This window comes from Lathamus discolor, chromosome 5 (genome assembly GCF_037157495.1).
Source record: "Lathamus discolor isolate bLatDis1 chromosome 5, bLatDis1.hap1, whole genome shotgun sequence".
Classification (NCBI taxonomy): Eukaryota; Metazoa; Chordata; class Aves; order Psittaciformes; family Psittacidae; genus Lathamus; species Lathamus discolor.
This window is the reverse complement of record NC_088888.1, coordinates 15,657,437-16,810,436: the sequence shown is the minus strand read 5'-3', so window position 1 is coordinate 16,810,436 and position 1,153,000 is coordinate 15,657,437. Positions and strand designations below refer to the sequence as shown.

At 42.9% G+C, this 1,153,000-nt stretch overlaps 29 protein-coding genes and 3 long non-coding RNA genes across 37 annotated transcripts; 27 read left to right on the top strand and 5 right to left on the bottom strand.

Annotated features, from left to right (window-relative positions):
• Window positions 1-70,441: 70,441 nt before the first annotated feature.
• LOC136014833 (uncharacterized) lies at window positions 70,442-73,803 on the bottom strand. The gene is made up of 2 exons (XR_010612896.1): window positions 73,458-73,803; window positions 70,442-72,879 (listed from the first exon to the last, which is right to left on the bottom strand). It is a non-coding gene; the product is annotated as an uncharacterized LOC136014833 (long non-coding RNA).
• Window positions 73,804-139,746: 65,943 nt separating this feature from the next.
• LOC136014830 (uncharacterized) lies at window positions 139,747-245,183 on the bottom strand. 3 transcript variants are annotated; one of them, XR_010612892.1, is made up of 6 exons: window positions 244,978-245,183; window positions 146,590-146,770; window positions 145,679-145,810; window positions 145,450-145,498; window positions 140,119-140,272; window positions 139,747-139,818 (listed from the first exon to the last, which is right to left on the bottom strand). It is a non-coding gene; the product is annotated as an uncharacterized LOC136014830 (long non-coding RNA). The 3 variants fall into 3 exon arrangements; XR_010612891.1 differs by lacking the exon at window positions 244,978-245,183 and adding an exon at window positions 190,708-190,776; XR_010612893.1 differs by lacking the exon at window positions 244,978-245,183 and adding an exon at window positions 164,823-164,901.
• Window positions 245,184-307,236: 62,053 nt separating this feature from the next.
• ZFP36L2 (ZFP36 ring finger protein like 2) lies at window positions 307,237-321,113 on the bottom strand. 2 transcript variants are annotated; one of them, XR_010612890.1, is made up of 3 exons: window positions 320,844-321,113; window positions 315,015-320,338; window positions 307,237-314,456 (listed from the first exon to the last, which is right to left on the bottom strand). XR_010612890.1 is itself a non-coding variant. In XM_065679896.1 (2 exons), the coding sequence occupies exons 1-2, from the start codon at window positions 320,892-320,894 to the stop codon at window positions 318,935-318,937; spliced, it is 1,455 nt and encodes a 484-aa protein (XP_065535968.1). In that variant the 5' UTR covers window positions 320,895-321,113; the 3' UTR covers window positions 307,237-318,934. The 2 variants fall into 2 exon arrangements, 1 of the variants encoding a protein (XP_065535968.1); XM_065679896.1 differs by having other exon boundaries at window positions 307,237-320,338.
• Window positions 321,114-444,788: 123,675 nt separating this feature from the next.
• LOC136014241 (uncharacterized) lies at window positions 444,789-450,297 on the bottom strand. Of its 3 annotated transcripts, XR_010612562.1 has the most exons (4): window positions 450,111-450,297; window positions 449,522-449,603; window positions 448,697-448,846; window positions 444,791-448,270 (listed from the first exon to the last, which is right to left on the bottom strand). It is a non-coding gene; the product is annotated as an uncharacterized LOC136014241 (long non-coding RNA). The 3 variants fall into 3 exon arrangements; XR_010612560.1 differs by having other exon boundaries at window positions 444,789-448,270; window positions 448,697-449,603; XR_010612561.1 differs by having other exon boundaries at window positions 444,789-448,270; window positions 448,697-449,603; window positions 450,115-450,297.
• Window positions 450,298-460,973: 10,676 nt separating this feature from the next.
• On the top strand, window positions 460,974-466,317 carry LOC136014744 (SUN domain-containing protein 3-like). The gene is made up of 9 exons (XM_065679709.1): window positions 460,974-461,101; window positions 461,462-461,552; window positions 461,936-462,024; window positions 463,005-463,176; window positions 463,548-463,632; window positions 464,010-464,125; window positions 464,714-464,881; window positions 465,393-465,479; window positions 466,183-466,317. The coding sequence occupies exons 1-9, from the start codon at window positions 460,974-460,976 to the stop codon at window positions 466,315-466,317; spliced, it is 1,071 nt and encodes a 356-aa protein (XP_065535781.1).
• A 4,143-nt stretch (window positions 466,318-470,460) lies between these two features.
• Window positions 470,461-475,797, top strand: LOC136014743 (SUN domain-containing protein 3-like). The gene is made up of 9 exons (XM_065679708.1): window positions 470,461-470,588; window positions 470,949-471,039; window positions 471,423-471,511; window positions 472,490-472,661; window positions 473,033-473,117; window positions 473,495-473,610; window positions 474,194-474,361; window positions 474,873-474,959; window positions 475,663-475,797. Exons 1-9 carry the CDS (start codon window positions 470,461-470,463, stop codon window positions 475,795-475,797), a joined length of 1,071 nt encoding a protein of 356 aa, XP_065535780.1.
• A 4,142-nt stretch (window positions 475,798-479,939) lies between these two features.
• On the top strand, window positions 479,940-485,276 carry LOC136014742 (SUN domain-containing protein 3-like). Its single transcript, XM_065679706.1, has 9 exons — window positions 479,940-480,067; window positions 480,428-480,518; window positions 480,902-480,990; window positions 481,969-482,140; window positions 482,512-482,596; window positions 482,974-483,089; window positions 483,673-483,840; window positions 484,352-484,438; window positions 485,142-485,276. The coding sequence occupies exons 1-9, from the start codon at window positions 479,940-479,942 to the stop codon at window positions 485,274-485,276; spliced, it is 1,071 nt and encodes a 356-aa protein (XP_065535778.1).
• Window positions 485,277-489,418: 4,142 nt separating this feature from the next.
• LOC136014741 (SUN domain-containing protein 3-like) lies at window positions 489,419-494,741 on the top strand. The gene is made up of 9 exons (XM_065679705.1): window positions 489,419-489,546; window positions 489,907-489,997; window positions 490,381-490,469; window positions 491,448-491,619; window positions 491,991-492,075; window positions 492,452-492,567; window positions 493,138-493,305; window positions 493,817-493,903; window positions 494,607-494,741. Exons 1-9 carry the CDS (start codon window positions 489,419-489,421, stop codon window positions 494,739-494,741), a joined length of 1,071 nt encoding a protein of 356 aa, XP_065535777.1.
• Window positions 494,742-498,884: 4,143 nt separating this feature from the next.
• LOC136014736 (SUN domain-containing protein 3-like) lies at window positions 498,885-504,206 on the top strand. The gene is made up of 9 exons (XM_065679697.1): window positions 498,885-499,012; window positions 499,373-499,463; window positions 499,847-499,935; window positions 500,914-501,085; window positions 501,457-501,541; window positions 501,918-502,033; window positions 502,603-502,770; window positions 503,282-503,368; window positions 504,072-504,206. The coding sequence occupies exons 1-9, from the start codon at window positions 498,885-498,887 to the stop codon at window positions 504,204-504,206; spliced, it is 1,071 nt and encodes a 356-aa protein (XP_065535769.1).
• A 4,143-nt stretch (window positions 504,207-508,349) lies between these two features.
• LOC136014732 (SUN domain-containing protein 3-like) lies at window positions 508,350-513,686 on the top strand. The gene is made up of 9 exons (XM_065679693.1): window positions 508,350-508,477; window positions 508,838-508,928; window positions 509,312-509,400; window positions 510,379-510,550; window positions 510,922-511,006; window positions 511,384-511,499; window positions 512,083-512,250; window positions 512,762-512,848; window positions 513,552-513,686. The coding sequence occupies exons 1-9, from the start codon at window positions 508,350-508,352 to the stop codon at window positions 513,684-513,686; spliced, it is 1,071 nt and encodes a 356-aa protein (XP_065535765.1).
• Window positions 513,687-517,829: 4,143 nt separating this feature from the next.
• Window positions 517,830-523,166, top strand: LOC136014731 (SUN domain-containing protein 3-like). The gene is made up of 9 exons (XM_065679692.1): window positions 517,830-517,957; window positions 518,318-518,408; window positions 518,792-518,880; window positions 519,859-520,030; window positions 520,402-520,486; window positions 520,864-520,979; window positions 521,563-521,730; window positions 522,242-522,328; window positions 523,032-523,166. The coding sequence occupies exons 1-9, from the start codon at window positions 517,830-517,832 to the stop codon at window positions 523,164-523,166; spliced, it is 1,071 nt and encodes a 356-aa protein (XP_065535764.1).
• A 4,143-nt stretch (window positions 523,167-527,309) lies between these two features.
• On the top strand, window positions 527,310-532,646 carry LOC136014730 (SUN domain-containing protein 3-like). The gene is made up of 9 exons (XM_065679690.1): window positions 527,310-527,437; window positions 527,798-527,888; window positions 528,272-528,360; window positions 529,339-529,510; window positions 529,882-529,966; window positions 530,344-530,459; window positions 531,043-531,210; window positions 531,722-531,808; window positions 532,512-532,646. The coding sequence occupies exons 1-9, from the start codon at window positions 527,310-527,312 to the stop codon at window positions 532,644-532,646; spliced, it is 1,071 nt and encodes a 356-aa protein (XP_065535762.1).
• A 4,143-nt stretch (window positions 532,647-536,789) lies between these two features.
• Window positions 536,790-542,126, top strand: LOC136014726 (SUN domain-containing protein 3-like). The gene is made up of 9 exons (XM_065679682.1): window positions 536,790-536,917; window positions 537,278-537,336; window positions 537,752-537,851; window positions 538,819-538,990; window positions 539,362-539,446; window positions 539,824-539,939; window positions 540,523-540,690; window positions 541,202-541,288; window positions 541,992-542,126. Exons 1-9 carry the CDS (start codon window positions 536,790-536,792, stop codon window positions 542,124-542,126), a joined length of 1,050 nt encoding a protein of 349 aa, XP_065535754.1.
• A 4,143-nt stretch (window positions 542,127-546,269) lies between these two features.
• On the top strand, window positions 546,270-551,606 carry LOC136014725 (SUN domain-containing protein 3-like). Its single transcript, XM_065679681.1, has 9 exons — window positions 546,270-546,397; window positions 546,758-546,848; window positions 547,232-547,320; window positions 548,299-548,470; window positions 548,842-548,926; window positions 549,304-549,419; window positions 550,003-550,170; window positions 550,682-550,768; window positions 551,472-551,606. The coding sequence occupies exons 1-9, from the start codon at window positions 546,270-546,272 to the stop codon at window positions 551,604-551,606; spliced, it is 1,071 nt and encodes a 356-aa protein (XP_065535753.1).
• Window positions 551,607-555,740: 4,134 nt separating this feature from the next.
• Window positions 555,741-561,077, top strand: LOC136014724 (SUN domain-containing protein 3-like). Its single transcript, XM_065679680.1, has 9 exons — window positions 555,741-555,868; window positions 556,229-556,319; window positions 556,703-556,791; window positions 557,770-557,941; window positions 558,313-558,397; window positions 558,775-558,890; window positions 559,474-559,641; window positions 560,153-560,239; window positions 560,943-561,077. Exons 1-9 carry the CDS (start codon window positions 555,741-555,743, stop codon window positions 561,075-561,077), a joined length of 1,071 nt encoding a protein of 356 aa, XP_065535752.1.
• Window positions 561,078-565,221: 4,144 nt separating this feature from the next.
• Window positions 565,222-570,557, top strand: LOC136014723 (SUN domain-containing protein 3-like). Its single transcript, XM_065679678.1, has 9 exons — window positions 565,222-565,349; window positions 565,710-565,800; window positions 566,184-566,272; window positions 567,251-567,422; window positions 567,794-567,878; window positions 568,255-568,370; window positions 568,954-569,121; window positions 569,633-569,719; window positions 570,423-570,557. Exons 1-9 carry the CDS (start codon window positions 565,222-565,224, stop codon window positions 570,555-570,557), a joined length of 1,071 nt encoding a protein of 356 aa, XP_065535750.1.
• A 4,144-nt stretch (window positions 570,558-574,701) lies between these two features.
• Window positions 574,702-580,042, top strand: LOC136014720 (SUN domain-containing protein 3-like). The gene is made up of 9 exons (XM_065679669.1): window positions 574,702-574,829; window positions 575,190-575,280; window positions 575,664-575,752; window positions 576,731-576,902; window positions 577,274-577,358; window positions 577,735-577,850; window positions 578,439-578,606; window positions 579,118-579,204; window positions 579,908-580,042. Exons 1-9 carry the CDS (start codon window positions 574,702-574,704, stop codon window positions 580,040-580,042), a joined length of 1,071 nt encoding a protein of 356 aa, XP_065535741.1.
• Window positions 580,043-584,677: 4,635 nt separating this feature from the next.
• LOC136014719 (SUN domain-containing protein 3-like) lies at window positions 584,678-589,516 on the top strand. Its single transcript, XM_065679668.1, has 8 exons — window positions 584,678-584,764; window positions 585,148-585,236; window positions 586,215-586,386; window positions 586,758-586,842; window positions 587,219-587,334; window positions 587,913-588,080; window positions 588,592-588,678; window positions 589,382-589,516. Exons 1-8 carry the CDS (start codon window positions 584,678-584,680, stop codon window positions 589,514-589,516), a joined length of 939 nt encoding a protein of 312 aa, XP_065535740.1.
• A 4,144-nt stretch (window positions 589,517-593,660) lies between these two features.
• Window positions 593,661-598,996, top strand: LOC136014718 (SUN domain-containing protein 3-like). The gene is made up of 9 exons (XM_065679667.1): window positions 593,661-593,788; window positions 594,149-594,239; window positions 594,623-594,711; window positions 595,690-595,861; window positions 596,233-596,317; window positions 596,694-596,809; window positions 597,393-597,560; window positions 598,072-598,158; window positions 598,862-598,996. The coding sequence occupies exons 1-9, from the start codon at window positions 593,661-593,663 to the stop codon at window positions 598,994-598,996; spliced, it is 1,071 nt and encodes a 356-aa protein (XP_065535739.1).
• A 4,143-nt stretch (window positions 598,997-603,139) lies between these two features.
• On the top strand, window positions 603,140-608,481 carry LOC136014716 (SUN domain-containing protein 3-like). Its single transcript, XM_065679666.1, has 9 exons — window positions 603,140-603,267; window positions 603,628-603,718; window positions 604,102-604,190; window positions 605,169-605,340; window positions 605,712-605,796; window positions 606,174-606,289; window positions 606,878-607,045; window positions 607,557-607,643; window positions 608,347-608,481. Exons 1-9 carry the CDS (start codon window positions 603,140-603,142, stop codon window positions 608,479-608,481), a joined length of 1,071 nt encoding a protein of 356 aa, XP_065535738.1.
• Window positions 608,482-612,624: 4,143 nt separating this feature from the next.
• LOC136014715 (SUN domain-containing protein 3-like) lies at window positions 612,625-617,961 on the top strand. Its single transcript, XM_065679665.1, has 9 exons — window positions 612,625-612,752; window positions 613,113-613,203; window positions 613,587-613,675; window positions 614,654-614,825; window positions 615,197-615,281; window positions 615,659-615,774; window positions 616,358-616,525; window positions 617,037-617,123; window positions 617,827-617,961. Exons 1-9 carry the CDS (start codon window positions 612,625-612,627, stop codon window positions 617,959-617,961), a joined length of 1,071 nt encoding a protein of 356 aa, XP_065535737.1.
• Window positions 617,962-622,105: 4,144 nt separating this feature from the next.
• On the top strand, window positions 622,106-627,442 carry LOC136014708 (SUN domain-containing protein 3-like). Its single transcript, XM_065679642.1, has 9 exons — window positions 622,106-622,233; window positions 622,594-622,684; window positions 623,068-623,156; window positions 624,135-624,306; window positions 624,678-624,762; window positions 625,140-625,255; window positions 625,839-626,006; window positions 626,518-626,604; window positions 627,308-627,442. Exons 1-9 carry the CDS (start codon window positions 622,106-622,108, stop codon window positions 627,440-627,442), a joined length of 1,071 nt encoding a protein of 356 aa, XP_065535714.1.
• Window positions 627,443-631,584: 4,142 nt separating this feature from the next.
• Window positions 631,585-636,916, top strand: LOC136014707 (SUN domain-containing protein 3-like). Its single transcript, XM_065679641.1, has 9 exons — window positions 631,585-631,712; window positions 632,073-632,163; window positions 632,547-632,635; window positions 633,614-633,785; window positions 634,157-634,241; window positions 634,619-634,734; window positions 635,313-635,480; window positions 635,992-636,078; window positions 636,782-636,916. Exons 1-9 carry the CDS (start codon window positions 631,585-631,587, stop codon window positions 636,914-636,916), a joined length of 1,071 nt encoding a protein of 356 aa, XP_065535713.1.
• A 4,142-nt stretch (window positions 636,917-641,058) lies between these two features.
• Window positions 641,059-646,395, top strand: LOC136014706 (SUN domain-containing protein 3-like). Its single transcript, XM_065679640.1, has 9 exons — window positions 641,059-641,186; window positions 641,547-641,637; window positions 642,021-642,109; window positions 643,088-643,259; window positions 643,631-643,715; window positions 644,093-644,208; window positions 644,792-644,959; window positions 645,471-645,557; window positions 646,261-646,395. The coding sequence occupies exons 1-9, from the start codon at window positions 641,059-641,061 to the stop codon at window positions 646,393-646,395; spliced, it is 1,071 nt and encodes a 356-aa protein (XP_065535712.1).
• A 4,143-nt stretch (window positions 646,396-650,538) lies between these two features.
• Window positions 650,539-655,875, top strand: LOC136014703 (SUN domain-containing protein 3-like). Its single transcript, XM_065679632.1, has 9 exons — window positions 650,539-650,666; window positions 651,027-651,117; window positions 651,501-651,589; window positions 652,568-652,739; window positions 653,111-653,195; window positions 653,573-653,688; window positions 654,272-654,439; window positions 654,951-655,037; window positions 655,741-655,875. The coding sequence occupies exons 1-9, from the start codon at window positions 650,539-650,541 to the stop codon at window positions 655,873-655,875; spliced, it is 1,071 nt and encodes a 356-aa protein (XP_065535704.1).
• A 4,100-nt stretch (window positions 655,876-659,975) lies between these two features.
• LOC136014702 (SUN domain-containing protein 3-like) lies at window positions 659,976-665,302 on the top strand. Its single transcript, XM_065679631.1, has 9 exons — window positions 659,976-660,103; window positions 660,464-660,554; window positions 660,938-661,026; window positions 662,005-662,176; window positions 662,548-662,632; window positions 663,010-663,125; window positions 663,699-663,866; window positions 664,378-664,464; window positions 665,168-665,302. The coding sequence occupies exons 1-9, from the start codon at window positions 659,976-659,978 to the stop codon at window positions 665,300-665,302; spliced, it is 1,071 nt and encodes a 356-aa protein (XP_065535703.1).
• A 4,142-nt stretch (window positions 665,303-669,444) lies between these two features.
• Window positions 669,445-674,781, top strand: LOC136014701 (SUN domain-containing protein 3-like). The gene is made up of 9 exons (XM_065679630.1): window positions 669,445-669,572; window positions 669,933-670,023; window positions 670,407-670,495; window positions 671,474-671,645; window positions 672,017-672,101; window positions 672,479-672,594; window positions 673,178-673,345; window positions 673,857-673,943; window positions 674,647-674,781. The coding sequence occupies exons 1-9, from the start codon at window positions 669,445-669,447 to the stop codon at window positions 674,779-674,781; spliced, it is 1,071 nt and encodes a 356-aa protein (XP_065535702.1).
• A 4,100-nt stretch (window positions 674,782-678,881) lies between these two features.
• LOC136014700 (SUN domain-containing protein 3-like) lies at window positions 678,882-684,218 on the top strand. Its single transcript, XM_065679629.1, has 9 exons — window positions 678,882-679,009; window positions 679,370-679,460; window positions 679,844-679,932; window positions 680,911-681,082; window positions 681,454-681,538; window positions 681,916-682,031; window positions 682,615-682,782; window positions 683,294-683,380; window positions 684,084-684,218. The coding sequence occupies exons 1-9, from the start codon at window positions 678,882-678,884 to the stop codon at window positions 684,216-684,218; spliced, it is 1,071 nt and encodes a 356-aa protein (XP_065535701.1).
• Window positions 684,219-688,318: 4,100 nt separating this feature from the next.
• Window positions 688,319-693,655, top strand: LOC136014699 (SUN domain-containing protein 3-like). Its single transcript, XM_065679628.1, has 9 exons — window positions 688,319-688,446; window positions 688,807-688,897; window positions 689,281-689,369; window positions 690,348-690,519; window positions 690,891-690,975; window positions 691,353-691,468; window positions 692,052-692,219; window positions 692,731-692,817; window positions 693,521-693,655. The coding sequence occupies exons 1-9, from the start codon at window positions 688,319-688,321 to the stop codon at window positions 693,653-693,655; spliced, it is 1,071 nt and encodes a 356-aa protein (XP_065535700.1).
• A 4,135-nt stretch (window positions 693,656-697,790) lies between these two features.
• On the top strand, window positions 697,791-703,090 carry LOC136014698 (SUN domain-containing protein 3-like). Its single transcript, XM_065679626.1, has 9 exons — window positions 697,791-697,918; window positions 698,279-698,369; window positions 698,753-698,841; window positions 699,820-699,991; window positions 700,363-700,447; window positions 700,825-700,940; window positions 701,514-701,681; window positions 702,193-702,279; window positions 702,956-703,090. The coding sequence occupies exons 1-9, from the start codon at window positions 697,791-697,793 to the stop codon at window positions 703,088-703,090; spliced, it is 1,071 nt and encodes a 356-aa protein (XP_065535698.1).
• An 18,860-nt stretch (window positions 703,091-721,950) lies between these two features.
• Window positions 721,951-750,419, top strand: KCTD3 (potassium channel tetramerization domain containing 3). The gene is made up of 18 exons (XM_065679871.1): window positions 721,951-722,441; window positions 728,052-728,105; window positions 729,345-729,390; window positions 730,064-730,137; window positions 730,808-730,866; window positions 731,044-731,124; window positions 731,981-732,124; window positions 734,261-734,351; window positions 736,077-736,267; window positions 740,120-740,235; window positions 743,113-743,200; window positions 743,350-743,466; window positions 744,725-744,895; window positions 746,077-746,232; window positions 747,150-747,246; window positions 748,487-748,671; window positions 748,772-748,910; window positions 749,233-750,419. The coding sequence occupies exons 1-18, from the start codon at window positions 722,368-722,370 to the stop codon at window positions 749,813-749,815; spliced, it is 2,466 nt and encodes an 821-aa protein (XP_065535943.1). The 5' UTR covers window positions 721,951-722,367; the 3' UTR covers window positions 749,816-750,419.
• Window positions 750,420-750,807: 388 nt separating this feature from the next.
• Window positions 750,808-1,130,915, bottom strand: USH2A (usherin). Its single transcript, XM_065679870.1, has 72 exons — window positions 1,130,823-1,130,915; window positions 1,129,462-1,130,141; window positions 1,123,963-1,124,128; window positions 1,100,004-1,100,139; window positions 1,098,800-1,098,863; window positions 1,096,270-1,096,564; window positions 1,095,653-1,095,837; window positions 1,091,327-1,091,548; window positions 1,089,773-1,089,866; window positions 1,079,210-1,079,405; window positions 1,078,298-1,078,428; window positions 1,067,461-1,067,656; window positions 1,063,562-1,064,203; window positions 1,057,733-1,057,916; window positions 1,052,458-1,052,621; window positions 1,048,053-1,048,211; window positions 1,043,197-1,043,691; window positions 1,040,668-1,040,940; window positions 1,039,010-1,039,167; window positions 1,037,631-1,037,775; window positions 1,027,581-1,027,811; window positions 999,018-999,148; window positions 992,897-993,023; window positions 992,428-992,538; window positions 990,807-990,980; window positions 990,204-990,334; window positions 984,287-984,560; window positions 981,151-981,354; window positions 980,923-981,003; window positions 978,044-978,229; window positions 967,466-967,579; window positions 964,926-965,087; window positions 944,079-944,238; window positions 943,421-943,592; window positions 938,941-939,088; window positions 933,980-934,131; window positions 930,041-930,203; window positions 912,746-912,925; window positions 890,733-890,883; window positions 890,429-890,571; window positions 881,581-882,209; window positions 871,463-871,797; window positions 868,215-868,337; window positions 865,420-865,583; window positions 862,761-862,970; window positions 861,171-861,373; window positions 859,306-859,418; window positions 852,851-853,049; window positions 844,362-844,530; window positions 837,698-837,919; window positions 832,290-832,513; window positions 829,777-829,987; window positions 829,189-829,386; window positions 828,332-828,486; window positions 826,319-826,517; window positions 818,494-818,601; window positions 817,781-817,964; window positions 817,178-817,335; window positions 809,848-810,006; window positions 809,071-809,233; window positions 802,513-802,867; window positions 778,332-778,559; window positions 776,007-777,523; window positions 774,657-774,978; window positions 765,470-765,679; window positions 763,452-763,690; window positions 760,735-760,952; window positions 758,625-758,801; window positions 757,203-757,286; window positions 755,334-755,578; window positions 753,332-753,565; window positions 750,808-751,389 (listed from the first exon to the last, which is right to left on the bottom strand). The coding sequence occupies exons 2-72, from the start codon at window positions 1,129,980-1,129,982 to the stop codon at window positions 751,300-751,302; spliced, it is 15,666 nt and encodes a 5,221-aa protein (XP_065535942.1). The 5' UTR covers window positions 1,129,983-1,130,141; window positions 1,130,823-1,130,915; the 3' UTR covers window positions 750,808-751,299.
• Between the last annotated feature and the right edge of the window lie 22,085 nt (window positions 1,130,916-1,153,000).

The window sequence follows — 1,153,000 nt, the reverse complement described above, 5'->3', positions numbered from 1 at the left end:
AAAGCTACAGCCTTCCTGAGAAATAACTGGTTGATTTGTCTTGAAGCAGCTACCATGAAAGGCACTGGGCAGATACACAGCTACTCATGAGGAACTGGGGACATAATCGTTGATAGTTTTAACCACAGTGTAAAAGTTTGGAGTGATGAATGCAGAGGTGCTAAGCTAAAGTCTCTACACTACTTGTCTATTTTTATCAGTAAGTTTTCTAAGTCTTTGAAAGGGCTTGTCTTAACTGGTGATGCTAATGATCTGGTTTGTGTCAAACAAGCTGGAGGCATTCAGAAAAGTTACTTTCCTGCGCTACTTTGTCTCTAAATGTGCTAGGTGCTGAACCACAATGCCTCTCTGTGAATGCAGTTCCCCTTTTTCGAAAAAGCTGGATCAGCAGAAATAAATATGCCTATTTAAAAACAAATTTGTTAAGTTTTCAGGATCCATTGAGTACAGTAGGAATCCACCTTTTAGTACCAATGAGCTCTGGCTTGGGTGCTGAGTGCTGGATCACAACCTCATTTTCACAGTGCTTTCCTTTCTCTCACATTGCACAGTGCAAGACACAAGAGGTCAGTTGCACAGGCATCTCCAGGTACATGCCTGGTCAGTAATGATTTGAACTGTGGGCATCACAGCCTGAATAGAAGTACAGTTCACTAAGCTGTGCATCCACTACTGTTTCAGTCTGTCTTTCGAGGAATAGTGAAGAGGAAAGTTAACAGTTGTCAGCCTTCTCTCTTAAAGGCTGATCTACTCGCAGCCCACTGTGCTACTGTTTTTCATAAGCTAAAGCAATTCTCAAATGCTCTATTTTGTTTTTCTGATAAAAATATGGTTAAGAGCATTATCTTTTAACACCTGGCATATTCAGTGGACAAATTCCAAATATACTGGAATTGTTTTGTTTGTTGTACTTTTGGGATAGGGAGAATTGTATTAATCAGCTTTTACATCAACAGAATTTCCCACATCTTCTGGAACCACTCAGTAAGTGTGGGTACATGGGTTGATATCCATGCTACTGCTATTGTTGTTCAGGTTTTCTGTGATTCTGTACTCATAACTGAATGGCACATGCCTAGAGAAGGAGCAGAAGATATTGAACATGCCATGGCTCACAAGTTTTCATTTTATTTTTCTGATGACTTTTTCCTTGCCATGCTGCATGCCGAATTGTGCCATTGGCTTTTTTTGTTCATAAGGTATTATCTCGTATTAGTTAATCAGGTCCTTAAGGACTCAGATTTACTCAAAATGCAAAGCAGACACTACACTGACAGCCAAATACACTGTCTCAGCAAAGTAGCAAATAAACAGAACCCATTTGTCTTCAGGTTAATTTGGAAGATGAGGATGTATAGCAAAAAACAAGTACTATTACATGCTCTTGGGAAAATTAAGTTACATTAAACCAATTCCATCTGCAGCTCTGGAACTTGGGAGCAGTCACAGAAATGGCCAAGTAGCTTCCAGCTGAGTAAGAACACATTTTATAGAGCAACTTGCTTTAATAAAACATTGTTCTCTGTTATTATTGAAACAAATATATTTTTAAGCAGCACAAAATCATAAAAAAGCCTATGGAAAGTTTAAACCTCAAGCAGAATAACTTTTTTTTTTTGCTGTCAGAATTTACCAGCAGTGCCCACAATGGCCCTTAAAAGGAGTATCTGTATGGCTCATGCTGAAGCATCACAAATGAAGCAAAATACCAAGAATTCTTTCAGGCTGACTAGGACACCTGCTCTTTCTACCTCTTTGCACATCTCTGAATATAGTCTAAATATTGAATGAATGGAATTTAGACTGCAGCTAAGACATAAAGTTAAGAGCAAATGAAAAAGATGTGATTGAAAGAATGCTCTCTACTTTTCAGAGTGGCAAAAGACATGTAGCTTCTTCTTAAAAGAGATTAAAATCCATATTTGCAGATGATTAAATAACTGTAAATGGAGATGAAGAAAAAACACTAGTATTAACATGAGCATGGGAAACTGTTAATGAAAAGTTCATCTACAGTGAAATTAACCGTTTCTGCTCTATTTCTATAAGAAACATAAATGAAAATGTGTTTTTAAAAAACTCCAAAAAATCTTTTGCAAAGAAGATTGCAAGCATATGAGATATGGACATTGACCTAATCCAAAGACACTTCTAAACACCTGCAATGGCTATTCTCATTAGCTGGATGAGATGAAGTTTATCAAGAAGTTCACATTAGCAGTCCTATCACAGTGACATGTATGTTGCACAGGTAAGAGCTGGCCTAAATACTTCAGTTTTGTGAAAGGCATATTTTTTAAACCTTCTTAATGTTGGATGAAATAATAACTGGTTCCAGCCCGGGTGGCTCTGGTGTCATGGACGCATTTAAAACACTGGTTTAACCTGTACATCACATGTTCATTTTTCCATTTTCCATGTCCTTGTTCTATAGGACATATGAGGTTAAGACCTCAGTTTTTTCTAGTCCCGTTCAGTCTGAATTTACAGCTTCGGGAGAGCAATATCTTGATGTCTTCTTTCCATGACCTGCTGTCTCTGCCCACATTTTTCTTTAAATAGCAAGGGGTCTTCCCTGTGCTTTGCATGGATCTTGGTACACTGGTAATTCTTAACATTTTTAAGCCTACCTGCCTCTTTCCCCCCCAAGTCAACTACAGAAATGACAGCATGACTCTTCTGCAGAGAAGCCGCATAGAGCTACGAGACACACTGATGACAGGAGGTACTTTGACCAAAGCACAGCCTTCGACTGCTGCTGCCAGCATCTTATCACAATGATAAGGTGCTGCTCCTTTCATAGGTGCTTCAAAGCATTTGGGTTCCTGTGTCAGATAAGAAAATGAATAACCCTTATTTCTCCTTCAGGGTAGGTGCAATGCTACAATTGCATAAATAGTATATTGTAGCTGTACTAGCCCAGTCTAGGGCCTCCTTCTCAGATTACATGAACAGAAGAGGGTTGGGTCTGGCTGATAATTTAGGAAATGGATGAGAGGGGAAACCCCCAGCATGGCAGGAACTGGTGTTAGTGAAATGATAGCTGGAAATCTGAGTCGTTGTTGAAGTAACGTCCAAACAGAGGACACATGCCACTGCAGAAAGAGCCAGCTTTTGGATACACGCAGACCTAAAAAATGTTTAACTTTGAAAAAGTTAAGAATCCCTCTACACATTTTTCAAGTATGAGGTCGACATCCCAGGTGGCTTTAAATGTGGTAACTACATTTTGCCAGACTCCAGTAATTTTAACTGGACTTTAGCATATTCTTTGCTTTTCTGCCTTCTGCAGTGGTGAAGTACTCCGCACCGGTGAAATACTCTGCACCTTAAGCAGTATTAACTAATAATTCTCTGTATTCACTAACCGTATAGCTAATGAGTGCTTTAAAAGTAATTCCTGACTTAAGGTTTATTATCATGCAGAAAGTTTGGAAAGTCTGCTAAAGGAAAGGAAACAGAATCCAAGGTCTCTCAGATTTGTTGAAATGCCATAAAGGAATGGTGTCTGGAATAGGTGGATGGTCTGATTATGTGCATAGTATGATCCCAAGTCAGGAGGAACAGAGAGAAAACTGAGCTCACCTGGCTTCCTAAGACTAATCTCTTTGTTGTTGGTTGTTTGTTTTTTTTCAACGCAGCTCTTGCTTTTATTAGCTGAATGAAATCATACTTGGGGAGAGCTTGTCCTTTAGGTCCAAGCTTCAGTCACAAGACTGCCTTTCTTTCTTGCCATAGAGGGTTTTGCATTTCAGGAGTTGATGAAATAATCCCTGTAATATGGTCAACAGGACTCAGTTCAGCTGAATATAATAACTTTACCCAAGATTTCAAGTAAACACTGAGAACTTCAAGTGAAAAGCTCAGGTTCAGGGGAAGATATTCACTGCAGATTTTAAAGAATGAAAACAACAGCTGAGTCAAACTATTCCAAAGCCAGAACATTTCATGTATGCTCATCTTAATAAATGGAAAAATGTGTAAATCTGCTCCTTCTAGAGCATTATAAAATGGCATTACATAGGAGATTGATTTCAGAGCTCCCAGGGGTACACTCTCTTTTTCTGATGCACATGTCTAAGCACCATTAATGCTACTACCAGTGGGACAATATACATGTCAGTATAAAGTACATTATCAGGAACTCCTGAATTACAACTCCCTAATTAGTGTCCCTGTGTCAATTATCCCATTCAGGATGTCAAATATTTCACAAGAATTAAATTTCAAAATACACAGACTCTGTTTGATATATAAAAACCCCAAAGCCTGCTCCACATATATCAAAGTTATTATATCACATACTGCACGTAAAAGATTAAACACTTTCACGTGCCTCTAAAATTTTAAAGCTACCATGCTTTTGATAGCATTGAATTTGGTGCTGCAGTTGCATCCATATAGTTTTACTTGTGGGGATACTTATTGTGCACAACAGGAGATACGGAGGTTTCACATTTTCAGCCAGCATTTTAATTTCTAAAACAATTACAACATTGTAATTCAATACAGAAACAGAACCTCTCTGACCCCTGAATCCAAAACTGAAGGGTAGGGGAAAGAAGGAGAGGAAGAAAAAAGGGCTCCACAATGCTGACATCAGAGAAATCTTTTCTTCATTGTGTATTCTTCACTGCCAGGGAGTAAAGAATGTTTGTGTGCGCAGACAGGATGCAAGCGTATCCAGTTGGAAGTGTTTTGGCTTTCAAATTAAATCAAGCTTTCCCCCAGAAATCTATCCTTCTTGATATACATTAATATCCAAGTTATAAAACAAACTTGGCTTTCATCTCTTGGACAGGTAGATCTCCAGGTGAGCAAAATAACTGTGGGCTTATTCCACAAGGCAGAGGCATACACCTAAACTAAAATCTTGGTGTAGTCCTCAAAGTGAAGTGTTTCCAGAACAAAGCCAAACTGGCGACTCAAGATCTAAATTATTTTACACCCAGGACAGCTTTAATGCTTCACAAACTAAACTATTTTAAAGTTTAATGTTTGGCTTAACTTGTTAACCTTTCCCTTCCTTATCACTTCTTCACTGACACTTTCCCACAGATGTTTTGATCAAAATGCGGTTACATGAAAACTCTCTAAAGTGAAAATTTACTGACTGAAATGAGGACAAAGAATCACAATTGACTAGTAAAGAAAATGCACAGAAAGCAACTTTAAAGTTTATAATGGTAAATATTGTGTCAGAAACTCAGCCCTCACAATGACTCTTGTCTATCTTAAATAGAAACAAGTACTAGCAAGCCTAATCTGCTCACATTTTGTCATTAGACCACACAATAGACTACTCTTGAGCAAGCAACAACCCCCAAATTAGTCCCAGAAATAATTAAGGAAGTCATTTGATATATCAAAGGGAAGAGGATCATGTTTGGCTACAAAGAGACAAAGTATAGCAAATAAGTTGTCTATTACAAAAAAAAAAAATAATATCCAGAGTCCCAGTCGTGAGCTTCTTGTGCTTCATTTGTGCTGAAATAGGGAAATGGAGTGGGCTGGAAGCAAAAGATTAGGAAGAACCAAGTTTTATTAAAATACAAAGGTCTAAACTAGTGCTTTTTAAGATCTCAGCCACCCTTGAGAAGGGAGCAGGGGGAGGTGGTGGAAGGGAGAAATAGAAAGTCTGAATGAAACTACACTGCCTGGAGCCACTTTGCATATCCATAAACTTAATTTTTCCATGTCATTTCAAGGATATTTTCAAAGTCTTGCAGTGAAGCTCCAGCCCTTGATACTCTCCATAAGTGGAAACTCCTTTTAACCCACCCCTGTGGGAGCTGTGGACCACTAAAGACAGGGAATCTTTTATCAGACACATGCAGAGTGAAAAGTGCAGTGGGGCTCCTCACTGTGCTCTCTTCTGAAAGCAAACCCTGAACACAACTCCAATACAAATACAAACAACAACCATTGACAGCAAAATCTTTTTCCATAAAAAAGGATCCCTTTTTCAAGTTACCCTTTTCTTACATTCATTATTTCACACCAACTCTATTAATAAAAGCCAGATATCATTTTCACCCATACCATCCTTTTTAGTGGTGCCTAGATTCATTGATTCATCTGTGTATACTAGTCTTTAATAAACCAAGGTCAATCTAATTTCCTCCTCCCAGTGCTCTCTCCTCCACAACTTCTTTTTCACATGTTTCAGCTTTACTTTGAAGTGACTTCCTTGCCTGGCATGCTTAAATTCAGAAACATAGTGCCTGTCATTAGGACTTCAGTTCATGCCCTGACTAGTCACAGCAGAAGGAGAATTAGACTATAATCTCCTAAACAATGTAGAATCTGTAAATCAAAACCAACCAGCTCTTTCTGGGTACAGAACTGGGTACAGGAGTATGAAAATCCAGGCAACTTTTCTAAGGTAAAGTCAACCTCAGCATATGGATTTGTTCAGCTTGGATTTTTTTTTTTCTTCTTCCTCTCCTCTGCCTTTCACTGCCCAAAAGAAAGTTTTCAAAAAACTGTTTTTATTGCATCCTGAATAACAGCAACTTCTGCTGGACCAGAGGACAAAATAGGCACACGCAGACATAAGCTTACAGTACAGCAGTACAGAGATGAAAAACAACCTACATTCAGTACTACCCCACCTAGCCTTCTTGATGGTAAGGACGTTTGCATTTTTTTGCTCTAAATCTAAAAACAAACAACAGTGGCTAATCTAATCAAAGGAGTTTTAGCATGCTGCAAAAAAAGATTTATAATGCATCAAAACATTACTACAGTTATTTCACTGAAGAAATACAAAGTACCCATAGCTACAGAGAGAAAATATTCAGAAAGAATCAGAGGAATGGAGTTGCGCCTAATGGAGCAACATAAAGTTTCTGGGCATGGAGCTGTAATTTCCATAACACAGTGCATGACAGGTTTCTACTTGCAGAAATTAAGCTCTGTCATGCCGACTGGTAGGTCATCATGCACACAGTGTATCTGGGATAGCCCAAGTCCCACTGGAAGTCACTGATTCTTCATATTGTAAGTTACTTGAAACCTCACAGATGTATGGGGGGCTCTTCCAGCAACACAAGTGGGCCTAAATATAATCATCCAAAGAAATGTCCATAAGACCAAATTTTTCCTTCTCTGTCCTAATGAAAAATGACAAATTGAGAGTTTTAAAGCAGAAATCTTTCTCTCTACTGCTCTTTGGTGTCTGGCAGGTTCATAATATTTTCTGGGGTTTGTTTCTGAACAGCTTCAATTATCTGGGAAAGCTGACCACATAAACCCAATACAATGCTTCCTCTTGGTGACATTTCTGAAGGTGAAAGTTTACAACTATCATAAACAAAAAATGTGTAATCCTAACTCTTCCGTCCAACTCAACTTTTCATGCCAGCGTGGACCAGTGTGGAAAAAGAAGGCCTCCAGAGTATCAGCTTTAGTAGATGGGAACACACAGGATAGTGTGAAACAGTTGGAAGGCCAGGTTTAAACATGTAACCTGAAACACTGGAAACAAGAACTCACAGTGGAGCTTAGCAACAAAATCAACAATATAGACAGCGCACGACATGTGATCACTAAAGCAGAAACAAGGTTGCTTAAATATAGCCTCTGTAGGTACTAGAATATTTCTGAGAAGTACACATCAAGCACAAGACAGATGCTACTAATAAGTAGAGCTTTAGACATTTATTTTTGTATTTAAATATCTAGCTATATTTATCTGAAAGACTTAACTATACCATTCTTGACAGAAAGTTATGCTAGTTACTTACTGCTGTCTAGACAAAAATATTTAAAACTGGCAAAGATAAAACCTTTGTAAGTGAACACGGAAAAGGGCTTTAAGAGTCCATGAGAAGGGCAGTATCTCTGCATTTGAGTACCCAGAGCTCTGGCTTTAAGAGCTTAATCTGTTGGGGAATGTAGCATATTAATTATTTTGTAAACGGTTTTCTAATGCTTGTTCTTGAACCTAAACTGTTTGGGTTTGAAGGGAGAGGTAAGTTGTGAAAACTCTAGAAAGCTGGAAAAATCCATCAGTTTGACAGGCAGGAGTGATGTCTGACAATCATCTGACACCTCTGGCATTGTGACCACAGTGTGGTGAACCACTTCAAGCTAAGACATAAAGATATGAATCATCTACAGTGAGTAAGCTGTCCCACTTCCAAATCTTCTGAACAACTCCCCCTCCCCCCCCCCCCAAAAAAAAAAAAAAAAACCCTAATATTAAACCCAGACCATCTCGGCAGTCACCCGAAGTGTTTGGACAGCTTTAAATGATCCTGTGATCTCAGTGAAGAAAATGTTCTTCAAATGAGTTACATATTTCACTTCTATTTTTAGAGGCCTGCTACACAGAGAATTCTCAATCTCTGATACAGTAATTTGGTAGCATGTGGTACATAAAGCTGGAAGAAGACAGCATACAGAAGAGTTACCACAGACTTCAAGAAGCAAAAAGGTATGAAGAGTTTCACAAGTTTCCCTGGTTATTCAGGAAAAAAAAAAAATAAATATATAGATATATATATTGGATAAGGCAAATAGTTCTGCCCCACTACACCCAATAAGCATTCCATTAGCAGCCTAAACAAACTACAGACTGAACACAGTGCTCAAATAATGTTTCAGGACATCAAGTTCCTATCAAAAAAGAGAGCTTTGGATCAGCAGAGGAATGAAACTGATACAGTGAATTCCTTGATCACCCCATTTGCATCACACAAAAGATGCCCTGGAGGGCTGATAGAAGACAAAGTCCAGGTCATAAAAAGTTAATGGACTGGCTTTATACAACTCATTTCTCCCATGACACAATGGACAGTACCAAAGTACACATTACTCTGCATGGGTCTCTTACAGCCATAAGTTCTTGTAGCCACAGCTGCAGCCCTTAAACACAGGAGTATACATAAAGGTGGTGTGAGTCATTCACCTTTCTCTTCCCAAAACTTTCCATGGGCCACTGAGTAACAATGAATTTTACTGAATACTCATCCTTATGTAGATCAAATCACTTTGGAAGTTACAATTGATTTTATTATACTAATCTGAACTACTGATCTCAAAATACTTTCAGGTATAAGTCAATATAAGTTTAACAAAACAATTCATACAGCAAGAATGGTAAGCAATAAACAAATCCAGTTTTTGTACATGTGTAAGTATTGCTTTTGTTGACCAAGGGTTTTTCCTATGACTTAATAAATCTCCTCATAGAACTAGGTGCTATTTGAGATAAGCAGAGTTGCAAAACCTGTTCCTGTCTTGATATAAAATTATAGGAAGTAGAGCTGGAAAGGACTTTAAAAGGTCATCTTCACCATCTCCCCAAGCTTCACTACGCTTATGTTTAGAAGGATTTTCCTAGTAACTGTTCTGACTCTCTCCTGGTGTAATTTAGCTTGTCCTTTCTTATTACGTTTGTTATGAACAAAAAGGACATATTACTTCCCTTCCTCTTTACAACAGTGTGGATTTTTTACATCTTAATTATTGGCCTGACCCTTACATCTTCTTTTTGAGTGCTTGATAAATCCAATTTTTCAAGTTCTCCTTGGCTACACTGCTCCAAGATGGGTCCTTACCAGTATAAAACACTAGAAGACTATTTCTGTAGGCTGCTTTCCAGTTTTCATATACATACTAGCTGGTCTCTTAGCTTTTTAATAATTCATCAACTCATATTTAAATTTCTTCACTTTCATTCCCAGATATTTTCCAGGGAACTGCTGTCTGTTGTGTTACCCCATGCTGTATTTGTGCAAGTGATTATTTCTGCTTAACACTTTGCATTTGTCCCTATTGAACTTAATCCTATATTTTTCAGATGATCTCTTCAATTTGTCAGATAATTTGGGATTCTAATTCAGCTTTCCACGTGTTCAGAATCCCTTTCCCCCCATCTCCTGTCATAGGCAAATTTACTGCATGGAATATTATTCCCCCATTCAGATCATTCATGAGAAGATTTAACAATATTTAATCAAGAACAAATCCCTGTAGAAAATTCTCGGTATATTTCAATCAAGCAGTAAAATTAGGTAATTATTCTATGAGTTTCACTTTTCATTTAGCTTTGCTTTAATTTAGCTTTTACTCTCAAGACTACATTTTCTTATCTTTGCAATAAGAATATCATGCTAGAGTGCCAAAACTTATGTAACATTGGAGCAGAAAGCTTTACCCCTGTATCTGTAGACCTCCTAACCTCATCATAGCATGAAATTAGTTTGCTTTTGACAAACTATTAGCTACTCCCTCTCTCCATCTTATCTTCACTTGCTCATGAATGTCTAGGTCAGAAACAGACCATTTTTTTCTGAGCTATCCTGGTGATTTTATCAAGCATGAAACTGACAATCAACTACCCGCATGCAATAACATGCAAATTAACTTCATCCAAAAAATTAAAAAGACTTTTGAATTCTTTTTCATCAAAACGTTTTCAAATGCTCACTATTAAAGGGGGCAGCATAGAATTATAGAATAGTTAGGGTTGGAGAGGACATTAAAATACTCTAGTTCCAAACCCCCTGCCATGGGCAGGGACACCTCACACTAAACCGTGTTATCCAAGGCTCTGTCCAACCTGGCCTTCAACACTGCTAGGGATGGAGCATTCACAATTTCCCTGGGCAACATATTCCACTGCCTCACTACCCTTAAAGTAAAGAACTTCTTCCTTATATCCAATCTAAATTTCCCCTGCTTAAGTTTTAACCCATTACCTCTTGTCCTATCACTACAGTCCCTAACGAAGAGTCCCTCCCCAGCATCCTTATAAGCCCCCTTTAGATACTGGAAGGCTGCTATGAGGTCTCCACACAGCCTTCTCTTGTCTAGGCTGAACAGCATCAACTTTCTCAGCCTGTCTTCATATGGGAGGTGCTCCAGTCACTTGCTCATCTTCATGGCCTTCTGCACTTGTTCCAACAGTTGCATGTCCTTTTTGTGTTGAGGACACCAGAACAGTATACAATACTCCAAATGAGGTCTCACAAGAGTATCTGTGGGAGGTCTTGAGTAAGCACAGAACAGTGCATCTCACATATGATGTATCTCATTGATCAGCGCTAGTAGAAACATCTTTCTATGCTGATTTATGTCTCAATGCAGCATTCATTAGAATAAAGGCCCCCATGAAGTATATGGATATCATATTGTAGTGAATCAATTATGCTCATTCAGATCACATTCAAAGCACTTATGAGATATTGCTGACTCTTCAATCACCTGCTTTTGTCAAGGCCCGGCACACAGTCTTTGGTGCATTCTTGATTCACTCCAGTCATGCCCAGATCTATCATAATTTTCACATGGATATCTGTTGAATAGCCAGCACTATCTGTACATGGGCATAAATGAGAAGATACATGGTCTCTTTGGAGGAATACATGTTCTGTGCACCAGTCAGATGATAGAGGCTATCTAAATACACATCTGTCAAATTGAAATGGAGTTAAAAATGAAGTGGCACAACACCCCTGACCAGACTTACTCCTAAAATATATAATCTATTTTTTATATGAAGTCAAGTTCTGTGGAAGACCAGAAGGCATTCAAAAGTAAGAATCCAACAGAATTACCCTTGAAAATAATCCTGTTATTAGTCTATGTGAAACAAAATAAAATGCACATTATATCAGAACAAACAACTCTTGCTTCTACTCTGTACATAACAAGTAAAACATATCTCCCACTAATCCTACCAAGTCACTATAGTCACTTTGTGTCTAGGTGTGAGGTTTGTCTGCATAAACAGGAAGGAGGGGGAAATGTAAAAATGTACTGTTTGTAAGTCACATGAGAATAAAATCAATATGCAGATCAGTTCTTCTAAGAATCAGTTCTATTGAATCAAGAACACTACTGAATTCTCCTGTTCACAGAAGACTTTGTACAAAACTTACTTCTGGAGGAGCACCTTCAATTTTGAGAGTACACTAAGAAAAATTGTAAAGTAGAATTTCACTACTTGTTTGGGGACAAATTTTTTCAAATTAATCTAATTTCAAATTGAGTTATTCCAGATTTATATCAAATAGTTAAAGTAAAAAAAAAAAAATCTTGGCATTCATAAGTAGCACATGATGCCTTTGCTGGCTTTTCACTTCTGATGTTACTTTACGATGTCACTGCAAGGAATTAGGTACTTATGGAGATCTCCCCTTGCACATTCCTCCAGAGTTTCAATTGCTCGATTTCTTTTGCCCAATAATCTCATTAATTAAGGATTAAAAATACTTTATGTACAACTATAACCCTTTCCTCCTGAAAGCGCAGGAGTAGGAAAAGATAAAAGGAAACAAGAAGCAGAGTAAGAGAAAACATGCTTCAGGCTGAAGTCAGAGACCAAACACATCCACCTGCAGGACTGTTCTATAGTACACATATGGATTTCTAAATTCAATAAACATCAAACTGGAGACATAAATCCCTCAAACCACAAATGAAAACTACTGAGCTCATTAAGATATGTTCAAGTTACACATAGCCTTCAGGACTGTCAACTGTTCCATTCCAGAGCAGAAGGAGTTATCCTGTCAGGAACAGTAATGGCACAAAAGGAAAATAATCTCAGGACCTGAAAAGGTCCTGGTAAAAAGGGAAAATAATCTACCAGTCCTGGGGATAAGAGACAAATATCTTTCCATGTAGCTGTGTTTAATCAATAATAACAAGGCAAATATTCCAGTTTTTGTCTCATGAAAATTATCAACCACCAAAACTAGAAAACTGTAACCAGGTGATTTATTACCATTTCTTTGGTCTTTTTTTCCCTATTGCTGATGAAATGCAGTGGCCTGCATGAAGCTCCTGAAGATACCATCCTCCTGACGATTAATGAAAAAGAACTGTCAGATAAGAAAATTGCATACCTGCTTCTTACCCAGTAACTGTCTACAGCTATAGTGAAATAGGGCAATTGCTTTCTTCCCTTGCCCCCACCCCACGTCAAACTAATCCATGAAGGCAATTTCCTGAAATGGCACTTTTAGCTAATGGAAAAGCATATCATAGGACACAGAGAGAAACTATATATGGTAAGAGGGCTAAATTCCCCAGCTCTGGACTCCTATAGCCTGTTGTTAATTTAGTCACTCTGAGGAAATGGTGGTATGATTATAATTATTTCTCAGTTCCTTCAAAGGAAGTGCTAGATGGTATACTTTAAATAGAGGGTAAGAATATCATCTTCGTAGTATTTTCATCATGTATTTTTAAGCACAGCATTAAATCAGTGCATTCCAGTGCTGCATCCTACCATGAGGAAGCCAAGTGTACTGTCTACCTGATGAATTTTAAGCTGGCAGAGATTTATAGTGCATGCAATTGATGAAATTTATCCCAATTTAGGTACCACTGGTTCCTGCTAGATCCCAAATAGTTGTAACAAGGAAAAATGCAGCAATCAGAAAAACATAAGAACTTTCTAAAAGACTGATGAAATGGGGTTCTTTCCAGTGATTTCAGCAGGAAATGGGGAAGGATGTAGGTGACATAATGGAACAATGACATTTCACATACTCATGTGAAACAAAATCATTAACAGGAGAAAATTTCAAATGGCTCACCAGGAGCAAAAAGGAAGAACCACATAAAACAGGGCTACAATGAACTTCAGGTCATGACATACATTTGACCCATCCTACATCAAAAGACAGTTAAATTCGTTACTTGCAGCCCCACCTAATGTTCTTCCTCCTCTCAGCAGGATATGAACCAAATAATATGCATTTTAAGTGTACCTCTATTGAAAGCTTTCAGCCACACTGGAACATTTTAAACACCTTTCTTTTTAAACAAAATAAAATATTAAATATATAGGCAAAAAGACTCCTAATGTAGGTGAGGACAGGTCTATATCAATTCAATTGATCGCATGTTCAAAACACAGCCAGCAGTCACAGTGTCAGAAATGCACCAAACTCAAGTCCTATGTGGTTTATAGATATTTTTTCCCCACTATAGAAAGAGCTGTGAACAGGCCATACAAGTCTTGACCAACAACAAAACATGATGCAACAAGGAGGCTATACTTTTGTTTCTGCATATACCTTGAGCTGTTCAAATTCAGCTATAGTGATAGCATAGCATGATGTGTCACAGGCACCCACACAGCAGAAGATTTTATTCCCTTCAGTGTATATGTGCTTCATAAGCATAAATCGTTTTGCCAACTGTACTATGCAGACACCTACAAAACACAAGGTGAAAACAATACACAAAGCACACTCAGATGCCTATGCTTTGCCTGTCTTCCAGTGAGGCAACCTGAGTCCTCTCCATGATGAGTCTCTGAGTCACATCTAGAATCTTCCACTTATTCTAAAATATTATACCTTACCCTTAGCCAAATATCTTCAAGTATCTTTAGTCCAGAGGATGAATTGCAAATCCTGAAAGATTAAAGTTACTATTAGGATTTGTGGGGCTTCTTATTTCTTCCTGTAAGGAAGTGGCTTATTCCTCCTTTTGCTCATGTAGATTTGCTTCTTCGTGTGGAGATGGATAAGGTGGAAGAAGATGGTATTAGAGAGTCAAATGTTTTGATTGTAGCTTGTGCAGCCAGGTCCACTCACAGGAATCCAGAGCAGCCAATCTTGAAAGGAAAATGAGCACATCCTTCAAAACCAAACACTTGGCATCAGATATGCAGTTCAAGCTATCAGCCATTAGTTCCAGCCTTAATAAACTAATCTAGAAAACATCTTGCTTTCTCATAGTTGTTTCTTCTCTAGGTCTCTTCAGTTAAATAGTTGTAACAAGTAGTGGGACGTAAGTGTGGATTCATCATAGCTTTAGGAGACAGGAATTTCTAAACCCCCAAATTTGGTAACTGATACTATATTTTTCTACAAGGTATGTCTTACAGTTCTACAAACATCACATACCTTACTAAAATAACAGACAGACCCTATGCTCAAGAGTCATCATGTGAGTAACAGATGCATTATTGAAGTAATTCTTTTTTCACATCTATGCCAGAACAACCACCGTTAGAATAATTAGATTCTTTTGTTGGCCAAAGATGTCTGAGGTATCCGTCTCTCCAATTGCTGGCCTTTCGTGAAGATGAGTTGCTGTCTTTTAAAACTTTTAAGAGCTACAGGCTGACTCTCAGGACAAATAGTTCCTTTCTCAGATCAGAATGAAAACCTGTTGCATTCAATTACATTTGCTGTTGCTATGCCAACATGCTTCTTTGCTCACACTTGCACTCTGAATGGCATGCCTAATAAAAAAAATCTGGACTTTCCATTTTAGCCATCTCAAATGTACATCTGGTCTATATCCCAGATTGTAGGTTCCTTTAGGAAATATTTTAACTCCAGTTAAAAATACAGTTCTTAATCATTTAAATGTGACTAGGCATCATCTCCCAGCAGGACTGCACTTTAAGTACTTTGATAGAAAACCGCTATTCAGATTTTCTGATATTACAGATCAGCAAGAAGAGCATGAAGTTGTTTCCATACACAGGGTGCCTCTGGAACTTCGTTTTTGTTTTTTTTTTTTTTGTTTTTCTTTTTGGAAGTGGGGAATGAAAAAAATAAATAAATTTTTATTTAACGAAAGATCTATAGACAAAGATGAGCTATGTAGGGAGCATGGATTCTCCAAGGGTACATTGTTTCTGTATAAAAATGTCTGAAGTAGTCTTGGACCACTGCTTGAACAGTTGTACAGCTAATATTCATCATGACACCAGGACAGCCTTTAACAGCATCTTACTGCAGAAGCAGCCTTCATTCTTCTGTTCTTGATTCATGCCTGGTGTAGAGAGCAGGGCTAAGTCACAGGAATATTCTCCCTGCTGCCTAGGGCATTGCAGTGAGGAGGGGAGGCACTTCGCTTTGTGCCTCATCAAACTTTACCCCAACCAAAGAACACAAAGTGCAGGTTTTGAAGATGCTGTAAAGTTTGCCCTCACAGCTGGAGGCAGAGTGAAGCAGTAGCAGCCAGCAATAAAGGACAGGCAAGAAGAAAACAAAAAGTGCTTGGAGAGATACAGCCGCAGCACAAAGAGTTCATTCTGTGCTTCTATTTAGCAGTCCACAAGTCTCCTACTGGGGAAAAGAAACCATTAAAATCTTCATTAGAAAGAATATCACCTTGGGTACTTATAACTGCTTGTAAAGACTTGCAATAAATAATGTCTCCGATGTATTCCAATAAGTCCCCACCTACTCCCTGTCCTCTTTCAGTCTGTTAGCAGACCAAACATCCTGCAGCAAGTGCCAGTGCTGCTCTGTGGCAGTGGGATGTTCGGTTTACAAGGAGGTTTCTCTTACATGCACAGCTAGGATTGATATACAGTTTGAGCTTTTGTAGCTGAATCCACAGGGTATTTAATTTTGGATTATCCAGAGGAAGAAAGTTATAACAAAAATAAAGCTGAATGTACTCAATGCAGTTTGTTCAGCACTGCCAGAGGTTTTAAGAAGAATGAGACAACATTAGAAGCCCTGGTTATGCACACAGTACTCAGCCACCACTCCAGCTGCATGACTGCATTAACTTCTCTGGCATGTAACATGAAATTCTCTACCTAGTTTTCCTTTAGAGTTTGGTTGTTTGGCTTGTATCTTTTCTAGAATTTGCTTGTAATACAGCTCTTCATTCACCATTTGAAATACAGAGCAGATTGTACAAACTGCATATTGAGGCTACATATTTCTACGTATTTTACAGCATGAAAGACAAACATAGATGAAGACCAGGCACGTAGCTCTACTTTCTCATTTCTTACTGGAATTAGATGCCTTCAGTATTTTGATTTGGGTCTTTTTTTTTTTTTGTTTTTTAAGACAGACTCCCAACCAAACACACTCCCCATATCCACCTAGATCCCACTGTAGGGCACATGGCCTGCTGAAACATGACCTTTCCAAAGATTCACAGCACACCTTCCTCCTGCTCAAGCACACATCACCAAGATGCCATAGATGCTGCGCCTGCCACTAGGTACAGGTCCAGGGCTATATCTATGAGCTAAAGTATATAATCACACATCTGCCATACTGCTGCAGCTAATTCTGCCATTAACAGATGCACACTTCCTTAGCAAATGGTGCCAGAGCACACAAGAAAAATGTAACACTACAGACTTGTGAACCAGAACACAAACAGCTTGACAAATTTCTCATCTCCTATTAATTATGTCACCCTGCAATTAGGGAAGTATTCCTACAAGTGAGCCTTCATTTGCATGAGGACTCAGAGTCAAGATCATTCACAGAGATGAAAAATAACTTTATTATCTCTAAAGAAAAAGAGAATTTTCCAAAGACTTTCAAATTAATCATAATGTCACACTTGACATGCTCGTTTTCAGAAAATTAAGTTTAACCGCTTGCTAGACTCTACAAACCTGATGGGCACCAAAAGACTACCTTAACTCTAAAGACAGCTGGAGGACAGTGAGCTGCTCAATGAAATTAAATCCGTAGCGAGCCTGAACCTAAAGCACTTTGTCACGAAATTTCTCTGCATTTGATGTCTCGGTCTTCCTAAATTCAGAAGATTGGAAACAGCAAAAAAAAAAAAAAAAAAAAGAATTAAAGGAGACAGTAGTTCTCATGAAGCATATCTTTTTGTTGGTTTCCTAGAAGTACACCAGCAGTCTGGAGTTCTTTGAATTATGGCTGTGAGTTAGGCCACCCAAATACATCATGTAGTCTCGATAGAAAATGAACCAACCAAAAAGAAAATATTAAGCCCCTCTTCCATTCTTGGCTAGTCAACAGAGACTAAATTGTAGCAATAATTCTTTTTCAAAGCTGTTCTCAATTCCCCATTTTACAACGTCATTGCTCGGCATTGTTAACATTAAGGAAATATTGATATGGTAAGACATATTTCTATGTGTTCAGTCACTTACAATATTAGTACAGGGAATAAAGAAAAGACCTGCCAAAGTATGGAACAGTGAAACATGTACGGAGCAGGAAGTGAGCATGTTCTTCCTTTACCCATGTTGCATGGTAGATTCTGGAGACACATTTCCTTAGGGTGCTTTGGACAGAAAAGGAAGCAGTTTACAACCATTATCATTTTACTTAGTGTGCCTTGCACTCGGGCATGCTTAGTCATAACTGTTGACTTGACAAAATTTCTTATTTTCATTGAAACAAGAACTGCTTTCAACATTACAAAACACAATTTTACCCAATTTTCTTTCACAGCCCTGAATAAGAGCACAATGTCCTTAGCACACATACAAAAAGAATTGCAATTACGTGGCAATGTGGCACCAATTAGGAGAAAGAAGTAAAATTCATTTTACTTTCATAACAAAATTGTGCTGTTAAGGTTTTAGCTTGCATGGGGTGGGGGAGGATGAATTGATAAGTTGGTTCTTTTTGTCTCTTTCTTATAGAAGGAATTACTCTAAAGATGGTTTTCTGACTTCGTTTTTAATGAATACTTTATAAACAAGAGAAAATATTTTTTCATGTTCAAAATGCAGGAAGATTTAGTCTGAGTTAAGAGTTATAAAAATGTCAAACTGAACAGACTGGAAAGAGAATACTTTCCTTTATTTAATCACCATCTGATAGAACACAATTCCTTTAAGAGACTTTAATTCTGGTGCTTTGTCCTCTCCACATGCATAGGTGATGTCAGTCAGCCAAGGAACAATTGGAGTATAATAATTACCCTTAACATATGTTAATTGATCTCTGTGTCTAAGAAAGTAAGGACTATACACTTCTGGTACATAGAAACCAGAGTCAACATTATATAATACTGTAATGAATAAAATCAAAGCATTTCTGTTCACAGTGTGTTTCTGTAAGTTGCTATTTATAACCTGTCCTTAAGGTGCTACAAACTCACTTTCCAGCCGCCTTGCCATTATTTTAAAAAAGAAGGTTGACTGCACGCAGGTATTCTCACTCTCCAGTAATGATAAACATCAAGAGCTGAAGTCTTGTGAATACTCAAAACCAAGGTGAGACACTTGGGCAAACTGCAGAAAAGGAAAGAAAAAAAATGGCTTTGGCAGTACACATAAATGCAGTTCTCTGTATTAAACACAACATATTTCTGGATATGTGGAAGAGAGGAGAGGAGAGAAGAGGGAGGAGGAGTAGCAGTATTACATAAAATAGGTAAAGCAGGCCTTCAAGTAGAGGAACTCGATCACAGGTCACTGTGACCCACATTAAAATTCTTTGTCAACACTGGACAAGCGGGCTTACAATTTTGCTACATTGAACGGATATTCAAATGAACAGATAAATTAGGATGAATTTATTAGTGTTTATAAACTTCCTACTTTTCCAAACACAAAAATATGAATGTACAACTGCAATAATCCCACAGCATTCACGGATTTAACAACTTATATAATAGGGGTTATATAGTAGATATCCGACACTTCTGTGTGTCACAGGACTCACTGGCTACAGATAGCAGTCTTCTCTGTGTTTTCAATAGATATCCTCTATTACACTTTCTGAAGTTACTTGAAATAATTTCATATTCTCATTTCCTCCTAGGTAAATCACTCTAGTGTTTTTCCTGCTGGACTTTATTGTCTTTTTCTGTATTGTGTTTAGATTGAGGTCAATGGTTCTGGTCTCTGTTTCCTCCCCAGCTATCCCAGCCCACCACCTCTTTTCCAGGCAGGAAAACCCAAGTGATGGTCAGCAGCAAAGTGAAGGTCAGAGATTTCCCTGGCTGGCCTTCATCGCCTTCCTGCAGCAGCCTGAGTCAGCAGCGCTCCTCAGAGATCAGATAAGCTCGGTCTCTTGAAGGAACCCAAAGGAATAAAGCTTCATGACTGATATCTCCTTCCTGAGAAATCCAGACATTTCTAATCCAGTTCTTAACCCTAACAGAAGGCTCTTCGCAATGTGTTAAGCACTTTCTGTTAAATCTGGCTCATGTCCTACTCCAGGTGTCTGTCAAACTACTGAAGCAGGCCTAAACAGAAATCCCCACCCATTTAACTTTAGCTGAATGTCTATTTAGATAGAAGCAAGTAGAATTTTATGCACTTCTAGTAATGTTTTTAATATTTTAGCACATCCTAAAAGCTTCTGAGTCAATCCACATTTCACAACAGTTCCTGTTATCAAAATCAGTGATTCTTAGAAGCACTTTTTAATTAACACTCCCTCCTTACCACACACATAAAATACTGTGCTAGAATAGAACAATAGCAGATTAGGCATGTGAGTCTCACTTAAGGGGCTTGAGTCCTCTTTGAGAAGTACAGATGGGTCTGTCTGTGGCTAAGAGCTTCACACATATTGGTAGATTAAGCAATTTCAGATGCCTTTCCTGTTAAAGTAGTGGAGCAGCCCTGAAGCCCTTATGTGGTTCTAGTCTGGGTCAGCTAGCATTTGGGAGAGTGCCAGGTTACAGCTAATTCATAGCCACATTTTACGAATTAGTATAGGCCAGAGACTGCTCTCAAAAGTTAATTTGGGGGTTTCAAGTGTAGTTCAATAGTATGAACACAGGTCCTTCCAGTTGCAAATACATTTAGAGCTAAATTCAATAACGTGTCAGTGAGGGCGAGGTACAGACATTCTTTCATGCCCAGCAATTCTGTTCCACAGTCCAAGACAACAAAGCAAAAAAAAAAAAAGAAAGTATATGAGATTACACAAAGAAGGTTTGTCTTATTCCGGGAACTTGCTGTTCTTGGAGACAAAAAAACCCACAAATTCTGCTAATGACAAAGCATACCATATTCCTACATTATAGAGTTGCTCTTGTAAAATGGAAACACAGGCTCACAGCTGATAAATAGCCAGAGAGAGTATTCACCAAGCTGATTATAAATATGTGTTCAGATAGCTTAGAGACTTTGAGGGTTGAAATCATGAGATGCTCTACATGGAAATGTGGTTATTTAAATATCTTGTTTGCCACCGGGAGTTCAGCCATTATTCAGAGAGAGGAAGCATATTCATTCCTGAGTGCTCTAGACTTGGGACAGGTATGAAAAACTTTCTGCACAAATGAAGCCTCTGCCACAGCCTCAAAACAGACTGTACCTGAAGGAATGGAGGCTGGAAGGTAGCTGGGTTCATGGGCAGCAGTGATCATTGAAGTCCATCACTCCCTTCTTGAGAATCACTTACGTAGGTTTAGAGTTTTGTATGACTGCAATAGATACAGCTGACAGCATGAGAACAATTAGATTAACATATAAACAGTTGTGGAGGCTATAATGCTATTAAAATGAATGTTCAAGGAAACTGCAGCCATTTTTACAGCTGTTTTGGAAAGTCTCTCTTTGGCAAAACACATTGGGATTGTCATTCTAAATGCCTGTGCTTCCCATGCTGGTTTCCTGAGGAAGAAGTTGCGGATAGACCTGTTTACTTACTACATATTTTTCACCCCTCTTAGCTGTAGCTGTGGATTCCCCAGCCTTGTGAAAGTAGTCATTAGTTGCCTGGTTTGGACAGGAGAAATCTGTAAAGAAACTGGCTCTCGTCCAGAGGGTTCATGGAATTTTCTTCCAACCTTGTGTAAGAGCTTAATAAAATCAATTTTAATTTTCTGTAGGATTTGTTATAAGGCTATAGGTGTTTTCTGATAATAAAGAGCAAAATAACTGAAATTGTGTTTGTTGCCCTGAAATAAACCATACCAAATGAAGTGCAGATGGACTTGCTAAGGTGATCTTCCCTCTAAGTGGAGCAAGACCACAAGGATCAGATCCCATCATCTTAAACGAGAACCAAACGAAATCAGTGTCACCTATATCCACATGCCCTGGGGCTATTTTGAAGGCAAGGTCCTTGGTTGTGCCAGCCTAAAGCTGCAATAAACCCCCACAAAAACAATGGACAATTGCAGCATTTATGACCTTCTGTCTCTCAAGTGTTGACTGTTTTTTCTTTGGGAAACAGAAAATAACCTGTTCTTATGTGTTTTTAAAACATTCCATTGCAAATGCCTCCCCCTTTGGAGAAAGGCATAAAGAACAAACACCTAACGGATTTTACCCATGTTATTTAATATGCTGTTAGAAGAGGACTAGATGCTACAGCAAAAAGCGTATTATGAAGCCAGCATAACAATATAAGACATAGTAAAATACTACATCTTCAGGAGACATTTATACACTTTGCACTGAACATGTGAATCTTAACAAAATACTACCTTATGTAGACTGCAAGTCATATTTATAGAAGTTATGTCCCTGACAACAGTATCCATCATTTTCTGAACTGAAGGCTGCAGTTCTGTGATGATTTTCAGCCACACCCATAATGTTGACAGTCGGTCACCCGCACAAAGTGCTGCATCCAGCACAACCACCTGAACACTATTGTTCTGATCACTGATTTTGGAGTTGCCCTCTATTATTACATACTGACTGGGCAAGAGTGACCTAGAGTGTTATTTCTCATTTGAGCTGTCTGGAAGGACTTACCCATTCTTAATAATCATCCATTCTGACTAAATTACAGCCCATTCCCTTGTGTTAGGATATCAGTAGTTATAAAAAATTTGTGAAGAAGCTTGCCCACCTTCTCAAGAATCCAGAACGACAAGCTGACATCAACCTGACACTGCTTCCTGTGGTACGCTCACACGCTGCTTGATACCAGATTTGATTTAGGATCCTGTTCTTCAGCACAAATCAAGGACTGGGCCTTGTACACCTCATGCACTACCTTGCTTGACAGCTTACCATGACCTAGCATGACAGCTGTGATCATCGGATCAAAAGGGAGGATCACAGGAGTGGGTGGAAAGGAAATCAGACATTCCTGGCAGCTGGCCTGCAGCTCTGAATCTTCCTTTCACCAAACATCAGACTGACAAGAGATCTACACTTACTGAAGAGGGAAGTATGGGCTTCCACTTCTCAATCACTCTTAGTGCAGCATACAAATGGTTTCTTTTCCCTGAAGCAAATAAAAGAGAAAAGGCAAAGGGAAAAACATGTGTTCGTCCAGTGGGGTGAAAAAAAATGGCCAGAGAAGGCTGCTCCTCCCTGGTTCACTACTGTCATATTTGTTAGTGATAGTAGATTAGGCAGGCAGGGAATGATGGTCCTTGGAAAACAAAACAGAAAAGTGTTTACCATATAAACAGCAAACTAGAGTTACAAAACACAGAGAAATTTTAACTTGTTTTTGAGGGGCACAGCACATAGCTCAGCAGGACTGCCACTACCTCCAAGAACAATGAACCAAATTTTTCCTCATAAAGCCATCTGAACCCAATGAAATTCTACAGTGTTTAGTCCTATAAACACTTCTCTTAGAAATGTGGAAGAGGTTCTGCTTGCTTGATTAAGATTACACCTTTTTTTAGAGCAGATGTAAGAGAAAGTAAAAAAAAGAGGAACAGCCACCAACAGTAGTTGTGAAATAACACAATCTACAACCCCATTGATTTGAAAACAAATAAGTAAGATTTAGTGGCCGTGTCCACCATGGTAAAGACCCAAAAACTTGAGAATTTCCCCTTCTGCTGAGCCTGCCAATAATTTCAGACTGGTATTGTGAAATCCTCCAGCTATTCGCTCCAGCTGAGCCTGCTTAATTAGAATTCCTCAGCACTTGGACATATTTCCTTAACAGCAAATGATACAAATAATCACCTCAGGAGACAGCGGAATGTATAACATAGACCCTTCTTTAAAAAAAAATAAATATTATTATCATATAAACAAAAGCAACAGTAACAGCTCCCCAACAAGTTCCTTTCAAAACAAACATGACCAAAACCATCCCCAAGTTCCTGAGGTTGTACACACTGGCAGCTTAAAACCTTCTTTAACTCCATTGCCAAAACTCTTTCAAGTGAGCAAACACACCAAGACGTTTCAAGCACCATGGCAATGTTGTCTCGGAGCATTGTTAACTCCTACCAAAAGGCTGTGGGAAGCACAGTAAAATGATAGAAGGTTTTGCTTATTAATCTGTGATGAAAACCAGGCTTCTGCTGATGGAGGGGGCAGGGTAAAGATAGGCTTGTCTGTTTAATGCTTGGCCCAGATATACTTTCATCTTGAAAAAAAACACCCAAGCAGTTGAGCACACTGTCTTTCTGTAGGTTGCCAGCATTCACAAAGCACACATTATGTAATGTGCTCCTATCAGGAATCCAAGCTCAAAAACATTTCATGAAGTCCCATGCTGTTCTTACTGGAGGAATTGCTTCTGATAATGAAAAGTCTGTATCACCCTGGTTCAGCTGTCTCAACCCTCTCCAATGGCAGCACTTTGTGCTTTCCCTCAATCTCTTCTCTCTCCCTCCATCACCACGATGTCTGCTTATTCCTTAAGGAAACTGTTCTCTTCCCTAAAACCCTTCACTGCCTTTTACTTAAGGCAAATGAAAATAAAGGAGGACACATGAGGCTTTGCCCCTCCTGTGCCTCTGAAACAGACTCGGTTTCCTCATTTTTGGGGAAATTTTCATTTCTTTGCTAAGAGCAAAAGAAACACTGGATTTATGATGAAAGTATATTCATCACATTGCAGTATTGACAGAATAGCTCTCTTGGTTTGATTCTGAGAGTAAAGGCCTCAATTTAGAGCAATCTACCTCCCAGAAATGTGCCTACTCCTGATGGAATCATTTGAAGCACTTTTCAGGAAAATACTGCAACTTTTCAGAGAAGTAATTATTGAATTAATTCTTGAGTGAGGAATTTCATTTGCAGCCACTCTGCCACTTTGATACAATGAAAATCTATCATGGACATAGATAATAGCATGTAATTACTTCAGATATCTAAATTAGAGGGCATAAAGAGGAAATAATGCAGGATATCTCTCACTTTCAATCTGTATTCAAAGCTTTTATACCACTACTTGAATGTGTAAATATTAATATATATCAGCATGTAAATAACAACATCAGCTTCTTTGGTAAAATGTATTGGAAGAAATAAAAATTAAAAAATAAAAGTGCAATAAGACTCAGAATTGGTAGAAAATGCCCTGATAAAAATCACATCAAAATACAGGGTTAAACTAAGCAGTATTAAACTGTGCTTTTTTCTAATGCTGTTTCCAGCGTAGTTGCTAGCATAGTTAACAAACAGCTCATTCTTTAAAAAGGATTGAGGTTTGACTAATATCATTGTGTCTAAGTAAATAGGAAATTAAGGCCAAAGTTTCTTTTGGAGGTTTGATCCATGACAGGCAGTTAAAGGATTCCCATTTCTTACAGCAGATTTCAACACAGATGCTTGGAGCTAGCATATCTGGGAAAGTTGTGCTTAATGTTAGAGTAATGATTTACAGTGTACTGGAAAAGCAGACTGATAGGAATCTTCAGAGCACAATTAGATAGATTGACAGATAAAATATCCATATATAAATCTCAATGTATTTCATTACATGTGTTGAAATAAAGGAGATGAAAGATGAAGAATATAAAAGCTATTCCTAAAACAGCAACAGAAAGTTTTATTCTTCTTTCAGACACAGTTAAATTTTAAATAAATTAATTATTTTAAATTTATAAGGATTTTTCCTTCAAGTATTTTATCTTATATATTTCAGGGATTCTATTTGTTTATTTGTCCCTACTAGCTTCCTTTAAAATTTAAAATGATGATTACTAGAAAGAAGGGAATAGAATGTTGCCAGGCTTTCCATATACATGGAGGAAATCCACCTTTCATTTCAAAAAAAGGAAGGCTTAATATCACTATTATTAAATACAGAGGGATAAGCCTTGATTAAGGTTCTTTTCACTGAATTTTAGCAACTTCAAACATCAGTTAATTCTTGCAGTGAAGATAACAGAGTTTAATATATACCTCTCTGAGGCTCAGAAATGTTGACCATCTTCACAAGTCACTGACAGAATCAGCAACAGAACTCAGGTGCTGCAGGTTCAAATTCCTAGTTGTAAGAAATACCTTGAAAATGAGAGTAAACACTACAACTGCTCCATCCCTGGCAGTGTTCAAGACCAGGCTGGTGACGTGGTTTAGGGTGAGGCGCCCCTCCCTGTGGCAGAGGGGTTGGAACTGGATGATCTTAAGGTCCTTTGCAACCCTAACTATTCTATGATTCTATGAGTTCCCAGTGAAATCCAGGCGATATTGCCTAACCAACTGTAGGACACAATAGTGTACAAAACCTGCTTCAGTTTTTACAACTATGAAATAGGGCTAATGATACCAATCTCTTTTTAATCTGCTTTGATTTTTTTTCAGATCAAACCAGCACGGAGATGTACTGATGTTGGATCTGTGCTTACAGAAATCAAGCATAGCTTTCAGATTCAAACATGGTTCATAGACTATGTCATCCCAATCCAGAGCTCTGAGAAAAATAAATAGAAAACAAAGCAAGTGTCAGCTTGCTGCTTCATGCAAAAGCTTTGTGAATGAAACATGCAAAAGCAGCAGCTGCATAAGCAAAGAATAGAAGTTCTAATTTGTATAGCTTTCAGTCATTGACTAACACAACAGAAGCAAAATAAAATATTTGTTGCTGCAAGGGTTCATATAATTTGGTTTATTTTCCTCCTCCAGTGGATTAAACTTCAAAATCTTAATGACTCATTTATGTTGCACATGCTTTGCAAACTAATGCCAACTGCCTATGAATCTACACAAAATAGCAATTTTCTAAAGAGTTTGTTGGCTTTTCAAGGCAAACCCCCCCCACAAACACAGTTCATGTATATGCTGAAAAGCACCAGCACATTCTTCAAGTCCTAAATACAGTTCTGGAGTATATTTGGAACAAATTATTGATTAGCTGCAAGAGTTATAATACAACGTAAGCTAATATTACAAAACTTGCCTGGTATGCTTGAATTAGCATATAATAATGTACCTGGGCCTGGTGTTATTGACTCCACTACCAAACAGAAGTCACTTCAGTATTGATATGGATTGAGAAGAGAATGAGACCACCCATGCTTTTAAAGTATTGCTATGGAAAACAGAAATTAACCCATTTAAATGCTGACATGAGCAAGAAAGCAAGTTATGACCATATAGACCAGAATGAAAAGAATAGTATCCTTTGAAATGAACCGTTCCCAGTAAACCACTTTCCGACTGGTACTGCCAACTTGAGCATAAAGATATAAGAACCTGGATAATGTTAAAAATCATTACTGAAGGAAGAGAATTTACTTTAGTGTCTAATCTTCAAAACATGACTGCAACATATTTGTAAGGTCCAACTTTCATTTAAAAAATACAGACGACTTGCCTTACAGCCAAAATATAGAATGGGTTCAGAAACGCTGGGTGACTGGAATGCACTGCTGTGAAAATATTTTCACCAGTTTGTTTCACTCAAGTTTCTCAGCGCCATCAGTTAAGGCTGACTGCAAGGATTTTCATCAGAACAGGGCACAGCAAACACTCTTTCCCTGTCAAAGTTTCAATCCCTCTTTCTGAAACAGAAGATGTACACTAGAATGTCTTCTAAACTGAAGCTTCTGCACACTCAGAACTATCACAAAATCTGTGACCCATTCCACCTTACTAGTTAAACACATACATTTTGTGCAACTATTCAATGAATTATAAGGTCCTGTTGTGTTTGCACTTAATGTTGAATAGAGAAGAATTCTTTTTCATTCAGGACCATACTTTCATTAAACTCTTCTACATTTCTCAGAAACATATGCCAAAAAGCATTTCAGTGGTATATGTCTGTTCCCTTTTCTTTGAATCCCACTCTGGTTTAGAGTGTGAGAAGGTACTTGAAGTAGTAGAGTTTACATTTGTTAGAATTATATGGCTGGTCTTTGTCGGCAAGATTCATCCAATCTCCTCTTACCTGTGTAAAACTCTGGTATCTCCTCTAAACCTCATCTCGGATTCCTGCACACTATTCAACAGAGAAAATTAGGGACTACAAGAGAGCAATTACCCTATCTAATTTTAGGTGATTTACACAGTTCAGATTAATCACCCCCTGGATGCAGGCTTTTTTCTTTTAATGGTTTGAAAGAAAAGAGAAGGCAGAGGGAGGAAAAAAGTATATGACTTGTGCATCTACAGCCAAATTTAGTGTAAGTCAAATCCATCTTACCTTTACTGATTGGCATCCATTTTGGATCCGGCTACCATGGACTTTCATTGGCCATGGTGAGGAAACCCACACTAAATTTCCACCCATTAGTAAGAAAGAACTTATGGATGCCAGTGATTTCTATTGAAAACATTACCAATAGCAGTCCCTACGGCACAATGATTCATGAAATCACATTGGTTTTGGCATCTCAAATAAAGGAAGATCTCTAGTCTCCAAAATAAACACTGAAGAAGTGCAATATTAGAGAAGTTTATAAAAGTCCAAGTAGTTAATAATAAACAGGACAAAAGCAACATGTCCATATGCTGGCAGAACAATGCCTCATGAATCATGCACCTACAGCGAACAAATATTTGTTGGAGGGGTTCACTGGGGGATTTTGATGTGTCATACTACATTCATAGGATGACATCTGAGACGAGAAGATGAGCAATGAAAGAATAAATGCTTTGGATTACAGTAACAGCCATTTTCTAACCTTTGGCTGAATCTGCTCCAACACCTTCCAGAAGTACTCATGCCTAGTGCCAGTCCCATCACAGAGTATACAGGATTCATCACCTGTAAAACCAATGAACAGGCACAGTACCTCAGGTAAGTGGAAGGGCAGCACAGATCTCAGAGTACGTTTTGAGTGGGAATTATTGTATCTTTAGGATGGTAAAAGGAAACAGTTGTTACAGTGCCTGAGAAAATCACAAATGATGCAGGAGGAGCTCCAGTTAAGACAAAGGAAAGGCTACAAACTCCTTACCAGTGTTGTGGACTCACTTTGCCTTCCAGGGTGTGTCTACACTGAGGCACCCACTTCTGGCAACTGCAAGATAGGTACATTGAACAGAGTGATTTGAATCTCTTTCTTAGGTGTCTTAGCTAAGCCTCCACTGAAAACATGGAGAAAAAGAGACCAAAATCAATTCTGTGTTACAGTATAACAGTTCTTCCTAAAGGATGTGGGGGAAGATAAACTTATGCTTTCCACAGATAACTACTGAACAGAAAAGAGCCATGGCCACTAGAAGACTACACAAACAGCTGCATCCATCTGGAAGAAGACATCCTCATGTGTGACCAGAATCAGATGAAAAAGCTCAAGGAATGAAGAACAGACACCTAGCAGTGATTGTAGGTAGCTGATTCTAACAGACTGCAACAGAGCTGCTAAGATCAATACAACTTTGTGTTGCATGCACATATGCATATTGAGATAGTGCAGACAGAACATTCTAATGGTCCAATTTTATACAGTTCCCATACAACCCTACATGGAATACTACAGTCAGCTGAACAGCAGATTACCAGAATCATATGATGAAATCTAGGGAAGGTTGAGCTGAGAAATGCTTTGTAATAGATTACTATTCCATTTTCTGTATAAACACATTTATGAAAACACATACAAACACATGAAAGACAAATGAGAAACTTCTATATTTTTCTGTATGAATTCCCTCGAGGCTCCATTTGCCAGGAAAGTGCAGAGACACCAGAGCTCCTGGAAGAAGGCGCAGGACTAGCCCAAGGACTCCACAAATAAAGCTGCATTAACCAGGTATTCTGCAGTTTCTTCAGGCAAATAAGGAACTTCACAGCTCTGGATTTTTTATTTTTTTTTTTTAATGGTTTGAATTCAATTTTTCATTGTTTTGGATCTTGTGAGTAGGAATTTCTCCGAACTCTCTTTCGTCCCCTGTTCTATGCGGGGAAGAAAGCATTAGAAAAGACAAGAAGCCCCGCAGAGACATCAGAAGCAGTGGGCGGAAATCTGCCAAACAGTCCCTGTTTTCAGCACATCAGCTGACTGCACCTGAAGAACTGACTTATCCAGTGCAGAGATTTAGAGACTCTGCGTTATAACTGTTGGCACAGCAAAATACCTTGTGCTGTCCACTTCATTTTCTGCAAAGACATATTTCTGCAAAAGCAAAGAGATTCATTTAGCTCTTGTCCACCTCCATGGCTCTACTGTTTGCAGGAATTACTGCTTGCCTGCAGATGTCTCTAATTACTGAGCAGAGAGAAACGAATTCTTCTAATTGCTGAGTGGTATGAGTTTCCCAAAATAGTTGCCCTTCTTCCTTTTTGAAGAAAAAACTTTTCCCTGACTCCCCGCCCCCTTCCTGCTGGCAGACATGAGAAGAGAGCTGTTTGTTTTCACAGCAAATGGGAGGCTGGGGCAGTGACAAGGCTGATCTCACAGTTTCCAGCTGTAATATTGGATATCTTTACAGCTGCACACATCCAGAACTCAGAAACTAAACTAGTCCAGTAAGAGCAATACCAGCAAAAACCCCAAAGGTCTGAGAGGCAGCAGCACTGTTCTTGACATGAAAGCAAATATTCCAGCTAAGAGACAAGCATTATTCAGGCCAAAACTGCTGAATGCTGCATGTGAGCCCCTACATTCACATGCAGGGTCATGGGGGATTTTCAAGTGTTGAAGGTCCCAGGTTTTATAGCAAAACTAGACAAAGCTGGGCAGTTTTAGGTCACCTGAAACTGTCCCTGTAGGGTTTAGGAAAATAACTTCAAGGTCCACTTAGAAAGAAGAAAAAAAATGAACCATCGTTTAAAACCTTTGCTTATCTCCCACTAACAGTGACAACCGTGCATCAGTCATCGTGACAATGCCAGTTTGCTGCTTTGAAGTGCATGTCATTTTAACATACAGAATTCTTGTCTTCAGATTTATGTTAACAACATTACTGTTATTAAGTATTTACATTGATCACTTTCAGACATTACAGGGTTTTTCTCTACCTAGTTTCTCCTTTTTTCTAACTAGACTGTGAGAAGCAGCACAGAAATCCATTTCAAGAGGAATTCAAGCAAGACTGATAGGATTTGCAAATGTCAACAGTTAACTCTTTATAGTAACATTTTTAAGAATCCTAAAAAAAGTCTGATCTTTTTTTGAACTCAAAACTTCTCCAAATGAAAGAGACAAAGTTTGAGGGGGAAACGGACTGAATATATCTCTCATTATTGGAATGTTTTTTGCCTGGATTATCCAAAAATGTTCAACTAAAAGACCAGAGGTAAACAGTTGATGTGAAACTCCCAGCCCTGGCATTAATTTCATTATCTTTGCAGTCTTTATTAACAGGCAAGAGGATTAAGTGATTTATTTTGATAGAAACTCTTCCACTGCGGACGGACTTTCAAACTGAGTTTCACCAAGTAGCACATGCTGCTGGAGACTGGGACATCCTTCCTTCTGCTTTCAGCCCAGCTATCCCGGGCCCATAAAAAGCCCTGCTGTTATACCACAAGGTATCAGGCAAACCTGAGTTATGTCCATTATTTCTTAGAGACCACCTGGACAGAGCTAGTGTGTGTGTCCAAAACCTGCTGAAAAGAAGGTTCATATATTAAGAACTAGACCACTGCTGTTGAGCTGGTGACCTTGGTATTTCTAGCCCTGGCATTAACTTCTCTGGAGTCTTTATTTACCAAGCACTTCAAGTCAGTGGGAACTATTTCCACCCATACCTTGCAAATGAAATTACAATAGGAAGCATTTGCATTTCTTTCAAAGCTCAGAAACCTTATTTCAATTTGAGTTTTGGAAAAGACTTGGGAAGTACCAGTTACTCCAGCTTGTTCATTCCAGAACAAGCACAGAGAGAAGAAAAATAAGGCTTTTCACCTTTTGTTGCAAGAGAGCAAACCAGACCCAAAGTAGAAGCAAAGACAAACAGAGTTACACAGTAAACTGGCCTTGGATGTGGCTTTGCAAGAGGTTACAGTGCACTTCTCGCTCCCTCTCAACCAGCCCCATTCTGACACCATAAAATAGAGCAACTTGGGGTGATTCTGAATTAGGCCAGTTGGAGGTAGCTTCTCTATAACTACACACTACTTGAGAATGATGTTACAGAGTCTGTACACTTCGATGCTCTTTAGGGCAAACCATAGCATATCACTGCCAAAGGTGCTCATTCCTCCACTTCCTGCCAGCAGTGACTGCTTTTGGGCAATTCCGAATTATCTTTTTGCTCTTCCAGTGGAGCAACATGGAGACAATGTAGGATGAACCATGTGCTCAGATATTGACCAAAGATTTTATTAATCTCCACAGTTTGCTCAGAGACCCCTCAGACCTAGAAGCATGGCAGCCAAAGGACTTTTGCTCATAGGGCTGTGCCAGGCAGCCTTGCATGCATTACCAGAGTTGTTCCAGTTGTGCTCCAGTTAAGAACAAGGAATTTGGTATATTTTCACAGTAGGACAGAGAACTGGACAGACTGCAGCTAACAGACAGTGCTTACGTTCATCACATAATGCTGAACATTAAAGAGTGCTATTATTTAATATGTGTGCTTGCTCTGTAGAAAATACTTCTACGGCATAATATTAATATCAAATGATTTCTACACTAAGTGTTTACTTATAGATTCTCTAGCATGATTCAATAAATTGTTTACTCAGCCCCCAGGCGCTGCTATCCTTCCAAGTAAGCATTTGGTTATCTCTTTGGATATTTACAGTTGATAATTTCTAATTAAAATTTATTATGAGTTCAATGTGCCATAGTTATTTTACAGTGTTATACCAAATATGGGATTTCAAGAAGATGATGAAAAGGAAAAAAAATCAGTTGATTTTGTTCACATTCAGTCTATCCCAGTATGGTCACATGTGAGGGTACTAAGGATTGCTAATGTAAGGGGTTTCATAGCTAACCTTTGTCTTATCCCTCTCTTTGGGCCCCAGTCCTCTACACAAAACAATCCCCCAGCCTGACAGAAAGTTCCCTTATGAATACAAATGCCTGTGGACAACTTTTTATTTTGCAGCTGTATAACATTATAGATTATTATCCGTGAAAGAGTTCTGCTTCCCTCAAACTGGAATTAAAGTGCATTAGGAAACCAAGAGAAATGTTGTTCTTGCACGTCACAGTCAGGCAGCTTTAGAAAACCCCCAGAAGGAGAAAAACATTTGCTTTTTCCCTGTACTACTAGTGTCATCTGATTGACTGTTAATTGTACTGCTGAGGTTTTAAAGGCTTCTATCCAGATAAGTGCTGGCCAAAAAAACCCCAGCTCTTGTACATCAAAGCACAAGTACTTTCAAGAGTAACCTGGTAACACAGAAAAGACTTGAAAATCCTCAAAATCCAGCCACCTATGGAGCAACCACGTGAAAATATGTCAAAGAATCACTGTTGTAAACGCTGAAGACAACTGCTACCTAGCTGTAAATACAAAATACCATTTAACTGCAATTTTCAAAAATTCTTCCTGCTTTCAGTCATTATATGTCTGTCCCTCTGATGGAGATGGGAATTCTTTCAGTTTTCAAGCCTGTGCTCTCCTTTCATTGCAATGAGGACCTGATTCAGAGATTTAAAGTGTGTTCTGCAATGCATAATTAATCTGGCTTCATAGAGACCTGGACAAAGGACCCCATTCAATCTTCAGCTCCTTCCTCCTGAGATATTGTTATTTCTAAAAACTCCTGCCAGCTGGGTAGGAGGGAAATCTCAGCACTGTGGGAGAATGAACAAACTACAGACCTCCGAGGGATTTGAAGTAACTATCTGACTAAACTGGATTAGAAAGTAAGGAAGGGGAGGAGCAGGAGAGCTTATTCTGAAGTCTACAAAAGCTGATAAAAAATTCTTAGAAGATTTTCATATGGTGAAAGGGGAGAGAAATATGCAAGCCTTTATAACAAAACAGAAGGAATTTTAAAACATGAATGAGCCAATACACTTGGAGATGTTTGAAGGGATTACTGCTGGTATTATTTCAGGAAAACTGTTGTGTCTGCCTTAGAGCTTTGAAACGGCATTCCTTCGTGAAATCTGTGCTGCCCTGCAAACCAGAATAGTCATACTTTCCTTCCAGGTATTTGATACATCTCCCGTTTGAACCTATAATGAACTCTAACCAGAAGTTGCTTTAAATTCCCTCCTAAACATGTCACAGTTAAGAGCCTCTGCCCTGCAGGATTTCAAAAGGCTATGGAAAAACAAATTCAGTCTTGTTTGGAGAGCCAGCACCCTGCTCTCATTCCCTGCGAGCTCATTCTCCGATGTGTGGCGGTGATGCTGCCCAGATCACCTGGCCACCTCTCACACACTGCTCTGTATTTTTAGCAGCCATGCGCATACTTAGGGATATTGCCCCATTGCCATGGGCTTTCTGGAAGAGCAAGTGGAAAAAAATCACATTGCCTGTTGAGCAAGTGGGTGCCCTGGGAAAAAGATGTTGTGGGCTCTCTGCCTCCTCTGCCCCATTCTGCCGGCCCCCACTGACACAAACCTGCTGCTCCCAGGCTCCCTGCTCCTGCAGCACTGATGCTGCAGTGGAATGAAGTTATGTGGGTATAGCCCTGGACAATATGTGACTCCCTAGATTTAGAAATATTTTCAGAAGCCAGATCTTTTACTCACCCCAATCTTATTTGGATGATGGGCATCCCTTATGAAATCAACAATGATGGGCATCAGGAGTGGCCAGGACTGGCTAGTCTTAGGTTTTTACCTTTTACAGGAAGAAACTATATAAACACCTCAAGAAAGGCCAGCACCCTCATTTATAGTCCTTCTGCTGGCACTGCTGGAAATTTAAAGGGCAAGAACCACAATAAGATCCAGATAATGGGCCCAGTTTCCTCTCCTTCCCCTTGCCCATGCCTGCCCATTGCGGAGGTAAGGCTGCATGGGATGCTGAGCTGCTCAGGCTGCTGCTGGTAGGACCTACTGCCAGGGCAAACAGTTAAAAGCACACACACAATACACTGAAGTTCTCCATGGTAAAAAGGAATTAAAATATACACTAAAAGTTGATCTACTTGGGACTTGCGTGTTATTATGGAGTGAAAACTGGGCTAGGTCTGGCATGAGACCAGCATGCATGATGAATCACAGAATCACAGACACCCTACTGGACAGTGCGTCTGTGTAAAGATGGGCACACAACGATTACAACCTATCAGAGCAATCCCAATCAAGCATCCCATTTGTGCTCTGACCTCATCATAATTTGCCATTTCCAGAGCTATTATCACAAGAATGATTTTCTATAACTTCCCTTTGCCCTGGGAGGGAAGTGCATGGAAGGGAAAGGGGGTGTAGGAAATAAAAAGGGAGAGAGGGAAGAAAATAAGATTCAGCAAAAGCTTTCAGACCAGCAGAGGCTTTTAAGGGTGGCATTTCATAAAGAAACACTTGCATGTAACTTAGCAACAGAAACAACAACAAAAGTACTGGTAGGTCATATTCCAGACAAACAGAGCAATGTTTAAAACATTAAGCTGTTATACAAAATCCATATAGCTCATTTCTAGTTCCTTTAATTCCTGGGATGCAGGAAAAGCAAGCCAACACCACCACACTTTCTTTCATAATCAACATAATGATCCATGTGTGACATTTATCCAAAGTCATTGGATGTTGTCAAATCCATGTTGAGGCGTCACAACAAAAAATCATCACTTACAGCAGCAGTATAGCAGCTCTGGATAACCCTGTGGCATTTCCCGAAAGGGACACTAAACATTTCACATCTGTGAGGGAGAAAACCTGGTAGAGGAAAACAAAATCAGTGTCATAACACTCAGCTAAACAGATCCTAATTAATGCCGACACACAAGTAAAACCTCTGACTTTTCCTAACTGAAGGAAAATCTCTACCATCACTTAGTGGATCTACCAGTGCAGTAAGAGTATTAGACACGTCCTTTCTATTGAGAACACCTATTTCAAGGCACCCTACCTAAAGCTGGTGCAGAGACTGTAAAGAGCAAAGAACATACAGTCTAACCCAAGTCAGCAAAAATCAGTGTGAAACCCCATCCCCACAATCCAGACTTGGCATTGTGTTGCTGTAAGCATGAGACTGCACAAATAACCTTCTGGCAGATGACACTTTTGCCACAGGCTTCTTAGACACTGAACTGTGCCATGGTCAGGACCTTTCCTAGCAATGCAGCCTTCCTCAAGTCTACCTTTGTCCCATCTCTTCCCTGCCACCCACGGCGCTGGCACTGCATGAGGAGACGCATCTTGGCTGTGCGGGAGTCCTGCAGCCTACCCAGGGCAGGAACAGAGTCAGAGCAGCCATTACAGGGGCACAGGCAAAACCCCTGTCTGCCACTTTAGGGAAGAAAAAAATCACTTCTTCTCTCTGCAAGGATGATGGGAGCCTGGCAGCTGCACTACGCAGGTGATGGAGGAACTGGGGAGCCTGAAAAAGCTGCAGGTAAGGTTTCTGCAGAGGGTCTAAGGCTCACTTCTGCTGCAAGGAAGTAAAAAGGAAAGGAAAACAGCAGAGACCAGGGTTTGCTGCTCCTACTGCTGTATAAGGGATGGAGAGGGCATGGAGCAGAGCTGTCTGCCTCCTGAGGAGACAGGTTCTTGCCACCAGCCCTGCCACTGCACGGGGAGGGAGTGGGGCACAGCTCAAAACTTTCATTCGTATATCCCTAAGAACATCACAAGAATGAGGATTTGTCCCATATTACAGAAAGTGTCAGAGAAGAACCTGAAAGTTTTGGACACAACTTCTTCATCCACATGCACTTGAGTAAAACTGGGAGGCAAAACCGACACATTGCTGCTCAGCTTGCACTCTTACCTGCTCCCAGACCTAGAGCTCAGCACGCCCCTTGTCCTAATATGCTCCAAATCTAGAGATCAGCCCGTATCCTGTGCTACCTGCTCCCAAAGCTAGGGCTGAGCCCACACCCCCACTCTTCCAGCTGATCTGCTCTCAGTTGGTCTTTACCTGCTCCACGTTGTAAGCACACACTCTCATCTGCGCTTACATACCAAACCCGATAGCTGAAGCAGATAAGTCACACTACCACAACACAATCTGACTCACTTTGAATGACATGAGTGAACCGCCCCAGCCCCGCCCCATGGGGCCAGCAGTGCTGTAAACATGGTGACTGCCTCCACCACCCCTGGCCACAGCTGGCTATCCCAAAGGCTCTCATCCAGCTGCATTTTCCCCCACAGCACTAACACTTTAAAATCCCACCCTACATAAACATAAGGGGAAATTCTAAGTTTGTTTTCACTCTGTGTCAGCTGCCAGATTGAGAATCTGCAAAAAACTCCAAAAAGGCACTGAGTGAATGTCAGAATTGGAAGCAGGGCTCTTCAGTAACAAAGTTCATCTGCTATGGACATCAGCGCTACTCCTTGGAATCTACAGTCTGCCTTGTCCCACAGAAAAAGGTCATTAACTTTCTCAATGCTTGCTCCATCTTTTAGAAGTATACTCAACTCTGAGACTCTTGAGTTGAGTTCCTTGGTTTTCCCCTCCTCCCTCAAAATCTTCAATTGACAGTAATCCCTAGGATAAACTAAAAGTACAACTCAAAAGGACCCAAGATCAAGGAAAAAATGAGGACCAAAACAAAGACCAAATTTTCCTGACACTCTGATATCGCCTTTGATTTACACAGGAAAACAGTAAGAAATGTAACCATTCCATTCTGAAAAAGAGGCAGCAGCTTGTCTGCCACACAGATCTGAACAGCCAAAAAAAGGTCTATAGAGGGACTCCCACAGCATGAAATGCAGACCTGGTTATAGTCCCCAACTATATCCTCAGGCATACACTATTGAGCATACTTTTTGTGTAGCCCTTATGGTTTTAACTGTCTCCTTCACAAATTACAAACTGAACTGTCCCACCTACACCATCTTGTCCTAATCTCCCTATTGAAATGGAATCCTGAAGAACTTCAAGTCTAGGAAACACAGTTATTCAGTGTTTTCAAGTGGGTTTAACACTGTTCATCAAAATCCCTAAATGTTGCTTAAATGGAATACCAAAAAAATGAATATCAGACTTCTCATTCAGCTACACCATTTAATTGCGCACAAGAAATAAAGCTCTACAGAAAGCCAAACAAGAAGATAGTGGTGTAAACATAACATTAGTTCCACTTTTGTGCAAAGGCATCCTTAAAACTTTGTCCTTTTCACAGGTGTATTCTTGCCCAGTATTATAGTAATGGCATGTAGATACAGAAGAAATATTTTGGCTTGTCAGCTTCAAGAAAGATGACGTCACAGAGACTGTCAAGAGAGCACAGACCCAAGACTCTGTGCCACACTGAGGTCAGGTTTCCATTTGCTTGGCTCTATTAGCCTAAGCAGAACAACCTGGAGCAGCAATGATTCGTGCTCAGTCTAGGATGTCCCACATAGCCCATGACACATCAAAACCAAAGTAAAACATAGTAAGCCCTTCTATTATCAGAAGTGCATCTCTAAAAACTTTAGAGGAAGCATTTTAAATTACACAAGGAGAGGAGATAGAATCCAGTGCCAACTAATCTCTTCGTTCAAACATTGAACAAACATTAACATCATCCAAATTCCCAGGACACATTCTTCAGACTACATCAATACATTACATCTACCTATATTTTGGCATGGATTACTGATAGATGACAGCCCTAAAATGCAGGATAGACCTTGTCTGCTTATGCTGTAAAAATACTGTGAAACCCATGAGAGTATGGGTCTCTGGGCAGAGACATCCCCTGCCCTGCTGCTATCCAGGTACCCTGCAGTCACTGCATCCTTGGTGAGCAGCTGATTCCAAGATCACCTCAGTTAAAACATGCTTTCATGGGCTGCTCAATGCACTTATGCAAAGTACTGTATGAATCCATGGTTAAATCACCACAGCTACACAGGCATCAACCTTTCTCCAAGCCATTTGTGGCACCTACAGCCACAGAGACGGCAACCAAAATGCTTAAAGAAAAGCTGTAATGTAAATGGTGCCAATTGATGCTATTCCACAGATGCAGAAACTAAGTGGCACTTTAAAAATGCCTTTTTCTAGCAGATATTGTTTTATCCAACTAACAGGTTTTATTTCAAATGCTGACTTGTAATCAGTGCTAAAAGCATACATCTTCCCCATTTCTTCACTAAGTCTGAGCTGAGGTACCAGAGCTACGAGAAACACCACCTCTGGTGCTACAAAGCCACAGCACAAGTCTCCTCCCAGGAGACCAGAATCAGCTTTATGGATGCCATGAAATAGCTAATTACAAGAGGAAGGGAGGTGTTTTTCTCAGACATTGAAAGAAAAAAAAAAAAAAAAAAAAGAAAAACAAGGAACAAAACAACCCCTCCCCAACAAGTTTGTGAAGATTATGAAGGTTTTGGGGGTCAGAAAGTCATGTAATGAATGGCACTTTAAAATAAAAAGCCATCTACATGATATTTTGAGTGCCTTGGTAGGTTTAATTCCCTTTTCAAGCATCCTTAAAAAGTGAATTAGGAAATGGAGATTAGAGTGCTGTTGGCATAGGAAGAAACAAGAAAACAAAACAAAATCAACCACTCATCTGCTATTGAAACATCTAATCTAAACCCTTTTATGGTTTAAAAATAGAAACTACTTATAAAACAATGTGTGCTTTAATCAGCATGCAAGAAACAAGCCAATAATTAAAAGTTCAAAATAAAGGTTTAAACTCATAGTTTTGTAACTGCAGTTATAGCCAGATTACAAAATTCCTTTCACACAATGCACATAGCATCCTTTGAGACTTAATGAAATTCTGCAGCTGGGTTAGTATGAATCTGAGTTCTTTCTGTTCTGAGTTATTTACTTCTGCAAGAAAATTCCCCATGGCAACTGGCCAAAGCCACTTGTCTCCTTAGTGTGTGAAATGTGAGCAGATACAAACTTGATGCCATATTTCATGCCCTCACCTTCCCTTGCATCTGCATTCCTAACTGTAAATTAAGGGGTGGCACTGACTGATCGGCGGCAGCAAGAAGCAGCTTATTCTGAAAGATGGGAAGAGAAGGAGGGGAAAAAAAGCACTGCAATGCTTCAAGGCAGTTTCTGAAACTAGAGTGGGATTCTTCACACCCATAATCAAAACAAGCTGAGATCAACCAGCAGCAGCTGACTCCCTTCTAAAAATGTGCCATTTATTCCTTTTACTGACCTTTTAAACATGCATTTATCCTCTAAACAGAAATCAGAGGAAATGTGTCAATATTTGATAATGCGTGTCTATACTTGCAGCAGTGCCCTTGTCATTTGTGGTCTCTTTTCAGGAATGCAAGTTGGTTTCTTTCTGTGTGGAGGGTCCATGAAAATATGGAATCCTTCTGTAGCACTGTCTGCCAAAGCCAGTTATGAAAGAAGCAATTTGGAACATGGAGCCTCAAACTGAGCTTCAGAAAACAAGAGGCACCTAGAAAATGATGTGCAACTCTCCGAGACTGTCAAAACCAAAGTTCCCCATAAGACTTCAGTCAGCCAAGGGTGAAGGCAGTGACCTTGGACAGATGTTTACCCTTCTTGGAGCTGATCGGCATAATGCATCTGCTATTTTAGCTAAGGGATATCATCAGTGCACTCACTTCCTTTTGCATCCTGGTTTTCCTTCCAGTTCCTGAATGCAGTTGTGTGTGATTGTGACACCGGCAAAACTCAAGACATTACTTAACAAGGTTCCTTTCCTGAGAAAGCCTGAAAGAGTCTCAAAATATTGCTGTCAGCTTCTGAGTCCACTCTGCAACATGCCATGGTTAGGGGCCTATGTCCAGCTATTGTGTTCCATACACTATTTACACAAGTTCAGGCTTCGGTCTGCTCTGGGGAGAATCCTGTGATTCCTTCTGGAATATGCTGTAGAGATACCCTTCCAATTTTATTTGTAGACCCCAAAAATGTAAATGCCATGGGGTGCAATAACATCTGAATTAATTTCACTTAAAATGGGGGGGTCTTATTTGAAGTTTCAAGCAATGAGACTGAAAAATTCAGACAATCCAGCTACAGTTTGCTTCTTGCTATTTTTGATTAAGAAACAAGCAAGATCAAAGGCTTTTGCTGAGTCCTGTGTGCTCTCCATGGACTGCAGAGTGAAGAGGACTCTTCCTGTCAGTGGGACCTCACAGCGGTAGCTGTGCTCACACCCCTACTCCCCACCGGAGCTGGGGCTTTGTTCAGAATGGCTGCAAGGGGAGAGGCATTCCAGGGCAGGGAAGCTGAGCTGGGTAAGTACACAGCTGTGCACATCCACAGATCCCAACGTGCAAAACACTCCCCAGGCTAGCCCAAGCAAGTAGGAACAGATTAGTCTGTACAAAAATCATGCCAGAAAAGCTATCACTGTAACCAGCTTTACTCAGAATGTTTGCAAAGCAAATCCTCGTTTAAATAGATGGAAAAAAAGGCTGGAAGTTATAAACGGAAACTCAGGAAGCTGTTACCAACAGAAGGAATCAACAGGACAAACTGAAGAGTCCCCTCTGCCTGTGCTAAGGCCTGCTGCAGAAAACCTCCCTCTAACATCTGGGTGACAGCTACTGGGTCTGTGAGATGTAGCAAGCAGACATTAGTGAGATTAAAGCCTGCTTGACCAGGCTTTGTGACAGAAACAGAAATGCAAATGTCAAAGAGTGAAAGGCAAACTACAGCTCCCAGAATGATTTTTGTCATTTCAATAGTTTTCTGGAAAACACAAAAACAAGTGATGTAAGCATGTTAAGAGGATCAAACTGTAAGTTCTTCTGGTACAGCCAGAGAAGGTACAGTCCCTTAGGCTTCTAGGAGGATACTGCTGAAGTAACTGCTCACCAGTGAGAAGAAGGGTTAACTATCAACTGACAAATGAAAGCAAGAGATTTTAAGACTGTTCAGAGAGGAAGCTTTATGTGCAGTTTCATTCTGGAGAGGGAATGGAGATGGGTGAAGGAGAAGGCTTTTATAGCACCTCCTGAAAGAGGTGGGAAGGAGGAAGGAGAGGGGAAAGATTACTTGCCTTTCTCTCTGGGAAGCAAAGCAGCAATGAAAAGGGTTGGAAGCGTAGAAACAGCACAACACAGGATATTTGGTCCTGGCTATCTGAAGTTCCACATCACCCCACACAGCAGCTCTGCAGAAGTTGTCGCACACCATTTTGGTGTTGCCAGCAGTGCATTAAGGGTGTGCCACAAGATGTGTTTAATCTGAGGGGAGAGGAAGGACTTCTGCATTTTGTGTAGCCCGGTAAACATGCTGTGCAGGGAGATGGCTACCCATCTGGTCCTTCCTATTCTGTTTCATTCAAATGGCCAGATAATTTAAGCAATTCAAATGTTGGTGTGTGCCAGCGCAGCTCATTTTGACTGAAACTGGTAAGTGTGAATAGTATCAAGAGAAGCACAGCTGGCAGCACAGTGTAGTTTGTAGCCTTCAGTAGGGCTTAGTCATTACAACTGATGCAGGGTGCAGAGGTGTTAAAACTCTTCAGCCACTTCAGTTGCTGCCATGAAAAGATTTGTGGGGCTATTCAGGGGTTATTTTAGCAAATATCACCCAGCCACACTGACTTCAGATCTGCACATCAGCTGAAACCAAGCAGAGCACTATATAACTGCTGCTGGCTCTGAAACATTTCAAACCCAGACCCTGCTGCTTCCTTGGCAGGAAAGAGATTGCATTAGTTACTTCATCACTTTACACCTAAGAAGGCCTTAACTGGCCAAGTGGGACCTGATTCTGATCCTTCGCAACAGCAAAAAGGGCAGAAGAGAGTAAAAAGAACCTGATGGGAAGCTGGGGAATAAGAGCAGAGGGTTATGTATGCAAAGGAGTCCTGTATCAGTGACTATGCAGCATCTCTTGAAGGAACAGTTCAGAAAAGGACAGGCTCATAGGAATGTACATGATCTCACAAGTGATCTGCAATAGTGAAAGAACATTCTGAAAGAAAAAAAAGAAAAAAAAAGTTTATTATTTAGGCATAAGCAAAAATGTTTCTCCTAAATATTTATTAATGTGTACAGAATCACACGTAATGGCTTGCGCAAATAAGACAGAGACCAATGAGCACCCTGTACAACTGAATGTTTGACAACAAGTGTAAAAGGAAAGACACCCTAAAAGAAGCAAGATGACCCATAAACACGTATGCTTGTGCACACACATTTTTCAGGAGAAGGACCAAGGACAATGGTACCTCCCTCCACTGCTCCCCCCACCCAGGTAATCCCAAAGATTGTTCTCCCTCACAAACCCTTTACTGAAGTTAATAAATTTCTGAGATTTAAGGGAAAATACAGCATAACAATCTCATTCTGGGAATGTTCTTATTCTGAATAAAAGGATTTTCATATAGTTAAAGTCTGGCTGAAATTTCCCCTACAAGAGATGATTTCAAATGATTTATCAGAAGTTTTCTTCATTTGTCAGAGTAGCAACAATAACATTAAAATCCCAATCCCACAAATGAAAAGTATCAGCTCAACCCATAAACCCCATCTTTCACCATATTGTTCCAATACGTATTGCTCCAGTTTGACTGCTTCCTGAACTTGGAGGAAGTAAAGAGCTGAAAAACAACCTGAGCATATGCAATGGACTTCATTTATGTTGTAAATACTGTGCTATGTCAAACCAGCTAGTTACAGAAGTTTAATACTATATTGGTAGACATAACTCAATGTATAGGAATATTTTAGCAGGAAAATAAATAGGATAGGGAGATAGGTAGTTTGCAGAAATGTATTGTAAATTTCTCCCAAGTCCGCAGCATCTTCCGAGTCAGGTTTTGGTATGAGCCAGTGTCCACAGGAAATGGAACACATTATGATTTTTTTTCACGTGATAAAGTTCAGAAATTGCTGTGTTCATAGAAGCGTTCATTGTCCCAATCTTCCAAGATCCCCATGATGGCCAGGAACTGACGAATCTAGGAAAATGGCTCAGCCTTCCATTGGGATCCTCCAATAATGCAAATCTATACTTGCCATCTGCAAGGAGTCCACATCTAAATGCATCAACCCACTGTACTTTTGTGAGCATAAGCAACGAGTTTCCTTTGCATACCTGGCTCTTTAAATGCTAAAATCAAGGCCAACACTTGTTTTCTGTTTTCTGATGGAAACTCTTCTATAATTTGCAATCTTAACTAGTACATAGGAGTATAATAAAGTATAAGGAAATAAAAACCCCAGCATAACAAAAGCAGGGTGGGCGAAAAATATAAACAACTTGATTCAGTAAGCATGCAAGTGACTGAGGCCTGTTTGTCACCAGATCTCCCCAGACTTCCCCCTGGAGTGAAACTCAAGAAGTGTGCATGGACAAAAGCATGTCAGGACTTGGTGGGGAAGCCAGCACAAGAATAGCTGCAGTAGAAAAAGTGTTCCACATTCATGAAGGTCTTGGGTTACTGAGATAAATTCAGCTACGAGACTCACCCTTGTGCATTCTTAACAGCTTCACTACAGGATGCCTTCATACAGGGCAGCATGATGGGTATGGAAAGAGAACACTGGGCTATTTCTTCTGGCTGACAGTGATATACATGTTACTACTCAGATTTAATCTTTTCAGAGGTTTAAAAAGTCTTTATTTAAGAGATAATGGGTATGGCTGTGGCTATAAAGGCTTTTGCCATTAAACCATACTGATGTGATGAAGACAGCTTCATTTTCCTCAGATATTAAGGCATAAAACGTGCTCATCCCAGTCTTCCCAAATGCAAAATTAAAATAAGTAAACATAAACTGGAAATGCTCAGTTATGCTGCTGAAAGGTCATTGTTGAAGGTTTTCACTTCCTTCAGCTAATAAATGGTATCATTTGACATAAGGGGTTTCTTTTTCAGTTTCCAGATGTGAGACTAGCTGCAGTGCTAACAAACAGGCAGCTGTGATTTTCTTACCTTTCTGGGTCATAATATTAAAAAAGTATTATATCAGGGTTTCCAGTTTTATACTAACTGGAACCTCCCTATCTTCCCTTTCCATAACATATTAGTGCAAAAAATACTGAGGAAAGAGCATTCCCTCACCAACATGTCTCATTAGAGTTCTTGTTTTAAAAAGATACTAAATTAGAACTTTTAATAAACTCTTGACTGTTTAAAAAAAAGGTTCAAAAGCTATTAAAGGCTCACATTTCAGCCATGTTTCTATCAAAATGCAACAGAAGCTTTCTCCATTCTTTACTGGAATTTTGCTTTGTGATTGCTCAGTGAATGTCAATGATTCAGCTTCAACATGGGGATACAAGAATAGTTCTTTCCATAGCAAGAGAACTATAGGAGTAAAGCCATGAATTTTGGTGTGATGAACACATATTAAAAGGGGACATCTGAGTATCAAGACAATGAAACTCGTAGTAAGTACTAAGATTTGTGGTCCACTGAGTAGGCTACAGAACTAAGAGTCAGGTTCCTGCCAGGTAACTTACAAGGAGAGCATCGAAAGCTCCTTTGTCTGAACTTGTGGCTTCTTAATAAAAGGGTGGGTGGTGGTGCATCTTCCACCTGAACAGCTTTTCTAAGGCTGCAGAGGGAAAAGCTGTGTTAATAAACTGAAAGCAGCACCATGTATATGGGTTGTTAAGGCCATTTCAATCCTAGCAGCAATCAGTCCTTCCTCACTCAGATCCAAGCACTGTGATTGAATTCCAGCCAAAACTCTTCACCTCTCCAACACGCTTCCCCTCTAAATATAAACTGCACTGCTGACATGACTGCAGCTGGCATTAATCTTTTCAGATGCTTTCCATGTTGTCCTTCATTTTGTTTACTGTGTTAAATCAGGGAAAATTCTGATTTAAGCAGCAAAGAAATAACAAAAATATATGTAGATGAAAAGAAAAAATAGATAAAAAAATCATAGGAACAAATGGGTTGGTGTTAGAAAATCAGAAGGGATTCATAGAAAGCAAGTGACCTGATGAGCCTGAAGTAAACCCAGCTAGTCATGCTAATCTGAAATATTAAATATCCAGCAAGTGTTGGAACCTATTTCATCTGTAATTCTAATAGGAACAAAACTGTACACTGCAAACAAACATCTTTGTACCAAAGATCTTTGAACTCTATTAAACATTAAGAAACTCTTCAGAGCTGAAGTTCCCCTGGTATTTGAGCACCTAGAGAAAGAACCTGCAGGAGAACACCGCAGATAGCAATTGTCTGTAGCTTGTTATTCAGTGGACGTGTGTGAACTTCCACTCAAGTCTGTGCACATTACTGTGGGACTACATAGGGATTTCAAATCACAAAGTCTTTTTAAGGACTCGCAGCAAGTTGCAAGGCCACTATGAGTAAAAGCAGGAAAGTTCTATGTACCATAACAAAGGGACTTCATCCCATGCTGTTAGATTTCTAGCTTCTTCATGAAAACACAAGTAAATTGATAGCAGTAAAAGGCTGCTTCTTTCCCTGTTGCAGCATAGTGAACGCTACGATGGTATTCAGACAATCCAGGTGTGCTACAACAATCACAGTCTTGTTGTGTGTCACTTCAGGTTTTTACATGTCAATAAGAATGGTGAAGGTGTGAGGTTTGGAGGTGAGGCAGCAGGAACAGGGTTATGAGACAAAGACAGGGAAATCAGGGAAAAGCTGCTAAAAATCCTAAACCAAACCAACAAAAACTGTGCAAAAAGATGCCGGTATGAGCAGAACAGGAAACAGACCAAGCAGAACTGGAAAATGCCAGAGACTTACTTTCCCAATGTTATGAGCTGTCAGTAACTGAAGCCCTTCACAGAGAACAAGGGTCTGCACTTGAAGGACAGTTTAGGAGGCAGTGTGCTTACAGTGACATCCACTGTGTGTCACAGTTCCACTCATGCCTGCATGATCAAGCTGGAGGGCAGATGGATGTAAAGGCATAATCAGGTTCTCATTAAACAGCTATAAGCCCAAATACGTACATGCTCTGCATGTATTTAGCCAGCATACTGTGGCCTGCTGTGCTTTTCTCCATGAGTACCAGTAAATAAGTTTTCCATTACCGAATTTTGTTACATCTACCCCTTCTCTTAATATTATATGCCATTTAATTCACCTAAACACTTGCATAAACATACAAGGGTGGTGGATAAGAGAGCTGTTTCTGTTTAATGAAGTATACAGAGTAAAATATTTCAGCAGAAGATAGTGCATAAAAAAACTGCATGTATCCCCATCAAGCTGTAATAAGCATAAGTATATGCATTTCTATGCTCTCATGTATTTGTTGTGTGCTCAAAAGTAACTTTAAACCTTTATCACTATGATGCCTTCTATTTCTCTTTGGTCAGATGGACATTCATCTCAAGGACTAGCTATATTCATGGGAAAGACTTGGAACAGAGAAATGTCATTTAGCTGTAAGGACAAAGCAGGAAGAGGGATAACAAAAATAATCCTAGCAAAACAAGAGTATTTGGTTGTTATGCATTGGAAAACAAGAATAATGTCCATAAATTTCTAAAGGACCTTGTTCCAATGACACATGCTTGTAAACAAACACATACATGTACATTTGGGGTTTCAGACTATGCCAAGAAGAAAAAGGAAACTTTTTCATGCGTTGGCTAAAATCTTAATCTACAAAACATCAGCCAACCTCTAACTGTCCAAATTACTAAATATGCCTTGCAAAATTACAGCAAACACTCTAGCTAATGGCTAACATGGAGATATTACACGACAAATTAATGATAACTCTGCTACAGCATTAACATAGGAGACTTGAGAAAAATGAAAGATGAGATCATCCCAGAGAGCAGACAGGAACGTGCATGGCTTTCTTGCACTGCCTACATGTTTGCAATGAAAACCACACAAAATTTGCCTGAGTTCAGATTTCATTGGAAACATGAAACTTAGCTCAAGGGAAAGTTTACTAATGTTTGCATAGCTATCCAGTCAGCTGGGATCCAGCCTCAAGCAGAGCTTTGTGATACAAAGAGCCATGAGAACTGTGCAGTTTCATATCAAAACTAGGTGAAATGGGGAAAAAATTGATTTCATTTTGATTGTGATATTTAAAATGAAACTTCAGAGACAAATGCAATAACAACACAGATTGCATAAGCATAAGTGAAGGATGAGGATAATATACTGTGCAAAATAATACGAATCAAGAAAAGGTTTAACCTTGTTCTAACAAGCCCTATCAGAGTAAAATCTGTTCTCACCCTTACAATACACTTAAGGGATCTCAGACACACTTAGTTCCATGTTGTAGGTGGGAAATTAAGGCACAGTAGTTACATGTGAGCAATAAAGCTTGACTGTGAGCTCAATTTCCCATCCAAATATCCTTCCTCTCATTCAGATTTACTTCTGTATGCAAGGCCAATCACATATTAGTGGCCCATTAACTCCTAAGCCAAACCATGTCCCACCAGTCTCACTTTGCACAGACTCAGAGCATATCATTCAGTTACCATCCTTGCATTCCTATCAATGGCTGATGCCAATTATTTTCATGCAGTACTTCATAAAGCAGTTCGCATCCATGTTTTCTGCTTCTGTGTTATTGAGTCATTCTGGGCTTTGAAATCACTGCAGCTGAATTCAGCCTACCAGGGATCTTCAATGATGGAAACAGTAATGGCCAATCACACTGGCCTATGGAATAACTGACAATCCCATAGATGCCAAAAATTGTATGTTGCTGTATTGAGCATGTCTATTTATACTGAGCCACTAAAACACTCTTCAACACCCCATACAATCAGAGGTTCTCCCTTAAGTAGTAAAATATTTATTTTGTTAAGTCAAAATAGGATTTTACATTGTGATAAGTAACAGAGAAGAAACATTGCTTATTTTTATTTCAATATCCATAATTACAGTCAGACATATAAGCTGTCATTACACTGATGGGGAGGAGGGGAAGAATAGAAGGGGCTTTTTTTGGCAGAGGGAAAGGAGTGATTTTCTGGTTTGCTTTGGTTTTACAGTGAGCTGGTTATCTCTAGAACAATATTCTTATATAGGGAAATGAAATAAATTCCCCATTTTATGGTGAAAACATAGCTTTTATCCTTAACCATATGAAGGTAATGGTGGAAACATGAACAGCCACTGTCCTTTGAGAGTAATTTATTCCTGGAATAGAACAGGCTCTGCCAGCGAGATTACATTCAAAAGTGAACAACATTAGAAAACCCCAGTGACAGACTATTTAGCAAATTGCACAGCTAAGAAATATTTTCTGACTCATTTATTCCCCAAGTTAAAAACATGTTAAAAGATTGAGCTCCCCAGACAGAAAGATCACTCCGCCCAGATTACAAAATACTCCAGAGCTGCTCCTGATTGTGTTGTTAGGTCTAAACCACATAGGAAAATGAATACTATTTTTCAGAAGCATTTTAAAACAAACAGGGCAATAGCCACACTGCAGCTCAGAATGTCTGACATAGCACCAGCTCAGACAGGGACCTCTGCACAGCCCAGCTGCACAGACAATTACACCCCAGAACCAGAAGAACTGCATTTGTACTGTGAGTTAGCAGGTCCTGTGTGATCCATGACAGTACCACCAATCCAGCTATGTATTTTCCAACCCCAACACCACCTCTGCTAACTCCTGCATCTTTTCGTTGCCTTCTTTTGCATGGTGTAGATACCTGTGCTTTGCACTCAGAAGTATAAATCAGATCCAAAAGCAGACAGACCCCGGAGTCACTTGGACATAGCAACTCTGATGACTAAATTTCATTTAAAACTCGAGCCAGGGTCACCAGCTGTCCTGATTCACTTCTCTATTGTATCAACCCAACAACAGCTGGTAGATGTGCTCTGGGCAGCTTGTCTCTTGGCATCTAGTGGGTAACTGTCCTTGTACAAGGACTTGTTAATTCTTCCCTCTTTATTCTGTGCAGGGTATTGGGTGAGCCTTGCAGATATGACCTAAACTGACAGGGATATTGTTAATATCTACAGAACAGAGAACCTGGTTCTGAAATGAGACAAAGTCTCAGTGACCTGCTGTAATCCCATTTAGAGCCCACCCTGAATCAAGGCCACATGATGTTGTGAATTGTGGTATGAAATACAGACGCACTGTCACAAGCCATACTTTTCTAAACGGTTTAAAGAGATCTTCAGAGTGTTTCCTTAAACTTCTAAGCATCTCAAAACCCCTGCTCAATTCCACACTCACAGTATGTCATAGACACAATTAAAATAACTAACTCTTCCTTGAGATGACTGACACTTGACAATACCACCTAGAGTTTGTCAAGGCAAGTTCAAGAGCAGACAGGCTGAGCAGACTGAGAGTCATAAGATAAAGATAAAAGTGAAGTGTTCAAAGGGAGCAAAAGCCCTGATATACAGAGTGCCTCCAAATTTTAATGAACAAGTTCAATCAGCAAACCCTGAAGATTCAGGATTCACCGAATAAACCTAGATTCCATCCCCCAGATGGACACTCACCAGACATTTCAAAAAAATTTTGGTAAAGTCTTCTGTGGGGAACCTGGCCATCATTTTATCCTCTGGTTTTTGAGGTTTTGTTTGGTTTTGTTTGTTTGTTTGTTTTTTTGTAGGGAATAAGTAAATCAAAAACACTGTTGTCCAGAGTCACATATGTCTGATCATAAGAAACAAAACACAGAAGGCCATTTTGCATTGCTGCAATTGCAACTGATAAACTCCAAAAGAACAGGATGTATGACACATAATAATAAGATAAATGTGCAAGCTTACACAATGCACTTGGTGTGAACATCATAACACATGATCTCGCTCTTGCTGACAGCTACAGCCATCAGCCAAGATCTACACAATTCTTCTAGCAACATACAGGTAAGAACAGAAAACTCATCAAAATCCATCTTCACCTCTTTAAGGTACTTTAAGGTACATCACCTTCAAGGTATTTTGGAAATGGCTCTAAGTCACCTGACTGCCATAGTGGAGTCACCTCTCAGCCCTGACTACTGCTTCCATAATACAAAGTATCTAGAATGAGCATCTCTTTTCTATCATGTTGAGCAGGCATGTCCCTGACTTCACCTCAGAAAAGGTCCTCTCTTCACCCTGTCACTCCTTTCTTACCACAATACCAAGTAATTCTATTTTTAACACACAAGGAAGTGTCAAAAGACACTGCCAAGGGTGGTGTACCACAAAGCTGACCTACCACAATATTACATACATTTAATAAAACAATTATCTTCCAGGCTCTTTGTTTTCTCAAAATAGAAGACTACAGCCAGCGAGAGATCATTAATGAGAAACAGTGCAACGGATAAAGTGAGAGAAATGCAGTCACTGGTGAGAAAGCAGATAGTGGGTTTGTGGCTGCCAAGGGGGGGGGGGGGGGGGGGAGGGAAATGCTGAAAAGTTGAGGGGTTTCTTTCTGTTATTATTTCTATACATCTAAGTGAGAAATCCTTGTTTGCTTTATTTTAAACAGCCTGCTGGCAGCATTTCAAAGCTGCTGGTAAATGGTTCAAACCCCATTTGAATAAAGCAATGCAGATTTAAGTTTATCCTTTTGTTGTTTTGATCCTGCCAATCTTTCTGTCGCAAATGCCTCTCCAGGATCACTCAGGTCTGCATCTGTGACCTTCCAAATTTATCTTGCTTTCAAATAAAGAAAAGTGCAGTTTTGGAGAATGAGCAACTAAAATGTTGGATCCCTGATCTTGTAAAGAATGACACAGGCAATGCCACTGAAACAAACTGCGTTGATCTTGTCCATAAGTAAAATGCAGAGGGACAGACTGCGACCTCACATTCAAGAACTGAAGGAAAAGTGCAAGCAGGGTCTTACCAAAGCAAGTCCTCTCCACGCTGCCCTAAGAGGACAAGGGCCTGTATTATAGAAAGCCTCATAACCTTTTCCAGCTCTAATCCCTATTGTCAAGGTTCCCAGCAGAAAGCACAAGAACTGGGCTGAGTTCTTGGTATTCCTGGATAGGGTCATTCAGCCACCTATCATTGATGGACTCCTGTATGCATCTTGGTGACAGCAAGTTTAAATGAACAAGTTCCACAAAAGCATCATTACTACCTTGATCTTGATCAGGTTTCCTGAGCAGATGAAGTTGAGAAACACTGCATATAGTGTTTTCACATAGATAATTCAGAGGTTATCGGGAAAAAGCAAATTGTTTCTTCAAGAGCACAATAGTTTTCATGTTTGCCAGAGGCACAGAAGAAAAATTTATCCCCAAGCTCCCTATGTTTTGGTCTCCAATATCCATAGTTGCACCTTCACTGCTCCAAAAGCTCTCCTGCTCCTACTTTGCATTGCACCCTCAGTTTACAGGTACTGGAGAAAAGGAAATCAGATGCAGGACTCATTTTCAATTACTGCTGAAGAGTTGAGATTCAGGAGAGATGCACAAACCCCATATTACTAATATTTTATATTAGGTAAGAGCAAACACAGCCCATGCTTGACTGGAGTAGCAGAGTAGCTGCAAACACACCACGGGGCAGGGGCTTACACCACCACCTCCAGCTGTAACACAAGAAGCTGACAGAAACCTGGTAAATCCACACCTTCACAGAGAAGTAACTACAGAGGAGTCAGATTTACCAAAATTATTTCCATATTGTAATGCTAGCAACATGCACCATGGCATGCCTTCTGCAACAGGAGAGTGGCTGAATACATTATGACACTTCAGGGTCTTTCAAAGACAGGGTGGGAAAGGCAGGCTTCCCACTCCAGCAAAACATTGGAATTGAAGCAGCTATGTTGTTTCTTAGTTTGGCTGTGGGCAACATTTAAAAATGAAAGGATCAGAACTATAAATCTGGATGTCACAACAGTATTCACCTGTAAGCAGCAACCTGACAAAGCTGAAAGACTAGTCTGGTAACTGTGGCAAAGCGAGAAATGGAATCTCCATGCAGACTATTTGTAGAACTGGCTGCATGAAGCTTATCTCAGTGGTGTCTGTATGTGTATATGTGCATGTGCATACATCACCGTAGATATGAAATCATTAACCTACAAGTTTATCAACTTTATTCTCAGCCGCAAGTATCCAGTGAGTGGTGATGCATTTCAGATAAACCACTGGCAGTGCAGAGGGAAATCACTTAAGTTTAAATAAAGTGAAGGCGTTGCTGACTTTTCATTATGCTTCTCCAAATTTGGAGATAATTATTCCAAACAAGAGAAGGATTTATTTTCTACACCCTCCTTTTAATAAACAGAAACGCCTGGATGCCACGTAGAATCATGGAATAGTTAGAGTTAGAAAGGACCTTAAGATCATCTAGTTCCAAACACCCTGCCATGGGCAGGGACACCTCACACTAAACCATGTCACTCAAGGCTCTGTCCAACCTGGCCTTCAACACCGCCAGGAATAGAATATTCACAATTTCCCTGGGCAGCTCATTCCAGTGCCTCACCACCCTAACAGTGAAGAACTTCTTCCTTATATCCAACCTAAACTTACCCTGTTTAACTCATTACCCCTTGTCCTGTCACTACAGTCCCTGACGAAGAGTCCCTCCCCAGCATCCCTGTAGGCCCCCTTCAGATACTGGAAAGCTGCTATGAGGTCTCCACGCAACCTTCTCTTCTCCTAAAGGCTGAACAGCCCCCACTTTCTCAGCTTATCTTCATAAGGGAGGTGTTCCAGTCCTGAGATCATCCTTGTGGCTCTCCTCTGGACTTGTTCCAGCAGTTCCATGTCATTTTTATGTTGAGGACACCAGAACTGTACACAATACTCCAAGTGAGGTCTCACAAGAGCAGAGTAGAAGGGCAGGATCGCGTCCTTCGACCTGCTGGTCACGCTTCTTTTGATGCGGCCCAGGAAATGGTTGGCTTTCTGGGCTGTGAGCGCACACTGCCGGCTCATGTTCATTTTCTCATCGACCAGCACCCCCAAGTCCTTCTCTGCAGGGCTGCTCTGAATCTCTTCTTTGCCCAGCCTGTAGCTGTGCCTGGGATTGCTCCAATCCAGGTGTAGGACCTTGCACTTGTCATGGTTAAACTTCACAGGGTTGGCATCAGCCCACCTTACAAGCGTGTCAAGGTCCCTCTGGATGGCATCCCTTCCCTCCAGCATATCAACTGGACCACACAGCTTGGTGTCATCAGCAAACTTGCTGAGGGTGCACTCAATCCCACTGTCCATGTCACTGACAAAGATGTTGAACAAGAACTTAGCACTGAATTATCTTTATATATTCACTGAGATCTTTATTTTCCATGCTCTAAACCTACAGACTTTGAACCATGCAACCTCAGAGTTATTCCAGCTTGCTGAATTCTCGGGTGCAAGTGGTGATGCTGGTGTCGTGAAGCTGTGCTGCCCTATCCTACAGTGATAGCAGGGATAGTTTTAGTAGTAGCTGTGTCCTGCATCACATCATAGCAACATCCACTCATGACTATTGCTATTATTGAAATGTAAAAGCTTGAAGTAGTCAAAGCCCTCCCCACTGCAGACACAGCCATAGGTGTTTCAATCTTCTACATTTACTCTGAAAAGACTTAAGAATTGATGTTGGTCTATTTCTTAGCTTCAGGTAGTGCCTCTGCCCTTCTGATTCTCTTGTAGCAATTATAATAGCTTTCCAAACTATGAGTGAACCAACTGGTAAATACTGGAACAAAAATAACAGCAGAGGAATAGTCCTATAGACATAAATGCCACATGAATGTTCGTCTGTCTTCACACTGATCAACATGAAGTCTCACAAAGTCTTGAAAGAAATGCTTCATTTTCACAGAAAATATCCCTAATTCTTTTCTTTCTGAGGACAGAAGGGAGATATGGGAGGAGGACAAAGGAAGACGGATAGTGTGTATAAAAGGAGATGCCTTCTTGTTTGTTCCACTGAACATTCAGGACCTTAAAGTTGGAGCTTAAAACGTATTCATGTTTTTTCCAAGTAGTTATTAATTACTCCTGACTACTGACACCTACAGAAAATTAGATAGCAAAAATAATAATTATATAACCACTATTTATTCGTGAGGCTTAGATACAAGTCCAATTCCTCATTTTGCCAGAAAAGCCACATACAGAATAAACAAAGCTCACCAACTCTAATCTGCAGTGTTTTAAAACCACAGTTGTCATAAGCTATTTGTAATATAGTCAGGTAGATCTCCAAATCTGCTGATCTCCATTTAGATTTCAAGAGTGCTTTAGGTCAAGTACCTACTGAACAAGTTAAAAAACTGTTCTTCGCTTTTCCAATTCAATATTCAAAGTTCCTCTCAGCTATGCACTACTGCACTATGACCATTAGAAATATGTTCCCACTTTATTTCCTCATATCACTATAGGGTACACAAACTTGCAATTGTTTCTGGTGCATCTGCCAAGGGCTCGGAACGCCACAGATCTATAAAGTAGAAAACATGTACTGTGTATTTAAAATCTTGCTCAGGTATATTTGTTGTTGTTAGCTTCCACCCCCTTTGTGTGTTTCATTATGTAACAGAATGTGCCCACATAAGTCTAATCATGCAGTCTTATCAAGTAAGCAAAATTCAGAGGAAGGCAATAAAGGCTGATATAGAATCATAGACTCATAGAATGGCTTGGATTGGACAGGGCCTTAAGATCATCCAGTTCCAACCCTCTGCCATGGCTCAGGGACAGCTCACACTAGACCAGGTTGCTCCAAGCCCTGTCCAACCTAGCTTTGAACACTGCCAGGGATGGCGCATTTACCACTTCTTTGGACATGATTTGCTCTTAGTGAAGCCATAATAGCTTTCCCCAGCCACCTTCTTGTTTTTATGTGCCCTAGCATGCTTTCCAAGAAAATCTGCTTCTGCCAGATCCTGCCAGGCACAGAAGTGAGACTGACTGGTTTGTAGCTGCCTGGGTCTTCCATTTTCCCCTTCTTGAAAATGGGGTTTATATTTTTCCAGTCATTGGGAACTTCACCCAACTGCCGTGAGTGTTCAAATATGATGAACAGGACCTGTAGATGGATTTCTTCAGATCCCATGGACTTGTGCACATTCAGGTTCTTAAGATGATCTCAAACCTCATCCTCTCCTACAGCAGGCAATATTAGGTAATGACAACAGTATAAGAACCCCAGGGAACTTCCCCCTGAATTTCACACCCTTTTGTCAAGTGTGCTAGGGCTGAAGATAAAAAAAATCTGGTTCACAAAGCTTTGAAGGCCAGACTTTCAAACCCTTACTCAGCTCAACAGTCATAAGCTTTAACACTCATTTCACAAGTATCTAAAAAACACTTCTCTGTTTGAAGAGATGTGTCCAAGTCTCACCCACATGCATGAGAAGGAAAACGTAAGAATGAAGTCAGTTAGTGAAGAAAGAACAGAAATGATGGAAAGATCTGTGGATCTGAGGCTGGTAGAAGAGGCTGCTCCCCTCAGGCTTCCAGCAAATCATGACAGAGGCAGCCATGGATTCCAAGCAGTCCAAGCAGGAGCTCTGTGTAGGGGCAACATCTTTCCGATGCAGAAGCAGTGGTACAACATCTATTCCCAGCTTTAGGAAACCCAGAGTCACCGTTCATCCAGCCATGCTGAGCTCAGTACACCTGACTCCAGTACACCTGGAACCCGGTACACCCAAGCTCACTGCAGAAGCTTTGTGCCCTGCTGTCTCCCCCTTTTCAAGTGTTGCTGGTTCCCTGATGATGGTCTTGTTTCTTTTATCATATAGGAAATAGGCAGCTCACAGGGTCAGGCAGATGGGTCACCCCTGGGGCAGACCCTCTTACTGTTCTCCAGGGGAGTTTTGTTCAATCCCGAGTTTCATGATACCTATTCCAGAAAAAGTTGCCTTAACCACAAGGCCTGATTCTTTTTCTGCTTAGAGCTTTACATTTGTTTATGATGGTGAAGGGTGCTGTCCTTTAAACCATTTATATGGCCATTTCTGTCTTCTAGAAGAAAGTAACCAGCTCTAATGGCTTTGGAGGGGAGGATGGTGTACTGCAAGTTTGTGACTATCTGAAAATATCATTTCTCACCACCAGCATTACACACCATATGGCTTAACTCAGTGCAAGGCAGGAGACAGCACGTAGCTTCAGACTGCACTGAGCGCACAGCCTGTTTTTCAGCACTTCTAGCACTAGTCCACTCTAAACCATAGTTTCCTGCTACAAAACACTTCTTTTCCCTATCTTGCAACAGACAGGAGCAAACAGACTCCAACACAGGGGTCAGGAGACTGTCTGAAGAAATGAGGAAGGCCTTACCATGGTTTCCTGCAGCTGTCATTGCAAGAATAGACTCACCTAGGACAGGCAGCATGGTAACTACCTGTTTCTTTTGAGGTCTAGTGATAGCAGTTTCTCATGTAACATTTTCAGACTCTTGCACCAGGCATATCAGGCATCTTTGCTATTTCAACAGCATCAGCACAAGCAATTTCCTATGCAGTCCTGTTCTGCTAGCTCTAAAAGATTTGTTTGCTCATTCAGACTCAAACTATCTAAACGTCTTAGAAAACACTGTTTAATTATTAGCCAGCCACAAAATAAATGATCAGGTTTGCACAAATCTGCCTGTATTCTGAAAAAGACATTGTGGTTTCTAACGTAAGGTCAGGGGGATCTAGTGAAATGCGGCTTGCAATCTGAAGATACATACTAGGCTATGATCAGCCTATGCAGTTTGTTTTTTCCTCCAAGCGTAAGGACCTAAATCACAGGGGAGAAAACACATAGTACATCTGAAAAGATTAAAACATCCTTCATTCTTCCTATAAATCTGCAGATCTTTAAAAGAGATCAAGAGATAAGAAGGCTGGCGTACCTAAAACCAGTATGGGACAGGCCATGAAGAAGCAGCTGTACTCTAGCATCCCAATATCTCTTTTGTAGTGAGGGGCTGAGAACTGAACACAGGATTCAAGGTGCAGCCTTGCCTGTGCCAAGTAAAGTGGGGCAATCACTGCCCTGGTCCTGCTGCAACACTGGTTTTGATACAGACTAGGATGCTGCTGGCCTTTGTGGCCACCTGGGCACAAGTTGGCTCATACTCATAATCCCTTAAAAGTCCATTTTAGTTCTTCTACCCAGCTGATATACACCTGCATCCAAAACTTAAACCTGGGAGGGTAATAAGAGATCAAGGAGTCATTTTATGCAGCTTGCAAAGCTCTGTGCCTTTTTACACCCTTCCGTAGCACCTTCTTTTTCTTTCTTGCAATTGCACTACACTCTTGGCTCTGGTTCAGCTACTTAACCATGACAGCACCAGACTCTCTTCCACCAAACAACTACTTAGAATATTCCCTGTCCTTCATCTGTACCGCTGCCTGTTCAAATCATCCCTCTTCTGAACTTGCTCCTACAAAACTACATCCCATTTCTTCAGTTTTTTCAGTTTCTCTTCAAATTGTAGTCATTCCTCAGCAGGTTTAGTTTGGGCACTAACTATAGACTTAAAATGCACTGTCCAGATTATGTAAATTTTCTTCAAAACAAAACGCAAGAGAGACCTCCACAGGGCCCCACTCAGGGGCACACTATTATAACAAAGGATCACACTATTATAACAAAGGACATTATCATGTCCTCCCAGCTAGTCTCTGTCTGGAGGAATCTTATCCATTTCCCTCACTTCCTTATGTGGGTCTCATGTAAACCAGTTATAACTCCAGCAAATTTGAAGTATTTTAAGTTATTCAGTAACTTTCAGCAGTTTTTAGCCTTCCTTCCCATAGCCACCAAACTAGGAGAACCAGAGCTTCTGAAACTGGACTTATAACCAGAAGCAGCAGGAACTTGAGCTTGTGATTTCACTTTCAGCAGCAACAGTGCACAAGTCATCTTAAACCACCTCTGCTCTTGGCCACTCATTCACACCTTCATACTGCTTACAGCCAACTGCACACATCACGCTTGTGTGTGACAAACAGTATCTGAAAGCCTAACTACCTAAATGCCTGTGCAAGCACAGGGAAGAGGCAACATTATGGTTATTGCTGGAGGGAAGGAACAGGGAAAAAAAAGGTTTCTTAAATTACACCAGTAGTTTCATACCAACCTGAAAATCAAGCCTAAACTTCTGAGACTGAATCTCTAGTGATCCAGCTCAGATACAGATTTCAAGGAGAAATCCAGAATTGCTTATGCTGTCACTTGCCACTAAATTCCATGGTAGATCTTTAAATATGCTGTTGCATCTAACAGCAGTGACTGAGACATTCATTGGTCTTCTGCTATTTTGGACATGACAGCAACAATTTTATAATAAAGTTTCCATTCATAATTGGGCTTCTGACATGTGAGTTCAATATTCTCTATTTGATTATTTGAATGGTCCCTTCTATAAGCCAGTGAAGGCTACTATTACTTTTATTTCTCTGTGTGAAAAGGCAAAGACTCATGAAATAGCTTACATTCCTAGAGCTTGTTGTCTTTGGGCAGGAGTGCTCTGGATCATCAACACTGGCAACAATAGACAGTACTGTAAAAATAGCATGTACACATTCAGTACAACAGACTGGCTAGCCATCTTAGGACAAGAGAAATGCAGCTCACTCTTATGACCCCACTAATAGTTGCTTGTGCCAGTTTAAATCTCCAGTAGAGAAAATGAATGAATGTTGATAACTGCCCAAATAGATTCTACCTTCAGTATTGGGGGAATTATTATTATTATTATTATTATTGACTCTGTTTATAGTAAAGATGGGAGCACTTTTTAAGTAACATATGGAAAACCATTATAGCCACAGTCCAAAAGGAACTGCCAGTGGACAGTGTGCTGTTGACTCCTTTCAGATTGCTGCTTCATCACTTCACCTATAACCTGAAGGAATAATTTCTATTTCCACAACATAGCGGCAGTTTAATTTCCGTGCTCAGTATGTCTGGTGCCTCTTACAATTATAGTTCTCAGAAAATCTAAAAGCCATAAAACATCTTAATGTATGTAAAATTCTATGTCTACCATGACCACATGGTACTGAGTTCTCAGTTTACGTTAGATTTGCTAAATGAAATGATACAATACATTTGGATTTTGGAAACAAATTTGAAAGATGGGGTAGTCCATTTGTTAGGAAAAAGCCCAGAGAGAAAAATCATACTGTATCCGCAGAGAAAGACATAGACAATATGATTAGAAAAAACAATACACATAGTTCAGCTTCACAAAGATGATCATGACTGTCCCCTCCATGAACTGGACACCTCCTGTGAAATACAAAGTTGTGAGACATCTGAATCTGTGGGCTCAATTCAAAGCCACACTCTGAACTATTAAATCTTTCACACTTGCAGCTTTTAAGATTTTTCCAGGTGCCAGTTAGACACAGAAGGAGATGTGGCTTAGACCTGACCATCACCAGCCTTCTGTTCCCCTCCTGCCTGTAGCATTCCCAAGGCAGTGCTGAATGGGATGGGCAATTTCAAGTTTAGAAGCTGGACCAAAATCTGGAAGATCAAGTTTTGTAAAAACCTGTGTCTGACAGATTTCATTTAGTGCTCTCCACTTGGGGAATAGCAAGAAGCAGCTATCAGCAGCAGATCTGGCAATCAACGTACACCCTTCTGAATGAACGTGGTGCAGCAATCCTTTGATCATCTGGGGTATCTAGGGGCACCTAAGGAGAAGGGAAGAGCAAAAGCTGTTGAGAGGTTACCTAGCCATAGCAAATGCTGTTCCTTTTAACCCTATTATTTAGGAATCCAATTTGATAGTGAGGCTATTATTTTAAAAGGTCAGAGCCACCTTCAAACACTATGGATTGGATGACTCTCAGAAACTCAACAAATCAAAACAACTTTTTTGATTTTCGATAAAGGAAATCTGTACTTAAAATCAAAACTAGAAGATTTCTGCCTCTATTGTTTTTGAAAGACTTCCTTTAGTTCCAGGCAGGAATAATTAAAGGAAGTCTTACATAAGAGACCTGATTAGGTGATCCCAGCAGTCCTCTCTGTCTTCAAAACCTATGAATCTGCTTCCAGACACAGCATAGAAATTAAGAAACTGAGCAACATAAAACTGATATTGAGGATTCTTATATCAAATTAAAACGGTTTTGCATGTTTCTAAGTCAAAGCACATGCAGAAAAATGGTCACTGTCAAACAACCGAGGAATTTTAATTAAAAGAAAATAAAAATTAAGGATAAGGAGATAAATTTAGGAGACTAGGGATAAACTTAGGAGATAAGTTCACATTCTGAAAGGATTGATGTATTGGTTTCCAGCACTTTCCAAATAATCTTGGTTATTTTTACTTCAAACCAGGCTACCACACTCCCTTGTGCCAGCATACCCCCACTTGTACCTGTCCCTTCCAGTGAATTTAATATTCACTTACAGCCTAATCTCTGGTGCAGGTAGTAAGAGGGTCCCCTGTGATCTCTATGCCAGTGTTCACACAGCATCTGTTATTTCAAAAGAGGAATAAATACTTTCTTCCCATTTAAATTCTGAATTCTGACCAGAACCTGTAGTTACAGCAGCCATTTGCATTGAGAAGTGTAAGGTTGGAAACAGCATGCCTTGAAACTCCAGACAATGATGCAATGATTCAGTATAGCCACACACTGTTGTGTTACATGGAAGGAAAATATGCTGTGAATGAGTATGGATGTTACTAATGCATGGAAAAACACGAGACAGGGATAAAACTTGTCCTTAGTATGCCTGCTTGAGGAAAAAACAAAAGGTACTGTAAACATAAAGCTGAAGACACCATTACAGCTGAAGGTCTAGGTATCCTTCTTGGCAGTAATTTTGTATAACCCTGATACAGATGCAAGGATACACACCCCCAATTGATTTTCTAATTATTTTTCTTCTAAGTTCTTCCTTGTCAAGCCATCTGACCTGTTTAGAGCAGGAAAAAGAAGGCTTAAATAGCACAAGAGAATTTTAGCGTTCCTGAAGAAGCTTCTTCCAAATGTCATTCGTTATAGTGCTACATGAAATCATCTCTCTGGACATTCGCTCCAGAATCCAGAACAGAGTGAACTTCAGCTACAGCCCACCACAGAGAAATGCTGCATTCCCTGTTCCGGCATAATGCATTTAATTCAGTTTTTTTTTTCCTCAGCCAAGAAGCACAGTGACATAATTTACTATTTCCCTTTTGAATATCCAATACAGAATAAATCTGGTCTGCTAGGAGGTACTTTGACAGTCTAGCCTGAAAGTATATCAACTGTTTCCCAGAGCTTCCTTCCAAAGATTCAGCAGTTAATTTTACATTATTGAACCCATGAAGTCTTTAAAAAAGTCAGGTGGGAGGGAAGAAATTAAATGTTTTCCAAAGCATGCATAAAAAAACCCCAAAAAAAGTTCTGAAAATTGAGCCAAGAGATTATATTTATTACCTTTTTGTTGCAAAACATCAGCAATGTTGCACCCCAAAAGATAAGAATGGTGCTAGTTTGAAAATACCATTCCTAATACTTCTTTTTTAATTTTTATAACATCCCATCCTAATCTCTCACAGCGCTTTTTGATTTTCAAACTAAATCTCCACTTGTTAGTGGGAAGAAATGCACATTGAATAGTAATATCTAGCATTAACACAACCCATCTTTCTCCAGCATCCTTTCTGTTTCTTTCAAGGGGGCAGTTTTTCTGTCTAGCCAGTATTCTACAGGCACTGTTATGTGATGAGCTGTACACAACAAAACATAACATTTAGGTTTGTATTGCCTACCTGTGGTCTTCCTCAACTCCTCCACGACAGCTCTATGTACATTACACATACTGGCATCACTTCAAAAAGCAAGAGTTTAAGTTTTCACATGCTGCATGTAATGCATATCTGGCTAGTTCACCCCAGTTAATGCTTTTGACCATTAATAATAATTTCTTAGGGACAGACACCTATAAGCTGGGACATTTCTCTCCAAAATTAATGGCCAGGGGCACTTGTGGGATATACAGGCAACATAGGGATTTTCTAACTCTGAAGCCTATTCCTCTCCTCTTTCTTTGGATCCCTCTGTAACAGCCACAAGTCCCCAAGACCTAGGACTGTGCAAGGGGACAGGAAAATGACAGAACCCACTTAATATTGCCTTTCAGGATATTTCATGTGTAGGATAAAGACAATTCAGCATTCAGTGATACTGCTTCTCCAGTCCACACTAGGGCTCTGATCCCCAGTGAAACATATGTAAGAAGCTGGACATTTAATACCTTTTAGGATCTGCAACTAAGCTTTTAGTCTACTTGCAGACTAAATACAAGTGACTAAAGACAAAAGACTGTGGTTTACAGAAAGGGATTAGTTTTTAACACAATTAAATGGGCCTAGACAGGAATAGTAGTACAAAGAAGAAAAGCTCTCACATGGGTAACAAAAACAGCCATGATGAGGGCACTGTAACAATGGCAGGTCAACTGCACTTCGCTTTTATTCGGCATGACTCAGATACTCATGTCTGATATTCACAGCAGAGAGGTCTCATGTCACTAAGATTTAGACGGGAAAAAAAGAACAAAAGCAAATGTCTTAATCAGAGTCATAGTAAAGATTTTGCCAGAAAACTGTATTTCACTATTTTTCTCCTTTGAGGGAAAAGGGGAGAAAACCAAGAGAAAATTATAATACTTAACTAGCATATACCCCAGGAGGAGGGTAGAGTACACAACAAATCCCTTCATTCACTGTGGACCTTCTCAGCCATTCATTTTATCTTTAATATTATTCCACTTCCATTGTCATTTATCCTTCATGTTATCTGCAACTTTCTATTTCTTCCTCATTTCCTTTCTATAATTCCCTATTCCTCGTCTATTTGTTTTAGTTTTCACATTTCAACAGGGTTGAGAAAATGGACTTGGCTTAAAAAGTCTCTCACGTCTTACATTTTCAGTATATCCCTGCACATTTGATGACAAATACAGGAACAAGAAAGCCTGGTACAAATATTGCCATTTGCCTACAAAAATCACCTGAAGATGCAATAAATGCCAAGGAATTGACTTTTGCTCCTTTTCTCTCTTATTTTGTTGCTTCTTTCAGTTGTTCTTACTTGTGGAATGTTGGAGTGTGCCCCACTCTTCGTCAGGGACTGTAGTGACAGGACAAGGGGTAACGGGTTAAAACTTAAACAGGGGAAGTTTAGATTGGATATATGGAGGAAATTCTTTCCTGTTAGGGTGGTGAGGCACTGGAATCGGTTGCCCAGGGAGGCTGCGAGTGCTCCATCCCTGGCAGTGTTCAAGGCCAGGTTGGATGAAGCCTTGTGTGGGATGGTTTAGTGTGAGGTGCCCCTGCCCATGGCAGGGGGGTTGGAACTAGATGATCTTGAGGTCCTTTCCAACCCTAACTATTCTATGATTCTATGTATGTTATACTCAGTGTAACACCATCATTTTGTTTTTCATAATCAAATTCTGAACGTGCACCCACAGGTAGAAAATAAAAGAGGCCTTTCTCAATCAAGTTAGTAAACCCTTTTTGAAGCTCTCCATAATCCATATTTCACATGCCTGTCCACTATCAAATCCTGTAAGTGGTGGTAAAGCTAACACCTACTAAATGGTCTCTCTCTGTACTCTCATTGCTTGAACAAAGTAAACAGCAGTGGCAAAAGGACTTTTCAGGCACCACCTCCTAATTGAAGTTTAACCAGCACAGGTCCAGGATATTTTTATTGTTGCTTTTCTTGTTGGCAATGTTTGCAAGCATGTAAAACTCAGTAAAATTCTGGGAAGAAATAGTCACGAAAAGTAAACCCAGCTTAGCCCAAAAATAGAGTTAAATAGAGTTACTGAGGAGTACTTTATCATCCTGCAGCTGGGTAAGGCCTTTTTGATTTTGTTTTTGAGTAGACACGAGGTTTTGCCAGTTCAAGTACATACATAGCGGAAACTGCTTTTAGTCCAGTGGTGGTATAATTCTCCAGGCTGCCTGACTTAAAAGTGAGCGAGCTCATCCTCAGGCATGTGCTTAAAAATCCATTGGTATCTAGTGAAATCCCAAACCCTAGAGTACATCAGAAGAAACTAGCATCAAAGATGGTGATTCAGACAAAAAGTGTGAGGCAAGAAAGCACCCAAGTTATCCAAGAGGAAACATTGAAAGGTGCCAAGCAAGATGATGATCTGTAAGGAGGTTTCACAGTACTGAAACACCTCCAGCCAGTAGGAAATTACACCTGCCTTTTGTCACACACTACAGCTGATGCCACCATTACTACAGCCCAACAGAGGCTGAGCTTTCTTCCTCCGTACCACGAAGGGTTAACAGTGAAAATATGCTTGAATCTGTTAAAATACTTGAAGGGAGAAGGAATAGCAGCCAGAACACCTTAAAAATATTTGGACAGGATTAATTCTATCCAGCGTGGACTGAGTTCTCTTTAGAAAGCTTCAACAATTTCAAATGTCTCCAAAAGCTCAAAAGATAAAGACTGTAAAGCTTGAAGGTGAGAAAATGTGGGAGAAGATCCAGGGAGCAGAAAACTAACAGTGCTGGAGGACACCACAAGCTATGACCTTTTAGTGTCTGCGTATCATACGGGTGATGAAGCAGCTTATAAGCAGATTTACAACAGTCCTTTCCCAAGTTCTGAACTGAAAAGGCCACCAGGAATCCTCAAAGTAATGTAATTGTACGTGTCAAACCATTTCAGAAAGTTTCATTTCCATTCTCTCAGGCAGCAGGCTAACGTGGACTGCCCTGAAACTGTTGTGAAGCAACCAGCAGAAGCCACATGCTTGAAAAGCATAATGGGGTAAGAAACATCAGCACAGTTTTGCCAAGAAGGAATGAAGTAACATTAATTTCTTCTGCTGACTAATGTGATATATACTTACCCACTGTAGGGGAGGATCATGTCTGAGATCATCTAAGGAACCTGAGCATGCACTTTATACATCTGACACCTCCAAGCTGAGTGTAGAGGTGGTGAGGTTCTACGCTTAGGCATTTGCAAGAAGCACAAATGAGAAGCACTCCAAGTCCCTCACAAATGCCTCTATGCTGAGCCTTTGGCCATTAGGTCCTCCTGGTCCAGGGGCTGAAGCACCCTTTTTTGTTGGTTTTGTTGGGGTCTTTTGTAAATCCTGCTTAAATGTTTCTTGGATTCATGGCTACATGAGCTGTGCTTTCAAATGTCTGGGACATTGCTAGTAATGGGATCAAAGCTTTGTTTTAGGAATAGATACTTGGTAACGACCCTGAAGCAGTTTCTGCAACAACTTGGACCAACCAGTTTTATGGTGGTGAAAATACCCTGCAATCAGGTACTCTTTTTAATCTATTCCAAAGAACCACAGAAAGTTTACACAGTTATTTCCGAATTAACATTTTACATCATGCTTTGGTGCTCCATGGCCTCAAAATTCTGTGGATAGGAAATAAAAAAAAAAACAGAAAATGTATTGTACTAAGAGTTATATTTAAGCTTTTGCTATCCTAAGTAAAGCTACAGATTATACTTGATTGCTGTGCAGTACTGTGTACGTTATTATGGCAACTCATGAGCTATGGATACAGCGTTGTTATCTATCGACTGTCAGAGCTTCCGCAGATCCTTCTAAAATCCAGGAGTGCCTTCAGTTCCTTAGCTTTGTAAAAGACAGCACATGCACCTGGCATTATATGCATTGCATAGATGAAGTTCATGGCCAAGCCCAGCATTCTTTAAACAGGAAATTCCTAGAGGCCAAATCTCAAAGCTGTTGTTCAGCCCTATACTGTGCCAAGAGCCTTTTTCATTCCAGCACAGTCCTACAAACCGAGTTGTGTCTCATGAAATTCAGGGTTCAGCTCAACGGCTTAAGATTACTGAAAGAGTTGCCCCTCTACAACTAAGACAAAGATGCTTAACCACTTGAAACTAATACATTGAATGAACAAGAAAGTAAGTTAAACATGATCTTTGCCTTTCACTGTTTCACCAGAAGTCTCAAGCAAACTGGTAAGCACAGCCTTGCAAGATCGAAGCACAAAGCAAAGCAGAGAACTATGCTAGGAAGAAAATAGTACATATGCCTAAGATTGTATCTTGGGGAAAAATCTTTTAACCCTACTATGCCATGAAGCTGACAATCAAACATACATTGACCAGTAGCTCTGGTGTTCACCACTGTTCAGTGTGCTATGTCTCATACCTCCTCTATTACAGGTATTCTTTCTTTATAACTATTGGACAAGTTACTCACCAAGCTGGATGTCCAAGGGAAGAGAGCTGTGACTTCAAAATAAACTTATCTAGAGGTAGATGAAAACTTTCCAAGAAAATTCAAAATCTTCCATTTTACAACTGATCTATTGTACTTGGAGCTGACAGACTCTTCAAAAGCATTGATAGCAATCCAAGAGATAGTACAATAGCAAAGACAACATACTGATAACAGAACCAAACTTGTACTGAAGGGACATGAAACATGAATTATGATTTTCAAATCATGGAAATTGTTTCACAGACTTCAGAAAGAACCTGAGTCAATGCTACAAAACAAATTCTGAATCAATCTTGCAGATTCTTTGCATATCCAGAAAAAAAAAAAAAAGGGCAATTTAATGAGTCACTCATTTTTTTATTTATTATGCTTAGAAAACAAGGGGCAGTGCCATTTCTCAAGTAGTTACAGAGAAGTTCCTAGGCAGTAAAACTACAAAGCCAATATCCATTCTGATATACACTTCATAAAATCCCCTACAGACTCACAGACCTGCATGGGGTATAGTGTGGCAAAGACATGAGCAGCCACTGAAAACCTAAGATAAGCTGTAACAAAGTAGTTGTCAAAGATTGATCATGAAGCTTACAAAAGAAATAATTAGGAAATGTTATTACTGACTCAAGAATTAGATAATGATTTTTATTCCTTCTATCCTCCTAGAATGATATCATATAGAACTTAGAGAGCATTTATTGTTGTACAAGCATGAGTAGTTTTGCATTTAACCACTAACCTCTGAAGAACTCCAGCAAAGTGCTAAGAAACTAGGTATTAGCAGTTGCATTCAGTGCAGCAAACCTGTTCACTGCTTGTTTCAGATACCTGAAGTGACACCCAGGGTAAACATGCCCAAAGAGCAGGGTGGCAGGCAGGGTGGCAGTATGAATAACTTTATTCCCTCTGCCTATTCCACCTCCACTCCCCCCACCCACTTCCCAAAAAAAAAAAAAAAAAAAATAAAAAAGATAAATTGGGAAATCGAGTAACACACACAGAGGGGAATTTAGGCCCTTTGACTGAATACAATGGACCAAGGGGATCTGGCTCAGCTGTTTGCTATATGCACATTCTCATACACCCGTCATCATAGGATCATAGAATAGTTAGGACTGGAAAGGACCTTAAGATCATCCAGTTCCAACCCTGCAGCCATGGGCAGGGATGCCTTCCACTAGAGTAGGTTGCTCCATCCAACCTGGCCTTGAACACTGCCAGGGATGGGGCAGCCACAGCTTCTCTGGGCACCCTGTACCAGTGCCTTACCACTGTCACAGGAAAGAACTACTGCCTTACATCCAACCTGAACTTCCCCTGTCTTAGTCTGAACCCAGCTACTTCCATTTGCAGGAAGGAGGAGCACCAAATAACCTGAGGTGTAAAGAAAGCACAGCAAGAGGGGAGCAAAAAGAGAGGAAAATAAGAAGGCTCCAACTTCCCCCCCTCAGGAAAGAGATAAGAGACAGACTACTTGTTGGCTGAACCCAAGACACTACCCTCTGCAGGTTTGGTTTTCTGTTGTCCATCTTCATTGGATGTTGTAAAGGCTTTGTACTCCAGTTTCAGGGTCCCTCTTCTCCGGGTCTCTTCTGCTCCACCCTGGCTTTATTCCACTCCATTCCCACCACCATTGTGGTTCTAAGTAAAAGGCAAACAATTCCTATTTTTTTTCTTGCCCTGCATTCCTCTAGCAGAGGATATTCACCTTCTCAGTTCTTGACAGAGCTCTGATTTATTGGAGCAGCAGCTGTTCTTTACTGCTTATATTAAACAGAAAACACCGGAGACTCCACTTCAAAGCACAGGGTTCAAAGAATCTATTTTTGAGTCTAATATACAAATTTTATGTATGAGGGTCTATGCTACAAATATAACTGTACTGCTGTGCAGTTATTTCTCTTGCTATAGTCTCAAAATCCCTTTCAAGTATCCCCATACAAATATAGCAGTAATAAAATCAGTTCTCATTAGAAAGGCACTTAACTGCTGGTACACTACAGTATTGATGAATATACTTCAGTACAAACATCATTTTAGTTCCCATTTAACCAAGCCTATCTAGATCTAGACCACTTTTAGATTTTATACTGAAGACAACTTCCAGCTCGGAGGTCTAAATTCAAATACATGATGTTGGTTTGCCTGACACAAAGTTATAGCCTAAGACAGTGTAACAAATTAATTAGATTTCCAACAGGAAAGCTTTCTTATAGATGTACAGAAATATACAAAGACTCATAAAAGCATTAAGTCTAGCTTTTTGCTTTCTGTCTGTTCCTCTAAACAATAGAGGAACAATATGCTACAATATCATCCTTACAGTTAAATTTTATGTGTTTCCTTACCTATACGATCAAATCTCAGAAAATCTCTTATAATCTTAATGCCATTTCTTTTGGGAAATGTTTTTCTTGAAGTGTAGTATAAGATTTTAATCACTGTTTTACATGCAGTTCTTGAACTTTGCAGCACATGTTAAGGGAGAGGCTTGAAGCAACATTGCATTTTGTTGCCAGGCAGATTAGAAGTGGCAGGAAGGTTTTCAATGACATGTTTGCAGAAAGAATAAGTGTCCTTAACTTAGGAGGTTCCAGTGTGCATATATTCTAACAAAGTGTTTTATTAGTTGGCAACATTATATTAGAAGCTACAAATTAAGTTTTTATATTGAATTTATATTTATATTTATATTGAATTGCAGGGACAGCCAATTCATCTCAGTTTGAGTTTGTCAGACTTCTGCCTATTCAAGGACCTAATATCTGCATAGAAAAGAAACAAATCCAATAGACCCTGACAATCAAAAGGGACCTGACCCAAAACCTGGCAGCTTAGATCCAAACATGTCTACAAAAAACCAAACCAGATCCCTAAAAATGTAATGCTGCTCAAAGAATGTAGCCTGCCTAAATCCCTTCTTTTACTGTGGTTAGTCTCCTGTGCTTCAGAGAAAGACTGGAGAACCTAAAAAACACACATCAGATTAGAACTTATCATGGGGATTTTTTTCTTTCATGACCTCATAGATGACAAGTGAAATCCCCAGAGCATGGAATTACTAACCAAGCATACTTTTCTTTTTTTCTTCTTTAATAAGCACCAGCAGGAGACATCTTTGCATTGGATGTGACAGGAAGTTGAGGTTCAAAGTCAGACCACTTTTCCATAGCAGAAAGCTATGAATGATGATTGATATTCTCAAAGGGAGCCAAATGATTGTTAGATGCCCTTCCATGATGTATTGTAACACTGGCATCATCATCAGTAATGGTACAAGTCCAGACTCCCAAATGTACAAACTTGAATTAAAACTGTCTTTGCTCCAGGAACTCCACTATAAGAAACCTCATGAAACTCTGAAGATGGTAGATTTCTGAGGTGGAAAGCAGTTGTCACCAAGTTCCAGTTTGATAAGTAACGGTAACAAGTCATCCTCATTTCTAATAATGTCTCTTCCAACATAGCCTGATTTTCAAAGCAATTTTAACCAAGGTAAAATACGATTTAACAACTGTTATTGTTTGGAGATCTGCTCTCCAAACAAGATCTGATCTCTAAACAACTGTTTGGAGATCCCATATGCAAAAGAGCAGTGAACAGTGACAACAATTGCAATTAAGAACTGTTTATTAAATTACCTAATGTATAAGAAGCTTATTTGCAGAGCCTCAAATTCATCCCATATTCAAAGAGTGGATGCAACATTTTGGAATAAGTCTTTATAAGTAAGAGTTGAATCCCTATATGAAGTACAGAATTGAAATCAGTGCTAAGCAGAGGTCTAAGATCAGCTCTCAGTAACACAAGAGCAGCAGATTGTGGTTAACCTCATGTCTTCCAGAGTATTTTTGCAGATGCTTCATTGCATCAAACTGGAAAATCTGATTTTTTAACTGTATTTTCAATCATAGAGAATATTCTGGAGACAAAGTAATTTCTTGCTATAATTTTATAATAACAATATAGCAGCTCAAAAACTGTCAGTTCCTGCTTGTCAGACATAAGTAATTACATGGACAAATCATATTAGCCAGACATGCAGATCTTCAGCACTCTCAAGGCTCCTGCACAAGTTAATTAGCTCCAAAGACACTTAAATCTGTACTAAAGCTGACAGTGCTTCAAGCACTTCCTTAGCAGAGGGCAGTGTAAGTTCAGCTCTGTGAGGCTACAGCAGCTGCCTGGCACAGCAGCCCAGCAAGAGAAAGAAGTACAGAGACCCTCTGTCAGCAGCAGGGAGCGTGAGCTGCACCAGGGGCAGGATAACCTGGCAGCTTCTGCGACTGACTGGAGTAGAAAACAGGCAGAAAGAGAGTGAAAACCAAACCATGCCACTGAGCATTCCTGCAGCACACTCAGTCAAATGCCTTTTCACCAGGCAGGTTAATCCTATGACTGTTGCATTAGTGGCCAGAAGCCTTAACTTGTTACCAAAAACACCCCACACCTTTAATGGGAAAAGGAACTATTTTTCCCTCCTGCCATGTAGACGCACACCCCTCTTAAAGCAGAGAACCATCTGAAGCAGGAGAGTGGATGCCCTACACTCCTTTGCTGTATAGAAAGCAGGTCAGAAATCAGAATTTGTTTTGCAAGGGGAGAGGGGAAAGAAAGAAAAAGATAGTTTAAAGGAACAGGCTGAAGTTTTTAAGTTTTCTGGAAACATCTGAATAAAATTAATTTATACAATAATGTAACCCAGTATTAAACATTTGCATTGTACATTACAACAGTAAGGTGTTAAAAATATTCTCTAGCGTTTAAAATATAACATCTAAATTAAGACATTTCAAAGGATGGCAAAGAACAAGTTTTCTCCAGTGAAAAAAAGACCCAAATTCTTATGACCTTTATGTTCCTATGAAATACCACAAATTCCACAAAACTGCACAAAAGAAATTCTTCAAATGAATCATCTTTTTCATCACTAGCTGCAACAATCCCTTACACAGCAACATCTCGGAGGTCCAGATGAAGGTCCTTTGCAAAGATCATTATACAACAAAAACAGTGCTGCTACTGAAAATACACTCTCAAGTTTCCACCTGAGTTTTGCCAAAAACCCCTGATAATCTTACATTTTACACACACAGCTACTTGAGCAGGAGCATTTTCCTAGCTACAGTATTCATGCCTTAAAACAAACAATATAAAATAATGGCAACCTGCATCATTCAACGTGAACTGACCTTGGCCAAATAAGACGAGCCTGAGGCACTCAAGTGGGTGTTTGTGCTTCTATTACCCCTTTCTTCTATGCTTTTCTGAAACAAGGATCTTAAACATGCTGAACACATGGCTGTTTGTGACAATAAAATTACCCTGTCCTACTGCTATACTTTGTCACAAATTATTCTTCAACTCCTGCAGCTGTAACAGGAATTATTTACCTGTAGGTTTGTGTTCATTTGATCAGAGGCCTTAATGCATCCGTTCATACAGATGCTATTTAAAAGTGTCTCAGCTGAGTACTCTGAAGGACAAGGTGAGGCCCAAGCATTATGTACAAAGAGTCTTATTTGTCTTTGGCATCTGAACTAACCTGTTACTGGATTTGTTTAATCTTTGTGTTCAGTTCTATCTGCCGTCTCTATGTAAGGCTCTCTGAGTCATTCAGCAGTGTTACATAGACCAAAGGATCAGTGCTGTGGATGTCTGCACTACCATTTTCCTGGAGCATAGCCTGAGCTGGTAAAAGCATCCAAAAAGGCAATGGGGACCACTTTCCTCTTCAGAAAGCTTTAATTTTAACATTATTTAAGGGTACTGGTAGTAAAGCAAAGAGGTCACTGCAGAAACAAAGAAGTTCATCATCAAATTCAAGCTTTTAAAATAGATGGATTCAAGCCCTATCACTTAAATAGCGACGCAAGCTTTTACAAAATTAAGGAGACAGATTCTGTAATAGGTTGTTTCGGGTTTTTTTTCCTCATTAAAGCAAGGAGGCTAGCCAAATTTTCAGCAGGCAGAGACGAAGTAGTTTCACTGTGGTCCTTTAATGAGCATCTCGGTTTGACACCATCTTACTGTTTCCAGTGAAATCATACCTGTGCAAGACATGGACCAAGACAGAATCAAGCTCTGGCATTTTGCTTTGGGACATTTTAGATCTAAGAGTATCAGCTACTATCTTTATGGAGAGATTGTCCTCTCAAAAGAAAATGAACTTTTAGTGCTTTATGGGGGGGAGGGGGGAAGTTTTCCCCTCTCTGTTGCCACTTCCTAAAGGAAGCAGAGGAATGGATAGACAGAGCATCTCCCACAGGAATTGACAGACAGAAGATCTCCATCAGTTGTTGCCCCTCTCCGATACACCTTTACTGGTAGAAAATTATTTTGCATCTGCTAAGCACAGGATGTTATGGAACTGCGGGTGGGAGGAGGAGCAGAGCTGCATAACTGTCAATATACATTACTATGACTCACATGGCACAACAGTTCCTTTTGTTTCAGGATAATAGGATAAAATGCAACAAAATTGAAAGGGGTTTATGGGTTGGTTTTCTTTTTTTTTCTACTTGGTAGAAACAAAAAAGTAAAAAACTGTATTTGTATTGTTTCTTTACAAAATAAAGCACTGACAAACAATATTTCCCATTTCAAGAGAATGTTACTTACAACAGACCTTTGAAATTACTTCAAGAAGAATCAATTCACAAAAAACATGATGCAGGTGAGGGAAAACTAATGTTTCTCAGACTTCCTCTGCTATGAAGTTGAAAAAAGACTGTTGCATATATGAGCCTGGTATGGGCTTTCCTGATAGGATATGTAGCTACAAGAACAAAAAGGATAACGTTCTCATTACAGTGAAAAACATTGGGCAGTAGGAGATAAGGAAAGCTACTGATCTAGTCCGAATAATATTCTTTATGGTTACTAAAAATTTCCACTATTTCAAACAAATATCACCCAATTGTGATATTTTAATAAAGTTTGTCAGGAGAAGCTTTGGTTGATTTTGCTTTTACTCTCAGAACTCTCTGATTTGCTATATTGCATTCCGGTGGAAATCATGAACCAATTTCCTGATTTGGGGTCCCCCTCAGATTTCTTTAATGTGATTTCTCACTCAGAACACTTCAGAATAGAAACATCTGCAGCAAAAGAGCAGGGCTGAAGCATCAGAGGAGGCAGCAGTTTCTGCATACTTCATCAGCTCTGTGATTCCCTAATCACTCGCAGGAACCAGTCACAACTCTGGCAATGAAAATCTGAAGTTTAAAAAACCATTTTGTTAAAACATTGCTGTAGAGTTCTAACAAGGAAAACTTGGGCAAAAATGAGCAAAGTCCAGTGCTCACATTTATTAATATCCTATAGTGTATCTAGCCAATCTCTCAATCAACTATAAACAGCTAAATCTCAGGCAGTATTATTAACCACAATTCTCACAGAGATATTGAAATCCTAAATTGATATCCATGCAGGTTTTTTTTTTTTTTGGTTTTTTTTTTTTTTTTTTTTTGTAGATTAGCAGACATTCTACGGCATGTACTTAAAATCAACTTCACACAAAATCAGAGCCACATGCAAAACCTGCCTAGCACAGAATTCTCAGCTTCTCTGAGTGGTAGCAGATGTGAAGCTCTGGCAGTACAGCCTCCAGTCAAAGCATTAAAAGGGGTCTTAACTCACATTTGCTGCAGATTTAGGTGAGTGGCCTACAGAAACACCTCCAGTTGACTGCTGCCTCCCATCTAGCCCTTACTACAATGTCCCCACTGACAGCAGGCACAGCTGGGTATGATACATACTCCTAAATCACTGTTTACTTCTGTCACAGTGATAGAAACAGAAATTGGTGGGCATACCATTAGAGTGGTGACTTTGATAATTTGTGTGCAGTTATCAGTATTCAAGTAATCTCTGCATTCCAAAAGGGGGTGGAAAGAGAAATTACTTCACCACTATTGCTGGCCCGAGCTCCCACAGAAGATCGCCACAAGAACAAGGCAGCCTTCTTCATGAGGCTGGACAACGTCCATACACATGGATTTGTAAGAGTACAGGTAATGTTTACATCTAGTGACTCTTGCCATAGCAATATTAGCAGGATTTTTACTGGGCAATATCAAGTATCCTTAGCAGGTATAAGGTTTTCCTTAATCAGGGAGCCGTAGTCTGTAAGTCTGAGGGTTACAAAGTTTTACATACCACAGCCTGTTCTAGTAAGGACTATTCATTAAATAAAACGATTTCAAATCATTTTAGGGTCTGTCTTTGCCTCTAGCTTCTAAAAAAGCAGTTACAGCCCTTCTTCAGTCTGCTTACCATCAAGGTGATGGCCCTTGGAAACCTACAACTCCTGGCACCAGGCTGTTATCTTGCACCACTTAGACTGCTACAAAATAATAATGATTACATTTTCGCTAGATGGACCTTGCAAGGTGCAAATGGATTGAAAGAACATAAGATATCCAGCAGCATTCTTGGAGCATGCAAGCAGAAATACCCTGCAGCTCTGCTCCATCTCCAGCACATCAGCCAGGCCTTGGTGAAGGCATGCTACAAGACATTCCCCTCAGAATGACATAAAAATCTTAACCTGTCACTTAACCTGCTGAAAATCCAGCGCATCAAGACTGTGCATTTCCTAATGTGATTGTGACAGAGCTGTGATCAAGCCCAAAGCATTCAGCAATCAACATTTTTATCTGTACAGCACAGAAGATGCTTCCTTTTTCCAGGCATTTGGGTACAGAGCTCTCTGTAGAGCTGACCTGAGGGAGGTGCTATCTCAAGACATTGAGTTTGTTTAACGTGTTTTTTCTCTATTCAGTTTTCTCTAACTGGAAGAGTGGTAGCAGCTTCCCTTCAATGAGCCCATACTGGACAACATCAGGAAAACATTTAGTAGGAAAGCATAGCCACCACCACACACAGGAACAGGTAAAGTGCTAGAATAGAAGTATGAAGGCTATATGCAGAAGAGGTGGTCGGGCTTGGTTGCAAATAAGTGAAGGGAGAGCAGAAACAGAAATGAACAAAATTTGGGAGAGCTTTAACAGAGGAAAAAAATATTAAGACAGTGAAGAGCTTCAAAGAGAAAGAACGTGCACTCTTGGACAGCAAGAGGAAAAGTGCAGCTGTGAGTAGCCAGAAAACAAGGAGGGCAAGGATCCAAGAACAAAGAGCAGTTAAAGTTAGTTCAGAACAGAGAAACACCTTTGACACTTATGGAATTTGTTTATGCCCAACTATTAGGAGTGAAGCCAGAGGAATTGAACAATGCTGCTTCATTCTGTGTCCCTCACACTGACAGCCAGCACTCACAGGTCTGGTTCACAGATCAGTCAATAGCACATGTGCTGCAGACTCAGCTTTTGCTAAGTATGATTTTAACAAAGTAGTCTGGAACAGCCTCAAGTGCTTCAATTTCATCTCATCCTTGCACTTGAATAACTTCAGAAACATCCGTTGCATAACTTGGAAAATTGAAAAACCCTGACAACGCCTCCATTTCAGCTGGTCCAGTTAAAACAACTCGCTGCCTTGGGAAATCAGCCTGGCCTTTTTTGTCAACTAGTATTGCCACTGGCCTCCAGCTCTCCATTAGTTTCTCTCATGCATTCCAAGATTTACTCTTATTCGCAGTGCAGTTTGTTTCACAATCTGTGATCACACCAGTGCTCTCACTCATATGCACACAAGCCTGGAAAGGTCAGAAGTCACAGATGTTTTGCAAAAAAAATATAGAACCCATGCCTTCCATGAGATCTGTCTTACTCAGAATGCAGAGAGAAGCATATACATCCTGCATATGGAATGCATCATATTTAACTCATTGAAAATGTGATTCACATTTAATTTTTGCGCAGCTCATTCCAGCTATATAGTGGTTACTATGGCACTGCTGACATCCAGCAAGCAGCACATCACTACAACATGCTGTTCCCCATAGATGAAACCTTGAAGGCATCAACAATGAAGAATGTGCTATTTCAGCATAAGAAAGACTGAACAATGCAGAACATTCATTTAGTGCTTATATCATACATATATCAGGTGTGCCTAGAGCTCATTTATGGCTGCCAGCCATATTGATGTTTATATAGTGCAGAGTCAAAAAAAGAACTGCTGCGTCAGAAGACTTACAGCTTAATTCTCCTGCGAATCCTTAGATCAATTCATATATTGCAAGTAACAACGACATTCTGAAAGCAGAAATGGGCTCCTGTAAAGTAAAGACATGAGAGAGTTTTAAAATATACATTGGTAGCCCTCAAAAAAAAAAAAAAAACCAACAAAAAACAACTACCAATTCTGAGGAAGTCTGACCACAGATACTGACAGAGTGGTTTTACTCAGCTTCTGCAAAAAGGGTGGCTTCCTAGCCATGGGCTGTTTACACTGCCATCTATAGAGACAAGACAGAGAGGCAGTCTAGAACAGCAACAGCCTACAGAAACAACACCACAACTACCAAAATCACAACAGCTCTCAATAACATTTTGGTTTTTTGTCCCTCCTGTGTGAGGATTTACATGGGATGGGATAAGTTAGATGGAGACATTTGGAAACAGCCACCAAAGAGTAAAACAAACTAGTCAGAGATGAAGCGAAAGTCTTTGGGACTTAGTGAGGTGGCTGTCTTTAGACATACCATATGCCACTTATTCAACCTCTGAGGTTGACCCAGACCACCTTTTCTGCTCCCTACAGCTAATTATTATGGCCTGACTAGACAGATAATAGGGAATAGTAAGTTGCAGCTGTAGTTTTTTTCCTTCTTCTGCAAGGCAGCATATATAAAAAGCCCAGGAATCCATCAGGCACAACATAAGGCTATGGACCTGAGCTGCAGGAAATACGGCAGCAGAATGGCAGAGGAAACATGCAGTTTGAACCTACCTTCCTCCCCCCCTGTACAAAAGATAGCATGCAAAAGGTGATGTGCAGCGTCTGCAGCACAGTAACTTTATATATGCCCAGCATAATGCCCTCTCCATGCATCAGGCATGAAGTAATAGCCACACTTGGACTTCATTTTGAGGGCAAGGACACTTGGGTATACTTCACCACTGAAGTGGAGAAATTGGGAAGGAAGTAATTCAGAAAGACTCAAACATTGAACACTGGAGGACAAGGGGGAAAGAAGGCATGGCAGACTTAAAGATAACCGGTGAGGGGTGGTAAGAGACACATGCTATAAGACTTTCAAGATCCTTATTATCTGAAGGCTAAGAAGAGAACATGGCTGGTATTTCCTCTGATACGAGGGAGAGTGGTGCAGCTGCATCTGTAAGGAATCAGGCTACAAAATTTGTTCTCCAGATACAATTAGCTAAAGTTTAGTTAAATTTCAGCTACGTTGCAAGAGAGATCCCAAAGACAGCTCAGTGCAGAAATTCAAGTTCTTCCCTCTTGATTATGAAGAGACTCTATGATGAGGTATTTGGCTGTCCCAGTAGCTGTAGCAGACATGCAAACTAGTAGTCATAGCTCAGAATTATTATTTCTGATATACTCCTTAATCTTAAAACTCATTAGAATAAGGAAAAAGGGAGGAGTTTACTAGGAACAGAAAAAAGAAAGGTCTGAAAACTGCATGAAGAAGGCCTCTATTAGGACAAATCTGAGATTAAAAATGCACTCTTGTAAAAACGTGTAATATTTATATAGGGACTTTCACAGAAGTCCTGGGAACAACAGAGCAAACCGAAGAGGAGAAAAAAAAATGTGTACTGAGTAATAGGAAATGATTTTTTGCTTGTTAAATCCATGATTCTACAGGATGGTCTAAAATCAAGTGTGCTGAGACACTTCTAAACTGTGCCAGATGAAAAAATGGGGAAAAGACTGTAGAAATTCATGCCTAAAGGATGACTTCTGTCATCCACTGCTGGATGCCAGTACAAAAGGGAAGATTTGCACAAAGGCAAGAAAAAAAATCTGGCTTTCCCCCCTAACCTGCACTTCTGTTCAATGACTAAGAAAAACAGGAAGAAAGTCAGGAATGCCCATGTACATGTCTTACAGAGACCATGCACGCCAGACACATCACCATAACAAACATGGTCTGCTTGAGCCTTTTTTCCCCCATTGCTGTTCCCCTAAGTTTCATAAGGCTGTGCATATCTTATAGCCAATACATCACTAAACCAACCAGAGCAAACGCTAGAGCAGCTTACTAAGACTCATTAATCATGCCAAGTACAAGGTCCTACACCTGGGTCAAAACAATCCCAGGCACAGCTACAGGTTGGGCAGAGAAGAGATTCACAGCAGCCCTGCAGAGAAGGACTTGGGGGTGTTGGCCGATGAGAAAATGAACATGAGCCAGCAGTGTGCGCTCGCAGCCCAGAAAGCCAACCGTATCCTGGGCTGCATCAAAAGGAGCATGACCAGCAGGTGGAAGGAGGTGATCCTGCCCCTCTACTCTGCTCTTGTGAGACCTCACCTGGAGTATTGTGCGCAGTTCTGGTGTCCTCAACATGAAAAGGACATGAAACTGTTGGAACAAGTCCAGAGGAGGGCCACGAGGATGATCAGGGGACTGGAGCACCTCCCGTATGAAGACAGGCTGAGGAAGTTGGGGCTGTTCAGCCTTCAGGAGAAGAGAAGGCTGCGTGGAGACCTCATAGCAGCCTTCCAGTATCTGAAGGGGGCCTATAGGGATGCTGGGGAGGGACTCTTCATCAGGGACTGTAGTGATAGGACAAGGGGTAATGGGTTAAAACTTAAACAGAGGAAGTTTAGATTGGATATAAGGAGAAAATTCTTTCCTGTTAGGGTGGTGAGGCACTGGGATGGGCTGCCCAGGGAGGTTGTGAATGCTCCATCCCTGGCAGTGTTCAAGGCCAGGTTGGATGAAGCCTTGTGTGGGATGGTTTAGTGCGAGATGTCCCTGCCCATGGCAGGGGGGGTGGAACTAGATGATCCTGAGGTCCTTTCCAACCCTAACTATTCTATGATTCTATGATTCAGTCAAACCCTAATTAAGAAGAAAAGAGAACTTTGCAAACAGCATGTCTCCAAGAGGTGAAAGGTCCCTCTGCTGCTCAGTGAGATCAACTTTAAACTCTGGAGTTTTATGAGTGTCTTTGTCAGCAGCAGGTATCTGTGTGTCATGTTTTAATCAAGGCTCTGAGCTTGTCTTTGACAGACTCAAAACAGGAAATTAACACCCTGCAGTGTGGTGGCAAAGCCTCAGAGGAAGCAGAAGTGGGGTACATGAGGCCGAGGATGAACAAAGACCCATAAACATAATGTCACCCATAAAAGTCACACTTTAAGGCACAGGAAGGATGCTGAACAAACTTGGCTGTGTTACACGCTTGCAGTAAAAAAAACAAAAAGCCTCAGGCTGAGAGTCAGAAGCTTCACAAGGCAGTTATTTAGTTATTTTTCTGACTACTTGCTACCCTTTCATATTTTGAGCAACGTCATTTAGAGCTAGGCATAGGAAATACCCAACAAGCTCTCACATGTTACATTTCCATTTGACACGTGACTCAGGGCTACGATACTGCTTTTTATCTACCTCCCTGTTTATTTGGGTTATTTCTTATTCATAAGGGGTTCAACTTTTCTGCAGGCAGCTGGATGAATTTCTACTGTTATCATGGTATTGCTGACCTTTAACACAGGGCCGTTAACCTGACCTTTGCTTCTTTCTATTTCTACAAGGGTGTTTCAGTGTAAATAGTTCAGAAGCCAAACAGCACCAGGAGATTCCTCCTCTCAGAGATGGGAATGTAGCTAGTTCTGCAAGGAGAGGAACAGGGTAAATTGCTGCAAGCTGGTAGCCAACAGCTAATAGCAATATAACATTGAAGAAGTATCTGGAACAGAGCTCTTTTCTGCAGCCAAGAGATATCTGTCAACCGACTTGTATAATATTTGACACTACCTGTGAACTGCCCTATACTGAAAGGAAATGATAGGGGAGACCATACACAGTTAGAAAGGCCCAAGGGCAGACTGTAGGGCAGAAGATCTGCCAGTTGTTTGAGTGGAGTAACAGAGCCTTAGGATGAAGAAATAGTGGCAACATTGCCTAAGACAGCTCTTGTAACTCGTAGGGTTTTGAAAGCCTGAAATGTTGTCACAAACAGAGAGGATGGTCACTTTTATGAAAAGCATACATTTCACAGCATGGCAATTACAACACCAGAAACAACCTAATTTACCATTAAAATAAATAGAGGAACACCCACTTTTGTAGCCTTTATCTAATATATTCTTCACCTCAAGCAGCTGTTAATATACAAATTCACAATCTATTAACTTAAATGAAAGGCAAGTCCAGACTTTCATTGAGTAATATGAATTGCTACAGCAAATCAGACCAGTGTGCATCCTACTGAACTGAGAGGAACTTTAAAAGGTTACTGCAAGGCTCCTAAAGGCATGAAGTGATCTTTTGAATATGGTAGAGGTGGCTAGGAGCTACAGGAAAAGGTGCGCATTGGAGGAAAGGTTTTGTTCACAGTGGGAGTTTCCTCTAATCCTGCACAGATTTAATTTTTCAAGGGAAACCAAAAATTACCCTAAACGCCATTAAAATTTGATAGGATTTATGTTCCTAACATCTTAAGTCCTGCTGAAAATCTAAAATCTAAGCTTTTATGTTGGGCTTATGCTGCAGAGCAATGAGAGGGAGGTATTTCTTACACAACTCAGAGTTCAGATTATGCACAAGTAATACAAACCACCTGTGGATCACTACAGTCAACAATCTGTGGGTTTCCCCCAGTTTCTTTGTTTAAAGTGGGCTTTCTAATACATTTCTGCTTCAGACACAAGACAAAAAGCACAACACTTGGGTGAACATCAGAACAGCCACAAAGCAACCTCAGCTCTCACGCCTGGTGGCTGGTCCCAACAGGCTCCCTATGAGCAGCTGCAACTTGGTGCTCATAGGCAAAGACAGCTACACAGAGAGAACACCAGCTGTGAACTCCCCAGCTAGGGCAATCAGTCACCTTTGAGCTCTCAGAGCAACACAGAGGTGCTAGATCAGCTTTGAGTATGTTGAGATGCCCCAGACTTTCCATCCATTCCTAATGCAAAACACATTACAGAAGTAGAATAACTGCACTGACTTTGTGCGTGTTATCTAGAAGTGATTTAAGATGATTAAAAAACAAAAAAAGTCAAACCACTAATGTAAAGCAACAGCATTTTCAGAGTGTGCTCCTTATGGAGTTTTACATCCCTTTAAAAAACAAACAAACAAAAAAAAACCAAAACAAAACAAAACAAAAAAAACCAAAAAAACCCACATAACATTAAAACATCAGAGATGCGGCTACTCAAAACATCATCTGGACTCTGGCAGCTTGATCATGTGGCTCCCCACATGGAGGTTTTAAAGGGTACTCTGCTCTGACCAATACTGATGCAGAAAGTCAGTAAGAGGAAAGCACCAAAACAAGTGTAAAAGCCTTCCACTACCAAACAGGAAGCAAAGCAGCACCAAGAAGCTATGCTGTTCACCAGGGATCTGTTCAAATCAGATGTTATTGGAGAGATTCAACCCAGCTAAGGTGCTGTGAAGTTTAAAAACCTGTCACAGGCTCAAATTAACCAAAAATTAGTACAGTGTTTTGTCTCTTCACTTTATATTCCTGTCCTACATAATGAGATCATATTGCTGTTAGAGTCAAATGCTCTCTCTCACTGCTATTGCTATGAGAGGCTAACAGAAGCTGACAAGACCTCTAGCAAGGCCTTTAAATTAAAATCTTTACATTTTATTCCCTGTCCTTTCTATCACCACACAATGTTGTACAGTGTTAACATTCTGATACGGAAATTACTTTCCTAACAAAGAATAAAGCCATGCCTAATTTCACAACGTACAGCAGCATGTAGGCACATATAATGTTAGAAATACTTTGTTGACTAGAAAAACCTGAGGTGGGAGTTGGCTGCTGGGGGCTTTTGAGTGGCTTATATAAAAACTGAAATTGGAATAGACTCAAATGTCTCACTTGTCTCATTTTAACAAGTGACAATTCAAATGAAGCCCCAAATGCCGAAGGTAAAATCTGTTGTGCCAGAAAGCCAACGAAGTCACCTTCAGAAGTTCATTTTAAGAGGAACAGGAAGTTCAGAAAAAGCCATTTGCAGCAAAACAAGCCAGTTGTATGATCTGTTGTTTCAAACCCAGTAACAATCATCCTTGGATGAATGTTCTATAAATGTGTTCACATAAGTAAAAAAAACAAAAAAAACCCCAAAACCTAAACAAATTTTTATGAGAATTTACTGTGAAAATGGTATTTTTAACCAGCTGGCACTTGTCAATAGGCAGCTCAAGTGTCAGAGCTCAGGCACTCTTATTCCTTAGGTATGCACAGAGACTGGAGTACAGATACAGCCAACCTGAATGCTTATGCAATTGACACTGGCATACATAACTCTACTGTTCCTTTAGTTTCTCAGGCCGTTGTTTCTACAATGCTGTTGCTCAGATAATCTGGAATTACAGTACAGAATCCGGTGATCCAATCTATTTCCAACAAGGAGGCAGAACACGAGGTAACAGGATACAGGCAAAGGAGGCAAGCTTAGCTGAGATCAGTGGTATAACGCAATAGAACTAGACTGCTTTTTTGGCTCAGATTACTATTGCTGGCCCTAACAAACCTGGTGATCCTGCTTCAGAGTTTTTGAGATCTTTTTAATTGCTTCACCAGGCAGACTGATATATATGCAGCATATACTGTAGAAATCTCAGGACAACTTTCCTTCTTCAGAGGAAAATTGTAGTAATGAAAAGGATAATTCCTAGGCTTCATCTCAGTTTTCTAATTCTTCTGCTGATATAGTTGATGAAAATAATGAGAGGGGATGAAAGAAAAAGTGAATGGAATTCAGTTATAGACTAAAACGTGCAAATCTGCGGGGAGTGAAGGCGATAAAGAACTGGCTGGATGGCCACATGCAAAGAGTTGTGGTCAATGGCTCAATGTCCAGCTGGAGACCAGTAACGAGTGGTGTCCCTCAGGGATCAGTGTTGGGACCGGTCTTGTTCAACATCTTTGTCAGTGACATGGACAGTGGGATTGAGTGCACCCTCAGCAAGTTTGCTGATGACACCAAGCTGTGTGGTTCGGTTGATATGATGGAGGGAAGGAATGCCATCCAGAGGGACCTCGACACGCTTGTGAGGTGGGTTGAGGCCAACCTGATGAAGTTTAACCAAGGCAAATGCAAGGTCCTAGACCTGGGTCAAAACAATCCCAGGCACAGCCACAGGTTGGGCAGAGAAGATATTCAGAGAAGTTTAGATTGGATATAAGGAAGAAATTCTTTCCTGTTAGGGTGGTGAGGCACTGGGATGGGTTGCCCAGGGAGGTTGTGAGTGCTCCATCCCTGGCAGTGTTCAAGGCCAGGTTGGATGAAGCCTTGTGCGGGATGGTTTAGTGCGAGATGTCCCTGCCCATGGCAGGGGGGGTGGAACTAGATGATCTTAAGGTCCTTTCCAACCCCAACTATTCTATGATTCTATGATAAGATCTGCATGAAGAATAGTTTGGGAATGAGCTCTGAGGCCTTGGTGCTTTGGCAAGCCCTGGGGCAATGAGTTGGGGCATGTAAGGCCAGAGGATGTGGGGGTTGTGAGAGGGTCTGCAACATTGTGATTGGACTATTTACCTGAGGAGTTTTACAGGGGTCAATGAGATTGAACATTGTATGTATGTGCAGGTTGGGAAAGTACCAAACAGGTGGATAAAAAGGGCTTGGTTGTATCAAAGTTGGATTTGAGTCTCTGCATCAACTTGAGTCCATGTCGTGAAATGCCACATAAACCTAGTGTTTTTTCACTTAGTTCGTAACGTTTTCCTAAAACCATTCCACTTCTTTTGGTACATCTTAATCTCAGAGATAATGGCAACAATTATAAGATAACTAAAAGACAGGAAACGGGCAAGAGTTAAAGCTTTTCACCCAAGATTAGAGGCAATTTCTGTCAAAGCTGCAACTATAACTCGGATCTCTACAGTCCTGGCTTACCATTTACATTTCTAGGACACACAGTATTACAAATGAGCCTTTTTGACTTTCTTGGAATTACAACCATAATAGCCTTTTCCATCTACAAGGGAACCTGATCTCTTATGTCAAAGAAAAATCAGGATCACATTTCCTGAAATCAGAGGGACACACAATTTGGAGCAGACATTGGGAGAACCAGGTATAGTGTTAGGTTTTTTTTGAGGGAGTCATTCCACAAGATATAGTCTTCTCAGATTTACTCCTGAGGGTTATTTTTAGTCTATTAGAGAAAAAACTCATTTGTATTAATATAAAATGAACAGTAGGGGTTATTTTTTAGATTGTCTACTGAAATAGAGTAGTACCTGGGTTCAATAACTCATAAATTTAACTTAAGCATCCATGCTTGTGTAGCATGAGGCTTCAAAAATTGTTTAAACAGACTTACTCCTAGATCTAGAGGAGACATTTAGCGAAAATTCTCATGAATGGATTACATAACACTTTATAAACCTTTGTCTTACCTAGCATCTTTGCCAAATAGCATGACATTGAAGTTCTTCAACTTCACATCAAAAACATGAAGAACATGTCCAGCCACAAACAGCATTCACATGAGGGGATTTTCATCATTTTATATATAATCATCCTCTAAGAGGTCTAAACCACAAACTTTTACTGCAATATAAAAAGGGACTGTGCAGAACTTTCTAAAAACATTTGTGCAGAGGTATGAAAAGCCACCTTGGGGAAACCCCCATATTAACAGAAGTTATTGCCCATGCTGTGCAAAGGCGCAGAGGGAGTCAATACAAACATTCTTGTAACTTATTCCACTTGAGTGTAGTAGCTTTCAGAAAGACATCTCAATAAGGAAGAAAGTCAAAAAGCAACAGATAAAAACAGCAGCAGTGTTTACCAGTACAAGCACTGGCAGTAAGGACTGTCCTACACCAACACACTTTTCTGCCCAAGGGGCCATCAGCATTCTACTCTCTACTCCATGAGATCAAACTCCCCCTTTTTCCCCTTAGGATTTGTAACTGAAGCAAGACCACTTCTCATTTTCATAGACTGTAATTAGCAAAGTATCAGCTCAGACCTTAAAGATGCCTGAAAAATTTAGATTTAGGATAAAGAGAGAGAGAGAAAAAAAAAAAAAACACCACCAAAAAAAAACACCACGCAATCATCAGTGTAAGCCTATGGATTCTGATGTTAACATGTCATACATTTCTCAACTATGATCAATTACAGCAGACTGCAACAGAAATCTTGTACTCCCCAAAGGCTTCAGCTATAGTGTCTTTTGCTTCCAAAGGCTTCAGTTGTAACATCTTTTCTTGTCCTATTAGTTGCTCCAAAGTAAGGGAAAGGGATCATGAATGACTGACAGGAACCCTCTTTTATGACCTGTCTCCGAAGCACCAGGTCTGAGAAGGGCAGTTTAACAGTAAGTACTTCAATGAGCTGTTATTTGTGCTTGTATTAAGTTACTGTTGTTACCAAATTTCCTCCTGTGTTTCCTGAACACACATTCTCAGCTTTCTAGAATTTTGGCTAAAGTTTATCAGCACCAGCAAAGGAAGCAACGTGAGAAAGAGAAAACCTCAAAGAACAGAGTTTATGAAATATAATCTATTCTGTTTCATTTCTGGGAGAGCCATTCACAAACTTTATGCTGAAGGCAAATTTTGTGCCATTAAATCTCTCAAAAATAAGGCCTTTTCCAGTCCTCAGGACTTCTCACATACAGCATGGGCTGCCTGGGGAAGAGAGGTCCAACTAGTTTTGACACTTCATTTGCTGTTTATTGATGCTATCTTGCTATTTGCTTAAATCTCACATGTAAGTGTGTATGTGGGGGGGAAACCCAAACAAAGAAAGAGTGACCTGCCAAGAAGCCTCTGCTTTATTTAATCTTGCAGTTGTTCAAAACAACTTCTAAAGCCACTAGGTGCTTGATAGGTATATAAGTTGCTTATGTATATAAGTATATATACATATATAAATGCCTCTCCATTCATCCAATCAGCAATCAAAAGCAGGAAACTGGGATGCGAGAAGCTTTGTCTGATTTTCTTTCGTTGTAGTTTTACTTAGCTGGGAAGATCAGAAGAGATACAACAGTGGCGAATACAGTCCTACCTTTATTTATATCCAGGGACTTCTCTCTATAATGGATTGAAAAGAAATGCCTGATTTTGTAAGACTAACGAGGCTGAAGTTTTTCCATGCCATGTGTTTGACTAAACCAAATTTGGAGGGGGAAGAAAGGGAAGAAGAAATGCAGTCGACAGCTCACCTATTTCTAAGAACGAAGGGCATCAAATGTAACAGTTTTTGCAAAGCTCAGATTCTATAGAACCTGTCTTTGTACATCCCTCAGATTTCTAGACCTTGGTGTAGGAATATTACATTTTACAGCAGAAAGTTTTTCATCAGGGATGGGCCTTTGTTGTTCCTGGGTACATTTACCTCAATTCTGCCACACTGTGAGCTAGCAAATGAAAAACAAAAAAAAGTTCCCACTTGTACTTAGAGATGTTCAAGTAGCTAACATTTTCTAGTCCCTCTTCATTTAGCCTGCTGCCATTTCTCATGAGTTCAAGTTCTATATACCATTCAAACCAGGAAATTTAACATGCTCCATACAGTTACAAATTCTGCCTGCAATTGCCACAGAATATCTAAATTCATTCCAGCTTGAGAAGCAGAGGAATATAGATTTATTTTTACAGTTTTTAATGTGCCATCTCTTTTCTTCTTTCGCTTGGGAAACTGATGGCAGGGACCTTGCCTGTTCTTGACAAACCAGTGAGTCCCTGAAGGGCTTTAATACATCTAAAAACTATTCCTTTGAACTGAAAAAGGAAGGTGCTTGGTGAAAAGACAGGGGATGATCAAAGAAGAAGGATGTTCTGATCTGGAGAAAGGATGCCTTTTGGGTTTTAGTGTAGCAGAGGAGGCCAGTGGTGAAGAGCAGGAGGGTCTGAGCACAATCTAAAGAGCAAGGAGTTGCTGCAAGGCCTGACACATGAGTTTAAACTAGATTTTTCTTATCTTGCTATTGAAGAGAAATCTTGTGCATAAAGAGTACAGAAGAGTTTGGGCTCCCTGAATGAAAGCTACTCTTCATTCTACATAAAAAAGACAGAACTGCTGGAACAAGTCCAGAGGAGGGCCACGAGGATGATCAGGGGACTGGAGCACCTCCCGTATGAAGACAGGCTGAGAAAGTTGGGGCTGTTCAGCCTGGAGAAGAGAAGGCTACGTGGAGACCTCATAGCAGCCTTCCAGTATCTGAAGGGGGCCTATAGGGATGCTGGGGAGGGACTCTTCATCAGGGACTGTAGTGACAGGACAAGGGGTAACAGGTTAAAACTTAAACAGGGGAAGTTTAGATTGGATATAAGGAGGAAATTCTTTCCTGTTAGGGGGGGGTGAGACACTGGAATCGGTTGCCCAGGGAGGTTGTGAGTGCTCCATCCCTGGCGGTGTTCAAGGCCAGGTTGGATGAAGCCTTGTGTGGGATGGTTTAGTGTGAGGTGTCCCTGCCCATGGCAGGGGGGGTGGAACTAGATGATCTTGAGGTCCTTTCCAACCCTAACTATTCTATGATTCCATGATTCTGTGATACTCTCCTCCAAAGCCTGAAATAGGACCCTTGGTACCCACATTCCTCCTTGTTTCCATATTCATCAATATTGGTGGAGCTGACTAACAAGGTTTAGATTGCATTCCATACTTGTACTTGGTCAGAGTAACAACTTATATGACTATCGGTTAGTCCAAGGTAGCTCCTAAATCATGCTGGTGAGTTATCCAAACTGTCTGCACTAAAAGGGTGTTATCATTAAGAAGTAAAAGTTAAGAAATGCGAGGAAAATCTCTATCCACTGTGGATCTGGTGTATGGAATGAAAATGGAACTCCCCTTTCAGTTTACACCAATATCACACATTGGTGGCTATACTGCAATACAGTAGATTCTTGTAGGGAAGCTCTGCATCAGCCTGCCTTTAGAACAGGGACTGAATATTGTATGTAAAATAACAATGCTTTTAGCTTTAAGAACTATCTCATGTAGCATGGATATAATGCATCCTATGTGCATTCTCTCACTTACCAGGAACTGCATGCTTCCCCATGCAATTATTTTATTTTTTTTTGTCCCTGGGTTTATTTTATTTTGGCCAGTTTATATTAACTTATATTAATACATATATATATTCATATATGGCATCTGAATACAATCAACCTCCAGTTTCCCACTGCCTGGAAGTAGATGACAGTCACACAAGAAAAAAAAAAAAACAAAAAACAAAGAAACCTATGCCTACTTGAGCTGATGTCCTACATAAACTGAGAAGATTAACCCAGCAAGTGCTGCAAGTCCTAAACATGGGACTAAACTAAGTATATTTTATATACTTACTGATTTATGTTGAGGCATCCAGCATGGAGGTCAAGATCTCAACTGATGGCAAAACCCCTACATCATTGTATAAGGGATTTTTACACACTAATTTTGCACTTTGTATTTTAATATGAACTCATCCAACTTGTTTTTTCTTACCAAAGTTCACCAATACCAATTAGCACAAAGCCAGAGATGGCAAAAACTACTATAGGTGAAATATGTACCATGCATTTTTGAGGTATTTAATTTTCTATTAATAAATAGTTCCAAAGGAATGGTTTCTGTGTGATCCAACAGACTTCTGGTGAGCACCACAAGCTTGATTCTACTTACACAGTATGAAGGTTTTTTGAGGAGACTTTCTGCTTTGTTTCCTTATTGCTTGGATATCGAGGCTGAATGCTTAAGAAGACTTAAACCCCAACACATCCATCTTACAGTGTTACAGCAGGATAATAAATTATAAATGCTTTAAATATTCATTAGAACAGAAAATTTAAATCCTTTTATTTGAACAAAACTCCTACTTGAGCTCAGTCCATTTTGCTCAGCAGAGTTCTAGGCTGGTCTACAGATTTCAAGGATGGAAACCCTTTTTACAGAATTGCTCAAGGGAAAAAGTCTCACTTCTCTGCTGATATTTGAATGGAGAAAGTTGCCATAGAGATACATGCTAAACAAAGAGGAACAAAAACAAAGGTCTGTTTAGACTCTAAGCTCAAGTCAGAAAACAGTAGAAAAACAGGAAGGCACATTCTGAGCTTGGTACCCATTTGGTTTCCGTATGTGGTTTCACACTTGTGAGGTAATGGACTATTAAACTATGATGTTCAATGGCTGTTGCACCTTGCTGCTCATGGCACAGTAGCACTTGAGAGCTGTGGAGCGTGCGGTAGATGCACACAGCAGTTCTTGCACAGTCTCTACCAGAACAGAGATAGAACTGTTCCAGTTGGTGGCAACTATGTGATATGAATGGGGAACATAGCAAAGGTAAAGATTCCACTTAAATATTCACACACAGATGACAGGAAATGAGAAGTGGTGAAAACAGTATATATACACAATATATAAACATCATGAGAAGCTAGAAGTTGCATGTTTTTTGCTGTGCCTTAGCAGTCAAACGTACTATAGCTCATCCAGTGCTACTTTGACAAAAAGCTACCAGTTGATCCAGGCTTTTAAATATTTCCACCCCTCAAAACCCCAGAAAATCAGGCAGGTGGAGGAGGGTAACTGTTTTCCTCCAACTTATCCATTCATCAAACGAGTGCTGAAGTTCTGAGCTGCCCAGGGTACAATCTGCTTTCTTGGCATTTTTACATGCACACAGCACACCAAAATCTTGGGAATTTCCAGAAGTAGGTGACAAAAAATTCAGAACACATCATTAAAACAAGGATATAATTGAGACTAATATAGTCCATTAAGCAAAACAAATTTTCCATCAGCCACAGTGGAAGCAGGGACAGTTCAATTAGACAAAACCAGGTTTAAGACAACACCAGGGTGCATGGTCTCATTTTTTACTTCCTGTTCCCATTTCTCTTCAGCTGAGCTTTTGAAACATCCTAACTTTGTCTAAAAGAGTGAGAGATCATGAACTTGCAGCTGGGTGCTTATAGACAGCAAAGCAGCTACCAGCAAGCCTAGTTACTGTTTATATAAAAAAAAAGGATGACCACAGCAGACTCCTTTGCCCTTCAGCACTGCCTCCCAAAGACTCTGTGAACCCCCTCCTAAACAAGCCAAAGTCTGCCTTCCACAAGTCCAAGGCAGAAGTTCTGTTGAACCCTCTCCTTATTTCTCTGACAATCAAACACTCTCATTTTGTGATGGCTATGCCCAGTATGGCCTCCAACCATCACATCATCCACAAGTCCTTTTCTGTCCACAGAGAAGGTCTATGCAGGGTGCCTTCCCTACCTGGCTCACTCACCAGCTGTGCTAGGAAGTTACCTTCCACACACTCTAGGAACCTCCCAGACAATTTTCTCTCTGCTGTGTTGTATTTCCAGCAGATATCTGATAAATTGGATTTACTAGGGAGAGCAAGGGCTGGTGATATAGATAATAGATGAAAACTAGACACAACAGTACATGTTGTACTTGCAGTCAGTTATGTCAAAAGGACATTTCTTTGTCCACACATGTTAAGGCAGTCATTATAATAAAAGATTACTAAAAAACTTCACCCTTGCTTCTAACAGCACCTGAAACCTAGGCTTTTCCTCTGTTGTTTAGAACACCTATAGGAGGTTTCATGCATGTCCCCTTCAAACACACAATCTACAAATCTGTGGAATAAAATTGTCTTAGCATCATTTTCCTGCTCAAAATCATACATGGAGAACCAACATAGCTCGCTACTCCTCTGATCCAGCTGAAGCAACTCTTTGAAACAGTGTGGGTTAAAACTCACTCTCATATGTATCCTGTGACACAAGCTTCTATAGAAAAGCTTTAGTATCATTGCCTAAGCCTGTTTGACATCTTTGTTACCCAAATCACTAGGAAGACTTATCTTTTCCAGTGTATTAATTCTACTGGAGCTGCACTTTTGGGCAACACACCATCAGGAACTCAACAAGAAAGAGCACACATTATTTGTGTGTGTTAGCAGTCCTGAGTACAAATAATGATTTTATGGATATCAAGGGACCATAAAGCACCACCAAAAAAAAAAAAAAAACTAAAACCAAACAAACATACCATGTAACCTAACACACGTAACCCTACATTAACCAAATCTTGCAGCAAAACGTTCTGTTCCAAAGTGGTTGCCTTAGTGTAAGTATAACTTAAAATACTGTAAGACAGATAAAGCAAAGCAGCATTTAAGCATCATATTGACTTGTTTTACTTCAAATAATTTCTGAGCAGAGCATTCTAACTAAAATACCATCATAGTAAGATAAAAAAAAGCACACAGTATTCAACATAACACTGTCATTCCAGAGGTATATTAAGGCCTCATAAGAGTTGAGAGGCAACCTCAGAATGTACTTAGCGCTCTTATCTTAAAACTAGGTCAGTGCTTTGAAACAACAACTTGCAGAATGTGGAGAAAAGCTGGCATATATTTGGGAGTTCAGTGCCCAGTAACACAAGAGAAAGCATTTAAATATATGCAGCTTTAGTCTCAATAAGTGGCAACTGAGGACAGTAAAAAGCTCAAGGAACTATACCATTTTTCAATGGTTATCACTATGATCAACTCATTGTGTCATCTCAGTCTCAGATCAGAGTCCCAAAGAAGGACAGTAGTACCCACCCCATAGATTTCCCCACCTTACCTTTCATCCTGCAAAGCCGAAGTGCTGTGTATATTTTCCCAGCTGCACCATCTTCTGCAGCACCAACTCCTAAATGTGTAACCTGCACTCAACACATTAAGCTTCTTCACCTCCTTCTGTGTCAAGCCCTCTTTACAAATAATCTCTCCACTTCTTTCAAGGGTGAGAGTGAGGCGATACTAGCAGAATAACATCTTACTCTCAAAGGCTATCTTTTCCTTCCATCGACTTAACCTTCCTTGCAACGTGGCCAGCAGGTCAAGGGAAGTGATTCTCACCCTCTACTCCAGTCTCAAGAGTTCAGCTCTAGGGATCCCAGCACAAGAGAAATATGGAACTGCACAAGTGATCCAAGGGCTGGAGCACCTCTGCTATAAAGACAAGGCTAAGAGAGCTGGGCTTATTCAGCCTGGAGAAGAGAAAGCTTTGGGGAGATTTTAAAATGGCTCTCAGTACCTAAAGGGGCTACAGGAAACCTAGAGAGGGGCTTTGGACAAGGCCTGGTAGGGACAGGATGAAGAGTAATGGCTTTAAGGGAGATTTAGGCAAAATCTTAAGAAGAAATTATTCAGCATAAGAATGCTGAGCTGCTGGCATAGAGTGCCCAGAGAATCTGTGGCTGCCCCATCCCTGGCAGTGTTCAAGGCCAGGTTGGATGGGGTTTGGAGCAACCTGGTCTAACGTGATGTGTCCCTGCCCATGGCAGAGGGGGGTGAAATTAGATTATCTTTAAGGTCCCTTCCAACCCAAACCATTCTATGGTTCCTTTATCTTTTTCCCCAAATGCGTTGGAATGATGAGAGACACTGGGCATAAGTTGAAGCAGGAGAAGTTCAGACTGGGTTCAAGGAGAAACTCTCCATGCCATGAGGACAGTGAAGTGGGTTTCCCAAAGTGTCTGTGGAGGCTCTATCCACAGAGGTTTTGACTATCTGTATGGATAAAGCCCTGAGCAACCTCGTCTGACTTCAGAGCCACCCCTCCTTCCCCATGTCAAAAGATGCTAATCCATGCAAGATACCTGCAGCTGCTTTACAAAACAAAAACAATGCAAGGAATCTCTAACATCTTTAAGCCAAATCCCTCAGAAGAACATTCATCAGTAGGAAAAAAAAATATTATCTTTTACTAGGTATTAACACAAGTTATTGATGCTCTTGGTGGGGTTTAGACTTTCTTCCTTGATGAAAGTTCCTGACAGCTGTCAAAAAGTAAACCTGGCTAGACTCTACAAACTGATGTCTTGCAAGAAAGTCTTCTTAGACTGCCAGAACCATGTCAAAGACAGGGCAGGTCCCTAAATCTTATGCCAAGCCAGGTGCCTGTAGTGATAAAACACCCTCCCAAAGACAGCCTGACCTTGGCAGCCACACACATGCGGTTATCAATCAAGGTTTATGAATGAAAGAGAAAGACAAAGCCAGCCCAGTGTCTGCATCCCAGGCAGACAGAACGGATGCCCTGGTGTCCGGATAGGTGGGTGCCAATTACTTCACCCCCAGCACCTGCTGCTGGCCAGTCCAGAGCTGGAACTCTGGGTTGAGAGTAGAAGAGATGCTCAAAAATAGGTGCCTGAAGTGCTATAGGACTGGCAAGATTACAGATTGTACAGCTGGAGCAAGAGCTAGAGCAGAAATAGATCAGGTTGCAATTAGAATTTAAATGGTGTAGCTAGAAAGAGATTTCATCCATTAAGCACCTGCCTTAATTTCTTCTTTAGAAGAAGCAACTGGATTCCTGAAGTACTGCTCTAGGATTTATACAGGAATTTCAAGATATGTTGCCTCTATGGTTCAGGAAGACAGAAAAACGATCAAAGATCTAAGAGCTCTATTGACTTTATCTGTTTTAAGGCAGGTTACCTAAACTGATCTAGGAGATTCTAAATTTTGTATTTAAGGTGGGCAGCCAGGTAGAACAAAGAGGAGGGCTGAACTGACTCTTTTTTTTTTTTATTAAAACACAAGGCACAAAAACTTCCCTAGCCATATTAACAGGAGAAAACCATTGGGCATCAGGCTTCACTAGCCCTAGCATTCCTAGGATTACACGTTTAAATATAATCCCCCTCAATGAAGAGGCAGAGACACGATAAGAGTACCAACACTAAAACCAAAACAGAGCATCCAAAGCATTTTCAGGTGCTAAAACCATTTCCATATAACTAAGCAGAACAAAGGATAAGAGGAGTTTCAGTTCTCCAGTGGGTTAGGAAAGGAACGCTTCTTTTGAGCTGGCAGAGTGCTAAGACTGTACACAAATGAAGATGTCACTAAAAAAGCCAAAGTACAAGCAACATTTTCATTTGCCCCACATCAGAAAGGGATATTTCAGGCAAAACCAAACATTTCAAGAGTAATTGACAGAATAAATACAGATGCGTCTTCTGATACTGCCAAATTTGCTTGTAATTGAAAAACGGTCAAAGCAACATTTTAGTGGATCCATATCTATAATCTTCAAGGTGTTTTCTGCACTTGGGCACATATGTTTCAAGTCTTCAAAGTCAGCTTTAATAGCATTTAAGACAGGTTTGAGTTTTTTAATGCCAACCTGAAGTATTCAAATACAATCTCAAAATTACTCATTTCATATTTTAGCGATAGATTTCACATGCCTCGGTTTCCCTGATTGGGTTTCCCAGAGTCACAGACAGAATTACACAGAGTCAGAAACAGGAGTTAACTCTCCTGGCTTCCTGGGTCAGTGACTTAATGAAGAGCTTATCCTGTGTCTTTTGCACGTGTACACTGTATAATCCTTTTGGGGACCAAAGGCAGAGAAGTGCATGCATACATACACATACCCATACACATCCAAGTGAACTATTCTGATTATGCACTGTTTTTCTATGGGACTCTGCCAAAAATAAACAATTGGCAGAAGATGTACATTAGTATGTGTTCACACAAATATTCACATGTAAATACTGCACATCTCACTAGGCTTTGAAGCCGCTGGATTGAGGGACAGCAAGAACAGCACCAGAATTCAAATAATAATATTTACAGAGCAAACCTTGAACTATTCACAAATGTTCTACTTAATATCTCACCTTTCAGTCTGCACAATGGGCATCTATATTAAAATGAAAATAAAATCTATTTACAAAGCAAAAATAGTACCTATGTTATTGTCACAAAGGTTTTATTGCAGATAGCTCATCACAACCAGACATCACCAAGATAACCTGTTCAGCACAACAGTTTTAAACATAGATCCTTAAAAACCAGATAAGAACCTAGAGAGCCTACTTATTGAGGACAGTCACCTGATAAGATACTCAACTACATAATTACATATTAAAACCTGTAACAAGTCTGTTTGGAAAAGCAGACAGGAAAAGGAGGCTAATCAAACTTCTCTAAATCCCATGGGTGCTGGGGGAATGTATTAATAGTTATAGCAAGTGCTTTGAACATGTCTTGTAAAGCCACTATTTAAGTTCTAATTAATCAGCAGGTCTAAGTCTGCTCAAAACTTCTTGAGCTCTTGAGCAACCTGATCTGAGTTTTGTCTCTAAGAAAACCTGAAACCAGTTGAGATTTGCCTGGTCTCACATTTCACTGAGCAGTTAGCATAAGTGATGATGGTCCTTTCCGATATATGTTCCATTTCCTTGAGTCTTTCGGTTTATTATCTAATTCTGAGCAACATAAGTGTGACACATGATTTGGAAGAGAAGTGTGCTCTGAGCAAGTTGCTCTTAGTATCTTACACATTCATGTGTTTCATGCATTGAAAGCCCAGCTAACTCAGACAATTTTGGTACTTAGATTTTCATTAGGAGGCCACTGTGCTGAGCAAAAATGCCTACATAAATATATACTCTGTTGTCCAAAACAGTCATAAAATTAATTGAGTTTAGTTATGCTACAAGTGCAAATCCTTTCACATCCTCATTTCATCTGTCTTCCATGAAGGACCTGAAGAGTCTTGGAGAATGTGGGGAAACTTTCTGCAGCTCATAGAATTCAAGCTAGCTCTGGAGACCCAAAGCCAGCAGTATATTCCTATTGAGTCACTGCTTTAGACTTTGTCACTCACCCGACTGCAAACAGCTACATATCCAGAGCACTCCAGATGTGTTTCTGACTGTTCTATTACAACTACGATGCACATTTTGTAACCTGCTTTCTTCCATCTAAATCTAGCTCTGTTTAGAGGAGACATTCAACCAGGCACTCACAGTATCTAAGTAATCTCCAAAGCACAGAATGAGAACTTACATCTTGCCTTTTACCAAGGCAAAAATACACATTTTTTTCTAAACAATAACAGCATCCAACCTAATCCTAGAAACCTTGTCATATCCAAAACACCTGAGGGCTGGAAAAATCAGTAAGGATCCCTTTTGCACCTTTCACTCTCAGTTTCAGTTCAGCATGTCACATCCACATCCAGTATCTTATAGAACCTGTGTATGAGTGACTTAATATCCAAATAAACTCTAAACATCATATCATTTTGAAGAAATATCAAGTACAAACACATGGCAAGATTTTCATTCCATGTACACAGTAATGTTAACATTTTTCTACCACTTATGAATACCCAATATGAGACAATCCAAAAAAGACATAATATTTTGCACAGTAACACACAGGTATCTTTGACACCTCTTTTTCTCTGCAGGGTACCAATCCTTAAGATAGGCTTCCTTAGCCAAGCCTTCTCCTGCTAGAAGTTGCCTTCCAGACAGCCATAAAACCTCAACTCACAGCACATGTTGTGTGAAATATTCCTCTCTTCTTCCAAAACCAAATTCCCATTATCATTTTTGTAGCAGATACTGAACTTTCTTTCTCAGGTTAGTTCTCCTTACAAGTCCCCATACAACAGCACCTTCCTGAAAACTTCACCCATGTGATAAAAATTCCTTTTCCTCCTTATATGAACCCCGCCCTGAATGTTTGTATTCCCTACAGCTGTGCTCCTTCCTGCAGCCTGTTGTCTGCCTTCTACCTTCTCCTTGGCTGCGTGTTGGCTTTTTAACCCTCCCCCAATCAGGACAATTTGCCTGTACACAGAATTTATTCTTTTTCCTCTGATATTTATTTGCTTCTGTGATTTATTTCTCCTCTAACATCACCAAAGTCCCTGAAGACATTAATAAAGTGCTGTTGAAAAAGTTAATAGGAATGACCTGATTTGTACTTCTTCTAAAGGCAGGTTGACATAAACTAGTTGTTGTCATCTGCCATCAAATAGACAGAAAACTCCACTGCCCCTGAAGCAACTGAACAGAATGAGGAAATAATAAGGATTATTAGTGAGAACTAGCTGTGAAGTGCTGCAGCTTTAGCTATTGTTTTGCAATGCATCAGCCTTTCCTGAAATGCTCAGTTTCTGAAGAGATGGGCAGACATAAAGAGCAAATGCTCTTCACGAAGCAGGGCCTTTTGCTTCTAGTCCTCTGTTAAAATTAGGGGCTTAATTTGAGACATCTGGAAGTTGCCCAATTCTCCTCTAAGTTCACTCATTCACCTCTAACAAAGTCGCTGCCCTTATTGGTGTGACAGTTTTGGATACCTGAAACAGGAAAATCAAACCTGGTGGTCACTTTCAAATCTTTCTCCTATAATTACCTGAGATGAGAAATGACCATCTCAGGTCCTAATCCCACAGCCTCTGAAAAACTCAAGTTTTGACTCTGTGGTCCCTAGTAACCACAGCAGCTGTAGCTGAGATGATTCATAGATTTTCCAACTGTTAAGATAATTCAGTCTCTTTGGGTAACACAACAATGAAGGTTTTACATGGTATTTTATGTAGCACAATAGATCATAAACCGTGCTATAATTTTACTATTTCTAGAACAAAAACTAATTAAGTGACTAAAACTGAAGGAAATAAATGGTATTTTGTAAGGTGCACACACATAGAATTGTGTTTAAAAAGCATGTCCCTTGGCAATGGCTGAATTCCAGCATAGAAGTTCCTTAAAGATTATTTTTAAAAGTCATCTGACTCTGAATTATAATCTTTTCCTAACGTCAGATTTAAGCCTGCAGTCATGCTGGGGAAGGACAAACAGTTCAAGTTTATTCTCTCCTCGAAGCATATGTATTACATATCACAGACTGCACCTGATCTGTACAAGTCCTGTTACAGGAAAAAGGGTATTCAAGCAGGAGAGGAAGAATGTAGAGCTTTCAGCAGAGGGAGGTATTGACACGGCATATAACTCGAGAGGAGGTTATCCAAGACGGACTGTTTTGGTGTTTGGCTGCAGTTAGAGGCAATATATCCCTCCTCCTCCTGCAGGTTTCGGTTTGTTTGCTTGCTTGCTTGCTTGCTTGCTTGCTTGCTTGCTTGTTTGCTTGCTTGCTTTAAGAATGGGAATAGCCTGACACAGTTTTGCTGGTGTTGTTTTCCTGTGTGCAGATGTTTAGTTGAATTTTATTATCAATGGAAAAAAAAAAAACCCACAAATATTGCGGGGGGGGGGGGGGGGGGGAGGGGTGGATTGGAAGTAGAGACATAGGTTTAAATAAAGAAGCCTTTGGTCACCAAAACTAGCTGGGGCAGATAGTGTAACTGAAACCCGCCTGTGCCTACACTGTCAGCACAGCACACAGGGCAAACTTACATAATATTTTCCACATACATTTCAAGCGGGGCAGCCTGCCAGCTCAATAGATTTCTAGAGAGGGTGGGAGAGAGAGTGCAGTTTAATTCACAGACTGCCGTATTTACAGCACACCCCACTGCCTTCCCCTCTCTGGGCGGTTACCTCTGCAGTTTGCCAGGCAGCAATGAGAGCATAGCCCTGATAAGTCACGCTTCAGAGTGTCTGAAGCACTGCAGCTGTACAAATTCACTTTGGCTTTCTGTTGTTGAGGGTGCTGACAGGCACTGATTTGTTGAAAGTTGTCCAAGTCCAGAAATCAGTGGTAGGAAAAGCACCTTGACAAGAAGATGGGAGAAAAGCTTCAGCTTCTGATCTTCACTGCCCTCCAAAAATGGAGTCTTTAGAAAGAAAAGGTTCCTGCAGAACTGTGGAAACAAAACTTAACCCATGATGGGTTCAGGTTAGAAGTGGGTCTGAGCCTCCAAAACAGACCTGAACTTTCTCAAAAGGCAGTGTTGCTCCAATCCAGTTCCTGGATGAAACTATTACCTCATTTCTTGTGAAGAATTGCAAGGAAAGGTATAATTGTATGAAAAACTATTCATTAGGAACAGTCACACAAATAACTGAATAAACAGTTCTGTGTGATGTGTGGCAGGACAATCCATAAAGCAAAGCACTGGCCTGCATATTTCCTGCATTTATTCTATATTTTCTTTACATCTGGCACATTCTCCACTGTGACTTCTCTACCTCATTAAGATTTTGCTGTTGCTGGCATGCAATGACTCTGCAGTTTCCCATCAAAGAGAGACAAGGAAAAATGACAAACAAAAAAGTTTGTTTCCTGTGACCAACTTGAATGAAGGAAAAAAGGAGGTGAAAGGAAGGGAAAAAGTAGAACACTGATTTCATTGTAAAAACCCCAGTATGTTGTCTATAAACCAGACTACAGAAAACAAAGGTTAAGACTATCTTTCCCTCTCCCATCTATAATGTATGCACAGGGCAATATATGACCTTGTATGGATATTTGAAAGGTATCACATAGAAAAATGAGCTGGGCCAATTCTCCCCAAACTGAAATGTACCTATATAGCATCAAAGTTGCTAATACTTTTATGTAGAATATTAGTGACAGTATCATTAAATCAAACTATTCCTCCAAAGCAAGTTGCTCTCACCATGCTTTTTAAATGAAGAAAACAAAAGGATGCCAGTGAACTGCCAACATGTTCATCAATTTAACCTGCAAAGAAGAGCTGTTCCAAGACTAACACAGAGATAAAACAAAAGCGCAGTTCATGAAACAATGCAATGATGTCAAGTGAGGTGTAATATTTCCTCTTCCTAGTAACATCGTGTGCTCTGAAAGCAATGCCTTTGACCCTGAAATCATCCTCCAAAACAAACTCTTTCCTTTCAACATTTCTCTCATCAATAGTTTACAACTGGAGTTTACTCCTTTGATTATAATCACCTCCCCCAAAAATGTAGGGTATAGAACACCTTTAAAGATATTTTTTATTTCTTATGACCATGCTTAAAAGGAATTCCTCCGTTTCTTTTCTATCTTGGGTGACATTTTATCATTTACATATTTTTTTCCAGTCCAAATTTGGAGAGTCTACATATTGGCAAAATCTATATATTTACCCAGAGAGAACTCAGTATCCTCTTCTTTCCCTCTGAAAGGGAGCCTGATTTTAATAACTGAAAATCAATAGTATTTGAACTTACAGGATCAATTGTGAGCTAAAATAAATAAAGACATCCTAATATTGGGGAAAGGATAACCTAGTCCGAAACTGATAAACCAGAATAAATTGTCTTTAACACAATAAGCAATGAGGTTATGTAGCATCATCCAACTATAACAGTTTTTTCCCACAATGTTATATTGCCATTCATTGAGTTTTCTGCATATTTAAAGATTGAATAATGAAGAGTGGCAAGAAGAGAAAATAGAAGCGGAGGCAGAAGTTTGCTGGCAGGGAAGAACACAAAATCAGAAAAAAATTGAAAAAATGGAAATGGGGATGTTTGAGCAAGCTGTATGATTTAGTTGGAGCCTCAACAACCTAGTGGTGAAAGGGAACAAAAACCTTCCACCTCAGGGAAGGACTAGTTCCGACCGAGGCACAAACTGTGTGTATGGTGACTCTGCTATGGGGTGTATCGAGACACTTGGCTCCAAACAATAGTTGAGGGACAAGATATGCACAGTTCTGCACCAGTCAGCAAGATCTCCTCAACATCAGTGTTGCCCCCTCAACATAAAATTATTACAAGACAGAAATCTGCACTGCAATTTAAGTGCAATGTTTGGGGTCACTATGTGATAGTTTTTTAAATACCCACAGTAAGGTTTGCCAAAGCTCAGGTTTTGTAATTCCGCTGCAGAACCACACTAAATCATGTTTCTTTTTCTGGGACTTGAGCTAGTATATCTTCTCTGCGCTATACTCTGCCATGTAAAAGTACAGCCACAGTATGAACCCTTCACTCAAAGGAATTTAAAAGTAGAATATACACTGTATTATCTCACAAAGGGAGAAGAATTTATCACCCCAGTTCCTCAGGCACTAGTAAATATGTTGCACGTTATAAATACACCTTTTTTTTTTTTTTTTTTGCTTTTGGCAGCAACTAAACAAAAATTATCTAAAATGTAATTTCCCTTTTGCTATTCAAGCCCTTTAGAGCTCATATTCTTCAGTCTTCAGACTAGGAAATTCCAGAGCTGTAGCTAGACAGGAGGGCACAGGAGGGCATCACAGTTCCCAGGGGAGGGCATGCTCCTTCACCACATCCTGACCTGGTCCTTAGGAAGGACCAACCTGCATACCACTCATCTTATCCATCATATGCCGCTACCTGGCTGTCCTCAGAAGGGAGATGTATGGTGAGAGCCCTGATGCTGTCAAATAGACCCTGGACTGGACCTAAGCAATCAGCACGAGCTTCACCTACTGCCCCTTTCATTGCCAGTCTCAGTGCTGGGACATCGCGTAGAACACTGGATTTGACACTGTCCTGGGTTCAGCAGTAGCAGTTATTTTTCCCCTTCTTAGTAGTTAGTGCAGTGCTGTGTTTTGATTTTTTGGCCTGGGAACAGTGCTGATAGCGCTGATGTTTTTAGTTGCTGCTCAAATGTTTGGTCTGACCAAGGTCTTTCTGAGCCTCATGCTCTGCCAGGGAGGAGGGGAGGCAGGGAGGAAGCAGAGACAGGACACCTGACCCAAACTGACCAAAGAGGTATTCCATACCAAAGCACATCATGCCCAGGATGTAACGGAGAGTTACCTGGAAGGGCTGGGAGGACTGCAGGGTTGGACAAGGTATCGATCGGTGCTCGGCTGGTGGGAGTTGGATGACTTATTGATCGGCTGGTGTTGAGGTGTTGTATTCTTTCCTCTTGTTATTTCCTTTATCATTATTATTATTGGTGGTAGCAGTAGTGATTTGTGTTATGCCTTAGTTACTAAACTGTTCTTATCTCAACCTGTGGGAGTTGCATTCTTTTCGATTCTCCTCTCTGTCCCTCCAGGAGTAGGGGGAGGGCAAGAAGTGGGGGAGCGAGAGAGCGACTGTGTGATTTATGGATGACTTTTGTTTAAACCACGACAGACACGGCTTTATAATGTCAACTGCATTTACTATTATTGTTAATGTGGAACTTTCTATTTTAACTACAGAAATACTACTAGGCCAAAAAGTGATTACAAACTTAAATTCTAATCTTGAGGAAACTGTAAAAATTTGCAGCTTTGCACCTTCCCACTAAGTATAGCCCAGTTACCCTCCCTTCTGGCACAAGCTGAAGGATTTCATACTGTGTATCAAATGACTTTTTCACCTATAATCAATTTTCTTTTTCTCTTTGACAGTCACCAAATTCCATCTGGAGAAACCTTTTTAACAATCTGCTTAAATATAAATCACTTCTTTACATTGATTTGAAAATATTGTCTCTAATTAATTGTAATTCATTTGCATTGTGCAAAAATGTGTACATCTGCTATTGCATTGTGAAACCCAAAGGAAAACAAAGAACTTCTTATGCAAATAAACATTCTTAAATGATATCTTAATTATAGTAACGCCTGTATCTGCGTATTTAAGATATAAACTGGATTTAACTTGGAGACCAGAACTGGAGATTCTGCAGAAATATGGCTAGATCGGAAAGCTGCAGTTAGTTCTTTTCACTCAGTTGTTCTATTATACATTTGAGATTTAAAAGGCACACATTGCCACACAGGTATAAAGGGCATGAACTAAACACAGATTCTCCTATTACTTACAGTTTGGAAATTAATTCAACCTCACAAGGAAAAGAGCTTTGTAACAAACCAATGTAACCACTAACACTGAAAGGAGACTGAAACCAAGAACATCCAAAGGATGTTACTGCCAGCATTAGAAAGCATCAGAAGAAAGTACTGAAGAAATAGGTCCCCCTTTCTGCAACCTGTGAGTGCCCACTGCCTAGACTAATACAGCCTCATGCAGCTGAGGAGGTTTTCTGATAGCACAGTTCAGGTTCAGTGGGCAGCAACGACAGCACGGCAGCAAGTCCTAGGTACCATCCTGAAGGAAATGAAAGTAGAGATTCCAACCAGACTCTTATTCCTCTTCTTGGTCCTGCAAAATTGAGATACAAGCCTGTAGGCCACTTCTGTTGTTCTTCCCACTTTGAGACTTTCAGATTCCTTGGGAACATAAAAGCAAAACCCAGCAAATGCAGCAGCAGGTAAGTAGGACAGATCTGATCAAAACACATTTGCAATACAGTTTTCACCACCTCAACACCCTAAACTACCTCTGCCTGGACTCAGTGGCAGATGACCCTTTTCCAGACTGCTCTGTCTACAGAAAGCTGTCACAAAAGGTTCCCCTGGATTCATGTGTAAAATGAGTTCTGTGATCTTCTGCCTTCGGGGATGCTGCAAAGTGAGTGCTACCCCAGAGCCCCACGTACCCTGAGGCCAAACTATAACATTACGTTTCTTAAAACTGTTCATTCTAATTTGTCAAAGATTTACATTTCACAGATGAGGAACCCAAAGCAAAAACAGACCTTTAGGTACAGTCTTTTCATAAATTGTAGCAGCTGAGTCCCATTCCTAAACCAAAACACATTCCCAAGGTGATGCATTCACTCCAGAGAACATCTTGCTAAGTGCTAAAATAGCTGGGGTAGGCACATCCACAATCCCTAAGATAACACTGCTCACACCTCCTCTGGTAGAAAACCCACAAAAGGAACAGAAACATCCATCCCTCTTCTGATTCCATGTAGTACAAGATATATTTCCTATTGTCTGATCATGGAGGTTGTGATTTCTAAACTGTTTAGAGAAAAAAACATAGCTTGGCAAAGTATTTAAATGCCCATCATTTGTAATCATTGCATATGGTGGGGAGTGAAATCCTGCAAAGAGCACAACTTGTGAATGCAAAGAGGAAGGAAAATAAGTAAATATACATCTGCTAGAGAATCATCATTGCCTGCACTAGGATGTCTGAGAACTATTTCCTGGTTCAGTGGATCATACCTGCAAGGAAATGCTCATTACTTAGTGCAAATCTGAACAAAATAAATACTCTTTCAGTTGCACGCACCAAATTCAGAGTCAGCAATGAAGCAAAGAGAGAGGCTCGCTCTGTAGCTTGCGGCATCTGTGCCACAGAAATCAAGCCTCAGGTGCTACTGGAACATGTTGTGCTCTTTAGCCTCACATCACCTGCTGCTATTGGCTGACTCTAGGTATCAAATGGAAATATCATACCGCAGCTCACCCAAAATTTTACCCACTCCTTCATGGCAACAGACATTTGTGACTTGCAGTTTGAGTCATCTGTACCCCTGACAACTAGAGCCTGCAAATCTGCCTGCATTTGCAAAGTAACTAAACTGCCTCATCTCAAAGTGCATGCTTTGTTATGGCTCTTTCAATAAGATCTGTATTCTGGCATCATTTTGCATTTCACATTAATGATAATATTCTTTTAGAGAGGGACCTCTTACAAGTGCATATAGTGACAGGAAAAAGGGGAATGGTTTTAAACTGAAAGAGGGTAGATTTAGACATTAGGCAGGAGTTCTTCCCTGTGAGGGTGGTGAGGTGCTGGCACAGGGTGTCGAGAGAAGCTGTGGCTGCCCCATCCCTGGCAGTGTTCAAGGCCAGGTTGGATGGGGCATGGAGCAACCTGGTCTAGTGTGACATGTCCCTTCCCATGGCAGAGTAGGGGAGTGAAATTAGATGATCTTTAAGGTTCCTTCCAAACCATTCTATGGCTCTATGAGATGCCATTTTGTTCATAAAATTCTGCTTTAAAAAAATCTTACTGCTAAAAGAACTGGCAACAGTAGCATAGTGTTATCCTAGATGGCAGTTCAATGAGTTGAGATAATTTGGACTTTTTGTTTTGGCAATATTTGGTAACATACTGGAAAAATAACATCAGAAATCTATAATTTCACTGCAAATCTGGACATCTTTAGGCCCTACATTACACAGGCTTTTCTGAACTTTTTCTTCCAAAGGTTTTGCCTTTTTGCTCTCATATTTGCTTTTCCAACAGACATCAGTGCAAATTTTTCCTCCACCTGACAGGAACAGGAATCTTCCTCTTCTGGGGCAAATTACACTTACAACATATTTTTTAAAGCTTGGCTTCATTGAAACACCATAATGTAGGTAACTGTTATGCAATATTAGTTAAGAGGAAGTTACCAGATGAATGAAGTGGCAGAGGCAGCGTGCAGAAATCACCACCAAAAATAGTTTCAGGGTCACTTTTACATCGCAGTCACTGGGAAGGATGCTCCTGAGAAGTGAAGCCATGCAATGATTTTGTCTTTAGACACCAGATTTTCACAGTTACATGGGAAGCTACTACAGAACATGTCATATTTACTATCAGAACTACTGAGACCCAGCCTCTTTGAAAATCTGCCTAGAGTAACAGGGGAGCTGATTACCTAAAATGCACTCAAATTGTTCTTGATGACCATACTTTCATGTGAAATAAAGGAAGATACCTGACTATGGGAAATAGATCTGAGCTGAATCAGTTTGTTTCAGATAGTTATGTCATTCAGTTGCTAACTGGCTTTCATAAAACATCTTTGCATATCCTCTGCATGCATCAAATAAATAAGGATCATAAAGTGCTAGAAATGTTTAGAGTTCTAAAAAATTAAATATTAAAGTTATACAGAACTAATTGCTATTATTAGAACACAACTAATTATTATTATATTATTATTATATCTATTACTATTACAGAACTAATCTGATATTAAACAAACTTTATTTCCAATGGAAAGCAATATATGTTTCAAAATCTTCAATATTTCTCTTAGAACAGGTTTAAACACAAAACAGCATTTTGAGTATGCTTGATTTACTGAAATAGTTGTGTCACGGTTCTCATTAGCAATTACTTCAGTCTCCCTTTTCCCTGATAAAACATGCTATCTTTCCTAATCCTTCAGATTTGCAAGATAGTCTTAATCCTACTACTAGTCCAGATTTTTCTCTAGGCACTGAAATACAATAAAGCAGATGGATTCAGAAAAAAATGTCTGCAGACCAAAGCTATATTAAGTTTACAATGTTAAAAGAGCCCAAGGGACACTGTTGTGAACAGTGTGCACTACAGGCATTCAAAGGCGCAAAATATGTTATCGTATCACTGGATGGCAGAGGCAGGATATATGCACTGATACCCAAACCATTCTGAATGTAAGCTATTTACAGTACCAGTGGGAGCTGCAGACAGCAATCTCGCTGGCTGGTGGAGAACCAGTGAGGTTTGTGCAGGTTTTGCCGCAGAGCACCAGCAGATAAGAGGCCCCACCAGCTTCTGGAAAGCTTTGACATTGATTGACTGGCTCCCACAGTCCTGGCTCAGCCTTTGTCCTGCCATTGCCCCCCACTGCTCTGTGGACAGCTGTGCAAGACCCAAAGGTCTTTGGCTCCTTAGCAGCACAGAAAAAGCCAGCCCAGCAGTGGCACTCAATCATTCCCAAATTCAGATGCCTTCACCACCTTGCCTTGGGAAAGAATGGAAAATCAAGTATGTTCTTTGCACCTTTGGCTCTCCAACCATGGGCCTCACACACTGCAGACCATGCTCATGTGTTTTGTGGAATGATCCATTCATTCACAGTACAGCCTAAAGCTATGAGTACATGATGCCATAGAAGGTTTGTGTGTAGGCCTTTCTCCTGGAAAGAAAATGTATTTTGAAGATGATTTGGCTAGTAAAAGTTTGACAGTTTATTCTGTTACTCTAAGCAAACCACTGTGTGCTGAACCTGCAGAACAGCAAGGTGGAAGTCCTTTGGAAGATACCAAGAATTACCCTTGATAAATGAGGAACAGAAAGCAGACTCAATTCATCTTTGTACCCTAGACCAAATATAAGTATACAAACTAAGAGTCTAGAAGTATCCAATAGATTTAAGGCTGAAGTGAACAAGACCTTGCAAAACTTTATAGCTTGTTTCCAGGCTTTCTGAAAGCACCTTGTAGCAGGAGGATACATTTATGTATCCCTATCTAACAGCTTTGTGTAACAGCCTTAACACAACAACTTTCTCCAACTGGTATGGTGATGGTGTGAAGGACTAATATAGTAAGCTTAATATTTTGATATTATACCATCCTCCTTGTAAATCCATTCCGTAATTCACCTTTGTGCCTTGAAACAGAAATTCTAGCATTCAAATAGCTTTGTGAGGTGCTGAATATCTCCAGTGAAATGTTTGTGGCAGTCATGACCCAGCTTCTCCCTACTCTCACTCATGCAGATCCATACTTAGGGCAATGGGTGACTAACTACAGAGGTTTGTTTCTGGTCTAGAGCTACTTTTTTTGATCCTTTTAACACAGGTATTTAAAGTATTAGTTTTCTACCATGCAATGAGTGTCTGCCAGCAGCTCACTAGGAAATCTGAGTAGCATACAACTTCTGTTCTTTCTCCTTAAATAAAAAGGTGCATGTGTTAGCATACCCTGCCTGGAGGTCTGGAATAACATCTCCCACCCCATACCTGCTGCTGGAAGACAGCTTGCTGGACAATTAGGGAAGTCAAAGCAGAAGCAGACTGTCTTCCACTGAGACTGGAAGTAAGTTTGCTCTGTCACAACAACCAGTCCCATAGATGTCTGATCAGGAGCTTTGGAGTGACCTCCAGGAAAGATCTGTCTCACCCTCTACAAAGTGAAACTCGGAGCATCTGAGAGGTTGAACAGCAACTGCCACTGTCATCTCAGAACTCCAAACAATCTTTCAGACACTGGGCTCTGGACATTGTAGAGAAGCTGCAGACAGGCAGGGAAACCCCTAACTGCTTTGCTGGGATCGTTTGCCAATCAGTATACAAGCTACATCTTCTTCAGTGTGGCTCGAATACAAACTACATAGGGGATTTGCATTTCTTTCCATTTCTCTTATGCTGCAGCAAAAGTTGCCAAATGCTCAGGATTTACATGCAAATAGCCTTGGTTGTTCTCTGGTTGCAGAGGAGAAGCAATGGGAGAAAGGGCTGCATAACTGGAGCTCATTGCCCCTTTTACCAGGCACAGTTCAGGCATGACAATGGTTAGATACACATCAGACTTTCAAACTGTGGTTTATATAGCTGTTAAAACACACTAAACCAGCACACTCAGATTTCTTTCTCTCCCCTCTACCCAAGAGCTCCTGACCAGAATCTGTTAATCCTAGGGTGCAAGATGGTTTTTGTCGATCCTGGAGACAGTTTACACTGCAGTCCAGCACTGTGTAAGCCTCACAGAATCTCTTATGTAATGTATCTCTTTCACAGTGTGGTGTGTATTTCACTTAGGCTTGCAGTGTGCATTGAAAACCCTGTCAGGCCAGGACTCACCAAAGATACTGAAGCAGAGAAATATGGCATAGGGAAAAAAACAAAACACTCAGGCAGGAGGACTTTCTCCATGAGGAGACATGTTCCATATTTCTATACACGCCTCTGCGACACCACCAGCATCTACTTCTTATAATAGAGAACAGTCCATCCTTATTTATTTATTCTGGAGCCAATAACTGCTAGAGAGCCTCTAATGCAGATACTCTGCCTTTTATCTCAATGCAAAACACAGTATAGAATCAGAGCTGATCAAGCCCACAGCACAGTTACAAAATCTCCTAGAATGTGGAAAGATTTAGTCTATAGACATGCCCAGAGTTACTGCCATAGGAAATTAGGCTCTAGACCAAGTATATATAAGGATAAGTGTATATGAAAATCCATTTGTTTTCTTGCTACTGTAGTTCACTTTCTTTTTCTAGCAGTCTGGAGACAGAACATACTTGTCACCTAAACACGATTCCTTCCTATCCTTGTGATTTTGCACAGATGTCACCATTGGTAACAGCCTTGGAAAAGAAAATCCTACAGCAGAAAACCACTCAGGATCATTATTAGAGCCCATGCAAATATAGCAGCAGTGTGCTGCTAAATTAGGAGTAGTTATATACACTTGTAATAACAGCACACATAGGAGGAGGAAATGCGGAGACTCTGCAGATCAGCTGAGTTTGGACACAGTAGTGAATACACAGCCTTCAGTGCTGACTCACTTTTTCCATTTTTTAAATAAAAACATTAGCAGAGATATTTTTAAGTGGTTACTGCACTTTTCTGCTGCAAGCAAAGTCTTTTCATAAGTTTTAACTCTCTTCACCGCCCTCAGCAGTAACATACTTTAGTCACTCGTATTTTATTAAATCTGTTTAGCCATAAAGCCCAAGACAGTTTTAAATGGAGCAGTCCTTAGTCTATAACTTATTGGTTTCTAAGGGAAAACTATTGTCTCAAGAAAGTGCAGGAGCCTGGGAGCCAGGATCTCTTGGCTCTACCCTTCATATTTCTGCTGACATGCTGTATTATGGAAAAACGAAACAGTCCTGGTTGTGAAATTAGGGCCCAAGCTGTACAAGCAGATTTCTGTGCTCAGTGAAATTGACAGAGGTCCAGAAGTTCAACCATACAGATCAAGATCCTTCAAACATAGCTGGTTTATTTAAGGTACATACCCAGCTCCCCAGCATCAGACCGCGGTTGCAAAAACCCTGAGTCGAATCACATTTTAAAGGAAAAAGAGAATAAATAGCCCAGGCTTTCCAAAATAAGAACAAGCACATGACAGTGTAACACCACCAGACTCAGGCTGCTGAGCTGTGGAGTACTCTCCAGCTCAACTAAGAGGATTCCAGCAGCAGTACTCAGGAGCTCGCAGGTCAAGCCCTTGGGAAGACATCAAACCTGCAGGTGAAGCAACAATGAACCGCATCAGTGATGTACAGACTCGGACCAAATGGAACCTGGACAGTGTGAGAGAAGTTGAGTCGCATCTTTATTGACATGTGGGGCAGAGTTTTTCACATGCTCACAAGTGGTGCCTCATTAGGCAGCTAAAGAGAGCTCAGGTTTTTGAAGGCATCCGGTACCCAAGAGCTTGCAGCCAGAGACCTGGGCATCCGTCTGTTGTAAAAGGTGCACTAAAAGATGTTGAAAGTTTGGCACATATCCGAGGATAAATGTGGGAGCAAAATTCTTTTGAAACCTGCCTTCTAGTTACATGGCTGTAGGCTCAGAATCAGCTTTTACCCCTGAAAATAACTGCAAGTACAAAGCAGCATCCTCAAAAATATAAATAGCTAAAAAAAACCCCCATCCTATTTAGAGTTCAGTTTAGGAAGTACCCACTTTGAAATCCCCAAGGATTTATGTTCCATGATAACAACTTGGTAAAATTATCTTCCATGTAATTTTTAATTAAGTTTCAAGAAAGCTCACAGATTAGAACAAGTATTCCTCCTGTAATCTTGACATTACCAGCAGTATCCAGCTGATTTTGAAATTTCTCTTGCTCTCTCTTTCCCCCTCTTCTGTTGCGTTATTGTCTCTGTGTTCTTCATCATCAGACTTCTCAGTAATTTGAGAAATTCTCAGCTATTGTTTTAAATAATATCCATTTCACAGAGAGGAAGTCTATTTTTCCTATTCCCCTCTTTCCTTCCGCTCCCCACCCACCCAATTGTGCATTCCTCTGCACAAACAGATGCTGGAGTTTGTTCATGGCAGTTTGACTCGCTATATTTCCCCCACAGTTCCCACAAGAATACTGTATTCTCTTCTCCCATCCTGTCCCAGACTATCTCTGTGGTTGCCATGTACTGTTTAACAGTTGCCACATTCTACCTAAGAAGTGGAAGAATTTCTCAAAACACTCAGCAAGTGATTTCAGTTTGTTCAATACTTCTCATGTGATTGCTTTACAAATGCATGGGATGTAGTTCTGTGGTCCTTAGAATGATTAAGGTGCAGAAAATGTACACTTTCTTAAGTTCACTCACCCAGTATGTGGCTAAAGGCTCAAGTCTGGCAGTAATTCAGGCACAAAACAGAAAAATGAAGACAAAACTGCAGATTTAGGCTAGTTTCTGTCCAAAGAGAAGCAATTAAGGAAAATTCAGAGTGTGTAAAGTCTGACTCAGTCTCATGAAAATTGCACTTTACCAACGGATTTAACTCTCAGTCTAGATTTCCACCCTTGAAGTAAACATACAGCTACAGCTAGGACTTGGTTCCCAGAAAACAGTGCATGTCTTCTCCAAAACACGTCTATTCAGCTTCGTAGCTGTAAGATCAGCTAACCCAGTCGAGAGGTGCACAGACCAGAAGGATGCTCCTCTTTGAACTTGGCATGACAGAGAGCCTAAGAATAACACTGAAGGCTGCATCCTAAGCTGCTAGTGGGGCAGCTCCATTGACTTGGGAAGTGCTGTGCCAAACTAGCTGAGGTTTTAAGCCCAAGCATGAATAGGAAATGAGACTGTATAGGCAGAGCAGACAGAAAATCACTTCATTTCTGGCACACCAGTGGATGACTGTCCTATAGATGGGAGGGAGAGAGAGAGAGGGGCTTCCCCTCCATCTCTCTGCTTTGAAAAAGCTTCTCTGGACCCTCTGAGAGATGATGTCTTCACAGGGTGTGCAGGAAGCTCAGACCTTTGTACGACAGCTGCAGAAGCAGAGGGTCTCTCAGTACTAATCCAGCAACAGTAATGGCATGGCAGCCACAGCTGTCTTACTCAGGTTCAAAGCCAGGATCTTTTCCCTTTATTCCAAACACACACACACACATACTCACTGTATCTTTTGATAACAGAGAGGCTGACATGATCTCATACACAGTTGTATTTCCACCTCTCTTTCAGGACTGTAGAGGTACAAAATAAACACACTATGTGAATCACTGCTGAGGAGCGGGAAAAGAGGGTTTGGATATACCCCAGGTTGCCTAAACATCTTTTAGACCTTAAACCTTTAAATTCACAATATTCCATATTTGGACAATTTGTTTTGCACACAGATAAATCCATGTTTTCTTTTACACACTGAAAATTGCAATGAGTGTTACTGCTATGAAGCTCTGATGAGTCCTATATTTCTGAGACTGATTAACTGAGCCTCCATTTTATGATTAACTCTACAAAAGCCACTTCAACTGCGTACCTTTACACCCCTATATGGCAGTGGAGAAACAGCAAGAAAAGAATGTCTGCAGCACAAGAATGGATATATTTTAAGAACTGAATCACAGAATAGTTTGGGTTGGAAAGGATCTTAAAGATCATCTAGTTCCAACCCTCTATTGGGTGATTATATTTCTTTGGACTTTCTATCTAGTAAAAAGCTTTTCCTTGTATCTATGTTTTCTACTAAAAATCACATCTGTTTGCTGCTAATAAAAGTGTGATTTCTGCAATGGTAATTCCCCATATGTAGATCCATACAGCAGCAAAAACATAAGGGTTACTAAGGTGTTGGAAACCATATAAGTGCCTGAGATTGCCACATTAGGAATTAGGGCTTCTTCCCCCAGATAAATGGGAAGTGCAGCTCCACCTATACATGCAGCATGAACAACAAACAGGCAGAACTGGAAACCACTGTGTAGCAGGAAAACTATAACATAGTTCTCATCACAGAAACATGGTAGACGACTCGCACAACTGGAGTGGTGCCATGGATAGCTATAAACTCTTCAGAAAGGATAGGCAAGTGTCCTGGGTTTACCAGTAGCCGTTTTTCTCCTTAGTAGCTGGTGCAAGCTCTGTGTTTTGACTTCCAGCCTGGGAACAGAGCTGATAACACCGATTGTTTTTAATTGTTGCTAAGTAATGTTTATTCTGGCTAAGGACTTTGTGAGTCTCATGCTCTGCCAGGGATGAGGGGAGGCTGCGAGGAAGCAGAGACAGGACACCTGACCCAAGCTAGTCAAAGAGGTATTCCATATCACAGCACGTCATGCCCAGGGAGGTAACTGGGAGTTACCCGAAAGCGCATGGTCTCTCTTCGGGGGGGTCGAACTTGTTCGGCGGCGGTATCGTATTCTCTTCTATTGTTATTTTCTCTTATCATCATTGGTGGTAGCAGTAGTGATTTGTGTTATACCTTAGTTACTGGGCTGTTCTTATCTCAACCTGTGGGAGTTACATTCTCTCAATTCTCCTCCCCATCCCTCCGGGAGCAGGGAGGGTCGGGGTGGGGGGGGAAGGAAAGAAATATAGAGATGCAGATAACAGGACAGTCACATCAATTCTGATCACAGAATAGCAAAGCATGGATAAGCAGTCACAGAGGTTTTTTAAAGCACATCTCATACTTGCTAAAATCTCAGTAACTGCTCTTATTTTTCAACATCAAAAATAGATTCAGACATTTTTCAGATCTATATTGATCTGACTGACAGTAACTGAATTACTACATCTATATTTAGAAATCTCTGTACAAAGAGTTTACTGCACCGAGAGTCACGCTCAGCTATTCATACATCGTTTTCAAAAGCGAAGGGATGTACCAGCTGCTAGGATTCATCATACAGAGTCACTGATGAAGTTTTTCACAGTTTGCTTCTTGCTGCCCTTAATAAGCAAGTCTCAGAACTCAAGATCCTTCTAATATTTTGGAAAGAAGAAATTAATACATCTGCAGATTATATACATACATATCCATACAGAGATTATTTTATTTCTATATTTCTAAATGTAGAAGCTTTCATCTTATTTTAATTATGATACTGAAGAGTAACTTGTTTGCAAATACAATTTTTACATTCAAAATATAACTTGGGCAATCTGGAAGCAGCTTCCACTCCCAAGACCTGTCTGTGAAGTCTGTCTTACATATACATCTTACAAATTCAGGGGAAAACCAAAATCAGTTGGAAAGAAGATGATCATAGGCTGAAGATCAGGGGACAATAAACAGAATTACAGTGGGAAAATAAAGTCAGCTGAGTTTTCAAAAGTCAGAAAGTGCCTAAAATGAAATCAGACAGAATGACTCTTATTTTAAGAACAATCCCTTATTTTACTCATGTCCTGTCTGTCTTTAAAGATCAAACCAAAATATAAACATAACCTGATTTTCAGTGTAGAATTTCACTGCAGGAACTCATTAACAAAGACTAACAACAGAAAAAACAATTATAATAATTTATCTGCATTAATACATCTGAAACAAAACACAGTTATCTAGTTTCATCATTCAGATTTTACTCTTTCAATCTTGATGTTACCTTAGATTTCTACTGTCTTACATATAGGTACAGAAACAGCATGTAAGGAGAAAAAACACTTTTGGAAATACTTTCCTCCTCCCCCTCTCTCCCCATCAACAACTGGGGTCTGAAATTCATTCAAATGAACTTGTTTTCCAAATTTACACTTTTAGAGTACCTGAAGATCCAAATATTTAAAATTACTTTACGAACTCATTTCAGAAATTCCACTGAAACGCAAGGGAGAAGCCGCTTAAAATAAATTCCCAGGATATAATTTTTAGTCTGCCTTAAAATCAGTTTAGCCAGGATTTTCCTGTATGCTTCATCAGTTAGTGTTTGAAGAGTTATCCTGCATGCTTTCTGCAGAAAGATTCTGTATAGTATCTAGAGTCTAATGGACCAATACACTGAAAATACAGAGCAAAGTGACCAAGATGAAAGGTTGGCTCTAACTCGGAATTTTTAGCTTATTGCATTCCTTTCACAGATCATAGACATGGTTGTGACTCTCATGATTACATCTCACTGACATCCAATCCCTAAAAAGACAACTTGTTCTTTCCAGAGTGAATTGGAAGACCATTTCACATAGCTCAATAAAGACAAATATTTGCCACAGGGCTGCAGTTTATGCAGAAGTGTCTCAGTTGTTCACAGCAGTGAGCTCTTGGGTACAAGTATCAGAACAAAGGAAAAAAGAAAAATCAGTATAGGCTCCAAGAACAAAATTTCTTCTTCTTTCAAAAATGTTCAATTATATGAAAGAAAGAGAAGTGCTACAAAAGCAATACAAATGTACCACAGTTTAGTCTTACAACACACAAACCACTTGATTGCAACAGTAAATTAAGTAATATAATTCTCCAAGTTTCAGCAAATTTTAAATTCTATACCCTATTAGAAGAAAGTTTACTATTCCGAGCATTGTATTAGCTCTGCCTTCAACAGTCTGTATAACTACAAAGTTAGTGTAATGGAGCTTAACTTTCTGTTGTGACTGAGGTGTAAAGCTTCGAAAGCTGTGTACTGATACACATCTGAAAGGTTTTTAAATGTGTCAAGGGTTTTTACAATGCCGTCTGAACTTGGATGTCTTCTTGTCGTCACATTTACAGAGAACTAAAGAAATGAAGGCTAAATCTTAAAGAAGAGATAGGCGACCTTGATTTGATTTTAGACATTCTCAGCCATTGGTTTCATTTCCTTTCTGCAGCTTTTCCAAACACAGCTGATCTCCATCTCTTTTTCCCCTTAACACAGTCCTTGCACTTCAACCTATAATTATTCTACACAGATTCCTGGAAGCCCCCAGGTTTCTTTGTCAGATCAAGCATTCCTTTAGTCAGTGTTTGTGCCATTTATTGTCAACCAAAGTTAGACATTTTACACTAATTATTTGATAAAAAAGAGATGCTGTTTAAATACCAATCAAAAAAAAAATAATCAGAACATTGAAAATTCAGATTTGAACTTTAGCAAATGACACTTCCACAGTATGATCCAGCAATTCTTTCTAAAGAAGATGACTCTTCATGAAGTCACAAAACTAGGAGTGAAGGTCTGAAAATTAATAGACAAAAATCACTCATGTCAAAAGTCACACACTAAGTAATTATGTAGTGTTCACCTTAAAACCTTTGCTCTCTCAGTTTCTTACCACTTATGAAATGACTGATGTCTTTCCCTGCCCAAATAGCACAGTGCAAAGACTATTTTTCTCATTTAAATAGATTTAGGCAGACCACAGAAATGTGCTGCATGTTGGTTACGTTAGGAGTCAGCAACTGTAAACAATTCCACAGCACAGCTTTAAAGATAAACTGAAATGTGTCAAGATTGACAAATACTTTATTTATTATTTATTATTTTTTTTAAGAAACTGTAACTAATAATACCTGAATAATGCATTTGTCACAAATACCCATCAGGAATAAAACACTGTACTTGCATACTGCAGTACTGAAACAACTGTTAATTGTTGTTTCAGTACAACTATTCTTCAGTACATCCTATGACATTCAAAGGAAACTACTAGCTAGCATGGCATATGTAACAACACCTCAATGTTCACATCAGGCCAAAAGAACAATGCCACTTAGCTCTCCAACAAATCCCAGCTAAGCAACACTGTTTAAAATTAGATTTTTCCATGAGCAACCCACATAGCAATCTTTTTTTGCGTCACAAGTCTATTGGAGAGATTTTAATCTCCATGCAGATGCTTCACAATCACAGTCACAAACCATGTCTGTAATGGTACCAACTAGATTAAAAAAAAAAAAAAAAAAATAAATGTGATGAGAAGACCTCTAGTCAAATTGGACCTCTCAGAACTATACACTTTCTTCTTACCCTCCCAAATCTCTTCTTCTCCTTTCCAAAAAATCCCTTCAGGTTTAATTAATTAATTAATTATTCTGTTTGATTGAGTGCAAACATTACCAAAGCAGCAGTAATTCAAACCCCTCAGGTTTCAAGTCCAAATGTCAGCTGAAACAGAGAGAGACTCAAATTTAAGTGCCATCATTTCCACACATCACAGACAGGTGAGATGATAGAAGGCTACGGTGGGGCAGCACTCAGTTTGAGGTCACCTTCAGAAGCTACAGAATTTATATTACCATTTCAGGACTGCCAGAGCTGAAAAGCTTCAAAATGTGATTCCCAAGAAAACTCCTGTGCTTGTCACTGGTTGAAGGTTAGGCCCTGAGAGCACCCGCAGCCCTGCCTGCCCCTGCCCCTGCCCAGCCCAAGGCCATTAGCCACAGCATGGTCGCCCTGCCCAGGGTGTGCCAGTCTGGCAGCTTCCTGGGCATCCTGACAGAAGTGTCGCTATTTAAGCTGCACCATCACCTCACCAGGGCTTTTGAAACAAGCAGGCAGTATTTTTCCAGCAATACCCCTGCTCCCTGGTCTTTTGGTCACTTAAATCTTTTTTTCTGACTCAGATTTATAAATGAGCATAACTCTATCTACTCTTGAAGGAATCTGACACCGCTGGTCATCGTGTTCTCAAAGTGATAAATATTACACATTCCAGAACTAAGAATGAGAGGCCAAATAAAAAGAGCATTTTGTTTTCTTCTGAGAGGCTGCATCATTCATCAGAAATGTATCACAGATGTAGAATGAGGAAAAACATTTTGTGGTCTTTCCTTTCTCCCTTTCCCCAAATTAATTTTTACAGGTGCTGTTGAAATAGAACTTACATCTTTTTACATCCATCAGTGTTACTTACAGGAGTTATGACAACACTTAAAACAATCCTCTACTCCCATCCCCATGGAAACTGCCATCAAATTGCAAAAATGTGACCAAATGCTTTAAATTGATCACTTTTCAATGGAGGAAGACTTTTTTTCTCCCTAAGGCAGCTTCCATGGGATCAAAAGTCATTGTTAGTTGACTAATTGTTTAGAATATTGTCAAGGGCACAAGCAAGTGCTTGGCCTTTTTAAATGAGACTTTTAAAGCAGGCTTCTAAAGCAGAATTTGTGAGCCTCATTCTTCTCCTATCTCATTGGTTATCAGCCATCAAAACCTTGTGAACTCAAGAGTTTCACCGGTTTGAAACCAGCACGGAAGAAGTTCTGTCACTTAATTTTGGAAAAAAGTTGCCAGGGGATGAAGGAGACAGAGAACATATATTATTTTCATTCCACAAAGTAGCTCAGAACCTTTGGGAAAGAAGAAATCCTGAGCTGGTCCTGCTGGTCAGCACAGGAACAGGCTATGTGTAAGAAGACGGAGGCTATAGTCACAAAGGTCTTTAGACTGTTCTCACCTATGCCACTTTTACACTCATTCTCTAATCTATTAAATAAGAAAAAATAGACTATCAGGTTCAATTGAGAAGTAAGAAGTAATACTAACAGGCAACTCTTGTGGCTGCTGTGAGCTCAGAAGGCATATTTTGCTATATAGTTCCTTGAGTAAGTGCTGCAAGGCAAATCTGTGGGTTTATAGATGTCCTGGGTTCAGCAGTAGTAGTCATTTTTCTCCTTCCTGGTAGCTGGTGCAGTACTGTGTTTTTGACTTTCAGCCTGGGAACAACGCTGATAACACCAATGTTTTCAGTTGTTGCTAAACAATGATTACTCCTATCAAGGATTTTCTGAGTCTCATGCTCCGCCAGGGAGATTGGGAAGCTGGGAGGAAGCAGAGACAGGACACCTGACCCAAACTAGCCAAAGAGGTATTCCATACCACAACACATCATGCACAGTATATAAACTGGGGGGAGTTACCTGGAAGGGCTAGATCACTGCTTGGGTCAGGCTGGTTATCGGTTGGTGGGTGGTGAATGGTTGTATTCTCTTCCCTTGTTATTTTCTTCATCATTGTTATTATTGGCGGTAGCAGCAGTAGTGGTTTGTGTTATACCTTAGTTACTGAACTGTTCTTATTTTAACCCGTGGGAGTTTCATTCTTTCCATTCTCCCCCCCATTCCTCCACGAGTGGGTGGAGGAAAAAGAGGGGAGTGAGCAAGTGGCTGCGTGGTTCTGAGTTACCAGCTGGGCTTAAACCACGGCAGTAGATTAGCCCTGTGCTAGGAATTCTCCTTTGGTCTAAACAAGAGTTTTCACATACCACATTCTGAGTCCAGTTTTGGTGTTAATGGTAAAGAGCTAGATGTCAAACTAATCTATTTAAATGATATACATAAGCCCATGAGAACGTATATGATTGGGTATGCCTCTACTCTGATCAGAGCACTGGGTTCTGTAAAGACCCAATATTTAAACTGCTACAGGCACAGATTATCATTAATTCAGACAATCACACTGGCTAAACTGAGAAACACAAAACCACTTTCCAACTCTACCTCAGTGTTTTACAAAGAAAATATCCCAGGAAAAAAATTAATTATACAACAAAACTTTAAAAGGGTGAAGTTATTTGGAACTTACAGTCCTGTATTCAGAATTACGACAAAGCATAGCACTCCTATTAAAACATTTGATCACTTGCGAACAGTGTGTAGATATGCAGCCAGCTACATGGTTCTCCCCTATCATAAGATTATCCTGTCTTTTATTTCAAATGCATGAGAAACAGGATTTGAAACTACTAGGTATGTAACTAAGTAAATGTCAAGAGAAAAAAGATAAAAACCATCCTCACCTCCTATCACTGTTGCAGCTGCACCCTGCATGTTCCTGGAAGGATGCAATAATCAGGGTCTCAATATCTCAGGGTACTAAATACCTTTTAGTGAGACAAGATGCACTCATTAAGAAACACAGCAGCTTATGGGGATGGAAAGAGGAATGAGACCAAAGTGTCTAACATGAACAAATCATTTAACTTAATGTATCTATGACAGTTTTGTTGAACAGAGCTTTAATCTTGTTGTTTTGAGGCCTCTCTCCTGAGGTGCAGAAATGGGGTAATCAATCAGGTTGAGGACTTTCCCTAGAGCACCTTGTTTTGAGAGTTTAGTTGCATCCACTGAGCTTTACAACTGGACACAACCTTTTCTCTGGATCTTCTGAAACCTTTTCGTTGAGCTTAAGACTAGCAATTAGCTCTGGCACATTACAGGTGCTATCCACACCAGAGAGCCAAAGGCAGTGGAACCAGCTGACTGTGAAAACAATTTCTTCAGAATAGTTCAGCACATTCTTATTCATCGTGGTGAATTTAATCATTGGAGCAGCAGCCCAGTTAACAAAGCTCCTCTAGCCTTGGATTGTTCAGCAACAAAAATCAAATCCACTTCCCCACTGACCCTTTTATAACAAGTTTCATAAAGATTCTGTCTTCAGTAAAACCCCATAGTTTGTGGTGGGAAATATCAGGTTAAAACACAAGAAACCCAAAGAAAGTCAGCCATGCTTCCTTCAAATTGATGTTAAAATATACAGTCCTAGAATCATGGAATGGTTTAGGGTGGAAAGGTTCCTTCAAGATCATTCAGAGGAAGGGCAGGGACACCTTCTACTAGAGCAGGTTGCTCCAAGCCCCATCCAACCTGGCCTTGAACACTGCCAGGGACGGGGCAGCCACAGCTTCTCTGGGCAACCCGTGCCAGCGCCTCACCACCTTCATTGTAATTCTGGTGTACGAACTGCACAACAAAGAGTAATGCCTTATGTTGCTCTCATAACTTACCTGTAAAGTAAAAATTGACTAGTATTACAATCCCCTAGTCAGTATTAAGAGTGGGGTAAATACTATAAATTTTATTTTCAGTTATTCTATACTATCCCATATTTCAGTGATTCTGAAAAAGCTGATATTGGAGTAAGTGAAAATTTTGCTCCAGAACTTAGTATTAGAAATTTTCCTCTTTATATTTCTTATTATTCATCCGTCTCTTCCTAGCAAGAATGCTGCTATTGTTTGCAGAAGTAATTTTTCTGAGTCTCATCCCTATGGGTCTTGATATTGTTTCTATTAATTAGCCATCATTATGTATCACCGTCTTGCTCATTTGTTCTGTCTAGGAGATAATTCCTGTCCTCAAATGCCACTGGTTTAAATAGGAGCCTCCTGCATACATCCAGCTTTTTGTTCTTCCTATTTGTGGGTTTCTGTCTTATTTTAGTACTTGAAAAAAAAACCAAACGAAAAGATAAAATTAAAAAAAAAAACACTCTGGAAAAATAAATCGCACGTACGGAATGATGGAGTCTACCACCACAACCTCCCCCCATCCAACTAGGTTATTCTGGGTCACATTTAATTTTCACATCAAGAAAAAACTAGATGAATAGTGAATGGGAAAGCATAATAGGAATCCTGCTGGTTTATGCAGGCTTGCACATCTGGAACAGGGTGGGAAAAGAGAAGAGTAGGAAAGGCTGGGTTCGTCTCAGTAGACAAAACCAGGGAGTCTGGAAAGCACATGTAGTCTGGTTTAAGTTACAGCGAAAGTTAGCACTCAGGAAAAAAAATGTTCAGCAAGAAGCCCTTCCTCCAAAATATGACATGTGCAGAAGTGCTCCTGCTCTCTTTTTGAAGCTATATCTCAGCCATCTCTGTTAGTTACTTTCAATGAATGTGTTGGCTATTCTCCTCCTCTGCAGGCCCCAGTGAACACCCAACTGAGGTGGCAAAACAATTCTTCTCCAGCCAGCTTCCTAGTTACAGATTAACCAGAACAGCCGTGGTACCATACAGCAATTTAGGCAGGCAAACACATGCATTCACGTGACTGATAAAATGTGTTTGCTTTGTGTTAAAGAATCTATAAAAGCCTTTTCTAACACTTCTATTGAAAAAGTCATAGAGGTTTCTTCAGTGGTAAACAACTTCAATGCCTTATCTGGGTCACCATGTTACTCAGTGGCCTTTACTGTTCTTTAGAGGCTTCATCTTGGACAGCCCCCAGGCAGGGAAAAAGCAGAGGCATGGCTAGTCTCTGTAACTGTGAAAACTACCACCCAGTCTCACAGATAAGAGGTGCAGCACATTGACCCCAAGATGCAGGTCTTCAGTCACTCCACAGATAGGGTGAAATGCCATCTCCATCCCACCTCTCCAAAGAGCTCCAAAGCATGCAGCCAAGCCACTTATACACAAAAATCCAGTAGAGAGACAATGGATGCTATCTGCTAAATATACTCTGCAAGAAGAAGCCACAGGGCTACATTAGTATTCAAAGACAGCGACAGCGTGGCTATGTACATTGTGAGGAAGTAGCACGTAACCCAAGCACTATTATTTTTATTACCATTATTTTGTCATCTCCATCTTATTTAGCTCTCCCCTTATCCTTTCCAATACATCATACAGCATAATTACATTCAATGAATGAGCTCTCAAGTTACGTTACAAAAAGAAACTTATTCTTAGAAATTTCTCAACTGAGTCATAAGCAATTAAAAAGATCTCTGAATGCTTTGTTTAATTTTCTTGAATGGGAGAGGTCTTAGAAGCAGATAGAAGTAATTTCATTCATGGAAGGGCCATGAATTCATATCATAGCATATGAATAATGCATTGTTCCATTTGAAACATCTAAAGAGCCAGAAGAGTCTGCTAAAAGCTGGACCTACTGGTGATATAAAGTAGGGGATTGAAATTCTGCAAATAACACAAATACAAGTAATGCATTGCTGAGGAACCCTGGGATTGTCTTATCTGTCACACACAGGTGGCCAAGCACAAAGTTAGCTGGAGCATTATTAAAAATGCAACTTAATAAAACTAGTCTGCTTCATGTAGGGCAAGTTATTTGTGTCTCTCAACCACCTGACCATGAGAAAGATTCAGGTATTTCCCACTGAGAATAGAGATCTGGTGAAAAAAATACTTCTCTTAATTGCTAGTGTAGCAGAAACAGCATATTCATCATAGTCAACACTTCAGGATTTTATAACTAACCCATTTTATAACTAACCAGTAAGCCATTTGATGAATAACCCTCTCAGATCATAGAATGGTTAGGGTTGGAAAGGACCTTAAGATCCAGTTCCAGTTCCAACCCCCCTGCCATGGTCAGGGACACCTCACACTAGACTATAATCTTAAAACAGAGAGCACATCAAGTGTATTAATTCTGCAGCTGCAATTCTGACTGCATGGCTCTACCACCCTCAATATCACTTTGCCTTTGCAGGTCTCAGGAATCCCTGACTGACAAGCTCATCTTAAATATACGGCCAAGAGACTGGGAGACTGGTGCAGAAGTGCATTTAGGACTGTAACTGGGTTTGGGATTATCTCTTATTTCTGAGAAGCAGTGTAGCTGTTAAAAAAAATACAGCTACAAAAGCAAATGTTTGCATGATCAGAACTGACACTTTGTTATTTTTCTGCTCTGGTGAATCTCAGTGCCTTCTGCAAAAAACATAAAGTAATTCTCCACAATTTCTATTTGCTATCTGGACAAAAGGTTCTTTGTGCACTACAGGGCCAAAAGCATTACATGCAGTAAATATCCGAGCTGAAGGTGTGCTACTGATAGGTTCATACCCACTATTGTTGTTTTATATTGTTCACAATGCTGGCTTGCATCCCACTTTGTGGCACAGTAAGATAAATAGCTGCTCAGAAATCTGTTGAGCAGGAATGAATCTGCTATGTAATATACAAACTGCAACAGATGATTGCTACTTTAGACAATAAAAACATGATTATTTTTAATAGCTGGGAGGATGTAGGTTTCTTAGAATACACAATACACAATGTAATAAATCACAAGCTATTTTTTAATACTAGAATACCATCTTAATTTACCTCTGCTCGTCCTAGAGAGGTCAATATATAAAAATATGACCACTTCTGCAAACAGATTAAATTCTACCATGCTTATAGTGGGGTTCGTCTCATTTAGCCTTAACTACCTAAAGGTGAACAAACTTTTAGTTAGTCAACTAGATATTCCTACGCTGGGATGAACTGCTTTTATAGAATACCTGTTACTTTTCCTCAGTTTTAAAAGTAGCCAAAGCAACTGCTTCAGACAAGTGCAACTTTTAGACAGCTGAACAATATGAGATCAGTTCAGTCCTTACTGGTGTTTCTGTTTCAGTTCTGAGTACCTTACTACATCTGGACTACAATACCGTTGAAAATAAGAGCAGAAGATGGGCCTTTTTAAAGAGGAATTTATTTCATGATATAGGGACAAACAAGTTAATTTGAAATTACTTCTGCCACCATTACTTGCCTAAATCCTCCTTTACTAAATGGATAGCCCTATTGAGGTATCAGTGGTATTAGCTGAAGAGGTATGCAGATAAAACTGGCAGAGGTGATAGAATGATATACCCCTCTTTTCTTTTTTCATATATGTGAGTACAATTTTTATCATGTTCTTCTTTCAGTTAAATGCCAAAAATAAGTCCAAAATGTCAACATCTTGAATATGCTACCAATCTTCTATACAGTGAATAAAAACTGAGCCATATGTATTAGATTATTTCAAGTTCCAAACAAAAAGCATGCTTGAAATTGTAGCATGGATTTAACTTGGAGAATTCCTGATAGATACCTTAGAACAATATCATGCTGTTTATTTCCCTCTTGTAGTCTCTGCAATTTCATAGACTTGGGGGTGTTGGTCAATTAGAAACTGAATGTGAGCCAGCAGTGTGCACTTGCAGCCCAGAAAGCCAACCTGAGCTGCATCAAAAGGAGCATGACCAGCAGGTCAAAAGAGGTGATCCTGACCCTCCACTCTGCTCTTGTGAGACCTCACCTGGAGTATTGTGTGCAGTTCTGGTGTCCTCAGCATAAGAAGGCCATGGAGTTCTTGGAGCAAGTCCAGAGGATGCCACGAGGATGATCAGGGGGCTGGAGCACCTCCCATATGGAGACAGGTTGAGAACACTGGGGCTGTTCAGCCTGGAGAAGAGAAGTCTGTGGAGACCTCATAGCAGCTTTCCAGTATCTGAAGGGGGCCTATAGGGATGCTGCAGAGGGACTCTTCATTAGGGACTGTAGCAATAGGACAAGGGGTAATGGGTTCAAACTGAAACAGGGAAGTTTAGGTTGGATATAAGGAAGAAGTTCTTTCCTGTGAGGGTGGTGAGGCAGTGGAATGGGTTGCTCAGGGAGGTTGTGAATGCTCCAACCCTGGCAGTGCTCAAGGCCGGGTTGGACAGAGCCTTGAGTGACATGGTCTGGTGTGAGGCATCTCTGCCCATGGCAGGGGGTTGGAACTAGATGATCTTAAGGTCCTTTCCAATCCAAACCATTCTATGATTCTATGATTTCTAAGAATATAAAAATATTTTCCTTTGACTTTTTTGTGCAGACACAAAAATTTGGGGGTTTTTTTGAGTATTGACCCCTGAAAGAAGATGATGGGAACTTCCAGCTGCCTGCCCAGTATAAGCCTGAAAAATAATGTGCTCATGAGGCCCATAATTCACCCTTCTTCTACAAGATACGCCCAATGATTTAGCAGAACCTTCTTTAAATTAGAACAAATTTAAGAATTAAATTAAGAACACTTAATTTAAGGGCACAAACACTTTCTCCTTGTGAGAGCTACACAGTATTCAAGAGTAAATCCAGTTCAAGTAGATGTTCATTTGAAGGGCCTTAGGTCCTCCACTTAGGCAGGATATCTGCATAGACTCAGCAGAAAGCAACTTCTTGAGTTTCCATCCCAGTTTTAGGGCAAGGTCTTAAGTCTGCTCTGAACAACACTTCTCATGCTCCACAGCATTCAGCTTTACACTCATACCTGTATGAGCTGCAGTCACAGTTTAATTGGTGCTCTAGGCAGTAATGCTACACAAGGTCATAGAACAGGTTACACCTGGAGCAATGGGAAACCTGAAGATGAATGTGGAAACACAGGACACAAGCAACGTAGCAATGGCGTAAATTATCTGGTAAGATTAATTCTACATTTATAGCCTGTCAGCATTCCACTGGTCACTTAACAAGAAAGCACAAATTAAGAATGCTGTTGACATTCACAAAGCCATTTGTAGTTCTGGACACATTATTTTATTACAGCTATGAAATAAAAGTTACTGTCCAACAACACTTCAAGAGAACATAATGAACAAATAGGGTGGCAGAAGCAACAGGTTTTGGTGAAATATAACTTTTAATGCTTTTTTGATAGTCTGAGCACACTTAAGGAAAACAGAACTTAGCAAAGAAAGCAATTGAGACTTCAAGCCAAATCCTTTGTGGGCATAAATCAGTGCACTATTTCATACAAGGTGAAGAGCTAGCCCTGAAATTTCACCCTGCTGTTGTCTTATCAAAGAGTTTCTATTCACCACTCTTGTTTACCAGTGCTTGAAAGGAAGCATCCCATGAAATCCATTGCATTTCCTCATCATATCCCCTCTGCTAATGACCTCTAGACCCTTCCTTTCAAATCCTCTGTTTTCTGATACCCCCACTGCACAAACATGGTTACTTATTTCCTACAGAAATAAACTTTTTTCAGTAACCATGGACCTAGTTTATCCAGTCAGGAAAACACACAAAATGTCCATTGTGAAAAAAAATGAAAATGCTCCTGTTCCTATTCAGTGACTCCATCCCCAATGACACCAGAGGGGCAATTTTTCTTATCTGAGGAAACGTGACCACATGGAAGAAGATTATGTGCTGGAATATTGCCGTTACACTGAGAAATGCCTTTTGTTTTTCCTCTTCTGCAATCACAGTAGTGAAGGATAGATCTGACAGGATTTTATTGACACAGACTTTTTATAGATCCTGTTAAAAGGTCCCCAGACACTCGTTCAGCTTCCTGTACGTTTAGTACAAAAGCACTGCAGAATCATTGTTAGTGAAAATACATTTTGCTGTGAATAAGCAGGGGAGGAGAAGGAAATTCTGAAATACCTTAATAGACATCATTTCTGTGTAGCACACTACCCATGTTAGTCTGGGTAACCAGAAATATTTTCTCTTATCATTAAGGGAATTGTAAAACATGGCCTTAGTTCTTGTCTTCATCTACCTGATCTTTGGCATGTTTCCTTCACTCCATTTCCCTATATTAACAATAAAGACTGGTTCCTTCACTTCATCTATCTTGTCAAACTAGACATGTACACTAACCCTTTCATCTTACATAATGTGGTCAGAATAATGTAAAAAGAGCCCTAAAAGTCTCATATCCAGCCACGAAAGATTCCTGAAGTGAAACACAGAAGCCAAAAAGCTACTTACAGAAACAACATACTACATCATGTAACAGCCTGATCTCAGTTGAACCTCCAGATATTTTATGTGCTTGGAGATCCTTAGCTGAAGACTTCAGCCAACTATCACAGTAATAGCACTGATAATGGTTAAAGTTGTAAAATCATTTCTTTTGGTTTCACACATTTATCCACTTTTGAAGCGTATTTTTTGTTTTTTATGGTTTAGGGTAAAACCAAAACAAAACTCAACACCAGTACATCTTGCTAAAATGGGAGCAAATTCCCAACAGCTTTTGTGCTATGGGAAAGTGGGAAACAAATATACACACACACTTTTCCCATTGTAAGAAAATTCTAACTATACTTGTTTTAAACAGGACAACAGCAAAACCAGCTGAAGTCTGAAATGTGACACTCAGCACACACATTGTCCTTCATAAGAAGTACATGATGTGCTGTGTCTGAGGAAGACACGGGGCTTACTTCTTTTCTTTCAGTACTAATTGGCTAAAAACAAAATCCCTTCACATTTTAACAGAGCTTAAAGCTGTGCCTTTCTGACATCACAACAGTTACCTCTGCACAGATGGCCAAGCTCAGTTTGTGTGAGAGAAATGTTAGTACATAGATAACATCATACTCTCAGAGTCATAAAATGAAGGAAACATGAGTAGAATTGTCTAAAAGTGGCCACTGATACATAACACAGACCAAAGATTGTCTCTGGCAGCTCAGAATCTCAGATGAAGTCAGAACACACATTTCTTCCAGAAAAAAAAATTGTGATCATGTGTGTAATTTGCTGTGGCCTGAATTGCCTTTTGCACCCAGCTGGGAGTCATCCTTCCCATCCCCAGTCATGACAAGGTTTGAAATTGTTTTTCTAGATGTCCCACTTCCTTTGCAAGTAAGTTCAAGACCCCATTCTTACCATTCCGTGTAGAGAGAGAAATGTTGGTTTTCACTGGATAATGCTACCACTTTCAATCACCTACAGAGTACAACTCTCCTACAAACAGAAAGCGACAGCTTCTACAGTACTGTTCCAATCTTTAACCAATTTATGGCCACATTTATGCTCTCATCTCTGTGACCACTATAAGGCTACAGCTGGAGTGTATAAAGTCTGATTTCTCTCACTGTGAGAGTGGTCCAAGGGGAACCTCCTTTTCCTTTGGATCAAGGATTTGGATGAGAGTAGCATGACTATATGGGCCATTTACGTGCATTCTATGCTATGTGGAACACCAGGATCCCAGGCCATTTTTGGACCAACCCACAGGCAGTGAAGATTACATGTAAGACAGCAAGTCAAAACAGTGCCATGCCTTAAAGGATTTGGAGCTTGGTCATGCATAATACAGGAACACGGTCATATAAACCTCTCAGTTTAAGGATACCTGCAGGAAGGTGGCTGGCACAGCAGTCATCCATGAACAGACACAGTTTTCATAGCCCAATAGATGCCCATGGTGTGGAGGGCCACAGATCTAGATATCTATAACGTACATAACTCCAGAGAGATCAAATGCAACTCAGATCCAAAGGCAGAAAACAACATTTATCCAGGCAGAAACAGGAAAGTGGACATATTTACAGGGTTAAGAGTGTGTATTATTCTTGTTTAATGTTGCCTTTTAGTCATGCAATCTACTCAAGCCTAGTGATGCTCCGTAAACAGTTGTGACTTCCCTACCACCCTGCAGCTAGTCTAACACATTGCAAACTCTCTGTTTTGCCTGCTCCATGAGGCACTACAGTGAAACCTCAGCAGCACACGGTCTTTCACTCCCAGATCTTAGCTGGTTAAGTTTTCAATTTAGCAGATTCAGATTACTAATACTCATAATTTAACATTGCAACAAGCCAAACCCAGGTTCTAACCACAAAAACAGACACGTGCTGCCTTAGCTTTCCAGCTCAAATAATTGTCTGTGACTGCCAACACAGGACACATGAGTAAGACACTGGCAATGAAGTGAGTGCTGTAAGATCAGCTATCAGGGTTTGGAAGCATTTCTCAGCAGGATTTCAGCAGAAACAAGCCTCTAACTTCATGAAGAAGAGACAGCTTTTCAGCTTTACATAAGATGTCACATATATCATTATAGCAGTGCTGCCTGAGTATAACTGAAAAATGTAAAGGTTAAGTGCCCAGTGCCTCTTGCTTTCACTTCCACGTTTCCCATCATCTGGTCACTGACAACTTTAGCTGAACATAGCTACACTTTCTGCTGCCTCTTGGTTACCTTTGAAACTGTTTCTAAGAAGGTCATATGCATCATTTGGCCTACAACAAAATCTGAGCACCTCTTCGCAGCCCTCAGCCTTTGAAGTGTGGTATTGTTGTGAGTGCAGGGTAGCAGGCCAAGTCCCGATCCTTATGCTGAAGCTTTCCAAATTAAGAGAAAAAAAAGATAGTTTTCTTAACTGTATCTCTCCCCAAGCCTTAAAAATGCGAGGACTGTGTGTCAGAAAAGGATCAGGACTTGAATCTCTCTAGGATAACTGTATTCTTCACCTGCTAAAACATGTCATTTGCTGCAGACCTGCAGAGACACATAAATGTTACAGAAATGACAAGAAGTATCCTATAACTCTTGGGTCTGCTTCTGCTGATGATAGTTACTACCTCTGTAACACAAACTGAAAACAGGGAAGCCTCAATTCAAATGTACTGCATGATCTGCAGAAGGCATTAGTCTTGCCTCTTTGTGTGCAGGGGGCTAATGAGGAAACACACTTGCACCAGAAACAACCGGCTTGTGCACTGCTAAAGAAGACCACTACTGGTGTACTGGTGCCGCCAGGAAAAAGCAGTGGGTCGTAGGGGTAGGGGACTCTGAAAGAAACAGACACACTCATCTGTCAGCCTGATCCAGTCTCAAGGGAGGTGTGTTGCCTACCAGGGGCATGGATCAGGGATGTTGCAGAGAGGCTGCCTGGTCTAGTAAGTCCCACTGACTATTACTCACTTGTAGTGGTCCATGTGGTTGCTAGTGATATAGGTAGCAGTAGCCTGAAGAACATGAAGAAGGACTACAGGGCCCTGGGAGAGGTAGTTAGGGGCTCTGGAGCTCAGATAGTCTTTACATCAGTACTCCAGAATAAAGGGGAAGATCCTAAAAAGGCTAGGTGGATTTGCCAGGTTAATAAATGGTTAGAACAGTGGTGCCATAGTCAGGGGTTTGGATATTTAGAACATGGAACTCAATTTAGGAGGCCAGGTCTACTGAAGGCTGGTGGAGCTGGTCTGATAAGAGCAATTTTAGTAGAAGGCTTGCCAGACTGGTCAAGAAAGTTTTAAACTAGATCTGTTGAGGGAGGGGAACATCATTCCCTCCCAACACACCCAGTCAGTTGCCAGCACCTATAATAAATGCTTGGATCAATGTAGAGATATTTCAGCTGCTCCAGCGGTTTTAGAAAAGACAGGCCTGGCAGACAGGGAGGGGGAGTTGCTATTTATATTAGGGATAGGCTGGAGAGTATGAAACTCTGTCTGGAGACAGGTGATCAGTCAACAGAGTTTGTGAGTCAGGGTTAAAGGGAGAACAGCTATGGGGGACATTACTGTGGAGATCTGTAACAGACTGCCTGATCAACAGGACTGTGGATGAAGCACTCTATAGACAGATAGGAACAGCCTCACATTCACGGACCCTTCTTCTCATGGGGGACTTCACTCACCCTGGTATCTGTTGGAGGGGCAGTACGGCCTGGCACAAGCTATCCAAGAGGTTCCTCGATTGTGTCGAAGACAACTTTCTTTTGCAAGTAATAGAGGAACCAACAAGGAGAGGTGCCATGACTGACCTCGTGCTTACCGACATGGAATGGCTGGTTGGAAATGTGACACTCCAGGGCAGCCTTAGTTGTAGCAATCATGAAATAGTTGAATTCGAGATCCTCAGGACAGTGAGAAGAGCGTGCAGCAAGCTCACTGCCCTGGACTTCAAGAGAGCAGGCTTCAGCCTCTTCAGGTACCTGCTTAGTAAGGTTCCATGGGATATAGCCCTAAAGGGCAGGGGGGCCCAAGACTGTTGGTTGATACTCAAGGATCACCTGCTACAAGCTCAGGAGTGTTGCGTCCCACCTAGAAGGAAGTGCAGCAGGAGGGCCAGGAGACCTCCTTGGATGGGTAAGGAGCTGCTGAGGAAACTTCGAAGGAAAAAAGAGGCTTATAAAAGGTGGAAGCAAGGACAGGCGGCCTGGGAAGAGTACAGGGATGTTGTCCGGGAAGCTAGGGACCAGGTCAGGAAAGCTAAGGCCCAGTTAGAATTAAACTTGGCTAGGGATGTGAAAGATAACAGGAAGGGATTCTGTTGGTACATTGCAAATAAAAGACAGACTAGGGACAACGTGGGCCCTCTCCAGAAGCTGTCAGGAGAACTGGCTACCCTGGATCTGGAGAAGGCTGGGGTTCTTAATGACTTCTTTGCCTCAGTCTTCACTGGCAAATGCTCTGACCACACCACCCAAGTCTTGGAAGGCAGGCGCAGGGACTGTCAGAATGAAGACCTTGGGCCCACTGTAGGAGAGGATCTGGTTCAAGACCATCTTAATAAACTGAACGTGCACAAGTCCATGGGACCTGATGAAATCCATCCGTGGGTCCTGAAGGAGCTGGCAAATGAAGTTGCTAAGCCACTGGCCATCATATTTGAAAAATCATGGCAGTCAGGTGAAGTTCCCGCCAACTGGAAAAAGGGAAACATAAACCCCATTTTCCAGAAGGGGAAAATGGATGACCCAGGGAACTACAGACCAGCCAGTCTCACCTCTGTGCCTGGCAAAATCTTGGAGGAGATTCTCCTGGACGGCATGCTAAGTCACATGAAAAACAACAAGGTGCTTGGTGACAGCCAGCATGGCTCCACTAAGGGGAAATCCTGCCTGACCAATTTGGTGGCCTTCGATGATGGGGCTACGGAACTAATGGACAGGGCTAGAGCAGTTGATGTCATCTACTTGGACTTGTGCAAAGCGTTTGACACTGTCCCACATGACATCCTTGTCTCTAAATTGGAGAGACATCAATTTGATAGATGGACCACTCAGTGGATAAAGAAATGCCTGGATGGCTGCACACAAAGAGTTGTGGTCAATAGCTCGATGTCTAGCTGGAGACCAATAACGAGTGGTTCCCCCCAGGGATCAGTGTTGGGACTGGTCTTGTTCAACATCTTTGTCAGTGACATGGACAGTGGGATTGAGTGCGCCCTCAGCAACTTTGCCGATGACACCAAGCTGTGTGGTTCGGTTGATACACTGGAGGGAAGGAATGCCATCAACAGGGACCTTGACGCACTTGTGAGGTGAACAGATGCCAACCTCATGAATTTTAACTATACCAAGTGCAAAGTCCTGTACCTGAGTTGGAGCAATCCCAGTCACAGCTACAGGTTGGGCAAAGAGATTCACAGCAGCCCTGCAGAGAAGGACTTGGGGGTGTTGGTTGATGAGAAAATGAACATGAGCCGGCAGTGTGCGCTCACAGCCCAGAAAGCCAACCATATCCTGGGCTGCATCAAAAGGAGCATGACCAGCAGGTCGAAGGACGCGATCCTGCCCCTCTATTCTGCTCTTGTGAGACCTCACCTGGAGTATTGTGTACAGTTCTGGTGTCCTCAGCATAAAAATTACATGGAACTGCTGGAACAAGTCCAGAGGAGGGCCACAAGGATGATCAGGGGACTGGAGCACCTCCCATATGAAGATAGGCTGAGAAAGTTGGGGCTGTTCAGCCTGGAGAAGAGAAGGCTATGTGGAGACTTCATAGCAGCCTTACATTATCTGAAGGGGGCTTATAAGGATGCTGGGGAGGGACTCTTAATTAGGGACTGTAGTGATAGGACAAGGGGTAATGAGTTAAAATTTCAAAGGGGGAAGTTTAGACTGGATATAAGGAAGAAGTTCTTTACTGTTAGGGTGGTGAGGCACTGGAATGGGTTTCCCAGGGAGGTTGTGAATGCTTCATCCCTGGTGGTGTTGAAGGCCGGGTTGGACAGAGCCTTGTGTGACATGGTTTAGTGTGAGGTGTCCCTGCCCATGGCAGGGGGGTTAGAACTAGATGATCTTGAGGTCCTTTCCAACCTTAACTATTCTATGATTTTGTGATTCTAAAGACTAATTAAACTCTGGTGCTTCTTCTTGAACTTAATGGGGGACACAGATGCTCACCACTTTGCAGATTTCCCCTTATTGTACAGACAGAGTTGAAGAAAAAAATATGCTCTCTAAATGATTGTAAAACTTCATTGTTCTTTACAAAGTTTTAGCATAGCTTTGACAAAGGGGGATTGAGCGGAAGGCTGTTAGGCTTTGGCTGGAAACCCGTATTTCAGAACAATGCTAATCAAACTACTAATGACTGTCTCATGGATAAGCATGGCCAGCATTGTTCTTTGCAAGAAAATGTACCACCATTGCAAAAAGACACTAAACCAGGATTCTTCTGGCTACAACTGATGGTGAAACATGTTGGTCAGTAACACCATTCTGATAGGGAAAGCCTAATGCTTTGAATATTTACCAGAATATCGTTGGTGCCTCCTCCAGCAAGGCTGCTTTTTGCCTTGCTTCCTTCCAAGAGAACATTATAAACTCCAAGAACAACTTCTCAGTGCCAGCTAAATGAGTAGCAGGTCAGCTCAACCTATAATAACTATAAGCTCTTATCATGATAATATAATAGGATATTTCTAAACACCCAAAAATTGTGCTTTATGTATAAGCTGCTTTAAATGATATTTAAACAAACTTATCTACCACTAATACCAACACTGACATTGGCCTGGATTTATAATGCGTTTTCAAAGGTCATTAATATTGTCATCACTAAATCTCCAGCATTCCTCAGAAAATAGAGAATCTTTGTTTCTGATATTTGCTCTGATAGCATCAAAAAGAAATATGCCCCCCTTTTTTTTTCTTTTTTTGCAAGCACTTTTGACTCTCTGTTCTAATTCAAGCCAGAAATAAACTACATATATTCTGAAACCTCAGACATCTCACCAGGCATGAGCTCAGGTTTTTAAGCAATCTTCATCTACTGTAAGCTATTTGAATGTTTCTAGGAAGACTTCTAAATGCAAGTTACTTGTGCTATCAGAACACTTGGTGTTAGGAAAGAGAATACCGAAATAAAAACACTCGTCATTTTTCCATGTGCACTCTCCATCATACTGACATAATTCCTTCATTCTGCGGCATATTGAGCCCACCATTATCATAGCTGAGCATCAAAACAGTTCCTGGACTTCCCTTATTCACTCCAGGTACAAAGGAAGGAAACATTATTTCTCCTGTAGAGACCCCATCTTGATGTCCCTAATGAACATTCTCTAAGCCAGCTGGGGAGATCGCAGGAATGGTGGAGATGGAAGTGCAGAAGGCCTGGAGCATGCTGTAGTAGGTCAAAGCACAGATGGTGGCATCAGGTTCCAGTAGCCTCACATCAGACTGCCTCTGAACACAGACCTCTTTATGAAGAAAATATGACTTATTTTCACATCAATAGCATATCCATTTTAACACTGAAATTATACAATAAACCAGAGGCACTGGTGAGAGCTGTCATTGTGTGGGAGCATCCCAAACGAGTAAGTTGGCATAATTACCCTCAGTACTGTGGTGAGTGGCACTCACATCTACCTCCATTTTACTCTCTACCTTGTTTATAACAAGTAATCTTACAACAGTTTGAGGGGAGTGGCAATAATATCTACAGAACAAGACTGGTTGTATCCAATATTTACTTAAAAATCATTCTAAAATGCACTAAGGTGAGATGAACAAAAAGGTGAGAAAATCTGGTAGGACACTAACAAGGGAAGTAGGGTTACAGCAAATTAGATTTAAAAAGAAGCCCAAACAAATCTTCCTGGTCACTTTGAAGAGTTTAATCCAAACATTATGCCATCACCAGCTAAAGACAGGGTTTGTTTTCTGGTATTTTCCTTGGAAATAGGAAGAAGTTGAAAATTAAATGCTCAACAGGTTTTCTCAGGAAGGGAACTTGAAGCCTAATGCATTAGATGTTCAATGAAGAGTTGTAACCGAGATAGATACACACTTGACCACAGACCTTTGACTTATTCAACCAGTACTGGAAAAGGTATTATAGAACTTGCAGACTTGTACTTTGCAAGTGTACATCCCATCCACCCAACTTTGGAAACATCCCAAGTAAAAGAAAATAAGGGCAGTAAAGGAACATCTCAGCTTTCTTATTTGATTTTTCTGAAGTGTATCTTTTGTGCAACTCACATGCTTTGCCCATAACACCCTTGGGAGCATTCAGGGTGGCTATAAGAATCACCGAATCTGTCTAGTGCTTGCCTTCATCCACTTGGCTGTCTCACAGGCAACACAAGGTTCGACACACAGAATGTGCTTGTGAGAGTCTAATAAGCTCAAAAGGGCATATTTCAGCCATTTCTGAAGCTGCTGTTCTGGCAGCATAGCAGGTAAGACAGGTTTTGGTAGTATATAGCATAGAAATATATGTTATGTGTATTACAAAGTTGTTGTTCATGGAGAAGCAGAGGTACTCACAGAATCACAGAATCACAGAATCCCAAGGGTTGGAAGGGACCTCAAAAGATCATCTAGTCCAACCCCCCTGCAAGAGCAGGGTAACCTAAAGTACATCACACAGGAACTTGTCCAGGCTGGCCTTGAATATCTCCAATGTAGGAGACTCCACAACCTCCCTGGGCAACCTGTTCCAGTGCTCTGTCACTCTTACAGTAAAGAAGTTCTTCCTGATGTTAAGGTGGAACTTCCTATGCTCCAGTTTACACCCATTGCCCCTTGTCCTATCACTGGATATCACTGAAAAAAGCCTAGCTCCATCATCCTGACACCCACCCTTTACATATTTGTAAAGACTGATGAGGTCACCCCTCAGTCTCCTCTTCTCCAAGCTGAAGAGACCCAGCTCCCTTAGCCTCTCCTCATAAGGGAGGTGTTCCACTCCCTTAATCATCTTTGTGGCTCTGCGCTGGACTCTTTCAAGCGATTCCCTGTCCTTCTTGAACTGAGGGGCCCAGAACTGGACGCAATATTCCAGATGCGGCCTCACCAAGGCTGAGTACTCAGTCATTCATACTACTAAGCTTTCTTTATTGAGAAAAGTATCATGAGGCAAGAAAACAGGAGATTATAGGGCCACTTCAGCTAAAGCAAAAAGATAACGCAAACCCTCAAGTAAATCTCTAATCTAAAATGCATCAGTTGGTGTCTAACGAGTATAACGTACATCCTACTGTATTCTATACCAACTGGAATTTTCTTCATTCAGAGGCTCCTGCTTAGACACATGAATATAGCTCTACATGGTATTAACTGGGGAGGATCACACTTAAGTAAGAGGAACTCCACTGAGGCAGTGGTGTTACACCAGTTGCATTGTGATGTGAAAAAGACATTGACAACAGGGTCAAGCTTTGTGTTTAAATCAGGCCCCCACAGAAAACCTTATGCATAAATAGCCAAGGGTATAGCACATTAAAACTACATTATAAAAAGAGTAAAAATGCCATGCTTTATTTTGTAGTTATCATAACCTCTTTTTTGTCATTTGCCATGTGCAAGTCTGGAAGAGCCTCTTTGTTCAGGCCAAGAAGGCTGGCATGAGGACAGGGAGGTGCCTGGTTGCTAAATATGAGATCCCGTTACTATTACTGATTGACTATTCTTTAAAGAGATCCATCTGTTTATTTTTTGGCTTATTCAGAATAGTAGCTTGTTACATTTTTACAAGAATTTTCGTGATCCAAGAAAAGCAAAACCTCATGTAATGAAAGAAAAAGAGAGAATACTTATTAAGCAATCCCATCCATGCTGCACAACTTAAACATCCATCTCCAAAATGGCTTCAGCCTGTTCAATTCACAGCTATCAAATTTCTTTGCTTCAGGGGGATGGGGTAGGAGGCTACTTATTTCCCTGCAATTTCCCAAAATATGCATAAAAGTAACATTTCTTAAGTCCAGAATAAATCTTCTGTTCTTGCAAGTCAGTATGAAACGCTGCCCTTTGTAGATGTATTACAAACAGCAGGTTCCTTCAGTCAAACTCCTCAGCTGCTACTGGAAGAACTTTAGCTGAAGGCAGGCGCTGAGGTATGAAGCCAGGATAGGACCAGTCTATAATAGTAGGTATCTTTGGATAACAACAGTTCTGAGCTGAGTGTGGAAGTATAGAAGATGCACTGTCAAAGGTCAAAAAGAAAGCCACGTCCCAACATAAAGACTGGGCCATTCTTCGGGTATTAAGTGTATGATTTCCTGACAACAGAAAGGGGCTTATTCAGCTTGTAGTGTGTATATACACACATATACATATAAGCTTTTTCAAATGCATTAAATAGCCAGGACCATAATTTCTTAGTGAAACCGGTATAAAGTTATTTAGAATCCAGTTTCTGCTTTAATCTGACAAAGAACTACACCTAACTATTCACACTAATCAGCATTGCCTCTTCTTCTGGCTTCAATCAATATTACAAAAGATTATATGCCTTCCTGATTTATAAAGCCAACTCTATTCTCAATTTTGAGGATGTATATTATCCATTGACAACATCCATGCATAAATATTTATACAGTATCTAATATAGTATTTAAATAATGCAATGACAGGATGAGGTTGCAACAAACAAACCTACTTATGAACTAAGAGACAGTGTGAATTCATAGACATATGTATGATCAGAGTAAAAGTTTAGTACTAAGATTAGGCTCCTGAGAGTTTATTTGATTTTTCAGAGACAATATTATTTTCAACAAGGTCTACTGGGGTACCTATCACTCATTTTAGGCAGCTGTATGTTCAATCTACTACCTGTATATAGCTGTAAGCAGGTCAAGTAGATAATGCAGTTAAATGCCATTACCACTGACTTCCAAATAATTGCCTTTTTTAATTGCCATATAACTACACAAATGAGAAGCACTTATATGGAGAAGTAGTTATCCTATAGTCATATAGAAAGATATTACAACTGATGTCATATAAAAGCTGCTGAAATTTTCCTGTGTCTGCAGATGCTCCAAACTCACAATCAGCAAAATCAAGTGATCATCAGGATTTAGAAGCAAAAATTGCCGTTGAAACAATTGATTTTAGCAGCAGAACAAAAGCTGATGTGCTCATTTTTTCAGTTTCAAAACGAAAGAGCAGTCAGTCACTTTCGCGGTGCTCAAGAGGTGCACAAAACCCAAATCTCCTCTGCTTTCAACTGTAAACTGCTTGTGCCTGATGGAAAGCAGAGCACAATCCTGCCTGCTGTCACAAGCCTCCGCTCCTGCCTTCACTCCAAGCACAAAGGGCAGCACCATAGGCTCCCGTTGCTCCCTATTCCACTGCCAAAATCTCTCCATTGATCTTCTACAATTCACTGGTGCTCTGTCAGTCCAAAAATAACACTGGTGTTATGCTTCAAATTTAGGATTTGAAACAATACAAAATGTTCTGGATGGCAGAAGAGTGCGACTGATTAGCAGACAGCAAGGAATGAAACTCTGAGTGCTCTGTTACATGAAGTCTAGTACACAAGTAGGGCATTTAATTTTGGTAATCCATTTGGCTAACGGGATATTCCACTAGCTGCTCTTTGTGTGCTGCCAATTTGCAGTATGGGTGGAAGGAGGTCTTGGCACAGAAAACAGAGAAGACCTCTGGTTTCCTAGGCTGGAAGGGATGCATCTTTCAAAACTATAATTTGGAAAAAGATGTATCATTCCTCTGTGCGACTACAGAGAAGTGCTGATGATTTGCAGAGGCCACTGCTAATTTCTCTAGCTCAGAAGAGTGCTCCTGATAACAGGCAAGATATACAGACACACTGAGGTGGAGAAAATGTATTTCCCTTCAGCTGTGTAGCAATAAAGACATCTTAATCCCAGAGACAGTGTTCATCAGTCTTCAGATGGACCCAAGACTTTTAGTCACAATTGCAAAACTACTTTTTTAAAAAAAAAAAAAAAGAAAAGAAACAGTAAAGATATACCTGAAAATGCAAATGTATCTTAAAGTGTATCCTTAATGCCATCTGAGCTTCAGAATGAATTGTGCTGGAACATAATGTGCTGAAAAATTCCATGAAGCCAGGCATCCCCACACAAGGCCCTCACCATTTTTGGTGGAAAACTTGTGATATAAACTACTATGTGTAGCTGCATCAGTAAATCTCAGCTCTTCCTCAGGTGAGCCTGAAACAACAGAGTAGAGCTGTTTGCAAGTATGAAAAACTGTAAACCTGTCACTGATTTCAGAAAGGTGAGAAATAGAAATTTCAGTTGTGGTCCAGCTGCATTACTCCCAAACAACATGCCAGAGTCATGTACTTCAAGGGAATACACTACAACTAAGATAGATATGATAAAAAGCAGTTTCCAATACCTTCTTTCATCAGAAGTGTGGTTCATTCCTGAGAACAAAGGACAGCACCTCTACCATGAGACATCCTTTCCTTCTGGAAGCCAATGCTGTCTTACAAGAATACCTTGTTAGAAAAGGGTGCATCTGTTGTATCTGGATTAGAAATAGCAGTACTTTGTTCACATATAAGTTGTCTTGCATTTACTAACTACTAGACACTGTACGCTAGTGCTTGGTTGGACGAGGAGAGGGGAGAGCCTGCAAAGTGCAAGGCCATTTTGGTTTCAGCCAGGAAGAAACTCCTGGTTGGTTATTAGATGACTTCCTTATTAAATACTTATGAACCAACCTCACTTTACAGAGTTCTGAACACCTCAACTTCTCTTTCTCTTCTCACACAAGAATAAAACATAAGGACTTTTGCTGTAACAATTTGGCAGTATTTGTGCATACCTTACCCAGCCCTTTGTGCTTCTGTTCCACTACTGGGTTTTCCTCCATATGCAGCCTGTAGAGCAGCTCCTTTGGCTACAAGGCAACTGGTGCCTTAGTTTCTTCTTAGCAGAACAGATGGTCCATTCAGTCAAGTCATGACAGGGATTGATTTCTAGGGCAATGCAAATATATACAAATATTACCATTAGAAGTAGGGAAAAAAAATCCAATATTTGTTTCTAGGCATAAGAGCCATCCAGACTTCTTAAAGTGGGGTTCATTAATAATGCTTCACCAATGGCATCAAATTTTGTCCCATCAACACAACCATGGTCATTAGTTATGACATCTAATGGGAAAGATCACTCAGTATGTGAATAAAATCAATTTCTAGCACACATGTAATTCTTATCTATTTATTAACAAACTGTTAAATGATAATTGACATGCGATGGTATGCATGTGGAAGGCAGAAACACAAAACACAGAACTATTTCAATCTCAAGTACCTGCAGAAGAATCCCAATTAAGACCATCACAAAACTCTTGCTGCTGTCTTGTTGCTGCAGTGGATGGAGATAGTTGTCTATAATCTATGTCTCTTAATGCATCAGAAAGGCAACTAAAGAAGTCAAACCAAAGGAAAACCAGGTTTTGAAATTCTGGAAATATGCCATTTTAACAATTTTAAACCAAATAAGTCTTGGGTTTGTAGTTAAAATAATTTTCTTCTGCTCTCCTGTTGAAAATTTATTAGTAGTTCAAATATTTAGTGACTTCTTAGTCCCCTCCTCCTTCTTTTGTATTTTTGTTACTATACTTTTTAGAACATAGCTACAGATAGCCTTTATGGGACTAAAACTGAGGAGTTTCTTCAACCAATTCAACCCAAAATCATTCTTGTAGGTTCATGAAATCAAAATATTAAACATTTACACCTATACTTTACTAAGGCAACACAGAATTGTTCAGGTTGGAAAAGACCTTTAAGGTCATCAATTCCAACTCTTAGCCTAACACTGCCAAGTCCACCACTAAACAAAACCATGTCACCAAGTACCACGTCTGTTTACTCTATGAATTTAGAAAAGAGAATTACAGATGTGAAGGTTGATGGCATTTCTTATGTAAGTCTGAAAAAGATCTCGATATGAGTCTAAAGATGGGCTTCCTCAAGCATATATATTTTTGCAAGATGTGTATTTTTTCTCTTGTTTGGCAGTAGATAGAATCATAGAGTAGTTAGGGTTGGAAAGGACCTCAAGATCATCTAGTTCCAACCCCCCTGCCATGGGCAGGGACACCTCACACTAAACCATCCCACACAAGGCTTCATCCAACCTGGCCTTGAATACTGCCTGGGATGGAGCACTCACAACCTCCCTGGGCAACTGATTCCAGTGTCTCACCACCCTAACAGGAAAGAATTTCCTCCTTATATCCAATCTAAACTTCCCGTGTTTAAGTTTTAACCCGTTACCCCTTGTCCTGTCAAAAGGCCTTTGCATGTCAAATAGATTAATCACTGGTGATGTTGAAACTGTTACGGCAAACTGAGTTGTTTTGTTTTTTAAATAGGATAATATATTCAAAAATCTTAAGAGCAGTCAGAGGCCACTCCTTTGTTTCAGCATCCAGCTTTTCCAATCATCTTTTCTCAAGAGCACAAGGCACAGCAGCAAGAGAAAGTTGAGGTTATTTGAATCAGCACAAGTTTTACATTTATCAAATTTAAGACCGTAAACGACTGCTTGGTAAAGCAATCTGAATGCCTATGTATGACGAGCTATCAGCTTTCCTCTGGGCTCTTTTATCGTGCTCCATTCATTGCAGCTAAATGACATGATGTGTTTGGCTAAAGCACATCTTACAGATGGCCCTACAGTTGAGGGACAGCCAAGATATTTATTAAGGCACAACATGAATATATAGAAGTGAGCCATGAAGAAAGCTTAAGACACGCACAGAAACATAGGTAAGTAGTCATTTACTACAATCTAAAAGCTAAAACTCCACCTCTGGACACAAAACCATCAGCTTTCCCTGAAACAGTTGAAAAACTATACCATGATGTTCAGATCTTCTAATGTTAGTTAGAACATTCCCAACAATGCTGTCCTAGCTATGCTGCCACACCAGCTCTGTGGGTGGAAGACATACTAGCACAGGGGCAGTTCTTTCTTATGATTAATGAGATGGTTTAATCATACAGAAGGAATACCATTTGTGACCATTGTGGTGATTGTTGGCAACAGTACATGCCATACATATACTTAAAGCTCTTTGTAGCATGGGCTACAGGCTTTTTATCAGAGAAACTGTTCAATGGAATTATAAAGGTGATGGTTAAAAAACATCATGAAATAGCAAGGCCTTTCTTCCAAGCATGCAGGAAAGCAACACCAGGCATGCTTACTTGTTTATACACTCTTCCATGAATGGAAGCACATGAAGTACACTGAGGTCTTTGGGGAAAATGGTCTCCTTAGTCCTCAAAAAGGGAATTCCAGCATTGTAAAATTGTGATAGAAATATGACTTCTAGTCAGAAACATGTAGAAACAGTACTACGGTCTGTAATTATTTTATTTTTTTTAATTCTTTGGGATAATCTAGCCCAAATCAGGAGACAGATTCAGATTGGTGCTATGGTCATCCCTACTCCTAAAGAGTTCTTTGTAATAATTTGTGAAATTATAGACCTATAGCTCTTAAGGCTAGAAAGGACCACATAGAATATCTCATGTTCCCGTCTCTTTAGTACAACCATATAATTTCACTCAGCTGAGTCTCCATTGTTTGATAAAACGTACCATCCACTCTCACTTTGCAGACTTCAGGAACTGGGAAGCTCACTGTTCCTCTTAATGACTTGTTCCAGTGGCTTATAACTTCATTGTTAGCAACTGAGGAGTGTAACACTAATCTAGGTAACAACCACAACTACTGGAAATAGCTCTACCTGTTTGAACGATGGTACTGGAGATCTCAGCAGATCTGTTTATCATAAAAACAGCAGGGCTTTAAAATGCATTTTTTTAAAGCAGTTACTGTTTTTATGAACTTTTCACATTTATTTCTCATCAGCTTTCCATGCAGCCTTTCTTCATGATAGAATGGAAGCCTTCTTCTCACAATGAAACTATTCCCACAATGACTCACTGCTGAAAATTCATGAGAACTCCTGCACATGCACAAAAAAAAGGAATAAGAAATGTAAATACTCTTTGGGATGCCACAAAACACATTTCCAGATAAAATAATAGCTTGCATTTTTGTAGACCTTTCCATCTTTAAAGCATTGGTCATGCATTCATCATCAGAAAAGATTACTGATACTAAATATCATAAAAACTGTTTTACTGAGGTTCTGCTTCACCATCCCTGTCAGATTTAGCTGCTGCACTTCAAGGGGTGGAATGATTGTCAGACTTAGTCTCTGTAATGCACCGTACCTTAACAAGTACATGGCCAGCAGAAACCTTGGAATCTCACTCCCTGGAACAGGGTTAGGTTATGGAAAGAGTGTGTCGGACAAGGGCTGATTGCTACCATCTATTAAGACCAGGTGGTCTTACTGGGTGGGCTACAACCCTCTTATCTGCCCTTCCTCTGTAAATCTGTACATTGAAGCTTTACTCTTATGAGTTCTGAGTCCTTTATTAGAAAGGGAAGGCTCAGCAGCACAGAGGATTAGCCTTTATTTTCTCACTCCTGGCCAGGCCTGTTTGAAGGCCCTTTTTTTCTGTAAGAGGTGCTTATTAAACACAGAAGTCCTGTGGAGGATAATTCCCAGAATACAATCCTACATGGCAATGGACCACAGTGCAGAGACTCCTGAGCAAACCTGGTGGCTGAGATAGTCTCACAGCACACTGAAGCACTAGCCAGAGAAGCTGTTAAGGTCCCAGAAGCACCTGAGCCATGTTTTTATGGCCTTGCACGCAACCAGATCAGCCCTAGCTCTGCTTTAAAGTCATCTTGATACAGTGGTACGAGTTCAGTGCCCATTCCACCATGACTGCAGCACCTCCATAACAGTGACACGTGGCTGGGAGCTGCCTGCTGCAGTGGACTGTTAGAGCAGTCAGTGCTTCAGAAATGAACACACAATAATGATGAAAACAAAGGAAGAAAGTAGTTTAAAGTTTTACATTTATCATCTGTTACACTAACAGAGAGGGAAGCCTAAGTTTGATTGATTTGATCAAATTAAGCAATTCAAGCATTTTCTACCTAATTTTAGGCCAAGGAAAATTGCAGCAATGCAGAAGCAGCTGATAAATCAAAAGCAGAAAATTAGGAATTAAAGCTCATTTCAGGCCTTCCGTCTTTATTATCCTTCTTTACATGCATATGGTAGGCATTCAACACTTTCCATGTCCTTATGATATTCCTCTGTGCTTCAGGAGTTGTAGGACTGTAGTTGTCTATAAAAGGCAATCTAACAGTTTCCTGTGACCAAGAGTTGAATATGTTATTTGTTACCAGCTGGTTCATGGGTAGATTGAGGCCAAGTCTTGGCTTTAAGTGATCAAATTTACTTTAAACCACTTGCTCACAGGGTGAATTAGTGTATACAGAGAATTCTGGCACAGTATTTTATTACTGACTTATGGTACATGAATCCTTTTTTTTTTCTAAACCAGTATTAAAACCAGAACCTATAATACACCAAATGCAGACTGCATTTTTTAGAAAGCTGATACCAAGCATAACAGCAAATGAACCCTACAAAAGGTTAAAGTTGCTTTCATATAAAATATTTTCTACCAGGAAATGGAAGTAAAGTTTTGAACTAAGTATTTAACTTGAAAGAACTGTGCACAGGCTCCAGTGGTTGCATTAGCCTTTAAAATAAAAAGAAAACCCAAAGGTTTTTATGAGCATACACAGCTCTAGTTTCATAAAAAGGGTATTATGGAGACAAGGTAAAATGAATTCCAGTGTTTTGGGTGCTTCTTTTAACCTTCTAACAGCTCCCTTCCTGTGCATCAGCCATTCTAGGGTGAGGTTTCACAGTATGGATGAATTCATCTAGCAGTGCTGCTCCCTCCACTTCCCCCTGTACCCTTCCTTCCCTGGCATGCAGGCACATTCCCTCCTTTCCACTTTCTCTGATTTTCATGTGGTTACTTGGAGAACCCAACTGGGTTACTAAACCAACAGAAAACTATTCATGCTTTTATTTTGCTGAGTGAATTTTCCACCGGCTGGAAAAGTAAAACAGCTGTAGGGGTGATACAGAAATCAGAACTAGTGCAGAAGAAATTACGACTGAGAAGCTACTCCTAGATTTTCTTGGGAGACTTCAAACCCTTAAAGCATCCATTCTACATAATGTGCTTACCTCTTACAAATACACTTACCACTCGATTATGGACTTGTTGCGCTAGGTTCTGCAAAAAAATAATGAAAGAAAGTAATCAAACCAAATAGATTTATCACTTACAGTGACGACAAAGATTAATGGCAAACTGACACACTGTAGAGTGGTTGCCCATTCTCAAAAGCAAACATCTTCTGCTTTGGGGGAGTGGGGAGGAAGCAAAAAGTCAACTTTATATGGTTTCACTTACTTTCATTGATTATGATTCCTTCTTGGGGGGCAAGGGAGGAACAGCCATTCACGTGAGCGTGACACACATAGCTGCTGTTGATTTGCCAGATTCCAGTGTCTTCAAGTGTGACACAGCATAATCATTCAGTGTCTGTATTTAAAAACAGAAATGATTTAATCTGGCTCGCTGCCATCCCACTTGCTGACTGTTGACACCATGTAAATAGTGTGCAGCTGTGTGACCACACTACTTTCATGCCACATGCTGAGAGAAACAGACAACACCTGCTATTATTATAAGCCATGTCTTAGATACCCTGGAAACATGCAAAATGAACATCAAAATCCATTCAAACTTATTGTGATCTCCAGCTCTGAAGTTCTTCATTGGGACTCAAAATGAACCTGCACGTTCACACTGTGATTAAAAACAGAGATTGCTGATTTACATCTGACATCTTTTAGAAGTCACTCTGCTAAGACTGCTGATTGATAACTGATCTGTTAACTGACACAAGAATTTCCACTCACAAGACTTTTCTCTGTACAGTGCTGACTGAAAAGGCCACCAATTTAGAAGGTCAAAGAGCAACAAAACCCCAGTTCTAAGACTGCAAAATTCTAAGGATCTAATTACTATCAGACACTGCTCCCTGCTAATGTTAGCTGGTCTGCTCCTATTCTTCTGGTCATGCGTGCTCATTAAACCATAGTAAAACTATGGTTTTCACTGGGTAAACTATAAAGCAAAGATAGCACATCTGATATGTCACCTGATTCTTACATGCCTGTCTTTTAGCATCTAAATTCCATACAACCTCAGTCAGAGGCTGAAAGCAGGCAATAAATGCTGCTTTTCAGAGAGGATTTAACAGGATCGGAAATTATTGTCTCTATAACTTGTCCCCAAATATCATTACATATACTCACCTCTTCAATCTTGTGACTGTCAAGCAGAGAAAGCAACTGACTATATTTTTACTTTTCCATGGCATGGTAGTGTATGGCATGGCAACAGTAGAAAACTTGCTCCTCCTCTTCATTTCATTGAGCCTATGCTGTCAGAACACAACCATGATATGATTCTTCTTGTGAAGACACACAGGAATACCTGTTAAGTCAGGAGAGACAACAAAAGAGAACAAATGATGAAAAATAAAAGTTGAGTTTTAGAAGCTTATGGCTGTGTTGGTGTGGAGACCTAGCCTCGGTCCTCACTCTATAGCAAGCACAAGAAAATTGTACCTATGCAGTTCCCTTTAGATTTAGGTTCCTGAAATAAAAGAGTATCCGTCTTCAAACCACTGAACTGTGCAACTAGATCCTAATTTCTCAGGGAAAATCAGACACACAGCTCAAAATGCCTTGCCTAAAAGAATTCCTTTAGAAAATCTGGAAACCAGCAAACTTAAAAAAGAAAGAGAGGAATTCTTTTTTGTTCAGCTCCTATGACACAGTCAGAGCACACAGAATTTTGGTTTGTTTCCACTCAAGGATGAATACATTGGACAAAATTCTGAACTCGTTCATATTGTTCAAAAGAATCAGCAATTTGAGAGTCCCAGACTGAGACCAAATTTTTCTTTTTTCTCTATTTAGAAGACTAGGAATCTTGTGGTCTCTTTTCAAAGGAATGTCTTTGTTCTGAAGCTTGCCTTAGAGATTTATTTGCACTGTGTTATTTAGAACAGAAAAGAACACTGAATGACTTCCTAATTTCTTTAGTAAATCTGTTCTCAATCTAATTTATTCCAAGCATTTTTATAAACAGTTTCTTAAATTATGTTCTACTCTGAAGCTCTGTAAATACACATACACACACACACACACTGGTTAAACTTTCTCTTGACAGGAACAGATGTGCAGTAACTCCAGTAAACTGAGAGAAAAAGTGTTGGGAAAAGAGTAGGTCGTCTGAGCAGATAACTTACTGCTGAAGATACAGTTTCTGTTCTGAAAGCTGCTATGGGCAATGTAGGTGCCTCTCCCACGGAAGTGAGAATGCCTGCCTTGTAAAGATTTTGTACAGTTTTCCTTTTGCCTGGGGTTTGGATTTCACAAGGCTGACTACAGTGTCCTTGTCTAGGAAACCCTGGGGTTAAGCCAGATGGTGAGCAAATGTGCAAATTGTAAAGAGTGAAAACTGGGAAAGGGCAGCGGCTGAAAACCAGGGAATGAAACCCAGTGAACCAGACAAACAGCTGAAATCTAAAAAGTTAAAAAGAAGTTATGAGGTGGCATGATGAGGATAACGAAATGTGCTCACCAGAGGCAAAAACCTGAGGGCTTTTGAGGGAAATGTCAAATGCATTTGGACTTTTTTTCTAAAGCTCATTCAAAGCTAATTTCAGCAAGGTTTTATCTCTCCCTCCTCAATGGAAGTCTTGTGAGAATTCCATTAACTTTAGAAAACTCCTCTAAATTCTAAATTCTCTAAATTCATACCTATATATGCAAGAGTAAATTACTTACTCTAAGCAAGTCCAGAGCTGGACAAATAGCAAGTAAAAAGAGCACAACTTGCAAGTTCTTACTAAGAGCTAGCTCAGCAGTCAGCAGCATTGCCCTAATGGTCAGCTACAAAAGCTCCCATTGCATGATAACCTGATTTGACTGTTTCCAAATGTCCTCTTCGACTTAAAATGCACAGGTAAGTCTCATCTTTTACGCAGCTGAAAGTCTGTCAACACCAAAAGAGCAAAAACTGGGTAAATGTGATCTACCGACTGCAGGGACAAGTCTTCTCATAGAATATTCTCTTAGAGGTTCTGCCACATTCAAAGGCAAGGTCTTCCAGTGGTGAAGATTTCTGGCATCCTATCTGATGTCCATATTGACAAGCTTGAGCACATGTGGTTTCACAGAAACATTCAGAAGAGATGATGGAGACAATGAGCAGCACGTGCAGGACCTGTTTCCTGTGGTGGTTGAGAAGCATGTGCTGGGTGCTGGGGCAGTAGTGAGAGCTGTGGCACACAGTCAGTGACACTGCTGGAACTGTTGCAAGAAGCTGGGCATGAGAGCACAGAAGGTACATGAGCCCAGTCAGAATCCACCAGCAGTTCATTGCATTGTTTATAAGTCACGTTGTTTGCAGACCAGTTTCAAGTAACACATAAAATAGCATTTTTTATACACAAAATGGTTATTGCCTCGTCCATGCAGCATTTTGAAGATTTTCTGTGATGAACAGTGCCCGATATGCTTTCTTTTCTACTATCAGCATTTGAATTTTCACATCTAAAAAGCAAGCACAGTTCCACACAGAGGTGTAATCTCTGCCTGATTGTTTACAGTTCCAGAGCTACACTCTTTATTATTTCTTCACTTTGGCTAATGTGGCTTGATGACTTCACCCTATGTTTTCCCTTTTCAGCTGTATACATCAGATAGCAGATATTCATACTTCCCTTCCATCATGTGACACATTTTCATAATGCAGAGTGACAACATGGCAGACTTACTTTTGTAAAGTTTTAGTTTTGATCTACCCTAGAGCATTTCTTAGAAACTAGCACTAATTTTACAGTATAAGTTAAGGAATGCAAGGTCTGGATGGTCTTATGCTGCAAATACTAAATTCTACATTTTTGCAGAAAATCAGTACTCCCTCAATCAGTACGAAGATTCATTTGTTATTTAAGGCTAATCCTATTTCTGAAACAAACTCTTTAAAACAGTATTATCTGCTTCATCTTTGTGCTAGCCTGCTATGTCTGATATGACTGATGTTTTGGAAGACATTGCTGTGAAAGGAGAGTATGCTCACAGCAGTGTACATGAAAGCTGACAAATTCTCATCTACTTTTTTATAGTAGGTGCTGTCATAAACAATGGGGAAATCAGAGGATTATTGAGGCTGTATTAAAAAGTGGTGAATCAGAGTTTCATTTAAAATTTGTTGAGGGTGCTAGGCTGTAATTTTAAAGGTGTTCAGTGTTCCAGATAAATGCATACTGAGCTTTCTGTCAAGAACTTAGGCACCTCCGCTCCACTTACTCCAGCTCAGACTGAGTGCTTTCAAACTCCTCAAAATTAGTAATAGGCAACTATTTGAATGTTAAAAGTCTAAATACCCTTAACATTCTGAACCCCAGTTCTTGATGAACTGTGGTCTTAGGCTGCCAGCTCAATTCAGTCTTAAACACTGCACTGTATGAGTGTTACTTACCTACCTACTAGAACTAGGTCATTACAACCCATCTCAACAGTAACTCAGACGTAATGAGTGAGAAATAACCCTGTTGGCCTGTACCTGAAGTCATGACATAGAGGTAAAAAGCTAACTATACCGTTATAATCATCCTGACCCTCCAGTCTTACCATCCTTCATACCTCTAATACAGCATGGTGTTTCCCCAGGCTTGTTCTGAGTGATTTCATAACATTTAGAAAATTGCTAGGAGGAGGTGTTATGAAAGAATTTTTCATTCTAAGAGCTATTTTTTATTTGAAAGAGGCATTTTTTTAATTTAAAGAAAATAAAAACATTCTGAGCTAGGATCAATATGTCTGAAACTGCAGCAAAGCCTACACACATCAGTTCAAAAAATTATTTGTTTAAAGTTATTAGCAATACTTTCTGTAAAAGACAGAAGAATTCATCTTTTAAAATTATATCACTGAAACTTTTTCTAAAAGACAGAAGAATTCATCTTTTAAAATTATATCAGTGAAATATGCAGCAAGACGAAGTGCTTTCCTTTTCCATTCCAGCTAAATCATACACTATTTGGGGTAGAAATTTTACAGGGAACTCTGTTGGACTATCCTTACATTGTGGCTGGGCTGATTTCTTTATACTTTTTTGATAGATGGATGTCTAGCCAAGCCCTGAATATTTTCAGCAGTGCTGATTCCAGAGTTTCATTTGGCAGCTGGTTTCTTTGGCTACGAGTCCTTATGTTTATAAACTTTTCCCTCATATCTAATTCTAATTTTCCCCTCACAATGCTTAGGGCCAACTTTTTTCCTCTTTCTTTCTTTCTTGTTAACTACTGAGAATAATCAAGTATCATCTCCTTTTCATTTCCTTTCTATTGTGGAGAAAAAGAGGTTGCTTTAAACTTCCTGGAACTAGTGAGGTTAATTCTCTCAACTTACCATCATCCCGTGGGCCTTATTTTGCCCCTACCATCACTTTTCTTACAGAGATTAAGATTTAGCCAATTTCTTTTAAACGCAATATCTAAAAACAGTTACAGGACTTCAGCGCATGACCATAAATTACCATAAACAAGACTAAAGTTCTCATTGTGCATATTTCTATGGATTACATCGTATAAATGGTTACACTAGATGAATATTCAGTGTACCTTCACCATCAACTAGATTAATATCTAGTGGACCTTTCATCAGACTAGAAAATGTAACAGTTTGTAGAGCTGAAAAATATCAGTGCTGCAAAAAGAACGATGCTTATCATGAGACAACACTTGAGGAGACTACTTCTAATCAGCAGAAAGATGAAATAGGAGATCAGTATCAATGTTAATGCCTCTGAACTGGGAGGTTGGTGTCTCTGTAACCACTGTAACAAGACAGTTAAGTTGGGTCAGAGAAGAAGTTATTTCTGAGAGAGTAAAGACAATGTGAAATAAAAAGCAGTGGGCTGCAAATAAGCACTTTGAAAAGCTGCAGAAAAAAAGACACTTTTATGACCTACAGAAGGGCCTAAAACTGGCTAAAGAGTTTTGGGCAGCTGTTTGTATGAAGGGAAACTAAAGAAGATATTAATCATGCAGTCCCCAGCTGCATCATTCAAAAACAGTTTACAGCTGAGAACCCTGCGAGGAAGAAGGCTGAACTGCATACTGACTGCAGAGAAAGGTGAAGTAAGCCGAGTCCAATCCTTCTTTTAAACAATTCTTATCTGCTAGCAGTTTCTTCCCCAGTATGTGCAGAGTTTTGTGCATTCCCATCCAAGGTGTCCAGGCACGGTCCTCGGCACAGTACAGAACATCTTTTCTGGATAAGTTTCATTAGCTACATTAGAACACAGATGTTCTTTTGTGAACCTAGCCCTATGCTGGTTATTCATTATCATTATTTCAATTATCATTAAATCAAACGTAGTAAGTATCTGATAGCTTCTAGTAATTCCACTAAACAAATATTTGCCCTAAGTGTCTGCAAGCAACTGACTACAAGTGCCTCGACCAGTCATTGCAGCTTCATGGATCAACCAACAGGATGTGTGAACACACACGGAAAGACGAATCATAATGGTATGGCTCTGGGAGTCACTTCTATTAACAGGATGAGCACTTGGTTCAGAGTGTGTTTACTCAAGCTTCCGGACACATCTCATTCTCATCAAACACGCTAATATGACTAGTGGGAACTGTACCAGAGTGTCCCCCATGCAGTCATTAATCTAATTTGCCAAAGCATTCTCACACTACTAACTTGGCAAACATCTTCCTCGTTACCATGTGATCTTTCATGTTTTGTCAGTAGTTACACAGCACCAAACATGCCAAGACCATTCAAATATTTTTGAGCATTTCTCTAATTTAGTTCCAACCATGAAAAATAATTCAGCCAATTCCAATTATAAAAGAACTGTTTCATCTGGACATTTGTTGCTTACAGTGACTACTAAATAAGTTGTTTTGGAGTAGGAATGTTATGGCCACTGACTAGAAAACTGACAATAGCCTCAGTCCTGACCTTGTTTGCCAGATAGCTTTTAACCACTTTACCATTTCCTCTGAGCTGTGAACTCTTTAACCCCTGCATGTGCATCTGGGTCAGTGTATTCAAGGAACGTTTGTTTCTGCATCTGACCCTTACCATATTAGCGAGTTCTTCCTTTCATTATAGGTCTGTCACTTTCAGGACATGGGAAATGTGGTTCTTTTTTTAAATAAAGGAAGTCTGAGTAATTCTGTAAAGCCACGAAGACCAAAGTCTGCACGCTCATTTACTCCAGCACCTTATAGCATTTCAGCTTTTGAAGTTCTGATGTCCAAAATAACCTTATTAAAAATCACAGAGGTTTTTAAGCAACCAAGTCCATCCAGGAGAATTGTCTTCCTGACAACTGAGGACAGGATTCCAAAATCAGAGTACTGCACTTGGAACTTTTCTTGAGACTATAAAAGTTTGTTGTGCCTCCATCTGTTTGCTCAATAATTTGATACTAAGCATTACTACTGTAGACATAATCATTCAGCAGCATTGCTTCCAGGCTGAAAAGCCACTAAATTCAGTCTAACATTGAGAAAAGTTCTGCCTTGCTTGAACTTCTGTTTTTTAATTTAGATTTGCATATTCTACTGAATGATACCTGTAGGATACCAAATACTTAGTTTGCTATCTGAAACCTGCAACTGCAGTCTTTCATAGAAGTAGACAGACAAGCCTGCTTTCTGGTGGAACCATTCCCATTCATGTGCAGTCTACAGGAATCCCACTTAGAAATCATTCCTGCATAAAACATTTGCATGGACATTAGGACTTAGCAAGACATCAGGAGACTGGTTATCATTCAGGTTCTATCTGTTTTAGCCAGTACCAGAATACTGAAGCACAGGCCAGAGCAAGACGACTGGAGTTCAACAAAAATAAAGAAGTACAATGAGCTTGAGGAAGCAACTGAGGACTGTCTGCATAGCTGTGACCAGCCCTCTGGCAATATAAGCTACCTATGTGAGTCTTCCAAAACAACAGGGTGCCCTCTACAAACCTTAGGAAGATGTATGGGAGATCCAGCATCAAACGGTAGGAGGATAGTCCACTCACCATGGGTCCACAGACAGATATGTAGATGCTGAACTTGTCAGGTCCTGGGACAACCTGCCAGTATACATTTCAGCAGCAGAGACAGAATAGATACCATGCTGTTCCTCGCTTGCTGACAAGAACACCTTGCTGGGAGGCTTACAGTGCTCTTGAGAAGGGGTAGTCATTGCTATGGTCCTACACAGTCAACAGCCTGGTATCAGTCTGGTATCTGAACAGTACTTGATGCTACTTCCATATCACATTTAAGGGCAGTAAGGGTTTTCAAACTAGAACCCCTTATTAAACAAAGGGAATAGATATAACAAATATATATAAAAACAAACCTCAGTGCTTTCTGAGGTTCAGGGTCACTGGACCTTGCCATCCCCAGACTAAACCAGTTAAATACAGTGACATTTCAGGCATGAGCTGATTTTTTGACACAGCTTTGAGAATGGTGGAAAGTATGTTTTCAGGTGGATGAAAGGAGGCCAGCTAAATTAATTGCCTGAATGCTTCCTGGTACAGCTCAGGAGAATCAAGTTCTAAACTGAATGAAGTGTCACGGAGACTGGAAACCTTGTTAATATGAAAACCTACATACAGTTACTAACTTCAACTGCTGACAACAATAGTTTAAATTCACAAAGCTCTTTATAGATGGGATTTTTACAGAATTTAGTCTGAACCTAACTCTGACCATTTAAGTCTATGGTAAAATCTCACTGACACCCACAGAAGCAGGCAGAGACCTCATGGAGATCTTTTTCATACACCTCAGAGGCTTTGTGCAGCTGGTGAATGAACTAAAACACATGAGGAAGAAATAATTTGTTCTAAGCCACAGAAAAACTGTGTGTCAGAGCTGCAGATTGAACCCAGAACTGTTGCTATTCTGTTCTTCTCTGTGGCATGGGAAAGTCTCACTGAGTTTTCAAGTCCACAGGGCAGAAATGATACTGTCAGTGACTTAAAGCTGTTTGTTTATGAAGAAAAGTAGCCATGATGATACTTGTTGCTCTACAGTTTCCATTTCCCTATTACAAAATGGAAGATAATTCTACTTTTAAAGCCTCAATTCCAGCTTAGTCAGGCTAAGTTTAAGTGCTTAATGCACTTGGAGACCGTAAGAATTGTAAAAAACCTAGAGTGTTTTGTCAGATCCTATCAGCTGTAATGGTCAAATATTTCAGGAGAAAAAAGCAAAACTCAATAGACATGACAGAAGCATGCAGAAAACGTCTGAAGTTTCCTCACTGTTTTATATTACAGGAATCAGGAAGACAAAGAGCTGCTTCTCCCTGAAATGCTCAACATTCTCTCTGGAAAAAAGGCAAAGTATATATAGGTACAGAGCTGATTTTCAGTGATCTCTGACAAATGTCAGTTCTGTGGGAAAAGGAGGATACAGTGTATAAAATAATGGAAAAAAGAAAAGGAAAAGCAGACACTAGACAGTGACCAAATGGCACTGAGGGGGATTTCAGGAAATATGTTTTCTTTTCCAGTGTTACATTCCAAGATATTTTTAAATCACAGATACTGAAACAGATTCCCATACAATTCTTAATCAGTTACAGTAGCCACTGGGGTTAGTGGTTCCTAACATGTGGCAAAAAATATAATATTTCTAACTCAAGCCATGTCATGCTGGTGTTTTACCCGCATTTCTCATGCTATTGTTACAATTCCACTAATTTCACAGCATTTGATTCTTTCTGAATGTAAGAACATAGTATCTCCCTTTTTGATATTAACAGCAAGCAGTATAATCATAATAACCATGGTTCTTTTCATCCCACTGTCTCAAGATAATTTTATCTATTACCCCTGACTTTGTAGATGGAGAAACTCCAACTCAGAATCATAAGGAGTCAGCCAAGGGTAAGCCTGCTGTAGGGTCTAGGATGGAAAAATCAGCAGAAAGTAGCACTTCCCAAACTTTATAGAGCCCATCTGGTCTCACACACAAAAGACGTACACTTCTAATGGCCTCCCTCTAATTCATACCTCAGCAATGCTGCTCTCATGCATCAGGGTGAGCATAGCTTCCTCACCTTAGAAGAGATCCCTGAAGAGAGACAACTGTCACCCACAAAGGCCAGGGAGAAGGATGCTCCACTATGATCCTTCCACTGTCGCTTAAAATTGTGCTTCTGGAGAGAAAGGGGCACAAGACACAACCTGATGTGGGTGCTCCCACACACAAGCTGTCACCCACCATGTCTGACATGTGGCACAGTTCTTACCCCTGTTGTTTGCATCAGAGTCAGATGTTAGGCATCCATGTGCATTGGGTGGCACATTAAGCCTTATTAAAAAAACCTCACTATTAAAGTATTATTCATCTGTGAGACACATGATTATTTAGTGAAACTTAGAATTTATCTAAAACATATTGAGATAACTCATATTAACAAAACCTACCTGATTTCATAAGCAACTTGCAGCCAATCTTTAGTACTTTAAAACCCACAGAATACTTCATTTATCAGTGGAGCAACCAGAAAATTCTGAGAGAAAAGCTATGAGAAGAGACTTGAACTACTGAATGGCAACAGAAAGAGTTTCTGAAAGAGACCTTGAAAAGCTTGCTGCAAAGATGGATCAAAGTATTTAAGAGAAACCATTCCTCTTTCACTAATATAAAACAAAGCAGAGCTACATAGAACTTTTAAAACAAAAGTGCTGTCATTAGTGCAGCATTTCAGAAGCTGCAAACTCTTGAAGAGGTGCCATTTACAACACTGCATGGGTTTCCTCCTCTCCATCAACAGTGCTAAGAGTACAAGGTGGCAAATCACAAATGTCCCAGAAAATGAAGTCTGGGGATAACCAAGCATGGTTATAAAATGGAACAGGAAATGTGGTGATGGGTGAAAGATGTGAAATCTGGAAAAGTGGGATAATTATATTCCAAAATTGACATACCATTTTCATTTCCCTGAAGTTAGAGGTAAGAAAAAACAAACTACAACCTGACCAACAGTGGAGAAAGTCTCATTCCAGGACACAGAAGGATGGTTATCTATCTCCTGCATAAAATACATCAGTGGCTAGCAAAGTACTGCTCACTTATCTGATGCAAGGCAAGTTAAACATTTTGGCAAGACCTTCTTACGTTACAACAGTTATTAGTGCACTTCAAATGCAAATCTGACTTTTCTTAACCCGCAGTAGGAGTTCCTGGAGAGCACAGTATGTACCTGCATTGAAAGTTGGCAGTTTTATTTCCATTAAAAACTGGAAATGCTAGATTTAAAAATAAACACTTGATTAAGATGTCTGATATTTGACCAACTTCACAACCACTGTCACAAATACAATTACAAGGATTTGGCCTCTCTTTTCCATGTACTATTTAGGAAATTTACTGAAATGAAACAAACCTTAAACTAATGGCACCCGTTGCCGTGCCAAGAACACTGATGTTCAAGCTCAGTGCATTTGTTTTCTTGCAAGGCCATCAGCAGTATATTTAGCACCAGGATGGAAATAGGGGAGGTTAGACTACAAGACTCATATTACACATTGCGTATGTCTCCTATTCCCATTCTTGGGCTGTTCCCGGATTTATGCCATGCTCACTTGGTGGTTTCTTTTGAAGCATTTTGACAGACAATTGTTTCTCTGCCTAGAATTCAAAACCAGCTTCAGTGTGATAGATTAGATGCACAGGGGAAGCCTTCCCCAGAACGTCATGTTATTTTGACAAAAAGAAGTGGTAGGTGTTTTTTTGTTTGTTTGGTTTAAGTCACAACAGCAGATGAAGCAGCAAATGAAAGGGGAATTTACTGTACATACTATGAATGTGATCATTTCTGCTGCATGTATTCAACTTAACTGCAATACACAGTTACTCTGTCTGAGAGCAGTGAGGCCTTAGACACATACAGAATTAAATATAGAGACGCTGTTGAGATACTAAAAGCTGAGTTATTGCTGCTGACCACAGAGGGCAAATTACAATTAAATACACATCTTTCTGGGAAGTTTGCCAAGGAAAAACCAGGAAGAGGTGGTTGTCACTGCTGCTTTACCTATGCTAGGGAAAAACGGAAATCTAGTTGCTCTAACTCTTACCAACAGAGCAATTGCACTCAGATTACAAAGCAAATTAATGCTAACAAGGCAAATCAGGAAACTTGTTCTGCAAAGGAGTTCAAAGCACTGAAGTTGAAACACTTCAGCACTGACTGCATTATCAGCTTAGCACTGGGGCAACTGCACCACTGCTGGCTGTTGCTGTAGCACAGTGGTATTTTTTGCACAAAACCAACTCCACAAACTAAAGATAGAAAAGCATGGAAAAAAAAACTTCACATGTAGAGCTCTAACTCTAGAAGAGAAAACAGGGAGATTGTAGAAGCAAAACAACGGTTTGAGAGCACTTTGCCTTTGATAAGACGGTACCAAGAAGAACCAAAACCATGAAGGTACAGTGATAACAGCAGAACACAATCAAGAATATTCACATAGAGTTCGATTTCTTCAGCTGGCATAGGAGAGACAAAGGTAACACCACTAGCCACACTGTGGCCCTTAATGGGAAAAGATGAAAAGGATCTCAGCCTACCACCCCCTGTGTTGGACTCAAAATTGAGATTTATTATACCAGGGGACACAAATTGACAGGAAGGACAATGGTGGGGGCAGGAAATTGTCACATTCTACATTGTATCAGTACTTCTTTACTTCCTTACAGAGAAACTCTCTGATCCACAAAGTAACAGACTATTCTGGCTTTTCAGTCAGGCCAAGATATCTTTAGAAGTTTTTTACCAGTCTCTGCTAGTAATACATGGTACTAATACTTCTATCTTTGAGATTCAGAGAAGTGGCTGCCACCTGCAGCCTTAGCAGGGTCAGCTGTGTTGATGCATTTCTGTCATTCTAACTATAGTGGCATCTAATCAGAGGAGGGCCCTTCAGCACTAGTTTCTCCTGTACCCTGGCAATCAATTTATTTTTGCAAATGCTTTTCTGGTTGGCTGGTTTTATTCTGGGGCCAATGTTAACTCCAATTCTCCTCTCTGCCATCCTGGTTTTTACAAGATCTCTCTTCTGTAACTTCTCATTATCTTTTCAATGTGCAAAGTTTGTAATTTACCAAACTGAGATTTCTTTCTCCACAGTTCTTCAGTATGTCTGTATCTCTACCACTGGATCAAAGAGCATTTACTTTTAATTCTGTGTGAGAAAAGTGCCTTTTGGTGTGAAAAGAAAACACTGGGAGTTTCGTCTTTCAGAATTAGCTGAGATCCTCATTGAGTAAAGAGCATTTATACTACTCTCTCTCAGCACCTTTCAACATCTCTCAGGGCTGGGAATCCAGGCCAGACCCAACCATGGCTAATCCAAAGAGAATTTCACCAGGAACAAAAAAGTACAGATGCAAAAGCCCAATTTCAAGAATCATGTTTCTATATAAGTTAGTAGTTCTCGTTTCTGGGGTTGGACCTATGGGTCTTCACTTAGGAGACTTCACTCTCCTCTTCTACCCTATACCAAAATGCTGGTGGTGGCATTTCACAAGGGTCTCAGATGCAAAGAAAGCAACGGCACAGGCATGCTACAGAAGCCAAGCTCACTCATTCATCAGTCCAAGATCTTCTTTTAACTCAAATACTGTTAAAGAATAAAAAAAGTTTGGGAGTCAGAATTTACCTAACAACAACATAACCCAATATTTCCATGCAGTTTCTATGAACTCTGAATCCAGGAACAGCATTCAAGGGTTTAGTTGCACAAACACCACCATCACCAACCTCTCACTCTTGATGACCTGTATTGACAGTGAGTCTCAAATCACCTACAAAAACAATGTCACAGTGAAAAAGTAATCAGTTTTGACCTTTTGTGCACATTTGTCCCCACTCGATTATCACTGAGTTCAGAAATCTGAACCATCTCATAAATAAAGAAGTCATTAAAACCCTTCGGAAGCACCAGAAGTACATGAGGGAGCATGTGCTTTGCTGCTGTCTGGCAGTAACCTTTTCCACGAGTCCTTTGCCCATTTGAGTACACATAAGGCTGCAGGACTGAAGCAAAAACTGGGCATGTGTGTGTGTGCACATTTATGTGTCTGCACACACATTTGTAAGTATGTTCTAAGGAAAGAAAGGATGTAGGGAAGGCTTTAAAAAAGCTTTTATGCAAGGCAAGCTTACGGAAGTCAGGGACAACTGCTTTCAGTAAACTGATCTGAGATTGAGAAAAAAAGGAAATGGTCCTCCTTTGATGAAGAAGTTTAGAATAGGTACAGCTGCATTGTGCAGGAACAGGAACTTCATAATAAACACGCTCTGATGTGGCATTTACCCCAAAATAACATTGAGTAAAAATAAATGCACATCCACAAGGCTATTCTGGTGCATCTTAAATCACTTGAGAACATCACAAGATGATCTGGAGTGTGCTGAACATTAGGCTTCTAGCAATTATTTAGGTTTGTTGCAACCAGTTATTGGATGTTCATGTCTTTTAGGTAACCAGGTATAACATAAGTGGGAGGCAGCAAAGTTCTGCATTATGAACCAGTGATTTAAGGAAGATTAGTACCCTGATCCAGGACCTGTATCAACACACATTCTTTGTTGGGTTCATCTCATACGCTTATTAAGGCTGTTTGCATGGATTGCTACTGTCCCAGAATCACACAAACTGAAGTCCTCTTGTTCTCACTCATTTGGGCTACTGTTTTCCTGTCCAGACAAACTGTCAGTCAGGGTGCGATCTATTTGAGAACAACACATGAGCCAGGTGCATAGTTCAATGGCCGGACACTTCAAGTCATAACAATCTAGTGAAGCGAGCTAATTTTGCTTGCGAAAGAATTAGCCTTTATTAGCCACCAATACCACTTTTGCCCTGTGTAGCCTTTAACCAGCTGCAGCTCCTTTGGCATCACATTTTGGAAAGATTACTAGTGGCACGTCTGGTTGTGGAAAGCTTGAAGGGCTTCCTAGAGCAGCTACCACTTACTAGGATAGCGGAGGAACGAACTTCAGTTGCCACACTGTAAGCATTTGTATGGGATAAATCAGGTCATTCAGACCAAAAATTCTGCAAGGCGTTTTTGCCCTTGTCTAGTTTGTATCATATGTTTATCACATTCATAGATATGTAGTATAAGGCATGCATATTAGTAACTTAATGAATTGAGGTCAGAGCTGATGGAGAACATGTACAGAAATGCATATATAATTTTTATACATATGTAGGTTGGATTTGCCTCCTTAGGTAATGGGAGTGACCTGCATAACCTTACTACTTTTAGGCTGTGAGCTTCAAGCCCTTGGAGAGAAGCTTGGAGCAACCAGTCACAGGATGTAAAGCAATTTTACAGAAGTCCAGGGAAAGACTGTGGAAATTCATAGGAAATAATTCCACTGTGGGCTCCTAAAGACAGATCTGGTTAGGGAAGGGAGGCTTGGAAAGTATGCAAAGAGGAAATATAAACATGAATTTACCCTGTAAGTTCATCTCTCAATTTGTGTCAGGAGACCTCTACAGCAGGAGAAGACAAAATTCAGTGTATAGGCCAGGCTGAACAGGGCTCTGAGCAACCCGGTCTAATAGAAGGTGTCCCTGCCCGTGGCAGGGTGTTGGAACTAGATGAGCTTTAAAGTCGCTTCCAACCGTAACCATTCAACAATTCTAAGATTTTATGCGTATGTGTATATAGTCTTTATATATATATATATATATATACACATACACTTGTATAAATAAACATATTTATTTCAACATGTGTAGTCCTGCTTTTGGAAACAGCAATGGAATCATCAGCGCTTTGTATTTTCTATCTCCTTTGTTTCTGTAGAACTGAGGAGCACCAATAGCCTAGCTGAACTTGTAGTCTCTAACTTCAAATATATTTATATGAATCACGGATTTACCAACCTTGGCTATACCCAGTGCAATTGCATTTTTTCCTATGAAAATGTCAAACTGCAGTGACAACTTTGTGCTACTGCTGTAGATCAAAACCAACAAATTAACCTGCTCGTCTAGAGAGTTAGACAAAAGGTGGAATCTATTTTAGTCAGCTGTGGCATTTCTTCCACAGAAAACCATAAAAGCTCCTAAGATCCCAGCCAGCTGACTACAGGCAAACTCACTCCATTTCATTTCATGTTTAGCCTCATGTGACATGTTGGGTTTTGTCTGGTTGTTTGTTTTTTTTTTTTTGTTTTCCCCTAATCTACTAGTTTAGGAGTAGGTCCTGAAAGGATGTGTTTCTCCTGGAATATCACAGTAATCATTTACTACAGCAATTAGTGTGTTCTGGTATAGCAAGGACATTCAGCACACTTTAAATTCAAACTGAGTAAAAAGAACAAAGAAGATTAGATTACTCCCTTTGACATAAGTGATCAGATGCGTGGCTAGCAGCATTTCTAACATCAACTTTTCATCATTTAGGCAACTGTTAAAGAAGGCCTTCATGGGGCCAAACTGAAAAAAATCAGAGCAGCTGAAATATGGAATCAAATCGTTGGCATTCATGGGGGGGGATATATGAAAGAAAGGGAGCCCTTTCTCACCAAAAGCATACCTGAGCAGAGGGAGCCAATGTGACCCGACTTCAGGCTGTGCCAATAGAAATAATAAATAGATACCCCTTTGCACAGGATGAGGAGTGGTGTTCTCCCTTCTTCTGTCACGTGCCAGCACCACTCTGGTAAGAAAACCATGGGTATACATCTCACCAGTGGTTGCAACAAACAGCATTTGTCTTTGCCTTTCCTTCCACAAGGGAATCACCCTCTTTTTATGATTAGGCTGCACAAGTTCCTACACAGTATGTAAAAGGGGAGCCTTTTAAATGTTTCTCTTGCACAGTATAGGAAAAGTAAAGAAACAGACAAAATGCCAAACATCTCATGGAGATGCAATTCCTCTCCCATCTTAGCAACACTAGTTCTCCTCAGCAGTGCACAAGCAGCATCTACCTTTGCTTTTTAACTTCATGTATAGCTACAGATACACCAGCATGAATGCAGGGATGGTTTCTAACTAGATAGTTGCTTTCCCAAAGCAAATGTGAACAACATGGCAGCTCATCTACGAGCTCTGCTGCTCCCATTACTGGTGCTACCCAGAAACGGCAATAAGGATGGGTAAAAAATGTTGTGCAGGAAAAGCTGCCAGGAAATACCAATTCCCTTTGCAAACCTTAAAGGGCATACCTGCTTTCTACAGCATACAGAAAGAAAATGAAGTAATTTGGAAAGGACATCTTGCTGCAGAGTAACAGGAGCAGAGACCTCCATCAACTCTACTGAAACTGGCTATGATCACTAGTGAAAAAGGAAAACATCCTTTTAGGAAAAACAATACAACAAACAAACCAACCCAATAGCATGGTTAGAACTAAAGTGAAGACGAATAACACTTCCTATCAGCACAACACACCTACAACAAAGGGAAGCAGTAGAGAAGGGGGGAAGACAGACTGATACCATGCCCACAGCAAAGACTGATCCTGAGAATACATTTGCCATGTACCACAGTCAAAGTAAGTGTCATCTGCACCATGTGATGCTGCCAGGAATAATGGCAGCCTCAGCAAGTTTCTGGATTTGATGCATCAGCCATTGAGTTGCCATTGACCCACACAGAAAGAACAAACCGGAAAGGAGGGATTACGATTGGCACAGGCAACTTGGATTCAATTCGTACAATGGTAAAAATCAGGCTCAGATTTTTGCTTATATATCCTCTCCCTCCCTGGCCTGAGCTCTTGTGATTAAATGGTGGGGAACAATTTCAGATCTCACACGGTCAGCATGGCATGAGATAGGGAGTTCTGTGCTAAAGCAATTTTATGGATATATGCTCTCAAATGAAATCAGAACTGCTCTTGTACTGCAGCCCTTCTGTTCCCAAAGCTCTCTGAACTTCTGGGAGCTATCGGCAGTTACTTAAGGGCTTGTTTTAAGGGATAACTGGAAAATTGCAGTAGTTCAATCTGTCATAAGCAACCAGTCAGGGTCTTACATGGGACACTGCATACTGAGCATCCAGGCAGTCTGGAAGCACAGAGGCCCTGCAGCTGGGGCTGCAGCAATAAGAGGATTTTGCAGTTCCCTTCTCTCCCATGCAGTCAGCTCCTGGACACATAAAACATGCAGTTGTGCTTAAACTGGGGGTTTACTTGAGGGGGGAGATTGCAGTTACACAAAATCTCTGTAGAGATCCCTGCCACCTCCCACAGGAAATGAGTGTTTGGTGTTGTTTGTCCCTGGTCACACCAGCAAAGCAGCTTCGCTATCAGTTGTGAGGATGTTTGTGGGACTAATCAGATTGTAAAATACTGAAGTGTGATGATTATGCAGAAAGTGCCCTCTCCTCTCAGTCACCACAACCCTCATCTGTGGCTTACCAGCCAGAAACTCTGAGTCATGAAAACAGAAGCTCTTGACTAACAAGCCACATATGCTCACCACCCACCCTACCCCCCCCCCCCCCCCCCCAACTACCTACCACAGCAGGGCTGCAGGGAGGCACTGGTGCACCTTAACTTCCAGAGGCTCTTATATTGTAGTCATCATAGAACCACAGAATTACAGAATCAACTAGGTTGGAAAAGACCTTTAAGATCATCAAGTCCAAACATTACTCCAGGACTGCATAATGTATTATCTTGAGGCTCATGCTGTGTTTTTTGGGCCCTTTGTGTCTTTTAGGCCCTTTGTGTCTTTTGGGTTCCTTGAAACTATTAATAAAGTAGCCCTTCCACCAGCTGTCAGAACAGACTTTGCAGCCTGTTTTTAAAGCTATTGTTGCACTTCTAACAATTAAAACTTCACAGCTTACACTTCATTAGTTTTTTTCCTTGGATCCAAAGTGCATTTTTATGTCAGCTGACATCTAGTCTTAAAAATAAGCATTCAAATAACTAAAACCTATAGAAATGCTTCCAGGACATTCATCATCATCATCATCATCATCATTATTATTATTATTATTATTATTATTATTATTATTAATTAATTATTATTAATTCAGTGCAAGTTTTTCTTTTAAATGAAGTTTCTTCTGCAACCCAAACAGTACTGCTCCATATTAGCAAGAAAGAATTTGAGTTAACTCTAAGCCAACCATCCTGACAGCACCCATGCTCATAGAATCATAGAATAGTTAGGGTTGGAAAGGACCTTAAGATCACCTTAAGAACCCCCCTGTTCTTTTAAAAAGCTTGTCATCTTGCTACCTCTTCATTGGCTAGATTTATCTGTACTATGGACAGAAAGATGGAATACATAGGCGATATAAATATATATGTGCTGTAGCTGTCACACATGCTACAGTCAGTGTGGATCTCACCACCATCTCAGTGGAAGACAACATTTAAATCTTAGCTAAAGCCCTAGAATGATCAGGAGGTTATGGAAGAGAAGTGCAGAGTCAGGGTGTTGTCATACCGCTCAGCTTTGCTTTCCATTTCCTGGACCACAGCAGGAGATGTATTATGGGTTCCAGCACAGCAGTAACCAATTTTTCTTGCCTCAATTCAGCAAACTGAAGATCAGCTACTGAAAGATGAAGAGTGGACAAGAATTTTCATTGCATCTCTATAACTTTTTCACATGCCATATTGACACACCATGCAGGCACCTGGGCTTTAGAAAACACATGCTCTGCACTCCTGTCAAGGTATCATATTCTAAAACTTCTCAGGTTTGGATCCTTAAAAAATTGAGGTGTTTAAAAGAAACAATCACTTTGAAAATGTTGGCCTGTATCCCAGGAAGGAATGAATCTAATCTACACAGCAACCTTGATACAAATGATACAACATGATACAACCAATGATACAAAAATCTAAGCCTTAGAACAATAAAAACATAACAGGCAATATGGAAGCAAAGAACTCAGGATGATGTAGCAGCTAAGATCATGTAGCTTTCACTCAGCTATTTAAGTCGCATTTGATAACTACTTGGTTTGTTAGTCCCTACTATGAACCAGAACCCCACTGACTTTCTGTTCCTTGAAAAGCCATCTGAAACACAGTTGCTATTCCATAAAGCTCAAAACATGTGAGTCAGAGCAATACTCTGCGTTATGTTTTACATGTGCCCTTTCCTCTTCCTTACTGAATGCCTGAAGGGAAGAAGTCCCAGATTTCTCTTGTTGACTGCTGCCATTCCTGTCTTTTTCTGTATGACCCTAGCTCTCAGAGAAGTTGTTACTTTTGCAGTTCTGGTATCATTCTTGATTTAATGAGAATGTAAAGCTGCACAAAGGGTACATACATGATTAGTGTTCTTTTTTTTTCTAAGCATACTCATTCACAAAATCAAAATGCATGGCCAGAGCAATAAAACCTCTGAAAGAAAGTTTTACAAGCCAGCTCTGTTCCACAGACCACAATGTAAAAGCTGTTAGGTTAAATTGTTTCCATTGTCTAGCATGGAAAAAGGAAGAAGGAAAGAAGGAGAGAAGGAGAGAAGGAGGGAAGGAGGGAAGGAGGGAAGGAGGGGAGAGAGGGAGAGAGGGAGGGGGGGAGGGGGGGAGGGAGGGAGGGAGGGATGAAGGAAGGAAGGAGGGAAGGAGGGAAGGGAGGAGGGGAGGGAGGGAGGGATGAAGGAAGGAAGGAAGGAAGGAAAGAGGGAGGGAGGGAGGGAGGGACAAAGGAAGGAAGGAAGGAGGGAGGAAGGAAGGAAGGAAGGAAGGAAGGAAGGAAGGAAGGAAGGAAGGAAGGAGGGGAGGGAGGGAGGGAGGGAGGGAGGGAGGGACAAAGGAAGGAGGGAGGGAGGGAGGGAGGAAGGAAGGAAGGAAGGAAGGAAGGAAAGAAGGAGGGGAGGGAGGGAGGGAGGGAGGGACAAAGGAACGAGGGAGGGAGGGAGGGAGGAATGAAGGAAGGAAGGGAGGGAGGAGGGGAGGGAGGGAGGGAGGGAGGGAAGGGAGGAGGGGAGGGAGGGAGGGAGGGAGGGAGGGGAGGGAGGGAGGGAGGGAGGGAAGGGAGGAGGGAAGGAAGGAGGGAGGGAGGGAGGGAGGGATGAAGGAAGGAAGGAAGGAGGGAAGGAGGGAAGGGAGGAGGGGAGGGAGGGAGGGACGAAGGAAGGAAGGAAGGAAGGAACGAGGGAGGGAGGGAGGGACGAAGGAAGGAAGGAAGGAAGGAGGGAGGGAGGAAGGAAGGAGGGGAGGGAGGGAGGGAGGGACAAAGGAAGGAGGGAGGGAGGGAGGGAGGGAGGCAGGAAGGAAGGAAGGAAGGAAGGAAGGAAGGAAGGAAGGAAGGAAGGAAGGAAGGAAGGAAGGAAGGAAATCCTTGTACGTCATTGTAGTTTACAGCTGAGAAATAAGTAGGGCTGAAAAAAGGTGGAAATTTAATCATATGAAAGAGTTTGGTATTCAATGTTGCTTTTCTTAACCTGTGATGAATAAGTAAATATCAATTGGTTAATTTTGAAAAAAAAAATCAAGTTTTAGTATTCATGAACTGAAAAAAATCTTGTTTCAATTGGCTGGGCTTATTTCCAGTTGGATTTCTCATGAAAGCTGTAGGAATGACTATTTGCATCCCTCATCCTCTTCTGGGGGGACCATGACTGCCATTCTAGGGGGGACCAAGCTGCTCATACAGAACTGGGATTCTTCTGCTTGGTGGCAAACACCAGCTGGCAAGCAAGCTCAGATCAGCAAGAAGACTCAGAGCAGTAGGCATGCAGCATGCAAACTATAAGCTAACTAAAGAAATATACAAAAGGGAAATGCAGAATCGACTCGGAACTAAATACTCTCAAAATGGGAGGCTCCATTTCCTTTTCTGAAAGAAATTAAACAGCAAAATGTTAAAAAATTAAAAGATTTTTTGTTTTTCTCATAACACGTAAATCTGTCAGAAGCTGTGTTATGTCATCGTGACGGTGGATTCCTGCGCTGCCCACTTTTGTCCCTTTGAATCCCTGGAATTTCACGTTCCCTAAAAGATAATTCTGTTATCCAAATCACCTTTAAATACAAGGCAAAAAATAGGAAAGGGCACAAGTGGTAAGGAAGCTGTAACAATACTTCTTCAGGTCTATGCAGGAAACTCTTGATACAGGGAAGCAGGTCAGTTTGCTAGTTTAAGTATACAGAATTGGCCAACACATCTCCTAACTTTTTTTCCAAGCTCCACCACTGACCTACTGTAGCCTTGCAAAAGTCATTTTGACTATGTTTGAAAGGTCTGTTAGGATATCTATTTTCTTTAACAGGGTACATATGACATAACTTCTAAGCTGTAGAATTCCACAGTCAGAAACGGAGTTGGGAAATGGAAAGTGGAATCAAATATAACAAATGCATTTTTGATACTGTTCTCTAACCCTCTTTTTGATTAAATAACAGTCCTTCCTCCTATAGCTGTATTGAGTGGTTCTTGCTGCACACTGCAGAAGTGCTGCAGAAGTGCTGCAGAAGTTCTATCACATTGCAATTCCTTTTTATTCCAGCATGATTTAAGATTATTTTTAAAGCAATTTTTGTCAATAGAAAGAGAAAACAAACTCATGAGAGAAGCTTTCAAAACAAATGCCCCTCTTCGGGTTTCTCAGGTACTTTCTTCTACAGACCGGGTAGCTGCACTCCCCCACTTACCTTGGGAACTGGAGAGAAAGACAAGAGGAGACAGCTTACACTCTGGGAATGCCCAATGTTGTCTCAGACAACCTAGAGGCCTCTGTATGCTCAGGGATGCTTTATTTGCTACTCAGATGAAAACATTGCTTGAAGCCAGGCAGGAAGCTTCACAAGCCCAAAACACAGATGGCATGCTTGCTTTTACCATATGATTCACCAGCAATTGAAATCTGGGAGATGCCATTTGGAGAGCCCACAATGTCACTTCCAAAGCACAAGCTTCGGGCAAAAGGCAGGCAGGGCCTCTGGGTGCCAGCATACAAAAGGAGCTGGCATGCATGAGAGCTCTGATCACTGACAGACTCTCGGACTTGCAAAGGCAGAGCAATGAAGCCTTATATATATGGTTTCATATATATGTGTGTGCACAACAAACCACAAACTTTCCACCCTGATGAAAACATAATGAAGAAAGTCTTTCCGGCAGATTCACAGCTGGTTTCAATCTACAGACTAAGCATATCTAATGGACTGCCTTTATCACAGGAGCTCTCAGAGGGTTCTGGCTGCTACTGAGGGCAGTTTGTCACTGTGCAGACCGCTCAATAAAAGTCAGAGAGGATACTATGTACTCCGTGCGCAAACAGAAGCATGGGGTAATAGAGACCATCTGCTACAAATTCTGGCCCTACTTGCACCTTTATTAATCCACTCCTGCTCCTAAGATCTTACTGCAGTTAATGCTGCTGCTTTATCAAAACAGCAGGAAAATGCAAGAAATTCTTCTCGAGAATCTTATTTCTTCTCACTTTCAGAGGTAAGTTAAAGGATTCTACTCAAGTGAACACAGAAAGAAACACCTGGTCTGAAGCACTTGTGGGTGAAACTGGCTTCTCTGAAGACACAAGGCTTTTATGTTAGGAGAGGATAAGAGAAGCTACCAGGGTCAATAAAAGCTGGACATTTACCTTGTTTTACAGAACATGCTACTTACTGAAAAAGTTCAAAACCCCAAATCCATTTATAAGAATTTGCACTCTACGGACTTGTTGGGAAGTTACTGTGTGCTTGTCATGCAAAAGAGTACTTCAAATATACATTACTTTATCACCCTCATCTCCCTGCAGTGGTTTCCAGACTTGTCCTGGGGCAACAGAAGTTTCCTGGGAAAGGGAAGATGTCTGTGATTAAGGTGGCTTTCAGCTCTTAATCCTACAGATACCCCATGGATATTACTATATTCTCGAGAATCTAAGCTTCCACTTAAAAAACAATGAAGTTTCCAGCCCATCTGGGTTTGCAGAAGCAGAATGTAAACAGATGCACTGTTGTCTTATTTTAGAAGCTATAGCAAGCCAGACTGAAACAATAGCACTAAGAAATGTCAACTGCTCCCATTCATCTCAGTGGGGTGGGATGTTAACTTTGAAGCCTAATTGTCACCACTTTAAAGCCAACCTTTTAACCATTTCACCACTTTGTGAAATGGTTAAACTCCTAAATTAATGAACTTACACTGCCTCTGTATTTGTATGCATTACTCTGAGATCTTCCATTCACTTGAAAAGGACCCTGAATTACAGTCGAGCTAGTTTGAATATTCTTTTACTTAAGAAGTTAGTGGAATTGTTTGCTACTGTCTTTCAAAATTCAGGTTAAAAGAAAGTCAAGGATGAAAGGTTAGCTTCATTGTTGATGCTCTCAAAAGTGCAACGTGGGATTTCATGCTTTTTGCTTTGATCAGGGTGTCCGGATGGCTGTTCGTTTGGATATGCTGACAAACAGCTACCACAAAACTGAAAGTAATGACTATTCACATAACACCACATCATCGACTAGGAGTAAAGAAATCCTAATGACACGGTGACACATTCTTGCAACAATAAAAAGGGGGAAAGAGAGGGGCAAGTCATAATTTTCAAGAACTTATGACTGCCATTACTTTAAATCTAAATGGTATTGGGCCTGGTTCTGAGTGTACAGAGACCTTGCCCTCCCAAAGATGTTTTATATCCCATTTCCAAGAAGTTGATGCTTTCTCCATCAGTCATCACTCTGAAGTCAGTACATGAATTTTCCTCTGGGACCAACAGTTGAAGACCAGCAGCTCCACACACATTTGTAAACATGGCTTCAGGTGCTGTGAATTATTAGGGCGAGCTCAGGACTGCTGTAACATGCACTGAGTTAGTAACATGCACTGTGTTAGTAACTTCCCAATTCTACAGTTACATCCGCACTGATGCAACCATAAGCCTTTTTACCTGTTGTCACTTAATTCCTAACATCACACACAGCACTATCATTAGTACATCCGTGTCAGGTACCTTAACTAGATAATGCTGGAATGGCTCCAGATGTTATCTCAAAGCAGCTACAGCCATCAGCTCAGTGGGAGTGAAACAAGGAGCATCATCCAAGTCAGCTGCATGGCAGAGCTAAAGAAATAGCATCACCCAGCAAAAGATCTTGGACAAGCAGCTAAGCCAGGAGTAAACGCTCTAGCTCATGGTGCAGCAACTGAAAGAAAGCCCAAGGTGGAAGGATATGCATAGCCCACACTGTCTTTACTGCAAGATAACTCCTTGAGTGAGCATCCTCATTACAGCTGTCTTTATTTGAGAAGGTCTTGAACTGGTATAAGAGTGTCTACATGTGGTAAGGAATAAGGGTATTTTGGTAGAAGAGGGAAACTTTCCTGTCTATAACAATGCCTAGGTGTTTGTGGAAACAAAGACCTAATTCATGCTTCTCAGGTTCTTTTGCCTGCTGCAACAGACAATATTCTGATGTTGTTATTAGCGTGTTATAAATGCACAATCCTTCCATGTGTAACTCCCACTTTTAGCTGGGCATTAGGGCATTTTGAGTTTTCCCTGACTAATAGAAACACCATATCTGAGCCCCTCTATCATCAAATACCAGTGTTTCCTAAATCTTGATCTCTAAGCTGCAGCAGTAGATTCCTAAAATGTTCATGACAGAAAATTGGAAATAAAGCTCTGTTTTTGCTTCAAAGCCTGTGAGCTTTGACTTCTCACACAAAAGGCCTGACAAGGAAAGATATTAATTTTCTATTGACTTCAAGCAGCGGCAGCAAGGTGATCAGCTCTCTGCAGAGGTGCTGAATAAGATCACATATAAGTTCACAGAAGTGTCTGAGTGCTGTTGAACATGTTTTTTACAGATGGTTAGAGGTACAGAACAAAGGGAGCTGAAAACAGACTTGGTAAGTTAACAGTTTTACTTTATCACTGTATTAAATTCCCATTCACCATCAATAAGGCAAAACATACTTGTTACAGAAAGAATAAACAGCCTCATAAAAACTAGACCTGACACTCTGCTTTACCTCACATCCGTCTTCTTTTCAACTGCTAACAAGTAAATACCCCACCCCCCCCGCAGCTGATGTGCAGAAGCCTGTGCCCGCAGTGTCCCCCTCCGGAGCCGCAGGCTGGAATGCTGACGTTGGCAGGGCTGCCACCGCGTTTACTTAACACTCATTTCTCTCAGTCTGCTTCAGACCAGAAATGCAGGCAATGAAAACCTATTCAGCCTTTGAGAGCCTCGGTCCTAGCAGTTCACAGAGTGGGGTCTCTGCAAGTACATGAAAGAGGTATTCAGAAGATGCTTCCATTCAAGCGAGGTAGAAAGAGAGCCCCCAGCTGTCTCTGGTTACATTTTACTGGCATGAAAAAGGGGAGGCAGGAGGGGTGAGGTTTCAGGGCAAGCAAGAAAACAAGCTTTCTAAGATTCAGTGTTCAATCTCAAAACAAAAGCTCAGCAAATTTAAGCTAAAGGAGCTTAGTTCTATTTCTTTCAGTTTAGTAATTTATTAAAATGAAGAGAATGAAAATGCTGTTTTGAGCAGTGGATTAAGCATTACCCTGAAACAGGAGTAGAAAAAAAATATAATTGTGAATGCAAATAAATAGCAAATTAGCAAACACATGAGAACTTGTACCATATTAGTAGGTATCCAAGGATCTTTGGGTGAAAACATTTACATTGCAATGATAGCTGGACAAAACAGCTGTCACAGAAGCATTATTAAGTAGAGGGTATAATCTGTAAACACTCAGAACTCAAATTAAACCAAGGTCTGCTGAGATGGTGGAGGAATGCGTCATTCCAGGGGGCAGGCTATGGATAGCCTGGTGCCTTCCCAAGGAAGCCAGCCCTCTCAGACTACGGGGGCAGGCAGCCTACAAAGCCCTGCACTGTCTCAACCTTGCTGCAAGCCCAAACACAACCCAGTTCTGTAAACCTTGCATTACATGGCAGACTCTTCCCCCCAAGCATGGTGGATGCCCAGATTAAGTCTGGGTTCACTCTATACAGTGCCTTAGGAAATAGATGGATGGGCCAAAGTTTCCCCACAAGCATTAGAAAAAACAGTCCTTCCTGTGCAACCAAGGGCAGGTCATTTACCACCCATCCATACTACATGGTGGGGCACAGCACAGGGACCCCAGGATGACTCCAGGCATCTGAGCTGCAGCCCATAGCACAGCATGGCATGGTACAGCGAGCACAGCAGTGCCACAGCAAGGCCAACACATACACTCACTTGTGGGAGCTGAAGAGTTAATGTCAAGCACATCACTGAGTTTCAGTCCCTCACATTAAATGAGGATAGTACCATGTTCCTGCTTCACAGGATCTTGAAGAAATGTGATGTCAGACACTGTAGAAAAGGGAACCCTGCAAGTACAGATCTGAAACGCCTGCTAAATATGTTCAACAATGAATTTAACCACAGATTACATCAGCTGAGAAAACATCATTAATAACCGTAATACCCAATATTTACATGCTTCTCTATACAAAACTGTTATTTTTCTGTAGAGGTGTACAAATATTACCTAATCAGTTACCTGAGGACACATGGCCAAAGCCTTGGCTTCTTGATGAATTGCAGAAGTCTTAAATTGTGACTCCAAGCTCCAAGGTTTGTTGCATTGAATCTAGGCAATGTAAGTTTAGTTGCACTTGTGTAAAGACCTTGAGATAACTCAAAGTTCTGCATAAATTAGAGTAGCCTTCATGTCACCTACATTTAGGTGGATTTGTGAGACCTGGAAAATGATAGAGACTAAGCTTTTCAAAGACCAGTAATTTGCATTTATCATAAGTTATTGCTACAGTTTTAGTTTGATGCCAGCACATCTCTTAGAGGTAAGCTAGCCAGAGAGTAAACTGTCTGGTTGAAGCAATGATCTGGATCATAGAATTCTATCATATTAGTAACCAATGAGATACAGAAAACCAAGGAAGATTTATTTGGAATTCATTTGGCAGTACTGCAGGATTTGTTGTAAGGGGAAATATCTAGGAACTGAAGGAATTCCTTAAATCCTTGAAGAGATGAAATTGATAATTTTGAAAAAATACTTAGAAACACTTAAGAAGAAAAATATTTTATTCATTGAAGTAACTTCATTTTTTCTAGGTCATTTCTTTAGTCTCTTAACATTTCTTTAAGCAAACATGGCCTGCCAAATATTTAAATCAGACTAGTGATCTGTAATTTCTCTGATATGGATCATAGCTTAATAAATTATTTCAGAGTCTAGAAGAAACATTAGAAGCAAACTACAACACTTGCAAATAGGGTATACAGTCACTTGGCACTACTGTGAGTGATACAAGAGGACAGAGACAATCATCAAAATTTAGTGTTGGTATCCATCAACTTTTAAATATTCAGGTAAGGCCTTGATTCCTGTCATTGGTCAAGCAATGCTACAGAGGCTGACGTTAAAAGCTCACATTAAATGTTACATGTTAAACCTCCCTGGGTTACAACTAGAAACCAGAGGTGGAGGTCCATAGGGTTTCTATCTATGGTTGTCCAAAACCACACTGGAAGATGAAAAGACACAGCTGCAAAGTACAGTGGGAATGGAGTTTCAGACAAATAACTCTACTTTCATATCAGTTGGGTCATGCTCACTCAACAGGAGCAAAGGGTTTATAAACATATCAGCTGAACTGGATGTGTACAAAAAAGATCTGCTGAAGTTGAAGTTTTGGCCTACATTTCCCAATATTCCTTTGCTGCTTTTCCTAAGAATTTCTCGTTCTGAGGAATTCTGAATCTGTCAGGAGCCCTCTGATGAGCTGTGAGCACATAATGGGAGATTGGGTGATTGAAATTAATTCTTCCTAATTAAGTTTAGCACTTAATTATCTTGGTTTCAAACACTAAACTGGCTACTAAATGTGCTAAAGGTAAGCTACTCTAAACACTAATTAAACTATTTGTAAATTGTTCTAGGATGTTTTAATGTGTTTATATGACTTGTGCACAAATGTTTCCAGGATTTTAAGGAGTTTAATATCCCCAGTAAAGACTAAGCCTAAAGGTAATACATGTTGATGTGATCAAAGTCTCTCTGTTTCTGAATGAATATACAACTCAGTGCAATATGACTAACACAATGAAAGAAATTCTCTCAAATGATATAGGCTAACACTTGCACTGGGGCAAGGACAGGGTGGAGAATGGTCAGTTGTTGGAATCAGAAACACAGACTGTGACCCAAAGTTAAGAAGAGGAGCGAGGATGTATCCCAGAGTCTTTCCAATTCCCTGTCATCACTATAGGAAAGGACAAGAACTGAGATGGTTCCTGTCTGCTGCTGGCTTATTTTGTGTATTAACTGGTGTTTCACTGCTTCAGCCTACAGCTTAGAAAGAGCTATCCCACCTAGGTATCTGTATCAGTTATTACCAGTAAGGCCACCAAGTCAATCAGAAGCAGCAAAGCAGTTCTTTCAGCAGTACAGGAGAGCAGCTGTGGAATAGAATGAGCTGCCAAAACATCTCCAGCTCCCTGCTCATACACAGAGAAGGGGCAAGTGAGTATTTCTTTTCCCTTAACAGAATAAGCAGGACATTTGCTAACTTGAAACAGTTCTGACAGCATCCTAGTTGATATTGCTGCATTGAAAGAATGAGACCATGAAACCCATTTGTGGCAATTTCTGAACACTGTTTTGCAGATAGCCCATGCCTATGTTAGCCTATGGAAGTGGGTGGCTGTGTGCAACCTGCCTGTTGGGATGGGATGGACTCTGACATGCCATATCTCCAGGAAATGCTCCAAATGGTCACAGGCAGAGATGACCACGCCCCATTCCCAGGCACAGTTTAACAAATTACTGGTACTTTACACAACACTAATGTATTGTTTCACTACCATGCCATAGCTGCCTCTTGCAGGAGGCAGTCACAAGTGACCAGAAATCTTCTGTTACTGACAAGTGGTGTTTGCAAGGAAAACTATAGGCATTCTCTCTTTTGAGCCCAGGGATGAGTTGCAGGGTTTTGACCCAATAAGCAGGCCACCTCCGCATCATCCAAACAGACAGACTAGAATGAATGCCCTGTACAGCATCTTATAGCTTTGTGTTGTAGGGCTCTGTGGTAACAATGTTTTAAAGTTTTCAAGATCCAGCACACACATGTGCATTACAAGCAGTTTCTCACCAGCTAGATTTACATTCATTGTTACTCCTTAACCTGAAACCTCAGGATTAAATAACTGACAGATATTATCAATGGTTGGTTTATGAATCATTCAACTGAAGGGAAGAAGGGCCAAGGAAGAAAACAGTGCCTTTACAAACGTCCTACTTTTCATGCTCCCATGTGGGGAGAGAGAGAAGCAAGGAGAGGGCAGAGGAAGGATTTGCAGCTTGAACCAAAATACACTTCCAAGACAACATTTATACTTGTTAGGCACATGTAAATTCATAAATGAGGTAATGGAGAGAACAGCAGGAAAACAGCTCTGGGACATTAGATCTAATGTGTCTGTATAGCTCCAAGTTTCAGCAAGAAACTTTCTGCTGACTTTTTTCCTATTTAAATTGGCTCCTTCATATAAACCCTAGGTTTCTTTGGGTATTTCTTTTTGCCTCAGTGAGGCTCTAGAAATCTGAAAAGAGGGAAGGGAGAGAGAAATCTGGATTTGGCTTTACACAAAGCAAGGCCATGTAAGGAGGAGCTGTCTCCCCTCCCCTCCACACACACAAAGGACAGGTTCGCTGATATCAGAAGCACAAACCACTGATGGAAGAGCCCAGAACTGAGTTGTTCTCATGAGACTCTTTTCTTCTTAGCAGGATTCTGCACCAGCCCAGAGAGCAGGTGCTGAGCACCTCATCAGGCCACTGGCTCCAGCAAAAACAGCAGCAACTAAGCAGCACAAAACAGGACACCATTTACAGCCAAATCCAGATTGCATAGATATGCAACATGCCCAGATTGGAATCATCTGGGATGCATTAAGATAGGACATCACTCATCTCTGCTAGTATACCTGCCTTTTTATTAGGGCAAGTGTCATTGTGACAGTGTCATTGAACATTAGACTACACTGATAAAATTGTCTTTCAGAATCTGAGTTGGTCATTCTTATTTCAGTAATGAATTTATACAAAGTATTCATACAAAAATTAGCCTTGACTTTTGTTGCATAAAGTAAATCAAAACCCATTTGTTTTGCTTACCCTGGTGCACTGCAAATACCAGAATAGAACATAAGGAAGGGAGTGGAAAATTTTGTATTATGGCACCAGGTGATTCATCCTGTTTTATCTGTGCTGCAACAAAATTGTCAAGGATATTTTCTATGAATTATTATAGCTTCTAAACCTGATCACAGCTTCAACAACAACAGACCAAAACCAACATGCAAATACTGACTTCATGTGTTCACATCCTGCTACCAGGTTTTCAAGTACAAACATATTTAAATTACAACTTTTTTCTTATCTGCATCCTTTATTCAGAGGTACTGACCCTTACTTACACTTTGTGATGCCTGGTTAATGTTCAAGGCTTCAGCCTAAGAACAGCAAGGTTCTTTCATTTATCTTCCAGCACTTCCTTGCTTCAGCCAGATCAAAACCATAGGCAGCACTGCATGGACAAAGAACAGTCCCAGAAGTTTGCCTGGGCTCCCTGTGTGGTCAGCTGGAGTAGGCAGGCCCTTCCCAGAGGCACTTATTTCCACCATCACCACTCTCACCTCCCCAAATTAACTTACACGGGATGAACTGTCCTCTGGACATGCTTATTTAGCCTCACTGACTATAATCGGGGCTTAGGTGACTTGCTCAAGACAGGCAAGATGAATCTGTTATTGGAAGGGGGATCTGCCTTGGTGGGGGGAACCACCTTCAGTAAACATGTGTGTGCCTTTTCCTTTAGAAACAGTAACACTACCCTTTGGATCCCATGGGATCATGCTGCCACTGAGAAATCTGCAACTGCCCTGGCTTCCAGCTGTTTCTGGTGCAGGTCTTGGTGTTGATTTTGTCCTTTTGGAGACATCTTTGAGCAAGGTAAGACTCCTTGCTCATTCTCCCCAAAACACACAGGAGACTGAGTAAAGTAGAAAAGTGAAAGCAATAGCAGCATTCCATTGGGCAGGGAAAGACTTAAGGATCTGAGGATCAGGAAAGATGACTTTCTTTATGAACTCCTACAGTTTCAGTCACTTATTAAAACAGGATTTATATTTCTGAAGTAAGGATCTGTACTTCCTCCCTCTTCTGAAGCTATACATCTCTGTGCCGGATGGTGATGAAAAGGGCCCACCCTTGCCCATCACAAGCCAAAGATGAAGTCACCCTGTTATTCTTTTTCACCTTGCACACGTGTTGAGGCTTCTCTGTGGAAGTCTTGCTGAGACACACACCTCATTGTCTCTTAGTCTTCTTTGCTCATGAGGCCTTTTTATTAATCCCAGGTTACTTGAGCACATGGCTCAAGCAGGAATGTTCCTGGAATTTCAATGAAGGAGGATTCATACACATAAACAATGCTGTTTCCTAACTGTGTATGACCTCCTGTTCATACAGAAGTCATTTCAGCAAAGAGGATATTGTAAAGAGCTCTAACTAGAAAGTTTTGCTCACCTTTGTTTGAAAGCTTGCCTGCTGTGCCTAACTACGACTGATCAAAGCAATAATGTCGGGAAGATGGGCCCATTTTGCACCACAGCATGGTTTGGTAGGTTGCTGGTTTTGGCACATGGATGTGGAACAGCCACAGGGTGATTTGGGCACAGAAACCCCTCTCCTGCATTACTTCTTTGTATTGGAAGTGGGAGAAGCAGAGTCTCCCTCTGCTCTCTCTCTCAGGAAACATTCATCCTTGGTGATTTTCTAGAGTATTTACCTGCTGGCATGCATTCTGGCTGTTCTGTGCATGCCAAAGAACTGAAGGACATCCATGGGTGCAGAGGGACTCCAGCAACCATCTTCACTTGCCTAACCCACTCACTTCCATGTATCCAGTCTGCCCTCCCAGTAAAGACAGGGTCTTTCACAAATTAGGCATCACCATCATTTGCCAGAGGAGGTAAAACTCACAGGCAACCTGAACCCAGAGCAGTAGACCCCATGAGCACTGCAAGCTTCAGACCACTCCCAATATCAGTTCAGGTATAGCCACAGGCTTTCCCTGTGGGAAGAAGCAAAACTTGGATAGCTATATGTTATGTGTCTTTGGGGTTGTTATGAATGATGAGAATAAAGTGAAGCAAGGTTAAGAGGGGTATTAGGCTGTCTCTGACACATCTTTTCTACTCTCAGGAAGAGTTTCCCACTGAGCTCCTGAGAGGTGATGGGACCCTTAAGACTCCAGGCTGGAATTTGCAGCCACAAATGGCACTGGTTTTTGTGAGCTATCAGGGAAGGTATCAGTGCAGCCTGTTGCTACTGATACTGTAAGTAGAAGACAGAAACAGTGGTTCTTTTGTTTATCAGCCCTTTGCAGTGTACAGCCTCTTTGTGAATAATAAGCCACCTTTCTGCAGCTCTTGTATAGTGCAGTGCAATAGTTTCAGGTTAGCTCAGCTAAACTGAATCTGCAATCACCTGATATCCATGAATTAAAATAGTGATGATAAGAGAAATGTCAGTACAAGAAAATCTTGCCCAGGACAGTGCAAGAAAATGTTAAACCAGAGAGGACACATTCTTTCTAAAAAATGCAAGTTACTTTTGGCTGGTCTTTGCATCTTGGATTTACTACTGGTACTATGGGAATCGCATTGCCTCATGCAAAGCTGTGCTTACTCATGCTTCCAAAGCACTTCAAGATGAGAGAGAGCAGGGTCTGTAAAACCATAAAGGGTACTTGGTTGACTTTTTTTATTTGACCACAGCAATGGGGAAATAGGCTTTAAAAATGCTTCAGTTCATTAGTTCGTAACTATCTTTCAGTAGCTATAAATTTAGCTGAGAATCTAAAAGCAAAAACCAGCAAGTTGCAAGGTAGCAGGTTTGGACTTCATACACCTCAATACAGGTGTATAGTTTTGCCTCACCATTGCTGGTGCTAACTTTTAATACTGTCTTTAATCCAAAGGTAACAAGTAGATGTAGAGGTAAAGTAAATGAAAATATATCTGGGACTCACCCTAGAGCATCTGTCTCCTAAAAAGTTACCCTCTGGCCCACATCCCGCACTGCTATCCTTCTCCCTGCATAAGCTTTTGTGGTCTTATTAACACACTGGCAAGACTATACAGCAAAAGGCTGTTAGAGGTCCTAAGGTAGCTTTGAGGAAGCTGGCTTGTCTACATGGTACATTGCAATGCCATGCATAGATGCAAGTTTATATCCCAAAGGCAATATAGCAGTGTCTGTATAGCAAAGCACCCACGCTGATTACCCTGCCCCTGAGGACGCTGCAGGAATGAAGCTAATTAGGTATGCAGAGAGGCACCTCTGTTGTTTGCTCAGGGAGAACAGGGCAACACTAACAGAGCTTGCGATCACCACATTAGCTCTGGGTACAATGTCTTTTGCTGTGTAGCATAGCTGAGCCCACATATGATCTTGTGAGTGTCATCCTAAGAACCTAAGTATCTTCTTTCAATCCAGTCTCACCATCTGACCCTGCTTTTGCAGTATTCATAGTTTTGGGGTTTGGTTTAGGTTGGGGTTTTTTTAAAGGTTTTTATTTTTGTTGTTGTTTGGAGGTTATTTTCCTTGATGGTAGGAAAATTAAGTAGATACATTCCAAAGAATGAAAAGAAAAAAAAAAAAAATATAAACCACACTACAGTGATCAAGTATTATTAAATTCAGCTACAAGTAGCAACATGCTTGTAGGGAAGCACTGGATATTCCTTACCCATCCTCCCATCTTGATAAAAGGCATGCTTTAGCTAGTGGTGCATGTTTTGCAAGCAGTGTATCTCTAAAGGTACTATTAACTCAAGCCAACTCAGCCATAAATACAGACTGTGGGATATTAAGTTGAATCATGCATGATTTTCCATTACAAGTTCAGAGCTGAATGAAATCATATAAGCACCTCGGAAAGGTGGAACTCTCCAGAGAGCAGTCTTTTCCCTTCCTTCTCCCCTGCTTGCACCATGCGGGACAACAGGGCAATTCTGACTGTGCCACAGCCCCAGCTCACCAAGCACCACTGCCCATGGCTTTGCACAGTTGTACAACAGAACTTTCCCTACTGCTGCCGCTATCTGGCCTAGCTGCCAGCACTAAGCAACATATGCAGCTCTGCCGCTCACTGGCATGGGTTGCTATACAAAAACGCAGCGGTAAATAACAGTCTGTCTCCACTACAGCCAGCACAGATACAGGGATGGTGATGAGGCTCTTAGAATCATAGAATAGTTAGGGTTGGAAAGGACCTCAAGATCATCTAGTTCCAACCCCCCTGCTATGGGCAGGGACACCTCACACTAAACCATCCCACACAAGGCTTCATCCAACCTGGCCTTGAACACCGCCAGGGACAGAACACTCACAGCCTCCCTGGGCAACCCATTCCAGTGCCTCACCACCCTAACAGGAAAGAATTTCCTCCTTATATCCAATCTAAACTTCCTCTGTTTAAGTTTTAACCCATTACCCCTTGTCCTATCACTACAGTCCCTAATTAAGAGACCCTCCCCAGCATCCCTATGGGCCCCCTTCAGATACTGGAAGGCTGCTATGAGGTCTCCACGCAGCCTTCTCTTCTCCAGGCTGAACAGCCCCAACTTTCTCAGCCTGTCTTCATACGGGAGGTGCTCCAGTCCCCTGATCATCCTCGTGGCCCTCCTCTAGACTTGCCCCAACAGTTCCATGTCCTTTTTATGTTGAGGACACCAGAACTGCACACAATACTCCAAGTGAGGTCTCACAAGAGCAGAGTAGAGGGGCAGGATCACCTCTTTCGATCTGCTGGTCACACTCCTTTTGATGCAGCCCAGGATACGGTTGGCTTTCTGGGCTGTAAGCGCACATTGCCAGCACATGTTCATTTTCTCATTGGCCAACACCCCCAAGTCCTTCTCCACAGAGCTGCTCTGAATCCCTTCTCTGCCCAACCTGTAGCTGTGCCTGGGATTGCTCCAACCCAGGTGTAGGACCTTGCACTTGTCATGGTTGAACTTCATAAGGTTGGTATCAGTCCACCTCAGAAGCGTGTCGAGGTCCCTCTGGATGGCATCCCTTCCCTCCAGCATATCAACCGAACTGCACAGCTTGGTGTCATCGGCAAACTTGCTGAGGGCGCATTCAATCCCACTCTCCATGTCAGTGATGAAGATGTTAAACAAGACTCGTACCGACACTGATCCCTGAGGGACACCACTCGTTACCGGTCTCCAGCCGGACATCGAGCCATTGACCACAACTCTTTGTGTGCGGCCATCCAGCCAGTTCTTTATCCACCGAGTGGCCCATCCATCAAATTGATATCTCTCCAATTTAGAGACAAGCATGTTGTGTGGGACAGTGTCAAACGCTTTGCACAAGTCCAGGGAGATGATATCAACTGCTTTACCCTTGTCCATCAGTTCTGTAGCCCCATCATCGAAGGCCACCAAATTGGTCAGGCAGGATTTTCCCTTATTTCTTCATTTCTCTTGTTAAGGAGTGTTTTTGAACATCATTCCAGGTGCACCATAGGTACATAAAAAACCCTCTAAGTTAATGCCTTTCAAAGAGAAAATATGCATGCTCTGGGTCATTCCAGGAGGGATTATTGATGGCTCTTATTTTTGACAAATGATTCTTATTTTTGACAAATGGAGCACAGTGATCTTCAATTTTCTTCCATGTGTTTGTGTAAGAGCACCCAGTTCTCTCCCATATGTTTCAGAGAAATGGTTTTGCACTTCTGAATAGGATCAAAGCCCTTCAAGTCCTGGCCTGAGTTCTTTATAACACTGCACAAAACCCAGTGTGATATTAAAGTGGTTCAGGTAGACATTACACTGAGGCTTCTGCTAAGGACGGCTACATTTAGTTGCATGAAAGCAAAAAGAAATCATGCTTTTATCTTTTAGGTTTCCAGGAATGTCGTATTTAGGATAGGGAGGTCGGGGAGTGTGTATTAAATCTGAAAATCAAAGTTCAGTATTTAATCTTTATTTTGTATCCTTTAGAAAAATAACCTTAAAAGTATGGTTTCTCTTTACACAGCTTTGTGATACTTGTCAACATAATATAGTGTGCTATAGCCTTTACTAAAGCAAGCTGGGATATCTCACGCAACCTTGACTTTACAAGAGAGGTTCTGGATGTATACCAGACACACAAAACGCTCATTAACTTGATATGATATGAGAAAAGTGTTGAAGTGAATAACTTATATAGTAGTAATAGTGGTGCTATCTATGGACATTTTATCTTGCTCTTGAACAGCAAAAAAAAAAATACTTTGACATGCTCTGTCTTCAGGCAAGTTTAATGTGACCTGGAGACTTCTCTGTTTCAGAGCTCGGAATCTGCCTCTCCATTTATACTTGGCCAGCACTCAGACCAAAGCTGCAATACACCACACCATCACAAAGACCTAAGAAATAGAGGGGACTGAAATTCAGGGCAGGAGCATTTCATGGCTTTATAATAGTCAATACCAAAATAAGGCAAATAGCCCAACACTGTTTCCAACTGTACAAATAGCTCAAATTTTCAGCTTTACTCCCAGAGCTTGGTTAATACCCTTCAGTCTTTGTCTAGTTTTACACCTACCAATTGCTATTTTTTTCCCGTCTATCTATTCAAAACAAAATGTGAAGCGCAAAGGTTATTAGCTTTCAAAACCTCTTGAGCATAGACAGACCCATAAGGTCTCTGTCAATGAACAACAGCTCATCATTCATTCTCATCATACTGGCACATAAACATTCTGAGTGCTCAGGGAAACAGGAAGTTTGCTACCCTCATAACATTCCTCATCTGGTTGCTGAAGGCTTTGTGTCTATACATTCCCTATGATTCCCAGAAACAGAGTTAAAAATAATTCAAGATACATAAGAAGAAATAGGAGGGAAAGGTGACCTACATGTAAACTTTGTTAGAAAGTCCTCAAAACTAATTGCTTGAGCTGGTTAGGAAAAGAAGTAAAACCACTGTGATGCTTCTCAGTCTTATTTCTCAAAGGCGGGCTGGCCTTGGGATATCTTTACAAACCATCGAAAAAGAAAATGAATTGTGGTTAACACTAGAGCTCATAGTTCTGTGCAATTTGGAAGCCCTTAAAAACTTTCTAATGGAGGTGCTACATAGGCAACAGCTTTACATTCCTTGAGTTACCCTGCACTGACCTCTTCCAAGTACCCATAGAAACTTGAGGTCTGTCAGAGAGCAGAGCCACAAAGTCATCTGTGAGACAGAAAGGTGAACTGAACCAAGCCGCAGCGTGTCCAGGGTGCAAACGTGGCAGTTCCCAAAACCAGCATGCTCCGTACCTGTCTGACATCCGCACAGGCACAGCCTATCTATTTTGTATAAAAGAAGAGCTGTCATTTCATATTTAAAACTCCAAATGTCTATCTCCCCTCCAAACTTCAAGAATTATAAATAGTTTGAGTGACAAATATTTGTGTCACAGTGCTCAGGATACCTTCAGAAGATATCCCTGGCAATGTATGTGATTAACCATAGCCTGGCAGAGTTCACCCTTACAAATATATTCTGGATAAGCTTGTTGGTTTGAACAAGAATTTGTGTCTCCGTGTCTAAATGAAGAAAAGAAGCAGGAAAGTAGGTTGTGTCAGTCACTTTAACGCTTTTCAAGCTGATTGGTATAGCTTGATATCTGTGCTTCAATTGTAATAAGAGCATTAAATTCCTAAATGTACACTATGTTGCTCAACAGGTTTTGCCATAGAAAAACAGCATTTTCGTACAGAATAAGGTTAAAAACAAAAGTTTTCATTATTTGCATAGATTGCAGTAAGCTGGTTGTTTCCCACCCCTCCCCAAGCACCCCAGTTCCTTACAAATATAGTTAGAGGGTTATTAATAAAATGAAAACAAATTGTTAAAAACCTGAAGTCAATTTCAAACCACAATAGGAAGCAGAGAGATCTGTCGTCTATTGTCAGACCTTCTCAAAGTTATTCATATTTGAGTTGTTAAACAACCATGCATCTCCCAGCCATCTTTTTCCATGAAATTCTGCTCTAGTGTCTTTCAGAGACACATGAAATTACTTCCTCTTCAGTATGTTCAATACATAAAGGAAAAAAAAAGAAAAAAGTAAACCACCCTGAAGTACATGTGTTTCTCTTTAAGAAAAGGATCTCCCTGGTTCAACTTAATAAGAATAGTCCTCCACTAATGAAGTTATGCTGTGTGATTTCAGAAGTACCTAGATTAGGAAAGCAGTAGTATTGGAAACACTGCCGTTGTCACACAAGGTAAAAGTATTCCTTCTAACCCTTTTTCAATTCCAGCCTCCCTGGGACAGTGTTTTAGTATATACAAACCAGATTCTTTGCTAAATTTATAACTATGTTGAGAAATACATCAGTGCAGAAGAGCACAAGGAAAGCTGTGTGAAATACTACAGTTTAAATGCTCTTTCAAAAATACTTGTCATTCTGACCCAACTGAAACAAACAGGGAGATGAAAGGTTTGCAATAGCAGCTTGCCTCAGTTGGTAGAGCCTGAATATGGGATTTTGCCTGTTTTTCTTCAAGTCTGAGCAGCTAGCAGCTGGAGTGTGTCCCACATGTTAACACTTCTCCCGGGAAGAAGGTTTGTTTCAAATGTAACATCGGCCCTCCAAAGCTGGTCATCTTTCTGCTTTATTGAGTTTGTGTACTCCATCACTGCCTTACGTCCCAATGAGAGCACACCTATTCTGAGGGACTGAAAGTCCTCGCCAGCTTCATATGAACTGCTTTTGACTTAAACACAATCTATTGGCAATATCTGCTTGCACACATACACACCCCAGGCAGACACCGAGTAGACGTAGCCTTCCAAACTTACACAGCAGCTGTGACAACAACTGATGTCACCTCCTTTGCAGAAATTTCCACAAGCGTCTTTCAAAGGCCAAGTTAAACAAGATAGAGCTTATCAGCTTCTTTAGAGAGCTCTGGATGAGCGCAGTCCATGTGATCCCCTTCCTGGCTGTGGGGGTGTGGTATGTCACAGCTCCGCTATCAGCTGGCACATGACAGTGGGAGATATGAGACAGCAGAAAACGGGTACTCACAACACCACCGGGGCTGAAAGTGGAACGAATATGCTGAGTAACTTCAGTGTGTATGTGCTTACTTCCCCAAAACAGGTGGAAGGTTCTCAGCCTTGACTCCTGTTCACACATCCCACTCAGATGGCACAGATGGGTGGTAATGCTGCTAGCACTGTGCTGGAAAGGCTGTGATTCATCAGCATCGTATTAAGACCTTCAGCAGTGAGTTGCAACACTGGGATTTTCCTCCAAAAGCTTTCCCCTCTCTTAGGTATCCCATGAATGAAAAAAAGTTACTGGCAGGGTTATCTTTCTGAAAGCAATTCCTTCAAAATAAATTCATTTGTTCTTGTATCAGAAATATCATAGAATTTCAGAAGATGCCCTCCTCAGTTTTACTGCTGAAACCACCCAAATGTTTCAGTTTTCCTTCACTGCTTTTATTATTACATGATCAGTATAATTTAATGATTATATGATCAGTTCCAAAGAGTTAATTTTTAAAGCTTTCACAACGATTAATTTCATTAAAAATATTAACTGGCCGATGAAGGATAAGCAAAAGCAGATATTTAAACATTTGAAAAGATCTCATTTAAGTCTTCATCCTTGCTAGGACAAAAAGACACGTTGCTTGCAGTCATTTAAAAACAGACATAGTATTGAGCACTGCATTCAGACAGCTTGCAATTGTCACCCCAGGGCTCTCCAAGCTTCTCTACATGGGTCTGTTAGCACAGAGGACAGCCTGAAACTCTTACCTCCAGGTAGTTAGCATCCTTTAGTAAAAAAATGGTGGTAATGAATCTTTCTTCCTAGTGAACATTCCCATTCAATTTTTGAGTTTATATGCACTTACCCTTCTTGTCATCATTTTGTTGGGCTGCATTAATAGTTTTCCCACAGGAAACATTTTTTATTCTAAAAAGCTGGAAACATGCTGGGGAAAAGTTCAGAAGTTCAGGAATTGCCTTCCTATCTACAGCACTGGATACAACATATCAATACCTTCTCCTTTGTTGTTTTGTCCCCTCCAGGTTGTCATGGCAATCTGCTTCTACAGATTCATACTTTGCATGACTAAGAATTCACCTTATATGGGGACTTCCTGAACCAGAATAGTTGGTCGTTCTAGATCTCTATATCACTTGGGGACATCCTTTGTAAACTGTGCTATCAGTGCCAGATTAACAGTTTCTGGCAGACACAGTGGATAAATTCTGGATCTAGCAGTGAAATACAGATATATTGTGTATAAAAGTACAAAAGAATTTGTGGCAAAGATAGAAAGAGAAGTTGAAGCTCAGCCCTTCACCTAACCCCAGTGCTGAGTGTGGATTAACACTGGATTTTTCCTTTTTGAAATTCAGTTTTCCTCCAGCTCTGCCAGCTTGTTCCAATCTTATTGCAACCCACACCGGGTAAGGATCTCACTGACTGGTCTAGCTAGGGATGAACCAAATTAGATCACCTTTACCCATTTCCTCTGGTGATTCAGCTGTGGTGTGCCCAGCACAGAACTGCTGCTGAAGCCTAGCTGTTAATGCCATCTTAAATGATGATATTTTTTCAGGTGCTGGCCAGAGTTTGAGGAGATAATTCCAGCAATGAGCATATTGGAGTAGCGAAGACACAGCTACTTGAGAGTATCATGCACCAGTTATATCTGCAATAAAAAAAGAACTCCAAGAAAGCTACTGAGGACAGCTGCAGGGCAGTCCTCCTCAGGGGTCATCAGCTTTTTTCATCTTCTGTAAACTAACCCTGGGCATGGCTTTAGAAGATGATTAAACCAAAGATCTGTGTGTCATTGCACCTTCTCCAACACCAGCTGCACATTTTCATCCATGAAAGCCCCCAGATTCATGATCCAAGATAAAAGCCTTCCTATCTCTGGTATTTCCCTGCCATGCTGGTTACAGTTCCTTCTCCCAGCCCACTTCTAAACTGGTTTTGGTTGAAAATTCTTAATCTTTGCTGGAACTGCATGAACAGAAGCATGGATCACCAGCTTGTGAACTATGGCAGACCAAAAATCTTTCAGTATACTGCCTAGCAAGTCTTCCACAGAAGTATAAGGACTTTTGTGCCCAAGTTCACCTCACCTTTATGCTAAAGGGATGCTCTAAATGGCCCTGTTATGTACAGAACATACATATATATTTATATGTAATCCTGCCCACAGAGATGGTGAGATGCCAGCTATGAATCTGGAGAATTTACAAAGCTCTGCGGAAAGTCCTCATAGCTGAGAGTGGCACACGAGTGCTTTAAGCACTAAAAAAGGCCCTGCTTCCTTCACACCTGAAATACAGGCCCATAGCCACTATACCTAAGAATTCACAAGCCAGTACATGATAGCCCATGCACAGGGATGTTTAAATGTAGACACAGGACCTCAGATTCCACTCATAAAGGGGGATCTGTACTGCAATGTTTGAGACTTACAAGTGCAAACATAGCAGAGGCATTACAGAGCTTATGTGAAAAAAACAATGATTCTGTATAGAAAGGAAGCTGGCTTGTTTTCAGCCGAGATGTTAACAGACTAATCTTCTTCCCCAGCACTGGCCTGCTTAACTGAACATACGAGAATGTCTACTGATGCGCTGTTGTATTTATCTGAGGTGAGTATCCTATCCACACATGTCAGTTGTCTTGCTGGTAGTTAATCTGAATGCCAGTTATAAGATTCATTACTAAAAAATAAGCCTTGGACAACTGTGCTGCAATTTTAGTAATTTGGGGGCAGAGAGGCATGCAGATCATAGTAACCAAATACAGCTGAATTTAGAAGAGTAGCTTCAGACAAGATACCTTCCCTCCTGCCCCTGGGTTCAGGATAGCTAATAAGAGCTGGATCTTGAATGACAGTAACAAAACAGGGACTTGGCACAGAGAAGAACTGCTTCATCACAGAGATCTACCAGAGTAAGAATAAAAGCAGCAGCAACTGCAGAAGGGGAAAAGGTGGAAGAATTACAAAGATCTACGACAGAAAAGGTATTTGGGTCCCTCTCAAAGGCAGCAGAACTCTGTATCCTAAACAAGATTTCTTCTGCTCCCCTCATCTTCGATATGTTTCAATTGCAAACAGTGGTAATTCCCAAGCAGTGGCAGAAGTGGGAATACTTGGGCAGACATGGCATTAGCAAATTGAGCACAGAGCCATCAGCTGCTCTAGCTGCACCGAGTAATGTCCCCATAGCCTCTTGTCTTCTTCTATTAGCACATTAGTTTCCTCTGCTAGCATAAACACACATGTAGTAGGTTCCGAACCCTGTCAAACAAGTCAGGCTGGAAAGTGGGGAAAACAGAAGCCTATGAAAAGTGTTTGAACTAAGCCTACTGAGAGAACTGAGGAGCTATGCAGCTGTACCTGCAGGCTGGGTGGGATCTCAGCACACTGAAGACCTCTTCACCTGCTTTCCTTCCAGCCAGAACCTAAATAGGCATGAGTCATAATGCCCATTGCTGACAGCAGTAGAAATGCATCTAGGGGTGAAACTCTGTTGATGCAAAGCAGGCATCTCCCACCAAACCCTTTGTGGGGGACACAGGACTAGCATGGACGGGCAAGACTTAAAGGTTTACATCTCCATCCTTGCAGTTTAAGTACACAGCTACTCCTTGATTCCGAAGTTCTTTTGGATAAAATTTTTAGAAAAGGATAAACTTTGTTGTCTTGGGTTGGATATACCCTCCCTTACCAGTTAGGTTTTTTTCATCTTAAAGGGGTTTAGAAGAGAGAAAATGTCTCAGGTCACACATTTGTCTCTAAAGTCATAGACATAAAGCTGGTAGGGCACTCAGTGGAAGACAGTGCTGTTCAGCTGCAGGGGCAGTTGTGAGGGTTCCTTGGCTATCCACACCTCGCTGGAAACCTTCCCGTAACTCCTACCCTCAGGACTCTATTTTTCCTTGGGTTAGAATCTCTGCAATAACCTGATGACACAAGATCTAAAAGAGAAAATGGAAAAAGAAAAAAAAAAAAAAAGGGTACCCCTATCTATGTAACTCTTACATCTGTTTCTATTAATTGTTTCATCTACTTTTCTCATCCCAGAACTGGAACTGTCAACATTCGAGGGAGTACTTTACATTTGCTCTATTTGTGGAAATGGATGTGTGTATTTGGGTGTGTTTGGTTTTCTAGCATTGGGTTTATATGCTGTAAAATAAGCAAGTTGCAAGGCTGCTTGATTTCTGGAGATACAAAATGTAAATCATTTCTCACCAGGAGCCCAAGGTCATTTGCTAAGATGTTTGATCGTTAGTATATGGTATGCATGGGCACCTTTTACATATATTGCACACACCTACTTGCCCAGATTAATAACACCCTACACCAAACCTTGCATTTGTCTGCTTTTATTAGAGGTGGACTGGTGCTCTATTGAGAGCCACAGGCATTCCATTACTTAGGATCAGCGCCTAAGCAAAATTAAAAGGCGGCTAAAAATAAGCAACATTTGCTCATTGGTATAAATAACAAAAACAAGGGAGAAGGAAAGAAAAAGAGAATGAGACAAAAGTGAAAACTGACCCCAGACCAGGTCCTGCAGGATGACTAGTCACCTCCTCATTGCCAGCTCTGTCACCATCTCCAGTATGGGCAAGATAATTCCCGCTGCCAAGTGCCCTCAGTAATGGTCCTGAGAGGACCATTACTTCCAGATTTGCAGTAGGCCTGAGCATAGGAAGTAGTGCTCCCACAGCACTTCATGAGCCAGCCCAAAATCCCAATGTGATCCCTGCAGTAGATTGTGAAGCCAGTATTTGTATTCTCTCTGTTTTGTTTGTGAAGGGTGTTAGGGTGTTTGGGGCAGGGCTGCACTTCCGTAAAACTATCATCATTAAAAACTCTATCTATCTGCTCTTTATTAAAATAGAAATAACTTTTGGATTCCCATTTTTCTAACAAACTTCTCTAGCAAATAATTCCCAGCTAATTAAGAATTTACCCTTGCCCTGTATTCCTAAGCATGCTGTACACTACCATGGCACTGGATGTCTCAGGGTGGGCTGCCTTGTTATACTACCGGAAGTCTGAAGCTGAGTATACTTCTGGTTACTTTTAATTTTAGGATCTCACTAATAAAAAGGAATAACAATTGGCAACCGTCTCCGAAGCAGCACACTCAGTTTTTCTTCTTCTTCTATTTCACGTATTCTATTGTAATAAAGCACACATGCGCAGGGAAAAAAAATCTATAAGCCCTACAATTAGACAAATAATGGCATTAACAACTCCCACTCACCAACTTAAGCAGGTTTAGATGGGAAAGCTGAAGCAGCTGTCTCTGTCCTGTGTATCTGCCAGAGGTCACCATCCTCCAGCGAGAGCAGCTGATCCTCCTGGATAAAATCCTGAGTAAGTACAGTCTACAGACTGCAGCATTAACATAAACCACCTCCAATCTCAGTTCACTCTGGCAGTAACCTCCTAGAAAAATAGAAGGGAGGAAACCTAAGGCTGGTCACTGTTTCACCCTTATTATCAGATAAACCCACCTTTGATTACATTTCAAAGTCCTAAAAAACAGAACAGTCAAGAGTTTTATAATAATGTGTTGTCTTGCCACCAATTAACATCAGTTCTTGTTGCTGGCGTAATCATTGAAACACAGCGCTAAAATAAGACCCAAGAAAGGTCTTCTAAATTTTATCCAGGTATGTGTAGACTTCTAATATTTTCAAAAACAGCTATAGCTGCTAACTATGAAATTAAGCTATTTCCAGACCTGGAACTAAGACAAATCTGTCCATCTCCATATAACTCCAACAATGTTGCAGTATCCAGACTATCATAGCTACAATATGAATTCTCAAACAGTAGAAAGATGAGAGAAGGACAAAGGTCCTTCTCCAACGAGGTTATTTTTCATGTCAGACTTACAGATGATTGGCTGAAAAGCTATCAATGTCTCCTTGGCATCCAAACTGGAGATGCAAATACTTATAGTGGATTTGCTTACTGGTAACTATAGACAAAACAGCAGGTGGTTACTGTTAAGTTTCTGGTACACACATTTCACACAGTCAAATTCACATGAAAAAGATAAAGATGTCAGGTTTGAGAAATTGTGTGAATGAGGAGAATGCTAAACAGTAGGTATACCTTGAAAGCTGGCAAATGATACAAAAGGAGTGCCATGATCTCCAAAATGTGGGGAGTGTGTGCAAATGAAGATTAAAACATAAGGGCAAGATTTATGCTTAGCCTAGAATATGATGCTGTGTGTTGGGATGGGAGGTGGGAGAAAACAAAAGGAGAATCATTAGTGATATCTGGAAGGGTTCTGTTCTATGGTGCTTGAACCACACTTAACGTAGCTGCAAAAAGTCTTGGTATGGTGCCGTGACAAGAGGATCTTTTGTTGAGACTTTCACCACACTTGTCCTAGCCTCCTGCATACAGTTTGCACTGATATGGCTCCAGCTAGCCCCAAGACACCAAACCCTGACACAACCATCTTGTGTGCCTTTCTCATGTCGCCCTTCAAAACAATACAAGCAAGTCCTCTTGATCACATTTGTAAGTGAATTCAGAGCAGGTATGTCTGTACAGAAACAAGCAGGATCTTGAGTCTAACATGTAAACTCTGCCCAAAGCCCCTGCTGCGTTTTCAGGATTATCTTATTTAAATGACCCAGAAGCACTGCAAGTACAAAGGGAGAAAGAGTGTGACACCACTGGCTTGAGGCACACGTGGCAAGGGCAGGCATGGAGCCAGCCAGCTCCTGTAGGCAGGGGAGCCAGCCCTGCTCGCAACTGAAGCAGCTCTCCCAACTATTCCTGTCACTGGCTGCTCTGCAGAACCTCTGCCAGCCCACGGAGGAGGGCATGGGCACATGATAAGGGTAAGTGAGAACTGAAATGGGACAGCACCAGATTAATTTCCCTTTGTGTGATCTATGCACGAGATTTTCTGGCACCTCAAAATGCACCAAGAGAAACCCACTGGAGTAAGTATTTCTCACTTAAAATGCTCAGGTTGACAGAGCTACAAAGGATTACTCACTGTTTCCAACATGGTATTACATGTTTGAGAGATGACTACAAAATGGCAGAGAGAGCTTTTACCTCATTTGCCTTTCTTCCTTCTTTAGAAACAGCTTAAAGTGCACAATGAAGGTGTGAAAGATGACATTTCTTCTCTTAAAAAAAAAAAAAAAAAAGAAATCAATACAGGGCAAAGGAGTTCACTGGTTTATTACCAGACAATGCTTCTGCTGTGGAACACATCATGAATGACCAAAGAACAAATATGATGACATCATCACAAGCATTAGGAAAGGAGAAACTGAACAAGGAAAGGATTTATCTTCAGTAGTTCAATCAAAGACAAAAAAAAGACACACACACACACGCACAAAAAAAAAAAAAAAAAAAAAAAAAAAAAGCCAAAAACTGTATTCAGTTAAGAATTGAGGAAGATTTGAGAAGACACCAAATCTGCCCTTCTGTGTTGCTCAGCCGATGCAATTCCCTCCACTTACACTTTTGTTCATGGTTTTTACTTGCTGCATTTTTTTATTAACCGTTTCAGCCAACAAGAGGAAAGAGCAGGATAGGGAAGGAGGCAAAGACGTTCTTTGTCAGGGAAATTGGAAACTAGCCAGCAAAGTGGGTCAAAGGAAATGCTGAAAAATACAACTCCATCCTGCAGTTTAATTTCAGTCAGAAAGGACAAGTCTGCACACAGTTCTGGTAGCACTCAACTGGTACCTCAAATTTGGTGTAAAAATCAATTGAGAGGAAGCAGAACAGTCAAACAGGATGGTCAAATTGGCCAGCATTTGGGACTCAGGAAAAGGCTATGCTAATAAAATAACATCATGGCAAATGTGTATCAAACAGGTCCCCTTCTACCCATTTTGAGAAATGTAGGAACCCATTACCTGTTTAACCACTGAAGGTGCAAGTTAAAAAGAGGTACCTGACAGAGACTAAGGGCAGGATAGGCTGGAAGTCAAAAGAAGCTCCAGTGACAAACCACTTTCCTCCTTTAGATGAGGTTGGTGGTGGCTTTAGTTGCATTGTATGCAGGTAAAGCAATGGAAGAAGCCCTCCCTCACAGAGGGATTTACAGAGTTTACAAACAAGATGAAACTCTGCATCTGTTAGGAGAAAGTAGCTAAAATAGGAGAGTGGTACCAAAAGAGAGTAGAGGTAGAGGTTTGAGGATATGGAGCAGCAGTTAGCATCAATAGGTGCACTAGAGAAGTGGAAGGCCTCATCACAGGCTGTTTTGTCACATTCTGTGATAGTCCATGGACATGTCTTATGCCACATTTCTCTCTCATGGCAAGTTTCAAGGAGAAAATGTTTACAGCAAATAAACCTTTAAAGGGAAACTGAAGTATTGAGGAGGATGTTTGCAGTCATCAGACTTGTACCCTGTCTTATGCTTATAAACACAAAGTAAATGAGAGATGTTTTGGCAATGGCATGTAAAGGCTGTCCGTCTGAAACCCCACACTTTGCCTCAGTTTCAGGCCATTCCATGCCTTCTATTTTATTTTCAAACAGCTAACTGGCAGAGAAAGCCATGATGTAAGCTAGTAACTACACAAAATTAGCTCTGGCCAACTGTGAATTCATGTGTTCTTTCTATTTGCAGTCTCTCCTTTGCTGAAATACAAAACTGGGTACAAGGCAGCATATTTCATCATATTTCAAATTATAACAACACAGGCAAAAGCACAAAGAAAAATATCACTAATGCAAAAGACGAACAAAAAGCCAGCCTAGGGGCAATCCTGGAAGCACAGCTATTTAGTACACCCCAGCTCCTTTACTGTGTATGTCATTCTCTAATTCTATTCTAGCCTTTTTACCCTAGTAAAAAATAGTGATCTCTTCCTATGTATGATTAAGAAAACCCCAACAAAACTAATACTTAAAACCTGAACAAAACCAAACCACCCACCTCAGTAGCCACTCTTCGTTCTGATTTGTGGAATATGACTTTTTCTGCAAGCTTGAAGTACCTCTATATAATTAATAGCAAAATAAACACCACTTGCCAAATACATCTGTATGAATCTGATCTAACAGTATCTAACCACTCTCCTGTTTCCTTGTTGTCATACCCTTATGGAGTAATTTTGCTAGCCTTCCCCTAAATCTGTTGCTTCCTGTACCTTCTGCATCTCAAAAGTATGTAAATGAATCAGCTTTTCTCTCCTTCTTTGACATACACACTCTTTCAAACAGGCTAGAAACAAACACACATGTATTTATTTACATTCTGATAGTCTCCAAAGGCTCCATCCAATGCTGTGGCTAAAGCAAACAACCAATCAGCAAAGCAAGTCCAGAGTTCAAGCAGCAGCAATCAATATGCTGAGCTCATATGGTGACAAACTTGGGCATGTGGGTACCCCCAAACCAGAAGAGTGCTCACTGGACTCTGGCAGTACTGTGAGTTATAATTGCTTCCTCCAGTAAATGGTTTGATATTTGAAGTGTGGGAATGCATTTCCTCTCAAGTAGGGTTTCTGCCCCTTACGTTGTCATAAAAACTGGTTTCCACCACCTCTGCCAATGTACATGATCTATTGTGATAGCTGGGCACGACCCTTATTCCCAGTCAGTTAAATCTACTCAGATAGGTCAAGCCTTATCAAAACTAAGCCAAAAAAACACATAGTCAAATGGAAGTGTGGTTTCTTTACTTTGATAAGATAAAAAAGTAGTCAAGGACAGCATTTTCAAACATAAAGACAAATATAGGCCATAAATCTGTACTGGGGGACACTAATTAAAGCTCCATCTCTCTTTAGGAATCTATTTCAGTTAAATAGATGATTTTGGATAGAACCCAGGTTAGAACCCAGGCAACATGCCTATGAAGCAGTCTTCAAAGTTTTAACAGCTGAACACAGCATGTAGTTCCACAAGGACTGATCACCACAGGGAACTAGGGAGCTGTCACTGTTGGCTGAGATATCCTTGCATCCACTTGCGATGTGCTTACTCAGAGCAAGCACAGAAAAGTGTTCAGTGTTTGCCACTTGTGCCAGCACTGCCTCTGGCAAAACTCAATAATCAGCCTACACAACTTATGTGCTGCACAAAGTGCATCCGTATGTCTCTCTGAATTACCATGAGTCCACTTTTCGTTCCTGCTTGTGTGATACAGCCTCTGAAATTGGGTCACAGAATTACAACCAGGCAAACAAGGCTAGCTCTAGCAGAAACAAGAGGACTGCCCCTTCTCATCTCCACATCATCACACTTGGCTGTAAAAGGTGATGGTCAGAACAGCAAGAGCTGTCAAGGGTTAGTTTTTTCATGGGGCTTACTTAATGGGATGTTGAAGGAAATAAATCCAGGCTTCAAGGTGAGGATGCCAAACTGTGTCAGTGATGTTAAGCAGGGGTCACTGAAGTGACCTTTTCTACACTTAGAAGAATTTAAGCTTGAATTTTTATTGGAGGAGGGAGAAGGTGGGAAACTTGCAGCTGAAAATAGAAGTTATACCTGAATTCTGGGCCAGCAGATGTCTACAAGGTGAATACAAAAGGCCTTTGCATGATAAATCAGAACAGATATTTCAGGAGAAGTGGGCAACTCCAGGTATTCTCCTGAACCACCTTCAAATACCCAAGCATATTTACGCCTAGTTTTAATTAGATGGCCAGCAGATAGTATCATCCTGCTTTTGCAAGCAGTTCACTATGTGGCCTTAAATAAATCACTTATGTATAATCAGTACTAGAGAAGAAACAGCTTTCTGAGAAAATACTTGAACAAAATATTTAATTAGAGGAAAATAGGTATTGTCATAGCTCAAAAGAGAAACAGCCATCTAAGCGCTTGACAGAGAATGTAATGCTCCTCTCCTTGCCTTTGAAGGTCACCTTTTATTCTTGGTGAGATTGTCCCTTGGCAAAAGGAGTGAGCAAACAGAAATGCACCACATGCATCTGCTGATCTTCTGGGCAGAACTAAGTTTCCTTGTTTTTAACTCCCTCTTATCAACTACTGATACTTCTCTGCATGTCCAGAAAACAGTTAATTTATATCACTAGAACGGATACATGTCTATATAACCTGATCTAACAGTAAAAGATGGTTCTGCAGGTAGATCTGCTTTTAGGAGCTGCTGTTTGACCTGGGCAGCACCACGGATGGATCAAAAACCCCCATGTGAAGTGCAAGGTACAGCTGGATCACAATGAAATTGGATCTTCTGAGGCCCCTTTCCCTGTACCCCCAGCTGTCCCCAGATGCTGTGCTCATGCCTTATAGATAAGCATGAGCTGCAGTACAAAGCACAGTTGGCAGCTAATTTGGATTTAGCCATTTTACACTTGCAAGCCAGGGATTCAAAGCCAAACACCAGGGTCCCCTCCTACTTTCCAACAGAAACAATTTAAAACAGATCTAACACCTATGTAGTACTGATTTGGTTATCTTCAAAATCCCCATTGTTCTGTTTAAAGAGCATATCCTCCTAGAATAGCTTTCTTTTGATAAACAACTCCTTCTACATGTCAGCCAAACAACAGTTTTGGTCTTTATCACAAGTGGAGCAGCAGCAGCAACAGTGTAGGGGAGGAGGGAGTTTTAGCTGAAAATAGAGTTCATCATCAGCTGGACTCGAGACTTAGTTTTTAAATAGGTTTTGGAATGTGGATATGAAGCAGTTAAAAGAACCCTACCTCCTGTCCTTAAAGGACAAAATCTCAACTTACACACTCAAAAGCATGGTAGAAGCTCAGGTAACAGGGGCATTTTTGTGTTGGACACAAAAGTTTCTTGTCTAAGATCAAAATATACAGGAAACAAAATAACAAACATACAAACAAGTCTCTGAAACAGAAATACACAACAGCAGAGAACCCGCTTTAAAAATAGGGTTGTTACAAATGATTGAATGATACTACACAGTTTAATTGTATAGTTTGCTTCAGATATCCCTTCAGTACGGCTGAAAATAGTTTTACTTCTTCAATTATTAGGGTGAATTGATATATGCGTCTATATGTACTCACATTTGGTATATGTGTGTGATGCACACACTATAAAATCTGCCATGTAACAAATGACAAAAAGTCCCCACATTTGGTTTGTGTGTTCCATTCAGAGCAAGCTGAAAACTAATCCCCAGAAAGCTAATCTGACTGACATTAGAAATCATCAGCACATGTGGGGAATAGTTAACATGGAAAAAAACATACACCCAAACAAAAAACAATGACCAAAGCAAAATATGAGCTAAAACCCATTTGTAATCTTGCTTCTGGCAATCATGAAACTCCTGCAATATCCATGTGTTTTGCTAATAAGCAGATGAAATGTTGCTGTACTTAGAGGCAGTATTCCTACTGCAATGCAATGTTAAGAAATGCTCTTAGGTCCACAGGCTGCCAGGGAAGCCACAACACTTTGTTTTCAAATGTTTGCTAAAAAGCCATTAGTGGCCTAAATAACACAAACTTCAGCATCTTCAGTGGTGCTATCTTCTGTTAGGGCTAACTGACAGCACACCCAGGACATGAAGTGACCCCGGCTTGCATAAACAGGCTAGACTTCGGATAAGACAGTTGAATTTGGAAAACACTGTCAGTCGGTGCTGCCTGATATCTAGGTTTCCCACAGATAGAGCATCTGGGCAATGTTAACTGTGGCATCCTGTAAACACCAGCTGGATGATGATAGCGTATAACACAGGCAACAAAGTGATCCTGTAAGACTATTTTCCTCTGTTTCAGTGATGATCAGATGGCACAGACGAATGTTGTGCCTGTGGAAACGAGCTCTGGAAGTAGTTAAAGAAGTGTTTACAGCACAGTCTACAACAGATAAGGAGACAAGATGCTCTTCAGAAGTCAGGAAAATGTATCTGAGTGTAAAGTTTTTTTTTTCTCCTGCTCAGCACCAAGAGATACAGATACCTCAAATGAAACTTCAGTCAGGAAACTGGACTGGCTTTTCAGCAGATTTCCAGTATTAGGGCTTAGCAACACTGGGCAAAGCCTTGGTCCACCAACATCACATGGCAAAGCTCCCCACAGGTCAAAGAGGGGACGGAAATTCCCAAAAACAATCTTATATATAAGACATTAAACTTTTCAGGTCTTGCCATTACTGTTTAAATAGGCACAACAAGCCTATGTGCGCATCCATACGTGCAAATCATCAAATGAGATGGGAAAAACTTGAATAAAATAGTTGTGCAATTGATAAGAGGGAACAAATACTGGGTTTCTTTTTACTGCAACTTGGTGGCAATTGAAAAACCTCGCCACAATTGCATTTTCTAAGGAAATTCAAATTAATTCCATTTATTCAAGGCTCCATACTGAGAAATGAGTTGCAGCAAGGATTCACAATTTCTGAACTGATCTTCTTCCCATTTATGACCAACTTCTTGATAACAACTACAGTAATTGCTGCTGCAGAAGAAAACCTGTTTTGTATCCCTTTTGCCTAGCCTTTGCTGTAGTTGCGTGGTTGAATGGAGAAGTATGACTTCTTCATGTGACCGGTCCCCAGAAGTTTTACCCGAACAACTGACGAGCCCTCACCATCATATGAGAGCCTACTCTGTGCAGCTCATTGAAAAATTCAGAAGTTATGAAAAAAGATGCATCAAAGGAAAGTAAGTCACTCCTATGAATGTAACAACTGTTTATGCTTGTGAAAACCTAGAAATCTTCTATTATCACGAGGAGAGTTTACATTTTATGTTGTTCTTGGATTCAACTGCAAGAAAAGTCATACAAGCTGTCTACACTCATGGACACTTGTGGACCCTTTTTGTTTTCATGATTTTGGGGTTTGGGGTTATTTGGGAAGGGTAGGCGCTTTTTTGTTGTTTGGGAGGTTCATACTGAAACATCCTACATTCAAATAAAACATTTAAAGAGGGTTGTTACCCTCATAAAGAAAGATAAATGCTTTCCGTCTTTTAAAGTCATCTTCAACTGAAAGGAGCTGAGAGGCCTAAAAAGGAGAAAAACGGTAATTTTCTTTTCAAGGAAAAATAATCGATTTACCCAGTAAACAAAAGATTTAAATATAAGGATTTTTGAGCAACGCTGCTGGAAAAAGCAAAACCAAAACATGCATTCATGCTATCATGCTGCAGACAGACAAACATGCATGTAACGAATATGTTACTGAGGAAAACTGAGTTATGGAATTAAACAGAGATGAGAATTAGCTGTTAACTAAAGGTGGGGAGGAAGGCAGTCCAATCTGGGACCTGACAGCATGCTTGAAATATTCAGAAGACAAGCTCAGGATCATAAAGATCGATGTGAATGGAATCTAGGTTCATTGCAATGTCACAGAACAGCTCATTTAAGAATATCAAATCATACCACAAAAACGTGGAGGCCCATAAGGCAGCAGACGGGTTGCAGCAAAAATAGAACCCCCTTGCTCTCAATGCTCCTTGGTGCAGCTTCTACAAAATAAACATTTTTCTCCCACTTTTCCTTACTTTTTTTCCTTAACAAATTTGCAAATGCTTACGAAAAGAAAACAGAGATGAGATTTCATATGGTTTGTCTATGGCACCATTTTGTGCTATAGGGAGACTACTTGGAAAAGGTGATGAGCGGTAAGTCGATGAGTGATAGTAATAGAGAAACAACAGACAAATTGCTCTCAGCATTGTGGTTAACCCTTTAGCCTTCACATCTTGGTTTCTCCCTTTTTGTCAGGAGGCCCAAGCAGAGCATAATGATTACATCTCCCTGCACAAGCTGCTAATTGTTTTCCCTTCCCAAATGTTGGCATTTTTGTCCTTTTCACTTCCAGGAGACCTGTGTATGTAAAAACATCTTTGAAAGCAGGGAGGAAGCACTGAAGCGTTATTATTTTCCTTATTCAGGTCCTGAAGAAGAACTGAACATTTCATACTTTAATAATAAAGTTATTATTTAAATAATAATAAAAAGATTATTTGTACTTTCAGCATCAGTAAAACATCACCTGATGTTGTTTTTACTCCTGAAGGTGTAGGTGGAGAATGCATAGACTTAAAAATTAAACCCCATGCCTGATAACCACTGTGCAGAGCACTGAAGCATCAAAACCACCAAGTACTTATGGTAAAAATACAATTTTGTTGAATGCAAAGAGCATCCCTTCACAAGCCTTTACAAAAGGGAAAAAAAAAAGCCTCACACAAATGATTTGCAGTTTCCCAGTGAGCACATCCATTTATCTAATTAAATATTCCTCTCAAAGTTGCAGTGACAATAGCTCTTGTTCCTTGCCAGTTGCAGTAAGAAAGACACATTGAACAAGGATGTCAGCTGAATACTAGCATTGATGTTAATGCCAAGTGCCCAAAGCCTTGCCAAGATGTTGATGTTCAGAGTGAGGACTCCCTGATTTTCTGCTCATTTTAAGGCTTTGTTAAAGTCTTGGACTTCTAGAAGGCCATTTTTGTGCATTCACAGAATCACAGAATCCCAAAGGTTGGAAGGGACCTCAAAAGATCATCTAGTCCAACCCCCCCGCAAGAGCAGGGTAACCTACAGTACATCACACAGGAACTTGTCCAGGCTGGCCTTGAATATCTCCAGTGTAGGAGACTCCACAACCCCCCTGGGCAACCTGTTCCAGTGCTCTGTCACTCTTACAGTAAAGAAGCTCTTCCTGATGTTAACGTGGAACTTCCTATGCTCCAGTTTACACCCATTGCCCCTTGTCCTATCACTGGATATCACTCCTATCACTGGATATCACAACAGAACATGTGTTCTGCAGACGCATACATGGACTCACGTTTTCAAACAGGACAGGGTCCATCTGCCATGCTGACGTTTTGTAATGGAAAGTGTGGCACAAATTAGTTTTATCTTCATTGCTGGTGACCATGTTTTGGTCCCATATTTTGGTTCATGAGGTTTAAGCTCACTTTGAGTGTGCTCATATTTTAATTCAGACTAAAAATTATAACCTTCCCTCCCCAAAAATACCAGTCAATCTCCAAAACAAGTCTCCCATATTCAGATCACTGTAGCTTGACACCTACATGTTTTTCTTGGTTTTTCATTTCTGTGCAGGACATGGAAACTCAGATGCATTCCATTGCGCAGGTCTCCATAGTTTTCTCTGTGTCCTCAATTCACTCAATTTTTAGTAGATGAAATAGTTGGTTTTGCCTTCATCCAAAAGCTATATTTTTAAGTAAGGGAAGAATCCAAGAGTAAACCCAGGTTTTAGATCTAGTGTCATTCTGCAGCTCCCTGAACATCAGAATTGACAGGTAAGATCACACAAACAGTAGGGAGAACAGTGAAGCCAAATCTTCCCCACCCTACCTCCTACTTTCCTGGTTTTTTTCTGCTTTCAATGATAGAAGCATAGAAAGCAGCAATAAGATATGTCCAGTGACACTGGATACATGCACCTATGGAACCTGTTCAGTTACCACCAGCCTTAATATTCCCTTCAATTCCTCTGAAACAGCAACTGCATCTATAGTATTTCTGCGCCTCAGCTCAGACTCTTGCTGGGCTCTCTGGTCTTTATGGACTTTTAAGGTGCTCTCTTTGTTGTCAGCTTCATTCCAGAGGCAACTGCATTTTAACTTTGACATACCGAAGACATGTAGCTAAGAGTTCTCTTTTTATGACACCTATTTCATGTATAATATCAGACATGTGAACTTATTTGGTTGGGCAAATCATTTTATGCAGGAAGGTCTAATCCATATTTTGAAATTGATATTTTAGGACACATCACTTGTAAATTGTGATTAAAACTTTGTGAATAAAGGTTTTCTTTAAAGAGTAATGACCTCCTAAAAAGCACATTATGTCAAGACAACTCATTTATAGCCAATTATATTTTAGAGGAACACAAACATAGACCACGCCAAAGAAGAAAACAGCATTATTAAAAGGAAGTTTAAAAAAGCCCTAAATACAGACCCAAATTCCTATGACACACACGCAGATCAAAAACAGTATTTCCACTCATCGAAGCAGCAACAGCTTAACCTCATATCCTTATTGTCTGCTTTGGAAGTAGTCTTTTAAGCAGAGTTAGATATTTAGATTCCAAATATTTAACCTAAATTCTGTCTCAGAATTGGAACAAATGTCACTGTGGTATAAAGCCATGAGAGGGAGGAGAATAGAACCCTGTAAATCTGAACTGTCACTTCAGTCCTACTGTCATCAGAAGGAGCAGAGTGTGCAGGACACCTCGTGAGTCTCTGTTTTAATTTAATTAAAACTGTAATTATACTCAGAAAAGAAAAAAAAAAAAACAATAACTGAATGTCCTCATGATTCCCTAGTGTATAAGTCGCATGTTGCATCTTCTCTCCATTGCCTCCAAAGCCTTAGAGAGACTCTTATACCATTTCTTGAGGCATTTGTCCCAAAGTCTCAGTAGAGAGACAAATAATAAGCAGAGAATAAAAGGGACTATAACAGCAGAGGATGATTCTCTCTGTTGTGTAACATCACAGCTTGAAATTATAATGAAATTAGTCTTACAGAAAAAAGCAAACTTATAAATCATAATACATGTTAAAACACTCCATATTCTTAAAGGATTCATACCACAGTAAATTCATGAGCCAGTTTTAGGTGACTCCCACCACAAAATATTGCCCACAGAATGCAAGAGAGTTCTTGAACAAATATGGGAATGAAGGGCCAAGTCTTAAGTCTTTGGACATACAGGTGTTTAAGCTTGGTGCCTCAACATTATGAGCATCAGCTGGTAGGTGTATAGGGTTGTCCTTACTGCTGCATTTTTGCAACTATCCTGCAATGTTGGCTAACATCTGACTGATATCATAGAATAGTTTAGGTTGGAAGGGACCTTAAGACATATCCAGTTCTAACTCCCCTGCCATGGGCAGGGACACCTCACACTAAACCATCCCACCCAAGGCTTCGTCCAACCTGGCCTCAAACACTGCCAGTGATGGAGCATTCACAGCTTCCTTGGGCAACCCATTGCAGTGCCTCACCACCCTCATGGTAAAGAACAACTTCATTATATCTAACCTGAACTTCCCGTTTAAGTTTTAACCCATTACTCCTTGTCCTATCACTGCAGTCCCTGATTAAGAGTCCCTCTCCAGCATCCTCGTAGCCCCGTTCAGACACTGGAAGCTGCTCTGAGGTCTCCATGCAGCTTCTCTTCTCCAGGCTGAACAGCCCCAGCTTTCTCAGCTTGTCTCCATATGGGAGGTGCTCCAGCTACTGATCATCCTCATGGCCTCCTCTGGACTTGCTCCAAGAGCTCCATGTCCTTATGCTGAGGACACCAGCACTGCACACAGTGCTGCAAGTGAGGTCTTACGAGAGCAGAGCAGAGGGGCAGGATCACCTCCTTCGACCTGCTGGTTGCACTCCTTTTGATGCAGCCCAGGATACGGTTGGCTTTCTGGGCTGCAAAATATTATTTTACAGTGAGGAACAGAAATTGTTCTCATCCCAGTGTCCCCACTAGCATATCCAGTGCTCAAATCATGCTTTTGTATTTAGAGTTCCTTCTATTTTTTCTGCCAACCACTAGCAGACTATAAAGCTATCCCTAAGTATTTCTTTTATAAGCAAAAGTATTTCTGTAATCATCAAATCTGCTTTTTCCCCTCAGATCTTCACATAGCCCAATGGATCGTAACATCCGGCATTGCACCATTTAATTAATCCTGGAAAACTGCCCTTTATTGCATGCCGAAATAGAGAAAGGTTAACAGCATTTATTTAGTATCATGCCATTGCTTGCTATTACTTAAAAAGTCTTTCATATGCTCCAAAGACAGCTGATATGCAATGCAACTGCACCGCGTAATGTGCTGGAAGGTAGCAGCTAACTGCACGTTTGTGGAGAAAGAAGAATGTATTGACTCTGGACAAAAAAACAGCTCACCCAGAAAATGCTGTGTGCTCCTGCATGTTTACACAAAGCAGGAAGACCTTTTCTGCTCTGTTGTTTCCAGGGTTATGTCAGATGGCCTCATGCCGTGGCAGAAGCCACGATTTTGTTCCTCTTCTTCCAAAGGGCTGAACCAACCATTGCTACAGGTCCTGCAGTACCAAGGAGGCTGTAGTTTCTCAAACATAGAACTGAAGCTTTCAAGTAGCAGCAGTGTCTTCACATACACCCCCTTTAAACGGAAAATCAGGCTGCTCTGGCGAGCTCTACATTGTGCTCTGCTTTTTCATTCATCCTTCTTGGGTTTATCAAGCAAGAATGACTAATGTGCTATTGTGATGCACTTTGCTCAAAAATATGGCCAACTGAGGCTGCTTCCACTGAGCGTTTAACAATAAAAAAGAGCACTCAGCTGGGCAAAGTGTAAGTCATTATACCCCGCTATAAAACAACAGGCGTTATACATAAACCATGCTCTCATGCAAACCTGACCTACATAATGCTGACATCTTACAATGTCAGGAAGATTTCACAAGTTATCCTATGTGTCCTACAACCGTAAAACTGGTGATGCTTTAGCCTCAAATAGCTTATCCCGTTATGCTTCAACCCTCCCACTGCCTTTCCAGTTTCTTACATTTTGGCCAGGGATTTTAGGTGGGACACACGTCTTTGAAACCATTCATCCTATGCCAAGAAATGCTGCTCCAGCCCAGTGCACACACAGTTTAACCACCTGGAAAAGACTGTAACAACTCTTCATGACACCCAAAAAGAAAGAAAAACGAATACTATATATATATGATATCGACCTGAAACCACTGACTTCAGCTGGGCCAGGAGTTTAGTTCTTATCCCTACAGAACTGCTGAATATCCATTTAAGACCCTAAGACACAAAGACCAAATGGCACCCCAGAGCAGGAGTGATAATGAAGATAGCAATAATATTGTTTTGCTATAAGAATACTTCAAATCTTTCCTTGAAAAGCAGACTCCCTGGCACAGTTACACGACACTGCTGACTTCATACATGAGGGGCAGAGTGTTTTAGACAGACCCTGCTCCAAGAACTTTTACTGAATTTAAATGCTTCAGTGGGAACGAGGCCTTGATTTCTCTAGATGCAAGACACAAGCCTGTCAGTTCTTTGCTTTGACAGAGAATTGTAACAGGTTTCAAATTTATGAGCTATTTTTCAGCCCAGAATAATGACTGGAGCTGAATCATTTTCTGGAGCACAAGGACATGAAATCATAAATTTTTAAGTTAGGTGTCTATCCTAAATCCACCTGGTCTTTTCAACTGACTATGTAGGTCAGTAAAGTTTGTTGTAGCACATGACATTAGCTCTCATTTCACATTTCAAGACATCCATTTTTTCACTGTTTCTGCCAAACTCTTGCTTTTCCATTTGTTTTGCAGAAGACTTCCAGTTTCAAACTCAGCTCTAAAATGGAACACTTCTACACAGAAAAGGCCTCATTACTTTTGACTATGATATTCACGTGAGCTACGGTTATCTGAGCAAAAAGGTTATTAAAAGAGGATATTTGAATGGCAGTACTAGATATTCTTAAATTCACTGCTCAGCCACAGAAAACACAAAATACAATCATTTTATTCATCTCTTCATGGAAACTTGCACTTGTTCATGACTCATTAACCTAAAAATCCTCCCAGCATCCTTATCAGCATTCAGTGTCTTTGTGATTTCAAAGACAATTTTCTTACCCTTATCAAAGGGATGAAATGCTTCTCTGAATCATAGTATTAAACGATACACGCCTCCACCTTATAAGGATGCCTCATAAATATCATTCCTTATAAAATGCTGGAAGAAAAAGGCATAAAAATGTTAAATTAGATTAAGTTGTCTAATCTCTTAGGCCCAAATCAGCCATAACTGAGACTTGGAAATATACTTTTATGTCACAAGATAATTGTTTTAAAAGCTGACAATCTTCAAAAGAGCTGGTAACTCTATGCGTCACTCAGAAAATTAGTATTGCTCTTGAATTAGCTTTTAAACAACAGAAACAAATGCTTGAACCTAATTCCAAGCACAGAATTAAATTATTCCTTCCATACTAGGAATTTTCCATATGATATATTTCCATATGATATATGATTGGGCTGTTCAGCCTGGAAAAGAGAAGGCTGAGTGGAGACCTCATAGCAGCCTTCCAGTATCTGAAGGGGGCCTATAGGGATGCTGGGGAGGGTCTCTTCATCAGGGACTGTAGTGACAGGACAAGGGCTAATGGGTTAAAACTTAAACAGGGGAAGTTTAGATTGGATATAAGGAGGAAATTCTTTCCTGTTAGGGTGGTGAGGCACTGGAATGGGAGGTTGTGAGTGCTCCATCACTGGCGGTATTCAAGGCCAGGTTGGACGAAGCCTTGTGTGGGATGGTTTAGTGTGAGGTGTCCCTGCCCATGGCAGGGGGGTTGGAACTGGATGATCTTGAGGTCCTTTCTACCCCTAACTATTCTATGATTCTATGCTATTTCATACTTGCCCTAAAACAACACTTTTGATGACCTCAGTGAGAATTCCTTGCATCAGAAAGAAGATTATGAATAATCCCCAAGACATATCAATGGAGAAAACAGTAGCAGCAGGAAGAGTTTCATTCCAGCTATTCAGGCTTGAAACGAATAGATTTATAGTAAGATCCTCCTTAGTAGTTTGCAACCATGTGATGCATTTCTCATATTTTGACATATTTTATACTAACCTTTTTCTGCAAATAAATATATCCAAAAATATTAAGAGCCTGGCACTTGTTTTGTGTGGTTGGCTTGTTTGGTTTCTTTTCTTTTGCTCTGACATTCACCTAATAATCTTGATCTGAAGTAAGAAGGCACTATGGCCTATAGACACTAGCTACTTCTTTTTCGAAGTTTGACTGTATTTCACTGACTTCTCTGTGGCAACACACAGAAGATTAAGGACTCAATCTTCTCTTCTTTATTTTAATAATAGTTAAATCATTATTAATTATTTAATAATGATCTTAGCTAACGAGACCATAAAAGTTTGACAAAGTTCTTGGCATGCTTGTGGAACAAACGTGTTCTCTCCATGGGGTGCTGAACAAAAAGAAACCCAACAGAATCTAAAGCTGCTTGCTTTCTTTTCCCCGTGTAATTTTGTTAAAGAGAATGAAATCATATCACTCATTAAGGTTATCTGACATCACTTCTATTGCAAACGGTTCCATGTACAGGAGATGAAAAGGTAGGCATTGCATCCAGCTGTGAAAAAATGCTAATTGGCTATCCTGCTATTTCTTCTCCATGACTGACTTGGTATGCAGCAATTTTCTAATGCTCTTGCTAACAATATCAGACAGGAAGAGTGCAGTTCAACCTAGTTTATGTTTAGGAAGAGGAGCACTGACTTCCCACAATTACTCCTTGAACACAGCATCAAGCCAAAGGGAAAACAATGGAAGGCTTCCATGTGCGTAAGAATATTGTTTCTGCCCTTTGAAAAGCTTGTCATTAGACAATCCCACAACATAAAGAGACCTTAGGAGAAAAGAAAAACACTGATCTCTATCTAGTGAATGAAAGCAAAATTACAGAAGAATCATGCCACATAAATCGCCACAAAATAATTTCTCTCAAAGAGTTCCTAGTTGTTTTCAGAAGCAAATTTAGGTAGTAAATCAGAAAAGTGGAAAGGCTCATATAAGGGAAATTTCCTAGGCTCCTAGGCTTTTCTTGAACTAGTCATGGCATTTGTATATCCTCTTACCTAAACAGTTTGGTTCAATAATCCATCAAAAGCTACCCAGGACCCATCTTCTGTCACACCGGTGAAGTGAATAATTGAGCACACTGCTCTGTGTGCACCAGATCTAGCAGCAGAGAAATGGACAAACAGGCACCTTTTCTCAAAGGTGAGGCAGTAGATATGCTCCAGCTGCGCTCCTGAGCCACAGCACTCAGCAGCTACACACCACCATAACACAAGAAAATTTACAATCCCTACCAGATATTCTACATAGTATCTTTATGTTGCGCATTGTTATTGGGACTATCACTATGAAGTGTGTACCTGAGATGAATCATAGAATCATAGAAAGGTTTGGATGGGAAAGGACCTTAAGATCATCCAGTTCCAATCTCCTGCCATGGGCAGGGAAGCCTCACACTAGACCATGTCACCCAAGGCTCTGTCCAGCCTGGCCTTGAACACTGTCAGGGATGGAGCATTCACAACTTCCTTGGGGCAACCCATTGCAGTGCCTCACCACCTTCACAGTAAAGAACAACTTAGTTATATCTAACCCGAACTTCCCCTGTTTCAGTTTAAACCCATCACCCCTTGTCCTATCACTACAGTCCCTGATGAGAAGTCCCTCTCCAGCATCTTTGTAGGTACCCTTCAAATACTGGAAGGCTGCTGTAAGCCTTCTCTTCTCAAGGCTGAACAGCCTCAATGATCTCAGCCTGTCTGCATATGGGAGGTTCTATAGTGAATCAACAGAGGAAAGCTGCTCTTTAATTAACATACTGATTGGAATTTGGAACATCTGGGCTAATTGCTGTATTTCTTACATCCTGCATGACAGAAGACGTGTGACGTAGTAACTTTTCCTTCTTCTTTATAATTAGCCTGTCTAGCAATAAGATGAGCTCTTGTACATCAATATAAGCTTTTAAGGGCAGAGTTTTTCCATCACTACATTTGTATGGTAAGTGAGCTTATCTTTAATAATAGTAGGGTTGAAATGAGTTGTCAGAATGGGAAGAATAAGGAAGTATGCTTAGATGTCATGGCTTTAGGTAGAAATGTGCTGTTAAATTTATATTCTGTGTATTACATGTACAGTAAAAACTTATTTTAGCTAACACAAAAAGGGCATGTAGTCTAGTATACGCAACCTCTGTTAAGTAATACCTATGCACACAAACAAGAGCACTGTCCTTCTAAAGCAATGTCTGTTCTTTTCCTGTGTTTCTCATCCAAAAAGATAATTCACTTTATAGAACCAGAGTACTGACTAAACCAATATATTGACTTGCAAGATGCGGGCCCAAACAAATTGCACCACACACAGAATGCAGTGAAATAGTGATGACGCACAGATTGTACAACACAGAAAGGGATGGGTCATAACACAAATGTGCATGTACACACGGACAGGAAATTAACTGTCAAACATTTACATATTTATTCTTTCGTTACATTTTTGGACTCTGAACCTGAGTGCTTTGATGTTTATTGGGTTTATCAGTTATAAAGTTAACTAATCAGTCTGCAACAGTTAGGTTCTGTCATTTTAAGCAATCTTCATGAGCAATGCAAACAGAAAAGCCAAACTCCATGGCTGAAGTGTAACGGCATTGCATATAAATAAGCACCAAGACTCACCCAAGTGACAAAACACTGTACCAAAGTATGTCAGGAAGCCAAGTTGTCGTTACTTACAATACATAACAACTGGGGCTTATTGTGATTTCTTCCTGACTTTGTGTTTCTCCTGTGGTGGGACTCAGTGAACACATTGCAAGAAGAAGAGATCCTGATAGAGAGGCATGTGTAAGTTGGTTAATAGTGAATGACCAATGTATGTTTGATGCACTCCAGAATCTCTGGCTTTTTGATGCTGATTGTAAGAATAAAGGCATCTATTTGTGTGTTTAAAATTGCAAGAAAAGCACTAAATTAGACTTGCTTCTTTCAACAGTTTAAAGAGCAGAAGGCTGAAAGGCTCAAAGCAACCTGCTTCTCTTCCAGAGATCCAAGGTTAAGTAAATAAAGTTGTTTAATTCTCAATAAGCTATTAGTAGCAATAAAAAACAAACCACAATGTAACAATAAATAGGGCAGCATAACAGACTGAATAAACTGTAAAATCTGAAGGAAGCAAAGCAATACCTGGTCACTGCCAGTCCTGATCTAAGACAGAAGGCTTATCCATTGCTTTTCTTTCCTTGTCTTTTGGCCTACAAAAGGCACATAACTGGTAACTGGTATGCTACTGATGTCCTGGATTCCAGTGATATTATTACTGATTCCAAGCTGATGTACAGAAAATTTAAAGACTTGAGTTTACATGACAAAAGACTAAGACATGATTATAGTGTGGCACTGCCACCACTGATAGCACTTTAACGGCACTCCCTTGCAAGTATCTCAAAACCTGTTGCTACAGACACCATTGCATGAACCAGTAATGCAGGCAAATACTAATCACACCTCTTTATAGTTTACCACAGTGAACAAGATAATGTGTTTCAGAAGCATGCCTAGAAACAAACCTACTCAGGTTTCCTGAATCACAGAGCCTTGGCTGTCTTGGTCCAGTAATGTGGGCATCTGCATCTGAGAGTCAAAGGAAAAGTTTGGAACCTACCTATAACAGGCTGTGCTGCAAGAAGGAGCTGAAGCAGAACAGGAAAGCTGCTCAGGAGATATCAATATAAACACAGCTAGAAAGGGCTTATCTGAGGGACAGGAAGAGCTGTGCAACACTTTAGACCCTTGCATTTTCCAGCACATCCACGCTGGTTGTGCAGCTCAGCAGACATGAGCCACTTCTTCTCAAAACAGTGGTGTAGTGAGACATATGCCAGTGCTGCACTACTCATCCGTGTGATCACAGGGAGCCCCTGTGTGAGATGACCCTATTGCAGCCAGGAAAGAAAAAGAAACAAAATCCACAGAGTTCAGCTCATCTTTCTTGCACAGACAGGACTTGCAAACAGTCCTTTACAGGACTTCAGCATACTGACATTCACATGTAGGCCTAATCCCACCAGATTTTTGAGACCACTTAACACAGGTGGTTTTATCCCCATATGTTATTACTTACTTTGAAGGAAGGGGGGGGGGGGGGTACAGTTTTTAGGTCTCTTTAAGTTGTATCTGTAACTTGTTCAGTCTTGCAAACATTTCCTGTGAGGACTTGCACACTGACCTCTATCCACTAAGGATTTTAAACTTGTCTAATTGCTGAAGGGCTTGTGAACAGTGACAAAGACTTATAACCCTTAATATTGACTGAAACATGAAAAACCAATTCCTTATCCAGTTACAAATTGTGTCTATTCTGCAAAATTCTAGAGGTTTCTTCTATTCAGTAGCTGTCAGAATTCACTCTGTTGGGATGATAGCATACACTTGGTTCCCCATTGCTCCAAGAGTTAATCATTACACCATTACCAGTAATGCTCAAAATACTGGGAATAGAGAGAGTACATTTGTTGTCAAAGGTCTGAGAGAAAGACATAATGCAAAGTCCAAGCCCCATCAACATAAGGAGAGGAGAAAAGCTACTCCGTTCCCACTGAGATGGCCTCCAAACATACAGATCAGTTTCTAATCTGCTTGAGAATGCATTTCGAATTTCATTTTAATAGGTGCTAAGTACATGCAGAAAGAAATACCATCATTAGTATGATCAATCTGCAAGGAGGAAAGCATGTAAAAAGAACATCCATACTTAAAAGAGTTAAGTAATCATAATAGTAATTATTAATTGCATTATAATTGTTAATTATAATGTAACAGACCTCTGGCTGATCTTTTGCAAGCAGCATAATATAATTTCCAGGTGCTGCATTAAGTTATGCAACAGAAAGGCATTCCTGAAACAGCTTTTGAAAACAAATCCCACTTCAGCAAAACCATTTCTTTCCACAGAATATTAAAACTTGAACAAAGCACAGAACTTTCTCACTGAAATGCGTTATGACTAAACCTTAAAAAATCTGGAGAAGAAATCATATTCCATAATAAATATCTTCATTATTTGGGCTTTCATTATGATTAAATCAGAGATTAAATGTATGTATTTACATATAGGCATTATTTTGTATATTACATAATTACGTGCATAAATGCACACATATGTACATATATATTTAACACATTTTAATCTCTACAGTCTTTTTAGGACAGAAGTCTTTTTTCCCACAAGTTCTATTCTCAAACACTCTCCGAAACATACACTGCTGTTGCTGGTTTATAGATGGATAGCTAAGAACCAGACTGAAGAACTCATCCAGAAGCCACTCAGAGCCAGAACAAAGCCTGCCTACTTGCTTTCCAGGTGCAGGAACTCGCAATGCAGTCTGATGCAACAAGTCAAAGGTGGTGCATTCATGTCACACTGACCTGGCATGGAGTCACTTGCAGGCAAAGGGCAGTTGGGTAAATGCCACCCCCAAGGGCTGGAGGGTGCTGGCTTGCATGGGGCAATAGGAGAGGGAGGCTGCCTCTCACAAACACCATCCTATGATGGATCTTATATGAAGACTTGTCCTGGGTTCAGCAGTAGCAGTTATTTTTCTCCTTCTTGGTAGCTGGTGCAGCACTGTGTTTTGACTTTTCTGCCTGGGAACAGTGTTGATAACGCCGACGTTTTTAGTTGCTGCTCACATGTTTGGTCTGGCTAAGGACTTTCTGAGCCTCATGCTCTGCCAGGGAGGAGGGGAAGCTGGGAGGAAACAGGGACAGGACACCTGACCCAAGCTAGCCAAAGAGGTATTCCATACCACAGCACATCATGCCCAGGATGTAACTGAGAGTTACCCAGAAGGGCTAGGACTGCAGGGCTGGACTAGGTATCGGTCGGTGCTCGGTTGGGTGGGGTGGAGGCGAGTTATTGGTTGGCTGGTGTTGAGGTGTTGTATTCTTTCCTCTTGTTATTTCCTTTATCATTATTATTATTGGTGGTAGCAGTAGTGGTTTGTGTTATACCTTAGTTACTAAAGTGTTCTTATCTCAACCTGTGGGAGTTGCATTCTTTTTGATTCTCCTCTGCGTTCCTCTGGGAGTAGGGGGAGGGCAAGAAGGGGGGGGGAGTGAGAGAGCGACTGTGTGATTTATGGATGACTTTGATTTAAACCATGACAAGAGTGCAAGTATCATATATACTGCCTGCCTCTGACATGCACTTGAATATCTTTTGAACACTTCTGCACAGTGGGATGTCCTTACAAATGTGGCCTAGGGAGCTGTGTCACTTATGTGTTAGTCTTCTGTATTACAGCCTTTAAGCTTCTGGAACTTTGCGCTGCAATTCAGAGGCCTCTGCACTCTTCTGTAGCACCTCCAGCCAAATTGGAGCTGATAATATGCATGCAATGTTATGTTTCCCAAAAACTTTTTTATCTACCCTATGCTGCTTATTTGTCTGAATTAAAAAAATATCACACCAAAAAGTTGTGCATTCTTCTTTTTAAATGACTAAACAAGACAGATATTTTAGAAGGCATGGAAAAGAAAAATTACTTCACTAGCAGCATGGGGCACATATTTCACATTGAAACATTGTCCTGGGTTCAGCAGTAGCAATCATTTTTCTCCTTCTTAGTAGCTGGTGCAGTGCTGTATTTTTGTCTTTCAGCCTGGGAACAACACTGATAACACTGATGTTTTTAGTTGCTGCTCAGTAATGTTTACTCTGACCAAGGACTTTCTGAGTCTCATGCTCTGCCAGGGAGGAGGGGAAGCCAGGAAGAAGCAGAGACAGGACACCTGTCTCAAACAAACCAAAGAGGTATTCCATACCACAGCACGTCATGCCCAGTACATAAACTGGGCACAGTTACCCAGAAGGGATAGATCGCTGCTCAGGAAGGGCTGGGTATCAGATGGTGGGTAGTGAGCTGTTGTATTCTCTTCCCTTGTTATTTCCCTTGTCATTATTATTATTGGTGGTAGCAGTAGTGGTTTGTGTTATACCTTAGTTACTGGACTGTTCTTATCTCAACCCATGAGGGTTACATTCTTTTGATTCTCCTCCTCATACCTCCTGGAGCTGGGGGAGGAAAGGGTGGGGGAGTGAGTAAGTGGCTGCGTGGGTTTGAGTTACCAGCTGGGCTTAAACCACAACAAACATTGCCAAGAAATGAAGCCATTTTGCACATTTTGTGTCATTAGATTTGATCGTGTTTGAATCCACTGGGAAACTTGACTCAGTAACTTAAAGACATGGATGACTTCTCTTCTTGGACTCTGGAGCAGTCCTCAGAATGTACAAGCTGCATTCAGGAGGAGCTGCATCAGAACTATTTTCTCCACTTCATGTATTAGTGGAAAAAAATTGAAATATGGGATTCTTTTGAAAAAAACAAAAAGGAAAATGAGAAGTTTATTACTCAAACAACAACAAAAAAAAACCAACAAAACAAACAAACAAAAAAAAACCAAAAAAAACAAAAAAACAGTGTCTCTTTTATTTAGGCTTTATAGCACATACGTTAAACAGTAACCAAATATGATATTAAAAACAGCAAATGACTAACCCAGAGAATTATAAGCTTGGGGTGAGGATTTAAACAGTGTTCAGAAATAAAGCACTTATTATATTCAAATGAAAGTAAAAATGGAAGAGACAGAATAATAAGCTATAAAAATATATTGGCAGCAAAGCTGTTTCAGGACTGAACGTTTCCCCTGTGAGATTCTCAGGAAACATCAGGCACCCTCCAGTTTTAAAGCTTTCATCCCTAGGTTTGGAGCTATATTGGTTTCCTGTATAAAAGGAGTTGAGACCAGAAGAAAACATCTGACCAACTGCCCCAGCAATCATAGAGTGCTTTATACTTTGTGGAGTGCTGCCTAATACAACAAAACCCAGTATTGTTACAGAGGACTTAAAGAGTCCAACCAATTATGTCCCTTCATGGGTATGGCTATACTAGCCTTTGATCACCAGTTCTAACTACCAGCAGTAAAGCAAACACAAATCTGCAGACAGCATCAATAAACCCTGCAGTGGGAGTGGACAGGGAGATTCTGTGCCTGGCTGGCTTTTTCTACCTTGGTTTTATTTCATGTTATTGCTCCTTCCCCAAATCCCCATCAGCATTCTCTGTTAGCTGTTGTCTCAAACTCGCGGGCAGATTTGAAGTGAGTGAAGGCAGCTTTGCTCATTTTTTAGTCATTCACGTGACATCAAGCAGAAAATTTAGGTGTTAAAAAGAAGCATCCTTCTTTCAGCAGAATTCTTTAACCAAGGCAGAATTCACTCTGCTGATTACCTCGACTTTATCTCTGCTTTTATTGAACTCTGGTTTTACACACATATACGCAATACATGTGTTCGTGATCAATGTGTTTCTACAAATACTCTACACTCTTTGTTTAATCTGTGGACTGTTTCCTGAGGATTTTTCTGCTAAGCACAATCTAAACACTCCAGATTTTCTGGTGATTTCTGCTATTATTTCACTATGATCTCACAGTGCAGGATTTAATCAATGAAGAGGTCTGGGCTGAGCATGTGCTCTGTAACATGGTCTTTTTTGCTCCTACAGTGTTTACAGTTTAACAAAACAGACCCCCCACTCCCAAGAAGCACATAGCATCTTCCAGCTCAGAGGTGTAAAACACCCAGTGGTTTTCATCATGCAGAACAGACAGGTTTAAGGCACAGATCTGAACAAAAGATTAGGAAAGGCAGTGTGGTCCAACACTTAAGCCAATAGCCTGGAATCTAGAAACCCTGGCTCTGCCAGCATTGCCTGCGACACAGCCTGTGCTGCTGATGTTTGCACAAAATCACATTGGCCTCAAGCCTCACAAATGTGAAGGACCTGTGTGATGTACTGTGTGTGATGTTCCTGTGTGATGTACTGTAGGTTACCCTGCTCTTGCAGGGGGGTTGGACTAGATGATCTTTTGAGGTCCCTTCCAACCCTTGGGATTCTGTGATTCTGTGACCTGAATGCTCCTGAAATAAATTAGAATCACGCAAAGAACCTTTGAGGGTTTGGGCCTTTTTTATTTTGTGCTGCAATAATTGCCCATGAAAGAAAGATAACAACACTTCCTTATCTCACCAAGTACAATGAATACCCACTGCAACAAGGATACCCAGCATACCTGCTGAAGTAAGGTGATGTACTGCTTCAAAGAGGCATGAAAACAAAGATGGGGTTTCACATCAGCCTCATGCTACATTCCAGCCTGAAAGAGATGCAGCGTAAGTAAAAGCATAAACCTGTGAAAAATTAAATAAAACCCAATTCTGCCACTCTTATGTCTGTGGTCATATATTTCCTAACAACTGCTGGATGCTAGCTGACCTTTAAGCCTGCTGTCTGCTTTTCCTGGAACATGATTCAGCTCTTGCCCCTGCATAAAGTGCTCAGTTTATTTAGCCGTGTCTCCCTAGATGGCAGAGCTAGTCCTCCCTTCCCTTCCAGCTCTGCTGCTTTAAACACCTCACACTGCATTTTACTTGGGAGAAGCCTTGTTCCCATGGCTGGCTGGCAGGAGACCTGTCTCTCATGTGCAAATACAGGCAAGGCAACGCATTTTTTAATCACATTGAACAGAAACCAAGGATCTATTAAAAATTTTCCAGGTAAAATTTCACATCTTATTATTTAAAGTTCTCCATAAAAACCATGCCAATCCAGAATTCAGGGTAGGAGAATCTGGAGGAAAGGGAGACAATTCTTACTTGTAACTCACTAAAACAGGAACAATATGACTTGGATTCAGTTTCTAACTTAGTCTAAACTCCCCAATACCCCTGTTCCTTTTGCATGTGATCCAGATGAGATGGCATCTTTTCTCTCTCCATTTATCTATTAAAAATATAAGTTGGAGAATAACAGATTTATTTTGCTGGGAGGATCTACAGCCCTTAGCCCTTAGAGGAACTTTACCATTACACAGACAGCTTTTTCACTTTAGTAGCACTACTTACATCTGGATGAAAAAGTAGCACATGCCAAATAGGTAGTAAAAGCCAAAGCCCATGGCTAATAAACCAGGAAGATAACTCAAACTTTATCATTTACTGTGTGTGAAACTCTGTGAAAAACTTTGTTTTTCAAAAAAAATGGTCTGCACAACTTCTAAACAAACCCCCATGAGAAAAAAAGCGCTGAGGAGAAACAAGTCAAAGAAAAATCAACCATAGAATGAAGACTGACCAGAACTAGCCAAGCAGAAATGGAGTAGGTAATACAGTATCTATAGTAGGCAAAGCTGCACTGAAATAGTTACAGTCCTATAATAAATTGGGAAAAGTGTAGCTGTGTGAACAAGACATAAGATGAAATTGCACCTAATACCGTTATTCATACTTGCTCAGAACATCTGGTTGTTAGCATACTAGTTGACGCCAGGCTGCATTTTATTCAAACCAATAAAACTTTTTGTGCAGTCTCTTGACCTCACTATCTCATTTACATTGAGGACAATAATGTTGCTGAGTAATTTAAAGGAAGTGTTCCCACTGCAAGTGTTATCCCTACATCTCCTCTGAAGAAACTTTAAACTGGAGAATGCTGCAAGTGAATGGGAGTTCTCTGCAACCCAGGTCATAATTACCTCTCTTAATTGTTTGAGTTCCAGAGTGTTTAAGGCTTTACATGACAATTCTATAGTGCATGTTCAGAGGAGGCAAAATCTGGAATTATCATGATTTACTAGATCTTCACCAGTTAGTGGAATGAAGTCTCACCTAAGCAGGCTCCAGGATTCAACCCAACAATGCCAAAACACTAAACATCTTTTCATGGGCTTGTATTTAAAAGACCAAACCCATCTTGATATTCTGGTCATCAAATGTCAGTACAGGACACACAGAGGCTGGGACCACTGTGCAGCATTTTCAGCCAAATCTTACCGTACTAGAGGCAAGAAATATATAGGCTGGGAGAAAAAGCATTATGCCTGAAAATTGTTCCATCCTTTCTATACTAAGTAAGCAAAAGAGATGAAAAATGCTGAATGATCTTCAGAAGCTGACTGTATATTCTTTGACTGTGGCATAAAAGGAGAACTTAGGCAACCAAACACGGCGAGATAGAGCTGAATTCAGTAGGCTGGGTTTTCAACTTCATTTTCCTTCCAGTCATTGAAAGAGTTGTGTGGAGTTTGGTTTTTATACATAGTAGACAATGTATACTATGTCTACTGTGTATAGTGTATACTCTATATAACATATATATGTACTCTATACATCACAGAGTTGCTCCTATGCAAACAGTCTGTGAAAGACCACAGGTACTTTCTTGCTCAGTATAAAACAGGTATAAAACCATCTCGGAACAAGGTAGACCCCCTAAACCTCACATTTGGTCAGTATTACCATACTGACAGGCGGTCCACCAGCTGAGGACACCTCCATCTGTAGCCTCTGCGTGTGTATATGAGCTGAAAGCAGAAGCCAGCTCAGGCTACAGGGTGCATCAGGAATTACAAGTATTGCTGGTTTAAACATTTCTGTTCAACAGTCGCCTGTTTTGTCACCCATTTTCCGTGAGTGCAAAGCCACCCACCTCTACTCCATGCCACAGTCCAGCTGCCACATCACTTTACATCAGTGTGACTTTGCAAACAGATGTGTATAAATAAACCAGATTGGATCTGCAGGTCTGAGCTGATAAGAAAGAAAAGATCTGCTTCTGGATATTTGTGTGTGTGGAGATGTTTAACCTGGCTTGGTTCAGCACAGGCCCACAGGAGGCTGCATCAGCACAACCAGAGCAGTGACAAACAGCAGCACAGAAGCACCCATGAGCAGCAGGGGTGTGAGGAGGGAATTTCTTAGAGTTTGTCTTGTGTCGAATCCAATTTATTTAACATCTAATAATGTTACAATAATCTATGTAATGACTATATATTAATGTAATTATAATCTAATTATATCCTTAGAGTCACCACAGAATGGATAAGGAAGCAATCATTAGTTTTTAAGAAAAGATCTGATTTAAATTATTTTACACGGCTTGTACTTACACAAGAAACAAGACTTGGTCATAATGCATTCACTTTCTAGCTCTGTTCTGAACTGAACTAAGGGGATTGTTCCCAAGATCGATTCCTGGGAGCAAACTGACTGCAACTGATGAAATCTCCTCAAATTTGCCAATTCCTAATGTGTTTAACATTTTATCTCAAGTGACACGGCATTCATCCAGCAGTAAAGGACACCAAGGCACCTGCAGAAGCTGATGCAGTGTACCACTCAACAGAGGACACATACTGAGGGGTGACTGTGATCGTCACAAAAAGAGAACAGCACTAAACTCCCTTAAACTTGAAGTCCATTCATTTGGCTTTTAGATTGTTCAACACTAAAGGGCTGACAGGAGACCTCACAACCTGTCAACATCCCTGGCTGGAGGTGGGAAGACCAGTAGGGGCTGGTTTGTTTAACTGGTACTCTCAGCTTTTCAGCCACCACTGCCTAGTCCTTGGCATTTTAAATTAGCCAACACTTAGGTTTGGTATGACCCTGGGCTGTGAACTGTAGTTGAGGACATCTTGTCTTTTAAATCACCTTTATTTGGGGGGGGCCTGTAAGAAAGATGGGAAGAGACTTTTCATCAGGGCCTGTTGTGATAGAACAAGGGGTGATGGTTTTAAACTAAAAGAGGGGAGATTCTGGCTGGATGCAAGGGTAGTGAATATATGGTAACAGGTTGCTCAGAGAGGTGGTGGATGCCGCATCCCTGGAGACATTCGAGGCCAGGCTGATGTGGTTCTGAGCAACGTGATCCAGGTGAAGATGTACCTGCTCATTGCAGGGGTGTTGGAGTAGATGGGCTTTGGGGGTTACTTCAAAACTAAATCATTCTATGATCTTTGGCAACTCATATTACAGCCAAGCGTACTCCAGGCTCCAACTCTGTGGTCTACAAAGCCTTCTCATGGCCTCAGCACACCAGTCATCCCAAAGAGAAAATTTGCTATAATTTACTGATATTTGATACTGAATTTCTCTGCTTTTAATTTTTCAGGTATACCGGAATTCAAAATGCACCTCTTAGCAGAAATAACTGTCAGACTAGACAGCAATGAAAAGCCGTAAGTAATACCAGGCTACAATTTACATTTGCCAAAACACTTGGAGCAATTTAAGAAAAGGCTCCATTAAAAGGAATTCTTCCTTCAAACAGAGCTGGGCTGAAATAATACTCAATTAGAAAAATCTGCCGAAAATGTTGCCAAAGCAACCCCATGACCAAACCAAGAGGGAATAAATAAGCCTCTGGGGCAAAAGGCCTGTCTCCTTGCTCCAGGTAGTCTGTCTGAGCAGTTTCCATTAATGCACAGCAGAAAGCACAAGGTCCGGAAGGCACACTGGAGATAGGGAACTAACTGAGGTTAACAGCAAAGGGCCGCCGCTCTCCTTTCTCCAGGGCATCTCTTCAAAGTATCCAACCTTAATGTAGCTTTCTATTTAGACTGACTTGTTTCACTTGTTAATGAACTGACTCAAAGTGGGGTGTAAATCCTGGGAGATTCCCCAGCTTCCTTGGGCTCAGACACTTTTCTGAGTGCAGGGATAAGAGGCCCAGGGTTTGGCCGTCGCTCGTATTTCAACAGTTATCGATCACACCCTTTCATATCACAGGAATTGTGCTAATTCAAATATTCCCTCTCAAACCATTCAAGTTTAATTTCTGTTATGGGAAAAGAAAAATATATATAAAAACCAAAAATCCCCAAATAACCACCAGGGCATTTGTTCAAATCAAAATGCTGTCAGATCAGGCACAGACACAAGCTCAGACGAACACTTATGCGGCTGGATCAAAGCAGAGGTCCAGACCTAAAATGCAAAAAGTGAACAGGCCTGGATCTCAGTACTGTGTTTCTTTGGAAACCAATGTTTTCCCTACTGTGCACATTTCTTAAAGGCAGTGGGTTAGGCATTTCCCAGTGTAACAAGAGGGTGCAGGAGTGCAGCATTCCCAGGAATCACACCCAAACAGAGCAGAGACCATCAAGACATGAGGCAACCAGGAAGGCACAGAAGGAAGAAGTGTAAAGTACCAACAAAGGCTGAGAGCTGAAGTGAAAGCTGTTTGTGTAGTACTGCAGTGCCTCATAGTAGGTGCTGGGAGCCCCAGGCAAGTGTCTGTTGTGTTGGCCAGTAAGCAAAATCCTGTTGTACTACTTAAAATGATGATTTGAAGAGAGACCCCACTCCTATGGCTCTGTGGACTGTCTGCTCAATACTTCTTCATCCCATTAACAACACCCATGTTCAAAGGCTTGCACAAAAAGAGGACCATGCATGCAGTTTTGGCTGTATACAGAGAAATCAAGGAAATCACTTCAGACTATGGCCCTCAGATTCCTATCCCTGGCCTAAACCATGGTCAAGTAATATCCAGCAAAACATAAAGGGACTGAGACACTCAGGTACTTCAGTTAGTCACGATTTTCTTTCTTCCAATAGAAATCCAAGGGTGACAGCCTGGAGAGTGTCACAGAAAGCACGCAGACCAGGGAAAGGGGACTATAAGGTGCTTTCTATTTAGTTTCCCTGAGTTCAGACAAGACAGAAAAGTGAAAGAAAGACACAGAGCAGAAAAAGAGAACAGATAATTTTGCAGCTGCAGAGAGGTGTAAGGAAATACTGAAGGGTCCCCATGGACTGTCACTCTAAAGTCCTTTCTAACAACCCTCAAGACAAACTTCAGAATACTTGGAAAAGAATAGCAGTGCATACCATGCAGTTTATAGCAAACCTTGGTTAAAGCAATCTGACTCAACAGTCCCATTGGGCTTTATGTTCAGGTTTTGTGTGTATTTCTAGTTCAACACAGATTTCTGGCTTCAAGACACACCAATCTTTTAGGAAGGCTTCAGTGTGGAGATGAGGTGGCCTATGCCTCTATAACTCAGTTAGGTCAGTCATCACATGTCTGTGGTACATCTGCCTTACCTTGTAATGTCTGCAATCAAGGATGACCACAGAAAGCATGTCAGGTATTTCCATCCAGCTGCTAAATCTGAACCATTTTGCTTATAGAAAAATTGCCAGTATTAAAAATGACTCAGTTCCAGGTGGTTGGCTGTGGGTTGGGCAGGTCAACAGAACATTAGCACTGCTGTCCACACAAAAACAGGGCTTAGCCAAGAACATTTAAAAAGGAATCTGGATGACATATGAGGAACACACACAGCTGATCATGATCCAGTGGCTGTATTGCTCCAGCTAATCTGAATTATATCTTGCATTTGCAGATTTGTTTCAAAGGGCATTATAAACTCAAAAAGAAACACCTGAAATAAGAGTCTTCATTTCTACAGAGTCCTCTTCCTTTGAATAAAGGCTATTGCTTCTTTTAAGGAAAGAAGAAATCACAATGCCTATACCAATAACATGTGAAAGCTAACAGGCAGCTCAGGTCAGAGCAGAACTCTTGCTAAGACAAGATAGACCTTTCAAATGCAACCAGGTTGTGGTAAAGTCCAAGGTTTCATAAAGCCATAGTAGTATTGGGGAAGACACTTAAATCCTGAAGTTGCTACAAATGACACTATTGAGAGGAGGCCAATGCTGACCTCATGAAGTTCAACCAAACCATGTGTAAGGTCCTACACCTGGGTCAGGGCAATTCCAGGCACAGCTACAGGTTGCGCACAGAAGAGATTCAGAGCAGCCTCTGGAGAAGGACTTGCAGGTGTTTGTTGATGAGAAACTGAACATGAGCAGCTTCAGTGTGTGCTTGAGCCCAGAAACCAGCCATGTGCTGGGCTGCATCAAAAACAGCATGAGCAGCAGGTCGAAGGAGGTGATCCTGACCCTCTGCTCTGTTCTTGTTAGACCCCACTTGCAGCACTGTGTGCTGTGCTGGTGTCCTCAGCATAAGGACATGGAGCTTTTGGAGCAAGTCCAGAGGATGCCACGAGGATGATCAGGGGGCTGGAGCACCTCCCGTATGGAGACAGATTGAGAACATTGGAGCTGTTCAGCCTGGAGAAGAGAAGTCTGTGGAGACCTCATAGCAGCCTTCGAGTATCTGAAGGGGGCCTATAGGGATGCTGGGGAGGGACTCTTCATTAGGGACTGTAGCAATAGGACAAGGGGTGATGGGTTCAAACTGAAACATGAGAAGTTCAGGTTAGATATAAGGAAGAAGTTCTTTGCTGTGAGGGTGGAGAGGCACTGAAATGAGTTGCTCAGAGAAGTGGTGAATGCTCCATCCCTGGCAGTGTTTGAGGCCAGGTTGGACAGACTCTTGAGCGACATGGTTTTGTGTGAGGCCCCCTGCCCATGGCAGGAGGTTGGAACTGGATGATCTTAAGGTCCTTTCCAATTCAAGCCATTCTATGATTCTATAAATTACTATCAAAGACAATGGTGTGGTATCTGGCTCTTTCTGACGTCTCTACCCTAAGCATTTCAGTTATTTAGTTATACCAATAAATGTTACAAGTTGAAAGAATATTGGAGATGGGCTGGTTTATTAAAATGAACAAAAAGATGCTTGCTTTTTGAAGTTTAAGGGCTGTCCCTTGAAGGGTGACCAACGCAAATATGCATAGTTCCTTTTTTCTCCGATACACCTGAGGCTGAGACACCTTTGTGTGGTGTTCTGTTCTATTTCAGCAGGCAATCTGCTAGCTGTTTGAAGGGTGACACTGCAACATGTGATGTCCTCAGGTTCCATTTCACAGTCTTAGATGGCAAGTTCATACCAACAGGCTGGTTTATTCAGGTAGAGGCAACCCAAGCCCATGGACTGCATCATCATAGTCATTTTGCACTGTACCAGAGCTTTTCCAAGGAAGAGTAAGGAATCCTGCACCTCTCTGTGCAGCCAACCCAGGGCTGAAGCATTCCGAAGACCACACAGAGTTGCAAACGAAAAACAGAGGTGTTGGAAAGCATGTCACACTAAGTGCAAGCTGGGAAGGAAGGAAGGGGTATTCCACAGTCACACACACATCTGAACTTCCATAATTCATGGTCTACAGGATTTTATTACTTAGAAAATGGTTCAAGCTCGCATTGTGAGCAAAGAAAACCTTCCAAGTAAAGCAAAATGTTCATTCTCTGTTAACTTTAGATTTTGAAAAAAAGAGGGCAACAGGAAAAAAATACATGCAAGATGGGGATGAAATTACAAGAGAAAAAGACATAACGACAAAAAACTTTCCTCTACTTGCACTATTTACTACTGATTTTGTTAGATTTTTGTTAGGTTATTAGGAGACTGGGGATAAATCTCCCTTCATCATGGGTACTTATCCACCCCACCCCCCCACCCCCCCCCCCCCCCGCAGTAGGTTCTGATAAGACCATCACCTTTACAGTGCCAGAATGTCTTGCAGCCATGTATTCAACAGTGTGGCCAACATCTGTCATATCTGTCATATCTGTCATGTGTGCTTTGCTCTCCCTCTGAAGGAACTTGGGACTCCTACTTATTTACAGTAACCTCTTGTTTTAGCTCACATACCACTGGCTGTTTATGACAATGACAAGCAATGGCACAGCTTCTGCTAAAGGGAGTTGCTGTTCCACAGTCCCATATTAAAACCCTCCTGGGGATGTTACATGTCAGAGTTGAGTCACTCTCGTAGTTCACCACTGCCAGAAGTAGCACATCCCATACTCCAGCCCTACCCTTTCTTCTCTCCATCCCAGTCATGCTAACGCACCCTTTCTCTTGCATCAAACTAATGTTCATCAGAGCCTTCACTGAGCTGATTCAGTTTATCAACCTAGAAGCAAATAATTCACTTCTTTTAGCACATTTTCTTCCAGGCCAGCAAATTGAATCCGTTTCACTCTGAACCTGATAAGCACCAGACTTGTTGCGGGCCAGGGGGAGTAGGCAGCCGGGAGCAGGGGAGAGAAGCAATAAAACGAGGACAGGGCACTCCACGTCCACAGTAAAGAGACACAGTCAACTGTAACATGTCAGTTGGCCCTCAGCAATCTGATCCTGACTGAAAAAGGTTCCTCTGCAGCCAAGGAGTGAAAATGTGAGCTGCGGCTCTCCCCCTTGAGCGCTCAGCAGGCTGACGCAAACCCTTAGTCTGGGCCGGCAAGGACACTGACAGCCAACAGGGAGACTCTGAACCTAACCTAGTACCTGGTGGAAAGCCAGGGCAAAAAGTAAGTTTGTTGCATCCTTGGCAGCTGCCAGTGGTGGAGAAATGCACTGTGTAGCCTTTCTGTTTCCCCGGCTCAGGGGTTTAAGGCTGCTTGTATTGACTGGACATTTTATCACCTGCAAACAGCTTGGGGGAAAAACAGGTCTGCCCAGAAGGAGGGACAAAGGAGATACTAGAAAGGCACAAGTCTGCCATCTTCTTAATCCTAAAGGCATTCCTCTTTCAATGCTTACTGCAGATCACCTGCCCTTTTGATTACCCCTGCTCTTTGCCAGCTTTTTACACAACTTCCTCCTATTTCCCTGACCTTTAATGCAGAGACCTTGCCTAAATACCTCTATACAGCTGCTACAGCCTGCTCCTTTTATAAAGCCTCTTAAACATTCCTCTACCATACATGTTTACAGGAAATCAACTACTAATTACTAGTCAGGAAGCAAAAAGCTGACTTTTATAAGCTTGTATTTGCACGTAAGTTAAAAGAGTATTTACTTCCATATGCACAGCATAATTGATATCACTCTTCCCCTATTTGTTGTATGCCAGGCATCTATCTTAGTTCCACTGGACCTGTTGGGAAATCTCATTTTAAGGTGCAATGATTTAACACAGTGGATGTTTGTCTAATTCCATCCAGTTTATTCACAGAAAATATAGCATATCACTGAAACTGACTCTGAGCTGACACTGCCTTCTAACAATGAGAATAAAAAACTAAATAGCTAGAGGGGAAAGGTTCCTTCTCCACAGCTGTTTCTTGAAAACCTGTGGTACACTACAGTGATGGACAGACCTTTCAGTAGAGCAGGTTGGATGCTTATTTATCATGAATTGATCCGAGCTCTTGATAACCTGATAAAAGGATGCAGCTGACTGCTTTGTGAAACAGCCAGGATTTCAAAGACAGTAAAACTGTGAATATCACAGTATTTAACCATTTTTTTTCAAAAGCAAAATTAATCTGCATAACTCAGTGATACTCATCTACATATTAGCCCGTTACACACAATCTGACCTCTGTTACAAGTAAGCTTTCAGTTTAAGCTTTGACTGCTTTTTTCCTACTGTTATTCGTACTGTGTTTTGCATCCCAAATGAGTTGCTTGTAACTTCCCATACAAGGCAAATGCGTTCAACTCATGCAGCAGCTAAAGCTTGTGCAAGCAACTCACTTGAAACCTTTCTCTGCCATCACCAGCACAGGACATCCATCAGGACTGGGTAAAGTTATCATCTGTAACAGAAACTTTGGCAATGAATGGAAGCACCACTGCTGTGCATGGAAAAACCCCTAAAGCTCTGAACATTATAGAGGGGGAAAGCAGACAAGCCCCTTTTGGTGGTCAAAGAGGTTGCAGTTTCCTTCCAATAACAGTTACTGTATCCTTTGATATTTTACCTACTTTATAATTTTCCATAATTTTGCAGAACAGCTGTGGTAACACAGAGCCCATCTCCTGCACTGCCTTTCACTGCACAGAGGGAGAGCAGTGAGCATGGAGACAACACTTTTTGGAACCTTCAGCTTGCCTCAGCAAGGAGGCAGAAGATGAGTGACCACCCGCCCTGAGAGTCAGGGGTCAGCCCCTTTGGGAGCCACCCCCTTGCTGGGTCCACTTACAGCTAATCCCCGGTGAGTGGCTCTCACTAAAGGATTTCTTTACACCCTTGGCTGAAAAAGAAATGACAACAGAGTTAACAAGCCCAGGAAAAATCCATGATTTGGGCAAATCCTTAAAGATCAAGTGGGGATGGGGGGAGGGAACATCAACTAATCCCAGAGTCCAAAACATTTCTTGTGAAACCCTTTTAAAACACAGAAACTTCACTGGGTCTCCTCCCCTTTTAAAACACAAAAACTTCACTGGGTGTCCTCATTAGTGGTGATTACAGGGGAGGCATTTCTTTCTTTCTTAACTAAGAGTCTCTTCTCAACAACACAAACAAGGGTGCCCATTGATATGGTGCTGTGCTTTCTAATCCAGCTGGCTTTGTATGGCTTTTATACTTACTGTGGGAGAGAAAAAGAAAGGCTTCTTCAGGAGAAGAGCCTCCGTTTCCTCAGCAGAAGCTCTAGGTTTACTGCTGGATGTAATGTTTCTGGGCAATAGATACAGATTTTTCTCTACTAGAAACATTTAAAGGACACAGTTTTCAAAATCAGCAGTGACCCACTGAAGTTATAAATTATCATTTCCTTCTTGTTTCACAGAGAAAAAGTAACAAACACCTTAGAAGTTGGTTCTGCCACTAAAAAAAGCATTATTGGTGACACGAAATTTCAGTACATACCTCACAAAAAACAAAAACAAAAACAAAAACAAACAAACAAAAAAAAAAAAAAAACAGGGCAGCACAAACACAGCGGAGCACAAAAGGTATATAGGAAAGGCCTGGATGGACCTGTGAATTGCCTGCAACATCAGCTCCCTGTGTTCATTTCCTAGGTTGACTTCGGGTGTCAGATGTGCAAGAAATGAACCCTGAGATGCTCTCACCACTTTCAGTGGTTTCTAGCTTAAAGCAGCGCTCAGCACTTCAGCACTGCAGAAAGAAAGAGCTTCTCTCTATCTCTTGTTCCTCCCAAAGACACCATCTTTGGTATTCACTTTTCCTTTCACAGAGGAAGTAACAGCAAAAACTAAGAAAAGCTGTCAGTGCCACATCAGCCAGGAATGAACACTGCTGGGAGGGCACAATCCGCCCCTTTTTGTAGTATCACTGTTCTGTTTGGACTCAAGCTACCTTACAACACTATGCCCCAGGATGTATCTTTACCTTCCCACTCCAAGACGTTAGCCCATGATCACTCTCTTTTCTCAAATCAGTGTCTCCAGGAAGCATTTTGACTGTTGGCTTTCCTGTCTTATTTTCCACACATGGTTGGACATTTTTCTTTTTCCCCAGTACCAGCATAAAAACTATAGCACCAGTGCTGGTTTCAGTACAGCTCTCATCTGAATACTAATTATTCTAAGTACATCTCATCTGAATATTAATTCTTATAAAAATAACATTTACATTTCACTTCTAAACTTTGTATACAGATTCATGTGTCATGAGTTTCTATGTAACACATTTCAAACTTGGGAACACTCACTGGAGGCTGGTACAGAGACCCTGAACACACCTGAAGCAAATCCATCTGAAATTGGACAACATAGCTTTACCCAACATACCTTCTACTCAGCTGGCTTCAGTTGTCGGGATTTTTTATGGCCTTCAATACTTTTGTTGCTTTGTACAATTCACATCAATAACAAGTGTTGTCTCCCTTGCTGTCTCACATCTCATTTTATTTCACATGCCACATACATTTAGCTGAAGAAGTTGTCTCTCTTTCGCTTTACAGCTGACAGCAGAACATTGTCCAACCAATCATTTGACATATGAGGCTTGGAGTCAACCGTCCACTGTTTTGTCAAATGCTGTTTGGATTCTGAGCTGTGCTCAAAGACCAGCTTCCATAACCTGATGCTTACACGAGAGCCCTTCTCAGCACAGCTTCCACTGAGCACCCAAAGCAGCACAAAGCCTTCAATAGCACATATTTGGCAGGGCTAGTGCAAACAGGGCCTTTACAAGCTCTGACAATGTGAGTCAGAACTCACCTTTTTCTGCAGACTTCTTCCCATCTCTTCACCTCATAAATATTTGATGAAAGATGGTGAAAGATGCCTTCTAGAGCAATATATATTCAGATATTTGGGTTACATCTGTAAGGGCTATTCTCACATAACATTAAAAACAATACAGAAAAATTGGTTTGAAATGTGCTAGCAAAGGAAATTTTAACTTCATGAGCAATTAAAAGATTTGTGGCTACTCTTCTGTGTTTTCAAAGGACATATGTGCATATCTACAATAAAACAATTGGAAAGCATGACAGAACAGTAGCATTTAATCTTAGAAACTTTGATAAAATAGTTTAGTTCTTGTTCTGATGGTCCCTGTCCTTCCCAGAATTGACAGCTCCAAGGGTGAAGTCTCTTAGCTTTGTGCAGTGCGGGAGTGCACAGGGAAGCACTACATAAAACAGCCTGGGAAAAGGTATACTCTACTGGGGGCAGCCTAGCTATTCATTTCCTCTTAAGCCAGTTTCCCCTCAAAGCTGTGAGTAAAGGAAACAAAAGGTTGGATATACTTAACACTTTTTAAACATAACTAGGCTGCTTCATTTTTTGTCTTTCATTTGCTGGTGCTTTGCAATTTGCTTCCAATCTCCCCACTGTGAAGTCCTCAGTCAAGTCAAACCTGTTTGCCATTTGTGTGTGTCTAAGTGCCCTTAGACCCAAACCCAGCCAACAGTTTAGAGTAAACAGACCTACCCAGGGAGGAGCTGGAATTTGAACTGCAAACCATGTGTGTCCCGAACAATTGCTCCCTCTCCAGGTGACAGAAAGCAGCAACATTTCTCAGCAGCAGTTTGAAAGAGGGGAGCTCAGTCTCTTTTCGTCTCAGGCACAGTGCCCTAGAGAGGCTCGTCAACAAAGAAAACTGCTTAGCTAACTGGTCTACTCCTTGTGCTTACATACTGCTTTGTCGAGCTCATAGTTTAAGAACAGTGGGTACATCCTGGAAACACCCTCTTGTCTCAGTGATTATGTCTAAATTGTTCTGCTGAATATCTTACATAAGACTTGCATAAGTAATGCATTCTGCTGCTGGTAAATTGGGTTGCTCTAGCTAATGAGGAGCACCACACAGTAAGCTTCTCAGACTGCAGAATGGCCAGAACAGCACTGTTTGAGACAGTGCTCATCCTTCTTTAGCACAAGACTGATCTTTCAAAGAAGATTAAACCTAGGCAAACGATTGAAAAGCCTGAGCAAGGTGAGACCAGGCAACAAAGGCAAGCACTAAGCACAAAGGAGCCACAAGGAGGAAAGAAAAGGGTCAGAATAAAGAAGGGAGAGTGGTAATCACTCTCCATCTGAAAGCAGGGACCAGAAACAGACCTGACCACGAAGGGGTTTTGATACTGAGCATGAGATCTCCTCCCTCCACCTCGCCCTGTCACCACTACCACCACTGGTGTAGGGGGTGCTCAGATTAGGATCTGTGAACTCAGTTGCTACATATGCATGTTCTAATTACACCAGAGAGTCCACTCACCTCTTGACCACATAATTTGAAATGTAAAATGACAGGTCTCAGATAAAGGTTATCTATCTGCAGGAAGAGTGTGCCCCATGCAAGACCTGCACATCCTGCTCCCCACATGAAAACATCTCTTCTGCACTGACTTAGATTTCTCTGAACATAGGTCAGAGTGGTGTAGGCTGAGGACAACAAGTTACATAACTGGTGTGGAGCTATATCAATTCCAAACAGTAAACTGGAAGAGTATCTTCAGAGAGCTCCATTAAAACATTAAGAATTACTCATGATTTCATCTTTTTGGACTCTTTTCCTGAAGCCCAAGGCTTCAGGATTTGTATGTGTAGAAATGAAAGAAGATAACATGCACAAAATACATAGCTAAGGTTTTTCCACACATATTTCTTAATCCATAAAAGTGAGAACGCATAGCAAATTACAATAAATCAGAAAATTATAGCAGCCAATGATACCCTGATAATCACACAGCTAATATGCAGGATCTTCTGTAGTAGAGTGTATATACAGCCTTGTTTCAAATTTACACTACATCTGGAAGAAAGGTAGCCAATGGTACTAAAAATCATGGGGGGAAAAAAGCAACCCACAAAGCTCATAGTGGTTGGGAAATACACTAATGAAGGTGGATGGTGCAACCACCAGCTGCTTCCCTTATCATTATGAGGCAGTCCTTACTACATGACCATACACTGGTTTTGCCTAGGCTCCTGCTTCATTCACTGCATAATTATAATGAAAATTAAGTTAAGGTTTTAATGCTAAATGTCTTGGAAGCTTAATCTGGGAGTCACTAAACTTTTATTGACACATAGCATTGTTTCTGTCGCAGTCCAAGCTGAACAGCATGTGTTAAACACCAAGTATTTTATTCAGTGGGATCAGCTCAGTCGTACAACAGTGGTCCAGCCTGGGAGAGGAATGAACTTTGGATCCTAATTCGTTTGTTGTCAGCAGGTGTTATGTTGTGTTATGACCTGTTCAAGCCACACCTATAATCACACAGTGAGCTACAGGTAACTCCTGGGATTTCCTTTTATCTTTAATCGCTTCCTATTCACACTTCATTCTGCCAACACCTCCTGTCAGGGTTGTTGCTGCTTATTTCTCATGAATGTCTAAGAATATCATTCATCCCAGCAAAAAGGTTTCCATGCAGTGAGGTATGATTCAGAAGTGACCTGCACTATTTCCTAAAAGGTTACTTGTCTGACTTGTTGTTCAGGAAAGCAAACGGGAAGATCTACACTGTCATAAAAAGCAACAGTATTAGGCAGAGATCACTGAAGCAGTTATTCCAGTGTAGTTCTCTAGCAATGAAAATCTCGTACACAGATTAAATAATTTACTAGTAGCACAGTACTATGGGTCTGATCTTGAAAGTTCTTAATCATGTTGAGTTGTTTCCTCTTATAAATACTCAGATCAGACACAGCTGCAAATTTTAGATGAGCTGTATTGGTCACTAACTACTCAGATCCAAGATTTCTGGGAGATGCTGGTTTTATTTAGCTTATGATCCTACCTGCACAGTGCAAAACTTGAGTCATACCACAGCCTCTTATAAGTCCACATCTCCCTCTCCCAGCTACACATAATAATGCCTAAGCAGTCAGCCTAACTGCTTTAAAGGTAGACTTGAAGAGTAACTCACTTTTCTCTCATGAGGACCTGCAGGTCTCAGCAGCAATAAGTCCCATCACCCTTGCTATATCCCACCACACAACCAACACAGTAGAGGAACATCACTGGCCTTCTAGAAGTGTTTGACAAACACTTTGAAATACTAGTTGTCTGTTTGGGAAGCCACATGGTAAAGCCAGATTGGGGTATTTATGCATCACATTTTTTACTGCAGCGAGAAATAATACAAAAGCAAGGGAGCACTCAATGAAATGATCAGAAGTTTACTGCGAAAGCAAACAAGGACTGCTTCTTGCACTGATTATTATTCAGCTGTGGAGCAGGATACTGCAGATTGATTAGATTGAAAAGGGCCCAAAAGCAACTGCTCAAAGCCACATAAGAGATCCATCAAGGGCTACTAATCTTGAGGATACCACCTCTGGCTCCAGAATGTGGTACGCTACTGAAAACTAGGGAAGTATACTAAAAAAGCATCACTAACTCTGTCCTGTTCTTTTAGGTCATTACTGACCATGGTCAGAGGCAGAACTACAGAATCTGTTCTTATACAGTTATTATTACATTCCCAGTTAGGCAAAGGTTTCAAAATAGAGCTCAGTTTTCAACCCTTCTTCATATTCCTTCTGTCTCTGCTGGAGCAGATACAAGTGCATAACCTCAGCTTGGATGTGCTGTCCTGCAAAGGACAGCCAACGAATAGCAGTGAAATGATGGACATTGAACAGGCTAGAGCTTACAAGTCTCACCATTCAGCCCTTGCTCAACATGTCTATTGGCCCCAAAGAGACTGACCAGAGAGAACTATTCTTCATCTTGCATTTCACACACTCTTGCTCTCATTCTTTCTGTCAAGTCACAATCTTGCCTCTAACCAGACTCATCTGCTCCCAAGGATAACAGAAGTAACACTTCAGCCTTATAGCAGTCACAGGCACTCCCCAGTGTTGCTTTTTTCTCCTTCAGTTTAAAGAGGTCTGATTTACATGCAGTGTAAGCTGGAGTGGTTTTCCACTGCTGCACGGTGCTTCCCCTGCTACCATTACACACCTTCATAATTAAAACTTCTCTGCCTGAGTCAACTGAAAACTACTGAAAATGTCAAGTATTTGAAAACCATTTCCAGAAATAGTCACATCGCTTTCAGACAATCTGATTTCTGGCAGGAACCCCTTGAAGGTAGAAACTAAAGCAATTTTTAAGCCTCCATCTCTCTTCCATACTCAGTATTTGATAACACTAGTTTTTGTGTAACTCATTGTTGAGTTGAAATTAGACCTGAAAGAGGCTTTCAGAGGGCCAGGTCTCTCCCTATGACATTTGTCTGTAAACTGGCTATATTCTTCTTATCACTTACTTACAAAAATATCCTTAGCATTTACTCCATCTTACTTATGGTCCTTCCACTTTGTAATGGGGATCAGTATTCTACATATGCAAGAGATAAGGACAGCTGCATGAAGGAGAGAAATACAGTCCTGTCCGTTTAGGTGGATTGATCTGCCACAGGCCTTCAGGGACCTTTAGGCTCCATGTTATGCAATTCAATATCTTTTCATGCTTGGCCCTATTGATTCTCCTATCTCTTCACCTATAAACTATGGCAACTTCCCCTGTGGAAGAAAACCCAAGCATGCTCAGCATTTCGTTCCTCAGATGAATCTTAGATGGCAGTTAGGAAGTGACTTCATGGTTTTAAGTAAAACAATATTGATTTTTATAATCTAACCAGAGTCTAAAGATAGCACATTACCTACTTACCCTTACTGAATGAGGGAGATGTTGGCATTCCCTTTATCACTTCCCAGAAACAAAAGACACAAAGAACTTTGCCATACCCTGTAAATTACAAAATGTTCTTCTCCAGTCAAGCCATTTATCTACTTGAGAAGTTGCCGCCTACAGTTGCTTTGTACACAGGGAAGAGATATCACACTCTGCTAGCACTCGGAGGAAAACACAACCCAAACAACAAACCAAACAGAAGAATGATGGTCAGCTACTTTAGAGAAGTGTCACTCCTTAATCACTAAGTGAAGCTTCTTCTGGGTCGCTATTGAAGCAGACAGCTACCTGCAAACCAAGCAGACAGATCCAGGGGAAACTAGAGTACTCCAAATGCTTGTCCTTTAGCAGAATTCAACCAGCCAAACAGGACTGTACACTGGAGTCTTCTTAAACTTCCACTAGGAAGGATCTTATGAAATGGTGGGAACTCAGTAAAATCCGGACCTTTGTCTAACACCTCATAATGAAAAATATCCACACAGTTTGATAAAGATTACAAGTGTTTTTACCTGTAGGGAGAAAGTACTATCAGCTACAACACTGTCAGCTTTTGCCTGTCTGGTTGGCTCAATGTTTTGGTAGACACATTTGACTTACTCAGTGTACTATCTACCTTGTCTCGTGCAATAGGAGTTGGAAACCCCATGATTTTAACAGTTTATTTTAACTTATGTCACCAAGATGCACAAACACCTCTTTAAAGCAGTTCCCTAGAAACAGAGCAAAATCAATCCTTTCCATATGGACACTTGCTTCTTTAGATACTCCTTTCAAGCCGCATATTTCTTGTGTTGTCTCCCTACAATGCACAGAAGGGAACAACCCAAGCTAGAGGCAATGTTGCCAAGCATGTTTCTTTTCCTTTGAGGTGAATCCTTCCAGCAGGCTTTTATATGCTCCAGAAAACCTGTGCTGTTATAACTTTGTAGCTGCTGTGGACTATGGCAGCCCTGTCTGAACCAGGTCCAATACAGGTCACCAAGAGCCAGCGCAAGAGCAAGTGGTTCTTCGCTATTAGCCATTGCATTATCATGTCACTTCCCTGCAGTGTCTTATCACCCATCATCTAGGGACAGAGGTTTGTGTTAGTTTGCCAGATGGAGCTTAGTAGGGCAAGCTCTCTCTGGAATACCTGAAGGAAAGCAAAGCTATGTGTGGCCTTCTCCCTTGGTTTTATTTTTACTGAAAAGTAAAGCAATCAGTGCTAGCTCTGCAAGATGATCCTCAGGGTTATCCACAAAACCAGAGGAGCCCAAGTAAGTAAATTCCTAAAATAAAACAAAAAACAGTAACAAATGTGTTGTTTTCTCTTGCTTCTAACACAATACATCCCACTAAGCCCCTAAAACCAATACCGAATGTATTTAATTGTGATCATGCTGAACACAAGATTAGCAGAGCCAGAAAATGTCTTGGACTTGAATCTACAATTGTTTTCCATTTTGTAAACTTCACAATGAACGTGGCTGGAGACTTGGATCCCATTCCCTAAAAGAAACCCAACATTAACTATGGGTCCCCAGAGTCCCAAAACTGAAGTGACCCAGATGTGTTGCAAAGGTCAACACAACCAAGAACCACCATGGAATTTACTATTTTTCCTATCCTAATGCCCAAAGCCTTTAGTCCTGAGCCAAGGCCCCCACTGCATTAAGCAATGTGCAACCAATCTTGAAGTAGTCCTTGAGCCAAAGACTTTACAGTATGAGTTTTAGGAGGCTCCATCAGCTACATAAAACAAGCAAGGGGGGGCAGGAGGGGGACCTGGTAACTCAAACACAAGCACATATTGGCTCAATGAGCATTAGTCATGGCTTACCACCAACTAATCTCAAAACAAAATATTTTCCAGTAACAGTTCTCACTTTACCAACAAGCTACATCTCACAAAAGTCTTTTTTTCCACCTCTCTGGGCTCTCAGTACTGAACCACCTACAGACAGAAAGCCCTTCTCTCTCTTCCAGCACCATCTCGCTGCATTTTGTGCACTGTGGAAAAAAAAAGAAAGAAGAGAAAAAAGGCAGCATCAGCAAAACCAAGTGAGTCATGGCCAGGCAATCAACGAGATGCAGGCTGGCCTCTGTTTTCACAGTGAAAGGGTTTGCTTTTTTTCCCTACCCCAAGAGCAAGAAAATTCCAAAACTTGGTCTTATAAGGAGGTGTCAATGAGGTCCTTTAAGTAAAAGCTGCATTTAGGAGGGAAAACTAGCAGTTCTCAAAGGCACATTGCTTTTTCCTTCTGGGTGCTTTGTCCCAAATCTGCTGCTATACGTGTATTCACTGGAGCAGCTTTTACTAATAAGATTTGATACACTGCATGATAGCTCAGAGAGAGTGGGTGATTTTTTATGCCCTATTTATTATTTTACTAAATATGAAAGGTCCTAAGCTTATTGCTTACGCCTTCAAGTGTTCTCCTGGGGTGGAAAGGAAAGCCACCAATGATGGTACAAAGTGCAGGTTGGCTCTAGAGGGCTGTAAACATGCCATGGGGATCTTCCCTGGTGGGAGGTGAACATGGAAGCTCAGCTTTGCTCAGCCAAGGGTTATCCCATGTGGTCAGTGCGCACTATTGCTGTGTGATTCAGTCCACTACTTCTTGTTTTCACCTTGGACTGGGAGCTGCAGAAAGGGGTTGCTCTTTAGCTCCTCTAGCACAGAAGTGGTTTGGTTCAGACCTCTGGAGTTTCTGGATCCAGAAGGAGACTTCAAAAATGCAGAAGGAAACTCTGGACTCACACTGCAAAGCAACACAACAAACACAGCCTATATCCTATATTAGAAAGTGTTTTCTCCATTTCTCCCCAAACTGAGCAATGCTAGGTGAGCTAAGTGAAGTGGATTCACATGCTCTAAAAGCACACCGTCAAAACAGACATGAATCTTTTTTCCTTTCTCAGAGCAAGGCATTATTTATGAGTTAACTATATTTTCCTCTGTGGTCACAAGGCAAGATAAACGTTCATTCTCTCTTTGATGTGATACTACAGTTCTCCAAGCTTCTTCAATATAGTGGGTTCAGGGTAAATTACCCATTTGTCCTGCCCTCACAGTTCCCAACAAATGAGTCCTGGAATGACAGAACACCATTTTACTGAACTAACAAGCCGCTTTTGGCTTTCTTCTCATTTCTTCCCTATAACACAGGGCCTTTTATCTTGGTACTGTCTCCTCCTGGGCAGGCCTCCAGTCAGCTTTAGTGCCTGCTGCATATGCAACATCGTCATTGCTTTTAAAAGTACCAAACGCAGGAGAACGGTTTCTCTCCCTCTCTCTCTCTCTCACCCTCCTATTTTAATAAGAATTTTTCCATGTGGTTGGAGAAATAACATTTGGAATTACTGAAGGCTGCCAAAAGGCGAAAATGAAAACAATGAGTTGAGTCACACTTGAACCTGCCAATTTCATAGAATTTAGACCTTCTTAAGGCAGTTTGAAAATGAAAAAAAAAATCATGGAAAATATTTTAGTGGACTTTTTATAATGCAACTCCCCCCACACACACACCTTTTGTCTGCTGATGTAAGTTGCAGTGTCAGCCAATACACAGCAGCATGCCATGGGCACTCATCCTTGGAGTCCTCTAGTATCAAGTCTTTCTATAACACTTCTATACATATGCAACAGCAGATCGAGGAGCAGATATGGAGCTGCACTGGACCTTTATATTCCATCCCACAATGCAGTGCAGAGAATCTGAAAGTTTCCTAAATGCCCCTCATTTTTCATACCCATGAGCAACACTGGTTTGCTCTGGTAAATTATAAACTGGTAGCAAACTGTTTCAATGTAGTCTCTATAAAAGACCAGCTCTTATATGTTTGCCCTGCCCTAACCAAGGATATTACACTTCTCTGCCTGGTCTTCAAGTGTTTCCATGGTCTGAATTTTTCACCTCTTTTCACCTTGAACAGTTACACAATGCTACGGCACAGTCGGTGTGCCCACAGAAGCTGCTGACTGCATTGCCAATACAGACAGATTGAACAATTACATTGTTTAATGAAACAGGAAATTCAGGTGATAGGAACCACGAGCAAAATATTCTGTGTGAAAAAGTCCTAAATAAGAATCAAGCCAGGTGGCCTGCAGAGTTTTCCATGAGGTTTAAATGCAAAACCATGTGTGTAAGGTGGAGGAAGAAGAGATCAAAGCTGGAGGCTGCATGCAGTTTACTGGATCCTTGCATGTGTGAGAAAGAGGACCAGCAAAGCACAATAATCAGTAGGCTGTGGAGAAGTATTTGTGGCAAGACTTTGGGAAGGAAAAACAACAACCTAACAGAGCCCACAGGGAACAGGCTTAGGCTGGAAGATGAACAGTCAACCAAGAAACTTCTTTCTCCTGCTGATTGATACACAGCATACTGAGCGATTTATAAGTATTGTTTGTAATCTGCATGAATTCAAGACATACCAAACATTATCATCCATCTATCATTTTTTTTCTCCTTAAAGAAACCCCTCAAAAGACTTAACTCTAGCTAGCTGCTATTTCAAGGAGGGTTGCATGGTTCATATCTAGGCAAAATATGTGAACTTATTATCAATCCCATACAGTGTCACTTGACAATGCTAATGTAGAGTCATGCTGTATTACCACAGGAGACGCTACACTCTCCTCATGAGGGCAAGTATAGTATAAACTCTTTTACATGAGTATTTCTACTGATATTTCAAGAAGACCTTAGAAACAGCCATATTAGCATTTATACTAACATCACCCTTATCTGATGTTCTTTGACAACCATCATTACCATGAGTCTTGTAGGAGGAACAGGTAAAACTCGCTGCAGTGTCCCAGTGTGATAATTCCAGCCTGCCTTCAGTAGCCCATTGTTGGCTTAGGCAGAAAACATCTACTCTCTTCCTCGCATTCCACAAAAGCTGCCGTTTCATCAGGCTGTGGCAAACAGTTCTCTGTGTGGCTATCACAGATCCTTTCCCTCAGTGTAAAGCTACTGGAAACTCTTATCAAACTTGCCCACTCCGTTGTTCCTCACTATCGCATGTTATCAGAAGAGTCACTGGACTTTTAGCACATGTCGGCTTTTCACTAAGCCGCTTGGCTACAGTTCCAGTAGCTCTCCTTGCCTCAAAGTCTTTAAACAATCCTACCAAGATGGCTGAGCAGCTACAGAAGCATTAACATAACTCCCTCACATGGCTAAAACTTTGTTCCAGGATAAGGCAGGGTAAGACTCACTATTTACTTTAAAAGCCTTCATAAATAGTAAGCTAAAATAATATCTTCCAGTTTAATACCAAAGCAGGAATGTCTACAAGATGTGGCTACCCTGACTTAGTTTTACTTTTTTAAATTTGCTGCTTATCTTATACCAAGAGCTTTCCCATTTAGCCAGTGTTAGCCTGCAAAACAGTAGTGAACCACCCACTATGTCGTACTTATTAACTTACTGTCATTTAACATAAAAAAGTTTAGGCAAACCATGAGAGATCAGAATTCTGATCCTCATATTAAAAACAGAAGGGCTCGAGGGATTAGATCGTGAAATATGATTTCCCAGGATATATTAGATTCTGGTTTAATGTTCTTTTTGATATCACAGAAAGTCAAACCTCATTTCATAAGAGAGCACTTCAATACACTTTGCATACAGCATGCTTTCCCTTGATAAAGTCTCTGTGCTGTAGCAAACTTGGAATTGGATCAGAACCTCTGGAGCACCTGGCAGTGGGAGTGGAGGAGAGGAAAACCCACACTGTTAACCTCAGCTCACAGAAGTCCCTTAGATAGTTTTACAGCAAACACAAACAAGAAGAATGAGCCAACAGGCTTGGCAAAAAGCATCACAGACTTGAATTATGCTGGAGGACAGACTGCAGATGCCAAGCCTAGCTGGTACAGCACACATCACGTGTATTCACATGTTGACTATATTTCAGCAAGAGTCATGGCAGAACGACAAACAAAAGACGTCCATTTAGGACCATCTGTATCCAAAAGCATTCCAAGGCCTGAACTTTGTCATGTGGTATCTGTCACTAATGATAGAAAAACTGTTGAGAGAAAAAACCTTACCTAAACAACCTAACCCTGGATGCAATGTACCTTTTGTGCCTCTGAGATTCTCATAGAGTTTCAGAGGGAAGTTCCCCTCTGTCCTCACAGTCTTGCATAACTCTTTCATACGTTCCTTCAGCTTTCTCATACTTCAACACAAAACTGTGGGTTGAAATACAAAAGCACAATTGTTTACAAGAAAACCGGCCATGACCAATGTCATTAGAGGAATTCAGCAGGAGGCTGCATAGAGGAGAGAAATTTAGAATGAAGTGAAAAGAGTGACCTGATTATCCAGGGATGGACAATTTACTGCAAGACAGCACCAACTACTCACCGTTTCTCCTCCTCTGCTTGGGCACAGCATTCTCCAGAAGTAAAAGATTCCTGCAATTAATGGGTAATATCCTGAGGTCAACAGAGTAGGTTTTCACCCAACAAGGTTAAAGCGAAGGCTTATAACAGGTGGTCTGTCTTATATTTATTACTTCGATTGTGCCACACACCAGACCCACTCTATAGGCAGGCTGGTTCAGCTATATGTAGCATATTAAGTCCCTTGTGGGGCTATCCTCAACTGATTGCAATTGCTGAATAGCATCATTTTTAAGCCATCAGGGCAGCCAAGCAGAGGGTGAGATGGTCAAGAGCCTTTAACCATTCTCCAATGTGCCTCAGGCTGAAGCATCCTCTCTGGTACACGCTGCCATGCTACTTGCTCATTAGCAAGATGCCACTGGCAGAAGGCAGTAAACTGTTGTCCTGTGAGCACAATCATTCTCACTTAAATAAAAATCGTGACAAAAATTAGGCCTCTCTAGAAATAATAGGTCGTTAATGTGTTTGCTCTGTGGACCCACTGTCCTCCTGAGTGCATTAGTGAAGGATACTAATTTATGAGAGGAACCAAATACCAAATAACTGCTTAACAAAGAGTTAAGTGAAAACATTTGAACAAACCACAAAGCTTTTAGTTCAGTTTTTGTGCACAGGAACTATTCAGAGAGAGTAATAATGCAACGCAAGTGTGTGAGGTGTCCCTGCTCATGGCAGGGGCTTGGAACTAGATGATCTTAAGGTCCTTTCCAGCCCCAACTATTCTATGATTCTAAAAACCAAACCAAAACAAAAACCCTTTGAAAAACATTCCTGCTTCTACCTGAGCTCATGTAATAGCACTTTAAAGCCATCTTGCAGGCTTTGGAAACCATTGACGTTATTGCTTGTCAGGGCTTTCACTCCAAACGACAGGGGTTTTGTCATGAACTTGAGTACAAATCTCATTTTGGATACTCAGTTTAGTAATTCTTACATTATTCCATGATTTTCTTAGAACCTTCCACCCCGATGAAGAGGTAAGCTACTCTGCTTTCATTTGAAGGGTGGCTATGGGTGGGTTGTTTCTAAACAAATACATCTCCACCCTTTGTAGTTGTGGCAAATGTCCTGGGTTCAGCAGTAGCAGTCATTTTTCTCCTTCTTAGTAGCTGGTGCAGTGCTGTGGTTTTGACTTTCACCCTCGGAACAGTGCTGATAACAGCAATGTTTTCAGTTGCTGCTCAGTAATGTTTAGTCTGACCAAGGACTTTCTGAGTCTCATGCCCTGCCAGGGAGGAGGGGAAGCAGCAAGGAAGCAGAGACAGGACACCTGACCCAAACTAGCCAAAGAGGTATTCCATACCACAGCACATCATGCCCAGTATATAAACTGGGGGCAGTTACCTGGAAGTGTTAGATTACTGCTCAGGTCAGGCTGGGTATCATTTGGCAGGTGGTGAGTGGTTGTATTCTCTTCCCTTGTTATTTCCCTTATCATTATTACCATTGGTGGTAGCAGTAGTGGTTTGTGTTATACCTTAGTTACTGGACTCAGTAAGTATCTCAGCCCATGGGAGTTACATTCTTTCGATTCTCCTCCCCATCCCTCTGGGGGCCGGTGGCAGGGGGAGGAAGGTGGAGGGGGAGTGAGAGAGCGGCTGTGTGGCTGACTGAGTTTAAACCACGACAGCAAATAATTGACAAACATGAGCAACGGTGCACCCTCGTGACTCCAAATGTACAAAAAACCTCCAAAAAAGCAGGTTTGACAGTACGAGGACACAGGGAAAAGAAATACGAGAAATATAAGCAACAAGAGAGTATTTTCTGTGCTTAGAACACAGCTATAAACCAGAACACTTCAAGCCCTGTGAGATGGAGCAAACTGTAGCTTACCTCACCCTCAGCCTGATGCTTCAGCCTGGAGATACAATAGGCGACAGCGTCCTATCTGAGCCTGGCCCTGCTCTATGACTAAGCAACCCAGCCTTTTTCATTCTTTTGCCTACATACTTTTCACTCTCTCCAGAGACAGCTCAGCTACAAGACATTGAAACAAAAGAGCAGGGATTAGTATATTAACCCTCAGTAAATAGGCTTTTGCCTCTAAAGCTACAAATGAGCTCATGTTGAACATAGAACACCACAGCTTGCAATAGTTTCTCCTCCATCAACCAGTAAGTCGCCTTTGTTTACCTGGAGTACAGATGAAGTTGCATTTGTCTTGTAGATAAACAGCATATTCCTGTTGCACCCAGGGCAATTGTGGAGCTTTTCTCAAGATATTAAAAGTAATTTGGCAATTATCTCTGTATCACTGTTAGTGTTGTGTAATTGTTACTGAAAGGGAACTGTATCACAAAGGTGACAACATACAACAGTCCCCTTTGTGGACTATCCGGTGTCCAGTGTGCAGTGCCAGTAACTACATTCACAATAATGGAAATAAGAATAGCTGTCATTCTTCACTTAAATCCAAGCTCACAAACACCCTAAGTGCATGCCATTGTAAGAACTGTGTCAGATATCGCTGGATCCCAGCTTCCTCCTGTACCCAGTGCTCAACATGGTCCTCCTGCCTGACCAGAAGCTTGAAACATTATGTAAAGGTGATGAAAAAAGTGTCTGGGAGATTGAAACAGAAGATTATCAAGGACCCATGAGGTGATGAATGGAGCCTGCCCCTGCAAGCCTTCCAGGTTATCTCCATCTTCATGCCCACTGGGAACTGACTCACTGGTGTTTTATGAAGAAGCAGCTGCCTGCTTTGTGACATTTCAGCTTTTGCCTCCAGGTTGAGAAGAGTTTACAGGATAAGATACGCAACAGAGAGGAGGCAGTCTGCTGGAGATATCAAACTGCTTTTGCTACATCCAGCATAGGGCTCACCTGGCAAGTGAGCAGAATGGTTTCCACATTTCAAACTCAAAGGACTTGTCCCGCAAACAAAGAGCAAAGACTCTGAAAGGGGAAAAGCATTTAAAGTAAATGAACGCCATCAGTGAGTGGGTTTAGAGCTGCTGAAAGCTGCCTGACACAGGCTGACCCTTCTGAACATTGATATCTTCCCCTTGCAGGGGAAGCAGGAGGCTTCCTCCTCCACAGGTCCCAGGGCAGAGGTGGAGGGTTGGGTCGTGCCAACATCCAGCCCAGCACGGAGCATGGCTTCATGTGAAGTAACGATGCATCACATCACTCCTACCTTGCTCCACACTGAGCCCTTCAAGCTCTTCCTCCTGCGGGTAGGAGGAAATTGCACGCCAATTGAGCACACTTCTTTTCTTGGTGCAATTTGAATCAATGAATTTAAATTTAAACATAATTTAAAGCAACAGATCAAGAAATCAACACAACTTAAACTGAACTCCAAGAGTTGCATGGGTTTCTAACAAATAACAGGCTGTCACCAGCAGAGTCATGGCAGCATTTATGTAAGTAACATCACACTTTTTGATGGAGTCTTCTTTTTCTCAAGCATAAAAAACCCAAGCAAGCTCATAGCATATCTGTTAATTAGAAGATAAGCCCAGCAGATAGGAATCTCTGAGGCTTTCTCTCTCCTTGCCCCAAACTAATTAATATGGTATTATCTTGTCTTCTAAGAACCACCAGTGACCAGTGTGAATTGTCATTATTCCTATCTGACACATGGTGAAACTGAGGCACATGCAGGTTAACTGGAAAGAAGGAAAACCGGAAACTGAGTTTTTAAGTATGGAACTATTGATATCAGTGCCCATAGTCCATCCACTGAATCTATCAAGTCTGCTACTCACATGTGTTTGCAGTTTGACTGTAACCTTTGCTCTGGGAAGATTACTTATCTGCAGGTCAACAGCAATAGAACTTTTTAAGAAGCAGGAGACAACATCTGAGGAAACTTTTTTCCCCCTCCACATGTGACGTCAAACTCCAAAGTCACATTAAGTCCATATCCACACAAAAGGCCCTTCTCCCCTGAGAAGTTTATGAGCAAACAAGAGCTGAGTGAGCAGAAAAGTGGCATTTCTTGGTTCAAAGTGTCACTGAATCTATTTTCAGAGGAATTTGAGAGGTGAGACTGGGGCCTGTGCAGACATCCAGAATTACCCCAGCCACAAACAGATGCTGCATCACTTCGTAGCCCAAAAACCTTGTTTTATCAGTGAAACTATAGTAACTACATGACCGCTGAGAATTACAGTGACCCCAGGTCATAAAACTTGATCGTGGTAGGTTAGCAAACAATGGGGCAGGCACTGAAGAGCAGCCCTCTTTTTTTTCTGTTAAAGAAAGAGCATTGCAAGGGAGATGCTAATTCTGTTTTGAATCAGAAGTAAAACACACACATGACAAAACAAATGTGTGCTTACAAATATTTTGTCATATTTAATTAAATTATAGCACATAGACTAAACAGAGAGATCTGAAATGCGGGGTCCTGTGTTTGGGATATCCTTGGAGCTTTTATACAAAGAAATAGAGAAGTTTATACTTTGGCATTGCAGGGTGTACAGTCATCTCATACCTGCCGTCTAAACCAAACACAGCTTGTTGTACAACAGCGATGTATCTGTCAGTGCAACAACACATCAGTTTAACTGTCAGAATCCTCCTCCTTGCCTACTGATTTGACTGTGCCACCCTTCTGCTTGTAGCACTTCTTGTTCTTTCCTGATAAACAACAGCCTGCCTTCCCTTCCCCATGGCTGAGTTTTAGCTCTATCTGCCCTTATTTCCTGACTTTCTATTTCTTTCCTATTTTTGCCTCATTTTAGCTTAGTGCATCCTGCAGAGGCCCTAATAAGTAAAGCAGCCTCCCATCTTCCACCTACCTCGGTGTCCTGTGAATACCACTCCTTTATTTGAAGCTTCCTTATCACAGAAGCCCACATCCCCCAAAACATTTATGTACCTTCTTACCTACCTTTACCCTGTGCACCAGGTTGATCTGAGTCAAGGGGAAGCCTTTCAGGGCAGAGAGTTGGTGGAGGCAGCAACACACTACCGAGCTCAGGCAGGGAGTCAGACACAGGGAACAAGAGGCACTAGGCACTGAGTGCAGCAGAACAGCTCCTGGTTTTAGGTTAGAAATTATAAAAAAGGTATGAGTCATAAGGCCAATGTGATGGCTTCCCTTCAGGGTTCTGGCTCAAAAAAAAACCCATACTTGCCTTTTAGAAGAAATCTCATGAATTTAAGAATGGGATTGCGCAAATGCAATGTGCTTGCTGACACAGGAGAGCACAGACTCATTAACCAAAGAGGTCCTTTCCAGTTCTGTGCTGTCTTTATTTTCCAGGAAGTGAGGAGTAAAAGAGCTTGTTGGACTAGTATAATTCTCAAAAGGCAGAAGGAGGAGGAGGGAGAGCAAAGCAGCACCTGAGCTTTTTTGGAGAAAGAAGTTTGAACCTTTTCTTCTCCTTTATTGAAATACATACTGGCCCGGCTTTCTGTTCCCGCTTATCCTGCAAAGCAGTATGCACAGTATGCACCAAAGAGAACAAGACCTCTGCTCCAAGATATCTTCTGTTCCGAGGGCTGCTGGAGGATGAAGAGGAGCATGGGGGAGTTCAGGGCAACCGGCACATCCCAGGAGATAAACTGGGCAGTCACCCAGGCTGGCAGAACTGGAGAGGCAGCATTTCTAGGATGCTTTCTGCAGAGCTGCTGCCTGGTCAGCATGGCTTACTATGCAAATGGGGGGGAGGGGGAGGAAAGGCAACAAAAATTGATTTTGCCAGAACCGCAAAATAATTAGGGCAATTCCTGCCCTGTGGAAAAGGTATCCAGGAGAAGTTAATTGCACCAGAGGAGGGCTGAAAGCCTGCACTAACTATATTCAAAATAGCATTGGCAAGAACAGAAAGACTACACCAGCCATGTGTGTCCTAAAGGAGCATCTCTTATTGCTGGTGCCCACCACCTGGAACATCCCTTCCCACCTCACCTCCACCCCCTGAGAGCCTCCTGCAGGAGAGGAGATCCCCTCTTCTCTCAGCTCCTGATCAGCCCAGGTAGTGGCCCCACTTCTCCTCCCAGAAGAGAACTCCCCACACTGATGACACATGAAGAGACATTCAAGGGCAGCCAAAAGGTCTCTGGGACTGCAGCACTGATGAAGCTTTTAATCATCGCCTAGAGAAGAAATACATGTCTTTAATAGGCTCCCATAGGAGTCCCTGGTGGAGTCTCAATATCCCTCATCGGCATCCAACAAGGATATGTGACTGCAGGGTACACCCCTTTCCTGACAAAAACATTCCACAGAGCAGTTACAACATCAACATTTCTGTCTCACACCATGGGTCTTGCTCCTTGCCCACCCCGGCAGCACCTCCTTCACCCCTCAGTGTACTCTGTGATCCTGTGCTCTACCACCCGTGTGGTGGTGGCAGCAGCATGCATGGGAGATGAGGCCCTGTGAGCCTGGGTGAGGGCAGCACTGGGAAGGTAAGTCTGGAAAAGCTAAATCTAAACAGACTCTACAGAGCAGCAAGACATGATTATTTCTCAGACACTCGTTGCAGGCAACATCAGGAGCAAGGAGCAAGAGGCACCAAAATCTAAGCACAACTTGACACCAAGTTTTGAAGCAGGATGTCCTTATGCTGTATATTTTCTTTCCTTGCTGCAGTTCTAGCACCTCTCACCGCTCTGCCATCATGGCTCAAAGCACTGGTGCCCAGGATGGTGCAGACAGTTCACTTAGCAGAGGCAATTTCAGACCTCTTTCTCTCAGCAGCACCTAACATGGTCATAATGGTCTGGGTCCTGATCACTCTGTTTCAAACCCTTTCATGACTGTCATAGTAATGTAAGCCCAAAATGTCATTAAATCTGCCACTCTCCCCCTTTGCCCTAAAGCTCCCTGGATTGCTTTGACTTTCACAGGACCAGCACCAAACTCCTCACACTGCTCACATCCTCAACACAACCAGCATAAAATACTATCTCTGCCTGGGTATTGCTTTCATTGTATTGGTTTCAGAATGCATCCCTGAAATAGTTCGTGAGTTAAGGCACTGATACACAGATTGGTTTTCAAAGAGAAAAATATTTTTCTTCTTTTAATGTCCATTAATTACCTAAAATGCTGTTTATAGAGGAGCCTTGCTCTTATAATGAGAATAAAGGGAGACAAATTGACATTACTGCCTGCTGGAGGTAAGGAGGGTGGCTGAACTCTGAGTGAGAGATGTGGAGAAGCGCAGTGCTCTGCATTTGGGTCTGTGCTGCTGCCTCAGGCTGCTCAGCTGGGTCTTCCCCAAACCTCCTCCAGCAACCTGCTCCCACCTGCAGAGCTGTGCTTGCCATGGAGACAGGTCTTCCTCCTCTTCCAGCCTCTGCTGGTCATAAACCCAGCTCCTGAATGCCCATGCGGGATATTAGACCAGCCAGGCTCCCACTTTAGGGGCACTGAGCCCATGTGTACACCTCTGCAGAAGTGGCCAATATTCATTTAACATGCAGGATTTGGTGCCTGGTAGCTGAAAAAAACCCAACTTGCTTCCTGATGTCTGTGGTTGAGAAATGTTTGTGCCAAGTGCCATTCATCTGGTAGTTATAGGTACAGATATATTTATGTTTGACTTGCACTTGACTTAATACCACCTGAGCTGGTGAGAGTAAAAGGACATTGATCTCTGCCTTACTGCTTTGCTTCACAGCAAAGGTGTAGGCACAACAGGTGGGTTCACCATAGAATATCCATGGGTTGCAGTTTGAGCAGGAAGAGTTTGTAAACATGAGAAGAAACAGCAAAAAAAACAACTTTGTGTTGCAAACCAGTAACATGTGTCATTAAAAGACAGGTTACTTTTCAGTGCTCCACATTGCTCCATGCTTCTCAAAGGAAATGATTAGTGTTTATTAGCACAGGAGTCCTCTATTACAAAAGCGACTCTAGCACAGGTTAACATTTAAGACGGAATTAAACATTAACTCAAGGGAAAGCACAGCAGTCTCAATGGTTTCAGACCTTACATCAGACACGCAAAGAAACAGTGCTGTGAAAGAAAAAATAATTAAAAAAAAAAATCAAGTTTGATTCCAAAAGGAAAACAAAACAAAACAAAAACCAACCCAACATCCAAGCCCAACTTCTCCTGCCTCATTGCCTTCAGGTTCCATGAGACAGAAGGACAGTGTTGCCTCTCTTCTTTCCACCCCAGGACAGGCAATTTTCCTCCTGCATTTGGTTTAGCAATGACTCCTTAACAATAGAAGGTGGATCACAGTGACTTAACCTTCTGAGGAGGGCTGCAATTTGATTCCCAGCCTGAGATTTGCAGGTAAGATAAAGTGCAAAGGTGACTAAATACCACAACAAGCAAGGTCTAGCCCTGTGGCTTTGCCTGGAAGGGAAAACTGATTATTATTATTATAGCATCAAATGTACCAAGATCTGTTCCTTTTCTCCTGTTCCAGCTCCAGTACATGAAAATCCTTGCAGCTGTCTGAAGATGGTTTTATAGTGGCAAAATGACTTTTTGTATTAGTCCACAATATGCATTCTGCCCTGTTCTTCAATAATCCCTTATTCACTTTCCCATCTTTGCATTCGTTGCAAACACAGGGAGCTGAGAACAAAGCCATGGATATTAACTAACTGCACCATTAGAAATGCACTTTTTTACATTTCATGTTGTGCTGAACTTCCAGGATAGTATTTTCATTAATATGAATGTTTGTTCCTAGACTATAACTATATCATACTTTTCATCTTCAAAGCATTTTAAAGATATTAACTAATTAATCCACTCAAACCCCTTTGGGGGAAGCAAACTATAATCATCAAGTTGTTCTTTTTACAGATAGAGAAACTGAGGCAGGGAAGTAACTTATTCAGTGCTTCAGAGGGAAAGAGTGTGAGAAAGTTACCAGGACTTGCTGCCTCCCTGTCCTAAACCCAAGCTTCTACTGTAGCTCATCTGAATCTCATCATTTGTCACTGTGGCAAGTGTGCCTTCCTTCCATGCTCATATAATTTTACAGCTCCTTTTCAGCACATGGTGTTTAATAAATGGCAAACACCAGATAAGCAGCTCTCTCTATTCAGACTAGGAAATAACAAAACCAAAAGGGAACAAAAAAAACCAAACTAGCTGTAGAAGGAAAGTAACAAATCACTGGGGCCAACTCAGCCTCGTGGGCTGCTTATTTCAGCCTAGACAGAGGCTTGCAAGTACTAGCCGTTATGTGAGCAGTGTGTGCTCTTAATCAGCTTGTGAATGAAAACTCTCCTTCTCTAGGGGAGCAAAGCAGTATAAAATGAAATCTCAGCTCTAAGGGTATTTATTCATGGGAACGGCTCTATGTGCGGGCTGTCTCTGGAACTCAAAAGGACTACTAACATGTATAAACAGAAATCCTACACATTCCAGTTCTAAGGCTGGAGGAAAAAAGCGTCCATGGTTTTTGGTTGCTCACTAAATGCATGCCCCTATGAAGGCCAGAACTCTCAAAAGTCTGCTCAGAAAGGCCTGTCCTTCTTTCACCACTGGGTCTATATCACACTTTTCAAGTTTCTTTTATCATTTGTCTTGTAAGGGAAATTAGCAAAACTATATGGAATGGTTTCTCCCTTACATTTGGTCTTCTGGAAGTCAGTACTCATTGCATCTCAAGGGATGAAAAGCTAACTCAGTCCTTAAAATCTGATCTTTTTGGAGTCAAAGGCTAAATAACTAATGATTTTCATAGGGAACCTACAAACAGAGCCTGAAAAGATAAGTATAAATGGATTCTACAGAGCACTAAGACAGACATTTGTTGCAGGCTGCGAGCTGGAGCAATAGGCACCAAAGTCCGATCACAACTTGGCACCAAACTTTGTAACAGGGTGTACTTACGTCTTCTCTGAGCACTTTCTTTGGGCAGTAATAGCTTTCCAATTCCTTTCCTTGCTGCAGCTTTGTCTAAGAATCTCAGCAACCTAAAATGCTGATTGAGGCCAACCACTTGAACTGTTGTGGAATCACAATAATACATGAGGACTGATTTCTTCTGGAAGTAAATCTCCCAAACTCAGCACCAGCACAAGGAAGTCTACTGATGGGAACTGCAGAGTCTGGGACAACACGTTACCTGGAAGCATCATTGTTCTGTCCACGGTGGTCACAATAACAACACCTAACAATTCCACTGATTTCTCAAAAATCCGAACAGTAACTTGCAACAATGAGGCAATTTGTATGGCTTCAGGTGAAGAGGTCTTCAAGGCCTTTCAAAAATGCTGTGTATTTGTCTTTTTTCCCTTGGCTTCATTGCATCATGTTTTACAACTGATCATCAGGTATTGGCTAACCAGGGTTATTATGACAAGAATATGATATCCCTAGCATTTTAATCTGTTGCTTCACTATATCTAACTTAAATATCTTCTGTCCTCAACAAACTGATCCAGCTGTTTCAGGTGATGTTATCTTAGAGTTTTTGCTCATTTTGATAATTCTGGGAGACAAATGCAACTTCTCCACTACGTCCATCCCTTCTTACACACCCGTCTGCGTGGAGCAGCTTGTTCCACAGCTCCTTCCAGCCCCTGCCCACACAATGGCCTGTATCTGGCTCGGCTTAATCAGGCCAAAGATCTTATGATCTTACTCAGTTGCACAATTTCTTGCTACAAACTCCTTTTTACAATGTTGTTAATCATATGCTCATTTGTCTTTTTTCATAGTACTGTTTACTTTATTTGAAACCCTGCACTAAAAGACTTGTGGGGTTACTATCAGAAGTTTTAGTGACACATTTTCTTGTGGTCGATGGTCATTTTTTGCTCAGAAGCCTTTGTGTCTTTTCTACAGCTGGGCAGATAACTAGGTTTGTAGCTAGACTCATCAACACAGGAGAGCCTGCAGGTCTTTAGACAGCAACATCTGCAAGACCATAGTGTCCTGGGTTCATCAGTAGCAGTCATTTTTCTCCTTCTTAGTAGCTGGTGCAGCACTGTGTTTTGACTTTCGGCCTGGGAACAGAGCTGGTAACACAAATGTTTTAGTCTGACCAAGGACTTTCTGAGCCTCATGCTCTGCCAGGGAGGAGGGAAAGCCGGGAGGAAGCAGAGACAGGACACCTGACCCAAGCTAGCCAAAGAGGTATTCCATACCACAGTACGTCATGCCCAGAGAGGTAACTGGGAGTTACCCAGAAGGGCACGGGCTCTCTTCAGGGGGGTTGAACTCGTTCGGTGGTAGTATTGTATTCTCTTCTCTTGCTATTTTCGCTTATCATTATTATCATTGGTGGTAGCAGTAGTGATCTCTGTTGTACCTTAGTTACTGGGCTGTTCTTATCTCAAACCGTGGGAGTTACATTCTCTTGATTCTCCTCCCCATCCCTCTGGGAGTGGAGGGGGGGAAGGAAAGAAAGAGGGAGAAAAGAGGGGGGAGTGAGTGGACTAGCTGTGTGGCTCGGTTTGAACCATGACACATAGTCACCACTGCAACCAAGGTTTGAGACAGACACACTGGGCTGTTTCTCAAGTACATTCCCACTCACAAGGGAAATGTCAGGCTGAGCCAGGAAACAGGTACTTCCTAGTACAGACTTTTTCAGTGTTTCTTTAAAGAAAGTACAAAGTTGGCCAGTTCAGAGGAGGTTTTTCTGTCATTAACATTCAAAGGGCTTGACTGCAAGATTTCCTCAGGTGCTTATGTTTCCGATAGGTAATATGTTTATGTTACAATAGACTGCCTCCATGTAGACCAATGTAGAACTATAGTGGGCAGAGATAGCTGTCAAAATAGAAATAGATGAAAGATTTAAAAGCTGTGGGATGCAAAGTGTATGACGCCCTTGCAATTAAAATTCATATTTCTCACACACAAAAAAAAACCCAAACCTTATTACTGAAATCTGTTTTCAATGTTATTGACTGCTCGTTCTGGTAATCAGAATGGTGTAGCCTAAATTCCCTTTTTAAAGAACACATCAAGAATTCTCTCACTGGCATCATGTTTGACATAAGTCCAGAGAGAATGTGAATGTGAATGTGCTAGTGGGGTCGCACGTTCTGTCTTACACTGTCTAAGGGGGACCCAGGCAAGAGTATTAGGTGCAGCATGTCTGGAAAGTATCCAATGCCACATGTTTGCCTCCAGATCTCCAAGAGGCTGCCTGAAAAGCTGGGAATAAACACTCTCAGGGAGAATGTGAGAGCTAATAAGAGCTTAAATTGATCAAGGAGGTAAATACCAATTCACTGTGGGTATCTGATGAAGAACTGGCACTACTGGTGTGAGGACATCGCTACCCGAAAACTGCATCCTAAGTGCACTATTGCAGACACCCACTGTTTTGTCTTACTTCCATTCTGCTATGGAGTTACTTCCCTGACCATTTCCAACAGGTTGATGAGTTTGTGGCTTTGCTTTGACTGATAACACACCCTCTTACATGGTAATACATGGTTTCCTGTCTGCATGCAACTGCCCTGGGCTGGTGCTACACTGAGGTTTACAACCATTTCACATTATTACTCTAGTTGGAGCACTGTCTTGGTACAGCAATTATTATTTGTTTTCTCTACATATGCTTACAAACTTTTCAACAGGGATCACATCTGCCACAATCAGTGCAGGTGGCACTGTTCTTGCAGCATTTTTCAATACAGGTGGATTTTCTCCTCCCCAGAACTTCCATCTTCTTTGTTCATCTTTCCCTGCTTTCTTATATACATTGATTCCTGAACAAGGCTTGGTTTATTTTTATATTTTTTCTTCTCTCTGTTTACACCCTGTTCTATGTGAGCTTCCTTACTACCTTGGAACAGAGCTGCCCTATTCCTAGCTTTCTGAGCCATTCTGTTCAAAGTTACATCATTTCTGTCTTTATCACAAAGGTAGAGCTTGACTTCTGAGATTCCATGTTCAGTTTTGTACCACTGGTATTTACTAAGCCTTTCCCTGCACACTTCCTGAATGTGATACTTTCTGAGGTTTGAGAATGTTTCTGGAGCACAGCTGGAATTTCTTCAAGCTGCTGCTTCTGGTGTTTCTGGAATCCATGGCAGCTATTGTTCATCAATGGCTCAAGAGGATCTGCTCCTTTCTGTCTGTTTTGGTACCCTTACACAAATATCACAGACTTCTTGGTTTGTATTCTTGTCATCTGGGTTCTTTGCTTGTATGTATTATACATATTCTTAGGTTTTTGATTTCACATACACACAGGAGGTAACTTATTTCTGACAAGTAGTTTGACATTTAAGCAAGGATAAGCAAAAAGCCAAAGCTGTCCAGTATTTATGACTTCCTCTGCATGAACTGTCTTTTGTCATCAGCCCTTTCCTGAAAGTATTCTTTACATTTCTAGACGTTAACTTACATTCAGTGGTCCAAGTGGTCACACAAGGCAATAGAAAGTTATCCTAACAGTTTTCCAAACACTAAAGTACCTATCTTAGCACATTTGAGAGGTTGTCTGTTGGAGAAACCACTTTAATACTGGGACTGTTAAATATTCATGTTAGAATTAAACATTTCTGTTTTGACAGTCTCTCAGTATAGCCTTACTGCAACAACCCATATAGGAGTAACAAAGATGTGGAAGAGCAAAAGACATAACCCACTGTAGACATTTGAAATTTGAAACAGGTCCTTTCTGTGGTAATATAGGATATGTCTTCTCTGCCTTTGGTAACTTTAAAGTTTTATATGTAAAGGCTACAGTCTTGCTGTGAAATGCTATTTTAAATCCTGCATGCATAGGACAATGTTTGCAGGTAAATCCTGAGCCTGGTCTGGAAACACCAATAGCATCATTGAGGAGCCAGCCTCACAAGCAGAGTATGCACTTCTATATTCCTGTTTCAATAAATCTAACAGCAGATCTGTTTGTCTGCCTTGACAAGATAAGAAAGTGAAGCCATTTGAGTAGAAAATGACCATAAACCACAAGAGAACATATTGTAAGAGTTACTGACAGCAGACCCAAAACTATTGGAGCTCTATGCGTACAAGGCCATGCACAGGTTCAATGACTTCTACCTATGCTGGTAGAAGTAACAGACAAAAAAGAAAAGACATGCAGATTTCAAAGGTTATGCTATCTGATAAGACCTGTCAGAACAGAAACCAGGAGGTACAGCCAGGATTAAATTATTTCCTCAGGACAAATCATGCATTTGGAACTAAGCAACATGGGCTGAACAGATAAAGCCCATTTGTATAACATCATAATGGATAAGTGTATATTCCACTGCAATAGTAAATATATATATGCTCTCTATAAGCACAGGGCAAAACCACAGCCGTGGCAGACAATACAACATCCTTTCTGCTGAGACTTAAACAGCAAGACAAAGGGGAAAAAAAAGCTAAAAAGTGGCTGACTTGATAGATACGCAGATACTTTCTGGAAACTCAGCACCTCTGAGGAAGAAAAAACAGCCAAAGTTGTCTCCCCTCTTGCAGAAAGGGATTACGCTTGCTCCAACATGAAACCACTTTCAAAGGCTGCCAAGGATGTCTAAAATACCAAGGCATGAAAGAAAAAAGAATAACAATTCTTCCCAAAACTAGCAGAAGAATATTTTTCAGGTAGATGAGAGTTACTCAAAACAAACAATTCAAGCAGAGACAGAGTGTGTTGTATGTGTGATGAGACAAATTTTCAGGGACTATCATGTTTAATATGCAAACAGGCTTCACTAATTATGCCAGATTTTCCTATCTTGATGGAGGCAAAAGTGGTGCAGTAACAGACATCTCTAAAGGAGGGCTTTAAGAAAAAACATGGCTGCATGTCGGAACTTGGAGCCCTCTCATTTGATGTCTGATAAGGACAGGAGCTTTCCCAGGTGAAGTGTCTCCATTCAGGAGCATAGAGCAGTTACCAGGACAGTGCTACCACCCCTGTGGCTTGACCAAATGGCTCTCACAGGTGGTCTCTGCTGTTAACCAAGCCAGGTGGGAAGCCTTGCCAGCATCAACACTGCTCTTTGTTTTGGGACAGTCACATCTGCTCCAGACCATACTCCTGATTTACCAGTACAAACAGGTTTTCTTTCCAGTAAGCAATTGTGTGGGATGGGCAGGATTCACCCTGCTTTTAACCCTCATCTCTCTATAAGCTCTGAGGTTAATGGTCCACATTTCCCTACTCTACAGCAAGAGCTTAAGGAGTTGTTTTATATTTAGCTCACTAAAACATATCCTTTCCAGGTGATGAAGCTCCATTTTTTAAAAAACATACAGGAGCTGCTTTCCCCAGCTACATGTTCATTGGAGAAAATAGCACAGCAGGGGAAAAGAGAAGTATTTACAGGTATTTGTTCAAGAAAATCCTACAAATGCAGAGTTCAAGGTTCTTTTTCATGAGCTTACTGCAAGCATTCACAGCAGTTTAGTTCCATCTTAAAGAAGGTTCACGAACATGGATAACACTGCAGGTTCTTGTGCAAACACATATCCATTAATGAAAACATGCTAAAAGACTGGCACAACTATTTGCATTGAGAACACTTGCAGAGTTAATGCAAAAGTTTCTTGTGGTTTGGGAATTCCCAAGGCAGGTATGAAAAAATGAAGGGGAAAAAGAAACCAGAAAAAAATAAACCAGCACACTGCAAGCAACCAATGGAGGTGAGGCAAACAACAAGCATTCAAATCACGTACAAGTCCCCTCTAGACCCAGTTGTGCTCCCTTCAACCACTCACAGGGTAAGATGAAAAGCTGATTTAAAAAAGAGTAAAACAAATAGAAATAAAAAAGAATGTTTGCATCATATTTTCAAACAAAAAGGACACATCTGCCAAGCGCATTTCTGGTGCAGTCAGTTCACTGCTCTTAGGCAGGTTCTTCATAGTTCTGCCTACAAGACCCTCTGCTTATTCATTTTTGGTCCAGGTAAATGGAGATACAGCTGGGCTAACAGCATGGGATCAGCTAATGCAGGGTGGCACCACTGACACAGTCTTCAGCACCTCAGCATTTGTGTGTTCTGCTTTTATTGTCACAAAACAACACCATAATATGATGCAATCGACAGCAAGAAAGGATAAAGGATAGGCAGAAGAGATCATTGGTGCCTGCTCAGACCTTAGCAGACCTCCTGGGAGACCAGGACCCCATTGCCCTCTGTGCTGGGGAGAATGGCCTCAGGCCACCAGCAGAGCAGCCAGCCTTGCGATCCATCACCCCTGCATCCCTTGTGGTGCCGGCTCCTTTCCTGCACTGTAGCTCCTCGTTCTCTCCTTCTGCCATAGACATGGAGGACAGGGACAGTTTAACTGAGGGTGTTTCTGTGCAGTTCATTCACCACCACTGTGCAGACTGTGACTGGCACAGCCAAGGAAGCAGCACTGGAAGATTGGCACAGGAGTAGGAAAAGGAGAACAGGGCTGGGAAGTGTTTTTACTCAGGTCTACTGCTGAAGCCAGCACATTGTGCAACCTCATCTTGCAAGTCTGAGGCAGCTCAGGGCTCCTGAAGAAATCACCTGTTGTTGCCAATACATGCTCCTAGTAGGAAGAGGGAATTTCTATTTCCTGAGAAAAGTGAAGCTCACCAAAACCATCATTTTCTTAGGAGCTGCTGTCCATTGTAGTTCCTCTAACAGAAGTGAAGTCACAGCCAGAACTATTGCAAGTATAAGTTGAAATCAGGGATCTTCTTTTTTATAAGAAAAAAAGCAAGGAAAAAAAATAAAAAGACACCAAAAAAGCCAACTAAAACTCTGGTTTTTTTATTTGCTTTTAGATTAACTCAAAAGCAGGCCACACTGTTTCAACCTCAGGCTTTGGTGGACTGACATGCCTGAACAGACCTTAGCGCTGAAAGGGCTGCAGATGCTGAGGTAACAGGAAAAGAGCAGAAACCTGTAGCCTGTTGCTAAGATCAGGCAGCTTCCAAGTCCTAACCATGACTACTTCAGACATCCCGTTTGAAGGAGAGAGTGGCTGAGTTTATGCTGAATTCTTTGCCAACACATCTAAATGCAAGGAAAAAAGGAGGGTGGGAGAGGGATAGAGACAAAGAAGTCACAGGGAAAGCTCTGGGGAAATGTCATAGAATCATAGAATAGTTAGGGTTGTAAAGGACCTTAAGATCATCTAGTTCCAACTGGCAAAAAAAAACCCCACAAATATATATACCTACCATGATTTTCATTGTTAATTGCACATGCAGATAAAATATCAAGAACTTAAAACAATGGTCAACAAAACCCAGTTAAGTTTGTTCATAATCCTTAGAGACAGTTACATCCCTTTCCCTAAGAGCCTAATAGGAAAATTCTGCAAAACCCAAGTGCAAAACAAAACACAGAACCACAAAAACAAGAACACAAGTTTGTGACAGAGCTGTGTGTGCTGTGGGAGTCACCATCACCAGCCCCTGCTGTGGAAGCAAGACAGGTACATAGAGAAAATGTCTGTTCTTCCAAACTTCTGGCTTCTGCCTCTACTGGCAACAAGGTCAGTCTTAAGGTGGTCAGACCAGACAACAAGGTTAACACCACCAAGAGCTGGTGTTGAAATAGCATCAGCCAGAACTATGTTAGCAGAAAATGCAGGTGGGAGAGAAAAGGAGTTCAGCTCACCTCGGGAGGAGCCCCTCACCCCTTGGAAATGAAGAAACACACCCTTTGTGCCTGGCTCAACTGAATTCCAGTGTTCTCCAATCAACTAAAACTAGGTAAACATTTAAGCTAGATGGAACACCATTTCTCTTTTTTTTTACCTCTCCAGCCCTACATGTACACATGCCCCCACCCCAGGTTATGCAGATAACAGGTAAGGCTTTCCTAGATATCTGCCAAAAAAAGAAATCAGGCCCATTTTCTTTTGCCTGAGCTTGGGATTTCTTATCACTAAACACACAACCAGCTTTCCTGCTTCCTCTTTTAACTGTACTTCATTTTACCAGGCACAGAAACACATTTGGAGGCATGGGAAGCAAAACTCATCAGACAAACTTAAGTAGCAACATCTGTTGCTACCAGTGCAGCCCATCAGTTGGACAGCATAGGAACGGGACTGGACACGGGTTATACCAGAACAGGCGGTTTGCAGAGTTGCACAGGGGAAGTTGTACACAGCTATAAATGACTCCAGTGTGCTGGGTCCTGGGGCTTGCTGAGTGCCAGAAACAAACCTTCCACATCACAGGCATCACCAGCACCTGAAGCTGAAGATGATTCACTCCAAAAGCCAAAAGCATAGCGCAATTAAACAAGCCCATTGAACCCGTCATTAAAATGCATACTTGTGAAACAGGACTGTAAACCCGAATGCTCAGCCAGCAATGTTGCCCTGACCTGATTACTTCTGCATGCCACCTTCTTTACCTTGGTTTTGGGAAGATGCCCATGCTGAACTTATCACTAGGTTATTAGCAAGCTCACTAAGCCAGGTATGTGCCATCTGCATCTGCATCGCAAAACCAAGCCGTACCTGGAAAGGGCTAAGGAGATAGTGAAAGCCTTCTACCACTATTAAAATACCAACAATCTCTATGCAGCTCTAGGCCACAGCTACAAGGGGAAAATAGCTTTATTTTTACTCATTTGTGTTTTGTAAGTAGCAAAATTTTGAATATTTATAATACTGTTTATCAAAAGGGACTAATATCCAATGAGTTTTTCAAAATGCACTTGTGTACACTCATTGGTTTGAGTATGATTTTAGATAGATAGAACTTTTCTAACCAGCATTAGTTAAGCATGCCAGCTGACATTCTAAACAATTCTGTTTTCACAGTCTAAACATGACCTGCAGGAGAACATGTCTTTAATATGCTTTCAAATGGTGGTTAAGCCCTGGCTGAGATCAAATCTGCATGAGACAAGTTTATTCCAGGAACTTGGAGGACTTATGTTCTATCACCAAAGCCCTTCATTACTGCAGAGTAGGTGGGTCCTTCCATTTGAGTTTTGCTGTTTCTTTGTAACTACAATGCTGTAGTTACAAAGGTGGCCCAGCAGGTTCTTCTAATATCACAACTCATTCCTACTACCCACCCTCTTTTTTGCAAGCTTTTCATATGCTAAGTGATAGCAAATCAAATGTAATCATCCTACCAGTGTATCCCTGCATCTTCCTATACAACAGGCATGTCACACAGCATTGTCCTTCTGAGGAGCAGGAATGCTAAGCTCAGCAGGCTGTGCTACAGACTTTCTTTTCTGCTTTTATTCCTAACACACGTGCTTTGTTTCACTTCCAGACAGAGACTCTATGGGCCTAAGCACATTTCTCATGCTAATGTGTGGACAGGTCAGCAGCAGCTGCTCATTACAGACACAGGCCATTTCCCTGCCTGTGGCCTGCAGCCTCCACGCTCCTCCCCATTGCAACAATAGAGGCAAGTGTTTATGTCTCTGGGTAGCTGCTAAACCTGTGCCTCCTTGCGAGGGCTCTGATTCCTGCAGGGAAAGGGCTTACCCTGCAACTTCTACTGTAGTTCCCCAGGTTCCCTCCTCCCACACCCACAAACAGGCGCGTTCACCCTTCCTGCCAGGGGCAGTGCTGCTGATGTGCTGCAGTTCACAGCCCCACATGTGACAGCAAAGCATCACTGGCAAAGGTACAGTGTCAGTCCTCACCATAAGCCAAGGTGTTCCCATCTCCCCACCTTACCCTATAATGTGTGCTGCTGCTTCCGGGAGCATGGTTACAAAGGGTTACTATAGCTAAAACCTCTGAACTTGGACAATACAAGTATCACAGCTGCAAAACACCATTCCGATGGTCGCTGCCTAAGGAGCCAAGATACAAACCTCTTTTGAACCTTGTCACCTGGACACTTAAGGCTGCTGTGGGCAGAGCACTGTATATGTGTGGAAGCCATACAGCAGCATAAGAATCCTCAGTTTCTGCTGACCCCAGGCAGTTAGCCAAAATTCTTTCCACTAAGTAGAAAAACTGTTGACAGTCAGCGCTTTCATTGGTGCAATGATGTTTCTGTTAAAAAAATACATAAATTAATTAAAAGTTTTTTTTTTTTTTATTTTTAAAGAAAAAAGAAGACTCAAAACAGTTCCTTTGCCTCATCCTGTGAGTACTTCATGTAAAAAACTTCTGGATTTTTTCCTGCCTTTAGGGCCACTTAAACAGGCTTCAATAGCTGTGTCTTACTGGCATTTACTGTTTCTCTCTGGCTCAGCCTCCCCACGCAAAACCCTACACAGTGTTACCCTTTCCCCCTTTGCCAAGTCCTCCTTGGTTGTGCCTACCTGTATTTCAAATGAGAGCTGGCTGTTACTCATCTGGCTAGAAGCCAGTCTACAAAAACATGCTGCTTTTCATTCCTATTCCAGCCTCCAAGGCCTGTCTATACCTATTCACTTTGTGCTGGCTGTAAGGAAGTAGAGTGTTTTCTAGCAGTGCTCTGGGATGGTCAGTCCTGAGTGGCTGGAGCCCCACAGGACCATGAGGTTAAAGTGTACAAATGCCAGACACGTGTACAAACACGGGCAGATCATCCCTGTGAGCACCTTTCAAGCTTTGAAGAGTCCAGACATCAAACAAAAAAGTATGTTTGCCATCCTATGCCATCGGAAGGGGCTGTGGCTAACTGGGACCATCCTTCTCCCTTGGTTTTCAAAGGGCAAGCTGAAGAGTTCACAGAGGAAAAGAAGCACAAGTTTTTCCTGCTGAAACCCAGTGATAGGTTTGGTTGGGCACCACGCAGGGCTGAGCTCTCACCCAAGTACCCTGACAGTCTGGTTATGTAGATCCAGTGCTGGGTCCCCTGGAGATCCTGCCACCCAAACACCCCGTTCGGCATCAGGTACAGCTGTAGGTACAAGGTACAAGAGTTTCTGTACTTTCTTTGTAGGCTTTTCCCCTCAGGTTATTCTTGCTCAACTACCCTCTTCTTATGATTTACTTGCATGACTTCATTGGGTTTTTTTTCCCCTTTGTGGGAAAAGACAACATTTCTATTACAAAAACCACAAAATCAAACCCCATTAATTAACAAAGACATTGTATGCTGAAAAAGAGCAAAAGTGAAACAAAAACTGAAATTCCAAAGCAATCAAAATTTCAAACTAGACTGAATAATATCAAAGACAAAACTGAAGTTATTTCAAACCTTCAAAGGTAGACTGTAATGTTATGGAAATGGTTTTCAATCACTGCTTCTAAATAAGGTTTATTTGAAATTACCACCTTTTTGCAAAGGGCTGGATGAATCAGCATTTTCCATTGGAAAAACCTTCCACCCAAAGATTTCCAGCTTGTTCTACAGCTTTCACTGAGCTTGACTTTCTTGCCTTTCCTGTACCATGTTTGTTTTACCATTCTTACATCATATTTTGCCTCATTCTCGCAGTTCTGCTTTCTGTTTCTTCCCAGCTTGACAGGGCCACTATTTAAATAAGACTTAGCCAATATAAAAGTGAAGGGCTACAGGAATTAGTAGACAGCAAGGCAAGAGGCTCAACACATTCCCCGGTTATGTGCATGTAAATCCCACAAGGAGAAAGGAATGGCTACAACTGTCTTACTGAAATAATTTGCCTTTTGCTGCAGTTTGATTATTTTACTGAAAACTCCTTCCTCTGAATTATATTTATATATTGGTCAAGAATTGTATGGTACTTTCTGTTTATATTACAATACGTTAAAACATAGGTGGTAGACTGAAGCACTATGGTACGCTACAGGAAGGAGGAGACGGGGAAAGGTAAAGCAGGAAGGAATGAAAGAGGAGTGATAGCAATTTAGAGAAAGAAGACAGTCTTATATATGACAGGCCAGTACCTTCTTCACATAATTATGGATGTTCTTATTCATTTCCTTGCATACAAATGAGCTTCTGTTTCTTTCTAAGATCCTGCCAAGACCTTGAGGTGTGTTGATTTGTTGTGGCAATAGGATCCCCAGCTTCATTACATGTTGTAACTTGGAGTCAACAGTAGTCAGTCTTGTGCAAACTAAGGTCAAATTCCGCTGTGCCAAGTGCTTTTAAGAAGTATAAGGCACAAAGGAGAATGACAGCCCTGGAGACAACTTTCTTCAAACATACTGCAGCTCAGGCAGGAAAAGGCATTTCTGTTGCAGGTAGAATGTAATAATTGCCCCTGTGATAATTGCACCACAAGATTTTGGGCACAGTATGTAAAAAAAGTAGCAATGTGATCTCTTCTTACAGATCCGTGACTTCACAAGGTGCTTTGCAAGGGCATCTCCCCATGCTTTACAGAGTCTCATTAAAAACAGCAGTTCTTCATTGCATGTTGTTGGCAATACACTCCTGTATCCATAATAATAACCAAAAAAAGCAAGTAGGTGTAAAATCACTGCAGGTAACATTTAAGACTGACAAGAACATAATAAGCAATAATAAAGACTGATCAGCCTTCTCGCCTGTTCTCTAGCAGCTTCCATAGTAAATTCATCGGAACAGCATGATGCTATAGCAGCCCTACATGTAGAAACAGTGTAAAAAATGGGTCTCCCTTGTGTTCCCAGATCTAGTGAGACCATTACTGGCCAAGTCAAAGTCCAGATATCTGGAGAGACTTGATATTGATCAGTGTAAGAGGATCAACACAGAAATGAAAGTTACATGTGTTTTCCAATTTCCAGTTACCAACAGGAAATATGAATAGTCTTAGAGTTCACATAGATCTGTAATTTGGAAGAAAAAAACAGTGTCTGGAAGCTGAAACAAAAGTAATATTTAGACAAAAGAGAGCAACACGTTCTGAGCTGAAACACAGTATCAGTAGGATAGCTTGGCTTGGAGCAGGACAGCTCCCCATCACTTGAGCTTCCTTATCAAGGCTGGTGTCTCCTCTTATAGAAACAGCCACATCACTTTGGCCTGTGTAACGCTGCAGTACACAGCAGGATGTGGTTATGGCCACACAGTTTCCAAAAGTCTGTTTTGATAAAACCACAATTTCTTCTTAAAATTTAATTAATGCTCAGGAAAGCCCCACAGGAAAAGTATTTAAAATTTAATTGAGGAAACTTAAGCAATGTCATTCAGAATCCCACTATATGACCATGTTTTTTACTCTTATACTATGGCCTACAGAGTGAACACAGAATATCTGAACTACTCTGGTGAGGTGTTTGCTGGTTAGAAACCCTGTTACAACTTCAATTAATGTATTGATTGAAACACTATTCCTCTTCTAAGTCAAAATATAATGTGTTTGGCACTGAAACACCCTGACACTATTCTGAATATCTAACAGGAAAATTCAGATGTTCGAAAAGACGGTGAGTGTGGAACTCCCAGAAGTGGTAACTTCCATTTCAACTGCAGATCAGGAATGAGATTTCAAAATGGCACGATTCTTTCCAAAACTGATATTCCAGGTTTTACTGGCTCCAACATGACAGATTTGGTTGCGTTTTACTGGCTTTAACATGACAGATTTGCTGGATTTGGATTTGGATTTTGGGGTTGGCTTTTTTTTGTTTATTTGTGCCTTTTTATTTTGTAATTTTTAGAACATGCTGCTTGTTGCAGAGAAAAATAACATAATTTCCTACTTGGCTGGGCTTGAATATAGGTGTGCTCCAGTAATGGCCAGTCCATCCGTTCTCAGGAAGATTGCTCAGATTCTGCCTTCTATAGCAGAGACATCTGCATTTGTGCCTGCACTTTTAGGCCCTGTATCTGTGAATGAGCAAAAGAAACAATGCCTGGCCAAAGGACTCCTTTCTTACCTTGCACTGTGACCTAAAGCCCTTTTGTTGAAATGATGTTGAATAAACTGGCATATTCAGAAAATTCAGACACATCTCTTGTGTCTGCCCAGGAATGGCTCCCGTCCAACCATAACCACAACCATATACACACATCTTTCTATCTGAGGGTATGCATGTGCTCAGCTCCCCCTTTCTACCTTACTGTGCACATTGGCAAGATGCTGGAGGGACATAATCGCAGATAAAAGAACCAGCCTCACTATTAACAAGGGCCTTGCTGTAATGAAATTTTGCTGATTGAGTGGAGGTGGCAAGTGCATGAAAACTGCTCCTGAGAGGAAAGATGAGAAATCCACATATATGTGAGCAAGAAGTGAATAAAAAGAGGTGGGTCATTCTCACAAGCATTTGTTTTCATGTTCTGCACCCCAGACATACTGAAGAACAAGAAATCAGTACAGTTTCATGAATCTCTACTATCCCAGTGGATGGTCCTCCCAGTAAGGAGGCAAAGTGGCGAGAACATTAGACCTCTCTACTACATATGTGTCCAATTACACACAAAAATTAAATGGGTGACAAAGAAAACACAGGGTTTCCTCCTGGATTATTAAAACATTGACATTTAGTTAATTATGTCTATGTAAGGGGGCTTTTTCTCTATGTGTCTGCACACATGCCTTTGCTTAAATCTCCTACAGACATGTTTACAGAAGGAAGGATAAATATTTTTCCATAGCTTCATGGAAAATTACTATGAGAAACCTTGGAGGAGCACAGCTGTGGGGTCCTTCATTACCTCAACACAAGCAGATCCTTCTATGCACTGAAATGCATTGTGCTTTCCTGGGTATGGGCTCTCAGTTGTACTCTCAGCCCTTCTGGAACAGCACACCAGAAGGATCAGTGTTTTTCAACCTGGTTGGTGTTTTAGCAGGAGCCGTCACAGGGGAGGATTGCTTTCTGACTCAGACTGCACATTGCTTCCCAAACCTATGACAGATTTTATAACACAAAAGGAAAAAGGATCAAGGAGATGGCATCTCTTAGGCAAGACCCAAGCTGGTACCTAAACACACAGATTCCTTCCACATGCCCTTTTAACTCCAGGAACCTTACATCATCCTAGAACCTCACCTCCCTAGTTTTGTCTTACACCTCGTCGCAAACTGCAAAAACAACACCTTCCTCCTCAGAGGTGGTTAGGCTTCTGCAACACATTAAAAACTGGTTTCGTGCTTCTCAGTAAACCTACTAAAGGTGTTGGGGATTCTCTGCAATAAAGGGCTCTTTGTAGAAGTAAAGTAATCCTATAAACAAAGCCATGCAGTAGAAAAAATCCAACCATGCAGAAGCTGGAGAGCTTGAACTGTCTCTGATCCCTCAGATGAGACTGACCAGGACTGATGGGCAAGCTGTGGAGATAAGGAAATAGGGAAAATGAAACAAAAATCAGGATTTAAAACAATAAATTTCTTATGAAGGGCTTGCTGCACAGTGACCAGTGGCTATCAGATAAAAACAGCCTTTAGACTAAAAAACACTTGAGCCACTGTTTCTTCGCACTGTCAGTGCACATGTCCAAAAAGCTGACTGGGTAATTAGGGGGTAGTGGGACTAATAGATTAGAAATTTCATAGCATGAATATTTTCATTCTGCATATATATTGGCTTAAACAGAAAACTGGAAGCTTGAATATACCTGACAGGCCAGTGATTTTGGAGTGAATAAGGCCTTGATATTTATCTGTAGCTTTCCTTAGCATCTTTGTCTGTGTTCACAGATATATCAGCTCCCCACTAACTAAAATACTGTACCTTGACTCTGAACCATATTTCCAGTTCAGTAAAATTCCAGTTCTGAGCTGTTTCACTGACTGTGATCTGCTGAATTTGAGAGACGAACACTAACAAATAGAGAAAGTTTTTTTTTTACCCAGAAATATAAAATTAATTGGAGAACTGGACAACCATTGGTGATATGGCTGACATGCCTTACAAGCCTGAGGGACAGCATGTCATCCATGGAGACATGGACAAGCTTGAGAAGTAGGCCCATAGGAACCTCATGAGGTTCAACAAGGCCAAGTGCAAGGTCCTGCACCTGGTTCGGGGCAATCCCAGGCACAGCTACAGGTTGGGCAGAGAAGTGATTCAGAGCAGCCTCCAGAGAAGGACCTGGGAGTGTTGGTCAATGAGAAACTGAATATAACAATGCTTCACTGTGTGCTTGAGCCCAGAAACCACCCATGTGCATGGCTGCATCAAAAGCAGGGAGGTTGGAACTGGATGATCTTAAGGTCCTTTCCAACCCAAACCGTTCTATGGTTCTATGATTCTATGATTCTAAATGTGAAAGGTCAGAAGAAGAAGGGAGTAACCCTGTATAGACTATCTTTTTTTTCCTTTGGGAGTTTCTAGATGCTCAGTTTCAGGATCCTCTTGAAAAAGAAGTTTAAAATCACTCCTCTCATCCCTCCCCTTTTTAGCCTTTTAAATGGGAAACATGAAAAAATAAGAAGACAGAAACATAAAACCACAATGAAATGATCTGTGTTGTTAAAGAAATTATCTGCACTGTTTCTGCAATTCAATCATGAAAAAAAACCCACCAAAAAAAAAAAACCACAAAAAACAATACCCCCATTCTTTTCTATAACAAATCTTCTGTTTGAGTTTTTTTAAAAAAAGATTTCTGAAAAGATTTTCACTGCCCCAGAGCAACTGTGAGGAAGGAAGCGGGGCTGGTCAATGGCCCTCCAACCCACTGCCCAAATGGTAAGATATTAGTGGAACAAATATCTTGGCCCTAAAAGACACAATCCATTAAGTCAAGGTTCTGCTTACTTTGCTGGAGCTTCTACTAGATCCTACATGAGAAAAGGACAGTCATTAAGGATGGAGCTGGTCAGACATGTCTCTCCAAACCTAGCCAAATCTAGCGATATGGTTTACCCGCTTGAAAGCAATGCATTGGATATGTCAGCCCAAGCATAGATGGGTGGCAAGCTGCTGCTTTTCCAGCCTTCCTCTCCCACCCCACAACCTCTTGTGGTCCTTCCTTCTCACAGTTGCTCCAGACCTCCCTCCCATGGGGCTATCCCTGCACTACCCATCTCTGTCTCATTCCCACGACACAAGCACCTTGTGCTCTCCCTGGCTCCCATCAGTAGCAGTGCAAAGCTTCCTCCTCATCTTTCCAGCGCAGTGGTAGGCAGCTCTCTCACTGTGCTTCACACTGCAAATGCCATGGGCTAAGGGGGCTAGAGAAGCGCCTCTAGCACCCCTGTGGGAGAAACCACAGTGTGACCTAGGGAAAGATGCTCAAGGCTGTGGCCATGCTGTGCAGATCCTGGTTTTCCCCTCCTGGGTGTTTCTTCTGGCTCTGCCCCAGATGAGAAGTGCACCAGATGTGGCTGAGATCTTGCAGCTGGCCAGATGAGGCCATCAGACACAGCACCACGCAAAGGAAACACTCAGTTCCACTGAGCCAGCAGATGTAGCTCTGAGCTTCTGCTCTCTCCTCCTCCTCCCCTGCACACAGCAGCCTGCGACTGTGGATCTGCCACTGGATTTTCTCAGCTCTCGTTGCTCTAAGCGTGGATCAGAGTGCTTCTTGCTGTCATTATCTCTTGTCCTTTCCTTCACGTATAAATAGCAGGCAGCATTGAAATGATAAGATTGTCAGAGAGAAGGGGAAATAAATCAGCAACCTACCATTCCTGCAACCTACCATTTCAGGCCTGTAACTGAGAAAAGTGAATACATATTACATTACAGTGATTAGTATGGAGTACAACAAGCTCCCATCTTCTGTTTCATCTATGTCTTTTCACTTAGATAAGTGAAGATAAGCTGGTTTTTGCCTGCAGAATATGCTTGGGCAGGATTTTTCTATATGCAACTAATCAGTGCACATGTTAACAGACTGTCACATTAATATATTAAAAGAGGAAAAATCAAGGGTAAAAATGCTGTCACTACTCATCATTGCAGTGGAACTGTGCTGAGTGCTGTTGAGCTTTTATACTAACAGTGATATAAGGCAGAGAGATAGAAATCCTGCCCCCTTCCATGGCAGAGCCTGGTTAGAGGATCTCTCCAGTCACAGGCATCAGGTCGCCTCGAGCACTTGGATGATCTGGCGCTATAGCTACAGTAACCAAGCAAGTGTTTTTAGGCCTGGACTCTGCTAACAAGCTCATTGATGTAATTTATGACCAGCACAGATCTATTATAGGCATCAGTGGCAGAAACTGTTGCTTGTTTGAGGCCTCAGTGCTTTCTTTGTCAAATGACAGGGTGGGAAAAACAACAAAACCAAACCAAACCCAAATACTGTGCATCTCCTCTTTGCTATAGGTGCTGACAAACACACACTAAATGCTCATAGACCAGGGGCTTAAAATGTTACCTGTTTTCTAGGCCCCCCTTGCCTCCCCCTGCTTGTCAGTGCAGAGCTGAGAAAACAGGCAAGCATCCGTGCCTGCATTGTTTCCAAGTCTGGCAGCCCAGCTTTAACTCATGCTCTACAGACATTCAGGGCCTGCTACATAAACCAAGCATTAAACTTTGATATATTTATGGCAACCTCTCTGACCATTTGGCTGCTTGTTTTATTGCACATTGCATATGCAAAGGCAAGTTCAGCCCACACATCTCCTTCAGTGAAACCATGAGGAATGTCTGTGAGCAGATCCCTTAATTCTCATTGTAGGACAAAGTGAACTATTTCCACAAACATCTTTAAACTCAAGGAATGACTTTCCACTGCTCTAGCCTGTGGGATCTGAAGTGGCTTAAAATTGCCTACATGGATTTATATATTTTCTGGCAAGATAGCCATCTGAATGGGCAGCCTCTGCCAACCTTTTATCTTAGAAAGTCTTGTTTTCCTAACCAAACCAAACAAAACACCCAATGAATTCACTCCTATTAGTCACTGAGCAATAACATTTCTGCCTGTCAGGATTTTTAGTTGTTTTGTCCTCTTTGTAGCTGAGAGAAAAGGAAAAAATAGAAAATATGCAGCAAAGAAACCATAAAAGGTTATTCCATACAAATGAGACATAATTAGTGAGTTTTAATTTGTGTGTGGCAGCAGATTTCTTCTTGGGCTGTAGGTGTGCAGCCAGTCTGTGCCCAGTGACTTTCAGAGAAGGGGGAAATGCTGAGCATGCCACAGGCTTCACTGTTTAATTAGGCTGCTGCTGTCACTGCAGCTGTTTGGTCTAATAGTTACTGGTGGCTAAAGGGGAAATCCTCCCTTCTCACCACCTCCTCTTTTCATGGGTTCCCCTGCTCTTATCAACCTCCTGAAGCCAGCTCAGCTCACTGCATCTAGAGGGAAAACAAAGTGCTCCTCAAGTGAACTGAACTAACTGGTGCTGCTCTCTGTGCAAGAAGGAGGCAGTGCCACATCTTTAGGGTGGGAGGGAAGAGGTGGGACATCCCACTCAGCAGTAAGCTGGTCGTTTGACACAGCGGCAATAGTGCTGAGATACTCTTCAGCACAGCTTGCTGACAGAGGCTGCCTGAGCCACTGCTCTTGCCCAGGAGCAGTTGACACACATGCAGTCATCCCATTCCATCTCCAGCTTTACCAGCCTGCCATCTCCAGCAGAAAAGCAGCTAGAAACAGCTGGAACAACAACTTCTTCCACTTCTCCAGGACTATTTGCTAGCATATGCTTTGTCTTTGCACTAGCTATACCCAGGGATATACATCCCTTTTTCACTAAAACCCATCATTTCAAAAGGGAAATGCTAGGCTGCCGATGCTCACCATGATTTATCATTTCTGTGATGCTTAGAAAATGTTAGAGTCAAAAAATGTATTTGGAAAAAGCCTTCAGAGGGAAAGGGTCTGGGGGAGACCATAGCTGGCTCCTTGCAATTTATTATCACCAGAGGAAGAGGTTATGGTTGGTTGGTGTATCCACTGCACAGGGCCAAGCAGCAGGGCAGGAACAATGAGTGACATGCACAGCTCATGGCAGGTTTGCCAAGGGAAGCCCCCACATAGGAGGGCTAGGACAAACATCTGTAAGAAGCTCTGAGTCAGACACACCCCCATGAGCACCTCCTCAGGGCAGAGCTTCTCCTGCTTTCTCGGGGAAGAAAAAAGATACCTAATTTTTATGTATTTATCTTTAGAATTAAAATACAGGTACCTGGCACCAAAGTGCACTTCACAAGCATTGTTAAGCACTGTGCCTCTGAGACAATTGCACAAACAACATGTGGCACCCCAGTCTGTTGCCCACTGCATGCAGGCAGCTCTGGCACTCTTCCTAACTAGCAAGGGCAGAGAGCAGGTAGGCATTTTCTGTGTGCTGTTTCACTCTGGCCCTGAAAATACCCAACTACTCTCTTTCAAAAGTTGCCCTAGACTTCATCTTTTCTGCTAACATAACAATGATACCATCTCTGATCCATGCAGTAAACAGGTGGTTGAAGTGCCACACAGAAATGGGAGATGCAAAGTCAGATATTTCAGTCCCCTGCCTCCTACTCCCAGGGACATGTCCCTGTGCCTGGGCTGGGGCCTGTTTGAAGGGAAAGAAGAGATTTCTGTGTCTTGCCTTTTCAATTAAGCCATTGTGCCTTGCATAACAGTGACTGGGTCAGTGAAAGAGGGCAAGACTGAGCCATGCTGCTTGCCCTCATGGCTAAGGTACACAGGGAGAAGAGTTTCTGTCTCCTTCCCAAGTGCGGAAGAGAGCTCCCTGTGCTGGGGACTTGAAGAGCTTCATAATCACAATCTTAGCTCCCATCCCAAGATTCTCCTAGATTCTGCCCAGTCTCCAGAGCTCACTTGCCGTCTGTTTCCCCCCAGGTGTCTTTTTGCACATCCAGGGAAGAGATAGTATTATCTCACAACAAAACATACATCATTCCAATATCCTAGCAGCTGGCTCTGGGATGTAAATCTATGGGACTCTGGTTGCTTATGGCCTAGTTTACAGTCAGCTTCCCAGAAACATTTGCATGCCTGGGTAAAGCTGAGTACAACAATTAATCTTCAGTTCTAAATTATCAGAAACATTTTTAAGGCAAACTGAATGAAAGACAAAAACGGCTACAGAACAGTCAGCAAAACAAGTCTGAGTTTCTAAAATATCATATATTTCACATTCTCCATGATGATATGATTTAATATATAAAACAAGGAAAAGCACATTGATTATCAGGAAAAAGCTGCCAGCTCTTGTTTAACTGTAGCCAACAGTCCAGAGCTCAGAAGCACTTTCTGGACTGTTGTTAATCTGGTTAGAAAATATTTTCCTGACCATAGTTTATTTCCTTTTTCACTGAAGTCTTTGCTTTCTAAATAACTTCTCTGGATTTCAGAAGGGAAAATGCGGACAACTGACCAAGCTTAAAGGTCTGAAACTTTTTGCTCTCTGAAAACTGCCTCTCGTTTTCCCAGGATTAGGTGAACTCAGAGTTAAATTTCCAAGGACTGGTCCTTCCTGTCAGCAAAAAGAAGCCGTTTGCCAGGTTGTCTTTGGAACATCAGTAACACCACCATGATTAAACAGTTGGGAAGGAAATTGGCCCATCTATAAAGGACTTGGTCACTGAGAGCTCAGTTTTGCAAACAGCAGCTCTGCTCCTCTTTACAACAGCATCAAGGTGCGAAGCAGATACAGAGAAGTTCACAGCTCCATGAAGCGTGATGGTTCTCACACCTACTGGATGTGATGCTAACATTACCAGAGTTTTGACTACGTAGTAGTACCACATAAGTCATAAAAGTGAGACAAAGGGGAAACTGTCTTTAAATTTTCTGAAGTTGTTTGGAACATAAGCCCTGTCATGCTGTTACAGAAACATACCATTGTGAATAACTTCACTGCAGTGTGGTGAAAACTGCATTCTCCAATGCAGTATATATAAACTACATGTCTTCTGTCAGAGAAGCAATGAGGAAACTTATATACTGGTTTAACAGTAGTATTAAGCCTGGGGCTTTCACGATACAAAAAAAAAAATAGTGACTTTTTGAAATACAGCCACTGAAATTTTCCCCTAAGAGATACAAAGGTACAGATTTCCATCTGCCACGAAGTATGTAGCTCCTGCACAAAGCTACATCAGTTTATACCAAACAAGAATATATTTCAGTGGCTCCAGATCTGTCCAGATATTAGCAAGATACACCATTTTTCAAAAGGAATGAAGCTGTGTTACTATTAAAGTGAGAAGATCATCTCATAGTGGAACCAACAGCTTTCCTAATAACACATTGCAAGCTTTCACCTTTCTTCCTTTTCAAGCTAAAAACAACACCTGACATTTTTGCCATGACAGGCATATTCAGATGTGTTTTACTGCACTGCCTTTCAGCCTCCTTACTGCCATCTTTGAAGGGATGAGACTTGTGCTTACTGAAGCCCATGGTTAGACTGCCATTGACTGCAATGGAATTTAAGCCAGATTTTTCTCAGCCTGGATTACCCACTAGCTTCTTGGGAGTCCTCAGATTTTGCACCAATATCACATAAATGGGAAGAAATTGCAGATGTGGTAGGTAGGGATGGAGGTACGTTATACAGAGAAACTATCTGTGCCCCTGTATGAGTTCAAGGAACAGTGATACTCAAGTCTAGCATGTACAAAAGCTTTAAAGCTAGACTAAGGCGATGATAATTTATGTTCAACACACCATTAATTATGCTGCTTAATTCCACCATATCCTGGCCTTCTCTCTCTGTTGGCCTTACCCAGAACCCCTTCGGGTTGCTGGCTACAACCATTAAGCTGATGGGTACAACAACCATCTCTCATTCAGAGGCAGTGTAAAAAAAAATATTGAAGCTACTTTATGAGATAAAGAGACAAAACTAGAGAAATCACCACCCAAAACCCAGGCCATGTGAAGGACAGAAGTGAGAACAGAGCCTCAAAGATAATCGACCACGTCATCACCAGACACAACCCACAGAAGCCCCAACACTAACCAGAATGTACAACTTCTTTTGGTTTCTTTAAATCAGCTTTGTTTCTCCCATATGCATGAACTTCTGTTGAGGAGGAGCAGAGTTCAGGCTGGCAAGGACACTTGGGTCAGATTTTGGCTATGTTTATTCTCCACATTCCTGAAAAGCACCTCCAGTAGTTTACATGGTTACACGTGCCCATCAGCACAGCCACAGACCAGACTAGCACACACAGGTCTGGGCAACAGTGCCTACTTCTGTTTTAGGTAGGTTAGAAGAAGCCTTCGCCATGGAAAGATACCTTTAATGAGATTCCCTCATATAAACCAGTACCCACAGGGAAACAGGAGCCAAAGCACCACAAATAGGACAATCACCCAGAAAGATTTTACCCAGAGTCTGTCCCTAGACACCAGGGTAACGATGACAGGCCAGAAAGAGTTGCCAGAATCAGCTCTACTCTTTGCCTGCCTGCATCCATATAAGTTGCCTTTCGGCTCCTTCCCTTCTCCTCCTCACGTCTTGTTGCAGTTTCCATTTTATACAATTGAAACCTTAGCTTTACTATTTGTGCTCCCCACCACTGATCATAACCACAGCCTGACTTTGTTCCACAGCACATTCTCCTCTTTTCTGTCCAAGGGGACACTACCTGAGACAAGAAGTTACTTACTTCTGAGAACAAAAAACAATTGTCCTGATGTACTGTACCACCAAAACCAAACTCCAGTAACTCCAGTCAGCCTGTGCTACCTACCGTTGGTAACAAAGCAAAGTTTAGATCAGCAGGCTCTCTAAGCACATTTATCAAACATCCAGCTAAAACAGGGACAGAGGTACCACAGTATCATTTAAGGAAGCTGCTGCCTTCCCCCCTCCTCTCCACCTTTTTGGCCTTTGAAAAAAGCACACTCATAGCTTGATCTCATCTGTTGCACAAGAATTGAAGTTTTCATAGAGAATCCCAGAGTGAGCTGGTAGCAGATTGTTCCACCACGAGCCTTCAGCAGTTCTCTTTGCTTTGCTTTCTTTTTTGTTCCTTTCATTTTCTTTGATTTATATTTGTGTCCCACCACCTTCTTTTTTCATCATTTTTGTGCCATAGATTCCGGTCATCTTGTGAAGTTCTGATTTAAGAAAAGAAAAAAAAAACCCCACCATTATTATCTAAAGTAAACAGGATTTTCCCCCTTCACTATTCCAGGAAACAGAAATTCTTCCCAAACCCATAATTAAGGAAAAGTCAGAAAGAGTTCAGACTTTACGAGTGAAGCAAATAAGCTGTTACAGCATTAAAACATTGTGGAATTCAGCTTACGAAGTTCTAGATCTTGTTGTGGAATAGAAACCACTGAGGAACAGTGTTTCCAAATGTACCTAAAGCATTTCAAATAGCTTTTAAGTAGGTTTACAATTAAAGGTATGGAATATAAGTCTTCAGTGATTGATCCTGCTTTTCCACCTGCTGTCTGTAATCACTGTAACTGCAGGTAGATGTCTGTCTTGACAATCCTGGTTCTTGCCCATAGTCTCCTCACTTTGGGCTGTACTGACCCTTCAGATTACCATGCGTCATGTTCTTATTCTCCTGTTTGTGGTTCAATGCCCAAGCAAGGCCTTTAAGGAAAATTTGGAGGCGGATTGAGAGGCAGCAGAGGGAACATCATAATAGCTCCCATGTGGGATCATTTCTTGCAAGAAGAATCCAGAGATTTCTGCTAGTCTCATGACCCTATTGTTTTAAGACACATACATCCTGCACTAAGCATGCTTACATTGTTTTACTACATTTTCCATGCAGGCAATGGATTTTTTGCAAAGGTCATTGGATCCAAACCAGTCACCACTGGGAATATAAATCGCATATTCTTCATGTTGAATCATGGCGGGGGGTGTGAGAGAGGCAGACATGCAAAAAAAAGAGACAGATTTGCAGCTTTTATCTTTTTCTTATTTGCAATTAGTATGGCTACTTCTCTTTGTAACAATACTTCTGGTTCTTCTATAATGTTTGAAACCCAGTGATCTCAAAATATAGGAGAAAGAAAGTAGGTACTACTAAAGCCCAGCAAAGCAAACTGATGTACACACCCCAACACACCAAATATGTACCAGGGGGAAGAAACATTATTTCAAGAACTAATGCTTGATATGTCCCCAAGCACCTGAAAACAGCTTTTGCCCTCCAGTACAACTCAGGATACCTAGGGAGAAATCCAGACCTCCACCACTGGGAAAATTTCTTCAGCAGAGTCACTGTTTCATAATGGAGGGGGCTAATGCTCCTGTACATCTCAGCTGCATCAGTAATAAGCTTTTCTTCAGTGGTTCCATCTCTTTCTGTGTTTCACCTACCCACGTAGGTTTACAGGCACTACCTACCATTTGATTTCCCTCCCACTGGGTGATGTTAATGGCTCTAAGTCTAGGACCAAGTCTGCCACCGGGAGGAATTTGTCACCAAGAAACACTGTCAAGAAGGAGCCCAGCCTGCAGTGGGACACAGTATGGTGATTCCACCATTCATTCAACAAGCTGAAAGCACAGCTCTTATGTATCCATCAAAGTCCATTTTAATAGGGAGCCTAAAGCTATTTTACTCATCAGTAATAAAGGAGCAATTAAGTTCACAGCCAAAAATGAATTAATGAGATACTGCAAACAAGCTAATTAACTCCTTCATGGGTATTCAGATAGAAACCACACAAAACCCCACAGGGCTCACGAATTACTTCAGGGGTCTGACTAAAATGAAACAAGAAAACAGAAAACCACAACATTTGGAGCAAAGGCTTGCAGTCTGTCATTAAGCCATCTCCTCTCACATACAGTGAGCATAGGAAGCCATATATGACACCATGTGCATGGAAACAACCCATTGTACATGGGGATAGTAGTGTCAAATTTGGTAGCACTAACTCAAATTGGATGGGTTTGCTCCAATCCACTTGACAAATGCTCTGTGTGGCACTCTCCTCACTATAAGCAGAAGAGTTTGGCAAGAGTTGGTCTGTTTAAACACACTCTGAAGGGAAGAAGAGGTTTTGCATGGACAGCCAGCGAAAGGCAGTGTGAGGTATGTGACATTGTGCAGTACATGGCCAAGGCTGACTTACATGGCACAGTTTGAGGAAGAACAAAAGGGTCTCTGTGCATATGTTAAGAGGTTAAACTGTCATCCTTGACAATTTACATTAACTGTGCAATATTTCATTGCCACTAGCTCAGGAATCCATAAAACCACTAGGCCCAGTTTACTAATCCCCATGTTTCGTCATTTATGGCCATGCAAAGGACGGCTAAATTTGACTGTTCAGGCAGAGAAGAGTTTTACTGAGGCTTTTTGTCCTGGTACAAACATTATACTTGAACTTTAGAGCAGCAGAGAAGCAGAGGAACCAGCCCTTTCCACAAAATCCAGCTGCTTTTCAAATCTCAAAACCTTGGGCTATTTTTAAGGAAAACCCCAAAGGTTTCCAGTGCTCACAGTGGAGTCCCAGCCTGCAGAATGTAATAATCAATCCAGGAAAGCCATTTCAACATCGTGTTTCAAAGAGGTTACTGTAAACAAAGAGCGAGCCCACAGAACAATATGATTCTTGATTCTCATTTAAGTAGTAGGAACACAGAAAAGCCTCAGAAGTGGAGACATATGTATTTATGTTGAGTGCCCCTCTTTACTCCATTACATTGCAAATGGTGAAATGGATTTTCTCTTTTATGTAGATTAGCCCTAGCCTCTTACACCACCCCTGCTATAACACCACCACCACTAAAACATGAGGACACTTTCTGAAAGATGCAGAGTCATTACAGTATTTGTTTATAATTAATATCATGGTAATGAAGCCTGACCTCATGGCAGTTCACAGCAGCCACGACCAGATTTCATAGAATCATAGAATAGTTAGGGTTGGAAAGGAACTCAAGATCATCTAGTTCCAACCCCCCTGCTATGGACAGGGACACCTCACACTAAACCATCTCACCCAAGGCTTCATACAACCTGGCCTTGAACACTGCCAGGGATGGAGCACTCACAACCCCCCTGGGCAACCCATTCCAGTGCCTCACCACCCTAACAGGAAAGAATTTCCCCCTTAGATCCAATCTAAACTTCTCCTGTTTAAGTTTTAACCCATTACCCCTTGTCCTGTCACTACAGTCCCTGACGAAGAGTCCCTCCCCAGCATCCCTATAGGCCCCCTTCAGATACTGGAAGGCTGCTATTAGGTCCCCACGCAGCCTTCTCTTCTCCAGGCTGAACAGCCCCAACTTCCTCAGTCTATCTTCATACGGGAGGTGCTCCAGTCCCCTGATCATCCTCGTGGCCCTCCTCTGGACTTGTTCCAACAGTTCCATGTCCTTTTCATGTTGAGGACACCAGAACTGCACACAATACTCCAGGTGAGGTCTCACAAGAGCAGAGTAGAGGGGCAGGATCACCTCCTTCAACCTGCTGGTCACTCTCCTTTTGATGCAGCCCAGGATACGGTTGGCTTTCTGGGCTGCGAGCGCACACTGCTGGCTCATGTTCATTTTCTCATTGACCAGCACCCCCAAGTCCTTCTCCGCAGGGCTGCTCTGAATCTCTTCTTTGCCCAACCTGTAGCTGTGCCTGGGATTGCTCTGACCCAGGTGTAGGACCTTGCACTTGTCATGGTTGAACTTCATAAGGCTGGCATCAGCCCACCTTACAAGCGTGTCAAGGTCCCTCTGGGTGGCATCCCTTCCCTCCAACCAGACCACACAGCTTGGTGTCATCAGTAATTTGCTGAGGGCGCACTCAATCCCACTCTCCATGTCAGTGATGAAGATGTTAAACAAGACCGGTCCCAACACCGATCCCTGAGGGACACCACTCGTTACTGGTCTCCAGGTGGACATAGAGCCATTGACCACAACTCTTTGTGTGCAGCCATCCAGGCATTTCTTTATCCACTGAGTGGTCCACCTATCAAATTGATGTCTCTCCAATTCAGAGAGAAGGATGTTGTGTGGGACAGTGTCAAACGCTTTGCACAAGTCCAGGTAGATGACATCAACTGCTTTACCCTTGTCCATCAGTTCTGTAGCCCCATCATAGAAGGCCACCAAATTGGTCAGGCAGGATTTCCCCTTATATATTTATTGGAGTTTGTCTGAAGTTACAGAGGAATAAGATCAGAATCAGGCCCTGAGGACAGCATTTATATATGACAGCTCTTGTCCGGAACCTGACCTCATAAGTCTTTTTATTTGGATTCAGTCTGCAGCAAGACTTTTGCTTCTCATTCATAAACACACACAGTTTTTACTTTTTCCTGTTAAGGTAAGCTAGGGCCAGAGACCACCATGCAGAGACGGGTAGAATAAGCAGCCAGACAACGCATTCTTATTTACAGGATTACAGAAAAATCCTTGCATTTTTCCCCTCACTATATGATTGGCTAAACAAAGATTACCAAGCCTATAAAAGATTATTTTGCAAGAAATAAAGTTTGGGATTCATCTTGTCAAGATGATGGCTAAGTCTTCTCTCTGCCTGTCAACACAAGTAATACCTGTAGCTTGACAGAAAGCATTTGTTAACTAACTTGTAGAGCAAAAATATTTACTGCATGCAACATTCTCTCCTACAGAAAATATGTTAATGCTTATTGCAGTCACTAAGCCATTCTCTCTAACACTTAGTAGCATTTTGGGATGAAGATATACAACTTTTAACACTGCAAATCACCTTTATTCCCAGCTCAAAATTATTCTGCTTGCATCTATTTATTTCTCTTTCTAATTTATTTTGGCTGATTTAAGAGGGAGGCTCATGAAGCCACCAGCACACCCAAAGCTTATATATGTTTTGAATACCAGACTATGATCCCACTGTTTGCACGTGTTTGTTACAGCTATAGCTTTCCACTGTCTCAGCCAGTAGTTTGCTGCAGTTTGCCCTGGGGAAGATAAGGCACAGCATAATCTATGTATTCTGCAGGTCCTGAGGCTGTTGAAATGCATCTGCTATCTCTTGGAATAAAAAAGAACCCCCAAAAAGGAACCAAAACGCTCCAAACTGATTTTCAGCTGTATCAAAACATAAAGCAAAAAAAGGGCAAAGTAACTACTGACTTCAGGTTTTATTATTCCCAAAGTTTCTTATTCAGTGTTATAAGAGGAAAAAAAGTGAGCCTTTCTGACTCATATAAAAACGAAAGAGTATAGTTCATTTGTTTAAGTCACAAGCTCATCTAATGGTAGTGTCAAATGTAGTAATATCCTGCTTCGAAGGAGAACAGCGATAAGAAGTCTTCCCATCTGCTGAGAGAAATATCCATGTGGATTCCATCTCTGCCACTCAAGGAGATGCAGTTAGAAAAATATAACATCACAACCACACTAAATACAGACTAGTGGGAAAACTGGAAGTGGAAGAACTAGATTCAGGGGCACCTGGATTTCATTCTGGTTTGGTCACTGACTTCAGCAGAATGAAGTGACTGCCTCTTCGTCTGCTCTTCTTCTAGTAAATGAATTGTAGTCATAGCTTATTACAAATATCATTTACACTGCAGGAATATTACGCTAACATGCAAGTCTACTGTCAGGTCTAACATTTAAAGCACACACTGAGCAGGGCAAAGTACTGTTAACAGTCATAAAGTGGTGGGGTTTGAGATGTACTGATACAGCAGTGCTTTGGTCTCAGTTTTATATTTTACAGACACACTCTTCTGCTCTTATCAAAATGTGGTCTGTAACTGCCAGCTCTGAGGAGTTCCTGTGCACAAGCTTCTGCCAAGCTTATGCAACATCCCTCACACAGCATTTTCTCCTGCACTGCATGTGGTAGATGGTGCTGACTTTGACAAAGAAAGAATTAAGGTTTCTTAAAAATCTGCAAAAACGCTTTCCTGGCAGGTCCTTTGGGCTGAATGGCACTTGCTTTCCCTAAAAGCAGCAAAGGTGCTCTGACGTGAGCTCTTCCACTTCTCTGATTAACAAATATTTGTATTTCCCGATGAGCTGATGTTTTTCTTAAGGAAAAAATTCAATCTAAACTCTACACCAGAGGTCTAGAGCGAGTTTATCAGCAGTCAGGGGGAATAGCTCCGCTTTTCTCTCGAAGATGCACTATTTCAATATCAATGCGACATAGCTACTGGAGAAGATCTCATTCTAGTCTATTATCAATAGCAGACCTTCTCAGCATAAGGACAAATAAAAGCCAAACTTAAATGAGTATCAGAGACCAAAGCCCAAGAGGATTAGCAGGTTTTTTTAATTTTCTAAGCAAAGTTTTTTGTTTGGTTGTGGTTTTTATTCTAAAAGCCCACATAATTCTGGATTTTTTCCCCAGCTGGAAAAATAGAGAAGCTTTAAACAAAGCCTATTCCAAAACATATGCCAACGGAATTCCATAATTCCAATTAGGAGGTTAATATTAAATAGCCTCCTAATTTTCATTGCTATACATGCTGATCTTAGGCCATGAGAATACTGACCTACACCTAGTATTTCAGTTTGTTCTAGGGACAAGCCTCTGGAGAGGGAGAGCAAAACGTTGGCACCATAGTTATGTCATAGCTTTGTTACCCTGGCCTAGTCAGCATCTTCTTTTACTGTATTGTTTCACTTCACCTGCTATCAAAAACAAACCCCAACAACAGAATCCACACAAAAGACCAATACAGGACCCCTGCTTCTCAACCCCATCCCAGAGGGATCTGTCACTTTCCATTCACAGCACCGAACATTCCGTTCCTAAGGCTTCTCGGAACGTTTTTCACATGCTACAGCAGAGGCTGGTGAATTGACGGTCCCACTCTGCTCTCCCTCAGCTGTCTCTTGCTCACTGCAGCTGAAGCAAGGCAAGTCTCTCTCCACCACCCCTACAGTACAGGTTTATTTACATTGACTGTCTGATACAATTTAGACTGGATTAAACTGCTGTGCAACCGCATCTCAAATTGATTTACACCTCTACACACTCCCACTCCCTTTGCTGTGGCACACTCCTGACCGTACACAGAGCTGTATCAGGCAGAAAGGTAGTTTCAAACTGAAAGAAAAGAACAAAAAAAGGCAAAGCAGAGCACTTCAGCTGGCTTAGTGAGCTAGATCAGCCCCAGACGTGGGGCAAGAGCAAAGCTCTATAGAGTTACTGGGAAAGAGTCATGTTAGATGGTCTCAGTCTGAGATGACTCCATATCCTGAGGTTATTTGGAAAATGGGACTATGAATTTAAGTGCCATTGTCAGGGCACAGACACAAACTAGGTGCTTCCAAGCTAATGAACAGCAATGCCAGACCATCCATTGAGACAGTCTGCCTGCGCATTCTTTGCTCACAGCAAGTACAAGGTAACTTGAGCTACCCTAACCTTCAGGTTCAGGCTTAGCCTTGAGGTATAAATGGCATGGGTTTAAACCTTCAATCCCTCTAAGTTAACTGGAGATCTCCCCCATTTGCTAATGGCATTCAAAGAGACCAGCTGACAAGGTGGCCTCTCACATAAGTGCATAACACATCTCAGATCTATAGAATACTGATAATTAAGTCTTGTCAATAGGTGACCAAGACCCATCCCTTGGAGCCTCCCTAGAAGGGCTGCAGAGCAGAGACACCATACTGGTATAACAGGAGCAAGTATTGAAGGGAGACACACAGCCAGAGACAAAGCAATCTGTCTGAACTTTGGTTTTAGTTTTAACTTGAATTCAAACTTTAACATGCACAGAAATTTACTTAGAATTATTCTCATTAAAAAAAAAAAAAAAAAGGAAAAAAAGATTCAGCCATTCCAAGCAATTCCCCATGAAAATGTATAAAAACTTGATCTAAATATTCCTGAAAAGGCCATAATGAGCAGAAGCGGAACTATTTTAATCACTGAAAGCAGCAGAGGAAGAACAGGTTTCACTCATCACTCCAGAATGAGCCTCTCTGCACTTTAGTAAACTAAAACCAAAATACTTCTTCTTTTTCTTCCAAAACCGTTCTGTGATCTCACTGAAGAAACAGCCAGTTGCAGTTCAATTTAGAATCATACAATCATAGAATAGTTAGGGCTGGAAAGGAGCTTAAGATCACCCAGTTTCAACCCCCCTGCCATGGGCAGGGACACCTCCCACTAAACCATGTCACCCAAGGCTCTGTCCAACTAGAAAACACAGACATATATTGCTCGTGTGCTCTATCAGAGCATCACTGAATTCACTTATATCCTCCAGAGAAGAAAGATACATAGCACCACCTTGTAACTTTAGACCCTTTAAAGAAACGCACCCCTACTTGAGCTTGAGGTGTCAGAGCCCCCCTTTTGAACCACTGTGGTTTGCAGCAAGGAAAGAAAATATCTTCAACAAAATAACCCATACAGCAGGCAAGGGATGAGGGGGAGAGATGTGGAAAGAAAAGGAACAAAAATGTTCCAAATACGAACAGATCCCAGAGAGCATTACATTATTACATCAGTTCTCCTCCCAGCTTTACTTAAAACACACGTGCCTTTGCTGCCAGCTCTGTGGTTAGTGGAAAATGTGACTGCAGCTTCCAGGGGTGTGGGCTGTGTTAAAAAGAAAAAAAGAAAATCCAGGACCTTTCTTTGGTGCAGCTGGATTTGACAGCGGATGGAAGGAATAAGTATGGCAAATTTGCACAGAACCCTCTTGCTTTGGCAGGGAGGAGAATCCTGGGTGAGCCACTGAGCTATGTTCTTCAGCAGAAGCATATGCAGCACTTCAGTAAAGAATACAGAGAAAGCACAACATAAAGCACAACACGGCATACTTGCACTCCTATGCAAACAGCCATGAGATTATCAGTGAAAAAGCAGTCCTTAGAAATAAATTATTTAGGTGAACAAGTACTTCAGCTTTGACTCCAAGAGCAAGGACAGGAGGTGAGAACATTCATCCTGGAAACAATTACCTGGCTATCTTTGATTTAAAGACAAGGCAGCAAACACCTCTCAGACTGTTACGGTACAAGCAAGTATTTCAAAATGAGAGCCAAAAAACCAAGCAGCATTCAAATCTCCAGCAAAGTCGAAGCTCTACACTCTCATCAAGGACTGGATTTTGTGTGTGCGTATGCAAAAGGAGCAAAGATACAGGATGAAAGTCACCTAGATAACTTTGTAGGCTCCTGAACAGCTCTACACCACCTGACACTATGCAATTAGTCACAATGTCAGTTGGTGTTTGACTTCTAGAAAAGAGTATTTTCAGAAGGGCCTAGGGTTACCATTCAAAAGGCAATGGTCATCTACTTTGAGGACTTAAAAACCTGAAGATTTTAAAGATAAGATGATACAGTGATTCTCTTCTGTTTGTCTTGTAGAGGTTTAGGGCTCACATTTCCAACTTCTCCAAAATTGTTGGTTTTAATCAAAAGGTGAATTTTTCCAAGAGATCTCCTTAAGAAAAGCACCAAATACCAAAAAAAAAAAGTTATAAACTTGTTCCCAGGGGCCCTCTACGTCAGTAGCTCAAGCCCAGGTCTGACACATGAATGAAGTCATACCCACTAGCAGTAACAACAGAATTTCTGGCTTCTACTCACCACAGGCTGAGTTACAGTGGCCCACAGAGCATCCCACATGCGTGTTCCCAACACCAGGACTGCATGAGAATAACCAGAAGTGTCCAGGTGTTGCAGAGGGGGCATTAATATGGACTTTACCCAGAGGATGCTCCCTCCTGAAGGGCTATGGACGGCCTGCCGGGCTGCCTACATGCACCACTGGGGAGTATGGAGGACCAGGTCTCAACTGGCCTCCTCCCAGTAATGACCCTTCACCTCTGCAGATGCGTTTTGTTCTTTTTCCTTCTATTTTCAGGCCACAATTACGTGATGTAAGCACAGTAAGAGCTGCGGCCTGTGATTATCATTTTTCCTTGGTGAATGGGTAGCAATGAAGCCTAATTGAAAGAATAGCAACAGCAGTGGGGCGCAAAACACAGTGAAGCCACTCCTCAACCTCATAACACTGCACACTCGAAAACTAGCGGAGACACATCAAAGTGACCTTTCTGAAAGGTGCCTCAAGGAAAGTCAGGTCAGGTATTATTTTCCTTCCAATGCAATTCCTAAATAAGGCAATTTTCCTAGATACTAATTGTTGGATAAGAAAATGAACCAGTACATTTCATTCTGCAAACACCACATTAAGGATCAGAAAAGCATCAGCCAGTTGTAAACTGCCCATCTACACCAATGGTAATATTTAAATATAAATAACATTTAACCACATTAGACCTAGGGATGAAGTTGTTCTGGTGACAAATTCTGGATCCAAACAAATGGTAGTGCAAAAAAGCCTCATATGATTTTTATTGTGTGTAAATCTAGAATGTCAATCAGGAGTCTTGGGTGACATGGTTTAGTGCGAGGCATCCCTGCCCATAGCAGGGGGATTGGAACTAGTTGATCTTAAGGTCCTTTCCAACCCTAATTATCCTATGATTCTATGATTTCACACAATTCAATAGCTGCTTCTTTCATTATCATCCAAGGACATTGTACAATAGCAGACACAAGACACAGGCATGTTTAAAAACATTTCTTAGTATCTGCAAATATGATCAGATTTTAAATCAAGACAAACAACTAATTACAAGTGAAGACATAATCTGAATCAGTCTTAAAATAACTCATGAAACAAAGTTCCAAGGCACAAAGAGAAGGGGGAGTTCTCTTTGTTGCTTTTGGTTGGGTTTTTTGAACTTGAAAAAGGCCTGTTCACTTGAGGCATTCCCCACTGGACACTAACCCTTTGATGAGTGTCAAGAGGGCAATTATCTCTAAAGTGGACTTTTGCATATCATGGGTCCCACATTCTAAATTCAGTCTGAAAAGCAGCTGGAAAAAATGATTCAGACATCAACAGTGAATGGGCCAAAGGTCTCTGTGTTACAGATGATACACCACTGTTTCATTTTACATGGCATTAGGAAGCATGGCAGTCATTTGACCTACCAAGCAGCAAGCAAAGCCTAACTGTCACTTATACTTTGCCGTGCCATTTAGTTCCAAAGATTTCCTGAACTCTTCCAGGAGCTATGCTAATGTTCCAATTTTACTTTTGTCAGTATCAATTGGATCCTTATTAAAACAAAGCTGTCAAAATTGCTTTGACCCCCCTTTCTCTGACATCTGCTCAGTTTCCCCTGTTGTCATCTTGACTGTGGGAAATCAGATTAAGAAAACTCCTCACAAAAACCCATCCCAACTACATTTATCAGGAAGAGCTACTGTGCAGAGATGGGAATTGAGGTTTAGAGTCCATTCAAGGCAATTCTTTAACGAGGATGAATAAAGTGTTACTTCATAAAGAGTCTTACTAGCTCCAAAATACATTTCCTCCATTTCCATGTTGATCACAAAAATCAGAGGTGACAATCAGAATAAGAGTTTAGAAATCGTATCCTTATCCACCTTGTTTTAGGAACCTACAGGATTTTAGGTTACATTCTGCTTCCCATTTTTCCCAATCTGTTTGGGGAAAGGGAAAACTGACCTTACAAACTACCAGTAAACGCAGTACAGGCTAACATGCATGGGTGAATATTGTTGAAGACTGGAGGCATATCTCATTCAGTCAGTGTACCACAAACACAGACAATCTCAGCAACAGAGACACAGCCCATTGGGAGGGATAACAGCTTCAGCTGCTCCAGCTAGATCCACTAGCAAACATGAATTGGGCTTCTAAGAATGACTGGGAATAAGGCCGTACATATAGTTCACTTTTCCAGCAATGACATTCACCATCATTCACAAGTTTCTACAGTCTGTAAACATTCCCTTGAGCTGTGTAGATTTACAAAGGATACTAAATTTCTCTAGATCTAAGTGAAAACAGAATTCAGTATTTTTAAACTGATATTTTATTTAATATTTAATCAACATTTTAATTTATTCTAATATAACTAAAATTGAAATTCATACAAAAGGAAAGCTTGCACAGAATCACTCCAAGCTTTCTTCATTGTAACATCCATAAACTCCAACTTGGAGGTGTGGAAATGAAGAAATTTGGTGTACTCTATGCCCAGTCCCCAGTTTCCATGTTAAGTGCCAAACATGGAAGTCTGTGCAAAATTAAAAGCATGGATCAGTCACTCCTGGTTTCAATTAGAAGCCACTTTGTCTAACTGTGAAACAATAGCAGCTTTGAAACACCCTATTCTGTAAGTATTTGGCAGATGTTAAATATATAACAAAGGGGAGCCGAAACTCAGCTTTTCTTTAAGATATAGGCAACATTAATATATTAATCTACTTAAGAGCCTCTGCTGTAACCCAGAAAATTTCAAAGGTATGAAGAGGCCAGACACCATCACCCCAATGTCAAATCATCAAGTTTTGTAATCAGCTTCATGGTTTCTGAATAGATGAAATTAGTAAAACCAACTACTACAGTCAAAAGTCTGTATTATGATCCTCAACCTGGTACACCAAGTATCCAGCAGAAATCTTTTTGCCATGTTTTACAACTCACTTAAGTCTTCATTTATATCACGTAAGTTTGCAATACACATATGGCTCTGATTTGACTGCTTTCTACAACACATTTTGCCAAACAAAATTAAATCTCTATGCAAGTTGGAAGAATCCTTGAATAAGACTAAAGAGGTTTCTCCTAATGATGATGCACAGTGACGTTCTGCTACATTCAGACGTACATCTTCAATGATCTCACCAGCAGCCCTACAGTGGCTGAGAGATTATGCAGTGTGTGAGAAATGACAGAGGGAAGACTTTAAATATAGCAGCTTCTGACCTGGGCTCACTCAGCAACCCAGAACAGCCCTAAGACTCAGAGCAGTGCTCTGAGTGTTACAAGGATACCAGTTAGGACAAGTTTTGCAGGGAGTAGCACAAGGCTACTAGTCACAGCAGTAGTGTAATGGTTACGCTGTGGAAATCCACTTGATTGTAGGGTTTTTACAGTCCCAGTGTGCTGTTGCATTGGCATGTGGATTACACCAGAGGAAGGTTTCCCTCTGCTGAATGTGAACAAACTATTATTATTGCTAAAACCTTACAGGTTTGCTGCCTACCTATGCAGAGTACCAAGTGAAATCACCCTGACTTCAGGTGGCCCTAAGGGTGAACTCTTTTGGAAGAACAGACTACTATTTAAATAAAAAGGGAGATGAATATATGTCTCCATGTCATCCGGCCACACCAACACTTCACACACTAGACAGACAGTATGACCCATAATTAAGTTCATGCAAGGCTTAGCATCATAAAGCTCTAACAACTTTGCTAAATTCTTACTGTTTCAGAAGAAATGTTCCATGCCTTTGGTTGATATTTCTGTTTTTCTTTTAAAGAAAACTTAGCTGAGCTTAAAACAGCTTAGCTCTTTCTGAAAAAAATGATCAACAAAAGATTCATAATCTCCTTCCTCTTTTCCTTAGCCCATCACAATTCCTATAACCTTTTTCTTCAAATAATTATAGATATCTACCAGCTCCGAATTAAAAAAAGGAAACCTGCCTTTGCCTCTTCTCTGGTAGTTTGATCAACTGAAGTAAACAGAACAAGTTAAATTCACTGAAACCAAACTGAACTATCCTGCACAGTCATTAAAAACATATTGTGATTTCCTGGGTGAACAATTCGATACTATGATGCACTTTGCAAAACTGCTGAACATTCATAATAATAACTAACATCAACGGGTAATGGGCTTTGACAACATCCTTGGCTTACAAAACACTGACACAGCACAACTTCAGCCCATACGTTGGATCTACCTAACTAGTACAATTCATCCTTCTCTTTGCTTTCCCCATGTTAACTTCTTTTCCAGGCAGGCCACCATGGCCCCTTGTCACAGGCACATCTAAGCCAGTATCAGACATGAGGCATGAGTCTTACTGTGGTTAAGTGCTGTCATCAGTTACAAGTCAGCATGGGCAGTTCTGGCAAATAGGCAGCACAGATATAAGGCTGTAAAACCTCTGCTGCAGGGGCTATCATCTCAGGTGAGAGGAAGAACAGGCGAGTCACCCAACTTACAGGTTCTACAGTGACCATCTATTCCCTTTACCCTCTGCTTGAGATTATTGCCCCTGTTGTGGAAGCAAAGCAAAGAACAAGACCTTGCTTCCACCACCCCAATTTAGAGTCAACTGCGCCTGCGTCGGTAGGATTCACTGCCTCCAGCTACCTACACCACACCACCCTGCCACCCAGCATAGCTGCTTGGTAGCAGGCACAGCAAAAAAGGGAACAACGTGGAAGGTGAATACCTTCCACTGTCACAGGTCATAGATTAGCATCTTTATTCATACTTCTGGGAGCAGCTAAAATTTGGCCACGTGCCTTCTTCTTGCCACCTCTACTAGCAGGCAGGATGTCACAGCAGCAGAACAGTTCAGACTGCCAGCAGCTATACTGGTGGTGTGTTTCTTATTTAGGCATCAATTTTGTACCTGCCTGGGGCAGTGGAAAAACCTCACTTTGGCCCTGCAGATACGCCCCGTAATGAGGTGATGTACTGTAGCTGTGACATGAATTATCTTAGCTGCTCTGAGCAAAAGCATAACCTTTCGCAATGGCCTCTGGTGACAAGGAGATTATTTTCCTACAAAAGAAATGGCAGGCACAAGTACCTACGAAATGTGGACATCCTCCTCCCTAAGAAAGAAAGCATACCACTGAAAGTGCACATATATTTCATATATATAGATTATAGACACGTCCCCAGTAGTATGGCTCTCTGGCAGTTCTTTGTTCTCAGTACCATCCTGCTGATCAGAAAACATTTATTATAGGAAACTAATGAACAGTGACATTAGCCCTTTGCAAATGCTCTCGGGATTCATTGCTCTGCACCTTAATAAAAAAAATAAAACAATGAGTAAAGCATTTGAGTTTGCCTGAGTTGGAAGAACTTATATCAAGGAAGGGTCAGGCATCCTAACTTGCTCCCTCTGCGGTGCCTCAGCTGAGCCCAGAGCTTACCTTTGATATATAAGACTGCTTACTACAGAGCTGGTGGGCAGAACAGTGGGGATGCAGGCTTCAGGTTTCCAGTAAAGTTCCTAGGAAGTCAGGGGACCTTGGGTAACACAGGTTGGAACGGACCTCAGTGAGGTTTCTTGTCCAAGCAGGCTTAGCTGTGAGGTCAGACCAAGTTCCTCAGCATTTTATCTAGTCTAGTCGTTACAGCCTCCAAAGTAAGACCCTACACAGCCACCCCTGCTGCTCCACTGTCTGATTATCTTCATGGAGGAAAAGGTTTCCCCATATGTCCAGTCTGAACCTCTCATTCATGCCTGTTGTCATTCACCTTTCTCACCTGCATAGCCTTGCTCCATCCACTCAGTAACTTCCCACCAGGCACTGGGGGCTGCTGTTCATCCCTCTGCAAAACCACTTCTTCTCCACGCTGAGCAAGACCAGATCCCTCAGCCTGTCCTCACAGGGCAAGTGGCAGTAGCCTCTGCTCAAATCACTCTGGTTTCTTCTATCAGGGAGCCCAATCCAGGATATGGATATCTATAATAGTTCCCTGGTGATACAGCACAGGATGCTGTTGGCCTCCTTTGCTGCCAGGGTGCACTTCTGGCTCCCATGCTCCTCCTCACATGCCCGAGGCTCTTCCCGCAGAGCTGCTTCCCCAAACCCTTCCATTTCCCAGCCTGTATCCCCACCAGGGGCTCTTCCTTCTCATGAAAACAGCTTTGCATTTATCATTGCTGAACTTCATAAGGTTCCTGCAGGCACATCCCTCCAGCTTGCCCAGGTCCCACTCTACGGCAGGCCTGCCCTTAAGTACACTGTCTGATCCTCCTGATCTGGTCATCAACAAGCCCAAAGAGAGCATACTTTGTCACCTACTCCAGGTCGTATAATAAATATGATGTTCAGCCTGGAGAAGAGAAGCTGTGTGGAGACCTCAGAGCAGCTCTCAGTATCTGAAAGGCGCTACAAGTGTGCTGGAGAGGGACTCTTCATTAGCGGCTGTAGCAACAGGACAAGGGGTGATGGGTTCAAACTGAAACAGGGGAAGTGCAGGTTAGATATAAGGAAGAAGTTCTTTACTGTTAGGGTGGTGAGGCACTGGAATGTGCTGCCCAAGGAAGCTGTGAATTCTACATCCCTGGCAGTGTTCAAAGCCAGGTTGGACAGAGCCCTAGGTGACATGGTTTAGTGTGGGGTGTCCCTGCATGGGGGTTGGAACTGGATGATCTTAAGGTCCTTTCCAACACAAACCATTCTATGACTCTAAGATTCTACGACAAACAGGAGAGGCCCCAGGGCAGACCCTGGCTGCGTTGCAGTTGTCACTGGCATCCTTGCAGTGTACCACCCATTAACCTTCACCCCAGGGGCTGATCATCCAACTAGACAGTTGCTCATCTAGATATTCACCCTAACTTGAATAAAAGAACACTGCAAGACAGAGTTGTAAGCCTTGCTAAAGTTTATATTAATGACTACTTTCCTTTCATCCACAAGTCCATTCATTTAAAAAAAATGAATCAGGTTGATTGGTTATGATTTACCACTGGTGCATCCAGACAGACTTGTCCCAGCTGCCTTCTCCTCCACATGCCTAGAAGTTTGCTCTGTGAACTGAAGCACCACCGCAGCCCTGTCCAAGTAGAAGCTCCAGGGGAGCTGCTGATGAGCCCCATACTGTCTTTGGTAGTATTCTGCACCCCTTTCATGCATCCTTTTATACAAACACCTATGTAAGCTACTACTTCTGAGAGTTAAACCCACGCTCTGGCCTGAGCACAAGTGAAACTCCTAATGAGGAGTCAGCCTTTCCCAGCAGTATCCAGAGATAACAGGAGACACCAAAGCACAGCTGGGCTCCGTAACACCAACAGGGAATGGCAGCTTCTAGCCTCATTGGCCTGCTTGCTGCCCATTCACACTGCAGTCTTAAGGAGCTCTGAAAGTTCACTCAGTTCTGAAGCTGTGTCATCTGTTGGGCACACAGTGCTGCCAACTGCTGGGTCCCCAACTGGGACACAATTTCCCCCAGAGCAGAGGATGTGGAACAGCTCTGTACTGCACCACTGTCCGAGCAAAGGGGCATGCTGTCCCCAGTAGGTACAGTGGCTACCAGCTGCTGTGGGGACAGTGTACCTCAAATAGCTTTGACTCTGAGACCTAAGTTTTTCCTTCCCAGTGTCCAGTCCTGCAACGTATTATGGGAAGCCTGTTCCAAATGTGACCCATTCCAAACATGACTATTGCTATTCCAAAACAGTATTTTCCATTTCTGAAGAGTTTCCGGAATGAACACCAAGAGTTCACTAAAACCAAGACCTTCAGTGGAGGGACTGCCAGTTTTCCCTTTGTACAACACCTCTCAGAGTGCTGGCCCGGAACAGGGGTGCCAACATACTGCAGTAAGGCAAGCAAACAGCCAGGACTTAGCAAGAAGTCTGTTAGACGTGGTCCATGCAAGCAGCTAGGCAGGAAGATACTGTGAAAAGGGAGAGGGGAAAAGGGTTCATCACCTGGCCATGCTGAGCTGAATAAAAACTGGGGGGTGGGGGGAAGAGAGGAAGGTTTAATTGCACTGGGACTTAGTGAACAAGCAGTTGACTCTGTGAGTTAATGCCAACACAACAGCTGGCCTTCAGAGGGGACTTACTAATATAGCAACTTGTAATTAACATAAGGTCATCACTAAAAATTACTAGGCTAATTTGCTGTTAAATAGCTTCCTCCAGGGGATATGTCCCTGCTGGAGTACGAGCTACTGCATTGTGTCCATGAAGACAGCCTGGACAAGAGCTGCATTTCCTTGGGGAGACAGGGTCATCATAAAGGGACTCCCCATGCCCCCATATCTATTCATGCTCAGGCCCCTCTTTCCCTTGCAGATCAAAGTGGCCTTCTGTTCCCTCCCAGACCAATGTGCTACGCTACCCACAGTGTCCAAGTCCGCCGGAGGTCTGTGTCAAGGTTGACAGCAATGAGTCAACACTCAGAATAAAATGGTGCAACAGCCTTTGGGCTGGTTCCATGGGCTCTCAGTTATCCAGGCTCACAGCCTGGACAAGTGACAGATGCATCCTTCACGAAGCATTTCCACTGCACATCAAGGTCCTCCCAAACAACCTGGACCATAAGCCACCATCCTGGAAACCTTCCTTTGGGGTGTAAGTCCATATAAATGTCAGTTTCAGACAGGCAGTGGAAAATGAACATTTCATTTAGGCATTCATTTCTTAGGCAGCAGTTTCTCCACTTCCTTCAGACACACAAATCTCTGTACCTGATTTTATCCAGGGAGCTGGGATGGCATGTCTAGGTGAGTGCTACCACTTTCCACACTTGTCCCTGCTCTTTCTTTGCTTGGGATACTATACCCTACTCTTTACATCTTGGCTGATTGACTAAACCATCCCAATCTCACCCCTGGTTCCAATGCACAGACTAAGACACCTGATTCGACACCAAGTTTTCAGAATTCAGAAGAACCTCCTCTTGCAGTGAGCCCAAAACCCTCCTTTATCTACTCCAAAGACAGAGCCAGCTTTTCACTGTCATTCCTTCACACTTCACCTGAGAAGGTTTCCAGCCCTCACTGCAGTGGGCAGGCAACCTTCATAAGAAAGCAATTGAGGAAGCTGTTCCTAGTACCAGGAGATAGATGGATGCTGAAATACTTGATCACCATTACCTTATGCTTCATCAATATAGAGGCAGGATAAAAGCTTCTACAGGTGGATGCCAGGTGACTACTACTGGAAGAAGTGACAGGACCAGTACCTGCTGCTCAACTTAACCAGGGGATCTACCTGATGGCAGGATGGCAACAGAGAGAAGGCTGGGCACAGACAGGGCGCTGTGGAGGCAACTGGAAGGGATTCATCCTGCCATTTGGGATAACTCCAGGCTCCTATCAGGATTTTTACAACAGGAAGGAGAGCCTTAACACAGCAATAAAGTGAAGGAAAACCAGGAAGGGAAATATCAGATGAGAGGAACTCCATAGTCTATCCAGTAACGCTGCATGTCAGCAGTAATGGACTTAGTAATCTACTGAGCCTTGCTTCTGCATCTACCAGTACAATCGCATATAAAGATATGTGTTTGCTACCTCTGTACACCCTTATGCACAAACAGAACAAGTTACAGATAATTTCATATCACTTAAATAGCAGCTTCACTCATGTCTTATCTAACTTCTTCTCCTGTGCCTCACTTAAACAGACTCAAAAAAGGAAGACGATTAGCACTTCAAAATATAAAGCTTAAAAGAGCCTTATATGGTTAAAACAATAAATAAATTGCGGTAGGCACAAGGAGCCAGGCTATTCAAGACCCAATCCTGCCTTGTAACTTTTCTTAAGCAAGTCAGTAGACTTGCCAAGGCCTTTGACTCTAGGGCAGCAGAGTTATATATTTTCCAGTTTTGCAACATACTTCACTTTAGGGGTAAATAAGCTTCTTTTCAGCCTTTATTCAACATGCAAAACACCTCACAGTGATCTTGCTAAACAGTTCTTCACAGGGCAAGCAAATAAGTGATTCCTTTTATCCTTTCTGAAAACTTCATATCCTTGAATCTCTCACAAGTCTGGGAATGTAGAATTCATTCGTAAATAAAGCCCTGGGAAACACACATGGCTATGGCTTGGCAGGACCACAGACCTGAATAAGCTCTTTCATTTTCAGAGTATTTGGTAACTTGGATTAAAGAGTAAATGGCGGTTTTGACAGACTATTTCAAACACAGAGCAACCAGAGTGTTACAGTTACCTTTACCTGAAAGAGATTCATGTAATAAAAAGAATATCACTAACAACTGACTTTTCAAAGCATTCCTCCCCATAGCTCCTAAAGTAAGCAAAGGTGGTTCAGAAACACTAGGAGCAGTGGCATGATATAGTTTGGATAAATCCAAAGTTGAAAACAAAGGAGGGGGGAAGAAAGAGGTTCTCAGCAGATAAAGCAGAACTGAATTCACACATGAAACTGGAAGTGGAAAAGTGCATTCATTTTCTCATTTCTCTGTGAGTTACTGTATAGCACTGTTTGTTCCAAAAATGATGCACTTACTCATGATCTGCACCTAACTTACGTAAGTTTGTAGATTTATCACCTTTATAATGAGCCCCCTGTACATATAGAGGTAATCGCACTACTCTTGGATGTTTGGCCACAAGAATTCAGTTGTAGCATTGGCGTCCGTATTTGGAAAAAACTATAAGCAAGAAACATATAAGGTGACAAAATACTTCAGACTACAAATAAAGCTAATCTGATTTCATCTTGTGAGTGTGCTGACAGTAAGCCCACAGAAGGAAGCGGAAGGTTTGAGACACTACACACAGCCAAAACCACTCATGCCCCCAAAGTGCCAAAGACCCAATATAAGATCTGCAGATGCAAACTGCGGTGATTCCCATCCCTCAAGGGGCATCTCAGAGCATCATTTGGAGATCACAGTCTCACTCATTTAATGATGGCCAAAATGAAATCTGACCTTAAAGAACCTGGAAGTGAAGCTCACACACAGAGCTGCAAGTCAACCAACTCACCTGCCCTGGGAACTGAACAGAAAGAAATGGTGTTTCCTGAAAATCATTAGCACAAGCTGCACATGGAATGGTTAAAAAAAATATCAGCATCAAGTTAATGATTCCTTTGGAGATGCTATTCCTTGTAGGATCATGGTATATACCCCTCTTGAAGGAATACTTCTATCTTAACCTCAGCTATATTTCTACAGGTTTTTTTAAACTATTATTATTATTCCAGGTCAGCTGATTGAACTGTCATAAACTGAAGCTTAAACAGGAAATCAAGGTAAAGAATTGAGGTGAATTTAACTTTTTCTAGCTATCTCAGTTAATTTTTCCCAGAATATCAAAGCTAGAGAAGGATATAAATATATTTAGCACCAATTTCCTGTCATAACTGTTTATTCTGGCCAGATAAAACCACATTTGGTAGAAAAACATTTATTTCCTTTCAGCATCATAGCCTGGAACAGCACAAGCTTTGTTTATAGAAATTCAAAATTTTTTCTCTCCAACCTGCCCAGTTGGCTTAGCTATAACAACTCCTGCTATAGGGGACAGAATGATCATTTACACTCTGCACCGCAACTAAGCTACACCCCAAAAAACTTGACTTATACTGGATAAAGATTATCAAGACTCAGCATCCTTTGTCCTTCTAACATGAGCTCAGTAGATTATTGACTTAAAAAAAGATATTTATTGTATTTATGGAAGACGCTCTCCTGAGATAGCTCAGAGAACCAGTTTTTATTGTCGTTCAAAAGGCAATCTATATACAAGAGAGCCACTGAAGTTGGGGCAAGACCAGCTGCCAGGCATCTGGCAGGGTTGTCAGCATTGGCACACACACTGGATATCTGGCAGTTAGCTTTTGCATCTGTTAGTTTCAGCAACAGCCATGGCTACATCAAAAGCCAGAAAGGCATGTCCTGGTTATTTTTTCATGGTGTCTGCATTGATTTAACACATTCTAGGTCCACTGCCCAGTTTTATTTTGTTGGTTTTTTGGATTTCTGTGTCTGAGTCCCCAAAAATGAAAGTGTGAAATAACAGGGCAAGTGCTGAGTTACAGCTGGAAGAGGACCACCATTAATATACCAGGACTTTGTAAATAGATACATATATATATGTTTATATCTACTTGTCAAGGTCCTCTAGACACTAGAATAACTGTCTCTCAGAGGGACTGCTCCACACCACTTTCTCTTGCCACTCTGTCCACCAACAATTAATAATCCACATGAAAAATTAGAGGAACATATTTATTTTAGTGTAATTCCCTGTGTTTTAGCTGGTTCTAATTGATCTGGGCAATGAAACTCTCTACTGGTGTTTAATAAACCCGTAGGCTTAAGGCTGCGATGAACGTCTCTGGCTGGCTGAGAGCCACTTAGACCTATTCCCTGAATACTGAAGAAGTGAGCACTTCACTACAAAAGAGGAAAACACAGTTTAGCAAGTCTAAAGCCTAGTTTCACAAGTATCTTGAGCACAGTGTAAGGCCATGTTGATCCTGAATGCACAGTCTGACTCTGGCCACCATCTCACCCCACATTGAGACTGGCACAACCAACCAGGAGGCCACACAGCAAACCAGAACTGGGAAGCAAATCTTATCAAAAGCTAAGCATTTGGGCAGTATTTGTTGAGCTGGTTTCATCTGGATCAGTTTCCCAAGCTGGATTCCGGGTATGTCTGTGCTGGCACATGCTGGAGATGTGTTTGGGGCAGGGAGAGGCTGGGGCTGCTTCTGGTGGTGCCAAAGCAGACATAGAACAGACCCCAATGCTGCAAGGGGACCTTTTAGGCTTACAGAAGTGCTAAGGATCCTGGCCTTGACAGCACCTCCCCACTACCATTTGCTGCTAGCTTTAAACTGTGTAGTGCCTTTACTTGTATCCCAGTCCAACAGAAAAGTAAAGCCATGACTCAGGTCATACCAGCTGCAGCATCCTGTGGCCATCCATTTCCACTATTGCAAATCCCAGGTACACCACCTGTCTGGTATTTGTGCTTGGGCAGCCCCACACTGAACAGTCCTCACACTGCAAACCACAGCTCAAGCAGACCAGGTCCAATCAGGCAGGTTGTGAACTAGTTGAGGCTGAGATATACCTTTGTGCCAAGGCAGAGTTTTGCACTGTTTCTCTCTTGCACAGATCTTGTGTGCAGAAGAGAGACAGCCATGAGGACTGGGCAGAAGGTGTCCTTCCCTATACCAGCTGTTTAAAATGCATGCAAATTTTACCTTTTCAGTTAGAGACTTCAGAAGTGCAGACATTAGTATCAATACTGCCTCAGCAGATATCATGCATTGAAGTGAGGTTTTGGGTTTTTTTTACGTCTCTACCAGTGTATCTTTTTCACTTCTTTTACACATTCTGCAATGTATTGTATACGTCTTTGCAGGAAACTATCTCTGGTATCTAATGTGATTTGATTTTCATGATAATACACTGCTTCTCATCGTTACACTGCAAGGAGGTATTTATGGTTAAATATACGCTAACAGAAGTAAAGTCGATTTTCTTTGCTGTTGGACACGTAGCAAAAATAGCAGATTTAATATTGGCAAAGAACTTGGAAAATGTATAGGAGAGAAAATCAAAAGTCTACAATACCTTGTAATATCACAGGATGAATATGGGTAGGGAAAAATTAAGCTATGGAGCTTTTCTTGTCTTAAAAAACACCAATCAAACAAAATCAAACCCACAACCTCACTGTTGTGAGCCAAGAGATCCAGAGGTACAGCAGATACTTGATGTAATTCTCACCTGTCCTGTGTTATTTTAGCACACTTTACACTGCTCCTCACTCACTGATCTCCACATCACCTCACTCTTAGAAGACAGGACATGAGAAACTTATTTCTCTTCTTTTCTCTCCTGGGAATCTGAGGCTTTTCGTCTGTGAATCCCATTTCCCCTTCTTTACAACCACCTTCCCAAGAGCTTGGATCACAGGGATGCAGCCGCCAACAGCCTCGATCCTAACTTACACCTGAGCAAGAAGAGGTGCTTTTCATCATGTTGGTTCTGCCATACACCTTCACCATCCTCCAGTCTTTGTCAGACTGGGAACTGGGGAAAAGAAACGCAAACCTTAAGTCAGACAGCCAATAGCATTCAGGGATAGCTGTTTATACCAGCTAGAGCCTTGCAGCTGCAAGGGAATGAGTCTCAGGCAAGAAAAACAAGGCTTTCAACACTAAGCTGCGGTAAGATCACACTCAGCAGCTCAGGTTTCAAAACCTGCTCCTGCAGAATCGCATGCACAGGCATCCACTGCAGGTGTTCCACCACCTAACACCTAAAGCAGTGCCTCTGGTACCACCACAGAAACAACCACCACATTTATTTAATGTTCAAGCCCATGGGGGGTTTCTCCATTCCTAAAGATGCATGTCCAAAATCCCAGGTATGCCCTCAGTCCGCCAATGAAAGCTTACACAATACCAGTGCTCAAGAGACAGCATTTTGGGTGTCATAAACCATTACACACGAGTGATGGCAAAGAGGGAAAGTAGCTGGGAGAGAGTTCTTTTCCATTTTGCCTTCTTCTGTCTCCTCAGTGGCGTATAGTTAATCAAAGCAACACCCCTTCTTTTGTGTCCAAAGTGCAAGAAAAAAGTAGGCACTGTACATCTTTCCTGCTATTCTCTTGCAAATGGAGCCACAGCAACACAGAGGCCGAGTGAATTATGCATTTGGCTCCTCTTAAAAGCCAAGGAAAAGCTCAAATGCCAGATTTTCTCAAAAGCAAAGCATCCCGTCAGCAAAATGACACTGACTGTCTGTACTGGGGGCTTTCTCTTTTCAGAAATAGCATCCATTCATCTATTAGTTTTTTTTTTTTTTTAATTAGAGAAAACTGATAAATACAAAACCAATGAGGGAAAACAAATACAAAAACAACAAAACCACATTTGTCTGCTGAAGGGAAGTGGCGAAGAGCAGCTGTCCTTTAATGATCCCCAGGCATGTGAAATTAAGCCACATCTTTATTACAAATTTAAACCAACAAAATAAATTAAAAGTCCAGTCACAGCAGAAACCCAGGTGGGGAGGGAATAAGCAAAGCTCAGTTTACACCCAGCCTGGCCAGTCATCTCTGCAAAAATAGGTACCTTTGTCTACTGCTACCACAATTACTCTCTCATCACCATTGCTGAAGATGAGATAGGAAAGCCACTGCCCCATTCTGAACAACAGGCTCTTTACACCAGTGAAGTAAATTAACAGCTCCAATTATTCAGAGGGGCTACAGATATATGTGGTGGAGAAATTTAATTTTTATTAAATAAATGGCAAAATTCCCATCAAGTGCATGGAGTTTTGCATGAGGGACCAGTGCATTGTTAAGCTACTCATCCCTCTCAGCTAGACTGCGTGACAAAGAGATAGAGCAAGGGGACAAGACACTAAACAAGGTTTAAAGCAAAGGAGTTGCTGCTGGGTCTGATGGAGGAAAAGAACAGCCTCCTCCTTGCTCCCAGTAGCTCCAACCTGCAAATAAAGATCCCCCCCAGTGCTGCATGGAGCATAGCGTGCTCTAGGGCTAGAGTTGTTTCCACAGCTTTCCTCTAGGCTGCATCTACAGTCCAGCCTCCCCTTCTGCAGGTATTCATACCTCTAGGATCACAACTTAATGACACATTGAGTTCACACTTAGCAAGGCTATGGGGTGTTTGAATGCTAGCCTCCCCAGGCTGCCACATAATGTTGTTATTGACAAGTTCCTTAGTTTTTAAATATTGGCAAAAGAAGCTTATTGAAGTTCTTGTTATGGATAGAAGTCAGCTGAACACTTTATAGTAAACTATATATATATATATGAGTAAAAATTCAGAATCAGCTTGGGTGGGGAAGGGATTCAGATTAGCTTTATTTTGTGAAAAATTCCAACAGATTCTGACACACAGATGTTTTCAGTCTTGGCAAAAAAACCCCAAAACCACAGAATGCACAAGGCACAAGGGTCAATTCTATAAAGCAGTGATTTAAATACACTTTTGTTTAAAAAGGCAGTAGAAAACTCCTAAAGGCTTTACTTAATTCTTCTAAAATTTAGGGATCAAGCTCAGGAACTGATATTTCATTACAAAAACCTTGAATTTTATTGCAGTATGAATGGCACTTGTAGCTTCCATATGCGTCTGCGTAAGCACAGGTCAAGGCAGTGGGACACATTTGCAAATGCAGAACAAATGAGGCAATGAGAGGTAGCAATCAGTATCACACAAATCATGCACCATCGTGTCTCATACTTATCCTTGAGCTGAAAATAGACACTCCCCTCAACACACACTTTTTTTTTTTTTTTTTTTTTTTTACAGTGGTAGCCCTAGCTCTTAACCAAATCAGGGCATCTTCTGCTTAACACGGTAGAAGCACAGAAGAACAAAACCCAGCAATAAGAACCTAATTCTTGTTGTGGTGGGGTTGCAGTCTAAATCAGAGTTAGAAGATAACACCATTACTTCATTTTACAGAAGTGAGAGGCATGAAGAGTTTTTATATGCTAAGGCATTTCACAGATTTACATTCTTCCATGCTTTGTGTAGCTTGTCTGTTTCTATTGCAACTCATGAAAACAGGATTTTCTCTTACTTGTGTTTATACACTGTCCAGCACAAAGCAGCCATGAATAACTACAGAATTGATTTTCAGATGGTAGTAGCTACAGGTGATTAATAGTGATGCAACTCCAAGCATGTAGCTGTCAATACTGTGCTTTCTGGGTTACACAGATTAAAACTTTGAGTCATGATCCACTGATTCTTACATAAACAACCTGCACAGAGGGGGAAAAGAAATATATTTCTGCTCCTGCGAGCAGTGGGAGGACTGAACTACCTGACATGCCTATTGTTGAGAAAATAAAGTAATAGCTCAGACGAAATACCTTCTTTCTGGAAGAAGGACATGTCCACAAACCCTTGCTCCTAGACTTACTCATCAGAAATATTAGAAAATGAAAGAGAGAGGAAGAGAAAAAGGAAGCTAATATCCAGGTAACTGCACATATTAGCCAAGAAGCAGAGCACTAATACCTCCTTTTTACAGTACATATATATGTTATCATCATCATCAGGGGCTTTTAGGTTGTCTTCTACCAGGCTGCTACAGCTGTCATACATGACCTACACAAAATGCCACAGTGTAGGTACTTGGCATCATTCAAGCTGCCCTGATGTGTTTCAGGACGTTTGCACAGGACTGACAAATATGCCACACATGAGAGAGCTGTAGGAGACCTGGGCTTTCTGGAGCAGTTGCTGTGAATCAGCTCTATTAGGTTTGGCTGTCCTTACTCTAAGATAGATAAATGGCATTAAATTCTTACTGCTTGGACTTGGGAAGCTGCATTGCACACTTGTGTGGTATGTAGGTTTTGGCTGTGCAGCACATACCAAGAGATGTGGTCTCCGGCAGCAAATCCACAGGAAAGGAAAAGCCAAGTGCATCCAGGACAGTGCATCCAGCCTTGGTCCTGCCCAGTAGGGTCCTCAGGACAGGGGACTGTAGCAAGCAGGCAGCACACTGATGCAAAACAACAGCAACAATTCAAAAGGCTTCGCCCAACTTAAAAAAAAATATAATGAGCTCTCGGAATGAGAAGGATCCCTTCTTGGAGTGCAAGGAAAGTGGAGTTTAATGGGGAAAGCTGCACAAAATGCAGATTACTAATCAGATTTAAATGGGTAACTACTCAGGGCACAGAAACATGTATTACACTCCACTGCATAACTGGATTTGCAAAAAACATAGCATCACCTCTGCTAAAATCTGTGGCTCAAACTCACACTCTCCAAGCAGAAAGCTTCAAAAGGAGTGATTTTTATAAGAGTTGAGATTACATACAAAGGGAATATTTTAAAGAAAGCTATTTCTTATTTATGACCAAGAGATCATTTACTTTGAAATCAGGATTTAGGGCAGATACTTCACCATGAGTACAGCCCTGAGGAATGCTGAAATCAGCCATCAATAACTTTTCACCAGCCAAGCTCCCAGAGGGCAGAAAGATAATACGAAGCTGGGTGGTAGTTTTTAAAGCAGCTGGTCACAAATTGGGACTTGGTGGTGGTTGTCCCCAGGCACTGCATGTCAGATTGGAATAACCTGTTGTGCTCTCTTATTTTTTTCCATGACTGGCTGCAGAATGCAGAAGAGGCACCTGTTGACTCCTGAATTAGTTTCCCTGTGATGCACATCTCTTGTCAGTCGTACTCAGAGATTTCAAAATAGTAGTTTCTTCTCATTTTCCACACAGTGACAGACATTAAAGCTACACAGAATCACAGAATGGTTTGGGTTGGAGAAGACCTTAAGATCATCCAGTCCCAACCCCCCTGAGCATGGGCAGAAACACCACACACTAGACCATGTCACTCAAGGCTCTAACCAAGCTGGCCTTTACCACAGGGCAACCTGTGCCAGCGCCTCACCACCCTTACAGTAAAGAACTTCTTCCTTATATCTAACCTAAACTTCTCCTGTTTCAGTTTGAATCCATCACCCCTTGTCCTATCACTACAGTCCGTCATGAAGAGTCCCTCTCCAACATCCTTGTAGGTCCCCTTCAGATACTGGAAGGCTGCTATGAGGTCTCCATACAGCTTCTTCTCCTGAAGGCTGAACAGCCCCAACTTTCTCAGCCTGTCTTCATACAGGAGGTGCTCCAGTCCCCTGATCGTCCTCGAGGCCTCCTCTGGACTTGTTTTAACAGCTCCATGTCCTTTTTATGTTGAGGACACCAGAACTGTACACAATACTCTGAGTGAGGTCTCATGAGATCAGAGTAGAGGGGCAGGATCACCTCCTTCAACCTGCTGTCACACTTTTTGATGCAGCCCAGCACACAGGTGGTTTCTGGGCTCAAGTGCACACTGAAGTGGCTCATGTGCCTTTTTGTAGCTAAATGCTCCCCAGGACAGATGGGGACTAGGTTACACCTTGAGCTACCCAACACACACTCCAGCAGCCACATTTCTAGTTGATCTGTGCACACATCAGCAACATCATAACCACTAAAACACAGCAGAAACCAAGCCCAACATCTCTCCCTGGTCAACACTTGTCAGTCTTTTCTCTAGCAATGCAAGAATGGACTCCCCCTTCCCTCTCTGCAACCCAGTTCCGCTTTCCACTTAGTCCTGCTCTTGTTCAGCACTTCCAGAACTCCTTCACTGAAAACAGGCTGTGTCTTCCTCATTTGCCTCTGTGGAAATCCAAGATGGCTCAATAGGCAACTGCTAAGATGATTTTCTCTTGTCCACTGTTAGCAGTTTCTCACTGGTGTGCCATATATGTGGTGACAAGCCCCTTAAGAAATCCTACAGAGCATGAACTTCCAAAATAACTTGTGAAGCTGCTTTTAACAACCACTTTACAAGTAAGGGGGGCTGCTGTAGCAGACAACCCTTTTCAGGCCTTGAGCCCTAAGTCTTTAGGGGATGCTTTGGGAGTACAATTTTTGCCTTTGAAAACATAATTTTTATTCTTCCAAATTGGTGCTTGCAAAGCAATATTTTCTGTAGATCAGCTTTGTGGGAGGAAAGTCAAGTTATTGCTTGTTTTCTGAGTTTAGTAAACAACTAAAATATTGTCAAGAGAGCAAGAAACAACAGAAAATGTGAAATAGGCTTTGCCATTCAATCAATTGTATAACACAGGACACATCTCCAAAAGTCCAGAACTCTCTATTAAGAGTGAAATTAAAACAACATAGATAGGTGTACTCTAAGAGAAAAATATCCCCAAGACTGTAGACCCCCCATATTTACACACCTACTAAATACATATTTCCCCTAAGCTGAAGATTCCTCTCTAGTGACAAATGAGGAAGCTCTACACAATTAGGTAACCTCAGCTAAAAGACAGCAAAATTGCTACATGAGGAGTTGACAGACAATTTTTGCAGTGTCAGTTTAAGCAGCCTTCTCCCACACACGTATACTCTGGGCTGTCTCCCCCAGTGCAGGGCTATGCACCACATGACATAACCTCCCTGTGGGCTGATCCGGTTCATTTGGCTTGTTTGTTTGGGTGTCTTTTTCTCTTTCCCAGGGAATGAGGAACATGCTGCCACTGAGCTGCATGGCTGTGGCCAAAGTGACATGGAAAACTGGTACTTCTTCTAGCAGATCTTACCCAAGCATCCCAAGAGCTCCTGAATCTCCGGCCACATCTGGGTGGAAGAGCTGTGACAGGGACATGTGGCTGCTGAGAAGGGCATCTTCAGTGTAGGTGGGCTCCTCCTCCAAGTTTGGTTTGGTCCGACTACCATTTCACTACCTACTGCACCTCATCTCTACTTCCTTGAGGTGCAGGCACAAGAACTTATTCCAGTAGTATATACATTAAAACTAAATTTACACTGGAAAGACTCTTTGAGAATTCATTCAAAGGAAGTGTTTTGCAGCAGGAACTACCCACAGCTTAGAAACAGCCTGGAAAGACAGAGGACATGTACTGATGCATGCACACTAATCAGTCTCTTAGCATGAGCAAATACATCTATTATTTGCATAGCTGCAATCTATTCCTCCTTGACATGAGAGTAAGCTCTGTCAGACAAATGCAAGATCAAATGAGATCAAGCTAAATACCCCCTGTGGGTTCAGCAAATAGGAGGGGAACAGCCACTCCCTTTCTTAATCCTCAAAAATCTCATGTATAAAATATAAGCTTTAATTAAAAAAAAAAAAAAAAAAGCAAGGAAGACAAAATATTATTTGAAACCTTAAAAAGGCCCAAGTGCTAAATGTGACCTGCAGTTTGAGTACAACTGTTCTGGATGGTCTCCAAAGGACTACGCTTGCTGTGCAGAAAGGACTATTTTAAGAACAAATCAGTGGGGTACTGGAGTGTTAGAAAAGATGAATTCTTGTTAGAAAAAGCACTTTGTGAAGCCATGCACAGAATGCAAGTGTTTAAAAAATAAATAATAGCTTCCCTTACCTATGTATTTTCATTTCTTATGCCAAGGCCATAATTCCTTTTGATGTATTTTGAGGATAAATATTGAGATTAATAGATTGTCAACATGATGAAGGCTTAATCTCTGGGACATAAGGTCATTAGGAAGCAAAGATCTACAGTCACTAAACACAGTAGTAATAAAAGCCCAAAACTCAGTGAGTCACTTCCATTTCAGACACAAACAGAATGGTTTCACATCCTAAATGTGCAAGACACAGCTTGATCCCTGCCCTCCACTCCCCAGAGCTTTCAAAGACTCTTACCAATGCTTTGCAGACTGTGTTTACTTTCTGCCTTGGGTGCATCTGTAGACCAATTTACTAATGCCAAGGTGGCTGGGGGGTTGGGGGTAGAAAGGGAAGGGAGAGAATCTGTTAGAGGGATTCTTCTACAGCCTTGCCATTGGAGTGCAGCCACTACAGGTCTACACAAGGCTTTATCTCCCTACACATCTTTTCTCTCTCATCAGAGTTGTGGCACAGTAATCACTAGCAGCAGTTGTCTACTTGTACCTGGAAATGCAGTTGACAAGGTTTAGCTGGGAAGACTAAGCCACCTATACCAAAGGCAAATAAACACAAAGAAGGGCAAGTCTGTGCAAGATGACCGAAAACCAGAAATAAATATATAGCAGCTTAGACTGAGAGCACCCGAGTCTTACCAGCATCATCTTCTTCACTAGACAAGACACAGGGTATAAATCCTGAGCAAGCGCAGATTCTCACCAGAACCGGCATTAGGAATATTGAGGCAGCAAATGAAAACATGAGCTACTGTTTTCCCACTCCCACATTTAATGAAATCTACTGCTTTTTAAAAGAATGCCCACTTCTAACACAGCCAGTGCATCAAGCAATGTCCCTCATAGCCACAGGCCAAAAGGCAACTTCTGGTGCAATTCTAATGAATTTAAGTGCACCCTTTATGCTAAGCCCTATTTACATCTCTAAGAGCCCAAATGAAAACAAAAGGAAGACTTTTCCCTCAGGTAACCTGCATCTCCCAGAGCTACCCAGCCCAAACCAGGCACTAGCACACAGGCTGCAGATATGACTCAAATCAGAAAGTCAGGCTTCCTCCAACAGCAAGTTCTCAAAGCTGTGAAGAAGAGGCAGGCGTGAACACCTTTTTTCAGTGCTGACATCTGTATATCCTAATAAGGGAGTACTCTCCCAAAACATACGCTAACTAAATAACTCCTGATTAGCATCAGCATCAATAACAACACCTGTAAGTCCCTCCGTAACTAAGTAAATAATTATTGACAAACCATTCACCAATTATGACCAAAGTGTTACACATATAAGAAACAATAACCATCCTCAGGTGCCAGAGATGAGTCATTTTGGGTGGATGGAAGGGGAGAAGAAAAGGGGAAGCAGTGTAATGTCTTCTTAAACTAACCTTGTTTTCAGTCTAGCACTTCAGACCAATAGGAGAATATTGTAACCCTGCCAGGAGATACAGGATCCATCACATCCACCTAGGAAATGCCATAGAAGAGACACTACCATGTCATCCCATCTCAATAATAACACAGGAGCAATTGAATATTAACCATGACAACCACCGCAGCTTGTCCAAATACAAACCCACCTACGTCTAAGCCTACACCTACTATTGTCATTTCTTTCAATAGAGGTCAGTGAAAAATCACGACCTAGCCTACCTGGTGTCTAACAGGAAAAAAAACACTGCTGTTAAAACTCTGTCCTGATATAAACTGATATGTGAAGCAGCCTTCTTATCAAGGAAGTCTTCATATTTGTATGAAGTAGTTAGTTTTCAGCTTCCCGCACTGACAAGGAAAAGAAGGAAGTCAGAACAGACTGTGCTGACCTGAGCCAGAACAAGACAGAAAACAGATTCCTTGAAAGCTGTGCAATGCCAGGCCAATCCCAACACCCCAGGTTAAGTAATTAGGAAATCAGGAAATTAATAATTTTGAGGCATGACGTACATAAGTTTAACTAGCCCAGGAATAAGTTATCTCAAGAACGGCAAAACTGCCAGTGTAAATGACATCTGGACAAATGGATATAATGCTATGGAGTAGAATCAAATGACTAGCAATTCCCAAATAATTCTGTTCTCTTCTTTATGAAAATCCAAGATACGTAAGGCAAATACACACAAACACTTTACAGTCATGGAAAGTTTGCCTTGGATCTGCAGAACCTCTTTCCTCCTTCTTCACAAATGAGACAAGCTCACCTTAAATGGTATCCCAGCATCTGCTGGCAATTCTGCCAGCAGAGTAGAATACAGCAAAGTGCTGAACATTGCTCAGTATATTGATGACTACTTTAAAGACGGTGCAGTCACAACTGTCACATTCATAGACCTGTCATATATGTTGCACTCTACACACGGATCAAAGAGCATCACACTGCAGAAGTAATGTTATATTAGGAAAAAAACTCCAATGACTTCATATCAAACTGTTCAGGAAACAGAGCTGATAGCTCACATAATGAAACAGGCTACCACAATCGACTGGCTTGTCTAAGTATTATTAAGCAGCCTCAGTGTTTATCTTCACACAAGAAATTTTACCTGTATGGGTATCTTGCACATCATGATGTATTTGCCCAGATTGAAGCCAAATGGACAGCAGGATTCTCATGTTGCTATTATTAAGTGCATATGTTATAAATATACGTTGAACAAACATACACCTGTATTTATTTGAATATATAAACTATAAATAAATAAAACACACATGCATGTGTAAATGTATTCTGCCACACATACCACACACCAGCCTACCTTTTCATTTCTACAACCACAAGATCAATAAACAGCTTTGCGCAACTCGGAACAGGGAGCAGCTTGCCCACTACCAAAATCTGCTATTTCTGTGACTAATGCTGGGCTGCGTGTTTGCAATGAGGGAATAGCAGCAAGACAAAATGTAAGGTTAATGCTAAGAATAACATATTGAGGAAGTTGATAAGTTTTAAATGGAAGGCCAGACCTACAAACCGCAGCAACCACACACTGGTTTTTAGCAATCAAATCTAACTCTGGCATGGGAACATTCAGTCAGTACGCACAAAGACATGCAGTGCACTTCTGAAGTTCTTCAGTCAAATAAAGAGGAAAAAAAGGTAAATAAAACAAATGCTCCTGACTTGGTCCTTCAGATGAGCTTTTTTAATTAGAACATACACAATGGAGATACAAGGCATCTAACGTATGGCTAGATACTATAGTCATTAGCCAGTTTAACATTGTTAAAGAAGCTTTGTTGTAATGCAGAGAGATTTACAAAGCAATGTGGAGACCACGTATTTGGAAATATGAAGATCATAGTTCAATGTAATCAGTGGTGGATTAGAAGTAGCCAACTGGATGTTCAACAACTTCAGTGAAGACACAATTAAAGTCCTTTCCAACCCCAACCATTCTATGATCCTATGATTCCCGTAGCCAGGCCTGAATCAGAGTTGGCTAGACAACAATAATATGCATTAACAGAGAATTCCCAGCCATGGGAAGCAGCAGCTAGAGGCCGTACTATCTATTGGGATGTGAACTGAATGCAAGAGAAGGGATGACACACATTTCTCTATATTGCCTTCTGCTTTGGTGCTGCCCCAGAAGACAGAATTTCTTCCCAGGCCCACAGAAGAAGTTACAGCTTCCCAAGCGACCACCAGCACAACCAGGAATGGGACAACAGCAAGGCAGAACTGTTTTTTTTTCAAGGATTGACAATCTCTGAACACAGGTAGTGTTCAGGGATGACACATGTAGAAGAGGGATGATACTAGAAACGGGCAACGAGGACAAATTCAGCAAAGGAGGTAGGGCATAGAGAATCAGAGGCTGCCCTTAGACAGAAAGGCACTCTTTCCCCAGCCTTTCCCATTCACTCCAATCTAGTTGGGAAAAAAAACCAACCACAACCAACCAAACCAACTACTCACAAGAATCAAATTCTTTCTCCAGGACTTCCAGAATCTTCCAGCTCCTAACCCAGCACAACCCACCTCGAGCCTCCCATCCTGGTACATGGCAAATAGAAATTAATTTCACTCAATCTAGGTGCAGAGGGGGGCACAAAACACTCAACTTTAAAGGTTTGGGCTTTCTCAGGGCTGGGTCCTCCCAGCGACTTTAACACAACTCCTAGCTCTCCTTATTCAAGAGCTTACTCTTTGAAAGCAGTTTCCCCTATCATTTCATTGAAGCAATTGTATTTATCAGGGGTCATGATATTTACCCAATAAATTAGGATTTATCTTTTTAACTTTTCTTAGCCCTCTCCAAATACCAGCTGCATACCTCTCGTGCTGAGTGAATGCAGAGAGTCCTTCACAACAGGGCTTCAGGCTGAAGGGGAAGACTTTTCTATAAAATCAGATCCACCACTGCAGCCCAGCTTTGGTCACTCTTTGTCTCTCACACCATCATTCAAACATAAATTCAAGACAAACGTGCAGACAATATTACGAAACACTGCTGGTGAGAATAAGAAAGCTCCATCATCACAGGCACCAACACTCACCTGAACACCCCTCTCATCCTAATTACTACAAGGAATTGTTAAAAAAAAAAAAAAATCAATCAAAATTTCCATTCCTCAGAATTAATAAAATTCCTTCAAAAAGAGCTACTAGAAATCACATACTTAACGTATTTTTCATGTGCCTTAGCACGGTTTCCAAGAGAATCTGCTCCATGAGACTGTGGGTCTGTAGGTCCCAGGGTCTTCCATATTCCCCTTCTTGAAAATGGGGGTTACATCTCCCTTTTTCCAGTCGTCAGGAACTTCACCTGACTGCCATGATCTTTCGAATGTGATGGACAGTGGCTCCCTCAGGACCCACGGATAGATTTCATCAAGTCCCACGGACTTGTGCACCTTCAGGTTCTTAAGATGATCTCAAACCTGATCCTTGCCTGCAGTGGGCCTAAGGTCTTGATTCTCGCAGTCCCTGCATTTGCCTTCCAGTACTTGGGTGGTGTGGTCGGAGCATTTGCCAGTGAAGACTGAGGCAAAGAAGTCATTAAGAACCCCAGCCTTCTCCAAATCCAGGGTAGCCAGTTCTCCTGACAGCTTTCGGACAGGGCCCACGTTGTCCCTGATCTGTCTTTTGTTTGTGACATACCTACAGAAGCCCTTCCTGTTATCTTTCACACCCCTGGCCAGACGCAATTCTAACTGGGCCTTAGCTTTCCTGACCTGGTCCCTAGGCTCCCGGACAACATCCCTGTATTCTTCCCAGGCTGCCTGTCCTCACTTCCACCTTTTACAAAGCTTCCTTTTTCCTTCTAAGTTTCCTCAGTAGCTCCTTATCGACACAGAAGACTCCTGGCCCTCCTGTCGCATTTTCCTCTAGTCAAGGACACAACACTCCTGAGCTTGGAGCAAGTGATCCTTAAATATCAACCTGCCCTATAGGGCTTTATCCCATGGAACCTTACTGAGCAGGCTCCTGAAGAGGCCAAAAAAAGTCATTCTGAAGCACAAGCATTTCCACCTGAGCTTGATTTGGCTCATTGGGAGAACTGAGAACAAACAAATTCAACAAAATTGGGTTCTGTTGGAACATTTTAATCCCTGGGAATTGTCCAGTTCATAAAATGATGGACCATTTGCATCATACAAGTTAACTATACTAAGAGCTTGTAGGATATGGAATGCTTTCATGAATTATTTATTTTATGTTGGATGTGGTACAAAGGGAAGAGGAAGTTGCATACAGCATTATTTACAATTTACTTCTCTGAACGCAGCCAAGGCAACAAGGCTACTTACATGCTGTGGTTTCTAACTTATAAGATGCTGTCCTTTGTTATGTAATGCTGAAACAATCATGAAATATTAAGTTCCGCCTGTTTCTATGTTACAGTAATCCCAACTGGCTGATTTTCACCCTCACTCCTTTTCCTTTTCTCCTACTAGTTCTGGAGTTATAGTAAGTACATTTCCTGTAATTTCAAGGAAGCTTTTCCAAGACATTTACCATTTGCTTTTTCATCTGGATAACACTCTCTGTTCAGTATCTCTGAATGCCACAACTGCTCTTTCCAATCAGTTCTTAACAGTTGTAAGGTGAATAGACTCCACGTTATAAAGTGCTACTTAACAAAAAAAACAAAGAAACCCAGGCAGGTCATTCCCCCTTCAAGTCTTTTGCAGTAGCAAAGGACCAAGAGCTTTACCTCACTGATGTTTCCACTTGTTTTCTCAATGTGCATGTGCCTGTTTCAGTACCACATTACAGCCCAAGAAACAGCTCGACAGAAGGGGAGCATCACACCTGGAACAAATGCTTCGTTTTTTGAGGGCAGAGGTCTAAGCAGGACAGCCACCTGCACTTGGCAGGTTACCAGCTTTCCCAGACTTTAAGAGGCTTACTGGGGAGTCCTGCACACATCATGGTAAGAACTCTGGCCAGCTGAGCTCCCAGAGCCCTGCCACATGAGGAAATTGATAATGAAATAGTAATAGAATATAATAGTATTAATAATAACAGTAATAACTGCCCATGTCAATCACATGCAGGAGCAGTCTCTGCAAGGCTAAAGAGTATTTCTGAATAAAACTATTGAAATCAGCGAAGCCAGGAACAAGTACATCTCTAATATGCTAGAGAACACTCACACATCTCCTGCAAGGGACTGAGCAGGATCCTGCACCTCTAGGCTTTACTGCTCCAGACTGAATTGTAGCCATACTCTGAGTCAAACGCTGGCAAAAGGAAGCTGGGAGAACAGACCCATTCTGCTGCCTACCACCACTCTTCAGCAAGTGCTGGAGGTCCTCTGACTATAGGTTGTACCTCTGTGAGAGCAAAGGCTTCTTAAGGATATGACATACACCTACACACTGGTGTTCAGGACATAAAATATACCATCATATATACATTATATACACCATTGTCCATGGTACTCATGTTACCTCTTTGAGATGGTATTTACCAATGGTTTGAAAAGATCCTCTTCTAAATCTCTCACTATTAGTCTTGCACCAGTAGATTGCACACACCAGTCAGATTGCTTTTCTGAAATTACTTTAAGGATGATTTCCACCAATTTGGAGATAGACCCCAAAAATGAGACGCTTGTTTCTTGCTTTGAGATGCTTCTGCAGCAAACAGTTTAGCATTACCTTTTTTGCTATGAATTCTGAATTGCATCTTGAATTTCATTTTAAGATGCAGGTTACCGTAAGAAATATTTCGAGTAGACAGGAGAGGTCATGACTTGATGTTCACATTGACACTAGCCCAGAGCTCTGCACCACTTCCAGGGAAGATGGCTTTTCCAGGCAGCCAGGCTTCCCTTTCCTCAACATCATCTCCCCAGTAACACTTCCCCAGACACAACACAGCCAAACTGAAGCAAAAGGTTCAGGTTCAGCTTTAAAAAACTCAACACAGTTTGCTGCATGAGGCTTTGCCTTCCCCTGTCCTCTGGACATCATTTCATACATCCTAGGATTCGAACCATGTATGTAGAAAAGAACCCACAGAACAGAACTTAGCCTGTGGTTTCACAGGGAGTTAAAGTCGATTTAAAATTGCACTGATGCTGAAAGTAGAGGTCTGAGCCTCTCAGTACTTACAAACTTCTGCCCTCGCTCGTGCTTTTGTTCTATAGCCACAAGGCCATGAAATGAGTCCAAATCAGAGCACTAATCTAGCAGAAAACAAATTCCTGGTTAGCATCCATTTGGATTGGCAAATCACTGCATTCCTCATCTGACTTTTAAAATCAAGTATTTGTTAACACTGAATTCATCTAAGATTTACAGCATACTTTTCAGCCCCCTGGATGGAACAACAGCACCCTGTATGGAACCCTCCTTGTCTGCACTGCTGTGCCACTTCTGCAGCAGAGCCAAACAGCATTCAAAACCAGGCGCGGGCACAGGGCACACATGAACTCACCCAGGGGTCTCCTGCCCCAAAAGGAGGGTAGTATCTGGGCCTTCTCTCTGACACATGCTCCCTGTTCTCACTGCACTGCCATCAAGAGCCCTGAGACCACCAGCATAGGGCAGAGCTACCTGCCATTCACAGCACAAATGGTCATCCATGGAAGAGTCAGGAAGTTCACATATATACATACATGTGGATACAAGAAAGCCTTAATAACCACAAAAGCCAGTTGTTTGTGCTCCTCTGCAATGAAGGAATGTTTTTCACATAGCCGTTCAGCTCCTTTTTGCGTACAGTACAGGGAATTTTCTTCCAACATCTAGGCACAGTCGAAGGCTAATCAAGATCTTGTAAGTTACCAGGCCTCTTATTGTTATTGAATTTCCCTCAATTTCTTATCTTGAGTAGCTACTCTGATTCCAGGTATTCATGTGAACATCATTCAGAGAAGATAAGGTAATAATCCATTGATATAGGACCCTTGTGTTTAGATTTCAGCATATCCAGCTCCCAGTTTATGTTATTAACCATGGTAGAAAAATTAAGGTTAAATTACCCTGTACTCCCATCTCAGCGTATAGAATAGGAATTACTCAGATGTCATCTCTTCAGCAGCAGAGAGGAGATCTGTCAGGGTAATTTTGCCTACAAATCTGGGGGGGGGGGTGTTTCACCCCAAAATGCTTCTATTAACACCATCCCTCTCTGAAACGAGATATGAAATTACTTGTGTCTGCTTGACTAAGCTTTGAGACAAAAAGTTCTTTTCAGAGACAAAGTCCTCTAGACCTTCAGGGAAGAATCTCCATCTTCCACCCTCCCCTCCAATATTAAATTCTTAATATTAATAAAGCAATTAGACTTACAAGTTAATATCCTTCAATACATATGCTGCAAAAACGACACAACCTTCTAAATCTAAGCCAGCTGAGAACAAGTGTTTCCTTTCACATTCAGAACTTCTCCGAAGATGCAGAGCTTTGCCACATGATCATTATTTGATAGCTAGTAAACTAGACAAAATAACTGTCCAGGGATATGGTCACATTCATTCACCTTCATTAGGCCCTATTTTGATTTTAAGCCTTCCCTTAAAGGTTGGTATCTTTCCAAGGAATACTCAAAGTCCATGTGAGTCATTTATAATCAATATACAATATATTGTATTGTATACAAAATTATTAGAATATAGAAATGCAGTTTTAAAATGGGCATACCAAGAATTTCTCAAAGAACTGTGGAGGAAACAATGTGGAGCAAAACCCACACAAGAGGGATAAGTCAATCTAGCATCTTGGTGGGGAAACCCCTTGTCTTCCATCCCAGCATACCTGCCTCCTCACCAGGATGCAGGGCTCTACATCCTCCTCCTCCCCGTACCTGCAATGAAACCCATCACACTCCTCACTGACCCACTCCAGCAGAAAACACCATTTTCCCCCATTCTGCCTTGTTAACACAGTGCGTCAGCCCCTAGGTAGATGTGATAAGTGTCAGAGCTGGCTGGGGGCAAGGGGACCTTTCAGTGGCCCGGGACCAAGCACCCACCCTGGGCCATGTGGAGCAAGCTGGGTGCAGGATGCTGTCTGGATCAGAGACCCAAACTGGCTCAGGGAGTGGGTCAGAAGGGGATGGGGGAAGAGCTGAGCCAACAAACTGCTCCCTTCTGGTGCAGGTAGCCTGCTGCATCACCTTGAGTGTATCATTTCCATCCCAACCCTCCACTTACTTCTTGAGAAGATGAACACTTACAGGCAGGTCTGGCTGTGGTCATTCAGGATATTCCTGCCCCTCTCTGGGCAGGTACCAACCAGACGCAGGGTTGGCAAAAGGGACAATGTATCTATACTTCAGATGCAAGAATGTGCAAAACCCAGTACCTTTGCCTTAAACCACTGGGGAACTGAGTTGAAGAGTCAGAAAATAAAGTTTCCATTTCCAGAGCTCTGTAGGTTAAACAAGCAAAACCTGACATGTCCTTGTCTTCCTAATGACAGAGCACCACTGCCTGGAGCTCCGAGCAAGATTTACACTCAAGGTCAGCAAGAAAAGACAGACCACACAATTAAAACTATATAGTACAGACCCCTTAGCTTTAATGCTATGCTAGCAAATCAAAAGTACATCTCAACCAGGAACAAAAAAATGACCAAAATGAAAATCTTGAGCCTTCTTTGAAAATTAGGTGCCCACCTAACGATGGGATAGGATGGGATGAAAACATGAGCAGGAGACTAATTTCTTTTTGAAAGCAATGTAAGAGCTTCGCTGCACAACATGTAAGTGACATTCTGAAAAAGGGCTCATCCCCTGCCTGTGTATTTAACTTTGGTTTCCTTAATTCTGCATTCAGCAATACAGCAGGGAGAGGATCCAGCAGCCTACCAGCTCCTCCGGTGGTGATCGCCCTCTTCCATCAGTGTACAGACTGTGCTGTAATTCCAGCTCCTTTGCTTGGCCTGGGGGTAAAGCAAAAACAGCTCTTGCTTCACCCATGATGTGCTAAGCAAAGAGCAGCATTGCTGCACTCTGTGGCACATTGCTGGGAGTATTTTCAGTGATGTCAATCCATCTATCTGTGTGCTGAATCACGTTTAGGTTCTGAATTAACTTGGGTTAGCAGCAAACCCCCAAAGCCCAAAGAAAGCAAAAGCACCAGTTAATAGCACACCCATGCCACCTGAAGAAGGCAAACCAAGAATCCCAGCACAAATAAGAAGAAATTAAGAGCACTAGGCCAAAAAATCAAACTGTTGATTCGATACCTTTGAAAACCCCCTAATGATCATACCTAGTCATGTTAAATCAATTCCTGTTTCAAGGTCTGTACCATTGCACCTTATTCCTACACTTGTTTTTTTTGCTCCAGTTTCTATAAGATTATCAACTGAAACAAGCATGCAAGACTCAGGCTGCACCAATAACTAACAAAATCCCATTTTCCAGATCATCAAATTCATTTTAGTGCCCCAACTACTAAGAGAAATACCACATTTCTAATGGGCAATAGCAGAGACCTTATTGCTCCTTCTCAACCCGAAGTTCTCGAAGAAAACCAGGTTCCTTTTATGCAGTTTATCAATTTATTGCAAAGTATCAGGACATTTCTGAATGGTCTGTCTGACCAGCTTTACATGCTTCCTTGAATTCTGAAATGAAAGCAGGAGAGCATTTGCTTAAATCAACAATATAAATCACCAGTTTAAAGGTTAACACTTGATTGTGCAGCACAAGAAGCAGACATTTATCGACCCAGTTCAAGAACTTCCCGTTTTCTGAACACATAATGCTGCAACAGATTGCTCTGCAGTAGGCTTTTGCAGATACAGACAACACAGGGGGCAGGATGGGTGGCCTCAGAACATCATTCACTTGGAGCAGGGTGCAGGGCATGCCACTAGCCCGCTGGGAGACGCTCATGGGCTGTCACCCATCCTGTCCTGGCAGCCTTTTCAGTGCTCAGAACACTGGCACTGACACCAGCGCAGCTGTTTCACATGGGGCAGCTGCTGTAAAGCTCTTCTTCCAGCCAGAAGCACCAAAGCCAACCCTGGCACTCAGACCAAGATCCTGTTCAATCAACAGAAAACCAGTACTGTTCTGGTGGAGCAATAAATAAGGTCCTTATCTACTGTGGCAAAAAAAGGGCAGGCTTAGGGGCAGAGGTGGGCAAGGGAGATAAGCAAAAAGCATACCTAGGGATGAAAGAAAATCTGAAAACAAGACATAGAATGGGTTGGGCTGCAAGGGACCTTAAAGCTCATCCAATTCCAAGCCCCCAACACAGGCAGGGACACCTTCCACCTGATCAGGTTGCTCCAAAACTCCTAATAAACAGCTTTGACAATTAGATTCAAAATCCCAAAAATTAGTTAAGACATCAGCTTAGACACCAGTCAAACCAACAGCTACTCTCTGCTTCTACAAAATACTGGTGAACACCTTCTTGCAGCCATGGTACCTGCACCAGGGACGCCCAGGGAAGGATCTGGCAGTGCTCAGTGCTACTCTGCAGGCAGCACCAGAAAGAAGTTCCTTCAGAAATCTGTTTGGGAATGTAAGGGAATGATTCTGAGCCAGAATGTCAGACTGAGCCATTAAAAAAAGAAACGGTGATTGCTGCAGCCAGGCTGTGTTGTCATACACTGCTTACATTTGTTTTAATTTTAAACTGAGAGTCAGTCTAAGGTTCGTTACACAAACATATGGCACTGGTATTGCATTCTACCTTGTATTTATAGAAAGCCCTGTGGCAGTCCAGGCAGTGCAGAGATGTCATAATGTTAACAACATTTATCAGTAACATGACAGAAGAACAAAAATAAGCCAGTAGAAATCACGACTTAAGTTTTAAGCAACTGACTAGAGTAAGGGACCTGAGCACGGAGTTACTAGCTAAAATTCCTCCAGCATTAATGAACATACTGAACCAAATCCACTGAGTATTTTGTTATACGCCCTCAGAAAGATAAGTTGTTTAAACCCCAAGCCTTGAAAACTGATTAACACATTTAATGCCAGCCCGATTAACAGCGATATGCCCTCAGCAGGGTGAAGGGAGTGCCGAGGCGGAAGTCCCCATTCCTGCAAGAGGAACAAAGCTTTTGGGACAGACAGTAAACTTTAATTACGCCTTTTTATCACCCAAACCGCCACCTCTCCTTTAACAAGCACACTCATGTATCTCCGTAAGCAATGCAATCTGATAAACACCATTACTAGATTTCTTCACCCGCTCCACCTGTTAAGCCACAAAGGACTATACTTCACCCTTTGGAAGCAAAGCCCAGCAATTCAAACAGCAGGATCCAGCACACTGCTAACCCACAGACTCCCGAAACTTCTGGAAGCATTTATTAACTTTGGCCAGTGACCAGGGATTGCTGCAGGAGTTCGCTGAGGCTGGGTTAATCTGTAGCTAAATCCACTGGTGACCAGGGTTGGGGTGAGGTGCTAGCTCACAAGACACACTCAGTGCCTTCCAACAGTGGAAGGGTTCTCTTTTTACTGTTTTTTTTCCAAAAAGACTTTATTGGGAGAACTACAAAACATTTACAGTACAAAGTTTACAGTCTCACACAATCTGTAGTGAACTGACTCCCAAAAAATATATTACAACTCAAGTTGACTTATCCTTTAGTTACATTCAAAACATACTTCTTGTTAAAGTAGTCCAAAAAGAGTACATAGTGCTCAATCTGTACCTATGTACAAACAAAAACTAAGCTACCACTCATTCATCCACCATCCAGGGAAGTTTTAGGAAACTCCTGACTTTCTACACAAGGAAAAATAATAAAATGCCGAAGTTTTGGAATTCAGTTTAAACAAGATATGTTCAGGTATATAGGAAGTTTCAGATCCAAAGATGGCCTCCATTCTTACCAAGAGTGGCAAAATTTTGCTGCAGTTAAAACCCATCCCTACATTCAAATCGCATCAACCATTAAGAAAAAAAAAATACTTGTTTGGTTGAGAGAGAGATTTAAGGCAAGTGTGGACCCTTGAGAAGGCACTGTGAGACACCCTAACACTGGAACCCCCAATTATTGCTACATACTGAGACTTTTATCACAGTGTGATTGGTGAAGTTAGGCAACAAAAAATATTTTTTGGTTACGTTAAACAAGTCTGGATTCAATTTGCCACTCTGATTGTGAGGTCAGTCCTCTTTTTGCTGCTGGCTTGTTTTCTCTCATTTGTTTTTCACCTCAGACGGGCTACAACCATTTTACATTCTACAAAAACCCCATAGAAATCCCTCAAACTACTTCCACAGCATCAAGACCGATTTCTATACAGAAACCATGCAATCTTTCAGATTTACGTAAACAAGGAAAGAAATTAATGAAATAAATATTACAATCTCTTAAATTAAGAATTTTACTCATTTACAATAAAATAACCAAGTGAAGTTACAAAAAAAGGCATATATTACTGTGAAAAGAACACACTCCACATTTCGCCGATTAATAATGGCAATCATAATTTAAACATAATAAAAGAATATATATCTATTGCTTTTTTCATCATACCCGATAAATACAGTATGAACAAATTACCAATGTATACTTTTCACAAGATAATAAATAAGTTAAATAGTTTCAGATTTGAGTTGTTGTGCAGTGACTCATTCATGCAAAATCAACTCAAACCAGCTAAAAAATTAAAAAACAAACAAACAAAAAAAAATCAGCAGTTATTCTCCAACAATTACAAACTAAACTCAGTTGAGTGCTTCCAAATAAAGCAACAACAACAGAAATTGTTCTAAGCCAAACATCCACTAAGTGGTGGCAATGGAACCAATATTAAACTTTGGAATGAAGGTTTTAGCATGTTATAATAATAATACATAGATATATAAAAAAAGAAGGTTGTTATCAAGGCATATTCTTGGCAGGATGATGGGATTTTTTTTTTCCTCTTTTCCTTAAAAAAAAGCTGACAGGTTTTACAGGTTTCATGTTTCTGCATTTTATCTGAACTGCATTGAAAGGAACCAATTTGTAACCTTCTGTGTGTGTCCGAAGGTTCGGAGGCACTGGGCAGGCAGGGCCAGCACTCCCCGGATTGTTTGTTGCTTTACGGTGGTGTGTTTTATAATGCTTTTATCTTTGTTTTCTTCTCTCCTCTTTCTGAACAGAGATGGAATGGCTGCTGCTGGTGTGGATCAGAACTTGTCTCCAAAGAACAAGAAATCCCCTTCTTCCAAGGTCTCTCTATAAAAATAGGTTTGTTTAGTTCGTGTCATTTGACCCTTTTGCAAAACGCCTTTTTTTCCTTTGTTCAGTTCTTGGTGTATATATATAGATATAAAAAAAAAAAAAAAAAAGAAAAGGCAGAAGAGGAGAAGAGAAGGATTCACTTTCTTCGCTCGTTAACTCACTTGCTTGGCAGCCGAGGGGCCGCCCCCCCCCCCGGTACTCCCTTTCTGTTAGTCGTCGGAGATGGAAAGCCGGCTGAAGATGGGCAGACGGCGGCCCGAGTCCAGGCTGGGCGACTCAGAGCCACTGAGGGAGCCGGAGCTGAGGGAGCCGCTCAAGTAGCTCTCCCGGTCGGAGAGGGAGTCCGGGGGACTGGGCGGCGCGTCGAACACGGGCGACTCCGAGAGGCGGCGAAGGGGCTGGAAGCTGAAAGGCGGCGATGCAGGGGGCGGCGGGCAGCCCCCACCGGGCGGCGGCGGCGGCTGCTGCTGGCAGCGGTAATAGGCGGCGGCGGCGGCAGCAGCGGCGGCGGCCGCAGCGAAGTTCTGTGTGTGGAGGGCGAGCGGGGCGATGAGGCTGCCTAGCTCCTGCCCCGAGAAGGCGAAGGCGTTGTTAGCACAGGCCGGCGACAGCAGCTCCTCGCAGTACGACGCAGAAGCGGGCGGCGGCGGCGTGCGCGACCCGCCGGGGTTCTCCAGCAGGGCGGCATCAAGGCGACCCCCGGGCGGCGGCGGGGCGGCGCCGTGGGGGTGCGGCGGTTGGTGGTGGTGGTGGGCGGAGAACCCGGAGAAGCTCAGGCTGTGGTGCAGCTTAGGCCGCTCCCCGCTGCGCGGGTGCCCGAACCCGCCGCCGCCCAACGTGTGGTCGCGGGGGGCAAACACGCGGAGGTCCCCGGTGCTGCCGGCGGGGTGCGGAGGAGTGTGGTGAGGGTGGTGGTGAGACCCCGCGCCGGCGGCGGGAGGAGGGGCGGTCGTGCCCCCGCCGGGCGCCGGGCGGCGCTCGTCGGCGTTGTGGATGAAGTGGCAGCGCGGGCCATAGGGGCAGAAGCCGATGGTGTGGAAAGTACGGCAGAGCTCGGTCTTGTATTTGGGGTGGCGAGTGAGGCTGCGCAGCTCGTGGAAGCCGTGGGCGAACTGGCACTTCTCGCCGTACTTGCAGGCGCCGCTTTCCTCGAAGGGGCGGCAAAGCTCCGTCTTGTAGCGCGTCGAGTTGATGGGGGCCCCGCCGCCGCCACCGGAGCCGCCCCCCTTGCCGGCCGCCGCCGCCTGCTGCTGCTGTTGGAGCTGCTGCATGAGGTGCTGGCTCCGCTCGCCGTTCTCGCTGAAGGAGCGGTCCCGGAACTTGTTATCCTTGTTAAGCAGGGCCGTGGGACTGCTGCTGCTGCCGCCTCCGCCGGAGCCCGTCTCCTTCAGGCTGCCGAACGAGGAGGAGGAGGAAGAGGAGGAGGAAGATGTGGAGGAAGAGCTAGAGCCGGCAGGGCTGGGGAATTTGGACCCGCCGGCCAGCGCCGGTAGGTTGCTGGTGGAGTGCCGCCGCAGGAAGCCCGGCGCGAAGCTGGAGCTGGGGGAGGTCACCGGGGTCCCCACGGCCTTCTTGTCCAGCATGCTGCTGAGGTTGGTCAGGGACTTCTCCGTCTGCCAGGGCGGGGGAAAGGGAGGGAGGAGAAGATAGCAGAGAAGAGAGAAGGGGTTGCACGGTGACCGCCAGGCCAGCGGCCCCTCCGCAGCAACCCGGGGGGCAGGCGGGGATCGCACCGCCCTCTGGCCCCAACGTGGGACCGCGGCAAGCGCCGGAGCGGGCGGGCAGAGCAGCAAAGAGGCCCTTCGCAGGCTTTGCCGCACAAGCAACTTTTACAAAGTTCCTCTCGGCAGAGCACGGCCGGCGGCGAGCGGCTCCAGAGTAAAAAAACACCCCAGAAGCCCCCGTAGCTCTGGGGCTCGCAGCCTTACATCGGCCGCCTTGCAGCGGGACACGCGCTCCCGTAGCCCGTCAGTTGTCAGGAGGCAGCCCGCCCCGCAGAGCCCGCCAACCGCCCCGTCCAGTCCCGTCCCGGGCAGGTCCAACCCCAGCCCGAGCAACTCCCGCCAAACCGCGGCACCGGCCAGGGTCGCGCCTGAGGATCACACTCTTTCTCCCTACCTTGCACAAGAAGTCAATGTCGTAGAAGGCAGATAGAAGCGTCGTCGACATTTCTAGATCCTGTAATGGTCGGAAATACAGGAAGGACCAAAAGATCCCGCTCTCCTCGGAGGGTTTGGAAAAGCCACGACTAGACAGGAGGTGGCCGTTTGCTTGAGATCCGAAATGGTCCCGTCGTCTTCCCGGCGGGTGCCGGGCCAAGAATCGCGACAACAACTACACAACAGCAAGCCAACTGCGGGAACTCCGCGGCTCTTCGCGCCGCCTCCATATAAACGCCGCCGCCAAGGCCCGCGGGGCGGTTCTCCTCTCCGCCCCGCCCGGCAGGCCCCGCGCCGCCCGGCGGGACCGCCCAAGTCGCGCAGGGTGCCGGGGTTCGAGTGGTGGGCTGAGCTGGGAGTCGTGTCCGATGGGTGCTACCCTCTGCTAGACACCGGTGCCCCCGAAGTTGAGTGCGCGCACAGCGAGGGCAAGAGGGGACGGAGCTGGGCCGCGCAGGGCACGGAACTGGCACGAAAGAGCTGGGGCCCTGCTAAGCGCCCTTCGTGCCCTTCCCGAGACACCGGCACGGTTGCTGCGGCCATAGCCCCCTTCCTTCCAGCGACGGGAGTCGTCCGCGATGCCTCCCCGGGCGGGTAGAGGCTGCCGCCGAGCTGAGGCCGGTGCGCGGTGCGGAGGGGACACCTCTTCGTCCCGCCCCGCCGAAAATAAATTTTTGCCACGTAATTGGTTTGAAACAAAGGTCGGGCCCGAGCTGCCCTGGTGCGACTGGCGGGGCGGCTGCTGGCCTCGGGCTGCGCGTCCGGACCCGGTCGCTTCTTTTTGTTTGTTTGTTTGGTATTTTTTTTTGGGGGGGGGGGGGGGGGAGGGGGGCGGAGATTTGAGTTTGTTTTTGTTTCTGTTTCGAGTTCGGTAGAGGTTGGCAGGCAGGCGCGGAGCCAATGCGGCTTTAACGCCGCACCGGCTGGGCCCGTCATCGCCTGGCCCGCCCCCGTCTACGGATTCCTTCCCCCTCCCCCCCTCCCCAATTCTCTGCCACAGCGATTTGACCATCCGGCGCTGCGCCCGCCTTCCGCCGGTCCCTGTCGCGGCCCCCGACCCGCCGTCGCGATGCCGCGGGCGAAGGCAGCGGCAGGCCCGTGTCGGCGGGGCTGTTCCCGGGCGGGAGCGAGCAGGCTGCCGGCCAAGGCAAAACAGCCCGCTCCGCCCCTCCGCTCAGATAAGGCCGCTCAAATGCGGAGGGGAAGGCGGTGGAGGCCGCGGATCTGAACCTTTGGCGTCGTCCGTTCCCCTCCCCCTTCCCCGCGTTTGCTCAGTCCCGGGACAAATGGGGAAAGGAAAACGGACGGGCTTGTAAAGTTTTATTGTTGCTAAAGCTCGCAGACGCGTTTGATCCTCTCTCGCTTCCGAGCCATGGAAATCCAAGGGTGCAAACATAAGCAGGAACCCTGCGCTTTGAAAGCACATTTGCGAAGGAGAACAACTGCGGGGGCGGGGGGAGGTGTATTAGGGCACTTCACATCGGGTGTTCACTCGCCACCCCGCAGCCCTGGGGCTCATGTTCCGTTTGCTTACCCTTCCTCCACGTCCCCACACAGACCTTTTCCCCGGCGGCAGCGACCGCACCCGGCTGCTGCTCTGCCCTGGGAACCGCTACGGAGCAACAAGCCTGCCCGCGACGTTAGGGCTGAGGTTTGCAACAAAGATGGAAAATCCACCCGGGAAAGACGAGGAGGTTGGGAATAACATGCCCAAACCTCGCCTCTTCCCGAATCCCGCCACTTCGGCCACACCACCTCTCACCAGCTCAACTTCCTTCTCCCCGTCCCCGTCCGTTTCCCTCCTCCCCCATTCCCGGCTGAGCGGGCGGCGGAGCAGGGCTCTGCCTCCCCCTAGTGCCCGCACCGCGGGACCCTGCTCTGCCTTCCCGAGGGGCTACTGGAACGCGGAGCGGTGGATTCATGCTTCCGGTACTTCCCTCAGCCCAGCGGGCGGGCGCAGCTCCCGAGAGAGCGCAAAGCGCTGCTCCGTGATGGGGAAGCACCTGGAAGCGGGGCCGGGAACGACAATAGTTTCCCAGCAACCCCGCATCACCCCACCCTTGTTTCATCATCCGTGTGATGAAAACAGCCCCTTCAGAGCAGATCTTGCCCGCTCCAGAATGGAGGAAACAGCATGGGATGCTGACACTAATGCAGGGAGCAGTGTGTCATCATCATCTGGGGGAATGCTTCCATAAATCGACTTTGATCACAGGTAGCTGATAAGTACTCCACTGAAGGATTTTGCTAAACTTCTGCGATTGCTGCTTAGGGTTTAAAGGCTCTTGATTGAGTAGTTATATAGTAACTCAGGTCACCAGTGGTGCGTAGTTAAACGTATGTGTGCTGATACAGTTTTATTTGCTCGCTATAAACCGAGGCGGGACAAGAAGGTTGCGGTGGCATTTCAAACCCAAGATAAAAGGCGCTTATTTGGTTTACTGATTAACCAAAGTTGTCACTGCTTCACAAAGTTACTGAAATTTTGTGTTCACTGTAGACCTATTACTGTGCCGTTACCTCTCTGCGTTTATCCAGTTGAACATATATGCATGTGCATTTTAAATTCCATCCAATAAAATAAAAAGGGCAATGCTCTTACTGATAGTCTTATTGAGCAGGGTCACACAGCCACACTGCAGTTCTGATACTACAAATCAAAGTTCTGGTTATTTTCTACTATAAACCTGTTGCTACACTGGTTGAAAAATGCTGGAAAGGCGTGGCAAGCCTAGGAGCTGGGAATTAATTGTGTAGGTCTTTGGTGTTTTTAAGAGTGACTTCCAGCCATAATCTGGGCTGTTCTTTCCGCAGGAGCCAGAAACAGATGCCTAACTCACAGTGCAGCTTGCAGAGCTGGGTGGTGAGGCACTAGAATGGGTTGCCCAAGGAGGTTGTGAATACTCCATGCCTGGCAGTATTCAAGGCCAGGCTGGATGACATGGTTTAGTGTGAGGTGTCCCTCCTCATGGCAGGCATTGGAACTAGATGATCTTAAGATCCTTTCCAACCCTAACTATTCTATGATTCTGTGCCTGTTTATCTCAGACTCCAGTGTCTCCCTCTTCCTGCTGAGATCCCAAGTTTCATGATAAATCACTTACAGCAGTAGCCCTGAATCCCACAAATTTACAGAAAGCATTTAAACTGTTCCTCCTAAATTACCTATTTCTCCATCAGTGACTTGTGCAGTTTTCAGGTGCCCAGTAAACCCAGTACAGAAGCTTATCTCAGCGGGAGAAGCAGGAACCAGTAGGCCATGAGGCAGCGCAGCACCCAGCTAGTGCCAGCGGTGCGCGCCCAGGCCTTCCCCGCTGAGGTTAACTCGGAGGCGGGCCCGATCCCGCTCAGGTTAACCCAGACACCGGCACGAGCGCGCGGGTGTGTGCGGCGGTGCTGCAGCGCCACCTCCCGGCCGCGCTCCCGCTTTGGCACCGGCCGTGGGAGGAAGCTGCCCGTTACAGGTATCACCCGTCGGAGTTCGTGGCTGAGCCGGGGCAGCGGCTTGAGGAGACCTGGAGCACACAGCCGGGTGCATCTCTGCACTACGCTACCAAGCAGGACCTGACTTTCCAACACTGATTGCAGGGCAAGATGTTTGAAACCGCTTTGTTTTAAACAGTGTGCTGTTCAGTTTAGAGCGGTTTTATAAAAGTAGTTATTTGATTTTACAGGGGAAAAAAAGAGGCATGCAAAAGTCTGAATAACGCTGTTTCCATGTGCAAAACAAGTTTTACCAAAGGGAGAATCCTTGCCTTCCTTCAGAGGAAATGCAGTAAAATATACAACTTGTCATGGGCAAAGGAGCTGAGGTTTGTGTCCTTTCTTTTTGAAACACTTCAAAATCAAATAAAAAATAATAAAAAAATCACATTAATAATTACCTTTCTACATCTTGAAATGAGAGGGGGAAAAAATCCCAACACTTTTTCTTGGTATTAAAATCCAGGAGGTAAAAATGTGGGATAAAACATAACACAGCTACAGGTGGCCCACACCTGGATGAATGTAAAACACTAGGTGTATATGCTTGACTTCCTAGAGTAGCTATAATAAGCCATGCTCAGCTGAATGAAATTAGCAAATGCATTTAAAAGGAGCAAGTCTCCCCACAGCACATCTGACACACACAACACCATCAATAGATTTAAATGTAAAGAATGTGGGTTTAGCTTCAATACTGAACAGGTTGTTGCAGGTTTACAGGAGTCATTACAGCCATCACTTATTCCTCAAGCACAATTAGAATTCAGCCTCCCTGCCCACCCAGTAAAGTACCATCAGACTGCAGCAGATTTGTTGTTTTAAGGCAGACCAATATTCTCTTGTTTTGAATAGACTATCTTGTGAATTCTGTGGTTTTGGAAAGCTCCGGAGTCTGGGTTAGTGCTCCAAGGTATCCAAGGAACTGTGGTTGGTCCAGTGCTACTCTTCATTGTCGATTTAAGTTCACCATGATCTGGTAAAGTTAGGTCAGTCATTGATATAAGATTTATCTATATATAAAATCATATATACATCAGTTATATATAAAAATTTTATCAATTATATGTATAATATATAATTCTACAGTCTAATTATAGATTATGTATATTTGTATATCAATTATATACCTTGTATATATATACACATATATATTTGGTAAAGTTAGGTCAGTTATGGATATAAGATATATATGTGTCCAACCTGGCCTTGAATACTGCCAGGGATGGAGCATTCCGAACTTCCTTGGGCAACACATTCCAGTGCCTCACCACCCTCACAGGGAAGAACTTCTTCCGTATATGTAACCTGAACTTCCCCTGTTTAAGTTTGAACCCATTATGGTGACTTGCTTTGAATTTATATATGATATATCTTATACATGATATATCTTATATATGTATATAGCTTAGTAAGCTAGATGCTTACTAAGTTGTCTGACATCAGTCAGTTTCTTTGCCCAGAAATTCACAGCTAAATAATCTTCCTCAATAAAAAGAAAACCAACAGTGATGAGAAAATGGCTGATGGTCTTCATAATAGAAAGAAAATAAGAAAATTATAAACAAAGATTATAAACAAGAAAATTATACAACAAGAAAATTGTAAAAGGCATAAGATCTAGAGAGAAGTAATGATAATAGAAGCTGTTTGAACAGCTTCTTTGCATTGATAAAAGAAAAAAGGTAAAAAATTATATGCATAATTTTTCAAAAGTTTGAGAAAATGCAATACAAAAGGTTGCTACTTGTAAAAAAAACCCCACAACCAACTTCAGAAATCAAGCATTTATGGTGTAACTTTTGGAAAACAGTAGAAGTGAATACTAGTCCTAATCCTTAACATGTGCTTGCCCTCCCTTGTGAAACTGTCTTATATTTCAGAGCGACCTCTCTGTAAGCAGTATGGTTATGTGCTGTATAATGGAGCTTTTTGAGTGGATTAAATGAAAAAGAAAAATTGTATCAGTCAGTGAAACATCAGAAGGGCGATACCTAAAGCATGGGCTTAAGGAAAGTTCATAATATATTTCATGGGTCATATTAATTGTCAACAAACTTCCCAAAGATGGAGCCGGTCCCACTCCTTCGTGTTTACCTTCCAGCATTTTTGGGATTCTTACAGTCTTTCCAAGACACAGAGAGCACAGTGTATTACACAGCATTAAGGCTTACAGAACCAGCATGGCAATGTTTCTCTTTACGTAAATAATTCTTCTGAAGACAATGACTGATGTGAGCAAAGCTGTTCCAGGAGCTAGAACCAATCATATGGAAGATAGCACAGTTACCTAATATTTAAGTGAGATGTTTGGAAAAACCAGGAGTGGGTTCAAGCGTTGCTCTTGAATGCCAGTTGTGCCAGCACCCACAGCAGCAGTTTAAATTCAAAGCAAGTCACCATAATGGGTTCAAACTTAAACATGGTAAGTTTAGATTGGATATAAGGAAGTAGTTCTTTACTGTGAGAGTGGTGAGGCACTGGAATGGGTTGCCCAAGGAAGCTGTGAATGCTCCACCCCTGGCAGTGTTCAAGGCCAGGTTGGACAGAGCTTTGGGTGCGATGGTTTAGTGTGAGGTGTCCCCACCCATGTCAGGGGTTGGAACTTGATGATCTTAAGGTCCCTTCCAACCCAAACCATTCTATGATTCTATGATCTGTAATGATACTGGGTACAATAAGTTACAGTCTCAAAATGTTTGTCAACAGTGACTCCTTAAGTAACTCTTTATGTCAATGTTTGCTTATTGCTCTGTAATTATATGGTGATATTGCCAGGGAATCAGACACCAAACTCCAGTTTTTATTCTAAATACTGACCCTGACTTTTATTTTGTCTAGTTACTATTTTTCAGTTGTAAATCAATTAATACTAGAATAGTGTTCATCAGGCTTCACCAGATGAGATACTGCATTATATTCCTGCCACAGAATCCTAACAGGTAGCAACTGGCTGTTAAAATGACCTCAGGCTGAGGTCTCTGAGCCTCTTGTCCAGCTCGCTGTCTCCTAGCAGCCGCTCCAGAGGATAGGTGCATGGGCACAGATCTTCTTCCCCAGCTGGAGCAGCTCACACAGATGACAATTGCTAAATCCAAGGCCATTGGAACATATACACACACACACATGCACATATATGTAAGAAACATCAAGTATTCAGACGGACTTAGAGAAGCTGTTAAAGGCAGACACTGTTTAGAATAACACCACAGGGCTATAGCTATGCAGGTTTAGCTGTCATGCCAGAACTATCCACACCATTTTCCTTCCCTGTACTTCCCCACTGCTCTCACTTGGTCAGATGCTGTTTTAACTGTGTGGTTCCTAGGACAGCCCTCAATAACAGAGTACCTAAATCCCGTTTGCATGAGAACCCCAACAGTAGCATTCACAGGTACAGTTAACACTAATGCAGTTTGTCTATATTTTCAGTGGGGATGCAGGAAGAGGAACAGATGAGGAGAGTGAACGAACAAGCCCCTGTAAAATCCCTATTACTGTAAAATGAATTTTGGCAAAATTAATCCTCTCCCATAGTCACCAGCAAATGAACAACTGTTCACTAAATGCTCTGTCTTCTAAATAGTGGTATCATAAGGACATGCCTTTTCTGAAGGCTGTCTTGCAAGCAGACAACACCGCAGAGTCAGATTGATTTGGTAAGAATTCATACAGATATATATGCATATGCATTCATACAATTCATACAGACCCTGCTTTTTATGTCTGAGTGTATTTAACTATTTCTCACAAAGGAATATGATTACTGATTTGAAAGAGGCATAGAAGTGTAGCCAATACCTGTCCTTCACAACCCCTGCAGCACAACTTCTGCTCTGTAATACCTTCCTGAGGCCTCACACCAGCTGCAGGTTCTCTAGAGGACATTGGCACAGCAGAGTAATGTACAGTAAAGCACCAGGTCTAGGCAAATACATGTGCCAGTGAATAAAACAACTAAGGACAAAACAGACTGCCAGAAAGATGGGTATATGGTATCTGACAGACCAAGCAACGTACTGAAGACAGTGGGGAGGATGAATTAGTATGAGACCATGAGAACAAAGGACTGTAATAACGAAGGGAGTGAAGGAGAAAGAACAGATGGTCCCTTCTTTATCTTGGAGTTAGATGAGGGTAAATGGAAATCTCCTTGAACAAGCAACAGGAAGGCAGGCCGTCAATCTCTTGGTGACACTAATAATGTTACATACGCATTTTGTCTCTGCTAGACAGTAAAGTCAAATGTTCAAATCTGTTTTCTTCATGTCAGGACTTATCATGGTATCAGGACATCCTTCAGCTTTGTCCGTGAGGGAGAGCTTGAAGGATTGCAGTGTGACATTCTCACACTGTTTATCTTAGCTGTTGGGGTTTTTAGGTATTGGTTTTTTTTACTTGCTTTCTCTGTTGCTGTGCCCTATTTGGTACAATGGGGTGCTCTAAAGAATGGGTGCAATGGTCATCCTCTCTGTTTTGATTCACTTCAGCTCAGATAGAAAACAAGGTTTCATTCAAGTTCCTTGGGGACCTCAGGAATACTGTCAATCCTCAGAGCTGGAACAGCAGAAATCAAAATGGAGGGTGGGTTTCTGAGCTTGAAACTATCGTTCCAGTTACAAATGCTTACAAAATACAGCATTTTACACCTAGCTCTTTTGAAGTCTGGTGATCCTTTGGAGTCTTACAGATGATTACTGAGTGCCTATGATGGTCAATATTTATATAACATCTCTTGTGTTACTTTATTTGTATTTGAATATATAGCAAATTTACTGATGCTGAGGGTTAACACCAAACATGGTTTTTCTCACTGCTGTCTTCCTGAAGTTAGCTGCTGTTCCAGAGGACTGGTTATATGTAAAACTGCAGATCTTTAAAATGCCATTTTCTGGTGCCTTTTTACCCTTCTAAGATTTAGACTGCTTAAGTATAAATGTGATGATATTGTCCTTGTGAATGAGAACACCAGACTACTGAGATATGCACCAAAAATTATACTGGGGCCTCTAATTCTGTTATGTGAACATGCTGAAAGCATGAGGCAGCAGAACAAGTCATGCTGAGGTACTCCTTAGACTGAACTTGCTGACTTGCAGTTTTTCAATAGCGTGACACAGAAGAAAAGTCAGTTTTGTGGTCCCATAGCACAGCAATCCTGCAGTGAATCATTGTGTTGCCACAAAAAAAAATTGTGAGGGGGTGTTTTAGAAGTAAAACCTACAAAGGAGGTCACACACAGAGGATAAACACGAGGACCCTGAACACTGTTACTGACCCGAAAGCTGCCAACCACCCACCTGTGAACTGCCGACACCATTTAACTATCAACCAAACTCATGCATCAGTTTTGACACTGATACCACAGAAAAACAAAGCAACATCACTTTGATAATCCTGAAACTTCAGCTGCAAAAATGTGGGTAAGAGCCTGCCTGCCCTGGGGGTTGCACTAGAGAAGCTGGCACAGTGGCCTCCTGGTACTTGAGGTGTTGTCACAGATTCAACAACAGCTCAAATTCTGGCAGATGAAGAATATTCACTTCCATCTTCCCATTCCATCTTATCCCATCCCATCCCTCTACTGCAGAGCATCAGGAATGGTTTCCTTGTTTCTGAATCACTTCCTCAGCTGCTGTTACTTACAGAGCACACTGACATTAACTGACTTTGAAACTAGTTCACACAGATTTGATACTGAAATCGTTCAAGATCATATTTGTGGACTACCATTGCCACAGGGACAACAAAAAGATAAAGTATCCAAAAAAGGTATATCAGCTCCCTAAGCTCAGTGTGCTGAGGTAATACAGATAACAGCAAGCAAAGTTACATACATACCCATGATTTAATAGGCAAAAAACACTTTTAGAAGGGAAAATGTTCTATTGCTTTGATGACCCCCAGCTCTAAAAGCAACAGCAATGAATGCTGTAAGCATATACAGAATCTTCTAAGATACCCACGATAGGAGCATGTCTTCTAAAAAGAAATGTACATGTCTTCACTGATGTATTAACTGTTGAATTACTGCTCACATCACCATTTGCCCGCAAAAACAGGGCTGGTTTTCAAGAAGCCATATACACATTACACATGATGCTCTGTTCATGATTCAAGCTATGACTTCAGAAAGTGGTCTGAGCAAGCTGAAAGTTCCCCAGAGGCACAAAGGGGCTTTGCTCTCCCCATAGCCCCTCAGGCCATGGCGCCTGATGGTTCCTCCAGCCAGCTCAGGTCCTCTGCTGATCCCCTGGTAAATGAAAGCCCAGAATAGCAGAAGATGAATTTGGCACACAGCTCAGCATGTGGGCTCCTCTGCTGGGCTGGCAAGCTGAGCTGGTTGCCCAGCAGCCAGAATTGGTGCAGCTGGGAGCCAGGGAAGGGAAGATCACAGGGCAGTGGTAAGAAGGAAACAGGCCAAAAGGGAAAGCAAGACCTCCCCGTTCAGCAAGCTGTTAGCTCAGGTCAGCTATAATCCAAAGCTTCCTCATCAAAGCCATGTAAACAAACTCCTAACAGAGATTATTCAAATGACTGAGTTAACAGCCTTCTTAATCTAAGTAACTATTTAAAGTAACTGAATAAAAACTTTCAAGTGACAGATTTCTAGAAGCCACTCACAGATGGTTACTGCCACAGGAGCTAAGCCAGCAGAAACTGAACCTGAAGATGTAGCTATTGCAAACACTGACAATACAGTAGTGTGCCTACCACAGCAGTTCTACAGGCTATCAAAACTGTGTTAAACTAATCTTATTTTTAGGTTCTAAAACACATATATATTCCAACATGCAAAAACATCACAAGCAAGATAAACATCTTACTAAGTAAGCCAGTACAGGAGATGAAATACAAAGAATTCTCTATGCCTTAAACAAGTAGTTACAAGCAGAAGAATTAATACTGCTCCTTGAAATGAAAAACAAAAGATAAGAATCAGGTATTACATGCTTTATCATTTTGTGGAATGGAATTTTCATAAAGGAAAAGGGGTTAGGTACTGCAGAGTTTGAGTCTTTGTGAATCCACCCGCATAAAAATTAGACCTCCCACATACACATTCATATACTCCAAAGCTTTGATCATGCCAGATGTAAATATTTCTTCTAGTAGCCTATTATGCATCCTCCAACTATACAATTGTTCTCTGTTAAAGCCTTGGTGATATTATGGGGAACTGAAAGAATGTGTTAAGAGCATATCTACAGATTTTAAGGACAGCCATGGTAAAATACAGGCAAAATAGAAAAGCAGACCGTATTCTTTGCCTAATGAAGCATTTGTGATTGGTTTTGTGCTGGAAATTGTTAGCTAAAGTTCATCTGAAGATCAAAGAGCAATGCAATTTTTGTAAATAAATACCCTGTTCAGAACAGAGAGAAGTAAAACTGCAAGGAAGCTTAGTTGTAACAATCCTGAGAGAAAGCCTCACAAAGAACAGTGTACCAACAGCAAGGATGTTTTCAAGAGAAACATATAGGGTATATGTGAAATTACAGGAAGTGTTTCAGGTAGGCTAGGTACAGGCTAAATTTGTACAATATTATTTACTTTTTCTGCACAAAGTGCTGCTTACTGTAGGTATAAACATGAGTACATCATTGTCAATAGAGTATCTCATAACAGCTTGGTAAAACAAGGTAGTATTCTTGCTTAAGAGACCAGCATGGACATTTACATCAAGAAATCTCACTGAATGATTGCTTGACAGAACTGGAGATTTCTCTCAGGTTTCCTGACACATCACCTTAACAAGATTCTGAACATTAAGCAAGAGATCAGGTTCACAACCAAATGATGGCAGATACAGTCACTAATATGTGTAATATGAGATTTGCAAATGGAAAATTTCACCTACTGAATCACTAATCACTTCTTGTTGCATTGAAGGCTTTCTTTTTGTTGGTGTTAAGTTTGCCCCTATTCTTGGCATATCAAATCTCAGAGAACTTAGTGAGGCTTTGGTGCATATATCTTTTACTTAAAATACTGTTTATGTGTGCATATGCTTCACAAAACCTAAAATGCCTTCAAACTTAAAGAAGAAAAGGCCCAACCCAAGAGCTATATATGCTGGAAAAAAAGCAAGGTTAGACACTGTTGTTGAAATAACCTGCTTAAACGTTCTACTTGAGCTAGACAGGAACTGTGCAACTGTACAGCAAGGCAACATGCAGGTATCTTGGCACTTGAAAAACAACAGGATGGAAGAAAAGCCTTAACAGTAGATATAATATGTCTACTTTACATATTCATACCCACTCCATCTCCACAAATGATGTTACACTGCTATAATCCTTATGGGCACTAAGATTAAAAGGACAACTGAAAATGCAGAAACGGAGACTGTTGCACCTGGAGAGTTGGCAGATGGCTTTTGAAAGGGTGATCGTTCATTGCACTGTGTCAATTTAACTTACAAACATCAAACTTTCCACTTTTCAAAATGTAAAATCTAATATATAAGCACAATCATTTTTATAGCATTTCATAAAATCAAAGGCAATTAGATAATTTCTGTCCTCTCGAGAAATATCATTCCCTCGATGACGTACAACTAGTTCATCTGTTTTCCATTTCCCTGACTGAGTCTGTTTTATAGCTGTGCTTTTTCAGGATGACTTGAAAAAGCAGCACTTCCTGACATCACACAACACGATGTCAAAACACAACACTATTACAAAACAAGCTCATCAAAACTAATTTCTTAATAGTTGCCGTCTCCGAGTAGAGTGGCAGCGATGCTGCCCTCAGCTCTGACTTTGATTATAAACAGATCTGAGTTAATAATATCTCTGATTATGATTGAAACTTGCAGCTCAGGATTGAGCAGAAAATTAATGTTCCTTCTTGAACCGAAAAGCACACATGTATTCATCATCCTTTCAAGCCCTTTTTTTGGCATGTGAACAGAACAACGTTTTTCAGCTCAATAACAAGGTTGGGTTTGTTAGGTTTGTTTTTTTCCTTTTAAAAAATCTATATTCCCATCTGTATATATGCATACAGAGGCTTTTCCCATGCAAGCCATGCCTCCTGTACATGAAGGCTTTCATTACACATCAGTTAGAGGAAAGGAGCATTTGGACTTCAGTACTTACATTACAGCTTTTGCAGAACCTCACCCCCAAAGCCATCTTCTAATTTAAACAGCAAAAAAACCCAATGCCCTGCTGTATAACCCACAGAACTCATGCTTTTCCTTTTGAAATGGTAATAGATATTACTCACCTAATTGTTTAAAATACCACCAATGAGAATGTGAGTGTGTGTTTTAACTCCAGTTACTTCTTTATTGGGAAAAAATGAAGATAAATAATTACAGTTTCAAAATGAGTATCACTAGAGCTAAATATATGAGTGAAGACTCTTGTTACTGATTGTTCTTGTTACAATCATGGAACCTTTTGCTTGACACTGATGAAGACAACTGAATGGGAATGAGATGCATGTTACAGCTCTGCTGTACAAACACAGGAGGCCAATTTATCTGTGTATCACAGCTGGAATTTTAGAGTAGTATCTGGAGAATGGTGGTGAAAGGTTTGTTATTAAAGAGATAAAGGAATAAGGAAGAGGTGGGTAAGCAATATAGAAGGCTGTACACTATCTAATGGCTATATAAACTGATATAATTTGAGCAGAACACTCAAATATGTAAAAGTTCTTTTAAAAGCAGCAATAGAAAGGCAGGCTTTCCTTCACTGATATGAAGTCATAGCTACATCCAGCGCAGTGTGCTTATCAAGGTCTGTAAGCTGCTGTTCTGCTTACTCACTTGAAATTAAAATGCTGATAAGAAAAAAAAAAAAAGAATAGATTATTCCTATCTACATTCTGTATAACATTTACCACTTCCAGACTCTGAGCACATATCATTATTTTTCATGTATTCTTTCTTAATTTTCAAGAGTATAACAGCTCATAACCTTTACATAATGGTGCCACTGTGTTATTAATAAAGCTAAATGAAGCACTGCCAAGTAAATAATCAGTAGCCAGCCTTTGATAGATGAGCTGATTCTAATTCAGCCCATTCACTCTCAACTTTAATTGGTGGCATTGTATTCTACAAAATAAATGGTTTCTTTATTCGTGTGATGATCCAACATTGTGTGAGTGGGCTGAGAATACCTTGTAAGGTGTTCAAATACATTTAGGAATACAAATTGAATAGTCACAGTGACTACACATTCCTATATAATGTAATTCTTTAACAAGAAATAAATAAGGTTCCCATTGCAAAGCCACTGATTTCAACAAATACCGTACACACCAGTAAATATTCCTAAGAAAATTATGAGTTTCAGTGCAGTAGTTCTCTCTCCTTTCCTCTTTTGTCTTTAATTAAACCAATTGATCCGAGTCACTACATGTATGTTGGTGGAATTTTCTGCAAGACACAAAGCCATGCATAAAAAAAATCAGTACACACGTGTACTGATGCAAGACTATACTTTTTTGGTACTATAACCCTTGTTCTAGGTTCATGCTTGTCACAGCTGGTGACAACTGCTAAACAAACTCTTCATGTTTGAATTACTGAAATTTAGAATAATTTTAGATTAGTGGACAATTTTCTAATAAGCAGACACAAATTTAAACTAAATGAAGGCCACTTAGGCTATAATATCTTGTTCTACATTTTCTCCTGAACACTAGCTTAGTATGTCTCATCCTTCTTCGAGCAGTTTTGCTCTGAAGGTTGGGACAATGCAGAGCTGCAGATTCCTGCAAACCGTGGCTATTGAGCACATCTGAGTAGAGAAGACACTTTTTAAGTTACTATAAAACATCTATTCAAGGTCTATGTGTGACTTAACTGAATGCAAGTATTTTGAGCAGAATAGCACACGGCAACAGGAACCTCAGCAGCTCAGTCTTCCTATCTATTCTGTCACCAATAAGTACACATCTCTCTTGTACTGGAGAGCCCAGAGCTGGACACAGTACTCCAGGCTGGGCCTCACCAGGGCTGAGCAGAGAGGCAGGATTACCTCCCTGACCTGCTGCAATGCTCTTCCTAATGCAGCTCAGGACACCATTGGCCTTCTTGGCCACAAGGGCATATTGCTGGCTCATGGACGACTTGTTGTCCATCATGACCCCAAGGTCCTTCTCTGCAGAGCTACTTTCCAGCAGGTCAAACCCAAACCTGTATTAGTGCATGGGGCTATTCCTCCCTAGATGTAGGACCCCCCACTTGCCTTTGCTGAAGTTCAAAAGGTTCTTCTCTGCCCATCTCTCCAGCCTGTCCAGATCCTTCTGAGTAACAGCACAGCACTCTGGGGAACCAGCCATTCCTCCCAGTTTTGTATAGTCAGCAAACATGCTGAGGAGCCACTCTATCCCTCCATAGAAGTCCCTGATGAGAAAGTGAAATGAGGCTAGACCCAGTACTGACCCCTGGGGGACACTGCTAGTTACAGGTCTCCAACTAGGCTCTGTGCCACTGATCTAAACCCTCTGAGACCTGCCATTCATCCAGGTCTCAATCCACCTCACTATCCACTCATCCAGCCTGCACTTCCTGAGCTTGCCTATAGGAATATTATGTGAGACAGTATCAAAAGCCTTGCTGAAGTCCAGGTAGGTAACATCCACTGCCCTCCCCTTATTTATCCAGCCAGTACTGTAGAAGGCAATCAAGTTAGTTAAGCATGATTCACCCTTGTTAAGGTAGTTAATTCACCCTTGTTAGTTAAGAGTCACCCTTTGGTGAATCATAGAATAGTTAGGGTTGGAAAGGACCTTAAGATCATCTAGTTCCAACCCCCCTGCCATGGGCAGGGCCACCTCACACTAAACCATCCCACACAAGGCTTCATCCAACCTGGCCTTGAACATCACCAGGGATGGAACATTCACAACTTCCCTGGGCAACCCATTCTAGTGCCTTGCCACCCTCACAGTAAAGAATTTCTTCCTTATATCCAACCTAAACTTCCCCTGTTTAAGTTTGAACCCATTACCCCTTGTCCTATCACTACAATCCCTAATGAATAGTCCATCCCCAGCATCCCTACAGCCCCCCTTCAGATACTGGAAGGCTGCTATGAGATCTTCACGCAGCCTTCTCTTCTCCATGCTGACTACTTCTGATTACTTTCTTGTCTTCCATGTGCTTGGAAATGACACCCAGGATGAGGTGTTCCATCACCTTTGAGGTTAGGCTGACTGCACTGTAGTTCCCAGGATCCTCCTTCTTGCCCTTTTTGAAGACTGGAGTGACACTTGCTTTCTTCCAGTCCTCAGGCACCTCTCCTGTTCTACAAGACCTTTCAAAGATGATTTCAAAGATGAGAGCGGCCTATCAATGATGTCCGCCAGCTCCCTCAGTGCTCTGCTTACCTTTGAGTTTTGACAGGAGTTCCTTGCTCATCCATGCAGGTCTTCTACCCCTTTTGCTCAATTTCTGTCCCATGGGGATGCACCATTCTTGAGCATGTAGAAAGTGATCCTAATAACAAGCTCTCTGGGACCCCTCTTCTCTCGAGGACCCATTCCCATGGGAGTCTTCCAAGAAGGTCCCTGAAGAGGCCAAAGTTAGCTTTCCTGAAGTCCAGAGTCGCAATGTTACTTATTGCCCTGTATCCCCATAGCATGATATGGATCTCATGATCACTTGAGCCCAGTCTGTGTCCAACTTTCACATCACCAACTGGTCCTTCCTTGTTTGTTAATAAAGAATATTCCAAAATATTCTAAATAGACAAGGAAGACAGAATGGCGAAGTAACTTGTGACTCTCAGTAATGCATCATGAGATGGAGTGCTTCGCAAATCAGTTCTACTCAAAAGCAAGAAGGAATGTCACTGTATAATTCTGCTCAGAGTGACTTGCTTACATGCACTAAACAGCTCTCTGGGAGAGGCGGGGATAGAATGCAAATCACAAGAGCAACACTAAATGGCTTTGGCATGTCCCTCCTTGAGATCTTACTCATTATCACTTTCAATTTTTCAGCTGAGGTATAGCACTCTTGGAGAGGATAGTTTCCTACGCTGTGTGTTCCTGGTTCTTCATCAGAGCAAATCTGCCCATCTACTGAATTATAAAAGAACTTCTGTAAGAACCCCAAAAGTGATAGTGTAGCTTATCCTTGCGTCTTAATACATGCAGCATAACAAGGTTAAATTAAAGTTGCATTTCCTAACATTTGGAATCTTACAAATATTCTTAAAGTGAAAAAGAGTGCAGGGGGAAGATGGCAATGTATATCATTTTATAGTCCTATTTCTCAGCCACATTTGTACATATTTTTACCAAAAATATCTTTCTTCAAAGCATACATCTAAAACAGCATTCAAAGAGAAGGTCTTCAAGGGTTTTTTTTTTTAGCCTATGTAGAGATAATTTACCCCTATAGATTTCCCCCTAATTTCCTATGTAGAATCATGTAAAAAACCCAAGTAAAAAAAGTAATATATATATATATAAAAATAAAGAAAGAAAAGAAGAAAAACCACAATACAAAAACTTCACATTATGGAAAAACCTCAGTATCAACTAGTAAAGATGAACATCAGTAGCTGAAAACCAGGATTTTATAATGAAAAGTGTGAGGCAACCCTAACAGCAGATCATCAACCCTCCTTATAAAAATATACAATGTACATAATTAATTTAATTTGCAAAACAAATAATAAGGAGAAGATGGATACAGAAAATCAGAAGGCAGTAAGTTACAGGAGTAAATTCAAGGTCTGTTGAAAAGGTGCAAGAATTAGAGGCTCAAGTAGGAGGGCAGGTAGAGATGAAGGGAGCACTGCACAGAACAGTGTAACAGCTCTGGTATACTTTATTCAATAAAACTGGCAATCTACAAGAATAAACAACATCAAAGGGATTTCTGTCCCAATTTCAACAAACTGAGGAAATCAGTAGGCATGTTTCTGTCCAAGTGTTTCCCACGACAGCCTCTGAAACAGCTGTACAATTTCAGTCCAGGCCGACAAAGAGTGTAGGAGAATCCAAAATATTAAGTCTTGTTCTATGGCACTAGCCAGCTGGGTAAAGAAAAGAGACCCTGTTGCTGTGCTCCCTAGTGAAAGGCTGAAACATCAGTGTTCAGACTTGAGAAAATCCACTTATTTGTAAAACAAATCCTTGGGGAAAACCAAACCAAAACCAAAGTAAAAATGAACCCAAAGCTCCCTTCATTTCACTGCTCAGGGAACTTTTTTCCTTTTCCTTTTCTTATATAAATATTAATTAATATTAAATAAATAACGCCATTTGAAGTCACACTCCACATTGGCCTATGTCTTTAACATAGACATGTCTTTAACATAAAGGCTCTGTCTGTAACATCTTATTTTTCCATCTTCATGATTCAAATGAATTTTCTTAATGAAGGCCATGTTCTACTCCACCTTGCCATGGATGGCAGTAGCTGAGCCTTCACCACTAACCGTGAGATTCAGGTAAATTCCTCTAACTTGGATTATTTACCTTTACACCGTGACAGCCTTCCACAGTGTCACACAGACGGTCATGCCAAAAATTAAGACACATTGCAAAAGGCAGCAGCTAATAAGCAATGGCTGCCTGTATTGCCTCTACTACTTCTATGAATTTGAAGTGAAATCACTGCTGTGTTATTCTACAGACAATAACATAAAGAAATAGAATTCAGTTAGAGTATATAAGTACCATTTCATGCGAGAACCCTTTATTCCTGGGCTCTCTTTCCACTCCACTGTATTTTCAGCCCAAGGTCCATGCCAACCTTGCATTAGGGTAGCATGAAGCTATTGGCTACAAAAAATCAAGTCCTCTCTACTTTGTTACCTTGCGAGACTGTTTCCCATCTCAGTATGATCTTGCCCAATTAAAAGTAATCTACGCAGCAGAAGAAGGAAATCAATATTGGGAACATCATTTCCAAATGACCCTTGACTTGGTCATTAGCAGTTTATTTGATTCTAGTGTTACTAGACTTCAGATAACATAGCACATATCTGTTTTCCTGATGCTTCTCAGAGGTGTGGTGGTGATGGAATATGGGATGCTATGTGGTGATTTACTTGAATAATTTACATTTGGGGAATTTGAATTAAAGAGGAAAGATATTCTCGCAGTTTAATTTTATTTGTCCTGTTTAATGCATACACACTAATCAGCTTTCAATAAGTACTATCTTCTGCTGTTTATAGCAAGAGTAGGTTAAGTTGAGCACCTAAGTGTAACAATCTACAGTCTTGAAGTCCTAGTATTACTATTCTGGAATTGGAGAAGGTTGGTTTTGTTTGGGACTGAATTTGTAAGTACAGCAAGAAGTCTACAAAGTGTAAGTGTGGTCTTCAACACAAATATGAAATCAGCTTGTGTGTCTCACATGAAGGAAAGTAAAAGGGTAATTAACATAGTACATGAAAAAATGAATGGGTTTTATTAGTCCTGGTAACAAGATATTGTAAGCCTAACCTCCACCGTGGTCAAGCCAAGTGTATAAGTTAATCAAGACCTTCACTAAAGTATTTCTGTTAACACTTTCATCTCACCAGTGGGAATTATTTATAAAACCATTTTCCATTGCTCGAATGACAAGGTGATCATTAACACAGCACAGACCATGTGAGGGAAGAAAATTAAACGCAGGCAAAAGTGGCATTTCACTGATACCATAAGCAACTGCCATAAATAATCTGCTCCTTAAGGTGATTTCAACAGTCTTGCTCTAAATCTAACATATCAAAAGCCCTTTATAAAAAGCCTAATTTTCAACATCTAAACTTCTAGGCTGCCTAAGGATGTTTAGCTTGACTTTCTCATGCATGAGAAATCTATTTGTTCAACCAAGCCAGTTCCAAGTTCCTCTTGTAAGCGCTCATTTGGAACTGATTATAGGGTAAAAAAGATGTTGAGTTTTACACATCTTAGGTTTTGAAGTAGGAGCCCATTGTGTCCCACAACTGCTTCCTACCCTCACCATGAACACAACATGAATTAAAGCAACCAAATCAGTGGGAAGGCTATGGCTCAGGGAATCGGTAATATAACACCACCTTTCACAGAATCATAGAATAGAATAGTTAGGGTTGGAAAGAACCTTAAGATCATCTAATTCCAACCCCCCCTCATTCTGGGGTGCCTCTTAGAGTATCTGGCACAGGTAGGTATTATCTTGGTCATTAAAAATGCTGAGTGTTGACTTACGTGAAAAGAAACTGGTGGTTTAAGTTACTTTGCAAAAGCATATATATTCCCTACCTCACTCCCACCCATAAAAATGAAATTCTGTGTGCAAAAACCTGCTTTCATCATCTCCTCATTCTTGGTGAAACACCAGGCAGTGCAAGGTGACATTACCAATCAATATCAATAGCCTACCCGCACACCTTGAGATAGGGTGTGGGCCTTGCATGGGACAGGTATTCTGCATAGGGGTCTGCATGGGTTTTCAGTATCATTCTTGCACAGGCAATTATCTTGTGATGCAAAGGGCAGAACGAGGAAATTTGCACTATTGATACCTGTTCAATCTCTGCTGCTGAAACACAGATACTTTCATTCTTCACAGATATTGATTAGTTTTTTATACGCAAACATTTACATGGTAAATTTATTATTTCCCATAGCATTATACATGCACTTCTTAGCATACATTTTTGTATTCTTGTTATGTATGATCCAGATTTTTCAATTAACATTTCATCTGTTTATCTTCAATATGACCAGTTTATAAAGCAGATGTCTGCAGCACTGAGACAGATTGTTAAAATTTTGTGCATTCAGGGCTATGAGATAGTAAAGAGTATGAAAATGCCTCTCAGGTGCTCTTGGCAGGTATCCCAGCATAGCCTTTATAAAGAACGCCACATGTTTCTGTGTGTGCCCACCCTAGGCTCTCCAACTACAACACAGTACTTGACTACACTGTACATGAAGCTGATATTCAGGATACCAAAACCATCAGAGATGCTGGGCCATATTCATTTGGACTTTTGCACCTTAAGCAATCTGAGGAGGAGAGAAGCAGTTGAAGGTTATGTGTAACTCAAGCTTTTTTGTGCACAGTCCCAGTTAGAATAGCACCCTGTTTGTTCCAGCTTTCACCTGCGCCAGGTAATGAATGATCATAAAGTTACCACCAACTTCTATAGCTCATTTTTCAACTGTGTTTAGCTCCTGGTCAGATGTTCTGAGAAAGTGAGTTCCCTATAAAAAGCAATTATTTGTTTTTAAATTGTATGCAACTCCCTCCACTGTTTTTCCTTTCCCAATTCCCTTTTCCCAAACTCTAATCATTAAACATCAACTAATGCAATTTCTTTGGGCTGACTATTTTACAACACTATCTAGCTTAAAAATATGTATTTTAATAACTATCCCTTCTATTAAATTTCTCAGATCTGCAATCATTGGTCTTTCAAGAAGAAATCTCTTAGGACACCTTTACCTTTGAAACAGAAGGAGCAGTAGTAATAAAACTACAGAACTGCAGCAACTGCTCAGGAAAAAGGTACAATTACTGCCCAGCCCGATGAAGGATAAGCTACAACAGTGTTACTGCAAGTTTCATTTCATTTTTTTTAACCAGTAAAATTGGAGCCCATTTATTCAAAGAATATATTTAAACCTTGGTATAACAAGAGCAGAATACAGTTGCAAAATGTCATACAGATTGTAAGCCAGGTCCTGCAATCTTCATCTATAATGGAACCTCTATTATGTCTCTAACTAGATCTGTTCAAATCCTATTTCAGAAGTCTAGATATGATTAAAAAGCTGAATACTTCTATTGATTCGTAGCATGTCCACAATTAGGAATGCAGAATGCCAGTGAGAAACCAAACTAACAGAAACCCACAGCAACTCTTCATGACCTAGCTGTAAAAACTAATACACGTAGGGTGGATAAGACAATTAATTTTCATCTGGCATTCCTTGACATTCTTTCACACTCTTGTGAACACAGAACTGTTGTTCCAAAGCACTGGCTCTTCTGCACTTGCAGCTCATTCCCAGAAAACACAAAATAGCTCTCTTCAGAAGAATGGGATCAGTCCTTCAGGTTTCATTTACTCCTGTAGAAGCTGATTTCGCATAGTTTACTGGCCTGGCTTGCAAACTGTTTTTTTCCATCATAATTAACACTGGGGAACAACACTTTTACAGCATATATCAGAAAACCCAGTTTCATCAGCTTAGGAAGCTGCATAAAAAAAAGCCTGCAAGAGGGTGTGAATTCACTTTGGCTCCAAGAAAATGGTTCTTCATTAATATTTCACTCAGACCCAAGGACTCCCAGTTTAGTAGGTAAGCTGTGGGTAGCAAACAGCTTTCCTCTGTGCTGCTTTGTGATTAAAAAGAAAAGAACTGGCATCAGAAAAAGGGAGTCAATGTATTCATTGACAGTAGTTACCAAAGAGTTTTCTGAACTCTTTTTTGAGCCCATTTTCTTTTTCAGGCAACTTTTTCTCTGTATTTAAAGACAACAGCTAAACATTAGTCAAGAGTCACCATTAAACCAAGAAATAATCATATTACTAATGCAATCAAAAAGACCCCAATTACTTCCTTATCAGATCTTCCCAAAGTTTTCATGCTAATAGGAGATATATTTAGGGCATGTAACTAGAACATCAGATAAAAAAGAAATACTATTACTAAGACCCTGAATATACCTATTAGCATAAATATACAATACAACTAGGCAATAGGTCAAATCTGCCACTGAAACAGCCCTGAATTTATCCTAGCAGAAAGACCAGACGAATTCATTTGTACTACTAGACCTCAGTTTTTTCATTCTTGCAACTGACCTGTAATTGTTAGTTTCTTAGAACTATTACAGCAGATGTAAAAAAACCCAAATTATAGCTTCTAGCCGCAGTAAGTATTTTGTAATCTCTACCAAGTGTCATTTTGCTTTCTGCAATACGTCTCTTAAGTGTAAGGTCACCATAGTCATCAGGTAGTCACCAACTAGCCCAGGTATTTACCAGCTATTTACTTTGCCAGGATTTAAATGGCTATCCTTACACATTTATCTCTCTGCATAAATCCTACTCAGTGCATGTGCATAAGGAAGTATTCTCTACTAAAAGGGAACAAAAGAGACAGCCAGAGGTATGGTCCCATAAGCAGAAGGCTGAACATTTCACATTTTAAGGTGAATGCTGTCCTTCTCCTCTGTGAACCCTACTCTGCTTATGATCCTACAATTACAGATAGCATAAGGACATTATTCGTGATGGCTTATGGCTTCCATGGCTTATGGCATTTTCCAGTATCATCCACTGCACTTCATGGTGCAGTATTCTAGTCATTCTCGTCAGCACACCCGCTGCCTCCCTTGCTACGACCCGCTTCAGAGGACTCCCAGAATACTCATGCAGCTGTTTGACCTTTCCTCCTGTCCTCAACATGCCTCATCGAATATAATCAAAGAGATGTCATCACCTTACAGTGCCTCTGAATACAAAGTCCTACACCGTGTTTGAATGTAAGAGTGCAAACTGCTGCCACTATGTTAGACCTCTCCACTGAGGCTGCAAGAAGCACTGCTTTTAACATAGGCTATTACAGAGACTCCATGCACAGTCTTTTGAAAATAAATGTAATTTGTAGAAAACAATCTCATTTGGCAACAGGCGCAGCTCTGCTTTGCTGTGGGGTTCGTTTTCTCCTTTTGACTGTATCATCTTTATCATACTCTCTTCTACTTCTGCCTGGAAGGGTCTCATCTTTGTGCCTTTTCTGTTTTCCACTGCTTAAAGGCCATTTGGATAAATGCCACCTCCCATTTAAATCTGAACATTCAGCTCAAAAGATTCCTTTCATAGCAGGCTTAGAAATCCAGTTCTGCTTAGTGAGCTGCGCATAGTTACTAGAATGCAGTTATCAAGAAGACTGAGGTTATCAAGCAGAGGAAATCCTGGAGCTGATCCCAGAGAAAAAAATTTATTAACCTTCTTTCCACTTGTCCCCAGCAAAAGGAACATAAACACATTTTGGCTACCATGAGCAGCAGTTTTCCATTCGTAACCCAGACAATGCTGTGAGAACTCCTGGACCATTCCCAAGCACACGTGGTATATCACAAGATCTGACTGGATTTTTCTGACCAACAGAATCCAAAGTTATGAGACCTCAAGGTAGGTTGAAAATCATGGATGGCTATAAGTACTTTTAAAATACTCTTTCCAATACTCTTTGCTGTTGTTTCATATGCTGGGCAGTAAGACGGACCTGAAGTTGATCCAGTTGTGGGAAGCTCTTGACTTTCCCCACAATAGCAGTTAATGCCTTGTATCTAGAATGAAGATGGTCAGTCTTCCGTATGCAGCTGTAACTATCCACAGCACTATGAACCAACCTCCATTTTCAGGCTGGCTAGTGAAAGAGCTCCAGACAGCAGTTTCAGCCCAGCTCCTTCTACAGACAAGTTCTGACTTCCTGCTTTTTGCAACCCCTCCATCAAAACCTATGAGTAGAAAAGAAATTCAGATTTCAGAATAGAGAAGAAAATGCGTGAGTCTGATTTAAATCAAGAAAAAGAATTCTATCACCTATGATCCTGCCACAGACTCCAGTCAATGTCTCCTCAAACCAGTTTGTATTCATGCAGTTCCCTTATTTATGTACAGGTAATTACCACTTATTCCTTGAAGTCAGGCAGCTGCCAGAACTGGTTTTAAGAGCCACAACTAAAAGAGCTGTCTGGAGCCTTCAGGGGTCTATTAACCTAACACTGGCAAGTCATCCAGTGCATGAGGGAAGTTGAACCCTACACATTAATCTTTGTCCAGAATCAGAGTAATCTCTGATCACCACATCAGAGTAACCTTACCACAGCCCTCTCATTTGCCCCACTGGAAGTAGAGCACCACAGGAGTAGAGCATAAAGTGGTGAACCTGTCCCCAGGTTTGGTGAGAGGATGAACACAATAGTCATATAAAAAGGAGATTCTGAACAGCTTGTTAGCATCTCTTCTTTGCATTGTTCATCAAGAGACTCAAAGGGACTTAACACTTGTGTATTGCACACAGCAATGGTGCGCAGGTCCTAACCCCAGTTATTTTCCATATCCAAGCCCACAGCACTGATTTAGCACTTTGTAAGTTAAATTACAAAGTTTACTTACTGAATGCGTGAGGAAAGGAGGGTTAACTCAACATGCTGAAGAATTTTAAGAAGTCTATTTAATATATTTACCCAATGGTAAACATGTGGAAGAAAAACTCCTTTTGGTGCAGCCGAAGTTTGCATGTACTTTAAGGAATAATTTGAAGACAGAGTTTCAAATGACAACAAGCACTTGAGACAACAGTTAAATATCTTCCTTTACTGTTTCCTGTGCAATATGTGGGATGCTCTTATCATGCAGCTGAACAAAATCAATGACAAAGTTATTTTTAGCATTTTAGGTTTGCCCAGCTCTTAGCTGCTTCACTTAGCAACTGGACCAGATTAAATCCAAGTCACTTGTCCTGAAATACTTCATGGATCAGCTGTAAAGGGCATTTGGGATACAAGCTTTGGCATCACACCAGTCACCAGTGATCTACTGCTACCACCTGTGGTGTTGATGATGACTGCCAGACCATGGTGCTGCATTAGCATCACACACTATCTCTTACCTTCCACTCAAGTGATTTAGTAGATTGTGTACAGCACATGTGTATGAAAACTTCTGTACAGCTTTAAGTTCACTGAGGAAGATTTTTAGAGGATAGAAACAAGAAACATACATCTGAGTAGGATTTCTTCTCATCTCTTACAAATGTTAGGATCTTCTGATCTTCTCAACTTCTTTCTTCTCCTTTGCTGCCACTGGTAAGGCTTATTTACACCCTCCACCCACCAAAAAAAACCCAACTAAGCCTTCTTGCACACACTTTCATGACAGAAAGATACCTATTCTCAATTTGTGATAAAGTTTATTTCCATTTTACCTTTTATACTCAAGATGTGTGAACAAATACAGGCACAAGAAAGAAGTAGCTCATCTTTTGTTCATGCCAAGGAGAGAGCATGGTTCACAGAGAAAGGTTTCTATTCAGAGAAATGCTGAAGTCTAGAAAGGAATTCAAAGTCACATGGAAAATGTTTTAGTTCTTTACTCTAATTAAATTATATTTTTTCTCCTGCATTCCCTTCCCCCATGCTTTAACTTCTCCCTTTGCTCTAATTTATACTCTATAGTCAATAAGCAAAATAAAAGTTACTGAAAGGCACCTAAATGCATTTAGTCTGATATAGTAAGATAGGGGTAAGATTTTACTGGCCACTAAAACACAGGTCAATACTCAGCAATAAAGATTTCCACAAGAATCTCAACCAAATCTGCTCTGTAGAACAGTGCCATTCTCTTCCCAAGAGGATGTCTTTCAGAAGGGGGAGTCAGTCAGCTAATAATGGGGTTTTTTGCTGGCAAACCGAAAAATGGGAAGTGAACAACCATCAAGACAGCTTTTCATTGTCTTTTGTTCAGAAACTCCTGGCACAAGAGCACTGTCTATTGCTTATTTTCTTAAGCATGTGAAATGGAAACAGAAGGAACAGGGTTAATATACCTGAAGTTTTGGCCAGTGGATCAAATCAGCAATAGTGACTCCATCATTTACAGCCCAAATCCTGTTCTTACAGTTACTCAAGAACTAAGGGAACTAACAACAGCAGCATTGAACTGATTTTCAATGATGTTTACAGCACGCCCCAGGATGGTGGTGTTCAGAGTGGGCCATTTACCTGACTTGTGCTGAACAAAGCTCCACAGCAGCTGCAGCCACACAGATTCCAGTGCCTGAGCATCCCTATCCAATACTGCTATTTCACAATAAATGGAGCAGAAAGTTCCTGAAGGGCCTAAATTACATTTGAGAAGAATATCTAAAGCTGCTAAATCATTCAGGTACTTTAAAAAGACTTACTTAATTTCTCAAATCTAATTTCTCATCTAAGCTTGATTCAGCTTAGTTAAGCTTATGGTTAAGCTTATGGTTAAGCTGACCAAGGTATTTTTTAACATAGAATTGTATAGAATTGCACTGGCTTAGCTATAATAGTAAAAAATAGTTTATTCAAACTTCACTAATACTGACAAGTTCATACCTTAAGGTAACACTTCTCTAGATAAAAAAGCCACGGAGGAAAATGACAACACAGTTTTTGTTCTAGCACTGAGTTCATTTCTCAGGATATTCAGTAAAGTGACCATCAGAAGCAAAAGAAAACTCCTATTTCCCTGATTTAAATGATCTTCTTTCTTGTAGGGAATAACCCTCTTGGATAAGAAATGCTGCTGTGAATAGGTCTAGACTTTACACAGCCATGGGTCACTAATTTAAATTAGATTTCAAAGCAGCTATTTTACTTTTACACCTAATACAATACTTCCTGTACCCTCCCTCATACTACAAGGAATAAAACAATCCCCCAGAAGTTTACACCTCAATGCATGAGGAAACAACAACAAAGTGTACTATACAATACCTCGAGTTACAGATGGGGTTTACATTGTTCAAGTTATTAGTAAAACCTTAACTACCTGTTAAGTTGGTAATTTTATCGAAAACAAGGGGTTTTCTCCTTCCTAGTGAGACAGAATTCTGTCTGACCTGCTCTGCTCAGAAAATGACTGAGCCAGCCAACCTCAGAAGTTTCCCCTTCTAACCCTGAGATTTTACACATACTGCCCAATTTAATTAAGCTACTGTCCTGGGTTCATCAGTAGCAGTTATTTTTCTCCTTCTTGGTAGCTGGTGCAGCACTGTGTTTTGACTTTCAGCCTGGGAACAGAGCTGATAACACAAATGTTTTAGTCTGACCAAGGACTTTCTGAGCTTCATGCTCTGCCAGGGAGGAGGGAAAGCCGGGAGGAAGCAGAGACAGGACACCTGACCCAAGCTAGCCAAAGAGGCATTCCATACCACAGCACGTCATGCCCAGGATGTAAAGGAGAGTTATCTGGAAGGACTAGGACTGCAGGGTTGGACAAGGTATCGGTCGGGGCTCGGGCGGGTGGGGTGGGGTGAGTTATCGGTCGGCTGCTGGTGAGGTGTTGTATTCTCCTCCCTTGTTATTTCCTTTATCATTATTACTATTGTTGATAGCAGTAGTGATTTGTGTTATACCTTAGTTACTAAACTGTTCTTATCTCAACCCGTGGGAGTTGCATTCTTTTCGATTCTTCTCTCCATCCCTCCAGGAGTAGAGGGAGGGAAAGAAGGGAGGGAGGGAGTGAACAAGTTGTGTGGCTGGGTTGAAACCACGACAGCTTCTCTGCATGAATTAGAATATAAAAATGAATGTTACTGGTAACAGTGGGAGTCTTTGCCTTCTATTAACAACAGTAGATTTTGTAGGGGTTTTCTTGGGGGTGAAGAGTAGGACAGAGTGAGGACAGAAGCCCTGCTGTGGGTCAGTATTTGGTCTTTTGAGCTTTTCTCTTTTTAAATGAGAATGGGCTTTGCAATTTTCACACAGTTCTTGTGTCATATTTGTTACCCTGCATTTCAGACTGTGCAAGGTTACTGCTGTCATAATCTGAGTGAGCCAAAATTGCATGCATTTCCCCAGGAAACTGAGAAGTTTGCCCTCACTAAAAGCCATAAGGGAATAGCAAAAACCAAGTTAATATTTTCTTCCAGGAGCTCACATAACATTTGAAAGAATTACACAAGATAGGAACTATTACTGGAAATGAAACCACACTAATAGATGGGATAATTTGCCTCCAGTGTCACAATCTATAAGTGACCTGAGAATACCTATTTGACACTGTCATACTGCTTCACATTGGTACTGTTATTCAAGCTGTATGTATGCAAAGGAAAAATGTCCTATAACAACTATATGAACAATCTATGCAAACAGCTTGTTATTACTAACAGCAGTCCAAGTTCACACATCTTACTCTGCTGAGGCAGAATACAAACTGAGTCTTGGTCCAGCTGTTACATACAACTATATACACTTTCATACTCTGTTCTTTCACAGATGTCAGCTGGTATCATGCATGAAGGGCAGAGGCAGTTATCAGGCTATAATCAGGGATTCTGTTGGATCTCACATATAAATGAAACACTTCAGTTGATTCCCAACCCCAACAATACAGTTCTTCTATAGACAGCTACATCCTCCTACCTTAGATACTGCGTACACAGCAAGAAAGAGAATTTTGTGAAGAGTGGATATAATGGTGCTGGCAAAATTGCTGGCAAGTCCAGTGCTTGGATTTTGGGAGCAGCATTCCCACTCTGTACAGAAAATTAACAGCAGGAAAAGGTGAAACACACAGTAACCTATTTCTGGAAATGTAACTGCTACTAGGACATCAACATTTTTGATGCACAAATGAAGCTGAAATTATAGCCTGTTTACTGCCTCACGTTAGCGAGTGGTAACGGCAATGAAATGGAACTGAAACAATTACAGAACATAGGAAAATGGGTTTCCAAACATCCATTCCTCTTTCTAATCTTGAGTCATCCTTCTTTCTGATCTCATGATAAAACTGCTGAGCCACCATCCTTATTTCATCATATAATGGAAATGAAAAGTCAGTCAATGTAAGATAACCAGCAATTTATTATCAAATAAAACTTTTAAAGAGAGCTGTTGTATGGCTTGTAATGAATTTCAGGGTATCATCTTAAATGTTTTGAATCAGTGCTGTGATGAAAGAGCAGACATTCATGACATGAAAACTGAAAAAAAAACAATTAGATATCTGAATGTAATTTAATAGTTGCCAGGAGAGAGAGCACTGCTGATCCATGCAATACCTAAACCCCAGACCCAAAACTGTTGCATACTGTCATGTGCACACAAAAAGAAAGTGGGTAAATGGAAGTAACAAACAACATTCAGAGGAAACCTTATTTTAATCTGGTTTAATCTCAGTTGCCAAACTCCTTATCCTGCTCCCCCAAAAGCTAGAAAACAAAGCACAAAAAAGATGGAAGGATTAAGTGGGTGTGGGGGAAAGAGATCACAGGAAGGAACCATAATAATGTAAAATGGAGGCGGAAAGAAAGTGGATTCTATCATCTTTCCAAAAGCAGTGTTGTTTGCCAGTCACAGACAAAAGACACTGATTTCATTAAAAGCAGTTTCAAGTGAAAGAACAGGAAGGCACAATCAAGTGTAACTAAGAGTTAACATTAAGTATAGGTAAGGAAGGAGTCCCTATCCTAATTACTAACGTAGCAAATAAAAAACAATTATGATGTTATTTCCTCGATTATGGCCACTTCTGCTATACCAAGTGATAAGTTACAACAGTGAGCCCTGTCATGACCTTAGTATTAATTGGTAGGACAGAGTCCTCATTCAATAACAGGGCAATATTCCTTGGCACAGGGTTACAAGGAAGGAGGGAAAAGATACAAGGATCCAGAGAGAAAAAACAGCATTGTATTATTTTTAGAGAAAGTATCATCTCGAGGCATTTCAGGATGCCCCCCATAGGCCAGTGTTGGGTTCCTTTCAACTTCTCCTGTATCATAGCACTGTGCCCAAACAGTACCAGCTCAAAACCACATCAGCCACATGAGCACATTCCAGGCTATTTCTATCTACAGTAGTGGCAAACAGACATTTACTGCCTTTTCTTCTGTTTTTTTGTTTGTTTATTACCCTACCAGAGAGCTGCTTTAGCTCCAGTCCAGCAGAATTTCACATGAAGATGGCCAACTAATGGGAACTGGCTGCAAACAAGTATAGGCATTACTGAGTAGCATAGCCCACCAGAGAGAGATGAGCTTGGTAGCATATTCACAACATATGGAAGAATGCATCAGCAAAGACTCTCAAAGCACATTCATTAGTTAAAGCATATGCAAGTTTTGTGGCTATTTTAAAATCAGTCGAGTAAACTAGGACATGCATACAAAAGTGCCGACATCCTTGAAAGCACGTTGTGGGTATGCTCAGGATTGTCTTTGTTGATCTGGATCTAAATGGATTTCAGGGTCTAATAATGAATAAATAAGTTGAACACTGTTTCCCAGATTCCTATCTCTCTGTGATCAGGCTATATTAATGACATGGGATTCAATAGTTTCTTCCACTGCATTATATTAGACCAAAGCTGGTATTAAACAACTTTCAGAATGTGGAATTGTGTGGTAGTTGACTCATCACAGCAAGAGCCATAAAGCTGAATACTGATGTTGTCTTTTTTACATACCCATGTAACCATATGCAGATTATACCAAGAATAGTAAAAACAAAGGAAGGCGAGGTGGGTGTCAAACACCATAACTTGTTGATATCTTCCATGGTATGTGTTTATAAGAGATCACTTTAGAGTTAGCAACAAGCTTGTGATAAGAGGAGAAATACTTTTGGTTCTTAAATATCCAATAATATCCTTTACTGCTCTTTTTATCAGACTGTGCCATTTGTATAACATCAGTAGCAGCATCCCTTAATATCAAATCTTCATTCTGCAGCAGTAGAACTACATGTTTCCACATAGCAAGGGTGTCCTGTCATTATTTAGGGAGAAAAATTAGGATTCTATTTCTTAACATCATTCAAAGAAGTTACAGAGCTCTGTTTCCACACCTAAACACAACAAATGCAGTGAAACACTGAAATATGGGCAGGAGAAATGCAACCGCAAACTACTGGGAAGACAACTGGCAATATGATCCCACTTCTCAGGAATCTACCTGTCACCTACTTCTCCCATATCCACCTCATCCCACTACTCACCAACATGACCCATCACCTTTATACTGAGTATCTGTTGGAAGCAAGGCAGGTTTAATTCATGCAGCAGTCATTGGCACACAGTTAAGACTAATTGGAGATAGCTGCCAAGAGGGACATATTCATCTGACAAATTCCAAAAGGCAGACTCCACACACCACCCCAGGGGCAATTTACATCACATGAGCCATACTCCACTTGCAAACCTTTGTGCGTGTGCACTAAGGATGACTGGCTCAAGTCTCAAGGCCGTATTTAATAGGTTTCTGGTGTACTTTTCAACTGCTTTTCAGCTCTTGTTTAACCTTCTCATTAAAGGAATCCACTGGAAGGTGTCTTTTAGAGTCAGCCAGTTGTTAGATACTACTTTCTGGTGATCACAGAGAACAATAGAGTTGGTGCTTCATTGTGCACTGGTTTTCTTCAAGCATGCTATCAACAGGTCTATCAGAGTTTTGTATTACAAGGCTAGCCAGACAATTAATTGTATTTCACCGCTTGGCCAAAATTAATTGCTTCAGATTTTACAACAAAGGCAGAAGAAGCATTTCTGTATTTCATATAACTTCCCTATGTTATATGTTATAGCATGGAGTATAATTGTTTCAGAAAGAAGTTGCCTTTTTCTTGCATAACACACCCAATAATGTTATGCTGGCACAGTTAGGGCAGAATAATTATTCCCTTCTAGCTACAATGACCAGCTTTGCCACCTAGATGAGTTTCTGCTGCATCTCCAGGAAGGGTGGAAATCTGCAAATGAATTTTCCATAAAGACTTTTTCTGAACCCTCAAGCAACATGCTGGGCAGAAGACGGGGTTTTCCAGAACATACTGATTGGCATTTACCCTCTTCTTCTTGTAGAAATACTTAATGGGAGCTTTTGTGAATGACATGTCATTTCACACAACCACAATTTTCCTTAGATTCTATTTTCTACTGTATGTGGTCAAGCAAAGTGATGCAGAGCAAGGCATAAAAGTCAGAACTATTTATATGTGCATAATCCCTTTAAGGGAATGATTCTGGGTTTACATCACTACAACTAAAGACTTCTGAGAGTTTCACAGTTGTGAAGAACCTCAGATTGCCAATTCTAGGTAGCATGGAGGCTTGGTTCTGATTCTACTATCCCCTGACCCCATTTTCAAAGCAAATGGCTAATTAAGATGGCTTCAACACTGAGGTCTTGGGGCTTTCTTCTCTGGGCTTTTTTTGGGGGGAATTTTTGTTTGTTTGGTTGTTGTTGTTGCTGTTGCTTTTCTCTTTGTTAAGATTTTGTGCAGAATACAAATTGCTGCTATTTTTTAATGTCAGACATTCACATCTACCCAACTGGAACACACGGAAAGCAGCAACTGTTCCAACAAGATCTAAGAGGAAGATCTGTTCTTCATCAGCTATGGACCAGATCCAAATGGCGACAGACGAGAAGCACAGCATTTAGAAGTGTTTCACTCCAATACCTCCAGTGTCTTCATTTGATATAAAATGGTAATGTCTGTCCTACAAAGAGCTTTAACTAGAAGGCAGAGGTCAAGATTTACAGAGTTGATATTAAGAACATTTAATCGTACATTCACCTCAAATAACAGATATAGCTCTGTTAAATGTTACCAACTCCTCTTAAAAGACACATCTCAAACAGCAGATGTTTTAAAGGCAACACTATCTACAGTTTAAGAAATATACCCTTTTTCTTTTCTAACAAGAATTTGTATGCAGCCCATACATATGGACTTACGCTACTCAAACTAAAAACATATAAATAACTACACTGGAATAAAGCATCACAGAAACCAGAAGTATTTAAAGCTGCCTGTCTTCTTTATCATCTATCACTACCTATTTTTTGCATATCTCCTGGTGCTTCAGTCACTAAATCCCCTTACTCTCCGTTCACAGAAGGTGGGCATGGCACAAGGGAAGCTAAAAGGAAAAAACCCAATAGCTTCTGCACAGCAGACCAGAGAATTTCCCTTAGCTTTGACTCCCAGTCAGTAATGTAGTGCTGAATAAATGTGTAGGGTTTTGTTTGTTTGCTTTCTACAGTCTAATGTTAACATTTAACAAAGCAATCATTCTATCTGGAAGGTATAATGTGATCCAGTCATTGATCATCCTCATAGTAGAACACGTCCCTCATTTTTAGACTGAACCCTTGAATTACAACATTCAGCCAACACCAGCACAGCCTTGCTAACACTCAGTGGTTAACTAAAAGTATGTCCACAACACCAATAGAATAGTTCAGAATGACTGAAGTCAGAAAGCAATTGCAAGCCAGTAAACCTGTACAGCAATGCAGAGTGGCCTGGAGACATAACAGCATGTCATGTGCCATTTCTGCAGAGTTATTGCAAGAGGCTGTGTTAAGTCTTGTACCAGAATTTAAACAATTCTATCTGTTTAGTAATTAAGTCCTGTTAAAATTTAGAAAAATTTGATGGAATTATGTGTTTTGACTGTGTGTACATATGTATGTACACAATATACATTTTAAGTCCTGAATTAATGGGTTTCATCTAAAATTATCCAGAAAATTCATGTTTAAACTACTCATCAAGCATGAGTTTCTCACTGATTAGAAGGAATGGTGTTAGACTTTTAACAGCAACTCTCTCTGTTGTCCATCTCCACAAAACCAACTATGAGCTGAACACATTTTTTCAGGACTTTTGGTATCTGAAGGCACAGAATATGTGAGAAGTGTGCTATAGAATCGGGTGTTAGCACTTACTATCACATCAGACTATGAACTGACAAATGAATACTACTCATTAGTAAATGCAGGGGTTTTTTCAAGGTGTTGAACCCCACATGTCCATTCAAATATTGGTTTACTGTGTCACAGGTTGTTAAGATGGCAGATACGTTTTTTAGTCAAAGCAGTATTCTGAACCCAGGGCAACAGGCAATTCTCTCACCCTGTCCCTTCACAGCAGTGACCACACAAGTCAAAGCATAGAGTCATAGAATCATTGGAAAAGACCTTTAAGATCATCAAGTCCAATCATTAACCCAGCACTGCCAAGTGCACCACTAAATCAAATCCCTAAGTGCCTCATCTACACCTTTTTAAAACACCTCCAGGGAATGTGACTTCCCTGGGCAGCCTGTTCCAATGCTTGACAACCCTTTTGGTGAAGGTATTGTTCCTCATCTCAATCTAAACCCCCACTTTGTGCAGCTTGAAGCAAGCCCTTGTCCCATCCCTTGCTCCTTGGGAGCAGAGACAAGCCTCCTCCTGGCTCCATCCTCCTATCAGGCAGTTGTAGTGAGCAATAAGGTCCTGTCTGAGCCTTCTCCAGACTAAACGCCCCAGGTCCCTCAGCCGTTCCACACTGCACTTGTGCTCCAGGCCCTGCACCACCTACATTGCCATTCTCTGGCCCTGCGCCAGCACCTCAATGTCTCTTTTGTAGTGAGGGGCCCAGAACTGAACACAGAATTCAAGGTGCAGCCTCACCAGCGCCTGGTACAGGGGGACAATCACTTCCCTGGTCCTGCTGCCACACTGGTGCTGCCACAGGCCAGGATGCTAGAGAGGAATATATTAATGATACTCATGTCCATACCATTTGAGAACATGGCAGTGTATTCAAGAACTAAGACATAACACCAGAAAAGGTGCAATGACACAAGAAAACACAAGTTTAGGGCTTCTGTCTCAAAGAAGCCATTTTACTCCAATCACCAGAACCTCCAGAAATGCAAAACTGTTAAGCAGCTTTGTTTCCCTTACACGTTGATGGCTCTGCAGAAGATGGATAAGCAACTTTGAGGCAAATTTGAGAGCTATGCTTTGAACTTCAGTGCTGAGAAAACAAGGCAAAGGACATATCAGAAAAAGTAGCTATTTCTGACATCATGATATCTAGAAAAAAAACAGCCACCTCTTAATCATTTCTGATGACCACCAGTGGGGGTACTGCAAGCTGAGTTTTTCAGTTACAGATCTTTATGTTAGTTTTTATTTGTTATGAAAGTAAAATATGCTCTTACCTTCACCTCTGTTGTGTTTATTTTCTGTCTACGTACTTCCCATAGAAAAACACATTATGTATCAGCACAGGCACTGTGACACTTCAGCCATTTACACTGCTGCACCCTGCCCACATGGCACAGCACAGCCAGAAAACCTCCTTTAGTGTTTAGCCACCTCCTGGAGTGAACAAAAAAGTTACTGCTGCCTGTAATGCCAGAGGGTTTTGGGCTTTAGCAAAGCTGACAATAGTGACATAAAATGAAAGAAAACCAAATACAAATTAATAGCATTTTCTCGCACAGACATTGACTGAAATCCTCACGTGTCTTGAGTTCAGCCTTCATCATCATAGACTCATAGAATAGTTAGGGTTGGAAAGGACCTTAGGATCATCTAGTTCCAACCACCCTGCCATGGGCAGGGCACCTCACACTAAACCATGTCACCCAAGACTCCATCCAACCTTGCCCTGAACACCTCCAGGGATGGAGCACTCACAACTTCCTTGGGCAACCCATTCCAGTGCCTCACCATCCTCACAGCGAAGAACTTCTTCCTTATATCTAACATCACTTTATAGTATTGAAACCAAGATTTTTGCCCTGTTCAGATGTCTGTATAGCTTGTACTGCAAGGAAATTAACATGCTGTAAACCACAGAATTCCAATACAAGAAAAGGAAAATCATGAAGAAACGCAGAAAAGAACACCACTGCCACTGGTGTTAAGAGATGTTAGCAGTTTAAGTTTTGTAAAATGTCAAAATGCATTAAAGGTAAATACAAAGATGAAAGTAAATGTACTTAGATTTGTTCCGTATCTGAAAGAGGACAATTCATTGCCATATAACTTTGCTTTTTATAATTAAGTAAGCATTGAGTTCTACTAAAAGCCTGTCCAAATATTACTATTAAATTGCTGAATATGACAGGAAGCTACAACACAAATATGGATTTATTTTGTTGCCTGTGAAGACATTTCCCTAAGCCTCCTATTTACAATTAAATATCCTGCCCTTTCAAATCCAAATTCTTCCAAAGCCATCTTAATTTGTTTGACATTTACACAGACACTTGACAAGGTTGTACACTGCCAAGCTTATGGGGCAGAAGCATTTTCTGAGTAATTCTGGACAAGCTTCAAAGAAATTTGGTGTCTGAAAAACATTTTCAGACATTCTACCTCCCCATTAGTTCTCTCATTCATATTTTTACTACAGCTGCTTTTTTGAATGGGCTTGATATAGTCAAAGGAACTGCAGTATCCCTGTGAACTTATGTCACAGCAGAATCTTCTAGATGACATAAATGACTTACATCTTACAACATGCAAACTTGTATATTTTAATTGCTACCTTCTCTAAACCCCCTCCAAACAGACTGGTATTACATCCTGGCATCGGAATATAAATGAGCACTAATGTCTGAATCACACAACAGGTACCCAACTGCCAGAATTCCATCTGGTTGCCTTGGAGATGGATTGAGCCTTTGTCCCAGTTATTGCAGAGCCTGACTCCACAGACACCAGTTCAACAACAGAAATAATCCCAGGCAGTTGAATGAAAAGGTTTCAAGTTCAAACGCCTCAGTTTGAGAAGAAAAACAGCTTCAGTTTTGGAGCCCTATACCCGCTCAGCTTCCTACATGCTTTCCTCCTCAGCTGCATTTCAGCAGTACATGACTGCAGTAGCTCGATTGTTCAAGTAGGTATTTCTGAGTCTATAGTAAGGGAAGTGCTTTTATTTCCTATCAACATTGCTTTACACTGAGGTAGAGCTATCAATCATATGTGCAAGCAGTAACATGAAAACTAACAGGATGGAAGGGTCAAAGCTCCTAGTAATACTACTTTGTAGAGACTGTGATACAAGAGGAAGAAGATAGAGATCCATATGGGATACTTCTTCTGGTTTGGAAGCCTTCTGGATGACTTGTTTTTCCCGCGTAATTATGAAAGACTGGATAACGTGGTTCACTTATTTTACAGAGAGTCTCTAAAATTGGAGAAGGTTGCCAATAGAATGTCTGCATATTTGCTCAGCCTCAGCACACTATAGAACAAATCCTTCTGCATTCATCTTGTGCTCCACATGCTCTCCAACACTTTTTTTTTCCACACAAATACGTACAGAAGGATAGAAAACCCCTGTATTATTACAATAGAGTGGAAATATTCCTGCCGTTCAACTTCATCACTACGATATCTTCCCTGGCTTTCGCATAAATGTTTTTCTTTTCTGCTTAATTTCAAGGAACTCTTTTCTTCAGCTTACACCAAAATATCAGGATAAACCAAAACAATGCACTGGTTCTCAAAGTCAATGTCTGTCTCTGTTGTTAAGGCAAAATAAAGACATACTTTAAATCATTGTACACGTTGAATGACCAGCTGCTGCGAGAAGGAAAAAGAAATTTTTCTGACCACAGACACATTCAAAAAAGCCAGCAAGAACCAAGTGGATTGATTTTTACTTTTTCCCCTAAGGATTGCTTCATTTGTGATACAGAAAGGCTCTCTTCTAGGAAGTGATCCATCTTATACAACAGCTTGGTTCTCCTCAATACAGTGCACGAACTTCCCAGTCTTCCTCAATCGCTTTATATCCACTGCATTGAGATATGAATATGTCTCCGTTACATCGTCTAGGCTTGAGAGGTTAGTTTTTTTTTTAATCCCATTTGTGATCAACTGATGTTCACAGGCACTTTTATGAAGTTAAACAGTCTTTCAATCATCTGAAAATAAAGAGGAAAGGAAAAGGAGCAGAATGGAATTAGCAGATCTGATGAATCTCTAGCTACAAATTCCCTCAAGCTTAGTCAGCTCCAAAACCTATTCCCTGCCTTTGTTCCACTCTTCCCCGCAGCAGCAGGCAGGTGCTACCCTATAGCCTGTTCCCAGAACAAGTAGATACATACAGTAAGGACAGTAAAACTTCCCTGCTCAGGGATCACCAAGCTGTCAGTTAATTGACAGTTTTGCTACTCTTTCATCTCAGCGATTCTATATTATGTCCAAAATGGACAGAAGTCATCTCAATTCCTTCCATATTTAAAACCTAACCTTGTTATTTGACAGTGGCTGTCTAGGCTACTACCAATTGGACAACTCTCCCTACCACAAGTGTATGTTGTGTGAGGGACTTCTTTTCTGTATCTGTGATTATGATACATCAAAGTATTTTCACACTTCTAAATAAATATTGAGATCAAATCCTGTATGCAGCCCCTTGAGCATCCACTGCCATCTTCCATGCTCCTACTAGAGACTCTATAAAAGAAAAACAAAGAAGGAGAGAAAGGGAGAAACTATTACCAACATCAGAAAGCTTACTGACACTCCACAAAGTCAGACAAAACTCATAAAAGCAGCAACAAAATGCTACTGTTTCTGCAGTACAATGTGTATGGCAAAGGAGCCTGAACATTAAAAATCTGAATATTCATCACTATTCACCAAAACCTGCAAGAAGTTGCAATTATTTATGGACTGAGAAGAGGTTAAAATCCTTTGCATTCACAAACTACCATCTATCCAAGGATATCTGAAGATTTCATATGAGAGAAGGCTGAAAGGTAATCAGTGCCAAGAAGAGATTTTCCTAGACAAATATTAAGGAAAAGTACTTTCTTTTGTATTTTCCCTTTTTATTAAAAGTGGATTAGGCAAAGTCACTGGTAAACAGAAAGAAAAACAAACCCCAAAATCAAAGAGAACAGAAAAGCACATTTTATTGCAATGCGGAACTGGTGATGATCAGGAAAAGGGCATATTTTAAGGCATCTGCAACATCTACAACATCAGAGACTAAGCAGCAATACTCACAATACAATTCAAAACTACAAACAGGAGTGGTTAGCTGAATCCACAGATGACACATTGCTGAGGACAGAAGCATCCCATTGCACTTTTTGTAATATAAGAGCAAGTTTTCAAAGGGAAAAAAAGGGGGGAAGAGAAAGGGTGTTTGACCTGTATACTGAGACTGCTGTTTTCTTACAGCTTCTCCCTGGCACAGCACCAAGTTTTCAACTTCGTTTGCATTCATGGAAAACCATAAAACCCCATGGAGACAGAGCAAGTCAGTCAGTAGTACATGCTGGAATCTACAGAGAGCCTGAAACAAGATTTCAGAAGGATGAGCAGACTCTGTCTTCACCTGGGGACAGAATTATAACTCCTGACATTAATAAACACAAGCAACTCCATCCTTCCCTAGTGCAAATTATTGCCTATAACACCTTTCTATATTCATTGTTCAACTCAGGATTCCAGCAATATCACATCCTACCTCCACTACACTCCTCCTTTCACTGTGTCCCTGAGACCTTCCCGAACACTTTTTCTTCCCTCCTCTCCCATGTCTGTGCTGCAAGTTCTGCCTCCAGCATTTCCTTGACATCCCATTAGTGCTTCACACCTCCACCTCCTTTATCCCCAATTTTATTTATTTATTCCTTTCATCCTTATTCCATTTGTTTTGTCCTTCTGTCTCATGCTTTTGCACTGTCTTTAGGCCACTTTAACACAGCACATCCCTCACTTGATCTGCCTCTAGCATTTTACTGTCTGTAACTCACAGCCACCCCGTCTTTTGGACCTCCAACAATCTTATCCTTAACTTCTTCATTCTCCTGCCTCCAGTGAATTAGAATATTGGATACTCAACTACAATTCCTTTAGACTTGTCCAATTTAATGTTAGTAGGTATAGGCCATTTAGATGATTCTATAAATGTTTTCAATCTTTACCTTTCTTGAGTCAAAATAACAACATTGACCAAGAACCACAGTCAATAAACTGGCACACAGTTTATATCATTTCCAACACAACAAAGGCAAATTGCTTTTGATTTGTTCAGATGGAATTTCTTAAGTCTAAGGTAATTACACCAAATAACCAACTAACTAAAACATACACTGACAAGCTGCAAGTGCTTTTGTTCAAATAACTGTTTGGCCACACTTCTTAGTGACTGAGGTAAAGAAAGTTCAAGTATGGCTAAAATTAACCCAGTTATTCCTGTCAAATCTTTACCATTTAAACATTATCATTTTTTAAGCTAGCCTGCAGAAAAACTTGATTTAGTTACCAATGAGCTTCTTTCCACTATAAGAAAGACCAGGAAGTACAATATACAAAAAAAAGTGAACACAGCTTTCAAATACTACTTAGAATCCTACAAATCACGTAATTGAAGCAAAATATATGAGAGATTCCTACCTGAAAATTATCAGTGCTTTCACTGCAAAACATCTAGAAGTTTGATAAATGCATACTATTTTTACCAATACATTTTATAACTTTGGATTAAGAGGGAAAAATATAACTGAATTATATTTGCAATCTATGTTATATAAAACACAATTATTTGCTCATATTTAAAAGCATAAAACAAAACCAGCAGACAGTTGTACATTATTGCCCATGTTCTTGATCTCATTCACAGTATTTTTTTGTATTGTTTGTTTTGTTCGTGAGCAGAATTTAAGCATATTCACTCAGCTCCATCTACAAAAGGTTTTGCTGTTTGAAAAATAGTGAGAAAATAAAAGTCAGGTTTTGCAAAACTCAAGGAAAGAATACCTTAGTGAGAACAGGATATTTGCTGCTCCATTCTAATACCAAAACAATCTACTTATGATCAGGATTTGTTGTTTAAACATTGAGTAACTTCCCATTGATGACAACAGTGCAGTTTCATTAATCTCAAGGACTTGCATAAATTCTTCCACCTCAAATGCAGAAAGGAAAAATGCAAGTGGCAGCTTCTCCTAAATCACAGGCTCAGCCTATTTGACATCCTGGTTAAATGGTTTTTCTTTCTAACCAAACTTGAATTTTGAAGACACTGTACTTGATAAAAGGCCAAACCAGCACAGAGACTGACAGCATGCATATATATATATATATAAAATAAAAGAACAACTCAGAATTATTACCTTTAGCAATCTTCTTTTCATCTTCTTTCACTTATGTTGATGTGCTTTATAGACTCCACACACACTTTGTCAGCAAGTGCCTCTTCTTCTTTTGAACACAACTGAGTAAAATATACTTTTATGTTTTAGCAAGTCAAGTACATTTTAGCAAGCTGCATCCATTTTCCCCTTCATGAACTGATAAAATACTATCAGAAAACTGTTCTGAGACATAAGCAAGAAAGCAAATGGGACTTCCTGTGGCATTCCTCTGTAACAGAGACAGAGCATCCCAGATCTAAGCTTCCACTACAGCACAACACTCTGGCACCTGCATCATCAGCACCACAGTACCACAGTAAGATTTCCACCATTTAGCTTTGGGATACCCCAGGAGAAGATCTGAAAGCCAGAAATGTCTATGGCAGGTCTGTCAAAAGTCCACATATTCAACAGAGGAACTGTATCTACTGAAACACTGTACCCCAGCATAGCTTGTCTAGAGCCTGGTATTTTGTCTTTTGGGAAGCTCGTCTCTCAGTGGGGAGGAAAGCGCATAGCTTCGGACACACACATGGATCTGTAGCTCTACAGCTCGATAGAGGTCTCCTAACTCCTGCTGATCATGACTTGTGAATTTGCAAATTAGAAACACATCTAACACTGGACACGTTCTTACCTGCACACAGGGGCATTTTCCCTGACAAAGGGGCCTACAAGTGGCTAGGGGTTTGGGTATTTAGAAGATGTGACTCAATTTAGGAAGCCAGGTCTACTGGAGGCTGGTGGAGCTGGTCTAACAGAGGGGAAGAGTAGTTGGCAGGAGGCTTGTCAGGCTGGACAAGAAAGCTTTAAAGTAGATGTGTTGGGGGAGGGGGGCATGATTCCATTTCAACACTCCCAGTCAGTTGCCAGCACCTATAATAAATGCTCAGAGCAATGCAGAGATTCCAGCTGCTCCAGCCAGTGAGCTGGCTTCATTTGGAGCTCAGGTCAGATGCCTCTATACAAACGCCCGTAGCATGGGGAAAACAAACAAGAGGAATTAGAGTTGTGTGCACGTCTACGGGGGTATGATATAATAGGTATCACAGAAACATGGTGGGATGGCTCCTCTGACTGGAGTGTTGGAATGGAAGGTTACAGGCTCTTTAGGAAAGACAGGACTGGCAGACGGGGAGGGGGAGTTGCTATTTACGTTAGGGATAGGCTGGAGAGTATGGAGCTCTGTCTGGGGACAGGTGATCAGTCAACAGAGAGTTTGTGGGTCAGGGTTAAAGAGAGAACAGCTATGGGGGACATTACTGTGGAGATCTGTAACAGACCGCCCGATCAAGAAGAATCTGTGGATGAAGCACTCTACAGACACATAGGAACAGCCTCATGCTCACAGGCCCTTGTCCTCATGGGGTACTTCAACCACCCTGATAACTGTTGGAGGGGTGGTACGGCCCGGCACAAGCAATCCAGGAGGTTCCTCGATTGTGTGGAAGACAACTTCCTTCTGCAAGTAATAGAGGAGCCAACAAGGAGAGGTGCCATGCTTGACCTTGTGCTCACCGACAGGGAAGGGCTGGTTGGAAATGTGGCACTCCAGGGCAGCCTTGGTTGTAACGATCATGAGATGGTCGAATTCGAGGTCCTCAGGACAGTGAGAAGAGCGTGCAGCAAGCTCACTGCCCTGGACTTCAAGAGAGCAGACTTTGGGCTCCTCAGGAAACTGCTAAGTAAGGTTCAAAGGGATAAAGCCCTGGAGGGCAGGGGGGCCCAAGACTGTTGGTTGATATTCAAGGATCACCTGCTACAGACTCAGGAGTGTTGCGTCCCACCTAGAAGGAAGTGCAGCAGGAGGGCCAGGAGACCTCCTTGGATGGGTAAGGAGCTGCTGAGGAAAATTCAAAGGAAAAAAGAGGCTTACAGAAGGCGGTAGCAAGGATAGGCGGCATGGGAAGAATACATGGATGTTGTCCGGGAAGCTAGGGACCAGGTCAGGAAAGCTAAGGCCCAGTTAGAATTAAACTTGGCTAGGGATGTGAAAGATAACAGGAAGGGATTCTGTAGGTACATAGCAAGTGAAAGACAGACTAGGGACAACGTAGGCCCTCTCCGGAAGATACCGGGAGAACTGACTCTCCTGGATTTGGAGAAGGCTGAGGTTCTTAATGACTTCTTTGCCTCGGTCTTCACTGGCAAGTGCTCTGACCACATCACCCAAGTCTTGGAAAGCGGGCGCAGGGACTGTGAGAATGAAGACCTTGGGCCCACTGTAGGAGAGGATCTGGTTCGAGACCCATCTTAAGAATCTGAATGTGCACAAGTCCATGGGACCTGATGAAATCCATCCGCGGGTCCTGAAGGAGCTGGCGAGTGAAGTTGCTAAGCCACTGGCCATCATATTTGAAAAATCATGGCAGTCAGGTGAAGTTCCCGACAACTGGAAAAAGGGAAATATAACCCCCATTTTCAAGAAGGGGAAAGTGGATGACCCAGGGAACTACAGAACAGTCAGTCTCACCTCTGTGCCTGGCAAAACCTTGGAGCAGATTCTCCTGGAAGGCATATTAAGGCACACGAAAAACAACAAGGTGCTTGGTGACAGCCAGCATGGCTTCACTAAGGGGAAATCCTGCCTGACCAATTTGGTGGCCTTCTACGATGGGGCTAAGGAACTGACGGACAGGGACAGAGCAGTTGACGTCATTTACCTGGACTTGTACAAAGCGTTTGATGCTGTCCCACACAACACCCTTGTCTCTGAACTGGAGAGACATCAATTTCATGGATGGACCACTCAGTGGATAAAGAACTGGCTGGATGGCCGCACGCAAAGAGTTGTGGTCAATGACTCAATGTCCAACTGGAGACCAGTAACAAGTGGTGTCCCTCAAGGATCGGTTGTTGATCTGGATGGGATTCCTTCCCTCCAGCCTATCAACTGAGCCACACAGCTTGGTGTCATCAGCAAACTTGCTGAGGGCGCACTCAATCCCACTCTCCATGTCACCAACAAAGATGTTGAACAAGACCGGTACCGACACCGATCCCTGAGGGACACCACTTGTCACTGGTCTCCAGCCGGACATTGAGCCATTGGCCACAACTCTTTGTGTGTGGCCATCCAGCCAGTTCTTTATCCACCGAGTGGTCCGTCCATCAAATTGATATCTCTGCAATTTAGATTCTATGATTCTAAGTGTTACTTGCTTCCTCCAGTAATGTTTGAAGTGTTAAGCTGGGGAATTCCTTATTCCAACACCACCTGCTCTTCTGGTGCTGGTTTACTTCCGGAGGAGTAACTTCACTGCTTTTCAGCAGGGTACAAGTGCCAGAATATTGTCTGGAAGAGTCCTGCATTATTCTATCCATTAGACTGCAAAGACCCTGGACATTTGAGACTTGGACAAGTCTATAAAAAGAGTTACTGTGGACACAGTATATTAAAAGAGGTCTACAACAACAAATTCATTGGATATTTTTAATAATTATTATTTCTGATAATAGCTCATCAAATAATCCTGGATCTATTGGCATTACAGATTGTCTCTGAAAAGACACTCAGACACATCAGGATCTGGAAAAAAGCTCTAGATTTTGCCTATTGACTCAAGGAGAGAAAATTCTATTTTCCCAAGGGCATGAATCAGACAACACTTCCATTCAAACCAGCAAATCAGAATAACTACGAGGGTTTTTTGTTGTTTGTTTTCTTTAAGATAAATAATCATCATTTGGCCAGCAATAATTCTTCAGCTGGACAAGACGCTCTTGGTGCCAGCACTCCCTGCCTTCCTTTATCAGACATTTTAAATTGGTTTGAATTTGGGAAGTAAATTTCCTAAGGGCTGTCCTGCAATTTAAGAGACAGATTTCATTAACTGAAGACAATCAATCACTTATAGAAAATAATAATGTAGGAAAGGCCTAGGCAGGGTTGTACTCTGAAAATCTCTTTGTAATTGCAGCCCCCTTAGACAGGCATAATCAATTAGAAGTGGTCTGATTTTAACCAGTTTCAGGCTCATTACATTGCATTCCCATTTCTGTTGATGAAAATCAGTCTCAGCCCATGGCCTGGAACTCATATATAGCACTTCTAGGGCCTCTCAGAATAAACACATCAAGAAACAGTTTTATTTGAATTTGTCCTTCACCCTTCCAAACTGCGTTTCCTGTCTAAGTTTCTACTCTCTGTAGACACTGCCTGCAATATATAACTTTAAGCCTATACAGAAATGAAACTTTTACGCAAGACAATGCTAGTGAACTATCCCTTAGCAGAGAGAGCCTGCAAAAATAATTGCTTTTCTTCCACAAAACTTGTACCTTACAGCAACCAGGTTTGGAACAGTCCATGTGAGTTTTGAAGAAGAAATGAATCCACTACAGTCAGTAACAGAGCCACAGCATAGTGCAGTCCCTTGGGCTCAAAGGGTATTCATAAGCGAGGGGCATTAAAAAGAAAGAGGGGAGTTTCCTGGTGTGGAGAGGTCAATAAAAGCCTTTACCAATGTGTAGGAATTGTTTAAAAATCAAAACAGACAAAAATCCATGAAGATAACTGAAATAGGGAAGAGGCTGATAAAGGAAATACAATTCCCACTAGGTAAGCAAACAAGGAGCTCTCACCTGGAATACTGGCTGTTGATTCAAAAGTTAAAAAGTACAGAAATAGATTGGAAGGGTGAGTGACAACGATAATCAGAAGCAGAGGAAAACAGATTTTGTAGAGAGAGAATAAAGACTGGGATGATTCCTGCCACAGAGATGAACGGAGGTAGAAGAGCGGGATTTAAAAAAGTGTAAAAATATTCCAAAGAGGATCTACCTTCAAAAAAGGCATACTAGATTAAAAAAAAAGGGTGATGAACCCAGATATGGTTGAAGACGGCTTTGGGCGTAATTTTTGTTTACTATAATACACACCTAGACTTTAGTGTATTGCAAAGATAATCACTAAGGCCAATGGCATATCAACCTTTAAGAAAATTTATTTTGTGTACATCAAGGAAATAAGTATATAATGTAATATTAAGAGTTATTGATGATAGATATAGCTTACCCAAAACAAACATTAAAGAGCCAGGAAAAAACTTATCCCTAGAGACATGCTATATTGAAACTGCTTTCTACAGGGTGGTGTATAGGTTCTACAGCCTTATCTACTCAGAAACAGTGGTCAGCATCCGACAGAATGAGACCTGTGGTACAACCTCATCTGGAAATTTCATTTACTGAACAGCACCTTTTGACATCTAGGACCCATGAGAGAGGAATGACTCTTCAGAGGACATGAAAGATCAAACCCATCTCCCAGAGTCCCTCATAACCCTGACAGTCTTCCTCTGGTACAGTGGAAACCATGTCACATATGTTCCATATGTCTATGCTTCTGTTATAAGGGCTAGATTCTGCATCAACTTATTAGAAAAAGTTAATTTCAAACATGTTAATCACCAACTCATCTTTCTGACAACTTTCACTCTTTGAATTATGCAGTCACAAGAAATCTATCATTTATACAGAATTTATAATCACAAGAAATCAGAAATAGCAACTATGTAATTAAAATTGAACTACTTCTACCGAAGGTTTAAGACAAAAAAAAAAGAAAGTGAATTGGTTTTAAAACTAATAGCAGCCCCAAAACAAAACTGTTTGAAATAAAGAACGGTTCCAATGTCTTAAATGCAGTATTAAAATTGGTCACTAAGAGTTTTAAGGAGAGAACTATTCTTTAATTGCCTTCCTGGCCTGACAAGGTAATTACTCACTTGTTCATATGAAATGAACACAACAGGCCCACAAGAAAGCTCGTTATAGCTGACCAAAAGCTGCCTATCCACAGTCACACTTGAAAAGGTATCCTCTCCTCCATATACTTGTTTTTCTTATTGTCCACAGTACATTTTGCATTGTTGTAAACACCACTTTGCACCATTAAAACCACTGATAGTTCTTACTGGTTCTTCAAAAAGGTCACAGTAATAAAGAATCAATGTAAAGAAACAAATTTAAAGAAGCTCTTAGAGATGCTGGATGGAGTCTTGGGTGACATGGTTTAGTGTGAGATGTACCTGCCCATGGCAGGGGGTTGGAACTAGATGATCTTAAGGTCTTTTCCAACCCTAACTATTCTATTATTCTATTATTCTATGATTCTATGTGTATCCCATGAGAGAACAGCACTGCAGCTTTTAGGAAAGGTTAAAGTAGCAACTTTCTGGGGTTTGGATTTTGTTTGTGTTTACAGCCTTGGATCAGAAATACATTTTGGAACATCAGGGGGATCTTTTTTGCTGTTACACTGTTTTAGGATTAGGAATACTGCAAGATCATGACTTCAAGCTTTGACAGGAAGCCATAACTCATTCACCTCATTCTTCTCACCAACAATCACCAGGACTAGATCTACAGAAGGCACAATAAAGGGCCCTTTTATACAAAGCAGCTCCAGCATTTGGTAGATACCACAAGTACAAGTACATGTTGTTTCTCCAGATTCAACAGAGCTCATAAATTTTCCCACAGATATTCAATCTGATTTATAGAACAGCACATTTGACTTACCTTGGTTTTGCACCTTCCCCAGGTGAGTGCTCAGCATCACAAGGACATCAAGATAGGCAGCTCTGGTCACCAAACAAGGATTTTCCCATGAAAAATCATATTACTGAAGATTAAATCCTTATAACATCCATGCTCAGGAACAGCAGTGAAACACAGCAGCTTGGTGTGTCTATTTTACTTAATTAATGAAGATCAACTACAGACCCAATTAGGCTGCATATACATACCAATTTGGCTTTGTTATCTAAACTACAATTCCTGGCCCATTCTGAATGACAGTCTCCCTAGCAGAATGGCTACACCCATCCTCCATCAATTCCACCAAATCACAGTTTCTGCATTTCATTACTATTGGAAGAATCAGCTTGCCCTGGCAATTAGTATGTGTATAACCAAATACATTAACAAAAATAAGTCTTCAGGTCTTACTGTTACCGTTCCTAAAAAATTCCCCAAGAAAGGTACCTACTACACCTTTTTAATGGTCACAGCTCTCTTACTGTACCACAGAGGCATACCTGGGCATATTTTCCCCCAGACAACATTGGGGATTTTGAGTATAATGCAGATTGGCAATAAGCTGCTATCTGTTGTACCTCTCCAAGTCGCAAGTGATGTTTTCTCTCCTATTAGAAAAGTAAACTTGGGTTAACATCTTTATTTTTCTTTAGATTGTTATCACTGTATGTTTCAGCCAGGAAAAAAAAATAATCTTAAAATCTAACTTAATATCTGAACCAACAGGAAATTCACTTTAAAACACAGAAATCATTCTGATGAGTCCAATGGGACTTGCACTAAACCAAAAAGGTTCAAATGAGATATGTGATCATGACATAAAGATGAAAGGTCTGAGATGCTTGCATGGATCTCTGGAAGTTGCATTTGCCTATGGAGAGTTAGACTATGGTCCTGTCAAAAAAGACAACTTTTAACCAGAAAAATTGCTCTTACGTTCAAGTAATAAATTCTGTAAGAAGCCTAAATTATTTCTGCTTTCATATATAGCCTAAAATATTAGTCACCCATATAGCATACAGCAGACTACATGCTACCAGGATCTCTCTTTTGAAAAGGATTTTTCTTCCTTTGGCATAAACAGAGACTTTTTAGGCACTTTCTTATCAGTGAAGTAGTAATGAACCACCCAAAACTTGTCCATGCTTGCTTCTTACCACTTGCCTTAAAGCACAAGAGCTAAAAGCCTGCCTGAAAAGTTGCATAAGAACTGATAGTTCTGGTGTCCTCAACACAAAAAGGATATGGAGCTGTTGAAGCAAGTTCAGAGGAGGCCACAAGGATGATCAGGGAACTGGAGCACCACCTGTATGAAGACAGGCTGAGAACACTGGAGCTGTTCAGCCTGGAGAAGAGAAGCTGTATGGAGACCTCAGAGCAGCCTTCCAGTATCTGAAGGTGGCCTATAAGGATGCTGGTGGAGACTCTTCATTAGGGACTGTAGCAATAGGACAAGGAGTTAAAATAGTTAAGTTAAAAAAAAAGTTAAACAGGCGAAGTTTAGGTTAGATATAAGGAAGAAGTTCTTTACTGTAAGGGTGGTGAGGCACTGGAATGGGCTGCCCAAGGAAGTTGTGAATTCCCCATCCAGTGTTCAAAGCCAGGCTGGACAGAGCCTTAGGTGACATGGTTTAGTGTCAGATGTCCCTGCATGGGGGTTGGAACTGGATGATCTTAAGGTCCTTTCCATCCCTAACTATTCTATGATTTTAAGGTCCTTTCCAACCATAACTATTCTATGATGATTCTATGATAATTCAGTCTATTTTTGAAAAGCTGTTTTAGGAAGACTCAACTTCTATCCACCCTAAGCATGCCTCCCTTCAGTACCTTTGGCCCACAGCTGTTGCCCAAGTTTTTCTTCACAAGCCTGTGTGAAAACCTCAGCAAGAAACACACATAAGGTAAGCAGCTCAATCCATGAGAAAACAGAGCAACAGATCAACCAAGGAATTAGCAGACAAAGAAAACAAGAGATCTCTCAGGGGTACTCATGAAATGAATGGAAGTAGCCATGAGAGATTTCAATGAAGATAAGGAACATAATGGGCAGACTGCAATTCAGCTTCCTTGAAAAATGAAAGACTCACTATTCAGTCATTTCAGTGAAAAGAAGATATCGAGTGTACAAACTGTGCCTTGAAGAAGTGACAACAGCAGTACTGACACTATTCTGGTCCATCTTTTAAGCATTTCCCACTTCATTGTGAGTATGAGCATATGCATGTTTTGCTTTTGTAATGAGGCTTTTCTAGTGTAAAACATGCCACATGTTTTCTCATGGATTGTTCTTGGCTAGCTCCATTGCACTCATGATGCTTATGAATTCTCAGCTGTATGTGCCAGGCAGACATAACAGGAAATGCAGTTTTCCAAAACCAAGAGATTTCAGTGTTGTTCAGACTGTAGCAGAAAGCTCTGTCTTCGAGACAATCAAACTGTGATTTGCACAATCACTGTGATTTGCTTAACAGACCTGACAGCCAAAAATCACATACTGAACATTTCAGATGATTCACTGCCCAGTATTTAAGATGATCCATACAGAACTTCAACAATGAAGAGTATGACACGCCTTTTTTGTAAGACAGATACCCAAAGTGATGTTCTCATAAACAAGCTTTGAGGAAATCTGTCTCCAAACAAGAAAGTCACAGCAGTAGAAAGGGTGAGAGCTCCATCTCTGGAGAGCATCTGGAACAGTGTTCCCTTTTTTGTTCAATCCCCCAAATATGGTTCATTTCCCTTCCAGCTTGAATATAATGGGAAAAATACATTATAACCTCACTGCAGATGATAAACTGTATGTGACTCTGAACAGGTTAGAGCTAGAGGTGGCTAGGAATCTCGTATTTAAGGCTCTTCCACACAGAAATACAAATATGGATATCAAAACAATATTCATATTACTACACATATATACTAACAGCAGGCTAGGGATGTCAGTGCAGAGACCCGTACCTCATTAAAGTAATGCTTTGTCTACATTAGCAAGTGAGTTGATGTAGCAGCAGATCTGTAAAGTTAAACGGTACCAAAGACCCAATGGTCACCCTACATACCATGCCCAAGTGCATTAACATACAGTTTTCAGAAGTTCATCTTGTCCCTTTTTGTTTCTCTTTGGATACAGAATTTATGGCCAGCCTGCTCCAGGAATCCCACACACTTAGAAACTGATCCCATAGTCTCTACCACTCCTTCATGATTCTGTAATTGGAGGTCAGCTGTTCAGGTGGGAATAAAAATCAGCTCACTGATGACCAAAGAGAGTGCAGAACATTTCAAAACATCTGACTGAGAAAAGCTCAAAGGCTGCCTGCCCTGAGTGGCATACAAAAGGCAAGCCTCATCACAGACCTGACCTGCCAGGCAAAAAGGTAAAGGGCACCTGACACGTCTAGAAGCACAGGCAGGGATGGAAACATTTACTGCTTAGAAAGAACCAGGCCCAGAAGAAACATGCTTCTATAGAGATCAATGAGAACAAAACAATGACAGGAGTAGCTGCTGTGTCCCTACCAGGTCATCATGAATCTCCAAAGATACAAGGTAACTGACACTAGATGATCTTAATGATCCCTTCTAACCATGCTATGATTTTATGAAAGAACAAGTCCTCCAAACCTAGCCAATTTCTCATCATCAATACTGAACAAGTCATTGGTGATAGAGGAGTCAGACTTCTATGTTATTTCACTTTCAGTTCTGGTAGGTGAATACAAAAGAATTGAAGTTGAAGGCAGGAAACCTTTTGTGAGCTGTTAAAAGTCCAGGGATTCTTTTACAGAGAAAAAGGTTAATGGAACTAACCAGTCCTTTTAAATCCACAAGCTGCAGCTCAAATGCCATTGAAGAGGGCCAGGTTAAACACTTGTAGACTATTATATGGCTGGAGTAACAATAAGCTATTTGATTTCAACAAGGAACTGCTCAGTAGGTGAATCAGGAAGGGTACCCTTCAGGAGATATTCCCATTCTGTAGAGGTAAATCAGACTGGGCAGGTTCAGAAGTACTGTGTTTTGCTCCAGCTGGGTACCTACAGTAGCACTGGGACTGCTTTGATTTCTGTTCTGCCTTTACCACCTTTAAGTATCACTGACTGCAGCTTAGGGCTACATAACATGAAATCAATCCTAGACTCTCACAGTTCGGAGCTCTGCAAATATTAAAGTCTGATTCACCTTTTATATTTAACTTATACTGAATTTAAGGTAGTCACTGGTTTGCTTATTTTGGAATGCAGATCTGATGCAAAGCAAGCTGGCATTTATTGAAGAAATCAGCACTATGTGGTCACAGACCTCCTGTGTACCCTGCTCACACACACCGTTTCAACTCTATCAATCAGGAACACATGGCTTAAGGGCTAAAATTCAGCTTCTCTTGTATTATTGTTTGTTTTAAAGAATATCAGCATTAAAGAATTAGAGAGCAAATTACCTCCTCTTCCAAGGTAAACAACAAGGAGCAAAGAACAGGGAAAGCTCACACATTTGAACTCAATTCTTCCAGAACACTGGGAAAAAACTGACTAAATACACAACCTCTTGCTCCTTTAACCACTAAAGTCTGTTTAAATGATGTTTAAAACATCATTTCTACTCATTACAAGGCGTCATATATAATCACTCAGATTTACATATATGAGGATGCCAACACACCTTTATGTAGAGCAACTACCAAAGAATTTTTATGTACAACTTTTGCAGATTCTTATTCTCTTCTCAAACACCCAAATTTCAATGTCACTAAGTCAGATGACTTTAAAAGATGACAACTTCTTTCTAGATCATTTCTCTTTTTCCAAAAGAGCATCACCTCACTTAGAGACCAACAACAGTAATGTTAATGTACTGCATGTGTGATATACATGAGACAGATACAAGACATTGACTGTGCAATCAAAGCTGTTTGCATTAATGTTTATAACATTAGGTTTTGGTTATTCTTGCCAGCAGAAATTCAATGTTTACCAAAGAGGTACTTTATTTTAACAGAACAAGCACTATGAATATACAGCAACTTACGATATTTACCGAACATCTCATGACATAAAAATCAAAGCATATTTGCTCAAACTTTCAATAAGCACTTCACAAATTTAAAATGCAATCTGCCAATCAATTTCTAGTAAATAAAAACCTGTAACAACTCTCTCACAAATCAGCTTAGCTATAAAGTACTTCAGTGCAGTTAACTATCTGAGGGTTACCTAAACCAAAACTGTAAAAGGGCTCAGAAAAGCTCTGAATTTGCAGACTCCAAGACTTAGAAGAGTGTGAAAGATTGAGTCTTTCGGCCAGTGCTACTTGATAAATACAAGCTAATCTCATTTATCAAACTGGAATACAACTTTATTCAATAACAAACAGAATTTCCTCTTAATAACATGTTATGTGTACATTGCAGTTTTGGTCACAGTAAAGCAATACATAACTACACAATTCATAGCTGCCTTGCAAACAAGAAGAGAATTGTCCCTATGACTTGCATGATGGTTTCCATATCAAATTCCAAAGTGATTAATAAATTAAATGAACTGCCTACTCATTCTTTGGTCTTTTACTGAAAAAGTCACTCTTACTGTAATGCTGTATGAAGACAGGCTGAGAACATTGGGGCTGTTCAGCCTGCAGAAGAAAAGCTGCGTGGAGACCTCAGAGCAGCCTTCCAGTATCTGAAGGGGGCCTACAAAGATGTTGGGGAGGAACTCCTCATTAGGGACTGTAGTGATAGGACAAGGGGTAATGGGTTCAAACTGAAACAGAGAAAGTTCAGGTGAGATATAAGGAAGAAGTTCTTTACTGTGAGGGTGGTGAAGCACTGGGTTGCCCAAGGAAGTTGTGAATCACAGAATCAGAATTGGTTGGAAAGGACCTTAAGATCATCTAGTTCCAACCCCCCTGCCATGGGCAGGGACACCTCACACTAAACCATGCCACCCAAGGTTTTGTCCAACCTGCCCTTGAACACCGCCAGGGATGGAGCATTCACAACTTCCTTGGGCAACCCATGCAAGTGCCTCACCACCCTTACAGTAAAGAGCTTCTTCGTTATATTCAATCTAAACTTCCCCTTTACATTTTAATACATTACCCCTTGTCCTGTCACATCAGTCCCTAGTGAAGAGTGCCTCTCCAGCATCCTTGTAGGCCCCCTTTAGATACTGGAAGGCTGCTATGAAGTCTCCATGCAGCCTTCTCTTCTCCAGGCTGAACAGCCCCAACTTCCTCAGCCTATCTTCATACAGGAGGTGCTCCAGTCCCCTGATCATCCTCGTGGCCCTCCTCTGGACTTGTTCCAACAGTTCCATGTCCTTTTCATGTTGAGGACACCAGAACTGCACACAATACTCCAGGTGAGGTCTCACAAGAGCAGAGTAGAGGGGCAGGATCATCTCCTTCGACCTGCTGGTCACACTCCTTTTGATGCAGCCCAGGATACGGTTGGCTTTCTGGGCTGCGAGCGCACACTGCCAGCTCATGTTCATTGCCTCAGTGACCAGCACCCCCAAGTCCTTCTCCGCAGGGCTGCTCTGAATCTCTTCTTTGCCCAATCTGTAGCTGTGCCTGGGATTGCTCCGACCCAGGTGTAGGACCTTGCACTTGTCATGGTTAAACTTCGTAAGGTTGGCATCAGTCCACCTCACAAGCTTGTCAAGGTCCCTCTGGATGGCATCCCTTCCCTCCAGCATACCAACCGAACCACACAGTTTGGTGTCATCGGCAAACTTGCTTAGGGAACACTCAATCCCACTGTCCATGTCACCGACAAAGATGTTGAACAAGACTGGTACCGACACCGATCCTTGAGGGGCACCACTTGTTACTGGTCTCCAGATGGACATTGAGTCATTGACCACAACTCTTTGCGTGTGGCCATCCAGCCAGTTCTTTATCCGCTGAGTGGTCCATCCATGAAATTGATGTCTCTCCAGTTCAGAGACAAGGATGTTGTGTGGGACAGCGTCGAACGCTTTGTACAAGTCCAGGTAAATGACGTCAACTGCTCTATCCCTGTCCGTCAGTTCCTTAGCCCCATCATAGAAGGCCACCAAATTGGTCAGGCAGGATTTCCCCTTACTGAAGCCATGCTGGCTGTCACCAAGCACCTTGTTGTTTTTCATGTGCCTTAGCATGCCTTCCAGGAGAATCTGCTCCAAGGTTTTGCCAAGCACAGAGGTGAGACTGACTGGTCTGTAGTTCCCTGGGTCATCCACTTTCGCCTTCTTGAAAATGGGGGTTATATTTCCCTTTTTCCAGTTGTCGGGAGCTTCACCTGACTGCCATGATATTTCAAATATGATGGCCAGTGGCTTAGCAACTTCATTTGCCAGCTCCTTCATGACCTGCGTATGGATTTCATCGGGTCCCATGGACTTGTGCACATTCAGATTTTTAAGATGGTCTCGAACCAGATCCTCTCCTACAGTGGGCCCAAGGTTTTCATTCTCACAGTCCCTGCGCCTGCCTTCCAGGACTTGGGTGATGTGGTCAGAGCGCTTGCCAGTGAAGACCAAGGCAAAGAAGTCATTCAGAACCTCAGCCTTCTCCAAATCCAGGAGAGTCAGTTCTCCCGGTATCTTCCGGAGAGGGCCTACGTTGTCTCTAGTCTGTCTTTCACTTGCTATGTACCTACAGAATCCCTTCCTGTTATCTTTCACATCCCTAGCCAAGTTTAATTCTAACTGGGCCTTAGCTTTCCTGACCTGGTCCCTAGCTTCCCGGACAACATCCATGTATTCTTCAAATGCTGCCTATCCTTGCTTCCGCCTTCTGTAAGCCTCTTTTTTCCTTTGAATTTTCCTCAGCAGCTCCTTACCCATCCAAGGAGGTCTCCTGGCCCTCCTGCCGCACTTCCTTCTAGGTGGGACGCAACACTCCTGAGTCTGTAGCAGGTGATCCTTGAATATCAACCAACAGTCTTGGGCCCCCCTGCCCTCCAGGGCTTTATCCCTTTGAACCTTACTTAGCAGTTTCCTGAAGAGCCCAAAGTCTGCTCTCTTGAAGTCCAGGGCAGTGAGCTTGCTGCACGCTCTTCTCACTGTCCTGAGGACCTCGAATTTGACCATCTCATGATCGTTACAACCAAGGCTGCCCTGGAGCGCCACATTTCCAACCAGCCCTTCCCTGTCGGTGAGCACGAGGTCAAGCATGGTACCTCTCCTTGTTGGCTCCTCTATTACTTGCAGAAGGAAGTTGTCTTCCACACAATCGAGGAACCTCCTGGATTGCTTGTGCCGGGCCGTACCACCCCTCCAACAGTTATCAGGGTGGTTGAAGTACCCCATGAGGACAAGGGCCTGTGAGCATGAGGCTGTTCCTATGTGTCTGTAGAGTGCTTCATCCACAGATTCTTCTTGGTCAGGCGGTCTGTTACAGATCTCCACAGTAATGTCCCCCATAGCTGTTCTCTCTTTAACCCTGACCCACAAACTCTCTGTTGACTGATCACCTGTCCCCAGACAGAGTTCCATACTCTCCAGCCTATCCCTAACGTAAATATCAACTCCCCCTCCCCGTCTGCCAGTCCTGTCTTTCCTAAAGAGCCTGTAACCTTCCATTCCAACACTCCAGTCAGAGGAGCCATCCCACCATGTTTCTGTGATACCTATTATATCATACCCCTGTAGACGTGCACACAACTCTAATTTCTCTTGTTTGTTTTCCCCATGCTACGGGCATTTGTATAGAGGCATCTGACCTGAGCTCCAAATGAAGCCAGCTCACTGGCTGGAGCAGCTGGAATCTCTGCATTGCTCTGAGCATTTATTATAGGTGCTGGCAACTGACTGGGAGTGTTGGACTGGAATGATGCCCCACCCCACCACCCCCCAACACATCTAGTTTAAAGCACCCATGACCAGTCTGGCAAGCCTCCTACCAAAAACGCTTTTCCCTTTCATTGTCAGACCAGATCCACCAGCCCCCAGTAGACGTGGCCTCCTAAATTGAGTCCCATGTTCAAGATACCCAATCCCCTGACTATGGCACCACCCTTCTAACCAGTTATAAACTTGGCCAATCCTCCTAGCCTTTTTAGGTTCCTCCCCTGTATCCTAGAGAATTGGCAAAAAGACAAATCTGAGCTCCAGAGCCACTAACCACCTCTCCCAGGCCTCTATAGTCCTTCTTCATGTTCTCCAGCCTACTGCTATCTATACCCCTAGCACCCACATGGACCACTAGGAGTGGGTAATAGTCAGCGGGACTTACTAGAGTAGGCAGCCACTCTGCAACATCCCTGATTCGTGCCCCTGGTAGGCAACACACCTCCCCTGAGTCTGGGGCAGGCCGACAGATGGGTGCCTCTGTCCCTGTCAAAGTAGAGTCCCCTACTACTATGACCTGCGGCTTTTTCTTAGGAGCACCAGTAGAGATCTTTAGCAGTGCACCAGATGGTTGTTTCTGGTGCGAGCGTGTTTCCTCATTAGCCCCCTGCATGACAACAAAGTGGTTCTGGGTGGGGACAACAGATTTAGGAGGAAGCCCCTTGCTTTTAATTCTCCTTTTCCTCCTTTTTTTTTGTTGTTTTTTGTTGGTTTTTTTTTTTTTGTTTGTTTGTTTTTGTTTTGGGGGGGGGGGTTGTTTTTGGTGTTTTTTTTTTGTTACTATTTCCCAGCTTCCTGGGTCAACGGCCTCCTTCTTTCCTCTATGAGCTACAGGGGACAATTGAGGCCCCTGCACATTTTGGGCCTGGAGCAAGCAGCCCTGCTTCCTCTCAGCTTCCCTGACATTTTGCAGCCCATTGACAGCGTCCCACAGCTCAGCCTCTGCTGCAGGAGGACTTCCACCACGGAGGTGCAGCCCTGCCCATTGTTCACCCTCATCTCATAAGACCAGTGCAGGCACTCTCTACATGCTAAGCTCTGCGCTGCAGCCTCCCCTGGCTGCCACCACCCGGGCAGCCAGAGCAGAGGCCCAGACTGGACCCTGGTCATACGACGAGTGCTCAACATCCTGCTCGCCTGCCCGCGTGAACTCCCACAAGAACTGCCTCGACCCGCCCTGTTCGCTACACTCCTGGTCGCCCACGCTCCCTGGGGCAGGTTTTTAACGACTCAGGGCTGGTGCCGCTGCTCCTGGCTCTGTCCCCTGTGAGTCCCTGCTCGCGTCAGCTGAGCTGCCGGCTCCTGGGCAGGTCCTGTCCAGGACTTGAAGCTCCCTCGGTGGCTCTCGCCGCTCTGAGTTGAGGGTCCTGGATGCTGAGCTTACCCCCACTCAGGTGCTGAAGGCGTCCTCTCTCGAGCTACTCACCTCAGCAATGCTCCATCCCTGGCAGTGTTCAAGGCCAGGTTGGAGGGAGTCTTGGGTGACATGGTGTAGTGTACGGTGTCCCTGCCCATGGCAAAGGGATTGTAATCGGATAATCTTAAGGTCCTATCCAGCCCTAACTATTCTATGATTCTATGGTTTTGGAGTCTTTGGAAAAGCTGAAAAAGCCTAAAATTCCTAGAAAGATGTTTTCACAGGATTAAAACTATCAATAGTATTTTCAGAAGAGCCTGTATTGAAAGAAAAAGAAAACCTGTAATAGCTAAACATCATCCTATTCTTCTGTTTAAATAACACGTTATTGTCCAAAAAAAGGGAACCTCCAACCCTCAGTAACACCTATTAAATTGTATGTTTTAGCTGCCAGAAAATCAATCAGTTTGCTGGTGTTGAATCTGAATCCCAAATTCTCCTATTTCTAGCCAACAATATTACATTCAGTTTCTGCTTCCAACAGATAAATTGAATTGTTTTCCTAAACATCACACTTTAGCTATTACACATGATGATATTGCAAAAGCCTTTGCACAAACTGCCCTATTTCTGAACTTCAAAAACATTTGTGGTAAGTCAACATTTTACATAAAATTGAGGGTGGATTTTCACCTTTCACTCCAGCATAAACACAGGGAAAGATTTGGATTAAGCCCAACATATCCTAATGCTAGATGGTACTTGGCAATAGGATCTGCCCAATTTCCTATTTAGAGTTTCCCAGTCTTCCACAATCTCAGCTCTTCAGGCTGTCACACTGGCAACTTATTTTTAGGTTTACAGTATATCTTTCCCTTGCTACCAACTTCCACTTTACTCCCTCCTGAAGAATGGCAAATCTCTGCAATATACCTTTCCTTCTAGTGGCCAGATTCTTCTTATACATGACATGCAATTGTGTTGGCTAAAATAGCTTCTACATGCACCAAGAAGTCAATCTTGTGTGAGTCAAGAGTTCACATAAGTCTTGATACAGTCAACTTTATGTAATCCTTAGGGGGCTATCTATAGGGAGTTTTATCCTTGGATGGTTTCTGATGAACCAGGCCAAGATGGCCTTGTATTGACCATATTTTACCTGCAGACAGATCTGGAAAATAATCATTTGTCACTCATGGAGGCAACAAAGGTCATGGAAATCACACCTATACATACAATGAACAGCTGATTAAAAGATTAAATCTCCCATTGGTTTGGTTATTAGTTTTCAAGTTCTGCTGTATTTTAAAGCCTGAGAGGTTTGGGGTAGAGTTGATTAGAAGGCAGACTTCATATTTTAATCTACTTTCTCTCAAACCGCACATCTGTAGCACTGAATGAACATGCATGGCCTTCCCCTTGTTTTCTTAAGGAGATATTAATAATGGATTTAATTATTAAACCTTGTCCACAGCATTTGCAACCATGTAATACAAAACCAGCACATCAGTGAACATCACGGCCAAGGGGTCTGCATTTAATGGAAGGCATTTAGAAAGAAATAATAATGAAGCCTACACCGCCAAGTAATCTTTGCTGGCTTCCTGGAAGAGCAGGAACACCTGCATAGAGACACAAACATCTCCTAACAGCGCATCTGCTTTCTTACTTGGTGCTGTTGAGACCTTGGAGTAACTACCCTGTGCACAGTGGCTTTGGCTTTCCCATTCTATAAGACCAGCTCACCCTGTGTTATAGTACAGATTTTCTCCAAATGGAAAATTGCTGCTCTGGTGATATAAGTTTTTTGACCACCACCAAAACCAGGCTATTACATTGCTGTTAGTTTATCTGTTAGAGGCAGAGAATTTACTGCTTCAAAAACAAGTTACACAAATTATTTGTCCATTGTGATAACAGTGAGAGGATTCTGAGTTTCAGCTATTATGAAGAATTAATTTGTACTCCATCTGTCCTTGGTGAATGACACTGAAAGGTTGTGTTTTGTTGGTGCTTGTTTTAGCACACCTGGTTGAGAAGATAATCTTGTCTGTTCTCTTTTTTGCTCTCCTAATGAAAATTGCATGTGATCCCTTAACAGCGTCGTAAAAAACTTTGAGGTCAAATAATCCCATGTGGAGATCTAATGAATTTTCCACAGTAAACATCAGGGGTTTTGGCTATAAAGGGGCAAGCTACTTTTTAAAACTATTTATTTATTTATAGGAAAGAGTTTTCAGATAGGAGTTAAGATTTACATCCAAATCTGTAATTGTACATGGCTTGTGACTACTCTGAATGTTGCACTAGTGGAGGGAACACACACTGAACTTTACTCAATTCTTAATACTCCCCAAATGTTCATATTTAAGTTAGGAGTATACCTATGAACCAGTCCAAAATGTTCTATCTATCTTATGCAAAGTACATCTTAAACTTCAGTCTAAAGTTTACTCTCTACTGACAGCAAAATCAAGTGTTCTAAAGGAAGCAATCCCCAACTGCCCAAATACATAATTTGTTGTTGTATTAAGGATCCTGCTATCAAGACTGGTTGAAGAATGAACTTGGAGCAGCACATAACCTTGAATTAGCCTGCTAAAAGCACCCAAGATTTAAATTAATGCCTCCAAGAACACATTGATGAACAACTACATAACCGCTATGATTCTGTTCTCAAAAGCAAAGACATCCCGGACTAAATTAAGCTCATGGGTCAGAAAGTGCAGGTTAATAAATTACCACTGTGCACCTGATGTGAGGTAACTGTTCATATCAGTTTTGCTTTCACCTGGAACAGGACAACAAAATTCTCCCTTGATTTTGTGTATGTGTAAAAGCACACACATGAATTACTGCTCCAGTACCGCTGACAGAATGTTAACTTTTCAATTTCAAACCCAGTAAACAGACTTACATAGAGCCAGGCCTAGCCATTAAAACTATTGTCAATGTTTGAAAATGGCTGTACAACTCATGCAGATCACTAATGAGCAAAGGTTATCAACTGCACTTCTCAGTGTCTAGTTTTTAAAGATAGGAATGGAAAAGTGGAACAGTTAGAAAACAGGAAGATACCAAAACCAGAACTGGCCTCAGAACAAGAAGGTTTGTCTTAAGGCAGTGGAAGAATAAGAGGCAAGGGAACTATCTGAAGAGATCTCCTCTGCCAAGGAGTACAATCTTACATTCTCTTTAGTTGTTGCCTTCTTGTTGTTTTGAAAGTACAAAAAGTCCCTTACAGCTCCTAAACAATGTCCGCCTTCCAAAAATCATACAGAGGCTGCTTGCAAAGCTGCAAAGAGTCATGGGCATCTTGCACCAGTATCTGGATAGCCCTGCATGTGCCACTGTTTTGGCTTTAACAGCTTGCTCACATTAGAAGTTACCTCTCTCTCTTAAGGGGCAATGAGAAGAATAAGGGCATATTAGGTTACACTCTTTGAGCCACAAAACCCCGAAACCACAGCAAGGCCACGTGCCTGCTTTACACACAGATCGCCTAAATATACCTTGCATGCAGTTCCTTCTAGGCAGAACCTAAGACTGGTTGTCTGCCTGTCATCATGTAGCACCACCAAAAGCGGAGAGGGGAAGGCTTGATGGAGTGCCACGGACATCAACTTGACAAGTTAATGCATTCTGTAGTATTATAAAATACCTGTGAGATTTCTCTTATTTGTGGCATATCATGACACAAGTTAATGCAGAGACTCAAATCCTCGTTTATTACCACCAAGCCCTTTTTATCCCCTTGTTCACTACTTTCCCAACCTGCACATACATAGAGTGTTCAATCTCATTGGCCCCTGTAAAACTCTCCAGGTAAATAGTCCAATCATAATGTTGCAGACCCTCTCACAGCTCCCACATCCTCTGGCCTCCTGCCACACTACATCCTGGCCCACCCTCCCAAGGGTTCGTTTATTTACCTTTCCTGTTCTTCAAAGTTCCAACTCACTGCTCCAGGGCTTGTCAAGCACCAAGGCCTCAGAGCTCATTCCCAAACTCTTTTTCATGCAAATCTTATTGCCTTCACTCCCCACATCTCCCCCTTCTTTGTTTTGTATATTAACTGTCAAAACTTGCTTAAGGGCTCGATTAATGAACTGTATAAGCTAATAAAAACTAACAAAACAAACATTCTTAATACAATTTTTTCACTCATGCTCCTACTCTAGCAAATAAACAGTTAAAGAACAGTTAACATTCTGCACTAACAATTGGTTTTGAACTATATAATGAAAATACAGATACATATCCATTTTTACAGATTTTAACAAATCAATTTCTTGCAGCTGTGTTGTTATACCTCCCCCAGCCATCCCACGTGTCCACAGGATTTGAGGCTGCCATTGCTTCCAACAGCAGCCTGAAAAGACTCGCAGGTGTGGCAACCAACAGGCCCAGGGTATCTTGTCCTTTTGCATTGGCTAATGTTCTCTTTTGGCTGGGAGGAAAACCATGGTAGGATCAGTCCTCTTCTGATGAAGACAGAAAACAAGACAGGATGAACCCATCTGGCAGGGACCCAATGAGGTCCTTTATCTGTGGAAACACAAGCATACCCCTGTCCCCAGGTTACTAAAGGGAATGGGCCTTCCCATTCGTGAGTTTCAAGATTACATACTTTAACGTGAGCTTTCACCTGTTCAAAATTCTTAGAACCCCCAAAATAGTGCTGTACAGGAGGTCCATCCTCCATCCAGCTATTTAAAAAATTCAAAACATAACAAACTTTCACTATACGTTCTTGTGGAGTTAACCTTCAACTCCCCCTTTTTTTGTTTTATATATCTACTATCAATACCTGCTTTATAATACTACCATCATGTTAGAATCTTTCTAGCTTTCACCTTAGCATTTTATAGCAGCTGCTGCAAATTTGCATGCTCTAACATCTCTTTTACAAGTGACAAATCCATACAATACGAAGTGTAGTTTCTTATTAGCAACCGGCTAGTAAATACAGGTGGATTAATTACAGAAATACACAAAATCACAGCCTCCAATAATAGCTATTTTACAAGCACACATATTCAAGTTGTTACTTTTCAGTTGCCCCCAAGTGATGTTTTGCAATCATTTGTTTCTCTCTTCCTGTCTCGTTTTGCTCGGGGTATTCATGGTCAGCTCCTGTAGCTGAAGCATTGGGTTCTTCCACTCGTCTGTCCAGCTCACGGTAACGCTTGACAAACTTTGCAGGCAGCTGCCATGGTCTTCTAGGTAGGAGGACACAAATATAACCCTCCCCCATGTTATCAGCTCTAGACAAGAAGACAGGTTGAAGTGTCTCCTTAAAGCAGAGGCATTCTGATGCAAAAGGAGCGTGAAGCAGCTGCAGAAGTAAACGGCAAAGTGTTAACAACCAAGGAGTTTGCTGTGTCATCACCCGCAGTTAAAGGGCCAGGCAGGTTGGAAACACAGGAGCTGTGCTGGCTCCTTCCTTTTTCAGGTCTGCCTCGTCTCGGTTTTTTTCCTCTTCTTCTTCTTCCACTCTGATACTGCTTGGGTGACGGCTGATAGAGCTTGTGGTTGTGCTGCCACTCTCACTTTTTCAGATAGCAGTTCTTGTTTCAACCGACCCATCTGTTCCTCCAAGTCCTGGATTCACCCCCAGGTTACCTTAAACACACTAAGCAGGGCTCCAGCCATGTGCCCAGCATGTTGCAGGCGCTCTTTAGGCTAGGAGGCGAACCGGAGGCCAGCTTCTTTTGAAGATGGTTATCAAACAACTAAAGGAGCCTCACTGCCTATTTACGCCCGCCATTAAAAACTTCAACGTGAACCCGACAACAAAAAATACACAGAACACCGTCTGTCCTCAACACACGCACACACACACACACACACACGGGATCCCACAAGCACACTTCACACAATTACAGTATTTGAAACACAAAATCCAGACAATCATTACCCCTACTACACGGCCGCACGTTCAGAACGTGGCACAAGGACACTGTGAAGATGATCAGGCTAGAAAAGTCTCCAAGGGTCAACAGAAACATGGACATATTTGTATTTGCCAAATTCTGGTACATGAGTATCAGAGAGACTGTATCAAATGAGTTGTATATGGGGATCCAAGTCCGTGGTCGGTCACAGTTCGCCAGATACCTTTGATAAGAGCGTACAAGAAACCTTCCCACTGCTGGTCTTGATCCAGCAGGTACGCCATAGGGAAAGCACACAATCTATCGGCATCCCCCGCCCGTCTCGCTTCTTCCTTTACAGCTGCCCATTTGTCATAAGGATCTGGGGGATATAAATCAGGCTCCTTTTCCGGATCCGTAGGCCCCGGGTCGAAAGGACCATTCAGGTCAGCATGAGAATTATCAGGCGGCAGAACCACAGGAGCAGCACGAGCAGACTGACTTTTTGATCTCACGGCAGAGTCTGGCGAAGAGGGCGGTGGTGAGGGAGCCGAAGGTGCCGCGTCTGCCCCCTGTGCTTGTGAGCCCGCACGAAGTTTCGAAGTTTCAGAAATAGTTCCCCAAGAGCTCAATAAAGTGGCAGCAACTTCATCATTATTTGTAGCACAGTCCCACAGATTAACACCAGTTTTGTCCCAAATCTCCGGGGGATAAACATTAGATGGATTGACTTTTGATGCTCAGAGGCTATGTTTCAATTCTTCCTTGTCAACTTTTTTCCCATACTGCTTAAGAATCATAGCAAAAACTATAGAACATTTCCCTGCTCTTTTGTTAAAGCAGACCCCATTAATTCTCAGCCACTTACCCCCGTCCTGCGAGAGGCAATTCGTATGGTTTGAATTCGCATCCTTTCAGCATACATCTTTGCTTACATTCAGCAAGCAGTCCGGCTGAGCCACGCCACCGGATCAACAATTAATCGCTTTTCATGCTCCACGTGGTGGGCGCCATTTGTGGCATTTCACGACTCAAATCCTCGTTTACTACCACCAAGCCCTTTTTATCCCCTTGTTCGCTACTTTCCCAACCTGCACATACATAGAGTGTTCAATCTCACTGGCCCCTGTAAAACTCTCCAGGTAAATAGTCCAATCACAATATTGCAGACCCTCTCAAAACCCCCACATCCTCTGGCCTCCAACTGAGATTCCCCCCACAACTACATCCTGGCCCACCCTCCCAAGGGTTCGTTTATTTACCTTTCCTGTCCTTCAATGTTCCAACTCACTGCTCCAGGGCTTGTCAAGCACTAAGGCCTCAGAGCTCATTCCCAAACTCTTTTTCATGCAAATCTTATTGCCTTTGCTCAAAAGCAGTTATAACTGGATCATCCTAGAGTCAGCCTGGAGAAAAAGAGCAGTAAGTATCTCAGTGGACAGTGATCATGTTTTGAGCCTGAGCCTGGAGTAACTTTTGCATATAGTTGTGTGAGCTTGAATCTTGTGCCCTTATATCAGAACCCAATTGTATTTTTAACAGTCCAATCCACGAAGCAGAGAGCACTGCAAAGCAGGGGAAACTTGGGTTATAAACTGAAGTGTACACACCGCAGGCAGTCCATTCCAGACGAAATAGTGAATCTGCAAAATGCAAAGTCATTTGGTTTTATAAAAGGCTGTTCCACACAAGTTAGCTTTAGGAAAGCAGCTTTCTTAGAAGTAAGCTTTCCTAGTACAGTCAAGTGCTCAGCTAAGAAGTGGCACATAGCTAGGGGCTAGCACAGCATGTTGTTTGACTTCTGGCAGAGCCTCACAGTGTTTTCCCCCTCCTGTGGTCTCCAGTAAGAAAGCAAGGAGGTCGAGGAGGGAACAACTCAAAACTAAAACTCTGGAAGACAGCATCCTACAGCAAAGCTGTGCAATGACATGATTTTGCTGATTTTCCAATACCAATACTTAGACATGCCAAAGGCTGCAAATGGAACAAGACAGTTATTTCTGTGCAACAAATAACCAGCTCCAAAGGCTGATTTTTGTATCTATGAAGCAGAAGACATCTAGAATTAGTCTTCTAAGTCCTTGGTGTGCAGTTGAGCCAAAACCTACTTTTTTATTATTCATATGAAACAGCTTTGAACTGTTTCAAAGGCTTAGCTTGAGATAGTGATTTTTCATTCCATTGCCTCAGAAAAGCAACCGTGACCAGTTAGCACGAGAATCTTGCCAACACAACAGAAAATACCAATTGAAAATGTGAATGTTTTATGAAATTCAGTTTGGGGATTGTGAACCATTATTTTATTCTCTAAAGCAAAATCAGTTGGGGGAGTGGAGGAGGGAGATTATTATATTAGAGGGAACCTAAATAGTTTCTTGAGCTGTTCTATACCAATACATTCTGATGAAAGGAATCGCAGAATCATGGAATCATAAAATGGTTTGGGTTGGAAATGACCTTAAGATCATCCAGTTCCAAGCCCCTGCCATGGGTGGGGACACCTCACACTAGACCATGGTGCTCAAGGCTCTGTCCAACCCAGCCTTGAACATTGTCAGGAATGGAGCATTTAATACTAATTTGGGCAACTTGTTGCAAGGCCTCACCACCCTCACTCAGAACTTACAGAACCATAAATTACATTCTGGCCCTGAAAAGGTTAAAAAATACAAACCACAAAAACACCCAAACAAATAAAATCCCCTACCCAGCTCAGCAAACAGCTGAAGAACAATAACCTTTCCTGCAAATAGAGATACATGACCGTTGAGCCTCCTTTTTAACAGCTACTTCAGTATTCCACAAGTTTGTTATGCAAGTTTCTCAGAGAAGCTTGTTCCATGGTCCAAAGGAAGTGTGCACTTGAAAGAATTTTACAGAACTAGCACAGAAATGTGACTGAACATTGATGGTTGGAAAGAATTTCCCTGTTCCCCAAGTGCACAAACCATCTTCCTGTTACTTTATTTTTTTACGCACTTAAGATGAAGAGTGAGTGCCTCTAAAAGTGAGTGCTTTTCAAACAATCCCTGTACGACAGTTCCAGTGACATGCCAAGTTATCTCCTTATGAAAAAGGCGGAAGGAACAGATGGAGATTCATTAATGCTTCTCTGTGGCAGTCACTTTCTTTCCCTGAACAGAAAGAAGACAATATATATAAGAAGATAAGAACGACCACTGCCACCGCCAGTGGCCCACCACCAGCCTGAAGAGATCAATTTTCTCTTCACCTCTGTGACCAGCTGCAGAAGCACAGCAAGAAGTCTAAACCAGGGCACGAATAAAGTGCTTGTTTCCTGATCTGCTCTCCCAACATCAAAAAAACAGATGGACTTACTGAGTTTCACAACTCAGTTGCCAAGCAACCTCCCCGAACTCCTTTAAAACAGGAAGAAGAGAAAACAACAATCAAACCTCAAACCCACCATTCAACACAGAACAGCTCCACACAGCCAAATAAAAATGGTAAACTGCACTCTGGATGTGACAGACTAAAACTGCCAGGAAATACCATCGATTTCAGTCTGTTTGATTGAGTTGCCTGTTGGATTGGTTTAGTTTGTTTGGTTTGGTTTTAAATGACACCACACTGAACACATTCGCCTCAAGCAGGAAGTTCAGAGGCCAGCAATTTTTCTCAGCTTTATGATTTATTGTAGTCCTAATTTTTAAACACATTTTGAAGTAAATTTTGTTACCAAACATTTTGGGGTTTTTCTTCTTTTTTAGATTAAGAAAAGGAAAGAAAAAACAAAACACACATCAGAAACTTGCAAAAAGAGCTTCTGTCTGTAAAAAAAAAAAACCAATACCTTAACATAATGCTGCAAACCAGTATGCAAGGTGTCCCTGCCTGTGTCAAGGGGGTTGTAACTAGACGATCTTAAGGTCCTCTCCAACCCTAACTATTCTATGGTTCTATGCTCAGAATAGAAAACTTTACTATCTGGGGAGAAAGACACTTAAAAAACTTTATGTATAGCATTAACTGCATAACTGAGAAGGCATGAATATGAAAAGAAAGGTACAACAAACTGACAAAGACATGCTACTGATGGAGGGTTCATGTTAGCACGTATAGCTGTGGCTTTATATATGAAAGGGAAAATAGATGTCTTCAGGCAAATACCTACACCATGTACCTGAGTTTCTTAGAAAGAACCTAAGAGCCATGCACCATGTAGCTCTCTAGTAGACGGTGTTTTCTTTGTAACATTATCAATGGATTTTATTTCATTACATGAATTAAAGACTTAAAAATGCTTATGCTGAGTGAAGTCAGAAAGTCCACCAAATCTACTACGACGGGGCAGAGAGCAGATGCACTTTCATTTGCTTCTTTTGAATCTGCCACCTTGCATTGGAAGTGATGTAATTACCTGTCCTCTTATCATGTGACTCATAGCACTGAATTCTTTTTCCATGTCATCCCTCAGTTGTCTCTTTTCCAGGCTAAAAAAAAATCTCAGCCTATTTAGTTGCTCCCCATCTAAAAACTATTCTATACTCATCAGTCTTTTTACTGTTCCTTATTTTTACTTTGTCTTCTCCGGGATTTGCACACTATTAAAATATAGAACACAGATCAATGTACAAATATAAGTGTGTTTTCTGGTTTGTTTTGCATCTTTTTTATTATATTCACCACCTCCCCTCTTGGGCTCCACCAAGAATCAGGGTAATATTACAAACAAAAAGTCTGCTCAATGGACCACTCTTTCCCCAAGTAAAGTCCAGACTGCTTTATTCATGAGCATCATCTCACCAGTCTCAGTTATTTACACAAAGTTTTACCTGCTATATCATCACTCTGTGGAGAGTGAAGACACTTCTGTAATTCTCAAAGATTAGTTGTATCTCAATTACCCCAACCCAGTTAACACTAGCAGAAGACTTCCCCAAGCCTTCTCCAAATTACTTATGATTTCGCTCCTGATGCTCACGAAGAACTTAGGTTTTTATCAGAGATCCACACTGGATCACAGTAGGAAAAATGGAGTTAAAAAAAAAGATGGATAGTAATCAAGATGATGAAAAGGATGTATTGGACAATTTGCAAAAGCTGATACCAACTGCACAGTGGAGATGTACTCCCTAACCCCACCCTCTCTGCATGTAAGAGGGGGAGTATGACATACTTCTGACACAGGTGATGATGCCTGTATCATCCCACCTTTCCCATTCACATGCAAGTGAAAAAGAAACACATAGGTGAGTAAATTTCTAAGTGGAAAAACATAGAAACATAGAATAGTTAGGGCTGGAAAGGACCTACATGGTGCAGTACTGAAGCCTAATGGGAAAAATCTTGCTTGGGCTAAGGAGTTTTGCACACACATGCAATTTGGAAGGTGAAATAAGAAGAACAGGCTGTTAACTCTCCCTCTGGCTTGCCTTACAGCCCCCAAATTCAAAATCCTGTTTGACTGCACAAGTAAGTTCCATTGATACACATGACAAGGTCTCTATGCAAATAGAAGAAATCCATCCCCCATTATTTCTTCAACCTGGAAATGTGCAAAATTTAGGAAGCGTTAAAGGTGTTACCAGACCCTTTCTGAAAATACATGCGTGATCAGTTTACATGGAAACACTCTTAACGTGTGAGAGTATTAGCACTTCATCCTCGCGATGTGACAGCTTTATGACTAAACAGATCAAGCTGGGGCTTTCGCTTTACATTGGGAAAAGAAAAATCTTTCTATATAGATTTTTACATCTCAGATCTTGGTTTCCCACATTCCAGCTGTCATTTTGCTCCTGAGGTTCTATTTTCTTTTGTTTGTTTGCTTGCTTTGGAAACACTAGCACTGCCACATAGCATTAACTTGACACAATTTCACCAGGGTTATTTCTTTTGAAATTATCCAAGTGGAAAAACAGCTGCAGTGGTTTCAAATAAGCATGGAAACAGAACAGAAGAGATGTCAAGAGACTATCTAATCCATATAAACACTGAGGCAGGATCTAAACAGTCTCCAGTAAAACCCCCTGACTGTCCTAATCCTGAAAACAGCCAAGAAAGCAGATTCAAAACTATTTGTGTGCAACCTCTCCTAGTGTTTCAACCTGAAAATCCAAGCTCTTGAGGTAAGGTGTTCCTCTGCACTCCCACTCCATGGGGAACCTCACTGTAAACAGCTGTTGCTCAGATGCCATTCAGTCAGTCCAGATTTTTTCCGAGTGAGGTACTTGCTAAACACAGGGATCCCACTGGGGCCCCTTTGATGGGAAAAATGAAGTCAACTCTTCTCTCCTTGTGTTAGCAGGTGTTTTGCAGGGAAGAGATACCCTGGAAAGAGAACTGTCATCTTGTCTTTCTGGTTGAAATCCTCTGTACTGACCATAGTTTTATTGACCTAGAGCATTTGTTTAAAATGGTCTTACCACCTTCTCTTTAAATTGTTTACAGACTGCTTTGCAATAGTGCAAGCTTGCAAACGTTTGAAAGAGTCACCAGAGATCTCCACCTTGAATCCTCTTTTTTAGCCTTTTTGCCTGTGCAACTGCCTCTTGAAATGCTTTATGTAAGTATCTGTACAAAACAACCTTCTTCATGAAAACCAATGCACAAAGTTGCCACAATTAGCTCTGTGCTTTTTGTATCTTGCCCTTAGTCTCTTTTAAGTAATGGACATGATAGAAGAAAAGGAAAATAATATATATGCAGAAGCTCTTCTTACTGCCTTATATATTCTCTGCTGATTGAAGACCTTTTGGTGCCTTAACCTTTCTGATTTTACTCTTCTGTGCTTCTGTTCATTTACAGGAACAAGAAGGGATTTACCTCTGAGCAATAATAGAAAATCTGTTTCACAATTATGAGGGAGTTTTCAAATTTTTTCCTAGAAGCTAAATAAATTTAATATCTTCAGCTTTGAAAATGATTCTCAAAGTGCCTTGCTCCTAAATACCCAGGAAACCTGAGTAGTTTGATAGTTCAAGCAAAAGGTCTTGAGAGAGGGAGAACTGTGCATACTAAATAGGTTACATTTGCGGATTTAAATTAGTCCAGGTAGGAAATTCGGTACTGAAAACAAGATCAAAACTTCTCTGCACTTCAGTCTCTATATGAACCATATCCTTTCAATACCGTTTAGACAGTAAAGATCAGAGCACATGAGCCATATTTTAGTAGAATTAGAAGATGTAAGAGGTTGATTCACTCTTGAAAAACATTGGCATTCATCAAAGACAATGTTGAACTATTACAGTTTAACCTGATGTGCCTTTTGACTTATGCAAAATCCTGATCTTTTTCATTATTTCAGTGTAGTATCTGTATACTCTAATCAGATCCCCTCACATTTTAGAGGTATATACAGCTTTCCCCACAAAGGAATTATTTCTTCCGCATAAAGCCTAAACTAAATTTGAAATTGTAATTTAATATCTGAATGTTATATTCAAAGCCTTATTTTATGTAAGCTAAAGCTGGAAGCAACCAACCAATTTGTAAAAGTTAACCTCAGTAGTTCTTCCCTTTCATCATGTGTGACACGTCACTCTTTGCACCTTATTGCACCTTATTGACACAGCCTTCATGATCTAAGACTACAAGCTAGGCAATGTTTGCATGGAGAGGTAGCAAGTTTTATGAGACCATTTGATAGAGATATATCAATAATACATATTGATATATTTCTTTGGAAACTCCAGCATATAATATTTAATATAGATAAAGGAACCCTGCATTAAAAATGATGAGTTGCTGGATGTCAAAACCTGTTCTTTCCCTGAGCAGGCTCTTCAGGAGTCATTCTAATATACCACCAGGACTGTACAGACTGCCTGTCAACCTGGGCAAGAGTTAATAAATTAGTGCAAGCCATGGGAAGTCCAGATACTTGGATACATAATGAGGAACAGTGTCCAGCAATTGTCCATTCTGAAACTTCTAATCCACGAGATTCTACAAATTCTGAGCCAGCATGTCTTAACCTACTGCAGGTAAAACCACCAGCTTGAGAGGACCTCTGACAGCAGAATAACACAGCAAAACACCAAGCCAGCTCAGCTGTGACGCTAAATCCTGATTAGCAAAACCCAGTGATGCCAGTGAAAAAAAGCAGTGTTCTGCTCTCCAGTCATTCCCACTTTCCAGTACCTGCTCTGGTACTGTCGATGCTTCATCCTTGTTCTTCAACTATAGAAGCCTCAAGAAAAAGGGAAAAAGCAGAGAAGGTCAAGGAAGGGAAGAGGCAAAAAAAGGAAAGAGATGGCTTGGTTTCCTGCTGGTCAGTCATCACACCTGTCTGTCCTGTTCTCATCCATCCCCCGCCAGACAGCATGCTTTCAAATGCAACACTGAGAGTGTTCTCCATCTCCCTGTCATGACGTGAGAAACTTAAGTGTTCTCTTTGTACCCAGGCAGGCCCTAAGACATAACATCTGCTATTTTCAAAGTGTTCAAGTGTCTGACATATTCAAACTAACCCGTTGCTGCACAAAGTGCCTTCTTTAAGCTGCAAAGTTAAACTCTTCTCCCTTTAAGCTGACCTGATGTAATAAACAGCTGTTTGAATGAAATTAAGTACAAACACAAATATCCACATTCCGAAGTGCGAGCCCAAAACAGTGTTTGTTTCAGAGCTTCTAGGGGGAAAAACAAAAAGCAAATGGACATCTCCCAAAACTTTACATTCTCAGCATAGATCATTGAACTGCCTAAAACCAATGAAGTACAAAGAATACAGATGTTTCACCAGCTGAAAGACAACGCTGTGTAAATACTAAGCTTGGAATAATAGGCCATTCACCAAGCTATGGAGGGTGAAGCACAAGGAAATGCAAAAATGGGTGTTTGCAAAATTGCAGCAGTAAGGAGAATACTGCACTGAGTTAAATGTGGGCTTTTGGAATTGTTCCATCAAAAGCTTTTGCCTGAGCATGAACAGGCCACTGAGAAACCTCAAACAGGATTTTTCTTCTCTCATTTAAAGGCAGATAAAATTTTATTTTCCTTCTATGCTAAATACAAGTGCCAAGCTCTATCTGCATTCCAAACGCAAGGCCCAGTGGTTAATTTTCTTCCGACCATGGAATAACAACTGTCAAGCTGCTGTGAGAGATGAAGGTGTTTTTATTAGGATGATAAAAAGTTCAAAGTTACAATAATTATCTCCTGGGGAAAAAAAGCACTAAAAATCTCTTTTTTCTTAGAGATTAAAAGTGCCACCCCGGTAACTACAATATGACTAAAAACCTCAACTACCTCCCTCCAGTTTTCCAAGAAGATATCTTTACAGAAATAGGTTAAAAGGTTTATAACTACCTGGTTATGTTCTGATATCTCCTTGGCCTGTAAAATTTCATATTTGTGGAAATGAAATGTAATATTGTATCACCAGCAAGTATGGTATGAGCACAGTTCCTGCAGTTCATGCTACTCACAAGCAAAAGCAGCTATATAAGTTGCAGGGTAATAGTTTATAAGTTAGTACAGAAACACAGTGCACAAATGTGGTACATAAGACAGTGTTGGTAATGCCTTGCATTCTTACAGCCACTCTGAGGTTTAGCAGCTGTGTGCATAGATCAACTCCATTATAAACATTAAGGCTTTCCTTCACCTGAAGTATTTAATGATGAGACAGAGACAAGGGGGTTTGGGGAGTTCAGGGGTGGGAGAGTAAATATCCTGAGTTTATTTCCACATTTAAATGGCAGTATATTGAAAAAGCATTTCAGATATTGATTGATTCTCTTGCCATCCCCAAACAAATGTATTAGAAAAACTAGCATTTATTACATCCTTCTCATAGTTGTGGATCATTTATATATACCAGATGATTGTAGGCATCACCCTTTGTTCCCACCACCTCCTTGCTTCAAAGTCTTTAATTGCATGATGGTAACTTCACAGCTAACAGATCAGATTGTTATTTCTGCCCAACAGAAATTCTGTGATTGACAGCTGTGGTTACTATATTATGAATATTGGTTCCTCAAGTTTATTTTGGTGTCCAGAGATTGTCCATTCTGACAATTCAGCAATTGAAGGCAAAATATTTCCCTTTGCAAACATCTTTTCTGAAAACTGTATATTACCCCTTTCTCTTCCTTTAAAGAGACAGCTGATCCATAATTCAATTTTTCCATCATTTCAGCTTGGGTTTTGTCAGCACATTTTATCATCTAATTACACAGCTTTTTTTTATTATTCATGAGAAAGTGGGACTTTTAAGTCCTTCTTCCAAATACATGCATCAAAATTTATAAAGCAAGGTTTATAAAAGAATCAAGTTGTTTTAATGGAAACACAGGCAAACAGGTTTTGATTTAATTAAGGAGCTGTAAGATAAGATAGGAAAGCATCAAAAGTTATGAATAAAAATACAATCCTAGTTAACTCCATATGGCTGAGCAAGAATCAGTTGTATCATGAGCTGAAAATTATAAATGTGCCATAACTTACAAAAGGTAGATAATGCTGGAAAATAGCAAAGTAGCTTTATTCTGGACTGGAACACCTCCTGTATGAAGACAGGCTGAGAACATTGGGGCTGTTCAGCCTGGAGAAGAGAAGCTGCGTGGAGACCTCAGAGCAGCTTCCAGTATCTGAAGGGGGCTACAAGGATGCTAAAGAGGGATTCTTCATCAGGGACTGTAGCGATAGGACAAGGGGTAATGGGTTGAAGCTGAAACAGGGGAAGTTCAGGTGAGATATAATAAAGAAGTTCTTTACTGTGAGGGTGGTGATGCACTGGAATGGGTTGCCCAAGGAAGCTGTGAATGCTCCATTCCTGGCAGTGTGCAAGGCCAGGTTGCACAGAGCCTTGGATGGGATGGTTTAGTGTGAGGTGTCCCTGCCCATGGCAGGGGCATTAGAACTGGATGATCTTAAGGTCCTTTCCAACCCTAACTATTCTATGATTTTATGATTCATAGCGATAGATATACACCACAAAACACTAGTTATTAAAAGTGTTGTCAAAATTGAAGAGAAACTCCTGCTTTTGTCTGAAACAAGGTATCAAATGTGAAATGTCACAGATCAAAGCTCTTGGCAATAACGTTTTTATTGGTTTTTTCTTCCTAATTTAGTTAGGGTGAAATTCAATTCCACCTTAAAATTTGTGTCTGAACTCAAATGCTGTACTAGGAGAAAACAAAGCAATGGGAAGCTTATCGCCAGCTAACTTCATACTGACTTGCAAGCCCAAGCAAATTTTCTCTTAAAAGTACCCAGTTGGCCTGTTTGCACAGAAACCTGACGTCAGGTTTGACTTCATAATTATTAAACTTTTTTCACCATTAGGATTTAAGACACTTTTTAAGCTATCATTCATCTTATAACTAAAAGTACACGTGGTGGGCAGAGAAGCCCTACCAAAAGGCCTACAGACAGACTGGCTGATGAGAAAATGGAAACCCCCAATAAGCACACAACACTAAGAAAAGGCAATGGGTGAGGGTCTCACGCGTATCCTCCAAACGAGCCATCTTGACCAGAGATGAAAGAGGCTACTGTGGAGCTGACGCACTTCCACCTTCTGCAAACATACCTGTGCATCTTCCCAGCAGGATGTAACTAAAACCGGAAAGATTCAAGAAATGAACACACCAGACCATGTGTTGGAAGCTGTTAAAAACTGTTCCTCCTCTTCCAAGTCTATACCCTGCCATCATAAAAACCCACTTGTCACTGTCTTAATCCTGCTACCTGAAAAGATAAAGCTTTCTCCCTCCCTTAAACTGTGGTTCTTTTCCCCTTTTTTTTCTTTTTGTGGGGGTGGTGGTGAAACAATTTGAACTTATTCTTTCCCAGACTACATCCTCATAACACAGTTTTGCGCACATTCACATGAAGGAGACAAAATGCAAATAAAAGTCTAAGGTACACACCCTTGTTTACTGAGGTAGATTTACAATTAGGAAGAATATTAAAGGATACACCTACCCTGCTGACACCAAGAAGCTGTCATGTAACACAGTCACTACAAACGTGTTTATAAAGAGTGCTCAGCAGTACATTGCTACTTGACCCTGTAAGTTCTGCTGGTTTCAGCAGAGGTGATCTTCTGTCTCAGGAATGTCTGCATGAAGAGGCAAGCTGAGAAAACAAGTAGAAGGGAGCTATATTGATTTAATGCTTTTATTTCCTAAATTCACATTATAACATGAAGTAAAACTTGCAGCTTCAGAAAAGTTTTTTCTCTCAGCTAAAAGCTGAGAAATTTTAAGCTTATAGAAGAGAAAATTTAAGCTCATAGAAGAGAAAATACATATGCAGTTCTCTCTCAAACAGAAGAAAATCATTCAGAGTTTTTAAAGTCTGGGGAATATTTTGCTACATTAAATGTGCAAATGCAGGTAGCTATGACCATGGGGGTAAAAATGGTGGTGGTTTTTAAGGTCATATTCCATCTTCCAAAAGCATTTCCCCATTCATACATTTGTCAGTCATAACCTGTCACTGTACATGCCTCTGTATGAGGATTAACTTCCCCTTCCATTGCTGTGTATTTATGAGTGTATTGTCACTCTTTATGGCTCCATTTACATCTGAGGAACTCAATGTATTACCAATTGCACTCTGCAAGCCAACATTAGAAAGCCTGCTGAACTTAATGTAAGATTGATCGTTTTTTCCAGGGAGGGATTGCTGCACCCCTCTTCAAGTGCAAATAACAGGGAAAATGGCCTTCCCTTAAATAAAATCCTCACACAAGTAGTTGCTGGTAATAATGGGGACATTAGGAGCTACATCACATATCATCCATGTTTGTGCCTAGGCCCTGAACTCCTCCATCACAGCATAACACAGCTGAATGCACGTAGAACTCACAAGAGTTTTCTTCTGCCAAAATTATCCCTGAAACAATGAGCATGGAACTGGAACATGCAATAGAAGGAACTATGCCCAGACAGCAGACAACACAGCTAATGCCTGGGTTCAGCTTGTGGATAAGTCAAACTGAATTCCAAGTGTAAACATTAATACTGAATAATTCAGCTTCACAAAGGAAGTATACAGGACAACAGCACAAAGGAAGGTGAATGTAATTAAAGTAACATCTAGAAAGTAACTCAAATAAGAGGCTCCCACTGAGCTGTACCATGAGGGAAAAGACAATTCTCAGCCAAGCAGCCCTCCTGTATTTTTAGTCTCATTGTACTATAGGGCAGGAGTACTACTACTATTCAGCACAGGAGGATGTGGATACAGCCGCTTTCCAACAAGGAAGATCATCTGAGAGAAGAGGGGACTGGCTCATTGAAATATACGTAATTCTTTTGCTGCTTTTCCATGAATGATGGAGAAATAAAGCTTTTACTTATGTAATGCCATATTGCTTCTTAGCATTTGTAGTCTTCCCCTGCCCATGTCCTGACCTGTGTCCTGTCCCTCCCTGTCGTGGTTTAAACCGACCCACACAGCTTGTTCACTCACTCCCCCACCTCCTTTTCTCCCTCTTTCTTTCCTCCCCCCCCCTCCCCCCTCCCCGCTCCTGGAGGGATGGGGAGGAGAATCGAGAGAATGTAACTCCCACAGGTTGAGATAAGAACAGCCCAGTAACTAAGGTATAACACAAATCACTGCTGCTACCACCAATGATAATATTGATAAGAGAAAATAACAAGAGAAGAGAATACGATACAACCGCCGAACAAGTTTGACCCCCCCGGAGAGAGACCGTGCCCTTCCGAGTAACTCCCAGTTACCTCCCTGGGCATGACGTGCTGTGGTATGGAATACCTCTTTGGCTAGCTTGGGTCAGGTGTCCTGTCTCTGCTTCCTCCCGGCTTCCTGTCCTCCCTGGCAGAGCATGAGACTCACAAAGTCCTTGGCCAGAATAAACATTACTTAGCAACAATTAAAAACAATCGGTGTTATCAGCTCTCTGCCCAGGCTGGAAGTTAAAACACAGAGCTTGCACCAGCTACTAAGAAGGAGAAAAACGGCTCCCGGTAAACCCAGGACACTCCCACAATCCCATTTCCAAAAGAATTATTATAGAAGAAAGTCTTGCAGACATGGAAACCAAGAGATAAAGTGATTAAATCTACATGGGATGCATCCAAGAGACAGACTTAACTCGGATCCTTTAAGTTCCAGTTCACAGATAATAGGCATGTGCATGAGAATTTATATGGGGAGAAAAAAAAAAAAAAAGATTAAATTATGCTTTAAGTATAATTTCTGAAAGCACTTTGCAGAGAAAAAAGTCAAAAGAATGCATATGTGCCAGTAAGATGTAGGCTGTACCACCAAAAACTCAGAGAAAATAGAGACAGTATTATAGAAACAGTTACTCAGCTTTGGACCACTGATCTTCCTAAGTTTTCTCCTGTTATCCTATATTTTTTGAGACTACAAAGTTCATAGAAACCCTGATCATTTATGATGAAACTTAAACTACAGAAAACACATGAATCATGCTACTGCTGAAACTCAGCTGATTTCTGCCTTATGCATATGGACAAGCTGTTTATAAACTTGACTTCCCAGCAGGCTCAGCATGATGTCAGCTTACAATAACAAGTTAATGGTTTCCAGTCATTTCCACAGTGCCATTTAACTGCAAGTGCCCTATCCAAGGTAAACGGAAGGGCAAGGGAAGGGCCAACTGCATAATCAAAGAACAACATTAATGAATTTTGTATGTCTGATTTGAACCCTTGGAATTCTACCTGCAGTACAGTTTTCTTTTGTTCCCAGTTTCACCTCACTACGCAGCTGATTGTATCTCCCCAGAACAGCTCAAATAGTCCTTCTGATTCTAATTAGCCACAAAGCTTCATTGCCATGTGGATTTTTTGTTTTCCCCAGACAAACACAAATCCTATGCTATCACAGGAAGTGCCAAACTCCAAACTGTCAGATATTCCCTGACCTCTCCTAAGCTCACACACTTTGGGTCACAGTCAGCAACATCACAGCAGACAAATGTTGTCTCTGCAAATTCACCACTAACAGACACATTCCAAAGAAAAATGACAACATTCACTTGGGTTCTTCTCTTCAGAGGCATTAGAAGCTGTTCAGGAAGATCTGTTCTTTATTATTGTTTTTTCCCTTTTCTCTTCCACTCACATACAGATGCCAAGATGTTCTTTTGACAAAAGGGAATGTCAACAGCAACAGCTCTTATGGCAGAAAGATTGTTTTTTGAAAAGCGTGATCTTCCAACACATTTCCTTACTCAAGACCACCTTCTCCAACACTTACACATATTTGCTTTTGAATTTTATTATCCCAGACTAACACACCTGCCTCACTGTCTCTATAAACTGTCCGAAGAACATTTTCAAACTGCTGTAGCTTAATCCTTCACTTGCTTTGGATACTGAATTGCACAGAGATAACCTTCTGCACACAGTGGTGCCAATGGCAGATGTTACCATGCCCATTGCTTGTTCATCCCTGCAGTGTTCAAGGCCAGGCTGGACAGAGCCTTGGGTGATACGGTCTAGCGTGAGATGTCCCTGCCCATGGCAGGGGGTTGGAACTGGACGATCTTAAGGTCCTTTCGAATCCAAACTGTTCTATGATTCTGTGGTCCTGCCATGGTTTGACAACCTCAACTTCCAGGCCAGGCTTCTAATGAAAGCAAACTATCCAGTCCCTTCAGTCACATGAGTTAGGTTAGCAGAGGCCTATTTCAAACCTGACTCCTTTTTACTCCTGGGAAGGACCACCAGCTGATGCAACACTCAGCCTGGGGCTAGTGATGCTCAGCTGGATGCAGACTTCTGTGCACAAGCTGTTTGCAGAGCACAAGCCTACAGAAGGTCTCAAAACTGGCAGTAAGAGTGTTGTGTAGGTAATGAGTCTGTTTCACCACATGCCAGATTTGCTCGAGGCACCAGTGATGCAAGGAGCTATCAGCATGCTTAATACTCTTTTGTGCAAATAAACACCAGACGCAAGGTGGTTAGAGTATCTCAATGGGTTCCTCAGTGTTTTTTCTTTCACAATCAGTGCCAATTTTGTCTTGCCTGTGCTCATCTCCATCCACCACTCCACAAGCAGTGGTCTTGTCATTTTTTTATTTTACCAGAGCCCGCAGCTGCAACAGCACCCAATAAAATCAATAGTTTCTTCACTTAACAGACTAAACACTTTCTCTTTACTATAAGATAAACTAAACCCCAATCCAGTGAGAGCTTGCAGTTTTAAGTCACTTCACAGTCTGAATTTGGCAGAATAGGAATGAGTGGAAGGCACCACTGCCCCCTCTCGTACGCTCCCATTACTTTGCTCATAAACTCTGATTAGCTATAAAGCTAGCTGCAAAAAGGCGCTACACAGAATAGATCTCATCAGATAGATCTTATGTGTATCTCCATTATCACAGTGTCCTACCTAATCTTAGAGAGCCCTAGAGGTGTCTGTGCCATACCTTGTTCTAAATCCTGATCACAAAGCACCCATGATCTTGGTCACCAACAGTTTTTTCTGAGGATTGATGGTTTCTATTCAATGATCATCACATAACACAGCATTTTTTAAGCAGTAAAATTTACTACAGACGTAAAGAGCCAGTAAAGCACATAGAACAATATTAAGTATGGTTGATTCAATTAAACTCAAAACCTAAAACTATTTTCATTTGTCAAAAAGGACAACAAAATAAATTAGCCACACAATGTTGTCAGAAATTACTGAATCCATGGAGGTAGCTTAGGAGTTTACTTAAAATTCCACAGGATTCTATGAGTTAACAAATTAGTAAGAGAACTATATTTGAAACCAAGTTCCATTTCCCTCTCCAAACCCTGTTAAGCCTTTTCTGTTCACTTCATCAGCCTTTTTGGCCTTACAATATGTAAAGAAATATCAACCAGCTAAAAAATGGGAGTCCACCTATTTATTTACTTAATGTCAAGGAGGATGAGTGCTCTCATAGCAAGCTACAGACAACAGAGTAAAAGCTTTTTGTTAAACAGGTTAAAAGGTCCAAATCAAGTACTTATTGGTGACATTGTGGTTTTCACTACAAAAATCTGTGAAGAGATCCCCTACAGGTAACATTGTGTTCAGGACAGTGACAACACTGAGTATGAATGTTTTGTATTACAAACCATGACAGAAGATATCATATAGTGATCTTTTCACCTAGTGATTTATCACCCAAGTTCTCTGCTTTGGTCACTGGACAAATATCTGCGACCCAAAATAACCTTTTTTCCCAGGATAATCAGGCTAACTAAAGAAAAAGACCCAAATCAAGCTTCTCTAGGAATTCAGTTACGAGTGTGTGACAGTAAACACCCTCTGCTCTTGACGAATGACACCAATATTGAACAGCATCATGCATCATGCAAGTACATCTCTGAGGTGTTTTATGCTTGTATGGCTGCAAGTACTGTAATTCCATTCAACAGATTTGTTTCTATAAAACCCCAGAGATCACCCATGTAGATAAAGCCATTATAAACTCCATCCACATACTGACTGAATCAATAAATATATACGACTGACTCCCAGCTTCTAATCCTTTCTTCCTGTTGTCCTATGTAACTTTTATTTTTACTCCCCAGTGATCACTGAGTGCCAAGATGCCATTTTTTTGTGTGTATTTTTAAACTACTTAACATAAAATGATGCTTATTTTGGCTTTTAGAACCTCATTCTGACAACAGAAGTTGCCTGACACTGTAATTTAGTTTTTGAATGTCTCAGAGCACAATAATACATGAGGAATAACTACAGTCATGAGAGTATCACCTCATCAGTTCCTAAGGTGTACAGAATCTTGATAAAGTTTTAAATAATATGGCCATTGGAACGTAGAAGTGATTGACTAAAACCAGGACAAACAAACCAAAGTACTTCTATTGCTGGAAGCACCTGATGCAGTTCATTCTTTTTAAGGTCACTTTTAATACAACGCTAAATAGTACCACCACAGAGGTTTGAAATCTTGCCTGTTCAACAAGTCTCCTCTGAGTAGTACCCAAAAGATGATTACACCAAGTTCTATCCCTTTGAGAAGGTTCAGGACTATCTATGGGCTGTGGTTTTGTGCTGTAACACAGGATACACACATACAGCATACGTTTTTTTGTTAGATGCTACATAACGAAATTACGACTATTAATAACTGTCTGGCAACGGGATCATAGAATCATAGAACGTATATGTGAAGTCTTTTAGAGTGTTACTGTGTCCATCTCTTCATCTTTCTTGGGCTTTTTTTGGTAGTGGGCAGTATTCAGCACATGGTCCTACTTGTCTTGAGTCACTCAGGGCTCAGAAGTGACTCCATACCAAAAGGATTCAAGAGGTTAAAAGAACTAGAATGACAAGAAACAAGTCAAACACACACAAGAATTCTCCATTTATATTTCCTTTGAAAAACAGTGATTCTTGATGTCGCTACAGTTTCCTGTTCTAGTTGCCAATGTTGTCTCTTTCACCAATGAAACAAAACCAATGAGTCAAAAGAATATTTGAAAGATGTCTTGCAATTTACAAATGTGAGACAAGTACGTAATAGGCATTACGTTTGCTAGCAAAGTGTTTTGTGAGGAACAAGAAAAGTTTTAAGTGGCCTTTGCTACCTTATTCTTTTCCTTGAAGAATAGCAACTTCATATTATGAAGCTAAACAAATGCATGTATTTAGACTGTGGAAAGGGAAAAAGGAGCTAAGAAACTTCAACTACACTCAAGTCAAACTCACTGTTAATTACAAATGCTCAGTATCTTTCATCTAGGCCAAATGCCTAAGTGCAGATTTCCCAAGTGATTTCTCATAGCAACAGAAAAGTTTTAATCTTATGGTTGGTGCAAATCTGATATCCAAAGTTTAAAGCTTTCCCAAACACCCACTTCTGACACAAAGACCTTTCTGCATTTACCGAAATACCTGTGTATGTTTGAAGGGAAAAAAACCCACTATTGCTGTTTACCACAGTGAAAAAAGGCCAGAATGAACTACTATAACTGGAGAGGTCTCCTGGCAAAATCAGACTAAGACAATCATTGTAGATATGAAGATGTATTGAATCTGAAATGTACACCTTTGAATAAAAGTCAATATACAGATATATTTGACATGCACGTCGCACACCATAGTAATAACTCTACTGCAATAAACAACCATAGACCAGGGCAGCAGCTACTCTTTAAGAAAGAATGCAGTCCAGAGCAGAGATATGGAGGAGCAAGCACCTGAAACAAGAGCTGGCAGGCAGGAACTGATACTGAGGGTGCCAGGGAAAATGGAGAGATAACAGTGGTGCAACCCTGAGAAGGAATGAGGGAGAGCAGAATAGAAGCACCTGCTGCTTATCTTGCCTTCAGAAGCCTCAGTCACACTTTGCTTGCTTGAAGCTCTGGGAGGTTTCTACACTCCCAAACATAGAATCATAAAATTATTGAATACTCTGGGTTAGAAGGGCCCTTCAAAGGTCACTAAGTCCAGTTCCCCTGCAATGAGCAGGACGTCTTCCGCTAGAGCAGTTTGCCCAGAACCACATCTAGCCTGGCCTAGAATGCGTCCACCACCTCTCTGGGCAACCTATGCCAGTGTTTTATCACCCTTATCATAAAGAGTTTTTTCCTCACATCCATCCTGAATCTCTCCTCTTTTAGCTTAAAACCATCAAACCTCATCCTGTTGCAACAGGCCCTGCTAAAAAGTCTCTCCATCTTTCTTATTGGGCTCTTTTAAGGCAGCAATAAGGTCTCCCTGGAATCTTTTCTTCTCCAGGCTGAACAATCCCAACTCTCTCAGCCTTTCCTCACAGGAGAGATGCTCCATTCCTCTGATCATTTCTGTGGCCCTTCTCTGGACCCTCTCCAACAGGTCCATGTCTTTCCTCTGCTGAGGACTCCAGAGCTGGATGCAGTGCTCCAGGTTGGGGCTCACCAAAGCAGAGCAGAGGGGCAGGATCACTTCTCTTGACCTGCTGCTCAAGCTGCTTTTGATGCAGCCCAGCACAGAGGGGGTTTCTGGGCTCAAGCACACAGTGAAGTGACTCATGTTCAGTTTCTCATCAACCAACACCCCCAAGTCCTTCTCTGCAGGCTGCTCTGAATCCCTGCTCTGCCCAACCCGTAGCATTCATTCAAAAAATTCTAATCTGACTCATTAACACTCTGAAATGGATTGCTACAACTTGGAGAAGTGTCTTTTTCTTGTTTGGTGTTTACTCTTTGTCATGTTCCTAGATTTCCGGGTTCTTCCTCCTCCTTTCAATGTTCTGTTCCACTATTTGAGATGTTTGCATTCTGGCCCTCAGCATAGGTAAGTCTTTACTGAGTAGTGACCCACTTAAAACCACTCATCCCTCTTCATTCCCTTCTCTCATCCAGCATTCTTTTAAATGCTGATTTTTCCAGCTTTCTCCTCCTTTCACAGAGGGTATTCTTCTGCTTTGTAAAGAGGCTGAGAAAGCTTCAAAAGGTGGCACCTTCCCTCATTTCTCGCTATAGCCTCAATTTATGAAAACACAGAGCATAGTAAAAAGCCCTCACTGTTCATAAGTATTTGTCATCCTCACATTTTCATCCTCAAGCAGTCAGAACTGACCATGGATGGGTATTTTAAAAAGTATATCCAGGAAATGTATTCAGGATTATCTTTCTTTGGGCTCTGCAAGTTTTAAAGACACAGTTGCTGGATCAAAAGGAAGAGAAAAAAAGTCCAGTGTGGGTGGGATTGAAAACATGGTTTTGGAAATGAAAAATGAACTCTGTGGAGTACTAAATTAATCCACTGCACCACCTATGAGAATATTATATTCTCAGTACACTTGTAATGTCCCAACTTTTCCCTTTCCAACCGTAAAAACATCCTCTGCCTGGGACACAGTGATAGGAATGCTTTCTTGCCTGATCATGAGGGGTACTTAAAGATTCATCACACTAAACAGGTGCAACAAATATGCATAGAAATGAACATTTAAAAGATGTAGAACTCACAAGAATTCCAGTGGTGTCCTGGGAGGTCTAAATCGAGTTAACCAGCCAGTGCATAAATAATGCCAATCTCTTCAGGAAGCTTGAAGTAGTAAAAAGCAGAGCATTATGCCAACAGTGATTCTAAAAGAAGATAATCTACCCATTGTGAAAACTAAAGTTCTTCTATATAACCATATTCGTATAGAGTGTTTTGAATCACTGCAATTATCCAAGATGCTAGAGAGGCTAGCTGAACATAAGTGATGCTTTATGGTTGTAATTGAACTCCAGGCCTCAAGGGCCACACACTTGGCCACCTTGCAATCTCTGCTAACCTTGTGGGCTGCAGGAACCTTTATTCATTAAGGGGTGGTAATAGATGCACTGGACCAGGGAGGCCAAAATGTTTGCATAGGAACTGCTTGCCATACCCGTAGTAACAGGCATCAAAATCTAGGGTGTGGGAGAGAGGGAAGCAGTGCATCCACTAAGTGATCCATTCCACTTCCGAGAGGGGCACCTCTCACACTATTCTCAGCACAACCCGGAGTAGTTATTATTATATATTATATAATACATAACTATAATATAACATTATTACAGTTACCTCTCAATTAAAACCAGCAGCAGCCTTGTTTTCACTACTTGATGAATATTGCTTGTTCTGTACTAAAAGCACAATTTCTTTTAATCATAAAACCATAGAATGATTTGGGTTGGAAGGGACTTTAAAGGTCACCCAGTTCTAACCCCCTCGCCATGGACAGAGTCACCTTCCACTAGACCAGGTTGCTCAAAGCCTCATCCAACCTAGCCTTGAACACTTCTAGGGGTGGGGCATCCACAACCTCTCTGGGCAACCTGTTCCACCACCCTCACAGAAGAATTTCTTCCTAATGTGTAATATAAATCGACCCTCTTCCCATTAAAAGCCATTCCCCCTTGTCCTGTCCCTACATGCCCTTGTAAAAAGTTCCTCCCCAGATTTCTTCTAGGCCTCCTTCAGCTATTGGAAGACTGTTATAAGGTCTCCTGGAGCCTTCTCTTCTCCAGGCTGAACAAGCCCAGCTCCCTCAGCCTGTCTTCACAGGAGAGATGCTCCAGGCCTATATCATCTCTGTGGCCTTCTCTGCACTCACTTCAACAGCTGCACATCCTCTTGTGTTGGGGGGCCCCAGAGCTGGATACAGGACTACAGGGGCAGTCTCACAAGAGCAGAGCAGAGGGGGAGAATCACCTCCCTTAACCTGCTGGCCACGCTTTTGATGCAGCCCAGGACAGGGGTGGTTTTCTTAGGCTGCGAGTGCACACTCTCAGCTCATGTTGAACTTCTCATCAACTAACACCCCCAAGTCCTTCTCTCAATCATTCTTTGCTCAGCCTGTGCTTGTGCTTGGATTCTTAAACTTCAAAGATGTGAGCATAAGGTTTACAACAACAGCATCTCTGCATGCCCTTAGTGTCTGTAGGAAGGACCAACAGGTCGAAGGAGGTGATCCTGTCCCTCTACTCTGCTCTTGTGAGACCTCACCTGGAGTATTGTGTGCAGTTCTGGTGTCCTCAACATGAAAAGGACATGAAACTGTTGGAACAAGTCCAGAGGAGGGCCACGAGGATCATCAGGGGACTGGAGCACCTCCCGTATGAAGAGAGGCTGAGGAAGCTGGGGCTGTTCAGCCTGGAGAAGAGAAGGCTGCGTGGGGACCTAATAGCAGCCTTCCAGTACCTGAAGGGGGCCTATAGGGACACTGGGGAGGGACTCTTCATCAGGGACTGTAGTGACAGGACAAGGGGTAACGGGTTAAAACTTAAACAGGGGAAGTTTAGATTGGATCTAAGGAGGAAATTCTTTCCTGTTAGGGTGGTGAGACACTGGAATCGGTTGCCCAGGGATGTTGTGAGTGCTCCATCCCTGGCGGTGTTCAAGGCCAGGTTGGATGAAGCCTTGTGTGGGATGGTTTAGTGTGAGGTGTCCCTGTCCATGGCAGGGGGGTTGGAACTAGATGATCTTGAGGTCCTTTCCAACCCTAACTATTCTATGATTCTATGATTCTATGAATTGTAATGATGCAGAAACTAAATGAAAAGATCTAAGAGAGTTATAAAAACTGTCTGAATCTACAGGACATGCCAGCAAAAGTCAGACACATGATTTGGGAGCATTATTAATTACAGTGAAAGCGACTTCCAAACAATGCCCAACTGGCAGATCTGCCCAGTCAGCGATCTGGAACAGGGTTGGTTTTTTTTCGAGATGCGTTGTTTGTTTTTAAAAAGCATCTGGAAGAAAACCTCTGGCCCAATCTCATCAATGGTTTTCCTTCAGATGCTGCCTCCTCACCTTCCTGGAACTCAGTTGCATTTCTATTGCATTCATAAATATAAACCTTATTCTCAAATGCTTACCGCCTCCTTTTGTCAACGTAAACTTATCTAACAGTTAATATGAATTTACAACATAAATAAATGAGAAAACTGTTCTGTTATTGCCAGCTACATATACGTGAATATGTTTTCCTTGACATCACTATTTCTTTTCTCTTTATACTAATCTTAAAAGTAAGGCTTATCTTGACCACTAAAACCTGAGCTTAGAAAAGAAACAGATGGCAGGAAGTATCATTGGAAAATATTTAATGATAACAAGCTTTTTCTTCGATGTGTAGATAGCGTAACACTTATTTGCAATACGGAGTTGAACCATTACACTTCAAACTTTACTGCCAAGACCTAAGATGTAATTCACCATAGCCAATGTTTCTGTGCTACTGAATAAAGCCAAATAAATAATAGGCTACTTCCCCATTCATTCCCTCAGATCCTAGAGATTCTTTGTCTTTAAAACAAAACAGGAAAAAAATACGGTCCCTGAAATCCCTGCTGGTAATTCACATCTAGGATTTTTAGGTCAAGTTAATGAGTAGTAAACTTCTGTTTTACTCAGCCCCAAAGTTCAGTAGCCAAGAACAACCTTCAAGATGTATTTGCTGGATTTGTCTCCAGTTGTCATATTCTCACACCCTGGCCACTGGAGTCTGTGGATTTTTATTACCTATTCAGTCCTATAATTTTGAAAGCCCTAAGACTGCCTGGTAGCTGCCTTCATGCATCATTCTGCTCTGCTTTGCTTTCAAATGCTCACATTTATTGTCTTTATTCCTCTAAGTGCCCCAGTATTAAACTCATAAAACACGAGAATGATTATAATCTCAAATACCTGAAGCTTGACCTTCTTTTGTAGCAACTTAAACTTAAATACTCCTCCACTCAAAGGAAGGAAAAAAGCATCCACACTCATTAAGCAGGCTGTGCTTTAATCAACAATCTATCTTAATACAACTCTTCCAGATACTTAAACTACCTATTATATTGAAGTTTTCATCATAAACTGCTTCCTTTCATCAGTACAACTGTGTACTTAATTTTTATCTTCAACAAAGCCACATCCATACATCTCCTGCTCAGGAGTACTCTAAGCTAAGGCAGCATATGGAGATATTTCTTCAGTTGCTTGGCCTGTCTTACTCTTTTTCCTAAGCTTGTGCTCTCAGTCCTTGCTGGAAGCAGCACGATCACTGGGACAAATCTCTGCATGACCCAGTATGGCTATTCTCAGGTTATGTTCTTGTCCTGGTTTTCTTGCTGCTGTAATGAAGTCTCTGATCATCCTTTAAATAGATTCTTCCTTATTTAAATCACTTCTTCCAGCTTCCCATTAATATTTAAAACATCAGCATATCCAAAGAGTTGATAACTTGACATTCTACCATTGCACAAGTCTCGCTGTGTTTAATAAACTCCACAAAGAAGAAACCTAAACAGTAAATCATTTTCATAAGAACCCTGTACAGATGGCAAAATACCGGCCATGCAACCATGCAAGATTTTTAATCGCATTATTAAGTTTTAATACAAGGATTCTAGATTATTTAATTGTAAAGTATTTTCAGAAAGATGGAGCCTAACTCCACAAGATGCAGCTGAAAAATAGAAACTGCTTAATTCTTGTCACACTGAGGTCAGTAGGAAATTTAACCTTTAAAATTAATGTTAATGTAAAGAGTTACGAAGCCCTCTGTCTCCTACTCTGCTCTCGTGAGACCTCACTTGGAGTATTTTTGCAGTTCTGGTGTCCTCAGCATAAGAAGGACAAGGAGCTGTTGGAGCAAGTCCAGAGGAGGGCCACGAGGATGATCAGGGGACTGGAGCACCTCCCGTATGAAGACAGGCTGAGGAAGTTGGGGCTGTTCAGCCTGGAGAAGAGAAGGCTGCGTGGAGACCTCATAGCAGCCTTCCAGTATCTGAAGGGGGCTACAAGGGTGCTGGAGAGGGACTCTTCGTCAGGCACTGTAGCGATAGGACAAGGGGTAACAGGTTAAAACTTAAACAGGGGAAGTTCAGGTGAGACATAAGGAAGAATTTCGTCCCTGTGAGGGTGGTGATGCACTGGAATGGGTTGCCCAAGGAAGTTGTGAGTGCTCCATCCCTGGCAGTGTTCAAGGCCAGGTTACACAGAGCCTTGGGTGACACGATTTGGTGCGAGGTGTCCCTGCCCATGGCAGGGGGTTGGAACTAGATGATCTTAAGGTCATTTCCAACCCTAACTATTCTATGATTCCGTTCTATGGTTCTATTAAGTTTAATTTGTGTCATATGCAACAAAGTTGGTGTGACTCAGTCTGTTCTCTGGATTTGAGAGAATGTGACAGTGCTGCTGGTTTCAAATGCAGAACAAAAAATGGTTCAAGAACTCAAATCAACATTCCTTGCACAAGCCTTTGCCTTTAGATACCTGTCATAGTTTAAGCTGAACCCAGGACAATAGCAAACAAAACTCTTTGACTTAGTGAACATTAAAAACCCCAAAACTAAACCTCAAAACAAAAACCCAGTACACTTCTTTGAATCAGGCTACTGCTGGTAATAGTTCATCTAACTGAAAATACAGGATTCTGTGGGAAAATTCAAAGCATGGAAAAAAGTTGAATATGGAAATTAAAACTTTGTGAAGAGGGACTGACTTCTGATGGATTACACTTGAAACAACATTAAATAAGTGAATTTCCATTTTTATCCTCATTAAGTTTTAACCCTACATCAAAGCATAACAAAGTCTCTCCGTTTTATTTGTCTCTTGCCACTTATACTTTGAATTTCTTTAACAACAGGTCATACGCACTCCCCAGGCAGAAGGAGAAGTTTTTAATCTCTTGTGATGCACAACAGTGACATGTGCTTAGGGAACTGATTTCAGGGTAAATCGGTCGGAGTGACAAAGTGGTAGCAATAAGTGGGAAGACTGCAGTGAGAAGAGAAGCTACCAGCCAGACCTCAGTTAAGAAGATGGAAGAATGGAGCTTAATCTTCCAAGAGACCACAGCAGACCAAGCAGTATTTCTGTGACATTGACTTACAGCAGTGACCAAAACCAGCCAAGACGAGTCTACCTGCACAAGGACAAAAGAGGCCAGCAGAGGGGTTTGATCTTATTCTATGCATTTGTTTGATTGCTTGTACAAACTACCACCAAAAATGTAAATAAGCTTCATGAAAAAAGCAGCTTCCAACCAGAAATTGTTTCTCCATGATATGTGCAGCTGGGAACAAAAAGCTTGATCTTGGACAGTACAATCCACCTCCCAGTGGAGGCAGCAAATGGAGGCAGTGTGTGCATTTAAACAAAGTCATGTAGTTCTCTCTCTTCATAAACTAGCAGCAACGATGAGGGGGAAGTCACCGAATCCTCCATTCTCCTAATCTGTGCCCAAAATTGGCAAAGGGAATGTAAAATGCTCTCCAAAAAGAAAGGACTGCATAGTGAACCTCAGTCTAGACCTCAGTCCCAAACTAGACACTGTCAGCATTTAGTTATAAATCCATACTAAATCTATAGGAAGCAGGCTAGCACCTTCAATGTCCCAGAAGCACCCAAAATGAGGCAAAGAGAAATCAAATGAAAACTCAATGTCTCTTTTAATAACTTTCATTTATCTGATCCTGCATGTTCTAAAAAGTACGTAATTGCAGGCTTGCCAAAGGAAATGGGAAGAAGATCAAAACTGCTAACACACAGACAGTGACCCAGTTAATGTGCAGATTCTTTCATTTGAAAAAGAAAGTAACCTTACTGGCAATAGTAATTACGTCTCCTCCATACAGCCGTCTGGTGAATTGTTCTCTATATGGACAGTATATAAGGGTATGCACACCCTCATTAGAGTAAAGATTTTTCAAGTGCACAAATGTGAAAGAGATTTCTGGAAGCTAATGAGTGCAGAACTATAACTGAAAGCGCCAGTCATACTGCTGATATTCAACTGTATCAAGAAGAATTAGATTCTAGGTCTATGTGTGTCACACAACCTTTGAAACCCAGCATCAATCATGTTAACTGATTCTCACAAGCTAAAAACAAAAGCTGAAGTCTAACACCTTTCCTTGGCAAACCAATCTGCAAGTTCATGCATTTGGGAGGGTTTTTTTAATCATTATAAATAATCTACAACCAGATGAATTAAAGGTGATGCCTTGTTTTCTGGGCGAATCGTACTTAGGGTCAATGTAGCTTCTCTTTAACTTAAAACACTGAAAGGAAGGAGTTAAAGAATTAGAAGAATAAAGAGGTCTATGTGCAGATGCAGGGCTGTGATCTCGCCAGGATGATGGAGACAAGATAGGATAGCTGACATGTCTGGAGTGCTGCAGTGGAGGATCACACGGTATAAGCTATCAAGGGGGTTCCTGGAAAGCACTGATTACACCTTTCTGACAAAATAGAGGAGACCAGTAAAGAGAGGTGATTTCCTAGACCTCATACTTACAAGTAAGGAATTGAGGATGTGAAGGTCAAAGGCAGCCTTGGCTGCAGTGACCATAAGATGGTTAGAGCTCAGGAGCAGAGAGAGAGCAGAACAAAAAGCATGATCACAGCCCTGGAACTCATGAGAGCAGATTTTAGCCACTTCCTTGATCTGCTTGGAAGAGTCCTGTAGTGTAAGACCCTGGAGGTCCTGGAGACCCTGGAGCGACAGCAGCCCAAGAAAGCTTGCTAATATTGAAGCACCACTCCCTCCCAGCTCAAGAGCAGCCCATCCCAACAAGTTACAAGTCAGGCAAACATGCTAGAAAGCCTGCATGGATGAACAAGAATCTCGTGACAAAATGCAGACATAGAAAGTGAGTATACAGAAGGTGGAATAAGGACAGGTAACCTGGGAGGAAAGCAGAAACTGTCCAAGGATGCAGAGATGGAGTCAGGCAAGCCAAGTCCACTTGGGGATGAATCTGGCTGAGGTAAGGCTGAGGTACTGAATGTTGGCTTTATCGCAGTCTTTACTAGTAAGGTCAAGCTTTCTTTCTCTAGTATGCCCAGAAGCTCACCTTCTTGGACTCTGTTCAGTAAAAGAGTGAGTGTAGGAACATGTTACCTAAATAGTATAAAAACTGTTCAAAGTTTCAATCAGTTCTTTCCAATCCAAGTAAAATTAGTATTTATAATATTTACTCCTTTATTTGAGACATTTACGTCAGTTTTGATGGTTCACGCAACATCGTAGAATCATAGAATAGTTAGGGTTGGAAAGGGCCTTGAGATCATCTAGTTCCAACCCCCCTGCTATGGGCAGGGACACCTTTCACTAAAAGATGACCTGTAACAGTAAAAGCTGTGAATGTTATATCCACAAATGTGTACAAACAAGAATTAACTAGGTGCAGAATGATGGAAAGAAAAATTCTGCAGAAGCTTCATGAAGTGACCTTCCAGTCACTGGCAGGATGAAAGCATCATTAAAGAAAATAAAGGGAAGACTGTCAGGAATCTCAAGTGATCATCTGCCCATCTCCCAGGCCCAGGCAAAGTCTTATATATGTGACAGCAGATCTACTGCTTGTAACTGCTGAGCATAAACACATCCTTAATATTAGAAGGCAGTCTCCAACATTTAAGCTCCGATTTGACTGGTTTAGTGTAATGAATATGAGAATGATTCTTGTCAAGAACTTGGGAATCATTGTTACCAATGCACCTGTGACCAGTGTACCATGTGTGGGATGTATAAAGACGACTTTGATTATAATAAATGTTGCTGTCAATGTAATGAAGGGAAAGAAGAAGAAACAAAGGAACAGAGTAGTCTTCTTTTTAATCATTTTTGACTGTTAGAATAATAAGGGTGCTTAAAGGCTTTGTTTTACTGCTTGTGTGCTTTAAGAAAAGGATTGTGTAACCAAGAGATACATCCTGTTACAGGGGTTTGTGAAACCTATGCTTTGAATAAATAACCATATAAGGATAGAATTAGGGCTGTGGTTAAGCTTGTGATAAACGATTCTCCGTTAATAAATTACCAAGGGGTTCAGTTCCTCTTCCTCTTCTAAGAAGTTTCTTCATCGAAAAGCAGACCTCGGCAACAAGAAAAGAACAATGAAAAGGGGACATGTCGGCATCCAGGTACAGAAGATGAAGGGATTGGCTGAGACCCAGGACCACAAAAGTATAAGAGACTGAACCCCAACGAACCCGGTGTGCGTCTTTGGTGGAGCGGAGACTCCCCGGCGCACCCAGCGCTGCTTGCTTATTGCCTCTCGATATTAATCAATTGTAACGTTAGTGAACTAATGGAGACGACTAATTGAGACATCAGCTATCAATGGATTCAATTTTCCAAGACATAAGTATTTATATAGAACTCTCTTGAAAGGTACTGCAAATTTTTGCCCTGTCTTTTCCAGTTTCCTCTCCTCACTGTCTTGCTTCAGTACATTTCTTCTTGCTTTGTTTTCAGTAAAGAACTCATTTGTCTAAGCTTTCTGTCTGTCTGTTTTGTGTGAGGTGGATTCCTACTTCTGGAGTTATCATTTCCCTGAAGAACTACCAGGTCTCCATAATTGTTTTTTCTACTTAGGGCTCATTTCCATGTGATCTCTTTCTAGGAATTCTAAATTTAAGTGATCCTTGAGCTTTAGTAATGTTTGGGAGTTTTTGATTAACTCTTGACTTTAACAAGTGATCTGCTCAAGACACTCAGACTTACTGCAAGGGCACGGAACTAGACAAGGCTTCCTTAGTTATAAATTTTGATACACTTCCAGAGTTCTCTACACATAAACCTCTGGAGGAGTTCTTCCTTTCAGCTAAAAACCCTAAAAACCTAGGTCTTAAAAGAAAACGGAAATATTTCATCATTCAAGACAGCCTGGAGAAGATTTATGCATTTTCTTGTGGATTACAAACTTGACCCCCTCCCCCAGCTCACAGTGCCCATTGGGATTATGGAGAGAAGTAGAAACTGCACTCAAGGGAAACACTACGCCTATAAAAAGATTTTTCTCTTATTTAAGTCAGCACATTTACTTCTGATGCAGAACTGCTCCTGAAAAGAGTATCATCAGTTGTGTAAGAGTTGCAAACAGCAGCATTCCTCCTAGACACTGCTCAAAAAGAATTCTTATGCAAAACATGCAAGCCATAAGATTATTTCATCCAATTCGCACATAAATTGAGCCACAGTTATGACAGTGGGGAGGAAAAGCCATGTTTCCACATAATGTAAAGGCCTGAAGTCAAACACAACACACTTGCATTCACTGTCAAAAACACTCCTTGGCAATCTCAGCACAGTGCAAACCAGGCCATGCTTGGACAAGCACTCCATGCCGAAGTCTATCTGAATGATCTTCCTAAAAATTAACATTTGGCTTGCAACAGATGAAGCAATTATGTAACTCTGAAACAAAACTGACATATACCTTCAAGATTCATTGTGTTTGGCACTGCCACATAAGCTTTACGTTTGAGTACTTCTAGCTTTCTTGTTCAAGACTTGACAGCATGTGAACACCAAGAAGGGAAGGCAGTGTTGTGTGATTGCTCCATCCCTGGCACTGTTCAAGGTCAGGTTGGATGGAGTCTCGGGTGACATGGTTTAGTGCAAGGTGTCCCTGCCCCTGGCAGCGGGTTGGAACTGGGCGATCCTAAGGCCATTTCCAACACTATTCTATGATTCTATGACTTTATACACTACAGCCAGTCCATACCCTCATGACCAGGGTTATAATGATTTTGGACTGAGAAAACACTTAACTCTCTCTTTTGGAATAACCCTCTTTTCCTAACGCTTCAAGAGTTCCGTGACACACTAGGGCTGCACAGGTAGTTTGATGACGGCAATCTCCTACTTCAGATGCAGCTTACAGGTCTAAGCACTTGCATGAATACATGTGCAAGGACTGCTTTTCAGAGCAGAAGACAACCTTCACAGTAACCAACTGCGATCCAAATCTAGATTTAGTTGTCTGAAACCCTTTACAGGTAAAGGTGACAGTAACAGCTATAGAGGGACTTTGCTCATTTCCCTGTCCTAGGTTTCCTGTAAGGTCACGATTTTGAAGGGAAATAATATACTGGAAAAGATACACTAAAAAACAACCCCACACCCACCTCAGTTCCACACGGTTTTACAATGGGAAAGTATACCTAGAGAGCTTACCAACTAAGGCAGACTAACACAGCTGATCACATGCAATATGGCTTGGTTGGAGGGCTGCTCTTGAAAAACAAGCAATGTTTTCAGAAGAAAACAGTATAAAATGTATCACAACTTGTACTGCAAACTGCCAGGAAGCTAGTGGTGTTGAAGAAAAAGCAACAAATATATAAATATGTAGATAAGTAGCAAGTCTCAGTATCTACAATGCTAGTGGTACTTGGACTTTAGCTTTGCCTCAGATTTGTTTTGTGATTTTAGGAAAGTCACACAGATCTCTCTGTAGATACATTTAGATACAGATATTTTCTCTCAAAGCACTTTAATCTCCAGGGATGAAATATTATATGAAATGTAAATGTTGATATTTACAGCTTACTGCCTTCTACTGACAGTCAAAATGTGCATTCCACATTTATCATCTGATTGAACCGATTCAAAAGCAGTCCTCATTACATGCTTTGCCAATGTGTGAACGTTCAGCACAACTCGTTGGGTGTTACCTGGCTGTGAAGTACGACCAAAAACATACAACAAAAAATCCCACAGTAAACAAACCAAAATCACCAAACAACCCCCAAGAACTTATTTCCAGAAGCATTCCATGAATATTATTCTGTTGTATGTAAGGACTGGTGGAGTCTGGAAGCCCCTCCAGACAGGACAGAACTGTATATGGTACTTCATTTACCAATGGAACAAGTGTCTAACCTGACAAGTCATGTGAATGGTACACAGGCGAGTGCCCTACGTGTGAGAAATACCCAGTTTTTATCTTCTGGCTGCAATCTACTGCTGTGGCTTACGAAGCCACAAACAAACAAAGAAGACAACCCAAAGACAATGCAATGAAAACTAAACCACACTCCTTAGATCAAATGTACAGTCTTTCTTCTCAGTAGTAAGAGAGTATTTGCCCAGAAATGTAGGTCATACCGGAGCCATGTTGGAGGCTTTTTGTCCCTTCTGAAATGCCTGTATTAACATAAAGAAAAAAGATGCAGTTATGCCATAAAGCAGGTAAGTATGTGTCCTGTTCCATCCTTATTGGTGCTTATGTTACTATAAAGCAATCATATTCAAATGTATTTTGAATTTGTCTTATAACAATTCAACTCCATGCTCTTAAGCAGATGTTCCCACAAGTATGTAACATGGAATCTACTGGAATTTGAGGCCCTATGTCCCACTGCTTTTTAGAACACATGTAAAGGCAACAGCCTCCTCCTCCCCGAGCAAACACATGGTGCCCAGTGGGTGAAGAACGCACCCAAGACACAGCGGACCCAGTTCTGCAACTTTCTGTGCCTGAGGAAAATGCAAACCCACAGCTACTCCTCGCCAAAAAGGCCAACACCCCCAGTGTCCTGTCACTGTACTGAACACCAGCTGTACGGTGATTCTCACACTACTGATTGCTGCTTAGGGTGATGTGTAGTCACAGGAACTGACATCTTAGTGGAAACAGCACTGAGAACGTTTCAAACACATTCCTCCTTTCTCATACACATGCAAAATATCATGCCAAAGCACCACTAGTGACTTACCCCTGAACTTCTGCATACCCTGAAAGCACTTGTGTGTACATCTCTCCTGCTTTGAAGGCACTTGGTTTCATTCCCGAAGTCTGCCAGAAGAATGTCAAAATATCCACCCCTTTTGCCATAACCTGTAACAGCACCTCCGATTAAGAGCAGGTGGGACTGATTTTTACTGGGTCCCACTTGGATATAATCTCTCACCTGTAACTCTGTACCAGCAGCAAAAAATCTAGCAGCTTAAGAAATATTTTAGAGCTATCAAACTATTGTGGTTATTCCTCCTACAGCAGTTTAACACACTGCCACCACTAAGATTAGTTTCATCTATGCCATGGCAGTTGCCTTGCCAGGACATTGGCAGAAAGGAACAGGAGCTCCAACCTTGGTCACTTCACCATCCAGACCCTGAGCTTCTTCACCTGCCAACAATGTGACTAAAATCTATTGCAAGCAGCCTATTCTCATCTTCTCTGCAGGCAAGGACAAGCAATGGAGTCTTGCATCTGTTAGAGCAGCATGTATGTGTGTGCAAACCTGTATTTAAAACAGGTTTCATTTTCTTTGAAACTTCCCAAAGGGGAAGGGGTGCTTTCAGTATGTGACACTTTACATGCAGATTATGCATAAAATAGACTTTAAAATCAAAGAAATATCTAAAATGTTGTCACACGTAAAAACGTGCAGTATGCCAAAATAATTTTACTACATCTCAAGGTAGCAACAAGCAAAGTCATCGTGTGACACACTTTTATTAAATCTGGAAGGCTATTAACAACTGTTGAAGTAGTATTCCACATTGAACTCAATACTGTTTACCTAGGTGCAAGAGGCATTGAACATAAACATGTTTACTTGTAACAGCCTGTGATCAAGAACTAACAGTCCATAACTCTGAGAAGGTTTCACTCAGTGTAACTGTAGATTCAATGCGTTTCCACTGCCCCATTCCAGCTTTAACACTTAGTATCTTGAACAACCCTCCTGACCCACAAAATTTATGACCAACTCTCATGAGGCTCAAAGACTCCATATTCTTCTGCACAAATCAAAGTTCCTGATTTACTACCCTGCCTACAACAACAGAACACTGGCTGTAAATAAAAGTATCTTACACTTAACAAAAAAAAAAAAAACAAAACCCCAAAAACCAAAAAAACCAAACACTAAATCAAAAAGAAGATAAAAGAAGTACAGGTGTTCACTTCATGCTTATTTTTCTCCCTTTATTACTCCCCCTCAACAGACCTTATATTACCCAAGGTAACAAAGCAAATAAGGGTTACTTTTTACATGAGGTAATAGAAACAAATGAGTACAATTCAATGGAAAAATCATGTCTGTATCTGAAAATATTCCCATAAGATTAAGTAATACCTACAGTCGTTAGAAGCAGGATTAACAAGGAAAAGAATACCTATTCCCTGTTTGCTGGATTATGTCACTGCTTTTTAACAGCACAGTTCCTGCAGTCCTACTGACAGTATTGCAGCATCGCAGTTTTGTTTTCAGCTGAAATACATTCACGCCTGTTGCTTCACCAAATGTTGGAAGAGGGAATCAGGAACAGCAGCCATGAAAACAACTGAAACAACAGGAGAGCAGGCTGAACAACAAGGAAGGGAGCATTCTGTAGAAGGGACCGCTGTTCTTGTAAGACAAACCAAGTATCCCTCCAGCATCAGAAAGAGTTTATGAGAAGAGTGCAGCAGAAATAGACTCAGTCAGGGATCAATGTGATCAGACAAAAGCCATTTATTACAAAGCATCTATCCTTTTTATAGTGTTGTCTGCATCTGCTTACAGTAGCTTGCTGTATTATAATCGGATACATATTCTTGTAGCACACAGCAACTACGGCTACATATACAATAGCTCGCTGTATTATATTCGGCTACATATTCAATAGCTTGCTGTGTTATAAACGGATACTGTCCTGGGTTTACCAGGAGCCGTTTTGCTCCTTCTTAGTAGCTGGTGCAAGCTCTGTGTTTTGACTTCCAGCCTGGGAACAGAGCCGATAACACCGATTGTTTTTAATTGTTGCTAAGTAATGTTTATTCTGGCCAAGGACTTTGTGAGTCTCATGCTCTGCTGGGGATGAGGGGAGGCCGGGAGGAAGCAGAGACAGCACACCTGACCCAAGCTAGCCAAAGAGGTATTCCATACCACAGCACGTCATGCCCAGGGAGGTAACTGGGAGTTACCCGGAAGGGCACAGGCTCTCTTTGGGGGGGTCAAACTCGTTCAGCTGTGGTATCGTATTCTCTTGTTATTTTCTCTTATTATTATTATCATTGGTGGTAGCAGCAGTGATTTGTGTTATACCTTAGTTACTGGGCTGTTCTTATCTCAACCCGTGGGAGTTACATTCTCTCGATTCTCCTCCCCATCCCTGCGGGAGTGGGGAGGGTCGGGGGGGGGAGTGAGTAGACAAGCTGTGTGGATCGGGTTAAACCATGACAGTTCTTTTTGGCGCCCAGCGTGGGCGTGTATATTACATACAGCCGGTATTTGCTGTGGTAGTGTTTTTCAAGTGTGGAGCTTGGGCTAAGGCTTTTGTCTCATTGTACTTTATTATAATGACTTGTAATGCAATAGAATCATTGATCATGAAACTGATCGGTCTTATGTTCCCAGGTGGCCTGCCTTAGTATATCATGCTTTGATACATATTCTTGCAGCACACAGCAACTAGTGTACAATTGATCAAATAAGAGTATGGGAACTTAACCTTTAAAACTTGCTAACAGTTCACTATTTTGTATCTTAGCACATTCCAGTTTCTTCTTATCTTGCTTGCACCGTTACTTTTGCTTCTTCACCCATGTCCTCCTTGATCCCTGGTTCATGTCAAGCTTCACATAGGCACTTGCTGACTTGGGAACGTGGCCATACTTTGCTAAAAATCCATCCACAGAAGAGGGCAGCATGAGGCAGGAGAGGCACACTTTCCATTCAAACAAACCAACTCTGCCTTCTAGTTAAAGCATTTTAACAGCCTCTCAGATTTTTAAAAGATAAAACTTATTAAAAATAAAAGCATACATAGAAATCAAGTAGATGATATCCTTTAAACCCTGGAGCAATTATGCCACGAGGTTCTAACAAACGCGCTGGAAAGAAAAAACTGTAATAAGATTTCTGTCTGATTCTGTACACACACAGTAAATTGTGTGAGAAAGAGGTTTTCTCTTTCCTCGACCATGCAGCTATAGTTCAAGTCATGTTATCTCTTCTAAAGCAAGAATTAAAACCAGAAAATTTCATCGGGGAAAAACATAGATGAGGGTCACAGAGAAGAGTATTTCCGTTTCTATTTGAAAAGGTTTGTTTATTAAGATTCAAGAGCATTGTAGGGTTTATGAAGTCAAGAAAAAAAACAAGAATAACCTGAGTTTTGATACAGCATCTTAGTATCTACCTCACAAGCAGAAAAACATTACAAAGATATCAACAGTTTGGCAGCGGCTTTTAGATCTACAATCAACAAACAGATGTCATCCAGAAAATGTTTGAACACAGCCATGCACAGAAACAGATCAAGTTTGATTTCAGGTTACTTATGCAATATCAAGCCTCTAAATTTGAATCCTCTTCCATTAAAGGGAAGTTAATGGTTGCCCAAACTTCTGGTTTCTTGGTGCATTGTGTTAAGTATTTTCTTCCTCCAACTTGAGCAAATAAGTTAAAATATTAGGGTTTTGTAAGGGTACAAAGCACACAAGCACTTAATGAATCAGAGTAGTGGTAAATACTGCAGGAACTAAGTAGGCAAAGTACACAGACTTTTTTATTTATTAAAGCTGTCCAGAAGCTATGCCAGGAGTTGTTTCTCCCTATTTTTCCAAGGTCTCTATAAGAAGAAATTTGAGGCATTTCTCTCTTCTCATCACCAAGACCTAGGTTGTTGTAAAAAGTGGCCAACTGATACCAATCTAAATTAACATCAGAAACTTCAACTGTTAGGGTTCGGCCAGCCACCAAACTAAAATCTCCAATCTGTATGCCTATGAAAACTGTTACTAATACTGTGTGTAAACTTAAGACTAACCAAAACATGTTCTCTTCAAATGGAGATTTGCAATAGAACATGCTGACACAGCTGGATTAGCATCTCTTTTCTTGCATTCCCATCAAGAAATCTCAAATATTACCTCTAGGTCGCTAACCTCTACCTCTAACTGCTCTTAATAAGGTAATGTGAAAGAAAAATTCTCATTCACAACCGTATTTCAACTCAATAATGAAAAGAAACAGACACCACTACTACCAAAACACTTCAGGAAAAACACAAAAAAGAAGGTAGACAAACTACTCTGTCTTAGCAACTGTATCATTATTTTGAGCTCTATGGAGGAGAAGTTGAAAGCATAAACCAAGTCTCAGCACCCTGTGAACATTTTGAAAGCTTCAGTTGATTGTAAGCAAGAATGCAACAAGAGCTACTTTCAAAATGTTTTATTAGACCCATACAAACAAGCAGACTATCTGAGGTCTCAAAGATGCTTTCTTTTCAGCCACGTCACCAAAAATAGCTAGCCCGCTGCCAAGAAGCCTTCCCAATATTGACAATTGTCAAACTCAGACTGCTCTTTTTAAATAATATTGGCTTTAAAAAATACCATTATACTTGATTTCCCTTGACATACCTACCACCCTCTGCATAGTTAATGCACCATTTCTACCCATTTTCATACTGCTTCCTGCAAATACTTTAGCAGAACAAGCTGAAAATTGCTATTTGGCTACTTACCTTGACCAGCAAAATACTTACTGGCTGTTTACTTTGACATATAGGAATAACACAATTACCAATCATGTGCTGACAGTTGAGCACCCCATCATATTTTATACTGAATCATGTTTCAAATAAGAAGCAGTATACGTAAAATTTTAACATAGGTTCCCAGCCATCTGTTGTTTTCAGGAGTCTGCAAGAATGGAGAAAGTTATTCCTAGTGCTCATAAACAACTTCCTGCTAGAAATCACCTTTTATTTCCCATGAATTTGATAGCACCCTCCAGTTTGAGAACACTTCCTAACTTGCTTCAGATTATAATCTGCCCCAATGAGGAGCAACCAGGTTGATGAACATAGTAAAGACGGAATAAGAAACCAATAATGACTACCAGGAGGTTGTAACATTTCCCATCAGCATCACCTGAACATGAAAAGAACATCTGCCCACAGTTTAAGAGAAAAGCCTGAAGAAAACAGCAAGTACATACAAGATGTACAATGATTTTTAGTTGATCAGAAGGTCTTGAGCAGTCTTCTCTAGCACTACAACTTGAACTTAATCAACATGGGAAAAATCAGAATCATGCAATAGTTAGGGTTGGAAAGGATCTTAAGATCATATAGTTGACAAACTGTTTATGATTTCTTATTTAAAAATGCTAAAAATAAAAGTCTGAAAAACTTCTTACTAATAAATATTTATGGTGAACCATAAATATTTTTACACGTAAGTGCCAATCACTACGTAATCAGGACTGAAGAGAGAACAGACTTTAAGTAGAAATGGAGAATTCCAAGCCAATCTTGACTCACAAGAGAGGAGCTGTGCCCAGAGGAGAAATGCATTCCTTTCCCTCTCTCCCTCCTCCTCCCCAGGCATGCAAAAATTCCATGTTAGATGTCAAAAGAGATGTAGCACTACAAAATACAGTAAGAACACCAAAATCTATTGTTTCTCTTTCCAAATGCCCATGCCAGCTCATATATTCTGGGATCCCTGACTGTAATCAAAAGGCTATCTGTCTTTGTATTGCAGTTAACTGGTCAGCCCCATAAGCTTCCTCAGCAAGGACAGGGCATTCTAATGGGTCAGAGCCTGCTCCTAGTATCACAGGGATTCTAAATAATAAATTACTGCAGACATTGTAATACTAAGCAGTTATACTGATCAGACATTAGATTTAGGAAGGAGGAGGGGAAGAGACCAAGGCGAAAACCAGAGACCAAAGACTGATGTGTGTGTGATATGGAAGCCCAGGGAGATGCTTTTATAAATGTTCTGATCAAGAACAGCTATTTTAAGACAACAATGCTGAAAAAAAACCACATGTATTTCTTTTAATCTAACATGAACAGGCATTCCCACAAAAGCTCTTTGCTTATCAGATCCCTGCAATCAGATTCCCAGAAAGGACAATTGAAAACGGGCAAGTTTTAACATTAATTCTCCTACTGGTGCTGTGGCACGCTAAAACCAAAGAAAAAAAGGAGAAGAGCAGGGGAAGCACACTTAGCACAACCATTCAGTTATCTTGTTTGGCCTTTTACCAATAGATACCAGTGTTTAGCCTACGGAAAGTCAGATGGCTGTTTTCAAGTCAGATACAGGGTGATATACTGAACCCACAGATGCAATGGTACGTGTGTGAAACAAAACAAGCATAAGGAAAACTGTATTTAAACGACTTACATAAACAGCAATTTTAACCAGGTATATATGACTTCAATCAAGCTCTTCCCAAACTAAAGATATCTTGATACCAGAACTCCCTCACTTCCCTGTCTCTTGTGCTCTTTAGTCAGTGTAAGATTTTAAACTTATTTTAAGGTCTCACAGACACTTCTGATTTCACATTTGTATTCTGTTTCTTTCTGACTCCATCTTATCCCAGACCCAATTCCCATGAAGCCTACACAAGGTCTGTCACAGGGCTACAATGGAACAGGACCAGGCACCTAATAGACTGGATGTAATTTAACATAACTAAACACACAGAGCAACAAAACTAATAGGCATAAGATTAACCTTTACAAAAGAGCAACCTGCATGCAAGCAACATTATCGATCAGTGAATATGTAAATTCACACCACCTTCTAGACTATTGATACTACTATATTTGAGGCTTTTTTCCTTAAGATGCTTCCTTAAGAAGCAATCTGTTACAGGCTTATAAAATAATAAGAGAGCACCAGAATCCATGGTCAGATGCTCCACTTCCTAAGAAGCTAGAATAAAACCTGGCTCAATCTCACTTATTTCTATTACACTGTCATTCAAAAGCAAAAGATGTGAACTACGACAGTAATATTTCCCTCTTCTCTGTACTGAGTAAAACTAGCAGGGAAGACCGAAAGGAATATGCAAGGGATTTGTGGAACGTAAGTGGAAAAATAATGGGGAGAGAAAAAAAACAGGCAAAGCTGCATCAGAATGATATCTTGCATCTTAGTAGGAAAGCATGAAAGAATCAGAGATAAATCAGTCAATGGCAAATGACAGAACAAAAATGTAAATATATTAAGTACAGGTGGCAACGGAAAACCATATTTGGAGGATGCAGTAGGATGTAACACCATGAGGTTGCTTCATTACATGGGATTAGTCTGGATCGGCATCTGTTAAGATTTTAAAAAGATTTAACTAAAAGTCAGCAAAACTTAGTGTATTTACCCACTGAATAAACCCAAGAGTACCACATCACATATGTGGCCTAAAGACTCATGTGGGATCATGGACCATAGGGTTTTCTTTTGCTTTTCACCCCAGGTTTGAAAAAAATTGGGGCCAACAGCTTGCATCACTTCTTACAGAGGGTCAGACTCACAAATGTAATTCTCTGCTAAGAAACATAAGAATCATCAGATCAATGGTTTGGGTTGGAAGGGACCTTAAAGACCATCCAGTTCCACCCCCACCTGGCACGGGCAGTGATACCTCCAAACAGACCAGGCTGCTCAAAGCCCCATCCAACCTGGCCTTGAGTCATCTAACGCACCCAAACAAGTCCACCAAATCCCTACGGTAACAGATCTTTTGAAATCAAATGTGGTGTAACCCCTTCAGAAAGCCCAAGAAAACAAAGTTTGGTGAAGGAATATCACTCTGGACCCACAGCCAACAGACCCCACAGTGCTGTGCAAGCATGTGATTCACAGAAACCTGCTGAGATGCTGTGCCAGTGCTCACAGGGTATCCTTCACATCACCATCACCTGGGAAAGTGCTCATGGAGCACACTCCTGACATCTCACACCACTCACAGCTATCTAGTAGCTTCCTATCACAGCTACTACAATAGCACTTGAGCTGTCAGTTTGCTTATCTCTTTTAGAGATACAGTAAAAGAGTTTGCTTATCTCTTTTAGAGATACAGTAAAAGGGCGGTTTGACAACAGTCCATCCTATAGAAATCTTTTTCTCACTACATACAATTCTATTTTCCTGGCATCTTAGTGTCTGTCATTAACCGTCACAGTAATTATCCTTGTATATTAATTACAAGCTCATCTGAGTGCAAAAACAAAATAGCCCTTTACTAGTTGAGGGTGGTGGATGGAGGAGGGCAAAAGGGGGAACAGAACAGCTGTAAAGGACTGGTGCTTCCCACTACCACCTGCCCTAGTCTCCAGCTAAAAAACAGCCTCAGGGATTTGGGAATTTAGCTCCTCAATTTCACAGAAAGATGCAAGTTACAAAATCCTGCACAAGAAAATAGTGTCTATTTCATAACTATGTTCATTTAATGGAAAAATGCTCACATGTCTATTTAAATTGTCATCAGTGAGTTTTTTCAATGACTTACAACATGAAATACCTAGACGCAACACTGCTTTGACAACTGTCTAATTGACAATGTTTTTAAAGGACAGTTTCACTGAGAATTAAAAACAATTCTGTCAAGCGGAAGACAAGGCACAGACATCCAAAGGGTTTAAAAAAACCCTCTTCTATTCTTTGATATTTTAAAGTTGATTTCTTTAAAACTCCATAAAAGGCTAAAAACTCACACTCCTAGAGCTAGACTTCAACTACTGAAAAGTATTCAAGTCAATGCAGCAATACCCATTTGACTCCTTAAGAGCATTTGGCCCAGAACATTTAGTACGAAACTAACACTCTGTCAATGCCATGGTACAAGAGGACAGAAGGTAACTCAAATTGAGATCATTCTGAAGAGATTACAGGTCCTTGACACGGGGAGGGGGAGGTTATATTTTTGTTTCATACCTAAAACATTACCTCCCGATTACTCCCTTGTTAATCAAAAACATTCTGTACATTCCTTCATCTTAGAAAAGAACCATTAAAGCAGAGCTATCAGGCTCTTAAAAAGAGAGGTAATAAGTTGTGAATCAAAGTGTTCCAAATGAAACATCTGCAGGTGGAAAGGGACAAAAATAACTTCTAATAGAACTACAGATAGGTAAACAAAAGCCCTAGTTTAACAGGGAGTAACAAGTATGTGCACAGCTACTGAGATTTGTCCTTGCAGCATTTAATCCTACTCATATTGTGCGATTCATCTCAGCACGGTCAGAGCAACCACATCTCTACTCCCACTAGATGGAAAATTCCGCTTAGACTTAAGTGAAACTCTGCAAAAGCTCAATTTGAATTCTTCCTGCTAAACCCAGTTTGGTTCAGAGAACGAATCATTCACTTGCAAATACAGTGAGCATTCTGTTCATTCTCTCAGAGCAACAAACAAATGCCACTTCACTGTGGATTGAGCCTGCTGTCTGAACATCAGTTACGGGTTATATTCGCCCTTCCTCTCTCCCTGCCACATAAGCAGTATCTTTCCTTGACAGTGGTACAGCAATAATAATATCAAAATCTCATAGTAAAAATGTGGCAATTAAATGTTATAATTGCATTGGGCTACCTTGTAATTATATGTCTACATAGATGTTATAGAATACAATACTACATTGAGCAATTAAAAGGCACGGTTAACATATGTCTTGGTGCACAGGGCCTTTGGCACCAGACCTCCTCTTTGTTCCTCTCTAAGGGGTTACTTCACAATAGCTTTCATTACCACCTTCTAAAGAACAACAAAATGAACAGGAGAGAGTTTTAATTTAGTTCATCTGCTCCTGTAGAATGAAAAATACAAAGGGAAATAGAAGTGAAAATAGCAATGTATTTATCTTACCCAGATAGATCACCCCTTTGTATTCCAACTAATCCAGTCACAGTAAACTGAAAACAACCATGGTACTCACAGAACAATGGCATAGGAGCTGTACACAGACATACAGCCGGTAACAGCACACTGAGCTGGATCATGAACAAAGATATTTCCCCTATAGAATCCGTGGTATTTTCCCCTGGCAACCATAAAGAAATGCCAATGCCTTGCTAAGTAGCCTGTTAGAAAATGCATGTCTGTATACCCACATTCAATTCAATGTCTGAAATAGACAAGAATTCTAGTCTTATACTGTATCCACAGAACTTACTTCCAACTTCAGTGGACAGGAAACGCAGAAATCATCTTTCTCTGCCACCCCATTCCTCTTTTGGAGCAGTTAAGGGAGGGGAGGTGCAATGATACAGGTCTCTTAAATGTTTCAGGTTTTTCTTTTAAAGATTTAATTGTTTTTTTTTTCTCCCCACATGTTCTGAATGTATTTAAATAACCTCAAGAACATAATCTAAGTGTGAAGAGTTCTTTTGCTGCTGTAGGTACCTCACCAAAAGTAGTGATCATGATATAAAGACAAAACTCAAAAGCTGTGACCAAAAGATAATCTATTTCTGATATCACAAACTATGCTGAAACATTGTATTGTAAAATGGAAATTATAGATAAATAAGCATCCTCTGGTGTATTAACAAAGGCATAAAACCAGAGCTAATCAATGATGTAACCAACAAACACAGTTTGAAACATTTCCTCAAAAAGCATTTAGTATTCCAAAAGGGCAGGAAAACCAAGCATTTTTAAATGCTAAGTACAGTGCATTTAAAACCTCATACTATAGTTTTTTGCCTTTAGGTGGTAAGTTATTACTTATTCTTGAGCATTCAAAAAACCATCATAAGAAGCACGAGATACATCACATCTGCTGTGCAGAATAAGCGGAGCTATTATGGTTTTATGACATAGACAGTAGTTTACAATAAAAACTGGAAGTTATTCGGATAACCACAAATTTATCTTGTTACTCTCCTAAAGGACCAACATTAAGTACAGAACTTTCTCACCCTATCTTTATACCACCCTATGAAGCTTTCACACAGATAACAAGATTTCCTCTCAAATACTGATCATGCTCATTTCTCCTCACACACCACAGCCCTGTGCCCTTATCAGGCTCCCCATCCCAGACCAGCGCCATATAGAGCAGCAAAAATATCTCCTGAATAGCTTGATGTAACCACCATATAAATGAAAGTTACACTGTAGAAACATGAAAAGTCATCTTATTTCGTATAGAAGTATTAGATACAGGCTATATCTGTATCATTATCTAGTTATATATGTACATATATGGATGGATACAAATCTGTATATTATTGATTACATTTTGCATTAGAAAAATCATTCTGCAGGACTGAAAAACCTCTCAGAAGCTTATGCAGCACATCTTGCAAGCCCATGAGTTTCCATCTACCCTCTGTGGCAACAATCACGCTGTATAGCATTTGCAGATGAAGACTGATGAACAAGTCCCACAATGGCTTGCATGATCTGAAATTCCTAATCTCCCAAAACAAGCATTAATAACAGAGGAAAGTGTGACCAATGAATATAAGCTCCTTCTTGAAGAATTAAAGCTAAAGAGAACCTTTAAAAGGCATTTTATAAAGCAAATCCCAAGATTCAGGAAAGAACTCTCATCACATTAAAAACCACCACAAAACCGCCTTACTTTATAACAAACTGGACAAACAGTGCCAGGCTGAGCACTTAGTGCCATCCATTGGAGATGGCTACAGCGTTCCCCAGATTGAAAGCAGAAGGAGCAGGCCCGGATGGATTTTCAACTCGTCAGCTACTCTAGAAAGTGATAAGAAGCATTTGATGAAAAAGTCATCCTCCTTCATGCTAGTCTTGAGCCTCTTCCATACACAATACCCTTCTGCATTTCTGTTTCAAGGAGGTATGATAGGCTTATCATTGCAAGAAAGTGCAAACCCTGCTGGGATCAAACAGGGCATGCAGTTCTCCTATGGCACAACTGGGGACCCCTGTATGAAGGCACTTAAAGATGTGCTGGCTCACACTTTCCTATATTAACCCAAGCCTCCTTTATTCCCAATAATGGTGGGCTGCCTTCTGCTTTTAAAGAATATTAAAAACCAGCATGGATAATGTTTCTCTAGCAATGGAGAAAGTTAGAAAGTGGAGGTACAAAAAGATGATCTACAAAAAAAAGTAAATATGTATTTTAGACTGCTGAATGGTACACATACATCCCCCATTCTCAGTGCAGAGACTGCAGAACATTCAATAACTAGTGAAACTCTTGCTCCCAAGTATCTATCTCAGGCCCATTAAACAGGCAGCTGAACCTTGGCCATAAATCAGCATCTGAATTCTCACAGTTTATACCATAGCATTTTAAGAAAAAACAAAGCCAGCACTGATTTACTTAAATAGTTCATGAACCTGGGGATAACAGCATCAACATCACCCCAAACAGTGTCATCTGCATTGATCAAATTGGAGCTTGCAGACACCATTTGTGGAGTCCTTAAAGAGATCAAGGACCTTCCCCAGAGTCAGTGTGTCACAGGCTGTAAAGTGTTCATTTAGGGTTATATGAGGCCTATGACTCTGTATCATTTAGAGATGATAGGAAGCCTCGTTGTTTAACATGAGACAGTCAAACACCTGGCTTTCTGTCTTTCCCTCAAAAATAGATGTTAACATCTGACCCTGCAAACACAGCAACTACTAATTACTCAACAGTAGTTTCATACTCCAGAGACTTACTGCAATGTGCAAAAGTTACCGGAAAAATATCCTTAGCAAAGAGACAGTAGTAGAACTGAATGTCTCAAGAAGCGCTGATAAAAAGAACAGCATTAGGGTATATGTGACACAACTCAGTTTAACCTTTTCATTGCATTTCATATTTCAAAGCTTCTCACATACCATCTTACCTGTTCAGAGTATTGGTTACAACCTCCAATTGCTTGAGAAGAAAAGGTTAAAGACTTGGAAACAGAGAAAACCTCCCTTTCTGTCATTCTGTGGGAATGAAGAAGAGTTAAATTAGCATCCTGCAGTAATTAGTTGCAGTCAAAATACCAGTTTGGATTTCTGTTGCTAATTCTGTTTCCTCTGATTCTTACCTTAGAAAAGGATAGAAAAAGACTGAAACCCAAATTAGAAAGCAGTTGTTCAGGATGTGACATAGGTGAAATGTGTCTGAAATTGAGAAAAAGGGAGGAAGATAGGATAGAAGATTATGTCTCCCCAAGATTTGCGACACAAAACCTGTAAGACCCAATAAATCCAGTAACCCCTGCTGCAAGTCCTCCTGGTTCTGATGAGGAGGAAGGAATGAACAGTAATGATAATAGCAGAAAAGAATTTAAAGGTCCCCTGATTGCTGCTCGTGTCCGTAGTAAAACAGGACCTGTGACACAGGCCTTCCTTTAAAGGGAAGCAATGGGACTGGAGGGACAAACCAAAATAGGAGTAAATTTTTCAGTGGGAGACTTAGATGCTTGGAAACAGATGGCAGAAAATTACTGAACCAATAGGAGTAGCAAAACAATTTGAATAGATTGTCAAAAGTCATGATCCTGATTGGAGAGATATAGACTTAATATTACACACATCAACCAAAACCAAAATGCAACTGGTGATAAAAGCAGCTTGTGCTCAGCTTAATGCCCAAATAATCACTGGTGCATTAGCAGGAAGAATAGAAGAACATGTTCCTTTGACTATACAAGACTGGGACTGTGATGTTCCGGCAGATTATGCTGCTTTAAAGAGATACCAGAATCTGATTAAATTTGGCTTAGAAAATGCAATACCAAAAGCCATAAATTGGTTGGTTCTATCTGAAATAAAACAAGGACCAAAAGAAACACCGACAGAATTCCTAGACAAATTAAGAGAAGCAATGAGAAAATATACTACCTTGGACCCTTCTTCTACCAAAGGGAAATTACAAATCGCTAACTTATTTCTAGGACAGACAACAGAAGATATTAGAAGGAAGCTTCAGAAATTATCAGTACCTGACAGTCAAAATATAGAAAAATTAGTAGATGAGGCATGGAAAGTTTATAGAAATCAGGAACAGATAAAAGAGAAAAAGGTAGGAAGAACGATAATAACTGCCACAGTAGCTACTTTAGGGCACGCAGGGACCTGTGGGGGAAGCAGAGGACGGGGCAGAAGAAGAGGAATGGCAGTTAGAGCCAGAGAAGGAATGCTCAATAAAGGAGAGAAAGAAAATATTTCTCCCAATGTAGAACCTAATCAGTATCTAAAATGCAAGGAGTTCGGACAGTGGAAGCAAGACTGTCCTCAACCGAAACAACAGGAAGCACCAGCGACTGAACTAGAGTTAGACCGACAGGAACCTGGGGAATCTACCCTGGTGGATCTGCTGGTTATATTAAAGCCAGGGAAACAAAAAAGGAGACAGAATTCTATGATAGATACAGGGGTGACTTATTCGGTACTAAATCAAAATTTAACTCCGGTTGGAAACGAATTTGTTACAATTGTGGGAGCTACTGGCCGCCGGAAAAAGGTATTCTTTCTGAGACCACTAAAATATAAATTGGGAAAACAGTTCGGTGTGCATAAATTCTTATATATGCCAAATTCACCGAAATCCTTATTGGAACGAGACTTATTAGAACATTTGGAGGCAATAATAACATTTAAAGAATGAGAAATGGAATTGAAGGTAAAAGATGATCAGTTGATTAAATTTCTGAGCTGATCTTTAATCCAAGAGAAAATTCATGAGAACCTTCCTGAAATAGAAGAAGACATCTTTAACCAGGTATATCCGGAATTATGGGCATCTGAAATTCCAGGTAAGGCAAAAAATGCTTTGCCTGTTAAAGCAGAAATAAAAAGGGGGGCCTGCCCAATTAGAATAAAACAATATCCCTTAAAATTGGAGGATCAGAAGGGAATCAAAGAAACCATTGATACATTTTTAAAATACAGATTATTGATTGAATGTGAATCGGAATGTAGTACTCCTATCCTGCCAGTAAAGAAATCCGATGGGAAAAGTTACAGATTAGTTCAAGATCTCATAATAATCGGAAGTGGTTTACCGGTCTGGACTTAAAGTATGCATTTTCTGTCTGCCCCTGCCCAAAGAAAGTTAAAATTTATTTACTTTCAACCGGGAAAACCCTGAAACAGGAAGAAGGACACAGGTCACTTGGACAGTGTTACCTCAGGGATTTAAAAACAGTCCCACTATTTTCAGATATCAATTGGCAGGAGAATTAGAATCTTGGGAAGCACCCACCCAGACAGGCACTTTACTACACTATGTCTACGACCTGTTAATTGCTACAGAAACTGAGAAAGAATGTGTTCAATGGACTGTAGAATTGTTAAACTTCCTAGGGATAAATTGGTAGTGGGTATCAAATCTAAATCAAAGGCTCAACTAATTCCAACTTGAGTATATTATTCAGGATATGAAATAACAGGAGGAAAACGAGAATTTGGAGCAGCTCTGAAGGGATTCCTGGCAACTAAAGAGTGGACTACTGGAAGGTTGTTTACTGAAACAGGAAGTACAGTAATGAAACAGAGAAGTTATCGTTGGGCTGGTGATGCTTACAATAAAATCCCTCTCCCCAGTGTAAAATGTCATGGAAGGATATATTTAAAATGATGTTGATGTCGAAGACTGAGAGATAAACATAGCCTCCTAAATTAACTGGTAAAAATAATTTGTTAAAGGGTATACATGCAGAATGCTGTGGTGCATAAATAGGAAGATGCAACATTTACACCTCAGATACTTTGCAGGTTAGCAATGTAAAATGCTTTGTCACATATGATTCAGAGAAATTTCCAGGAACTCACCAACAAACTTTAAGTTGACAAGCAGGTATTCTTTATTGCGGTGCCTGGAGACAAGGGGGATAGCTCCTCCTAGTGTGTCTCTCCTGAGCATCAACCAGGCTGTGATTATATTGTCCTTAAACATACATATTCATTAGATTACATACATATTCATTGAGTTACTTATACATTACACCATAAAACATTGTAACACACCTTCATCACTTTGTTTTAGGAACCTTGTCACCTGAGTAACCACCAGGCGGGTTCTGGCCAATTCTTGGGCAATGCTTATCTTAGCCTTTTCCTTATCTCTCTAGTTGTTAACAAACCTTGAAGTTACTCATTTACAACCCGCTTCTTCAGTCAACCCCTTTCTTCAATCAACCCCATTCTTCAATCAACCCCATTCTTCACATGCATGGAATTCTCAAGAAAAGCCAGATGACTAGAGTACAACCCAGGCACAGAAGGTTCCATTTTGATGGTTAGAGACAGGAATCACGTTTAGCACTTCTCAGAAGAAAGACTGGCAAAGACTGTTTATGTCGAAAGGAAGACGTATGTAAGTTTCTTTCTTGTGTTCACTCAGGTTTCCCCACTTGAAAAGATGTTCCATTAACAAAAACAGTCACACAGAGGTATGATCTTTACCATGCTACACAGATTGAAGCTACAGCCACCAGTCCTAACTATTGTTTGCATGCACTGCATGCCAGTTTCATCTGCTACTGATTATATTTAAGAAGGAAAGAAGGTTGTGATGATGGCAAGAAAGATATTTCACAGAATACATAATTCACACAAATCATCAAGAAGTTATTCTAACAGCATGCTGTGCTGTGAAGAACAGAATTAGAATTTAATTTCTAACAGTGAGCATTTGGAAGACAACAGTGAATCACAGAAAAGTTACCCAAATCAACTACTAGTTATAGTAGTAAAAAAAAACAAACAAAACCAAAACCAAACAACAAACAACAAAACCCCCACAACTGAAAGCAGACTGTACATCTACAAAACTTGAAGGAAAAGTCTACTTTAAGCATGAACAAGAATAGTTTCTAGTGTTGACAGTGCTTCTTTAGGAAAGATGCAAAAACCAGTTTTACTTTTCTCTGCAATAATTTTAAACAGAACCCCTGATTGTACCATTAACTGTCAGTAGTTCTTCCATTCATTTAGCTCTGGGTCTTTGGCTTCATCACTTTTCAGAGTAGAACCTGGCTTAAAGTAAATTAAAGATCAACGTACTTGCAAGTTCTCATTTCATCTGCTTTGTTTGTGAAGACATTCATCAAACTTCTAAAATCAAATTCATAAATGCTGCTGAAAACTGTGACATCTCCAGTCATTCTACATTATGTTTGTCTGATGCTGCATAATGCAAGGGTTAGAATCCATGCTTATGTAACTATTGTCTTCCTAAATAAACATTTCATCTTAACGCACAACAAGTGTCTCAATTATTTAGCTGCATTTAAAATAAGATACATTTAAGAATAAAGCCATGGATAAAGCTGCAGTGTTCTTTTCTAAGCTGTGCTGTACACTTAAGAGAATACTCCAGGAGATTAGAATTCTACTGTGACACGGGCATGTATCTCACTTTACTGCAACATGCTTCCCTTCTTTCATTTATTTGTCAGAAAACCTGAAGGCTTTATAACATTGTGTGCTGCTTTTAGTAACTGGCATATTAAAGAAAACTTAGAGTAAATATGTTCATCTTTGAGTATAAATGAGATTCAGAGACAGCTAATCTTCTGAGGGCAGCAAGTGTCCCTGGTGCTCTTTTTAAGTGCAAACATTGCTAACATCTGAGGTCAGATGACAAAGGCATGGTAAGATCTGTGACATGGTTAAAAATAAGACTATTGGGTTTTAAAAGGAAAAATAGAACTAGAATGTGAAATAACCAATAGAGACACGTTTAGAGAGATCAAGACCAAGAATGCAGTTTTCATTAATATCTTTTAATTGTCTCCTGTAAAATCTACTCTTGCTATACCAAACTTTACATTGGAATCATGAACCTTAATGTGTCAGATGATCCTTTATGTCAAAGAGCAGAAATGCAGAAACAGAACTCAATTTGCTTCTTATACTGAAGAACAATTGCTGCTGAAATAACGAACAAAAAAACCCAAATACTGACTGAATTTGGCAAAACCATCATTCAAAGTGACAGGTTCATAAAGAGAATCCACATTTCACATCTTTGCTTCTTTTGCCTGCATTAAACTATGAAGAAAACCCCACAGCTGCAAGGTAACTAGACTGGCTTTTGATTGCCCATTCATGTTCTCTCCCTGACCTCTACCACTTGTTGAATAGTCAGATCCAGCCTCAGAATACATGATGTGTCCTTTTTTATAACGATATATTTCAGAACCATAAACTAAAAAGAAATTGGAAGTTCGCACAGTTCCTTCAACTATGCAAAAAAGACCAATAAACAAAACATATGACATGTTTTATCTGGAGGCTGTGGTCCAGACCAAAGCTACTTCAGATATGTTTTAAGAATTACATGAATTTTTTGCTCCTTAAACAGCAGTATATAATAGGGCAGCTGCATTTCATCACAGAACAACTAACAGGAATAAAGGTACAGAGAAATTATCCTGACTGAAGGAGTAACTCAAGCATTTACCACATTCAACTCATAATTTCTTATCTTAGATTTCAGCATACAGCAAGACAGTGTAACTCTATACAACCAGGGAAGCCAATATTGTAGAATCATAGAATAGTCAGGGTTGCAAAGGACCTTAAGATCATCTAATATATAATGTTTTAAATTATTCAAAAGTGCCAGTAGGGAGAATGATTCAGAAAGCTACAGACCTTTATTCTGGCCTGTCCTGGGTTTACCGGGAGCCGTTTTGCTCCTTCTTAGTAACTGGTGCAAGCTCTGTGTTTTGACTTCCAGCCTGGGAACAGAGCTGATAACACCGATTGTTTTTAATTGTTGTTAAGTAATGTTTATTCTGGCTAAGGACTTTGTGAGTCTCATGCTCTGCCGGGGATGAGGGGAGGCCGGGAGGAAGCAGAGACAGGACACCTGACCCAAGGTAGCCAAAGAGTACATCATGCCCAGGGAGGCAACTGGGAGTTACCCGGAAGGGCACACTCTCTCTCCTCGGGGGGGTCAAACTTGTTCGGCGGTGGTATCGTATTCTCTTCTCTTGTTATTTTCTCTTATCATTATTATCATTGGTGGTAGCAGTAGTGGTTTCTGTTATACCTTAGTTACTGGGCTGTTCTTATCTTAACCCGCGGGAGTTACATTCTCCTGATTCTCCTCCCCATCCCTCGGGGAGGGTCGGGGGGGCGGGTGTGTGTGAGTGGACAAGCTGTGTGGATCAGTTTAAACCACGACATGGCTTCAAGAATATACAGAAATGTAGGGAAAAATAATCTTGAAAAATAGAACAGTTACATATAAGGGAAAAAGATAAAAATTGGAACGAGGTTCAATGCGCAGAACTGTTAGTAACGACATCACGCCAATGTAGCCCAGACCTAATCCAAGAAGGGTGAAAATATTTCTAGACAAAGAAAATAAAACAGTTCTGTCTCCTGAATGTTCTCTCAACAAATGAAATGTTTGAAATTTGCAATTGTTTTACTCAAAATTTGCCTCAAAGTGAAAAGTCAGGCTCCAGCTGGGAGCAGAGATCTAGTTCTCATATGCTTCCTTCACAGCCACAAAACCCAAGGGCTTACTGTGAGGCACAGAAACCAGTAGGAAGCAGAAAACAACATCCTGCAGTGCAGTCTGAGGAAAAAGAAAATGTAAAAGTCATGTGAGCATTCAATAAGTGGAAATCAAACATATCTGCAACAATAGACAAAACAATTCTTCTCATTTTAAAATCATTCATGAATTTGTTCTTTCTTAGGAGAAAATAATTAAAAAGTTAAGCTACATTTTTATTAAGGAAAGAAAACCAAACTTGAAAATGGATTAGAAAATGCTGCACTCAAGCAGGCTCAGCTTCACTCAGCTTTCTCATTTGGAAGCTGAGCTTAGATGAATAAAGTATTTGGGCTGGACCAGCAGGTGGTTCAGTGTTTGGCTGTTGGCTGGTAACCAGTGGAATACTCCAAAGGTCAATTCTGGGGACCCTTCATTCCTCAACAGTTTTATCAACAACTTGGCTGGTGATTCAGAAAGCACCCTCTGCAGACCTGTCAACAACACTGAATTAGGAAGAGTAGATGAAACATCAAACAACAGAAGTTCAGTCTAGACAGACCTTGAGAAACTTGAGGCTTGGCCCAACAGAAACCTCATGCAGATCAACAAAGAGAACACAAAACTTTGCATCTGGGCTGGGTAACTCTGAGCATCATCAACACAGGCTGAGAACCCACAGCTCAGTTACATCCCCAGGGAAAAGATCGTGTGGGCTACAGTGGATGCCAAGCTCAGTATGAGCTAATGGCACATCCTCACTGCAAACAGGGCAAATTATGCACTGGACTATGTTTGTTAGGATGAATGTGGATCAAAGGAAGTTCCTTGATCTGGCAGCCTTCTCTACTGGGCACAGTGATGCTGTTCATGGAATCCTCCATCCATTTTGGTTTCAGAAGAGACTAGAAGAAACAGGAGAGGGACCAAGAAACAGCTGTAGGAAAAGGCCTAGCGTACATGTCCTCTGAAAGCCAGGCTTGTTCTGTTTGACAGGAAGTCCAAGGAAGATCCAATAGCAGCCTATAATCACTTGAAGGAATCAAAGATCAGAGAGCTAAAATTTTGCAGTAGTTGCAGATGCTATAGAAAGGACTAATGGTCACAAATCAAAATTTGTGACAAATACAGATTTGGGATTTTTAAATTCAGGCAAGAGGAAAAAAGGAAAATGAAGCATTGGAACATGTTATTCAGAGTGCTTGGGAAATCTCCATCTTTGAAGGTTTTTAACTCATCCAGAGCCACCGCTGACCTGATCTAGTGTTCCTAAGGGTCATGCTTTGTGAATACAGGAAACAAGATCAAGAGATCCCTTTACAGTTTCTATGATTCCACTCCATAGTTTTAACCTTGTCTTCTTAACAGATCAGTGTTTTTCTTGTCTTCCTGTATTTGCTGGCCATCAAGGTCTATTTTGGTTAAACAGTAGCTCCTGCTAAGAACAACAGATTCTTGAGATTTACTCAGTGTTTAGTAAGTCAGTAACTTAGTTTTCCATTCAGCACAAAGTGTTATTTTTGCTACAATGCACACAAGTATTAAAAGTACTGGCTTGATGAGAAATAAAAATAACTACTTAAAACTTTGCTTATTTCAGAGATAGTACAGATTTGTGAAAGCTCTTGATTAGCAGTTTGTTTGGATAACAACCAGGGAGGGAATCACAGTTTTTACATGGTTATACAGGACACCAAGAGACAACTTTTCTATAACCACATCAAGCTAGTTACAAAAAAACAAGTCAGATTTCATTTTTACCCTACATGAAATGAAAAACACTTTGACGGGGTAAGAAGAATCATGAATGTGGTGACTTTGCGCCTTCAATAAATCTAACATTTGTTTTGCTAGGAACTAGAAAATACCTAAATCCCAGAACAGTAAGCAAAATAGTTTAAGTTCACTGACTTGAAAAAACATTCCTTTATGCTACACAGACCTAAAATAAATACTTCAAAAGAACTAAGAATATGCCACTATATCTTGGTTTTCATTTTCTTTCAGATAGAAGTGCTAGAATAAACATTCTTACTAGTTTACGTTGCTGTGCTTCTATGAGGTTAATAACTGAACTGTCAATCAAGGCTTGTATAAATACAGTAGTTAAATACCTTCTGCTTTAGAAGCACTTTTATTTACAAGAGAGCTAGCCAAGATTTCCAAAGGACTGCATGGTCTGGTTGGCTTTGATATAAGTTTCTTTATACCTCTTGTTTTGCTATTTATTATACCCTTTGTGTAATCAGGTATGGAAAGCACACCTGCATAGAACAAATACTTCAGGAAAAGTGTGACTTAGAGGAATAATTATGCAACACACAGTTCACTGAAATAGCTTGTGAAGTCCTTTTCCAAGAGCCCTTTTTCTTGCTATGCAAGCAAGAGAAGCAAGTGTACAATCGGCTTAGAACAAAAATAGGGGAACATCACTTAAACCAAACATCACAGATACAACCTGTATTACCTATACAGGTAACATTAGGTATAATAATAAATAATAATTTTACATAAATAATAGGGCTTATCTGTAGTTACCTATATCAACACGTTAATACTCAAATTTGATATACATACACAAATGTGTCTGTGTATATGCATGTATATAAAACCATATAGAAAACATAGTTTAAAATAGAGTATCTATTTTAGATATAATATATACAATATTTTTAACAAAAAATTTTAAAAAGTTGAACTGTGGGTAAGCATGAGTATGCACATGTGGGTATGTAGATACAGATGTGTGCATACACACACATATAGAGAAAATTAAGACATATGTATACGTATCTTGAAAGTCTCCAAGAATCCTGTTAAAATACTGCCTAACAGCTATTATCTTTAATCTCTTGCCACAAATTTAGCATAGTGAATTTTACAACCCACACAACTTTCTCTCTGTCTAGCAGCAGCCTGTGAATAGTAACTACTTTTTACTTAAAATAGTGTAGTTAATGACTAAGGGATGTGCACATTATGCTTGGAACAAAACACAGAAATAACATCAATTCATATTCATGAAAGCTTTTATCGCTAAGGCAGAAACTAAATTATCCAGTCACTGTGGTTGGGTTTACAGTGCTTTTTGTTTCATTGAAACACATTTTACTCAGCAGAAACAAATATCAACATTAGGCCTCTAATTTATTTAAAACAAATGAAATTACCTCAGGCCAGCACATATATATTTATATTATATATTTTTCACTTTGGGTAAACTTGCATTCAGATCATTTTATTGTGTTCATATTTCTATTTTCTGGCTCTGTCATGACAGCACGTTATGAAGATCCTCCCCATTCCACAGATACACATTTGCACACAAATGATTTAAACGTACGTTTAGTCCCCAATGATCAGACTGGGATTTATATGGGTTGATATTTTTCTGACTCTACATGCAAGATAAAATCTTGAAGTAAAAGTTGTTCTGTAGATTTTAGGCACTTCAGGTAGATACACACACTGTGTTCCTAAAATCAGTAGAAATCATATAGATACATATAGAGCACCTTCAACTGCAAGGAGAGCAGTTCCTATTTTCTGCAACAGGGGATTTTGTAAAACAAACAGTAATTGAAGTAGTAACAAGGAACCAGATTTCTTTAGGAGCTTGTTTTCAATTTGCATCAGTTTCTGCCCAAAACCATCACAAATTTTACCTTCAATTTACAAGTTAATAGCACCTGATCATCATTACTCCTGTTATAAAGGTACTTAAAAACAGGAAGCCTGTTCAAAATGATGTTTAAACAAGTATACTGTTATTGAGCTATTAATCAGTAAAAGCCGTAAAAGTTATCTGTGTCAGTCTGAACTTTTGCATGTTTTCCTGAGATGGTGCTGAGATTAAGACTTCTAAATCTGTCAAAAAAAAAAAAAAAAAAAAGAGTCAGATCATTTAAAACCAAAATGTTGAGCAAAATTACTGTGTCCTATTTTGGGCAGACAGAAGTAGGAGGAATTTAATAGAAACAACCCCTCACAACACAATGTACTGCACCAAATCCTTAATAACTACTTCACAAGCATTTGCTGGAAACTTCACTAAGGTGGCATGGAGGGAACTGGCTGCAAATTGTGGCACAGGAGGTAAAGGACCAGATGCATTTAAATAGCTCTGCCTTCTCGTGAAACTGTCACTGACCCAGTGTTTCAACTCAAAAGATGCAACAGACTAAGGCTGCCAGAGAAAACCCACTATACCAACCAGCTATAGCTGCATCTCCCTGCTGGAGCTGGCACAAGAGGCTCAGAATCACAGAATCACAGAATCCCAAGCGTTGGAAGGGACCTAAAAAGATCATCTAGTCCAACCCCCCTGCAAGAGCAGGGTAACCTACAGTACATCACACAGGAACTTGTCCAGGCGGGCCTTGAATATCTCCAGTGTAGGAGACTCCACAACCCCCCTGGGCAACCTGTTCCAGTGCTCTGTCACTCTTACAGTAAAGAAGTTCTTCCTGATGTTAACGTGGAACTTCCTATGTTCCAGTTTACACCCATTGCCCCTTGTCCTATCACTGGATATCACTGAAAAAAGCCTAGCTCCATCATCCTGACACCTACCCTTCACATATCAGCACTCTGCTGCCTCCCTGTAAGCATCCTCTCACATGTAGCTGTACCTCAGCTGGCACACAGGACTCCTGACAGTGGTGTGTCTCCAAGTCAGCAGCAAGTGTTTACAGGCTAGAGTCAATCTGAGGATCACCTCTAGTGAAACTCTCCTAAGGGCTATCTGTTCATATGGTTCAGTTGTGCCGTTACAGCTCAACTACTTTAATGCCACCAAAGTTACTTTCAGTTTATTCCAAAATAAAATAAACAAAGCTTTCTTCTGGAAGTCTATGCAAACTCTTCACCACCCCGACTGTACCAGTTTCATAGGAAACAGGCTGAGAACATTGGGGTTGTTCAGCCTGGAGAAGAGAAGGCTGCATGGAGACCACAGAGCAGATTCTAGTGTCTGAAGGGGGCCACAAGGATGCTGGGGAGGGACTCTTCACCAGGGACTGCAGTGACAGGACAAGGGGCAATGGGTCCAAACTGAAAAGTAGAAGTTCAGGTCAGATATAAGGAAGAAGTTCTTCCCTGCGAGGGTGGTGAAGCGCTGGCACAGGGTGCCCAGAGAGGTGGTAATTGCCCCATCCCTGGCAGTGTTCAAGGCAGGGCTGGACAGGGCTTGGGAGACATGGTCTAGGGTGAGGCACCATGATCTAGGGTGTAGAGAGGGGGGTTGGAACTGGGTGATCTTAAGGTCCTTTCCAACCCAAACCATTCTATAATTCTGTGATTCTAGGAAAAACAAGCAGAAGGGCCACCCTTTTTTAGACAGATGCCCCGAATAGACTAGCAATAAGGTAACTCCTCTCTGCCCCAGAGGAGACATATTTAAACCTCTAATATAAAATCAGGCTAACCGGAAACCTATGCAAGGTCCTAATGGTGGCATCAGAGAGAGTGGGTCTCTGACTCTGTCCACAGATAGACTGCCCCTTAACGCAAACAAAACATCCTGCATGCAACGGCAGCTCAAACCCAGATGACTGTCACGCAAGCTCCTATGGATCCAAGCAGAAAAGTGCTCGAGCGTGACTACAGGGAGCTATGCAGCAATGGTGACACCTCGTGGCGCCAGACCACGGAAACACAGACTTGTTCCCAAACACAACCCAGCTGGACAGGGTCCAGAGGAAGAAGCTTTACAACCAAAATAGCCAAACCACCTCTATCCCATTCTCCTTCTAAACCAGTATCTCCTGCAGAGATAGGAGTCAGAAACTGAAGGGGGCTGCAAGGACGCTGAAGAGGGACTCTTCATCAGGGATTGTAGTGATAGGACAAGGGGTAATGGGTCCGAAGTTCAGGTTAGATATAAGGAAGAAGTTCTTTACTGTGAGGGTGGTGAGGCACTGCAGCGGGTTGCCCAAGGAAGCTGTGAATGCTCCATTCCTGGCAATGTTCAAGACCAGGTTGGACAGTCTTGGGTGACATGGTTTAGTGCAAGGTGTCCCTGTCCAAGTCAGGGGTTGGAAATGGATGATCTTAAGGTCCTTTCCAACCCAAACCATTCTGTGATTCTGTGATTCTATGAAACCTGAAATCAAATCTCTGCTGCTGTTTTCATACCTCCTGTACCTCAGTGAGCTCTCTTTCTCTTTAGTACTCTTTTCCCATTCCCCATTTCATGGTATTGACAACTATATGTCGGGAACACAAAACTGACTACATGCAGTGTTCAATGCTAAATTGCTAAATGAAGAGAAAAAAAAAATAAAAACAAAGCCAGCACAATTTTCGGTTTAAAAAAAAAAAAAAAAAAAAAAAGGCCAAATGGAACATACCTATCATTTAAAAGATGAAAAACTAGGTTAATTCCAGGACACTTAGTTTGTCATACTCCTCATGAAAATTGTACTACATACATAGATCAAAACTAATGAACTGCTGTCTAATGAGTTAAAAAGTGTGGAATTTTGGAAATTCAGAATACTCACCCAGGAGTATTTTTTAATGAGTATTTTTTAATTCTGTGTTTGGGGTTATTTTCACATCCCTGCTAGAGCAGCAACCTCAGCTACAGAGCGCAGAGCATGAGCACACTTCATTTGCTGCAGGAGCTAAAGGAAGGGGCTGAAGGCCAAAGAAAACATGAGGGTGCTTGTGAGCTAACTGGAGGGGCACAGAGAAATAGGAATGTTCAGGCCTGGGGAGTTTTGAGAGTGAGAGGAGAATTGGTTTTATATAAGAAAGTGAAATTGTAGAGGATCTGGAGCAGGACTACAGAGTTCAAGGGCAGAATCCTTCAGCAGAGAGGAGGCTTCACAAGTCGCAATTTTTGGAGCTTAGAGGAAAGAGACAGAGGGACAGGGTGTTCTAGAGTAAGAAGACTAAAGGGAAAAGTCTCAAATTAGAAGGGGTGAAATTACCTCCAGACTTACTCTAGAGGTAAGTGAACACCCATGTGACCATTGCTCCTCTTCTCCTTCATCCCAGCCTCTTTGCTATTAAGAGCAATAGGGCTAGTTTGCAACCGCAAGAGAGACTGGTGGGCATTCTGAAGAGCTGCTGGTACCAAAACCTCTCAGCAACATTCCACCTTCTATGAAACTGCACGTGAGTACAAATCAACTCTCAGTGCCCCACAGCAGATATTTCTGGCCCTACCACTTATTTCCTGGCAGCAGTTTAAGCAAAGCTAGATGTTCATGTAACACCATGATTCAAATAGATCCATAAAGCAAGCAACATTTTCAAACTGTTGTTGGCTAAAGCCATGTTTTGCAAACTTACAAGCAGTACCAAGTCAAGCTTCTTTTTTTTTTTTTTTTTGTTTTAGTTTTCATCTTTCCCTCTTTTAACCCCAAACACCCTTGTAATCAGAGCCCTACCAAAAAATTAATTTCTTATCTAAAGGCAAAAGAAAAGAATGATGCTTTAAAACCCCCTCTGAAATGTATTAATATTGTTTTAAATACAGCCACTAATGCACAGTCAAAAGGAAGAGCAGCTGAGTGAAGGACAGAGCACACCCACTGCTCGGAAGGCAGCACATGGAAACATTCCATAGGATCATAGCATTAATTCAGAATCATAGAATTAACTCAGAACATCTTTCCTCTTAATCAAGATGGCACCAATAGAAAGTTCGGACTTTGCGGAGATGTTCGTCTTTACTAGAACGGATACATCCAGACTTCTAGTCTAAAGCATTCACCCTTATGCATGGCAGATCATACATTAATATGCCATATGGAATACCTTCCTTCTTTGAAAAGCAAACAGTAAGAATGTACATAAATGCAGTCCTTGCTAGCTAGGTGCAGCTATATTCTTACCTATAAGGTAATCTTCATTCCTACTTTGTGCCAGTATCAATGCTTTGCATTACAGAAGCATGGAAAAAAAAAAAAACAAACCTAAATGTGACCAAACCTATGATTGCAGATCTATGTTATACTTTATTGTACCTTAAAACACTACCATAACATTCCAGAAGTTGTGGTACTGCCACTTATAAATGTGACCATAAATGTGTAGCAATAGGACAAGGTGTAATGGGTTTAAACTGATTTGGAGAAAACTCCAGAACAAACTCGCCAACAAAGTTTTCAAGTTGACAAGCAGGTATTCTTTACTGTGGCGCCAGGAGACAAAGGGGATAGCTCCTCCTAACGTGTGTCCCCGTATTGCTACGCAAGCCGTCCTTATATAGCCACTGGGCATGCATACATATTCATGAGGCTATGTATGGATTACATTATTTTCCAGAAAGTTCCCCGCCTGCGTACAAAATTTGTGGTGGTGGTCTCTCAGGATCGTTTACTTCTTCCAACAATCTTCATCACTTCTGGCAGCCTTTGAAGCACACGCAGTAGACGCTTATACCAGCTTAACTGGTTCGTTAACACCACAGACATAACAATCCTCCTGTCCTACTTATCAGTTAGCTTAGCTGCAGCCCATCTTGGACACCTGCCATTCCCAGATACTCCTTATCCTTGAGTCCTGTTCTTCTTGCCTGTTTTTCTTACACTCATTTTGTACTAAAGTCGTAGTGCCTAAAACTACAACGGTTTATCTTGTACAAGAATTCTCAGTATGTTCTCTAGCTGTACTCTATTTTTTTTTTCTGTGCATCATGCACCTCAGTAATTTTCCATTGCTACTGTTACAAAGCCATCAAACTTAACATTATTTAAAACTGATTCTAAAGGTTTATATATTCCATTTTGTAATTTTGTGCCTACCGCTTGCCTCAAATCCCCCCTTTTTCTGTCCTTTTGCAAATTCTTTTGCAACATTTTATATGTTACCATTACCATCTAAAGTCTTTTTGAAATAATTTCCCATTTTTACTTTGCGCTTAATTTAATTCCTTTTCCAATCTTCCTAATTTATCGTATATCATTTACAATACTAGAAGGAACATTGTATAGTACCACAAGTAATCAATATTAAAGCTATTAACATCAATATTCCTGCAACCAGTTGGCTCAACCGGGAGAGATCAGGTAACCATGAAGTTAACTTTTCCCATATTTCTTCAAAACCCCAGGAGGTGTCATCCATGGCCATTTCACGAAATACTTTAGTTTGTTTCCAAATTTCCTCCAGATCTATTTCAATTCTGCCACTTTGATCTAGATAGGAACAGCAGCTTTCATTGATTATAGAACAAGCCCCTCCTTGTGAAGCATAATCTCCTACTCTGGTTCCTGGTGTAATGCATCTTTGTGTGCAGGTATAATATTTATTACCTGGATCAGAATTAACTATCCCAAATTTTAACCTTTCCCTTGGATGTAGATTGCTAGTGTTCAGCCACAAATTTGTTCACGAGATAGCGTTAGGAATTGGAACTCCAATTAATGGAAGGTCCGGATTTTCTCCTGATTTAGGCAACTGTGCACAAACCCAACAGTTACTACGATTAAAAACCTTAGTAACATTCTGCACCAATTTCAGGTATAAGTTCTGGTCCCAGGCTTGTGCGCCAGTTATCATATAATTCCAAATTATGACCGACGCAATTTCATAGGTAAGGGTCTTGAAGGTTCGATCTGCCATGTCTTCTGGCTCTGGTGCTTTCTTTATTCTTGAATAATGTATCCAAGCAGGTTGTTCCTTTATCTTCACTGCTGTAAAGGGGGTCAATAATATCTGGTACGGTCTGCTCCACTTCTCCTGTAGAGGATCTCCTGAAAAATTCTTAACACAAACCCAGTCTCCAGATCTGAAAGGGCGACTCGGATAATCCAAACCTCTTGCTCTTGTCCCTAATATTCTCTTATTTATCTCCACTGTTTTAGCGGAGATAGCCTTCTCCCACTTTCTGAAGACTTTTTCCTTTAAACTGGGACTGATATGGTCTCCCATACAATATCTCAAATGGACTAACCTCTTCTTTCGACCGAGGTTTAGTTCGAATTCTTAATAGAGCCAGTGGTAAAGCTTGGTATCAATATAAATTCGTTTCCTGACATATTTTGCTAATCTGTTGTTTAATCAGACAGTCCATCTTTTCTACTTGCCCACCGGCCTGAGGCCTGTATGGAACATGTAGTTGCCAATCAATTTCTAATTTTTGCTAATTTCTTGTAACAATTTTGCACTAAAGTATGAACCCCGGACGGAAGAAATGGCCACTGGTACTCCAAAACGAGGTATTATTTCATTTAATGATGTTTTAATCATTTGTCTTGCATTATTTATCCTACAAGGAAATGCTTCTGGCCAGCCTGAAAAAGTATCCGTTAACACCAACAAATATCGATAACCCACTTCTCTTGGTAATTCAGAAAAATCTATTTGCCACTGCTGTCCCGGATAACTTCCTCTCCCAATTGTCCCAATTTGATTTCTATTTTCAGTTTTAGGATTATTTTTAAGAATAGCTGACATTGTTTTGTCACTAATTGAACTGTGGTGTATAGATTCCTTCCTACAATTTGTTTGTCTAAATATTTATACAAAGAGTTGCTACCCCAATGAGTTTTAGTATGTTCTTCCTGAACTAACTTCCAGAGTCGGTTACAGGGGATTACAGTTCGTCCATCAGGTATCTGAACCCCACCCTCTTTATTTTCCTGTCCTTTTAGATCTTGAATCAATTTTCTATCCTCTTTTGAATACCTAGGTTTAGATTTTTCAATTGTTGGTTTGCCGTCAGGGATTAAGGACATGATTTTAGATTGTTCAGCTGCTCGTTCGGCTTCAAAATTGGCCAAATTATTTCCAATTTCCTGATCAGAGTCACCTTGTTGATGTGATGTCCTTTACAGTACGTAATAGCTACTTCTTCGGGTAGCTGAACAGCTTCCAGTAGCCACAGAATTTCTGTAGCATGTTTAATCTGTTTCCCTTGTGTGTTCAAAAGTCCTTGTTCTTTCCAGATATCACCATGTGCATCTGCCACACCAAATGTGTATTTAGAATCAGTCCAAATATTTTTCCTTTTATCTTTAGCCAATTCCAGGGCTCTCGTTAATGCTATTATTTCTGCCTTCTGGGCAGAGACGTTCACGGGCAAAAGTTTAGCTTCTGTTACGTGTTAAGTGGTGGTAATGGCATATCCTGCCTTTCGTTCACCATTTTTCATGAAGCTACTACCATCAGTAAACCAAGAATCAGCATCTTCCAGAGGTTTTTCTTCCAAGTCTGGTCGGCTCAAATATACAGTCTCTATAGTGGCCAAGCAGTCGTGTGTTAGTGGTTCTGTTGATTGTTTCTGCATAAAGGATGCTGGATTCACACCATTAGTGACCACAATTTCTGTATCATCCTGTTCCACAAGGGTGGCCTGGTATTTTAAAAAACGTGAAAGAGATAACCAGTGAGCTCCTTTCTGTTCCAGGACTGCTGATACAACATGGGACACTAGCGCAATAATTTTTTGTCCCAAGGTGAATTTGTGAGCCTCTTCACTATTCATGACAACTGCCACCACAGCTCTTAGGCACCCAGGCCATCCTTTGCTCGCTTCATCCAGCTGTTTTGAAAAATACGCCACTGCCCTTCTGCAGGGTCCTAGTTTCTGAGCAAGGACCCCCAAAGCTATTCCCTGTTCTTTATAGGAATATAGCCAAAAGGATTTAATCACATCTGGAAGTCACAGAGCTGCAGCTCTCATTAGCTCTGTTTTTAAATTTCTCAAAGCCCCCTCTGCTGTATCAGTCCATTCTAAAGAGGGAGGGTTTCCTTTCAACAGTTCATATAGTGGTCTTACCAGAACACCATAATCATGGGTCCAAAGTCTGCATCATCCAGTCATTCCCAGGAATGTCCGGAGCTCCTTGATGGTCGACGATCGTGGAGTCTGACAAATGGCTTCTTTTCACAGCTCCAAGTTCTCTCTGTCCTCCTGTTATTTCATATCCTAGGTAGGAAACTCAGGTTTGGATTAGTTGGGCCTTTTGTTTGGATACCCGATAAGCATTCAGTCCCAGAAAATTTAATAATTCCACCATCAACTGGATACATTCTTCCTTTGTTTCTGTAGCAATTAATAGGTCATCCATATATTGTAACAAGAGTCCTTGTCTGAGTAGGTGGCTTCCATGATCCTAGCTCCAGTGCTAACTGATTTCCAGAAATTGCTGGACTGTTTTTAAACCCTTTAGGTAATACCATCCAAGTTAATTGAGTTTCCCTTCCTGTGTCAGGATTTTCCCATTCGAAAGCAAATAATTTTGGTTTTCTTTGGCCAATGGTAAGCAAAAGAAAGCGTCCTTTAAATCCAGGATGGCAAACCATTTCTGATAAGTCATACGAATTAGCTACTACTGGACGAATATCCTCTGCAATTTTGTTGATTGCTCTGAGATATTGAACCAATCTGCAACTCTTCACATCATATTTCTTTACTGTCCAGATAGGAGTATTATATTCCAATTCACATTCAATTACTAATCTATATTTTAAAATGTATCAATGATTTTTTGATTCCCTTTGATCTTCTAATTTTAAGGGATACTATTTTATTCTATTTGGGCAGCCCCTTCACCCTCTTTTTTTATTTCCACTTTAACAGACAAAGCATTTTTCACCTTACCTGGAACTTCAGATGCCCATCCTCCCAGATGTACCTGATTAAGGTTTTCTTCTATTTCAGGGAGGTCTTCCTGTTCGCTTTTCTGTTGAATTAAAGATAAACTCAAAACTGCAATTAATTGATTGTTTTTAACTCTTAATTCCATTTTGCCTTTCTTAAACGTCGCTTCTCGCCCTAATAAACATTTTAGAGAATTTGGCATGCATAAAAACTTATGCAGTCCTATTTGTTTTTCCCAATTTGTACTTTAAGGGTTTCAGAAAGAATGCCTCTTCCCTTCCCCCCCCCCCCTTTTTCTTGGTGGCCAGTAGCTCACACATCTGTAACAAATCCTTTTCTCGCTGATTTAGCACTGAATAAGTTGCTGCTGTACCCACTAAAATTCCACTTTATTTCCTCTAGTCCCTAGTTTTAATTTAACCAGTGGATCTGCTAGGGTAGATTTCCCCAGGTCCCCGGCAGTCTAGTTCCAATTCAGTCACCGGAGCCACCCCATGGCACTCCCCGCCCAGGGCAGTCTCCCTTCCAACGTCCAAACTCCCCATAGCATGCACACCGATCCGGTTCCACAGAAGAAGAGTCCACTCACCCACCTCCGTACGACGTCCCTCCTCCACCTCTGCCTCCGCAGCCTCATCCCACGCTCAAACACAGGAGCTGCGCGAGCTCCCCTCTTTTCCCCCTTGGTTTTCGCTTTTTTTCGTTGTTGTGTTTTTTTTTTTTTTTTTTCTCACAGTTGCCCACCCTGCTCAGCAGCGGCTGCAGATGCCTGCCTTTGCAACAGCACTTCCGGTTTAACCCTTTCTTAACTCTGAATGTGAATCTGCTGCTTGCTGCCAGTGACAGCAAGCTCTTCCTCCTTATCAGTATCAGATAGGACAGACGCAGAGGGTGCTCCTCTCCGGGGTACCTCTGATACATAATTTTCTAACCTATCTTCCTGATTACTGTTTTTTAACTTTAAACATCTTTCCCCAGTATCACAGGCTGAACAGCATCTCTCCATCTTAATTTTCAGTTTTTCCCCGTCCTTTTCCAAAGCCAAAATTAAGGGATCTGGCGGAGCTATATTAATTTTGCATTCAGTCTGTCACTCCGGGTGGTTTCTTAGAGTGAAAAACAGATCTGCATACATTACATCATCCCATTTTCCTTGCCACCTCAAAACAACATTAATTGTAACAATGTATTATAGTTCAGAGTTCCATTTTTAGGCCATTTTTCCTGATCTTCCAAAGTATACAAAGGCCACCATCGGTTACAATATTTTACCAATGTTTTCTTTTTTACCGAGCCCCCAAGAGACCCTCCCACTTCTTTCCAATGTGCCAAAATGCGCCCTAAAGGACTCTTTTTCAAGATCTGTCCACTCTGCTGATTTTCCATTATCAATCTCACATTCACACACACACACACACACACACGGGATCCCACAGACACACTCCACACAGTAACAACACTTGAGACAAAGACAGAGACTAAAATTCAATCAAACAACCAACAGTTCATAACACAGTTATAACATCCTGCCACCAAGACCAAAATCACAAGACCAAAATCATTACTGTAACAAGCCACAAAATAAGTTGAATACCAATAGAAGCAAAAGCAATACTTCCTAACCCCTATGGCTCAGACCATATTGTAACATTATAAGGGGGGTTTCCTTGAGCCCTTTATATTTGACCAGCCTGTCAGTGTCCCAAGAAGGACGAGACCCTTGTGTCCGACCAGCCTGTCTGCGTCCCACTGTGGGAACCGTACTGGACAGCCCACTGTATCGGAGGGTGATTCGACTAACCTATTCAGGGACCCATGCTGACAGCATCACTGAATCAGATCCCTTATGTGCTGCTAATAGCACACTGGACCCAAAACCATTTCCACAAGACATCCTCTGCGTCTTGTAGGACACAAACCACAAGATGCCCCCTGCTTCTTGTGGGCATATACCAAACGGACGCTAGCAGCCAGGTATACGCATTTACCAACGAGATTTCCTATCTCGATTTACGGAAGGCTTCCTAACCTTGCATACACTTACGAAACTAAACCAATTTAGTCTTTATGTAAGATGCCCCCTGCACCTTACAGACTATACAAAAGAAAAGAATACCTTTTAAGAAGATGGTCCTTGTCTGCTTCCGCAGTGATCCAAGTGAGTCGAGGGATCCATCCGGGAAAAATTCCCGAGGGCCCTAGGGAGCCCTGTTCTCAGTGGGTCCTGCAGCCAAACGGAGTTGGTCCCATCTGGGCTGCCAAACTGATTCGGAGAAAACTCCAGGAACAAACTCGCCAACAAAGTTTCCAAGTTGACAAGCAGGTATTCTTTATTGCGGCGCCGGGAGACAAAGGGGATAGCTCCACCTAGCGTGTGTCCCCGTATTGCTACGCAAGCCATCCTTATATAGCTACTGGGCATATAAACATATTCATGAGGCTACGTACGGATTACATTATTCTCCAGAAAGTTCCCCGCCTGCGTACAAAATTGTGGTGGTCTCTCAGGATCATTTACTTCTTCCAACAATCTTCATCACTTCTGGCAGCCTTTGAAGACCGCGCAGTAGACGCTTAAACCACAGTGGTGAGAGAGCCCCTTGGGGAGCTGGAGACAGACAATACAATATGAACTACTTCTTCTGCTCTGATGATGCTGAGTGTTATCCCCTGGTGAAGATGATGTGGTGGCAGCTGTTTCAGTGATGTGCAGTGGCTGCACTGCACTCGCTCTGCTTTAGGGAATGCCAGATAAAATGGTTATCCCATCCCCTAAGACTTAGACTCTTGCTGTTGTTAAACTTTCTGGAAAAGAAAATGAGGAGCAGAGGCAGGTGCAGCCCTCACATGAATAGTCAGGAGCCAAAAAAATGCTGCATCTCACCAGGGATGAAGGGCAGTCATGCTTTACTAGCTCCTACCAGAGAGGTCCATCCGAGCCTCCTGCAAATTCCTGCCCACTGGAAGCTCCTCTCATCTCCAGGATAGATTGTGACTGGAGCAACAGCGGTCCCAGGACTACCTGTGAGCATGAAGACCTCGGGCCCAACTGTAGGAGAGGATCTGGTTCGAGACCATCTTAAAAATCTGAACGCGCACAAGTCCATGGGACCCCATGGCTGGTCCACCTGATTTCCTGATGGTGCGGCAATCAGGATATCGTCCATATATTGAATGATGGTTGCGGTCGGAGCACTGTGCCGAACCGGTGTCAATGCCCGGTCCACTGTAATCTGGCAAATAGTGGGCGAGTTGATCATTCCTTGAGGCAACACTTTCCATTGGAAACGTAGGTTGGGGCATTGGCTGTTTGGGAATACAACAGACAAAGCAAACCAGTTCCTGTCTTCCTCATGCAGAGGTATCGAAAAGAAACAGTCCTTAATATCAAGGACAGCACAAGGTTGTCCTTCTGGTATCATAGAGTTCATGGGCAACAGCGTTTGGACAGGACCCATTGGCTCGATTCTTTTGTTTACTTCATGCAGATCATGAAGGAGGCGAAATCCCTTACCATTCCGCTTGGGTGTAACAAAGACTGGGGTATTCCATGGGCTGGTGGAAGGTTCTATATGGCCTTGTTGTAGTTCGCGGACAACTAGCTCAAGAAGAGCATCCATTCAAGGCTTAGACAGGGGCCACTGCTCGACCCACACTGGATCAGATGATTTCCAAGACAATTTAATTGGTGGAGGCGGGTGTGTGGCAGTGGCCCTTACTATAAATTTGTCACCTTGGCTTTTAATAGGGCTAAAGTGTCCCTCCCCAACAGGGGTGGGACTCCTGACATAACATATGGAAAAAGGGTAATTGTTTTCTCCGGTCCTTTTTCAGTATGAAGTGTGATTGCTATCAGTTGGGCACTCTTCCGAGCTCGGGATAATCCCCCCACTCCACCCACCATAGAGGCGTCTTTCAATTTCCAGCATGGGGGGCCAGTTCGTCTCAGGGATAACGGTGACGTCTGCCCCAGTATCAATCAGGAAAGGGACACTGATGGTGTTACCAGATAAGACATTATGGAGGGAACAGACCCCCCACACCATTGGCGGGTTATCACAGTTCACAGCCAAGGCCACCCTGGGGTCCCGCTCCCAGGGGTTGGTCCTTGTTGACCCTGGGGTAGGGACAGTTCTGGCTGAACCGTTGGTTGGACCATAAAGCTGGTTGCTTCTCGAGGGGGTAATGGGTTCGGGAGTGCCTCGCCCCATCTGGGGTTGGCATAGTTGGGCCGCCTCATATCCCAAGTGGGAGAGGACTGTGCGCGGCCCAAGTGTCCCCTCCCCGCCCCGTTTCCCTGGGTTTTAGATCTACATTCCTTAGCAAAATACCCTTTCTTTCCGCAGGCCCAACACGGTCCTCTGGGTTGGTTCCGACTGAGGACAGTTTGGTGCAATGTGGCCCACCCAGCCACACTTAAAACATGCCGTCATATTAGCCATCGTGGTGTGGACAGCCGCCTGGATCGGGGCCAGTTGCTCTTCTTTTGCGACATGCTTAATCATGTCCGCAATGCTTAATCTCGCCGGCAATGATCATAAAATTTCTTTGGTTGTCAAATTGCATTGCTGACGTAAGCATTCTGTGACAACTGCGCCTTTCGCTTCTGCAGGCAGGGACGAGGAGTCGACCGCTGCCTGGAGGCGGTCTACAAATTGTGTAAAACTCTCACTTTCATTTTGTTTTATTGTAGACCATGGCGATGGCTTGACAACGACTCTAGAAGCTTCACGAATAGCTTCTCTGGCTGCACGGGTAGTTGTCATTACTTCATAGGGCCGCAGTCCCTGGGTCTGTGCCTGGGGGGTGATCATTGCCAGATCTATACCTGTTAATCGCTGCAGGCTGGATCCGTGTAGTGGATGATCCGCCCCGGTTACTTGAGCTAGTTGTGCTATACAGTTGTATTCCCATTCTTGATTAAAAACAATCTTCCCTGCCCCGTCAAGAATCATTTTACAGGTTTGTTTTATATCGAACGGGAGCGTATCATCTCCCCCAAAAACACCATCTATGAGGGTGGAGACCATGGCAAAATTAAGCCCTTTATCTGCGATTGCCTTAACAATCGCTTGTATATCTTCTGGATTTATTGGCGAGTAGACCCTCTGCCCCCCATCTGTCACCCGGACCGGGAATGCTAATTTGGGTGATGGGGTCCAGTCGGCGCAAGCAATCTTTATTTTCCTCCAGTCCGTGAGGGGGAGTCCTCCCCCTTTGTCCATCTTCGTTTCCTCCTCCTCTAGGCTTGAATCGGTTGTAACCCACTAGTGCCAGCTGCTGCCTGATTCAGAGTCAGAGCTCGACTGACTGCTCACTTCCGGTTTCCTGTGCCGTTCTCTCAGGCTCAGGCTCTGGCCCCGCCCCCTTTTCTTGTGGGCGGGCCGTTCCCTCCCTCTGGGTCCGCCCCGCCCTCTACTCGGCGGGCTCCGGCCCCGCCCGCTTTTCTTGCGGGGGGCCGCTCCCTCTCTCTCTATTCGCCCCCCCCTCTCCTCGGCGGGCTGTTTGCCGTACGAGGGTATTTTCCCCGGTGCCCGCTCCGATCGCTCTCTGCCCCTCGCTCGCGCTCTCCTCCCGTTCCCGGGTGCCCCCCCAGTTCTCTCCTCCCCGTTCCTTCTCTCCTCCCCCTCCTCGCTGCGTGCCCGTGATAATACCGGCGCTTTCTCCTTTTTCCCGCCACGGGCGTCTTCGCCCCGCCCTCCGCCTTTGTGCTCGGCGCCATCTTGGGGCGCATATGGCGGCGGTCTAGGCCCGGCTGCCTCAGACTCCGCTTTCTCCGCGGCTCTCCTGGCCTCCTCGGCTAGCCTGCCCCAGAAAGATTTATCTCGATTCTGTCCCTCCGTTAACATGTCGGGGCCCGTGTCGGGACCCGGTCGAGGGGACGGGTCGCCCTCTTGCTGATCTTTGGGCTCAAGACAATCAGCATCATCTGGGGGGTGCGAAGTCTGCGTGGCCGCCCCGACTCCCAAATTCGGGGTGGCCAACAAACAGTTCTCTGCCGCCTTCCAGGTCTCCTGCTCTTGTATGACCTTCTTCAGAGCCTGTACGACTTTCCCCCATGACTTCAGATTTTTCCCACAACCCGAAGACATCGTTTCTTCGGCTAACGCTTTAGTACATTTATCCCACACTTTGGGGTGGAGAATATCCACCGGCTGGGCAATAACCCCAGTTTGCAAAAGCCTCACAATTGCGAGAGTAAAATCTTTGGGTTTGCAACCGATACCCTACTGACTATGTAACTGCGATACGACCTTCACAAGGGCTTCCATCCTCCTTGTTGGTCCGGGAGTGTCCTCCCCGCCGGGCTGGTCCTGCCGCTCCGGCCGCCGTTCACCCGTCCAGGCAATTCCTGAAAACCACGTGCCCGGGTTTCGGCACCACTTGTTGCCTTCGTTGACTTGACGACCTATCTCAGGAACGGCACGGCGACCAACCCCAGGACGCTTGGGCCGTCAGCTCGCAGACACCAATGTGGTGGACGGCAAATGGCTTTTATTGACTAGTAACACGGTGTTATATACCGTGAGTTTACAACGTCACTTCAGTCTGCTTACGTCACAAACCAAGTATTACTGGCTCTAGGGAGAGGGGGGTTATCTTCTTATCTTTCCGTACAACACGACATTTTCCGACTACCGATCCCTAACTACCACAGAGGTATATGCCTGGAATGCCATTCTCCTTCACTTTTGGGTTTACACTTAAGCGCTGACAGCCACCGCTGCTGAAGCTGAAATCAGCTTGGCTGTCTGGACTCCAAGTGCCTACAGGTGGCCACGTCCACTCAGGAAACACTGCCGCTGGCCTGCTCATTAAAGACTAGAAATACGGGGCTTTCTGAGGATGCTGTTGTTCCTAGTACCGAGGCCAGCTAGACAGGGAGGCCATTCTGTGCCATGGCTTTCTAGAGAAGGCAATGAGGCATGATAGGGATACCACTGGGTCTTCTGACAGGGGAAGCATGTGCCCCAAAGTAGGCTAGAAGTCATTGCCAATTGATTCACTACAATTTCAGGGAGATGCTTGTTCCTTTCCTGTTCTTACGGCTAAATGAGGTAGAGCAGTGGAAGAATGTCTTGGCCACAACCCTCCCAGGGCAGTCAGGTGTTGAGCAAGTCCATTGCTGCAGCGCTCTGTCAGTAGTTGAATGCTGCAGCGCTGTGTCAGTAGTTGAATGCCAGCGAGGAAAAGACAACTCATCTCTTCTCCTCCTTTCAGAACGAGCACTCTGGGTTTGTGAATTACATCCTGCTGCAAGTGCTGAGCAACTGGGGCCACCCGGACTACACCTGCATATATTGGTTCAAGGTGCACGGTGATCCTGCCAGCAACGAGGGGAAGGTGGCACTTTGATCTGACAACAAAGCTCCTTGATTGTCACTGAGTGTTTTGCCTGGGATGTTAAGGGCTAAGAGAACTGCTGTGCTTCTCTCCGCCCACAAGCTTACCGGAGACTTCCCTGGAGGGAGAGGTGATGTCAATAAAGGACTAAACTGTTTCCTGCAGATACATTACTTTGGAGGATTAAACACACTGAATGTGTGTGCAGTTCAAGTAAAAAAAGGCTTCCAAGGACTCCAAAACGGGCAATAGGGAACCCCAACCTTTACCCTTAAAGACACACACCCCCACCCCCACCCCCACCCCCCATATCTTTCTGACCCCAAAATAGTCCCTGGGTCCCCAAAATATAGTCCAGGGACCTCCAAATGCCAGCTCAAGTACTCCTAAAATGTCCTTTGGGGACCCAAAATGGCCCAGGGACCCCAATATACCCGTCAGGGACCCCCCAGATGGGCCTTAGGGTCCCCAAAATTTACACCCAGGGATCCCCCAAATCCTTTTGATGCCAAAATAGCCCCTAGGGAACACCAAAATACAGCCCATGGATCCCAAAATCCCCCCAGTGCCTCCAGAATGCCCTCTGGGGACCGAAAATGGCACCAGGGACCCTCAGGTTGCCCAGAGAAGTGGTAAATGCCCCATCCCTGGCAGTGTTCAAGACCAGGTTGGACAGAGCCGTGGGTGACATGGTCCAGTGCGAGACATCCCTGTTTTCAGGGGATTAGAACTGGATGATCTTAAGGTCCTTTCCAATCCTAACTGTTCTACTGAACTGGTTACACAGGATTTGGAGAAGGCTGAGGTTCTGAATGACTTCTTTGCCTCGGTCTTCACTGGCAAAGGCTCTGACCACACCAGCCAGGTCTTAGAAGGTAGACGCAGGGACTGTGAGAACGAAGACCTTGGGCCCACTGTAGGAGAGGATCTGGTTTGAGACCATCTTAAAAATCTGAACGCGCACAAGCCCGTGGGACCTGATGGAATCCACCCGCGGGTCCTGAAGGAGCTGGCGAGTGAAGTTGCTAAGCCAGTGGCCATCATGTTTGAAAAATCATGGCAGTCAGGTGAAGTTCCCGACGACTGGGAAAAGGGAAACATAAACCCCATTTTCCAGAAGGGGAAAATTTAAGACCCGGGGAATTACAGACCAGACAGTCTCACCTCTGTGCCTGGCAAAATCTTGGAGCACATTCTCCTGGAAGGCATGCTAAGGCACACGAAAAACAACAAGGTGCTTGGTGACAGCCAGCATGGCTTCACTAAGGGGAAATCCTGCCTGACCAATTTGGTGGCCTTCTATGATGGGGCTGTTGAATTGATGGACAAGGGTAAAGCAATTGATGTCATCTACCTGGACTTGTGCAAAACGTTTGACACAGTCCCACATGACACCCTTGTCTCTAAATGGGAGAGATATCAATTTGATGGATGGACCACTCGGTGGAGAAAGAACTGGCTGGATGGCCACACACAAAGAGTTGTGGTCAATGGCTCGATGTCCGGCTGGAGACCTGTAACGAGTGGTGTCCCTCAGGGATCAGTGTTGGGACCGGTCTTGTTTAATATCTTCGTCACTGACATGGACAGTGGGATTGAGCACGAGGGAAAGAATGCCATCCACAGGGACCTTGACGCACTTGTGAGGTGGGCTGATACCAACCTTACGAAGTTCAACCATGACGAGTGCAAGGTCCTACACGTGTGTCGGAGCAATCCCAAGCACAGCTACAGGCTGGGCAAAGAAGAGATTCAGAGCAGCCCTGCGGAGAAGGACTTGGGGGTGCTGGTCACTGAGGCAAGGAACATGAGCCGGCAGTGTGCGCTCGCAGCCCAGAAAGCCAACCGTATCCTGGGCTACATCAAAAGGAGCGTGACCAGCAGGTAGAAGGAGGTGATCCTGCCCGTCTACTCTGCTCTTGTGAGACCTCACCTGGAGTATTGTGTGCAGTTCTGGTGTCCTCAACATGAAAAGGACATGAAACTGTTGGAACAAGTCCAGAGGAGGGCCACGAGGATCATCAGGGGACTGGAGCACCTCCCGTATGAAGAGAGGCTGAGGAAGCTGGGGCTGTTCAGCCTGGAGAAGAGAAGGCTGCGTGGAAACCTCATAGCAGCCTTCCAGTACCTGAAGGGGGCCTCTAGGGAGACTGGGGAGGGACTCTTCATCAGGGGCTGTAGTGACAGGACAAGAGATAACGGGTTCAAACTTAAACAGGGGAAGTTTAGATTGGATCTAAGGAGGAAGTTTTTTCCTGTTAGGCTGGTGAGGCACTGAAACAGGTTGCCCAGGGAAGCTGTGAATGCTCCACACCTGGCGGTGCTCAAGGCCAGGCTGGACGAAGCCGTGGGTGACATGGTTTAGTGTGAGGTGTCCCTGGCCATGGAAGGAGGGTTGGCACTGCATGATCTTAAGGTCCTTTCCAACCCTAACTATTCTGTGATTCTATGATTCTACCTCCTGGAAACAAGTGTGTGAGGACCGCCGGTTCCCCCATGGCCCGCCCTTCCCTGAGGCGCTGTTTCCTCTGAGTGGCTGCCTTGCCCACCTCCTCAAAGGTGACTGTCTGTACTGGGCCCACTGACAGCCACCTGGGAGGGCGCTGCCAGGCAAGGAACTGCACTTCCGGGTTGCGCCCTTCAGCGGGGAGCTGCGGCCCCGAGGCAGGGCGGCGGCCTGAGGGGCGGCTTTTGGCGCTGACCACGTGGACTGGATGCTGCGAGTGGCACTGCGGGCCCTGGAGACGTCGAGCCAGCTGCATTCCTCCCCTTTCCAGTGTCACAGAGCGCAGCCGAGGAGCGTGGATGCGCTCCTCGCACCCACACGCCTTGGGGAGCTCTCTGAAGACAAAAGGAAGAGGGAAAGGCCAAAGGTGCGATAGAAAATGTGCCCCCAAAATACAGTGGCTGTGCTGAGTGATGTTTCTGCATTCAAACCATGGGCAGGAAGCTACCTCAAAGTGCCCGTGTGTGAAAATAGCCCAGAGCTGATGCGAGCCCTTCTGGAGCATGAGCTGCTTGTACAGGAAGGGATGTGGAAGTGGGCTGGGATGTAGAGCTGGGGCTCACATCCAGCACGGGAGCAAGCAGGCTGTGGCATCTTCATCCCTGGAGGTGGTTGCTGGGGACAAATCCTCCCCAGCAGACAGAAGCACCCACCCATGGGACACGACACCAGGGGACGTGCAGCCAGCGCGCAGGGACACCAGGGAAACACACCCCTCCTGTGTGATCGTTTCAGCTTTATTGATGGAGCCAGGGCCGAGGTGCTGCAGTGGCACAGAAACATTGGTGGCCGGAGGGCTCTGCTGCTAACACAGGTCAGCAGCAGGTCCTCTTCAGAGACAGCAACATGCTTGGGAGCCTTTCCAAAGGGCCTTCGTAGCTGCTGTGAACAGAGACCCTGTGACAGTGATGGTAATGTTGTCATTGTGCAGCTCTGTACCAGTTAATACCCAGAGTTTGGGTATCGCAAAGCATGCTCAGGGTACAGAGCCAGAGCTCCTTGCTGTCCTGGGGCAAAGTGGGAATGCAAAGAGCTGCCACCTCTGATGGGAGGATACAGGCCGGTGTTGGAGGATGTTCTCCCTCGTGCAGAGGAGCAAAGCGTGCTCCCGCCCATGTTGGACTTTGCCTCAAAACACAGTGCTGCCTTTCTGTTGTGACGTTGCCTAGTGCCACTGACGTCACAAAGCACTGTTGGTGTTGAGGCAGACACAGGGGGGTGGAAGACCAGGGTTGTCCCTGTGTCAAGACACTCCAGCTCTTGAGCGAGCAGACAGCACAGTGGTTGGTTTGCTCCTGAGCAAGCAGGATGCCTGTTGCCCACACCTCAGTGCATAAAGAGAGAAAGTCGTGGTGGGTCCAAGTTCTGAAAGGGTATGTTTGAAGCCTCTGCAGAATGGGTTATGACCCTGAGCCCTCCCGGTTCTTGGAAGAACATAAGAGGACTGTTTATTTTTAACAAAGTGCATGCTGTGAGCCTGTTAGAACAAGCGGGAGGACCCTCCGTCTTCCAGAGCGGTGTGTGCTGTCTCTCGGCAGATCAGGCTTCACGGCACGTTGGACTAGCCTGCAAGAGGTTTCCTTGGAATATCCTTAGTTCCACATGGATTCCCAGCGTGCTTTTACATTCATCCCTCCCTCCATCTTCACCCAGTCGGCATTTGCCTGCAGTTACGCAAAGAAAAGGGCCAGTGATAGCCTGGCTGCTAAAGAAATGCTGCTGAAGGGGAGGTACAAACCCCCGCCTGCCTCGTGAGCTCTTGAGCTGTCAGGGTATAGGCTGAACCCCCTCTACCCCCACGGACATGAATTATGGTCACAGCTTTTGTTGCAACTCCTTCTTCTATTCCGGAGTTAAACCAGAGCCCTTCGTCACTAACCAAACAGTGCCAGTCGCTGTTGTACCAGATGGCGCGCTGGTGCTGTTGCTGACAACTCAGCCACTGATGAGCTTATGCAGGACCAAGGCAACCCTGACACCAGGAATGCTAGGTTCAAGACCTGCCATCCCTACTGCTGCTCTCAGGTCTGCTGCTGAACGGCGTGGGTGCCACCAGCTTCACTATCCTTTTCCTCTTTGCTGCTCCGTAGGAAAATGAAGGCTCTGAAGACAGTGCCCCTGGTGCTGCTCATCCGCCTGTTCTTGTTTGGTGAGTCTCGTTGGAACTGGGACCTGAGGATGGTGCTTTAGGACATAGGGCTCCATGTGCTCTGACCAGAGTAGCCCAGCAAAGAGTAGGAAGAACTGAGAGGGGTGTGCCAGTCCCCCCTGCTTCAGAGGAATGGGTGTGGAGGCAAGGAAGGGCTCAGCCAGTTCTCTTAAGGCGATGGAGGGGCAGTGGCTAACCTCCCCTGGCCCCTGACAAGCTTCTGCGGGACAAGGAGCATGTTCCATGGGAAGGAATAGCTGTGTACTGTGGAGCCCTCTTTCACAACCTGTTGCGAAGACTACAAGAGGAGAAACAACTATGGCACCTGGGAGAGCCGGGGAAAGGGAAGCTGAGGCATAACCCAGCCTTAGACCAAGTCCTAAGTGTAAGGAGAGTTTTGGTGTGTGTCTTACAGGCGTTCACCACGTGGGACTGCTGGGTGAAGAAGGCCTCTCGAGGGCTGCAGCCTTCATCTCCTCCTACATTTGGCATCCCCAACAGCAGGTGACGTTCAGGTTTCTTCAGATCGAGACTGGTTTTACCAGGACATAAAGTACCACTCAGTAAAACGCTGTGGCTAGGGCTGGGAACAGTAGTCATCCTGGCGGGTCATACAGGTGAAGGTCAGTTGGACCGAGCATCAGTGTCTCCACAGCCACTGCACACAGCTGATAAAAAGAATTATGAAGCATTTTTGGGCCTGCATAGGTTCCAGCAAAGCACTGGTCTGTTGCAGTTTGTGATGACTGTTCCCTTCATTGTTGTTCCAGGGGTGTTTCCTCCCCTCTGGATGGGACCACAAGACTTGGAGGTACAGATTATTTCCTCTTGACTTGATGGTGATGTAGAGGAGCTCTGCCCCTGGGCCTCAGCAGGACATTGTTTCTGTCCTGCCTCACAGAGGCTTCACCTAGCACAGCTTCCTGACCTTCTCCCATTGCCCTTTCTTCGTGTCTGTCAAATGGTCACCTATAGCTCCCCACATCCACTAGAGGACTGGGGCCACCCATCCGTCTCCCTTTTTTCTTGTCCCGGGCTGTTTACAGCAAAGCAGGGGAGAGAGATGTTGTGGAGAGGAACCACCTGGCAGCAGCAGCCACCTTCCCTTGCCCTCTGTGTGTCTTGCAGCTTTCCTTCTTTATGTCTGAGCTGTTGCACTTAGTATTTTCTATCGGGAATACCACCTGTTCCCCTTGAGATCTGCTCTTGCCTGGCTTTCGTAAGACATTGGCACGTGTAATAGGGAACGTGGCGGCTTTGGGCACACTGGAGATGTTCCTCAGTTTCCCCAAATGTTCCCGGGCAGCCAGGAAGCTGCTTCTCAGCCTGAAACTCTAAGCACTTTGGAACTACCTCTCCCAGCTGCTTAAGACATGCCTGCCCTGCCAGTCATTCAGAGCCAGGCTTCTTACCTTGCTCACACCCCCATGGTGTTCGAGAGGCCAGCCACAACAGTTAACAGTCTCTGTTCCTTGCTTTTCTAGGCCAGCAGGGAACGACATAGGAGAAGCGCTGAGTAGAACCCAGACCCTCAAAGAACAGCTCCAGAAGCTGCAGGAAGAGTTCTATCACCTGCACTGGAGCCTCAAGGATGTTACTGAGCGTGCTCTCCATGAAGCCTTGAAGCAGTCTAAGCTCCCAGGCTTCTCTGGATCGGTAAGGGCATGCTGCAGAAGGCTCTACTCAGAGGTTTCTTTCCTCCCTGCAGCCTTTATCCTTCTACAGTTCCCTGTCCTGGCTAGCCAAAAGGCTGGTGTGGCTGGAACAAGTGCTGTGCATGGCCACACTTCCTTTCCTCTTGCTCCACACTTCTGTATGGGGGAAGAGAGCGCCGCGATGGCAGTTACAGTTGCTTTACTTATACCTTCCTCAGAGTAGAGCAAGGCTGGGAGGTTTCCACGCAATCTGGGCGTTCCTCACAGCTGAGTTGAACCTCGTCCCCCTTCCCCTTGGCTGGCCTTGCAGGGGAGATGATTGTCCCATTCCTTCTCCTGCTAACAGGCGCTTGCCTTTGTTCTCTTCCCCAGGCTGTTCAAGAGATTATCAATCAAGTCGTGGAGAAGCTGGAAGAAAACCAAGTCCCAATGACTGATTATGCCCTCAAATCATCAGGTGCTGTGCCATTGTACACAGACTGGTTCCAAAGTGCTTCCTGTGCACACTGACAAGATGGGCCTTGGAACAGGCTCAGCGGTAGGAGAGGAAGGGCAAGAAGTCAAGGGCCACCTAGTGCCCTAAAAACGTACCCACTGACAGACTCTGGGAGCGGCTGGACTCCATCTGAAGAGCAGAAAGCCTAGCCGACATCCCAGCTGACGTTACCACAGATTGATGAGTCCCTGCTCTGTGTTCGGGAGGGGTCACGCCAGGAAGAAAGAGGGGAATCCCCCGGCAGGAGATGGAGGACTACTAAAAAGCATTTCTCAAGTGAACAGTGCAATATTCCTCCTGACATTGCTCAATGATCCTGCTCATGTTTTAATTTCCAGGGGCTGCTGTCATTCCTGAATACACAAGTCCATCCTACCGGAATACGGCGTATAAAATCAGCCTGTTTTCCCTGACAGTGATGGATTATGTGAGATCTCCTGAGCTTATTCTTGAGGTAGGAGCACCAAGAAACAGGAAAACAAAGTGGGGGGGGCGGGACGGGACGGGACGGGACGGGACGGGACGGGACACGACGACGGCGGGATGCAAACGTGCTGCTGAGAGTTGCCTTTACCCTTATGTTTGCTTTCTTTTCCTGTCACATTCTTGTATGGACCCGCTCACTGTCTCCCTGCTGAGTATTTCCTCTCCCAGACTGCCTCAGGTCCTCCGTTTGAGCTTCTAGCAGGCAGGCTTGGTCCTGCAGCCTTTGTCTTCCTCGTCCCTCTGCAAACTGTCAGCATGGCTGAGAGCCTGCACTGCTGGAGGGCCCCACTCTGTGTTGGCAAGCCCTCCTGGCACTGATCATGGGAACACACCCAGCTGCCTGCCTTCACAGTGCTTCTGCAGTGCTGAAGGGGTCTTGTGACACGGGGATTCTCACAACTGCTGCTCTGTTTGGTACTGGCAGGGTCTGACCCAAGGATGCAGTTCAGAGCAGACCTGATGCGCCAGATCAGTTCTTACTCCGTGATGCTCCTGGCAGAAACGGAAGCCGGGTCACTCTTCTCCATGTGAACGTAGTTTCTTCTTCTCCTTTCAGAAGGAAAATCATCTAGGAAACTGCTGGCCCTTCCATGGAAGTCAGGGACACGTCTTCATCAAGCTCTCTGTGCCAGTCATTCCCAGAGCAGTCACCCTGGACCATGTCTCAGGGCCAGCGCTCCATGGAGACGGTATCTCCAGTGCTCCAAAGGACTTTGCTGTCTACGTAAGTGATTTCTCGGAGTGGGGGGCAGAGGGTTGCTCAGCATTTCTAAGCAGGGGGTGAATACGGGTCAGAACCCGGAGGCCTGCGGCTCCCTCTTGCCTTGCAGAAGAAACAGGCTCCTTGGAGTTGCTCCCTTTCCGTTGGATTCCTCTTTTATCCAATATACCACGCAAAAGGAAGCTTCTGGGCCAAGGCTGTGCTCCAGGAGCCACAGGGAAAATGAGCTGGCACAGTGTCTGCCCCTTGGACCTTCTTGGCTCCCAACGCCAGTGAGCACTGGTGATCCTCAGGGATCATTACCCTGGGAATGTCTGCTCCTTTTCTTGCAGCCTACGCTCGTTAAGTAGGCAAGTGTGGCAGCATGCTGGCTAGCTTCAGCTTCTCGTCTTTTCCTTGTGATGATCTTCCTCGGATTATGTCGATGAAATAAATCAGGACTTCACCACCAGAAGTTAAGTCTTCCCATGGTGGACCAGGGCACTCATGTTTTCTCCACCCCATCTTTCTCTAGGGGGTGACGGAAGAACAGGAGGAGCAGTTCCTGGGACAGTTTGTTTTCCTGGCACCACTGAATCCCACTCAGACCTTTCAGCTAAAGGTAGGGGGACGGAGTGGGAGGAGAACGGAGAGGGAGCAATACAGTTTGCTGGGGAGAAGCTTCCGTGCCAAAGGGCTCAAGGCAGCATTCTGGAGAATGGTGTGTGCCATGCGGTCCCTCCTTCTGCTGTAACCTCCTAATGGCATATGCCTGGAATGCCATTCTCCTTCACTTTTGGGTTTACACTTCAGCGCTGACAGCCACCGCTGCTGAAGCTGAAATCAGCTTGGCTGTCTGGACTCCAAGTGCCTACAGGTGGCCACATCCACTCAGGATACACTGCCGCTGGCCTGCTCATTAAAGACTAGAAATACGGGGCTTTCTGAGGATGCTGTTGTTCCTAGTACCGAGGCCAGCTAGACAGGGAGGCCATTCTGTGCCATGGCTTTCTAGAGAAGGCAATGAGGCATGATAGGGATACCACGGGGTCTTCTGACAGGGGAAGCATGTGCCCCAAAGTAGGCTAGAAGTCATTGCCAATTGATTCACTACAATTTCAGGGAGATGCTTGTTCCTTTCCTGTTCTTACGGCTAAATGAGGTAGAGCAGTGGAAGAATGTCTTGGCCACAACCCTCCCAGGGCAGTCAGGTGTTGAGCAAGTCCATTGCTGCAGCGCTCTGTCAGTAGTTGAATGCTGCAGCGCTGTGTCAGTAGTTGAATGCCAGCGAGGAAAAGACAACTCATCTCTTCTCCTCCTTTCAGAACGAGCACTCTGGGTTTGTGAATTACATCCTGCTGCAAGTGCTGAGCAACTGGGGCCACCCGGACTACACCTGCATATATCGGTTCAGGGTGCACGGTGATCCTGCCAGCAACGAGGGGAAGGTGGCACTTTGATCTGACAACAAAGTTCCTTGATTGTCATTGAGTGTTTTGCCTGTGATAACAAAGCTCCTTGATTGTCACTGAGTGTTTTGCCTGGGATGTTAAGGGCTAAGAGAACTGCTGTGCTTCTCTCCGCCCACAAGCTTACCGGAGACTTCCCTGGAGGGAGAGGTGATGTCAATAAAGGACTAAACTGTTTCCCGCAGATGCATTACTTTGGAGGATTAAACACACTGAATGTGTGTGCAGTTCAAGTAAAAAAAGGCTTCCAAGGACTCCAAAACGGGCAATAGGGAACCCCAACCTTTACCCTTAAAGACACACACCCCCACCCCCACCCCCCCCCAATATATTTCTGACCCCCAAAATAGTCCCTGGGTCCCCAAAATATAGTCCAGGGACCTCCAAATGCCAGCTCAAGTACTCCTAAAATGTCCTTTGGGGACCCAAAATGGCCCAGGGACCCCAATATACCCGTCAGGGACCCCCCAGATTGGCCTTAAGGTCCCCAAAATTTACACCCAGGGATCCCCCAAATCCTTTTGATGCCAAAATAACCCCTAGGGAAGACCAAAATACAGCCCATGGATCCCAAAATCCCCCCAGGGCCTCCGGAATGCCCTCTGGGGACCGAAAATGGCACCAGGGACCCTCAGGTTGCCCAGACAAGTGGTAAATGCCCCATCCCTGGCAGTGTTCAAGACCAGGTTGGACAGAGCCGTGGGTGACATGGTCCAGTGCGAGACATCCCTGTTTTCAGGGGGTTAGAACTGGATGATCTTAAGGTCCTTTCCAATCCTAACTGTTCTACTGAACTGGTTACACAGGATTTGGAGAAGGCTGAGGTTCTGAATGACTTCTTTGCCTCGGTCTTCACTGGCAAAGGCTCTGACCACACCAGCCAGGTCTTAGAAGGTAGACGCAGGGACTGTGAGAACGAAGACCTTGGGCCCACTGTAGGAGAGGATCTGGTTCGAGACCATCTTAAAAATCTGAACGCGCACAAGCCCGTGGGACCTGATGGAATCCACCCGCGGGTCCTGAAGGAGCTGGCGAGTGAAGTTGCTAAGCCAGTGGCCATCATGTTTGAAAAATCATGGCAGTCAGGTGAAGTTCCCGACGACTGGGAAAAGGGAAACATAAACCCCATTTTCCAGAAGGGGAAAATGGAAGACCCGGGGAATTACAGACCAGACAGTCTCACCTCTGTGCCTGGCAAAATCTTGGAGCACATTCTCCTGGAAGGCATGCTAAGGCACACGAAAAACAACAAGGTGCTTGGTGACAGCCAGCATGGCTTCACTAAGGGGAAATCCTGCCTGACCAACTTGGTGGCCTTCTATGATGGGGCTATTGAATTGATGGACAAGGGTAAAGCAATTGATGTCATCTACCTGGACTTGTGCAAAGCGTTTGACACAGTCCCACATGACACCCTTGTCTCTAAATTGGAGAGATATCAATTTGATGGATGGACCACTCGGTGGAGAAAGAACTGGCTGGATGGCCACACGCAAAGAGTTGTGGTCAATGGCTCGATGTCCGGCTGGAGACCGGTAACGAGTGGTGTCCCTCAGGGATCGGTGTTGGGACCGGTCTTGTTTAATATCTTCGTCACTGACATGGACAGTGGGATTGAGCACGAGGGAAAGAATGCCATCCACAGGGACCTTGACGCACTTGTGAGGTGGGCTGATACCAACCTTATGAAGTTCAACCACGACAAGTGCAAGGTCCTACACGTGGGTCGGAGCAATCCCAGGCACAGCTACAGGCTGGGCAAAGAAGAGATTCAGAGCAGCCCTGCGGAGAAGGACTTGGGGGTGCTGGTCACTGAGGCAAGGAACATGAGCCGGCAGTGTGCGCTCGCAGCCCAGAAAGCCAACCGTATCCTGGGCTGCATCAAAAGGAACGTGACCAGCAGGTCGAAGGAGGTGATCCTGCCCCTCTACTCTGCTCTTGTGAGACCTCACCTGGAGTATTGTGTGCAGTTCTGGTGTCCTCAACATGAAAAGGACATGAAACTGTTGGAACAAGTCCAGAGGAGGGCCACGAGGATCATCAGGGGACTGGAGCACCTCCCGTATGAAGAGAGGCTGAGGAAGCTGGGGCTGTTCAGCCTGGAGAAGAGAAGGCTGCGTGGAAACCTCATAGCAGCCTTCCAGTATCTGAAGGGGGCCTCTAGGGACACTGGGGAGGGACTCTTCGTCAGGGACTGTAGTGACAGGACAAGGGGTAACGGGTTCAAACTTAAACAGGGGAAGTTTAGATTGGATCTAAGGAGGAAGTTTTTTCCTGTTAGGCTGGTGAGGCACTGAAACAGGTTGCCCAGGGAAGCTGTGAATGCTCCACACCTGGCGGTGCTCAAGGCCAGGCTGGACGAAGCCGTGGGTGACATGGTTTAGTGTGAGGTGTCCCTGGCCATGGAAGGAGGGTTGGCACTACATGATCTTAAGGTCCTTTCCAACCCTAACTATTCTGTGATTCTATGATTCTACCTCCTGGAAACAAGTGTGTGAGGACCGCCGGTTCCCCTATGGCCCGCCCTTCCCTGAGGCGCTGTTTCCTCTGAGTGGCTGCCTTGCCCACCTCCTCAAAGGTGACTGTCTGTACTGGGCCCACTGACAGCCACCTGGGAGGGCGCTGCCAGGCAAGGAGCTGCGCTTCCGGGTTGCGCCCTTCAGCGGGGAGCTGCGGCCCCGAGGCAGGGCGGCGGCCTGAGGGGCGGCTTTTGGCGCTGACCACGTGGACTGGATGCTGCGAGTGGCACTGCGGGCCCTGGAGACGTCGAGCCAGCTGCATTCCTCCCCTTTCCAGTGTCACAGAGCGCAGCCGAGGAGCGTGGATGCGCTCCTCGCACCCACACGCCTTGGGGAGCTCTCTGAAGACAAAAGGAAGAGGGAAAGGCCAAAGGTGCGATAGAAAATGTGCCCCCAAAATACAGTGGCTGTGCTGAGTGATGTTTCTGCATTCAAACCATGGGCAGGAAGCTACCTCAAAGTGCCCGTGTGTGAAAATAGCCCAGAGCTGATGCGAGCCCTTCTGGAGCATGAGCTGCTTGTACAGGAAGGGATGTGGAAGTGGGCTGGGATGTAGAGCTGGGGCTCACATCCAGCACGGGAGCAAGCAGGCTGTGGCGTCTTCATCCCTGGAGGTGGTTGCTGGGGACAAATCCTCCCCAGCAGACAGAAGCACCCACCCATGGGACACGACACCAGGGGACGTGCAGCCAGCGCGCAGGGACACCAGGGAAACACACCCCCCCCGTGTGATCGTTTCAGCTTTATTGATGGAGCCAGGGCCGAGGTGCTGCAGTGGCACAGAAACATTGGTGGCCGGAGGGCTCTGCTGCTAACACTGGGCACAGGTCAGCAGCAGGTCCTCTTCAGAGACAGCAACATGCTTGGGAGCCTTTCCAAAGGGCCTTCGTAGCTGCTGTGAACAGAGACCCTGTGACAGTGATGGTAATGTTGTCATTGTGCAGCTCTGTACCAGTTAATACCCAGAGTTTGGGTATCGCAAAGCATGCTCAGGGTACAGAGCCAGAGCTCCTTGCTGTCCTGGGGCAAAGTGGGAATGCAAAGAGCTGCCACCTCTGATGGGAGGATACAGGCCGGTGTTGGAGGATGTTCTCCCTCGTGCAGAGGAGCAAAACGTGCTCCCGCCCATGTTGGACTTTGCCTCCAAACACAGTGCTGCCTTTCTGTTGTGACGTTGCCTAGTGCCACTGACGTCACAAAGCACTGTTGGCGTTGAGGCAGACACAGGGGGGTGGAAGACCAGGGTTGTCCCTGTGTCAAGACACTCCAGCTCTTGAGCGAGCAGACAGCACAGTGGTTGGTTTGCTCCTGAGCAAGCAGGATGCCTGTTGCCCACACCTCAGTGCATAAAGAGAGAAAGTCGTGGTGGGTCCAAGTTCTGAAAGGGTATGTTTGAAGCCTCTGCAGAATGGGTTATGACCCTGAGCCCTCCCGGTTCTTGGAAGAACATAAGAGGACTGTTTATTTTTAACAAAGTGCATGCTGTGAGCCTGTTAGAACAAGCGGGAGGACCCTCCGTCTTCCAGAGCGGTGTGTGCTGTCTCTCGGCAGATCAGGCTTCACGGCACGTTGGACTAGCCCGCAAGAGGTTTCCTTGGAATATCCTTAGTTCCACATGGATTCCCAGCGTGCTTTTACATTCATCCCTCCCTCCATCTTCACCCAGTCTGCATTTGCCTGCAGTTACGCAAAGAAAAGGGCCAGTGATAGCCTGGCTGCTAAAGAAATGCTGCTGAAGGGGAGGTACAAACCCCCGCCTGCCTCGTGAGCTCTTGAGCTGTCAGGGTATAGGCTGAACCCCCTCTACCCCCACGGACATGAATTATGGTCACAGCTTTTGTTGCAACTCCTTCTTCTATTCCGGAGTTAAGCCAGAGCCCTTCGTCACTAACCAAACAGTGCCAGTCGCTGTTGTACCAGATGGCGCGCTGGTGCTGTTGCTGACAGCTCAGCCACTGATGAGCTTATGCAGGACCAAGGCAACCCTGACACCAGGAATGCTAGGTTCAAGACCTGCCATCCCTACTGCTGCTCTCAGGTCTGCTGCTGAACGGCGTGGGTGCCACCAGCTTCACCATCCTTTTCCTCTTTGCTGCTCCGTAGGAAAATGAAGGCTCTGAAGACAGTGCCCCTGGTGCTGCTCATCCGCCTGTTCTTGTTTGGTGAGTCTCGTTGGAACTGGGACCTGAGGATGGTGCTTTAGGACATAGGGCTCCATGTGCTCTGACCAGAGTAGCCCAGCAAAGAGTAGGAAGAACTGAGAGGGGTGTGCCAGTCCCCCCTGCTTCAGAGGAATGGGTGTGGAGGCAAGGAAGGGCTCAGCCAGTTCTCTTAAGGCGATGGAGGGGCAGTGGCTAACCTCCCCTGGCCCCTGACAAGCTTCTGCGGGACAAGGAGCATGTTCCATGGGAAGGAATAGCTGTGTACTGTGGAGCCCTCTTTCACAACCTGTTGCGAAGACTACAAGAGGAGAAACAACTATGGCACCTGGGAGAGCCGGGGAAAGGGAAGCTGAGGCATAACCCAGCCTTAGACCAAGTCCTAAGTGTAAGGAGAGTTTTGGTGTGTGTCTTACAGGCGTTCACCACGTGGGACTGCTGGGTGAAGAAGGCCTCTCGAGGGCTGCAGCCTTCATCTCCTCCTACATTTGGCATCCCCAACAGCAGGTGACGTTCAGGTTTCTTCAGATCGAGACTGGTTTTACCAGGACATAAAGTACCACTCAGTAAAACGCTGTGGCTAGGGCTGGGAACAGTAGTCATCCTGGCGGGTCATACAGGTGAAGGTCAGTTGGACCGAGCATCAGTGTCTCCACAGCCACTGCACACAGCTGATAAAAAGAATTATGAGGCATTTTTGGGCCTGCATAGGTTCCAGCAAAGCACTGGTCTGTTGCAGTTTGTGATGACTGTTCCCTTCATTGTTGTTCCAGGGGTGTTTCCTCCCCTCTGGATGGGACCACAAGACTTGGAGGTACAGATTATTTCCTCTTGACTTGATGGTGATGTAGAGGAGCTCTGCCCCTGGGCCTCAGCAGGACATTGTTTCTGTCCTGCCTCACAGAGGCTTCACCTAGCACAGCTTCCTGACCTTCTCCCATTGCCCTTTCTTCGTGTCTGTCAAATGGTCACCTATAGCTCCCCACATCCACTAGAGGACTGGGGCCACCCATCCGTCTCCCTTTTGCTTGTCCCGGGCTGTTTACAGCAAAGCAGGGGAGAGAGATGTTGTGGAGAGGAACCACCTGGCGGCAGCAGCCACCTTCCCTTGCCCTCTGTGTGTCTTGCAGCTTTCCTTCTTTATGTCTGAGCTGTTGCACTTAGTATTTTCTATCGGGAATACCACCTGTTCCCCTTGAGATCTGCTCTTGCCTGGCTTTCGTAAGACATTGGCACGTGTAATAGGGAACGTGGCGGCTTTGGGCACACTGGAGATGTTCCTCAGTTTCCCCAAATGTTCCCGGGCAGCCAGGAAGCTGCTTCTCAGCCTGAAACTCTAAGCACTTTGGAACTACCTCTCCCAGCTGCTTAAGACATGCCTGCCCTGCCAGTCATTCAGAGCCAGGCTTCTTACCTTGCTCACACCCCCATGGTGTTCGAGAGGCCAGCCACAACAGTTACAGTCTCTGTTCCTTGCTTTTCTAGGCCAGCAGGGAACGACATAGGAGAAGCGCTGAGTAGAACCCAGACCCTCAAAGAACAGCTCCAGAAGCTGCAGGAAGAGTTCTATCACCTGCACTGGAGCCTCAAGGATGTCACTGAGCGTGCTCTCCATGAAGCCTTGAAGCAGTCTAAGCTCCCAGGCTTCTCTGGATCGGTAAGGGCATGCTGCAGAAGGCTCTACTCAGAGGTTTCTTTCCTCCCTGCAGCCTTTATCCTTCTACAGTTCCCTGTCCTGGCTAGCCAAAAGGCTGGTGTGGCTGGAACAAGTGCTGTGCATGGCCACACTTCCTTTCCTCTTGCTCCACACTTCTGTATGGGGGAAGAGAGCGCCGCGATGGCAGTTACAGTTGCTTTACTTATACCTTCCTCAGAGTAGAGCAAGGCTGGGAGGTTTCCACGCAATCTGGGCGTTCCTCACAGCTGAGTTGAACCTCGTCCCCCTTCCCCTTGGCTGGCCTTGCAGGGGAGATGATTGTCCCATTCCTTCTCCTGCTAACAGGCGCTTGCCTTTGTTCTCTTCCCCAGGCTGTTCAAGAGATCATCAATCAAGTCGTGGAGAAGCTGGAAGAAAACCAAGTCCCAATGACTGATTATGCCCTCAAATCATCAGGTGCTGTGCCATTGTACACAGACTGGTTCCAAAGTGCTTCCTGTGCACACTGACAAGATGGGCCTTGGAACAGGCTCAGCGGTAGGAGAGGAAGGGCAAGAAGTCAAGGGCCACCTAGTGCCCTAAAAACGTACCCACTGACAGACTCTGGGAGCGGCTGGACTCCATCTGAAGAGCAGAAAGCCTAGCCGACATCCCAGCTGACATTACCACAGATTGATGAGTCCCTGCTCTGTGTTCGGGAGGGGTCACGCCAGGAAGAAAGAGGGGAATCCCCCGGCAGGAGATGGAGGACTACTAAAAAGCATTTCTCAAGTGAACAGTGCAATATTCCTCCTGACATTGCTCAATGATCCTGCTCATGTTTTAATTTCCAGGGGCTGCTGTCATTCCTGAATACACAAGTCCATCCTACCGGAATACGGCGTATAAAATCAGCCTGTTTTCCCTGACAGTGATGGATTATGTGAGATCTCCTGAGCTTATTCTTGAGGTAGGAGCACCAAGAAACTGGAAAACAAAGTGGGGGGGGCGGGACGGGACGGGACGGGACGGGACGGGACACGACGACGGCGGGATGCAAACGTGCTGCTGAGAGTTGCCTTTACCCTTATGTTTGCTTTCTTTTCCTGTCACATTCTTGTATGGACCCACTCACTGTCTCCCTGCTGAGTATTTCCTCTCCCAGACTGCCTCAGGTCCTCCGTTTGAGCTTCTAGCAGGCAGGCTTGGTCCTGCAGCCTTTGTCTTCCTCGTCCCTCTGCAAACTGTCAGCATGGCTGAGAGCCTGCACTGCTGGAGGGCCCCACTCTGTGTTGGCAAGCCCTCCTGGCACTGATCATGGGAACACACCCAGCTGCCTGCCTTCACAGTGCTTCTGCAGTGCTGAAGGGGTCTTGTGACACGGGGATTCTCACAACTGCTGCTCTGTTTGGTACTGGCAGGGTCTGACCCAAGGATGCAGTTCAGAGCAGACCTGATGTGCCAGATCAGTTCTTACTCCGTGATGCTCCTGGCAGAAACGGAAGCCGGGTCACTCTTCTCCATGTGAACGTAGTTTCTTCTTCTCCTTTCAGAAGGAAAATCATCTAGGAAACTGCTGGCCCTTCCATGGAAGTCAGGGACACGTCTTCATCAAGCTCTCTGTGCCAGTCATTCCCAGAGCAGTCACCCTGGACCATGTCTCAGGGCCAGCGCTCCATGGAGACGGTATCTCCAGTGCTCCAAAGGACTTTGCTGTCTACGTAAGTGATTTCTCGGAGTGGGGGGCAGAGGGTTGCTCAGCATTTCTAAGCAGGGGGTGAATACGGGTCAGAACCCGGAGGCCTGCGGCTCCCTCTTGCCTTGCAGAAGAAACAGGCTCCTTGGAGTTGCTCCCTTTCCGTTGGATTCCTCTTTTATCCAATATACCACGCAAAAGGAAGCTTCTGGGCCAAGGCTGTGCTCCAGGAGCCACAGGGAAAATGAGCTGGCACAGTGTCTGCCCCTTGGACCTTCTTGGCTCCCAACGCCAGTGAGCACTGGTGATCCTCAGGGATCATTACCCTGGGAATGTCTGCTCCTTTTCTTACAGCCTACGCTCGTTAAGTAGGCAAGTGTGGCAGCATGCTGGCTAGCTTCAGCTTCTCGTCTTTTCCTTGTGATGATCTTCCTCGGATTATGTCGATGAAATAAATCAGGACTTCACCACCAGAAGTTAAGTCTTCCCATGGTGGACCAGGGCACTCATGTTTTCTCCACCCCATCTTTCTCTAGGGGGTGACGGAAGAACAGGAGGAGCAGTTCCTGGGACAGTTTGTTTTCCTGGCACCACTGAATCCCACTCAGACCTTTCAGCTAAAGGTAGGGGGACGGAGTGGGAGGAGAACGGAGAGGGAGCAATACAGTTTGCTGGGGAGAAGCTTCCGTGCCAAAGGGCTCAAGGCAGCATTCTGGAGAATGGCGTGTGCCATGCGGTCCCTCCTTCTGCTGTAACCTCCTAATGGCATATGCCTGGAATGCCATTCTCCTTCACTTTTGGGTTTACACTTCAGCGCTGACAGCCACCGCTGCTGAAGCTGAAATCAGCTTGGCTGTCTGGACTCCAAGTGCCTACAGGTGGCCACGTCCACTCAGGATACACTGCCGCTGGCCTGCTCATTAAAGACTAGAAATACGGGGCTTTCTGAGGATGCTGTTGTTCCTAGTACCGAGGCCAGCTAGACAGGGAGGCCATTCTGTGCCATGGCTTTCTAGAGAAGGCAATGAGGCATGATAGGGATACCACGGGGTCTTCTGACAGGGGAAGCATGTGCCCCAAAGTAGGCTAGAAGTCATTGCCAATTGATTCACTACAATTTCAGGGAGATGCTTGTTCCTTTCCTGTTCTTACGGCTAAATGAGGTAGAGCAGTGGAAGAATGTCTTGGCCACAACCCTCCCAGGGCAGTCAGGTGTTGAGCAAGTCCATTGCTGCAGCGCTCTGTCAGTAGTTGAATGCTGCAGCGCTGTGTCAGTAGTTGAATGCCAGCGAGGAAAAGACAACTCATCTCTTCTCCTCCTTTCAGAACGAGCACTCTGGGTTTGTGAATTACATCCTGCTGCAAGTGCTGAGCAACTGGGGCCACCCGGACTACACCTGCATATATCGGTTCAGGGTGCACGGTGATCCTGCCAGCAACGAGGGGAAGGTGGCACTTTGATCTGACAACAAAGTTCCTTGATTGTCATTGAGTGTTTTGCCTGTGATAACAAAGCTCCTTGATTGTCACTGAGTGTTTTGCCTGGGATGTTAAGGGCTAAGAGAACTGCTGTGCTTCTCTCCGCCCACAAGCTTACCGGAGACTTCCCTGGAGGGAGAGGTGATGTCAATAAAGGACTAAACTGTTTCCTGCAGATGCATTACTTTGGAGGATTAAACACACTGAATGTGTGTGCAGTTCAAGTAAAAAAAGGCTTCCAAGGACTCCAAAACGGTCAATAGGGAACCCCAACCTTTACCCTTAAAGACACACACCCCCACCCCCACCCCCCCCAATATATTTCTGACCCCCAAAATAGTCCCTGGGTCCCCAAAATATAGTCCAGGGACCTCCAAATGCCAGCTCAAGTACTCCTAAAATGTCCTTTGGGGACCCAAAATGGCCCAGGGACCCCAATATACCCGTCAGGGACCCCCCAGATGGGCCTTAGGGTCCCCAAAATTTACACCCAGGGATCCCCCAAATCCTTTTGATGCCAAAATAACCCCTAGGGAAGACCAAAATACAGCCCATGGATCCCAAAATCCCCCCAGGGCCTCCGGAATGCCCTCTGGGGACCGAAAATGGCACCAGGGACCCTCAGGTTGCCCAGACAAGTGGTAAATGCCCCATCCCTGGCAGTGTTCAAGACCAGGTTGGACAGAGCCGTGGGTGACATGGTCCAGTGCGAGACATCCCTGTTTTCAGGGGGTTAGAACTGGATGATCTTAAGGTCCTTTCCAATCCTAACTGTTCTACTGAACTGGTTACACAGGATTTGGAGAAGGCTGAGGTTCTGAATGACTTCTTTGCCTCGGTCTTCACTGGCAAAGGCTCTGACCACACCAGCCAGGTCTTAGAAGGTAGACGCAGGGACTGTGAGAACGAAGACCTTGGGCCCACTGTAGGAGAGGATCTGGTTCGAGACCATCTTAAAAATCTGAACGCGCACAAGCCCGTGGGACCTGATGGAATCCACCCGCGGGTCCTGAAGGAGCTGGCGAGTGAAGTTGCTAAGCCAGTGGCCATCATGTTTGAAAAATCATGGCAGTCAGGTGAAGTTCCCGACGACTGGGAAAAGGGAAACATAAACCCCATTTTCCAGAAGGGGAAAATGGAAGACCCGGGGAATTACAGACCAGTCAGTCTCACCTCTGTGCCTGGCAAAATCTTGGAGCACATTCTCCTGGAAGGCATGCTAAGGCACACGAAAAACAACAAGGTGCTTGGTGACAGCCAGCATGGCTTCACTAAGGGGAAATCCTGCCTGACCAACTTGGTGGCCTTCTATGATGGGGCTATTGAATTGATGGACAAGGGTAAAGCAATTGATGTCATCTACCTGGACTTGTGCAAAGCGTTTGACACAGTCCCACATGACACCCTTGTCTCTAAATTGGAGAGATATCAATTTGATGGATGGACCACTCGGTGGAGAAAGAACTGGCTGGATGGCCACACACAAAGAGTTGTGGTCAATGGCTCGATGTCCGGCTGGAGACCGGTAACGAGTGGTGTCCCTCAGGGATCGGTGTTGGGACCGGTCTTGTTTAATATCTTCGTCACTGACATGGACAGTGGGATTGAGCACGAGGGAAAGAATGCCATCCACAGGGACCTTGACGCACTTGTGAGGTGGGCTGATACCAACCTTATGAAGTTCAACCACGACAAGTGCAAGGTCCTACACGTGGGTCGGAGCAATCCCAGGCACAGCTACAGGCTGGGCAAAGAAGAGATTCAGAGCAGCCCTGCGGAGAAGGACTTGGGGGTGCTGGTCACTGAGGCAAGGAACATGAGCCGGCAGTGTGCGCTCGCAGCCCAGAAAGCCAACCGTATCCTGGGCTGCATCAAAAGGAACGTGACCAGCAGGTCGAAGGAGGTGATCCTGCCCCTCTACTCTGCTCTTGTGAGACCTCACCTGGAGTATTGTGTGCAGTTCTGGTGTCCTCAACATGAAAAGGACATGAAACTGTTGGAACAAGTCCAGAGGAGGGCCACGAGGATCATCAGGGGACTGGAGCACCTCCCGTATGAAGAGAGGCTGAGGAAGCTGGGGCTGTTCAGCCTGGAGAAGAGAAGGCTGCGTGGAAACCTCATAGCAGCCTTCCAGTATCTGAAGGGGGCCTCTAGGGACACTGGGGAGGGACTCTTCGTCAGGGACTGTAGTGACAGGACAAGAGATAACGGGTTCAAACTTAAACAGGGGAAGTTTAGATTGGATCTAAGGAGGAAGTTTTTTCCTGTTAGGCTGGTGAGGCACTGAAACAGGTTGCCCAGGGAAGCTGTGAATGCTCCACACCTGGCGGTGCTCAAGGCCAGGCTGGACGAAGCCGTGGGTGACATGGTTTAGTGTGAGGTGTCCCTGGCCATGGAAGGAGGGTTGGCACTACATGATCTTAAGGTCCTTTCCAACCCTAACTATTCTGTGATTCTATGATTCTACCTCCTGGAAACAAGTGTGTGAGGACCGCCGGTTCCCCTATGGCCCGCCCTTCCCTGAGGCGCTGTTTCCTCTGAGTGGCTGCCTTGCCCACCTCCTCAAAGGTGACTGTCTGTACTGGGCCCACTGACAGCCACCTGGGAGGGCGCTGCCAGGCAAGGAGCTGCGCTTCCGGGTTGCGCCCTTCAGCGGGGAGCTGCGGCCCCGAGGCAGGGCGGCGGCCTGAGGGGCGGCTTTTGGCGCTGACCACGTGGACTGGATGCTGCGAGTGGCACTGCGGGCCCTGGAGACGTCGAGCCAGCTGCATTCCTCCCCTTTCCAGTGTCACAGAGCGCAGCCGAGGAGCGTGGATGCGCTCCTCGCACCCACACGCCTTGGGGAGCTCTCTGAAGACAAAAGGAAGAGGGAAAGGCCAAAGGTGCGATAGAAAATGTGCCCCCAAAATACAGTGGCTGTGCTGAGTGATGTTTCTGCATTCAAACCATGGGCAGGAAGCTACCTCAAAGTGCCCGTGTGTGAAAATAGCCCAGAGCTGATGCGAGCCCTTCTGGAGCATGAGCTGCTTGTACAGGAAGGGATGTGGAAGTGGGCTGGGATGTAGAGCTGGGGCTCACATCCAGCACGGGAGCAAGCAGGCTGTGGCGTCTTCATCCCTGGAGGTGGTTGCTGGGGACAAATCCTCCCCAGCAGACAGAAGCACCCACCCATGGGACACGACACCAGGGGACGTGCAGCCAGCGCGCAGGGACACCAGGGAAACACACCCCCCCCGTGTGATCGTTTCAGCTTTATTGATGGAGCCAGGGCCGAGGTGCTGCAGTGGCACAGAAACATTGGTGGCCGGAGGGCTCTGCTGCTAACACTGGGCACAGGTCAGCAGCAGGTCCTCTTCAGAGACAGCAGCATGCTTGGGAGCCTTTCCAAAGGGCCTTCGTAGCTGCTGTGAACAGAGACCCTGTGACAGTGATGGTAATGTTGTCATTGTGCAGCTCTGTACCAGTTAATACCCAGAGTTTGGGTATCGCAAAGCATGCTCAGGGTACAGAGCCAGAGCTCCTTGCTGTCCTGGGGCAAAGTGGGAATGCAAAGAGCTGCCACCTCTGATGGGAGGATACAGGCCGGTGTTGGAGGATGTTCTCCCTCGTGCAGAGGAGCAAAGCGTGCTCCCGCCCATGTTGGACTTTGCCTCCAAACACAGTGCTGCCTTTCTGTTGTGACGTTGCCTAGTGCCACTGACGTCACAAAGCACTGTTGGCGTTGAGGCAGACACAGGGGGGTGGAAGACCAGGGTTGTCCCTGTGTCAAGACACTCCAGCTCTTGAGCGAGCAGACAGCACAGTGGTTGGTTTGCTCCTGAGCAAGCAGGATGCCTGTTGCCCACACCTCAGTGCATAAAGAGAGAAAGTCGTGGTGGGTCCAAGTTCTGAAAGGGTATGTTTGAAGCCTCTGCAGAATGGGTTATGACCCTGAGCCCTCCCGGTTCTTGGAAGAACATAAGAGGACTGTTTATTTTTAACAAAGTGCATGCTGTGAGCCTGTTAGAACAAGCGGGAGGACCCTCCGTCTTCCAGAGCGGTGTGTGCTGTCTCTCGGCAGATCAGGCTTCACGGCACGTTGGACTAGCCCGCAAGAGGTTTCCTTGGAATATCCTTAGTTCCACATGGATTCCCAGCGTGCTTTTACATTCATCCCTCCCTCCATCTTCACCCAGTCTGCATTTGCCTGCAGTTACGCAAAGAAAAGGGCCAGTGATAGCCTGGCTGCTAAAGAAATGCTGCTGAAGGGGAGGTACAAACCCCCGCCTGCCTCGTGAGCTCTTGAGCTGTCAGGGTATAGGCTGAACCCCCTCTACCCCCACGGACATGAATTATGGTCACAGCTTTTGTTGCAACTCCTTCTTCTATTCCGGAGTTAAGCCAGAGCCCTTCGTCACTAACCAAACAGTGCCAGTCGCTGTTGTACCAGATGGCGCGCTGGTGCTGTTGCTGACAGCTCAGCCACTGATGAGCTTATGCAGGACCAAGGCAACCCTGACACCAGGAATGCTAGGTTCAAGACCTGCCATCCCTACTGCTGCTCTCAGGTCTGCTGCTGAACGGCGTGGGTGCCACCAGCTTCACCATCCTTTTCCTCTTTGCTGCTCCGTAGGAAAATGAAGGCTCTGAAGACAGTGCCCCTGGTGCTGCTCATCCGCCTGTTCTTGTTTGGTGAGTCTCGTTGGAACTGGGACCTGAGGATGGTGCTTTAGGACATAGGGCTCCATGTGCTCTGACCAGAGTAGCCCAGCAAAGAGTAGGAAGAACTGAGAGGGGTGTGCCAGTCCCCCCTGCTTCAGAGGAATGGGTGTGGAGGCAAGGAAGGGCTCAGCCAGTTCTCTTAAGGCGATGGAGGGGCAGTGGCTAACCTCCCCTGGCCCCTGACAAGCTTCTGCGGGACAAGGAGCATGTTCCATGGGAAGGAATAGCTGTGTACTGTGGAGCCCTCTTTCACAACCTGTTGCGAAGACTACAAGAGGAGAAACAACTATGGCACCTGGGAGAGCCGGGGAAAGGGAAGCTGAGGCATAACCCAGCCTTAGACCAAGTCCTAAGTGTAAGGAGAGTTTTGGTGTGTGTCTTACAGGCGTTCACCACGTGGGACTGCTGGGTGAAGAAGGCCTCTCGAGGGCTGCAGCCTTCATCTCCTCCTACATTTGGCATCCCCAACAGCAGGTGACGTTCAGGTTTCTTCAGATCGAGACTGGTTTTACCAGGACATAAAGTACCACTCAGTAAAACGCTGTGGCTAGGGCTGGGAACAGTAGTCATCCTGGCGGGTCATACAGGTGAAGGTCAGTTGGACCGAGCATCAGTGTCTCCACAGCCACTGCACACAGCTGATAAAAAGAATTATGAGGCATTTTTGGGCCTGCATAGGTTCCAGCAAAGCACTGGTCTGTTGCAGTTTGTGATGACTGTTCCCTTCATTGTTGTTCCAGGGGTGTTTCCTCCCCTCTGGATGGGACCACAAGACTTGGAGGTACAGATTATTTCCTCTTGACTTGATGGTGATGTAGAGGAGCTCTGCCCCTGGGCCTCAGCAGGACATTGTTTCTGTCCTGCCTCACAGAGGCTTCACCTAGCACAGCTTCCTGACCTTCTCCCATTGCCCTTTCTTCGTGTCTGTCAAATGGTCACCTATAGCTCCCCACATCCACTAGAGGACTGGGGCCACCCATCCGTCTCCCTTTTGCTTGTCCCGGGCTGTTTACAGCAAAGCAGGGGAGAGAGATGTTGTGGAGAGGAACCACCTGGCGGCAGCAGCCACCTTCCCTTGCCCTCTGTGTGTCTTGCAGCTTTCCTTCTTTATGTCTGAGCTGTTGCACTTAGTATTTTCTATCGGGAATACCACCTGTTCCCCTTGAGATCTGCTCTTGCCTGGCTTTCGTAAGACATTGGCACGTGTAATAGGGAACGTGGCGGCTTTGGGCACACTGGAGATGTTCCTCAGTTTCCCCAAATGTTCCCGGGCAGCCAGGAAGCTGCTTCTCAGCCTGAAACTCTAAGCACTTTGGAACTACCTCTCCCAGCTGCTTAAGACATGCCTGCCCTGCCAGTCATTCAGAGCCAGGCTTCTTACCTTGCTCACACCCCCATGGTGTTCGAGAGGCCAGCCACAACAGTTACAGTCTCTGTTCCTTGCTTTTCTAGGCCAGCAGGGAACGACATAGGAGAAGCGCTGAGTAGAACCCAGACCCTCAAAGAACAGCTCCAGAAGCTGCAGGAAGAGTTCTATCACCTGCACTGGAGCCTCAAGGATGTCACTGAGCGTGCTCTCCATGAAGCCTTGAAGCAGTCTAAGCTCCCAGGCTTCTCTGGATCGGTAAGGGCATGCTGCAGAAGGCTCTACTCAGAGGTTTCTTTCCTCCCTGCAGCCTTTATCCTTCTACAGTTCCCTGTCCTGGCTAGCCAAAAGGCTGGTGTGGCTGGAACAAGTGCTGTGCATGGCCACACTTCCTTTCCTCTTGCTCCACACTTCTGTATGGGGGAAGAGAGCGCCGCGATGGCAGTTACAGTTGCTTTACTTATACCTTCCTCAGAGTAGAGCAAGGCTGGGAGGTTTCCACGCAATCTGGGCGTTCCTCACAGCTGAGTTGAACCTCGTCCCCCTTCCCCTTGGCTGGCCTTGCAGGGGAGATGATTGTCCCATTCCTTCTCCTGCTAACAGGCGCTTGCCTTTGTTCTCTTCCCCAGGCTGTTCAAGAGATCATCAATCAAGTCGTGGAGAAGCTGGAAGAAAACCAAGTCCCAATGACTGATTATGCCCTCAAATCATCAGGTGCTGTGCCATTGTACACAGACTGGTTCCAAAGTGCTTCCTGTGCACACTGACAAGATGGGCCTTGGAACAGGCTCAGCGGTAGGAGAGGAAGGGCAAGAAGTCAAGGGCCACCTAGTGCCCTAAAAACGTACCCACTGACAGACTCTGGGAGCGGCTGGACTCCATCTGAAGAGCAGAAAGCCTAGCCGACATCCCAGCTGACATTACCACAGATTGATGAGTCCCTGCTCTGTGTTCGGGAGGGGTCACGCCAGGAAGAAAGAGGGGAATCCCCCGGCAGGAGATGGAGGACTACTAAAAAGCATTTCTCAAGTGAACAGTGCAATATTCCTCCTGACATTGCTCAATGATCCTGCTCATGTTTTAATTTCCAGGGGCTGCTGTCATTCCTGAATACACAAGTCCATCCTACCGGAATACGGCGTATAAAATCAGCCTGTTTTCCCTGACAGTGATGGATTATGTGAGATCTCCTGAGCTTATTCTTGAGGTAGGAGCACCAAGAAACTGGAAAACAAAGTGGGGGGGGCGGGACGGGACGGGACGGGACGGGACGGGACACGACGACGGCGGGATGCAAACGTGCTGCTGAGAGTTGCCTTTACCCTTATGTTTGCTTTCTTTTCCTGTCACATTCTTGTATGGACCCACTCACTGTCTCCCTGCTGAGTATTTCCTCTCCCAGACTGCCTCAGGTCCTCCGTTTGAGCTTCTAGCAGGCAGGCTTGGTCCTGCAGCCTTTGTCTTCCTCGTCCCTCTGCAAACTGTCAGCATGGCTGAGAGCCTGCACTGCTGGAGGGCCCCACTCTGTGTTGGCAAGCCCTCCTGGCACTGATCATGGGAACACACCCAGCTGCCTGCCTTCACAGTGCTTCTGCAGTGCTGAAGGGGTCTTGTGACACGGGGATTCTCACAACTGCTGCTCTGTTTGGTACTGGCAGGGTCTGACCCAAGGATGCAGTTCAGAGCAGACCTGATGTGCCAGATCAGTTCTTACTCCGTGATGCTCCTGGCAGAAACGGAAGCCGGGTCACTCTTCTCCATGTGAACGTAGTTTCTTCTTCTCCTTTCAGAAGGAAAATCATCTAGGAAACTGCTGGCCCTTCCATGGAAGTCAGGGACACGTCTTCATCAAGCTCTCTGTGCCAGTCATTCCCAGAGCAGTCACCCTGGACCATGTCTCAGGGCCAGCGCTCCATGGAGACGGTATCTCCAGTGCTCCAAAGGACTTTGCTGTCTACGTAAGTGATTTCTCGGAGTGGGGGGCAGAGGGTTGCTCAGCATTTCTAAGCAGGGGGTGAATACGGGTCAGAACCCGGAGGCCTGCGGCTCCCTCTTGCCTTGCAGAAGAAACAGGCTCCTTGGAGTTGCTCCCTTTCCGTTGGATTCCTCTTTTATCCAATATACCACGCAAAAGGAAGCTTCTGGGCCAAGGCTGTGCTCCAGGAGCCACAGGGAAAATGAGCTGGCACAGTGTCTGCCCCTTGGACCTTCTTGGCTCCCAACGCCAGTGAGCACTGGTGATCCTCAGGGATCATTACCCTGGGAATGTCTGCTCCTTTTCTTACAGCCTACGCTCGTTAAGTAGGCAAGTGTGGCAGCATGCTGGCTAGCTTCAGCTTCTCGTCTTTTCCTTGTGATGATCTTCCTCGGATTATGTCGATGAAATAAATCAGGACTTCACCACCAGAAGTTAAGTCTTCCCATGGTGGACCAGGGCACTCATGTTTTCTCCACCCCATCTTTCTCTAGGGGGTGACGGAAGAACAGGAGGAGCAGTTCCTGGGACAGTTTGTTTTCCTGGCACCACTGAATCCCACTCAGACCTTTCAGCTAAAGGTAGGGGGACGGAGTGGGAGGAGAACGGAGAGGGAGCAATACAGTTTGCTGGGGAGAAGCTTCCGTGCCAAAGGGCTCAAGGCAGCATTCTGGAGAATGGCGTGTGCCATGCGGTCCCTCCTTCTGCTGTAACCTCCTAATGGCATATGCCTGGAATGCCATTCTCCTTCACTTTTGGGTTTACACTTCAGCGCTGACAGCCACCGCTGCTGAAGCTGAAATCAGCTTGGCTGTCTGGACTCCAAGTGCCTACAGGTGGCCACGTCCACTCAGGATACACTGCCGCTGGCCTGCTCATTAAAGACTAGAAATACGGGGCTTTCTGAGGATGCTGTTGTTCCTAGTACCGAGGCCAGCTAGACAGGGAGGCCATTCTGTGCCATGGCTTTCTAGAGAAGGCAATGAGGCATGATAGGGATACCACGGGGTCTTCTGACAGGGGAAGCATGTGCCCCAAAGTAGGCTAGAAGTCATTGCCAATTGATTCACTACAATTTCAGGGAGATGCTTGTTCCTTTCCTGTTCTTACGGCTAAATGAGGTAGAGCAGTGGAAGAATGTCTTGGCCACAACCCTCCCAGGGCAGTCAGGTGTTGAGCAAGTCCATTGCTGCAGCGCTCTGTCAGTAGTTGAATGCTGCAGCGCTGTGTCAGTAGTTGAATGCCAGCGAGGAAAAGACAACTCATCTCTTCTCCTCCTTTCAGAACGAGCACTCTGGGTTTGTGAATTACATCCTGCTGCAAGTGCTGAGCAACTGGGGCCACCCGGACTACACCTGCATATATCGGTTCAGGGTGCACGGTGATCCTGCCAGCAACGAGGGGAAGGTGGCACTTTGATCTGACAACAAAGTTCCTTGATTGTCATTGAGTGTTTTGCCTGTGATAACAAAGCTCCTTGATTGTCACTGAGTGTTTTGCCTGGGATGTTAAGGGCTAAGAGAACTGCTGTGCTTCTCTCCGCCCACAAGCTTACCGGAGACTTCCCTGGAGGGAGAGGTGATGTCAATAAAGGACTAAACTGTTTCCTGCAGATGCATTACTTTGGAGGATTAAACACACTGAATGTGTGTGCAGTTCAAGTAAAAAAAGGCTTCCAAGGACTCCAAAACGGGCAATAGGGAACCCCAACCTTTACCCTTAAAGACACACACCCCCACCCCCACCCCCCCCCAATATATTTCTGACCCCCAAAATAGTCCCTGGGTCCCCAAAATATAGTCCAGGGACCTCCAAATGCCAGCTCAAGTACTCCTAAAATGTCCTTTGGGGACCCAAAATGGCCCAGGGACCCCAATATACCCGTCAGGGACCCCCCAGATGGGCCTTAGGGTCCCCAAAATTTACACCCAGGGATCCCCCAAATCCTTTTGATGCCAAAATAACCCCTAGGGAAGACCAAAATACAGCCCATGGATCCCAAAATCCCCCCAGGGCCTCCGGAATGCCCTCTGGGGACCGAAAATGGCACCAGGGACCCTCAGGTTGCCCAGACAAGTGGTAAATGCCCCATCCCTGGCAGTGTTCAAGACCAGGTTGGACAGAGCCGTGGGTGACATGGTCCAGTGCGAGACATCCCTGTTTTCAGGGGGTTAGAACTGGATGATCTTAAGGTCCTTTCCAATCCTAACTGTTCTACTGAACTGGTTACACAGGATTTGGAGAAGGCTGAGGTTCTGAATGACTTCTTTGCCTCGGTCTTCACTGGCAAAGGCTCTGACCACACCAGCCAGGTCTTAGAAGGTAGACGCAGGGACTGTGAGAACGAAGACCTTGGGCCCACTGTAGGAGAGGATCTGGTTCGAGACCATCTTAAAAATCTGAACGCGCACAAGCCCGTGGGACCTGATGGAATCCACCCGCGGGTCCTGAAGGAGCTGGCGAGTGAAGTTGCTAAGCCAGTGGCCATCATGTTTGAAAAATCATGGCAGTCAGGTGAAGTTCCCGACGACTGGGAAAAGGGAAACATAAACCCCATTTTCCAGAAGGGGAAAATGGAAGACCCGGGGAATTACAGACCAGTCAGTCTCACCTCTGTGCCTGGCAAAATCTTGGAGCACATTCTCCTGGAAGGCATGCTAAGGCACACGAAAAACAACAAGGTGCTTGGTGACAGCCAGCATGGCTTCACTAAGGGGAAATCCTGCCTGACCAACTTGGTGGCCTTCTATGATGGGGCTATTGAATTGATGGACAAGGGTAAAGCAATTGATGTCATCTACCTGGACTTGTGCAAAGCGTTTGACACAGTCCCACATGACACCCTTGTCTCTAAATTGGAGAGATATCAATTTGATGGATGGACCACTCGGTGGAGAAAGAACTGGCTGGATGGCCACACACAAAGAGTTGTGGTCAATGGCTCGATGTCCGGCTGGAGACCGGTAACGAGTGGTGTCCCTCAGGGATCGGTGTTGGGACCGGTCTTGTTTAATATCTTCGTCACTGACATGGACAGTGGGATTGAGCACGAGGGAAAGAATGCCATCCACAGGGACCTTGACGCACTTGTGAGGTGGGCTGATACCAACCTTATGAAGTTCAACCACGACAAGTGCAAGGTCCTACACGTGGGTCGGAGCAATCCCAGGCACAGCTACAGGCTGGGCAAAGAAGAGATTCAGAGCAGCCCTGCGGAGAAGGACTTGGGGGTGCTGGTCACTGAGGCAAGGAACATGAGCCGGCAGTGTGCGCTCGCAGCCCAGAAAGCCAACCGTATCCTGGGCTGCATCAAAAGGAACGTGACCAGCAGGTCGAAGGAGGTGATCCTGCCCCTCTACTCTGCTCTTGTGAGACCTCACCTGGAGTATTGTGTGCAGTTCTGGTGTCCTCAACATGAAAAGGACATGAAACTGTTGGAACAAGTCCAGAGGAGGGCCACGAGGATCATCAGGGGACTGGAGCACCTCCCGTATGAAGAGAGGCTGAGGAAGCTGGGGCTGTTCAGCCTGGAGAAGAGAAGGCTGCGTGGAAACCTCATAGCAGCCTTCCAGTATCTGAAGGGGGCCTCTAGGGACACTGGGGAGGGACTCTTCGTCAGGGACTGTAGTGACAGGACAAGGGGTAACGGGTTCAAACTTAAACAGGGGAAGTTTAGATTGGATCTAAGGAGGAAGTTTTTTCCTGTTAGGCTGGTGAGGCACTGAAACAGGTTGCCCAGGGAAGCTGTGAATGCTCCACACCTGGCGGTGCTCAAGGCCAGGCTGGACGAAGCCGTGGGTGACATGGTTTAGTGTGAGGTGTCCCTGGCCATGGAAGGAGGGTTGGCACTACATGATCTTAAGGTCCTTTCCAACCCTAACTATTCTGTGATTCTATGATTCTACCTCCTGGAAACAAGTGTGTGAGGACCGCCGGTTCCCCTATGGCCCGCCCTTCCCTGAGGCGCTGTTTCCTCTGAGTGGCTGCCTTGCCCACCTCCTCAAAGGTGACTGTCTGTACTGGGCCCACTGACAGCCACCTGGGAGGGCGCTGCCAGGCAAGGAGCTGCGCTTCCGGGTTGCGCCCTTCAGCGGGGAGCTGCGGCCCCGAGGCAGGGCGGCGGCCTGAGGGGCGGCTTTTGGCGCTGACCACGTGGACTGGATGCTGCGAGTGGCACTGCGGGCCCTGGAGACGTCGAGCCAGCTGCATTCCTCCCCTTTCCAGTGTCACAGAGCGCAGCCGAGGAGCGTGGATGCGCTCCTCGCACCCACACGCCTTGGGGAGCTCTCTGAAGACAAAAGGAAGAGGGAAAGGCCAAAGGTGCGATAGAAAATGTGCCCCCAAAATACAGTGGCTGTGCTGAGTGATGTTTCTGCATTCAAACCATGGGCAGGAAGCTACCTCAAAGTGCCCGTGTGTGAAAATAGCCCAGAGCTGATGCGAGCCCTTCTGGAGCATGAGCTGCTTGTACAGGAAGGGATGTGGAAGTGGGCTGGGATGTAGAGCTGGGGCTCACATCCAGCACGGGAGCAAGCAGGCTGTGGCGTCTTCATCCCTGGAGGTGGTTGCTGGGGACAAATCCTCCCCAGCAGACAGAAGCACCCACCCATGGGACACGACACCAGGGGACGTGCAGCCAGCGCGCAGGGACACCAGGGAAACACACCCCCCCGTGTGATCGTTTCAGCTTTATTGATGGAGCCAGGGCCGAGGTGCTGCAGTGGCACAGAAACATTGGTGGCCGGAGGGCTCTGCTGCTAACACTGGGCACAGGTCAGCAGCAGGTCCTCTTCAGAGACAGCAACATGCTTGGGAGCCTTTCCAAAGGGCCTTCGTAGCTGCTGTGAACAGAGACCCTGTGACAGTGATGGTAATGTTGTCATTGTGCAGCTCTGTACCAGTTAATACCCAGAGTTTGGGTATCGCAAAGCATGCTCAGGGTACAGAGCCAGAGCTCCTTGCTGTCCTGGGGCAAAGTGGGAATGCAAAGAGCTGCCACCTCTGATGGGAGGATACAGGCCGGTGTTGGAGGATGTTCTCCCTCGTGCAGAGGAGCAAAGCGTGCTCCCGCCCATGTTGGACTTTGCCTCCAAACACAGTGCTGCCTTTCTGTTGTGACGTTGCCTAGTGCCACTGACGTCACAAAGCACTGTTGGCGTTGAGGCAGACACAGGGGGGTGGAAGACCAGGGTTGTCCCTGTGTCAAGACACTCCAGCTCTTGAGCGAGCAGACAGCACAGTGGTTGGTTTGCTCCTGAGCAAGCAGGATGCCTGTTGCCCACACCTCAGTGCATAAAGAGAGAAAGTCGTGGTGGGTCCAAGTTCTGAAAGGGTATGTTTGAAGCCTCTGCAGAATGGGTTATGACCCTGAGCCCTCCCGGTTCTTGGAAGAACATAAGAGGACTGTTTATTTTTAACAAAGTGCATGCTGTGAGCCTGTTAGAACAAGCGGGAGGACCCTCCGTCTTCCAGAGCGGTGTGTGCTGTCTCTCGGCAGATCAGGCTTCACGGCACGTTGGACTAGCCCGCAAGAGGTTTCCTTGGAATATCCTTAGTTCCACATGGATTCCCAGCGTGCTTTTACATTCATCCCTCCCTCCATCTTCACCCAGTCTGCATTTGCCTGCAGTTACGCAAAGAAAAGGGCCAGTGATAGCCTGGCTGCTAAAGAAATGCTGCTGAAGGGGAGGTACAAACCCCCGCCTGCCTCGTGAGCTCTTGAGCTGTCAGGGTATAGGCTGAACCCCCTCTACCCCCACGGACATGAATTATGGTCACAGCTTTTGTTGCAACTCCTTCTTCTATTCCGGAGTTAAGCCAGAGCCCTTCGTCACTAACCAAACAGTGCCAGTCGCTGTTGTACCAGATGGCGCGCTGGTGCTGTTGCTGACAGCTCAGCCACTGATGAGCTTATGCAGGACCAAGGCAACCCTGACACCAGGAATGCTAGGTTCAAGACCTGCCATCCCTACTGCTGCTCTCAGGTCTGCTGCTGAACGGCGTGGGTGCCACCAGCTTCACTATCCTTTTCCTCTTTGCTGCTCCGTAGGAAAATGAAGGCTCTGAAGACAGTGCCCCTGGTGCTGCTCATCCGCCTGTTCTTGTTTGGTGAGTCTCGTTGGAACTGGGACCTGAGGATGGTGCTTTAGGACATAGGGCTCCATGTGCTCTGACCAGAGTAGCCCAGCAAAGAGTAGGAAGAACTGAGAGGGGTGTGCCAGTCCCCCCTGCTTCAGAGGAATGGGTGTGGAGGCAAGGAAGGGCTCAGCCAGTTCTCTTAAGGCGATGGAGGGGCAGTGGCTAACCTCCCCTGGCCCCTGACAAGCTTCTGCGGGACAAGGAGCATGTTCCATGGGAAGGAATAGCTGTGTACTGTGGAGCCCTCTTTCACAACCTGTTGCGAAGACTACAAGAGGAGAAACAACTATGGCACCTGGGAGAGCCGGGGAAAGGGAAGCTGAGGCATAACCCAGCCTTAGACCAAGTCCTAAGTGTAAGGAGAGTTTTGGTGTGTGTCTTACAGGCGTTCACCACGTGGGACTGCTGGGTGAAGAAGGCCTCTCGAGGGCTGCAGCCTTCATCTCCTCCTACATTTGGCATCCCCAACAGCAGGTGACGTTCAGGTTTCTTCAGATCGAGACTGGTTTTACCAGGACATAAAGTACCACTCAGTAAAACGCTGTGGCTAGGGCTGGGAACAGTAGTCATCCTGGCGGGTCATACAGGTGAAGGTCAGTTGGACCGAGCATCAGTGTCTCCACAGCCACTGCACACAGCTGATAAAAAGAATTATGAGGCATTTTTGGGCCTGCATAGGTTCCAGCAAAGCACTGGTCTGTTGCAGTTTGTGATGACTGTTCCCTTCATTGTTGTTCCAGGGGTGTTTCCTCCCCTCTGGATGGGACCACAAGACTTGGAGGTACAGATTATTTCCTCTTGACTTGATAGTGATGTAGAGGAGCTCTGCCCCTGGGCCTCAGCAGGACATTGTTTCTGTCCTGCCTCACAGAGGCTTCACCTAGCACAGCTTCCTGACCTTCTCCCATTGCCCTTTCTTCGTGTCTGTCAAATGGTCACCTATAGCTCCCCACATCCAGTAGAGGACTGGGGCCACCCATCCGTCTCCCTTTTGCTTGTCCCGGGCTGTTTACAGCAAAGCAGGGGAGAGAGATGTTGTGGAGAGGAACCACCTGGCAGCAGCAGCCACCTTCCCTTGCCCTCTGTGTGTCTTGCAGCTTTCCTTCTTTATGTCTGAGCTGTTGCACTTAGTATTTTCTATCGGGAATACCACCTGTTCCCCTTGAGATCTGCTCTTGCCTGGCTTTCGTAAGACATTGGCACGTGTAATAGGGAACGTGGCGGCTTTGGGCACACTGGAGATGTTCCTCAGTTTCCCCAAATGTTCCCGGGCAGCCAGGAAGCTGCTTCTCAGCCTGAAACTCTAAGCACTTTGGAACTACCTCTCCCAGCTGCTTAAGACATGCCTGCCCTGCCAGTCATTCAGAGCCAGGCTTCTTACCTTGCTCACACCCCCATGGTGTTCGAGAGGCCAGCCACAACAGTTACAGTCTCTGTTCCTTGCTTTTCTAGGCCAGCAGGGAACGACATAGGAGAAGCGCTGAGTAGAACCCAGACCCTCAAAGAACAGCTCCAGAAGCTGCAGGAAGAGTTCTATCACCTGCACTGGAGCCTCAAGGATGTCACTGAGCGTGCTCTCCATGAAGCCTTGAAGCAGTCTAAGCTCCCAGGCTTCTCTGGATCGGTAAGGGCATGCTGCAGAAGGCTCTACTCAGAGGTTTCTTTCCTCCCTGCAGCCTTTATCCTTCTACAGTTCCCTGTCCTGGCTAGCCAAAAGGCTGGTGTGGCTGGAACAAGTGCTGTGCATGGCCACACTTCCTTTCCTCTTGCTCCACACTTCTGTATGGGGGAAGAGAGCGCCGCGATGGCAGTTACAGTTGCTTTACTTATACCTTCCTCAGAGTAGAGCAAGGCTGGGAGGTTTCCACGCAATCTGGGCGTTCCTCACAGCTGAGTTGAACCTCGTCCCCCTTCCCCTTGGCTGGCCTTGCAGGGGAGATGATTGTCCCATTCCTTCTCCTGCTAACAGGCGCTTGCCTTTGTTCTCTTCCCCAGGCTGTTCAAGAGATCATCAATCAAGTCGTGGAGAAGCTGGAAGAAAACCAAGTCCCAATGACTGATTATGCCCTCAAATCATCAGGTGCTGTGCCATTGTACACAGACTGGTTCCAAAGTGCTTCCTGTGCACACTGACAAGATGGGCCTTGGAACAGGCTCAGCGGTAGGAGAGGAAGGGCAAGAAGTCAAGGGCCACCTAGTGCCCTAAAAACGTACCCACTGACAGACTCTGGGAGCGGCTGGACTCCATCTGAAGAGCAGAAAGCCTAGCCGACATCCCAGCTGACATTACCACAGATTGATGAGTCCCTGCTCTGTGTTCGGGAGGGGTCACGCCAGGAAGAAAGAGGGGAATCCCCCGGCAGGAGATGGAGGATACTAAAAAGCATTTCTCAAGTGAACAGTGCAATATTCCTCCTGACATTGCTCAATGATCCTGCTCATGTTTTAATTTCCAGGGGCTGCTGTCATTCCTGAATACACAAGTCCATCCTACCGGAATACGGCGTATAAAATCAGCCTGTTTTCCCTGACAGTGATGGATTATGTGAGATCTCCTGAGCTTATTCTTGAGGTAGGAGCACCAAGAAACAGGAAAACAAAGTGGGGGGGGGGCGGGACGGGACGGGACACGACGACGGCGGGATGCAAACGTGCTGCTGAGAGTTGCCTTTACCCTTATGTTTGCTTTCTTTTCCTGTCACATTCTTGTATGGACCCACTCACTGTCTCCCTGCTGAGTATTTCCTCTCCCAGACTGCCTCAGGTCCTCCGTTTGAGCTTCTAGCAGGCAGGCTTGGTCCTGCAGCCTTTGTCTTCCTCGTCCCTCTGCAAACTGTCAGCATGGCTGAGAGCCTGCACTGCTGGAGGGCCCCACTCTGTGTTGGCAAGCCCTCCTGGCACTGATCATGGGAACACACCCAGCTGCCTGCCTTCACAGTGCTTCTGCAGTGCTGAAGGGGTCTTGTGACACGGGGATTCTCACAACTGCTGCTCTGTTTGGTACCGGCAGGGTCTGACCCAAGGATGCAGTTCAGAGCAGACCTGATGTGCCAGATCAGTTCTTACTCCGTGATGCTCCTGGCAGAAACGGAAGCCGGGTCACTCTTCTCCATGTGAACGTAGTTTCTTCTTCTCCTTTCAGAAGGAAAATCATCTAGGAAACTGCTGGCCCTTCCATGGAAGTCAGGGACACGTCTTCATCAAGCTCTCTGTGCCAGTCATTCCCAGAGCAGTCACCCTGGACCATGTCTCAGGGCCAGCGCTCCATGGAGACGGTATCTCCAGTGCTCCAAAGGACTTTGCTGTCTACGTAAGTGATTTCTCGGAGTGGGGGGCAGAGGGTTGCTCAGCATTTCTAAGCAGGGGGTGAATACGGGTCAGAACCCGGAGGCCTGCGGCTCCCTCTTGCCTTGCAGAAGAAACAGGCTCCTTGGAGTTGCTCCCTTTCCGTTGGATTCCTCTTTTATCCAATATACCACGCAAAAGGAAGCTTCTGGGCCAAGGCTGTGCTCCAGGAGCCACAGGGAAAATGAGCTGGCACAGTGTCTGCCCCTTGGACCTTCTTGGCTCCCAACGCCAGTGAGCACTGGTGATCCTCAGGGATCATTACCCTGGGAATGTCTGCTCCTTTTCTTACAGCCTACGCTCGTTAAGTAGGCAAGTGTGGCAGCATGCTGGCTAGCTTCAGCTTCTCGTCTTTTCCTTGTGATGATCTTCCTCGGATTATGTCGATGAAATAAATCAGGACTTCACCACCAGAAGTTAAGTCTTCCCATGGTGGACCAGGGCACTCATGTTTTCTCCACCCCATCTTTCTCTAGGGGGTGACGGAAGAACAGGAGGAGCAGTTCCTGGGACAGTTTGTTTTCCTGGCACCACTGAATCCCACTCAGACCTTTCAGCTAAAGGTAGGGGGACGGAGTGGGAGGAGAACGGAGAGGGAGCAATACAGTTTGCTGGGGAGAAGCTTCCGTGCCAAAGGGCTCAAGGCAGCATTCTGGAGAATGGCGTGTGCCATGCGGTCCCTCCTTCTGCTGTAACCTCCTAATGGCATATGCCTGGAATGCCATTCTCCTTCACTTTTGGGTTTACACTTCAGCGCTGACAGCCACCGCTGCTGAAGCTGAAATCAGCTTGGCTGTCTGGACTCCAAGTGCCTACAGGTGGCCACGTCCACTCAGGATACACTGCCGCTGGCCTGCTCATTAAAGACTAGAAATACGGGGCTTTCTGAGGATGCTGTTGTTCCTAGTACCGAGGCCAGCTAGACAGGGAGGCCATTCTGTGCCATGGCTTTCTAGAGAAGGCAATGAGGCATGATAGGGATACCACGGGGTCTTCTGACAGGGGAAGCATGTGCCCCAAAGTAGGCTAGAAGTCATTGCCAATTGATTCACTACAATTTCAGGGAGATGCTTGTTCCTTTCCTGTTCTTACGGCTAAATGAGGTAGAGCAGTGGAAGAATGTCTTGGCCACAACCCTCCCAGGGCAGTCAGGTGTTGAGCAAGTCCATTGCTGCAGCGCTCTGTCAGTAGTTGAATGCTGCAGCGCTGTGTCAGTAGTTGAATGCCAGCGAGGAAAAGACAACTCATCTCTTCTCCTCCTTTCAGAACGAGCACTCTGGGTTTGTGAATTACATCCTGCTGCAAGTGCTGAGCAACTGGGGCCACCCGGACTACACCTGCATATATCGGTTCAGGGTGCACGGTGATCCTGCCAGCAACGAGGGGAAGGTGGCACTTTGATCTGACAACAAAGTTCCTTGATTGTCATTGAGTGTTTTGCCTGTGATAACAAAGCTCCTTGATTGTCACTGAGTGTTTTGCCTGGGATGTTAAGGGCTAAGAGAACTGCTGTGCTTCTCTCCGCCCACAAGCTTACCGGAGACTTCCCTGGAGGGAGAGGTGATGTCAATAAAGGACTAAACTGTTTCCTGCAGATGCATTACTTTGGAGGATTAAACACACTGAATGTGTGTGCAGTTCAAGTAAAAAAAGGCTTCCAAGGACTCCAAAACGGGCAATAGGGAACCCCAACCTTTACCCTTAAAGACACACACCCCCACCCCCACCCCCCCCCAATATATTTCTGACCCCCAAAATAGTCCCTGGGTCCCCAAAATATAGTCCAGGGACCTCCAAATGCCAGCTCAAGTACTCCTAAAATGTCCTTTGGGGACCCAAAATGGCCCAGGGACCCCAATATACCCGTCAGGGACCCCCCAGATGGGCCTTAGGGTCCCCAAAATTTACACCCAGGGATCCCCCAAATCCTTTTGATGCCAAAATAACCCCTAGGGAAGACCAAAATACAGCCCATGGATCCCAAAATCCCCCCAGGGCCTCCGGAATGCCCTCTGGGGACCGAAAATGGCACCAGGGACCCTCAGGTTGCCCAGACAAGTGGTAAATGCCCCATCCCTGGCAGTGTTCAAGACCAGGTTGGACAGAGCCGTGGGTGACATGGTCCAGTGCGAGACATCCCTGTTTTCAGGGGGTTAGAACTGGATGATCTTAAGGTCCTTTCCAATCCTAACTGTTCTACTGAACTGGTTACACAGGATTTGGAGAAGGCTGAGGTTCTGAATGACTTCTTTGCCTCGGTCTTCACTGGCAAAGGCTCTGACCACACCAGCCAGGTCTTAGAAGGTAGACGCAGGGACTGTGAGAACGAAGACCTTGGGCCCACTGTAGGAGAGGATCTGGTTCGAGACCATCTTAAAAATCTGAACGCGCACAAGCCCGTGGGACCTGATGGAATCCACCCGCGGGTCCTGAAGGAGCTGGCGAGTGAAGTTGCTAAGCCAGTGGCCATCATGTTTGAAAAATCATGGCAGTCAGGTGAAGTTCCCGACGACTGGGAAAAGGGAAACATAAACCCCATTTTCCAGAAGGGGAAAATGGAAGACCCGGGGAATTACAGACCAGTCAGTCTCACCTCTGTGCCTGGCAAAATCTTGGAGCACATTCTCCTGGAAGGCATGCTAAGGCACACGAAAAACAACAAGGTGCTTGGTGACAGCCAGCATGGCTTCACTAAGGGGAAATCCTGCCTGACCAACTTGGTGGCCTTCTATGATGGGGCTATTGAATTGATGGACAAGGGTAAAGCAATTGATGTCATCTACCTGGACTTGTGCAAAGCGTTTGACACAGTCCCACATGACACCCTTGTCTCTAAATTGGAGAGATATCAATTTGATGGATGGACCACTCGGTGGAGAAAGAACTGGCTGGATGGCCACACGCAAAGAGTTGTGGTCAATGGCTCGATGTCCGGCTGGAGACCGGTAACGAGTGGTGTCCCTCAGGGATCGGTGTTGGGACCGGTCTTGTTTAATATCTTCGTCACTGACATGGACAGTGGGATTGAGCACGAGGGAAAGAATGCCATCCACAGGGACCTTGACGCACTTGTGAGGTGGGCTGATACCAACCTTATGAAGTTCAACCACGACAAGTGCAAGGTCCTACACGTGGGTCGGAGCAATCCCAGGCACAGCTACAGGCTGGGCAAAGAAGAGATTCAGAGCAGCCCTGCGGAGAAGGACTTGGGGGTGCTGGTCACTGAGGCAAGGAACATGAGCCGGCAGTGTGCGCTCGCAGCCCAGAAAGCCAACCGTATCCTGGGCTGCATCAAAAGGAACGTGACCAGCAGGTCGAAGGAGGTGATCCTGCCCCTCTACTCTGCTCTTGTGAGACCTCACCTGGAGTATTGTGTGCAGTTCTGGTGTCCTCAACATGAAAAGGACATGAAACTGTTGGAACAAGTCCAGAGGAGGGCCACGAGGATCATCAGGGGACTGGAGCACCTCCCGTATGAAGAGAGGCTGAGGAAGCTGGGGCTGTTCAGCCTGGAGAAGAGAAGGCTGCGTGGAAACCTCATAGCAGCCTTCCAGTATCTGAAGGGGGCCTCTAGGGACACTGGGGAGGGACTCTTCGTCAGGGACTGTAGTGACAGGACAAGGGGTAACGGGTTCAAACTTAAACAGGGGAAGTTTAGATTGGATCTAAGGAGGAAGTTTTTTCCTGTTAGGCTGGTGAGGCACTGAAACAGGTTGCCCAGGGAAGCTGTGAATGCTCCACACCTGGCGGTGCTCAAGGCCAGGCTGGACGAAGCCGTGGGTGACATGGTTTAGTGTGAGGTGTCCCTGGCCATGGAAGGAGGGTTGGCACTACATGATCTTAAGGTCCTTTCCAACCCTAACTATTCTGTGATTCTATGATTCTACCTCCTGGAAACAAGTGTGTGAGGACCGCCGGTTCCCCTATGGCCCGCCCTTCCCTGAGGCGCTGTTTCCTCTGAGTGGCTGCCTTGCCCACCTCCTCAAAGGTGACTGTCTGTACTGGGCCCACTGACAGCCACCTGGGAGGGCGCTGCCAGGCAAGGAGCTGCGCTTCCGGGTTGTGCCCTTCAGCGGGGAGCTGCGGCCCCGAGGCAGGGCGGCGGCCTGAGGGGCGGCTTTTGGCGCTGACCACGTGGACTGGATGCTGCGAGTGGCACTGCGGGCCCTGGAGACGTCGAGCCAGCTGCATTCCTCCCCTTTCCAGTGTCACAGAGCGCAGCCGAGGAGCGTGGATGCGCTCCTCGCACCCACACGCCTTGGGGAGCTCTCTGAAGACAAAAGGAAGAGGGAAAGGCCAAAGGTGCGATAGAAAATGTGCCCCCAAAATACAGTGGCTGTGCTGAGTGATGTTTCTGCATTCAAACCATGGGCAGGAAGCTACCTCAAAGTGCCCGTGTGTGAAAATAGCCCAGAGCTGATGCGAGCCCTTCTGGAGCATGAGCTGCTTGTACAGGAAGGGATGTGGAAGTGGGCTGGGATGTAGAGCTGGGGCTCACATCCAGCACGGGAGCAAGCAGGCTGTGGCGTCTTCATCCCTGGAGGTGGTTGCTGGGGACAAATCCTCCCCAGCAGACAGAAGCACCCACCCGTGGGACACGACACCAGGGGACGTGCAGCCAGCGCGCAGGGACACCAGGGAAACACACCCCCCCCGTGTGATCGTTTCAGCTTTATTGATGGAGCCAGGGCCGAGGTGCTGCAGTGGCACAGAAACATTGGTGGCCGGAGGGCTCTGCTGCTAACACTGGGCACAGGTCAGCAGCAGGTCCTCTTCAGAGACAGCAACATGCTTGGGAGCCTTTCCAAAGGGCCTTCGTAGCTGCTGTGAACAGAGACCCTGTGACAGTGATGGTAATGTTGTCATTGTGCAGCTCTGTACCAGTTAATACCCAGAGTTTGGGTATCGCAAAGCATGCTCAGGGTACAGAGCCAGAGCTCCTTGCTGTCCTGGGGCAAAGTGGGAATGCAAAGAGCTGCCACCTCTGATGGGAGGATACAGGCCGGTGTTGGAGGATGTTCTCCCTCGTGCAGAGGAGCAAAGCGTGCTCCCGCCCATGTTGGACTTTGCCTCCAAACACAGTGCTGCCTTTCTGTTGTGACGTTGCCTAGTGCCACTGACGTCACAAAGCACTGTTGGCGTTGAGGCAGACACAGGGGGGTGGAAGACCAGGGTTGTCCCTGTGTCAAGACACTCCAGCTCTTGAGCGAGCAGACAGCACAGTGGTTGGTTTGCTCCTGAGCAAGCAGGATGCCTGTTGCCCACACCTCAGTGCATAAAGAGAGAAAGTCGTGGTGGGTCCAAGTTCTGAAAGGGTATGTTTGAAGCCTCTGCAGAATGGGTTATGACCCTGAGCCCTCCCGGTTCTTGGAAGAACATAAGAGGACTGTTTATTTTTAACAAAGTGCATGCTGTGAGCCTGTTAGAACAAGCGGGAGGACCCTCCGTCTTCCAGAGCGGTGTGTGCTGTCTCTCGGCAGATCAGGCTTCACGGCATGTTGGACTAGCCCGCAAGAGGTTTCCTTGGAATATCCTTAGTTCCACATGGATTCCCAGCGTGCTTTTACATTCATCCCTCCCTCCATCTTCACCCAGTCTGCATTTGCCTGCAGTTACGCAAAGAAAAGGGCCAGTGATAGCCTGGCTGCTAAAGAAATGCTGCTGAAGGGGAGGTACAAACCCCCGCCTGCCTCGTGAGCTCTTGAGCTGTCAGGGTATAGGCTGAACCCCCTCTACCCCCACGGACATGAATTATGGTCACAGCTTTTGTTGCAACTCCTTCTTCTATTCCGGAGTTAAGCCAGAGCCCTTCGTCACTAACCAAACAGTGCCAGTCGCTGTTGTACCAGATGGCGCGCTGGTGCTGTTGCTGACAGCTCAGCCACTGATGAGCTTATGCAGGACCAAGGCAACCCTGACACCAGGAATGCTAGGTTCAAGACCTGCCATCCCTACTGCTGCTCTCAGGTCTGCTGCTGAACGGCGTGGGTGCCACCAGCTTCACTATCCTTTTCCTCTTTGCTGCTCCGTAGGAAAATGAAGGCTCTGAAGACAGTGCCCCTGGTGCTGCTCATCCGCCTGTTCTTGTTTGGTGAGTCTCGTTGGAACTGGGACCTGAGGATGGTGCTTTAGGACATAGGGCTCCATGTGCTCTGACCAGAGTAGCCCAGCAAAGAGTAGGAAGAACTGAGAGGGGTGTGCCAGTCCCCCCTGCTTCAGAGGAATGGGTGTGGAGGCAAGGAAGGGCTCAGCCAGTTCTCTTAAGGCGATGGAGGGGCAGTGGCTAACCTCCCCTGGCCCCTGACAAGCTTCTGCGGGACAAGGAGCATGTTCCATGGGAAGGAATAGCTGTGTACTGTGGAGCCCTCTTTCACAACCTGTTGCGAAGACTACAAGAGGAGAAACAACTATGGCACCTGGGAGAGCCGGGGAAAGGGAAGCTGAGGCATAACCCAGCCTTAGACCAAGTCCTAAGTGTAAGGAGAGTTTTGGTGTGTGTCTTACAGGCGTTCACCACGTGGGACTGCTGGGTGAAGAAGGCCTCTCGAGGGCTGCAGCCTTCATCTCCTCCTACATTTGGCATCCCCAACAGCAGGTGACGTTCAGGTTTCTTCAGATCGAGACTGGTTTTACCAGGACATAAAGTACCACTCAGTAAAACGCTGTGGCTAGGGCTGGGAACAGTAGTCATCCTGGCGGGTCATACAGGTGAAGGTCAGTTGGACCGAGCATCAGTGTCTCCACAGCCACTGCACACAGCTGATAAAAAGAATTATGAGGCATTTTTGGGCCTGCATAGGTTCCAGCAAAGCACTGGTCTGTTGCAGTTTGTGATGACTGTTCCCTTCATTGTTGTTCCAGGGGTGTTTCCTCCCCTCTGGATGGGACCACAAGACTTGGAGGTACAGATTATTTCCTCTTGACTTGATGGTGATGTAGAGGAGCTCTGCCCCTGGGCCTCAGCAGGACATTGTTTCTGTCCTGCCTCACAGAGGCTTCACCTAGCACAGCTTCCTGACCTTCTCCCATTGCCCTTTCTTCGTGTCTGTCAAATGGTCACCTATAGCTCCCCACATCCACTAGAGGACTGGGGCCACCCATCCGTCTCCCTTTTGCTTGTCCCGGGCTGTTTACAGCAAAGCAGGGGAGAGAGATGTTGTGGAGAGGAACCACCTGGCAGCAGCAGCCACCTTCCCTTGCCCTCTGTGTGTCTTGCAGCTTTCCTTCTTTATGTCTGAGCTGTTGCACTTAGTATTTTCTATCGGGAATACCACCTGTTCCCCTTGAGATCTGCTCTTGCCTGGCTTTCGTAAGACATTGGCACGTGTAATAGGGAACGTGGCGGCTTTGGGCACACTGGAGATGTTCCTCAGTTTCCCCAAATGTTCCCGGGCAGCCAGGAAGCTGCTTCTCAGCCTGAAACTCTAAGCACTTTGGAACTACCTCTCCCAGCTGCTTAAGACATGCCTGCCCTGCCAGTCATTCAGAGCCAGGCTTCTTACCTTGCTCACACCCCCATGGTGTTCGAGAGGCCAGCCACAACAGTTACAGTCTCTGTTCCTTGCTTTTCTAGGCCAGCAGGGAACGACATAGGAGAAGCGCTGAGTAGAACCCAGACCCTCAAAGAACAGCTCCAGAAGCTGCAGGAAGAGTTCTATCACCTGCACTGGAGCCTCAAGGATGTCACTGAGCGTGCTCTCCATGAAGCCTTGAAGCAGTCTAAGCTCCCAGGCTTCTCTGGATCGGTAAGGGCATGCTGCAGAAGGCTCTACTCAGAGGTTTCTTTCCTCCCTGCAGCCTTTATCCTTCTACAGTTCCCTGTCCTGGCTAGCCAAAAGGCTGGTGTGGCTGGAACAAGTGCTGTGCATGGCCACACTTCCTTTCCTCTTGCTCCACACTTCTGTATGGAGGAAGAGAGCGCCGCGATGGCAGTTACAGTTGCTTTACTTATACCTTCCTCAGAGTAGAGCAAGGCTGGGAGGTTTCCACGCAATCTGGGCGTTCCTCACAGCTGAGTTGAACCTCGTCCCCCTTCCCCTTGGCTGGCCTTGCAGGGGAGATGATTGTCCCATTCCTTCTCCTGCTAACAGGCGCTTGCCTTTGTTCTCTTCCCCAGGCTGTTCAAGAGATCATCAATCAAGTCGTGGAGAAGCTGGAAGAAAACCAAGTCCCAATGACTGATTATGCCCTCAAATCATCAGGTGCTGTGCCATTGTACACAGACTGGTTCCAAAGTGCTTCCTGTGCACACTGACAAGATGGGCCTTGGAACAGGCTCAGCGGTAGGAGAGGAAGGGCAAGAAGTCAAGGGCCACCTAGTGCCCTAAAAACGTACCCACTGACAGACTCTGGGAGCGGCTGGACTCCATCTGAAGAGCAGAAAGCCTAGCCGACATCCCAGCTGACATTACCACAGATTGATGAGTCCCTGCTCTGTGTTCGGGAGGGGTCACGCCAGGAAGAAAGAGGGGAATCCCCCGGCAGGAGATGGAGGATACTAAAAAGCATTTCTCAAGTGAACAGTGCAATATTCCTCCTGACATTGCTCAATGATCCTGCTCATGTTTTAATTTCCAGGGGCTGCTGTCATTCCTGAATACACAAGTCCATCCTACCGGAATACGGCGTATAAAATCAGCCTGTTTTCCCTGACAGTGATGGATTATGTGAGATCTCCTGAGCTTATTCTTGAGGTAGGAGCACCAAGAAACAGGAAAACAAAGTGGGGGGGGGCGGGACGGGACGGGACACGACGACGGCGGGATGCAAACGTGCTGCTGAGAGTTGCCTTTACCCTTATGTTTGCTTTCTTTTCCTGTCACATTCTTGTATGGACCCACTCACTGTCTCCCTGCTGAGTATTTCCTCTCCCAGACTGCCTCAGGTCCTCCGTTTGAGCTTCTAGCAGGCAGGCTTGGTCCTGCAGCCTTTGTCTTCCTCGTCCCTCTGCAAACTGTCAGCATGGCTGAGAGCCTGCACTGCTGGAGGGCCCCACTCTGTGTTGGCAAGCCCTCCTGGCACTGATCATGGGAACACACCCAGCTGCCTGCCTTCACAGTGCTTCTGCAGTGCTGAAGGGGTCTTGTGACACGGGGATTCTCACAACTGCTGCTCTGTTTGGTACTGGCAGGGTCTGACCCAAGGATGCAGTTCAGAGCAGACCTGATGTGCCAGATCAGTTCTTACTCCGTGATGCTCCTGGCAGAAACGGAAGCCGGGTCACTCTTCTCCATGTGAACGTAGTTTCTTCTTCTCCTTTCAGAAGGAAAATCATCTAGGAAACTGCTGGCCCTTCCATGGAAGTCAGGGACACGTCTTCATCAAGCTCTCTGTGCCAGTCATTCCCAGAGCAGTCACCCTGGACCATGTCTCAGGGCCAGCGCTCCATGGAGACGGTATCTCCAGTGCTCCAAAGGACTTTGCTGTCTACGTAAGTGATTTCTCGGAGTGGGGGGCAGAGGGTTGCTCAGCATTTCTAAGCAGGGGGTGAATACGGGTCAGAACCCGGAGGCCTGCGGCTCCCTCTTGCCTTGCAGAAGAAACAGGCTCCTTGGAGTTGCTCCCTTTCCGTTGGATTCCTCTTTTATCCAATATACCACGCAAAAGGAAGCTTCTGGGCCAAGGCTGTGCTCCAGGAGCCACAGGGAAAATGAGCTGGCACAGTGTCTGCCCCTTGGACCTTCTTGGCTCCCAACGCCAGTGAGCACTGGTGATCCTCAGGGATCATTACCCTGGGAATGTCTGCTCCTTTTCTTACAGCCTACGCTCGTTAAGTAGGCAAGTGTGGCAGCATGCTGGCTAGCTTCAGCTTCTCGTCTTTTCCTTGTGATGATCTTCCTCGGATTATGTCGATGAAATAAATCAGGACTTCACCACCAGAAGTTAAGTCTTCCCATGGTGGACCAGGGCACTCATGTTTTCTCCACCCCATCTTTCTCTAGGGGGTGACGGAAGAACAGGAGGAGCAGTTCCTGGGACAGTTTGTTTTCCTGGCACCACTGAATCCCACTCAGACCTTTCAGCTAAAGGTAGGGGGACGGAGTGGGAGGAGAACGGAGAGGGAGCAATACAGTTTGCTGGGGAGAAGCTTCCGTGCCAAAGGGCTCAAGGCAGCATTCTGGAGAATGGCGTGTGCCATGCGGTCCCTCCTTCTGCTGTAACCTCCTAATGGCATATGCCTGGAATGCCATTCTCCTTCACTTTTGGGTTTACACTTCAGCGCTGACAGCCACCGCTGCTGAAGCTGAAATCAGCTTGGCTGTCTGGACTCCAAGTGCCTACAGGTGGCCACGTCCACTCAGGATACACTGCCGCTGGCCTGCTCATTAAAGACTAGAAATACGGGGCTTTCTGAGGATGCTGTTGTTCCTAGTACCGAGGCCAGCTAGACAGGGAGGCCATTCTGTGCCATGGCTTTCTAGAGAAGGCAATGAGGCATGATAGGGATACCACGGGGTCTTCTGACAGGGGAAGCATGTGCCCCAAAGTAGGCTAGAAGTCATTGCCAATTGATTCACTACAATTTCAGGGAGATGCTTGTTCCTTTCCTGTTCTTACGGCTAAATGAGGTAGAGCAGTGGAAGAATGTCTTGGCCACAACCCTCCCAGGGCAGTCAGGTGTTGAGCAAGTCCATTGCTGCAGCGCTCTGTCAGTAGTTGAATGCTGCAGCGCTGTGTCAGTAGTTGAATGCCAGCGAGGAAAAGACAACTCATCTCTTCTCCTCCTTTCAGAACGAGCACTCTGGGTTTGTGAATTACATCCTGCTGCAAGTGCTGAGCAACTGGGGCCACCCGGACTACACCTGCATATATCGGTTCAGGGTGCACGGTGATCCTGCCAGCAACGAGGGGAAGGTGGCACTTTGATCTGACAACAAAGTTCCTTGATTGTCATTGAGTGTTTTGCCTGTGATAACAAAGCTCCTTGATTGTCACTGAGTGTTTTGCCTGGGATGTTAAGGGCTAAGAGAACTGCTGTGCTTCTCTCCGCCCACAAGCTTACCGGAGACTTCCCTGGAGGGAGAGGTGATGTCAATAAAGGACTAAACTGTTTCCTGCAGATGCATTACTTTGGAGGATTAAACACACTGAATGTGTGTGCAGTTCAAGTAAAAAAAGGCTTCCAAGGACTCCAAAACGGTCAATAGGGAACCCCAACCTTTACCCTTAAAGACACACACCCCCACCCCCACCCCCCCCCAATATATTTCTGACCCCCAAAATAGTCCCTGGGTCCCCAAAATATAGTCCAGGGACCTCCAAATGCCAGCTCAAGTACTCCTAAAATGTCCTTTGGGGACCCAAAATGGCCCAGGGACCCCAATATACCCGTCAGGGACCCCCCAGATGGGCCTTAGGGTCCCCAAAATTTACACCCAGGGATCCCCCAAATCCTTTTGATGCCAAAATAACCCCTAGGGAAGACCAAAATACAGCCCATGGATCCCAAAATCCCCCCAGGGCCTCCGGAATGCCCTCTGGGGACCGAAAATGGCACCAGGGACCCTCAGGTTGCCCAGACAAGTGGTAAATGCCCCATCCCTGGCAGTGTTCAAGACCAGGTTGGACAGAGCCGTGGGTGACATGGTCCAGTGCGAGACATCCCTGTTTTCAGGGGGTTAGAACTGGATGATCTTAAGGTCCTTTCCAATCCTAACTGTTCTACTGAACTGGTTACACAGGATTTGGAGAAGGCTGAGGTTCTGAATGACTTCTTTGCCTCGGTCTTCACTGGCAAAGGCTCTGACCACACCAGCCAGGTCTTAGAAGGTAGACGCAGGGACTGTGAGAACGAAGACCTTGGGCCCACTGTAGGAGAGGATCTGGTTCGAGACCATCTTAAAAATCTGAACGCGCACAAGCCCGTGGGACCTGATGGAATCCACCCGCGGGTCCTGAAGGAGCTGGCGAGTGAAGTTGCTAAGCCAGTGGCCATCATGTTTGAAAAATCATGGCAGTCAGGTGAAGTTCCCGACGACTGGGAAAAGGGAAACATAAACCCCATTTTCCAGAAGGGGAAAATGGAAGACCCGGGGAATTACAGACCAGACAGTCTCACCTCTGTGCCTGGCAAAATCTTGGAGCACATTCTCCTGGAAGGCATGCTAAGGCACACGAAAAACAACAAGGTGCTTGGTGACAGCCAGCATGGCTTCACTAAGGGGAAATCCTGCCTGACCAACTTGGTGGCCTTCTATGATGGGGCTATTGAATTGATGGACAAGGGTAAAGCAATTGATGTCATCTACCTGGACTTGTGCAAAGCGTTTGACACAGTCCCACATGACACCCTTGTCTCTAAATTGGAGAGATATCAATTTGATGGATGGACCACTCGGTGGAGAAAGAACTGGCTGGATGGCCACACGCAAAGAGTTGTGGTCAATGGCTCGATGTCCGGCTGGAGACCGGTAACGAGTGGTGTCCCTCAGGGATCGGTGTTGGGACCGGTCTTGTTTAATATCTTCGTCACTGACATGGACAGTGGGATTGAGCACGAGGGAAAGAATGCCATCCACAGGGACCTTGACGCACTTGTGAGGTGGGCTGATACCAACCTTATGAAGTTCAACCACGACAAGTGCAAGGTCCTACACGTGGGTCGGAGCAATCCCAGGCACAGCTACAGGCTGGGCAAAGAAGAGATTCAGAGCAGCCCTGCGGAGAAGGACTTGGGGGTGCTGGTCACTGAGGCAAGGAACATGAGCCGGCAGTGTGCGCTCGCAGCCCAGAAAGCCAACCGTATCCTGGGCTGCATCAAAAGGAACGTGACCAGCAGGTCGAAGGAGGTGATCCTGCCCCTCTACTCTGCTCTTGTGAGACCTCACCTGGAGTATTGTGTGCAGTTCTGGTGTCCTCAACATGAAAAGGACATGAAACTGTTGGAACAAGTCCAGAGGAGGGCCACGAGGATCATCAGGGGACTGGAGCACCTCCCGTATGAAGAGAGGCTGAGGAAGCTGGGGCTGTTCAGCCTGGAGAAGAGAAGGCTGCGTGGAAACCTCATAGCAGCCTTCCAGTATCTGAAGGGGGCCTCTAGGGACACTGGGGAGGGACTCTTCGTCAGGGACTGTAGTGACAGGACAAGGGGTAACGGGTTCAAACTTAAACAGGGGAAGTTTAGATTGGATCTAAGGAGGAAGTTTTTTCCTGTTAGGCTGGTGAGGCACTGAAACAGGTTGCCCAGGGAAGCTGTGAATGCTCCACACCTGGCGGTGCTCAAGTCCAGGCTGGACGAAGCCGTGGGTGACATGGTTTAGTGTGAGGTGTCCCTGGCCATGGAAGGAGGGTTGGCACTACATGATCTTAAGGTCCTTTCCAACCCTAACTATTCTGTGATTCTATGATTCTACCTCCTGGAAACAAGTGTGTGAGGACCGCCGGTTCCCCTATGGCCCGCCCTTCCCTGAGGCGCTGTTTCCTCTGAGTGGCTGCCTTGCCCACCTCCTCAAAGGTGACTGTCTGTACTGGGCCCACTGACAGCCACCTGGGAGGGCGCTGCCAGGCAAGGAGCTGCGCTTCCGGGTTGCGCCCTTCAGCGGGGAGCTGCGGCCCCGAGGCAGGGCGGCGGCCTGAGGGGCGGCTTTTGGCGCTGACCACGTGGACTGGATGCTGCGAGTGGCACTGCGGGCCCTGGAGACGTCGAGCCAGCTGCATTCCTCCCCTTTCCAGTGTCACAGAGCGCAGCCGAGGAGCGTGGATGCGCTCCTCGCACCCACACGCCTTGGGGAGCTCTCTGAAGACAAAAGGAAGAGGGAAAGGCCAAAGGTGCGATAGAAAATGTGCCCCCAAAATACAGTGGCTGTGCTGAGTGATGTTTCTGCATTCAAACCATGGGCAGGAAGCTACCTCAAAGTGCCCGTGTGTGAAAATAGCCCAGAGCTGATGCGAGCCCTTCTGGAGCATGAGCTGCTTGTACAGGAAGGGATGTGGAAGTGGGCTGGGATGTAGAGCTGGGGCTCACATCCAGCACGGGAGCAAGCAGGCTGTGGCGTCTTCATCCCTGGAGGTGGTTGCTGGGGACAAATCCTCCCCAGCAGACAGAAGCACCCACCCATGGGACACGACACCAGGGGACGTGCAGCCAGCGCGCAGGGACACCAGGGAAACACACCCCCCCCGTGTGATCGTTTCAGCTTTATTGATGGAGCCAGGGCCGAGGTGCTGCAGTGGCACAGAAACATTGGTGGCCGGAGGGCTCTGCTGCTAACACTGGGCACAGGTCAGCAGCAGGTCCTCTTCAGAGACAGCAACATGCTTGGGAGCCTTTCCAAAGGGCCTTCGTAGCTGCTGTGAACAGAGACCCTGTGACAGTGATGGTAATGTTGTCATTGTGCAGCTCTGTACCAGTTAATACCCAGAGTTTGGGTATCGCAAAGCATGCTCAGGGTACAGAGCCAGAGCTCCTTGCTGTCCTGGGGCAAAGTGGGAATGCAAAGAGCTGCCACCTCTGATGGGAGGATACAGGCCGGTGTTGGAGGATGTTCTCCCTCGTGCAGAGGAGCAAAGCGTGCTCCCGCCCATGTTGGACTTTGCCTCCAAACACAGTGCTGCCTTTCTGTTGTGACGTTGCCTAGTGCCACTGACGTCACAAAGCACTGTTGGCGTTGAGGCAGACACAGGGGGGTGGAAGACCAGGGTTGTCCCTGTGTCAAGACACTCCAGCTCTTGAGCGAGCAGACAGCACAGTGGTTGGTTTGCTCCTGAGCAAGCAGGATGCCTGTTGCCCACACCTCAGTGCATAAAGAGAGAAAGTCGTGGTGGGTCCAAGTTCTGAAAGGGTATGTTTGAAGCCTCTGCAGAATGGGTTATGACCCTGAGCCCTCCCGGTTCTTGGAAGAACATAAGAGGACTGTTTATTTTTAACAAAGTGCATGCTGTGAGCCTGTTAGAACAAGCGGGAGGACCCTCCGTCTTCCAGAGCGGTGTGTGCTGTCTCTCGGCAGATCAGGCTTCACGGCACGTTGGACTAGCCCGCAAGAGGTTTCCTTGGAATATCCTTAGTTCCACATGGATTCCCAGCGTGCTTTTACATTCATCCCTCCCTCCATCTTCACCCAGTCTGCATTTGCCTGCAGTTACGCAAAGAAAAGGGCCAGTGATAGCCTGGCTGCTAAAGAAATGCTGCTGAAGGGGAGGTACAAACCCCCGCCTGCCTCGTGAGCTCTTGAGCTGTCAGGGTATAGGCTGAACCCCCTCTACCCCCACGGACATGAATTATGGTCACAGCTTTTGTTGCAACTCCTTCTTCTATTCCGGAGTTAAGCCAGAGCCCTTCGTCACTAACCAAACAGTGCCAGTCGCTGTTGTACCAGATGGCGCGCTGGTGCTGTTGCTGACAGCTCAGCCACTGATGAGCTTATGCAGGACCAAGGCAACCCTGACACCAGGAATGCTAGGTTCAAGACCTGCCATCCCTACTGCTGCTCTCAGGTCTGCTGCTGAACGGCGTGGGTGCCACCAGCTTCACTATCCTTTTCCTCTTTGCTGCTCCGTAGGAAAATGAAGGCTCTGAAGACAGTGCCCCTGGTGCTGCTCATCCGCCTGTTCTTGTTTGGTGAGTCTCGTTGGAACTGGGACCTGAGGATGGTGCTTTAGGACATAGGGCTCCATGTGCTCTGACCAGAGTAGCCCAGCAAAGAGTAGGAAGAACTGAGAGGGGTGTGCCAGTCCCCCCTGCTTCAGAGGAATGGGTGTGGAGGCAAGGAAGGGCTCAGCCAGTTCTCTTAAGGCGATGGAGGGGCAGTGGCTAACCTCCCCTGGCCCCTGACAAGCTTCTGCGGGACAAGGAGCATGTTCCATGGGAAGGAATAGCTGTGTACTGTGGAGCCCTCTTTCACAACCTGTTGCGAAGACTACAAGAGGAGAAACAACTATGGCACCTGGGAGAGCCGGGGAAAGGGAAGCTGAGGCATAACCCAGCCTTAGACCAAGTCCTAAGTGTAAGGAGAGTTTTGGTGTGTGTCTTACAGGCGTTCACCACGTGGGACTGCTGGGTGAAGAAGGCCTCTCGAGGGCTGCAGCCTTCATCTCCTCCTACATTTGGCATCCCCAACAGCAGGTGACGTTCAGGTTTCTTCAGATCGAGACTGGTTTTACCAGGACATAAAGTACCACTCAGTAAAACGCTGTGGCTAGGGCTGGGAACAGTAGTCATCCTGGCGGGTCATACAGGTGAAGGTCAGTTGGACCGAGCATCAGTGTCTCCACAGCCACTGCACACAGCTGATAAAAAGAATTATGAGGCATTTTTGGGCCTGCATAGGTTCCAGCAAAGCACTGGTCTGTTGCAGTTTGTGATGACTGTTCCCTTCATTGTTGTTCCAGGGGTGTTTCCTCCCCTCTGGATGGGACCACAAGACTTGGAGGTACAGATTATTTCCTCTTGACTTGATGGTGATGTAGAGGAGCTCTGCCCCTGGGCCTCAGCAGGACATTGTTTCTGTCCTGCCTCACAGAGGCTTCACCTAGCACAGCTTCCTGACCTTCTCCCATTGCCCTTTCTTCGTGTCTGTCAAATGGTCACCTATAGCTCCCCACATCCACTAGAGGACTGGGGCCACCCATCCGTCTCCCTTTTGCTTGTCCCGGGCTGTTTACAGCAAAGCAGGGGAGAGAGATGTTGTGGAGAGGAACCACCTGGCAGCAGCAGCCACCTTCCCTTGCCCTCTGTGTGTCTTGCAGCTTTCCTTCTTTATGTCTGAGCTGTTGCACTTAGTATTTTCTATCGGGAATACCACCTGTTCCCCTTGAGATCTGCTCTTGCCTGGCTTTCGTAAGACATTGGCACGTGTAATAGGAAACGTGGCGGCTTTGGGCACACTGGAGATGTTCCTCAGTTTCCCCAAATGTTCCCGGGCAGCCAGGAAGCTGCTTCTCAGCCTGAAACTCTAAGCACTTTGGAACTACCTCTCCCAGCTGCTTAAGACATGCCTGCCCTGCCAGTCATTCAGAGCCAGGCTTCTTACCTTGCTCACACCCCCATGGTGTTCGAGAGGCCAGCCACAACAGTTACAGTCTCTGTTCCTTGCTTTTCTAGGCCAGCAGGGAACGACATAGGAGAAGCGCTGAGTAGAACCCAGACCCTCAAAGAACAGCTCCAGAAGCTGCAGGAAGAGTTCTATCACCTGCACTGGAGCCTCAAGGATGTCACTGAGCGTGCTCTCCATGAAGCCTTGAAGCAGTCTAAGCTCCCAGGCTTCTCTGGATCGGTAAGGGCATGCTGCAGAAGGCTCTACTCAGAGGTTTCTTTCCTCCCTGCAGCCTTTATCCTTCTACAGTTCCCTGTCCTGGCTAGCCAAAAGGCTGGTGTGGCTGGAACAAGTGCTGTGCATGGCCACACTTCCTTTCCTCTTGCTCCACACTTCTGTATGGGGGAAGAGAGCGCCGCGATGGCAGTTACAGTTGCTTTACTTATACCTTCCTCAGAGTAGAGCAAGGCTGGGAGGTTTCCACGCAATCTGGGCGTTCCTCACAGCTGAGTTGAACCTCGTCCCCCTTCCCCTTGGCTGGCCTTGCAGGGGAGATGATTGTCCCATTCCTTCTCCTGCTAACAGGCGCTTGCCTTTGTTCTCTTCCCCAGGCTGTTCAAGAGATCATCAATCAAGTCGTGGAGAAGCTGGAAGAAAACCAAGTCCCAATGACTGATTATGCCCTCAAATCATCAGGTGCTGTGCCATTGTACACAGACTGGTTCCAAAGTGCTTCCTGTGCACACTGACAAGATGGGCCTTGGAACAGGCTCAGCGGTAGGAGAGGAAGGGCAAGAAGTCAAGGGCCACCTAGTGCCCTAAAAACGTACCCACTGACAGACTCTGGGAGCGGCTGGACTCCATCTGAAGAGCAGAAAGCCTAGCCGACATCCCAGCTGACATTACCACAGATTGATGAGTCCCTGCTCTGTGTTCGGGAGGGGTCACGCCAGGAAGAAAGAGGGGAATCCCCCGGCAGGAGATGGAGGACTACTAAAAAGCATTTCTCAAGTGAACAGTGCAATATTCCTCCTGACATTGCTCAATGATCCTGCTCATGTTTTAATTTCCAGGGGCTGCTGTCATTCCTGAATACACAAGTCCATCCTACCGGAATACGGCGTATAAAATCAGCCTGTTTTCCCTGACAGTGATGGATTATGTGAGATCTCCTGAGCTTATTCTTGAGGTAGGAGCACCAAGAAACTGGAAAACAAAGTGGGGGGGGCGGGACGGGACGGGACGGGACGGGACGGGACACGACGACGGCGGGATGCAAACGTGCTGCTGAGAGTTGCCTTTACCCTTATGTTTGCTTTCTTTTCCTGTCACATTCTTGTATGGACCCGCTCACTGTCTCCCTGCTGAGTATTTCCTCTCCCAGACTGCCTCAGGTCCTCCGTTTGAGCTTCTAGCAGGCAGGCTTGGTCCTGCAGCCTTTGTCTTCCTCGTCCCTCTGCAAACTGTCAGCATGGCTGAGAGCCTGCACTGCTGGAGGGCCCCACTCTGTGTTGGCAAGCCCTCCTGGCACTGATCATGGGAACACACCCAGCTGCCTGCCTTCACAGTGCTTCTGCAGTGCTGAAGGGGTCTTGTGACACGGGGATTCTCACAACTGCTGCTCTGTTTGGTACTGGCAGGGTCTGACCCAAGGATGCAGTTCAGAGCAGACCTGATGCGCCAGATCAGTTCTTACTCCGTGATGCTCCTGGCAGAAACGGAAGCCGGGTCACTCTTCTCCATGTGAACGTAGTTTCTTCTTCTCCTTTCAGAAGGAAAATCATCTAGGAAACTGCTGGCCCTTCCATGGAAGTCAGGGACACGTCTTCATCAAGCTCTCTGTGCCAGTCATTCCCAGAGCAGTCACCCTGGACCATGTCTCAGGGCCAGCGCTCCATGGAGACGGTATCTCCAGTGCTCCAAAGGACTTTGCTGTCTACGTAAGTGATTTCTCGGAGTGGGGGGCAGAGGGTTGCTCAGCATTTCTAAGCAGGGGGTGAATACGGGTCAGAACCCGGAGGCCTGCGGCTCCCTCTTGCCTTGCAGAAGAAACAGGCTCCTTGGAGTTGCTCCCTTTCCGTTGGATTCCTCTTTTATCCAATATACCACGCAAAAGGAAGCTTCTGGGCCAAGGCTGTGCTCCAGGAGCCACAGGGAAAATGAGCTGGCACAGTGTCTGCCCCTTGGACCTTCTTGGCTCCCAACGCCAGTGAGCACTGGTGATCCTCAGGGATCATTACCCTGGGAATGTCTGCTCCTTTTCTTGCAGCCTACGCTCGTTAAGTAGGCAAGTGTGGCAGCAAGCTGGCTAGCTTCAGCTTCTCGTCTTTTCCTTGTGATGATCTTCCTCGGATTATGTCGATGAAATAAATCAGGACTTCACCACCAGAAGTTAAGTCTTCCCATGGTGGACCAGGGCACTCATGTTTTCTCCACCCCATCTTTCTCTAGGGGGTGACGGAAGAACAGGAGGAGCAGTTCCTGGGACAGTTTGTTTTCCTGGCACCACTGAATCCCACTCAGACCTTTCAGCTAAAGGTAGGGGGACGGAGTGGGAGGAGAACGGAGAGGGAGCAATACAGTTTGCTGGGGAGAAGCTTCCGTGCCAAAGGGCTCAAGGCAGCATTCTGGAGAATGGCGTGTGCCATGCGGTCCCTCCTTCTGCTGTAACCTCCTAATGGCATATGCCTGGAATGCCATTCTCCTTCACTTTTGGGTTTACACTTCAGCGCTGACAGCCACCGCTGCTGAAGCTGAAATCAGCTTGGCTGTCTGGACTCCAAGTGCCTACAGGTGGCCACGTCCACTCAGGATACACTGCCGCTGGCCTGCTCATTAAAGACTAGAAATACGGGGCTTTCTGAGGATGCTGTTGTTCCTAGTACCGAGGCCAGCTAGACAGGGAGGCCATTCTGTGCCATGGCTTTCTAGAGAAGGCAATGAGGCATGATAGGGATACCACGGGGTCTTCTGACAGGGGAAGCATGTGCCCCAAAGTAGGCTAGAAGTCATTGCCAATTGATTCACTACAATTTCAGGGAGATGCTTGTTCCTTTCCTGTTCTTACGGCTAAATGAGGTAGAGCAGTGGAAGAATGTCTTGGCCACAACCCTCCCAGGGCAGTCAGGTGTTGAGCAAGTCCATTGCTGCAGCGCTCTGTCAGTAGTTGAATGCTGCAGCGCTGTGTCAGTAGTTGAATGCCAGCGAGGAAAAGACAACTCATCTCTTCTCCTCCTTTCAGAACGAGCACTCTGGGTTTGTGAATTACATCCTGCTGCAAGTGCTGAGCAACTGGGGCCACCCGGACTACACCTGCATATATCGGTTCAGGGTGCACGGTGATCCTGCCAGCAACGAGGGGAAGGTGGCACTTTGATCTGACAACAAAGTTCCTTGATTGTCATTGAGTGTTTTGCCTGTGATAACAAAGCTCCTTGATTGTCACTGAGTGTTTTGCCTGGGATGTTAAGGGCTAAGAGAACTGCTGTGCTTCTCTCCTCCCACAAGCTTACCGGAGACTTCCCTGGAGGGAGAGGTGATGTCAATAAAGGACTAAACTGTTTCCCGCAGATGCATTACTTTGGAGGATTAAACACACTGAATGTGTGTGCAGTTCAAGTAAAAAAAGGCTTCCAAGGACTCCAAAACGGGCAATAGGGAACCCCAACCTTTACCCTTAAAGACACACACCCCCACCCCCACCCCCCCCCAATATATTTCTGACCCCCAAAATAGTCCCTGGGTCCCCAAAATATAGTCCAGGGACCTCCAAATGCCAGCTCAAGTACTCCTAAAATGTCCTTTGGGGACCCAAAATGGCCCAGGGACCCCAATATACCCGTCAGGGACCCCCCAGATGGGCCTTAGGGTCCCCAAAATTTACACCCAGGGATCCCCCAAATCCTTTTGATGCCAAAATAACCCCTAGGGAAGACCAAAATACAGCCCATGGATCCCAAAATCCCCCCAGGGCCTCCGGAATGCCCTCTGGGGACCGAAAATGGCACCAGGGACCCTCAGGTTGCCCAGACAAGTGGTAAATGCCCCATCCCTGGCAGTGTTCAAGACCAGGTTGGACAGAGCCGTGGGTGACATGGTCCAGTGCGAGACATCCCTGTTTTCAGGGGGTTAGAACTGGATGATCTTAAGGTCCTTTCCAATCCTAACTGTTCTACTGAACTGGTTACACAGGATTTGGAGAAGGCTGAGGTTCTGAATGACTTCTTTGCCTCGGTCTTCACTGGCAAAGGCTCTGACCACACCAGCCAGGTCTTAGAAGGTAGACGCAGGGACTGTGAGAACGAAGACCTTGGGCCCACTGTAGGAGAGGATCTGGTTCGAGACCATCTTAAAAATCTGAACGCGCACAAGCCCGTGGGACCTGATGGAATCCACCCGCGGGTCCTGAAGGAGCTGGCGAGTGAAGTTGCTAAGCCAGTGGCCATCATGTTTGAAAAATCATGGCAGTCAGGTGAAGTTCCCGACGACTGGGAAAAGGGAAACATAAACCCCATTTTCCAGAAGGGGAAAATGGAAGACCCGGGGAATTACAGACCAGACAGTCTCACCTCTGTGCCTGGCAAAATCTTGGAGCACATTCTCCTGGAAGGCATGCTAAGGCACACGAAAAACAACAAGGTGCTTGGTGACAGCCAGCATGGCTTCACTAAGGGGAAATCCTGCCTGACCAACTTGGTGGCCTTCTATGATGGGGCTATTGAATTGATGGACAAGGGTAAAGCAATTGATGTCATCTACCTGGACTTGTGCAAAGCGTTTGACACAGTCCCACATGACACCCTTGTCTCTAAATTGGAGAGATATCAATTTGATGGATGGACCACTCGGTGGAGAAAGAACTGGCTGGATGGCCACACACAAAGAGTTGTGGTCAATGGCTCGATGTCCGGCTGGAGACCGGTAACGAGTGGTGTCCCTCAGGGATCGGTGTTGGGACCGGTCTTGTTTAATATCTTCGTCACTGACATGGACAGTGGGATTGAGCACGAGGGAAAGAATGCCATCCACAGGGACCTTGACGCACTTGTGAGGTGGGCTGATACCAACCTTATGAAGTTCAACCACGACAAGTGCAAGGTCCTACACGTGGGTCGGAGCAATCCCAGGCACAGCTACAGGCTGGGCAAAGAAGAGATTCAGAGCAGCCCTGCGGAGAAGGACTTGGGGGTGCTGGTCACTGAGGCAAGGAACATGAGCCGGCAGTGTGCGCTCGCAGCCCAGAAAGCCAACCGTATCCTGGGCTGCATCAAAAGGAACGTGACCAGCAGGTCGAAGGAGGTGATCCTGCCCCTCTACTCTGCTCTTGTGAGACCTCACCTGGAGTATTGTGTGCAGTTCTGGTGTCCTCAACATGAAAAGGACATGAAACTGTTGGAACAAGTCCAGAGGAGGGCCACGAGGATCATCAGGGGACTGGAGCACCTCCCGTATGAAGAGAGGCTGAGGAAGCTGGGGCTGTTCAGCCTGGAGAAGAGAAGGCTGCGTGGAAACCTCATAGCAGCCTTCCAGTATCTGAAGGGGGCCTCTAGGGACACTGGGGAGGGACTCTTCGTCAGGGACTGTAGTGACAGGACAAGAGATAACGGGTTCAAACTTAAACAGGGGAAGTTTAGATTGGATCTAAGGAGGAAGTTTTTTCCTGTTAGGCTGGTGAGGCACTGAAACAGGTTGCCCAGGGAAGCTGTGAATGCTCCACACCTGGCGGTGCTCAAGGCCAGGCTGGACGAAGCCGTGGGTGACATGGTTTAGTGTGAGGTGTCCCTGGCCATGGAAGGAGGGTTGGCACTACATGATCTTAAGGTCCTTTCCAACCCTAACTATTCTGTGATTCTATGATTCTACCTCCTGGAAACAAGTGTGTGAGGACCGCCGGTTCCCCTATGGCCCGCCCTTCCCTGAGGCGCTGTTTCCTCTGAGTGGCTGCCTTGCCCACCTCCTCAAAGGTGACTGTCTGTACTGGGCCCACTGACAGCCACCTGGGAGGGCGCTGCCAGGCAAGGAGCTGCGCTTCCGGGTTGCGCCCTTCAGCGGGGAGCTGCGGCCCCGAGGCAGGGCGGCGGCCTGAGGGGCGGCTTTTGGCGCTGACCACGTGGACTGGATGCTGCGAGTGGCACTGCGGGCCCTGGAGACGTCGAGCCAGCTGCATTCCTCCCCTTTCCAGTGTCACAGAGCACAGCCGAGGAGCGTGGATGCGCTCCTCGCACCCACACGCCTTGGGGAGCTCTCTGAAGACAAAAGGAAGAGGGAAAGGCCAAAGGTGCGATAGAAAATGTGCCCCCAAAATACAGTGGCTGTGCTGAGTGATGTTTCTGCATTCAAACCATGGGCAGGAAGCTACCTCAAAGTGCCCGTGTGTGAAAATAGCCCAGAGCTGATGCGAGCCCTTCTGGAGCATGAGCTGCTTGTACAGGAAGGGATGTGGAAGTGGGCTGGGATGTAGAGCTGGGGCTCACATCCAGCACGGGAGCAAGCAGGCTGTGGCGTCTTCATCCCTGGAGGTGGTTGCTGGGGACAAATCCTCCCCAGCAGACAGAAGCACCCACCCATGGGACACGACACCAGGGGACGTGCAGCCAGCGCGCAGGGACACCAGGGAAACACACCCCCCCCGTGTGATCGTTTCAGCTTTATTGATGGAGCCAGGGCCGAGGTGCTGCAGTGGCACAGAAACATTGGTGGCCGGAGGGCTCTGCTGCTAACACTGGGCACAGGTCAGCAGCAGGTCCTCTTCAGAGACAGCAACATGCTTGGGAGCCTTTCCAAAGGGCCTTCGTAGCTGCTGTGAACAGAGACCCTGTGACAGTGATGGTAATGTTGTCATTGTGCAGCTCTGTACCAGTTAATACCCAGAGTTTGGGTATCGCAAAGCATGCTCAGGGTACAGAGCCAGAGCTCCTTGCTGTCCTGGGGCAAAGTGGGAATGCAAAGAGCTGCCACCTCTGATGGGAGGATACAGGCCGGTGTTGGAGGATGTTCTCCCTCGTGCAGAGGAGCAAAGCGTGCTCCCGCCCATGTTGGACTTTGCCTCCAAACACAGTGCTGCCTTTCTGTTGTGACGTTGCCTAGTGCCACTGACGTCACAAAGCACTGTTGGCGTTGAGGCAGACACAGGGGGGTGGAAGACCAGGGTTGTCCCTGTGTCAAGACACTCCAGCTCTTGAGCGAGCAGACAGCACAGTGGTTGGTTTGCTCCTGAGCAAGCAGGATGCCTGTTGCCCACACCTCAGTGCATAAAGAGAGAAAGTCGTGGTGGGTCCAAGTTCTGAAAGGGTATGTTTGAAGCCTCTGCAGAATGGGTTATGACCCTGAGCCCTCCCGGTTCTTGGAAGAACATAAGAGGACTGTTTATTTTTAACAAAGTGCATGCTGTGAGCCTGTTAGAACAAGCGGGAGGACCCTCCGTCTTCCAGAGCGGTGTGTGCTGTCTCTCGGCAGATCAGGCTTCACGGCACGTTGGACTAGCCCGCAAGAGGTTTCCTTGGAATATCCTTAGTTCCACATGGATTCCCAGCGTGCTTTTACATTCATCCCTCCCTCCATCTTCACCCAGTCTGCATTTGCCTGCAGTTACGCAAAGAAAAGGGCCAGTGATAGCCTGGCTGCTAAAGAAATGCTGCTGAAGGGGAGGTACAAACCCCCGCCTGCCTCGTGAGCTCTTGAGCTGTCAGGGTATAGGCTGAACCCCCTCTACCCCCACGGACATGAATTATGGTCACAGCTTTTGTTGCAACTCCTTCTTCTATTCCGGAGTTAAGCCAGAGCCCTTCGTCACTAACCAAACAGTGCCAGTCGCTGTTGTACCAGATGGCGCGCTGGTGCTGTTGCTGACAGCTCAGCCACTGATGAGCTTATGCAGGACCAAGGCAACCCTGACACCAGGAATGCTAGGTTCAAGACCTGCCATCCCTACTGCTGCTCTCAGGTCTGCTGCTGAACGGCGTGGGTGCCACCAGCTTCACTATCCTTTTCCTCTTTGCTGCTCCGTAGGAAAATGAAGGCTCTGAAGACAGTGCCCCTGGTGCTGCTCATCCGCCTGTTCTTGTTTGGTGAGTCTCGTTGGAACTGGGACCTGAGGATGGTGCTTTAGGACATAGGGCTCCATGTGCTCTGACCAGAGTAGCCCAGCAAAGAGTAGGAAGAACTGAGAGGGGTGTGCCAGTCCCCCCTGCTTCAGAGGAATGGGTGTGGAGGCAAGGAAGGGCTCAGCCAGTTCTCTTAAGGCGATGGAGGGGCAGTGGCTAACCTCCCCTGGCCCCTGACAAGCTTCTGCGGGACAAGGAGCATGTTCCATGGGAAGGAATAGCTGTGTACTGTGGAGCCCTCTTTCACAACCTGTTGCGAAGACTACAAGAGGAGAAACAACTATGGCACCTGGGAGAGCCGGGGAAAGGGAAGCTGAGGCATAACCCAGCCTTAGACCAAGTCCCAAGTGTAAGGAGAGTTTTGGTGTGTGTCTTACAGGCGTTCACCACGTGGGACTGCTGGGTGAAGAAGGCCTCTCGAGGGCTGCAGCCTTCATCTCCTCCTACATTTGGCATCCCCAACAGCAGGTGACGTTCAGGTTTCTTCAGATCGAGACTGGTTTTACCAGGACATAAAGTACCACTCAGTAAAACGCTGTGGCTAGGGCTGGGAACAGTAGTCATCCTGGCGGGTCATACAGGTGAAGGTCAGTTGGACCGAGCATCAGTGTCTCCACAGCCACTGCACACAGCTGATAAAAAGAATTATGAGGCATTTTTGGGCCTGCATAGGTTCCAGCAAAGCACTGGTCTGTTGCAGTTTGTGATGACTGTTCCCTTCATTGTTGTTCCAGGGGTGTTTCCTCCCCTCTGGATGGGACCACAAGACTTGGAGGTACAGATTATTTCCTCTTGACTTGATGGTGATGTAGAGGAGCTCTGCCCCTGGGCCTCAGCAGGACATTGTTTCTGTCCTGCCTCACAGAGGCTTCACCTAGCACAGCTTCCTGACCTTCTCCCATTGCCCTTTCTTCGTGTCTGTCAAATGGTCACCTATAGCTCCCCACATCCACTAGAGGACTGGGGCCACCCATCCGTCTCCCTTTTGCTTGTCCCGGGCTGTTTACAGCAAAGCAGGGGAGAGAGATGTTGTGGAGAGGAACCACCTGGCAGCAGCAGCCACCTTCCCTTGCCCTCTGTGTGTCTTGCAGCTTTCCTTCTTTATGTCTGAGCTGTTGCACTTAGTATTTTCTATCGGGAATACCACCTGTTCCCCTTGAGATCTGCTCTTGCCTGGCTTTCGTAAGACATTGGCACGTGTAATAGGGAACGTGGCGGCTTTGGGCACACTGGAGATGTTCCTCAGTTTCCCCAAATGTTCCCGGGCAGCCAGGAAGCTGCTTCTCAGCCTGAAACTCTAAGCACTTTGGAACTACCTCTCCCAGCTGCTTAAGACATGCCTGCCCTGCCAGTCATTCAGAGCCAGGCTTCTTACCTTGCTCACACCCCCATGGTGTTCGAGAGGCCAGCCACAACAGTTACAGTCTCTGTTCCTTGCTTTTCTAGGCCAGCAGGGAACGACATAGGAGAAGCGCTGAGTAGAACCCAGACCCTCAAAGAACAGCTCCAGAAGCTGCAGGAAGAGTTCTATCACCTGCACTGGAGCCTCAAGGATGTCACTGAGCGTGCTCTCCATGAAGCCTTGAAGCAGTCTAAGCTCCCAGGCTTCTCTGGATCGGTAAGGGCATGCTGCAGAAGGCTCTACTCAGAGGTTTCTTTCCTCCCTGCAGCCTTTATCCTTCTACAGTTCCCTGTCCTGGCTAGCCAAAAGGCTGGTGTGGCTGGAACAAGTGCTGTGCATGGCCACACTTCCTTTCCTCTTGCTCCACACTTCTGTATGGGGGAAGAGAGCGCCGCGATGGCAGTTACAGTTGCTTTACTTATACCTTCCTCAGAGTAGAGCAAGGCTGGGAGGTTTCCACGCAATCTGGGCGTTCCTCACAGCTGAGTTGAACCTCGTCCCCCTTCCCCTTGGCTGGCCTTGCAGGGGAGATGATTGTCCCATTCCTTCTCCTGCTAACAGGCGCTTGCCTTTGTTCTCTTCCCCAGGCTGTTCAAGAGATCATCAATCAAGTCGTGGAGAAGCTGGAAGAAAACCAAGTCCCAATGACTGATTATGCCCTCAAATCATCAGGTGCTGTGCCATTGTACACAGACTGGTTCCAAAGTGCTTCCTGTGCACACTGACAAGATGGGCCTTGGAACAGGCTCAGCGGTAGGAGAGGAAGGGCAAGAAGTCAAGGGCCACCTAGTGCCCTAAAAACGTACCCACTGACAGACTCTGGGAGCGGCTGGACTCCATCTGAAGAGCAGAAAGCCTAGCCGACATCCCAGCTGACATTACCACAGATTGATGAGTCCCTGCTCTGTGTTCGGGAGGGGTCACGCCAGGAAGAAAGAGGGGAATCCCCCGGCAGGAGATGGAGGACTACTAAAAAGCATTTCTCAAGTGAACAGTGCAATATTCCTCCTGACATTGCTCAATGATCCTGCTCATGTTTTAATTTCCAGGGGCTGCTGTCATTCCTGAATACACAAGTCCATCCTACCGGAATACGGCGTATAAAATCAGCCTGTTTTCCCTCACAGTGATGGATTATGTGAGATCTCCTGAGCTTATTCTTGAGGTAGGAGCACCAAGAAACTGGAAAACAAAGTGGGGGGGGCGGGACGGGACGGGACGGGACGGGACGGGACACGACGACGGCGGGATGCAAACGTGCTGCTGAGAGTTGCCTTTACCCTTATGTTTGCTTTCTTTTCCTGTCACATTCTTGTATGGACCCGCTCACTGTCTCCCTGCTGAGTATTTCCTCTCCCAGACTGCCTCAGGTCCTCCGTTTGAGCTTCTAGCAGGCAGGCTTGGTCCTGCAGCCTTTGTCTTCCTCGTCCCTCTGCAAACTGTCAGCATGGCTGAGAGCCTGCACTGCTGGAGGGCCCCACTCTGTGTTGGCAAGCCCTCCTGGCACTGATCATGGGAACACACCCAGCTGCCTGCCTTCACAGTGCTTCTGCAGTGCTGAAGGGGTCTTGTGACACGGGGATTCTCACAACTGCTGCTCTGTTTGGTACTGGCAGGGTCTGACCCAAGGATGCAGTTCAGAGCAGACCTGATGCGCCAGATCAGTTCTTACTCCGTGATGCTCCTGGCAGAAACGGAAGCCGGGTCACTCTTCTCCATGTGAACGTAGTTTCTTCTTCTCCTTTCAGAAGGAAAATCATCTAGGAAACTGCTGGCCCTTCCATGGAAGTCAGGGACACGTCTTCATCAAGCTCTCTGTGCCAGTCATTCCCAGAGCAGTCACCCTGGACCATGTCTCAGGGCCAGCGCTCCATGGAGACGGTATCTCCAGTGCTCCAAAGGACTTTGCTGTCTACGTAAGTGATTTCTCGGAGTGGGGGGCAGAGGGTTGCTCAGCATTTCTAAGCAGGGGGTGAATACGGGTCAGAACCCGGAGGCCTGCGGCTCCCTCTTGCCTTGCAGAAGAAACAGGCTCCTTGGAGTTGCTCCCTTTCCGTTGGATTCCTCTTTTATCCAATATACCACGCAAAAGGAAGCTTCTGGGCCAAGGCTGTGCTCCAGGAGCCACAGGGAAAATGAGCTGGCACAGTGTCTGCCCCTTGGACCTTCTTGGCTCCCAACGCCAGTGAGCACTGGTGATCCTCAGGGATCATTACCCTGGGAATGTCTGCTCCTTTTCTTGCAGCCTACGCTCGTTAAGTAGGCAAGTGTGGCAGCAAGCTGGCTAGCTTCAGCTTCTCGTCTTTTCCTTGTGATGATCTTCCTCGGATTATGTCGATGAAATAAATCAGGACTTCACCACCAGAAGTTAAGTCTTCCCATGGTGGACCAGGGCACTCATGTTTTCTCCACCCCATCTTTCTCTAGGGGGTGACGGAAGAACAGGAGGAGCAGTTCCTGGGACAGTTTGTTTTCCTGGCACCACTGAATCCCACTCAGACCTTTCAGCTAAAGGTAGGGGGACGGAGTGGGAGGAGAACGGAGAGGGAGCAATACAGTTTGCTGGGGAGAAGCTTCCGTGCCAAAGGGCTCAAGGCAGCATTCTGGAGAATGGCGTGTGCCATGCGGTCCCTCCTTCTGCTGTAACCTCCTAATGGCATATGCCTGGAATGCCATTCTCCTTCACTTTTGGGTTTACACTTCAGCGCTGACAGCCACCGCTGCTGAAGCTGAAATCAGCTTGGCTGTCTGGACTCCAAGTGCCTACAGGTGGCCACGTCCACTCAGGATACACTGCCGATGGCCTGCTCATTAAAGACTAGAAATACGGGGCTTTCTGAGGATGCTGTTGTTCCTAGTACCGAGGCCAGCTAGACAGGGAGGCCATTCTGTGCCATGGCTTTCTAGAGAAGGCAATGAGGCATGATAGGGATACCACGGGGTCTTCTGACAGGGGAAGCATGTGCCCCAAAGTAGGCTAGAAGTCATTGCCAATTGATTCACTACAATTTCAGGGAGATGCTTGTTCCTTTCCTGTTCTTACGGCTAAATGAGGTAGAGCAGTGGAAGAATGTCTTGGCCACAACCCTCCCAGGGCAGTCAGGTGTTGAGCAAGTCCATTGCTGCAGCGCTCTGTCAGTAGTTGAATGCTGCAGCGCTGTGTCAGTAGTTGAATGCCAGCGAGGAAAAGACAACTCATCTCTTCTCCTCCTTTCAGAACGAGCACTCTGGGTTTGTGAATTACATCCTGCTGCAAGTGCTGAGCAACTGGGGCCACCCGGACTACACCTGCATATATCGGTTCAGGGTGCACGGTGATCCTGCCAGCAACGAGGGGAAGGTGGCACTTTGATCTGACAACAAAGTTCCTTGATTGTCATTGAGTGTTTTGCCTGTGATAACAAAGCTCCTTGATTGTCACTGAGTGTTTTGCCTGGGATGTTAAGGGCTAAGAGAACTGCTGTGCTTCTCTCCGCCCACAAGCTTACCGGAGACTTCCCTGGAGGGAGAGGTGATGTCAATAAAGGACTAAACTGTTTCCTGCAGATGCATTACTTTGGAGGATTAAACACACTGAATGTGTGTGCAGTTCAAGTAAAAAAAGGCTTCCAAGGACTCCAAAACGGGCAATAGGGAACCCCAACCTTTACCCTTAAAGACACACACCCCCACCCCCACCCCCCCCCAATATATTTCTGACCCCCAAAATAGTCCCTGGGTCCCCAAAATATAGTCCAGGGACCTCCAAATGCCAGCTCAAGTACTCCTAAAATGTCCTTTGGGGACCCAAAATGGCCCAGGGACCCCAATATACCCGTCAGGGACCCCCCAGATGGGCCTTAGGGTCCCCAAAATTTACACCCAGGGATCCCCCAAATCCTTTTGATGCCAAAATAACCCCTAGGGAAGACCAAAATACAGCCCATGGATCCCAAAATCCCCCCAGGGCCTCCGGAATGCCCTCTGGGGACCGAAAATGGCACCAGGGACCCTCAGGTTGCCCAGACAAGTGGTAAATGCCCCATCCCTGGCAGTGTTCAAGACCAGGTTGGACAGAGCCGTGGGTGACATGGTCCAGTGCGAGACATCCCTGTTTTCAGGGGGTTAGAACTGGATGGTCTTAAGGTCCTTTCCAATCCTAACTGTTCTACTGAACTGGTTACACAGGATTTGGAGAAGGCTGAGGTTCTGAATGACTTCTTTGCCTCGGTCTTCACTGGCAAAGGCTCTGACCACACCAGCCAGGTCTTAGAAGGTAGACGCAGGGACTGTGAGAACGAAGACCTTGGGCCCACTGTAGGAGAGGATCTGGTTCGAGACCATCTTAAAAATCTGAACGCGCACAAGCCCGTGGGACCTGATGGAATCCACCCGCGGGTCCTGAAGGAGCTGGCGAGTGAAGTTGCTAAGCCAGTGGCCATCATGTTTGAAAAATCATGGCAGTCAGGTGAAGTTCCCGACGACTGGGAAAAGGGAAACATAAACCCCATTTTCCAGAAGGGGAAAATGGAAGACCCGGGGAATTACAGACCAGACAGTCTCACCTCTGTGCCTGGCAAAATCTTGGAGCACATTCTCCTGGAAGGCATGCTAAGGCACACGAAAAACAACAAGGTGCTTGGTGACAGCCAGCATGGCTTCACTAAGGGGAAATCCTGCCTGACCAACTTGGTGGCCTTCTATGATGGGGCTATTGAATTGATGGACAAGGGTAAAGCAATTGATGTCATCTACCTGGACTTGTGCAAAGCGTTTGACACAGTCCCACATGACACCCTTGTCTCTAAATTGGAGAGATATCAATTTGATGGATGGACCACTCGGTGGAGAAAGAACTGGCTGGATGGCCACACACAAAGAGTTGTGGTCAATGGCTCGATGTCCGGCTGGAGACCGGTAACGAGTGGTGTCCCTCAGGGATCGGTGTTGGGACCGGTCTTGTTTAATATCTTCGTCACTGACATGGACAGTGGGATTGAGCACGAGGGAAAGAATGCCATCCACAGGGACCTTGACGCACTTGTGAGGTGGGCTGATACCAACCTTATGAAGTTCAACCACGACAAGTGCAAGGTCCTACACGTGGGTCGGAGCAATCCCAGGCACAGCTACAGGCTGGGCAAAGAAGAGATTCAGAGCAGCCCTGCGGAGAAGGACTTGGGGGTGCTGGTCACTGAGGCAAGGAACATGAGCCGGCAGTGTGCGCTCGCAGCCCAGAAAGCCAACCGTATCCTGGGCTGCATCAAAAGGAACGTGACCAGCAGGTCGAAGGAGGTGATCCTGCCCCTCTACTCTGCTCTTGTGAGACCTCACCTGGAGTATTGTGTGCAGTTCTGGTGTCCTCAACATGAAAAGGACATGAAACTGTTGGAACAAGTCCAGAGGAGGGCCACGAGGATCATCAGGGGACTGGAGCACCTCCCGTATGAAGAGAGGCTGAGGAAGCTGGGGCTGTTCAGCCTGGAGAAGAGAAGGCTGCGTGGAAACCTCATAGCAGCCTTCCAGTATCTGAAGGGGGCCTCTAGGGACACTGGGGAGGGACTCTTCGTCAGGGACTGTAGTGACAGGACAAGAGATAACGGGTTCAAACTTAAACAGGGGAAGTTTAGATTGGATCTAAGGAGGAAGTTTTTTCCTGTTAGGCTGGTGAGGCACTGAAACAGGTTGCCCAGGGAAGCTGTGAATGCTCCACACCTGGCGGTGCTCAAGGCCAGGCTGGACGAAGCCGTGGGTGACATGGTTTAGTGTGAGGTGTCCCTGGCCATGGAAGGAGGGTTGGCACTACATGATCTTAAGGTCCTTTCCAACCCTAACTATTCTGTGATTCTATGATTCTACCTCCTGGAAACAAGTGTGTGAGGACCGCCGGTTCCCCTATGGCCCGCCCTTCCCTGAGGCGCTGTTTCCTCTGAGTGGCTGCCTTGCCCACCTCCTCAAAGGTGACTGTCTGTACTGGGCCCACTGACAGCCACCTGGGAGGGCGCTGCCAGGCAAGGAGCTGCGCTTCCGGGTTGCGCCCTTCAGCGGGGAGCTGCGGCCCCGAGGCAGGGCGGCGGCCTGAGGGGCGGCTTTTGGCGCTGACCACGTGGACTGGATGCTGCGAGTGGCACTGCGGGCCCTGGAGACGTCGAGCCAGCTGCATTCCTCCCCTTTCCAGTGTCACAGAGCACAGCCGAGGAGCGTGGATGCGCTCCTCGCACCCACACGCCTTGGGGAGCTCTCTGAAGACAAAAGGAAGAGGGAAAGGCCAAAGGTGCGATAGAAAATGTGCCCCCAAAATACAGTGGCTGTGCTGAGTGATGTTTCTGCATTCAAACCATGGGCAGGAAGCTACCTCAAAGTGCCCGTGTGTGAAAATAGCCCAGAGCTGATGCGAGCCCTTCTGGAGCATGAGCTGCTTGTACAGGAAGGGATGTGGAAGTGGGCTGGGATGTAGAGCTGGGGCTCACATCCAGCACGGGAGCAAGCAGGCTGTGGCGTCTTCATCCCTGGAGGTGGTTGCTGGGGACAAATCCTCCCCAGCAGACAGAAGCACCCACCCATGGGACACGACACCAGGGGACGTGCAGCCAGCGCGCAGGGACACCAGGGAAACACACCCCCCCCATGTGATCGTTTCAGCTTTATTGATGGAGCCAGGGCCGAGGTGCTGCAGTGGCACAGAAACATTGGTGGCCGGAGGGCTCTGCTGCTAACACTGGGCACAGGTCAGCAGCAGGTCCTCTTCAGAGACAGCAACATGCTTGGGAGCCTTTCCAAAGGGCCTTCGTAGCTGCTGTGAACAGAGACCCTGTGACAGTGATGGTAATGTTGTCATTGTGCAGCTCTGTACCAGTTAATACCCAGAGTTTGGGTATCGCAAAGCATGCTCAGGGTACAGAGCCAGAGCTCCTTGCTGTCCTGGGGCAAAGTGGGAATGCAAAGAGCTGCCACCTCTGATGGGAGGATACAGGCCGGTGTTGGAGGATGTTCTCCCTCGTGCAGAGGAGCAAAGCGTGCTCCCGCCCATGTTGGACTTTGCCTCCAAACACAGTGCTGCCTTTCTGTTGTGACGTTGCCTAGTGCCACTGACGTCACAAAGCACTGTTGGCGTTGAGGCAGACACAGGGGGGTGGAAGACCAGGGTTGTCCCTGTGTCAAGACACTCCAGCTCTTGAGCGAGCAGACAGCACAGTGGTTGGTTTGCTCCTGAGCAAGCAGGATGCCTGTTGCCCACACCTCAGTGCATAAAGAGAGAAAGTCGTGGTGGGTCCAAGTTCTGAAAGGGTATGTTTGAAGCCTCTGCAGAATGGGTTATGACCCTGAGCCCTCCCGGTTCTTGGAAGAACATAAGAGGACTGTTTATTTTTAACAAAGTGCATGCTGTGAGCCTGTTAGAACAAGCGGGAGGACCCTCCGTCTTCCAGAGCGGTGTGTGCTGTCTCTCGGCAGATCAGGCTTCACGGCACGTTGGACTAGCCCGCAAGAGGTTTCCTTGGAATATCCTTAGTTCCACATGGATTCCCAGCGTGCTTTTACATTCATCCCTCCCTCCATCTTCACCCAGTCTGCATTTGCCTGCAGTTACGCAAAGAAAAGGGCCAGTGATAGCCTGGCTGCTAAAGAAATGCTGCTGAAGGGGAGGTACAAACCCCCGCCTGCCTCGTGAGCTCTTGAGCTGTCAGGGTATAGGCTGAACCCCCTCTACCCCCACGGACATGAATTATGGTCACAGCTTTTGTTGCAACTCCTTCTTCTATTCCGGAGTTAAGCCAGAGCCCTTCGTCACTAACCAAACAGTGCCAGTCGCTGTTGTACCAGATGGCGCGCTGGTGCTGTTGCTGACAGCTCAGCCACTGATGAGCTTATGCAGGACCAAGGCAACCCTGACACCAGGAATGCTAGGTTCAAGACCTGCCATCCCTACTGCTGCTCTCAGGTCTGCTGCTGAACGGCGTGGGTGCCACCAGCTTCACTATCCTTTTCCTCTTTGCTGCTCCGTAGGAAAATGAAGGCTCTGAAGACAGTGCCCCTGGTGCTGCTCATCCGCCTGTTCTTGTTTGGTGAGTCTCGTTGGAACTGGGACCTGAGGATGGTGCTTTAGGACATAGGGCTCCATGTGCTCTGACCAGAGTAGCCCAGCAAAGAGTAGGAAGAACTGAGAGGGGTGTGCCAGTCCCCCCTGCTTCAGAGGAATGGGTGTGGAGGCAAGGAAGGGCTCAGCCAGTTCTCTTAAGGCGATGGAGGGGCAGTGGCTAACCTCCCCTGGCCCCTGACAAGCTTCTGCGGGACAAGGAGCATGTTCCATGGGAAGGAATAGCTGTGTACTGTGGAGCCCTCTTTCACAACCTGTTGCGAAGACTACAAGAGGAGAAACAACTATGGCACCTGGGAGAGCCGGGGAAAGGGAAGCTGAGGCATAACCCAGCCTTAGACCAAGTCCCAAGTGTAAGGAGAGTTTTGGTGTGTGTCTTACAGGCGTTCACCACGTGGGACTGCTGGGTGAAGAAGGCCTCTCGAGGGCTGCAGCCTTCATCTCCTCCTACATTTGGCATCCCCAACAGCAGGTGACGTTCAGGTTTCTTCAGATCGAGACTGGTTTTACCAGGACATAAAGTACCACTCAGTAAAACGCTGTGGCTAGGGCTGGGAACAGTAGTCATCCTGGCGGGTCATACAGGTGAAGGTCAGTTGGACCGAGCATCAGTGTCTCCACAGCCACTGCACACAGCTGATAAAAAGAATTATGAGGCATTTTTGGGCCTGCATAGGTTCCAGCAAAGCACTGGTCTGTTGCAGTTTGTGATGACTGTTCCCTTCATTGTTGTTCCAGGGGTGTTTCCTCCCCTCTGGATGGGACCACAAGACTTGGAGGTACAGATTATTTCCTCTTGACTTGATGGTGATGTAGAGGAGCTCTGCCCCTGGGCCTCAGCAGGACATTGTTTCTGTCCTGCCTCACAGAGGCTTCACCTAGCACAGCTTCCTGACCTTCTCCCATTGCCCTTTCTTCGTGTCTGTCAAATGGTCACCTATAGCTCCCCACATCCACTAGAGGACTGGGGCCACCCATCCGTCTCCCTTTTGCTTGTCCCGGGCTGTTTACAGCAAAGCAGGGGAGAGAGATGTTGTGGAGAGGAACCACCTGGCAGCAGCAGCCACCTTCCCTTGCCCTCTGTGTGTCTTGCAGCTTTCCTTCTTTATGTCTGAGCTGTTGCACTTAGTATTTTCTATCGGGAATACCACCTGTTCCCCTTGAGATCTGCTCTTGCCTGGCTTTCGTAAGACATTGGCACGTGTAATAGGAAACGTGGCGGCTTTGGGCACACTGGAGATGTTCCTCAGTTTCCCCAAATGTTCCCGGGCAGCCAGGAAGCTGCTTCTCAGCCTGAAACTCTAAGCACTTTGGAACTACCTCTCCCAGCTGCTTAAGACATGCCTGCCCTGCCAGTCATTCAGAGCCAGGCTTCTTACCTTGCTCACACCCCCATGGTGTTCGAGAGGCCAGCCACAACAGTTACAGTCTCTGTTCCTTGCTTTTCTAGGCCAGCAGGGAACGACATAGGAGAAGCGCTGAGTAGAACCCAGACCCTCAAAGAACAGCTCCAGAAGCTGCAGGAAGAGTTCTATCACCTGCACTGGAGCCTCAAGGATGTCACTGAGCGTGCTCTCCATGAAGCCTTGAAGCAGTCTAAGCTCCCAGGCTTCTCTGGATCGGTAAGGGCATGCTGCAGAAGGCTCTACTCAGAGGTTTCTTTCCTCCCTGCAGCCTTTATCCTTCTACAGTTCCCTGTCCTGGCTAGCCAAAAGGCTGGTGTGGCTGGAACAAGTGCTGTGCATGGCCACACTTCCTTTCCTCTTGCTCCACACTTCTGTATGGGGGAAGAGAGCGCCGCGATGGCAGTTACAGTTGCTTTACTTATACCTTCCTCAGAGTAGAGCAAGGCTGGGAGGTTTCCACGCAATCTGGGCGTTCCTCACAGCTGAGTTGAACCTCGTCCCCCTTCCCCTTGGCTGGCCTTGCAGGGGAGATGATTGTCCCATTCCTTCTCCTGCTAACAGGCGCTTGCCTTTGTTCTCTTCCCCAGGCTGTTCAAGAGATCATCAATCAAGTCGTGGAGAAGCTGGAAGAAAACCAAGTCCCAATGACTGATTATGCCCTCAAATCATCAGGTGCTGTGCCATTGTACACAGACTGGTTCCAAAGTGCTTCCTGTGCACACTGACAAGATGGGCCTTGGAACAGGCTCAGCGGTAGGAGAGGAAGGGCAAGAAGTCAAGGGCCACCTAGTGCCCTAAAAACGTACCCACTGACAGACTCTGGGAGCGGCTGGACTCCATCTGAAGAGCAGAAAGCCTAGCCGACATCCCAGCTGACATTACCACAGATTGATGAGTCCCTGCTCTGTGTTCGGGAGGGGTCACGCCAGGAAGAAAGAGGGGAATCCCCCGGCAGGAGATGGAGGACTACTAAAAAGCATTTCTCAAGTGAACAGTGCAATATTCCTCCTGACATTGCTCAATGATCCTGCTCATGTTTTAATTTCCAGGGGCTGCTGTCATTCCTGAATACACAAGTCCATCCTACCGGAATACGGCGTATAAAATCAGCCTGTTTTCCCTCACAGTGATGGATTATGTGAGATCTCCTGAGCTTATTCTTGAGGTAGGAGCACCAAGAAACTGGAAAACAAAGTGGGGGGGGCGGGACGGGACGGGACGGGACGGGACGGGACACGACGACGGCGGGATGCAAACGTGCTGCTGAGAGTTGCCTTTACCCTTATGTTTGCTTTCTTTTCCTGTCACATTCTTGTATGGACCCGCTCACTGTCTCCCTGCTGAGTATTTCCTCTCCCAGACTGCCTCAGGTCCTCCGTTTGAGCTTCTAGCAGGCAGGCTTGGTCCTGCAGCCTTTGTCTTCCTCGTCCCTCTGCAAACTGTCAGCATGGCTGAGAGCCTGCACTGCTGGAGGGCCCCACTCTGTGTTGGCAAGCCCTCCTGGCACTGATCATGGGAACACACCCAGCTGCCTGCCTTCACAGTGCTTCTGCAGTGCTGAAGGGGTCTTGTGACACGGGGATTCTCACAACTGCTGCTCTGTTTGGTACTGGCAGGGTCTGACCCAAGGATGCAGTTCAGAGCAGACCTGATGCGCCAGATCAGTTCTTACTCCGTGATGCTCCTGGCAGAAACGGAAGCCGGGTCACTCTTCTCCATGTGAACGTAGTTTCTTCTTCTCCTTTCAGAAGGAAAATCATCTAGGAAACTGCTGGCCCTTCCATGGAAGTCAGGGACACGTCTTCATCAAGCTCTCTGTGCCAGTCATTCCCAGAGCAGTCACCCTGGACCATGTCTCAGGGCCAGCGCTCCATGGAGACGGTATCTCCAGTGCTCCAAAGGACTTTGCTGTCTACGTAAGTGATTTCTCGGAGTGGGGGGCAGAGGGTTGCTCAGCATTTCTAAGCAGGGGGTGAATACGGGTCAGAACCCGGAGGCCTGCGGCTCCCTCTTGCCTTGCAGAAGAAACAGGCTCCTTGGAGTTGCTCCCTTTCCGTTGGATTCCTCTTTTATCCAATATACCACGCAAAAGGAAGCTTCTGGGCCAAGGCTGTGCTCCAGGAGCCACAGGGAAAATGAGCTGGCACAGTGTCTGCCCCTTGGACCTTCTTGGCTCCCAACGCCAGTGAGCACTGGTGATCCTCAGGGATCATTACCCTGGGAATGTCTGCTCCTTTTCTTGCAGCCTACGCTCGTTAAGTAGGCAAGTGTGGCAGCATGCTGGCTAGCTTCAGCTTCTCGTCTTTTCCTTGTGATGATCTTCCTCGGATTATGTCGATGAAATAAATCAGGACTTCACCACCAGAAGTTAAGTCTTCCCATGGTGGACCAGGGCACTCATGTTTTCTCCACCCCATCTTTCTCTAGGGGGTGACGGAAGAACAGGAGGAGCAGTTCCTGGGACAGTTTGTTTTCCTGGCACCACTGAATCCCACTCAGACCTTTCAGCTAAAGGTAGGGGGACGGAGTGGGAGGAGAACGGAGAGGGAGCAATACAGTTTGCTGGGGAGAAGCTTCCGTGCCAAAGGGCTCAAGGCAGCATTCTGGAGAATGGCGTGTGCCATGCGGTCCCTCCTTCTGCTGTAACCTCCTAATGGCATATGCCTGGAATGCCATTCTCCTTCACTTTTGGGTTTACACTTCAGCGCTGACAGCCACCGCTGCTGAAGCTGAAATCAGCTTGGCTGTCTGGACTCCAAGTGCCTACAGGTGGCCACGTCCACTCAGGATACACTGCCGATGGCCTGCTCATTAAAGACTAGAAATACGGGGCTTTCTGAGGATGCTGTTGTTCCTAGTACCGAGGCCAGCTAGACAGGGAGGCCATTCTGTGCCATGGCTTTCTAGAGAAGGCAATGAGGCATGATAGGGATACCACGGGGTCTTCTGACAGGGGAAGCATGTGCCCCAAAGTAGGCTAGAAGTCATTGCCAATTGATTCACTACAATTTCAGGGAGATGCTTGTTCCTTTCCTGTTCTTACGGCTAAATGAGGTAGAGCAGTGGAAGAATGTCTTGGCCACAACCCTCCCAGGGCAGTCAGGTGTTGAGCAAGTCCATTGCTGCAGCGCTCTGTCAGTAGTTGAATGCTGCAGCGCTGTGTCAGTAGTTGAATGCCAGCGAGGAAAAGACAACTCATCTCTTCTCCTCCTTTCAGAACGAGCACTCTGGGTTTGTGAATTACATCCTGCTGCAAGTGCTGAGCAACTGGGGCCACCCGGACTACACCTGCATATATCGGTTCAGGGTGCACGGTGATCCTGCCAGCAACGAGGGGAAGGTGGCACTTTGATCTGACAACAAAGTTCCTTGATTGTCATTGAGTGTTTTGCCTGTGATAACAAAGCTCCTTGATTGTCACTGAGTGTTTTGCCTGGGATGTTAAGGGCTAAGAGAACTGCTGTGCTTCTCTCCGCCCACAAGCTTACCGGAGACTTCCCTGGAGGGAGAGGTGATGTCAATAAAGGACTAAACTGTTTCCTGCAGATGCATTACTTTGGAGGATTAAACACACTGAATGTGTGTGCAGTTCAAGTAAAAAAAGGCTTCCAAGGACTCCAAAACGGGCAATAGGGAACCCCAACCTTTACCCTTAAAGACACACACCCCCACCCCCACCCCCCCCCAATATATTTCTGACCCCCAAAATAGTCCCTGGGTCCCCAAAATATAGTCCAGGGACCTCCAAATGCCAGCTCAAGTACTCCTAAAATGTCCTTTGGGGACCCAAAATGGCCCAGGGACCCCAATATACCCGTCAGGGACCCCCCAGATGGGCCTTAGGGTCCCCAAAATTTACACCCAGGGATCCCCCAAATCCTTTTGATGCCAAAATAACCCCTAGGGAAGACCAAAATACAGCCCATGGATCCCAAAATCCCCCCAGGGCCTCCGGAATGCCCTCTGGGGACCGAAAATGGCACCAGGGACCCTCAGGTTGCCCAGACAAGTGGTAAATGCCCCATCCCTGGCAGTGTTCAAGACCAGGTTGGACAGAGCCGTGGGTGACATGGTCCAGTGCGAGACATCCCTGTTTTCAGGGGGTTAGAACTGGATGATCTTAAGGTCCTTTCCAATCCTAACTGTTCTACTGAACTGGTTACACAGGATTTGGAGAAGGCTGAGGTTCTGAATGACTTCTTTGCCTCGGTCTTCACTGGCAAAGGCTCTGACCACACCAGCCAGGTCTTAGAAGGTAGACGCAGGGACTGTGAGAACGAAGACCTTGGGCCCACTGTAGGAGAGGATCTGGTTCGAGACCATCTTAAAAATCTGAACGCGCACAAGCCCGTGGGACCTGATGGAATCCACCCGCGGGTCCTGAAGGAGCTGGCGAGTGAAGTTGCTAAGCCAGTGGCCATCATGTTTGAAAAATCATGGCAGTCAGGTGAAGTTCCCGACGACTGGGAAAAGGGAAACATAAACCCCATTTTCCAGAAGGGGAAAATGGAAGACCCGGGGAATTACAGACCAGACAGTCTCACCTCTGTGCCTGGCAAAATCTTGGAGCACATTCTCCTGGAAGGCATGCTAAGGCACACGAAAAACAACAAGGTGCTTGGTGACAGCCAGCATGGCTTCACTAAGGGGAAATCCTGCCTGACCAACTTGGTGGCCTTCTATGATGGGGCTATTGAATTGATGGACAAGGGTAAAGCAATTGATGTCATCTACCTGGACTTGTGCAAAGCGTTTGACACAGTCCCACATGACACCCTTGTCTCTAAATTGGAGAGATATCAATTTGATGGATGGACCACTCGGTGGAGAAAGAACTGGCTGGATGGCCACACACAAAGAGTTGTGGTCAATGGCTCGATGTCCGGCTGGAGACCGGTAACGAGTGGTGTCCCTCAGGGATCGGTGTTGGGACCGGTCTTGTTTAATATCTTCGTCACTGACATGGACAGTGGGATTGAGCACGAGGGAAAGAATGCCATCCACAGGGACCTTGACGCACTTGTGAGGTGGGCTGATACCAACCTTATGAAGTTCAACCACGACAAGTGCAAGGTCCTACACGTGGGTCGGAGCAATCCCAGGCACAGCTACAGGCTGGGCAAAGAAGAGATTCAGAGCAGCCCTGCGGAGAAGGACTTGGGGGTGCTGGTCACTGAGGCAAGGAACATGAGCCGGCAGTGTGCGCTCGCAGCCCAGAAAGCCAACCGTATCCTGGGCTGCATCAAAAGGAACGTGACCAGCAGGTCGAAGGAGGTGATCCTGCCCCTCTACTCTGCTCTTGTGAGACCTCACCTGGAGTATTGTGTGCAGTTCTGGTGTCCTCAACATGAAAAGGACATGAAACTGTTGGAACAAGTCCAGAGGAGGGCCACGAGGATCATCAGGGGACTGGAGCACCTCCCGTATGAAGAGAGGCTGAGGAAGCTGGGGCTGTTCAGCCTGGAGAAGAGAAGGCTGCGTGGAAACCTCATAGCAGCCTTCCAGTATCTGAAGGGGGCCTCTAGGGACACTGGGGAGGGACTCTTCGTCAGGGACTGTAGTGACAGGACAAGAGATAACGGGTTCAAACTTAAACAGGGGAAGTTTAGATTGGATCTAAGGAGGAAGTTTTTTCCTGTTAGGCTGGTGAGGCACTGAAACAGGTTGCCCAGGGAAGCTGTGAATGCTCCACACCTGGCGGTGCTCAAGGCCAGGCTGGACGAAGCCGTGGGTGACATGGTTTAGTGTGAGGTGTCCCTGGCCATGGAAGGAGGGTTGGCACTACATGATCTTAAGGTCCTTTCCAACCCTAACTATTCTGTGATTCTATGATTCTACCTCCTGGAAACAAGTGTGTGAGGACCGCCGGTTCCCCTATGGCCCGCCCTTCCCTGAGGCGCTGTTTCCTCTGAGTGGCTGCCTTGCCCACCTCCTCAAAGGTGACTGTCTGTACTGGGCCCACTGACAGCCACCTGGGAGGGCGCTGCCAGGCAAGGAGCTGCGCTTCCGGGTTGCGCCCTTCAGCGGGGAGCTGCGGCCCCGAGGCAGGGCGGCGGCCTGAGGGGCGGCTTTTGGCGCTGACCACGTGGACTGGATGCTGCGAGTGGCACTGCGGGCCCTGGAGACGTCGAGCCAGCTGCATTCCTCCCCTTTCCAGTGTCACAGAGCACAGCCGAGGAGCGTGGATGCGCTCCTCGCACCCACACGCCTTGGGGAGCTCTCTGAAGACAAAAGGAAGAGGGAAAGGCCAAAGGTGCGATAGAAAATGTGCCCCCAAAATACAGTGGCTGTGCTGAGTGATGTTTCTGCATTCAAACCATGGGCAGGAAGCTACCTCAAAGTGCCCGTGTGTGAAAATAGCCCAGAGCTGATGCGAGCCCTTCTGGAGCATGAGCTGCTTGTACAGGAAGGGATGTGGAAGTGGGCTGGGATGTAGAGCTGGGGCTCACATCCAGCACGGGAGCAAGCAGGCTGTGGCGTCTTCATCCCTGGAGGTGGTTGCTGGGGACAAATCCTCCCCAGCAGACAGAAGCACCCACCCATGGGACACGACACCAGGGGACGTGCAGCCAGCGCGCAGGGACACCAGGGAAACACACCCCCCCCATGTGATCGTTTCAGCTTTATTGATGGAGCCAGGGCCGAGGTGCTGCAGTGGCACAGAAACATTGGTGGCCGGAGGGCTCTGCTGCTAACACTGGGCACAGGTCAGCAGCAGGTCCTCTTCAGAGACAGCAACATGCTTGGGAGCCTTTCCAAAGGGCCTTCGTAGCTGCTGTGAACAGAGACCCTGTGACAGTGATGGTAATGTTGTCATTGTGCAGCTCTGTACCAGTTAATACCCAGAGTTTGGGTATCGCAAAGCATGCTCAGGGTACAGAGCCAGAGCTCCTTGCTGTCCTGGGGCAAAGTGGGAATGCAAAGAGCTGCCACCTCTGATGGGAGGATACAGGCCGGTGTTGGAGGATGTTCTCCCTCGTGCAGAGGAGCAAAGCGTGCTCCCGCCCATGTTGGACTTTGCCTCCAAACACAGTGCTGCCTTTCTGTTGTGACGTTGCCTAGTGCCACTGACGTCACAAAGCACTGTTGGCGTTGAGGCAGACACAGGGGGGTGGAAGACCAGGGTTGTCCCTGTGTCAAGACACTCCAGCTCTTGAGCGAGCAGACAGCACAGTGGTTGGTTTGCTCCTGAGCAAGCAGGATGCCTGTTGCCCACACCTCAGTGCATAAAGAGAGAAAGTCGTGGTGGGTCCAAGTTCTGAAAGGGTATGTTTGAAGCCTCTGCAGAATGGGTTATGACCCTGAGCCCTCCCGGTTCTTGGAAGAACATAAGAGGACTGTTTATTTTTAACAAAGTGCATGCTGTGAGCCTGTTAGAACAAGCGGGAGGACCCTCCGTCTTCCAGAGCGGTGTGTGCTGTCTCTCGGCAGATCAGGCTTCACGGCACGTTGGACTAGCCCGCAAGAGGTTTCCTTGGAATATCCTTAGTTCCACATGGATTCCCAGCGTGCTTTTACATTCATCCCTCCCTCCATCTTCACCCAGTCTGCATTTGCCTGCAGTTACGCAAAGAAAAGGGCCAGTGATAGCCTGGCTGCTAAAGAAATGCTGCTGAAGGGGAGGTACAAACCCCCGCCTGCCTCGTGAGCTCTTGAGCTGTCAGGGTATAGGCTGAACCCCCTCTACCCCCACGGACATGAATTATGGTCACAGCTTTTGTTGCAACTCCTTCTTCTATTCCGGAGTTAAGCCAGAGCCCTTCGTCACTAACCAAACAGTGCCAGTCGCTGTTGTACCAGATGGCGCGCTGGTGCTGTTGCTGACAGCTCAGCCACTGATGAGCTTATGCAGGACCAAGGCAACCCTGACACCAGGAATGCTAGGTTCAAGACCTGCCATCCCTACTGCTGCTCTCAGGTCTGCTGCTGAACGGCGTGGGTGCCACCAGCTTCACTATCCTTTTCCTCTTTGCTGCTCCGTAGGAAAATGAAGGCTCTGAAGACAGTGCCCCTGGTGCTGCTCATCCGCCTGTTCTTGTTTGGTGAGTCTCGTTGGAACTGGGACCTGAGGATGGTGCTTTAGGACATAGGGCTCCATGTGCTCTGACCAGAGTAGCCCAGCAAAGAGTAGGAAGAACTGAGAGGGGTGTGCCAGTCCCCCCTGCTTCAGAGGAATGGGTGTGGAGGCAAGGAAGGGCTCAGCCAGTTCTCTTAAGGCGATGGAGGGGCAGTGGCTAACCTCCCCTGGCCCCTGACAAGCTTCTGCGGGACAAGGAGCATGTTCCATGGGAAGGAATAGCTGTGTACTGTGGAGCCCTCTTTCACAACCTGTTGCGAAGACTACAAGAGGAGAAACAACTATGGCACCTGGGAGAGCCGGGGAAAGGGAAGCTGAGGCATAACCCAGCCTTAGACCAAGTCCCAAGTGTAAGGAGAGTTTTGGTGTGTGTCTTACAGGCGTTCACCACGTGGGACTGCTGGGTGAAGAAGGCCTCTCGAGGGCTGCAGCCTTCATCTCCTCCTACATTTGGCATCCCCAACAGCAGATGACGTTCAGGTTTCTTCAGATCGAGACTGGTTTTACCAGGACATAAAGTACCACTCAGTAAAACGCTGTGGCTAGGGCTGGGAACAGTAGTCATCCTGGCGGGTCATACAGGTGAAGGTCAGTTGGACCGAGCATCAGTGTCTCCACAGCCACTGCACACAGCTGATAAAAAGAATTATGAGGCATTTTTGGGCCTGCATAGGTTCCAGCAAAGCACTGGTCTGTTGCAGTTTGTGATGACTGTTCCCTTCATTGTTGTTCCAGGGGTGTTTCCTCCCCTCTGGATGGGACCACAAGACTTGGAGGTACAGATTATTTCCTCTTGACTTGATGGTGATGTAGAGGAGCTCTGCCCCTGGGCCTCAGCAGGACATTGTTTCTGTCCTGCCTCACAGAGGCTTCACCTAGCACAGCTTCCTGACCTTCTCCCATTGCCCTTTCTTCGTGTCTGTCAAATGGTCACCTATAGCTCCCCACATCCACTAGAGGACTGGGGCCACCCATCCGTCTCCCTTTTGCTTGTCCCGGGCTGTTTACAGCAAAGCAGGGGAGAGAGATGTTGTGGAGAGGAACCACCTGGCAGCAGCAGCCACCTTCCCTTGCCCTCTGTGTGTCTTGCAGCTTTCCTTCTTTATGTCTGAGCTGTTGCACTTAGTATTTTCTATCGGGAATACCACCTGTTCCCCTTGAGATCTGCTCTTGCCTGGCTTTCGTAAGACATTGGCACGTGTAATAGGGAACGTGGCGGCTTTGGGCACACTGGAGATGTTCCTCAGTTTCCCCAAATGTTCCCGGGCAGCCAGGAAGCTGCTTCTCAGCCTGAAACTCTAAGCACTTTGGAACTACCTCTCCCAGCTGCTTAAGACATGCCTGCCCTGCCAGTCATTCAGAGCCAGGCTTCTTACCTTGCTCACACCCCCATGGTGTTCGAGAGGCCAGCCACAACAGTTACAGTCTCTGTTCCTTGCTTTTCTAGGCCAGCAGGGAACGACATAGGAGAAGCGCTGAGTAGAACCCAGACCCTCAAAGAACAGCTCCAGAAGCTGCAGGAAGAGTTCTATCACCTGCACTGGAGCCTCAAGGATGTCACTGAGCGTGCTCTCCATGAAGCCTTGAAGCAGTCTAAGCTCCCAGGCTTCTCTGGATCGGTAAGGGCATGCTGCAGAAGGCTCTACTCAGAGGTTTCTTTCCTCCCTGCAGCCTTTATCCTTCTACAGTTCCCTGTCCTGGCTAGCCAAAAGGCTGGTGTGGCTGGAACAAGTGCTGTGCATGGCCACACTTCCTTTCCTCTTGCTCCACACTTCTGTATGGGGGAAGAGAGCGCCGCGATGGCAGTTACAGTTGCTTTACTTATACCTTCCTCAGAGTAGAGCAAGGCTGGGAGGTTTCCACGCAATCTGGGCGTTCCTCACAGCTGAGTTGAACCTCGTCCCCCTTCCCCTTGGCTGGCCTTGCAGGGGAGATGATTGTCCCATTCCTTCTCCTGCTAACAGGCGCTTGCCTTTGTTCTCTTCCCCAGGCTGTTCAAGAGATCATCAATCAAGTCGTGGAGAAGCTGGAAGAAAACCAAGTCCCAATGACTGATTATGCCCTCAAATCATCAGGTGCTGTGCCATTGTACACAGACTGGTTCCAAAGTGCTTCCTGTGCACACTGACAAGATGGGCCTTGGAACAGGCTCAGCGGTAGGAGAGGAAGGGCAAGAAGTCAAGGGCCACCTAGTGCCCTAAAAACGTACCCACTGACAGACTCTGGGAGCGGCTGGACTCCATCTGAAGAGCAGAAAGCCTAGCCGACATCCCAGCTGACATTACCACAGATTGATGAGTCCCTGCTCTGTGTTCGGGAGGGGTCACGCCAGGAAGAAAGAGGGGAATCCCCCGGCAGGAGATGGAGGACTACTAAAAAGCATTTCTCAAGTGAACAGTGCAATATTCCTCCTGACATTGCTCAATGATCCTGCTCATGTTTTAATTTCCAGGGGCTGCTGTCATTCCTGAATACACAAGTCCATCCTACCGGAATACGGCGTATAAAATCAGCCTGTTTTCCCTGACAGTGATGGATTATGTGAGATCTCCTGAGCTTATTCTTGAGGTAGGAGCACCAAGAAACTGGAAAACAAAGTGGGGGGGGCGGGACGGGACGGGACGGGACGGGACGGGACACGACGACGGCGGGATGCAAACGTGCTGCTGAGAGTTGCCTTTACCCTTATGTTTGCTTTCTTTTCCTGTCACATTCTTGTATGGACCCGCTCACTGTCTCCCTGCTGAGTATTTCCTCTCCCAGACTGCCTCAGGTCCTCCGTTTGAGCTTCTAGCAGGCAGGCTTGGTCCTGCAGCCTTTGTCTTCCTCGTCCCTCTGCAAACTGTCAGCATGGCTGAGAGCCTGCACTGCTGGAGGGCCCCACTCTGTGTTGGCAAGCCCTCCTGGCACTGATCATGGGAACACACCCAGCTGCCTGCCTTCACAGTGCTTCTGCAGTGCTGAAGGGGTCTTGTGACACGGGGATTCTCACAACTGCTGCTCTGTTTGGTACTGGCAGGGTCTGACCCAAGGATGCAGTTCAGAGCAGACCTGATGTGCCAGATCAGTTCTTACTCCGTGATGCTCCTGGCAGAAACGGAAGCCGGGTCACTCTTCTCCATGTGAACGTAGTTTCTTCTTCTCCTTTCAGAAGGAAAATCATCTAGGAAACTGCTGGCCCTTCCATGGAAGTCAGGGACACGTCTTCATCAAGCTCTCTGTGCCAGTCATTCCCAGAGCAGTCACCCTGGACCATGTCTCAGGGCCAGCGCTCCATGGAGACGGTATCTCCAGTGCTCCAAAGGACTTTGCTGTCTACGTAAGTGATTTCTCGGAGTGGGGGGCAGAGGGTTGCTCAGCATTTCTAAGCAGGGGGTGAATACGGGTCAGAACCCGGAGGCCTGCGGCTCCCTCTTGCCTTGCAGAAGAAACAGGCTCCTTGGAGTTGCTCCCTTTCCGTTGGATTCCTCTTTTATCCAATATACCACGCAAAAGGAAGCTTCTGGGCCAAGGCTGTGCTCCAGGAGCCACAGGGAAAATGAGCTGGCACAGTGTCTGCCCCTTGGACCTTCTTGGCTCCCAACGCCAGTGAGCACTGGTGATCCTCAGGGATCATTACCCTGGGAATGTCTGCTCCTTTTCTTACAGCCTACGCTCGTTAAGTAGGCAAGTGTGGCAGCAAGCTGGCTAGCTTCAGCTTCTCGTCTTTTCCTTGTGATGATCTTCCTCGGATTATGTCGATGAAATAAATCAGGACTTCACCACCAGAAGTTAAGTCTTCCCATGGTGGACCAGGGCACTCATGTTTTCTCCACCCCATCTTTCTCTAGGGGGTGACGGAAGAACAGGAGGAGCAGTTCCTGGGACAGTTTGTTTTCCTGGCACCACTGAATCCCACTCAGACCTTTCAGCTAAAGGTAGGGGGACGGAGTGGGAGGAGAACGGAGAGGGAGCAATACAGTTTGCTGGGGAGAAGCTTCCGTGCCAAAGGGCTCAAGGCAGCATTCTGGAGAATGGCGTGTGCCATGCGGTCCCTCCTTCTGCTGTAACCTCCTAATGGCATATGCCTGGAATGCCATTCTCCTTCACTTTTGGGTTTACACTTCAGCGCTGACAGCCACCGCTGCTGAAGCTGAAATCAGCTTGGCTGTCTGGACTCCAGGTGCCTACAGGTGGCCACGTCCACTCAGGATACACTGCCGCTGGCCTGCTCATTAAAGACTAGAAATACGGGGCTTTCTGAGGATGCTGTTGTTCCTAGTACCGAGGCCAGCTAGACAGGGAGGCCATTCTGTGCCATGGCTTTCTAGAGAAGGCAATGAGGCATGATAGGGATACCACGGGGTCTTCTGACAGGGGAAGCATGTGCCCCAAAGTAGGCTAGAAGTCATTGCCAATTGATTCACTACAATTTCAGGGAGATGCTTGTTCCTTTCCTGTTCTTACGGCTAAATGAGGTAGAGCAGTGGAAGAATGTCTTGGCCACAACCCTCCCAGGGCAGTCAGGTGTTGAGCAAGTCCATTGCTGCAGCGCTCTGTCAGTAGTTGAATGCTGCAGCGCTGTGTCAGTAGTTGAATGCCAGCGAGGAAAAGACAGCTCATCTCTTCTCCTCCTTTCAGAACGAGCACTCTGGGTTTGTGAATTACATCCTGCTGCAAGTGCTGAGCAACTGGGGCCACCCGGACTACACCTGCATATATCGGTTCAGGGTGCACGGTGATCCTGCCAGCAACGAGGGGAAGGTGGCACTTTGATATGACAACAAAGTTCCTTGATTGTCATTGAGTGTTTTGCCTGTGATAACAAAGCTCCTTGATTGTCACTGAGTGTTTTGCCTGGGATGTTAAGGGCTAAGAGAACTGCTGTGCTTCTCTCCGCCCACAAGCTTACCGGAGACTTCCCTGGAGGGAGAGGTGATGTCAATAAAGGACTAAACTGTTTCCTGCAGATGCATTACTTTGGAGGATTAAACACACTGAATGTGTGTGCAGTTCAAGTAAAAAAAGGCTTCCAAGGACTCCAAAACGGGCAATAGGGAACCCCAACCTTTACCCTTAAAGACACACACCCCCACCCCCACCCCCCCCCAATATATTTCTGACCCCCAAAATAGTCCCTGGGTCCCCAAAATATAGTCCAGGGACCTCCAAATGCCAGCTCAAGTACTCCTAAAATGTCCTTTGGGGACCCAAAATGGCCCAGGGACCCCAATATACCCGTCAGGGACCCCCCAGATGGGCCTTAGGGTCCCCAAAATTTACACCCAGGGATCCCCCAAATCCTTTTGATGCCAAAATAACCCCTAGGGAAGACCAAAATACAGCCCATGGATCCCAAAATCCCCCCAGGGCCTCCGGAATGCCCTCTGGGGACCGAAAATGGCACCAGGGACCCTCAGGTTGCCCAGACAAGTGGTAAATGCCCCATCCCTGGCAGTGTTCAAGACCAGGTTGGACAGAGCCGTGGGTGACATGGTCCAGTGCGAGACATCCCTGTTTTCAGGGGGTTAGAACTGGATGATCTTAAGGTCCTTTCCAATCCTAACTGTTCTACTGAACTGGTTACACAGGATTTGGAGAAGGCTGAGGTTCTGAATGACTTCTTTGCCTCGGTCTTCACTGGCAAAGGCTCTGACCACACCAGCCAGGTCTTAGAAGGTAGACGCAGGGACTGTGAGAACGAAGACCTTGGGCCCACTGTAGGAGAGGATCTGGTTCGAGACCATCTTAAAAATCTGAACGCGCACAAGCCCGTGGGACCTGATGGAATCCACCCGCGGGTCCTGAAGGAGCTGGCGAGTGAAGTTGCTAAGCCAGTGGCCATCATGTTTGAAAAATCATGGCAGTCAGGTGAAGTTCCCGACGACTGGGAAAAGGGAAACATAAACCCCATTTTCCAGAAGGGGAAAATGGAAGACCCGGGGAATTACAGACCAGACAGTCTCACCTCTGTGCCTGGCAAAATCTTGGAGCACATTCTCCTGGAAGGCATGCTAAGGCACACGAAAAACAACAAGGTGCTTGGTGACAGCCAGCATGGCTTCACTAAGGGGAAATCCTGCCTGACCAACTTGGTGGCCTTCTATGATGGGGCTATTGAATTGATGGACAAGGGTAAAGCAATTGATGTCATCTACCTGGACTTGTGCAAAGCGTTTGACACAGTCCCACATGACACCCTTGTCTCTAAATTGGAGAGATATCAATTTGATGGATGGACCACTCGGTGGAGAAAGAACTGGCTGGATGGCCACACACAAAGAGTTGTGGTCAATGGCTCGATGTCCGGCTGGAGACCGGTAACGAGTGGTGTCCCTCAGGGATCGGTGTTGGGACCGGTCTTGTTTAATATCTTCGTCACTGACATGGACAGTGGGATTGAGCACGAGGGAAAGAATGCCATCCACAGGGACCTTGACGCACTTGTGAGGTGGGCTGATACCAACCTTATGAAGTTCAACCACGACAAGTGCAAGGTCCTACACGTGGGTCGGAGCAATCCCAGGCACAGCTACAGGCTGGGCAAAGAAGAGATTCAGAGCAGCCCTGCGGAGAAGGACTTGGGGGTGCTGGTCACTGAGGCAAGGAACATGAGCCGGCAGTGTGCGCTCGCAGCCCAGAAAGCCAACCGTATCCTGGGCTGCATCAAAAGGAACGTGACCAGCAGGTCGAAGGAGGTGATCCTGCCCCTCTACTCTGCTCTTGTGAGACCTCACCTGGAGTATTGTGTGCAGTTCTGGTGTCCTCAACATGAAAAGGACATGAAACTGTTGGAACAAGTCCAGAGGAGGGCCACGAGGATCATCAGGGGACTGGAGCACCTCCCGTATGAAGAGAGGCTGAGGAAGCTGGGGCTGTTCAGCCTGGAGAAGAGAAGGCTGCGTGGAAACCTCATAGCAGCCTTCCAGTATCTGAAGGGGGCCTCTAGGGACACTGGGGAGGGACTCTTCGTCAGGGACTGTAGTGACAGGACAAGAGATAACGGGTTCAAACTTAAACAGGGGAAGTTTAGATTGGATCTAAGGAGGAAGTTTTTTCCTGTTAGGCTGGTGAGGCACTGAAACAGGTTGCCCAGGGAAGCTGTGAATGCTCCACACCTGGCGGTGCTCAAGGCCAGGCTGGACGAAGCCGTGGGTGACATGGTTTAGTGTGAGGTGTCCCTGGCCATGGAAGGAGGGTTGGCACTACATGATCTTAAGGTCCTTTCCAACCCTAACTATTCTGTGATTCTATGATTCTACCTCCTGGAAACAAGTGTGTGAGGACCGCCGGTTCCCCTATGGCCCGCCCTTCCCTGAGGCGCTGTTTCCTCTGAGTGGCTGCCTTGCCCACCTCCTCAAAGGTGACTGTCTGTACTGGGCCCACTGACAGCCACCTGGGAGGGCGCTGCCAGGCAAGGAGCTGCGCTTCCGGGTTGCGCCCTTCAGCGGGGAGCTGCGGCCCCGAGGCAGGGCGGCGGCCTGAGGGGCGGCTTTTGGCGCTGACCACGTGGACTGGATGCTGCGAGTGGCACTGCGGGCCCTGGAGACGTCGAGCCAGCTGCATTCCTCCCCTTTCCAGTGTCACAGAGCGCAGCCGAGGAGCGTGGATGCGCTCCTCGCACCCACACGCCTTGGGGAGCTCTCTGAAGACAAAAGGAAGAGGGAAAGGCCAAAGGTGCGATAGAAAATGTGCCCCCAAAATACAGTGGCTGTGCTGAGTGATGTTTCTGCATTCAAACCATGGGCAGGAAGCTACCTCAAAGTGCCCGTGTGTGAAAATAGCCCAGAGCTGATGCGAGCCCTTCTGGAGCATGAGCTGCTTGTACAGGAAGGGATGTGGAAGTGGGCTGGGATGTAGAGCTGGGGCTCACATCCAGCACGGGAGCAAGCAGGCTGTGGCGTCTTCATCCCTGGAGGTGGTTGCTGGGGACAAATCCTCCCCAGCAGACAGAAGCACCCACCCATGGGACACGACACCAGGGGACGTGCAGCCAGCGCGCAGGGACACCAGGGAAACACACCCCCCCCGTGTGATCGTTTCAGCTTTATTGATGGAGCCAGGGCCGAGGTGCTGCAGTGGCACAGAAACATTGGTGGCCGGAGGGCTCTGCTGCTAACACTGGGCACAGGTCAGCAGCAGGTCCTCTTCAGAGACAGCAACATGCTTGGGAGCCTTTCCAAAGGGCCTTCGTAGCTGCTGTGAACAGAGACCCTGTGACAGTGATGGTAATGTTGTCATTGTGCAGCTCTGTACCAGTTAATACCCAGAGTTTGGGTATCGCAAAGCATGCTCAGGGTACAGAGCCAGAGCTCCTTGCTGTCCTGGGGCAAAGTGGGAATGCAAAGAGCTGCCACCTCTGATGGGAGGATACAGGCCGGTGTTGGAGGATGTTCTCCCTCGTGCAGAGGAGCAAAGCGTGCTCCCGCCCATGTTGGACTTTGCCTCCAAACACAGTGCTGCCTTTCTGTTGTGACGTTGCCTAGTGCCACTGACGTCACAAAGCACTGTTGGCGTTGAGGCAGACACAGGGGGGTGGAAGACCAGGGTTGTCCCTGTGTCAAGACACTCCAGCTCTTGAGCGAGCAGACAGCACAGTGGTTGGTTTGCTCCTGAGCAAGCAGGATGCCTGTTGCCCACACCTCAGTGCATAAAGAGAGAAAGTCGTGGTGGGTCCAAGTTCTGAAAGGGTATGTTTGAAGCCTCTGCAGAATGGGTTATGACCCTGAGCCCTCCCGGTTCTTGGAAGAACATAAGAGGACTGTTTATTTTTAACAAAGTGCATGCTGTGAGCCTGTTAGAACAAGCGGGAGGACCCTCCGTCTTCCAGAGCGGTGTGTGCTGTCTCTCGGCAGATCAGGCTTCACGGCACGTTGGACTAGCCCGCAAGAGGTTTCCTTGGAATATCCTTAGTTCCACATGGATTCCCAGCGTGCTTTTACATTCATCCCTCCCTCCATCTTCACCCAGTCTGCATTTGCCTGCAGTTACGCAAAGAAAAGGGCCAGTGATAGCCTGGCTGCTAAAGAAATGCTGCTGAAGGGGAGGTACAAACCCCCGCCTGCCTCGTGAGCTCTTGAGCTGTCAGGGTATAGGCTGAACCCCCTCTACCCCCACGGACATGAATTATGGTCACAGCTTTTGTTGCAACTCCTTCTTCTATTCCGGAGTTAAGCCAGAGCCCTTCGTCACTAACCAAACAGTGCCAGTCGCTGTTGTACCAGATGGCGCGCTGGTGCTGTTGCTGACAGCTCAGCCACTGATGAGCTTATGCAGGACCAAGGCAACCCTGACACCAGGAATGCTAGGTTCAAGACCTGCCATCCCTACTGCTGCTCTCAGGTCTGCTGCTGAACGGCGTGGGTGCCACCAGCTTCACTATCCTTTTCCTCTTTGCTGCTCCGTAGGAAAATGAAGGCTCTGAAGACAGTGCCCCTGGTGCTGCTCATCCGCCTGTTCTTGTTTGGTGAGTCTCGTTGGAACTGGGACCTGAGGATGGTGCTTTAGGACATAGGGCTCCATGTGCTCTGACCAGAGTAGCCCAGCAAAGAGTAGGAAGAACTGAGAGGGGTGTGCCAGTCCCCCCTGCTTCAGAGGAATGGGTGTGGAGGCAAGGAAGGGCTCAGCCAGTTCTCTTAAGGCGATGGAGGGGCAGTGGCTAACCTCCCCTGGCCCCTGACAAGCTTCTGCGGGACAAGGAGCATGTTCCATGGGAAGGAATAGCTGTGTACTGTGGAGCCCTCTTTCACAACCTGTTGCGAAGACTACAAGAGGAGAAACAACTATGGCACCTGGGAGAGCCGGGGAAAGGGAAGCTGAGGCATAACCCAGCCTTAGACCAAGTCCTAAGTGTAAGGAGAGTTTTGGTGTGTGTCTTACAGGCGTTCACCACGTGGGACTGCTGGGTGAAGAAGGCCTCTCGAGGGCTGCAGCCTTCATCTCCTCCTACATTTGGCATCCCCAACAGCAGGTGACGTTCAGGTTTCTTCAGATCGAGACTGGTTTTACCAGGACATAAAGTACCACTCAGTAAAACGCTGTGGCTAGGGCTGGGAACAGTAGTCATCCTGGCGGGTCATACAGGTGAAGGTCAGTTGGACCGAGCATCAGTGTCTCCACAGCCACTGCACACAGCTGATAAAAAGAATTATGAGGCATTTTTGGGCCTGCATAGGTTCCAGCAAAGCACTGGTCTGTTGCAGTTTGTGATGACTGTTCCCTTCATTGTTGTTCCAGGGGTGTTTCCTCCCCTCTGGATGGGACCACAAGACTTGGAGGTACAGATTATTTCCTCTTGACTTGATGGTGATGTAGAGGAGCTCTGCCCCTGGGCCTCAGCAGGACATTGTTTCTGTCCTGCCTCACAGAGGCTTCACCTAGCACAGCTTCCTGACCTTCTCCCATTGCCCTTTCTTCGTGTCTGTCAAATGGTCACCTATAGCTCCCCACATCCACTAGAGGACTGGGGCCACCCATCCGTCTCCCTTTTGCTTGTCCCGGGCTGTTTACAGCAAAGCAGGGGAGAGAGATGTTGTGGAGAGGAACCACCTGGCAGCAGCAGCCACCTTCCCTTGCCCTCTGTGTGTCTTGCAGCTTTCCTTCTTTATGTCTGAGCTGTTGCACTTAGTATTTTCTATCGGGAATACCACCTGTTCCCCTTGAGATCTGCTCTTGCCTGGCTTTCGTAAGACATTGGCACGTGTAATAGGAAACGTGGCGGCTTTGGGCACACTGGAGATGTTCCTCAGTTTCCCCAAATGTTCCCGGGCAGCCAGGAAGCTGCTTCTCAGCCTGAAACTCTAAGCACTTTGGAACTACCTCTCCCAGCTGCTTAAGACATGCCTGCCCTGCCAGTCATTCAGAGCCAGGCTTCTTACCTTGCTCACACCCCCATGGTGTTCGAGAGGCCAGCCACAACAGTTACAGTCTCTGTTCCTTGCTTTTCTAGGCCAGCAGGGAACGACATAGGAGAAGCGCTGAGTAGAACCCAGACCCTCAAAGAACAGCTCCAGAAGCTGCAGGAAGAGTTCTATCACCTGCACTGGAGCCTCAAGGATGTCACTGAGCGTGCTCTCCATGAAGCCTTGAAGCAGTCTAAGCTCCCAGGCTTCTCTGGATCGGTAAGGGCATGCTGCAGAAGGCTCTACTCAGAGGTTTCTTTCCTCCCTGCAGCCTTTATCCTTCTACAGTTCCCTGTCCTGGCTAGCCAAAAGGCTGGTGTGGCTGGAACAAGTGCTGTGCATGGCCACACTTCCTTTCCTCTTGCTCCACACTTCTGTATGGGGGAAGAGAGCGCCGCGATGGCAGTTACAGTTGCTTTACTTATACCTTCCTCAGAGTAGAGCAAGGCTGGGAGGTTTCCACGCAATCTGGGCGTTCCTCACAGCTGAGTTGAACCTCGTCCCCCTTCCCCTTGGCTGGCCTTGCAGGGGAGATGATTGTCCCATTCCTTCTCCTGCTAACAGGCGCTTGCCTTTGTTCTCTTCCCCAGGCTGTTCAAGAGATCATCAATCAAGTCGTGGAGAAGCTGGAAGAAAACCAAGTCCCAATGACTGATTATGCCCTCAAATCATCAGGTGCTGTGCCATTGTACACAGACTGGTTCCAAAGTGCTTCCTGTGCACACTGACAAGATGGGCCTTGGAACAGGCTCAGCGGTAGGAGAGGAAGGGCAAGAAGTCAAGGGCCACCTAGTGCCCTAAAAACGTACCCACTGACAGACTCTGGGAGCGGCTGGACTCCATCTGAAGAGCAGAAAGCCTAGCCGACATCCCAGCTGACATTACCACAGATTGATGAGTCCCTGCTCTGTGTTCGGGAGGGGTCACGCCAGGAAGAAAGAGGGGAATCCCCCGGCAGGAGATGGAGGACTACTAAAAAGCATTTCTCAAGTGAACAGTGCAATATTCCTCCTGACATTGCTCAATGATCCTGCTCATGTTTTAATTTCCAGGGGCTGCTGTCATTCCTGAATACACAAGTCCATCCTACCGGAATACGGCGTATAAAATCAGCCTGTTTTCCCTGACAGTGATGGATTATGTGAGATCTCCTGAGCTTATTCTTGAGGTAGGAGCACCAAGAAACTGGAAAACAAAGTGGGGGGGGCGGGACGGGACGGGACGGGACGGGACGGGACACGACGACGGCGGGATGCAAACGTGCTGCTGAGAGTTGCCTTTACCCTTATGTTTGCTTTCTTTTCCTGTCACATTCTTGTATGGACCCGCTCACTGTCTCCCTGCTGAGTATTTCCTCTCCCAGACTGCCTCAGGTCCTCCGTTTGAGCTTCTAGCAGGCAGGCTTGGTCCTGCAGCCTTTGTCTTCCTCGTCCCTCTGCAAACTGTCAGCATGGCTGAGAGCCTGCACTGCTGGAGGGCCCCACTCTGTGTTGGCAAGCCCTCCTGGCACTGATCATGGGAACACACCCAGCTGCCTGCCTTCACAGTGCTTCTGCAGTGCTGAAGGGGTCTTGTGACACGGGGATTCTCACAACTGCTGCTCTGTTTGGTACTGGCAGGGTCTGACCCAAGGATGCAGTTCAGAGCAGACCTGATGTGCCAGATCAGTTCTTACTCCGTGATGCTCCTGGCAGAAACGGAAGCCGGGTCACTCTTCTCCATGTGAACGTAGTTTCTTCTTCTCCTTTCAGAAGGAAAATCATCTAGGAAACTGCTGGCCCTTCCATGGAAGTCAGGGACACGTCTTCATCAAGCTCTCTGTGCCAGTCATTCCCAGAGCAGTCACCCTGGACCATGTCTCAGGGCCAGCGCTCCATGGAGACGGTATCTCCAGTGCTCCAAAGGACTTTGCTGTCTACGTAAGTGATTTCTCGGAGTGGGGGGCAGAGGGTTGCTCAGCATTTCTAAGCAGGGGGTGAATACGGGTCAGAACCCGGAGGCCTGCGGCTCCCTCTTGCCTTGCAGAAGAAACAGGCTCCTTGGAGTTGCTCCCTTTCCGTTGGATTCCTCTTTTATCCAATATACCACGCAAAAGGAAGCTTCTGGGCCAAGGCTGTGCTCCAGGAGCCACAGGGAAAATGAGCTGGCACAGTGTCTGCCCCTTGGACCTTCTTGGCTCCCAACGCCAGTGAGCACTGGTGATCCTCAGGGATCATTACCCTGGGAATGTCTGCTCCTTTTCTTACAGCCTACGCTCGTTAAGTAGGCAAGTGTGGCAGCATGCTGGCTAGCTTCAGCTTCTCGTCTTTTCCTTGTGATGATCTTCCTCGGATTATGTCGATGAAATAAATCAGGACTTCACCACCAGAAGTTAAGTCTTCCCATGGTGGACCAGGGCACTCATGTTTTCTCCACCCCATCTTTCTCTAGGGGGTGACGGAAGAACAGGAGGAGCAGTTCCTGGGACAGTTTGTTTTCCTGGCACCACTGAATCCCACTCAGACCTTTCAGCTAAAGGTAGGGGGACGGAGTGGGAGGAGAACGGAGAGGGAGCAATACAGTTTGCTGGGGAGAAGCTTCCGTGCCAAAGGGCTCAAGGCAGCATTCTGGAGAATGGCGTGTGCCATGCGGTCCCTCCTTCTGCTGTAACCTCCTAATGGCATATGCCTGGAATGCCATTCTCCTTCACTTTTGGGTTTACACTTCAGCGCTGACAGCCACCGCTGCTGAAGCTGAAATCAGCTTGGCTGTCTGGACTCCAGGTGCCTACAGGTGGCCACGTCCACTCAGGATACACTGCCGCTGGCCTGCTCATTAAAGACTAGAAATACGGGGCTTTCTGAGGATGCTGTTGTTCCTAGTACCGAGGCCAGCTAGACAGGGAGGCCATTCTGTGCCATGGCTTTCTAGAGAAGGCAATGAGGCATGATAGGGATACCACGGGGTCTTCTGACAGGGGAAGCATGTGCCCCAAAGTAGGCTAGAAGTCATTGCCAATTGATTCACTACAATTTCAGGGAGATGCTTGTTCCTTTCCTGTTCTTACGGCTAAATGAGGTAGAGCAGTGGAAGAATGTCTTGGCCACAACCCTCCCAGGGCAGTCAGGTGTTGAGCAAGTCCATTGCTGCAGCGCTCTGTCAGTAGTTGAATGCTGCAGCGCTGTGTCAGTAGTTGAATGCCAGCGAGGAAAAGACAGCTCATCTCTTCTCCTCCTTTCAGAACGAGCACTCTGGGTTTGTGAATTACATCCTGCTGCAAGTGCTGAGCAACTGGGGCCACCCGGACTACACCTGCATATATCGGTTCAGGGTGCACGGTGATCCTGCCAGCAACGAGGGGAAGGTGGCACTTTGATCTGACAACAAAGTTCCTTGATTGTCATTGAGTGTTTTGCCTGTGATAACAAAGCTCCTTGATTGTCACTGAGTGTTTTGCCTGGGATGTTAAGGGCTAAGAGAACTGCTGTGCTTCTCTCCGCCCACAAGCTTACCGGAGACTTCCCTGGAGGGAGAGGTGATGTCAATAAAGGACTAAACTGTTTCCTGCAGATGCATTACTTTGGAGGATTAAACACACTGAATGTGTGTGCAGTTCAAGTAAAAAAAGGCTTCCAAGGACTCCAAAACGGGCAATAGGGAACCCCAACCTTTACCCTTAAAGACACACACCCCCACCCCCCCAATATATTTCTGACCCCCAAAATAGTCCCTGGGTCCCCAAAATATAGTCCAGGGACCTCCAAATGCCAGCTCAAGTACTCCTAAAATGTCCTTTGGGGACCCAAAATGGCCCAGGGACCCCAATATACCCGTCAGGGACCCCCCAGATGGGCCTTAGGGTCCCCAAAATTTACACCCAGGGATCCCCCAAATCCTTTTGATGCCAAAATAACCCCTAGGGAAGACCAAAATACAGCCCATGGATCCCAAAATCCCCCCAGGGCCTCCGGAATGCCCTCTGGGGACCGAAAATGGCACCAGGGACCCTCAGGTTGCCCAGACAAGTGGTAAATGCCCCATCCCTGGCAGTGTTCAAGACCAGGTTGGACAGAGCCGTGGGTGACATGGTCCAGTGCGAGACATCCCTGTTTTCAGGGGGTTAGAACTGGATGATCTTAAGGTCCTTTCCAATCCTAACTGTTCTACTGAACTGGTTACACAGGATTTGGAGAAGGCTGAGGTTCTGAATGACTTCTTTGCCTCGGTCTTCACTGGCAAAGGCTCTGACCACACCAGCCAGGTCTTAGAAGGTAGACGCAGGGACTGTGAGAACGAAGACCTTGGGCCCACTGTAGGAGAGGATCTGGTTCGAGACCATCTTAAAAATCTGAACGCGCACAAGCCCGTGGGACCTGATGGAATCCACCCGCGGGTCCTGAAGGAGCTGGCGAGTGAAGTTGCTAAGCCAGTGGCCATCATGTTTGAAAAATCATGGCAGTCAGGTGAAGTTCCCGACGACTGGGAAAAGGGAAACATAAACCCCATTTTCCAGAAGGGGAAAATGGAAGACCCGGGGAATTACAGACCAGACAGTCTCACCTCTGTGCCTGGCAAAATCTTGGAGCACATTCTCCTGGAAGGCATGCTAAGGCACACGAAAAACAACAAGGTGCTTGGTGACAGCCAGCATGGCTTCACTAAGGGGAAATCCTGCCTGACCAACTTGGTGGCCTTCTATGATGGGGCTATTGAATTGATGGACAAGGGTAAAGCAATTGATGTCATCTACCTGGACTTGTGCAAAGCGTTTGACACAGTCCCACATGACACCCTTGTCTCTAAATTGGAGAGATATCAATTTGATGGATGGACCACTCGGTGGAGAAAGAACTGGCTGGATGGCCACACGCAAAGAGTTGTGGTCAATGGCTCGATGTCCGGCTGGAGACCGGTAACGAGTGGTGTCCCTCAGGGATCGGTGTTGGGACCGGTCTTGTTTAATATCTTCGTCACTGACATGGACAGTGGGATTGAGCACGAGGGAAAGAATGCCATCCACAGGGACCTTGACGCACTTGTGAGGTGGGCTGATACCAACCTTATGAAGTTCAACCACGACAAGTGCAAGGTCCTACACGTGGGTCGGAGCAATCCCAGGCACAGCTACAGGCTGGGCAAAGAAGAGATTCAGAGCAGCCCTGCGGAGAAGGACTTGGGGGTGCTGGTCACTGAGGCAAGGAACATGAGCCGGCAGTGTGCGCTCGCAGCCCAGAAAGCCAACCGTATCCTGGGCTGCATCAAAAGGAACGTGACCAGCAGGTCGAAGGAGGTGATCCTGCCCCTCTACTCTGCTCTTGTGAGACCTCACCTGGAGTATTGTGTGCAGTTCTGGTGTCCTCAACATGAAAAGGACATGAAACTGTTGGAACAAGTCCAGAGGAGGGCCACGAGGATCATCAGGGGACTGGAGCACCTCCCGTATGAAGAGAGGCTGAGGAAGCTGGGGCTGTTCAGCCTGGAGAAGAGAAGGCTGCGTGGAAACCTCATAGCAGCCTTCCAGTATCTGAAGGGGGCCTCTAGGGACACTGGGGAGGGACTCTTCGTCAGGGACTGTAGTGACAGGACAAGGGGTAACGGGTTCAAACTTAAACAGGGGAAGTTTAGATTGGATCTAAGGAGGAAGTTTTTTCCTGTTAGGCTGGTGAGGCACTGAAACAGGTTGCCCAGGGAAGCTGTGAATGCTCCACACCTGGCGGTGCTCAAGGCCAGGCTGGACGAAGCCGTGGGTGACATGGTTTAGTGTGAGGTGTCCCTGGCCATGGAAGGAGGGTTGGCACTACATGATCTTAAGGTCCTTTCCAACCCTAACTATTCTGTGATTCTATGATTCTACCTCCTGGAAACAAGTGTGTGAGGACCGCCGGTTCCCCTATGGCCCGCCCTTCCCTGAGGCGCTGTTTCCTCTGAGTGGCTGCCTTGCCCACCTCCTCAAAGGTGACTGTCTGTACTGGGCCCACTGACAGCCACCTGGGAGGGCGCTGCCAGGCAAGGAGCTGCGCTTCCGGGTTGCGCCCTTCAGCGGGGAGCTGCGGCCCCGAGGCAGGGCGGCGGCCTGAGGGGCGGCTTTTGGCGCTGACCACGTGGACTGGATGCTGCGAGTGGCACTGCGGGCCCTGGAGACGTCGAGCCAGCTGCATTCCTCCCCTTTCCAGTGTCACAGAGCGCAGCCGAGGAGCGTGGATGCGCTCCTCGCACCCACACGCCTTGGGGAGCTCTCTGAAGACAAAAGGAAGAGGGAAAGGCCAAAGGTGCGATAGAAAATGTGCCCCCAAAATACAGTGGCTGTGCTGAGTGATGTTTCTGCATTCAAACCATGGGCAGGAAGCTACCTCAAAGTGCCCGTGTGTGAAAATAGCCCAGAGCTGATGCGAGCCCTTCTGGAGCATGAGCTGCTTGTACAGGAAGGGATGTGGAAGTGGGCTGGGATGCAGAGCTGGGGCTCACATCCAGCACGGGAGCAAGCAGGCTGTGGCGTCTTCATCCCTGGAGGTGGTTGCTGGGGACAAATCCTCCCCAGCAGACAGAAGCACCCACCCATGGGACACGACACCAGGGGACGTGCAGCCAGCGCGCAGGGACACCAGGGAAACACACCCCCCCGTGTGATCGTTTCAGCTTTATTGATGGAGCCAGGGCCGAGGTGCTGCAGTGGCACAGAAACATTGGTGGCCGGAGGGCTCTGCTGCTAACACTGGGCACAGGTCAGCAGCAGGTCCTCTTCAGAGACAGCAACATGCTTGGGAGCCTTTCCAAAGGGCCTTCGTAGCTGCTGTGAACAGAGACCCTGTGACAGTGATGGTAATGTTGTCATTGTGCAGCTCTGTACCAGTTAATACCCAGAGTTTGGGTATCGCAAAGCATGCTCAGGGTACAGAGCCAGAGCTCCTTGCTGTCCTGGGGCAAAGTGGGAATGCAAAGAGCTGCCACCTCTGATGGGAGGATACAGGCCGGTGTTGGAGGATGTTCTCCCTCGTGCAGAGGAGCAAAGCGTGCTCCCGCCCATGTTGGACTTTGCCTCCAAACACAGTGCTGCCTTTCTGTTGTGACGTTGCCTAGTGCCACTGACGTCACAAAGCACTGTTGGCGTTGAGGCAGACACAGGGGGGTGGAAGACCAGGGTTGTCCCTGTGTCAAGACACTCCAGCTCTTGAGCGAGCAGACAGCACAGTGGTTGGTTTGCTCCTGAGCAAGCAGGATGCCTGTTGCCCACACCTCAGTGCATAAAGAGAGAAAGTCGTGGTGGGTCCAAGTTCTGAAAGGGTATGTTTGAAGCCTCTGCAGAATGGGTTATGACCCTGAGCCCTCCCGGTTCTTGGAAGAACATAAGAGGACTGTTTATTTTTAACAAAGTGCATGCTGTGAGCCTGTTAGAACAAGCGGGAGGACCCTCCGTCTTCCAGAGCGGTGTGTGCTGTCTCTCGGCAGATCAGGCTTCACGGCACGTTGGACTAGCCCGCAAGAGGTTTCCTTGGAATATCCTTAGTTCCACATGGATTCCCAGCGTGCTTTTACATTCATCCCTCCCTCCATCTTCACCCAGTCTGCATTTGCCTGCAGTTACGCAAAGAAAAGGGCCAGTGATAGCCTGGCTGCTAAAGAAATGCTGCTGAAGGGGAGGTACAAACCCCCGCCTGCCTCGTGAGCTCTTGAGCTGTCAGGGTATAGGCTGAACCCCCTCTACCCCCACGGACATGAATTATGGTCACAGCTTTTGTTGCAACTCCTTCTTCTATTCCGGAGTTAAGCCAGAGCCCTTCGTCACTAACCAAACAGTGCCAGTCGCTGTTGTACCAGATGGCGCGCTGGTGCTGTTGCTGACAGCTCAGCCACTGATGAGCTTATGCAGGACCAAGGCAACCCTGACACCAGGAATGCTAGGTTCAAGACCTGCCATCCCTACTGCTGCTCTCAGGTCTGCTGCTGAACGGCGTGGGTGCCACCAGCTTCACCATCCTTTTCCTCTTTGCTGCTCCGTAGGAAAATGAAGGCTCTGAAGACAGTGCCCCTGGTGCTGCTCATCCGCCTGTTCTTGTTTGGTGAGTCTCGTTGGAACTGGGACCTGAGGATGGTGCTTTAGGACATAGGGCTCCATGTGCTCTGACCAGAGTAGCCCAGCAAAGAGTAGGAAGAACTGAGAGGGGTGTGCCAGTCCCCCCTGCTTCAGAGGAATGGGTGTGGAGGCAAGGAAGGGCTCAGCCAGTTCTCTTAAGGCGATGGAGGGGCAGTGGCTAACCTCCCCTGGCCCCTGACAAGCTTCTGCGGGACAAGGAGCATGTTCCATGGGAAGGAATAGCTGTGTACTGTGGAGCCCTCTTTCACAACCTGTTGCGAAGACTACAAGAGGAGAAACAACTATGGCACCTGGGAGAGCCGGGGAAAGGGAAGCTGAGGCATAACCCAGCCTTAGACCAAGTCCTAAGTGTAAGGAGAGTTTTGGTGTGTGTCTTACAGGCGTTCACCACGTGGGACTGCTGGGTGAAGAAGGCCTCTCGAGGGCTGCAGCCTTCATCTCCTCCTACATTTGGCATCCCCAACAGCAGGTGACGTTCAGGTTTCTTCAGATCGAGACTGGTTTTACCAGGACATAAAGTACCACTCAGTAAAACGCTGTGGCTAGGGCTGGGAACAGTAGTCATCCTGGCGGGTCATACAGGTGAAGGTCAGTTGGACCGAGCATCAGTGTCTCCACAGCCACTGCACACAGCTGATAAAAAGAATTATGAGGCATTTTTGGGCCTGCATAGGTTCCAGCAAAGCACTGGTCTGTTGCAGTTTGTGATGACTGTTCCCTTCATTGTTGTTCCAGGGGTGTTTCCTCCCCTCTGGATGGGACCACAAGACTTGGAGGTACAGATTATTTCCTCTTGACTTGATGGTGATGTAGAGGAGCTCTGCCCCTGGGCCTCAGCAGGACATTGTTTCTGTCCTGCCTCACAGAGGCTTCACCTAGCACAGCTTCCTGACCTTCTCCCATTGCCCTTTCTTCGTGTCTGTCAAATGGTCACCTATAGCTCCCCACATCCACTAGAGGACTGGGGCCACCCATCCGTCTCCCTTTTGCTTGTCCCGGGCTGTTTACAGCAAAGCAGGGGAGAGAGATGTTGTGGAGAGGAACCACCTGGCAGCAGCAGCCACCTTCCCTTGCCCTCTGTGTGTCTTGCAGCTTTCCTTCTTTATGTCTGAGCTGTTGCACTTAGTATTTTCTATCGGGAATACCACCTGTTCCCCTTGAGATCTGCTCTTGCCTGGCTTTCGTAAGACATTGGCACGTGTAATAGGGAACGTGGCGGCTTTGGGCACACTGGAGATGTTCCTCAGTTTCCCCAAATGTTCCCGGGCAGCCAGGAAGCTGCTTCTCAGCCTGAAACTCTAAGCACTTTGGAACTACCTCTCCCAGCTGCTTAAGACATGCCTGCCCTGCCAGTCATTCAGAGCCAGGCTTCTTACCTTGCTCACACCCCCATGGTGTTCGAGAGGCCAGCCACAACAGTTACAGTCTCTGTTCCTTGCTTTTCTAGGCCAGCAGGGAACGACATAGGAGAAGCGCTGAGTAGAACCCAGACCCTCAAAGAACAGCTCCAGAAGCTGCAGGAAGAGTTCTATCACCTGCACTGGAGCCTCAAGGATGTCACTGAGCGTGCTCTCCATGAAGCCTTGAAGCAGTCTAAGCTCCCAGGCTTCTCTGGATCGGTAAGGGCATGCTGCAGAAGGCTCTACTCAGAGGTTTCTTTCCTCCCTGCAGCCTTTATCCTTCTACAGTTCCCTGTCCTGGCTAGCCAAAAGGCTGGTGTGGCTGGAACAAGTGCTGTGCATGGCCACACTTCCTTTCCTCTTGCTCCACACTTCTGTATGGGGGAAGAGAGCGCCGCGATGGCAGTTACAGTTGCTTTACTTATACCTTCCTCAGAGTAGAGCAAGGCTGGGAGGTTTCCACGCAATCTGGGCGTTCCTCACAGCTGAGTTGAACCTCGTCCCCCTTCCCCTTGGCTGGCCTTGCAGGGGAGATGATTGTCCCATTCCTTCTCCTGCTAACAGGCGCTTGCCTTTGTTCTCTTCCCCAGGCTGTTCAAGAGATCATCAATCAAGTCGTGGAGAAGCTGGAAGAAAACCAAGTCCCAATGACTGATTATGCCCTCAAATCATCAGGTGCTGTGCCATTGTACACAGACTGGTTCCAAAGTGCTTCCTGTGCACACTGACAAGATGGGCCTTGGAACAGGCTCAGCGGTAGGAGAGGAAGGGCAAGAAGTCAAGGGCCACCTAGTGCCCTAAAAACGTACCCACTGACAGACTCTGGGAGCGGCTGGACTCCATCTGAAGAGCAGAAAGCCTAGCCGACATCCCAGCTGACATTACCACAGATTGATGAGTCCCTGCTCTGTGTTCGGGAGGGGTCACGCCAGGAAGAAAGAGGGGAATCCCCCGGCAGGAGATGGAGGACTACTAAAAAGCATTTCTCAAGTGAACAGTGCAATATTCCTCCTGACATTGCTCAATGATCCTGCTCATGTTTTAATTTCCAGGGGCTGCTGTCATTCCTGAATACACAAGTCCATCCTACCGGAATACGGCGTATAAAATCAGCCTGTTTTCCCTGACAGTGATGGATTATGTGAGATCTCCTGAGCTTATTCTTGAGGTAGGAGCACCAAGAAACTGGAAAACAAAGTGGGGGGGGCGGGACGGGACGGGACGGGACGGGACGGGACACGACGACGGCGGGATGCAAACGTGCTGCTGAGAGTTGCCTTTACCCTTATGTTTGCTTTCTTTTCCTGTCACATTCTTGTATGGACCCGCTCACTGTCTCCCTGCTGAGTATTTCCTCTCCCAGACTGCCTCAGGTCCTCCGTTTGAGCTTCTAGCAGGCAGGCTTGGTCCTGCAGCCTTTGTCTTCCTCGTCCCTCTGCAAACTGTCAGCATGGCTGAGAGCCTGCACTGCTGGAGGGCCCCACTCTGTGTTGGCAAGCCCTCCTGGCACTGATCATGGGAACACACCCAGCTGCCTGCCTTCACAGTGCTTCTGCAGTGCTGAAGGGGTCTTGTGACACGGGGATTCTCACAACTGCTGCTCTGTTTGGTACTGGCAGGGTCTGACCCAAGGATGCAGTTCAGAGCAGACCTGATGTGCCAGATCAGTTCTTACTCCGTGATGCTCCTGGCAGAAACGGAAGCCGGGTCACTCTTCTCCATGTGAACGTAGTTTCTTCTTCTCCTTTCAGAAGGAAAATCATCTAGGAAACTGCTGGCCCTTCCATGGAAGTCAGGGACACGTCTTCATCAAGCTCTCTGTGCCAGTCATTCCCAGAGCAGTCACCCTGGACCATGTCTCAGGGCCAGCGCTCCATGGAGACGGTATCTCCAGTGCTCCAAAGGACTTTGCTGTCTACGTAAGTGATTTCTCGGAGTGGGGGGCAGAGGGTTGCTCAGCATTTCTAAGCAGGGGGTGAATACGGGTCAGAACCCGGAGGCCTGCGGCTCCCTCTTGCCTTGCAGAAGAAACAGGCTCCTTGGAGTTGCTCCCTTTCCGTTGGATTCCTCTTTTATCCAATATACCACGCAAAAGGAAGCTTCTGGGCCAAGGCTGTGCTCCAGGAGCCACAGGGAAAATGAGCTGGCACAGTGTCTGCCCCTTGGACCTTCTTGGCTCCCAACGCCAGTGAGCACTGGTGATCCTCAGGGATCATTACCCTGGGAATGTCTGCTCCTTTTCTTACAGCCTACGCTCGTTAAGTAGGCAAGTGTGGCAGCATGCTGGCTAGCTTCAGCTTCTCGTCTTTTCCTTGTGATGATCTTCCTCGGATTATGTCGATGAAATAAATCAGGACTTCACCACCAGAAGTTAAGTCTTCCCATGGTGGACCAGGGCACTCATGTTTTCTCCACCCCATCTTTCTCTAGGGGGTGACGGAAGAACAGGAGGAGCAGTTCCTGGGACAGTTTGTTTTCCTGGCACCACTGAATCCCACTCAGACCTTTCAGCTAAAGGTAGGGGGACGGAGTGGGAGGAGAACGGAGAGGGAGCAATACAGTTTGCTGGGGAGAAGCTTCCGTGCCAAAGGGCTCAAGGCAGCATTCTGGAGAATGGCGTGTGCCATGCGGTCCCTCCTTCTGCTGTAACCTCCTAATGGCATATGCCTGGAATGCCATTCTCCTTCACTTTTGGGTTTACACTTCAGCGCTGACAGCCACCGCTGCTGAAGCTGAAATCAGCTTGGCTGTCTGGACTCCAAGTGCCTACAGGTGGCCACGTCCACTCAGGATACACTGCCGCTGGCCTGCTCATTAAAGACTAGAAATACGGGGCTTTCTGAGGATGCTGTTGTTCCTAGTACCGAGGCCAGCTAGACAGGGAGGCCATTCTGTGCCATGGCTTTCTAGAGAAGGCAATGAGGCATGATAGGGATACCACGGGGTCTTCTGACAGGGGAAGCATGTGCCCCAAAGTAGGCTAGAAGTCATTGCCAATTGATTCACTACAATTTCAGGGAGATGCTTGTTCCTTTCCTGTTCTTACGGCTAAATGAGGTAGAGCAGTGGAAGAATGTCTTGGCCACAACCCTCCCAGGGCAGTCAGGTGTTGAGCAAGTCCATTGCTGCAGCGCTCTGTCAGTAGTTGAATGCTGCAGCGCTGTGTCAGTAGTTGAATGCCAGCGAGGAAAAGACAACTCATCTCTTCTCCTCCTTTCAGAACGAGCACTCTGGGTTTGTGAATTACATCCTGCTGCAAGTGCTGAGCAACTGGGGCCACCCGGACTACACCTGCATATATCGGTTCAGGGTGCACGGTGATCCTGCCAGCAACGAGGGGAAGGTGGCACTTTGATCTGACAACAAAGTTCCTTGATTGTCATTGAGTGTTTTGCCTGTGATAACAAAGCTCCTTGATTGTCACTGAGTGTTTTGCCTGGGATGTTAAGGGCTAAGAGAACTGCTGTGCTTCTCTCCGCCCACAAGCTTACCGGAGACTTCCCTGGAGGGAGAGGTGATGTCAATAAAGGACTAAACTGTTTCCCGCAGATGCATTACTTTGGAGGATTAAACACACTGAATGTGTGTGCAGTTCAAGTAAAAAAAGGCTTCCAAGAACTCCAAAACGGGCAGTAGGGAACCCCAACCTTTACCCTTAAAGACACACACCCCCACCCCCACCCCCCCCCAATATATTTCTGACCCCCAAAATAGTCCCTGGGTCCCCAAAATATAGTCCAGGGACCTCCAAATGCCAGCTCAAGTACTCCTAAAATGTCCTTTGGGGACCCAAAATGGCCCAGGGACCCCAATATACCCGTCAGGGACCCCCCAGATGGGCCTTAGGGTCCCCAAAATTTACACCCAGGGATCCCCCAAATCCTTTTGATGCCAAAATAACCCCTAGGGAAGACCAAAATACAGCCCATGGATCCCAAAATCCCCCCAGGGCCTCCGGAATGCCCTCTGGGGACCGAAAATGGCACCAGGGACCCTCAGGTTGCCCAGACAAGTGGTAAATGCCCCATCCCTGGCAGTGTTCAAGACCAGGTTGGACAGAGCCGTGGGTGACATGGTCCAGTGCGAGACATCCCTGTTTTCAGGGGGTTAGAACTGGATGATCTTAAGGTCCTTTCCAATCCTAACTGTTCTACTGAACTGGTTACACAGGATTTGGAGAAGGCTGAGGTTCTGAATGACTTCTTTGCCTCGGTCTTCACTGGCAAAGGCTCTGACCACACCAGCCAGGTCTTAGAAGGTAGACGCAGGGACTGTGAGAACGAAGACCTTGGGCCCACTGTAGGAGAGGATCTGGTTCGAGACCATCTTAAAAATCTGAACGCGCACAAGCCCGTGGGACCTGATGGAATCCACCCGCGGGTCCTGAAGGAGCTGGCGAGTGAAGTTGCTAAGCCAGTGGCCATCATGTTTGAAAAATCATGGCAGTCAGGTGAAGTTCCCGACGACTGGGAAAAGGGAAACATAAACCCCATTTTCCAGAAGGGGAAAATGGAAGACCCGGGGAATTACAGACCAGACAGTCTCACCTCTGTGCCTGGCAAAATCTTGGAGCACATTCTCCTGGAAGGCATGCTAAGGCACACGAAAAACAACAAGGTGCTTGGTGACAGCCAGCATGGCTTCACTAAGGGGAAATCCTGCCTGACCAACTTGGTGGCCTTCTATGATGGGGCTATTGAATTGATGGACAAGGGTAAAGCAATTGATGTCATCTACCTGGACTTGTGCAAAGCGTTTGACACAGTCCCACATGACACCCTTGTCTCTAAATTGGAGAGATATCAATTTGATGGATGGACCACTCGGTGGAGAAAGAACTGGCTGGATGGCCACACGCAAAGAGTTGTGGTCAATGGCTCGATGTCCGGCTGGAGACCGGTAACGAGTGGTGTCCCTCAGGGATCGGTGTTGGGACCGGTCTTGTTTAATATCTTCGTCACTGACATGGACAGTGGGATTGAGCACGAGGGAAAGAATGCCATCCACAGGGACCTTGACGCACTTGTGAGGTGGGCTGATACCAACCTTATGAAGTTCAACCACGACAAGTGCAAGGTCCTACACGTGGGTCGGAGCAATCCCAGGCACAGCTACAGGCTGGGCAAAGAAGAGATTCAGAGCAGCCCTGCGGAGAAGGACTTGGGGGTGCTGGTCACTGAGGCAAGGAACATGAGCCGGCAGTGTGCGCTCGCAGCCCAGAAAGCCAACCGTATCCTGGGCTGCATCAAAAGGAACGTGACCAGCAGGTCGAAGGAGGTGATCCTGCCCCTCTACTCTGCTCTTGTGAGACCTCACCTGGAGTATTGTGTGCAGTTCTGGTGTCCTCAACATGAAAAGGACATGAAACTGTTGGAACAAGTCCAGAGGAGGGCCACGAGGATCATCAGGGGACTGGAGCACCTCCCGTATGAAGAGAGGCTGAGGAAGCTGGGGCTGTTCAGCCTGGAGAAGAGAAGGCTGCGTGGAAACCTCATAGCAGCCTTCCAGTATCTGAAGGGGGCCTCTAGGGACACTGGGGAGGGACTCTTCGTCAGGGACTGTAGTGACAGGACAAGGGGTAACGGGTTCAAACTTAAACAGGGGAAGTTTAGATTGGATCTAAGGAGGAAGTTTTTTCCTGTTAGGCTGGTGAGGCACTGAAACAGGTTGCCCAGGGAAGCTGTGAATGCTCCACACCTGGCGGTGCTCAAGGCCAGGCTGGACGAAGCCGTGGGTGACATGGTTTAGTGTGAGGTGTCCCTGGCCATGGAAGGAGGGTTGGCACTACATGATCTTAAGGTCCTTTCCAACCCTAACTATTCTGTGATTCTATGATTCTACCTCCTGGAAACAAGTGTGTGAGGACCGCCGGTTCCCCTATGGCCCGCCCTTCCCTGAGGCGCTGTTTCCTCTGAGTGGCTGCCTTGCCCACCTCCTCAAAGGTGACTGTCTGTACTGGGCCCACTGACAGCCACCTGGGAGGGCGCTGCCAGGCAAGGAGCTGCGCTTCCGGGTTGCGCCCTTCAGCGGGGAGCTGCGGCCCCGAGGCAGGGCGGCGGCCTGAGGGGCGGCTTTTGGCGCTGACCACGTGGACTGGATGCTGCGAGTGGCACTGCGGGCCCTGGAGACGTCGAGCCAGCTGCATTCCTCCCCTTTCCAGTGTCACAGAGCGCAGCCGAGGAGCGTGGATGCGCTCCTCGCACCCACACGCCTTGGGGAGCTCTCTGAAGACAAAAGGAAGAGGGAAAGGCCAAAGGTGCGATAGAAAATGTGCCCCCAAAATACAGTGGCTGTGCTGAGTGATGTTTCTGCATTCAAACCATGGGCAGGAAGCTACCTCAAAGTGCCCGTGTGTGAAAATAGCCCAGAGCTGATGCGAGCCCTTCTGGAGCATGAGCTGCTTGTGCAGGAAGGGATGTGGAAGTGGGCTGGGATGTAGAGCTGGGGCTCACATCCAGCACGGGAGCAAGCAGGCTGTGGCGTCTTCATCCCTGGAGGTGGTTGCTGGGGACAAATCCTCCCCAGCAGACAGAAGCACCCACCCATGGGACACGACACCAGGGGACGTGCAGCCAGCGCGCAGGGACACCAGGGAAACACACCCCCCCCCGTGTGATCGTTTCAGCTTTATTGATGGAGCCAGGGCCGAGGTGCTGCAGTGGCACAGAAACATTGGTGGCCGGAGGGCTCTGCTGCTAACACTGGGCACAGGTCAGCAGCAGGTCCTCTTCAGAGACAGCAACATGCTTGGGAGCCTTTCCAAAGGGCCTTCGTAGCTGCTGTGAACAGAGACCCTGTGACAGTGATGGTAATGTTGTCATTGTGCAGCTCTGTACCAGTTAATACCCAGAGTTTGGGTATCGCAAAGCATGCTCAGGGTACAGAGCCAGAGCTCCTTGCTGTCCTGGGGCAAAGTGGGAATGCAAAGAGCTGCCACCTCTGATGGGAGGATACAGGCCGGTGTTGGAGGATGTTCTCCCTCGTGCAGAGGAGCAAAGCGTGCTCCCGCCCATGTTGGACTTTGCCTCCAAACACAGTGCTGCCTTTCTGTTGTGACGTTGCCTAGTGCCACTGACGTCACAAAGCACTGTTGGCGTTGAGGCAGACACAGGGGGGTGGAAGACCAGGGTTGTCCCTGTGTCAAGACACTCCAGCTCTTGAGCGAGCAGACAGCACAGTGGTTGGTTTGCTCCTGAGCAAGCAGGATGCCTGTTGCCCACACCTCAGTGCATAAAGAGAGAAAGTCGTGGTGGGTCCAAGTTCTGAAAGGGTATGTTTGAAGCCTCTGCAGAATGGGTTATGACCCTGAGCCCTCCCGGTTCTTGGAAGAACATAAGAGGACTGTTTATTTTTAACAAAGTGCATGCTGTGAGCCTGTTAGAACAAGCGGGAGGACCCTCCGTCTTCCAGAGCGGTGTGTGCTGTCTCTCGGCAGATCAGGCTTCACGGCACGTTGGACTAGCCCGCAAGAGGTTTCCTTGGAATATCCTTAGTTCCACATGGATTCCCAGCGTGCTTTTACATTCATCCCTCCCTCCATCTTCACCCAGTCTGCATTTGCCTGCAGTTACGCAAAGAAAAGGGCCAGTGATAGCCTGGCTGCTAAAGAAATGCTGCTGAAGGGGAGGTACAAACCCCCGCCTGCCTCGTGAGCTCTTGAGCTGTCAGGGTATAGGCTGAACCCCCTCTACCCCCACGGACATGAATTATGGTCACAGCTTTTGTTGCAACTCCTTCTTCTATTCCGGAGTTAAGCCAGAGCCCTTCGTCACTAACCAAACAGTGCCAGTCGCTGTTGTACCAGATGGCGCGCTGGTGCTGTTGCTGACAGCTCAGCCACTGATGAGCTTATGCAGGACCAAGGCAACCCTGACACCAGGAATGCTAGGTTCAAGACCTGCCATCCCTACTGCTGCTCTCAGGTCTGCTGCTGAACGGCGTGGGTGCCACCAGCTTCACTATCCTTTTCCTCTTTGCTGCTCCGTAGGAAAATGAAGGCTCTGAAGACAGTGCCCCTGGTGCTGCTCATCCGCCTGTTCTTGTTTGGTGAGTCTCGTTGGAACTGGGACCTGAGGATGGTGCTTTAGGACATAGGGCTCCATGTGCTCTGACCAGAGTAGCCCAGCAAAGAGTAGGAAGAACTGAGAGGGGTGTGCCAGTCCCCCCTGCTTCAGAGGAATGGGTGTGGAGGCAAGGAAGGGCTCAGCCAGTTCTCTTAAGGCGATGGAGGGGCAGTGGCTAACCTCCCCTGGCCCCTGACAAGCTTCTGCGGGACAAGGAGCATGTTCCGTGGGAAGGAATAGCTGTGTACTGTGGAGCCCTCTTTCACAACCTGTTGCGAAGACTACAAGAGGAGAAACAACTATGGCACCTGGGAGAGCCGGGGAAAGGGAAGCTGAGGCATAACCCAGCCTTAGACCAAGTCCTAAGTGTAAGGAGAGTTTTGGTGTGTGTCTTACAGGCGTTCACCACGTGGGACTGCTGGGTGAAGAAGGCCTCTCGAGGGCTGCAGCCTTCATCTCCTCCTACATTTGGCATCCCCAACAGCAGGTGACGTTCAGGTTTCTTCAGATCGAGACTGGTTTTACCAGGACATAAAGTACCACTCAGTAAAACGCTGTGGCTAGGGCTGGGAACAGTAGTCATCCTGGCGGGTCATACAGGTGAAGGTCAGTTGGACCGAGCATCAGTGTCTCCACAGCCACTGCACACAGCTGATAAAAAGAATTATGAGGCATTTTTGGGCCTGCATAGGTTCCAGCAAAGCACTGGTCTGTTGCAGTTTGTGATGACTGTTCCCTTCATTGTTGTTCCAGGGGTGTTTCCTCCCCTCTGGATGGGACCACAAGACTTGGAGGTACAGATTATTTCCTCTTGACTTGATGGTGATGTAGAGGAGCTCTGCCCCTGGGCCTCAGCAGGACATTGTTTCTGTCCTGCCTCACAGAGGCTTCACCTAGCACAGCTTCCTGACCTTCTCCCATTGCCCTTTCTTCGTGTCTGTCAAATGGTCACCTATAGCTCCCCACATCCACTAGAGGACTGGGGCCACCCATCCGTCTCCCTTTTGCTTGTCCCGGGCTGTTTACAGCAAAGCAGGGGAGAGAGATGTTGTGGAGAGGAACCACCTGGCAGCAGCAGCCACCTTCCCTTGCCCTCTGTGTGTCTTGCAGCTTTCCTTCTTTATGTCTGAGCTGTTGCACTTAGTATTTTCTATCGGGAATACCACCTGTTCCCCTTGAGATCTGCTCTTGCCTGGCTTTCGTAAGACATTGGCACGTGTAATAGGGAACGTGGCGGCTTTGGGCACACTGGAGATGTTCCTCAGTTTCCCCAAATGTTCCCGGGCAGCCAGGAAGCTGCTTCTCAGCCTGAAACTCTAAGCACTTTGGAACTACCTCTCCCAGCTGCTTAAGACATGCCTGCCCTGCCAGTCATTCAGAGCCAGGCTTCTTACCTTGCTCACACCCCCATGGTGTTCGAGAGGCCAGCCACAACAGTTACAGTCTCTGTTCCTTGCTTTTCTAGGCCAGCAGGGAACGACATAGGAGAAGCGCTGAGTAGAACCCAGACCCTCAAAGAACAGCTCCAGAAGCTGCAGGAAGAGTTCTATCACCTGCACTGGAGCCTCAAGGATGTCACTGAGCGTGCTCTCCATGAAGCCTTGAAGCAGTCTAAGCTCCCAGGCTTCTCTGGATCGGTAAGGGCATGCTGCAGAAGGCTCTACTCAGAGGTTTCTTTCCTCCCTGCAGCCTTTATCCTTCTACAGTTCCCTGTCCTGGCTAGCCAAAAGGCTGGTGTGGCTGGAACAAGTGCTGTGCATGGCCACACTTCCTTTCCTCTTGCTCCACACTTCTGTATGGGGGAAGAGAGCGCCGCGATGGCAGTTACAGTTGCTTTACTTATACCTTCCTCAGAGTAGAGCAAGGCTGGGAGGTTTCCACGCAATCTGGGCGTTCCTCACAGCTGAGTTGAACCTCGTCCCCCTTCCCCTTGGCTGGCCTTGCAGGGGAGATGATTGTCCCATTCCTTCTCCTGCTAACAGGCGCTTGCCTTTGTTCTCTTCCCCAGGCTGTTCAAGAGATCATCAATCAAGTCGTGGAGAAGCTGGAAGAAAACCAAGTCCCAATGACTGATTATGCCCTCAAATCATCAGGTGCTGTGCCATTGTACACAGACCGGTTCCAAAGTGCTTCCTGTGCACACTGACAAGATGGGCCTTGGAACAGGCTCAGCGGTAGGAGAGGAAGGGCAAGAAGTCAAGGGCCACCTAGTGCCCTAAAAACGTACCCACTGACAGACTCTGGGAGCGGCTGGACTCCATCTGAAGAGCAGAAAGCCTAGCCGACATCCCAGCTGACATTACCACAGATTGATGAGTCCCTGCTCTGTGTTCGGGAGGGGTCACGCCAGGAAGAAAGAGGGGAATCCCCCGGCAGGAGATGGAGGATACTAAAAAGCATTTCTCAAGTGAACAGTGCAATATTCCTCCTGACATTGCTCAATGATCCTGCTCATGTTTTAATTTCCAGGGGCTGCTGTCATTCCTGAATACACAAGTCCATCCTACCGGAATACGGCGTATAAAATCAGCCTGTTTTCCCTGACAGTGATGGATTATGTGAGATCTCCTGAGCTTATTCTTGAGGTAGGAGCACCAAGAAACTGGAAAACAAAGTGGGGGGGGCGGGACGGGACGGGACGGGACGGGACGGGACACGACGACGGCGGGATGCAAACGTGCTGCTGAGAGTTGCCTTTACCCTTATGTTTGCTTTCTTTTCCTGTCACATTCTTGTATGGACCCGCTCACTGTCTCCCTGCTGAGTATTTCCTCTCCCAGACTGCCTCAGGTCCTCCGTTTGAGCTTCTAGCAGGCAGGCTTGGTCCTGCAGCCTTTGTCTTCCTCGTCCCTCTGCAAACTGTCAGCATGGCTGAGAGCCTGCACTGCTGGAGGGCCCCACTCTGTGTTGGCAAGCCCTCCTGGCACTGATCATGGGAACACACCCAGCTGCCTGCCTTCACAGTGCTTCTGCAGTGCTGAAGGGGTCTTGTGACACGGGGATTCTCACAACTGCTGCTCTGTTTGGTACTGGCAGGGTCTGACCCAAGGATGCAGTTCAGAGCAGACCTGATGTGCCAGATCAGTTCTTACTCCGTGATGCTCCTGGCAGAAACGGAAGCCGGGTCACTCTTCTCCATGTGAACGTAGTTTCTTCTTCTCCTTTCAGAAGGAAAATCATCTAGGAAACTGCTGGCCCTTCCATGGAAGTCAGGGACACGTCTTCATCAAGCTCTCTGTGCCAGTCATTCCCAGAGCAGTCACCCTGGACCATGTCTCAGGGCCAGCGCTCCATGGAGACGGTATCTCCAGTGCTCCAAAGGACTTTGCTGTCTACGTAAGTGATTTCTCGGAGTGGGGGGCAGAGGGTTGCTCAGCATTTCTAAGCAGGGGGTGAATACGGGTCAGAACCCGGAGGCCTGCGGCTCCCTCTTGCCTTGCAGAAGAAACAGGCTCCTTGGAGTTGCTCCCTTTCCGTTGGATTCCTCTTTTATCCAATATACCACGCAAAAGGAAGCTTCTGGGCCAAGGCTGTGCTCCAGGAGCCACAGGGAAAATGAGCTGGCACAGTGTCTGCCCCTTGGACCTTCTTGGCTCCCAACGCCAGTGAGCACTGGTGATCCTCAGGGATCATTACCCTGGGAATGTCTGCTCCTTTTCTTGCAGCCTACGCTCGTTAAGTAGGCAAGTGTGGCAGCATGCTGGCTAGCTTCAGCTTCTCGTCTTTTCCTTGTGATGATCTTCCTCGGATTATGTCGATGAAATAAATCAGGACTTCACCACCAGAAGTTAAGTCTTCCCATGGTGGACCAGGGCACTCATGTTTTCTCCACCCCATCTTTCTCTAGGGGGTGACGGAAGAACAGGAGGAGCAGTTCCTGGGACAGTTTGTTTTCCTGGCACCACTGAATCCCACTCAGACCTTTCAGCTAAAGGTAGGGGGACGGAGTGGGAGGAGAACGGAGAGGGAGCAATACAGTTTGCTGGGGAGAAGCTTCCGTGCCAAAGGGCTCAAGGCAGCATTCTGGAGAATGGCGTGTGCCATGCGGTCCCTCCTTCTGCTGTAACCTCCTAATGGCATATGCCTGGAATGCCATTCTCCTTCACTTTTGGGTTTACACTTCAGCGCTGACAGCCACCGCTGCTGAAGCTGAAATCAGCTTGGCTGTCTGGACTCCAAGTGCCTACAGGTGGCCACGTCCACTCAGGATACACTGCCGCTGGCCTGCTCATTAAAGACTAGAAATACGGGGCTTTCTGAGGATGCTGTTGTTCCTAGTACCGAGGCCAGCTAGACAGGGAGGCCATTCTGTGCCATGGCTTTCTAGAGAAGGCAATGAGGCATGATAGGGATACCACGGGGTCTTCTGACAGGGGAAGCATGTGCCCCAAAGTAGGCTAGAAGTCATTGCCAATTGATTCACTACAATTTCAGGGAGATGCTTGTTCCTTTCCTGTTCTTACGGCTAAATGAGGTAGAGCAGTGGAAGAATGTCTTGGCCACAGCCCTCCCAGGGCAGTCAGGTGTTGAGCAAGTCCATTGCTGCAGCGCTCTGTCAGTAGTTGAATGCTGCAGCGCTGTGTCAGTAGTTGAATGCCAGCGAGGAAAAGACAACTCATCTCTTCTCCTCCTTTCAGAACGAGCACTCTGGGTTTGTGAATTACATCCTGCTGCAAGTGCTGAGCAACTGGGGCCACCCGGACTACACCTGCATATATCGGTTCAGGGTGCACGGTGATCCTGCCAGCAACGAGGGGAAGGTGGCACTTTGATCTGACAACAAAGTTCCTTGATTGTCATTGAGTGTTTTGCCTGTGATAACAAAGCTCCTTGATTGTCACTGAGTGTTTTGCCTGGGATGTTAAGGGCTAAGAGAACTGCTGTGCTTCTCTCCGCCCACAAGCTTACCGGAGACTTCCCTGGAGGGAGAGGTGATGTCAATAAAGGACTAAACTGTTTCCCGCAGATGCATTACTTTGGAGGATTAAACACACTGAATGTGTGTGCAGTTCAAGTAAAAAAAGGCTTCCAAGGACTCCAAAACGGGCAATAGGGAACCCCAACCTTTACCCTTAAAGACACACACCCCCACCCCCACCCCCCCCCAATATATTTCTGACCCCCAAAATAGTCCCTGGGTCCCCAAAATATAGTCCAGGGACCTCCAAATGCCAGCTCAAGTACTCCTAAAATGTCCTTTGGGGACCCAAAATGGCCCAGGGACCCCAATATACCCGTCAGGGACCCCCCAGATGGGCCTTAGGGTCCCCAAAATTTACACCCAGGGATCCCCCAAATCCTTTTGATGCCAAAATAACCCCTAGGGAAGACCAAAATACAGCCCATGGATCCCAAAATCCCCCCAGGGCCTCCGGAATGCCCTCTGGGGACCGAAAATGGCACCAGGGACCCTCAGGTTGCCCAGACAAGTGGTAAATGCCCCATCCCTGGCAGTGTTCAAGACCAGGTTGGACAGAGCCGTGGGTGACATGGTCCAGTGCGAGACATCCCTGTTTTCAGGGGGTTAGAACTGGATGATCTTAAGGTCCTTTCCAATCCTAACTGTTCTACTGAACTGGTTACACAGGATTTGGAGAAGGCTGAGGTTCTGAATGACTTCTTTGCCTCGGTCTTCACTGGCAAAGGCTCTGACCACACCAGCCAGGTCTTAGAAGGTAGACGCAGGGACTGTGAGAACGAAGACCTTGGGCCCACTGTAGGAGAGGATCTGGTTCGAGACCATCTTAAAAATCTGAACGCGCACAAGCCCGTGGGACCTGATGGAATCCACCCGCGGGTCCTGAAGGAGCTGGCGAGTGAAGTTGCTAAGCCAGTGGCCATCATGTTTGAAAAATCATGGCAGTCAGGTGAAGTTCCCGACGACTGGGAAAAGGGAAACATAAACCCCATTTTCCAGAAGGGGAAAATGGAAGACCCGGGGAATTACAGACCAGTCAGTCTCACCTCTGTGCCTGGCAAAATCTTGGAGCACATTCTCCTGGAAGGCATGCTAAGGCACACGAAAAACAACAAGGTGCTTGGTGACAGCCAGCATGGCTTCACTAAGGGGAAATCCTGCCTGACCAACTTGGTGGCCTTCTATGATGGGGCTATTGAATTGATGGACAAGGGTAAAGCAATTGATGTCATCTACCTGGACTTGTGCAAAGCGTTTGACACAGTCCCACATGACACCCTTGTCTCTAAATTGGAGAGATATCAATCTGATGGATGGACCACTCGGTGGAGAAAGAACTGGCTGGATGGCCACACACAAAGAGTTGTGGTCAATGGCTCGATGTCCGGCTGGAGACCGGTAACGAGTGGTGTCCCTCAGGGATCGGTGTTGGGACCGGTCTTGTTTAATATCTTCGTCACTGACATGGACAGTGGGATTGAGCACGAGGGAAAGAATGCCATCCACAGGGACCTTGACGCACTTGTGAGGTGGGCTGATACCAACCTTATGAAGTTCAACCACGACAAGTGCAAGGTCCTACACGTGGGTCGGAGCAATCCCAGGCACAGCTACAGGCTGGGCAAAGAAGAGATTCAGAGCAGCCCTGCGGAGAAGGACTTGGGGGTGCTGGTCACTGAGGCAAGGAACATGAGCCGGCAGTGTGCGCTCGCAGCCCAGAAAGCCAACCGTATCCTGGGCTGCATCAAAAGGAACGTGACCAGCAGGTCGAAGGAGGTGATCCTGCCCCTCTACTCTGCTCCTGTGAGACCTCACCTGGAGTATTGTGTGCAGTTCTGGTGTCCTCAACATGAAAAGGACATGAAACTGTTGGAACAAGTCCAGAGGAGGGCCACGAGGATCATCAGGGGACTGGAGCACCTCCCGTATGAAGAGAGGCTGAGGAAGCTGGGGCTGTTCAGCCTGGAGAAGAGAAGGCTGCGTGGAAACCTCATAGCAGCCTTCCAGTATCTGAAGGGGGCCTCTAGGGACACTGGGGAGGGACTCTTCGTCAGGGACTGTAGTGACAGGACAAGGGGTAACGGGTTCAAACTTAAACAGGGGAAGTTTAGATTGGATCTAAGGAGGAAGTTTTTTCCTGTTAGGCTGGTGAGGCACTGAAACAGGTTGCCCAGGGAAGCTGTGAATGCTCCACACCTGGCGGTGCTCAAGGCCAGGCTGGACGAAGCCGTGGGTGACATGGTTTAGTGTGAGGTGTCCCTGGCCATGGAAGGAGGGTTGGCACTACATGATCTTAAGGTCCTTTCCAACCCTAACTATTCTGTGATTCTATGATTCTACCTCCTGGAAACAAGTGTGTGAGGACCGCCGGTTCCCCTATGGCCCGCCCTTCCCTGAGGCGCTGTTTCCTCTGAGTGGCTGCCTTGCCCACCTCCTCAAAGGTGACTGTCTGTACTGGGCCCACTGACAGCCACCTGGGAGGGCGCTGCCAGGCAAGGAGCTGCGCTTCCGGGTTGCGCCCTTCAGCGGGGAGCTGCGGCCCCGAGGCAGGGCGGCGGCCTGAGGGGCGGCTTTTGGCGCTGACCACGTGGACTGGATGCTGCGAGTGGCACTGCGGGCCCTGGAGACGTCGAGCCAGCTGCATTCCTCCCCTTTCCAGTGTCACAGAGCGCAGCCGAGGAGCGTGGATGCGCTCCTCGCACCCACACGCCTTGGGGAGCTCTCTGAAGACAAAAGGAAGAGGGAAAGGCCAAAGGTGCGATAGAAAATGTGCCCCCAAAATACAGTGGCTGTGCTGAGTGATGTTTCTGCATTCAAACCATGGGCAGGAAGCTACCTCAAAGTGCCCGTGTGTGAAAATAGCCCAGAGCTGATGCGAGCCCTTCTGGAGCATGAGCTGCTTGTGCAGGAAGGGATGTGGAAGTGGGCTGGGATGTAGAGCTGGGGCTCACATCCAGCACGGGAGCAAGCAGGCTGTGGCGTCTTCATCCCTGGAGGTGGTTGCTGGGGACAAATCCTCCCCAGCAGACAGAAGCACCCACCCATGGGACACGACACCAGGGGACGTGCAGCCAGCGCGCAGGGACACCAGGGAAACACACCCCCCCCCGTGTGATCGTTTCAGCTTTATTGATGGAGCCAGGGCCGAGGTGCTGCAGTGGCACAGAAACATTGGTGGCCGGAGGGCTCTGCTGCTAACACTGGGCACAGGTCAGCAGCAGGTCCTCTTCAGAGACAGCAACATGCTTGGGAGCCTTTCCAAAGGGCCTTCGTAGCTGCTGTGAACAGAGACCCTGTGACAGTGATGGTAATGTTGTCATTGTGCAGCTCTGTACCAGTTAATACCCAGAGTTTGGGTATCGCAAAGCATGCTCAGGGTACAGAGCCAGAGCTCCTTGCTGTCCTGGGGCAAAGTGGGAATGCAAAGAGCTGCCACCTCTGATGGGAGGATACAGGCCGGTGTTGGAGGATGTTCTCCCTCGTGCAGAGGAGCAAAGCGTGCTCCCGCCCATGTTGGACTTTGCCTCCAAACACAGTGCTGCCTTTCTGTTGTGACGTTGCCTAGTGCCACTGACGTCACAAAGCACTGTTGGCGTTGAGGCAGACACAGGGGGGTGGAAGACCAGGGTTGTCCCTGTGTCAAGACACTCCAGCTCTTGAGCGAGCAGACAGCACAGTGGTTGGTTTGCTCCTGAGCAAGCAGGATGCCTGTTGCCCACACCTCAGTGCATAAAGAGAGAAAGTCGTGGTGGGTCCAAGTTCTGAAAGGGTATGTTTGAAGCCTCTGCAGAATGGGTTATGACCCTGAGCCCTCCCGGTTCTTGGAAGAACATAAGAGGACTGTTTATTTTTAACAAAGTGCATGCTGTGAGCCTGTTAGAACAAGCGGGAGGACCCTCCGTCTTCCAGAGCGGTGTGTGCTGTCTCTCGGCAGATCAGGCTTCACGGCACGTTGGACTAGCCCGCAAGAGGTTTCCTTGGAATATCCTTAGTTCCACATGGATTCCCAGCGTGCTTTTACATTCATCCCTCCCTCCATCTTCACCCAGTCTGCATTTGCCTGCAGTTACGCAAAGAAAAGGGCCAGTGATAGCCTGGCTGCTAAAGAAATGCTGCTGAAGGGGAGGTACAAACCCCCGCCTGCCTCGTGAGCTCTTGAGCTGTCAGGGTATAGGCTGAACCCCCTCTACCCCCACGGACATGAATTATGGTCACAGCTTTTGTTGCAACTCCTTCTTCTATTCCGGAGTTAAGCCAGAGCCCTTCGTCACTAACCAAACAGTGCCAGTCGCTGTTGTACCAGATGGCGCGCTGGTGCTGTTGCTGACAGCTCAGCCACTGATGAGCTTATGCAGGACCAAGGCAACCCTGACACCAGGAATGCTAGGTTCAAGACCTGCCATCCCTACTGCTGCTCTCAGGTCTGCTGCTGAACGGCGTGGGTGCCACCAGCTTCACTATCCTTTCCCTCTTTGCTGCTCCGTAGGAAAATGAAGGCTCTGAAGACAGTGCCCCTGGTGCTGCTCATCCGCCTGTTCTTGTTTGGTGAGTCTCGTTGGAACTGGGACCTGAGGATGGTGCTTTAGGACATAGGGCTCCATGTGCTCTGACCAGAGTAGCCCAGCAAAGAGTAGGAAGAACTGAGAGGGGTGTGCCAGTCCCCCCTGCTTCAGAGGAATGGGTGTGGAGGCAAGGAAGGGCTCAGCCAGTTCTCTTAAGGCGATGGAGGGGCAGTGGCTAACCTCCCCTGGCCCCTGACAAGCTTCTGCGGGACAAGGAGCATGTTCCGTGGGAAGGAATAGCTGTGTACTGTGGAGCCCTCTTTCACAACCTGTTGCGAAGACTACAAGAGGAGAAACAACTATGGCACCTGGGAGAGCCGGGGAAAGGGAAGCTGAGGCATAACCCAGCCTTAGACCAAGTCCTAAGTGTAAGGAGAGTTTTGGTGTGTGTCTTACAGGCGTTCACCACGTGGGACTGCTGGGTGAAGAAGGCCTCTCGAGGGCTGCAGCCTTCATCTCCTCCTACATTTGGCATCCCCAACAGCAGGTGACGTTCAGGTTTCTTCAGATCGAGACTGGTTTTACCAGGACATAAAGTACCACTCAGTAAAACGCTGTGGCTAGGGCTGGGAACAGTAGTCATCCTGGCGGGTCATACAGGTGAAGGTCAGTTGGACCGAGCATCAGTGTCTCCACAGCCACTGCACACAGCTGATAAAAAGAATTATGAGGCATTTTTGGGCCTGCATAGGTTCCAGCAAAGCACTGGTCTGTTGCAGTTTGTGATGACTGTTCCCTTCATTGTTGTTCCAGGGGTGTTTCCTCCCCTCTGGATGGGACCACAAGACTTGGAGGTACAGATTATTTCCTCTTGACTTGATGGTGATGTAGAGGAGCTCTGCCCCTGGGCCTCAGCAGGACATTGCTTCTGTCCTGCCTCACAGAGGCTTCACCTAGCACAGCTTCCTGACCTTCTCCCATTGCCCTTTCTTCGTGTCTGTCAAATGGTCACCTATAGCTCCCCACATCCACTAGAGGACTGGGGCCACCCATCCGTCTCCCTTTTGCTTGTCCCGGGCTGTTTACAGCAAAGCAGGGGAGAGAGATGTTGTGGAGAGGAACCACCTGGCAGCAGCAGCCACCTTCCCTTGCCCTCTGTGTGTCTTGCAGCTTTCCTTCTTTATGTCTGAGCTGTTGCACTTAGTATTTTCTATCGGGAATACCACCTGTTCCCCTTGAGATCTGCTCTTGCCTGGCTTTCGTAAGACATTGGCACGTGTAATAGGGAACGTGGCGGCTTTGGGCACACTGGAGATGTTCCTCAGTTTCCCCAAATGTTCCCGGGCAGCCAGGAAGCTGCTTCTCAGCCTGAAACTCTAAGCACTTTGGAACTACCTCTCCCAGCTGCTTAAGACATGCCTGCCCTGCCAGTCATTCAGAGCCAGGCTTCTTACCTTGCTCACACCCCCATGGTGTTCGAGAGGCCAGCCACAACAGTTACAGTCTCTGTTCCTTGCTTTTCTAGGCCAGCAGGGAACGACATAGGAGAAGCGCTGAGTAGAACCCAGACCCTCAAAGAACAGCTCCAGAAGCTGCAGGAAGAGTTCTATCACCTGCACTGGAGCCTCAAGGATGTCACTGAGCGTGCTCTCCATGAAGCCTTGAAGCAGTCTAAGCTCCCAGGCTTCTCTGGATCGGTAAGGGCATGCTGCAGAAGGCTCTACTCAGAGGTTTCTTTCCTCCCTGCAGCCTTTATCCTTCTACAGTTCCCTGTCCTGGCTAGCCAAAAGGCTGGTGTGGCTGGAACAAGTGCTGTGCATGGCCACACTTCCTTTCCTCTTGCTCCACACTTCTGTATGGGGGAAGAGAGCGCCGCGATGGCAGTTACAGTTGCTTTACTTATACCTTCCTCAGAGTAGAGCAAGGCTGGGAGGTTTCCACGCAATCTGGGCGTTCCTCACAGCTGAGTTGAACCTCGTCCCCCTTCCCCTTGGCTGGCCTTGCAGGGGAGATGATTGTCCCATTCCTTCTCCTGCTAACAGGCGCTTGCCTTTGTTCTCTTCCCCAGGCTGTTCAAGAGATCATCAATCAAGTCGTGGAGAAGCTGGAAGAAAACCAAGTCCCAATGACTGATTATGCCCTCAAATCATCAGGTGCTGTGCCATTGTACACAGACTGGTTCCAAAGTGCTTCCTGTGCACACTGACAAGATGGGCCTTGGAACAGGCTCAGCGGTAGGAGAGGAAGGGCAAGAAGTCAAGGGCCACCTAGTGCCCTAAAAACGTACCCACTGACAGACTCTGGGAGCGGCTGGACTCCATCTGAAGAGCAGAAAGCCTAGCCGACATCCCAGCTGACATTACCACAGATTGATGAGTCCCTGCTCTGTGTTCGGGAGGGGTCACGCCAGGAAGAAAGAGGGGAATCCCCCGGCAGGAGATGGAGGATACTAAAAAGCATTTCTCAAGTGAACAGTGCAATATTCCTCCTGACATTGCTCAATGATCCTGCTCATGTTTTAATTTCCAGGGGCTGCTGTCATTCCTGAATACACAAGTCCATCCTACCGGAATACGGCGTATAAAATCAGCCTGTTTTCCCTGACAGTGATGGATTATGTGAGATCTCCTGAGCTTATTCTTGAGGTAGGAGCACCAAGAAACTGGAAAACAAAGTGGGGGGGGCGGGACGGGACGGGACGGGACGGGACGGGACGGGACACGACGACGGCGGGATGCAAACGTGCTGCTGAGAGTTGCCTTTACCCTTATGTTTGCTTTCTTTTCCTGTCACATTCTTGTATGGACCCGCTCACTGTCTCCCTGCTGAGTATTTCCTCTCCCAGACTGCCTCAGGTCCTCCGTTTGAGCTTCTAGCAGGCAGGCTTGGTCCTGCAGCCTTTGTCTTCCTCGTCCCTCTGCAAACTGTCAGCATGGCTGAGAGCCTGCACTGCTGGAGGGCCCCACTCTGTGTTGGCAAGCCCTCCTGGCACTGATCATGGGAACACACCCAGCTGCCTGCCTTCACAGTGCTTCTGCAGTGCTGAAGGGGTCTTGTGACACGGGGATTCTCACAACTGCTGCTCTGTTTGGTACTGGCAGGGTCTGACCCAAGGATGCAGTTCAGAGCAGACCTGATGTGCCAGATCAGTTCTTACTCCGTGATGCTCCTGGCAGAAACGGAAGCCGGGTCACTCTTCTCCATGTGAACGTAGTTTCTTCTTCTCCTTTCAGAAGGAAAATCATCTAGGAAACTGCTGGCCCTTCCATGGAAGTCAGGGACACGTCTTCATCAAGCTCTCTGTGCCAGTCATTCCCAGAGCAGTCACCCTGGACCATGTCTCAGGGCCAGCGCTCCATGGAGACGGTATCTCCAGTGCTCCAAAGGACTTTGCTGTCTACGTAAGTGATTTCTCGGAGTGGGGGGCAGAGGGTTGCTCAGCATTTCTAAGCAGGGGGTGAATACGGGTCAGAACCCGGAGGCCTGCGGCTCCCTCTTGCCTTGCAGAAGAAACAGGCTCCTTGGAGTTGCTCCCTTTCCGTTGGATTCCTCTTTTATCCAATATACCACGCAAAAGGAAGCTTCTGGGCCAAGGCTGTGCTCCAGGAGCCACAGGGAAAATGAGCTGGCACAGTGTCTGCCCCTTGGACCTTCTTGGCTCCCAACGCCAGTGAGCACTGGTGATCCTCAGGGATCATTACCCTGGGAATGTCTGCTCCTTTTCTTGCAGCCTACGCTCGTTAAGTAGGCAAGTGTGGCAGCATGCTGGCTAGCTTCAGCTTCTCGTCTTTTCCTTGTGATGATCTTCCTCGGATTATGTCGATGAAATAAATCAGGACTTCACCACCAGAAGTTAAGTCTTCCCATGGTGGACCAGGGCACTCATGTTTTCTCCACCCCATCTTTCTCTAGGGGGTGACGGAAGAACAGGAGGAGCAGTTCCTGGGACAGTTTGTTTTCCTGGCACCACTGAATCCCACTCAGACCTTTCAGCTAAAGGTAGGGGGACGGAGTGGGAGGAGAACGGAGAGGGAGCAATACAGTTTGCTGGGGAGAAGCTTCCGTGCCAAAGGGCTCAAGGCAGCATTCTGGAGAATGGCGTGTGCCATGCGGTCCCTCCTTCTGCTGTAACCTCCTAATGGCATATGCCTGGAATGCCATTCTCCTTCACTTTTGGGTTTACACTTCAGCGCTGACAGCCACCGCTGCTGAAGCTGAAATCAGCTTGGCTGTCTGGACTCCAAGTGCCTACAGGTGGCCACGTCCACTCAGGATACACTGCCGCTGGCCTGCTCATTAAAGACTAGAAATACGGGGCTTTCTGAGGATGCTGTTGTTCCTAGTACCGAGGCCAGCTAGACAGGGAGGCCATTCTGTGCCATGGCTTTCTAGAGAAGGCAATGAGGCATGATAGGGATACCACGGGGTCTTCTGACAGGGGAAGCATGTGCCCCAAAGTAGGCTAGAAGTCATTGCCAATTGATTCACTACAATTTCAGGGAGATGCTTGTTCCTTTCCTGTTCTTACGGCTAAATGAGGTAGAGCAGTGGAAGAATGTCTTGGCCACAACCCTCCCAGGGCAGTCAGGTGTTGAGCAAGTCCATTGCTGCAGCGCTCTGTCAGTAGTTGAATGCTGCAGCGCTGTGTCAGTAGTTGAATGCCAGCGAGGAAAAGACAGCTCATCTCTTCTCCTCCTTTCAGAACGAGCACTCTGGGTTTGTGAATTACATCCTGCTGCAAGTGCTGAGCAACTGGGGCCACCCGGACTACACCTGCATATATCGGTTCAGGGTGCACGGTGATCCTGCCAGCAACGAGGGGAAGGTGGCACTTTGATCTGACAACAAAGTTCCTTGATTGTCATTGAGTGTTTTGCCTGTGATAACAAAGCTCCTTGATTGTCACTGAGTGTTTTGCCTGGGATGTTAAGGGCTAAGAGAACTGCTGTGCTTCTCTCCGCCCACAAGCTTACCGGAGACTTCCCTGGAGGGAGAGGTGATGTCAATAAAGGACTAAACTGTTTCCTGCAGATGCATTACTTTGGAGGATTAAACACACTGAATGTGTGTGCAGTTCAAGTAAAAAAAGGCTTCCAAGGACTCCAAAACGGGCAATAGGGAACCCCAACCTTTACCCTTAAAGACACACACCCCCACCCCCACCCCCCCCCAATATATTTCTGACCCCCAAAATAGTCCCTGGGTCCCCAAAATATAGTACAGGGACCTCCAAATGCCAGCTCAAGTACTCCTAAAATGTCCTTTGGGGACCCAAAATGGCCCAGGGACCCCAATATACCCGTCAGGGACCCCCCAGATGGGCCTTAGGGTCCCCAAAATTTACACCCAGGGATCCCCCAAATCCTTTTGATGCCAAAATAACCCCTAGGGAAGACCAAAATACAGCCCATGGATCCCAAAATCCCCCCAGGGCCTCCGGAATGCCCTCTGGGGACCGAAAATGGCACCAGGGACCCTCAGGTTGCCCAGACAAGTGGTAAATGCCCCATCCCTGGCAGTGTTCAAGACCAGGTTGGACAGAGCCGTGGGTGACATGGTCCAGTGCGAGACATCCCTGTTTTCAGGGGGTTAGAACTGGATTATCTTAAGGTCCTTTCCAATCCTAACTGTTCTACTGAACTGGTTACACAGGATTTGGAGAAGGCTGAGGTTCTGAATGACTTCTTTGCCTCGGTCTTCACTGGCAAAGGCTCTGACCACACCAGCCAGGTCTTAGAAGGTAGACGCAGGGACTGTGAGAACGAAGACCTTGGGCCCACTGTAGGAGAGGATCTGGTTCGAGACCATCTTAAAAATCTGAACGCGCACAAGCCCGTGGGACCTGATGGAATCCACCCGCGGGTCCTGAAGGAGCTGGCGAGTGAAGTTGCTAAGCCAGTGGCCATCATGTTTGAAAAATCATGGCAGTCAGGTGAAGTTCCCGACGACTGGGAAAAGGGAAACATAAACCCCATTTTCCAGAAGGGGAAAATGGAAGACCCGGGGAATTACAGACCAGACAGTCTCACCTCTGTGCCTGGCAAAATCTTGGAGCACATTCTCCTGGAAGGCATGCTAAGGCACACGAAAAACAACAAGGTGCTTGGTGACAGCCAGCATGGCTTCACTAAGGGGAAATCCTGCCTGACCAACTTGGTGGCCTTCTATGATGGGGCTATTGAATTGATGGACAAGGGTAAAGCAATTGATGTCATCTACCTGGACTTGTGCAAAGCGTTTGACACAGTCCCACATGACACCCTTGTCTCTAAATTGGAGAGATATCAATTTGATGGATGGACCACTCGGTGGAGAAAGAACTGGCTGGATGGCCACACACAAAGAGTTGTGGTCAATGGCTCGATGTCCGGCTGGAGACCGGTAACGAGTGGTGTCCCTCAGGGATCGGTGTTGGGACCGGTCTTGTTTAATATCTTCGTCACTGACATGGACAGTGGGATTGAGCACGAGGGAAAGAATGCCATCCACAGGGACCTTGACGCACTTGTGAGGTGGGCTGATACCAACCTTATGAAGTTCAACCACGACAAGTGCAAGGTCCTACACGTGGGTCGGAGCAATCCCAGGCACAGCTACAGGCTGGGCAAAGAAGAGATTCAGAGCAGCCCTGCGGAGAAGGACTTGGGGGTGCTGGTCACTGAGGCAAGGAACATGAGCCGGCAGTGTGCGCTCGCAGCCCAGAAAGCCAACCGTATCCTGGGCTGCATCAAAAGGAACGTGACCGGCAGGTCGAAGGAGGTGATCCTGCCCCTCTACTCTGCTCTTGTGAGACCTCACCTGGAGTATTGTGTGCAGTTCTGGTGTCCTCAACATGAAAAGGACATGAAACTGTTGGAACAAGTCCAGAGGAGGGCCACGAGGATCATCAGGGGACTGGAGCACCTCCCGTATGAAGAGAGGCTGAGGAAGCTGGGGCTGTTCAGCCTGGAGAAGAGAAGGCTGCGTGGAAACCTCATAGCAGCCTTCCAGTATCTGAAGGGGGCCTCTAGGGACACTGGGGAGGGACTCTTCGTCAGGGACTGTAGTGACAGGACAAGGGGTAACGGGTTCAAACTTAAACAGGGGAAGTTTAGATTGGATCTAAGGAGGAAGTTTTTTCCTGTTAGGCTGGTGAGGCACTGAAACAGGTTGCCCAGGGAAGCTGTGAATGCTCCACACCTGGCGGTGCTCAAGGCCAGGCTGGACGAAGCCGTGGGTGACATGGTTTAGTGTGAGGTGTCCCTGGCCATGGAAGGAGGGTTGGCACTACATGATCTTAAGGTCCTTTCCAACCCTAACTATTCTGTGATTCTATGATTCTACCTCCTGGAAACAAGTGTGTGAGGACCGCCGGTTCCCCTATGGCCCGCCCTTCCCTGAGGCGCTGTTTCCTCTGAGTGGCTGCCTTGCCCACCTCCTCAAAGGTGACTGTCTGTACTGGGCCCACTGACAGCCACCTGGGAGGGCGCTGCCAGGCAAGGAGCTGCGCTTCCGGGTTGCGCCCTTCAGCGGGGAGCTGCGGCCCCGAGGCAGGGCGGCGGCCTGAGGGGCGGCTTTTGGCGCTGACCACGTGGACTGGATGCTGCGAGTGGCACTGCGGGCCCTGGAGACGTCGAGCCAGCTGCATTCCTCCCCTTTCCAGTGTCACAGAGCGCAGCCGAGGAGCGTGGATGCGCTCCTCGCACCCACACGCCTTGGGGAGCTCTCTGAAGACAAAAGGAAGAGGGAAAGGCCAAAGGTGCGATAGAAAATGTGCCCCCAAAATACAGTGGCTGTGCTGAGTGATGTTTCTGCATTCAAACCATGGGCAGGAAGCTACCTCAAAGTGCCCGTGTGTGAAAATAGCCCAGAGCTGATGCGAGCCCTTCTGGAGCATGAGCTGCTTGTACAGGAAGGGATGTGGAAGTGGGCTGGGATGTAGAGCTGGGGCTCACATCCAGCACGGGAGCAAGCAGGCTGTGGCGTCTTCATCCCTGGAGGTGGTTGCTGGGGACAAATCCTCCCCAGCAGACAGAAGCACCCACCCATGGGACACGACACCAGGGGACGTGCAGCCAGCGCGCAGGGACACCAGGGAAACACACCCCCCCCGTGTGATCGTTTCAGCTTTATTGATGGAGCCAGGGCCGAGGTGCTGCAGTGGCACAGAAACATTGGTGGCCGGAGGGCTCTGCTGCTAACACTGGGCACAGGTCAGCAGCAGGTCCTCTTCAGAGACAGCAACATGCTTGGGAGCCTTTCCAAAGGGCCTTCGTAGCTGCTGTGAACAGAGACCCTGTGACAGTGATGGTAATGTTGTCATTGTGCAGCTCTGTACCAGTTAATACCCAGAGTTTGGGTATCGCAAAGCATGCTCAGGGTACAGAGCCAGAGCTCCTTGCTGTCCTGGGGCAAAGTGGGAATGCAAAGAGCTGCCACCTCTGATGGGAGGATACAGGCCGGTGTTGGAGGATGTTCTCCCTCGTGCAGAGGAGCAAAGCGTGCTCCCGCCCATGTTGGACTTTGCCTCCAAACACAGTGCTGCCTTTCTGTTGTGACGTTGCCTAGTGCCACTGACGTCACAAAGCACTGTTGGCGTTGAGGCAGACACAGGGGGGTGGAAGACCAGGGTTGTCCCTGTGTCAAGACACTCCAGCTCTTGAGCGAGCAGACAGCACAGTGGTTGGTTTGCTCCTGAGCAAGCAGGATGCCTGTTGCCCACACCTCAGTGCATAAAGAGAGAAAGTCGTGGTGGGTCCAAGTTCTGAAAGGGTATGTTTGAAGCCTCTGCAGAATGGGTTATGACCCTGAGCCCTCCCGGTTCTTGGAAGAACATAAGAGGACTGTTTATTTTTAACAAAGTGCATGCTGTGAGCCTGTTAGAACAAGCGGGAGGACCCTCCGTCTTCCAGAGCGGTGTGTGCTGTCTCTCGGCAGATCAGGCTTCACGGCACGTTGGACTAGCCCGCAAGAGGTTTCCTTGGAATATCCTTAGTTCCACATGGATTCCCAGCGTGCTTTTACATTCATCCCTCCCTCCATCTTCACCCAGTCTGCATTTGCCTGCAGTTACACAAAGAAAAGGGCCAGTGATAGCCTGGCTGCTAAAGAAATGCTGCTGAAGGGGAGGTACAAACCCCCGCCTGCCTCGTGAGCTCTTGAGCTGTCAGGGTATAGGCTGAACCCCCTCTACCCCCACGGACATGAATTATGGTCACAGCTTTTGTTGCAACTCCTTCTTCTATTCCGGAGTTAAGCCAGAGCCCTTCGTCACTAACCAAACAGTGCCAGTCGCTGTTGTACCAGATGGCGCGCTGGTGCTGTTGCTGACAGCTCAGCCACTGATGAGCTTATGCAGGACCAAGGCAACCCTGACACCAGGAATGCTAGGTTCAAGACCTGCCATCCCTACTGCTGCTCTCAGGTCTGCTGCTGAACGGCGTGGGTGCCACCAGCTTCACCATCCTTTTCCTCTTTGCTGCTCCGTAGGAAAATGAAGGCTCTGAAGACAGTGCCCCTGGTGCTGCTCATCCGCCTGTTCTTGTTTGGTGAGTCTCGTTGGAACTGGGACCTGAGGATGGTGCTTTAGGACATAGGGCTCCATGTGCTCTGACCAGAGTAGCCCAGCAAAGAGTAGGAAGAACTGAGAGGGGTGTGCCAGTCCCCCCTGCTTCAGAGGAATGGGTGTGGAGGCAAGGAAGGGCTCAGCCAGTTCTCTTAAGGCGATGGAGGGGCAGTGGCTAACCTCCCCTGGCCCCTGACAAGCTTCTGCGGGACAAGGAGCATGTTCCGTGGGAAGGAATAGCTGTGTACTGTGGAGCCCTCTTTCACAACCTGTTGCGAAGACTACAAGAGGAGAAACAACTATGGCACCTGGGAGAGCCGGGGAAAGGGAAGCTGAGGCATAACCCAGCCTTAGACCAAGTCCTAAGTGTAAGGAGAGTTTTGGTGTGTGTCTTACAGGCGTTCACCACGTGGGACTGCTGGGTGAAGAAGGCCTCTCGAGGGCTGCAGCCTTCATCTCCTCCTACATTTGGCATCCCCAACAGCAGGTGACGTTCAGGTTTCTTCAGATCGAGACTGGTTTTACCAGGACATAAAGTACCACTCAGTAAAACGCTGTGGCTAGGGCTGGGAACAGTAGTCATCCTGGCGGGTCATACAGGTGAAGGTCAGTTGGACCGAGCATCAGTGTCTCCACAGCCACTGCACACAGCTGATAAAAAGAATTATGAGGCATTTTTGGGCCTGCATAGGTTCCAGCAAAGCACTGGTCTGTTGCAGTTTGTGATGACTGTTCCCTTCATTGTTGTTCCAGGGGTGTTTCCTCCCCTCTGGATGGGACCACAAGACTTGGAGGTACAGATTATTTCCTCTTGACTTGATGGTGATGTAGAGGAGCTCTGCCCCTGGGCCTCAGCAGGACATTGCTTCTGTCCTGCCTCACAGAGGCTTCACCTAGCACAGCTTCCTGACCTTCTCCCATTGCCCTTTCTTCGTGTCTGTCAAATGGTCACCTATAGCTCCCCACATCCACTAGAGGACTGGGGCCACCCATCCGTCTCCCTTTTGCTTGTCCCGGGCTGTTTACAGCAAAGCAGGGGAGAGAGATGTTGTGGAGAGGAACCACCTGGCAGCAGCAGCCACCTTCCCTTGCCCTCTGTGTGTCTTGCAGCTTTCCTTCTTTATGTCTGAGCTGTTGCACTTAGTATTTTCTATCGGGAATACCACCTGTTCCCCTTGAGATCTGCTCTTGCCTGGCTTTCGTAAGACATTGGCACGTGTAATAGGGAACGTGGCGGCTTTGGGCACACTGGAGATGTTCCTCAGTTTCCCCAAATGTTCCCGGGCAGCCAGGAAGCTGCTTCTCAGCCTGAAACTCTAAGCACTTTGGAACTACCTCTCCCAGCTGCTTAAGACATGCCTGCCCTGCCAGTCATTCAGAGCCAGGCTTCTTACCTTGCTCACACCCCCATGGTGTTCGAGAGGCCAGCCACAACAGTTACAGTCTCTGTTCCTTGCTTTTCTAGGCCAGCAGGGAACGACATAGGAGAAGCGCTGAGTAGAACCCAGACCCTCAAAGAACAGCTCCAGAAGCTGCAGGAAGAGTTCTATCACCTGCACTGGAGCCTCAAGGATGTCACTGAGCGTGCTCTCCATGAAGCCTTGAAGCAGTCTAAGCTCCCAGGCTTCTCTGGATCGGTAAGGGCATGCTGCAGAAGGCTCTACTCAGAGGTTTCTTTCCTCCCTGCAGCCTTTATCCTTCTACAGTTCCCTGTCCTGGCTAGCCAAAAGGCTGGTGTGGCTGGAACAAGTGCTGTGCATGGCCACACTTCCTTTCCTCTTGCTCCACACTTCTGTATGGGGGAAGAGAGCGCCGCGATGGCAGTTACAGTTGCTTTACTTATACCTTCCTCAGAGTAGAGCAAGGCTGGGAGGTTTCCACGCAATCTGGGCGTTCCTCACAGCTGAGTTGAACCTCGTCCCCCTTCCCCTTGGCTGGCCTTGCAGGGGAGATGATTGTCCCATTCCTTCTCCTGCTAACAGGCGCTTGCCTTTGTTCTCTTCCCCAGGCTGTTCAAGAGATCATCAATCAAGTCGTGGAGAAGCTGGAAGAAAACCAAGTCCCAATGACTGATTATGCCCTCAAATCATCAGGTGCTGTGCCATTGTACACAGACTGGTTCCAAAGTGCTTCCTGTGCACACTGACAAGATGGGCCTTGGAACAGGCTCAGCGGTAGGAGAGGAAGGGCAAGAAGTCAAGGGCCACCTAGTGCCCTAAAAACGTACCCACTGACAGACTCTGGGAGCGGCTGGACTCCATCTGAAGAGCAGAAAGCCTAGCCGACATCCCAGCTGACATTACCACAGATTGATGAGTCCCTGCTCTGTGTTCGGGAGGGGTCACGCCAGGAAGAAAGAGGGGAATCCCCCGGCAGGAGATGGAGGATACTAAAAAGCATTTCTCAAGTGAACAGTGCAATATTCCTCCTGACATTGCTCAATGATCCTGCTCATGTTTTAATTTCCAGGGGCTGCTGTCATTCCTGAATACACAAGTCCATCCTACCGGAATACGGCGTATAAAATCAGCCTGTTTTCCCTGACAGTGATGGATTATGTGAGATCTCCTGAGCTTATTCTTGAGGTAGGAGCACCAAGAAACTGGAAAACAAAGTGGGGGGGGCGGGACGGGACGGGACGGGACGGGACACGACGACGGCGGGATGCAAACGTGCTGCTGAGAGTTGCCTTTACCCTTATGTTTGCTTTCTTTTCCTGTCACATTCTTGTATGGACCCGCTCACTGTCTCCCTGCTGAGTATTTCCTCTCCCAGACTGCCTCAGGTCCTCCGTTTGAGCTTCTAGCAGGCAGGCTTGGTCCTGCAGCCTTTGTCTTCCTCGTCCCTCTGCAAACTGTCAGCATGGCTGAGAGCCTGCACTGCTGGAGGGCCCCACTCTGTGTTGGCAAGCCCTCCTGGCACTGATCATGGGAACACACCCAGCTGCCTGCCTTCACAGTGCTTCTGCAGTGCTGAAGGGGTCTTGTGACACGGGGATTCTCACAACTGCTGCTCTGTTTGGTACTGGCAGGGTCTGACCCAAGGATGCAGTTCAGAGCAGACCTGATGTGCCAGATCAGTTCTTACTCCGTGATGCTCCTAGCAGAAACGGAAGCCGGGTCACTCTTCTCCATGTGAACGTAGTTTCTTCTTCTCCTTTCAGAAGGAAAATCATCTAGGAAACTGCTGGCCCTTCCATGGAAGTCAGGGACACGTCTTCATCAAGCTCTCTGTGCCAGTCATTCCCAGAGCAGTCACCCTGGACCATGTCTCAGGGCCAGCGCTCCATGGAGACGGTATCTCCAGTGCTCCAAAGGACTTTGCTGTCTACGTAAGTGATTTCTCGGAGTGGGGGGCAGAGGGTTGCTCAGCATTTCTAAGCAGGGGGTGAATACGGGTCAGAACCCGGAGGCCTGCGGCTCCCTCTTGCCTTGCAGAAGAAACAGGCTCCTTGGAGTTGCTCCCTTTCCGTTGGATTCCTCTTTTATCCAATATACCACGCAAAAGGAAGCTTCTGGGCCAAGGCTGTGCTCCAGGAGCCACAGGGAAAATGAGCTGGCACAGTGTCTGCCCCTTGGACCTTCTTGGCTCCCAACGCCAGTGAGCACTGGTGATCCTCAGGGATCATTACCCTGGGAATGTCTGCTCCTTTTCTTACAGCCTACGCTCGTTAAGTAGGCAAGTGTGGCAGCAAGCTGGCTAGCTTCAGCTTCTCGTCTTTTCCTTGTGATGATCTTCCTCGGATTATGTCGATGAAATAAATCAGGACTTCACCACCAGAAGTTAAGTCTTCCCATGGTGGACCAGGGCACTCATGTTTTCTCCACCCCATCTTTCTCTAGGGGGTGACGGAAGAACAGGAGGAGCAGTTCCTGGGACAGTTTGTTTTCCTGGCACCACTGAATCCCACTCAGACCTTTCAGCTAAAGGTAGGGGGACGGAGTGGGAGGAGAACGGAGAGGGAGCAATACAGTTTGCTGGGGAGAAGCTTCCGTGCCAAAGGGCTCAAGGCAGCATTCTGGAGAATGGCGTGTGCCATGCGGTCCCTCCTTCTGCTGTAACCTCCTAATGGCATATGCCTGGAATGCCATTCTCCTTCACTTTTGGGTTTACACTTCAGCGCTGACAGCCACCGCTGCTGAAGCTGAAATCAGCTTGGCTGTCTGGACTCCAGGTGCCTACAGGTGGCCACGTCCACTCAGGATACACTGCCGCTGGCCTGCTCATTAAAGACTAGAAATACGGGGCTTTCTGAGGATGCTGTTGTTCCTAGTACCGAGGCCAGCTAGACAGGGAGGCCATTCTGTGCCATGGCTTTCTAGAGAAGGCAATGAGGCATGATAGGGATACCACGGGGTCTTCTGACAGGGGAAGCATGTGCCCCAAAGTAGGCTAGAAGTCATTGCCAATTGATTCACTACAATTTCAGGGAGATGCTTGTTCCTTTCCTGTTCTTACGGCTAAATGAGGTAGAGCAGTGGAAGAATGTCTTGGCCACAACCCTCCCAGGGCAGTCAGGTGTTGAGCAAGTCCATTGCTGCAGCGCTCTGTCAGTAGTTGAATGCTGCAGCGCTGTGTCAGTAGTTGAATGCCAGCGAGGAAAAGACAACTCATCTCTTCTCCTCCTTTCAGAACGAGCACTCTGGGTTTGTGAATTACATCCTGCTGCAAGTGCTGAGCAACTGGGGCCACCCGGACTACACCTGCATATATCGGTTCAGGGTGCACGGTGATCCTGCCAGCAACGAGGGGAAGGTGGCACTTTGATCTGACAACAAAGTTCCTTGATTGTCATTGAGTGTTTTGCCTGTGATAACAAAGCTCCTTGATTGTCACTGAGTGTTTTGCCTGGGATGTTAAGGGCTAAGAGAACTGCTGTGCTTCTCTCCGCCCACAAGCTTACCGGAGACTTCCCTGGAGGGAGAGGTGATGTCAATAAAGGACTAAACTGTTTCCCGCAGATGCATTACTTTGGAGGATTAAACACACTGAATGTGTGTGCAGTTCAAGTAAAAAAAGGCTTCCAAGGACTCCAAAACGGGCAATAGGGAACCCCAACCTTTACCCTTAAAGACACACACCCCCACCCCCACCCCCCCCCAATATATTTCTGACCCCCAAAATAGTCCCTGGGTCCCCAAAATATAGTCCAGGGACCTCCAAATGCCAGCTCAAGTACTCCTAAAATGTCCTTTGGGGACCCAAAATGGCCCAGGGACCCCAATATACCCGTCAGGGACCCCCCAGATGGGCCTTAGGGTCCCCAAAATTTACACCCAGGGATCCCCCAAATCCTTTTGATGCCAAAATAACCCCTAGGGAAGACCAAAATACAGCCCATGGATCCCAAAATCCCCCCAGGGCCTCCGGAATGCCCTCTGGGGACCGAAAATGGCACCAGGGACCCTCAGGTTGCCCAGACAAGTGGTAAATGCCCCATCCCTGGCAGTGTTCAAGACCAGGTTGGACAGAGCCGTGGGTGACATGGTCCAGTGCGAGACATCCCTGTTTTCAGGGGGTTAGAACTGGATGATCTTAAGGTCCTTTCCAATCCTAACTGTTCTACTGAACTGGTTACACAGGATTTGGAGAAGGCTGAGGTTCTGAATGACTTCTTTGCCTCGGTCTTCACTGGCAAAGGCTCTGACCACACCAGCCAGGTCTTAGAAGGTAGACGCAGGGACTGTGAGAACGAAGACCTTGGGCCCACTGTAGGAGAGGATCTGGTTCGAGACCATCTTAAAAATCTGAACGCGCACAAGCCCGTGGGACCTGATGGAATCCACCCGCGGGTCCTGAAGGAGCTGGCGAGTGAAGTTGCTAAGCCAGTGGCCATCATGTTTGAAAAATCATGGCAGTCAGGTGAAGTTCCCGACGACTGGGAAAAGGGAAACATAAACCCCATTTTCCAGAAGGGGAAAATGGAAGACCCGGGGAATTACAGACCAGACAGTCTCACCTCTGTGCCTGGCAAAATCTTGGAGCACATTCTCCTGGAAGGCATGCTAAGGCACACGAAAAACAACAAGGTGCTTGGTGACAGCCAGCATGGCTTCACTAAGGGGAAATCCTGCCTGACCAACTTGGTGGCCTTCTATGATGGGGCTATTGAATTGATGGACAAGGGTAAAGCAATTGATGTCATCTACCTGGACTTGTGCAAAGCGTTTGACACAGTCCCACATGACACCCTTGTCTCTAAATTGGAGAGATATCAATTTGATGGATGGACCACTCGGTGGAGAAAGAACTGGCTGGATGGCCACACACAAAGAGTTGTGGTCAATGGCTCGATGTCCGGCTGGAGACCGGTAACGAGTGGTGTCCCTCAGGGATCGGTGTTGGGACCGGTCTTGTTTAATATCTTCGTCACTGACATGGACAGTGGGATTGAGCACGAGGGAAAGAATGCCATCCACAGGGACCTTGACGCACTTGTGAGGTGGGCTGATACCAACCTTATGAAGTTCAACCACGACAAGTGCAAGGTCCTACACGTGGGTCGGAGCAATCCCAGGCACAGCTACAGGCTGGGCAAAGAAGAGATTCAGAGCAGCCCTGCGGAGAAGGACTTGGGGGTGCTGGTCACTGAGGCAAGGAACATGAGCCGGCAGTGTGCGCTCGCAGCCCAGAAAGCCAACCGTATCCTGGGCTGCATCAAAAGGAACGTGACCAGCAGGTCGAAGGAGGTGATCCTGCCCCTCTACTCTGCTCCTGTGAGACCTCACCTGGAGTATTGTGTGCAGTTCTGGTGTCCTCAACATGAAAAGGACATGAAACTGTTGGAACAAGTCCAGAGGAGGGCCACGAGGATCATCAGGGGACTGGAGCACCTCCCGTATGAAGAGAGGCTGAGGAAGCTGGGGCTGTTCAGCCTGGAGAAGAGAAGGCTGCGTGGAAACCTCATAGCAGCCTTCCAGTATCTGAAGGGGGCCTCTAGGGACACTGGGGAGGGACTCTTCGTCAGGGACTGTAGTGACAGGACAAGGGGTAACGGGTTCAAACTTAAACAGGGGAAGTTTAGATTGGATCTAAGGAGGAAGTTTTTTCCTGTTAGGCTGGTGAGGCACTGAAACAGGTTGCCCAGGGAAGCTGTGAATGCTCCACACCTGGCGGTGCTCAAGGCCAGGCTGGACGAAGCCGTGGGTGACATGGTTTAGTGTGAGGTGTCCCTGGCCATGGAAGGAGGGTTGGCACTACATGATCTTAAGGTCCTTTCCAACCCTAACTATTCTGTGATTCTATGATTCTACCTCCTGGAAACAAGTGTGTGAGGACCGCCGGTTCCCCTATGGCCCGCCCTTCCCTGAGGCGCTGTTTCCTCTGAGTGGCTGCCTTGCCCACCTCCTCAAAGGTGACTGTCTGTACTGGGCCCACTGACAGCCACCTGGGAGGGCGCTGCCAGGCAAGGAGCTGCGCTTCCGGGTTGCGCCCTTCAGCGGGGAGCTGCGGCCCCGAGGCAGGGCGGCGGCCTGAGGGGCGGCTTTTGGCGCTGACCACGTGGACTGGATGCTGCGAGTGGCACTGCGGGCCCTGGAGACGTCGAGCCAGCTGCATTCCTCCCCTTTCCAGTGTCACAGAGCGCAGCCGAGGAGCGTGGATGCGCTCCTCGCACCCACACGCCTTGGGGAGCTCTCTGAAGACAAAAGGAAGAGGGAAAGGCCAAAGGTGCGATAGAAAATGTGCCCCCAAAATACAGTGGCTGTGCTGAGTGATGTTTCTGCATTCAAACCATGGGCAGGAAGCTACCTCAAAGTGCCCGTGTGTGAAAATAGCCCAGAGCTGATGCGAGCCCTTCTGGAGCATGAGCTGCTTGTGCAGGAAGGGATGTGGAAGTGGGCTGGGATGTAGAGCTGGGGCTCACATCCAGCACGGGAGCAAGCAGGCTGTGGCGTCTTCATCCCTGGAGGTGGTTGCTGGGGACAAATCCTCCCCAGCAGACAGAAGCACCCACCCATGGGACACGACACCAGGGGACGTGCAGCCAGCGCGCAGGGACACCAGGGAAACACACCCCCCCCCGTGTGATCGTTTCAGCTTTATTGATGGAGCCAGGGCCGAGGTGCTGCAGTGGCACAGAAACATTGGTGGCCGGAGGGCTCTGCTGCTAACACTGGGCACAGGTCAGCAGCAGGTCCTCTTCAGAGACAGCAACATGCTTGGGAGCCTTTCCAAAGGGCCTTCGTAGCTGCTGTGAACAGAGACCCTGTGACAGTGATGGTAATGTTGTCATTGTGCAGCTCTGTACCAGTTAATACCCAGAGTTTGGGTATCGCAAAGCATGCTCAGGGTACAGAGCCAGAGCTCCTTGCTGTCCTGGGGCAAAGTGGGAATGCAAAGAGCTGCCACCTCTGATGGGAGGATACAGGCCGGTGTTGGAGGATGTTCTCCCTCGTGCAGAGGAGCAAAGCGTGCTCCCGCCCATGTTGGACTTTGCCTCCAAACACAGTGCTGCCTTTCTGTTGTGACGTTGCCTAGTGCCACTGACGTCACAAAGCACTGTTGGCGTTGAGGCAGACACAGGGGGGTGGAAGACCAGGGTTGTCCCTGTGTCAAGACACTCCAGCTCTTGAGCGAGCAGACAGCACAGTGGTTGGTTTGCTCCTGAGCAAGCAGGATGCCTGTTGCCCACACCTCAGTGCATAAAGAGAGAAAGTCGTGGTGGGTCCAAGTTCTGAAAGGGTATGTTTGAAGCCTCTGCAGAATGGGTTATGACCCTGAGCCCTCCCGGTTCTTGGAAGAACATAAGAGGACTGTTTATTTTTAACAAAGTGCATGCTGTGAGCCTGTTAGAACAAGCGGGAGGACCCTCCGTCTTCCAGAGCGGTGTGTGCTGTCTCTCGGCAGATCAGGCTTCACGGCACGTTGGACTAGCCCGCAAGAGGTTTCCTTGGAATATCCTTAGTTCCACATGGATTCCCAGCGTGCTTTTACATTCATCCCTCCCTCCATCTTCACCCAGTCTGCATTTGCCTGCAGTTACGCAAAGAAAAGGGCCAGTGATAGCCTGGCTGCTAAAGAAATGCTGCTGAAGGGGAGGTACAAACCCCCGCCTGCCTCGTGAGCTCTTGAGCTGTCAGGGTATAGGCTGAACCCCCTCTACCCCCACGGACATGAATTATGGTCACAGCTTTTGTTGCAACTCCTTCTTCTATTCCGGAGTTAAGCCAGAGCCCTTCGTCACTAACCAAACAGTGCCAGTCGCTGTTGTACCAGATGGCGCGCTGGTGCTGTTGCTGACAGCTCAGCCACTGATGAGCTTATGCAGGACCAAGGCAACCCTGACACCAGGAATGCTAGGTTCAAGACCTGCCATCCCTACTGCTGCTCTCAGGTCTGCTGCTGAACGGCGTGGGTGCCACCAGCTTCACCATCCTTTTCCTCTTTGCTGCTCCGTAGGAAAATGAAGGCTCTGAAGACAGTGCCCCTGGTGCTGCTCATCCGCCTGTTCTTGTTTGGTGAGTCTCGTTGGAACTGGGACCTGAGGATGGTGCTTTAGGACATAGGGCTCCATGTGCTCTGACCAGAGTAGCCCAGCAAAGAGTAGGAAGAACTGAGAGGGGTGTGCCAGTCCCCCCTGCTTCAGAGGAATGGGTGTGGAGGCAAGGAAGGGCTCAGCCAGTTCTCTTAAGGCGATGGAGGGGCAGTGGCTAACCTCCCCTGGCCCCTGACAAGCTTCTGCGGGACAAGGAGCATGTTCCATGGGAAGGAATAGCTGTGTACTGTGGAGCCCTCTTTCACAACCTGTTGCGAAGACTACAAGAGGAGAAACAACTATGGCACCTGGGAGAGCCGGGGAAAGGGAAGCTGAGGCATAACCCAGCCTTAGACCAAGTCCTAAGTGTAAGGAGAGTTTTGGTGTGTGTCTTACAGGCGTTCACCACGTGGGACTGCTGGGTGAAGAAGGCCTCTCGAGGGCTGCAGCCTTCATCTCCTCCTACATTTGGCATCCCCAACAGCAGGTGACGTTCAGGTTTCTTCAGATCGAGACTGGTTTTACCAGGACATAAAGTACCACTCAGTAAAACGCTGTGGCTAGGGCTGGGAACAGTAGTCATCCTGGCGGGTCATACAGGTGAAGGTCAGTTGGACCGAGCATCAGTGTCTCCACAGCCACTGCACACAGCTGATAAAAAGAATTATGAGGCATTTTTGGGCCTGCATAGGTTCCAGCAAAGCACTGGTCTGTTGCAGTTTGTGATGACTGTTCCCTTCATTGTTGTTCCAGGGGTGTTTCCTCCCCTCTGGATGGGACCACAAGACTTGGAGGTACAGATTATTTCCTCTTGACTTGATGGTGATGTAGAGGAGCTCTGCCCCTGGGCCTCAGCAGGACATTGCTTCTGTCCTGCCTCACAGAGGCTTCACCTAGCACAGCTTCCTGACCTTCTCCCATTGCCCTTTCTTCGTGTCTGTCAAATGGTCACCTATAGCTCCCCACATCCACTAGAGGACTGGGGCCACCCATCCGTCTCCCTTTTGCTTGTCCCGGGCTGTTTACAGCAAAGCAGGGGAGAGAGATGTTGTGGAGAGGAACCACCTGGCAGCAGCAGCCACCTTCCCTTGCCCTCTGTGTGTCTTGCAGCTTTCCTTCTTTATGTCTGAGCTGTTGCACTTAGTATTTTCTATCGGGAATACCACCTGTTCCCCTTGAGATCTGCTCTTGCCTGGCTTTCGTAAGACATTGGCACGTGTAATAGGGAACGTGGCGGCTTTGGGCACACTGGAGATGTTCCTCAGTTTCCCCAAATGTTCCCGGGCAGCCAGGAAGCTGCTTCTCAGCCTGAAACTCTAAGCACTTTGGAACTACCTCTCCCAGCTGCTTAAGACATGCCTGCCCTGCCAGTCATTCAGAGCCAGGCTTCTTACCTTGCTCACACCCCCATGGTGTTCGAGAGGCCAGCCACAACAGTTACAGTCTCTGTTCCTTGCTTTTCTAGGCCAGCAGGGAACGACATAGGAGAAGCGCTGAGTAGAACCCAGACCCTCAAAGAACAGCTCCAGAAGCTGCAGGAAGAGTTCTATCACCTGCACTGGAGCCTCAAGGATGTCACTGAGCGTGCTCTCCATGAAGCCTTGAAGCAGTCTAAGCTCCCAGGCTTCTCTGGATCGGTAAGGGCATGCTGCAGAAGGCTCTACTCAGAGGTTTCTTTCCTCCCTGCAGCCTTTATCCTTCTACAGTTCCCTGTCCTGGCTAGCCAAAAGGCTGGTGTGGCTGGAACAAGTGCTGTGCATGGCCACACTTCCTTTCCTCTTGCTCCACACTTCTGTATGGGGGAAGAGAGCGCCGCGATGGCAGTTACAGTTGCTTTACTTATACCTTCCTCAGAGTAGAGCAAGGCTGGGAGGTTTCCACGCAATCTGGGCGTTCCTCACAGCTGAGTTGAACCTCGTCCCCCTTCCCCTTGGCTGGCCTTGCAGGGGAGATGATTGTCCCATTCCTTCTCCTGCTAACAGGCGCTTGCCTTTGTTCTCTTCCCCAGGCTGTTCAAGAGATCATCAATCAAGTCGTGGAGAAGCTGGAAGAAAACCAAGTCCCAATGACTGATTATGCCCTCAAATCATCAGGTGCTGTGCCATTGTACACAGACCGGTTCCAAAGTGCTTCCTGTGCACACTGACAAGATGGGCCTTGGAACAGGCTCAGCAGTAGGAGAGGAAGGGCAAGAAGTCAAGGGCCACCTAGTGCCCTAAAAACGTACCCACTGACAGACTCTGGGAGCGGCTGGACTCCATCTGAAGAGCAGAAAGCCTAGCCGACATCCCAGCTGACATTACCACAGATTGATGAGTCCCTGCTCTGTGTTCGGGAGGGGTCACGCCAGGAAGAAAGAGGGGAATCCCCCGGCAGGAGATGGAGGATACTAAAAAGCATTTCTCAAGTGAACAGTGCAATATTCCTCCTGACATTGCTCAATGATCCTGCTCATGTTTTAATTTCCAGGGGCTGCTGTCATTCCTGAATACACAAGTCCATCCTACCGGAATACGGCGTATAAAATCAGCCTGTTTTCCCTGACAGTGATGGATTATGTGAGATCTCCTGAGCTTATTCTTGAGGTAGCAGCACCAAGAAACAGGAAAACAAAGTGGGGGGGGCGGGACGGGACGGGACGGGACGGGACGGGACACGACGACGGCGGGATGCAAACGTGCTGCTGAGAGTTGCCTTTACCCTTATGTTTGCTTTCTTTTCCTGTCACATTCTTGTATGGACCCACTCACTGTCTCCCTGCTGAGTATTTCCTCTCCCAGACTGCCTCAGGTCCTCCGTTTGAGCTTCTAGCAGGCAGGCTTGGTCCTGCAGCCTTTGTCTTCCTCGTCCCTCTGCAAACTGTCAGCATGGCTGAGAGCCTGCACTGCTGGAGGGCCCCACTCTGTGTTGGCAAGCCCTCCTGGCACTGATCATGGGAACACACCCAGCTGCCTGCCTTCACAGTGCTTCTGCAGTGCTGAAGGGGTCTTGTGACACGGGGATTCTCACAACTGCTGCTCTGTTTGGTACTGGCAGGGTCTGACCCAAGGATGCAGTTCAGAGCAGACCTGATGTGCCAGATCAGTTCTTACTCCGTGATGCTCCTGGCAGAAACGGAAGCCGGGTCACTCTTCTCCATGTGAACGTAGTTTCTTCTTCTCCTTTCAGAAGGAAAATCATCTAGGAAACTGCTGGCCCTTCCATGGAAGTCAGGGACACGTCTTCATCAAGCTCTCTGTGCCAGTCATTCCCAGAGCAGTCACCCTGGACCATGTCTCAGGGCCAGCGCTCCATGGAGACGGTATCTCCAGTGCTCCAAAGGACTTTGCTGTCTACGTAAGTGATTTCTCGGAGTGGGGGGCAGAGGGTTGCTCAGCATTTCTAAGCAGGGGGTGAATACGGGTCAGAACCCGGAGGCCTGCGGCTCCCTCTTGCCTTGCAGAAGAAACAGGCTCCTTGGAGTTGCTCCCTTTCCGTTGGATTCCTCTTTTATCCAATATACCACGCAAAAGGAAGCTTCTGGGCCAAGGCTGTGCTCCAGGAGCCACAGGGAAAATGAGCTGGCACAGTGTCTGCCCCTTGGACCTTCTTGGCTCCCAACGCCAGTGAGCACTGGTGATCCTCAGGGATCATTACCCTGGGAATGTCTGCTCCTTTTCTTACAGCCTACGCTCGTTAAGTAGGCAAGTGTGGCAGCATGCTGGCTAGCTTCAGCTTCTCGTCTTTTCCTTGTGATGATCTTCCTCGGATTATGTCGATGAAATAAATCAGGACTTCACCACCAGAAGTTAAGTCTTCCCATGGTGGACCAGGGCACTCATGTTTTCTCCACCCCATCTTTCTCTAGGGGGTGACGGAAGAACAGGAGGAGCAGTTCCTGGGACAGTTTGTTTTCCTGGCACCACTGAATCCCACTCAGACCTTTCAGCTAAAGGTAGGGGGACGGAGTGGGAGGAGAACGGAGAGGGAGCAATACAGTTTGCTGGGGAGAAGCTTCCGTGCCAAAGGGCTCAAGGCAGCATTCTGGAGAATGGCGTGTGCCATGCGGTCCCTCCTTCTGCTGTAACCTCCTAATGGCATATGCCTGGAATGCCATTCTCCTTCACTTTTGGGTTTACACTTCAGCGCTGACAGCCACCGCTGCTGAAGCTGAAATCAGCTTGGCTGTCTGGACTCCAAGTGCCTACAGGTGCCCACGTCCACTCAGGATACACTGCCGCTGGCCTGCTCATTAAAGACTAGAAATACGGGGCTTTCTGAGGATGCTGTTGTTCCTAGTACCGAGGCCAGCTAGACAGGGAGGCCATTCTGTGCCATGGCTTTCTAGAGAAGGCAATGAGGCATGATAGGGATACCACGGGGTCTTCTGACAGGGGAAGCATGTGCCCCAAAGTAGGCTAGAAGTCATTGCCAATTGATTCACTACAATTTCAGGGAGATGCTTGTTCCTTTCCTGTTCTTACGGCTAAATGAGGTAGAGCAGTGGAAGAATGTCTTGGCCACAACCCTCCCAGGGCAGTCAGGTGTTGAGCAAGTCCATTGCTGCAGCGCTCTGTCAGTAGTTGAATGCTGCAGCGCTGTGTCAGTAGTTGAATGCCAGCGAGGAAAAGACAACTCATCTCTTCTCCTCCTTTCAGAACGAGCACTCTGGGTTTGTGAATTACATCCTGCTGCAAGTGCTGAGCAACTGGGGCCACCCGGACTACACCTGCATATATCGGTTCAGGGTGCACGGTGATCCTGCCAGCAACGAGGGGAAGGTGGCACTTTGATCTGACAACAAAGTTCCTTGATTGTCATTGAGTGTTTTGCCTGTGATAACAAAGCTCCTTGATTGTCACTGAGTGTTTTGCCTGGGATGTTAAGGGCTAAGAGAACTGCTGTGCTTCTCTCCGCCCACAAGCTTACCGGAGACTTCCCTGGAGGGAGAGGTGATGTCAATAAAGGACTAAACTGTTTCCCGCAGATGCATTACTTTGGAGGATTAAACACACTGAATGTGTGTGCAGTTCAAGTAAAAAAAGGCTTCCAAGGACTCCAAAACGGGCAATAGGGAACCCCAACCTTTACCCTTAAAGACACACACCCCCACCCCCACCCCCCCCCAATATATTTCTGACCCCCAAAATAGTCCCTGGGTCCCCAAAATATAGTCCAGGGACCTCCAAATGCCAGCTCAAGTACTCCTAAAATGTCCTTTGGGGACCCAAAATGGCCCAGGGACCCCAATATACCCGTCAGGGACCCCCCAGATGGGCCTTAGGGTCCCCAAAATTTACACCCAGGGATCCCCCAAATCCTTTTGATGCCAAAATAACCCCTAGGGAAGACCAAAATACAGCCCATGGATCCCAAAATCCCCCCAGGGCCTCCGGAATGCCCTCTGGGGACCGAAAATGGCACCAGGGACCCTCAGGTTGCCCAGACAAGTGGTAAATGCCCCATCCCTGGCAGTGTTCAAGACCAGGTTGGACAGAGCCGTGGGTGACATGGTCCAGTGCGAGACATCCCTGTTTTCAGGGGGTTAGAACTGGATGATCTTAAGGTCCTTTCCAATCCTAACTGTTCTACTGAACTGGTTACACAGGATTTGGAGAAGGCTGAGGTTCTGAATGACTTCTTTGCCTCGGTCTTCACTGGCAAAGGCTCTGACCACACCAGCCAGGTCTTAGAAGGTAGACGCAGGGACTGTGAGAACGAAGACCTTGGGCCCACTGTAGGAGAGGATCTGGTTCGAGACCATCTTAAAAATCTGAACGCGCACAAGCCCGTGGGACCTGATGGAATCCACCCGCGGGTCCTGAAGGAGCTGGCGAGTGAAGTTGCTAAGCCAGTGGCCATCATGTTTGAAAAATCATGGCAGTCAGGTGAAGTTCCCGACGACTGGGAAAAGGGAAACATAAACCCCATTTTCCAGAAGGGGAAAATGGAAGACCCGGGGAATTACAGACCAGACAGTCTCACCTCTGTGCCTGGCAAAATCTTGGAGCACATTCTCCTGGAAGGCATGCTAAGGCACACGAAAAACAACAAGGTGCTTGGTGACAGCCAGCATGGCTTCACTAAGGGGAAATCCTGCCTGACCAACTTGGTGGCCTTCTATGATGGGGCTATTGAATTGATGGACAAGGGTAAAGCAATTGATGTCATCTACCTGGACTTGTGCAAAGCGTTTGACACAGTCCCACATGACACCCTTGTCTCTAAATTGGAGAGATATCAATTTGATGGATGGACCACTCGGTGGAGAAAGAACTGGCTGGATGGCCACACACAAAGAGTTGTGGTCAATGGCTCGATGTCCGGCTGGAGACCGGTAACGAGTGGTGTCCCTCAGGGATCGGTGTTGGGACCGGTCTTGTTTAATATCTTCGTCACTGACATGGACAGTGGGATTGAGCACGAGGGAAAGAATGCCATCCACAGGGACCTTGACGCACTTGTGAGGTGGGCTGATACCAACCTTATGAAGTTCAACCACGACAAGTGCAAGGTCCTACACGTGGGTCGGAGCAATCCCAGGCACAGCTACAGGCTGGGCAAAGAAGAGATTCAGAGCAGCCCTGCGGAGAAGGACTTGGGGGTGCTGGTCACTGAGGCAAGGAACATGAGCCGGCAGTGTGCGCTCGCAGCCCAGAAAGCCAACCGTATCCTGGGCTGCATCAAAAGGAACGTGACCAGCAGGTCGAAGGAGGTGATCCTGCCCCTCTACTCTGCTCTTGTGAGACCTCACCTGGAGTATTGTGTGCAGTTCTGGTGTCCTCAACATGAAAAGGACATGAAACTGTTGGAACAAGTCCAGAGGAGGGCCACGAGGATCATCAGGGGACTGGAGCACCTCCCGTATGAAGAGAGGCTGAGGAAGCTGGGGCTGTTCAGCCTGGAGAAGAGAAGGCTGCGTGGAAACCTCATAGCAGCCTTCCAGTATCTGAAGGGGGCCTCTAGGGACACTGGGGAGGGACTCTTCGTCAGGGACTGTAGTGACAGGACAAGGGGTAACGGGTTCAAACTTAAACAGGGGAAGTTTAGATTGGATCTAAGGAGGAAGTTTTTTCCTGTTAGGCTGGTGAGGCACTGAAACAGGTTGCCCAGGGAAGCTGTGAATGCTCCACACCTGGCGGTGCTCAAGGCCAGGCTGGACGAAGCCGTGGGTGACATGGTTTAGTGTGAGGTGTCCCTGGCCATGGAAGGAGGGTTGGCACTACATGATCTTAAGGTCCTTTCCAACCCTAACTATTCTGTGATTCTATGATTCTACCTCCTGGAAACAAGTGTGTGAGGACCGCCAGTTCCCCTATGGCCCGCCCTTCCCTGAGGCGCTGTTTCCTCTGAGTGGCTGCCTTGCCCACCTCCTCAAAGGTGACTGTCTGTACTGGGCCCACTGACAGCCACCTGGGAGGGCGCTGCCAGGCAAGGAGCTGCGCTTCCGGGTTGCGCCCTTCAGCGGGGAGCTGCGGCCCCGAGGCAGGGCGGCGGCCTGAGGGGCGGCTTTTGGCGCTGACCACGTGGACTGGATGCTGCGAGTGGCACTGCGGGCCCTGGAGACGTCGAGCCAGCTGCATTCCTCCCCTTTCCAGTGTCACAGAGCGCAGCCGAGGAGCGTGGATGCGCTCCTCGCACCCACACGCCTTGGGGAGCTCTCTGAAGACAAAAGGAAGAGGGAAAGGCCAAAGGTGCGATAGAAAATGTGCCCCCAAAATACAGTGGCTGTGCTGAGTGATGTTTCTGCATTCAAACCATGGGCAGGAAGCTACCTCAAAGTGCCCGTGTGTGAAAATAGCCCAGAGCTGATGCGAGCCCTTCTGGAGCATGAGCTGCTTGTGCAGGAAGGGATGTGGAAGTGGGCTGGGATGTAGAGCTGGGGCTCACATCCAGCACGGGAGCAAGCAGGCTGTGGCGTCTTCATCCCTGGAGGTGGTTGCTGGGGACAAATCCTCCCCAGCAGACAGAAGCACCCACCCATGGGACACGACACCAGGGGACGTGCAGCCAGCGCGCAGGGACACCAGGGAAACACACCCCCCCCGTGTGATCGTTTCAGCTTTATTGATGGAGCCAGGGCCGAGGTGCTGCAGTGGCACAGAAACATTGGTGGCCGGAGGGCTCTGCTGCTAACACTGGGCACAGGTCAGCAGCAGGTCCTCTTCAGAGACAGCAACATGCTTGGGAGCCTTTCCAAAGGGCCTTCGTAGCTGCTGTGAACAGAGACCCTGTGACAGTGATGGTAATGTTGTCATTGTGCAGCTCTGTACCAGTTAATACCCAGAGTTTGGGTATCGCAAAGCATGCTCAGGGTACAGAGCCAGAGCTCCTTGCTGTCCTGGGGCAAAGTGGGAATGCAAAGAGCTGCCACCTCTGATGGGAGGATACAGGCCGGTGTTGGAGGATGTTCTCCCTCGTGCAGAGGAGCAAAGCGTGCTCCCGCCCATGTTGGACTTTGCCTCCAAACACAGTGCTGCCTTTCTGTTGTGACGTTGCCTAGTGCCACTGACGTCACAAAGCACTGTTGGCGTTGAGGCAGACACAGGGGGGTGGAAGACCAGGGTTGTCCCTGTGTCAAGACACTCCAGCTCTTGAGCGAGCAGACAGCACAGTGGTTGGTTTGCTCCTGAGCAAGCAGGATGCCTGTTGCCCACACCTCAGTGCATAAAGAGAGAAAGTCGTGGTGGGTCCAAGTTCTGAAAGGGTATGTTTGAAGCCTCTGCAGAATGGGTTATGACCCTGAGCCCTCCCGGTTCTTGGAAGAACATAAGAGGACTGTTTATTTTTAACAAAGTGCATGCTCTGAGCCTGTTAGAACAAGCGGGAGGACCCTCCGTCTTCCAGAGCGGTGTGTGCTGTCTCTCGGCAGATCAGGCTTCACGGCACGTTGGACTAGCCCGCAAGAGGTTTCCTTGGAATATCCTTAGTTCCACATGGATTCCCAGCGTGCTTTTACATTCATCCCTCCCTCCATCTTCACCCAGTCTGCATTTGCCTGCAGTTACGCAAAGAAAAGGGCCAGTGATAGCCTGGCTGCTAAAGAAATGCTGCTGAAGGGGAGGTACAAACCCCCGCCTGCCTCGTGAGCTCTTGAGCTGTCAGGGTATAGGCTGAACCCCCTCTACCCCCACGGACATGAATTATGGTCACAGCTTTTGTTGCAACTCCTTCTTCTATTCCGGAGTTAAGCCAGAGCCCTTCGTCACTAACCAAACAGTGCCAGTCGCTGTTGTACCAGATGGCGCGCTGGTGCTGTTGCTGACAGCTCAGCCACTGATGAGCTTATGCAGGACCAAGGCAACCCTGACACCAGGAATGCTAGGTTCAAGACCTGCCATCCCTACTGCTGCTCTCAGGTCTGCTGCTGAACGGCGTGGGTGCCACCAGCTTCACTATCCTTTCCCTCTTTGCTGCTCCGTAGGAAAATGAAGGCTCTGAAGACAGTGCCCCTGGTGCTGCTCATCCGCCTGTTCTTGTTTGGTGAGTCTCGTTGGAACTGGGACCTGAGGATGGTGCTTTAGGACATAGGGCTCCATGTGCTCTGACCAGAGTAGCCCAGCAAAGAGTAGGAAGAACTGAGAGGGGTGTGCCAGTCCCCCCTGCTTCAGAGGAATGGGTGTGGAGGCAAGGAAGGGCTCAGCCAGTTCTCTTAAGGCGATGGAGGGGCAGTGGCTAACCTCCCCTGGCCCCTGACAAGCTTCTGCGGGACAAGGAGCATGTTCCGTGGGAAGGAATAGCTGTGTACTGTGGAGCCCTCTTTCACAACCTGTTGCGAAGACTACAAGAGGAGAAACAACTATGGCACCTGGGAGAGCCGGGGAAAGGGAAGCTGAGGCATAACCCAGCCTTAGACCAAGTCCTAAGTGTAAGGAGAGTTTTGGTGTGTGTCTTACAGGCGTTCACCACGTGGGACTGCTGGGTGAAGAAGGCCTCTCGAGGGCTGCAGCCTTCATCTCCTCCTACATTTGGCATCCCCAACAGCAGGTGACGTTCAGGTTTCTTCAGATCGAGACTGGTTTTACCAGGACATAAAGTACCACTCAGTAAAACGCTGTGGCTAGGGCTGGGAACAGTAGTCATCCTGGCGGGTCATACAGGTGAAGGTCAGTTGGACCGAGCATCAGTGTCTCCACAGCCACTGCACACAGCTGATAAAAAGAATTATGAGGCATTTTTGGGCCTGCATAGGTTCCAGCAAAGCACTGGTCTGTTGCAGTTTGTGATGACTGTTCCCTTCATTGTTGTTCCAGGGGTGTTTCCTCCCCTCTGGATGGGACCACAAGACTTGGAGGTACAGATTATTTCCTCTTGACTTGATGGTGATGTAGAGGAGCTCTGCCCCTGGGCCTCAGCAGGACATTGCTTCTGTCCTGCCTCACAGAGGCTTCACCTAGCACAGCTTCCTGACCTTCTCCCATTGCCCTTTCTTCGTGTCTGTCAAATGGTCACCTATAGCTCCCCACATCCACTAGAGGACTGGGGCCACCCATCCGTCTCCCTTTTGCTTGTCCCGGGCTGTTTACAGCAAAGCAGGGGAGAGAGATGTTGTGGAGAGGAACCACCTGGCAGCAGCAGCCACCTTCCCTTGCCCTCTGTGTGTCTTGCAGCTTTCCTTCTTTATGTCTGAGCTGTTGCACTTAGTATTTTCTATCGGGAATACCACCTGTTCCCCTTGAGATCTGCTCTTGCCTGGCTTTCGTAAGACATTGGCACGTGTAATAGGGAACGTGGCGGCTTTGGGCACACTGGAGATGTTCCTCAGTTTCCCCAAATGTTCCCGGGCAGCCAGGAAGCTGCTTCTCAGCCTGAAACTCTAAGCACTTTGGAACTACCTCTCCCAGCTGCTTAAGACATGCCTGCCCTGCCAGTCATTCAGAGCCAGGCTTCTTACCTTGCTCACACCCCCATGGTGTTCGAGAGGCCAGCCACAACAGTTACAGTCTCTGTTCCTTGCTTTTCTAGGCCAGCAGGGAACGACATAGGAGAAGCGCTGAGTAGAACCCAGACCCTCAAAGAACAGCTCCAGAAGCTGCAGGAAGAGTTCTATCACCTGCACTGGAGCCTCAAGGATGTCACTGAGCGTGCTCTCCATGAAGCCTTGAAGCAGTCTAAGCTCCCAGGCTTCTCTGGATCGGTAAGGGCATGCTGCAGAAGGCTCTACTCAGAGGTTTCTTTCCTCCCTGCAGCCTTTATCCTTCTACAGTTCCCTGTCCTGGCTAGCCAAAAGGCTGGTGTGGCTGGAACAAGTGCTGTGCATGGCCACACTTCCTTTCCTCTTGCTCCACACTTCTGTATGGGGGAAGAGAGCGCCGCGATGGCAGTTACAGTTGCTTTACTTATACCTTCCTCAGAGTAGAGCAAGGCTGGGAGGTTTCCACGCAATCTGGGCGTTCCTCACAGCTGAGTTGAACCTCGTCCCCCTTCCCCTTGGCTGGCCTTGCAGGGGAGATGATTGTCCCATTCCTTCTCCTGCTAACAGGCGCTTGCCTTTGTTCTCTTCCCCAGGCTGTTCAAGAGATCATCAATCAAGTCGTGGAGAAGCTGGAAGAAAACCAAGTCCCAATGACTGATTATGCCCTCAAATCATCAGGTGCTGTGCCATTGTACACAGACTGGTTCCAAAGTGCTTCCTGTGCACACTGACAAGATGGGCCTTGGAACAGGCTCAGCGGTAGGAGAGGAAGGGCAAGAAGTCAAGGGCCACCTAGTGCCCTAAAAACGTACCCACTGACAGACTCTGGGAGCGGCTGGACTCCATCTGAAGAGCAGAAAGCCTAGCCGACATCCCAGCTGACATTACCACAGATTGATGAGTCCCTGCTCTGTGTTCGGGAGGGGTCACGCCAGGAAGAAAGAGGGGAATCCCCCGGCAGGAGATGGAGGACTACTAAAAAGCATTTCTCAAGTGAACAGTGCAATATTCCTCCTGACATTGCTCAATGATCCTGCTCATGTTTTAATTTCCAGGGGCTGCTGTCATTCCTGAATACACAAGTCCATCCTACCGGAATACGGCGTATAAAATCAGCCTGTTTTCCCTGACAGTGATGGATTATGTGAGATCTCCTGAGCTTATTCTTGAGGTAGGAGCACCAAGAAACTGGAAAACAAAGTGGGGGGGGCGGGACGGGACGGGACGGGACGGGACGGGACGGGACACGACGACGGCGGGATGCAAACGTGCTGCTGAGAGTTGCCTTTACCCTTATGTTTGCTTTCTTTTCCTGTCACATTCTTGTATGGACCCGCTCACTGTCTCCCTGCTGAGTATTTCCTCTCCCAGACTGCCTCAGGTCCTCCGTTTGAGCTTCTAGCAGGCAGGCTTGGTCCTGCAGCCTTTGTCTTCCTCGTCCCTCTGCAAACTGTCAGCATGGCTGAGAGCCTGCACTGCTGGAGGGCCCCACTCTGTGTTGGCAAGCCCTCCTGGCACTGATCATGGGAACACACCCAGCTGCCTGCCTTCACAGTGCTTCTGCAGTGCTGAAGGGGTCTTGTGACACGGGGATTCTCACAACTGCTGCTCTGTTTGGTACTGGCAGGGTCTGACCCAAGGATGCAGTTCAGAGCAGACCTGATGTGCCAGATCAGTTCTTACTCCGTGATGCTCCTGGCAGAAACGGAAGCCGGGTCACTCTTCTCCATGTGAACGTAGTTTCTTCTTCTCCTTTCAGAAGGAAAATCATCTAGGAAACTGCTGGCCCTTCCATGGAAGTCAGGGACACGTCTTCATCAAGCTCTCTGTGCCAGTCATTCCCAGAGCAGTCACCCTGGACCATGTCTCAGGGCCAGCGCTCCATGGAGACGGTATCTCCAGTGCTCCAAAGGACTTTGCTGTCTACGTAAGTGATTTCTCGGAGTGGGGGGCAGAGGGTTGCTCAGCATTTCTAAGCAGGGGGTGAATACGGGTCAGAACCCGGAGGCCTGCGGCTCCCTCTTGCCTTGCAGAAGAAACAGGCTCCTTGGAGTTGCTCCCTTTCCGTTGGATTCCTCTTTTATCCAATATACCACGCAAAAGGAAGCTTCTGGGCCAAGGCTGTGCTCCAGGAGCCACAGGGAAAATGAGCTGGCACAGTGTCTGCCCCTTGGACCTTCTTGGCTCCCAACGCCAGTGAGCACTGGTGATCCTCAGGGATCATTACCCTGGGAATGTCTGCTCCTTTTCTTACAGCCTACGCTCGTTAAGTAGGCAAGTGTGGCAGCAAGCTGGCTAGCTTCAGCTTCTCGTCTTTTCCTTGTGATGATCTTCCTCGGATTATGTCGATGAAATAAATCAGGACTTCACCACCAGAAGTTAAGTCTTCCCATGGTGGACCAGGGCACTCATGTTTTCTCCACCCCATCTTTCTCTAGGGGGTGACGGAAGAACAGGAGGAGCAGTTCCTGGGACAGTTTGTTTTCCTGGCACCACTGAATCCCACTCAGACCTTTCAGCTAAAGGTAGGGGGACGGAGTGGGAGGAGAACGGAGAGGGAGCAATACAGTTTGCTGGGGAGAAGCTTCCGTGCCAAAGGGCTCAAGGCAGCATTCTGGAGAATGGCGTGTGCCATGCGGTCCCTCCTTCTGCTGTAACCTCCTAATGGCATATGCCTGGAATGCCATTCTCCTTCACTTTTGGGTTTACACTTCAGCGCTGACAGCCACCGCTGCTGAAGCTGAAATCAGCTTGGCTGTCTGGACTCCAGGTGCCTACAGGTGGCCACGTCCACTCAGGATACACTGCTGCTGGCCTGCTCATTAAAGACTAGAAATACGGGGCTTTCTGAGGATGCTGTTGTTCCTAGTACCGAGGCCAGCTAGACAGGGAGGCCATTCTGTGCCATGGCTTTCTAGAGAAGGCAATGAGGCATGATAGGGATACCACGGGGTCTTCTGACAGGGGAAGCATGTGCCCCAAAGTAGGCTAGAAGTCATTGCCAATTGATTCACTACAATTTCAGGGAGATGCTTGTTCCTTTCCTGTTCTTACGGCTAAATGAGGTAGAGCAGTGGAAGAATGTCTTGGCCACAACCCTCCCAGGGCAGTCAGGTGTTGAGCAAGTCCATTGCTGCAGCGCTCTGTCAGTAGTTGAATGCTGCAGCGCTGTGTCAGTAGTTGAATGCCAGCGAGGAAAAGACAACTCATCTCTTCTCCTCCTTTCAGAACGAGCACTCTGGGTTTGTGAATTACATCCTGCTGCAAGTGCTGAGCAACTGGGGCCACCCGGACTACACCTGTATATATCGGTTCAGGGTGCACGGTGATCCTGCCAGCAACGAGGGGAAGGTGGCACTTTGATCTGACAACAAAGTTCCTTGATTGTCATTGAGTGTTTTGCCTGTGATAACAAAGCTCCTTGATTGTCACTGAGTGTTTTGCCTGGGATGTTAAGGGCTAAGAGAACTGCTGTGCTTCTCTCCGCCCACAAGCTTACCGGAGACTTCCCTGGAGGGAGAGGTGATGTCAATAAAGGACTAAACTGTTTCCTGCAGATGCATTACTTTGGAGGATTAAACACACTGAATGTGTGTGCAGTTCAAGTAAAAAAAGGCTTCCAAGGACTCCAAAACGGGCAATAGGGAACCCCAACCTTTACCCTTAAAGACACACACCCCCACCCCCACCCCCCCCCAATATATTTCTGACCCCCAAAATAGTCCCTGGGTCCCCAAAATATAGTCCAGGGACCTCCAAATGCCAGCTCAAGTACTCCTAAAATGTCCTTTGGGGACCCAAAATGGCCCAGGGACCCCAATATACCCGTCAGGGACCCCCCAGATGGGCCTTAGGGTCCCCAAAATTTACACCCAGGGATCCCCCAAATCCTTTTGATGCCAAAATAACCCCTAGGGAAGACCAAAATACAGCCCATGGATCCCAAAATCCCCCCAGGGCCTCCGGAATGCCCTCTGGGGACCGAAAATGGCACCAGGGACCCTCAGGTTGCCCAGACAAGTGGTAAATGCCCCATCCCTGGCAGTGTTCAAGACCAGGTTGGACAGAGCCGTGGGTGACATGGTCCAGTGCGAGACATCCCTGTTTTCAGGGGGTTAGAACTGGATGATCTTAAGGTCCTTTCCAATCCTAACTGTTCTACTGAACTGGTTACACAGGATTTGGAGAAGGCTGAGGTTCTGAATGACTTCTTTGCCTCGGTCTTCACTGGCAAAGGCTCTGACCACACCAGCCAGGTCTTAGAAGGTAGACGCAGGGACTGTGAGAACGAAGACCTTGGGCCCACTGTAGGAGAGGATCTGGTTCGAGACCATCTTAAAAATCTGAACGCGCACAAGCCCGTGGGACCTGATGGAATCCACCCGCGGGTCCTGAAGGAGCTGGCGAGTGAAGTTGCTAAGCCAGTGGCCATCATGTTTGAAAAATCATGGCAGTCAGGTGAAGTTCCCGACGACTGGGAAAAGGGAAACATAAACCCCATTTTCCAGAAGGGGAAAATGGAAGACCCGGGGAATTACAGACCAGACAGTCTCACCTCTGTGCCTGGCAAAATCTTGGAGCACATTCTCCTGGAAGGCATGCTAAGGCACACGAAAAACAACAAGGTGCTTGGTGACAGCCAGCATGGCTTCACTAAGGGGAAATCCTGCCTGACCAACTTGGTGGCCTTCTATGATGGGGCTATTGAATTGATGGACAAGGGTAAAGCAATTGATGTCATCTACCTGGACTTGTGCAAAGCGTTTGACACAGTCCCACATGACACCCTTGTCTCTAAATTGGAGAGATATCAATTTGATGGATGGACCACTCGGTGGAGAAAGAACTGGCTGGATGGCCACACACAAAGAGTTGTGGTCAATGGCTCGATGTCCGGCTGGAGACCGGTAACGAGTGGTGTCCCTCAGGGATCGGTGTTGGGACCGGTCTTGTTTAATATCTTCGTCACTGACATGGACAGTGGGATTGAGCACGAGGGAAAGAATGCCATCCACAGGGACCTTGACGCACTTGTGAGGTGGGCTGATACCAACCTTATGAAGTTCAACCACGACAAGTGCAAGGTCCTACACGTGGGTCGGAGCAATCCCAGGCACAGCTACAGGCTGGGCAAAGAAGAGATTCAGAGCAGCCCTGCGGAGAAGGACTTGGGGGTGCTGGTCACTGAGGCAAGGAACATGAGCCGGCAGTGTGCGCTCGCAGCCCAGAAAGCCAACCGTATCCTGGGCTGCATCAAAAGGAACGTGACCAGCAGGTCGAAGGAGGTGATCCTGCCCCTCTACTCTGCTCTTGTGAGACCTCACCTGGAGTATTGTGTGCAGTTCTGGTGTCCTCAACATGAAAAGGACATGAAACTGTTGGAACAAGTCCAGAGGAGGGCCACGAGGATCATCAGGGGACTGGAGCACCTCCCGTATGAAGAGAGGCTGAGGAAGCTGGGGCTGTTCAGCCTGGAGAAGAGAAGGCTGCGTGGAAACCTCATAGCAGCCTTCCAGTATCTGAAGGGGGCCTCTAGGGACACTGGGGAGGGACTCTTCGTCAGGGACTGTAGTGACAGGACAAGGGGTAACGGGTTCAAACTTAAACAGGGGAAGTTTAGATTGGATCTAAGGAGGAAGTTTTTTCCTGTTAGGCTGGTGAGGCACTGAAACAGGTTGCCCAGGGAAGCTGTGAATGCTCCACACCTGGCGGTGCTCAAGGCCAGGCTGGACGAAGCCGTGGGTGACATGGTTTAGTGTGAGGTGTCCCTGGCCATGGAAGGAGGGTTGGCACTACATGATCTTAAGGTCCTTTCCAACCCTAACTATTCTGTGATTCTATGATTCTACCTCCTGGAAACAAGTGTGTGAGGACCGCCGGTTCCCCTATGGCCCGCCCTTCCCTGAGGCGCTGTTTCCTCTGAGTGGCTGCCTTGCCCACCTCCTCAAAGGTGACTGTCTGTACTGGGCCCACTGACAGCCACCTGGGAGGGCGCTGCCAGGCAAGGAGCTGCGCTTCCGGGTTGCGCCCTTCAGCGGGGAGCTGCGGCCCCGAGGCAGGGCGGCGGCCTGAGGGGCGGCTTTTGGCGCTGACCACGTGGACTGGATGCTGCGAGTGGCACTGCGGGCCCTGGAGACGTCGAGCCAGCTGCATTCCTCCCCTTTCCAGTGTCACAGAGCGCAGCCGAGGAGCGTGGATGCGCTCCTCGCACCCACACGCCTTGGGGAGCTCTCTGAAGACAAAAGGAAGAGGGAAAGGCCAAAGGTGCGATAGAAAATGTGCCCCCAAAATACAGTGGCTGTGCTGAGTGATGTTTCTGCATTCAAACCATGGGCAGGAAGCTACCTCAAAGTGCCCGTGTGTGAAAATAGCCCAGAGCTGATGCGAGCCCTTCTGGAGCATGAGCTGCTTGTACAGGAAGGGATGTGGAAGTGGGCTGGGATGTAGAGCTGGGGCTCACATCCAGCACGGGAGCAAGCAGGCTGTGGCGTCTTCATCCCTGGAGGTGGTTGCTGGGGACAAATCCTCCCCAGCAGACAGAAGCACCCACCCATGGGACACGACACCAGGGGACGTGCAGCCAGCGCGCAGGGACACCAGGGAAACACACCCCCCCCGTGTGATCGTTTCAGCTTTATTGATGGAGCCAGGGCCGAGGTGCTGCAGTGGCACAGAAACATTGGTGGCCGGAGGGCTCTGCTGCTAACACTGGGCACAGGTCAGCAGCAGGTCCTCTTCAGAGACAGCAACATGCTTGGGAGCCTTTCCAAAGGGCCTTCGTAGCTGCTGTGAACAGAGACCCTGTGACAGTGATGGTAATGTTGTCATTGTGCAGCTCTGTACCAGTTAATACCCAGAGTTTGGGTATCGCAAAGCATGCTCAGGGTACAGAGCCAGAGCTCCTTGCTGTCCTGGGGCAAAGTGGGAATGCAAAGAGCTGCCACCTCTGATGGGAGGATACAGGCCGGTGTTGGAGGATGTTCTCCCTCGTGCAGAGGAGCAAAGCGTGCTCCCGCCCATGTTGGACTTTGCCTCCAAACACAGTGCTGCCTTTCTGTTGTGACGTTGCCTAGTGCCACTGACGTCACAAAGCACTGTTGGCGTTGAGGCAGACACAGGGGGGTGGAAGACCAGGGTTGTCCCTGTGTCAAGACACTCCAGCTCTTGAGCGAGCAGACAGCACAGTGGTTGGTTTGCTCCTGAGCAAGCAGGATGCCTGTTGCCCACACCTCAGTGCATAAAGAGAGAAAGTCGTGGTGGGTCCAAGTTCTGAAAGGGTATGTTTGAAGCCTCTGCAGAATGGGTTATGACCCTGAGCCCTCCCGGTTCTTGGAAGAACATAAGAGGACTGTTTATTTTTAACAAAGTGCATGCTGTGAGCCTGTTAGAACAAGCGGGAGGACCCTCCGTCTTCCAGAGCGGTGTGTGCTGTCTCTCGGCAGATCAGGCTTCACGGCACGTTGGACTAGCCCGCAAGAGGTTTCCTTGGAATATCCTTAGTTCCACATGGATTCCCAGCGTGCTTTTACATTCATCCCTCCCTCCATCTTCACCCAGTCTGCATTTGCCTGCAGTTACGCAAAGAAAAGGGCCAGTGATAGCCTGGCTGCTAAAGAAATGCTGCTGAAGGGGAGGTACAAACCCCCGCCTGCCTCGTGAGCTCTTGAGCTGTCAGGGTATAGGCTGAACCCCCTCTACCCCCACGGACATGAATTATGGTCACAGCTTTTGTTGCAACTCCTTCTTCTATTCCGGAGTTAAGCCAGAGCCCTTCGTCACTAACCAAACAGTGCCAGTCGCTGTTGTACCAGATGGCGCGCTGGTGCTGTTGCTGACAGCTCAGCCACTGATGAGCTTATGCAGGACCAAGGCAACCCTGACACCAGGAATGCTAGGTTCAAGACCTGCCATCCCTACTGCTGCTCTCAGGTCTGCTGCTGAACGGCGTGGGTGCCACCAGCTTCACCATCCTTTTCCTCTTTGCTGCTCCGTAGGAAAATGAAGGCTCTGAAGACAGTGCCCCTGGTGCTGCTCATCCGCCTGTTCTTGTTTGGTGAGTCTCGTTGGAACTGGGACCTGAGGATGGTGCTTTAGGACATAGGGCTCCATGTGCTCTGACCAGAGTAGCCCAGCAAAGAGTAGGAAGAACTGAGAGGGGTGTGCCAGTCCCCCCTGCTTCAGAGGAATGGGTGTGGAGGCAAGGAAGGGCTCAGCCAGTTCTCTTAAGGCGATGGAGGGGCAGTGGCTAACCTCCCCTGGCCCCTGACAAGCTTCTGCGGGACAAGGAGCATGTTCCGTGGGAAGGAATAGCTGTGTACTGTGGAGCCCTCTTTCACAACCTGTTGCGAAGACTACAAGAGGAGAAACAACCATGGCACCTGGGAGAGCCGGGGAAAGGGAAGCTGAGGCATAACCCAGCCTTAGACCAAGTCCTAAGTGTAAGGAGAGTTTTGGTGTGTGTCTTACAGGCGTTCACCACGTGGGACTGCTGGGTGAAGAAGGCCTCTCGAGGGCTGCAGCCTTCATCTCCTCCTACATTTGGCATCCCCAACAGCAGGTGACGTTCAGGTTTCTTCAGATCGAGACTGGTTTTACCAGGACATAAAGTACCACTCAGTAAAACGCTGTGGCTAGGGCTGGGAACAGTAGTCATCCTGGCGGGTCATACAGGTGAAGGTCAGTTGGACCGAGCATCAGTGTCTCCACAGCCACTGCACACAGCTGATAAAAAGAATTATGAGGCATTTTTGGGCCTGCATAGGTTCCAGCAAAGCACTGGTCTGTTGCAGTTTGTGATGACTGTTCCCTTCATTGTTGTTCCAGGGGTGTTTCCTCCCCTCTGGATGGGACCACAAGACTTGGAGGTACAGATTATTTCCTCTTGACTTGATGGTGATGTAGAGGAGCTCTGCCCCTGGGCCTCAGCAGGACATTGCTTCTGTCCTGCCTCACAGAGGCTTCACCTAGCACAGCTTCCTGACCTTCTCCCATTGCCCTTTCTTCGTGTCTGTCAAATGGTCACCTATAGCTCCCCACATCCACTAGAGGACTGGGGCCACCCATCCGTCTCCCTTTTGCTTGTCCCGGGCTGTTTACAGCAAAGCAGGGGAGAGAGATGTTGTGGAGAGGAACCACCTGGCAGCAGCAGCCACCTTCCCTTGCCCTCTGTGTGTCTTGCAGCTTTCCTTCTTTATGTCTGAGCTGTTGCACTTAGTATTTTCTATCGGGAATACCACCTGTTCCCCTTGAGATCTGCTCTTGCCTGGCTTTCGTAAGACATTGGCACGTGTAATAGGGAACGTGGCGGCTTTGGGCACACTGGAGATGTTCCTCAGTTTCCCCAAATGTTCCCGGGCAGCCAGGAAGCTGCTTCTCAGCCTGAAACTCTAAGCACTTTGGAACTACCTCTCCCAGCTGCTTAAGACATGCCTGCCCTGCCAGTCATTCAGAGCCAGGCTTCTTACCTTGCTCACACCCCCATGGTGTTCGAGAGGCCAGCCACAACAGTTACAGTCTCTGTTCCTTGCTTTTCTAGGCCAGCAGGGAACGACATAGGAGAAGCGCTGAGTAGAACCCAGACCCTCAAAGAACAGCTCCAGAAGCTGCAGGAAGAGTTCTATCACCTGCACTGGAGCCTCAAGGATGTCACTGAGCGTGCTCTCCATGAAGCCTTGAAGCAGTCTAAGCTCCCAGGCTTCTCTGGATCGGTAAGGGCATGCTGCAGAAGGCTCTACTCAGAGGTTTCTTTCCTCCCTGCAGCCTTTATCCTTCTACAGTTCCCTGTCCTGGCTAGCCAAAAGGCTGGTGTGGCTGGAACAAGTGCTGTGCATGGCCACACTTCCTTTCCTCTTGCTCCACACTTCTGTATGGGGGAAGAGAGCGCCGCGATGGCAGTTACAGTTGCTTTACTTATACCTTCCTCAGAGTAGAGCAAGGCTGGGAGGTTTCCACGCAATCTGGGCGTTCCTCACAGCTGAGTTGAACCTCGTCCCCCTTCCCCTTGGCTGGCCTTGCAGGGGAGATGATTGTCCCATTCCTTCTCCTGCTAACAGGCGCTTGCCTTTGTTCTCTTCCCCAGGCTGTTCAAGAGATCATCAATCAAGTCGTGGAGAAGCTGGAAGAAAACCAAGTCCCAATGACTGATTATGCCCTCAAATCATCAGGTGCTGTGCCATTGTACACAGACTGGTTCCAAAGTGCTTCCTGTGCACACTGACAAGATGGGCCTTGGAACAGGCTCAGCGGTAGGAGAGGAAGGGCAAGAAGTCAAGGGCCACCTAGTGCCCTAAAAACGTACCCACTGACAGACTCTGGGAGCGGCTGGACTCCATCTGAAGAGCAGAAAGCCTAGCCGACATCCCAGCTGACATTACCACAGATTGATGAGTCCCTGCTCTGTGTTCGGGAGGGGTCACGCCAGGAAGAAAGAGGGGAATCCCCCGGCAGGAGATGGAGGACTACTAAAAAGCATTTCTCAAGTGAACAGTGCAATATTCCTCCTGACATTGCTCAATGATCCTGCTCATGTTTTAATTTCCAGGGGCTGCTGTCATTCCTGAATACACAAGTCCATCCTACCGGAATACGGCGTATAAAATCAGCCTGTTTTCCCTGACAGTGATGGATTATGTGAGATCTCCTGAGCTTATTCTTGAGGTAGGAGCACCAAGAAACTGGAAAACAAAGTGGGGGGGGCGGGACGGGACGGGACGGGACGGGACGGGACACGACGACGGCGGGATGCAAACGTGCTGCTGAGAGTTGCCTTTACCCTTATGTTTGCTTTCTTTTCCTGTCACATTCTTGTATGGACCCGCTCACTGTCTCCCTGCTGAGTATTTCCTCTCCCAGACTGCCTCAGGTCCTCCGTTTGAGCTTCTAGCAGGCAGGCTTGGTCCTGCAGCCTTTGTCTTCCTCGTCCCTCTGCAAACTGTCAGCATGGCTGAGAGCCTGCACTGCTGGAGGGCCCCACTCTGTGTTGGCAAGCCCTCCTGGCACTGATCATGGGAACACACCCAGCTGCCTGCCTTCACAGTGCTTCTGCAGTGCTGAAGGGGTCTTGTGACACGGGGATTCTCACAACTGCTGCTCTGTTTGGTACTGGCAGGGTCTGACCCAAGGATGCAGTTCAGAGCAGACCTGATGTGCCAGATCAGTTCTTACTCCGTGATGCTCCTGGCAGAAACGGAAGCCGGGTCACTCTTCTCCATGTGAACGTAGTTTCTTCTTCTCCTTTCAGAAGGAAAATCATCTAGGAAACTGCTGGCCCTTCCATGGAAGTCAGGGACACGTCTTCATCAAGCTCTCTGTGCCAGTCATTCCCAGAGCAGTCACCCTGGACCATGTCTCAGGGCCAGCGCTCCATGGAGACGGTATCTCCAGTGCTCCAAAGGACTTTGCTGTCTACGTAAGTGATTTCTCGGAGTGGGGGGCAGAGGGTTGCTCAGCATTTCTAAGCAGGGGGTGAATACGGGTCAGAACCCGGAGGCCTGCGGCTCCCTCTTGCCTTGCAGAAGAAACAGGCTCCTTGGAGTTGCTCCCTTTCCGTTGGATTCCTCTTTTATCCAATATACCACGCAAAAGGAAGCTTCTGGGCCAAGGCTGTGCTCCAGGAGCCACAGGGAAAATGAGCTGGCACAGTGTCTGCCCCTTGGACCTTCTTGGCTCCCAACGCCAGTGAGCACTGGTGATCCTCAGGGATCATTACCCTGGGAATGTCTGCTCCTTTTCTTACAGCCTACGCTCGTTAAGTAGGCAAGTGTGGCAGCAAGCTGGCTAGCTTCAGCTTCTCGTCTTTTCCTTGTGATGATCTTCCTCGGATTATGTCGATGAAATAAATCAGGACTTCACCACCAGAAGTTAAGTCTTCCCATGGTGGACCAGGGCACTCATGTTTTCTCCACCCCATCTTTCTCTAGGGGGTGACGGAAGAACAGGAGGAGCAGTTCCTGGGACAGTTTGTTTTCCTGGCACCACTGAATCCCACTCAGACCTTTCAGCTAAAGGTAGGGGGACGGAGTGGGAGGAGAACGGAGAGGGAGCAATACAGTTTGCTGGGGAGAAGCTTCCGTGCCAAAGGGCTCAAGGCAGCATTCTGGAGAATGGCGTGTGCCATGCGGTCCCTCCTTCTGCTGTAACCTCCTAATGGCATATGCCTGGAATGCCATTCTCCTTCACTTTTGGGTTTACACTTCAGCGCTGACAGCCACCGCTGCTGAAGCTGAAATCAGCTTGGCTGTCTGGACTCCAGGTGCCTACAGGTGGCCACGTCCACTCAGGATACACTGCCGCTGGCCTGCTCATTAAAGACTAGAAATACGGGGCTTTCTGAGGATGCTGTTGTTCCTAGTACCGAGGCCAGCTAGACAGGGAGGCCATTCTGTGCCATGGCTTTCTAGAGAAGGCAATGAGGCATGATAGGGATACCACGGGGTCTTCTGACAGGGGAAGCATGTGCCCCAAAGTAGGCTAGAAGTCATTGCCAATTGATTCACTACAATTTCAGGGAGATGCTTGTTCCTTTCCTGTTCTTACGGCTAAATGAGGTAGAGCAGTGGAAGAATGTCTTGGCCACAACCCTCCCAGGGCAGTCAGGTGTTGAGCAAGTCCATTGCTGCAGCGCTCTGTCAGTAGTTGAATGCTGCAGCGCTGTGTCAGTAGTTGAATGCCAGCGAGGAAAAGACAGCTCATCTCTTCTCCTCCTTTCAGAACGAGCACTCTGGGTTTGTGAATTACATCCTGCTGCAAGTGCTGAGCAACTGGGGCCACCCGGACTACACCTGCATATATCGGTTCAGGGTGCACGGTGATCCTGCCAGCAACGAGGGGAAGGTGGCACTTTGATATGACAACAAAGTTCCTTGATTGTCATTGAGTGTTTTGCCTGTGATAACAAAGCTCCTTGATTGTCACTGAGTGTTTTGCCTGGGATGTTAAGGGCTAAGAGAACTGCTGTGCTTCTCTCCGCCCACAAGCTTACCGGAGACTTCCCTGGAGGGAGAGGTGATGTCAATAAAGGACTAAACTGTTTCCTGCAGATGCATTACTTTGGAGGATTAAACACACTGAATGTGTGTGCAGTTCAAGTAAAAAAAGGCTTCCAAGGACTCCAAAACGGGCAATAGGGAACCCCAACCTTTACCCTTAAAGACACACACCCCCACCCCCACCCCCCCCCAATATATTTCTGACCCCCAAAATAGTCCCTGGGTCCCCAAAATATAGTCCAGGGACCTCCAAATGCCAGCTCAAGTACTCCTAAAATGTCCTTTGGGGACCCAAAATGGCCCAGGGACCCCAATATACCCGTCAGGGACCCCCCAGATGGGCCTTAGGGTCCCCAAAATTTACACCCAGGGATCCCCCAAATCCTTTTGATGCCAAAATAACCCCTAGGGAAGACCAAAATACAGCCCATGGATCCCAAAATCCCCCCAGGGCCTCCGGAATGCCCTCTGGGGACCGAAAATGGCACCAGGGACCCTCAGGTTGCCCAGACAAGTGGTAAATGCCCCATCCCTGGCAGTGTTCAAGACCAGGTTGGACAGAGCCGTGGGTGACATGGTCCAGTGCGAGACATCCCTGTTTTCAGGGGGTTAGAACTGGATGATCTTAAGGTCCTTTCCAATCCTAACTGTTCTACTGAACTGGTTACACAGGATTTGGAGAAGGCTGAGGTTCTGAATGACTTCTTTGCCTCGGTCTTCACTGGCAAAGGCTCTGACCACACCAGCCAGGTCTTAGAAGGTAGACGCAGGGACTGTGAGAACGAAGACCTTGGGCCCACTGTAGGAGAGGATCTGGTTCGAGACCATCTTAAAAATCTGAACGCGCACAAGCCCGTGGGACCTGATGGAATCCACCCGCGGGTCCTGAAGGAGCTGGCGAGTGAAGTTGCTAAGCCAGTGGCCATCATGTTTGAAAAATCATGGCAGTCAGGTGAAGTTCCCGACGACTGGGAAAAGGGAAACATAAACCCCATTTTCCAGAAGGGGAAAATGGAAGACCCGGGGAATTACAGACCAGACAGTCTCACCTCTGTGCCTGGCAAAATCTTGGAGCACATTCTCCTGGAAGGCATGCTAAGGCACACGAAAAACAACAAGGTGCTTGGTGACAGCCAGCATGGCTTCACTAAGGGGAAATCCTGCCTGACCAACTTGGTGGCCTTCTATGATGGGGCTATTGAATTGATGGACAAGGGTAAAGCAATTGATGTCATCTACCTGGACTTGTGCAAAGCGTTTGACACAGTCCCACATGAGACCCTTGTCTCTAAATTGGAGAGATATCAATTTGATGGATGGACCACTCGGTGGAGAAAGAACTGGCTGGATGGCCACACACAAAGAGTTGTGGTCAATGGCTCGATGTCCGGCTGGAGACCGGTAACGAGTGGTGTCCCTCAGGGATCGGTGTTGGGACCGGTCTTGTTTAATATCTTCGTCACTGACATGGACAGTGGGATTGAGCACGAGGGAAAGAATGCCATCCACAGGGACCTTGACGCACTTGTGAGGTGGGCTGATACCAACCTTATGAAGTTCAACCACGACAAGTGCAAGGTCCTACACGTGGGTCGGAGCAATCCCAGGCACAGCTACAGGCTGGGCAAAGAAGAGATTCAGAGCAGCCCTGCGGAGAAGGACTTGGGGGTGCTGGTCACTGAGGCAAGGAACATGAGCCGGCAGTGTGCGCTCGCAGCCCAGAAAGCCAACCGTATCCTGGGCTGCATCAAAAGGAACGTGACCAGCAGGTCGAAGGAGGTGATCCTGCCCCTCTACTCTGCTCTTGTGAGACCTCACCTGGAGTATTGTGTGCAGTTCTGGTGTCCTCAACATGAAAAGGACATGAAACTGTTGGAACAAGTCCAGAGGAGGGCCACGAGGATCATCAGGGGACTGGAGCACCTCCCGTATGAAGAGAGGCTGAGGAAGCTGGGGCTGTTCAGCCTGGAGAAGAGAAGGCTGCGTGGAAACCTCATAGCAGCCTTCCAGTATCTGAAGGGGGCCTCTAGGGACACTGGGGAGGGACTCTTCGTCAGGGACTGTAGTGACAGGACAAGGGGTAACGGGTTCAAACTTAAACAGGGGAAGTTTAGATTGGATCTAAGGAGGAAGTTTTTTCCTGTTAGGCTGGTGAGGCACTGAAACAGGTTGCCCAGGGAAGCTGTGAATGCTCCACACCTGGCGGTGCTCAAGGCCAGGCTGGACGAAGCCGTGGGTGACATGGTTTAGTGTGAGGTGTCCCTGGCCATGGAAGGAGGGTTGGCACTACATGATCTTAAGGTCCTTTCCAACCCTAACTATTCTGTGATTCTATGATTCTACCTCCTGGAAACAAGTGTGTGAGGACCGCCGGTTCCCCTATGGCCCGCCCTTCCCTGAGGCGCTGTTTCCTCTGAGTGGCTGCCTTGCCCACCTCCTCAAAGGTGACTGTCTGTACTGGGCCCACTGACAGCCACCTGGGAGGGCGCTGCCAGGCAAGGAGCTGCGCTTCCGGGTTGCGCCCTTCAGCGGGGAGCTGCGGCCCCGAGGCAGGGCGGCGGCCTGAGGGGCGGCTTTTGGCGCTGACCACGTGGACTGGATGCTGCGAGTGGCACTGCGGGCCCTGGAGACGTCGAGCCAGCTGCATTCCTCCCCTTTCCAGTGTCACAGAGCGCAGCCGAGGAGCGTGGATGCGCTCCTCGCACCCACACGCCTTGGGGAGCTCTCTGAAGACAAAAGGAAGAGGGAAAGGCCAAAGGTGCGATAGAAAATGTGCCCCCAAAATACAGTGGCTGTGCTGAGTGATGTTTCTGCATTCAAACCATGGGCAGGAAGCTACCTCAAAGTGCCCGTGTGTGAAAATAGCCCAGAGCTGATGCGAGCCCTTCTGGAGCATGAGCTGCTTGTACAGGAAGGGATGTGGAAGTGGGCTGGGATGTAGAGCTGGGGCTCACATCCAGCACGGGAGCAAGCAGGCTGTGGCGTCTTCATCCCTGGAGGTGGTTGCTGGGGACAAATCCTCCCCAGCAGACAGAAGCACCCACCCATGGGACACGACACCAGGGGACGTGCAGCCAGCGCGCAGGGACACCAGGGAAACACACCCCCCCCCGTGTGATCGTTTCAGCTTTATTGATGGAGCCAGGGCCGAGGTGCTGCAGTGGCACAGAAACATTGGTGGCCGGAGGGCTCTGCTGCTAACACTGGGCACAGGTCAGCAGCAGGTCCTCTTCAGAGACAGCAACATGCTTGGGAGCCTTTCCAAAGGGCCTTCGTAGCTGCTGTGAACAGAGACCCTGTGACAGTGATGGTAATGTTGTCATTGTGCAGCTCTGTACCAGTTAATACCCAGAGTTTGGGTATCGCAAAGCATGCTCAGGGTACAGAGCCAGAGCTCCTTGCTGTCCTGGGGCAAAGTGGGAATGCAAAGAGCTGCCACCTCTGATGGGAGGATACAGGCCGGTGTTGGAGGATGTTCTCCCTCGTGCAGAGGAGCAAAGCGTGCTCCCGCCCATGTTGGACTTTGCCTCCAAACACAGTGCTGCCTTTCTGTTGTGACGTTGCCTAGTGCCACTGACGTCACAAAGCACTGTTGGCGTTGAGGCAGACACAGGGGGGTGGAAGACCAGGGTTGTCCCTGTGTCAAGACACTCCAGCTCTTGAGCGAGCAGACAGCACAGTGGTTGGTTTGCTCCTGAGCAAGCAGGATGCCTGTTGCCCACACCTCAGTGCATAAAGAGAGAAAGTCGTGGTGGGTCCAAGTTCTGAAAGGGTATGTTTGAAGCCTCTGCAGAATGGGTTATGACCCTGAGCCCTCCCGGTTCTTGGAAGAACATAAGAGGACTGTTTATTTTTAACAAAGTGCATGCTGTGAGCCTGTTAGAACAAGCGGGAGGACCCTCCGTCTTCCAGAGCGGTGTGTGCTGTCTCTCGGCAGATCAGGCTTCACGGCACGTTGGACTAGCCCGCAAGAGGTTTCCTTGGAATATCCTTAGTTCCACATGGATTCCCAGCGTGCTTTTACATTCATCCCTCCCTCCATCTTCACCCAGTCTGCATTTGCCTGCAGTTACGCAAAGAAAAGGGCCAGTGATAGCCTGGCTGCTAAAGAAATGCTGCTGAAGGGGAGGTACAAACCCCCGCCTGCCTCGTGAGCTCTTGAGCTGTCAGGGTATAGGCTGAACCCCCTCTACCCCCACGGACATGAATTATGGTCACAGCTTTTGTTGCAACTCCTTCTTCTATTCCGGAGATAAGCCAGAGCCCTTCGTCACTAACCAAACAGTGCCAGTCGCTGTTGTACCAGATGGCGCGCTGGTGCTGTTGCTGACAGCTCAGCCACTGATGAGCTTATGCAGGACCAAGGCAACCCTGACACCAGGAATGCTAGGTTCAAGACCTGCCATCCCTACTGCTGCTCTCAGGTCTGCTGCTGAACGGCGTGGGTGCCACCAGCTTCACCATCCTTTTCCTCTTTGCTGCTCCATAGGAAAATGAAGGCTCTGAAGACAGTGCCCCTGGTGCTGCTCATCCGCCTGTTCTTGTTTGGTGAGTCTCGTTGGAACTGGGACCTGAGGATGGTGCTTTAGGACATAGGGCTCCATGTGCTCTGACCAGAGTAGCCCAGCAAAGAGTAGGAAGAACTGAGAGGGGTGTGCCAGTCCCCCCTGCTTCAGAGGAATGGGTGTGGAGGCAAGGAAGGGCTCAGCCAGTTCTCTTAAGGCGATGGAGGGGCAGTGGCTAACCTCCCCTGGCCCCTGACAAGCTTCTGCGGGACAAGGAGCATGTTCCGTGGGAAGGAATAGCTGTGTACTGTGGAGCCCTCTTTCACAACCTGTTGCGAAGACTACAAGAGGAGAAACAACCATGGCACCTGGGAGAGCCGGGGAAAGGGAAGCTGAGGCATAACCCAGCCTTAGACCAAGTCCTAAGTGTAAGGAGAGTTTTGGTGTGTGTCTTACAGGCGTTCACCACGTGGGACTGCTGGGTGAAGAAGGCCTCTCGAGGGCTGCAGCCTTCATCTCCTCCTACATTTGGCATCCCCAACAGCAGGTGACGTTCAGGTTTCTTCAGATCGAGACTGGTTTTACCAGGACATAAAGTACCACTCAGTAAAACGCTGTGGCTAGGGCTGGGAACAGTAGTCATCCTGGCGGGTCATACAGGTGAAGGTCAGTTGGACCGAGCATCAGTGTCTCCACAGCCACTGCACACAGCTGATAAAAAGAATTATGAGGCATTTTTGGGCCTGCATAGGTTCCAGCAAAGCACTGGTCTGTTGCAGTTTGTGATGACTGTTCCCTTCATTGTTGTTCCAGGGGTGTTTCCTCCCCTCTGGATGGGACCACAAGACTTGGAGGTACAGATTATTTCCTCTTGACTTGATGGTGATGTAGAGGAGCTCTGCCCCTGGGCCTCAGCAGGACATTGCTTCTGTCCTGCCTCACAGAGGCTTCACCTAGCACAGCTTCCTGACCTTCTCCCATTGCCCTTTCTTCGTGTCTGTCAAATGGTCACCTATAGCTCCCCACATCCACTAGAGGACTGGGGCCACCCATCCGTCTCCCTTTTGCTTGTCCCGGGCTGTTTACAGCAAAGCAGGGGAGAGAGATGTTGTGGAGAGGAACCACCTGGCAGCAGCAGCCACCTTCCCTTGCCCTCTGTGTGTCTTGCAGCTTTCCTTCTTTATGTCTGAGCTGTTGCACTTAGTATTTTCTATCGGGAATACCACCTGTTCCCCTTGAGATCTGCTCTTGCCTGGCTTTCGTAAGACATTGGCACGTGTAATAGGGAACGTGGCGGCTTTGGGCACACTGGAGATGTTCCTCAGTTTCCCCAAATGTTCCCGGGCAGCCAGGAAGCTGCTTCTCAGCCTGAAACTCTAAGCACTTTGGAACTACCTCTCCCAGCTGCTTAAGACATGCCTGCCCTGCCAGTCATTCAGAGCCAGGCTTCTTACCTTGCTCACACCCCCATGGTGTTCGAGAGGCCAGCCACAACAGTTACAGTCTCTGTTCCTTGCTTTTCTAGGCCAGCAGGGAACGACATAGGAGAAGCGCTGAGTAGAACCCAGACCCTCAAAGAACAGCTCCAGAAGCTGCAGGAAGAGTTCTATCACCTGCACTGGAGCCTCAAGGATGTCACTGAGCGTGCTCTCCATGAAGCCTTGAAGCAGTCTAAGCTCCCAGGCTTCTCTGGATCGGTAAGGGCATGCTGCAGAAGGCTCTACTCAGAGGTTTCTTTCCTCCCTGCAGCCTTTATCCTTCTACAGTTCCCTGTCCTGGCTAGCCAAAAGGCTGGTGTGGCTGGAACAAGTGCTGTGCATGGCCACACTTCCTTTCCTCTTGCTCCACACTTCTGTATGGGGGAAGAGAGCGCCGCGATGGCAGTTACAGTTGCTTTACTTATACCTTCCTCAGAGTAGAGCAAGGCTGGGAGGTTTCCACGCAATCTGGGCGTTCCTCACAGCTGAGTTGAACCTCGTCCCCCTTCCCCTTGGCTGGCCTTGCAGGGGAGATGATTGTCCCATTCCTTCTCCTGCTAACAGGCGCTTGCCTTTGTTCTCTTCCCCAGGCTGTTCAAGAGATCATCAATCAAGTCGTGGAGAAGCTGGAAGAAAACCAAGTCCCAATGACTGATTATGCCCTCAAATCATCAGGTGCTGTGCCATTGTACACAGACCGGTTCCAAAGTGCTTCCTGTGCACACTGACAAGATGGGCCTTGGAACAGGCTCAGCGGTAGGAGAGGAAGGGCAAGAAGTCAAGGGCCACCTAGTGCCCTAAAAACGTACCCACTGACAGACTCTGGGAGCGGCTGGACTCCATCTGAAGAGCAGAAAGCCTAGCCGACATCCCAGCTGACATTACCACAGATTGATGAGTCCCTGCTCTGTGTTCGGGAGGGGTCACGCCAGGAAGAAAGAGGGGAATCCCCCGGCAGGAGATGGAGGACTACTAAAAAGCATTTCTCAAGTGAACAGTGCAATATTCCTCCTGACATTGCTCAATGATCCTGCTCATGTTTTAATTTCCAGGGGCTGCTGTCATTCCTGAATACACAAGTCCATCCTACCGGAATACGGCGTATAAAATCAGCCTGTTTTCCCTGACAGTGATGGATTATGTGAGATCTCCTGAGCTTATTCTTGAGGTAGGAGCACCAAGAAACTGGAAAACAAAGTGGGGGGGGCGGGACGGGACGGGACGGGACGGGACGGGACACGACGACGGCGGGATGCAAACGTGCTGCTGAGAGTTGCCTTTACCCTTATGTTTGCTTTCTTTTCCTGTCACATTCTTGTATGGACCCGCTCACTGTCTCCCTGCTGAGTATTTCCTCTCCCAGACTGCCTCAGGTCCTCCGTTTGAGCTTCTAGCAGGCAGGCTTGGTCCTGCAGCCTTTGTCTTCCTCGTCCCTCTGCAAACTGTCAGCATGGCTGAGAGCCTGCACTGCTGGAGGGCCCCACTCTGTGTTGGCAAGCCCTCCTGGCACTGATCATGGGAACACACCCAGCTGCCTGCCTTCACAGTGCTTCTGCAGTGCTGAAGGGGTCTTGTGACACGGGGATTCTCACAACTGCTGCTCTGTTTGGTACTGGCAGGGTCTGACCCAAGGATGCAGTTCAGAGCAGACCTGATGTGCCAGATCAGTTCTTACTCCGTGATGCTCCTGGCAGAAACGGAAGCCGGGTCACTCTTCTCCATGTGAACGTAGTTTCTTCTTCTCCTTTCAGAAGGAAAATCATCTAGGAAACTGCTGGCCCTTCCATGGAAGTCAGGGACACGTCTTCATCAAGCTCTCTGTGCCAGTCATTCCCAGAGCAGTCACCCTGGACCATGTCTCAGGGCCAGCGCTCCATGGAGACGGTATCTCCAGTGCTCCAAAGGACTTTGCTGTCTACGTAAGTGATTTCTCGGAGTGGGGGGCAGAGGGTTGCTCAGCATTTCTAAGCAGGGGGTGAATACGGGTCAGAACCCGGAGGCCTGCGGCTCCCTCTTGCCTTGCAGAAGAAACAGGCTCCTTGGAGTTGCTCCCTTTCCGTTGGATTCCTCTTTTATCCAATATACCACGCAAAAGGAAGCTTCTGGGCCAAGGCTGTGCTCCAGGAGCCACAGGGAAAATGAGCTGGCACAGTGTCTGCCCCTTGGACCTTCTTGGCTCCCAACGCCAGTGAGCACTGGTGATCCTCAGGGATCATTACCCTGGGAATGTCTGCTCCTTTTCTTACAGCCTACGCTCGTTAAGTAGGCAAGTGTGGCAGCAAGCTGGCTAGCTTCAGCTTCTCGTCTTTTCCTTGTGATGATCTTCCTCGGATTATGTCGATGAAATAAATCAGGACTTCACCACCAGAAGTTAAGTCTTCCCATGGTGGACCAGGGCACTCATGTTTTCTCCACCCCATCTTTCTCTAGGGGGTGACGGAAGAACAGGAGGAGCAGTTCCTGGGACAGTTTGTTTTCCTGGCACCACTGAATCCCACTCAGACCTTTCAGCTAAAGGTAGGGGGACGGAGTGGGAGGAGAACGGAGAGGGAGCAATACAGTTTGCTGGGGAGAAGCTTCCGTGCCAAAGGGCTCAAGGCAGCATTCTGGAGAATGGCGTGTGCCATGCGGTCCCTCCTTCTGCTGTAACCTCCTAATGGCATATGCCTGGAATGCCATTCTCCTTCACTTTTGGGTTTACACTTCAGCGCTGACAGCCACCGCTGCTGAAGCTGAAATCAGCTTGGCTGTCTGGACTCCAAGTGCCTACAGGTGCCCACGTCCACTCAGGATACACTGCCGCTGGCCTGCTCATTAAAGACTAGAAATACGGGGCTTTCTGAGGATGCTGTTGTTCCTAGTACCGAGGCCAGCTAGACAGGGAGGCCATTCTGTGCCATGGCTTTCTAGAGAAGGCAATGAGGCATGATAGGGATACCACGGGGTCTTCTGACAGGGGAAGCATGTGCCCCAAAGTAGGCTAGAAGTCATTGCCAATTGATTCACTACAATTTCAGGGAGATGCTTGTTCCTTTCCTGTTCTTACGGCTAAATGAGGTAGAGCAGTGGAAGAATGTCTTGGCCACAACCCTCCCAGGGCAGTCAGGTGTTGAGCAAGTCCATTGCTGCAGCGCTCTGTCAGTAGTTGAATGCTGCAGCGCTGTGTCAGTAGTTGAATGCCAGCGAGGAAAAGACAACTCATCTCTTCTCCTCCTTTCAGAACGAGCACTCTGGGTTTGTGAATTACATCCTGCTGCAAGTGCTGAGCAACTGGGGCCACCCGGACTACACCTGCATATATCGGTTCAGGGTGCACGGTGATCCTGCCAGCAACGAGGGGAAGGTGGCACTTTGATATGACAACAAAGTTCCTTGATTGTCATTGAGTGTTTTGCCTGTGATAACAAAGCTCCTTGATTGTCACTGAGTGTTTTGCCTGGGATGTTAAGGGCTAAGAGAACTGCTGTGCTTCTCTCCGCCCACAAGCTTACCGGAGACTTCCCTGGAGGGAGAGGTGATGTCAATAAAGGACTAAACTGTTTCCCGCAGATGCATTACTTTGGAGGATTAAACACACTGAATGTGTGTGCAGTTCAAGTAAAAAAAGGCTTCCAAGGACTCCAAAACGGGCAATAGGGAACCCCAACCTTTACCCTTAAAGACACACACCCCCACCCCCCCCCCCCCAATATATTTCTGACCCCCAAAATAGTCCCTGGGTCCCCAAAATATAGTCCAGGGACCTCCAAATGCCAGCTCAAGTACTCCTAAAATGTCCTTTGGGGACCCAAAATGGCCCAGGGACCCCAATATACCCGTCAGGGACCCCCCAGATGGGCCTTAGGGTCCCCAAAATTTACACCCAGGGATCCCCCAAATCCTTTTGATGCCAAAATAACCCCTAGGGAAGACCAAAATACAGCCCATGGATCCCAAAATCCCCCCAGGGCCTCCGGAATGCCCTCTGGGGACCGAAAATGGCACCAGGGACCCTCAGGTTGCCCAGACAAGTGGTAAATGCCCCATCCCTGGCAGTGTTCAAGACCAGGTTGGACAGAGCCATGGGTGACATGGTCCAGTGCGAGACATCCCTGTTTTCAGGGGGTTAGAACTGGATGATCTTAAGGTCCTTTCCAATCCTAACTGTTCTACTGAACTGGTTACACAGGATTTGGAGAAGGCTGAGGTTCTGAATGACTTCTTTGCCTCGGTCTTCACTGGCAAAGGCTCTGACCACACCAGCCAGGTCTTAGAAGGTAGACGCAGGGACTGTGAGAACGAAGACCTTGGGCCCACTGTAGGAGAGGATCTGGTTCGAGACCATCTTAAAAATCTGAACGCGCACAAGCCCGTGGGACCTGATGGAATCCACCCGCGGGTCCTGAAGGAGCTGGCGAGTGAAGTTGCTAAGCCACTGGCCATCATGTTTGAAAAATCATGGCAGTCAGGTGAAGTTCCCGACGACTGGGAAAAGGGAAACATAAACCCCATTTTCCAGAAGGGGAAAATGGAAGACCCGGGGAATTACAGACCAGACAGTCTCACCTCTGTGCCTGGCAAAATCTTGGAGCACATTCTCCTGGAAGGCATGCTAAGGCACACGAAAAACAACAAGGTGCTTGGTGACAGCCAGCATGGCTTCACTAAGGGGAAATCCTGCCTGACCAACTTGGTGGCCTTCTATGATGGGGCTATTGAATTGATGGACAAGGGTAAAGCAATTGATGTCATCTACCTGGACTTGTGCAAAGCGTTTGACACAGTCCCACATGACACCCTTGTCTCTAAATTGGAGAGATATCAATTTGATGGATGGACCACTCGGTGGAGAAAGAACTGGCTGGATGGCCACACACAAAGAGTTGTGGTCAATGGCTCGATGTCCGGCTGGAGACCGGTAACGAGTGGTGTCCCTCAGGGATCGGTGTTGGGACCGGTCTTGTTTAATATCTTCGTCACTGACATGGACAGTGGGATTGAGCACGAGGGAAAGAATGCCATCCACAGGGACCTTGACGCACTTGTGAGGTGGGCTGATACCAACCTTATGAAGTTCAACCACGACAAGTGCAAGGTCCTACACGTGGGTCGGAGCAATCCCAGGCACAGCTACAGGCTGGGCAAAGAAGAGATTCAGAGCAGCCCTGCGGAGAAGGACTTGGGGGTGCTGGTCACTGAGGCAAGGAACATGAGCCGGCAGTGTGCGCTCGCAGCCCAGAAAGCCAACCGTATCCTGGGCTGCATCAAAAGGAACGTGACCAGCAGGTCGAAGGAGGTGATCCTGCCCCTCTACTCTGCTCTTGTGAGACCTCACCTGGAGTATTGTGTGCAGTTCTGGTGTCCTCAACATGAAAAGGACATGAAACTGTTGGAACAAGTCCAGAGGAGGGCCACGAGGATCATCAGGGGACTGGAGCACCTCCCGTATGAAGAGAGGCTGAGGAAGCTGGGGCTGTTCAGCCTGGAGAAGAGAAGGCTGCGTGGAAACCTCATAGCAGCCTTCCAGTATCTGAAGGGGGCCTCTAGGGACACTGGGGAGGGACTCTTCGTCAGGGACTGTAGTGACAGGACAAGGGGTAACGGGTTCAAACTTAAACAGGAGAAGTTTAGATTGGATCTAAGGAGGAAGTTTTTTCCTGTTAGGCTGGTGAGGCACTGAAACAGGTTGCCCAGGGAAGCTGTGAATGCTCCACACCTGGCGGTGCTCAAGGCCAGGCTGGACGAAGCCGTGGGTGACATGGTTTAGTGTGAGGTGTCCCTGGCCATGGAAGGAGGGTTGGCACTACATGATCTTAAGGTCCTTTCCAACCCTAACTATTCTGTGATTCTATGATTCTACCTCCTGGAAACAAGTGTGTGAGGACCGCCGGTTCCCCTATGGCCCGCCCTTCCCTGAGGCGCTGTTTCCTCTGAGTGGCTGCCTTGCCCACCTCCTCAAAGGTGACTGTCTGTACTGGGCCCACTGACAGCCACCTGGGAGGGCGCTGCCAGGCAAGGAGCTGCGCTTCCGGGTTGCACCCTTCAGCGGGGAGCTGCGGCCCCGAGGCAGGGCGGCGGCCTGAGGGGCGGCTTTTGGCGCTGACCACGTGGACTGGATGCTGCGAGTGGCACTGCGGGCCCTGGAGACGTCGAGCCAGCTGCATTCCTCCCCTTTCCAGTGTCACAGAGCGCAGCCGAGGAGCGTGGATGCGCTCCTCGCACCCACACGCCTTGGGGAGCTCTCTGAAGACAAAAGGAAGAGGGAAAGGCCAAAGGTGCGATAGAAAATGTGCCCCCAAAATACAGTGGCTGTGCTGAGTGATGTTTCTGCATTCAAACCATGGGCAGGAAGCTACCTCAAAGTGCCCGTGTGTGAAAATAGCCCAGAGCTGATGCGAGCCGTTCTGGAGCATGAGCTGCTTGTACAGGAAGGGATGTGGAAGTGGGCTGGGATGTAGAGCTGGGGCTCACATCCAGCACGGGAGCAAGCAGGCTGTGGCGTCTTCATCCCTGGAGGTGGTTGCTGGGGACAAATCCTCCCCAGCAGACAGAAGCACCCACCCGTGGGACACGACACCAGGGGACGTGCAGCCAGCGCGCAGGGACACCAGGGAAACACACCCCCCCCCGTGTGATCGTTTCAGCTTTATTGATGGAGCCAGGGCCGAGGTGCTGCAGTGGCACAGAAACATTGGTGGCCGGAGGGCTCTGCTGCTAACACTGGGCACAGGTCAGCAGCAGGTCCTCTTCAGAGACAGCAACATGCTTGGGAGCCTTTCCAAAGGGCCTTCGTAGCTGCTGTGAACAGAGACCCTGTGACAGTGATGGTAATGTTGTCATTGTGCAGCTCTGTACCAGTTAATACCCAGAGTTTGGGTATCGCAAAGCATGCTCAGGGTACAGAGCCAGAGCTCCTTGCTGTCCTGGGGCAAAGTGGGAATGCAAAGAGCTGCCACCTCTGATGGGAGGATACAGGCCGGTGTTGGAGGATGTTCTCCCTCGTGCAGAGGAGCAAAGCGTGCTCCCGCCCATGTTGGACTTTGCCTCCAAACACAGTGCTGCCTTTCTGTTGTGACGTTGCCTAGTGCCACTGACGTCACAAAGCACTGTTGGCGTTGAGGCAGACACAGGGGGGTGGAAGACCAGGGTTGTCCCTGTGTCAAGACACTCCAGCTCTTGAGCGAGCAGACAGCACAGTGGTTGGTTTGCTCCTGAGCAAGCAGGATGCCTGTTGCCCACACCTCAGTGCATAAAGAGAGAAAGTCGTGGTGGGTCCAAGTTCTGAAAGGGTATGTTTGAAGCCTCTGCAGAATGGGTTATGACCCTGAGCCCTCCCGGTTCTTGGAAGAACATAAGAGGACTGTTTATTTTTAACAAAGTGCATGCTGTGAGCCTGTTAGAACAAGCGGGAGGACCCTCCGTCTTCCAGAGCGGTGTGTGCTGTCTCTCGGCAGATCAGGCTTCACGGCACGTTGGACTAGCCCGCAAGAGGTTTCCTTGGAATATCCTTAGTTCCACATGGATTCCCAGCGTGCTTTTACATTCATCCCTCCCTCCATCTTCACCCAGTCTGCATTTGCCTGCAGTTACGCAAAGAAAAGGGCCAGTGATAGCCTGGCTGCTAAAGAAATGCTGCTGAAGGGGAGGTACAAACCCCCGCCTGCCTCGTGAGCTCTTGAGCTGTCAGGGTATAGGCTGAACCCCCTCTACCCCCACGGACATGAATTATGGTCACAGCTTTTGTTGCAACTCCTTCTTCTATTCCGGAGTTAAGCCAGAGCCCTTCGTCACTAACCAAACAGTGCCAGTCGCTGTTGTACCAGATGGCGCGCTGGTGCTGTTGCTGACAGCTCAGCCACTGATGAGCTTATGCAGGACCAAGGCAACCCTGACACCAGGAATGCTAGGTTCAAGACCTGCCATCCCTACTGCTGCTCTCAGGTCTGCTGCTGAACGGCGTGGGTGCCACCAGCTTCACTATCCTTTTCCTCTTTGCTGCTCCGTAGGAAAATGAAGGCTCTGAAGACAGTGCCCCTGGTGCTGCTCATCCGCCTGTTCTTGTTTGGTGAGTCTCGTTGGAACTGGGACCTGAGGATGGTGCTTTAGGACATAGGGCTCCATGTGCTCTGACCAGAGTAGCCCAGCAAAGAGTAGGAAGAACTGAGAGGGGTGTGCCAGTCCCCCCTGCTTCAGAGGAATGGGTGTGGAGGCAAGGAAGGGCTCAGCCAGTTCTCTTAAGGCGATGGAGGGGCAGTGGCTAACCTCCCCTGGCCCCTGACAAGCTTCTGCGGGACAAGGAGCATGTTCCATGGGAAGGAATAGCTGTGTACTGTGGAGCCCTCTTTCACAACCTGTTGCGAAGACTACAAGAGGAGAAACAACTATGGCACCTGGGAGAGCCGGGGAAAGGGAAGCTGAGGCATAACCCAGCCTTAGACCAAGTCCTAAGTGTAAGGAGAGTTTTGGTGTGTGTCTTACAGGCGTTCACCACGTGGGACTGCTGGGTGAAGAAGGCCTCTCGAGGGCTGCAGCCTTCATCTCCTCCTACATTTGGCATCCCCAACAGCAGGTGACGTTCAGGTTTCTTCAGATCGAGACTGGTTTTACCAGGACATAAAGTACCACTCAGTAAAACGCTGTGGCTAGGGCTGGGAACAGTAGTCATCCTGGCGGGTCATACAGGTGAAGGTCAGTTGGACCGAGCATCAGTGTCTCCACAGCCACTGCACACAGCTGATAAAAAGAATTATGAGGCATTTTTGGGCCTGCATAGGTTCCAGCAAAGCACTGGTCTGTTGCAGTTTGTGATGACTGTTCCCTTCATTGTTGTTCCAGGGGTGTTTCCTCCCCTCTGGATGGGACCACAAGACTTGGAGGTACAGATTATTTCCTCTTGACTTGATGGTGATGTAGAGGAGCTCTGCCCCTGGGCCTCAGCAGGACATTGCTTCTGTCCTGCCTCACAGAGGCTTCACCTAGCACAGCTTCCTGACCTTCTCCCATTGCCCTTTCTTCGTGTCTGTCAAATGGTCACCTATAGCTCCCCACATCCACTAGAGGACTGGGGCCACCCATCCGTCTCCCTTTTGCTTGTCCCGGGCTGTTTACAGCAAAGCAGGGGAGAGAGATGTTGTGGAGAGGAACCACCTGGCAGCAGCAGCCACCTTCCCTTGCCCTCTGTGTGTCTTGCAGCTTTCCTTCTTTATGTCTGAGCTGTTGCACTTAGTATTTTCTATCGGGAATACCACCTGTTCCCCTTGAGATCTGCTCTTGCCTGGCTTTCGTAAGACATTGGCACGTGTAATAGGGAACGTGGCGGCTTTGGGCACACTGGAGATGTTCCTCAGTTTCCCCAAATGTTCCCGGGCAGCCAGGAAGCTGCTTCTCAGCCTGAAACTCTAAGCACTTTGGAACTACCTCTCCCAGCTGCTTAAGACATGCCTGCCCTGCCAGTCATTCAGAGCCAGGCTTCTTACCTTGCTCACACCCCCATGGTGTTCGAGAGGCCAGCCACAACAGTTACAGTCTCTGTTCCTTGCTTTTCTAGGCCAGCAGGGAACGACATAGGAGAAGCGCTGAGTAGAACCCAGACCCTCAAAGAACAGCTCCAGAAGCTGCAGGAAGAGTTCTATCACCTGCACTGGAGCCTCAAGGATGTCACTGAGCGTGCTCTCCATGAAGCCTTGAAGCAGTCTAAGCTCCCAGGCTTCTCTGGATCGGTAAGGGCATGCTGCAGAAGGCTCTACTCAGAGGTTTCTTTCCTCCCTGCAGCCTTTATCCTTCTACAGTTCCCTGTCCTGGCTAGCCAAAAGGCTGGTGTGGCTGGAACAAGTGCTGTGCATGGCCACACTTCCTTTCCTCTTGCTCCACACTTCTGTATGGGGGAAGAGAGCGCCGCGATGGCAGTTACAGTTGCTTTACTTATACCTTCCTCAGAGTAGAGCAAGGCTGGGAGGTTTCCACGCAATCTGGGCGTTCCTCACAGCTGAGTTGAACCTCGTCCCCCTTCCCCTTGGCTGGCCTTGCAGGGGAGATGATTGTCCCATTCCTTCTCCTGCTAACAGGCGCTTGCCTTTGTTCTCTTCCCCAGGCTGTTCAAGAGATCATCAATCAAGTCGTGGAGAAGCTGGAAGAAAACCAAGTCCCAATGACTGATTATGCCCTCAAATCATCAGGTGCTGTGCCATTGTACACAGACTGGTTCCAAAGTGCTTCCTGTGCACACTGACAAGATGGGCCTTGGAACAGGCTCAGCGGTAGGAGAGGAAGGGCAAGAAGTCAAGGGCCACCTAGTGCCCTAAAAACGTACCCACTGACAGACTCTGGGAGCGGCTGGACTCCATCTGAAGAGCAGAAAGCCTAGCCGACATCCCAGCTGACATTACCACAGATTGATGAGTCCCTGCTCTGTGTTCGGGAGGGGTCACGCCAGGAAGAAAGAGGGGAATCCCCCGGCAGGAGATGGAGGACTACTAAAAAGCATTTCTCAAGTGAACAGTGCAATATTCCTCCTGACATTGCTCAATGATCCTGCTCATGTTTTAATTTCCAGGGGCTGCTGTCATTCCTGAATACACAAGTCCATCCTACCGGAATACGGCGTATAAAATCAGCCTGTTTTCCCTGACAGTGATGGATTATGTGAGATCTCCTGAGCTTATTCTTGAGGTAGGAGCACCAAGAAACTGGAAAACAAAGTGGGGGGGGCGGGACGGGACGGGACGGGACGGGACGGGACGACGGCGGGATGCAAACGTGCTGCTGAGAGTTGCCTTTACCCTTATGTTTGCTTTCTTTTCCTGTCACATTCTTGTATGGACCCGCTCACTGTCTCCCTGCTGAGTATTTCCTCTCCCAGACTGCCTCAGGTCCTCCGTTTGAGCTTCTAGCAGGCAGGCTTGGTCCTGCAGCCTTTGTCTTCCTCGTCCCTCTGCAAACTGTCAGCATGGCTGAGAGCCTGCACTGCTGGAGGGCCCCACTCTGTGTTGGCAAGCCCTCCTGGCACTGATCATGGGAACACACCCAGCTGCCTGCCTTCACAGTGCTTCTGCAGTGCTGAAGGGGTCTTGTGACACGGGGATTCTCACAACTGCTGCTCTGTTTGGTACTGGCAGGGTCTGACCCAAGGATGCAGTTCAGAGCAGACCTGATGCGCCAGATCAGTTCTTACTCCGTGATGCTCCTGGCAGAAACGGAAGCCGGGTCACTCTTCTCCATGTGAACGTAGTTTCTTCTTCTCCTTTCAGAAGGAAAATCATCTAGGAAACTGCTGGCCCTTCCATGGAAGTCAGGGACACGTCTTCATCAAGCTCTCTGTGCCAGTCATTCCCAGAGCAGTCACCCTGGACCATGTCTCAGGGCCAGCGCTCCATGGAGACGGTATCTCCAGTGCTCCAAAGGACTTTGCTGTCTACGTAAGTGATTTCTCGGAGTGGGGGGCAGAGGGTTGCTCAGCATTTCTAAGCAGGGGGTGAATACGGGTCAGAACCCGGAGGCCTGCGGCTCCCTCTTGCCTTGCAGAAGAAACAGGCTCCTTGGAGTTGCTCCCTTTCCGTTGGATTCCTCTTTTATCCAATATACCACGCAAAAGGAAGCTTCTGGGCCAAGGCTGTGCTCCAGGAGCCACAGGGAAAATGAGCTGGCACAGTGTCTGCCCCTTGGACCTTCTTGGCTCCCAACGCCAGTGAGCACTGGTGATCCTCAGGGATCATTACCCTGGGAATGTCTGCTCCTTTTCTTGCAGCCTACGCTCGTTAAGTAGGCAAGTGTGGCAGCATGCTGGCTAGCTTCAGCTTCTCGTCTTTTCCTTGTGATGATCTTCCTCGGATTATGTCGATGAAATAAATCAGGACTTCACCACCAGAAGTTAAGTCTTCCCATGGTGGACCAGGGCACTCATGTTTTCTCCACCCCATCTTTCTCTAGGGGGTGACGGAAGAACAGGAGGAGCAGTTCCTGGGACAGTTTGTTTTCCTGGCACCACTGAATCCCACTCAGACCTTTCAGCTAAAGGTAGGGGGACGGAGTGGGAGGAGAACGGAGAGGGAGCAATACAGTTTGCTGGGGAGAAGCTTCCGTGCCAAAGGGCTCAAGGCAGCATTCTGGAGAATGGCGTGTGCCATGCGGTCCCTCCTTCTGCTGTAACCTCCTAATGGCATATGCCTGGAATGCCATTCTCCTTCACTTTTGGGTTTACACTTCAGCGCTGACAGCCACCGCTGCTGAAGCTGAAATCAGCTTGGCTGTCTGGACTCCAAGTGCCTACAGGTGGCCACGTCCACTCAGGATACACTGCCGCTGGCCTGCTCATTAAAGACTAGAAATACGGGGCTTTCTGAGGATGCTGTTGTTCCTAGTACCGAGGCCAGCTAGACAGGGAGGCCATTCTGTGCCATGGCTTTCTAGAGAAGGCAATGAGGCATGATAGGGATACCACTGGGTCTTCTGACAGGGGAAGCATGTGCCCCAAAGTAGGCTAGAAGTCATTGCCAATTGATTCACTACAATTTCAGGGAGATGCTTGTTCCTTTCCTGTTCTTACGGCTAAATGAGGTAGAGCAGTGGAAGAATGTCTTGGCCACAACCCTCCCAGGGCAGTCAGGTGTTGAGCAAGTCCATTGCTGCAGCGCTCTGTCAGTAGTTGAATGCTGCAGCGCTGTGTCAGTAGTTGAATGCCAGCGAGGAAAAGACAACTCATCTCTTCTCCTCCTTTCAGAACGAGCACTCTGGGTTTGTGAATTACATCCTGCTGCAAGTGCTGAGCAACTGGGGCCACCCGGACTACACCTGCATATATCGGTTCAGGGTGCACGGTGATCCTGCCAGCAACGAGGGGAAGGTGGCACTTTGATCTGACAACAAAGTTCCTTGATTGTCATTGAGTGTTTTGCCTGTGATAACAAAGCTCCTTGATTGTCACTGAGTGTTTTGCCTGGGATGTTAAGGGCTAAGAGAACTGCTGTGCTTCTCTCCGCCCACAAGCTTACCGGAGACTTCCCTGGAGGGAGAGGTGATGTCAATAAAGGACTAAACTGTTTCCCGCAGATGCATTACTTTGGAGGATTAAACACACTGAATGTGTGTGCAGTTCAAGTAAAAAAAGGCTTCCAAGGACTCCAAAACGGGCAGTAGGGAACCCCAACCTTTACCCTTAAAGACACACACCCCCACCCCCCCCCCCCCCAATATATTTCTGACCCCCAAAATAGTCCCTGGGTCCCCAAAATATAGTCCAGGGACCTCCAAATGCCAGCTCAAGTACTCCTAAAATGTCCTTTGGGGACCCAAAATGGCCCAGGGACCCCAATATACCCGTCAGGGACCCCCCAGATGGGCCTTAGGGTCCCCAAAATTTACACCCAGGGATCCCCCAAATCCTTTTGATGCCAAAATAACCCCTAGGGAAGACCAAAATACAGCCCATGGATCCCAAAATCCCCCCAGGGCCTCCGGAATGCCCTCTGGGGACCGAAAATGGCACCAGGGACCCTCAGGTTGCCCAGACAAGTGGTAAATGCCCCATCCCTGGCAGTGTTCAAGACCAGGTTGGACAGAGCCGTGGGTGACATGGTCCAGTGCGAGACATCCCTGTTTTCAGGGGGTTAGAACTGGATGATCTTAAGGTCCTTTCCAATCCTAACTGTTCTACTGAACTGGTTACACAGGATTTGGAGAAGGCTGAGGTTCTGAATGACTTCTTTGCCTCGGTCTTCACTGGCAAAGGCTCTGACCACACCAGCCAGGTCTTAGAAGGTAGACGCAGGGACTGTGAGAACGAAGACCTTGGGCCCACTGTAGGAGAGGATCTGGTTCGAGACCATCTTAAAAATCTGAACGCGCACAAGCCCGTGGGACCTGATGGAATCCACCCGCGGGTCCTGAAGGAGCTGGCGAGTGAAGTTGCTAAGCCAGTGGCCATCATGTTTGAAAAATCATGGCAGTCAGGTGAAGTTCCCGACGACTGGGAAAAGGGAAACATAAACCCCATTTTCCAGAAGGGGAAAATGGAAGACCCGGGGAATTACAGACCAGACAGTCTCACCTCTGTGCCTGGCAAAATCTTGGAGCACATTCTCCTGGAAGGCATGCTAAGGCACACGAAAAACAACAAGGTGCTTGGTGACAGCCAGCATGGCTTCACTAAGGGGAAATCCTGCCTGACCAACTTGGTGGCCTTCTATGATGGGGCTATTGAATTGATGGACAAGGGTAAAGCAATTGATGTCATCTACCTGGACTTGTGCAAAGCGTTTGACACAGTCCCACATGACACCCTTGTCTCTAAATTGGAGAGATATCAATTTGATGGATGGACCACTCGGTGGAGAAAGAACTGGCTGGATGGCCACACACAAAGAGTTGTGGTCAATGGCTCGATGTCCGGCTGGAGACCGGTAACGAGTGGTGTCCCTCAGGGATCGGTGTTGGGACCGGTCTTGTTTAATATCTTCGTCACTGACATGGACAGTGGGATTGAGCACGAGGGAAAGAATGCCATCCACAGGGACCTTGACGCACTTGTGAGGTGGGCTGATACCAACCTTATGAAGTTCAACCACGACAAGTGCAAGGTCCTACACGTGGGTCGGAGCAATCCCAGGCACAGCTACAGGCTGGGCAAAGAAGAGATTCAGAGCAGCCCTGCGGAGAAGGACTTGGGGGTGCTGGTCACTGAGGCAAGGAACATGAGCCGGCAGTGTGCGCTCGCAGCCCAGAAAGCCAACCGTATCCTGGGCTGCATCAAAAGGAACGTGACCAGCAGGTCGAAGGAGGTGATCCTGCCCCTCTACTCTGCTCTTGTGAGACCTCACCTGGAGTATTGTGTGCAGTTCTGGTGTCCTCAACATGAAAAGGACATGAAACTGTTGGAACAAGTCCAGAGGAGGGCCACGAGGATCATCAGGGGACTGGAGCACCTCCCGTATGAAGAGAGGCTGAGGAAGCTGGGGCTGTTCAGCCTGGAGAAGAGAAGGCTGCGTGGAAACCTCATAGCAGCCTTCCAGTATCTGAAGGGGGCCTCTAGGGACACTGGGGAGGGACTCTTCGTCAGGGACTGTAGTGACAGGACAAGGGGTAACGGGTTCAAACTTAAACAGGGGAAGTTTAGATTGGATCTAAGGAGGAAGTTTTTTCCTGTTAGGCTGGTGAGGCACTGAAACAGGTTGCCCAGGGAAGCTGTGAATGCTCCACACCTGGCGGTGCTCAAGGCCAGGCTGGACGAAGCCGTGGGTGACATGGTTTAGTGTGAGGTGTCCCTGGCCATGGAAGGAGGGTTGGCACTACATGATCTTAAGGTCCTTTCCAACCCTAACTATTCTGTGATTCTATGATTCTACCTCCTGGAAACAAGTGTGTGAGGACCGCCGGTTCCCCTATGGCCTGCCCTTCCCTGAGGCGCTGTTTCCTCTGAGTGGCTGCCTTGCCCACCTCCTCAAAGGTGACTGTCTGTACTGGGCCCACTGACAGCCACCTGGGAGGGCGCTGCCAGGCAAGGAGCTGCGCTTCCGGGTTGCGCCCTTCAGCGGGGAGCTGCGGCCCCGAGGCAGGGCGGCGGCCTGAGGGGCGGCTTTTGGCGCTGACCACGTGGACTGGATGCTGCGAGTGGCACTGCGGGCCCTGGAGACGTCGAGCCAGCTGCATTCCTCCCCTTTCCAGTGTCACAGAGCGCAGCCGAGGAGCGTGGATGCGCTCCTCGCACCCACACGCCTTGGGGAGCTCTCTGAAGACAAAAGGAAGAGGGAAAGGCCAAAGGTGCGATAGAAAATGTGCCCCCAAAATACAGTGGCTGTGCTGAGTGATGTTTCTGCATTCAAACCATGGGCAGGAAGCTACCTCAAAGTGCCCGTGTGTGAAAATAGCCCAGAGCTGATGCGAGCCCTTCTGGAGCATGAGCTGCTTGTACAGGAAGGGATGTGGAAGTGGGCTGGGATGTAGAGCTGGGGCTCACATCCAGCACGGGAGCAAGCAGGCTGTGGCGTCTTCATCCCTGGAGGTGGTTGCTGGGGACAAATCCTCCCCAGCAGACAGAAGCACCCACCCATGGGACACGACACCAGGGGACGTGCAGCCAGCGCGCAGGGACACCAGGGAAACACACCCCCCCCGTGTGATCGTTTCAGCTTTATTGATGGAGCCAGGGCCGAGGTGCTGCAGTGGCACAGAAACATTGGTGGCCGGAGGGCTCTGCTGCTAACACTGGGCACAGGTCAGCAGCAGGTCCTCTTCAGAGACAGCAACATGCTTGGGAGCCTTTCCAAAGGGCCTTCGTAGCTGCTGTGAACAGAGACCCTGTGACAGTGATGGTAATGTTGTCATTGTGCAGCTCTGTACCAGTTAATACCCAGAGTTTGGGTATCGCAAAGCATGCTCAGGGTACAGAGCCAGAGCTCCTTGCTGTCCTGGGGCAAAGTGGGAATGCAAAGAGCTGCCACCTCTGATGGGAGGATACAGGCCGGTGTTGGAGGATGTTCTCCCTCGTGCAGAGGAGCAAAGCGTGCTCCCGCCCATGTTGGACTTTGCCTCCAAACACAGTGCTGCCTTTCTGTTGTGACGTTGCCTAGTGCCACTGACGTCACAAAGCACTGTTGGCGTTGAGGCAGACACAGGGGGGTGGAAGACCAGGGTTGTCCCTGTGTCAAGACACTCCAGCTCTTGAGCGAGCAGACAGCACAGTGGTTGGTTTGCTCCTGAGCAAGCAGGATGCCTGTTGCCCACACCTCAGTGCATAAAGAGAGAAAGTCGTGGTGGGTCCAAGTTCTGAAAGGGTATGTTTGAAGCCTCTGCAGAATGGGTTATGACCCTGAGCCCTCCCGGTTCTTGGAAGAACATAAGAGGACTGTTTATTTTTAACAAAGTGCATGCTCTGAGCCTGTTAGAACAAGCGGGAGGACCCTCCGTCTTCCAGAGCGGTGTGTGCTGTCTCTCGGCAGATCAGGCTTCACGGCACGTTGGACTAGCCCGCAAGAGGTTTCCTTGGAATATCCTTAGTTCCACATGGATTCCCAGCGTGCTTTTACATTCATCCCTCCCTCCATCTTCACCCAGTCTGCATTTGCCTGCAGTTACGCAAAGAAAAGGGCCAGTGATAGCCTGGCTGCTAAAGAAATGCTGCTGAAGGGGAGGTACAAACCCCCGCCTGCCTCGTGAGCTCTTGAGCTGTCAGGGTATAGGCTGAACCCCCTCTACCCCCACGGACATGAATTATGGTCACAGCTTTTGTTGCAACTCCTTCTTCTATTCCGGAGTTAAGCCAGAGCCCTTCGTCACTAACCAAACAGTGCCAGTCGCTGTTGTACCAGATGGCGCGCTGGTGCTGTTGCTGACAGCTCAGCCACTGATGAGCTTATGCAGGACCAAGGCAACCCTGACACCAGGAATGCTAGGTTCAAGACCTGCCATCCCTACTGCTGCTCTCAGGTCTGCTGCTGAACGGCGTGGGTGCCACCAGCTTCACCATCCTTTTCCTCTTTGCTGCTCCGTAGGAAAATGAAGGCTCTGAAGACAGTGCCCCTGGTGCTGCTCATCCGCCTGTTCTTGTTTGGTGAGTCTCGTTGGAACTGGGACCTGAGGATGGTGCTTTAGGACATAGGGCTCCATGTGCTCTGACCAGAGTAGCCCAGCAAAGAGTAGGAAGAACTGAGAGGGGTGTGCCAGTCCCCCCTGCTTCAGAGGAATGGGTGTGGAGGCAAGGAAGGGCTCAGCCAGTTCTCTTAAGGCGATGGAGGGGCAGTGGCTAACCTCCCCTGGCCCCTGACAAGCTTCTGCGGGACAAGGAGCATGTTCCATGGGAAGGAATAGCTGTGTACTGTGGAGCCCTCTTTCACAACCTGTTGCGAAGACTACAAGAGGAGAAACAACTATGGCACCTGGGAGAGCCGGGGAAAGGGAAGCTGAGGCATAACCCAGCCTTAGACCAAGTCCTAAGTGTAAGGAGAGTTTTGGTGTGTGTCTTACAGGCGTTCACCACGTGGGACTGCTGGGTGAAGAAGGCCTCTCGAGGGCTGCAGCCTTCATCTCCTCCTACATTTGGCATCCCCAACAGCAGGTGACGTTCAGGTTTCTTCAGATCGAGACTGGTTTTACCAGGACATAAAGTACCACTCAGTAAAACGCTGTGGCTAGGGCTGGGAACAGTAGTCATCCTGGCGGGTCATACAGGTGAAGGTCAGTTGGACCGAGCATCAGTGTCTCCACAGCCACTGCACACAGCTGATAAAAAGAATTATGAGGCATTTCTGGGCCTGCATAGGTTCCAGCAAAGCACTGGTCTGTTGCAGTTTGTGATGACTGTTCCCTTCATTGTTGTTCCAGGGGTGTTTCCTCCCCTCTGGATGGGACCACAAGACTTGGAGGTACAGATTATTTCCTCTTGACTTGATGGTGATGTAGAGGAGCTCTGCCCCTGGGCCTCAGCAGGACATTGTTTCTGTCCTGCCTCACAGAGGCTTCACCTAGCACAGCTTCCTGACCTTCTCCCATTGCCCTTTCTTCGTGTCTGTCAAATGGTCACCTATAGCTCCCCACATCCACTAGAGGACTGGGGCCACCCATCCGTCTCCCTTTTGCTTGTCCCGGGCTGTTTACAGCAAAGCAGGGGAGAGAGATGTTGTGGAGAGGAACCACCTGGCAGCAGCAGCCACCTTCCCTTGCCCTCTGTGTGTCTTGCAGCTTTCCTTCTTTATGTCTGAGCTGTTGCACTTAGTATTTTCTATCGGGAATACCACCTGTTCCCCTTGAGATCTGCTCTTGCCTGGCTTTCGTAAGACATTGGCACGTGTAATAGGGAACGTGGCGGCTTTGGGCACACTGGAGATGTTCCTCAGTTTCCCCAAATGTTCCCGGGCAGCCAGGAAGCTGCTTCTCAGCCTGAAACTCTAAGCACTTTGGAACTACCTCTCCCAGCTGCTTAAGACATGCCTGCCCTGCCAGTCATTCAGAGCCAGGCTTCTTACCTTGCTCACACCCCCATGGTGTTCGAGAGGCCAGCCACAACAGTTACAGTCTCTGTTCCTTGCTTTTCTAGGCCAGCAGGGAACGACATAGGAGAAGCGCTGAGTAGAACCCAGACCCTCAAAGAACAGCTCCAGAAGCTGCAGGAAGAGTTCTATCACCTGCACTGGAGCCTCAAGGATGTCACTGAGCGTGCTCTCCATGAAGCCTTGAAGCAGTCTAAGCTCCCAGGCTTCTCTGGATCGGTAAGGGCATGCTGCAGAAGGCTCTACTCAGAGGTTTCTTTCCTCCCTGCAGCCTTTATCCTTCTACAGTTCCCTGTCCTGGCTAGCCAAAAGGCTGGTGTGGCTGGAACAAGTGCTGTGCATGGCCACACTTCCTTTCCTCTTGCTCCACACTTCTGTATGGGGGAAGAGAGCGCCGCGATGGCAGTTACAGTTGCTTTACTTATACCTTCCTCAGAGTAGAGCAAGGCTGGGAGGTTTCCACGCAATCTGGGCGTTCCTCACAGCTGAGTTGAACCTCGTCCCCCTTCCCCTTGGCTGGCCTTGCAGGGGAGATGATTGTCCCATTCCTTCTCCTGCTAACAGGCGCTTGCCTTTGTTCTCTTCCCCAGGCTGTTCAAGAGATCATCAATCAAGTCGTGGAGAAGCTGGAAGAAAACCAAGTCCCAATGACTGATTATGCCCTCAAATCATCAGGTGCTGTGCCATTGTACACAGACTGGTTCCAAAGTGCTTCCTGTGCACACTGACAAGATGGGCCTTGGAACAGGCTCAGCGGTAGGAGAGGAAGGGCAAGAAGTCAAGGGCCACCTAGTGCCCTAAAAACGTACCCACTGACAGACTCTGGGAGCGGCTGGACTCCATCTGAAGAGCAGAAAGCCTAGCCGACATCCCAGCTGACATTACCACAGATTGATGAGTCCCTGCTCTGTGTTCGGGAGGGGTCACGCCAGGAAGAAAGAGGGGAATCCCCCGGCAGGAGATGGAGGACTACTAAAAAGCATTTCTCAAGTGAACAGTGCAATATTCCTCCTGACATTGCTCAATGATCCTGCTCATGTTTTAATTTCCAGGGGCTGCTGTCATTCCTGAATACACAAGTCCATCCTACCGGAATACGGCGTATAAAATCAGCCTGTTTTCCCTGACAGTGATGGATTATGTGAGATCTCCTGAGCTTATTCTTGAGGTAGGAGCACCAAGAAACTGGAAAACAAAGTGGGGGGGGCGGGACGGGACGGGACGGGACGGGACGGGACACGACGACGGCGGGATGCAAACGTGCTGCTGAGAGTTGCCTTTACCCTTATGTTTGCTTTCTTTTCCTGTCACATTCTTGTATGGACCCGCTCACTGTCTCCCTGCTGAGTATTTCCTCTCCCAGACTGCCTCAGGTCCTCCGTTTGAGCTTCTAGCAGGCAGGCTTGGTCCTGCAGCCTTTGTCTTCCTCGTCCCTCTGCAAACTGTCAGCATGGCTGAGAGCCTGCACTGCTGGAGGGCCCCACTCTGTGTTGGCAAGCCCTCCTGGCACTGATCATGGGAACACACCCAGCTGCCTGCCTTCACAGTGCTTCTGCAGTGCTGAAGGGGTCTTGTGACACGGGGATTCTCACAACTGCTGCTCTGTTTGGTACTGGCAGGGTCTGACCCAAGGATGCAGTTCAGAGCAGACCTGATGCGCCAGATCAGTTCTTACTCCGTGATGCTCCTGGCAGAAACGGAAGCCGGGTCACTCTTCTCCATGTGAACGTAGTTTCTTCTTCTCCTTTCAGAAGGAAAATCATCTAGGAAACTGCTGGCCCTTCCATGGAAGTCAGGGACACGTCTTCATCAAGCTCTCTGTGCCAGTCATTCCCAGAGCAGTCACCCTGGACCATGTCTCAGGGCCAGCGCTCCATGGAGACGGTATCTCCAGTGCTCCAAAGGACTTTGCTGTCTACGTAAGTGATTTCTCGGAGTGGGGGGCAGAGGGTTGCTCAGCATTTCTAAGCAGGGGGTGAATACGGGTCAGAACCCGGAGGCCTGCGGCTCCCTCTTGCCTTGCAGAAGAAACAGGCTCCTTGGAGTTGCTCCCTTTCCGTTGGATTCCTCTTTTATCCAATATACCACGCAAAAGGAAGCTTCTGGGCCAAGGCTGTGCTCCAGGAGCCACAGGGAAAATGAGCTGGCACAGTGTCTGCCCCTTGGACCTTCTTGGCTCCCAACGCCAGTGAGCACTGGTGATCCTCAGGGATCATTACCCTGGGAATGTCTGCTCCTTTTCTTGCAGCCTACGCTCGTTAAGTAGGCAAGTGTGGCAGCATGCTGGCTAGCTTCAGCTTCTCGTCTTTTCCTTGTGATGATCTTCCTCGGATTATGTCGATGAAATAAATCAGGACTTCACCACCAGAAGTTAAGTCTTCCCATGGTGGACCAGGGCACTCATGTTTTCTCCACCCCATCTTTCTCTAGGGGGTGACGGAAGAACAGGAGGAGCAGTTCCTGGGACAGTTTGTTTTCCTGGCACCACTGAATCCCACTCAGACCTTTCAGCTAAAGGTAGGGGGACGGAGTGGGAGGAGAACGGAGAGGGAGCAATACAGTTTGCTGGGGAGAAGCTTCCGTGCCAAAGGGCTCAAGGCAGCATTCTGGAGAATGGCGTGTGCCATGCGGTCCCTCCTTCTGCTGTAACCTCCTAATGGCATATGCCTGGAATGCCATTCTCCTTCACTTTTGGGTTTACACTTCAGCGCTGACAGCCACCGCTGCTGAAGCTGAAATCAGCTTGGCTGTCTGGACTCCAAGTGCCTACAGGTGCCCACGTCCACTCAGGATACACTGCCGCTGGCCTGCTCATTAAAGACTAGAAATACGGGGCTTTCTGAGGATGCTGTTGTTCCTAGTACCGAGGCCAGCTAGACAGGGAGGCCATTCTGTGCCATGGCTTTCTAGAGAAGGCAATGAGGCATGATAGGGATACCACTGGGTCTTCTGACAGGGGAAGCATGTGCCCCAAAGTAGGCTAGAAGTCATTGCCAATTGATTCACTACAATTTCAGGGAGATGCTTGTTCCTTTCCTGTTCTTACGGCTAAATGAGGTAGAGCAGTGGAAGAATGTCTTGGCCACAACCCTCCCAGGGCAGTCAGGTGTTGAGCAAGTCCATTGCTGCAGCGCTCTGTCAGTAGTTGAATGCTGCAGCGCTGTGTCAGTAGTTGAATGCCAGCGAGGAAAAGACAACTCATCTCTTCTCCTCCTTTCAGAACGAGCACTCTGGGTTTGTGAATTACATCCTGCTGCAAGTGCTGAGCAACTGGGGCCACCCGGACTACACCTGCATATATCGGTTCAGGGTGCACGGTGATCCTGCCAGCAACGAGGGGAAGGTGGCACTTTGATCTGACAACAAAGTTCCTTGATTGTCATTGAGTGTTTTGCCTGTGATAACAAAGCTCCTTGATTGTCACTGAGTGTTTTGCCTGGGATGTTAAGGGCTAAGAGAACTGCTGTGCTTCTCTCCGCCCACAAGCTTACCGGAGACTTCCCTGGAGGGAGAGGTGATGTCAATAAAGGACTAAACTGTTTCCCGCAGATGCATTACTTTGGAGGATTAAACACACTGAATGTGTGTGCAGTTCAAGTAAAAAAAGGCTTCCAAGGACTCCAAAACGGGCAGTAGGGAACCCCAACCTTTACCCTTAAAGACACACACCCCCACCCCCCCCCCCCCCCAATATATTTCTGACCCCCAAAATAGTCCCTGGGTCCCCAAAATATAGTCCAGGGACCTCCAAATGCCAGCTCAAGTACTCCTAAAATGTCCTTTGGGGACCCAAAATGGCCCAGGGACCCCAATATACCCGTCAGGGACCCCCCAGATGGGCCTTAGGGTCCCCAAAATTTACACCCAGGGATCCCCCAAATCCTTTTGATGCCAAAATAACCCCTAGGGAAGACCAAAATACAGCCCATGGATCCCAAAATCCCCCCAGGGCCTCCGGAATGCCCTCTGGGGACCGAAAATGGCACCAGGGACCCTCAGGTTGCCCAGACAAGTGGTAAATGCCCCATCCCTGGCAGTGTTCAAGACCAGGTTGGACAGAGCCGTGGGTGACATGGTCCAGTGCGAGACATCCCTGTTTTCAGGGGGTTAGAACTGGATGATCTTAAGGTCCTTTCCAATCCTAACTGTTCTACTGAACTGGTTACACAGGATTTGGAGAAGGCTGAGGTTCTGAATGACTTCTTTGCCTCGGTCTTCACTGGCAAAGGCTCTGACCACACCAGCCAGGTCTTAGAAGGTAGACGCAGGGACTGTGAGAACGAAGACCTTGGGCCCACTGTAGGAGAGGATCTGGTTCGAGACCATCTTAAAAATCTGAACGCGCACAAGCCCGTGGGACCTGATGGAATCCACCCGCGGGTCCTGAAGGAGCTGGCGAGTGAAGTTGCTAAGCCAGTGGCCATCATGTTTGAAAAATCATGGCAGTCAGGTGAAGTTCCCGACGACTGGGAAAAGGGAAACATAAACCCCATTTTCCAGAAGGGGAAAATGGAAGACCCGGGGAATTACAGACCAGACAGTCTCACCTCTGTGCCTGGCAAAATCTTGGAGCACATTCTCCTGGAAGGCATGCTAAGGCACACGAAAAACAACAAGGTGCTTGGTGACAGCCAGCATGGCTTCACTAAGGGGAAATCCTGCCTGACCAACTTGGTGGCCTTCTATGATGGGGCTATTGAATTGATGGACAAGGGTAAAGCAATTGATGTCATCTACCTGGACTTGTGCAAAGCGTTTGACACAGTCCCACATGACACCCTTGTCTCTAAATTGGAGAGATATCAATTTGATGGATGGACCACTCGGTGGAGAAAGAACTGGCTGGATGGCCACACACAAAGAGTTGTGGTCAATGGCTCGATGTCCGGCTGGAGACCGGTAACGAGTGGTGTCCCTCAGGGATCGGTGTTGGGACCGGTCTTGTTTAATATCTTCGTCACTGACATGGACAGTGGGATTGAGCACGAGGGAAAGAATGCCATCCACAGGGACCTTGACGCACTTGTGAGGTGGGCTGATACCAACCTTATGAAGTTCAACCACGACAAGTGCAAGGTCCTACACGTGGGTCGGAGCAATCCCAGGCACAGCTACAGGCTGGGCAAAGAAGAGATTCAGAGCAGCCCTGCGGAGAAGGACTTGGGGGTGCTGGTCACTGAGGCAAGGAACATGAGCCGGCAGTGTGCGCTCGCAGCCCAGAAAGCCAACCGTATCCTGGGCTGCATCAAAAGGAACGTGACCAGCAGGTCGAAGGAGGTGATCCTGCCCCTCTACTCTGCTCTTGTGAGACCTCACCTGGAGTATTGTGTGCAGTTCTGGTGTCCTCAACATGAAAAGGACATGAAACTGTTGGAACAAGTCCAGAGGAGGGCCACGAGGATCATCAGGGGACTGGAGCACCTCCCGTATGAAGAGAGGCTGAGGAAGCTGGGGCTGTTCAGCCTGGAGAAGAGAAGGCTGCGTGGAAACCTCATAGCAGCCTTCCAGTATCTGAAGGGGGCCTCTAGGGACACTGGGGAGGGACTCTTCGTCAGGGACTGTAGTGACAGGACAAGGGGTAACGGGTTCAAACTTAAACAGGGGAAGTTTAGATTGGATCTAAGGAGGAAGTTTTTTCCTGTTAGGCTGGTGAGGCACTGAAACAGGTTGCCCAGGGAAGCTGTGAATGCTCCACACCTGGCGGTGCTCAAGGCCAGGCTGGACGAAGCCGTGGGTGACATGGTTTAGTGTGAGGTGTCCCTGGCCATGGAAGGAGGGTTGGCACTACATGATCTTAAGGTCCTTTCCAACCCTAACTATTCTGTGATTCTATGATTCTACCTCCTGGAAACAAGTGTGTGAGGACCGCCGGTTCCCCTATGGCCTGCCCTTCCCTGAGGCGCTGTTTCCTCTGAGTGGCTGCCTTGCCCACCTCCTCAAAGGTGACTGTCTGTACTGGGCCCACTGACAGCCACCTGGGAGGGCGCTGCCAGGCAAGGAGCTGCGCTTCCGGGTTGCGCCCTTCAGCGGGGAGCTGCGGCCCCGAGGCAGGGCGGCGGCCTGAGGGGCGGCTTTTGGCGCTGACCACGTGGACTGGATGCTGCGAGTGGCACTGCGGGCCCTGGAGACGTCGAGCCAGCTGCATTCCTCCCCTTTCCAGTGTCACAGAGCGCAGCCGAGGAGCGTGGATGCGCTCCTCGCACCCACACGCCTTGGGGAGCTCTCTGAAGACAAAAGGAAGAGGGAAAGGCCAAAGGTGCGATAGAAAATGTGCCCCCAAAATACAGTGGCTGTGCTGAGTGATGTTTCTGCATTCAAACCATGGGCAGGAAGCTACCTCAAAGTGCCCGTGTGTGAAAATAGCCCAGAGCTGATGCGAGCCCTTCTGGAGCATGAGCTGCTTGTACAGGAAGGGATGTGGAAGTGGGCTGGGATGTAGAGCTGGGGCTCACATCCAGCACGGGAGCAAGCAGGCTGTGGCGTCTTCATCCCTGGAGGTGGTTGCTGGGGACAAATCCTCCCCAGCAGACAGAAGCACCCACCCATGGGACACGACACCAGGGGACGTGCAGCCAGCGCGCAGGGACACCAGGGAAACACACCCCCCCCGTGTGATCGTTTCAGCTTTATTGATGGAGCCAGGGCCGAGGTGCTGCAGTGGCACAGAAACATTGGTGGCCGGAGGGCTCTGCTGCTAACACTGGGCACAGGTCAGCAGCAGGTCCTCTTCAGAGACAGCAACATGCTTGGGAGCCTTTCCAAAGGGCCTTCGTAGCTGCTGTGAACAGAGACCCTGTGACAGTGATGGTAATGTTGTCATTGTGCAGCTCTGTACCAGTTAATACCCAGAGTTTGGGTATCGCAAAGCATGCTCAGGGTACAGAGCCAGAGCTCCTTGCTGTCCTGGGGCAAAGTGGGAATGCAAAGAGCTGCCACCTCTGATGGGAGGATACAGGCCGGTGTTGGAGGATGTTCTCCCTCGTGCAGAGGAGCAAAGCGTGCTCCCGCCCATGTTGGACTTTGCCTCCAAACACAGTGCTGCCTTTCTGTTGTGACGTTGCCTAGTGCCACTGACGTCACAAAGCACTGTTGGCGTTGAGGCAGACACAGGGGGGTGGAAGACCAGGGTTGTCCCTGTGTCAAGACACTCCAGCTCTTGAGCGAGCAGACAGCACAGTGGTTGGTTTGCTCCTGAGCAAGCAGGATGCCTGTTGCCCACACCTCAGTGCATAAAGAGAGAAAGTCGTGGTGGGTCCAAGTTCTGAAAGGGTATGTTTGAAGCCTCTGCAGAATGGGTTATGACCCTGAGCCCTCCCGGTTCTTGGAAGAACATAAGAGGACTGTTTATTTTTAACAAAGTGCATGCTCTGAGCCTGTTAGAACAAGCGGGAGGACCCTCCGTCTTCCAGAGCGGTGTGTGCTGTCTCTCGGCAGATCAGGCTTCACGGCACGTTGGACTAGCCCGCAAGAGGTTTCCTTGGAATATCCTTAGTTCCACATGGATTCCCAGCGTGCTTTTACATTCATCCCTCCCTCCATCTTCACCCAGTCTGCATTTGCCTGCAGTTACGCAAAGAAAAGGGCCAGTGATAGCCTGGCTGCTAAAGAAATGCTGCTGAAGGGGAGGTACAAACCCCCGCCTGCCTCGTGAGCTCTTGAGCTGTCAGGGTATAGGCTGAACCCCCTCTACCCCCACGGACATGAATTATGGTCACAGCTTTTGTTGCAACTCCTTCTTCTATTCCGGAGTTAAGCCAGAGCCCTTCGTCACTAACCAAACAGTGCCAGTCGCTGTTGTACCAGATGGCGCGCTGGTGCTGTTGCTGACAGCTCAGCCACTGATGAGCTTATGCAGGACCAAGGCAACCCTGACACCAGGAATGCTAGGTTCAAGACCTGCCATCCCTACTGCTGCTCTCAGGTCTGCTGCTGAACGGCGTGGGTGCCACCAGCTTCACCATCCTTTTCCTCTTTGCTGCTCCGTAGGAAAATGAAGGCTCTGAAGACAGTGCCCCTGGTGCTGCTCATCCGCCTGTTCTTGTTTGGTGAGTCTCGTTGGAACTGGGACCTGAGGATGGTGCTTTAGGACATAGGGCTCCATGTGCTCTGACCAGAGTAGCCCAGCAAAGAGTAGGAAGAACTGAGAGGGGTGTGCCAGTCCCCCCTGCTTCAGAGGAATGGGTGTGGAGGCAAGGAAGGGCTCAGCCAGTTCTCTTAAGGCGATGGAGGGGCAGTGGCTAACCTCCCCTGGCCCCTGACAAGCTTCTGCGGGACAAGGAGCATGTTCCATGGGAAGGAATAGCTGTGTACTGTGGAGCCCTCTTTCACAACCTGTTGCGAAGACTACAAGAGGAGAAACAACTATGGCACCTGGGAGAGCCGGGGAAAGGGAAGCTGAGGCATAACCCAGCCTTAGACCAAGTCCTAAGTGTAAGGAGAGTTTTGGTGTGTGTCTTACAGGCGTTCACCACGTGGGACTGCTGGGTGAAGAAGGCCTCTCGAGGGCTGCAGCCTTCATCTCCTCCTACATTTGGCATCCCCAACAGCAGGTGACGTTCAGGTTTCTTCAGATCGAGACTGGTTTTACCAGGACATAAAGTACCACTCAGTAAAACGCTGTGGCTAGGGCTGGGAACAGTAGTCATCCTGGCGGGTCATACAGGTGAAGGTCAGTTGGACCGAGCATCAGTGTCTCCACAGCCACTGCACACAGCTGATAAAAAGAATTATGAGGCATTTCTGGGCCTGCATAGGTTCCAGCAAAGCACTGGTCTGTTGCAGTTTGTGATGACTGTTCCCTTCATTGTTGTTCCAGGGGTGTTTCCTCCCCTCTGGATGGGACCACAAGACTTGGAGGTACAGATTATTTCCTCTTGACTTGATGGTGATGTAGAGGAGCTCTGCCCCTGGGCCTCAGCAGGACATTGCTTCTGTCCTGCCTCACAGAGGCTTCACCTAGCACAGCTTCCTGACCTTCTCCCATTGCCCTTTCTTCGTGTCTGTCAAATGGTCACCTATAGCTCCCCACATCCACTAGAGGACTGGGGCCACCCATCCGTCTCCCTTTTGCTTGTCCCGGGCTGTTTACAGCAAAGCAGGGGAGAGAGATGTTGTGGAGAGGAACCACCTGGCAGCAGCAGCCACCTTCCCTTGCCCTCTGTGTGTCTTGCAGCTTTCCTTCTTTATGTCTGAGCTGTTGCACTTAGTATTTTCTATCGGGAATACCACCTGTTCCCCTTGAGATCTGCTCTTGCCTGGCTTTCGTAAGACATTGGCACGTGTAATAGGGAACGTGGCGGCTTTGGGCACACTGGAGATGTTCCTCAGTTTCCCCAAATGTTCCCGGGCAGCCAGGAAGCTGCTTCTCAGCCTGAAACTCTAAGCACTTTGGAACTACCTCTCCCAGCTGCTTAAGACATGCCTGCCCTGCCAGTCATTCAGAGCCAGGCTTCTTACCTTGCTCACACCCCCATGGTGTTCGAGAGGCCAGCCACAACAGTTACAGTCTCTGTTCCTTGCTTTTCTAGGCCAGCAGGGAACGACATAGGAGAAGCGCTGAGTAGAACCCAGACCCTCAAAGAACAGCTCCAGAAGCTGCAGGAAGAGTTCTATCACCTGCACTGGAGCCTCAAGGATGTCACTGAGCGTGCTCTCCATGAAGCCTTGAAGCAGTCTAAGCTCCCAGGCTTCTCTGGATCGGTAAGGGCATGCTGCAGAAGGCTCTACTCAGAGGTTTCTTTCCTCCCTGCAGCCTTTATCCTTCTACAGTTCCCTGTCCTGGCTAGCCAAAAGGCTGGTGTGGCTGGAACAAGTGCTGTGCATGGCCACACTTCCTTTCCTCTTGCTCCACACTTCTGTATGGGGGAAGAGAGCGCCGCGATGGCAGTTACAGTTGCTTTACTTATACCTTCCTCAGAGTAGAGCAAGGCTGGGAGGTTTCCACGCAATCTGGGCGTTCCTCACAGCTGAGTTGAACCTCGTCCCCCTTCCCCTTGGCTGGCCTTGCAGGGGAGATGATTGTCCCATTCCTTCTCCTGCTAACAGGCGCTTGCCTTTGTTCTCTTCCCCAGGCTGTTCAAGAGATCATCAATCAAGTCGTGGAGAAGCTGGAAGAAAACCAAGTCCCAATGACTGATTATGCCCTCAAATCATCAGGTGCTGTGCCATTGTACACAGACTGGTTCCAAAGTGCTTCCTGTGCACACTGACAAGATGGGCCTTGGAACAGGCTCAGCGGTAGGAGAGGAAGGGCAAGAAGTCAAGGGCCACCTACTGCCCTAAAAACGTACCCACTGACAGACTCTGGGAGCGGCTGGACTCCATCTGAAGAGCAGAAAGCCTAGCCGACATCCCAGCTGACATTACCACAGATTGATGAGTCCCTGCTCTGTGTTCGGGAGGGGTCACGCCAGGAAGAAAGAGGGGAATCCCCCGGCAGGAGATGGAGGACTACTAAAAAGCATTTCTCAAGTGAACAGTGCAATATTCCTCCTGACATTGCTCAATGATCCTGCTCATGTTTTAATTTCCAGGGGCTGCTGTCATTCCTGAATACACAAGTCCATCCTACCGGAATACGGCGTATAAAATCAGCCTGTTTTCCCTGACAGTGATGGATTATGTGAGATCTCCTGAGCTTATTCTTGAGGTAGGAGCACCAAGAAACTGGAAAACAAAGTGGGGGGGGCGGGACGGGACGGGACGGGACGGGACGGGACACGACGACGGCGGGATGCAAACGTGCTGCTGAGAGTTGCCTTTACCCTTATGTTTGCTTTCTTTTCCTGTCACATTCTTGTATGGACCCGCTCACTGTCTCCCTGCTGAGTATTTCCTCTCCCAGACTGCCTCAGGTCCTCCGTTTGAGCTTCTAGCAGGCAGGCTTGGTCCTGCAGCCTTTGTCTTCCTCGTCCCTCTGCAAACTGTCAGCATGGCTGAGAGCCTGCACTGCTGGAGGGCCCCACTCTGTGTTGGCAAGCCCTCCTGGCACTGATCATGGGAACACACCCAGCTGCCTGCCTTCACAGTGCTTCTGCAGTGCTGAAGGGGTCTTGTGACACGGGGATTCTCACAACTGCTGCTCTGTTTGGTACTGGCAGGGTCTGACCCAAGGATGCAGTTCAGAGCAGACCTGATGTGCCAGATCAGTTCTTACTCCGTGATGCTCCTGGCAGAAACGGAAGCCGGGTCACTCTTCTCCATGTGAACGTAGTTTCTTCTTCTCCTTTCAGAAGGAAAATCATCTAGGAAACTGCTGGCCCTTCCATGGAAGTCAGGGACACGTCTTCATCAAGCTCTCTGTGCCAGTCATTCCCAGAGCAGTCACCCTGGACCATGTCTCAGGGCCAGCGCTCCATGGAGACGGTATCTCCAGTGCTCCAAAGGACTTTGCTGTCTACGTAAGTGATTTCTCGGAGTGGGGGGCAGAGGGTTGCTCAGCATTTCTAAGCAGGGGGTGAATACGGGTCAGAACCCGGAGGCCTGCGGCTCCCTCTTGCCTTGCAGAAGAAACAGGCTCCTTGGAGTTGCTCCCTTTCCGTTGGATTCCTCTTTTATCCAATATACCACGCAAAAGGAAGCTTCTGGGCCAAGGCTGTGCTCCAGGAGCCACAGGGAAAATGAGCTGGCACAGTGTCTGCCCCTTGGACCTTCTTGGCTCCCAACGCCAGTGAGCACTGGTGATCCTCAGGGATCATTACCCTGGGAATGTCTGCTCCTTTTCTTACAGCCTACGCTCGTTAAGTAGGCAAGTGTGGCAGCATGCTGGCTAGCTTCAGCTTCTCGTCTTTTCCTTGTGATGATCTTCCTCGGATTATGTCGATGAAATAAATCAGGACTTCACCACCAGAAGTTAAGTCTTCCCATGGTGGACCAGGGCACTCATGTTTTCTCCACCCCATCTTTCTCTAGGGGGTGACGGAAGAACAGGAGGAGCAGTTCCTGGGACAGTTTGTTTTCCTGGCACCACTGAATCCCACTCAGACCTTTCAGCTAAAGGTAGGGGGACGGAGTGGGAGGAGAACGGAGAGGGAGCAATACAGTTTGCTGGGGAGAAGCTTCCGTGCCAAAGGGCTCAAGGCAGCATTCTGGAGAATGGCGTGTGCCATGCGGTCCCTCCTTCTGCTGTAACCTCCTAATGGCATATGCCTGGAATGCCATTCTCCTTCACTTTTGGGTTTACACTTCAGCGCTGACAGCCACCGCTGCTGAAGCTGAAATCAGCTTGGCTGTCTGGACTCCAAGTGCCTACAGGTGCCCACGTCCACTCAGGATACACTGCCGCTGGCCTGCTCATTAAAGACTAGAAATACGGGGCTTTCTGAGGATGCTGTTGTTCCTAGTACCGAGGCCAGCTAGACAGGGAGGCCATTCTGTGCCATGGCTTTCTAGAGAAGGCAATGAGGCATGATAGGGATACCACGGGGTCTTCTGACAGGGGAAGCATGTGCCCCAAAGTAGGCTAGAAGTCATTGCCAATTGATTCACTACAATTTCAGGGAGATGCTTGTTCCTTTCCTGTTCTTACGGCTAAATGAGGTAGAGCAGTGGAAGAATGTCTTGGCCACAACCCTCCCAGGGCAGTCAGGTGTTGAGCAAGTCCATTGCTGCAGCGCTCTGTCAGTAGTTGAATGCTGCAGCGCTGTGTCAGTAGTTGAATGCCAGCGAGGAAAAGACAACTCATCTCTTCTCCTCCTTTCAGAACGAGCACTCTGGGTTTGTGAATTACATCCTGCTGCAAGTGCTGAGCAACTGGGGCCACCCGGACTACACCTGCATATATCGGTTCAGGGTGCACGGTGATCCTGCCAGCAACGAGGGGAAGGTGGCACTTTGATCTGACAACAAAGTTCCTTGATTGTCATTGAGTGTTTTGCCTGGGATGTTAAGGGCTAAGAGAACTGCTGTGCTTCTCTCCGCCCACAAGCTTACCGGAGACTTCCCTGGAGGGAGAGGTGATGTCAATAAAGGACTAAACTGTTTCCTGCAGATGCATTACTTTGGAGGATTAAACACACTGAATGTGTGTGCAGTTCAAGTAAAAAAAGGCTTCCAAGGACTCCAAAACGGGCAATAGGGAACCCCAACCTTTACCCTTAAAGACACACACCCCCACCCCCACCCCCCCAATATATTTCTGACCCCCAAAATAGTCCCTGGGTCCCCAAAATATAGTCCAGGGACCTCCAAATGCCAGCTCAAGTACTCCTAAAATGTCCTTTGGGGACCCAAAATGGCCCAGGGACCCCAATATACCCGTCAGGGACCCCCCAGATGGGCCTTAGGGTCCCCAAAATTTACACCCAGGGATCCCCCAAATCCTTTTGATGCCAAAATAACCCCTAGGGAAGACCAAAATACAGCCCATGGATCCCAAAATCCCCCCAGGGCCTCCGGAATGCCCTCTGGGGACCGAAAATGGCACCAGGGACCCTCAGGTTGCCCAGACAAGTGGTAAATGCCCCATCCCTGGCAGTGTTCAAGACCAGGTTGGACAGAGCCGTGGGTGACATGGTCCAGTGCGAGACATCCCTGTTTTCAGGGGGTTAGAACTGGATGATCTTAAGGTCCTTTCCAATCCTAACTGTTCTACTGAACTGGTTACACAGGATTTGGAGAAGGCTGAGGTTCTGAATGACTTCTTTGCCTCGGTCTTCACTGGCAAAGGCTCTGACCACACCAGCCAGGTCTTAGAAGGTAGACGCAGGGACTGTGAGAACGAAGACCTTGGGCCCACTGTAGGAGAGGATCTGGTTCGAGACCATCTTAAAAATCTGAACGCGCACAAGCCCGTGGGACCTGATGGAATCCACCCGCGGGTCCTGAAGGAGCTGGCGAGTGAAGTTGCTAAGCCAGTGGCCATCATGTTTGAAAAATCATGGCAGTCAGGTGAAGTTCCCGACGACTGGGAAAAGGGAAACATAAACCCCATTTTCCAGAAGGGGAAAATGGAAGACCCGGGGAATTACAGACCAGACAGTCTCACCTCTGTGCCTGGCAAAATCTTGGAGCACATTCTCCTGGAAGGCATGCTAAGGCACACGAAAAACAACAAGGTGCTTGGTGACAGCCAGCATGGCTTCACTAAGGGGAAATCCTGCCTGACCAACTTGGTGGCCTTCTATGATGGGGCTATTGAATTGATGGACAAGGGTAAAGCAATTGATGTCATCTACCTGGACTTGTGCAAAGCGTTTGACACAGTCCCACATGACACCCTTGTCTCTAAATTGGAGAGATATCAATTTGATGGATGGACCACTCGGTGGAGAAAGAACTGGCTGGATGGCCACACGCAAAGAGTTGTGGTCAATGGCTCGATGTCCGGCTGGAGACCGGTAACGAGTGGTGTCCCTCAGGGATCGGTGTTGGGACCGGTCTTGTTTAATATCTTCGTCACTGACATGGACAGTGGGATTGAGCACGAGGGAAAGAATGCCATCCACAGGGACCTTGACGCACTTGTGAGGTGGGCTGATACCAACCTTATGAAGTTCAACCACGACAAGTGCAAGGTCCTACACGTGGGTCGGAGCAATCCCAGGCACAGCTACAGGCTGGGCAAAGAAGAGATTCAGAGCAGCCCTGCGGAGAAGGACTTGGGGGTGCTGGTCACTGAGGCAAGGAACATGAGCCGGCAGTGTGCGCTCGCAGCCCAGAAAGCCAACCGTATCCTGGGCTGCATCAAAAGGAACGTGACCAGCAGGTCGAAGGAGGTGATCCTGCCCCTCTACTCTGCTCTTGTGAGACCTCACCTGGAGTATTGTGTGCAGTTCTGGTGTCCTCAACATGAAAAGGACATGAAACTGTTGGAACAAGTCCAGAGGAGGGCCACGAGGATCATCAGGGGACTGGAGCACCTCCCGTATGAAGAGAGGCTGAGGAAGCTGGGGCTGTTCAGCCTGGAGAAGAGAAGGCTGCGTGGAAACCTCATAGCAGCCTTCCAGTATCTGAAGGGGGCCTCTAGGGACACTGGGGAGGGACTCTTCGTCAGGGACTGTAGTGACAGGACAAGGGGTAACGGGTTCAAACTTAAACAGGGGAAGTTTAGATTGGATCTAAGGAGGAAGTTTTTTCCTGTTAGGCTGGTGAGGCACTGAAACAGGTTGCCCAGGGAAGCTGTGAATGCTCCACACCTGGCGGTGCTCAAGGCCAGGCTGGACGAAGCCGTGGGTGACATGGTTTAGTGTGAGGTGTCCCTGGCCATGGAAGGAGGGTTGGCACTACATGATCTTAAGGTCCTTTCCAACCCTAACTATTCTGTGATTCTATGATTCTACCTCCTGGAAACAAGTGTGTGAGGACCGCCGGTTCCCCTATGGCCCGCCCTTCCCTGAGGCGCTGTTTCCTCTGAGTGGCTGCCTTGCCCACCTCCTCAAAGGTGACTGTCTGTACTGGGCCCACTGACAGCCACCTGGGAGGGCGCTGCCAGGCAAGGAGCTGCGCTTCCGGGTTGCGCCCTTCAGCGGGGAGCTGCGGCCCCGAGGCAGGGCGGCGGCCTGAGGGGCGGCTTTTGGCGCTGACCACGTGGACTGGATGCTGCGAGTGGCACTGCGGGCCCTGGAGACGTCGAGCCAGCTGCATTCCTCCCCTTTCCAGTGTCACAGAGCGCAGCCGAGGAGCGTGGATGCGCTCCTCGCACCCACACGCCTTGGGGAGCTCTCTGAAGACAAAAGGAAGAGGGAAAGGCCAAAGGTGCGATAGAAAATGTGCCCCCAAAATACAGTGGCTGTGCTGAGTGATGTTTCTGCATTCAAACCATGGGCAGGAAGCTACCTCAAAGTGCCCGTGTGTGAAAATAGCCCAGAGCTGATGCGAGCCCTTCTGGAGCATGAGCTGCTTGTACAGGAAGGGATGTGGAAGTGGGCTGGGATGTAGAGCTGGGGCTCACATCCAGCACGGGAGCAAGCAGGCTGTGGCGTCTTCATCCCTGGAGGTGGTTGCTGGGGACAAATCCTCCCCAGCAGACAGAAGCACCCACCCATGGGACACGACACCAGGGGACGTGCAGCCAGCGCGCAGGGACACCAGGGAAACACACCCCCCCCGTGTGATCGTTTCAGCTTTATTGATGGAGCCAGGGCCGAGGTGCTGCAGTGGCACAGAAACATTGGTGGCCGGAGGGCTCTGCTGCTAACACTGGGCACAGGTCAGCAGCAGGTCCTCTTCAGAGACAGCAACATGCTTGGGAGCCTTTCCAAAGGGCCTTCGTAGCTGCTGTGAACAGAGACCCTGTGACAGTGATGGTAATGTTGTCATTGTGCAGCTCTGTACCAGTTAATACCCAGAGTTTGGGTATCGCAAAGCATGCTCAGGGTACAGAGCCAGAGCTCCTTGCTGTCCTGGGGCAAAGTGGGAATGCAAAGAGCTGCCACCTCTGATGGGAGGATACAGGCCGGTGTTGGAGGATGTTCTCCCTCGTGCAGAGGAGCAAAGCGTGCTCCCGCCCATGTTGGACTTTGCCTCCAAACACAGTGCTGCCTTTCTGTTGTGACGTTGCCTAGTGCCACTGACGTCACAAAGCACTGTTGGCGTTGAGGCAGACACAGGGGGGTGGAAGACCAGGGTTGTCCCTGTGTCAAGACACTCCAGCTCTTGAGCGAGCAGACAGCACAGTGGTTGGTTTGCTCCTGAGCAAGCAGGATGCCTGTTGCCCACACCTCAGTGCATAAAGAGAGAAAGTCGTGGTGGGTCCAAGTTCTGAAAGGGTATGTTTGAAGCCTCTGCAGAATGGGTTATGACCCTGAGCCCTCCCGGTTCTTGGAAGAACATAAGAGGACTGTTTATTTTTAACAAAGTGCATGCTCTGAGCCTGTTAGAACAAGCGGGAGGACCCTCCGTCTTCCAGAGCGGTGTGTGCTGTCTCTCGGCAGATCAGGCTTCACGGCACGTTGGACTAGCCCGCAAGAGGTTTCCTTGGAATATCCTTAGTTCCACATGGATTCCCAGCGTGCTTTTACATTCATCCCTCCCTCCATCTTCACCCAGTCTGCATTTGCCTGCAGTTACGCAAAGAAAAGGGCCAGTGATAGCCTGGCTGCTAAAGAAATGCTGCTGAAGGGGAGGTACAAACCCCCGCCTGCCTCGTGAGCTCTTGAGCTGTCAGGGTATAGGCTGAACCCCCTCTACCCCCACGGACATGAATTATGGTCACAGCTTTTGTTGCAACTCCTTCTTCTATTCCGGAGTTAAGCCAGAGCCCTTCGTCACTAACCAAACAGTGCCAGTCGCTGTTGTACCAGATGGCGCGCTGGTGCTGTTGCTGACAGCTCAGCCACTGATGAGCTTATGCAGGACCAAGGCAACCCTGACACCAGGAATGCTAGGTTCAAGACCTGCCATCCCTACTGCTGCTCTCAGGTCTGCTGCTGAACGGCGTGGGTGCCACCAGCTTCACTATCCTTTTCCTCTTTGCTGCTCCGTAGGAAAATGAAGGCTCTGAAGACAGTGCCCCTGGTGCTGCTCATCCGCCTGTTCTTGTTTGGTGAGTCTCGTTGGAACTGGGACCTGAGGATGGTGCTTTAGGACATAGGGCTCCATGTGCTCTGACCAGAGTAGCCCAGCAAAGAGTAGGAAGAACTGAGAGGGGTGTGCCAGTCCCCCCTGCTTCAGAGGAATGGGTGTGGAGGCAAGGAAGGGCTCAGCCAGTTCTCTTAAGGCGATGGAGGGGCAGTGGCTAACCTCCCCTGGCCCCTGACAAGCTTCTGCGGGACAAGGAGCATGTTCCATGGGAAGGAATAGCTGTGTACTGTGGAGCCCTCTTTCACAACCTGTTGCGAAGACTACAAGAGGAGAAACAACTATGGCACCTGGGAGAGCCGGGGAAAGGGAAGCTGAGGCATAACCCAGCCTTAGACCAAGTCCTAAGTGTAAGGAGAGTTTTGGTGTGTGTCTTACAGGCATTCACCACGTGGGACTGCTGGGTGAAGAAGGCCTCTCGAGGGCTGCAGCCTTCATCTCCTCCTACATTTGGCATCCCCAACAGCAGGTGACGTTCAGGTTTCTTCAGATCGAGACTGGTTTTACCAGGACATAAAGTACCACTCAGTAAAACGCTGTGGCTAGGGCTGGGAACAGTAGTCATCCTGGCGGGTCATACAGGTGAAGGTCAGTTGGACCGAGCATCAGTGTCTCCACAGCCACTGCACACAGCTGATAAAAAGAATTATGAGGCATTTTTGGGCCTGCATAGGTTCCAGCAAAGCACTGGTCTGTTGCAGTTTGTGATGACTGTTCCCTTCATTGTTGTTCCAGGGGTGTTTCCTCCCCTCTGGATGGGACCACAAGACTTGGAGGTACAGATTATTTCCTCTTGACTTGATGGTGATGTAGAGGAGCTCTGCCCCTGGGCCTCAGCAGGACATTGTTTCTGTCCTGCCTCACAGAGGCTTCACCTAGCACAGCTTCCTGACCTTCTCCCATTGCCCTTTCTTCGTGTCTGTCAAATGGTCACCTATAGCTCCCCACATCCACTAGAGGACTGGGGCCACCCATCCGTCTCCCTTTTGCTTGTCCCGGGCTGTTTACAGCAAAGCAGGGGAGAGAGATGTTGTGGAGAGGAACCACCTGGCAGCAGCAGCCACCTTCCCTTGCCCTCTGTGTGTCTTGCAGCTTTCCTTCTTTATGTCTGAGCTGTTGCACTTAGTATTTTCTATCGGGAATACCACCTGTTCCCCTTGAGATCTGCTCTTGCCTGGCTTTCGTAAGACATTGGCACGTGTAATAGGGAACGTGGCGGCTTTGGGCACACTGGAGATGTTCCTCAGTTTCCCCAAATGTTCCCGGGCAGCCAGGAAGCTGCTTCTCAGCCTGAAACTCTAAGCACTTTGGAACTACCTCTCCCAGCTGCTTAAGACATGCCTGCCCTGCCAGTCATTCAGAGCCAGGCTTCTTACCTTGCTCACACCCCCATGGTGTTCGAGAGGCCAGCCACAACAGTTACAGTCTCTGTTCCTTGCTTTTCTAGGCCAGCAGGGAACGACATAGGAGAAGCGCTGAGTAGAACCCAGACCCTCAAAGAACAGCTCCAGAAGCTGCAGGAAGAGTTCTATCACCTGCACTGGAGCCTCAAGGATGTCACTGAGCGTGCTCTCCATGAAGCCTTGAAGCAGTCTAAGCTCCCAGGCTTCTCTGGATCGGTAAGGGCATGCTGCAGAAGGCTCTACTCAGAGGTTTCTTTCCTCCCTGCAGCCTTTATCCTTCTACAGTTCCCTGTCCTGGCTAGCCAAAAGGCTGGTGTGGCTGGAACAAGTGCTGTGCATGGCCACACTTCCTTTCCTCTTGCTCCACACTTCTGTATGGGGGAAGAGAGCGCCGCGATGGCAGTTACAGTTGCTTTACTTATACCTTCCTCAGAGTAGAGCAAGGCTGGGAGGTTTCCACGCAATCTGGGCGTTCCTCACAGCTGAGTTGAACCTCGTCCCCCTTCCCCTTGGCTGGCCTTGCAGGGGAGATGATTGTCCCATTCCTTCTCCTGCTAACAGGCGCTTGCCTTTGTTCTCTTCCCCAGGCTGTTCAAGAGATCATCAATCAAGTCGTGGAGAAGCTGGAAGAAAACCAAGTCCCAATGACTGATTATGCCCTCAAATCATCAGGTGCTGTGCCATTGTACACAGACTGGTTCCAAAGTGCTTCCTGTGCACACTGACAAGATGGGCCTTGGAACAGGCTCAGCGGTAGGAGAGGAAGGGCAAGAAGTCAAGGGCCACCTAGTGCCCTAAAAACGTACCCACTGACAGACTCTGGGAGCGGCTGGACTCCATCTGAAGAGCAGAAAGCCTAGCCGACATCCCAGCTGACATTACCACAGATTGATGAGTCCCTGCTCTGTGTTCGGGAGGGGTCACGCCAGGAAGAAAGAGGGGAATCCCCCGGCAGGAGATGGAGGACTACTAAAAAGCATTTCTCAAGTGAACAGTGCAATATTCCTCCTGACATTGCTCAATGATCCTGCTCATGTTTTAATTTCCAGGGGCTGCTGTCATTCCTGAATACACAAGTCCATCCTACCGGAATACGGCGTATAAAATCAGCCTGTTTTCCCTGACAGTGATGGATTATGTGAGATCTCCTGAGCTTATTCTTGAGGTAGGAGCACCAAGAAACTGGAAAACAAAGTGGGGGGGGCGGGACGGGACGGGACGGGACGGGACGACGGCGGGATGCAAACGTGCTGCTGAGAGTTGCCTTTACCCTTATGTTTGCTTTCTTTTCCTGTCACATTCTTGTATGGACCCGCTCACTGTCTCCCTGCTGAGTATTTCCTCTCCCAGACTGCCTCAGGTCCTCCGTTTGAGCTTCTAGCAGGCAGGCTTGGTCCTGCAGCCTTTGTCTTCCTCGTCCCTCTGCAAACTGTCAGCATGGCTGAGAGCCTGCACTGCTGGAGGGCCCCACTCTGTGTTGGCAAGCCCTCCTGGCACTGATCATGGGAACACACCCAGCTGCCTGCCTTCACAGTGCTTCTGCAGTGCTGAAGGGGTCTTGTGACACGGGGATTCTCACAACTGCTGCTCTGTTTGGTACTGGCAGGGTCTGACCCAAGGATGCAGTTCAGAGCAGACCTGATGTGCCAGATCAGTTCTTACTCCGTGATGCTCCTGGCAGAAACGGAAGCCGGGTCACTCTTCTCCATGTGAACGTAGTTTCTTCTTCTCCTTTCAGAAGGAAAATCATCTAGGAAACTGCTGGCCCTTCCATGGAAGTCAGGGACACGTCTTCATCAAGCTCTCTGTGCCAGTCATTCCCAGAGCAGTCACCCTGGACCATGTCTCAGGGCCAGCGCTCCATGGAGACGGTATCTCCAGTGCTCCAAAGGACTTTGCTGTCTACGTAAGTGATTTCTCGGAGTGGGGGGCAGAGGGTTGCTCAGCATTTCTAAGCAGGGGGTGAATACGGGTCAGAACCCGGAGGCCTGCGGCTCCCTCTTGCCTTGCAGAAGAAACAGGCTCCTTGGAGTTGCTCCCTTTCCGTTGGATTCCTCTTTTATCCAATATACCACGCAAAAGGAAGCTTCTGGGCCAAGGCTGTGCTCCAGGAGCCACAGGGAAAATGAGCTGGCACAGTGTCTGCCCCTTGGACCTTCTTGGCTCCCAACGCCAGTGAGCACTGGTGATCCTCAGGGATCATTACCCTGGGAATGTCTGCTCCTTTTCTTACAGCCTACGCTCGTTAAGTAGGCAAGTGTGGCAGCAAGCTGGCTAGCTTCAGCTTCTCGTCTTTTCCTTGTGATGATCTTCCTCGGATTATGTCGATGAAATAAATCAGGACTTCACCACCAGAAGTTAAGTCTTCCCATGGTGGACCAGGGCACTCATGTTTTCTCCACCCCATCTTTCTCTAGGGGGTGACGGAAGAACAGGAGGAGCAGTTCCTGGGACAGTTTGTTTTCCTGGCACCACTGAATCCCACTCAGACCTTTCAGCTAAAGGTAGGGGGACAGAGTGGGAGGAGAACGGAGAGGGAGCAATACAGTTTGCTGGGGAGAAGCTTCCGTGCCAAAGGGCTCAAGGCAGCATTCTGGAGAATGGCGTGTGCCATGCGGTCCCTCCTTCTGCTGTAACCTCCTAATGGCATATGCCTGGAATGCCATTCTCCTTCACTTTTGGGTTTACACTTCAGCGCTGACAGCCACCGCTGCTGAAGCTGAAATCAGCTTGGCTGTCTGGACTCCAAGTGCCTACAGGTGGCCACATCCACTCAGGATACACTGCCGCTGGCCTGCTCATTAAAGACTAGAAATACGGGGCTTTCTGAGGATGCTGTTGTTCCTAGTACCGAGGCCAGCTAGACAGGGAGGCCATTCTGTGCCATGGCTTTCTAGAGAAGGCAATGAGGCATGATAGGGATACCACGGGGTCTTCTGACAGGGGAAGCATGTGCCCCAAAGTAGGCTAGAAGTCATTGCCAATTGATTCACTACAATTTCAGGGAGATGCTTGTTCCTTTCCTGTTCTTACGGCTAAATGAGGTAGAGCAGTGGAAGAATGTCTTGGCCACAACCCTCCCAGGGCAGTCAGGTGTTGAGCAAGTCCATTGCTGCAGCGCTCTGTCAGTAGTTGAATGCTGCAGCGCTGTGTCAGTAGTTGAATGCCAGCGAGGAAAAGACAACTCATCTCTTCTCCTCCTTTCAGAACGAGCACTCTGGGTTTGTGAATTACATCCTGCTGCAAGTGCTGAGCAACTGGGGCCACCCGGACTACACCTGCATATATCGGTTCAGGGTGCACGGTGATCCTGCCAGCAACGAGGGGAAGGTGGCACTTTGATATGACAACAAAGTTCCTTGATTGTCATTGAGTGTTTTGCCTGTGATAACAAAGCTCCTTGATTGTCACTGAGTGTTTTGCCTGGGATGTTAAGGGCTAAGAGAACTGCTGTGCTTCTCTCCGCCCACAAGCTTACCGGAGACTTCCCTGGAGGGAGAGGTGATGTCAATAAAGGACTAAACTGTTTCCCGCAGATGCATTACTTTGGAGGATTAAACACACTGAATGTGTGTGCAGTTCAAGTAAAAAAAGGCTTCCAAGGACTCCAAAACGGGCAATAGGGAACCCCAACCTTTACCCTTAAAGACACACACCCCCACCCCCACCCCCCCCCAATATATTTCTGACCCCCAAAATAGTCTCTGGGTCCCCAAAATATAGTCCAGGGACCTCCAAATGCCAGCTCAAGTACTCCTAAAATGTCCTTTGGGGACCCAAAATGGCCCAGGGACCCCAATATACCCGTCAGGGACCCCCCAGATGGGCCTTAAGGTCCCCAAAATTTACACCCAGGGATCCCCCAAATCCTTTTGATGCCAAAATAACCCCTAGGGAAGACCAAAATACAGCCCATGGATCCCAAAATCCCCCCAGGGCCTCCGGAATGCCCTCTGGGGACCGAAAATGGCACCAGGGACCCTCAGGTTGCCCAGACAAGTGGTAAATGCCCCATCCCTGGCAGTGTTCAAGACCAGGTTGGACAGAGCCGTGGGTGACATGGTCCAGTGCGAGACATCCCTGTTTTCAGGGGGTTAGAACTGGATGATCTTAAGGTCCTTTCCAATCCTAACTGTTCTACTGAACTGGTTACACAGGATTTGGAGAAGGCTGAGGTTCTGAATGACTTCTTTGCCTCGGTCTTCACTGGCAAAGGCTCTGACCACACCAGCCAGGTCTTAGAAGGTAGACGCAGGGACTGTGAGAACGAAGACCTTGGGCCCACTGTAGGAGAGGATCTGGTTCGAGACCATCTTAAAAATCTGAACGCGCACAAGCCCGTGGGACCTGATGGAATCCACCCGCGGGTCCTGAAGGAGCTGGCGAGTGAAGTTGCTAAGCCAGTGGCCATCATGTTTGAAAAATCATGGCAGTCAGGTGAAGTTCCCGACGACTGGGAAAAGGGAAACATAAACCCCATTTTCCAGAAGGGGAAAATGGAAGACCCGGGGAATTACAGACCAGACAGTCTCACCTCTGTGCCTGGCAAAATCTTGGAGCACATTCTCCTGGAAGGCATGCTAAGGCACACGAAAAACAACAAGGTGCTTGGTGACAGCCAGCATGGCTTCACTAAGGGGAAATCCTGCCTGACCAACTTGGTGGCCTTCTATGATGGGGCTATTGAATTGATGGACAAGGGTAAAGCAATTGATGTCATCTACCTGGACTTGTGCAAAGCGTTTGACACAGTCCCACATGACACCCTTGTCTCTAAATTGGAGAGATATCAATTTGATGGATGGACCACTCGGTGGAGAAAGAACTGGCTGGATGGCCACACACAAAGAGTTGTGGTCAATGGCTCGATGTCCGGCTGGAGACCGGTAACGAGTGGTGTCCCTCAGGGATCGGTGTTGGGACCGGTCTTGTTTAATATCTTCGTCACTGACATGGACAGTGGGATTGAGCACGAGGGAAAGAATGCCATCCACAGGGACCTTGACGCACTTGTGAGGTGGGCTGATACCAACCTTATGAAGTTCAACCACGACAAGTGCAAGGTCCTACACGTGGGTCGGAGCAATCCCAGGCACAGCTACAGGCTGGGCAAAGAAGAGATTCAGAGCAGCCCTGCGGAGAAGGACTTGGGGGTGCTGGTCACTGAGGCAAGGAACATGAGCCGGCAGTGTGCGCTCGCAGCCCAGAAAGCCAACCGTATCCTGGGCTGCATCAAAAGGAACGTGACCAGCAGGTCGAAGGAGGTGATCCTGCCCCTCTACTCTGCTCTTGTGAGACCTCACCTGGAGTATTGTGTGCAGTTCTGGTGTCCTCAACATGAAAAGGACATGAAACTGTTGGAACAAGTCCAGAGGAGGGCCACGAGGATCATCAGGGGACTGGAGCACCTCCCGTATGAAGAGAGGCTGAGGAAGCTGGGGCTGTTCAGCCTGGAGAAGAGAAGGCTGCGTGGAAACCTCATAGCTGCCTTCCAGTATCTGAAGGGGGCCTCTAGGGACACTGGGGAGGGACTCTTCGTCAGGGACTGTAGTGACAGGACAAGGGGTAACGGGTTCAAACTTAAACAGGGGAAGTTTAGATTGGATCTAAGGAGGAAGTTTTTTCCTGTTAGGCTGGTGAGGCACTGAAACAGGTTGCCCAGGGAAGCTGTGAATGCTCCACACCTGGCGGTGCTCAAGGCCAGGCTGGACGAAGCCGTGGGTGACATGGTTTAGTGTGAGGTGTCCCTGGCCATGGAAGGAGGGTTGGCACTACATGATCTTAAGGTCCTTTCCAACCCTAACTATTCTGTGATTCTATGATTCTACCTCCTGGAAACAAGTGTGTGAGGACCGCCGGTTCCCCTATGGCCCGCCCTTCCCTGAGGCGCTGTTTCCTCTGAGTGGCTGCCTTGCCCACCTCCTCAAAGGTGACTGTCTGTACTGGGCCCACTGACAGCCACCTGGGAGGGCGCTGCCAGGCAAGGAGCTGCGCTTCCGGGTTGCGCCCTTCAGCGGGGAGCTGCGGCCCCGAGGCAGGGCGGCGGCCTGAGGGGCGGCTTTTGGCGCTGACCACGTGGACTGGATGCTGCGAGTGGCACTGCGGGCCCTGGAGACGTCGAGCCAGCTGCATTCCTCCCCTTTCCAGTGTCACAGAGCGCAGCCGAGGAGCGTGGATGCGCTCCTCGCACCCACACGCCTTGGGGAGCTCTCTGAAGACAAAAGGAAGAGGGAAAGGCCAAAGGTGCGATAGAAAATGTGCCCCCAAAATACAGTGGCTGTGCTGAGTGATGTTTCTGCATTCAAACCATGGGCAGGAAGCTACCTCAAAGTGCCCGTGTGTGAAAATAGCCCAGAGCTGATGCGAGCCCTTCTGGAGCATGAGCTGCTTGTACAGGAAGGGATGTGGAAGTGGGCTGGGATGTAGAGCTGGGGCTCACATCCAGCACGGGAGCAAGCAGGCTGTGGCGTCTTCATCCCTGGAGGTGGTTGCTGGGGACAAATCCTCCCCAGCAGACAGAAGCACCCACCCATGGGACACGACACCAGGGGACGTGCAGCCAGCGCGCAGGGACACCAGGGAAACACACCCCCCCGTGTGATCGTTTCAGCTTTATTGATGGAGCCAGGGCCGAGGTGCTGCAGTGGCACAGAAACATTGGTGGCCGGAGGGCTCTGCTGCTAACACTGGGCACAGGTCAGCAGCAGGTCCTCTTCAGAGACAGCAACATGCTTGGGAGCCTTTCCAAAGGGCCTTCGTAGCTGCTGTGAACAGAGACCCTGTGACAGTGATGGTAATGTTGTCATTGTGCAGCTCTGTACCAGTTAATACCCAGAGTTTGGGTATCGCAAAGCATGCTCAGGGTACAGAGCCAGAGCTCCTTGCTGTCCTGGGGCAAAGTGGGAATGCAAAGAGCTGCCACCTCTGATGGGAGGATACAGGCCGGTGTTGGAGGATGTTCTCCCTCGTGCAGAGGAGCAAAGCGTGCTCCCGCCCATGTTGGACTTTGCCTCCAAACACAGTGCTGCCTTTCTGTTGTGACGTTGCCTAGTGCCACTGACGTCACAAAGCACTGTTGGCGTTGAGGCAGACACAGGGGGGTGGAAGACCAGGGTTGTCCCTGTGTCAAGACACTCCAGCTCTTGAGCGAGCAGACAGCACAGTGGTTGGTTTGCTCCTGAGCAAGCAGGATGCCTGTTGCCCACACCTCAGTGCATAAAGAGAGAAAGTCGTGGTGGGTCCAAGTTCTGAAAGGGTATGTTTGAAGCCTCTGCAGAATGGGTTATGACCCTGAGCCCTCCCGGTTCTTGGAAGAACATAAGAGGACTGTTTATTTTTAACAAAGTGCATGCTGTGAGCCTGTTAGAACAAGCGGGAGGACCCTCCGTCTTCCAGAGCGGTGTGTGCTGTCTCTCGGCAGATCAGGCTTCACGGCACGTTGGACTAGCCCGCAAGAGGTTTCCTTGGAATATCCTTAGTTCCACATGGATTCCCAGCGTGCTTTTACATTCATCCCTCCCTCCATCTTCACCCAGTCTGCATTTGCCTGCAGTTACGCAAAGAAAAGGGCCAGTGATAGCCTGGCTGCTAAAGAAATGCTGCTGAAGGGGAGGTACAAACCCCCGCCTGCCTCGTGAGCTCTTGAGCTGTCAGGGTATAGGCTGAACCCCCTCTACCCCCACGGACATGAATTATGGTCACAGCTTTTGTTGCAACTCCTTCTTCTATTCCGGAGTTAAGCCAGAGCCCTTCGTCACTAACCAAACAGTGCCAGTCGCTGTTGTACCAGATGGCGCGCTGGTGCTGTTGCTGACAGCTCAGCCACTGATGAGCTTATGCAGGACCAAGGCAACCCTGACACCAGGAATGCTAGGTTCAAGACCTGCCATCCCTACTGCTGCTCTCAGGTCTGCTGCTGAACGGCGTGGGTGCCACCAGCTTCACCATCCTTTTCCTCTTTGCTGCTCCGTAGGAAAATGAAGGCTCTGAAGACAGTGCCCCTGGTGCTGCTCATCCGCCTGTTCTTGTTTGGTGAGTCTCGTTGGAACTGGGACCTGAGGATGGTGCTTTAGGACATAGGGCTCCATGTGCTCTGACCAGAGTAGCCCAGCAAAGAGTAGGAAGAACTGAGAGGGGTGTGCCAGTCCCCCCTGCTTCAGAGGAATGGGTGTGGAGGCAAGGAAGGGCTCAGCCAGTTCTCTTAAGGCGATGGAGGGGCAGTGGCTAACCTCCCCTGGCCCCTGACAAGCTTCTGCGGGACAAGGAGCATGTTCCATGGGAAGGAATAGCTGTGTACTGTGGAGCCCTCTTTCACAACCTGTTGCGAAGACTACAAGAGGAGAAACAACTATGGCACCTGGGAGAGCCGGGGAAAGGGAAGCTGAGGCATAACCCAGCCTTAGACCAAGTCCTAAGTGTAAGGAGAGTTTTGGTGTGTGTCTTACAGGCGTTCACCACGTGGGACTGCTGGGTGAAGAAGGCCTCTCGAGGGCTGCAGCCTTCATCTCCTCCTACATTTGGCATCCCCAACAGCAGGTGACGTTCAGGTTTCTTCAGATCGAGACTGGTTTTACCAGGACATAAAGTACCACTCAGTAAAACGCTGTGGCTAGGGCTGGGAACAGTAGTCATCCTGGCGGGTCATACAGGTGAAGGTCAGTTGGACCGAGCATCAGTGTCTCCACAGCCACTGCACACAGCTGATAAAAAGAATTATGAGGCATTTTTGGGCCTGCATAGGTTCCAGCAAAGCACTGGTCTGTTGCAGTTTGTGATGACTGTTCCCTTCATTGTTGTTCCAGGGGTGTTTCCTCCCCTCTGGATGGGACCACAAGACTTGGAGGTACAGATTATTTCCTCTTGACTTGATGGTGATGTAGAGGAGCTCTGCCCCTGGGCCTCAGCAGGACATTGTTTCTGTCCTGCCTCACAGAGGCTTCACCTAGCACAGCTTCCTGACCTTCTCCCATTGCCCTTTCTTCGTGTCTGTCAAATGGTCACCTATAGCTCCCCACATCCACTAGAGGACTGGGGCCACCCATCCGTCTCCCTTTTGCTTGTCCCGGGCTGTTTACAGCAAAGCAGGGGAGAGAGATGTTGTGGAGAGGAACCACCTGGCAGCAGCAGCCACCTTCCCTTGCCCTCTGTGTGTCTTGCAGCTTTCCTTCTTTATGTCTGAGCTGTTGCACTTAGTATTTTCTATCGGGAATACCACCTGTTCCCCTTGAGATCTGCTCTTGCCTGGCTTTCGTAAGACATTGGCACGTGTAATAGGGAACGTGGCGGCTTTGGGCACACTGGAGATGTTCCTCAGTTTCCCCAAATGTTCCCGGGCAGCCAGGAAGCTGCTTCTCAGCCTGAAACTCTAAGCACTTTGGAACTACCTCTCCCAGCTGCTTAAGACATGCCTGCCCTGCCAGTCATTCAGAGCCAGGCTTCTTACCTTGCTCACACCCCCATGGTGTTCGAGAGGCCAGCCACAACAGTTACAGTCTCTGTTCCTTGCTTTTCTAGGCCAGCAGGGAACGACATAGGAGAAGCGCTGAGTAGAACCCAGACCCTCAAAGAACAGCTCCAGAAGCTGCAGGAAGAGTTCTATCACCTGCACTGGAGCCTCAAGGATGTCACTGAGCGTGCTCTCCATGAAGCCTTGAAGCAGTCTAAGCTCCCAGGCTTCTCTGGATCGGTAAGGGCATGCTGCAGAAGGCTCTACTCAGAGGTTTCTTTCCTCCCTGCAGCCTTTATCCTTCTACAGTTCCCTGTCCTGGCTAGCCAAAAGGCTGGTGTGGCTGGAACAAGTGCTGTGCATGGCCACACTTCCTTTCCTCTTGCTCCACACTTCTGTATGGGGGAAGAGAGCGCCGCGATGGCAGTTACAGTTGCTTTACTTATACCTTCCTCAGAGTAGAGCAAGGCTGGGAGGTTTCCACGCAATCTGGGCGTTCCTCACAGCTGAGTTGAACCTCGTCCCCCTTCCCCTTGGCTGGCCTTGCAGGGGAGATGATTGTCCCATTCCTTCTCCTGCTAACAGGCGCTTGCCTTTGTTCTCTTCCCCAGGCTGTTCAAGAGATCATCAATCAAGTCGTGGAGAAGCTGGAAGAAAACCAAGTCCCAATGACTGATTATGCCCTCAAATCATCAGGTGCTGTGCCATTGTACACAGACTGGTTCCAAAGTGCTTCCTGTGCACACTGACAAGATGGGCCTTGGAACAGGCTCAGCGGTAGGAGAGGAAGGGCAAGAAGTCAAGGGCCACCTAGTGCCCTAAAAACGTACCCACTGACAGACTCTGGGAGCGGCTGGACTCCATCTGAAGAGCAGAAAGCCTAGCTGACATCCCAGCTGACATTACCACAGATTGATGAGTCCCTGCTCTGTGTTCGGGAGGGGTCACGCCAGGAAGAAAGAGGGGAATCCCCCGGCAGGAGATGGAGGACTACTAAAAAGCATTTCTCAAGTGAACAGTGCAATATTCCTCCTGACATTGCTCAATGATCCTGCTCATGTTTTAATTTCCAGGGGCTGCTGTCATTCCTGAATACACAAGTCCATCCTACCGGAATACGGCGTATAAAATCAGCCTGTTTTCCCTGACAGTGATGGATTATGTGAGATCTCCTGAGCTTATTCTTGAGGTAGGAGCACCAAGAAACTGGAAAACAAAGTGGGGGGGGCGGGACGGGACGGGACGGGACGGGACGGGACACGACGACGGCGGGATGCAAACGTGCTGCTGAGAGTTGCCTTTACCCTTATGTTTGCTTTCTTTTCCTGTCACATTCTTGTATGGACCCGCTCACTGTCTCCCTGCTGAGTATTTCCTCTCCCAGACTGCCTCAGGTCCTCCGTTTGAGCTTCTAGCAGGCAGGCTTGGTCCTGCAGCCTTTGTCTTCCTCGTCCCTCTGCAAACTGTCAGCATGGCTGAGAGCCTGCACTGCTGGAGGGCCCCACTCTGTGTTGGCAAGCCCTCCTGGCACTGATCATGGGAACACACCCAGCTGCCTGCCTTCACAGTGCTTCTGCAGTGCTGAAGGGGTCTTGTGACACGGGGATTCTCACAACTGCTGCTCTGTTTGGTACTGGCAGGGTCTGACCCAAGGATGCAGTTCAGAGCAGACCTGATGTGCCAGATCAGTTCTTACTCCGTGATGCTCCTGGCAGAAACGGAAGCCGGGTCACTCTTCTCCATGTGAACGTAGTTTCTTCTTCTCCTTTCAGAAGGAAAATCATCTAGGAAACTGCTGGCCCTTCCATGGAAGTCAGGGACACGTCTTCATCAAGCTCTCTGTGCCAGTCATTCCCAGAGCAGTCACCCTGGACCATGTCTCAGGGCCAGCGCTCCATGGAGACGGTATCTCCAGTGCTCCAAAGGACTTTGCTGTCTACGTAAGTGATTTCTCGGAGTGGGGGGCAGAGGGTTGCTCAGCATTTCTAAGCAGGGGGTGAATACGGGTCAGAACCCGGAGGCCTGCGGCTCCCTCTTGCCTTGCAGAAGAAACAGGCTCCTTGGAGTTGCTCCCTTTCCGTTGGATTCCTCTTTTATCCAATATACCACGCAAAAGGAAGCTTCTGGGCCAAGGCTGTGCTCCAGGAGCCACAGGGAAAATGAGCTGGCACAGTGTCTGCCCCTTGGACCTTCTTGGCTCCCAACGCCAGTGAGCACTGGTGATCCTCAGGGATCATTACCCTGGGAATGTCTGCTCCTTTTCTTGCAGCCTACGCTCGTTAAGTAGGCAAGTGTGGCAGCATGCTGGCTAGCTTCAGCTTCTCGTCTTTTCCTTGTGATGATCTTCCTCGGATTATGTCGATGAAATAAATCAGGACTTCACCACCAGAAGTTAAGTCTTCCCATGGTGGACCAGGGCACTCATGTTTTCTCCACCCCATCTTTCTCTAGGGGGTGACGGAAGAACAGGAGGAGCAGTTCCTGGGACAGTTTGTTTTCCTGGCACCACTGAATCCCACTCAGACCTTTCAGCTAAAGGTAGGGGGACGGAGTGGGAGGAGAACAGAGAGGGAGCAGTACAGTTTGCTGGGGAGAAGCTTCCGTGCCAAAGGGCTCAAGGCAGCATTCTGGAGAATGGCGTGTGCCATGCGGTCCCTCCTTCTGCTGTAACCTCCTAATGGCATATGCCTGGAATGCCATTCTCCTTCACTTTTGGGTTTACACTTCAGCGCTGACAGCCACCGCTGCTGAAGCTGAAATCAGCTTGGCTGTCTGGACTCCAAGTGCCTACAGGTGGCCACGTCCACTCAGGATACACTGCCGCTGGCCTGCTCATTAAAGACTAGAAATACGGGGCTTTCTGAGGATGCTGTTGTTCCTAGTACCGAGGCCAGCTAGACAGGGAGGCCATTCTGTGCCATGGCTTTCTAGAGAAGGCAATGAGGCATGATAGGGATACCACTGGGTCTTCTGACAGGGGAAGCATGTGCCCCAAAGTAGGCTAGAAGTCATTGCCAATTGATTCACTACAATTTCAGGGAGATGCTTGTTCCTTTCCTGTTCTTACGGCTAAATGAGGTAGAGCAGTGGAAGAATGTCTTGGCCACAACCCTCCCAGGGCAGTCAGGTGTTGAGCAAGTCCATTGCTGCAGCGCTCTGTCAGTAGTTGAATGCTGCAGCGCTGTGTCAGTAGTTGAATGCCAGCGAGGAAAAGACAACTCATCTCTTCTCCTCCTTTCAGAACGAGCACTCTGGGTTTGTGAATTACATCCTGCTGCAAGTGCTGAGCAACTGGGGCCACCCGGACTACACCTGCATATATCGGTTCAGGGTGCACGGTGATCCTGCCAGCAACGAGGGGAAGGTGGCACTTTGATCTGACAACAAAGTTCCTTGATTGTCACTGAGTGTTTTGCCTGGGATGTTAAGGGCTAAGAGAACTGCTGTGCTTCTCTCCGCCCACAAGCTTACCGGAGACTTCCCTGGAGGGAGAGGTGATGTCAATAAAGGACTAAACTGTTTCCTGCAGATGCATTACTTTGGAGGATTAAACACACTGAATGTGTGTGCAGTTCAAGTAAAAAAAGGCTTCCAAGGACTCCAAAACGGGCAATAGGGAACCCCAACCTTTACCCTTAAAGACACACACCCCCACCCCCCCCCCCCCCAATATATTTCTGACCCCCAAAATAGTCCCTGGGTCCCCAAAATATAGTCCAGGGACCTCCAAATGCCAGCTCAAGTACTCCTAAAATGTCCTTTGGGGACCCAAAATGGCCCAGGGACCCCAATATACCCGTCAGGGACCCCCCAGATGGGCCTTAGGGTCCCCAAAATTTACACCCAGGGATCCCCCAAATCCTTTTGATGCCAAAATAACCCCTAGGGAAGACCAAAATACAGCCCATGGATCCCAAAATCCCCCCAGGGCCTCCGGAATGCCCTCTGGGGACCGAAAATGGCACCAGGGACCCTCAGGTTGCCCAGACAAGTGGTAAATGCCCCATCCCTGGCAGTGTTCAAGACCAGGTTGGACAGAGCCGTGGGTGACATGGTCCAGTGCGAGACATCCCTGTTTTCAGGGGGTTAGAACTGGATGATCTTAAGGTCCTTTCCAATCCTAACTGTTCTACTGAACTGGTTACACAGGATTTGGAGAAGGCTGAGGTTCTGAATGACTTCTTTGCCTCGGTCTTCACTGGCAAAGGCTCTGACCACACCAGCCAGGTCTTAGAAGGTAGACGCAGGGACTGTGAGAACGAAGACCTTGGGCCCACTGTAGGAGAGGATCTGGTTCGAGACCATCTTAAAAATCTGAACGCGCACAAGCCCGTGGGACCTGATGGAATCCACCCGCGGGTCCTGAAGGAGCTGGCGAGTGAAGTTGCTAAGCCAGTGGCCATCATGTTTGAAAAATCATGGCAGTCAGGTGAAGTTCCCGACGACTGGGAAAAGGGAAACATAAACCCCATTTTCCAGAAGGGGAAAATGGAAGACCCGGGGAATTACAGACCAGACAGTCTCACCTCTGTGCCTGGCAAAATCTTGGAGCACATTCTCCTGGAAGGCATGCTAAGGCACACGAAAAACAACAAGGTGCTTGGTGACAGCCAGCATGGCTTCACTAAGGGGAAATCCTGCCTGACCAACTTGGTGGCCTTCTATGATGGGGCTATTGAATTGATGGACAAGGGTAAAGCAATTGATGTCATCTACCTGGACTTGTGCAAAGCGTTTGACACAGTCCCACATGACACCCTTGTCTCTAAATTGGAGAGATATCAATTTGATGGATGGACCACTCGGTGGAGAAAGAACTGGCTGGATGGCCACACACAAAGAGTTGTGGTCAATGGCTCGATGTCCGGCTGGAGACCGGTAACGAGTGGTGTCCCTCAGGGATCGGTGTTGGGACCGGTCTTGTTTAATATCTTCGTCACTGACATGGACAGTGGGATTGAGCACGAGGGAAAGAATGCCATCCACAGGGACCTTGACGCACTTGTGAGGTGGGCTGATACCAACCTTATGAAGTTCAACCACGACAAGTGCAAGGTCCTACACGTGGGTCGGAGCAATCCCAGGCACAGCTACAGGCTGGGCAAAGAAGAGATTCAGAGCAGCCCTGCGGAGAAGGACTTGGGGGTGCTGGTCACTGAGGCAAGGAACATGAGCCGGCAGTGTGCGCTCGCAGCCCAGAAAGCCAACCGTATCCTGGGCTGCATCAAAAGGAACGTGACCAGCAGGTCGAAGGAGGTGATCCTGCCCCTCTACTCTGCTCTTGTGAGACCTCACCTGGAGTATTGTGTGCAGTTCTGGTGTCCTCAACATGAAAAGGACATGAAACTGTTGGAACAAGTCCAGAGGAGGGCCACGAGGATCATCAGGGGACTGGAGCACCTCCCGTATGAAGAGAGGCTGAGGAAGCTGGGGCTGTTCAGCCTGGAGAAGAGAAGGCTGCGTGGAAACCTCATAGCAGCCTTCCAGTATCTGAAGGGGGCCTCTAGGGACACTGGGGAGGGACTCTTCGTCAGGGACTGTAGTGACAGGACAAGAGATAACGGGTTCAAACTTAAACAGGGGAAGTTTAGATTGGATCTAAGGAGGAAGTTTTTTCCTGTTAGGCTGGTGAGGCACTGAAACAGGTTGCCCAGGGAAGCTGTGAATGCTCCACACCTGGCGGTGCTCAAGGCCAGGCTGGACGAAGCCGTGGGTGACATGGTTTAGTGTGAGGTGTCCCTGGCCATGGAAGGAGGGTTGGCACTACATGATCTTAAGGTCCTTTCCAACCCTAACTATTCTGTGATTCTATGATTCTACCTCCTGGAAACAAGTGTGTGAGGACCGCCGGTTCCCCTATGGCCCGCCCTTCCCTGAGGCGCTGTTTCCTCTGAGTGGCTGCCTTGCCCACCTCCTCAAAGGTGACTGTCTGTACTGGGCCCACTGACAGCCACCTGGGAGGGCGCTGCCAGGCAAGGAGCTGCGCTTCCGGGTTGCGCCCTTCAGCGGGGAGCTGCGGCCCCGAGGCAGGGCGGCGGCCTGAGGGGCGGCTTTTGGCGCTGACCACGTGGACTGGATGCTGCGAGTGGCACTGCGGGCCCTGGAGAAGTCGAGCCAGCTGCATTCCTCCCCTTTCCAGTGTCACAGAGCGCAGCCAAGGAGCGTGGATGCGCTCCTCGCACCCACACGCCTTGGGGAGCTCTCTGAAGACAAAAGGAAGAGGGAAAGGCCAAAGGTGCGATAGAAAATGTGCCCCCAAAATACAGTGGCTGTGCTGAGTGATGTTTCTGCATTCAAACCATGGGCAGGAAGCTACCTCAAAGTGCCCGTGTGTGAAAATAGCCCAGAGCTGATGCGAGCCCTTCTGGAGCATGAGCTGCTTGTACAGGAAGGGATGTGGAAGTGGGCTGGGATGTAGAGCTGGGGCTCACATCCAGCACGGGAGCAAGCAGGCTGTGGCGTCTTCATCCCTGGAGGTGGTTGCTGGGGACAAATCCTCCCCAGCAGACAGAAGCACCCACCCATGGGACACGACACCAGGGGACGTGCAGCCAGCGCGCAGGGACACCAGGGAAACACACCCCCCCGTGTGATCGTTTCAGCTTTATTGATGGAGCCAGGGCCGAGGTGCTGCAGTGGCACAGAAACATTGGTGGCCGGAGGGCTCTGCTGCTAACACTGGGCACAGGTCAGCAGCAGGTCCTCTTCAGAGACAGCAACATGCTTGGGAGCCTTTCCAAAGGGCCTTCGTAGCTGCTGTGAACAGAGACCCTGTGACAGTGATGGTAATGTTGTCATTGTGCAGCTCTGTACCAGTTAATACCCAGAGTTTGGGTATCGCAAAGCATGCTCAGGGTACAGAGCCAGAGCTCCTTGCTGTCCTGGGGCAAAGTGGGAATGCAAAGAGCTGCCACCTCTGATGGGAGGATACAGGCCGGTGTTGGAGGATGTTCTCCCTCGTGCAGAGGAGCAAAGCGTGCTCCCGCCCATGTTGGACTTTGCCTCCAAACACAGTGCTGCCTTTCTGTTGTGACGTTGCCTAGTGCCACTGACGTCACAAAGCACTGTTGGCGTTGAGGCAGACACAGGGGGGTGGAAGACCAGGGTTGTCCCTGTGTCAAGACACTCCAGCTCTTGAGCGAGCAGACAGCACAGTGGTTGGTTTGCTCCTGAGCAAGCAGGATGCCTGTTGCCCACACCTCAGTGCATAAAGAGAGAAAGTCGTGGTGGGTCCAAGTTCTGAAAGGGTATGTTTGAAGCCTCTGCAGAATGGGTTATGACCCTGAGCCCTCCCGGTTCTTGGAAGAACATAAGAGGACTGTTTATTTTTAACAAAGTGCATGCTGTGAGCCTGTTAGAACAAGCGGGAGGACCCTCCGTCTTCCAGAGCGGTGTGTGCTGTCTCTCGGCAGATCAGGCTTCACGGCACGTTGGACTAGCCCGCAAGAGGTTTCCTTGGAATATCCTTAGTTCCACATGGATTCCCAGCGTGCTTTTACATTCATCCCTCCCTCCATCTTCACCCAGTCTGCATTTGCCTGCAGTTACGCAAAGAAAAGGGCCAGTGATAGCCTGGCTGCTAAAGAAATGCTGCTGAAGGGGAGGTACAAACCCCCGCCTGCCTCGTGAGCTCTTGAGCTGTCAGGGTATAGGCTGAACCCCCTCTACCCCCACGGACATGAATTATGGTCACAGCTTTTGTTGCAACTCCTTCTTCTATTCCGGAGTTAAGCCAGAGCCCTTCGTCACTAACCAAACAGTGCCAGTCGCTGTTGTACCAGATGGCGCGCTGGTGCTGTTGCTGACAGCTCAGCCACTGATGAGCTTATGCAGGACCAAGGCAACCCTGACACCAGGAATGCTAGGTTCAAGACCTGCCATCCCTACTGCTGCTCTCAGGTCTGCTGCTGAACGGCGTGGGTGCCACCAGCTTCACCATCCTTTTCCTCTTTGCTGCTCCGTAGGAAAATGAAGGCTCTGAAGACAGTGCCCCTGGTGCTGCTCATCCGCCTGTTCTTGTTTGGTGAGTCTCGTTGGAACTGGGACCTGAGGATGGTGCTTTAGGACATAGGGCTCCATGTGCTCTGACCAGAGTAGCCCAGCAAAGAGTAGGAAGAACTGAGAGGGGTGTGCCAGTCCCCCCTGCTTCAGAGGAATGGGTGTGGAGGCAAGGAAGGGCTCAGCCAGTTCTCTTAAGGCGATGGAGGGGCAGTGGCTAACCTCCCCTGGCCCCTGACAAGCTTCTGCGGGACAAGGAGCATGTTCCATGGGAAGGAATAGCTGTGTACTGTGGAGCCCTCTTTCACAACCTGTTGCGAAGACTACAAGAGGAGAAACAACTATGGCACCTGGGAGAGCCGGGGAAAGGGAAGCTGAGGCATAACCCAGCCTTAGACCAAGTCCTAAGTGTAAGGAGAGTTTTGGTGTGTGTCTTACAGGCGTTCACCACGTGGGACTGCTGGGTGAAGAAGGCCTCTCGAGGGCTGCAGCCTTCATCTCCTCCTACATTTGGCATCCCCAACAGCAGGTGACGTTCAGGTTTCTTCAGATCGAGACTGGTTTTACCAGGACATAAAGTACCACTCAGTAAAACGCTGTGGCTAGGGCTGGGAACAGTAGTCATCCTGGCGGGTCATACAGGTGAAGGTCAGTTGGACCGAGCATCAGTGTCTCCACAGCCACTGCACACAGCTGATAAAAAGAATTATGAGGCATTTTTGGGCCTGCATAGGTTCCAGCAAAGCACTGGTCTGTTGCAGTTTGTGATGACTGTTCCCTTCATTGTTGTTCCAGGGGTGTTTCCTCCCCTCTGGATGGGACCACAAGACTTGGAGGTACAGATTATTTCCTCTTGACTTGATGGTGATGTAGAGGAGCTCTGCCCCTGGGCCTCAGCAGGACATTGTTTCTGTCCTGCCTCACAGAGGCTTCACCTAGCACAGCTTCCTGACCTTCTCCCATTGCCCTTTCTTCGTGTCTGTCAAATGGTCACCTATAGCTCCCCACATCCACTAGAGGACTGGGGCCACCCATCCGTCTCCCTTTTGCTTGTCCCGGGCTGTTTACAGCAAAGCAGGGGAGAGAGATGTTGTGGAGAGGAACCACCTGGCGGCAGCAGCCACCTTCCCTTGCCCTCTGTGTGTCTTGCAGCTTTCCTTCTTTATGTCTGAGCTGTTGCACTTAGTATTTTCTATCGGGAATACCACCTGTTCCCCTTGAGATCTGCTCTTGCCTGGCTTTCGTAAGACATTGGCACGTGTAATAGGGAACGTGGCGGCTTTGGGCACACTGGAGATGTTCCTCAGTTTCCCCAAATGTTCCCGGGCAGCCAGGAAGCTGCTTCTCAGCCTGAAACTCTAAGCACTTTGGAACTACCTCTCCCAGCTGCTTAAGACATGCCTGCCCTGCCAGTCATTCAGAGCCAGGCTTCTTACCTTGCTCACACCCCCATGGTGTTCGAGAGGCCAGCCACAACAGTTACAGTCTCTGTTCCTTGCTTTTCTAGGCCAGCAGGGAACGACATAGGAGAAGCGCTGAGTAGAACCCAGACCCTCAAAGAACAGCTCCAGAAGCTGCAGGAAGAGTTCTATCACCTGCACTGGAGCCTCAAGGATGTCACTGAGCGTGCTCTCCATGAAGCCTTGAAGCAGTCTAAGCTCCCAGGCTTCTCTGGATCGGTAAGGGCATGCTGCAGAAGGCTCTACTCAGAGGTTTCTTTCCTCCCTGCAGCCTTTATCCTTCTACAGTTCCCTGTCCTGGCTAGCCAAAAGGCTGGTGTGGCTGGAACAAGTGCTGTGCATGGCCACACTTCCTTTCCTCTTGCTCCACACTTCTGTATGGGGGAAGAGAGCGCCGCGATGGCAGTTACAGTTGCTTTACTTATACCTTCCTCAGAGTAGAGCAAGGCTGGGAGGTTTCCACGCAATCTGGGCGTTCCTCACAGCTGAGTTGAACCTCGTCCCCCTTCCCCTTGGCTGGCCTTGCAGGGGAGATGATTGTCCCATTCCTTCTCCTGCTAACAGGCGCTTGCCTTTGTTCTCTTCCCCAGGCTGTTCAAGAGATCATCAATCAAGTCGTGGAGAAGCTGGAAGAAAACCAAGTCCCAATGACTGATTATGCCCTCAAATCATCAGGTGCTGTGCCATTGTACACAGACTGGTTCCAAAGTGCTTCCTGTGCACACTGACAAGATGGGCCTTGGAACAGGCTCAGCGGTAGGAGAGGAAGGGCAAGAAGTCAAGGGCCACCTAGTGCCCTAAAAACGTACCCACTGACAGACTCTGGGAGCGGCTGGACTCCATCTGAAGAGCAGAAAGCCTAGCCGACATCCCAGCTGACATTACCACAGATTGATGAGTCCCTGCTCTGTGTTCGGGAGGGGTCACGCCAGGAAGAAAGAGGGGAATCCCCCGGCAGGAGATGGAGGACTACTAAAAAGCATTTCTCAAGTGAACAGTGCAATATTCCTCCTGACATTGCTCAATGATCCTGCTCATGTTTTAATTTCCAGGGGCTGCTGTCATTCCTGAATACACAAGTCCATCCTACCGGAATACAGCGTATAAAATCAGCCTGTTTTCCCTGACAGTGATGGATTATGTGAGATCTCCTGAGCTTATTCTTGAGGTAGGAGCACCAAGAAACTGGAAAACAAAGTGGGGGGGGCGGGACGGGACGGGACGGGACGGGACGGGACACGACGACGGCGGGATGCAAACGTGCTGCTGAGAGTTGCCTTTACCCTTATGTTTGCTTTCTTTTCCTGTCACATTCTTGTATGGACCCGCTCACTGTCTCCCTGCTGAGTATTTCCTCTCCCAGACTGCCTCAGGTCCTCCGTTTGAGCTTCTAGCAGGCAGGCTTGGTCCTGCAGCCTTTGTCTTCCTCGTCCCTCTGCAAACTGTCAGCATGGCTGAGAGCCTGCACTGCTGGAGGGCCCCACTCTGTGTTGGCAAGCCCTCCTGGCACTGATCATGGGAACACACCCAGCTGCCTGCCTTCACAGTGCTTCTGCAGTGCTGAAGGGGTCTTGTGACACGGGGATTCTCACAACTGCTGCTCTGTTTGGTACTGGCAGGGTCTGACCCAAGGATGCAGTTCAGAGCAGACCTGATGTGCCAGATCAGTTCTTACTCCGTGATGCTCCTGGCAGAAACGGAAGCCGGGTCACTCTTCTCCATGTGAACGTAGTTTCTTCTTCTCCTTTCAGAAGGAAAATCATCTAGGAAACTGCTGGCCCTTCCATGGAAGTCAGGGACACGTCTTCATCAAGCTCTCTGTGCCAGTCATTCCCAGAGCAGTCACCCTGGACCATGTCTCAGGGCCAGCGCTCCATGGAGACGGTATCTCCAGTGCTCCAAAGGACTTTGCTGTCTACGTAAGTGATTTCTCGGAGTGGGGGGCAGAGGGTTGCTCAGCATTTCTAAGCAGGGGGTGAATACGGGTCAGAACCCGGAGGCCTGCGGCTCCCTCTTGCCTTGCAGAAGAAACAGGCTCCTTGGAGTTGCTCCCTTTCCGTTGGATTCCTCTTTTATCCAATATACCACGCAAAAGGAAGCTTCTGGGCCAAGGCTGTGCTCCAGGAGCCACAGGGAAAATGAGCTGGCACAGTGTCTGCCCCTTGGACCTTCTTGGCTCCCAACGCCAGTGAGCACTGGTGATCCTCAGGGATCATTACCCTGGGAATGTCTGCTCCTTTTCTTGCAGCCTACGCTCGTTAAGTAGGCAAGTGTGGCAGCATGCTGGCTAGCTTCAGCTTCTCGTCTTTTCCTTGTGATGATCTTCCTCGGATTATGTCGATGAAATAAATCAGGACTTCACCACCAGAAGTTAAGTCTTCCCATGGTGGACCAGGGCACTCATGTTTTCTCCACCCCATCTTTCTCTAGGGGGTGACGGAAGAACAGGAGGAGCAGTTCCTGGGACAGTTTGTTTTCCTGGCACCACTGAATCCCACTCAGACCTTTCAGCTAAAGGTAGGGGGACGGAGTGGGAGGAGAACAGAGAGGGAGCAGTACAGTTTGCTGGGGAGAAGCTTCCGTGCCAAAGGGCTCAAGGCAGCATTCTGGAGAATGGCGTGTGCCATGCGGTCCCTCCTTCTGCTGTAACCTCCTAATGGCATATGCCTGGAATGCCATTCTCCTTCACTTTTGGGTTTACACTTCAGCGCTGACAGCCACCGCTGCTGAAGCTGAAATCAGCTTGGCTGTCTGGACTCCAAGTGCCTACAGGTGGCCACGTCCACTCAGGATACACTGCCGCTGGCCTGCTCATTAAAGACTAGAAATACGGGGCTTTCTGAGGATGCTGTTGTTCCTAGTACCGAGGCCAGCTAGACAGGGAGGCCATTCTGTGCCATGGCTTTCTAGAGAAGGCAATGAGGCATGATAGGGATACCACTGGGTCTTCTGACAGGGGAAGCATGTGCCCCAAAGTAGGCTAGAAGTCATTGCCAATTGATTCACTACAATTTCAGGGAGATGCTTGTTCCTTTCCTGTTCTTACGGCTAAATGAGGTAGAGCAGTGGAAGAATGTCTTGGCCACAACCCTCCCAGGGCAGTCAGGTGTTGAGCAAGTCCATTGCTGCAGCGCTCTGTCAGTAGTTGAATGCTGCAGCGCTGTGTCAGTAGTTGAATGCCAGCGAGGAAAAGACAACTCATCTCTTCTCCTCCTTTCAGAACGAGCACTCTGGGTTTGTGAATTACATCCTGCTGCAAGTGCTGAGCAACTGGGGCCACCCGGACTACACCTGCATATATCGGTTCAGGGTGCACGGTGATCCTGCCAGCAACGAGGGGAAGGTGGCACTTTGATCTGACAACAAAGTTCCTTGATTGTCACTGAGTGTTTTGCCTGGGATGTTAAGGGCTAAGAGAACTGCTGTGCTTCTCTCCGCCCACAAGCTTACCGGAGACTTCCCTGGAGGGAGAGGTGATGTCAATAAAGGACTAAACTGTTTCCTGCAGATGCATTACTTTGGAGGATTAAACACACTGAATGTGTGTGCAGTTCAAGTAAAAAAAGGCTTCCAAGGACTCCAAAACGGGCAATAGGGAACCCCAACCTTTACCCTTAAAGACACACACCCCCACCCCCCCCCCCCCCAATATATTTCTGACCCCCAAAATAGTCCCTGGGTCCCCAAAATATAGTCCAGGGACCTCCAAATGCCAGCTCAAGTACTCCTAAAATGTCCTTTGGGGACCCAAAATGGCCCAGGGACCCCAATATACCCGTCAGGGACCCCCCAGATGGGCCTTAGGGTCCCCAAAATTTACACCCAGGGATCCCCCAAATCCTTTTGATGCCAAAATAACCCCTAGGGAAGACCAAAATACAGCCCATGGATCCCAAAATCCCCCCAGGGCCTCCGGAATGCCCTCTGGGGACCGAAAATGGCACCAGGGACCCTCAGGTTGCCCAGACAAGTGGTAAATGCCCCATCCCTGGCAGTGTTCAAGACCAGGTTGGACAGAGCCGTGGGTGACATGGTCCAGTGCGAGACATCCCTGTTTTCAGGGGGTTAGAACTGGATGATCTTAAGGTCCTTTCCAATCCTAACTGTTCTACTGAACTGGTTACACAGGATTTGGAGAAGGCTGAGGTTCTGAATGACTTCTTTGCCTCGGTCTTCACTGGCAAAGGCTCTGACCACACCAGCCAGGTCTTAGAAGGTAGACGCAGGGACTGTGAGAACGAAGACCTTGGGCCCACTGTAGGAGAGGATCTGGTTCGAGACCATCTTAAAAATCTGAACGCGCACAAGCCCGTGGGACCTGATGGAATCCACCCGCGGGTCCTGAAGGAGCTGGCGAGTGAAGTTGCTAAGCCAGTGGCCATCATGTTTGAAAAATCATGGCAGTCAGGTGAAGTTCCCGACGACTGGGAAAAGGGAAACATAAACCCCATTTTCCAGAAGGGGAAAATGGAAGACCCGGGGAATTACAGACCAGACAGTCTCACCTCTGTGCCTGGCAAAATCTTGGAGCACATTCTCCTGGAAGGCATGCTAAGGCACACGAAAAACAACAAGGTGCTTGGTGACAGCCAGCATGGCTTCACTAAGGGGAAATCCTGCCTGACCAACTTGGTGGCCTTCTATGATGGGGCTATTGAATTGATGGACAAGGGTAAAGCAATTGATGTCATCTACCTGGACTTGTGCAAAGCGTTTGACACAGTCCCACATGACACCCTTGTCTCTAAATTGGAGAGATATCAATTTGATGGATGGACCACTCGGTGGAGAAAGAACTGGCTGGATGGCCACACACAAAGAGTTGTGGTCAATGGCTCGATGTCCGGCTGGAGACCGGTAACGAGTGGTGTCCCTCAGGGATCGGTGTTGGGACCGGTCTTGTTTAATATCTTCGTCACTGACATGGACAGTGGGATTGAGCACGAGGGAAAGAATGCCATCCACAGGGACCTTGACGCACTTGTGAGGTGGGCTGATACCAACCTTATGAAGTTCAACCACGACAAGTGCAAGGTCCTACACGTGGGTCGGAGCAATCCCAGGCACAGCTACAGGCTGGGCAAAGAAGAGATTCAGAGCAGCCCTGCGGAGAAGGACTTGGGGGTGCTGGTCACTGAGGCAAGGAACATGAGCCGGCAGTGTGCGCTCGCAGCCCAGAAAGCCAACCGTATCCTGGGCTGCATCAAAAGGAACGTGACCAGCAGGTCGAAGGAGGTGATCCTGCCCCTCTACTCTGCTCTTGTGAGACCTCACCTGGAGTATTGTGTGCAGTTCTGGTGTCCTCAACATGAAAAGGACATGAAACTGTTGGAACAAGTCCAGAGGAGGGCCACGAGGATCATCAGGGGACTGGAGCACCTCCCGTATGAAGAGAGGCTGAGGAAGCTGGGGCTGTTCAGCCTGGAGAAGAGAAGGCTGCGTGGAAACCTCATAGCAGCCTTCCAGTATCTGAAGGGGGCCTCTAGGGACACTGGGGAGGGACTCTTCGTCAGGGACTGTAGTGACAGGACAAGAGATAACGGGTTCAAACTTAAACAGGGGAAGTTTAGATTGGATCTAAGGAGGAAGTTTTTTCCTGTTAGGCTGGTGAGGCACTGAAACAGGTTGCCCAGGGAAGCTGTGAATGCTCCACACCTGGCGGTGCTCAAGGCCAGGCTGGACGAAGCCGTGGGTGACATGGTTTAGTGTGAGGTGTCCCTGGCCATGGAAGGAGGGTTGGCACTACATGATCTTAAGGTCCTTTCCAACCCTAACTATTCTGTGATTCTATGATTCTACCTCCTGGAAACAAGTGTGTGAGGACCGCCGGTTCCCCTATGGCCCGCCCTTCCCTGAGGCGCTGTTTCCTCTGAGTGGCTGCCTTGCCCACCTCCTCAAAGGTGACTGTCTGTACTGGGCCCACTGACAGCCACCTGGGAGGGCGCTGCCAGGCAAGGAGCTGCGCTTCCGGGTTGCGCCCTTCAGCGGGGAGCTGCGGCCCCGAGGCAGGGCGGCGGCCTGAGGGGCGGCTTTTGGCGCTGACCACGTGGACTGGATGCTGCGAGTGGCACTGCGGGCCCTGGAGAAGTCGAGCCAGCTGCATTCCTCCCCTTTCCAGTGTCACAGAGCGCAGCCAAGGAGCGTGGATGCGCTCCTCGCACCCACACGCCTTGGGGAGCTCTCTGAAGACAAAAGGAAGAGGGAAAGGCCAAAGGTGCGATAGAAAATGTGCCCCCAAAATACAGTGGCTGTGCTGAGTGATGTTTCTGCATTCAAACCATGGGCAGGAAGCTACCTCAAAGTGCCCGTGTGTGAAAATAGCCCAGAGCTGATGCGAGCCCTTCTGGAGCATGAGCTGCTTGTACAGGAAGGGATGTGGAAGTGGGCTGGGATGTAGAGCTGGGGCTCACATCCAGCACGGGAGCAAGCAGGCTGTGGCGTCTTCATCCCTGGAGGTGGTTGCTGGGGACAAATCCTCCCCAGCAGACAGAAGCACCCACCCATGGGACACGACACCAGGGGACGTGCAGCCAGCGCGCAGGGACACCAGGGAAACACACCCCCCCGTGTGATCGTTTCAGCTTTATTGATGGAGCCAGGGCCGAGGTGCTGCAGTGGCACAGAAACATTGGTGGCCGGAGGGCTCTGCTGCTAACACTGGGCACAGGTCAGCAGCAGGTCCTCTTCAGAGACAGCAACATGCTTGGGAGCCTTTCCAAAGGGCCTTCGTAGCTGCTGTGAACAGAGACCCTGTGACAGTGATGGTAATGTTGTCATTGTGCAGCTCTGTACCAGTTAATACCCAGAGTTTGGGTATCGCAAAGCATGCTCAGGGTACAGAGCCAGAGCTCCTTGCTGTCCTGGGGCAAAGTGGGAATGCAAAGAGCTGCCACCTCTGATGGGAGGATACAGGCCGGTGTTGGAGGATGTTCTCCCTCGTGCAGAGGAGCAAAGCGTGCTCCCGCCCATGTTGGACTTTGCCTCCAAACACAGTGCTGCCTTTCTGTTGTGACGTTGCCTAGTGCCACTGACGTCACAAAGCACTGTTGGCGTTGAGGCAGACACAGGGGGGTGGAAGACCAGGGTTGTCCCTGTGTCAAGACACTCCAGCTCTTGAGCGAGCAGACAGCACAGTGGTTGGTTTGCTCCTGAGCAAGCAGGATGCCTGTTGCCCACACCTCAGTGCATAAAGAGAGAAAGTCGTGGTGGGTCCAAGTTCTGAAAGGGTATGTTTGAAGCCTCTGCAGAATGGGTTATGACCCTGAGCCCTCCCGGTTCTTGGAAGAACATAAGAGGACTGTTTATTTTTAACAAAGTGCATGCTGTGAGCCTGTTAGAACAAGCGGGAGGACCCTCCGTCTTCCAGAGCGGTGTGTGCTGTCTCTCGGCAGATCAGGCTTCACGGCACGTTGGACTAGCCCGCAAGAGGTTTCCTTGGAATATCCTTAGTTCCACATGGATTCCCAGCGTGCTTTTACATTCATCCCTCCCTCCATCTTCACCCAGTCTGCATTTGCCTGCAGTTACGCAAAGAAAAGGGCCAGTGATAGCCTGGCTGCTAAAGAAATGCTGCTGAAGGGGAGGTACAAACCCCCGCCTGCCTCGTGAGCTCTTGAGCTGTCAGGGTATAGGCTGAACCCCCTCTACCCCCACGGACATGAATTATGGTCACAGCTTTTGTTGCAACTCCTTCTTCTATTCCGGAGTTAAGCCAGAGCCCTTCGTCACTAACCAAACAGTGCCAGTCGCTGTTGTACCAGATGGCGCGCTGGTGCTGTTGCTGACAGCTCAGCCACTGATGAGCTTATGCAGGACCAAGGCAACCCTGACACCAGGAATGCTAGGTTCAAGACCTGCCATCCCTACTGCTGCTCTCAGGTCTGCTGCTGAACGGCGTGGGTGCCACCAGCTTCACCATCCTTTTCCTCTTTGCTGCTCCGTAGGAAAATGAAGGCTCTGAAGACAGTGCCCCTGGTGCTGCTCATCCGCCTGTTCTTGTTTGGTGAGTCTCGTTGGAACTGGGACCTGAGGATGGTGCTTTAGGACATAGGGCTCCATGTGCTCTGACCAGAGTAGCCCAGCAAAGAGTAGGAAGAACTGAGAGGGGTGTGCCAGTCCCCCCTGCTTCAGAGGAATGGGTGTGGAGGCAAGGAAGGGCTCAGCCAGTTCTCTTAAGGCGATGGAGGGGCAGTGGCTAACCTCCCCTGGCCCCTGACAAGCTTCTGCGGGACAAGGAGCATGTTCCATGGGAAGGAATAGCTGTGTACTGTGGAGCCCTCTTTCACAACCTGTTGCGAAGACTACAAGAGGAGAAACAACTATGGCACCTGGGAGAGCCGGGGAAAGGGAAGCTGAGGCATAACCCAGCCTTAGACCAAGTCCTAAGTGTAAGGAGAGTTTTGGTGTGTGTCTTACAGGCGTTCACCACGTGGGACTGCTGGGTGAAGAAGGCCTCTCGAGGGCTGCAGCCTTCATCTCCTCCTACATTTGGCATCCCCAACAGCAGGTGACGTTCAGGTTTCTTCAGATCGAGACTGGTTTTACCAGGACATAAAGTACCACTCAGTAAAACGCTGTGGCTAGGGCTGGGAACAGTAGTCATCCTGGCGGGTCATACAGGTGAAGGTCAGTTGGACCGAGCATCAGTGTCTCCACAGCCACTGCACACAGCTGATAAAAAGAATTATGAGGCATTTTTGGGCCTGCATAGGTTCCAGCAAAGCACTGGTCTGTTGCAGTTTGTGATGACTGTTCCCTTCATTGTTGTTCCAGGGGTGTTTCCTCCCCTCTGGATGGGACCACAAGACTTGGAGGTACAGATTATTTCCTCTTGACTTGATGGTGATGTAGAGGAGCTCTGCCCCTGGGCCTCAGCAGGACATTGTTTCTGTCCTGCCTCACAGAGGCTTCACCTAGCACAGCTTCCTGACCTTCTCCCATTGCCCTTTCTTCGTGTCTGTCAAATGGTCACCTATAGCTCCCCACATCCACTAGAGGACTGGGGCCACCCATCCGTCTCCCTTTTGCTTGTCCCGGGCTGTTTACAGCAAAGCAGGGGAGAGAGATGTTGTGGAGAGGAACCACCTGGCGGCAGCAGCCACCTTCCCTTGCCCTCTGTGTGTCTTGCAGCTTTCCTTCTTTATGTCTGAGCTGTTGCACTTAGTATTTTCTATCGGGAATACCACCTGTTCCCCTTGAGATCTGCTCTTGCCTGGCTTTCGTAAGACATTGGCACGTGTAATAGGGAACGTGGCGGCTTTGGGCACACTGGAGATGTTCCTCAGTTTCCCCAAATGTTCCCGGGCAGCCAGGAAGCTGCTTCTCAGCCTGAAACTCTAAGCACTTTGGAACTACCTCTCCCAGCTGCTTAAGACATGCCTGCCCTGCCAGTCATTCAGAGCCAGGCTTCTTACCTTGCTCACACCCCCATGGTGTTCGAGAGGCCAGCCACAACAGTTACAGTCTCTGTTCCTTGCTTTTCTAGGCCAGCAGGGAACGACATAGGAGAAGCGCTGAGTAGAACCCAGACCCTCAAAGAACAGCTCCAGAAGCTGCAGGAAGAGTTCTATCACCTGCACTGGAGCCTCAAGGATGTCACTGAGCGTGCTCTCCATGAAGCCTTGAAGCAGTCTAAGCTCCCAGGCTTCTCTGGATCGGTAAGGGCATGCTGCAGAAGGCTCTACTCAGAGGTTTCTTTCCTCCCTGCAGCCTTTATCCTTCTACAGTTCCCTGTCCTGGCTAGCCAAAAGGCTGGTGTGGCTGGAACAAGTGCTGTGCATGGCCACACTTCCTTTCCTCTTGCTCCACACTTCTGTATGGGGGAAGAGAGCGCCGCGATGGCAGTTACAGTTGCTTTACTTATACCTTCCTCAGAGTAGAGCAAGGCTGGGAGGTTTCCACGCAATCTGGGCGTTCCTCACAGCTGAGTTGAACCTCGTCCCCCTTCCCCTTGGCTGGCCTTGCAGGGGAGATGATTGTCCCATTCCTTCTCCTGCTAACAGGCGCTTGCCTTTGTTCTCTTCCCCAGGCTGTTCAAGAGATCATCAATCAAGTCGTGGAGAAGCTGGAAGAAAACCAAGTCCCAATGACTGATTATGCCCTCCAATCATCAGGTGCTCTGCCATTGTACACAGACTGGTTCCAAAGTGCTTCCTGTGCACACTGACAAGATGGGCCTTGGAACAGGCTCAGCGGTAGGAGAGGAAGAGCAAGAAGTCAAGGGCCACCTAGTGCCCTAAAAACGTACCCACTGACAGACTCTGGGAGCGGCTGGACTCCATCTGAAGAGCAGAAAGCCTAGCCGACATCCCAGCTGACATTACCACAGATTGATGAGTCCCTGCTCTGTGTTCGGGAGGGGTCACGCCAGGAAGAAAGAGGGGAATCCCCCGGCAGGAGATGGAGGACTACTAAAAAGCATTTCTCAAGTGAACAGTGCAATATTCCTCCTGACATTGCTCAATGATCCTGCTCATGTTTTAATTTCCAGGGGCTGCTGTCATTCCTGAATACACAAGTCCATCCTACCGGAATACGGCGTATAAAATCAGCCTGTTTTCCCTGACAGTGATGGATTATGTGAGATCTCCTGAGCTTATTCTTGAGGTAGGAGCACCAAGAAACTGGAAAACAAAGTGGGGGGGGCGGGACGGGACGGGACGGGACGGGACGGGACACGACGACGGCGGGATGCAAACGTGCTGCTGAGAGTTGCCTTTACCCTTATGTTTGCTTTCTTTTCCTGTCACATTCTTGTATGGACCCGCTCACTGTCTCCCTGCTGAGTATTTCCTCTCCCAGACTGCCTCAGGTCCTCCGTTTGAGCTTCTAGCAGGCAGGCTTGGTCCTGCAGCCTTTGTCTTCCTCGTCCCTCTGCAAACTGTCAGCATGGCTGAGAGCCTGCACTGCTGGAGGGCCCCACTCTGTGTTGGCAAGCCCTCCTGGCACTGATCATGGGAACACACCCAGCTGCCTGCCTTCACAGTGCTTCTGCAGTGCTGAAGGGGTCTTGTGACACGGGGATTCTCACAACTGCTGCTCTGTTTGGTACTGGCAGGGTCTGACCCAAGGATGCAGTTCAGAGCAGACCTGATGTGCCAGATCAGTTCTTACTCCGTGATGCTCCTGGCAGAAACGGAAGCCGGGTCACTCTTCTCCATGTGAACGTAGTTTCTTCTTCTCCTTTCAGAAGGAAAATCATCTAGGAAACTGCTGGCCCTTCCATGGAAGTCAGGGACACGTCTTCATCAAGCTCTCTGTGCCAGTCATTCCCAGAGCAGTCACCCTGGACCATGTCTCAGGGCCAGCGCTCCATGGAGACGGTATCTCCAGTGCTCCAAAGGACTTTGCTGTCTACGTAAGTGATTTCTCGGAGTGGGGGGCAGAGGGTTGCTCAGCATTTCTAAGCAGGGGGTGAATACAGGTCAGAACCCGGAGGCCTGCGGCTCCCTCTTGCCTTGCAGAAGAAACAGGCTCCTTGGAGTTGCTCCCTTTCCGTTGGATTCCTCTTTTATCCAATATACCACGCAAAAGGAAACTTCTGGGCCAAGGCTGTGCTCCAGGAGCCACAGGGAAAATGAGCTGGCACAGTGTCTGCCCCTTGGACCTTCTTGGCTCCCAACGCCAGTGAGCACTGGTGATCCTCAGGGATCATTACCCTGGGAATGTCTGCTCCTTTTCTTGCAGCCTACGCTCGTTAAGTAGGCAAGTGTGGCAGCATGCTGGCTAGCTTCAGCTTCTCGTCTTTTCCTTGTGATGATCTTCCTCGGATTATGTCGATGAAATAAATCAGGACTTCACCACCAGAAGTTAAGTCTTCCCATGGTGGACCAGGGCACTCATGTTTTCTCCACCCCATCTTTCTCTAGGGGGTGACAGAAGAACAGGAGGAGCAGTTCCTGGGACAGTTTGTTTTCCTGGCACCACTGAATCCCACTCAGACCTTTCAGCTAAAGGTAGGGGGACAGAGTGGGAGGAGAACGGAGAGGGAGCAATACAGTTTGCTGGGGAGAAGCTTCCGTGCCAAAGGGCTCAAGGCAGCATTCTGGAGAATGGCGTGTGCCATGCGGTCCCTCCTTCTGCTGTAACCTCCTAATGGCATATGCCTGGAATGCCATTCTCCTTCACTTTTGGGTTTACACTTCAGCGCTGACAGCCACCGCTGCTGAAGCTGAAATCAGCTTGGCTGTCTGGACTCCAAGTGCCTACAGGTGGCCACGTCCACTCAGGATACACTGCCGCTGGCCTGCTCATTAAAGACTAGAAATACGGGGCTTTCTGAGGATGCTGTTGTTCCTAGTACCGAGGCCAGCTAGACAGGGAGGCCATTCTGTGCCATGGCTTTCTAGAGAAGGCAATGAGGCATGATAGGGATACCACTGGGTCTTCTGACAGGGGAAGCATGTGCCCCAAAGTAGGCTAGAAGTCATTGCCAATTGATTCACTACAATTTCAGGGAGATGCTTGTTCCTTTCCTGTTCTTACGGCTAAATGAGGTAGAGCAGTGGAAGAATGTCTTGGCCACAACCCTCCCAGGGCAGTCAGGTGTTGAGCAAGTCCATTGCTGCAGCGCTCTGTCAGTAGTTGAATGCTGCAGCGCTGTGTCAGTAGTTGAATGCCAGCGAGGAAAAGACAACTCATCTCTTCTCCTCCTTTCAGAACGAGCACTCTGGGTTTGTGAATTACATCCTGCTGCAAGTGCTGAGCAACTGGGGCCACCCGGACTACACCTGCATATATCGGTTCAGGGTGCACGGTGATCCTGCCAGCAACGAGGGGAAGGTGGCACTTTGATCTGACAACAAAGTTCCTTGATTGTCATTGAGTGTTTTGCCTGTGATAACAAAGCTCCTTGATTGTCACTGAGTGTTTTGCCTGGGATGTTAAGGGCTAAGAGAACTGCTGTGCTTCTCTCCTCCCACAAGCTTACCGGAGACTTCCCTGGAGGGAGAGGTGATGTCAATAAAGGACTAAACTGTTTCCCGCAGATGCATTACTTTGGAGGATTAAACACACTGAATGTGTGTGCAGTTCAAGTAAAAAAAGGCTTCCAAGGACTCCAAAACGGGCAATAGGGAACCCCAACCTTTACCCTTAAAGACACACACCCCCACCCCCACCCCCCCCCAATATATTTCTGACCCCCAAAATAGTCCCTGGGTCCCCAAAATATAGTCCAGGGACCTCCAAATGCCAGCTCAAGTACTCCTAAAATGTCCTTTGGGGACCCAAAATGGCCCAGGGACCCCAATATACCCGTCAGGGACCCCCCAGATGGGCCTTAGGGTCCCCAAAATTTACACCCAGGGATCCCCCAAATCCTTTTGATGCCAAAATAACCCCTAGGGAAGACCAAAATACAGCCCATGGATCCCAAAATCCCCCCAGGGCCTCCGGAATGCCCTCTGGGGACCGAAAATGGCACCAGGGACCCTCAGGTTGCCCAGACAAGTGGTAAATGCCCCATCCCTGGCAGTGTTCAAGACCAGGTTGGACAGAGCCGTGGGTGACATGGTCCAGTGCGAGACATCCCTGTTTTCAGGGGGTTAGAACTGGATGATCTTAAGGTCCTTTCCAATCCTAACTGTTCTACTGAACTGGTTACACAGGATTTGGAGAAGGCTGAGGTTCTGAATGACTTCTTTGCCTCGGTCTTCACTGGCAAAGGCTCTGACCACACCAGCCAGGTCTTAGAAGGTAGACGCAGGGACTGTGAGAACGAAGACCTTGGGCCCACTGTAGGAGAGGATCTGGTTCGAGACCATCTTAAAAATCTGAACGCGCACAAGCCCATGGGACCTGATGGAATCCACCCGCGGGTCCTGAAGGAGCTGGCGAGTGAAGTTGCTAAGCCAGTGGCCATCATGTTTGAAAAATCATGGCAGTCAGGTGAAGTTCCCGACGACTGGGAAAAGGGAAACATAAACCCCATTTTCCAGAAGGGGAAAATGGAAGACCCGGGGAATTACAGACCAGACAGTCTCACCTCTGTGCCTGGCAAAATCTTGGAGCACATTCTCCTGGAAGGCATGCTAAGGCACACGAAAAACAACAAGGTGCTTGGTGACAGCCAGCATGGCTTCACTAAGGGGAAATCCTGCCTGACCAACTTGGTGGCCTTCTATGATGGGGCTATTGAATTGATGGACAAGGGTAAAGCAATTGATGTCATCTACCTGGACTTGTGCAAAGCGTTTGACACAGTCCCACATGACACCCTTGTCTCTAAATTGGAGAGATATCAATTTGATGGATGGACCACTCGGTGGAGAAAGAACTGGCTGGATGGCCACACACAAAGAGTTGTGGTCAATGGCTCGATGTCCGGCTGGAGACCGGTAACGAGTGGTGTCCCTCAGGGATCGGTGTTGGGACCGGTCTTGTTTAATATCTTCGTCACTGACATGGACAGTGGGATTGAGCACGAGGGAAAGAATGCCATCCACAGGGACCTTGACGCACTTGTGAGGTGGGCTGATACCAACCTTATGAAGTTCAACCACGACAAGTGCAAGGTCCTACACGTGGGTCGGAGCAATCCCAGGCACAGCTACAGGCTGGGCAAAGAAGAGATTCAGAGCAGCCCTGCGGAGAAGGACTTGGGGGTGCTGGTCACTGAGGCAAGGCCGGCAGTGTGCGCTCGCAGCCCAGAAAGCCAACCGTATCCTGGGCTGCATCAAAAGGAACGTGACCAGCAGGTCGAAGGAGGTGATCCTGCCCCTCTACTCTGCTCTTGTGAGACCTCACCTGGAGTATTGTGTGCAGTTCTGGTGTCCTCAACATGAAAAGGACATGAAACTGTTGGAACAAGTCCAGAGGAGGGCCACGAGGATCATCAGGGGACTGGAGCACCTCCCGTATGAAGAGAGGCTGAGGAAGCTGGGGCTGTTCAGCCTGGAGAAGAGAAGGCTGCGTGGAAACCTCATAGCAGCCTTCCAGTATCTGAAGGGGGCCTCTAGGGACACTGGGGAGGGACTCTTCGTCAGGGACTGTAGTGACAGGACAAGAGATAACGGGTTCAAACTTAAACAGGGGAAGTTTAGATTGGATCTAAGGAGGAAGTTTTTTCCTGTTAGGCTGGTGAGGCACTGAAACAGGTTGCCCAGGGAAGCTGTGAATGCTCCACACCTGGCGGTGCTCAAGGCCAGGCTGGACGAAGCCGTGGGTGACATGGTTTAGTGTGAGGTGTCCCTGGCCATGGAAGGAGGGTTGGCACTACATGATCTTAAGGTCCTTTCCAACCCTAACTATTCTGTGATTCTATGATTCTACCTCCTGGAAACAAGTGTGTGAGGACCGCCGGTTCCCCTATGGCCCGCCCTTCCCTGAGGCGCTGTTTCCTCTGAGTGGCTGCCTTGCCCACCTCCTCAAAGGTGACTGTCTGTACTGGGCCCACTGACAGCCACCTGGGAGGGCGCTGCCAGGCAAGGAGCTGCGCTTCCGGGTTGCGCCCTTCAGCGGGGAGCTGCGGCCCCGAGGCAGGGCGGCGGCCTGAGGGGCGGCTTTTGGCGCTGACCACGTGGACTGGATGCTGCGAGTGGCACTGCGGGCCCTGGAGACGTCGAGCCAGCTGCATTCCTCCCCTTTCCAGTGTCACAGAGCGCAGCCGAGGAGCGTGGATGCGCTCCTCGCACCCACACGCCTTGGGGAGCTCTCTGAAGACAAAAGGAAGAGGGAAAGGCCAAAGGTGCGATAGAAAATGTGCCCCCAAAATACAGTGGCTGTGCTGAGTGATGTTTCTGCATTCAAACCATGGGCAGGAAGCTACCTCAAAGTGCCCGTGTGTGAAAATAGCCCAGAGCTGATGCGAGCCCTTCTGGAGCATGAGCTGCTTGTACAGGAAGGGATGTGGAAGTGGGCTGGGATGCAGAGCTGGGGCTCACATCCAGCACGGGAGCAAGCAGGCTGTGGCGTCTTCATCCCTGGAGGTGGTTGCTGGGGACAAATCCTCCCCAGCAGACAGAAGCACCCACCCATGGGACACGACACCAGGGGACGTGCAGCCAGCGCGCAGGGACACCAGGGAAACACACCCCCCCCGTGTGATCGTTTCAGCTTTATTGATGGAGCCAGGGCCGAGGTGCTGCAGTGGCACAGAAACATTGGTGGCCGGAGGGCTCTGCTGCTAACACTGGGCACAGGTCAGCAGCAGGTCCTCTTCAGAGACAGCAACATGCTTGGGAGCCTTTCCAAAGGGCCTTCGTAGCTGCTGTGAACAGAGACCCTGTGACAGTGATGGTAATGTTGTCATTGTGCAGCTCTGTACCAGTTAATACCCAGAGTTTGGGTATCGCAAAGCATGCTCAGGGTACAGAGCCAGAGCTCCTTGCTGTCCTGGGGCAAAGTGGGAATGCAAAGAGCTGCCACCTCTGATGGGAGGATACAGGCCGGTGTTGGAGGATGTTCTCCCTCGTGCAGAGGAGCAAAGCGTGCTCCCGCCCATGTTGGACTTTGCCTCCAAACACAGTGCTGCCTTTCTGTTGTGACGTTGCCTAGTGCCACTGACGTCACAAAGCACTGTTGGCGTTGAGGCAGACACAGGGGGGTGGAAGACCAGGGTTGTCCCTGTGTCAAGACACTCCAGCTCTTGAGCGAGCAGACAGCACAGTGGTTGGTTTGCTCCTGAGCAAGCAGGATGCCTGTTGCCCACACCTCAGTGCATAAAGAGAGAAAGTCGTGGTGGGTCCAAGTTCTGAAAGGGTATGTTTGAAGCCTCTGCAGAATGGGTTATGACCCTGAGCCCTCCCGGTTCTTGGAAGAACATAAGAGGACTGTTTATTTTTAACAAAGTGCATGCTGTGAGCCTGTTAGAACAAGCGGGAGGACCCTCCGTCTTCCAGAGCGGTGTGTGCTGTCTCTCGGCAGATCAGGCTTCACGGCACGTTGGACTAGCCCGCAAGAGGTTTCCTTGGAATATCCTTAGTTCCACATGGATTCCCAGCGTGCTTTTACATTCATCCCTCCCTCCATCTTCACCCAGTCTGCATTTGCCTGCAGTTACGCAAAGAAAAGGGCCAGTGATAGCCTGGCTGCTAAAGAAATGCTGCTGAAGGGGAGGTACAAACCCCCGCCTGCCTCGTGAGCTCTTGAGCTGTCAGGGTATAGGCTGAACCCCCTCTACCCCCACGGACATGAATTATGGTCACAGCTTTTGTTGCAACTCCTTCTTCTATTCCGGAGTTAAGCCAGAGCCCTTCGTCACTAACCAAACAGTGCCAGTCGCTGTTGTACCAGATGGCGCGCTGGTGCTGTTGCTGACAGCTCAGCCACTGATGAGCTTATGCAGGACCAAGGCAACCCTGACACCAGGAATGCTAGGTTCAAGACCTGCCATCCCTACTGCTGCTCTCAGGTCTGCTGCTGAACGGCGTGGGTGCCACCAGCTTCACCATCCTTTTCCTCTTTGCTGCTCCGTAGGAAAATGAAGGCTCTGAAGACAGTGCCCCTGGTGCTGCTCATCCGCCTGTTCTTGTTTGGTGAGTCTCGTTGGAACTGGGACCTGAGGATGGTGCTTTAGGACATAGGGCTCCATGTGCTCTGACCAGAGTAGCCCAGCAAAGAGTAGGAAGAACTGAGAGGGGTGTGCCAGTCCCCCCTGCTTCAGAGGAATGGGTGTGGAGGCAAGGAAGGGCTCAGCCAGTTCTCTTAAGGCGATGGAGGGGCAGTGGCTAACCTCCCCTGGCCCCTGACAAGCTTCTGCGGGACAAGGAGCATGTTCCATGGGAAGGAATAGCTGTGTACTGTGGAGCCCTCTTTCACAACCTGTTGCGAAGACTACAAGAGGAGAAACAACTATGGCACCTGGGAGAGCCGGGGAAAGGGAAGCTGAGGCATAACCCAGCCTTAGACCAAGTCCTAAGTGTAAGGAGAGTTTTGGTGTGTGTCTTACAGGCGTTCACCACGTGGGACTGCTGGGTGAAGAAGGCCTCTCGAGGGCTGCAGCCTTCATCTCCTCCTACATTTGGCATCCCCAACAGCAGGTGACGTTCAGGTTTCTTCAGATCGAGACTGGTTTTACCAGGACATAAAGTACCACTCAGTAAAACGCTGTGGCTAGGGCTGGGAACAGTAGTCATCCTGGCGGGTCATACAGGTGAAGGTCAGTTGGACCGAGCATCAGTGTCTCCACAGCCACTGCACACAGCTGATAAAAAGAATTATGAGGCATTTTTGGGCCTGCATAGGTTCCAGCAAAGCACTGGTCTGTTGCAGTTTGTGATGACTGTTCCCTTCATTGTTGTTCCAGGGGTGTTTCCTCCCCTCTGGATGGGACCACAAGACTTGGAGGTACAGATTATTTCCTCTTGACTTGATGGTGATGTAGAGGAGCTCTGCCCCTGGGCCTCAGCAGGACATTGTTTCTGTCCTGCCTCACAGAGGCTTCACCTAGCACAGCTTCCTGACCTTCTCCCATTGCCCTTTCTTCGTGTCTGTCAAATGGTCACCTATAGCTCCCCACATCCACTAGAGGACTGGGGCCACCCATCCGTCTCCCTTTTGCTTGTCCCGGGCTGTTTACAGCAAAGCAGGGGAGAGAGATGTTGTGGAGAGGAACCACCTGGCAGCAGCAGCCACCTTCCCTTGCCCTCTGTGTGTCTTGCAGCTTTCCTTCTTTATGTCTGAGCTGTTGCACTTAGTATTTTCTATCGGGAATACCACCTGTTCCCCTTGAGATCTGCTCTTGCCTGGCTTTCGTAAGACATTGGCACGTGTAATAGGGAACGTGGCGGCTTTGGGCACACTGGAGATGTTCCTCAGTTTCCCCAAATGTTCCCGGGCAGCCAGGAAGCTGCTTCTCAGCCTGAAACTCTAAGCACTTTGGAACTACCTCTCCCAGCTGCTTAAGACATGCCTGCCCTGCCAGTCATTCAGAGCCAGGCTTCTTACCTTGCTCACACCCCCATGGTGTTCGAGAGGCCAGCCACAACAGTTACAGTCTCTGTTCCTTGCTTTTCTAGGCCAGCAGGGAACGACATAGGAGAAGCGCTGAGTAGAACCCAGACCCTCAAAGAACAGCTCCAGAAGCTGCAGGAAGAGTTCTATCACCTGCACTGGAGCCTCAAGGATGTCACTGAGCGTGCTCTCCATGAAGCCTTGAAGCAGTCTAAGCTCCCAGGCTTCTCTGGATCGGTAAGGGCATGCTGCAGAAGGCTCTACTCAGAGGTTTCTTTCCTCCCTGCAGCCTTTATCCTTCTACAGTTCCCTGTCCTGGCTAGCCAAAAGGCTGGTGTGGCTGGAACAAGTGCTGTGCATGGCCACACTTCCTTTCCTCTTGCTCCACACTTCTGTATGGGGGAAGAGAGCGCCGCGATGGCAGTTACAGTTGCTTTACTTATACCTTCCTCAGAGTAGAGCAAGGCTGGGAGGTTTCCACGCAATCTGGGCGTTCCTCACAGCTGAGTTGAACCTCGTCCCCCTTCCCCTTGGCTGGCCTTGCAGGGGAGATGATTGTCCCATTCCTTCTCCTGCTAACAGGCGCTTGCCTTTGTTCTCTTCCCCAGGCTGTTCAAGAGATCATCAATCAAGTCGTGGAGAAGCTGGAAGAAAACCAAGTCCCAATGACTGATTATGCCCTCAAATCATCAGGTGCTGTGCCATTGTACACAGACTGGTTCCAAAGTGCTTCCTGTGCACACTGACAAGATGGGCCTTGGAACAGGCTCAGCGGTAGGAGAGGAAGGGCAAGAAGTCAAGGGCCACCTAGTGCCCTAAAAACGTACCCACTGACAGACTCTGGGAGCGGCTGGACTCCATCTGAAGAGCAGAAAGCCTAGCCGACATCCCAGCTGACATTACCACAGATTGATGAGTCCCTGCTCTGTGTTCGGGAAGGGTCACGCCAGGAAGAAAGAGGGGAATCCCCCGGCAGGAGATGGAGGACTACTAAAAAGCATTTCTCAAGTGAACAGTGCAATATTCCTCCTGACATTGCTCAATGATCCTGCTCATGTTTTAATTTCCAGGGGCTGCTGTCATTCCTGAATACACAAGTCCATCCTACCGGAATACGGCGTATAAAATCAGCCTGTTTTCCCTGACAGTGATGGATTATGTGAGATCTCCTGAGCTTATTCTTGAGGTAGGAGCACCAAGAAACTGGAAAACAAAGTGGGGGGGGCGGGACGGGACGGGACGGGACACGACGACGGCGGGATGCAAACGTGCTGCTGAGAGTTGCCTTTACCCTTATGTTTGCTTTCTTTTCCTGTCACATTCTTGTATGGACCCACTCACTGTCTCCCTGCTGAGTATTTCCTCTCCCAGACTGCCTCAGGTCCTCCGTTTGAGCTTCTAGCAGGCAGGCTTGGTCCTGCAGCCTTTGTCTTCCTCGTCCCTCTGCAAACTGTCAGCATGGCTGAGAGCCTGCACTGCTGGAGGGCCCCACTCTGTGTTGGCAAGCCCTCCTGGCACTGATCATGGGAACACACCCAGCTGCCTGCCTTCACAGTGCTTCTGCAGTGCTGAAGGGGTCTTGTGACACGGGGATTCTCACAACTGCTGCTCTGTTTGGTACTGGCAGGGTCTGACCCAAGGATGCAGTTCAGAGCAGACCTGATGTGCCAGATCAGTTCTTACTCCGTGATGCTCCTGGCAGAAACGGAAGCCGGGTCACTCTTCTCCATGTGAACGTAGTTTCTTCTTCTCCTTTCAGAAGGAAAATCATCTAGGAAACTGCTGGCCCTTCCATGGAAGTCAGGGACACGTCTTCATCAAGCTCTCTGTGCCAGTCATTCCCAGAGCAGTCACCCTGGACCATGTCTCAGGGCCAGCGCTCCATGGAGACGGTATCTCCAGTGCTCCAAAGGACTTTGCTGTCTACGTAAGTGATTTCTCGGAGTGGGGGGCAGAGGGTTGCTCAGCATTTCTAAGCAGGGGGTGAATACGGGTCAGAACCCGGAGGCCTGCGGCTCCCTCTTGCCTTGCAGAAGAAACAGGCTCCTTGGAGTTGCTCCCTTTCCGTTGGATTCCTCTTTTATCCAATATACCACGCAAAAGGAAGCTTCTGGGCCAAGGCTGTGCTCCAGGAGCCACAGGGAAAATGAGCTGGCACAGTGTCTGCCCCTTGGACCTTCTTGGCTCCCAACGCCAGTGAGCACTGGTGATCCTCAGGGATCATTACCCTGGGAATGTCTGCTCCTTTTCTTACAGCCTACGCTCGTTAAGTAGGCAAGTGTGGCAGCATGCTGGCTAGCTTCAGCTTCTCGTCTTTTCCTTGTGATGATCTTCCTCGGATTATGTCGATGAAATAAATCAGGACTTCACCACCAGAAGTTAAGTCTTCCCATGGTGGACCAGGGCACTCATGTTTTCTCCACCCCATCTTTCTCTAGGGGGTGACGGAAGAACAGGAGGAGCAGTTCCTGGGACAGTTTGTTTTCCTGGCACCACTGAATCCCACTCAGACCTTTCAGCTAAAGGTAGGGGGACGGAGTGGGAGGAGAACGGAGAGGGAGCAATACAGTTTGCTGGGGAGAAGCTTCCGTGCCAAAGGGCTCAAGGCAGCATTCTGGAGAATGGCGTGTGCCATGCGGTCCCTCCTTCTGCTGTAACCTCCTAATGGCATATGCCTGGAATGCCATTCTCCTTCACTTTTGGGTTTACACTTCAGCGCTGACAGCCACCGCTGCTGAAGCTGAAATCAGCTTGGCTGTCTGGACTCCAAGTGCCTACAGGTGGCCACGTCCACTCAGGAAACACTGCCGCTGGCCTGCTCATTAAAGACTAGAAATACGGGGCTTTCTGAGGATGCTGTTGTTCCTAGTACCGAGGCCAGCTAAACAGGGAGGCCATTCTGTGCCATGGCTTTCTAGAGAAGGCAATGAGGCATGATAGGGATACCACTGGGTCTTCTGACAGGGGAAGCATGTGCCCCAAAGTAGGCTAGAAGTCATTGCCAATTGATTCACTACAATTTCAGGGAGATGCTTGTTCCTTTCCTGTTCTTACGGCTAAATGAGGTAGAGCAGTGGAAGAATGTCTTGGCCACAACCCTCCCAGGGCAGTCAGGTGTTGAGCAAGTCCATTGCTGCAGCGCTCTGTCAGTAGTTGAATGCCAGCGAGGAAAAGACAACTCATCTCTTCTCCTCCTTTCAGAACGAGCACTCTGGGTTTGTGAATTACATCCTGCTGCAAGTGCTGAGCAACTGGGGCCACCCGGACTACACTTGCATATATCGGTTCAGGGTGCACGGTGATCCTGCCAGCAACGAGAGGAACGTGGCACTTTGATCTGACAACAAAGTTCCTTGATTGTCATTGAGTGTTTTGCCTGTGATAACAAAGCTCCTTGATTATCACTGAGTGTTTTGCCTGGGATGTTAAGGGCTAAGAGAACTGCTGTGCTTCTCTCCGCCCACAAGCTTACCGGAGACTTCCCTGGAGGGAGAGGTGATGTCAATAAAGGACTAAACTGTTTCCCGCAGATGCATTACTTTGGAGGATTAAACACACTGAATGTGTGTGCAGTTCAAGTAAAAAAAGGCTTCCAAGGACTCCAAAACGGGCAATAGGGAACCCCGACCTTTACCCTTAAAGACACACACCCCCACCCCCCCACCCCTCACCCCCCCATATCTTTCTGACCCCCAAAATAGTCCCTGGGTCCCCAAAATATAGTCCAGGGACCTCCAAATGCCAGCTCAAGTACTCCTAAAACGTCCTTTGGGGACCCAAAATGGCCCAGGGACCCCAATATACCCGTCAGGGACCCCCCAGATGGGCCTTAGGGTCCCCAAAATTTACACCCAGGGATCCCCCAAATCCTTTTGATGCCAAAATAACCCCTAGGGAAGACCAAAATACAGCCCATGGATCCCAAAATCCCCCCAGGGCCTCCGGAATGCCCTCTGGGGACCGAAAATGGCACCAGGGACCCTCAGGTTGCCCAGACAAGTGGTAAATGCCCCATCCCTGGCAGTGTTCAAGACCAGGTTGGACAGAGCCGTGGGTGACATGGTCCAGTGCGAGACATCCCTGTTTTCAGGGGATTAGAACTGGATGATCTTAAGGTCCTTTCCAATCCTAGCTATTCTATGGTAACACCCCTCGCAGACCCCCCAGAACAGCTCAACACCCCCACATAGGCCCCCAGCAACCCTAAAACTCCGCAGGAAACCCATACTCCCCAGAGATCCCCAAACAGGGCAGAGGGGCCTTCCAAAACTCCCCCCTTAGACATCCTTAAATGGCCCTCAGGACCCCAAACTGGCCCCAAAAGAAGTCAAAATGGCCTCCAGAGACTCAAAAATGGACCTCAGGGACCCCAAAATCCTTCTGACATGAAAATAATCCCTTGAGACACATCAAAATCTCCCCTGGGGCCCAAAAATCCTTCACATGGACCCCCAAAATGGGTTTCAGGCGCCCAAAAATGGCCCAGAGAGACCCCAGAATACAGCTCAGGGACCCCAGGATTGCCCCCGTTTCCCCAAAACCCCAAAGGTACCTCTCCAGCACCATGGTACCCCCCAAACAATTCTCAGGGACCCTGAATTTCCCTTCAGTGAGACCCCTAAAATGAGGGTCACCGACACTGAATGGCTCAAGAAACAGGCTGGGTACTAAAAATAACATCCAGGAACCCCAAAATGGCTCCTAGGGATTCCCCAAATCCTTCTGACTCCAAGATACAGCTTATGAACCCCAAAACTGGTCCTGAGGAACCCCTAAATTAACCCTTGGGAACTCCCCTAATTCTTTAGATCCAGATCCTTTTAACCCCTGAGGAACCCCAAGGTACAGCTCAGGGACCCCAGAATATCCCAAGAACCCCCAGATTCCCTTTGGGAACCCAAAATAGCCTCAGGGTACCAGGGAGGTTGTGGGTGCTCTATCCCTGGCGGTGTTCAAGGCCAGGTTGGATGAAGCCTTGGGTGGGATGGTTTAGTGTGAGGTGTCCCTGCCCATGGCAGGGGGGGTGGAACTAGATGATCTTGAGGTCCTTTCCAACCCTAACTGTTCTATGATTCTATGATTCTAAATATAGCTAGAGGACACCAAAACCTGAAACCCTCCCAGTGACTCCCTAAGCGCCCCTCAAACAGGACATGGGGACCCTCAAATCTTACCTTGACATTAAAATGGCCCCAGGAACCAAATAATGGGCTTCAGGGGACCTAAAATGGCCTTTAAAGACCTAGAAATACACCTCAGGTATGCAAAAAATTAGCATTAGGGACTCCAAAATGCACTTTGGGGACCCCAAGTTACCCCAGGGACCCCCAAGCTCCTTATGACCACAAAATACAGCTCAGGGCCCCTCAAAATGGGCCTCAGGGACCCCAAAATTTACCCTTAAGAGCTTCCAAATAATATTGAACCCCAAATAATGCCCAGGGACTCCTAAAACACAGCCCAGGGACACCAAAATCTCCTCCAACGAACATTTTTGTGCTACAGAAAATTTCGGAATCCGGCTCATTGTGACAGAGCACCTAGTTTGTACTGGGAGGGATTAAAGGTATCCAGTTCGTACCAGGAGGAGGTAAGGCGATTCAATTTGTACTGGGATCAGGACAAGTCTGTAGTGTGTGGTCTTAAATGGATCTAGTTGGTATTGGAATAGGCCTCACTCTGTACTGGGAGGGGTCCAATTTGTATTGGGTATGTGTCTGTTCTGTACTGAGAGAGTACCTGGGGAACCAGCTTGTGCTGAAAGGCTACAAAGGGCTCCAGTTTGCACTCGGAGTGTGCCCATGCTGTAGTGGGTGAGCTTAATGGATTCCATATGTACTGGGACAATCCCCAGTCTATAATGAAAAGGGGTTTCAGGGGCCCAGTTCGTACCAGGAGGAGGTCAGGGGATCTACTTTGTACTGCGAAGTGTGCCAGTCTAAAACTGGAAGGAGATCAGGGGCTTGGAATTGGATGAGCTTTAAGGTCCCTTCCACCCCAAACCATTCCATGATTCTATATCCCCTATTGCTATCACAAGGTAAAAGTTTAACTTATCAGAAGCAGTATAAGATACTGGTGATTTTATTATTGTTCGTGACAGAAGTTTTATCGACACTGACAATAGATGTTTCTTGTTAACAGCAAAATGCAATCACACTCTGAACTAGATGATTCAACAGGATGGTACTGACAGACACAAAAGCAGTCAATTTATCAGTTCATATACATCAGAAAGTCAGTTAAATCACTTCTGTTTCAGTACAGGACAGGAGCTATGCCAAATAGGATCAGAGAGATGCATTTTAGACATTTGTTTTGCACGGGAATAAGGCATGATCTGTGCAGACTTTATTTCTCTGTTATTCAAGTGATGGCCATCTTGTTTAGATGCTGGAGGCTGGAAAGGACAGAAAGAGGTGATCTTCATTCTCAGTGTTACCAACTTGCCATCTGGGCTTGGGAAATACCAGACTGAAATACTGTTGCTAAGACCAAACCAGTGTGTTTGGGAATGCCACTGCTGGGCATTATGATTTATGACCTCATTCTTGTCAGCAGTGCAGGCTCATGCTGCAGTACAGTTCCAGTTCTCATCTTGACTCACAAGAGACAAAGCTTCACAGAGGGGTTGAAAGAATGAAAGGGGAAAAGGGGCAGATGAAATCCCTGCTTGATGCCCAGAGGAGATGGGGACCGTCTATTTCTGCAGTACGCTGTTTTTCAGCCACAGCTCCTCCAGATGCCCTTTTAATGAAGTTTCCCATGAAGAACCCCATTTTCTGTCAAAACCTGCTTTAGTAGTTCAGCAGTCCTGTTTAATAACCTTCTTATACTTCACTGTCCCTGTAAAGATGACTGCTCTGATAATTGCTCCAGAGAAAAGGAATGTGTACAGACAGGCTCCTCCTCCCTCCATTGTTTGACTTGAAAAGCATTTTAACTACTAACAAAGTTCCAGCCCCTGTCACTACACTCAATTATTCACAGCAATGGACAGACAGACACAATGTCAGAGACACTGACAGATCACAAGTGGTTTATACAGAACTAGGAAACATCTGGAACCTAAGGCTAGTACTGCTGTACTGGTATATGCTGTATTGCTATATGCTGCATCTTCTCTCAACAAAACTGCTGAAGTTACAGATAACTGGAAGAGATTTGATGTGAACAAGTAGGACAAAGAATTTAACGCATTGAAAGTTTTCAGCCACATTCAACCTTTCCTGGTTCCTCTAGTCACTGTGTATTCTTCCTCCCCGGCACATGAAGACCCTTACTGCTTGCTGGTGAGTGGGGGCGAGGGACTCTGAGAGCGCAGGTGCACCTGTTTGTACACACCAATTCCTCCTGTCACACTCTTTGCACTCCCTTGTCTGCTGGTAATGCTTTCTGGGCCACCCTCGATTCTGCCCTGTGCCAACAGTGGCTGGTGGATGGGTGAGGATACCGGTCCTGCTCCTGCAGGGAGGAGCGGGACGGAGGAGGAGCTGGAAGGGGCAGAGGAGGAGCAGGACAGGCTGTGAAGGTGCAGTGCCCTGTGGTGTGTTGGAGCATCTCTAGTTCGGTGTTCGGAGCCATGGTCTGGTTCTGCTCTAGGGGCAAGTGGGTGTAGGCAGAGCTCTGGTCTGCCATGAGGTGGTTTGTGCCATCTCATTTTCTCTACTGAGCTGAATTCTGTAAGCAGGCTAATAAACCCAAGCTCCTCTCTCTTGCCTCAGAGAACCTCTGTCTGAGATACAAATGTAACACTGAAACTTGAGCACAGATTTTACCAATGAACAATCAGAGTTACAAAGCAAACAATTACCATTTCTGAGTTACCTGGTGACCACCACTGGAAATCTGCGCTTAGTCACTTCTAATTCACACAGGAAAAGCATTTCTTTTAATAGTAATACCCAAGGTCTACTACTACTGAGAAGAGCAATCCGTCTCCCAGATCCCTACCTCAGACATACTGGAACTCAAGACTGATTCAAAGGACTGGTACACACAACAGCATAACACATCAGAAGCAGTCTTACACCCCTGACAAATGTCTTCCCAGGCTCACAAAAGCATGTCTTGTGTTTGGCAGTATTAATCTCATACGACATTTAGGTAAACTCTAAATCTTCAGTAAACACCATTTCTGACTAATGGCTGTGGTCCAAACTCTGCCCTCAGATACGCATCTCCAGTTCTTTATGCATTGATTCTAGAGGAACTAAAGTGTAGATGTTTGGGAATTGTGTGTAGTCCTCTGCAGGGTTGAGTGGGACCAGTGACCGTATCCTCCTGTGTGAGATTAAAATGAACGTACTGCAGATTGGAGTTAATTCACAGAAAAGACTTGTCTTCGTAAGGTCTTGCTCAGCCTCTTTTTTTATTGTACAGACTTTACATAGAAGTAAAGCTGTTAACTTGATGATCCCTTAAACAAAGACATCAGAGGAAAGAGGAATGAATCTCAAGTACAGCAGATCTTTAATGTAGAAAGATCTGCAGTCTGGGGTGGGATGGTTTAATGTGATGTGTCCCTGCCCATGGCAGGGGGGTTGGAACTGGATGATCTTAAGGTCCTTTCCAATCCAAACCATTCTATGATTCTATGATACAAACTCTTTAATGGCAGAGGATGTAAGTTACCTGGCATGTCACTGCAGCTCTGTGTGGATCAAATGTCAGCAAAGTGCTTTCTGCTGTATGTGTACGAATTAAAGATGGCCAACTGTTTATAAAGAGAAAGTAGCATTTAAACATGCACAGAATCATTACTGATACAAAGCTATTATTAATAATCCAAAGGTTCAAATTTGGTAGTCTACGTGCTTCAGCACTGAAAAGACAGGAGAGAAGAATGAACCCCAGCTTTTCACATACTGATACGTTTTGCAAGTGTCGTGGTTTAAACAAAAGTTAGCCATAAATCATGCAGTAGCAACTCTCACCCCCCCCTCCCCCCCTTCTTGCCCTCCCCCTACTCCAGGAGGGACGGAGAGGAGAATCGAGAAGAATGCAACTTCTACAGTTTGAGATAAGAACAATTTAGTAACTAAGGTATACCACAAATCACTACTGCTACCACCAATAATAATAATGATAAAGGAAATAACAAGGGAAGAAAAATACAACACCTCACCACCAGCCGACCGATAACTCACTCAACCCCACCCGACCGAGCACTGACCGATACCTCGTCCAACCCCACAGTCCCCTAGCCCTTCTGGGTAACTCTCCGTTACATCCTGGGCATGACGTGCTGTGGTATGGAATACCTCTTTGGTCAGTTTGGGTCAGGTGTCCTGTCCCTGCTTCCTCCCAGCTTTTCCTCCTCCCTGGCAGAGCATGAGGCTCAGAAAGTCCTTGGCCAGACTAAAACATTGGTGTTATCAGCGCTGTTCCCAGGCTGAAAGTCAAAACACAGTGCTGCACCAGCTACCAAGAAGGAGAAAAATTACTGCTACTGCTGAACCCAGGACAGCAAGTTACTGAAATAGTTGTGGCAATCTGCAAAGTGATCCTTCTAGTGACTGCAGCTGTTTCCACAGCTCTTGCTGTCAGTGTATGCTCCTGTGGGTAATTGTCTTAAATCATTGAATCATAGTATAGCTACGGTTGGAAAGGACCTGAAGATCATCTAGCTCCAACCGTCTGCCATGGGCAGGGACATCTCACACTAGACCATGTCACCCAAGGCTCTGTCCAACTTGGCCTTGAACACTGCCAGGGATGGAGCATTCACAAATTCCTTGGGCGACCCATTCAAGTGCATCACCACACTCACGGCAAAGAACGTCTTCCTTATGTCCACACAGCTTCTCTTCTCCAGGCTGAACAGCCCCAACTTTCTCAGCTTGTCTTCATATGGGAGGTGTTCCAGCCCCTGATCATCCTTGTGGCCTCCTCTGGACTTGCTCCAACAGCTCCATGTCCTTCTTAGCTGAGGACACCAGAACTGCACACCGTGCCACAAGTGGTGTTTCACGAGAGCAGAGCAGAGGGGCAGGGTCACCTCCTGAACTCGTGTTCGCTTTGGACATAGTCTGACAAAAAGAAAGCCCAGAAGCAGCAAGAGGCAGCACAGAGCAACAAAGCAACACAGAAAAAACCTGAAGCCTCCCAGAAAAGGAAATAGTTGCATAAAATAAGTGACTTTTCCATATGAGGCATCTTTGTAACTGCTGGATAGTGAACTCAGAAACAAATCATACTTTCTGCAGTTTTGTTCTTCTGTCTCTCTGGCAATGTTTTCTGCTGTCATTTCTTTTATACTTTGCCAATTTACCTCAGCTCAGCTGTGAGAAGTGAACGGAGGAGTATGAGAGAAGGTCTTACATATTTCAAGCTACTGTCCAAAACTGCAGGCTGGATTGCAATGAATTATCTGAAACTCACTCACTGAGTTTGGTTTATTTCCAGTCCACAGCCGATTCAGAAGATACAGTAAAACATAATAACAAAAGAGGTGCAACCTCATAAAAGATTAAGAGGTTGTGAATGAAGATGCAGCATGAATTAAGAACCTCCCGGGTAACTCCCCCCAGTTTATATACTGGGCATGACGTGCTGTAGTATGGAATACCCCTTTGGCTAGTTTGGGTCCGGTGTCCTATCTCTCTTTCGTCCCGGCCGAAAAGATGGACTCATCGCCAGCACCTGCAGTACCGAACAATGGCCACAGGAGCGGCTCCGGGAGCACCACCCGCACCCCGCCATCACAACCACCTGCAGTACTGAGTTCTGACCACAGGAAAGCAGCAGGGAGCAGCGCCCGGCGTCACAGCGCACCCGCTCATCACAACCACCTGCAGTACCGCACTCTGGCCACATGACGGCAGCAGCTAGCGCTCCCCCGGCGCACCCCTCCATCTGCTGTACCGAGCTTTGGGGTGGATATTCTCCCTCCAGCCCTAACCCTCTCATACCCAAAATCATTTGCTCTGGGTGTCTGTGGGTCACTGTGTGGAGTCTATGGGTTTCTGTAGGTCACTATGGTGTGTCCACGGGTCGCTAAGTGTTGCTGTGGGGTGTCTACAGGTCGTTCTGGGAACTTAATGTGATGTCTATAGGGAGTCTATGAGTCTTGGGGTCTTATAAGGGATCGGGGGGGGGGGGGGGGTGTGTCTATGGGATGTCGAGGGGTTGCTCTGGGTCGCTATGGGGTATCTAGGAAAAAAATGTTACTAAAAGTGACTAAACCAAATTGGAAGGAAACTGAGTGAAAAGTCAATAAAAAGTCAATAAAAAGTGAATAAAGTAATTAGCCTGAATGAAACTCGAATAAAGGTGGATAAAAATGAAAGCAAATAAAAGAGTCAGCTGGTGTTGGGGTACTTACGGGCACCAACAAGAAGGAAGTGCAGCAGAAAGGCCAGAAGACCTCCATAGATGGATAAGGAGCTGCTGAGGAAACTTAGTGGGGAAAAAGAAGCTTATAAAAGGTGGAAGCAAGGAGAGGCAGCCTGGGAAGAATACAGGGATGTTGTCAGGGAAGCTAGGGAACAGACGTCCTGGGCTCAGCAGTTGCAGTCATTTTTCTCCTTCTTAGTAGCTGGTGCAGTGCTGTGGTTTTGACTGGGAACAGCATGTAACGCTGATGTTTTTAGTTGCTGCTCAGTAATGTTTACTCTGACCAAGGACATTCTGAGTCTCATGCTCTGCCAGGGAGGACAGGAAGCCGGGAGGAAGCAGAGACAGGACACCTGACCCAAGGTAGCCAAACAGGGATTCCATATTACAGCACGTCATGCCCAGTATATAAACTGGGGGCAGTTACCTGGAAGGGTTAGATCACTGGGGTGGGTATCAGTCGGCGGGTGTTGAGCGGTTGTATTCTCTTCCTTTGTTATTTCCCTTATCGTTATTATCATTGGTGGTAGCAGCAGTGATTTGTGTTATACCTTAGTTACTGGACTCTTCTTATCTCAACCCGTGGGAGTTACATTCTTTTGATTCTCCTTCCCATCCCTCCGGGAGTTGGGGGGGGCGCGGGGCGGGGAAAGGAGGAAGCAGGGGGAGTGTGCGAGCTGCTGCGTGGCTGAGTTGCTGAATGGCCTTAAACCACAACACCAGGTCAGGAAAGCTAAGGCCCAGTTAGGACTGAGTCTGGCCAGGGATGTGAAAGATAACAGGAATGGATTCTATAAGTATGTAGCAAACACAAGACAGACGAGGGACAACGTGGGCCCTCTCTGAAAGCTATCAGGAGAACTGGATTTGGAGAAGGCTGAGGCTCTCAATGACTTCTTTGCCTCAGTCTGCACCAGCAAATGCTCTGACCACACAGCCCAAGTCTTGGAAGGCAGATGCAGGGACGGTGAGAATGAAGACCTTAGGTACACTTTAGGTTGGTTTTGGGACTGATCCTGCTCAACATCTTTGTTGGAGACAAGGACAATGGCATTGATGCACCTTCAGGAAGTTTGCTGATGACACCAAGATGTGTAGTTCAGTTGATAAGCTGGAGGGAAGGAATGCCATCCAGACCTTGACACACTTGAGAGCTGGGCTGATGCCAGCCTTACGAAGTTCAGCCAAGTCAAGTGCAAGGTCCTACACCTGGGTCGAGGCAATCCCAGGCACAGCTACGGGTTGGGCAGAGAAAAGATTAAGAGCAGCCCCGTAGGGAAGGACTTGGTGTTGGTTGATGAAAAATTGACCATGAGCCAGCTTCAGTATGTGCTTGAGCCCAGAAACCACCTGTGTGCTGGGCTGCACGAACAGGAGTGTGGCCAGCAGGTCAAAGGAGGTGATCCTGCTCGGCTCTGCTCTCGTTAGACCCCACTTGGAGTACTGTGTGCAGTTCTGGTATCCTCAACATGAGAAGAACATGGAGCTGTTGGAGCAAGTCCAGAGGAGGCAATAAGGATGATCAGGGGGCTGGAGCACCTCCTGTATGAAGACAGGCTAAGAAAGTTGGGTCTGTTCAGCCTGGACAAGGGACGATGGGTTCAAACTGAAACAGGGGAAGTTCAGGTTAGCTATAAGGAAGTTCTTTACTGTGAAGGTGATGAGGCACTGGCACAGGGAGCCCAAAGAAGTGGTAAATGCTCCACTCCTGGCAGTGTTCAAGGCCAGGTTGGACAGAGCCTTGGGTGACATGATTTAGTGCGAGGTGTCCCTGCCCATGGCAGACGGTTGGAACTGGATGATCTTTATTTTTCAGGGAATACCTTAAACTGCTTGCTTTTCTTTCAGTGTGGCACTGATGGCCCAAATTCCTGATTATTTGTAATATAAGCATATAATCTCTGGCCACATTTGGAAGTCAAAACAAATAATTTTTTCTTCAGTGATGAATAAACTGTAAGAAGAGACTTGTGTCTTGACGCCTCCTCAGGGAGAAGCATTTTGCTCCATGTTGGCTACCACAAGAACTAAAAAAGGGAGGCTGCTCTGAAGTTTTGCTGATGTTTTTACACAGAATCGTAGCTAATTTTCAGTACAAAAGGAAGAGAGGAGAGAAACTTAAACTGAGTGAATTGGAGTTGTTTGGGTTTAAGGTTTGGCCTAAACTGCAGATCAAGCCTGGTGCAGTGTAATTTATTTTACAGTACTGTTTCATTTACTAATCAGTATGATCAGGAAAGGATCTCACCTTCTGTCTGACTTTGAAGAAATGTTTGTGTGTATGACAAAGATGCTCTAGGTTAGCTGTAATTAGACATCTCTATTTGCATTGGAAGGGTCTTTATTGAAAGGCATCAGAGAGATAAGCGTGATCTCCACAATATTGCTTGCTACCTGCAATATATTTAGGTGAATCATTAAAGGCACCTGATGAATACTTCAGATAAGGAGCAATGTTACAAGTTTGGTAATATTTATCTATACACACACTAGAAAGTGTATGTATAGTATATGTATGTATAGTGCATGTAAACAGGATAGATGCCTGAAAAGTTAAATCTACGTTTAGCTGGAACATATGTTGTACTTTTGGAAACACAACAAGCAATAATTTTGTTGAGTCCTATACAATGCCTTAATGAGGACATTTCCTCCTTTTTAAAAAGCAGAAAAAAATAGCATTAATAATTTATTATTTAGAGTGAAATACATGAAAAAGGATGTAGTTTATATTAGAAATGGCCAACCCCCCCCAAAAATGGGACAGAATTTAAGCAAAGCTGTTATTCAGCCTTGGGCTATTTTCAGTGTAACTAAACAGATTAAAGAAAAGTGCACTCAGCTCCCCACATCCTCTTTTATCACCCTCTTGACTTCAATTCTTTCACTTCCCAGCTTTCCAGAAAATGCATTTGAAGTTTGCAGAGCTTCTTCTTTCAATTAGATTTGATTTTAATAGGGACTTAAGAAAATGACCCACTACAGTGGCATCTGGCTTCCAGTTGAATATTTAACCACTCTCCCCATATCCATACAGATGGATCATAAATGCTGCTTATTTTCATGCTACAGCATATGAAAATGGGGTTATCTTTTGATCAGTATAAGGTCATTATAATTTTTGCTCTTATGCATATACCCTTTCTATTTCTAACAGAGTATGCTCTAAAACAGGAAGTATATTGTTCATGGTAGCAAAAACTACAGCTATAAGGTCACAAGTTTCAGTGCAAGTAACCTTTGTATACAGCATTTAAATATTTCTAGGCATTTTCTACTTTTCCTTCAGCAGTATATTTCAATATTGAAAAATACTAGTTTTGGCGGGGGTGTTATATACATTTCTTTAAAGGTTTTAACCTATTGTGTTTTTTGTTTAAAACAATTACCCTTTAAGTTTCTTATGAAACTTCAGCACAGTAAGGAGCTGTCACTTCATCACAAAAATGCTGTTAATGAAATTAATGTTTTTTTAAATGGGTGTCAAGTTGAGCCTTTTCTTATGAAACAAATGATAATGTAAAATTTATATTGCATATACTATAAAGAAAAGTAATTGACCTGAATGTCTTACTGATATCTGTATGCACGCAAAGGATGAAAAATTATATGCCTTTAGTTCTGCAAGGACAGGAAAACCATAATGCAAAGAGGTCAGTAAGAATCTCTCCATCGCTCAGATCACATTCTATAGGCAGCAAGCAATAGAATTACTTGACATTAAAAGTATCAGTCCATTACATACAGTTGTTACTATGCAATGCCATGCCATGACATTCTATTTCATATTCCTGCACTAGAAGTGAGTAACAGGAAAATTATACCAGTGCCTATGAAAAGTTTTGGTGATGTTTTCCCTTAATAATAGCCATATCCTCATTGCTATGCACTTCCTTGGGCTTGACTGAAAAAGGGAAAAAAAAAAACCCCTGAAGCCACTAATTTATGTAATTGAAAGAAAAGGAAGATCCACAGAAATCAGACATGAAGAATAAAACCACGAATTTACTTTACATAGGAATATGTAAATATGCATTTACTTTACAAAGGAATAAAGTACAGTTGTGCTTCCAGGTATAATACATCAAGTAAGTGCCAAGGGTTAGGAAGATACATTTTGTTGTAGAATTGTGGTCACTTGGATATAAAGAAGCACCTGGCAATGACCACATTGTCATCAGCAGGATGAACTACCAGGAGGTGTTGGGGTCTTTAGGAAGACCTGTGCTGTGCTGTAAACAAACCTAGTGTTAAGTGTGGCATTAAGTCCATATGAGATTAAATAGTACATTTTACTTCAGTTTACGCTCTCAGTTCAACTCTGTGGCCCTGAATGGGAAAGGGTTATTTTCTCAGTTGAAAACCAGATTCCGTCTCTGGAATCACAACCTCGTGGCCACAGGAAACCATAACTTGAACATTTGTGTGTGGAAATGCAAGCAAATAGTTTGAAGCTAGTGGTTGAATGACGTCTGAGAAGGGTACCAGTACTGAATGGGTACAAGGTGGAGATAAAGAGGTCTGACAAATAAGGTAACAAGGGGGAAATGGAGAAACACAGAAGTGTAAGACTGAAGAAATGTAACAAACTTTAACAGAATATAATGTTTCTGAGAATAAATACTGTAATATATTAACAAACTGCCTATTTAATCAATATGAATATTTACAAAACAGAAACAGCATCCCTAGCTGTTTATATATATATATATAATGTATATAATATTATATTACTGCATTTTAAAATAAATTATTTTGTATGAGGTGATAATTCTATTTAAATGGGAATAGACTACCAAATTCCATTAAGGCAACACAGCTCTATGAAGAAGCCTGGAGTGAAACTGTAGTGCTGGTATTTCACTCCCAGTAAGCTGCTTTGGCATTTTATCTGATGTGCTGTTGACTGATTTTTCCCATCTTGTGTTATTAAACTAATAACTAAGGAAAATCAGAAAAGCCAATGATTGCTAAAGTGGTACATATGGTCTAATATATGAAGTATTTTTCTGGAAATGTAGGAAATCAGAGATATGAAGCTAAAGTATCTATTTAAAATGAGAAGGGGATAAGTAGAAGCATCACTTGTTAAATGCTCTTTATTAAAGAAATGGCTTACTATCCTTTTGTGTGACTCAGAAGTGACCATCAATCAGCTACTTAATCTGTAATGATATAGCATGTCTCTGGCAACACGGGTGCAAAACATCTATAGCTAGAATATAGCTAGAACTCTGACTCAAAGGACTTCTAAAGGATACTGGACAAAATGATTTTTGAAAATGTCTACTTAATTTGTGTGCCTGAATATTTGCATTTTCAGATATTTTCACAACTTCAGTAACAGTGAGGTACCCACCCTTTAAAAGTCAGCCCCATCTAAACCAGTTCAATGACTTCTTTCTCCAATGTCCAATGTTAAAATTAGCATAGAACAATTCAGAAATCCTTCAGGAGTAAATTATTAAGCAAAAAACCAACATGTTTCTTAGCACCATGAGGTGACATTCTGCTTCTAAGAACCATGTACTGTAGCTATGGGTAATTATGCACACGCATGGCTAATCCTGTGTAAATCACAACACATTGAGTAAAAATGAATATTTTTTAATTGTTGTATTTCAGATGCATTTACTTAGGTTTGCTTGGTTTACATACTGTAAAAAAGAATATTCTTGTTCTAGGACCAGGGATGACAGGTTCAAACTTAAACAGGGGAAGTTCAGGCTAGATATAAGGAAAAAGTTCTTTACTGTGAGTTCTTTACTGTTCTTTACCGAAACAGTCTGCCCAAAGAAGTGGTGAATGTTCCATCCCTGGCAGCGTTTAAGGTCAGGTTTGACAGAGCCTTGGGCAACATGGTCTAGTGCGAGGTGTCCCTGCCCATGGCAGGGGATGGGAACTGGATGATCTTAAGGTCCTTTCCAACTCAAACCATTCTCTATGGTTCTACCTGCTTATTTATGTCCTTGTATTCTTATCACTATTACCAAAATTTGAAAGGTATCTCACTCATTTTTAATACAGACTTAAACAAAGGACCTTTTGATATGAAGTCCTACACTCTATCCAAAATATGACTTCCACTGTTCTCTCACATCCCGTTCCTTCCAACATCTCTAAATTACTCCCTCTTCATCCCCAGCCCATACCCCCAAGGAAGTCTTTCACATTTCTATTTCAATATTTGATGATAAGATGAAAACATTATACAAAGTAATGATAGAACACTAATTGATAGAAATATGAAATGACAGTAACGGTCTCTGGTTGAGCTATGGCTGGAGATTTCTGTACAATGAAATACTGTTCATAGTATTTTTGTCTGGTAACTTTAGTTAAATTCAAAATCAGGGTATTTTTCATTAATAAGATTTTAAGATTTTGAATGTGTGTAATACAGAAAACTGAACATTGTCTTTCATTTCCCAGGGCAAGCACTATGACTGTAATATGAAAAGAAAGAAGATGCAATATTAGTTGTTTCTGTGACAAGAAGAAAGGGTTCTGGCAAGGTGTGAAAATAACACAGTGTTGTCTTTTACTTTATATATGGTAAATGTCTGTGTTACAAACTGTGCCTTTAAGCCTTCCTACCTGTCACGAGATACAACTGTTTATTGGACCTTCAGCCTCCTACATAGCAGTGCCTGCGCACACAACAGTCAAACATAAATGAAGCTGTGCTGCCTTACTATGATCTAACCCTGTTTGTCTAGGGTAGATTGAAGTCTTCAGGGAGATAGTTGGTTACTAGCTACATCCAGCTTATAAACAGAATCTGACTTGATACAGAAACGTAGACAACTTTTGCTGAATGACTTCAATGACGAAAACAAATGTGTACAAATGAAACTGGAGTCTGCAGCACTGGAATTCTTCACTCTCATGAATGCAAAGAGCACCTGCCTTTCACAATAGACATGTCCTAGCAAACAGCCCCACGCTGTGGACGCAGCATGTACTAGGGAAATAAAACCCACGTTTACTGTGCTTGGGCTGTTTCTCGTCTCACCCAGCTCTGCCAGGATATACTGAGAATTATTAGGTTGTGATTAATTCAATACCTATATTAAATTTGCCTGGAGTATTGGGAAGAGGAGGAACTTCTCAAAAGGACAGTTGTTAAATTTTTTGTGTGTGTGTATGTGCTTTTGTCCTTTCATTCAATTTTAAGAAGGGGGAAAGAAACAAGTGTTTATAGACACTTCTGCCAATATCACTTTTACTTGGCTGTGGGGTGGAGCTGCTCTGAGCAAAGTGAACATCTTTGGTAGCTACCCATTGTGCAGCACTGCATCTGGAGCTGAAAAGCAAGGTTGTTTCCCAATTCACAAGCAACAACCATATGTTCATGAATGAAGAAACGTACTCCACCTAGTCCCAAGAGCTGCCTCTCTCCCCTGTAGCCTATTTAAAGTTATTCTGGTGCTCTTTACTGGACTCCAGCTATTAATTGAACACCTTTAATCTTTAAATCCTTCAAGAGAAGTAACTGTAAGCAACACTGGGGAAAAAATGACTATTGTTCCTAATGACTCAGAGTATCATTTCCCAGAGTGACTATATTGATGACACTCCAAGGCTCCTCCCTCTAGAGCAGATGGCAGACAATTTTTAAAGTGGCATAATTACTGTATAACACCAGCAATCAAGATGACAGTTTACAGAAAGATAAGGAGACAAGATCCCTGACATAAAGTTCTCATGTTTTGTGAGTAAATGGTTTAAAAAAAAAGAGGTGTTCCCCCTCTCCTCAAATATGCAAAAATTTATAATACAATCCTAGACAGTAATAATGCAACACATTATATCATCACCAGAATTAAATGTGTATTCACTTCCAAATAATTTAATTGATTTTCCAACCCAGATGCTCTCGTAAGACCTCACTTGGAGTATTGTGTACAGTTCTGGTGTCTTCAACATAAGAAGGACATGGAACTGTTGGAGCAAGTCCAGAGGAGGCCACAAGGATGATCAGGGGCTGGAGCACCTCCTGTATGAAGATAGGCTGAGGACACTGGGGCTGTTCAGCCTGGAGAAGAGAATCTGCGTGGAGACCTCATAGCAGCCTTCCAGTGTCTGAACGGGACTACAGGGATGCTGGAGAGGGACTCTGCATTAGGGACTGTAGTGATAGGACAAGGGGCAATGGGTTCAAACTTAAACAGGGGAAGTTCAGGTTAGATATAAGGAAGAAGTTCTTTACCATGAGGGTGGTGATGCACTGGAATTGGTTGCAGAAGGAAGTTGTGAATGCTCCATCTGCCAGTGCTCAAGGCCAGGTTGGAGGGAGTCTTGGGTGACATGGTTTAGTTCGAACCACACCCCCACCCCTCCACCCCCACCCCCCACCCTCGCCATGGCAGGGGCTTGGAACTAGATGACCTTAAGGTCTTTTCTAATCCAAACCATTCTATGATTCTATGACTGTATGCTATGAAAAACAAAAAAGGTCTGGTCTTTATATATATAAACAGCAAAAAATACATCTCAAGAATTAGTGGCCATCCACTCTGCACCATTGCCCAGACTGCTGCACTGTATTTAGCACTGATGTAAAGAGATCCTAAAAGAGCCTGTCCAGGGTGGTGCAAAATCTCCCACACTACGGATATGACGAGGAGGCAGAGAAGGAATTTGTTGCCTAACTTCCTTTGACTCCCTGGGGAGCCAAACTGTTACTCAGGTAATAACTTAGCAAAACAGGTACTTGGCAAAAGAGTAGCAAGTCCTCCCTAGACTTGTATTTTACGTAGCTTAAGGGCAATCATGCCATTGGGAGGTGTCTCTGAATACAATTTCTAGAGCAGCATTTGCCTCCTTTTTGAGTGGAAGAATTAAGCTTCTTGGCCAGAAAACAGGATGCTCCACAAAGAAACTGTACTCATACCCAAGTGGAAAAAAGTGGTAAGAAACATCATTTTCTTGTACTTTTGTAGCTCAAATTATTATTATGTTTTATGAATTAATAAAAAGATTGTAGAAACATAAAATTGCTTTGTATATTAATATTGTATAACACTGAAGTGATGTGTGCTTTGAAATGAGTTTGGGATTTTTTCCGGAGCGATTGCAAATCATGTACTTTAATTGCAACATCAAGAGGAATGGTTTTGAGAAAATGCCTTAAATGGCTAGGCTGAACAGGAATTACATTTTGGAAGTTGACTTTAAAAGCAATAGAGACATCTAGTGGAAGTATTTAAGGACTGCAGCTGCCAGAGATGGCATCAAGTCACAGCTGATTCTCTTGAATTGCTTCTACCTGGATTGAATTTTGTGAATAGATTGACAAATGCCAATGCTGTTTATGCTTTACGGAAGAAATTAATCTTATATTTCAGGGTATTGTGAGGCAAATAGGACTTAGGAGCCTAACACATATTTTTTAGTGTTCTAAGCAAGTTGGGCTCCAGAAGCATTTATAGGTGCGATGTTTACAGTGCCATTTCTTTAAGACATATGGCCAGTCATTGTGCAATTTATAGTCCGTGACTACCTAAGCTATTAGACTCCTTCTCAAATATGACTGAATTAGGCATGCAGAAATGTGATCTTTCAGTCAGCTGCCTGAATGAGCAGCCACTTAAAATGGCACCACAGGTAAGGGCAAGTCTTCCAAAGAGTCCCTCCACAGTGGCAGGTTGAAGTATGGTTTCCAAGCATGATCCACAGCCTCAAACCCTCTCTGACGATGTTTTTATTTTACAAGCTGACAGGTTGAAGTAGGGAGTGTCAGTCTTCCTTCCAAATACTAGAAATATCCTGTCCCACTTTCTTATCAAATACTTCAATAGAGGACTCCTCCAGGACATAGGAAGTTCAATTTCCTTCTCTGCCTGATAGCACACCTGAACATTTCTTATTTCCTATTATATACTCTGGGAAAGAAGATGCCGACTCAACCAAAATCCGAAAGCAAGGCTTTTGGACCCAAGAAGAAACCCAATCTACAGCCATACTACCAAGCATGAAGGTCTAGGTCTTGGTGACATATTCAACTCCTGTAGGGCAAAACACAATATAGAAGCATCTGCATAAACATATTCAGAACACATTACAGAAGCGTTCATAGCTCCCCCTCTAAGCTTAACACTAGCTAAACTGTGCAGGTTAGGCAATAAGCCTAACATGGCCATGGTAGTGTCTGTGCCTTTTGATAATGAAGTAGTTTCTCCCAATACTTCATAGCTTTGCTCAGCTAGGCTCTATGATATGAGGAATAAAACTTGAACTTCCAAGGTATGTGAGTGAGGAAGTGGCCACGTAGGTTAAAGCAGTTTATACCTAGGCTAGTCCAGTGATTCTCACAGCTCTTTGATTTCTCAGCATGCTTCAACTTTATCCATTGTGTCTCCACAGAAAAACATTAAATTTAAATACAGTGTAGACAAATCTCACTTAAAATACATTAAAATTTGAGGCTTATAGGTGCTTACTTCTCTTGAGTGTAGGAATTCATTATCAAGCCTACCCTCACAACTTTAAACCACAATTTTACTGCTTCCTCTGCTACCCACAGTGATTTATTTCTTCCTCAATTTCCCTTTATTTGATGTGATAGATTCCTTCCTCAAATTGCAAGCTCAGATTTGTCTTGTCGGCTATTTTTCCCCTTTAATCGGTGCACAATTAAATTAACAACGGCTCTGAGCTGCACACAGTTTTCCATTGCTTTCTCTTTGAGTTTCCACGGCATTTTCTACGTCTCTCTTGCAGGGAATCGGCATTTACCCGACCTCGGAAAGCCCAAGGCCCCGAGGCACCTACAGGGTGGCTATGACGCGGCCCGCAACACCCATCCCACCCCAATCACCCGCCAGCTCCACAACCCGTTCCCGGCGCTTCCTTTGTCCCGAGGGGGCGTTGACCCACTCCCCCCACCCCAGGCTGGGGGCAGTTGTTTCCGTTTCTGCGCAGCCGCCCTCGTTCCACGAACGTTTCTAGGCTTTTTGGCGAACGCCGGCCTCTCTCTCCTCTTCCTCCTCTTCTTTCTCCAGCTCCAAGTGCTGTGGAGTTGCCATGGCGTTGTCCGCGCGGACCGCGCAGGCGGCGCGGCCTGGCCGGGCCTGAGCGGCGGGAAGCCCCCACAGCCGCAGGCTGGCCAGACACCGCCCCTGCCCTGGCCGCCTGCGGCCGCAGATACCACCGCGGGCCCGCTGACCGAGCCCCCGTCTCCTCCTTCCCCGCCGCCGCCGCCTTCACCTTCTCTCGATCCCGAGGTTCCGGGAGGCGGCGGCGGGCGCCGGCTGGAGCAGGCGGTGGAGAAGATGGCGGGGAATGGCGGAGGGTTCGCTGGCGCCGGGAGCGGGGATATCATCCAGCTCAACGTGGGGGGCACCAGGTAAGCAGGTGTGCAGGGCAGGCCGAGCGGGACCGGCCCCAGGGCCTGCCGGCGGGTGGTGCTAGCTCGTATCGGAGTGTATCGGGGAGCGAGGGGGCGAGCACGGCGGAGCAGGCTCGCCTAGGATCGGACCACCGCGGCTGCTGCCTCTGGAAGCGCCTGGATAAAGCTTCTACAGGGGAACTGGGACAGTTGGACTCGAAGGCAGATACGGGAGGCGTTGGCAGCCCAGCGTGGTGTCTATATTGTAGGGTCTGGGGTTTCTAGAGACGTGCTCCAGGAGCACATTTCGACTCTGTATACTGCTGCTTCAGGAGTATAGGACAGAGAGCTTTGCTTTGCCATAGCTTTCTAGGCATCGGTCTATCTTGCAGCCTCAGGTACTAAGGTGTTAAAAAGGTAGATATAATACCTCTGCTATCAATCAATTTGTAATTGAATGGACGCTGAAAGTTTAGAAGATGGCGTTTTGGCAGGCTGAGATAAGAGAATTGTGGGTCAGAATCTGTGTGATAGTGTAGATGTGTCTATCAGAATGCTCAGGCATGATCACCGTAGCTGGTGGGAACGGAAGTAATGTGTCTTTCTGAGTCTGTGCACGAGACCAGCTATTAGTATTAGAAGCTACTACTACTATCCCAAAAGAAGACCTTGTTCTTATAACTAAATTGTATATTGCAGCCTTCCTAAAGGATGGTGCCATAAAATTGAAGAATTCCTTTGTTATAAGGAGACATTAAGAACTTTGTTCAGCCCAGATAGACCGCTTGTAACTTCCTGTCCCGGGTTCAGCAGTAGCAGTCATTTTTCTCCTTAGTAGCTGGTGCAGTGCTGTGGTTTTGACTTTCAGCCTCGGAACAGCGCTGATAACACGAGTGGTTTTAGTTGCTGCTCAGTAATGTTTACTCTGACCAAGGACTTTCTGAGTCTCATGCTCTGCCAGGGAGGACAGGAAGCCGGGAGGAAGCAGAGACAGGACACCTGACCCAAGGTAGCCAAAGAGGTATTCCATACTACAGCACATCATGCCCAGTATATAAACTGGGGGCAGTTACCTGGAAGGGTTAGATCACTGCTCGGGTTGGGCTGGGTATCGGTCGGCGGGTGTTGAGCGGTTGTATTCTCTTCCTTTGTTATTTCCCTTATCATTATTATTATTGGTGGTAGCTGCAGTAGTTTTGTGTTATACCTTAGTTACTGGACTGTTCTTATCTCAACCTGTGGGAGTTACATTCTTTCAGTTCTCCCCATCCCTCTGGAAGTGGGGGGGGAGCAAGAGGGGGGATTGAGAGAGCGGCTGCATGGCTGGCTGAGTTTAAACCATGACAGTTCTGTTTTGGTGCCCAACATGGGGCACGAAGGGTTGAGATAACGACAGATCTGACCAGAGTGTGTCTAATCGTATTTGTGATAAGCATTCATTGTTTTGGAATAATAGTCACTCGTCACAATGCTGATTTATTGGCTCTCAATGTTGTTGCTTTTGTTCTCGGAGTTTCAGCATGTCATACCTTACTTGCAGCCAGTATTTGCTGTGTTAGTGTTTATCAGTTGGGGGCGTTAGGCTAAGGTTCTTTTTTCATTGTACTTTATGGGAATGGCTTGTAATACAATGGACTCATTGATCATGAAACTGATCTGGCTCACGTTCCCAGTGTGGTCACCACCTTTATACTTTGGGAAGTATATAATAGAAGTGTTTAGCAATTGCGCATCTTTTTTCCCCTCCTTGGGTGGTCAGCCTATAAGAGAGACATTCCCATGCATCCTAGTGACAAGTACAGCAGCTACTCAAACTCGGACTACAACAGATAGTGCAGCTACTCCAACTCCAAGCACAGCAGCTACACCAGCCCCAGTGACAAGTACAGCAGCATCATTTGAGAGTTCTGAAGGTTTTGAATGGCCTTTGGGTACCCTTGAGACCTGCCTGCTGATTGTGATGGGGATCACCATGTTGGCATGCATACAGAGTGTGTTTTATCCATGACCATTTCGTCTGATCTCGAAAGTTAAGTGGAGTCATGTTTGGGTCTTGTCTAGGATTAGATGATGATATAGGAGGACCACCAAGGGATTTTCCTCAAGGCTGGACAGTAATGAATGACAGTGTGTGTGGGACAGTATGGGCAAGTATCTAGTCCACTGGGCCCTTCCAATGCTTTGTAAGCATCAGAGATGGAAGGCAGCTGTATGGAGTCCCCAGAGACAAGCTGCAGAAACTGCTGAAGGGGAGGGTGAATTATTTTGAGCCTGGTGGGCCCATGACACCTCAGGCCATCAGGGCAGAGATGCAACATATAGATGGACTCATGATCAAGGGGTGGACTTAGCAATGGACACTATTGCCCAGGTTATTCACGAGTGTGAAACAAGCGCTTCAATTAAGCAAACTAAATGGGTAAAGCCTCTTTGGTAGCCAAATAGCCAAAGAGGTATTCCATACCACAGCACATCATGCCCAGTATATAAACTGGAGGCAGTTACCTGGAAGGGTTAGATCACTGCTCGGGTTGGGCTGGGTTATCCGTTGGTGGGTGGTGAGCAGTTGTATTCTCTTCCCATGTTATTTCCCTTATCATTACTATTATTGGTGGTAGCAGTAGTGGTTTGTGTTATACCTTAGTTACTGGACTGTTCTTATCCCAACCCGTGGGAGTTACATTTTTTCGATTCTCCTCCCCATCCCTCCGGGAACTCGGGGAGCAAGAGGGGGGATTGAGAGAGCGGTTTTATGGCTGACTGAGTTTAAACCACGACACTTCCATAGGCAAAACTCACCTACAGGAATGCTTTCAGGATAACTTTGATGTTGGCTTGAACCAGATTTCATGTTACACTGAATAAGGTTCATCAGTGAGCACTTTTGTTCACATTAGTGAACTAAAATTATATGCCAGTTCACCTTTTAGGTTTTTATTACAAGTGGAATGAAAAAGATGCTTTGATCTCATAAGTAAGATCTGTTTATGAAGTGCTTATGCAGAGAACAGAGAATTAAATAAAGGGCATGAATCAGGGCAGAAATAAACCTCCTCAGAGGGCTTGTCTGCAGTTGTGTGTATTTTATTTCTAGTTGAACATCTATATTCTAGGCAGCAGACATCACTTAGGCATAAGGAATAGGTAAACTGTGCATTAGTTCTTGTTACCCATACTAGAAACCTGAAACTCTTAGTTTTGTTTGTGAAGTTATATGAGAAGAGGAAATCGGAGCTCCCCTCTCTGACAGCAGTTATACTTTGGAGCATCTAGTACAGAGACGCCAGTTTTGCATGTTCTGACACAAGGTTCCTACTGCCCCCTGGGACTGCCAGAGCTTCTCTGTTGTATGCTGTTGCTCCAGTGGTTTGGCCTCAGCTCAGTGGATTCCTTTTCTGGCAGCAGAAAACCTCTTGCAAGTTAACATTCACAGAAATTACTGTAACAAATTTAGTAAGTTCTCTTGACCTTTTATCTCCCTCTGCTTAAGAGATAACTCTAAAAGCCCAATAGACTATGAAAATGGCTGTTTTGCCTGTTCGTGTCTGTTCCCAGTTACCTGTGTTTTCTTTCACTGGAGGTCACCTGCTTAAGGGTATTTGAGAATATTCCAGTGGGTTTGCCTGGTTGTCCTCATACAATGTCCATCTGGCCACTGCATGTTAGCTGCATGGATCCATGGATGCGCTTATACATGAAAATGTTGCTAGCTAAGCTTCTTTCTGTACCCTGGTAAAAAGGGCTCTGTCTTCTTTTTTACATAGATTAATGTATATACATTAAAAGTTCTAAAGTATAGGTTAGTATGAGGTATTACTAAACTGATCCCATAGTGCTAGATCACAGACAGAAAATACTCATGCTATCTAAACCCACTGATCAACTTGCAAGGAGACGAATGTGGAATCCGTTGATGGCTCTTTTTTCTGTCCTCCTTATTTGGGGCTTGTTATTCTGGCACATCTAGTCACAAATGTTTTGCTACTTTATTTGACTTAGAAAATGCTAGAGTTGAACCCAGCTCTAGCTGGTGTCAGAACTCCAGCAAATCTTGACACCTCTAAATAACTGAGTGTCACCCATGTGCCTAAATGCAAGCACGTATGCAAGTCAGAAACTGTGCTGTAGTCTACTGAAAAGTACCATGGAGTCCTCAAACATTTGTTCAGAGATCCTGAGCGTCTTTATGGTCTCAGGAGGCTTTATTACTTCAGAATTAATTTAAGCATTTATCATTCAGTGTTGTTTACAACTGAAACTTGTAGAAGTATCAGACAATAAAAATATCCAGCTTGTGAAGGCCTTTAAAGGGACTAACTGGGGATGGTGCATCCATCCCCATAGTTACATGCGGTGTCTGGATTAATCTTTGATAAAATACGTGTAACTCATTGTTTTCTATTATGCATGCACTGTAGCATAGTTAAATTAATCATCCTTTAATCTTAGAGAAGGGTAGTGGTCTGTATGACAGCTGATAAAAGCTGTGCAAAAATGCAGATATACTTAGAAGTCACTTCCCATTTAAATAGCAAACTGCTTTGGTTCTCTTTATTTTTAATGTTTTTAGGAAAGCCTTTGTGCTTGTTTGTGCTTAGAATGCTGGTACTGGAAATTTTCTGTTAAGCAGCTACACAATCCAGATTTTATGCAGAATGGTAGTTCCATACAGCCTTTGTGTTTCCCCTAGGGGGTATAAATTAATGCCTTTTGTTTAGCAGTGGAAACTAAAAATACTTTGTAATATATTCCTGGACTGTGTGGAAAGTTGTGGAATTTTACTTTTGTGTTGCCTTTTTTGATTCCCATTAATGAAGAGGATACCAAAGGTTTCTTAGTCGTGGTACTAAGAAGAGGATATATACAGTCAGAGAGCTGATGTGGAGTATGAAATCCTTGTCCAGCCTGTCAATCCAGTTGTATTTCTTCATGCTAAATCAAAACCAGAAGTGTAGAAGAGTTCATAGGTAAAATTCATAGGCAAAAAGAGTTCATTATGTAAAATACTGTCTGGCATTGTAAGTAATACTATAATCTGCATTATTTCATAATATGATTCAGAATAAATGCTTTCTTTTAACTGCTATTGCTGTTGGGCCCCCCTTGGAGGGCCTAAATAGCAAATCGCAAATAATTGAAGTTACTATAAAATGCTGACTGCTCATTGTGGTCTTTTGCCATGCACAGCATAGCACCCCTTGAGTCCTACGTAAGAGTACCATGCAGTTAGTTAAAAACGTAGCACGCTATCCAATAACTTTTATTTTAGTGCCTGCTTTTTGTGTGGTTGCTTTTTTTTTGGGGGGGGGGGGGTGGGTGCATTTGGTTGGTTGTCAAATGCTTGATAAAAGTCTCTAGAGTATGACAACCCAAAAATGTAGGATTTTGGGGACAGTGTATTACAAACCTATAAAGAATGACACTTTGGGGGTTTCTGGATAGTTGTGCCTGATGCTTAAGGACAATCTATGCAAAGAATGTGCAACTCATTTGACTTTGTGCAGACATTTAAATGATCTCAGTCTTCCCAAATGTGTTTGATATCAGCTTTGTAGGTCAAATAAAAGATAAAACAGACTTTTTTCCAGTTTTACAGCTGATTGTAAACTTGTAACTTTGGTTTCCTAGGTTCAGCACTTCAAGACAAACACTGATGTGGATTCCGGACTCCTTTTTTTCCAGGTATTTGTAATAGATATTCACATTAAAGAAACACAAATTAATAGTAATTTTAAAAAATTTATATCTTCTCAGATATATATGTTATATATTTATGTTGTTAATAGTGTCAATTTATGCTGTTAATAATGTCTTTATTCATTAATGCTTTTCTCCCTACTCAAGCAATGGGACAGATTCATTTGAAGTAAGCTGTTATCCAAAAGGCATCTTCTGTCTTGAATGATGCTATGGCAGCTTGTATGTGCTGAAAAGCTGTCACTTTTTAGACATAGTGGTACAGAAATAAGGCTCTGAATCTGCAGGAAAGGGAGATGCCACTGTTTTTATTACTGTGTTACCACTTGTAGTCTTACTGACTATAAACAGTAGCACTGCCTGTAATGTTTTTTGAATTATTGCTGTCCCCTGAGTACACCATACAGAGTACAACCCACAACACAGGAGCTGTTGAATTATTGAACATCCTTCTGCAAACTTTTATGTCACTACCATTGCTACTTGTGTAGGTTGTGCTGCTTACTGCTTGTATGCTAGTAATTTTGTGCTGTAGTTGCTGGACCTCTATCATCCCAGTTAATCTGAAACATATAAAAGAAATCCTGGAATATAAAAGGCAGGCAATTTTGCTTCCTTACATTTAATTTTTGTACTCTAGACTTCCTTCCCAACAAAAGCTAGTAGCTGACAGAGACAGACGGCATTACCTGCTTCTGTTTCACTGAAATGTTAGAATAAATAGAGTGCCAGGGAAGTGTCACCTTCTTTGAAGCATGGAAGGAAAGGCACAAGGAGGAAGTTCCATGCTATTCCCCAATCTCTCAATACAAAGTATACTAAGGAGTTTGTTCCGAAAGTTATCCATGACTGGCATATCTCAGAGGTAATTGTCCAGACTCAGGTGGAATCTTAAAACTGTTAACATTACTTAGTTTGCTTCTTATCTGTAAAACAAGGTTTGGGTGTTGTGTCTTCTGTAGATCTGGAGCAAAAGCACTTTAATCTCATGGGAGAGAAACTTTGAAGGCAAATTGTGTCAAAACTCATCCACCCCATTCTTGCCCAGCAAGTCCTTGTGGAATTGATAGTTTACTCTTGCTTTTTACTTCAGTAGCTTTTATTGTTTTGCCAAAATGCAAATAACAATACACAAAGAGAGCACAGGGACTGAGAGTGTTGCTATCCTGTATTTCTGTTAGTACATTTCTGAGAGATGTCTAATGAAGCTTTCCTGTGTTTCAGTTTGCTGAGTGGAAGAATTTCAACGCTGAAGGATGAAACTGGTGCTGTGAGTAGTAAACCTACTGATAACTTACTAATTTAATGTTCTGCTTTCAGTTAGGTTCTGTCCTAAATAATATTCACTATAGGTTCTAACGGGAATTACACTGCCTGAGTCAGTCTAAACTCTCATGAAAATTAGTGACATCTCTAATTTTTTTTCTTGGTTCTCCTCTTCATTCCAAGATAAATGAAACTGGGACAATGTGCAGTTTTGTGCTCGTTCTGCATTGTCCACAATGCAGAGACAGCAACTGTACTTTATTTAAACAGAAAAACTACTTATTGCTGTACTGCACAGAAGTGTAATTTTCATAAGATAGCTATTGCATATGTAGTTGATTGATCCTGACATGGAAATGCAGCTTTAGTTGGCAAACATATATAGAAAAATTGCTGTTTCAGTGAGGGTGCCTGTTGACCTTTGTGGAGAGTATAGAACTTAAAGAACATGCTTATTAAGTGCCGTCTATTTGCAACAGTGTTTGTATGTATGTCTTTTAAGAACGTTGAACTGGTGGGTGGTAGAAGGATAATAAGAGGAAAGGAGAGGCCCAGAAGCTTTGGGTTATGTTTGTCTGCCACATTCTCAATTCCTCTTTCTCATGCTCAGCATAAAAAGCATTTCAATTGATGGTTGCTCCATAGTAATGCTAAAGCACAGCAATTTTTCCTTGCAGATATTTATTGATCGTGATCCAGCAGCATTTGCACCCATTCTAAATTTTCTTCGCACAAAGGAGTTAGACTTAAGGTAAGAAGTTCTCCTTATTTCAAGGGAAAATTAAATTGATCAGATGCATTAGTAGAAAACCATTTCAGATGAGGATTGTTCAGTTTTACTTATCTAAGTGAGTGCCCAGTATATGACTCTGCACTCTGTTAGATCTGGGACCATGTCTGGAGTATATATGTGGCATGGTGGAGGCAGAAATGGTAGTGTTACATTTTGTTAGTGAATTCATAGACTCATAGAATGGTTAGGGTTGGAAAGGACCTGAAGATCATCTAGTTCTAACCACTCTGCCATAGGCAGGGACACCTCACACTAAACCATGTCACCCAAGATTCCATCCAGCCTGGCCCTGAACAGTGCCAGGGATGGATCATTCACAACTTCTTTGGATAACCCATTCCAGTGCCTCACCACTCTTACAGTAAAGAACTTCCATGTTATATCCAGCCTAAACTTTAAACCACTTGTGGCAATGTATTTCTTTATTGTTTCTGTATCCTTACTTTAACGAAAGGCAATACTGAGATCACTTTGAAATCTCACACATCAACATGTTGAATGCATTTGGTGGTAATTCTTTAAACTGCTAGGTAGCTTGATGTTCATATTGCGTAATATCTACTTAATATGCTACTATTTATACTGTTAAGTATTTACCTTGTCCTTGTGTTGTTTGTTTTTTTTCTAGGGGAGTGAGTATTAATGTTCTCAGGCATGAAGCTGAATTCTATGGAATCACTCCTTTAGGTAACTTATTTTTTTAATCTGAGGTCATCTCATTTTTATTATTGTACAAATGACCCACTTGCAAGTTCTAGGCAGTCATGACCCTGAGGATTATCAAACTTACTGACAGAGAAGGTTAATTGAAATAATGTTTCCTAGGAAGTCAAAGCTGTGCTTATACCTGGTTTTTCTCCTTAGTGAGAAGATTGCTGTTATGTGAAGAACTGGAACGCTCATCTTGTGGCAGTGTCCTTTTTCATGGCTACCTGCCTCCTCCAGGTATTTTTGAGTTAATCATCTGATGTTGCTTACAGTCACTTACTGCTTTAGTTTGTGGGGGCAGTTAGCTGAGGTAGTTATTCCAGCTGTCAAACTATCTAGAGAAGGCTGTCCCATGGAAAGATTAAGATGTATGGTTGAATCGAACATTGCTCTGATTCAAACCCAAGGCTTTTATATGTATGCTGTATGTAATAGTATATTTAGAGTATTAGGCAGGGTGTTGTGGCATGTTAATACGAAGCAGGCTGCGTTTGATAGTAGACTAGTATAGAGAATCTTCAAATACGTTATCAGCATGGAGTGCTTTCTCCTTTCTGAAGGAGGCTACAAGGATGCTGGGCAGGGACTCTTCATTAGGGACTGTAGTGAAAGGACAAGGGGTAATGGGTTCAAACTTAGGGGAAGTTCAGGTTAGATATAAGGAAGTTCTTTACTGCGAGGATGGCGAGGCACTGGAATGGGTTGCCCAAGAAAGTTGTGAATGCTCCATCGCTGGCAGTGTTCAAGGCCAGGCTGGAGGGAGTCTTGGGTGACATGGTTTAGTGCAAGGTGTCCCTGTCCATGGCAGAGGGTTGGAGCTAGATGATTTTCAGGTCCTTTCCAACCCTGACTATTCTATGATTCCATGATTCTATGATTCCATGATTCTGTGATTCTAAGGTACAGTTACTTTATGTGCCCTAAGTCTAGGTGACAAATCACCACAAATGAGCTTTCCTTAACAATATGGGTACTTAAAATAAACTTTAGATCAAAGTGCATGATTATTAATCCTGTATTTTGAAAGTGTATGAATATCTGTTATCTTACTAAAGTTTATGGAATGAAACCAAACATCTCTTTTCTTTTATAGGCATTCCCAACCGTAAAATAAATAATACTGCCGGGCCACCATCTGATGGTAGAATTGGTCAAAACTGCTCTGAGAGTGAGACTCATGGTAGTGGTGGTGTCCAACCTACACTTGCTGGTACTGGGGAAGGTACAGTCAGACTAGGTGAGGAATGTCAGTTCTGAACCCAAAACAAATTGCAAAGGTGATTGTCACTGGGTAATAAAAGTTGAGTGACTATTTCTGGTTTCAGTCTGTTATTCTATGTTTGCCTTAATCTAAATTGTGGAATACTTACTTAAACATTACTACCTATACAGTATTTAAGGTTCACTGCTGTATAATCAAGGTATGAGGCTGAGGGAAAGGCAAATCAAAGTTCTTCATGCAGGCCCCTTAGACAAATACCTTTCACACTAAAGCCATGATAAAAACCAGATGGACCAATATCTCATTGGTTTTTGTTCAGGACCTCCTTCTTACTTTTGCATTTCTTTCTTGTTCCTGGTGCCTCTCTCTTGCCCTGCAAGAGTTGAGATTTTGGTGTAAAGGTAGTCTTCAGTCGTTTGACTATATAGAGTACATTCCATATAAAATATATAAAACTGTATATAAGATAGGGTTGAATTCTGTCATTTTCCAGTTTTGACTTTACAGGCAAAGTGGTTCTGCTAGAATTGTCATCCTCTTCTATAACCCTGTAAATTGTAGCAGTGTTCATTAGGGACTGTAGTGGTAGCTCAAAGGGTAATGGGTTCAAACTTAAACAGGGGAAGTTTAGGTTAGATATAAGGAAAAAGTTCTTTACTGTGAGCGTGGTGAGGTGCTGGCACAGGTTGCCCAAGGAAGTTGTGAATGCTCCATCCCTGGCAGTGTTCAGTGCCAGCTTGGACACAGCCTTGGGTGACATGGTTTAGTGCAAAGTGTCCCTGCCCATGGCTGGGAACTAGATGATTTTAAGGTCTTTTCCACTTGTAACAGTTCTATGATTCTGTGATCTAGAGTATGTTAAAAGGTGGATCTCAATCCAGGTAATAGAAAAATAAGTCTTGGGTATGTATTGCTGATACTTCTTTGTGAGTTGCTGCAGGTTTGGAAGAGGGCAGTCATGGGGAAAAAGAGAGAAGATGCAGTCTTTAGGTATTAGTTCTTTAGTGTATCAAGGTTGAGAGCTAACTTGGGGAAGTACCATAATCACTGATTTCCAGTGCCATCCAACACTTCTGCCACACTGTCGTGGTTTAAACTGATCCACACAGCTTGTTCACTCACACCCCCCCCCCCCTTTTTTTTCTCCTTCTTTCCTTCCCCCCCAGCCCTGCCCCACTACCAGAGGGATGGGGAGGAGAATTGAGAGAATGTAACTCCCATGGGTTGAGATAAGAACAGCTCAGTAACTAAGGTCTAACACAAATCACTACTGTTACCACCAATGATAGTAATGATAAGAGAAAATAACAAGAGAAGAGAATACAATACCACCGCCGAATGAGTTCCACCACCCCACCCCCCCCAACCCCCAAAGAGACCCCGTGCCCTTCCAGGTAGCTCCCAGTTACCTTCCTGGGCATGACGTACGGTGGTATGGAATACCTCTTTGGCTAGCTTGGGTCAGGTGTCCTGTCTCTGCTTCCTCCCGGGCTCCCCTCGTCCCTGGCAGAGCATGACACTCAGAAAGTCCTTAGCCAGAATAAACATTATTTAGCAACAATTAAAAACAATTGGTGTTATCAGCTCTGTTCCCAGGCTGGAAGTCAAAACACAGAGCTTGCACCAGCTACTAAGAAGGAGAAAAACGGCTACTGGTGAACCCAGGACACACACCAAATTTAGTTATAGCTTAGAAAAAGGCATGCTCCCCCTACATAGTAGATGGAGAAGCTGTAGGTACTCTGAGATGCTGGAAATCTCAGTTTAACGGTCTCTAACAATAATGCAGGGTTGCACCAAGTATTTGCATACAACGTTTACAAAGTACAGCACTGTTTCAGCAATCCTCTAATTTTTACCAGTTTGGTAGGCTTTAAAACTAAGGCATATATTTGCCTTTTCACTATTCTGGACACTCTGCATTGTAATGGCTGAGATGAAATGTAAGAACTTCTGTAGAAGAATTGTAATAGTTGTAAGAATTGTGAGTAGTATTGCTAACTAGAATCTAGCTGAAAATCTTTCTTGAGAAAGCTTATTAACCAAGTTTCTGTTCCCTGTCTAAGAGAGAGCTCTATCTTGTTACAGATGAGCAGAGACATCTTCTAATACCCATCACTTGACTGATTTCAGCTTTGTTGTTGTTTTTAGGATTCCCTGTGGACCCACGGAAAGTCCTCATAGTAGCTGGCCACCACAACTGGATAGTAGCTGCCTATGCCCATTTCGCTGTTTGCTACAGGTACGAATATAGTTTGTCAGGTTCTAGGAATCTGAAACAAAAAACTCCAAACAAAAAAACTCAATTTCTATAAGCAAAGCAAAAAGATTGTTTTAGTCTGAGATAACAGGAGATCACTTGCATTCAGTTTGGCCCTATAAATCTGAGTTTCTGCTTTTATTGGTGCAGATCAGCTGCTTGATAGGAACTCAACTTTTGCTGCTTTCATGTTGATTTTGATGCTGTTGCAAAAGTAATAGACTCCAAAGCCCATTTTAAAGCAGGCTTTCAAATGAAAGATCTCTTTTAAGAGTTCTTCCTGCTGTTTAGGTTTGTAGACATTCTGTGAAGTTAGGCTATCAAAGAACTTGAAACAGTGAAGGGATTTTTTGCTGCATAAGTGACAAACCTTGTCTTAAACTTCATCTTAGCAGAACTGTTAAGCACTTGCTACTTCACCTGGGTGGCTGGAAAGTGTCTAAATATCTTGTAAGCAAACTGGCTATTTTTGAACATCAGGTGAAGATAAGTAACACCTTCGTATTACAGAAGCTAATTTTAGTTCACATCTGGAAAGCCTGATTTAATTGGTGGCTGTCTTTTCAATGGAGAGTAATCTTTAACAAGAGCTCTTCCTAAAAGCCAAACTAACACTGCTGTTTTGTGGTTCAGAAACAGAAGGGAGAATAAAGAGTGTGATGTGAGTAGCTTATTTCTAGTTACTGCCAAGCTGAAGCTATAGTTTTCTGCCTTTTTAACTATATACAATACTAACTTATTTGCGTAAACTTTGTAACTTAAATCACATCTAACTTGTCTGCTGTATTCACCACTGCAGTTTGGTTTGCTTTAATTTGTACTAGATGTGGCTTCTCTTGCCTCTCCTCAATGTTCTTGTTTTTAATTATGTGTGATATGGTCTGACTGGAGGAAGAGGCAATGATTTGCAGTTATTGTCCCCTCCTTAGGATTTTTATCTCTGACTGTTTCACTTTAAGTGAAAGATTCACTCATGTGAGTCTCACTTCCTGTGGTGCTTCAGCTCCAGGCAGGATAAAGTGCTGAAGTGAAAGACTAGGACTAGTGGCAAAAAAATACCTGATAATGTTTCTGCTTTCCATGCTCACATTTATATAATTTGACTGCTGAGATTTATTGTGCTTTAGCTGAGTTGCAAAGTATCTAAATTATTGCCTGAAATTAAAGCAGATAAATTGTGTTTTTCTGGTATTAGGTAAGTCTTTAAAATGCACAGGGAAATGATTCTCTAAAAATAAAGCTTATAGTCAATTCAGTATTATCTGTTTACAGTATGCCATAAACAGAAAATGGAACTTAGCATAGCTTTATGCTCGAGCATGATTGGGTGTCTTATGTGATGCATAATTTCCAGAGGCAACTTAATAGAGATTTCTTCTGAAGTCTTAAGCTGAGCCTCTGGCATTTGTCTGGCCCAAACTTTTGGTTTGGTCTTATATATCGGATCTGCTTATATGAAGAAAAAGCCCAGTACAAGGGTTCAGTAGCTGCAAAGCACTGAAATAATATGCAGAATCAGACTTAAAGGGGAAAAAAAAAAAAAAAGGCAGCTTTTGTAGACTGTAGTGCTTAACTGGAATTTCAAGTTTTGTGGCGTAGCCTGTAAGACTGGAGCAGCCAGACAGCCATATTGGTTCAGGTTTAGACTGAGTTACCTGTTTCTGAATCTCTAACCTCTGCTCTCTGTACCCTCCTTTGCCCTTCTAGAATCAAAGAGTCATCTGGGTGGCAGCAGGTCTTCACGAGTCCCTATCTAGACTGGACAATTGAGCGAGTGGCTCTCAATGCTAAGGTGGTTGGAGGACCTCATGGAGACAAGGATAAGATGGTTGCAGTTGCCTCAGAGAGTAGCATAATCTTGTGGAGCATTCAAGATGGTGGTAGTGGCAGTGAAATTGGTAACTATAATAGCGTGGGCTTTTTATTGTTGTGTGTGTATGTTTAACCAGGAAGAAGTCTGTGACCTTATTTTGAGGTACGTATGATCTGCAGCGTCCTGTGTACGTTTTCACTAAGTGACAAAGCATGCTTATACTATTACAGCATATTAACTTTCTTCTCTATCATGCTAGGGGAATCCTATCTTTAAAAGGTGGACAATAAAAAAACAGTCTGCTTACTGAACAGGTACTAACACTGTTCAGTTTGAGGTTTTTGTGTAAAGATGCAAATTAAGAGTAAAACTTTTGCTTGGACTTGTGTTAGAATTTAGGCCATAGAGCAAAGGAACTTAAGTTTCTGATATGAAAAGTTACAGATATTGAGAAATTGTCCTCTTTTCTTTCGTTTGTCATATTAAAGCTGCATTTTTACATGGGGACGATGGAAAGATTTCAGTTCTCTGTCCAATGTAGTTCATAAATGGAAGATGAAAATCTCTTTTTATAATTATAGTATAGAAAAAGCACTCCACTGCCCTAAGCATACAGGAATAACTGCTTGTACACCTTGGCACTAAAGGACACACAGTTAGGGAGGCTAAAGAAATATCAGGAAGATATTTCAGAAGTAAATGTTCCTTGGTATTTGTCTGATGGCTTGTCTGACTCTTGTTTAAACAGAGGTCAAATTTGGGAGGTAGTGAAGGGAGTGGTATTAGGAACTCCCTCTAGCCTAATTCTTGGTGTTTGAATAACCACTACTATGCCAGTAATGTTTTTCCTTGGGCAGTGGATCCTGCTAACCAAGTATGACGGCAGTCTCCTTATATGGACACTTTGCTTTGAAATTTACTGCTGAGTTAATTTGTTATTAGATGTATCTGCATACATAACTCCATGAGAATTCATGCAGTCATTAATTAAAGTCAAAAAGACCAGCATTGCTTTAAGCACTGTGCTATTACATTTCTCCTGTACTTTCTGGTTTGATTAGCTGCATATGTTACCTTGGCCTTTACAATAAGATACGTGAAACAGCATCTCAGATTTTTGGAAATGAAGTGCAAAGAGACACAAAAACCGTAAGTGGGCCTCTAATAAAAACTAGAGTATGCCATTATCATAAATTTCTGATAACTTGGACTTCAACTGAGCATGGTAGCAAAACCAGAGGAAGCACTTTTGCTAAACAGGCTGTGCTGCATTGAACTGATTTCTGTGAAACAAAGGAAATCCCACTTGGGGCAGAGGGGAGCGAGAGTAAGTGCCTTCAGGTTTGAATCTTTAGTCTGACTAACATTGACCAAAATGTACTGTTCCTCTTTTGGATAATAGGTCATGCCGCTTGGTTTAAAAACCCTAAAATATGTTTGTGCTTATTAGTAGTAACTTGAATAGAGTTGTCTTGTTCCCTTGTGGAGGCAGATGCTTGCAGTCCTGCTTGGTGTTAGAGATACAGTGCATTGCTATCATTTTGGGAAAGAAACTACTTGTTCCAAACAGTTGTTGGGGCCTGGTGATGCCATCCTCATAAAACTGTGTGGGCTGGCAGCTTTGTGATAGGTCTCTGCCAGAGCGCTCTCTTTACTTTCAATATTACTTACATAAGGCACTGCTGCTGGATTGCTGCTGTAAGCAGTATTTTACTGAGAGGGACCCTTAAGACAACAGCCTGTCATTATGTACAGCATTGTCTCCCCTGGGAAGGGGTATCAGATTGTTGAGCCTAAGCAGGACTGACACTTCAGATTCCTCCAGACCTTTCAAGCTGTCTTCCTTGATTTCCTTGAACCTCATCCTTCTCTGGAGCAATCAATTCTAGTTGTTTCTGTGGATTTTTTATTATTGCCTTTTTCACATGTCCTGTACAGCTGAATCTTATCTGCATTGAATGATTGTGCTGTGCCATGGAAAACAGTTTAGCATCCTAATTAAAGCTAAATACATGTTGAGTTTCCTGAGATTCCTTCTCAGGATGTAACAGAGGGCTGTTCTTGGTTGGAAATGGCACTCTGTTCATTTGAATTTGTCCAAAACAATGTTGGGAAATATTCTAGCTGTTGGGTACTCTTGTTCTGAAGACATCTGGCTGCTGCAGTTAAAGTATATTAGTGAGAAGTAATATAAGTATGTAGAGTGATTAGTATGGAATAGAAAACTGAACTAGTGTAGCTGGGCACTTGATAATGTTATGTATCCCCAGCAGTATAGACTTTTGTACTTAATATGTATCCCCAATAGTATTTACTTTCGTAAATACTATTTACTAGGCAGTAAAACTTAGCCTGGAATTACTTACAAACTGAGTTACTTACAGGGTTGTTTTGCTGGATTTCATAGCTGGCAAACTTGGAAATTATCTCAGAGCTTTGTAGTTTGCTGTAATTTTCAAAAACACGGTGCAATAAATACTACCAAATGTATTATGCTATCCAAGTTTGCAATAAAGGTATTCATATTTGATCTATGATGAGACTAGGAAGCTCTAAAGAGAGGACAGATATTAAGGTCTACTATAACCATAGTCATCAATACATGTCACATTCTTCTATGTTGTGATTTTTAAGTGCAATGTTCTTGATGCCACATTTGCTTGCTTTGGAAAGCCACCATTTGTTGGTGAGTCTTATCTTCCAGATTTTGAGTAGTATGTGATGACTGGTGAAACTGGTTCCCTATATGGCTTCAATTTTTAATAGCCTGTACTCTCTACTCATGGACTGTAGCCAAACTGAAAGATGTGTAGATGAAAACAGAAAGAAAGAAAAAGAAAGAAAGAAAGAAAGAGAGAGAAAGAGAGAAAGAAAAAGAAAGAAAGAAAAAGAAAGAAAGAGAAAGAAAAAGAGAGAAACTGGAAGAAAAAGAAAGAGAAAGAAACAGAAAGAAAAAAGAGAAGAGAAACAGAAAGAAAGAAAGAAAAGAAACAGAAAGAAAGAAAGAAAGAAAAAGAAGCAGAAAGGAAAAAGAGAAAGAAGAGAGAAAAAAGAGAGAAAGAAAGAAGAAAGAAAAAAGAGAGAAAGAAAGAAAAAGAGAGAAAAAAAGAGAAAGAAAGAGAGAGAGAGAAAGAGAGAAAAAGAAAAAGAGAGAAAAAGAGAAAGAAGGAAAAAGAGAAGGAAAGAAAGAAAAGAGGAAAGAAAGAGAAAGAAAGAAAAGAAGAAAGAGAAGGAACGAAAGGAAAGAGAAGGAAAGAAAGAAAGAGAAGGAAGGAAGGAAAGGAAGAAAGAGACACAGGCTTTTGTAGGCTGCTTATTTTTACAGGTTCAAGTATTTCTCCTAAAAAGAGAAATTTGAATGTATTCAGCTAGTGTCACACTGGGGTAGTTCAATTTTTTCCAAGAATAATGATTAAGCCTTGTAGCTGTATTTAGTTTCTAAAATTTGTTTTCAGACTACGGCTGTTTGATTGGACTTCAAAAGAGAAAACTTGTAATACTTTAAAAGGTAACTGCAAACTAATCCAGTACAAATTTGGCTAATGAAACCCATGAAATTACTGCTTCTTAAATGACTCTTAATAGATTCTGTGAAAACAACAAAAAATCCTGCTAACTGGAATAGAATTTTTGGTTGTTATTTATATTTTAATGTCCTTAAAATGTATAAAGCCCTTTGAGGACTTGATGGCAATGATTGCATCAGAAGATGTGACATCATGCTGCTATTCAGTTTAATGGAACCCAGTTTGCTGCTTGAATGGTTAGCACACTGCAAACACACTCCTTAGCACACTGCAAACCCAGTTTTGGCTGTTCTTTTCTTGCTACTGCAAGAAATGTGACATGATAATAGTGAAGAGATTCCATTGTTACTGTTTGTTTTCTCTTTATTTTAGATATGCTTCAAAGACTCTGTTTTTTTCTTTTTTGGTAGGAGTGTTCAGTCTTGGAGTCCCTGTAGATGCTCTCTTCTTCATTGGCAACCAGTTGGTGGCTACAAGCCATACAGGGAAAGTGGGAGTGTGGAATGCTGTGACTCAGCATTGGCAGGTGTGTTCAGTTCTGTTTTATGTTTCAGTCACTTTCAATAAGCTGGTATTTCCTCTAGTAAAAAGAGAATCCAACAATCTAAAAGCATGTGTGAAATTCTTGTCACAGAGTTTTCAGCCCTGACTTGTGTCACAGAGTTTGCCACCTTTGTATCTAAGTGTGTGCCTGTGAGTAGAATTTTGAATTGTTTGGTGGTAAAAAACATACTTTTTAGGCTTTCAGGTAAAAGGGTGTGGTGTGATTTAGAGTAATAAATGTCAAATGTATATATATTTAAACATATATTTAAGGGATCTTAAAAGTTGTTTTATACCAGGAGACTCTTCAGCAAAAATGTACATGGATATGCTTTAAAGATATTTGTCTTGCATGTTGATGCTTCTGACTTTATTCCTGTTGTTAGAATGCATGTTAAATAGATCCTAGGAGTCTGTATGAGTCTGAGAAAACAGTTGAGCATTCATGTGAGTAACAAAGCTTGCAACACAGCTGGGTGTATGTCTGTGGCACAAAACCTAGATCCCCAAATTGGCTTGCAAATCTCAAGAGGCAGAACCGACCTGAGGCTGCTGCACTGTTTGCTGACTAAGTTCCCATACAACCTTTAAGTGACACTCCTGCTAACAAATAACACAGATAAGAAGTATGAGATAGCACTGCTTCTGCAGCAAACATGCTAGTGCGGTTTTGAAAAGCTCTATTGATACCTTGCAGAGTCTTCTGTTAAGAGACAGCTTAATGCTATGTGACAAGCTGGCATTTGACATTTTCTAAAGGAGCAAGTATTAAAGAATAAAAAATTATGTCCCGTTCATCATCTTTGTTTCCATGGGGGAGCCACAGCAATCTTTCTGATCACATTCGTAGTTCCTCAGTTTGATTAACTGTTCCTTTGATGAAAGCATTTCCTATTGAAGAACAGAAAATCTTTTGAGGGGCTTATATGCCAGGATGTCCTAAGCCCAAGTTTATTTACTTTCTGATACCCAAACTAAACAAAGCATGACTAAATCCAACCAGTTTGAAGCTGCTTTCTATACCTCAGGCTCTTTTGGTAGTAAGGAATAAAAACCTTGCATCTTCTTATACATCTTCATCTCCCTTTAGAACACATTCTTCTTGAAGAACTCCATAAAGACCTAAGTGGCAGGGTTGTACCATCTCAAATTCCTCATGAGAATACATAGTATTTGTGTAACTGCTTTCCATGAGTTGCCCATAGCTCTCAGCTCTAAGATGTAATCATACTTGCTGCAGTGAGAGAAGTTTTGAGAAATAGAATATGCCAGTGCCCCACTGGGCATATTTTACCAGTGACTGTTGTATAGTGTTGCTCTGTTTCCTAATGAAAGTTCACTTCTTGGTAAGTGCAGCTCTTGCATTGCCTCTGGTGTGTCCCTGTCTCTGGTGCAGAAGGTAGATCTCTCCTTGTTTTGTACAGTCTTTCTGACCCAGTCAGTCAATCTCTGCTGTCGGCAGTATTGGGGATCCTCTTGTTGAGACCTCTCCTTGCAGTTGCCTCCTCTGCAAGGTGATGAGTAAAGTTGTAATCTTTTGATGGGTTGCCTTTGCCTCTGTTTCGTAAACTTGTAGCAGATGGGAGAGCTTCTGTGTATACCTTTGATTCACAGAACCAAAGAACAATAACAGTTTATTTTTAGCATTAGATCTGTGCTGAATTATGTGTGAACATAAGTGAGAGAGGTGAGGTTCTTTTAAGCAAAGAAAACAGGGAGCGTGCCCCTTCCTTCCCATCTTTCATATTTATGTTGAAGCTGTATTCGTGTTGCAGCCTTCTCTGTAAGGATGAATGAATAAGAATGAATGAATAAGGCTTAGAATATGTTTTAAGGGCTTTACAGACTACCCTTTGGTTAGGAACAGGTACTGACTTAGTGTGTGAGCTCTCTGGGATGTGGGGAAGCTTCTTTGGTTGGTTTGCTTTGCTTTTATCCAACAGATTCATTTCAGTTACTTTGCAGATGATTTTGTAAGTCTGAAGTAATTGGAAAGATGCTGCTGGTCAAGGAGAAATGAGAACTTTTGTCAGTGTCCATTAAGTGAACTGACTGAAACATACGAAGTACGGAACAGTGCTATGACTTTGACCATTTTTCAGTGCTCTAGATAAAATGGCTTTTGGCTTTTTCTTCCTCAGAGCTGAAGCAAAAAAGAAAGAATTGATTGAGATAGGGGATCAGACCTAGGATAAGCTAAACCTTTTCTTTGCTTGAGATCTCCACACCATCTGAGGTAATAAGCACTCCTTTTGATGCTAGAGGTCAAAGACAGGGCATTCTTAATCCCTCGCCTTAAGCTGCAGACCAGTAAGTAAAATACACAGGGCTGCCTTCCAGTTACTTTGGTGTGGATGTGTATCAGAAGTGTAACATTGAAGTGCAACAAGAATTTTTCCCCTCTCATTATATATCTGCTAGGGGCTGAGATCTCCATAGGGGCTGACAGAGGAACATAAAAACTGGGGGTAGAGGAACGCTTCCAAGAGGTCACATGTAGTTCCTTTGCTCATCAACCTCTTAAGCAGTTGTCAGAAAGGGAAGAGGGGACAGGACAAAGTGTGAAGTACACTCATTTTGCATATTGGAAAAGAAATCCTTTTTTGAAGATGTGGTTTAGCTGCAACGCTCTTAAGTTTTGGGCCTTTACATGGAGCACCTGTGCTAACTTGGCTGCTGAGCTCTGTGACTTAAGATCCAGTTTGAGAAAGGAATGCTGTCTACCAGCAGCACTTTAAATGCCATTGCATTTAGAGCTTCAGACCAGGACCAAACTCAGGTGTTCTTCAACAAAGTGTATAAAAAATGTCTTTTTTTTTTTGGTTTGTTTTTTTTTTTTTTTCATTTCCATTTGCACTAGGTTCAGGATGTTGTTCCTATCACAAGCTATGATACTGCTGGGTCTTTCCTGCTCCTGGGCTGTAACAATGGCTCTATATACTATATAGGTAAGAAATGGGAAAAGGAAGGAATAAAAAGGAGGGGGTGGTACTGAGCAGCTTACTTGGGGGAGTTTGGTTCTTAAGTCTTTAGTTGGTCTAAATTGCATCAGAACAATTCTATAATAGAGTAATAAACAAATGTCTCTTCATCACAGACATGCAGAAGTTCCCACTGCGAATGAAAGACAATGATCTTCTGGTGACAGAATTGTACCATGATCCCTCCAATGATGCTATAACAGCACTCAGTGTCTACCTCACACCTAAAACAAGTTGGTATTCTTATTGCTTTCTCTTCAGTGAGAATCTGTTACAGATGAAGGGTTTTTGTTTTCTAAATGGATGTTTTCTATTACTGCATAGCAGGGCTAAAGCCCTTGACATAAACAGTAAATTCTTCTTCAATTAATCATCTTCAAATGAATGATGAACACTAGGCATAACTGTAAATAGGTACTTGTACTTACATGTGTGTATGCTTGTACATCATGCATTATACATTTACATATAATGTAGTAGCATCCCATATTAATGATAATGTACCTTTGCTGGGTTTAAGCCTTTTGTACTTTATGAATTGTATTCACTGAAATAGTTTGTGGTGAACTGGGGGGGACATGACACACCCACCAGCAAGGTTAAGCTTATAACCAATAAAACTAAAACCCATTTCCATATGCAGCTGAATGATGCTTAGCTCTTGTGTCTATAGGCCCTTCTGTAAGCACAGTGCAGCAAACTGGGAAAAACATAACTGTACTGATACCAGTGACCTTTTAACCGTAGTCCTTGCTCTTGCCTTGCTTTCCCATTTGCCTCCCATTAAGTCAGAAAAGGTGTGTGGCATGTGTTGACCATATCACTCTGAGGAGTGCCATATGACTTACCAATCATGTCTTTCACTTCCAGGAAGGAGGAAAGAATGGGAGAGAAAGTGTTGTTAAAAACTGTTGAAGAGTGTAGTATGGCAATAAACAAATGTTGAGGTTTTTAGTGGCAAAATGTCTTCTCTGTTCATGGGAAAATAATCATAGAATTACAGACTGGTTTGGGTTGGAAGGGACCTTTAAAGCTCATCCAGTTCCAGCTCCCTGCCACAAGCAGGGAGACTTTCCAGTAGACCAGGTTGCTCAGAGCCTTGTCCAGTCTTGCCTTGAACACTGCCAGGGATGGGGCAGCCACAGGTTCTCTGGCAGGTACCCTGTGCCAGTGCCTCATAGTGAAGAACTTTTTCTTAATGTCTAATCTAAATCTCCCTTCTGTGAGCTTAAAGCAGTTCCCCTCCTTGCAAAGAGTCCCTCTCTCTGCATATTTCTTGTAGGCCCCTTTTAGGTACTGGAAAACAGAAGGTCTCCCCAGAGCCTCCTCCAGGCTGAACAAGTAATAAGTATAGTAATGGGTAAGTTGTGCTTAAAGTATCTACTTTACTGTGGAAGCTTGGAAATACTGTTTTCTACTGCCTCATTCCCTGGCCCTAGTAAGACAAGCTTTCATTCCTCAGGGGAACAACTGTGTTCTTGCTTGTTTTAGGTGTAAGTGGCAACTGGATTGAGATTGCATATGGCACCAGCTCTGGAGCCGTGAGAGTGATTGTACAGCACCCTGAAACAGTTGGGTCTGGGCCTCAGCTCTTTCAGACCTTCACAGTTCATCGAAGTCCTGTTACGAAGATCATGCTCTCAGAGAAGCACCTTGTTTCAGGTAATCTTTTCTGTGCACAAATGCGTATTGATGGGTCCCCCCTCCTCCTGGGCAATGAAGCATTCTTATGCATTGCTTAATAACTTGTATTGCTCCCACATATGATAGAAATTAGTTGGACAGATTTGGGGGGCTGAGGGAAGGGGTTAGATTGGCTTGGATCCTTTTTCTTAAAGTAAGCATTCTTCAGAGCCTTTAGCAGTTAAAAGGCACAGGTTTTATTTGCCCAGATGCTGGAACAACTTGCATGTTCGTTTGTGTCTTATTCCAAGGCTGCCATTTGTGGAAATAAAAGGGGCTGTAAACAAATGTATCCCTGTCAAGTCTTACTGTTGTGGGCAGGTCCTTTAGGACTTTTCTTCTTTTAACAGCCTTTCAGGAGCTTTCTGGGTTGCAGCAAAATGTGCACCATCTCCTCTTGGGCCCTAGAAAAAGCTTTCCTGTGGCTTCAAAGGGCTGTGTTTTTCTTTTCTCAGCTGTCTCCCAGTGTTTCTTGTGCTGTCCTATTTGTCGTGTCTTAGACTTGGGAAAGTGTCTTGCTTTCAGGGAAGAAGCAATCACTCGTTCCTCTGTAAGAATCTGTTTCACCCAGAATCCATCAACCAGATAAGATTTACTTTCTGCTGCTATCCCTATATCTTCAAAAAAGGAACAGGAACCATAGTATCCAGCTATACCCCAAACAAACAGCCCAGAGGTCAGCTGTTGCCCTGTAATTTGGTGCTAAACTTTCCATGCCAGTAAAGGGCACATCTGTATGTAGAAACTGAATAACTAATGAATGAACTAGAAGAGCATTGCTGTGTGATGAGGGTTTTGCTGCCAGGCTGCTCTCATGACATGTCTTGTTGTAGTATCTGCACAGAGAAGATGGAAGCATGCTGTAGGCTACTGGTGCTCACTCAGTCAGACCTTAATGTTGTGTTCCGCCTGCCTCAGTTTTTCTTGAACTTCTGAGGGAAGAGAGAAAACTAATAGAAAACAGGACATCAGCAACAATTTGTGGATTGCTAGATAATGCAATCCATTTTGCATGTCTGGAGATGCTATGTAGCCTGATATTGCCTAAATTCTGCTTGATTGCTCAGTCTTGAGAAGCTATCATAAAGAAATAATTACAGTTGATCTCAAAAGTTTTGTCATCCCTTGTAAATGTTATTGTCCATTTTTTTCCTTTCTAGTTTGTGCTGATAACAACCATGTACGGACATGGACTGTGACTCGATTCCGGGGCATGATCTCAACTCAGCCAGGCTCAACACCTCTTGCATCATTCAAAATCCTATCCCTGGAGGAAGCAGAGAGTCATGGCAGTTACTGTTCTGGAAATGACATTGGTAGGATGTCTCTTGAATGCGCTGTGCTGAGCCTATACATTCACTGGTCTCATGGAGGTTTAAGCAGACCTTCAACCCTGTAACACGCAAGTCAGTTGATGGGTGTGAGCTGTTATATATTGTTCTCCCCTTGAAACCATGGAAGGAACCTGTAAGATTCACCTGAAAATACTCATTGTTCAGGCTGTATAGCATGGGTACACTTAAAGGACTTACTAAGTAGATGAGAAAAGGGGAGGAAAACCTTTCAAACACAGATACTACACCTTGAGTAAACCGATGTAGCATTTCACTTTTGGTTTAGAGAATGACAGAAAACACAGGAGACTGTATTAAAGCAGAGGAGCATAGTAAGGGTTTCAGTCTGCTGCAAATGCCATTTCACTGTTCAGTCAGGGTTAAATGGTGCATGTGAGAAATAATGACATTAATTTGAAGTTGTGACAAAGTTTAGTGAAGCCTTGAAACTGCAGAGAGAAATGAGGCTAGCATATTGCTATAGTAAGCCACTGAAGGAATGTATGTCAGTAACTATGGGTACACAGGTAGTCTAGATTCCTTTGTGTTGAGTCTTGCAAATGAACCTTTGATGACGAGGATGCCCAATGATCACAGGGTGAGGTCAGTACTATGGCAAGTAATCTAGGGTTTGCACCGACACCATAATTCCTCTAGGAACATGCAGAAAATTTAAGAATGGGTGACCTTTAAAACAAAATGTATTTGTAGAGGCTTCTAACCATTGTAGAGGCTTCTAACCATTGGGTAACTTGTTCTAGATATTAGTCATCTTTGGTTCCCTGGTTCTCATGCTATAAAAATTGCAGTGGTCATACTAGTATGAGTTTGGGTCTTCAGGAATGCATGGAGAAGAGAGTGAGGGAATTGAAATGACATTATTTTTCTTTTCTCTCTAGGACCCTTTGGTGAACGTGATGATCAACAGGTTTTTATCCAAAAAGTTGTTCCCATCACTAATAAACTGTTTGTAAGGCTCTCTTCAACTGGGAAAAGGTACCTCCATGATTAGGGTTTTAAGTGGTAAAGGAGCAGAACTGTTCAAGTGGTGGTGGGGGTCTCCCATCCCTTGGGGATGTGTGCAGTTGCACTTGGCAAGCTTCTAATGTGCTTGACAGGTTTGGCTGAACTCTAGTTTTTGTGTTAGTAACAGAACTGTACTTACCGATCTACTATAACCTGAGCTCACTAAGCAAACGTTAATGTGCCTCTACAGAATATGTAACTCAGTTATGGTACTATGTTAATGTTACATTACAGAACTAATGCTGAAGTTGCTGGTGGCAGGGCTTTTGCTGCTCACATAGGTAGACAGGGAAGCAGTTTCTCTCTTCCTTTCCGCTTGTCTTTGAAGGACCTTTAAAACTGAGAAACTGACCTAGAAAGGTCAGGTATATAATTATTTACTTACTTGGCTTTCTAATATTCTACTATGCTGCTGCCAGTGTAGTGAGAAATGTTGCCAAGTTGCTTTTTTTCCTGTCAGGCTAGGAAGATGGCAAGAGATCGGTAAAGATGGTGCTTCTCAGTTCTATGCTGCTTATTACTATTATATTTCTTGCCTAGTAACTTTGAGTCTGGGTGAAAATGTTTATGGCTTTATGCTGTTGGCATCTGAATTGAGGGCAGACTACTCCTGTAAAAAGCTCAGTGCAAGGAGATGGTAAAATCACACAGAATGTGTGAGCTTCTGGTGTGGAGTCTGGCTTAGCAACTTAGTTTTGGAAGTCCTTTTCATCTTACTCCCCACATAGGCTTCTAAAATAATGGGGAGAAAAGCAACTGAGATCTGCCATGTCAAGTAATACTGCAGTTGTCATAAGACAAAAATTATCTGTATAGATAACGTTGGATTTATCATCCTTGGATTTTTTGCATACCTTTTATATGGTTAAATCTGCTGTTTCTGCAGGTTGGTTTCCTAGAGTGTTTAGCATACGAAGGGACTACTTGTTGTCAATCTTGAGAGCCTTAGGTTTCCAATCATTGCATATTGAAAATGGACATAGAACAAGTGGAGGTTCCCTAATAAGCAAGTAGCGAGACTGCAGATACATTGTGGGGGAAGGTCCGCAGCTAAGCAGCATGCCAGTCATACAGGAGAAGGAATTTTGTCTGGAAGAAAGGTCCTTTTCTGATGGCAATTTCAGTGCTTTCTCAGAAATGTAAACCTGTCATGACTTTACTGGCCAGACCCCGCAGTTGTTTTGGTAACTTGGGGTTTCTCTTCCTGTAGGATCTGTGAGATCCAGGCAGTTGACTGTACTACTATCTCCTCATTTACTGTGCGAGAATGTGAAGGATCCAGCAGAATGGGCTCCCGGCCACGCCGCTACCTCTTCACTGGACATTCAAATGGCAGCATCCAGATGTGGGACCTGACCACAGCGATGGACATGGTTAATAAGAGTGAAGACAAGGGTAAGTCGTGTTCTGCCAGGACTGCGGTGCAGTTCTTTTTCTGTCCACGTGCACGTGACTACAGGAAATGGACTTGGGCACTAAGAGCTGTCTTTTTCAGATGTTGGCGGCCCCACAGAAGAAGAGCTGCTCAAATTGCTTGACCAATGTGACTTGAGTACATCTCGCTGTGCCACACCTAACATCAGCCCTGCTACCTCAGTTGTTCAGCCAAACCGGTTGCGGGAATCTAATTCTAGGTAAGTCACCAAGGGTGGCGCTGGCTGTGGACACCAAAGTTTTACCTTTAGGTAGGCAAAGAGGGGTTTGGTGACTTGAATACTGTAGCTGAGCCCCTGAATCCATGCCCTCAGTGTCTTATTGAGGCGTGTATGTGTAGTTTCAAGAATCCCATGAGAATCCCAAGTGATCTGGAAGCCCTTGTATGGGAGTTGTGATGAGTATATTGCTACTGTAGTGGGAGTTGCAATGGTGGATGGGAGCAGGGTGTGTGGAATAGCTGACTGCTATTCTCAGCCTAACATCTGCCGTTTCCATCCTTGGTGGTTTCTCTTCCTGAAGTCTCCAATTGCAGCACCATGAAACAATCCCTGAAACAGCCACATATGGTTCTGTGCGGCCGTACAGAGAAAGTCCCCTGTTGGCAAGAGCAAGGCGGACAGAGAGCTTCCACAGTTACCGGGACTTCCAGGCTTTTAACTTAACCAGCAAAATTCCAGTAGAAAAGACAGCTGCTGCAAATGGGAATTCCAGCCAGCCAGAGGCCAGGAAGGCAACAGTGGAGGGCAGTGTAGCTGAGAAGAAAGCAGTCCTGACCACTGCACTTGAAGTGCGAAGCACAGGTGGGACGGATGCAGGTGGGTGTTGCAGTACAGAGGTTCACCATCTCCCAGAGAGTTCTCTGGATCTCAGAAGAAGAGGACCAGAAGAGGAGAGTGAAGCCAAAGTAGAAAGCAAAAAGAAAATGGGGTTTGAAGGAGCTGGCTTCCTGGGAAGGAAGAAGGTGCCTCTCCTGGCCTCTGCACCAGTCCTTGCTGAAAGTGGGCCTGAATTACCTGGGGCAGCTTCTCCATCACCTACGAAGACGGCTGCTTCCCCACGCTACCGTAAGAATGACTCATCCTGCCAAGACTATGGCCTGTGAAAATGGGACTGGTAGCAAAGATAAGGTGCAGGTGCCCTCTGGTTGGTAGCACAAATAACGTTACGTGTTGTGGGTTGTTTCTTGAATGGGACTTTGTTCTGATACCCAGAATGAAAACTGTAAGATTGTAAGAAAGTACCTGGCTGCTGGCAAATCTTTGAAGAGTTGTCCACATCAGTGTGTGGCTTTAGGTAATGCTTTAAAATGTAGTCCGGTACTTGGTCCAAATTATTGTGCATTCTTGCTTAAACGTGGTCAGGCATGTGATATGTTGTGGTTATTTCTGTTTTGGGGGAAGGGAGGGTGCTAAAGGAACCTGTGGGTGCTCAGTGGAAGATCCCGTTTAGATGCAGCTACATGTTGTTCTGCAGAGCTGCTGCTATTTTATAAATAGGATCCTTGCTCTGAATCATGCTGTCTGAAATGTTTTCTGCAGGTTAAGGAGGAAGCTATTCAAAACAGCATATTATTTTGCCTATTAGTCCAAATAAATTGCCAGAGGAGTGTTGCTTGTCCTTTCTGAAAATGTGTGGTATCAGATGATGAGATTTGCTGATTGTGACTGAGAGGATGCATAAAAATACACTTGGTGAAATACACAGAACTGGCAGCCTCTTGGGGGCTTCTTTGTCACTTTCACTGGAAAAAGGACAAAGATGAATATGGGAGTAGGTTTAGTGTCATGGTATAACTCTCAATTACAAGTGCCTTGACATGATATTTCCTATCAGTGTTGCACTGGCTGCTTGCTGTTTGCTTCTGTTTTGCTGGGGGTGGTGAACAAATTTTATTGCATGTAGATAAGTAATATGTAAGCAAAAGGGAAGGCTTTGATAGCAAGTGTTGAATAGGGGGTGGGTTAGGAGGCTTTCCATCTCTGACAAAAGCATGCTTAGATTTAAGCATGAATCAGTGGCTTTTTTTAACCTTTAGCTGAGAGGCTGGGGAAGAGCAAAGGAGAGAACACAAAAGTTAAAGCAACTCCATACAAATACCTTCATTTGCTGTTTATTCACCTGTGCATGAACACAATTTTGTGGTACAGCTTTGTCAGGCCAGGAGGAGCCATGGCTATCGTGCCATGAAGGCCCCTCTTGGGTTTTGGGATGGTAAAAGACTACTTTTCCTTATACCAATCATGCTGCCCCCACAACCTTCCTCAACTGTGAAAGCTGGATGAGAGACAAAGGTAAGAGCCTCTGTTCACAGCCTTCTACCACTGTGTGACTTAAGGATGTTGAAGCTGTTCTCTTACCTGTCTGAGGTGTCAGTGCTAACACACAGTTTTAACTATACATTTAAAAACATGGTGGAAATAAAAAGACCAACTTACCCCACTTCTCACACCCTCTCAACAGTTCTATTTATTCCCATAGTGGGCACAGGGTGGGGAAACAGCAGTCCTATCCCCTCCCCAAAGGCCATGCAGGCTGCTTTTGGCAAGTTACCCACTTTCCATTTTCTAGAGAAGGTGGTTGTGTTCTTCAGAGGTGGGTGTCAGTGAATGTGGTGTGCTCCTTGGTGACTGTGCTGAAGCCTTTGATGACATTGACAAGATCTTCTTCATCTACATACTGTTAGGAGGGGGAAAAGAAAAGGTATGTAAGCCAAACTAAAGGAGATTCCTTCAGTTCTTTCTTCCCATCCCCTAAAAAATGCTTCTGAAAGTCAGATAAATAAGTGTGTTTCTACCTTTCAGCTTGTTTTCCCATTCCTCCCAGCATGATACAGCATTCAGGCACCTGAATCCAAACCAACTAGGTTTTTTACAGTAAGCAATAAGTTGAAAAAGAAATCGGTTACTGCATGGATCAGATGATAAATGGTAAATAGTGTTTTGTTGCAGTGTGATAGGAACTTGTAAACATGTATTTTTCTTTTCATCTTTCCATTTGATGTCTTGTATAACAGCCACATCACCTGTGATTTAGGTAAGGTTTTGTTCTTCAAGCTTCTAAAGGAGGGTCTGAGCTTCTTCCAGCTGCAGTCATGCTAATGCTTTGAGCCAGGGAAAGAGTTGGAAACGAGAGAATTAAACTGTTTCCATAGTATAAAGAGATGATTGCCAGCAGTGTTACTGCAGATATATGTCCTAGGCCACTTCAGCCATTCGGTATATTCGTTTGCAAGGTGGACAAAGGGGAGAACAAAACTTGCTGATGGTCCTAAGCTACTGAATGTCTTAAAGGGAAGAAGTGAGTGAAAGCATTGAAACATGTATATTTGCAAACTAAATCAAATCATGGTGTTAGCACAAGATAAGCAGGTAGAGCAAGAGTTTCCTCAGCATCAGGAAGCTGTTCCTTTGGCTATGGAGCTCCTATAGAGGTACACCCTGGATGGACTGTTAATTCTAAGGAATTAGATCATGAGGATGTGACTGGTAACTCAGAAAATTACTCTAGGCTGAGTTATACCACTGAATCAGGAAGTCCATGAGATGCAGAGTGCAGCTGAAGGTTAACCTGTACTCATAGGGGTTTACCTAGGGCTAAGTATTGCTATATTCTTACTTAAGCCTTATCAGCTTCCTTGGTAATGCCTGGATATTCCAGCCCTTCTAGCTCCTTGGTGTAGTGTGGGTAAAAGACCAAGGAAGCTGCCTGGATTTTGTGCAGACTGTGCAGTTCACACTATTTTGGACAAGATCGACTTGATCACTGCTTACTCCTTGTAACTTTTTACTACCTCATGTGTACCTCTTTTAGGAGCCTTAAGCAGCTTTTTTGCGGAACAGTGTGTCTGGCCCTGGACCCCTTCCCACACATTAGCTCAGGGAAAGGTAGAAGCCAAGGAGGGTGGAGGTTAAAAAGCCTTTTTCTTGATGACAAAGAGGAAGGGAGATTGCTGTTGTCCTTGAGAATCATCACTCATATCTGTGTGTTCAGGTCCATGTTAGTGACACTGGCCAATCCTGTTCTCTCCTGTATTAATGGACAGATACTCTGCCTACCACTCAACCTCCTCCTAGTCCCCTGTAGGGAGAGTCTTAAGTCATTTGTCATGAATGCTAAAAGATCTCAGCGTTCACACAGTGTATCATGACTGAGCAGAAGAGAGAACAGGTCTTGTCAGCAGTTGAGTCCAAGGTCACAGCTCAAGGAGCCTAGAACTAGAAGCTCGTGCTTCTGGGCACAGGATTTGTGGAGGATGCGAAGGCATCCCTCCTCACACATACGCATTTACTGAAATACACCGAGAGAAAAGCCTATGAGTTGACCAAATAGGAATTCTTCAAGGTGCATATCCCTGGTAGCCATGATGTTACTAATTCATGGAAACAATAGACAGATGCATGTGGCCCCCTCACATCATTTAAGAGCAGCGTGTGGTCACCTGTGGCTCCAGAAAAGAGCAGTGAGGCAGGAAGCATTTTGGGGATGTAATGTCTGGCCATGTCCTTCTGGCTGTATCTCCTGCAGCTTTTGATATTTAGACCTTTTCAGGATTCCAGTGAAACAGGCACATCACTATGCACAACAGCACAACAGAGGAAACAGGAGTCCTTTTCCTTACCAAGCCCCGACTGGTAGTGTGATGATTGTGAATAATGGCATCCCAAGGTGGATCTTCAGCAAAAGACTTCTTGTCATAGAGGCTGAGTAGCTGGCTGACACTACGGTGCAGGGAGGCTTGGGAATAGGTGCGATTGAGCTGGGTCTGGCTTCGTCTCCTTGCCCCTGATGCAATGTGGATGCTGTGGTTGCTGGGAGAACCACCAGCTCCTGGAATTTTCGTATCAGCCAGACCCTAGGAGGAAAACACAAGCTGATATATCAAAAACAATAGGGCACAGTCTCGAACACTACATCTGAACAAAATGAAGGCAGGAGTAGAAGAAAACAGAGAACCCCATGCTTCAAAAAACATGCACAGTTAGAAGACACAGCAAGGTATGTTAGCAGACTTCTTCCTTCCAGTCATCATGACTAGTTTCACCCACCAGGAGAAACATGCGGTGTCAGATGCCTTTGTGCATGCTCTTTATTGTCATCCAGCACATCACACATCTTGCAGCTCTGCAAGCTAATGACTCTACCTCGAAGTGCATTGTGTAACTCTTGAGAGTGACACTGCTTGATGAATCAGATGTGTTGGCAATGGTCTCAAACTGAGATTAAACATAGGAAGGAAAAGTATTAGGGCACGACAAGGTTCTGTGCAGGTGCACTCTGTTCTTTACGGAGAGTGTGAATTAGCTGCAGCTTTTTGAAGGGGAGCAAGGTAGCAGGATGGGGGGAATAGGGGAACTGGCAAAGATGAGGCACTATGTAATGTTCACTGGGGCATCAAGAGCTGCATGGACAGCTGGCACTGCTTGCTGCATGCCACTGACAGAACAGAACACAAGTCATTTTGCCACTTAACAGGAACTCTATCCTAACTTCTCAGATTAAATCCTCCAATTGATGTACTGTAGAATCTGCCATTCTATTAAGTCCATGAGATTCTGGAAAAAAGAAAAGGAGAAAAAAAAAAGAAAAGGCAGAAACATGGAAAGGAATTGTGCAGGCATACCAAGAGCAAAGGCATTTTGAAGTCAAGACGAACATCACAGCGTGAGAGACAGTAGAGGAAAAGGAATCAAAATCATGAGACCAAACAACAAGAAGTTTCTTATGCTCTTAGCCTTTGCCAGGACAAGGGGCACACTGGAAATTCCATTGTTTCCAAGAGCTTCTTCATTGAGGCACAGATGCAGCTTCTTGTCACTGAGACAAAAAGGAATAGAATGTGTGAAGAATGCAGGAGTCACTATCCTGCTTGATGGTGCTCACAGAGGAGAGAGAAGCTGAGAAGTGACAAGAAAAGTCATCTCACAGGCTGTGCCTGGGAAGAAGCAGTGGAAATACAAAGCACTGCTGCGTCCACTCTGAGCCTCTTAACAATTGCCGTATTCCTGTTGGGTAGGGTAGCACTGCTGCTCTGCTACGTGGTGGAACATGTTCTTTATCCCTTTTTTTACTGAACTATAACTTGTCTTAATAAAAATGCTACAAATCCTTCCTCTTTATTACAATCCTTCTCCCACCTCTCTGGTGGACCCACACATTTTGGGAAGGTCCTTAGCACATTTCATGGGTATCTGACAAAGACTGTCAGATTGATGCTGGTTAGTTGGGAATACATGAAAGGTTCCACTGAAAAGCACATTTATCACCTACCTTCTCACAGTATGCCAAGGCTTTTTCAGCTCTATTGCAGGTGTCAGCTAACATAAGGTGGCATCACTGGCTTTGCAGCTCTGTGACTCCAGATCTGAAGTTTGTCTTAGGCATCAGAAATATTTCAGGATCTGCAGACCAGGCACCATAAGGCTTCTTTTTGGCCTGCAGGCTGGCTTCCTATGCATGCATAGGTACACCAGACAGTCCTCCTACACTGAGCAGCCTTCACTTGGTAACCAAGCGTGCAACAAAGCAGGGGAAGGAGGAAGAAATACTCTGTGGTTTGGGGGATGGCAGATGAAAGTATATCACAATACTGTATACTCAACATTGCATTTTACCAAACGTACCGGGTGGTTTTCACCTGATGAATACACACTCATTGGTGATGTTCTTTTCTGGAGTGGAACTAAAGGAGGCCTATCTCGTGCATAGGGCTGCTTGTGGACTTTCCTTTGAAGGATTAAGGAGAGGAGAATAGCCAAGAGGATCAAACCTAGAACTACCATCAGCACTGCAAACCACAGCTCGTTGTAGAACTTCGCACGTTTGGACTCGGCTTTGTCCTTCTCTCCAGGTGTTGTCAAGATCAGGCCTGTAAAAATCAAGAGGGATTAGGGGAGAAAGAGAATGTTATTTCAGAAAGCATTTAGCAATATGCTATCCCTTTCCTTGCTAATAAATTAGGCAGAAGTTTAAGTGATTTTGTCATCATGTGCTTTCTTGCACTTACGTTCAAGGTGGCATAATGGTTCAATATGCTAGCGGCCTATAATAAAAAGCTTACTACTCTCAAGAGACCCTACTTAAAGTTCTGGTATTGCTGCTTAAGCTGGAAATCACCACTGCATCAGCAGCTCTGGAGAAAGGAGGTGGTGAGGGTGAATTGTGAGGAGAAAAAAAAGGGCTCTCCAAGTAACCTTGAAGAGTGGAAACAGCTACAGTGATTTCAGAGTGATACAGACAAGAGGACATTCTCTCCAGTGTTGTGTAGTGGAAGGCCTCTCAAAAGAGAGAGGGAGAAGGACTTAACTGAAATGAGTGATGAATTAATACAAACAACATGAAACACTTTATTCCTCCTTCCCCCACCTGTTAGAGAAAAAATAGCCCCCTGGTTGGCTTTGCTCACACACAAGCATAAGAAATCTCAGTGACAGGATTTCCTGGTTGTCTGCAATCCCACATGTGTATCCAACTCTTTGCTAATGGATTTCCATCACCACCGCTTGCAAATCCTCCTCCGCAGGTTGCCTGCGGTGCTAATTGCATTTGCAGTAGACTGGGTACAAGCAGCAATAAAAACCAAAGGAATGTGATGGATATAGAGCAATGGGCAACATTTTATAATGCCTTTACAGCAGCCTTGCTGAAATTCTGTAGGAGGATGGAGTCAGAGCATGAAAGGTATATGAGGGAAATGCAGTGTAAAGAATAATTGCAAAGACAAGACCCATTTATTTGAAGAAGCTGAAGATGATGAAACTCAAAAGATAAATTAATTAAAACCAGTATGTCAGTTAGTTATAGTTAGAGCTTAGCTTTAATACCCAGAAAACTAAGGAGTTAAAAACCCTGAAACTTTTACCATTAGTTTTCTACTACTCAATGGACAACAGATGACTGAGATGTCACCACACCAAATTCCCTTGCTTCCATGAAACAGGCAAAGGCCTCATAGGCAGGAGGTAAAGAGCAAGTGTTATAAACTGGGTCCTGAAAATATAACTGGTTAGGAGAACACAACTCAGATGAAATTCCAGAGCCTGGAGGTTGGTCATATGAAAGAAGCAGGCAGATGCCTCTTGATGGGGCAGGTGGGATGCAGGGAGGAGACAGAATATGTATTTTCCTTCTCAAGATGAGGAAGAAAGTTGGAGGACAGGGTTAGAATGCAAGATAAACTTAATTTGGAAATAAAACCTGGAAAAGAGCAGATTCTATTCAGCACTACATTTTGAAGATATATATTGATGTAAAAATAGCAGGAAAATATTACACATGTGGAGTGAGGATCTGAAGCTGTTCATGATGTAAAGGAACAGAAATCTGTCCATGGCAAAAAAAGCACATTAACTACATCACTCATACCGTAAGGCACTAAGGAATCCCCTGATCCTCCAATGAGGTGCCATCCTGACTGGCATGCCCTACATACCGACTTTGTCCCACAAACACATACAACAAATAGGTGGGGAGTGATTTCTTCACATATTTACCAACTCCATCTCCTGCACTGTACTTGATGACCGGTGTCATGGCGCTCCCTTCATCAGTGATGCAGGTCACTTGGAACAGCAAGGCTGAGCAAAAAAAGGTCATAAAATGAGGATCAGGCTTGATCAGGGCCTCATCATCCCTTGTATGTGTGTACTGAAATTCTAAACTATGAAATATGGCAAACCGTAGGGAGTTACCACTATGATGTTGCTCCTGTTCCACCATCCAATCCTCCCTCTTCCAATGACATGTAACTGGCAACTTTCAGTTCATTCATTGTTTCATCCTAAATCACTCATACTCCATTCATGGCTGATTGATATAACATTTATGTTAAGAATGTTTGAGTAAAAAATAAGTTGCAGCAATCAGGAAGGTAAGAAATACATTTCAAAATCCTTTGACATACAAGAAACCAAATGCTTTAAAACAGAAAACATTTCCTATTTTTTTTCCTCTGTTGACAGTTTCCTTGTATCTTAAAGACTGCAAATGCCCAAAGAGAAACTGCATTTTAAACCATGACTGATTTCAAAAGCTACTGACTTTATTTAAATGGAAATTCAGGCTTCAGTCTTTTCTGAAGCTGAAGATTTCCATGTATTTTCCAGAGTGTGGTCCTGAAGGGTGGAATTCCAACGCAGCTCCAGGATTTGGACAAGCTCGACCCTCACAATGAGCCAGAGCAGTGTCAAACAGTCACAGAATCACAGAATCATTAGGGTTGGAAGGGACCTCTGGAGATCATCCAATCCAACACCCTGTCAAGAGGGCAGGTCACACAGAAACAGTGCCATGATAGGTTTGGGACGTCTCCAGAGAGGGAGGCTCCACAAACCCCTGGGCAGCCTGTCCCAGTTCTCCACCACCCTCAATGTAAAGTTCTTCCTCATGCTGAGGTGCAACTTCTTTGTTTTAGTTTATGGCCATTGCTCCTCATTCTGTTGCTGGGCACCACTGGAAAGAGTCTGGCACCATTCTCCTGGTACCTGCCTTTGAGATACTGATCTGCATTGATGAGATCCCCTCTCAGTCTGTTCTTCTCTAAACAGGCCCAGCTCCCACAATCTCTCCTTAAGAGAGATGCTCCAGACCCCTGAGCATCTTTGTGACCTTTGCTGGACTCTCTGCAGCAACTCCTTGTCTCTCTTGTACTGAGGAACCCAGTACTGGACACAGTGCTCCAGATGTGGTCTCACCAGGGTCAAGTAGAGGGGGAGGTACAATATTTAAGAGGAAGCCCAGCTCCAAGGCTTTTTGTTTCAAGCGTCTGCTTAGGTGCACTTCAGAGTGTGTGTAGAACACTCCTGTGCTCTTAAGCTTGGGATGACTATGTAAGGTTTTTAAGTTCAGCATACAATACTATTAATTCAGCTCAATGGCCTTTCACAGAGAGGAATCTGCAGGGAATTGAACCTGACTTTTGTCAGATGTCCTTGGTAAATACAGCTCCGTGTCAAAGCCGCTGTAGATGCGCTGCCCGCTCTCAATCAAAGCGTACTCCTTCAGGCGGCCGTTCAATACGAAAGTGCGGCTCCAGTCTATGTGGATGGTAGATAAATTGCTGACAATAGAGAACGGAGCCATGTACCGAGGTGCTGCAAAGGAAGGAAAAAAGCTCATTTCTAGCCAACAGGCATGACTGAGTTAGCACAGAGGAGATGCTGTATGATACAAGCTCTCTGTCGCTCCTTTTCTCTCAAGTACACATGTATGAGTAGAAAAGATACAAGGAGAAAAGAGAAAGCTGCTGTAGCATGCCAGCCTCTACACTGAGAAAGCAGAAATATATCCTGAAATTAAAGACCTAGAACTTCCTCTTCCTTTGTGCATGTGGTGCAGACACCAAAACTGGGTACATTAAATTCCAGCTTAAGGTGGAGGATAGGGAGACACAGGAGGTTGTGTGAGTTCAACTGCAGCATGCAAGGGCTATGGGAACTGAACTGTAAAGGAAAGGATGCTGGAAAAGACTCTTCATAAGGGACTGTAGTGATAGGACAAGGGGTGATGGGTTCAAACTGAAATGGGTGAAGTTCAGGTTAGATACAAGGAAGAAGTTCTTTACTATGAGAGTGGTGAGGTGCTGGATCAGGCTGCCCAAAGAAGTGGTAGATGCTCCATCCCTGGCAGTGTTCAAGGCCAGGTTGAATGGGGCTTGGAGCATCCTGCTCTAGTGGAAGGTGTCCCTGCCCATGGCAGGGGGTTGGAACTGGATGAGCTTTAAGGTCCCTTCCAACCCAAACCATTCTGTGACTCTTTTTGTAAGCCCCCCCAAATTACCCATGGTAGTCTTTTAACACTTGTATATACATGAAACCATGGGGTTCCAGAAAAACAAGAGCAGATGGCAGGCAGAGAGTATAGAAACCTAGAACTCACTACAGGGAGGAAGAGTTCATCAGAGTTGGACTCAACAGCTTGTTGACAAAAATCTTCATTTACATTTGAGGTGGTCCTTTCTTGTGGCTTTGTGCCCAGTATATGCTGGGTTGCTCATAAGAAAGCTGCACTTTGCTGCTAACTGTCCACTGTCACTAAAGAAAGCCTTCCAGGCATGAGGAAGTAGCCATTCAGAGTGACTCAGGAGGCCTGGTGTGAAGAGGTCAGCAGGCAAGAAAAGCAAAATTGAAAGGAGGGCTTTGGACCCAGTGGGTAGGGGAGGAGGGCTTTGGACCCAGTGGGTAGGGGGTTACAAATGGCTTTTGAACCCTTTGTGTCTCAGCAGTTCCTCGTGAATTTGCTCTATTTAAAAGTCCATTGACATGCAGTTTAATAAAACACAGCTTTAGAGATAAGGACTTTTTTTTCTTTCTGTGGTGATATTAAAGAAAATCTGGGGCTGTCCCACCTGAAATTTTCAGCTATTGATGTAGCAGATATTACTGCAAATTCAGTTCTAATGGCAAAATCTATTCTGCCTGTAGGCACAGGTCCTGCATGTTTAATTTCCATGCAGACCACCACATGGTCATAAAGTACTGCCTGTGGTGGTCATATAGATAGCAATGAATTCTTACTTCAGTGTCAACAAGGACCCAATAATTTAGATGACATCCAAGGAGTTCTGGTAGAAGTGTGGCATGAATTAGGACAGGAAGATTGCTCCTAAGAAGAATCATCAAGTCTTTTTCAAGATCTCCCCTTTTCCCAGGGATTATTTATGGCAGTGTATTTACCATCACGTATCACCCTTCTGGTAATACTTGAACATTATTTTTTTTTGTTCTGCAGCTTTTCCGCCCATTTTCAGGAAAAGAAAAGGATTCCAGTCTCCCAAGATAGGGGACGTGATATCAGATGATGAGTAAAGAAGTGTTTTTGAAGGAATGAGCAGTCAAACTCAGAGCAGAATTTCAATGAATATGCAGCAGAGGCACAGTGACCAGGGACAGAGAAGAGCAGGTTTCTGGGACATCATCTTTCAGAGGGGTGGAGGAGTTAGGGTCAGGAGTTAGGCTGTATTTTGGTGCTATGCAGCCCCATGCATCAGAAGTGGGCACTTCTCAGTGAACCATTTTTCATACTCACGCTCTTTTTCCGTAGTGAAACCAATCCATTCTGAGGCGCTGCTGCCAACAGAGTTGTAAGACACGACTCGCAGGTTGTAAGTTGTGTAAGGCTCCAGGTTGGACACGTTGGCACTCTGTCCTTTGCCTGTATACTTCACCTCAGTTGGGCCAGGACTGCAAGCCTTCACTGCCGGCTGTAGGTTAAAGGGACAAGCCATATACACATGGAGCTCATAGCTGTGAAGAAAGTTGAGATTTTGATTAACGAAAAGCCTAAATAAATGACAACCAATCATACATTTCATCCATTAGGATGATGCTAACTATTCTACGATTCTATGATTCTGTGTCTGGCTACTAGAGAAGAGATCCTAGTTTTTCTCTTGGAGATTTTGGCCCCAGCTGTAAGATGACTCTGAGCAATCATGGTTGTAAGCAAGTCATACGCGCACTGAAAACCTGATGCCAGCTATCTTGTTGTTCACTTCAGCAAATCAGTGCCCAAGTCTGTACAGGATGCAGATGCCTCTTTGCTGCCAGTTTTTCTCACAACATTTCGGCTCTGCAACTGCAGACTATTACCTTCACTCCCAACAGCTCATCCTTTTCACCTTCATCCTCACCCAATATCCTGCTCAGGACAATAGCAAACACCTCCCAGACAGTATTCAGGCCACAGGCGATACCACCACCAACATGGGGAAGGAGGAGCATGGCTACATGGCAACTCCGGCTCAGATTGTTCTGCCACCACCTCTAGCTGATGTGCTGACCCTCGGCTGAGTGGATACTGTCCTTTTTCTCCTTCTTAGCAGCTGGTGCAGCTCTTGTGTTTTTGACTTTTGGCCTGGGAACAGAGCTGATAACACCGACGCTTTTAGTTACTGCTCAAATGTTTAGACTGGCCATAGGACTTTCTCATGCTCTGCCAGGGAGGAGGGGAGGCCGGGAGGAAGCAGAGACAGGACACCTGACCCAAGCTAGCCAAAGAGGTATTCCATACCATAGCACGTCATGCCCAGGGAGGCAACTGGGAGTTACCCGGAAGGGGGAGGCCGAGGGGGAGCGGTCCCGGGAGCCGGCGGCGGCCGAAGCGGTCCGGGAGAGCGGCCCCGGGGACCAAGCGGCGGCGGGAGCGGGGCCGGAGGCCGGAGGGAGTGGCTGCCGGTGCGGGAGGTCGGGACGGTCGAGAACCAGAAGGAGGCGGCTGCCGAGCAGCGGGAGGAGGCGGCGGAGGAGCCGAGCCCCGCGGCCGAGCCCAGCCCCGCGGCGGCCGAGAGCAACTCGCAGCAGCTGCCCACCGAGCTCCACGAGCCCAAGCCCCAGGAGGATGCAGGAGCCCAGGCAGCATTTCCCAGCAAGGCGGAGGAGGAAGAGCTGCACCCAGGAAAAGAGAAGCTGGTGGTGGGAGAGCCGGCAGGCACAGCAGCTGCACCAGCCCCAGGGACAAGCACAGCAGCGTCATTGGAGAGTTCTGAAGGGTTTGAATGGCCTTTGGGTACCCTTGGGACCTGCCTGCTGATTGTGATGGGGATCAGCATGTTGGAACACACACAGAGGGTGTTCTACCCATGACCATTTTGTCTGATCTCAGAAGTTAAGCGGAGTAGGGTTTGGGTCTTGTCTGGGGTTACAGGATGATACAGGAGGACCAGGAGATTTTCCCCAAGGCTGGACAGTAATGAGTGACAGGGTGTGTGGGACAGTATGGGTGAGCTATTCCACTGGGCCCCTCCAGTGTTTTGGAAGCGTCGGAGGTGGAAGGCAGCTGTATGGAGTCCCCAGCAACAAGCTGCAGAAACTGTTGAAGGGGACAGTGAATTATTTTGAGCCCTGTGGGCCCATGACACTTCAGGCCATCAGGGCAAGAGATGCAACATAGAGATGGACTCATGATCGAGGGGTGAACTTAGCAATGGACACTATTGACCAGGTTATTTACAAGTGTGAACACTCCTGCTCTGAAAGACTGTTACAAGAAATGGAACCTGATATCATGGACCGAATCAACTCAGCAGCATTACAGGGACTGGTCCATGCACTAAGATAAGAGTGCACTGAGATAAGAGTGATGGTATATTGAAAATGTGGGATCTGAGCATGATGTGAATGGTATGGAATAAGGGGTAGATGCTGTCCTGGGTTCAGCAGTAGCAGTCTTTTTTGTCCTTCTTAGCAGCTGATGCAGTGCTGTGGTTTTGACTTTCAGCCTGGGAACAGCGCTGATAACACCAATGTTTTTAGTTGCTGCTCAGTAATGTTTATTCTGACCAAGGACTTTCTGAGTCTCATGCACTGCCAGAGAGGAGGGGAAGCCGGGAGGAAGCAGAGACAGGACACCTGACCCAAGCTAGCCAAAGAGGTATTCCATACCACAGCACGTCATGCCCAGAATGTAACTGAGAGTCACCTGGAAGGGCTAGTTCACTGCAGCGTTGGATAAGGTGCTCAGTTGGGCATGGTGGGGTGAGTTATCGGTCAGCGGGTGATGAGGTGTTGTATTCTCTTTCCTTGTTATTTCCTTTATCATTATTATTATTGGTGGTAGCAGTAGTGATTTTTGTTATACCTTAGTTACTGGGCTGTTCTTAACCCATGGGAGTTACATTCTTTAGATTCTCCTCCCCATCCCTCCAGGAACAGGGGGAAGGCAAGAAGGGGGGGATGGGGTGGGGTGGGTGTGAGTGAACGAGCTGTGTGGCTGGGTTTAAACCAAACAGTGGGTTTGTCTCCTACCTGGTGACGATGCCGTTGGGTGACTGAGGTGCGCTCCACTGGAAAGAGGCATTCCTGGAGGACACGGTGCGGATCTGTGGCGGAGGCTGTTCTGAGGGTGGAGCTGGCTGCGTTGTGATTTGGGCCATGGGCCCTTTGCTGCAACAGTTGAAACACGTGCAGGCCTCCACACCAATGGAGTAGGTGGTAAAAGGCTTTAACCCATGTATTGTTTGCTGGGTAGCAGTCCCTTCTGACAGCTGTAAAATGAAGAGGGGACTTGTCACGCTTCAAGCACCACAAATACTAAATAAAGAGTTATGGAAGTGAATTAACTCCAAAAGAAGATGAGCACGAGGTTCTGCATGTCCTTTAAGTCTGATATTAATGCAGCTTTTGTGTACTGGGAACTCTGCATTCATTTTTCTCCCATTATGAAGTTAAAGGGCACTGTTCTAAGGGAAAGACCATGCCATCAGTGGCCTCACAGATGTCTTGAGTTGAGCTGTGATGACTGTATGTCAGCTTTCAAATGTCACTCACAGGAACAAAGAAACAGAAACTATAAGGAGAAACTTCGGGATATATGGTATTGAAGCAAAAAGAACTTAATGTATAAAATAGCTCCATGATAAATGTGCTGCAAATATTTGTCCATATCTCACAAGCTTCCTCAGCCTCAGTAAAGGATTGGGCAGAGTGATATGAATGTGCCCAGTGGGTCAGTCTACTCACAGACAAGAGAATGTGCTTTCTGATAGGTACATCTAAGTTGAGGGCCAAAATGGTGCTACTCTGCAATCAAATGTTCATGGTGCTGGGCAAGTCTGTTTGTTAGCAAACTCTCCTACACCCAACAAGGGAGACCTGGCACTTCTGGTAAAGGAAATGGTGCCCTCACTCTGAAACTGCTCACAGCAACTGCCACTTCAAATCATTGCTGTGATCATTTGCAAGTATAGCTCCTTAAGCCAAAGAAATAAAAGGATATAGAAAACACCAATGAGGGGCAACATCTGCTCCCATTTGGCAGCATGGGATTTAGCGGAGTGCAGCAAAAAATAGGAAGGAAAGAGTCAAGCAAGCAAAGGGAAGCACTCTGGCACAAAGCCAGAGCCAGAGCCAAGCCAGCAGCATGGCAGCTTTGAGCGGATGGAAATGAAGGCACCAACCAGATGAACTGGCTGAATCAGACATAGATACAGCCAATTGCATTGGGTGGAATGAATGCATAGCGTTCAATCGGTAGGTAGCTTAAGCTCACAGACAGGACTGATCACATGGTAAGGAGTCCCTATCACTTCCAAGCTGAACTAGGTGGGATAAGGGAAACAACTATATTCAAATGTTTACCTACTTTTACAAAACAGATAGTGTTATATAAAAAAAGTATTCGAGTAAGCATTTTGAACAGATTTGGTGGTGACTGTTCTGGGCACCTTCCACAGTCCTAACCTTTCCCCACATCTCCCTATTTTATAACTCTAATGAAGCCCTGCAGGTTTCCTAAGCTAAGACTATAATTTCTGGACACCTAATAGTGTCTAGGCTGAGACACCAAACACAGAAAAAGTTGCTTGGCTACTTGCACTATTCTTCAGTGCTTTACTGTGAAATACTTCTCAACAAGAACAATTTTAAGGGAACCTCATGTACAGTACTTTCTTCTCAATTTCAAATCCAAAGCACATAATTATTTTCTAATCCTGCAGTTACCACCTGCACCATTTGGACTGGTGGGACCTGTCTTGGAAGTATTTCCTTTGGACAGTACCCCTGAAAAACAATTCTGATTTCCATCACACTGTTACAGCACATTACCGTGTCAGAAGTGTTTAATGGTGAGGTTAGTTCCTTGAGAAGCAAGTTTAGATGAATGAAAGCACTGGTGGTACTTTAGCCAGACAAGAGCATTGCAGAGCATTTAGTGATAGGAAGACAGACTGTAATCAACAGCAGCAGCTTTTGAAGACAAAATTGTCAAAGCTAGAAAATACAAGCTCAGATGGAAGAACAGAAGCAGCGTTAACAATACTCACCACTACATCAGTCCCTCTGGTATTATTAGAAAACAGCCTATAGATACTGACAACCCCATTTGGCTTGAGAGGGGGCCTGATGTTCACCACAGCCACTGTGGATGCCACTGTATCAAAGAGGGGAGCTCCCAGACCCTCCGGAGGTGCAGGACCCGTGCGGCAGCGGGACCAGCCGCTGGGTGTCCGTCCTGCTGAGTTCACTGCCCAGACCTTTGGGACACAAAACCAGAGACACTGTTAAGCACCTGAGCCTACAAAACATCCATGGTTAGCCAAGGATGCTGCCGATGATGAAAAAGACACAGTGCAATGACTCCTATGCAGAACGTTCTTTGACTACCACCCAGCACCAGTGTTGACCCAGCGACTATCTAACAGAAGAGCAGAACATTTGCCACTGCTATGTTTAGCGAAATGAAGCAGATTTCATGTCTCAGACAGCGTGTGCTCATCTGTCTTCATACCTTATCTCCATGTTGCCACCATGCTCACAGGACTCCTTGAGAAGCTGTGATCAACAGCGCATTTTCAAAGAAGGATATCTGAACAAAAATACTGATATCCAGCCCTGCCTATTTCTCCCTTCTACACACTTTCTTCATGTATGCAAGCAGCCCTAGTGAATTCAGCCTGGCATTGTGTAACACAACTCTGGTTACTCTTTAAAACTGGAAAGTTTTACAGGAACACCCCTCTCTTAAAATCATTAAAGTATTAGTCACCTGGCAACATTTTCAGTAACCTGCAATATAAATAAAGCCCACAGAAATGTATACTTAAATCAGCACCTCTGATTTACTTTGACAACATTTGCTTATTGCATGAGCACAAAAGCAACAGCTTCAGTTCCGAGAGTTCAAAATTGAGCAGCTTGAATTAGCCCTGATTAAACCCCACACGTCTGTATGAACTATGCCTACTGATTTTGTCAGGTACCCAAAACCAGAGTGATCTGCAGACTACATAAAACTCAGCACTTATTAAACACACTCTCCAACAAATCTGCATGAAAATTAAATTTTGCTTTCATCAAGGAGTGAGTAAACATATGGAAGGATGTATAATCTTATTTATCAAAAAGCATTTGTATAATTAAACACGAATATCATAAAAGGTTGCCTTAGGTCGCTATTTGCATGAGTAAGTAATTTGTAGGATGTCAGGTACAATAGACAGAATAGATGGATGCATGAGTGTATAGGGTTAAATTAGGCTCAGTATTAGCCAACCACATAGTGATCAATCAGAATGATAGATCTAAATGGCAATACAAGAGGACTGTCTGAGTGATTTTTAGTATAAGTATTCCTTAGTAAGCTTTCATGTTGAGCAGATCTAACTACAGTAAAACACATTCTTATGTGATCTACTCTGGGCAGAGGCCTTGGGACTATGCCTTAACAAAAAAATAGGAGGTATGGAAATAAAAGAACTTCAAAACTGTCCCTGGAGTCCTTCCAGCTTGCAATGTTAAGTTCCAAGACCACAAGAAGCTTCACAAGGAGCCTGGGGAAGCAAAAAGGCCAGAAAGCACCACAGTGCCTTTTAATACTGTGGTTCTGCCAATTACAAACCCAAAGTTCCTGCCTGATTCTAGCAGCACCATCCAGTGAAACACTATTTAAATATAGATGATGCCCTGCGAGGGCAAAGGATTTTAATTTTCAGTGAAATCAGTAATATATCTCCGTTGTGAACTTTTCATAAAGACAAACTCTGTTCATTTTACTGCAGCAGGTCAAACCTTCTATGTCAGTTCAGTTCCAGCCACTACAAAGATATACCCACAGCCATTCATTTCAGGGAGCGTATTTCTTTGTGGAAAGAATAAGCTACATATGGAAAGAGCAGCTCTGGCATTGACTCAGCACTGACCTGAGCTCCAATGTTTCAGTTAGTTATATCCAGACTGTGGCTTTAATGAGCATGGAGTTGGACCTGACCTGCAAGCAAGATGTCCACAGCAAGACTGAAAGCAATGGCTTACAACAAAGGCTTCTAGTGTATCACAAGAATTTGGCCTCAGAATGGGACCCTCAAAGAATTTTGGAGGGGAGAGAGATGCAACTTACTCAGGAAGCAGATGCCTCACTGAGGGTTGGATGGAGACATCCAACCATTCCCCCATAAATCCCTCTCCTATCACCTGTTCTTATACTTTGTCTTTCAGAAAATAAGCCTTATTTCAGCAAACAAGGGCTCTTTCTTTCAAAACACTGTATTTGAACACAGGAAAAGGGGATGCTCATCCTCTTTCATAAGTGATTAAATGACTCCTCCAGGAGGCAGGTAATGTAGGTTCAATCACATGTTCCAGTGGAGGTAGTCAAGCCTGCCACCCTCCAGAGTGGGAATGCCCAAGTGGGCATGAAATGACCCATCCTTGTACTTGGGGTGCTCCCGGTGCTCCCTTTGGAGCTGTTCCGCATGCACACAAGGAAATCAAGGTTGACTGGGCAGGACACAAGCAAGTGGGAGCAGACATGGTTCCCCAGCCCTGCCCTTCCTTAGGGATGTAGGGGTGAGCTGAGGCTGTGGCCCTTCCCGAGGCACCACATGACTATCTCTCCTGATAAAAGACCAAGGTCATGGCTCCATGTGTGTGGGTCTGACAGAAAGGCAAATGCTGAGCATCTAAACTCCAGATTTACTTTGGCCTAAGACAGATTACCTCAACTTCTGCTTCTGCTCAACTATCTGTAAAAGAATGTATGGGTATAAAAATATTTCCCTTTGAGAACTGCAATCCAAGTAAATCCCGGTCAGTGTTTGGGGACTTAGAGCAAAAAGTGGGACAGAACTGACTGCAAATGGAAATACTGATGTTTAGCCCTTTCTTTGCATGCAGAAATAGGAGAGCATAGCAGCAGAAGCCACAGTGAGAAGCAACTGTTAAAATCAGAGTTTTGGTTATGGTCCCTCAAAAAATCACCACAAAATGGACACAGATGAATGCTATTGCCTGGTTAACGGAAAAGTTACAGTTTGCGCTTTTGTAAAAAGTTTTTTGGGCTCACAAAAATGCCTTCTAAATTGTGGTACAATCATCACCAAAACCAATATCTAACTGCAGTCATATGGAAATGTAAACAGCTTCATAGGCAGCTTGTACCTGCTGCTTGTAAGGTAAAAAGAACAGAGCAAGCACAAGAAGCAATCACATCTCAGGGATGGATTGAACTGCGAAACACATACCAAAGAAAGCCAACAAAAGTTTCTTATAACTCAACTTTCTGAATATACTGCCTCCAAAAGCATTAAGTCTGACATCATGGTGCATTGCTTAAGCACCATGCCTAAAGATGTGCTGTTGTTAATGGCTGCACTGTCCCAAGCAAGCCAGAAGAGGGTCCTGAAATCAGCTACATCAGTTACTATTTAAGAGCTTTATCGATCTGCTGGCCCCAGGCCCAGGGTGCACTCTGAAGTGGAGCCAGAGAGGATGGGAGGGAAACTTTTCCATATATTCAGAGGACTGAAGAATCCAAGTTACAGGCAACTAGGCCTGGAAGAAACCAGGAATCTGCTTCTGGAAAATCAGCCATCACTCAAAATGACCACAGGATAACCTCAAGGTTCATTGGCACAGGAAGAGGGGGAAAAACCTATGAGGGTTAGGAAGGGGAGCGCTGAGAAGATGGCCACAGCCTCACCACAGTAAGCTCTCAGCCTGGTCCAGCTTAGTAAAGCTGAGCAAAAACTCCTCCCACAAGGGGCAACAAAACCACAAAAGCCTGCAAGCATAGATTAAAACATATTATGGTATTGTAGATGCTGACAATGGAAGAAGCCTGTTACATGACTTACTCCATTCCTGAGCCACACAGGTTCATGTGCTGTAGCGCTCTTGAAACCCAGATTCTCACTGACGAAGCTATGTTTTAAACTAAAAAAGACGTTTTCTTTTATCAAATTGAGATAGGATCTGAAGGTATTTATTCCATGCAAGAGGTACTAATGGGAACTGAGGGAAACACCTAGGTATAGGATTCCACAGCTCCTTCAACACTGCAGCAGAGGAAAGCCACTAGAAGAAGAAAAGTGATGGTCGGCACTGTGGCCTTGCCATGATGAAAAAGGGATGATGAAGAAGCTGCCAAAATAAAGGCAAGGCAGAAGCAGGCAGAAGGGTGGACTGTCTTATTCATCAATCACTACCTACCTTTGGCTTTGAGCACTGCTAAGAGCTGTAGGACAATTAAGTACTGCCATAGGTTCTGGAAAACCTCAAGGTCAGAGCAAGCCTTTCACGTAAGTCCTTACTCCTGTGTGTAGGAGTCATGTATTGACTTTGGTCTCTGACCTTAGGGCACCCATGGGCTGCACACACCTATGTCAATGCTGGTCTTTGGTAGAAGGATTCTTGGCTCACTACTTGGTGCATGCCAGGAGAGACAAACAGTAGCAGAGGAAACTTTGTACCACTCTCTTCTTTTTAGTTATTTTGTGGAGGTTGCAAAGACCCAGCACTACTTTGAGACTTTGCTTTGGATTTCTTGACTCAGATCTGTTCAGTTTCTAACCCTACATGCAGAGTTTTCACAGTATAATTCTTTTCCAAGACAGCAAGACATTTTAGGGGTATATAAGATATGACATTGGTAAGTTAAGAAATGCAGAACCCAACTCTCAGATGTGTTCAACCAGCAGTCTGCAAGAAAATTGAAGAGACCATAACCTTGGCTGGTTAAAATTAGAGGAAACCAGAGCGGTTCCCTCTTGCTGTCAGTTGGAGCACCCTTCACAAGTCTTCCTTCTCATCAGAAATGACTGGCTTGCAGCACAAGTAATTTGGAGTTAGTTATGCAACATCAGCACAGCTCAGAGCACAAAGCTTGTCCACCGAAATCTAACATTCAGCATTAGGATAATGTATTCACATCAGTGTCAGGCAGGTATCAGCAAAGTAGAAAGTTTTAGAAGTGGTTGCAGTCTATGGGGGGCAGAGCAAAAAGGCAAAGGGAAGAAAGTATCATGTCTACTCATGGCCACAGGTACAAAAAGGCAGTAAACAAATGTGTGTTTTCTGATTGCCTGTCCTCAGATCCATACGTTTTCCCCCTCAACATTATTAGCATCCTTAGGGAGGACATAAACCTATAATAAGATAGATTTTAGGTCCAGGCTTCTAGCACTGAGATAATTTGAGCTTCTTGACATTGCTATTCATCTCCACTGATCAAATGCTCATAATAAAACTACTAAACCCATTCTGGGAAATGGAAAGACAACAGGCAAACACTTTGAGACTTAAACAAAATGAGCAAATTCTAAAGGAAGCTAATTTCATATAACATAGTATAACACCAGTAATTAATAAAAAATGTAAACAGGTTTAACTCTAAAAGGTAGAAAATTAAATAATTTGTTCCTATGGGTATATGAGATAGTTACCAAGTTCCCATGAGAGAGATAAGCAGATATTAGAAGGTCTTTCCAATACCTGTAATGGCTAAGGGCAACAGCTAATTCAATAGATTCGATCAAAATCACCACTTCTTTCTCTTCTTCTGATTTATTACTCTGGCTGTAGTTAGTCATCACTCATTTCAGTTTTCAGCAGTCAGAAATTATGCCTCATAAATAAAAAGATACAATCAGGGAAATCATATCAAGTCATCTACAGCCCTGGAGAGTATTTTCCCCTGGTATTCACACTAATGTCTTTTTAAAGGATAGCTTGCCATGGTTTTGAATATGTCAGAATCACAATTTATCAAGAAGGGCCTTGCAAGAATGGTGCTGCAGCAGTCTCATGAGTAATTCGGAAGCCAACAAATCCAGTCATATTGAGTTAAATGAACAAAAAATCAAGTTTTCTTCTTTGATGTTCATTTAATGTTGGTTTTTTGCAACATTTATGCACCTGAATTTAGGATGTTATTCACAACAGAAATATAGTGCCCGAAGTGGGGCTTAATGAACAAAATCATATGGTTTCAAAAGCCCTTCTCTCTACTGTGTATCCTCTACCAGGAGAAAGGAAGCATCTCATTCTGCAAAAGGGTATTTAGGGTGGGTATTGTCATTATATCAGTGAAACAATGTGTTTCTGTCTGCTTTACTTCTCAGAATCTGAGGTCAAGCTCAGTAGCCTAATGCAGGTGTAGTATGGGAATCTCCCTTTACTCGGAAGCAGGGAGCATAACAAATCTTGCAGGAGAAAACACTCTTCCAAACAAGATGAAGAGGGGATAACAAGCAGGGAGTGCAAAAAAGAACTGCATTTTATGTCACTACTTTGTAGTGCATCTTTCTGTCAGGGACACAAGAAGAAATGGTGAATTAAAATGATGAAAAGGAGCCAAATATGAGTGATCCTACAAATAGGTGACTACCTATCACTGGTCAGTCAGAAAATCAGTTTCTCTGTGTTTTAAACTGCAGAAGTCACTGAGCTGTTTGTCAGTAACTAAGAAGCACAAACTGGAGTTCACCAGTGATTTCACAGAGAGGCTGATAAACCAACTGTCATTCTTGTCATCTCTGAAAAGTGACCAAGAGTGCTGACATATTCTGCTCTCCATGTAGTTGATCCTTCCTTAATTTTCATGACTTTGAACCTATTTTATCTCTCCAAAGCCACAATATGACTAATTTTCTCCTCGAGAGTCCAATATAGAAGATTTAAAACATATTTTTCCTGGTATATTTTGAGATATTTCCTAGACCCTTCACTTGGCTGCAGTAATTGAAGTGTGAGAACCACGTGTTACAAGCAAGAGGGATGCTGTGCCTCCCACAGCAGCTGTCTTGGTGCACCAGATAGTCCTCCCAGAGAATAAACCTTTGCAGGAAGCCATAAAACTTTCTGAAAAGGGACAATCCTACTTTTTTTCTTTCTTTTACATATTCTGTGCCTGCCAAATGGAAATAAGGATGTGTCCTAGACCAGGAAGACATTAAGCCATTAATCTAAAGAAGCTACCTAAAGTACACCATTAAGCACAATTGTGGAGGAGTGACACTGCACTTGGCTGGAAATCACACTGTACTCTGAGTGCTCTGCTTTGCAGAACAGCACTAACTGTCACAAGCTGCTGTTTAAAGGCGCCTTTCCTTAGCTGAAAAAACAGGTCTGTCTCCATAGGTTGCTATACCATCCTCAATAATTCCTGAGGAGGGCCTACACTGTTTCAAATATATTCCAGAAATCAGAAGATTACACTCACAAACACATTAGACCTCATGAATTATAAAGTCAGGTGGATTATTTTTTCAGTAAATCATGCAATTGCATCTGTTCAATACAGCTGAGGATCTCAGGCAGCATTCCAGCAAATACCCAAAAGGCCAGATGCTCTAGAAAATGCAAATATCTAAATCTACGAATAGACAAAGATCTAAGTAATTATCTCTGAGTACAGGACAGTAAGCACCTTAAAAACCCACTGAAACCATTAGCAGCTGCTAATATAATTATGAGTCTGGCCCTTAAACAATAAAAGTGCTTCCTTGAACAGTACTGACTTAAGTATTTAGGGGGCCTTTGACCAGCATGAGCTTTCAGAGTCACTTCATTATTTCTGAAAGTGCAACTTTTGCATCTCATCTTACAAGCCCCAAATATTCATCTGAAATTTCCAAAAAAAAAAAAAAAAATACAACAAAAACCTCAAAACACCTAAACTCCAAAATCCTGTCTTCAGATCCACAGATCAGGGTTCATTGAACTAAATCTCAGTATCTCCAAAAACGCTGGAGAGAGTCCCATCACAGCACTTGGGTTTCATCTGCATTCTGCTGGAGGAAATTCAGTTGCATTTAAAGTTTTATGTCCTGCAAACAAGCCTCAGACAGCAGAATCAATATCCAGTTTAAGTGAAATATAAATCTGGGTTTCATCAGCATAATAGCAAAAGCAAGCCCTATACTTAAAAATAACTTGTCTCACAGGCGGTATAAATTGTCAACAATGGAGTGGCTCACAATAGATCCCAGAGGACTGCTGCAAGCGACATAAGAAGAAGACAAACACATGCATGCAAAAACCTCTCATGGTGAAATAAATAGCCACCAGGAAAACCAAAACCAAACCAAACCAAAAAAAACCCAAAATTATTTAGGATGCCTGTCAACAACTCAGCCTGTTTATGGAGCAGGACCAAGATAAAAAGCAAAGTCTTACATACAGCATGACAAACCACAGGAATCCAGTCAAAATCTAGTTACAAACTTTTGCTCTAGAAAGTCTCTGTGGTATTAGTTCCCAAAAAACACAGCTTCTGATTGAGATAACGGAAAGTTGGTGCAACTGAGAATATCACCCAGCCAATACAATCTCACAGCCTACAGCTTTACACTTGGGATGTTTATCTAAGAAAGTTTCTTAACTGCTGAAATGTTTGCTATCTCCTCAATCCTGTCTGCGCTTGTATTCGCATTCTTCATAGATCATGTCTAAAGTAGCAAAGATACTTCTGCTGTAAGGAAACTACAGTAAATGGAGATCAGACTTCACACTGTTGTGGCCAACAGATGGGCCCTACACAGGCATTATACAAAGCGGGGAGAAAGAACTTGAAATCTTAATATTTGTAGATAGTACTGTATGATATAAAAATGGTGATAAAACATGTAACTTTGACATAAGAAGCAACTGCAGGTAAAAGAATGGCAGAACTGATCTCCTCTGTTTATACTAGCCTCATAAGAAAAACAATAGTAAAAATACCAATGTGCATGAGAAGTAACACTAACCATCAACAAATTCACTTTTGATCCACCCACAAAAACTGCTTGTGATCCTAACATCCGATTGAAAGAGGAAACAACCCCAGTCCCTTTCGATGTAAACTTCTTTAAGATAATAAAGTAAAAATGAATTCATATCACATTGGGGGAGGATGGAAAAAGAAAGACAAACTAATGAAATGAAGCTGCCTTTGAAGAACCAGAATTTCACACTACTCACATAAAGCTCTGGAAAGTACACAAACATTTAACATACAAGAAATACAGGTACTTATGATAAGCTAAAGGAAAATGAATGCTGAATGAATGTATTGCTTGCCCAAAATTATTTTCAGCTTCTCAACTGTTTAAAAGACATTAAAAACAACCATTCAGGTTTCACAATACTATTAACATTAGAAATGAGATGCATATGTTCATTGTAAGTGTAAAGTAAGGTTCTCAAAGTGTACTGAAATCATAATCAGAGATGCTAAATGGCTTCAGTTCCCACCTGATATTCATATTCCGTGTAAGGCAGCAACTTGTCATCTTTGAAGGAGTTTGAAGAACCATTGTAAACAAGTGCGAAGTCCAAATTTATGTGGGCTTGAGTCGCTTGCCTTCTGTATAGTTCATAGTATAAAATCTTCCCATTTGGCTGCTGTGGGCCAGTCCACAGGACCGAAGAAGTCATCTGGAAGCCCCCAGCTGCGGTCTGTACTTCTATGAGAGGGGCAGGCTGCAGTGCTGGGGGTGCCTCCAGCGTCTGCACCGATGCCCACTCACTGGAGGCACAACCCAGCTCTGTGCAAGCTTGGAGCTGTACTTCGTACCTTTTGGGAACATAAATCAGGAACGATGTGATTAAAACACTGCAAATGCAAATGTAGGATGTGTGTGAAATCTGGAGGATTTCTTAATTTCTCTTGATCTGTGGCATTTTAATAAGAAAATAAGTAGTATGAATGCACAGATTATAGGCTGTGCCTTGTTTAGCAAAAAACAAGAACACTCTTCTTGATTTCACGTGAAATCAAGTAGGATGAAAAACATTGTTTTTCATTTGCTTGCTTGTTTTTCTCAGAGCAGATTTACCATCTGCAGGAGCTGTGATCAAAATGATTTTGATTTTTATATTAATCAAAATGATGATTCATTGGAGGGGATTATTTGGGTATCGTTCAAGAGCTATAGATCTTTATTATACTTTGGATTTAGATTAATTATATATCAATAGTACACAGACTTATCAACCATGTAACATGCAAATTATGACTACACAAATATATAAGGAAAAGTCAGGTAAATAGTCAAGAATGAGAGCGGAAGATGATAGAAAGATATACTTCAGTATACACTGTGTTCCTTCTGTAGCACAGTCCAGTACCTTCTTTTAAGGTTTAGCTTTCACTTAAACACAAGGTGCTTGTTTTCAGCTCAAGGGAGTGAGAGTCATGGTGTCACTCCATTAATCTTAGCTCAGCTACACTGGGAATGGGCTAGCAACAGGCCTTTGGTCTCTCCACCCTGAACTTTGTCAGCTAAAGCCCTGTTTACTCTTGAATGCAGACATCTTGAAAGATACACAAGTACAAGATTGCAGGTTTCAGAGTCTGTAACAGAGTGCTGAATTACCCCTCGTATTAATTACAATCTAAGTCAACCCTATGCACTTCATCAAGATGATATATAGTTGGTGTTACAATAAATTGAAGGAAAAATCCTGGTTTTATTATGTGCTTTTTAGGAAACAAAACCCCATTGTCCTGACTATCTGTTTAAACAAGATGGTTGAACTGCCTGCTAGTCCACTGGATCACCCTGCATCATTTATTCAACAACAGAGGTCTTCCAGACTTACCTACTGTATGGTTGTAGCTCTGTCACTATGTGCGAACGCCTCAGAAAGGAAACATCAGATGCATTTAAGTCAACAGTTTTCTTGCCTGTTTCAGCAGGCTTGTGGATTGAGATCGTGTAATTTCTAATGTCACCATTTACTTTGATGGGAGGATCCCAGGCCACCAAAATCTCCTTTGAGGACCATGCCTGCAACCTAGGAGGCAACATCCCAGATGGAGCAGAGGGGTTGGTTTTTATGTGAGCTGGCAGGCTGGTCACACTTCCTTGACTGTTATTTGCAGTGACAGTGTAACTGTACCCCATGCCTGGCAGTAGGGTGAAATCAAGGTACCGAGTTTCCAGACCTGAGTAAACAAGTACACCATCCCTCCTTAGGTCATAGCTTGTTATTTTACCATTGGGGTTAGCTGGAAGTTTCCATGTTATTTCAATTGACTCTGAGCCCATGAGAAGCAGCCTGGGAGCTTCCATATTTAGTGGTGGAGCCTCCATTGTCATCACTGACTGGGATACACTGGATGTGCAGCCCCCTGCGGTACAGGCAACTAATGCAAAATCATACTGCGTGTAAGGCTGTAGGTTAGAAACCAACATGTGCAAACTTCTCCCAGGATAATATTCCTCATTGTTTAATTTCAATACATACTTGGTGATATCTCCATTTTGTATTTGGGGAGGTGACCAAGATGCATTTATCTGAGTGGCACTGACAACCTGCAGAGATGGTGGGTCCACTAAGGCAGGAGCTGCTTCCAGTGTCTGTACTGTAGTTGGTTCACTGGTAGAGCAGCCTCCCATTGTACAGGCAACTATCTTGTAGCTGTACATTGAATACGGCAGTAAGTCTTCATCCGTGTAGTTGAAAGTAGCAGCATCAAAGCTGAAAGGATAGAGAACATCATTCTTCAGCAGCCTGTATGACTGAAGAATACCATTGGGCTGTGCTGGGGAGGCCCACGAGATGAGCACTTTATGGGGGTTAACTGATGCCAAGGATAACCTGGGGGCAGCAAGACCTTTTGGGGCAGTTTGACTAGTCTTTGCCACTGTCCAGGAGCTGTCAGTGTAGCCTGCTGCATTCCAGGCGCGTATTTTATATTCATGCATTGTCCATGGCTGTAAACCTTTATCATTATATATAAATATCTTATTTTCAGTGTTATATTCTGTAAAAACAATTTCATCTTCTTCTGTTGTTGCCCTGCACCCTGAAGCATTTTCTTTTGTGCATTTGTGAATAACTTCATAACGAATAATTTTCCCATTCGGATTAATTGGCTGCAACCAGCTCAGTTCAATGTTGGTAGCATTCACTGCCTGGATTACAGGTGCCATCTGAGATGCTGGAGGTGCTTCATCTGTTCGGATGGGCTGGGGTGGAGAACGGGTGCAGCCTGCTGTGTTGCAAGCCTCCAGCATGAGGGTATACAGAGTATAGGGCTCAAGGCGCCTGAAGAGGAACTGGCGAGATAAACCACTGTACTCCAGGTTGCCATCACTGAAAATGTTGTAGGTCTGGTGAAAAAAAGAAAGAAAAAGGTTAAAAATAAAAAGGCAGGGAGGGAATAAGGGACAGAAAGCAAGATAAAAAGGAAAAAATATATAAACCAACAATTTTTAGTCAATAACTAGTAGATGAGACACCTTAACCTTTGCAATAGGATAAAAACTATTAACCAGTGATTCAGAAACTCCCTTCCTTCCTAGTGACACTCAGCATACAGCCAGATCACTGATACAAAAGGAATGTTTTGATCCTGTTTTCATGATGTTTCATTTTGGATGCAGTAATAAATCACTTAGTGACAGTTTTCATTATATTTGTTTGTTACCAAGTTTCATTGTGAGGCTCTCATGAGCCAGTACAAAGCTTCCTGCAGCCTAACTCTAGAGAAAATCTCTTAAGACCCTTAGAATGAGCCCCTCTAGTTGCAAATCTTGCAGGTAAATGTTTACATTCAATTGAAACCACTGAGCTAAAAGAAGTCCCAGATTTCAGAACAACATTCTGTCAAACCCAGATATTCTAGAAATCCATTTCAGTGCATGTCTGATGTATGCCAAGATCTCGTGCTTAGCTTTCTATACATTAAATGAACAATCTGGTTCACAGTCATGGGGTAGCACATGAATGCTAATACTCATTTAATATAACCACAAGCAGAGAGTGCTTGCAGAGGACCCTGTGCTTACATAGGACTTCTGTCTTATTTTAAAGTATAATGCTTTGGATTGAGTCCTTTTCAGCACAAAATGTTTTAATTTGATATCCAACATTTCCCTTCTCTTTTCTGATCAAGTAAAGTGTCAAGATGAAGATTACCTGAATTACACCATTGGGTTGGGACGGCTCTGACCATTTGAGCAATAGAGCCCTGCCATTTTCTTTCTTTTCCACAGTGAAGTTGCTCAGGCCACCGGGTGAAGCTTCCAACGTGCGTACAGATGTCCAGGGGCTTGAAACCTGACCAGCATTGTTTACAGCTATGACATGAACATGATATGTTGTGAAAGGTTTCAATCCAAATAAATGAGCCTGATGCTTTGATCCCTGAAGTAAGAATACAAATGTTTGAGTTAGTTAAAAAAGTCATCAGCATCTGTGGTTCATGCCACTTGGAAAATGAGGTCTCAGCTTTGGGTTGCTTCTGACTGCCTTGCAGAATACCCCACCTGATTACTGGGATTTTTCTTTCTTTTTTTTTTTTTTTTTTTAATGGTGGGTTTTCATAACTGAACCTCAAAAAATGAACTCTTAGGCTTTTAAAAATTATCTGTCATTATGGTAGAGCTTTTGCAGCTGACTCCTGGGGAGTCCCAGTCTCAGCTAGCAAACAACTTACAGTTTACAGTTCATTCAGCACGTGTCCAACTGTTTCTTAGTGAGGATGGGAGTGCCTGGTACTCCTAAGTATTCAATGTATAAACCTGTGATATATGAGTGATTCCTGCCCTACAGAATCCTTACACACCTTGCGTGTAGGCATGACATTTGATAGGCATGCTGTCTTGTTCTAGCTATTTAGAGCATTGTAATCTGGATCGACAACAGTGTTCCCAAGAGCACAGTTGCATTTCCTTACTGAGAACAAGCCCCTTTCTTTTTAAGGAGAGGTGAGGGAGGGAATAAGATGGTTCCTATGTTTCTGCCTTGTAAAGATGTCAGATGAGATAGAGTCATGAGGTAAAACAATTGTGGGGCAACCCGCTGCCTTACAAAGCACCTTTCCTGTTTCTCCAGGTTGAAGGAAGCAGCCACACTCCTGATGGGGATGTAAGCAAAGTGGGTGAGACCCTCCTGGGTACCAGGGAAGAGACTGAAGGAGCACGGCTATCCACGTATCCCGCCAGGCTCTGCCAGGGTGCTTCCACTATGCCAGACCACAGCTCAACACAAGGGCACGCGTGGGGATGCAAACCGAGGGACATCAGCCATGGCCAGAAGGGGGCACTTCAATCGCAGTTCATGCGTGATTTATCCAGGTAACATCAAATAGCGTCTAACACAGACCTGAAACCACTTGCACATGAGGCAAAAAGAGCTTTATATCAAATTCCAGTCTAGGCAGGAAGGAGATGCAAGTGTACTGTTATTCACTATTATCACTGCCATGACAGACACCATGTCCAGCAAAGAACAGGAGTAACACGTTTCAGGAGGAGACTGTTCATATTTGTCTCATTGGAGGAGTGAGGAAGAAAGGAGCTCAGCTGATCACCGCTATATGTAATCTCAGGTTTAATGACACTTTTGCATTAATTATATAGATCTCAAGAAAGGGAGTGCAGGAATTCAGGTTCCTGCAGCAACAGCTCAAGTCAATTTCCCTGTTTCAGTAAGTCATATTAAGTTGTTAAATGCTAACACTTCCAATTGTTTAATATTTAAACATTTGTTAAGCTATCAGACTCAGAAACAAATTTCAAAGAAATATTAATTTATTTTTTAAATATTAAAAGTTAAGAGCATAAATATTTAAATAGTTATTTCTTCACAACGAGTTAGTCTTTTAGATAAATATTGCACAGCATTTGAATGACCACTATGAATATTAAATCTGAAGATGCCACAAGTACAGATTATAAACATACTTTTCTGATAAATGATTCCTTTTTCTGTTAAACAGGACAAACACTAGCAAGTTTAATAATTCAAAAAAGTGTAATTCTTTGTTAGGAATTCCCAGTCATCACTGCCAAAAAAGCATAAGCTCAAATGCAAATAGCAATCACCTCAAACAGATTATATACGAAAAAGCTCTGGCTGCTCTGGGACATTTAGAGATATCTTTTGTCATAAGAAACATGGAAAGCATGTGGGCTATAAAGCAAAAACATATGTATATTGTCAATAGCAGCACCTGTTCAATTACAGTTTATTTCAGTAAGGAGAATTTAGTTCAGCCCCTAGATGGCAATACTATCAAACACTTTTTGTAACACGAGTACTTAATGATTAACAACGTTCGCTCAGTCATCCAACATATTCAAGGCAACCATTAAAAAAATAACAAAACTGATTTCATTATAGATTCTTTTAATAAACATTTATGGCTTAGATCCTTGAAAGTGGAAGCATTCAAACTGCCATAGCCAAAAAACCCTATGCAGCCGAATGTAAAATTATGAACTGCAGGTTAAAGAACAGAGCTCAAATTGAAGTTCATGCTTAGCATAAAAATCTGGCATCAGAAATTATGTTGGCACAAAACATGATTAAAATTATCTTTACAATTGGATGTAGTCTGTATTAATAGTTTTTATGAGGACAGTTACGTATTAGGTTTTCAAAACAGAATTTTTAAAAGCCTAAAATTTACATCCATGGTTTGGGGGTATGGACGGGAGGAAGAGAGCACACAACATTAAATTACTGCCCCTGAACTGCTACACAGAGGCTCTCCAAAGGTACAAATGCATTCTAACATACATCATACAAAAACAATGGCTCTGCTTTCTAATCAGCTGCATCATCATTGTAGGCTTTTGTGACAGCAAGGCCACAAAGCACTTGATTTCTTTTCTTTATCATAAAACCAGCATAGTTTCCATCACCCTCTACTATTTTCCCACTAAACCCCAAGATTTAATTATTTACAATCCTCACCACAATTTGAAATGAAACAAGGATGGAGGGATTTCCTTGCCTGCAGTTCATCATGTTCTCTGGAGACCACTAACCCATTCCTTCCAGGGATGACTTTTATCCCTGGTTCCTACAGATACTTCTTGAAGAGCAAATGGTTTACATGTATTTTTTCTTTCATTTGGTTTTGAAGTAAGCTCAGGGGATGTACTCCCAGACTAGAGAGCCACGGTTTCTCCCCCTGCACTGCTGCCATTGCCTTTGTGAATTTGCTCAGCTCAAAGGCTGATGCTGAAAAGAGGATGCGATGGCAGCCTCAGTGCTTCATTTTAAGCATTACTTTATGACTTCCCATGACACTTTCAGCCTAGAAATACTGTCCTGCTGGAATGGTCAATTCAAGATAGCAAAATCTAACTTGCATAGGATAGCACTGTAACCTTATCCTCAGCGGACAACGACACAGCCTTAAACAGGAGCAGAATCAAAATCATTGTCTGGAATAGTCTCACAGTCTTTGTCTACAAAGCCATGAACTCATATATCCCACGTTCACACACTGCTAACAGTCTGGATGTCATTCACTACTAAAAGCAAACCAAAAAATAAAACCGTAACGTGAACATTAAGATGTTCGTAGACTGTCTGACCATGAAATCCAATGGACAGCAAGCCCTTGCCCTCCTTTCTCTGTCTCCTACTGCAAAGCATTCCCACCTGTTCAGTCATTAAATTAGGAATAATCCAGCAAACACTTAATTTTAAGGCCTATCCTTTCTATGCAAACACGACAGAAAGGGACAGTCCTCTTCCCTTGTGCAGCCCTGGCAGCACCACCACTACTCCAAGGAGGACCACACCTTTGTGTCTCCTGTATAAAATGCTTCCAGTGGCAGCACAAGCTGTTAACAGCAACAAATACACTCATCTAATTCAACTCTTCAAACTGTAAATTAGGATGAAAGTTATTGTCGTGGGTTCACCAGTAGTCGTTTTTCTCCTTCTTAGTAGCTGGTGCAAGCTCTGTGTTTTGACTTCCAGCCTGGGAACAGAGCTGATAACATCAATTGTTTTTAATTGTCGCTAAGTAATGTTTATTCTGGCTAAGGACTTTGTGAGTCTCATGCTCTGCCAGGGAGGAGGGGAGGCCAGGAGGAAGCAGACACAGGACACCTGACCCAAGCTAGCCAAAGAGGTATTCCATACCACCGCACGTCATGCCCAGGGAGGTAACTGGGAGTTACCCGGAAGGGCACGGGCTCTCTCGGGGGGGGGGGTTGGACTCGTTCGGCGAGTGGTATTGTATTATATTCTCTTCTCTTGTTATTTTCTCTTATCATTATTATCATTGGTGGTAGCAGTAGTGATTTGTGTTATACCTTAGTTACTGGGCTGTTCTTATCTTAACCCGTGGGAGTTACATTCTCTCAATTGTCCTCCCCATCCCTCTGGAAGTGGGGTTGGGGGGGGGGAAGGAAAGAAAGAGGGAGAAAAGGTGGGGGGGAGTGAGTGAACAAGCTGTGTGGATTGGTTTAAACCACAACAGTTATTTAAAGTAAAAATCTTGTTTTAACACATTTTTCAAAACAAGAGAACATGAATCATGAATAATGTATTGGTAAAGATTTGCTTCAGATTGCATTTTTTGTTTGTTTGTTTTTTAATTCATGAGCACAGAAGCCACCTAAAGCCTGGAAACAAATTAACATAGTCTTTCATGCCATTCAACGGCAGCAGCATCCATAGTACAAGGTACCTGCCTGCCTTCCTCCCTACCTCTTGGCCTTCCTCCTGGGCATCGGCAAGGCCGTGAAGTCTTCAATGTTCGATGATTTTACACCACCTACTGTGATTGCTTTAGACTACTTGAAGCGCCCCTAAGGTGGGAAAAGGGTCAAGAGGTCTTTGTAGGTTGAAAATGATCAAAAATTAGCATTGATCTGTAGCTGTCAATAATACTCTGCACAAGTGGACTCCTTGCACAAATGTTTAAACTGCATACAACTACACAACCTAGTCATCTTTGAATCTATCGATCTGATGAAGCAGCACTTTCCAGTGGTGTTGCTCTGGGCTTTTCCTCTTTTTTCCAAGGCAGGCCAGCTTACCCAGCTTCTCAGGTCTCATGAGTTCAAAATGTGACAGATACTTCAGAAGATCTCTGAGCTACAGAAAAGCTGCCCAGAAGGGAGCTTGAATATCTGTTCCTTCTTCAGGGGTAGTCATCAAAACTCAACAGGTCATCAGCAGTTATATTAAGGTTAGGTTTTGGTTTCTTCTCTCTCCCTATCTTCTCTTCGTACAGTAATGTCTATTTGGCAGGTAGCTGGCTCATTCTTTCTGTGAGTCTTTAACCTCATTGCTACCAAACACCACCACACTGCTAATAGTAGTAGTAGCAGCGCAGGGATCCAAACTTGTTCTTTCATAACTCCCAGGTATAAATAATGGGAAGACAATTCAGTATGACTTTCCCTTGTCTACAGAGGCAGAGATGCTGAATTCTCCCTGAGCAAGGAAGAAGCAAGCTATGGTCTCCTGGCAGTGAGAATGTTAAGTCCAACCATCTTCCAATGCCAATTTTCAAACTCTCCATCAAGGAAGTCAAACAAATTCTTCCACAAATGACAGAAGTGACACTAAATGCTTGGGGTTTTACTAAGATACTCAGTTTATCCTTACTTTTGTTGTTATCCTCTTATCCAGTTCCCCATTGAATCAAAATTCTTTACATTTTTGCAAAGCACTGGGAGCACTTCCAACTTGACTCTGATGTTCACTATTAGCCCCTGCTTTCACCCTAAAAAGTACACCAAGTTCATATTCAGATGCAATCCCTAACTTGTCCTTTAGGTTGTTTAGCTTCTAGGGCTTATATCATGCACACTGTGTCTTTTTCATTTAAAAATCTATTCAACTCTATTTCTAAAACCTTATGCTCAAGTTCACAAGGATATAACTTATGGATACATGAGTAATCTGATTCCCCTCCTGTAGCAGCGTGGATTGGAATATTAATTATTCCCATTTTAGTACTGAGAAATCTCAAAGGTGAGGCAGAGACCAAAGTGTTCTTCATTGGTAAGTAGAAGGATAGGATGATTGCTGTGTCTGTGTTGTTAACAAACCAGTTAAGCTGGTATAAACATCTACTGTGTGTGCTTCAAAGGCTCCCAGAAGTGATGAAGACTGTTGGAAGAAGGAAACAACCCCCAAAACTTTCTAGAAGACTGATGTAATACATAAGTAGTCTCATGAATATGCATGTATGTACATAATGAATATGTATGCTTAGTGACTATATAAAGATGGCTTGTTTAGCAATTTGGGAATGCACGTTAGGAGGAGCTATCCCCCATGTCTCCCGGCACCATAATAAAGAATACTTGCTTGTCAATTTGAAAACTTTGTTGGCGAGTTTGTTCCTGGAGTTTTCTCCGAATCATAATTTTACCGAAAATTATCTTGCCTGGGGGTGACCAGAATTTCCATTTTTACCAGAAATTTATTATTTATTAAATTATTTATTTTCCTTCCAATTTTTGTAAATATTTTTCTTTTTTAAAAAAATTTCACTCTTCAAATTTTGCATTTTAAGAACTTTGAATTTCATTTTAGAATTTAAAAATTGCCTTTCAACATGTGTTTTTCATTTATGATCATTATTATATAATTTTACCAACAGATCTTCAATAGGAGTAAGATGTACCACACTGGTGATACCTTTTTTATTATATATAAACCATAAAAATTATCTTGGATCTGGTGTATTAAATAAATTTTTTTTTTCAACTTTAAGAATGTTGATGTAATTTATTTCTAAACCAGATGGTAGCTTTGACATCAACATCAGAGTCATCTACCTTCTGTGACTACATGTTCCTCTCCTTTCATAAGAGTACTATGCTAGCAGCTACTTTTAGTAAGAACCCTGTTTCGTACAGCACGTAGCTCAATCATCAGTTGTGTGACTAGTTCTACACGGGCCTGTGGACTATATCAGGGAGAAACCTTAGAAACAGCAGTAATACAAGTTTAAAATGTTCTGCAAACAACAATTAATACCTGATATAGAACTATTACACTGCAATTCATTTCCCTCCTTTCTGACAGAGCATGTAAGGAACTGTGAATTGCATGTAGCTGAATCAATCACAAAGAAAACTGGGCTGCTCTGCACATTAAAATGAAATCAAGTCCATTTAGCAAACTACATTCAGTAAAGTTGTTGGTCTTTAGGTAGCAGTGCACTTTCAAACTGCCAACAGTGTCGCACTTTTGCTACTCCTCCTCTCATAATGATTTAAAATTCATCAAATATTACTGAATGCCACTTTCTCAAAAATGTATTCACATCTGTATTTGTCTCATTTGTACTAAGAAATATTGAAATCCAAAAAGAGTTTTTTCTGCATGTCTAAAGAGATCAAATAAACCAAAATATCCATGACATGACATTCCACTATAGACACCATCTAGAGGACAATGTCAACATGTTTTCCTAACATTAATATTTTATTTCTAACAATACTCACAAGGCCTACTGTATAATAACCCACAGTTTTCCACGTTCTTTCTTCCCCACTTCCCCCCCATTTTTCCACTTTAAACCATGTTTATTGTTTCTTCACATGAGAAAGTGATGCTGAAGGAAAGAAGCAGCCCTCTTTATAAACTAGATACCTAATAGGACTGTATCTGAAATAAATAGCTTCAGATTCTGCCTGTCTTATTTTTAAGAGAAAGTTAGTCTAGCTCTTCATATGTAGGAGAAAGCAAAAAGTATCATTCAGGTTAAGTAAGGATGGCAGATTTGAAATGACCAATAACAAAGTTCAGGGAAAACAGTCACATGCTTTGGGGAGAGCTGATAGGAGTGAAAGAGGACAGAGCAGATGCATCAGCAAAGACTTTACGGTATATTAAACCCAGCATCATATCAAAATAATGGCAAACCCATTAGGATTGAGCTGGGAGGTTTTTGTGGTGTTGCAAATTCACACACTGAATAATCTGAGATCTGCATAAACTCATCAAGGCATTGCAGCACATGCAATTTGTTGAGTCTGCCTTGGTCACAGGAAGAACTGGAATGAATGATCCCTCAGGTGCAGCTTTATAAAAAGGGATAGAAATGTGTCTTCAGGTAAAAAGCTAGGAAAGATAAGCACACAAACTGGCTGAGGTTTGGATCTCTGCACTAGTGCACTCATAAAGCTGAACTCCAGGAATGTGTTTAAAATAAGTACCACACGTAGTGCTCCTGCTGAGCAGCAACTTTCCATCCACTGTTTGTTAAAATTTAGGAGCAGTGTTCTTCTCATGGATTTGTTCTATGTTGTCTATCAGTATGGCAAATGAAAGAAGCCACTACTGTTGTAAAACAGCAGCTAGACCCTAAGGGTTCAAACTTGCAAATGGTAGGGGGTACATCCCTTACTATGAAGCTTTAGGGGGTTAATGTTAATTTTTTCCTAAGGCCATAAACCGTATTTTCCATTTGCCATATCGGCTGATGGCCAGAATGAAGTTAGATGCTTTTGTGAGAACAAAAAATCTGGACTGCCACATCCATGCAGGCGGTGTCTTCTTTGTCTCAAATAGGTTTTATTTCTTTTCCTAGTTATGTCTGGATTGGCAGATGTTTTACAGAAGGGCTTCTGTCATTTTAAACCCATGTAATGAAATTGGGGATATTTTTGTCATCCATAAAAATGTATTATTTATATACCTGAACCTCTCAAGGTATCTTATAGCAATCAGTTTTGCTCTGCTGTAGAAAGAATATGCCCTTGTCATTATCAAATGTTTTGGCTTCTGGTTTAATTTGAAGTTATGTTTTTCAAGCATTCACGTTGCTCCTCTATGACATTTGTGACTCCATATATCTCTGCCATAAACTGCCTTCTGCATCTCCTTTCAAATTGTGAAGAAAAGTGGCTCTGAACGTTATGAAACTTCTCCAACCTGATCTTAAAATGACCTGAAGGTTTCTGTTTTCTGTCATCAAATCTGAAAAAAGACAGTTTTGCTGTTGTTTTGGTGAAAACAGAGGGGGGGAACCCCTTAATTTTCCCCTATAAAAGCAACAGTTTTCAATTTTTGCCATTGTACAGCTCCACAGCCATAAAACGGGGAAAGAGAAATGTAAAGAGGAAAAAAAAAGAGTTTGAAGCAAATCTGCATGAGTCTTGTACGAGGACAATCTGAATCTTAATATAGACTGCAGGTGAATTCCTGCATCAGTTTCTTTGAAAATGCCACTTAATGTCAGTTGCGTTCCGTAAAATTAAGACTTTGCAGTTATATATGACTTTTCATCATTGGATCTTGCATCATGTTACAAACATTAATTAATTAAGTCTCAGGATATCCCCCTGTGTTACTATCTGCAGCTTCAGGAAACTCATTATTATTTCAGCTCCCATTTTATACAGGTAAAATAAATGTATCATATCACTGTTCAATGCAAGCTTACTTTATTCTCTTTTTTCAATTATTCTGAGTCCTTTTCTCTCTTGCCCAACACATGCAAAAAACACCAGTTGTAGCTGCTGCTAAGCAGAGGAAGATAGCAGCCTCAAGGCAATTTACAGTTTTAAATCCCTGCTTTCTGCCAACACAATGGGAAATAAAAGCAACATTTGAAAGGAGACTAAAACATTTTTACTTCCTACTGTTTTATTCTTTTTTCCCTGTCCTGTACTGAACAGTCCCAGCTTTTCATTCAAACTTTGTCTGCTATGTGTATAATCACTTCTGAGGGATATTAAAAGGTAAGCACAAACAATTTATGCTACATTATAAACGCCAAAGTTTAGTCTAACTTAAACTGTCACCTTCAAGCCTAACCAAGAAGTATACAAACCCCTGCCTCTGGAATGTTTTGCCTTCATCAGGTGTTTCTTCCCTTAATGCTTTACACTTCCTACAAGAATACATGCTCTCCAAATAAAGACACTGTCTTCTGTAGCTGAAAGAGTTTCAGCCAATCTTCTGGATATTAGCAGAGGATATTGATTAGACCATATTCCTTAGCAAAGCACAGCTCCTGATCAAAACACCAACAAGTTCAGCAGAGATCTGAGACCTTCCTCCCAGAACCTGGGGGTTGTTCCCCAAGTTTGGAGTAGGGGATTGCTACAGGGGATCCCTGCCCCTGCTCATCATAGCAACTACTGGAAACCCTCAACAGTAGTCTGAAAACTCCCTATGGCCCATGCTGGTAAAAGGAACAAAAGTCTTGTTTTCCCATTGCAGCTGTTATGGACTTCACTGTAGATTAAAATAATGAGGTCCGATAAAGTTTAAGTTTATACTGAAGAATTAATGTCTTGAAACCAAGTGAACCTGGTGGATGGATGAACTTTCAGATCCTCCTAGGACCATATGGATATAATTCACTCTAGCTTAAGCCTCTTCAGGCACTCCGTTGAGAAGAAACTCACCCTGACACAGCATATGAAGCTGTGTCTGCAGAACTCTCATTCCCATTTTCTATGCTGTCAGACCAACACACTAGATTCATATACATACGCAGAAAAGTAGACAGCTAAATCTGCTGCAGTGTAAACAGGAAAAGCAGCTAGCTAGTTTCACTTTTACACATTAACGCATAAATAAGCCAAAGTATTTAATCATGTCTTTTCATGTGGTTACACATTCATTAGTCCTTTCTAGTGTGGCTTGGGCTTCTTAGTGAAAGGCTGCTGGCAGAGGAGAAGAAGGTCTGATCTATTTGCAACTTGCATGAGCAAGATGCAGTAGTTAGGGAAGAGATGAAAGATGTCAATGCTTCAATATTACTCGAAAGATGAAGCTTAACAAGTTTAGTTCAGATTCTGTATTTTCCTTGGATTTTTAAGTTATTTGGGAAATAAAAATAGACCACTAAGTCAACAGGTATATAGTTGAGCTTCGTACAAAACAAATGGTGATGATGTCAGAATTGAAAATGTCTCTACAGCACATTACTGACTCCAGCATATTAAATTGTAAATCCACTAGTTTCCCTGTCTCATTTATCGATCAGCTGCATGCATGCATGTTATAAATGATCAATTCAAAAAGAAATTACTACAATTTAGTCATTTTGGGCCAGACTTGCAAATGTATTCAAGATGAAGACAGACATTACAGGAAACAGCCAGAGCTCCTACATTCTGACAGAAAACTTGCTTAGCTAGTGTCCTCTGTTATTTTCTATGCAGAGGAATGGAGGTTCTTCCAAAAGGAAAGTCAAATGTTTATGTTTAACTTCTGTTTTGAACATCCCATCAGAGAAGACTCACCCTCTCTCAAGACAGACAGCCTAGCCTGCACTAACCATCTGAAGTTCTTAGAATTCAGAGCTGTGACTTTTGCTTAAACTCACTTAAGACTCAAGTGAACTCAACTCCTGAAGACTCAAGAAGCCAGTGACAATATTTTCAGCCACCACATAGCAACAGACCATACAGCTGAAGTCTTCCTTTTTTCTAAGGTTAAATAGAAAACTATTGGTAGCATCAGAAGTTAAACAGCAGCAGTTTCAAAATGCTGCAAAATCAGTGGAAGCTTCCTTTTGTCTTTTCAAGGATCCTGGATCAGGGTCTTCATGAGTAGAAGAACAAAACTAAATGGTGCATGTAGATGGCTTTCAACCAGAACAGGGTTTGGGTTTAGTTGATCCATAATACTGAGGCAAACATCCCTGACACCCCCATAGGTCAACATGTTGGCAATGAGATGATGTTACTCAAGTCAGTGTGATTTAAAATCTCCATTAAAACTCTCAAATCAATTATCATTAGAGATGTTTGTTTACAAAGCAATTGAAAAGGCTGTGGTGCTTTTATGCAGGACAAGAAAGCTTAAAAAATGCATATGCTAAAGAATTGGTTCAATTTTTTGTCTCAGAAATGTCGTATTTTACAAGCCACATATTCTCAGCTCTAGTTGTCCTCAAAGGGGGCACTGTATTAAACAGCAAAGCAACTAGAGCTCAAAGTGTTGTGTTACTTGGTGGAAAAGGTGATGTTTTAATCTCATCTGTTCTCAGGGTCTCTATTTAGTCTTTTTAGGCCAAGACTGTCCAGTAACATTAAGAATAGCACTTAAATATTTCACTGTCTTAAGCTACAACTACAGCATAAATCTCATGATCTATTAGTACATCATGGGTCTAGCATTTCTAGCATAGACTAGCATTAGAGAAAATCTAAATTATCATCTGCCTTGAACCCTGAAAACAATAAAAAATAATTTAATGATACCATAATGACAAGAGTTATACTTCATCTGGGAAAAGATGTCTTCCAGAATTCTCATTAATTATTTTTTTTAAAGCCTGTTGAAATATATGAGCTCTGCAAAGTTTCATTCATTGTGTTTGTGTAGAGAAAAGTTTTCTTTATAGCAAAAATAGAGAAAATTTATCAGTGCAAGGAGTCCACTTCCCTCACACTCTTGCTTTATTAAGACTGCATTTGCAATTCTGATCTTGTAACAACTGCAGACTTGGTGCTTTTTCTTGCAGGCACTAGAGTTACATCTCCACACTGCATGGAGCATTTGGCTCAGGCTAGGAACTCTGCTCTGTTTGGGAAAAAGACTTGATGCATTCAGACCTACAGTAAACAGACTTGGAAGAATATCTGAGGCAACATTCAAAAGCAAAATGAGTGATGATTTGTCATATACCCAGTAGGTTAAATAGATTCTGGGGCTGTTCATCAGTCCTGAATATGTAACTCCTAGGAGGCCTTTTGGCACACAGACAGCACGTAGTCCAGGGGCCTCATTCAGATGGACCATACCCCAGCAGTAACATCATGTCTATGTTGGGGTGCTGTGGGCACCTACATGCTGAAGTCTACATATTTCTGTATGTAGGCATACGTACTACATACAGAAGAAAGGTGGAACAGCCATGGATAAGTTAAAAAAAGACATCCTATAGCTCCAAAGTCAAATAGTTTAGGGGAGGATACTGTGCAGCTGCTCTTGCACTAGTCATAGGTTGCCCTAAGTGGACATGTTTATCTCCTAAGTCTTTGCCTGCTAACTACATAGCCTCCAGTAATGTAAGACCTTTAAAGGAATTACCTGACTGAAGCAGAGTCCTGCCTGTTGTAAGGACTGAAGGACCCACAGAATATTTGCAAGTAGAAACAAGTTCTTAAAAAAGATTTGAAAAAGGCAAAAGTTATTTTCTACTAGGCCCTCAGGATGGGAATTACTTCCTGCTCTCTATATCACCCATCGTAGTCTCTAAATGTGCTTTTACAAAGGAAGGCTAGTGAAGGGAAAGGAAAGGAGGAAGAAAGTTTACACAGTTTTGGTGCAGGGAGTAAAGCAGCCTGCAGTTGCCAGAGGTGTAAGAGAAGATGTTTGATGCCCTAAAGGTTGTAACATGGCACCTGCTAATACAGTAAGAGAAAATCCTCTGAAGCTGGTAGCAACTTGCAAGGGATTCTTTCAGCAGGCCCTCCACTTCATGGGTGCAAGCCTTCCACTTCATGGGTACAAACCTTCTCTCCACGCTCACAGTATTTTTGGCACTCATAATGCAGTTCAATGAGCATATCCTTTCCATACCTTCCAGCCTATCAGATGCCTGGGGTGGGGAGCATCTGTACCAATCTTTCTTTAAAGACTGTAGAGATTTTGTTTAATGAATGCTAAAGAAACAGACTTAAAAATACAATGCAGTTTTAACAGGTAAACAATTAAGCAATAAAATCCATCCATTACAGGTGCATGTGAGTACAAAACACTTAGATGTTCCAGATCCCATGTGCCAAGCACTTCTGTAACCTCAGTCAGATAAAAAGTTCAAGCTGCTGAGGGAAATACTTGTAGTCTGTGACAGGATAAACTCATCAATTGGACTTTGTTTCCTCTTAATACTGATTACTACCCCCACAAATTGCACATAACAAATTTTCAGACTAGCATCCTCTAAACAGTCTACTACTTCCTGCCTTTGGTTTCTTTGGAAACCAATGAACCAACCAACCATAAATTTTTTATGTTTTGGTACCTTCATTTGTGATCACACTGCTACTGAGAAGCAGGAAGGACAGATACAAAGACTGTTTTGAACTATACTGAATCTGATTAGCTGTCTGATTTGGGCTCAATTTAAACTTATCAAGAGTAAATGTCCGCTCTCATCTTTCCCCTGTTCCACACATGAATGAGACCTTCACACTATTCAGAAACTGTGCTATGTTTGAAGACAAATACAAGAGCTGCCTGTCAGCTCATTCACCAACCAGCCAACCCAGTCAGCAAACTTGCAATGTCCCTTCTTCTGTTCATCTGTGTGACATCGCCTAGTTGTGTTCTCAACATTGCCCAAATGCATTTCAACCAGAAGGAAGATCCAGCTGAAACTTGCAAGGCTGTGGAAGTTTCTGTCTTCAATAAATGCATAGGCAAGGGAAGCAGCACCTCCTGCTGCTCAGCAGACCCAGCACTGAGGTCGAAGGGAACTGAGGTGGGGTGCAGCACTCCTTGGTTTCCAGCAACCACTACCACAAAACTCGTACAGACCATTCCAAGTGCACCTCCCCTGGTAACATGGCTGTGTTAGGTTAGGTTATTTTACCAAAAGGTCTGCCATATATATGAACTATTAAAATCTGCACATGGTTTAAAGTAGAAGTGGTCAAACTCAATATTCTACATTGCATTGATTATAAACTTAGGTGATTTTTTTCCTCTTGTATGGCTGTCTCAGAGTTTTTCCTTTACAAACTGAATAATTGCATGAGTGTTTTAGAAATCAAATCTCATTGGCTAATTATTCACTTCATTTATTTACAATTTAATTTCCACATTGTATGATGAATCACCAGAATCAGTCAGTTATGCATCTGCTGACTGGATAACTACTTTCATTTTGGTTTCAATAACAAATACGTTACACCTACTTTGAATCATTTTTTAGGGTTGCTGACTCTGTTAGCAGAATTCACAGAGCTTTGGAGCTTTGGAATTATTTTAATACTCTGTAATTCTCCAAACAGTCTGAAAAGCTACAGAAAGTCCCATTATGATCCAAAAGAATAAAAACAATGCTTCAGTTTGAAAAGAGAGCCTCATTTTGGATTCCTTTTTCATACCCAGTTAACTTTATATACAGTTACAGCATAATGTGGTAATAAATTTATACCTCTCCATTGTCACCTGCATTGGAATATTCAGTATATTTTTTTTCTGCTTTTAGATCTCTATCACAGCCTGTGTGAGAACTGGAATAAATAATAAGCAGCCACGTTTTCCCACCCTGGAAAAGTTCCAGAAGGGAAAGGGCTCTTGACATTACAGAGCTAAAGGAGTTTTCAAGACACTTTTTATTTCCATATTCGTTCTTTTGTATGCTAGGTTGCCTGCCATTATGTTTATGTAATTCTGACAGTGTTCTTAATGACACACTAACAGATTGTAAAACATGCTGCTGGCATTTACTTGCTTTTTATATTTTTAAAACAATGTCCTTCATGTAACAGTAGTTAAGCGCGGCAGAAGGACATCATTAGAGCCATGGTTAAACTGTAATTTACACCATTAGGAAGGCAGGAGCAATTTTTATTGCCTGGCAATTTTCTTGCTGAAATATTTGGACCATATGGCTCAATTTGTGTAATAACCTTAATTTCAGCACCCTTCAGGTCTGCCTCCATCTCCTACAGAATGGTAAAATGCGGTTTAGCAGAAAAGGCAACTGTCTATACTTAGAGAGTTGAGATTAATAACATGTCACGTCCTGTTTTTGGTGAAGGAATTCAAACAGCAGCCAGATGGTATCTCTACAAATAACTGTCAGGGGTCTTGATCTAATCAATACAATGTATTAATACATCTCCCCTCGTTGCTTCTCGAGGGGCTAGCATGCAACATCTGGAAAGATTGGGGGAACCGCCAAGTAGAAAGCTGATCCTTTTCAGAATCAAACTGAGCCCAATTAATTTTTCATGTATACTTGATAACTGTTTCATAATGAGCTATGCGTCTTGACGGAGTTAGGGTTGGTGGCATGAGCAGCTTGTGCTTCCTATCCCCATTCAATCCACTTACAGAAACCAACCCATTAATCAAACTATCTGGCATAAAACTGAAATCTCAGCTCAGCAAGAGATCAGTAACCATCGTTAAAAAAAAAAAGAAAGAAAGGCAACAACAAAGACCCCACCACAGAACAAGGCTTTAGTGGGCAAAAGTATCCAGGCATGACATTAGTAATTACTTTAATACAAAACTCAGAACCATACTCACCTGTCAGGCACCTATAACACAAAACTTAATATTACCTTCCTGTCAAAAAGAAACATTTAAGTCCATAAAAAATACACTGCCATTCTGCTTTCTAGATACAGGAGCCATCTGGCCCCTATTCACCACGATTGCTATTCTAGTCTCAAAATATAGTGCTGCAAATTAACAGACACCCGTTTCCACTCCCAAAGAGCTTTCTGTCAATAACCTCATCTTTAGTAACGTGCAGGAATTAGGGTTTTGCCCCCTAAAAAAAAGAGTATACATGCATTTGAGTGCTTTTTCTAAAGTCTGAAAGGAGGAGAGAGAGAGGTCATTTGGCAGACAAAAAAGGGGAGACTGGAACAAGCATAGGGGAGATGAGCTTGAATGAGGCTGTGAAGCTGAATGATGGGAGTGGATTCAAAAGGGAGCAGTAAAGAGAAAGGACAGGAGGTCAGCTGAGAATACTAAACTTATTTTGCATAGGACACCCTGTGGCTGTTTGATGAGAATGACATTGGTGGCTGTAGACCTGGATTAGATTCAAACAGAGTCCCCAGCGGTACGAGGCTCTACGTTATATTACCAGTTCCCATGAGGGAAGAGGTAGGATTCTCTGTTTACTAAAATGACCCAATGCATGTTAAAATACCCTATGAAATACAAGCATATGAGAAACTTCTCAGAAAATTAGAATTAAAGACCATCTATGTGGAGGGAAGTGAGGCAGGGGGCTAAGATGATGGGGGTGTGGAGTGGCCTTTCTAAATATCAGATGAAGAATTCCTGTACCTGTAGCTGTTGGGCATGACCCTGGGGATTTGGGGGAGCTGCCGTATGACTTAAACAACAAAGACCGTTCTCTTGGAGTTGCCTGATACGTTCACTTCAGCATGTTGGTTAAACATGAATTAAAATCTAGTCAAATCCAATTAAGCATTTTAAAACAGATACCTAATTTGAAAAACAGCTGTACATATTATCCAACAAATTTCTTCCTCCTCTTACTTATATATGAAAAAGCATCTGTAGCTTTCTAAAACCTTGGTTTTAAAGCAGATTTAGTACAGCCACACACAACATGGCACAAAGGGAAGAACATTCCCCTCATTTTATTTTCCTATCAATGTATACTTAATGAAGGGAAGTTTTGTGGGGGTTTCTGTTTTGTTGATTTTGTTTCTAAAAATTAGACCATATGCTGTCAAAGATATTTTTCTACAGAGCCCGATTAGTTTAATCTTATTCTCAACTGAAATGCAAGATCTGCAGAAAAAAAAAACTGTAGAGGAAAGCATAAATATAAAGAACAGATAAAAACATACATAGAGAAACAGCACAAGGAGGATATGTACAATCTCATTTTAGGCATCTACCCTTAGACTTTGCCACGTGGTCACCTATTCTCTTATGTGCACAAACTGAAAAGATTACCGCTTCCACCACCATCTTTCTGTCAGAGGGTACCACCTTTTGAATCTACCAACCTACTTCATCCTATTGCATGGGTTAGTAAAGATCAGCTGATTAATCATCTTAAAACTAACCACATTCTTTTGTCTGACACATACCAGTAGTAGCACACAAATGCACTAGAGGAAAGCAGTCCTGTGTGAACAATTACAGCCCAAGGATGGTAAACGTTTATGCCCTAGCTATTCTGGAGCTTTCATGGTCTATAAATTTCTATGGTCTATATTCATGCTCCTAACCAGGTTAGATGCTTGAAGTCAGACACTGTAAATATCCCTCAAAAGACCTAATTTTATATGTGTTTTGCTCATCAAATAAAGAAAGACCTGTGGAGTGGGTGAAAACTGGATCTTGCACAAGGGTAAAATACACTATATCTTTCCAAATAGTCAACTAATTCATTTGTAGAAAAAAATTACCTATTGATCCAGGCTCTCTGGTCTAGTCAACCTAGGGTGTGTGGTTAGGCATGGTCAGACATAACCCTATCAGTGTTTTTACTTCCAGCAGCACAAAACTTTATCAAAGGGCAAAGTTAACTTTGTGTTGCACACAGAATTAGGGAGAAAATATTCAGGAGAAAATGTGGTGAAATAAACTCCTTTGCTATAACCTTTGATAATTTAAGTCGCCAGTTGCCTGACAACATATTAAGACCTCACAGACAACAGATAAACCTTCCTCCGCTACCCCACATCCTAACTCACAAGGATTCTTTGTTTCTTGGCAAAATTCCATCAGAGTCTAAAGCTATGTTTGTGGCTGCCAGCAGCATCCAGGAGACACTGAAGTGGTCTTGGTTACAGCAAAGATGGTTTAAATAGAAGAACTGAAGCCTCTCTCTTTCTCTCTTACTGTTTTGATCCAGTTCTATTACCACAGTACTTCAAAATCATCACAGTTGTGCAACAATGCATTTCATCCTTTCTGCCTTAATTATGCAATTCTGCATGTCTGTCTTGATAGGTGGGGCACCTAATCAGTTTCTGGAGGAGCATCAGCAGTGCCAATCAAAATGCTTATTTAAACAGAGCTGTAGTGCCAAATACAACATATTCTGCAGCATCATGGAAACAACAGAATCTGTGAGATACAGATTGCCTCACACGCTCTATTTTTTTTTTGTCTTAGCAGCCTTCAGTGTGAAGGAGCATTTGTCCTGTATTAATCCTGCATAAGCTTAACAGGTCTAGCTGGGCTTTCCTGGCAATTAAAACAATTACAGTGATTCCAGTACAAACCCTTCCTGAAACTGTGCTAACAAGGCTTGGAATCTTAAAACCTGCATTTAAATCAGATGATTAATTTGCAAACCCATCATACACAGCACGGGTATAGTAGGTGTGGGTCATTTCATTGGAATGAGAAAGCAAATGTCTCTATACATGAGAGGTCACCAGTTGTTGTAAGTTAAAACCTTTTCACTGTTAGGCATAATTAAAATACTCTGACAGTGGTTTCAGTAATTTAAAAATTGCAGTATTGTTGTAATATTTTTTTAGGCTTCAAGAGTTCACAATTGTTTGGTCCAATCAAATCTGGGAACACTGGAGAAGTTATCACCCATCAAGGTAATTACTTTCAAGTTGAAATAATTACTCCATCAATGTTAATGGTCTTTCAACTTCAATAAAGCACTCACCTGCCGATAATCACAGCTAACCTCTTGCTCTCATGCAATTCCCTCTCTATTTAGCAGGTTATATTACAGCCGTTAGAGTGGTCACTTGTCCTGAACAGCTGCTGAATTTCACTTTGATCAGCTGTGAACCATAAAAAAATTGGTCATCTGTGTATGATTTCCCCCTAACCCATAAGCCCTTGCAGAGCTAAGGAGATGATCTTTTGGCTGTATTAGGGCACTGCTGAGCACCATCTTGTTTCTGGTTGTGGCTACTTTTCACTCACCAACAGCAGCACAATAGCCTAATTAACTTTTGCCCTCCACTGCAGTTTACAGCTTTCATTCTTCACTAAGTAGCACATATTCTGAATTTATGGCATGTGCAGGGATTCCTCCATTTACTATCATCTTTTTGTCGAGTGAAGTCCATTTCCCAGGCATGTATAAAAAAGTTTCACTGGTCCTTTGGCATATTTTTCCTACAGTCTTAATCCTTTTTTTTTTTTTTTTAATAAGGAAGTTGTCATGTGCAGTCCTGAATACTGTACTACTGAATAATGTTTACAAGAAATTTTGTAACTATGTGGTATCTCATCTGTAATGCTGCCATATGTTTACTGGTCTATATGAGGAAAGAGAAATGAAGGATCACGCACAGATGTAGTATTTCTGAATGTGAATAGTAGGAAGAAACCAACTCTGGATGCAAGATGACAGATAGCTGTAAAAACCTGCATGGGAGGCATGTGTATATGGCAGTACTGGTCATTTAAGATTATTTCTGATAAGCACATTGTACTTTCATATACACTCCGCTGAGGTGGATTTGCCACACCAAGGCCTCGATTCTACAAGATAATTATGGATGTCACTACCCATAGCAGGCAGATTCTTGTCTTTATAACCCTCATCTCTGGCTGTTTTTAATTCTCCAATCATATATTCTGACATTTTCTACTCATCTTCTTGGCTTCAAATTCTCCTGCTCTTGATAAACAACAAAACACTTGATATAATTGTCATGGCGGAAACAGCATTACACATCCACAACACATTGATCAAGAAAAAGTCCAAACTTACCCACAGTTTTACCAAACAGCAATATTTGGAATACAGGAGTTAAAGAGTTGTTATGCTTTGATGCCATTTGGCAGGTAGTGGCTTTATAAAGAAATCAGCTCTGGATTCTGTGTTCACAAGCTTAAGCCCTAAGTGCACAGGACTGAGAAGCATAAAGTGACAATCTAGTTGCTTCATGCTGATTTCTGTAAATGAGAACTTACTGTCAGTCCATTCCCCTATAAACACATCTGCCTCAATAAGAGATTAAATATAATTCTTGCTTTAGAGGGTTAAAATGAACTGGGAAGACATTGTGGGAGAAACTTGTACTGCTGTAACCAGTCTTGACATGTCTTTGTTCTGCAAATAAACCAGAATGTCAGTTTAACTTGCTGTCACCTAACATCTGTCACTACAGTCCTGGCCAAACATGCTAGGGAAACGGGTGACACTGCTCTTTAACTGCAAAGCATCAAAATGGCTCACGTGTACTTCAGTTGCTTCTAATGGTGCAGGGAGATCCTCTTTCTGTTTGAGCGGCAGCCGCTTTTGCTCTTAGAACTGAATTCTCATCTTTATCTCCATAGGCAGCATAAAATTTCAAGGGGTCAGCAATAACCTGAAGGTACAGACAGCCATACCTTTGGTACATTAATTTAAATACAGTTTAATGCACCTTAACTGGGGAGCGAATAGCTGCAGTTTGGGAAGCTAAAGTGGGTAAGTCTGTCAAACAGCTTGAAAACCCAGAAGATGCTTCTCATTTGGCTCTGGCAATGGATGGAAACGAAGCTGTCAAATTAGAACACTCTTCAGGGACATTAGTGAGAGCTTAATTTGCATCCTGCAGTGACACAAGGATTGTATTTCTACACTGAGTTTTGGTCAAGCTTTATGTCCTGTGGCAGGCAACCAGGATGCAAATGATAAGAGGAGGGGTGGGATCAGCTACCGTGATCCTAGCAGGGCTTTTTTCTGGAATAATATAATGGGATAAGGATGGAATCTAACAGATTAAATAAAGGACCGAACTCATTGCTCACTTAATACTTGTCTTGCTTGTAACATGGACGCTTGTGTGAGAAAATGACTAATGGCATATCCCACAGGAGAGCTCCAATAGAGATGCTTTAGGAAATTAAATGATTTAGCCTAGTACCCCTGAAAGCTGTATTTTAAAGGTGCAGAAATTTAATCATTGGAATGCTAGTTCCTTCAAGAAAATTACATTTTAATTAAAGTGTCTCATTCACAAAGCTACGGTAAAGGGTATATCAGCAATTTCATTATAAAATTCTATTTTTAAGGGGTTATAACTCTGAAAGTTGGTATCCAGGTTTTTGCCTGCTGGGATAAGTGACCTGACCTCCTGAAGACATCTTTGATAACTGGACTTTGTGCACTTTATGTCAATAACTTTGATGCAAAGCTTTAGCTGTTCTGCTATATTCAGAAGAGTTAGGATTCAGACCTCAGCTACTTGGCACAAATTAGCAACAATTCTACTGAATTAATGTAGTTGCAGCAATTTAAAGTGAGTGCAACTGGTGGAAAAGCTGTGCAGAAACATTTCTCCCAAAAGGGAATGTCCTGGGTTCACCAGTAGCTGTTTTTCTCCTTAGTAGCTGGTGCAAGCTCTGTGTTTTGACTTCCAGCCTGGGAACAGAGCTGATAACATCAATTGTTTTTAATTGTCGCTAAGTAATGTTTATTCTGGCCAAGGACTCTGTGAGTCTCATGCTCTGTCGGGACGAGGGGAAGCCGGGAGGAAGCAGAGACAGGGCACCTGACCCAAGCTAGCCAAAGAGGTATTCCATACCACAGCACGTCATGCCCAGGGAGGTAACTGGGAGTTACCCGGAAGGGCACAGGCTCTCTTTGGCGGGGTCGAACTCGTTCGGCTGTGGTATCGTATTCTCTTCTCTTGTTATTTTCTCTTATCAATATTATCATTGGTGGTAGCAGCAGTGGTTTGTGTTATACCTTAGTTACTGGGCTGTTCTTATCTCAACCCGTGGGAGTTACATTCTCTCAGTTCTCCCCATCCCTCCGGGAGCGGGGGTGGGGGGGAGGAAAGAAAGAGGGAGAAAAAAAAAAAGGCAGGGGGGTGTGAGTGAACAAGCTGTGTGGATCGGTTTAAACCACGATAGGGAAGTATAATATTTAAAAATAAAAAAGGGTATAAAAAATAATAATCAATAAATGTTCATGACAAAGGACAGTAGAAAAAAACATCCAAGGCAGCTTTGCTGCAATGCTTACTAGAACAGCTATCCATATGTTGCCAGAATGTCATTTTGATTCAGGATAGTGTTTGGGGAAAATAAAGGATTTTGGAGCCGGGAAAGTAATGGATTTTGGAGCCAGGAAAATACTAATTCCGTAAATAATAGCTTGTTAATTTAAAAGGCTTTTAACTGATGTTGTTAAAGAAACACTGTGGCAACATCATTTAAAAGACCATTTTGGTAGGTTTTATTACCCACAATACAACCATCTTGGACATTTTCTGTTGTTGTTGGCATGCTTAGAAGACATTGCAATGCATGACCAGCCAGGTCAATTCCAATGCTCAGCAACATACTGCATGCTGCTCAAGCAGAGTGTTAGGAGAAGCTCTGTCATTCCACTGGGTTTGAAATCCTAGGTGTCCCATCACAATTATACTGTGATTATATTTTTTTAAACAAGGGAGCTGAGTACCAAAATGTTACTGAAGTTCAATAAATTTAAAATCCCAAACTACTTTTTAAAACCTAGCAGTGCAAATGCAACTACTTCAGAAGCCAGAAGTATATATTCCTATCATTCAATTCAGGAACTTCTTTCTCTTTCAGAAAAAGATGCATTACAAACGTAATCCCTTCAGGCTTCCAAGGAGGTAGACGCAAAACTGGTTTGGAACCATATGATCACAAGAGCATTTTGAGATTACTGAGCTGGAAACCTCCCACCTTGTCATGTTGAGATTTGTCTGAGGGAGTTACTTTTGGGTATTCCAGAGAAAGCCTTTTAGGGTCCTACTTGAATGTCAGACAGACACTTTATAATTGGGGTACTTCAGAATTTAGGGGATTTCTGGTGTTACTCAATACAAACACAGCTAGGAATATCACTTAGGTAAAATTCTAGGTTTATGAAAAGAAGGTGGCACTGCTGAGGAAATACAACTTTATTACAACCTTCCTAAACATTTTCTAAAACTTACTGTCAGAAACAGTCAAGCACAACAGTTATCACTAATATAAGCAGTTCAGTTGAACTATCTATAAGCTGTCATTCTAGAGAAAGACTAGAATGTAATATATAGATGGGAAAAGCAGGGGTAACAGCACAAACCATAACCAGTTCTGTCACTGATTTACATAACATTGTCAGTCAGTTCAAAAAACAAGATGCCCTTTCCTGAGTCAACCCTTCCACATACTGAATTGAAATGTAATATTTGCAGACATTCGTGTTTGAAAAGTCCCTTGAAGGTAAAGACATATTGGCAGTGCAATGTAACATTCTAACATAACTACATGTAATTAAGGTAAAAGCAGTTCTGCTTTTATTACCGATGAATTATGAGTGGAACATGTAAATGCACTGCATATATGAACTGTGTAATTACTAATGAACTCACTTACTTTGTGATTCCAACTGAATTACAAAACTATCATATACAAGAAGGACTGTTTTTGTTGTTCTTTGTGCATATCCTGTGCAGCTATTTCAACAGTCAGACAAAAAGCTTTCAGAGTAAGACTACAAAGTTAGGTGCATGTGCTTCATTCCTCCAAACATGATCTATCTATGCTTTTGAGTAATCTACTTGCCTTTACCAGGAATTAGATATTAATGTGAAATATTTCAGTCTTCATTGGGCCAAACACAAAGTTTAAACCAACAAAACTACTGGAAATTGGAAGCCCCACTTTTCCAATCAGTGTTGAATAAGAGTTTAAAATACCACAGAGATCAAAGCAGAGGAAAAACAACTTAAACCTGGTTTTGTGGTCTAATTCTTACCGCTACGGTTAGTGCTGTAACAGCTGGGCTGCTGAATGTTGGATCACTGCGTTTTTCTTGATAGACTACTCGATACAGAGATATAACTCCATTGGGAGAGATAGGCTGGGTCCAGTTCAACTGCACTGAGTATGCACTGGTTGCTTGTGCCCAAGGGGCTCCCATGCCCAATGGGGAATCCTCCAGAGTCTGGGTTGAAGCCCACAGGCTGTCCACTGACCCCACAGCATTTTGAGCTTTGACACGATATTCATAGAGGGTAAAAGGTAGTAGAGCATTGGATGCATCAATGAATTCGAAAGGTCCTTCAGTCCAGATAAACAAAAGCAGCTCTTCTTGACTGCCCACAGGACGTCTGAAAATAAATCAAAGACTGTGTTCAAAATTGAAAAGAACTTCAACAGTCCCATGGTATTAGATCCTGAAGTTCTAAGTTCAAACTTTACCTCAGAAAAGTAAAGAACTTACTCCTATACATTACACACACAAGGAACTGCCTGTCTATCATTGCATCTTAAAAGTGTTTCTCTGAAACTTATGTTAGGTGATGAGTAGTGAAGAAGAGACTTTTGAGGTAATCATTTCGTTATTCTACTTTGTCTAGCAGAATACTCTAAAACACACGAAACAAGAGTGTTGTTACAGTCTGTATTAGCAGAGTAACAGTACAATAGCATATTGCCCTTTTAGGACAGAACACATCAGATATGAGACATTCAGAACTTAGAGCACAAAATTTTTAATCCATATGTAGTTGCTAAGCAATGACTTGAATTATAATATGGGTGCACATTTTCAGCATTTCTGAATCACAGAATCATAGAATAGTTAGGGTTGGAAAGGACTTCAAGATCATCTAGTTCCACCCCCCCTGCCATGGGCAGGGACACCTCACACTAAACCATCCCACACAAGGCTTCATCCAACCTGGCCTTGAACACCGCCAGGGATGGAGCACTCACCACCTCCCTGGGCAACCGATTCCAGTGTCTCACAACCCTAACAGGAAAGAATTTCCTCCTTATATCCAATTTAAACTTCCCCTGTTTATGTTTTAACCCGTTACCCCTTGTCCTGTCACTACAGTCCCTGATGAAGAGTCCCTCCCCAGCATCCCTATAGGCCCCCTTCAGATACTGGAAGGCTGCTATTAGGTCCCCACGAAGACTTCTCTTCTCCAGGCTGAACAGCCTCAACTTCCTGAAAATCAAATGTTACCTAGTGAGCAAGGGATAAATATTCTATCATGTCCTCAAAGCCAAAGCAGTGCACTTTTAAGTTCTGGTTTGCTCACAACAAATATTGTGTTTGTTCTTGTGAATGGGATAAGTAATCTCTTGTACATAAACTTAGCAGAATCTGCAGCTCCACCACAAAAACTTGTTAAAATAGTGAAGTGCTTTTTGTCGGAAACTACATATTTTTTTCATTGCTGTTTATGTTTAAAAATGCAAAATTAAGATATATGAGGACAATTACTGTATAGGCTTTTGGCACAACAGGTTTTTATTTTTGTACATATGTGTATACATAAATACATATATGTATTCACGCACACACACATATATATGCACGTATAAATTTATATATAGCATTCCTACTACAAATCTTCTTGTGTTGGACATGGTAATATTCAGAGTATCAGGGGAGATTACAGATGATCCTCAGCCCCTTTCTAGTATATAATTTACAACAGCTGTAATAAGGCAAGCACTCATCTTCAAAACAGAGTTATCAAATCAATTGTCTCACTTGGCATAAAAATGTTTGTGTGAAATTAAGTTGGTTACATTTAAACACTGTGATAAATCTCAGTGACGGCTGTGCTGTACTGCACATGAATTTAAGCAGTTCCCCTACTCTTCACAGAAACCTTGGCCGTTGCAGAACGTAAAAGCACGTTCACCCTCCATGCCAACAACAAAAAACCAAATTACATTATCTGCCACTTTTCTTGCAAGTAGGGCAAATTTGCAGAAGTCAGATTGGTTTGTCTGCCTACTGGGTGTCATCATCGCTACACACACACACAGAAGCTAAAGAACATTTCTCTGGCAAGAAAAAACCTATTTCACAGAATTCTGTCAGATTTTATTTTGTTAGAGCAACCCAGGAATTACTTAAAAAAACATAAAATGCAACAAATTCTTTTTTCAAACTGATAATCTTAGCTTCTTTCAATAGTCTATTCCCAGGTATTTACATGGAAAATATAACAAATGTAATGAATGCATGTGTGTACACAGCTGTTTATTCATCCTTTGCGTATATGATATATAAGGCATATGTAAATACATTATTTTCTTATATGAAGCTAAGGAATTTTTGCTAAACTCCGAGATAAGCAGGCTATATGGACACTGCTTAGTTTAAAACGATTGAAGTGTAGTTTAAAAAACAAAAGGGAAGTTTTGAAGTACAGTGTCACTAGTATAGTGAAATAGGCCAATCATAAGATGTGTTGATACTAAGTAGGCAGAACTGGGTGAAGAAAGGCAGATAGAACAGGCAGGAAAGATTCCCTAGCAATTCTCTCTATTGCAACAAAATGCCTGGAAGGTTTGAGGTACAAAATTTCCTATTGATCCCAAAATTACATCACTTATTTTTAATATACCTCCCCATGCCCTATTGCAATGGCATATTAAGCCTTATGTAGAAATCTCCGTTAGATGCTGTTCACTGATTTTATGCAAGACACATAATTCTGAAAGATGAGTCATTACTATACTTTTGTTCTGTGCCTAAAAGTATAGTCTTTTCCCTGTGTACTCAAAAACATGCCTAAAAAAATTCTCTATCAATCAATTAGTGAAAAGAGAGTAGTTTGGTGCAATAATGTCACATTTGATACGTCTTGTCTGACCGAGCCGTATGGCACTTAAATGAATACACAGACTTATGTTTGATAAATTTTTGAGACTGTGATAAACAGTTTTTTCACACCGAAAGATCAAATATGCCACCAACTGTAAGCTCATCCACAAGCAAAGCAGTACAATGTAGTCTGGTTAAGTATTTAGATCTTATTACTACTGAATATTTAATGAATGAAACTTATGGTTAGGTAAATGGTTCCATCTGTAGTGCTAAAAACCAGAACATCTTCATGTATGAATAAACTTTGAACAGAAGTGGTTGAACAGTCTGTAATAATTTCAACCATTTTAAGATTTAAGATGCAACTGCTCATTTAACTGGAAGTGTTTCTTATGTACAATGAGCTGCAAAGGAGAATAACATTTTCAAGAGCTGGAAGCTGTCTCTTAATCTGCATAGTCTGATTTGCTGGTTACATTCATTTGAAAGATGCTCAGGAATAGTTATTTTTATAAGGGTAAATTCTCCTTGCCCCACAGCCAATCTGAGCCAGATGACATAAAGTGGAGAATATGATCTTCTTCGCGACAGATAACTGTAGAGCTGTATGCAGAGAACTGCAGCAACACTAACTGCAACATGCACCCCTCAGCTTTCTTATGTGGAAAGAGACTCAGTGAATCCCTGAGGTCCTACAGGTCTATCAAGAATCATTCTTCACATGTTTTCCTTTTACCATGCAACAAAAACAAATGCTTAGCAGTGCTTGCCGTTTTCCTTACCAGAGTGGTAAAGACTTATTACTATAAATGCTGACAAGTCTTGAGGTAAAATTCAAATTATTTGGGAATCATACCATCAAATGGGGGGGAATAATACAACATCAACAATACTCCCCCTCTACAATTTCACATCCAATTAAACAAAGCTGCCTCCCTTATCACTGAGATTCAACAAATCTATACTAATGTAGTTTGGATGTTTTTCTTTCTTTTAGTTTATTTTTTTTACAGGCTTTTGTGTAAAACAAGTGAACAAAAAGAATTTGAGATGATTGTGTGCAACATGCTAATTTGGATTAGGTATTATATCAATTACAGGTATAAATAAAACCCTCCAGAAGTTCTTATAGTTAATGACATACCCATCCATAAGGATTCTTATATTAAACCACCTACTAATACATGTGCCTTGCAAGCTGGCTTGGGTGCAGCTCATGGGTAAGGGTAGAAGGATAAGCAATTAATTAATCAGAATGAGTCATTCTAGAAGCCTCTACACTGCAAGTCACACCAGTCAACAGGCACTGAGACTTGGCCTCTGTCTAAAATTGCCTGTTAATTTTTCAGCTACATTTTCACCATAAGGGTTGCTCAGCTAATGAGAGCAGTATTACAATCTCACATATCATATACCTGCATATAATCTTAATATATTAAGTAATACAATCTTACGGAACATGATGTAGACACACCAGCAGAAATTCAGACATTCCCTTAAGCAAAATATGAACCAAAGTTACATATAATTTTACAGGCAATATTTCTTTCAGAGTCATCTCATGCACATCCTACACAGTGCATGCTGGTGGCCAACAGAGAGCAGTTCCATTAGCTGATGTAACCTCTGTGTTATTAAAATACAGCAAGAAATACATCACCTATTTCTGTACTATATTTTTGCAGACTATGGTAATGATGAACGGGAAGAGAAGTAGATTAGGTGATTATCTCATGAACCAGATCTTTTCTCATTCACAGTCTCTAGCAAGTTCTGGTCCTTGATAGAAAAGTTTAAAAGCTTCAGATCTGTATTTGAAACTGCTATATGGATCCAAAATGAAATGTCACCATCTCTTTCATCATAAATTAACATTATAATTTTTCTGGTGTCTAACAAAATGTGTGCAAAATTCCAAGTGCTTTTATGATTCTAGAGGAAAGCACAAGTCCTGCCATTTTAATGCAAAGATCTGCACACATACTAGCTCCCCAAGCATTCCAGGTTTTGTGTTAAATTAATTTATTTTGGTGGTGACACAGGAAGGAAGAGGGACATGATGAATAAGAAATTACACGCCATAACCTCCCATGAAAATACTGCAGTCTTGCTGCTATAACAATGTAAGGCTATGTGTGGCTACAAAATGAAAAAGAACTATGTGCTTATATCCCATTTCTGATTTTTTTTTTTTTTTTGCGGCTATCTGAGAAAGATTTTATATTGTTGTTGTCTAGGCACATTTAAACTTCAGCTGAAATAACTGCCAAGTGATTCATGCCTATGTAGCTGAATATACCGATTGTATCTGGAGCCCCAGTGCGCCATTTTCATTTCACTTTAAATAAAAAACAAAATGTATCTATGTCAGTCAGTGCCCTTCTGCTGTACTCAGAGGTATCAAACAGGCTACAATTATGATTGTGAAGTGATTGTGTCACACTGGAGGAAGGTTTATTGCTTTTGAGTCTGCTAGGCAGTAACACATTCTGTTTCATATTACTCTTTATATCATTGTTTGGTTGTGACTAGAATAATCAAATGCCATCAAATGCTGTCAAATTCAATTTACAGTATTTTTCACTGAAGCAGGCCTTCTGCATTATATTTCTTTTTTTCTTTTTTTTTTCCTTTCTATGGTTGCCATGGAATAGCAGCAGTAATCATCAGCTTTATTTACAAAACCAACAGAGTGAAGACATGTCTTGGGCTATAACATATACTTCATTCCTCTTCATACATGGGAGGGACTTGGGTTTTTTTTATCAGATAATTAAAAAAGAGCAAACAAAGGATATTTCAAGACAGCAGGAATTTTTAGAGACTCCTAATGTATTTAAGGCAAAGTGAATTTATATTAATTATCACTGCTGATTTCAAAAGGTAATTCAATTCCCTGTCTTCTCAGTCACAGCTCTAATATAATAAAATATCCCAAACTCTAGGTTCATCCCAGCATGTGTCTGCCACACATATTTAGAGCTGGGAAAGACAGTAACTTCACAGTTTAAGTTCCTCTTCAATACATGGCTTAAGTTTTATATTCTCTGCCTTTCTGAAGCTTTTCAGGAGCTTTTATAAAAGGGTCAAAGGGCACAGAAGTCATCAGTGTTTTGCTACTTTGATACTTCCTTAAACACAGCAATCTATATAGAAAAAACCTCACACAGAGCTTATGAAGCTCCTCATAGGGAGTGAGGATAAGTCAATCAACCACCTAAACAGTTCAGCTGAATGCAAACACTAAGCAACATAAATAGATGCAATGTTACCACACTCCAAATTACTTACAAACAGGAACATAATTTATCTTGGAAAACTGATCTGTATTAGGAACCTAGATACCTTTTTTTGCTTTTAAAAACCTCAGAAATAGTGAATTACTCCTGTCTCCATTTCAATATTCTCAACTGTCTATCAGAGAGGACTGAAGAATGCACCTAGCAGCTGGGGTAAACACAGTGAGAGCATCTATCTTAAAATATTTTTCTGTCCCTTTGGACTTCTGAAAATATATTTTCACCTGCTTTTTGTCATTTGTTGATCAGGAAGATGATTCTTGCCTCAGCTCTTACTCTCAACTTGTCCATCCATATATCAGGATCTTACTTTAGCATTTGAAAGGTGATATACACTTTATCATGTACTTCAATACTTCTTTTTCACCTCCTAGTATATCAAGGAATAAAAATGAATAGTTCAATGAGACTAAGGATCTGAAGTGATGAAAGTATTTACCTGTGAATAAAGTAGTTAGTAATAATGCCGTTTGGTTTCTTAGGTGGTGCCCATTTCACTTCTATGAGCGCAGATCCCATTGCTTTAACGATAGGTGGGCTTAGTTCTCTAGGAGGTGCTTCGGCAGTTCTTGCATATGCTTGGCCACCCACTCCACACCCACCTACAAAACCAGAAGTCTGCTTAGCGATGAGAGCTCTTCCTCAACAAAGTGTACAGTAAAAGCAAATAAATGTCAAGTAACGAATCTCCAATGAAACGGTGCCTCATTTCACTATTAAAAACTCATTTAAATTACTGTGGTTTCACTGACGATTCACTCCTGATTTTCACCAGCACAGGTGAGGAGAGAATTGGTTCCAAAGTGTCATTTTAGGGAGACTTATTTCAATAGGATTTTGAAAATCTCCATTAAAGGCAATGAATTTTGTAACATTTGGGCTCTTCTCTCCTGTCTTTATAATTATCACTTCTTGCTGGTGAACAGTTACAGAACTGATTTTGTTCTGTATGCAAATTTCTAAGAATCGTTAAGCTATTTGTGAAGAACTTTTAATAAAATTGCACATATTACCTAAAATCTCCATTTAAAATATTCATGATATAATGTGGAGAAATATTTTGTGCTTCATTCAGTGCTAGGCTTTCTTTATACTAGGTAAATACTGGACTCCAATGTAGGAATAAGATTTTATCTGTTTTGATGAGTTGAATTTATCTGAAAAAATCTCCATTCCCTTCCCAGTCACAGAGGTGAGACTTTGAAAATCATCTTACCATTCTGGCATGCTTGTATTCTTATCTCATACCGGGTGTAGGGATCCAGGCCATGGACAAGAGCAAAATGTGCACGTCCTACTGGCTTCACTGGTAGAGTGGGACTGCTCGCATTTAGTAAGACGTTGTATTCCAAAGGCACATTGATTATGAATATCCCTGTTGTGACACAGACAACAGCCAGTGATTATCTGAAATACTAACAGTAATGCAGGACAACTTCAAAGAGGCACTGATCACATGCAGTTTTAAATTTAAGCCCCCTCTGGAGGTTTTACCTACTGCCACTTTTTGAAACTACAGCCATTTAAATATAAACTGAAACAGATCTATCTGCAGATTGCAACTGGAAGGCAGACATTACAGTTCTTACTTAAAAATCTCAGTTCAGTTCAGTCAATGCTCGTGTTGCAATTGCTACTTCCAGGAAGAATGACCTTTATGACTGGGATCCAGGCAGCTTTTATTACTTTATTTTGGAGGCGACAGCTACTAAGCACTGCTGCTTGAATAGAGAGGCACATGATCAAAAAAGTGAATTGCAACCATTCAAGATATCCCTTTTCAGTCCAGCAGTGGTAGCTGAGTGTGAGCTTTTAGCCTGCTTTCCCAGTGAAGAACAATACACTAGCTTGAACGGAGAAACATATTGTTTCAACTGATATGAGAACAGGTTAGTTTTTGTTGAAGAAAAAAAAAAAACCTCAGTTTTTACTATTTTGTTGTAATTCAGACATTTTCACCATCATTCCTCTTCCAAATCTGTCAATTCCTATTTTTTCTGTTCTGTCGAAAAGCTGAAAAAGCAGTTTCTTCACAAGAACAAGCTTAGCCATATACCACCATCTTAGAATGATTGTCACAGGTTCCTGGATCTTTCCTTATTTCCTCCCATGACTTCTTGAGAGTTTGTGGGGTTTTTTGCTTGGTTTTGTAGCTTTGGTTTTGTAGCTTTGGTTTTGTTATTAGGAAATGAGCTGTAGGCTAATTATCTTTTTTGTCCACTACAGACTGCTTTATGCAGACAGCAGTAATTTCGTAAACTCAAGAGAACAGCCAAAGAAGAGTGTCTGTTAAGTGTGTTTATTCCATTCTGCAGTCACATAAGACACAATATTAAGAAAAAATAAAGCAGAGAAGGTACCTTTCTGAAATGAGTCAAGATGTATCTGACGATTAAGAGCACATTTTGCTTTCATAGAGCACCTACTTTAGCTGTCAGAGATGTCTTTGTGATTCCACCAAGAATCAGATGCCTATGAACAGTTCTGAAACTTGTCCAGATCTCAAGAATCTTTCCATTCCTAATTGTGGTTTTGGTCTTTCTCTAATAAAGTACCTATATTGATACTTGATATATTGAATGCAATAATTGAAGCTACAAAGTCAACGTTTTTCCCACTGTTGTGCATCTTTTAAGTGCCCTTTTTTTTAGCTAATTATATATGTGATTATGTACATTAACTAAGGAAAAAAAAAGGTTTATAAGAAGTCAGTGAGATTTCAAGTTTATTTGTGATACTATAAATAACCAATATACTTTGGAAGATCAGAAAAATCTTTGAAATACCAAGTTTTCACAATTCTTAGAAGAGAAAGAAGACATAAAAATCTTAAAGAAAGAAGATGATGCTGCCTTTCTAGATGGTAAACAAACAAAATACCATTACACTAAAAATATCTGAAAAGAGAAAGCCCTGAAGTGGCATGACTTCAATCTTATTCAACTGCTCATCTTACAGGAAGAAAACAAAGGTGCTGATACTAGTCACTGGAAGAGGTGAAGAGAAAAGGAGACAGAAAGTACAAAAATCCCACTGCAAGATTTTCCTTTTTCAATGTAAAAGATTCAAGAAAATCACCAAGATCTAATCATTAAGAGTGGATCAGCAGAAACACGACTTTTAAAGTCATGCAGGATGTTACGGAGTAAAACTCTGGGAGGTGATCTTGAAGTAAATGGCTTCTGCAAAAAAAAAAGGCTATTTTTTTGTCTGTGATATATGGAAGATAAAATGCCTTGGAAGAGTGCATTTAAGTATGTATTGTGTAATGACACTAGTAGTTAAAGTTATATTATTACATCTAAACTACCTTTTGTTGTTGTTTTGCTGTAATTGGAGTACCTGTAAAGGACATCAAAGAAGATCTGAAAGTAAGAGCTTGATGTGGTAAACAGCACATCAAATAGAAACCTTTTTTAAATCTAGTTAAGGTCCCCTTCTTCTCCAGTCCTGACAACAGACCAGATATTCCAGCTAGAAAACCTTGCTATCTTATTAAAATGACACATAATTCTCTTTTGTGCATCCGATCGGTGAATTTCTAGGGAAAATTCACCAGAAACCTTTGAAATTGGAACTATTCAGAGTGCTTGATTTCCCAACAAAGATTAAATACAAACAAGAATAGCTGAATCCAGCCATCAATATGCTGCAGAGGACACTTATTTCAAAACAATTGACCTATCCATGTCCAACATTCAGTCCATATCTCAGCAGAAATGAAAAATAACCCCAACCAAACCAAACTCAACCAAACCCCTAAAATCTTAAAATCCTGGTGAATGTTGAAATGTGTTAGGAATTATACCAAGAATTAATATGCTCAGGAGGAAAAACATTCTCAACAAGTGAAGAGGAAATTGTAAACAAAATCAAGTAAACATCCTGAAAAATTCCAATAGCCAATGGAAAACCTTCTGCGATTTGATGTAATTAATCAAATGCTTAGATCAAAGGATCTCTTTGTAATCTGAAATACAAAAAATACACACTTATACAACACACAGTCTGGCAAAACCCCTCTTTCTTCCACAATAGCCTTCAGCATCTGCAGCCAGTCGGAAACTACTACCTCATGTGCTCTGATGACTGAGGGAAACGAAATGGACATGTTCGTTAAAGTCAGCTGGGAAACCATACGACTTGGTTAATTCCTGAGTTCATAAATTTATGTCAGAATAAAAGGAACTGTAAAAGCACAAATGAACCAATTTACCCTAAGTGTAAATGGCAGTTTTGTTATTTGGTGTCAAAGTTACCATGAGCACAATGACAATGTGCCATAACACATTTTCATGTTCGCTAAAGAACAAGGGTTTAGTTGATTAATATTCCCAGCAATACTCTTTTTCATAATTTACAACAAGTAGATGCTCATAGGTTATTTAACATTTATGAAGTTAAGATGTAATCAGAAAAACCCTGATTATCTTTACAAATATAAAAGTTAAATTATTCCACTATTTTTTTCCCTGTGACTGCATTTCACAGCAGGTGAACATTTTGCAATGGGACAAGTCAATCAAACTAAACCTTAGGGTTTTGTGGGCATATTTGGATAATGTTTAATGGCCAGTTCTGTGCAAAACTCTGCAAATGAGGTTTGATGGCTCTGTGTACTTCAAAACTGGGGTAGGTCAAAATAGAATTTGCAGCACAAGATGCTTAGAATTGGGGGAAAAAATCCACAGTCTGTTTTACAGACTGGTAACAAAAAATCTGTTTGAAGTCAATTGCTTAAACATTGTTTAATATGATGTGAAGCTCAATCACAATTAGAGCAAAATAGTTGAACTCATTCACTTATAGTAAACAAACACTAAAAGAATAATGTAATATCTTTTATTTAAAAACAAGTAAGAGTAAAGTTATATTTTAATATTAAACTTCACAAACAGAAACAATCTATTTGGCTTCCTGACATTAAGTGTTTACTTTAAGCTTCAAATACCCAGCTATCTCATTCTGGTTGTATCAAGTATTCCCAGCAAGACTCTGAAGATATTAGTAGCTAGAGATGCTGATTTGTTTCAAGATGCAGAACTCTGGACATTGAGCTTGAAAAGCTTGCCGTACAGTGTTGTGGTGCAAACAATAATTTATATGAGAAAACAAAACTGAGGAAATGTAACATTGCCTTAGAAAAAGTCAGAACAATTTGAGAGGCCACCAACAAAGGAGAAACCAGCTTAGCTGGAGAAGGTAAAGAGACAAATATATGTCATTCAAATACCAAATTTGATACCAAGAATAAAGTAAGAATCCAGACATGTTACACAACTTTAATTCTAATCTATAAGCAAACCAAAGGTGGATGAAGAAGAGTGTTACAACATGATGAAAGAAGACATTTTGTTCAGACCATCTTTAACATATGAAGGAAGTAGCACAGGAGCAGAGGTCAGGATCCTCTTTCGAGCATGTACAGACTTCATGGTATCATCATCAGCAACTGGAGTTATCTAGCAGAATCAAGACCCCAGTGAGGACCAGAGGGGTTGTCAACGATTTAAAATGCAGAATGGCTACCTGCCTACCTATCAATAACATTTATGGATATGCCTTGGGAGAATTATATGGTGGGGCTTTTTTTTCCCATTCAGCTTTTCCGCCTCTATCCATGGCACTAATAGTCATTCCATAATAATTGTAACATATCCTTCTGTAGCATATCAGTGAAATGTACCATACCTTTGAGGTCTGTGCACTGAGGCAATGCAACACAAGATAATGGGATGCCTATTTCAGAAAATAAAGTCCTATTTTCCATAGTGAGTGAGGTGTGTCAAATATTTTCTCCAAATCTGTCACTTTAACCACTACTGGGCCACCTTGCTATTTAGCTAAGTCAGGAGTTTTGAAATGCTATATATCTATACAGTCGTAAGGTTTAGATAAATTACAGAAGTTGAAACATTATAATTAAAGCCATCCAAAAGGAAGGTCTGTGTAATATGATGCCCATAATTAATCCTGAAGGTGATTATTTGATCCAAATTTATTACAATAGATAAGAAGATAGAATGCTAAAGCATCCCTGATATCCACAGACAGGAAGACAGTATGACCAACTACCATCTCATCAAAACTGGTTAATAAAAAGCACTTTTTTCCATGGACACTTTCAATTAAAACAAATTTCTTATCCAAGAGTGACTTCCGAGCCTGACAATCCTTATAACAAATGCTGCATTCTGGGTTTATAAGGGAAACCTTTATTATCTCAATATAGCTTATTTTGAAATATGGATTCATACACATTAAGAAATAGATCAGGAAAACACAGCTATTCCATGCACAATGATATAAATAAGGATAAAAAGTAGTAGGGTATAACCTAATCCTACCAAGCTGGGGATGTATGTGGCCCCAGATATCTGCATCCATAGGACCTCTTAGTGGGATGTAAGCAATTCCACAAGATCAGAACCTGCATCCCCTGCAGTCTTCCTCTTGGGGAAAAAAAGCACTAAGAGTACAAAGATCTAAGAATGAGTGTTAGACTGGGATATGAAGGGTCAAGAATTAATTCTCTAGCTTCTGTATATATCTATGCTTCCTCACACAGGGTTGGCTTGTAGCATTAGTAGTATTTAGTATTCTTTTAGTAACATAATCTGCTGCTAATACTCCCCATTCCTGTACGATCAGCCAGTGGTTCTGAGGTGCTATAATAAAAGGAACAGTTTTGCTTTCCTGTCTACCCAGCAGGCACTGTATGAAAACCAATCCCTTATTCATACTTAAATAATTGGCCCCAGAACAAGAAGGCAGAGAGGAAGGGACTGAGTCACCAAATATCCATGAAAGTGACATAACAGTTCAAGGTGCATCCCAGTACCTGGGAAGAAATACATATGCCTTCCCCTGATTGAGGAGAATGATTCCTACATCCATTTGAATATATCAACCCTGCATCCTCTACAAGGCCGTAATATCCAGCCTCCTCCTTACCCCTCTAATTGTGTGGTTTCACGAATACACAAACTGTGTCTGCACAGCCTTATTTACAACATAACCAAATGTACTGCATGGAGCCTGATTCTCCTTGCAGGCTTGTAACCTACTACAGGTAACAGGAATCTGAGCAGCTGGAAAAGAAAAAGTCTAGAACAACAAGGACAAGCTTTTCTGGGAAATAATACACTTTTCACAAGCCTGTGCTATTCCAGTACATTCTTATGTTCTAAATTAATTTATAATGTTGCTGAATATTTTGTACCTTAAATTCTATTTATTATCAAAACAATCATGCAGCATGAGTCACTTTCCAGTAAAGTCAATTGTAGATTATATGCCATTTGAATTCACATCCCTTCTGCTGGGTTCTAAATCCTTTCAGGCAGTAGGGGGAAAAGTTTAATTTAAGATTTTAATCTTTCTCATATATTACAGCATTTCTATAATGGATTTTGTGTGTCTGAAAACTAAAAGATTGACAGCTCAGGGTATTATAGATTTATTAATCATTGCTTAAATGGGTAGGGTGAATGCTGCTAAGCACTGCCATATAACTTGCGATCCCAGCCTTGAAGGCAAAATATTTTTTCTAGGTGACTTTATTTTTAATGTCAATTGACTCTACTGTGACTGGAAGAAGAGACATTAAAAACTTCCTTGAGTTCATTGATGAAACATATTGTTCTTGCAACATGCAAACACTTGAAGTTTCTAAAGGAAATTGACCTCATTTTAGCTAAAAAAAAACCAATATGTAGAAAGTGGAGAACACCTTGCTGGAGATGAACTACACTAGACAGAAAGTTGTTCATTTACAATGCTCTCATTATCCCTTAATAACTATAGCATGCCGTTTTTACAACATCAGTAAAGTACACCAATCACTTAAGCTATGATCTATATTAATGACACAGAGCAAAGCCTCTTATATAAAAAGATACTATTATTCAGTTATTCCTTCTTAGACTACATCGGTAGCAGGCCAAGACAACCTGGGGATATTCAGGAGAAGAGGGCCTTTGCTGACCCACCCTCCTGTAAGATAACACGATAACACGTCCACAAAACACTATGGTGCCCGGGTGGATAAAACGTACTTAATCAAGTCAAAGCTAGCACAAGATCTCCGTGTCACACTCTGACACCTTTTGTTAAAGGAGCTCAGCGTTGCATATCTGCAGGACAACTGCTCATTTTAATTGCCAAGACAACACCAACCCTACAATCTGGCAGGTTTCCCTGTTGATAACTCAGGTTAGTCTGAAGAGAAAATCCATTTTCAATGTAATTGTGGCTTTTTCTTTTTTTCCTCAATACTTGTACCCAATGATAGTTTACAAGATCAAATGAACATATGATTTTTGATCAGCTAATCCTCACAACACCCATGTCAAGTATATAGGCCAATATTATTAAAATGTGTCTAGGAAACAGCAGCTTTAGATACTGGTTATTTAAATCACACAAACATTAAAACTAAATATGAAGAATAAAAATATCTGAAAGATTCAGCTACCTGCCTGAGCAGACTAACTTTCTCATGCTTTCGTTTTGCTACAAATTACTACATAAAAATATACTTTTACCTGGCACATCCCAAGCTAGAAATATGGAATATGCATCAATTACTGTGACATTATATGGGACATGAATTTTCTCTGGTGTTCCTACTGGTGTTTGTATAACATATTTATCACTAATGTTGCTGCCACCCAAGGTGCTGGCTTCCAGCTGGTAAACATATCTGCACAAACACAAAAAGATCAGTAGACACTATGGTTAGAAGCTTTAGGCGTTATCAGTAATAGAACATTTCCATTTTCAACAATTTAAAGAGACTAGACTATAAAGAGTTCAAAAAATGAAGTTTTTCTAAATCTATTCCATGAAGGGAAAAAAACAATGAGCCACCAACAACCAACCATTCATGGGTTAAAAAAAGCCTCTCCCTCTTTGAATCAGAATGGCCTATTCTCAGGAAAGGAAAGGAAAGAGAAGTCCTTTGATTAAAGCTTTCCAACACTTGGAAGCCTCCTAAATGTGCCCTAACAATTTTCCCAGTAATTAAGTAATGTAAGACATTTTTCTCCTGTTAAAAGAGTGACTGATCTCTTGTACATTTCACAAACACACATACATATATTTTGAACTCCTTTCACCCATTACCAGAGCTCTTTCACATGCCTTACCTCCTGTTACGATGCAGGTTTACATCAGTGAAATTTAAGTCTGTACTGCCACACAGGAAAATCTGTTCTCCATCACGAAATAATCGATACTCAGTAATGAGTCCATTGGGTTTCTCTGGTTCACTCCAGTAGATCTCCACTTCTGTTGAGCTGACTATGAGATGATGAGGCTTTGGCCATACCCCTATTAACATCACAGTGACGCTATTTTAATTTGAAAGAAGCATAAAGGGTTTGTTTTTTTTTTTCCTTTTCCCACAGTTAGTGCTGTTGCTTTCAGCAATGTAAGGAAAGCGTAAAACATTGCCAGAGACAGAATTTAACACACTTTCTGCATTTACCCTATATCAGATGCAACCAACAGGTCAAGGTACAGCTTAATGGAGAACAAGGCCAATGGCTGCACCTTTATATGCCCGGTTGTCTCTGCATATTTATTTGTGTTTTAAAAAATATGCATCTAATAATTCTAACCTTGCTAACTTAAAGAGGAACTTAGGGAAATAATCTCAAAAAGAAAGTAGAAATTCCACGCCAGGCAGTCAGTATAAAGACTGTGTTAAGATACAAACACTCCAAGACAGGCGGATTTTCTCTTGTGTAAATTTATACACAATAGCTTGATGGGTGAAAGTGGATTTTTGCACCTTGTTAAACCATCAGAAAAGACAAGCCCACATGACCATCTCTATAAGAATGCACTTGTCCCTTACCATGAGGAGCAGCTTGTAAAGTCTGACCTGAAAATGGTTGGCTAGAAGCACACCCAGCAGATGTGCATGCAGTAAGCATGAAGCTGTAATTAGTGTATGGCTGCAGACCTAGAAAGAGCAAACATAGATTAGACTGAGATGTTGACACTGGGCATCCCAAGAATTGTGTCACTACATAGAAAGTTACCAGTCTTAAAGTTAACATTTAATATTTTTGGTAAAGAAAATGTGAACCATTCTTATGTTACATCTGAATAGGACTGAAATGGTGTATTATTGTTAATTTTATATACATATAGAATCATAGAATAGTTAGGGTTGGAAAGGACCTCAAGATCATCTAGTTCCAACCCCCCTGCCATGGCCAGGGACACCTCACACTAAACCATGTCACCCAAGGCTCTGTCCAACCTGGCCTTGAACACTGCCACGGATGGAGCACTCATAACCTCCCTGGGCAACCCATTCCAGTGAATCACCACCCTAACAGGAAAGAACTTATTCCTTATATCCAATCTAAACTTCCCCTGTTTAAGTTTTAACCCGTTACCCCTTGTCCTGTCACTACAGTACCTAATGAAGAGTCCCTCCCCAGCATCCCTATAGGCCCCTTTCAGATACTGGAAGGCTGCTATGAGGTCTCCACGCAGCCTTCTCTTCTCCAGGCTGAACAGCCCCAACTTTCTCAGCCTATCTTCATACGGGAGGTGCTCCAGTCCCTTGATCATCCTCGTGGCCCTCCTCTGGACTTGTTCCAGCAGTTCCATGTCCTTTTTATGTTGAGGACACCAGAACTGCACACAATACTCCAGGTGAGGTCTCACAAGAGCAGAGTAGAGGGGCAGGATCACCTCCTTCGACCTGCTGGTCACGCTCCTTTTGATGCAGCCCAGGATACGGTTGGCTTTCTGGACTGTGAGTGCACACTGCCGGCTCATGTTCATTTTCTCATCAACCAACACCCCCAAGTCCTTCTCTGCAGGGCTGCTCTGAATCTCTTCTTTGCCCAGTCTGTAGCTGTGCCTGGGATTGCTCCGACCCAGGTGTAGGACCCTGCATTTGTCATGGTTAAACTTCATAAGGTCGGCATCAGCCGACCTTACAAGCATGTCAAGGTCCCTGTGGATGGCATCCCTTCCCTTCAGCATATCAACCAGACCACACAGCTTGGTGTCATCAGCAACCTTGCTGAGGGCGCACTCAATCCCACTGTCCATGTCAGCGATGAAGATGTTAAACAAGACCGGTCCCAACACCGATCCTTGAGAGACACCACTCGTTATTGGTCTTCAGCTGGACATCGAGCCATTGACCACAACTCTTTGTGTGTGGCCATCCAGCCAGTTCTTTATCCACTGAGTGGTCCATCCATCAAATTGATATCTCTCCAATTTAGAGAGAAGGATGTTGTGTGGGACAGTGTCAAACGCTTTGCACAAGTCCAGGTAGATGACATCAACTGCTTTACCCCTCTCCACCAGTTCTGTAGCCCCATCATAGAAGGCCACCAAATTGGTCAGGCAGGATTTCCCCTTAGTGGAGCCATGCTGGCTGTCACCAGGCACCTTGTTTTTCATATGCCTTAGCATGCCTTCCAGGAGAATCTGCTCCAAGATTTTGCCAGGCACAGAGGTGAGCCTGACTGGTCTGTAATTCCCTGGGTCTATCCTCTACTAGTTTAAAAGACCTGACAAAAAAATTAGTTTGAACGTATGTCTATGCTGCAAAGGATCTATGAATGCCCCTCATATAGATATATTGGAATTAGCTTCAAATAAGTAGATGGCACTTGCAGCATAGTAACAGTCCAGATCTCAGCCCAGATTACCATGTGAAAATTTACCCAGTCTCTCAGGTGGTTTTTTTTGTGTTCCTGTCCCCTTCCCAACTTCTGTTTATTAATTTTTTCCCCTATTTTTCCTATTTGTTACAAGATTGTACTGTAGATGCTATAAAGCAGTTTAGAAGAATGACTGACAACCAAGCCCTCCGCACTACAAGATACTAATTCCAGTTGCCTGTAGTTTCTTCAAAATGATTATTTGCAGTTCAAACCTTTTATGCTGCACATCCTCCAATGAGGCTAAAAGAGAATATATTGCTTTGATCTTTCCTTGGAAATTTTCAGGCACCCTTGTGCTCTGTGTCAATGACTTCAGGTTTGACATCAAGTTGCCCATAGCTTTAGAATTTGACTTTAGGACTCCTCACCAAAAATTTGGCTAAGATACAAAGCTTTCAAAATAGCCATTTCTGCACACCCGTTAGAGGTTTCTTACACTTAAGACCCCTGTAAGCCTATCTTGAATGCCTCAGAGCTCAGCTTTAACTGCTGATCAAACTGCCACACAGATCTTGCCCCTGCCCAGGCTACAGAGTCTTTGCTAAGCTACTCTTTTGGGTATTGCTCAAAGTTGATCTTAAAAATTACATTACAAGGCACAGACACTGAAATCTCTCTCTTGAATGCTTTCAAGGATCCTCATTAACACTTCATAATCCATTAAAAAAACATTCCTCTTCCTGAAGGCAAAAGGGACAAATAGCCGCAAAAAGCAAATAATATACAAAACCTGTGAAAATATTAAGGTTTCAAAACTGAATTCTTAGACTAGGAAATCCCAGCATTAGGATGCTGTAAAATACAAACTGACCCCCTCTATGTATAGGCTTTGTGGCACAGTCCTGTCTAATACTCCCTCCAAGACATGTTCCCTTGGTCTCTAGGTTGCCTAATTTTGTAGTGTCTGGCCCTACAGCATACAGTTGCTTTATTAACTCTACAAGCTGAGAATTGCAAATGGCTTCATAAAGTACCAGAAGAATAACAATAAAAAAGAAAGGACAAAAAATTTCTCCCTCAGAACCACAATGCTGACTCAAAGACACTGAGAAACAAATACCCCTCTGGACGTGCCAGGAGGCTGTTTGGGATGCCTGGGACTTGGCTGTCAGAGTACCTGGTCTCAAGCAAAACTTCATCCATTTGAGCACAGCTGGTGCCTTCATCTGCAGCCCCAAGAGCTCAGGAAATTCAGGCCCCAGGTTTCAAGGCAGGATGTCCAGAAAATGGACAAGACAAGATGTACCTTCCTCTGTACCACAGCCTGAGCAGATATGAATGCCCTGAACAACAGTAGCCAACTTCCTTGATCCGGAGGTGGCCTCTCCTCCATGCTCTGCCACCACCTGCTTGCTTGTAGCCTTCTAATCTGGCATCCCACAGCATTCACGAGGCTTCCCAGTTGGGGATCACGGCAGCCCCAGCCCAGGCGCTTCCGTAAGAATGGTGCTGGCCAGGATACCCTCCCAAAGCTGGACAGGGCAGAGCTGTGAGGAGGCCAGCACATCTCCAAGATGGGCTGTAATGGGGTTCTGGACCATAGGCAAGAGTGGGGATGGCCCCAGGGAGGCACGCAGCAGCTCGACAGAGAGCTGATGGGTTAACACACTGCCCTGTGTGCTGCCACTTGTCCATCTTCCCAACACACTGCACCTTCTCCTTTCTTCCTTTTGACAGCCAATGTCTCCAGCCCCTCGGTGATCCACATTCTATCCCTCTGGGTTGGCACCATATCAGCTGCCTCCCTCACTGTGCTCCTCATTCATAGAATCATAAAATAATAGAATAATAGAATAATTAGGGTTGGAAAGGACCTTAAGACCATGTGCCTCCTTGACTTCCACCAAGCAGATAGGAAATTTAGCTCTGGGTAGATGCAAACATAGGCCCATTTACACTGAGATTTCCAGAAGGAATAAACTTACCAGGCATAGCAAAAGGTGAGGAAGCAACCCTACATACAGGAGCGTTTTGTTTTGTTTTGAATTATTTTGGGTTTTTTTCCATTTCATTTCTACCCAGAAGAGGCACAGCTTGTGGACTGAATGAGACAGTAACTCTGTGTACAAATAACTACACTACAGTTTAATGGTGACTGCTTGTGTGAAAGAGGCTGAATTAAGATTATACAGGTCAATTCAAATGTTTAATATAAGTTGATTTTTAAATGTATGGCTTTGTGACCTTAAGGTACTTTTGATGTAGCCAATGTGCTTAATTGTAAATACTCCAAGAGCAATGCAATTCTGTGACAAGAAAGAAAGTCTGGACAAGAACTTTGTTTATAAACAAATACTTGCTCATAGCCAGTAAGAAGATATTTTAATTAGAATATATTATGAACAAATAGAAAGAATAAGAAACAATTACATAGAAAGGTAAAATACTGAATGGAAGACATGCAGGCTACTTAACAATGCAGGCTACTTAACTACTGAACAAGACATGAAGGAGAGAAGATAAAGAGATGACCCAGAGGGACAGCCCTGGCTGCAACCTAATCATGAACTGGAAGAGAAGAAAAATCATCTGAACATTGTGTATAAAAGTAAGAAGGGAGAAAATGACAGTTGCAGACTAGAGAGAGGCAAAGGCATGGAGAAAAGCCAAGTATTTAACATTTCAGGATAGAAAAGATTACTGTGGCAACAAATTACTTGAATTCCCCTAAAGGGAGTCATGTTCACTTTTAAAGGAAACATGCATAATAAAGCAATACTCATTTACAACTACATTTTAAAGAGAAAAATGGGCATTAAAAAAGAGCACATGGTTTCACTGAATTTATTCGTGAAATTCTGATACCTGAAACCTCTTGCCATACACAGAGCAGTCGCAGCATATTTTTATCTAGATTATTAAAGCTTTGCATTAAATGCCTTGTCTTATGCATGCTTTGGAAAGCTCTGTGCAAATCTACGTAGGTGATTAATAATAAAAATAACAACTAAGATAATCTAGAAACATAAACAGCATTTTGCTTTTCCAATTTCTCTGCTTGATTGTTCACTAGAGGATACTTCTTTTCTTTTGTGGTCTATTATTGTGGGTTTATGGTTTTTATCTTTTTGGTTTTTAATTGAGCACTCTATTTTGTTATTGCAGCAACTGTCATTTGCCAAAAGGCTGTGAAAGAGTGGGGTTTTTTTTTCAAGAATGCATTGTTCTATTAGTCAAATCAATTCCTTCTAATACTGTTTGTCTCCATTTGTGGGTATGGCTCCAGCAATGTCAGTAATCAGTTCCCAGAATAATGCTCCTGGGTCTCACAGTGGGAATTTTACTTAGGAGGATGTCAGATTGCTGACCACAGCCTCACACAATCCCTCCACCCCTAAGAGTTTCCTTTAGATAAATATTACTAATGAAATCAGTGTTGCATGGAGATAGAGTTGATCGGTGACAATATTTCTGTATCTCTTTATTTTCACTACCCTGAAATGGAGAATATGTTCAGATGAAAGAATTTCAAACCATTCAGTCATAAAGTATATGTTAATAGTGTTTGTTTCACTAAGATAAACATCAATGGTCTTGTTCAGCATTTACCTAAAGATGATTGATCCTACGAATTCTCAATAAAGCCTCTTAATTGAGCTATTATTTTTAATGTAATAAAAAAGGGGAGCTGAGGAAAATCTTTTCTATATATCCACCTGCTTCTGCTGAAGAGGGCACTCTTAGCTTTCTTTTACAATTTCCCTAATTATTTTCTTCAGTCTTACCCTCTGCCTGGCCCTACTACAAAGCATTAGCAGGCCCATTTGTAAAGCAGTAGTAACACAAAGTGAAACAATGCCATAACTGTCATCCAAATTGTTCTGTACAGGGTAGTGGAAGTGTTCAGTAATAAATGATATAAAAAGGTCTTTTATTGACAAGCTGCCATGTGCTGTTTGCATTAGAGAATATGAGAAGATGATGGCTGCTGCCCTAGGTCCCAGTGGCATTCAACTCAGTGAGATAGCACAAAATGCTTCAGTTTGCTTAAAGCATTGATAACACCTCTAAATAATTAACTGAGGACTTCCTGTCTTCAATTACTTAATGTTTTTTTTTTTAACATCTTGAGAGGATTATAAGCAATTTATGGATTTCACATGATGAGCACATTCACTGCTATTCCCACAAAGCATTTGCGGGATCATGTTTCCAAAGCTTTGATGTAATTAAAAATAAGCAGCAAGACAATGGTGCAGTGGCAAGGTGTCTGTTATTTGCAAGACCCTAGATTCAAAGTCTCAAGAAATATTAATGCTAGAGCTTCATTAATGTTCAACTGTTGCTCAGGGAAAAGCATACAGTTTTGGGAGGAGGGGAGAGAGAAGGAAGAAAAGGAAGACAAGAAAATCGAAACATACATCCACAGGGAAAAAGACAACAGTTCAAACATTTGAGGTTATGTATGAATTAAATTTGATTGTTTTATCTTATTCTTTTAATTTAGAGAGCAACAATTATCCATATTGCTAAATCACTGCCATGAATTCCACATTACTACCCAAGTAAGCTCCTGTAGAAAACAGCACAAGATTTAAGACTGTCAGGAAGAATGATCGCTTTTTTCACTCCTGTCTTAACATGGTAACATTGGGCAGTGGCTTAATGGAACAGGCTCACAAAAGTTAAAATGAGTCTTGTTTCTCAGAATGCGGTTTCGTTTGGTATTTTTTGCATTAAAATTTCAATTATTCTGGAGGTATAACTGCCTTTTGGGAAGGAAGTGGGAGCACAAGAAGTATTTTTCAATGGGTTTGACAGATCATTCCTTGTAGGTAGGTGTTCTTTACAAGTATAAACTTACAACAGCAGTTCTAAAACACCTATCACAAACTGGCATACAGTTAATATCTCATGTCCAGAAGCACTGAATATGGACACAGGAATAATATTCTGATGATGAATTTCACACTTAAGCACGATACTGTCAAAAAGGAACAGCAAACCTTTACTCCTCTGTGAGTGACTACAGCAAGGATGATGTCTTTTAAAGCACTAAGGGATCCAGAACTTGTGCTTTGAGGGGTGGCTGAGAGTGCCATATATGCCTGACACATTTTATGTGTCCTAAGTCAACTTCTGCTCTTTGGGTGGCTATCATATGATGAGTATAATATATAATATTATATAATAATAATATATAAGTCTCTAAGTTTCATAATCAGAGATGGGGTGGAAGGGGTGGGGTGGGAAGGAAAGGAAAAAATGATGTATTTATGAATTCCTAAAAATCACAACAACAAAAATATGATGAGCAGCCTGAGGTCAGAGTGAAAAATGACAGCTAGGAATGCTTTGTGTTCAACAGAAACATTTCTAATAGTGTTGTTTCAGTGTAACGTTCAAATATAAATAAGAATTGGACAGGTAAAAATAATACATTTGAGGACTGAGTTAAACATTTCCCCAAAACGCCTCAACTAAAATGTCTTTCAGATACACACACACGCTGGTGAAATTTCACCAAGTACTTAGAAAATTACTCTAAGCAATAAATAAGGTTATAAACAGAATCCAGGATCTTTCCCTTTCTGTCTTCTTTTCCTTTTTATTATCCCAGGCATAAAGTACTGCTCCAACACTGCTATACACTGTTATACATTCAATGCAGCACTGGTGACTTCAACTGCATTTCTGAACATTAATGGTGGTAAAAGAGAAAGTTGAATATGTGTGAAGGGATGGGAAGCCTACACAGAATATCTGAGACCTCAAGCACAGCATGCATCTTGAATTGAGATGGATAGATTTCTTCTATATTTTTGAAATGAAATCTATTAGTATTTTAACAAACAGCAGCCAGAAATCAAAAAGATTGAAAAAAAAAAAAACAAAATCTAATGTAAGTCATGATAAAGCTTTCTAAACTGTGCCTAGTACTGGGGATTTAAAAGTTACAGACAAGTAGCATTTTTAGTATATTAATACTGTCTAATATCTAAGGACAGGACATTAGCCTGCCAGAGCACTCTTCCTCCTTACCTGATACTGTGTGCTGCATTCTGCTTGCAGCACCAGTGTATATCAGACCTTTCCCTACTTGACTGATCTGGTACTCTTTGATGATACCATTTGGTTTCTTGGGTGCAATCCAGCTTAAACGTAGTGCTGTTGAGTTCAAAGCACTGACGTCTGGTGGCTGAACGCTCTCTGGGACTCCTTGGACAGTGACTGCAACTACCTGAAGACATATGAATTAAACAGCAATTTAATGTAATAGTACACTAGATACCATGATCAATGAGAATGTCACTTTTGTTTTAAAATGTTGTTTGGGCTGGCATATCATTACCAAGGGCCTGGAGAACTAGTTGCTTTTTTCCTCCTTTTTCACAATGAAATCTGACCTTGAATACATTATATAAATCTATGCCTACAGTTCATCACAACAGGTTCACTGTGTTTTAGCTGCAGTGCGTAGCACAGGATGAAACAACAAAAACTGGGTTGCTTCAAAACTCTTGATAACTCACTTCCATATGGTTTGTCAGTGTCTCTGCATTTTAACTGCCTGATTTCATGTATTTTAAGCACCAGTAAACATGGGGCTGAGCCTCCATTTATTCCACGCAATCTGAACTCTATTGTAGCTATTTGCAAGTCCGTATCTTTGGAAGGAAACCAAAGATTCTGAATGACAGAATAACTTCGCACTTGTTAATCTCTTTCTACAAAAAAAAAAAAAAAGAAAAAAAAGAATAGGAGGAAAAGGAAAAAGCTAATTTTCTATTGACACATCTCTACCATCTCCTACAGAAGCATTTCCAAATTACACTGGTTTAATAAGTGTCAGACTTTTTTCTCTTTGAGAATCACTTTTTCTGTTATTACAGCCATAAAGTATTTTTATTATGTTGTAAATATAAAATGGGCCCTCTATAATATATTGTCTTAGTGCATTTGTTGGAATCAGTCCCTACTTGCAGACTTCAGTGTTTGCAACAGTAAGATTCTTAATTACAGGGAAGTGAAATAAGCAAGATATATTAGCTCAGGCACATGGTTGCTGCAACTGTGCCTATAGAGCTTCCAGACCACAGCTCTGCATGCACATAGAGGACTATGTGCCTATCTCCATCCCTCTGTATGTGTTTCTTTTCTTATACTTTGCCTGAGACTTGCACCAATAAGAGAAACACTTAAACACCTGGAAAACCCCACATATATGTAATATCCCATAGATATTATAATTACAAAGCACAGTCATTATTCCTCGTCTCTGCCTCACAGACCGTAGACCACTTGCAGTCCTAAAAATCCATTGTCATAGAGGCAAGGATATTACTGTGAAAAAGAGGTCACTTGCTTGAGAAATAGCTTTTTTCCCAATGGCAGGTACTTTGTAGAATAGAAACTAGAGCTGGTTAAATAGCAATGGTGGTGAGAGGCATCTATGATTTAAACTGATACAGCAGGCAATGAAGCAGTGACAAAAGCAGGGAAGAGATTGTGTCTGCTCCAAACTGAAGCAGAGGCAGGCAAAGGAAGTGTAGGAAGCGTAAAGTCCAAGGCAGGTGTAGACATGGAAAGCCAGTGAAGTGTAATACAGTGCAAGGATGCTCAAAATAAGGTTGTTGAACAAATTGACAGACTAGAGCTAAAGCAGCTAAACTAAAAAACAGCAAGGAAGAAGAGGCTACAGACCTCCTAGTGAGAAGCAAAACTTTAGTTTTAAGGCTTAGAGGAAGTGCATTTTAATACTCCTTACTCTATTCTATCATGTACAGCTTTCTTTTTAACAAACATCTGTACCTAGAGTGCAATTTCAGCTTTGCCAGGAGACTGAGACACTGCTTTCTTCTGCTGCTTGCTTGTATCAACCTTAGGTTCCAAATAATCACCCATCAGTAGATGAATCCAAATAAGATTATTGATGTTATTCACTTATTCAATAATCAGCATGTCTTCAAATTACACCTTTCCAAAAGCATTTTAATGTTAGCACACTGGCTGATTAAATTCTGGCACCACTTCCATAAAGACCAATTCACTAACCTTGCTGCTGTCTGTGCAGCCAGCAACAGTGCAGGCTCGCAGCTGGTATGAGTATTCTTGGTATGGCTGGACACCACTTGTGTCTGTGAAGCTCATTTCTGTTCCTCTAAAATGCTCGATTCCATTTCGGAGAATGATGTAGTGAAGAATAAGACCTATTGCAGAAAGAACATGTTCCCTTTTGTCAACTGAGAAATCCTGTGTGATGGTATACTATTATACTCTGCACACATGAGATATTAAACAAAATATCTAGGTGACCACTGTAATAATTATCCTGCTCAAGTGGCTAATGTCAATTACCATCTACTTGCCTCTATCTCTACATCAACATAGAATCATAAAATAGTTAGGGTTGGAAAGGACCTTAAAATTATGTAGCTGCAGCTCCCATTGCCAGAGGCAGGGACACCTTGTGCTAAACCATGTCACTCAAGACTCCATCCAACCTGACCATCTCAGAAGATCTCATTTTTTTGATTGAGATGTCTTCCAAGCTTTCTCACTATTTGAAAATCATAACCAATTTTTCCTGAAAGAAACATGAGTATAAACCCCACACCCCCACCTCCAAGCCCCCCAAATATTTTGTAACATGATTGTAATTTTATGATCATATTTGCTGTTCTCAAAAGAGACTTCTGGACACTTCTTAGAAACATACTAAATTGCCTTCTGTGAAGGTAGACTCTACTCTTACTTGCAATGAAAATCATCTCAACATAAAGGAAATAATTTTTGCAGAATTTTAGGAATATATACACGCCAGTGACAGTGATTAATTAAGAAACATTTTGTGATTTTGGAACTCTTGTCAGTCAAACAGAATCTACTCTGGTTTTAACATGTATCAATACCATTTGGTTGAAGTGGTTCCTCCCAGTTTAGCAAAATCATGTCTTCCCGGTTATCCACTTTCGCCCATTTTGGTGGACTTACACCCTGTGGCACATCTTGATTAGTGACAGCTCTGCTAATTTCACTGAAACCTCTTCCATAGCTATTCCAAGCAGCCACCCTGTACTCATATGTGATAAAAGGTTCAAGGTTCAGGTCTGCAAAAAGAAAGTTACACATGGATCGTCTCAGTTTTACCAAATACAAAATAATCTTCATTTTTTTTCCCCTGGAGCTATGGGACTACCTCTGTGTTTAAAGACAGATATGGAAGTTCCTCCTTTAGTCAGGGCCATTTTCTGATCTAGCAATGCTTCTATCAACTTTTGTGGAAGCAGTTTAGACCTTAGGTATTCACCAAACTTACTACTCATGTCATTTCCCTGAAGATCTTGTCCTGATTCACAGATTAATTCTTAAAGAATGCTACTTCACCACAATTGCTTCACATTTAATTAGAATACCTGATAGCATTTAGGACACCTTTTTCTTCAGAGTGAATTAAACAGACTAGCAAATCAGCAGTCTGATACGCCACTTATCATTACCTGTAAATGAATACTGCTTTGGGCTTCCTGTGTAGACAGTCTCTTCTTCAGCTGGACACACACCTTCCTTTATCTCCTTCTCTGTAGCACTCTGTGAACCTTTTATCCACACACAGATATTCTCCCTGGGATCAAAGTCACACTTGCCACAATGTGCTGTTGCCTCCATAGATAAAGGGCACAGAATATTAGCCTTGCATTCTTCTTTTACCTAAGGAATGCACATTCAGTGTTAACATGTATACTGCATCTTTCTTTCTTTAGAAATGCTTCCATTAGTATTTCTCTGTCTTTACACAACATACAATTATTTCAGCCTTTGGTCTGTCTGCCCTCTTTGCTCATTATTGCTTTTATAATCCTGTCTAAAAGAAATAGATTTTTTTTGTAGGGTCCTTGGATGAAAACATCACAAATTTTAACCACTGGAATTCCCAGTGGCTGGGTTTGTTGAACACAGAAGAGTCTAGAATCCTGAGAACAGGATTTCATCCAAGATTTTGAACATTCTGCTCCTGCAAAGCCAATATCCTGTGGCAAATCAGTAGCTAATTCCCAGCCCCTCATACAACTTGCCAAGTACGCAAGAGGGCTCTGTGCAATTCCTTGGCAGCTTTTAAGGCAGAGGACTCTATTCATGGCCTATATAAATTGTGTCTTCTACCACATCCCTCCTAAACAGCAGTTTTGCTGCAATAAGAGGACCTCTGCAAATGTTGACGAAGATATAAAATTTAACCCATAAAGAACGATTCACAGAAACAGAAATACATGCTGAACATTCACTAGCTTCTGTTAAAATTCATGAAATAGTATTTTTGCCAAACCATAAGCTAGAGAGCAATAATTCTCATAAAAAATAGGTTGTTTCAGGAAGAAATGTACTGCAATATTTGCTACAAATATTTCTGTCCATGAGACCCCAAACTTTTGAAGGAAAACCAAACAGATTCTATCTAATGCTTTGTTAATTTACTTTTAGAAATTAGTTTTTTAGCTGATTATGAACTTAAGCTAATTCAATTCCCCAAACTTGGCACTTTTACAAAAATGACATTGTAATAAATATCAATATAGGATGTACAATATAGACGGACTGGATTCACATATAAAGTAGCTCCAGATTATGCCTCAGAATATCAATTCTTTTAGTGTCGGTAAATTTACACACATCAGAAAGCTAGCACTGCAATCTCTTTCCCACTGTGGGTAAGTGAAATACAAAGTGCTGCCTTTGTTTATATGTTATACCTAAGGCATGGCTCTTGCATGTTATCTACCAGAATTCATTAACCTATTCTTGCCTTCCATGAACTACTAATACAGTGCATGTGGGAACTGTAGCTGACTCATCACAACACTTGGATCTTCTCTAGAAGAAAATTATTCAGTCTGAAAATGAAATTACATGAAAACCTTGACATTAAAAGGAGAAGATGGAAGAAATATTTCTGTAGTAACTTAGCAGATGAATGAAAATGATACAGAAACACCTGTATGTGGCAGGATGAGGTCTGGCTTTCTTTTTACTTTTACAGTACCTATCTGATTACCATATTGCACAATTCATAATATCAAACTCTCTTTCTCTCTCTCTCTTTCTTTCTCTCTCTCACTCTCACCCACTCTCTCCCTGTCTCTACATGAAATAATAAACATCTACAAAACCAGGGCTTCCATCCTTTGGAATGTTCATTTGCTTACACAAAAATTGTAATAACAGTTAAAAATATTTTTACAGTGTAGGTATAACAGCAGGATGCTGATTCTCGAAGATTTCTATCGAATTTGCAAGGTTTTACAGCTTTGAAAGTTTGGCCAGATTGTCTCATGCCAACACCTATAATCACTGGCCACTCTCAGAAGAGGTGGAATTAGCCTTTATAATGCTTGGTTTACTCAGACGTAAAAATAAACTATACAATTCATTAGGCACAAAAGGTACCAAAAACATAGTACCCTCGCTGCTAAAAGTTATATAGGAACCTATCCCACTACTGCTGAAATTTATGCCAAAATTGCTAGTAGTTTTCTATAGGATCAGGATTAAGTCCATCAAGAAAATATAAATTGTTTTATTTTTATTTATATAGTACTATTTTATTTATAGTAATACTGCCTGTCAAAATTGAAATGTAATAACATTTCTATACTTCAGAACTGGCCACTTCAATTTTAATTTCCATTTAAGGAACATCATCAGGAACAGTGGTCACAAAACAGAAACTGGCTATACATGTCAGTCTTGTTAGTATGCCAGCTTTTAGCTGCTGTACTAATCTGAAGTGCCGGGCAACACTTCACAGAGGCAGCTAATCATTATTAATTCCTTTAGAATTCATTGCAATAACATCAATCATGGTGAACTCATTTGGTATTAATATGGATGTAATGTGAAAATGAATAATGCACACAAGATTTTTTATATTCCTATTTTAGAAAAATAGTTATGAACAGTGTATTTCTCTTTCCATAGTGAAATCAGAGCTACCGAGAGATTTTCTATCAATTACCTTCATCACCATTCCAGCTGAAATCTTGTCAGAGCAAACATATTTCAAAGGATTATATCCAACTCCATTACAGCATTCTTCGCTCTTTGGAATAAGTTCAGTTTCACAGCATTTTACTGGCACTTGCTCATTCTTTCTAACATGTGCTAGGGACTCACCGCTGGAACCTGAGCAGCATATGGTATCTGATTTATTCACGTATTCCTGCCCACAGCAGAACATCCCTGAAATGAATAAACAAAAACATATATCTGAATATGAAATGTAAGTAAATAAATAAATAGATAAGAAAGGAGAAAGCTCAGAATGCAATACAGCTTGGCATAAAACCATCAGCAGCTGGAATTATGCAGATTTAGCTAACGTGAGATTAAATTCGAACGTGAGGTGACTGAAGCAAGTGTCCTGACTTCCAGACCTACTGAAAACAATCAAGAATTAGAAGAATAAACAGGGATCCCCTACCATCAACTTACACCATTGCTGAACTTCTGGAAGAACCTGTGCTATGAAATACCATAGCAAGGTGCTGTGCACAACAGGGTGAGGACAGATTGTTGATGAAAATTTCCTTTTAGAAATGTGGAAAATGGGAAAGCTTCCCCATGTACTTTCCAGTCAGGTCTCATTCATCCCCCCCTCAGCTGGGCAGTCTTCCAATAGTGCATCTGAGCATTCCAGAATGTTTCATGTCTTACTTTATATTTTAAAGTGGGAGTTCATACCAGGTATGTAGAACCGAATGGGTGACTTGCCAAATATCCACAGCGAATACAAAGAACTGTTCTGTGAGAAGTTAATATCTAAATATAATTTGCATTTTTAATAATTTTATTATAAAATTAAAAGCTGATCATTTTTATCTATATAAAATATATGTATTCACATGAATCACTCTGCACCTGTGAAATACTGGTGTTGAACCCCACATTTAAAGAATGGGTTAAATTTTAATTGTGAACCAAATGCTACAAACACCTCTATAACTGGCAATGAAATCAGTGTTGTAACTAATTCAGCTAGAAAGATATCACATGGAGAACCAGGGCTGTAATATACTGTTACATCTATAATGCAGTTTGTCTTTGACATAGTTTTTCTGTAGTATGTAGGCATTTAAAACACATGCAAAAGTGGCTGCTTGTCTCGCTGTCATTTATTGCAGCAAATCTCTCTTAGGAAGTCATACATAATGAAAGTTACTCTTTAAGAGCTTGATCCTGCTAAAGCATTCAGAGCATTTCATTGCAGTCATTGGAATGACTGAAAATGGTGATGTTACTTACGTACCTTCCCTTTTTTCACGGCTGGTTCTATTCACAGCAATAAAACCATGATCACCAGCTCTCCAAGAGGTAAATACTTCCTCCTCATCACACCTTTTTCCCAAACTGTCCTAGGATTCTACTAATTTTAAGTAGAGAATTAACACAGAAAATGACTCAATTCAATACTAATAAGCAACTCCACCCCAAGAGACTTTTGACAGGCAAACTAAAATGCTGATAATGAACTATTTTCCTATTGGAACAAAACTGTATTCTTTCCCAACGAACCTCATCTTTGTTTAACTGAATTAATTTCTTCAGCCAAGATTTCACTCACATAACAAGAAGTGACTCCCTTTCTAGTTTCTTTGGTAAACCATTACTTCTTTAATTATTATCAACCTTGTTCCAGTGTGATAAATTGCTAATTACTTAATACCCTAATCAGCGTTCATTCCTTGCACAGATAAACTGTGACAGCGCCATTAATTTAAATAGTAATTTCACTTAATGGCCAGAACAGCACACCAGATTTTTATGCAGCATTTTCTGAAGACTGCATCCATCACTGCAATATTCTGACATAAAGATGTCTGACGTGCACTAACTCACTTAGGGAGAGCAGATGTTGCAGAGCAGAGTTTGGTAGTAATTCCCATAGTGCATCACTTCAGCATGAATGAGCTGCAAAGGCAGAGGTAGACAATCTTCTGAAACTGCATTGCATAGCCTCTGACCTTTGTTTAATTTATCACATGTAGCACTTGACTCCCGAACCTTGACACCTCAAATGTACAATTTTAAATATGCTCAAAAAAAACCCCACAAAAACAAACAAAAAACAAACCACCAAAAACACATCCCCAAAATAGGACCGTGTAATATTGATGGATTGATTTGCCTTCTAAAAATCACTTTATTCAATTTGCTTAAGGATCCAGAAATTCCTACAAGCCTTGCTGAATTCAGCAAAATACAAAAATACAAATGGTTTGTTTATAAATCAGCTGGAATGTGTCTGTCATGTTTTATATGTTTATATTTCATAGGCACATAATGCATTAGAGCAAAAAGAAAATGCATAGGCTGGAAAAGACACTTCCTGCTAACAGTGATTTCTGTCAACAATTATTTCACGCTCATCCCCAGCAACTGAAAAAAATTACAAACAGAGCTGAGTGATGAATTACTAATTTAGTAAATCTGCAAAACCAATGCTTTAAAAAGGAAAAAAATGAGTATTAAAAGGCTTAGCCTTTGGAGCCAGACTAGAGGATCAGCAAAATACAGAGCCAGTGTACACTGCAAACTACTCCGAAAATCCTTGGCTTACACGTGGGTATTGCAACTATTACCAATCAGGAACCACAACAGTACAAAGCATAAGTCTGGGATGTCAGGATTGTGGTATTTTACTAGCTTTATTTTATTTTTTCTTTAAGAGAAAATCCAAGAGTGGTTTTAGCTGACATTATCCTTTATAGACAGAAATGGACAACTCTGACAATCACAGCGCAGCCACGGGGCTTGGTATGGTGTGTATACAATGGCATCACTGCCAGCCTTTGCCAGTAGATGTCTCTATGGTCACCCCACTAAATTAGCCCAACAAGGGGCGAAAAAGAAAACCTAAGAAACTGTCAATTAAAAGAGTAATGTGAAACGAACAAGACATCTCCTTTTACAGGACAGACTCTGAAAAAAGGTATATAGTGGCACAAGAAAAAATTCTACGATTCAAGACCTTAAAAAAACATTCAGCGCAAACCTGGGTCTAGATTGGGCAGACACATGTTGTGTACAACTGGTGCAACAAAATAAGGATGTGCACAAGGTTTGCACATTTAGTGATCATGTTTTTCCTGTATGACTTTTTTCAAGGAATTAAAACTCCACCCCAAAAAGCTTTAAATGGTCATTATATTTTTAACATGGCATTCACTGCCAACTACCAAAATGAGCTTCAGAAGCACTTTTGCTTTTCATAAAGCAACCCTGATACCTCTTCCCTTTCTAGGCACTGAGATCAGATTTCCAGCTACCATATTCTTGTAAAATTCTACTTATGTATTTGATAATGATAGGTAAATTATGTTTTAATGTGAGAATATTTTTTCCATTAGAATCATTACAATAGTAGGGATAGGGAGCCAGTAGATTTTTGTGTCTAGCTTGTGCATTTTCATGATGCATTTAGCAAGGCTGAATTACTCTAAGAAATTAAGAAAAACATATTGAGCATGATGTATACCATATAATAAGGAACCATAACCTATTCTATGCTTAATGCAAAAGAACACCATCTCGTTTCAACTATGGCACTAATTCATCTTTCAAACCTGTATTTGTGTTCAGCTGTATGCTGGCTCACAGCATAAAGTCCTCACAGAAAACCTGTAAGTGATGAAAAAGCAGTTTTCTTCTATAATAGCCAAAAAAAAATGTCATCCTGACCCATTCTCATGAAGAATGGTATAAATGATAGAGCACTATAGGCTAAACACATTTTAAAAAGAGGGATAGAAAGGTTTTCTAAATATATATATTTAAGAAAAAAAAATTTAACAATATATATATACTGAAATGAAGAACATAACTTTCATCCCAAGGTACCTGTATTACACTCCTACACAACTCATCTGCCCAGAGAGAGTAGTAAAAACATAAACACTACCCCAGCAGTTCTGTTCCAACAGCATCTGTTAATTCACTCCATTTATAAAATACATATTGACAAAGACAACTGAACTGGGACCAGGGAGATTTGATTTGGTGTGAGAAAGTCAATTCAATGTGATTTTGTTAAAGGGCTCCTGCAGGCAAATAAAAGAGTTTAAGTAATAAAGTACATAAAGAGATGCTTTATGAGCCAGCCCTGTCTTGTGGCAGCCACATAATGTGTGGTTATGCAAGAGGGCCTTGTTCAGAGCTGATGTTGTGAGCCTGTGTAGATGCTGGAGATCAGGCACAATTAGGGATCACAGTAAGGGTGAGTTAAAATCATGCAAGCAGTGCTGTTCAATCCATGAGTCACCACTGGAAGGGAAGGATAGTAGACAGACTCCAGAATGTATGGCAATCTCTCTTCTGATCAGGCTTTCCTGGCAGTCAATTCAGAACTAGAACATTTCTAATACCACAGCAGCTGAAGGATCCAGTGAATGTAAAAAAAGGAAACTGAAGATAAAGCTCATTTTGGGGGAAATGAGGAGTTCAGCCTTCAGGTCTGGATTCTTAGCTATACATAAAGATCTTTAGTTGTATAACTAGAGGCTCAAACTGGCATATGGCGAAAGCACTGCATCACTCTTCTTTGTACACCAAGCAGAACTGGGTACTAAACCTTCATTATTTCTGTGTTTTGAAATAAGGCTCCCCTTTGAGACTGCAATTGTTTCTGAAGCCTTTTTGTCAGGCTGAGAAAGCCTAAGGCTGATGATATATATTTTATCTAATAACTGTGGAAAGAAAGGATACATGAAAATACCTGAATAGGGTCTGTAACAATACCTCCAATCTCTGTCACCAGCTAGTCACAAAGTGCTTTATGAGGAAGTAGGGTTCAGATTGTACCTCTGAATGATGGATTAATTTCCTGTGGTATGCAGGAGATTAATGGGATACACCATATGAGCATGTGTCTAGTGCTAGGGATTAAGTTTTGTTAAATTTTCAACTGCAATAGCTTACCCCTATGTAGATGCACAAGCGAAGGCACATAGACCACCAAACAGACAGTGTAGCAATCTTCAGTTTCTAGGTAACTAACCCCACATCTCTAGAGCGAATGGAAAATTCCTGCACTAGAATGCATGGCAGCACACAAGGTGGCTAAGTCAAACCTCGGCTCTACTCACTACGAGGAGACTGTTCCTGTTTTCTGACTGGCATAATGAAAGATCATGCACTCCTTTCAAATTTTTCTGGTGTCTCCAATCCCTGCAGCCTTTGGATGAAGGTGAGGAAAGGTTATTGAAGGCTCACCATTTTGTAGTCTATCAGAACACGTGAGTAAAATCCAACACCATTTCAACAAATTGGCACACACACCTTACATCTGAGTGTGTCACTGCTGAATGGTTGATGTCAGAAGAGATTTAGAAAGATGAAGACTGACTTTGTTGAAAACTTATCACGTACCTGTGACAGGTCTGTGTGCAGTCCCTTTTTCTTCATCACCACAACAGACCAAATCTGTGCTTATGACTTCTCCACCACAGCACTGCTGATTGAAACTGTCATGGAGGGTTCCACCACAGCAGATTTGATTGCCTGATATGGAGTAAGGCATTCCCTGGCAACAGGAGTCACCAACTCCAACTGAAACTCTGTTTTGCTCTTCATTAGGGCAACATACTTCTCCTGTCAATTTAAGAATACAATTGAAGACTTTATGCATTTATTGCTCTTCAAATCCCTGAGAGGCTTTCCTCTGACAGCAACAGGTTTGGTTTCACACACTAGTAGCTTCATGTACAAAATATTCCACTTGAAGGAAAGGAATCACTCAGTATATCAGAATGCTATGAAAGTATTATAATAATTTGTAATAATAATTAAAGAAACACATATTCATGAATTCAGGGCCAAGACGTTGTATGATATCCAAATGCAAGCATGACAAAGACAAACCGAGAGAGCAACAAAAATACTTTCTGTACATACAATAATTGTACAACTGAAAAACTTTTAAGTGGAGGCAGCTACAAAATAAAGACTTTGTTCTTGCTATGATTAGCAGCATAGTCAGCCTGCTTCTCAGCAAAAAATTTCCATGCCTCCTCCAAAATCATAGAATCATAGAATAATTAGGGTTGGAAAGGACCTCAAGATCATCTAGTTCCAGCCCCCCTGCCATGGGCTGGGACACCTCACACTAAACCATGTCACCCAAGGCTCTGTCCAACCTGGCCTTGAACACTGCCACGGATGGAGCATTCACAGCTTCCCTGGGCAACTCATTCCAGTGCCTCACCACCCTAACAGGAAAGAACTTATTCCTTATATCCAACCTAAACTTCCCCTGTTTAAGTTTTAACCCGTTACCCCTTGTCCTGTCACTACAGTACCTAATGAAGAGTCCCTCCCCAGCATCCCTATAGGCACCCTTCAGGTACTTGAAGGCTGCTATGAGGTCTCCATGCAGCCTTCTCTTCTCCAGGCTGAACAGCCCCAACTTTCTCAGCCTATCTTCATACGGGAGGTGCTCCAGTCCCCTGATCATCCTCGTGGCCCTCCTCTGGACTTGTTCCAACAGTCCCATGTCCTTTTTATGTTGAGGACACCAGAACTGCACACAATACTCCAGGTGAGGTCTCACAAGAGCAGAGTAGAGGGGCAGGATCACCTCCTTCGACCTGCTGGTCACGCTCCTTTTGATGCAGCCCAGGATATGGTTGGCTTTCTGGACTGTGAGTGCACACTGCCGGCTCATGTTCATTTTCTCATCAACCAACACCCCCAAGTCCTTCTCTGCAGGGCTGCTCTGAATCTCTTCTTTGCCCAGTCTGTAGCTGTGCCTGGGATTGCTCCGACCCAGGTGTAGGACCCTGCATTTGTCATGGTTAAACTTCATAAGGTTGGCATCAGCCCACCTTACAAGCATGTCAAGGTCCCTGTGGATGGCATCCCTTCCCTTCAGCATATCAACCGAACCACACAGCTTGGTGTCATCGGCGAACTTGCTGAGGGCGCACTCAATCTCACTGTCCATGTCATTGATGAAGATGTTGAACAAGACTGGTCCCAACACTGAACCCTGAGGGACACCACTTGTTATTGGTCTTCAGCTGGACATTGAGCCATTGATCACAACTCTTTGTGTGCGGCCATCCAGCCAGTTCTTTATCCACCGAGTGGTCCATCCATCAAACTGACGTCTCTCCAGCTTACACAAGGATGTCATGCAGGACAGTGTCAAACGCTTTGCACAAGTCCAGGTAGATGATATCAACTGCTTTGCCCTTGTCCATCAGTTCTGTAGCCCCATCATAGAAGGCCACCAAATTGGTCAGGCAGGATTTCCCTTTAGTGAAGCCATGCTGGCTGTCACCAAGCACCTTGTTGTTTTTCATATGCCTTAGCATGCCTTCCAGGAGAATCTGCTCCAAGATTTTGCCAGGCACAGAGGTGAGACTGACTGGTCTGTAGTTCCCTGGGTCATCCATTTTCCTCTTCTTGAAAATGGGGGTTATATTTCCCTTTTTCCAGTTGTTCGGAATTTCACCTGACTGCCATGATGTTTCAAATATCATGGACATTGGCTGAGCAACTTCATTTGCCAGCTCCTTCAGGACCCGCAAATGGATTTCATCAGGTCCCATGGACTTGTGCACGTTCAGGTTCTTAAGACGATCTCGAACCAGATCCTCTCCTACAGTGGGCCTAAGGTCTTCATTCTCACAGTCCCTGCATGTGCCTTTCAAGACTTGGGTAGTATGGTCGGAGCATTTGCCAGTGAAGACTGAGGCAAAGAAGTCATTAAGAACCTCAGCCTTCTCCAAATCAAGAGTAGCCAGTTCTCCCGGTATCTTCCAGAGAGGGCCCACATTGTCCCTAGTCTATCTTTTATTTGCAATGTACCTATAGAATCCCTTCCTGTTATCTTTCACATCCCTAGACAAGTTTAATTCTAACTGGGTCTTAGCTTTCCTAACCTGGTTCTTAGCTTCCCAGGCAGCATCCCTGTATTCTTCCCAGGCCAACTGTCCTTGCTTCCACCTTGTAGAAGCCTCTTTTTTCCTTTGAATTTTCCTCAGCAGCTCCTTATCCATCCAAGGAGGTCTCCTGGCCCTACTGTTGCATTTCCTTCTAGTCGGGACGCAACACTCCTGAGCTTGTAGCAGGTGATCCTTGAATATCAACCAACAGACTTGGGCCCCCCTGCCCTCTAGGGCTATATCCCATGGAACCTTACTAAGCAGGTTCCTGAAAAGGCGAAAGTCTGCTCTCTTGAAGTCCAGGGCAGTGAGCTTGCTGCATGCTCTTCTCAGTGTCCTGAGGATCTCGAACTTGACCATCTCATGATTGCTACAACCAAGGCTGCCCTGGAGTGTCATATTTCCAGCCAGCCCTTCCCTGCCGGTGAGCACAAGGTCAAGCACAGCACCTCTCCTTGTCAGCTGCTCTATTACTTGCAGAAGGAAGTTGTCTTCCACACAATCGAGGAACCTCCTGGATTGCTTGTGCTGGGCTGCACCGCCCCTCCCACAGTTATCAGGGTGGCTGAAGTGCCCCATGAGAACAAGGGCCTGCTAGCATGAGGCTGTTGCTATCTGTCTATAGAGCACTTCATTCACAGAGTCCTCTCAATCAGTCAGTCTGTAACAGATCCCCACAGTAATGTCTCCCATCACTTTAACCCTGATCCACAAACTCTCTGTTGACTGATCACCTGTCCCCAGACAGAGTTCCATACTCTCCAGCCTATCCCTAACATAAATAGCAACTCCCCCTTCCCTTTCTGCCAGGCCTGTATTTTCTAAAGAGTCTGTAACCTTCCATTCCAAGTCATAGGAACCATCCCACCATGCTTTTGTGCTACGTATTATATCATAACCCTGTAGATGCGCACACATCTCTAATTCCTCTTGTTCCCCATAGTACGGGTGTTTGAATAGAGGCATCTGAGCCGAGTTCCAAATGAAGCCAGCTCATTGGCTGGAGTCACTCCAAACTTGCTTTGAAAAACTACTTCACACTGCTTAAGGAGGTTTTCAGGGTTGTTCAGTACTTCATCTCCCAGAGAACTTAAGGATTAAACTCACTTTAAAAATTAGAAACCACTATCACAATCAGTGGGCTTGGCTGCTACTTAAACAAAAGCATAAGCTTTTGCAGAAAAAGGCTTTAGGGTATGCCAATAATGGCAACACTATAGGTGGGGTGGGCTGGCTGGACAGGGATAAACTGTGAAGTACGAAGGGAGTAGATACTGCTATAAAGGATACAAAAACTAAGGTAAATGGCAATAATTTTCATTTACTAGTGTCTGCACTTGAGCTGATCCCGTATTCTAAAAGTTACAACTTCCTATTACCTTTCTGTGTTGCAATGCTTTCTGTGGCTTGAAAGTCAGTTGGGAGTAAGGCTTTTGTTCTGCTGTTGAAGATGGGTAACAGAGGTGATTAAAGTATTTTCATTCCTTATTGTTAATAAATGTGTTTGATGTTTAAAACTAATTTTTCTCATCAAAAGTAGTATCTGAAGTCCTTTTGTTCTGAAAGGTTGGGGATTACAGACAGAGAGCCATCCCTAAACCCAATGCAGCTTTTGTTGGGAATAGACATGTGGTGCAAGTGTAACAGCTGAGGGAGGACACTGCCTTCCTTTCCCCACAAGTTCCTCACCAAAGAGATGCCTGCGTGGTAGTAGCATTATTTGTTCTGCTGTGCTTTAAGAAGCTCTCCTCCCATTTTAATTCTGGGATGGATGTTTGTACTTCTTTGTGTGTGTCCTGGTTTGAGCAGCAGCAGTCAGTTTTCTCCTTCTTAGGAGCTAGTACAGTGCTGTGCTTTGATCTTTTGGCCTGGGAACAGTGCTGATAACGCTGATGTTTTCAGTTGCTGCTCGAATGTTTGGTCTGGCCAAGGACTTTCTGAGCCTCATGCTCTGCCAGGGAGGAGGGGAGGCCAGGAGGAAGGAGAGACAGGACACCTGACCCAAGCTAGCCAAAGAGGTATTCCATACCATAGCACGTCATGCCCAGGATGTAACTTGGAGTTAACCCGGAAGGGGTAGAGGGTCGGCAGGGTTGGACGAGGTATCGGTCGGTGCTCGGCTGGGGGGAGTGGGGCGAGTTATTGGTCGGCTGGTGTTGAGGTGTTGTATTCTTTCCTCTTGTTATTTCCTTTAGCACTATTATTATTGGTGGTAGCAGTAGTGATTTGTGTTATACCTTAGTTACTGGGCTGTTCTTATCTCAACCCGTGGGAGTTGCATTCTTTTTGATTCTCCTCTCCGTCCCTCCAGAAGCAGGGACAGGGCAAGAAGGGGGGGAGTGAGTAAAAGAGGTTTGTGGTTGGGTTTAAACCACGACAGTGTGCTACTGTTTCAGAAACTGAGATTTCTGCCTTCCTAATTTGTAATCTGCATGCCTTCAGCCCAGTGTGCTTCAGTACATCTACAGCTATCAAGCTGGCCAAACAACATCTGGGAAATATGTATGCTTAGAGAGTTTCCTATATAAATAATTTTATCAAATAAAGTCCATAATAAACAAAAAAAGATGAGACCAATTTTTTAGAGCATAATAGATATAATCTATTTAGATACTTCAGCATATTTTCCTGCATTCTCCAGAATCTAATTTAGTTGCTACACAGAGAAAGTATTAAAACACAGAATGTAGCTTACATCTATCAGGAGTTAAACCTTTTTTTTAAAGAACTATTAGACATAAGAGACAAAGGATCAGTAACCTCATTAACCTCTCAAAATGGGATCCATTCCAAGCTAGGCTTGAAAACGTTCTCTCTCTGAAAGCTACCATGCAGTCTTACCAGTTAATTGTTATCCTTATCAAAAAGTGACCTACATTAACATTTAGCTTGTGGTTATTAGCATATTTATAAAAATAAAAAATAAAAAAGTGACCAACATTGTTCATGTTCCTGCCCTTTAGAGTATCGAAAAAAGAGAATGTGGGAAGAAAGAGTTTAAAATCATGTTCAAACATTCCGTGTTATTCATGCCTGTGGGCTGCTGACTGAACAAGAAGTATTTTCAGACATAAGACATTTTGTTTCACTGTGCTTTTCTTTCTTGATGTAAACATTGAGCTACTTAACGCAAACCACTGGATGGGGACAGAGGTGACAGTATAATCTCTCCATTTCAGTACATTGAGATTAATGAGGCCAGCAGAATTCTCTTTTCTGGTTCTTCCATGTGATAGCATTTTTCTGATGACATCATGGAAGGTATTCTAATATTGTGATATATGAATTACTTTTCCAAGGATCAGAACTTGGGATGTGCTGAATGTGTTGGCAAAAATTCAAGCATTTCTGAGCTGAGGGAATATGTGCCAGTGCATGAGTAATGAAGGCGTTTTAGCTCCTGACCTCACAATTGCCTACAAAGAGATATATGCTCTGAACACTGCCCCCTGAAAGGGCTCTCCTCCCCCCTTTTCCTCCCCTCTCCATGTCAAAAAGCCTTCAACAAACTGGAAAACTGAACACTAGACAATATGACAGAAAGAGTTTTGGCAAACTTCCCAAACAGTTCTGAGCATAAACATATGATCAGCCTTATGGAAACGATAAATTTCCATCCAAGATAATATATGTAGGATGTATAATTTGATCTGTAACACTGTTAGAAACAAAGAGTAGACAATGCAGAAAGAAGCTGAAGTGATATAATTCATAATATCCCAAACAATCACTCCACGAAAGAAATGGCTAGGGAAAAACACATGGGGTCAAGTCAAGCCAAGCAGAGAACTAAACTGCACCACTAAACTGCCTGATGGTGCTCCTGTTAAGCAGAACTGCCCTTCCCATTATGCATCACTTAATGCAATTAAGTATAGTTTGGCATAAATTAGTTCTCTGAGAAATGATCAAATCACCAGGTTTCATCAGTTAAGTCTTTCTCGTATAAATAGAGCATACCACGTTTAGAAGACAAAGTCAGTGCAATTTTCTCTGCTTATCCCACTGAACACAAGTCTCAGAGACACCTAGGAATCTTGATAAATCTCACATTTATTGCTATGTTTTCATTCCCCTTGGTTTAACAGACATATCAACTTTGCTGTTTTGTTTCTTTCAAGCACTGGAAAGGAGTTGTCTCTTACCTACTGATACCTTAGTGTAATAACCACCACAGCACAGATGTTTTGGTTGCACAGCATGTACCTGACCACCACAGCAAACCCCTGGTGAATTAAGAATAAATGGAATGTACTTGTCCTCACAGCATTGGAAGCCAGGTTTATTGTCGTGCAGAATCCCATTACAGCATACCTAGAAGTAGTTAAAAAAAATATCTGTAAGGCAATATCTGTTAAACAGAACATAATATGCTCTCTGCAAAACAATACATAAAAAACGTGTACAACATCCTAGTACGGACACTAATATAACTGCAATTGAATAAAATGTAACTTGGCTAAAATCCTGTGCCCTCCAGCACTATCAGACTTCAATAAACTAGTGTGTATCTGACAGAACACTGCTATTTTGTGGCCTTCAATCATACCGAACATTAATAAAATAGTCCATTAATACGAATCACCTTCGTTTGCCTTGCAGGCTGTTTGAGTCTCTCAATGTGGAGTAGACTGCAATATGTAGATATAATTTACCATCACCCTACCCTTTTATTTTATTCCCAGTTCTCATTTATTCATTTATTTATTTATTTATGGTAAAACATGTCACCCTAAACCGATAAAACTCAAAATTAGTATTCCCCAATATGAGGAGTTCTTGGTTCTTCTATCACATAAAAATAACTGGATTTTTCTTCTTCATGATCACATGATCACTTATTTATGACCACAGTTCTTCAGACAATGTGATCTGAAGAGATCAGTATTTACGTAAGGGCTCTTTTAAAAAAAAAAAAATTAAAAAAAATTACATGGAAATGAACTTTGAAAAGGTCTTTTAACTGCGGGCTTCTTCAAGGTGCTGTCGAGAAAATGATATGCCTGAATAATCAAATAATTATTTGTACACTTGCTCCTGTGTCGATGGAATGCCACACTGTGTACACAGCAAATCACAGAGAACAGCCAGGGAAATCATTGTAAAAACTCAAAACTCAGAACCTACGCTCAAGGCAACTTGTACTAGCCAGGAGGATGCCTCCTACAGCTAGACAAAGAAGGCAGTTGTCAGGATAGCACAGATGTTGGAGAAGAGTTGCTCCTTTGTCTTCCTATGACATGCTGCACTTCCACCCCTGACTTGAACCACATTCCAAATCAGGTTATTTTAGCAGCCACAAAAGAAAGTGTTCCTCTTGAAGGACCTTCTGTTTCCCTAGGTATTTTAATTACTAGCTGACAAGAAAATTTTAAAAATGTCTATCACTACGCTCAGGACAGCTAACTTGTATTACGTTTACAATGTTAATGCAAATACATGCCTATAGATAAAATATTAATACTTTTCTTAAATCAGAAACAGCTTTTTTTCTGACTTCAGAAAGATGATGTTCTGTTTTATTCACTTTTGAATGGCCTTTATGCGATCACCTTTGGAAGTATCAGGTTAAGTTCTGAAGTTAGAATTTAGATACATAAAAACAATACGGAACCCAAAGTCAACATGAGATAGGGCAGAAGGTGTTCTTGTTTTCTCATTATGTTTTCAGGTTTTATAACCTTATACACTTTGAATCGCCACACAGCTTTCTGCTTTTCCAGCACACATTCTCATTCAGCATCTGTTTTAGACTACCAACGTAGCTGAATTTAGTCATTTTCTGTTCAGGAATTTTGAGTCTCTGTAGACCTTATTATATTATTTTGCTGTCCACCTTGTCACTGGTAATATAATCCAATCTATGAATTCAATTAACTTACTGTTCTTTCTTCCAGATCATTACTTAAGATGTCAAATAAAACTCTGCTTTACACCTCTTCTCTGCTTCCTTCCTTTTAGGTATCTTTTTATGACTGGCACGCACTTCAGGCTGAGTTTTTCTTCATTTACACTTGGCTCCAAAGCAACTTAGATGATTACCTAGTGTCTCTGTATTTCCAAGTCATTTAAAGTCATTCTTAAAAATATCAAAATATGGTAGTTTGTGCCACTGTCCTCAGAGTAGATCACATTTAGCAACAATTCTTGGCATTTGTAAAAAATGGCCTCTATCCTGTCCTTTTTGCTGCATCCTGAACTTGAGATGACACCAGAGTCAGTAAATGCTGTACCTGCCTGTATCTGAGGCCAAGTCCGTGTTCCTCACACATTCTTGGTCCCAGCTTGTGTGCCCCTTAGGACCGTGTCTCCCTCTGTGATCTGTCTAGCCCAATTTCTCTTCTTTTCATGGCTTTCATTTGTCATGCCTCTTCTGCTTTCTCCTTTTCAGTGATGCACATCACCCAAAATTCACATCTTTCCATCTTTCAGCTAAAGAAGCTCAAGCATCTTTGGCATTATCTAGGCTGAAATGCTTGAGCAACCATTTTACTTTCCATGTGGTGTTTCCAGGTTTAAGAAACGCTGCTTTTCTTATGAATCCTCAGTAGAAACAGCTGCTCTCTGTATTTCACACAGACATTGGGAGTGCCATTTTAGTACTAATTCTAAATCATTCTGTTTGGATCATTATTGGTAAGATTGCATTATTACTGATGTCTCTCCTTTTCCTCCTGAATTCCCTCAAAAAATCCCCAGCTGAACACCCAGGTTTTTTACAATGGCAGCAGGCGCCACTTTTCCTTCTTAAAAATTATTTAAGCTCCTTGGTATTTCTCAATACCCTGTAGAAAATTTACAAAAAGGGCTCCAGTTAGCTCTAAAACACATTCAGACTCTCATCTGGCACTACCAATTGATGTAGTTGGTGCTATTATTATGTAGCTCCACACCATCCTCTGTAGACAGCTGTAAATTGTTAAATAACACTTTTTTAGCAGTCCTCTAAAGATGGTTAGTTTCTATTTGCATTGATATTCAGCTCAAGGATCTTGCATCATGAATCCATAAAATAAAATGTATTCAAGTAATGCTAAAATTATGTAATAGACAAAGAAGAAAAGCAGATGGATTGAAAGTTATAGTGGCAGAAGGTTATGATTATCTCATCTTCTTAGGTCTAAAAGTGACAGTCCCAACTGGGTGCTGTTACTATATAGGTGAAAGTAGAAGCCTCCTAGCGATCAGGTACAGTGACACCATCATTTTAGGCAGGTTCGAGATCTCACACAGAGGGTTGAAAGCTTGACATATGCTTGCTAACCAGAAGATCTTTACTATCTATGGAGATGATGCAAGACGTTCATCCTTAGCTATCATGGGAGCCCTTAAAAATATTGTTAGACTGAGGTACTCACAAATCAGCCCTGTAGTTCTCCTCCCATCCAAGCCCATAGAGGGAGTTTGGCCCAGGAGCACAGGGACTGGGAAGGGCTGGGCACAAAGAAAGGCTTATTCCAATACCTGGGAAAGGCCCAGTCAGCCATGACACTAGCACCGACTAACAAGATATCAAATCTGGCAGGCAGGATTACACGATATTTTAACAATTTTAAAAAATACGCCAAACTTACCTATACCATTCTCTTTTAATTGAAAGTGTGTCATCACCAATCCCTCTGCTTGCTGAAGACTTCGCTAAAGGATATTACCTGGCCCTTGTGGACACATGCCAGTTGAGCTAGGACTGATTTACTCAACTAAACAGATGTGCTGGGCAGCCATGTTTATCCTTCTTGTCAAACGCTTGCTGCCAGAGCCACTTTGTGGAATAGCAATTCACAAAACACTCTAAGGAATTCCTATTAGCTACAGGAGTTCATTAAAAATTTCTGCCTGTGGAGCAAACACCAGAGTAATGATTGATCCATCATGCTCTCATGTGAGAGGGAATATTTTAAATTAGCAAGGCTCATTCTTTTCTATTTAAATTATCTCTGAGTCTATGCAGACACTCTTTTTTCCAAGTATACTTAACTGACCCATTTTTCTTCTCAAACTGCTGTTCTTCTTTGGTAATTGGAACACCCTTAGATTTTAAAATGCATAAGCAGAAATTATTGTTATTCTGTTACAAATCACTATATATTATCCTACTAAAATGAGTTTAATTTCCTGTCTTTCAGGTGTGTTACACCACACATTGTACATGAAGTGTGATCTTTTTAAAGGTTTTCTAAGCCTGAAGGAACTTGGAAAAATTTGCAAAATATTGGTAGCATTAATAGTAAATTTTTAATAAATATTGATAGAATATCCTTCACCAATGTCAAGATATGTTAGTTTTCACTCCTGAAAATTGTGCATTTGAGGGTAGCTATCAGTCCACTATTTTGCTCCTCCTCTCCTTAAAGGGAAGAGTCCTGCTGGTGTTTTTAACAAATGGTACATGTTAATTATAATGAGTAAAGAGTTAAGCCTGTACTTCCTAATAAGGTCAGAGTTATATTTGATTAGCTCATTACCTGCAGATTTACACAGTTTGTTGCTACTGAAAATAAAAAGAGCTGAAGCTGTATTAGCACTTTAGTCAGGACCCTTTTAACTGTGGATGTTCATACTCATGATCCATTGTGCAGATAAATTATTGGCCTTTATGGCACTGTTTTAATTACTTCTTTTACTGTACCTGTCTTATTATTTTCAGTGTTCACCTCAGGATGCCAGTAACAGCAGGACAGCTTAAGAGCTACATGAGTAATACAGGAATGCTTTCCCCATCACTGCTGCTATAATGGTCCCTGATATGTGAAGCTAGGGTACCTTCCCTTGTTAACTGATGTACATCTATGCAGCCCTCATGGTATGAGCTCTATAAGCTGATGTCTGTTTTGAGACATCAAATATCGGTAGAGTTATGGATCACACCTTACTAAAAACACCTAGGAACAGACTGTCACTTTTGCCAGCTTGGAAACACCCAAGCAGAACAGGTCTGTTACTATCAGGACATGGCACCTGACAAAATTAAACATGAGAGTGTATTTTCAGCTTTTCTCCAAAACTGCATACAAAAAAAAAACCTTTCTAAATTCCTTCTGCACTCAAGAATTATAGCTCCATGTCGTAGATTAGGATACAGTTCTATAGATACAGAACTTCATGTCTGATTACAAATACCAGGGTAAGAATTATCAGGCATAGCACTGCTAGCTTTAGTTAAAATAACAACAATTTCTAATGCTGAAGCAGAAAGCTACAGATAACTAGAAAAAGAGGCAGGGATCTGATCTGATGCAAAGATTATTTAGAATAGCAGGAATCTTTTTTTTGGTCTACATTAGGCTTAATATCAGACCCACATGATCCCATGAATGTGCACGTACACATATTCCTTGTAGTGAAAAGGTCATTTGTTGTTTTGCAGATTCCCAAGACAGCTCTGATCAAGTTAGTTCATTTACCCAGCACAGTGTGATGCAGAGATACTAACCTGGATCCCAAAGGCTGCACACAACACCAGTGCAACATTACATGGAGGCTGGTCAGCACTTTCTGCTATGGCTGTGTTACTTACCCAGCTTAGCCAACGTTAGTTGAAGAATACCTGCATGCTGCTCTACTGCACTGTGAAAATACGCCCTTATATTCCTATTACTGAAACACTTTAGTTTCTATGGATGGAGTGGCTCATATTTTGGTGATTTCTTATCTAATAAGAAATTATCCTTCTTTTTTAGCAGTGCCTTGCAATAGCGAGCTGATGATGCCAAATGTAACTCCAAAATCTATAAAGACATATTAATAAACAACCTGAGACGTAGCTCCGAAATATATTTGTATAAAAGGCCTGGTTTTCCTCTCACTTTATATTCCTGAATTAAAGAAAGTCATAAGAAGAAAATTAGACTCTTTTTGTCTTATATATAAAGTTCAATAAATGACCTGAGCAAAAGTGAGAACTTCACAACAAAAAAATTATTATTATTGATCTGATTATTACTTAAATTGCTCAGAATCTAATTCTCAGTGGCATTTCTTTGTATTTGGCTGTGAAATTAATGTACGGTGAATAGGCCATGTTGGATGGGGCTTTGATCCTGGTCTAGTGGAAGGTGTCCCTGCCCCTGGTGGTGGGATGGAACTAGATGATCTTAAGGTCACTTCCAATCCAAACTGTTGGATGATTCTGTAGTTCTGTGAATAGCAGCTAGCATTGTGAGGGGAGTTTTTCTTTAGAGAACAAGCACACACTGGTCAGTGTGGCTTTTCTTCACTTCTGCACAGTAGACTGTTGAATCTGGGAAACACATACACTAGCATAGAATCATAGAATTGTCTAGGTTGGAAAAGGCCTTCAAGATCAAGTCCAACTGTTCCCCAGCACTGCCAAGTCCACACTAAAACATGGCACTAAGGGCCTTGTCTACGTGGTGTGTGAACACTTCCAGGGACAGAGATTCCACAGCTTCCTTGGGAAGGCTGTTCTAATATCATAAATGCTGGCATAGACTGGCAGTGAATTCTAGAACTATGTGACAGAGGTCTGCCACATAAGGCCTTATGCTGTCCTTGCCACAGATTCCAGTTTAAGAGAAACAGGGATGTGCCAGGAGCTCTGTAGATATCTCTTACAGGCATTTTGGATGACTAGTGCGAATACATGTAGCAAACCAGGCAAAGTACTGGGAGGGGTATTCTAATCAATTAATTAAAAAAAATTACTCCCATGTCATTTTATGTATGAGTGCTTCAGTTTCCTGTGGACTGTCTGGTCATTTTTGATATAGCCACTACTTTGCAAATAGTACTCACTCCTAACCACAGACTGTGAGAATACAGGGAGACCATTATAACAAAATGATGCAAAATTAATTAGAAAAAATCAGAAAGTCAGACAGATATAAAAATAAGTGGGCACGCTCCAAGCTCAAAGATACCATAAATGCACAAAGATTGAAAAAACAAAAATGGAGACGAAAACTTCTAAAATTAATATAATACAAATTTAACTTATAAACAGAGAGCTATTAGAAATCTACTGTGCCAAAAACCTGAAATAAGTAAATTTACATTTTAGAACAAAGGAATGCCCATACTTGACTTGCAAGGTTTCAGAAATATATACGTTTAGCATAGTATTGCTTTCCAGTGAACTCAAAAGCTAAGGCTGTGTTGGCTGGAAGATTTATATTTTAGTCTGGACCCCTCAAATAACTTGCTCCCTTAATTACTGTCTTGTTTGACAGGGAATCTTGTGAATAAATATTGTTTACTTTAGTCACAGAACATGTGATGATGCGTTTGACAAACAGGGACATTATTCCATTACATTAAATCTTACTTTCGAACTAAGAGTTTTCTACCTCATTTGTCAACAAAAACCATTACAGATTCCTGCTACACTATTGATCCTAGTCCTAAACAGGAACTCATATGAAGAATAACATGAAAATAGCCATAATTTAAAAATATCTGACAAATCACAATGGATCCCATTCAGAGCTGCTCCTCATTGTCATGTAACAGCCACCTACTTGTAGCTGAATCTAAATAGATTTTCTGTACTGGAGAATATGATCATTAACCATTTAGCCGAGGAGGGGGTGGAACCGACAGCAAGTCATGTTAATGACTGCTATTTGCCATGCAGGCTTTGATGATTGATTCCTCACACAGTGAGGAGCTTTATAGTTTTACTGGTGTTTTGAAATCCTGCATACACCTGGAAAATTTCCTACGGCCTCTAAGCGGTCCAATGCAATCACCTTCTGCCAGAGGAGCCACATGAACTCCCCTCATGCTCTCCACAGATACCTGAATACTTAAGCTGGTAAATAATCTCATCTAGTAGTTTACAGTGTGTGATCTATGACACACAGCTGAGCAAAACTGATTGTTCCAAGGGGGATGCAAGAGTACATATAGAGATTTGCCAGCTAAGATCTAAATACATATAGACCCACTATGCAATTTGTCACAATGGGATTGGATCAGTGGATTCAAGAGATTGGTACTGAAGCCACACATGGCCTGTGAGATTTACTTTGAATCAGATACAGCCTGATTCCTTGGGATCAACATCTGCCTTACACACATGGAACAAAGCTTTGCAAAGGGAAAAAACTTCAGATGCATCCTTGTAAAGTCAGCTAGTGCACAGGCTGGTTGGGAACACAAAGTTTCCCATCTAGAGTTAGAGCATATTTGAAGGGGTTTTGAAACATGGGTTTTGGCTTAGCTTCTTGTACAAGTGATTTAGTTTGCATGTATTAAAACCACTGCTACCCTCAAGTGGCATGTAATAAATGAAAACAACCTAGGAATTCATTTCAGAATTGCACTATTGGTCCAAACCAACATGCTAATGCAAGACATCTTCATAAATGCTAACCAATTCCTTTCTTCTGAAAGAAGAAATAATGACACAGGCTTAAGATAACAGAATTGCTTGTCATCAGTAGACTCACATATGCTTCTGGAGATTTTTTCACAGATAGCCCTGTACCAAGCTCAAACATTTTTATTTCTTTTAAAAAAGTTTCAAGATATGTATCAGAGCCTTGACTTTAAAATAGCAAAATAAGCCGAATCCTCTACTTCCCTCCCTCTGATAACTAGAGACTTGGTTTATATGCTTCTTCCTAAAAGTATAATTTTTTATTACATTGCTAACTTAACAATATACACGTACCTTCAGCTCTGGATGATAACAAACTTCTCCACAGATATTTTCATGCTTTTTACATTCTAACGAGATGCACATTCTATTACTTTTGCTGCTCCTTGGAGTCTTTGACGAGGTACACCTCTGCCATGCTTTACGTAAGAGTTCATATCCTAGGATAATGCCATTTGGCTGCTCTGGTGATGCCCAGCTGATTTGAAGAGATCTACAATAAGCAGAAAATTAACATTTGTTAAATGATTGAAAGCATTTATGTTTCTACGGATATTTACATTAAAGGATTAGCATATAGTAATTCCATTTTATACCATTTCACACAGAGTGTAGTATTTCGAAGTGCCCAAAATATTCCTTTGGATAGTGAATTTCACAGCTCTTTTAATAACCAAATGGTGTAAAAGTTTTGGGAAAACAAATTACACATGCAATCAAAATCCTTAAAGGTTGTTAATTAAAAGACATCTCATTCATACTTTTGGAAACTTATGTGTAATAAACTAGCATTTTACTCTTTGCTATAGCAAATGTGTGCATGAAGTATTGCCAGGGCAATTCAAACATAAACCTGGTGAAGGACGAGCAGCTGTGGGGCAAAAGACCACGCCCTGCCCTCTGAGCTGTTGCTACTGCAGCTTGTGCTCAGTCACCATTTAGAGGAGAGTTGTACTCATCTTGCTTTTTTCCTGCCTTCAAAAACATTATATAAAATGTGTATGTTACTTTGAAACACATTCTTCAACACAGAATGAAAACAACTCATCACAGCATCAGTAAGCACTGCTTCTCTTCCGTGCTTAGATATTGTCATTGACATAAAATTAGAAGTAAAAAATGCAAGTGTTTATCCAGCTTAAGAAGGCTCAAGACTTCTGAGTGCAAAACCTTGACTACAGCAGCCCACAAAAGACTGTCTATAAAACAAAATTTTGCTCTCAATTTCAGGTTTGATATCAGACCACCATCAGTTTAAGGAAGAAAGTATCTTAAGAGAAGAATCTTCTTAAATTGTAGCATGCCTGTTAGTACTAAAATAATCCACAGGTATTTGCTCCAAAATCTCACTTAATATTGCAATTATAACAAAAAAGGCAAAAAGGACATTTGAAACAGAATTTTGCTTTTATAGAATGTACACAGTTCATATTGGTATTTCAAATGAAACCTTCATTTCTTGCATAATCAAATTTCTGTCACTACAACTCTCTTTGGCTAGAAAGAAGGTAATCCCAATGCTATGTGTAGAGCAGCATGACGACCAACAACATTGCATAGTATATTCTTAGGCTTCAAGTACCTCTTAATCTCCAAGTCCCAATTACCCTGCAACTGTCAGAATGCCAGTGACATCATAAATTAGCATTAATTTAAAGTGAAAATGTTACAGTGAAACAGCAGCTGCTGAGATAAACTTTGACATCTTAACAGAATAAAAATAACTGAACCATTAGTTCACTTCCTTGAGCTACAAATAGAGGAATACACACCACAAAAAGCCTTTGCAGAACAGGAATTAATGTCACCTATGAGGGAATAACTTCATAGGTGATTTACAGAGTCACCATTTTCATTCCAAGGTCTTCATCTGAACCACAGATTTAATTCCCTATTCTGTGCATGACTATTTTGTATTTACCACATACTTTATCACATGCTTATGAACACACATTCACACACATACACATAAGTATACATTTAAATAATGTGATAGGACCTAACTTAAAAAATAAAAGCAGGAAAACATATTGTATAATCTTCACAAAGAAAGATAACAAGAAAAGGAAAAGAAAAGTACTACTTCAACCTTTAAAAATGCCATTGTAACTCTCTCCTGGTCTTTACAGGTATAAATCACAGGAGCAAAGAAAGCGTTCCCAGTCATATTTTTTAATTATTTGTTTTTTGCAACTTTCATTCAGAACCTCAAGGGTATATTTGCAAAGGAGTGCTAGTTTTTGCAGTTTTGCAAGTCATATTCCTCTCTAAGATAATTTCAAATTAGGCTTATGTTTTGATGCAATGATTTGAACATTGTGCCTTTTCTGCAGCGCTCAGCGCATACTTTTTTCCTTTTAACAAGCACTCACTTTATTATTATTCAATTTATAGACACACATTTGGGGTGGACACAGCCTAGTACTGTGCAATGCTATAGCTGCACAAGAAAACTACATGGCATGGGAGTTCACTGACCAGTGCCACCGAAAGGGTAAAACTCAGTATCATCTTCCAGTAACAACCCACAGATAAGCAAACTCCTTCACAATCTTATGAATGTTTCAGTTATGTCTACACCTTCTGATGTTTCCCACCCATGGCAAACTGTGTTTATACTGGGAAGTGCCCACAGCCTGAACTACAGATGTAGACTTAAAATTCTAGGTATAGATGAGTGCAGAAAACCTGACATGTGGAGTATAATCCTTTCCTGCCCAGATAGAGCTTCACTTCAAGTGTGTGTAACTTCTGCTAGTTCAAATGCTGAGTGACTGCTGTCAATGTGGTGAAAATAGTGAAGATCCCCAGAAAAGGCAGCTGAACCATAAACAAACTGCTTCACACTACAAGGTCCATGAGGCACTGCAGCACTTCCACGAGATAAAGACAAATTTAAAATGGAACCACAAAGGTGTTATTTGCTTCTGTTGCAGCAAAGTAAACTGAAATCCTACAGCTCAAGCATGCAATGATAATTCATTCCAACGTTTACAGGTAGAATTTTTTTATCCATGAAAAATATCAGTATTTCAGAGTTTTGCTATCACATCAGATACATTTTGGCAAACCAGACTTTGGAAATAAAACTCTGGGTTTTGCCTGCTTCAAGTATCACCAGCTTCAACTGTCCATGAATCATGAACTCTTCATTATTTTTTTCCTCAACACAGTAGTCAAGGTTTAATTACAAAGATTAAAATATAACAAGGCCTCACTTCTGGGTCTTGAGAATGAATGTTGTGTTAGTCTCATCACATGAAAGTGCTAAATTCTTAGAGACACAGCAAACATAAGATTCAATAACTTTACTTTCAAGAGCTGGAATTAAAAAATATCACAGAAAAATCACAACATTCACTTGACACTCTTAAGATACGGAACACTGCTGCTATTAATGACCAGCAGATAAAATACTTTCCTCATCAGGAGACAACCCATATACTGAGCAACTGCTTCAGCATTACTGCACAAGAGCTAACTACCTGCTGTATCATGGACTGCAGTGCTAACATAATTAGAGAGGCGGTATGACACACTGCAGAAAGTCTGATAAATTGCGTTACAGTTCTGCTGTTGCTACAAATGTCTTAGAGAAATCTTTCTATGCTTTGTTTTCCCCATTACTAAAGCAGGGAGAGCGACTGGATTGTCCTCCATGGGAACACTGTCTTGAACACTTCAGGGAAAGTTCTGTGAAACTAAGCATATGTGAGTTTGTTATAGGTCAGCTAGACTAGGCTCCAGTGCAATATTCCCCATGTTCATTCACATAGCTATGAATCCCTTACTCTTACAGCTTTTTTACTTTCTGCCCATGTTACCAGTATGAAAAATCAGACTTACATATCTTTAGTTCCCCAGACCCCCTTGGAGAAACCTACACTACATTGTCTCTTCTTCCATTCCTCCAGTACCAAGACCAATTTAAAGGGTATTTTACACAGCACAGTAGTTTGACACTTTCATATTTGAGCTCCTTTAGAACTCCTGAGCAAATATCATCATCCCAACAATTTACTGCTATATGTTTTCTCCATTTGTTCTAAAATCTTTCTCACTAACATGGTAATTTGAAATAATTACTCTAGCTCATACAGAAAATTTCTTAAGCCCCATGATACTGAGCATCAAACCAAAGAATTCACCTAGCTTTTCTCCCATGGCTTGAGCTTCTTTGCATTTTCTATTATACCCTGACCAGAGTTTTTGGTTCCCCTCAAAGTACATAAAGAACCCACTTTTTCTGCATGAGGCAACAAAGGATTTTCCCTAGTTTATGGCTTTTTTTGGAGCCATCAAACTTTTAATTAAGCACTGAACAGAACTGCTGCAGGGTTCATCTGCATTGTGCTTCACTTTTCTGAAAGGAACAAAGCTGCTACTAAATATTGTCGTTAGAAAAAACCCTAGGTGTACTGTATTACAAGGAAAAAGAGAAAGACAAATGAACAAACTATTTTCCAACATACCATGAGAATTGAATCCACTACCCAAACTGTAAGTTAGCATCCACATACATGAAGTACTCAGAGACCTTTCCAAACTGTGTAATAAAATATATTTCTCCATAGAGACAAACCCTGGTGTTCTAACTAAAAAAAAAAGAAGAAAAAAACCCAAAGCATATTTAATTTCAATAGGGTTTGTTTCTACCTAAACGTGGCCAATGCAACCTGTCCACCTCCCACAAAAAAACCTCAAAACCCAGACAAGAAGCGTAACAAACCAGAATCTGACTTAGGACTTCAGGATTGGGCCCCATACTGTTTTCTCTTTGAAGTTCAGCATTACAAAATAAGCATTCCAGGGTTGTGACCTTTTGTGCCAAGTTTCAGCCTGAAGCTGAGTTATTAACTGTAAGAGGTGGAAAAATAAGGTATTTATAATAGCTCTGGTGGTATAACCTTCACTGAACAGTGTGGATGGAGCTGCTATTAGAAAGACTTCTAAATCGGTGGATGAAATTATAATTTCTGTCATGCAGCAGCTTGAGGCAAAGTTTAAAACAATTATTTGTGAATGCTACAAAGACATTATCTTATAGCATTCTCATCAATAATACAGCCCCCAAAACTGATTCAGAGGAGGGAAAACCCACCATGATTCCAATTAAAGACAAACTGCACAGTCTGTATTATATCGTAGGTATCCCACGAGCCTATACTCTAGAAATGCCTGTTTTCTCTGTCTGATGACAGATATGTGTTAAAATGTTCTCTTGTCTATACAAACTGTTTTTCCCCCAGCTTTTTCTTATATGGAGGATAAATAAACAAAATTCATATTCAGCCCAGCACCTGCTGAAACTGTCAGCTGTAGTGTTTGCCATATTTCAATCTAAGCTGAAGCCAGCCAGTCATTTTTATACTGCACAATCCCTACATACTCGAGGACCAGAATTAATGAATTAGCTATTGATTAAATTCCACTCTAGCAAATCCACCATGGCAAATAAATGAACTACCCAGGGCACATGTAGGCCACGTCCAGACATGTCCTGGCAATCGATCAGTAGTTAGTATTCTTTTGGGATATAAGAACAGCTGATGATAATATGACATGTAGGAAAAGGCAGTGTAGAAACAGAGTCTGTTTCTGGCTGAGCAGATTATAAAGTAGGAAGACATTTTTGATCCTTTTGCATTCATGGGTTATGACATATTTAGTCTATACATAATAGCAGAAACACGCATAAGTATTTGCAGTAGAGACAATACAGACAAAGGCATACAGAAGTTAAAGCCAAGGGCAAAAGATGAGATCCTGAACTGAGTTTTTATAAATCAAACAAGCTTTGACTATATCTGTATGTGTGACAGAAAAATAGCAATCTTAATTTCATCCTTATACAGAGACAAATGCTGAATTCAAGCTAAATTTAGTCATGATGAACAGTAAACCAAAGTCCTTAAGAGACTGAAGAAGCAAGTCCATTCTGCTGGCCATTTCTGAAGTCTCAGATGCTAGATTTTTGTTATTTAATTAAAAAAATAATCCTTTCTAGAAAAGAAACACTGCTAATGGGCATAGTCTACCAGAAGTGTAATATAATCACATGAACAATGCCATAAACACAGGAGGCAAACTGTTTTATTGTTGGTGTAATTCTGAAAAATGCATTACAGAGCTTAGCTTTAGTCTGCATTTGGAAGATATTAACTCCCAAAGAATCACTGTATATGTTACTATTTGGCTGCTTCTAAGGACTGCAAATCTGAACATCCCTCTACAATTTAGAAGTTTGCCAATGCCTGCGGATGTAGTGAACAGGCAGATCGCAAACAGTGGTTCAAGGAGACATAGATATGCATGACTTTTAAGATAGTTTACTAATTCTTACTGTTGTGCTAGGTGACTTTTTTTACCCACAATTATTCTAAGCTTCCGTTATCAGCATTGCATTGCTCCCTGAGCATTAATCTTCCTCTTCTTAACTGACAGCAAAATGTGATAATTTTCATTCCCCTGCACTTCTCTTAACTACTGCCACTTATGCTTTATTTATTATCACCACACAGTGACACCCAAATGGGTATGTACAATCAACCAAGGGTGAGATTTCTTCCATTACTCTTTTGGCCAAGAACTCTAAAAGCAAAAATAACAACTATGAAAGATTTTTTTGCAAAGTATATTCATAATTCTTTTATGCACCTTACTCAACTGAGAGAAGACAACCTGAAATTCTGGTCCCCGTTCCAGCTACAAATTCCTCTGATACATGAAAACCACCTATAGCATAGTACCTTGAGCCAATTACGTGAATAATGGGTGCTGACAGCTGCTTTGGCTTGTCTTCCACAGTTGTAATCTGGGTCCCATTACTCCTCACGCAGGCATACATTGTGCAGACTTCAATCTGATGAAGAAGAACATGAGTTTTACATAACTCAGCTGCAGAAATTATTTAGCTCTGCTACAGTTTAGACTTCTCTCTTCACTCACAACTTCTTTTCCATTTGACAGACTCCATACAGCCAGAAAACCACAGCAGCTTTGCAGTATACTGCACTGCATCACTCTTTCTCACACCATTTTCAAAACAATGATACATACAGCCCTCTGGCACCAATTGCCGGTGTCTATTATCACCAACAGAATTGCAGTGAATTTGTTTTTCTGCATGTATATGTAGAATCTGGTACGTAATAGTAAAAAAAGTTACTTTGATTTGGGGCCTTGAGTAAGTTTATTATGCTTACCATATATTCTGACATGAAAATAAAAATAACTTTTCCTTCATGTTTTCTATTCCTTCATGTCTATTCTGGAAAATTAAAAGTGCAAAATGCAAACAGGAATCATACACTTTGTTATTAGAAATGGCAGAGAACTAAAACCTTATTCCTTCAGTTCTCGGGATTAAACTAAGCAGAGGCAAAGTGAAATAGCTAGTGAAGGGCGGTAACATTTTTTGTAAACAGGTAAGTTACTCAAAATAATAGAGCACAAAGTATGAAAGACAATGCAGTAAGATTACCAGTGAGACACATATGCATTGAAAGTAACATAGCTTCTAGAACAAGAAAAAGAATCAAAAGAAAATAAACCCAAACCCCAGTTTATTTTGGTTTCACCTATTACACTGATGAAAATGTAAGTCCAGTATAAAGACTTGGAAACCAGAAGAGAAGAATAATTAACATCTCAAGCAACAGAATGTGGCCATGGTAAATTAATATAGAGGGTCTGTAAGTGAGCCAGTGCATTGAATTTGCATTGTTACTAGAAAAGACGAATGTGTTTCCAAGTGGCATTCAGCAAATCATATGTGTATTCATAGATGGAGGTTTGCTGTTTCAGAGGGGCTGGAACACAGAAATCTGTTACGGTGTGCCTGTCTGTGATGCTTATTTATGTGGTAATGGGATGCACAGTTTCAGAATGAAGTATGAGTGGTACTACTATGTCTCTCTCATATATAATGCAAATGAAACCTGAATGAAGTAGGAATATTTACAATTAAGTGTCAAACTGCATTTCTTGAATATATTAATATAACTTGGGGATAGAAAGATCTTTTTTTTTCTCTTATTCTGCACAGAGTATTTTGCCTTTTGCTAGATATATGAATAGAGAGGCAAAGATAGAAAAAGTGAAAAACAAAGGAAAAATACTGTACTTTTTAACAGCACAAAAAGTACTACCGTGATTTCAGAGATCACCTGTGCTTCCTCCTTAGAAGGATAAGGAGAAAATAAATGATAAAAGGATGACAAATGCAACATCATTATTTCTCTGTGCTGATATATTATGCATGCTTGATGTTTCAAAACAATTGCAATTTTCTTTTAATGAATAGGAGTAGAATCTTTGCCTCTTTTGTAATATATGTTGGAGCTTTGCTAATGTAGCACAGAGCATATAGGGGAAAGTAAATGGAGTTTTGATAGTTTAAAAAAGATAATGGAAATTTTTATTATGAAATGTATACACACACCTAAAATATGCTGAAAACACATTTATGCCTTGTATGTATATGCACACAAGCATCAGTGCAAATGTATGCCCATCTATGTAAAGAAATTAATGAAACAGTATTCTGCTTGGGAATACACGTATTTTATGTAAACCTGAAGTATATTACATAACTCAGAAAAGATATTCTAACCTGTATATCATATACAGTGAATGGAGACAAATCTGCTAAAAGGAGGGAGCCCGGCTCATTCATTCCAGTCTTGTACTGCTTATTATTCACATAGATAGAGTACTCTGTGACCACACCATTTGGGTTTGAAGGTGATGTCCAGATGACATGTACAGCTGTACTGTTGATGATGACAACCTCTGGAGGGAACATGCCCTCAGGCTCTACAAATAAAAGAAGAAACTGAATAAACTCCAGCTGTCTCTGCAAAAGCACTTGTTTAACCAAATGCAGATTAGTAGTTAGGTTTAGCAAAGGGTTCACTGCTTATCTGCTTGCCTCTGATGAAGTTATCACAGTCTGTAGTCTTCTGTAAATTGACTTATTATACTCTCAGTTAGAAACCATGAGAGCTGATGACAAAATGCTTTATACAGCAGCATAGTGTCAATCATCAGCAGTATGTGACCAGTGAGATATGATGATAAATTATTCACCCATCTGCACTTCCAACATAGAAATACTATTTTTTATGTCTGCCCCAATCTCAATTCTTAAAAAAAGAGTAAATAAAAAAGAAACAAAAAAAAAAAAAAAAGAAAAAAATAGAGGAAAGAAAAGAAAAAGAAGAAGAATTTTGCTTTTAAAGAATAACCTAAGACCAAAATACTTTATGCCTGGTGGAGCATGACATTATCAGCCTTATAGCTGAAGCAATATGAAGCAATATGCAATACTGTCATTATGTAAATGGTGTTGAATGTTGATTACTATAGGTAATGATAAAGTCTAACACTTACTTAAAAAAAACCCCCACACAACACCTCCCTTAGTGTTAAATTACATAGTTATCTAAGCATGTCAGAAAGAACCATGCAAAATCCTATTTTTATCACATGAACAAGTTGAAAAATTGCCATTACAGTCAATTCTATTTTATAAACAAAAGGTGCTGACCTTTGGCATCAGAAAGGAAATGGAATTCTCACTTAAAGTGCTTTGCTAATGACCTGGAACATTTGCTTCTGAGGTAATGATATTATAATGTTTATAATGAGACTTTATAAAGCAAAAAGATTAGAAAGAACATTCTAAACACATTTCTGATGCACAGTTTTTTAATTTTTATTTTATCCTTAACCTCTCCCCACCCCACATTTGCCCACTGGCATAGAATTCATAACGAATTTTCTTAGAGGCTGAACTTACACCTAGAGTTTCTGGTGACTCAGGAAAGGCCCTGTGTATGACTGTCATGTCAAAAGCACATCGCTTCACAGAGCAAATCTTTTAAAACCCCCATTAATTGTTTCTAAGTTCCACCATTTATTGATATGAACTCAGTTCCAAACTTAGTGCACACAGATAGGAATATGTGGGAGAAGATGAGAAAAAACTGGGTTAATATCTGCTATTAGAGCTTTTGCTCCTGTCTCAGTGGGACCATTTATTGATCTACCACATGATGACAACCACCACTTAAGCATTTTAGCCTTTATTTCTTTTATACTGTAAATTTTATAATGGAAGGATGACTGACCTCAACCCTAACAAAAATCAATCAATTTCATTCTCAGATTTTAAGCCAAGCCATAGTCATGGCTAACCAACCTCCATCTGAGGTAGTCACATGCACAATGTCACTTTTGATGCTGTGGGCTCCATTAAAAACTTCAAAATATATCTCATACTCTGTGTTGGGCTGCAAATCGTCTATGACTGTAAAGTTTACATCAGCCTGGATTTTTAGAGATCTTCCATCATCAGTAGAGTTCAAGAAGAGGGTGTAATATGCAACATCTCCTTGCAAATCTTGTAGTGCTAAGAAAGGAAAAACATTGTGAGATCAACTGGGAAATCTTCAGTCAGCAAGGTTATCAGCAACATTTATTGTGAAGTAAAAAACAAATTTCATGCAGACCCCCTTATTTAAAAAAAAAAGGCAAAGATTCCATCAAGTGCCTTCAATTTCACCCTTATAAGAAGTGATGCTCTTTCAAACTTGTCAAAATCATTAAAATCATGCTAATACTGGAGAATACTTCCTTTCTTAGAAATCCCCTTGATGACAATGGAATCTGTGAAGTAAACAAATTAACAGGTGAAACCTACTGCTAGCAATGGTATGCAGCTTGCCACTGCGAGAGGATAACTTCACCCAGATAGAAGGAAGAAAGAAAATGAGATTTTCCTCTAACTATGAATAAGGTGCAAGTGCCTACGCCTTAAATTATATCTACACTCAACTTCATACAGATGGCCTTTTAGCCATAGTGAAAATCAAAACCCACAAATTCACAGAATGGATGAGGTTGGAAGAGACCACTGGAGGATATCAAGTCCAACCTCCTTGCACAAGCAGGGTCACCTACAGCACATTGCTCAGGATTGTATCCTGATGGCTCTTGAATATCTTCAGGGAAAGAGACTCCACAAGCTCTTTGGGCAACCTGTTCTAATGCTCAGCCATGCTCACAGTAAAGTTCCTCCTCATGTTCAGGTGGAACTTCCTGTGGTTTAGTTTATGTCCATTGCCTCTTGTCTTATCACCTGGAATGACCAAGAAGAGTCTGGCCTCATCCTCTTGACATCCTCTCTTCAAATACTTATATACTTTGATCTGTCCTCCCCCTGCCCCAAGCCTTCTCTTCTTTAGGCTGAACAGACCCAGCTCCCTCAACCTTTCATCATAGGAGAGATGCTCCAGACCCTTAATCATTCTAGTAGCCCTTCACTGGACTTGCTCCAGGAGCTCCATGTCTCTCTTGTCCTGGGGAACCTAGAACTGGACACAGTATATGTGTTATTTCAGAACAAGCATGATAGTATTGTCTAGGTGTAAAGCTGCAATATACTCAGAAGCGTTATATTTACAGGAGAAAAAAACAGCTCCTAATGTTTCTTCCTAAAATGTGTTTTGCCCAGCACTAGCTCCCCCAGGGAAAAGAAAATACTACAAACACTACAATTTTCTGGCTACACAGGGAAGGACATTCACTGGTCTGAGCTGGTGGATAAACAAAGATTCCAGTCAAGCCTTGCTTCTTCATTTTAGCAACCCAAATGTAACCTGTTATCTTATCTGCACTTTGTCAGACAGTTTGGATCTGCTCAAATGCAACTGCTTTTCCAGTAGACATCAAGATGAAAAGAATAATTAAGACAAAACCCTTAAGCATTAATACATATTGCTTTAGATGACACACTGCACCACTGAACAGCATTCAGCTGGCTGGGAAAGAGCATTGATAAAAGCCAAAAGCATTTAGCATTTTCAGATATAATAATACACAGTTTTGTCATGGAAATTTTTAATCAAGAATATGCTATTTTTAAGTGGTGCAGATACAAGACCTAAATACTTCAGTAGGTTTTCCAGAAAAAGAAAGATAGCAAGGCAACTTACATTAAGGACTCCCAAGTTCCCAGAGAAAATAAGAAAGCCATTTGAAAACTACTATTTATAACAAAAATGAAACATGGGTATACAAAATAATTACAATGCTTATTGCAGCATGAGAAGTAATACAATACATAAGGTACTTAAATAATAAATGGCCTTGTCTTGGTGTTTAACCTTTGCATTCACAAATACACATGGAAGAAATTTCTAAGGTATGAATGAAAATAAAACCAGATTGCATTACCTACATCTAGAAGTTCAGGTGTTTAGATTACTAAGGTAATGAAACTTCAGTGACCTGCTTCAGATCTATTACAATCAGTTTTTATAAGAATGCTTACTGTAGGCATGCAGTTACAAAATAAGGAGACTATATTTGCTGCAATTCAGCACCCAGTCCTTATAAAATCATTTGCACTTAAGGCATGAAGAACTTCCCTGCTGCTGCACTAACAAAGTAACTAGAGTAATTGGCTAAATTCATTTTAAGGAACAGAGCAAAATGAGACAGAAAAGGGATCTTCTCATCCTGAAGGAATATAAATTTTTAGATGAAGAGATGAAAAACACCACAAAGACAACAGGATTGTGTGTACTGCTTTAGAGATTTCTCATGAGTTTGCACTAACTATTTCTTCACTCCCACTATTCTCATTCTGTAGAAATGGCATATAATAAATATGAACATGACTGAGAAATAGCAAAATGTGCACATTTTTTTCCCTATTTCTTCTTTCTCCTTTCAAGGACACTTAGGTATATTATAAATCAAGACAAGGACTGTGTTTCCTGTGAGAGCAAGGAAGAGTAACATAAGTGATGGCATGTTAACATCTAGTTACTGGAATAAATACTAAGCACACTTACTTGGTTTTGACCATTCCAGTTCTACAGCAGTATGATTAACAGCACGTGCAATGAGGATGTTTCCTTTCTCTGGTAATCCTGCTAATGTAGTAGCTATCATTTCTTCGCTTGATGTATATCCTACATTGTTGTGCACTATGAGCTTGTACTCGTATGTTGTGTACCTGAGACATTTAAACAATAATTAAATGGAACAAAAAATAGAGATGTAGGAAACATTTGCTGTGAACCTTTCCATGTGCCAAACTTTTGCTGTTTCTTGCCCTGCCCTGGTCTGAAAAATTCAGCTGCAATGGTCTGCATCAATGAAGATTCTACAAGAGGGTTCTATTTTTCTTCAGTAATTCAGTATGATTAGCATGATAACAAAAATAAAACACATTATTTCACTTCTTCCTAGCTGTAGCTTCTGAGTTACTGAGAGATTATAGCTCAATTCAATACGTAATTACAGCAGTGGCAACCTGCCAAAATTTGGATCAGAATTTAATCAAATGAGGCTTTTTTCGTCTTTTGGGAAACCCATTGATTTTAACTTGCATATTCTCATTTTTAAAAGGGATTCACCACACGGCCAGGACTATCCCACAACTAAACATAATTAAAAAAGTGTCTTAAGAATGCAAACTCATTTAATAAAGTCATTTTCTTCTGAACTGTGTATAGTTAATAGATTTATTAAATACTTTATGTATATTTAGTAAATCAAGTGACTGTCACTCCATAATTTCTTCTTTATACCAAGAGGCATATTAATGTATATTAAGAGGGATTTCACAATCTAACATATAATTTCACCATAAAAAGCCCCCCACAAAACCATGCAAATACAGAATAATCAAAGTTTCACTGAGGCTGCAGTACTTTGGGATAAACATCTACATTAAGGAACATGCAGCAAATGCTTAATATTTAGAAATTTCACCATAAAAGGAAAAGTCATAGTGTATATTTATTTCTACATTTTCTTTTAACTGCTTTACTGTAGAACCCCATATTATGCAATGATCAAGAGTGATTTTTCAAAAGAGCTAAACTATAACCGTCCCATTGAGAATGAAGCCAGCTACCGGAAGCTCATTGGCTCCAATTGTCACTATAAGCATGTTAGAATGGTGATGATATATATATAACACACCTTATTTTTCATTTATTATTTTCTGTTGCTTGCAAACATATAGTATTTTCCTGGATACTGTAGCAAAAATGCACAGTATCTAGCTTTGCAATTTAATGATGAGACTTTGAGATTCATTTTTTTATTCATATTTCCAAAGATTAAAATAAGTTTGGCTTTAGTCTACCAGAAATGAAGATGCCATCTGAAAAAAGTCATTGCAAACATAGACTTCTGTCAGGAATATAATAAAATCTCAGTAATTCTGAAACATGCCTAAAGTACGATACAAATAAAAATAGATGCTGATATGCGGATTTTCTTTCTGCAAAAAATAAAGCTTGAGTCCCTCTGCAGTACCTTCCCTCCAGCCACAAATGCACCCCAAGTTGTCGACTGCAAAAACGTAGCTGCAGGTTGCAGAACCCTCCACAAAAGAAGTGTTCAGGTGTGGCCAAGGGTTAGGCACACTTTTGTGGTCATAGCTCATTCAACCCAAAAGGTCATTGTGCCTAATGACTTGTCACTAAGGCCCATTCAGGATTTATTGCCCTCTCTAAACTTCTATCATAATTGCTGCACACATCTGTGCTGCTGAAATGAGCTAAACTAAAACCAAAGGAAACTGTATGCAAAACTTAAACATGGCTGAAAGAAATGGGCAGGATCAGGCAATTGCATGTCAGCTATTGCAATGGATGTCAGCTATTGCAATGGATGAAAATGAGCAGTGACTTTCACCAAGTAGGCAAACCAGAGGCAGTAGCCCTTTGCTTGGTTCAGTCTATACAACAGTCACAATTAGAGGCCATATTCTGCTGGATAAGATAATAAGTAGATGTTTGAAGGGTAATGATTGACATGCAGTCCTCATAAACCACACCAAAGCACACAGAACACACATTTCTTGAAACCATCCATGAATGTTTCTCAAACTTTACCTACAATAAAAAAACCCAACAATGCAGAATCCACGTTGACATTCCTATTAGAGGTTCTTAATATGTGCATTTGCTTATCTCACATGTGGTAGCCTTGACTTTGAGATGCAAGAAACTGAGGTTGATCAAGAGCAACCATCTTGCTCTATACTACACAGTGGGTCTGTTTTGTACTGAGAAACAGAACTCACTCTCCATTTCCCCACTCTCAACACTCTGCATTTAACTATCATGAAGCTAACACAAAGCTGCCCTTAAGTTAGATATGCTCAGAGTGTGATGAATACTTTTCTTGCCTTTGGAGATATTAAAATAATTTTTAATCTGCACTTTTAAAGCCAGATAAGAAAAACAATGCTGAAACAAGTTTCAAATGTTTACCAGCTAGGACTTCTCAAACAGCCATTCTGCCTCTGCTATGACTGTGCGAACACATAAATCTAGAGTATATGTACACATGAATCTAAATGGTTCGATTGCATGAGCATATCAATGCTAACATTTCACAAGATCTCTATTTTCATTTGTTTTTCAGAGCAAAACAATATGAATTAAGAATGACAGACTAATAATAAATGCCTGCATATGAGAATGATTAATACCAAAGATGATGACAAAAAATATTTCATTACATAATTAATATGTTCACTACATAAAGACACAAGAAATACTTTGAACTATTTAACATACACTATACAAAATGCCAGCATTTGTTTTTATAGTTTTTGTAATCTCACCTGCTAAGACCCTTATCTTCGTAAAACCACTGAGTTCCTGAGTAAATATTGTGCCACAGATTTAAATCTTCAGGGGGATTTGATGCAAGTGGTTGCTGGATTTTACGTCTCAGGAGCTCATATCTAACACAAAAGACAAGCAGAACACTGGGATTATCTCAACTAATGTTATTACACAAAAAAAAAAAAAAAAAAAAAAAACCAAAAACAAAACAAAAAAAACTACCACACAGTTTTTTTTAAAGGCACACATTATTTTGTTTTTACAGCTGTAAACTTTCTGAGATAAACATTCTTTTTAATGTTTCATGATTTAAAACCTTCAATTACTTAAACTACTTTACAAATGGAAAATTAAGCATTTCCATTTGAAAAATGCGTGTATTTAATGATTTACAGATGCTATGAAGATCAAGCCCAAACAGCCCAGTAACAGTCAAGTCTTACACAGACTTGACTGATGCCATCTGATATGCACAGACTGCTCCAGAATCTGAAATGACAATGTCTCTTTCTTGCAAATGTACTGGTAATAGCAACTTAAGTATGAATTTGTGTTTAACATGTTTGCAAATAACCACAGTGTAAATTATGGGTGGCAAACAGGCATAGAATGAGTTAACTGTTCTATCCACCTTTGTGTTTGGGTTGACATTCGTGATGTGAGCTTGAAACACCAAACTGTTTCATCCTGGTTTTAATTGGTATCTGAAGCTGCATTCCTGTCCAAACAGCAGGTCAGCTAAAGACCATCTTTCATCAGGTCAGTCATGAGATTGCCTGATTTGGAAAACATGCCTTCTGCCCATTCTGCATTACTCACTCTTCATCACCTTTCATATAAAACCATTCTGGAATTTACAAAACACTTAATGCTTGCACAGACTAATATATTTTGCATTTCCTAATCATTCTAGGGATTACAAACAAAGCTATATTCTAAAGGAAATAATATTATATAGTTTTGTTCAAAATATTTAGGATTCTTCTTCTTAATTATATTTCACGGGACTTTTAAAACAGGTTTTTTGTTTCAATTTGATGGTGGCATTTTCTTTGTAAGACACCAAATATTAGTACTCTTCCTATCAGTTACAGAACCAGCCTCAGGTTGCTTTCAATGGTGAGCTGTGGTTTTAATCAAACTATAGTTACAACACTGTTTCCACTGATGCCCAGCAAAATAGGTCATATGCATGTCTATTCACCTAAATACACAACATGGTGCTCTAAAGTGTGGAGCTGCTGTGGATCATCCCTTCCCCGCCCCTCCATTTTGGAACAGTGCTACTGTTCAATTCCAGCCAAAAGTATATGGATATTAAGGCAGATCTTAAAGACTCTCATTTTAAGCACTTATTTGTGAAAATGTTTCCTTCTGTGTTCAAGCATTCTGCAGAATGCTTTGGAGTGTATTGCCTCGCCATTGCAATAATTTTTCTGACCACTGGCTTTATCTGTAAGTTGACATTTATCTTTTTTATGTTAAGATCATCTCCAATCTGATGAGGAAATGTTGGACAACACCATTCCACATTTGGGACCCTGAATTAAGAGGGTATTTAATAGTTACTGCATACAGTGATTTTGGATTGCTTCAAAACCAGAAATCAAGCAAGAAGCTGTCCCTTCAGTCTAGGGAATGATCCTCAACAGGTACAAACAGGCATTGTTTCATTGACCTAAGTGAGGCCAAACAAAATTACTGCTGAAGTTAGGAGTACGACCTCAGAAATTAAATAGTAAAATCTAATTAAACTCCAACTCTATCAAATCATTCAAATGACCTATATCCCAAGAAGTTCCCACATGAGTGGTTCATGAGTGTCAAATGAGCCCAAAGACAGACCTTTGCAGTTTTATTAGGAACAATCCTGACATATTCTGTCCAATATATTCCATAGACAAGTCACGAGAAACATCAACACCTTCTTTTGAACACTGAATGGTGATCATGTGTAAATCACCCCTACTGGCAGCTGCTTTTGCTATTCTGCTTGCTGCAGACTTCTTGCTCCATCATGCTGTACAGAGCAGCTGCTTCAGTAGTTGTTCTTGTTGAAGGCAGCATGCCACACCATGAAGGAAATGAAGTCGGTAGCTGTAGGTCGTGCTGAATTACTTCAATAATCTATGGTAAAATGGTCATGTTGTTAACCCCACAATAACAGGGATTGCTTTTCAAAAACTTCAAATTTTACTAGAGAGCAATCCTCATTTCATTCAGTTGCAGTGTGCCCTAATTAAGCCTGAAGAAAGAGTCAAGCTACTGTGCTGTAATAACATATGCAACTGAAATAGCATTACACAATAATTATTGAACCCATCAGTGCATCTAGAAGAGAGATACTAACCAGAGCATATGGAGCACAGGGATATAATTCCATGCACAATGTTTCACAATATGTTAAACTTCTAGAACGAAAGATTTGTTTGACATTTTGAATCATGTATATATAAAAATACATTTGGCTTTATAAATCTTCATGCGTTCAGATATATGTTTGACGTAGATATGTGCTCACACACACACACACTGAGAAGACAACAGATTCAAGCAATCTGTTGATGTCATGACAGCATTCCAGACAAGTCTCAGAGGAGATGCCCTTCCCTGATTCCTGTGGTGACGTTCAGTCTGCTATACCCAGCACTTCCTTGCCTTTGCATTTTTTGCTTTGCCCCCAAACTTGTGGCATTTTAGCTTCCATTTTACCCACACATGCTCTAATTTGTAATTTATTAATCAGTTAAGTTTTGAAGATTATTCCATGTTATCACATTCCAAATGGTCACTTTATGTGGAGTAACCTATATAGATTATCGAATACTGGATGTGGTAAATACTTATGTTCACAGAGATCACATACTTGTCATTTTGTTGGTGCAATGTTGCCTGAACTTGTCACCAAAAAGTGGCTGATGCTGCAGCCCAAACCAGTTATGACCTTGCAAATATTACAGCAATGATTTGAAAGATCCAGAGCCCTCCTGTACAGACAGCACACTTATTTTTAATAATCCCAACTCTGTAAATCCAAAACAATTCAAAGCCCACACTACTATCTGCCTCTAGACATACCCAACTTTCCATGAGTCTATGCATTGACTCATGAACCCTGAAGAGGAACTTCAAGAAATCAGAAATTAAGCGATCACATCATAAAGTTTGCACCAGCCAAAATTTTCTGAGTCAGATTTAGATATGGGGAAGAAAATCGTGATCTCAGCTGCAATTAAGAGCATACCTCAGATGAGGACCATTTGGCCTTAGTGGTGGTTTCCAAGAAATGGCAATAAAGGATTCGCTGATTGGAGTCACAGACAATGGACTGACCCCTTGAGGAACTGTTGAAGGTGTAGCCACGTGTGTAGGCAAACTCTCTGTGCAGCCTCCCAGAAAGCCATCACCTCCAGAACAAGCTATTACAGTGACTGAATAGTTTGTATAGGGTATAAGATTAGTCACCAAATGACTTAACGTTGATGAGGTGTTCCCAGGAATGACAATTCGTGGATCCGGCATGCGAATCTCATAGTTAAGGATTTCCCCATTCTGTATTAGAGGAGGTTTCCATGAGACCTGATAGTGGGAAAAAAGGCAAAAAAAAAAAAAAAAAAAAAAAAAAACCATTAGAATAGCTTATTTCTTAGAGCCAGAATGCAGATATATAGACACAACATGCTACAAAGGGACATGAGTGGGACTTGAAGATGTGCTTTTCTTTCTTCATCAAAACAGACTTTGTGTATGACCCAACAGAGGTTTTATGTTTGAAGGTATATCAGTTAGAAATCTAGCCTCCTTTAATTTTAGAGAGGGTTGCAGTAACAGTTGTAACCATTGAAAAACCTACTATTTATCTTCACCAGTAAAGCGTGAATGCTCCACTCACAATTCTGAGATGTTCAAATGCAGTAGCAAAAGTACACTATTTATGATAAGTATAACTAATTGCCATTTTTCTTAGAGGGTATTACCATCTATGAGCAGCAGAGTAAAAAGAAATCATACTTTGTGTTTGCACAATTTTCAGCAATATGTAACTGTATTAGCTCTGATGAGAAATACGATTTGTCTGTGCTCTTTCGGTGATGAAATTCCCTTTTATTTTTCAGTAATAAATTACACTGGTAGGTATCAGACACAAAACAGGCACAATTTTCCATTTTTAGAACTGTAAAACTATGCTGAGAAAACTTTATCACAAAAAAATTGGAACTTACATACAGAATTCATGTTTTATATATACATACACACATACTGCTATGTTTACTGAGGTTTTATTAAACTGTGGCTAAGTGGGGTTTTGTTAAAGTTTGGGGTTTTTTATTTCTCTTTTGCTACACACTTATTCTTACCAGCTCCAGTGAAGAATCACATTAAACCCTTGCACCATAAAGTACAAGGAGATTCAGAATTCGGTTTTAAGGCTTTTTGCCACGGTATCATGATAGAGGGTACTTGAGACTGACATGAGGATATGTAACTGTATTAAGAACCTCAGAGTTTCATAAAGGTATGAGAGCATCTATCAATACTTTTCTAGGATTTCCTAGGAGTCCCAGTGTAGGAAGTATACTAGCTTTGCTTTGCTCATCCCTAGGACTGTTCTCGTAATTGACCAACTCATCTATAACAATTGCCTCTTTTCCTCCCAGGCATGGGATAATTAAGGATTGAATCTAACATTTCAAAGAACACAGAAATTGAAAAAAGATAGATGAAGGTATGTGCAGAATAAAATTAACAAAGATAATACTGGAGTGTTAAATAGTAATACCAAGATACTTCAGTTTCAGTTAGGTTGAGCTTTTTTCTTAATTCTCTTCAGCCTCCAAAGTTAAGTACGTTTAAAAAGGTATATGCACAATTACACGTGGCTGTGGAAACAGAGAAGCCTGATTTATAAAATGATTTTTAAAGGACCCTTGGGGATTAGGAAATGTTATATCCAAGGTATAGAAGGACCTCTTAGGCCTTCAGGCTTACAAGAAACCTGGCAGCAAAGTACTGGAGAAAGCTGAAAGATTTTGATAACAGAATCTGGAATACTATTAAACAGAGTTAGAAACAGGGCGATCTTGAGTAAAGACAGCACAAATAGGAAAGGCTTAGCTTTGGCTAATTATCAAATCCTGTATTCAGGTTTCTGTTCGTTCTGGCCTCAAATCAAGATCAAGCAAATAAAGAAAATACTATTGATAAAGCAACGCAAAATTTCACAGAAGGTAGGAATCAATTTTGCACCACTCTCACAGACATTGAGCAAAACTCTCATTCTGATGTGATCTAGCCATAAGCTTAGGAAGTAGAGAAAAATGGATGATTAGCACAGACAACACAAAATGGCTCAAGTGCAAGTATGTGCTGGTTTTGGCTGCAGTAGAGTTAATCTTCTTCATAGTAGCTGGTATGGGGCTGTGTTTTGGATTTGTGTTGGTAACTCAGGGATGTTTTAATTATTCCTTTTACAGTGCTTGGTTAAACCATGTCAAAGTAGGAAGCATTCAGGCCAGTAAACTTTCCGGTCCCAGTGCTTTTTGTGGCTACCATAGGGCACACACTGGATGCATTGTATATATATGTTGCAGAAAGAGGATGACTTGCATGATTCACTTTTATTTTCAGGGATGTATCTTTGAAGTTGCTGGAAGAAGCACAGAAGACTTTAAGGTCCAACACGCTACAGCAAAACCATCAAACCTGTCATTATCAGTGAAAAGAAATACCCTCTTGTTGCTTAATGCAAGGTGGTTTCTAATAAAGAACTGTATGTCAAATGCTTGAGAAAACACCTAGCACTACACTTTCAGAAGAGAAAATTGTCTAAAAATGTTCTCCTTGTCTCAAATCTCGTTTTATTTCCTGGAAGATAGGAGGAGTTATTTTTTAATTACATTACAGATTAAGCACCTAACTTCTACGCCTAAACCCACAAAGATACTCAAATAGAACTTGCACAAGATTCATTGTATACTGTTACAGCTCCACATAAAAGAACATAAATAACATGAGCAGGAGAACAGACACTGCTCCAGAACCTCAGCTCCTGAGTTTTATACAGCGTGTGCACTTTTTATAACTCATGGACAGATATGTAGACCAGTTATCTCTTTGCTTAGTATTTTTTAAAACTAAATAAGGGGATGACCAAGGATACTTACAGTCATTGCTGTGCACATGACCTGCTTTGAACTACATATGTCACTTGGGAATGATAGGACATGCAATATCTGACAGACCTCTCTTGTCAAGAGGCGAGTGACTGCTTGACCCATACAAAGTAAAACAAGATGATGGAGAAAGCCTGGTTGACACACACGGCACTCCTGGGCCTCTTCTCCATTTTAATGTGCCAAGGTTTGAGGTAACAGCTTGGCAATTCATGAAAGCAGAAAAGCTCACTAGCCAGGCTGTGTTAGAAGCAGTAACAGTTTGTTCATTGATTTGAAGCTCAGCACTGAGACCATGAAAGAGGATGCCCATGAGGAAGAGAGAATAAGGTAGCTACTGGGAGAGATTAACTGATTCAATGTAATGACTCTGGATGCTTTCATTTAAAGATCAAAGGACCTTATTTTCTCCACCACAAAATTTAAAGAGACAAAAATTAGCCATTTTCCCCCTATTAACAGTTATAACCTTGGAATTTTCTATGAAAAATTGGCACATGAGTAACTTTTTACCAGTTCAGGCCCGATTTCATCAGTTTGATTTTAAATCAGTATGTTTGGCTTTATTTTATTGTCATTTCTCCTAGCTATTGCTTGTAACATCTACAAACAGAATGCAGTAAGCACATTACTGTGAGCTTTTCACTGTTGGTCTCAAAGCACACTGTAAATCTGAAATTGTAAGTATTATTATTTCAGTTTTACAGATGAAAAGACTAAATCCCAGACTAAGTCATGTATCAGAAATAAGCAAAACAGAAGACAAAACCTGGTACCCTAATTCTACATTCCAGCCGCTGGACTATAGTTGTCTGCCAACCCCTAGCCTCCGCAAAGGTAGTTGGGAGACAAATTGCCTCATGAGTTCTTATCTGTCTTCACAGAAATTACAGCAGGATTCAGTCAAGCGACAGTGTCACACCAGAAAAGCAAATCCTGACAGAGGCCGCTGCAATTCTTTCTGATACACTTCGCACCTGAATTACATCCAGCCTCAGAAAGCGCTACCACACAATGTCATGATCAAGTTTGCAGTAATGGATTGCTACTACAAAAATTTCTAGCAGCACTTTGCTTGAGAGGTGCAAAACCAGACAGAACATTCGTTTATGACCCTGAACACCTACAACAAAGTGTTCAAGCTATATCGAAGGCAGAGTGATAATGCTGATGAAACCCCAGTTAGTACACCCCACAATGTGATCTGCACCAAATGAGCAAGCTGTGCAAGAAATCACAGTCCTAAAACACGGAAAACCTCTAGTGTGCAAGTTAAAGTTGTTCCTATGGGTGTTGGAGTATTCTAACTCACTCAAGCAGCACTTACGTTGCAAATAAACCAAGGTCTCACTGACCTTAGCAGTATTACAGGGCAATCTTCACACAGGGATTGATTGCTCCTAAACAATTTCCCCAGTGCACCAGGTATACTTGCATAAAACTGGAAGTGTGGTGAATAAAATCTAAACCCTTTTTTTCTCCCCAGCACAAAGCTTGCATGAGTTTACTCCGCCTGCCTTTAGCATACCATGCCTAGGTATGTTGTTTGTATTCTCAAAATCATTTAGGCAACTGCAGTCTGAAGCACTTTGAGAATGAAATAGTAACAGGGGAGTTAACCTGGAAGAGAGAAGGGGTCTTCAAAGCCTTATTCTGTCACACACAGTGATCTGCAGAGGTAACCACTGAAGGATCGCCTCTCTGTTAGTCACTGACTTCAGTGACCATGGAGTTACTACCATTGCATCCTATGTTCTGTAATCAGAAGCAACCTCACATGACAGCAAACACTAACGGGCATGACAAGAAACAACCCCAGAAGATGTGTCTAGAACTGTAATTCCAAATGAATAAAGAAAACACCTTCCTTTTCCTGGATGATATTCAAACTATAACTAGAGGGTGTATGGCTTTAAATAAGTTAGTGGTATCCATTCCATACAGCTGAAATCTTTCTCCCATGTATTTTAGTCCTAGCCTATTTACAGAGCAACAGGCATTTAGCAGTTCACTATCCAGCTTCAGGGCTAATGAACAACAGAAGAGAACTATAAAATAGAACCTTATTTATCTGTGTTCACTCACTTGAACATGCAATTTAATAGCCAAATTTGAGAAACACTACAAGAAAATTTTATTGCTCTATACCAGTAAATGATAATCTTCTGCAATGAAAGAGTGCAGACTGCAACTCTTGAAGGTCCTGTGGACAGCAAATTGATTACATTGTTCAGTCTGTAAGGTGCAATACTAGCTTTCTCTGCTGCAGGTTCTTCTATACGAAGAATGAATGCAGCTGAACTGTAAATCAATTGATTATCATCTCTGAGGGTAATAGAAACATGAATAACAATGGAATTAGAAAGTCTACAACCCTCCCTCAGTAGAGAAGTCATGAGGAAATACTTACAGAAAAGAAATAACCCATGGAAAAATCAACAACATTATTTAAATCAATATGAAAAAAAATTAATCAGAAGAATGATGATTCAGTGCTTCAGAATCACTACAGCCCTTCATTTCTAGAAGGCAACACATATAACATATATTAAGAGAGAAGTCAAATAAATCATCATAATTTTTTTCTCATTTTGTATCTAATTAAATTGCAGGAAGTTTCTGTAACTAACGTTATCATCAAGGATAGCATGGCACAAGAACTATGTGTCAATGAGGTACTTACTTCATCCAACCAGGATTAAATCAGTCTCTTCTAACCTATCTGAACACCAAAAATTTCCTTTCCCCTTGACAGAAACACCAAGATTACCTACAGCTCATGCAACTTCCATCTGGAGATAAAGGTTACACAAAGAATGACAGGAAATGGCTACAGCTTCTTATCTGTTAGCGGTCCAGTTGGTGGTACTGGTCAGTGAGACAGAATAGCAGCAAACGTGTCAGCAAGTCCCCAGTTAAGCCAATAATCAAGACTACAGCTGTCATCCCCAGGCCAAAGCCCTCAAGGGGAAACCACAGCAGAAAAAGGGAAGTCTTCCTATTGAAAGTTAAAAGGCCAAAGTTGGAGAATTTGCATAGTACAGTGAATTTAGTTCAGCATTCAGCCACATAATGCTTTTCCTACACAAAGAGCTCCTTTAAATAATTATTTACTGTATAAACCAGCCTCTCTCAAGCCACTCAACCTAGCTACGTTCCCGTATGTCATATTGGTGTGAAGTGTGAGACTGAAGCAGCAGAGCAATTGCAACCCTCACAAGAAAATGAAACAATTTCTCTTTTACTTCTGTACATTAGAGTATAGCAAATCTTGTGTAACAGGAATAATGTTCATGGGATTGGCATATACTAAATAAACGGCTTTTGCACTTGCTGAATTCTTCCACTTCACTTTGGCATTTAATCAGCCACAAAAGCAGTTTATTGCGCAGTATACTCCGTTACCATGAACATTATCAATTCAGCAAATATTGAAAAATATTACGCAGGTGTCACAGGAATGGATACTTTAAAAATTATCGACAGTTTTACACTTTCTGTCACACAAAAGAAAGCAAGCTAAATGTTATAGAGAGATATCTGTCCATTCTGATTAAGATTAAATATTAAAGAAGCACATGCACATCAGAAGTGGCTTTGCCAAGAGTGACCTGCTGTGCTGATATTTTCCTCCTTGCAGAGTGTAAGCTCTGGTCTATGAAAATAAGCTGTATACCCAAGTGAGTACTATCCCAGAGCACTTTGAATTCTCCACATTCTCAAATCATTTATATTGATTCTATGACTAAGTAAAGGAAGGGAAATATGTTTATCTTTTTTTGTAAATTCCCTCTGTTTTCAGTAGAAGTAAATATTTGTGCTCATGGTTTAGGGATTGGTTGCACTGACAGCTGAAAGCCTCTATTGATTTGCAACCGCGGCTTGGTAAAGGAGCCCCTCACTAATCTTTCCCACAGTGCCTTTCCAATACTTTCCGCTCCAACCTGGGAGGACAGTTCTCTCTAGGGCAAGAGGCAATTAAAATCTCCTTCCCAAAGAGATGGCTTGGTTTCCATTCTCTGTTTACGAGTTACAATCATAGACACTGAATATGATGAGAGCAATGTACAGAACAAGAAGATTGCACAAATTGATCTGAACACTTCACAGGTGATCTGCTCAGGAGGGAAAGTCTGCTTTTCTGGGACTCTCATCAGGGTTTAAAGACACCAACACAAAGCAATTCCAAAACAGATTCATCCTATTTCCACACAAGTAACCTTTCAACCACTAAGTGGCAATCCTTGCACAATACTTCACATTTTAGCCATTGTACCTTTGCAACTAGAATACTTCTGGGGTGCAGGGACATAAGGGGTTTGCAGAGCAGCTGTTCAGATCTACAGCCTACTTTGAAAGAGCAGAGAAAAAAAACCCAAATAATTTGAAAACAGGCGCTACCTTTGTATACATTCACTGTGGCCACAAAACAGCCTCAGCACCACAGCACAGTCGCTGGGTGGTCTTAGAGTCTTACCGCTCTGATGTGAACTTCCATAAGATTGACAAGAAGGGAAGAATACTACCACTAGTGAGCTCATCCCACTGACAGACATAAAACCAACAAGGAAGATGAAAACACAGAAAACAAGCAGAAGGGGAGAAAATGTCTGGGTGCAGCAAGCCTTATGCATAATATCTTCAGTGATGAAGCACAATGAGCTCTTCTCTGCACCTATAACATTACCTCAATATTTGGAAAAGATAATAATAATACTACTATTAATAATAATAGCAATTATAAAAGATGGAAAAAAAATCTCCTGCTGTCCTGTACAATCAAGAGAAATTTTAAGATTTTTAAGAAGTGTTAGGATCTTACAAATCAGAAGCAGAAGCATGTCTCTGCCATGGAATACCCTCGGCACAGGATCTGTACCAAGTATTCCCAAGTCTCCCACAATTACAATGACTCTCATATTAAACAACTCTAAGTAAAAAAAGAAAGCTAGATAAAGTAGAACAATTTATGTCCATATCAGCAAAGTATACCAATACTCTGTACACTGACAGAGAGAATTTTGCTGAGGGACAGGTACTCAGAAGAGATCATATTTGGAAAGGAATATATGTAAGTCATATTTCTCAATTAGATGCTGCCACCTTTGATTACGTTGAACATTTTAACCTAAATATTTAAAATACAGAAAAATGAATAGCAAAACTGAGTCATGGAAATAAAAACATCCAGACTTCAGCATCTTTGACAAATTAATCTTAACACACTAAACAAATATGTCTCTCCACGTGGAAAAAACCCAAGTATGAGACTACAAGAGCAGTAGTGACACAAAATATGACCACCGCTCATACAGAACGGTAGACATTAAAGGGCTTTAAAGAACTTTGAATGTTAATGATAAACTGAGGAAGAAGGAGGAAAAAGGAGCATTTGAACTCTGGCAGGAAAGGAAAACAAATTAAAAAAGAATTGTTGTATTGAAATTAAATTATTACAGAGACTTAAATTATTACAGAGACTGCACAGCCTGATTTCAGGTTTCAAAAGAAACCATCAAACTGACTTTCAGTATTGGTAGATTACTTAATGCTGGAGATGAGCAAAAGACAATAAAATTGCAACTAAGCATACACTTCTGATTTCAAGACAAGACATCCGGTAAAGAATGATAAGACCTCTGAAAACTCAGAGGCTTTTAAAATCACAGAATCCCACAGAATCACAGAATCCCAAGGGTTGGAAGGGACCTAAAAAGATCATCTAGTCCAACCCCCCTGCAAGAGCAGGGTAACCTACAGTACATCACACAGGAACTTGTCCAGAACTAGGCGTTGGCTGCACTCAGAGAAAAAAAAAAAAAATATGGGTAAGATATAAAATTGTTATGCCCTTATCACATTAACTGAAGCATTAAAGGTTGCAGTGACTTCTTTGTGCTCAGAGTTGAAGCTAATGTGTAAAAGCTCACACAATAAAATGTGGACATGTGTGCCATTGAGCTAGGGCTACTGTTTACTCAGCATTGCTGCTTCTGGTAAATCCATGAAAAATGCTTTACTACAAATTGTAGTGGATATTAAGATATATCTACAGAGGGCAGAGTCCTGGAAGTGGATCCCCCAAATCTTCAATAAGCAGTCTGGTAAATCATCACAATTACTAGTGGTCGATCATTATTAATTCTTACAGCAACCATTGTCTTCATACTGAACTCATTTGCTATTAATATGGAGATAACATGCAACTCCTTAGATATTAAAAGGAGTTTATAATTATATATAATTATAATAATTCATAATTTTAAAAGCTTAGGATTTTTTTTTTTGTCTAATGGTGAGTAGGGTTTTTTCATAGCTTAAAATTCCATGTGAACAAAGCAAAACAATAAGCATTGGTTTACTGCTTAAATTCATACCCTCAAACTATTTAGACTGCATTGGTAACACAACTCTGTTTATTTTTTGAAAATACAATGCTTACCAAAAAAAACCCAACAGATGAACTTCAATCTTATGCAAATGTCCTTTGTTTTGTGCTCTGGTGAGCAAGCTACTGTACCAATACTTTTGGCAGTAGTACAAGACTTAGTTCATGGAAGCATGTGTGTATTTACACAAAAGAGGCTTCTAAGCTACAAAAATCCCTCTTGTTTGGTTACATTAATTTCCCTTGAATGAAGTTTGTATGCAAGCCAAAACAATGGTAGTTATCCTGTCCTCTAGAGTTCATTCCCAACAGAACTATGTGAATAATTGAAAACTTCCTAGGTAGTCCTGTAAGACTCTTCTTTCATAAACCAGGAGAACCACAATGCTATTTTTTTTTCTTCATTAGCTATTTTCAGTAAAGCTGATAGTTGTCGACAAGATTCAATTACATTAAAAAACCTTTTTTTACTTCTTAACATTTTAATGAAGTCTTCACATCCTGGAGAAGATAGTAAGTCATTTTCTGATCTGATTAGGGAGTTAAAAGCAAGCATTTGAGTTAAATATTGAAAACCTGTCAGGTGTGTATGGAAGAAAATTAACTGAACTATAATGCCAGAGATTGGTGTAAAGGGAAAAAATGAATCTAATGCTTTTGAGCCAAAGGACAGACACTAATTTTTCAGCTACACCTGCAGCAAAGAAATCTGTTGGCTCAGCCAGTAGACGTCTCTCTTAAATACACAATTGCTACAAGGAAAACATGCTACAGCCATAAGCCAATGAGAATTATTCCCACCTTAACTGAATCTGGTCCCAACACTTCTGCATCAGGCGGCTGAACACCAGCAGGTCTTGTTGGCTTAGTGGTAACTTCTGACCACGCACTGCTGTTTGTGCCTCCGTGAAGGGTGCTCATCAGCACTCTGTATTCAAATTTCTGCCAAGGGCTCAGAGCAGTACTCTGGTCAATGTAACTCATGGACTGACTGAGAGGGAGAGTCACCACAGTTGATATTTGTTCTGTTCCTTTCACCCTCCTTTCTACTGTAACGTTTTCCACGAAACCATTTGGGCAAGCAGGTGGTTGCCAAGATATGACCACAGAAGTGGGGGTATCTGAATACAGCTCTGGAGCAGGAATATCCTCAGGCACAGTTGGAAGAGTCTGTATTTCTGGTGTCTCGGGTGAAAGAGAGCATCCTTTAGAAGTGCACCCTTCTACCTGAAACACATAGACAGTGTAAGGATGCAAGCCTTCTACAGTGCAATTGGATCTAGTTCCTAGCACTGTAGCATGCAGTTGGCCATTTTGGTAAACATTATAATGAGTGATAATGCCATTTGGCTTTAAAGGATGCTGCCAGGTGATTCTCGCTGTCCTTGCTGTAACGTTCAATAGAAGTGGTGGATCTAAAGGTCCAGGTTCTATAATGGGGAAAAAAAAAAAAAAACACAAGAGAGAAAAGGAAAATTATTTAAACTCTGTGATTTGTAAAAGTCAACAGTAGCAAGCAGTAGTTATCAAACGGTGCTAAAATCTACTAAACAGCCTATTTCTTCAGAAACTGTAGGCCCAGCTATTCAAGGGATGAATATGGCTTTCTTCTCAAAGTCAAGCTGCTTTTTAAGCATGCCTTCCCACACTCAACCTTCCTCCCTCCTCCTCCACGTCTTCTTTCCTCCTATGTCTCAAAAGTGTCCTATTGATGCTGTTAGCTTGTGGAGAAAGTGTTCGGCAAAGTGTCAATGTAGATCTGCAGTTCTAGCCTTTGCTGAGATTTTTCTAGAGCACTAGCTACTAACTGCAACTAGCAGCACAAGCATAACAAAGCTGCATATTTTACAGCTCAGTAAGCCCCTGCTGCATCTCTCATTATACATTCAATATTTTACTTCATTCTGTTTATAATTCCAATCCATTTTTTGCAATTTATCTACTCCCTGTTAATATTATAGGTGATTTTTTACTTAAACTGTGACAGAAGCTGCCGATTTAGCTCTTTCACCTACTGATAAATAAACAATGCACAGATCTGACCTTTAGGTTAACAGGTTTTATGCTTGCTCCACTCAGCACTCTAACTGATTCAATTATCATAAAGGTTCAGGAGCTTCCATGAATACTGAAAAAGACCGACCATATGCCTGCATAGGAGTTGTGGAACAGCAAATACTCTGCAGCCCTCCAGAGAAATTCCTTAATTGTAAATAATTTCACCATGTGACACAATCAAGTCACCTTGAATGCAAAACCCTCAGCCTGTGGAGGCAAAGTGTTATTTAAGCTTTACTGGGCTGCGTTAAATTCTGCAATTTGAAGGGCTGTTAAGTTTTTCAATTGAAATTTCATTTAAAATGCAGGTGCTTTTTATTATATTGAGGCTTTACTGCTCTCTAGGTACAAGCAAGAACAGGGTGCAATAACACAAATCTGGCTCAATCACTGATCAGTAACAGCTGTAATTCCAGAACATTTAGCATTCTTAGAAAACACATCCTGAAATCTATAAATTGCTACAGCAGAACAAGAAATTACTATATTCCCTCCTATTCTGCCGATAGCAATTTTTACATTTATAAGATTTTTCTGTGAACATTACATAATACTGAAATCTTAAAAAATATACATACTTGGATTTAGTAATACTTTAAAATAGCTTTAGGTTTGGGGAATTATTTTTTTGGGGGGGGAGCGGGGCTAAGTTTCAAATGCTAAGGGTTGAAAATTTAAAATTCGTTAGTGATTGTGAGTGTGCTAAGACACAGGACATGACACAGCATATGCTGAATTCCACACTGGTCAACAACATTGTCTTTTAATTCCTAGTGAAGCAGTATGCTGTCCAAACCACAAGGAACATTATCTCTCTTATCTCTATAGGAAGAATAATTTACTTCACTAGAAGCTAAATAATTCCTTATAATTTTTAAGTGAAAAGAGAAAGAGAGAGGAAAACAAGAAAACCTAGAAAACAAATAAATCCAGCACCACGAGAGGCTCCTTTAGAATAACAGCTGAAGCAGTCAGAAGTCCTGATTCTCCTCTTACATACAGAGAGAGGTAAATCAGGACTTTTTCACTGATATCAGTGGAAACAGTGATGTAAAATTGGGATAGCAATAAAAATTACATTTTTAGCTTTTAAACCTGAAAAAGTAACAGTGTTTTTTCTTTCATTATATGATGCATCACAAAGCAACTCCATAAAACCCATCCATATCACAAATCCTGTTCTACTCACATAGCGATAATAAGGATGGAGTTCCATATCTAACGCTTGTGCACTCTAGGATTAATTTAGATCTCAGAATTTACAAGTATAAAGGATGATCTGTTGTAAAGAGCAATTCAATTCTATTTGCATGTACTCTTGAGCAAAATCAATTAGGTCATAAGCTGGAATAAAATTTAGTCCATTATTTAGACTTCACTGAAAGATGGAAAGGTGTAAACCTGAATTATATGTATATTCTGCAAACTGAAAATTTTGCTGGGGTGAAGGGGGAAGAGGAAAATTTGCTATGGAACTGAAGACTGAAAATAAACTGCTGCAAATTCTAGTTTAATGCAGGAGGGAAATAGAAAGATTTACTGCTGAGCCACAAACTTGCATTTTATCTAATTATACCTCATAAATAAGGTATAATACTATGAGCTTCTGCAGGAGGAGAAAAACAAATCAAACCAAAACAAACCCCACAATAATTAGACAGTTTGCTGTGACGGAAAGGACAAGCATTTTTATTCCTACTGAATAAGTTGCTGGCATTACAGGTGAAACATTCATGGTAATTAGTTGAACCTCTGCTTCACCCTCCCCACACACACACAGAGTATAGAAGTATTCCTTAAGGACAATCTGTAATGTATGGGAGGAGCTGTCAAACTTAAACTTTGGGTCCCCCTAGTCCTTCCTCCTCCCCTCAGGAAAGCATATTTTGGTAGCTAGCACAGCTACCCACGCATTCCCTACTGCCCTTTTAAAAGAGAGACTTTTAAGACTCTGAGTTCAAACAAGACGATTGAGAGAAGCTTAATTGGCCCCACTGGATGGGAAAGCATTAAATCCTGGTCCCCAGCACTCATTTGGTGTAGATTTTTTTTTAAAATGGCAAGCAGAATCATCTAATTCTATACAGAAATCAACTAGCACGATACTGCTTGGTTGAAAGGGTCACCACAATTATGTAAAACATGAGTATTAACTGTAATTGGGATAGTTTGCTAATATAATAAAAAGCTGTGAACACGAGAAAAGTTATGCTCGCAGCAGTAGCTATCACTTTCTAAAGTAAGAATTCATGGATGAAATGACATGAAAAAGATGGTTATAAAATTTTAATGGAATGATAAAAGGCAAAAGTCAGCCTCTCAGCTGAATTCTTAAAATCCCTATATATCACAATCAGCTTCTTAACTGTAAAATCAATGTGGAGTATAACATGTTGTCAATGTGGTTGTCACTGAAGGGAAGACTGCGAAGTATGACAGCTCCACAGTACAGTCTGACAATGATGAAAATAAAATCATAAAGCTTTTTACATAGATGTAATTTATAGAAATAACTACTAAACGTGGGAACGTGGGCATCTTTTTCCTTAAGATTCTTAGTTCATATTTCAAACTATTTCATTAGAGTATTAATACTAGAAGGTAGTTTCATTTTGGCAAATGAAATTATCTTTTATGGCAGGCTATTTTGCTCACCTGTTTCAAAAGTTCAGACTCAAATTAAAATGAGGGCACAAAATTGTCATAAATCTTTTTTAATTCCCTGACTAGAACTACATATTTGTTTACTTATTGTACAGACTAGGGGTGCAAGAAGCTGTATTCTCATGGATGCATTTAGGAGAATCTATACTTTACTTAGTATACTGAGACATGTATGTAGACTACTGCCCTTTAAAGCCAATGAGAAATACCTCACTTGCTGGGAAACTCTCATTAAGGAAAATAGAAATTCTGTGCCTTGTATTCTTGATTCATTCAGTCTTTTCAGGAACATGGACAATGAAATTGTACATACTATCAAAATGTTGTGTTTTCATATACTACCAAATGTAAACAGAAGAAAATCCTAATTGTGCAGCTCCGGGCACAAGCGACCACACGAATCTTTTATCACATCAGATCACAGAACTCAGAAGTCATTAAACAGTTCATGCAATGACATGCAGTCAGTATGAACCCTTTCACACACTGAGAGACATATTTAGAGAGTATTTAGGCTTTTTGCCCTCTACTGCTCCAAACGCGCATTAGTACCAGAACCTCAGTTTATCAGTTAAGAAACTTCTAATTCCTAACATACAGGCTTGCATGGGCAGTTTGTACTATTCTTCATATGATTATCTTATCATATCTGTGTCGTGGTTTAAACCCATCCACACAGCTTGTTCACTCACTCCCCCCCACCTTTTTTTTCCTCCCTTTTTCTTCCCACTCCCCACCCCCACCCCAAACCCCCCTGGCTCCCGGAGGGATGGGGAAGAGAATTGAGAGAATTGTAACTCCCACGGGTTGAGATAAGTCCTTAGCCAGAATAAACATTATTTAGCAACAATGAAAAACAATTGGTGTTATCAGCTCTGTTCCCAGGCTGGAAGTCAAAACACAGAGCTGCACCAGCTACTAAGAAGGAGAAAAACAGCTACTGGTGAATACAGGACAATCTGCCACAATACTACTTCAGCTCAATTTGTTCTTCTGTCCTTTTGCTATTCACCCTGTCATGTGTTCCACATGACTCACTCTTCCCTTTATCACCTCACCAGGTTTTGTCTTCTCTTGCTTCCATTTCCAATTATCTTTCTTGGGCAGAGGTGACCACATTCATATCAACTATGGATTAGTTTATATGCTGAAATTGCACGGACCCAACTTACACAGCTAATGTAGGAGACAAGTCTTCTCAGACAATGAATATATTCATCAGGGAAAGCAAGAACTTCTAAAAGCCAAGAGCTGCATCATCTGCCCTCTTGTCCTATATAGTCTCTATTTTCTACATAGAACACGTGGCTTCTTGCTAAACTACCAATTTTGCTAGCTTAAAACATGTCCAAATCAAGATGGATTTTCTCAAGCAGTAGAAAAAGCACCTTTCTCATTTGTGATCTCTCTTTCTGATCAAAGATTACACCATATGGATTGCTACAAACCATATAAATTTGTGAATCATAAAGCTAGACCATAAGAACACAACAGCTGACATTAGGCCGGCATCAGGTAAGTATAACCAGCTCATTTACAGCTTCCTTCTCAGGTAGCACAAAGGCTTGCCATAACAAAAGGAAAAACTTAACCAGTATTTTTTTTTTATATCTAGAAAATGTCGTTTTATTTCTGATTGAAGTGCATGAAATTCTGCTCAGAAATACTGACCTCTCTTTTCAGAGGTGATTACACTGATTGCAAGAGGTTTGTCTTAAATTTACATTAAAGTTACTGAAAACGATCTAATCTAGTTCTAATCCAGAAACGCTATAACCTGTTTCTATTTGTTTGGCATTAACTAGTCTGATACTGTACTGACCAAGATCACTGGAACAAACACCTTTGAGCAACACATAGTTAGCAGGTTTTAAAATATACATAGGATATGTACTTGCTGTTATCTGGCAAGGACAGAGCAGGCTTTAAAAAATGCATGGAATCATTTACTAGTGCCATACTATGCAAATCAAAATATTTGAAAATTATTTACAGCATTTTCTCATGCATTAGAAAATATCTCAGACCTACTAATCTGTATATTAAGACATTTTATGGCAGATGCAACAGATTTTTATGGCATTTTTTTTATATGTTGATTTTTCCTTAATAATTCCTAATATCCTCCTAGTTTACTAAATAATTATCATAATTAAAATGTAATATGAAGATATATTGCAAAATCATCAGGTTACATTAGTAGATCTCTATTGACTTTAACAGTGGATGTGTTGATTTACATCCATTACTATCAGGTGTATGTGCACATACACACATTTTATTCCTACAGATATATAATAAATGCTTTGGTGAAACAAAAAGGACATATTTACTGCACAGATTTCAATAAGAACATGTGTACATACATATTCTTCAACAAAGGAAGAGATATGGGAAATTTCTACTGTTAAATTGTATATTAAAATGTCAAAGTCTATTGGTTAGAAGGGACAGGAATTAAGTGTACTTCTGCAACAAGCTGTCAGTATAGGCAGTTCTAGAGGAAACATACTGAAACCTTAACAGAAATACTGCTTATACCTAATGACAATCATTCAGTATTAAGCAATTGAGTTGAATATCCTTTCACAGACGGCAACCCTCCACAATGACACCAAAACCAAAGTCCTTTATCGCCTCTGAAAGTTGGATGGGTGTTTTTTTTAAATTCCAAGGCCTGCTGGATACTGAGGACACATCAGCATGTGTTCTTTAGCAGTATCAATGCAAATTGAAGAGGACATTTTAAGGAAAATAATTTTCCCCTTGGAGTAGTTCATACAGTTTATGAACTACTATAAACTGTAGTTCAATTTATAGCTGAACTACAGAAGTTTGTTTTAAGCTATGCATCACAGTTGAAGAGGTGAGTTGTTTGTTCATCTCAAACTATCTTAACTGTGTAAACACTGGCAGAGGCATTGTATTTTTCTTTTCTTGTTGTTGAGTTTCCTTTGGTGACACTTGCCTTCCATAATAACTTAAGGCATTACTGCAGTCAGGTTTTGCAGAGGGTAGCAATTCACACTAGTGCACAAAGACCACCCAAGTTCTGTGTAGCGGGTAACTTCTACATACATGTGGACTACATATATGTAGACATATGTAGACTACATAGGAATGCGCAACCTGTGTAGGCTTTCTGCCCTAACACCCAAAAAGAGAATTTTAACATTTTACACCTACTATTTTGCATAACAAATAGTTTTTCCATATACTGACAAATTATGCCTTTTAAATGCACTCCTGAGCTCCTCCTGTCTGAAAAGAAACAACACTATCATAGAATCACTGAATAGTTAGGGTTGGCAAGGACCTTAAGATCATCTAGTTCCAGCACCCTGCCATGCGCAGGGGTGCCTCACCCTAGACCACATTGCCCAAAGCTCTATCCAACCTTGCCTTGAACTATCTGACCAGAGCTAAATAATCATTGCAATTTCAATGAAATAGTCATAGGAGACTGGTTGTATTTAGACCATGAATGTAGACAAGTTTAATAATATTGTATCAACTATTGGTAACTAACAAGTACTATAAAGGAATTGAGCATCAATGAAGGATTTTCACAGGCAGATAACCTGTTTCACAGGTAGATAACCTACACTCTGGTATGTAAAGACCAAGTTCAGAACTACTTATGGGTAACATATCTATAGAAGCCTTCATACCTTTGGTACATAAATGTATTTATCAGATAAATTTCTGTTGCGAATTATTTGCTCAGCTTCAAAGGAAAATGTTTTACAATTATGGGAACAAATGTTTTATTATGGGTGTTTTCTCAAGATAAACAGCTACCCATTTAGAGAAGGGACTAAAATGAAATTGAGTTACCAGCACTGAATATTTCCTACAACAACCACATATGAGCATCAGGTTAAATTTGTGATCTGAAATGCAAATCTCATATTGGTGTAAAATAGAGTAAGACTACAAAGCACTTGGGTGTGAAGGCAGAGAAAGCAACACAGTAGTAAACTTATCTTGATTCCTGCCTCTCCTCCCCCTTCCCCCCCACCCTTTTCCTGCTCAGAATGACTCACTTAACAAGATAAACAACTTAAACAAGATGTAACAGGTAAAATCACTTTAGAAAATATTTAATTCTTGTAAAATTCGGTACAATGTAGTCATCCATTACTGATTAAAAAAAAAAGGCAAATAATATATATTTAAACAACTTATTTTTTCAAAAAGTATGCTATTAGGTATCGTTATGTATTTTGTATAATGTACAACACCCTCAAGTTTTGTCATGTATTTCTGCTTATGTATTGTATCTGCTGTAAAATCCTACCCTGCCAAATAAGTGGCTGTACCTGTATGCTGATACCTGCTTGGTAAATCAAGGGACTGTTGAACAAATTATGTGGAGTGAATCAGCAGAACGTAGAACTATTAATGAGGGAAGTGATGGTACTGGCAACAACAAAATCAATTGCAGACCAGTAGATCACCACTTTGAATTAACAAAGATCACTGGGAATGCAAAGTTCTGTTCAGATGTGGTATAGCTTAGGTATTCTCAGCACAGAGATAAGAAAACTGTCATATGCTATTAAATTCAACTTATTTTCTGTGATATGACTGAAATCAGAATCAAGTCCCTGAATATGCAGGAGTACCACTTACAAAGCTGTACTTACTGGTGTATCTTAAACTAACTATATATGAACTCACATGAATGGAAGGATATTATATGAAGAAATAAGGTACTACTTCACAAACACATATTTAAATATTCATGTTTTATGAAAATCTAAGACCACAGATACTTGATCCCGTAGGAGTTATTATTGCAAGTTAATATTCAGGAAGGAAACACATTACTGCTATTTAACTGTGAAAACTAGATAACCGAAAGAAATTTTGTGCAATGGCAGGTGAACTGCTAAAGTGAGTTAAATAAGATGGGACTGCTTACTGTCCTCTGATGTAGTCATTGACGTCCAGTTGCTATAAGCATTGCCATAACCATTGGAGGCAACCACTCTCATCTCATACTCCGTGTATGGCTGAAGATCTATGACCCAGTGTTGTAAGGAAGCAGTAGGGCTGGAAAGCAAACTGCAAAGAAAAGCAGCAGAGTTACATCATTAAACACCCCAGCACCTAAAGGAAGGCTAAAACATTACATGTCTTGTAACAAAACCAGCCACCCTAAAGGTGAGCCATATTCAAGATAACAGAACTCTTCTTGCTCAGCAGTTGATGGTGGCCTTGCGTACTCTAAAATGTCACCAGCAGAATGTCTCCGCCGCATCTGGAGTTGGTATCTGGGCGCGCCTGGGGCGTTGTTGCGAACTGGTGTAGACCAGACAACCTGAAGACTGGTCGGAGTGGCAGATGAAAGCCTTGGAGGCATCATGCCATCTGGAGCTGTCAAAAAACATGGATGAATTAGAGCAGAGAAAACCATGGAGAGCATATGCTGGGTGGAAACAAAATGCTCCATATACTGGAAAAACTGTTCCTCAGGATCTACAGCAATGTTAACATGGTCCATTTAGTTTAACATTTTCACTACTGAACAATGCTATTTCTTCGCTTTCTTCTTTCCAATACAGTTACATGAATATAATTTTGCTAACAGCAAACCTCCAAACACTAAAGTAATTCAGAAGCAACATATTCTTTGCCACCTGTTCAACTATTATTACTTCTCCTTGTACTCAGCTCTGCCACCATGAGAAGCTAAAGAAATACTAACAGAAATATTACCCAGCAAAAGTAAAATTGATCAGACTCTCATCATTCAGATACGTTTTCACCCTTATAAATTAGAAAGAATTTTACAAGAAAACAGCAGAAAATTTAAGGGAAGAAAATGTATTTTGGTAGAAACTAAAATAGACTCACTTAAGTCTCAGTCTCTAGCCCACTGTTTTGTTAAAGAAATTAATTTTTATGAAGACCAGGAACTGCAGATCAAAATATGCCAGTAATGATACCACCTTTAACTGCCGCAAATTTCACTGCATGCAGTGAAAAGAGCTATGCTAATTTGCACCCATAAGTTTATGGCTTTGTTTTTCCTTTATGAAGGAAACAATCCGTTGAAGAAACTTTCAGTATATAAACACACTTGGAACTTTCATATATAATGCGTGTCTATAGCTCTTTTCCAGAGAGTTAAAATACTAGTAAGTTACTTCCTTTGTCATTTAAACTCTTGTATAATAATTTTGTTCTTCACAGTCTGGTAGATACAATTTGTTTCTTTCTCTGGTCTTTCCAAAAGAAATTGGTTTGTTGCTGTTGTTTATCCCCTTCTCTCCATTGGAAAAAACAGTCTCACAGATCTGTAACTTAAGGTGCAGTTGTAAGCCTCAAGGCATTAAGTTGTAAGATGAGTAAACAGTATTTTACAATGAGTTTGGTGATTTTCATTTGCCACCAGTATAAGCTATGGTTACTAAGAAGAAACAGACTTTGTGATACACTGAATTATTCTCTCCCTGAAACAGATGTAAGGATGGCATTGGCTCAAAAAAAGTCATCAGCCATACACAACTGTTTATTTACACTGAAGTATATGTACAGAGATATGTGAGCAAGCTTCTGACACTTTGATACTTCTGACTGTAGAACTTGAAAGCTCTTCAGCTCCAAACTATAACATATAGATGTTTGAGACTGAGGTAATTCATGGTCTGCAAATCTCTTGCCAACAGCTTCAAGAGCTTGTGAGCACCTCAGCTCAGAGGGAAGATAGCTGATTTAAATTGTATAGCCCCCAACATCCCTCCAGCTGAGCCACCAAAACCAAACACATGCACAACAAATGGCTCTGTGTGAGAATTAAATTTTACTCTCAGAGTAAAATGGTGGACATATATTTACCTCAATTGTTGTGCTTAGCAGCAAGATAACTAATGTTGTGGAGTGGAGTTATGCAACATAGGGGTTTAAACCTTATGAATGTAAAGTACAATGCTTGCAGATAACCATGAACTATTTTGGTGTCCCTTTATAAAGTGATTCCTGAAGTTGTTAGCAGGCAAACTCAGCCAGCACAAGAAAGATGGCAGAAATAATGTAAAAACTTTTATTAGAAGGTTTTAAGATGTTTACAAAAGTTGGCACTAATAGACTCAATATCCCTTCAAAGGAGGGTACTACATCGTTTAAAACTGTAGCCTAAAATGCATCAATAGTTTAAGTGCACACAGAAATTCTACAAGAAAAAAAACCCTACATCTAAAAATTAACCTAATTAGCTGAACTGTAATTTGGCCAGGAAGCCAAAGTTCACACTGTTACCGAGGAGACAGCGTGAGCAACTCACTGAGGAGGCAAAAGTGTTAAATTTATTTCCAGTTCTGTCAGGACACATCACCTTTGTCTTTCATTTCTCAATCTGTTAAATGGAGAGAATAATACTTATCCTTTTTTGTAAAGCTCTCTGAGATCTACAAAGTAAAAGCTCCGATTAAGATTTACATATGTATAGTGATGGTTATTATAGCGATACAGGAATGTTCATCAAAAAACAAAGATGTAGCTGTCTAAATGTCAATAACAATTCACAGTGCCGATGTTATTTTAATGGTGTAGGTAATCTCAGCTAAATGTTCAAATCTCTTCTACCCAAAAGCACAGTATAGGGAAGAGTAGAAAATTTGGACAAATCTCTTCTGTGAAAGTCGACTGACCTGTAGAACAAGCTAAGCCCACTACTTTCAAACCAACACATTAGAGTAGACAGCAGATTTCTTTAATCTGAAAGATACTTCCTGTAGCTTGTGAAGAAGGTCCTCAGCTCTGTGCTTCCAAAGGAACAGGATGGCATGACAAATAGTCAAGTCTCTGCTGAGTCATAATGAGAAAGGCCCTCTATTAAACTAATAATGCTTTAATTATCAAAACTATGGAGTCCCACCTCCCCAGTGGTAATTATATATTGCACACAAAACATCTTTTGACTATTTCAAACATTCCTCATCACCAAGGTCTTTAGTGTAAGATTTCCCTCAGCTTAACCCTTTTTATCCAATGCGTAATCCCGAGGGACTCCTTACTACCAAAGTAATAACTGGCAACCAGCAATAATTCTACTGCGAATTTCTCGACAGAAGAGCCATGTATCTATCAGCCTGATATATCATCTTTAAGATGCAATGTTGCTCAATAAGCTCACCTTAAGTTTTAATATGACCCTCACGGGGCAACCACTCCACTTGCAACCTACTGAATCAACATCTAGCCCAGTAAATCCTCACTTACCAGGGTGGAAAGCCACACTTTATACGAGGAGACCACAAAGGCAGAATAAAATATTACATCAGATGTTAATCCTATGAAAGAATTAATAGACAGCACCTCAAAATAATAAAACCTGAAGACTGCTTCAAACTGACAATGATACAGTATGTTCCAGATACCCACATGTATGCAGATGAGTCAAGAAAGATCTGATCCCTGCTTGGCCACTAATATGCTAAGCAGTATTTGAAAAGTGCTTCAAATTCACTTCTCAATTTCTTTATCTTAAATCACATATGTAGTAGTAGTTGCCTTTGTAAGTATTTGTTTATTTTAGGACAGCAAGCACTGTGTTAAGCAATTGTGTTTAAATGTTTACTTCATGTTGGAAGCCTATGGTTGAGAACTATTCATTATATTTATCATAGGGATATATAGAATCATAGAATGGTTAGAGTTGGAAAGGACTTTGAAGCTTATCCAGTTCCAACCCCATGCTACAGGCAGGGGCACCTTCCACTACAGCAGGTTGCTCCAAGCCCTGTTCAACCTGGCCTTGATCACTGCCAGGGATGGGGCAGCCACAGCTTCTCTGGGTAACCTGTGCCAATGCCTCACCACCCTCACAGGGAAGAACTTCTGCCTAAGAGCTCATCTCAATCTCCTCTCTGGCAGGTTAAAGCCATTCCTCCTTGTCCTGTCCCTACAGGCCCTTGTAACAAGTTCATCTCCACATTTGTTGTAGACCCCCTTTAGGTACTGGAAGCTGCTCTAAGATCTCCCCACAGCCTTCTGTTCTCCAGGCTGAACAAGCCCAGCTCTCTCAGCCTGTCACCATCTGAAACATAAATTTTTTGGAAGTAGAATGCTTTGAGTAGGACTATTAAAAGTTAACTAGCATTAGGACAATAAAGTATTATTTAGTTATAAAAATACCTGCACTGTTAATCTGTAATAAGAGAAAGAAAGCACAGTAGAGTGCAATTTGATATCTATTAAACAGATGTAAACTCATACCAGCTTTGAAATGAAGTGACACCACTTTTAACAGCTATCAGATATATCGGCCCTGCTGCATCGGTGATATCTGCAGATAGGCTGTGGAAATGCAACTATGCAATTTGCCACATCTGCATATGTAAAATATTTAGCACAAATGACACATTTGCATCTTATTAAAATACTTTTCATACATGAGGATGCAAACAATAACTGCAGATATTTAACTACAGAGTAGGAAAATAGGCTCTCCACAATTTATGGCATAACAGCAAGGAAAGTTTCAGTCAGACTACCTTTAGATGAATGTTTCATTCAGTCATTCTTTTCCAGGTTTGTCCTGGGTTCACCAGTAGCCGTTTTTCTCCTTCTTAGTAACTGGTGCAAGCTCTGTGTTTTGACTTCCAGCCTGGGAACAGAGCTGATAACACCGATTGTTTTTAATTGTTGCTAAGTAATGTTTATTCTGGCTAAGGACTTCGTGAGTCTCATGCTCTGCCAAGGATGAGGGAAAGCCGGGAGGAAGCAGAGACAGGGCACCTGACCCAAGCTAGCCAAAGAGGTATTCCATACCACAGCACGTCATGCCCAGGGAGGTAACTGGGAGTTACCCGGAAGGGCACAGGCTCTCTTCAGGGGGGTCAAACTCGTTCAGCGGTGGTATTGTATTCTCTTCTCTTGTCATTTTCTCTTAGCATTATTATCATTGGTGGGAGCAGTAGCGATCTCTGTTGTACCTTAGTTACTAGGCTGTTCTTATCTCAACCTGTGGGAGTTACATTCTCTTGAAGAAAAGAAAGAGGGAGAAAAAAAGGGGTGGGAGTGAGTGGACAAGCTGTGTGGCTTGGTTTAAACCACGACAGTTCTTTTTGGCGCCCAACATGGGGCACGAGGGGTTGAAATAATGACAGATCTGACCGGAGTGTGTCTAATAGTATTTGTGATAAGCATTCATTATTTTAGATTAATAGTCACTTGTTACAATGCTGATTTATTGGCTCTCAAAGTTGTTCCTCTTGATCTCACAGTCTCAGTATATCGTACCTTACTTGGAGCCGGTGTTTGCTGGGGTAGTGTTTTTCAAGTGTGGGGCTTGGGCTAAGGTTCTTGTCTCATTGTACTTTACTGTAATGACTTGTAATACAATAGAATCATTGATCATGAAACTGATCTGGCTTATGTTCCAGGTGTGGTCACCACCTTTATACTTAGGGAGGGAAATAATCCAAATCCTGCTAAAAGCTGGTTTTGCTGTAAAACGGAGTAAGGTCAAGGAACCTGCACAGGAGATTCAATTTTGGGGAATAAAATGGCAAGATGGACATTGCCAGATCCCTACAGATGTGATCAACAAGATAACAGCAATATCTCCACCAACTAATAAGAAAGAAACACAAGCTTTCTTGGGTGCTGTGGGGCTCTGGAGAATGCACATCCCAAATTACAGTTTGATTGTAAGCCCTCTCTACCATGTGACCCGGAAGAAGAATGATTTTAAACGGGGCCCTGAACAACAACAAGCCTTTGAGCAAATTAAATGCGAGATAGTTCATGCAGTGGCCCTTGGACCAGTCTGGACCGGGCCAGATGTAAAAAATGTACTGTACACCGCAGCTTGCGAAAATGGTCCTACCTGGAGCTTATGGCAGAAAGCTCCAGGGGAGACTCGAAGTCGACCCCTCGGCTTTTGGAGTCGGGGATACAAAGGATCTGAGGCTAGCTATACCCCAACTGAGAAAGAGATACTGGCAGCCTATGAAGGGGTCAAGCTGCTTCTGAAGTGATTGGCACTGAAGCACAGCTCCTCCTGGCACCCCGATTGCCTGTTCTGGGTTGGATGTTCAAAGGCAGGGTCTCCTCTACACATCATGCAACTGATGCTACATGGAGTAAATGGGCTGCACTAATTACACAACGAGCTCGAATAGGAAATCCCAGTCATCCAGGCATTCTAGAAGTCATCATGGACTGGCCAGAGGGCAAAGATTTCGGAATGTCACCAGAGGAGGAGGTGATGCGTGCTGAAGAGGCCCCACCATATAACGAACTGTCAGGAAGTGTAAAGCAGTATGCCTTGTTTACTGATGGGTCCTGCTCTATTGTGGGAAAGCATCAGAGATGGAAGGCAGCTGTATGGAGTCCTCGACGACAAGTTGCAGAAACTGCTGAAGGAGTGGGCGAATCGAGTCAGTTTGCCGAGGTGAAAGCCATCCAGCTGGCCTTGGACATTGCTGAACAAGAAAAGTGGCCAGTACTTTATCTCTACACTGACTCATGGATGGTGGCAAATGCCCTGTGGGGGTGGTTGCAGCAATGGAAGCAAAGCAACCGGCAACGCAGAGGTAAACCCATCTGGACTGCTGCACTGTGGCAAGATATCGCTGCCCGAGTGCAGAACCTGGTGGTGAAGGTATGCCATGTAGATGCACATGTACCCAAGAGTCGGGCCACTGAGGAGCACCAGAACAACCAACAAGTGGATAAAGCTGCTAAGATTGAAGTGGCTCAGATGGACTTAGAATGGCAACATAAAGGTGAATTATTTTTGGCCCGGTGGGCCCATGACACTTCAGGCCATCAGGGCAGAGATGCAACATATAGATGGGCCCGTGACCGAGGGGTGGACTTAACAATGGACACTATTGCCCAGGTTATTCATGAGTGTGAAACATGTGCTGCAATTAAACAAGCCAAACGGTTAAAGTCTCTTTGGTATGGAGGACGATGGCTGAAGTATAAATATGGGGAGGCCTGGCAGATTGACTATATCACACTCCCACCAACCCTCCAAGGCAAGCACCATGTGCTTACTATGGTGGAAGCAACCACTCGATGGCTGGAAACATACGCTGTGCACCACACCACTGCCCGGAACACTATCCTGGGCCTTGAGAAACAGTTTTTGTGGCAACACGGCACCCCAGAGAGAATTGAGTCAGACAATGGGACTCATTTCCGGAATAACCTTATGGACACTTGGGCCAAAGAGCATGGCATTGAGGGGGGATATCACATTCCCTACCATGCACCAGCCTCTGGGAAAATCAAACAGTACAATGGGCTGTTAAAAACCACACTGAGAGTGATGGGTGAGGTAACTTCCAAACATTGGGATACACACTTACCAAAGGCCACCTGGTTGGTCAACACCAGAGGATCTGCCAACAGAGCTGGCCCAGCCCAGTCAGAACTTTTACGTATTGTAGAGGGGGACAAAGTTCCTGCGGTGCACATGAAGAATGTGCTGGGGAAGACAGTCTGGGTTATTCCTGCTTCAGGTAAAGGCAAACCCACTCGTGGGATTGCTTTTGCTCAGGGACCCGGATATACCTATTTTTTTAGAGCAGTTGGTTCTGCACATTGACATTTCTTTCTTCTGATTTTCCCAGCTGTGCCTGTTACCGAGTTGTTTGCTCAGTCCAAATAATTCCAGTCATTGCACTCTCCATAGCTTTCAACATGGGCATGTGTTTTTGTTTCATTTAACTGTAAGACAGGCCATGGTGCTAGGCCATATGTCACCATGAGCAGGGCAAAAGCAGAAGATTGGGTTTTTTATTTCTTATCTTCACAGGTTCATTGAGGTTTACTCTGGTTTGGATTTTAACCCTCTTTTCCCAGTTATCTTTCCTACTGAGTGTATAATGAATAGACACCGTTTTTCATAATTTTTGATTTAATATATATGTTCAACCATGCTGTTTTCCACCTAACTTAATGCCTAAACAATGTATAGAGTATTCTTGGCTTTTTCTTTATTATTTTCTAATTTCACTGTTATATGTTTTCCGTTAGAGATATAACTCCCTCTAATAGTAATAGGACAATGCACCCCTTATTCAACATACATCTATGCACTTTGGAACGTACAATGTGAAAGGTCCATGGTGGCCTTCTTGCTTGCTCCTCTCTGACAAATGGGGTTTGGGAAGAAAGGAAGCTGCACTATCAGAACAAGAAAGTAGAGATCCAAAATAGTACCTTAAAGACTAAACTTTCCAGTAAATCCAAACTTGTTCAATCCTTCTGGTAGTGACTTTTTTAAGTATAACATAAATAGGGTACAGAAATAATTTTGTTCTCTCTTCACTATCTAACCTGTTTTATACATCTAATCTCTGCTATGATCTTAACTTCACTTGAAAAGGAGTGGCTCTGCAAATCTTTTCACTTCAGCATTAATCTTTAATTTTACTTGTACTTCTAAGGCACAAGATCGCTTGCAGAAATTAAATTAAGAAATTTGAAAATTATAAATTTTCATCTTTGTCTGGATCGAAATTTTACCGTTATCTGTATGTATAAGCTCTAACTGCTTTTTTCCCTCCACTTGTACTATTTGGTATACTAAGCTGCAGAGCACAATTTTAGCAGGGCTTTACAGACCTAGTTTAAGATGACTGCCTTTCAAAATCTCAGAACTTTCTTACTTATATCTCATTAATACTGCTCTAATGAAAAACAATCAGACCTCCCTCTCCATTTAATGAACTTTTCTTCATACACAACTTCAACATCTGCAATCCAGATATGGGTCTCAAGTACGCATAACAGATGTCTGTTTCCTAAGTGTTTTATTTTACTGAGGACAGCCATATGAAAATGTCTTACAGATTTGTCTCCTTTACCTTTACATAAGGAGTAACCTACCTTCCTTCCTCATGCTAGGTAGAAGTTCATCCATGCTGCTCAGCAAGAACTTTGCTACACTCTCAAAGCTACAAAAGAACGCCAATAAGCAATTATCTCAATGATTAATGATTTTAATACCTGTAATAAAGATACTGGATAGAATTTATAACTACCCAGTGAAACTAACTATTTATCAGGCTGTTTAAAAGAATGTCTAGCCATTAACTGTCATATCAGAAAATTAATTGAAGAAAAAACACTATGAGGAAAAATGTAAGTATTGGTTTTACAAACTCAGGCAGAAAATACAATTAAACAAACAGCTCCTGTGGATTAATTGTGACTCTGGCTACTGGAAAATTAAATATCTCTGTGACACATCTTTGAGAAACTATCAGATCTGCCTTTTTTTTTGTTTTTTACTTAGGGGAACAAATATAGCAAGAGCAGAGGGAACAAGATCCTGTCTATCTTCATGCAAAAGCTTCAGCTTCCTTTTTGAAGCAGCTTTAGATTAATTTAAGGACTTCTTTGTTTGTTTGTTTTGAAAGAAGGAAGGTGAATTAATTTGACATTACCTTCAAAATTTTACAGCTTCCCTTAGATATGACATCTGCAGGCAGAGAGCTATGACCAGAGGCAGGTATGTGGTATGCTAGCTTTCACACTGGTGGAAACATCTCTGGTTAGAGTCTCATAGACTGCTGGCAAGGAAACACTTGACTAAACTGAACCTTCTTTCTTAATGTTGATGGCAAAATTTCAAAGAGCTGAAGGCTGGCTTTTAATCCATTTACTTCGTGTTTGAAACTAAACAGTTCTTAGATAGCTCTGGAAATTGGGGGGCTTCCCAAAAGCAACCACAACAACAAAGCAAATTACATCATTAATGGTTGGGAAAAGACCAGGGAAGAAAGTTTAAACTATGTAGCTTTAAGAATAATAGATGAGCAAAGGGATGGACATAAAAATCTTCAACTTCACAGAAGTTTTACAAAGAGAGAATCTCCCATGTCCTGGAAAACAGGACATACAGTAATGGGATTAAAATGCTGCAAGAAAGATTTCAAATCTTCATTAGAGAAACCAAATGTTTTGCCAGAAATGAGACAACTTATGGCTTTGAGGAAAGAAGATACACAAAATGATTTTTTTATTAACTCCTTTTCAGCCTAATGTTTCAATTAAAGGGATTCTAACATCATGTAAGATGAAAAAAAAGAAAAAGAAAAAGGAAAAGGCAAGGAGGTACTGATGTTACCAGAAGCCTAAGCCTCTGCCTGAAACATAAGCCTGTAAAAATTAATTTTTAATATTGTTTCATTCTATGACCAAAAGTAGAAGGATAACATAGGATATTGCAAACCAGAAAGCATCATTCCACTTGAACAAGAGAACATGGTTTCTGCAACTGATTGTTGTTATAACTCCACTATGTGTTGTGAAATAAACTTACAGAAACCTAACTGAATGCTAAAGAAAGTGAGGTATTAGAAAGATGTGAATGTTCTCCTTAAATAAGAAGTCTCCTGGTTCAGTGCATTGCGTGCACCCCCGCAGTATAAATGCGACAGTACGGCTAGTCACAGAACAGTGTACCCTGCTGGCAGAAAACTGAAGTTGCCAGCGGATGTGCTTTTTGACAGAACCACTTAACATACCCCTAAATCTACAGACTGAAGAACAATGCAGGTTTGCAAATAAATTAGATCTGCAATAAAATTACCTGTAGTTATTTTTAATCTTTTTTGTTCTTTTTTTTTTTTTTCCTGTGGAATATTACCATTTCTGATGCTATCCAAGCTTGAAAATTTCCATAAATAGAAAACATACCTGACAAGATTACAGATTAGCTGTTGTTAGGGAGCCACTATGCACAGTGGGTGGTGCAGTTTTATTATACTTCTAATGTCCTACAGGTACCTGCAGGATCCAGGTCACTGGATTACCTTTTGGCCATGAAACAAATATAACTATAAGAGACACTTTCTCCCTCAAATTCTTTCCTTTATTTGCAGAAAGAGAAGGAAAAGAAGTTTCCTCAAAGTTTCTGCTCCTAGTAATCTAGGAAACACAGAGTTGGATTTGATTCACAGCCGCTAATTAACTTCTTTATGCCACAGGCAGTAACCAAAAAGATGTTGTCACATTGTCAGTGTCTTTTTATAGGGAAAATGAGAGGCAGGTGTTGAGGAAGAAGGAAATGGCTCTCTCACATTCACCTGTTGTCCCATCCCTCTCATCTCCTTCACAGACAACACGAGCAGGAGTTCTGACTCTCCAGCATGTTTGGAGGGGACCAGCTCTCTGTTGTAGCTTTATGAAACCACTGAACCCGTCAAGCTGCCACCTCTTTTAAGGTCCTTTCCAACCCTAACTATTCTATGATTCTAAATATTATGATATATAAATAGAACACCTAGAAAATCAGTATTGTTGAATAATAAAAGCAAATATAAGATATAAATGAGGAAAAATGATCACCTTACTTCTAAATAGAACTACCCATTGTCTAACGTAATAAATAAACTATTTTTCACAGGAGATTCACATTAAAGGATCAGATGACTTTATTATTACTGCAAGCTTGCAAAGACCAAGGTACTGCCGCCTTGGGTGTGAGTACATCTGGGTATCTCAGCTGAGGATGTGCCATCATTAGCACACCTCATTCCAGTTTCGGTTTTAGTCTCCTAATGGTGCTGACAGGAAATAATATTAAAGCTACAAACATAGCTGGTCTCATTGTGGTTCAGATTTTGTGATACGTTCATGATATGATATTCCCACAATTGTTGTTCATACACCATTGTTTTTTGCAAGAAGCTTGTAGAGTTTCTGAAAGCTTTTGTATATTCTGACTTGCCTAATCTTATTAAATATATCTTTATGAAATATATGATATGAGAAAAGCAACTAGTTCTGAACTATTTTGTTCATATATCAAAAAGTGCCATAGGAGTGCACTAGGGAATATGTTGTCAAAGACACTATGGAATTTTATCTTCTCATTTCCCATTTTCTCTAAGGTGTAGATTCTTATCACAACAATATCAAAGTGTCTTCTATGCCAATGCACTGAAACAAACATATTCCCACTGAAAGTCATGAAGGAAATTCAGAAATTGGGAAGGTACAAAATCTTACCAATTTTGCAACCTCTAACTTTACAGACTGGGAGTCTTCTCTTTGCTTGCAAGAAGCGTTGTTCATCTAAAGACAGTGGAAGTCATGCCTTTAAAATGCTGAGTATATAATTCTTTGAAAATTTACCTCTTACAGTTCAATCAAGTGCCTTCTGAAACTTTGCTCCCTGGAAGTATTTTTCAGTGTCAACCATATTCTTACATATGGAAGTTTAAAAATAATAATAATCATAATTCACTACTTCACTTCAATCTTCAAGCCATTAAAAAGCATATATTTTCCTGTTCATCAAAGGTGAACAAGGCTGAAAACAAAAAATATCAAAGCAACAATACTTACTAAGTAGAAACTCTGGTTTGTGTGTTATCTTAACCTGCTTCCCAACTCACTCTAAGGCATTCAAAGAATACAGCCTTTGAAGTAGCCTATACTCTGGTTTTCTTCTGCAAAGTACAGCACATGTCAGGTTCAGACAAAATACAAAAAATTACTGTATATTTTATTAAAAGCCTATTTTTTTCCTCTCCCTCTCTTTTTAACAAAAGTCTAATTAAGTAGTTGTTCCCTTAGGTACAAAGTACACAGTTCATAATTCATTTGATATAAAATGTCAGTTTAGATTTTTGCACTTGTTTGATAAATGAGAAAAAACATGTACGTTTCAATTTCCTTCTACGAGGCTTTACTAGCAGAAGCCCCCCTCCCATTCTGCTGCTCAAAGACCTTTATGTTAAATTAAACATCAAGATTCAGAAACTGTAGGGAATTATATTTCCAAGGCATACAGTACAAATACATGAGACTGGTAAAAAAAGGTAATGATTTTTCCTACCAGTAAAGTGATGTCTCCCAAAGAGCATCTTTGATCCTTGAATTAGTTCTCAGTTATAATTTAATATACAAAAACTGTCAGCAGCTTTCCTTACATTTAGACAAAGTGATATAGACAGCTCCACAAAGAGCAAAATGCAACATTCAAGGGCTTGCTCCCCTCCCAATATGTGCTTGTGACTCTGAAGTCCATCAATATTAATGGGGAAAATCTGTGTACATCAAAAGAGATGGCAGAGAGTTCATTTAATTGTATCTGTCATCATTAACCCTATGAAGTGCTTTTTCCTATATAACCAAATCCTGCCATTGATCAACATGAAAAACTATCAGGGGGGTAATCTGCAAAATGGCAAAGAGCAGAATCAAAAATTTAGTTCTGGAAATAAAACTACTGTAATCAGGAAAATAACAACAACACACTGTATGCTGTTCTCTTAATGTAACACAGGAGACCAAGGCTGACAAATCTGAACTATCACATTTACAGAGTAAACAAGAATTCTTATCACTTCTCACAATTGCCAACCACAATGCTATGGCTGTCACTTCATGTTACAGTCTAGTTCCAACAGCTGCAGAATCAATAAATTAAGTTGTATTAGAAAATAGCAATAGGATCACATTCTGATGCTCATGCTGAGTATCAGCACTGATCCACAAATGCCCAGAACTCAGTACCTACTCCTCTTGCCCCCATTGCTGCTGACATATACATTGCTTCATCCCAACCTGAAAAGTGCCTTTAGCCCTGGGTTACCATAGCACCTCCTCTATCTTCTCCCCCAGTAAGACTGTTTTTCCCCCCTCCCTTGTAGTAGTTTCAACAGGAAAGATGGGCAGTAGTCTGCCTTCCTTGCTTATGAACCAAAAAATTAGCACACTGCCTGGCAAGTGGGAGATGAGAATGTTAGTCACTTTAGAACGAATAATCCAGATCTCTCTCTTTTGACCAGTGCTCTGAGATGAGCTGTGACAGAATAGGAAAGGTGACACCTCTGTTCCACCTAACTGTGGCAAAAATCCCTAACTTTTTATGGACTGGTAGCCCACGAAAAATAGCATTTCAATTGACAGAAATATGATCCAGGTGTTATCCACCGAAGCAAAATTTTTAATATTTAAGGTGAATAAAAAGCAATTCAGACAAGCCTATTCACACATGGAAATAATTGTGTGAAATACACAACTGAGTTACCCGATAAAAGGAGAAAAGGGTCACAACCTTTTATATACGACCCATTGACATAGGATGTTCGAGATACTCTTAACAAACCATTTATATGTATTAACTCTTGCCTTCATTTCCTTGGATAATGATGAAGAGCACACAAATTTACTGCTCATGGTGGAAGTGTGTCAATATACAACAATGAATAACCTGTTCCCAAGTATTTTTACTGAAAAGACCTTGGCTACTGTCTTCTTGTTCAAAATTGTGCATCCTAATTGATTAAAAGTCTTAGTAACAACATTACGTTTCATTCAAACCCAAGCCAGGCTGTCTGTGTTTTGTCTTATATGCCACAAGACATGTCAAAACATTTACTCTAGTCTGCACATACAATTGACCCTATGTTGAGGTGAAAGAAATATTTTCGCAACATTTATTCTCTACAATACAGATTTTCTTCAATCTTTTGACAAAAGGTAAAGAAGAAGGGAAAATCTCCTCTCCTTTGTTCATTTTTAAAACATAGACTGAAAGGGCTAAATCTTCATCACAGAAAATTTACAGCTGATTAATTCAAATTACAACCATCAGGAGCTTCCTGATGAATTTTTTGGACAGCACTATCAATTTCTTACGCATAACCCTCTCGAACAAGCTTCTTAGCTTAGGATGTGAGAGCACTCACAATTTTAGTAAAAGTTTAAACAGAGAACAGAGAAGTATTCTTTCTTTATAGAATGCCATCTGTTTACTCATTCAACTTAATTTCTTTCTTCATGTTCTGTTAGAGCTGTTCAGATAATCTAAAAGCAGCCAACCTAAATTCACATATTTACTATGTACACAATGATTGCATTTAACTACGGTCACGCTTTTCATGGAGAGGCAATCCCCGGGTCTAAGCTGAGGGACAAGAAGGAAGGCTGACAGACTTTCTGACATGTATATTACACTTCTCAGCATGAGGATGAATATAAAAATCTTTTTTACCTTCCCTTGCCAACACAATGCCTGTATTTCTGTCTATATGTAAAACGGGAATAACAACCCACAGTCACTTTAGAAGCCTAATGTAAGGCTGAATTAGTAAAGATTTGTAAAAATCATAAAGTAAGTATGTCAGTATAAAATGTAGTAAGAATTAACATAATTCATTACTGGATGTATCCCACCATAACATGGAATACATGAATTCCCTTTCTCTCTTATTTTACTAACCTGGACTTAATTGAAGAGCACAGTATTTCTTTGTCAGAAGAATGAATAAGACCTACATACAAGTCCACAGACAAAAAAAAAAATACAAAAATTCCAGCATGCATGCATGAACATTTATACACTAATATATCAACCACATACATATTTGTATGTGTGCATCTACACACTTTCTTTTCAGAAAGAAAAACACAGTGAAGAAAGCCTGTCAAATGTCAGGAATCACTGAGGGCTGTAGACACGTACAGCTGTAAGAAAGAGGGTAGCATACGACAACTGTGTATCATATGGATACCAGAGACGAAATGGTGACTCTAATGACTGATTCTCACTCAACTTCCCTTTTCTCTCCCTTTTGGTCTTTACAGAGAAGCATATTTCTCCTTAGGTATATAGTCAACCAGCCCAAAGACAACCTGAGAGATGATGCATAATAAGGAGCACTATACTAGGAAAATATCAAACATAAAATGCCACCAGAACAAATAATTAACTATACGGAGGAAAAATGCTTTATGATAAGAAGGCTGACTTCCATAGTCTAGATGCTTCAAGTGCAGAAAACTAAAGACCAAAATGTGGGGGACTGGCTTGTCAAAAAGGGTCACATAGATATGTTGCAGCTGGTGGAGCAGGAATGTGGTAAACACCACAATCAGCAGGTTTAAGACCAGGAGGAGGACCGAACAGTGAATCATCACCAAAGACACAGCATCCTTTCACGACACCAAAACAAAAACAACAACCAAAAAACAACCAACAAACCACAGACATTTGCCTTGATGACAGTTAATAAAAATGCCATTTTATTCTGGAAACTGCAGGGGTAGGAGTTGTCAAAAATAAATATAATAAATTGAGCATTTTAGAAAAGCAGTGCAAATCATCACAGCAAATTAGCATAAAAATCAATTCTTGTATATATCTGGAAAATAGTTATAAAGAAAAAAATCATGGTGTGATTTTTCAAATGTCTTCTGTATGTTTTCACTAGAAATTTCAATGTCATTTTACTGTAGAATTCCTTCAACAGAACCACCTAATTTGTCACATGAAGAATGTTGAATTTAACTGGAGTACTGAAATGGTTCAGATTTACAAAGAATTAAAAAAAAATCTCAACCATGAATAAGATTAAGATTACATAAAAATTTCATACTTCATCTAAATTGTGTCCTTTTATATGTACAACTGAAATTGCTCTGAAATAGATTTATATGATGGTAGGTCATCATTTTAAATAATTATCTGCTGCTAAATTCCACAACAGCCCGTTTTCCCTACTGCTATATAGTCTTCTGCTTTTTTAGGAGTACAATCAAGCTGTAGTTTCCAGCATGAATTCTCTACCACAGATTTCTTCCAAGAGATTTCACGTACAGCCTGGACCTCATGATAAGCCTAAGATTTTGGAAAGACCTGGAGTGAGGCCTCCACATTGAGGTTAACTGCCAGCTTATAGATGATCATTTGGCTATTTCAAGCTGTTCCACAGTTCTTCCTTTCTCATCTGGCACTTTCCAAGCATGAAAAAAAATAAAAATCAATGTTGTTCAAGGCAACTAAAACTGCAATTTTGATCTTCTTGCTCTGTTTCATGCAGCTCCAGAAGACAGATAGTAAACTAGGAGCTGATACAGGTGACATATGTTGGGGGCATGGAAACAGCATAGCCCTAGCTATGGGAGATCTGCCTAGCCCCTCAAAGACAGGGTGCAGGGACAAAGGGAAGGAAGCAATCATAGTTGAAGTGTCATTGTCTTCTGGAACTCCCCAGTTTTATGAGTAGGGACTTGTACTAAGGCCCAATTTAAAGCAACCTTGAGGCAGTCCTTTATGATGTGTGGAGTTAGGCTGAGCCCCAACTCGCTGCAATTCAGGAAAGTGGGCACCTCTGTGCTTCCCATTGCTGAAGTCTGAAAACACAGCCTTTCAGGAATGAGACTTACTTCCCGCTTCTTTTCCCACCCAAAACCAAGCATAGACTCAGTATGACCTTAAAGATGTGCTGAACAGACTGGGAGAGGGGAATAGAAGAAGAAAGTAGAACTAATGAAAATGACAATCAGTTCAATATTGCAGAGGTTAGAGAAGAATTATTGCTTCATTAGAACAACTCCCAGTTTTCCACACAAACAGCTTTGCAGTCCTCCTCTTATATCCCCATGAAATCATCTTTCTGGACAAAAAGAACTGGAATGGACAATTTACACAACTTGCTGATGACACTTCAATTAGCTAGGTCATTAATGAGAGATGTAGGAGAGCTGTTCCCCTCCCTACTCTATCCTGCTGTTTCTCCTTAAACTACCTCTAGAAAAGATATGGTCACAATTTTTCATTAAGAACTTTCTGTTAACACTCTTCACCTCACTCCTGACAACTTGTTCACAATTTTGCTTAAAATTTCCTGTTCTTCATCAAAATCAGAGAACATATTAACCTGAAGTTATAGAGGTATCATGCAAATTGTTGAGAATTTGGAATTGTTTTAAGTATCTTTTTGCAACAAATATAACCGATTGAGGTGAGAAGCTTTTTTTTATTTTTCTTCCAAGCTTCATTTATTTTTTCAATTTTTAAATCCCTTTTTTACTAATCTAACTTTACAAGAAGAGACGTAAGAGAATGGAAAAGAAAAATGGAAAAGAAACAGAAGATATAGAACATAAAGAATCCTTCTGAGTTTTAGTCTAAGCCTACAGGAAAAAGAAGGAAAGAAAGAAGGCAAGAATAAATAAAAAAATGTCTCAGAAACACCTGAAATTTGAACTAAATTCTCTCAAAACAAGTTTTACAGTGTGACTCTTAGTGTGATACTGAGCATCATGGAAAAACAAACCTGTCTCACAGGGAAAAACTCCAGCATATTCTGGTTTGATCTTTCTTCCTAAATAATTCTGGCCTAACAGCATCCATTTGTTGTTTTCTGAGTATTCATTCATCTAAAGAGGCCTGTTGGCTTCGGTGATCAACTTTCATGACCACTTTCAGATGTGAATATAAGTTGCATGATGTGATTGTTTGCATCATTCAAGCGATGATTCTATGATCAGGTTCAATATCCAGTCCCAAAGGTGTGGCTGCCTAAACTAACAGTGGCTGAAATCCTCTGTTTGCAGGACTCCATCTTCTGTAGATGTTGTACAAACATCGACAGACACAAGTAAGTAGGCTCACTTTTTGCTGCTGGAAACTAGCCCAGGCTTGTAGGCAGAGCCATGCAGCATCCCATATAGAAACAAGGGACCAGCAAAGGGAAGGTTCTTAAGAATCCAAGGCAAAATCTGACATTTTTACTAGACACTCCTATGTTGTGCAAATCACAGACAGAGCATACAAACAAACATACTCCATAAATTAATTAAAGAGACCCTTCATTGCTTAGGCAAATATTTTCTTCCAGAGTCTCTTCCCTTTTGTGTTTTACAAAGGAAATATATATCAGTTCTTGGAGATTTTTCTATAGATAAGTCAGCAGGAGATAAATGGTTTTCAATCTCCAACAGAAGCAACCGCACAAAGACAACTCTGCAATGGGATACAGATTTAGCATCCACAGCGAGCCTCATATCTCTTGTCATTACTTGGGAATCTAGTCCTTTTATGTGCTTTGGAGGTAGTGACTCCACATTCCTGCTTCCCATCTGATATGCAGCTTGTCTTTCTTTGCTACCTCTTTTACATCTACTTTTTCCAACATAATCTATCTTCTTTCTTTCCGCTCACACTTCTTATTCCCTTCTATATTAGGGCTCTTGTGGTTGAAGGAAGTGAACAAATAGACTTAACTGGAGTATAAGCTATTAACTGTAGTGACTGCACCTTTGTTTGCTGTTAGCTTACCATCGCTTATTACAAAGAAATCCTAAATTAACGGGGTCTTCTATGTGCCACTACATCAGAAATAGCACTCACTAAGAAGGAAAACATAGAACCAAGAATACAGTGCAGATTTTCTCCCAGATTTCTGCAGTTTTACATCCCCTGTATCATTTCAATTCATTTACCTAATTTGATTATTTCTAAAGCAATTTATTCTCCAGATTTTTTACTGGCTGGCAACCCCAAATTAATGTGAAGCACCAGCTAGTATGTTATTTTTTACAACTTCTCCCAAAGCAGTTTAGGACAAGATAAATAGAACAAATTTATTCTTTTTGGAAAAAATATAAAACTAAAAAATATTAACTTCTTTCTACGTGGTATGAAATCTGTCACTAATCATTTTAAACTATGCCCTTTTATGCTTCTTCCATCTCTTTTAGCTTTCTATGCAGTTCTTTGATGTAACAGACAGTTTCAGAGATTTCAGTTCATCTGGAAAAAAAAGGTTTAAGTCTTGAGGCAAAAAGCAGTGTGTTTAAAATTTATGTACTCCATAATGCCTTTGTTCTGAACTTGAACATCCTGAAAAACTTCTATGCTTTCTTTTGCCTTCTGACTCTGAAGATAATTTGTTCTCATGGTTTCAGCTTCTTATTATGAAACAGTGACTTTAACTGGTGGTTCCAGCACTTAAGTACATGCACAGTCATGGCTGACCCTTTCTGATCAATTGCCAATCCATATAGGTTTGACTGATAAAAGAGCCAATTAGATTTAAGCAAATTAAGGGACATCACCAATGTCAACCACTTATTAAACTAAATGCTGAATTCCATGCATACAAAACACTAATGCACCAAGTCCTATTAAGAGTTGAAATCCTAACCCTGTTAGTAACTCCAGACCACTACAGGGTAAGGCTGAAAAGAAAGTTTCATATTTATGGATTAACATCAGGATTCAGGTTTTATCTTTTTTTTTTTTTCATCTTTCCAAGAACACTTGAACCTGGACTGCAATTTTACTCAAGAGCTAAGATAAAATAAATTCCTTATTTCTGACATTTTTTTTTTAAGCATTGACTTTAAGTGTGGCAAATCAGCTTGATGAGAAATGAAGGTGTATTCAATCAGGTAACATTAAAGATACGGTGTGCTTTCTATCATATGCAATGCCTTTGAAGCAAAACCAAAATGAAACTAAAGAAATGCATGTTGAAAGAAAATTTGGATCATAATTGTGACCTGCAATAACTTCAGAATGTAATACTCTTTTTGTCCTCTGTTACTCACTTTCTTACATAGTCTTCCAACAAGCTTCATGAAGCACACCCCACAGAAAATAAAATTCCTTCTGGTTTTACTAGCATCTAGATTTTGTTTAACAATTTACAAAGTGTTTGTAAGTGAAAGCACTGAATACAGCCCAGTGTAAAATTACCATTACACTCATAATTTAGCATGTAATGGAATTGTATGGAATCCAAAAAGTCATCATCATAAACATCATGGTAAAGTAAACATACATTTGCCTAGATATACACGTGTGTCTGCATGTGTGCAGACATATAATGAGAGTACTCTCATATGCACTGCTTCATTTATTATTCATTTCACCACAGATCACAGTCCACTGGATAATAATATGGAAGATTTCGTTAATAACTCTCAATGCTAATTTAATTCTACTTAAACACACATGCTTTTCAGCATGCCACATGCTTTTCAGCATGATTTTATGTGTAAATCAGGATAATATGTTTTCAGATCATTAACCAAAAGGAAGCATGAAATAAAACCTATTTAATCAATGAGGTATTGCTTTTAAACTACCACAAGGTCATAAAAAAGATAATTTCAAAGCTATAAGTTTTCTAATTGTAATCAACAACAATATAATGATGAAAGAAAGTGTATCTTAATGGCTGCCATAAACTTGTACACATCCTTGCCCATCTATAAAGATCCCTTACCTTCTACTTTGATAAAATTTTCACTACCAAATTTTGCTATTTCTACATGCAAAATTGAAGTGTGACACTGGGATTAGAAATCTCGGGGTCTAACTCCTCCATGTTAAGAAAGCAGTAAAACAGTTTTATTGTTTTATGACAATGTATATTTGTTAATATTAGGTGTAATTTGGCAATCAGATTAGAAAAGTATAAATTCTTCTGGGGATTTACCTTTTCTGTATTCTTCAGTAATGTGTCATACAGACTGCATTTTATTTGTTCACTTCTCAGAAGCTGTTTTTTTGGTTTGGCCCCAAAGCCAATCCATCTATCTAAAAGCAAACTGTTTCAAGTGTATTTTTAAGATGTAAGGTTTATGGGATTTTTGTTTGTTTGTTTTCTTGTTTTCCTTTGCCTTTTTTCTTTATTCTACTTTCAAATGTTCCATCAATCTACACTATTCCTGATGATCAGCTACAGCTACACCTCTCAAGATCAAGTTGAGCTCTCACATTAGAATTCAAAATTGCCTTAAATTTGTTGTTTCCACTGGCATTTATTCAACAAAAACTAATTCACTAGATGTTCATGAAAAGAGAATGCAACACGAACACATATGCATCAGCTATAAATGTAAGCTTTCATAAAAAAGATTACAAATGAAAATAAATTGTGCACAATGTTTAGGAAGTACTTGCTCAAGTCTTTTTCATTTGAAATTTTAATGACGATAACATCCAAAGTAGCTTGGATCCTCATTCACTGTAAATCAGCACATTGCAATTGACTTACTTACAGCTACACCAGCTAGTGGATTCTGGCTTGATATTTTACCAATGGCTTTTATTATTAAATAAATGATCTAAGTCTATCCAGTAAAAGATCTTTGTCAGCACGTGCAACTTTTGCTCTAAAACAGATTACAAAATGCGGGTGACCTTATCTATATTCTTAGACTAGATTAGCCACCCATGATAGGATACAGCACCATTTACAGCAAAAGGAATGAAGTATATAACGCACTTCTAACCTACATTACATGTTAACGATACAACTACCTGTTTTCATTCTCTAGCTCTTAAACTAAGAATGTGACAAACTAGAAGCTGAAAAGAACAATTTTGTTAGTAAGAACAACTAATACAAACATATTCTTCTGAACTTCCATTCTTCGCTTGCAATAATACATAATGTTTTGTTCAGCAGTTTATTTGGTAATTGTTACATGCAGAGAAAAAGCACTTTTTCATACTTACCTCCTGGAGGCATGACTACTGTTATAGCATCACTTATCAAGCTGCCCTGGCTGTTGGAAGCTTTCACTTGTACTGTGTAGTTAGAAAATGGAATCAGTCCTTTAATGGGCACCCATACATGGGATTCGTTGCTGCTGAATAACATCCGAGTACCATTTACAATAGAATAATTAGCATTAGCTGTTAGGGAAAAAGAAGGGGTACAGGGAGAACAAATATTAGACCTTGCAACTGCTACAATTCACTGTCTTTATGAACGAAGTCTTACTTGTACTTAAATTAAAAGTTGCCATTGATACCATAAATGTCAAAATAAAAAGTCCTATTTGGAAGAAAACATATTATTCACCAATTTCTCCTTCTTTTGCCAGCAGTTCATAGTACTTGTAAAACTTCTTGGAAACTAAATTCATCAATCATAAAATTGCAAAGCTGACTGCTACATACTTCAAACAGAAGCCAGATTTCAGAAATTATTCATATTCTAGAACAGTTTGTGATAACTGCAAATTCAAAACATTAAGGTTAATTCTTATGCCTATGAATGATTAGTAAAACTTGTTGAATTCACTAGAAAATTGCTTACCTTAGGAGTTACAAGCTAACTGCTTACATAAGAATTAGTCATCTGCAGTAAGACACACATACTTTCCAGCATGGCCTGCAGTCCTCTCAGTGATAAAACAAGGATCTGAAGTATTCAGTTGTCAGCTGACATTATCAGAGGACACCACAGCAACCTACATGTCCGTTACAACCCTTTGAAGATCTCAAATTCAAGATAAGACAATATTTTACCTTACAAAAATAACCACCACAACAAAAACCTTTCCAAAATACAGGATCAGTAAGACTGGAAAATAATAATAGTGAAATATATGTCAAGTAACAACCTTTTTTGACTTGATTAAGATTTCACTCACATATCTGAGAATAAAGCTGCAAGATTACCCAATATTTTGAACATATTACATGCTATATCAATGGCTAATATTATTACTACTATCCACCATGCCATGGAGAGCTCTCACATTGTAACTGATGGAAATTTTGCATTATAAACAGTAACAGAATCACACAGGTCTGAGACCACAGGTATGAGGATAAGATTAAACAGAATAGAACTATTAATAATATCTTAAATTAATTAAGGCATTGCCATGGGCAGAAGACTGAATATTCACATCGGAGTCCTCTACAAAACCAAAATAAGACTTAAAAAAACGAAAAACCCTTAGAAACTCTCTTTTAATTATTTTTTTAACTGAAACTCATTGGGTTTACTCATTCTTCTGCAAGTTTCAAATGAACTATTAAAACAGAAATACTTTTAAACCTGAAACAGTTTTTCAAATAGTCCATGTTTCTATGAAGTGCACTAACATGCATATGCAGTATATTTCAGTCATGCTTACATTACATTTCACCATGGGTGAGTGACCTGGACTTTCTTCTAATTTAAGGATTCCTATAAAAAAACTGTGATTCACTTATGGCACAGGTACAAGCTATTCCATTATTGTGATGTTCACATTGATGCATAAAGGGTGTTTTCAGTTATTCTGCTTGTAACATACAGAAAACTTACTTTCTGAGGTTTTGGGGAGAGGGATAGCTTTATAAATCTGTCTTGCTGTCTAGTTTCTCGTTGCTCAAATTGTACTTGGATTACACCATACTGTAGCACCATACTACCTGAACAACAACAGTAGTGTGAATGTAAAATAACTTCATGAAAACTGATGGATTTATTCTGTTTTTCACTGAATTTTACATTAGCCTGAGAGACTCCATTTTATAAACAGCAGTGGAGGCAAAGCTTCTTATCATGCAAGAACCACCACCATGTTTTACACATTCCACACGCAGACATATCAATTCTGCAGAAGCAGAGTTATTTTGTCTAGGATTACTCCTATGTCCCCAGCCAACAATATAAACATGCCTCTGCATCACCTGATCTTAGCTCTTAAATTGTATATCAAACCCTCCTTCTGCACATTTGTGAAACTGTCCTTATGTGAGATTTGTGAGTAGAAACAATCCAACAAAGCACATTTTCCTCATTATCTATCACAGTTTTTCTGTGCACCTCCAGGCAGACCATGACACATTATTTGTGAAGCACACCCAATAACATGTGCACCCGTTGTTTTGTTAACAACAATAAAGCCATTAGAAACAGCCAACTGACATAGATTCTGAAGGTCCTTAAGGACTCGGCTGGCTGTGAAAAGAGATGCATTTCTTAAATGTTTCACCTATAATGTGAAGGAAAGATTAAAAATCCAGTGTTGACAGATCAAGGCACATGAGATCGATACAAATCTCAAGCATAAAAGGAGAGTCCCTAACAGCAATTTATGTGCTCAACTTGTGAGAAAATTAAACTTTTTCTATCAACGGTACAGTCTTAACATGTTAATATTTACTCTCATCCACCTGAGCCCAGAATGAAAGTGTGTACTTCCTCTGATGATATTTTTATTTCACTATTAATCTTTCTTCCAGTGGCTAACTATATTGTCTTTTTAAAAATACAGTTTTGAGTAACAGGAAAAGAATTAAAAGGATAACACTCTATTCCAAGTTGCCTGAATAACAACATTAATATACAGTAATTATACAATTACTTGTAACATTACATTCTAGTTATAGCAGAGTGATTACTCGGCAATTATAAGAAGTATATAATTACTCAATAATTAGGAGAAGTATGTAATTACATAACCATTTTATTCAGGTCAAAAATGAACTTGCAAATTCACAATGAGATAGACAACATATCAGTTCAAAATGTTTCATTGCTTCTAATAAAAAGCTGAGGAGTAATCACAAGTTTCCTAACCTGAATTTTACACAGACAAAAGGGATTTTATCCCTGTTCCCAGCCAAGTAACTTACTGCTACTGGCACATATAATATTAGAGGAACATTTTTAAAATGCAGGTCTTACTGGGGATGAGATGCAATACGCAGCTTTGCCACTTCTCACTGCTTGAACTTTGCTTTCAGTGGGCTGGAATATGCAGACATAGGTTCAGCCTGACAGAAAGTGATACAGCGATAACCCTGTCTTATCACTCTGCGCCATTCCTGCCTAGACTGCTTCAGCGTGGACCCTGTTTGCGAGAGAAGTCCATGGGACCTCTCTTCTTCCATTTTTTGTATGTGTTTTCCTCTCCATCCTATTCACAGGTCCCACTGTAACCTACCAGCAATTCTGCCACAGATCTAAACAGCAGCTACCTCAGACACTCACAGGCATTGTTTTGCTTCAGAAAAGTGGTTTCTACCAGCATGCCAACTTGTTCCTGCACATTTCTCTCTTGTAACTCCTGCCATGAACAGTCACCAGCACTCCAAGAAGAAAGATCCCCTCAAGACACAGCTAATGTGAACAATCTAAGACCTAACCTAACAACCTAAGGAAGCAGAAATTAAACTCCCAGAACTGGCTTACCATGTCCTTCAACACTTAGATACTCCAGCACCAGAAGATGAGTTCAAATGGAAATGTGCTCCAAGCCACTATCTCCTATAACCTCACAAAAAAGACTAAAGCCTTTGCAGACATAAAAGGCTGCCCCATGCATCTTCCAATATTTCTGCACCTTGATGGGCTTGTTGTTTTACTAGCCTTCGCACTCATAAGAATCCATATTTCCCCTGGTGTTTCTGAAGGATCTCTTTGACTAAGTCTGGTATTTGAGAAATACCAGTTTATACCAGATCAAAGCATCTCAGTGTTTCAGGAAAACATCCAAATGAAGAAATTACAGCTAAAGAACATCCATATCCATACTTAAAAAACCAAGTATACTTGAAACAAAGTCAAGTAATAGAACATGCTCATGTAAAAAAGATATACGAATACAAGCTCCATTAAATATTGTTTAAAAGTGCTAAGCTTCACACAGCACTCTAGCTGATGAATATTTGTGTTTGAAGGTTCACTATGGTTTTGGGTGGACCCTCCGAAAGGGGCTCCCAAGCATCTGTGCATTCCTGTTACTACCCCCGTAAATAGGTGAATAAAGCTTCTGTGGGTCAGTGGTGCGTAAATTACTGCTGTCCTGGGCTCATCATCCTATGGGGTTCACTAGATTGAAATAACAGAAAAGGGTATCCCTTTTCCACTCTTGTTATAACCATTGTCACAAGAATTTTAATGCCTCATATATTCCCTAATTTTTTCATGTGTGCTATACTGCTCTGACCTTTTCAATATTCTGTAATTTGACTGGCTGGTGATTTCAAGTTCTCTCCTTTTTACAGCCTTATTAACTTGTGGGAAAGAGGTGAAATGGACAGCCAATCGGAATACATAATATTGAAAAGGTCACAGAAGTACAGTATAGTATCAGCAGACACAGAATCCCGTATATTAGTCATTAGTGTTCTGATATCTTATTCATGTGACAAAGGTTGTCAGGAGCGCGGGAAATGGTACAACATGGAACTATTCTCATGACAAAGACTGCAATGGGGAAAAGAAATTATATAAACTAAACACATTCGTCTCACATTTAAAAACTAGGCATTTTCCCCCAGAATTTGACACATTCAAAGGTACTCTGTCTTGATGGGTTTTAAGGAAAGATGTTTCTTTTTTATGCATCAAAACCTGCATGTTTCATGTATGTGGGCAAATACCAAATGCTTCTATTACTACCACTGCATTTGTGACTATTCAAGTAGTAAGTTTAAACATAAGAAGTCTAATGTGTCAGTATCACAAACCCACTGACAGAACTATACTGTTGACTGCAGGCAGCAAGGAGGCTGTGCTTGTGAAAAATATTACTGCCTATTCATGGGCTTTTCTTTCCCTAATCATAAAAAGCTAGCTGTCATTATGCAGAACTTCATTATACTTCTCTATTGGTATTCCTATGGCACTTCAACAACTGAGCCACCTTAGTAAAATAGATTTCTACCTCTTTATATCTGGGGTGTCCTAAAAATTGGCTGACTGACGTCTTGCCCCCAGATTTGTCTGAATTTAAATGATATTACAGGACTGTAGTTTGTGAAATGCAGGGAAATTTACACCTAAAAGGTAAAAACAGGTAAAAAAGGTAAAAAAAATTAAACGCTAGAGTCTTACCATCACAAATGTTTAATGAGCTATCATTTTCTTTTACTATCACTATTTCAAGATAACGCAAGAGTTCAATCACAAAAGTACACTACATATTATGTGCTACGACATGCCAAAGGTATATTTTGAGTGACTGTAAGGCTCTGTGCCATCATCTAAAATATTATTACCAATCTGTAGTGCTTCCATTATGTACATACAGGCCCTGATAACATCTTTTACATTAAAGAACATGTTGCTCCATAATATTCAGACAGGTAGAAGCAGAACTATTACCACTGTAGAATACTACAGAAAGAATAAAGGTAGCAAAAATTCACATCAAGGAACAGTTCATATAAGAATCTAAAGAATTAAACAAAGATTACTTAGTAAACTAGCACAAACACAGTTACTGTTATGCCTGCTTTATACATATGTAAGTATACAGAGGTTAAACATTAGCCACAGAAGAAGTTAATGTCAGAAGAGCAAAATAAAAATGAAACAAGAGTTCACTTTTTCACTCTTTTTCCCCGTACCTCATCCTCATTGTCCACCAGTTTCTGTCCCTGGGCTGCTTTCTGTCTTCTTTTCTTACCTATTCTTCAGCTTTGTTAACTTCCACATAAGCTACTCCTTCCCTCCCAGCTAAGATTTTTCTTCTCTCCCTCTCTCCCTTTCCCACTGTTTCTACAGCATTCAAAAGAAACAACATGAGTTTACATTAGTTCAATTATCCCAATAAAACACAGCTGAAAAGCTTCCCTAATCATTACTGGTAACTCTTTTTTTCCTAAGAACTGTAATAACGAACTGTTCTCCAATTTTCATCTCAATTGCTATACTGATCTTGGGAAGTGGTTTCTGTGCTTTGATGCAAAACCACTCTTTCCAAAAGTGTTTAGGGCAGGAGGGTTATGTTTTGTAGAGGTTTTGTTCTGTCTCAGGGTTTTGCTTTTGGTGTTTGTTTTTTCAGATGAGTACAATGACAATTCTGCACCTCAGTCTCCTGAAGCACTATTTCCTCCTCTGCTCTCAGTCCATCAGACTGAGTCAAAGACTTAAAGACTCTCTTATCGCAGGAAACCTTCATTCTCATGGGCTAGAGAGAGTTGCTGTATGAGGCAAGATGGGTAATTTAAAAGCACTGAAGCAAACTGGAAAAAATATTAATCCAAACTATTAATATTACTGTCAATAAGGAACAGTTCACATTACCATTATTGAAAAACTTCACTTCTTTCCCTGGTAATTAAATCAGCATTTAGTTTTAAGATGGAAAACCAGAAAATATTCAAAGAACATGATGAAATTCCCTATGGCCACATACAGCAAAAATCTGAAAGCTCAAAGATGCAGATGTGGTTTCTCACTGTACTACTCCAGTTTTTCTTTGACAGCTCAGTTTCCCTCACTTTAAAACAGGCAAAGGCACCTTCTGTGCCTTTTCACAGATGTAAATTTGGTACAGTTTGTCTTGAGATATACAGAATTTTCATAAAAATAAAAAAAGTACAATGAGCCTTGCTCATTGAATCTGCCTCATTTAGACCTTCCAGTTAAAACATGATATTTAGTGTAGCGTTAAACCCCTGCTCTAAGTATATTAAATTGTACTTTAACTCACTTTGCTGCAACAGTACCAAGGGGCATCAAGTCCTGGACCCCTCTGAATACTGCACGAAGTGTTGCAGCAACACACTACAAGAACTCAGTCCATGACCTAAATACATGAAAAATAGAGTGAGGCCACCCAACTCTGCACAGCATTCTATGAGTAGAATCAAATTATGTGGATTTCACGCAGGCTTTCAGTCAGCACATGCTCTTATGCCAGCATGAATACCCCAAGTGACATAACATCACATTGTCTGGCAATGATCAGAAAGCATCAAACAGAAGAAATGTTAGGTGTACTTGTGCTGGTAAGTTGATGACTGAACATATAATTATTGATTTCATCCATTTTGTTTGAGGTGTTTTATAGACAAATGATAGATAAGATTTTATAAAGTTTGTTTCACAAGCGATTTTACACACTTAAGAAAAAAAGGCATAAACAATTAGCTTTAAAAAATCTTCAAGTTTGTTTTTCCATGGGTAGAACATTCTTTCTCTAGCTGCAGCAGTACATAAATAGAGATTATCACAGTATCTGGTTTCTGAATCTATGCCCATAATTCATGGATGCCAATAAGAATTTTCCATTCTCCAGGGACACTATCAGAAGGAGACTAGCTAAACACACAAAGCAGAACTGGGAGTCTCAAATCCATAATCAAATATCTAGATTGATTGTGTCACTTGCACTTGTATTGATTTCAATTGGACCAGCTGACCCAAGGGAATAATAAAAATGTGGAATAAACTGATTTATGAGAACAAAATAAATCCTTTTGTGGGTGGCAATGAATTGGTACTATTTAACCCTTTCAATCACAAAGGGAGAACACTTCATTTTTTCAAATGCTGAGTTAGCAGAAAGAAGTCATATAAAAAAATTCAATACTGTCAAATGCCATTACACTTATTTGTAATACTCTGGAAATAATGAAGCTCTAAACTTGATCTAGGATTTTTATTTGACATAAGGCATTCTTTTGGCTTTTCCAGTCACCTTAAATGAGGCATCACAAATGATGCACTTGTAGATTGAAAGAATCACAGAATCACACAGGTGAGTGTTGTACTTATTTATAGAGCAGCTCCCTCTAGCCTGTTTAGCTTAAAACCAGGCAGAGTAACAGAAATGACCCTTATCAACTGCACACAATCATCTTTTATAGAGGATGACCAGTCATAGTATCTTGATCTTTCTGGTACAACACTAGAAAGTTACATAGCCAAAACCTATTTGATCTCCCCTAATACAGTTCAAATAGAAACTTCATTAAAGCCTGTCAAATTCCAGTTTTCATTGTGCTTTCCCTACCTGAGAACACATGTGGGGTTTACATTAGTCTCTAGAGAAGCATATTTGTTTGAAACCAGCACAGACAAGTATCCAAATGCAATTCCTTCATCTGTGCAAGCTCTGTAGTCAGATCACATATATTTGCATGTCATGTATTTACATGGTTGATACTAATCATTTTGCGGCCAGGGTCATAAATTGCTTTCTTCCTTTAGGATTTACCTTAGATACCTAAGCACTGTCAATGCAGCCTCCTCAGCCTTCATGTGGGTTAAAAACTCTGGAAGACATTCATTAACTAAAAGACTGTTTTCATAGGAGAACTGATTGGCAAATTCCTTTTTACTCAATATTGTTTACAAGTGCCATCTCCAGAAGATTGCCATTATTCCCTAGACTATTCCCAGGAAGCAGGAATAGTCTCAGAGACTATCCTGCTATTGGCAGTCACTAGGAATTTTAGCCTGTAAAGAACTGATAATACGTTCCTCACAGAAATAGGATTCAGCTTTACATTCTGCTTTGTAACATCAAAACCATCACACAGTACAATATAAAAACAGACCAGTGTATACATAACAAAAACGTAACTATGTGAACAGAAATGCAGATCAATTACAACACTATCTGCAGTCTGATGCTAGTCTTCACCAAAGAAACCATCCAATGTAGAAAATGGAGAGAGACTGTCAACCAAAAAAAGCGTACCTGGTCCTGAAGGAGATCATGCTAGTAGATGGTGTATTGTGAAGCTGTTCAAATAATCATCCTAAAGTGCATGCAAAACTGAGTTTTCTAGCCATGCAAATAAAATTTTAAATGGCATATTACTCAGTGCCAAAATACCTCTAAGTCCCTCTCTAAAACACGACTGTTCGAAAATGGATCACCGATCCTCTTCCCCCCCCACCACCCCTTCAAACATCTTTAAGGATTATAGTTTTATTACTGGGGTTGGTAGCTAAAACTAAGGAGACAGATACATTAAATGGGTGAGGAATGGGATGAAATATGAAAACCTGAAAAGATAAAAGCTTGACTTAGAAAAGCAGCTAATGGCTCCCACAAAACCACCCTACTTTGGGAGCAGGGAGGGGATCTCTCTGGTGCAGATGACCATGATGAATATGCCAATGCTGTTGCTCACAGTGGGGATGACTCTTGCCATGCTGTCCCTCTGCCACTATATACTTTCCATTGGGATCTGCTCAAGCTCCCTGTTGTTCCCATTTATGATGCCATGTGTGCTGTGTGGAGTATGTGAACACAGTGCAAGCACTGAACACTGTTCACTAAACATCTGTGTATGTATATTAACGGGTAATACACATCAAGCATTTAAATCAGTATTACCAACTTTGTTGTGTAGTAGGTTTTGGAAAGTAAAGATGTTGCGGCGAGAGGCAATTGTCACAGTGTCATAGCAGCTCCCATGAAGATCCTCTGTAACAACAGTATTGGGGTTTTCAGGTGCAAGGCCAGATGAAAAATAATCCAAGAATAAGAGGTTGAGAATTATAACAGAAAATATTTCCAGAGAGGCTCTGGAAAACACTGCCTCAGCAGCTTCAGGGTCAGTAGCATTAGTAATATTAAGGCACTAATGTACCATAGGTAGTGTACAACAAACTGAAATGCATTAAATATTTCTTTATATACTACAAAGGTAACTGGTAAATGACCAACATCATTAATATGTCCACGATTTCTCATATTTGAATTCCTTTTGAATGGTCCTTTTGGACCTTTCTTTTAAAATCAAGGCTCTTTACTCTCCTTAGGCCAGCTTCTTGAAGAAAGGATCGTTTTTCTTATTAGTAATGCCAAATTTTGTGTGCCTATTGTATAAAAAAAAAAAAAAAAACCCCAAGGATTACTGCTAGGGACTTCAGGTTGCAGAATGCTTAAGACTACTGCACAATCCTAAACTACTGAAGTTGGGATGACTTTTCCTGTCCCTAATAGATAATGGTCTGTCCCTGGCACAGGAACACATCACATTATAAACATCTTTAGTAAGTGATTAAAGGCAGGAAGAAAAACACAGTCCTGATATTTACCAACAATGGGAAAAGTTTTCATATTTCTTTGGTACCAGCTGCATAAGAGAAAAGGCTTAAGAACTACTCAACAATAAGAAAAAAATCGCTCTTCTTAAGAATAGCTTGTCTTGAAAGTAAATCATATGCTTTGATTTCATCTATGGAATGACTATATTGCCATTTTTGAAAGAGAATTTTTCTTGTTAATATTAAAGCACATTTGAACTTGTATCCATTGTCAGGTACTGCATATTCAGTCGCAGCAACTGTAAATTCAAATCTATGCTTGGATATTTATATTTTGAGGTAATTATACACACTACCATGTCTAAAATAGATTTATTATGAAAATTGGCCTAACAAGTCTCTCAGAAATGTTTTAGTAATTTCTGAAACACGTTTCATTCTCAAAACTTGTTCTTTTTAAATTGTCAGATCTAAATGTAAAACACCCCTTCTTCTGCAGCTTTGAAAAAACATCCCACAGAATTTTCATTCTCCATTCTCTACCCTTCAACACAAAATGCTAAGAACTTTAAGGGGTTTCAGTATTCCTCTCCCCACTTCTGCTGGCATATGCAGGTGGCATGTCTTCCCCCAGCAGACATTGCTTGTATTCACTAGCTTGATGCTAAACATATTTGAATTCTGATTGAAGAGTGTACTGAAAGCACTGTGCTCAATCACAGTTGTAAGATGAACCTTCCAATAGAAGCCAAATTAATAGATGATCTGTGTTTCCATCTACTTATTTGCAGAGATAGTAAATATTAAACTAAAAAGCTTAGATGAACAACATTCTAATGTATACACGGAAAAGGCAACTTGTTTATAGATGTAGCAGCTGTTTTTTTTTCTTTTGACTAGAAAATGTTGCCTTCTGCTTTCAGCATTCTGCAGTTTGCCAAGAAAATGAGTAGGCTGCAAGGAAGCTTTCTGATACAGCATCTCTAAATAAGCAGTTACCAGATGAATAGTTTTCCCTTTACAAAAATAACAGATGAACTGCATTGCTGAAAAGTAAGAACAGTGGGATGATATGTCAACAACAGAAGCTACGAGTAAAAAAAGAACAACAAACCAAACTAAAAATAATGTACACCGCCTTCCGCATTCATGAGCAACAAAGAGCTCTGAGTACAAACCTGCAACTTTGTGTTGTGAAACTCTCTAAGGGCATATAGTTAATTAAGGATTCTCTTTATGTCAAACTTGCATTCAAAATGCACAACAACATCCAGGTGACTACAGATTTGGATTCGGGTTTTGTGCTAATGCAGTCATCTGACACAGGTAGGAAGATAAGAATTTCCTCCGTCTGCTCTGGAAAAGAGGCAATACCTGATTCTTCCTGTACAAGAACTTAATTTCAGATATCCAGATGCAATTAAAAATGACCCTGTACATAATCTAAAGCACCCTGAGGGTAAATGGGGCTGAATGAGGAAACTACTTGAAGGAAATAGGTCTGGTTCTGTCACCTTTCTATCCTCCTCAAGTCCTCTGAGAACTGGAAGAACATCAGATAATTACAAGAACTGTAACACTTCTTTAAGAGAGAAAAGCTGTTTGTGGTCTGGTAATACAAGTTTTTCATGCCCTGGCCTAACCATCTGCAAAACAAATTCCTCTTTAAGGCTTCTTCCACAGATAAACCAGGATTTAAATGATTTGAGGGAGAGCAACTTGCCTTTTCAGGAAAAATATGTTTGCCTGAGCACTACAGAACCGGGACAGAGCCCTCAGTTTCTAAAATCATATTTGATCCCTATATGCAGTTTGCTGGGAACAAATACTCTTTTGGAAAACACGCACGTATGGATCGGAATGGTGAAACAGACTCAACAAAGCTCCTTCCTGTATTTTAACAAGTACTTTCAAAGGACTGCTGCTAAGTGATGGAGAGTGGCTTGGCGAGCTCCTCTGTCAGTGCCTTCAGCCCTCTTGTGTGGAGCCCATCAGGCCCCATAGACTTGTGTATGTCCAAGTGGAGCAGGAGGTCACTAACCACTTCATTCTGGATTACAGGCACCTTAATCAGCTCCTTATCTCTGTCATCCAGCTCAGGGGACTGAGTACCCGGAGGATGCTGGTCTGACTATTAAAGCCCGAGGCAAAGGTGGCATTAAGTACCTCAGCCTTTTCCTCATCCTTGGTTACTAGGCTTCCGCTGGTATCTAGTAAAGGATGGAGGTTCTTCTTCGCCTGTTTATTGCTCATATATTTGTAAAAGTATTTTTTATTATCTTTTATGGCAGAGGCCAGATTTAGTATCAGCTGTGGCTTTGCCTTTCTAACTTTCTCTCTACATAATGTAACAACATCCCTGTACTCCTCATGAGGCAACAGTCCCTTCTTCCACAGGTGACAGATTCTCTTTTTTCCTGAGTCCCAGCATTATCTCCCTGTTCAGCCAGGCAGCTCTCTTCCCCACTGGTTTGGTTTTTGGCACGTAGGGAATGCCTGCTCCTGTGCCTTGAAGATTTTATTCTTGAAGCGTGTCCAGCCTTCCTGGACCCCTTTGTCCACCAATACTGTTTCCCAAGGGAGTCCATCAATCAGTATCCTAAACAGGCCAAAGTCAGCCCCCTGGAAGCCTAAGGTTTTGCTGACCTTTCTCCTGACTTCTCCAATTTCAAATTCAACCTTTTCATGATCACTTTGCCCAAGACAGCCTCCACATCACACCACAACACATCACCCACCAGTCTTTCTCTGTTTGTGAACAGCACCTCTAACCAGGCATCTCCCCTAGTTGGCTCACTCATCAGCTGGGTTAGGAAGCTATCATCTTCCACACCTTGCAAAAACCTCCTGGACTGTTTCCTCTCTGCCATATTGTACTTCCTGGAGACATCTGGTAGGTTGAAGTCTCCCATGCATTATGTAACATTTATATTGGATTCAAAAGTCAGGAATTTGAAGAAGTCTGGACAATTTGAACACTCTCTCTTGCTTTTATGTATTACAATGTAGTCTTTACTGATGTATTGCTGTTTTTACTGTAAGATGATAAATATCTCCCACCCAAAAAAAAAAAACCCTAAAATACCAACTTTACATCTTTTGAAAATTATTTAAAATGATCAGGCCTCATTAGAAAAGAGTCTAGAATTAAATACAGATCACTATAATAAGGAAATAATAAATCAGCTCCAAGACTCTTAATTTTTAATTCCTATGAGGTATGCGTTTGTGTAAAAAACAGCTGGATGGACAGTCATATGGTATCTTAAACAAATACAATGAGTGGCATTTGGTAAAAAAAAAAAAAAAACAAACAGTGTATATAAAATATTAAGAGTCAGACAGAGATATATTTCACATATGTGAAATTTGAAAGATTTGGAACAGAGTGAAAAAGGAGCCAAGCCTGGGGACATCTATAGAATATTGAAGCATGAGATCGGCTGGTGTCTCTGAAGTGTTGGAATAACAAGTTCATGACAGAGAAAGTGTTAAGTTATATGTTATTTAAACACTTTCCATGTCGTCAACCTGCTATCTCAACATGCCATATGCTATAGTAGGACACTGATAAGATAACAACACATCAAGCAGAGTTTCATAATATACATTAGGGATGGCAGTGTAAAAATATAGAATTACAATATGCAGTACAAAAAAATCACTTTTTCATAGTGGTAGCCTTTGCCCTGTCCAGGGGTTCTACTTATACAGAAAGATTTCACACACTTTTTTAAGTGCTATCTCATGAGTCCATCCCTCAGAGCTGTAACATCTCTTACTTGAAAGGACAGAAGGAAAAAAATAAAGCCATGGAGGTATGTTAGGTTTGAATGTAGACCTTCCAGCTCCCATGTAGATAAGCTACAGTTGAAAAAGAGACAAAATGAATGCAATGCTTTGATCAAACACAATAACCCTCATATTGTCAAACTCTAGCTACCTCTGCAATATGCTCTGACATGCTTAGGCATTTATTCAGATTTCTTTAGCTTCATTTCTCTTTAATTCTACTTTGTTTAGAAGAGATATCCAACTAAGTAAATAAATACTAAATTTTTATATAAGTGCTGCCAAAATCTGTAATTTTTTCTTTCATAATACTCTGTATCTGATGGGATTTTTTTAAAGCAGTTTTTGGCATTATGCAATTTAGCATCCCTACTTCCAAATAAAAACATGTCATAGCTGGAATGACTGGGCCAGACAGACAGTCAAGCAAAATCTCCCCTATCTCACCTTCCTTCATAACAGACATTATTGTGACATCTAGTAATATTTGAAGCGCTTTGCAACAGAACAGAGTTAAACTTCTTCAAAAGAGAAGGTGACTGCACTGTTTGGAAAATTATATGTTCATCTATTAAAGATTCATATTCCTACCAAAATCTTGAGGTTTTATTAATAATAGTGAATGTAAATGAAGGTTTTTTAATTGAGAGGTGTATACACAGAAATTACAAAGCATCAGTGTGGTTACTGCAACAAACTCTTGTTAGGCAACAATCTTCAAAATTTACTTATGTGACATTTCAGATCCAAGATCCAAAATCTGTTTCCTGAGCTTCCCAAACTGACAGCTTAACCTACTGCTGAGGGGGCCACCAGTTCAGGAGATGGGTGTAACTATTTTGATGTCTATATATAGCCCTTTTAGATGAATTCCACCTCCATTTTTTACATTTTAATCCCTGCCTCTTTAACAGACGTTGCAGCAAAGGATGTAACACAGTTGTTCATTATGTCAAGAAAATACCAATTAGCCATCAGACAACTCAATAAGCTTTGTGTAAATATACTGAACAGATGATGTCTTCTATAAGTTTGATGAATTAATGCTTAATTTCCTTCCTGCATAACCCCCAAAACAGCCAGCATAAATGTCAAGTGCTAGAGCTCTGACTTCTGGGGGGAAACACTCTTTATTTATTTAGCATTGCAAAGTTTCAGCAACAGTGAACAAGTGTAATGAAATTTTTTGGGTTCCATTCCCCAACGATTCTTTCACCACCAACCGTCTCTCCTGACTTGAACTAACATAGCAGACACTTTAAGTCAACTCTTTTAATTGCTTCCAATTTGCCTGTTTTGCTTTTGGCAATTAGCAAACTGAAATGTTATCATGAAAGAGTCCATCTCATTAATAAGTCCAGGTTTTCCCTCTACTAAAATATGCAGGCACTCTGTTCTTTATTACCAGCAGGAGATAAATGGCTGGTTTTCGTTGCTGAAGAATATATAACGGTTAAAAAGTCACTTTTTTCCTCCAGCTCTACATAAATCACAGAACTAGTCAATATTTAATAATGCTTGCCTTGGTCTGGAGTCCCTTGATCACCCCTGTCATGTGTAATAGCTCCCTCTCCGATATCTTTGACATAAAAGCCCAGCTTTACTGCAATACTAACATGTAGAGGGTCATTACGGATCGACATTTACCTTAATCTGTGACTGCCAACCATGAACCGATAAATTCCAGTAGATTCCACTGGGAGAAATCAGTAAACTTCTCAGTGGAAAGAACTGAAGGAAAATTCTGCCGAGAACAGAATATATTTTCTACAAGGGCTGCTCTGCAAATGGTTTCTGACTTTTGAAAGTTCTCTAGCTGCACAGCTTTGCAACATTTAATACCGTTTTGACGGTTTGAGAGACGGGATGACAACCAAGGATGACACGACTCAGAAAGGAAGCAGAAATTTCCTCTGCAAAAACAATGCAAGATTAAACACAAGGGGAATATGGCTTTTGCATTATTCACCCTCCTGCCTTGGCGGAAATGGCTGTGCTGTCAGGGGTCCAGCCAAAATGTTGCTCCTTTTTTTCAAATTGATCATCACTCCTTCTCCTCCTAATCTTACACAAGTGCTTCACAGCAGAATACATCAAAGCCTTCATTGCATAAAAAAGGGAACTCAACAGCCTTTGTGAGGGGTCAGCCCAGACTGCCTACCACACATTACATTCTTCAATGGTTGTGTTTCTCCAAACAGCACAGAAACAAATTCATTTACATACTGCCTTGTAGAGGACAGCAATTACAGTGTGTATGTTCTCTTTAGCACCAATACTGGCAATAACAAATCTTTCTTATTCTGAGCCGAAAAAAGAAGGAAGTTATGAAGCCATCGATTCAATTATGTGTCTGTTAGTGCATATGCAAGACTGATTAAATATGTGTACAGTACATAGAAGGATTAAATGTCAGCCAAACACTATTTTCAAACCCAATTTTGTATTATATTTATATGAAAACATTTGTAGAGTTGCCTGATGTCAATCATGCTATTTAAAGTGCACTAAAAATTAATGACAAGATTGTTAGGTATAATTCATGAATATTATTTGTGTACAATATTTTATTATTTATTATACCTTAGAGCATGCTTAATAGCTGAAATTGACATATTAAACACTCACATGCATTTTTGTGAATATTCAGTTTTACTCACTGCCCAAGTCTTTTACATCTTTATAATAATTAGAGGACACAGCATTTTACTTGCAACTGAAAAATACACACTTTGTGTAACACATTTGGAAAACATGTCTCTTTGCATTCTTTAGTGAGTTATATAGCCTTTTACACAAGGCTAACATCCCTGTCTAACTCTACCTGCTCTGATTTGGCAACATTTGCACGAAGACAGCATTAGGTCAGGTTTAAAAGACACAAGAAAGAAACAAAAAAGTCCAACCCACAAAAAACCTAACGGAAATAAAAGAGCTGCCCCCAATACAGTAAGATTCAACAGATAACTTTTGATTCAGATGTTGAGTGAGTTTATTATACAGAAATAGAGTCACTTTTCTTACTTCTTTTTAGGAATAAGTGTCTAATTTCACTGAATATTTTTTTAGGTACCTGGCTGTTTGTAAGCCTTACTTCTTTATGACTGCTTACATAAATTTCAAATATACCCATGATCAACTATATTGTGAACAACTCCCATGAATGCCTCCCACTTATATAAGCAAACGACCTGAAATCTAGTGAGTCTACCTTCCTTATCTGAGTTAAGGTTGTGAGATAAGGCTCTATGTGTATATCTAGAGAGCAAATGAGTGCAGGAGGCTTATCTTTATTTGGCAATTTATGTGCTTGTACAAATGTAAAGCACCATAAATCAAAGCAGCTGTTCTTAAAGAATAAAATTGATAATTCTAAAATAATCAATGGAGCGACAAAGCAAGCAGGAAATATATAGTGCTAAAGGAATTAAGGAAAATATTAACTGGAATATCAATGAAATGACTACATTTATTACAAAGGAAAAAAATATTACCTTGATCAGCATAGAAGAGACCAGTGACAAGGACTGTGTAAGCCAATTTTCCATTAGGATTATTTGGGGAAAGCCATTTTAATTGAATTTCTTGGGACCCATCAACAGTAGCAAATACATCAATTGTTCCCTGCGGGGAAGCTTCCATGGTCCAAGCTTCTACCTGTAAGTTCAGCCATAAGATCAAGGTTTGTTGCCATGGTTTATAAAGAGAGAAGGAATGAGAAATGCAAGATAAAAAGTTATTTCTCAGGAAAAAACACTGTGTCTTAATTTTGAAGCATTTTACTTTCATTTCATCTGCATTTATTTGAAGCTGTCCAGCAACTAACATACTTTATACAGAGACACCTGTAAGGAACAGGGAACAAGAAACTGGGAAAGAATAATTCATTTCTTAAAAACACCATTGCACCTCATGTGGGTGAATGATCTCAGTTTAGCATTAGCGGAGGAAGCAGAAGTAGAAAACCACAGCTTTTTTTTTAGTTTCTATATTTTAAAAGACAACTGTAAGGAAAATGTATTTAAATGCTATAACAAATTATTACAGATATTTGGTAGAGAAAAAGTATTCTTTGGAGAGTATTCGTAGCTCCCTGAATTATCTTTTAATTTCACTTAACAGATTTAATTTGCAATAAAAAGTAGGCCTTTAAGAGAAAATAAAATATAACTTTTTAATATAAATACTCATTCAATATCATAGAAATTTAGCATTGAAATTTCACAACTCGTAGTGAACAGTGCTATGGAACAAAATAATTTGCTAATCCTTTATTTATGGCAACAAGTTTGTTTTTCATACATGATTTATCTGGTATTTTCTAAGGTAGAAGATGGTTTCACACCATCTAAGTGCCTCAGAAACACAAGTTCATGGGAGTGATAATAAATGCTATTTTTCACGTGCCACACCTGTCAGCAAAACAACCAAACATACTTGCTCTGTCCTTGAAACATAAATGTTTTGCTTTTTAGCATGTACACTTTTGAAAGCTTATTGTTAACAAGTGCCAGGCTATATTGCTGAAGTGCATCACTATACATGTGCTTCACACACTATTACATTTAAGAAAGCTGAGCAGCTGCAGTAAAGTTAACAGGATAGAGTACATGCTTAAAATAAACAGCTACTTCATTTTTTCTTGGATCAGTGCTACATTGATTCTTTTGATATTTCAGTCAAAAACATTCTTATGGAAGAGTTGCACTAAAGCGTGCTTTCTAAGCTAAAATAATTTCCTGTAAAGTTAGTTGTGCTGCTAAATGCAGGTACTCTGATCTCACCACAACAGAAACATGGAGAAATTAATTCTAAGCAATTTTTCTGCTGAAAAGTATTTAAATATTCTTAAAACAGTATGAACTTACAGTGATATGTACTACATCCTAAACAGCTGCAACAGCTGCATTTGTGTCTCTAGCCTTTTCTTTATGACCTGCTTTCTTTTTAGTATAAGAAATATTAATAGAATCAAATGTGTTATCCTCCACAGCTACATCTCTGCAGTGTATTTTAACAATACTCTTTGGTGTTAAAACGCACATTCTGTATATGAACACAAGGCACAGAAAACCTGTTTCATATTTCTTTTTCTAAACACTATACACAATTCTATGATATTGTCAGATGTGTTTATTAATAAAAAATACTCTGCGATCATATAAATAACACAATAACACGATAGGAATACTAATAATGTTGGGAAAACACAGTCATTCATCTGAATTGAAAAAACAAGTACTAGCATGCACATAAGCTAAAGACCTGAAATTTAGGTTTATTAGCAGTGGGATGAGGGGACAAACATTCAGTGTTGCCCACTCACATTTATTTACAAGGTATTTTCAAGAGCTAACACATTTCAAAACCAGCAGATTTTCAGATCTCCTGAATTCCTCAAAACAATTTATTAGAGGTTACACTGTTTCTTCATAATCCATGTTTATATTTGCATTTTTAAAAGCAAAAAAACCCAAACAGTTAGACACAAAAACGTTATCTTGGCTTTACTAAAAAGAGATTAAAAATTAGCATTTCTTGATTTACATGTTACCAACCTGCATCTCACTTAAATCAATCACCGACAAAAATAAACTAAACACAAACTCTCTAATATTGAAACACAATAGCTGCTAATGCTCTCTTAACTGGTTTAAGATCTTCAGAGCTACCTTCAGAAACATAAGATGGAGCAATCCCATATTTAGGATAGTCACATAGCACTCATTCATCAATTAGGGCACATTAAGCACAGGATCAGGAACAAAAATAGCTGGAAGTATATCATTTTACTGCTGGAAGATGTTTCCTCGACTATTTAAAGACAAAACATATGGGCTTTCTTTTTATTCTTCTTTTTTTTTTTTTTTTGAAGTGTTGGATTTATTTTGTACTTGATACAAAAGTCTTTCAAGAAATCTAATGAAGATGCAACACTTAAGTGACCCTAAATAAAGATGTTGTACTTCAATTCCTGTCATTAGAGATGGATCACTAGCGCTGGAAAACATTTTGCGTACTAATCATGGGATGCAGATGAGTATCAGATACAAGCGACCCCTACTTTGAACTGTTTGAAAAGTCAAGTTACAAGTCTGCACTTCAGTGGAGATATAAAAAAAGTCTACTAAAAATACTTTTTAAAACCTTAACTACTGATGTTCTGTTCTGTCCTTTTGACGTCTATTTGATAAGACAGAAGTACTGAAAACATACATATTTCATCTGTATGCAAAGTATGGTAACTACTTGTCTTAAACATCACTACCAACAATATGGATTAGGTTATTGCACATTGAATACCTTAAAACAAGGTTTGGTTTTGGGGTATATGTGAAGTTGTATAAAATGCACAAGAAAAACTGGCAGAAAGCCATTCAAGCTTTTAAGAGTAAATATCCTTCAAAGTAAAGCAAACTATAAAATGTTTAATGGCTATAAAGTCTAGCCTTCTTCTACAGATAGATGATGTCACCGGCATTTGAAAGAAAGCAATCTTGGAAAGAATACTGGAAATGTGACTAAGAAATTATATCATAAAAATAAAACGTGGAAGTTCTTTCCAGAGCACAACATAGTGATATTACAAATTCTGACAGAAATATAAACAGAACAACATGAAAAAAAGCTCCATAATCTTCTGCTTTTTCCCTTTTCTTCCTTTTCATGTTAAAAAAATGAAAAGTACACACATAAAGCTGACTTAAAAAAAAAAATCTCAGAATTAACACAGGTTTCTTAGTTATGCTTGAAAACAAAATCAAGCATAGTAGATATTATTCCAGCTATTCATCAGCTACAGTACTATGAAATCATAACAGATTTATCAGTTCAGCCATGTGTCTAAAAACCTTACAAATAAATAGGCCTCAGAAGGCTTGTTTTTCACATGTCAAATTTAATACTTCTTTTTTCTCAAATCCTGAACAAAATAGGGTTTTGTACAAGACTGTTAAAATATGTCAGTATAATATTCTGATCACACACTTGCACTCAGAAGATATTTATGAATAACTATATTTTCCTTGCTCCTGTTGCCACTTCTGGCTTCTGCAATTCTCAAATTAACTTCTGTCCTTTCAGTCAGGCAGCTAGAAATTTGCCCATTACTGGAATAGTAACTCTTTCTTTAGATATGTCCTTATAAATCTGGCTAAAGCACATCTGCACCTTTCAAACATATTAACTCTTTTTAGTGTCAATAACGTGTGTTTCAGTCTCAAATTTTGCTCCTGTTCTGCTTTGGAATGGTGCCTAACAATGACCTATCAAATCCTTAGCAGCTCTTAAACAGGGTGTTGTTTTTTTTTTTTTAAACGTCACATTTTGCCAGATGGGTTACTACTGACCAGAGTGAATCATCACCATTTACTCCGATATTCATTGTTATCTGACATTTACTATGCTCCCAGAATGCAAATTAAGGTACTCACCAGTGGACCCAAAGCACAACCTTTTGCCGTACATGCCTGGACTCTGAAGGAATGCAGACTCCAAGGAGCAAGTCCATGAGCATAACAACTTAGCTGTGACAAATTTTGCATCAGAACACCATCCATATACAATCCATAGCTAGTAATAATACCTATAAAACAATGTGATAGCACTCAATATCCAAACAGCTACAGAGCTTAGAAGAAAACTAACCCTACAGACATTAGCGGTAGTAGTAGCAGTACAACCAGTTCATAGCGAAGCAATCGGACTGTGTATACAACACTTGGAAGAAACACATCCTCCGATCTTTTACTGCTGAAAACCTTGCAAGTGGATTGCACCTTTTGAAAACAACTGCACTGTTTCAAAGACCATCCCTTAACAAATTTGTTTCTGAATAGCAGCTAACATCACCTTGGAACCAGGAAAACTGAGGCAATTGTGTTTCACAGCCTATTCTGCATATGCCCATCTACACAAGAAGTAGAGAGGCAAACAAAACCATCTCACATCTTAACAACTTTGGACTTAGAAAAAAAGATTGTGATCTACATTATAACTGAAGCATAGAAAGACAATTTAGGCCAGTGCTATAACTATGATAAATCAGGAATTGATGCGTGGAAAGGTCCTGTTTGGAAAACACTTTTACCCACTTTTCTAAACAAAACCACACATAAAACAATACTAATAGCTGTTTCCTTCTAAGTATGCTGTAGAAAAAGTCCTGAAGTAAACTATTACTTACATATTCAAACTAAAGAAAGAAAACACATTTTCAAACTCAAAACAAATATTAGCAAGACTTTTAGATAGATGAGAGAATGGTCCTGGTGTAATGGGCTAATATTAACTCAAAAATTGCAGATGATTGCTTATCTCACTTATAAGAAAACCTAAATCTGTTCTTCCAAAGGTGCATGACAGGATAGCATGAATCCTGTACAGACTGTACATACACAGTGTTTAGAACTGAATAAACTAAAGACTAAATTTTATAGATTGGCTTAGATTTTGGAAGTAGAGATTGCAAAGAATATCTTGTTTGGTTTTTTTTTTTTTTCAGGGCTATACCTCCATCTTTCTCCCTTCTGAATATTCTCTTTTTTAAAAAGCTATATTTAAATCTTAAGGCCAAGATATGCTAAGCTATAGGGTGCATTAGAAGTGAGTTCAGTTCAGAGGATGCCTTCTGACCTTCCCATTATAGAAAACATCTTTGTATTGTAAAAATATAGCCCAATTCACGTGTCCTTCCCTTTAAACTGAATTGGTTGAAATTACACTGAGGAAGATACTGTTTGAAACTGAGAAAATATTTTCCCCTCTACTGAATGGAGAAATGCTTTGTAAATAAAAATGTATACACAACTGTTTCAGCTGAAGAGCTATTGAAGAGTTGTGCTTTGAAAGTTATATACGACAAAACAATGCAGAGCTGCATATGGTGAAGTGATTCACAGATTCCTCAATTCTAGAAAAGCAAGAGGCTAAAGTCAAGTCAGATACCAGAGATCTGTGTGTGAGAGGAAGTCCTGGTAAATCTCACATTATCAATCCTACCACGTTTGAAAGGCTTCCTAAAGCAAAAGTCCCTTGGGATTCTGTGTCTAGTTGCTTGTAAAGCAAGGGCATTAATGGTTGATATTTGCCCTACATCAAATAAACAAATTATATATATATAATTTGCATCAGAATATCATGTATATATACAGTACATATATATGTGTGTGTGTGCGTGCATAGATATATAACATATACATATATATATGTTAACAAACATATTTATCGAACACTGGCATTAAAGATGTGTTTTACAGGAAAAAAACAAACCAACTAGCCAATCAACCAAAACCCCCTGAAGTACTTTTAGTATCTATCTCAGTAGCAATAACCCTTTACAGGAATCAACAAATCATTATTAATTCCTTTGATATTTCTGTAACAGCATGAATCATAATGTGATAATTTGATATTAACATGGGTGTCATATGTGCCTCTATGTGATCCCCACTGTAACTAAGTGTTCATTAACTGGACAAGTATTTTAAAGTGCTCCTGAAGCCACAGCAACTTGCAGCATTCACACCCTGAGGAGCAGCTGATCAACACTGTGAGCTTTTTTTTCTCTGATGGAGAAGATTACAGAATGAAAAGAAAGAACAAAGTACATTTCAGAACAAAAGAGCTCATAGTCTGACTTTGAGATGGGAATCCGTTTTTCAGAATTAGCTGATAATTCTTTTCGGCCAGGGATAAATAACTTAGCCTCTCTATTTCACCACTCTATATTTCCAAAGTATACTGAGAAAAAGTTCAAAGTCTGCCCAAACATTACCTACTTTTTAAATACTTTATAGATACGCGTGAAGTTTACCATCCATGAAGTATTGCAAAGCATAGCACATTTTTGTGTTAAGCACAAGGCTTTGTGAGCTACACAAAGTCACCATGAAAAAATGTAGTTTCTTCATAATTATTAAGTCTAGGTAGCTAGATTAAATATTGGTTTCATTTAAGACAAAATCTTTATTGACTATAGCATAATTATGTTTCACTTAAAGAAAACCAACAAAGCAAATAAAGCTTGAACTGAAAAAAGCTGCACACTCTTCCCTTTTTCTTCCTCCTCTTCCTTCCCAGGGTAAGACCATATAATCTGTCAATGATATTCCAAACATTAAAGATGAAAAGAGGCTTTGAATCTAAACTACTGCAACCATTTTACTCTTCAGGTACAATCTAGAGGTCAAATCTTAGAACAACATACTTTTATCTATGTAGATTTTACTGACTACAAGCACAAATCACTCACAAGCACAAGCATTTTCAGGAACAAGTACTGGACTAGGTCACTGAAAAATTAATTACTATACCTAGTATTTCCCATACAAATTCCATATAGCCTTGGAAGATACAGTTCAGATCAAGACTTAATTTTATCTATGACTATATGGTAAGACTGTAATGGATATGTTATAAAGAATATATGATTCTTTATTGAGACCACTAGAATAGTGGAGGCTCAAAACAGGGTATCTGATGCTACATGTCATTTCACAGAATCACAGAATGGTTAGGTTTAGAAGGGAACTTAAAGGTCAACTAGCAATCATTTCACAAGCCTCTCCATATCTTGCTCTCAACTAAATGGTCAATATTGCTTATATTACACTATCCACATATGTGACATGTATGTGATGGAAATAGAGGGTTCTGCTGTGAAGTGGCATTACTCTGTGCCATGCACCATCAACTATTTTATTGCTGGTTTGAAAATCAGACAAAAGAAAATGTGCATATTACAAATACATTCAGTATATCATCTTCCAAATGTCTTTTTTCTCTACCTGGTTCATAAATAACATTTCTGAAGCAACATTTAACAAAGAATTAAGTGTACTGTTTCATGCTTTCTATGAAATGAAATAACTTTTTCCCACAAAATAACATAAATTAGCCCTACATTCAACCAAAACTACAGCCCAGTTATTTTTTGGTGAGGGTGTACTAACACCCTCAGCTGTTTCCTAATAACCTATTTATTGTATTTAAAAGGAGAGCTAAGCTGTACGTAGTAAATAGTGTATTAACAGTAAGAAACAATGTACAAATTTAGGCATGTATTCCCAAGTTTTTGTTGCTTTAATGGAGCTTCTGGAAATTCAGTTATCAAACTATAGGTCTTTATCTTTTGTGCTGTTGAAATGCATGTATAAATAAATCTATGTATATATATTTATTTGAATAGTTAAGCCACTGTCTAAACTAGTTGGATTTTTTTTCCACGACAAAGAAGGGATAGGATCAGTTCATGACATGAACTATTACATGTAAAATTATTCAGATTTTAGCCACTAAGCCACATATATGATCATGATCTTTCTGTCTTCCTTTCTCACTCCCCGCAGCCACATCCTTTACACCCCTCCACTTTTTCCTTCCTCTTCGTCTTCCTCTAAGTTTTTGCCACATATGGAATTTTGGATACAGGTTTAGAGGGGTTTTAAAGTGCTAGGAGGCAAAAACTTCCAATATGACTCCTACATAAAGAACACAAATTATCCAACACATTAGTTAACAACAGGTGACATACTCTTATTTCTTTCTAAAAGCAATGTAAGACCTTACAGAATATTACATATATGTAGCTTTTACAATTACCAATTCTGGGGGGATTATTTGAAGTGTCTTGTAGTGAGTTTTACAAGTAGGATGTGGTGTGCCACACAGTTGAAGGTGGGGAAAAACTTGCAGGGGAAAAATTAAAATCATGTAAAACCACAGTGAGAAATAATTTTTCTATATGAATATGATAAGCCAATGAAAAAAAATCTGTTGCTTTAAATTCAGTGATTTCTGTCTATATAACATCCTCTGTTGTGCTTTAAACTGTTACATGCACGATAATAAAATCAAAGTATATTCCAACACCACATGATAATGTGCAGTAGTGTTAGAAATGTAAAGTCTTCCCAAAAGTTTTATACCCACATATATTTCACAATGGAAATAATTTCTAAACTAAAGAAGGTATATTATTTAGCTTCCACAGCCATAGAAATGTACACATTCAAAAGGACTGTGTATAACACAAATCTAATATTACTTATCAATTAATGTAAAAGGAATTAATATTTTATTGGAAGGTGAAATCAACGTCCTAGACTGATATTCTCCAAGAATGCCTATTCCTCAGCTCAGCTGTCCTGGAAAACATTAAACAATTAGATGCAGTACACACAAACTATCAAAAGGGAGCACTTTTGAGCCACTAAAACCATGCGATAGGCTGAAACCCCACAATCTCCTAGCTGCAGACAATGATACTATCTCAGGTATTTTATGTGCTAAAATGATCATTAAAAATTAAGCACCACATATAAGCTGCCATTTAGAATATTAATTTACCTTTACTAATCATCTTTTTAACTTGAGGCTAGAAGAGTTCACTTACCATTCGGATACTCAGGCTTAGTCCATGAGATGTTAAAGGAGTCAGATGAATATGACTGGGCTTTTGGAGCAGGAACACCTTCTGGTGTACTTTCATCTGTTACAGCTGTGCTAGCTTCGCTTATTGAACATCCACCTGCAGTACAAGCCTTAAAATATGAATCGAAACAAAAAAACATATTTTAATGTAATGCCAATAATTTTAGCAATGCTTTTCTGTGAAGTTTTAGAATTTTTACATATTTAAACTAAGCCTGTGAAGATACTTCTCTTAGCATGGATTTGTTTCTTTCTTTTCTTAAACAACAAGATGGGCTACATATGATACTTAGTTTTTAGGTAGAATGTAGGTAAAACGTTATACTAATGTCCGACTTGTAGCATTTTGCATTTAAGTGTGAGTCATAATTACAACTAGTTTTCCACTGCTTTTGTAGCTGCAGTAAAAAAACAAACAAATAAACAAAAAAGAATACAAAAGGTATCATTTACAATGCAAAACTGCTGGAATTGACTGAAAAGCTCTCACAAGTTCCAGAAACAGAATACACTGACCAACTCTCAATGCACTGAAATTATCTCGATGAATAGTCACTGAGAAAAACATGCCATTTAGACAGTCCTGCACTTCATGAAGGCACACAGAGTGATGTGCAGGTGCAACTAAAAGAGTGAAAAAACACTATTATAAATCAGTATGTAACAGTTATTACTACATGTTTATGAATAATAAGGTCAAATCATTTGTATTTCAGCTACCAGACAAGAAAGATGGATTACACTACTTTTATATTTTGCTTGATTAAGAAACAATACAATGTGCAAAAATAAATGTGAATATCGCCTCACAACAAGCTTTTAAAGTTTTATATTTTTACATATAAGACTCCACAGCTACGGTCCTTACATGCAATGGTTTTCCAATTACTTGCACTAAGATGAGAGAAAAGAGACAGGAGTTCTTACAGAAGTTAAAAAAAAAAAAAAAATAGAAACTCTGCACAGGATTTAAAGATTCCTTAGTTTATTGTTTAATTTTATTGTTTAGAAATAAAATAAATCAAAACCCGAACTCAACAAAGATACAGATTCAGACATAATTCTAATTAAAACTTATAGAATCATCTCTTTTTGAGGAGTTGCTCATGTGCTGAAGTGTGTGCTTTGGATCATCTGTGCATAAAGGAAATATAACGTTGTCCAGATCTCCAGAAATAAAATGCTTCTTTCAAGCTAGTATATTTTATTTGAAAGGATTAGCTTTTTTTTCCCATTTTCCAGTGTGTTTCAAATCAGAGAGCAGTCAACATCTTTCCTACCCTGCTCCAAAAGCATATGCTAACGATTTACCCATGGGTAAAAGTAAGAACTGCTTGTAAATGAGAGGCTATTTTATATACCAAGATTGTGCTGATGTCACTGGAAATTACACTCCCAACACAACTACAGACTGTGTTCAGTCTGGGCTATAAAGATGAAAGAATGCAACCTCAGTTTTGGGAACATCTGAAAATGGCATTTACTTTAAACATGATAGTGTTTGAAATAGTCAGCTTAGACAATGCTCAGATATTTGTTAGCATTTTGTTTAGGAAAGTATTTAAGAACATTATCCTTCCAGAAAATGCAAACTATTCTTCAAATTATTTCACTCTATTGGCTTAATGAAGAAGCTGAAAACACCAGCTCTGGAAGACCTCTTCGTTGCACGTTCCTTATTACCTTGTTAAACGAGTTCCACTGAGCTTTCCTCAGCAGTGGAGCACTCTTTCAAGCAAGGGCTCAGTAACAGCAGCCTTCCCATTTATTTATTTCTTGAATTTCGTGAAATTCAATTTGTGTACCCCTGAAACTTGCTGGGGAATGAAGCGTCTGATTCTTCTAATAAAAATCAGTAAAAGAAAGCTCATCTACATTTTAAACAGTGGGTTTTTAGATCAGTGTATCCAAATAGACTGGGCATTGCTGAGACAATCACATCCAGTAATGCTTAAAGCCATGAAATCCTACACCTAGATAGAGCACCACTGTGGAATACTAAACTCCACCGAGAAACAGATTTGAGGCAAATTTTGCAAAAATACCTAGGCATCAAGACAGCCAAAAGCCAGATATAAACCACATAACAAGACACCACACAGGGATCCTCCTTTTAGCACCAGAGCTGGCTTAAACACAAAACACAGCCATGAGGAGATACTAGCTTAACAGTTGAATCACAAAAGCACTCAAATCATACAAATGGGCTCCCTGGCTACCAAATGCAGCCTTTCAGCTTTTCATTTGCTTTCAGACTGGCCTGGCTCACACTCATCCATCTTAGAGCATGAACAGAGCAAAAGCAAGTTCCTTTCACTGATCCATGGAGACATGACTTTAAGACTTCTCAGCTGACTTTGAGAAAGAAGCAGTCAATTTGCTTATAAAAGTTGTTGCACTAGTTATGAATACAACTGCTACATATAAAATGGCAGGAATAAATTGTAGAAACTGGTAAGAACATACAAAGATAGATAGACATTTTGTTAACTTAGTGTACTTATATTAACCTGTCATACAAAAACTAAAGCCAGCAGCCTGTGAGGTGCTGACAGTTCTGCTGATGAGGATCCCGATTCCTGTGTTCAAAGCAGCAACTTTTGATGGCTCAACTTAAAATTTCTCATGTAAACCAAAGCCAGTTTTTGAATGGATATAAAATGAAATTAGTATTACCTGTGAAACAAGGGAAAGAAAAAGGTTCAAGCTGATATAACTATTTCTTTCTAACCAAAGAAAGCAAGCATTAATTCCCAGTGCAGAAGGTATTCTACTGTTGTCTTTACTTTAAAAGTTTTATCATAATTCCTAATGAATTATATGTGAAACGCTAAATATTTCATTTTTTTCCAGGTGTGTGTGCTACATTTGATGTTGACATTTGTGCACACTGAAACTTTGTAACTTATAAATCTGTAACATTTTTGCGCTTCTCAAAGTAGTTCTTCTCAAAGTAGTCTGACAAGTTCTAAATACAATGGAGCCACATGTTTTAAGAAAGCTATCGCACCTCAGAGATAATGGGCATCTCGTGCATCTTTAGACTTGCAATTTTTAGAGCTGCAAGGACATTTAGGTCTTCTAACCTGCCTATCACAGATGATTGCATCTTGTCCAGGTAAATCTGGTTATCTCCATCACCAGAAGACATCTTTTCTTACTTTCTGGTTACCACTGATGTAATGCAAATATTAAAAAACAAATCAAAACCACTAATCAAATAGGAAATAAAAATATAAACATCAAAGATTCCTAAAAATGTATTCAGTAACTTGTGGAAAAGCCGTACAAGATGAAGTAAAAACAAAGTCCACACAACACCAGTTTTAACCATGTTCCAAGGCAGAGCCACCAAAAGAAGCAGTCCCAGTTGCTCTCCAGATCCTAGCTGTTAATTCTTCCCTGATCCTCTCTCCTTTTGCCCACTACCCCCATCCTCCCCTGCCCCCCCACCCGGATCTGGGCAGGAGCATGGAAGAGCTGTCACACAGTGAAGGACAGCACAAATTCTTTTGATAGTCCCATTTTTATGCTAAAAGGCATAAAATGCTTGTTGTAGTACTGCCCTAGTTTTGGACCTGGTGCTGTTTTATATGCTATACAATTTACTATGCTGAAATATCTAGGCACAAATGAATTAATTTCAACATGAATCTAAGCTTTAATTAGACTGAATATCCTTGCTTTTTCAAGTTCAAGTCAGCTCCTTATCATCACCTGAAGATAGGCTATTTTTTTTGTGGTATAATATTTAGAACATTCAAGAGCATGCTAAGAAAAAATGAATGCATACCCAGTCTACATAAATGTAAATTTATTCATAATCAAGAGCTGAATATTTTTCTATGGCATTTATCAAAGCAAATATCCTTATATAGGTATTGTTATAAAATGAACAGTGTGCTTAAAACAAGGGACAATCCCGTGCTTTTATACACGTATTTTCAAGTTTGTTACTGAGCTGAAGCTCTTCTATTTCATCTTAAAATAAAACTTGTAAGAAAGATATGTAATGAAAACATGAAGGACTTTTATGTTGTTTTATAGAAACAAACTGCTGTTCTATACTGAAATCTTTTCCTTTCTGCTATTTCCTTCTACATACAGATTTTATGAAGAAATAGCAAATTATCATGGTACAAATGTGAAAGAGTAATCAAATACAAGAAACTATTGAATATAAGTTTTTAAGTCTTTCAGACAGTTCTGGTAAATTCTCTGTTAGTTAATCCTTGAAAAAACTCTGTGGTTAAATTATATACATGTTTGTTGAGGGCCAGGTTTGAAACAAAACACTTTTTCAGGATGGCTCATCCACCTTGGTTTCAAAAAGATGTTAAAGAGAAGTTAACCAGAAGTGAACCATTAAGTATTCACGATGTTAACCACATCAGAGTAATTATCACTACTTTACACCTCTACTACACATCTTTAAAACTTACAGCTAGCTTTATGAGGTATTCAGTACCCGGGAAAAGCTGATGAATAGTAAAATCCAGAAAAAGTTCTGTGCTGTTATAGATTACATTCCATTTTGTAAAATTCTGCTCATTTTTGGCAATATAAATCATATAGCGATCCAGGATTCCATTTGCTGCTACTGGTTCTTTCCATCTGCAAATAAAAGCAAAATATTATTAAGACCAGCAAAGATTCAGACCATACTGAAAAATGCAATGCTTTGTTTAGGGGACTTTGTGGGTTTTTTGTAAGAATTTGAAAACATAGTTGTGTAACCATGAAAATAAGTCAAAGGCAGACCTCTAATATAGTATGTGTACTCAATAGGCAAATTATTACAGTAACACACAAAGTAGGGGCTACAAAACAGCCATGTCACGAGAACATATCCTGCACTGAAGTTTTTCAGAGGCTATGCCCATATGTAGGTTATACTGATTGCGTAAAGACAAAATGGAAATTAAGTTGGCAAGTGATAATCAGAAGGTTCACAGAACCACTAAACTAATCACTTCTATGCATTTAATCATAATAAATTTAATTTTATGTCACAAACCCTTCCCCTGATTGAACTCACTGGAATTCTTGAATAAACTGATGCACTATTGTGTTGTCAGGAAAGAAGAAATCATTACTTACTGTACATATATTGTTCTAGGATCCAAAACCATCAGGGCTGGGGCATCTACATGAGACGGTGGTAGCTGTGCTGTAAACAAGGTGACCTGGGAACTGTTTGTACAGCCAGCGAGTGTGCATGCAGTGAGCAGAAACTGGTGTGGCGTAAAAACAGCTAAATCTAGGGGGAAAAAAGGAGTATTAGTTTGCTTTGTGTATTAATTTTACCTTGTTTTTCTATAACTATCAGAGGGTAGTGAATTCACACAATCAAGAGGAAGAGGGACCTGTATGTCTTAGACGTTTCACGCTTGTCTCAGAAAAGTGAATGAGTATTTGCTTTTTAATAGCAAATAACTGAAAACTTTAACTATTAACAGGTCTATGGGACAGGCATCGGTTGAGATGACATCATTGTACAGTACATTTACACTTAAATGCACACCACCCAAGCAGAAAGATGTTAGCCTCTCAGGTGCTATGAACTACATCAGTTCTCTACAGTGGCAAATGAACACCTTTAAGATGATTAAATCAAATTGAATTAATGAAAAAACAAGTACAGGTTCATTAACACAGCCAGGTTGTATTTTGTTTAAAAATGTGACGTACGGTACATGAATGTCAAGCAACAATACATACAAGGATTCACTTCATGCAGATTTCATTATAAGCATGAACACAAAGGAAACTCGTTGCCACCACTCACACTGGTCAGTTCTTTCTCTGCCTGTCTTCAGCTTCATGAATGACAAACATTTGTATTATATATTTCACTAAAGACAACCTGTCTAATGCTATAGCAATACCACTATTAAATGGTAATTTATTGTGAAGCTATTCCAATTACAGCAGAAAATGGTGACTAAAACGTAGCAACTTTGCTATATTCTAAATATTCTAAAAGCTCTTCAGCCTCATATTTTCTTCCTTATAAAGGAATGTTTGTCAGAAAAATTATAGTAGGAAAGTAATGCATAATTGTCTAACCTTTTTCTTTTATTTTTTTATACAAATTACAGAATTTTAATGAGTAAATCCTGTAAGAAGGAATTTCTAATTGAGCTTTTGGCAACAGTATTAAGTTATACAAGTAAAATGCAGATGCTATAGATAGACATTTTAGTATGCCAGAAAGGTTGTGTGTTTTCGCAAGACACAACAAATGCAGGTGATCTCAGAGCCAAATAATATCAAGTTATCATTTTGTGTAAAAATACTGATGAGCACAAATTAAAAGATCGATGACAGAAACATCACTAAAGCAGAAATGTTATAGACCCAAATTCTTTCTTGTTAGTTTTCCCCTCATATAATGTCTCCTGTCCCTGCTGGAATGGAATTCCTTCTGATTTACTCCACTGTGTGTGAGGAGAGAATGAACTGGTACTATTGAAAAGGCAGTATCATTCAGTGGTGTTGCACTATAGAGCACAAGGCAAAGTGTGATTTAAAAAAAAAGCTATAAAAAAAAAAAAAAGTCAAGTGAATGCCTGTAACACAGTGACATGTTTAATCAACATAATGGGTCTGATTCTACCAGGGTTAAGCAGTGCTTATGCGGGTGAGAGAGGGAAAGCACACTCCAGAGCAGGTGCTCAAGCTGGCTCAGCAAGTGGAGAAAGTAAACTCCACATATTGTACCAACAGTATTGCTCTCATTAGTGTACATCTTCCTGCATCCCATCTTCCTTGCAGCTGCCATCTGAGAAGTCACAGAAAGTACAAACGGAGATAGAAGTCTGTGACACAAGTATGAGATATTTCATGTTCTGGGTGGGCAAGCAAGTGATGAGAAGGATTTTACTTTCAGCAATAATAAAAAACAAACAGCTGAAAGCAATCCCTGCACCTATTTAATTCATATCCTTGTAAATAATGAACACACATTCTTCTCTGGAATAAAGTATATTGTGTGGCTTCACTTAGCAGGGCAAATAAAACACAAGAGAAGGGAGAAGAGAAAAAGAAGTGGATCTCTCTTTTTCCATTTATTTGTGGTGAACACTGTTTTCCTTGTACACAGGTTTGTGATGGCGGTTGGGGAGGGGTATTTTTCTCTCCTTTAAGGAACTGTTTTTTAAAATAGGTAGCTTGTACTGAAACCCAGAGTTGATGCACACGGTAGCTGGTGAGATTACTTGCATGAATAAGTTTCTGGAAATATCTAGTTAAATTTGAAGAGGGAGGAACTTTGTCAAAGATGAAGAGAATGGAAGATCTTTTATTTCCCTCCCTGAAAAAAATAAGTGACTGCAAGTTACTATGTGCATCACAGTGCCTAGAATGGAAAAAACAACAGGATCAAAGATGTGTATTCCTTGTCTTGATTTTTAATACTGCTAATGTATTTTGATTAATAAATGTTGAATAGAATGCTTCAATGGAATCGAAAGATTAAGGTGGGATAAAGTCTAAAAAGAAAAACTGTTAGTGGGAGCAGTAGAAGTAAACACAGTAATTAGAGACATAGCAATGTCACCCAAAGCATGAGCTTTGCAGTCAGGGAAAATACATAGACTTCATCAAGGTTTGGATGTGCCCATGAATACAGTGTAAGTAGTGTTTCTGAAAGGTTAGAACCAGAAACTGACAAACTGAACAATAGAAATCATACTATATCATAATTATTGCAGTTATTTGTCACAATCTGATTTGGCAGATATTTTCCTATTTAAAGTTCAAAGGGTTTCAAAATGAATCAGTGAATTCAAAAACTACAGATACAAACATGAATCTGAACCATAAGGGAGGAGGTTCTTAAAACTACCAAGCCACCATTTGTCAAGGTCCTCTAGCAACAATGCCTTGCTTTCCATTTGCTTGATTGCATGATTTGCATAAGATCAAATACAGCAATTGTGGACATGATAAACAGATCCCTCTCAAACACATTAGAAATGGATCCACAAGCATTATCCAGAAATGTGTTACAAGAAAACACCCCAGTGCATGGAAAAAACAGTGATTAGTGTCAAACAAACCATCATTTACAATATAGGGTATGAGTTATGTTATGTGCTTATATGTTATTTTATGATTGATTTCATGCTGTTGCTGGAAGAATTTAATTGATCTCGATTTACAGAATCAACCCAATAAACAGTTCTTTTCTTTTTAACTCACAGCAAAAGCTGAAAGCTTTTTTACACATTTGCTTGATCAAGCTATATTCCTGTGTGTTCTGTAATTCCAGTCTCCTGCATTACTTTAAAATAATATCAAATGCTTTTTATTGCAATTTTACAGTAACTACTCGTCTAGATCACTTCTTACCAAAATAAATCTAAACTTAAAAATTATGGTAAAAGCCTAAATTCAGGATTTGGTCTTGTACTCATTTCTGGATTCAGAAGGGCAAAAAGCACTAAGGAGCAAACAAAAAAAAAAGAGACTTTCTTGGGGGCACAAGATTCCCTCAAATCTTTCTATTAAGGTAGCAGGTAGCTAGAAAAATAACTATATTTTTCATATCAAAACCAGAATGAAATAAAGCTAAACTAAAACACCACATACCTGTTTAAAACCCATTATTTCCTTTCCCCAAAGAAAGAGGTGGAGGGGAGGAAGAAGAAGGGCAGTGGAGGAGAAGGGGAAGGACCCAACCTGCCTTTCCATCTCTTTGACCCCAGGGGCAATACAAACAAACTAAATTCTTTTCTAACTCACATATCAGCAAGAGAAATGCTAACTATAGTGTCTATCATTAACATCAGCATTCGCATGCCACTACATTTATTATATATGTGGTATATGTGGAACTTGCCACACTAACCAAAGCAACTATCTTAAACATCATGATAAATCTAACTATAGTGCTTGGTGTATATCTAGTTTCTAATAACCACCACCATAAGGTCTTATAGCACAATCGATGCATGAGACAGAAAGAATAAAGAATGACCCTGTTTGCATGGTCAATAAGAACACTCACTTTGCTTTGATCACATTTAATGGGTAGTCATTGAAAGATAATATGCAACACTACAGTGCTACTTTTAGCATGGAATTTGAGAGATGTTACTAAGATAGAGAAGAAAAACATTGTTAGTAAAAAAAACCCAAGCCCAAAATTAGAGATTTAGGAACTTCACTTTACTGTCAAGATGTCAGAGCACACCACAGTTAAAAAGTAATAAAGTATTAATGCTTATATTGTTTTAATTTCTCTGTAACATGGAGTGTTTTGTATTCACATTTACAGCAAAAGAGTCACATACCCTTCTTTCCTATTCCTCTTCCACCCTATTTCCACTCTCCCTAGTTTCAGGCAGCAATTGTAAGGACCAGAAATGGCAATGTCCTGTCTTGGTGAGCACACAGCTGAAATGTGACTTGTGTAAGAAACCCCACATAGTTTCTCTTAGGAAAATAATTGAGACAATAACTATCCCATTGCTATAGTCAAAGGAAAATAATACAGCAGCAAGGGATTGTTAGCAGCACAACAAAGAAAACCTGCTGAGAGAGTATAAAGATGAAACACTTCCAAAGAATTCCAATCACATTGTTAATGTAGGTACACTGTATGACTACTTCAGCTCATTACTCACACCCTTATTCTGTTCTCTCATCTTTTTTCTCATAGTTTGTTAAATTACCTCAGAGTAACTTAATTTTTAATTAGAAGGCAAACCCTTTGGGACCATAAGTCTGCATCACCAAATACAGAATGTCCCTATCTGATCTTTATGCACTATCAAAAAAATAAAATTAAATTCATAAAGTGCCAAGATCATATTATCAGGCTTACTCCATCAGATACCATTAGCAGTTCTTTCCCTCCCGACATTTTCTGAAAGCAAGTAACAATTCATATATAACTTTTAATGGAGCATATGCTGCTTTCTGTATTTATAAAGCACCAATCACTTAATTATATTGACTCTTGAAGAACCAGCGCTAATGTACAATCTTTTCTGGAAAGCATTATATTAATGCTCCATCTTTTTCACAGATTTCTTGTGAATCCCATGCCATCCCACTCATCACTCAATATTTCAGGAAAAACCAGGGCATCGCAAATGACACCACTTGCCTACTTCAGGCAACTCAATCAAGCCCCATGAAACAGTGTGCTCATATACCTAATTGTATCAACAAGCAATGAATGGCCTTTCACATGTGGAACTGGCCAATCAATTGAAGAAACAGCAAATTCTACTGGATATTAATTAATAATTATGAATGTTCCAAACTGAGAATTAAGAGAATTTTTTTTAAGCCACTAAAAACAAAGGCGATAAATAAACTCAGGGTCACACACAAATAATGATTTTCAGGAAGCACCATAAGCTGTTGTTCTGCTATCTAACCAGCAAAGACTTTGACACAATGGCATATGGATAAACCAACTTTGCTTCTAGCTGTAAAAGAAATGCTGATGAGTTTTATAAGCTCTTCCCTCAGCAGTAAATATTGCTGAATTTTTTCCAAATTACTCATAAAGCAGTAAATCCTCATTTCATTTGAGATTTATACTCTTCAGAAGAATTCAGGAAAGGTGTAACTTCCAGGCACCCATCTGAGGAATTAAAGAGTATAACTGTGTATCATGTGGGAGCACCAAAAACATGACAGTCATATGTTGGACTGTGTAAAAAAGATATATTCAAGAATAAAAAAACCTTTGGCACAAAGGTGTAATGAGTGTCTGGGTTCAGCTGTGACAGCTATTTTTCTCCTTAGCAGCTGGTGCAGGGCTGTGTTTCGAACTTCAGTCTGAGAACAACACCAATAACACCAATGTTTTTGGCTGTTGCTAAGTAATGTTTACTCCAATCAAGGACTTTTCAGTCTCTCATGCTCTGCCAGTGAGCAGAGGCACGGGAAGCTGGGAGGAAGCAGAGACAGGACACCTGACCCAAACTAGCCAAAGTGGTATTCCGTACCACAGCACGTCATGCCCAGTATAGAAAATGGGGGGAGTTACCTGGAAGGCACAGACTGCTGCTCAGGATGGGATGGGTATCAGTTGGCAGGTGTTGAGCAATTGTATTGTGCATCGCTTGTATTTATTGTTTTCTTTCCTTTTCCCCTTACAGTTTTATATTCTCTTCCCTTGTTATTTCCCTTATCATTATTATTATTGGTGGTAGCAGGAGTGGTTTTGTGTTATACCTTAGTTACTGATCTCAACGCTATGTAACTATGTAACTGGGAGTTACATTCTTTCCATTCTCCTCCCTATCTCTCTGGGAGCAGGGGGGGGGAGGGGGGGGGGGCCTGGAAGGGAAGAAGTGAGTGAGCAGCTGCGTGGTTCTGAGCTCCCAGCTGGGCTCAAACCACAACAGAAAGGCTCTTTGAAAACTTCAGTTTGCCATTATTTCAAATAATTAATGAAGATATTATATGCATGTGTAGAACTACAGTTCCACCTTTGGAAAAGTAGTAGTTCCAAAGTACTTTAATGCTTTTAGTTATGTCTTAACAGCAAAGATTATGAAGTCTATTTGTTTTCACATTTATAACAGTGTCTCTTGGTAATGGTCTTAGAACTGTTAACTGTTGCACAGAAAACCTTTCTGACATTTTATCAGCCCAAACTCTTGTACTACTTTGAGCACAAATTCATCCCCCAAATGTTATGTTCCATCCTGAACAATTCACAAGGCTGAATTAGCATCTATTCCCGATTACTGTGTTTCATTTTTGCTGGGCGGGGGGGGGGGGGGGGGGGGGGAGTGTGTGTGTGGTGGTGGGGTGGTTGTAAAACTACTAGTTTAAATCTTACCCTAGCAAGGTACCACAGATGAATGCTTGAATTAATACATGAAGATGTTCAGAGGGCTGGAGCACCTCTGCTATGAATATGAATATGGCCTGGAGAAGGCTCTGCGGAGACCTTCTAACAGTCTTCCAATACCTAAAGGGTGCCTACAAGAACGAGGGGTTTTTGACAAGGGCCTGTATTGACAGGACAAGGGGGAATGGCTTTAAACTGACAGAGGGGAGATTTAGATTATATACTAAGAAGAGATCCTTCCCTGTGAGGGTGGAGAGGCACTGGCACATGATGCCCAGAGAAGCTGTGGCTGCCCCATCCCTGGCAGTGCTCAAGGCCAGGTTGAAAGGGGCTCGGAGCAACCTGTTCTAGTGGAAGGTGTCTCTGCTTCTGGCAGGGGGTTGGAACTGGATAAGCTTTAAAGTCTCTTCCAACCTTAATCCTATGATTCTATGCTTTTCCAGGGTATTCTTGTCCTCCACTAGCTTGAAGTCCTAAAGGTGCTCAACTAAAGAAAACTCAAATCATGTGGAGTATCACACACCACACTGTTTAGAAAAAAAATGATGGGAAACATCAGAGAAGGTTATTTAAACTTCTCTTAATACTTTACCACCAATTAATCTACTTGATTCCATGTGTAAAGACATTCCATGTCACTGATCACAGAAGAATCATGGTACATGCACAAAGCTCCTTGGAACCTTCCTTCCCCTGACATCCCTGGTCTGCTACCCTGTCCCATCATCATTAGTCACCATCAGAAAAATACAGAGGTGTCCTAAGAATGTTTTTAAAGGCTTCTCTTGTTGTCAAAACAATACACAGCCAGTCAGTGCAAACGTTCAGCATCAACTGAATCTAATGATCTTCCAAGTTATATTTTTGTTTGCTACAATTAAAAACATGCATTGTCTTCCCAGTTTACTTCAACTGTAACAGCTGGACAAATAAAGTGAATTTGAAGGTCACACGGGGAGAAAGCAGAAAGAGGACACATCACATTATTTTTTACCAGGCCCCTGAAGAGCAGTAATTATGGTCATACCAATATCACTATCATAGTTTATTTTTCTCTTTGTCATTTCTTTGCACCTAATATGGCATGACACAGCCCTCTTTTAAGATTTAAATGAAGATTTCCATTCATGAATGCTTCTAATCCAGCCACTGTATTGCTATCAGCTTAAATAGAGGGGAGTTATTAGTATAAATCGTAAGAATCATGATCTCTCAGTCAATGTTGAGCCCAAAACTGTGAAAAAGGGGGTGGGGGGTGGGGGAAGTGTTTTGAACATTTTTACCTCTGTATTACTTCAGCTTTATGTTCACAACTGGATAAATATATTTTCACTAGGCAACTATGTAGCAAATTTGAATCTCAGATACCTGCTGCTATAAAAATGGAACTGCTCTGAATTCACATTAGTATGACCAAGAATCCCTTGGCTTTCTAACAGAAGTACATCCTGTATTCCCAAGTAATTCCAATCTTGCTGCAGTGGGAGAAACAGAATTCAGATCCACTTTATGTTTGGTGCTGAGCTAACAGCTCAAGTCAGAAGTGCCTGACTGACACTTTTACAGGCTGCTGAAGAACACAGGCAAATGTGCAGCTGTGGTAAGAGAAGCCAGTAGGATATTAGGTTATATAAGAATATATGGTAAGTAATACAGCAACTTATACTATCATTTTATATAAATCAATAGTGCAGTCTCATCTGGAATAGCATATATTACAGAGTACAGAAAGAAGGCCTGGCTGGAAAATGGCAGTGAGAAAGCACAGGCTTACAAACACTCTTTTAGGAAGAGAGGCTAAAAAACCAACCTGTATAAAGGAAACAAAGAAGACGACACACCAGGCAGGTATATAAGATACTAAGTCCTACATAGGAAAGCAATTAGGACCCTGTGTTCCCATGAGGTCCCTTTCAGTAATACAGAGGGAAAAGGATATCCAGTAAATTTAAAAAGTGGGTTTTTCAGAATAACTAATCTAATTTGGAATTTGGAACCTAAACAAAAATATGACAATGGTTGCTTGAACTGCTATCAAGTAGAGATTACAGATTAATGGTTTATAGGTTATGAGCTTTATTTAGCTATATATGTATTTTTATGGCCATTATGGGTAACTTGTTCCACCATTCTGTATAGACCCATGAATGTAAGACTATTAGAGAACAACTCTCACTATCCAGACAAGGCATCAGATTTAAGAGTTTCTGAATAAGAGAAACTATCACATTTCCAGGACCAGAACAGCTCTGTATATCCGAATTATAGTCAGAGAATAAAGGGTTTTGCTAAAACATTACCGTGGTGCTGGAACAGCTATAATGGGAGGATTCAGCTTCTGAGCACTGTTCCTAAACAAGACAATTTATAGCAAGTTAAATCTGTTGCAAGACTATAAAAGCTGAGCTGGTTTTGAGCTGCCTGTAGAATTAGCAGCATAGTGAAATAGACTGTACTTCTATCTACTTTTGTCTGTCCTTACCAGAACAATTAGATAGATATTAAGTCATTAATATGGACAACAAGTGGTTGGGGAAAATATTCGGGATCCCTCTGCCCCCTTTTTTAAAAAGAAAAAAGTGTGCTTTTAATATATTTTACTCTAAAGAAAACGAACAAATAATAAAAAACACACACACAAAAAAAAAAAACAACCCAAAACCAAACCAACCAAACAACAAAAACAAACCCAAACTTAAAAAACCCTGAAAAGCCCAAATACTTTTTTCAACCTGACATGTTGTACTACCCACTTATGTCATGTAGTGTCAGTAATGTCATCAGCTAACATAACTGCCACAATCTGATGTGATGCATTTAACTGGGATTACCAGAATAAATCATGTTTGTGGGTACACAGATCACAGGTGCCCTGTATGATGGCGTATCTATAGGATGTGCAGATTAGGATGTAATGTTCAGAGGCTTGTTCTCATTTGTGAAGTGCTTTGCAACCATAACTCAGTAGTAAGGAGCCACCAAACAGTTATAATGGCATAAACCATCCTCAGTGAAAAATACAGATTGATCAGTGCCAGTGATATAAAGGAAAGAGCATGCATCTGTCCCCAGTCTCATAAATTCAGTGGGTGTTGCAGGCTTTTTCTCTGTTCCACATGTACTTTATTAATAACAGTAACTATCATAAATAATAATAATGCAGAGTAGTTTATTTCAAGATGAATGCTTTTCTTGTTATCTGTTGATCCTGATTTCTTACATCCTGTCTGTATTCCTCCTGTAAATAGTGGGTATAGCTAGTTTAATTTATTGTTTGAAGTTTATGCTCTTTAACTGGCAACAGAGGGCTATGCCAAGAAAGTTGTCTGTGTAGGCTCCCTGAAATATCTTCATACCTTAACTGGCATGTTAAGTTTCTACAAAGGAGGCACAGAATTTACATTATACTGCATGTTATAAATAAGTCATAAGAACAGATTAGAATTACACATTTACACCTACTAGTGAGAGCAAGATGCATAATTCACATGTGGTGAACCCTTAAGAGGCTTTCGTATTTCATGCCAACCTTCTCCCCCACTCCACTCTCATGTATGTAGAACACAGTATATTTTTCAGTCCCACTGCTCCACAATTCTTTTTCCTTCCTTTCCAGCTAGACTGTTTAGATTTTATAATCATACTTTTTCTTTCTTGTAGAAAAGCAAAAGACATTATACATTCCAAACGATTTCTACTAACGTATCTGCTTTATGTCAGAGTATTGGTGTCCTCTTTCTGCATTTTCTTGTTATACTCAGGGATATGACTCGAAGAAGCAGATGTTAAATGGTAGTGCTTTCAGAAGGTGCCAGAGAAAACTCAAGCTCTCTACCTAATTTATTAAGAGAACGCAGAACTTGCAATCAAAACTTCCTTACACTTCAGAGTTAACATGACGTACTGCTCCTCTATTTGTATCTCCTGGAAGAGCAGGCTAATCTCCATGTCCATTCATGTCCTCAGCTTCTCTGCTGAAGCCTGTAAACTAATACCTGTTGTGACCACAATTTATATGACAGCATATGAAGGCCACAGATTTTGCAGAGCCTGTGGCTTTCCCCCACAGCAGTTCTACCCCTAAGAAGCACTCTGCTACCTGGTGATAACATGTAGGAATAAGGAATGATCTTAGTATAAGTTGTTTTAGTATTTTTGGTTCTCTGGGTGGAGCGCTACAGTATTGATTCCTGTAACTCCAAAGAAGCATCACTAGAGAGAGGCTCTTTGGTGGAAGAAGTCATCTTGCAATTTCTCTCAACTGTTTTGAACTTAGTTTAGTTTAGACTTAGTTCAAGTTTAGTTCCATGGATTTTTCTTTGACTTGTGTGCAAATATTTTAAATTCTGTTCTAGTCCTAACCACCAATTATTTATTTTTCCTCAATATCTGTCATGCAACTGCTTTTCTAAATTAAGCTGAGACTTGTACCTCTCATTTTCTGATAACATTTATTTATCTGTTTATTTATGCATTTGATCTTAATGTTTTTTAAGTGTATGAAGGAAAACTGAGTTTTCCTTGACTAGCTTTCTACATACTTTATCTCTGCCTGTAAACTTAGGAAAAAGACTTTAATTATGCATGCATTTTAATTCCCAGTACAATCTAACACCTTAAAAATTGCTATGTGACATTGCAACAATGCTATGAAATCCCAAGAGCCATAGCTCACAAATTCAAAACACATAAGTTAAAAGGAAAATAATACTTTTGCCCTAACTCTTAAGAATAGCAAAAGTCACCACAATTATTTGATATGTAGGAGAGGATTCTTACCCTTGAGCTGATGAAAATGCTAGCATGCCAGCTTATGAGAACATGTGAACATTCATGTGAATTGGATTATTATTCCTTAATCAGAAAGCAAATTACTAATAGTATCAAAATTAAGTGATCATAAATAGCTCCAAAATTGAAGTCAGCATAAAATTCAGTAAGAGGAAGCTATTCACACACTATACCAACATGGGTTAGTTTCCACTACTGATAATTTCCTGAATTTTCTACATTTTTCCTAGAATACACTGTGGACATTCTCACCACTTATGCATCGTTTGTACGAATTTACCCAGCATAGTCAACTATCCTGGAAAGGTAAGCAATGAGGACCCAGAAGCTTTTAGTAAGGCAGATTCTCTAGTCACCTCCACTAACACAGGGGATGCAAAGCTATTTACTCACTGTTCTAACACAAATGCTGAATTCAGCTTCTGGCGGAGCTGATTTAGCTGTCCCTACTCTCTATTCAGCACCAATTCCAACTCTGAATTTCTGTTTATACTAATTAGATTTATACTAACTAGAAAAACTTTAAAACAAAAATATTATAAGTCTCCCCCAAGATATTTGTATACAATTTTATATATTTTTACACTTTTGTTGACAGAAAATACATATGCTCATAGAAAAAACATAGAACTTACTGAATTAATTAAATCACAAGTTAGAATAAAAAACTGCTAATGATATGCTTCCAGATACATAAAATAGGCAGTATATTATCATATAACATACGTATTATCAGGGTAAAAATTCACTATTTCCCACCTGATGACTTATTCTCTTTCACATACAGACTTTGCGCATCACTGCTCCTTACCAAAATGATTTAACAGCACTATTCTTTTACATTAGAAATCCAGATGCTCATTTGCATGTAGCCACAAGCGTACCCAGACATGCAGAAAAAGAAAACAAAAAATGCATACTGTAAATGTGACTAAAATGTGCCTCTATAATAAAAGACCATGGCATACCCAAAGAAGCTATCAGAGAAACAGTATTAACGTTTATTGTCTACCTTTCCATTCATTTAAAGACCATGAGTCTAAGCCTTACTTAAAGCACACTAATCTGATATTATGCTTACAAATTCAGTTTCATATTCATTTAAATATTTGTTCCCATGCACTAATTAATTTCTTAGCAACACGTCACTTTAATGTGTCTCTATTTATACAATAAAAATCATGGAAAAGAGAAAAAAGAAAACCCCTAGCAGCTTTCAAAGTCCAACTACAATTTATGGAAAATGCTTCAATCAGAAATAGATTGCCATAAAAATGGCAAGGGTAGTGGAAAGCATGATGGAGTTCAGTACTAACTAAATGGCTATTAAGCTTTATGTAAACAATTTAGGCAACCAGTGTAGAAACCTAGGTTAGATTCCTGGCACTGTTTCAACAGGAAAGGAAGTATCCTAGAATGCCTTTCATGCTTTTTGTGACATGATTTATGCCTTGCACTGTTTTCACCTAACTTAGGAGGACAGGGAAACGTATTTTGGGAATTCTCCTCCAATCATAAAAACAATCAATTAAAAAAAAAACCCAAACAAAATTATATCCAAATATTTTGTGTCTTTTAACACTCAGGCTTGTATTGTTCACACTCAAGACTTCTGGAAGATGGAGAATACTCAGGAAGGTCTGGACTTAAAGTAACAGAAAAAGACATTAACTGGTGAAGCCTTTTAGAAATGCAAATTGTAAGGAAGTTGTTCAGATTTATTGAGATAAAAAGTCTGAAACATATGCAAACATTAAGGATTCCACTTTTCATAAGTTTGTGTCATTACAGCTGATTTTTCAAAAACTAAAATGCTGGAAATATGTAAGTAACAGTTAATGACTCAACACCCTCCTGGCCATACATTTAGTAAAATCAAGGAAAAAGGAAACCCCTGTTTGGGAGCCCTCAAGAAGTATTACTGTGGTGTTACCTGCCTGTATATTGTCACCGGTTATTACTATTCCACTAGAGTTAAAGAAAGGTTGGGACGTATTTGGTATAGACAGAAGGGTCTATGTCTAGTGCAAGCCAAACAGGAATCCGTGTATTACTCAGAATAATTATCACAGCTGATAAACCAACACAATTTATAATAGCAGCATGGAAGAACATATCTAAAATTAAATATTACATCAAGTGTTTGGCAATTCAGGAGACCAAGTGGTCCTAAACTAGCAAGGACAAATATGAGTGTGTTCTCCAGGGCAGAAAACTCAGAGAGAAGCTTCATTATGCAGCCTGCAGTATCAAGAAGACTGCCACACTCCTTCAAAGCCTATTACGTTAGAATTAAGTGAGGTTTACCCCTATTAATGGATATCTAGAGATTCAAACAGGAGCAGGGCACAAGCAGCACAGAAGACGGCCTTAGCCCATCTGTGCAAGAGTCACTTATATACATGAGTCCAGCATTACCTGAAACTAAGCATAAATCATTTACCAAACCTTTCATGCATCTCTTCTGTCAGCAAAAATTAAATCAGAACAGACCCCAGCACTTTGCCTTGCTAGGTTCAGACAACCACAATTACCAGACATACAATTGAAGATAAGATCCCACAAAAAGTATTGCAGGCTATGAGCACATGGCCAAGAAAACATATTCCACTTCTAAATCTAAAGAGACCTCTTAATGTTTAATAGCAAACAGTGGTCACCATGTTACAACTGCTCACAAAGAGAAACTATAGCACTTGGTAGGGCCCTATATGAAGTTCTAACTGATAAAAGACAAAATGCAGAGAAACACATGATATGCTTCAGAAATCCGTGGGGAAAGTAGACAAAATGCACATTATTGAACCTCTCTTGGTCAAACTGTCCCATACAGGCAACATCACAACAAACCAGTCTCAGAAAGTGGTAAAATGAGACTTTGCTGCTTGGAGAAGACCTGCAAATCCACATGACAGTGAAAAAACATGAACAAAGAATAAAGGCTGCATTTAAATTTTACAAACTGAACTCAATAAATACTTGATTTAAATCTGTCCTCCACAGTACACACTGCCTTTGAAGAGATCTCAGCATCTTTAAGTCTGATCACCAATCTAGATGTCTGTGAAGGAGCAAATAAAGAACTACAGGCGTATACATAGCTGATTCTGACAACTAAGTTTGAAGTAAGATCACAGGACAAAATAATCTGGGAGTTTTACATTTGTTAGTGGGTTGAATTCTTGTCATGGAATTTAGATAAAGCCTGAATATTAATTTGTTTTCTTCTCTTGTTTTTAAAACAGAGCTGAGAGCCAAAATATTTCCTATGCTGTCAGAAGGGAAAGGAGGCATAAAAAAAAGTACTCTCCCTGTTCTACAGCTATTAGCTTTGGAGAAGCAATTTGTCCCAGTTTGCATTGGTACATAGAGAAGATTGGAAAGCACTAATCACTCTCATGTTATAATTTCTGTTCCATTTTAATTTTTAGAAAGGAGTACTCAAGCAACCTGAGAGCTCAGCAATTCCAGCAGGGTTAGCGTGAGTTCTCTCCTAGCTTGCTGTGTTGCCCAAATCTGATCAAAGGACAAGGACTCCAGAAGCTTGTCCAGCTGTGGTTTTATAATGACACCATTAGGTTTTGCTCTATAATCAAGGTCCCTAAAAGTCTGTGCAGCTTCAGGCTTAATATCTGCGACAAGGTTAACTGAAATCTGCAGCAAGGATAACTACTTTAGCAGATTGTATCAGCAGGAAATATTTAAACACTATTTAAAAGGATTTTAAATAAGCAGATTTTATTTAACACTGCTCTAATGCACTGCAACAGAAAATGATACAACAGAGCTGCTACAAATAAACATAATGCTTTTACTCTTACCCCAACACCCCACCCTTCTAAATTCCCCAGATCTGTATTATTAAGTCAATGAGTGTACCATATATTTCTATCTGAAGCTGAAATACAGGAATGCCAGATTCAGACAGCCCATTTGACCTTTGGTTTTGTGCCTGCTGAATCTGCATTCTGGATATGTGGGATTAATTACGATAGTACCGGTCACTGACAATGTCAGTGTTGCCTATTCAGGTGTATCAAATGTGCTTTCTAATACACCTACAACTTGTAGAGGAAGGCAGCTTCTCCTCTAAGACTGGTGTACTCTGCCCCCTAGTGCTAGGTGCACCAATTTGTCTTGTCTTAAATGCATACCCAGGCCAGAATAAATCCTGAAGCAGCCGGCACTCTTTATGCACCATCCTGGGAAACGTGTCGTTTCCAATATGCATTATCAGCTGAATATGTCGCTAAGCCAAATATAAGGGGTGGGCATGTAATTGCATCATGGTATTGCAAGACTCTAAAATTAGAAAGGGACACCAAGGCATATCTCACATGCAAGGTGTTTCAGATAACCAATTCTAACTGCAAAGAGGTGAAGACTAACTTTTCAATGCTCATAATGGTGTTAAAGAAGTCTCTGTTTCACAAAAAGATAAGGAATTCTTACATTCAGAGCTATAATATACATAAATCTAGCACTAACATTGTATTGGATAGCAAACAGCTCTTTCCAAAACATTCTAGTGAACAGACTGGTTCATTTGGTATTTACATGTAATTCACTGCAACCTGGAAGCTGGGCAATAAACTCATACCAGAGGTCTATAGATTTTTTTCTGTTCTTTTTCCTTTAAGTCAAAAGCTGCCTGTCACCTTTGAGCAGGAACTAAACCAGAGGAAAACAAATCCTTAGGGATGGAAATTGACGTTTTTAAATGTAGCTAAACCTAAAAAAAAACTGTCTAAAAAGTAACCACAAAACCTACACCTTAAACCTTAGACAACAAGTATTTTCTTCTTAGTGATTCGGGTTCTTGCAGTGATATATGATATCACAATTGCCCTGTAATACAATTCTGTGGATTTTCTTGTTCGAGTTGTTTCACTTGGCATTTAGTATTATACAGATATGATGATGAATTTTACTTTTATTGTCATGATCTATCATTTAAAGCAAGCAGTAGTAGAGGGATAAAAAGGACAAAAACTTTGCTGATTTTTCACTAAAATGTAATAATTGTTCATGGCTGTACATAGTGTGTGCTGGTTTAGAGCAACATAAAGAAAAAATACAGGTACTAATTTAGAGTTCTCCCATTTTTTAAGATCAGATATGCTAAGCCCTGTTTGCACAGATGTCAAACATCTGCCTCTTCCTTCCAGAAAAATAAGGCTCCCATTTTATCCCGGTTTCAGAGGATCAGCCTTCCCATGCTCAGGTCAAATAACAATTTGACTAAGCCGAAGCTTAGTTCATGCTTTTAGACAAAACAGTGAGAAAATCTCTTTCACACCTTTTCCAAGGCTCTCCTTAATATTTTGCCCAGAAACATGGTGCAAAGCAGTATGTCACAGGTTTTTTAAACACTCGGGCATGTAATTTAGGATAACTCTACACTTGTTTAACTCAGTTGAGTATCTGCCCTTCTAACACAGCTGACAGGGTCTCTTTCCTGAAAAACTGGAAACACTTCTTTCAGGTTGGCACGGAAATAAAAGTTTCATACAGGGGAGGCTTAATAAGAATATCTTCCTTTCAAAGATTCATGATGAGAACCATTAGATTCTGCTAGGCAAATTATACTAACCCAATTTGTTAACACTGTCAAGTACCTAGTGCTGTAGAAAATGCAAACACACATCCTCAATGCCAAGCCCAGTGCAAAGATTAACTTACATAGTTTTTGTTTTCTGAAGATATCTACAAAGTTATTTCTCTTTGTAAACATATTAAGTAACAGACCCCTTTTCTCTCCCCATCAAATGCTTAGCACTTAAGAATAGATGAATACTTTTTCTGAAGTTTCTTCACAACTGTAAGGTTTCCACCAAAACAAAACTCAGTCACATTCAATCATTACTGTCTCTGCTTTTACAGTACTCTTTGCATTTATTAGGACACCTTCCTGATGACGGTATTGACACCACCAGCTCAGGCCAGTGCAGTGTAGTAGTTTTCAGTATAAAACCCACCGTGTCTTCTCTTTTATCTAAGGCAGATCTCCACATTTCAAAGTATAAGCTTCAGTTTTGCCTGTTAGTGTTTGGATGCGAGAAGCATATTTTTACCTCCCCAGGAAAAATCACTTCAAACTTTCCTAATATGAAAAGCCTCTCAGTGTGCCTCTGTTAAGAGTTTTGAAGGTAAGTGTATAAGCTTCTCCATCTCCTCTCAGCTGCTAGTCATCTCTACAGAAGTGAGGTATGCAGGTTTGGAGAGTAGAACCCTACTGCAGCTGCTTTCCTGAGCTGCAGCTATTGGTTGCAGGAGCTTCTGCACTCTCACATAGAGGAACTGAAAGTACGAATTTGGGTACATATTCATATTAGGATTCACACAGCCTAAATTCCACCTGTGATCCTGGATTGAGTATTTCCTCTTGGCTTTTCTCTACTCCTTGGAGATATTAGGCTTCCACTGGAATTCAGGATGTGAAATAGCACCCAGGTTGCACAAGCAAGTAGTACCACATAAGGCAAATGCATAAAGGTGGGAAGCAGAAAATAAGAGACAGTTAACAAAGGTGGTGTGGTACAAGAGATGGCTTCATTTCAGTGCTTCACTGCTTATAACACAGAAACTGAGTTTGTCAGTATGGGGAAGATATTTAAAGGCACTAATGGATGATGGATGCCTAATAAGTCCCCCTTTTCAATGTGGTAAAGTGTACATTTGCCATATGTGCTTTTAAAGGGTTTCTTTTTTAATTATAGCTCAACCCCCAGAGGAAACAAATACTTGAATTTCCATGAAAATCAATGAGTATTTCAAGCCCTCAATAACTGTCAGGATCAGAAAGTCAGTTAACAATATATTTGCAATTATGGTGTTGAGAAAACATATCCCTCCTCCAGTTACAGATTAATTAGTATGGGCTTAAGCCTACTTTCCATGGTCTGAAGTGAAAGTCAGATAAGTATTAATTTTTAGACAGAATTGATGCCTTCATAAAAGGTTTAAAAAAACCCATTTCAATAGACACAGTACTTCAAAGACCACAGAGAATCTATGATTCTCTGGTATAGACTTCTGGTCAGGAACTCAGTTGTATAGTTATTAAATTAAGAAATTATTTTGGTGAATGGATAGGAAACATATGTCGGAGACAATGAACTTTGTCCCTCTGTTTAGGGTCAATAGCATATTATGTTGAGGCAATAAGTCACCGACATTACTAGCATAAATGCTGAAATGAAAAGCCTTTTTCCTTTCAAGAGGAAGAGGTAGGAGAGAGATGTATAACACTGGAAAGCCAAAAGCTCTAACATTTTACTGTAAAACCACAACCCTTGCAAAAAAAAAAAGTTATACCTTTTTTTTTTTACCTCTAGCCTACAAAGAAGAAAATCTTGGAACCCAAAATGAAGCAAAACCATGACAAATTAAAGATAACTGGAAATTTAAGCAAGATCTTAAATAAACCTGATTCAGGATGATTGAGATTTCTACTGACCCAAATCGAAGCCTGCTGGCTCACATTGCCCTTACCCTTCAGACAGAGTGAGAAACTGGCAGATGAATAAAATGGATCCAAAGTAAACAGGCTGGTGTCCACATCTGTTAAGAATGGTAGGCAAGAGTGGCTCTTCTGTTGTACTGAATAGGGCAACACAATCTGATCCACTAGACATCCCTTTTGAATAAGGAAGATTCTCTGTTATCATTTAAGATTTAGAGGTAGAATATAAGGAATCAAGTCCTGCCTTTTTTTAATTTATCCTTTTCTGTATTTTTGAAGAATTAAAAAGTTACTTGATGCAACTCCTCTCAATTAGTTTTGGCTATCAGTCAGAATACAGACATGAATCTAGAACCAACAAAATAAGGTGAACATCTCAAATGCTTTACATTGCTTGTCAGTTTTTAACCATGTTGCAGGTGAACACATCAGTAAAACTGTGATGAAGTTTCAGTAATGATTTTAATAAGATTGGAAGCACAACTATTTACACTTCAAGATTCTTAAGAACAGTGATATGGTATAGCAATAACAGATTAATGGAGATCTTGCAAAAGAAGATAAATGGCACTACAAGAATACCAGAAAACTGGGGATATGGGAGAAAATAATTGAACCTATACTTTTGATAAATATTAATTTTTTTCCAGAAGAAAAATGCACCCTAGTTTGAACTGTCATTACGCTAACCTATATCCTATTTTTCATATTATTAGTAATACATAATGTGGTAGTTTATATTCAAAAACAAAACCAGAATGTATATACCTTGTGTATTTATCCAGAAATACACTAAGGTTACTATGGTTACAAAAAATCCATTACCTTTGAATACAGAATGAAAAAGTTTGACTCAAAGTGTGCACTATTTATTACAGCAATCATCAACAGCCTTCAGGAGGTTCTCTAACTGGATTCATTTTTCAGTGTCAAAACTGACCCACCACACCAGTAGCATACGGCCTGTGCAAGGCAAAGAAATTTGAATTATATGAATTTTTAAATATGTTTTATACTAACTCAAGGTGCAGAAATGGCTTTGAATTTTAAGGCCTTACATTAAAAAGAAAGTAGGGTCTCAGTACCCCTTTTCCCCCAACCCCAGCTGTCTGATATGAAACACTATTTTTACTTGTGCCTACTACTATGTACAATTCTGATGGGTCCAGAGTAGTGCTTATGCTATGATATTTCTAGCGCCTTTTTTTTTTTTTCATTTTTATTTTGGTTTTTGGTGTTTTAATAATGTTTGATTTAAAACACTCAGATGCTCCATTAAAATACATTAATTACATTAAAATAGGAAGTCAGATTACTGTGCTTTACTGCATTGCCAAATAACAGACATTTAGCTTCTATGTAGTAGTTTAAGAGTACTGGTATAACTTGGTTATTGACACATTGCATAACTTACTAGAAGAAAATAGATTATTAGCTTATGCTTTTAACAAATTAAACATGGGCTATTCAGTGTCTCTCTAATTAAGAACATTTAAGGAAGACAGTAGGAAAACTGCTAAACGTGTACATAATATCTTGCTTTCAACACCTTACAGTTTACTTGTTTTGAGAGCTAGATGGTATGAGATCAGAAATTGTAAAACCACTTAAAAGATGACTCAGGTTCTATGAAAGAGGACAATACAGCACAAGATTTAGCTACAGCATTGCAACATTAATTTCTGAGGGTCCCAACAGAGTTCTATGAAGGATTCTTTAAAAAACAGAACCCACCAGGGTTTAAAGTGCATCCAACCCATTTTAAAAGTATTTTCCTTTCCCTCCGAAATAAGAAGGGTTCAGTCATCTAATTATTCATAGCAACTATGAGATACCCATCTGACATGCTACCCACCAGAGAACTCACCTTTTACAACATATTTAGTTCCGTTTCCTAAGTAAATTGGTACTCCATTCATATATAAAGTATATTGTGTAATAATACCATTTGGTGTTTTGGGTGGACTCCAACTCATCAGCAGGGAGGTGGGAAAGGATATTGCTGTGGGTGATTGCACATCTTCAGGGGCTGGGAAAAAAGAAAAAAAAAAGTATAACATTGTATTATATCATATTTCCACAAATAATAAATAATTTCAGTGAGCAGCTACTACCGGAATGATTTTGGTAAAGCTGAAATTTCAGAAGATATTTTAGGTTTGCAACATGCCACCGTTTTGAGAACCCTCCTATTACATGTAATATTTCCTAGCCAAACAGAAGCTTCTGTGAAAGACAAGGATATACTCTTTTGCTTTTTAGGAGAATGATTATGCTCATATAGCTTTATCTTTCCAGCTTGATAACACTGAGTAAGGGAAGGGGTACATGATTTTAGTAATGTCCTTTTTTAAATATGAATTATTTCCTCTTCCTTCATGCTTTTATTCCTAACTACAAAGTGATCATTCTTTATAATCACAAATGCAGGTGTCATGTTCTTAGGCACTACTCTTTATTTCACACTTTTCATAATCAATGCACTTAGTAATGTTTGTTTAGCATCAATTTTATGCATATAATATACTGAACATTGGCCATGGGTAATAATTTACAAGCTGAGTTCTCTCACCATTCCAATGAGTTATATGCTAGAAGCACAAGCAATCCCACTGAATATCATAAGGGGAGAAGAACTCAGGCCTTATTCTGGGAGGAATTTCTTGTAATTTACAAGCTCTGTGCTAGCAATTTAAAACAATAACTAGCAGTGGCTGGCAATGTGAAAACAATATAAAGTAATGAATGTTTCAGCAGGGAAACAGGGATAGCTGGAGGGTGTGATATGGTGTCTTGTCTTCTGTATCATCAATTTATTGTTACAAAGAGCATGCAACAACAGCGCCCCAAAATAGAAACTCCACACATTGACTTTTTGTTCAATTCTTCTGAGGGAAAAAACACATGTTCCCCATGGCTTTATTTGATTTTTGGGTGAAAAAAAATAGAAAAATCTATTCTTGCCTAAACCTTGCCAAGGTGACATCACATCTGAAAACAGTGGATGTTTTTCTCAAACACTTGCAAGAATTCCTGCTTCATTGACTAAGCTGAGAAAAGAAGACATAAACAATTTCTTTTTAACTTACTATAATACACCATACTGTATTTCATGTTTACATCATGGGGATCCATTATTAACTATTTGTCAGAGGCTACACCCTCTCATGGATAATGCCATTAGACAAACTCAGTTTATCTAGAGCTTCCAAGAGGTGATAATTTAGTTTTCATTTGATTGGTGCTGCTGGCAGTTGCTAACATGTTCACATCAAAATGCTGTCCTGGCAATGTTATTAGACTGCAATCTTGAGGACTGTCCTCATCAGGACAACATCTTGAATGACTACCTGCTTTGGCAGCAGTTCAACACTGCTTCATTATGGTTGTATTCCACATGCCTTCATGCTAAGATTTGATATGTTTCATTGGTACTGCATTACTATCTAGTTTCCAGGAGAAAATAAACCAAAGAACTGTGGGAGGGAGGGAATTTTGAAAACTACTTCACATTATGGAAGATCAACTACTATCCTATAAATACACATCAAATTCTTCATTATTCAACTGGTATAAGCTTGGAGTAACTCATGATTTTAACTAGATTAAACACTGTGTTAGGATGACAGAACTAGGAGGTTTGTACTTCATGTTTAATTGAAAATAGAGTTAGATATGTCACAGATATTTTGGGCGCATTTGCTCCAGTAATTGATGCATGTTACTTATCAGCCTAGTCTCTAAAGTCAGAACTGTAATGTATTTTCTCTTTCTTCCTGCTGTAGTTCTTAATGTAAGCATGGAAAACATTCATTTACACTTACAACCTTTAAGTTTGAGAACAACAACATTTAAAAAGGTTTAGAAAAAAAAGACGGAAAAACTGAAGAGTGATTAATAAACAACTCAATCGGCATTTGGAGGTTTCATCACACTGAAATAATTGTTGCCTATTTCTGGTGTTTAGCAGTTAAAAGAAACCATGGAAATCAACCATTTGATTCTCAATTTCATACTGTGCCATACAATCAATTCCTTTTAGTCAGACTGTCTCTAGATTTACTTCTGAGCCATAGTAAAATGAGGAAGCTTTCATTAATCTTTCAGATGCTTCATATTAATGACAAGGCTCCTGCATGAACAATGTAACAGCAATTAAAAAGCCCATTAATCTGCATTACAGCTATTAAAGATGCATGTCATTAAAGGGTATGGAGTTTGATTCATTTTTGCACACCCCCCCCCAAAAAAAAAAAAAAAAAAAGGAGCAATTATGGTCTGGCAATGCACTTTGTCATCAGATTAGGTTGGGGTTTTAGAGCAAATGGCTTTGCAGCATTTAGCTCTTCTCCTGTTTTATTATTCATGACTGAAATGTGGAAGTCAAGACCTTTGAAATTACTTTACCTTCTTGTGGAGTGGAAATGTTCAATGCATGCAAGCTCTCAGTACAGCCACCCAAAGTGCAAGCAGTTAGGGTTACAGCATAGTTTGTGAACGGATGCAAGCCTGTCAGTATGCCTGCAATAGAAGAAAGCAAGGTGCTATGCACGTATTGTGTACAGGCTGATTATATAAATACAAAGACTGAAGTAAAAAGTTAAAGTTTTCTGTTACACACAGAAGAGATAAAAGACTGTAAGTTTTCATTCTTATTATGCCAGCATTTAAATTTTGCAAAATAAGCTAATAGTAAATAGAATTTTATTCTATTCTTAATACTAATGATGCAGCTAATATCTTTAGTTACGCTCACTATAACAGATATCACTTCAAAACTGAGATGTGTATTTTAACATAACAATGACTATAGAGGATTTTTTCTTTTCCTAGTCCCTGTCTCACAAAGTTTTTTCACTTATTCATTTGTTTCTCCAAGGAATTTTCACTTGTCTCCCAGAACAAAATATTTTTTAATGCTTCCTCTCCAGTGTTGCCCCCTATTCATCCCTAAATTGAAGTCTCTTTTTTGTACAACACATCCTACTTGTATTCCATTACTTCAGTGTCATCATATAAACCATATATTTGCTATACTACTACAGCAGCTTAATTCAGGAGACACAATACCCAAGGGTTTACAAGAAAAATATTTTGCTTTTTTAGGCCCTGCTTATGTTAGTGAAGTTGCTGGATTCTCACACATCGATCAGCTCTCTGTCGTAGTGAATGTAACAAATCACTACTTACTACTTCAGGAAGTTACACAAGATTTTGAACTGAAGTATACAGAAGGTCTACAAGGAAAAAAACCTGTCATTTTCAGAAACATCAGCAGTTTCTATTTCAAAGCAGGTCCAACATTAAAGTAATATGAAATTAAAATGCAGTAGTAACTAAAAGATGCAAATAACGTCAAGGCTTTTTTCAAACCATGATTTAACCTTGACTCCCACAGCTTTTAGTAAAATTAATTGAGTGTTTATTAAGAAAAATAAAATTTATAGCAAACCATGTTATTTCAGAACTGTTCAACACTGGGATTTCACAAAGCAAAACCAACAGTACTTCACAGAACCATAATTCTTGACCAAACAGCCCATAGTACAATAAGACTGCAAACCCTCTCAGCATTAAGTGTACACGAACAGGTAGAAGTATTTAATCCTTTCTACTACTCTCCATTCAGTTACTACATAGAATGCAACATAACCTTGGGTTTCATTAAAAAAAGTCTTTTTCCCCACATAAGGGATATTGGAGACTACAGTAAATTCTTCAGCACAGAAATTTCATCAGCCAAAAAAAATCTTTATTGCCTAATACATAGTACAAAACACTTATTTCCAGATCATAGAGGGTTAAACACGCAAAAGTATAAGAGGTACTATTGAAATAACCTTCAGCAAATAAACACATGCAGAAACCAAATCCTGTGACATTTGCAAGTTTTCAGTCAAGAGGAGCATGGTATAGTGTAAGCAATATCTCTTTATTCACTCTACGGTACTTTAGCAAGCAATTCAGTTTTATTTGTACATTTAGCACTTAAAATTGTAGTTTCATTCTCATGAAGCACTGAATTAATGCTCCTTGCATTTCCTGATGGAAGATATTCCATGGGGTCACCAATGGCTTCAGGCACTGAGAGTTGCAGTAGCACATATCCAGAAAGATGCCCGTAGCTGTGGAAGGTTTGGATTAGGCTGTTTGGTTTACTTCTGACAAAGTAGAAGGGCTTTATATAAAGCACCTGCGTTATAGGTTTGTGGAGGGCAGTATGTATTTGAAACAACAAAGCCCCAACAAAGCAACAAATAAATCCTTTTGTAACACAAGGTTTATGTTTAAAAAAAATATTCAAAGACAACAACTTAAAAAAATAATTTTGCCCATTTCCCAATTAATGCTTTTTCCTTCACAGGTACTCTTGCACTATTTTTTTTCAACGAAGAAACAGATGTGCTGCATAGGTAGGCTATAAGAAAAGTGCACAGATTTTATTTACATACTTCAGCAAACTACTTTTTCCTCAGCTGCCAACCTATCTGTTTGGCCAGCATCCACTGTAATCTGTTCTCCTTCATTATGTTAATCTGTGGGCGGAAAGATTTCTGTCATCTTCAAATCGCTTGTACAGCAATGGTAAACACCTTGGCCTGTCTGTAATTGGACAGGTGTCTGAATTGGTGTCACCCAGCTTTTAATTCAATTAAAGAACTGGCTGCTCTCCTCTCATTACCCACTCATTTCCTCTGCCCTTTTAGTCAGTCGTTGAAATTTACACTCGGTGCCTGACTGTCTTGGAGTACAAAGTCAGCAGTCCCATAGCAAAGATTGCACTGATACACGTGAATTCATTTACAGCACAGCAAAATAAATTTTGCAGTAAAAACCAGCCTATGATTCAATTAAGTTGGTTGACAGCTTTAAAAAACTTTACCTAACTCCTCAATTATAACACTCAGGCTGGCATCTCTTGGCTATACCCAATAATTGCTGACCAGAGAAGAGTGCATCAGACTTTCTAAGGTGGGATGTTAGCAAAGCAAAATTCGGTCACAATCACACTTCCATATGTTCTGTTAGAGTTAACAGGAGAGAGATAAGATAAATTGTCACTTTGATCAGGAGATAGAATTAGAGGCATCATCAATATTTAAGAAGAGGGTCAGCCTCACACATTTGGGATATGAGCCCCATTCATTCACCCTGACACTACAGAGAAGCTGAATTCATCTAGACTTAAAATTTACATCATAGACTATGTTCCAAGCCTTAAAATCCACATGGGGAATCAGAGATGGTATATCATTCTAACACACCACTCCTATCTGCCCACTCCAAGAACCTTTGGAAATAAATTAAAGTTCTAACACAGACATTTTGACACAGTGACCCCATGAAACTGAATAATGTCATTTGTTAAATATGAATGTAAAGTTAACAGTCTAAAACAGTGATCTGGAATCACACCTAGAACATTAAGCCCACTTTATATGCAAAACTAGTATTTAATTTTCTATACTTTTATTTAAATTATCTTTAATTATTTGCAGTACTTAAAGTTAGGTTTAGAGTTGTGTCAGGGAGAAAATGCTGGTTCATTCTTGTAGATAAAGGATACAAATATTGACATGGACAGTAGAAAAGGGTCAACAATGAATTTACGATAAAATGGATATGTGGACAAGTCAGTTGCACCTTCATATCCACTCCATTCGTCATTCTAATGCATACAGTATATGAGAAGATGAAATATCCAGCTTCTTATTTTCCCTTCTCCATAAAACAGACGTTTCTTTTGTTCAGTACATCTAGAAGGGAGGTCTCCTATATTTAGGTAGCTCAGCCAGATTCTACAGTATTCTGGCAGATTTTGAGTAGAAAAGTAGCACTTCTCATCAAGGAAGAAACATGCTTTACCACGAAGGTATGAGGGCTAAATATTCTGTTCACAAGAACTGAAAATTAGATTCAAATGCAATTACAGTATTTTAGCAATTTCCTCATCCAGTTAAAAGGCTTTCATGAAAGCAGCTGCTTCACTGTTCCAATCTGTCATCCCGAGTTGTCAAAAAGTTCCTTCAAAACACCACCAAGTCGTCAGAGACAAAAAGACACACTTGCTTACGGTAACGTACACTCTGCATAATGAATTGATCAAATAAATATAAATTGAGGTGAGCTTTTTAGAATACATTTACTGAAGGAGCTATTCCATAAAAACAAAAACTAAACCTACTTGTCCACAGACACAACTCACACAAAAAAGCTATTTAAACTTACAGAGGTAACATAAGTACTAAAGTTCTTTTCCTCACTTCAACAGAAAAATGCACCCACCTAAAACAGTGGAAGTGGACAATTTTGAAAGCCATTATTCATCAAATTCAGGCAGTACTTTATATACAGCATGAAAAACTCAGCTCTGCTACTGAATTTTAAGATTCCCAAAGTCAACCACACAGCTGATCCCCACAAATACCATTTGTTTCACAAGCTGAGTGTATGTCTTGCCAAAGGGACTTTTCCTTGCCAGACTTTTTCATTGTTTCCTAACACTTTACTTCATCAGGACCTATTTTGAAATACACATACTGCAACTGAAACAATTTACCTTAATTCTTGTTTAAGCTCTCTAAAATAATTCACCAAATCTCCTGTCCCCAAATCTAAAGACTATTTAGCCAACTTGAATGCCAGAGGTCATATAGCATCTGTCTAACAAAGTCACTTTTGTGTCGAGATGCATCATTGCCACAGTACACTTAATCACAGTCCACTGACCAGAAAAGGAAGTCCTCAACTGACTTTGTGGTTTTGACAGATTGTAGCAAAAACCGTTTAAGTACATCTTCTGCATATGCATTTCTGGACTGAAAGCCTGGGTACCTCAAGCTGTCGCATACATCTGCATTTTTAAAGCATTTTCTGTCTTAAATTTAGAATGAGTTACAAAATTTTAAAGAATTATTGAATGAGAAGGCACCTGTTCCAACACTTTGGCTTATAAGTGTTAAGAAACAAAATACTTCCTTTAGTTACTGGATTTCTGTGGCATGTAAGAGCTTTTTTTTCTCCACAGGAAGACTGGACACCAAACCATCTAAGGCAAGCACCACTGGCCTTGAAGGCACAGTTTGGGTTACAGTGGTTCAAAGGAACATGTTACACTCCCCTTAGCATGGGGCATCTCTGGCTGCTTTAATTTGCAGAAAAGCTTAGCCCAACAGTCCAGTTTTGCACCAGGAGTTAATCAACCACAGAGAGTATAGGTTCTGCAGTATCTAACACCATGTTACTCTTGATCCTTTCAGATAGCTTTGTAATTGTTCCACAGGATGATTCATTTTAGGATTTTGCAGAGATAGAAAGAAAGACTCATAACTTTTTTGCAATTTTTTTCAGGTTTATTAATTTTAATCTATTAAAAAAATTAATAATCTCTTCTGCCCTCATAAACATTAAGAAGTTGATTTCTTTTTACTAATAAAAGTTTTGGTATGCAGCTAAGAGTTGACTTAATTTTGATAAAATGTTCAGGTTTATCTAGTCAGATAATTTACATTTCATAGTAATAAATTTATACAATAGCATTGGACTGTAAACATTCATTTAGGCCTAACCTTGATCAAGTTAGAACCTTAATATTGCAGAATATAAATATAATTTGGTTTAGAATGCATATATTGAAAAATACGCTGCTAGTCTGCTAAAGCCAACTAACTGAAAGAAAATAAGATCCTACATCCTGCCATTCTGATTTAGGGTCATTAGGAACTCAAGCACCACCTGACAACTCACAGAAACTAATGGGCACAGACAGATCTATTGGCTGCCCTATGTTGCAATAACAGCTGAGGTGCAGCTTTTGGCATATTCCTTCAGCTCCTCCCACCAAGAGAGATGTGCATACATATGGGTGAGAGAGGTGCAGAGACCAAATCTCCTTAAGACACACAAAGGGAGAAAACAGGCCAACAAGCATAGCAAGCCTACTCATTACATGGGTCTCAGTACTTGATACGTTTTCATGTGGTAAGGCTGCATACAGCCTTCCACGTCTCTCAAAAAGTGACATGGCACTGCAAAATGTATACTCTTGTTCTTCTGGCTATGGGAAATATTTAGGTGTTTTCTGTCATTTATCTGTGCTTCTGACCAAAGGTTATTTCTACTAAATGATGACATAGAGAAATAACTTACCTGAAAATGACAACCATTCTTGTATTTAAGAGTGGTTCAAGCTGATGAAGCAACTCTTGAAAACCATATTTTCAATACAAAGTTTCAGCTTTTAGTACTCTAAACATTTTGTCAGATTTTAGTTGTGAGTAAATGTGTCCCTGCCCACAGCAGGGGCTGGAACCAGATGATCTTAAGGTCTTTTTCAATACAAACATTCTATGATTCTATACCAGACCTGGATAGTATGCTGTGACTCTTTGTACCTACAAGAAAAGATTTAGAACAGTAGAAATTTGTCTCAAATTGAGTAAGGATTTGGGAGCTCTCCTAGTGCTCTGGCCTTACATATATTTATATGAGTTGGTTCACAATTATTTTCTACAAATTTATAAATATCTTTTTAACTGCAGCATAGGAGTGTTTTGAGCATAAAATATTTGCACAAACCAAGAGCTTTCAAGTAGTTTCAGGTGTATGAAAGTAATATCCAAGTAATTCATTAGTAGTTTCATAGAATCATAGAATCAACGATTGGAAAAGACCTTTATGATCATCAAATCCAACCTTTACCCCAGGCCTACCAAATCCACCACTAAACCATGTTACTATGGGCACGTGGCAAACTACCTGGCTGTAGGAAATGGCTTACAAGTCCCATGTAGAGCAAAATACCCTGAAGAAAATAACATTTTCCAAGGGCCACTACAGACATCAAGCTCTTATTTTAGGCTCACCCTTCCTGGCCTTGCTTCCCTGGCTCAAGCAATCCATGGCCCCACTGGCAAGCCTAGGACTAGCAGCCACTTGGCAAGATGCTTCATTTCCACTTCTGAGAGGCTCCCTAGCTAGACTAGAGTGCTTTCAAAGCTGAGATGCAGCCGAGCCGCTTTGATTAACCACATTAAATTAACTTTGCCTGAGATATTCATCTGCCAAACATAAAAGCCTAAAAGGTGAAAAGTAATTATAAACACGTGTCAAGGCAAGGAGGGAACAGCGGCTGTGGGCATTCAGAGGGGAAGATGCTGACAACAATTTTCTCATCATCACTTGTGCAGCCACAACTTGGCTAATGCAGCAATGACACAGGCAGGACACACTGAAAACCCACACAAAACTGAAAGAAAAATCCATAAGAGGAATACCAAATGTTTGTGGATTGTTTTGCAGAATATCTTATTGAAATATAATTTGCAGGTTCCACAAGTGTTCTTCACTGCTCATAATTAGGAATTGGTAAAATTTAGAGGCTGGTTGATCTCACGAATTGAAATTCTTTCTGATTTATAAAGTGGTTTTCTCTTTTGAGCTCAACAAGAGAAGCATCAGAGGATGGTGATTAGTAGCACAAAATCCAGTCAGAGGCAAGATGGCTGTGATGTACCCCAGGGGTTGATACCAGGGAAAAAAACTGTTCAACGTCTTCATTAATGACCTTGATGATGGGGGAAATGTGCACCCTCTGCAACTTTGTGGAAGACGCAAAAGGACCGCTAAGATGATAAAGGGACTGGAGCATGTCTTTTATGAGGAGAGGCTGAGAAAGCTGGCACTGATCAGCTCAGAAAAGAGAAGGCTCAGGGTGATCTATCAATCTGTACAAGTACCTGATGGGTGGGAACAAAGAAGAAGCAGATAGACTCTTCTCAGTAGCGTCCACTGATAAGACAAGACTCAGTAGGCAGAAACTGAAATACATGAAATTCCACTAAACACAACAAAATGAGCCTTCCCACAGAGGAATATCTAAACTCAACTGGACATGGTCCTGGGAAACCTGCTCCATCTGATCTTGCTTGAGCTAGGGAGATGGACTAGATGATCTCAAGAGATCCCTTCTAACCCTACCAATCCTAGGGAGTCTGATATTCTGAATTCCAAAGGAAAGTAGAAGCAAAACCTGCTCACAAACTGCACTGAAACAGTGTGTTCTAATGTTCCTTTCATTTGTTTAAATACTGATTCTCATTTCTATTCCAAACTCTGATGGCATGTGGAATGCACTGGAATGCAGAGTAAAGCAGCCCAGCCTTTAGTAAAAAAAAACTATCTGATGTGATAACCCTGTATTTCTTTTATTGCTCTGATAAGTGTAACTGGTATATTCAAAGTCTATCGATATTATTACATGTTTCTCTGAAGGCAAGATGGGCTAACACAGTATTCCTTGGATCCCAAAGATTTATACTCTAACTTTGTACTCTCATCCTAGAATACAGATCCTGAACCCGATGTTGAAATATACTACCTTATCCAATAAACTCCTGGCTCAGCAGTCAGGATTTTAAGGATTTTTAAGGATTTAAATTTGCTGACTATTCTTTTCTGGATGAAAGTGAAAGAAGGAATTTTGAAGACTACAGGGGTCACATTTTGAAGGACTTTTGTTTCTGAAGAGTCAGAAATAGGCATTTGAGGCTGTGAGATTATGCTTATTTACAGATTTACTTTACCTTTAATATTTAGTTCAGGTTTCCTTCCTGAAAAAGGAACAACAGGTTCTTCTGAATTTGACACAAACATGACAGCCCTTGGTGCCCTCCCCTCTGCTGTTGCATTAGCAAGCCTGGCTATTGGGATTACTGTAGCATCTTCTCACAGAATTAAACAAAAGAATTTCTAAAGAAATTCCCTTCAGATTAGGGAGGAAAAATAAGAAAAATTTACCTTCTCAGCAAACCCAAAGCAAAGACAGACCTTTTGGTGGGGTTTTGTCTTTACATTAACTTTTTATTTACAAGGAAAGATAATTCAGCAGCAAAAGACACACCTTTACCTGGCAGCCTCACATCTGTGAGTAACCATTTCTCTATGTCCAGAGGCTACCCCATCTGTGTGGGCTTCACTGAAATCAATGGGCTTTAATTTTTCACTTGTCCCAGCTCTGATCTCAACATGAGGACATAAATTACATATCTCTTACAATGCCAAAACTGGAAAATACATAACTGAACTGTTGGGGAGCAGTTATAAATAACAAAAAGAAGCACTCCTTACACACACACAAAACTGAATTGGGAAACTTACTGACATAGCAAGTTGCAGAAGCCAAAAGCATAAATGTATTGAAAAAAAAAAAGAAAGACAATTCTACCACAGACCATTAAGCATGATGGTCCAGATGCAACTTTCAGCTCAGAAGTTTCACAAACTCCCAGTTGAATTTGTATTAACAAGAAGACTCACTCTATGCTTAGCACATTTCTTACATTGTCTTTCTAAGCATCTAAATCTGACATTGTCAGAGAGGTCAGTGGTTAAATACAGCCATTTTTAAGTTCTTAGGGTAATTTTATTTTGTAGTATTCAACAGCTACCTGCTGTAATGGGCTAAAGAACCAGGATCCATTTACCATCTCCATTTAACATAAGGGAATATGACATTCTTCTGCATCCTGAAAGCTCCATGCAGATAACCTCTGACCTGTCCAGCCTGGTATAGACCTTTTCATAACCCTCACACACTGTCTTGGCACAATACTAAATAAGTTAAACAAAAGGTTGGTTCTGACCATCATCTGTTAATAAGCTACCTAATCTATATACTTGCTCTTTAATTTCTACTAATACAATTTGTATTGCTTTACAGACTAGACAAAAAGTATTCAAATCAACAAGTTCATCAAAGAAATCATAGTAAGAATAGAAAGTCTGTGCACTTTTGCTATTATAAGCACATTACAGTTGAGAGATTTCTAACTGAAGAAAACAAGAGTACATGCATTTTGCTCTTGAAAGTTTATACATACATAGTGAGAGAAATACATACATACAGAGAAACAATACAAAACATACAAACTTATGTAACAAAAACTAAGCACATGTTACCTGGGCTTCAGGAAAGCAGCAATAATATCTTGCCTGAGGGTTAAGGCACTTTCTAAGGTTGTTCCATTGTCCAACCAAACCAAAGCATCATCTTTGAGCATTATGTTGTTAGCAATTTTTAAATTGTCAAGATGACACAATTAATTTTAGATAGTGTATAAACAAATCTACTGGTCACAGTTTGTTCCAATGAAAGTAAAATTTTGTACTATTGCCCCACTCAGTCATCACATAACATAATACAGACTGCTGTCTGTAATGTGTTTCCTTCCCAGGCAAACTTGTAGCAGTCAACAAATGCAGTCTGTTTTAGAGAGCAGAAAGCCAGATCCACCTTAAGCTGACAGGAAGAGAGGGCACAAAATGTTCTCTACATAGCAGAGAGTCCAGCATTTCTTCCTATAAACATCCCTAGGAGTAAGGAAAACTAGACCCCAGGAAACATCTTGTGTTCAACAGTTCCTATAGCTCACAACCCACAGCTCAACAGTGACCAAACTCCATAAACCCAAGGACCCAGATCCCTTCATTCTGTAACAACCCATCTCCCAGCAGTATTAACCAAAGCATAAATGCATGCTAGCTCCAACTGAAATCAGTTAGGTTAACATGATCAAAATCAGGCAAGTGCTTTCACACATCAGGTCAAATAGTTTGGGACCCACATTTAGAGTTAATTTAGGTGAATTGGTAATTTGTGAATTTATGTGTGTGAATTTAGGTAACAAGAAGGAAGAAAAAAAAAATCAAAATAAGCAAACAGAAAAACATTTCCCCCAATAGGTTAGGAAGGCATACCTCGAGTAAAATTGCTTTTTACTATTTGTGTTGTATCTTAACTTTTATTATTCTTTGAAGACAGGACACTGCTACGTGTGTGGATGCTGAGACAAACAGTACTCTTCTATATGTTACCTATACTGTGTATACACAAAATTAGAGAAGTAATAATTTATAGCTCAACAAAAGGAGATATAAGCATTCTGTGTTACTAGATGTGCCTAAAATATGGTACTTAACATTTACCTGTGAGCATACTAGTGTCAGCAAGCTCAGCACTAGTGATGGGTACATTGGGACCATCTTCTTCGTATGCTTTCAAAATGTACTTCTCAATTACACCTATGACCCCAGCCGGTTTGTCCCAGGTGACCTCAATGCTGTAACCATTTATACTGTGAATTCTTGAGGGAGTTGGCACATTTTGTGGAACTGCAGAAGGATAAAATAGAAAATACAGAAAAAGGCAGTTCTAAGGAGACTATTGCCCCTATTCTTCACTCTTAATGGCTGCAGTAAATCAGACTCAACCATTAGCATAAATACAATTTATTAGAGTTGTAACTTTTCAGCATTGATTTAATATGACTGCTCATCTTGAGTTTAAGCTATATTTCAAAACCATCAAAACTCCATCTACATAACATTCCTACTTCTCTTGTTGCAATTTTCCAAAAACATTTAATGTATCAAACAAATTTAAGCATCACTCACAAAGAGAGGAGGTGAATTGTACGTAGCTAACAAGTTCATGCATTATAATCATACAACTGAACAAAGCAAGACTGTACTGCAAGAGAGAAGGGTTTGAATTACTTGTTGGCTATCTAAGCCACAGAATGCCACAACTAAGAATCATTTCTAAAGATGTGCATTCTCATTTACAAAAGTACTTTAAAAAAAAGTAAGATTTTCCATTTCTTTTCATACTTCTACAATGCCACACAATTATCTCAGATCAAAACAGGAATATTTATTTATCAAAAACAAAAAAAGAAAATAAAAGAAGAAAAACAAAGATACTTAAAAGAACTGGAAAGCCAAGCTCATAGAATCATAGGATAGTTAGGGCTGGAAAGGACCTTAAGATCATCTAGTTTCAACCCCCTGCCATATGTGCATACAGTTGCCAATAAAAAAAGCCCCAAACAAGCAAAAAAATCATCTAACTTCCAATAACCTTTAACTATTTATTAGATATTACTAAATCAAGTAAAGGTCTGGCCAGTAACAACTTCATCACAGATGATGCACAAGGGGTGCAGATGAAAGGCTCAAGGAACACTATAGGTGATGAGTTTGCTGTAAATGCATGTGGTCTCCCTAGCCCTTCTGCTGATAATTTGCTTTTCTCAATAACCTCTCTTTTTGGTACTTTTATCGTTTAGTTTCATTAAATATGAATACAGTCTTGTTTTTTACAGGGGTAACAGAATGGAAAGTACAAAAATACCCGTAAATTGCTATTTTTGTGTAAAGTAGGAATGTGAGACTCCAGAAATGCTTCAGTAGTATATTGATTTTATTAGTTCTGAAGTGTATCACAGCACAAAGTAAGGTACTGTATAGCAGATGGTCTTCTCATAAGGGACATAACAAAACCAACTCAAAAATAATTAAATAGCGTAATTATTCTCCAACCTCAGGGAACATGGACTGCTCAGTGCTGTGGTCAGCTTGCAAACATAGATTTATGGTAAACCTTACAGTTGTCAAACAGTTGATATGAAAATACACATGACTTTTTTCTCTCTCCTGGATGCTGCACAAAATAATGGCAGTAAGTTGTATAAGACTGCATTTGAAAGTCCAATATTTATGCAGGTATTGTACCATTTTTTAAGATCATACATTGAAGAGGAAGTTGGGGCTGTTCAGCCTGGAGAAGAGAAGGCTGCGTGGAGACCTCATAGCAGCCTTCCAGTATCTGAATATCTATATATCTATACCTATAATATCTATATTATGTATCTATAGGGATGCGGGGGAGGGTCTCTTCGTCAGGGACTGTAGTGACAGGACAAGAGAAGGGGCAACGGGTTAAAACTTAAACAGGGGAAGTTTAGATTGGATATAAGGAGGAAATTCTTTCCTGTTAGGGTGGTGAGGCACTGGAATCGGTTGTCCAGGGGGGTTGTGAGTGCTCCATCCCTGGCAGTGCTCAAGGCCAGGTTGGATGAAGCCTTGGGTAGGATGGTTTAGTGTGAGGTGTCCCTGCTTATGGCAGGGGGGTTGGAACTAGATGATCTTGAGGTCCTTTCCAACCCTAACTATAATATCTTGCATCATAAGAATTCTCTGCATTGATGGAATGTAATTAGGCTTCGCTTTATAGGAGAGGGAAAGTTGGTTGAATAAAATATGCAGAATTGTAAATCTGCTAAAACTTGTTGGCTCAACAAGGTTTACAAAAACACTGACCAGAAGAGCAAAGGTCTTTTAAATTTTCTTCACAAAATATATTTAAGGCTCAGCGGATATCATGTTCTTATGCTGAAACTTTCTCCAGAAGTCACATGCTGCTTTTGTAGTACATATTGCCACGTTTTCATACACAATCTATGGAACAGATTGTGTTAAAAAAATCCTCATTCACCAGCACTCAGCAGCACACCCATGTGCAGGTAATACAATGAAAAGCTTTCACAAGATCCTGTTCTCCCTAGCAAATATATGGCCTCTTATCTTCCACAGCTTGTGCCTGCTATTGCAGTATCTCTCTTCTCTAAATTTGATTTTGTATCACTAATTATACATAGGAAAACACAGATTTACTTACTCCTGCAGACTCGTGTACCATAAGGTTATATGTGCACATATGAACATACCTATATGCATGGCTGTTCTTAGTTAATGTTGTTCAATCCTTTCATATTCTTTGCTCTCACATAATTATATAATCTAATATATACTTGGAAAAGACCTTGAATTCTGTGTGGAAAATACTTGCCTGAACATTTTATAGCTGAAGATAGTAATCTGGTGCCTATTAAAGCATTAAGCAGTTTTGCTCCTTCAGAAACACTATGCAACTTATTCAAAATTGTTGTGGTGGAATTTTCTCCAATATGATACTAGATAACTAATGAAAAACGGGAATAAATAAGCCTTAAAATTATATTTACCTGATTCTCTTGTACGAACACGGGTCCATGCACTAGGTAATGATCCTCCTTCATTTGAGGCGACCACCCTATAAAGGTATTCTTCAAAAAAATATAGAGAAGTATAGAGGAGAAAAAAGAAAAAAAAGAAAAAAGAAAATTACAAACCAAAAGACATTGGACATGGTAATACATTAATACAGAATGAAATAAAAATGATGCATTTTATTTAAGGAACCAATGTGTTACCTGTAAACGGCTGTAGACCACTCTCATAAATACTCTGCTCTTTCCCTTGGTATACTAGGATGGAGTCATTTCCCCTGCAGTTAACAGCACTGTCAGTTGATAGGCATCCGTCCAGATTGACTCTGACAGCACTGCTGGACACAGATGCCAAGTTAACGACAGCACCTCGTGTAAATTTAACATCCTTCATGCAACCACCGAAACCTAGCAAACAGTAAGAGATTAGTATCACATAGAGAGCTTCTGTCATTAATTAGGAATCACTTTTGTTCCTTTAAATTCTGTATTTTCAACATTAAAGACTTTAATGTGAATATGTTGACTTCCAACATGAAATTCTGTCCCCACTTTCACAATACTAAGCTGGTAAAAATCCCTAGTATTCTAGTGTTGTGTTTCTACTTTACTGAACTATACTTCCATTACTATTACTGCCATCCCACAAGAAAATAGTTTTCTCCTTTCTGTCACTTCTCTTTTCAAAATTATTACCTTAAAAGTGATTCTGAATTTGAAAATCAGCTTTCAGCTGCTTGCTAATATTTTGTTAATGTACATGTTTCCACAAACTGAGAAGAATATCTAGATTGAATATGTGATTAACTTCAGGACATTGCAGAAGATCTTCTGCATGGGGATATAACTGGTATGCTGTTTACAAATATACTCTTGAAACATAACCTCAAACTATTCACTTGTAAGAAAAAGTAAGTAACTTCATTTTATATTTCTTTCTATATATAAATACAATATATATTCCTCTCTGTGAGTGTAGCATTCCTATCAACTGATGGCTTGGCTTCACGAGTGAAGATTTGGGAAGGGCTTTTACCCACACTTACTACAAGCACGATGACCAAGGGCATGTGGGATTACACACATGTTAAATTAGTTACTTGTAGTAAAAACACCACCACAAAAAAAACAGCATGAAGTTCTTAAAATTTCTATATAGCTCTAGGACTTAATTTACAAAAGAATTAATAAATTGATACAAAATAGTTCTCAAATCTTAGTACAGTGCTTGGTGTTCATCATAAAAACAAAGCAAACAGTAACCAAATTGAAGATTTCAACTCATGGAAGGCTTAATGTTGCTCATTTCTTCCTTTGTGAAAGCACCATATTAATCTTCTGTATTTTTACTACCTTTATTACTACAAGATGAGTAGTATTTGTACTTATCCTGATCTGACAATCCAATACCCATACATGGTTCATGTAAAAAGGTAAGGGCATTGAAGGTGGACACCCATTTTCAATCATCCTCTCTCTCCATAACACTAGGGATTTACACAAACTGTGCCTTAAAATGAATATATCCTAATTTAATCTCAGCTCCTACTTGACAACAATCTGCTCGGCTTCTTAGGCAGTCTGTGGCAGAAGTAATCCCAGTATGCACAGGCATCTTAATCATTAGACAAAATGAGCAGTTGTCTAATTTACTATGAGATGCATAGTGCACAATCTATTTTAATACATTAATTTTACTATCTTTTTTAGCTGCATTTATCACTATTTGAAGATTTCTGACTGATGCCAGCCAAGTGGTGGGGTGGTAGGAGAAAGATATGTATCCCTTATTTGCTATCAGCAAAACAATATTCCTTTATTCAAAGTTAACTACCAAGCAACCATTGAGAAAACCTTTTGTAATCATTTATTAAACTGGAAAGGTCTTATATTCTGTTAGAATACAATTACATCATTTTAGTCCTAAATAAAAGTATGTTCCAGAGCTGTAATGCCTGATCTTGCTCATCTGAATCTGTATTTAGGAATAAACGGGAATGTTTTTATCTTCAGATGCTCTGACTATAAATTTGCAGCCACCATCTTATTTGTTGTGTGCTTAGGAGGCTTGGTGAAAAAAGTAATGTTTATTGATGTGCCTAAATATGCACTTCAGATATTCACTTTAGATGCTATTTTGCCCTAGATTCTTTGTTCACAGATCTCTTTGCTGCAGGAGTTGTGAACGCATCCATCCACAAGGCTACACCATCTGCTACGAGGCAACACTGACAGGGTGCGACTGGCTAGCTCTTTTGGGCCATAAATATTATGCACACAGAACCTGGAGGCAAATTATGATATATGCGATACCTGCAGCTGAAGAAATACTTAAAACAAATTTTTTTTTTAACTGTCTGTGAAGGCCAGTGCAGGATTTGATTCAAACTATTCTATAGAAGAGCTGTGAAATCACATGGTTTCAATGCAGCTCTGCAGAGCTTACTTGAATGCATGCATTCAGTATGAGTTCATGCATTCAAAGCCACTTACTAGATTCCCCACTAATCTCTTTCTGACCGCTACTTATTTGCCCAAAGTATCTGAAAAAAAATGCTGTAACTGACAAATAGTTTCATAAGTAATGAAAAAACAAACCCAAACTTTAAACAGAGATAGTGTAAATAGACACTTTTTTACAACATTTAATACAGTATCCTTTTTGGAGGCCATTAGTGTCAGGCTGTAATTAATACTTCTCTCTTTTCCCTAGAAATCTGACCTGTTCCAGAACAGAAGGATCACAGTGATGGCTGAAAACATGACTCTCTCACATCCTCCTGATAACACGGAAAGCACCTTGGTAACATAGCCAAAATCCAAATTCCAGGGTTTATACTAACTTGATTTTTTTTTAGACCAGAATCAGTATCACCTAAAAAGGACTAATAAGCTTTCAAGTATTCTTCTATATCACGGCATCCAGCCTCATTACAGTGATTTAAGCTATGTTTACTGTTTTCCACTGGTTTTCTATTTCAGATCTATGGGTACACAAGTTGATCAAACGAAACAAGTTTATCTGGACTAGTTTTCTCTGATGAAGACTTGAGATCTTCTTTCTGGTTGGGCATCTCAGATTACCATTTGCTACTCATCAGTTCCTCTCCTGAGTTAGATTGCTTCAGAGATCACTGGGTTGAAAGATCTTTTATGGCATTACAAAAGGATCAGGATTAAGTGAAGCTAGATGGGTAGAAATAATTGGTAGATAAAGCAACAGTGGGTGGGAGGAAATATTCACGTCACACATTCATGAATTTACACTATCACCTGCAGAATGTCTACATTGTGCGTGACAGCAGGCTTTGAGAAACACACATTCTTCTTAGAATCTTACCTTGTTCTAACGACAGTTCCTTATAAAAATTCTGAATCTCAGGTGGGATTCCTCCTACATAGACAGGTGAGTTTACATTCAACTCCTGAACATGGGGTTCAAGCATCTGCTCTCTCAGTTCATTCACACTTGCTGAAACTACAGAGCCCTCCTTGTTCACAGTGACTTTGTTCCACTTTCCATCACAATAAGACAATCCTAACCAGAGATCCACTTGTGTAAAGAAAATGCCAGTTTTTAAAAAGATGTTTAACGTTCCACTTTTCAGTTCAATCTGTGCATTTTAAAACAGAAAAAAGATTTTGAAAGAGATATCACATACACAGCAACAACAGAGCTATTTAAAAAGAAAGGCAGTCAATAAAAAGAAATCAATGAACAACAAATTTTTAAGTTCCGGATAGCATAAATCACCATAAAATTGTTTACACAAAATATGCTTAATATCATGTATCGATTTATTCAGAATGTAAGACTATATGTTCTGATTTTTCTCAAGTATAGCACTAAGTGAGTAAAAAGAAAAGACAATGAACCAGGATTGCTTTGCTTTTTAGAGAATGAGAAAACAGTATTTTATCTGTCAATTCATTTTTTATAAGAATGCAACAAGATAATAAGGAGATGAAATGTCAGACCTGATTAAGGTCTTTTTAATTGGCTGGTAAACTCAATTTCAAAAGTTTCCAGAATACACTGATTCTTACAACCATACACCCTTATTCTTCTAAATCTTGTAAGAAAATAATTGCTCTTGTGTGTGCTTTTTGAGATTAATGTTCTAATTCTCTAATAGAAATACATTTTACTTAATTTTTTCACTGCGGAAGTTTCCAAAGCTTTACTGCAAAACTCTTTATCCTAACTGAATGGAACACTGTGGGCAGGTTTGTCATAGCTGTGAGCAGAGGCAAGAGGCCTTGGACAGAACTCATGCTCTTCTACCCAGACCATCTGGGGAGGCATATTAGAGAAGTAAGATTGTCAATGTTGCATAGTCTTACAGTTGGAAACAGGATGTGAAACCACAGAGTTAAGATGTTCGAGAAGTTGTGGTTGGCGAGCAATGTTGGGCAAGTTGATATGGTTAGTTTTGAAATGTTAAAGTGCTGACCAATGGAATTGCTGTTGTTAAGCTTGTGGTGTAAGTTAGCCTTTCCATGTTAGCCAATGAAATTGCTGTAACTAGAGATATAATGCAAGCTGGAAGAACACGAACAGTATATATAACCCAGTGTGTGCGCAATAAACTTTGGCAATTGCTTGATCACATTGATCGTCTCTGCATTGTCCATGACTCCCGTGTCTACAGAACACAAGTAGGCTGAGGCTGTAAATTGGCATGTATAGAGGACTGTATACTTAGGTGATGAACTGGGTTTTGAAAAATACAGATACATTCACAAAAAAAAGCATTACTGTTCCCATGCCAAAATCTTATTAGAAAATTACAGATTTAATATAAATGCTTATCATCAGTATTGACAAACTGACACAGTTAGGTTACTATTAACATTAATATTGCAATATTTCCTTAACAGAGACCCCATCTAAAGAATGACCTCAGTACTTGAGGTGCCAGTGGCAATACAGGTCCTACTTCAGAGGGCACACTGGCTGCTAGCTCACAAGACAGAAGGATTTTGTTTATTTGTTTCTTTTGGACCACAACTTTTCTTATTTCTATGAATTCAGAGCTCTTCATAGCCAAGGACTCTATAATACAAGTGAAGGGACTGATATGGCATCAGTGCTGACGAGTATAGCTTGACAAAGCAGTCCATTGGACAAGCCCCTGTTTTTCTTCCCTGATGAGAATTAATACAAAGCATACTGTGCTGGTGTGAAAAAAGCATTTCAGCAGCATGACTACAGTAATATGCCAGCAAGTCTGGCAGACCTGGAAGCTGGAGAGAGGGCAGGGTGTTTGACACAGGGTCACTACTCAGCACATCCCTCTTTCAATTTACTCATCTTGGCATAGTCTTAAAGCAGGCAGTGAATGATGCCTGTGCTTTTCGTATTGACATGGACTGACATTTAGAATGGCCAAGTGCAGCTAAAGATAAAGGACCAATGTTTTAACTGCTCTGCATGGTGAAGTTAAAAAGAAAAAAGCAAAGTCCTGCACAGATCTAGGATTCTTCTTGGTACTGAGCATACTTCAGAAAAACAACAGATAAATTGTTTGCCTTGGATAACATTTTTAATCTTGGAAAATATATTATTACTTTAAATAAAAAATGCATTAAGATTATCTTATTCTGCCAGACATCTGAGTTAACCATATCTCAACAGGAGAGCTCTACCACAGCTCTAAACCTGAGCAGGCTCTCAGTTTAATGCTTAAAAGCATACTTGCTTTTCAGAATTTGGGGTACAAATATTAAACACTGCTACAAAATTTTATTAATACTGATATCTATGCACTCAATTCTTATTTTCATATACCTGAGCATGTAAGGATGGAATTAGGAAAGCCAAAGCTTAGCCTGAATCTGGAAGACATGAGGGGCAAGAACAGCTTCTAGAGGCCCACTGGAAGCTTGTGGCATCTCTCTGAGATTGACATAGGTATTGATTCTGATTAAAGATTTTATTAATTACCTGGGAATTAGGATAGGGTGTACTCTCAGCATGTTTGATGTTGATAGCAAAGGGGCTGCCACTGGTATTCTAGACATAGAAAGCAGCTTTGAAGAAAAAGGACTGAGAGTCAAGACAAATTACAAATTGAAGACTGGTCAGCAATGCACCCTTGAAATGACAAAGGCAAGAAGATGTTGTGGACTGGTACTAGCCAAGTTCAGACCTGCCAGCCAGAGGTCAGAGGCCTGAACACAAACTCCTCAATAGCCTCCTCTGAATCAGTTACTATAATGGACAGAAAATGGGAATTTCTTCCTGACACCAGAAAGAAATCACTGGTCGCTAACAGGAATATTACCTACACAAGTATGAGTATGCCACACCTTTGCTAATAAAAAGATTTCCACTTTGAGCTGCCAAAACACTTATTTCACACACTTCCTTATTTCCATCACAGGTAACACTTTAATCTTGGGTACCAGTTACCTTACTTCATGCAGCTATTCTGAAGTGTAATTCCTTTGAAAAGGTTCCTGCAGGACTCTTTTCTTACTGTGTAGCTTTGTAGAAGAAAATCATCAGTCACCATGTCTTGGGACCTGCTGCCACTGTCACATCAGATTAGCAGTGCTTAGGCTTTCATTGATGTTGAAGTGGTCAGCATCAAAATCAGTAATGCAAATTCTATCAGCAGTCACATTACCTTCTTTTAATCACATGACGTCATGAGGAAACACACGTCAGAGAGCCAGTGATTCCAACTAGCTTACCTGCTCACAGTTTGCTTGTAATTATTGTGCCTGGATGCAAAAAGAATCAGTTTGAATTCTCTGGCTTGAGTTAGTGTCAGGGCATGGAAGTAACAGAAGAAGTGAACTTTAAACACAGCAGCTTTTTAGGACAAATTTTTGTCTTGCGCAGAAGGCAAGATAAGAATCTTTCGCTGTTTGGTAGCAGACCAGCCATTTGTCTAGCTATAGTCATTCCAAAACTATAAAGTTAATAAGAGAGATGCGACCTATGCAAACGGAAGGGTCAGGGAATATCGTGTTACACTGGCACTCAGGATAGGTGGCATAGCTTCTAACCTGTTTTGCAGTGCAAGTGTCTCCTGACCAAGGTTCCTAACAAAGACATTGTAGCTCATGTGCAACATGCTACACACCTCATTTTCACTTTCTATTAACCGTTTTTTGCAAGCTCAAGTGTACGGTAAAACCTTCAGTCATCATTACGTATGTGCAGAGCACAAAGCTGCAAGGATTGGAAAATAATGCATATACTCATCGTCTCTAGAATTCCTCATCTTAAGGCTATGGAGATGTTGAGGTCAGGAGTGAAGTGAGATTAAAGAAAGTTTACTTGACTTTGGACAAATGATAAGAAAATTATCTAATCACAGTTTTCAGTGCTAAAAGAATAATCTAAATATAAAACTGCCAAAAATCGGGAAGCATGAATAGAGATGGAAAGTGTTTTGTCTAACTACTTTGTAGTTTTGACTCCACTTTTCATTTAGTGAGTCACCTTTTTCCTTCATAATCAAGAAGCTATTTTCTTCTATTTCTGTTAGTCTTTCATAGAGCAAGATAAAGGAAAAAAGGATTACACATGGCAAGAATCTCCAGAAGAACCCAAAGCCCATGTTTGTCCCTGTGAATATGGTTTATATAAATACTGCCCCTGTACTGTGAAGTCTTTGTAGGATGGGACAGTGTAGGATGGGACAGTAGTGTATGCATAGCATCTTACGCTATTATTGTATGATCATGGTCATTACTTGACAGCAAAACTAAAGCGATAACATAATTCGCAAGACTTGTTATTGGAACTCATTATAATTTTTAACTAAGGCTGCTTCAAAAATTGGAGGCAATCAGGTCTAGCAGAACTCAAAACCCAGGAAAAAAGAAACTGCTGGAGAAGTAGTACTTCTGTAAAGAAGTAAAGATAGAGTAAGTTATAGTTGACTTGAAAAGGAGAAAAATATACATTTTAGATCAGAAGTTTAAAAGAAAAGGCACATTAGATATAATGCCATGCAATAAAACATGACTGCCGTTAGCAAAACAGCTACATAATAATAACTAAATAAATGATATTCAGTCAAAAAGCAGAAAGGGCAGAGTGGGGCAAAAAGAGTAACAATATCCTCAGAAATCTGAATGAAAATGATTGCTTCTTGGACCACCTGAAAAGAGATATTACTTTCAATGTAATCCTCTCTAATGCTCACAAGTAGTTGCAAGTAGTAACTAGAGTTGATGCACTAAGCAATTGTATTCATTTTCTTCTCTTGGGAGAAGAAAAAGATGAAAATCCAGAGCCATTTAACTAACAAAAACATTTGAAAAACTGCAACAAACACATTTGAAAAACTGCAACAAGCACTTTCAAACTTAAACAAAATCATGGAAAAGATGGAAGCATGAGTACTTCTGAGCATAAACCAGTCTTATTCAACAGACACCAAAAAAAAGTTTATTGGCATTATCTTACAACTTTGCCTAATACCTCTACAGCTTTCTCTCTAGTGATAGGGATGAGGTGAGATTAAGATGGACCACTAATTTCTCTCTATATGTTTCAAATCAAAATAAAGAAATCCTATCAATTATAAAAAATGCATATACTTAAAGAGAAAGATTATTAGGATACCAGACAATTTCTGGATAGCAGACAATTTGTCATTAACTTTTTGATTGACAATTTAATTGATTTTGTTCTAGTATGAAAACTGGGAAATTGGGTAATTCTATACTTTCTCAGGAATGAAGTGAAACCTTTTTATACGTATTTTTCCTCTTTTTTTCTAATCCCTTATAATCCAGCAAGAGAATAATTGAGAATAACTAAAGAGAATAATTCTGCTCTTCATATACTGATATCTTTCTTAGTTATGATATAAATAACACAGGTAATTTATTCTGAGCATTTGTCAGAGTCTTTTTGCTCCCCTTCCATTTTGCTGTGCACAGCATTCCAAAACAAGTAAAACACAAAAATAACTTATTGTTTGAAATTTCCTTACATGCTGGACATAGAATCATAGAATAGTTAGAGTTGGAAACTAGTTCCAACCCCCGTGTCATGGACAGGGACACCTCACACTAAACCATGTCACCCAAGACTCCATTCAACCTGGCCTTGAACATTGCCAGGGATGGAGAATTCACAACTTCCTTGGGCAACCCATTTCAGCACCTCATACCACCCTCACAGTAAAGAACTTCTTCCTTTTATCTAACCTAAACTTCTCCTGTTTATCTCAGTGGTCAACACTCACAGGTCATACCTGAATATAGTATATTTGTATTTCTGAACTTACTGCAAGATAATCTGGGCCATCTTTATTGTAAACGAACAGAAGCAATCCATTCAGTTGATCTGTTCTAAATTTGAATGAGATCTCAAATTCCAGTCCACCACTGAAAACACCTGAATGCAGTTCCAGGAACCCTTGAAAGAAAGTGAACACATGCCTATGTTAATCAAATACATAAATAAATAGGTTCAAGAAACCAAAAATCTAGGTGCTATTTTCTACTTTGACATGAAGAATTCAGGTTTCAAGATTAAAATTTACAACTTTATCACTCAGTTTTGTAAAGGACAGTTATCCATAACATATTGCAGCAAACAACTTGTGCAATGTCCCACATTTTGCTACCTGGCATTTTTTTTAGGCATCTGGGCCTCTTCAAAAGTGAAACATGCATATCAAATCTGCATTATAGCACCTATCTGTGATTTCAATTCTTCTTTCTTGTGGTAGCCTTTGCTAAACCCAGAAACCAAATTTTAAAGCATTCAAAAATAATCCTATATAACTAAAACTGCTTTGAAAAGCAGATCACTGCAACACTTTCGATATGATCACCTTTTTTATCTCAAAAACATACTTGGTTAGTGCAGCAGTACAGCAAACTACCTTTGCCAAGAAAATGTGCTCCTTCTAAGAGAACAACGGGGCATCCTTCCCAAACATGACAAACATTGTTCTGCTCTTCAGCATCCTCCCAGTTCAAAGATTCCCAGTTTTCATAGGGAGTGTGCACTTTTTTCAAATATATGTCACTGAGACACCCTACAAATCCTTTCTGGACTATCATCTTTATCCCTGCAAAAAAAGATAATAATGGGTTTAAACCTGCAACTAAACACAGGGATTAAATTATAGGCTTTATACATCCTCACCCTATCATATATGCCCATGTATGCATTGATAAAGAGCCATCAATGACTTCATAAAGCTGGTCTCCAAGCTAACTCCAGACTTCTGGATGGGTCTAGTCACTAAAGACAGCAGCTACTCCTATGTAGCTGGAAAAGATTAAACTTTGTGAGATTTTGCATAAGGATACTTTACAAATCAACTGCGTAAATCTACTCCAGGAAAATCCCAAAGCAAATTTGCAGGTTTACCCTCTTTAAACAAAACCGTAATTCTGAAGAAAGGCATGCATCTTCTGTATAGAAAGAAACAGTGCTGCAAAAAGCAGAAGCTTCCTCAGGAAGTTCTTCTTTCCTCTTTTGGATAAAAATAATAGTGATTTATGGCTGCTAACTCTTTCTTTACTGAGGACAAAAATATGAAGCAGGTTTTATAGATGGCCTTCTCTTAAATGGTATTTTTAGTCAATCTCATTTTGATTATTTAGCTGGCTTTTGAGGGAGACATCCTGGATTACTTTATGAACCAAATTTTTAGAAGACATGCATGTATGTTTGGTTTTAGTAAGGTCACATAAAGAAGGAAAGAAAGAGTTGAACTCTAGTGCACCTCACATCAAGTCGTCAGCTACATTTCATGTCCTTATCAGTGACAGGAACACAAACTTAATAAACAATTTGGCTTTTAGTTAATTATGAAAAAAGAAACTCAAATCCAAAAAACCAAAACGAAAACCTGCATATGAATCCAGTGAGAACAGCTGATAGTATACTGGTTTTGTGTGCAGTCACCTCAGTGCTATCTGCTGGTAGAATATACACTTGGCACATACACCAAGTTTATATATGAAAACATATGTTTATTGATTCTTCTCAAAGCCAGCTATAATCCAGCTCATGAATACAGGTGTAGAATACAGATGTATTCATACACCACTGATTTCAATGCAATAATCCCTGAAGGATCCAAACTCACACCAAAAAAGCCATCCCGGCATCTAGATGGGATGGTGAGATGTATAACCCTGTGCTTAAGCTGATAAAACCAATTTGTACATGTATTTCTAAAAAGAATTTGGGAATCTAGAATGTAAAACATACCCATAAGTTTCACATGCACACCAGTTCTGTATATAAAATTCATTAAAATGGACACAGACCTCATGTACTTCTTTACTGATGATGAAATCAGCTATAAAGATATCCCAAAAGATAAAATTCAAGAAACTGTACAGACATATTTTTGATTAAAACAATTATGCAAATAATTATGCAAACGAATTACAGTCCTCACGTTTCTGACACAATGTCGATACAGCCTACAGCACTGGAAAAGCAGTTAAGTCAGTGCCACTTTTTAGGATTTGTTATACTACAACCATACTCACCTACATCTTTTCTTACAATAGTATAACCCTGTGGAAGGCCTCCAACAAAAACTCCTGTGTTCTCTCCAATCATGGTACTGCCACTAGTTGCTAAGGAAAAACCTGAAAAAAATAGATCATTATTCTTGAGTGCTTTCAACAAACTTCAACTCAGTATCACAATACTGATATTTGATAAGAGACTAATATACTAATACTTTCCCGTACATATCCATTAACAAAAGCATGTTAACAAAATCACAGATTTAAAAGCACAAAAAGGCAAAATCCTCCTACTTATTGTCAAAGATTCACATCAGACAGATACCTCAGGTGCACACACAAAACATTTGTAATTTTGTCAAGAAATTGAGTGAATTTTTTGTTGTACGTATGAACACAGGTAGCGGAAAAGTAAGCAAGTGAGCAATATCCTAAGTAATACCAAAACTACAAAGCAAAATGAAACTGCATTGATTACCTGTGTACTGCCCATCCACTGTGATGTTTCCCAGTGCTTGAATTCTTGTAGCAATTATTTGGTGCCAACTGTTATCATTGTACTCTTTTCCACCATCATTAGTTGGAGTGACTGCTACCGCAGATCCCTTTTTATTAAGAGAAGAATCTGATTAAGAATATTATGAAGATTTTGCATTACACTTGCAACATTCTGTGGTATAGAACATCCGAAAATAAGGATAGAAGTCTTCTGTTTAACTTGTTTTGGAACACTGAATGAAGTTTAGGACTGATTTCCCCACTAAATTAACCTTCTCAAATAATAGATGAGGGATCAAGGATCCACTTTCTGTTAAAAATAGAAAACCTGTGCGGCTTTCCTGATAAAGAAAATGATGAGGCACAAATTATTGAAGGTCATGTCACACAGTTCTTTTTTTTTTTTTTATTTAATTTTTAAATTAAGTCCCTGTTTAACTACTTCATGAATTGCTGTGATTGTGAAGTTTGATGATCACAATTCAATGTAGGATCCACAGAAAAAAAACTGCCTATCAGGATTGTTGTCTGCAGCTCCTATCTACAGCAAGGGACCCAAAAAAGAGGTGAATATAGGACAGTATAAAGATCCAAGTTCTGTCCCTGTTAACCTGGTATCAAAAGGACTTGAATATTTAGGTTAGAGAGTATAATATGTTTACGAAGGAAAAGTTCATGTCAAGAGACACAGATTAATCAAAAAAATAAAGGGAATTACTGAGGATATTTTCACTGTACAAGGGATGCTTATAAAAATGTTTTTAAATTTACCTACAATTTTTAACTCTTTTTAATACATCAATAATAAAAAATATATGAGCAGTGAATTTAGAGACATCCATAATAAAATACAGATAAATCTTTTCTGAATAGCTGAGTAAGAGAAATAGAACATATGCATCTGCCAAACCAAATCTCAAGACTAAACTACCACAATACCATGTAAATTCATATAATGATAGAATAAAAATAAAATTAATGTACTTCAAGAATTTTCCTGAGATTTATATCAAAATAATCTTCTAAGTTCCAAAGAATTCCCATAATATTGTCTCAGGAATTTATACCATATTTGAATGGTCAGGAAACTCAAAAGATATTATGTTGAATTCACAAAACAGAACTGTCCTATGTAGCAGGCAACTACAGAACGGAAAAACATTTGTTTTCATAGGCACTACACAATATTAAAGAATCACAACCTCCACAGGCACCTTATGGCTAAAAAAAAAAAAAATATAAAATCAAACAACCAAAGAGACCCTATTTCCAAAAAATATATAAAAGAAATATCTGAGTTTCCTTATAATTTGGGTGTCTAACTTGTTATTTTGCAGTAGCAAATCACACAGTTCAGGATTTTTTCTTTCCCCCAGTTGTTCTAGTTCTTTCTGGCCCAAGTATTCATGCACATGAAGGAAACCTGTTGATAAGCATAAATACCTACTCTGATTAATACTAAAAACTTCTTGCTAAAATTTAGTATCCTGGCTTTAGTGATGTGCATCTATTAGAAAATGCTTGTCAGAATATAGATTTATGAACACTGCATATATTTTAGAGCATATTTTGACTTGGGGACTGTCACTGCATAGCATATATATGAAAGTATGTATGATGTGTACATATATACATGATTACAGAAAAATAATTCCCCATGAATATTTACAGCATGTTTCCTACTTGTTTCAGCCAACACCTTGGTACTGAGGCAGTTTGTACAGCAGTCCTCTGTTCTGTGGTAACAATACAAAGCTATATATCCTTACATACCAATGTGCACTTTTTCACATACTATTTTTTATTGTCTTCTCTCCTATTTCAACATTTTAATATTTTACAAACACACATTTCATTATCATAGTTTAATAATTAAAACCAGAACTGGTGTCATGCCCAATTAATGTGCCCTGGTAGCATGCCCATTAGTTTTTCCATTAGTGAATTCAACAATACTAATGGGATTACTAGCATGGGATGCTAATTGGGCGTGACATAAGAAACTGGCTTACTTCTTAGCATACCCTTGCCAATGATGAAATTAATGAGCATTTTATTAAATGCTGTCTCATCAAAGTGCACTTAGTTAGCGATAAAATTGTTACAAACGATGCTGCATTCTAAAGATCAGGTGCCTGAATAAGTGGTTCTTCATATTATGTTTAGCAAAAATCGAGACCATTAACAGGGTTTGTTTTTTTTTTACATCAGAAACCACATTTATTTGTAACCAATTCAATCTGGGACCACACAACCACATGGGCTAACCCAGGCTTTATTTCAGGGGGCAAAAAACTAAGAAGAAAAAGAAAAAGGTGGTGTTCAGGGTTCAGTATGCACTGCATTGGAGGCCTCTGTATCATTTTATCCATTTTAACCCAGTGACTCAGTAATCACATTCAACTATCCTGTTGTGAAATGGCTTGTTATGCGTTTTGGAAATCACAGATAGGGAACCAAATCTGAGTAAGTCTGCCAAGGCATACAGTAAGTCTTAACTTTTAGCAGCTCTTAGCAATAATGAGGTAAATATGAATCTGTGTCTCTTCATGATGACATTTACATTCATAAAAATACACAGAAGCATCACAACGACACTGTCTAGGTGACCAAGTATGAACGTAACTACACTACTCCCAGTCGAGTTCTTTCAATGCTCAAACTCCTACCACTGAGGAGGTGAACAAGTACTGAAGTTTTGCCAATGCCAAGCAGCAAGGTATAACTGGGATTCATAGCTATGTATTCTCCATCTCCCTTTTTCTTTTTTTTTTTTTTTTTTTTGAGGGGGGGTGTAGGGTGTGTTTTATCTGACCCTCAGACTGTGCCTGCTACTTTAATCTCTGCTCAAACCAAAGGCATTAAGAAAAATATTCAGTGTTACTCCTTTTTGCTACAAAGGTTAGAAAATGGATCATCTTCAACAATAGAAAAGCTCGATTCAATTCCCTCCATTTTGTGAGAAGAACCCCACTAATTTTTAATAGGATTGTTATAATTACTAAGGAAATAGGTGCTCCAGATTGGCCTTAAATTTTCAGTGTTAGTGATTTCACTTTGTATAGAACATTGAGTGCTTTCCTGGAAAAAAGAACAAATGACTGTAGCCACCGAATGAACTATAAATTTAGCTAGAGTTGATTGTGTAATTTAGGGATGGATGTAAAGGCATTATGATGTGAAGAAAAGCCACAGACAGCTGAAGGTTTGCAGGCACAATGAGTTTGGAGGAAGGTCTGTGGAACTGTTTAATTATACGGACAAGACTGAGGAAGACATCTGTTAGCAAAAAAACTCATGCTTCCTGGACCATGAGTAGCAACCAGCAAAGAATGACAGTAAAACAATTAGGGAGGAAAAAAGAGCAGCTTGACAACACAAATGGGAGACAAAAGAGATGGTCAGTCAACAGATAGATAGATGAATGGCGGTGCATGTAAAGTTGAGAGAAGTATGAATGGACAGGAAGAAAAGGATTTGAAACTAACACTTCGAGAAGGAAGAAGTTAGGCAGCTGAAGACTCCTCACTAAGAAGACTTGGCAGGACTATCTCCAGAGCAGATACAACAACGAGAAAATTTGCTCCTGATGATGAGCAAAGATACATACCAGAATCTTGAAAGGGACTAAGGGTAAAACTAATTAACCTGTGACAGGACACAGCTGGAAGGGAGCACAGAATATTACACCGCACTGGTATAGATAAAAAACAGCAGAGACACAATTGTCATCAGAAGGAATGTGCAATTTTTAAGAGAAAGCACAAAGGCAGGGCCATAAGTGCTTATTATATATGCCATAAACATGATAAAAGAGAAAGCAATGAATCTAACTTGGTTAAGAAACCACATGATGTCAGTAGTAATTAAAGCATTTGCACATGAATGCAAACTGTGATGCCCAAATTAAAGACTAAGAAATGCTGTTACAGAAGATGATATCTGATATTACAGCAAATTGCAAATAATGGCAAAAGAAACAAACAAACATAGAAACAAAGGTACAGGTAGTAAGGTAGCACAGAATATTAAGGATACAGAGGGCTGAAAAATTGTGGTAACTGAATTTTCATAGGTAAAATTTTTTGAAAAGGATACTACAAGAAATATATTGATGTGGGCCACAGTACATTACTTCTGTATCTGAAAATGCACAGCAATCTCTTCCACATTATTAATGAGAAATTAGAAAGCATTAGCTTTCAAGATAGATAGTAAATAAATGTTAAGACCTACACTATACCTGGATGTCTTGAATGACAGATTGTTTTCATTTCTATGAACAGTCACTGAAGCACTAATATAGGCAATTTTAGACTTCATAAGTGGGAACAATATGGAAGTGATGATCCTAAAAATCAGTATGGGACAGAGTTGTCTGATTCAAATGAAACAAAGAGAAACAAAGATATATTCATAAACAATTTCTTAAAATTCAAGATAGCAATTATTGAAATATTAGCTGAACTGAGGTGGTCTAGGAACTGAATATAGACAAGATGTACACTTTTTACAGTTAAAAGGTAAAAGAAATGGAAACAAAAAGGGCAGAATGAAGAAACAAAACATAAAAGCCCCAAAGCAGCCACTCTTTCATCTGTCCGACCTCCTCCCCACCCCCCAAATACTGTAAATCCAAAAAAATGCAACATCTCCTGGGGATTAAGTCCAACCTAGCTGACATAAAGCTACTTCAGAAGGAGCAAATCTGCAAGGAGGGCTAGGAATACTATTTGAGGCACTAAAATCCTAATTAAAAGATATCTATTCCCATTAAAACAAACAACTAAATAAATCAAACTATTGCACCTAGAAAGATCTTGCAAAGGAAGTAAAAATTCCTATGTAGCTAAGTGAAGGTATAAGTGTAAAAGAGAAGAGAGACCTATTAAAATGCAGATGAGGGCAACATTAATGACTTTGTTAAGCACAGTCCCAAAAAATTGAAGTACATATTGATTCAGTTTGCAGCAAGGAAAAGATAAAGCCTGTGTGTAAATCCAGTGGAAATAATAGAAACTTGTATCTTGGGATCAAAAGCATATTTAATGTTTTCTAGCATGGGGATCAAATACCCACTAGCTTCTGTGCAGCACCATGCCTCCTTTACAGATTCTCCAGAGCTGAAGATTGTCTTCACTGCTGCACAACACCTCCACATGGTCATGGAGCACCAGTGCCTGGACCATGGCAGAGCTCATGAAGCACAGGTTAACAGTGGATCATCAAATCAATAAATCCACACCAGTTTATACCATTAAGCATTTCTGTTCAACCCCCTCCACAGAAGTAGACACAATGCCAATCACATAATTAAACATTGAGGTGTGACAGAAGGTATAGATGACAGAGCAACCAGGCCTTCCAGCAACACTGAGGCAAATTTAACCTTACAGAAAGGATGCACATATACGGATATATATGATACCACATTCTGACAGTATCATTAGGAAATCAAATAATTACTAAATCAATTAGTTTCTTGTGTATTTATGAAATACAAGTGAGCCTGTAATGCTTTTCTGTTCCATGAGGAGATCTGGGTTTGGGGTGCAGAGCAAACAGAAAATACTCAAAACAGAAATGCAGGGTATGTGGCCTTATTTTTTAATTTTAATTATTTGATAATATTTCCTGCTTTATTTATGTCTTTTCTATGGTTATTATTACTAGAAGTGAGAGAAAATATGTATCACATTAATGTCAATGTAGTGATTTTGGTAGGAAATGGCAGTCTCAAGATGGGAGGCTTAAAAATAATTAAATATATACAATCATTATTTGCTAACTCAAAACTTAGTTCTATCCACCTTTGCAATCTTGGTACTTCAGGCTGTTAGGTGGTGTTTAGTGGTACTAACAGAAAACCTGAACCCATAGAAAAGAAAGGAAAAAATGAAGTCATGAATTGTGTCAAAAAATGAGCAAGGCTTTAGTGTTTCAGTGTTTCGCTCCCCAAAATCACCAGTTACCCAAGGGTTCTGAAAGGCAAATTAACTTGTATCAATTAAAAACCAAGAAAAAACAAAAAGGATAACAATGTAAAGAAGTACTGGAAAAAAGATTTAAGCTAATTTTATAGGATTCTGTCTTTGTTGTACCTGTGGATCAAAAAGAAAGTAAGGACGCCCACTCCTCAGCTGAAGTGCAATATACTCTTCCTGATTCCCGGGTGATGCAGAGAAAAAAATCAAACCATCAGGTTCCTGGGTTCTAAATTTCACTTTAATACCTGGCAAGAAAAAGCAAATAGATAATTCATGCCAAAAGTGGTTCTCATGCATTCTAACAAAAATTACAAACAAAATGTTGATTTACAAATAGCAGTAACATGGTAAAGCAAAACCATCATACTTTTCTTCACCTAAAACCCTTGCTAATCATTACAGGAGAAATTGTAGTAAGCCAGATTTAATCAGCTCTTGAGAAAAACATCTGTGATTTCAGAGCCCTTACCATCCTGTAGAAAAATATATGTAGTTGTGACTTATGCTGTTTAGTAACTTCTTTCTTAAGAAAAATAGAATTCAGATATTAGCATAGAGTTCTAATATTTGATATTTTACATGTGGATTTTCACTTGCCACTTAATATTTTTACTGGTAAAGTAGGAATGAGGGTCCTGTACGAAAGGATTTCTAAGTAGAATAGTGGGTTTTGGTTCCAAAAGATAAAAATATTTATCTACATATTCTTTTACAAATTCACATATCTAAGTGCACAAGGAACACCTGGAAAACAACAGGTTTTAGCAGAAATTGGAAATATCCCAAAGAATAATGGATGAACTAAGCTTAATTAAGAACATTCCAGATCATTATCAATAGTCCCCCATCTGACTTCTGATAAAATACTGTCTCAGCACATGAAATGTCATTCAAATGACATACAAGGAAAAACCACTATGTTCGTCAAATTACTTTTCTTCCCCAAAAGATACCACAGATGTATCAAAACAAGCTAAACAGCTTTTAACTACTGGAATACTGTTGTCCAGTGTATAAACTTCTTCAGTAACTATCTGAGAACAAATTAATGAAACAATTCATAAAGAAACTATCCAATTTCAAGTAGCATAATGATGAATAAACAAGTTTCAGATAACCACCAATTTTTTATGACTATAGCACCTTTCTCTTAAGCTGTCTTCTGAAATATCACCTTACAGAAACAAGAAAGAAAATTACAAAACCGTATGTAGGGAAAAAGCATACTTGGAAAGGGGAATGAAAAGCCAGCAATAGCAACATCTACCTATACCAGACACTTCATCATGTTTCTGTGTAGAATGCCTTTTACAGAACAGGGTAATTTATGGAGGTTTGCCCAAGTTCAAAGTATTCAGTTTTTCACAAGCATTTTCACTACCTTGTCAGGTAGAACACAGTAAGTGACACTCACAGATATGAAGCATATTCTCTGGGCAGTGAAAATCAGTCATGCTATTAAAATACCTGCAAAAAAGCAGGTGTACACAGGTAACACCCAGCAAGTAAAAGCTCAACAGTGTTCATACTTCAGGAAAAGCATAGCTTTGCCTGGCTCAGAAATAACCACTATTGCTGCAGCTCCCAGGTATCTCTACCTGCAACATCTCCTGTAGAAGCTGAGACTGACAGCCTCTAAACCCAGCCATGGAGAGCACAGTTAATTTAACAAGCTGCCATTATTTTTATCAAGCTGCCAAAAGACATTTCTGAGAACCAGAGGATCCCACCTCACACCTACTTCAGAAAGACAAACACAAACATAGAATCATAGAATAGGTAGGGTTGGAAAAGACCTTTACATCATGTAGTTCCAATCCCCCATAACTGAGTTTCTGCAAAAGCAGCAATATTTTATAATGTTGGTTTAGAAAATATAAATTAAATTATTCATAACAGTAATACTGAAGTAACTGCAAACATTTTAAATGTTACGAAGGAGCTTACTTCCTTCTGTGGATATTGAAAAGTATTACAAACCTGAATTCCTGACTGTAGAGCTGCCGTAAGCAGCCACTGTTTTCAGTCAGAGCCCATACAGTAAATTCTTCTGAATTCATATGTCATGTATTGCCTAACTCAGAAAAAACTCTGTCCCTTTAAGTTCAGGTATCTTTGGAGTTTCTCATGAGATAAAGAAGTTCATAGATAAGTACTTTCAGTATTAATGTTTTCTTGTATTTCTAGAAGTGAATGCAATGGAGAAACCAAATATTAAGCAAACATATCCCCATAGATAATGTTTTCACTGGAAGATAAATCTTGTGAAATTAGTATTTTTCACAGGAACATACTAAATAAGAAAAAAATAATCTGAAAAGATTTCTCAAGTCCTAAGTTGGACCTCATAGTCAGAACAAACATAGCTAGAAATCCCATTCAGGAAAGGAGGATATTTTGCAAGAAATTTTCTCAAAGACTGCTGTCTACTATTTCAGTATGGATGTCTAAAGCCTTAACTTCAATGTTAAATATGACAGATAAATAGAAACATAAATGAAATAGTGATATTACAATTACTTCTGCAATTTTTCATATACAAAAACTGCATCTCAGCCGCACTACTGAGGCTACCAAATCTTGGATGGGAAGCATGACCATCTGTGGGGCATATAGAAGTAACGTACTTTGAATCAGCTGAATAGCGAGCTGCAACTCAAGAATTCACTTAACAGGACTGTTTATGTGACAAAAATGACTGGTCTGTAAGGAGCTGGCTATAATTCCTGGAGTAAAAACCAACAGAAAATTCTACTACAAATTAAACATTCATGTATGCCATAGAAATAAAATCTTTAATTCCATTTCAAATTATAGCTGTAGTTGGACAAGGTGTCAGAATTCATTTAATTATAAATAATGAAATTACTTTGATTTCTGTAACTGAATTTTTTTTAATTGTAATGGCATTGTACAAAACATAATACAAACAGTCCGTACAGTGAACATAAAAGAAAAAAGGATAGTAATAAAAAGATAAGTAAAATAAATTACTACTATTAGTATTAATGTTTTAAACTATCCCAAAATGCGCTAAGGAAGATTGACCTTCTGTCAGGATCCACACAGTTTCAACTTAAGCAGTAGTAGATGGTGATTCAATTTTTATCCTACTTTCAAAGATGGCACAGACAGTTTAGTAGAGAAATAGGGATGTGAGTGACCAATGCAGGCACTCTAAAGGCATTCAACTGAAAAGCAGTATCAGCCTGTTACCCCACAAGGGCACACAGTTTTAAGAGTTCCGTTTAGTAGAAGGCTGTTATTAAAAGTGAAAAGATATTCTATCGCTATAATGTCAGATGAGTTAGAATCCAGGTTTTTACCTAGTACAGAAAAAGTAAATGGAGCACTTCTTTGTCTCTCTCGTGTACATTTAGCAAGTATGAGAACTTCAGCGACATTACAGATTCAGACTCAGATACACATCTGGGTCCAGATTCTACTAGCACAATTCAATGTAGCTTACAAGATCTGCACAGAAGTACTTCACAGGCAAAAAAATGTGCTCTTAAGAGGCTGTGTTTTTTGCCTAAAGAAAGCTTACAGAGCATACAGGATTATTCTGAGTTTAGAAAAGGCAGTTGGTAGTCGGGGGGGAAATATTAATAAATTAGAGCAGCTCCTAGATTAGCATAACCTGTACTAATTATTTATAATTACTACAGGAATAAAATGCACTTCTGACTAATGCTAAACATTTTTTCTTGCAGAATAAAAAGTTTAAAATAAATTTTGACTCAAACTACTCAGAGTAAAGAGGTTTTGCTTTTAAATTTAACTGAATTTCAATTTTAATTTTTAATTGGCATTGAAAATACAAAACCATTTACAGCACTCAAACAACGTATTTCCACTTTTTGAACTTTTGGGGAAGAGGAGCTGAGGAGAGAAGGAAAGAAAGATTCAAAGAGGCAAGGTAATCAAAGACATCTTTTGCAATAAAAGCTGAGAGATTTCAGCAGTGACCTACTTAAAACTGATCTCTTTGACCCATACACTCAGCTAAAATATCTGCAAAGTACCATTCTTTACAACTGGATAGTAAGAGTCCAATTCAAAATAGGCAGCAAATAAAAGTTATTAGACTCATTAAATACATAGCAGTTGCCACAAGCCTTAAAAATCCCATGCCCCTTCACCAAAACCTAGGTATAACCACATGAATAAATCTGTCCAAAAAGCATCAAGAACAGCCACATAAATATATTTCCAACCTATATGCACTCAGGAATAATAATACTATTTTTATTTTAATCAATACATCAAATCCCAACCCATATGCGTAAGATTAATAAGAAAGAATAATAACTAGATACCCTAGCACATTAGGGACATTTTCTTTGTGGAATTAGAAAATCCTAAACAGAAAACAGTGTACATTACAACTGGAAAAACCTGCCTAATATCTGGAAAATCACAAGCATTATTAGAAATGGATTTTGCATTGGATTGCAGTGCAATTTCTCCCAGAATCTACAAACATGACTTGCATCTGCTTTCTACTTATATCATTATATGAAATGGTGTAAATAATTATATAATTGTACATTAGAATCAGATTAACAGAAACTCGTTGGCAAAGCAAGCTATCTCTTTACCCTTACCAAAGCCTTTATTTTCACTTACCACAAACTAAAATGAATAGAAATTCTCTATAGGATTTTGACTAGAGCATTGGGCTCTCAGCAATACCTTCGGGATGACAACTGTTAAGCACTTAATATTAAGAGTATGTACAAATGCTTTTGTCTAATCAAAGTACATTTCCCCACAGAAATTATAAACCTTGTTTTCTTTTTCAGATGGGGTCTAAAACTCTCAGTAGTATTTACTTTCATTGAATTAATATTTAGTTGTTGTTCTCTCTGTGAGAGTGATTCTGGACGCTACGTCATTAGAGTAGCTAAAACACATTAAAATTTATTTACTTGGAAATGCACCTTTCAAAAAAAAAAAAAAGAAAAAATAAGAAGGGAGACTTCACAAAAATGGATCAGCATTTAAAGCAGTTTCATATAATAGACAGTGGAATTAGAAGAAAAGAAGGAACTCAGAGGACACTTCTGGACATACTTATGAACATCCTCTGCTGATTACAAGTTCTTCATACTTTGTGATGTTCCATAGCTTTCTGGATTCTATTGAGAGAAGAAGCTGGAAAGCAAGCTTCTCAAATCTTTAAAACATATTTTGATGTCTTTGGTACAGGAACAGGCTCCATCTTCTACTATACTTTAATGTGTTTGAAAATACTTTCGAAGTTCATCATCACCAACATTACAGAGTTAGTAATTCCATTAATGAAGCAAATGCTGTCTATTTTTAAGTTGCTTTAGTTTTTTAGTAGAAATATAAAATGTATACTTATACTTGTACACATGTATAAGGACATACATATGACTGTCCTTATACATATGCACATACACATATATATTTGTACATGCAAACACACAAAATAAAAATCCCAAACTTTTACCAAACTGTAACTGGAGTATAGTCAGCAGCCCCTTTTCTCTTGTGATGATAGTAAAGCCAGCAGAAGCTAAAACTCTATTGTTTTTTAAATAATACTGTACAAAACCCCCTTATTTTGAAAAGGTCTAAGTTTATTCAGAATGACACAACTGGAAGGCTTTTTTTCATACAATCATAATAGTTCAAAACTGCCAAAAAGCTAAGTCAAACTAAAAGCTTGAACAAGCATCAACAGAAAATGATGAGTGAAAGAAAGGGAAATATATAACACCTCTTGTGGAAACCAACTATTGGGCAAAACCCCAAATCCTCTTGATAGGAACTGAGTAGTTCTTTTACATTAAGCAACAAATTTGATATCTGTTTTTTCTTATTTTACTTGCTACCCCATTATACCCACTACTGGTAAAACAAACAGGACATTTTAGCTTTAATCTTCTTACTACATAACCCAAATAACTTCAGTCATGTTTGCATTAATGCTGCATTAATCATGTTGTTGCGTATTAATGAGTTTTCAGGCTATGCTAATTACTGTCATAGATTCTGCAGCAGCCCATTAAATATACAAATTACGGAATTAAAGAGCCAGAGCTCTTCATGATTAATCTTTAAATGGAGAAAAACTAATGATGTCTGTACAAAGTTTCTCTCCACTTTTGGCTGACTGAGCCCAATGAACAATCAATTAAAGTATTTGAAGAATAAGAATATTGCACACTACAAGATTTGTTATGCTGTTATTCTAATCAGAAGACACACATTTATAAGTTTCTATCAAATGGACTTCTGTAACACATTCCAGTATTTAAGGTCTCCCAAAGTGTTACACAGGCGTAAAAGCTATAGCATATTCCAATTCGTTATTGCATACTCATAGGAAGCTGCTGGTACCATATGAATACAGTAAATCAATTTTCTCCTTTTAGCAAGGACACAAGTCCTGCTACTCCATTGTAAGAAAGATTTACAGCAAACCTTGGTGAAAAGAAAGCTAAGTTTAAAGTCATTTGATAAGACTTGATGTATTAGTAGCACTTGATCTCTTTACTTAGAGTGATGCTTTTTTCAGAAATAGTGTAATACCTAGTGATTAAATCAAGAGATTTGAAATCAGGAGTCTGTACTCAGCCAGTGATGGAGGTATGTCTCCCAGGAGCCATCATTTAAACCCCTTGCCTCCATATGCCTTCCTGAAGAATGGTAGACAGAATCTTGAGTAAGGTTCTGTAATATTTGAAAAATTCATGACTGTTTTGTTATCCATAGCCTTAAAATATATGTAAAATCAGCAAAATGCCAACATGTATTCATAAAAATTGCCTGGACACTAGGTATTTACTGACATTTTAGAAACACTAATACATCCAAAAAAGGGTATTGATTTAGCCTTCTCAAATACTGCATATTATGCAAAATATCAGACTTTTCTTAAAAGCAGCCTGTACTAGTATTATTTTGCCCATCAATAGTTGCAGTTTAGAATTAACTGGGCCATTCCAAACCTGTCCAATTAGTTCTTATACCACAGAACAAAATAAATAAACCATGTTATACATTAAAGATTTTATAATTATATGAAGTAATAAAACAAAAATTGGGAAAAAAACTGCTAAAAGAAGATTAATCATGGCATGAGAATACTTGACTATGAAGAAAAAGTGAAAAAGACGTTATTGCTGCATTTAGTGCATAAGGAAGAAGACAGAATACAATTATTTGAGGTTGTCTAGGAAAGGCAGATGACGAGCAGAGCAGCTTTCCAACACACAAACGAGACAGCGTTCAAGGAAAGTAAAAGGGAAGAAATTTAAAGCAAAGATGCACCTTTTCACAGGCACTTTACTTTCTGTTAGTGAGAAGAGAAACATAATTAGGACAATCTGCAAAACACTGACAGAAGAAGTATCTGAGAGCTCAGCAAGACACAAAAGGAGCTGGGCAGTCTGCCTACCTAGAGTTACCTAAGCAAATAAATGAAGACCTCAGAAAAACGCATATAAGGGTGAAACCTAATACTGAGACTCAGTTGATACCATTATCTGCTAGCATTCCTCTGCCATTACAGTCAACATCCAGTTGTCTACACAGACTAAAGGAATACGAGCATTAAAGAAAGTAATACACTGGCTCAAATTAATTTATTAAGCAAGTCTAGGAACAGAATTCACTCTCTTCCACTTGTGTACATGGGGTAAACATATAACAAGCATCCATACAATCAGTGTTATTTTTTTACAGAGTAGAAAAAAGTGTAAACTTGAAACTCTGGGAGTTAAGCTCTGCTTAGGGTAAGCATCATCTGCAAGTTTGTTTCTGTACTGCTCTTTATATTGAAGTGAAATGTGGACAAAGAAGAAACACCAGCCCAATACTCAAGTTATGCTTTATTTGAAGTTAGTGCCCAACTTGAACAAAATTTGAAAAAATTTTACTCAGATACAGCATCTCTCAAATAATACCTGTAATCTTTATTTATATTTGCATAGGCTAGAAAGAAGTTCAACAGACTCTGACTTTGTTAGAAAAGGAAGATAATAGTTTCTAGGATCAGGAATCCTTTATCAGTAATTTCATCAATTCAAACTATAGTATTTAAAGTATGAATAGACGTGAGCATTCATCTTCATTCCAGGATAAAACCTCTAGCAAAAGAACTGTTCTGTTACCCATATGTGAATTAGTGCATAAAAAAAGGTCATCTTATGCAAAAAAAAAAAAAAAAAAAGGTAAGGTGAGAGAGGCTTCTATGTGTTAATGCAATGCAAATCATAATTACTAGAAATATGATGACAAGAAGAATCACTTCAAAGATTTACAAGGTTGCAATCTATAAAAGGTCAACATCATAGTGAAATCAGAAACAAGCTGGAGGTCAGTAGTTGTAAACAGCACTTCAATTATAAGCCTTAGTTAGTATTTCCAGCAGTAGTACAAATATAACACTGCAAAAAGAGTAATTTACCTGATCAAGGAAAAAGACTATGACTAAAACTGAGTGAAATGCAAATACATCAAAATTAAAGTCAGTGTAATGATCTGAAACACAGCAAATTTAAACAACAGTGCACTAGCCAAGGAAGAATTCTATCACGCTGCATCACAGAAGCAGGAAGCACAATAAGGGGGAAATTCTGAAGCAAGTGAAGGTTATTGATTAGACAATGTACATATGGACCAGAATAACTAAAATAAGCTAATGAGTGTCTTGAGGAATACTATAGGACAAAAATGGAAATCTAACAAGGAGGGAAAAAACCCTCTTTAGACAGAAATACAACACCACAGACCAAACACTCAGCAAAAAGCACAGTTTCATGTTACAAACTCAGCAACAAATGCTACTTATGGTAGAACTGCAAAAAAAAAAAAATGCCAACAACAGATCCAAACTAATGCAGGGTTTTAAGGTAGACCAATAAACGGCAACAAAACTGACAAATTAAGAATTAACTGAGAAGAATAGTCAATACTTTCATCTAGTAATATTTCTGGCAGCATACCCCCTGCCTGTTTTTTGACATAATGACTTTTTCCAGGGAAGCCTAAAACTGGTTTTCTTTGCAGGAACAAAGTTCACAAAAGGATTTTGATGGAATGATCATAGCAACCCAGAAAGCACATCCTCAGCTGCATACCCAGCAGTGTGACCAGCTGGGTCACATGGTCAAGGGAGGTGATTCTCCCCCTCTGCTCTAGTGAGAGCTCCCCTGCAGCCCTGCATCCAGCTCTGGGGCAAGAGGGACGTGGGGCTGTTTGAGCAAGCCCAGAGGAGGCCCTAGAGATGCTGCGAGAGCTGGAGCAGCTCTGCTCTGAAGAAAGGCTGAGAGAGCTGGGCTGGTTCAGCCTGAAGAGGCGGCTTCTTAAGGGGAGACCTTAGAGCAGCTCCCAGTGCCTAAAGGGGCTACAAAAAGCCACAGAGGGGCTTTTTACAAGGGCATATAGTGACAGGACAAGGGAGAAAGGTTTTAAACTGAAAGCAGGGAGATTTAGGTTCTTTTGATACAGCCCAGGCTATGGTTGGCTTTCTGGGCTTCAAGCGCATGTGCTGGGTTGTGCTGAGCTTCTTGTTATCCAACACCCCCAAATCCTTCTCCTCAGGGTTGCTTTTAATCCATTCACCAATCCACTGATTTGTAGCCTGGTTAATTCGCAAGAATCAAACCCCTGCATTCACTGTAGGAGTTGAGCACACACAGAAGCATAAAGCAAAACCAGCATGGTAATGAAATCACATTCATCTATCAGCTGAATAATCACACACTATGAAATACTTCCAGAGTGATAAATACAACTCAAACCATCCCTTTTCTCTGTTTTTTTTTAAGAAAGCAGTTCACTGGTATGTGGTGGACTTGGAAAAATTCCTGTAGCACATGGAAAAACTCCTGTAGCACATCAAGTAATAATACAGCTAATGTGATCAATACACCTCACGGGTGACAGAGCCAGATATTAAGCCCTGTGTGCAGTCACCTACCTGGGTGACTGGGATGGTACATAAGAATGCTGGTAGTAGTGGCATGCAGAGGTAACATCTTCCTTGTACCCAGATGTGCTAGCTGCTCCTCAGCTGAGGATCTGAGCTGAGATTTTCATTGTGAGTCCAGTAATAAGTTGACAGATACACAAAGCAGCACAAGCAGTAGTTAGTGTTTTAGTGCTTTTCCATGAATGATAAGGAGTTCAAGATTTTCTCATGACTGTAATAAATACTTGGGGGAAACTACGTATAATTCTGAACTACATCCTTTGGTGGCAACCAGAAGAAAAGGTGATCCAGAAATAAGTATAAATAAAGACATTTCAAAGGTATGAACAGTCATGTAACTCAGTCTGTGTGCTTAAACAAAGAGCAACTTAAACAAAGATTCAACTTGAGGCAAACAAAGTGAGGAATATAGAAAAATATAATGACAGGAAATAATTTGCTATAGCACATAACATTTACAAAATATTACCTTCATTCAATTTTCCCAGTGTAAGTTAAACTGCAACACTAACAAGGAATTAATTAAACTGCCAAGATACAAGGATTACAAAAACTAACTTGCATAAAATTTCCCTTCACTGCTGTCTGTGTATGTGTAGTTGATCCTGTCTTACACTTAGGCTGTAAACTCATTAGGGCAGACATTATCAACTTTTTGTTCCTAATACAAAAGAAAAATGTAAAGATTTAACATTCAACTGATTTTATTAATCTAAATAAAAAGAGATAAGGCCAATACTTAAAATATTTTCTTTAATTTCTTTCAGATAGTAGGATGTCATTTAACCTCCATGTATTGTGATATTTCCAGGCATTTATTGATTGATCCTGTGTCATCTTTTCAGGATTTTAATTTCTTATGGGATTCCTGAATTAAATACCACTTGGCTGTAGCCTGCCATTGTGTTGATATTTTACAATATTGCCTAAAACATGAGTGATTACAGAATACACAACTGGCTAATTCTGAATGGTGGTAGCAAGAAAATTTCATAGAATTATAGAATGGCTTGGGTTGGAAAGGACCTCAAGATCATCCAGTTCCAACCCACCCCACCCCTACCCCCCGCCACAAGCAGGGATTTCTCCTCCTCTTCTACAAAATTTACTGATAATTGTTTCATCCTCTTTTCATTCATTTCATTTCATTCTCTCCCTTTCTCTCAAAGTACGAGACTTCCTGCCACACAGAAAATAATGATTGATTACAATTTTGTAACAGATTAAATAAAAAAAGTGGGTGATTGGCCATACAACATCACTAAGAAGATGAAAACTTTACATTCTTTTATTTCCAGTGTGACCGTATTTGTATCTCTACCATTATCATGATTCATAAAGACTCCCATCTTCAAAAAAACAACACCAAAAAGCAACAATACTTGCCCATGTGCTGTAAGAGTGTCTCCAAGTCACCTTTTTTACCTGCCCTTTGTGTTACCCAAGGACTCAGGTGGTAGCCAGCTTATTTAACTCACACTGATTAAAGTTTTGGTTCCAATTATAGGGCAATGTAAGCGGAAAATAAAAATAAAAATAAAAATCACTCAACAACACAAAAATCTTATTTATAGATGCACTTAGAAATACTAAATAAATAAAAAAAAAGCCTGTACAGAAAAAGTCAATCTAAACTCTGATTTGCTACTAACAGGGTGAACTGTGTAATTGTAGCAGCAAGGCACGTCTAGTGTAAAATGCCACAGCCTTAGAGGAAGGCCAATGGCTCTGAACAGCGTGAGGCTCTCAGCTATGTCAGCAGGAACAATGCTGCTGCATCAAGCAGCTGAGAGCAGAGCTTTTGGGCACTTTTGGGCACAGGGACTGCAATTAATCCAGATTCCAAACTGCTGTAGAAAGGAAGTGTTGGACTATCAGTGCTGACTCCCCCTGAAACCTTATATCCAGCTCAGCCCTGTCCCGTAATAAGACCTGTGAGGGACTGCTTGTGAACTAGTAACATATTTCCTCCCATGACATGCAGTAGGGGTCTTGAGGGTCTTATGTGTAGGAAGATTTCAGTCAGTGGCTTACAAAGCCAGAAGAACCAGGCACTTGTGTCTTACAGCAGCCTTGGCCATTGGTCATTTCTCAGGCTGGCTGCAGTTGGTGGTCACTTGGCAATTCTGCAGGAGTACTGTGATGCCCTGATTTCCATCTCTTGACATTCACCTGGCCCTTTCCTGCCTATGTGAAAGGCAGAAGATCTGGCATAAAACCAATTATGCAGTCTTTGATTCCTCCAGGATTCCTATTCAGCTCCTTTTTTCCCCTTAGCACATGCAGCTCAGTAGCATGACCAAGTTTACACAGGAATATCTTTTTTTTTAAAAGGAAAAATTAACAACGCTAACATCACAATCTAACATGGTTTTAGAAGTAGCTCAAATTGGCATATTTTGACCAGTGAATTCAATCTCAGAAAAAACAAACAAAAACAAAAACAAAACAAACAAACAAACAAAAAAAAAAACAGAAAAAAAAAAAAGGAAGAAAGATTAGAGCATCCTCAAGAAGGAAAGTGAGAGAAACACATAAATTTTGCATCTAGAATACACAGCAATGTCTTTACAATACATTTAATCTTTTAAAAATACCGAACAAAACCTCCAAAACACAAGAATTAAATCTGCAAATTGTTTGTAAAGGAACTTACTCTGAATAGTGCCAAAACTTTCATGGTCAGGATGAATTTAGCAGCCTTCAAGTATCTGAAGGGGGCCTATAAGGACGTCGGATAGGTACTCCTCATCAGGGACTACAGCAATAGGACAAAGGGTAATGGGTTCAAAACATAAATAGTGGAGATTTAGGCTGGATATAAGGAAGTTCTTTACTGTGAGGGTGGTGAGGCACTGGAACAGGTTGCCCAAGGAAGTTGTGAATGCTCACAAAAAAAATATTCAGAAAGCAAAACAAATTATCCCCCCCAAAACACTGTTTTTCTGGCAATTAAAACAAAGTAGAGCCTGGTTTTGCAACCAAAGTACTCTAAGAATAGGACCAAGAAAGAAAAATCTCTTCTGCAATCACTATAGTAAGCACAGTATCATTTGCAAAAAGCACTGAAAGAATTTTGAAGTAGACATACAAACTACTAAAGGAAAAGTGAAGCTGTACATCAGGAATTTTGGAAACTTGAGTTACTGTTGCCAGCATATTTTCAGGGAATAGCCTTGTGTTTTTAATCTAAATCATAATAATAACCACAGCAAACAAATAATGACTTCTTATTAAGGTAAAGGTAGGACTTCAGCAGCTGCACAAGAAACAAGTTAGTTTAATAAATGGAATAGCGCAAAACCATAGAGTGCTTCATTAGTAATGATCAATGTTTAAAATCAATGCTTTTGCAAATTGGAGCCAATGCAAAGGGGCTAGCACCAGGGTAAGATGATCTGGTTGATGTATTTTGGATCTGCTGAAACAAATCCAGTTATAGGAGCATTTGCAGGATGACTAAGTTAAAAGAGCACTGCAATAGTCAGGCCTGGCTAAGGGAACGCCTCCTCCTACTGTCAATATTTCAAACTGCTAAAGAGCTGACCAAGTGCAATCAGTGCTGCAATGAATAAAAGAAAGCTTGGGACCATTAACATTAATAGGACTTGTGTGGCTAAATGCTCATACATTGTACTGAAAATTTACCTGACGGACCAAGAGATTTTTCTTCTGCTTATGCTTTCCCTTTTCCCTGCACACTGTATATGATCAGTTTAAACATATTTGCAATGTAATGTAAATGTCTAAAATAACTTCAGATAATTAATACCCCATGAGTCCCTTGGAAGAAAAGAAAAAGGAAAAAGTCTTAAAGAGCTCACTCTGGCAACCTGGAAGACTTGAGAAAATAGAAATGACAGTTTTCTAAACACAGATAGAATTGACTGATATCTAATATCTTCAGGCAGAGTGCCTTAGCCTTGGGGCACAGTGACAAAGACTCTTGCACATGCCATCTATAATGTGTACTAGGGAACAGTTAATAAACTGGTAACCCATGAGAGCTGGGTGAACTTTTGTGGGCAGACAGAAATTCAGATCAGCAATTATAGTCCTAAGAGCACATATATCCAGCATTTGACCTGGTTCAACAGGCTTAATCTGAAACATGGCAGCCTGTTTTTCTTATCATCAATATTAAATACCTATCATATACCCAGTGATGTACTAAAAGCAGATGACAGAGCTTTTATCTCAACCCCATCCTGTAATCTGAAAAACACCATGTGATATACCATAGGGGTCAAGGAAGGTCAAGGTCAAGAGGTTAGGGTTGTTCAGGAGAGTATGTGGCTTCATAGTTTTATCATAATTCATATTTATAGCATAACTGGGTAAAATGAATTAATATTTTGCTCACATAGCTATTTAGTACAAAAAAGTATTAATACAGAAAGACTCTGAGACAAGATTTACAGCTGTGCAAAACACCAGTGTGAAGTTATTGTAGTTATTGTTACCAGGAAGATATTTAAAGCTTTTCTTTTTTTTTTTTTTTTTTTTGGCTTTGGCAGAGTACTCCTAAAGAATGTGGAATAATATAGAGGGATGCTGTTGAGCAGGACAGAGAATTCTCCTGATGGGGAGACAGACCTTTCTCTGGCAAGAGAAGAAAAACCCGTAGTTGAAGCACAAAAGACAAGTAAATGTCTTTTATGACTTCAGGCCTTATTGCAGTTCCAAGGAATGTAATATTTTTCTTTTTTTCAGAGAGGAGAACAAAACCCCTATAATTTTACTCAGTATAAGATTACCTTTCCCAGTGTTGAGACATTTTTATGTTTATTTTTTAGCCATGTTGGGAGACAGAGATTCTATTTACTTTAGTACCTACATTATTGTAAAATAAAATACTGTATTGGAAATACAGCTCCTACTACAGGCATTTAGAGACAAAAAGATTCATATACATGCTTATATATCTGCCACTCTAAACACCTGCAGTCCTAAAACGGGATCATAGTAAGACTTACAGAAAAGCTTTCAAGCCTGCTGGTGAGTCCCAGCCCTTACTTACCATTTTGTTTAGCCTTTGACCAACAGACTGAAAAAAAGTGTGCATGACTGAACAACAAGGCTGGGACTAAGCTAACTGCAGCACTGCCTGCTTGTACAGTTAAACCTATGAGCAATATGAAACAAGGTAAAAATATAGAATGCTGACAGAAGAGTTCTTAAATTTCAAACAAAGAATGGGTCACAAAACCAAAACAGACCATAAATGAAATGAAATAATAAAATGCCTTTTCAATAGATGAACAAACAGCAAATTATTTCAAACACTTTTACAGGTCTTGCAGGTAATGAAATCACAAAATGTGGAGACTGGAAAGAACACTACTGTGCTCAGTTATCTGTTCTACTCTACCACCACTTCATTAAGACAGTTCAAAACATCGAGTTCCAGTCATTTCAGCACAGGGGGGCAGAGACAGCAGCACACAACCACCTGCCTTCTTTCACCTATGACTCTGAAGGAGATTATGCCACTGCATAATACCTGGTCATAACAACTCACACCTTCACGACCTTAAGCAAGAACGAGATGCAATATTTTAGCTTACATACCAAAATAAATAAAAATCCAGAATGTCCTCAATGCAGTAGCTTCATTTACACTCTGCCCCAAGCACATAGTCCCATTTGCCATGAAATATTAGGTCAAATGTAAGGTCCCAATATTGATCTTCATGGCCATCCATGGAAGTGGTTGAAGATCTCTCAAGATTGCCCTTCTCATTATGTTGGTGACCTCTCTGAACAACTGCTGTTAGGTTCAGGGCTCACCAGAGCAGACTGAACTGCCTTTTGAAGAAGGATAGAGGTCCCAGAACTAATTAGAGGGGCAGATCAAAATTATCACAAATTTTCTAAAAGATAGTTTAAACTCACATCTAGTCTGGCTTTCCAAAATAAAAAAGAAAAACATGTTCAGAGAAGAATGTTAGGGAAGAAGTACAGAAGAAGTAGGGACATGAGGAGTGAGAAAAAAAGAGAGAACAAACTAGATGAGTATGACTGTACTTTGGAAGAAACTCAAGTACCACCTACAAGCTGTAACAGAGGTCCAACATTTCAATTACTATTCTTACCTAATACATTGATATGAATACTGGTTTAAAAAAAAAAAGGTACAAAATGCATGTATAAAAACTGCACATTGGATAAAAAAAAAATTAAGAACAAGAATTTCAGTTTCCACCTTCAAATGGAAGAGCAGAGGTTTGCAATTCTGAATAAAACAGACTTAAGAAAAGACCAAGGAATTCAACTTTCCCCAAAAAAAATCTGTAATATAGGTAGCAAATTAGAAAAATAAAGAAAAACCAGGCTTTCCCCACTAAGTAAAACTGATCCAAAAAGGAATGTCTTCCTGATATAAAATAAAAATAATAAAAAAAATTTGTTTGTCAACCTAAAATCAGTTATAAATCAAGACTGGTTTGTGTTGGAAGGGATCCTAAAGCCCATCCAGTCCCAACTCCCTGTCATGGGCAGGGACACCTTCCACCATACCAGGTTTCTCCATGCCTTGTCCAACCTGGCCCTGAACACTGCCAGGGATGGGGCAGCCACAGCTTCTCTGGGCACCCTGTGCCAGAGCCTCAGCACCCTCACAGGGAAGAGCTTCTGCCTAAGAGCTCATCTCAATCTCCCCTCTGGCAGGTTACAGCCATTCCCCCTTGCCCTGTCATCACATGTCCTTGCAAAATGTCCCCCTCCAGGTTTCTCATTGGCCCCCTTTAGACTGTTATAAAGTCTCCTTGGAGCCTTCTCTTCAGGCTGACAAGCCCAGCTCTCTCATCCTGTCTCCATCGAAGAGGTGTTCCGGTTAAAAAACGGCATGGATTGCATAAAATAATCTGTTTCCAATTTCTAAAACAGATATGAAGTGTAAACTTATGCATTACCATAATTTATTTTTTTTTTTTTACTTTGCCTGCACTGTCTTAATACAATTCTAAATTCTGCATATTTAAAAACCAAATAACTGTAGTAATATCCAATATAGTTAAAGCCAGCCTAGGTAGCAATAGTTAGTGATTACCAGATCAAAGGCCTCACTTAAATCAATAAAGGTAGCTCCTGTGCATTGATTACCATTCACCACTATAAAAATTGCTTACCTTGAGAGAAGCAGTACAAGTGAAATGAAAAGGTCATAATAGGTTAATAATTATTTAAATTAAACTTACATCTTCCTTCATCCAATGGACCAACTCTAGCATACAACAAAATGGTGGTGATTTACCAGTTTAAAGAGACATATTAACATGTCAGCAGAGGGCTTAGCAGTAATTGGGTCAGCAATTTTAAGAAGTCAAGGTTCCAGGTTGTCAGCTTCTCCATTTATGCTCCCAATTAATCTTAAGGTATTACAGATCTTAAGTAAGCAAGCACAGATCTAACCATTTTTGATCAAATCTCATCTGGGGTATACAGAGAGTACAGTTACTTTTTGAGATTTTTCTACAATGTAGTATATAATTATCTGGAATTTCTTTAAATTAAAGAAAAAATAAAGTCATGCAACAATTCACTATCAATATCAATGAATCCTCCAGTAATTTAGAATATGACATTTCTGTCACTATATTAAATGGTCCTTATACCAGAGCCACATAACTTGGCAGGTTTGCATTTTCATTCTAATAGTTATGCCAACAATGGCTTTCTGAATTCTCAGTCGCACTGTTATTTAAGGTTAAGGATAATCTATCAAGTCCAGCGCATTTTCATAAGAGGTATGAACAGACTGAGGAAAAGACAGGGACTGGAAAAAGTGCAATCCCATCTCATTCTGGAGAAGGAACTAGAAAAACAATTTGGTGTAGAGGTATTTGTTTTCATAGTTTAACAAAGACAGCATTGTACAGCACAAGAAACAAGGAAGGGGATTACACTTCACAAGTCAAAATAGCAAGCTACATATAATCACTATCTAATCAAATACCTGCTATTCTCTTTAGTTCAGTTTTAGTTCATGTCTTTTTAAAACATGCACTTAGTGAAGAAAAAACACTAGCAAGTAACATATGAGAAAGCATGTCATTACAGTGGCAAAAGCATTGTCTCTGCTGTTTCCTGAGGATCTTTGGAAACTGTACATACACAAAATAACTAAAAAAGATTTAGTCAAATTAAAGTGCTGCAAGCTCGATGTACTTTAAGGAAATGCATTTATTAAGTAAGTCATGCAGATGGTACTTCCTCCCCAAGGTCTGCGAATTTGAATGGCAGCAGCACTTACTGCTAAATTTATCTCCCAGGCCTCTGGCACCACTGTTGCATTAAAGTTTTCTAAAATATTCTCTCTTAACTAAATAAAATCTTCTCTGTTTGCTTCACACCAAATATTTTATTACTTTGAAGAATTCATTTACATCAGTTATAATCTAAAATAACAAAAGGTTTTAAGTGTTCTGGTTCTGTCCTCATATAGATGAGAGATAGGAATGTGTTAGGAGTGTGGTTATCCTGACGTAAAAAAGATGAAAGTCTAAATTTATCAATGTCACAAAATAGCTCTTTGCAGGATGGTTAGCTAGAGAATGCCAGTGAAATTCTCAAAGAAAAAATCTATTTGCATAGAGTCTTTGCATCTTAGAAATGTAGGTGCTAAGGAGGCTCTTTCATTAAATTGGTCCCAGTCACCAAATACTCATGGTGTGCTAGACACTAGAATGGAAGACAAAGAATCTTTCTCTTGGCTTCTTGGTTTTCTACCACTTGGTGCCTGGCTATATGAAGAAAAAGATGACAATACCTCAAAGAGCACAGAAGAACAATGAAGGACATTGTAATTGTCAAACCAGGAGAAAAAACAAGAGGTGGGGGAGGAGCAAGAAACAAATTGTGGATCACATCAAAACAGGAAAATCTTGAAAAAGTGAAAGAAGTGGAAAAACAAAGGGGTGACTTAAATAGAAAAACAGGAGAACCTATAACCACCACAGTAAAAACTCTCCTTACAAATCTTGTTGAAAAACATATATTGCTAGTAAACACAGAACACAGTGAAAAAGCATACACTCCTCTATCCTTCACATACAGATGATCATCTTGTACAGCAGTCAGTGTCTCTAATAGTTCAGATCAGAAAAAGATTTCATGAATATTGAAGATTTTTTACCCATTGACATCTGTATTTGTCAGCAATGTTCCACATGATGGATGTGTCTGGGATTCTCCTATGATGTTGGTTTTTTTTTTAATTACTCTTCAGACTAACTACTTAGACTGAATTACACGCATAAAAGTAAACTTCCAAAGTTTAGGAAATGCAAAACCAAAGCTGTCTTCAAAAAAAAAACCAATGCATATACAAATAGAGGATGAATAATGATATAGTCTGCAATTATAAAAACATACATTTCCCATAAGATATCTGCCTGAAGGATTTTATGATGTTCAGCAACTAAAACAAAATTCATGTAGCAAATCAAGATTTTCTGCACAGAAGCCTGTCTTACTTGATGTAGAGTTCTGCGGGCTTTTAATAAAAGAGGAAGGGGAGTATGAAAAGTGAACAGGCAATTTCATAGCTAGAGCAGTTCAATGTCAATCTGGAGAAATCTGTCCCCCTCTCTGCCAGAAAGTTCTTATGCAGTGTGAGGCAAATAGCTTAAGTCAAACTTTTCAGTTATTCAAGCGTTATGCACTCTTCGCTTACTTGAGTGTTTGCTTTTGAACACCCCACAGAGATCTATGGAAGTGCTCCTAACTGAACAGGGGTTGGTGGAAGCTCTAAATATAGGAACTACTCTGAAATCTCAGGTCCTACCTATGTAAAAATAAGCACTCAAAATTAGTATTCAATCCTCTTTTTTCCTTCACCCAAAGTCCCCATTCATAAAAAGAAATCAGTAAGTAAGTGTTGTAAAACTGAATATCAACAATTACAAAGTATTCAGATATTCCAATGAAAATAGCACAGGAAAAACAAATAAACTTATATTTACCTAACAATTAGTTACATACATAAAACAGACGCCAAGCCATATACAGAACAGTAAAAATTTTTAAAAGGCAGTAACTGGCCCATATCATACACAGAACCTATGGATAAGCTCGTTTTTAATCTATTGATTACATGCCATCATGGTATGCACATAAAAAAAAAATTAACAATGTTGAATTAAATTCATGCTGCTTATTTCAACTCTATTTCCTAAATTTTATGTGCTTAATTTTACAATCTTAATTTTTCCCATATGTACCAGTACAGCCTTTTTTTTTTTTTCTCCAAATTACCGCAATCTAAACCTGCCTTATAGTTTTGTCATAATGGAATTATTCAGTCTATGATCTGATAGATTTTAGACCTTAAATACTGAATCGTTAAGATTCGTGTATTAAACACTTAAATTTTTAATCCTTTAATTTCTCTATTCTGCCAGTAATTGGTAAGGACAGTCATACTTCAACAAGGTCTTAATTTCATCTCCCTGAAAATCAATTAGAAGGTGAAAAGCTTCCTTATATTATTAATATGAAAATTTCCTGATCAAATTCACGGTACAATCATAGTCAATGCATGACACTTCACACACTTTTAGTCAATACATAATCCAGTAGTTACATCTTCACCATTTAAAAACAATATGGGAAAGAATCTGTATCTTTAAAAGCAAGAATAATGTAAAGGCTCGGTACTAGTCAAATTCAATGTCTTCCAGGGATGGGGTAGCCACAGCTTCTCTGGGCAACCTGTGACGATGTCTCATCACCTCCACAGTAAAGAATTTCTTCCTAATGTCTAATCTAAATCTCCCCTCTGTCAGATTAAACCATTCCCCCTTGTCTTGTACCTACGGGTCTTTGTAAAAAGTCCCTCTCCAGATTCCTGTAGGCCCCTTGAGAGACTGAAAGCTGCTCTAAGGTCTACCCTAATACTTCTCCAGGCTGAATAAACCCAGGTCACTCAGCCTGTCTCCATAAGAGAGGTGCTCCAGTTAAAAAATGGCATGGATTGTATAAAATAATCCATGTCCCATTTCTAAAGAAGATGTGAAGTGAAATCTTCCATTGGCAGCTTGATAAAAAATAGGAAAGCTACTGCTTTTACAACTTCCACAGCTAGGACTACTACATGCTCTGAACATTTCCGTGCACAAGCAGAAAAACATTATTTTTAACCACGCAGTGCAGAATGTCACACAACACTGGCAAAACTGGACTTTGGCACTAAAGCCAAGAAGGTGCAAAAAAATTTACAACTACATGCAGAAGCTTATGCTGCACAGCTGGTCTATTAAAGTGCAAGAGGCAATTATGAGAAATAATACAGAAGGGGGGGAAGTTGTATTTTTTCCTCCCTTTTATACGGCTACAAGAAATCTTTTCTACAATTAAATAAAAACATCAGAAAAGTAGATACCTAATATTGATAGAAAGTATTTCAATGCCCAATAAAATCAGCTCATCTTAGTGAAAATAAAACCTCTGTAACAGTGACAAGGTCAAGTGACAAGGCTTGGCTTTATTGCTGCCTAAGTCCCTGTTGTGCACATTTGAAAATGTTTTGTTTTGTTCATAAAGCAGCACAGTTGGCTTCGTTGTGCTGGATCACTCCTTTCTCTCTATATGCAGCTCTCTCTTGCTCCCTATCTTTAGGTTTCTTGGGATTCAGAAGGAAGGAAGGAAGGAAGGAATGTGCTTTTCAAGATGAAACTGTGAATTCATTTTAAGTAGTAGGACAAAATTCTACCTAAAATGTCCGTGGAAACAGTTCTCAGGCAGAAAAAAGGGGTGATTCCTTCATATTGAAGCCAGCCACTTGACAGTGGTATAGAAGATCTTTATCTTTCTTTCACAGAAGTTAGAGACATGGGTTCAAATTGTTCTTTTGTGATGACAAGAGGAGAAAATGTAAGAAGTCAGCATAAAAATTAAAAGAATTCCCAAGAAGCCCTGTGGCAACAATCTAGACAGAAAGGACACAATAAAAAAAGAGCTGTCCAAGAGCTCTTTAGGATATGACTTAATACAAATTAGTGGCGCTAACCAAAGTTCCATGAGATAAAGCGTGTTCTCCAAGTCAGCTAAACAAGTGTGCTCTTTTCCTTTTCTCTGTCAGAAAGCTTGGTGTAAGAATCAAAGAATTTCTTTTGTAACAGTTTTGTCCTCAGAAAATCTTGTTTACATTCTTCAGTTTACTTCTCCAGTGTAAGAAAATAAAGAATGATTCTTAAAAAGTCATGTAATAGAAAAAAATTGCCACTAGGGAGAAAAAGAATACATAAAGCCTAACTAAGCAAAAGGTCAGATTTCTCTCCTTCTGTTCCAGTTCTCTTCATCTTTTTAGGGTAAGGCTGAAGCAAACAAATTTAATAGCATTTGCTGTAAAGTTGTGCATATAGATTAGAGAAACTACAGACAGATCAAGAGGCAATTGACACAAGTTCAAATACAGAAACTTCTGTATAGCTATAAGGAGAAAAAGATTACTAAAAGGCTGGTCAGACTGGAAACTGGAACAGTAACTGGAAATATACTTGACTACATATGAAGATAAAACTAAAGTAGACAATGGCCTAAACAGGTCTAGCTGGACTCAGTATGAGCAGAAGGTGGGACTAGATGACTTCTCTTCCAACCTAAATTATTATATTATTCTGATGCAATGACGAAACCTCATTTCTAACCATCTCAAACCTTACAAGCAGTCATAAAAAGAAACGCTGGAAAATATGTAGAAGAGAAAAAATAAAACAGAAGCAGAACTTGCTCAACTCACGCAACCTCCCCTCTATAGAAAATTGTCAATCAGAACTCTACATGAAGTTCCCAACAAAAAAAAAAAAGGTAGTTCATTCTTTCTAAAGGTTATTTGTTGAAACGATCAGCTTTCCTTAGTTTCATTGGGTTAATCTGAGCTTATATAGGATATATGTTTGGGAAACATTCTTGGAGAACACAAAATCAATCCACTTATTCCAAAGTAGAATCAATTTTACCTAGGTTATTCCTGACAAATGCTCATCCAACTAGTCTTTAAAATCTCCAGTGCAGACCTTTCTTTTTTTTCCCTCATAACACTGTATTCCTTTGCTTAACTGGCTTGAATCTTGTGAGAAGACAATCTATCTTGCTATATGTTAAGCTTATTATGAGTGTATTGCTGCTTTTACTCACAGTAGACATGGAGAAAAGTTCTTCTTTTAAACTACACAGTTTTATATAATTTAACACCATTATCATGTCTCCTGTTAGTCCTTAGTTTTCCAAGCTATGTCATTTTTTTCAGCCTTTCCTCTTACTTTATTTTTAGACCTCCAGTCATGTTCATTTTCTTGGTATCTGATAGTAATGCATTCCATAAATTTTTGTTGGGATGTCTGGAAAAGGCCTGCTTATTCGGCTCCATAGGCTAATGAAAATATTTGTGCCTTCTATCAACTAAATGTTTGCTCATACAGAGTGGAATTTGTCTTACATTACTGCAAAGAGAGTTCACTATGATGAAGACCTACTGGAAGATCCAATACAGAATGACCACAGCACTTCTGCTCAAAACAGATGTAAACGATGCCTGTGCAGTGTTTCATGGCAAACTCATTAAGAAACAGCATTACCGGAAAGATTCTCCACTCTGAGAAATATGTGTGTATCTGAGTCAGAATTTGGCAGTAAAAACACTAGCACAGTCGGGTTTTTTTAAGTACACATTTTTAAGATGACACTAAAATGTCATTGTAAAAACACTTGTAATGCTGAATATATGATCATCTTAGCTTATACAGTTATTTCCTAATTATTATAGAGCTGAATTCACATCATGTAGAGGCTGGCAAAGATTACATATTCCAGGCAATACCCACTTATATTTCAATGTAGTATCCTATTTCAGAAAACCTGGATTCAAAGCAAGGCCAAACACACAAGTTGCTCCAGAGTGGGCTGCATTTTCATCAATATTACATGAATAATTTTCTTTCAAACAAGTAGCATCCAAGAAGAATCATGTCAAAATAGTAATAGCTAATTCAACCAATTTGAAAATGTCACAAAGAATCTTTCATCCACCTGAAAAAAATTATTTTATCACTAAGTAAAGCCCTTCCTTCTCAGATGGGTGTGTAATTCTAATTCCTGACATCAAGCTCAAATTGTATTTTAAGCAATACATAAAGCATGCATGGAAGATTTGTTTTGCTCCACTTTATAAAATTAACATGCATATTATTTACAAAACCTACTACAATGCCACAGAATTGTCAATTTTTGTTCAGTGTTATATTTGAAAAGTAGTTTTGAGATGTCAAAAGGCACATAACCTTCCACACAAACGTTTTGTTACTCTGCAGTTTCTTTCTCTTGTAGCCATTGAATCATTATAGCTCACTTTCCCCGAAGTGAGCAGTTCTTACATACCCCTACAGATACACTGAGTCTGTCTTAATGGAGCCCAAGTAGATCTCCATAGCATGGCATTAAGGAGCTTTCTTGTTCATTCATGTGTCCAACGTATTGCAGTTTCCATTCTGTAACTATAATAGGCCCTGTCCCATCAACTCCGCCACAGACTTTCTGTCTGGCAACGTATCAATCAGAAGAAAGTTTCAAAAAGCAATTTGTATAACTCATGATCACATTAGACAACTGAATTGCAGACCTGAACCTCCTAGCTCAGATGTCATCATATCCCAGAGACATTCAGGGTTCAATTTTCAATCAGTTGCTCTTTGCGCCCAGAAGCTCCATTCTGAAAGAACTGAGTATCCATTTGCTAGTAAAACTTAAAAATGAAACTTCCCTTTACCTGTCCTCAGGAGATTGACCCAGTATACTTACTCTAGCAAGCAAGTAAAACTATTCCACAGCTTTTTTGGCAAGACTTTCTACAAAGTTTAAACAGTGGCACTGTTTCTATCTGAAGGCATAGTATCCACCAATACAGCTGGTGAAAATACCAGCTTTCTCATGGAGTTATGTTTTCAGAGACAAATGTGATCCCCTACTCTCTGTAAAACAAAAAGCTAAAGCTGCGTAACCCTTAGGAGGTGTTTACAAGTTATGAATCCTGAACATAAGGTAGTGCCTCAAATTAGAATCAGACTTGAGCCTAAAGCAGGGCTTGTTTACACAGGTCAGAATTCATACATCAGTTTTTGTTTCAACCATTCAGGCACACCAAGTCCTAACCCTCGACCAAGGAAGGAATAGAGGAAAAACTCTATTTCCATAAATATATCTGTCAGCTTGTTAACATTCTCACTCACACACACACATCACCAATTCAGCATGTAATTTTCCATGGATTTTATTCAGTGATCTTGAAGGATCTTATTTGTAAGCCTTGGTAAACCTTTGCTAGAAAGTACATGAAGACCCTTTCCTGCACATTAAGCTGTTCTCATCCATTTAGTAGTGGTGAAAGTCAGATTAACATGACATCACACCCATTACCTTCTTCTTTAGGCTTTTTTGGACCAAGCCATTAGACTCAGGCATTAAAGAAATAATAATTATAAATTGAATTTTAAAGCTATTCAGACATTTGGCTATTTACAGTTCTTTGAACTCCAAGACTGCCTGTCTACACCCTCTATAAAATAGACAGTACCTCTCTTGATCACTAGAGAACCAAAAAGACAAACAGAACAGTGTTACTGCAGCATTCTGACTCCACACCAACAGCCGCACCACACAAGCTGAACTGATAAAGCAAAACCACAAGAAATAACTAAAATGTAAAACCTTCTAGGCCTTTCTAGAGGGTCTTTTAAGTATAAACTCCTTGTTAACTAGAATCAGAACTTCTGCTTCCTATTTAATCAGAAAGATAGCACTTTTCTGTCTCATGAGGAAGATATGAAGATAAACACCTGCATATCCCAGGCTTCAGAGTAATAGGAAATGGATGAGTTCCTTAGCTAAAACAAGAACACTAACAGTTCCTTTGCCTGGTGGTATTTTGATAGATATAATGAATGCTGTTGTATCTAAAAACTTCAAGGGATGTAAATAAGTATAAAAAATCAGGTCTGAATTTTTTGGGAAATGACATTACAGATGCCTAAAACACTTCTTCACAGTTTGAAAAGCTGAGAAGTTGCATGTGGACTGTTCCGGCAGAAACAATCCTGTTCATTACCTGACTTCCTCTCATCTAATGTGTACTTAGAGCACATCTTCCTGTGCAGGTAGACATTTTGTTACAGACAGAAGGATGTTGCTTAGTGTAGCCAGTATTTATTGCCTAACTTACTTTTTTTTTATAGAAAAAGATGAATTTGGAATATTTTCCAGATAATACATCTGCCCCATTACCTGCACCTCAGAGTGTAAGACCAGCCAGAAAGGTAGTGAGGACAACTGCATTCATTAGCAGTGAATAAACTGATCTATCTTTTTCTGCATTAGCAGTGGGAGATCCCAGACACACTAAGAAGTATCTGTCTGCTGACTGACATATACAAGATGGCATACTTTTGTGTCAAAAATGTACACAGCTGCATGCACACTAAAGCCGTTCCATCTACAAAGCACATTTGCCACCTGCTTGTCTTGAGGGATGGGTAATAAGAGAGGTTCTCAACAATAAAACAAGAGCAGAGTACAGTTAAAGAACATTTTTCGTTCCCTTAAATGTCTTTCTAAGACATCTGTCTTTCTAAACTCTCCTGGATTTGCTATAATTTTCCCTCCATCATGATTTGGAAGAACGACTGATGATCTACTTAGAAAACCCAGATTTATATTTCTCTGAAACTTTATTGAGTTTCCAAGTACCTGAATTACATATTTTTCAGTACCAAAGCAGGTTGATTTAACCTGTCAGTCATTACCAGCAGATGTTTGGACAAATTGCCTAGTGTGTTTTGGTTCTAGGTCATCTCCAGATATTCAGACTAATAGACGGTCAAAATAAAGAACAAAATCCAAAGCAATAATAGATTTATATTTACTTACATGGTTTTATCAGCCATCAGGTTCCAGTATAAAGGGAGCTTTATTTTAACATCTTTTCCCAATCTGTCTGCCCAAACTCTCTCAGATGACCCCAGCCATCTCAAACAAAGTTTATCCAAGGCCTCAGTTTCAGCTTCTGAAGCATAACCAAACCCCAGACTGAATTGGCACTTGGATAGCTGAGTGTTGGGCTAGCTTGGTCACAAACAGATAGGTATCTTAACAATCCCAGTAGTGCCCTCTTCTCCAGCACTCAGACACTTATTATGAGAAGCAGGAAATTTAATGATTAATAATTCTTTGCCTGCCTGATTGAAGTATTTAACTATGCCACAGTGATGGAGCTGAATGGAGCTAAAATGAGAACTGCAGCTCACAATTCCTTTGGTGTTTAGATCATCACAACTGACAACAGAAGAAACACATCAAAGATTTTTTTACTAAATATACAGTAAAGGGTGCAAACTCTGATGTCAGGAAACCCATCAAGCAGTTTGGATGACGAAAGGAGCCCAGTAGCTGTTTCTACAGATTCCTACACAGAGATGGGTTTGTGCAAGTCAACAAGATGCCAATATTTAACTAACACATTATCACTTGTTACTAGTTGACTATCATTTAAGTAAGCATCTAGGAAAAAAAAAAGTGATCTTCTACTTTGTTTTTTTAAAATCAGATTCACTGAGTGATCTTATGCAAGAAGGTGATTTGTTTGTTTGTTTTTTAAACAAAACCTGAATTTGCACATGTATTTACAAATACCAAGATATTTGTGATCACATATTCTGGCCAGAATTACCTGTGATGACTCTGAAAACAAGGAATGTCAGCTGAGTGCATTTCAAATCCTCAGTGTTCTTCTGCATGTCTACGATGCTGTGTGGTTTTTGCAGCCCTTATCTGTCTTAACAAGCAAAGCTTAGAACCAGGTTAAGCTGTATTACACTGTGGCACAGCCTTCACACCATGGGCATGCCATCTAATGCTTGCTCTCTCTGTCGCCTAGACTTGCTTAGGATTTCCTCTTGATTTAGTTTTTCCTTCAACCTTCTGCTCCACTGTTTCTTCTTTTAAACACTCATAGTTCATGCACACCAATACAATATTTCACTTACAGAAGTCTTCATCTCAAACATGCAACCAAGTTCATTTTCCCAAAAAATATACTGTCTATATCTTTGGTTTAGTCCAGAAATGAAGACCTTGGCAAATGATGAGAATCACAAAACAGGATAATTATTCTGCTTTGATCTGAAAAACTCCTACTTCAAAATTAACTAACTAATCAAAAGAGAGAGGAGAGAGTACGCAAAGGTCCAGAAACAAAAGACTTCTGTCAGATTGGCAGGCTTTTTCCTTTCCTTGACAAAACAAACAGGACCACAATGAAAATGTTCTGAACATGGAAGAGAGTGCTTTTTGGGTGTACACAACCTCAGGAATCCTCCAAAAGATACAGAAGAAAACATGCTTTAGTATTCACAACAAATTAATCAAAAAGCTGTTATCCCAAAAGAATTAATAAAATCCACCTCATATTTAAGAGTCAAGCATTCACCATCATGTACATCTCTGTCCAAAGGCAAGGGAATACAAATCCCACATGTCCAATAACATTTTCCACAGGCTTTTTATATGAGAATCAAAATAGCCCGTACATCACCAACAATCACATGCTCATAAATTATAAATTACAGATTTTACCATGAAAATTATATAGAAGATGAAAGGTGAAACAAATGCAGAGTACAATGGGTATGTTTTGTAAGTCATTTAAACTCATTTACCTGTAAAATAAGTATTGGCAGGGAGAGTGGAACTGGCAAACCTGTAATATCCATTTCCTGGGAAACGGACCCCTTTCATTACTTCTGCACTCCACGTAGCTAAAGATGCATCCATCCTTTCCACCTGGTAGACAGGAGAAGGCCCGTTAAGCTCTTCGGGTTCATTCCAGTTTATCTTCACCATTGTGCTGTTTATTCCTTCAACACGAGGGGCACTTAGTTTTCTTGGAGCTGTGCACAAAAAAAACCCAAACAATCTAGGTATCATTGTCCAGAATACTTGGAAAATTATTTATTCACATATTTTTTTGCAAAACATCCTGCTTCAGTTGCTGATCATCTGAAGAATAAAGGCAGATATCCATTGAAGCTTAATCAGGGGGGAAACAAAACAAGTACCCAAACATTCTCAGTAAGAATTTACTGGTAATTCCACAAGAAATAACTTATTTGTTTCTTCAGGCTTTCGATAAAGGTCTCTAGTACTATATCCAAAATATTCTTTTTTTCTGTAATCTTTAAGAATCTGAGTCACCAACTTCATAAAAAGTATATTCCTTCCTTAGCCTCTCATGTCATATTCACTGTAAGCATGTATCTGTAAGACTTTCAGCAGTGGATTTGAATGAAAGACCAAAGGCGAATCTTAACAATTAATTAACTCTTATTATATCTCAGCATTACAGTACATGACAGCACAAGTTTTTTGTCACTAAACTCATCCTCATCAACAGAAGCAGAACAGCTATCTGTCCACAATACTGGATGCCCACCAGGTTGCTTTCCTCATGGTGTGCACACAAGGCATTAGCATATGTTCAGATAATTATTCAGCTCAAGAAAACAGTCACCTCTAACTTTTTTCCACCAATACTGATGCACAGTAAGGCTCCATACAAGGTTGCTTCCATGAAGGTATTGGTGTCGATAGTTTTACGTTATTACAATGAAACTCCCACCTCCGAAACCAACACTTTGACATTCTTTTAAACATTCTGATGATCTTTGTCAATCTGTAGCTGAGTTTTGAATAAAAGTTTATTTAAAATACCATCCACTAAACCACAGGAGGGCAGCATGATTTGTTTGGGTAATGGCATGATGGCCATACAGGTGGGAAATAAATGGACCATCAGTGAAACAAGAGAAGACATGGTCTGATGAAGTACAAGAACACTCTACTACCTATAGAATCTGTATTCATCTTATCCTGCTTTTTTGCTTATTTTCCTTTCTTTCCCTGATAAAAAAAAGGATTTAACAACAGAAATTTTGTACCCAGGAAGTGAAACACATTGACAACTTGCAGAAATTACTTGATCCCATAATGACACAGCAAAGAGCAATAAATGCCTTTCTACAATAATAAAACCTCTATTAAAATATGGGCCTTCAAAAATCTGACATATTACTTCACAGCACAGCATTGTATGTAGTTCAAATTCCTTAGAGAAGGAGAAATTGATTCATTTTGAATGAATTAAGAATGTGCTGTTAAACATTTGTGCACCTCCAAGATCATTAGCATGGTTTTATTTTTTACTATTTGCCTGTAGCATGTTACTGCCTTTTTTTTTTTTTCCTCTCTTCCCTTTTCTTGCCCCTTCCTAACTTGGTATTTTACCTGTTCTTCATGTAGAAAGCAGGCAGTGGGAGGACTGGGAAGCTGCCAATGGCACAAATGCACTGTAAATTCCTGCTTAGGCATCATTTATGACTTCACAATCTGTCCTGGGTTCAGCAGCAGCAGTCATTTTTCTCCTTCTTAGGAGCTAGTACAGTGCTGTGTTTTGATCTTTTGGCCTGGGAACAGTGCTGATAACGCCGATGTTTTCAGTTGCTGCTCGAATGTTTGGTCTGGCCAAGGACTTTCTGAGCCTCATGTTCTGCCAGGGAGGAGGGGAGGCCGGGAGGAAGCAGAGACAGGACACCTGACCCAAACTGACCAAAGAGGTATTCCATACCACAGCACGTCATGCCCAGGATGTAACGGGGAGTTACCCGGAAGGGCTAGGACTGCAGGGTTGGACAAGGTATCAGTCGGTGCTTGGCTGGGGGGAGTGGGGCGAGTTATCTGTTGGCTGGTGCTGAGGTGTTGTATTCTCTTCCCTTATTTCCTTTATCATTATTATTATTGGTGGTAGCAGCAGTGGTTTGTGTTATACCTTAGTTACTAAACTGTTCTTATCTCAACCCGTGGGAGTTGCATTCTTTTCGATTCTCCTCTCCGTCCCTCCAGGAGCACGGACAGGGCAAGAAGGGGGGGAGTGAGTGAATGAGGTTTGTGGTTGGGTTTAAACCACGACAGAATCTGACCAGTATCTCACGCTATGGTAGAAATTTACTATGTCAAAATTGAAGTAATGCAACATGAGGTCACAAGCGTTCCTGCATATGTAGGGCACAGGACTAATGAACTGTGGTATTATTGCATATTTTAAATAGAAAACATGGCTTAACAATCAAAACTTCACCTTTGAAGGAACAAGCATACCCAGCATTTTAAATGTAAACGGACGAGGTTGAGCCCTCCAGTTTAGCTTACTGTTGGTAAAACAGAAATGTTAAAATGTATTAGTTCTGAAAGGCATACAGCTAACTAACAGTCATGACAATAACTATATCTTCCTTTAAAGTTTAGTATTAATAACTGGCAGTTACTTGGACCATAATTATGGCATCTCTGATATCCAAATCTGAAGCTTTTATGGGGCTTATGCAATTAACTACTTAAATGCATCGTAACACTTGCTTCTCTGACAGGGACATATTGATTTTTCAATAATTTTCAAGTCTCCTCTAGCACAAATAAATGTACTACAGTTACTGTTAATGCACTGTGTATACGCATTAAACACTGGCATGACACAATTTATTATTTTGTGATATATGGAACAGAAGCCTACCCTTTCAGAAAGTAACATCCTTGCTGTAACAGTAGTATTTAAACTACAGTCTCGTTGATGCTTAAGAATTCTTGATCATCAAGACAGTAGAAGACTGTACATAATAGGTTGCCCAAGTAAGATAGAAAACAAAACAAAACTGAAAACCAAACTCTGCACAGGAACAGACAGGATTGAAAATAAATCTGTGGCAGCAGCCCAGCAGGGTGCTAAATGCTGAAATTAAAAATATTCAAGACTAAAAGATACAGTATATATTTTCCTAAAGGTGTCACTGTGGTACCTGTAGCTACTTTCTGAAAGATGAATCAACTATAATTTTATCTTTTTAATTTTTTTTAGTCATGTTCTGTTAAGACACATCTGTCAAAATAATGAGCATACTATATTTTAGTGAATTCAAAGTCACATTTTGTGTATTTTAATTATGTAGTTTTAATGTCTTGCTATATAATACATATTTAATATATTATAAAGCTAAAACAGTATTTAAAAGCCCATGATGCTGCATGCCATTGTGTAGCAGAGGGCACAAAAAAGACCAATAAAGACAGATGGTCCATACAGCTTATGCTGAAGTCATATATCTAAATATAGATGTCGCTACACAGGTCATTACAAATAAGCCTTTCCCATGTGTTTATGCACACACATGTACACAAAAATGAAGTTGGTAAGTAAAGAGCAGTTAATTTTGTTTTGTTTGAAATAATATCATTTTAGTTTTAGGCTCAAAGGCAGATGCCAGCATTTCACTCTGAACAGATGGTAATTCCATCTAATAGTGCATCTCTGTATTAGTAAGGTCTGTTGTGTATACAAACAGTAATAAACACTAGGTAAGGATCAAAATAAATTTTAATTGTTGACATTAAATTCTGGCAGGCGCAGTTCTAAGGATACAATACTCCTTTCTCAAGTCTGTCAGGTTTACTAATACAACTGCTAAAGCTTCCCCTTACTCTGCCAGATTCTTGTCCCAGGAATAACATGTTTACACTGTGACTAAATTTAACAGGCTTACATATGTGTGAATAACTACTGCTCAGCATACTGTAGGTAGGTATTTGTCTAGCCTTCCATAGAAGCCTTCAATTATCCCTTCTGAATAGTTCAGGAAGCTAACAGTAATAAAAAGTATACAGTTCATTATTGTTCAGTCAAATTCAAAACGCATACGTACAAATTAAAACAGAAGGATGTGGCAAATTACAGAATAAAAACTTAACTTTTTTACATCTCGGAGTTTACCTTGCAGGTAAATATCTTGCTTCACTACTGGTACCACCCCCTTCTTTTTTGCTACAAGTTACTAGGCCAAGGGACCATGAGATTGCCATAGCATTTCTGGTATGATCTTTTCTTCTCTGCACTTCACAGTAGTACCAGTTCTTTCAACAGTAAATGAGTCAAGAACTAAAATCTTCTGACAATATTTTGGCTTTCTAGAAGGCCCTTTAGAATCCATTTCAGATTCTTCCTGATGAAAGAAATAAACCCACCCATAAGGGGTATCAAAAGAAAATTTAGTAACATGGCTGTGTTACAATCATATTTCTTTAGAAATAGATGTAATACACGTATTTTTAAAAAATCATGAAAAATATATTGCTTCCACCATATGGGACAACCAACGACTCACCAACCGATTTAAGATGCAGCATATTGAGCTGACCATATGTTACAGTGCTGTTGAATGGCTGAGTGATTCATGCCCGTCACATTCTAGTATATCAATTAAAGCTCCTTGAAGTCTGCATGATTTGTGTCTCTGTTATTAAACCCTGCTAATTCATCCCACTTACACATCTGTTATAAATCTCTAGGAGTGCTGCATGATTCATGGCAATCTGTGAGCATGGTACAGCAAATTCTTCTCCTTGTAATTAACAGTAAATTGTTTTACTGCCATGCAATGAATTTTTCAGTTATATTGCAAATGAACTCCTAAATGCACGATTCTTTCCGAAGAACTGACTTATATTATTAGGCAATTAAAAAGTATTGCTTTGAACCAAAACCTTTTAATCAAGAGGAATGCAACTTAAACATAGCTTAAAAACCTTGCAAATTTAACACAGAGGGAAAAGAATAAACTGAGCTATTTTCTGAAGTATAATATGTGGTTGGTAGGGGTAGAAGAAACAAATAACTTTTGAGCCCCTATTAATTTCCTGAAACTCAAAGAGCAGTTTAAATACAGCTTGAACACTTGACAAGTTTAAGCAGATACTATTTATCTCAGAAGTTACTTAAGTCATCTGTCATTACGAAATTTCTCAAATTACTTTACATTTTCCTAGTTGTAAGACAGCATCTTTATTCTTGAAATAAATAATTGGATAATTAGCCAAGCTGAATCATCAGAGGATTCCAATGCTGCTCAAGTGTTCTTGTCAAAGGTGAAGCAAATTCATTTCAGCTTTGCCTCAGCTCTCTGAAGCAGCTTTGATTTTTTCTCCCTGCTACATTCTTGGCAGCAGCCTCAAATTCATGAGTCCATACATCAAGTCAGTAGTTTAACAACAAATGAAATTAAATTCAAAGAAGGGAAACTAATTGAAGGACAGCAACAAAAGTGTTTGGTAATGTGCTTTTTAATATGGCATGCCACATTTGCATGATAATTTTTCCTTTTTAGCATGGAGCAGAAAGTGACTAGCTTAATGAGGGATTATTCAAGACAGGAATGAACAAAATGCATTCATAACTAAGAACAAAGATTGTATTATGAAACGGAAACAGGCAACTGCCGAGAAGTAACTGGATGATTGGTTTATGCATTATGAATAAAAAGGTAGAAAAATATTTATATTAGTATTCGCTAATGACTATATATATACAAGATTGTTGTAATTAAAATTATAAATTAACATATTAAGAGTGCTTGTTTAATCACTTTAGGTCTTATTCACAATGAAGAGATTTATGTACATGCATGGAAAACAATCTGTGTTTCCAGGCCAGCAGCAAATGGCCCTCATATTCCTCTTCTGTAACAAAGGAAAATATACATTACTTCCTACCTATTTAATGGGTATCTGAGATTTTAAAATTGAGGCATAGCATTTTGCAGAAAAGCACTCTATGACAGACTTAAACAAATGCTGTATTGCCATGACAAATGGGTTGAGGCTTTTGGAAAAGGCTTGCACTGGACCTTACTTATGAATGGGAAAAAATGGACAAATTACTCAGATTAAAAGGGTAATGAAAAAGAAAACTACATCAAGGAGTATAAGACAGCCCAGAAAGCCCATCAACATCATTACCCCAGCAAAACCAGAAGCAACTCCAAAGCCACCAATACAACTGCTTGAGAAGTCTGCCAAGAAGCCAGATACAGCTAGTGATGGAAGAATATCTTCTACAAATTAGCTTCTGAACCCTGCAATTGCCATCAAAAGCAAAGGATCAGGAATACAACATGCTGGGGTACATGACAGCAATCACAAAGCCATACTTTCCTATGTCTTAAAAAATGTTTTTTAAATGAAGTTTAAAAAAAAATTAGAAGGGCAAAGAAAAGATGAACTTAATTACAAGAAATAAGCTCAGTCATACAGTAGGTAATGAAACAGAGCTGTATAGATTGTTTAAGGCACCATTAGACTATCTGATTTGAGAGGGGTAGTAAGGCAACTATACTAATCCAAGCATACATGTGGCTAATTCCATCCTGCTGCAATGTCAGAAATTGCTGGGAACACATTTCTCTGCCTGACTGAAATATTTGGAAAACATGAATGTTTTGTCTTGAGAGGTGTTGCAAAAAAACAATGCAAGTAATTCATAATTTAATGCAAACACATTGTCACAAAAATATCACTTTTAAGAGGCTGGGTCTTTCACTGGGACCATCAAGTATAGCTCTGTAGATCCAAGGTACCAGCTCAGAATCCTACATGAGATAAAACCATAGAGCAAAAAGCACTTGGGAAAATAAAACCAATAGCCTAGGACCTTATTAGAAGGACAGGCTGAATGCCGTTCTCAAAAATATACAGGAATTTGAACTCAGCAGAACCTGGAGAAAGGAATAAAGTAAAATGTGCTCTAAGTGTTGAGGTGAAAAACGTATTTGCTGTCCAGTATTGCTTTCAGTTACATACATGCAGTTCCATTTGATGATCATGGGATAGCAAAGACAAAAAAAAAAAAAAAAAATCAAACTGAAATTGGATTTCAAACAAAGTATTAAAATCTAACTTTTTCCTCATCAAACAGCCAAAGTTTTCAATTGTATGTGCACAATACTGTAGTGCAAAAAGAGTATATAAAATACCACAAGAATTGTGAAAAGCTCATCTTCTTAATTTAACATTTAAAACACTGATAAAAAAATTATTAAACAATTGAGTCTTTAAAAAGCCAGCTATTTGTGTATTTGTATTTGAACATACCAAATTGAAGTTCTCTTTCTGTCCAGTCCCTTTGAGTAACAGAGATGGGTTATTTCTCTTCTTCCATTACCCTGACATGCTTGCTTTGACCTTTCATCCCAACACTGCATTACCATGTGACATTGATTTCCAACACTCTCTACCATTTCTGGAACTGGTCACACATCAGGCATACCTGTGCAAATTATTGATCAAACCTTTTTTTCCCTGGCTTCATATGCATTTGTCACAGCTTTCACTGAACTTTTTTATAAAATAATTCTTAATAATTTTATTTTGTTTGCTTCTTTCCTTACTGGTTTTATTGTCTTATTACCATTTAAAACTATCATGAGTATATGTATTGGTGAGATGGCGTATCCCTGGTACGGATGCCTATACTTGAGCGGGTTAGATAGGAGTTATTTATGTTTGCTTCTGGATTATTTTAAACAATTTTAAGTTATAGTCCAAAACACTTTTCTTTGAAAGATCAGCAGACTATTCCTGATGCTTCTGCTCCCTTAGGTCTTATCCCTACACTCTGCTGCTGACTGCAGAAGTCTCTTTTCTTTGTCTTTTAAATCCTTTCTCAAAACCTCTTACTTTCTTCCTCAGCATTTTTTTTTTTTAATGATTTCATGCCCTTTTTCCTGCCTTTGTTTTTATTTGCCGTGTTACGCTGTATAAAAAAACGTTGTCAAAAAGAAAGAGAAGGATTTATTTTAAAAAGTATCTTTTTTCTAGCTAGTCTTCAGATGAGCCTAACGGATATCAACAAAACTTAAAAATTACTTTGAGTTTTAGTGGCAAATTTTAAAATGCATTCTCAATTCCAATTGAAAATTTAAAGTCATCGAGACACAGCAAATTTAAAGTCATTGAGGTACCCAACCATTTAAATGCTCCATGTGATAAATCAGTATACTACATATATGGGAAGTGTGGGGATAGTTTTCCATTATTCTCCTAGGGATGAGAGGAGAGATACTAGTCTAAATTTAGTATAACCTTTAGCTCAACATGGAACACAATTCAAAGCTCCTGGACTGTGTTATGATGCAAGGAGCACATTTCAGTCAAGACTTCCACCAAAAAGCTCCTTTTGCCAGGGCATGCAGGGGGACTGGCATCCAGCCAGGGAGGCTGTCTCTGTGCCAGGGAGACATTCCTTCATGGAACAGAACTCAACAGTCCTAGAAAGGCAATTTTAATTTCATTTTGTGCCATTTAATGACAAAAAAGGGTATTAATGGACTAAGACTTAATAGTCTATTTTTTCAAATGACACAGACCTGTTTCTCCTAACTTTGTTCCGAGTTTGAACTCCCTCTGATCTAAAAGTCATCACCTAAGTAGTGTTTCTTTTAAATTGTCTCTGGAAACACAGTTTTACAGAACTTTACAAAATGGAACATGCGCACACACATAGAGAAAGATGTACATTATTAAACAGTTTTCTTCAGAAATGGAAAATGCGAATGGTGGAATATAAAGTCGCATGCAAAATTTATGTGGTTTACTCTTCAGTTTGCCAGAATTCAAGACACTGCATTAACATGCTTTAAAAATATAAAAGGAACCCACTACAGGACTGATTCTTTGCTTTCAAGGCTTTACAACAGTAAGCAGAAAAAAGCTACACTGCAAGACAAGTAATAAATTGGGCCGTTATTCTATTTTGCATTCTCTTGTCTTCTCTAATGTGATAGGTCTGTAAGTATTAACACAACCAGGGAGGAGATGGTCATAAACAAGCTGTCATGCATAACCAAGCTATTGTTTCTGAGTCTTTTAATACATGTATAAATGCAAAGTTGGATCATTTGTAGTAATAACATGTGCATTTAGGCCATATTTGTTTCCATGGTTATCAGCTCCTTGCACAGCTGCGGGGTATCGATAAAGTCATGCTCATACAAGGAGGAGGCTGTGTAGGTTGAAACTTTAAGTAACAACAGTATGCGGAAACAAGTTTTGAAATCAGCAGATCAGCAAGAGAGAACACTGACAGAACAATCTTTGCTCAATGAAACACAAAGACAATATGGTGGAATCAAGGAATAAATCATCTATGACAAAAGGGAAGGCAATTAAATAGATGAAGAAGAGAGGACAGACTAGAGGTAATATTTCAAAAGCTTAAATTCCACTTCAGTTCATGTATATAAAGCTTCCTATTTACTTGTTTCGGGCAACTCCTCATTCCCTGTCTGGAAGCTCCTATTTTCATTGATTGCACAGAGTAGCTTTGATGGAATTCAGACAACTCAAATACAGCCCTGGGAGCCTAGAAAAACATTCTGCACAGAAGAAACTTTCAGATTTTTTCCTCAGGGAGATCAAACTACATAAAAAAAGCTAATTTCAAAGTTCATCACAACATCCATATGACAAGACCCTTAATTGCTTAACTAAAAATGCTAATATTGTGAAAATAATTGATGTGCTTTAAAGCCTATACAAAGGAAACCACAATGTTAAGGCATCAGCTCTCAGCAAGTGACAAAAACACACATATACATAACCTGCAACTGAGAGAGCAGTATACAAGTCCTATTGCTATAATAGCATACCTTCAGCTTTCACTGAAAATATTTTGGTTTTAACATGTCAAGATAAATAAATAATAATTAAGTAAGCCACTTTGTACTAATACAACACCTACCCCTGTCACCGCGCATCAAACTAAGATCATCTTAATGGTATTACTTAGTAAACTGTGTGTCAGTTTTGCACTTTGGTACAGATTGTTTCCTTACCAGCTGCTAAGGTTTGCCCCATGCCTGGCTCACTGTCTACACAACCAACTTGATTGCAGAGAGTAACAGTAAAGTTGTATGTCCTGTAAGGTTTTAATCCCATCACTACATAGGATAGCTCATGAGCCTCGGCAGTATGCAACACCTACAAAGCAAACAGATTGGAAGACAACAGCTGGTTAATAATATTTTTATCCCTATTATTCGATGACATGTTAACTAATAAGAAACTTGTCTTTGAATTTGCAGATTGCTTCATTTGGATGTGAAAAAGCCTGGAAAGTCCAGTTGAGGGAGACAATTATTTGGAAGAATCTGAACAAGATAGGATTTAGGTGATAATACTTCCCATCACACTGTTTTATGAGGTAATAAGACAGTTCCTGAGTGGATAAATGAGGAAACAAAGTTATTACCTCATAAAACTGTGTGGTGGTACAGCTATCACTACAAACAGCACAGCTACAATCCAGATGACAAAAATGACACTATTAAGTGATGAAATCTGACCACCATTGAATGAGTGACATGATTAGCAGGCATTAGAAGGGAGGGGAATAACTGATACTTAAAGACATTTGAAGCTATCAGAGAATGGAACTGAATAAACTGTTGTATTTTAGATACCTTCTTTATCAGTTGTTTATTTAAATGAAAAAAATCTTGCAAGCTTGTGACCAGAATCAATTTACATTTATTTATTAATACAACAGCCCCAGGAGCAATAGTATCCCCACTTGACAGACAAATAAACTGAGGCCCATCTGTGGTACTACTGAAAGACAAATTCATCTCTGAAACAAGAAATACAGTACCAGATCCACTCCCACATTCTGAATACCTATCATGTTTCTTGGCTAATTCCTAAGCTTTGAGCTTACTACTATTACCATGGCATTTGTTTGCCAAACCCAGTCACCCCAAAACTACAACTGCATTTTAGTTATATATTTAGACTTTATATTGGTTTCCCCACTTCAAAGACTTGCCCATTATCCAGGAAGCCAGACAGGTACCTTTTAATGAAAATGTAGATTCCTACAATACAACATGGCTTTAAGCATATCAGCAAACATAGCAATAACACAGAATGTGAACATGCAAAGATCAAGGCAGTTTACATGTTGCTTGATCTCATCCCTCATAATTTTGAATCTCACTCACTGTTGCAAACAAGCCAACTCAGGAATACAATTTAACACCCAAAATGAATGTATAAAATTAGAGAGCACTCTGGATAAATTGACAGATGAAAAAGTTAGATCAGAGGATACACAGCAAATCAGGGAAACAATTCATCACAGCATCAAGGAGGACATCAGACTTTATCAATTTACTATCAGCAGTTAGGAAAAACTTAATGTAACTAACAAGAATACCTGGGAAAATGGTGGCAAGAATCTTTGTTCAGTCATCAAGTTGATGCTGTATCCCGTCACTTCTCCTCTTGCTAAATTATCTTCAGGTTTTTCCCATGACACATTGAGGGAATATGGTGAAAGAGGGAATACTGATGGAGATGGCATAAACACTGGGGCTGAAATAAAGTTAATACAGTAACACTGATAGAAGAAGTGACCAATGTGTATAATGCAAGCTGTCTCATTGTAATTATAAAACACCATTCCTGGAAGTCTTATTTCTTTCTTTAATTTTGTGTTTAACTATAACTGGAATATTCATCTTTTCATAGTACATAAAAAGTACCTCACCTATCATTCTCCTGTTTCCTACTCTAGCAATCAATGCAGAATAAAAGTCTGCTTATGTCTTCAAAGAAATACTAATCAACACTAAAGTCCTAACCCCTACAGCAGGTAAGAAAGAACATATGAATGTAAAGGTCTTGAAGAAAAACTTCATGCAACCTGGGAAAAAACTGATAAAAGCAAAAAGTGTTCAATACTTCAGCATCTTAAAAGCAATTTTGTTTGCTAGGCCAGCTTGAAATTAACATGTCTCTCACTTCTTACAAAACAGTTCCCCTGTCTTCCACAGGAAATCTGTAAAAGGATTGTTTGCACTGTAGTTAAATCCCCACCTGATTACTCTGCAATAATAGGATACCAACTATAGCACTTCTGCTATGTACAAACACCTGCACTAATGGACCTCTCCCCAAATGCAATTTAGCACTTTTACAACATATAGTATTTAAGAACAGAGAAGCACAAAGACTCATTTTGAAATGGGGATTAGTTTAGCCTGCTGTTTTGTAGGAGCAAGTGACCGAGGGCACGATTTTCAAGCTAACGGCAAGGAAAATCATCAGTGATAGCAGCAGGCATATTTAACTGCAAGACATAGGCTCTAACAGCCTAAAACCAGTTTAGATTTCTTATGAAAACATTGACATCAAAAACTGTTCTTTCAAATACATCAAGTGCCAAGCCCTTTTGAAAATCTCAACAAAAAGGTTATAAGAGCCACTGTGAACTGGTTAAACTTCAGGGAAAAAACAGTCCTTATTATGACACTTGACTCCATAGTAGTATATTAAAAGTTTCAAGCAGTATACTCTTGAAAAGGTAATGTGCTCAAGTTCTTCAAAAAAATTGCTTTATAATCAAAGCCTCAATTCAGGAAAATACACTAGAACCTCCTTTCTGAATATATGTACCTTCTTGGACAACTTTCCCTAGTCAAGCCAATTGTTTCTACATTTGTGACAAAATTGACAACCTACAAATTGTGACCAATCCAATCTTTTTTCATGTTTTCTCTCTTTAAAAAACATATAAATAGCAAGTGGGAAAACAGTCAAGAATTCAAACACTGCTTGGTAGATTTTGCATTCCTGTAGCTTTCATTTAATTAACAGGGATTATTTTCTTCAACAATATGATCTTACGGTAAAAGAAACTTTTTTTTTTTTTAACATACTAAGTTCTGAGATAATCTGACCTATCTTAAGTTTAAAACTGAGAATTTGATCTTATTTGAATCATCAGACATATTTTATTGAAAAAAAAAAAAAAATGAATTTTAGTTTAGTTTTTCCTTCTATTTGTACCAAACAAATTAACCCAAAACTTACCAGCCTCTCCTGTTTGTCCTGATATCCAGTCTGAAGATACGCTACCTGCCACGTTTACTGCTAGCACAGAAAATTCATACTCTGTGAATGGCTCCAGATCAGTGACTATGGTAGTGGTCTGTGGTGGAGCTAGAGCGTTTTCATTAGGAGACTCCATAACTGGTTGAGGACTGAACCATCCACTGCTTTGAAAAATACGAATTTCAAGAGGGGGAAAGTTCCCAGCTGGCTTTAACTTTTTTCTCATGTAAAGTTCATATCTTATAATTATGCCTAGAGAGAAAAAGTTTACATACTTAAACAATTTCTACTAAAATACCAACACCAATAGATTTAATAAGTTAAGAATCTATCAATCAATCAACATGGGAGAAAATACAGCATTAGAAGCTTTCCTTATTTCTGCTATTTTGATCCAAATAACTCACTTTGGCATTTCTTGCATTAAACTATTGCTTTTCCCTTCCATACAATTTTGTGATTTGAAAACAACTGGCTGGATTACAGGATAAGCTCTATGACCCTCACCCTCAGGACTTAAATTTCAGATCAAATTGTTAGTGCAAATTGCTGCAAACCTTTGATTTTGAAAGGGATAATTTTTGATTTTTTGATAGATAATGGGTAAGGAATTTTTCAGTAACAACTTAACAGAACATACTACTGGATAGGAGATGTGTCTGTGTCAGGTTTCCATCAACTTAAACCTATTACATACACAGGAAGGTCGCACAACTTTGGAAATAAAACAATTTATATTGTGGTCTGAAGTGATCCATGATCTAGGATGGACCATGGAAACAGTTTAGCTGTAGGAGTAGACCGCAAGAAAGCTGCCTGGAGATTTCCCAATGGAAATGATAAGAAACATAGCCAGGAGATAGGTAATTACACATAACGTATATATTTGGGGCTATTCATGCACAGAACTGGAGAGGCTGTTTGGGAGAAACAGCTTCTCTGGCTTTGGAAAGGCCAGGAACTCCAACCAGACAAGGCATCAAGAGAACTATGATAATATTGCTTAAATCTGCCTGTGATGGCAATTACATGCACATGTCTGTGGGGTAAACTATGAAGAATGTATGCTACAGGTTGAGGGACAACAGCAAATATCGTGACCTGCATGGTAGGAACTGCCCTCTAAATACATAAAGACACTCCCTTGCGGGCATTCTTCCTGCCTGATCTGGTAATAGCTGGCAAATGAGATGTTTGAAGAGAAAGCTGAGCTCCCCATAAACAGATGCCCATTTTGTGAGCAGATCAAAATGTTTGGTTTTGCATGCACAAATACTTTTCCATGTAAGCGCAAGTTCACAAAACTCAATTGCACATATACTGAAAGATAAAGTGTTTACCAGTCAAATCTGTGGCATCACAAAAGTATCCTACAACAGCTGTGTTCTTAGTTTCAAAACCCTAAAATATTATTACACAAGTTAGACCAGAAATCTTGGCAATCGCCTAATCTCTTAACAAAGTTATACTGGTAATAGAATTAGTTACCACACATGACGGATGGTTTTAAAACCAGACTTCTCTGCTAATTTTCTGAGGCGTTTTTTTGCATAACTGTTATCTGCTTATTTATTCTTTCTCAGGTAATATCACCACATCTGTCTGGACTAGGCAATCTGGCAAATTAGGAAAAAATTAATTTTTCTGTAAAGGTTTTATTATAAATGTGATTTTTGCTGCAGCAGATGCCACTAAGGTTGTGCTGGTTTTGGCTGGGGTTTTCTTCATTGTAGCTAGTATGGAGTTGTGGTTTGTTTGGATTTGTGCTGGAAACGGTATCACAAGGATGTTTTAGTTACTGCTGAGCAGTGCTTACAGAGGGTCAAGGCCTTTTCTGCTTCTCACATCACCCCACCAGAAAGTAGGCTGTGTTGTACAAGTAGTTACGAGGGGACAGAGCTGGGATAGCTGACCCCAACTAACCCAAAGGGTATCCCACACCATATGGTTTCATGCTTAGCATATAAAGCTGGGGGAAGGAGGAAGAGGGGACTTTTGGAGTGATGATGGTGTTTGTCTTCATAAGTAACCACTACATGTGATGGAGCCCTGATTTCCTGAACATGCCATAACATCTACCTAACCATGGGAAATGGTGAATGAATTCCTTGTTTTGCTTTGCTTGCATATGCAGCTTTTGCTTTACTGGTTAAACTGTCTTTATTTCAACCCATGGGTTTTCTCACTTTTACCCTTTCAAATCTCTCCCCCACTCCACTGGGGTGGGGTATGAGTGAGCAGCTGGATGATGTTTAGTTGCCAGCTGGGGTTAAACATGACGAAGAGCTAAATCCTGGACCAAACACATTCAGTTGGAGTTCTGGATGCCAAACAAATAAAACACAGACTCTGAGGATATATTTAGTGGCAGACAGGCAAATTAAGACAATGCCTCGCTTCATTCTCAGTTGACATAGCATGGATAAGGAGATTCTAATCAGATCTGGGAAAATGCTGCTTTTTCTTTGCAAAAATCTTTGACTTACAAAAGTAAATACAATGTCTTACCATTTGGTTTCTCAGGTGGTGACCATTCCACAGCCAGTTCTGTAGAGCTGATGGTTTCTACCAGCGGTGGGTGTAGCCCTTCTGGAGGAGCTTGTGCAGTAATTACTGTTACTGGCTGGCTCTTTAAGCAGCCTCCACTAGTACAAGCTTGCACAGAAAAGACATACTTTGTAAATGGAATGAGATTCCCAATAATTGCTGAAGTTTCTAAGCCTTCATACTGACCACAAGGTTGAAGATCAACAAATCTACTACATGTCAAAATGTATTTCTCTATAGGCCCAGAGTAGTTGGAGGGGCTTGTCCAGTGAAGTAAAACAGAGTGGGCACTAATGGGAAAGAAGGGATTTAAATGCAAGCTTCCCATAGGTATCCCAGATTTTGTTCTGTACGTCACTGAGACACTTCTTGTAAAACCATGAACATTGCTGACATGGATGTAATAAGAATAGAAGGTGTATGGAGACAACATGGTATCAGTGAAGGTCTGAACACCTAAAGCAAACAGGAGACAAGAATGAGTATGAGTAACACATGAAAAACAATCCTAATATGCCTACCTAAAGTATTTCCAGCCCTAAACCAAGATGTAAGTTATGTCTCCTTGCATAGAATCACAGAATGGTTAGGGTTGAAAAGACCTTAAGATCATCTAGTTCCATGATCTTCTTGGGATCATTATGAACATAGTAACTTCTCAATTTTTATTTTTCTTTTTCTTAAACAGGGTAGCCCCCCACCCTTTTTCCATTTATTATCTCCCATAGCATATTGGCATCACTAAAGACATTATTTTTCCACTGAATTTCTCCTAGTTCATGCTTCAATCACCAGCAAGATTCATACAATCATCCTCTTATTCCTTTCTTGAAATAACTTTCAAATGCAGACCACCATCAGCTTAGAGGGTCTGATTTAGAAAAAAATTAAACAAAACCATTTTGACAGGTTTTGTATCTTTGTTTTCTATTCATTTTGTACTGTAAGACCAAATATTTCATCTTTCTGTGCTTTCACTTCTAAAATGGTGCTTAATAGTTCATTTTAAAGCATCTGATCTTGGACAAAACATGAAATAATTATTAAAAATGTATATCCGTTTACATTTACCTTCCTCACCCACTACTTTCCATTATTCTAGATAACTTTGTAGGTACAGCTGCATTGACACAGCTGCCCCAGCTGAAGTGCTTCTGGGAACAAACGTGGGTACCAAAGCCAGTGTGACAAATGTAAGTCTCTTAGACAGGCTGGTCAGAACTCTGGGAGCAGGAGCGTGACCAGCAGTTGCTATAAAGGCAAGTAAGAGCCCGCCACATGCCCAGTTCCCTCTTTTATGGCCAGGGAACAGAATGGCCACAGAGGCAGCACGAGCCAGTGCTACAGAAACCTGGGAGAGCTATACTTTATGGGATGATCAGATTCCCATCCTATATGCCTTCAACTTAAAGGAAAAAAGAAAATAAGAAAGAAAACAACCCAGTGAGGCTGCTATCAGCACCTGCAAGTATCAGAATTCCTTGTGACATGAGAAAACAGGAGTACTCCCTGAACTAGATTCTAGGACCTCTCTGCCTCAGAACCAGCAGCCTTGATCTAGAACCATGAGGTTCCCTAGAACCAGCTCTAGAACTGCCTGCCTACCCAGCTACCAACTCCAGAATTCACACCTATTGGAGAAACAACTGCACCAATACCACCCTAGCTCTACAACCAACCCATCCCCCAAAAAGAGTCTCCGCAATGGGCCAGGACTCTATGGATTAAGGCCAACCCAGACTCAAAGGCCCCAGGTCTAATGTTGACCACAAGCATGTTACTTTTCAAATACAGACATGAGAAGAGGCAGATCACTCAGAAGGCTGGTATCATCTGCCAGAAATGTAACCAGCACCATGAACATGAGAAGATTCAGTCAGTATTAAATTATAAGCCGTCCAAATTCCACACTATACAAAAACAAAAAACTTATCGAAAGTTTTTACAGCATAAGCAACCTATTCTCAATATTCAAATGCCAGCAGATGACTTCACATCATTAAGCAGGGGGATTGTCAGGAAGTATCAGAAATGTCTTTTAAAACAAAATCTATGTTTGTACAAAGTAATATTTTGTTAAATAGAAACACGTTAATGGCTTGTTGGCCAGCTAAACACAATCAGACATTTTTACTCTCTATAACGTTGTCCTGGGTTCAGCAGTAGCAGTCATTTTTCTCCTTCTTGGTAGCTGGTGCAGCACTGTGTTTTGTCTTTTGTCCTGGGAACAGAGCTGATAACACAAATGTTTTAGTCTGACCAAGGTCTTTCTAAGCCTCATGCTCTGCCAGGGAGGAGGGAATGCTGGGAGGAAGCAGAGACAGGACACCTGACCCAAACTAGCCAAAGAGGTATTCCATACTACAGCACGTCATGCCCAGGATGTAACGGAGAGTTACCCGGAAGGGCTGGGACTGCAGGGTTGGATGAGGTATCGGTCGGTGCTCAGTTGGGTGGGGTGAGTTATCGGTCAGCTGGTGGTGAGGTGTTGTATTCTCTTCCCTTGTTATTTCCTTTATCATTATTATTATTGGTGGCAGCAATAGTGATTTATGTTATACCTTAGTTACTAAACTGTTCTTATCTCAACCTGTGGGAGTTACATTCTCTAGATTCTCCCCCCCATCCCTCCGGGAGCTGGGGGGGGGGGGGGTAGGGGGGGTGGTGTTAAGGAAAGAAAGAGGGAGAAAAGGGGGGGAAGTGAGTGGATGAGCTGTGTGGCTCTGTTTGACCCACAACAAACGTTAATTCTTATTTTTATTAAAGTTAAGCTTTTAAACCAAGTTGTGGAATTGGAATGTTTTCTATCACACCTCCAAACTTTTTTAAATGTTTATTTCTCTCCTCTCACTTAGTTCCATGCTTACACAGGGTCACATACCTTTCTTCATGGTATACACAGCAGTGTCCAAATTCACAGCATAAGGCACAGAGTAATCAACTGTAACACAGCAGGATGCACCAAAATGTAAAAATACTAGGTGCATCCCAAGGATCTGTGTTTCCACTGAATAAAGGTCTTTTTGTTTTCCCTCCAGGGTAAATGCCAATAATTAGAAAGACTGAACTTCTGAAAAATACTAATGCTGCATTGAGATGAAAATGCAACAAGCTAAAGAAGCTGCTACAACAGAAATCAAACCTTAGTACCATTAAAGCACATATATAGCCTTAAAAAAGGGAAAAGAAAAAAAAACCCAAAACAAAAAAAAAAAAAACAAAACCAAAACAAAACACTTTGATAAGAGGATCAATAGTAGCACAAAATGCCTTTCCAGCTAGGACAGTGTTGAATCTTTGAGGACTGCCTTCTGAGGATCCCTTTGTAAGCATCAACATGACAGATATGGTGCTGCTGGAGGCAAATCAGGAGCTCCACTTAACAGAAGGTGCTAAAACTTAGAGGCACTTTCCTAATCTGTTAACAGTTTAAAACCGCGAGGATGAAAAAAAAAAAAAAAAGAGTTTAAGCACATTATGGTCTTCGAAAAATTTGGAGAGAATGCTTCTGGTGAGTCAATTCTAAAGTGTTTAAGATTAAAAAAGTAAAAAATTGTAAGCCATTTTGGGTCACTCAGTTTGCCAGATTTTAGACTGAGGTATTAATTTCTTTCAAGGAAAATTAATAGCACAGAACAGGAACTCAGTAAGGGAAAAAAGAACTATGCATTCAAAAATCAATGGTCAATGGCTCGGTGTCCGGCTGGAGACCAGTAACGAGTGGTGTCCCTCAGGGATCGGTGTTGGGACCAGTCTTGTTTAATATCTTCGTCGCTGACATGGACAGTGGGATTGAGTGCGCCCTCAGCAAGTTTGCCGATGACATCAAGCTGTGAGGTCCGGTTGATATGCTGGAGGGAAGGGATGCCATCCAGAGGGACCTTGACACGCTTGTAAGGTGGGCTGATGCCAACCTTATGAAGTTCAACCACGACAAGTGCAAGGTCCTACACCTGAGTCAGAGTAATCCCAGGCACAGCTACAGACTGGGCAAAGAAGAGATTCAGAGCAGCCCTGCAGAGAAGGACTTGGGGGTGCTGGTCGATGAGAAAATGAACATGAGCCAGCAGTGTGCGCTCGCAGCCCAGAAAGCCAACCGTATCTAGGGCTGCATCAAAAGGAGCATGAGGGTCGAAGGAGGTGATCCTGCCCCTCTACTCTGCTCTTGTGAGACCTCACCTGGAGTATTGTGTGCAGTTCTGGTGTCCTCAACATAAAAAAGGCATGGAACTGTTGGAACAAGTCCAGAGGAGGGCCACGAGGATCATCAGGGGACTGGAGCACCTCCCGTATGAAGACAGGCTGAGGAAGTTGGGGCTGTTCAGCCTGGAGAAGAGAAGGCTGCGTGGAGATCTCATATCAGCCTTCCAGTACCTGAAGGGGGCCTATAGGGATGCTGGGGAGGGACTCTTCGTCAGGGACTGCAGTGACAGGACAAGGGGTAACGGGTTAAAACTTAAACAGGGGAAGTTTAGATTGGATATAAGGAGGAAGTTCTTTCCTGTTAGGGTGGTGAGGCACTGGAATGGGTTGCCCAGGGATGTTGTGAGTGCTCCATCCCTGGCGGTGTTCAAGGCCAGGTTGGATGAAGCCTTGTGTAGGATGGTTTAGTGTGAGGTTTCCCTGCCCATGTCAGGGGGATTGGAACTAGATGATCTTGAGGTCCTTTCCAACCCTAACTATTCTATGATTCTATGATTCTATAAAAACATAGAATAATAATGACAAATGAGAAATCTTTAGGAAAAATTGCACATATATATAGCTATGTGCACACAAACCCATAAATTCTTTGATGTGTTACTATAAATACTTACTGTAAGGGTGATAGTCTTCAGTTGTATAAATTTCAGCCTCATCCCTATACAGCTGATAAGTAAGCCTGTTAGAATTTGGTGAGTCAGGGGGACTCCACAAAAGACTGATGACAGTGGAATTGAGAACTTCTCCTGTAGGAGGAGGTTGCTGGAATGGAGCTAAAAAAAAAAAAAAAAAAAAAGAAACACCACACCAAAAAAAGAAGGACGTAAAAATGTAGGTAATCAATAATCACACAAATCGCAGAAAGAGATACTGGCAGCCTAAGAAGAGGTTTGAGCTGCTTCAGAAGTGATTGACACTGAAGCACAGCTCCTGGCACCACTGTAGCCCATGCTGGGCTGGAGGTTCAAAGGGAGAATATCTCCTCTACACAACATGTAACTGATGCTACGTGGAGTAAGTGTGATCTATTAATCACACAACAGGCTCAAACAGGAAATCCCAGTCATCCAGGAATCTTAGAAGTGATCATGGACTGGCCACAAGGCAAAGACTTCAGAACGTCACCAGAGGAGGAGGTAACATATTGAAGAGGCCCCACTGTATAATAAATTACCAGGTATGTTGGTTTGGTTTTTTCAGGTTGTTTTTTTTTTTTTTTGGGGGGGGGGGTGGTGGGACTAGAGTGTGTGGTCATTCCTTTTTTTATTTCCTATTATTATTATTTTTATATTGTTACTGTTATATTTTACTTTACTTCAGTTAAACTTTTTTAACTCAACCCATGGGGTTTTACCCAGAGTGAGCAAGCAGCTGCGTTGTACACTTAGATGACAGCTGGACTTGAACCACAATAACATCAAATTTACACATTTAAAACAAATGGCAGATAAACTTAATCCCTCTTCACCCCCCTCCACTAAAGCAAGTACAACACAGTTTCCCCAACACTTTTTTCTTTTTAATGTATTTCAAGACCTCTGTAGAATGGGAACATGTCTATCTGGTCACATTATGAAGTCTATATTTCAAATATAAACATATAATTTATTGTTTTAGAGGATTCATTCCATTTTCACACAGGCCGGGCATAACTTTATCTAATAGAATAGAAATGGAGAGTCCAACTAACTACAAGTTTTACTCAAGTGTTACACTAAGCCTGCTTAATCAAATGACAAAAAAAACAATGAGGCAAATTTTTAAAGTTATTTAGACAATTCACTCCCATTTGTTTCCAGTAAAATTTATATCAATGAGAGCAAGGTAGCTAACATTTTAAGAAACCAGCTTCAGGTTCTTATTTACCCAAATACTACTCTGCTATCACCTCCATTAACTTTGGAAAATGTGCTATTTAATTGCTCTGGTATCAGTGAAGAGGAAAACAAACCTCTGGCTCACAAGCCAAAAGTCTCACATTTTCAGAAAGAGAAAAGCCTTTCCTGTGTTTCTTTCGTAATCCAACTGTATGATCATGGTCCATTCTAAGATAATAGCTATCACTCAGTAATTAAACTTCACATGCATAAATATACACATATACAAGGACGTGCATATAAACATACTGTTTTATGGTTGGACTCAATGATCTTAAAGATCTTTTCCAACCTAAATGATTCTATGATTCTATAGCGTGGATCTAGAGGAAAACATTTTGGTCTGAAAATGAGAATAGGGCAGTACAGAAATAAGCATGTAAAGTTAGCTACCAGAGCTGGATCCAGAACCACCCAATAAGCTTTTCTTCCTTACATTCATACATATACAAGCATCCTTACATTCCTGCATACATAAGCATTTCTTCCTTATGTTTTCTTCCTCACATACATGAAAATATCAACATTAGAAACATGTGGGTTTCATTCATCTTCTCTCCTGTTTATAAACTATCATAATCCTCATTACATGGATATTTGCTTAACACACACTATTTGCCAAAAGTTAATTATCAAAATCTGTTTGGCCAAGCTAACAGCAGACAGAAGCAAAAGGTGAAGTTGCAGACAGAAAACAACATGAGTACCTCAAGCCACACAAGTGATGGATGTGGAGACTTAGGCCGACATCAGTGGCTTTTTAAACATACGGGGTTTTAATACAAACCTAAAAAGTGAGTTGAAGTTTTTTATTTAGAGTAAGATAATGAAAAGCCCTGCTTCTACTGCAGTCTCTCAGCCAAGACATAGCAGAATATATTTCTAGAATTCATTGCATTCAACAGAACACAGTCATCATCTCCCACTAGAAAGTTGAGGTTGCTTTGCTGCCACTCTAGAGGGGTTTTGTTCAGCTGAGTTAGGAAGTGAATGTATGCTTAAGTATCTACAGGAGTAAAGTATTTACAAGAGTAAAGAATCCAAAAGAGATAAATGCTCCTAAATCCCTTTGACATTTTGGAAAGTTTGTCTCCATGCAATACATGCTCACAAGACCTGATCAATCACAGAAATTTACCAGCATAACCTTCATTCTTCATTCTCAGTCTCATACTACTGCATATTACTCCTATGTGTCTGCTGGTCTGCACTGTGGATGTGTAAGCAAAGTATTGTATTTCATAATTTTTTAATGGAACATCCAAGATATTGTTGGGCAGAAGAACTGAAAGCAAATCTTTTCCTTAAAGAATGTGAGTTGAACGGTGACAGCAACTTGTGTTTGCTTCCCTCTGCAAAAACTTATAATGAGTAATGGTCTGAATCAACAAAATACTCTTCTGCAATGAAAATAACCATAACTACCAAGCAAGGCAAAGCTGCATATCTGTGCAACAAGTTAAAATATTTTGGTATGAACAACCAAAGGACTGCAATTGCTATATCATTTATGTCCAGAAGAGGACTCCGCTTGTCATTTCAAATACTGCCTGATGTATTTTTTTAACTACAATCTATGGTATTATTTATCTGTGTCATATTATTAATCAATTTTATAGTTGAATTGCCATTGACCTTTATCCAATGTATATCCCAACATAAATAAGTAGGTTGGTTTATGTTTGCAAAGCACTTTGAAGATGAAAGCATCATAAAAGCGATATGTATTATTATTATTATTATTATTACACATTCAATGGAAACATCCTACATTTTTTAAAGAAATAACAAGCCAATCAACTGTCTGCAAGATTAATAGATACTATGCCTTCTACAGAAGAGTATGGGGAAAAACAAAACCAAACTGTATCTGAACACTTACAAAAGTAAGTATTTTTGGAAACAAATTAGTTTTTTCCTTCTATCACATTTCTGGCATTGTGCATTCCACAATGCATATTATTTGAAATTTAAACTGATTTTCAGTGAAATACAAATTGGAATCAAAGGGATTCAGTTCCAGACTGAAGCTGTCTGTCCTTGTAAACTAACTCTTTGTGTATGTACATGCTTGCAAATCAATAGTGTGCACATCACAATGATGAATGTCACACAAATACCTACACAGAATATGCAAAAAAATATTCTTTTGAAGGAGGATCTAGAAACATGCTTCAGAGATTACTTGGGAATGTCTAACCCTGTTGTTGCATTATACATGGCTACCTATGTCTCACAGTAGGATCGGTGTGGCCATTATTAATTAGGCCTGCTGACAGAAATAACTACTTAAGCATCTGAAGTGCACCTCATTTACATTGCATGGTATGATGTCCCCAAAGCCTGTTTCTGAATATCGACCTGAAGACAACTTGATAATTTAATTTTCCTATTACATATATTTTTCCTCGCCTTTAAAATCCCTGCCAGCTCTGCACTGCTGAGAAAATCCAAACATTTAATTCTGACTAATTATGACACAAAGGCTGAAATTGTGCTATCTTTTCAGATCCAGACTCACTGCCAGGGCAGAAATGCAGATATTCCATTGCAATGTGTTCCTTTGCAACTCTTGATATGACCCTCAGCATAGCATTAGGCCCACCTCACACATGCAGATTTATGACACTCTCTTAAACCATATTGCGTATTTTCCCAAAGCAACTGAAAAAGCAGCCTCCAGAGGAGGGAGGCTACATTGCACTGAGGAGTGGATTCTGAATTAATCACAAGGAGCAGGTCTTCAACAGACCTTCTGTTATTCAGACCACCTGAAAGTAGATCTCCTGCCTCCTGCTAATGGCAGGAAAGGGGGCTAGCTGCAAGTTGTACAAATACTGCTGCATGTGTGTGACTAAAAGGTGAACTCTGCATTGGTCACTGCAAAGAACATAGTGGGAAGTGCAAGGGAACTACGGGCCATTATTTCTCACTGGGTAGGACTGCAAGCATAAGCTGTGTGTATGACACAAAGCATTCTGTGCATCTCTCTCTAGAAAACACTCCTGAGGTACTCACAGTGAAAATCACCCAGACTTCAGAGGCCAGACAACATTAGGCTGACCTAATTTAAAACTCACTAAATCAAAAAAACAAAACACTAATCTGAAAGACATGCTTTTAAGACCTAACATCCACTTACTCTTACTGCAGCCAAATAGGTTGTGGACATCCAAATTACTAGCATCCGGAACACAGTTGTCACATTTCAAGCCAGTTACAAATTGTTTACAAAAACACTGTCCAGTAACAAGATGACAAGTCCCACTAATAGCTCCTGCAGGATGACAATTACAGTGCTGACATCTACAAACAAAAACAAAGCAAGGAAATTATCAAAACACATTAACACTGCAGTTAAGCACAGTAGGGTTTGGTTTAAAGGATCCTTGGGTAACATAATTAGAGAATCATCAACAGGAGTTTGAGACACAGGAGAAAACCCATTAGCCTGGTGAAAAAAAAGTAAATCTTACCAAAATGCTGCCCGCATTATAAAAAAAATAAACATTAACCTCTCAATGCCAGAATAATATTCTAAATTATATTAAAATTGCTTAGAATTAAAGAGCTTTTATGTATATATTTATCTATATAGAAACTGCATAGTAACATTTAGTGATAACCACATTATGCACTCAGTCCTGCCACACTCGCACAACCTTTCTTGCAGAGCTCTATAGGTTACCAGTACATGTATACTCTACATCCTAGAATACACTGATACAGATTTATAGGTTTCTGCACAAAATATGAACACTTCTAACTTACAGAAAACTAGGCTTTTGTTGAAAAAGAAATCAGTTAATAATTGTTTGTCCACAAAGGCAACTTGAAGTTGAAATAGATAACACACTGTGAAGAAAGAAGAATGAATGTAGACAAAAATTTGGTGGAAAAAACTCTCATATTAAAACAGTGAAAGGAAATGAAATAGCAAAAATCTGAATTTTATAACAGAAAACACATTTTCTTTGCAGCCTGATGGACAAAACTGAAAATAAATAAAAAGAATATTTGATTAAATGTGTACATTGAATTATTTTTTAATTTAGAAGAACAACAACTTTAAAAGCATTGGTAGCACACAAATGCCGCATCTTAGTTGTGTAAATCTCTCTGGTATCAGTCACGTACTTTCAGGATTAATTTATGCTATGGCTTTTGCATGTGAAACCTCTCACAATCAACTTCTCTCGTGATCACCTTGGTTTTCATTTGATAAACTATTTTCCCCACTGACATTCATTTATAGCAGGGATACTAATATCAGATTTTGCAAATATTCAAAGGCAAAGCAATTTTTTCGTTACTGCAAACACTGTTATTCTACCTATTGCAATACAGACTGCCATTATTTGTCATAACAGAAAGTCAACAATGGCAAATAAAACTTTGCACTTTAGATTCTAATTGCACCATATTTCAATTGCTGCAACACTAAGGATAGTTTTGAAATAACATGGACTGGGGAAAATGTGGGACTGTACGGTGCAGCTAAAACATACTGGGATATCTATGGGAAAAGTCCAATTCTCAGGCATAAGCAGCATCATCCTCGAGAGAATCTTAACTTACTCCAGATGCTAGGTCCCAAGATGATGAAACAGCAAAAAGACCTTGAAGAAGCACAAGAGGGAAAGAGTCATGCCATGTTCCCTTTTCTCTCCTAACCCTAAGACTTAAACAAAACTTGTTGATTTTTATTTGTCTAATCGTTCCTTGTCCAGTTTCATCAGATCTAGGGAACTAAGTGGTGATGCCTTTACACAAGTTATTTTGCCATTTTCAGTGTCAGCACTATTACCTTAGTCTGTCTCTTCTCTGTATGAAGGTAGAGATAAAAGTGAGTTCAGTTATGGTTAATGGCTTTTTAAGGCAAGAGAGGGTTGAAACTGTTTTCACATTAGGACTAAAATTCAGGTCAATAATCAGTGAAATAGACACTAAATGTGAAAGATTTTTAAACAGGTTTAAGAAAACTTTCACATACATTTTCTGCCCATCACAGAGCTCTATGTATTAGAGTTCCTTTACTCCACAGAAGCTCGTGCTGTGTGATCTCCTGGGGAATTATTCAACACCCTTAAAAAGGCTGGTAAAAGCTAAAGCTCCAAAATAAGCTGCAAATTTGTTTTATGGACTAATATCCTTTTGGGAATAAATAAAATACATTCTCTCTTGGAAACCACTATATCGTAGTTTGCTCTTTTTTACAGTCAAGAGAAAAGGACAATTTTTTCAAACTGTAGTAAGTCTTTTCATCTGTAGACAGTGCATTCAAATCCCCCTTCAAACAGAGATTTTATTTAGACTATATAAATGTCATGACTGAAAAAAGAAACAGTTTAGTTACAGAAAAAAAACAGAATTATTTGCTCAGTGAGAGAACAGTTTATTATTTCATAATTCCATTGTATGATGATAATTTAGTACATTGGGGGGGTAGTTAACAAAAGTGTCTCAATAGATACACAGTAAAAAACAAGCTGCTCTTACTGCTTCTGTATATTATGGCACCTCTTCGGAATAAGGGTCCCCTGAGTATTCCAGTTTTCATTATCATTCATTCATGAGACAATCAAACTCACATACACGTACAGCCACAGTAATAGTTTTCAGTGCCTGGCAGGGTGGGGCTGCTGCTTTCTGCTTGTTGCATTAAATTCTAGGGTAAGTGTAGGGTCCTTACCTCCACCTCCACTGAACTGGGCTCCAGATCCTGTACATAACAGCATTCATGTCAGCATATTCAGCTCCACAGGATTACACATTATGTTTGTGTAACCACATGCATCATTTTCTTAAACTGCAGAACACCAGAACCAGATCTGTTGCTATGCACAGTTCATGCTTTGCAGTCTGGATTAAGGATTTAGTCAATTAAGGATCTTAAAAAAAAGAAATAACTAATTCTTTTAAACTTTTAATCATGTGAGAAATATTTTCAGGATTATTGCTAAATGCGACTTCTTCAGGATTGTCCGAGTCAAATAGATTTGAGTTCTATTAAAACAGAATTATATATAATCAAGGAAAACAGACTTTTAAAACATGGAAAGAGAAATGTCAGGCCAAGATGAATTGCATTATTGATTTTGTGAGGATAAATGGGTTTTGTAATATTAATATAGAGAAACCTTTATTACATTGACTCTCTAGGTGCAGTTAGAGCCTCTCCAGCAATCTGTTTAAAATCTTCATTTTTCATCCTTATGGGAAAACCTCACTTGCTAAATGGATTTCATAAACAGTAATCTGTCAAGATATATATATATAGATAAACAATTTGTGATGTTCATCGACCAGTTCATTATAGTAAACAATACAGAGGTAAAGCATTTCAAATGTGTACCAATGCCTACAGCCATTACAGATCTGCTCACACTTCTGCAAGACCCTGGTATTACTAATTCTTTAATTGCTGAAGAAATTTTCCTGCTTCATAACCTGAAATGCATTAAAACATGTGGAGTTCCTGTGTTATCTCAAAAATACCACAAAATAAATCAGCTCACATTTACATTCCTTAGGGTGGAAGAATTTTAAAGCCCCATGGTCTGTGTATCACAACTTTTGCTTCTTTTCTGCTATTGTGCTAAGGCAGATATGCCTTTGCCACTACAGATAGCTCATATCCTTTTCTTTCTGTAACCACAGCATCTGTAGAATACACTTAGAGCAAGGATGGTTTAAATGACTTTGTAACTTTATGGAGAAAGAAAAAGCATATTACTCTTTTAAGAAAATATTAACAGTTAAATAAATGGATTAAAATAGATTAACAAATAAAGACTTTGATAATAATTTCCAGTGGGCAAACATTTCTGCCCAAGGAACAGAGGTATACTGCAAGTAGATGATAACCAAAAGGAAGCCAAGCATATGCAACACAAGTTAATTATGTTAATGTACTACCAGAGCAAGTCTTCAATCCTGTCATGAGGATTAAGTAGTATTAAAGCATTAAAGCCAACTCTGATTCAAATTCCAGAACTGTAAAAACTTTCTGTCTTTACAACCAGATCTGGATCTAGGTAATTCCAGTTATTTCCACAGTTTGAGTTTCAGAAGACAGCTCAAAATGCAGGTAATTGAAGGCAAATATCTAGTTGAGGAAAGCTACTGCTTAACATAGACACAAACCTCTCAATTGTCTCCTAAAAAAACCCTCTCTTTCAAGTACCTAAGAAAAAAGTGATCATTAACAATAAGGAAAATAGATTTAAATGGGAGCTTTAGTATTACACGCGTTTTATTCCTCATCATTAGAAATGACAGGAAGTGAAAATAGGAAGTCCTTATTCCTACAGATTACTTTATGGCCATTAACAGATGCCTCTGTGACCCACAACAGTAAAAAACTAATTCTAAAAATCTCCCAATAAGTGCCAGTAACATAAAAGTTAAAGTGAAAAACTTGCAGCATAATTTCAAATATATGCAAGACAACACTTACAATCACTGCCTAAAAGCATGTCTACTCCACACTAGCTGGGGCAAAAGGAGCTCAGGAAAGGAGAATGTTGTACACATTGTACAGATGTTGTTTCTGCCTCTGGTTTTGTTTGGTTGTGGTTTATAAAGGCAAAAATACTAAATATAACAATTTAACACAATCAGTCTGCATTAAAATACGATTAGCATTACAGCTGCACAATCTTTCTGGACAATATTTAAAAGGAAATTGAGATTGTGTGGATAAGCAAGAAGGATGATCCTGGAAAAGAAAGATTGAGCAATAGTTGGAATAAAAATGCACTACCTACAGATATGTTTTCCCCTTACATTCCAGGGAATATATCCATAAAATTTCAGTGTACCTAGAGACCCCCAGGCTACATTAGATAAACAATTTACCCTTTGGCAAATAACTAAATGCTAAAAAAGAAAATGCTGCTTCAGAAAAACAGATTTTTAAGAGGAAAGGTGCTGTATTTCTACTATTGCTGCTAAACAAAATCTGGAAAGACAGGGATATCTGTATTTTTTATTTTTACCTCTTTTTCCTCATTAAAATATCTGAGATGTTTAAAAGCATTCACTGGTTATAAGAATGGCACGTTACCTGTGTTTTAATAGTCAATGGGAAACACCTCAGAAACCATCACATCTTATTGAAGATACAGTCAAAATGTAGAGAAACGGTTGCCAAATAATTATGAAATTAGATAGCATTAGTATTATACAGCTTTCACGTTATTCCTACTTCAAGCTGTGGCAAAACTTCCATTTCCTTCAGCTCCTGGGAGTACAGGTTGTGTAAAGTACCACATATAAATCAGAGCGCAGAGATGAATTCAGAGAACGATTAATGTAACTGGAGCACACCTTCTTATTGCCACTAAACTTTCCAATGAGCTATGAGAAAAAGGTACCGAGGACGTTTTATGCACCTGTAACAAAGAAGCACTCACCTCCCTGTGACAGAGTCAAATCCAAAATACAGTTCTTTGCAACGCTCACATGTCTGTCCTGTTACAGAAGCATCTTGGCAAATACATTGGCCAGTTAGTTTATCACAGACCTGATTCACTGAACCAGCTGTGTGGCACAGGCATGGCAGACAGCCAGTGACACTGGATGAAGAAGAATAAAAACCTGGAAAGAAAGGGGGTTGTGAGAACAGAAATTATACAAAAAGTGAACACATTAAGATTATTATGAACTTGTGCACAGTAGGGGATGAAACAACATAACCAAACCTTAGGTGACACACACATCAACTCAACTAAAGCAATACAGTCCTCCTGCACAGCTGAGCTTCCAAATCTTCTCATTGGCACTTTGTAAAGCTATTATTCATCCTTCAGTTGCCAGCTGTGATTTTTTATTCTCTCTCTTCAGACTTTATTTCAGACAGAGCAAATGCAAAATAGGGGGAGTACATTAATGTGTCTGTGGGGAAAGTAAAGAGCCAACGACATAAGAAGTAATAAGTAATGCACCACAAGCAGTAGAAACATAAAAAATAACATATGAGAACAAACATTTGTCCATTCTAGTCTGGGATCTCATCTCTGAAAATTGCCAGCAGCAAAACACACTAAATGCCCATATTTTCTTAAAATAAAATCTCTTAATCTTTCTGAACCAGTGGCTGGCTTAATCCATGAAACATAATGATTCTTTAGGAAACATACATTAGATAAGCATTCCCAGGTCTATGTAAAATTTATATTTCCCTCCTCCTCAACACAGAACTTATAACCTATACAATGAATTTTTCATATACTAATGAAATGATGAAAAAAAGTTACTTATTTACTATTGAAAAGCTTTCATTCTGAACCCTATTCTGCTCCTGTATCATTTCCAATTATAAACTGGAGTGTTCACTTCACCTTCTCCACAGTATATTTTGTATGCATCTGCCACACTATCTTTCATCCTGTTGCCCTCACAAGCAATCTTTATCTATGCAAGTCTCCAACACATTACTGATAAATACCATTAGATAGAGCTTATACATCTCTAATCTGGTCGTTGAAGAACTTAGCCATTTTTCACAGCCTTACCTGAAATTCCAAACAACAGAGGTTTTACACACATGCTTTTAATGATGTTGTACCACCATAATCTATTTTGCTATTTTACTTACTCCATTCTTACTAATTTCCATGTCTGATTAGAAGACAATTTGAGTAAGACCACCACTAAGAAATAATATTTTCCAAAATTATTTCCTGGTTTTATCCAATTATTAATAGATATTTAACTGAGTTTTTCCACACAAATTGTTCTGCTTCTTTTTTTTTTTTTTTTTTTTTTTTTTTTTTGCTTTGGAGTGCTACATTTCATTGAAAATGTAACAATGTATGACAGATCTGCAAATGGTGGTGGTGACACAGCATTAACTGGCACTAGCAAGTAAGTATCTTTGACCATCAATCCTAAGATAGGGCCATTGATAGGAGTTTCTGGCAGCTGGCTACTACTAATTATTATTGCACAACTCCAATAGAAGACTCTCCACATTACTCAAATATGCAGTATTTGCAACACAGACTCCTCACACACTTTCCCTCTCTCTCCAGATAAAGTTCAATCAGTATCTCTTTAGCCAGTTACTTGAATATTTCTGCTGTCCAATAACTTCCTGATGTCCTGCTTTATAATAAAGAGCCCAAAATTGTATTGCAACATGTCATATCGCCCAAGGCCTTATTATTTATTTTGTCTTACAAGGGATAGCTTTATATATACACCCCTAGGGTGGTATTCTTTGTCTCAGCAGCAGTGTTGTACTGTGTGCTCATATCCAAATAACAAAGGAACTAAACAAACTGAAAACATTAGAATTTTACTGCTCAAATCTTTGTTCAAGTTTAGCTTCTGGTCCTCAGCGAGATAAATCTCAAGTGGACAGTGAAGTGATATCAGTCTCCAGCTAACATACATTCACATCATAAAAAAAACGTGCTGTTGACACTTTATTCCAGGGAGGCCCCAGACTGAGCCACCACAGAGACTGAATAGCTTGAAGTTATTAGTGAGGCAGCATGTATTATCTCATACTGCAGTTGTCTGAGCACTACAGTGCCCATCCTGTGCATAAGTAGAGGAGACCATTTCCCAGCAATGTCACTCTTGAGCACAATTAACGACTCCACTCAAAGAACGTAACAGGAAGATAGGAAACAAGTTTAAGCCTGGACTCCTGCAGAAGGTCAAAGCACTTCTTCAGGACTCAGTTTATAGTTGCAGTATATGATAAGCAGTTAGGCTAAAACAGATCCTTGTCCAGCTGAAATTCTGAATGAAATTAATGTCTAAGAAAATACTATAGTTGGAAATAAGCACATCTCTAGAAAATAAATTAATTTTAGCTGAGCAGGATAGATCACTATAGCATATATATATATATTTGTCATAGCAGTGAAATTCATAATTATAAAGAATCTATTCCTTAATGTTAAACATCCTGGCTCTCCTAATATCATGCTACCTAAATCACTGTAGAGCAGTGAAGGATTTGGTATGATAGGTTTTGGTAATAATCTTTCAGAAATGCTCTAAAAGTTTAACTAAGTTTCTGGATACTATCACAAATTATAAGGTGTTTTTTTTCTCTATAAGAAGCAAGTAAGAGTGGAAGTTAAAGAGACACATAGCAAAATCAGAGAAAGTCACTCCCCCAACTAATTAATAAGTAAATTAACATGATTAAACATAGGCAAAAAAAGAGAAGAGACACTGGACTAAAAAGTCATACTGTTTGTCATAACCATTATTATTATTTACCTCCACCACCTAGAATTTGGCAGGAAAGAGTAAGAAAGAAATTAACGCAAGCTTAATTTACAGCAAGGTTAGAAGGGCTCATAAAAGCTGCTTTATGAATGATCCACTGTTGTATAATAGAGTCAATTTCCAATTTTAAGACAGCCACTGCAAATCTCTACAAGATCTGCGTATATAACTAGTATTATGCTTATTCTTTCCTCACATTTTTTTCCCCAATTCAACTATAACTGATCACATCTGTCAATCAAACATGCTCTTCAAAAGGAAGAATGAAAGTCATAGCAGAGCATTCAGCTTCCTCTTCTTACTCACTAGTTCTCCCACTGTATAGCTCAAGGAAAATAAACACACTAACAACTCCTTTGCATTTTGACAGGCTTACCAGTTATGGCAATAATGCCCATTTCTTAACCATACCACGCCCTTCAAAATGCACAGCTACCTGCACTGATACCTCACATTTTTCTGGCCAAGAAGAAAGATAGATAGTTCCTACACAAAAATGCAGTGTTAGTGCCCAGCCACACATCTTACCGGCTGGTTTACAGCTCTTCCATACCATGTACCACTCCATGAAAAGCATTGGTCACTGAGTAAAGAGCTTACCAAATAAATGCCTTTTTTTTTTTTTTTTTTTTGGGGGGGGGGGGTGGGGGGGGGGTTGTTTACATCTTTACTGCTCTCTTAACAGGATCCCAGACCTGTGTCAAATAGTATCTGTATGACACAAATCCCATTTGGAGTGAGGCAGGGACAAACTGTCCACAACTATTCAGGGGCTGGAAAGATCCATTTTCTACCACTGCAACCTAGGACATCTCAAAAGTAAGTTTATGTACAAGGTAAAACTGCTTTTTCATTTGGTTTAACATTAGAATAAAGTGTTCCTCTCTTTGCATACACAGTTAGTGCAAAAAACAAATTAAATACAAGGAAAATTACCAAAAATGTCACTTGTATAAGAACAAAGAGGAAGATAACAAGTCAATGGACACAAACGTGAAACACATCAAGAGGTGAAACACATTGCTGAGTGCCCTGGAGAGTGCTCTTGTGCTTTGTCTTGTCTTCTTGGTTTAGTTTAATAAAATCTCATGATAAAATAATTTCCCAGTTACATCCAGTTTGACTTTTTCTCCACTGGCAAACCCTCCTGCCTTAAGATTTTGATAACATTTGGAAACCTCAAATTTTAGCAAATCACACAGAAGATAAGCCACAATGGCACATTACTGAAGTCCTTGGAATGTTTTTAGGGCTGCCAGTTTTAGATAATTAATTTGTGTGTAATTAATGTGTGTGCTTTTAGTTAGGTTGTGTTTGCTACATATTTAGAGTATGTTTACTTAACTTAGTCCCAAGGCAAAACTACAGGACAACTAGATAATCTTAAGATCCTTTCCAACCCTAACCATTTTATGATATTATGATTCTATGACACTATGATTCTATGATATGTTTAGAGTATTTGAAACCAATTAAACTCTTCCATACTTCTACAACTTCATGCCAGTATTACTAGCAGGTTATATACTTACCCCTGTTTTATAGAAAACTCTCCTCTGGAATATACTAACAAAAACCATGTATATAAGGTTTATATATATTATAAGCCTAAATGAGCTCACACTGGAATCAACACTAAGATGTCAGTGAGAATATGCTGTGTTACACTAAGAGCAATACAATGCTTTTACAAAGCTAAGGAATTATACTTTCACCTGCAAAAGACAGATCAGTGTTCAGCACATAAATGCTTATACTTACTACTTAGAAATATTATTTTTTCCTTTTTTTTTTAACAGGATCTATTGTGGAAGTATTCCTTTGAGTGCCATGTAAGCTTCACGACAAACCAGTGTGTTCGTACTATCAATTAAACCTTTTTAAAGCATTTAGCTCTGCATAAACCCTGGCCTTTCTTTTTCAAGGACAAGGGCGGTCAGTGACTCGCGAAGCCTTGACATCACTCCTCTGCCGATCTCTGATTAAGTGGCTGCTGTAGAGGGTTAGCAGGTCAAATAGCACTGGAGGAGGAACTAAGAAAAACAGAATACTGCCTTATTTATTAGTATATGTACCTAAAATAAATGAAAGGATTTTTAAAAATACTTAATGGAGGTTAAGCAGCTTTTTTAACCTCTGTTCAAATTATTGAATGGCATATTAAAACCAATGAAGCTGTAATGTACCTTTTAATGTGATCTGCTACTTTAATAAATTGCATATGTATTTAACTGAACTAAATCTATCAGTTTAATATTATTACTAAAGGTAGTTTAATATTTTAATAGTTTCACTTTACCCACCAACTTTTCAAAACAAAAACATTAAAATGTAACTACAGAGCTTCCCAATGCTATAATGAACATTTAATATGTTTATAGTAATATGGTACAAAATAAATAACTGATACTTGGCAACTGCAGTATCATCTACTTGTAGGGCCGAACTTCTAAGTAGTCCTTGTGAAAGCCAGCACACCCTTAACAAAAAAAGGCAAGTGAATGCTTGTAACACGTTTGACACCTCATCCAAGTTTAAGCAACCATCTCTGTGCCTCTCGCCATGCCCAGGTTTCTGAGGGAAGTGCCCTTCCTGAAGGACTTGCACTCTGCCTTCCAAATGCAGGGCTTTTGTTATGCAGAGAGCTGCATCAGCCTATGCCAGTTTACCTCTTCTTCAGTGAACAGGCCATGACTATTTGTATTTTCCCTGTATCTAGAACTAACCTAACCTTATTTTGGGTATGTTGAAACTGCAGTAATAACACAGATTATACAACCCCTGGGAACAGAATAAATACCTGATGGTGATCAGAACATCAGTAATTCCTTCTCGCTCAGTTAGGAATTAATGGAAAAATAATTAATAACATAAGTCAGAGACATGTCAAACATGAAGCTGTCAAAACACATATTAAAAAATCTAGGAACTATCATGATACCCAAGACAGTAAAACTTACTACATCAAGTAGACTGTCTTCCAATTTCCTTACCTGGTTTACACTCATTACATCTTCTCCCTTGACGCTGAGGCAAACAGACACACTGTCCAGAAACGTGGTCACAAACTGTTCCTGCCAATGTGCCCAGAGCATCACAGTCACAACGCTGGCACCCAAGGAGGTTGCTCATGCTGAGGTTGTACATATGAAGCATGCACTGACTGCACTGAAGGCCAGTTACACCAGCTTTGCAAGGACACTGTCCTGTTGATTTGTCACAAAGCAGAGAGCCAATTACTGTACCTGCCTTATCACAGTCACATGGCAGACAAACAAAGGAATCATTTTCCTGTACTTTGTAGTAGCCATCGAGGCATTCATCGCACTGCCTTCCTCCAATATTTGGTTTACATGCACATTGTCCTGTCTTCGCATCGCACACAGCTCCAGAAAATGACCCTGCAACATTACATTCACAAGCCTTACAACCAGTTACATCCAGCCCATAAAAGTTGTCCATGCAGGTGTCACAGTGAAGTCCTTTCACTCGTTCTTTACAATTGCACTGTCCAGAGACAGGGTTGCAGAATTGGTTCACTGAGCCGTGGCTGTTGCACCAACAAAGCTCACATCCATCTTCATTAGAATATCTGAGAGCTTTAAATCCAAAGTTGCAACTATCACACCTGAGACCTGGAAAGAGAAAAGGCATTAATACAAAAAAAATAGCTGAAAAGCTATTAATTTCCATTTTTAAAAAGGGATAAGTATACTTTCATTTGGGAAAAATAAGATAAAGAAAAGAGAACGTATTCATAGTTTTCCCCAGCATAATTAACAGGAATAACAGGGCTGCACAAATCAATTGTGTAACAGTGGCAGCCCCAAAATCTGTTTACCTTTCTGATTTGGTTCAGAAGAGATGCTTTTCTGCCACCTTCTCAATAAAATTTAAGATACCCCTGCAAGAAATTATTTGTAACACTTCTAAGGCAAACCATAATTAATCTCTTTGTCTCCCAGAACAGCACCTGTTGCACAATCAATGCTTATGTGAACTATTCACCCTATACCGTAGCAATGCAATACACAGGGAATTGCACCAGGCTCTCAATCTGCACAGGTAACAGATTTATATGCTACATTAAAAACATTAAATACACTCCAGGACAACACAAGTTAGACTAATTACAATGAATGATTTACTTAACTGAAGTTCAGTTTTAATATTGATTACATTTATGTTAGTGTTCATTGTTAGCCCGTCCTGAAAGCAGAAAATGTTTTCCATAATCTAAATTAAATATTTTTATCTAAATGTATGATTTAGCTAACTCCTGCAGTACATTAAAATCTAAACTGCTTTCATCATGCTTCATCCTGTAGTTTTATTAGCTTTGCTTTCAAAATTATCACTTGCCTAATCCCTGCCCCAAGTGATGGTATTTGTGTTTTAGTTTATAAAGCGTACATTACAAGAAAGCAAACAAGATTATTACAAGAAGCATGCAAATTCACAGTTATGTATTTTCCCTTGTAATGGGAAAATCCTTCACTATGAAGCCATCACTTAATTGTTGCATACAGAAAAATACAAATACAATGTTCTAGCAAAATATTGCTATTATTTGAAAAAATACAAAACCATACAAGAATACATCTGGCAACTTGTATGTTGAAAAAAAAAACTAAAAATGGTAGGAAATGTATTATATATATGGATAAAAACTCAAAAAACTCCAACAGAAGACAAGTTCCTTAACAGTGATGAATGACTCACCTAAGGCATATCATTTAATTTCAATAAGGAAAATAAAAAAGGACCACTATTGCTGCAAATTTTAAAAATAACTGTATTGTTAACAAGAATTATGACTCATTTTGAACTATTAAAATTGGTCTACATGGATTCATATCATATCAGTTTTAAAAATATGCGCAGTGCTTATTTGAATATGCCATACATATTCCTGACAGGTAATCTATTCCTAACGATACGGAGGAAGGCCTACAGGGCATCACATTCAATGTTAACAAGTACAGGGGAGTTAGCACGCTTGGCATTTAATTCACATTCTTCTACCTTTTTATTCTAGATGAATGGCCTACTTTAACAAAATTATTGGTGCTAATGTATTTTACTGGTGATAGAATCATTAGTAAGATTTAACAGTTGTGTTAACTCTAACAGTTCAAGTTTCATAACACTGCACTCCACAGTTGCATTTTTCTGTTATTGTGTTTGTTTATATAGATAAAATGGCAATAGACAGATTGCTCTAAAAACCAATTTGGAAATCCAAAGAGGAAGGGTTTTTATTGAAGTTTGCTGCACACGTTCCAATATACAGAAGCTTGTTTACGAGTGGTTTAGAGAGAATGTAGCCTGGAATGAATTAGGTCTTTATCCTGCGAACAAACACTTGCATCACTACAGCCTCCACCATAGTGACAGATAAATTTGCAGAAAGCATAGATTTATACTTTTTATTACTATTTCAGTGGAAATAAAAATAATTCTTGTTGTTTTCAAAGGTAGAAAATATTTAAAATTATATGTAGACAATCAAATAGATGAGAACCAGATTGTTAATTTCTTGTAAATCAAACTTCCACTGCATCAAGAAAGGTTTTCACAGATGCAAACATGAAATGGGGACAAAGAATATCCAAATAAGAATGCTCTGAAGTCCTTCTCATTGAATGTAGAGAGTGCGTTTAAGACACATGGAGGTTATTTTTTCCCCTTAGCACACTTTTAATGTATGAAAAACACAGGTACTTGGCATTCCATGGGAAAGAGGACAGAAACTATTCAGGCTTATGTCTGTTTAGAGTTATTTTGCATTTGCTTTTAGAAATCAGAAAAAGGAAGAAACAAAGACTCACAATATTACAAATAAGTCAATATTCACAAGTCAGTGAGTTATAAATTAAGATGTACTTAAACACTGTTAATACAACCTACAAGCCCAAGCCTGCTTGGCCCAAGAAAAAATAGATTACTAACTGTGTTAATAACAAAGCAAAAAAAGATCTATTTTTTTGAGGCATGTATAGTCTGAGACATGCACAGTTACCACGCAAGGCTCACTTTATCAGGAAATTCTCCTTGCATAATATTCCCATACATCAACATTTCAAAGTGTATTATATATACTGTGTATTTTGGGCACTTGATAAATTTTGTCCTTATGTGGCTGTGGCTCCCCTCAAATACGCTGGAAGTAATAAATTGCTATAATCAAATCTAATTTCTGAAAAATACCTGTGGGAGTAACAAACAAAAAAGCCCGTCTTGTGAATAAAAAAAAAAAAAATGATAAATAACAGAGAAGGTAGCATTTTATTATAATCAGATTGGCATTGAATTACAAAATTAAAATTACGTGGCCCTTGATAACTAACCCAGGCTATGTACATGATTTGTGGAATTATGTTGACTTAGTTTGCATTTCATAGGAACAGTTCAAAGAAATATAATAGAAAAAAAAATTGATAGATTTATCACAAAGGACCCTGTAGCACAGAATATTTTGAGGGGAAAAAAAAATAAAAATCCATTTATTTTGGTCTATTAAGAAAATGAGCATGGAAACGATTTGCTTAGAACTCATTAAGTATGAATCATTTGGAAAAAAAAGTGTTAATTTCCTAAAAGAAACATCTATGCAGTAAGCAAATTATATTATTTCTGTGACTTATTAGTATGGAGCTATGTAAGCTAATGTAGCTGTGCCATAAAGAAACTTCTAAAGGGTTGATTAAACTAAGCTTCAAGCTGTAGTTTGATAGAATTATTAAATTAATAATTTTTCAACCGTTAATTTTATTTATTTTTATAATCCGCCTTCAGCATAGAAGTTTACTGTACTTTTCATTTAGAAATCAAGTGGTTTATTTGCAGAGAAAACAAGAAAAATGGCTCCAAGCTCTTGCATTGCACATACCAATAACATTTGCTTTGCACTTGCACTGGCCTGAATTTTGGTGACAGGTAATATCTCCATTGACTGTCCCAGAGGTATTACAGTTACAGGGACTGCAGCCATCAGGGTTTGACTGTTGTAGATTGTAGAATCCTTCCTGGCACTGATTGCATTGTCTGCCAGTCACATGTCTCTTACAATTACACTGGCCTCCAATCTAGAAAGATACAAAATATTATAGAATGGTGAACATACCTATTTTCAGATGATACATTCATTAGCAACAAGAATGGGAGTCTGAGTTGGGGAGGAGAAAACTTTAAATGGTACAGAAAAAAATAAGCCTGTGTAACACACACCTATTTTACATTTGTGTTGAGAGAGAAAAAAAAGGGAGCTATTAAGGAGACTATAATTATTACATTTTTTAATACAGCTTTAAAGCCGTGTTCATTCAAAACAGAAGGAAAAAAAACACTGAGTCAACAGTGTGGCCATATTTATCATCCGGACAGAGAAAGTGCAAACAATAATTACAAAATTGCATTGTATAAATTGTGATTTCTATTAAAACAAACAGTACTTTTTCCATCACTGTTACTGCAAGGCACCATCATTTTCAACGGTTAAGCTTTGAATTTTCTTTATTTGGACCATATATATATTTATTTTAGTGCAAATGTTAGTTAAATAAGAATGAAGCGAAGGTGAAAGATTTCCTTTCTGATCTCGTCCAAGACAAATTTTCTCTTCCTTTACAGCATGATGTGACCCAACAGCTCAGTATCTGAAACCCTCTCCCTCTGTTCTCAGTTCAGCTGGGATCATAGAATCATAGAACCATTAGGGTTGGAAAGGACCATAAGATCATCTAATTCCAACCCCCCTGCCATGGGCAGGGACACCTCACGCTAAATCATCCCACCCAAGGCTTCATCCAACCTGGCCTTGAACACCGCCTGGGATGGAGCACTCACAACATCCCTGGGCAACCCATTCCAGTGTCTCATCACCCTAACAGGAAAGAATTTCTTCCTTATATCCCAATCTAAACTTCTCCTGTTTAAGTTTTAACCCGTTACCCCTTGTCCTGTCACTACAGTCCCTGACAAAGAGTCCCTCCCCAGCATCTCTATAGGCCCCCTTCAGGTCCTGGAAGGCTGCTATGAGGTCCCCACGCAGCCTTCTCTTCTCCAGGCTCAACAGCCCCAACTTCCTCAGCCTGTCTTCATACGGGAGGAGCTCCAGTCCCCTGATCATCCTCGTGGCCTTCCTCTGGACTTGTTCCAACAGTTCCTTGTCCTTTTTATGTTGAGGACACCAGAACTGCACGCAATACTCCAGGTGAGGTCTCACAAGAGCAGAGTAGAGGGGCAGGATCACCTCCTTTGACCTGATGGATCCAAGTGTTCCACTTGAGTGATGGGATATAAAGGTGTTGTCCTATTCCCTAAATTGGTAGCATTGGTATTTGGAAGGAGCTGAGGCATCCTTTGTTATGCTAGGGCCATGATCTGGAAGTATTTGCCCCACATCCTGTGCAAGATTAAAGGACTCCTTAAAAGCTATATCATTTTCAAACCTCTGAAAGCCAGGGGTGCAGGGGAGGGAAACATAAACAAACCAACCAATCTTTATACTCGTCACTTGCAAATATGGTGGGAAAACTGACTACAGCGAAAGAGGGAAACAGCAATGGTACAGAGAGGGAAACAAATGGAAGACACAAGCCAGTATGTAACATAGCTGAGAACACAGTCAAAACAACACAAGAGGCAGCAGATGTAAACTGGCAAAAGGTTTAGGATTCATAATCAAGGTATAAAACCTAACTTTTCTAACTTAGGTGTTCTGGGGAACACAGAGATGGCAGCAAACAAATTATTATTTTTCTTTGGGTCAGTATATTTCTTTCAGTGCAAATATTTACAAATATGAAAGAGTACAGCGATTCAAAACTATTCATCCATAACATCAAAAGCTGTAGCTCAATACACTTTGCTTTTAATTACCTACCAGAACAAAAATGTCTCTTAACAGTTGTCTTTCTCATCTTAAACCTATGAGTACAGCAAACCTAAAACAACAGTGGAGCCCTGTAGCATTAGAGACAAAGCTACTCGAAAGTTACACTTACATGTTATCATCACACCCTCCCATCTGTAATGAACCTTTATTAACACTAGACAAAATAGAGCATTTTAACATCTTACAGTAAACTCAGCGCAGAGAACACTGAAGTCAGAGAAGCACGTATTCCTACCCCTTCCTCATAAAAGTCTCTGTAGTTCAACAAAACCTCTTCAGTATTCTTTCTAACAAAGATCTATTACTAATATATCAGCCACATTTTTAAGGAAGATAAAGATAATAAAAAAAGCAGGAATACACCACTTAAAAGGCAAGACAACAGAAAGCACAAAAACGTAAGAGTTAAGGGACCATGGTAGCAGAAAACACAGCAACAAGGATTTTCAAGTTATTCCCTTTTAGTCTGGATTTGATCCTAATATTTAGTTTGCTATAAGAGACCAAATCATGCATCACAGCCATTACTTGAAGAACTCGCAAGTGAAAAGCCGCTCTTGAGTTTAATCTTAAATAAAGAAAAATACCCTGTTTAATACCTAACTGCAAAAGAAACATTTTGTGTTAGTGATCATCGCATACTCAGATTACTGAAGAGCAAGTATTAGATAGATACCTCATTAGCACTCAACAAATACCTAACTTATACCCCCAAAGACTTTAAAGCTACCCCAAAGCTACCAACATGAAGGAAAGCATTACAAAAAGTGGAAATCTGGTCAAATTAGGGAAGTTAAGAGAGGATAACCACCACAAAATTTTAAAACCAGAATAACGCAATACAAAAATCATCTTTTAATGAGCAACATGCTTAAGAAATAAATCAGAAATAAAGGAAGACTACCTGAAAATCAGTGAGGGCAATAAGTAAGCGGTGTGATTAGCAGATAAAGATTGGGCTTGATTTGGAAAAAGTTTGGCTTAAAAATGGGAAATAAAGAAAAATAATATCTTTAAATTCTCTGTACCCACAGAGAAGCACCAAAATAATCCAGAAGTACTGTAAAATGCTTGACAATGGCTACTATTACAAAGAAGCTGACAAATGTTTGTAACACTGCAGAATAGGTGCACCACAAGTTACAACCTGGATATCTACATCAAAATAGTAGAACAAACTTTTTCTACACCTACATAAAAACCTAAATGAATTATGAAGCAAAGTAGCTGTCGTTACTGCTATTATTATTTCTATAAATATAGCTTATTCTAGAAACAATGGTAACATTGAGACTACTGGTAGCAATATTTAAAGCTTTTTAACTAGGATTTCATCAGTTTGCACAGGAGATATTACTGAACTTTCCACTCCTTGCCCCTATCCAAGTGCTATCTGTCATTTAAAGAAATAAGCCTTTAATTATGCTGGTTATAGAAGAGCAGAAAGCTACCTGTTCTTACACCGCTTATGCCCAAGAGGCCTGGTTCTGACCCAAACAGTAAGCAGACAGTAACAGCCTATCAACATGACTGCCTTGGTACTAAATTACTTATGGAAAATATCTGTCTAGATTGTTCACCACAAAAATGAGTCTGTACAAGCATTACTACCAAGTGGTGGTGTATCTTGGGACATCATAATTACAATTGTTATTTGATACAGAAAATCACGGCATTTATCCCTTGTGGCGTTTATAATTCACATATGAAATAAACTTTTGTCCCAGATCCTTGAATGCAAACAGTTATAAAAACTATGCAAGCAATCTCCTCCTGCACAAATCACAGCTACAGCATCACTGGATTTAATTCGCAAGCAGAGTACTTGGCATTTCTGAGTGTTAGATGTACCAAGCAGTTCACACTTCTTTAGACTATAAGGATACCACTTTTTAATTGAGGGATACTTAAATTCACCACGTCTAAAGTCTCAGATTAAAAAAGGAGCTTGCTTAGGAACCCTCCCTATGTCCAGTTACTAAACTGATATAAGGATTTAAGAAGAGATTTAAGTACTGGAAAAAGGGCAACATATTCCAAAGAATTGTTCTAATTATTGTTTAGGAGACAGTAAACTATATAGCCATAGAGCCTATCTAGTAGATATTCAACACATAAACATCATGGTCTCAGAAAGATATCTTCTGACTCCTTAAAATCGTGCTGACCATATGTATTTTTATAGTATAAAACGGAATTTCTAGGGGGTGTGGGGGGGTGGGGGGTGGGAAATACATCTATTTGACCTAAGCTTTTCTGAAACTTAAAAGCATCTTTTTCTCCTGGAACATCCCTATAGTTTCCAATAGCTATTCTCTGGTGTCCGTAATAGAAGAAACATACTGCCAGAAACATAATCAGAAAGTCTGTCAAATTCTGGAGACTAAAAGTAAGATGTGGCTTGATGTTACTAAAAAACCACCTAATATTGACACTTCCTAAGTTTCTTTTACCAAAGTTAACTTCTGTTTTTGAAGCCCAAAACACATGACAAAAAACTTTTGCAACTGACAGTCATTACTAATTTTTATAAAGGACAGAAGCACCTTCCCTTGACCAGCTGGTGATGTCCCAAAATTTACATGTTAAGACCCACAGGTCTATTTAGGTCCTACATGAAATTCTTTCTGTTCATCCTGCCATTGCTGGCTTTGCAATTGATTGGTACCGATCTCAGTGCTCTGCCTTTTTGATATAAATGCTAATTATATACTTCTCACTACCTTCCTTGATGCAAATCTGGCAAGGACTCCAGAATCCAGCTGACTGCATTCTCAGCAAGTAGGAGGAGGGAGCAAGGGGGCTGAGGTCTTTTCCTTTGTTCAGTTTAGGAAATGAGAACTGTATGGTGTGCTGGCTCACATACATAGGTTAATGGTCTGACCACCAAATACCTGAGAGTATTCTTGCTCTATCAGCTTTGGGAACTGAAAATTGAATAAGCAGCAATAATGAAGTTCTTTTTCACTCCCCTGCTGTCTCTTCTTGTCATTGCATATGATGACTTTCAGAAGTCAGTAACTTTCTACTGCTTCCACACAAAATGTGAAATGAGGTGTTTACCCTCTGTCCATGGCACTCCAAAGAGTGGGAGTGGACCAAATCCCCAAAATAATTGACAAACCATCACAGAAAACTAGTATTTCCATGGTACAAAATGCTTCAGGAATGAAGCCATAAAATTATTTAACATAAAAAGCCCATTTTCCTTCATTTTAGCAATAAGATTAAAGCCCTTACACAAAGGAATTCCAGGATTCAGAATACACACAGTGTTTTATAATTTTATTTTATGGAGTCCACTATTCACATGAGCTCTTCATTGACACGTTTGCATCTTTTATATTCCTTATTTTATTTGAAGAATACAACTGTTGACTGAAATGCTATAATCAACTGTTTTTCCTATGTTCTTTGGCTATTAATACACATTCTAGTTATTTATTTACCTTCAACCACAATACAAGGGTTGAAAACCGTGTAGGTGAAAAAATGAGAACAGGGTAATGCTCATTCTAATTTTAGATCAAAGAATTTATCAACTCAGAAGTAAAATTATCAGAAATATTCTACTTTGGTTTCATATGCAATAGGTATTAGCTAGCTTTTTCGTTTTCTATAAAAAAATAAATCAAATATTCAAAACTGAGGGGAAAATTAAGAAATTCAAAAGAGCAATATTTAGGGATGTACAGAAAGGTCAAATCTGAAGCCTGTTCAAAAGCTTACTTGGTAGTACTGGAATCTGTTTCCATTTCACTCCACAGAGAAAACACTAACTAACATTTTGTTCATCTTCGTGCTTTCGAATGAGTTTTCTTGCAAAACAAGACAACACAGCTACTGCCTTGACAAAAGGCAATTCAGTCTTTGCAACTCTGGAAAATATTCTCTGCAGTAAAATACAGCTTCTTGGCTGGATATATAAGGAATATAAGGAATATAAGGAATATATATAATATATATATAGGAATATAAGGAATATGTATAAGGAATATAAGGAAGAAATTCTTTATTGTGAGAGTGGTGAGGCACTGGAATAGGTTGCCCAGGGAAGTGGTAAGTGCTCCATCCCTGGAAGTGTTCAAGCCCAGGTTGGACGGAGCTTGGAGCAACTTGCCCTAGTGGGAAATGTCCCTGTCCATGGCAGGGTTTGGAACTGAATGAGCTGAAGGTTCTTTACAGCCCTAACTATTCAATGATATATCTGCATGGTAAGAATAAATTTTTTAAATCAGCAAAAGCTGAGTAAAGAAAGATGCCTAAACTCAGACACCTGAATGGTACTTCCAAAGAGTATGCAAAAGCAATAGCAATATTTCCAGCTTTGCCTGGAACAAATCCTGGGAAAAGAGTGCTTTTTTTTATTTTCACAGCAATATATATGGCATATTATAACAGAATCATGGAAGGACTACAAACTGCTGTACCTGGCTGAATATATAAATATTTGTAGAGCAGTCTGGGTAAAAAGCAGCACAGGAAAATGAGTCAAGGATTGTGGAGTAAGGGCCAGAAGAAATAAATCTCCAGCTCTCTAAACAAGCAAAAAATTATCACATCAGCAGTATTCTGGCAAGAATTTTCTCATGTGTGAATGGTTAGGGAGAAGGGAAGAAGGCAGCCAATGCTCCTTTCACTCTCACAAAACTCAGGCACCTCAAATAATTAATCTGATCTTTCTGATAGAAATATTTTTATGACAAATGTACACAAAGAGAACGTAATCGATGTGTCCTTTTCATACACTGATTAGATGTTAATAACCAGCATAGAAGTGGACAGTGGCTGCTGCAAATCTTTCTCTTGTACCCAAAAATCTCAAGGGAAAAATTTCTCTTTGAAAAAAGGTCTAATTAACTGCTCATGGATGCACTGCTACACCACTCCTTAAACACAGTTATCACTACATGCCATAAAGTTATAAGCTTGAATGGGGTTTAATATAGAATCATAATAATAGAATAGTTAGGGTTCGAAAGGACCATAAGATCGTCTAGTTCCAACCACACTGACATGGGCAGGGACACCTCACATAAACCATGTCATCCAGGGCTCTGTCCAACCTGGCCTTGAACACCACCAGCGATGGTGCATTCACGACTTCCCTGGGCAACCCATTCCAGTGCCTCACCACCCTAACAGGAAAGAACTTCCTCCTTATATCCAATCTAAACTTCCCCTGTTTAAGTTTTAACCCATTACCCCTTGTCCTGTCACTACAGTGCCTAATGAAGAGTCTCTCCCCAGCATCCATATAGGCCCCCTTCAGACACTGGAAGGCTGCTATGAGGTCTCCACGCAGCCTTCTCTTCTCCAGGCTCAACAGCCCCAACTTTCTCAGCCTATCTTCATACGGGAGGTGCTCCAGTCCCCTGATGATCCTCGTGGCCCTCCTCTGGACTTGTTCCAGCAGTTCCATGTCCTTTTTATGTTGAGGACACCAGAACTGCACACAACACTCCAGGTGAGGTCTCACAAGAGCAGAGTAGAGGGGCAGGATCACCTCCTTCGACCTGCTGGTCATGCTCTTTTTGATGCAGCCCAGGATACGGTTGGCTTTCTGGGCTGCGAGCGCACACTGAAGCCAGCTCATGTTCATTTTCTCATCGACCAGCACCCTCAAGTCCTTCTCTGCAGGGCCACTCTCAATCTCTTCTTTGCCCAATCTGCAGCTGTGCCTGGGATTGCTCCGACCCAGGTGCAGGACCTTTCACTTGGCATGGTTAAATTTCATAAGATTGGCATCAGCCCACCTCACAAGTGTGTCAAGTTACCTCTGGATGGCATTCCTTCCCTCCGGGGTATCAACCAAACCACACAGCTTGGTGTCATCAGCAAACTTGCTGAGGGCACACTCAATCTCACTGTCCATGTCACTGACAAAGATGTTGAACAAGACCAGTCCCAACACTGATCCCTGAGGGACACCACTCATTACCGGTCTCCAGCCAGACATTGAGCCATTGACCACAACTCTTTGTGCACATCTATCCAGCCAGCTGTTTATCCACCGAGTGGTCCACCTATCAAATTGATGTCTCTCCAATTTAGAGACAAGGGTGTCATGTGGGACAGTGTCAAACGCTTTGCACAAGTCCAGGTAGGTGACAGCAACTGCTCTACCCCTGTCCATCAGTTCCTTAGCCCCATAATAGAAGGCCACTATGTTGGCTTTCACTTTAAAATACAAATGAAGTTGCACACTAATCTGTAAGTGAGCATGATCTACAGATGTAAGAGAACAGAGAACCTATGCAAGGGAGAAATCCTACACACCTATATGCAGTTCTCACCAACAGTAGAGTGAAATAGGTGAACAGAACAGGCAGAAAGTTTTCATGATCAGTCCAAAGAACTGAGAAGGGAGCAACCATGTTACAGTAAGCTCCTCTACCTATCCCATAAACTATCTAAGTTAATAATATTTAATTTAATGAGAAAATATTCTATGTGATTCAATAGTGTCATGGTTTAAACCCAACCACAAACCTCGTTCACTCACTCCCCCCCTTCTTGCCCTCCCCCTGCTCCTGGCGGGACAGAGAGGAGAATCAAAAAGAATGCATCTCCCACGGGTTGAGATAAGAACAGTTTAGTAACTAAGGTATAACACAAATCACTACTGCTACCACCAATAATGATAAAGGAAATAACAAGAGGAAAGAACACAACACCTCAACACCAGCCGACCAATAACTCACCCCACTCCCCCCAGCTGAGCACCGACAGATACCTCCTCCAACCCTGCAGTCCTAGCCCTTCCGGGTATCTCCCTGTTACATCATGACATGCTGTGGTATGGAACACCTCCTTGGTCAGTTTAGGTCAGGTGTCCTGTCTCTGCTTCCTCCCAGCTTCCCCTCCTCCCTGGCAGAGCATGAGGCTCAGAAAGTCCTTGGCCAGACCAAATATTTGAGCAGCAACTAAAAACATCAGCGCTATCAGCACTGTTCCCAGGCCAAAAAATGAAAACATAGCACTGCACTAGCTACTAAGGAGGAGAAAAAAATGTCCTGGGTTCAGCAGTAGAAGTCAAATAGATTGAGTTGTGATACAATGGATTCATCTTGGAACTCTATACCTCTTGGAACTTAGTGAGAACTGGCACTTTGTGAGAAAAAAAAAAAAAATGTTGATGACCTGCAGAAAATGTTAAGCTATGCAGCAGAAGTGTGTTCTATGCCATTTTTGCTTTATTTCCTTCAAAATTATCATTGCGACATGACAATTAATTTTCATGAGTAGGGTCCTTATTCCTTATGATTGTCTTCCACAGGTCAAATTTGGAAACACTTCCTTCAATGATACCTTTCTATTTCATGTAATTAATTTCAGTGTTTAGTCCCCAGCCTTATTAATCTATTCTTTAATGCCTCTTAATAATTTCTTCCTGCTCTGCTTCTACTGCAGCAGTCAACTGATGCTTTATTGAGCAATACAGTCTCCCCAATTTTTTTCCTATTTCATACTTTCATAGTCAAGCTTCATCAACGTTCTTGTGCATTTCACCATAAAGCAGTGATTTCTGTAAACTCCCATTCCCCTTATTATATTCCCCGACAGCTGAAGCTGGTTTAGGTTAACATTTCACCACACAGCATGGACACAAAGTCAGCATTTGCTTGTATTTTTTCCTATGTCTTGAGAAATAGTCATAATATGTTACTTGTGGTTTTCAAGTTTGCGGTTGGGTTGGGTTTTTTTTCCCTATTTCTGTGATGCTGGCAAAAGTATCATACTCAGAAGACAGAAAATTCTAAATTAATTTTAATTTGTACTATAGGGGATTATCTTAAAACCAACATTGTGGTAAATCTGTATATCACTCAGGATATGCACCCATGCATGAATCCTGTAAAGGTGTACTGAATCAAACTGAGCATGTACCTGTACCACTGTAGAACCAAGGATGAAAATACAACCGGATCCTTACTGTTAAATAAAATTAGCACTGAGAGACATCATATAAAAAATGCTAAAGACTGTTTTAAAAAAGTCTGGAAAAAAGAAGAGATAACAAATGCAGCAACAAGCTGAAGACATTCAATCTCAATTCCCTGTAGTACAAGTTCTACCTTTAAAGTATTTTCAAATATACATTTTCTTCCCTATTCTGAAGAAAAGAGGATTTTGGAAATAGACAAGACATATGTGAATAGAACATGAACCGCAGGATATCTTTAATATGTGTTCAAGGTTTCAGTCACTTTTCTTGCTTTTTTTCAACATGCATGTTTTGAAAGTTACAGAGAAATTTATTATCAGACTATACATTTTGTATGTCAATGAGGTCTACAGGTTTAAAAAGCCTAGCTGAAGGCGTTTTCTCTTCAGCACCACTTTATGGGTTTCCTTTTCTTTTTAAATGGACTTTATGCATTAAAAGGGAGATCAATCCTTGTCTTACGAGAAAGTTAGCTTAATTTTAGCTCAATTTCAGGCTCAGCTTATTGCCTGAACACTGAAAATCTGTTATTTTAAGACAGTATCAAGACCTTCAAAATCACTCAAGACCTGCATGTTACATCATTACTTAGTGCGGAGGTACCTGTTGGTACCCTCAAATTAACATTTATTTCTGAAAATTCATACAGCATCTTTTCTGTCTGTTGCTGACACTGGTGAAGAACTCTTCAACAATATATCTCAAATTGCTCTCTATTTTCTCAGCTTTCAGACTCTGATGTAAGTCAATTATAATTTTGGAAAGGGTGAACTTAAGCATTTTTGTTAAAGTAGTTATCATCTAAGTACACCGTAAAAACTTATTGTTGCTTACCCAAGTGATTAAAATGCATTGTCACTTTTCTGTGTTGAGATTACTTACACTATCACAGTGAAGGCTCCTATTTTTGGTGCCTGTTGCATAACAGTCACAGGGTTTGCAGACATCAATGGCTGAAAGATCTGCACCTGCTTGTCTGTAATGGAAATCCTTGCACAGCTCACAGTTCCTTCCTGCATGAAAGAAAGGTCTTGTATTATGACTTCCAATTCATTAAAATTAGCTGTATAATTCAAAATTAAAGACTATTCCTTTGAGAGAATTCTATAATTTTCTGGACGTCCATTTTAATGCACCTTTCATCTTTACCTGCCAATTTAGTGATCCAGAGCATATGAAACAATGAACCTGTTACAAACTACGTTTTACTCCATTAAACTTCCATCTGTTGTATAATACCACACTTATATAAAAGCTATGCCATGCAAATGCCTATACATTTTTTGGAAAAATTATCACTGAACCCGATTCTTTTTTTTTCCCTTTACTAGACAAAGCCAAGAAAACTGAAATAGAAGAGAACTGTTAAAAACTATTCAACTATGCTACTTACAGGGAATAGAAAACTTTATTCAGTGAGGAAGCAATTGACATTAGAGTAAAATTCAAGAACATTTTTAGGATGTTATCAATTAGAAAGATGCCATTCTGTATTGAAATACCCCAGCACGTGTAATGGGAACAGCTTTGAAACTTTACATTCTTATTCTTTATTAGAATGCCTTGTTGAATGAAAGATCTTACACAAGATTGGATCAATTTCTAGCTGTATTTTCCTCTAGCTTAAGAATTAACATGACTGCAATTACTGCACAATCTGGATAGTTTAAAAATACACATATAGGAGAATTTATTGCAATGTGAGCGATTGAGCATTATTAATTCCAGCTGACACAAGACTTAGCCAAAAAGTGACTGTAAAATAAACCAGTCATTCTCTTTTGTGTGACTCACCGGCAGTGTTATGTTGACAGTTATCACACACTCCGCCACTGCCTCTGTAGTGTTCCTGAGGAAAATGGTCCATTGCTAAGTCATAGTGGCAGCTTACTGCATGGCTGTAGCATTGACAAGGTCTGCAATTATAGGCATGAACTTGGTCACCTGAACGAAAAGGTTTGTCGTTGTATAACGGCAAACAGCGGTCACACTGGAAAAGAACAAAACAAAACAACTTATTTCTTTACCTTCCAAGCACACTATTATACTCTCTCTCTAATCATGTTTTGTTCTAAGTGTTTTCCCCCATTTAAATATTACAGACATTGAGGTTTAGACAAGTGAGAAAGCATATAGAGAAATAACAAAACCATCTATTTTTAGTTAAAGTTAATTTAACAACAGATTAAAATCAAGGACAGTGGGTAGAAGAATTAAATTTTAAGTATTTAGGTATTTGACACAGGCAAACGTGCTGAGATTCAGATATAGTTAAACCTCCAAAGATGCAAAATGGCATCTACTGTGTTTGAGGCACAGAAGACATATTTGCCTAATGCATCCATTTGGATGCATTTTAAACACTGTTTCTTATTGTAGTTTGTACTATTGTAGCAACTGTAGTTTGTGCAATTACCATTTGACCTTGGGAGTGAAACAAAAGATTTCCTATGGCCAAATATGTGATGCTGCACAGAGTATCTGAAACATCAGCACTGCTAAATATGTATTTTATCTCATAAAATTTTCAAGAAAGAAGTTCTAAACAAAACCCACAAATCTCTACACATATTCAGGTCTGTCAAGTTATACTTTAAATTACACCAATGAATAATAGCATACAAGGTCCAGTGGTTAAAGAGACACCTAAACAAAATTATCTTGTTTTCTTCTTTTCATTTTATTAGATACAAAAATTAATGATATTCAAGTACTTCATTAGCTTAAATCCAAACCAGTAAAAATATTTTTACGTAGTTGAGGAGCACGGCAGGACCTCATCTTTTATCTGAATGAACTCACAAAAATACCTGCTAAGGAGAGCTTTATGAAGAATGTGAAGTTGGAATAATCTTTGCTTCATAATATACTCTATAAAACTTCAAGAAGGAAATTTAGTGTGCGTATTTGTTTATCAGGAACTGAAACCAAACTGGATTTCTTCATGAATGGATAGCATTTTTGACATATTCTTTTTTTTTATTCTTTATTTTTTATGGAATTGGCTCAAAAAGTTGTACATGTTGGCACTGGAGACATGTTTGTTTAGATTGTTTTTAAGTGGCATTACTGAAACTCCATTCCCAAAATAGTGGTTCCTTGCTGGATCTAAGAAACAAAATATATTCCAATTGTCACTTCCATCTTCCAGAAGGAATTCAAACGCTTAAAATAAGTTGCTTCTGTAAAGTATTTGGGCAACATCTTTCTTCTTAAGTTCCAGAAGTGTGCTTTCTTCATGGCTATTATTCCAAGCACTATTACAATTATTTAGGCCCAGTGTGCCTACATCACCTATATGCTGACAATTATGAAACTATGTGGAAGTTTCTAAGCTCTTCACTCACAGCTGATGCTGGAAAAGCATCAACTGTGGGTAGTATGTGAAATTGAATTCGGAAAAAAGCTTAAGAGCTTATTCATGTCCTTCCTTCATTCATTCACAACTGGTTGAAAGGAAGAAGGCAGAGAGTTGTGGTCAATGGCGCAGAATCTAGCTGGAGGTCTGTGACTAGTGGAGTTCCTCAGGGGTCGGTGCTGGGACCGGTGCTGTTTAATATTTTCATCAATGACCTGGATGAGGGAACTGAGTGCACCATCAGCAAGTTTGCTGATGACACAAAACTGGGAGGAGTGGCTGACACACCAGAAGGCTGTGCTGCCATTCAGCAAGACCTGGACAGGCTGGAGAGTTGGGCGGGGAGAAACTTGATGAAATTTAACAAGGGCAAGTGTAGAGTCTTGCATCTGGGGAAGAACAACCCCATGTACCAGTACAGGTTGGGGGGTGACCTGCTGGAAAGTAGCGAAGGGGAAAGGGACCTGGGGGCCCTGGTGGATAGGAGGATGACCATGAGCCAGCAATGTGCTCTTGTGGCCAAGAAGGCAAATGGCATCTTAGGGTGCATTAGAAAGGGAGTGGTTAGTAGGTCAAGAGAGGTTCTCCTCCCCCTCTACTCAGCCTTGGTGAGGCCGCATCTGGAATATTGCGTCCAGTTCTGGGCCCCTCTGTTCAAGAAGGACAGGGAATTGCTTGAAGGAGTCCAGTGCAGAGCCACAAAGATGATTAAGGGAGTGGAACATCTCCCTTATGAGGAGAGGCTGAGGGAGCTGGGTCTCTTTAGCTTGGAGAAGAGGAGACTGAGGGGTGACCTCATCAATGTTTACAAATATGTAAAGGGTAGGTGTCAGGATGATGGAGCTAGGCTTTTTTCAGTGATATTCAGTGATAGGACAAGGGGCAATGGGTGTAAACTGGAGCATAGGAAGTTCCACGTTAACATCAGGAAGAACTTCTTTACTGTAAGAGTGACAGAGCACTGGAACAGGTTGCCCAGGGGGGTTGTGGAGTCTCCTACACTGGAGATATTCAAGGCCCGCCTGGACAAGTTCCTGTGTGATGTACTGTAGGTTACCCTGCTCTTGCAGGGGGGTTGGACTAGATGATCTTTTGAGGTCCCTTCCAACCCTTGGGATTCTGTGATTCTGTGATTCTGTGATTCTAGTCATTCCCTTTAGTCTGCACCTTGATGAAAATCAGCATTACACAGCACCAGCAACATGAGACAATGGGGTTCATTCAGGTATTGCACAACTTGGGAAGCGCAAGAAAGAAACTCTAGCTCCCAGCCAAACTATCCCACTCATGTGGCTCCCTCCTTGCAGCATATCTAGGGAATTATGCCCTCTTTGAAAAGCAAACAGCAGAGAAACAGCTACCAACCTGCCAGCCCTGAATTTCCAATTGTATGCAGTCAAAACATGTGCTGGACCTCCATCCACCTCACCCTGCTGAGTTTGTCACATCTTTATTAAGCTAAGAATTGCATTTAACTTCAAGACTTGGTGTGTTTGACTTGCGCTTTTGGTAGCAGAATGATGTACAGATGGCAATCTTGAGTTCTTCACTGATCGAATGTAAACTCTGCTTTTGTCCATAGCAAAATTGTTGAGATTTTCAAAGGTATTAAGAGATTCAGCTTCAATTCTTGGCTACCACAAGTAAAACAGATGGGTAGATTTCCCAAAAGCCTTTGACAAATCTGAGGGCTAGCAACAGATTGATTAAGAACATTAATTCTTGACAAACAAGTCTTCCTCCACAACTATAAAACTCACAAACATGTAGATGTCCTTAAACTCAGTTACATCTAGGCCCTTCAGAAAATATGTTAAAGATATGATTTTCCCTATGGACAATACCAAACACGTCCTCTTGATACACAATATCTGAACCACTCACCTTCTGTGATAACAGTTTCCTGAGAAAACCTTACATGGAGCAATGATGGTCAAAATACCTAGCTCATCTAGGACCAATTCCTTAGTCTAAAATTATGAATAAAGCCTTATTTCCAATAATTAACTCAAGATTTTTTTTTTACTATAACTATTATTATTAAAAGCTTACCTCCTCAAAATTCCTGTATCCAGCACACTTAAGGAAAGTTCACCAGTGACTTCAGCCTAAGCCTGTATGTGCCAAGTTCCTTATTAGTCACTAAGAATGCTGAGGACAGTGCCTCTGAAGAAACAGCCAACAAATACTTGAAAAAATACTTCAGAAGGCAACACTAACAATACTTTAAGACTTGTAATAACTAGAACCTTCTAGTCCAACACTTTTAAAATATCCCACTGCTTGCCTCTGGGTGGCATCCTTTTTTTCCTATGTTGTTCTCTTATGTAGAATTTATTCCTTCTTTTTTCCTAACCTGTGTAGGAGTTCCCATCTCCCACCTGTCAGTCAAAGTTCAGCTGCAATAACTAGCGCATGTACACACCTATAATACTTACAGAAGCATATGTATAATGTACTGCATATGTTACTAACAGTACGCAGATTTTACAATCTGCTGAACTGGTATCAAGATCAGAATGCCACTTTCTCGGGCATTTTGGAATGCTACCTTGTCTTCACAAGGCTCCCATACATGCATCACCCAACCACGTTTGTTTATGCTGCCCTGTTGACTATGATAGGATAGTTAATCACATATTATTTTTCCCTTCCTACAAGATCCCAGTCTGTATCCAAATGGACAGTATGCATTCACCCCATTTAGCTTCATTAGCCAAATACACGTGGCTTCTAGGCAGTAGCTATTTCGGTGTAGCTTAGCCCTGCTCTGAAGGCAGTCATCTTAATATTCCCATGGCTTTTCCTCAGTACCCTCCCTACAGCATTTGACTATCTATCAAGACTACCTGTTAGCAGAGATTTGAACCGCATCTGTTTATTGTGAACTCCCCAAAGACCAAAAAGTCTTTAAACTCAAAAGCCAGGTCTTATTATGAAAAAGCAAACAAACAAAAAAAAAAAAAAACAAAACAAAAAACAAACAAACAAAAAAAAAAACCTAGAAAATTCTAAGTGACTCCAAGTGATTAAGAAAAACAGAACAGAAATTAAGAGTGTCTTATGGGGTTCCACCATAATACCCTATGTAGCTTAAAAGGATGAAACATGATTTTAGAAACTAAGCACAGACATTGCAGGTGGTTTACAAATACCATATGTCAAGTAGTATTCTAAGAGAACATACTTCTGCTGCTTTGCAACAGTAAAGTAACTGCCAAAGAACCCGACTGGCAAAGAGAGTAAGATCGGCCATCTGAATGCCAGATTCAACTGGCAATGGGATAATGGGATGCAACTGAAATCCCAAACACTGGCAAAGATGTTGTCAGGTGGTATGAAATATACTTTCATTCACTTCCTCTTTTATTTATGCTTTCTTTAGGTGAAATTACTTGAAGCCATAGCAAGTCCTACAAAGTCAAACCCTATGCAACCACACTGACAATTCACAGAATTGATGGATAAGGTTAAAGCAGTTGATGTCATCTACCTGGACTTGTGCAAAGCGTTTGACACTGTCACACACGACATCCTTCTCTCTAAATTGGAGAGATATCAATTTGATGGATGGACCACTCGGTGGATAAAGAACTGGCTGGATGGCCACACACAAAGAGTTGTGGTCAATGGCTCAATGTCTGGCTGGAGACCGGTAACGAGTGGTGTCCCTCAGGGATCAGTGTTGGGACTGGTCTTGTTTAACATCTTTGTCGCTGACATGGACAGTGGGATTGAGTGCGCCCTCAGCAAGTTTGCTGATGGCACCAAGCTGTGTGGTTCGGTTGATACGCTGGAGGGAAGGAATGCCATCCAGAGAGACCTTGACACACTTGTGAGGTGGGCTGATGCCAGCCTTATGAAATTTAACCATGCCAAGTGAAAGGTCCTGCACCTGGGTCAGAGCAATGCCAGGCACAGCTACAGGCTGGGCAAAGAAGAGATTCAGAGCGGCCCTGCAGAGAAGGACTTGAGGGTGCTGGTCGATGACAAAATGAACATGAGCTGGCTTCAGTGTGCGCTCGCAGCCCAGAAAGCCAACCGTATCCTGGGCCGCATCAAAAGGAGCATGACCAGCAGGTCGAAGGAGGTGATCCTGCCCCTCTACTCTGCTCTTGTGAGACCTCACCTGGAGTATTGTGTGCAGTTCTGGTGTCCTCAACATAAAAAAGGACATGGAACTGCTGGAACAAGTCCAGAGGAGGGCCACGAGGATCATCAGGGGACTGGAGCACCTCCCGTATGAAGACAGGCTGAGGAAGTTGGGGCTGTTCAGCCTGGAGAAGAGAAAGCTGCATGGAGATCTCGTATCAGCCTTCCAGTACCTGAAGGGGGCCTATAGGGATGCTGGGGAGGGACTCTTCATCAGGGACTGTAGTGACAGGACAAGGGGTAACGGGTTCAAACTTAAACAGGGGAAGTTTAGATTGGATATAAGGAGGAAATTCTTTCCTGTTAGGATGGTGAGGCACTGGAATGGGTTGCCCAGGGATGTTGTGAGTGCTCCATCCCTGGCGGTGTTCAAGGCCAGGTTGGATGAAGCCTTGGGTGGGATGGTTTAGTGTGAGGTGTCCCTGCCCATGGCAGGGGGGGTTGGAACTAGATGATCTTATTGTCCTTTCCAACCCTAACTATTCTATGATTCTATGACAATCAGGCTGCTCAGTAAATTAATTCAAACTTAAATTCTCCAGGATTAAGATTCAAAGCTATTTTCAAATCAAACATCCACTCCATCTAACTGACATTTAGACTCCAACCTTGTAGGCTTTCTGTAAAATAAAAGAGGGGGTGAAGGTATGCATTGCAGCTGATGAGTTCAGTATGTGTACTATTTTACCAACACTCTAACTTGCTAAGGATATTTAATCGAAGGGAGCCTACAAGAATGCTGGAGAGGGACTCTTCATTAGCGACTGTAGCAATAGGACAAGGTGTTATGGGTTTAAACTGAAACAGAGGAGGTTCAGGTTAGATACAACAAAGAAGTTCTTTACTGTGAGGGTGGTGAGGCACTGGCACAGCTTGCCCAAAGAAGTGGCAAATGCTCCATCCCTGTAAGTGCTCAAGGCCAGGTTAGACAGAGCCTTGGGTGAAAAGGTCTAATGTGAGGTATCCCTGCCCATGGCAGGGGTGTTGGAACTAGATGATGTCAAGGTTCTTTCCAACCCTAACTATTCTATGATTCTATGAGTAGGGAGTGCTGTAGCCACAGTTACTAGTTATTGTAGTGTTAATTTCACTTCTCTGAGGAAGCTACCACATGGGAATTTTTCTAACTTTTTAATAATAGATTTAGTGGGGTAAAAGAAGCAAAATACCACCACAAACTGGCTAATCACTTGGCCATTTATACGGAATACATGAAAAATCATAGAAATGCAATAAATACATGTAGCGATATGATCTATGACAGCTACTTCCAACAACTTTGAAGCACCAGCCCAGATGTCTCTGTTTTTTTCACATGAAAAGAAATAAACATCCTGCACAGAGGATAAGCCCCTGAAAATAATTTTCAGACAGGAACAGCCTTCTTGATGTCCGAGAGGTAACAATACAACCATAATGCTAGCTGCCATCTGCCTACCCCTTCAGTAAAACTTAGAAACTTCAGGTCAAAAGGCAGAATGACCACTTCACACTTCCTTCAGCATGTCATTACCTGTGCAGCAAATCACAATATATCAGACTGCAACACGTTCTTTCCATATTTCACCAATGCTCGTACACAAATTGTTGTAGAAGCCTGGACCTTTGAACTGTGAAATTACACCAGTTTTCCAGGGATGGAATCATGGACAAACCGTAACTTCCACAGACATGTCAAAGTTATCTAAAATTATCAGACAGATGAGACTATTGCACTATGTGCCTCTTAGCTTGCTGTTTCCTAACACACAAGTCAACCACCTGCCTGCCAGATTTCCTTTCTTTTTATTCTGATGTAACCATCTTCCTCCTAGGCCTGTCCTCTAGATACACAAATTATGGCACAGAGCTCACCAAAAACTGCATTTTTCACTAGCTTGCTTCTGCAAGCTAGAAGTTTCTGTTAGTTGAGTGACCACTTACTATAGTCAATATTTACAGCTCCTCAGGTACTATGTATCATTAATTCCAACATCTAACACGATTATACAGATTGACCTTTAAGGTTTAGATAGATTCTTCTGTAAACAACATAAAAAGCCTAATTCTTGGTAAATCAACAATGCCCTATGCAGTTTTCAGACAGCAGATGTTTAAGACCATTAATTATTTGCATTGAAAATTCCGAAGACAAGAAGTCCCTACTGTATCAAGTCACCCTCTCACTTCCATTCATACCCTCTGAAGCATTTATCAGAGTTGCTTTATGTTAAATTCAATTTTCTATTATTATTTCTACAATTCTTCCTGTATATTTTGCCTTTCTCTATTAAGTTCTGCATGACCAATTTAAAGGAGGCTCTGAGGCTGTAATCCCAAAGCAGGACACAGGCATTTACAGAATAATTTTAAATGAAGAAGCTAAGCATTTTCATGAGAGAAAAAGCTCTAAGGATTCTTAATGTGGCCCCTCAGTAAGTCATTCTTAAGCATTCCCTTCTTCCTATCATATCACATTTCATTACAACATATTTCCTCATCAAAACAGAACTCAGAAAAAAATAATATAAAAAAGAGAAATACCATTTGGTATGTCAAATTTCATAACATGGTGATGCCAATAACTAAACTAAGATTTTGATTTGTAATGGATTATATTAAGTTTTCAGTTTCTGGTATCGCTTTGCTGAGCAACAGCTATCCAGATGCATGTCAGATAAATTCAAGATAGTAATTTTAGTTGCATTATGTGTAAATGTGAAAAGGACTTACTCTGCCATATGTAAGAGATTGTCAAGGGACCTCTGTTTAAAAAATCCACACAAAATGACCCAAAACAATAAAACCTCCTCAGCTGTGGTGACTTACTGACTGGAAAAGGACAGAAGTAAAAATAAAAAGAAAAAAAAAAAAAAGACTGCAGACAGTGCAATTCCATCTCAAAACCAAAACAAACAACAAGAGCTTATATTTGGAAACTTACTTCACTGTTAATCGAATTACTATTAATAGTAATAATAATAATAGCAGCTGCCTAATTCACTAGAGTGGAAGCCTGAGAAACACAGGTATAAGTCTGTAAGACAGTTTTATCATTGCAAATGACAGACAGCCTCTTTATCATGGACTGTAGTGCTAGGACAAGGGGTGATGGGTTCAAACTGAAACAGGGAAAGTTCAGGTTAGATATAAGGAAGAAGTTCTTCCTTGTGACAACGCTGAGGCAATATAAATCCTTGATAAAATCTAAAATAGCTGTGATATATTTGCAAATATTATTTCTATTTTGTTACTACTTCTATTTTCTTTCTTATTTAGCAGATACTGACATCATCATTAAAGAATGAGCAAAATAATTAAACAACATCCTTATTGTGTTCTGAATAAATATGTTAATTCAAGCATTTCAATTATAGTTACAATGCATACATGCCAAATCAAAAATGTGACAATCACTGGGACAGCCCATTAACATGGACAGAAAATATCTGATAAGGCAGATGCATTGTTAAAATGTATTTGGTTTGTTTTCACAAGGTAGCAGAAGTCTTGCAAGAGTGCTTGGTGAACTTCCAGATCTTATTAAATATTTATAATTAATCCCTACAAAGTAACATTTCACAACATGTGTTCTAATTAAAGGGACATTGTCAGTTTGAAACTTTTTTCTAATCTGACACATCTAAAAACTTCTAATTTTTGTTCAAATCCCATTTAGTCAGTGGATCTTACATTTGTGCTTAAAATACTTAAACACCCTATGAAATTTTACAAAGTTCAACATGATCGCAAGCACAAAATCAAATGCTCTCAGATTAACACTTCTTGTTCTATTCTAGCACAGACTTCTTCAGGGGGTTTTATGTGAGATTAGTCTCCACTTTGCTACTGCTGTGGCTGTTCCATAGCCCCTTCTTAATCTTTAGAAAGCCTGTTTCCAGAAGGCACAAATGTAGCAGGGAATATAACATGTATTCATGATGGAAATCTAGCATTCAATGGGATTGTAGGACTCATTCCTTTGATGTAGCTCACTCTTTCTTAACTTCGACTTCTTTTCCTTAACTCATAAATCATGATTCTGCTTTCACTAAACTGTATGCAGTTTACATATGTATGGCATGTCTATACATATGTATACATATGTATGGGCATGTCTCAGTATTTACTCAACTATGCAAGAGATATTTAAAATCAAGTTCAAAATATTTTAACTCTTCCTATCTTAGGCATAGTTTGTAAAACAACTGCATTAAAAGATCTCATTCTTAGCTGAAGTCGGAGACTGCAATCTACAGATGTCCCAAGTATCTACGGATGTTCCAAGTATTATAACGTAAATCTGTGTTAGTGTTTTACCTTGGATTAGGCATGCAGTTTTGAACAAAACTCCAAGTTTTCTGCATTTACTGTGGTTTGGTTCACATCACAGAGCTGTATTGGACCACTTGAACTGTTTCCTTTCTAAATTGCAAGTTGAACTCCAGGACTGTGCCTACAGTGCTCTATCTACTAAATGGGTCTGGAGTTCTTAGGACCAGACTAAAAGTAGAGTAAAAATAGCACTCTACAAACTGCTACTTGCTACAGCTGGTAGAGCCATAACTTTTATTAGATGCTGTCAGTCTAAATTTAAGTTTGCATCTAATGCTTGAAAATGGCATAATCCTCTAACAAGAAATCAAATTCTTTAACTCACTCAGCACTCCTAATGATGTGGTAGAAGGGCATTTGGTGGAGGGGACAACATTTCTGTTTCCTTACTTAATACAAATCCCATTATGGAAAGTCTCCCTATAAAAGCTAGGGCAACACTAACACACATTCACGCACACTCTTCCCCAGGATTAAAACCCCACTTCTGAGGCAGTTCATAGGTGACGTAAATAGACAAAGGAGAGACTAACATTATTTCCTTCTGTATAGCTTTCCTTAATGCACAGGCATCTATATGGTTCCACAGATGAGTCGCAATTATCAGCATGGCCATGGCAGTTACACCTGAAAGACAAATAGGTAATGAAGAAAAAATTAAAATATGGAAACACATCTGTCCAACAATATAAAACACAGCCACAAAGACAATTTTGTGTATTGCATAGTCTCGTTCTTTATTAAGAACAAATAAACTCCATCCCTGGCAGTGTTCAAGGCCAGGTTGGATGGAGTTTTGGGTGACATGGTCTAGTATGAGGTGTTCCTGCCCATGGCAGGGGGGTTGGATTTCTTAAGGTCCTTTCCAACCGAACTATTCTATGATTCTATCAAACAGCACCAAAGAGAATGTTCCTAAATGCAGTAGCCTACAAAAGATTACTCAACATACTTTTAAGTATCAACAGTTATTTTCCAAGAAAATAAAACCCAGCATGTAGTAGAGCTACTGTTACCTCATATAATATGTAAACTATATTTCAGTATATAGCAATATCTAAACTTTGTTAAATGGCAACTCTTCATCAATATTAAGTGTTACAGTGTGGCTATAGTTGTTTTTTCTTCAAGAAATCTGAACCATATCAAGCATAATTTTCTACTTTAACCCATTTTGATCTCAGTTTAAATGTCCATTTGTTACTAAAATAAAATCTTTAAAAATTATTAGTTAATGGGCAATAATGATACCACTCTACCTGAATGGCTGCTCTTCTGAAGGCATGGCATAACTTAGCGAACTACAGCTGAAATCATTTTGCTGTTACATAGTCACCAAAATTGTAGCTATTTTAGTAAAAGCATTATCATACACATGTAAATCAATAATCAAAACTTATTAATAGTATAGAAAATTTTTAAGGTAAACATGACCTAATGGGTTCCCTTAATAGGGTATATCCTCTTAAAATGAGGACTACCAAAATAATTTCAGGAATAATGCTTATTTGCAAAAATCTGCACCATATGCTTCTTGGAAACTATTTCATTGCCCAATTTGCATAGTATTTACAGGGTATAATTAGTCCTTTCACAAGACAGAACACTTATCACATACAATAAAGTTGTCAGTCACAAATAATGTAACACTTTTACTGACAGCTGCCCCATTTTAAGAGGAAAACTACAGCTAAAACAAAGAATGAGCTCTACATTAAGGCTGTACAAATTGCCAGGTCTGGAAATGTACAATGAAACTTGGAAGAGCTACTGAAGGAAAGTGCAACCCACGGTTTCAATCAGAAGCTTTTGCTTAGAGGCATTGGTAACTCCAAGGAAGGACTGCTTTTGACAGATTTGTGTAATGAGTATAATTAATTTTAAAATAACATCTGAGCAAATGTTTTTTAAGAAGCAGTACACCAACAACTTCAAACTTATGCAGTGCTTCAGACCAAATTCCCTTCTCATTCCTAAACGTAAAAGCAGAACAACTTCATTAAATTTTAGGCAGGTCATTATATACTTTGCATAGCTGTAATAGTTACAGGCAGTGATGGGTGGGGGAAGAGTTCCATAACACCTACCTTCCGCTGACTGTAATCTCATTAATTCCATAGTACCTATGCCTAAAGTCTACCCAAGACTCATTAGTATGATACTGGCCATGGAGATGAATCCTCACTTGTGTAGCTTTCACAAACTCTTGGAGAGATGGAGTATTGTAAAAACCGTTGTAACCAGGTCGGTGATTTGGTTCCGGGGTAAGAACACTAAAAGTTAGATTGCCGCGGGAATATGGTGTAAAGCTGTTTAAATAGAGAGAAAGACAAATGAAAATCAAAATATCACACATCTTACAAACTTTATCTCCTAATATACTTTCTCTCAGAGAGGGTCTCCACTTAATTGTACTTTTTTTTGTGTGTGTGGTTTCTAGGGAAAATTTTCATGTCAGTGGATTCCCAGTCACCAGAATTCAAGCACAGAAAAAAAAAAAAAAGTCTTCTATACATGTAGTTTTCCCCAAAGTCCTATGCTTTTCTCCATACCATGAGTTTCTAACTGAGAGGTAAAACTTCTAAAGGGCATCTTCAAAATATTAATAAATTGTGACTTATACAATGTCATCTGCACTGTGTTTTTGATAAGTTTAACACAGTGTCTTTGAACTTGCTTGAACTACATGAGGAATCATTCAGATAACTAACATAACTAACATGCCCATGTTGTTAATTACATACCTGCTAACCACATATAAAAACCATACAGAAACAATCATATTTTGAATTCCAGAGTCACTAGATTGCACCCTCTCATTTGACGAGTGAGCACTTGGGAACACACACTACCTTCCAATGAGTCAAATGCAAGAGAATTCAATTGAAAGTGGTAGGATTAAGAGTGAAATTGTATATTTAAGCCCAAGAAGGGGAAAGACAGTCCTAAGAATTCAAACAAAGGCTAAGTAAACAAGTATATATGAACTGCTCATTTGCACAATTTGGTATGAATCATATCTCATGTTGGTATATTTACTATGCTATTATTACTATATTTATCTCATGTTAATATTTACTATTTACAGAGTTTAGCTATGAGTAGAACTTGCTTCTACAAGAGAGGAGAATGCCTGCTTATTTGCACATCTATTGAGGTAATTAAAAATAGTATCCCATGGTATCACCTGGCACCTGACATACAACATTCAAAAAGTCTCTGAAAGATGAGATTCATAGATAGACTGGGTCTGCTGAGTCATAATCCTCTGTCTTCATGAAGAAGCTTTGAAGGTACTGTGCCCCTATCCAGGTTAGTGCTTCATAATAATCTCAGTGGAATGTATCTGTATATTTTTCTGGGCAATACTGTCCTCTCTTCCCCTCCCTAGAAAGTTAAATAAAGTATTTTCCTTCCATGAAATGTAGAGGTGAAATGGAAATGTTAAGACAGGTATAAATGCAGAAAATGACATCATCTTGATATGAAAGCACAAGACGGACCGTAAGGCTGATGGCACTGAGGGTGAGCAAGCAGCTGCTGGTACTTAGTTACCATCTGGGTTTAAACCACAACAACCTCCTTTGGATTATCTATCCACAAATGTTTGGCTTACTTAAAGATTTCCCATTCTCCTCTACCCTTTGCTCCAAGGATCAGCAATAAAGCTCAAAGTCCTTTGCTGAAAACTGGTGTAACTCAGATGACCCTATGTACCTCTCCTCAGAATACTGAGCTCCCAGAGAACAAAGATGCTGACACTTGAAAAGTCTTAGGAAGGCTGCAAAAGTGAAACAATAAAAAAAGCAAAATGCCTATAGCACCTGATACTCTATTTCCTCAATGATTTCCAGCCAAGTACTAAACAAGCCTATTGACTTGCATTTGAATTCAGATGAGAGATACTGCATTTGAATTTATGTTGTAGTATAGATTCAAATATATACATGTACATACTTGCATGTGTGTGCGTAAAAAGATTATCTATTTTAACTTCTCTTATACACTATATTTAAGATATATACTTATATATTATATGTTTCATAGAATTACAGAATAGTTAGAGTTGGAAAGGGACATAAGATCATCTAGTTTCAACCACCCTGCCATGGGCAGGGACACCTCACATTAAACCATGTCATCCAGGGCTCTGTCCAACCTGGCCTTGAACACTGCCAGCGATGGAGCATTCACAACCTCCCTGGGCAACCCATTCCAGTGCCTCACCACCCTAACAGGAAAGAACATCTTCCTTATATCCAATCTAAACTTCCCCTGTTTAAGTTTTAACCCGTTACCCCTTGTCCTATCACTATAGTCCCTAACAAAGAGTCTCCCTCCAGCATCCCTATAGGCCCCCTTCAGACACTGGAAGGCTGCTATGAGGTCTCCACGCAGCCTTCTCTTCTCCAGGCTGAACAGCCCCAACTGTAGAGTAGAGGGGCAGGATCACCTCCTTCGACCTGCTGGTCACGCTCCTTTTGATGCAGCCCAGGATACGGTTGGCTTTCTGGGCTGCGAGCGCACACTGAAGCCAGCTCATGTTCATTTCCTCAGTGACCAGCACCCCCAAGTCCTTCTCCGCAGGGCTGCTCTGAATCTCTTCTTTGCCCAGTCTGTAGCTCTACCTGGGATTGCTCCGACCCAGGTGCAGGACCTTGCACTTAGCATGGTTAAACTTCATAAGGTTGGCATCAGCCCACCTCAACAAGCGTGTCAAGGTCCCTCTGGTTGGCATTCCTTCCCTCCAGCGTATCAACCAAACCACACAGCTTGGTGTCATCAGCAAACTTGCTGAGGGCGCACTCAATCCCACTGCCCATGTCACTGACAAAGATGTTGAACAAGACTGGTCCCAACACTGATCCCTGAGGGACACCACTCGTTACCAGTCTCCAGCCGGACATTGAGCCATTGACCACAACTCTTTGTGTGTGGCCATCCAGCCAGTTCTTTATCCACCAAGTGGTCCACCTATCAAATTGATGTCTCTCCAATTTAGAGAAAAGGATGTCATGTGGGACAGTGTCAAACGCTTTGCACAAGTCCAGGTAGATGACATCAACTGTCCATCAGTTCCGTAGTCCTATCATAGAAGGCCACCAAGGGTCAGGCAGGATTTCCCCTTACTGAAGCCATGCTGGCTGTCACCAAGCACCTTGTTGCTTTTCATGTGCCTTAGCATGCCTTCCAGGAGCATCTGCTCCAAGATTTTGCCAGGCACAGAGGTGAGACTGACTGGTCTTTAATACCCCAGGTCTTCCATTTTCCCCGTCTTGAAAATGGGGGTTATATTTCCTTTTTTCCAGTTGTTGGGAACTTCACCTGACTGCCACGATTTTTCAAATATGATGGCCACTGGCTTAGCAACTTCATTTTCCAGCTCCTTCAGGACCTGCAAATGGATTTCATCAGGTCCTATGGCCTTGGGCACGTTCAGGTTCTTAAGATGGTCTTGAACCAGATCCTCTCCTACAGTGGGCCCAAGGTCTTCATTCTCACAGTCCCTGCGTCTACCTCCTAAGACTTGGGTGGTGCAGTCAGAGCCTTTGCTAGTGAAGACCGAAGCAAAGAAGTCATTCAGAACCTCAGCCTTCTCCAAATCCTGTGTAGCCAGTTCTCCCGAGAGCTTCCTCAGGGGGCTTATGTTGTCCCTAGTCTGTTTTTTGTTTGCTGTGTACCTGTAGAAATCCTTCCTGTTATCCTTAACATCCCTAGCCAAGTTTAATTCTAACTGCGCCTGCCTTCCAAAACTTGGGTGATGTGGTCATTCTACATGTTATATTTTTAAATTTGCACATTCTGTCTAATAAAAAGGCTCTCAACATGTTCCTAAAACTCAATGAGTCTTCTCACCCTCAACCCCCTTTCCGTGATTTTATTTTGGTTCTTGCTTAGAATGATTAGAAAGCTTCAAAAAAGAATTTCAACCCATTTGTTACATGGTTTGCACGGATCGTGGTAAAGCTGATAGGATTTTGTACTTAAATCTGGCTTCTCTTTTAAGTTACAGAGCAAGTTGCAGTCCCAGAGATCAGAAGGTATATTTTTGCATTCACTAGTTTAAAACAGTCTATCAGCACCTTCTGCCACTCTTTATCTCAATGTTCTGTAATTCTGCTGACAACAGCCTCCCCAAAACACAAACATGCAAAATTTCAAAAATCTAGCTCAAAAATAACAGAGGAATCAATTGTGTTACATTCCTCAATAGCTGAAATCTGATTAAAATGACAGATGACCTTCTGGCAATATTCAGTCGAAAGGTCAGATTTGGGATATATTATATACTCAGCAGCCCATAATAATATACTGAATTAAAAGATTCTATCTCATTGGGACATAGAAATGAACTGTGCCAGGATGTTACCTATTCAGAGCACCTGTATTATGCAGATAATACCCACTCATACCTACGAAGCTGGAGACAGTTGACAGAGTCTGGTTTTTCCAAAGATCCATTGTTATCCATTCCAAAAATACTGCAATTTTTAGCAAAATACTGCCAGTCTTCCCAGTTTAGATCATCTCTTTTTTTCCTTTCAATTCTTATTGCTTCTGGGTGTGGGCTAAAGAACTGCAGTATAATATAGAATACCTAGAAGAAAACAAGCTTATAAACTGATGTTAATGGCTAAGGTGTAAAACAATGAGAATATAACCTTTTCTTTTTTTTTTTTTTTTTTCAGTGTGGCACTATAGTCTGCTTTACTACTTCACAGACAGTAGAATCTATATTTCAGTCCACATATTCCCGATTAAAACCAAAGATCAGAGTCTTTTATATCTATTCTAGATTACTGTTTTTTTACAACAGGCCAGGCACATCAAAAGAGAATGACAAAAACTATAATTCATTCTGTTGCCTTTTACATTGTTTCATGTTGATAAAGGAGGCTTTCTTCCTGGGCCTCTAAGAATAACATCTTAAAGCACAATGTTTTAATTTCCTTAAAATTGTAATGAAATGCCTACAAAAGTCTTTTCCTCATTCTGATTTAATAAACACCAAATGTAATCTTCTCATTACCTGATACTGTCCATTTTGTAAATCTATTGTGATTGAAACACCATGATCCAGATCTGCAGTATTAGCAAATACAGATGAAATCCAGGTGGTCCCAATGTCATCATCATTGATGTAATACAGAGGATGGGCTTCTGCATCCAGCCTCAGCACTCTGTCATTAGTGGTATCATCTGCATCATTAGGGATGCAGTACCTCTGTATCAATGGGTGTACCCGAGGATGACTTCCAGGACAGCGGCACTCAGATTGGGTATGCAGGTGAGGAAATTTTCCAGAGAATACTTCCAAAATGTCTCTGTCACAGCACAAAAAAAAAAAAAATATAATAATAATTACATACATGATGGAAAAGGACAAGTGCCACTTTGTGCCTCTAGGCTCATAGATTAAACAAAATTCAGCTTAGGAACCCTAAATGCATGGTTTCATCTCACAAAAATGGGGCAATTGGCTAGGAATCAAGCCACCCAGAGTCCCTATGTAATCAATGGCAACCAGCAGGTACCTTCAGATGTCTGTGAAGAAGCACTCGAGTTGCTTTCATTGCTCCACAGACATATATGGAGCCAAGGGAAATAAGCTCTTTGTTGGGATGTTTAAAGCTAGGTAGGATGCAGTGATCTAGACACTGTTCTTAAGCATACCATAGCATAGGCATATTGCCATTAACCACAGATGAGTTGAACATCTGCACCAAAAAAAAAAAAAATCTTGAGCAATATCACATTGCACCTTAGAAAACTAGACAGAAGTATTTCCACTTTTAACTAATTTTAATACAAACGGCCACTTTTTAGCTGTCCCCAGTCTGTAGGAGCATGTCAAAGCTACTGAGTCACTTCCTTCTGATATCAGCAACTGGAATAGATATATAGCTATTATGCAGGCAGGCAAGCAGATAGATATATGAACAACATGGACAACCTAAACCTTTATCTGCTCATCTCTGGTGTAAAAGAAGGATTTTGTGCACCTAGAAAATACTGAATTTTTAGATTACAAAGCTCTTTTCTCATTTTCCTACTTTATCAGTAAGAACATAATTTTTGTATACTTATCAACTGAATAACTAGCTAGCCACCATTACAAATTCCACAAAACCCAAAGTTACAGCACCTTTTAGATAGCCATAGACTTCATTGATATGCAGGCCCTACTTTAGTTCACAGTGTACCCCAGATAAACATTTTGGACCAAGTTATTTGTGGACACAAAACTACACCTACAAAGACATCAGTAGATCACAACACTTTGTAAAATACCTTATTTTTCAATTGCTATGCTTTGTTCATTCACTGACCTAAATTATAGTTCAAAGGATTTGACAAGCGTTGCTCTGAAAGGATACAACCCACGTGATTTTCATACGTCTTGGAATTCAGATTCTTATTAATACTTTAAATTCACAGGAGCTCAGGTCATCCTAATGTCCTGCAGACAGCTGAACTCTCAGGAAACTGCTCTGCATCTTATCGAAAGACTATCATTAAGTAGCCTCAAGGTCTGCAGTCACGAGTGTCATTGCACGTAGCCTACCCAGAAGCACCACACAGACAAATAGGACCTGACTACTTCTGGCCAGCTTGAATTGAGTAGATTAATCCAGCATGAGCTGGATAACAAAGGTAACATTTCTTTGTAATGCGCTAGGATGGGAGGCTGGAGGGCAACACAAATTGCAGTGGCAACCACAATTTGGCCTCAGGAGCAGAACAAGTCAAAGCAATTGCCCAGGGCTATGTGCGGCTGAGCTGGCCAAGTCATTGGCAGCTTATGGTGACAATCTAATATAGAAAGCAATAAACAGTTAAGACAATAGCACTTCGGGGTAGGGGTGTGTGCATGGGGTGAGGGAAACACCAGGAATACCTGACACAGACGACTGATACCACGAGGAAGCTGAAACCAGAGCAAAGGAACTGTTGAAGCACAGTAGCCAGGCTCACAGACACAAAGCCAGCATGCTATTTGAAGTGCGTGTTCTCTTCATTTGGATTACCAGTGTCTGAGTGGTCTAAACTGAACTGGCTACGCTCCCTTCCTCACCCTACAGTTTACATGGGGCTTTGGTAAAGCTTGGCAAGTCTCACCCAGCACACACTATTATGCCAGAAACATGCTGTATTAACACTCAGACTTTCATAATTTCACAATTTCGTAAGTATTGAAATCTAGCAACTGGGTCTACTCTCTGCACAAACACTAAGTCAGATTGTAACAAGGACAACAATAACACAGAAAAGTGCACAGATTACTGTGTGGAGTTCCACTACATATATACTACATATATAAGTTATATTTAAGCAAAACTTCAAAAGCAAAACACATTAAATTGTTGAATTTATTTTAACTCAAGATTTTTCAGATTAAAAGGCATCTTTGAAATGAGGTTCAGTCAACTACATCATCATAAGCAATCATCTAAAGGAGACATCTGAAAAACATTACACTTTGGGAAATAAGCATACTGTATTTTATTCTTCCCTCTCCCCACACTTTTTTTTTTTCCCCAGAAAGGAAAGTTCTTTACCTGTTTGTAAGTGCCACTGGGTAAAATCGAAAATCTTGCATTCTTCCAACAAATTGCTCTAAACCTAAGAAAATATACTATAAATAAGTAATCTACTGAGCAGAAGGCAGCTTTGCACTGCATGAGAGCACCTTTAATTCAGCATTCAGAGATCTCTCTTGCACAATTACCCCTCCTGAATGAAACCATCTTGGACCTGGACAAAACTATAGAGGGCAGTGACTTAGTTTTTTTATAAAAAAGAATGATTTATAATAACTTTATAAGAATATTTTGTACCTATCTCTTTTCTGATTAGAGAGGTGGCACAAGGATTGGATCATTAGACAGAAGTAATGAGCCAGTCCATATGCCACCTCTAATTAGGGAAGAGATACAGTAGGTACTACTGTACCTATCAATTTATACAATAAAGATAAAAAGCATTTAAAGATATTCCATTTATACATGTACTAGTTATCCAGTACTCAGAATCAAAATCACAAAGAATGCTTCCAAATACAAGCCTTAAGAAATGGGGCACGGAATGACTCTCTTGCCCAAGAGCTCAAGAAAGTTGTTTAAGTGACATACAGTTAGGAGTTAGCTTCAAATTGAAATGTTCCTGAAGAGCAAGAGTCAGTATTCTTACATCTGCAGAACCAAGAATTTGTATAAAGCAACAAAACATCCCCCAGCTGTTCTGCAATGATCATGTCATGCTGCAGTACATATAAAATTCTAAATGTAGATTAAGAGTAACGTTATCAGGCATCACCAGAGGCTGAGGGATCCTCATTCTGCTACTAGTTTATGGATAGAACTGAACAACATGAACAGCCAGAAACTTCAGCTCTACTCAGGAGAGGAGTGCAGTACAGTGACCATGCACAATCCCATTCTGAAATATTTTCATATATTTACTCAGAAAAACTATGCTTGTCATTTAATGGAATGTGTCCCCCTACCTACCTACATTTTGAAGAAAATCTACCTATTCAGTAGCACGTAAAATAAATTATGATCCTACAGGATTATCTACCAAACATCTATCTTATGAGCCAATCTTTTAAGAAAGCTAATTGTATGATAGGAATTTACTCCTGCAGGAAGATACTGCTTCTCAGCATATACTTAACTGAAAAGATTCACACATTTTCTAACCACATTGTGCACACCTCATTGAATATTTCAGTGCATTCCACTAAAATGCTACAAGATTTACCTGTGAAGCTTTGTCCAATTTGCAGTGTACCATCAGCATCAGTATCTGCTACTGTTCCTACAAGAATCCTTGAATCAAATGGTGTATTGTCATCTTCCCAGCCATTCAAGAAGAAACTTATTCTGCTGTGATACACCTGTAGAATCAATGTAAAGGGGCAAACACATGCTTCATTAAGCAATCACTTTGATTACATGTTGTGTCTATCACTGTTTAACTGTTAACACACCAGCCTGCTTGCTGTGTATCTTTACTTTTGGTGCCTACCAGAAGCAGTTGCCTCTATTTTGTCCATCCATTAGCAATCCAGTTAATAAGATCATCACTGAGATGCATTGATTATAAAATTTCTGCAGTGGTTAGATGAAAGAAAAAACTAGTACAGTAATCTGGAGGGCCAGGGTTAAAAAGGAGAAGAAGGGTGGCTGCGCTTCACAAGGTACAAGGCTGGTTGCAGCTTCAGGCCATAGGCACATGTTACAGCTGTCAGAGCTTTTCTCATACACATCACTTCAAACAGGCCTTGAGGGGCTCATATACCATATACAGGACAACCAAATGCATCACATTTCAGCCAGGTCTCTAGCACCCCTCCAAAATGCCTCCCTAAACCCAGCATGTTTCTTTCTCCAAGGGCTGAAGGGAACAGCATAGGAACTGGCTACATCTTTACACCCAGTCGGCAATTCCTTTACATCAAGGAAACCCTTGACTGCGAATATGCACTCAGCCAGTACCCCAGGGTACCCTTTTCTGCAAGTGCTCCCTTCCCTGCCAATTCCTTTTAAATTTGAGCTAACGTGCATAGAAATACTTCATGGCATTCTCCTGGCTCCACAAACTCACAAGATGCTGAGCTTTTACATAGTACTTTTTTTTCTTTTTTTGCATTAAAAATCCTCATGTTTAGGTTACATACACATAGAAAAAGCTTAACAATATGGGAGTGCCTTTCTGCCTTCCCTTTTATCAAATTAAATACCCTCATTTAAAAGAATACAGGCATCTGGTGGCTATAGCCACATTAATGAAGTTCAGTATAGAAACTAAGTTCAGCTTACCCCAAACTTTTGAACTCTGTTGAATTGTTTTACTGAATAATCTTAATCTCACTTATTTCAGAAAGTGATTTATTTGCAAAACTGAAATTCCTTGATTTTTAGCGACAGTTCGTTTGCATAAAGCTTATTTCACATGAGAGCTTGGTAGCTTTCAGGCTTTGAAACATCATTTTGTTGTTGCCAATTTAGAATGTTATTTTCATTTTGTAGATATGGGTGTCTGGTGAATTGTGTCTACAAAGGACCAAATAAAACTAGAGCTCTTTAGCCTGTCTTGATACCCATGCTAATCAAAACAAAATAAACCTGGAATAATTGTTTCCATAAGAACAATATATATGTGAGATGAACAGAAGGTTTACAAGCCCAAATAATTTGTTGCAAAGAGGAGAACCAGAACCTGAAAAAACACCAGTCTGAAAAGCACAATATATGCACTCACAGTGCTATTCCACCAATAAAGTCCTTCAAATTTCAGACCAAGATAAGCAGACACAATTATCTATAAATCTGAGCTCAGATGATCAGCATCAGTGCCTTGGGCAATAGGAGTCTATCAGTATTTTAAGAAAGGAAATATGAAATGAGATGGAGGGGTTGGCTTGGATTGGTTTTTATTTAGGCTTCACACAAAATTCTACGAATGGATTTTTCTCCTTAAAATGCACTCTCAAACACACAAATGGATGTTGAGCTTTATTGCTGTTTCCAGATTCAGTCAATATTTCCCAAATTTAGACAGGAATATTTATTGCCCTTCCACTGATGGAAATTTGAAGGCTATTATCATAATTACTAAGCCTTGAGATTTGTTCACAAAATTATTGCATATGAGTTTCACCGCTCAAAATACATCTCTTCATTTTAAATTATCTTTTGTGTTGACACATCAATGACCTAAATACAAAAAGTTTTTTATTTAATTTTAATTCAAAGCCCTCTAAACATCTGATGCCCTATTTGCAAGAGCCTAAGTACACATGTATATGGTGGTTACATTGCTTTTTTTTCTCTGCATCGCATTTTTTACAGCCTGTTACTGTCATTTGGTGTTTGACTGTTATCATCATAAAAGATACAGGCTTTCCCACTTCGTTATTTGTAGCATTATCTCATGTTTTACAACATCTTTGCACAACATGCCCGCACATGAAATATAACTAGTGAAAAGTTCTCAGTGGTATTAATGCATAAAAAAGAATGTGGTTCCATCTCTACTGTCTTTACCCAGCCAAAAGCTGATGAACAGCCAATTTTCCTTTATCACATTAGCACAGCCATGAGGGAAACACATTTGTTCTAGTCAGCTACACTAAAGATACTATTACCAATCTAACATATACATGTTTTATATCAGCAGTATTCTCAGAGTATGAGGGAGCCAACAATATATTAACACTAGCATGACAGTTTATTTAAGAAAAGAAAATTGTCTCTGTAGAGGGACAGAAGTTAGAAATGTATGGCTAAAGCTCAGTGTCACTGGTCTAATAAAGGTAATAATTCTTAAGCTTTCTTTATAGCAGGTAACACTCCTGTGGCAGCTCTGTCATATCATTCAAATAAAAATGTTGTCTTTTACAAGTTTAGGAGTACCTCTATTTTCAGTCAGATATGAAGCATGCTCCCGCTCTCCTGTTTTCAGTTGTAAAATATCTGTAAATGGAATTCAGAAACGGGAACACTCACCCCCATCAGCTCCTTGCTAACTTACTATCTCAGCTGCAGCTTCTACAGGGACCTGATTTCCCCAGTGGGAAGCACAGCACTAGCCTTCATGCACCCACCTCCCATCCCCTCCCCCCCCCCCCCCCCCGTCAAAATCAGTGGGACTATTTCTGACTGAAGAGTGACAGAATTGCGCTCTAAGTGACCAGGTATTTTTACTGGTTGAAAATAGGTGACTAACAACAATTTTAAGTCTCACCACCACCACCACTACCAATCTCTTTGTATTAAATAGGATTTAGAATAGTTGGGTTTAATATAGCACATCCCCAAGGCAGCCCTAAGCACTTTACAATGCTGAATTGGATATCAGTAGTGCAGTGACTGTGTAAGGCAAAGGCAGCAGTCATTATGCATTTGGCAGTAGCTCAATGTAATGATCCCCCTGCTGGTTATTAAAGGGGGTATGAATATCTGACATGGGAGGAAAATGTAGGAGGGAAACCATGTGTGGCAGGAAAAAAAAATCCCAGTGGTTCTCCACAGTGGAAGAAGAGGAATGTTTCAAAGTTTGGTGTCAGTTTAAACTAAGCTAAACAAAAAGGAAGGCTGGTGCTGAATCGGCTGTTTGATGTGGTTATTTAAGGTCTCCTGACCATTAACATTAAACTGCATACAATACCACAGAAATAAAAGATGAATTCCACTCCTAACTAAGACAACGGGATTATTCCCCTGTTGTCTTTATCAATAACATTCAATAGGAATTTGCCCCATGACAGTAACAGGAGATAGGCTTAAAAGGTTGGCCTCATAGTTGTACAGAACACAAGATCAGAAGCCTGGGACATCAGCACTCTAATCCCAGCTCTGAAACCATACCTCCCTCCCTACTTACCCATCTGTCAGATACTTAGCAAATCACCTCACAGGGAGGTGGCAAGGATTAGTTAGCAAGATAAATTCACTCTGCAATTACATTAGCCTTTGCCAATGCAGAGCCTGATACCAACTCCAAGCAATGGAAAATCCATTTGATGCTGAACTGAGATGGTGAAAGATACCCATCATCTTTCCTTCAATAGCATTCTTGTTATGATCCAGAAGAGTTACAAAGATGAGAAGTGCTGGGCCAATGGGCTGATAGACTAGTTCTTTCAGTGCATCCCTAATGAAGTCCTTATAGTCCTCTGTCACAACCAAATGGCCCATCAGTCAGCAATACCAAATCAAATCACTTTCTACCTAGGAAAAATTCCCTGCCCTATGGGTCACTGTAGTGCAGAATGGAGGACACACTGAACACAAGCTACTGCTTATAAAATGAAATAGGGACAGAAAAGGCATTACAACTGTTTCTTTTCTCACCTAAACATCTGTGTTACTCAGACCCTCCTTATGAAAACATAACAATAAAACCTAACACAAGTTTGTCACTTGGTTGCGATCAGGCAAAGCTGTCATGTAAACAAAAGTCAGTATTTTCATGTTATTAATGTAATAACTGCTAGCAGAATTTTCTATATATCACAGTAATCTGTGTGGCAAAAAAGCAGCATAACCAAGTACTGCACTTCAGAACAGTTGTACTTGCTAAAAATAAGGGACTAACTATGGCAAAAAGCAAAAGCAGGGAGGGGAGCATATAGGAGCATGACAAGCACGTATGACACTGCTTCTGACTACTCTTTGAACCTCAAACCACCTTCAGTTCACAGACTTCATCAGCTATCCATGGTTTCTACATATTTAGTACCTTTCCATAGATTTCTTTTGTATGATTTTGTATAGCTGCTGTTTGAACGCAAACACGTGTACTTCCCCGAAGTCAAACACTGTATAGATTGATTTAAGAATAACATGGGGTTTTCTTTCATTTTTTAAACCTTGAACCATACTGTTATCTATAGTTATAACATATAATGGTATAATAAATGTATAAATAAATAGTAAAACAGGTATAAATAAGCTGTATAAGAGATATAATAAAAATAGTCAATATTTTAATAAAGAAACTATCAATATACTTTTCAAAAAAATAGAGTAATATTTTTCTTCATTAACACAGAGGCAGAACACATTTTGGGTATCAAGTAAAAGACACAGGTATATTGACTCCCTTTTATGAGCTACAATGACATTTTCTAAGCCAAAGTCAATTTGGGGGAATTCTGAGACCTCAATCTACAAAGTTTTGCCTTTCAGCTAATAGCACACACATATATTACATCACAACAAACGTGTGATATCCTGCATATTTAAGCAACATATACTTTTTCTTCACACTTCTTAATCATCCTGTCATCAAAATGTCCTGTTACATACACATAAAGGCAACTGAGGCAATTTCAGTCTCCTCCATGTAGAACTGAATTTTCAGCCAAAATAAATGAAGCGATTTCTTCAGTGGACACCGTGCTCTTTTTGCATCATTAAGATTTTTCCATTAAAAATAAGCCCTAATACTAATACTACCCAGATACCCTGTGCAGAATGATTTCTAATAAATAAGATAGACATGCAAAAGAACCCTTTATGTTCCATTAAAAAAATAATAAATGATAGCTAACTATAGCACAGCAGAGCTTAAGATGACTAACAGATCAAAACTCCACTGCACTAATGGACACAACCAACAGAAGCAGTAGTCTCTTCCCCAAATGTTTTAGAATTTATAATTACTATATGTTTTAAAGACATACCTGGTTTTTAGCACAATCTTTTCCTTTAGGTTGTCTTTCCTATCACAATATATTATGGCACAGGAAAGAATTATTAAAATATTACTGATAAATTAAAGGGAGTTATGTCAAGACAACATTAATCTGTTCTACTGGTTAACTATACATTCTTTTTAACTGTTATTCATTATAGCTTCTAGTAACCATAAAATACAGTTTAATCTTAAAGTTTCCTCTCATCACCTCTTGTTCTAATAACTACATCACAGCAGCTGGCAAGACAGAAAGAAAACAGAGGGATTTCTCCCCAGATTTGCAGGCCGTAAATGAGGAGTTTCACAACAGAGAGAACGTTGGCACCAAAAATGAAATAAATTTTTTCCAGTCATTCAGGCCAAATGATACCAATGTTGGCCTATTTAGTTATCCAGCCAACTTCATGATGGTAAACAGTTCAACTGTAGCTTCAGCTCTTAAGGTTATTTATACCATCAAAGAAAGTCTCAGATGGCAGGGGCAGGAACGACTGACATATAAAAGAAGAACAAGAACCGAAACTTCCTATTCAAATAAATACTAGGAATTGGAATACACATGTAATGGGCACCACTGTTTTCATTAAGATGAAAAGGAAGCAGTTTAGGGATCTGAGGTTTGTATCAGACACCTAATTTTTCAGTTAAAAATTTATATTTAGATAGCTGTAAATGCAAGCTAAATTTAAAAACTGTAACAGAAACATAAGGCCTGCTTCTCAAATATGAGAAAACAAGCAAATTCTCATCCAAATAAGTGAACTAAAAAGAAACTGCAAAAAAACTCAGACAAGCCCGAATTAGTTTACCCTTTAAAAAAAACCCCTCTATTTACACAGCAAGAAGCTTATCAGAAATAGAAGTAATTTTGTTATGATAAAGAAGGTGATACACAATATGAAGAATTTAAGTACTTTATGAAGAGCAATTAGGTAGCTATACCATTCACCTGTAAGACACAAAAAAAAGGGGGGAAAAAAAAAAAAATGTTCCAATGTTCCATTTATTTTCCAGCTCAGCAAACTGCCAGAAGTGACACCTCTCTTTAGTCACTATAAAAGCCGAAGTAACTCCAGAATCCATGAAGTTACACAGAGATGTACATGAAAGCAGGAGTTAGTATAAATTATTTACTTAATAGTTTAGAAATGCTGTGAAATCAGAAATTACAAGAAGCCAGGAGAAGTTGTGACTCACCCAGCTCAAAAATTACAACACAGAGTATCATTACAATTGTTTACTATCACTGAATTTGGTACGGTTCTTAGAAAAGTTGCTACCAAAACATTGCTTCCTATCTGTTAAAATAACCAAGAGTGGGGTTTTTTCTTCTAAATGTATTGTACCAGGAACTTTTTCAGTGAGTTCATTCTATAAAAACAGACAGTGTATTAACACATTTTCTCCCAAGGTGAGAAAACAGATTAAGGTTATGACCAAAATGACAGGCCTGTGGCTTCCTTGAATACTTTAATAGAGTCAACAAATCAACAGTGGTCACTGATGACAACAGATGAGGGGACACAATAGATGGAAGGAGGGGGAATTAGTGATGCTGCTTTAATGGTCTAATCAGAAACTTGAGCATAAAAATCTGTTTCACCTTCAACCTGTCTAAATAAGCTCTTTTTGCCTACTCATGAGCCTGCGTGTCCCCCCGTGGCAGAATATGCCATATTTCTTTATGTATCTCTACACTGTGAAAGCAGGTGTGAAACAGAAGCGGAACAGTTAATAAAAGATCCAGTAAAGGGGGTTTGCATATCAAAGAGATGAGATGCACATGGGTATGCATTTCAGTATTTCCTTGCATAATTGCAAATCTTGCTGAAGCTGCAGTTACAAAGGCTTCCACAGATCTTTAATATTTTGTAAGTGAATTTCAGTAAAGAGGAAAGGTCAGTGAAATGGACTTAAGCAACAGAAAGTTGATGAATGGAATTTTCGCAGGAAAAAAATACAATGAAATCATTAGCATGAATCCAAGTTTACTTTCAGATGTGATTTAAGCAAAGCTAGCACCCCAACCCCACAGTGCTGCATTTTACATGTTTTTTAAAAGCTGTGTGTGTATGTAGCCCTAAACTGATGCAGCAGAAATGGCAGACAACTTTCTGCTGCAATTCAACACCTTCCCTCACTGAATAAACTGCAGAATTTACCCATCCTGAAAAGCCATCTCAAAGGCTCCTTTATTAATCCCCCCAGTTCTACTTTATTCTTCTTGTTTTGCATTATTCTACTAATTTTTATTCCTCCTCTTTAGTCTACTACATTCAGCTTTAGGAAAAGCTCACAAAATCGCATTGAATACAGGTGGGAGCAGATTCCATGCCCCCAAGGATTATTTTTCTCAAACACTAATATAAATAGGGAACAAAAATGGTTTATCCCAATTTCTCTGCTTCTCCAAAGCCTTCAGGTAATCTGTCAGCCACCTGCTATACAGGTGCAGTAGCTTCCACACTTAACCTCTGTAGATGCATCAAGACTCCACTCCATACTCAACCACCTCGTACTCCACACATTACTCACCATCATTGATACACAGCCTGCTCATACAGTCTTATATTACTTATCTCTCCTTACAACCTACCACATGTAGCCTAACCTACAACCTTAGCTGAATGGATAATTCAGGAATAAGCACTAGCATACATTTCTGTAGTATAAGTACATTTTGACAGTGATGGCATTATCGCTAGGGATGCTCGGGCAGGTGTCTCACACACATCAAAATCTCCTGTGCTTGCTCTTTATTATTTTCCCCCACTCAGAGACAAAGCTTACATCCCCAAGATAAATAGAGCTCACTTGTAGTCTTTTGCTCTTTGCATTTTAATGGTTTTTATTTGGAGGGAAAATTGAGACAACACAAACTTGGCAGATCTAAAGCTTGGCAAGAGATAATGAATTTATGTAGAAAACATATGAGAACAAGAATATGTCAGGTAGAATTTGTCTGGGATCTTGTTCTCAAACAGACCAAAAAGATGCTAATAAACATGTTAATAGGGACAGGAGGAATGAGGGGAGTGGAAATTGAAAAATAATATCCACGAGGATAAGCCGGCTCAGATAATTTATCTGCATAACACTTGACAGAGAAATAGCAGCTTCTATACCAGTAAAAGAACTGCCTGATGGGTTTGCCAGTGAGCTTGGTGCTGCTTCAGCTAGAACCCTGTCTTGGTTTCAAATACATTTCTCTTTCTTACCAAGTATAGGAGAAAAGGAGTACTACCTCATAGACCCATTACAGGTATTTAAAATCTTCCGCATCAGATAGTTTGCCCATTATCTTATAGCAAACGCAGAAGATGCTCACACAATAAAATTTATTTTACCTGCTATTTTTAAATTATGTTGTTCACATTTCTAAATTCCATATTCAAATCCTATACTACATTCACAACAAATTATTTAAGTTATAAGAAATGTGCCCCTCTTAGCAAACAATTACTCACCCCTCTGTATCCCAAGCCTTTAAAGCAACTTGGCTGCAGGCTTGAAGAAAAAGAACACGAGAAGATAGAGGCAAACTGCAACCCTGGCATCTCTTCAGGTTTCAATGTGATGCTTTTCATGCATCTTTGGTTCCCAGGCCCCATTTTACAGCAAGAAAACAGGGAAGGCTTGGGGCCATTCATTGCAACCACTGATTTAAGTAACAGTATGGTCAGGGATTTCATTACGGTTATTTTAAGAAAGAAAGTGTTGAAGTTAGTATTCACAGTTAGGGAAGATTCGTTTATCTCCCACCATTCTGTCATTTTTAGAAGGAAGTTGTGACAACATGATTCTAGGCTGAGATTCATTATCTAACCATAGGCATCAATAAAGTCAACCTGCCCTCTCACCAGAGCATGCCAGTCTAGCTAAAACACCCAACTGAAAAAGTTTTCATTTATTATTTTATTTTTAGCTCATTTATAGCAAAATTCAAGGATGCTGCATTCCTCTTCTTCACTGAAAGAAGGAAGTAAGAACTCAAAAATCCCTCTTTTAGCATCACTTCATAGGAAAATCACCTTTGGCCTTTAAAACCAGGAACTGAAGTTCTGAGTGGAAACAGTATATGCACAAGCTATTGTTAAATTAGAGTTTCTCTTCAAAATAAGGATGCTGCTTTAAGTTGACTAGGAGCCTGCACAAGGAAATGGCTTGAAATAATTCAAAAGTTTAATTCTTCTTCAGTATGCTCCAAATGAAGTTTCAATATATGTAAATTCACCATAAGCAGGATCAGCTAACCTCATCAACAAATTAAACTGCATTGCCATGCCAGACTATTGTAGGACCATTACAAGAAAAGGCCTTGAAAAATGCTTTTCTTTACAAGATTTACAGGGGATACACACATACATCAGTATTTGATGACACCATGCACAATCTTGTTGCAGAATCCAGAGAATTTTAACTTTCACTAATATAACAGGGTAAGAATATCTGTGTTGAATACATTTTCCTGCAGGCCAGCAAACTGGTAGACTAGCAGGAAAACATTCCAAAAGGAATAATACTTCTTCATCTTTGGTTTTATCCTCTACTTTTTCCTTTTACACTTGCTAGACTTTGACAGATGCTTTTCCAAGAGTTCCTGGTAAAAGAAAATCTTCAATTAGATAGCTTTTGAAATTAAAACTGCCTAAATAGGAAAAAAGCTACCATTCTTTAAATATTGAAATTGACTCCTCACAACATTCTGTCCAAGATAACAAGTGGACTGAATAGTACTTCAGCTTTGAATTTATTTAAATGTAGACATACACATGCAGTATTAGGAAGGCAAAAACAGGATATGAAATAAACATAAGGCATCAGCCGTAAGCTCACTGTCAAGAGTATACCAAAGCTACTAACCACAGAGTTCAGCTGAAGGTAACTATCTGTCAAATGTAATCTGTGCAAGTGAATATGCTTAAGCTGGTGCTATGAATCAACCAGAATAGCTTTGGTCTTATTGACATTCAATTGCAAGAAGTTGCAGCTCATCCAGTCCAACAGACATCTGACAACACCACAAGTGCTTCAGTGACAGAAAGCTTTAAATATAGATGCAACCATCATCACAATACACATGGAACTAACTTCATGATCCCTCATAACATCTGCAGAAAATGGTCATCAACTGGATGCCATAAGACCATACGGTCATTCTCTCTGCCTACTGCCAGTTTCTGCAGTTAACAAATCACTGTGACTTAAAAAAGAAACAGAGAGAATAGAGATTGACTGACAGAAAAAGACCACTCAATCATTCATCACTGTCCCATTAAATCTCTCTCTGAAATCCACTTTTACCATTATCATCTTCTGTTCTCCTTTTAAATATAAAATGCCAGATCAAAATGTGTTTAAACAGATTGCCTTAGTTAAGGGCCAGATCTTCAGCTACTGTAAACTGCCTTCAGCTTCAGCAATGCCATTTCATACCTGGCGAGGCCAAGACCTCAAATATGTTACCTATACTTTCATCCTTACAGCTGATGATGATGATGCCCTGAAACAAGGTTTCTCAATTGTGCGTATGTGGGATGCTGGACATGTGTCTTGCATACAGGGTACCAAAATAAGACCTGATTTATGTTCTAACTTTCACAAAAGAAAGGAACAGAACCTGCAACCATTTATGTGCTTGTTCAACCCTTTCTTCTGAGAACTCCTGCCATTTCAATGGTAAATGCTCCAGCAGAGCAGTGTCTTTTTCAAAATACTTTCATTTAGTCCCATTGTCTACATGAGTTGTTATATATCCACTTGCCTGCCCTCTTCAGCTCCTGCTGCCTCACTCTGTCCCTCACCACCATCCCAGAGCCACAAACAGATAAAGGAAGTTGGCAAAGAGGAAATATGTCGACTACATTCAGCTTGCAGTTGTGTTTATGGGATGCACAGTGTAAGTGGTTGGGGGTGGGTGGAAAGGGGAGTGACACACACACACACACACATTATGAGCACTCTGAACAGCTTTGGCCATGCTCTGAAAAACCCAGTGTACAAAAGTCAGATACCTGAGTTTCATGGTTTAAACCGATCCACACAGCAGGTCCACTCACCCCATCCCCGACCCTCCCCGCTCCCGGAGGAATGGGGAGGAGAATCAAGAGAACGTAACTCCCACGGGTTGAGATAAGGACTCCCAGTTACCTCCCTGGGCATGACGTGCTGTGGTATGGCATACCTCTTTGGCTAGCTTGGGTCAGGTGTCCTGTCTCTGCTTCCTCCCGGCCTCCCCTCGTCCCCAGCAGAGCATGAGACTCACGAAGTCCTTGGCCAGAATAAACATTACTTAACAACAATTAAAAACAATCGGTGTCATCAGCTCTCTGCCCAGGCTGGAAGTCAAAACACAGAGCTTGCACCAGTTACTAAGAAGGAGCAAAACAGCTCCTGGTAAACCCAGGACACTGAAGAAGAAACCTCATCAGGGGACCACAGAGACAGAACTGTCTTAAAACACAAGGGCTGGAGAGGATAAAGGGACAGTAGAAGAAATGGCAAAGAACAGCGAAGGGGAAGGAAAAAGCATAAGGTCAAGAGGAGCAAGATGTCTCTTTGCCTTTCCTTTTTTTGCCTCAGGCCCATATCAGCCTTTCCTTTTCTTGACTTAACTGGGATGAATTTTAATTGCAGCATCTCTATGTGTTTTATACACTATGTACTCTCTACTTGTGTGGAGTGGATTTCCCATTCATCACAGGATTGCAGGCAAAAATCCCAGGAGAATTTTGCTTTCCTTCAAAGTTAACTTTACTAAAATCAATAACTTTACTGCTTCTTCCATCTAGCACATACCCTTACTCCACAACCATTTCAAATTTCATTATTTTATGATCATTTGATTTTTAATTTATCTCCATATACAGATATATATTTGCAATCTTTCCACGATAACACTGACAATATTCATATACTGTTTCAATAACAGTATAAAAGCAACAACCTTACAGCAACAGTGGAAACATGCTCTCATTTGTAGTTTTAACACAGTCAATATCCTAACTGATCTCTAACACTCTTCCTACTGTCTCCTCCTCAATTCTTCAAAATTCAAAGTTCTGGTTTTCTCAGGGAAACTTATTTTATATCTTCAAGATTTTTATTGCTTGAGCTTTTTTTCTGACCACCTGCAAGTCTAGTGCAACAGCCAAGAATCACAACCACGTTAAATTGTCCTCACCTTGTATGCAAACCACTGAACTTAACTTAGGTTAAAAAAAAAAAAAAAAAAAAAGGAAAAGAAAAAACAGGGGGCAGGAGAGCAGGAGTGTTTCCTACTGCAGATTGAGTCCAGCTTTATATTAGCTCTCCCTTGGCATTTTAAATCCCCCTTCATTTTCCTTCTTGTCCCTCTTATTCAAATAATATTTTTCTTAGCCTTGAAAACATGTCACTCCAATTCAGCAGTCTTATTACATATGCTCCTAGCATTTGTATATGAGATATTTAGCTTTTCCCTTTGCCCTCCTTCACCTTTCTTTTCCACTATCTCCTACAACGTTAATCTCTTCTCAGCAGGAAATGGTTTCCCTTCAATCCGAGTCTTTTTGTCCATAGATCCACTAGTTCAGCTTGACTTCCCTAATGAACAACATAAATCTAAAAAAAATAAAAAAAGGAGTAGGGGAGAAGGAACCCTGGAGTGCTCCTGAAGCAATTAACTCTGCTCAAGAACAAACCACATACTAATACTAATTTGACAGTGAAATCAGAAAGCAAGTGGAATGCAGGCCAATGCGTAATGTAGTTTACAAGCTTGAGAAAAACTAATAGTTATTTCATGAATGAAGCTGCTCTGATGAAAAGATGCAAGTAACAGCAAGCAGAAAGATCCAAAATAGTAATCATGCCTGTTAAGTTTTTTTGGACAGAGGGGCAAGGATAGGTTTTAGCACAGTGTTAAAAACTGAGTGCTATAACCCACACTGTAAATTATCTGATAAACAAGGCCAACAAAGAAAGATTGATGCAAAAAGAGGGAAGTTTTGAAATGGTCTGTGTTCCTAAAGAATTAGTACTTTTAAAATTAAACATGGTTTCCAAAATAAACAGTTGAATCGGAGATTCAGTGATCCTTCATGTTACAGAACATGCATTCCAATTACTGATGGGCTATTTTGATTTGAGATTTTGTTGGTGAGCACCTCACCAGTATTTCAGTAATATCAAGTAATATTAAACTGATTAACTACAGCTCTGCCACTTTCTATCCTAAGCAGCACTGTATCAATGAAAAGTATTTTTTATTGCTTGTGTCAGTAGAGCTCTATCAATCTGATGCTCCAGGACAGAACAAACATCTGGGCAGGGGACTGGCAGAACCTGAGAGCTCAAAATTGCGAATGCAGGTTCTGTTAAAAAAATGAAGTAATTAACAAAAAAGCTTTGCTTTATTTTAATCAATCTCTGGTCTGTTTACATGGAAAGGTTTTCACAAGTGATCTTTTTGCTGCGAGTTCCAAACAATAAAATAGAAGAGGATCCTAGTCATCAGACGTTAAAATTCATGGAGAGCAACTGCTTTCTTGCTTGCTGCATGGTGACTCTATTTTCCCCAAGTCGCAGAACAGATCAGATCCAAGATCTGATGATTGCCATAGTAACACAAAAGGAACACAGACCATTATTGAGGGTTCAACAGGCTGTTGTATACAGACAAGAGGTATGTGCATAAGGCACAAGTAAGTAACAACACGAAAAACAGAATTATCTATTATCAAGACTCAAGCAGGCCACCTAAAGAAGCTTAGAGAGATGAAAGACTTTTTCTTTTGACCACTCCTGACTCCAAGGACCGCAAAAGTCCTATGGGACATGGTCAACAAACTAGAAAGACAAGGGAGTACAGAGGATAAATCTTCAGGGTAAGAATTTCAGTGGAAAGAAATAGAAGCTTGCTGCTCCAAAATCTCAGATTCAGACCAATATTGATAGTCTGATCTATGTTGCCACTGAATATCACATGCTGATTTGCCTACAGGTGCAACAACAATGAACCTCACATACAAGGTCACCGACAGTCACAGTCAATAGTAACGGTACCCCTAAATACCACTGGAAAGGAGAGAGCAGAGGCTCAAGAGCAAAATACTTTGGCTGTAATTCAGGAAGCAGAATATCAAAGCCAGTGCTGTTTTTTGAAATGCTACCAGTACCAGCAAGGGTCAAACAAGCAAGACTGCATAATTCTGCACCCAACCGAACAAACAGCATATGGAAAAATAGGCCAATTCGGAACAGAGACATCCGAATAGATATATACAGAGATAGGTTATATTAAAACAAAAACAAAAACAAAACAGTAAATATATGATGTATTGCATATTACAATGGTCACTAGAAGTTTGATTCATGGCTATTAATTGTCAATAAAAAAGTTATAGTATGCTTAGGAAGTCTCAAAGTTATTTCCTAACTAATCACACACAATTCTAGAGTAGCACATACCATTGTTCATCTCTACTTATTTTTACATAAAAAATAAAAAATGAATAAAAACAACACCACAAAAAATGCGCCAAATGCCAAAAATACAACCTTTAGAACTGCAGGATATTCAAACATTTGAGATGAGGAGAAAGGAAGAAGGCAAATCATTCTTAACATTGTGCTTCAGTTATTAAAAATACGATTTAATTGGCTACCACACATTTTTGTGTAAGGAAGCAAACTGCTTGTTAAACAAATTGAAACTTGATACATTTCAAGTCTCACCTGAAACTCTCCAGACAAATCAAGCACAGCTTCTGCAAACCATTCCATACTACCTCCTCCCAACACTGGTCATACAAACAATTCCATTCTTACCATATATATTATAGAGTCTGGGCAATCTTCAGTAGGATTTGCATTTGCAATTGAAAAAAGAAATTCACAGTTTCCCGAAGTTTAGTCAAGATGGCATAGACAAAACCTGCATTTTTGGCATCCTCTGAAATTAAAATCTTGGCCCAAATGAAGTCCCTTGTCTTGTGTTCCAAGGCAGCTAAATCTAAATCTTCAAATATGCAAGAACTTGCCTGAACCCATATTCGGGGGAAAAAAAAAAAAAATGGAAGTAGTTTAAGAGATAGCATAACTGAAGAGAAGATAAAGGCATCTAGGACATACCCCATTTTCCCAAGAAGCTCAAGTCATAACAACAAAGAGCTTTCAAATCAACACAGTTGACATCCTAATACCTATGAGCCAGAAGAAGAGGCAAGCACTACAGTAGGACTTCTGGATGCTGCACAGCAAGTTACTAGTATCAAACAACTCAAAGTTCAGCAGCAGTATCTCAAAGGCTTGCAACCATAGCAGATCAAATGATAAAGCAGCTGCAAAAAGAGCTACACCCACTGTTTCTCTGAATAGCTCTCTAAACAGAGATTCAGATACATTACGGACTGTAACGTGTTTTATTTCTGCTGTCTGTTATGAGCATAAGCACCAACCATATGGACAAGGCTGCATCCTCCTAAATATTTTCAACACACAATTGTAATTGGTAGACAAGAAGCTCTAAACATTTAGAATTAATGCAAGCTCTCCCCTCCCTTCTTGAGACTGATAAAACTGCTAATAGATACTAAGTGATTACTTCAAACAGTGATTTAAATTAAAATGCTTTTTTGTTTTCTCATGTTCTTACTAAACTCAGGGAATATAGAGTTTAAAACACCTCATATTTAATAATACATACACAGAGTGTGTAGAATAAATGTTTTCTTCTCAGGTTCTTTGCTTTTAATACATACCTAAAACTATTAAAAAACTTGTGCACAAAATAAAACGATTTTACAAATTGGAAAGGACAAGTTTTCTCTTGATAGTCAAACAGTTATGATGTAAAGCTGTCTCATTAAATAATAAGTACTTTAACCTTTTCTTGAAAGAACTGGAAGATTTAAAGGTTTATAAAGAAATTTTGCCTGAACTAGGAAATTACTCATATTTGACATGTATTGAAATGATAATGCTGATTTCAATAGGCACTCTAAGAGCATTTTCCTCCCAGGACAGTAATTCAGTCCTGCTTACCTCGCTGCATCTAGATTTTAAACATACTTTCTAAAGCTTTTAATGTGCTATAGTCTGCCAAAACATGGCAGAGTTACATAGATATGATCAGGCAAAATAAAGGCCAGTACAAAAATTTACTTTTATAATTAGAGACACTAAATGTGAAACAAAAACATCAATCTGACATGTTCTCAAAGAACTTCCTGTTTCAGCAGCGTTGGCTGTATCTGAAAATTCATGTTTAAATTCCACTCAACTGGTTAAAGAAATTCTGAAGTATCAAAGACCCTTAACAGTGACTCTGAAAAGGGAAACGCATAGTGGTGTCGCTATTACTAAGTGGTGCAAATCTGATATTGATATCACTATGCAGACACAACTGGCCTTAATCATGCATTGCTATCCTTTCAAAAACACCAGTTTTTGACAGTTTTCCTGAGGTTTCACTTCAGTGCATATCAGATTCTTTTAAGGCTATATAGCCTTTACTCCATTGTGAACCTTCAATCAGAGGTTTTGCTAATATATAGCTAAGAATATACAGTGATAAATAGCCATAAATCAAGATCAGACACACAGAAGGACCCTAAAATTTTCAGAAACCTGAAGGACTTGATCCTCACCAACTAAAATCAACTAGAATAGTGGCAGTAATTTCAAGGAAGCAGTATCCACAATTTATGGCCTTAAGGAAACTCCAAAAACAAAACACAAACCATTTGATATTGCAAAATGAAAAGATAAGTTCAGTTGCAAATCATAAGCAGTGGAAAATAAAGGCAGACAAGACCTGGAGAAAAAAAGAGTCATACTGATCAGAGAGCAGAAAAAAAAATTGTTAAAATTCACTTTTGTTTCAAACCCACTTCAATGTACCTTAGCAGAACTTTTCAATGATGATGTTTCTCAAATGTTTATTTGGTATAAAGAACAAATGGATAGCCAACAGCTATCTGCATATTAAGAAGGCTGCATAAACTATTAAAAAGTATGAAGATACTCTTAGACTGATGACATCTAGGCTTAAGTAGTTTTTTCCAAGTACATTCCAAGACTATTAGTGACTTACATTCAACATCCTGCTGGCAGCAGTGGTTACAGTAACACTGCAGGAAAAGGAAGGAAAAGAAAAAACCCACAGCTCATCAACATAATTGATACAAATTCTCGTCTTCTTTTGGGATGCACATTATCTTCTTTATGAAAGTTACTGAATTAATATTTAAAATTACCAAAAAAATAAAACCCAAACGTTTTCTTATGCCCACTATTCTGATCAGAATGCTTTTTCAGAAACACTGCTGCAATAGAACAGACTCAGTTTCCAACTTAAACAGTCCTATTTTCTGCCTGCTGTTTACCTCCAACAGATTTAGAGAAGATAACTGTGACTTCCTGCTCATCACTACAGTCAGTTCCTAACAGAAGGTTCTCCAAATCATCTTCCGTAAGGCCTCGATAAAACCTCTCACTGTCTTTATAGACTTTGTATCACATTACTTAAAAGTGAATGATGGAAGTTTTACCTAACATTTTGTATGAAACCTCACCTGAGTCTGAAGCAGCATCAATGATGCTTTTCTCTCACTATTGGGAATGCCTCTTCTGATACATTTCCCCAACACATGCCTTTTTTGTAGCCACATCATGCTAGTAACTCATCATCACCACCTGGAACTACTACTTCAGCAGTTTTCTAATGATTAACTACTTAGCAAGACATTTTGTGAAGGATTCCAAGTTCATTACCTTGCATTTTGTAATACCAAATTTCATTTCATGCCAGTTACCCTAGTCTTTTCGGTCATGCCATTCTTCCTGTATGACATCTTTCTGTTCCTCCTCCTGATATCTCTCCACATTATGTTACCAGCTACTACACTCTTAATATTTCTGCCAAGATCATTAATGAAAATATAACATAAGGCTGGTCCAATGACTAATTCCCAAGGAATTCAATTGCTTTTTCGCCTGCCCCCTTCCCAGGATTATAAGTCAGTTCCTTTGAGCAGTATCTCTTGCCAATCCTACCCAAGAGCATAACCTTTGACTCTACAGCTTCCATGGATTGTCACATCAATGCTAAACTGGACTCCAGGAAGAGGAAATCTGACACATGTACTTTGCCTGAAAATCAGTTTTCTAATTAAAAAAAAAAAAAAAAAAGCCAAGAGGTTAGACAGTGATGAGCTATCCCTAGTAAATCCACACTGCATTTTATCCCCCTTTTCACTTAGCACCACATCTTTATTCCTTCAAAGATCTTTTTTAAATCCTCACATGCCACTGCATCAAGAAAAATAGGCCTGCATTGCCAAGATCATTTTTCCTTCTTCTTTGGCTCTGGCTGGGATGGAGTTAAATTTCTTCACAACGCCCTGTATGATGTTGCATTCTGAATCTGTATTCTCACTTTTGCTATTGCTATTCTCTGTCTGGACAAGGGGGACCCGGCTGCCTGGCTGATGGCCAGCATCCATCCATGATATTCAATGTAAGCATCATAGGTCTGCCCCTGACTTGGGAGATTTGCATAAAATATCTCGTTGTCAAAGGATTTTATGTACCAGTTCTTTCAGGATTTTTTGGACAAAGACTATCTGATTGCATCAGCATGTACACAATAAGCTTGCACATTCATGTTTCTACCCCTTTATGCCCACTTCTGTTTCCATACATTCATTTCTGTTACGTGGCTTGGTTTTGCTCTGTGACTGTTATCATTATTGAAAACAAAGTGTATATTTATTCTGGGGACCTTACTCAAATCATCCTTAATCTCAAGCACACCTTCACTGAACCCAGGTCTTGCCTTCTTACACAAATAAAAAGTAAGAAGTTTTTCCTAGTTGACAGTCATTACTATGTCTAATTCAGCTTGGCATCTTTCCAGCTTTATTTCTGTTCGTATATAGCATTCTCTGTGAATTTGTCTCCCTATTCCCCAGTGCCTGCAGACTCTGCCATCTCTAACTGCAAAGGCACTTATTCTGAGTGAATAAGCCTGGGCACCACATCTCCAATTTTTTGCTTTAAGGGCACAGATTCCTCTTAATTCTATTATTTTTAACAACCTCAGATCTTTTTCCCATTCAATCTCTAGGCTCTGCAGTTCACTTTTTTTTTTCTTAAAATAGGCCCATTTGTTTGTTCTTTCTGAACCTCTCCCCCCGCCGCCCCTGCCCCTCCCCCCCAGTCTTCTCTTTCATCTGGGTTTAGTTATAAATACTCAACATTGACACCCACATCTCTAATAATGCCCTCATCACTTGACAAAACTGATATCCAGAATTTCTGCTATAGCAACTACTTGAGGAAAACATTTTTCATGCAGAACATACGGGAATGTTTGGGCCCTGTTAGTAGAACTTTAATTTCCCAGCTATGAACTGGAGAATAAGTCTCTCCAATGACACTGTTCTTAGTAGTAGATCTCTTTAACAAATTACATATCTAAATCCAAACCCAAGGATTTAAATTCCTAGATTACCACAGTAGATTCAATTTACTAGCCTTCTCTTACCCTAGATTTTATTTCAAAGAAATTATTTTCAATCTGTGCTGTCCTTTCCCTCTCTCTTATCATTTAATTGCTATTTGGTGCTATTCCACCATTTAGCTTTCATTTCTGTCATTCCTGAATATGCCCTTACATCCTAATTCCAAACATATTTGCCACCCGACCATATTTCTGCTCTCTCTAAATTTAGTTTCACATCTGCAACCAATACTTCACACTCCTTTGTCATGGTGCCTGTTGCCTTGCATTTTGCACAAATATTTCAGTTTCACATACTAAACACAGGAACTCCCATTTGAGGCTCCCAGCTCCTACTGACTGTTTGGCTTTAGAGACCTTTGGTCCTCATCAATCTCATATTAGGCATAACTGTGTTCAGAGATAGACTTGGTAGAGCTCACTCATGGTCAGCTACTTGCCTCACATACTCTTCACAAGCTACAACCAACCTGCTGAAAAATAAACACAAAAATTCACCCATCTGCCATGAACACTTATCAAACTCAAATCCCCCAGTCTTCCCCTAGATGTTACGCTGTTCCGCAGCTTGGCACACAATTCCATGTGTCTCAGCTCCCAATTCTTTGGTTGCAGCCACTGGATGTGCCAGCCAGCTCTCCCCATCCATCACCCAACCACCATTACAAACAAGATGCATAAATTCCCTGTGAGCCAAGCAAAAAGTATTGCCTTTTCCTCAGGGGCAGGACCCATTAGACACCCCTGTTTGTTAACTGTGTTAAGTAAGTGCCAGCATTCAGAAAAAAGCCCTTCTGTCCTGAATCAGACTCACTCCAAATTAGACATATCTGTAATTTGGTCTGCAGTCACTGAGTAACAAGGCATCATGCCAAAACCTTTTCATCCTCCCTGTTGACCAAACATGTGATATTGCGCATGGCTTTGAACAGCGCTTTCCAATACACTGTGGAGAATATCTGGTCAAATTTATATCCAATACAATTTACAAGAAAACTATTTTGACCCACTGTTGTAACCAGCATTTTCTACACAGATCTAAAAGGCCACAGAATGTAAGAGAAGAAAGGCTGTAGTGCTAAGAAGGGTGTACAAGAACCAAATATGCTTCATCTACCAGAAAAGTGATGCATATTGAAAGCCAGGGATATTAACTGCAGTGTTTAATGCTTCTAATTTAATTTTTGGGGAAACCAAACCAACTGCCACTAGGTAGATGCTCACACCTCTGGCACAAAGTTAAAACATGTTCATAATAAACAAGAGACGTTATCGCACACATCTTCAGTTACCACCAGTATCCGAATTGTATTACCTAAAAGCTGTAAGAGTACATACTGAAAAATAATCTGAATAGCTTGTACCTACTACACTTCATACAGAAGAGGCTTTCTGTTTAGCATAGCAGCATTGCATCCCACCACTCTCCCTCTTCAATTCACAGATGAGGTTTTATGGGGTGCTACAATTCCAAGTATGTCAATGCAGCTATTTGCTCCTTTTTCTTTCTTTTTAATTACACTTTTTGCACACATATAAGTTCTGCTACATGCACAAAAATATACTCATTCCACATTTACAGCTGCCTTGTTAGGAACAGTACTTAGATGCCTCATAAAAGAACACCAACAAACACTAATTTTGGACTAAAAGAAAATCATACCAAACAAGCTGTTAGACAAGTCTGAATAGATTGATTAATTTATTTTTATGTCAGGGCACATCACTCTGGCTAAATCCCAGATAAAAAGAATGCCAAAAATGTTCAAAATTCTGCAAAGTACCTAAAAAGGTGCTGATTCTGCTGTTAGTTTAGTTAAACCTAATAGCTTGTAGCTAAACATCACAGCCACATACATGACATCTCACATTCGACAACAATTCCCTTTCTGTTTTTGTAGAAGGAGGTTACATAGCAACTACACTGATAACACCACATCTGCTTCAAACCAGTATGACCGTAGGGTGACTGCAAGCTTTCCTAACTTACTGCCCACGGAGCTCGGTCCTATGGCTTGTCTTTGCTAGGAAGTAAAGGTTATGCCTACAACAGTAACACAGAACTGAGATTGCTAACCCTTTACAGGTATCAGAGGCAGTTTTTCCTGAACAGAACAGCATGGAGAGTCTACGTGGTCTGACTTATTTGGAAAAGCTTAAAGCAGTAGTAGGTCATTACTGCATTCAGCCCACCTCTGCAGTCTCTACTCCAGGTAGCCCATCTACAGCCCAAGGAAGGGTCTCTCCTCTGCACACGCATGCCTAGAAAACTACATAGCTCTTTATCTTCAGAAGATGAAGATGATTTTCATCAGCTTAAGGAAACACCTGTATTCAAATATATGTATCGTCATGAGATATAAATATCTATGATCATCAAATATTATTAATGTCTGAAGACACAAACAGTACCATATGAATATTACTTTTGCACGGTGTCTCTCATTTTCCATTCTTCTCTCCATTCATTGAAAAAATGCTTTTGGCATGCTGCTCAAAGTAAAGGAGGGAAAAATAACAAAAACCCACACCACACAAAACCCCAAACACCAAAAAGCCCCTAAACCCTTTGCCTAAAGTCTCATAGCCAGCCCTAGTGCTAAATGGATCATGCTGCAGCCACTATAATCTTTAATGATAGTTAAAAGTTGAATCCTACAATACCAAAAACCACAGAACGTAAGGTTCTATGCTAAGCTCAGAAACCTAGGAAAGGTATTAAGCCTGCAATCCCTGTAAGGGTCTAGAAGCTACATTTCTTCACTCCAGCTATGCACTGAACAAATTCCACCACAGAAACAAATTCTACAGAGTGCTTGAGGGTTCTTTGTAATACAATTCAAGATACAGGTGTGTATTTAAATCCAGCATTTTCATTCTTCACTTAGCCATCCCAGGCTTTACCAGTTTCTGAAGCTAGTACAAAATGCAGCTGACAGCAACAGCAGCAATATAGCACCCTTGAAGTGTTTGAAGTGTAAAGTTTATTAGTTCTAACTTAAGGTCACTCTTGTAATCCAACAGCCAAATTCTTATTTGCACTACCATGCTGTTATCCTGGAAAAAAAAAAAAAAAAAAAAAGAAAACTGCAAAAAAAATCAAGATGTCAGCTTCAATACTTCTTATAAGTGACAAGATCAGCACTAAAAACCCAAATCACAGTCAATACCTTTTAGCAAGTTTCAAGAAAGCAGCAAAACTGTGCTTGATTGTGCTGTAAACCAAATGAAATTTAACAGAATGGATAAAGGAAATGAAGGAAGGAAGAAGATAAACATTTCAATACCTGATAATTATGGTTTATAATTATTAGTTGAACTTGGCTTACAAACAGAATTTACTAGAGTGTCTCTTGGGAATTACAAGACATGCAAATAACTGAATTTTAATTTCTTCTGTGTTTGTTTACTGATTTTTTTTTTTTGTACATACAGTTTAAATTTTAACAAACTCAATTTTGATTTATCCTCAGTGGATATTTGTACACTTATTAAAAAGTTATGTCAACAGAAGACTTTTAGAACACGAGCACTGTATTTTAACAATTCTGAATCAGATGTTTAAAGTAAGAGGAAATAGCTCTAACTTCCTCACTTGCTTGATCCTGCACACTCACACACTTTTACTTACGGGCACTCCTCTGTAAGACAAGTACATTAAAATGTACAGATAAAGATGACATCCTTTTTTTTTTTAAGGAAATAATCTCAGAGACCAAATACTTACTGGTAATGTTAGAAATAGGTAGCTTTTCTTCACCTCAAATACTTGTATTCTAAAGAGTGAGAATTTTCAGTCTCGTTTGTTCAGAAGACTGTGTACAGCATTTATTTTCAGTGCTAAATTATCAATGGCTTCAAAATGAGTTCCCAAACCAAGATACTTGCCTCCAAGACTCAAGAGTTCTCATTTACATCCCCCAATTTACCCTTTTATATTTATATAGTTATAGCACTCACACAAATGTTGTATTTCAACAAATATTAAATGGTTTTTATTTTACTCACCTGTACACTAAGATGAATCCATTTCTTCACAAGAATTCTCCCCAGTGTCATTACTTTTATTGGTGGCTGCAAACCATTTACTGTGCGATAATAAAACATGGCCTCTTTCTCAGAGATTGTGAGTTTGAACACAGTCTGCCCATCAATAGCCTTTTCTATTACACACCTTTGGAAATAACCAAGAAAAATAACATAAGGTCAGAGGAACACACATATACACATTCTTGCCAAGGTGCTATCCTGTAAAGTGATGTTAACCAGAACGTATTAAAATAAGCATTAAAAAAACAGCTCTTGAGAAGATGCTCAATGACAGTGAAAGTCACAGGATGTACCAAGTGTAAAAGAACTTTAACAAAGATATTTTCTCTGTCTTAATCTGAGATTTATTTTTATTTGGTTGTATATTTACTGTATGCAACCCTAGTTCACCTGGGGGTGAAGGAAGGGTCCACTTTGGCTCCTTTCTTTAGGGTTCAGAGATGGAAACCACAGCGGTGGCCAGCACTGCACAGGTCTCTGCTGGACTCTTCATACAAAGCTGTGCAACGCAGTACATTCTGTGGAGGCACTTCATTTGTTTTTTTTTTAGTCTAACAAGGCAAACATAATGTAACCACAAAAAGGAGCACAAATTAGATGTTCTGTAAATAAGTGCTCCATCTTCCCATCAAATCTGCCCGGGTAATGCAGCAACTTCCCTACACTCCAGTTTGACCTAGTCCCCTAACCTAAGATAACCAGAGCAAGAAAAGGCTTCTTGGTTTCCCTCTCTCTCTCTCTCTCCCTCTCCCTCTCTCTCTCTCTCGCACACAAAGATTTCATATCAATACCAAATACATCACTAATATATAAGGTACAAAGAATACCATTCATAGCAACCCAACATAGCATATCTAGCTGATTAAATACTTTTGCCAATCCAATCACCATGATGTCAAGGGTCCTGAGAAAGCATAGGCTATATATGCTTGTGAAACAGTGATCTATTTTATTAAGGTCATCATCAGTACAACAAAAATTATTAAGTTCTGCATTCCCAATTCAGCTGCTTGAGAAACCCAGTCCTCAATTACTGACCCATGAAAAGTCAAATATCTTAACAGTTACACCGGACTAAATTAGTGCACTAAGTCATGAGAGAGCAGTGTATAAAATTTGTATGAGACCAAGATTTACTTAGATGTATTCCAGAAGAACAAAACATTTATCTACTGATGAGCATCTTCACTTACTATGTATATATAATATTATCAAAAAGGCTGTTCCTTGACACTGCCATTATTCCTTAATTCACCCCTAAATGCAAGAGAAAAAATCATTCATCTTAACTGTTACCATTTCAGCCTTCTGGAATGTTGACAATAAAACAACTTGCAGACCTCTGTTTTCTAAGTCTTACTAAAATCATGTTTCTTCATATATTGTCGACTGGCTTTTCAACACTTTGTTTGGTTGTAAACATGGTAGCTTTGCTAGATAATAAATGTGAGAGAAGGCTCAGCTAAGTAGCAAAATATTTAGGAACTGGATTTACCCAGTTCCTGGATAAACAATAATTGGATAATCCAGGGTTTTGTTTATTTTGGTTATCTAAAACAAGCATCCCCACATTGTTTTTATCCCCAAAGGTGGTGTGACTTCAAGGGAAGTGACCTTGACGTACATCACTTCGAAAATTGGAAAGAAAAAATGTGAACTGTGACTCACTACTAAAAGGGGAAAAAAAAAAAAAATAATCAAGAGGCAGAAAACAGAGGGGGGGGGGGGGGGGGAGAAAAAGAAAAAATCCCAAACTAGTGCTAACATAGGTGAAATGGGCATAAGAGTTACTTGTTACTGAGCATGATATTCCATTCCAGCCATGATTTTAGACAGAAACCACAGTTCTTTGTGAAGTCCCAGCTTCTGGTAACCTGCAGCCCCACAGAACCAGCCCCTGACTACATAATTCTCTATGGTGGGGTTGGAGGAATTAAAAACAAACAGTGCAAATTCACTTGGTCAGCTTTCAGAGAGAAAAATGGTCTAGAGAATCTAACATGGTTGCACTGGTAATCCCAATACATTTACTGGACCACTTGCAAATGAGAACATCTGCATGGGTTCAAAATCAGACCTACACTATCTTAAGCAAAATCCCCCTTCCAGTCTAATTCCTAATGTAGTACATCTGACTAAAGTAATAGGACATGATTTTAGTCTTTTAGATGAAGTTAACAAAATTACATCTACTGCCCACTTCACAGTCAGGCCATTCCCCCTGACCCTTCTGCTTGCAAAAGGCCCCAGCTCATTTCTCTCTTCTGGTCATCTAACTCCCAGTTAGCCCAGTTCACACTAAATTGGTATAAACTACCTGTAATGATTACTCATATGTGCTAAGCTTCTACTCATACTCTTTTCCTATTTCATTGTAAAGGATTATCATCATATACCATTTCCTATATTGTGCTAAAGCTTACTTACAGGCCACACACAGGCTTACTGAATGCATTTATATTAACTGATAAGTACATGCAGTGAGAAAGGAAGCATGGGGAAAGAATAAAATTCAGGAACAAGAGCTCTGCTTGCTTATCACAGTTACTGCCCAAAGGGAAAGTAAATTTAAATGCTGGAGTATAAATGTCAGTGGTTTCTCACCATTTTCTTGTTTTTCGTCAGTATTTCCAGTATGCAGTGACTTGAAAGCATACCTACAAATATCTATACATCTTAGAAGAACATTAGGACTGTAACATGACCTGACTTTACTCTCTCTTTGTATGAAACTGCATTTATTCCCAGGTTCACATAAGAAAACCCAGTCTATGAAATCGACGAAGAAAATTCTTGGTGCTTTGATTATCCACATGTATTTGCTTCCCCAGAATGTCACAGCCTTTAAAGGGCCTTCAGACTTTGGATCCTCACATCAGTATCTCTCACTTCAGTCAGCACAGTAGCTTCTTGCAGATAAAAAAAGAACTGCTATTCTCTTACATGAGCACATGCCTAACAAAAATGTCAGAGTCTTTACAAGGGCACAATGGGATACTATAGAGCAACACTTTTTCCTCAACGCTCTCTAGCGCCCAGACCATGTAACATTCAGCACAAAGAAACACGTGGCATGTCCAAAAACCATGGGTCTGCTGTATTTGATGTAAGAGCACTCTGCAGTAAACAAAATATCATATTAAACTTACAAATATTCTACTGGTCATGTGAACCGCTGGTTCTGGTTCACCTTCTTAGTGCTTTGGTGGCAGCACAAAGACTTTGCTAGAATGAGTCCCAGCTCCGTGAATTCCCTCTGCTGTGATAATGGGGTTTAAAAAGTCTCACAAATGACATCTAACAGAGACAATTCCCCATCAGAAACTGCAAAGCGTAGGACATCAGGTAAGTCAAACTCCTTTTGCCAACCTGAAGAACTCACTAAACCAGTATAATAAAAGGAAAGAGATCTTAGTTTGCTGTTAAACCATTTCTGTTTTGTAGGATGCCTTCCAAGTCAAGCTTCAGTGACTATTCATGTGCAATTACCATTTCACCAACACTGGAGCCTGTACTCCTTTCATGAAGAAAGAAAAATTAACATGCTTCTTTCTGTGAACAAAGAGTGTCAACAGTGGCATATCATCATGACCACTGGAATAACTGTTGTCCAACTTCAGTTTTCAGGACCAGGTTCTACCATTGTCATTTCTACATGTTGAGTAGCAGCAAACTCACAAGGCAGAAGAATTAAGTGGTCTATTATAAAAACTGAATAAAAACATTTATATTTTAAAGTCATCTATAAAACCCACTGAACAGGAATATGTACATTGTGTAGTTATTAACACAGTAACAATTGGAGGCTAATATTTTACACTAGTCCATGGATAATCAGACATCAGTAGTGGTTTCTGCACAGCACTTCATCATTTGAAACTAAGAACATACATTTGATTGGTTTAGGCTCCATGCAAGCAAAAGTCTATTCCACTGACTAAAGAGTTTCACAGATCTCCTTCAACAAATCACTACCAACAGCTTGCTCGGAAATTAGCAGAATATTTCTGCTTCAAGTTAGGCATATGCTCTGCTGAACAAGACTGATATGCTGCACATGTGTGGACATGAACTCAGGGCATAGACTAGCCCAGGAATGGACTCCCTGGCACTCAAGATTCAACCACTCTATAGAAAATGCTGTCTATAAAAGACACTAGGTCAAAGCTCCAGAGATACCTTTACACATACCTTCAGCTGACCCGATTTAACTTAAGCTCAAACTAAAGACACTTTTGCTATGTAGATGTCATTTATTTCCCTTCCATAACCACAACTTCCATAGCTAGGTGGGTTTTATTAATTATCCTTGCATAAAAGGACTATAATTTTGCATATATCATTATAAATTTAGACATTTCTACTGTTTCTGATGATTTTCATACCCCCAGACAACATACTATTCAACAGCAGCATGCAAAATAAGTATCACGAATGCTACAACAGAGCATATTGTTGCTTTCATTCGAAGAATAAGTTATGAGCATAAGTTCAAAACCATCTGTTTTTGAAGGAACATACTCTGAAGAAACTTACTATATTTTTTGTGTGCTTCACTTTGAAGATGATCTGCACAATCAGATAAAAAAAAACAAGAGGCTCTGCATTTTGTGGCAGATGAAGAGAAGTTTTTTTGCAGGATTTTGCAAGTTTTACATTATAGTAAGGAAGGCACAGTCAAACTGAAGCTTATAAAGCAATAGTTGCTGAAAACACGGTATGTAGGCAGATAAGAGAGGGAGTATGCTTAGCTACATCTATTTCATAAACACCTAGTGAAACTTGACTAGCAGCTTGGACACTAGAATCCTTTGTTAAAAGTAGCAACATGATCTCTTGTTCAACAAACATACCCCAAATCTTCCAGAAAAGCTATGACCACTCTTCATTTTAGGGGAAAACAAACAAACAAACAAACAAGCAAAAAAACCCAAAAACAAACAAACAAAAAAAACCCCAAAACCAAAAAACACCCACAAACAACCCAGAATAAAATATTAATTGTGGAAGATGTGGGAGGTTTCCTTGTTTGTTTTTAAGAAGTAAACTTGTGTTGGGGGATTCCTAAAGTTTTAGAACCTTTTTTCCATCATGAAAGCAGCAACAACACAAATCCCTAACATGTTTTTCCTAGCAGCTTTTAGAAGAAGGAATTCAAGTTAGAAATGCAAATTTAGATTCTTAAGGACAGACATTCACATTATGTATAAATAATCCCCACTGAAACAACTGGACTATCATCTGAGTCAGTGCCACTATGCCTCTTTAACTGACCCTACTTGTCTTGACATTTAGGAAGACCCCAACCTAAATACAGCTTTAAAACATCACAGTTTCTCACTGGATCTTTTTAAAACTCTAAATAGCTTGCTAATAACAACCATGACTACAACAACCATTGAGTTGTTTGTTTTTTTTAAGAGCACCAGGAAAGTAAGCACCTTCAACACTACTTACATTACACCTTCTTGCTCAGGTTTCAACCATACAGTTAACGTAAATGAAGCTGCAAGCCTCAGAGAATGGGGAGTAGAGAAGCAATCCTTGTGATTATGAAAAATGAAGCTGGAAGCGTTGCTGAAGGACCCTGGATGCAAGTCTCTTTTGTCCTCTGTGATACAGGTGCCAAGGCCTTCTGAAAGAAGCAGTCTGTAGGAAGAAGGTGATGACCTGTATGGGCATTCCTGAACACAAAACCTCTGGGTGCAGGACATAATACTTTCAATAGCTACTGAGCTATGACAAAAAGAACTTCGTTCTGGCAGCCCACAAGTGGCTTCCGTTGGCATGATTGACACTTTCTTGAAAGCTCCCACATTTTCAAGCCTAGGGAAATGTCCCTGGGAGCTGACCAACACAAAGGATTCATAATAAGTTACGATTAATATTTCAATAGCATGAAACAAGAAACGACACCTCAAAGAAAGAGCCCAGCAATTCATGTTTACAAAAAAGCTCCTCCTGATTAAAGCATCCATAAATAAATAACGATGTCCATGTCAGTAGCAATGTTCTCAGGTGGTACACTTTACGAGTTTATGTAGGTTTTCATCTTCAGAACACTCATGCAAGGACTCAGTCACAAGGGACTTCTATGTCTTCTGGTCAGCGAAGCACATGGGGGTGACAGCAGGTATCTGCAAACCACAGAACACAGACACAGTCCATGGGAGGAACGTGCCCTTTTCCACCAACAAAGGCAATGCCCCACTAGGGCTTGAATCCTGATTCCAAATTTCAGCCAGGACACCTTCACTAGCTGTGAAAAAGACATCTCTCTAAGTAAAGGCGCTGGGACTAGGCCAGCTCAAGCCTGCACATGGTCACACAGCCCAGCCTAGCTTATCCCAGATCTGCGGCATCATGAGGCCAACATTCACATTTGCGCGCTAAGGTAACAAATACAGAGCAAGGCAGCAAACCAAGGCATGCAACTTCAACCTCTGAACGGCTTTCCTGACGGTTTCGAGCTAGCTGGTTGAGTCTCACATCTTTGACAAGCCCCCAGCGCTTACCTCGCAGCTCTTCACCGCTATCTGAGAGCTGCGCGGCACCATCCCCACCGCGCAATTCCAGGGACACCCCCTGCCCTCCGCTCCCGAGGGGCGACCGGGAACAACGGCCGAGCCCCTAGCCAATGCACCTGCCGTCCCCCTACCCCGCTGCCCACCGCATCACGAGACTCCTTCCAGCCCTCGGCAAAGCCGATTAAAACCATGTTCCCCATCTGCTTACTAATAGCGAAAGCCTGCGCCGGGGCTGACCGGCAAGGCCGGCGGCGAACAGCGCAATGGTAGCCGATAAAGAAGTTGATTTACCGTCATGTACTCCGCCTGCGAGAGGAGCGTAGAGAGCGGCCCGGTGCTAAGCGGTGCCCAGCAGCTCCCCGCGGCCACTCCGCCCGCTAACGCCGCGGCCCGGGCCGTACCGGCCCCCGCCCTCCCGCCGCGGTTTAAAGCGGCAGCAGCAGCCGGCTCCTTCCCTCCTCCCCCGGGCCCGGCTTAGTTTTACACGCACCCAGAAGGGCGGCCCGCGGCATGAAATATTTAGCGCGGCTTCGGGCAGCAGGAGCGGCGGTGTCCTTTTGGGGGTGTGAAGCCTCCACCGGGGAAGTGCTTGAAGCAAGGAGTTAGTTGTGTGTGGGCCCGATCCTCTCGGGGTCAGCCTTTTGCCTGGTACAGAAACGGGAATCAGTTAGTTTTACACGCTGAAACTACGGTGGGAGTTTGAAGTGTGAGACCCAACAGAGAACTCGAACAAGAGAAGTATTGTAGCTACACTTTCCGCAGGAAAAAAAAAAAAAAAAAAAAAAAGCAAAGAAACGTTGTCAGGACCTTCAGACATTTTTGACATAAACCTCATTTCTCTCTTTGGTACGTTAATGCAAAGCAGGCATAAACAAGCTGCAAAGTTGTCATCAGTGAGCTGAGCATGAGCTACAATAGGTTGTTTATATGTATTTCTAGACGGAGAAGCACCAATTAATACGTCCCCTGAGGATATATAAAGCATCTATAAATTTTATCTTTATTATGGAAGTTGCAAGAGCTGCAACCTGGTTGGTATCTTTCCTTACAATTTCATTGAAATAGCCTCCAGTAACTTGTCACCTTAGCATGTTTGGACTTTCACCAGCTACACATTAACAAAACTCTTTGGCAACGTATACAGTTGCTAAGAAATAACGCAATGCATTTTAACAAGCCCTTCATCCCGCATCAAACAGACTCCTCCACCATTCCTGGAACATCTCTGCTTTCATACAGATCTTTTTTCCTAAGGTCATAAAAGATAAATAGCAATTCTTGGTAAGGTGTCTTCAGTACCTTGGCCATATTTTCATGTTCTGAGAGTCATTAGAGATCATAGCTCTGTTGTCAGAATTACATTTGAATACTTCAGGGAATGTAAAGAATTTAGTTTACTACAGAAGGGGTGGGGAGGAAACATCAGTCTGAGACATGGTGCAACACCACAGCACATAAAGCATTTCTAGATAAACACAGTTAGACTACAGGCTACCACGGTGCCATCAGCAGTATGATGGTAAGAGCTGTTTGCACATCAAGAACAAGCCAGGTCTTGCAGAACACAATGGAGAGAGAATAGACATTATCTACCATCTTTGGACATCAAACAAGATGGGAGCACCTATGAGTCATGGAGCATGAACCTGTCAATAGTGGGACTTACCAAGTGGCTACGTTGTGACTTGTGTCTATTTCTTGGCATTCCCAGTCTATTAAAAAAATCAGGTTTTGGTCTGACCACCTCTTTCTAGCAACCAGGAAGGCCTGCTCCAGGAATCTTTGTAGGTCTAACAGGTATCCAAAAGGAAATTCAGAGTACATTCATTACAAAATGCACTCTCTGTTATATTCTACAAACACTTGACACACCACCACCTCCGAAGTACACCATAGCATCTTTCACAGTCAGTGCTCAGTTTGGGAAAATGGTCCTGCCTCTTATCACACTCTCTATCCCCAAAGATAACCAGCCCAGCAGAGATCACGATTTTTCCCTTTACATATTTCATCCACACGCACAAGTCAACAGTACAAGACTTGCAATACCACATGGCAGGACAACAGCCCAATTACCCAGGCCAAGGATCCCTGCATCTTTGCAAGTTACACTATTGTTCATTAGGAGTATAATGAATAAACTACCTGCAAGAGGTTAAAAGATAAGAAAACATCCAAATGCCTTTGTGACCAGGAGCAGGCACATATACAGTATAAACTGTACCACAAACAAACACACAGAGTGATTTTGCAGGAAATATTATGGATCCTGTCCACAGGAGTGTTTTGAAGGCTTTTTAATACATGTACATGAAAACAGGGAATCCTACCAGGCAAAAAATGTGTGCTAGTGTTATGCAGTGAATTCTCATGGAGAATTTTATGCCCATTTAACAGACTTAGAATTGTGGCACAAGGAAAATGACCTAATTCAAATGCTTCAAGCTTTTAGTTACAACTGCTCATTTCATCAGAAAAGAAAGCCTCCAATAACATTCAGATGCCACTGGAGAATCTGACCTGCATCAGAAAATTGACATAACTGGGAGCCTGATCCTAATGATCCAACATCCTATTCATGGCAGATAGCATAATCCAAAAAAGCATTCCACACTGGCTGTTTTCTCAACCCATGGTTAGCAGAGGCACAGGACCCATTGACTGCTCTAGGAGGTTGGGGCAGGTTACTAAGAAAAAGAAACCATAGAGATGGTTTATTATACTGCAGCCTGTGCCTTGACTGGGAAATTTTGAAGACTATGTAGGTGAAATCTGTATGGTCTGAAGCAGGGATTTGATATGAGAAGTCATCTTTCTATAATGAAGTTATAAAGTTATAAGCCTTCAAAAATACCAGTTTCCACATGCACAGTGGAGGTAGGTGGAACATCTTATCGGAGATAGTGAAACCACAGGGACTAATTAAGTTTGCATACAGGGAGATCTTAACACCACCATTTTCAAACTTTAGTGTGCTTGACTTCATAACAGTGACAATCGGGGCGGGGGGGTGGCGCTAAAAGAAAGGATGGAGACAGGGAACACAGCAATACACTTACTCAGAACTCCAATAATACAAAACTAGTTTGCACAAACAGTGTACAGTTACACATGCATGTTTTATACAATACAATACCAAGTTGAAACTTGAAATATTTCCTTAGAATCATGATGCCTGGAACTGTTGATGTGGAATTTCAGATAATCAATTTCACTCCCCGAAACACCATGGGTGTTCTGCACCATCACAATAGCTTTTAAATAAGATTTTTAATTAGTGCTGAGCAAAGTCCTGACAACTAATTTGTTTAGCAATTTTGCCTTGTCTTCTGTTCATAAAGAATTCTTAAAAAACTGAAGAACTTTGAAATATATTAAAAGTTTCTATTTATATCATGTTCTGCAAACACCTTATTCCAATATAAGGATGTATCTATAGAATCATAGAATAGTTAGGGTTGGAAAGGACCTTAAGATCATCTAGTTCCAACCCTCCTGCCATGGGCAGGGACACCTTGTACTAAACCATGTCACCCAAGACTCCATCCAACCTGGCACTGGACACTGCCAGGGATGGAGCATTCACAACTTCCTTGGGCAACCCATTCCAGTGCCTCACCACCCTCGGTACTGACTAGTCACATGATACTGTTTTGGCTGTTGCATGAAGTGACCTATGGAGACTAGCTTATGCAGCATGACTTGCAAAGATTAGGTTCAAGTGTACAATACAAAATTCACTTTCAGTGAATAAAGACTTGCTTTTATGAGTGCTTTTTCTTGTAGAACTACACCATTGGAATATTTTCAGGAAATTAACATAAAAGATCCATTTGCATAGCCAAGTCAATATTTATTTCAAATTTAACTGTCTAACAAAAATTATTTTTCCCAATATTTTGCAAGTAATAATAAAACTACAAAGCAAGTACATTTTAATGGCTGGAGGGGAGTTGATCATGACAACCTAGGTATAATTAACAACTTCTGTTTTAAAGGGGAGGAAATTCTGTATAAGCCAGTGAAATAAATATTGGAGTAAAATTCTCTGAAAGCACAGGAGGAGGCGGTAAGTATTTTATAGAGCTGTTAAGAGCCTTTTAACAGCTTTAGAAGTACAGTACATCACATTGCTTATTTTAGTGCTAAAAACTCTTTGTTACTAGAAAGGCAGAAATGAAAGATTCAGGCAACAAGTTTTACAGTCTTCCTTCACTTGAAAACACTGATCTAGACTGTAGATCTCCACATGGCAAGTCTAGTGAAAGGAAACTTCTGCAAGGACTTCTTTACACATCCTTTCTTTTGCATGACTGTGGTAGGCTGCAATAATGGCTTGTCCAGGCAGGAAGGGCCATGCTATACAGCTGGAACACATGGGCCCTCATAATCAACCTTTATTCTCCCCACAGTATCTGTTATTTCCTCCACATGTCCCCTCACCCCAATCCATCGCATGCTTCCCCATCAGTTCCCAGTGTAGGACATGTCCAAGTAACAGCTCTTTTCCCTTGTTAGCCCATTCTCCAAAACAATGTTCTCTACTGCATTCTCTGCCCTTCAACCCCTTCAGTACCAACCCCATCTGTACCTAATCAATCAATTCTGTTTTTATCAGCTGATCACCAACACCTTCTCCAGACTCCCAGTCAAATCCCTGACTTTACTCTTCATTTTCCTTTAAACCTTCCCCTTTAAGCTATTCCATAGCTGTGTAATCTGTAGGCAGCCCCTTCTATCCTCTTCTGCTTTATCATCATTAAGCAACAAGCATCCTGCTCAACCTTGAGCATTCTAGCTGATCTCATCTTCCTTGCCCCAAGCCTTCTTTCAGCAAAACATGATTCCACATCTTCCAACTTTATATTTCATTCCAAAAGAGGATCTTCTAGAACAGCAGCTTCCTCCTTTTCTCTGAATTCAATTACAGTGTGTCTGCAGCACAGTCCTCAGGTAACAGCAGAGGAGGGGGACTGCTTCCTCCTCTGCCAGGAGGAGCAGTCTACAACCAGCCAGTAGAGATGCTGTGAAGAGACCCACATTTGAGACATTAGAGGAAAAAAAGATAGTCAATCCTGCTTTCAAGTGTCAGATTCGCCAAAGATGACATTTCTTCAAAAAATCTTTCCCTTTTTTAAAAGATAAAACTGATTTCCTGTTCTTAAAAACAAACAAACAAACAAAAAAAAAAACCACAAAAAACCCACAAACCCTCCAAAACACAGTGAAACTTTGATTTAGCATGTACATGTTGAAAAACTGGAAAATAACAGTAGGATTTGTCCAATTTTCATGTAATTAGGCAATTTTTCAGTTTCTGCTTTTTCTTCCTGAAAATTCATATTTCACAGCTCTCAAGATACTTCACTTTATTAGCATTCTTTTTTTGCCAAATCCCTGCATGTATATCATTCCCCTTCAGCTTCTAAATTCACTTTTATTACACAGCTCCTCCTGTTGCTTCTGGCAAATCACTACAGTAAATCATTCATCTCCTTCCCCAAACATCTTCCTCCTGTTTGCTCTTGTAAGGATCTTGCCACCTCATATTCAGACCAGCATTATGGTCCCTCAAACCTCTATCTTTTGCCCTCAAAATCCTTATTTCCCACCAGTTTCTTCTGCTGCTTTTCAACATATCTCTCTCCTTCACAGCACAGTCCTCATTAATTCTCTCACATTTGGTTTTCCCTCCCTCCTCCTATTCAGTTCCCCTTCCCCCTCTGAAGGTTTCCCCCTTGAACTCACCTCTACCTGAAGTTTCTGGTTAATCCTTTTTCTGAAAGGCTCTCTGTCTTCTATATGACCTGAGGGAGAGACATGCAGTAAAAACTCCAGAGCCATAAAATGGTTGTTGCTGTGCTATAGCTGCTGGGGTAGCAGACCCAGTCATGGTGTGGTAGGACCTTCATCAGCTCCAGAGCAGTCACACTGCCCTTCTTTCCTGTATAGGACACATTCAAGGTCTCCCCATGCTAGAAAGAGCAATTTAACCTTTCCTGTTGTACCAGGGAGATCCCTGATAAGCAGCAAGACATAGAGAAGGCATTGCTTCTGCCTCTCCATCTGCTTCCCTCCATGAGGATCTAAGAAGTAACCAAGCTGGGTATAGGCTTATTTTCTTCCCTTCCTCCTACCCCTTCAGAACTCACTTGTGCCAGCACAGTGCAGTATTGCATTCTCAATTAACAGTTACCTCTTCAGACAGTTTCCAGCAACCACGAACAATTTAGTCCCTCAGCCCTGAAGGGACACAGCTGCTTCGGAACCATACTGCAGTTGTCTTCAGGTCCTCTCTCCAGATAGATATGGAGCAAGAGCTTTATCTTCAGTACTATTCTGCTCAAAAGTTCTCCTGTTTTATTATGTGCCATCTTTCAGATGCACATTTCCCTTAAAGTGGTGATTCCTCTGCTCCTGGCACCACTTTTCTTCAAGAATAATTTTAAGTGTGTTGCATGTAAGGAGACAGCAACCTCCCTAGAGCCACTGAGTTAAGCTCATTACACTGCCACCTGTAACTGAAACACATTAATATTATTCATCATTCTGACTTTGAGATGTTCATTATTCCCAGTTATCTTCAATGTGCAACCGCATACACATTTTTGCATGAAGTCATTTTGTGCACCTTATTCTATACCTTATTCTGAGGAGCATTAGCATACACTGTAGGATTTTGTACTTTTCTGGAATGGTAGGATAAGTATTCGCTAGTTTAAATAAAATAAATTGACATTCTTCTCTTAATAAAATCCAGGTGCTATATTAAGGGAGGTTATCTGAAGAGGAAACAAAAGAGACAGTCTAAATTCTAATCAGAGCTCAGAAATGAGTAACAGTGCTTGCCTATGCCTTAGTTTCCTTATCTACAAATCAGGAAGATTGATACTTATTTTAGCAAAGGACTACAAGATGTGAAAGAAGGAACAAAATACCAAATAATTATCAAGGGCAGTAAGGCTTCTGAGTTTAACTGTCAAATGTCAAAACCAACTCTTTTTCTGAAGTTCAAGGAAGTGTTTAACTTAGCAGTAAATCTAGTTTCAGCTACTAACAAAAAGGTCTACCACTAAAAACCAAACCATGATGGCTGAATGCTACAACAGACCAGTCCTGTGAAATGCTAGAGGGCAGTCAATAATTAATAACCATGGCAAATGAAAATTGATAGTAGGACTCTGCATTTTATAAATCTTTCCTATATGATTAGCTAAAACAGAAATAGGATCAATAACATGAAAATACAATCTAATGCTCACAGAAAACCATGGATTTGCTTCTCTACTGGTAAAGATGTTCTAAAAGAGAAAGATGAGGAAGTCCTTCAAAGTGCTGGGTGGCAGCACAGGGAGGCAGAGGTAAGAGAAGTGACTGTAGAGGAAACAGTCCTTTTGTTTGTCTCCATAAAACTCCCAGTGGAATAGCCCTTTGAGGAAAGGTTGATTTAACTGCATCCTAGTTTAATAAATGCAGATCTAGCAAGTATGATAAACAGGTTCAGTGGGAGATAAGGATGCAGCATAGGAAGCATATCAAGACAATCAGAGGGAAAGGGTGCTGCTAGAGGATGCAGCAGAAGCGATCTAACGGCTGACTGCTGCCCAAATGGGCAGCTCTGCTCCAATCAGAGGATTTAGCAGATTGAATCCACTCACTCAAGGAGCCAAGTGCCAAAATTTGGTACGAGGGTATTAGCAAGAACACGCTTCTGAACACAGCAAACTTTTAGATAGTTTCAGTCTGCTTTAAGGAAACATATCTGAAATTGTATATTGTTTGATCCTTAAAGTCTTCTTCCAAGGCCAAGATTACTGGCAGGTTTTGAACTAGGTATATAGTCCAAGGCGTGGCTTTCTAGGACATTGTGCTTCCTGGTGTCTTTCTCTTTCCCCGGGAACTTTAGAGAGGAGTAAGGCCAACAGAACTCAAAAACTACTAGGTAAGTCAAAGAGGGGTATTTAAATTAGTCATACCACTGATGGAAAAAGATAGAACTCAGTCATGATACATTGTCCTTTCCTGTACTCAGCCTACCTGAAATTACACATATCCCCTTGACAAGGCACAACACATGATGCCCAGGATCTTAACAGATACAACAGAAAACAGGAAGAGGCGCAGAGTGTGTGCATAAGAGAAATAGGATATCACTAAACAGACAAAACCACAGGAAAATGCATTCCATTTGCTTTGTGAGGCAGAACTACTTTATGCCACTATCACTGCATTTTCATGACCATCCTAATGAATATGCACAAATGTCAGGGCAATTTTCATCAGCAGTGTTCAAAAAATTGTGAACAATTTGATACAGCCACAGTCCAATTGACTCATCTTTGAAATCTCTGAGGAAAGGTAAGTCCTAATACCCCAGTTTCCCTAAGGGAAGAGAAATAAACTGTATATGCATGCTTTCACAGATATAGCTGAAAACAATGAAAGGCACTGGTTTAGATTTATCAATATTGCTAAAACAATGCAGGCATGCACACAGAAAAGGTTTAAATAGCAGGCAACAATCCCCTTGCACTTTGTATGTAATTTATATTAAGTAAGATATATGTATATATTTTTAAGCAAGCTCATTTACTTAATGCATATTTTAGAAATTTCATCATTAAGAGATTGTTCTCAGAGCAATGAAATACCATCGAGCTCAAATGAGAGGTGCTAAGCAGATAGGGGTTCCTACAGCCTCAGAAATACATCTGTAGTCTTCGACAGGGACTGGACAGGGAAGTCTCATCCTATTAGGATACATAGCAAAGGAGAGTGACAGCTGCGTTCACAGGAAAAGCCTCAAGACCAGTCAGGACACATGACTTGGCTTGGGCCCAGACAACAGAGGCTTAAATCCTCTTATTCAAGGACACCTTGAGCAAAATCACATACATGCCTGTATTTATGCCTTTCAGCATTTGGATGTTTGGGATAGAGAGAAGTAATAACCATCATTGTTCGCATGCTTGATTCTAATTTATGATATAAATTTTACCAAGTAACTCCGAAGATACCAGCATATCATAACATGAAGATAACAGAGTATAAACGAGAAAGGGGCCTCGTATTACAGTCCAGTTTTCAGGGATGACTATTCATGAATCATCTTATTTGCATATTTAAAAGGTGCCTTTTACTTCCTACTCACCAAAATAGATATGGCCTTCAAATACACGTTGCTTTTGTTGAAGCTCATTTCAAAAGGCAATTATTTTCCAGCTAATCTTTCCAAATTATCCAGGGAGTAGTTGTCAACCATAAAACCCAGAAACATTGACTTTAAGTTTTAAAACTTGCTAAAAATTCACCCAGTCATATAGATATGGCTGATATATACTCCATGGCTTGTAGTCGAAGCATTTCAACATACATCCAACCTTTTGACACTTTTGTTGTCTACTGCAGAGGTTTTCAATAATTGAAACGATTTTTTGTTTAAAAAAACCCTTTAATTTTGTAATTTTCCAGTTATGTCCACAGCAATCTAGTGTTCCAACAGCTGGAAAACTTAACAAGTGCTTGAAAGCTTCATGGGCATGATGCTATTTTCAAGACTGACTTCAGTAGTCCACTATAGAATAAATCTGTTATGAATGACAAATGGCATGTAATATCACTTCATAGATTCAGCTAACTAGAGATAAGATTCTTCAAAGAATAGAATCTGATATTCTGTAAACTTTTGGGGGTATGTGTTGGCCTGTTCACAAAGATCCATCCCTGCCGTAGCTCTGATCTTGCTAGCCACCCTGTGAGGACTGAACTTTGATCTTCTGTTGAGGCTTATTTGCTTCTCAGGAGAACTAGAAATGGCATCAGGGTTCAGATGAAGAGATGACTGGTTGGTGGTTCTTTAGCCTTTGACAGTTCATTGTTTGTGGGCAAAGAGCAGATCGTAATTTCTATTCTGCTGTGGAAATTTAAATAAAAAGGACAAACCTAAGTGATTTCAGAACAGACCTAAGTATCCATGATTACTCTTGCAACCAAAATCCCTGTCCGCTTAAGGAAAAGGCTTTAGAAATTTCTAACACCATCAAAATTTGTTGCTGGCTTTCAATTCTCTAGTACCAGTTGGATTCTATGTACAGTTTCCAACTTGGTTGGAAGATAACTTCCTTCTGCAAGTAATAGAGGAGCCAACAAGGAGAGGTGCCATGCTTGACCTTGTGCTCACCAGGGAAGGGCTCATTGAGAATGTGGTGCTCCAGGGCAGCCTTGGATGCAGCGATCATTAGATGGTCGAACTTGAGATCCCCAGGACAGTGAGAAGAGCGTGCAGCAAGCTCACTGCCCTGGACTTCAAAAGAGCAGACTTCGGCCTCTTCAGGAACCTGCTTAGTAAGGTTCCATGGGATATAGCCCTGGAGGGCAGGGGGGCCCAAGACTCCTGGTTGGTATTCAAGGATCACCTGCTACAAACTCAGGAGTGCTGCATCCCAACTAGAAGGAAGTGCAGCAGGAGGGCCAGGAGACCTCCTTGTATGGATAAGGAGCTGCTGAGGAAAATTCAAAGGAAAAAAGAGGCTTATAAAAAATGGAAGCAAGGACAGGCGGCCTGGGTAGAGTACAGGGATGTTGTCTGGGAAGCTAGGGACCAGGTTAGGAAGGCTAAGGCCCAGTTAGAATTGAACTTCGCTAGGGATGTTAAGGATAACAGGAAGGGATTCTACAGGTACATAGCAAACAAAAAACAGACTAGGGACAACATAGGCCCCCTGAGGAAGCTCTCGGGAGAACTGGCTACACAGGATTTGGAGAAGGCTGAGGTTCTGAATGACTTCTTTGCTTCAGTCTTCACTAGCAAAGGCTCTGACTGCACCACCCAAGTCTTAGAAGGTAGACGCAGGGACTGTGAGAATGAAGACCTTGGGCCCACTATAGGAGGGGATCTGGTTCAAGACCATCTTAAGAACCTGAACGTGCACAAGTCCATAGGACCTGATGAAATCCATTTGCAGGTCCTGAAGGAGCTTGAAAATTAAGTTGCTAAGCCACTGGCCATCATATTTGGAAAATCATGGCAGTCAGGTGAAGCTCCCGACAACTGGAAAAAGGGAAATATAACCCCCATTTTCTAGAAGGGGAAAATGGAAGACCCGGGGAATTACAGACCAGACAGTCTCACCTCTGTGCCTGGCAAAATCTTGGAGCACATTCTCCTGGAAGGCATGCTAAGGCACATGAAAAACAACAAGGTGCTTGGTGACAGCCAGCATGGCTTCAGTAAGGGGAAATCCTGCCTGACCCTTAGTGGCCTTCTATGATGGGACTACGGAACTGATGGACAGGGCTAGAGCTATTGATGTCATCTACCTGGACTTGTGCAAAGCGTTTGACACTGTCCCACATGACATCCTTGTCTCTAAATTGGAGAGATATCAATTTGATGGATGGACCACTTGGTGGATAAAGAACTGGCTGGATGGCCGCACACAAAGAGTTGTGGTCAATGGCTCAATGTCCGGCTGGAGGCTGGTAACGAGTGGTGTCCCTCAGGGATCGGTGTTGGGACCAGTCTTGTTTAACATCTTTGTCAGTGACATGGACAGTGGGATTGAGTTTGCCCTCAGCAAGTTTGCCGATGACACCAAGCTGTGTGGTCCGGTTGATACGCTGTAGGGAAGGGATGCCATCGAGAGGGACCTTGACATGCTTGTAAGTTGTTCTGATACCAATCTCATGAAGTTTAACCATGACAAGTGCAAGGTTCTACACCTGGGTGGGAGCAATCCCAGGCACAGCTACAGATTGGGCAAAGAAGAGATTCAGAGCAGCCCTGCAGAGAAGGACTTGGGGGTGCTGGTCGATGAGAAAATGAACATGAGCTGGCAGTGTGCACTCGCAGCCCAGAAAGCCAACCGTACCCTGGGCTGCATCAAAAGGAGCGTGACCAGCAGGTCGAAGGAGGTGATCCTGCCCCTCTACTCTGCTCTTGTGAGACCTCACCTGCAGTATTGTGTGCAGTTCTAGTGTCCTCAACATAAAAAGGACATGGAACTGTTGGAACAAGTCCAGAGGAGGGCCACGAGGATGATCAGGGGACTGGAGCACCTCCTGTATGAAGATAGGCTGAGAAAGTTGGGGCTGTTCAGCCTGGAGAAGAGAAGGCTGCATGGGGACCTAATAACAGCCTTCCAGTATCTGAAGGGGACCTATAGGGATGCTGGGGAGGGACTCTTTGTCAGGGACTGTAGTGACAGGACAAGGAGTAATGGGTTAAAACTTAAACAGGGGAAGTTTAGATTGGATATAAGGAGGAAATTCTTTCCTGTTAGGGTGGTGAGGCACTGGAATGGGTTGCCCAGGGAGGTTGTGAATGCTCCATCCCAGGCAGTGTTCAAGGCCAGGTTGGATAAAACCTTGTGTGGGATGGTTTAGTGTGAGGTGTCCCTGCCCATGGCAGGGGGGTTGGAACTAGATGATCTTGAGGTCCTTTCCAACCCTAACTATTCTATGATTCTATGGTTTTACCTGAAGTCAAGGTATAAAGCAACTTTAAGGGGTTTTGGGTTTTTTTTTCCTTCCTCTTTTTAGTGCATGCAAAGGACAAGAATGCTTTGGAACTACCAAAATATTGGTGTTTAGTCATATTGGTGAAGGTACTGGCACCTGCTATAGTTTCTCTGAGACCCAGCAAAACTGGGACCTCATTAGCATCATGAGAAGAGTATCAGATTGCATTTCTAATGGTATTTGCTCTCCATAGGACAGACTAAGGCCACCCAGTTTATAGTTATGGCAAGTGCACTTGAAAAATCACATTTCTACAACATTAAATGTGCCCTTAACCTGCTGCACAGGTTGAAGGAGATATCCTGTCAATCCATTCTAACTTAGCATACTAAGAGAAAGTGAACAGTTAGGATTCACTCTTCTGAGTTTATTTTACACAATAAGGCATTGTTTGCCTGGATAGCAAAAAAAAAAAAAAAAAAAAAGCAATTTGGGATAGAAGCAGTTTTGCCCTTTACAATTCACTAATACAGAAGTGTCCCATCTTTCAGCCTTGAGTGAGGGGTAGAAGCAGTTTTGCCCTTTACAATTCAGTATTGCAGAAGTGTCCCATCTTTCAGCCTTGAATGAATAACCTGACTGAAATCTGCAACAAAATCGTCTCAAAAAGGTTGGGGGACATAAACTTGATGTGGCTATTTGTAGCAGCCCTAAAGAAGTTTCAGTTTGGAAGTCATGATATAGGAAGATGTATTTGAACTTAGAGCAGTTATGCAACAGAAGCGGAATCTGGGAAACTCTGAAGCTGACTCAAACCTTCAAGGTGTTTTGAGGTAGCCCAGGGTATTGACTCAGAATGTCCAGTGTGACTCAAAACAAGACAGCCCAGGTTACCCAGCCTAAGTCTTATATCTGTTTTCTCATTTCAACTGCTTAACTGAAGTGTTCAGGGTCAAAGTGACATTATGTGTGCAATCTGAGAGATGTCTTATTTCTCTTTTGACAGTTTCTCAAATTAGTGGGACTCAGCCCCTGACAGCAGAACTGGCCACATGAAGACCACAGCCAGCTGCTGACAAGAGTTCCAGCTTTTTCCCTGGTCAAAATGTAAGATTCTTTTCATCTACCATGTGCTGACTCATAAAAGACATTCTTCTTCTTAGGATATTTTAAATGGGATTTTAGGAATTGTTCTTATTTTCCTTGCTTCTAAGATGTTTTTGCCATACTTTATCTTATGTAAAGATCATAATCAATTTGTGAGACAATTAAAGCAATACAAATGCAAAGGACAGTCTTCCAAGGTTTTACTTCCAGGAAAAAAATTAAACACACATGAAGTCCAGAAATTAACAAGAAGAGGGAGAAAACAGAAATCTGTGATTTGAAATTTATTCCTGCTCTATAATGCTGTAGTGGAGCCCACTTCCATAAAGCTAATTCATCATGCGTTGTAGGCATCTGTTAAAGGAAAGGAAAATGAAAGCTGAAGTGTTTTCTGCCCATAACCCGTGCATGGTCATACACATCATCTTGCAGTATCAGGCTTGGCCTCTTCCCTTTGCCAATGCTCCTTCTGACTCAGATGAGATGAAATCTCCTTATAGGCAAGTAAAGGGAGCTGACAAGATACAGCATCTTGTCTTCCCCTTGCTTCATACCCCAACTCCCAGACTTTTCATTTTGAGCATTTTCTACAAAAGCCTTTGTGTAAAGAGTGCCTTCTAATCTTCAGCATCATGACCAGAATGTCAGTCTCTTATAGTACTTCTACCCACCACATAAAAGTCCTGAGAATATCTATTGGTACACCATGGAGGGCTGAACTAAACCACCTACAGCAACACATAAAAAGAGAGCTGAAATAGCATGAGGAGCAGGGACACAGGTGTTTGCTTCACATGATGCCATGAAGCCAAATATTCCTGGCTATTAAAAGGATATGTGAGAGAGTACTAGTCTGATAAGTAGGACACATTTTACAAATGTGAATAAAACTGAACATCACTGAACATCATCTGGAACCTGTTTGGTATGTTAGTCCACAATGACAGCTGGACAGCAGTGATAGGGAGCTTCAAAGATTCTGAAAATCTTCCTTTTAAAGCTGACAGATTGAACACTAGGTTGTATTATAGAAACTATCTGCACATATCCCACCCCCCCATGGAAATATTGAGGGCTTATTTGACTGTATTGCAGATTAATATAGAAGTAAAATATTCAAGGACAAGTTGCCTACATACTTTAGCCTGGATGTGGAGGACTGATCTCTATAGAAGTAATTCAGTCCATGTTTTTTCAGCCTTTTACTTCCCTCTTTAGAAAGCCAAAAGGGGAAAAAGTTATGTGATGAGTAGATCTGCCCAATGGAAATTGTTTGGATACTTTTACTCTCTCCCTCTTGACATATCCCAATTCAAATTCACCTTGATACAAGCACCACACAGTAATAACTTTGATGTCACAGAATCAAACTAGATGAAATTGAACCAGCAGACAAGAAATGAAAATCTGTCTATTATTCAGTTCCAAATATATATAACACTGAACTAACTACTGTACATTCCTTTTTCACTTGAGGCTTGCTTCAAGCACTAAGCAACCTGATAATATTTACCAGTACCCTAATTCATGAAGGGAGAATGTTAAGCACTGTGGAATAAGCCTCAACCAAGTGACTGCAGGTAGAATAAGGTTGTAAGTTTTAAATACATGATGAATAGGTTTATATGCTTTTTTTACTGAGTGCAGAGAGGCTTTTTCTGAGGGGTAATTTAGTCTACCTAAATTAGATTCCTTTGAAGAACAGTTCAGAGGAGCTGCCAAGCCACCTCTTCTGGTCCCGATTTCCTCATACGAATTCTCTTATGTTAGAGTATTATCTTATATTTAAGAAATGTTCTAAAACCTTACAGCTATATGAGATTTCCAGGTTTTCCGAATCATCTGCAAAGTTTTTCAGTGCAATTCATATTTAAATGGTTACTACTGTAATAAATATTGTTTTCAGCCAGCTATCCCAAATCAAAATAGCAAGCAGCTCATTTATGTCTACTTTGGACTATGCTGAAGTTACTTCATTACATTCAACATATTTGTTTCCATAGTAATTTAAGCAATTTGTTTTAAAACTTGTTAACTTTCATAATTTGAAGCCATTTATTCTGATGAGTTACAGGCCAGCTCTTCAACTAACAGTAAGACAACATAATGCTGTTGCTCTCACCACACCATGTAAACAGTGTTCCTTGGCTTTGAAGAGACTCAAATCAAAGCTGAAGATGTAGCCCACAATTTAAAATTCACAGGAAAACATTTAAGCCTTCAGACTTACTATTTGCTTGTGTTTATGCTATAAAGCTCAATGACTATAATAGTCATGGAAAATTAACGCTGAAGGGACACAGACTAATTTAGAATGAATTTGTTTTAAACATGGATGAAGACAATTCATTTGCCTGATTGCCTAGAGAAATCAAGTTTTGGATGATGAAATTCAGGCCAGCTGTTGAGAGAACAGGAAACTCAAAAACCTGGAAGAATCAGGGTGAAGACAGAAGTCAGCAGAGAGGAAAAAACTGCCCAATTTTTGTTGGGGAAAAAGTGAAGAAAGCAGACAATTTGGAGGTGAGCTAAAGCACTAATTCTTATAAAGAATTTTAAATTTATTAGAAATTTTCAGAATAAAAAGGGTGATGTGACATTCTCATAGCACAGTTTGTGGGCCATTAAAGAAGAAAAGACTTGATACTTTGGTTTGCAAAACACAAAGCCTGACTAATATATGAAACAGTGCCTTAAATCCTTAACAATGACTTAACGAATAAAAGAACAAAATAAAACTATGTAGAGGTTAATGCAGATACCAGATGGGAGATACAGAGAATTGTCAGCAGTTAGCAGCACCAGGAAATCTGAAAGCCAATGTGTGCAGATATTATGGCAGATATGGTAGTGGAAAGTAATCCTCACAATGAGATAATATAGCTTTTTCATATAATTATGATATTTATTTGGAAAATGTAGTTACTTCATTTGAAATATCGACATCTAGTCAGCGCAAGCTATAACATTAATAGGCTGAGTAAAAAGAATAAATAGTTTTATCCTATTTAATCATAAATTTGGCTTAATGATCTTGATCTGATTATGTGAGCAGCCCAAGCAATGATATTAAATAAATAAATAGAATATTAAAAGATTGTTGGCAGATAAGCTGCTTGGAAATTTCCAAATTAAATGTATTTTGGGGGAGGGAGCTCTGCCATTTAACAGTATACACATTTTCCAAATTAAGATAACTGCACCAGTGCTCCCACTGAGCCCCAAGCCTGTTGCTGTGAAAAAATTCCCCTTAGCACCCTAGTAGGAAGCAAAGGGCTTTTCAGGAGATTTCATTTTGGCCCTTAGTCATGTAGAATTCACTTTGTATTTTGATAAAATCTGAAAAAGCCTCATGACTGAAAGGTATTCTCTCTCTCTCGTTATATACAAATAATAGTTATTGTATAGTTTTCTAATGTGCTTGACTTGGGAATTAAAATATCCCAACCCTAAATTGTGCTCTTGAGCTTGTGTTAAACACAGCTAATGAGTTCCTGTTCCCAGAGAGACACTGCATTACTTCACACAGTTTATTCCACCTTGCCTGAACAGTCTTATATACAGTTTCTCAGCAATAGTACCTGCATGAAAGAAATCACGGTTCCTCCCTACTGCCATGGTTTTCTCCCCTCTGATTTTGTTTCCACCCTTCATTTTCTTGGCATTTTTTTCAGACAAACCTTCAACTTAATTGTAGAACTGATTCACTTAGAGCAGAATTTTGCCGCATTTCTCTTTTATTTGGTTGTGGGGTTGTTTTTGCTTGGGTTTTGTTTGTTTTAAAGCAAGATCAGTTCCCTAATCTTTTTTCAAACATCACTACCGAATGTTCTGCTGACATACTAGAGCAAAAGATTTAAATCACTACTTCTGCCAAAGACAGACCTTCACCATAAGTCAAGGTGCCTGCTAACTTCCTAAACAGACTTGAGCAGTAAAGAAAAAAATAATATAAAGAAGTTCCCAAATGCAGCTGTTATCCCAGAATGACACTGGGTGTATGATCAGGACAGATAATGTTTTATCCTGGCTTATGTGTATATTTGCATCTAGAGATCAAAATGAGAATTTTATCCCATTGGCAAGTATAGCATCCATTTTTTAACCGGAAAAAATAAGGTTACAACATGGGGTCTATCATTGTAAAAGAGTTACATACATATATATCTCAGATACAGCATAAAAAAAAAAAATATTGGAGGCAAATAAATAAGCCTTAATATGGGTTAAAACAATACATTTGCAACTGACATTTTATCCTTGCAAGTTTCCAAAGTCCAAAATTCTCTACAGGTGCATTCTCTACCTTGAGGTTTTCTCCAGTGTCCTGAACTTCAATTTCCACTTTTGCAAAGCAACTTACTCAAGTCAGACAGGGGAAACAACCACTTTCTTCACGTTTAGGCCACCACCACTAAGCACTGCTGAGAGGTACCTGCAGGCAGAGCTCAGCTGGGTGCACTCAGAAGTATCCACTCTGCTGTATCTGATCATCACCCCTACATCCCCATCCACAGTGCAATGCTCATCCTACCCTAACCTAAAAGGCGATTGGCCTCAGCTCTTCATTTAGGTAAATATGTAATTTAAGACCAAAAGCAAATAGAAGTCTGTAGAACAGAGTATGTGACACATGCATGGTATTTTGCTAAAGAATTTTTTCTTTATTTGTAGCAAAAGGTTTCTGCTATTGAAAAAACATCTATATTGAAGATTCAACCTATATATATATATATATATATATATGTATGTCTCAGATTATGTATGCAATAAGAACCAGAAAACATTATATATTTAATCTTGAAATAAAGCTTACATATATTTGTGTTTGCATACAGTAATGAAACAATTAATTCTGATATTCACAGAACAATGAAATCCAGATTTCTATAGAACTCCCTCACTACCCTCCTTTCTCAACACCAGTATCCCCAGTTTCCACTTCCTTATCTTTTCAGTCACCCTGGCCATACCTTCAGCCTCCTTTGACTTAAATGAGAAACTTCTCTGGAACTTCTCATGCACTTCTCATGCAAGTCAAAAACCCAAAGAAAAGTAACAGTGACCTCCAAGCTTTCTGCCAAAGACTTTAGTTTGAGCTTCTCCATCTTGCTTTTACCTTTTACAAAACTTGTCAGAACTAAACATTCCCAAGATTATGCTCTCCTTCCCCTGCCAATTCAGGGTGGAATAGGACAGTGGGTTGCAGAATAGTGTAAGTGGAAATTATTATGGCCTAAGTCTTACAGTTTAAGAAAGAAGAGTTTCTTCCTGACACAGACTGTAAGAACAGATGCTGAATGCTTTCAAGCCACCTTTGCAGCCTACAGAACCAATTTGTTTGGGAAAATATAAATGACAAATTGACTTTTAGATTAATGGCTACCACATTGGTAATGTACAAATCACTTTTAACAGCCACTATTAACTTGGTAAAGAGAAGCTTGCTAACTGCTCTTTAATTAAGTACACTTAATGACCTTAAGGGGATTAGTAGTCTTGTCTGATAATCAATACGCATGGCAAGATTGCTGCCCCACAGACAAGGGATAGAGAACAAAATTAATCTGTGCATATTAGTTCTACCTAGGTTGGTTTGTTTGTTAAGGCTGTTTCAAAACTACTTCACCTTAATATATTTTATTTAAAAAAATGAAAATGGAAGATATTTTACACAAGATTTTTCCTAATTTAGCCAGTGTTACAATGGCATATGTGCTTGTTAGGAGAATCCTTTATTCTGAGCAGGAGCTGGTGCAGATAACTTAAGAAATTTAAAAGTTAATTCTTAATGTCTCATCTAAATCTACCCTCTGTCAATTTTCTAGTGACTTCCCTTTGTCCTGTCACAGAATCCCAAGGGTTGGAAGGGACCTAAAAAGATCATCTAGTCCAACCCCCCTGCAAGAGCAGGGTAACCTACAGTACATCACACAGGAACTTGTCCAGGCGGGCCTTGAATATCTCCAGTGTAGGAGACTCCACAACCCCCCTGGGCAACCTGTTCCAGTGCTCTGTCACTCTTACAGTAAAGAAGTTCTTCCTGATGTTAACGTGGAACTTCCTATGTTCCAGTTTACACCCATTGCCCCTTGTCCTATCACTGGATATCACTGAAAAAAGCCTAGCTCCATCATCCTGACACCTACCCTTTACATATTTGTAAACATTGATGAGGTCACCCCTCAGTCTCCTCTTCTCCAAGCTAAAGAGACCCAGCTCCCTCAGCCTCTCCTCATAAGGGAGATGTTCCACTCCCTTAATCATCTTTGTGGCTCTGCGCTGGACTCCTTCAAGCAATTCCCTGTCCTTCTTGAACAGAGGGGCCCAGAACTGGACGCAATATTCCAGATGCGGCCTCACCAAGGCTGAGTAGAGGGGGAGGAGAACCTCTCTTGACCTACTAACCACTCCCTTTCTAATGCACCCTAAGATGCCATTTGCCTTCTTGGCCACAAGAGCACATTGCTGGCTCATGGTCATCCTCCTATCCACCAGGACCCCCAGGTCCCTTTCCCCTTCACTACTTTCCAGCAGGTCAACCCCCAACCTGTACTGGTACATGGGGTTGTTCTTCCCCAGATGCAAGACTCTACACTTGCCCTTGTTAAATTTCATCAAGTTTCTCCCCGCCCAACTCTCCAGCCTGTCCAGGTCTCGCTGAATGGCAGCACAGTCCTCTGGTGTGTCAGCCACTCCTCCCAGTTTTGTGTCATCAGCAAACTTGCTGATGGTGCACTCAGTTCCCTCATCCAGGTCATTGATGAAAATATTAAACAGCACCGGTCCCAGCACCGACCCCTGAGGGACTCCACTAGTCACAGACCTCCAGCTAGATTCTGCGCCATTGACCACAACTCTCTGCCTTCTTCCTTTCAACCAGTTCTCGATCCACCTCACTACTTGATCGTCAAGCCCACACTTCTTTAGCTTATCTATGAGGATGCTGTGGGAGACAGTATCAAATGCCTTACTGAAATCAAGAAAAACTACATCTACCGCTCTACCATCATCCCTCCACCTAGTCACTTCCTCATAGAAGGCTATAAGGTTGGTCATACATGACTTCCCCCTCATAAAACCATGTTGGCTGTTCTTAATGATCCCCTCATCCTTGATATGCCTAGTGATGGAGTCAAGAATAAGTTGTTCCATCACCTTTCCAGGGATGGAGGTAAGGCTGACCGGTCTATAATTACCCGGGTCCTCCTTCTTGCCCTTCTTATAGACTGGTGTGACCTTTGCCATCCGCCAATCCTCAGGCACCTCGCCCATTTCCCACGACTTACCTGTCCCTACAGGCCCTTGTCTAAAGTCCCTCTCCAGGCCTCTTGCAGTCCCTTTAGGCACTGTAGCTGCTCTAAGGTCTCCCCTTAAAGAGACTTCTCTTCTCCAGGCTGAACCAGCCCAGCTCTCTCAGCCTGGCTCCAGAGCAGAGCTGCTCCAGCCCTTGCAGCATCTCTGTGGCATCCTCTGGACTTGCTCCAACAGCTCCGCATCCCTCTTGTGTTGGGGTCCTCAGAGCTGGACCAGGACTGCAGGGAGGTTTCACAAAAGCAGCGCAGAGGGGTAGAATTCCCTCCTCCGTCTGCTGGTCATGTTCCTTTTGATGCAACCTAAGATATAGGTGGTTTCTGGGCTGCAAGTGCACACTGCCAGCTCATGTTGAGATTCTCATCAACCAACACACCCAAGTTCTTCTCCTCGGGGCTGTGATAACGATCCCCAACAGTGGCACAACTCTTGCCTGCCACTGACCAAAACCTGAGCTACCTGTACCTGACTGCGCTTGGTCTTCCTCCTCTTGCATGGGGCACAGCCACACCAACAGCTAGAATTAGCTGTGGGGAGCACCTGATCTCAAATGTCTTCACTGTCATCAGGGTCCCTATTTGAGAGTTTTCAGATAAAATGCTATTTCTTTTCCAAGATAGCTCCTCCACTCATCTATAAACACAGACACCTTCCATAACCTGGCCTTCCTGAGCTCCTTGAAGACACACATTGCCTTCTCTTCCCCAAACCACTGTGCTGCCTTCCCTCTTCTACCCTCCACAAAACAATTACATGTTAGGCTCTAGCAACACCAACTTAACCTATTAAATATAATTAGTTATTCTGTCCATTCCCCAGTAGCTCGCTCACCTTTCTGTAGCCACAATTCCACTTCACAAAAAGGATATGAAAGACTTGAAGCACCAGGAATATCCACCCTTGATATCCAGCTTTCCTGCTCAGGGCTGCTCAAAAGCAAGTGTGCCTCTTCAGCGAATAACCTCAGGCTCCCTTTAGAGGCAGTTGAAAGTGGTGAGCTCTTCACATAACATGAAGTAGTTTGTTTTCTGGGTCTAGAACTTTGTCCTTAATAAGGGTTTAAAAGAGCTAGACGAGGCATTAAACACTACTGATCTGTGAGCATAACCTACTTCAATACAAGACAAGTTTTTGTCCATTGGATAAAGCATGGCAATTTTACTCTTTCCATATGCTTGGCAAATACGAGAGAGATTTTGCAAAAGAGAGATAAGGAGGTTGGTTGGTTTTTTTCCCCTTTATTTTTAATGTCTCTGTGTTCACCTCAGGATATACACCTGATCTCAGGGCAAAGACTCATCCCTTCAGTTTGAGGGTTTAGAAGAGAAGTCGGTAAGCTTTGCATTGTAGCAGCACTGCAAGTGTGAAATACAGAGAAGAGTCCAAACTTGCAAAACCATCCATAATTCAGGCACAAATACATGCACACAATTTGATAAGATCTTGGAAGCTAACTGAAGAGAAATAAGCAGTTATGCTTAGCAGTAGTTTATGAACAGTATTGGTGGTTCTTCCCTTTTCCCTGAAAATGAAACTCCTCCCTAGCTCTCAGTTCAAGTGTCATGCTTGCAGCAAACCAAGTGGCTTAT

What these genes read in the sequence shown, in the direction of transcription:
- USH2A (XM_065679870.1), bottom strand. Translation starts at nt 1,129,982, where the DNA reads ATGGATGCTTTAATCAGGAGGAGCTTTTTTGTAAACATGAATTGCTGG. An exon ending in TGTTCGTACAAGAGAATCAG is followed by an intron (nt 978,230 to 980,922) that starts GTAAATATAATT and finishes ATCCTTCTGCAG; the next exon opens with TTCCACAAAATGTGCCAACT. An exon ending in AATACAAGCATGCCAGAATG is followed by an intron (nt 809,234 to 809,847) that starts GTAAGATGATTT and finishes CTGGTTTTGTAG; the next exon opens with GTGGGTGTGGAGTGGGTGGC.
- LOC136014743 (XM_065679708.1), top strand. Translation starts at nt 470,461, where the DNA reads ATGGATTCCCAGCGTGCTTTTACATTCATCCCTCCCTCCATCTTCACC. An exon ending in GGAACTGGGACCTGAGGATG is followed by an intron (nt 471,040 to 471,422) that starts GTGCTTTAGGAC and finishes TGTGTCTTACAG; the next exon opens with GCGTTCACCACGTGGGACTG. An exon ending in TTTGGCATCCCCAACAGCAG is followed by an intron (nt 471,512 to 472,489) that starts GTGACGTTCAGG and finishes TTGCTTTTCTAG; the next exon opens with GCCAGCAGGGAACGACATAG.
- LOC136014731 (XM_065679692.1), top strand. Translation starts at nt 517,830, where the DNA reads ATGGATTCCCAGCGTGCTTTTACATTCATCCCTCCCTCCATCTTCACC. An exon ending in TTTGGCATCCCCAACAGCAG is followed by an intron (nt 518,881 to 519,858) that starts GTGACGTTCAGG and finishes TTGCTTTTCTAG; the next exon opens with GCCAGCAGGGAACGACATAG. An exon ending in CTCAGACCTTTCAGCTAAAG is followed by an intron (nt 522,329 to 523,031) that starts GTAGGGGGACGG and finishes TCCTCCTTTCAG; the next exon opens with AACGAGCACTCTGGGTTTGT.
- LOC136014706 (XM_065679640.1), top strand. Translation starts at nt 641,059, where the DNA reads ATGGATTCCCAGCGTGCTTTTACATTCATCCCTCCCTCCATCTTCACC. An exon ending in TCCCAGGCTTCTCTGGATCG is followed by an intron (nt 643,260 to 643,630) that starts GTAAGGGCATGC and finishes TCTCTTCCCCAG; the next exon opens with GCTGTTCAAGAGATCATCAA. An exon ending in CAAAGGACTTTGCTGTCTAC is followed by an intron (nt 644,960 to 645,470) that starts GTAAGTGATTTC and finishes ATCTTTCTCTAG; the next exon opens with GGGGTGACGGAAGAACAGGA.
- LOC136014718 (XM_065679667.1), top strand. Translation starts at nt 593,661, where the DNA reads ATGGATTCCCAGCGTGCTTTTACATTCATCCCTCCCTCCATCTTCACC. An exon ending in TTTGGCATCCCCAACAGCAG is followed by an intron (nt 594,712 to 595,689) that starts GTGACGTTCAGG and finishes TTGCTTTTCTAG; the next exon opens with GCCAGCAGGGAACGACATAG. An exon ending in TTATGCCCTCAAATCATCAG is followed by an intron (nt 596,318 to 596,693) that starts GTGCTGTGCCAT and finishes TTTAATTTCCAG; the next exon opens with GGGCTGCTGTCATTCCTGAA.
- LOC136014702 (XM_065679631.1), top strand. Translation starts at nt 659,976, where the DNA reads ATGGATTCCCAGCGTGCTTTTACATTCATCCCTCCCTCCATCTTCACC. An exon ending in TCCCAGGCTTCTCTGGATCG is followed by an intron (nt 662,177 to 662,547) that starts GTAAGGGCATGC and finishes TCTCTTCCCCAG; the next exon opens with GCTGTTCAAGAGATCATCAA. An exon ending in TTATGCCCTCAAATCATCAG is followed by an intron (nt 662,633 to 663,009) that starts GTGCTGTGCCAT and finishes TTTAATTTCCAG; the next exon opens with GGGCTGCTGTCATTCCTGAA.
- LOC136014716 (XM_065679666.1), top strand. Translation starts at nt 603,140, where the DNA reads ATGGATTCCCAGCGTGCTTTTACATTCATCCCTCCCTCCATCTTCACC. An exon ending in GAAATGCTGCTGAAGGGGAG is followed by an intron (nt 603,268 to 603,627) that starts GTACAAACCCCC and finishes GCTGCTCCGTAG; the next exon opens with GAAAATGAAGGCTCTGAAGA. An exon ending in TCCCAGGCTTCTCTGGATCG is followed by an intron (nt 605,341 to 605,711) that starts GTAAGGGCATGC and finishes TCTCTTCCCCAG; the next exon opens with GCTGTTCAAGAGATCATCAA.
- LOC136014741 (XM_065679705.1), top strand. Translation starts at nt 489,419, where the DNA reads ATGGATTCCCAGCGTGCTTTTACATTCATCCCTCCCTCCATCTTCACC. An exon ending in CTCCTGAGCTTATTCTTGAG is followed by an intron (nt 492,568 to 493,137) that starts GTAGGAGCACCA and finishes TTCTCCTTTCAG; the next exon opens with AAGGAAAATCATCTAGGAAA. An exon ending in CTCAGACCTTTCAGCTAAAG is followed by an intron (nt 493,904 to 494,606) that starts GTAGGGGGACGG and finishes TCCTCCTTTCAG; the next exon opens with AACGAGCACTCTGGGTTTGT.
- LOC136014725 (XM_065679681.1), top strand. Translation starts at nt 546,270, where the DNA reads ATGGATTCCCAGCGTGCTTTTACATTCATCCCTCCCTCCATCTTCACC. An exon ending in TTTGGCATCCCCAACAGCAG is followed by an intron (nt 547,321 to 548,298) that starts GTGACGTTCAGG and finishes TTGCTTTTCTAG; the next exon opens with GCCAGCAGGGAACGACATAG. An exon ending in TTATGCCCTCAAATCATCAG is followed by an intron (nt 548,927 to 549,303) that starts GTGCTGTGCCAT and finishes TTTAATTTCCAG; the next exon opens with GGGCTGCTGTCATTCCTGAA.
- LOC136014700 (XM_065679629.1), top strand. Translation starts at nt 678,882, where the DNA reads ATGGATTCCCAGCGTGCTTTTACATTCATCCCTCCCTCCATCTTCACC. An exon ending in CTCCTGAGCTTATTCTTGAG is followed by an intron (nt 682,032 to 682,614) that starts GTAGGAGCACCA and finishes TTCTCCTTTCAG; the next exon opens with AAGGAAAATCATCTAGGAAA. An exon ending in CAAAGGACTTTGCTGTCTAC is followed by an intron (nt 682,783 to 683,293) that starts GTAAGTGATTTC and finishes ATCTTTCTCTAG; the next exon opens with GGGGTGACGGAAGAACAGGA.
- LOC136014723 (XM_065679678.1), top strand. Translation starts at nt 565,222, where the DNA reads ATGGATTCCCAGCGTGCTTTTACATTCATCCCTCCCTCCATCTTCACC. An exon ending in TTTGGCATCCCCAACAGCAG is followed by an intron (nt 566,273 to 567,250) that starts GTGACGTTCAGG and finishes TTGCTTTTCTAG; the next exon opens with GCCAGCAGGGAACGACATAG. An exon ending in CTCAGACCTTTCAGCTAAAG is followed by an intron (nt 569,720 to 570,422) that starts GTAGGGGGACGG and finishes TCCTCCTTTCAG; the next exon opens with AACGAGCACTCTGGGTTTGT.
- LOC136014698 (XM_065679626.1), top strand. Translation starts at nt 697,791, where the DNA reads ATGGATTCCCAGCGTGCTTTTACATTCATCCCTCCCTCCATCTTCACC. An exon ending in TCCCAGGCTTCTCTGGATCG is followed by an intron (nt 699,992 to 700,362) that starts GTAAGGGCATGC and finishes TCTCTTCCCCAG; the next exon opens with GCTGTTCAAGAGATCATCAA. An exon ending in CTCAGACCTTTCAGCTAAAG is followed by an intron (nt 702,280 to 702,955) that starts GTAGGGGGACGG and finishes TCCTCCTTTCAG; the next exon opens with AACGAGCACTCTGGGTTTGT.
- ZFP36L2 (XM_065679896.1), bottom strand. Translation starts at nt 320,894, where the DNA reads ATGTCGACGACGCTTCTATCTGCCTTCTACGACATTGACTTCTTGTGC. An exon ending in ACATTGACTTCTTGTGCAAG is followed by an intron (nt 320,339 to 320,843) that starts GTAGGGAGAAAG and finishes CCGCCCTGGCAG; the next exon opens with ACGGAGAAGTCCCTGACCAA.
- LOC136014715 (XM_065679665.1), top strand. Translation starts at nt 612,625, where the DNA reads ATGGATTCCCAGCGTGCTTTTACATTCATCCCTCCCTCCATCTTCACC. An exon ending in TCCCAGGCTTCTCTGGATCG is followed by an intron (nt 614,826 to 615,196) that starts GTAAGGGCATGC and finishes TCTCTTCCCCAG; the next exon opens with GCTGTTCAAGAGATCATCAA. An exon ending in CTCAGACCTTTCAGCTAAAG is followed by an intron (nt 617,124 to 617,826) that starts GTAGGGGGACGG and finishes TCCTCCTTTCAG; the next exon opens with AACGAGCACTCTGGGTTTGT.
- LOC136014726 (XM_065679682.1), top strand. Translation starts at nt 536,790, where the DNA reads ATGGATTCCCAGCGTGCTTTTACATTCATCCCTCCCTCCATCTTCACC. An exon ending in CAACAGCAGATGACGTTCAG is followed by an intron (nt 537,852 to 538,818) that starts GTTTCTTCAGAT and finishes TTGCTTTTCTAG; the next exon opens with GCCAGCAGGGAACGACATAG. An exon ending in TTATGCCCTCAAATCATCAG is followed by an intron (nt 539,447 to 539,823) that starts GTGCTGTGCCAT and finishes TTTAATTTCCAG; the next exon opens with GGGCTGCTGTCATTCCTGAA.
- LOC136014724 (XM_065679680.1), top strand. Translation starts at nt 555,741, where the DNA reads ATGGATTCCCAGCGTGCTTTTACATTCATCCCTCCCTCCATCTTCACC. An exon ending in TTTGGCATCCCCAACAGCAG is followed by an intron (nt 556,792 to 557,769) that starts GTGACGTTCAGG and finishes TTGCTTTTCTAG; the next exon opens with GCCAGCAGGGAACGACATAG. An exon ending in CTCAGACCTTTCAGCTAAAG is followed by an intron (nt 560,240 to 560,942) that starts GTAGGGGGACGG and finishes TCCTCCTTTCAG; the next exon opens with AACGAGCACTCTGGGTTTGT.
- LOC136014708 (XM_065679642.1), top strand. Translation starts at nt 622,106, where the DNA reads ATGGATTCCCAGCGTGCTTTTACATTCATCCCTCCCTCCATCTTCACC. An exon ending in CTCCTGAGCTTATTCTTGAG is followed by an intron (nt 625,256 to 625,838) that starts GTAGGAGCACCA and finishes TTCTCCTTTCAG; the next exon opens with AAGGAAAATCATCTAGGAAA. An exon ending in CAAAGGACTTTGCTGTCTAC is followed by an intron (nt 626,007 to 626,517) that starts GTAAGTGATTTC and finishes ATCTTTCTCTAG; the next exon opens with GGGGTGACGGAAGAACAGGA.
- LOC136014730 (XM_065679690.1), top strand. Translation starts at nt 527,310, where the DNA reads ATGGATTCCCAGCGTGCTTTTACATTCATCCCTCCCTCCATCTTCACC. An exon ending in TCCCAGGCTTCTCTGGATCG is followed by an intron (nt 529,511 to 529,881) that starts GTAAGGGCATGC and finishes TCTCTTCCCCAG; the next exon opens with GCTGTTCAAGAGATCATCAA. An exon ending in CTCCTGAGCTTATTCTTGAG is followed by an intron (nt 530,460 to 531,042) that starts GTAGGAGCACCA and finishes TTCTCCTTTCAG; the next exon opens with AAGGAAAATCATCTAGGAAA.
- LOC136014699 (XM_065679628.1), top strand. Translation starts at nt 688,319, where the DNA reads ATGGATTCCCAGCGTGCTTTTACATTCATCCCTCCCTCCATCTTCACC. An exon ending in TCCCAGGCTTCTCTGGATCG is followed by an intron (nt 690,520 to 690,890) that starts GTAAGGGCATGC and finishes TCTCTTCCCCAG; the next exon opens with GCTGTTCAAGAGATCATCAA. An exon ending in CTCCTGAGCTTATTCTTGAG is followed by an intron (nt 691,469 to 692,051) that starts GTAGGAGCACCA and finishes TTCTCCTTTCAG; the next exon opens with AAGGAAAATCATCTAGGAAA.
- LOC136014744 (XM_065679709.1), top strand. Translation starts at nt 460,974, where the DNA reads ATGGATTCCCAGCGTGCTTTTACATTCATCCCTCCCTCCATCTTCACC. An exon ending in GAAATGCTGCTGAAGGGGAG is followed by an intron (nt 461,102 to 461,461) that starts GTACAAACCCCC and finishes GCTGCTCCGTAG; the next exon opens with GAAAATGAAGGCTCTGAAGA. An exon ending in CTCAGACCTTTCAGCTAAAG is followed by an intron (nt 465,480 to 466,182) that starts GTAGGGGGACGG and finishes TCCTCCTTTCAG; the next exon opens with AACGAGCACTCTGGGTTTGT.
- LOC136014707 (XM_065679641.1), top strand. Translation starts at nt 631,585, where the DNA reads ATGGATTCCCAGCGTGCTTTTACATTCATCCCTCCCTCCATCTTCACC. An exon ending in TTTGGCATCCCCAACAGCAG is followed by an intron (nt 632,636 to 633,613) that starts GTGACGTTCAGG and finishes TTGCTTTTCTAG; the next exon opens with GCCAGCAGGGAACGACATAG. An exon ending in CAAAGGACTTTGCTGTCTAC is followed by an intron (nt 635,481 to 635,991) that starts GTAAGTGATTTC and finishes ATCTTTCTCTAG; the next exon opens with GGGGTGACGGAAGAACAGGA.
- LOC136014736 (XM_065679697.1), top strand. Translation starts at nt 498,885, where the DNA reads ATGGATTCCCAGCGTGCTTTTACATTCATCCCTCCCTCCATCTTCACC. An exon ending in GGAACTGGGACCTGAGGATG is followed by an intron (nt 499,464 to 499,846) that starts GTGCTTTAGGAC and finishes TGTGTCTTACAG; the next exon opens with GCGTTCACCACGTGGGACTG. An exon ending in TTATGCCCTCAAATCATCAG is followed by an intron (nt 501,542 to 501,917) that starts GTGCTGTGCCAT and finishes TTTAATTTCCAG; the next exon opens with GGGCTGCTGTCATTCCTGAA.
- LOC136014703 (XM_065679632.1), top strand. Translation starts at nt 650,539, where the DNA reads ATGGATTCCCAGCGTGCTTTTACATTCATCCCTCCCTCCATCTTCACC. An exon ending in TTTGGCATCCCCAACAGCAG is followed by an intron (nt 651,590 to 652,567) that starts GTGACGTTCAGG and finishes TTGCTTTTCTAG; the next exon opens with GCCAGCAGGGAACGACATAG. An exon ending in CAAAGGACTTTGCTGTCTAC is followed by an intron (nt 654,440 to 654,950) that starts GTAAGTGATTTC and finishes ATCTTTCTCTAG; the next exon opens with GGGGTGACGGAAGAACAGGA.
- LOC136014701 (XM_065679630.1), top strand. Translation starts at nt 669,445, where the DNA reads ATGGATTCCCAGCGTGCTTTTACATTCATCCCTCCCTCCATCTTCACC. An exon ending in GGAACTGGGACCTGAGGATG is followed by an intron (nt 670,024 to 670,406) that starts GTGCTTTAGGAC and finishes TGTGTCTTACAG; the next exon opens with GCGTTCACCACGTGGGACTG. An exon ending in CTCAGACCTTTCAGCTAAAG is followed by an intron (nt 673,944 to 674,646) that starts GTAGGGGGACGG and finishes TCCTCCTTTCAG; the next exon opens with AACGAGCACTCTGGGTTTGT.
- LOC136014732 (XM_065679693.1), top strand. Translation starts at nt 508,350, where the DNA reads ATGGATTCCCAGCGTGCTTTTACATTCATCCCTCCCTCCATCTTCACC. An exon ending in TTTGGCATCCCCAACAGCAG is followed by an intron (nt 509,401 to 510,378) that starts GTGACGTTCAGG and finishes TTGCTTTTCTAG; the next exon opens with GCCAGCAGGGAACGACATAG. An exon ending in CTCCTGAGCTTATTCTTGAG is followed by an intron (nt 511,500 to 512,082) that starts GTAGGAGCACCA and finishes TTCTCCTTTCAG; the next exon opens with AAGGAAAATCATCTAGGAAA.
- KCTD3 (XM_065679871.1), top strand. Translation starts at nt 722,368, where the DNA reads ATGGCGGGGAATGGCGGAGGGTTCGCTGGCGCCGGGAGCGGGGATATC. An exon ending in ACAAAGGAGTTAGACTTAAG is followed by an intron (nt 730,138 to 730,807) that starts GTAAGAAGTTCT and finishes TTTTTTTTCTAG; the next exon opens with GGGAGTGAGTATTAATGTTC. An exon ending in CTATGGAATCACTCCTTTAG is followed by an intron (nt 730,867 to 731,043) that starts GTAACTTATTTT and finishes TTTTCTCCTTAG; the next exon opens with TGAGAAGATTGCTGTTATGT.
- LOC136014742 (XM_065679706.1), top strand. Translation starts at nt 479,940, where the DNA reads ATGGATTCCCAGCGTGCTTTTACATTCATCCCTCCCTCCATCTTCACC. An exon ending in CAAAGGACTTTGCTGTCTAC is followed by an intron (nt 483,841 to 484,351) that starts GTAAGTGATTTC and finishes ATCTTTCTCTAG; the next exon opens with GGGGTGACGGAAGAACAGGA. An exon ending in CTCAGACCTTTCAGCTAAAG is followed by an intron (nt 484,439 to 485,141) that starts GTAGGGGGACGG and finishes TCCTCCTTTCAG; the next exon opens with AACGAGCACTCTGGGTTTGT.
- LOC136014719 (XM_065679668.1), top strand. Translation starts at nt 584,678, where the DNA reads ATGAAGGCTCTGAAGACAGTGCCCCTGGTGCTGCTCATCCGCCTGTTC. An exon ending in GGAACTGGGACCTGAGGATG is followed by an intron (nt 584,765 to 585,147) that starts GTGCTTTAGGAC and finishes TGTGTCTTACAG; the next exon opens with GCGTTCACCACGTGGGACTG. An exon ending in TCCCAGGCTTCTCTGGATCG is followed by an intron (nt 586,387 to 586,757) that starts GTAAGGGCATGC and finishes TCTCTTCCCCAG; the next exon opens with GCTGTTCAAGAGATCATCAA.
- LOC136014720 (XM_065679669.1), top strand. Translation starts at nt 574,702, where the DNA reads ATGGATTCCCAGCGTGCTTTTACATTCATCCCTCCCTCCATCTTCACC. An exon ending in TCCCAGGCTTCTCTGGATCG is followed by an intron (nt 576,903 to 577,273) that starts GTAAGGGCATGC and finishes TCTCTTCCCCAG; the next exon opens with GCTGTTCAAGAGATCATCAA. An exon ending in TTATGCCCTCAAATCATCAG is followed by an intron (nt 577,359 to 577,734) that starts GTGCTGTGCCAT and finishes TTTAATTTCCAG; the next exon opens with GGGCTGCTGTCATTCCTGAA.